The sequence below is a fragment of the Balaenoptera musculus genome, chromosome 9, assembly GCF_009873245.2.
Source record: "Balaenoptera musculus isolate JJ_BM4_2016_0621 chromosome 9, mBalMus1.pri.v3, whole genome shotgun sequence".
NCBI lineage: Eukaryota > Metazoa > Chordata > Mammalia > Artiodactyla > Balaenopteridae > Balaenoptera > Balaenoptera musculus.
The window spans coordinates 87,147,542-88,300,974 of NC_045793.1; the positions used below are offsets into that span (position 1 = coordinate 87,147,542).

At 38.4% G+C, this 1,153,433-nt stretch overlaps 13 protein-coding genes across 35 annotated transcripts in view; 7 read left to right on the forward strand and 6 right to left on the reverse strand.

Moving 5' to 3' along the window:
• The first annotated feature begins 41,809 nt into the window (after nucleotides 1–41,809).
• On the forward strand, nucleotides 41,810–134,483 carry LOC118901066 (gamma-secretase activating protein). Of its 6 annotated transcripts, XR_005021285.1 has the most exons (32): nucleotides 45,538–45,716; nucleotides 55,904–55,980; nucleotides 56,968–57,024; nucleotides 59,215–59,284; nucleotides 59,593–59,646; nucleotides 66,747–66,835; nucleotides 70,938–71,007; nucleotides 72,212–72,261; nucleotides 75,493–75,597; nucleotides 75,839–75,898; nucleotides 76,845–76,888; nucleotides 77,818–77,903; nucleotides 84,937–85,014; nucleotides 86,433–86,510; nucleotides 90,288–90,380; nucleotides 90,527–90,744; nucleotides 92,335–92,404; nucleotides 92,929–93,011; nucleotides 95,873–95,926; nucleotides 112,316–112,444; nucleotides 113,301–113,359; nucleotides 114,059–114,090; nucleotides 116,405–116,466; nucleotides 120,151–120,246; nucleotides 122,803–122,873; nucleotides 123,351–123,445; nucleotides 128,053–128,172; nucleotides 129,691–129,752; nucleotides 131,295–131,396; nucleotides 131,551–131,650; nucleotides 132,051–132,937; nucleotides 133,088–134,483. XR_005021285.1 is itself a non-coding variant. In XM_036864089.1 (31 exons), the coding sequence occupies exons 9-31, from the start codon at nucleotides 75,562–75,564 to the stop codon at nucleotides 132,140–132,142; spliced, it is 1,920 nt and encodes a 639-aa protein (XP_036719984.1). In that variant the 5' UTR covers nucleotides 41,810–41,909; nucleotides 55,904–55,980; nucleotides 56,968–57,024; nucleotides 59,215–59,284; nucleotides 59,593–59,646; nucleotides 66,747–66,835; nucleotides 70,938–71,007; nucleotides 72,212–72,261; nucleotides 75,493–75,561; the 3' UTR covers nucleotides 132,143–132,181. The 6 variants fall into 6 exon arrangements, 5 of the variants coding, with proteins under 5 accessions (XP_036719984.1, XP_036719981.1, XP_036719982.1 ...); XM_036864089.1 differs by lacking the exons at nucleotides 45,538–45,716; nucleotides 133,088–134,483 and adding an exon at nucleotides 41,810–41,909 and having other exon boundaries at nucleotides 132,051–132,181; XM_036864086.1 differs by having other exon boundaries at nucleotides 132,051–134,483.
• A 99-nt stretch (nucleotides 134,484–134,582) lies between these two features.
• On the reverse strand, nucleotides 134,583–273,136 carry CCDC146 (coiled-coil domain containing 146). The gene is made up of 19 exons (XM_036864252.1): nucleotides 273,060–273,136; nucleotides 244,703–244,872; nucleotides 184,129–184,211; nucleotides 181,054–181,263; nucleotides 173,273–173,330; nucleotides 171,242–171,418; nucleotides 169,105–169,178; nucleotides 167,930–168,157; nucleotides 167,108–167,294; nucleotides 152,129–152,224; nucleotides 151,364–151,534; nucleotides 148,748–148,836; nucleotides 148,446–148,610; nucleotides 146,984–147,208; nucleotides 145,180–145,408; nucleotides 140,872–141,000; nucleotides 140,201–140,338; nucleotides 136,368–136,616; nucleotides 134,583–135,019 (listed from the first exon to the last, which is right to left on the reverse strand). The coding sequence occupies exons 2-19, from the start codon at nucleotides 244,859–244,861 to the stop codon at nucleotides 134,816–134,818; spliced, it is 2,871 nt and encodes a 956-aa protein (XP_036720147.1). The 5' UTR covers nucleotides 244,862–244,872; nucleotides 273,060–273,136; the 3' UTR covers nucleotides 134,583–134,815.
• FGL2 (fibrinogen like 2) lies at nucleotides 215,739–220,114 on the forward strand. Its single transcript, XM_036864253.1, has 2 exons — nucleotides 215,739–216,451; nucleotides 219,237–220,114. The coding sequence occupies exons 1-2, from the start codon at nucleotides 215,836–215,838 to the stop codon at nucleotides 219,941–219,943; spliced, it is 1,323 nt and encodes a 440-aa protein (XP_036720148.1). The 5' UTR covers nucleotides 215,739–215,835; the 3' UTR covers nucleotides 219,944–220,114.
• A 371-nt stretch (nucleotides 273,137–273,507) lies between the features above and the next one.
• On the forward strand, nucleotides 273,508–340,067 carry FAM185A (family with sequence similarity 185 member A). Of its 6 annotated transcripts, none has more exons than XR_005021241.1 (9): nucleotides 273,508–274,153; nucleotides 276,679–276,788; nucleotides 282,200–282,292; nucleotides 287,856–287,994; nucleotides 300,957–300,998; nucleotides 315,587–315,682; nucleotides 319,324–319,458; nucleotides 338,873–338,972; nucleotides 339,818–339,902. XR_005021241.1 is itself a non-coding variant. In XM_036863666.1 (8 exons), exons 1-8 carry the CDS (start codon nucleotides 273,727–273,729, stop codon nucleotides 339,928–339,930), a joined length of 1,155 nt encoding a protein of 384 aa, XP_036719561.1. In that variant the 5' UTR covers nucleotides 273,508–273,726; the 3' UTR covers nucleotides 339,931–340,067. The 6 variants fall into 6 exon arrangements, 4 of the variants coding, with proteins under 4 accessions (XP_036719561.1, XP_036719565.1, XP_036719563.1 ...); XR_005021240.1 differs by having other exon boundaries at nucleotides 338,878–338,972; XM_036863666.1 differs by lacking the exon at nucleotides 338,873–338,972 and having other exon boundaries at nucleotides 339,818–340,067.
• A 9,739-nt stretch (nucleotides 340,068–349,806) lies between these two features.
• On the reverse strand, nucleotides 349,807–515,241 carry FBXL13 (F-box and leucine rich repeat protein 13). Its single transcript, XM_036862957.1, has 19 exons — nucleotides 515,155–515,241; nucleotides 507,971–508,038; nucleotides 506,696–506,850; nucleotides 505,422–505,531; nucleotides 503,006–503,173; nucleotides 468,804–468,899; nucleotides 466,214–466,346; nucleotides 444,206–444,258; nucleotides 440,913–441,013; nucleotides 428,807–428,936; nucleotides 402,439–402,537; nucleotides 401,425–401,542; nucleotides 401,171–401,333; nucleotides 396,068–396,187; nucleotides 395,059–395,185; nucleotides 373,322–373,405; nucleotides 362,672–362,806; nucleotides 357,599–357,762; nucleotides 349,807–349,999 (listed from the first exon to the last, which is right to left on the reverse strand). Exons 1-19 carry the CDS (start codon nucleotides 515,239–515,241, stop codon nucleotides 349,813–349,815), a joined length of 2,298 nt encoding a protein of 765 aa, XP_036718852.1. The 3' UTR covers nucleotides 349,807–349,812.
• Nucleotides 428,638–528,148, forward strand: LRRC17 (leucine rich repeat containing 17). 3 transcript variants are annotated; one of them, XM_036863665.1, is made up of 9 exons: nucleotides 428,677–428,866; nucleotides 447,578–448,482; nucleotides 456,560–456,715; nucleotides 460,034–460,407; nucleotides 460,886–461,127; nucleotides 462,644–462,719; nucleotides 476,988–477,127; nucleotides 514,301–514,475; nucleotides 528,025–528,148. In XM_036863665.1, exons 2-5 carry the CDS (start codon nucleotides 447,714–447,716, stop codon nucleotides 460,886–460,888), a joined length of 1,302 nt encoding a protein of 433 aa, XP_036719560.1. In that variant the 5' UTR covers nucleotides 428,677–428,866; nucleotides 447,578–447,713; the 3' UTR covers nucleotides 460,889–461,127; nucleotides 462,644–462,719; nucleotides 476,988–477,127; nucleotides 514,301–514,475; nucleotides 528,025–528,148. The 3 variants fall into 3 exon arrangements, with proteins under 3 accessions (XP_036719559.1, XP_036719560.1, XP_036719558.1); XM_036863663.1 differs by lacking the exons at nucleotides 462,644–462,719; nucleotides 476,988–477,127; nucleotides 514,301–514,475; nucleotides 528,025–528,148 and having other exon boundaries at nucleotides 460,890–461,393; XM_036863664.1 differs by lacking the exons at nucleotides 462,644–462,719; nucleotides 476,988–477,127; nucleotides 514,301–514,475; nucleotides 528,025–528,148 and having other exon boundaries at nucleotides 428,638–428,866; nucleotides 460,034–460,937.
• Nucleotides 528,149–534,560: 6,412 nt separating this feature from the next.
• On the forward strand, nucleotides 534,561–581,910 carry ARMC10 (armadillo repeat containing 10). Of its 2 annotated transcripts, XM_036863638.1 has the most exons (7): nucleotides 534,561–535,035; nucleotides 552,101–552,249; nucleotides 554,908–555,042; nucleotides 558,201–558,377; nucleotides 563,597–563,668; nucleotides 564,595–564,822; nucleotides 579,787–581,910. In XM_036863638.1, the coding sequence occupies exons 1-7, from the start codon at nucleotides 534,897–534,899 to the stop codon at nucleotides 579,805–579,807; spliced, it is 921 nt and encodes a 306-aa protein (XP_036719533.1). In that variant the 5' UTR covers nucleotides 534,561–534,896; the 3' UTR covers nucleotides 579,808–581,910. The 2 variants fall into 2 exon arrangements, with proteins under 2 accessions (XP_036719533.1, XP_036719532.1); XM_036863637.1 differs by lacking the exon at nucleotides 579,787–581,910 and having other exon boundaries at nucleotides 534,562–535,035; nucleotides 564,595–567,706.
• Nucleotides 567,679–657,688, reverse strand: NAPEPLD (N-acyl phosphatidylethanolamine phospholipase D). Of its 5 annotated transcripts, XM_036863633.1 has the most exons (6): nucleotides 607,788–608,456; nucleotides 589,454–589,760; nucleotides 578,113–578,759; nucleotides 574,262–574,376; nucleotides 569,081–569,211; nucleotides 567,679–568,737 (listed from the first exon to the last, which is right to left on the reverse strand). In XM_036863633.1, the coding sequence occupies exons 1-5, from the start codon at nucleotides 608,024–608,026 to the stop codon at nucleotides 569,083–569,085; spliced, it is 1,437 nt and encodes a 478-aa protein (XP_036719528.1). In that variant the 5' UTR covers nucleotides 608,027–608,456; the 3' UTR covers nucleotides 567,679–568,737; nucleotides 569,081–569,082. The 5 variants fall into 5 exon arrangements, with proteins under 5 accessions (XP_036719528.1, XP_036719531.1, XP_036719527.1 ...); XM_036863636.1 differs by lacking the exon at nucleotides 607,788–608,456 and adding an exon at nucleotides 657,496–657,688 and having other exon boundaries at nucleotides 567,679–569,211; XM_036863632.1 differs by having other exon boundaries at nucleotides 567,679–569,211.
• Nucleotides 657,689–657,709: 21 nt separating this feature from the next.
• Nucleotides 657,710–676,978, forward strand: PMPCB (peptidase, mitochondrial processing subunit beta). The gene is made up of 13 exons (XM_036863631.1): nucleotides 657,710–657,845; nucleotides 658,886–659,026; nucleotides 659,751–659,837; nucleotides 660,211–660,340; nucleotides 665,363–665,561; nucleotides 665,955–666,034; nucleotides 668,619–668,731; nucleotides 669,592–669,735; nucleotides 671,263–671,423; nucleotides 672,353–672,438; nucleotides 672,522–672,610; nucleotides 672,785–672,860; nucleotides 672,950–676,978. The coding sequence occupies exons 1-13, from the start codon at nucleotides 657,741–657,743 to the stop codon at nucleotides 673,012–673,014; spliced, it is 1,476 nt and encodes a 491-aa protein (XP_036719526.1). The 5' UTR covers nucleotides 657,710–657,740; the 3' UTR covers nucleotides 673,015–676,978.
• On the reverse strand, nucleotides 673,220–700,751 carry DNAJC2 (DnaJ heat shock protein family (Hsp40) member C2). 3 transcript variants are annotated; one of them, XM_036863629.1, is made up of 17 exons: nucleotides 700,479–700,708; nucleotides 698,430–698,531; nucleotides 695,503–695,578; nucleotides 687,434–687,532; nucleotides 686,241–686,382; nucleotides 684,683–684,763; nucleotides 683,731–683,796; nucleotides 683,133–683,224; nucleotides 682,932–683,053; nucleotides 682,371–682,520; nucleotides 679,268–679,356; nucleotides 679,124–679,193; nucleotides 677,486–677,670; nucleotides 676,541–676,641; nucleotides 676,307–676,414; nucleotides 673,619–673,773; nucleotides 673,220–673,357 (listed from the first exon to the last, which is right to left on the reverse strand). In XM_036863629.1, exons 2-17 carry the CDS (start codon nucleotides 698,460–698,462, stop codon nucleotides 673,283–673,285), a joined length of 1,644 nt encoding a protein of 547 aa, XP_036719524.1. In that variant the 5' UTR covers nucleotides 698,463–698,531; nucleotides 700,479–700,708; the 3' UTR covers nucleotides 673,220–673,282. The 3 variants fall into 3 exon arrangements, with proteins under 3 accessions (XP_036719524.1, XP_036719525.1, XP_036719522.1); XM_036863627.1 differs by having other exon boundaries at nucleotides 673,228–673,357; nucleotides 698,430–698,620; nucleotides 700,479–700,751; XM_036863630.1 differs by lacking the exon at nucleotides 698,430–698,531 and having other exon boundaries at nucleotides 700,479–700,707.
• Nucleotides 700,752–703,452: 2,701 nt separating this feature from the next.
• Nucleotides 703,453–717,313, forward strand: PSMC2 (proteasome 26S subunit, ATPase 2). The gene is made up of 12 exons (XM_036863770.1): nucleotides 703,453–703,602; nucleotides 705,310–705,347; nucleotides 705,915–705,996; nucleotides 706,709–706,808; nucleotides 711,557–711,688; nucleotides 712,096–712,168; nucleotides 712,548–712,643; nucleotides 713,322–713,486; nucleotides 714,370–714,457; nucleotides 716,045–716,247; nucleotides 716,344–716,440; nucleotides 716,527–717,313. The coding sequence occupies exons 1-12, from the start codon at nucleotides 703,533–703,535 to the stop codon at nucleotides 716,682–716,684; spliced, it is 1,302 nt and encodes a 433-aa protein (XP_036719665.1). The 5' UTR covers nucleotides 703,453–703,532; the 3' UTR covers nucleotides 716,685–717,313.
• Nucleotides 717,314–722,195: 4,882 nt separating this feature from the next.
• Nucleotides 722,196–751,676, reverse strand: SLC26A5 (solute carrier family 26 member 5). Of its 2 annotated transcripts, XM_036863525.1 has the most exons (18): nucleotides 751,525–751,676; nucleotides 749,656–749,795; nucleotides 745,985–746,095; nucleotides 744,736–744,902; nucleotides 744,010–744,174; nucleotides 741,936–742,088; nucleotides 739,308–739,390; nucleotides 734,485–734,632; nucleotides 733,328–733,441; nucleotides 732,458–732,535; nucleotides 731,681–731,776; nucleotides 731,350–731,456; nucleotides 727,601–727,670; nucleotides 726,105–726,197; nucleotides 725,254–725,361; nucleotides 724,440–724,640; nucleotides 723,774–723,828; nucleotides 722,196–722,543 (listed from the first exon to the last, which is right to left on the reverse strand). In XM_036863525.1, exons 1-18 carry the CDS (start codon nucleotides 751,674–751,676, stop codon nucleotides 722,359–722,361), a joined length of 2,226 nt encoding a protein of 741 aa, XP_036719420.1. In that variant the 3' UTR covers nucleotides 722,196–722,358. The 2 variants fall into 2 exon arrangements, with proteins under 2 accessions (XP_036719420.1, XP_036719421.1); XM_036863526.1 differs by lacking the exon at nucleotides 731,681–731,776.
• Nucleotides 751,677–778,250: 26,574 nt separating this feature from the next.
• Nucleotides 778,251–1,153,433, reverse strand: part of RELN (reelin) — a 531,612-nt gene continuing 156,429 nt past the window's right edge. The window contains exons 4-66 of one of the 3 annotated variants that reach the window (XM_036863166.1): nucleotides 1,080,374–1,080,444; nucleotides 1,050,383–1,050,415; nucleotides 1,047,622–1,047,700; nucleotides 1,032,002–1,032,098; nucleotides 1,026,537–1,026,588; nucleotides 1,004,339–1,004,435; nucleotides 1,001,041–1,001,281; nucleotides 982,168–982,313; nucleotides 961,920–962,071; nucleotides 955,687–955,799; nucleotides 954,134–954,342; nucleotides 953,248–953,376; nucleotides 952,428–952,537; nucleotides 948,432–948,498; nucleotides 939,899–940,132; nucleotides 939,069–939,230; nucleotides 934,446–934,682; nucleotides 902,765–902,957; nucleotides 901,858–901,970; nucleotides 896,149–896,286; nucleotides 895,096–895,282; nucleotides 887,993–888,198; nucleotides 885,204–885,375; nucleotides 884,531–884,731; nucleotides 879,177–879,409; nucleotides 871,380–871,537; nucleotides 869,958–870,165; nucleotides 867,897–867,973; nucleotides 862,216–862,374; nucleotides 861,841–862,029; nucleotides 861,027–861,300; nucleotides 858,336–858,476; nucleotides 858,052–858,229; nucleotides 854,091–854,175; nucleotides 853,097–853,279; nucleotides 850,659–850,830; nucleotides 850,455–850,557; nucleotides 847,189–847,418; nucleotides 841,928–842,148; nucleotides 840,168–840,315; nucleotides 837,640–837,898; nucleotides 836,533–836,782; nucleotides 832,526–832,694; nucleotides 817,263–817,403; nucleotides 815,823–816,000; nucleotides 814,206–814,399; nucleotides 810,100–810,356; nucleotides 806,799–806,953; nucleotides 805,548–805,762; nucleotides 803,071–803,248; nucleotides 802,199–802,374; nucleotides 801,944–802,050; nucleotides 800,301–800,543; nucleotides 799,482–799,657; nucleotides 795,964–796,037; nucleotides 794,980–795,141; nucleotides 794,082–794,239; nucleotides 791,833–792,052; nucleotides 789,830–790,027; nucleotides 789,062–789,160; nucleotides 788,343–788,426; nucleotides 784,456–784,461; nucleotides 778,251–779,365 (exon numbers count right to left, since the gene is read on the reverse strand). In XM_036863166.1, the coding sequence (XP_036719061.1) occupies nucleotides 779,269–779,365; nucleotides 784,456–784,461; nucleotides 788,343–788,426; nucleotides 789,062–789,160; nucleotides 789,830–790,027; nucleotides 791,833–792,052; nucleotides 794,082–794,239; nucleotides 794,980–795,141; nucleotides 795,964–796,037; nucleotides 799,482–799,657; nucleotides 800,301–800,543; nucleotides 801,944–802,050; nucleotides 802,199–802,374; nucleotides 803,071–803,248; nucleotides 805,548–805,762; nucleotides 806,799–806,953; nucleotides 810,100–810,356; nucleotides 814,206–814,399; nucleotides 815,823–816,000; nucleotides 817,263–817,403; nucleotides 832,526–832,694; nucleotides 836,533–836,782; nucleotides 837,640–837,898; nucleotides 840,168–840,315; nucleotides 841,928–842,148; nucleotides 847,189–847,418; nucleotides 850,455–850,557; nucleotides 850,659–850,830; nucleotides 853,097–853,279; nucleotides 854,091–854,175; nucleotides 858,052–858,229; nucleotides 858,336–858,476; nucleotides 861,027–861,300; nucleotides 861,841–862,029; nucleotides 862,216–862,374; nucleotides 867,897–867,973; nucleotides 869,958–870,165; nucleotides 871,380–871,537; nucleotides 879,177–879,409; nucleotides 884,531–884,731; nucleotides 885,204–885,375; nucleotides 887,993–888,198; nucleotides 895,096–895,282; nucleotides 896,149–896,286; nucleotides 901,858–901,970; nucleotides 902,765–902,957; nucleotides 934,446–934,682; nucleotides 939,069–939,230; nucleotides 939,899–940,132; nucleotides 948,432–948,498; nucleotides 952,428–952,537; nucleotides 953,248–953,376; nucleotides 954,134–954,342; nucleotides 955,687–955,799; nucleotides 961,920–962,071; nucleotides 982,168–982,313; nucleotides 1,001,041–1,001,281; nucleotides 1,004,339–1,004,435; nucleotides 1,026,537–1,026,588; nucleotides 1,032,002–1,032,098; nucleotides 1,047,622–1,047,700; nucleotides 1,050,383–1,050,415; nucleotides 1,080,374–1,080,444 (9,994 nt within the window). In that variant the 3' untranslated portion in view covers nucleotides 778,251–779,268. The remainder of the gene's footprint in view (nucleotides 779,366–784,455; nucleotides 784,462–788,342; nucleotides 788,427–789,061; nucleotides 789,161–789,829; nucleotides 790,028–791,832; nucleotides 792,053–794,081; nucleotides 794,240–794,979; nucleotides 795,142–795,963; nucleotides 796,038–799,481; nucleotides 799,658–800,300; nucleotides 800,544–801,943; nucleotides 802,051–802,198; nucleotides 802,375–803,070; nucleotides 803,249–805,547; nucleotides 805,763–806,798; nucleotides 806,954–810,099; nucleotides 810,357–814,205; nucleotides 814,400–815,822; nucleotides 816,001–817,262; nucleotides 817,404–832,525; nucleotides 832,695–836,532; nucleotides 836,783–837,639; nucleotides 837,899–840,167; nucleotides 840,316–841,927; nucleotides 842,149–847,188; nucleotides 847,419–850,454; nucleotides 850,558–850,658; nucleotides 850,831–853,096; nucleotides 853,280–854,090; nucleotides 854,176–858,051; nucleotides 858,230–858,335; nucleotides 858,477–861,026; nucleotides 861,301–861,840; nucleotides 862,030–862,215; nucleotides 862,375–867,896; nucleotides 867,974–869,957; nucleotides 870,166–871,379; nucleotides 871,538–879,176; nucleotides 879,410–884,530; nucleotides 884,732–885,203; nucleotides 885,376–887,992; nucleotides 888,199–895,095; nucleotides 895,283–896,148; nucleotides 896,287–901,857; nucleotides 901,971–902,764; nucleotides 902,958–934,445; nucleotides 934,683–939,068; nucleotides 939,231–939,898; nucleotides 940,133–948,431; nucleotides 948,499–952,427; nucleotides 952,538–953,247; nucleotides 953,377–954,133; nucleotides 954,343–955,686; nucleotides 955,800–961,919; nucleotides 962,072–982,167; nucleotides 982,314–1,001,040; nucleotides 1,001,282–1,004,338; nucleotides 1,004,436–1,026,536; nucleotides 1,026,589–1,032,001; nucleotides 1,032,099–1,047,621; nucleotides 1,047,701–1,050,382; nucleotides 1,050,416–1,080,373; nucleotides 1,080,445–1,153,433) is intronic. The other 2 variants (XM_036863168.1, XM_036863169.1) reach the window with 2 other exon arrangements.

Sequence of the window (1,153,433 nt, forward strand, 5' to 3'; positions counted from 1 at the left end):
TCCTTATAATTTTTTTCCTATATTTTCAGATGTGGTCATTATATTGCAAATCAATGCAATTAATTTATTCCATGGCACAGTTCTCAAGGATGAAAGAACACAATTCTCTTACTAGCTAAATAAGTAATCAGTGTACTTCCAAGGAATAAATTTTATTTTTTCCCTTTTAACCATATTCACCTTTTTTCTTGGTGAACTTTCAGGAACTTTTAGTGACTTCCAGGAAATACTAATGCTAATGCTGAAGTTATAATATTATGACAAGATTCAGGAATCATTAAAAGTAAAAATGTTTCTAAATAAACATTAAAAATCTTTAAACTGAATCTTATTAAGACAAAGTCTTCTGTTTATAAAAGAGATACATAGCACAGTCAATATAAATTGCACTTACAGGGAGAAAATCGTGGAATCATAGAACTTTAAAGGTAGAGAAGATCCCCAAGGTTCTCAGTATGTACTCTTTGGTGGAAAAATACCAAGTGAGAGTGGAGGAGAGAAGGTAGAGTTCAGCTTTGACTCCATATTCCCCCACCCAGTTAACTTTCAAGTGATGATTCAACCTTTGCTCATCTTCTCACATCTACGTGTCCTGCCCTCACCATGGCTTGAATAAGTTCAAGTAGAAACAGTGTCGGGATTTCCCTGGTGGTCCAGTGGGTAAGACTCCGTGCTTCCAATGCAGGGAGCCAGGGTTTGATCCCTGGTCGGGGAACTAGATCCCGCATGCATGTTGTAACTAAGAAGTCCACGTGCCACAACTAAGAAGTCCACATGCCGCAACTAAAAAAGATCTCGCATGCCACAACAAAGATCCTGTGTGCCGCAACAAAGACCCAGTACAGCCAAATTAAATAAATATTAAAAAAAAAAAAGAAGAAGAAGCAGTGTCAATGTCAGACCTCCTTTGTGTTTATAGTCAGAAGGGACTGGGTGCCCTGGCTCTGACCTTTTCTTTCCCGCTGGTCATTAGGCATGTGTGTACTCAGTTTTGCCTTTTGTAAGTGGGTTCCTCTAACCAGGGAGCTGGTTCAATTACCAGACCCAAATATCCAGAAGATCTGTTTGAGATTTTAAACCAGGGGGTAGAATGTTATAATAAAAAAGACAGATAATAACTATTGGCAAGAGTATGGAGAAATTGGAACCCTCCTACACTGCTGGTGGGAATGGAAAATGGTACAGCTGCTTTGGAAAACAGTCTGGCAGTTCTTCAAATAGTTAAACATAGAGTTACCATATGATTTAACAATTCCACTTCTAGGTATACAGAAGAGAAATGAAAATATATGTCCACACTAGAGCTTGTGCTTGTACATGAATGTTCTTTGCAGTATTATTCAGAATAGCCAAAGAGTAGAAAAAACCTAAATGCCCATTAGCTGATAAATAGATAAATAAAATGTGGAATGCTATTCGGCAATTAATAAGAATGAAGTAACTGATACATGCTACAGCATGGGGGAACCTTGAAAACATGCTAAGTGAAAGAAACCAGTCATAAAGGACCACATATTGTACGATTCTATGTGAAATTTCCAGACAGGCAAATCTATACGGACAGGAAGTAGATTAGTGGTTGCCCAGAGTGCTGGCTAAGCGGGGTGGGGTTTCTTTTTGGGGTAATGAAAATGTTCTAAAATTGATTGTGGTGTTAGATGTACAAGTCTGTAAATATATTAAAAGTGATTAAATTATATACTTTAAATGGGTGGATTGTATAGTATGTGAATTATATGTTAATAAAATTGTAAAAAAGAAAAAAGGGGTGTGTGTTCTTTTCATTTACTTTTGTCTCCTAGCCCTTCTCTGACTAGCTGGATATTCTCAGCCTAATTTCACATTTGCTTCAACCTTTAATTCTGCTTAAAGTCCAGCCAATCGCTAATGTAACAGGGTAGAAATTTAACTCACACTACAACTCAGACACAAAGAGAAAATGTAAGTTCTTTCTTTGGTCTGTAATTAGTCTGGCTTTCCTCCTGAAGCCCAACTGATGGATAGTGGGAAAAATGAATGGCATGTTTCATCCTCAGTCTCTGGGAGGCCACTATGGTGGAAGGAATGGCTGGGAATGATCTACCTGCAGCTAACACATACTATTCTTGCTGCAACTAGATCCACTCAAATGACCAATGGATCAATGGACAGTGTGGTGCTACATATGTATGATTCTGAATTGTTGTCTTGATTCTTGATTCTGTGCCTTACTTTGGCCTCTGTTTTTTTCTGTGATTCAAGACTTGCTTTGAACTCTGGATGTGTGTGCTCCATAACTCACAGTGGCTCTTCTGACTTCTGACTACTGGCTCTGTTTCGAGCACTGGCTCCCAAGCAATGCCTATGATCTGGGTCTGCTGTATTCCTGTACTTGGTCACAAAGATTCATTGTTTCATTCTCCTAGTCATGGCTTCTTATGCCATTTCTATGATCAGTAGCTAGCTAGGGTGATAAATGATCATTTTGTGGTTTCCTGAAGCATTAGAGTTTAATAGAATACAGACACATTTTCCCTTCTTCTGAAACTATATTTAAAAGCACTCTAAAGTGTTTTAAATAAATTTGCCATGTTTTTATAATTTTGTGTTAATGATGCTATGAGTACTTATTTTACTAAGCTCTATTTTTTTTTTCTTTTTTTTTTGGGCAAGAGGGCTATTGGTGCTTCGAATGGAGGGAGGTACAGAATAGTATTGTATAATATTAGCTGATCCAGGAGGGAGATAAACTGTGATGTATGTGTGTGCTTTTAAAATTGTTTTATCTTGGCCAAACCAAGTCAGTGATGTGACAGTTTGGAAAGGAATTTGGAGTACTATATTAATTGAAAAAAAATCTGTGTATAAGTAGACCCAAGCAGTTCAAACCTGTGTTGTTCCAAGGTTAACTGTATTTACTGGCTATTTTGAGCAATTTTTATTCTGAAAATTATTATATTCTATAAACCAAAAATATTTCAAAATTGATATTCATTCAGGACTGAATAGTGTCCTACATTCTGAGAGCCAATGCCTGGGCAGTCTTTTTTTTCTTAACAAATAATACATTATTTTGGAAAGCACAACCTAAATTTTAGAATATTTAACATTATATGAATGCATGTTGAGTTTACAAAGAGACAACCTTGATTAAAATATTTGACTACTAAATGAATAGGGATTTGAGAATGTATTTTTTTTTGAGAACATTTTTTTTTAAATTTATTATTTATTTATTATTTATTTTTGGCTGTGTTGGGTCTTCGTTTCTGTGTGAGGGCTTTCTCTAGTTGTGGCAAGCGGGGGCCACTCTTCATCGCGATGCTCGGGCCTCTCACTATTGCGGCCTCTCTTGTTGCGGAGCACAGGCTCCAGACGCGCAGGCTCAGTAGTTGTGGCTCACGGGCCTAGTTGCTCCGCGGCACGTGGGATCTTCCCAGACCAGGGCTCGAACCCGTGTCCCCTGCATTGGCAGGCAGATTCTCAACCACTGCGCCACCAGGGAAGCCCAAGAACGTATTTTATAGGCTCTTTTATTCACTAGAAGCTATCTTTGTGTTTATTATATACATACATGTAAATTTGAAATTTGGGGATATGTATGTAAATATATAAAAATAAATATGCATATATAAGTAAATAATAAATACATGTATACATTCTTAGGTATGTTTCCCCAAGATTCAACTAGATGTAATTTTCACATTATCACCTTAATCAAAATCATACCTGTTAATTCATAAATTATACCTGTTACTTCACAAAAAAGTGAAAGGTTGATAATGACAATTTAAAACAAGTGTACTCTTTTGAGTATTTATTTACTTATTCAGATATTCAAAAGTATTAAGAGGTATAAAAAATGCCTGAGCCATTTCTAACAACTCTAAAGCAGCCAGAAGAAATACTAATAAAACATGTGGTGAAATTACATAGATCACTAGACCTGAAAAAATGTGATAATGATAGACAAAAAACATCCAAGAAAGAAAAGAAAAATTGGAAATGAGAAGAAGAATGAAACGCTGAAGGACTCATCTAACCAAAGCCCTGGATGGATCATTGGCCAGTCAGTGTGGAAGGGTGTAACATAGGAAAAATGTGTTTATACAACTTAAGCACTCACTGCAAGGACTTTATGTATTATTCTCACACGACTCATACCTCTCATTCCATTTGTATCAATTAGGATGCAGATTAGACAGACTGCTGTATCAAATGGGCCCAACATACAATGACAGGTAAAATCCAGGGTCTATAACGTGGCTTGACAGTGTCTGGGACTGAGGCTCCTTGTATTTTGTGGCTTTGCCATTCTTGAAGATGTTGCCTTTATCATTCACACCACTGAAGTTGGCTCACTACCATACCAACTGGGTCCACATTCCAGCCAGTGGGAAAAGGAAAAGGGGGCGCAGAAGGCCATGTGAAACCTGGCATGGTTATTAGAAAGGGAAATGAAAGAGAAAGAAACCTGACAGTGTGTCCAATATAGTTTAAGAATAGTTAGATTTGGGAATTTAAGCAGTCCCTTAGGCAATGCTATGTCTTTCTAGGAAAAAATAGTCAACCTCTGAGCTATCCCCATCCTGTTTCTCTCCTTAAGGTGCCTGTTGTAAAGGGAAGAGAGATGTGGTTTATGTGTCCCCATTGATGTGGGATGAATTGAGGAGATTCGGCTGCTCACCAGGTTTCAGCAGGGGTCAGTCATTGAAATGGTCTCTTTCCAGGGCTCTACATAAAAATCAAGGACAAACTCCTCTGCCCTTGGTTTGACTTTCACTTTTTCAACACAGTGGTCCCTGGACCAGCAGCCTCAGCATCACCTGGGAACTTGTGAGAAATGCAAATTCTTGAGTCCTACCCTAGACCTACTGAGTCAGAAACTCTGGGGGTGGAGCCCAGCAGCTGGCCTTTAACAGGTACTCTAGGTGATTTGAGACACATTAAAGTTTGAGAACCATGGATTTAATGCAATTCATTGAAAGGAGAAATCAGAATGCATGCTCAACTGACTGACTCTTCCCGGACCAGGGCTCGAACCTGTGTCCCCGGCATTGGCAGGCGGATTCTTAACCACTGCGCCATCAGGGAAGCCCCGAGAAGAGCATATTATTTTTCCAGGTATTAACCAGTTACATATACTCACTTTTGCCCGAAGTCTACACTTAAATTTGATGAGAATGATGAAGAGGACTGGCTGCCTGCTCCTATATGCTCCACAGAAGGAAATAGTACAGGGCAACAAAAAACAGAGAAATGGCCAAGACAGAGAATGTCTAATTCTGGCTCTGTTTCTGTCCCAGCATCCTCAGTGAAGTGCATAGTTTCCCCAGATTATGAAATAGAGATAACATTCTGAACGCAACATTACATAAAAAGGCAATTATTTTTACTCCTTCTTCTTCACAGAAATAGTCATTGGTCTTCCTTCTCAGTGCGAGTTAGAATTTATACTGCCTGAACAGAAAATATTTCAGTTTCCTTGGGAGAGAGTCGCCTAGTAAACAAAAAATGTGTGGGATGTTGAACTCATAATTATCTAAAAGGAGTAACTAAATATGCTACATTAATATGGTTTTAGATTGGATGTTGTCATTTTCTGTGACTAGGAGATTGAGAAAGAGACATGATTCTTGTCTGCACCTAATCTATTCTCTATGTCTAACCTTTTGAATAATCATTTTAAAAATGTAAATTGCATACTCCCCTATTTTGGGGCTTCCTATTGCATTCAGAGTCCCCTTCAATCTCCAAGGCTCCACAGGTTCTGCCCTTGTGTTCTTCCACAGTGTCATATCAAGGCTTCTCTCCCCAGCTCCCCACCCCCGGCCCTTGCTCATATTGGCTTTCTTTCCATTTCTTGAAAGAACCAAATTCTTTCCCACCCCAGAGCTCTGGGATATGCCCTTTGCCAGGAATGTCCTTTCCCTAACCCTTCACAAGGTTAGTTCTCACTTACTCTTAATTTCTCAGAGAAACGTCTCTTCCTCATCTCTTACTGACCATTTGCCTTCATATGGATTGTCACAGTTTGTAGTTATGTATTAATTTGGTGCTTTTTTTGGTCTAAATTAGATTATAAACCCTGTAACATCAGGGATCATGTCCATTTTGCTTCCCTCCCTACAACCAGCATAATGCCTTGCACATAGGAGGTGTTAAGTAAATATTCGATGATTGGATTACCAAATAACATACAGCAAAATGGACACTGTAGTTTGAAATATAAATGATAAATTATCCTGAAATGTTAAGATTACAATGTATTGAATTTGATTATTCAACAAATGGGTTGAATTCCAAAATTTGCAAACTGGTTATTTGACACTCAGATTACGTTTCTCTAACAGAAAAACTCACTGTCGGTTCAGGCTTGGGTCCACCGAAAGTAATAGTTACAGATCTTCTGCAAGATCAAGACCTTGGTTTCCAATCAGGATTCCTAGTTTTCAGCCTGCGCATAATTTTTAAGTCCTTTATTTTTGTGAAATTAAGATAGAAATGATGGATTCAAAAGGTGATTTTTAATTTTCTTCTCTCTCAGTGTCTCTTTCATGATTTGAATGTTTGCATGAGGAGAAACATTGCTGTCAAGCTGTGCTCAGGATAAGGGATAAGCCTTAAGAAGCTGGGAAAAAGGATAGCTTCCAAAAGTAGTTTGGAAGGAGATCTGTCAGCACACCACTGTAGCTCCTGTTGTAGAAATATGTTTGTGTGTAAGTGGACTGGGGGTAGGGGGTTGGGGAAGAAGAGGACGACTGCTCCAAGGAAAGGGAGTGACCCTGGAGTTGGTCCCTTGTACACTGCAGTGTTCAACTGTTTAGTCACAGTGGCAGCTGCACAGCCCTAACTACCATTGGAATGCTGGCTCTCAAAGACCTCGTCAGTGGCATGAAGTGGCCAAGTGCAGATGTGTTACTTAAAGGGCCTAATATTGTTGCTCTCTCCCCTAGAGGTCAGTTCAAATCAAACTCAGTTTTGCTTTCAAGTCTGTCCCAGAACTATAGAAGCATATTAGGCTCGCAAAGGCCTAAGTGGCTTAAAAACTTCCTGACCAGAACAGGAATTTCCACTACAACACCCCTGACAGGTGTTCCTCCAGCCTTTGTTTGAATACTCACCTCCTTAACAGTCAGTCCACTTCATATTTGGACAGCTCTCATTGTTACATCTTTCACTTCCTTATGCTGTAATGAAATCTGGCTCCCTGGACTTTCACCCCATTTGTCTTTGTTCTGCCCTTTGGAGGTATGCAGAATATGTCTAATCTGTCTTCAACATGATAGTTCTTTAGACATTTGAAGACAGCTGTCAGATCCTCTCCCCTAAATTCTCTCTATCCCAGGTAAAATAGCTTCAGATCTTTCTGTTGTACCTTTTATAAATAGTGTTATTAATGTGGAGAGTATATGAGCAACAGCCCTAGGGAGACCTGAGTTCTGTCAACTTGTTTATTCAATTATCTATTCTCTTTGCATTTATTCCCACTAATAAGTAGAATAAGCGTGATAAATCCCATAAAGGAGAGGCACACTAGGGGGGAGTTTGACTAAGGTAGGGGAATTCAGCTAAGACTCTCTTAGGAGGTCAAGATTGAACCGACCTGATGGATTGGTAGTCGTTAACAAGGTGAAGAGAAGAGGAAGTGCTTTCCGGGCAGAAGGAGCAGTATGTGAAAAGGCCCTGTGGCGGGTATGGCATGTGATGGAGGCATCACTTATCCTCTTGATTTAAGTTGATTTAAGTTCTGTATATATGCAAAGATGGATTATAATAGCTTCTTCCCTATGGAGGAATTTGTTCCTGTGATATTATTCATAATAAGACAATCCATTAACCCAGTCAGGCCTGTTCCTTCACTGTTTCACCAACAGACATTACCACTTCTGTCCTTTTGCTTCTGCTTTTCCCTTTCTAGAAATGTCTCTCCTTTTCTGTTTATCTAATCCTTGCAATCTTTACTGTCTATCTCCAGTTCTAACTCCTCTGGGAAGCTTCCCTTCGCACTCAGCCTCAGGTCCTGTCTGTGGTATAACGGTTAAACGCAGGATTTTGTAGTCCTGGGACTTGAGTCCAGGTTTGATTACTGACTACCTGGTGGCCTTAGACAAATTACTTAATTTCTCTGATATTCAATTTCCTTATCTGGACAAAAGAGGTAATAACAGTAACTACTTCATGAAAGTGGTAGTGAGGATTAAGTGAGATTATATATATAGATATATAATAAGCCCTTCATAGTGGTTCTTGCTTCCTTGTTCTGTACCTCCTCTGTGGCCCACACCAAACTGGCTCAGTAATTTTTTCTAAGACTGACTCTAAGGATAGAGGAGCAGCGAGGAAGCCATTTGCTTTGGTCCCAGGTATTTGAAATCTCCAGCTCTCCAGCTATCTATTGCTACTGCATACCCAGTGGAAGTGCTCTTGCAGTGAGGCTTGGTGCGCCTGCACACACAGCCTCTGAGCTACTCACTGGCTGATCCAGTTACCTTACAGCTCCCCAGGTTGTGTCACCATGTACAACCAAACCAGCCCAGGAAATTGTAGAAGGCAAGTTATATTCATGCTTTAAATGGCAAGTAAAATTATTTTTCAGAATGTCACATCCAAGACTTTTTTGAATTAATGATTCTTCTGCGGAATCCTATTTCATGAATATAGCTTGATGATTTTTAATAACAGAAAAACAAATTATTTAATTAATAAACGAACAGGTTTTAAAAGAACTTACATTCAAATGACATTAACTGTGACATTCTAGTATTATCTTTAAAAAGATTGCAACCTATATGTCAAGACTGCTGTCAAGGTTATAGTGGAAGGATATTGAATTTCTATCTCAAAAAAAGAATGGAAATGTGCTAAATTAAGTCCATTGATTTAAGATTTTTTATGTTTACAGACTGCAGACAATTGTGGTTCAATATTGCAAGTGATTTTCTTCTTTGTAGAATTAAAAGAATCTGCAAAATAGAAACTAAATCAATGCTGCACTTGCAATTTAAAATACAACCCCTTACCAGTACCACTCTGCATTTATTTCATACTTCAGATACTTCTCATACCCTGCTGAGGTCAGGGACTATAAAAGACATTTTAATGCATGTCTAGTTCTGCAATCAATAAAGCTAATTTAAACTATCCTCTAACAAGTGAGATAAAGATTAGTATTTAGGTCTGGGATTAACAAGTGGAAATAGGCCATTCTGTGATATCCTGAGGGACACAGCACAGTTCAGTGTTTAAGGCTCAAAGAAAATCTATTTTGAGTCAAAAACTCCATCATGGACAGGCTTGTATCCCATTAATGATGATATCTTTATCTTCTGTTCCTGAAACATCATCTCTCTATTGTGATATAACACATCTTTCCCCCATCAGCCTCAATACTATCAACTGAATTTTTCTGCCCTTCCCTTTGTTTTTGAAACAGAGCCTCCAGTCACATTTACTTTGATTACTGTTTTGACAGATACTAAAACCAAGATCAGTGTGCCTGTTTTTCTGTTGCAACCATTTTGACTATAAGTATTCAAATAGTACATAAAATCTTACTGAAGCACTTAATTCAGAGTTTGAAAATTTGTGTACAAAAACACCACTACCGTGACTCCGTAGAGTTCAAAACGGGCCATTTTGCTCCTTTATAAAATTGGTCAAAATGAAAATGTACATTTTGTTCTATTCATTCACTTTTCCCTGTTCTCTTTAACTTAGTTTCATTCCCTCTGTTCTTTGTAATCCGCCTGTCCCCACACTGATTTTCTTTCTACAAATCCCTTAAATAATGGATACTGACATCAGTGTCCATAGTTTTAACACCTTTATTAAATCTAATAACTTTCATAAAGAGCCTCACACACCTTAGGGAATCATGAGCTTATTAAAGATTAGCTAACCTCATTTTATGACCAAATCTCTCTTTTCCTGTTGCTCTAATATTTATTTTATCAATTGTTATTATCTTTTTTTTAACAATTTTATTGGAGTATAATTGCTTGACAATGGTGTGTTAGTTTCTGCTTTATAACAAAGTGAATCAGCTGTACATATACATATATCCCCATATCTCCTCCCTCTTGCATCTCCCTCCCACACTCCCTATCCCACCCCTCTAGGGGGTCACAAAGCACCGAGCTGATCTCCCTGTGCTATGCGGCTACTTCTCACTAGCTATCTGTTTTACATTTGGTAGTGTATATATGTCAGTGCCACTCTCTCACTTCGTCCCAGCTTACCCTTCCCCCTCCCCGTGTCCTCAAGTCCATTTTCTATGTCTGCATCTTTATTCCTATCCTGCCCCTAGGTTCTTCAGAACCTTTTTTTTTAGGTTCCACATATATGTGTTAGCATATGGTATTTCTTTTTCTCTTTCTGACTGACTTCACTCTGTATGACAGTCTCTAGGTCCATCCACCTCACTACAAATAACTCAATTTTGTTCCTTTTTATGGCGGAGTAATATTCCATTGTATATGTGTGCCACATCTTCTTTATCCATTCGTCTGTCGATGGACATTTCAGTGGCTTCCATGTCCTGGCTATTGTAAATACAGCTGCAGTGAACATTGTGGTACATGACTCTTTTTGAATTATGGTTTTCTCAGGGTATATGCCCAGGAGTGGGATTGCTGGGTCGTATGGTAGTTCTATTTTTAGTTTTTTAAGTAACCTCCATACTGTTCTCCATAGTGGCTGTATCAATTTACATTCCCACCAACAGTGCAAGAGGGTTCCCTTTTCTCCACACCCTCTCCAGCATTTACTGTTTGTAGATTTTTTTGATGATGGCCATTCTGACTGGTGTGAGGTGATACCTCATTGTAGTTTTGATTTGCATTTCTCTAATGATTAGTGATGTTGAGCATCCTTTCATGTGTTTGATGGCAATCTGTATATCTTCTTTGGACAAATGTCTATTTAGGTCTTCTGCCCATTTTTGGTTTGGATTGCTTGTTTTTTCAATATTGAGCTGCATGAGCTGCTTGTAAGTTTTGGAGATTAATCTTTTGTCAGTTGCTTCATTTGCAAATATTTTCTCCCATTCTGAGGGTTGTATTTTCATCTTGTTTATGGTTTCCTTTGCTGTGCAAAAGCTTTTAAGTTTCATTAGGTCCCATTTGTTTATTTTTGGTTTTATTTCCATTTCTCTAGGAGGAGGGTCAAAAAGGATCTTGCTGTGATTTATGTCATGGAGTGTTCTGCCTATGTTTTCCTCTAAGAGTTTTGTAGTGTCTGGCCTTAACATTTAGGTCTTTAATCCAGTTTGAGTTTATTTTTGAGTCTGGTGTTAGGGAGTGTTCTAATTTCATTCTTTTACATGTAGCTGTCCAGTTTTCCCAGCACCACTTACTGTAGAGGCTGTCTTTTCTCCATTGTATATTCTTGCCTCCTTTATCAAAGATAAGATGACCATATGTGCGTGGGTTTATCTCTGGGCTTTCTATCCTGTTCCATGGATCTATATTTCTGTTTTTGTGCCAGTCCCATACTGTCTTGATTACTGTAGCTTTGTAGTATAGTCTGAAGTCCGGTAGCTTGATTCCTCCAGCTCCATTTTTCTTTCTCAAGATTGCTTTGGCTATTTGGGGTCTTCTGTGTTTCCATACAAATTGTGAAATTTTTTGTTCTAGTTCTGTGAAAAATGCCACTGGTACTTTGATACGGATTGCATTCAATCTGTAGATTGCTTTGGGTAGTATAGTCATTTTCACAGTGTTGATTCTTCCAATCCAAGAACATGGTATATCTCTCCATCTGTTGGTATCATCTTTAATTTCTTTCATCAGTGTCTTATAGTTTTCTGCATGCAGGTCATTTGTCTCCTTAGGTATGTTTATACCTAGGTATTTTATTCTTTTGTTGCAATGGTAAATGAGAGTGTTTTCTTAATTTCTCTTTCAAATTTTTCATCATTAGTGTATAAGTATGCAAGAGATTTCTGTGCATTATTTTTGTATCCTGCTACTTTACCATATTCATTGATTAGCTCTAGTAGTTTTCTGGTAGCATCTTTAGGATTCTCTATGTATAGTATCATGTCATCTGCAAGCAGTAACAGTTTTACTTCTTCTTTTCCGATTTGGAATCCTTTTATTTCTTCTTCTTCTCTGGTTGCTGTGGCTAAAACTTCCAAAACTATGTTGAATAATAATGGTGAGAGTGGGCAACCTTGTTCGTTCCTGATGTTAGTGTAAATGGTTTCAGTTTTTCACCATTGAGAATGATGTTGGCTGTGTGTTTGTCATATATGGCCTTTATTATGTTGAGGTACGTTCCCTCTGTGCCTACTCTCTGGAGGGTTTTTGTCATAAGTGGGTGTTGAATTTTGTTGAAAGCTTTTTCAGCATCTATTGAGATGATCATATGGTTTTTCTCCTTCAGTTTGTTAATATGGTGTATCACATTGATTGATTTGCATATATTGAAGAATCCTTGCATTCCTGGGAGAAACCCCATTTGATCATGGTGTATGATCCTTTAAATGTGCTGTTGGATTCTGTTTGCTAGTATTTTGTTGAGGATGGTTGCATGTATGTTCATCAGTGATATTGGCCTCTCATTTTCTTTTTTTGTGACATCTTTGGTATCAGGGTGATGGTGGCCTCATAGAATGAGTTTGGGAGTGTTCCTCCCTTTGCTATATTTTGGAAGAGTTTGATAATGATACGTGTTAGCTCTTCTCTAAATGTTTGATAGAATTTGCCTGTGAAGCCATCTGGTCCTGGGCTTTTGTTTGTTGGAAAATTTCCAATCACAGTCTCAATTTCAGTGCTTGTGATTGGTCTGTTCATATTTTCTATTTCTTCCTGGTTCAGTCTCGGAAGGTTGTGCTTTTATAAGAATTTGTCCATTTCTTCCAGGTTGTCCATTTTATTAGCCTATAGTTGCTTGTAGTAATCTCTCATGATCCTTTGTATTTCTGCAGTGTCAGTTGTTACTTCTCCTTTTTCATTTCTAATTCTATTGATTTGAGTCTTTTCCCTTTTTTTCTTGATGAGTCTGGCTAATGGTTTATCGATTCTGTTTATCTTCTCAAAGAACCAGCTTTTAGTTTTATTGATTTTTACTATCGTTTCCTTCATTTCTTTTTCATTTATTTCTGATCTGATCTTCATGATTTCTTTCCTTCTGCTAACTTTGGGGTTTTTTTGTTCTTCTTTCTCTAATTGCTTTAGGTGTAAGGTTAGGTTGTTTATTTGAGATGTTTCTTGTTTCTTGAGGTAGGATTGTACTGCTATAAACTTCCCTCTTAGAACGGCTTTTGCTGCATCCCATAGGTTTTGGGTCATCGTGTTTTCATTGTCATTTGTTTCTAGGTATTTTTTGATTTCCTCTTTGATTTCTTCAGTGATCTCTTGGTTATTTAGTAGTGTACTGTTTAGCCTCCATGTGTTTGTATTTTTTACAGATTTTTTCCTGTAATTGCTATCTAGTCTCATAGCATTGCGGTCACAAAAGATACATGATACGATTTCAATTTTCTTAAATTTACCAGGGCTTGATTTGTGACCCAAGTTATGATCTATCCTGGAGGGTGTTCCTTGAGCACTTGAGAAGAAAGTGTATTCTGTTTTTTTGGATGGAATGTTCTATAAATATCAATTAAGTCCATCTTGTTTAATGTATCATTTAAAGCTTGTGTTTCCTTAGTGGTAAGACGGGAATAAAGGCACAGACCTACTACAGAATGGACTTGAGGATATGGGGAGGGGGAAGGGTAAGCTGTGACAAAGTGAGAGAGTGGCATGGACATATATACACTACCAAACGTAAAATAGATAGCTAGTGGGAAGCAACTGCATAGCACAGGGAGATCAGCTCAGTGCTTTGTGACCACCTAGAGGGGTGGGATAAGGAGGGTGGGACGGAGGGAGATGCAAGAGGAAAGAGATATGGGAACATATGTATATGTACAACTGATTCACTTTGTTATAAAGCAGAAACTAACACACCATTGTAAAGCAATTATACTCCAATAAAGATGTTAAAAAAAAAAAAAAAGCTTGTGTTTCCTTATTTATTTTCATTTTGGATGAATTCTGTCCATTGGTGAAAGTGGGTTGTTAAAGTCCCCTACTATGATTGTGTTACTGTCGATTTCCCCTTTTATGGCTGTTAGCATTTGCCTTATGTACTGAGGTGCTCCTATGTTGGGTACATAAATATTTACAATTTTTATATCTTCTTCTTGGATTGATCCCTTGATCATTATGTAGTGTCCTTCCTTGTCTCTTGTAATAGTCTTTATTTTAAAGTCTATTTTGTCTGATATGAGAATTGCTACTCCAGCTTTTTTTTTTTTAATGATGAACCTAAAGTGTTTTTAAAAAAATTTTTTTATTAGTCATCCATTTTATACACATCAGTGTATACATGTCAATTCCAATCTCCCGGTTCATCACACCACCACCCCCAGCCCCCACTGCTTTTCCCCCTTGGTGTCCATACGTTTGTTCTCTACATCTGTGTCTCAATTTCTGCCCTGCAAACCAGTTCATCTGTACTATTTTTCTAGGTTCCACATACATGCATTAATATACGATATTTGTTTTTCTCTTTCTGACTTACTTCACTCTGTATGACAGTCTCTAGATTACTCCAGCTTTCTTTTGATATCTATTTGTGTGGAGTATCTTTTTCCATCCCCTCACTCTCAGTCTGTATGTGTCCCTAGATCTGAAGTGGGTCTTTTGTAGACAGCATATAATGGGTCTTGTTTTTGTATCCATTCAGCCAGTCTATGTCTTTTGGTGGGAGCACTTAATCCACTTACATTTAATGTAGTTATCAATATGTATGTTCCTATTACCATTTTCTTAATTGTTTTGGATTTGTTATTGTAGGTCTTTTCCTTCTCTTCTGTTTCCTGCCTAGAGAAGTTCCTTTAGCATTTGTTGTAAAGCTGGTTTAGTGGTGCTAAATTCTCTTAGCTTTTGCTTGTCTGTAAAGGTTTTAATTTCTCCGTCGAATCTGAATGAGATCCTTGCTGGGTAGAGTAATCTTGGTTGTAGGTTTTTCCCTTTCATCCCTTTCAATATGTCCTGCCACTCCCTTCTGGCTTGCAGAGTTTCTGCTGAAAGATCAGCTGTTAACCTTATGGGGATTCCCTTGTATGTTATTTGTTGCTTTTCCCTCGCTGCTTTTATTTATATTTTTTCTTTGGATTTAATTTTTGATAGTTTGATTAATATGTGTCTTGGCTGTTTCTCCTTGGATTTATCCTGTATGGGACTCTCTGTGCTTCCTGGACTTGATTAACTATTTCCTTTTCCATATTAGGGAAGTTTTCACCTATAATCTCTTCAAATATTTTCTCAGTCCCTTTCTTTTTCTCTTCTTCTTCTGGGACTCCTTCAATTCGAATGTTGGTGTGTTTATTGTTGTCCCAGAGGTCTCTGAGACTGTCCTCGGTTCTTTTCAGTCTTTTTTCTTTATTCTACTCTGCAATAGTTATTTCAACTATTTTATCTTCCAGGGCACTTTACCGTTCTTCTCCCTCAGTTATTCGACTATTGATTCCTTCAGGGGAATATTTAATTTCATTTATTGTGTTGTTCATCATTGTTTGTTTGCTCTTTAGTTCTTCTAGGTCCTGGTTAAACGTTTCTTGTATTTTCTCCATTCTATTCCCAAGATTTTGGATCATCTTTTTTTTTTTTTTTAATTATTTATTTTATTTTATTTTTGGCTGCATTGGGTCTTCTTTGCTGCGCGCGGGCTTTCTCTAGTTGAGGTGAGCGGGGGCTACTCTTCGTTGGGGTGCACAAGCTACTCATTGCGGTTGCTTCTCGTTGCAGAGCATGGGCTCTAGGGTGTGCGGGCTTCAGTAGTTGTGGCACATGGGCTTAGTTGCTCTGCGGCATGTGGGATCTTTCTGGACCAGGGCCTGAACCCGTGTCTTCTGCATTGGCAGGCCAATTCTTAACCATTGAGTCACCAGGGAAGCCCTGGATCATCTTTTCTATCATTACTCTGAATTCTTTTTCAGGTAGACTGCCAATTTCCTCTTCATTTGTTTGGTCTGGTGGGTTTTTACCTTGCTCCTTCATCTGCTGCGTATTTCTCTGTCTTCTCATTTTGCTTAACTTACTGTATTTGGGGTCTTCTTTTCGCAGGCTGCAGGTTCGTTGTTCCCGTTGTTTTTGGTGTCTGCCCCCAGTGGCTAAGGTTGGTTCAGTGGGTTGTGTAGGCTTCCTGGTGGAGGGGGACTGGTGCCTGTGTTCTGGTTGGTGAGGCTGGATCTTGTCTTTCTGGTGGGCAGGACCACGTCCGGTGGTGTGTTTTGGGATGTCTGTGACCTTATTATGATTTTAGGCAGCCTCTCTGCTAATGGGTGAGGTTGTGTTCCTGTCTTGCTAGTTGTTTGGCATAGGGTGTCCAGCACTGTAGCTTGCTGGTCATTGAGTTGAGCTGGGTCTTAGCGTTGCGATGGAGATCTCTGGGAGAGCTTTCACTGTTTGATACGTGGAGCTGGGAGGTGTCTGGTGGGCCAATGTCCTGAAGTTGGCTCTCCCACCTCAGAGGCACAGGCCTGACACCCGGCCGGAGCACAAAGACCCTGTCAGTGACACAGCTCAGAAGAAAAGGGAGGAAGGAAGGAAGGAAGGAGAGAGACAGAAAGAAGTAAAATAAATAAAGTTATTAAAATAAAAAAATTTTTTAAGTTATTAAAAATAAAAAGTAATAAAAAAAAGAAGGAAAGAAAGAAGAGAGCAACCAAACCAAAAAACAAATCCACCAATGATAATAAGCACTAAAAGCTGCACAAAAAAAACAAAAACAAAAAAGAAACGGACAGACAGGACCCTAGGACAAATGGTAAAAGCAAAGCTATACAGACAAAATAACACAAAGAAGCATACACATACACACTCACAAAAAGAGAAAAAGGAAAAAAATATATATATATAATATTAAAAAAAATGGAAGAGAGCAACCAAATCAATGAACAAATCTACCAATGATAATAAGCTCTAAATACTAAACTACGATAAACGTAAAACCAGAAACAAATTAGATGCAGAAAGCAAACCCTAAGTCTACAGTTGCTCCCAAAGTCCACTGCCTCAATTTTGGGATGATTTGTTGTCTATTCAGGTATTCCACAGATGCAGGGTACATCAAGTCGACTGTGGAGATTTAATCCACTGCTCCTGAGGCTGCTGGGAGAAATTTCCCTTTCTCTTCTTTGTTCACACAGCTCCTGGGGTTCAGTTTTGGATTTGGCCACACCTCTGAGTGTAGGTCACCTGAGGGCGTCTCTTCCCCACCCAAAGAGGATGGGGTTAAAGTAGCAGCTGATTAGGGGGCTCTGGCTCACTCAGGCCGGAGGGAGGGAGGGGTACAGAATGCGAGGCGAGCCTGCGGTGGCAGAGGCCAGTGTGACGTTACACAGCCTGAGGCGCACCGTGTGTTCTCCCGGGGAAGTTGTCCCTGGATCACGGGACCCTGGCGGTGGTGGGCTGCACCGGCTCCCGGGAGGGGCGGTGTGGAGAGTGACCTGTGCTTGCACACAGGCTTCTTGGTGCCTGGAGCAGCAGCCTTAGTGTCTCATGCCCGTCTCTGGGGTCCACGCTGATAGCTGCGGCTCAAGCCCGTCTCTGGAACTCATTTAGGCGGTATTCTGAATCCCCTGTCCTCGTGCACCCCGAAACAATGTTCTCTTGCCTCAGGCAGTTCCAGGCTTTTCCCTGGACTCCCTCCCGGCTAGCTGTGGTGCACTAGCCCCTTTCAGGCTGTGTTCACGCAGCCAACCCCAGTCCTCTCCCTGGGATCTGACCTCCGAAGCCCGAGCCTCAGCTCCCAGCCCCCACCTGCCCTGGCAGGTGAGCAGACAAGCCTCTCGGGATGGTGAGTGCTGGTCAGCACTGATCCTTTATGCGGCAATCTCTCCGCTTTGCCCTCCGCACCTCTGTTGCTGCGCTCTCCTCCGTGGCTCCGAAGCTTGCGCCCCACCCACCCACCCGTCTCCACCAGTGACGGGGCTTCCTAGTGTGTGGAAACTTTTCTTCCTTCACTGCTCCCTCCCCGAGGTGCAGGTCCCGTCCCTATTCTTTTGTCTCTGTTTTTTCTTTTTCCTTTTGCCCTACCCAGGTACGTGGGGAGTTTCTTGCCTTTTTGGAAGTCTGAGGTCTTCTGCCAATGTTCAGTAGGCGTTCTGTAGGAGTTGTTCCACATGTAGATGTATTTCTGATGTATTTGTGGGGAGGAAGGTGATCTCCACGTCTTACTCCTCTGCCATCTTGAAGGTCCCCCCTGAGGCTTCCATTTTTAAAGCAATTTAATTTTTCTCAATGCTGCTCTTGGCATAGCTGCCTTCTGGGAACTGACTGTTGGTAGATATAAGGTAGGATGTTCTCTTTTACCTAGTTCTATATGCGTGCTGGACCATGCTGGGGGCATGCAAGCCCCGGGCTTCCCTGAGTCCAGGACGGTGAGTTGGAGTCCTCACACAGGCTTGGCTGCATTTTCCAGCCCCACTGGTTCTGGGACGGAGCCGCGACCCTGGGCGAGAGGTGGTGCCCTTGAAGCTCGGCAGGCAGGCTGGCCGCTGGGTCAGGGAGAGCGGGTGCCTGACAGGGAGCAGGGACTCAGGCGGGCGCACTGGACCACTCTGCACCGTGTTATTATCTTTTGATCAAGCATCCTGATAAGAAATAGAATTGAAGTCTCGTTTTTTTCCTTCACCACCCAACATTTTATTTTGATAAATTTCAAACATACAGAAAGGTTGAAATAATTATATAGTGAATATCCATACACCCACTCATACATATTCTACTATGAACATTTTATTATATATGCTTTATTATGTAACTGTGTATTTATCCATTTCTTCATCCGTCCATCAATCCACCTTAATTTTTTGATGCAGTACATTGCAGGTATCAGTATACTTCATCTGTAAAGGCTTCAGCATGCATATCATTAACTAGAGTTTTATATTAGTTTACAGTTCTTTTTTTCTTTCAAGTAATCTGTACATATAATGACCTATACACATCTTAACCTTACCATTTGCTGTATTTTGACAAATATATCACTTGTGTAACCTAAACCCCTATCAAGACAGAGAATATTACTATCACTACAGAAAGTTTCCTTGTGTCTCTTTTCAGCCAAACCTCACCCACTCTCCTCCCACCCCAGGCAACCAGTGTTCTAATATTTTTTTCCACCACAGATTAGTTTTGCCTGTTCTAGAACTTCATGCAGATGGAATCAAAGAATAGGCTTTATGGGCAAGGTTTCTTTCATTCAACATAATATTAAGATTCATCCATGTGTACACCAACAGTTAGTTCCTTTTTCCTTCTGAGTGGTATTCTGTTATATGACTGTACCACAGTTGGTTTATCCATTCTCCTATTCATGAAGAGCTGAGTGGTTTCCAGATTTTGGCCATGTTGAGTAAAGCTGCTATGAGCATTTTTGCACGAGTGTTTTTGCGAACATGTGTTTTCCTTTCTCTTGTGTCAGTACTTAGAAATGTAATTGGTGGGTCATAGGGTAGGTGTATACCTAGTATTATAAGAAACTACCACCAGTTTTGTTTCTAAAATAACTGTGCCATTTTACACTTCTATCAGCAATGTGTGATTTTGGTTGTTCCACATTCTTGCCAACATTGTGTTGTCAGTCTTTTGAATTTTAGCCATTTTGGTGGGTATATAATGATAGCTCACATAGGTACTCACTGGCATTTCCTAATAACTGATGATGTTCAGTACTTTTCATATGCTTCTCGGCCATTCATAAGCGTTTATTTGTGAAATTTCTGTTTAAATCTTTGTCCACTTTTTTTATTAGGTGGTTTATGTTTTTGTTATTGAGTTGTAGTTCTTTATATATCCTGGATACCAGTCCTTTGTCAGATATATGTCTGTGAACCCATGTCTTCATTGATTTCATCCATCTTGGCCTCCATTCTGTAACATAATTGAATCAGTGTCAAATATTGTCTACATATCTTGTGCAAAGACCCTTATAGGTTTGTAAAATAAATACCTGCTAGGTGGTATCTTTCTTTAATGCTGTAGGAAGGTAATAGCGTAGTTCCAGAAAACTGTTAAATGTCAAGGACTGTTTTTCCTATTTGTCCTTCTATAATATCAGGGGTTATTTTCAGAATGGAAATTAGCGTTTTTAGTTTACTTTCAAAAATATAGTTTCATCTAGGTTTTTTTTTTTCTATTTATAAAGTAATACAAAGTAAAAGAAATCTAAGAGTAATTGTAAAAAAAAAAAAAAGAAAACCAAACAATATTTTAATGTTACTTTATTCATAGTTATCTAGGGGAGAAAGTAGCTAGTGCTATTTGTGATTTCATGGTAATAAAGTTGATAATGATATTGCAAGTTTGTGAAGACATCATTTTTTTTTTTCCCAAAGTACTTTTCACATTTTTTAAATCTTTGAAATCAGGAAATAAACTTTAGAGTTCGCTTCAACTCTAAGAGAGGAATTGATACCGCAGCCAGTGTAACTGTTGTGGCAAAGTTAATGTAGTCAGGATTTGTTCTTAAAACCAAGATGCAAGTGACAATCTGGGAGTGTTAAAGTCCTTTTGCACCATGCATTACTACACTGATTGTAATACAAAAGATTAAAAACATTTCAAGCATCCCCCTAGAGGAGACCAATTCAAATAAACTGTTTCAGTCATGCAATGGAATACTTCCCTTCTCTGTCTCCTCCTACTGAATGTATCACTTACATTGTTTTATTTTTTTCTTCATGATTTCATAACCATAGAATTTTACAGATGGAAAGAACTTTGGGGTCATCTGGTTCTATCCTCTCATTTTACAGAGGAAGAAAAAAACACACAGATACTAAAAAATATGCCCAAAACAATAGAACTCACAATTTGGGGAGTTGGGACTAGACATAGACCTTCTGACTGAATAATCTTTTGATTTCATATTTTTCCTCTGTTGTCATATTTACTCTTTTCTTTCTACTGCATTTGCCAATATGGTCTCTAATTGTATCTAAACTGGACTGTCACTCAGACTGATCTTTTCCCCTTAGGTCCGTCTTGTACTCTTTTGTCTCAGTGAGTTTCCTAATATAGACCTTTCATCAGGCATCCTTGTACTTCAGAAACTTTAGTAGTTGCTGTTGAATCACGTCCTAAATTCTCAAGGACCTCCATACTCTAATCCCATCCTGCCTCTACATCCTTGTTTCCCACTCTCCCCAACCTGCACCTGCCCATCAGGATGGTCTCACTGTGACCTTGCTGCATGTGAACTCCTTTTGTGGTTCCTCTGTTGGTTCCTTACTCTGGTAAACCTCCCACCCTTCTCTCCATTTAGCCACTCACATACAGCTCATAGTTCAAAATATAGCTCAAGCTCCACCTTCTCCAATTTTCTAAATTCTCTCCACTGCAGTGATTTCTCACCCCTAAATATACACTACAACATCCCACTTAGCAATTGATGTGTGTACTAGCTTTATAACAGCTAAATCCCCAAATCTCAGTGGTTTAACATCATAGATGTACACTTGTTGTTCAGTGAAGATAGTGTAAGTGTTCTTGTATTGCTGATGGTGGTGGTGGGGCTGCTGTGCTTTTTGCAGCTATTTAGGGGCTCAGGGTGATGGAGGCTCTGCCATCTTTAACAGAAAACTCCCAGAGTTGCCCAGGCATTGGAAGTTGGAGAAAGAGTGGAGAAGGCATACCTGCTTCTTAGGCACCTCAGTCAAGTAGGGACATGTCAGTACTTTTGCTGGTGAAAACTAATCACAGGGCTGCACATTTGCTGGCAAATGTACCCTCTGACTGGGTGACTGCACCCCTGGAACTGCTCTACTCTTACTCTAGTCTTTGGAGGGAAGCATAAATCTTGGGGTGGGCGTGGTGGTGGTAACTGTCTAGCTTTGTTACAGTGTTATCCTGTACTGATTTTAATTGCTTGGTGTCTTTGTATCCCCAGCTGGAGTTTACACTGTGACTAAAATTCCACAAATGTATACAACAGAATGAGAGTCTGGCACTTAGCTATGCTCAGCGAATGCTTGTTAATAACAGAATAATTTATGTAGTGGTTTTTTGGGTTGTTGTTTTGTTTTTGTTTTTGTTCTTAATTCCTAAATTAAACCAGAAAGAGAAACAAAAAATAATAAATCGCTAGGGGTTCTGTCTTTGTCTTTTTAAAGGGCACATTTGCAGTGTATTCTTCATACACAGAGTGAAATTTAGCTGGATTATCTTCACTTTAAGAATAATGAGATTCTTTCCAGCTTCAAAAACTATTTTCAATTGGTGCGTCGTTTCCCTTTCTTTTCCTAAACCTTTTCTGTTATAGAAAAATTGACACATATACAAAATAGAGTGAATATTATAACTAAACCCCATGTACACATCACCTGGCTTAGTGATGATTGACTCATGACTAGTGTCGTTTCATCTGCATACCTCACTCCCGTCCCACACTACATTTGTGAAACTAAACATAAATATCATATTGTTTCATGTGTAAATATTTCCACTTGTATTGCTAATAGATAAAGCCTAAAAGAAAATCCCATAATACTATATCTCATTTCAATAATAACAATAATTCCTTTTTATCACCAAATAATCCAGTTAGTAATCAAATTTCCCCCATTAAAAAAAATTGGTTTGTTCAAATCAAGATCCAAACGCTACATTTTAGAAATACCTCTTAAATATTTTTAAAAATTATAGTTCTCTCTCTTGCCCACTTTTTTCTTGGAATTTATTTATTGAAGAAACAAGTCATTTGTCCTATAATGGTTCTCACATTCTGGGTATGGCTGAATCCATCCTTACAGTTTCTTTCACAGTTTAGTGTACCTCTTTCCCCAGCATTTCCTGTAGGCTAGAGTTAGGTCTAGAATCTTGATCAGATTCTGGTTTGATTTTTCATCGTAAATGGGGTTATATATATCCATCAGAAAACACATAATGTCTCATTATGTTTCTTTTTTGCTGGTAACATTTATCAGTGGATTTAAGAGTTGTCACCCTGATCCATCCATTATAAAGTTCTCCCTCAGTTTTCACCTGTGGTCTTGGCTGCCACTGACGATCATTACCTAGATCCATTATTTCATCATGCACATTGTCTTTTTACAATAAGATCTTCCAGAATTTTGAAGCATTTTATTATTCCTTTTCATCTTGTATTATTAAATCTATTTTAGACATTTAAACTTCCCCCCCCCGTCATAAAAATGGTAATTAACACCTGTTTGACACAAAGTATTTTTACATACACTGTTGTGCAAATACAATCTGATCCTCTCAAAACACCTTAGAGTTAAGCTGGCTCTGTGACCTTGGGCAAAGGTCCTCATCATAGAGATGAGGAAAATAATAATAACCACCTCTAGGATTGTTATGAAAATTAAACAAGTTAAATACTGCTTAGAACAGTGCTCACCATATTATAGTAAGAGAGAAATAAACATTTGCTACTGTTGTTATTATATTGTTATGTTGCTATCATCAAAATTTTTTTCAATTTTAATCTACTATGTTGCAGCTTTAACTAATGTTTCTTTGATTTTTTTAAAATTTTAGTTTTTATGGAGATTACTAGGAACAATTTAATTACGTTTCCATATAATTTCATAGTCTCTGACCCCCCCATCATAACCTTGATTAGCTTACATGTGATATGAACTTAGCTTTTACTGTTGCTTACTGTTAAATATTATTTAAATACTCTGTTTTCTTTATTTATAGAAGACCGACGAAAAATCATTTTCTACCCCCTAACCCCACCCTACCCCCACAAAAAAAACAATTAAAAGAAGATAATATTTAACTTGCACTGTTTAGGCTATCTATACCATATTCTCCTTTATGATATGAAAAAAACAACATGCTTTCACGTATCTTATATGATAAGCTTTTAATGTATTTTAGAATAAGCCTTAATGGAATCATAGAGTCCTAGAGCTTAGAGGACTGTGGAGAGCAGTCTCAGCACTTCATTTGCAGGTGAAGAAACTGAGGACTAACTAGGTTAAAGGACTCATCCAAGTTGTCCATTGTCATGTGACCAACCAGTGGCAGAGCCAGGACTAATACCCAGATCTTAAGTCAAAACCAGCCCAGGTCTCCACACTCTTTCCATTATACTGCGTAATGCTAAACTATTTTCACTGTCCCTCCATCAATGGTCACGACACCACGCTACAAGCAACAATATCACTATTTGGAGCTAAAAGTGAGAAACATGAGCTGCAGGTTTGACGACACACAAATGTCAGTGGAACTTAGCAACGTGGAACCCAGGAACCCATCCCTGTTTCATGACACTTTAATGACAACAGACAGTAAATGTAAGACTAAATGAGTATAATGTGTATGTACATTAATACCTAGACATAAAGAGAAAGGACAGCTCCTTTCCACTGACACCGTGGAAAGGTGACACACTTGTGACACACAGTCATATATGAGGGTAGAATTGCAAGGCAGATTTTAGGTAAGTTTTGACTTTTTTGTTTGTTTTTACTTTTAATTGTGGAGAATTTTAAATATGCACAAAAATAGACATAATAGTATAATGAATTCTTATGTTCCCATCACTCAGCCCCAATCTCCATTAACCTAAGGCCAATCTTATCCCATTCCTCCCCTCATCCACTCCTCCCTTTTGTATTATTTTGAAGCATATTTCTCTAGAAGACAAAAAGTTTTAAAATAATTACAAACATGACCAATTATCATGCCTAAAATTTATTAATATAATCAAACAGGCAGTTAGTATTCAATTTTCCCATTGTTTTATAAACATCAACTTTCTTAGTTTCTTTTTTTGAATCAGGATCTAACCTCTCACATTGTGACTATTTCTCTTTAATCTATGTTACTTCTCTCTTTACTCCTTGCAATTTACTTGTTGAAGAAAACAGATTATTTGACCTGTAGCTTTCCCCAGAGTCTGGATTTTGCTTGCTTACATGCCTGCAGTGTAGTTACAAGGCAGCTTTAAACATTAAAGAAAATGTTTGTGCATATTATTAACAGGTTTCACCAATTTGGTGGTATTATTTGGGGCACTGTTGATAACAACTAGAGGTCCGGGTGGTGATCCCAGCTGGCTGTGAGCGCTCTGTGATGGAGTTAGGTGTGCTTGTCCACGTGAGCAGCTGCTATCAGGCTGAGAAAACTAGCCTAGTGCCCCAGTTCCTTCCTGCTCTCCAATCTAAATTGGGCCTTTTGTTATATAGTGTCAGAGCATCCTTTACTTTTCCTTCACAGCAGTTGGCACAATTTGTAATTATAGAGGTCTTGGAAGATTTATAGTCAGAAAAGTCAGGAGTACATGAATGTAACAGTGTATAACTAAATTCTTTATAACACACAAACCATGGTTTCCAGCTGGGAATGGGAAAACATAAACTTGACAATTCAGGATAATCATTTCCACTTTGGAACTTTTTCTCTTGTGATTAAGCACCAAGTCAAATTCCATTCTTCCTTCCTCTTCTGTTCTCCCTGGGGACGACTACATTCCCGGTCAGGTCATCCCGTGTACATGCTGTTCTTTACTTGGTTCTCACCTTTAACTGAGTTTGGGGCTATTTCTTCAGCCTTCATTTGTCCCAATTTCATAGGCTTGTTGTAAAAACTCTATGGTCAGTGAGTCTTCCAGACAAGAAAAGGAGATTCAGAGGAGGTAATAGTACAGATGCTAATGGGTGCTGAGAAGGGTGCTGGCACCCTGTCCGCTACCGGGGCAAAACCGAGGGAGGTAATTGCAATACCCAGATTTACTTAGATGAATCTCAAGTTTGGAATAGCACCCAGCCAATAGGACACCTGGCCAATAAGGACTGAGTGAGTCCTGACAGATGGACTGAGGGCAGCTTTATAGAACCTGCATATGCCTGGGTGGCGGAAGGAAATTGCTGAGAGGTTTTAAGCCTCTGAAGGATTTGAGGGTGGTGGCAAAATGCCAAGAGGCCCGGGGAACCGGGAGAAACTGAGTATGTAGACCTTGAGGCTGGAAGCAATGGCAGGGACCATGGCCATCAGCAATGGGTGCCGAATACCACTTGTGGTAAACTGTACCTCCGCTGGTGCATGTCTGTGACCCCTCAAGGATCATGTGGACAGTGGCACTACAGATGTCCCCAGTGGTGGAAGGTAGTTAAGATTTCTTGGGGAAGTTGGCTCATCCTCAAGAAAAAGGGAAACAGAAGAAGGAGGAGGAAAACTTTGAATCATAATGAATATTTAGTAGCTTTAAACAGAAAGGGACTGAACTATCTTCAAGTGGCAAGGTTGAGTTAACTTTCCTTCCATCAGCAGAAAGGGGACTCAAGAGCTAAGTTTGAATTCCATGAGAAAAAGTTAAGGCAAATTCCAACACATGTGGGTGACTATAAATTTTAAACCCACTATACAACTCACATTTATGTGTTTATTTTTAAATGTCTATCTTCACTATAATGTAAATTTCATCAGGGCACAAACCATCCCTTTTTTTCTTCTGTATTCTTAGCACCTAACCCAGTGCTCAGCACTTGACAGACACTGAAGAAGAATTTACTGTATGAATATTAGACCCACACATCAGAGCTCCTTCAGAAGTACTTGATACAGAGCAAGCACACAATAAATGATCTTTTCTCTTCCTTCCTGGAAGAATATATATTTCTTTGGGCACAGTCCATCTTGCTGTTGGAAGCCAATTCTGCCTTGGGTGGCTCTGAAGGTAAATCTGCTTTGGTATTTTTTACGGGAGCTACTTAAGAAGCTGAAGACAGAGTGTTTGTCTTCTCTAGCCTTTTTCTGTATCCAAAGGGTGTACTGTATGCAGCAGGAGCCATAGCTGCAGCTACCAAGGGTCTATTCTGTGGAAGAAGCTGACTACTCAGTAGTGATTGCCCCATCACCAACCTCATCCCGGCCCCTTAATTCCAAAACTTTCTCTCCTTTTCCCTCTCAGCCTGGGATCCAATCTGTTCTCATTCTCCTCTCCTTTTTCTGTGCCACTGCTCTTGTCTGCCCTTCCCCATTGACACCCCTAACCTTCACCCCCTTTCAGAGTAGAACTCCCAGCCAGTATTTCCTGAACTTGCCTGCAAAGAATTACCTGTGCTCCTTGTTAAATACACAGATTTCCTCAGCAGTTCCCCTGGAGATCAAGTGGGTGGGCCTGAAATCTTTTTCTTTTTTTCTTTCTGTAGGTAATTCTTTGCATCTGATAAGTTTAAGAAAAATTGCCAATGTAAATAACAAGGACTAGGAAGGTGAAGACACATGAGGAGTAGGGACATAAGTGGTGGAGAGCGGTGACAAAGAAATTTCTGAGTGAAAAGGAATTTGATCCAGCACTTTTTTTCTCTTTTCCCAGTACTAACATACCTGTGTGAATGCTGATTTAAAAAAAAAAAAACACCTGGACTTCCCTGATGGCGCAGTGGTTAAGAATCCACCTGCCAATGCCTGGACACAGGTTCGAGCCCTGGTCCGGGAAGATCCCACGTGCCGCGGAGCAACTAAGCCCGTGCGCCACAACTACTGAGCCTGCGCTCTAGAGCCCGAGAGCCACAACTACTGAGCCCACATGCCACAACTACTGAAGCCCGTGCACCTAGAGCCCGTGCTCTGCAACAAAAGAAGCCACTGCAATGAGAAGCCTGCGCACCGCAATGAGGAGCAGCCCGTGCTCACCGCAGCTAGAGAAAGCCCACGCACAGCAACGAAAACCCAACAGCCAAAAAAAAAAAAAAAAGCCTCATGGCATTATGGAAAACTGATGATATTGATTGTGGTAAAAGATACTGAACTATCAAAGTAAAAAAAAAAAATGAAAATGTTGGTCAAGCTATGTCAAAAAATACTAATTACAGTCATTTCAGTGACCTCCTTCCTGTCGTATCTTATTGCCATGCAGCACAAACAATGAAGTGTAACGTCAAATGTGTGTGATTAACTAAGCTGTAAGCTTTATTTGATTAGAACAGTAACCTGTCTCCCTCTGAATACCTGCTTGTATCTTTATATAGTCAGTCTTTATAGGTAGGTGTACATGAGCACGTTACCTTCTCAGTTGTAAAATATTAAAAGGAACACGGCATAGATAAGGCCGTCCTTTATTCTCATTTTTGGAAATTAAGGCAAACACCTGTTACAGTGACAGATTACTCATGTTATAATCTCTGCCTTTTTTGAGAATTTTGTTTCTTTTTGCCCCATCCCACCTTGAATAGGAGAATTTCACACTTCAAGCTTACTCCACTTGGTGAAGAACAGTACTTACAGAAAGGAAAACCCTGGAGCTTTGTACTCTGAGACCTCCACCCACAGAGAGCATAGTCAGTCGCCTTTCCTTCCCTGCAGTCTCAGGATCTCTGGGGAGGAGAGCTTTCAGGAGACGGGTGAGGAGACCTGGAGAACTGGAATGGGCTGGTGCTGCTGGAAGACCTCAGCGCTGGGGGTGTGCATGGCCTTGCGGAAGCTGGAGCCTTCCAGGCCTTCTGGTTCGTGATCCTGCCATTGTGTCCATTGCTTCAAAGGTGAGAGTATTAAGACTAATAATTCCTAAAGGACACGGTTTTGTAGTATGAATCTCTTCTGAACAAAATACGGCACAACATGAAAGAGGGTTCATAGTGCAGGCTTTCAGGCTGCTGTACTCTCCTCTCCCCAGTGTCTGTGGCTCTGCTGTTTCGTGTCAGGAATCTGGCTTCTGGCCAGAGACAGCATATTTTCCAAACCTGTTGCTCTGAAAACTATTGTCATTCAGAAAAATCCCCAGTTGCTTCTCAAATTAGTACTTACCAAATGTTGGATACTTTTAGAGATTTGCAGCCTTGTAATCATGTCTGTTCGTTTTATATTAGCTCCTCTTTGTGTGGTTTTATGCAAATAAAAGCATGGTGCTGGCTGATCAGGTACTGATGGAATTCAGCATTGAAGGACCTTGATCATATCGCCCAGGAAAATTCAACTTCGGTTTCCATAGACTTGTACTCCGGCTTATCATTTCCTGTCTTTGGATGTCCCGACAGAGTTGGGGACATCACTGAAGAATGAAAAAACAGTGCCTTCGGAGTTTCCTACAACACGTTTTCATGTATCAAAGGAAAATGGCATTGATAGGAGAGGCAGATCGCATTAGAATTATTTGGGTCCTTAACTGAATCTCCTTCCTGGCTGATTCAGTCCCTTCCTTTGTGTCTGCGGATCCATCTATGAAGAGGGGATAATTACACCTGTTCCTCAGAGGGATGTTACGGAGATTCATTTTAAAAGTCTATAAAGCTTTTTGAGCACGGAGAAATATACTTACAAGAAAATATATTGTTGTTGCAGTGGTCCTGGCAAATCTTAATTCCAGTTATCAATGTATTGATGAATATGCATTATTCATTTTCATTACATAGAGGTTAGCTCTTCATGCTCTGTTTTTCCCCATGTGTGTATGTCTAAGAGGAGGTGGTGGGGAGAATGGATCATCAGCCACAAGCGTGCGTTTTAAATGATCCATTTTCTTTGCACTCCCTCGTGTTCAGGCTTTGAGGTAAAGGAGATGAGTTAAAGAAATGGCATGACAGGTCATGGAAGCAACCTAAATGCCCATCAACAGACGAATGGATAAAGAAGTTGTGGTACATATATACAATGGAATATTACTCAGCCATAAAAAGGAATGAAATTGAGTCATTTGTTGAGACGTGGATGGATCTAGAGACTGTCATACAGAGTGGTAAGTCAGAAAGAGAAAAACAAATATCGTATATTAACGCATGTATGTGGAACCTAGAAAAATGGTACAGATGAACCAGTTTGCAGGGCAGAAGTTGAGACACAGATGTAGAGAACAAACGTATGGACACCAAGGGGGGAAAACCACGGTGGGGTGGAGATGGTGGTGTGCTGAATTGGGTGATTGGGATTGACATGTATACACTGATGTGTGTAAAATTGATGACTGATTAAAAAAAAAAAATCATACTGGCAAATCAGTTGGATCGTTCCAGCTGTGCCAGAGGCAGGATCTGACAGCGTTTCCTGAGCTCATGTGGTCCTAATCAGCTCATGAAGAAAAGCTACTTTGGTGCCAGTTTGAAAGAGATTTTTAGTTTGTAATAAATTAGACAACTTGAAAAACAAAAACAAAAACAAAGAAATGGCATGAAGGAAGCAGCAATGCTGAATGCCACTGTGCAGACTCTAATATTTTTCTGGCTTATGATCAAAAGTGATCACTTGAGTCAGAAAAGATTTCTTCAGGTCAGAAATTCTTGTTTCTGAAAAAAAAAATTTCCTGTGTAAATCTTGGCAAATCACCTGAAACTTTTTAATTGCTAAGTTTCCCTAAAGATTTGAAAGAAAATCAAAGTCAATGGACATAATGCCTATAATGTCAATTGTCAATTATGTCAGAGGCAAGGCTATCACAGATATATAGGAAACACTAGTTTCTTCCAAAACATCATTTAACCCATTATTAAATTTCCATTGTCTTTCAAGGAGGAGAGCAACTGCTGTTTCCTGAAAATTGTTAAAATTGCAGTAACAATGCTAAAATTGTGTCAACAACGTGGGAAACTGAGGAAAAGTACAAACAAATCCATATTAACTCAGAAATCCAGAATGAAATGATTGCTGTTTTCTTCTATTCCACAGTACTCATCCCTCACCTCTCATTATGAAAATATACAACAGATGTCTGTTAAATGCCTGCTATGTGCTGGGATGGTGGTTCCCAAGGGTGGCTCCCCAGTCCACCAGCATCTCCCAGAGCTTGTTAGAAATGCAAATCAGAAGCTCTGGATGTGGAGCCCAGCAATCCTTATTTTAACAAGCCCTGCAGGAGATTCCCATTCATATTAGAGGTGCCTCTGAGAACTGGGATTTCACAGGGTAATAGCGAGGTGGGGACTGGGCTGGGCATCCTATGGGCGGTGTAGGTAGTGGTTGATCACCAAGAGCAGAGCTCATCCCCCCCGACTCCTTACAGGGTGTTCCTCTGTCTGAGCCAGCTCAGAACTTATATTTTGGGAGGGGAATTATTCCGCTCTGGGATTCAGGTCTCATTCCAGGTAAAATGCTCAAATGGGAGCTGTTCCAACTTGTGGTTAATACTGTATACCATGAAAACAAAGCTTTTCTCTATTGCTCTCGTGACGTTCGCTTACAGAGATGGAGGAGGGGCCCACAATGGAGAAGAAAGGGACACGAAGGCCTGAAAAGGATTTGATCCTTACCATTACCACCTCTTGTCTCGACTACCTTCTCCCACAACTCTTTTCCCCCTTTTCCTCTTGACCTCCCTGTGTCCAGCCTGCTCTCCAGTGAACGTTGGGAGAGGTGAAAAAGTGAGGGTGAGAAATGTGCTAGAGATGGCTCAGAGAGGGAGGATGCCCAGACCAGTCCCCCGCCTCACCCGTTCACCTGCAAGAGTCTCATTCCAAAGGGCCAGGTGCACGTTAGCTAACCATAGCTATCTAGTATCCAGCCCCACTTCCTTCTCCCTCTCCTCAGACAAAAAGCAATTTCTGGCGATAGAACTTGTCTTTCACTTAAACAGGATGTAACTGTGATATGTGTTCCAAGTTCAGCTCTTGGTGACCCAGCTCCCAGTAGGAAGCCCCATCCCCACCCCAGGCTTTGGCGGAGAGTGCCTGGCAGTGTGGGCAACTTCCTGAGGCCCACAGAGCACTTCAGTCCTCACACAGTCTTAGCAGTCAGATTCCGGGGACCAATCATACTTGGCATCAGTCTTCCTTTCAAGAAACCTTCCCTTAGGAAGCCTTTCATCTCTGCAACATCAAAGAGAGACTGGCAGAGAGCAGGCTTTAATTTTCACCTATGGCTTAAAATTAATATGTAAATATATGAAAGAGAAAGAGGAAACTGAGTGGACTCAGCCATCTGAGGCATCTGGGTCTTTATTTACTCCAATATATATTTTTTAATGAGATGATTATTCACAGAATACACTGCAGACTTCTGACTGAAGGACAGGACAGGAGGGTTGGATTCCATCAGTCCACAGGGAGTTAGGATTTTTCTAACACGAAAAGAAACCTTGACAAAGACTTTCTTTTTTCTTCATTCTTTTTTTTTTTTTCTTTTAGACAAAGGCATTTTAAAGCAAAAATTAGCAACAGTGCTTGAATCTTAGAAGGGATTAGCTACCCCCAAAGAACTCTCAGGCACTTATCCAGTAGTCTGTGGGTAAACCTACAGTTTGCCTTTTCAGGGGGAGGAATAGAAGTGAACTGTTTTTTGAAACTCCCTATATTCATTAATCCTCAATTCCATTTTCCTGATTGGCTTTGTAGGATGTGTCTTATCCGACTACACAGGGTATATTTCACTGTTAAAATTTTCGTGTTTCCTTGGTTACTAGAGTTGCACTATTTCTCCTAAGCCTCTCTCCACATATGTACTTGGTGACAGAGGTTGGTGTGTGGATATCTGTTTTAGATTATCTTATTGCTACTACAGTTAAGAATCATAGAACTGTTTATAAAAAGGGACTTTGGGAATCATAGTCCAACTTCTTTTATTTTACAAATAAGAGAACCAAGTCCAGGAAGTTTGAGTGACTTGCCCAAGGTCACAGAGCCACCTGATGCTAGGGCTGTAACAAGAATTTAGGCTTCTTAACTATCATTCGAGTACTGAGTAGGTCACCCTTTTGCTTTGCTTTACCTGAAATTCTTCACCCTCTTCAGACTCAGCTGAGCATTTGGCCAACCTGGTGTAGATATCAAGCTTTTTCTTAAGCTGCGAGGTTTTGATACTTATCAGAGAACGCCCTGACTGGGAACTGTACTATCTGCTCCCGGGGGTGGACACAGATTAGATGGACGTTTGGAAAGCTGGACACAGATTAGGAGGCCCTAAGGGGAAAGGTGGCACATTACAGGCTTCAGGCTGCCATTAGTACCAAGCATTCTGATGGTGTTCTGATTCCACACAGGACAGAGAGATACCTCTTTCCCATTGGCTTATATTTGTCTCTAGTCTCTCTTCCAGTCAAGGCCTAGAGACCAGCCTTGACTATAATGACATAGATACAGATCATCTTTTTAAAGAAAAATTCTGCATCAGAGGAGGTAAGCTCAAAATTTGGAAAAAGTTTGGATTTTTGAGAATGAAGAGGCTTTAAATTAAATATTTCAAAAAATTAAATGAACATAAGGGGGAACGTTCATGGAACCCTCAATAAACATCTTTCAAAAATTACCTACAAATCTCACTACTTCCACCTATTAAATTATTTTCAGTAAATAACAGGGATTTTTAAGAGGACTGATGCATAGTCGTTTTGGTGATTAACTGCTTGGATCCTCTTGAAAGCGCTGGGCTTGTTTCTATTTCTCTGAAGTAGTCTGTATTATTAGCATGCACGTAGAGAAAGGTTCAGAGGCTTCCTTTTTTTTTCTTCTGTTTTTTGGTACAGTAAAATCTTTTTCAGAAAGATTTTCTATGATATGGATTTTTTTCTATGCCTCAAGTCATGTTTCCTTTGTCTATTGTGATTCATGGTAAGATAAATAAAAAATAAATCATCACCAAAATTTAAAAAGAAGCTACTTAGGGACTTCCCTGGTGGCGCAGTGGTTAAGAATCCGCCTGCCAATGCAGGGGACGTGGGTTTGATCCCTGGTCCAGGAAGATCCCACATGTCACAGAGCAACTAAGCCTGTGGGCCACAACTACTGAGCCTGCGCTCTAGAGCCCTCGTGCTGCAGCTACTGAAGCCCACGCTCTATGGCCTGCATGCCACAGCTACTGAGCCCACGTGCTGCAACTACTGAAGCCCGCGCACCTACAGCCGGTGCTCTGCAATAAGAGAAGTCACCGCAGTTAGAAGCCCACTCACCAAAACAAAGAGTAGCCCCTGCTCACCTCAACTAGAGAAAGCCTGCATCAGCAATGAAGACCCAACACAGCCAAGAAAGAAAAAAAAAAAGAAGCTACTTAATGAAGAAGATCTTCAAGTAGTTAATGAGTCAGTGTGTATTCATAAAACTTTGGTCAATGCTTGCAGGGACAATTTTGTGCTGAGAACAAAGACACCAAAGAGATAGGCCACTGGGAGGAAACTGGAGGGAGGGAAAAGGCTACCATGGAACACTGGAATCAGGAAATTCCCACCCTAATTACCAAAGCCTAGTGGAGGGGAGAGTAACTGAAAAAAAAAAAAAAAACCAGAACCACAAACAGGTGAAAAAGGCAGAAAATGCGAAGTTCTTGGCAAGGAGAAATTCTTTCATTTTAGATCACCTACAACATATTTTCACTGTAAAATCTTGTCCAAGAAAAGAGGTTCGTCTGATTCAACAGCTGAGGGACAGCCTGTCATTTCCCTTCCCCATACAACTGACACTGGAGAGACACCAGAATCCACTGAATTGGAGCGTTACATCGTACAGTAAAAATATTTCATTTTAGTCAAATTTATTTTCCCAGGAACATTCAAAAGAGCACACTAACCCACCGCTTTCGAGATGGCAATTTATTTACATAGTTTTGTTTATTCAAGACTCTAGATTGGCTGAAGTGGTTCCTCCAGGAATTGCCCCTCCGAAGGCAGTGACAATAGTCTTCTGTGGAGGGAATTGCAGCTTCAGTAAAGGCAGCTTTCAGGGAAGCAGGAGCTGAGGGTGCGGCTGCCAAGATTTTAATGAATTGCTTCAGATATTCTCTCTCGTGGTTTCCACTGTGTTTAGAAATCTGAAAGGAAAACAAAAATCTATGTACAGAACACATGGCAGTAGGACATTAAAAATCTGCTGCACACACAGATATCTGTTATACATTTCTTTTTAAATGGATAAGTGCTGTTCATTAAATTCAATGTGTGCATTTTTTAATGAAAATGTATCTGTAGTATATATTATTTACTCCTTTTATGTATTTATTTATGACATCAAATTCCCTATGAAATAGTCATCTGATTGCTCTGAAAAAAAATGTTTAATTTTGGTAATTTTTTTTTTTCCTGAGAGCAGTTAATGGAAGATTCCTATAAAGGAAAAAAGATAGTCATGTAAGAGGTGAAAATATAATTTTCCATCATACTTCTCCTTTTATTTGACTATGGTTTCTTTTTAGCCGGTTTTGGAGAATTCACTCATAGAGCACAAGACTACTTAGTAATTTTCATTGCATTTCTGTAAATGCAATCTAATTAAAAACCTGTGCATCTTCTGATAATTCACTGTTTTAAATCAAATCCACTCATGTCACTATTTAAATTTCGCTCTTAAGACAACAGGAGATGGTATTTCCTTCTATGGAAAAAAAATTAATAAGACTTTAGAAAAACCAATCATTCTGATAACATTTATGCTTTTAAAAATATTTTTCATCTTGAAACAATCACAAACGTACAGAAAAGTTGGGAGTTACACCAAAATAATTTTTTTTCTGAACCATTTGAGAGTAATTGCTGATATGATGTCCCATTATTTCTAAATACTTTAGTATGTATTTTCTACAAACAAGAACATTCTCCTACATAACTATAGTACAACAATCAAAATTAGGAAATTAACCTTGAAATGTCACTACTGCCTAATTCTCAGACATGTTCAAGTTTATTCTGTTGACCCAATAATGAACTTTATTATCATTTTTTATTGAAGTATAGTTGATTTACAATGTTGTGTTAGTTGCAGGTGTACAGCAAAGTGAGTCAATTATACTTACATGTATATATATCTATTGTTTTTCAGATTCTTTTCCATCATAGCTTGTTACAAAATATTGATTATACTTCCCTGTGCTGTTCAGTAGGTCCTTGCTGTTTATCTATTGTATATATAGTAGTGTGTATCTGTTAATCCCAAACTCCTAATTTATCCCTCCCCCTACTTCCCCTTTGGTAACCATAAGTTTGTTTTCTGTGAGTCTATTTCTGTTTTGTAGATAAGTTCATTTGTATCACTTTATTTATTTATTTATTTATTTTTAAAGATTTGTTTAATATTTATTTATTTATTTTTGGCTGCACTGGGTCTTAGTTGCAGCACGCAGGATCTTCGTTGCGGCATGTAGACTTCTTAGTTGTGGCATGCATGTGGGATCTAGTTCCCCGACCAGGGATCGAACCCGGGCCCCCTGCATTGGGAGTGGGGAGTCTTAACTGCTGGACCACCAGGGAAGTCCATGTATCACTTTTTATAGATTCCACATATAAGTGATATCATATGATATTTGTCTTTCTATGTCTGACTTACTTATTATGATAATCTCTAAGTCCATGCATGTTGCTGCAAATGGCATTATTTCATTTCTTTTTCATGGCTGAGTGATATTCCATTGTATATATGTGCCACATCTTCTTTAATCCATTCATATGTCCATGAACTCTTAGGTTGCTTCCATGGCTTGGCTATTGTAAATAGTGCTGCTGTGAACGTTGGGGTACATGTATCTTTTCAAATTAAAATTTTCACCTTTTCCAAATATATGCCCAGGATTGGGATTGCTGGATCATATAATAACTCTATGTTTAGTTTTTTAAGGAACCTTCAGACTGTTTTCCATAGTGGCTGCACCAATTTACATTCCCACCAACAGTGTATGAGGGTTCCCTTTTCTCCACACCCTCTCCAGCATTTAGACCCAATAATGAATTTTATAGCAAAGTATCCAGGTCATGATCATATGCAGCATTTAGCTGTCATGTTTCGTCAGCCTCCTTCTGTCTGGAACAGTTTCTCAGTCTTCCGGTGTTTTGCATGACCTTGACACTTTCAAAGATAACAGTTCAGTTATTTTGTAGAACGTTCTTCAATTGGGTTTGTCTAATGTTTCCTCATGATTAGATTAAGGTTGTCATTTTGTTTAACTTTTTGTTTTATATTGGAGTATAGCCGATTAACAATGTTGTGATAGTTTCAGGTGCACAGCACAGGGACTCAGCCATCCATGTACATGTATCAATTCTCCCCCAAACTCCCCTCCCATTCAGGCTGCCACATAACATTGAGCAGAATTTCCTGTGCTATACAGTAAGTCCTTGTTGGTTATCCATCTTAAATATAGCAGTGGGTACATGTTGATCCCAAACTCCCCCACCATCCATTCCCCCCACCCTTCGCCCCTGGTAACCATAAGTTCGGTCTCTAAGTCTATGAGGTTATCATTTTTGGGTAGTGATTTTATCCTATAATTTCTATTTGTGTCATTACTGATGTTGTTTAGTTTGATCCCTTGATTTAGGTGATATATTTGAGGCTTAATCTGTATTTTGTGGGGTGGTACTTGGAAACTAGCTAGACATCCTGTTCTGCATCATACTTTCTATATGTGTGTATTCCCATGGTTTTCTGTTTTATTTAATAGATTTGTTATATTAATTAAACAGGGAGGCCATTAGACTGAGGCGGATCTAATGCTGTGGCAGCCTATGTAAGCAAACCAGAATCTAAGCCCGTATACGCCTCAAGATTATGAAATCAAAACCTGACAACCAATCACAAATAGCCAACCAGGTTCGAAGCTAGAGCCAATCAATAATTTCCTTATGTTACTTCTGCTTCTTCTCTATAAAGTTTTTTCCCTAGTGGAGTGCCCTTAATCACTTTTAGTTTGGCGTTGCCCAATTTCAAATGGATTTTTGTTCAGATAAACTCTTAAAATTTTAATGTGCCTTTTATCTTTTAACAATCTTTTATCTTTTCACAATCCTTTATTATAATTGTTCATTTTGATACTCAAATTGTCCCAGACTTGGCCAGTGGGGACCCCCTTCACACTGGCAGCTATGTCCTGACATGTCGCCAACATTCTTGAAGCACATTCTTGCTTTCTGGCACTAGGAGATGTTTCAGGCTCATCTTGTTCTTTCTCATGCCAGACAGTTTAACCGATATCGAGGGTATTGCTGCTCCCAGGCTTTCAATGGACAGAATTTGTGTATATGCATATACACATACATACATTTACATTACATCTACATTTCTATCTATCATCATCTCTCTATCTAATGAAAACTATAAGTTTACACCAATACTTCCAAGTCCAATCCAACACTATAGAGTTTACTTTAGCCTTTTTCTCTTTTCTGGTGACACCCTAGCCTGCCAGTGAGAAACATGACTCACATTATTCTTAATATATTTACTTAACTGATCAATCCACACGTAAATAGCCAATTTCCCATCTCTGTTCCCACCCCTGTGCAGATGCCCTCCCCAAGCCACTTGCAATTTGATACCCCATACTGAACAACCACCCTGCCTACCTGCCTAGCTTCCCTTGATTGGATTCTGACACCTCATGCTAGGTGACCCCCCCCCCAACACCCTCTTCACCCTGCTTGGGCTCTGAAGTACAAATTTTGGCCAACATCCTGCCCTCAACCCTAGCTGTACAAATGTTGTGCCCCACCTGATGGTTTCAGGATGGAATTGTTTGGGAACAGAAAGGGAAAGGGCAATGAAGGAGGAAGGGAAGAGAATAAGGGGAGAAAAGAAGGAAGGAGAAGAAGAAAGGGGAAAACAACATCTATGTTTAAATAAATCACAAGTAAGCCAGTTGTTTCTGTTAAGACGATAGTTTAAATAAGAAGAGAAAACTCTATGAAGCCGCTTCAAAATGGAGTGTTTTCTGACTGAGATAGAATATAACAACATATTTTCCCCCTGGTCATTACAAGTGATACCAAAATCCAGGTATTAGACATGGCCACCCAACTTTCACATGATTATAAACTTCTTGGATGATCTTTTCGTATTTTTTTTATAAATGTGTGTATGTATGTATTTATTTTTGGCTGTGTTGGGTCTTCGTTGCTGTGCACGGGCTTCTCACTGCAGTGGCTTCTCTTTGTTGCAGAGCACGGGTTCTAGGCACGTGGGCTTCAGTAGTTGTGGTGCACGGGCTTCAGTAGTTGTGGCTCCTGGCTCTAGAGCGCAGGCTCAGTAGCTGTGGCGCACGGGCTTAGTTGCTCCGCGGCATGTGGCATCTTCGCAGACCAGGGATCGAGCCCATGTCCCCTGCATTGGCAGGCAGATTCTTAACCACTGCACCACCCGGGAAGTCCCTCTTTTCGTATTTTGTACATCCCATTATTCTTCCTATTTTAGATAGAGTAATTCAACACAGTTAATATTTACTCATCTGCTAAACCTTAAAAGGAACTTGGGGAAGCATTCTTGGTGTCAGAAATGTTTAGCACCTTTCTGAACGTTTCACCCCAATTCTTCCCTATGCCCTGATTAAATCAGGTATAATTCCTTTAGAATTGGATTCAAAATGTTGTCTAGCCCGTCTTGTTAAATGTCAGCCCTTTATCTCCCTTCTAATCATAGGGCTGTTATTCTCTAGAACATTTCCTTAAAAGATCTATGTCAGTTTTCTTTTCAACAAACTGCAGGGAGAGTGCTCTCACACTAACATTTGTAAATGATAAGCAAGCATATTTAAACATTTATTCTATCAATCACTGCTGCTAAACAGTGTCAGCTCTCCAAGAAAACATGTAAAAACAATATAAGACGTCCCTAAGCATACAGCCAACTACAACTACACAGGAAAAAAATTGCCACAAATTGTCAGCAAGATGTTCCTTAAAGCTTGAACAATAATTTTATTACCAAAATCAGAGTGAAGATAAAAAATTTCTAAAAAGCTAGTTTTTAAAATTAAAAAAATTAATATGTGGCTAAGGTTTTAAAAAAAACTTCATCTAGTTACCTTTCCCAGAGATAACTATTGTTAACAGTTGAGACAGTCTTTAGAATTCCATTTGTAACTGGTAAGAAATAGGACTATATCTTTTGTCTATTTTTAAACATATCTAAATAAGATTCCTTTCTTAGATGGAGAAAGTGTGTTGGATGTCAATGTGCTTCACTTTCATTTTTAGGACAGAATTTCAAAATGACTGCAAAAACATCCTATCATAACAGAACTTGGAATTGATGATTTAGGGACATATGAATTATCCACCTTGAACATCTTGTGTATTTTTTAAAATTCTCTAGAAAGGCCACATCTTTTTTCATTTCCTATTGTGTGTATCTCTAATATTATTGCTGAAGCCGCATTAAGTAAAACACTGAAAAGTTTGAACACAGATAAAGAAGGAAACCCCTCTATTTTTAGGGTCACTGTGTTGTGATGTGCACAGAGTAGGTGTATTTTGGAAGACTCTTGTACTCTCTCATTGTCTCCTGCATCTTGGTGTGAAATCTCTACTCTGCACCAAATCAACACAGGCTTGGAACTCAATAACTCAGTCACAAAGAAAGAAAGAAAACAACTCTTATTTAAAGCATATGGTAGCTAGAACATTGCTTCTCAAACTTTAACATGCATGTGAATCACTCAGGGGTCTTGTTAAAATGCAGATTATGATTCACTGCCTTGCTTTACCTCTTTTCTTGCCTGTGTTTGCATTCCTCTTTATAAAGTGTTAGCACTTTAATCTTCGTCCAGGCTCTGCTTTCTAGAAGTCCTGGGCTAAGATCCTTTTCATTTTCCTAAAATCTCCTCCTTTCAGTTTCTGATTTTATGTGGTCTGCTACTAGAACTTGTGGCCCATGGTCTGGTTCTAACTTATGGACTCAGTACTCACCCCCATTTTAGACTTCTCTCTGGACCTAGACCTTCAGTTCTGGGGTATCTCCACAGCTAACCCATCCAAGCCTATCCCCACCTGGCCCTCTCTGTGGTGAAAGTAAGGTAGCAATATACAGGTGGAAAGATCCTTGCATGAGGTAGCAGAACTTTGCTATTCAAAGTGTGAGCTGTGGACCACCAGCATTGGCATCACCTGGGAGCTTGTTAAAATGTAGACCCCAGCCTGCCGAATCAGAATCTACAGTTTAACAAGATCCTCAGGTGATTTGTGTGCTCATTAAAGTTGAGAATCCCCAACTTGGGGTGCTTTAAGCAGAAATAACTGAGAATCCAATCCAAACTAGCTTACATAATAAAGGAAATTTGTTGGCTCATGTAATTAAAAAGTCTGCTGATAGAATGAGTTTCAAGTGTGATCTGATCCAAAGGTTCTTAAGTTATCAGGGATCTGGAATTAACTTTTTGCTTATCTGGGTTTTTTCCCCCAAGCCTACTCCTTTAACATTATTTCATTTTATGTTAATAAGAACAATACAAAAATATAGGGCAATGTGTCCTAATGTGTTCAAAACCTATTATGATCGGAGCACTCTTTGGTGGAAGTTACCAAAATTCTGAAATGATAGGCCTTTAAAATTGAGAGCCTTGGCCTCAAGTAAAATAAAAGTCTGACTCAATTTTGTTTAAACAGTAGGGAAGTTTGTTATCTCTAATATCAAAAAGGCCAGAGGTAGGGCTGGCTTCAAGAATGACAGGCCAAGGCCCCCTTTCTCTGCAGTTCTCTGGGCTCTGCCCACTTCCATCTGTTGACTCCCTCTTCAGACTGGTAGCAGGATTGATGAAGTTCCAGGAATCATATCCAGCCCTTGAAATATATAAAGGCTGAAAAGGACCTTCTTTTCCCATGTCTCCTTTTTTTAGGAATAGAGAAATCTTTCCCAGAAATACCATACTAGAGGTTTCCTTGCAACCCATTGTCCAGAATTGGATTTCATGCCATGGTAGAGGCCTCTAGCATCCGTTCTCCCCACTTTCTTTAGTAATATTATCCCAATTTTTATCTGGGCATATGACTAGTCATTTAAAAGACTCCTTGTAAATTACTTCCTTGTAAGTTTAAGTAAAAATGTTATGTAGACCCTGTGGGAAGTATTCTTAAAAGGAAGGCAGCATCCTCTTTTATCTCCCTTTTTCCATTTTGACTTTTGTAATGCAGGCAAGATGGTTGAAGCTTTCACAGTTACCTTAGACCATGAGGACAAGGATATACTCAAAGAGCTGATAGAAGAAAAAGCTGGAAGAAGCCTGGATTCCTGATTTCAGAGACCTGCCCTTACAAGCACTGGACTACCTACCTCCAGATAGGTGAGAAAATAAAACCTGTGTGTTCAATTCATTGTTAATTTGGGTTTTCAATAACTTCTGGTGAACCTAATCCTGACCGATGCACATGCCCACTCCCAATCAGTCACTGGCAAGAGGAACTGTTAACACCTGACTGGGGGCAAATGGATGGGGGCTGTCATAATGATCACCACCGTAGATATTTACTTAAAAACATATTCAATATATCTGCTAGAAATAGATTACTGTAGGGAAGCAGCATTCTTAATACCTACATAAGAAGTCACCTCATTGTAAGTGCTTTAGCATCTTAGTTACAAAACTTCAATTATTATTTCCTAGAAAGTTCAGAGGAACCTTACTCATGCACTATTTAGATTCTAATGGGTTTTTTGGTAACCTCTATTAATTTTAAGGAAAACATTCTCAGCTGTGCTTTCAAAGGATTAGCATCCAAAATGCAAGGTTTGGTTTTTAGTTGATTCACTTCTACTTAATTTCAACCACATGAGTTTATTAATAAAAATGTTCTTTTAGCATATTTATTTCTCCACTGAATGCCAATTTCAAACCTAGTATTGATTTCGTTAGTCCTTTCCTTAGATTCCTTGCAGTTTTAGAATTTTGGACTAGATTTGTTAAATAGGCCATTTTCTAACTCCTTCAGAATCAACTTGTATAGTTTCCCACTTCCAGACGTTCTTTCTTGGTTAGGAGAACCGAGTGGAACTTTTCATTTTAACATCTCTATGAGATAAACTATTTTCATTTACAAATGATTCATTCAACCCACATTTCCAATTCCTTCAGTTTCCTTCAACTCTAAAACTCAAGAGGAAATCACAAAGAACCTAGACTATTTTGAGGAAACCATGTGATTCAAGTTCTGTGATTTCTCACTGTGGTCCCAGAATTCTACTCCAGTCAGGGTGTGGTATTTGGATAACTCGGAATCCTCAGGCTGTAACGTAATTTGAGTCTTCTAAGTCAGTTCACTGGACATAATCAACACAAACACCAATAGCAGGAGACCTGTGTTCTGATCCCAACATCGTGGTTAACTAGCTTTGCTACTTTAGACCAGACATTCATTTCACCATTTTGAGCCTGTGTCCTCGTCTCTAAGATAAAGGTCTTGATTATAAAATCTTTAGGTCTCCAACTCTATGCTATGCTATGATTTTAAGGAAGATGATGGTTAATTCTTAAAATCCCCAAGAAATAGAAATATTTCTATTCTATTCAAAAGCCAGTTCCAGTGCTTAACGATTCTGAGGCAGCTTTCTTTTCTTTTCCCTTTCTTTTTAGGCAAATATTTAAAGTGTACAATGTGATGATTTGATATAAATATACATGGTGAAATGATTACCACGGTCAAGTTAACACATCCATCAATGAAGCAGCTTTTTAACTAAAGAAGATAGGACAGTTTCCAGTTCTGCCTTCTTTAGAGTTCAAGGATAATCCATCCAGCATTCTTTTTCTGTTAATCTTTCACAAATTGTAAACCAGTAAGTTGCCATTCACTAGTCTTTTCCTTAGTGAATTATCTCCAAAGCTCAGCCATTCATATACTACCTTCATGGCTTTGGCCATGTCTTTCTGGTATCTTAGTTATTATTTCTCACCTTCTCTATATTCTTTTTTACTTAAATTTATTTTGAAGAGAATTTTTATATAATTACTGCTTGATGAAGACTATAAAATCAGTCTCGCTTGGTCAAAATAGAGGTTAACTGAGAAAAAAATCAACAGAAACTTATTTAATTTTTAAAATAGGAAAGTGAAGACGTTTCTGTATGACAAAGGCAACCAGCTCCATTTGGTATGAAACATTCGTTGTAGTATCTCCCCATTATTTCAGTGGCCACCCTTCTTTGCACTAGCAATATCAGCAGCCTCAGTAAGCATTTCTGTTAAAGCTTCATGCACTTTACAGGTAGGATGATTTTCCTACGAATATGGTGGTGAGTAGTGGAGAGCTACCCGAAATCATCCACCACCGCAGCTGGAGAAACGTGTCTGTAGGGCGAAATCAAGAGTTTCTTTTACCTTTATTTAGAGAAGTTTTCAAATCTTAGCAAGCCTAAGAATCACCTGAGGGTCGGGCTGTAATGCACATTTCTGTGCCTTGCCCAGGTCTAGACTAGAGCCTAGGAGTCTGCGTTGTAAAACAGAGGGTAGTTTTCAGACAGTCACTTTGAGAAACATGTGACAAAGCACCCCTTAGTCCATACTGTATTGACTCACTCTTCAGTAACAGTGGAGCACCTTCTGGCTGCTCTGTTAGCCGCTGCAAAGGGGTGTGCAAGACTCAAGATTCAATTCACGGCTCCATGCAGTATTTGATTGTCAAATGAGGTGTACTAGCAACATCTCTCTAGAAGTTCAGGGTTAGGAAGGTTGCTAGGGGCTGAAGCTGTGAGAAAGCTTTGTGGATCCAGATTGGAAGGGTCTGGTGATTTTTTTCGGAGGCAAGTGGGTGGAAACAGAGGGTTCTGGAATCAGGCCAACCTGGAGCCGAAGGTCTAGGTGAAAAGGCTGGAAGGGTCCAGTAAAGTATAGGCACTTTATCCTGCAGTCAGCTGTTACTCAAAGTCTTCTGCACGGGGCCATGAGGACAGCTTTGTTTTAGGGAGAGTAATAACTTGGCATTGACGTTCAGGATGGATTGGATCTGCAGTGCCAAAGGTACAGCAAGCAACACTGACGGTACACTCTCTAATGAAAAGAAACCTGAGTGGCAAGATTAAGAAAACGCTGGACTTATTTATAGGTATGGGAATGAGATGGTGCCCCACACCACAGGTGCCCCTGGAAGGAGAGCACTTTTAAAAGACTAAGTGCAGAGGAAATCTTCAACAATTCAGCTTCGGAATTGGGCGATTGGGATTGACATGTATACAGTGATGTGTATAAAATTGATGACTGATTAAAAACAAAAAAACAAACAAACAAAAAAAAACAATTCAGCTTCGTTGCATCCAGTGTAGGGAGCCCCGTAAATAGGCAGAAGACCTGTTTGTGTTGAGCTGATTGACCCTTTCCAGTGTCTCCGAATCTCTGTTAAAATAGAATCATCTCACATACACCTCGCTGCTACTTTCTACTTAAGTACTACTAATAAAATACCACCACCCTGAAATTGGGTTGAATAGGCCCAAGCCACCGCCAGCTTCTGCCCCGGTGATGACCTTGAACCTTCTCAGGTGACCCAGCTAGTAATACCTCTCTCTAGCCAACTGGTTTCTAAACTTTGCTGCACAGTGGACTCACCTGGGGATTAACAAACAAACAAACAAAAAAAACCCAAAACGCCTATCGCCCACATGTCATATGCAGCATAGTTTGGAAACCATTGGTCCAGCAACATCTCCACGCCTCTTTAAAAAACAAATCCTCCCTCCCTCTCTTTCCTCCGCCGCGAGGGTGCAAGCCGAGGGTTCGCGGCCGGGCGGGGTCTGCTCCCCCGCGCCCTCGTCGCCCCCCTCCCCCCTCCCCCCGCCGGCCCAGCGTGCGCAGCTCGAGGCTCACGTGCGCGGCGCGGGCCGGGCAGGGAGGAGGCGGTGCTGGGGCTTCTCCCGCTCGGCCGCGGCGGAACCGAAAGCGGCGGGCGGGGAAGAGGAAGGAGGGGCGGGCGCGGGGCGCGGTGGCGCGCGGAGGGCCGGGAATGCCCGCGGCGCAGGGCCCCAGAGCTGCCCGGTGGCCGCGTCCGGGCAATGGCCCTCCGTCTGGTCTCCGACTTCGATCTCGGGAAGGACGTGCTCCCGTGGCTGCGGGCACAGCGGGCGGCGTTAGTGGCCGCTGGGGCCGGAGGCGGCGGCCCAGGTGCTGTAGGCGTGCGTCGGGGCGGGGTGGGGGGGTGGATGGAGGGGGCAGGCAGGGGCAGCGGAGGCGGGGGAGTCGGAGTCATTCATACCTAGGTGGTTCCTGGGCTGGGCCGGGGTGGTTGGTGGGCACCGGCCAGACGCGCAGCCTGTGCCCCCTGCCAACCTGTGAAGGTTGGTGCTGAAGGGGTGACCTTCCCCTCTTTGGAGTCTGGGCTTTGCCACCCTCACCCGGGGCCACTGGGTGAAGGGCGGAGGGACAGCCCCCGGGGCAAGGTGGGCAAGGTCTCGGTGGCGGAGTTGCACTGCCTGTTTTTTTTTAACATCTTTATTGGAGTATAATTGCTTTACAATGGTGTGTTAGTTTCTGCTGTATAACAGTGAATCAGCTCTACGTGTACATATATACCGATATCCCCTCCCACCCTCCCTAGCCCATCCCTCTAGGTGGGCACTGCTTCTTCTAGCGAGTCCTCCAGCTTCTGGCTTAAGGGTTGCCCACAGTAAGTCACCTTCAGTAGGAAGGCTGGGACACTAGTGGTACCCTCGGCATCATCTCATCAGAGCAGGGCGTGGAGGAGCAGCTGCCCAGACTGTGCAACTCCTCCGGCACAAGGCTGCAGGGAGTGGGAGAGGGTGGTTCTCTATGCTTTATTCATATCTCACCTGCCTAAAAAGATTCATCACCCGGGTAGGGGTTCTACCAAGACTAGAGGCTCCTGGAAGTTCTCGCGTTATGAGAAAGACACGATGAATCATGGCCACCAGGAAAACCACCGTATAAATACTTAACAGGTGCACAGTTTGTCCCCACGTTTGTGAGACGTGTTTCTGGGTGAACAGTATCCGTGATTTAGGGGACATGCCACTTCGGATGTGAAGTGCAAGAGGGTAGGGGTCTGCTTTCAGGCTGTGAGCAATGAACTGAGAGCCCACTGTTTTCCAAAGCATCAAGCCCGTCACCACCAACCCAGAGACCACCTGTGCCGGCCAGCAAGAGGCGTGAGACCAAGTGATCCTCGGGTGTCCTGCCCAACTTCCTCAGGGTGAATTGGAATACATTCTGGGCAGTTGAGGCTTTGGTTTTCATCTGTCTCAAAAATCCTTTGTTTTGATTTTGATAAGGGAGTGGAAAGTGACTTTCGAGCCTTTCCAGCATTGATCAATCAAAACTTTAAAGGAGGGGAACTCTGTGATTTCCCAGGTTGTTTTTTAAGAAGAAACGTTTGCTGTAAATAATGTTGCATCTTCAGGGCTTAGGTTCAGGTTCAAAGAAATGATACCCTGGATCCCAGTTGTGCACAGGAGCTAGCCACTTCTGTGTGTTTACCTCTTTTTTTTCCCCCTCTGGTTTTCCTTAAACACTTAGACTTGCTGGAGGGCATTTTTTGGAGAGGTCGATCAAATTACCCGTATCTACAACTCCTTTCCCCTTATTGCTGGAGAAAGTTTTCTATCCTATGGCTTTAGCAGAATATTTGTAGGGTTCCTTGTCTTGGCATGTTGATTGTTGGTTCCAAATAGGGAGTCATGTTTGTCTAGCTCAAGGCTCCAGTTTGACTAGTGAGTTTGACAAACGACTAGTGTCATTATTAGTAAAGCTTCACTTTTGGGGGAAATTTTTTAGAAGTCTCCTAAATGTCTAAAGAGCTTTTGAAGGTTTATGCTTTCCACCACAAAGTGGTCCTTCCTCTGGACCTCCACCTTATATAGCTAAGTGGCAGGTGTCTGAAAATGAGAAGTTAGATGAAGTGTGAAATGCCACAGCCTTATGTTTCAGTAATGTGTGTTGTGATTGAAAAGCTGTGTGTGAGCCAGTTAGATTTTGGCTTCCTTGTGTCTTTCACTCATCTGTGAAGACATATAAACTTGTGTGTTGACATTTCTCCGAACAGCAGATACCCCTGGGTCCTCAGAAACTAAACTTCCTAGAAATACCAGATTTTTCTGATATTGGTAGTATTTTGCTCCTGCAGAGCACCTTGGCAAGATATTAGCCGTATTATACTAAAAGAAATTGTTATTTCTGAAAATCACCAGTGGGTGGTAGCTCAAAAAAACCACAAGTTAATTATTCTGCTGCTGTAATTTGTAGCACTGGCAGGGGAATGTGGGATTCTATTTTATTTCTAGCACAGCTATTACTCCACACATTTGTGCAAATTATTTTCCTTTCAAAGTCTCGGCTTTTCAAATGTAAATTATGAATAATTATACCATTGTAAAGTCTCCTCTCTGCACACTTGCTCTCTAAATTTGAAGCCTTAATATTTTTCCATCAACAAATACAATTGAAGATTTCTTAGTGGTGTTAAGTAGTACTCCTGATGTATGACATATTTCTGGCAAAATAGCCACAGAGCTGGGCTAAGTCAGCCAGGACAGAAATTCAGTGCATATATGATAGCATTTTAGTCAAAAAGGGGTTAAGAAGTAAGGAGACCAGATTTGGTTACTGCATGTGTTTCTTGTTCTAGGTTGAACTTTGGGAAAATTATTTCTCCTGAAATAAAGGAAGAAAATATTTGTTCTTTAAAAAATTAAAACAGTAATAAAAGAATATTTTAAAAGAATATTTTTAACACATCTAAGCTATAAATAATAAAGCTATAAATAAAAAATAATATTATTATTAAAATAATAAAGCTATAAATAATAAAAAAAGCAACACTGTGTACCCACCTTAAAAATAGAACAATATCAAGACTTGTGGGGCTTCCCTGGTGGCGCAGTGGTTGAGAATCTGCCTGCCAATGCAGGGGACACGGGTTCGAGCCCTGGTCTGGGAAGATCCCACATGCCACGGAGCAACTAGGCCTGTGAGCCACAATTACTGAGCCTGCGCGTCTGGAGCCTGTGCTCCGCTACAAGAGAGGCTGCGAGAATGAGAGGCCCGCGCACCGCGATGAAGAGTCGCCCCCAATTGCCGCAACTAGAGAAAGCCCTTGCACAGAAATGAAGACCCAACACAGCCATAAATAATAAATAAATAATTTAAAAAAAAAAAAAAAAAGACTTGTGTAGGCTCTTTGTCTCCCTATTTGATCCTGTCTCTCTCTGTATCCCTCATCTGTAAGTTGTTACCTATAACCGTTTAAACGTTTATATTTTAACATTTCTTTGATCCTATTTGTAGTTTTAACCCATATGTATATCTCCCTAAGCAAAATATCATTTCATTTTGCTTGTTTGTGAACTTTAAGTAAATGAAAGAATGCTATATGTATTCTTTTCATTTTTTTTCTTCTCAGTAGTGTAAGGTTTATCCATGTTGACTGCTGTAGGTCGTTAATTTTCACTGCTGTATAGTATTCCATCTGTGTGACTATACAACACTATGGTGGACATGGAGATGCAGTGTTTAGATCTTCCTATCAAGAAAGGGCTTGTCCCAGGTGCTGTAAGTGTGGGCAGCAGATAGCCCTCAGCTGTCAGCCCCTTCAGGGATGGCCTCAGCAGAGGGTTGCGTCACCCAACTTTATGCCCCTTTAGTTTAGGTATGGCCTTCTTTAATGAGAGGGTGAGGTGGGGTATAAAGGCCTGGGCATTTTGACTCACATGGGACAACTCTGACAATTCATTTCAGTTCTAGAGCTTCCCGGATGGAGGACCCCAAGGTCACCTGAGGCCACTGGGCCTTCATTATAACTTGACTTCTTCCCCAGCCTGGTCCTGCTTCCTTCTCCTTCCTGCTACAGGTGTTAATCCCACTTTAGTAAGCATTCCCTAGTAAATACCCTGCATACTAAACTGTTTCAGGACGTTTCCTAGGGAACCCAACTTATCTTTTTCCCAACAGTGACATTTGGGAGGTTTCTGGGGTTTGTTGTTACGGTCTATGCTTTTACTAACCTGGAGCACACTTTACATGTTTCTCTAGGATGGATGTCTGACAGTAGAGTTGCTGAGTCACAGGCTATGCACGTCTTCACTTTTCCTGGGTAGTGCCAAATTGTTTTCTAAAGTACTTGTACTTCCTAACTACCCCGTTTGTGGTATAGAAATGTTTTTGGTACTCTGTATCTTCCTTGATTTTTCCAGATTTTAAATTTCTTGTCAAACTGGTGGGTCTAAACATTACTTCATTGTGGTTTGAGGTTGAACATCTCTATATACTTACTGGCTATTTGAGTTTCCCCTTCTATGGGATGTTGGTTCATCCTTTTGTCCATTTGTCTATTGTGGGTTTTTTTTATATTGATTTTAAGGCATTCTTCATTGTGGATTCTAGTCCTTTGTTCATCATATATGTTGCAGATATCTTCCCTCAATCTCTTGGTTTTTTCAGTTTGTGATTACCCTTGATAAACAAGAGTTCTTGATTATAATGTAGTCTAATTTATGAGTCTTTTCCTTTATGGTTTGTGCTTTTTGGATATTTTAAAGAAATTTAGAAGCCATGAAGACATTTTTATATTAACTTCTAAAAGCTTTAAAGCTTTTTTCTTTGAATTTTATCTTTTGAATCCATCTGGAATTTATTTTTGTAATATGTAGGAATCAAATAGGGGGATACCAGAACCTTCAAAAGTAGTCCTGATATTTGCTATTTTTAAGCTGGGTGGTGGTTACATGATTTTGTTCTGTTATTATTTATAGCTTACAGGTGTTAAAATATTCTTTTGTAAATTGCATTGTTTTTCTGTGTTAATAGCTAGTAGTTCTGGTGTCACTAACCAAATAGCCCTACCTTTTCTCACTGACAGCAAAACCACTTCCTTCACACATCGAGTTTCCATATGTGTGTGAGTCTCCTTTTCTGGGCTTTTAATTTTGTTCCATTGGCCAATGTTAGATGAAGACATCTTAGTAACTATCTTTCTGTTAAGTCTTGATAACTGGTAGAGTAAGTCTTCTCACATCAGTCGTCTTCAGGATCATCTTGGCTATTCTATGCTCCTTGTTCTTACATATATATTTTGGAATCAGCCAGTTAGATTTCACCAAAAAGTCTGTTGGATTTTTGATTTGAGTTGCATTGAATCTATAGATCAGCTTGTGGAGAGTTGGTGTCTTTACAATATTAAATCTTCCCAACTATGAACAAAGTATAGCTTGTTGTTTATTTAGAGCCCCTTTATGATTCTTAACAAGTCTTAGAATTTTCTCCATGAAGGTTTTTGCCACATTTATTCCTGGGTTGTTATTATTTTTTGTTGCTCTCATAAATAGCACATTTAAAAACATTATAGGTTCTAACTATTACTGGTATGTAGCAATATAATAGATTTTATATATTAATTTTTCTATCTAATGCTTAATCCCCTCTTGGGATGTATCATATCTTCAGGAAACTAAGAAAAATTCTCCGGTGTATAAATTTTCTAAGGTTTAAATGTCACGTATATTTAAGACCAGAAATAATGTAGGTTTTCTTGCCTATATCTCCTTGTCTGCTTCAATTAGTATTAGATTTACGAATTTATTAGAATTTATTAATGTTCCAGATTGATTAATCTTTCAAATATTGTAGTTATTCATTATTTCCAGGGAAGTGATATATTTTACCAGTTAACTGACTCAAGAGTAATGCTTTTATTGTTGCCTCCTAGATACCCCCAGACAGATTTGGGGGCCAGAGGATTGGCTTAGTCACATTGTTTTTGTTTATTGTTTCACTCTTCTCTTGCCACTGTCCTTCCTTTTCACTTTTCCTTCCCCTACCTTCCTAGTCTCCTTTTCTAATTCTCTTCTCTCTTTATTGCTTAACTAATCACCCCATCCTTGATTTTTCTCATTTTATTCAGAATATGAAATATAAATCATATAATAATGTTTACTTCATATGTTTAGAAATTATAATATCTGGTCCTGTTGAGCAGGAGGATTTATGTGAATTATTTACAGAATAGAAATGTCATAGGATAATTATATCTTAGCACTCCTTGATCTCTGTTTTAGGAACTAGTTCAAATTTTTGTATAAGGCTGTGAGACTCCCCCCACCCCCATAGTCATTGGAAAGAAAAGGAATACTTTTATTTGATTTTTGTCTCATAGCAGTTGGAAACCAAATTTACATATTTGACAGACATCTTCTTTTAAAGTGAAATCACTCGTGTTTGGCAAAGAATACATTGAAGTGGACGAGACTTATCTGGCAAACGAGCTTTTTTTTTTTTACAAATTTACCCTAAAGTTTATTTGAAAAGATAAAAGGATGAGAATAGCCATGAAAGAAGAGTAATCACAGAGGACTTGACCACCAAATATTAAAAGCATTATAAAGCTGTAATCAAAGCAACGTGGCATTGACTTAATAATATGTAGACAGGTCAATGGAACAGGAATAGGTAGTTCAGAAATATACATAGGGGTTTACTACATTATAAGTGTGGCATTTCAGAAAAAACAGATAATTCAATAAATGGCATTTGAACAACTGGGTAACCATTTGTAAACAAAGTATAATGACAAATGTTATACTGTATACGTATGAGTTTAAATACATAAATTTTAGTTGGATCAAATATATAATTAAAAAAATAAAAACACAAAAATTGTAGAAAAATATATACCAAACATTTATATAATCTCAGGGTAGGAAAGACAATTCTGTGCATGACATCAAAGATAGAAACTATAAATGAAAATATTTATGTGGTTTTTTTTGAATTTTATTTATTTATTTTTAATAGAGCAGGTTCTTATTAGTTATCTATTTTATACATATTAGTGTATATATGTCAATCCCAATCTCCCAGTTCATCCCACCACCAGCTCCCCACCACCACTGCTGCTTTCCCCCCTTGGTGTCCATACGTTTGTTCTCTACATCTGTGTCTCTATTTCTGCCTTGTGAACTGGTTCATCTGTATCATTTTTCTAGATTCCACATATATGCGTTAATATATATTTGTTTTTTTCTCTCTGACTTACTTCACTCTCTATGACAGCCTCTAGGTCCATCCATATCTCTACAAATGACCCAATTTTGTTCCTTTTTATGGCTGAGTAATAGTCCATTGTATATATATACCACATCTTCTTTATCCATTCATCTGTCAGTGGGCATTTAGGTTGCTTCCATGACCTGGCTATTTTAAATAGTGCTTCAGTGGACACTGGGGTGGCAAACCAGCTTTAATTTTACATGAGCTGTGACTCACCAACACCTTTAATATCTAGGTACTCTCCGTTTTTTAGTAGGTTTACTTATGCAAGTATTTATCAGAATGCTACATTTTTCCTTCATGAACTCTGATTTCACTGAACTGTAAAATTAAACCACATTTCCTCATTTGAAGTTGCTAAACTTCCTCCTCTGGACTTTCCAGTGTTGAACTAGTGGAAGAAGAGTCAGAATGAATAAGCAAAGAGGTTATTGAATAAGTCTTTTAAAAGGGTGTGTCTAAAACATGAGCAACTAATCCGGAGAGGAAGGGCTGATGGGTTTATAGTGTGTGGTTGAGACACTGGTCTCTGGCTTACCAACATTGCTAAATTTATCAAATGCAAATATCCTTCAGATGAGAACCACGTACTTAACTGCAGGATTATTTAAGACTGCAATTCTTACTCCCTAACAGACCCATGAAGGCATTATTTTTATTATTTCTTTCTACTCTGGTTACATTATAAGCAGGTCCTAGCTATGCTATCTAATGAATATTGTTTAATGTATATGATTTATAAATATGTAGTTCAGTGGTTCCCAGCCCTGGCTGCACATTAGAATAACAAGGGAAACTTAAAAATACACACACCAGAGAGTAGGCCCCTCACCAGCTCAAAAAAATTAGGATATTTGGGGCAGGGCTTGGGCATCCATGTTCTTTTAAAATCTCCCCTGATGATTCTAACACAACCAGCATTGAGAACCATTGATTTAATGGAATAAGCATATATCATATGTTGTAATCTGCACTTGTTGGAGAATTTTTTTCTCTTAAAATTTTAGTGATTTGGAAATAGATGTGCTTTTGCAAGGAAATTGGATTTTCTTAGCAAGAGTCTTGTAAAAAAGTTTCTTATCTTAGTTGAAACCTTTTAAGTGTACTTTTGAGAAGGTCTCTTCCAGCATCCTTATAATCTTGAAAGAAAAAAAAAAACTTCTCAAAATATTGACACATTGCATTCCAGGAGTTTTGAGTCATGTGCAGGATGAAAAGAAACTCACTGAAATTCTCTTTAGATGCCTGCAAAATGTACCTTAAAGGATTTTTCAGTAATTATCCGTTTTCCCATTGTGAGTATGATACAGGAAACTTAGTTCATTCTGTTTACCTTTTCCTAGGCTTGAAATTAAGTCTGTGCCACTTTTTCAATATATGATATTGGCCAAATATCTTAACTTCATTGAAACTCAGTTGTTTTACCCATACAATGGCCTTGTAGTACCTTACACAGTGTGATTGAGATAGCAATGAGAACTCTGTAAATTATGAAGTGCTGTTCAGCAGTAAGCTAATTGAATCATACTATTATCCTAAGAGACCAAGTGATTATTCTTATTTTTTTAATCATTGAGAATGATGTGTCTGATACCTCAATATACATTGAAAGGTGTATATACCCATGTATAAGCAACACTTGCCCCTCTCTTTGCCCTGCCCCCTGAAGAGCCAGGCAGCTTCTTCTTGTGAGGAGTTGGCAAGAGAGATCTCAGGTTGATTCCTAAGTTCTCAGTGAACCATCTCTAAATGTTTTCCACTCCCAGCTCCAGTGCAGGGGTTGAGCTCACCAATTATCCTGATTTTGTGTCTTGACTTTTCCTTTTTAATCAGGAATACAAACTGAAATTTGCTCTGATTTATAGGATATTTTGCATATGTTTTATCTGAATATTGGAATTTGTCATAAGCAACATAATATTTTAACATCTAATAACACTATTCTTGTGTGGGGAAAATGAGTCAAGTTTAAGCAATTTAATTTTGAAGAAATTGGGGAAATATACTTTTCTTCCCAATTAATGATCATAATTATCAATGCTGTTTCTAACCAGTGTTTAAATCCTTTAACTGTAGAAATTGGAGGAATATCCTAAAATTTTAGAAGAAAAATGATGGTCAGTTAACTTACAAGTTAAATGTTTTATGTAAAAAATCTTTATATGCTTCATCAAATTTGGCCTTCATACCGAAAAGTACATAAATCACAAGTGCACAACTCAGTTAATTTTCACAAAGTGAGGCACACCCATGGAACTAGCACTCAGAGCCGGAAGGAGAAAATTAATAGAACCCCAAAGGTCCCCTTCATACTCCTTTCCAGCAATCACTCATCTAGCACAATAGATTCTTTTTGCCAGGTTTTGAAACTTGTGTGTAAATTAAATCATACAGTTTGTACCTTTTTTGGGAGGGGTGAGTATGTGGGCTTCTTGTACTCATTTATGGTGTATGTTATAGCAAGTTAATTCATTTTTATTGTTGTATAATATTCCATTGTTTGAATATACCACAATTTATTCATTCTTTGCTTGATGGGTATTTTGGGTTTCCAGTTTTGACTATTATGAACCATAGTGCTATATTTATTTATCTTTGGCTGCTTTGGGTCTTTGTTGCCATGCGCAGGCTTTCTCTAGTTGCAGCGAGCGGGGGCTACTCTTTGTTATGGTGTGTGGGCTTCTCACTGCAGTGGCTTCTCTTGTTGTGGAGCACATGCTCTAGGCATGCGGGCTTCTGTAGTTGTGGCACGCGGGCTCAGTAGTTTTGGCTCACGGGCTCTAGAACGCAGGCTCAGTAGTTGTGGCGCATGGGCATAGTTGCCCTGTGGCATGTGGGATCTTCCCAGACCAGGGCTTGAACCTGTGTCCCCTACATTGGCAGACGGATTCTTAACCACTGTGCCACCAGGGAAGTCTCTGAACCATACTGCTATAGATGTCATATGTGTTATTTGCCCCAATATGTGTATACTTCTTATGAGATATATGTACAAGGGCAATTTTTGAGCCATATATATTCAGCTTCAGTAGATTCTGCCGGTTTTTTCCAGTGTGTACACTTTCATTAGCAAGGCTCCCTTGAGGTAGTTGCTAATCACTGCTCCTTTCCTCTTCCCTAAAGGTCATTACTAGTCTGATCTCTAATAAAATAGATTAGCTTTGCTTGTTTTTAAACTCTATGTAATGGAATGATCAGTATTCTTTTGTATTTGGCTTTTCACTAATATTGTATTTGTTAGATATGTTTTTAAACGTCTTCTGCTAAGTATTAACTTGCTATTATTATTGTTTCAGGTGTTTTAGAAAACAATTATGAGAGCTTACGTGTACTAAATGTTGAAAGAAATGGAAATATTATTTATACCTATAAGGTATGCCTATATTCTTTTTTTAAATTGTGGTAAAATATACATAACATAAAATATACCATTTTAACCATTTCTTTTTTTTACAGAGTTTTATGCTGTATCTTATTGAGGGGTAGTGAATAAGACCTGTTGGCATTTAACCTTTAACATATGACTTTTTTTATTTTGTGAGATTGAGTAGGGTAATTGAAATTCAGTCTTATGAAATGTTTTCTCTTTTTTAAATAAAAAACTACACAGTGTCTGACACAACGCTCAAATGTTTTGAATAGATGAACAGTTTCATTTTCTAGAGGAAAAATGCCAAATAAAAGATGTTTAAACCTAATTAATGTTAAATTTTTATCTTTGAGAAAATATTAAATATTATTACTATACATCATCTTTTCAAACTTATATATGCTCAGACTTTTGAGGTATTATTATTTGACAGTGTGTTTTCAATATTAATTGTTCTAAGGAAAGAAAATTTAACTTTACAGATAACTTTACCGTAGTAGTGAAACGTGGAAGAATAATAACAGTGGTCAGTTTGCTTTGCACAGTTGCATTACTGTACTTTTTTTTCTTTTTGTTTAAAAAAAGTTATTTTAAGTTGTATCTATGAGGATGCTGCGTTCAAGGAGTTGTACGATTCAAAAAGTTTTACTTATAAGAATATCAGGGATTTGTTCTAGCCACTTTCAGTGACCGTCATATATATTCTCTTACAGAAATAAATGGAAGTACAAAAAGATTCGCTCCTTCACCATGCTCAGTCCTAGTAGACAGGGTCCCCCAGACTCACTGAGCTGTACATTCTTATTCCCTTTCACTCTTTGATCCATATGACCAGCAGAAACAGGTTCAGTCCCTCTCTGACATGCACAGCAGGCTACCTTTAGAGTGCTTGTTGCTAATACTGGTTGAATTACTGCAGGTTTCTTTTAAAACTAGTAACTTCCTAAACAATGACATTTAATTAACATCTAGTTAATTTTTTCTTTTCAGGATGATAAGGGAAATGTCTTCTTTGGATTGTATGATTACCAAACCAAACAAAATGAGGTAAAAATCACCATAGATTATAGTTACTTATTGGTTACTTTACTGCTTTTAAAGTTTTCCTTCTTTCTAGATACAACTTCTTATTTCATTTTATTTTCTAAAAATTTAGTTTATATTTCTTTGCCTTCCTTCTCTTCTCCCTTTACCATTATCTTAAAAAAAAAAATAAGTGTAAGGACTCTTGGAACAGAACGTCACCTGGTCTCTTAGCCCTTTGAGATTTAAGCCAAGTTGGCTCAAACCAATTATCCAATGTTCTATAGGAATGTAGGCAGTCCAATGCCCTCCCCAGGATTTGTGTGCTCCCAGAAGCTTAGGATCTCATAATGACCTCTGGCTCTGAGTTCTGCTTCTGCTTAACCTTCACTGTTCTTGCTTCTCATTACTTCTCAAAGATCCAGGTTTAGAACCAGCCTCCTTTTCTTAATCTTTCCTCAAACCACTCACATAAGACATTGGTTAATGTGACAGGCGTGTCAAATTCTTGAGGCAAATGGGAGAGAGTCACTTTGTGCCTGCATAAAAACAATTTACCAGGGACTTCCCTGGTGGCGCAGTGGTTGGGAATCTGCCCGCCAGTGCGGGGGACGCGGGTTCGAGCCCTGGCCCGGGAGGATCCCACATGCCACGGAGCAACTAGGCCCCGGTTCCACAACTGCTGAGCAGCCCCCGCTCTCCACAACTGGAGGGGGCCCGCGCGCAGCGGCGAAGACCCAGTGCAGCCAAAAATAAATAAATAAAAATAAATTAAAAAAAAACAAAACAAAACAATTTACCAATATTGAGGGACTAAGAAGTCTATAAATGGACACTGGCACAGAAGGCACTCCAAAACACATTATTACATGAAAAAAGCAAGTTGCCAGAATAACACATTCCATTTATGTTTAAAAAACTTGCAAGAAAAATATACATGTGCATAAATATATATTAAAAACTCATTTTGAATGATCTGGAAGGCTACAGAGCAAATTACAAACATGTTTCCTTTTCAGAGGAAATTGGAATTGGGTGAATGTTATGGAGAACGTAGACATTTTATTTGGTAGTGGTTGCATGTTTTAAACGCTGAGACTCTCCTTGTGTGTTATCTATTATTTAAAAGGATAAAACACTAAAAACTTAAGTATATACATTCATGACTCTTCTTACTTATAAATAATAATCCCTCAGTTAGAGCAAGAGTCAAAGGAAACCAAAATTTCTCACATGAATTCAGAGCCTTCTTATTAACTCAAAGTTCCCTTTTCCTGACTTTTCAACATTTTCTATCAACTTCTGCCACTGGATTCTAGTATGTTCTCAGTGGTTCTTTAGTCTGCAGGTACTAATTACCTTCGTAATAGTTCTGCAGTCACTGTTTCTCTTAGCCTGCTCTCTCCTGAAGTCTAAGGCTCTATCTTTCCTTATCCTCTAATTGTATTTTAAGAGAGTTTACTTAATATAACTGTGATTGGCTCCAGTTCCTCAATCTGCACCTCACATCCTCCTTCAGCATGACCATTTTAATTTTCTTTACTATTCCGGGAAATGGAATCTTGCAACAATCAAACAGCAAGAAAATAAAAATAAAGATTAAATAAAAAAGAAGACTGCTTTGCCAATGTTCTAAATATGGGAGTCCTTTAGGGGATGCACTTGTGGCAGTCTCTTAGACATAGTTAATGATGTCATAGTCATGTCATTTGATTAGTGTTACTTGCCTCAATAATCATAATAGCTAACACTTGAGTATTTATTATGTGTGGCAGACATTGTAGTAAGTACTTTCACATGGATTATCTAACACACCACTTCTAAGGATCTCCTGAGATAGGTAGTGTTATGATTCCTGTTTTACTGATGGGAGGATAGAGAGGTTGAATAACTCATCTAAAGTCACACAAGCTAGCAAGTGGCAGAGTTAGGATTTGAACCTGGGTCTAGCTTGGCTCCAAGTTCTATACTCTTAACCACTATACTATGTCGTCTCATGGTTAAGTTTCAGTGCCAAAGATGGCCTACAATAGCAAACATTTTTCTTAAAAAATAATCTGAAACTTCTCAGTATGGATAAACTGGTTCACAGGTGGTTCTTTAATAAAATGCTTTGCCACAATGATACTTGCTAGAGAGCTGAATGGGAATTGCATTCATGAAATTGTTGTTTATCATGAAACTCCAAATTGAAAAATACTTTTGTTTTAATAGCATCTCTATACATTTGAGAAAGACTTGCAAGTTGTCAGTTGCTCGGTCAACAGGGAGAGAACTTTGTTGGGTAAGTTGAACTCTTTCATTGCTACAAGTCAAGAACTAAACTACATTTTTTTAGTTTCAAAGTATTGAATTTTTGCAATATTTGATCATTCTATAACAATGATTTTCTGGGAGAAGATGCACTTGGGAGATTAGGTTTGAAATAAAGAATCTGTAGAGTCTGTCTACGAAAAAGAATACTTTGTATTTCACCTTAATCATCCACTGACAGCTTTGAGCCCTCACTTATTTTGGGTATAAAATGTTAAACTTTAACAAGCCACTGTATGGATCATTTGCTAATGGATTATTTTTTTCTTTTTCCATTAGCCACAAGTTTAGTTCAAGCTGCTAAAGAAGGAAGAAGGAATGAGCTTCAACCAGGTAATGAAATCACAGTTTTTAGTACTTGTTGAGAGATGAAGATTTCTTGAACTACTAAGTCAAATTGCAAACATTTTTACAAATAGCTTTATCTCAGAATAAAAAGGCAAAGGTCATGTCAAGCATGAAAAAGAGGTTTCTTTACATTTTTTCCAAGTAAACAAAGTACAGAAAATAATATAACAGTGAATAACAGAAATATTAAAAAGGCAGTTAGCATCTGTAGACTGAACATGGAGAACACACTAGAAACCCTACAGGCAGAAGCTGGTACAAAAGGTTGGGAAGACGTTAGTATTGCTTGGAGAATGCCATTTTATCCTGTTATCTGGTGGACTTCTAAGCAACACATATTGCATTATGAATAGTCTACCAATTCTAAAAAAAATCAGTTCTACTCATTTACCAAGGCCCACTTCATAGTTGATTACTTATATGATTCCCTCCCTCACTTCCTTTTAACATTTTTTATCATCCATCTGTCCAGAACTCAACAAATATGGAGTGCCTGCAGTGGGTCAGGCCCAATGCACAGTGCTGGGGATACAATGGATGCAGGAGAGGAGTGGCAATTGCCCACACGGCGAGCTATAGGGTCTAGTGGTAGGCAGGGTGCCCCATGAGGCATGTGTCCCATCTCCAAAGTTGGGCAATAAGCCTAGTGGGACCAGGTTTTCAATTTATCAAGAGAAGTATGGACTTTTATGTAAAATTTTAATTTTTAAATGTTGGCCCAGATATTTTTTTTTAAATAAATAAATTTATTTATTTATTTTTGGCTGCGTTAGGTCTTTGTTGCTACGCATGGGCTTTCTCTAGTTGCGGTGAGTGGAGGCTACTCTTCGTTGAGGTGCATGGGCTTCTCACTGAGGTGGCTTCTCCTGTTGCGGAGCACGGGCTCTAGGCTTGTGGGCTCCAGAGCGCAGGCTCAGTAGTTGTGGTGCACAGGCTTAGTTGCTCCGTGGCATGTGGGATCTTCCCGGACCAGGGCTCGAACGCGTGTCCCTTGCATTGGCAGGCGGATTGTTAACCACTTTGCCACCAGGGAAGTCCCAGCCCAGATATTAAAAAAAAAATTCTCTTCAGGCAATGATAACCACCTGTGGTTGGATCCAGCTTGTGGACTACCATTTTTCAACCTCTGGTCAGGTAGATCGCATGTCAGTCTCTTTCTATTCCTATGCTGCAGTGCTTTCCATCTCTTCTGTTTGTTTGGCACTTAAGCTCCTTCTTTTGTTAGCAGAGTTCCCACTCGGACGTATTTTCCTGCAGTTATGTATGATGGAAAAACCCTTTATAAATACTTTCCAATGAGGCTTATGAGGCAGTCCTGGGCTCCCACAGAGCCAGCTTAGAGTGTCAAGGGAACCAGAACTGAGTCTGGATGGGACCTTCTCAGGGACCTCAGCAGAACAGTTTAGGAGAGATGTTGGCGGGCAGAAGGCTTTCCCTGAAATCTCATCATTATTTTACTCATCCCAACCTTCCCTCCTGCCATGTTATACTGAGAACCTCAGCAGTCCTCTTCCCTCTTCTGCGTTATGTCCTCCTCTGTTTTTTTTTTTTTTTGGCTGTGTTGGGTCTTCGTTGTTACATGCGGGCTTTCTCTAGTTGTGACAAGCAGGGGCTACTATTCGTTGTAGTGAGCGGGCTTCTCATTGTGGTGGCTTCTCTTGCTGCGGAGCACGGGCTCTAGGCTCACAGGCTTCAGTAGTTGTGGCTCTCGGGCTCTAGAGCACAGGCTCAGTAGTCGTGGCGCACGGGCTTAGTTGCTCCGCAGCATGTGGGATCTTCCCGGACCAGGGCTCGGACCCGTGTCCCTTGCATTGGCAGGCGGATTCTCAACCACTGCGCCACCAGGGAAGTCCCTCATGTCCTCCTCTTAGCATCCTCTGCTCCTCTTAGAATTAGGTGCAGTGCTTAATTCAGAGATGACGGAAATGGACTAGCTGAAGCAAGATAGGTTCTAAAACATTGGTGTTCTGACTCCTAAAACAAGGGAATGGATGTGAGCCTGATCTCCTGGGCTAATAGTTGCTTGTGTTCATCCCAATTATGAGCCTAGGCATCTGTACAGAACCTTGGATTAGCTCCCTGTGCCTCCCAGTTCTTTTTGAAACCTTATTCCTTTGAGCCTTAGAAATTCCTTACTATGTTGGTAAACCCAGTAGGAACTATAATCTTTACATGATATTTACCATCTATGCCTAATCGTCATGCAGAAGAGTGGCGATTATGTAGATCATAAAATGTACTTTCAGGCCAACTTTATTGTAAGTTTGATTTGATTACAACGTTAAAACCTATTCAGGTAATGTTACTAAGCCTTGAAAATTTGATGTACCTCTCGTGAAGTTATCTGATCACATCTTTTAAAATAGTAGAATGAATAGTGTTAATTTTTGTATTGGAAACCCCATACTTTATCTTAGCTCACCTTTTATACCAGCCACTACAGTGAGAACCAGCTCTGCCCAAATGTAATTTGACAGGCAGTGCCTCACCTCAGCTGCTCTACCTACTTCTTGCTTTTTGCCCAGAGCCCTTGGGAAAATCTGCTTACCACCTGCATGTGTACCACCTGGAAGTATGTTTGGAAAGGATTTCCAATAGGATAAGCCATGACCAATCGGGGGGCAAGGAGCTGAAGGATAAATACTCCCCCTTTCCAGCCCTAAAGTGGATGATTCTGAGGTGCCCTCCATGCAAGGTGGTCAGTCAATTGACAGTGCCCGTACACTGCATACTCTTCTTCCCTATTTCACTCTCCCCACTTCCTCGTGCCAGCACCTCGTGGCTAAAGTGATCCGGTCCCCTGAGATGACTTCTTGTTTTAGTTTGGGTTTCCCCCGTAAGTAGAGTCTGAGGCAAGTATTTGAGCCCAGTTAGTTTATTTGAGGGATGATCCTAGGAAACACTATTAAAGGAGAGGTTAAACAGAGATCTGAAAGGAGGGAGCAAGCGTGCGCCACGGGGAAGCACATTTCTGGCAGAACGAACAGCCAGCGCAAAGGCCCTGAGGCCAGAGTACTTGGTAGACTCACTGTTCAAGGATAGTGAGGTCAGTGAGGCTGGAGTGGCATGAACAGCGGCAGAGTGGTGGGAACTGAGGCCAGTGAGAAATGAGGGTAAGGTGCAGACAGATCATGGAGACACTTACGAGGCCTTCTGTTCAGTTAAGATTTCAGAAATTATGTGACCAGAAAGACCTGTAGGATCTATTATAATGATTCGTCCTTTGAACAAATATTTTGCAAATATTTTGCCTTTTGCAAAGACTTATTTTATCTGTCCATGAATAACCTGATAAGCCATTTGATTATAAAATGTAGTTTGCCTCAAGGTATTAACACTCTGTTGCTTATAATGAGATTTTTCCACTGCAAATGACACAAACTGTAACACCTCTCATATGAGCAAGATAGGGTTCCTTGGTCTACATACTTTACAGTAAGTTTTTTGTCCGCAGTGCTTCTCTTATTGGCTGAGGCCATGGCAGACTTAATGTTTATTTAGAAAATGGCCTTCCATAGGGGCCAGGCTTAGGTGCCCCTTTCACTCTCCCTGGTGGAGTTATGTTTGCCCCAAGGTACAGCAGGTCCCCGTGCGGAGCAGTAGGGGCGACCTCGTGTCTTGGGCCCCACTGCTGCTCCAGCACTCCAGGCACTATTATAGACAGTTAAGTGCTGGAGACGCTCCGTGGAGCTGTTCTTTGATTCCGGAGCTCTAATAACCAGAGCTTCTTCACAACCAGACTCTACCGGACTCTTCCAACCTTGTCACCGTTTCACAACATGTACCTTCACCTGCATCAGACCAGGTTCTTTCTTTTGCTCACTCTTCATCCTCCCAATGCCATACCTATTCCTGTGCTTTAAAAAAAAATTTTTTTTTAATTCAATTTAAACCAAACGAAACAAAAATGTTCATCCATTTCTCCCCACCTCTCCTCTACCCCCACCTCCTGCAACCACCAATCCGTTCTCTGTATCTATAAGCTTGGTTTTGGTTTTGGTTTGGTTTTTTTGATTCCACATGTAAGAGAGATCATACGGTATTTGTCTTTTATTAAAGTATAGTTGATTTACAATGTTGTGTTAGTTTCTGGTGTCCAGCAAAGTGATTCAGTTATACATATATGTATTTTTTCAGATTCTTTTCCTTTATACAAGGTTATTACAAGGTATTGAATATAGTTCCCTGTGCTGTACACTAAGACCTTGTTGTTTATCTGTTTTACATGTAGTAGCGTGTATCTGTTCATCCCAAATTCCTAATTTATCCCTCCCCACCTCTTTCCCCTCTGGTAACCGTAAGTTTGTTTTCTGTCTGTGAGTCTGTTTCTTTTCTGTAAATAAGTTCATTTGTATCATTTTTTTAGATTTCACATATAAGTGATATCGTATATTTGTCTTTCTCTGTCTGACTTACTTCACTTAATACGATCATCTCTAGGTCCAACCATGTTGCTGCAAATGGCATTATTTCATTCTTCATTTGACTATGGATGAAAATGATTGTAGAAATGATCTGATTCTGTAGTTTTTCACTTTATTTTGTAAATAACAAAGCACTGGGAATTCCCTGACGGTCCAGTGGTTAGGACTTGGTGCTTTCACTGCCAGGGCTTGGGTTCAATCCCTGGGCAGGGAACCGAGATCCCGCAAGGCACACACGGTGCGGCCAAAAACAACAACAACAAAAGCCCCCAAAGCACTGAGGCCTAGGAAAGCTTCATGAAGTGCTGGAAAGTGTATATTAGGTTAGTGGCAGATTTTAAACTAGAACCCATGTCTCTAGAATCCTAATCCAGAGTGCTTGCTGTTACACTATGGAATCACATGGTATGTTATTGAGAGACATTTCTGTTTGCACAATTACTCTTATCATTAAACTACTTATATTAGTTAAGTATCTGGGCTGCCCTAAAGAAGCAAAAAATTAGTGTAGGAAGATGGTTTCTGACCTTGGTAATCCTCCCATTTCAAAGGCAAGTGAATTTAGCTGTGATAGCTGGTTATCTCATCTGGGAACAGATTCACTGACAAAAAAGGCCGAGTAGAAAGTGATTCCTTATTTTTCCAATGAGGAGATTCCGTTGCCTGCCCCCCAAAAACCTTTTTCCCCCAAAAGGAATATATAAGCTTTTAGGGCAAGAGATGAAACAGTCAAATATCAGCTTCTACTATTTACTATGTTAAACTAGTTATATACACTTAAAACAACATAATAAGGAAAATTACTTTTTTTCTCATTCTCACAGAACATTTTTATTCTATTTTTTTCCACAAGTATCTTTGACGTCAATCTCTCTCTTATTCTTAGAGCCATTTTTTGAGTCATCAAGCAGATTCCCAAAGTACCTCACCTTTACCTTGTTCCAGTTATTAGAAATATAGCCCCTTTGAATTGTGAATGATCCTGTCACTGGATTTTTATTCTAAGCTACACATACCCATCAACCAAGCAATATTTGTTTTTCATTTGTTCTGTCATTGTGTATTTGTGATCCCACATAATAACTCACTCACTGCTTTGCTTTTTTAGTAATCTCTAAAAAGGTGTGTTTACAGAGATATCCAGTCCTCAAAATTGTGAGGCAGTATGCCAGAAATTGTTTTATATTCTTTACCTTTTTTTTTTCCTTTTTCTTAACATAAAGCAGTGCTGTTAGGTTACTTTCTTAAATAGTGAAAATAGTGAAAACTGGTACTGCTTTAATTCCAGGCTGCTGCACCATCCCCAAATTGTAAATTATTATTCAAAATAAAGTCACCAAGTCAGAAAGAGAAAAACAAATATCGCCTATTAATGCATATATGTGCAATGTAGAAAAATGGTACAGATGAACCGGTTTGCAAGGCAGAAATAGAGACGCAGATGTAGAGAACAAACGTATGGGCACCAAGGGCGGGTGGGGTGGTGGGATGAACTGGGAGAGCGGCATTGACATATATACACTAATATGTATAAAATAGATAACTAATAAGAACCTGCTGTATAAAAATAAATAAATAAAATAAAATTCAAATCAAAAATAAATGACAATGCGTTGGCTCTCACCAGACTTAAAAATAAAGTTCTATGCATATGAAAAAATAAAAATAAAAAATAAAGTCACCGAGAAAGCACCTGAGAATATTAGTCGTTATAAGAACTCAAATATAAGGCAACTCCTTTTCTGAGGAGGGGAACTTTTGGCCTAAATTTGGATGTCCCCATTCTATCCTGTGTCCAACACTTCCTCCTAATTGCTATCTTTTATGACATTTGCTCAGATGTGGCACTGAGGAAATAAGTTAGTCTTTATCCATGCAGCTCCACAACCCTTCCTGAGGGAGGCCAAGCCCCTGTCCTAGTTGCTGTCAACCGTAACACATTCATGCATCAGAAATATCTTTATATTTTCCTACACAAACAATATTTGCCACTGTGCTGCAGAATTACAGTGACACTGAACTGACTTATATTTGTTTAGACTTAGAAGCTGAGAGGGCCTGTGAAGTGATCTTAAAATGGCTGAGGAATGGGTAGGAACTTGTTCCTCATTCCGTGTACATTGACTTCTCCTTTATGATATATATATTTTTTTAATTAATTAATTAAATTTATTTTTAGCTGTGTTGGGTCTTCGTTGCTGCGCGTGGGCTTTCTGTAGTTGCGGCGAGCGGGCTTCTCAGTGCGTTGGCTTCTCTTGTTGTGGAGCATGGGCTCTAGGCGTGCGGGCTTCAGTAGTTGTGGCATGCGGGCTCAGTAGTTGTGGCTTGCGGGTTCAAGAGCACAGTCTCAGTAGCTGTGGCTCACGGGCTTAGTTGCTCCACAGCATGTGGGATCTTCCCAGACCGGGGCTTGAACCCGTGTCCCCTGCATTGGCAGGCGGATTCTTAACCACTGCACCACAAGGGAAGTCCAATGATGTTTTCTTTATCTACTTTGCGTTTTAAGAAGTCTCAAAGTCAATTTTAAGACAGATACTTTTGTTTGTGGAGTAGCTAACACAATAAGTAATACATTTTACATTTCCAAAGTTCAGACCTATGTGTAGGAGATAATTTGTGATATTCTGGACTTTGCTACTAAAAGCATCCTTTACATTATAGGTTCAAGGTGCTTAACTTTGTTGGTCGAGATCCACCCCATTAACAATGTGAAAGTTCTAAAAGCAGTGGATAGCTATATTTGGGTACAGGTAAGTGAGCATATCTTTATCATTTATGTCATTAATCAAAAAGCATGAAACCTAGAGGCAGTGGTGTTACAAAGTGCTTTCACACACATTATCACACTTTCCTCAAAGCAATCCAGTGAATGGGTATGGCTGGAATTAACAGCTCTTCCTCTGCAAACATGAAAATCAAAACTCAAACCTAGCTCTCTCTCTATCATGGTTTGTCTAATAGTACTATAGTGTTTTTATGTGATAAAATATAGAATATCGAAACACATTTAAAAGAAGTTTAAAAATGGTTTATCTAATGTGTTCGTAGAGTTGACAGATTAAATACCTATGATTAAATGATATAATTAATCCCTGAATTTGTCAACTCTATGAATCGATGCAGAAGCACTGTGTGTATAACACAAGTAGACTAGATATAGTCAATTCTCATTACTTGCACATAGAATTTGCAAATTCTACTACCCACTAAAATTTATTTGTTACCCCAAACTCAGTACTCATGGTGCTTTCACAGTCATTTGCAGACATGGGCAAAGCAGTGAAAAAATTTTCAACTGATGCACATGTTCCCAGATGAGGTAGAACAAGGTGACACTGCCTTCTTGATTCAGTTCTCAGAGTGCAAACAAATGTTGTTTTCACAGTCAACTTAGTGCCATGTTTTTCACACTCTTTGGCTTTTCTTGGTGATTTCACTGTTTAAAATGTCCCCCAAGTGTATTGCTGAAGTGCTGTCTCATGTTCCTAAGTGCAAGAAGCCTGCGATATTCTTTTCAGAGAACACGTGTGTTAATTAGATAAACTTCATTTAGGCGTTAGCTTATAGTACTGTTGACTGAGTTCAATGCTAGCGAATCAACAGTGTATATGAAATAAAGTGTCTTTTAAACAGGAACACACATTAGACAAAGTTTTGTTTTGATTTGTTGACAAAAATGTTGTAACTAGAGGCTCACAGGATCCTATCCCTGTATTTCCCTTGGGAGCAATGGTTCAGTTTTCAGTGTTTTTGGTGACTTTATGGAACATAACTACCGCAGAGAACAAGAATCAACTATCCATATTCATGCAGGGTTGATGCACAATTGCCTTGTGTAGCCTCCCCCTCCCCGCACCCACTCCCAGCCTCTGGCTGTGGGTCTCCGTCTTGCAATGTGTGTTGGGAGAGGGGATTGTCTCTCATGTGCCCAATCGTCCACTGTCAGCCAGTCCTTGCAGTTGTGCATTTCGCCACCACTCTGGCTTCTCTGTGGGCCGCTGCTCCCTGCCAGACAGGGCCTGGCGTGGAGCTCCTAAGCTGCGTTCCCTCCCCCAGGAAGCCACTCTGTTTACACTGTCATCAGTGCAGGGCTGACTGTGGGACACTTCCCTTTCCTGGCCTGTTATTTTGGTTTCCTTAGCATCTTTATCCAGGGCTGTGTAGGCAGTGGAGATATTATTGAAGGATGAGGGCAACTAAAAGGTAGAGTGTAGGAAGGAAAAAGTTTTTACAAGTATATGGTTGCACTACATTGTGAATATATTAAAAATTACTGAATTGTATACTTAATAGTGAAAATTGTGAATAGTGAATGTTGTGTTATGTGCATTTTATCTTAATTAAAAAAAATTAAAAGTACAAGATGCATGATGTCATCTGTAGGCCAAAGGAAAAGTCCCCACCCACATGAAGTAGACCCACACTGATGTTGTGGGCCCATCTCAGTTCCTAGCCCTGCTCCCTGCTCCTCACGCTTAGGCCTCTGGAGAAACTCCTCCAAGCCTACATCCATGGCAAATCCCCATCTTCTTCCTCTCTCCCTTCTGCTCTCCTCTGGAGAAACACCGTTCACTGTCCATGGAGTTTGGTCCTGCCCTGCGATCTCTCTCCTTTTTCTTACCGGAACGTCCATGATGATTTCCAGTAGTACATTTCCCTAAGTCTACATGTGCAGCTTTGACCCCCTTCATGGAGGAACTTCAGCAAGACAGTAGTGAGTGGGGTCTGGATCCCAATCTGGGATCCTTGGAGAGTTCCCCACCAGCATGATTGCATCTTCCAGATAGTTCCATTGGGTAATTACACACTCGTCTACATGCCTATAGTACATACCTTCCATCGATGAATATTAATAATCAGAGTCTAGCTCGATATTTACAAGATAAATATTTTCCTAATATGATATAATCTAATCTATATAGATTCCTACTCACAATGCAGACAAAACAAAACAAAACCCTACAAAATGTTGCACACTTTTGTAGAGCTCTGTCTGAACCCTGTCTATGTATATTCTCACTTCTAGGCCTTGCTTCAGGGTTGCCTCAAATTAGAAAGAAAAACAACCATCACCTGAATGGAACTTTTAAAATTACATTTTCACTGATTGCCTCACAGAGACCAGGCAAAGGTTTAGAACTGGTCAGCACCTTAGTCCAGGTCACAGTCCTAAGCCAGCAGGCCCTGGCCACCTCTGTAGACCCAGGGGAGGCCAAATCTGTAGTTTCTCCTTATTTTGAGGCACTGAGTATTTGCCCTTCCATTATCTATGTGGTGTCACTCATCATTGCTTCTCCTCAACCCCAGTACACAAAGTATCCTTTTCTATTTTTTAAGATTTTTTTTTTTGATGTGGACCATTTTTAAAGTCTTTATTGAATCTGTTACAATATTGCTTCTGTTTTATGTTTTGGTTTTTTGGCCAAGAGGCATGTGGGATCTTAGCTCCCCGACCAGGGATTGAACCCACACCCCCTGCATTGGAAGGCAAAGTCTTAACCACTGGACTGCCAGAGAAGTCCCCAAAGTATCCTTTTTAATGTGCACAATTTCACAAATCAGCAGATAATAAGGTCTATATTATTCTCGTAGCTGAATTCTGCATTCCTGTCTATTTTACAGTTTTGAGTTTTTTGCTGTGAAGAATGGTATATAGTTAAAGTTTTGTTTTTCTGAAAGGGAAACTTGAGTGTAAGCAATGTTAAAAGTTGACCAGTTCTAGGGACTTCCCTGGTCGTCCAGTGGTTAAGGCTCCACCCTTCCACTGCAGGGGGCGGAGGTTCGATCCCTGGTCCGGGAACTAAGATCCCGCATTCCGCATGGTGCAGTCAAAAAATAAAAATAAATAAATTAATTAATTTTTTAAAAAGTTGACAAGTTCTGTTTCTAATTTGTCATTATGAAAAGTTAGGACACCAGGTAGTATATTTTGTCAAAATTTTTCCTAGTCTTTAGAGAGGCTGCAGGCTTTAAAACAAGGACATGAAAAGTTATGTTCTCTCAGTATGCTTTAAAGTTTGGAGGGAAAACCCAAAATTCGCCAGTGGATCTTATCTAGTAAGCTGTCTTTCATGTTGCAAAATGAAACTGCTGTTTTATAGTTACCCTTTTGATGATGAAAGAATTAAGTCACTGGAGTTATCCCATGGCCAGTTTTCCCTCATTATCACAGCTGACAGTGTCAGGCCTTGTGTTTCTGGCTGCCTGCTTTGTCCTGTGGGCTGACAAATAAGGGTGGGCACAGAGGAGGAGGAGTGGGGTGGATCAAGCCTTTTCTTCCCAGTGGCAGTCGTTCTGTGCTTTGAGGTAAATCCTCCACCACTTGCCACACTGTGATTCACTGTCCTTTCCTGGAAAGTCCCTGGTTCTATTTTGCTTTTTCTCTTGGATGTGGGACTTTGGAAGTTGTCACAGAGAGTACATTTACTTGGCTCTCAAATTAAATACTAGGGTTAGCTGCACAACAAATTATATCAGTCACTCTTTTTTGGTGCATGTGAAACAGAACTTTCTGTACAAATGTTATTTACATTGTTTCTGATTGGCTTCAGAATCACATATTCCAAATAGGAAGCACCATCCCTAGAAATGGCTTACACTTTAGCCTGTTTAAATGAATTGTGTTGGACCTGTGATCAATCCCCCCCCTGGAAAACTGAGCTCCTGAAAGTGTTCCTTTTTCTTCCTTGCTTCCATCTGTAATGTATGTGTGTGAATGTGATTCGCCTAAACTATTCTGTGGTTCCCAGTCCCTTCTATGGTCTGTAGTAGTATAGTGATCAAACACAACTTTTGAAATAATTGTGTAAGCAAGGTAGTTGCTTATGATTTTGATTAATTTCCTTTTTACAGTTCCTCTACCCACATGTTGAAAGTCACCCTCTACCAGAGAATCATCTGCTACTGATTTCAGAAGAGAAATGTAAGTATATCGTGAGTACTTCATGAACGGCGCATCTCCCAGTGAAGCGTAGGAAGGGCGTGATGAATCTTCTAGCTGTCCACTCGCCAGTGCTGAGGGTCCACTGACCTCGCCACTGCTGAGGGTCCACTGTCCATTGGAGACCTAGGACTCCTGTGGAAGGGCTTTCCTTCTGTTTCTACTTGTTGTTCCCTTAGGCTCTGCCTCCGTATATGATGGGCTCCTGCATATATGGATTTCTAGTTTGGGCACATGGTAGAATATTTGTAGAATAGTTGTGCAGGTCATTTTTGCCTTCTTTAGTCCATCCTTCTTTAAGATGTCTGTCACAGTGGATAACCATGATTTAAGGAGAGAGGCTTGGACGGACAGAGGGAACGGCATTAGAAGGTAGAAGAATCCCATGGCAGAACTCGAGGACACATAGTAACTTGGTCAAGTTCAGATAGAGGCAGGTAAGATTGGGACATCCTTTAATGATGATTTCAAGTTGGGGGAAGGGTGGAGAAAGGACAGAATTCACCGGTGCATCTTATCTAGTAAGCTGTCTTTCATGTTATAAAGTGAAAGTGCTGGTTTATAATTAGAAGGACAAGTCTGAGGGGTTAGGTTTGTGTTCACTTCCTATACTCTTATGCAATAATCTGTCTCACATTTTTGGAGCTAGAACCAGCACAAGGTACATATAGCTGAATCTAAATCGCTTACTGAGAAAAATAGACCATCTACACATCAATAAAGTGTTCAGAGTTCTGTTAATGACCCCTATAAAAATACCTTCCCCTAATATCTGGCATAATGAGTTTTCTATCTGATGTTTTCATATAAAGAGGTATTGGGTATTTGGAAGTTGAAGATAAACCCTGCCAAATGAGCCCTTATTAGCCCTATGTAAGACTGATGGTATAGGGGAGGGAAATACTTGTTAAGGGAACCCAGGGGAGCAGAAGAGTTAAATGCTTCATGTATTGTTGATATTGAGGAGCAGAGTAAATGCTGGACTTGAAACAGACTGTAAAGGGAGGGTGGAGAAAGGTGGGTTTTGTTTTGAACCTTGTGAGATTGCCATCTGTGATAATACTGTTTTTCAGCCGGTTGTTTAATCTGCTTTGCTTTTATAAAAAAATGTTCACAACTGTTAGGTGAAGAAAAGTACTCATATTTTTCATGAAGGTTAAACTCTCTATTGTTTATTTTTTAAAAGATATTGAACAACTTCATATCCAAGTTACCCGAGAAGATGGAAATAGAGTGGTAAATATTTGAAATTCCTTTCGCTTTAGAGTTTTTTCCCATAAAGAGTGGCATTTCTAGACTATTAAAGATGGATTGTTATAGAAACATACTACTTTATTTGGTGTCTTTCAGATTATAGTCTTGCTGTTGTAACATGTGAAATAATACAAGATACATGAAGGAGTTGATTATCTCCTTTCTATCTACCTCACCCCCCAATCTCAGTCTCCTGAGATAACTAATGACAGCCTTGTGTGGCCTTTTCCATGCCTTGTAGCTTGCTCAAGGTTAGGTGTACAGATGCTGGGATTCAGTTGCTTTTACCAAAATAGAATCATAATATAAATATTAATTTGCTGCTTTTGCTTTTTACTTAATATATCATGGGTATCCATATAGGTTTCTAAATAGAGAACTTTTTTCTCTAATTTTTATACATATATACACATACATACACATAATAAATGGGATCATAACATATATGCTAAGGTTCTATATAGTTCAGTTTTCTTTTCTTTTTTGCTTGTTTTCTACTTCTCCCTTGCCTTTTCACCTCTAATTTTTGTTCACAACCTGGTGTATATCCTTTCACACTTTGCTCCATACAAAGTGTCTCCCATCTCCACCCCTGACACACCCAGGGGTTTGTTTATTATTCACTCCTTCCTCATTCAACTTTGTGGAATTACCTACAGGCACCCTAGAGCAGCTCAGTTCATTATCTTTAGAAGTACAAATAGTCCCTGGCATGGATGTGCACAGTTTTGTCACCATTCTCCCATGGATGGATATTCACTTGATTGCCTTTTTTCCCCCTTTTATTTGTTTGCATTACAAGTTGTCTCAAATGTTTTTAACTTTACATGTTTGGTACACGTGTTTTTTTGGGTTAAATCCTCAGGGATGGATAAGTGGATTGATGGTTATATGCATTTAATAAACTTCAACAGATTTTGCCAGATTGCTTTCCAAAAAACTTGTAACACTTCAGTTTTGCAACCAAAGTATAAAAATACCCTTTCCCTCTATCCATACCAGTAATAGATGTACTTGCCTTTAAAAAAATCCAGTTTGATGCGTTTAAGTTGATATCATTATTATTCGAGGTTGTGTTTCCCTTAATATTGATGAGTTTGAGCATCTTCTTTGCTTATTGGCTATGTGAATTTGTTTTTCTGAAAATTGCTTAGTTATATCCTTGTCTATTTTTTCCTGGGTTGTCTTTTTCTTGACAGTTTGTCTAAGATCTTAATATATTATTGATATTAAAATGACTTCCTTCCATATTTAAATAGTCTGCATCGAAATTGTCTTTCTCTGATTTTAATTTTAAATTATGTGAACAAAATTGAAATGGGAGATGGCATTTATTAATTATGTATCTATGATTGAAAGTGTCAAATCAAGAGGCCTGGCTGGAAAATGACCAGAAAGTATGTGGCTGGAGCTCTGGGCCACTAGTGGCTGAGTGGATGGCAGGGCAAAGACAAGGCCAGTGGTCAGAAAAGGGTCAGGCCAGAGAGGAGAGACCAAGGTGCAGAATCCCAAAGCCAGCAATGAGAATTTAGAGGAGAGAGTTAAATAAACAAGTTGGGGGTCAGGAAGTGGAAATGGACACAGACAGAGGACTGGCTGGTTAGAAGAGGGGTTGGGAGCCATGAGAGACACTGCAGAGAGCGTGAGGCCAGCAGGCACCTGTCAGAAGCCCAGGAAGGATTCTCCTGGCCAAGACAATACGGTCTCAGCGCTCCCTCATCCACATGTGCTCTTCTGTGAGGCACTTCTGCCCTCATTCTTAAAGGCTTAGATGACAGCTTCATAAGGCCATGTGCAAGTCTGTGCAATCATCACAACATCCCTACACAATAGAGGTGGTATTATAATTATCCCCATGTTTACAGGGAACACGACAACCTAGACTCACAGAGGTGAGGAAACTCTAGAGAGGGACAGAACTGCTATGTGAACCTGGTTGCCATGTTCCGACGATCATGTTCTTGCTAGTATATGCCTTTATCTGAGAGTTCCCGAATCTACTCTAACCTAAACAATTTCAGAAAAATGGAAACAAGATGGGTTCCCCAAAGTTAAGAGTCAGATAGGTACTGTGCTCTTGGATCTTTTTCCAGCAAATTTGATGGAACTAGGCAAACAAGAAATAGAGGTGTATGATTCTGCATGCCCTGTCCTCCCTTGAGTTCCAAGTTAGCCTCATTGGAGAAATCCCATTTAGGATTAGAGAGGTTGAGGTATGAATATGGACCATTCTGATGTTCCCTTTTTTCCTTATTTCTTCTACATCAATTTGTCTTCATTATTTACTCATCTGTCCCAATATAGATTACCTTTGCTTGATGAGCATTTTTGAGGAAAGTGAGTTCTTAATTCCTTGTATTGCACTTATCATTTCCTTGGCAATTTACCCTTGCATACCCTACTTCATTTTCCTTCTTTTGATAAGTATTCCTTGAGTACTTCTACATGCTAGAAACAATCAAGCCATTGAGAATATAAAGGTGTTGTAGAAGAGTGCATACTCACTGGGGTAGACTTATAACATTAATTAAAATGTAATTGTAATAGAAGCATGCCAAAGCACCATAGGAATACAGAGATGGGGAGCTCTGCCTTCATCTTGGAGGTGAGGGAAGGATTTCTACAGGAGGCAATGCCTAAGTTGGGTCTTGAAGGATGAATAGTTAAGTATTGCTGAGAGATGGGCAGTATCATCATACTCATTGTGGAAGACATAAAGGTAAGAAGCATGACCAAAGACACATGAAGAGTTTATGGCAGATCTAGGATCATTGCCCACAACCCTCCTCTCCCAGGCCTGAGTTTTCCCTTGGCCAAACAGTCTCTACCTTTGGTGGTAAAGCCCTCCAGACTGCAGATACCTGAGTGGGTTATGTCCAGAACAGGGAGCTCTGAATCTTGTGTTAGCCCAGGTGTTGGTTTGTGGTTAGGTGTGGCCTTGCCTTCAGCAGCCCCAGCCTGTCTGCCAAACTAAGAATAAAAATAAGATAGTTTATTGCAGAGTGTTTGTGATGAGCAAGTAATGAAATGATGCCTTAAATCTTTTTTGGAAAGACTTTCCATGTGTATGTATTGGCAATAGGGGCTACTAAAAATAAACTGTGGAAGTATTTACATGTATTATAAAGATAGAATAAGCAAAATAATTTTGAAACCCAGATATGTTCTCCTTTAAAATAGTTATTTATTTCTAAAATCTCTTTGCCTCCTTAGGTAATTAAAAATTCTGGCCATCTCCCAAGAGAGAGAGTAGCCGAAGATTTTGTTTGGGCTCAGTGGGATATGTCAGAGCAGAGATTATACTACATTGATCTGAAGGTAAAAACTAGTCCACTGGCCCTCCTTTTTGTGAGAGTATTTTAATTTTGACATTATTGTTATTGTAATTTATTAATTACTTCATTTTCATTGATGGGGCAGTCGACAAAAGTTGATGAAAAATAATGAAAAGGTTTTCATTACTGTTTGATTTTTGGCTGCTTCCTTTTCTCTCTCTCTTTAAACTAGTGTTTTTGTTGATTTTTTGTTAATTTGTCACTTACTCTGTTTTCTTTTTTAGAAATCGAGGAGTGTCTTAAAATGCATCCAGTTTTATGCTGATGAGCACTTTAGCTTAATGGTAAGTCCAGAAAATGATTGGGCTAAGGAAATTTTATAACCCATTGCCCCTTTTAAAGAGAGTTATTATCATAAACAGCATTTTAACATTCTTGGTCTTGTTTTTTACTCACTTGTATGAGCAAGTAAAATAGTTCTTGCCATCTCAAGGCTTCAATTCTGTAACAAATGCAATTAATATAGATTATTAGAAGAGCACACACAGTAAGTTTCTGCTAACTGAATGCCTCATATTAAAGAAAAATGGGTAAGAGTGAGTATCAGTAGGAGGTAGTAGGCGTGGTTAATAGTAGATAGCTTTATGTAATTATGCATCATTTGATCCAAAAGAACATGTGATGGTGGATTGAGTATAAGGTAAAAAGTCAATGAGAGGGTAGAGTTCAATCAGTACAAATCTAGAACCACTCCTGGAAAAGCTATTTGGAGTGCCAGCCTTGTAGTGAGGAGTCGCAAATATCTTTATCTGTGATGGACAGAACATTATTATTCTTCTTGACTAGGATTAATATTGGTGTCTAATACAGATTGATATCATACCATTACAAGGATTTCATTTACTCCTCCTACCCCCTTTTTTGGACTCGCTCATTCTCTTTCTAAAGACACCCAGTCCTTCCCTCCATACGTGATCATCTGTGTCTTGTAAAAGTCTACACCTTCCAATTGGCTTATTATAAAACCCATTTATGGTAGTCAAATCTGAAGCAAAGTTTGCCTTTTGAGAAATAAATACACATCAAGCTTGTGATGTATGTAAACTCCATAATGTTCCCAGTGAACTTTCTGTCTGTGGATTTGGGGGATATCCTCTGAAGATAATGCTGGTTAAAGGAGCTCTTCATCATTAGGCAAGCACAGTGTTGTCAGGTTTGCACTGGTTTCCAGAACTATCATCACTTAACTAATGTCATTTTTCACATTGTTTTCTCCTGATTTTTTGACAGTTTGAAGCACCCTTGGACGTATCATTAAGTGATTCAGGATTCAAGTAAGTTACTCATAGATTACTATTAATTTTTATAGACACTTGTCAGCAGAATGATTATATAATATTTATACCTAATCTATGGTATGCAGATAAAAGGATAGTTTGATATGCTGTGTGTGTGAGGGGGTGTCATCTTTTCTGTTTCTGTTCTCTATAGGGAATATAAACAATGTTATCAAGCATGAACACAGGGTTTTTCCATGGAAAGTCAATCATATTGATTTTTCTTAGTCATTTATTTCTGTAGGGCGTCTCCACTTATTTTGATCTATGGAAGTGCTCTTCTCCCTGTGGTTCAATAAAAGCATTCGATGAGTGAGAGAGAGAACTACGTTTAGAATCAAACATCAAAACCCTTTTCTTGTTGCCATCAAAGAGGATATTGCAGGTCGATCCACTTATAGCTCAGCTGAGTCTATTGCTTTACTTTTTTTCCTGTTTTCCTTTTTACACAAAAGGTGAGGTTTTTTTCCCCCAGATTATTTTACGTGTAGTAAAAACATGAGACACTTTTGAAAAAATAGACACAAGGCTATAACTGCACAGAAGAAATGAAAGTCTTCTTGAATTAATGGTAATCCCAAACTGTTACATATTTCACTACCTTTATTTCATCATATATGAATATTCAGTTCTGTCCATTGTGAAACATAATGTCAGCATTACTCTAAAATCAAAAAAAATTATAAAAACGTAAGTTGAAAGGAATATATATATTTTTCTCTGTTGCCAGGCCATGCCATTTATGTAACTTGTATTTTTAAAAATTACTGTTTTATAGTTTTTTTTTGTTTTGTTTTGTTTTAACAAAAAGACATATTATCTACTGGAATTTCTCGAGGACATGTCTCTATTTCTTTGGGTAAATTATAGTGATTACTCACATCCTTTATGAGGGAACTTATTTGTAAATGCATTTATGTTCTTAGACTTGTCAACTTTGGATATGATGATCTTCAAGACCAAGAGAAATTATCCAAACACCCAACCTTGTGTGTTTTTACCAACCATACAGGTAGAACCGTGTTGTATTTATCAATTTACTTAATTATACTTGATTTCCATACATTTAGCCATTGTTTAGCTATACTGATCCTGAAAATAAAATATAATAGGGCCACACTCTTACATAAGTGATTATATGGATATTGACATACCAAATTACCTTCTCCACTGTAATTTTATACATTTGCTGTCTGTATAAAAGAAGCCACAGTCAGATTATTGTCCTAATAGTTAGTTTTTGTATTATTGTTCTAATAAAGGGGATAGATTCATATTTAATCAAGCTACATTTTCTCACCTGCTCCATTTTTAACAAATGGCATACGATGATCGGGATGCTTTTTGTGTCAGGCTTACTGATGTTTGGGTTCTAAACCTATGTGCTTAGCTGCTTTAAGAGCCATGCCATAACCTGAGCTGACAATCAGAGCTTCACATAAAGTTGTTAGTGTACAATATTCCATCTCTTAACACCTATTTATTGTAGATAGAGAAAATAGAGAGGGGAAAAAAATGCCTGAAAATGAGAGGAGAGGAGTATGATTACAGTCAATCAATCTGGTGGAAAAACTGCTCATTAACCATAATAATCATCTAAATAATCAACTCTAATAACTAAATCTCATAGCCATTTTTAACATCCCAACTTGAGTGGACAGTTACCACTTAAGTAATGCTTAGACTAAAATTGCTTTCCTTTAAAGCCAAATTATGTGGTATTCATTGAGCTGACACTTACGGAGCACTTACTGTGTGCTGGGTATTGGGGATACAATGGTGAGCAAAACTGACCTAAACCTTTTTTACTAGAGAGTTACTATTCAGTATGGATGTTAGACATTAAATAAGTGCACACGTAGTATTTGAATAGAGTCATGGTACATTTTATGAATGAGAACTACAGAAGGCCATGAGAGCATATAACAGATGTTTAATGGAAGCTACTAATATCTTCAAATATGTTCTAGACCAGCCAGTACATTTCATTTTACAGAATGAAAACTGAAAATTGCTTCCTTTCCCACCTCACTCCTTCAAAATCCATCCTGTAGTTTTTCTGTCCATCCAGGGTCTCCCTCAGCCTTGTAAGTCCCTCTATAAACCAGTCTTGGGGAGTTTAGGGCAGGAAATGATATTTCCCTTGAGACTTGAAGGATGTATATGAACTAAGAACAGGGTGACTGAAGTAGAGTGATCAAGAGGGAGAGTATTGAGAGAGAGCGTTGAAGAGGTAGGCAGGGGCCAGGTTGTATAGGGCCTTGCAGACCATGGAAGGGTTTTAGGTTTTATCTCAAGAGTCATAAGGTCATTAAAGTTTTTTTTTTTCTTATGACGACCTTTTATTTTGAGAATGCTCAAGTGTACAGAAAAGTTCAAGAATATAATGAACATCCATGTACCTTTTACTTAAGTAATCATATCATTCACAATGCTTTATCATTTGCTTTATCATTCTCCTCTTAAATAGATAGCATTTTTTTTTTTGACTAAATCATTAAAGTAAGTTGCAGCCACCATGATACTTTACCACTAAATAATTCAGCATGTATCTCCGTAGGTTAAGGATACTCTTACATAATCTCATTTCCATTATCACTGAAAGAAATTAGCTACATTAATCAGTAAACTATTTCATATTCAAATTTCCATAATTGTTTTTTAAAAAGTCCTTTTCACGTGTATGTATATATGTGTATGCATGTAAATGAATAGATGTATGCATATAACTTTTAAAAGATTCATGCGTTACATTTGGTTGTTTTGTCTTTGCAGTGTCGTAATGTAGACCGATTCCCGCCTCCTATCTTCTGTCCCTTTTTTTCTCTTTTCACAACATTGACATTTTGAAGAGTCCAGGCTATTTGCCTTGTGGAATATCTCACATTCTGGATTTGTCTAATTGTTTCTTTTTGGAAGTATTTAACTTCTTTCCCTTTCCTTTACATTTTCTGTAAGTTGGAAGTTAGGCCTAAAGGCGTTGTTAGACATAGGTTAAACACTTTTGGTAAGAATATTTCATAGGTGATGTTGTGAACTTTATTTGCACCAGATCAGGAAACGTATAATGTAAGGATGTCCTACTGTTAGTGAAGCTAAGTTTGGTCATTTGGTTAAGTGGTAACCACTGCCTGTCTCCCTTGTAAAGGTACATTTCAACCTTTGCGTTAGTAATCTGTGAGGTGATACTTTGGCATTTAATTACTATCCTATTCCCCAACAACTGTTCATCTGGTGGTTTTAGGATCCATTGACGGTCCTTCACTGAAGTGTTCTAAGTGGGTAGTGACATGATTAGATATGTATTTTGAAAAGATCGCTGTGGCTGCTGTGTGAAGAATAGTTCAGAGGAGGCAAGAGAAAAAGTGGGGAGATGAGCAGTTAGGATAAGGTGTAGTCATATATATGAGATGAGAGTGGCTTGATCTGGGATGGGCAGTAGAGAGGGAGAGAACTAGGTGGGTTTGAGATGAATTTTGGAGATGGAACTGAGGAGACTTGCTATGAACTAGATGAAGAGGAATGGTTCTCAGGTTTCTGGCAGAAGCAAATGGGTCAACAGTGGTGCCATTTACTGAGGTACAGTGGTTTTGGTGGGGCTTAGAAAGGGAGATTGTGAGTTTTGTTTTGGAAATGTTAACTAAGAGACCTGGAGCTTAGAAGGGGAGTCGGGACTGGAGATGAATCAGTGTGGAAGTTGTTAGACCATAGCTGGCATTTGAAGCCATGGGAAGGGTAAAGGGTCAAAAGGGAAGAGGTTTAGGAATTAGATCTGGGAGCAAAAATATATAAAGGTTAGGTGGAACATCCAAAGAAAAAGGAAAAAGTATGGGGAGAGAAGAGGAAAACCAAGTGAGGTGTTATAGCAGCCAAGAGCAGAGGGAGTTCCATAAAAGAGAGTGACTGTTAGTAGGTGGTGAGAGGTGGAGTCCATTGGGTATAGCTTCATGGAGGTTACTGTGAGTAGTTTGTGCTGGGTGATTGAGGTGAAATCTTGATTGTGATGGGTTAAGTGTCATGTGGGAGTTGAAAAATTATAGCAGCATGTGCAGGCATGAGAGAGGCAGCAGCTGAAAGGGAAAGTAGGATTTAGGGAATATCATTTTTTGAGACAGTAGGGACTCTAGTATGTTTGAATGCTTACAGGATATTTAGTGGAAAAGAAAAGATGACAATACACAGCAGAGAGGAATGACCAGTAGAGCAAATTTGCTTAGAAGGTGGGATGTAATGGGATCCAGAGCTCATGTGGTGGGACCAGGGTAGTACTTGACTACCTTGTACTTGACTTTAAATCTGTTGGATATAAATAATCATTTTAGGCTTTTATTCTATGAAGCTTTTATTCCTTCTTATTTTATTCCCATAGGAATTTCTCATGAACAGTAGCAGCTTATAAATAGGCTATCTATGACATATCTTAAGAAATAAAATGTTAGGTTAATCTGGCACGAGATGTGAAAGAGTCTGTTTTTTCCTTTCTCAGCAACATCTAGGAGAATAGCAAATGAGCCTTGCTTTTCGCAGTCAGCTTTGAAATAGAAAAAATAAGCCTGTTTCAAATGGGATGCTTCCAGATTTACGAAGAAATAAACCAGAGAAGCACCCTTTTGCTTTTCAACTAAGAAGTTGTCAGTTCATGTATTTCCCAAATTACTTTTCAGAAATAACTTTTTAACCTTTGTGGTTAAAACAAACAAATACCTACTTCAGCAAAGTAGGGATGGAGAAGGGAGCAAATAGTCTAATCCCTATATGGCTCCCTCTATAACAGGGAGCTTAATTTTCCACTGGTGTGAAGAACAGAAAACATGGTTCATGAAAAAAATATAGGTAGACTCAGAGCTTTTTACAATCTCAACTTATTTCAACTATTTACATTAACGCTGATGCTGTAATAGCATTGGATGTTCAATTGTCACATATTGGTCATCGGGAGCTACTTTGTCCTTTCAGCATTACTTTTTACATTCTTGAAAGCATCTTTGTCTTGAATTTTCCTGCCCTAAGAAATGATATCTGCTACCTTCCAGGGAGTTAGAGGTTAAAATCTGGAGGCTGCTCATGAAAGTTGGTGATAGGCAAAAGTGCTCTGCTAATGTCAGGACACTTATGTATTAAGATTACGAGTTTGTATAGATTTTTCTAATAAATTTTTTACAAATCAGGGACCTCCTAAAGAATTGAAGGAAAGAAAATACACTCCCTATCCGATAGTCAACCCTGAAGCTGTACTTGGAGTTCTCCTGTGTGTTCTAAGTCCATGGTGGCTGTAATTCTTTCTTGTGCACCACCTACTGGGAGGTAGCGAGGGGTGAAAAGTGTAACTTCTCCTTCCTGGACATATAATTGCAAGAGTTGCCCTTCACAAGTTCCCAGAATTAGGCCTGTGTTTTAGCATTTTATAGAGCCTTTTACAATGAGATAATTTCCCTTGGAAAACTTTGTCCATAATAGCTTTCATTGTCCAAATGGTTTCCCCCAGGCTAGCCAACTTTGAGATGTTATCTTCATCATTGATGAATATTCATTACACATCTCTGGATACGCCATTAAGAGCATGCTTTGTTTTTTCAAACTCTGACTTCCCCCAACTTGTAAATAGCAGCAAAATTATTCTGAAATAATAATAATAAAGCAGCTAACCTTTATGACCAGCTATAACTTCTTTGCCAGAGCTTTATACATATTACCTCATTTAACACTCACATTAGAACCATACGAAGGAGGTTCTCTGTTTTCGTTATTTACAACTGAGGAAACTGAGGCTTAGAGAATTTAATTAATATGACTCAGGCAAATTTAAAAAATACTGATGCCTGAATCTCACCCCAGAGATTCTGATTTAGTTGATCTCAGGTGGAGCCTAGGCATCTGTGGGCCCAGGTAATTTTAATGTACTTTCAGAGTTGAGAACCAGTGCTCCAGAGCTATGCTGTCCAAGAGGGTAGCCACTAGCCACATGTGGCTATTTAAATTTAAGTTATTAAAATTAAATAAAATTTAAAAGAAGTTCCTCAGTCACACCAGCCATCCTTTAAGTGCTCAGTAGCCACATGTGGCTAGTGGCTACCATATTGGACAGCACAGATATCGAACATTTCCATTATCAAAGAAAATTCTAGAGTTGGGACAACTTTGCAGAGCCTGTGCACAGCCCATTTCCCCTTGTTGTGTCTTTTTTTCCCCCTTTGGGATTGGGAGGCGGGGCTAAGCCACAACATAACTATTTGGAGATATTTGCTTATGAGATCTGAGTATGGCTCTTGGTGTATGTAATTAGGTTAGTTTATTCTATATCTCACTTTAACTTTCTTCAAAACAAGGAAAATGATAACCTCAATTCTCTAAAGGACGGTGTGCAGAGGATTTTCCTAGAATGGAGGTTATGATCTTCCTTATATTTTTGACGTTTCATGTTCATTCCTCAAGGTAGATTCCTAAAAGAAGAATTACTGGGTCAACAGGTGTGAATGTATTTAATCCTCGGCAAAACTGTTTTTCAGAGAGGTTGTACTAGTTCACTCTTTCATTACTATTATTTGAGAATGTTCTTCCTACTGCTCCATTGACAGAATTGGTTATCATTTTTAAAACTTCGCTAATTTGAAAGGAAAAATGTGGTGCCTTGTTTTAATTCTTATTTCTTTATTACTAGAGAGGATGAAGTTTTAACTCCGTTTGCTAAAAATGCCTGTGATCATAGAACGTAAAAGAACAGGATAAACCAGTAGGGTTTTTGCTGGTAGTATGTTTACTGTATAAAAGTAGTCAAAGTGGTACAGAGGACTTTTGTAACTCTTATAATTACTATTTTTGTATCTGCTTTAGTACAGCATTATTTTATTCTTAGCGAGTCTGCTGTAATTTTAAAGAAAAGGTATTATCATTGTGTGGTCATTAAGCATAACAGTAATTTTAAATCTAACAGAATTGTTACTTTTTTATCTGATAAAGTTATTCTTTTTTGTTGTTTTGTGTTGAAAATATTGCAATGAAATGACTTTCTAACAATATATGGCAGTCTTAAAAGTCATTAAAAGAGTCACAAAGGATAAATATTATAACGAAATGCTTAAATATGTCCTTAAATAGCCTTCTTAGGGAAAATGGGCCTTTTTTTCCTACCATGATTTTTGATAAAGGAACTCTAGTGGAGTATGGAAGAGGAAATACTGCAATTCACTGAAGTAGAATAATGATTGAGTTCACACAGCTAGTTAATATTCGCTCTGGGACTAGAACCCAGGTTTCCAGGCTCCTTGTCAAGTTCCTTTCCACCCTGGAAATCTCCTATTTCAAGTGATCACATAAATGCTAGCATTAGAATAGAAGTATCAGTTTAAGCATAATGCCCTCATTTGTAGGTCATTGATGGACTTATCTAGTCTGTCCAGGTGGGAACAGCTGCTAGAGGTGATGGACAGTTTTACACATTGAAGCAGGTGGAAAGGCTGAGGTTGTTCTGGAGTGGCGGGCTAAGTGAGGGGTCAGGGCTCATCTGGAAAGGCCACTCTATGCCAGGAGCTCTACTCAGTGACCCAAATATGGATGGGGACAGGCTCACACACCACACTTGCTCTTGTTGCCCCAGTTTGCTTTCCATTCTAGATAAAGAAGAACACTTGAAACTTTCTGTAAATAGGAGACACATTTTTGATAAACTGAGATCCATAGCTATTAGTAATGGCTGGAAAGCAAGCTAAACAAGGGCACAGGGGAGTATATGTATGTAAGGAGAATCTCGTGAAGCTTTGTAAACTTCTCCAGGTTCCCATGATTTCATATACAGAAATCTCTCTCTCTCCATTTTCTTAGCCTTCAGTAACCTACCACAATAAATTGCTTATAGTGTGTGCTGAGTAATTGTTGAATTGAAATTTCTTAGCAACTTGTTAATAGTCCATTTCTAGAATTTGGGAATAATCTATGAGGTAAATTGGGGCAGAACATCTAAAGGAATACCAGTAAGGTTAAGTGGCTTAGGAAACTTTCTATTTGTCTACGATTCTTTTAAGCTTTACTAAATACCTTCTTCCTTCTAGGAAGTTTGTGTGTATGTTACTGCCCGAACTTTGACTCTTGGGAACAAATCACGTATTCAGTGCTTTACTTTCATAAAGGTACTTTTCATTTATTTTTTTACTTTTACATAGTCATTTTTTCCAAATAGCAGCAAAGTAGATAGACTTTAAAGTCTTATAACCTTGTAACAAATTCAATCAGTACATTGTATATCTGTATACCTATATAATACGTATTTCCTGAAGAAATTCATGAATGATGAATATTAAGTTAGCTAATTATTTTTATATTACATTTTAAATAATATTTTGTAATATATTTTTTTCTTGACCTGTGTCTTTTTTCTAAGCCTGGAGACCAATGCTAAGGGATGTATTTGTCCAAAGTGTGTGTGTTTGCTTTTTTATTATTACTAACTGAAAGGTACCAATAGATTTAACTTACAAAGGTACATAAAGTTTTAGTTAAAAGCTTCCATGGTCTCGGTCCTTAACAGGTCTTAGACCTAAGATACATTTATTTCATTTCATACATCTGTGGCCCAAGAAATTGATATGTCAACAGTCAGTCTTGGGGACAGGAGTAAAGTGCCCAAACTTTTCTAACTCTGGAGTTGGTCACAGAGTGCCCTTTAATAGTTTTAGCCTGAACCATACTAAAGAGTATTTATTTCGCTTGTTTAGTTCCTTAAAATTAGTATTTATATAGTACATACTGTGGAAAGAGTTAAATTGCTTAAAATTAGAATTTTCAAAATAAAAAAAAATTTATGCCAGGTCACACCAGAGTTTATTCTGCAGGAGTGCCTAATAGTACCTTCAGAAGTTAGAGATTAAAAGAGTTGAATAACTTAATAATGAAGAAAGTAAAAGTAAATTCAGAAGACCTATATATATGCTTTAATAGTACAAGTCTGATATTTGTGGAACGTTATCATACATTTTTCTAATGATTAATCTAACGATTAAAGCCAGAAAATAAAACTTTTCTGAAAGTTTTATTAAGAGCTAATAACTGTGATTAAGAGTTAGAAGAGTGGAGAGTGAAGCCCAACACTACACTGAGTTTAGTAGATAGTCTAACACCCTTTCTGAGTCACAGTGAGATTCCTAAGTGATTCAGAGAAGCCTCTGAGGGCCTTAATGACTGCAAGAGTGTGGCAGTGAACCTTGAGGCACGAGGGCCAGTGAGCCACCTGCTCTCCTCCACCTCTTGGATCCTTAAGTAGATTTCTTCAGGTCCTTCTATCCCAGCACAACCCACCTTTTAAGGTCTAAGATTATCCATAAGCCCAGAACAACTACTGGCTTGTGACTGCACTCAGGTGATCCGCCTTCAGTGCTGATTTTTGGAGAATGATGGGGAACCATGAGCTCTAGGGCTCCAAAGACACTTGCTTTGTCAGTTTCACAGTTACTAAATGTGGAGCGTATGTCATGGAGTCACTGCCTTGGGTGGAATTCCAGCTCTTTGTTTCTTAACATCCTTTCTCTGGCTTCATGTTCTCTCTCCACAGGGCACAGCAAGACCTTCACTGCTACTCTTGGGCATGTTGACTCACGTGTGACAAAGGGCATTACTTTTCTCAGCCTTGGTGAGTGAGAGGCATAGGCGTCTCTCTGCTCTGTCTCTTCCTTCCAGTACATGTTATGCCTCATTTTCCTCATGCCTCTTTGGGACTCAGGTTGTGATGACTGTGACTGACCTTTTTGAAGCCAGATAAGGGAAGGTTTTCTCTGGAACCACCCCCCCCAACCAAAAAAAAGCCTTTTGGCAGGGGGACGAGGTGATGTATCTCCTTTCTTAGGGAACCTAGGCTGTGGGCTTCCTTATGTTTTTAGTAGCAATCCTAAAAAGCCATTTGTTAGTATAAAAATGATGACAGTGAGCGAGAGGTTTCCTAAAAGCCTATGAGAAATAATATGTGATGTTGTCCCTTGGTTCTAGAGAGACAAAGGCTCTTGAGAAATTGTCCGTTCCCTGTTGGTAATTGCTACAGGCTTCTGAGTCCCATAAATTATTTATGGATCAGCTTGATTGAGTTGTTTTTCACTGAGTAAGTATGGTAAAGGGAACTTGAGTATTTGGCTTAAACATAGTGAGTCTGTAATGAAGAAAATAAAGAAGGGGTTTATGTACCTCCCTACTGAAAGCTGCTGTTCCATGCCAGTTGGGATGAGGGGCACACACCGGTTAGCACAAGACTAAGCAGAACTGTTGTTTGCCTGCATATGGGATATGGCACAATATTTTAAAAAGAAAAGCTTCAGGTTTAGAGCAGATGGATTCTTTAATATTTTCTTCTTTCCCTGTTTCCCAGCCCATCTACTATCATGACAAAGGTTTAGGAAGGTGTTATGTGAAGGAACTGGGAAAAGTGAGAACCAAAGTGATAAAGACCATAAAAATATTTTTTTTGGTCTTTTTTAGTTGAAGTATAATTGATTTACAATATTATATTAATTTTAGGTGTACAAATAGTGATTCAATATTTTTATAGATTATACTCCATTTAAAGTTATTACAAGACAATGGCTATATTTCCCTGTGCTGTACATTTTTATACATAGTAGTTTGTACCTCTCAATCTCCTACCCCTGTCTTGCCCCCCCATTCCCTCTCTTCACTGGTAACCACTCGTTTGTTCTCTGTATCTGTAAGTCTGCTTTTGTTTTGTTATATATATTTGTTTGTTTTATTTTTTAGATTCCACATGTAAGTGATAACAGCGTATTTGTCTTTCTCTGTCTGACTTATTTCACTGAGCATAATACTCTCTAGGTCCATCCACACTGTTGCAAAAAAAAAAGATTTTTATTTTGAATGATACTATTGATGAGGAGAGATATCTTATGCTAAGTGGGCCAGTATGTGCCAATTTTTAATATGAGCTCTGAACCTCTGGGAAGTTGCTTTAGAGAGGCCTGCTTCTGCTGCTTCCTGTGGTAAGAAGGATAAATATAAGGTTTCCTGGGTCTGAGACTTGATTCTTATCAGAAATCCTTTATCAGCATCCCATCTCAAGAGTGATGTGGGAAACTCTCCACTAAAAAAACTTAGCCTTTTGTGAGGTCAAAGGTATCCTTCCTCTTCTTACCCCTGGGAATGACTCTTGAAAAGGGCAGGCATGATTTAATCTCTGGTCTTCAGAGCGTGGAGAGGGCAAAAATACTAGAGCTTTGTAAAAGTAGGCTATCTCACATTAAGTCATCTTTCCTTCTTTAAACAGATTTTAATATATAGGCACAAAATTGTACCCAAGATTAGAAGTATTCTAGAGGTAATTTTTATGACAACAGTATTGCTTTTTGAGTGATGTCTTTTTTGCAATTTATTGCATGGAATTTCCCTGAATTGTCACCCTCTTAAAAGGGGCTTATATTGATTGAAATATTAAAGAATAGAGTTTTGGAGGAAGTTTTCCCTGAACCCCAAACACCTGTATATAAGAAAGATATGTTTATACATTAAAAAACTATCATTTTAAAAATTAATACTATATTCTAAGTGTTTTACTTGTTATCTTGATCCTTACAACAATTGTTCTTGGTGATGTTATCCCCATTTTACAGATAATGAAACTGAGTCTCAGAAAGTCTGTGATGTGTGCCCAAGCTTCTTTTAGTGTCTCTTATCAGGGGCACTATATTAGTTTATTGCTGCAATAGGAAATCACCACACATTTAGCCCCTAGATAAATAACACATTATCTTATGGTTCTGGAGGTGAGAGTTCTGCAATGAGTGAGTCCTGAGGTGTCAAGGTGGGGGCAGAAATGGTTCCTTCTGGAGATTCCAGGGAAGAATTCATTCTTTGCCTCCTCCAGCATATAGAGGCTAGCATTTTTTGGCTTGTGACCACCTCACTCCAGTCTCTCGCATCATCATGTGGTCTTCTCTTCTGTAGTCATTCTCCCTCTTCCTCCCTCTTGTAAAACCATTTGTGATTACATTGGTTTCACCTGGATAATCCAGGATACACCCCCCCACTTCAAGATCCTTAATCACATCTACAAGGTCCCTTTTATTACTTAAGGTGACATATTCATAGGCTCCGGGGATTACCATGTGAACATCTTTGGGAGCCGTCATTCAGCCTACCACAGGTACTATTGACATTTTTGGTGAGATAGTAACTTTTGGGTGGGAGGGTCCTGCACATTGAGGGATTTAACCTCCTTGGAGCCCACTCGCTCATCAAATGGCAGTAGGAATCTCCCTTCTACCTGAATAATAGTGACAACTCAGAACATCCTCATGTATTTCCAAATGCCCCCTCTCCCAGGGACATAGTACCACCCTAATTAACTGGTTAAGCGGTAGGGCTAGGAGTTAATCTAGGTCATTTGACGCCTTTCCACTGTGCCCTACTATATCGTTATTTGTGTTTTTCTACTTGTGCATTACCATAATGGTAACATTATTGCAACCACTTGTGCTAACTACTTTAACATCACTGAATCCACAGTGACTGAAAGGACACTTATAAGTCAACTGGTTAGAGTTTTACATCCTCTTTCCTTTCCCTTCCACAGAATGCCTTCTATGCACATTATCAGCATGTATTTCTTTGCTTCTTAGGGAAAAAAGAGTCTAGCTGGCTCACTTATAATCTAAATGTTTCATCTATATGAAATTCACTACTGTTGTATGTTTCTTTGTTTTTCTAAGATCCTAGAAAAATTATTGGCAAGGGCTACTTCTACCCTGCCCCCTTCTCCAGAAACCTATTTTTTATACCTTGCCTCAATCTGTATACAAATGTTCTTTGTACAGAAATATCTAGTGCAGGGACTGTGAAGATGTGCATTCTAGGCAGCTTGCTATGCATGGAAACAAATTAGTACTTCACAAAGTGTCAGAATGCCTGCAGAGACTGTTTTGATGAGTATCAATTTAAAGCTTCTTTAGAGAAGATGATGACATGATGAGCAGTGGGCAGACATAGGAAACTAGATTGTAGAGCTTCCCCCACATGGCAGAAATTATGCAGGAAATTCCCATGATAAGCTATTTCCAGCCTGTCAGATTAAGGAATAATTCATGTTGCTGTATATATTTTATTCTAACTTGCTCTCAGAGCTCATTTAGATTCCTATAAAGCCACAGTTCTCTTAGAAACAAAACTACAGATATAAGTTAAGATAACCATGGCTAACTGTCTGAAGAAAATTAGCTACAGGTAGAAATAAACGAGATATTGCTAGGAAGATGGACCGTACTGACATCAGACAGCTTCTTATTACATTGGTCAAAACCTTTGTGTTTTAAGAGGTTCAAAGAAAAATAGGGATACCGTAAAGTTGTTGGCTTTATCTGTACCTGTACAGCTCTTGCCACGTGGAACTGACTTAAATCTTTCTCTTCCACAGACTATTATGTGGCTGTTTACTTACCTGGTCATTTCTTTCATCTACTTAACATTCAACATCCAGACCTGATCTGCCACAGTCTGTTTCTGACAGGTATGGCTGTAGTTTTTCCCCTCATGAACAGGGTACATTTGGGTTCGTTTTTTTTTGGGGGTTCGTTTTAACGTTAATATTTATGTTTGGGGGAGAGGGGCTTCTTTTATTTGCTGATCTACTTTTTTTTTTTTTTTTTTGGCCAGGAAACAGTGAAGTGATTGATATGCTACCTCATAGTCCTTTACAGTCACTGTCAGGACCCCTGGTCCTGGATTGGTGTTCCGGAAAGCTCTATAGGGCGCTCCTCAACCAGTCATACTTACTGGAGTTCCTGTGGAACACCCGGCTGGACTGCGAGAAGCTGGCCTTGTTGCAATGTGTGCTCTCATGTGGCCGAGACCCACGGCGACTGGAAGCCAAGGTGGGAGTGTAGCTTAAGTTTAAAAAGTGGCAAATGGACAACACAAGACGTGTACATTTAGTGGCTGAAATGAACAGAAGTTATTTTTATTGGGTAACAATTGAGGTTTATGGTCTCCATCCTGACTTGAACATATTCTTCGCTTGTGCTCCTTCTTTATGGACACAGACCTCAGACTGGGAGGGAGTGTCTGTTCTTTTCACTATTCTCTTTTCCATATTGTGAGTAAATGTTAGCTCTATCGGTAACATTCCAAGGAAGTGCTCGGTACATAGTTTCTCAAATATCTACTTTTTCTCCTGGTTTGTATTTGGTGTATAGCATGAAGAGGACTAAAATCTGGTGGTAAATAAAATCTATTTATGACATTTTAAATAGAGATAGCTCACATTTATATTTCACATTATAGTTTATGAAGCACTTTCATACATCTTATCATTTAATATTACAGCTATTCTGTGAAGTTGAAGAAACCCCCCATTAGACTTGATTGGGACCAATGGGTGGTTGGTCAATTAAAAAAAGATGGCCTAAATATTTTCTTTTAACCTAAAATATATAAATGTACATTTATTCCCGTATCTTTTAATGTAGATTAAGGCCCTTTCTTTGTGTATCAGCTAATTGGAGTTCAAAATCGTTTTTCTTACATAAAACCACTAAGTAATGTCTTGGCTTTCTTTATCTGTACCTGTATGGCTCTTCCAGTTACTTTCTTTTTCTTTTCTTTTCATTTTATTCCCTAAGGAGGTCAATAGTTTAAAAATCCTTTCAAAGCAGTTTGTGTATATCAGGCAATTTTTTCTTTTATAGTTGTCTCACACCTAGTTTTTTAATAAGTGTTTTAGAGACATGTCTTGGAGTCTTTCCCAAGCTTTCAACTTTTATTGACCCACCAGCATTCTTTTTGTATCCATATTTCACTTGTCTATGGTAATATTTTATTAACTTAACTAATTGTGAAAATAAGCACAAGTAGCTTGAGTAGGTTTGGAAATAAGAACAATTATTGGCAGGATCAGAAATGCGAGAGTGCTCTATGGCTAGGCAAGCCTCATAGCATCAATTCTAAGGTCGGGAACAAGGGGTTTCGTTCCTGCAGCGGTGAGGATGGTTATAGAGGTTGATTGAGAGAACTGTTGATATAACAGGGATTATACCTTCCTTGATAGCATAGCCATGCTCACAATGATTAAATGGCGTAATTGAGCTGAAATTCAAACCCAGGTCTGCTGCCTCCAAGCTCAGTGGTTGAGTTTGGTTTTCTCCTGTATCCATAGCTCTTCACACTGCGACTTTGCTATAATATGCCCTACTCTAGCAAAAACGAACATTGGGTTCAAGAAGGCTTATTTGGATCCCAGTCAAGGGCATTTATTAAAATGATGTACAAAAAGGACCTCATTTATATTTTACCCACACGGCCTTACGTTATGTATCTCAGAGATTGTGTAGAAGTGAGTGTGTTCTTAGGCAATTCTAAAAGAGATACAAAATTTTAAACTATTCATATATAGTTTGTACTTCTTTGGTGGTAGGGGCAGGGTGCAGATTTAAATACCAATAGATTTGTCTTCTTACTTTTTAAAGATTATTCAATGGATTTCTGAGAACATCTCTGCCTGCCATTCATTTGACCTCATTCAGGAATTTATAATTGGTAGGTGTTGCTGATGGTGCATATTAAGTTGAACCCTTGACCCTTTTGCTTAAGGGAAAGCAGTAAATTGATAATGCCTCAATCTGTCAAAATGCTGGGTCGGAGCGTTTTTTCATTTTTTTTAACTCTGTTGTAGTCAGCACCTAATTAAATTTCATTCTCTTGTGGTTTTGTAAGAAGCTGTGGCTGTTCAGAGACTGATGACATATAAGATATGATCTTGATTCTATAACCTTATTAGTGATTTTTTTTAAGCATTGTGTTGGCTGGTTCTGTGTGAAGTGGTTATAACGTCATTTGGATAGATGTAAGTGCCAAATAATTTTTTAAAAATTATTCTCAATGTAAAAAGTAGAACCTGAACATTTTAATCAGCGGATAGAACCATAACGATTAGCCTTTTGCAGATGAAGGCTAAGGCAATGAAAACTCTTGTGGGTTTGCTTGTTTGGGTGAATTACAATGTCTACTGCCTTATTCTTCATATTAAAACATGTCTTTTTTCCCCCCAAAAACTTACTCAGCTTCTTCATATTGGAGCATCTATCCAGAGACAAGTAACATGGATAAACTCTTGCCATACTCCTCACTGCTCACTTGGGATACAGTAAGTTAACACTTTGTATTCTTTATGTAATTAAAATTGATTCATTGCTGTGGGTCAGTTGTAGGACATTCCTGTCACAGTAACCAAGGTTGTGATTTCATTTCTGTTTTGATGCATAAGGATCTGAATTGGAGTTTTCTGGCAGAAAAATAATAGTGAGTCCTTGCTGTTGGCCAGTTTTATTTACATAAAACAGTAGAACTGAAGGAGAAGGCACAGCATACGTGTTGCTCTTCCTACTACCAAGCAGAATGAAGCCTCTGTCATCTTCAAATGGTTTTAGTTTTTAATTTTTTTCAAGCAGCTAGAGTAGATGAAAATATTTCTTAGGGTTTTATAAATGAGCAACGGCTGGACCACTGCTGTTATTCTGAGCTGTTCTATTTACTTAGTAGATTAGCACCTTCATGAACTTTTTTCCCAGCCTTAGAAAGAAAATCTGTGATAACTTTAGAACGTCAAGATCAGTAAAAGTCAGTAATCTTAAGCAACTCCATGCCATTCAACCTTTTCTTCCTGTTGGTCCAGACTCCCTTCCTTTTAGTTGGGAAGAAATGTTTCAGGAGAAAACATTGTTCATTTTCTCTTGAATGTGGTTCAGTAAACTGAGCTTTGTTGGATCAGAAGTGAAAACCATGTACAGGCTCCCCCTGAAAAAAGGTTCTGCCTCTCCTCCTTTCATATTTAGATGTTAGGACTACCGTGTGCTTAGTCTTGAGGCAGAGGTTTGTATCAAAAAAGCATTTAGAAAAATAAATTTAATTCAGGTAGCACAGACACAGGAAAATAAGTACTAGGATAAATGGTAACACTTCCCATTTTGTTTTTAGACTATCTAAATATAGTCCTTTAAAAAGGCATATCAGATGTGTTTGATTAATTTTTTTCCTTTTTTTTGTTTTCTCTGGCTGCGCCACGCGGCACACAGGATCCTAGTTCCCCGACCAGGGATCTAACCCGTGCCCCCTGCAGTGGAAGCGCAGAGTGCTAACCACTAGACTGCCAGGGAAGTCCCATGTTGGACGAATTTCTAAATTTTTGGTATACGCAACGGTAGTGTTTTCCCAAAGACCCTTTCTTCTTGTCTCTCACTGTTAGAGTTAGTAAACTTTCATGCCTCTCTGTAAAATTATAAGAAAAGATCTGAGCTTGTTTCTTCTCCAGGCCCTCATTGTTTGAAGAACCCTTGTGAATATACATGCAGACTCTGTGGTAATGTGGCAGGAAGTTCGCAGGTTAATCCGTACCCCTCCCCCAGAAGCAGGAAATGCACATTTCATCTTCCTCCCCTCACCACCCAATGCTGGCTGTCACTGTCCTGTGTTCAGTGTCTGGGAGCCCGGGTCTGGACCTCTAGTTCCCAGGGTTGTGTTTAAACATGGAGCACGTGTTAGTTGGGTGTTGTGTGAGTATCATCCTGACAGGCAGTTCTTCACATTTGCATTTCTCCTTCTTTGTGGGGCAGAGGAAATGTGTGGACATACAGAGTGACATCAGGAAGTCCTACAAGAAGTGCAATATGAAAAAACCCGAAGTTTTAACCACTGCGTACAGAGCTTATTTTAGGGTTTATCATGTTGCTTTAGACTTCTTGCGGTTGGAGTAGGTTACCTTAAAGGTCTCTCCTAATCCTGAAATTCTATGAGCCTATGATTTTCTTTAGCAATGATGTAAATCATTTTCTTTTCTCTAATCTGCATATGCTCTTAATGCTATACCCTTAATAAATAAATTTCACACTTCTGTATGGAGACAGATTATTTCTGTAAATAACTGAATTGGGTTATCTTTTTTAAGATACTAGAAAATATTGTCTTACACATAGATAATCCTGAATTACGCTTTGCAGACTGTGAGCCTTGTTATACTTATTTGAAGATGCTATTTATAACCTAGAGCTGTAGTGAAATTTCTATTGCTGAGTAGTGATAAGTGAAGCATACATAGATTTTTATTACAGGCTTTCTCCTGTCCAATGGAGGACTCAGTTGCTTGAATGTTCTGGAAATTTATTTCCCCATCCCTGTGATGCCCTTTTTCTCAGAAATATTGTATGTCATTAAAACCCAGGACATTTAAGTTCTAAACAAATACCAGGTTTTATTTCTATTTTCTCATATATCATCTACTTATTTTTTAGGAAATGAAAGAGGAATTGACTAGTTGACAGGTTAATATACATAATTAACATGGAAACACACTTTTTAAAATAAATAAGTGGCAATTTTGTCAGTTTATCTTTTTATTTAAATTTCTGTTTTAATGCTCACTAGTTAGCAGAATGTTATAATTTGGACTTCCTGATATGAATTGCATCTTGCAGATTTGCCATGGTGATCTGGCTATGTAAACACTTCATGGGGATCTCTTATTTCCGAAATCACGGTAGAGGATGAAGTGCAGAACAGTTTTCCACTGAGGTCAAAAAAGAATCCCATTACTGAGGCAGGGACCAACTATCATACATTTAAGTGAAAGAGCGAGGAAGAAGTACAAAAAAGGAAAGTGTCCACCTTATTATTATGCTTGATGGTGCAAATGTAATTTGCCTCCTTTGTTCTTAAATGGAAGTGTGTAAATAATACATTATTTACTCTGTATTTCTTCATAATAGTTTATCCTTTCCTTCAGTGACACTGTCAACTATTATAATCATAACTTTACAGAATATTTCCCTTCCCGAGGCAAGAGATAGGTTGTGTTCACTGGTATTTATAAACCCCAAGTTTTATTTAAAGTAAAGGTTAGCAAACTGGGAGCTGCCCTCAGCTTCTGTCTGCACGGAAGACACTTCCTGAAGGCTGGGGCTGGGGGTAGTTGATACGTTTAGCAGTTGTGTGTATGTTTTTCCCCCACCACAGGAAATTCCTGGAATAACCCTTGTGACAGAAGAGATTCCATTGCCTCTTATGAAGGTAAGTGCTTACAGTGAGAGACAAAAGCCCAGACCTGCGTGGCTTCCTTGCTGGCCTCACTGTCGCCTGCCCCGAGTGTCACGGTGGTTCCGAAAGGAATTGTAAACTGTCAGGGGAGGATGGTGCAAGGGGTAAGGCTAGTTGTCTAGGCAGTCCTTCCTAAATGGTAGTCACCAAGGATGATATCAGGGCAATTCTTAGGAATGCTCTTTGGAGAGGGAGGTTTTCTGAAGACAGAGAACTGCAGGGCTCGGTGTGAAGTGTATAGAAGTCATACTTTCCACTGTGCCTCAAACCAATCCATGCTGGAGGAGTTCTTGTAAATTTTCTTGAGCTAGACCTAGGAGCTGTTTTTTACTTCACTTGCATTGTCACCCCCTCAAACAAACACACACACACAGAATCTTAAAACCGTTAAGTAACCTGGGCTGGGATTAACTAATTTCCTTCTCGTTCTGAGAACAGTGATTCTGTTTCTCAAGAGTGACCTGCTCGGGCTGTCCCTGTGGTCTCCGCACACACCTTCTTCCTGCCCACTAAGCGGCAGCGTTAGTGTCTCTCTACAGTTTGGTGGTTTCAGAGGAGTTTCTGAGTACAATAGGGAGGGTGGGGTGGGTGAGCAGAGAAGAATGTGTATGTAGTTAAAAACTGAGGAGTATTTTAACATAGTTTCCTTGAAGCTCCTTTGTTGTTTTTGGCATTGCCTCCTGTTAATTATAGCTTGGTGTGTGCTGGGAAATCTCAACTTTTGGCAGCAGGCAGCCTAGTATGCTGCTGCCTTTTACTATTTACATTTGATTCTTTTGGATCCACGAAGGGCAGGCCAGGCTCAGGCAGCTGAGGGAAAGCCTTGGGCGTTTGAGGTCACGGTGATGCCCTGGGGGTGAAAGAGGGCTGACTGGGGCAGGTTTAGTGGTTCTGGGTTTTGGTCCTTTAAGGGGAGATGGACAAGAGATGTATCTAGGCAGCAGAGTGAGACAACTGTGAAGGTCTATAAAAGCAGGAAGACGAGGGAAAAGAAAGGTTTGATTAATAGCTTAAAAGATTCTTATTAAGAGCCTCCATCCTTTCATTTTATTGTTTCTGCTTTTACCACTAGTCCAACAAATCCATACCGTGTTTAATGGACACACAATAAACCAGCGAAGGAAATTTTAAAAAGAAAGCAATGTCACCCACAATTCTACAGTTCCTAACATATTGTCTATTTGCCCCATTTCCTCTTGGTCTTTGTCATAGGTTTGCATGTTTTATCTAGTAGTAATGGCCATCTAGTGATATTTGATAAAGATTATGAATTATAATATATCATACACATTTTCATGTTGGTACATAAACTTCATAATTTTCATAATTATGATTTCTAATGATTCCATAGGTTTCCACTGTGTTGCTGTGTCTTAGTTTACTTAATCATTCTTCTGTTTTGAGACATTTAGTTTGTCTCTAGCCTCCATTAAAAAAAATATTTTTTTGCTATTAAAAATAATGTGGCAGTGAATACTTTTATGTAGTTTTTTTTGGTGTATGTGATTTATTCCCCTAAGGTTAAATGCCCAGGAGTATTATTGGGTGAAAGGCTATGACAATTTTTATAGCTTTTGATTCTTATTGCCAAATTGATATTCAAAATATGTTGTGATAATTTACACTGTTACAAGGGATTTATGAGTTTATCGGTTTTACTATAACCTTACATTATTGTGTATTTTCATTTAAAAAATTAAGTAAGTATAAAAGAGTGATGGGAAAGTTCTCAAACTTTTTACCAATTGCCTTATTCTAAGAATACAATTTGCCTTTGCTTGGGAACAAAATAGCTTATTTTTGCACTCTCTGATTTTCTTTTCTTTTTTTTTTTTTCTATTTGTGTGTGTGTGTGTAAAATTATGTTTTTATGTAGTTCATTTTTCTTCCTTCTTGATATTCACTTTGTCTTCTCCTCACTGTTTTCTATTCTCCCCTAGTTATCTTTAGCATTTGGCTCTGAAGAGAGTTGTTTCCCATTAACTGTTCCCAAACATGCTTGGAAGCTCTTCCGAGACTCCACATACATTCATGTGTTAGTAAGAAGTGTTATGTAGGACAAGTTTGAGCTGTAGATCTCTTTACTGTCCTCTCCACGCAGACACAATCCATCAGGGAAGGCAGAGGAATGCTGCCGGGATTTGCCTTGGGCTCAGGAGAAGATGTCACTGGGTTTGGTGGCCAGCTCCACTCCAATCCCCCACTGCCATCACTAATCATACCTTCCAGTTCACAGGACACCTGGTCCCGATAGCTCTCATTTGTTTCCCCATCTCTGCTTGCATAATACCTCTGAGAATAAGCAGCTGCCTTTGACCTAGTTCTACCGCAATTCCCAGCCTAATTATATTGCAGTGGATCTGGTTCCAGTGGCACATCCCACCTACTTTTCCTCCCTCCCCAGCCCATTATGTGACTGTTCTTGCAGCTTCCCCATAGGAGTTGGCTTTGAGCACCCTTGACCTGAAACACAAGTTACCTTTCGAAGGCATGCTTGCTGCCGGACTTTCCACGAGGCCCAAGGGACCCCAGACTACTCTGACCACACTTGCTTCCATCCTGCTTGGAAGATGACTGCCCTGATAAGGAATCTGGAGAGGGACGAGCAAAATGAAACTAGATGAGCACTTTCCTTCTGCTCTCTCTGCAAATAAGTTTAGTGTGAAGTGAAGCACTTTACAAATGTTTAACATATGAACATCGAATTTAATTGGTTTATACCAGTTTATCACCTGAAAGACAAAAGCCTTCCTTTATAGAATGGTTTCCAAAAGAATTTTAAAAAAATGAAATGAAATGTATGTTAAAACAAGGTCCTCGCCTTAAAAAGGAATGTCATCAAGAATGGCCTTCCTAAGAATGAATTTATCTCTTCCAAGGGAAGTCATGTAAGGATTAAAAAAAAAAGTAGAAACAATAGCTTACTTGAATATCAATAATGGAGAAATGGAGTATTTTTATTAAAGTATTGTTAAGCCAGACATCTTTAGTTTCATTTTATAAAGTAAGGAAGCCTTTAATTTAATCATTTGTGTAGCGACTATTAACTATCTGACCTAGAGACTGGGAAGGAGAAAGACTTCAAGCCCCATCCCAGTTATGGCCACTCCAAGTGAGGGCATGGCTACAGTGTCCATCAGGGGTCTAGATGCCCCTGAGCAATTGGGGAAAGAGTGGTTGACACCTGTGCTGTTCTCCATTCAGAGACTGGTTCACTTAATTATGTTTCTTCTCTGAAACACTTAAAAAGTGTTTAAAAAATACTGTTTTAATTGGGCAGAGCATGACTATAATTAAGCATCTAATGAAACACAAAAGACACTCTTTCCCTTGACCCTCCCAGTACAGACAGTCACCATCACTTAAAGAAAACGTTTCTTAGAGATCCAAAGTATCAACAATCGCAGTGTAGAAGCTTACAATTTTTAAAAATGAGAATGGTTGCTTTGACAACAGTGTAGCATTATGAGAAATGTCAATTGGTTATGTGGGAAATATTGACTTTCCAAAGTTCAGTTTGTACATACGTGATCTTGTGATATAACTAGAAATATATATTTGGTCTTCTTCCGTGGTTCCTGGCACAGAGCTCCTAAAATCCTTGTAATTTCCTAAGTGATAAAAGCTACAAGTGCATCTTTTGTTATAATGTTTAGTGTTTGTTCCAGTTCCTGAAGTAGCTCCAGAGTACAAAGGTGAAAAGAATATCTTTTATTATTCCTAACAAGCCCCTTTCAGCCACACCTGAGTTTGTTAATGAGGTGACTTTTGGAAAGCACCTAAGGATGGAGCTGGTCGCCAGGAAAACTAACCATGTGATTAGCAGGTTGGCACTTTGAGCCCTCTACCACCACTACCTTCCAAGGCTAGAGTGGCTGGAGATGGAGTTCAGTCACCAACGTCCAGTGATTTAATCCATCATGCCTATGTAATGGAGCCTCCATAAAGAACCCTAACTGAAGACGTTCTGGGTTGGATGAATATATGGAGGTGCAGGGCTGGGGGTTCTGCACCTGGAGAGGGCACGGAAGCTCAGAACCCATTCCCACACGGCCTGCCCCATGCATCTCTTCAATCTGGCTCTTACTGAGTTGTATACTTTTATAATCAACTGGTATATAGTAAGTAAACTGTATTCCTGCGTTCCATGAGCCACTGTAACAAATTCTAGGACACATGAAGGGGGTGCTGGGAACCTCGGATTGATAGGCAGTCAGTCAGAATCACAGGTAACAACGTGGACCTGCGATTAGCATCTGAAATGGGGTGCAGTCTTGTGGGACTGAGCCCTCAACCTGTGGGATCTGACACTATCTCCAGGTAATCATAGGACACCCTGCTGGCATTGGAGAACTGATGGATGTGGAGAAAAACCCCCCACACATTTGGTGCCCAGAAGTGAAATATTCTGTGAATAGACTGTTGTAGAGAAAAAACAAGGGTTATTCCTATACAACATATTTTTGGGGACAGAGAGTTATGGCACGTTCAATTAATATTGTATAAACATAATTTTATGATGTTACAAAGAAACACAACTTATTAGAGACAGAGCACCAGGCTGGTAAATTCATTCCTGTCATATCTGTAGAGATGGGGGTACCTTCAGTTTACTTCTCAGATGATGAAATTGAGGAACAGACCCAGGATCAAGAATTCTTGTTTTTGTCTCTCAAGAAGGCAAAGCCACTAGGCTGTGCTGCTTTTATTCATAGTTTAGTTGAAGACATAATGTTCAATTCTTAAGGTTGAGAGGAGGGAACTATCTTAGCATTGGCTTTCTCAGGATATATGCTGATTGCGAGATGGAATAGTTTAGAGCCATATTTAGGGAGTTACATGAAAAATTACATCCCATTAAAAATGGCTAAGAGTACTACCCAGCTGTGCGAAGAAGAGAGATATTTTTACTAAATGTTGGGAAGAAGGAGAAAGTCCACTTATAAATAGGAGAACTTGGACTTACAACATGCAGTCCCCTTGGCAGGAAGCCTCAGGAGTTCTGGTGGCTGGTCCTCTGTATGGATGGCCTGCTTAGAGCATCTTGGCTTAGTATGGTACCTTACTATCTTTATGGACACAAAGACATTTCTATTTTATTCTGTCTGTGCTGAAGGTAGTAGGTCACTGTGTTTCTCTGGGCTGCAAGTAAAAGCTGACACTGAGATGGTATCCACTGAAGAGCCAAGTTGGATTGATGCTTTACCTCTGCTAGTTGAGCCCTGATATGAAGGGTAAAGGTTCTCTCTGAGTTGGCTTCCTCTTCTGTAAAAGAAGATGCTGGTTCATCAGCAGATGTAGGATCAAAGCCAGAGGGCCTTTAAGAAATGAAAGGCAGATGTTTTTTTCCTGGCAGTAATTTGCAGCTGAGCCAGTAAGTACCACAGGGCTTTTTATCTTCCTTTTTAAAGAAAAAAAATCAAAATTATTTCCCACATAAATGGGAAACAGTCCCTTAATGTAACCCTTTGGTCTTTTTGTTCAATTAATAGTTGTGATGGGCTACATTTGGTAATTATTTCATGTCATCCTAAGAGACAAAATAAGATTATTTCTCAAGAAGAGACTTGGAATAATTTTCCTTCCTTTAAAATCAAAATTTAAAACTCCCCCTGTGCAGGGAAGTGCTTCTGGGTCATTCCTTGAGGATCTGATGGCTTCTAACACCAGAGTCTCCCAGAAGTAGCTAAATTCACGGGTATTTTTCTTAGAAAGCATTTCTGTGTATTTGAAAGCTTTATAAGCTCTTTTCAAGAAGCTGGCGATGTGCTTCAGACTGTTGTGGCTTTCACTTTGCTGTTGTCCCTGATGAATATGGTGCTTAGTATTCAACTAGTTCTGTAAGTGCCGGTTGACGGAAAGCAGTGGCTTTCTGTGCTCCCAGGTTGGCTGCTAGGGTGTGATTGTGTAGCTCTCATGCCCCCCCGCCCCACCCCCGTACCATGCTGTAACAGCTAACCTTTTACCTTGGAGCCTCTTTTACTCTCTGGGTTAATGAGCATGCTGGTGTTACTTTGGCATTTGAGATCCTTTGAAGATTGGTCCTAACCTCCTGTCTAACCTTGTCTCCTATTCTGTCACAACACAATTGCAAGTCTTCAGACAACTGGTTCTTCATCAGCCTTTAAACCAGAGATGTAGATGAGAACCTTTGAGGGTGGGAGGGAGACTGGGATGACCTGTATATGCTCAAGCGTGTTCTCAGCCCAGGCTGAATGGTCGGCTTGCCTGGGGACCGTCGAACACTCATGAGGCTCAGGTCACACCCCACACCAGTTAGGATTCTAGGGGATGGGACCCAGGTGGTTGCTGAGGTTGGTAAATACACCCTAGAGGCAGAAACCTTCACCACAGAGAGTGAAGGGCTGTGGGCTGTTTTCTCTGCTTTCTCTAAAGCTCTGTCTCTGATCTAAACCCAGAATCCACATTCTTCTCTCTCAGTCTTTGCTCAATTCCTCAGAGCCCCACCTAGAATATCCTTTCTTCACCCTTCATTTACATATCCGTTTTCATCCTCTGGGTCTTAGCTATTTCCCAGACTTCCAAACAGACCTCCCAATTTATAATGATCTCTGTGAATTTTCATAACTTAAAAAATTGCATCACTTATGTACTAGATACCAAGTAATGACATATGACACTGTTTTCTCTGTACTCTCTCAATATCTGTATTATAACATCCAGCCCGGTGACCTCCTTGAAAGACCTACACATTTATATTACAATATTTCTGGGGCTTTCGGCTAATAGTGTTCCTTATTTAAATGTAAGTTGTTTTTGTTTTAAAACTTAGATCATTTTTCCTTCTAACTCAGTAGTTTTGAACTATTTTAGGCCATGGCTTCCTTTGAAAGTCTGATATAAACTGGAGACCTTCTCCCCAGAAAAGTGCTCATACAAACACGTACTCCATTTTACATATAATCAATGGGCTCAGAAGCCCCTCTGAAGCATGTCCTTGGACGTGTTTTGTCTGCTTATTCTCAACTTAGACAAGGGTCTGAAGAAAGGGATTTCTTAATGGGGGTGTGAGAGGAAGATAGTTTGGGAGAGAACTTTTCTTGGGAGCCACAGTGTGAGTATGAGAGTGGGGTCTTCTGACAGGAGGATGACTTTGGCCTGAGGGGAAGAGGGCCTTGCACAGGTAGAAGGACACCAGCGTTCCTCCCCTTGCTCTGTGCTGGACAAGATTGGGTGGACGACGCACTGGGACTCCAGTGGCCAAGCAGGCAGAGCTAATAGTGGAAATGACCACTAGATGTCACCACAACACCAATTAGTTTGCTGGCTTTTGGCACTAGTTGCGTGAACTCAGATGTAGAAGAGCAAGAAAGCTGTAGTGATTTCCTGTCAGGGACTGAATTCTGCCAAATGTCGGCAGGATTTGCTTTCATTATTGTTTTTTCAATATAAGGAAGACCAAAGGGTGGATAAAGGTATATTCATTATAAATATATGGAAAGGGAAAGAAAAGATGAATGAGATAGGTCAAGTAGAGAGTGGGACCTGACACCACGGTTCTGATTTCCTCTAAAAATGACAATTTCTTGGAAATAGCTTTTCCTGTCTCTGTGAGAATGGATGTTGGCTGAACGGGCCTTTCAGCCAACTAATTTCTTTTTTTTTTTTCTAACATCTTTATTGGAGTATAATTGCTTTACAATGGTGTGTTAGTTTCTGCTTTATAACAAAGTGAATCAGCTATACATATACATATATCACCATATCTCCTCTCTCTTGCATCTCCCTCCCACCCTCCCTATCCCACCCCTCTAGGTGGTCACAAAGTACCAAGCTGATCTCCCTGTGCTATGCGGCTGCTTCCCACTAGCTATCTATTCTACATTTGGTAGTGTATATATGTCCATGCCACTCTCTCACTTTGTCCCAGCTTATCCTTCCCCCTCCCCGTGTCCTCAAGTCCATTCTCTACATCATCTGCGTCTTCATTCCTGTCCTGCCCCTAGGTTCTTCAGGACTCTTTTTTTTTTTTTTTTTTTTTTAGATTCCATATATATATGTTAGCATACGGTATTTGTTTTTCTCTTTCTGACTTACTTCACTCTGTATGACAGACTCTAGGTCCATCCACCTCACTACAAATAACTCAGTTTCATTTCTTTTTATGGCTGAGTAATATTCCATTGTATATATGTGCCACATCTTTATCCATTCATCTGTCGATGGACACTTAGGTTGCTTCCGCGTCCTGGCTATTGTAAATAGAGCTGCAATGAACATTTCGGTACATGACTCTTTTTGAATTATGGTTTTCTCAGGTTATATGCCCAGGAGTGGGATTGCTGGGTCGTATGGTAGTTCTATTTTTAGTTTTTTAAGGAACCTCCATACTGTTCTCCATAGTGGCTGTATCAATTTACATTCCCACCAACAGTGCAAGAGGGTTCCCTTTTCTCCGCACCCTCTCCAGCATTTATTGTTTGTAGATATTTTGATGATGGCCATTCTGACTGGTGTCAGGTGATACCTCATTGTAGTTTTGATTTGCATTTCTCTAATGATTAATGATGTTGAGCATTCTTTCATCTGTTTGTTGGCAATCTGTATATCTTTTTTTTTTTTTTTTTTTATTTATGGCTGTGTTGGGTCTTTGTTTCTGTGCGAGGGCTTTCTCTAGTTGCGGCAAGTGGGGGCCACTCTTCATCGCGGTGTGTGGGCCTCTCATTATTGTGGCCTCTCTTGTTTGGGAGCACAGGCTCCAGACACGCAGGCTCAGTAATTGTGGCTCACGGGCCTAGCTGCTCCGCGGCATGTGGGATCTTCCCAGACCAGGGCTCGAACCTGTGTCCCCTGCACTGGCAGGCAGATTCTCAACCACTGCGCCACTAGGGAAGCCCCTGTATATCTTCTTTGGAGAAGTGTCTATTTAGGTCTTCTGCCCATTTTTGGATTGGGTTGTTTGTTTTATTGATATTCAGCTGCATGAGCTGCTTGTAATTTTGGAGATTAATCCTTTGTCAGTTGCTTCATTTGCAAATATTTTCTCCCATTCTGAGGGTTGTCTTTTCGTCTTGTTTATGGTTTCCTTTGCTGTACAAAAGCTTTTAAGTTTCATTAGGTCCCATTTGTTTATTTTTGTTTTTATTTCCATTTCTCCAGGAGGTGGGTCAAAAAGGATCTTGCTGTGATTTATGTCATAGAGTGTTCCACCTATGTTTTCCTCTAAGAGTTTGATAGTGTCTGGCCTTACATTTAGGTCTTTAATCCAGTTTAAGTTTATTTTTGTGTATGGTGTTAGGGAGTGTTCTAATTTCATTCTTTTACATGTAGCTGTCCATTTTTCCCAGCACCACTTACTGTAGAGGCTGTCTTTTCTCCATTGTATATTCTTGCCTCCTTTATCTAAGATAAGGTGACCATATGTGCGTGGGTTTATCTCTGGGCTTTCTATCCTGTTCCATGGATCTATATTTCTGTTTTTGTGCCAGTACCATACTGTCTTGATTACTGTAGCTTTGTAGTATAGTCTGAAGTCAGGTACTCTGATTCCTCCAGCTCCGTTTTTCTTTCTCAAGATTGCTTTGGCTATTCGGGGTCTTTTGTGTTTCCATAGAAATTGTGAAATTTTTTGTTCTAGTTCTGTGAAAAATGCCATTGGTAGTTTGATAGGGATTGCACTGAATCTGTAGATTGCTTTGGGTAGTATAGTCATTTTCACAATGTTGATTCTTCCAATTCAAGAACATGGTATATCTCTCCATCTGTTTGTTATCAGCCTTAATTTCTTTCATCAGTGTCTTATAGTTTTCTGCATTCAGGTCTTTTGTCTCCTTAGGTAGGTTTATTCCTAGGTATTTTATTCTTTTTGTTGCAGTGGTAAATGGGAGTGTTTCCTTAATTTCTCTTTCAGATTTTTCATCATTAGTGTATAGGAATGCAAGAGATTTCTGTGCATTAATTTTGTAACCTGCTACTTTACCACATTCATAGATTAGCTCTAGTAGTTTTCTGGTAGCATGTTTAGGATTCTCTATGTATATATAGTATCATGTCATCTGCAAACAGTGACAGCTTTACTTCTTCTTTTCCAGTTTGGATTCCTTTTATTTCTTTTTCTTCTCTGATTGCTGTGGCTAAGACTTCCAAAACTGTGTTGAATAATAGTGATGAGAGTGGACAACCTTGTCTTGTTCCTGATCTTAGAGGAAATGGTTTCAGTTTTTCACCATTGAGAATGATGTTGGCTTTGGGTTTGTCATATACGGCCTTTATTATGTTGAGGTAAGTTTCCACTATACCTACTTTCTTTTTATCATAAATTGGTGTTGAATTTTGTCAAAAGCTTTTTCTGCATCTATTGAGACGATCATATGGTTTATCTCCTTCAATTTGTTAATATGGTGTATCACACTGATTGATTTGTGTATACTGAAGAACGCTTGCATTCCTGGGATAAGACCCACTTGATTATGGCGTATGATCCTTTTAATGTGCTGTTGGATTCTGTTTGCTAGTATTTTGTTGAGTATTTTTGCATCTGTGTTCATCAGTGATATTGGCCTGTAGTTTTCTTTCTTTGTGACATCTTTGTCTGGTTTTGGTATCAGGGTGATGGTGGCCTCGTAGAATGAGTTTGGGAGTGTTCCTCCCTCTGCTATATTTTGGAAAAGTTTGAGAAGGATAAGTGATAGCTCTTCTCAAAATATTTGATAGAATTCACCAGTGAAGCCCTCTGGTCCTGGGCTTTTGTTTGTTGGAAGATTTTTTTTTTTTTAATTATTTATTTATTTATTTATTTGACTGTGTTGGGTCTTCGTTTCTGTGTGAGGGCTTCCTCTAGCTGCGGCAAGCGGAGGCCACTCTTCATCGCGGTGCGCGGGCCTCTCACTATCGTGGCCTCTCTTGTTGCAGAGCACAGGCTCCAGACGCGCAGGCTCAGTAGTTGTGGCTCATGGGCCTAGTTGCTCCGCGGCATGTGGGATCTTCCCAGACCAGGGCTCGAACCCGTGTCCCCTGCATTAGCAGGCAGATTCTCAACCACTGCGCCACCAGGGAAGCCCTGTTGGAAGATTTTTAATCACAGTCTCAATTTCAGTGCTTGTGATTGGTCTGTTTATATTTTCTATTTCTTCCTGGTTCAGTCGCGGAAGGCTGTGCTTTTCTAAGAATTTGTCCATTTCTTCCAAGTTGTCCATTTTATTAGCCTATAGTTGCTTGTAGTAATCTCTCATGATCCTTTGTATTTCTGCAGTGTCAGTTGTTACTTCTCCCTTTTCATTTCTATTTCTGTTGATTTGAGTCTTCTCCCTTTTTTTCTTGACGAGTCTGGCTAATGGTTTATCAATTTTGTTTATCTTCTCAAAGAATCAGCTTTTAGTTTTATTGATCTTTGCTATTGTTTCCTTGATTTGTTTTTCATTTATTTCTGATCTGATCTTTATGATTTCTTTCCTTCTGCTAACTTTGGGGGTTTTTTGTTCTTCTTTCTCTAATTGCTTTAGGTGTAAGGTTAGCTTGTTTATTTGAAATGTTTCTTGTTTCTTGAGGTAGGATTGTATTGCTATAAACTTCCCTCTTAAAACTGCTTTGGCTACATCCCATAGGTTTTGGGTCGTCGTGTTTTCATTGTCATTGGTTTCTAGGTATTTTTTGATTTCTTCTTTGATTTCTTTAGTGATCTTTGGTTATTTAGTAGTGTATTGTTTAGCCTCCATTTGTTTGTGTTTTTTACATTTTTTTTCCATAATTGATATCTAGTCTCATAGCGTTGTGGTCGGAAAAGGTACTTGATACAATTTCAGTTTTCTTAAATTTACCAAGGCTTCATTTGTTACCCAAGATATGATCTATCCTGGAGAATGTTCCATGAGCACTTGAGAAGAAAGTGTATTCTGTTGTTTTTGGATGGAATATCCTATAAATATCAGTTAAGTCCATCTTGTTTAATGTATCATTTAAAGCTTGTGTTTCCTTATTTATTTTCATTTTGGACGATCTGTCCATTGGTGAGAGTAGGTTGTTAAAGTCCCCTACTATGATTGTGTTACTGTCGATTTCCCCTTTTATGGCTGTTAGCATTTGCCTTATGTATTGAGGTGCTCCTATGTTGGGTGCATAAATATTTACAATTGTTATACCTTCCTCTTGGATCGATCCCTTGATCATTATGTAATGTCCTTCTTTGTCTCTTGTAATAGTCTTTATTTTAAAGTCTATTTTGTCTGATATGAGAATTGTTACTCCAGCTTTCTTTTGACTTCCATTTGCATGGAATATCTTTTTCCATCCCCTCACTTTCAGTCTGTATGTGTCCCTAGGTCTGATGTGGGTCTTTTGTAAACAGCATATATATGGATCTTTTTTTTGTATCCATTCAGCCAGTCTATGTCTTTTGGTTGGAGCATTTAATCCATTTACATTTAAGGTAGTTATCGATATGTATGTTCCTATTACCATTTTCTTAATTGTTTTGGGTTTGTTATTGTAGGTCTTTTCCTTCTCTTGTGTTTCCTGCCTAGAGAAGTTCCTTTAGCATTGTTGTAACGCTGGTTTGGTTGTGCTGAATTCTCTTAGCTTTTGCCTGTCTGTAAAGGTTTTAATTTCTCTGTCGAATCTGAATGAGATCCTTGCTAGGTAGAGTAATCTTGGTTGTAGGTTTTTCCCTTTCATCACTTTCAATATTTCCTGCCACTCCCTTCTGGCTTGCAGAGTTTCTGCTGAAAGATCAGCTGTTAACCTTATGTGGATTCCCTTGTATGTTACTTGTTGTTTTTCCCTTGTTGCTTTTAATATTTTTTCTTTGTATTTAATTTTTGATAGTTTGATTAATATGTGTCTTGGTGTGTTTCTCCTTGGATTTATCCTGTGTGGGACTCTCTGTGCTTCCTGGACTTAATTAACTATTACCTTTCCCATATTAGGGAAGTTTTCAACTGTAATCTCTTCAAATATTTTCTCAGTCCCTTTCTTTTTCTCTTCTTCTGGGACTCCTATAATTCGAATGTTGGTGCATTTAATGTTGTCCCAGAGGTCTCTGAGACTGTCCTCAATTCTTTTCATTCTTTTTTCTTTATTCTGCTCCACGGTAGTTATTTCCACTATTTTTTCTTCCTGGGCACTTATCCGTTCTTCTGCCTCAGTTATTCTGCTATTGATTCCTTCTAGAGAATTTTTAATTTCATTTATTGTGTTGTTCATCATTGCTTGTTTGCTGTTTAGTTCTTCCAGGTCTTTGTTAAACGTTTCTTGTATTTTCTCCATTCTATTTCCAAGATTTAGGATCATCTTTACTATCATTATTCTGAATTCTTTTTCAGGTACACTGCCTATTTCCTCTTCATTTGTTTGGTCTCATGGGTTTTTGCCTTGCTCCTTCATCTGTTGTGTGTTTCTCTGTCTTCTCATTTTGCTTAACTTACTGTGTTTGGGGTCTCCTTTTCGCAGGCTGCAGGTTCATTGTTCCCATTGTTTTTGGTGTCTGCCCTCAGTGGGTAAGGTTGGTTCAGTGGGTTGTGTAGGCTTCCTGGTGGAGGGGACTGGTGCCTGTGTTCTGGTGGATGAGGCTGGATCTTGTCTTTCTGGTGGGCAGGACCATGTCCGGTGGTATGTTTTGGGGTGTCTGTGACCTTATGATTTCAGGCAGCCTCTCTGCTAATGGGTGGGGTTGTGTTCCTGTCTTTCTAGTTGTTTGGCATAGGGTGTCCAGCACTGTAGCTTGCTGGTCGTTGAGTGGAGCTGGGTCTTAGCGTTGAGATGGAGATCTCTGGGAGAGCTTTTGCTGTTTGATGTTACGTGGAGTCAGGAGGTCTTTGGTGGGCCAATGTCCTGAACTTGGCTCTCCCACCTCAGAGGCACAGGCTTGACACCTGGCTGGAGCACCAAGACCCTGTCAGCCACATGTCTCAGAAGAAAAGGGAGAAAAAAAGAAGAAAAATAATAATAAAATAAAGTTATTAAAATAAAAAATTTTTAAAAATATTAAAAATAAAAAAGTTAAAAAGTAATTAAAAAAAAGAAAAAGAAAGAAAGAAGAGAGCAACCAAACCAAAAAACAACTCCACTAATGATAACAGATGCTAAAAATTATACTAAAGAAGAAGAAAAAAAAAAAAAACAGACAGACAGAACCCTAGGACAAATGGTAAAAGCAAAGCTATACAGACAAAATCACACAAAGAAGCATACACATACACACTCACAAAAAGAGAAAAAGGAAAAACATATATATATCTATATATAAAAAAAAAAAGAAGGAAGAGAGCAATCAAATCAATAAACAAATCTACCAATGATAATAAACTCTAAATACTAAACTGGTTTAAGGTAAACATAAAACTAGAAACAAATTAGATGTAGAAAACAAACCCCAAGTCTACAGTTGCTCCCTAGGTCCACTGCCTCAATTTTGGGGTGATTCGTTGTCTATTCAGGTACTCCACAGATGCAGAGTACATCAAGTTGATTGTGGAGATTTAATCCACTGCTCCTGAGGCTGCTGGGAGACATTTCCCTTTCTCTTCTTTGTTCGCACAGCTCCCGGAGTTCAGCTTTGGATTTGGACCCGCCTCTGTGTGTAGGTTGCCTGAGGGCGTCTGTTCTTCGCTTAGACAGGACGGGGTTAAAGGAGCAGCTGCTTCGGGGTCTCTGGCTCACTCAGGCCGGGGGGGAGGGAGAGGCAGGATGCAGGGTGAGCCTGCAGCGGCAGAGGCCAGCGTGACGTTGCACCAGCCTGAGGCGCACCGTGCGTTCTCCCGGGGAAGCTGTCCCTGGATCACGGGACCCTGGCAGTGGCGGGCTGCACAGGCTCCTGGGAGGGGAGGTGTGGATAGTGACGTGTGCTTGCACACAGACTTCTTGGTGGCTGCAGCAGCAGCCTTAGCGTCTCATGCCCATCTCTGGGGTCCGCGCTGATAGCCATGGCTCGCGCCCAACTCTGGAGCTCAGTTAGGCGGTGCTCTGAATCCCCTCTCCTCACGCACCGCAAAACAATGGTCTTTTGCCTCTTAGGCAGTTCCAGACTTTTTCCCGGACTCCCTCCCCAGCCAACTAATTTCTGAAACAGCAAGTTAGTTTTATTATGTAACTCACTTTACTGATACTTCAACATCCATTTTGAGCCCATTGTGACTATCCTTTCAATAAGAATTTGGGTGATGTGCTATTACTTAACAAAAGGGCATTTTTCTTGATTGAGGCATCTTTTTTTTTTTTTTTTTTTAAAGGAATTCCTTTATTTTTATTATTTATTTATTTATTTATTTATTTTTGGCTGTGTTGGGTCTTCGTTTCTGTGCAAGGGCTTTCTCTAGTTGCGGCAAGCGGGGGCCACTCCTCATCGCGGTGCGCGGGCCTCTCACTATCGCGGCCTCTCCTGCTGCGGAGCACAAGCTCCAGATGCGCAGGCTCAGCAGTTGCGGCTCACGGGCCCAGTCGCTCCCTGGCATGTGGGATCTTCCCAGACCAGGGCTCGAACCCGTGTCCCCTGCATTAGCAGGCAGATTCTCAACCACTGCGCCACCAGGGAAGCCCAAGGCATCTTTTTTAAGTTCTCTTTTTTGCCTTGTAATACAGCCAAGTCTGATTGCACAGTAGACATTAGCTCACTTTGTTTTATGGCCACACATTGCACCCTCGACCCCAGTCACATCTTTTTAACTGCATATATTTTGGCAAGAAAGTGTGTATCATAAATCTATCTTCATTAATTTGCAAAAACAATTTTTTGTCAGGATATCCTTCAACATTAAAAAATGTATTACTCTTGCATTTTATTTAAAAATGAACGTAATGGGTATTTTTTGCTTCAGGGTAGTACAATGATATCAGTACATCAAAAACCTAGATGGGAGGGTCGCCAACTAATTCTGTCTTGGAGTATTCGACAACTGACTGTGAAAGGAGTTCATTTCACCTTTCTGATTCCTGAGTTTTGAAAAAGATCCTTTGGAAGTAAATGAACTTAGTGGGAAAGTAAACCTATTCTTCCACGTGTTCCAAATCTTGTGCACATTCTCTCACCAAACATGGCATTGCTGACACAATCTGAGTCAGAAAAATGGGTCTCTGGGGAGGAAATGATTTGATGTGTTCAATGTAGGCTTCCCCACTTAGCCCTCACCCAGGGGAGTCCTACCGGCTTAGGGAGGTGAGCAGCTCTCTCTGTGTGTAAAAGGGACTCGAAAAGGAAGGGAGGAAGGCAAGCCTCTTCGAGTCTATTTTAGAATTCCTATCGGGGCAAGAAAGCCATCCTTTGTGGGAAATGTCCACTCAGAAACGCTGCCTCATGTGAGCTAAGGAAGTGAAGCGAGCCCAGCTTTGCAGCAAGGCCTGCGTGGCCCTTGCCGAGTAGTTTGGGCCACAGGACCTGCTTCTCAAGCTCACCAATGATTTTGTCTCCTACAGGTGCATAGCTTTAAGGGCTACTGGGAAAAACTGAACTCCAACCTGGAATATGTTAAGTACTCCAAGCCACACTTACACTATAACAACAGCGTGGTCAGGAGAGAGTGGCACAGCCTGATCTCGGAAGAGGTATGTGTGGGTTCCTGAGAGCGGAGCAAGAAGCAGAAGCCCAGCCGATTAGGTTAGGTGATGCCCTTAGGTCATTCGGCTGGCCTGTGTTCCAGCACTCTCCCCACTTGCGAGGCACTGTTCATTGATGCTGCTGATCCCCAGGAGGGAGACCAAGGTGCTTCTCTGACCTCTCTTCTCTTGAAGAGGAAATTCAAGTGCAAAGAGGTTAAGGGACACACACGGCATGTTCATAGTAGAAGTGGGATTAACATCCGGGTCTCAGATGTGTTTTTGTGCTACTTGTGTAGTTAAAAATTGATTTTAAAAAAACCTAGGTGTTCCCAAAGTAGTGGTTGCTAGGGGTCAGGGATGGTTGAAAGGAAAAGAGTGAACGTGACCCCTATCAAGGGATAGCACAAGGGAGATCTTCGGGGTGACGGAGCAGTTCTGTATCTTGATTATGGTGGTACATTGTGGTATGTGAATCTACACATGTGATAAAATGACAGCACTATACGCTCACTGTACCAGTGCCAGTTTGCTGATTTGCGTATTGTACTATAGTTATTTATAGAAGATGTAAACACTGAGGGAGACTGGGTAAAGAGTACATGAGCTGTCTGTAGCATTGTTGGATATAGTTGTAGTGTTGTTGTATATAATATGTAGTTGACTTGCAACTATATAAAATATGTAATATTTTCAGAATAAAACTTTTTTAAAGCAATTGTTAAAGAATCTAGGTGTTCTGATTACCTGGAAAGTACCTGTCTTTTTTCTGAACTCTGAACTATATTGTATTATGACCTCAATGTGAAAAATGTCACCCACAAAACCTTCACCTTCCACACCTTTGACGTGTTCTCACTCCTAGAAAAAAGGAAAAAGAAGGTCCACGGTGTATGTGAGAAATATTCTTGATAATGCAATAAAGTAAGTAAAATGAGGGATTATTGTAGCTGTAAGATGGTTATATTTTGCAATTACTTTCTTGGCTACCTTTCAGGGAAGTAGCTTACTTTTGTTGTGTATCCTCAGCAAGATGATGCTGTCAGCTTATGAATGCTGCCACCTGAGCCCTATTCTGGAGTTTGGAGCTAGAGTTTCTAGTGGGAAAAATTTATTTATATGTTAAACCTTTTAGATTTGCATCCTGGGGATGGATGACTTAGAAGGAATAAGTGGTAAAGAAAACACTTATTAGTTGAGCACTTCAGAGGGGTACAAACATTAGGTTGATTTTAAACAAGTGTAAGTGGGCTGGTGAGCTTGCTCTTATTTTGAAAGCATATTTTCTGGGTAGATGAGTCATCTCGGAGTGCTATAAGCATAGGCCCCATTCCAACCCCTGTTCTATTTTCTGTTCCCCTTATTTCCAACGACTGAGAGCTGTAATTGTTCTAAATTATTGTCATTGTTTGTACTAAAGAGTTTTGAGATTTTATAATTGCCTGATGTGGCTTTTGCCAAGTTGATTAAAGTTTTTGAGGTTTTCAGCAGCCTGAGAACAGTTTCTGCAGTGGTTTTATGAGTTTTTAAAGGAGGATATCTTTGTATGGTGTTGTGGCTTTCGTTGTTTTTTTTTTTAAATAATGCTTCCTGTGTGAATAACATTGACTAATTTCTTTGTAGGGTGATTTCTAACCTAGAAGCAAGGAATTTGGGTAAGAAAAGACCTGTAATAAAGCATTCTGGATTTCAGTCAGTGTTTTGTTTGTAATACCATTCTTCCACCCACTGTGGGTTGGCAGGGAAAAATCACTTCTACTAGTGCTGCGAAGGCAGCACCCTTTACTATTTTCCCATCAGAGTGGCCACCCAGCTCCTTCCATGTCTCTCTTGGCACCAGGTCCTTCGGGGACAGCCGCTCTTGCCGAGGAATCCCTGACTGTTGGTTTTCCTTCTGTTTCCCCATAGAACTGATCGAATTAACATGCCCTCTGGCTGTACTCCCAGGGTGTAGTTCCCTTGGCTGAGAGCTGCTTTCTCTCCAGCTGTCTGATCATACAAGGATCTTTGACTTGTATGCTCCTTTCATTTTGGTTAGCACTTGGGCACTCACTGGGCTAGGTCATAGGGGCACAAAGACGAGGGGCCTCTAGACAAGCAGTGTGGTTATGGGGGGAGAGCATGGGCTTAGAGGCGGACAGAACTGGGCTTAAACTCCAGCTTGGCCACCGTGTGCTCTTAGGCAAGCCATTTACCCATTTTGTGTGTTGTCCTCCTCAGGGCAAGCGTGAGAAGAAAATGAGAGTCAACGGAGTCGTGTTTACAGTGCCCAGTCCCTCGCTTGGTGCGTGGGATACCTGAGATGGCTGCTTTATCTTTAGTGTGTGAGGAAGAAATGCTAACACGTAGTCTCTAAACCAGGGGACAGGCATTATGCAGCTGCAGGGTGCAGGGGGTGAGGGGCTAGGTCAGGAGTGGGGACAAAGGTTGTAAAGGCTTCCCATGGGGGGTGATGTCCGAGTTAAGTCTTGACAAAGAAGGGGAACTTAGCCAGGGGAAACTGGGGGGAGAGGATGCTGAGCATATTCAATACAGGCTTTTTTGTGATTTTGTCTGTGGAACTCTTCCACACTTCATAAAGGTCAGCCTCCGTTAAAAAAGGAGCTGTTGTTTTTATGTCCCACTTCTGTTTTATGGGCTTGGATGTTTAGGTATATGTTGGGTGACCCTAACGGACATTATTTTATATGATGCGTTGCCGCACATCCTGCAGCTGTGCGCGCAGCCCGCATGAGCTGTGAAGTCACTGAGTGGCCCCGGGAACCAGGCCATCTGGGCCTGAAGCCAGGGCTCTGCCACCAGCACCAGGCAGAGGCAGTCCGCCAGGGGTGTGAATGTGCACGCAGGCTCCCCTCCTTGCGTTGCTAGGGGATTTGCACCGTGGGAAGCGTTGCCGGTCTGGCTGAGGTTTCTGTGTGTCCTCTGCTCCCACGACTGGGTAGAACTCCTGTTCTTGTACTTCAGGCCTGCTTGCATCCCGTTACTAGTCGTTCTCACTTGGTGACCTTCAGGGAACTTGCCCCTTCCTCTCCTGTGCTTTGGTTGTGCTAGTTTCCTAGGAAAAATGTCACTGTCAGAGATGGAACATTCCTTGTGAAGTTCGAAACAGCCATGAAAACTACTGGGCTCTAGTTTTGAATTGTTCACCATGAAGGCTGTGTAGGATCCAGTTAGGATTTATCTCAAGGGGTCAAGAGGCATCCGTGCCCTCCCACGAGGAGTCCTCAGCCCCCTGACCAGGGCAGTTCCGCCTGTTGACGGGCTCTGTGCCTCAGGTTCTGGGAGAGGAAGATGGGGCATGAAGGTGCCGTTAGCGGGCGTTAGGGCGGATCTTCCTAGAGACAGCGTTCTCCTGTCCCTGCAGTCTTGCTGGCGCGGTGCAGATCAAGGTGGAGAAAGTGCCATTTGGTTTAACCTTACATGCCACTTTTCCACCTCAGTTAGCCACCTTTTCAGTCCCGTAACTTGTGCCAGTTATTCTTATTTACCGCAGTAACTGACTGGTCTCCTCACCTCAGTAACTCTATAAACTACAAGTTGGGAGTCAGAAAGAAGGGAGTCATGCGACCCTTCCACTAAGTCCCCATCCCTGGGTTTGCCCCTCCCTTAGGGTTTAGAGAGGGCCCAAGCCGTTCAATCTCCTATGAAGCAGAGGATCTTAGTGGTGAGTTTTCACACTGAAGAGAAATCAAAGTCAGAGTATATTGGTGTTGGGAACGTGTTCCTTGTTTTCTTTCTTTCTTTCCCAGTCTCTGCCTCTCTGGTTCACAGCTCTCTCTCTCTGCATATCACTAAGTGGTAAGCTGCAGCGTGTAGGACTAGGTCACACTGAATGAAAAATTTTCATCCCATCAGGGAAGTGTTATGTTTTCCCAGTGACTCAGAGAAGGGAAACTCAGGCTGAGGCCTCCTCCTTCTAGCCCATTCCCGAAAACCACCCTGCTTGACTGTTGCTCTGTTTAATTTCAGAGCCAAGATTAACACCCCTCTTCCAGGAGGAAGACAACCACCAGCGGCTGCTTATGGGGCTGGTAAGTGGTCTGTGGGATGTTCAGTGCTGGTGAACAGTGGGCTCCAAGGAAAGCGGAAAGGGCTAGATTGTACTTCTCGTTCTGTTCTTGTTTTTCATTCACTCTTTCAACACAGGGTTGTTGCCAGTCACTCACTGTAGGCCCTGTGTGTTCAGTGGTGAGGAACACATATATAATTTCTGCCCTCTTGGTATTTGTAGTCTTGTGAGAGAGACACAAATTAATCAGTCACCCCAATAAATGTATAATTATAGAACACCATAAGGAAATGCATAGCACTGAGAGTTTTTAAAATAGGGAACAGCAGCGTCTCTGTAGCATTTGTATTTGGGTTTAAAATACAACTGAATAAAGTATTCTTTCTCAAGAGGTCCTACCACTAGGAAGACCAAAGAGGTATAAATCAAAATAAATTAATTGAAGAGCAGAATTGGCAAATAAATCCAAAATCTTAAAAAAAAACTATTAAACATTTGAAAAGTCTAATAAAATATTTTTAATACTGTGCAGGCTTAGGAATGGGATAATCTATTACCTTAAATATAGCTAGTTTAAAAATATGAGAAAAATATGTGTAAATACATATTCATACACTTAAAAATTCTAGTTAAACAAAGTTTCCGTGGCAACTAGTAATGACCAAACTTGAGCCAAGAAGAGATAGAAAGCCTGAAAGCATAAAAACCATAAAATAATTTGGAAAAAATATCAAAGATTATCTCCAAAAAAGGCCCCAAGTTATTTAATGAGTTTGTGCTTTCAGACTTTTAAGGACCAGATCATTCTCATGTAAAGTATTTTTGAAAAAAAGATGGGAAGCTTCTTAATCACTTTAAAAAGCCAGCATAACCTTAAAACCAGAATCCGACAGTGACTACTTATGCTTATGAATACAGATACTACAAGCGTAATTAAAATACTTCCCAGTGCTCTATTTGAAAATACAACACAGCCACATGGGCTTCTTTCTAGGAAGCCTTAATGTTAGAAAATATATTAATGTAATTCATCACACCACTAAGTCAAAGAGGAAAAAAAAAATTCTATAGGTGCTAAAAGTTGATAAAAGTAAAATTCCACTCCTGGAATTTTAAACAAAGTATGGTCTAATACTAGTAGCCAGCATCCTTCTTCATGTCACATTGGAGGCATTCCTATTAACATCAGAAAGAAGTTAAGTATCCTTGCTATTTTCACTAAAATTTTATGTTGTTTTAGAAATTCTAGCCATTGCAATAAGAAACAAAAGTAAAAGAAGACGCTATGATTGTCTAATGCAACAAACAAAATAATCAACTGGGAAAATAATAAAATTAAAAAATAAAAAAATAATAATGCTGCAAATTAGTAAGCTGGTGATGCTATATTTTTCTTTTTGATTAGGATTAACCAGTTAAAAAAGATAATGAAAAACGGTATATTATTTCCAAATCCTTAGCATCTAGCTTTAGTAAAGTTATAAACAAAAAGCCAGTGAAATTTCTCTGACAGTTGACTGACTCACTTGACAAAATAAAGAGGAATGGGACTGGCGTTAAGAGATATCTAAATGTGTTGTTGATCTACAATAATTGGAACAATATGGTGCTGATACAAAGATAGACAGGAGGCTCTAGTTTAAATTTGGATATTTGATGTATGATAAAAATGAGGCATTTAAAAATCAATGTGGAAAGAAATAATTTTCAATCAATCAATCAATGCCTGACTATTTGGAAAAGACAATTAAGTTAGATTCTTCCCACCCCAAATACCACCACTTTATATCATAAACCAACAGAAATATCAGGTTAAGGAATCTAATATAAAAAATTTAAACTGTGTGAAAGAATTTGAATAAAATAAGTGAACAGTTAAAAAATACTGAGAAAGCCTTTAAGTGTATTATTGAACATAAACCTACAGGAGAAGATTGACTGAAAACTTAGAAGAGAACAACAGAAAGGCAATACGTTTAGAAAAAAGTATTTGCCACCTATGTGATAAAAGAATAACATTTGGCATGTAATATTTATAAATCAGTAAGAGAACGACACACCGGAAGGGAAATGGACAGAAGCTGTGACCAGTGAATTTTCAAAAGTTAATTTAGGCCAAGAGATCTTGAGTTGGGGCAGGGTAAGAAAGAGAATGCTTAACATTGCTGTAATCAAATGACAAACAGAATAAATGTTTTTCTTTGTTTGTCTTTTTTTTTGTCTATCAAATTGACAAAAATTTAAAAATCATACTAGGAAAGTTCAGGGTACAGGGAATTTGACAGCCTCATGAGATGGAATTGGAAATTAATATAACCACAGTGGAAGTCATTTTAGCAGTGTCTCTATAACCTTAAGTAGGGACCCAATGAATTCCATTTCTAGGAATTTAGCCTGACAAAATAATAATAAAATAAGGATATGGCAAGCAACTTTTGTGTAAGAATTTTTTGGTGGTATTTGTAACAATAGTAAAGGAAATATCGCATATGTATAAGAAGGGAATAAATAATTCAATTATAGTATTTTCATAAAATTGGACACTGTGCAGCCATTACAACTAGTGTGATAAAGAATATTTAATGACATAAATTATTATGTGAGAGAAAGCAGATTGTAAAATATTAGAATGAGTGTGCACACTGGAAAAAAGGAAAATTAAAAAACCAAAATGTTAATGTAGATGGTAGGATTATGAGCAATTTAAATTTTCATCTTTATGCTTATTATAGAAAAATTGAAATGCATAAAAATATGCATTATAACTTACACAGAAGAAAATTAATATTTTTTTAAAGCCTAATCAATTAGCACATGCCGGAGACTGAATTGAAATAATATACCACTCTGTCTTGGCCCAGTATGCCACGGGCTAAGGTTTACCCAGGGTGTCTGATGTAAATGTAAATCTGCTAAAATAGAAGATATATATACTTGTGTTGTCAGTTGTACAATTCCCATGGTGTTTATTGATGCAAAGATTTCTCTAGCCAAGAGGGTCTGTAGCTGAGCAGGCCATTTAGGCAAAAGCGAGAAAAAAAGGAAGAAAGGGAGAGAAAAGCAAAAAGTGGGGAGGGCTGGGAATGCCACACTGATTGGGGAGCCCCAGGGATGGTTAGAAGAGTGTGGCTATAGAAACAAGCCCATTTGGAGGCACTAGGCTAAATACATCCATACCTTTACATGTCAGGGAGCTGCGTGGAATGTCTTAACCATTGTGCAGAGAGAGGTACCTGGTGCATTTCCTTTTACTCCAGCCTCTGTCCTTGCAAACACCCAAAACCTGTCCCTTCCCGCCACCCCCATTAGCATAGTCATTCCATGTTTAGAGTTGTTCCTGTTAGCTCTCCAGAGCCAGGAGCAGTAGACTTCAATCCTTTGGTAGATCCCAAAGCCTTTGACTGCTAAGCTAGTGACTTCCACTGGCTTCTTTTGAGAATTCTCAACAGGGCTGGGAGCCTGGCTCTCAGCTGTTCACTGGACTTTGGGTGAATCATAAGTCATTCCTCTCAAGGAAAATGGTGGTGCCCCCTGGTTTATGCCCATCAAAGGAACATTGTGGGTTATGCATTTCTGCTAGTGGGATCTTCAGGTCCAATATCTTTCATATTGATAGGAAGTGTTAATAAATGAATAGAATTCAAACCAGTTGCAGATGTGAGTGGGTAGGTTGTGACTTATCTAGATATCTATATTCTGTTTTCAGATGGTGTCTGAGCTAAAAGACCATCTTTTGAGACATCTACAGGGTGTAGAAAAGAAGAAAATTGAACAGATGGTTCTGGACTACGTTTCAAAACTGGTTGGTTTTGCTTTATCTTCTCTACCCAACCCACCCCCGCCTCAACCGCTTGGTCTCTGGGTGTATAGTTCCCAGTATGTGGTTCAGTAGGTTTTTCATATTAGGTTTTTTGGAGCTCTCCCATCCTCAAACCTGTATATATGGTGCTGTAGATTGAAGAAAGGGGGAAAAGAACCAAAAAACAAAGAGAATGTGGCTCTGGAAGTGGCTTATTGCACTCCCTTGCAGTAGTGGTTATATGCTCATGAACGCCTGGAACAATGATGAATTCAGCATGGTTGCCAAATGTTCATGTCATCTTGTCATCTTCCAGCTCCTTATTAAACCATAGGTAGTGATTTCTGTACATGGAGGTTTCTGCAAACATGAGAGAACTTGAACTTCAATTCTTACTTAGCTCAAATAGCACAATTAGGTGAGATTCCAGCCCAGTTGTATAAATACTTACCACGTTATAGAATCTGCTGATGAGATTGGCATCCCATTTACCTGGTAGCCACTCATTGAAATTGTGTGATCCAAATTAATAACAGGTCCATGTGTAAATAGAAGTGATGCAGCTGGATTGAAATTTGAGGCTGTCTTGAGTCTTTCAAAACACATATGGAGTTGAGGCCTCACCCTACTTAGAACCTGGAAATAATAAGATGGATAAAATTTTTAAAGTATTTAAATATACGGAAAGAGAAAGAACATTCCAACACTCCATTTCTCCAGGTTTGCATAGGACCAGTGTGTAAATGTGAACAAATATTTTTGCATTGAATTCTGGAAGATTAGTTAAATTTATTAGATATGGCCCTGATTTAATTTCATGTTTAATTTTTAAAGTTTTCTGCCTTACGGGGAACTATATTCAATAATGGAAAAGAATATTAAAAAAAGAGTATATGTGTAGAACTGAGTCACTTTGCTGTACAGCAGAGATTGGCACAGCATTGTAAATCAACTATACTTCAATTAAAACAAATTAAAAAAATAAAAACAAACAAATGAAAAAGAAATACAGAAAGAAATCTTCTATTTTGGAAAACTGGGCAGTGGCAGAATGGCTCTGTGAATGGGACGTGAGCTCTTGGATAGCACTTGCTTAATGAGTGTTTGTTGAATTAAAATAACTCCCCAAAATGCTCCCAAGTGCCACCCATTGATTTATTTCTATAGTAAAGTGCATGCATGGAAGTAACTCACTCAAATCCTTTGTTGGTCATATGGCCATAGAGACGGTTCATAGTTAATTAGTCTGAATAAAGTTGCGGAATATTTTTTTAAAAAAAAGTTTTCTGCCTTTATTGCAGTCATTAATATCTGTTTTTAAATCATATATTTGAATTTCTATGGTGAGGTTTGACTTTCAGAGTTTTAGTATATTAGGAGAGGTTGGTATTTGCATATACTAATGTTTACACGCAGGACACTGAAACTTTGTTAAATAATAATTCTTTGCAGTTGAACGATACCAAGGGGCTCACTTTATGAATGTGTTACTGATCTTCCCCATGTTGATACTAACCTACTTTCTTTGTCCTTTCATAACACACAGTTATTTAACACATCACCTACCATCTTTCTTTCTGTTGACTTTAAATTTCATCTTCCAGAGTGTTAAGGTTTTTCTTCAAGCATCATTCTTCCCTATAGTTAATCACATAAAAGAATCCCCATAACACTAGTTTGTGCTAACAGCTCCTAGAACCAATAGGACCAGAAATGGTAGTGATGAGGTCTCAGAAAACTCGTCGCCCCTGTCTTTCCAACTCAGCAGTCACTGATTGATGCCAAAGCTGCCCACCCTGCCCAGCAGCAAACAGCTGAGTCTCCCCGTCCCCTCCCAGGAGAGCGGCTGGACAGCCTTTAGAAAATAAATCCGAGGAAGTTGCTGCAAAACCTGATTATATTGCTTTTATGTGTTATCTTACCTGATTTCAGCCAAAGAGAAACTGAGAATCTATGTCATTGAGAATAAATAGTGTCTGTCTGTGCTCATATGGAAACTCTTCCTAATTTTGCCCCCTGTCCTTTGCCTACACGTGCAATGCATGGATTTGTGGTCCTGATAACGGCTCCTCGGAGATTGCCCTGTTGCTGGCAAACGAGTAAAATGCAGAACCTGGACTTGGAACTAGTTTTGCTCCGCAGCCCATGCCCAGGACCTCCATTCTATTCAGAACCGCCTTTCCTCTGTCAGCTGTCAGCTATGTCACCCTTGCCACATAACAGGCCTAGGGCGAACTCTGTTGCACTTGACCTTCACTGATGGATAAGGGCCTGTGATTGAGGGCCTGTGTTTGTGAGCGATGGGGCCGGTTAGCGGTGGGGAAGCTCAGCTGGGGCACTGCCCGCAGTGACAGAGGGTGCTCTGTTAGACGCAGCTGCACATTTTCAGTCTTTCCATTTGGGATTCCAGTGCTTGAGAATTGACCTCAGAAAGGCTGGTTCTGTGTCTGGGCACAGCCTGAATGCCAGCTGCCCGAACATGCCTGTCAGAGCTATGGAAGGATAGCTTGTAGGGGAAAGGGTATGAACAGAGGTTAACAGACTGTCTTTACCCTCTAGCTGGATCTCATTTGCCAAATACTGGAAGCCAGTTGGAGGAAACATAATCTTCATCCCTGGGTTCTCCACCTGTACGCAAGTATTTCTTGCTCTATTTTATCATGGTGTACAAAGAGCTAAAACAACTCTGATTGCTGCCTGTAGTAGCAAAGCCTTTTTGAAACTTACCAGTTGAAAGTAACTCTCACCAGCCCTTACACCATCCATCTTAGTTCTGAACTCAACATTTAAAGTTATGCCCCTGTTACTTCACCTGTCCTCTTTCCTTGGCATCTGGCTGATGAGGAGGGAGGGGCACATGAGCTCAGTACTGCCAAGAAGGGGAATTTAAGTTAATGCAGTTTATCATTTATGTGCCTACCGTCTGGTTAGATTCTAGGCATTAGGCCAATGGTCATCATCACATCTGTGAACCTTTCTGTGGGGCATAGCCTTTCACAGTTAGCATGAATTCCATCTGGATGTGGCACTCAGAGCTACTGCTTACATGCAGATGGGGTTTTGCAGATGAGCTGCTTGGCTGACGTGCTCCTTTCTTCTTTGACCAGCAATAGACGGGCGAGTGCTGCTGAATTTGCGGTCTTCCACATCATGACCAGGATTTTGGAAGCTACTAACAGTTTGTTTTTACCTCTGCCTCCTGGTAAGTCTTGGCTTTTTTGTTTTTTGTTGTAATAAACTTGTTCTTTCTTCTTCACATAGTCTCTGGACTTTGGTGCATTATGAGTTTAAGAATGAGGCCTCCTACGTCTGAGAAATTGTGTGTCTGGTGTCACTGTGACGGATGGGCCTGAGGTTGGTCTCTGCCGACCAGATCTCCTCCGATTATTAAACTATACAGTAGCTTGTCGCCAACTTTAGGAGCCAAGGCTGGTCCCCATGCAACTTTCTGGTTCAAAAACCAGTGGCGCTGATTCAGGGAGATCTTTCTCTGATGTCTCCAGGCCTAGTTTATCTGATCAAGAAAGTTAACACTCAGAGGAAGTAGGTCTGGCAGGGTGTCAGAAATTGAGTAGATTCTTATATGTTCCTTGGAAGCTAAAAATTTCCCTTAGGATTTTGAAAAAGGACCAAATCAGGCCTCAAAACACCTTTGGTGCATGTGTCTGCAGTCATTCATTTAATTGGTCATTTGTCATTCAGTCAACAAACATTTGTTGAGCAATTTCATGCCAGGTACTGGGCTAGAAATTAGAGCAATTCCAAAAATTAACAAAAGTCTAGTTGGGAAAATGTGCATATAAATCAATATTCATTATAAGAAACAAATAAGCTCCTGTTTGCTATAAACTACCTGCCTTATGCTTATTATGTATAAGTTCTGATGAGTTTTAAGCTTTATGATAGCTATCACTATATAATATATACTAGCCAATTTTATTTAGTTCATTCATATACATCTATCCATCCATCCATCTGTCATTAATTTGTTCCGTTGTTCATGCATTTTAAGGCAACATGTATATGGTCCCCATTTTGTGCTAGGTACTGTTGTAAGTACTTTACATAAATTAGCATATTTAATTTTTATAACGATGCTAAGTGATAAGAGCTTAAATTGAACCATATTAAATTGTTAATATCCAACCAGTTTTTGACCAACAAAGACGGCACTTTCAAATGGTTCCACTTAATATTATTCCCATCTTATAGATGGTGAAATTGAGGCACAGCAAAGTTAAGTAACTTGCCTACAGTCACATAGCTATTAGGCGACAGAGCCAGTGCTCAAATCCAGGGAGTCTGACCCTAAAATCTATGCTTCTAGCTACTATTCTGTGCTGCCTCTTGAATTTTATATTCCAGTTGAATTAGTTGATATTGAAACATTGGCTATTTATGGGCCCGGAAAATCCCCACAGCACATCTCAACTTCTCTGCATTTGTGATATATCTGGTACAGTCTGGAATCCGTCATGCTTTCTCTATCCATATGCCTTATCTTACAAGATCTGCTTGTAGTGGAGGCACAAAAGGAGTTTCTTGTGACTTTGTAGGGACCTGAAAGTGACCACTCATGAGGAGAATGGATGGCTTTAAATGGAATATGAATTGTGAGGTGCCCTCTAGAAAGAGTGAAGGGATTTCATGAAAATTATATATGGCTTTCTAGCTTAAATTCTTAATTGTTTGTCATTAACACAAAAGACCTGGTAGAGAAATGGGTTGACAGTTTCAGATTTGTTCACCATGGATCTCCAAGCTCCTTTTATAAGTAAATGACACCGACTCACTGGGGACAATATTATATCTGGGAGATCATAGAAATCAACTTTCTACAGAACACTGCGTTTCTACACAGGGATGGATAAGGAGGGAAAACATAGAAAAATGTTACCCATAGTGATTGAGAATTATTACGAGTAAGAACTTAATGGCTGGTCCATGGGTCAAGTAAGGAAGAGCAGTTTCTCTTTCTCCTTTTCTTAGAAATGTTTGTTTCCCGAATATGAAATGACACTGGATCACGTTGGGGGGTGGCACGTGTGTGTAAATGCAGGTATTTTTGTGTGTATGTATGTAAATGTGCTTGCTTTCCAGGCCCCCCGGACTAGTGAGAACTGTTTGAGTTCCAAGTGTCAGAAACTTGTAACCGGAGTTACTTAAAGAAAAAAGGGAATGAGGGCCACAGAAGGGAAGTCATAGTTTAGAGCTGGAGAATTTACAGTTGAAAAGGGACGTGTGTTCTCTCTGCTGCCTGGAGGAGGCCAGGAGCCCTGGAGGATGAGGACTAGAGATGGCTGGAAGAGGTCTCTCTTGCGGTACTGATGCCTACTTGTAGCCAGTTTGCTCTGTTGCTTAGAGCTGCCATGCTGAGAAGAGGCCAGGAATGGGCTGTTGAATTTGGGACTGTGCCCTGGGAATGGAGGATAAAGGGTCATCAGGGATCTTTAGGACATGGACACAGAGCTAGAGAGGAATTTTGAATCGAGAAAATCTGTAGGATCAATAACCTATAAACTCTTCCTCAGAAATAATTTCATAACTTTTTTAATCTTGAGAAGACTGTCCAAATCCATTTGAAAAATCTCATGTTGTTAATTAGCTAGTAAAATCACTAATTTTTTTTGGAATCAGAGCAGTTAGTAGACTCATCCCATTGTCAGCCCATTAACATCTGCTTGAGGGCAGAGTCTGAACTTTATCTGACCCTCGATGTTGCCAGGACATGGGACTCCAGTCTCCCACTGCTCATGTTTCACATGTTCAGAGAGAGAAAGCTCCACGACGTCTCTGAATCCAAGTCCCAGCTCTCTTTGGCCATCATGTCTCTGTCATGTAAGCCTCTAAGGTTAGGCAACGAGTATTCGTCATTCCCCATCCACATCCAATCAGTTTCCAAGCCAGTACCCGTCGCCATGATCCTATGATCCCTTCCTTCCCTCTTACTCTCAGTGCCCTCGTTCCCTCTTGGACAGGTTCACGCAGTCACTTCCCAACAGGTCTTTATTCCTCCGGTAGCAAACTATCACTCTGGTCCATTCTTTGCCTGTTGCCATGTTAATATTCCAAAAGTAAAACTCAAATCCTCTAACAGTCCTGCTCAAAAGCTTTCAGTGCCTCCCCAGAGTTTACTAAATACTAAATTCCTTGCTGTCATTCAGCATGCAACCCCGTGACACATGTATTAAGAGCACCCTGTACTTCCCCTTCATAGAACTGGTCATATTTTAAAAACGGAATATTTATTTTGTGATTAATTGGTTGTCAGTCTCCCTGTCAGACTGGAAGGTGGATGCGAGCAGCAGTCATGCCTGTTCTTCTCATCACTGCACACCCAGCTCCTTGCCTGGCGGGCCGAAGGGGTTTTGTTGAATAGATGAACCTTTCCAGTCTTACCTTCCACCGTTCCTCTTGCACACCTGTTCCAACCCAGCTGGGTCATGTACTCTTTCCTAAATGTGCCCCATGCTTTCTCACCTTTGGGCCTCTGTTCGTATTGTTCCATTAGCACCAGTTCTTGAGGCAGGATAACGTTGTGGTTAAAAGGCTAGGCTAAAATCCCACAGCCTGCGTTCAAATATTAACTCTGCCACTTACTATTTCCCGGGCAGGTTTCTTAGCTCCTGTGAATCTTGGTTTCCCCATTTATAAAATGGGGATCAGGTAGTTCCCACCGCATGGTGTTATATGAGGATCACGTGAGCCTGTGCGTAAATGAAAGGCCTCAGTACCTGTCTGGTGTTAGTCACGTTGTTGTACCACATGCCAGGTTCTTCACAGACCTAGCTGTAGCTCTCAAAGCAGCCCTGCAGGAAAGGTACTGGTGATTCCACTTGAGGGATGAAGAAACAGAGGCTGGAAAGGCTTAATGACCTACATCTAGTAAGCAGCACAGCATGATTCCGGCCTCTGTCTACTCAGGTCAAACCTGACTTTTGCTGCTTTTCCAGCCTGTATGTTCTCTCACGTCATTTCCACACTCAGGAATGGCATTAACCCTTCAAAGCGCCTCTCACATGCCATCTTTTCCAAGAGGGCTTTTCTGATTCTCTCCCGGTCTGATATCTTCTTCTCCCGTGGATGTTGTTTGTGTCGGTTAGTATTAATAGTGGACTTAGAGCTCTAGCTCTGTGAGAGTTTGGGTAGCCCTGCCCATGAGACTTAGACTTAGCCCTGACCAAGGCCTTGAGAGTGCCTTTCTACTGAATTCCTATAGATTTGCTATCTGGCAATATCGTTTTAGTTCTTCTTTTATATGATTTAGTCCAAGTAGACCCCAAAAGCCTTTCTCTAGGGCATACCCAGAGATTAGTCATCTAAACTGTCCCCTTCTGGTCCAAATATTTTCTCCTGCAGCAAAATGGTCCCTGTCCCTCAGGCTTTAGCCTGGGCATGTGGAGTCTGAAGCTCTTCTGTTAATTTTTCTATTAGAATAGAATTATAAATTCTATTTATAGAATTTATTATAAATTATAGAATTTATAATTTATAGAATTATAAACCTTTTAAACTGTAAAACCATTTTCATTGAGCAGACCTTGCACTGTTTTTCTCTTTTTGCCTAGGAAGGCATACAAGGTGGAGGGAATACGTGCTTATTGGGAACTTACTATATACCCAGCACAATACTTAGTTGTGGTAATACAGAAAGAAGGAACCTTGGACCTTGTCTTCAAGGAGCATTTATTTGACTCTAGCTGCGAAGTGCTGAGCTGAGTGCTTTATTGCCATCACCAGAGTCATTCCCTCTGGGAGGCCGGAGATGATGGCTGACCGTGTCTACCGTCCCCGGGTTTCTCATCCTAGGTTTTCACACTCTGCACACGATCCTTGGCGTCCACTGTCTGCCTTTGCATAACCTGCTGCATTACATTGATAACGGAGTGTTGCTTCTCACAGAAGCAGCTGTCACAAGGCTCATGAAAGGTAAGGGGCTCTGAGTTTGCCTTGTTCCAGCCCCAGCACCACCCGGGCTGCCTTTGTGGGTGTGCGACCTGTGGTCACACGGGGCCCTACTGCACTCAGAAGGGGCCCACGCAGGGTTTAATGTTCTGTATTCAATCTCGACATTCTTAATAGTTGGAGAGGGGCCCCTCATTTTCGTTTTGCGTGGGTTCCACAATTACGCAGCTGGCCTGCAGAGTACAGTTCATTTCCCGTAACCATCCTTTGGACTGCCATGCCTTTGCCCTTCAAGAGGCCCCAAAGGGCTTTTCAATCCGTACACAACTATTAGACTCCTTTTCTGTACATGAGGGCACTTGAGAATAGGAGACTGAAGGCTTATTTCTCAAGAAAAATGTCATGAAATGGCTTACTTTCAGCTGATTAAGTCCGTCCTCTCAAAGTTAGACTTGAAATGCAAGGAAAAGTAATGAGAGATATAGTGCCTATGGGAATTTGAACTTGAAATAAGGTCTGTAGTGTAATGACTCTTGGTTAAATTATTCAACTGTGGTATTTTATAGATGAGTTTTGTTAATATATATTGAAGTATTTGCCATTCCTCAAGGTGCTGTATGTTTTAAGTTAGTCAGCAAAATTGCTCTGTGACTGGCCGCCTGTTACAGAACGCTGTTCCCTGATACAGAGCAGCAGCTTCATTAAGAAATCCCGTTTTAGTCACGTACCACAGTGTTCACTGCAGCTCTATTTACAATAGCCAGGACATGGAAGCAACCAAGGTGTCCATCAACAGATGAATGGATAAGAAGATGTGGCACATATATACAATGGAATATTACTCAGCCATAAAAAGAAACGAAATTGAGTTATTTGTAGTGAGGTGGATGGACCTAGAGTCTGTCATACAGAGTGAAGTAAGTCCGAAAGAGAAAAACAAATACCGTATGCTAACACATATATATGGAAACTAAAAAAAAAAAAAAAATGGTCCTGAAGAACCTAGGGGCAGGACGGGAATAAAGACGCAGACCTACTAGAGAATGGACTTGAGGACACGGGGACGGGGAGTGGTAAGCTGGGACAAAGTGAGAGAGTGGCATGGACATATATACATTACCAAATGTAAAACCGATAGCTAGTGGGAAGCAGCCACATAGCACAGGGAGATCAGCTCGGTGCTTTGTGTCCACCTAGAGGGGTGGGATAGGGAGGGTGGGAGGGAGACGCAAGAGGGAGGGGATATGGGGATATATGTATGTGTACAGCTGATTCACTTTGTTATAAAGCAGAAACTAACACACCATTGTAAAGCAGTTATACTCCAATAAAGATGTTAAAAAAATCCCTTTTTTATTCAGAGAGACACAAACTAATATTTTCATAGTGTTGTTAGACTTAGCTTGAAAAACAAGGTTGGGACATGCATTACCAGGATGAAGCTCTGAAGTATTAGCTTGCTCAGGTATTAAAATGGAGATTACTGGGTTTTTTCTTTTTGTTTTGTTTTATTTTGTTTGCCAATTTCTGACTTTCTTGTAGATCTGGACAATACAGAGAAAAATGAAAAAGTAAAGTTCAGCATCATTGTGCGGCTTCCTCCGGTAATCCTGAAGTATATTCTGTTTTCTAAGCCTTGGCATGTACCCCTCCTTCAGCTTCTTCTTGCAGGAAGAGCAGTTACTTGCTTTGGGCTGAAGTCAATTGAATTGTCTCGCCCTTCGGCCCTTTCCAAGAAACCCTGTCCATCCCTACCCATCTGTCCACTGCTCCCACTGGGCCTACCAAGTGCTTGCTCCCCTGGCTGTGTGTGTGCTGCTTTGGCACAGGCCCACCTAGAACATTTAGCCATTTTCTCCTCTGAGGAAACCACAGTAATATGTACGTCTGTGAGTCTGAGGGGAGGCAGGGGGGAAACATGTGCTTTTGGCATTTAAACTGATAAGAAATTGAAGTACAGGTGAGGTCAGAAGGTTCTGGAACTGCGTTTCCTCTCACTGTTGTTTGCACCACGGCAGGAAAACATTCCTGGTTGAAGGAAAAATGAGAAACATGAGGGAGAGGGTTATACAGGCACTCCTTGTTTTTGTGTGGTATAGTAGCTCTCTGAGTCAGAAATGCTGTGAAATTCAGACATTCCACGGCAAGGTCTTCAGAGCCTCTGACTCTGCGGACTTCCCGGCCATGAGAGCCTTGGCCAGCTCTGTGCCATTTACATACCTTGAGCACTTGTATCTCCGGCACGATCCTCCCACAGAAGGATGTCTGATGCCTTCCTGGACCTAATCGCCTTGCTTTATAACACCTTCTTGCCCTCACAGGCTTACTGAGGCAGAGGCAAGAATAGAAAACAAAGCATATTTTCCATGGCTAGATCTCTCTGGGGAATATCTCTAAACATTTAGTTTGGTCTCTAAATTTGATTTTTTTTTTTTTTGCCTTATACCCTTAGGGAATGAAAATTTTCTGGGCGAGACACTGGCAGAGTACATGCCCATAACCTTTAGCTTCATATCAAAATATCACGTAGGGTTGGCATGCAGATACTCAGTGTTGAAGAGTAACAGATGAACACCATTTCAGAAGAAGAGTTTGGCAGCCTCGGTACACAAAATGCTTTCCTCAGAGTCGCATTTAAGGGAGTATTTATTCAAAATTCAGAAGCATACCTCATAGGAAATGGCCTTTCTCCAAGGTCATTAACCATAAAGAGTCTGTCTTTTAGACTCACTAGCTGGAATACATTTTAAAAAATTATGAATTGATATAGGATAAATTAACTTAATGCTGTGAGCTATATTCTCCTCTCTGTATTTTTCCATCTTTTTATTTTTATTATTGACTTAAATTTTTTAGTGTGGAAGGTACAGAGTTTTCCTATACACCCCCTTCCTCCACATATGCACAGTCTCCCCTATTATCAGCATCCCCCAGCAGAATGGTCGATCTGTTACACTGGATGAACCTACACTGCACATCACAATCACCAAAGTCCATAGTTAACATTAGGGTTCACTCTCGGTGTCGTTCATTCTGTGAGTTTGGACAAATATATAAGGAGATATATCTAACACTGTAGTATCATACAGAGTATTTCCACTGCCCTAAAAATCCTCCTCTACATATTTTTCAATTTGCAAAAATAGCTTACAGGTCAGAAGATCTGTCGACTTTGGGATCATCCTGTGAGTTCTAACATTATTTCCCGGAACCATGTAAAGCGACTGCTTCAGAACTATAACAAACAGGTGAGCCTGTGTGGAGCAGAGGCCCCGCTAAATGATTTTGGAACCTCTTTGCCCATTTTAACATATCCCTATGGACAGCGGTTGTAGTTCTCATCACTTTAAGTTTGTGCTTGTTTTGGAGAATCAACTGATACCACAGCCGTTTCCCTTTTAGCCCCGGAGTTCTATGATGGACAAGTCATCATTCAGTGTAGAATTTCTGCCTCTGAACTACTTCATTGAAATACTGACAGATATTGAGTCCTCCAATCCAGGTAAGTCACTCCTCTGCTCTCAGGATTTTCCTGTTTTTCCCCTGACACATCAGTCAGTCTCTATACACTTCTGTGTACCTTTTTCTTGCCAAAATATCCCTTAATTATAAGTAGGATCTTCTTGCAATAGGTTTTAATTAGCAATACACAATTTACTACCTAAATTACCAAAGGAATAACCACCTTTCAGGTTTTAAAAGGAATTAAGAGGTTAAAAACCCATTTGGTTGGTGTGAATGGCCTTTCTTGGTGCTGAGGTTTAATAAATTTTAACAACACATTCTCAGAATAATGTGTTTTACTAAAATATAAAATAATTATGATTTCAGTGAGGCGTGGGCACAATATAATAAATGTTCTATGGCTTCATAGTAACTCTTCTCTCTCTTTTTCCTTTCAGCTCTGTATGCTTTTGAAGGACATGACAACGTGGACGCAAAATTTGTAGAGGAAGCAGCTCTGAAACACACCACAATGCTTTTAGGCTTATAAAAGAGAAAATGCAGTTATATCAGCTTCCAGTATTTTTATCTTGCTCATTAGCTCTACTTCCGTTGAGAATTCTTTAGCAATATTTTAAACTGGTAACCAAAATCAGAATACATTGTTGAGCCATCTGAATTTCAGTTTGGTACTTTGTTCAGACAGAACTAGACAGTCAAGTGTAGAGAAATGACAACCAGTCCAAGGGGGCATGCAATGGCATAAATAATGCTCTTCCTAGTGGCTGATCTTCCTAGTGCTTTCATAGGCCAAAAGCTAGTTTCTATTATACTCTGAAATAAAATATACTTTAAAAATGTAGGAACAGTGCTTAGAAAAACAAAAATTAGCTGTGTCACTGAAAATAGCATATGACAAGCAGAAAAATTACAAGTTGCAGAAAAACTCTATTTGGAAATTAGATACTTTTTAAAAAACTGAATTTGGACTAAGTCACATCTGCTAATTCTAGTAGGGAATAATTTGTAAAATACAACAGTTTATACATACATAGAGTAGGATTTGTCTTCGTGCACATTCAGATGGAACTGTATTTAATATTGTAAAGTTATTTTTATAAAAGTTTGATTTAGTAATATCTTGTCATTTAAAAAAACACTGAAAGTTTTAGCCTAACTCCTTTGTTCTTTGAACATAGCCTTTTATTCCCACCAAGAATCATGACTCCATGAACATGTTCACCCAAAGACCCCCATGACATCTAACGAGTTCTCCCACTTTTCTTTTTTTCTCCCTCTCTCTTCTACAGTGACGTTCTGACCATAAATACAGTTGCTTCCTGGGGTAAGCCCAAAACCCTTTGCTTTCCTATCTTCACACCGTTTCCCTCAGTGAACTTGTGAAATTTTAAAGATTACAAATATCACTAGCCAGCATAATAATTCAGCTTTTCTAAAATCATCATTATATTCTAAAAATTATCCTCTCCTACAGAATTTCCCATTTAGGCCAAATATTTCATGGTCACTGAAGCTCAAAGTCTTGGAGCCATATCAGCAAGGCGGTGCTGGTTTTTCCTCTTGATAAGGTCATTATTTTTCATTCCCTACGCTTTCCTCTTCACACCTGGGTTGTTTCTGTTGCTTTCTGAAGTCTAATTCATCCGATGCATATTTGAGATAAACAGTAGTTTGATCCTGTCACCCCTCTGCTCATAATCCTTCAGTCGCTTGCCATTTATTACAGGATAAAATCCAAACTCTTTGACATTCAAGATCTCCCAAATTCTGGCCTTATACACTTCCCCAGTACGAACGTTCTGTTCCAACCAGCCTCGCTCACTGGGCCTTGAACAGAACTTCTGTCTTCTTACTTCCAAGTCTTGCTCAGGCGATTTCCCCCTCCTGGAATCCCCTCCACTTATTAAAATCTTATTTATGCTTAAGGGCCAGATAAAAAGTTCCATCTGACTGTGCTCCCTGGCCATTCCAGTGCACATTGGCATCTCACCCTCTGGACCAGTAGCACACGTTGTAATATTTAAGCGTCCAAACCTTTGTAATTTTTAAAAATTATTTTTCCTTCCTATGTATTTAAACTTCCTATGTGTTTATTTTTTGAATCCCTAATTACTGATCCTACAACACAGCAACTGTGTGTAAGTATGCAGTATTTCTTTGCATTAAGCACACAGCTTATACAGCGTTACTTGTTACAGGCTCTCTCAAGGAATTGCTTTTTAATGACTTCACAAAGCAGTCAGGTTAGATTCAGGACTCCTAGACTGAGAATGAGATTCAATTTCCCTCCATTCTGTCAGGGTGGGGGCTTGGAACAGATTTTGTTTGATTTAGCAAAATAAATGAATGTGATATTTCTCACTCCCAGAGTCGTGAAATGAAATTCATAACTGATAACAATATGAAATAACAATAGTTTGAGCATGTTAATGAATGTAAAATCACCGGTTTCAAATCTACTTTTATATTTTTATGTGAGAAACTAAACAGAATTAGCAAAACATACTTGGGTGAAATACAATAATATTAGAGTAATGAAATCAGTGGAACTGGCCTCATTTTCTCTTTCACATGCAAAATTATAAATATCTTCATTGAAATTTTGAAAAATCTGGTATCAGAACAAAGTAATCACAAGTGTATTTGCATATAACATTGTGGAAAATCTAGATTTATAAGAAAGATAAATTAGGGCATAATTGTTTTTGCCCAAAAGGATTCTTTATTTGTAAAAAGAATCACTATAACATCACTTTTAAAAAGACAAGCTTCCCTACTGCTTTTCACTCAGTTTAGTTTTACTCACATCAACTTGCAATGCAACTATTTATTTAACCAAGTGAGTTATGCCCCTGCAATACTTGGGCTATTTTTCTTTTCAGCCATTCTTTCTTTTTCTTAAAAGTGAGTATATTGAACAGGATCTGCTTTTCTTTAATAAACAAAGACCACTCTGCCAATTTCTGTACTTCGCTGAAAAGGTATTTATTTTTATTGCATTTTTATAGCACCCAGTCTACTATATATTTCTGAAATGTAATCAAGAGACAGAGTGAAAAAGAAATTGGTGAGTGTGATAGGAAGGAAGCATACGTTGCGGCTACTCTGTAATTTAGAGCTATTATGCTGACGTTTTCCAGCTGTGGATGTGAAGAAGCCTGGTTGAAGTGCCTCCTTGAGAAGCCTGGGTTGGTTCACATGTTCAGATTTCAATCGGCTTTATAACAGGTTTCCTTATGTGCCTCATATTGGCCCCAGGTTCACTGGGCTTGAAAGGAGCCAAAGCGCCATACGGTTTTGGCAGAGGAAGAGTGGACTCTGCCTCTGGGATGTAGGCATTCGGACGCTGATCCGCAGTTGTGTAAACACCATTGGGCAGCTGGCGATTTTCTGCTTCCAAGAACTCCTGCAAAGAATGATTTATCCTTTTCAGTTTTTGAAAACTCAAAGTCGCTTCGTCCTCAGGGCCCATCAGACACAGCTGGGTCTGAGCAGCCTTCGGCTATGCTTGCTGGCCGATATTCCCCAAAGGGACAGAAGGGTGTGAGGGTGTGTCACCAAACATGCACACCCGCACACACATTTCGTCTCATTGGAATGACCCATGTTGCTCAAGCATCACTCTACTCCTGGGGTTTAGGGTTTACCATAAACTGGTTGGTGGGACCTAAATTTGCTACATTCCAAAGTCACTATCTTTCATTAAGCACTAATTATTTCCATGTTTGTGACAAAGGCAGGATAATCTGTTTCCTTTGGTAGGTCCCTGGTGAGCAAATGGTACAAAGGAGGAGATAAGGAGTAAAGTAGAACCAGTGGAGAGAAGCGGTCAGCAGCTTGCTTTGAGTCTCAAGATTCTGCCTGTGTTTCTGGAAAACAGAGGAATCTCTTATAGCATTAAAAAGAATTTGAAAAAATGGAGACAGGTAAATGACAGCTGGGACACCACAGGTAAAATCTGAATGCCCTCAAGAATATAATCCCAGGCAGCGTGGGAATGACAAATCAGACCCTGTTTTCAGGAATTCATAGTATGTGTTTGGAATGCACCTTTTTCTTGGGTTAGGGAGGGAATAGTGATCTTCTGGGGATGTCTGCTCTGTAGTCTGAGAGTGAGTTATAGGTCCCCAGGATGTAGTCTCCTCAGAAAGAGATGCCTAATTCCACTCTAAGATTATTGAAAGGTCATGGGAGTAGGAATAAGAACTGAGCCCCCAGTGTGTAGGTGGTCAGTGATAGACTTAGGTCTTTGGTGGGAGAAGGGTGGTACTGAAGCCTAATCGTAGCTTCTGCACCAGGTGCAGAGTCTGCAGAAGCCTGTGACAACCATAATATGCTTGAGGCCTCACAATATGCTGTGGTGGCCACAGCAGATGGACATAGAAGAGTAAGGTATGGTCTGAGCCAGGGGGCAAAGACAGAGATTAGAGACCTAGGATAAAACCAATGCCAGCCTGGTCATTGCCATGCCAATGGGAGGTCCTGGTCTTCACCATACGAGCCCACGATAGAAGACTGTGGGGTGGGACTTGGTGCCCGCCCAGTGTTCTCCAGGGAATATTCTGACCCTTTGGACTGTTGTACTTTGCTTGCCTACATAATATCTTTAAAAAGCAAAACTTATTTCTAATGACTTGCTGGGCCTATGTGTGTGGTAGAGTAGAACATTTTCATATATTTTGGGAGGATTGACAACCCCTGCAGCAGCCCTTCCCGGCACATTTTACAAATGCAACGTAGAAGCCATAGCTTACCCGAGACTTTTCAGCGATGGCCAAGGCATACATTTCTTCATCTCGAAGTACTTTCAGCCATTCTCTCTCAATCTCTTTATTGAGGGGCAGACCCTTTTCCATCCTGGAATTGCAAGTGAGGATGAAGTCTTCTTTCTCCTTGACTTCCTTCTGGAGTTCAATGGCCATAGCTTGTTTCATGGACAGCTCAGCAACAAGAGCCATCATTTTTTCAGTAGCATCTTTGATCTTTTTCTGGTAGCCATTCATCTAGAATTAAAAAGCCCAAGGCTTAGCCTATGTATACATTCCATGAAGACTTGAAGAAAATGGTAGGCTTCTGGCTGTCTCTGATGGTAGGGGGCATTCTTGCCTGACGGAAGGAAAGTTTAAGTGGGAATTCACAGAGAATAAGAACTGGAGGAGACCTCAGAGATTCAGCCCAACACCCTGGCTGTGAAATAAGGACAAGGAGGAGGGAGAAGAAACAGATCTGTTCATCTAGTTACTGGATTTCCAGGTGGGTAGTATTGAGGGGAATAGTTTAGTGTCTCTATTTTTAAGAGGTGATAAGGACAAGGGAAAAGGTATTCTTGATGTCTAAGTTCTGGCCTAATTTTGCCATGTTATTAGTTTGCCACTTATGCAGGGGGGAAAAATCTGGTAGAACAGAATAGTATTAGTTATTAATACACTTGCTTAAATAAGATAATCAGCATCCGTGATGATTTTTAATGGAAACTATCACACTTCAGTGTGTTTGTATTATTGATCATAATTCCCAGGATGCATCATTATGAGGTCATAAGCGAGCATGAGCTGAACTGGGCAGTCTGGCCAGTAATTTGAAATGAAATGTTCCTAGTTGTATGTGTGTGTGTGTGTGTGTGCGTGTGCACGCTTACCTTTTCATATAAGCTATTTATTATCAAATAATTAAAAGATAAGACTAGGTGGGAAAATTGATTTTAAAAGACAGAAAGGAAGTAAAATTGGAATTGGTGGTTCCTGTAAGCTTTCTAGCCCACAGCACGGCCTTTCAGTGTGGCCGAAGGCTGGTGAGGCAGTAAGAGGTGACTCCCGCCACCCGCCAACACTCAGTGTCACATTACCCTGCCTTATTACTTCTTCATATCCTTTCACTACTGACATTATAATATAAATGTATTTGGTTATTTGGTTATAGCCTATCATCCTATAAGAACGTAGTCTTCATGGGGACAAGGACTGTTTGTTTGTTTTTTTTTAGAAATTATATAGCTACTTTATTTATTTATTTATTTTTATTTTTGGCTGTGTTGGGTCTTCGGTTCGTGCGAGGGCTTTCTCTAGTTATGGCAAGTGGGGGCCACTCTTCATCGCGGTGCGGGGACCGCTCTTCATCGCGGTGCGCGGGCCTTTCACTATCGCGGCCCCTCCCGTTGCGGGGCACAGGTTCCAGACGCGCAGGCTCAGTAGTTGTGGCTCACGGGCCCAGCTGCTCCGTGGCATGTGGGATCTTCCCAGACCAGGGCTCGAACCCGTGTCCCCTGCATTAGCAGGCAGATTCTCAACCACTGCGCCACCAGGGAAGCCCGGGACTGTTTGTTTTATTCATGAGGTTCCCACTGCTTAGAATATAGGAGACAAAATTAAAATTGAATATTTGTTGAATGAAGGAATGAATAAATTCTTAGTCTCTTTTAATTGTTCATTCCTTTGAACCAAGGTAAATTGAGACATAAATATGAGCATCCAAAAGCTACACTCTACCTCAAAATACTTTCTTCTCTTAATAGAGTATATACTGGTCTGTGTGTACATTTGCTTACAGAAACGTTGCCGCTGGTGATTTACGTGCCTCTGAAAATATAATGACCAATTATTATGTGAAAACTTTGTCTCTTTAAGGGAATATGGAATATAAGTTTCTATAACTTCTATACTGCATTAATTTTCAGGAAGCATAATTTGAATAAAAATGACAGGCATTCAAAGCTTCAATGATGAGTCATTATCTCAAATTTTATTAATTAGTCATTGCACACTTGAGTGTATGTATAACTAACCAACCTCCCTTCTCCATAAATCAAAAAAAAAAAAAAAAAAGGATGGTATTATTCTGGGTCCTCTGAGTCTTTGCTGAGATTTCCCATTTTCTGTTCATTTGGGAAACTTGTAAGAGGAGCCATAAGCTCTCTAAGAGAGATGAGAGATGAGATGTGCAACCTTGTTGAACACCCGCAAGGGCCAGGCCACTTCTGCTCAACTATGTGATGCTTGCCACCACTTTAGCTGATATCACACCCATTTCACAGATCAGGAAACTGAGTTTTAAGACCATTTATGTATCTTTCTCAATGTCACTTGGTAGTGCTGGTAAATCACAGATCTGGGATCTGAATGTCTTTCTGTCTTCCAGCTCTGCCTATTCTAAGGAGATTATTTTAAATGGAGGAGGAAGAAAGCCAGGTAGAGAGCATGGAAAGTGGGGAACGGAAAGGGAGATAAATCATGAGGACAGGACTCAGTAATTCTGGAAACTTCCTGGTCATGTGGACGGTCTCGGCAGCTCCCATTTGTGTTTCTCTGGCTTAACAGTTGACTTGTGGAGGGACTCTACCATCAGCTTTGACAAGCAGGCCTCAGCAAAAACCAACTTCCCCCAAAGAAAGGGAGATTCATTTTGCAAAATAAAGGAAGGCAACATTTAAAGAAACTTCGGACATGCTAATTCAGGCAACGTTCATGAGCCTAAAGGAGTCTTAACATTTCTTATTTTATGAGGTAAATTGAGATTGGCACAGGTGCTGTTGGCCTCATCAGTCTATTAGTGGAAGTGTAAAGGCAAATAAAAATGGCCAAGAAGCCTTGAGATTTACAGTAGTTTAGTGTGCCAGAACTGTTTCTAAAACAGGACTGTTAACTTACTCAACAAACGTTTTTCTAGAGTTCAGCACATGCGAGGCATTGGGGAAACTAAGAATAAGGAACAGTCACTGCCCCCAGGAGCCCACAGTGGGTGACACCATTATTCACGGCGTCTTCTGAACTGCCTCCCCACACTACATGGTGTGCACAATGTGTCCCTTTCCCTTTTGCACTCAGCAGCTCCAGTGACTGCTGATGACTGACTAAAAACCCTGGACTGTCACAGAGGGATGCTCCAAGGGGCCGGGGAGGCCAAGCAGGCAGCAGACCCTCTGATGCCTGATGGTGCAAAGTCCTGCTGCGTCCGAATCACCAGCCTCCCTCCTGCTGGCTGCTGCTCTTGCTATAGCTTCTAGCGGTCCCTGCCTGACCCTGTAGCTTTGGATCAGAAGCCCTGGTATTTTAAGCTTATGGAATTAGGAAGCCCCATGTTACTGGCCTCTCCTCACTAGTGAGGCTTGGCGGGGTGGGGGTGGGGGGGGCTCCACCCCAGGGAGTTGTGTGACTGCTGTTCTCTTTAATGGTCCCCTTCCATTGCTGGCTTCTGGCTGCTTCTGGATTCAGGCAGCTCCCATGCAGACCGCTGGATAAATGAGGCCCTCCCTTCACAAGGAACTAGAAAGGACTTAACATGGCACATGAAATACGAAGATAATGACTGTCATATTTGAGTAGGTACCCTTGTTAAGTGAACCTGTATACTGTCATTGAAAGGTTTAGGATTTCCCACTGTAATGAGAATTCATTCAGGGAACAAGACTGAAACTTATCTTGGACAATTCTCTAAGAGTCATCTTTACATTTTAAATTTTAATTCTTTGTCTTTATCTATTCATAAAGCCTAATCTCTCCAGGCCTTCCCCCAATTAATGAAGCAGTCTGTGGAAAATGGAAGGTGATAGAGGAGGAAGGGCAGAAGAGAGGAGGCGGGGACTTGGGCAGACCTTCTTGGCTAAGAGCAGTGTGTCCTGCTTGCAGGCCTGCGTTTTGCTGCAGAGCCTGTCCGTGAGCCGGGAGACCTGTTCATAGATGAAATCCTTCTCCAGCAACTTCTCCTCCTGCTTGGCCAGCTGTAGTTCCAGCTACGGTCGAAAAGAATTGCAATAGGAAAAAAAAGTCATGCAAGTCAAAATCTTTCCTAATTAGAGCACTATTTTTCCCCCTTAATGAAGACACCTTGCCTTCATAACTCTAGAAGTTCTTTAAACTGGACGAAGTCAAGACTTCCCCTCACCCCCTGACACCCTGCCCCCGAGAGCTGTGGCACTTCTTCCTCCCCATGGCAAAGAATGGCCCTCTCAGCTCCTTCGAGCTTCCACGTTGCCATTCCTCTGATATGCTCCCATCAGGAAGACAAATTAATCCACTCAAGATGCCAAAATTGCTCCTATGGGCTGTGAGACAGAGATGGGCATTTTGAAAGCACTCAGGTTTTAACTTTTTTGGCAAGCATCTAAAGTCAAGCTTAGGTTTTGTTACTAGATTGCAATGAAAGGACTATATTAGTGACTAGAATAATGAGGGATAAATCTGTATAACATGAAACTGTACCACAGATATCTGTGACACTGATCAACAGGGGCTAATAGATGCTATTTTAAGAAAGGACATTTACCGCATCCATTTTTTTGATCATTTCTTCTTCGGTCATATCTTTCCCTGGAAGGAAGCGTGTTCTGTTCTCACCCTCAGGATTTATAAACTGTTTCTCCAGGTCTTTTATTCTGTCTGTACACTGCGAAAACTATTAAACAAGAAAGAAACAGTAACTTTGCTCAGTAAATCTTAAAGTCACATACCCCAAGGTCTTTAGGGTCTTTCCAGGCGAAGGTGGAAGGGAATTCTTAACACCCCATCAGCTGGGACTTGTGGTTAAGCAATGTTTCTACTCACGTGTGGTACAGTGAGGAAGATGCCTGTTAACTGAGTCTGCAAAGCAAGGCAGTGACTTCTGGGTCATCAAAAAAAAGCTGACTTTACAACCAGTCCTTTTATTGCTTCCCGTTTTGTGTTATACTCACGGGATGCTGTGTGGTTGCAGAGCTCCGACTATACAGACTTGACCTCTTTATCGCATGTTGTTACAGGGGCCAAGGTAGACAGCACAGCGTGCAGGGTACACAACATACTAGACTCCAGTTTAAAACCCTTTGCTGGCAATAGGCTTAATGGCTTCCCAAAGAAGAGTAAAATTCTTAATTACTAGGTCAACACAGCGTACAGTCTGTGAGGAATAGCCTGAACTATTTGTATCTTTTTTGGGAAACACCCAATGTAATGTTTTATATATCAGCTATATTTGTTGACTCAGTGAGACTTTGGAGGTGGATGAAGCAATACAGAAATCCTCAAGCAGGAGTGGCAACCACACTTAGCTGTTTTATAGGGAGAGATGCAGAACACAGGGAAAACCAAGTCATCACTTGTAGCTTTTCTACTGAGAATCTGTATAATCGCAGGCAAATCATTTATCTTCTCTCAACCTTAGTTTCCTCAACTATCAAATGGGAAAATAAGTCCCAAACTCATGGGATCGATCCATTAAACGAGATAATATATTTAGAGTACTTTAAATTTTTAAACTTATTCTCCTCCTCCCGACAAAAAGAATTTTAGGGGCTTCCCTGGTGGCGCAGTGGTTGAGAATCCACCTGCCAATGCAGGGGACGCGGGTTCGAGCCCTGGTCTGGGAAGATCCCACATGCCGTGGAGCAACTGGGCCCGTGAGCCACAATTGCTGAGCCTGCGCGTCTGGAGCCTGTGCTCCACAACAAGAGAGGCCGCGATAGTGAGAGGCCCGCGCACCGCGATGAAGAGTGGCCCCCGCTTGCCACAATTAGAGAAAGCCCTCGCACAGAAACGAAGACCCAACACAGCCATAAATAAATACATAAATACGTAAAATTAAAAAAAAAAAAAAAAAAAAGAATTTCAAATGGTGACATGAATAATTTTTTTCTTCCTGTCTCTCCACACTTAATTGCCCTTAACAGGGAGTTAAAGTATCCATGTATGTGTATTTTTTGTTATTAACAACATTTAATGTCTCCTTTTGTTAATTAGGAAATTAGATAAGAAAAAATATATGGTGCTTGCTTATCAAAGTGGTGCCTTGATTGATCTTATTTCCCCATGGGGCTTTGAGGAAAAACTGTATCCTTTTTCGATATAAAATAGTGCTCTTGTGTCCTAAAACAGTTCACATGACTTCCAGGAGCCCTAAAAACAGGCTATTATTACAAGTAAAATATTGCAGGAAAATGTGACTTATGATAATCCTTGGATTATCATATGTCCTTATGATCATCCTTGGACGATTAAAAACTTTCAAGCAACCAAAAAAAAGCAAACCTTAAGAGAATTCTGAAAATGATACAAAAAAGGGGAAGACTGAAAAAAAAACACAAAACACTGTAGCTATAGCAAATAACAGGATATGAGAGAGATCTGGCACTACATGGCAACGTACAAAAACAACGTGCTTGAAGCTTGAAATTTCACACCATATCCTTCAAAGGGCCCACGTGATTAGTGCTGAGTATACAATTAAATAATGAGGTGCAGTCTGAAGACTAATGCGAAACTTTCTATTCCACTGTTCTTAAGCTTAGAACTAACTCTGGTAGAACAGGGAGCTGATGATAACACATAGTCTCTATGCTTCAGTTCATGTGCAGTGAGAATGATAAATGCTCACACCAAGCAGGGTGTACTATCATTGAATGCATAGTATTTTCCTCTTGGGTAAACTGAATTCATATTTTATACCGGATTACTGGTTTTATATAATAAATGCTAAGTGTATATATATATATATATTTTAAGAAGAACTAATTTTATCTATTTTAATCTATTGAATAGAAGTATTAATTTGCAATTAACACAAGTAAAATTCTTACATAATACAGAGTGAATTTTTTTCTGTCATGGATCTTACTGGATTTAAAGTCCTTTTGTTCTGCTGGGCATGTTGATCATATAGCATGGGCAAAGATGGCCTTGAAAGTGTGTGCTGGGAAAGACCTAGAGAGAGCCAAATTATTCTGTAAAACAGAGTGAGACAAGCGTGGGGTGCCTGGGGGGCAATCTGGGATGGTAAGGCTGTGGAGGGGAGATGGGGGGTGAAAGATGGAAAGACAAGCCAGTGAAATGGAACTAGGCTAGGGCGCTGCATGGGGTAGTACACCTGGGGGACTGTTCCCAGTGGTGGCGTGGGAAGGCATACTTGTCTGATACTTAATTTGAAGTTCTTTGCATTTCTTTAATGTACCCCCTCACACTGGTGCCCCAATTGTTCAATAAAGTCAGTTCACAGACACAGGCCTGGCATGAATGGTCTTGTGTAGGTGTAGGCGGAAGGAGGAACCAGTCCCGAGTCTGCACTGAAGTGGCACAGAAGTGGCCCAGTCTCTGTGTGTCAAGATGATGAGCGGATCCCCCAAAGGAACCACTAATTGGAAGCAGGAGTCAGAGCTGCAGGAATCCTGGGGAGGCTCTGGGGGAGACCTGGGGGAGGCCTGGGGGATGTTCCAGCCAATCCTTCTAATTCAGGGCTACACTTATTGAAGAAGTGAATGGGAGAACATATGGCTAAAGAAACAAACACTGGAATCAAAACCTTACCATGTTTGTGTAAAATGAAAGATCCTATCATCTGTATAGCATATTACACGTTGAAATGCCATAAAATATGAAAGTAGAACCATCATTCAGTTCCATAAAGTCCTGTGAATCCCATGACGTGATTAAATTTAAAAAAAATGACCCAAAACTGTGTCTATAGCATGAGCTAATGAAAACCATTTACTTGTAAACCTAGAAAAAGACCAGAAGGATTTCTTCCAGATTTCTGATAATTTTAATAGTGATTATATGTTGGGGATAGAATTTTTTTTCTTTAAAATTTTTGTATTTTTTTTCAAAACTTCATTAACAGAGTATGTCTTAATTTTATAATCAGAAAAAAATCTGAAAGCAAACCTGACATTTTATTATTATTTTAAAAACTTTTGGCCACACCCCGTGGCACGTGGGATCTTAGTTCCCGGACCAGGGATCGAACCCACACCCCTGCATTGAAAGGCGGAGTCTTAGCCGCTGGACCACCAGGGAAGTCCCTAAACCTGGCATTTTAGAAAACATGTTATAGGTTAAAATGTATTCCTGCTACATTGAGTCAATGGAAAAAAGTTTAGGCCACAAATTGTTTAGTTTAATTTTTTCTTCTGTTTTCATTAAGAAAAAAGTATAATTATTACATGTGAAGAAAATGGCTTTATATTTATGGTTTTATTTATTTACTTGCTATTTTATGTTTAAATTTTATGACTTTATTCCACTTTAAAAAAGGCCATGTCAGAGGCCAAGTTATTAAATTACAGGGAAACTACAGGGGTTAATAAGGAGTCTGATTATATGCGATTACCCATTAATAAGAAACAACAATCTTGGTTCTAGAATATCAAAGAGAATCAAAAACAAGAGAGCTAGATGGTCTGCAGGATCTTTCCAGCAAGCATCAAAAACATAATTATGAATAAAAATAAAAATAAAAACAAACCAAATAAAACCAGTTATGCTGGCCGTAGTGAAAGCCTGGCTTACTGAAGTTTTGAGCTCTGAAGCAGCTGAGTTAGAGCTGAGATTTGGGAAGGTCTAAATTCCAAGAAAGGCAGAAAGTGCTTCATGGGGGAAAAAAAGACAATCTGTAGCTCAGATGCCTGAAGCACAGATTCTGCCCTGGAGCAGTGTTCAAAGGCATTTTCAAACAGGACATTTAACTCAAGAGTTCTTGTAGGTACCAGGAGTAGCATGGCTTGATTTACATGTAAGAACTTATATGACCTACAAAGCAATAAAGGAGAAAAAAAAAGAAAAAAGCAGCAAATGTTCCCAGGAAGTGTGTCATCAACACTTTTCCCACCTGAATCTGGAGCACTGCTAAATCAGCATCCAGAGCCCTCTTGGCTGGCAGCAATTTCCGGGTCACGTGAATCTGTCTTTGCTTCTCCGCAATCTTCAGTTTCAGGAATCGAATCTTTTCTTCCAGGAAATGTATTTCAATTTCTCCATTTAGCTTCATCTTCTCTTGGATGTTTATTTTTTCATAAAAAATGCACACTTCCTCTTCGCGCTCTATCAGCTGAACACCACTATGGTCAAATTGAGAGGCAGAGGCTAAGAGGATGTTGAGGCCGCTGTTTTACTAGTCACTGTGGTTCTCTCTGGATTTGGGTGCAAAATACACATCAACACTGCATGATTCCAGAAGGCAATAGATATTCACTGCTGGCTTTCTAGTTAAACTCCACGTTTTGAATTTTTCTGGGCATGGGAGAGAGAGGGTTGTGTAGAATCTGGGCTCTGAGCTGACTATGTTGTGGGCTGGCCACACTATCTCTGCACGTCCCAATGGTCCTCCTGGGGTGGCAAAGAGTGTCACTCCCCAGGCATGAACAACGTGATCCCAGAGTCTGATTTTCTGCAGACCCTCTTCCTGGGCCAGACCTGCCAACCGAGGGCTGGCCAGAAGTACCTAGGCAGGGGGCCAGGGAATGCGTTTCTGGCAGCTATTCGGTTCTATCTAACTTGCCAGGACCACTAAGCTCTTTTAAAGTTAAATATTTCTGATGTACATTTCCCCATAAACAGGCAAATCCCCATGATTACAGTCCTTTGTAATCATGCCAGAGGAAAGACCCCCTCCTTGTGAGGAGACTATGGGGAAGAAACAAAGTAAGAATTTTCTAATTCCAGCCCCAGAACTGACCACCGCCTGGGAGCACACTGCCTAAATGCTTTGGTTTGTGCCAGGAGCCAAATAAGAGGACTTTTTTTATTTCCCCAGAGAGAACACCTGCCAGCCCTTTGAAAAAGTGGTGTTCGTCACACCCTGAAGTTCTTCCCCCACACCGTGCGTATCCATTATCCCCGAGTGCATCTTAATTGCTTCTCTTTCTCTCTCTCTCCTCCCTCAAAACATGTGTGCACAGGGGTGTATTTGGCTAATCTTAGCTCTGTATTTTGTTTCATTTGTCATTCACTGGCTCATCTCATGAGCTTCTTTGTTCTCTGGACAACAGAAGCCAGGTGCGATGCTTTACCACCTTTTTGTACTTTCAGGGCCCAGCACTTAACACAGAACACAGCCTTACACAGAACAGCACACAATCAAGGTTTGATGAAAAAAAATCTAATACCTGATGTAATTACTACAGGGCTCTACAATCTCACACGCCAGATTTCTCAGAGCACAAGCAACTTGGGAAAACTGTTAAGTAGTAATCAATTAATAATATTATTATAGCTGGGAGAAATAATGCTACTCTGAGAAAATGAACTGGGTGAATGGCTTACTTGCTGAGAAAATGAACTGGGTGAATGGCTTAATGAATAAACCTGCCCCCCAAGTGAATACAAGATCCAAAGACTTATTTATGTCAGTTATACTGAAGTAATTTGATGGTATCCTGATCCTGAGTAGTAGCCCGGTAAAGGACTTTGATCCTTAAGCGAGCAACTTGCCAAACCCTACTCTTGCCTGTCTTTCTTAGGAGGACAGAGTTTCTTATTTTCAGGGAAAGCCCCCTCCCCACCCTGCAAAGGCTAATGAAACCTGAGTGTCAAATGTCCCTCACTATCCCCTGTCAAGTCTAGAGAAAAATGTGCAACATTTATAAATCGGATCTCTGGGTGCTTTGCTCTCCTATCAGGTTCCTGGTTTTTACCTTTCATTTCGACGCTGAACGGCTTTTTCGTATTTTTTGCGAAGCTGCACCATCTCCTCTTCAATCACTGTGATCATGTTGGCAAGTCTGTCAGTGTTATTTAACTGGGCTTCCTTCTTCTCTTTCATTTCCTGAAGTTTTGCTACAATTTTGCACACATCGTTTTGCATGCTTTCTCTGATGGTAATGTTGTTGGCATGCTTCAGCATAGAATTTTGTAGCTTTCTTTAAAAATAATGGGAAAATGGGTACGATTATAATTTCCTTTAGTTTCTTTAAAAACAATAAAGACTTCTGAAACACAAGCAGTGTCAAGGTAGCTCTTGATTTAGTGTGTCCCTTGAAATGACAATAGTAGTAATGATATTCATCACATGATACTCTTCAGGAACTTCTGTAATTTCCCAGGTCTCCGATTTGCCCTTATCTGGATTAGGACATCTTTCCTTTGTGCCCCAAGCGTCTGCTGCCCCGATTTATCAAAGCAAGAGACTAAAGTGATTCATTTACTGCTCTGGCATCCCGGGGAGACTCTGCTATCTTGAGGGCGGAGGCGGTTATATCTGACAATGTCCACTGGACCTAAGGTAGTGCCTGACTCAATATAGCATCACAATAAATGCTGAATGAATGCATGGCCTCTGTAAATGATATTTTACTTTCATGTAGGATGAGAAACTGATTAGGATGTTAGATTTGCCTTTTCATACCAATCCCCTCACACCTCTACTCCCACCCAACCCCCTTCCACTACCCCACACACAAGAGACCATTTTGTAATATCTCTATAAAAGGAAACTGGGCAATAGTGGCCACCAGAAAAAGTTCAGGTTGTATAGACTCTGTGGATCAGGGACTAAATACAGGTGAAAGAGTCTACCAGATCTTGGCACACGGTAAAGAATAAAGTTTAAAAAAACAACCATTGGATTAATTCATTTAATAACAAAAAGTCCTATATAAAGGGCTATTTCTATGGGTAAAAAAAGTGAGCCCAGAGAGCTAGGGTAGCTTGCCCAAGATCACACAGCTAATAAGTGGCAGGGCTGGGATTTGGGTCTAGAAAGCCCCCTCTCTTAACCACTCTGCCATACTGCCTCACATAAGCTCATTAGATGCTTCACATCTACAATCATGGGATGCTGGTCTATAAACATTTGTCTTCTAACATTAAATGGCAACTGTCAAATTTGTGCTTTTATTTCTAGATGAGTAAATGAAAATGAAGTGAGCATAGTTACAGAGTATAGTTTTCCATCCACTTAAATATGGCTCCCAAACAGAAGCATAAGGAATCCCATTCAGATGCTTACCTTGTCAGCTGTAAAGGGGGGTGTGTGAGCAAGGGCTTTTCTAGTTTTGTAAAAGACTTATTTTCTATTTCATCATCCCCAGGGTATCTTATCGCTTAATGACTCCGAAGAGAAATTTTTGAAAGGACAGTAGTTATTATAACACTTACCTTTCTTGAGTAACTGCACTAGTTCTTAAAATTTCCAGTTCATTTAATGACATTTTATGCCTTTCTTTTATTTCATTGACTTTCTGGTGAGCTTTGTGAAGTAAGTTAATAAATTTGTTTCTTTCATTTCGAATAGTGTCATACAGTTTAGCAAACTCTCTGAGTCTGTGAAAATACAAGTTTTTTTTTTTTTTGAGTAAAATAAGATTTATATATCTATTACAAGTGTTTTTGAAATTTGTGAAATAAATAGGTTTTTTTTCCCCCAGCCAACTAGATAAGTCCTCATGTAATTCTTTTACCTCCGATGAATTTCTCGTTTTTTCTTCCTGTGTATCCGGATTTCAAGATCCTTTGCTTTGATCTCCCTAACAATGTTGGTATATTTTTGCTGAAATATACAAATTGATAGTGAAATTTTAAAAATAGCCTACCACCAACAGCATATGGATACTCCCAGCCTCAACCCATCTCATTACTGCCCATTAAGGACAATTCTATTTTCATCAGCTGGGTCCTGCAGATCAGGGGGAAGAGGAAAGGGGGTGGGGGATGAAAATCGCCTGGCCAGCTGAACTGAATCACGTTGGCTAGGACAGAAGGTTAATCAAAGGAGAGAAAGATCGAGAGAGGAGGAAAAGAAAGGAGACTGCCCAGGTCGGTTTGAGGAAAAGTTCGGGAAACTTTTGAAGAGCAGAAGAATGATTGTGGACGGCACGGCTGGGCTGGGTGAGTGAGGAATTTGTGGAAGGTAGATGAGAGAAGGGGACTTGGAGTCGGTTTTGATAAATGTTACGAGTTGAAGGCTCTGTGGTATTTTGTGAGACTGAAGCCACGCTTTTAAAGCGCTTTTCCATTTTTTTGTACGGTGGGTGTGTTTTCCTACACAGTGAAGCGCCATGCTGAGACCAGCCCCATAGGGAGCTGAAAAACAGATTACACATGAATATTTTAAAAGACGGCAGTTATATTTCCAAAGTGCTCAATATATACCAAATGTTAAATGCGCTAGTTACGTTCTTCAAATACAAAGATGCTGGGTCCTTTATCTAGGGTGAGAAACGTATTCAAAGAAGTACAGTATTTTGCTAGTAGAAACCAGAGGAAATAGTTTCTGCTGGCCTTCTCTTAAGGACCGTGAGAGCAAAACCCATATGGTTATTCAAAAGAAACTAGGCATCAGAGCCAAGATTGACATGTAGCAATTTTATGTTGTTCTCAGTGAGAAGGGGAGTCAGGAAGAAACTAATATTATTTAAGTAACTGCGTGTATGAAGAATTAAAGAGATAAAAAATGTGTCATCCACTCCATCTTGGAGGTAGTAGTAACACTGACTTTTTTTTCCCCTTCACCTTTTATCTTAGGGATATAGATGAGAGGTGAAAATAAATAAGATTGACTGTTGTCTTAAGGCAGTTATAGTTTATTACAGCCGATGTTTAACAGACTAATTCCCAATGCTAAGAATACTTAAGGAAAACAGTATTTTTCCTTTATTGATTTCCATATTTCAAGAGAAAACTGATCTTCTTTGAGAGAAATTAAAGAATTGAATTCGCTCATTTAGTAATGAGGTTTGGCTGACATAGATTAGTCACACATAGATAACACATGTGTCAGTTTTTGAGGTTAATTAAAAAATTGTCTAGTTCGTAAAACAGATCCATGTTCCTCGTAGTAAGTGTCCCTCTGTCCTCTCCTCTCCTCGTTTTGCTACTGTCCCTCCTCCCCTCCGCCACCCTGTTCCCTCAGGCAGCCTTCTTTCCCCCTTTCCTCCCCGGCCACTGCCTTGCCTTTCTTTCCTGAAACGCAACTACCCCATGAACTCTTCTGGGCTTTGCCTCAGCTTCTGGGACCAGGGTCCAAACTGCTCAATAGGGATTAAGTGACCTTCACCACCTGACCTTTCCTGCTCTCTGGTCTCACTATTTGACACCCTTTTCCCCATCTTCCCATGCCCCAGCCATGCTAAACTTCTTTTAGTTTCTCTCTCTCAAATGTTCTGGGTGGGTGGGTGGGAAATAAACAGTTAAAGGACAATTTGAATAGTTTGCTGTGGGTTGTGTGATGTAGATCTTCACCCCAGTTTTCTCTCATCTGTACTTAACCTCATGGCTCACGAATGCTTTGATGTGAGTTCTTTCTGGAAAACAAGAGGAAATGCTACCCTGTGTGAATGCTTGCTCAGAATTAGATAAAGCTGCACTCAGAAACAGCCAACATCTGGGTCACGTGGTAAATTCAGGTATTCTGTTTTCGTAACATGTCACATCGTATTCATTTTTAACAGGGGACTTCTGGACACAATCCTTATGTGGAATAAATGATTCTAATTTTAGTGTTTTAGCTAGCATGATAGGAGGGTTGTTTTTGCTATTGGTTTCCTTGTTGGTTTTGTTTGGGGATGTTGCACTGGGTCAGCTCTGGTACTTTGTCAGGAGCCCAGGAGAGTCATGGGGTGAAGCAGTTACTAAGGGTAATTGTCCTAGGATTGGTTTAAATGATGCTGGCTTGATGAACTTGGGAAGGAGAGTGGTCTAATGCTGTGGCTTCTGAGTTGTTCTGGGCAAATCACAATGGACTATGAGATGGTGGCGAATCACAGACACCTGCGCCTGTGCGCCTGTCAGCCGTGTTCCCTGAAGGCACCCACCTTATTCTTACTGCAATTGTCATCTGTTCAAATCCTCTGCTTGTTGTCATTGACCTAGTTCTTTTCCCCTCTAGATTGTTAGCTGTTGCCAGTTGAATCCTTGGAATATTTTTCAGTGCATGATTGAGTTTTGTTTAGGGAAGCTGTATAGTCACTGAACTTGAAGGAGACTAAAAATCATAGTTTTCTGATGAACATTGTATTAAAAGGAGGCTACCCTGGACTCCTGTGGTCATTAGTGGATGGTTACAAAAATGCAGTTACCTGAGCTTTCAGGAAATCCTTGGATTTTTGCTCTTTCTCGTCAATTTTGATTTGAGTCATACGGACAAGGTTGAATACCAGCTCTCGCATGTTTTCTTGCTCCTTTAAAAGCTTGTTTTCTTCAGCAAGTTGCTGTTCTACTAACTTAGACTCAGCTTCTGATAGGATTTTCTTTTGAAAAAAACACAAATATTATAATGCATTTATTTGAAAGAACATACTAAGGCCAGTATCTCAGACTACTTTTTAAATTTTCTATGTAGAGTTTATTTTGTTAAAACACAAAATGTAACTCTGCTGCCTTAGCACCAAGTATTTGCTTTATCTTATAAAAGAATGTGCAAACATGATAACATGTTTAACGTAGAACTTTTTCTTATTCAGATTGTATTTTCAAGTAATTTTTTGAAGGGAAATAAAAGCATGTTTTAAAACACTTTGACAGTGGCTTGAATGAGCAAAATTTGAAATTAGACGTGGGTGAAATAAAACACTTATTGTTCATTTTTAACCAGTAGGCTTTTTACTTTAAAATCTCATGAATCTGTGTAATTTTTGCTGGTTAAAACACATTCTTTTTTTTTTTTCCCAAATTTTAATATGGGTTTGGAGTGGACTTTGAGATAAAGAAACAGACCCACATTAAGTAGGATCATATTCTCTTTGATGACTCTCCTGTTAATGAGGTTTCATGGAACACAGTTAACAACACAAGTTTGCTTTAATCATTCTTAGATAGAAGCTTAAGTGAAAGTTGATATTAACCTGCTGGGTCAAATTCCTCTTAGCCACTTCAACTTCCTTATGGAGCTCTCGCCTTCTCTCAATTAATGTAGAATCATCTTTAGGGATAGCTTCAATCTGGAAATCAGAGTTTAAAATAGGTGTTTATACCTATTGAAAGAAATCTTCAGTGTCATGTAGTCAACCCTGTCATGACCTTTTGCAAATGGTAGGGAAATTATGATTCTTACTCTTAAAGGAACTGCCTATTATGCTGAATATTCTTTATAAAGTCATGGTAAACTAAAATATGAAGACTTGTCAAAAATCTGTAATTCACCAGCTGCAAATATTCTATTTCTCATTCATTAGGAAATAAAAACTCTTACTACTAACAGTTGCTAACATTTATAGAGTACGACTGTGTGTTAGGCAAAGTTCTAAGTGTTTATATGTATGGTCTTATTTAATCCTCACGTAACCCCACGAGGTAGGTAATATTATCTCCAATTGTACAGATGAGGAGAATGAGGAACAAAGACATTTAAGCACCTTGCCTCAGTGACGTACGTGCAAACCCAGGCAGTTAGATCCCATGGTCCTAACACTGTATTTTACTGCCTCTCTAACTCATGACTCAGCACTTTGGAAACATGCATATTCAAATGATATTTATTATACTTATAAAATCTGAATTCATTTATGAAACACTATAGATTTCAAATTAGGAACTATTAATAGGAACTATTAACAGAATAGTTGGAACTATTAATAACAGAATAGTTGGCTACTCTTATGTAGTAGTTTGAGTACCTGGAAAGTTCTTACACAAAAGAAAAACCTCTTAACTTTTTTGTTGATACTTGAAACTCCACCATTGTATTTCAGTTGTACTGGCTTGTGCTTTTGTCCTCTGTTGAAGTACTTTGAAGAGAGGGCAACATCTTATTCTATCAGTCTTTGCTGTCTTATTAGGAATGAGCTTATCAGATTCTTTTTGATGGAGAAGAGAGCAGTGAGAAAGAGGACACGCAGTGACTGATGGGGAAGGAGTACCATCCAAGGATACAGGAAGGGTTATCTGGGGGTGCTGAGTGCATACTTGACTCAGAGCAGACTTAGAGTTGGATCTTCACACCAAAAGCAATCTGATGTGGTTCATTTCCTACTGTGACAGCACACACTTCTAGGCACCAGGATTGAATATTGACTAAAATTTGACCCAGGAAGGGAAGATCATACTCTTTAGTGATTTAAAGGTCACTAAACAGGATCCCTCCGAAGTTTTAAAGTAGCTGAAGTGTGTTTGGATGCCCCACAATCATGAACCTGTGCATCGTCAGTAGCATCTTTTGTACCCACAGATGCCCAGCGACATCCTGCTTTCCATGGCCTCTCCTACCATGGAGAGCTAGCTGCTGAGAAGCACGCGCTGGACTTAGGAAGATGAGACGTGGTCTTGTGAAATCCATGTAACAATATATAGGAGTTGTGATTTTGATGAGCAGATAATTGCTACCGCAAGTCAGACAATGGAGAGCTCAACGTAGAATTGAATAATCAGGAAAGATTTCATGGAAAAGTTAAGAAGCCAGCGAGGAAGACTTTGATTTCTCCTTCTGGAAAGTAGGGTTAATTCTTCCTGGACAGGCTGGAGTCCAGCAAGCATCTTGGTGTCTGTCTGTTTCTCTGCCACTGGTGTCCAGGAATGGGCTGCTCCACGTGATTTGCTCCCAAGTGTCGGCAAATCTGTACATGTATACTAACGGGGACTAGAGAAGCTTGTAAGCTTTCTACAGAAGATCTGATGAGAGCACACTCATCAACTACTCTGTCAACTAAAGGCTCCTGACAAATTTTCCTGGATTCAGGTCTCAGACATTCAGGTTTTCTCCAATGTTTCAAATTACAAACAATACTGCGGTGAATGATACTAATTTTTGAACTCTGGCTAACTGCTTCTCTGACACATTTCTCAATGCTCCACAAACCCACCCCTCTAGTTTCAGGAAGGAATTCAGTATGCTTGGTTTGTGGAAGAGGTAACAAGGTAAGCCATTGGTAGCAGAGCCTGCTGGCTGCCTAGCCAATGTCTGTGCTCCACTTTGACCTTACTAACAGAACCCCAATTTTGTTCAGAGCTGCAATGTATCAGAAAATCTTCAGACTCCTTTGCAGTTGGGGGTGACGAGATGAGCCAGGACAGGCCAATAAAATGTAAGTGGAAATCTCCTGGACAGGGCTCCTGGGAAAGTGACTGTTTCCCTGTTTAAAAGACAGAGTCCGCCAAGTCATCTGCCATATGCATCTTGCTCTCTGCCCTTCCCCACTTCTGTGTGATTTTATGCCCAAAGGCAGAATGGCCATTTTGTGACCTTGGAGGAAAAAAATATGCATGTTAAAGATGACAGAAGAAAAAGCTAAGAGGATCCTGGACTTTTCATTATGTGAAACTACCTGGTGTGTGCCTATCTCTGGATTTTTTATTATGTGAATAAAACAACCCTCTATTTACTTCAGCCACTGTAATTGAGTTTCTTTTACTTCTTGCAGCCAAATTGTAAACCTAATTGATATATCTTTTGAAAGGAAATCTTTCTAAGGTAATCTGGAAAATGGGCTGGAGTTAGGCTGAAGCTTCCACTAATGGGAAAGGGAAAAAACTGATCAAGTATTAAAAGTTCTAATTATGTTCTAATATTGAGGTAAAGTAATTTACCATTGTTTTTGGGCCCCAAACTGCTTATATCAGGTTTTGTAAGCTTATTTATTTTAGTTCTTTGTTTTGATTTTTATAGAGTAGCATTTCATATTTTAAAAAAAATTAACGTGTGTTCATTGTAAGCAAAAATAAATAAATAAATAAAACACTAAGTAAAGTAAGAAATTAAACATCTTCTGCTCCCCACCTCTACTTCAAATGTTACTCACCAGGAGGCAGCATTAATAGATTGGTGTCTGTTCTTTCTGACATTTTTAATATATGAATAAACATCAGTAACTTTCATAAAGTTAAGAAATTAGACATATTCTGTTGTAAACATCCCAATTATTTTATATCAGTGAACCTCAGTTTCTTTAAGGCTCTGATGTTTTTCTAAAATATTTGAAATTTTCATGAGGTTTGTGGCTCCGAATTCTGGGAGAGTCTCTACAGTCAAAGGCCTAAGAGAATCAAACAACTGTCCCTAGGGGGAAACAAATTTTGAAGAATAGCCTGAGCTCTTCATGCTTATCTTTTTTAATCATTTTGTTTTCAGATTGCATGCAAGTTTGAAATGTTCATTCAGGCTGGGAGTGACTGGCCTGACCCACTCCTATTTTCAAGTACTGCCAGCCAGCATAGGACTATGGCTGGGCTAATTATAAGTCATAAGTTCAAAGAGGAAGTTAGTCTCTCCCTGAAACTGAACTAGGACAAAAACATAGACTTTTCCTGAAAGCACTGAAGGAAAAGGATTTTAATATATTTTCATTTCTGTTAGTTCTACATTATATGAGTGTTATTTTATGAGCTTAATAGCTAGACGTATCCTAATATAAATAGCATTTCTTTATTAAAATATGAACAACTTGTGAGCATTCTACCACAATTTCCTCTTTGGTGAAGAGCCATTCCTGACATATTTGTGTCCAGTCAGATCAGTCTATAGTGGCAAACCTCATCATCAGAAACAGCATCCAGTTAGCTTTACAGTATCCCACTCTTAAATATAAGCAGATAGATAAGGATTACCAGATATTTGAGAAAAGTTTCTAGTACGAAAGAGAAAAGAACAAACAAGGACACAAAAACAAACAAAAAACCAGGAAGATGTAATCTGAAGAAAAATGTAATTTGCAGAAAGAAGAAAAAAATAAAAAACTATCATTAACATTCTCAGTGAGATAACAGAAGATATGAAGTAAGAATAAGGATACTATAAGAAATAAACATTAGGAGAAAAAGAGATCATGGAAATTTAAAATATGATAGCAGAATGTAAGATTAAATAGAATGACTGGAAGAAAAAGTTGAGGAAATCTCCCTTGTAGCAAGTCCAAAAAACAAAAGAATGAAAAATAAGAGAAAAAAAAGACAAGAATGTTAAAAGACTCTTTTAGAAGGTCCAACATCTGGGTAATAGGGGTCCCAGAAAGAGAACAATAAAATAAAAGTGGACAAAATTGGAGAAATTATTTAAGACAAAGTCTCAGAATTGAAAGACATGAGTTTCCATATACAGAGAGCCCACTAAGTGTCCAGCACGATGGCTAAAAGTAGAAGCCCCACAAGTGGGAACTTCATTGTGAAATTTAAAAATTTTAGAGGCAAGTAAAAAATCCTACAAGTTTCCAGCATGGAAAAAAAAAAAACAAAACTGGTTTCAAACAAAGGATCAAGTATCAGAATTGACACCAAGTTTCTTAGTAGTGACTTTAGATGATAAAAGACAATTGATCAATGTCTTCATTATGAGGAAAAATAATTTCCAATTAAAATGTCATATTCAGTTAAAGTATTAATTATCTATGACGCTAGAGAGGATAAAATATTTTCTGACATGAAAGGTGTTCTGACATGCACTTTCTGACACACAGGTCTTAAGAAACTACTTTCCATTCACCTTTCTTAGGAAGCTACTGGAAGACATGCTCCTCCCACAAAAAGAGAATAAGCCAAAAGAGAAATAGAAGAGACACATGAAATAGGGGATCCAACATAGGAGAGAGGTAAAGGGAGTCACCAAGATGATGGAGTAAGGCTCCTAAGCTGGGGAGTGTACATGTAGAGAAGTGAGACCAGTTTGTTACAGATCAGAAGGCTGAGAAGGGAAAAGCAGCTTCTGAGATCTGGGAGTTGGCACTCACAGGTGGGCCTTGGTGTTCTCCCATTGAACACAAACAATTTCACAGAAAATCACCATCAGACAAGACCATTCTATGATCATAGAAAAAAACAAGACCACTCTGTCTTTGGTCACAGACAAAAACATGAACATTTTCCAAGCCACAAAATATCACGTATTCCCATCTCACAGTCTTCCTTACCAATTACAGCTTTAGCTTTAATCTAGTCTTTTCTCTTTCTATCTTAAGATTTATTAAGATACTCAATCATAGAATTACCCTAACTTTCTGACAATATTCAAATCTAGGGCAGAGTCCCATTTTCTTAAACTATCCCCCAAAACATATAACACAAGCCCAAATCCTGTAAGGCCTTTCTAATACCCTGTACTGAGATACTCTACTGTTCCCCCTGGTGAGTGTTTTCCCTTGCTGCAATGAGTAATAAACTCAACTCATTCAACCACAGATATGTTCCTACTGGACTTTGGCTGGAGGTTACCGAAAAGTCTCAGAAGTGATTTCTTCAAGAAGATTAAATGAATAGACTACCAAATATGTTTTAACATGCTTAGAGGAAATTTATACAATTAGAGGACAGTTTAGGGTCGAACTAATTATAAGTACACAGAAAACTACAAATAAAAAAACCAGAATGTTTATAAATTTGGGGGAACACAAAATTTTGTAAGTAATTATCTGATATTATATGACTCAGGTGTGAATAACCTTTATATATTCATAATAATGTAAATATGAAATTTCAAAATTGTTAAAATTATGTCATGAGGCTATTTATTGTGTGGAGGGACAAGAAATGTGTGTGTTGAACAGGGGTATAAAGAAAGCTTAATCCTCATCTTTTATAGTGAGAAGTAAAAATAATCAGGTCTAAAACTGAAAAATCAAGGAGTAGCATTATTAGTATATTACTTAGACTATGAAGATATATCACAAGAATCAGCTAAAGGAAGACAACTTGATTAAGACTAGGAAATATATGGTGTATGTGCTGTCATCTACCTTTCTATACCTGAGGCAGACATCACTAATCAACCGCAGAGCTGATAAGACAGTGCTGAGTCTCAGAATCTTTTGCAACATGGTCACTACAAGGAGCTACCGCCAGCTGAATAGAACTGGCACTTGCCTTCCTTGGACCATATGATGTTTATGATCCCTCTCAGTTCTTTCATTCTATGATTATGTAAAATAAAGAACATTGAATGTCTTGGTCAGGTGACACATGAAAGTATCATTTAAAAATATTAATTTAGTAGCAAAATGGAGGATAGATTGGACATGAGAGGAACAGAACCTAGGGAGAACAGCTGATGGGCAGTGGCAGTCATTCAGATGAGGATACTAAGAGGCATTTCTGAGGGTTATCAATAGGGCCTGAAGGTTCCATCCTCTCCATTGGAATGAAATAGCCATATTCAAAGTCTTATCCTGATTAAAAAACTTTCTTGAGCCTTTGGAAAAGTTTATTTGTATACAGGAAGGAAAGCAACATTTATTTCTTGGTATCGTATTCTCGGTACCACACACCTTCACATGTGTAATCACTTATATTCCTTGCAATAATCCCAGTTCAAAGGTTAGAAATGCCTAACATCAGAAGCTGTTCAATGGATCTAGGATTTAAACCTGACTCTGCCTGACTCGAAGCTGATGCTCTCCTCCGTATGGTTCTGTTGTCTCAATTGTCTTTAACACTGGAAGGGGGTCATTAAGAGAGAGATGCAGAATCACTTCTAAATCAGAGGAGAGAAAAATGAAACTTCTAGAAAACTACAAATAAAAGAAAAGTGCTGTTGGGAAAGGCAGTCTCCTGCATGCAGTCTTTCCACCCCCATTTGGCCACGTAAGAGTGGGCTTTGGGCCTAGAGCACTTCCTTACAAAGCGATAGAGAGTCCACACAGCCTGTGCTGGGTTTATCACCTTGTGTGGGAATATCTTTCCCTGTTTCAGGCACATTGAGAACTCCTTTGTTCTGCTTAAGCCTGTGTGTCAGTGGCCCTCAGGCACACCCCAGTTTTCAGTATTTCAGACTCCACAAGGCGGGGGGTGGTGATCAATGTTCCTTCCACTGCGGTAAGACAGTTGTGAGCATAGGCCAATCACCCTGAGCTGGCTGTCAGGAGAGACTGCTGGCCACGGGGGACCAATGTCCACTACTGAAGCTGATCTTCCTCTGTCTCTTCTTTATGTAGGTAAAGTGTTGTTCCGTCCAGTGCTTGACTATTGTGTTTTCCTTGGTGACTCCAATACCAAGATGCAACGGGCCTCCTCCCCAGGACTGGTGAGTGGTGCATGGCATTCTGCTCCCTTGGGATTGATGACCTGCATGGTATACTGCTTGACATGTATGTACAGAAAGTGACATATTTACTTGGTTAGAGGATTTTGTTGTTGTCGTCACAATCTTGGGCATGGTTTTGTGTTTAGAAAGAGAATAACCTTGCAGAGTCATACTATTCCAACCCTTAAAACATGACGGTGAATGTCAGAGCAAAACCTCTAGTCACTGAGGGGACTGTATTAAAGTGTAGATATGGGGTTTTATTTCTCTTCAGTGCCAAATGGAAGTCAATAGGAGCCACGATTAAATGCAGAGGTGTACTGTAATGTGTAGTATGATTTCCTGAGAGTGTGATGTCTTTGATTAAGAAATCCTCCATATTCCAATTTGTCATCGTTTTGCCTAACCCCAACAAAGTCTCTCTCCCTATGGCAGGCCCATATTCTCTTTTTTTTTTTTTTTTAAAGCCCAATAAAAATCATATATATTTCTTGGTACTGCATGACCAACTGTATTTCAACATACAGAAACAAACAGAGCCCACTCTACTTTAGTAATATAGACGATAGGGCACTTAAGGCTTCTCTTGATTAAAAGCCAAGAATCTTATTTGCATTTCTTTGAAGGAAAAAACCATAATAAGGACAAACTATTGGCAAAGTGATGGACCAAACAGAGAGGAAATTATAATTACATACTTCAGAGTTCAGTTTAGGATGCATATGTGTGTTGCTTTTATTTTATTTTTTTTTTACACTTTTCACACATCTCATTTATTTATTTTGGATATATTTCATTTTTTTATTGAAGTATAGTTGATTTACAATGTTGTGTTAATTGCTGTACAGTAAAGTGGTTCAGTTATACATATATATACATTCTTTTTTTTAATATTCTTTTCCACTATGGTTTATCACAGGGTATTGAATATAGTTCCCTGTGCTATACAGTAGGACCTTGTTGTTTATCCATTCTATATATAATGGTTTGCATCTGCTAATCCCAAATTCCCAGTCCATCCCTCCTCCACCCTGTCTCTCTCGTCAACCACAGGTCTGTTCTCTATGTCTGTGAGTCTGTTTTGTAGATAAATTCATTTGTGTCATTATTTTAGATTCCACATATAAGTGATATCATATGGTGCTTGCCTTTCTCTGTCTGACTTACTTCACTTAGTAGGATAATTTCTAGGTCCATCCATGTTGCTGCAAATGGCATTATTTCATTCTTTTTTATGGCCAAGTAGTATTCCTTTGTTTATATATACCACATCTTTTTTATCCATTCATCTGTAGATGGACATTTAGGTTGTTTCCATGTCTTGGCTATTGTGAATAGTGCTGCTATGAACACAGGGGTGCATGTATCTTTTTGAATTATAGTTTTGTCTGGATATATGTCCAGGAGTGGGATTGCTGGATCATATGGCAACTTTATTTTTAGTTTTTTGAGGAACCTCCATACTGTTTTCCATAGTGGCTGCACCAACTTACATTCTCACCAACAGTGTAGGAGGGTTCCCTTTTTCCATACCTTCTCCAGCATTTCTTATTTGTAGACTTTTTAATGATGGCCATTCTGACCAGTGTGAGGTGGTACCTCATTGTAGTTTTGATTTGTATTTCTCTAATAATTAGCAATGTTGAGGATCTTTTCATGTGCCTGTTGCCCATCTGTATGTATTCTTTACAGAAATGTCTGTTTAGTTCTTCTGCCTATTTTTGGATTGGGTTGTTTGTTTTGTTGTTGTTGTTGAGTTGTATGAGCTGTTTGTATATTTTGGAAATTAATCCCTTGTTGGTCACATCATTTGCAAATATTTTCTCCCCTTTCGTAGGTTGTCTTTTTGTTTTGTTTATGGTTTCCTTTGCTGTGCAAAACCTTGGAAGTTAGATTAGGTCCCATATTTTTTATTTTTGCTTTTATTTCTATTGCTTTGGGAGACTGTGTATGTTACCTCTTAAGTGAGAGTTTGAGGAGTAGAGATTATTTATCCATTTGGTGTGAGATCTGTAGGCCCTTGTTGTGTTCCCTGAACAGTTAGAGTTACCCCAAGTAGTTCAGACTCTTAAACATATGCACTCACCCTTGGTTCTTTATACTCCTTGAAAAATTGCCTCTTCTAGTCATTGGTCATTCTTTTTTCTTCCTTCTGATTTTTCTTTTATCAGTTTTACCTGAATACACTTTCCAGTCTACATTCATTGACCAAAAACATAATCTTGCAATGAACATTTTTTTTAGTCATTTAAACCATTATCTTCAACTCTCTTTTTCTTTTTTGAAGTAGGCACTAGGCCACTATTTAGTTTTATTTTATGAACACTCAAACTTTCCAAAATGATGTACAAATCAGTTGCCTTGAGAGGAATGCCAGACCCCCAGCTATTCTGAGCTGAGAAGCCAGCACAAGGAGAGAGACTCTAGAGCATTCATCAAAGCAGAGTAAGTGACTAGAGCAAGTGAGGCTGGATTATTTCTTCCAAAATGACTTTGCTTTTCAGTTTGGTGTTTCAGTTTGGTGTTCCTGGGAGCAGCAGAGTCCTGGACTCGGGATATGGTCGGTCATTTCTACTTTGCATTAAATACTTACTCCTGTGTGCTTTGTGTTGGGAGCAAATTAGCAAGATTCTCCTCTCAATCCAGAATTGAGTTTAGACACTGAGCACTACTGCCTGCTCCCCACAACCTCATGTTTCTTACCGTGGAGGTGGGCCTTTTGCCAATGGATGGAGGCCCCTGGCCGGTGAGGTATCCTCTACTATGCTTGGAACTTACTGGGCAATGAGCGCCACTGAGGCGAGCCTTCGAGTGAAGGCAGAAAACAGGGTTCGAAAGGTCTCCTTGTTTCTAATTGTAGCTTCTCAAATAGGCTGCATTTATTTCCACATCCCCAGCAGCTGTGTCACATGTAGTTAGCACTACTGTTGTTACTAAGAGGTAACATGTCCACTTGCTGTCTGCCTGGGAAGGTGTTAAAGGTTGTATATTCATTATCGAATTTTTTTTCAGTTTTAATATTTTTTTAATTGAAGTATAGTTGATTTACAATGTGTTAATTTCTGCTGTACAGCAAAGTGATTCAGTTATACATATATATATACACACATTCTTTTTTTAATATTCTTTTCCATTATGATTTATCATAGGATATTGAATATAGTTCTCTGTGTTATACAGTAGGACATTGTTGTTTCTAATTTCTTTATTTAAAAAATTTAACTATAGTTGATTTACAGTATCGTGTTAGTTTCAGGTGTACAGGTTCAGATTCTTTTCCATAATAGGTTATTACAAGATACTGAATATAGTTACCTGTGCTATGCAGTAAATCCTTGTTGTTTACCTGTTTTATATATGTAGATATTTATCTGTTAATCCCATACTCCTAATTTATCCCTCCCCCTCCCCTTTCCCCTTTGGTAACCATAATTTTTTTCCTATGTCTGTGGGTCTATTTCTCTTTTGTAAATAAGTTCATTTGTATCATTTTTTTAGATTCTACATATAAGTGATATCATATGATATTTGTCTTTCTGTGTCTGATTTACTTCACTTAGTATGATAATCTCTAGGTCCATCCATGTTGCTGCAAATGGCATGATTTCATTTTTTTTATGGCTGATATTCTGTGTGTGTATGTATGTGTGTGTATGTGCATATATATATATAACATCTTCTTTATCCATTCATCTGTTGATTGGACACTTAGGTTGCTTCCATGTGTTGGCTATTGCAAAAGTGCTGCTATGAACATTGGGGTGGATGTATCTTTTCAAATTAGAGTTTTCGCCTTTTCTGGATATATGCCCAGGAGTGGGATTGCTGGATCATATGGCAGCTCTATTTTTAGTTTTTTAAGGAACCTCCACACCGTTGTCCATAATGCTTGTACCAATTTACATTCCCACCAACAGTGTAGGAGGGTTCCCTTTTCTCCACACCTTCTCCAGCATTTATTATTTGTAGACTTTTTGATGATAACCATTCTGACTGGTGTGAGGTGATACTTCATTATAGTTCTGATTTGCATTTCTCTAATAATTAACAATGTTGAGCATCTTTTCATGTGCCTGAGGGCCACCTGTATGTCTTCTTTAGAGAAATGTCTGTTTAGGTCTCTGCCCATTTTTAATTGGGTTGTTTGTTTTCTTTTTCTTTTTTTATATTGAACTGTATGAGCTGTTTGTATATTTTGGAAATTAATCCCTGTCAGTTGCATTATTTGCAAATATTTTCTCCCAGTCCATTGGTTGTCTTTTCGTTTTGTTTATGCTTTCCTTTGCTGTGCAAAAGCTTATATGTTTGATTAGATTCCCTTTGTTTATTTTTGCTTTTATTTCTATTGCCTTGGGAGACTGACCTAAGAGAATTTATGTTAGAGAATGTTTTGCCTATGTTTTCTTCTAGAATTTTTATGGTTTCATGTCTTACATTTAAGTCTTTAAGTCATTTTGAGTTTATTTTTGTGTATGGTGTCAGGCAGTGTTCTAATATCATTGATTTACATGAGGCTGTCCAGCTTTCCCAACACCACTTGCTGAAGAGACTGTTTTTTCTCCATTGTATATTATTGCCTCCTTTGCTGAAGATTAACTGACTGAAGATGTGTGGGTTTATTTCTGGGCTCTTTATTCTGTTTCATTGATCTATATGTCTGCTTTTGTGCCAGTACCATGTTGTTTTGATTACTGTAGCTTTGTAGTATTGTCTAAAGTCTGGGAGGGTTATGCCTCCAGCTTTGTTATTTCTTGGGAGGCCCATCTTCTACCTGCCCATGCCTAGACTTGGCAAATGCTTCAGGGAGGAAAAAGCCTACCTGTCTCTGTTCACCTAGGAAGCGTTTATGCTGTTTTAGAATTTACTTCCCACAACTCTCATATGTCTTTTTAAAATATCTGATTTTTAGTTTATCCATTTTTTCTGGCTACTATGACAGGAACCATGGTCTACTGCAATATTTCATATCTTAACTGGAAGTATAAATGGCAGAATTACATTTTATATTATGTTTATGTGCCCCTTCTATTTTATTTAATTGAGATTTTCTGGTAGAGACCAACTTAATTCTGTTTAGGGTGTGTCATATTTTAGAACCAATATTGTGACTTTTATCAGTGTATAACTGCTTTTGAGATCACTAATAGGTATTTCTCTAAGTGACAAATTATCTTACTGCTTCTATTTATCTTTCTTTTTACTTTTAAGGGGAATGTTTTGTTGAGTCAGCATTAGCAAATATTTAACAGACTGACTTTACTTACTACTGGAATCACCACAATAGATTACTAAAGGCAATGATAATTTTTTTCCTATTATTGTTTAAAGAAATCTTACTTATGGTTATTTGGTCAATAAACAGGGATTGTATTATCAATAAAAACACCATTTGCTGCTCTTAAGAGCCTCCTATTCATCACATCTAGGATTCCACCAGGTCTTAGAAGAAATGTTTTAGCTGCTAATCACTGTAAATCTCACCGTGATTGAGGTGGAGTACCAGAAGGTCTGTGTTTACCCAAAGTTCCAACTTAACATACTAATGTGAAAGGCTTTGGGCTAAGATGGAATAGCTTGTAGTAAGCCAATACTTCAAGTAAGAATAACTTGAAAAGTTGGATTTAAAAAATATATGTGAACGTATGAGAGTTGCAAAGGTAAATAGAATTAAAGTCTTCAAAGGTTCTAGCATTATCCAGGAAGTAGTAAAAGAATCTTTATTGGACTCTAATTAGTTAAGGATGAATGGTATAATCTTTAGGATAACCACTCAAGGGATGGAAAGAGAATGCAAAACTAATGCATATCAAAAATGGGGAAAATAGAACAATAGAAAATAGAAATTGAACAATTCATCTTTTTGATTAACCCGAAAGAAGAAAAGATAGGAGAGAAAATGAGACATACAATAGATGGGACAAAGAAAAAGCATTAGTAATACGGTAGACATAAGCCCAAGTGTATCCATAATTTCATTAAATGTTTTTGGACTAAATACAAGAACTGAAAGGCATAAGTTTTCAGAGTAGATATTAAAAAGTATATCCTGTGTATGAAAGACACACCTGGATGAGGACAAAGAGAGAATGAAAGTAAATGGGTGGATAAGGAAATAATTATGCAAAATCTAACAACAACAACAAAAAAACTAGTGTAATGGTTGATTGTACTAATATCAGACAACGTAAACTTTTATGGAAAAAAGCATTTCTATAGTTTAAAATATTTCACTGTCATAAAAGAATCAATCTACATGCAGGAATTTTAATAAAACTATTAAAAGTAGATGAGAAACATAAATACTGTTGTTTTATTTAATAATAACAAATAACTGTTCTATTTGTTTTGCAAAATTGTGAAAAGCACATTTTGCTCCATTGAGATAGAAAAAAAGGTCCATGAGTGCCATCTGACAGCAAGACCAAGACCTAGTCATTTAGAACACTCATAACTCTAACCAATTATTTTCACACTTTGCTAAATCTTGGTCTTTCAATCAGGATAGGCTAGGTTATGCTAAAGAAACAAGCCAAACTATCGTGGCTCAAAAGCATGAAAGCTTATTTCTTGCTCTGACAAAGCCTGTGGCCAGTCAAGGTGATTCTCCACGACCACAGTTGGCTCAGCATTCCTGGATGCTTCCATTTACAGCACTTCCATGTCATCATGTACTTCCACAATGGCCACGGGATGAGGGAAAGAGCTAGAGGGTCTCACACTGCTCCAGGATGGAAGGAACATGTGTCATTTTTGCCCACAATCCATTGGCCAGAACCAATCATATGACCCTGCTCAATGGCAGAGGGTACAAGGAAGTATAAACCTTCCATATTCCCAGAAGGAGAAGAGCATTAGGCTTATAGGTTAGGATCAGAAGTGTCTACCATAGCTGGAAACTCCTGTTTAAATTTCTGAGGTCATGAACCTCTATAAGGTCAGGGACCATGACAATACTGAAGAAAACAGGTATGATTTCTGTACCCCCAGCTGCTTCATCTCAGAGATTGATCTCATTTTCACCAAAGGAAGCGCTGGCTAAGGCTTGGGCACAGGAATGCAGCCCTCTCAACAATCCACTGCCTTTTAGCACTGCTCGGTTGATTAGCACAGGGGGTGCCACATGAGAGAGGAGGGAATCAGAGGCAACAGGACCAAAACCCCTCCATTTGGGAGCGCAGAGGTAGTAAGAAAGTAACAGCTATACTGAGCATTCTCTGGTTGTAGTACACCTCTGATACTGCACAAAATTATCCAGGTAGCCAGACATTGGGTTCTGATGGCCCTTGACTAATTGGCGTTACAGGCTGACTGTCCATCTATATTTACATGATCTGATCTTGTTTCTGACTACTGTCGTCTACAGTGACACCATTCTGGATCTGACTCTTTCAACTCCTTCAAACATAGTGGTCCACTTGGTCCTACCCTGTAATGAACCCGTTAGCTCTTCCAGAGCCGGCGGGCCAAACTGCCTCCCCTGGCCAGGCTGGTGCTTGATCCCAGTAAGACATTTCTCTAATCTTGGACTAACAAAGAGATTGAAACATACTATAAGACAGAGCCTCTCTAACAGGTTTGATCCATTTTAAAGTTATCTTTTCTCTGTTCTTTTCCTTTCCCTCTTTCTCTATTGACAGCAAAAACAAATTCTTGAAATATTTTTGCTTAAAAAAGACAGCACTTAGGGAATTCCCTGGCGGTCCAGTGGTTAGGACTCCATGCTCTCACTGCCAAGGGCTTGAGTTCAGTCTCTGACTGGGGAACTAAGATCCCACAAGCCGCACCAGCGCGGCCCAAAGGAAAAAAAAAAAAAAAACAACCAAACAAAAAAAACCAAAAAGACGTCGCAGAGCTTACAAACCCGAGAGTAGTGTTTAGCACCCACCTCTAACAGAAGCCTTTGATGCAGTGCTTGAGTTTGAGTGAGTGCATCCCAGGACATTTTCAAGAGTAGCTCCATTTTTTTTAAATTTCGAAAATCTCGCTCTTTCTCTCTCTGCTTACGAGAAAGTTCATCATGGTAGTTTTGCTTGTCAGTGAGACAGTTTCGTAAATTGAGATCCAAGATCCCTCTATTCCAGGTAAAAAGAGAGTATGAAAGTGATTTGTCATCAACTGCCCTTCATGTTTTTCAAGACAGCGTGCTCAGCAGGTGCATACAGAACTATTTTCATGCTAGAATCAAATTGTAAGTAATGCCCAAAGCAATTCTGTTTGCAAGTTCTTGTCAGAGTCACAGCCACTAAAAAAACCCAAACGGAAGAGCAAATTGGCAGAGGCAGAAGTTCCTAGTCTCCCTGAAATTTTGCTTAAAAATGGAAATTAACACTATGACACAAAATTGCTCCCATTAGGAAAAAATCATGATTACCTCAGAATACAATAATTTTCAGGGAAAAAAAATCCCTCAATTATAGCACACTCCAGTGATATAATTTCCCAGAGCCACGTTTTAGAAACTGAAAAAAACGCGATAGATTGTGTCCTTAAGTTTTGGGCACAGGAAATTGAGGGCAGTGAAGAATAAAGGATGGAGAAATACTTTGAAATGCTTTATTTAATAATATATTTTTATTAATGGTAAAAATGATGTAAAATTCTATAAAAGTGTTTATTGAATCAATATAAATGTTTGAGATTATGTTTTGAATCCTCAAATATAAATTGAAGAAAATTTAGGTGACAGAAACACATTAATATAACTAACCTTTCAGTTAGTGAAGTTGCTTCATTCTCTCTGGTTAATTCCAATTGCTTGACCAACTGGTTATACTCTCGTTCTTTAATTTCAAGCAAGGCTCGTTTGCCTTCAACTTCCTTTATTATGTCCTCCTTTTCTTCCATTACAGCATTAATTTTGGTTTCAACTTTCTTTAGGGAGTCATTTAGCTCTTTGAGTTCATATTCCACGACAAGTTTTTTCTTTTCCATTTCTCTGTGAGGGATACATACATACACATATACATATGTACACAACACACACATGAGTTTGCCTTATTTTGAGCCCAGGCTGTCTACCTATTTTTACTTTCTGACCAGGCAACAGAAGGGCTAGTCATAAATTCAGTGATCTCAGAAGTGGGGTGAAGACCACAGATGAGTGGGACCGAGGGGGTATCTCCACGGAGTGCCACTGAGGGCAGGAATTTGTCCAGCCTCCCCACTTTCTCCCCAGATCCCTGCTGCTACCGCCTCCTGGGATTCTACCCTCATCCTGACCAGCCTCCCTGAATTGACGTAAATTTCTCAACTTTGGTGCTAGTGGGCTTCGCTTTTAGAAACATTACTAGTGTCTGCTTCTTTTTTTCTCTCGTCTTTTAAGATCAGTCACCAGAGCAATCATAGTACTTCTCCAGATTTTTGTATCTTCACTTATCTTTATCCTTTTCGGTTCCTCTAAACCTTGAGAATTCCTCAGTGACTTCTGCCTCCAAATCTACTCTGAATGCTTGGGGGTCTTACACAGCAGTATTCACACAGCAGGTGAATAGCTGGCAAGTGAAGAGTTACTGTCACTTGGGCTTTAGACATCTGGCTGGCCAACATATATCTAGACCATGAAATTCTACACAGTTCCAATAATTGCTTCCATACACAGATCTGTTAAAGTCAGTTGGTGTTCTTCGTAGAGATATGATATAAAATTGGAAAGAGAATATTGTCCCAAAATTAAGACATAAATGCTAGGAATGACAGTAATGTGCTACACTGCATTCTCCTGAAGAACTTGATATATACAACCTAGACAGGGCCAAATGCAGATATATCTAAAATTATAACAGTAATTTGATGTGTTCAGTGGTTAATATTCTTGTTTTCGCATGCATACATAACTTGGGGGAGCGTGGGCTGGGAGGGGTAAAAAATCAAATTAAGCCATACACTTTTTTGCGTGTTGTTTTTTCTATCTCTTTTCCAATCTGTACGGGAATGGATTGATGGTGGACCACTTCATCCTAGTAAAGAAATGGAACCATGTTAAATTATGTAGTCTTGGACCAGAAGCAGTCAAGCAAATTAAACAGGAAAGAGAAAAGAACTACAAGGTGTAGAGTTCTTACTATCTGTCCTGTACTATGCAGTGTGCTTTAATTATTCCATTTAATATTCATAATGACCTTACAAGATGGTAATGGTTGTTACCATTTTAAAGAGGAGCTAACTGAGTGCAACGCATCCTCTGGGCGCTCTGCCTAGATTCCCTTTATGGAGGTACACCCGTCCCTCAGAGGTTGCAGAGGCTGCTGACAGCTCATGCTTGTTCTCTCCACAGGATTGCCGTGGCTGGCAGAGCTGCCTTGTCGGGGGATGGGGGGTGGAAGGAGGAGGGGGGCAGGCTGTGACCCCTCCTATGTGGAGGTACAGCAGCTCATCCCTCTGCCTCAGGGTGGAACAACCTCTGTGGTGCAATTCATGGCATCAGGTTGAAAGGAGGGTTCTCCTGAAACCATATTTTGGCCCGGCTTCGGAACCCCACCTCTATCCTGTTTCACTCACTACCCTATGGGATTCTCCTTAGAGCTCCTGCTCGGTGAATACTTGTCTTAATCTCTGCTTCTAGGGAACCCTGCCTAAGACCGAGGCTAAGTGAAGGTAAATAATTTTCCCAAACTCACACAGCTTGTAAATGGCCAGGCCAAGATCAGAAGCTACTTTTGTCTAACGCCACTTTGCACTGTGCTCTGTGGATTCGCGGAAGATTCGCTTTTAACCTCAAGAATCTTATGTACATGGCAGGGGTTGTGGAAGAGCCCCTTCCTGCCTGAGGATCACACTGGACTTTGGGGTCTGGCGTAACACAGATGCTTGGGGGTTGAAGACATCCCTGCAGTGTGGTGCATTTCTCCCTGGGATCTTGCTCAGTCTTGAGGCAGATCTAAGTTTTGTGAGACTGAAACTTGTACAATTTGGGGAGCTCTTTTTTTTTTTTTTTGAGTATTATATATTTATTTATTTATAAATTTATTTATTTATTTATGGCTTCGTTGGGGTCTTCATTGCTGTGCATAGGCTTGCTCTAGTTGCGGCAGGCGGGGGCTACTCTTCGTTGCGGTGAGCGGGCTTCTCATTGCGGTGGCTTGTCTTTGTTGCGGAGCACGGGCTCCAGACACGTGGGCTCATTAGTTGTGTCACGCGGGCTCAGTAGTTATGGCACACGGGCTTAGTTGCTCTGCGGCATGTGGGATCTTCCCGGACCAGGGCTCAAACACGTGTTCCCTGCATTGGCAGGTGGATTCTTAACCACTGCGCCACCAGGGAAGTCCTGGGGAGCTCTTTTTAAGAAAAAGAATCAAAAGTTATAAATGATAATTAGGTTCAGGGCCTTGGCGGTGGTTCGTGCATGTGAATGAAGCCTTAGTTTCATTGGGTTCCTTGTAAATCCACCTGTGCTCAGTGCCTGTGTTCCGGGTGGCAGCTGGGTACATCTTGGCCGACTGCTCTGACTCTTAAGGAAAAGGAGGTCAAAGTGAATCATAACTGTCCTCTAAGCCAAGGTGTCTCAGATGTAATTTTAAGACATAAGTCTAGGTTACTTCGATTGTTTTGAGACCTATTATACAAAGGTTTCAAAATAAAATGAATTTTAATTATCTCCTAAAACATAAATACAGGCCTTGCATCGCTTTCACGGTGAGAGGGAAGTGAAGTGGAATCAAACAGGCAAAGAAGGATGTAGTCATAACAGTATACAGAAGAGGTTAGAACATTTGGTTGCTCTTGAAGGAAGTGATTGTGTTTGTGACACTCATTTCCAATATTGAAAAATGCTTGGTGAGGTTTAGAGAGGCCTTTTCCCCAGGTCAGGACTCCAGTTTAGAGTGATGCTACCAAACACTCCAGAGTCTTTTGTGAATTCCCAGAGCCCAGGTTCAGTATGATGGGACCAATCACAATGCAGAACATTTCAGTTTGTGTGTTTCGGTCTTTGTCAAACCTTTGCAGTCAATCTTCATACCCATGCACCTTTATGTCCTTGCAGGCACAATGTTTAAATATTTATGAGCTGTGAGTAACATACCTTTAAGGTGACCTGATATTCGAACAATTCTTCTAGTTCCTTCTGCTCCTTTAGTAATTGCTTTTGCTTGGATGTCAGATCTTCCCGTAAATTTTTAATTTCTAATTTCTTCTGCATTACTTCCTTACGTAATTCTTCAGTGCTTTCTCTCAATATTCTCATCTTCTTCTCCATTTCCTTTAAAAGTCATGAAAATTATCAGATTATACAGAGTCAGAGCAAACATTTGTCTCCCTAAAAATCAAATTAAAAATAAGTTTACTCACCATTTTGATTATATTTGTTTTCAGATTCATGAATGATTTCTTGCAAAGTTAAATGCAACTTATGATTTCTGACCTCTTCATTAAAGGCATGGCAATTATACTGCGTGTGTTAAACATTTTACATTGGATTTGAACTCATTTTTAAATTAATGCTCTTTTTTATCTTCCTATGTAGATTTTAAGTGTTTCCTTTTTCTGAGTTAATATTTATTTCATACCAAAAAGCATTAGTAAAACTTTCCAGGCTTTTTTCTAGTAGCTTTGTGATTTGGCAACACCAGATGCAAATAATCTTTGAATATCTGGTTTATGGTTACCCTGAGTCACACATGAGAATTAAAGATTAGGAAGTTCATATTTGGAATATCTTATCCTTGGCACTCCTTAATCCCCTGCTCTCTTATTAATACTACTTCTCTAACTCAGGCACATTATCCCCAAATGCCCTCTGCCCCAGACTCCTAACGGGTTTCCCATGACTGATTATCTGGGGAGTGTTTGACTTGTGAGAGAGAAGCCTTCTTATACTCAGAAAGTCCACACATTACTAATGACTAAGTGGAAGGATCCATTTAGCCTGCTCTGGCCTTTCTGCATATCACCCTCCTCCTCCTCCACTGTGGCTGCGAGAGGGTAAAATTGGTGATCCTATGGTCTGGAATTAAAATTCAAAATGCTTTTTCCCACAGAATCTGTGTTGAAAATGATGGTTAGGCATACCTCTGTACTAGTATATAATATATACATAATTATATTAATATATAATATGAGGTATCAATATATTCATACTCATATATTATAGCATTTTACTCTATGCTTATAGAGTAAAGGCATTTTACTCTATGCCTTGGAATTAGACCACCAACAACATACTTTTTAAATATAACCGTTTAGAAGGTGAAAGCAATGCAAAGTATGATGATCTCTGTATTTACTTTCTATGATAGATTGCAAAAAAAGGGACATAAATTCCTCCTATTCTTGTTTGCATGCCTCTTTGCAATATGTCTTTGTCCTTATTCCCATTAAGAGGTAGGACCTATTTCTCTCCCCATTGATTCTAGATGTGACCATGTGACTTGCTTGGACCAATGTGATGTTACCAACAATGATTTAAGCAGAGGCTTGAAAAGTGCGTGTGTTGGGGTTTGCCCTCTCTTGAGACTGTCTGTCTCTTTCCTGAGACTGGAAACCCTTCCACCATCATGAGAGTAACCAGTGACATGTGACCTTAGACCAACTAGCGGCCCAACTGGCTGACATATGAATGAAGCCATCCTAGGCCTTCCAGACCCAAATGAGCCAGCTCAGACCAGAAGAACTCAGAACTGAGGAAAATAAGAAATGGCTGTTGTTTTAAACCACTATGTTTTGGGGCAGTTTGTTAGGAAGGAATTAATAAGTGATACACCTTTATAAAAATTTCTTGTAATAAGCTTGAGACAGTCAGGAAGCTATGAGAGTAATAGCTATAGCAAAAATAATGTTTTTAAGTGCCAACCCTTTTTTCTTCTGAAAACAAAGCAGATATTGTCCAACTAAACATAACCTGAATTAGATGCCAAATAGCTAAATCCTATAATAGGCACCACTTATGTTTACTGTAAAAGTTATGCAGATATTCCTTTCAGCACCATCCATTGTTAAGATTTCTGGGTCTTTCAAATGTTTCAGGGTATGGTTGTTGTGATAAACGTTAATATTTATCAAAAGGGATGTTTCAATCCAGCTGTATTTAACAAAGTCTAGATCATCTAAGACTTACTCCTGGCTTAGGTATCTTCTCGAATTCCTTTATTATGAGGCTTTTCTCTTCCATTAAGCTGCAAAACAAAAACAAAAACAAAAACAACTTTGACAAAGTACAAAAAAGTAAACTATTTCCACAGTAATAACTTTCTATTTTCTCTTCTCAGAATGCACTCCCAGGTGTGTTTGGCAGACCTGGTGTCCATCCTTTGTGATGGCTTCACTGAGTCCCACAGACCCATTTAGGGGCTCCCTCCCCAGTCCTCCCTCAACACTGTACACACACCCATCAAAGCACTTCTCTCATATTGTAACTGCTTGGGAGCACGAACTGCCCCCCAGACTCAAGTTCCTTCAGGCGGGCTCTGGACTTTTTCTTTTATTTGCAATAAACTAGTACCTGCCTGGATTACTGCTACAGCCTCTACTGCTTTCATCATATTATCAGATCCCACTAGCTAGTAGGTCTAAAGATGCATGCATACCAGGTTTATTTTTATGAAATTGTATTTGCAATAAAGAAAATTAACATTTGTGTAATAAGTATGCACCACATGGAATTTAATATAGGTTAGTTGTGTGGCCCACAGGCTGAAGTTGAATTTTTTCAGAGTTTTGAACACTTACACCTTTCGTTTTAGAACTTGCATATAAATTGCTGTTTTACTTCCAAGCTGTTGATCCTACACCTCAGCCGTGTTGCCACCAGGGGGTGGTAGTGTGCTGCCATCTCTGGATTGAAAAGACCACCTGAGTGTCCCAGAGTTTCAAAATGGTGATGTGAAACTCTCCCACAAGATAAGACTTAACAGTCATTTCTTTAAATATAAAATGATATTTTCTTAAACAAACATAAAATGGATAATTCTTTAGGACATTTTAAATTACACTTCTATCATATCATCCATTTTCTCTCTCTCTCTTTTTTTTTAATCTTTATTGGAGTGTAATTGCTTCACAATACTGTGTTAGTTACTGTTGTAGAACCAAGTGAATCAGCCATATGCATACATATATCCCCATATCCCCTCCCTCTTGAGCCTCCCTATCCCACCTCTCTAGGTCATCGCAAAGCACGGAGCTGATCTCCCTGTGCTATGCAGCTGCTTCCCACTAGCTAACTATTTTACATTCAGTAGTGTATATATGTCGATGCTACTCTCACTTCGCCCCAGCTTCCACCTCCCCCGCCCCGTGTCCTCAAGTCCATTCTCTATGTCTACATCTTTATTCCTGCCCTGCCACTAGGTTCATCAGTGCATCAGTGCCATTCTTTTTTTTTTTTTTAGATTCCATATATATGTGCTAGCATATGGTATTTGTTTTTCTCTTTCTGACTTACTTCACTCTGTATGACAGACTCTAGGTCCATCCACCTCACTACAAATAACTCAATTTTGTTTCTTTTTATGACTGAGTAATATTCCATTGTATATATGTGCCACATCTTCTTTATCCATTCACCTGTTGATGGACATTTAGGTTGGTTCCATGTCCTGGCTCTTGTAAATAGTGCTGCAGTGAACATTGTGGTACATGTCTCTCTTTGAATTATGATTTTTTCAGGGTATATGCCCAGGAGTGGGATTGTGGGGTCATATGGTAGTTCTATTTTTAGTTTTTTAAGGCACATCCATACTGTTCTCCATAGTGGCTGTATCAATTTACATTCCCACCAACAGTGCAGGAGGGTTCACTTTTCACCACACCCTTTCCAGCATTTATTGTTTCTAGATTTTTTGATAATGGCCATTGTGACCGGTGTGAGGTGATACCTCATTGTAGTTTTGAGTTGCATTTCTCTAATAATTAGTGATGTTGAGCAACTTTTCATGTGCCTCTTGGCCATCTGTATGTCTTCCTTGGTGAAATGTCTATTTAGGTGTTCTGCCCATTTTTTAATTGAATTATTTGTTTCGTTGATATTGAGCTCCATGAGCTGTTTGTATATTTTGGAGATTAATCCTTTGTCCATTGTTTCATTTGCAAATATTTTCTCCCATTCTGAGGGATGTCTTTTCGTCTTGTTTATGGTTTCCTTTGCTGTGCAAACAAAGAGTGTTTTTCCTATGTTTTCCTCTGAGAGTTTTATAGTGTCTGGTCTTACATTTAGGTCTTTAATCCATTTGGAGTTTATTTTTGTGTATGGTGTTAGGGAGTGTTCTAATTTCATTATTTTACATGTAGCTGTCCAGTTTTCCCAGCACCACTTATTGAAGAGGTTGTCTTTTCTCCATTGTATGTTCTTGTCTCCTTTGTCGTAAATTAGGTGACCATATGTGTGTGGGTTTACCTCTGGGCTTTCTATCCTGTACCGTTGATCTATATTTCTGTTTTTGTGTCAGGACCATACTGTCTTGATTACTGTAGCTTTGTTGTATAGTTTGAAGTCAGGAAGCCTGATTCCTCCAGCTCCATTTTTCTTTCTCAAGATTGCTTTGGCTATTCAGGGTCTTTTGTGTTTCCATACAAATTGTAAAATTTTTTGTTCTAATTCTGTGAAGAATGCCATTGGTAGTTTGATAGGGATTGCATTGGATCTGTAGATTGCTTTGGGTAGTATAGTCATTTTCACACTGTTGATTCTTCCAATCCAAGAACATAGTATATTTCTCCATCTCTGTGTCATCTTTGATTTCTTTCATCAGTGTTTTATAGTTTTCTGAGTACAAGGCTTTCACCTCCTTAGGTAGGTTTATTCCTAGGTATTTTATTCTTTTTGTTGCAGCGGTAAATGGGAGTGTTTCCTTAATTTCTCTTTCTGATTTTTCATTGTTAGTGTATAGGAATGCCAGAGATTTCTGTGCATTAATTTTGTATCCTGCAACCTTACCAAATTCATTGATTAGTTGTAGTAGTTTTCTGGTGGCATCTTTAGGATTTTCTGTGTATAGTATCATGTCATCTGCAAACAGTGAAAGTTTTACTTTTTCTTTTCCAATTTGTATTCCTTTTATTTCTTTTTCTTCTCTGATTGCCGTGGCTAGGACTTCCAAAACTATGTTGAATGAGAATGACGAGAGTGGACATCCTTGTCTTGTTCCTGATCTTAGTGGAAATGCTTTCAGTTTTTCACCATTGAGTATGATGTTTGCTGTGGGTTTGTCATATATGGCCTTTATTATGTTGAGGTAGGTTCCCTCTATGCCCCTTTTCTGGAGAGTTTTTATCATAAATGTGTGTTGAATTTTGTCAAAAGCTTTTTCTGCATCTATTGAGATGATCATATGGTTTTTATTCCTTTATTTGTTAATATGGTATATCACATTGATTGATTTGCATATATTGAAGAGTCCTTGAATCCCTGGGATAAATCCCACTTGATCATGATGTATGATCCTTTTAATATGTTGTTGGATTCTGTTTGCTAGTATTTTGTTCAGGATTTTTGCATCTGTGTTCATCAGTGATATTGGTCTATAATTTTCTTTTTTGTGATATCTTTTTCTGGTTTTGGTATCAGGGTGATGGTGGCTTCGTAAAACGAATTTGGGAGTTTTCCTCCCTCTGCAGTTTTTTGGAAGAGTTTCAGAAGGATTGGTGTTAGCTCTTCTCTAAATTCTTGACAGAATTTGCCTGTGAAGCCATCTGATTTTTTCTTTTTTGTTAAGAAACATTGACTTTTTTCCTTTAAAAGATGTATACTTTTATTTATAGAAATACATCATTCATAATCCCACCCCTCTCATACCACATTAGATCATTTTTATTTTCCTTGTATATTTTAATGAAATTATATTAAATATGTATATATGATTGTATCCATTTTTACCTAACGTGTAATTAAAATAGTTTCCCAAGTTGCAAAACGGACTTCATAATTAATAGTTTAATAGCTAGTTTCAAGGTTTTCTAGTGGGTGGATGTACCATAATAAAATAATCCTAAATATTGATATTATCTAACATATACTGAACCTACTATATGCCAGGTTCTTCACAAACATCATTTCTAAACTGCAGATCCTTTCTAAGTAGCTATTGTTACCTTCACTGTACAAGTGAAGAAACTGAGGAGTTAGGCACCTCTTCCAAAGTCACCGGTCAAGGCTGAACTGATTTTCAAACCCAGCTCTATGTGACTCCAGGGTGCTTTTCAGTATCAAGCTGCCTCTGGAATACATTGCTATTGAAATATTCCACTATTTTTTAGAAGTTAGATTGCTTTAGATTTTTTGCTTTTATAAATAATAATGTAATCAACATCTTTATGCATTGTCTGTTTTCTCCTTTTGGATTCTCGTTTTTGCGTGGCATTACCGGGATGAAAAAAAGTTATTGTACGTGTGCCTCTTGATATACATAAACCTGTAAACTTTCAAACTGACATTAAAATCTAAATCTGACATTTTCAGCTTTTCTGACTAAGGGGTGCTTCAGTGTCAGAGCTCCTCAGGATTCATTACTTTTCTACAGCAAGAGTCCGAACTGAAACCGCGTCATCAAAGGATTTTGGTTTTAAGGACTTGTGGGTGAAGAGGGGCTGCTGGAAGCCCTGTGTGCTGCCAGGTGCGAGAGGCATCGTCCACATCAGGAGTAGAACCAGCCTGAATGGGTGGAAGTTATAAGAAGGGAGATTTCTGAACCAATACAAGCGAAAGCCGTCTAAGAGTCAGGCTGCCCAAAGCTGGGCTGGGCTGCTGTGGGAGGCTGTGAGCCCCCATCGCTGGAGGTGCTGGAGCACAGACTGAGTGGCCACTGAGAGAGGACTCAGGTGATTCTTACAGTAGTCAGTGCTGAGGACCACTCTGTGGACGAACAGTTCTCAAACTCTGACACGAATCAGAATCACACAGGAAGTCTGTAAGCAATTCAAACGTCGCCTTGGGTGGGGAGGCCCGGACGGAAAGTGGAATCGTTAGTTTTAGGGTTGGATCTGCCTTGTAAACGTGTATCTCGGGTGTTTCTCTTTCAGTTATGAGGACTATATGCTGCAAAACCTGATCTAAGCTCGCTCTGTTCTTGGTTGGCACAGGGGGAGCAGGAAAGGTTTTTTTTTTTTTTTTTTTCTTTTTATGTTTAGAAGGTAAAATCTGCTCCAGCTGTGAGTTTTTCCTTACTACTAATCCTGATGAACTGTATGGCCCTCTGTCATATTCTAACTTTCTGGAATTCTAGAGACATCACTAAAATAATCCCTCTGTTCCTTTCTTACCAGATCTGTTTGTTTCTTGGTTCCAATTTTGCTGTTACTGTTGGACTAAGAACGGAAAATGACTGCTAAATCCCTGGGTGAGCACCAACAGGGAACCAGCTATGGCAGAGGAAATAGTTACTAAGGCCACGATCACACTGGGATAGCCCTGCACACGTGCAGCACGCGTGTCCCCCTCTCCACGTCCACACCCATGACAGACAGCACTGACCGACCACGGCCCTGTTTCCCCAGCTGACGGAGACTTGTCAGAATATATCAGATTTAGCATGAGAGACACAATTGATTTGCTGTCCAAATCTTAGGACTTAACTAGTAAGCAGAGAAGCCCCCAAAACTTAACAAAGTGAAGGCAAGCAAAACCTTGAAAAGAATACTAAAAAGTCTTTTCGGGGAAAGTTTTTGGAAAGATAATGACTTCTACTTTGTTTCTAAAATAGGTTCTCAACAGTATTTATTTAATCACTTCATTACTTATTTGTAATGTATTTACTTAATTTATTTAAGTAGGTTACATATTCTTTCCTGAACTGCATATTTATCAAGAGATCATCTATGAATATTAATCCAAAACCAGGAACTGTTGTAACAGATTTAATTATTAACCAATCGTATAATTATACTCACCATTAACATTTAATAGGAGTTTATATTATGTGAAAACATAAGAAAATCAACCAAATTATAGAGGAATATCTTTTCTCTAGCATATGTGAACAGTATATTGTTCTTAGTAGCTGCCAATGAGTCAGAAGTTCCTAAAGATGCTGGGGTGGAGGAGTGCTAGTTATTTGGGCTTCTGTTATTCAGGCTCTGAATAAAATGAGATTTTGTTGTGCTGATTTGAAAAATTTCATCTGAATATTTGGATGAATAGTTCTGTTTTGTTTTTTTTTCCCCTCCCTGGCTTAGTTTCTTTATTTTTATGTGGGGATGGAAATATCTACTTTTTTCCTGGGGAGGGAGTGTTGAGTGAATCTGTTTCCATACCATGTAATATTAAATATGTTAAGCCAATGAAGTATACCGCCTATAATTCTTTCCTGGTATTTCTTTTGGTATCACCATTATTTTTATGAAAATAAGTTTGTTAATTCTTGAGCTGCTAGTACTTGAGGATGCAAGGGAGTTTGCTTAAGCTACAGTATTACATGTTAACAAATCCAAAAAGAATACACACTAAACATTTCTGCAAATGTTAATTTTGAATGTCCTTGTTTACTGTAGGTCACTATGTACAGTCCCCCACCTCCAGCCCCATCCCAAGCAACTCAATGAACAATTTGCCTGTCTATACCTAAAAGGCAAGAGTTCTGGTCTTTTTTTTTCTTCTCCCCTTGGCAGGAATACTTGGAAATTTTAAACAATTTAAATATCAACTGACTTATGGTCCTCTTAACCTTTTGTGGAAATGTCAAGCATTCCTATTTTCAATACTAATGAACAGCCACCAATTATTTTAATTTCATTATTTTCTCAACTGAAAGAGTGCTTACAGAGCACAGAAATAGCTAGGCTTTCTTTTTACAGATCTCACTGGTGAGCCTGAAACAAGTTTAGACTGAAAGACAAAGAAGAACTCAGATTTCTTTCCCCCTGAATATAATTCTCCTGATTAAGCTAGTCTTCTTCATCCCCCAGTTGAAATAACAGGCCCCAAAGAGAGGATTCAAAACCAGGGTGGGCAAAGTCCTCCAAAGGTCACTCAAGTCATTTGCTTATCTCTTGGCAGGACTGAGTTACATTCACTCTGAGGGAACTCTACCTACTCTTAAAAATAGCCGGAGAAAGTTCTGTCACCTTAAATGGTAACAAATTCTAGGAGAGATGGTTTGGCTTTCTCTCCGGTACCCAGGCACAGCACATAGTACAAAACCTGGTTTGCAGTTGTTTTGAAATTCAATCTAAATAGTGTGATTTGCTGAACAAACTCTTTCACTGACTTGCTACTCACAGGAGGAATGTTAGAGGAGATTTTAGAAATAACATTTATCCCTTCTAGCAGTACATTTCTGCTTTAGTTCACTGAATGACATCCTCCAGATTTGAGTAAGTGAATGTGTCTTCCAAAAGGATATCACTTTCTTCCTTGATCCTAAGGAATAGTCTGGTAATAGGAGAATAGGGCTGACTATGTGGTCCCCATTCCTATATTAGAAGAATCAAGTGAAACAGATGTGACCCTCCATTCACATACGGCTTGTTTGGAAAGTGCTTGTGGGGTACTGGCCATGCAGACGTAGGATCTGATATCGCAGAAGGATAAGGGGCCACGACCAGGGCTGGAAAGGCAGAGAGTGTGTGCCAAGTCCTGGTTCTATGGGGTGTGTTCTTTGGTTGCAGCTCCTGATGGGTATGGCTTTCCTGACCCACGGAACCCACTACAGGGATCTCCTCTTCCTGAGAGCGTCTCCCTGTCACCTGAACTTTTTACTGCAAGTTGTGTAACCTTCTTTTTCAGGGACTGCCTGTTCTAGGGGATCAAGGAAAGAGCTAGGCTTGTAGTCCTCTTAACACTGCTCTCTCGTGCTCACTGTACCTAAAATCCCTTCTTCAGTTAGTCTAATTTTTCTCATTTCGTTTATGTGGAAACAGCTCTGCTTGTATCTGTCTTCAGCGAGCTTGAGAGAATCATGTACTTACCTATCCAACCTGTACTGATTATGGAACTCTCTTTCCTTCACTGCATTGCATTCATTTTGATACTTGAGAAGCTGTTCTCTCATTTTGGAGACCTCGGTGGTGAATGCCTGTGGAAAATTATCAGCCTGCTTCAGGTGAAACTCCTGCTGTTGTATTTGCTCAGTGAAATGTTTGGCATCCTGTAGCAGTTGGACCTCTGACTCTTGCATGCTGGGTCCCATAAAAACAGAGATTTGCATAATGAGAAGTGTACACCTTCAATACCTTTAGTAACTCCTGTGGGGAGGGTTCTAGTGAGGAGTGGAGGGGGTATGTCCACACTGCTGCCCCTGTTCCTTCCATGCCTGGGTTCACTTCAATTCAGTGGCATTTTTGTGCCAAGTCTTGCACTAGGTACTAGAGGCAAATGGAGCTCACAATCTAGCAGAGGGGAGCAGACGTGAATAGGCAGAGGGAATACCAGCTGACAAGTGCTACCACTAGTGTCTTGATCAAGATGGTGGGAGATGACAGACAAAGGCTTAGTTGGATGGGAATGTGATGTTTGCACTTGACTTTAAAGAATGATCATGACCTTCCAAGGGTGGGAAGAATAATAATGAAACGAGTGGGTCCTCCCTCCAGCTGCCCCAGCAACCCTGGCTTTCTCGAATTCTTGGACTCTCATGACCTGATTGAAGGAAAACCTTTTCTTCCTTAGTGATAAGAAAAGACAGTAAGTTTTCTAATGACACTTTGCTAGGAAACTAGGAAGAAAAATTCTCCTGTAAAATTATAGACTTAAATTAATTTACAGATTTCTGATCATAACATCAGTGCCTGGCTACAGCTGGACGTGAATGTCATGGCAGAGGGCGATTCCTACAACTTGTTATATTCTATGGCTTTGGCTTTATCTTGGGAAAAGGGTTAAGCATCTGGCTAGAGGCAGAACTGAATGAACATAGAAACTGGACTTAATGGAATCTCCAGTAATCTTCTAGAAATCATTCACCTATGCTGCATCATACGCTAACATCAGCTCCAGCCTTACCGGCAGACTTGATTTATCTTTCTCAGAAACCCAACTTCCTCACATTTGCCATCTCTTCTGTTCAGAAGCAAGACCCTGCCAGTTCCTGTTTTAAAGGCAGCTCTCTCTTTGTGTGTGTGTGTGCTCCCCATCAACTTTCCTCACCCGGGGGAAATCTTCAGGTTTCTGCTCATTTGCAGAGATGCCCAATAACTTAATCAAGCCTGTCTCAACTGAAGTTACCAGCTCCACCCATTTTCTCAGGCCTCAATATGTCATTTGCTCAATAGCAGAACATTTATTGGGACATCATATGTTCCAGGCGCTATGTTAGGTACCAAATAGCAACAACAGCTATAAAGATAATAGATGCAATTTCCGTTAATGAAAGCTGGAGTTATTTCTTACAGTTCAATTTCCTTGTATATACTTTGTAAATCTGAAGTTACCTGATGTCCTTAACATGAGTCTTCAACTATGGAATTGTAAGGTATTGGCTTGGGCAATAGTGCCCGTTTTCCCTCAGAAAGTAGGTGAACAAAGTGGTTAGGGTTCCAGCCAGAAGACAAGTGGTAACTTACACACATGGACTTGAAATATAGCATCAGCAGAAGAGAATTTAACAACTCTTATAATGTGGTTTCTGTGGAAGACTCATTCAATTTCAGTCCGGCATTTCCAGCCTGTATCTGTCCTGCTACGGCCCCAGCAGCAAGAGTAAAGAGTCTATACCTTCATGCCTCTCCCACCCACCAGGCAGTGGGGTGGGAGAGAGTGGTGGGTATTGGTTGTAATCACAAAGGAGGGAATTAAGGGGTCAGGAGGGGGTAAAATATGGTAGCAGAAGGGAAGTAATGGTTTTGCAACACAACCTGGAAGGAGAAAGAAAGAACGCCATAGCCTTGGTCCTGCATGGCTCTCTGACACTGGAGGTTGGTTAGGAACGGAGATGGAGCTGGGTACGTATGGGGTGGAGTCCAAGTGAAGGGAACATAGGGATGCAGTTCTGCTCTTCTCCTTCACTCCTCTCTCAGGCTCCCATCCTCAGAGTAGCCAAATGCATGGGCAAGAAAAGAAGTAGGAGTCATGGTTGGAGATTGGGGGAGAGGATGGCTGGGAAATCACAGGGTGGAGTTTCTATTCACTGTGTCTCTCCTTGGATTTTAATGAAGATGTCACACAAAGCTATGAGGCAGAAGGCGGGGAAAAGGAAGAAAGAGGCTTGCGAGTAGCGGCGGAACAGGATTTCCCCTTCTTTCTCACTCTCCTTCCCCCTTGATTCCCAGTGGCTGATGGCAGATGCTTAGGAAACCTTGTTGAATTATTCTGTTGAAGCCTAATCTTCTGACCTCTGCTGATTAGGACTGGGCTAAGGCAAGTAGCCAGGGATAGGAGGAACAGGTGAAAAGTAAAGACAGAAATCTCAGCAGATGTAGGCTGGGCTTGTCATAGAACCTACACCTCTGAGTGATGAAGAAAGGTGGGGAGGAGAGAATCTTACAGGAGCGTCCTGTAGCAGGTAATGTCAGTGCCTCACCAAAGTCCCCTTGGCACACTCTAGGGGTCACCTGTAGCTTCGATGGACAGTTATCATATATAGCAACAGCATCTGTATGCCTCTGCCTGAAAGATTTCTCTGGCCATTGGAACTTGCTTGACTTCTCACAGGGTAAGCTAGAAGTGCCAGGAGCTCACCTACCTAGAAGCAATCTTTGATCAACGAAGGATGGAAATTAGTGAACAAATATGCCAACGTCCTCACCCTTCAGTGGGAGAGCTCTGAGGCGTGTTCTACAGTCACGCAGAGAGTCCTCAGTGAGACTGAGGTCCAGTTGCCTGCAATGTTAACCTGAAGATTAACACATCCCCAGCTGGATAACTCCCTTCCCCATCTCACTTCCCCACTCTCTCACGATAATTTCTGGTATCACCTCTTAAAACGCTTGAACTCAAATCTTTGTCTCAGAGTCTGCTTTTGGGAAAATGAAAAATAAGACAGGTCCCACTACAAGTAAGAAGCAGAGATGTGAGTAAAGGTGTCTTCACATCGGTAAATAGCATACCTTATCACGGTATCATGCAGCAAGGTGTACTTGGCTTTTAACTCTGCCATCCTGGTTCCAGGAAGTTTCCCCAGAGCATGTAACTAGCAAAGAGAACACAGGAACACAAGACCACTATTAGCCATCATCCCCTTTATGCTTTAAGCAGAGATAAAATGGATATATGGCTGTACCATAAAATCTTTCAGTTAAACATTAGGAAACACATGAGGCAATAAGGCATATTAGAAAGATGGTAGGTGTTCAGAGAAAATGGTTCTAGTTCTATTCTGCTCTGAGTTCTTGGGCAAGTTCTTTTACCTCTGAGTTCTTTTACCTCTCTAGATGAAGACTGTGATTTCTTCATCTGTAAATCGAGGGAAGGAATTGAGTTAAATTCTTTCAATTCTAAAAAAACCATATTTCTAGGTTTAGCAAACAACCTACAGAGTATAGATTACTAGGATGGCTATTTGTAAGTTGAGAGAACTAATAATTATTGAGCATCTTTTATGAGCAACTGTTGTACATCACTTATTTTACTCCTGAAAATGTTTTGTGAACAGGAATTATCTCCATTTCAAACTAAAGTTTAGAAAGGTTAAGTAATTTGTTTAAAGTTATAGAACTAGTTAAAGACAGAATCAGGATTTAAGCCCAAGTGGTCCAGCTCCAAAAATCCATGATCATTCCTCTGTACCACGATGCCTCTGCCTCTGCTGTCAAAGAAACATGAAAATGTATCTGGTACACAAAGTGATTTTATTTATTCCTTTGTCATTTCTGGCAAAAGAACTTTTGATTTGCTCTCTGAGCTAGGTGATAAGTAGTTAACAGACATCATAACACAACATCGAACACTAAAGTGTTACCATAATGCAATGAGCATTTGCATTAGGTTGGACTTAACTGGACTGCTGGTGACGTGGTATCAAAAAATAGAACTAAAGATAAGATTTGGGTTTTTCAATGCCCTGTTGTTCTTAGCTCAAAATATTTCTCGAGTCCATCCACTTTCCTCTCCCTTCCCTCGATCCCGCTAGTCTCAGTCACACCATCTCTCAGCCGGACTACAGCAAAACTCCAAGTGCCCCCTCCGCATCTGTGTTTCCACTCAGGGTCCCTATCCATCTACTTTCCATGGAGATCTTTTTAAAAAATCAAACATGGTCTTGTTATGCTTGGTGCTCAAAACTTTTCAAGTGGAATAGAATTCAAGACCCTTGGTACAACCCTGCTTCCCTCCCAGTCCCTTTTCACAGCACCCTCCTCCAGCTCATGGTGCTCCAGCCACACTGGCCGCCTTTTGTTTCCATAAATGCATGAACCTCTTTCCTTCCTCAGGCCTCTGCACTGGCCATTCCTCATTCCCACCCTCCTTCACTCCAACTCTTTCTTCATACCTCAGCTAAAATATCCATAAAAAGGCCTTCTCTGAAGTCTGTATCTAAGACGGATACCCACATACACCGCACCCCCCAAACAACTCTGTACTTCATAACGTAACATATTACCAGCTGTAATAGTACATTTATTTATTATGATCAAAAGAATGTTATTCCTCAGCTAGTATAAAGCCCCATGAGGAAAGGGCCTGGGTTACCCTGTTCTTCACTGTATCCTCAGCCAGTAGAACCCCAGGCGCAGTGTAGGTGTTTGGCATATACGTGCTGAGTGAGCAAATGAATGAATGGAACCGAGAACATGCAAATGCCTGAGTCTACATAGTGGGGTTTCATGGTTTCTCTACCAAAATCAGGGTAGGAAAACATTGTTAAATGCACTATGCAACCATCTCTTTGTGAAAGTATCCGGGATCTTTCACGAGGGCCCTACAAGCTGGTGCCAGGCCTGGGTTCCAGTCCCCACAACCCTCTTTCTTATGTATGAGTGAAATATGGGGAACAGGATTTTTAAAACCTTTGAGGAGGTTCCACTTCTCACTATATAATTTATGTGTAACTTCTTTTTTTAAATTAAATTAAATTTAATTTAATTTAATTTTTTTTTTTTTTTTTGGCTGTGTTGGGTCTTTGTTGTGCGCGGGCTTTCTCTAGTTGCGGCGAGCGGGGGCTACTCTTCTTTGCAGTGCACGGGCTTCTCATTGCGGTGGCTTCTCTCGTTGCGGAGCACGGGCTCTAGGTGCGTGGGCTTCAGTAGTTGTGGCGCACGGGCTTAGTTGCTCCGCGGCATGTGGGATCTTCCCGGACCAGGGCTCGAACCCGTGTCCCCTGCATTGGCAGGCGGATTCTTAACCACTGCGCCACCAGGGAACCCCCAGGGAACACCCCATGTGTAACTTCTTAAGTGTTGAGTTGCTGTTGGTGGGTTGACCTAGATTTTATAGATATTTAATTAAACACATTTATTTTGGTTCTGCAGTTTTCTTTCTGTATTTTTGAGCCAATACATAATTTATTTTGTATCACAAATATTGTCATTGGCTCCTAAAAAGGGTGTAGGACATAGGCACTGTAGGTTTAAAGTCTAACTGTTTAAAAAAGAAAAATTCTTTGCATATGGGCACTCTTAAAGGAGAAAAGTAACTGGGAAAAGGTTATGTGTGTGAGTGTGGGCTTATATGAGTATGTGTGTACTACGAAGGCCACATGGGAGCCAGCCTTGTAACTAGCCAACAAACTAGCCTAGTAAGATAGCCACTGGAGGTAAGCCATTGGGTAAGGTAATTATGGAATCACATGTTTAGAAACACATGTAGTATTTTGTTTTACGGCTGAAGAGACCATTACCTTCCACCAACTGCCCTGCACAATGGAAACAAGTGAATTGACATAGGGCCTCCCTACAGTAGCCCACAGTTCAAGGAGAGAGACACAAAAGAGATCACAGAATGCTTAAAACTACACTCAGTAGTTTTATTATTCATAAAAAGGTATATTTGGTATTTTGCAATTATTTTCTTTATATTGTAAGTTAAAGCAAATAAGTAAAATTATAAATTATAGACCCCTTCCAGGGGGTGGAACTTCCAGAATGGTAGTGTGAAGAGCTCGATGAATCCTCTCTCTCAAAGAAACATTGATTAAACTGGTCAAAATTATCTAAGACAACCATTTACGGGCTCTGGAAATTGACCTAAGGGTGTGCAAGAAATTGAGAGGCATTTATTTAACAAAATCTACTGAAACTCAGTAAGAAGAGTGGGAGACTATGGCATTTGCACCATGAGCTGCATCCATCACCCTTAGCTCCCAGTTGTGTAAGAACTATTCTGGGCGGCCAATGAAGAGCCCACTGCCCCCAACTTCCTATTCCTGAAGATGCATTCAGGCGGGTGGGGCAGCCCCAGAAAACTGCTGCACTCCACCTCCCCTCCTGCCCAGCTCCGTTTGTGAAAGAGCTTCACCGGGGGGCAGCTGCAGCCGTTCAGTAGTGCCCACTCCCCACTCCCCAAGCTCCTGCTTTCCAAGGAGACTCTGGGCAGGCGTGGCAACCTAGGAAGATCAGAGTCCCCTAGCACCCCAGCTCCTGCAGATCACCTCCTGCCTGAGAATGCTCACTTTATTTGGAACAGTGTAGACTATTCATGCCCCAGAGCATTGTCAAAAACAATAGCTATCACAAGAATGAACAGTAAGAAGAGGATCATAGCTTAGTGATACTGGTGGAGGCAGATGAGCAGAAGTTTAATGGAGAAATCGTGGCCAGAGACAGTCAAAGAGGGCCCTGCTAATATCACAATCAGTACTGGTGGTCCAGAAGGCTGTGGATAAAGCTCAAGGCTGAGACCTCTCAGGAGTGACCAGAGAGGGTACTTCCAAGCTATCAGTCGCTGAGCTAAAGGTGGGGCAGATATGTAAACGCCCTGAACCTTGAAAGTGGTCCCCAAGCCACATACAGACTCAATGGAAAAGGATGAAATCTTTACTGGCTCGGGAGGCTTAAATACAATCTCTGACTAATCAATGACTGACCAAGCTATGGAGCACTGCCCCCAAGAAGCCAAACTTAATAAAAACAAGGAAAGATTACACAGAGACAACAGAGGCTGCACATACGGAGGATACACTTCAGAATTATTCCAGCCAAGTCACTAAACAAATAAACGTTTGAACAACAATAACAAAGACAAAACAGCAACAAGAAGAAGCCTGGAGAGAATCAGAATCCGAAGTTGCTCCAATGTTACCCAAGATGTCCAATTTTCAACAAAAAATCATGAGACATGCAAGGAAAAAAGGTTGGAAACTGCTCTGGGCGTGTAGACATTGGACTTAACAAAGACTCCAAAGCAGCTATTATAAATATGTTGAAAGAATGAAAGGAAACCACATTTAAAGAATTAGAAGTGATTATGATGCACTTCATCAAATAGAGACTATCAATAAAGTACTGATCTCGGATAAGAACTAAGATTTTTAAAATGATGTCTTTTGGGTAGTAAGAATGTATGGTTTTTATATTTTTATTTTTGCTTATCTGTATTTCCTAATTTTCTCCAATGCATACATAGTACTTTTAATAATACAAGGCTGTTAAAATATGCTTGAAAACTATTGCTGTAAGCAGTAGGAATTCAGAGCAGAATTTCAAACTGGAGAGTACTGCGATCAGATCCTAGTGGCAGATACAGCCAAATTCTAACTCAGACTTGTTGAAAACTCAGCTGTATTTTCCCTAACTTGGGTCTCATCTGAAACAGCAGTAGTTCCAAGCCTGATGGCAGGTGGGCCAAGGATGCCTGTTGGCAGGTTTTATGACCATAGAAAAAGCAGGAAGGTGGAGAGATTTCCTTTCCTATTTGCTATTTCCATCACTCCACCAGCCAGATTGCCTTTGGTACCCCAGAATCTGGAAGAAAGCTGACAGGGCAAAACATCTTATATGCCTTTGTAGTTTTTATATAACTTGGAAAAGGTTAAGTCATAGATGTTCAGAAAGAGGATTGATAAGCTATCTTTATTTGGTCTACTCTACTGAAAACAATCTCTTAAAAAGAAAAAGATTCAATTCTAGTAGATGAAATGCTTTGCTCATAAACATAAACGTGGAAAAGATAGTTGCATTTTCACACTGCATGATACAACCGGGTACAGAAACCAAGTTTGTCATGTTTTAAAAATGCAGAATCTAAGAAATAGAGCATAAAGCCCGAGCTTAAGTTGTCAAAGAGTATATACAACAAAAGGTTAGATATAATGTTATAAGTTCATAAATATGATTTCACAATAGATACTTGTATTACTGAATTGCCTTGTTCGTAATTGAGAATGGAAGGAAACATTTACTCTAGAGCTAAAAGTTAAACAAGAGTTCATGATTCATAGATGACATGTAATAATATGGAAAAAATTTAGAAAATTGAAATTTTAGGACATTCCAAGGAAAGTAATAGCTCAGTAAGAGCTTTTACCAAGTGAACTTATCTGGAAGGGGGTCAGCATGAGGAAACAATTAGGTGTTTGTGTGGGTGTTTTCAGGGCAACCAAGGTGACCATTGTTATTACCTACTCTATTCCTGTTGCCTCTTTGACATTACCTACTGGTGGTCTCATCCTGAGAAATAGCTGCCATGCTGTGGGAGGTAGACAAATCCTTACCATCCTTATCTCCCTCTCACCCTCTCCCTTTCACTGCTAGAAATAAACCACATAGCCATTTGACGTCGCTCAAATGCAATTGAACTCTCAACAATGATTCATCACTCTTTTTGTTTGACTTTTCCCCTTAGTTGTTATATCAAGTTTTAGCTTTTCTGTACACCTAACTCATTCACCAAACAAAATTAGGCCACCTAAACTCATCAACGAATCCATTTATCTTACACGTACACCCACCCTTAACTTCTTTCCCCAAATCTCAAAAATGAAATCTTCCTTTCCTCCTGTCAAGTCCAACCCATCCACCTGTGCTCTCAAACATATACTCTCCTACTTCTTCCCAGGCATCAGTTATACCTTCTCTCCTTTATGACCTCTACTTGTCCTACTTTGCTGGCTCAACACATAGAAGTCAAGTACGTTACAGGTGGACTTTGGTTTGAATTCCAGCTCTGCTACTTTTTAACTCTGTAATTAGGAGTAATATTTAATCAATCTGTACCTCAGGTTTCTTCAGTTATAAAAGAGAGACAAAAATAGCCCCCATTACATAAGACTCTAGTGAAGACCAAATGAATCAATATATGTAAGGTATTGAGTATAGTATCTAGTACACAAATAAGGGCTTAATCAATGTTAGTTATTATTATTATCATTAACATTATCCTCAACCTGTAAATTTGCTCAAGTCTATCTCATTAAAAACAAACAAACCAAACAAAACACCCCTTGGACGCTATGCTCCCATGTAATTACCCCTTTCTTTCTCTCCTTCTCTTTCATTTCAGTTTTTCTCAAAAGAGTTGTCTCTGCCCTTTATCTCCACTCCCTTACCTTCCAGTCACTCACCAATCCATAGTGACCAGGCTCCCACTCCATCACCAGACTGGTAAACTGACAAATGACTTCCTCATTTCTCTGGCTGATTTTGATATTTTTCTCATGATCACCGTTTTTCAATAATTTGTTTAGGATATGTCCTGGTGTGGTTTTCTTTGGCTTGAGATTTGTTCAAAGTTTTCAATCTGTGGGTGTATAGTTTTCATCAAATTTGGAAAAATTTCAAGTGTTATTTCTTCAAATATTTTTTTCTGTCCCCTTCTCTACTTCTTCTGTGACTCTAATTAATCATTTGTTTGGCCACTTGATGTCCACAGATCACTGATGTTCTGTTCATTTTTATCTTCCAGTCTTTTTTCTTTGTTTCATTTTGGATAGTTTCTCTTGCTGTATCTTAAAGCTCACTAATCTCTTTATCTTTAGTGTCTAATCTGCTCTTAATCTCATACGGTGAACTTTTCATCTCAAATGTTGTATTATTCATCTTTAGAAGTTTGATTTGGGTCTTTTTATAACTTCCACTTCTCTCATTACGCTCATGTTTTCCTCTACCTTTCCCCCTACATTCAAAATATATATAATAGCTGTTTTAATGTCCTCGTCTACTAGTTCTGTTTTTGTGTCTACTCCATTGATTGATTCTTCTCATTCTAGGTCATATTTTCCTGCTTCTTTGCATGCCTACTAATTTTTTTTTTTTTTAATTTATTTATTTATGGCTGTGTTGGGTCTTCGTTTCTGTGGGAGGGCTTTCTCTAGTTGTGGCAAGCGGGGGCCACTCTTCATCGCGGTGCGCGCGCCTCTCATTATCGCGGCCTCTCTTGTTGCGGAGCACAGGCTCCAGACGCGCAGGCTCAGTAATTGTGGCTCATGGGCCCAGCCGCTCCGCGGCATGTGGGATCTTCCCAGACCAGGGCTCGAACCCGTGTCCCCTGCATTGGCAGGCAGATTCTCAACCACTGCGCCACCAGGGAAGCCCATGCCTACTAATTTTTGATTGGATGCCAGACACTGTGATTTTTACACTATTGTGAAATGGATTTTTCTTTCTTTTTTGGGGAGGAGTATTCCTTTAAATACTTGGGGGCTTTGAGAGTCACAGTTAAGTTTCTTGGAAACAGTTTGATCCTTTCAAGCCTTGCTTTTAAACTTTGTTAAGGAAGTCCAGAATAATCCTTTTTCTGGGCTAATTTGGTCCCACTACTGAGTCAGTACCCTTCTACTGTGTCAACAGGTCTTTTTAACCTCCTAACATGAACTATTCTTGGCTCTGCATGAACTCCAAGTATTGTTCCATTCCCTCCTCTCTGGGAGTTCTTTGCCAGCCTCAGTAGTGTTCTCACATGCATGCACTGGTCAGTATCCCTTGGCAGATTTCTGGAGCTCTCTCTCTCTCTCTTTGAAACTCTTCCATTGCCTCACCTGTATATTTTAGCCAACTTGGCCTCCCTGAACCCCAAACTCTGTCTCCTCAAATCAGCAAGACCACCTGGCTCTGTTTTGAATCCCCTCCCTATGCTGTCATTTGGAAACACTCTCTAAGTAGTAAAATGGGGCAATTGTAGTTCTCAACTCTTTTATTTGCCAATTCCTAGGGATCACTGTCCGGTGCTGTTGTCCAAAGTCTGAAAACCATTGTTTCACCTGATTTGGTCCATTTTTTAGTTGTTTCAGGTAGGAGAGTAAATCTAGTTTATGTTATTCCATCTTGATTAAAAGTGGAGCCCCAGTGACCTCTTAATTATTAAATTCAAACATTTCTCTGTCCTTATCATACTTGATAATTTTATGACATTTATTGCTATTGACTTATTACAGTTCATTGTCCCTTGAACTCTCTCCTCCTCTGGTTCCTGTGACATAGGGTCTCAGGGTTCTCTCCTTACTCTTCTGTTTTCTTCTCTGGTCCTCCTTTAAAAGTTGGTGTTGCCCATGATTTTGTCATTACCTTTTTTCTTTTTTTAAAATTATTCACTGTCTCTTGTCTGAACTACCTCCTACTCACAGTCTGAACCTACCTACATGCTGATGATTCCTGAACAGAGGGGCCTGCAGGCTACTGTTATTGGACAAGCTAGGACTTTATTTGGGCAAGGGCCATTCAAGACTATGGGAATTAGGGTTAGAGAACAATAAACATCTTCATCTAACACCTGGGACGCATGAAATGGTTTATGTAAATGATACAATATCAATGTTCATGTATTGTGACCATTTTTTTGGAGAGAAATTTGATATTATGGGGCATTTCATCCATAGATTCTGTTGAATTAGATATTGTCAGATAGTTTCTTAGAATAAACAGAATCTATATAGTGCTATACACAAGTCTTCATCACTTCTTATTGAGAATGTGGCAGTAGATAACTAAGCACTTTCCTTACTTCAAGTTGTGTCCCCTTAAATCTGTCCTTCATGCTGCCAACAGAGTGCTTTATCTAAAACACAATTTTCGCCTTGCTTAAAACCCTTCAGAGGATCCTATCACCTTCAGGATTAAGTCTTGGTCCCTTTACATGGTTTACAAGGGCCTTCATTATCTGGCAGTTGCCACCCTCTCCAAACCTGTCTCCTCTCTTTCTAAACCTATTGTGACCATTTCAGTTCTAGACCACGTGCTGTGGTAGGCACATGGGGGAATGATTCCCCCACCCGTAGATGTCCACGTTCTAATCCCTATCGTGTGTAGATTTGTTACTTTATATGGCAAAAGGGACTTTGCGGATATGGGCTTTAAGATGAGGAGATTATTGTGGATTATCTGGCTGGGTGCAGTCTAATCACGTGAGTCCTTTAAAGCAGAGAATCTTTCTTAGCCGAGTTAGAGATATGAAATGGAAGAAGACGGAAAGTTTGGAAGCGTGAGAAGGACTTGACCTGCCAGAGGAAGGGGGTCTCAAGACAAGAAATAAGGGCAGCCTCTAGAAGCTGGAACAGGAGAAGAACGAGATGCTCCTCTAAAGCCCCCAGAAAAGAATGCAGTCCTGTCAACACCTTGATTTTAGCCCACTGAGACTCATATTGGACGTCTCACCTACAGAATTATAACATAAAAAATTTGTGTTTAAGCCACCAAGTTTGCAGTAATTTGCTATGAGAGCAATAGAAAACTAACACAGTTCCATACCATGTCTTTGCATGTTATATTGCCCTAGCTTCAATTTCTCTCTCCTGTCCACTTGGAGAATTCTTATTCTTCCTTAAAACATCTCAGTGGTCAGCATCTGTGGCTGCCTGACATCTCCAGGCAGAATTAATTCTTTCTCTCTATTGCTTCTGTATTTTTAGATGTACCTGTTACTGTACCCATTGTACACTATTATCTCTATTATCATATTACACTAATATGTCTCCTCCATTGGGCTGTGTAGTTCTTGGTGATAGGAATTCTACTGTATTCATCTCTGAGTCCCAGCACGTAGCTTGGTATCTTATAAGTACTCGGCATTGTTCCTTAAACTGTGTTGACTTAAGCTTATCTTAAAACCAGTAGTGTAGCTGGAAGAACTCTTGTTCATTCACTCACCTCCATTCCAACTGACCCGTCAGAGAAGGCAGGTGTAAAAGGAGGAAAAGAGCAAGGTAACCTGGCCTGAACACAAGACTTGAAAGAGCAGAGAATGTGCCAAACAAAACTGACTGCCTCACCCCACAGCTCCCCTTCTCTCTTCTGTGTGGCTGGCAAGCCTCACAGGATGAGCAGGGAGATCTGGGACGGTTTCCCACAGCTGTCTTGTTCCTCCTTTGGTGGCCGACCACAGGAATGCGAGGGGGAGGCTACAAGTGGCAAACAGGACCTCCCAGAGTTAAGGTCGCAAATGCAGTGGACATGGTGGGTGAGTAATGCAGGTGGCTTAACTCTATGTAGGACTTCAAAATTAAGTGACAATAATTTTAAGATAACATGTACAGCCAAATAAATTAAAAGCATGCCTGAGCACATACATGCTAATGAGTGGCATTCCTTTAAAACACTCACACTTGTCCCAGTGAAACTGCGATTGCTTGGAATTTTAACAATCATTTATCCTTTGTTTAAATGATTTCCCCCTACTTCCAAAGACCGTGGGAAAAGATGATGGCAGGTTGGAGTGGCTGTGAGCCCAGGAGGCGGGAGACGAGCCAGATTAAAACCCAGAGGCCTCTTTCTGAACTTCAAAGGGTGAGCTGATAGGTAAGAGTACAGAAGCTAACGGGGCCAGAGTCCTCAGGGGCATTTACACGAGGGCCAGAACATAATGGGGGCAGGAAACAGAGCCAGGCTAAAACCATGAATGACTGAAGTCACAAAAACAGGAACCAGGAGAGCAGGGGTGCGGGCAGGAGGGGTGTGGGCCCCAGAAGGAACTGTGTTGCCTGCTGACTCTGACCAATCAGCTTTCAGTCCTTCACATGCAGCGTTCCCACCTCTAAGGCACCTCTGCAGACCTTGAGTGGGTTTAGGCAGGGAGAGATCCAAAAGGGAGCCGGGACGTTGGAGAACAGAGCACCTCTCACACAAGGGTCACAAATGTATAAAGATGGTCAACTGTTCATCTCACTATGCAGATCACAGGCCACAGCCCTGCCCTGCCCCGTCTTAAGAAGCTGTCACTGTAAACGTGGGTGAGCCCAGAGGGCAGCGGGCAGCGCCCGTGGGCCAGGGTGCTCTCTCTGCTGCTGCGCCCACCTTTCAGGCTCCTCTCTGTGCTGAGAGCACCGCCCCTCTCAGCTGGCTGTCAGCCGTCAGCCCCCAGCTCTGGGCTATGAAGTTACAGATAAAGGATATCGCCACTTCCCGCAACAAAGAAACTTGGGACCTCCGGTGCCCACATTCCTGTTTTGAAGATGCTTTTGCCCACAGTGCTCTTCCCAGTATTCATAAATAACAAATCATTTACCGTAGAGGCATCTGGGAAGCCCCAGTGCCAGCAGTGTGTGTGCCACGGCAGTGCCACCCTCCACTTCCCCTTCTAGCAGGCAGATTGTGATGCACAGTGAAGCTTTTCACTGCTAATCGAAGAACTGTTCTTTGAAGAAGAACAAAAACCCAAAGTTGCAGCTTGCACTTCCCCATTGATGCCATAAAATGGAAACTTGGGAGCAGAATATGAGGATGTTTGATTTCCACTCTTGCTGATCCCCCGTTTCAGGGGCTTTTCATCCTGGCAGCATATCTGGACAAGTCATTTAATTTTTGTTCCGTTTATTCTGAAGTATTTTATTCTTTTTGATTCTATTGTAAGTGGAATTGTTTTTGCGATTTCTTTTTTGGATTGTTTATTTCTAGTGTGCAGAAGCCATTCAGTTTTGTTCAGTAAAATTATTAACCATGAAAACGGAGGTCAGTCCTTAAAACCTGGTATAAGCTTTCCTATGTGTTCTACAAATGTTTCAGATAAGGCAGAGTATCTTTGACTCTTTTATTTACTTGATATAGCCTGAGTACCTAGAAAACTGCTTGACACTAAGATGCTCAGAAATATTTAGTGAATGAGGTCACTATATCTCACACATTCCTCAATTAGAGTGCTTATCTCGTTAAGCTGAAATCATATCTGTTCACCAGATGGGAAGCTCTCTGAAGACAAGAATCATTCTGGTGTCTCGAGAACCTAGCATAGTACATGGCATACAGCAGGTGCTCACACATGGCTCAAGAATCCATCAGTATCTAGTAGACTGGGGGTGTGGCATGAAAGGTTGGGCATATCACAGAAGGATATCTCAATGTATGGTTTTCTCTCTCCACGTACACATGTGAATTGGGCCAAAAGGATCAAGGATGTCACTGAAAGACTCTAAAAAAGTCAGTCTAGAAGGAACACCAACAGCCTGAAGGGGGTGTGTGTGTGTGTGTGTGTGTGTGTGTGTGCATGTGGGCATGTGTGTATAAAGGTAACAGGATATAAACTTGGTATTGATTGTGGAAGATTTATGGATTAGTTGATTTTATGTGGAATACACACTCCCCATACAGGTTGGCATGGAATATTAAGAGCCTTTGAATAGAAAAACTGTCAAACATTTTCTCCTGACAGCTTGTCACCCAGGGAAAGTCCTCAACTCAATGTGCTCTACCTCCAAGGATGCATAGCTCAGCCCATAGTTACTCTGTATTAATGACTTCAGTAGATTGGTAGGTCAAATTTAAGTATCAGAGATGTTCAAATCCGTCAATAAAGCATAAATTCCAACACCTGAATATTTGAATCCTAAAAAAAACTCTTTAAAGGGCAAGATAATAGAGTTTTTATAACTAAATGGGTATTATAATATGTTACGCTTAAACCCAAAGTTAGATCCTCAGAATCTTTTGGTTTATGTTCTAATAGAAACCAATTAGTCACCTTATAAATTTCTTAAAATACTGTAATTGAATGGTAACAGATGGATAGCAACTACTCGAGGCAATTATATAAAAAATTATCTTGGAATTTCCTCAAAATAGGGTGGAATATTCAGAAACTAACACAGTTTTCCAAGTAATCTGGTTTTTATGATGTTTGGAGAGAGAGTTTTTTAGCTTGTTTTAGTTTGGGAAAAAGGAGAGAAAAACCATATAATACAACCCAGTATAATTTTAACTTCTTTCACTTGATACCAACTTTGATACCTAAGCAAAGTAAAATAAAAAGAAATGAAAAAATAGTTAAAAAAATAGATTCTAACAAACATTTCACCAAACACAGCTGTTTCTAGTTCACTAAGTCAACGATTACAAAATATTTTAATGTGCTTTCTGGCAAACAGGAGTAGCCTCATTTCATGGAAATGCCACATTTCCAGTTATTCTTGATAGGTTGTAACAATTTAAGGATCAGTAATTATTTCTACATATTTCTTTATCAGGAAAAGAAGGTAAGATACTACCTATGTCTCTTAAAATATGTAAGATAGCCCTTAATCCATGTCGCAGCAGTGTATTTCACTCCAAATATTGCAAACTAGCAGTCAAAAGTATAAATCTGCAGATGTTTTTAGTATGCACAATTATTAAAGTTAGAAAAATTAGCTGGTAATGTTTAAAAATTTGTAGATTTTGCCATAAAAAACTGAATTTTCAGCTTTTCTTGAAGAATTATTAGATTTGATGACACCGGATTCATATTCTAACATTGTAATAATCAGCTGGCATTGAGCAGAGATTGGCTTTCAGAAGTGATCGAAGAGGCTGCCCCTTTCACAAGAAGCGCAGTCGGCCCCCCACCCATTCAAGGTGTGTGCGGTGTCCTGACACCTAGGCTGTTCCACTCATTCACGTACCCTTTACGGGCCTTGTAGGCATTTAACATTGGAGTCCTGCTTTGTGTCATGTTTTATAAATATATATATACATGTGTGTGTGTGTATATATATATATATATATTTATATGGACATAAGAGTGTGTGACTGCATCGTGTGAGGTTTAGAACTTAATGCTTTAAATTTTCTGAGATTTTCCTGCTATTTTTCCATTTTAGCTTCTGATACTTTTATGAAAAGATGAAATAAACATGTCTGATACTTTTTTGACTAATCGACATACTCTAAAAATAGTTAAATTGAAATATTTTATTATTTGGATATTGAAATATATTTTATTCACTTTAGTAAAACTTTATGCACCATGGAACAAAAAATAAGCTAAAACGGTTGTGAAGACAATGTGAAAAAATGTGTCAGTCGGCTATATTTGGCGGGCAGAGGGGGGTGCTGAAAAACAGGAAACATTCAGTTAACATAAAGAGCTTTTCCTTATCTACAAACATCATCCTTGCAGCTAATGACCCTTTGGCTCTGTATTTTATGAGCTTTGATGAAAAAGCAAATTATAATTTGTAAGGAAGTTGCAGATAAAATTCTGAACAACTTACCCTAGCAGTTATCATTTTAGTAGAGGTTTGAGCCAAATAAGAAGTGAACATTCAGTAATGTAGTCAAATGAGAAAATTATTTCCAGGCAAGTAAAGCACCAGAACATAAGGGATTCTAAGAGGGGAGTTATTGGGACAAAAATAATATATTCAAAAAGAGTGTAATTTATGACTTATGGTAAGAAGAAAGACTGGAAATTCCATAAAGGTAGGGACCATGTCCACCTTTCCCATCACTATGTGTCCAAGGTCTAGCCCATGTGGAACTCACAAATACTTGTTGAGTAAGTGAAAGAAAACACACATGCAAGTGCTTAGCAAATAGTCATTCAATAAATATTTACTAAATAAATAATTCATCAAATGAATTTATTCAATAAATATTTACCAAATGAAAATATACAAAAAGTACAAATCAATAATTCTTCTCTTATATCTTATTGAAAGTAATGCTTAATATTTATTTATTTATGAGAGATTGCTATGTACTATGTTAGGTGCTTTATGTATGTTATTTAGTCCTCACAATAACCCTGTGAAATAAATATTACAATCCAAAATTTAAAAAGTAAAAGAAAACTGAAGATACTTGAGAAACTTGAACAAGGTCACAAAGCTTGTGAGAGGCTTTGTAGGAATTTGATCACAATTCTATTCTGTCACTCTAATTTTAAGTGAATTTGAGAAACTCAGAAAGGAGTAGCATAGTCTCTTGCTGATGGCATGGAGACAGCGTGAAACACATCTAGAGAACTTAAGGTAGTACAGGTTGGCAGACATAAAAGACCATAGGAGTGGGTAATATTTGTAGAAGGACAGACACTGTGTCAAACTGATGTTGCAAGGAAGGGTAGGGTGAAGAAATAATATTGGCTAACTTGAAGTCACTTGTAGTGTGAAACCAAAAGACAGTAGTCAAAAATAATTATAAAAAAGGAGAAATGATATTATATAAAGATAACCATTATAACAAAAGCACAAACCTTCCTAAATTCAAGAAGCTATACTATATATACTTTATATAAATATAAAGGAAGGATAAACTTTAAAATAGAATTATACTATAAGAAGGAGGAGGAAATGGGGGAGGGGCTAGGGATAGAAGTAATAATTCTTTTTTTTTTTTTTTTTTTTTTTTTAAAATTTATTATTTATTTATTATTTTTATTTTTGGCTGTGTTGGGTCTTCGTTTCTGTGCGAGGGTTTCCTCCAGTTGCGGCAAGTGGGGGCCACTCTTCATCGCGGCGCGCGGGCCTCTCACTATCGCGGCCTCTCTTGTTGCGGAGCACAGGCTCCAGACGCGCAGGCTCAGTAGTTGTGGCTCACGGGCCCAGTTGCTCCGCGGCATGTGGGATCTTCCCAGACCAGGGCTCGAACCCGTGTCCCCTGCATTGGCAGGCAGATTCTCAACCACTGCGCCACCAGGGAAGCCCCGAAGTAATAATTCTTTGAATATACTTCGTTTTGTAGATATGACTTAGAACAGTATAGTACCTTAATTAGAAAATTAAATTTAAAATCAGTTGCTGAAAACTGAAAACAAAATAAATCAATTGAACATAACTATGTATCAAGTTGTTTCATAACTGCACAGTAATTTAAACAATTATATAGGACAATTAGGGAAGTATGAACTGACTGGATAGCTAATGACATTAAGGAATTTTTGTTAGCTGAGGGAATATGATAATGGCATCATGGTTACATTTTAAGGGAGTTTTTGTCTTTTAGAGATACATACTGAAATATTTATGAACAAAAATACTTTGATATTAGGGATTTGCTTCACAATAATCAGGAGTTTGGTGGTGTGGGAAATGAGTGGGGGATGAATCTAGATTGACCATAAATTGATTGCTGAAGCTAGGTTATGGGTACTTGGGGGTTCATTATACCATTTTCTTTACTTTTGTATAGGTTTGAAAATTTTTATTAAAAGGTTATATTTATTTCTTGATAACCAAAAGTATCAGAATTTAGATATCCAAGAGACTGTTGACCTAAAATACTTTAAAGGCTATTAATTTATTCCAATAATATTATATTGTTTCTATAAATATTATAATTGTATATTATAATAATCAATATTATAATATACTTAATCATCCATATAGTCAATGTTAGTTTTTTAAAAAATCACTCTCAGTTGGCTTGTTTTCTTACCTTACTCACCAAACTTAGGTCTACAGAGAGCTAAAATGAATCTTTGACTTTCCTCAAAACCCATTCCATCCTCAGGGAATGAATATTTGCCAGCCATAGAGATGATGAAAAGAATATACCACAGAATTAGAATAGACTGTATTGACTAGTTTAAAAAGAAAGCACAAAGGAACAAAATTTCCTAGAACATCTTACAAAGACACTTTGAATATGTTCTGATATTATTATCAAACTTAGAGACTACACTCTATTCCACCGAAGAAAACAGATGCTTAGCTTTGATTGGTATCCCATCAAAGTGGTTTTTCACTTCTATTTTTTTTTTTTTTACAGAGATGCCCCTTATTTTGAGCATTTTGAGAAAAACAGATGAATGTAATTAATAGAGGTGAATAGAATGTTAGTTATACTTACAAAGAAATTTTTGGAAATATCTGAACAATCTAAACTATAGTGTTTAGATTGTGCGTGAAAACAATATATGTCAGAAAAATATACTGGGGGCCTGGAATATGTTATCTCATTTAATTCTTCTTATAATCCTATGAAATAGGTATGTGCCAGAGAGGCTGCGCTCTAAGGAGAGAAGCAAGGGTTCAGATTCATGGTGACTTCAGAGTCCATCCTCTTTTCACTACTCCACTCTGCCTCCTGCCATGTTGGCTAGAATCGGACAACAGCAGTTACAGGCTTAGTACTAACTATTGAGAATTTATTATCCTTTAAGCACTAATTTCAAACAAATAGCTAGCATCTCATTTTAATTATGGAACTCTAGAGGAATTCCCACTAAAATCAGAAATAAGGTAGGGAAGAGTGACTGGTATGAGCATGATCATTGAATATAATTCAGAAAATATATACCAAGGGATTTAGACAGGAAAATGTTGTGTATATATGGGAAAGACAGACAAATGGTCATTATTTGCAGCTGATATAAATGCCTACATGAAAAATACAAAATAATTTTATAATGCAGTAAGGTGTCCATCTATAAAATCAATTTATAAAAATATAGCTTTCAAAATTAATAATAAGAAGTTTGAAAACATATTGAAGAAAAGATCTGATTCATAATACCAATGGGAAAGATGAAAAATCTGGAAATAAACTTAACAAGATATGTGAAAGATCCATATATAGAAAACTACAAAAGTGTATAGGGAAATGTAAAAGAAGTTGTGAACAAATGTCCCAGGCTGATAAAAATATTTTAAAATAGGCCAATTATTCCCAAATTAATCACTAGAATTTTTGGAACTTATAGGATTGTAAAGTACAGTTGGAATAATATGTTATTTAAATTTTATAAAAGGAAGACTTCTAAGTGTGCATTTTCCCTTTCAGATTTAAGATGCATTCTAGATCTATGATATTTAAACAGTAGGACAGTAGCACCAGGATAGAGAGCCATATCAATGTAACCAGAAAACGTTTTGCTTATGGATAAGTTCAAGTAAGTGCAGGGAAAAGGTGGAATTCATTAAAACATTGTATTGGAAGAACTTTTTAAACATTTGGGGGAAAAATATAGTTAAGCTCCTATGTCACACTTTAAAACAAATTCTAGAGTATTAAAATTCAAACATAAAAAATAAAACCATAAAAATAATAGAAAATGCACATGGCATTTATATGATTGTAGTATTGTGAAGGAATCATAAGGAAAAGATTAATATAAAAATGAAACATCTAAAGACTTCCATATATGTAAATACCACAATTGAAATTCAGATGTCAAAGTTGAAAAAAAGAATGCAAATACTTGATACACAAAGCGCTAATAATACAAATTTATTAAAAAAGAACAAATAAGGTTTTAGAAATTAAAAGAAAAACATTATATTGGAAGAATGGAGATCATGCAAATAAAGTCATTTAAACCCAAATGACTAATAATTATATGAAAAATCGCCCAATATCACAAACCCCGTGACAAAACAGTTCTATTCCTTGATAAATGCCCACAGAGGTGCATGCACAAGTACACCAAGAGACACGTACAAGAACGTTCAAGTTGCATTATTAGTAATTTATGAAAATTGGAAACAACCTCAATATCCATTGGCAATATATTGGATAAATATAATATTGGTAAAACCAAACAGTGGAAATATACATGCAAAAATATGAATGATTCTCATAAATATAACACAGAGTGAAAGAAACCAAACACAAAATAATACATTTTGTAGAATTCTGTTTCCATCAAATTTAAAAATAGGCAAAACTGGGACTTCCCTGGTGGCGCAGTAGTTAAGAATCCTTCTGCCAATGCAGGGGACGTGGGTTTGACCCCTGGTCCAGGAAGATCCCACATGCCGTGGAGCAACTAAGCCCGTGCACCACAACTACTGACCCTGCGCTCTAGAGCTTGTGAGCCACAACTCCTGAGCCCGCATGCCACAACTACTGAAGCCCATGTGCCTAGAGCCTGTGCTCCACAACACGAGAAGCCACCGCAGTGAGAAGCACGCACACCACAACAAAGAGCAGCCCCACTCTCCACAACTAGAGAAAGCCCACACACAGCAGCAATGACCCAATGCAGCCAAAAATAAATAAAATAAATTTTAAAAATAATAAAAATAATAAAATAGGCAACACAGAAGTATGGTATATGGGGATTCATGCTTAGGTGGTAAAACTATTAAGAACAACAAGAAAAGCATTATCACAAAAGTCAGTACAGTGGCTACTACAGGGTGAATGACAGAGTAGGAGGGGAATTTCTGGAAGCTGGCAGTATTTTTTTTTTTTGACTGGATGGTGGTTGAGTATTTGATTTCAATTGTATCTTTATATTTTGGACACTTTATATGTGTTACGTTCAGAATTTAAAAAGATTAAAAACTATGTAGAAGATGGTCTAATTTTTATAAAATTACACACAAGCATATTTGGAAAGATGATTTGAAATAGTCTAAAATGTTAATAAAAGTCATTATTATACTATACTCAACAACAACAACAACAAAACAATGCCAATTCAAAAATGAACAAAGGATCTAAATAGACATTTCTCCAAAGAAGAATACAAATGGTCAATAAGCACTCAACATCACTAATCATTCTAAAATACAAATCAAAATCACAATGAGATATGACTTCACATCCAGTAGGATGGCCATTTTCAAAAGAACAGAAAATAACAACTGTTGGCAAGGATATGGAGGAACTGGAACCCCTGTGCATGGATGATGGGAATGTAAAATGGTGCAGCTGATGTGGAAAACACTATGGGCAGTTCCTCAAAAAATTAAATGTAGCATCACCATAGGATCCATCAATTCCACTTCTGGGTATACACATAAAAGAACTGAAAGCAGGGACTTGAACAGATACTTGTACACTCATTTTCATAGCAGCATCATTCATTACAGCCAAAAGGTGAAAACAACCCAAATGTTCATCAACAGATGGGTAGATAAACAAAATGGGGTGTGTAAATACAGTGGAACAGTATTCAGCCTTAAGAAGGAATGATATTCTGATACATGCTATAACATGAACAGACCTTAAAGATATTATACTAAGTGAGATAAGCCAGATATAAAAGGACAAATATTGTATGATTCCACTTATACGAGGTACCTAGAATAGTCATATCCATAGAGACAGAAAGTAGAACAGTTTTTACCAGGGGTGGGGCAGCAGAGAATGGGGATTTACTCTTTATTAAGTACAGAGTCAGTATGAGATGATGAAAAATTTCTGGAGATAGATGGTGGTAGTTGTTGCATAGTAATGTGAATGAATTTAATGTCACTGAACTGTACACTTAAAAATAGTTAAAATGGTGAATTTTATGTTATGAATATTTTACTACAATAAAAAGTGGTAGGAAAAGATTAAAAAAAAAGTGGTAGGAATATAGTTGTCATATGCATTTCTGTATTTCTTTTTTATTGAGGTATAGTTGACTTACAATACTATGTTAGTTTCAGATATACAACATAGTGATTCAAAATTTTTATAGATTATACTTCATTTAAAGTTATTATAAAATATTGGCTATATTCCCTGTGCTGTACAATATATCCTTATAGCTTATTTATTTTATACATAGTAGTTTGTACCTCTTAGTCCCCTACCCCTATCTTGCCCCTCCCCCCTTTCCTCTCCCCACTGATAACCAGTAGTTTGTTCTCTATCTGTGAGTCTGTTTCTGTTTTGTTGTATTCATTCATTTGTTTCATTTTTTTTTAAGATTCCATTTTGAGGAAATGATTTCCACTTTTTACCACTGGATATGATGTTAGCTGTAGGATTATCATATTTGGCCCTTATTATGTTGAGGTATGTTCTCTCTATACCCACTTTGTGGAGAGTTTTTTTTTTTATCATAAATGGATGTTGAATTTTGTCATAAGCTTTTTCTGCATCTATTGAGATGGTTGTATGATTTTATTCTTCAGTTTGTTAATATGGCATATCACATTGATTGATTTGTAGATATTGAACCATCCTTGCATCCCTGGGATAAGTCCCACTTGATCATGGTGTATGATCGTTTTAATGTATTGTTGAATTTGGTTTGCTAATATTTTGTTGAGAATTTTTGCATCTATGTTCATCATTGATATTGGCCTGTAACTTTCTTTTTTTGTGTGATATCTCTGTGTGATTTTTGTATCAGGGTGATGCTGGCATCATAGAGTGTGTTCAGAAGCATTCCTTCCTCTGTATAATTTTCTGGGATAGTTTGAGAAAGATAGGTGTTAACTCTTCTCTAAATGTTTGGTAGAATTCACCTGTGAAGCCATCGGGTCCTGGACTATTGTTTGTTGGGGGGTTTTAAATTACTGATTTAATTTCATTACTTGTAATTGGTCTGTTCATATTTTCTATTTCTTCCTGGTTCAGTCTTGGGAGATTGTACAATTCTAGGAATTTGCCTGTTTATTAGGTTGTCCATTTTATTGGTGTATAGTTGTTCATAGCAAACTCTTATGATCCTTTGTATATCTGTGATGTTGGTTGTAAGTTCTCCTTTTTCATTATTGATTTTATTGATTTGGGCCCTCTTTTTCTCGATGAGTCTGGCTAAAAGTTTATCAATTTTGTTTATCTTTTCAAAGAACTAACTCTTAGTTTCATTGATCTTTTCTATTTTTTTAAGTCTCTGTTTCACTTATTTCTGCTCTGATCTTGATGATTTCTTTCCTTCTATTAACTGTGGGTTTTGTTTGTTCTTTTTCTAGCTCCTTTAGGTGTAAGGTTAGGTTGTTTGTTTAAGATTTGTCTTGCTTCCTGAGAATTTCTGTATTTTCTAACCTTTTTTTTTTTAATATTTATTTATTTATTTGATTGCACTGGGTCTTAGTTGCAGCAGGTGGGCTCCTTAGTTGTGGCTCGAGGGCTCCTTAGCCGTGGCATGCAAACTCTTAGTTGCGGCATGCAAGTGGGATCTAGTTCCCTAACCAGGATCGAACCCTGGCCCCCTGCATTGGGAGCGCAGAGTCTTAACCACTGCGCCACCAGGGAAGTCTCTCTAATCTTTTTTATAATGAGCAAGTATTTCATTTATAATCAGAAATTTTCTTTTTCAGAAAAGAGATGTAAAAATTTTTTTTCACTTGTCTTCTACAATGCAGTTCTGGGCAGGGTGAGGCATAAGATGTCTTTAAAAAATTATTATTCTAAGAATTATACTACAAGCCAGACAACGCACACAAGCATAAACAGAAAGACAGGTTGAGAAAATTATAGTGACAGATTAGTATATATTGGAGAAATTGTCTGAATCATTTTCACATATAGCAAGGTATGTGAATAGCTCATTTGGTAATGCCCGGTTATTTTGAAGGGTGTGAAGAAACTTTATTGCTTTCTAAAATCCCAGGGCCATTGTACTAGGAAAGTTTTATTATGGGTAGACTGTATTTTTGTAGCATTTTTCTATAGTCTAGCTACAAATTAAGGGTACTGTAGAGATCAGTGTAAACTAGATGGCATGGAAATTGGGAGACCTGAGCAGCCTTGGCCAGGAATGGACAGGTCATTTAGTTTTTCCTAGACCTGTTTACTCATCTGTAAAATGAAGGGGCTAGTCCTCATAACATGTAACGTCGTTTTCTGAAGTCTTACAGCACTGGAAAAGTTTGAAATAGCTGTTTAATATTAAAGTTCCTTTAATAAACTGTAAATGCTGTTTGTTCTAGATATTTCATATTAATTACTGTAATATATATCTAGTAGATTCAGCTTCTACCTGACAATGGTATTATTCTATTTGATATAGTACTGGTGTTTTAAAATATGAAAAATTCAGGAAATCACAGTGAATTAAATTGTTATGAAAGCCAGTAGTTCCACAGCAAAACTCCTTTAAACATTGGAAATTGGGTATATTGGCTAAAAATTCACACTGTTTATAAAGTAAAGCTGTTTGGAAGGTCTGTGTCCTAAAAGTTTATTTAACTTCATTTATGGCAATGTAATAATATAATCTGAAGCAACTATTAACACAACTGGCCACTGCCAAAATCATGAAGAAAGCATTTATCTTTGATGCCCTAATGCTCTGATTCCAGTCATGTCCTCTAACTTTGTTCTCTCAATTTCCATTCCGGAAAAGAAATCCTATAAAATTAGCTTTCCATATGGACTTAATATCTTCTTTAAACAAGACTCTGGTACAGACCCCACCATGATTCAATTTCTCTCCCTCTTTTTCCCTCGAGTCTCTTTTCTTTGTTTCTTTGTCATCTTTATCCCACCACCTTCATCTCTCTGGGCTCCACTACATTCCTCTGTACTATATTTCTGTCTTCTGTGTTTTGGGTGGGAGTTAGCAGGAAAATTAGAGAAGATGGGCCACATAATAAGCAGCAGATGTTAGCTAGTCGTGGAGCAGGGAGGAAGGGCCACTTAAACTTAGCCTAGATTCTCCAATTCGGGCCAGGCTCCTCTTCTGGGGCTTGCCTTAGAAAAGAGAAAAGTAAAATCCCCCAATCCATATGTTTTTAGTTGCTAAAGAACAACTTCTTCTTCCTCAGTACCCCTACTGCCTCACGATGCAGAAGCAAAGATAAAACAAGAGGGAAAAAATAGGGAAAACAGCAAATGTAAAAGCAAAAAGTTTTAATATGTTTACCTCCTGTGCTCTTATATTTTCAATGCTACACAGCTATATCTTTATTCTGTGCATTCTGCATAATCTGTACTATATTGAATTAATAAACCCTACACTCATTATATAAATTTTAGACCTAGGAAAGCTATACATGCCATTTGTACAGAATATGGTTTTCTTTTAAAAAACCCTTTCATTCCAAACACTCTGCTTTGTAAATGGAAGATTTTGGAGTGCTGGTAGTTATGGAGGTGGGTTAAGAGGCAAAGAAATAAGCCTAATAAAGGAAACAGGAAGTTCTCTTCTCTGCCAGGAAGCATATATCCAACGTAGGCATGATTATATACAGACACTGTACAACTTTGTGGTCTAATTTGAAAAGAATGACTCTACGATTGGCTATTTTCAGAGTTAGCAAAGGGAGAGGCCAATGCCATGGCATAGTGGGAGGGAACTGAGAGGTGCAGAAAAGGCCTTGGTGTGCTTACTGACCCCCTTTCTAACACCAAACACATTGCCTCGGCCCAAGGCTGGCTCTGGCTTGAAATACTTTGCTCTGCAACTTAAAGCTCCATGAAGTGAGGACTGGGTCTGTTTTTTCACTTATGTCATCCCCAGGATCGGTACAGAGCATGGCTCAATAAATGCAAAATAAGGACTCATTGAATGGAGGAGTAACTAAAACGAAGATCTTTATAATTTTCCATTGGAATTAATGATCTAATTAAAGGACCATCTGTACTTATGACTTGCTTTGCTATTACATGACTTCTAATTAATAACATTTACAGTCATAAAGTATTACACCTGAAAAGGACCTTAAGATCTCTAATCTGACCTCATATTACAGATGAGGAAACTAATGCCTAGTTAAGGGACAAGAAAGTGGGAGTTTCCTCACTAAGATCATGGGTTCCAGAACTACCATTCTAAGGCTCTTTTCACTGTCATGTCATGCTATTTTTGAGATGATAATGGTAGTGAATGGAGACTTATTTTAAGCCTACGTTTATACATGACTTGACCACAACTTGTGCATCTGTGTTGTCATCTTTTTGTGCAACAGCAGTTGTTGCAGCTGAACTTTATATCAAGTATCAAAACACATGCCATATCATTTGTACATGTAAACATGATTGAAATAATTGTGTGTTAAATGCACAAGCAGAGGAAAGCTGTGGTAAATAATGGTGGACACTTTAAAATAAGTAAAATAAGGGCCAAGCAATTTTACATCTCTTGATAATGATCAAGAAGTAGTTTCTTATACTCTGAAAAATTTTCATTGCAAACAATAGGATATGACTGAAATCATAGATAATATCAAACTAGAAGCAGAGAAAGAAATAAACTTAATAAAATGCTATACCTCAGAATGCCATACTTTAAATCATGTTTACTATTAAAATTACAACATTTACTCCATTTCATAGATTTTCTTTAGTTACCAGCACAGTAGAAATCACCTTTAAATTAACATTTATTGAGAATTCATACGCTGACATATATATTTCATAAGATAAACTTGAGTCTTTAAAAAACAAGTGTCAAAGAGAGGAAAGAACAGGCTTTTAAAAGACATACATGCAGCATGAAATTATTCAACTGGCATGGAATTAGTTTACTATTTTCATTTTTCCATAAAAAGTTAATTGTTTAAGATGCATACTGTTTTTATGAATGAACTGAAACAAATTCCTAAGCTAAATTTTATTATTCAGTTTAAATTTATATAATTATATAACATATATGATATTGCATGATATTATATAAAATTATATTCTATATATTGTATATTGTATATTCTATATTCTATAAATTCATATTCTATATTGTATATATTCTATAAATTCTATAAATTCATATTTATATGAATATTGTATATTCTATAAATTCATATTTATATATTATTGTATATTCTATATTCTATATAGAATATATAGAATAAATTCATATTTATATATTATTTTTAAATGCCAAGTAAAGGCAAACAAAGCAATTAATACCCTAACGAATGCAAGTGATAAAACAGATAAAACCAAATTAACACTTAGAATGAATATATAGACATTTCTAAGATTTAAAGCCTTGGATTTTGTAACAGTATATAATCAATCCTCATTATTCATGTATTGCATATTTGCAAATTCACTTACTTATTAGAATTTATAACTCCAGGATAATACTTGTGGGCTTTGGGGACCATTTGTAGACATGGCCAGGGTGGTGAAAAGTTCGAGTTGCCCAACACATGCATTCCCAGCTGAGCTCAGAGATCAACGCTCTGTTGTCTTATTTCAGCTCTCATACTGTAACCAAGTGCTCTTGTTGTGGTCTAAGTGCCATGTTTTTCCACATTTTTGTGTTTTTTGCTGATGTTTTCACTGTTTAAAATGGCCCCTGAGCATAGTTCTGAGGTGCTGTCTAGTGTTCCTCAGTGCAAGAAGGTTGTGAGGTACCTTAAGGAGGAAATACATGTGTTAGATAAGCTTCCTTCAGGCATGATTATAGTTCTCTTGGTCATGAATTCTGTGTTAATGAATCAACAATATATACTAAATAAGATGTCTTTAAACAGAAACACATTGAAAACAAGGTTATATATTGATCAGTTGACAAAAATATTAGGACCCGAGGCTCGTAGAAGCCTAACCCTGTATTTCCCCTAGGAGCAATGGTTTGATATTTGCTAATTCAGTGTTTGTGGTGACATTATAGAAAACACATAACTACCATAAATTATGAGAAACAAAGGGAAGACAGGAAAAGCCACAATTTCATTTTTATGATTTCTTTATTATGATTTTATTTTTTGTTTTGTTTGAGGAATATAAAAGGAAACTCAAGATCGATCTCCAATACAAGAAATAAAAATAAACATATTTTGTTTCCTCAACATTGGTTATATGAAGTTTATTGAGTCTCTGGAAATTTAGAGAGATGACAGGAAAATTAGATGCCATGCCCCATGGATCTCTTAGCTCCTCCATGATCCCTGGCTTGGTGTGGGATACACAGTAAAAGATTTTGTTGATAAGATATTGACATTGATAAGATGGACATTCCAAGACTCCCATGAAATATTCCAGTTTCAAAAAATTCTAACCTGAGAAGCCCTGGATATCTCACTGAAGACCTAGGCCATTAGTTCATCAGATGACTGCATGTTTTATAGTCTTGTTAAGAGTGGACCTTTGGATATTTCTGCCCTATATTTCTCTTGATCTAGACCCTTAAGGATTCACATAGTGGATCTTTCATGGTAGGTCCATGCTGGAGGGTTTCCTAGTCTGGATCTCTTTATCTATGCTAGAGATGTACTTGCAGGACATAACAAAGAACCTACCAACTATTATTCTAGCTTTAACCAAAATCAGGCAATTCTCTATGGGTTGCTGAAATCAGGCTTTTGTTTAAAGTTCTTTCCATGAAATTTATAATGAACAAGGACTAAGACCTCTAAGGAGTATTAAGATAAACATTATTTACTGTTGACATTTCAAACCAAGTAGATTAAAAAGTGAATGTTTTAATTTTTTATCCCAAAACATGTACTCCCTAAAGAACCATCAAATTTAGTAAGTTAGAAACTACAAATATGTCAAATTAATAGGCATAATATCAAGAAAAGGATCTCAGTACTATAAATAATAATTGTTATTAAATTTACTTACTTCCTTTGGTACAAATAGAAACATAAAGGGTTTCTTTCTTTTAAGAGAACTGTATTAAGGGAAATGAAAATTTGCTTTTGGAATCTGATCCAGATACAGTAAATGCAGATCCTCTCTTAAATATACTTTGCGTAAGAAAAAAAAAGAAGTTTGCATATATTGTGAATATAGACTGATGAAAGTAATTTTCATATGGGGCTTATAAAAACATATCTTGCTACTTTAAAATCCCAACATGTATTGGTGTTAAATAATTTGTTTAGATCTGAAAAACAAGTCTGTAAGTGGGCATAATGCATCAGTTCCAGGTTGAGAGCAGATATGGGGTAGAAGTTTCCGACACTGCCATGAGGAATCAGTAGACGATTCTAGGAGTCAGGGCAGGCTGGGCATGAGAAAATCCGGAAAGGTTTTCCAGCAAGAAGGAGAAGGCAGAGAGTCAAGGTCGGAGGGTGGGAATTCCGTAGGAGTTGAGGACCAGAAATCAGCTCTTCAGGTTTTTGATTCTCTGATGGCTGCCTCTTTGAAACCCTCTCCCCTGGTCTTTGTGACACAGCACTCTTCTGGTTCTCATATTTTACCATCCTTTTGGTTCCTGTGGCTTCACATTGACATCCATATCCATTCTGTGCTGTTTGTAATACTTAGATGCTTAACTGCATGTTAGATATTTCTACTTGGTGGCTTGTCAGTCTATTCAAAACAGAAATACTACTACTACACTCTCCCCAACTCACGGCTCCCTCTCTACTCTCATTGCCATGACATTACTTAACTTCAGTTGGAGTCATATTTCATGGTGCTCTCTCAACTCTCCCCTCTCCTTCCATTTTTCATCCCTTATCAGATTCTATAGATGCTATTACTCTTTGACAAAAATAGTTGCTACCCCTTCACCACCCCTCCTGCCACCACACTAGTTCACCTCTTACCTAGTTCCCGCCACTACACTAGCACCTCTCACCTAGCACAGCATTTCCTACTGGTTTCTAGCAGAAGATTCATTCCTAAAAATGGTGCTAGAAAAAAAAAAGATTCCCATTATCAACCAAAATTTGAAAAATGCAGCATATGTTATTTTCTTCTTGGCCAGCCATAATGCACATTAGCAAATTACTGATAACTTTCAGAGCCACCTGTCCTGGAACTCTGTCGTCACATAACATTTATCAACATCTAGGTACTCACGTTCCAGCAAACACACTTCGGGAAACAATGACTTGGACTATTTAAATGGCCTCTAAACTTCTCTCTCTGCCTAATCTTTCCCTTTCCAGTGCACCTACAATTTCAATGATAGATTAATTTCTCTCAAATGCTTAACTGATTATATTATTCCTTTGCTCAAAACCTTCAGTGGCTCCCCACTGATCTAAGCAGTGATTTAAGCACCAGGCTCTCCACAACATGGTACCAATATTCCTTTCCAGTATTATCTCCCTGCCCCCCACGTGGCAGGGTGGCACAGGAGAAGACGTGAACTTTGGAGTCAGACCCAGGTTCAAATTCCAACTGTCCTTTAAAAAGTGCGAAACCATAGGCAAGTGATTTATTGCTTTGAACCCTTTCTTTGTTCATCTGCACGTGCAGGAATTAATTGCGTAGATGGGAGGATGTAGTGAGATAGTATTTGTGAAAGCTTCCTGCACAACTGTAGCACAACACTCTCTGCCCCCGTGGGCTGTAAACTCATTAGGCAGGTTGAGCCTCTTTCATGTGGTGGTCACTTAGTGTCTGCCTCTGGCAAGTGAACAATAATCTTTTAAAATTAAGAACCCAGAATTCCCACTTACTAGTGTCGATAAAAACTGATTAATAAAGCTATTTTTGGCCTTTATTTGGGGTATTTTCTATGGTCCCGAAGGGACAGGAGCCAGTTCCCATAGCACATCCAAGTTTTTTAGGCGGAACTATGCCACTGGCCCTTGGCTAAGTGGGGTGTGCAGGGCCCAAGAATCAACAGCAGTGCCTGGAAAGCAAATCCCTGATTCACAGAGATGAAACAAAAGCCCAATGCAAGAGTCAGAAAGCTATACCTTTGTTAGATTTAGAAAAGCTTAAAAGTGCTTATGATTTCACTTGAAAGTCCAACGTGAGCAAAATACAAAGCCCTCAATACCCCTTCCTAAGAAGGAAAAGGGGATTTTTGTTTGATGTCTTCACTAGTGTAGCCTAAGTGCCTGGAACAATGTCTTGCATGTAGGGGATGCTCAATAAATATATGATGGATGGATGGATGGATGGAAGGATGGATGGATGGAAGGATGGATGGATGGATACATCTTCTATATGCTCCAGCATAGTGCTGAGTATACAGATCTTTAATAAATTCTTGACTGGACTTGACAGGCTAAATATGTGGATCTATAGCCTATCAAGTCAAAGGCATTTAATAATGTACCTTGAACTAAATATCGTTCCTATATATTTCTACTTTATAAGATATTTTAATCTATTATCTATATTATCATCATTCTCTTTCTTTTTAAAGTTACCTAATCATTCACTTATTTTCTCCCCTTACAGTAGGGGAGTGTCACAGTTTGAAAGTGGGTGAGGAGAGAGAAATGAAATTAGGAGATTAGATATTTTTAGTCAAAAATTTAATATGCTAAAATTGGTTTGAATACATTAAATGGAATGAAGAGAAAAAGAAACTTAATTTTTTAAAAAGCTGGAAGAAGATGGAGGAAAATGAGACATAAGGTGTGTAGAACATGTTTGACAAATTTGTTTGGAAAGAATGTTACATTTTATACACTGCATTTTTTTCCTTCAGCACTGCACCACTCAAAATTTTTGTAACTATCATTCCTGTATGAGGGGAGAATAGCCAAATTCCTCCTTCACAGTTACAGGAACCAAGGCTCAGCAAAGTTAATGATCTATAGATCCAATAAGAAGTAGATGCAGGGGTGGAATCTAGGTCTCCTGAATATCCAGGAGTAAATACAGTTTGGAAGTGTAAAGTGAGCCTGACACATTTAGAGAACATGAATACTTAGGCTGAATAGGAGCGTTTGGCTGGAATGAAGGAGTATATAGAAAAATCATAGGAAATCAGGTTAAAGAAATAAATAAGAGATAGATTACAAAGCACTTTATATAATACAATAAGAATTCAGACTTTTAGCCATAATTTTATTTTTTTTAATTTTGGCTGCGTTGGGTCTTTGTTGCAGTGTGCGGGCTTCTCATTGTGGTGGCTTCTCTTGTTAGGGAGCACAGGCTCTAGGCACGTGGGCTCAGTAGTTGTGGCTCATGGGCTCTAGAGCACAGGCTCAGTAGTTGTGACACACAGGCTTAGTTGCTCTGCGGCATGTGGGATCTTCCCGGACCAGGGCTCGAACCCGTGTCCCCCTGCATTGGCAGGCGGATTCTTAACCACTGAGCCACCAAGGAAGTCCCCTAGCCATAATTTTGAAATTATTTTTAAAACAATAAAATCCTTTTTTAATAAGAAACCTTACATGAGATGCCAATATGTAAAATAAATTAAAAGGAGGTGGTTCCTTCAGTAGAAGTTGTTCCCCCTTCCTGTCCTCAGCCTCTCAGGAGAAAAGTTTGAAAACCATGAAAAAAGGTTCGAAAAGTGTGAAAAGTCATGAATGCAGACGTGTTTGGGGCAAAGCAGTGACATAGCAAGTGGCATAGAGACCAGGTGGAGGGCCCACTGCGGAGGCAGAAACACAGAGAGGGGACTGCCAGGGCTGCCAGCGGGGAGGGCAGGCAATGATGCCGGAGACAAAAGAAGAATCAGAACCGAGATGGGATGGACTAGTTCAGAGATTCGTACTTGGCAGCTGTGGAAGGACAGTACAGGCACAGAACTGGTGAAAAGCAAAGGAGGAGGCTGCTGGTTTTGATGAAAGGCAAGATGTATTTTAACAGTGTTTCCATCAGTTAGACATTCCTCCTACGCTATGCAGTGGTCGGAGAAATAGAAAGCAGCACTTTTTTCTCTACCAGTTTTCTTCCCTTTTCAAACAGATGAAACAAAAGTCCACTGCAAGAACCAGAAAGCTTAACTTCATTATATTTAAAATTTTAAGTGCTTGAGATTTCACCTGAAAGCCCAACGTGAAGAAAATACAGAATTCTCAATGCCCCATTCCAAGAAGGAAAAAGAACCATTTCCATTTTTGTAACATTTCTGTCCTTCACATAATCTGGATAACTAGCACATTCAATTTTATCTTTAAAAACTGTTTACCCCACTGTGGAGTTAAGTATCATGAAATGATTTACTTCAAGTATAATTATTTTAAGATTCAAGATTTTTCTTGTGCTTTTTAAAAATAAAAGATGAAAGTGAAACTTGTTGAGTATGTGCATCTGACCAACTGCAGGAATTCCAAAGCGGATGGTTTTGATTGAGAACAAATAACAGTGTTGGGGCACACTTGAGTGTGATGAGGGCAATCTCCTCTTCCTCCGCGTTTCTGAGACTGGTGATGCAAAGCGCTCCCGCCCTTTTCTGAGAACACGGAAAGCCTGACTCAGGAAGGCAGCTGCAGCTCTTAAAAGAGCTCCAGCCCGGCCCCCTTCCCTGCTGGGGCGAGCACCACCGCGAAGATGAAGCTGGCGAAGTGGTGCTGGCTGAGCTCGGCTGTCCTTGCTGCTTATGGTTTTTTGGTTGTGGCAAACAATGCAACAGAGGAAATTAAAGATGAAGCAGCCCAGGACGCCTGCCCGGTGAGACTAGAAAGCAGAGCGAAATGCGAGGAGGGAGGCGACTGTCCCTACCAGGTGAACCTGCCCCCGCTGACTATTCAGCTCCCCAAGCAGTTTGGCAGGATCGAGGAGGTGTTCAAAGAAGTCCAGAACCTCAAGGAAATTGTAAAGAGCCTGAAGAAGTCTTGCCAAGACTGCAAACTGCAGGCTGATGACAACCGAGACCCGGGCAGAAATGGACTGCTGTTACCCGGCACAGGAGCTCTGGGAGAAGCTGGTGACAACAGAGTTAGAGAGTTAGAGAGCGAGGTTAACAAGCTGTCCTCTGACCTTAAGGATGCCAAGGAGGAGATCGACGTGCTTCAGGGTCGCCTGGAGAAGCTGAATCTTGTAAATATGAACAACATAGAACATTATGTTGATAGCAAAGTGGCAAACCTAACATTTGTTGTCAATAGTTTGGATGGCAAATGTTCATCTAAGTGTCCCACTCAAGAACAAATACAATCACGTCCAGGTATGTATAATAATGTTTTCTTATCATTTGTTCATGAATGTTATATAGCTAGACAGTATCTATAAACATTAACCTGAGCATATAAGTTAAATAAAGGATGAATTATATAAGTTAAGCCTTTTATTCATCAAGGTAATACAGAAAAAACTATTATCTTTGCACATGTGCCCACAGAAAGGAATAGGACCTAATTACAAAAAATCATAATGAGTTCTGTATGCGTTAGAAAGCACTTTCAATTTCAAAGATCTTATGTGCTGACGCCAGAGCTACACACAAACAGAAGTGGAGGGAGAGAATTTCTTTTCTTTTTTTTTTTTAAACATCTTTATTGGAGTATAATTGCTTTACAATGGTGTGTTAGTTTCTGCTGTATAACAAAGTGAATCAGCTATACGTATACATATATCCCCGTATCTCCTCCCTCTTGTGTCTCCCTCCCACCCTCCCTATCCCATCCCTCTAGGTGGTCACAAAGCACCGAGCTGATCTCCCTGTGCTATGCGGCTGCTTCCCACTAGCTAGCTATTTTACGTTTGGTAGTGTATATAAGTCCATGCCACTCTCTCACTTTGTCCCAGCTTACCCTTCCCCCTCCCCGTGTCCTCAAGTCCGTTCTCTACGTCTGCATCTTTATTCCTGCCCTGCCCCTAGGTTCTACAGAACCATTTTTTTCTTTTTTTCTTTTTTTTAGATTCCATATATATATGTGTTAGCATACAGTATTTGTTTTTCTGACTTACTTCACTCTGTGTGACAGACTCTAGGTCCATCCACCTCACTACAAATAACTCAATTTCATTTCTTTTTATGGCTGAGTAATATTCTAAGAGAATTTCTTAATGTTTCAGTGAGTTTAACTTATTTATCTCTTCACTGAAGTGTTTGAGAACAGTAGAGTTAAGGCAGTGTTTGTGGTTGTACTCTGTTCTTTGGAAATCAGTTTTTTTGTGTGGTCAGGTGACTGATCCTTATACAGCGACAAGAGACCTCTGAAAGATTTTAGCAAGTAATCTGCAGTTCATAATCCCAAATGTCTAGTGGAAATGGGAGATTTTATAGATGGGATAAAAGCAGCTATATGGCTTCATATGTGTGCAAAACTTTTTGCTTTGAGACCTAGTGGCCCAAAAACATTTTAAGGGGAGTTTTGGCATGCCACTAAGGGAAGGAATGCATTCTTATTTCTTCCTCTCTTTCACTAGAATTCAAGCATGTAACAATAGAACCCATCTTCCCCATCCAGATTATTTGCTGATGATCTGAATTAGCTTTAATAAATATATGTTAAAGGCCATAAACCTAACTGCCTGTTCTGCCCACGAACTGCTAGCTGTGGCACTGGTTCCCCCAAACCCTGGTTTTTCCACATGAGTTTCTGGGACCATTGCTGATGGTGGTCTTATCACACTTCGGAAAGCCATCTGTGCATGAGTGTGAGGTTGAAGGGATATGGTGCCTGAAGCAGAGATCATGAAACAAGCACCTCATGCATCTTTGCTAGGTAGATTCCCCAGGGAATCTACCCAGTGAAGGTATTTGGGAGATTCCAGGACCACTGTTGCTAATACTCCCAGCGGCCTGTATCTAAATGTGCCCTGAACATTGCAAGGCAGAGTTTCACATCTTAGGTGACATACCTGGGTGAACATTAGATGTGGCACTGCATGGCAATTTGTAATGATAAGAACAAGATTCTACTGTCTTTTTTTCTACTAAGTTTTGGGGAACTATCTGAATATTCTGAGTTCTCAGTACACATGAAGAGATTATTTGTGGCTCATGAGTGGCTTGTATTAAACTTGCCTGATCCAGTACCAATTTTTTAAAAAATTATTTTGGAGTAAATATCTGTATTGGTTCCTACAGAACCACATTAACTGTTTATTACACTAATCCTGAGCATAATCACCTGTGGTTTCCTTCTAGAAACCAGACATGTGAAACACTAGCTAAATATTTTCCTGGATAATAAATTCAGAGTAAGAATATTGGTATATTATTGAAGTTTTTTAAAACAACTTAAGCTTCTCTATCTAATTGTCAAGCAAGTAAAATAAATGGAAATGTTGATCAATGCTGTATTTTAGAATTTTAATAAATCATTTGGAAAAATCCTATAAAACTGCCTGAAAGTGGAGTCTAGCAGCCTCTTTAGGTGAAAGGATATAGAAGCCTGTGCTTCCTCTGTATACATGGAATGCAGTTCTAGGAGAGTTAGAATCATCTGACTTTCAGGACAAAGGGATGCAGTGGTTACAAGGACAAGCTTTGCAGCCAGCCAGGTCTGAGCTCAGTCCTGGCTCTGCCATTTAAAACTTCTGTGAAGTTGGGCAAGCCACGGATCCTTTTTGAGCCTAATATTCTTTCTCACCAGCAGGTTGTTAATAATATCTACATCATAAAGTTCATGTGCAGATTAAGTGTGAAAATGTTATCAAGTCTTTGGCAGAATCCCTAGAACACATGTGGAGCCCTCACTAAATATTACTAAGTTACTAAAACTATCACTTCTATTTCTTCTTGTTGTTGTTTGTTGGTGGTATTGTCAGTATTATTACCAACCAAGACTGTGTTGGGGAGCTTTGTCTGCTTTATGACACCAGGTTCTTGTTCTGAGGCGTTAACAAGCTTTTGCTAAACAGGTTCAAGTAAGTTTAGCCGAGCAAGGTTTCATTATCACCATTGATCAAATTATAAAACTGCTTTCGTGCATATAAAGAATTCTTTAGATGCCTAGTTTTTATTAACAAAATCCAACGCCTTTCTTTTTTTACCCCTGCAGTTCAACATCTTATATATAAAGATTGCTCTGAATACTACACAATAGGCAAAAGAAGCAGTGAGCTCTACAGAGTTACACCGGATCCCAAAAATAGTAGCTTCGAAGTTTTCTGTGACATGGAGACCATGGGGGGAGGCTGGACAGTGCTGCAGGCACGTGTTGATGGAAGCACCAACTTCACCAGAACATGGCAAGACTACAAAGTGGGCTTTGGAAACCCCAGAAGAGAATTTTGGCTGGGGAACGATAAAATCCATCTTCTGACTAAGAGTAAGGACATGATTCTAAGAATAGATCTTGAAGACTTTAACGGTGTCAAACTCTATGCCTTGTATGATCACTTTTATGTGGCCAACGAGTTTCTCAAATACCGTCTACACATTGGTAACTATAATGGCACAGCTGGAGATGCCTTACGTTTCAGTAAACATTACAACCACGATATGAAGTTTTTCACCACCCCGGATAGAGACAACGATCGATACCCCTCTGGGAACTGTGGGCTCTACTACAGTTCAGGCTGGTGGTTTGATGCATGTCTTTCTGCAAACTTAAATGGCAAATATTATCACCAGAAATACAGAGGTGTCCGAAATGGGATTTTCTGGGGGACCTGGCCTGGTATAAGTGAGGCACAACCTGGTGGCTACAAGTCCTCCTTCAAAGAAGTCAAAATGCTGATCAGACCCAAGCACTTTAAGCCATAAATCACTAATGCTCATTCTTTTGGGTATTCATTACCTAATAGGGCAATTAATTCCTTCAGCACTTTGGAATATGTTTCATACTCTTTTTCCATGGCTTAAAATTTCTCTCTGAGCAATGGATTCTTATGCTATACAGCATTTGAAATAAAGCTGAAAAATACGCCATTTAAAGAAGTCCTTTGTTGCTGTTATGCTGTTATCCAAATAAACACTTGCGAGCAATTGGGAATTTTGAGAATCACACATTTCTCTTATTTGAAAAGTTTTTAGTCATATTACTCGCTCTAATTAAAAAAATACTTGTTTGTTCAGTAGGCTAGATTTTACACAAGTAACCTGTATTTTGACTGTGACTTAAACACATCTTTTCAGGCTATAAATAGTTATTGGGTATTTATTTGTCTCTAAATAACCTATTCCTCATTCTGAGATAAACTTACTCAATTTATGGCATTTACAGCATTTTAATTTCCAAGCAAAGGGAAACATACGTAATTAAACCTGTTCATGCACTATTCGTGAAATGTAAAATTTTATCATTTAAAATATTTTAAAATGTGATAGCATAACATCACTCCTAAAAGCGTTCAGAAAATGAATTTAACCTTAAAGACCATGGTTTAAAGGTAATTCATTCATAGTTTATAACTCTTTAGATGTTTGATGGTAAAAACTGCTTTAACATGAAAAATATCTTCCTTTGCTCTAATGCACAATAGTTTTAAATTTAAGACTGCTCACCACTGTGCGAGACTACTGGTAGACTTTCTTTTGGAGAGGTAAGTGTGGGTGAGGAATGAAGCACTTATATATAGGCCAATTTTATATCCAAAGCGATAATATCATTAAGTGATTCACATCATAGAAAGCTGTTTTATAGGACAAATAGATAAATCTATTTATAAAAAAATATGAATTTTGAAATATATAGAACCGTAGTTCAAATATTATATATTTCAACCCTAAATGGTATATTGCTTGTTTTGCTATCAGAAGATTCAAATACGGGTGTTTATTTTTTTTAACAAAACAAAAGTATCTGGAACTTTTATAATTCATTAATTAAATCCAGAATGCAAAAATGATATTCAAAAGATTATAAAAATAGTTTGTTAAATTTCACCATTGTAAAAAGGGACCATTTCAGAGAGAACAGCTGTATTCTAGTGCACGTTTAAAAAAGTGCTCTAGGATAAAATTTGAAAAGGATACACCATACTGTATGTGAGTCATAGAAATACATTCAACCTTCAATTTCTGGTGTCTGTTTCTACTAAAGTAACCAAGTTTTCAAAAATAAATTCACAAAGATGCAGCTTTACCCATTATTTGAAAATGATTAAGGAGGATAGTAGCTTTAGGTAAGAAGTTAATTTTTCAACTAACGTCTTTTATAGAAAATTCTAATCAAAAAGAAGCAAGATATTCTTTTAAAAGTATATAACATACAAAGTGTTCAGGTAAACATGATGAAAACTATATTATTAATACTATTAAAATACTAAAGCAAGAGAAATGCAAATAGAATTAAGTGATGACAAAAATAAAAAATATCGTAGATTTCAAAGGCTTCATATCTACTCAATAATAAATCAAATGTAAATGTTGTAACTAATTTATTCTTTATTTCTCTCTCTTTTCTGTTTTCTAAAAAAGACTGAAGATTTTGATATTATACAATGTATTCATTTCAGATAAGGGCATTTTCACTTACTATATATAACTATTAATATATGTATAAGTTTAGATAAATTTCTGTGATAAAAATGGAATCCTTAAAAAAATACAGTTCTAAAGAAAAATAGCTCATATAGCAAGTGTCCACTGATTTAATAGGAACTAGGTATCATTTCAGGAGAATTTGGCAAATAATTCATTAATCTACGTAAATACTTAAAAGCTTGTCTTTCTATCTTTCCACCTTATATTAAATAACTAAAACTTTATTTCCCATTATACTTTTATGGCACCTTTCTAATAACAAACTGTAACATAGAAATTCCTTTTTGAAATCATTTCGTGTCACTTATTATATTATAAAATATGTTTTAGATTTTGATAATCTTTAACATATTGATGGAAATAGATTATATCTGAGAGAGTCTTTTGCCTTAACATAACTGTTCACTAATATATGCTAATGTTCATAAATGTGGATTGACTACTAACAAATACATTATTTTAGAGTCTTGTCTCGGTTTCATTTTACTGGCTAATATTTGTTATCTTAATTAACAAATTATTTCTGCGCTTTATCATACTTTGAAAATATTGACTAAAATTAGGCCTTTAGAAATTCCAAATGGAACTGGCTCACATATCACAGAAAAAAAATCAGATTTTCTGATAAGTAGTAATGCTCTAAATGAAATGATGACACATCCATCCAATAAATAAAGAGCTTAAATATACGACGATAAAAGATATCCAAATAACAAAATTCGCTGGTCCTTATTTCTGAATGGCTACCCAAGAAAAGGGTAGAAGGTTTAAAGGTAAAAAATGATGGGTAATGTCGTCATGATAAGCTCTTGCTTAGAATTCTTATTTTCCTTTATGTATAAATAGGTTTATGTTTTGTGTCTTTTAAAAACCTTGTGAAATAAAAGATTTAATCTTCTCAACTATTTATTTCTTCAATGCAGAAACATTAAGTATTATTTGTAAAATAATTTTTATATATTTACTCTTGGCTGAAAACTTGCATAATGTTTACCTAACTAGACAATATCTTTGACCCTGTGAAGACTTTAATGAGTACTATTTCATTAACAGGAAGACAGAGACAAATACAGGAACACCATTATCTTATTTCCCTCTAGAATACTGTTGACACATTTGAAATACAGAAGTTTCAGTTTCATTTTGCAGCGTTCAACTCCATCTCCCCTTTTTTCCATCATGCTTGTTGCTGTTCTAGTTTAGCCCTCATCAGCCTCTTAGGATAATGCAAGCCCTTCCTAATAGTGACCTGTGCCCCCAGTTTGAATCTATTCCAATCCATCCTCCATATCACTGCCAGAGGGATTATTCAAAACTACAATTCTGATCATGTTATTTTCCTGCTTAAAACCTGTCAACATCTCCTCATTTTGTATATGATAAAATCCAGCAAATAAGCCCCTTCATGAACCGATTTCTGCCTACCCTTTCAGTGTCCTTTCTGCCACTACTCACACTCCTGCCAAACTGAATGCCTTGTTGTTCTAGTACAAACCATATTCTCTCCTATTTTCATTACTTTGTGTTACTCTTCCCTTGGTCTAGATAGAATGCCATCCTTGACCCCCACTGAGTTTTGTCTTATTATCCATAATTAAGAGCAGGGACTCAGCAGCCAGACTTAACTAGGTTTGAATTTCAGCTCCATTATTTGCAAGCTGTGTGAAAACAGGCAAAATCACTTAATCTCATTGTTCTTTGGTTCCTTCAATTATAAAACTGGGATAACAGTAGAATAGAGTTATTGAGACGATTAAATGAGATAGCATATGCAAAGCACCTAGAACATACATATATATTATCATCATCATCTTCCTCCTAAATAATTATCTTTCCTGGGCAGTCTTCCCTGATGACATCAGGAGGGGTTTGGTGCCTTGTCTCTTTGGTCCTATACCGTCCTATATATTCCTTATTATACATTACATTATTCCATAATCGTCTAGGTTCTACCCTAGAATCAATCTGTTAGGCTAGGATGTAAAGGAAATTTGAGACAAGAGTGTTATTACTCAAAGTGGTTCATGAATATGTTACCATAGATGAAGAGCTGTAGTCTAAAGAAGCCAGAGTTACAACTGGGGAAGGAGTAGGTACCATCAAATCTGAGGATCTGGGAGATTGTTAATGTGGTTTAGAAGTGATTGACTTCAGGGGAGGATATGGCAAGACAGGATCACATATACTATAGCATTGCATACAAAAGAATGACAAACTTTTAGAAGGGGTTCTAGGAACATGCCTCTGGGTATATATCATGCAGAGGAGTATGGTTGTACTAGGCCAGACAGTGATTGTTCTACCTGGCTGAGTTCCTAAAGAAAAAAGTAGTTTTTCATACTTATACCATATTGCAAATTTGAAATTAATTTTAATCATACCAAAAGCATAAATGCTTTAATTTTTTTAAAAAAATTATAGCTTAGACTAAAGACCCCTTTGCAAACCACCTTCAATTCCAATGTCCTCCCTCTCCCCAGAAGTAACAAGCAGAGTTGGCTGAATCCAAACTCGAAATTCATTCTGTGCATTGCCAATTTGCAATGTTTACTGAATCATAGCTCTGCCAGGTTTCTTTTGTTTATTGATTGGGAAGAGTTGGAAGTGAGAAGTGAGGGAAATTGGGGGTACTTGGAGAACTCGGAGTCCCCTGAATTCCCAAATGTGACTGAGCCTCCGTGACTCCTTGAAGTGGTCCCTCCCCCACATTAGATAGAGGTCTTCTTGCTGAAGGCACTGTTGTCTTCTTTCCTGAGGGAGTAATCTTTCCAAAAAATTGTTAATACAATTTTTAAAGGTGACTTTCCATTTACAGTCATTACAAACTACTGGCTATACTGCCCATGTTACACAGTACATCCTTGGGTCTATCTTATACCCAATAGTTTGTACCTCCTGCTCTCCCACCCCTATATTGCCCCTCCTCCCTCCCCACTGGTAATCACTAGTTTGTTCTCTATGTCTGTGAGTCTGCTTCTTTTTGTTATATTCACTATTTTGTTGTATTTTCTAGATTCCACATAAAAGTGATATCATTTAGTATTTATCTTTCTCTGTCTGACTTGTTTCACTTAGCATAATGCCCTCCAAGTCCATCCATGTTACTGCAAATGACAAAATTTCATTCTTTTTTATGGCTGAGTAGTATTCTGTTGTATTTATATACCACATCTTCTTTATCCATTCATCTGTTGATGGACACTTAGGTTGCTTCCATATCTTGGCAATTGTAAATAATGCCACCATGAACGTTGGGGTGCATGTATCTTGACAGCTACATGTAAAAGAATGAAATTAGAACATTCTCTAATACCATATACAAAAAATAAACTCAAATGGATTAAAGACCTAAATGTAAGATCGGATACTATAAAACTCGTAGAGGAAAACATAGGCAGAACACTCTGACATAAATAGCAGCAATATTTTTTTGAATTTGTCTCCTAAAGTAGAGGAAATAAAAGCAAAAATAAACAAATGGAACTTAATTAAACTTAGCTTTTGCACAACAAAGGAAATCATTGAGGGCTTCCCTGGTGGTGCAGTGGTTAAGAATCCACCTGCCAATGCAGGGGACACGAGTTCGAACTCCGGTCTGGGAAGATCCTACATGCCGCAGAGCAACTAGGCCCAGGCGCCACAACTACTGAGCCTGCGCTCTAGAGCCCGTGCTCCACAACAAGAGAAACCACCACAAGGAGAAGCCCATGCACCGCAACGAAGAGTAGACCCAGCTTGCCACAACTAGAGAAAGCCTGTGTGCAGCAACGAAGACCCAATGCAGCCAAAAATAAATAAAAATAAATACATTAAAAAAAAAAGGAAACCATTGACAAAAAAAAAAAAAAGACAACCTACTGAATGGGAGAAAATATTTGCAAATGATATGACCAGTAAAGGATTAATATCCAACATATATAAACAGCTCATACAACTCAACATCAACAAAACAAACTACCCAATCAAAAAATGGGAAGAAGACCTGAATAGACATTTTTTCCAAAGAGGAAATGCAAATGGCTGGCCAACAGGCACGTGAAAAGATGCTCAGCATCACTAATCATCTGGGAAATGCAAATCAAAACCAAATAAGATATCATCTCACACCTGTCAGCACGGCTATCATCCAAAAGAACAGAAACAACAAATGTTGGTGAGGATGTGGAGAAAAGGGAACCCTTGTGCACTGTTGGTGGGAATGTAAATTGGTGCAGCCACTGTGGAAAACAGTATGGAGATTTCTCAAAAAACTAAAAATAGAACTATCATATGACCCAGCAATTCCACTCCTGGGTATATATCTGAAAAAAACAAAAACACTAATTCTGAGGGAGTGATCTTAACTCTCCTTTAGGCTCCTCCATCCCCCTCCTCAGCATCCCCAGATCTGTAACCAGGGCAAGACATGCCCTCTGGTCAATTATAAAGTCAAACTGGCGGAGAAGCCTTTATACAACTTTGCTAATTTATATCAGCAGAAAGCTGGGGAATATGCATAAAGACAGATTTTGAGGTTTCTTGACTAAAGAAGAAAAAACAGAATTTCAGATGTAACCGAGTTCATTGATATAGGTATATTTACCAGAAATTCTGAATTCAACGGGCTAGTTTGGGCAGATATGTTTGGTTCCTATAGTTTGATTAGTTCACACCTACCTAGATTCAACAGCAGCTTGTATTAACTATAGTTGAGAAGCCAAAAATGTCTTGGAATTAAAAGATTTATGAAGATAGAAATGTTAGAGTGGAGTTTGCTGTCATTCGTTTAAAAGGTATTTATTGAGTGTATATGATGTGGTCTTCAAGGAAGACCAAAACAGACAAGACCCCTATACTCAGGGAGTTTATAATTAATCAGAAGAGATGAATAAATAAACAATATATGATAAATGCCATGAAAAACTAAGCAGCGTAAGGAGAGATAAGGAGTATCAGAGGAAAGGTGCTATTTTATACAGGTGGTCTGGGGAGACCTCTCTGTGGAGGTGACATTGGAACAGAGACTTAAAGTTACGGGAGAACAAGCCAGGCAGATATCCGGGAGAAGTATGCTCCAGGCAAAGGAAGCATCAGGTGCAAAGGTGCTTGGCACGCTTTAGGGTCAGCAAGGAGGCTGGAAAAGCAGACAGTCTCGGGTGGGAGGGGTTTAGGAGATGAGGTCAGAGAGAGCTTGGGGAGTTGGGGTTAAATAAGAAATGCGGGTGGGGCTGCCAGATCATCTACACCTTGTGAGTCATGGTGAGGATTTTGCCTTTTACTCAGAGTAGGTAAGAGCCGTTAAGGGTTTTGATTACAGAAGGTACATGATTTCATTCAGTTTTAAAAGCGGAGAATAGACTGTTGGGAGACAAGATTAAAGCATGGACACCAGTTTGATGGTGTTTGCAATAACCTTGGGGAGTGACAGTGGTTGCAGTGAAGTGGATCTTTAAGATAAAGGAGTGGACAGTGGAAAGATTTAGAGTTATCACAGAAAAGTACGGGATTTTAGCCTGAGCAACTTGAAGGACGGAGCCGCTGTTAACTGAGATGGGGAAGAACTGCGCAGGGGAGCTGTCTGGAAAGTGTGTGGGCGGGCGGGTAAGGGATGGGGACCAGCAGTTTTGAATCTTCTCAGTTCAAATATCTATAAGACAGCCAAGTGGATGGCATTTGGATGTTAGTGTGATGTTCAGGGAAGACATCTAGGTCGCTAGAATATAGATGGTAATGAATCTGTGGGACTAGATGAAATAACCTAGTAAATAGGTGTACATGGGGCAAACGCTTTCACAGAAGGGGTTGGAGATAGGGAGGAACCAGCGCAGTCGTATCCCATCCACCCACCCTGTAAATGTGCCATTTGAGAAGTCCCAGGGTTGCTTCCTTATGAAGAGGGCAGAGATTTCTTCCTACTGGAACAGATACTTTCTCTGGATTATTTGAGATTTGGATGTGCTTTTCCTTGCTTCTGCCAGCCACACTATTTTGTTGGGTTACTAGATGTCTTAGAAGCCATTATGTTACTCTACTATGGATTTCTGCAAATCATTGCTTTTGACTTAAGCAGTCACTTCACAGTGAAGGGAGGAAGCAATGACATACTGAAGCCTCAGACAGTGCGTCTTCTGGGAGACACCAGCTTGTGAGGGTGGAGGGTTGTCATGCAGGATACAGTGTGTGCATGCGCGTGTGTGTATGTGTGTACATAGCAAGAGAAATATGAACTAGGCCACAGACCAAAAAACATTCTTTGTTAACAGTGCAATGCCCAAGTTTGAGGAATCACGTATGGACATTTTAAATCATTAGAGCACTAGTTTGCTATGATTATAAACCTTTAGTTAAGCAGAGACTGGTTTTACTCCTTTTCTCTATTTTTAAGACATTAATGATCTTAAAACTTGCTTCTTTCACAAACATTCTCCAATAGTTATCCAAATTAGAGGTAACCTAAGTCTTGTATTTCTAATAGCTTTCAAAGAGCTTACACTGGAATGGCTATCAATAAATATGACCGGGAATTTTCACTTAGGTTGGGTCCAGCTGCAGGTGGAAATGAGAATAGCTCTCTGCATATGGGTAGGTTTCCCTTGTGGTGTGTAGATGCATGTACATGCACACATACACACACACGCACGCACACCCCACATGTACATATATGATATACATGAATGCTTATATGTGGTATTTGTAACACATCTGCTATAGCACACAAGGAAACCTGCCCATTGAAATAAAATAGACATGTAGCTCTTACATGTAGTCAAAAGTCAATACAACAAAAATCACACTTGGCCAATAGCTAACTTATTTTAAGCAATGTTATATAAAATAGAATTTTAGGCAGTTTAATTCCCTATAACAAAGTCTGTGCTATTAGTGCACCTGTTATTCCTTGAAGTGTTCCTTCTGTACTGCCTCTCTTCTCCTCCACAGCCCCATAGCATGGCTCCTTCTACTTTGCTCTTCTGCTCCTCAACAACTTTTCTGTCAGGTCAGCAGCATACTGTCCCCAAGCTCATACTCAATTCTGCCTGTGCACCTTTGCTCACCTAAAGTCCCAGGGGTAAACCACAATTAACACCATGATCTAGATAACTGGTGATCAGCATCTTCCTAGGCTTCACACAGTAACTCAAAACGATCTTTATTATTTTATTAGCCATTTTCAGAATGAAATCTGCACTGTAATGCTTAGAATATATACTCTTCTTTTGAAAGCAGAAAATCACATTTTAAAATAGACAGCTTTTTTTGTTTTAGCCCCTTAAAATAACTAGTACATTTATCTTTATTATCTGAATCCAATAAATATTTATCATTTGCCTACTATGTGTATAGCATGGTGTGACGTGCTTATTAAATTATTTTGAATAAGATCGTTTCCAAATAATAACTTTCTAAACTCTCAAAATACAAGTTCAATCTCTAGCATTCAAGATTTTCTCTGAGTGGCACTTCCCTGGTGGCACAGTGGTTGGGAGTCCACCTGCCAATGCAGGGGACACAGGTTCCAGCCCTGGTCCGGGAAGATCCCACATGCTGCGGAGCAACTAAGCCCGTGCGCCACAACTGCTGAGCCTGTGCTCTAGAGCCCACGAGCCACAACTACTGAGCCCGCACATTGCAACTACTGAAGCCTGCGTGCCTAGAGCCTGTGCTCTGCAACAAAAGAAGCCACCGCAATGAGAAGCCCACGCCCCACAACAAAGAGTAGCCCCTGCTCGCCTCAACTAGAGAAAGCCCGTGTGCAGCAACGAAGACCCAACACAGCCAAAAATACATAAATTAATTAATTAATTAAAAGAAAAGATTTTCTCTGAGTGATTAAGGATGACACTAAGATGAATTGCTTCTCTATTACAAAAGCCCTCATACAAAGGTTCAGCATATTTGGAATCATATAGAATCTGAAAACTTGCTCACTTTCTATCTCTGGAAATTGGTTTACTCATCTTCTACAAGAGGCAAGTAATTTGTGCTTACGTTGTGAAAGTTTATCAAAGAAGGGACCACAAAACTATTTGCCTACATTTATTTCCCATTCAGTAATGAGTATCATAATTTTTTTCAGTTAATCCAAGTAACCTGTTTTAATTTTTGTTTAGCGATTCTGCTTCTGAATACTCATAATGATAAGCAGCTGTCCCTTGCTGAGTGCCAACCATGTGCTGGACACTTTCCTAGGAGCATTTCCAATGTTATCTCTGTTTGCTGAGGTTAGTGCCACAATAAGGAGGTAAAGACTTTACACCACTAAAGTCTTCCCTGAGGAAAAAAAGAAACAAACAATCTCTGTTATCTACAAACTCTGTATCATGTGTGGGCCATTATCCATTTTCAGCTTTCCTGGCTTTCTTGGTGTTTTTCTCATGAAATGGACTAATTTTCTCTGATAAGTAACCTTGGAAATTCCATGGTAAAGTACATACATTGTAAACCTCAGTATCACCCCTGCTCTGATTTTCTGTGTGAATCTACAAAGTGGAAGATGATTCCAATTAAATCTTAATTTAAGGTGAAACATCTCTTTTGTATCTTAACAAAAACAATTACATAATATTCTGTTGACAGGAGATTTTTTTTAAAAAGAATTTATTTTCAAGGGTGTTAATGTCCCTACTTAACCTAGTGATTAAAAATTATTTATTTTCTGTAGCTAAGTCAGAATTTATAACAATTCTGACAGATAAGGCAAGCAAGTTTCTGTACTCTCCAAACACTGTTCTACTTCCATGGTTACATGGCAGGATTCACAAGGAAAACATTCCCCTTAAGTACAAAGCACTTTGTAAGTTCTTTGGGAGCCAAAAGATTTCTCATGTAAACACCAAAGTTCTTATTTTCATTTGTTATATAAAATAATTCTTTTAAAATGCAAATATCATTTATAAATGAATGGTGCTGCCGATGATGACTTTTAAAATTTCTGTCCTATAACAAGTAAAATTTTTGTCTTTATCTGATCAAGCAAATGATTAAAAATCTAGAGCGGCTCATGGGTATATCATGGGTAGTTATGGAAGTTGAATGGTTACAGAAGTTACGGTCTTTATGGTATGGTATTTATGGGGTTGGTATTTAACAGGCTGAACCGCTATAGTAGAGGTTCTTGAACTGTGTCCCCAGCGACCCTAAGGTTCTGTAGAATATTTCATGAAGGTTAAAGGAAGTGGGGTAGGGAGAGATGCCAGGAGAATGTATGCTGCATGAAACACTGTTCATCTCGAATAGTTCTGCTTTTATATCTTGGATTTTGAGGCTTCATCTTCAATTTCACTTAAAAGATTTTGTTCTGTTTTCAAAAATATTTGAAAATCACTGCCTCCCCATTGCATATCCTTTGCTCAGTCAGCAAAAATAAAACTGAAATAGATGTACAATGGCTCTAACTTGTTATGATATTTCTTTTTTTTTTTTTAATTTTATTTTTTTTTATTAATTAATTTTTTTTTGGCCGCATTGGGTCTTCATTGCTGCGTGTGGGCTTTCTCTAGTTGCTGCGAGCGGGGGCTACTCTTTGTTGCGGTGCGTGGGCTTCTCGTTGCAGTGGCTCCTCTTGTTATGGAGAACGGGCTCTAGGCATGCGGGCTTTAGTAGTTGTGGCACGAGGGCTCAGTAGTTGTGGCTCATGGGCTCTAGAGCTCAGGCTCGGTAGTTGTGGCGCACGGGCTTAGTTGCTCCGTGGCATGTGGGATCTTCCTGGACCAGGGCTCGGACCCGTGTTCCCTGCATTGGCAGGCGGATTCTTAACCACTGAGCCACCAGGGAAGTCCCAGATATTTCTAACTTTAAACATTTAAGTATCTGAGAATTTAGGTGGACTTGATGTGGAAAATGCATTCAGAAACTCAGAAGAAATTTCTCCTCTTTAAGTGTGCCTTGTAAAGTAGTGATTCAGTAGTGTGATTCTTTTGGTGGAGGATGTTACTAATTACTATGTACATCTATTCCTTTGAAAGTGGCATGGCTACACATGTTACAGTGCACTGAGTTTGCAAGGAATATCAAGAAGAAGAGCAAAGGCTTCCTGCTTTCAAAGATCCTAAAGCTACTATAGATTAGCTTAAAAAACAGGAAAGAAATAATAAGTGGCATATGGTACAAGCACTATGCAGGGAAGTTACAGCAACAGAAGTGTTCCCATTTTGTCAAGGAAGTGGCATGCTTTAGGAAGGTGGGGTCTGAGCTGTCCTGGAAAAAATGCGTAGAATTCTGAAGCACTGAAGTGTGGCAAGCACTCCTGGGCTGTGTAGAGGTTGAGCAAAAGCAGGTTGGAAAATCAGAAGCTAGTTAGGAAAACGATGATATGTCTAATGTGGCTGGAGCATAAGGTATATATAGCAGAGAACAGTAAAAAAAAAAAAAAATTAAAGAGAAGAAAGAAATGGTGGATCAGATTGTAGAGGGATTTGACTATAAGTTCAAGCAAGTGATAGTTAATCCTTATGTTAATGCAAGAAAAAAATCAAATCTAAGTGCCTACAATCTCCCCCTGCCACCTATTGATTGTTCAGTTCTGTGCCTGGACCTGAGGTGATGATGGGATACTGGGTGGGGAGGAAAACTGGAAGGAACTCTAAAGACTATTTTATAAAATAATGAAATGGCCAAAGGTATCAAGGAGAAGAGGAGTGTAGATAGAAAGGGGGAAAAACCTGCCTGGGGATGGGAAAAAAAGTTTCCGAGGAAGTTTTTAAAGAGGGGGTCAAGTGGGGTGTGTGTGGGAGAGGCATCTGCTTTGATGAGGAATTTCAGGAAGCTTTGCCGCATGCTGTGCTGTGGAAGTCCCTCCTCTCTTCCAGAAGGAACCTTCAGTACAGTCAAGTTGCTTTCCACAGCTTTCTGGAGGCAGATCTGTGTTTCCTTTGGCTGTGCTGAGATGGGTTTTAGGGTGGAAGAGAGATGGCTCCCTTTTATTCAGTTCACAAACCATCTGCACAGAGCATGGGGGTCTCCCCAGCACCCCAGGGGGACTGGAGTTGTGGTGCTGGTGGTGACAGGAGATATGAAGGGGAGAGAATGGGGAGCGACCTTCACCTCTGCATCCTTCACTTCTATATCCACCACATCCAACTCTGTTTTACGTATTGTGCTGCTGTGTATGGTTTTTACTGGAAAAAAAGTGATAAAAGCAGTTTAAGAAGAGGGTGAAAATCACGATGGTAGGCAGTGAGGTACCCCTGAAGGTGAGAAATGTACTATTAGTGTAAAATGAGGCTCAGAGAACTTACATGGCCTTCTGAAGCCTGGACGGCTAGTACATGCAGACCAAGGATTACAACCCATTTTTACTGAACCACTCTTCCACTCCCCGCAACCCCCCACCAATCAGAGATTTTCTTTCCAAACCAGTAGTATTTAAGACAGTTTGAACCTGTCCATTCTGAGATGTAGTCTCTATAGACAGCAAAATTCCTGTCTTCTTAATCTGAGGTTGATGTCTGGTAATGCTTGTACCCCCTTAATTCGTATCTCTGATGCCACCCAGGTATACTTGTTTGCCTACACCTAGGCATGCATGGGCTGGGAATATGTAAAGAACATTTGCCTCAGAAGATAATGGACTTGGCACGAGGTTCTAAGCTTCCCGTCATCTCCTCTCCATTTCCCCTTATACCAACATACATGCCAGATAGAATAAAGGTTAAAATATGATGACTCAAACTATCAATGTACTAGGAGAAAACACAGGAAACAATTTATGTAACAGAGTGCCAAAGTTCTTCTTAAGTATTACATAAAATCTTGAAGTTATAAAAGAAAAGATCAGTAAATTTAAGCACATAAAAAATAAGCTGCCACATGGAGAAAAGCCACCTTAAGCAAACTCAAAAGAAATCCAAAATCTGAGAGAAAGAGTTTGGAGTGCATATTATACACAAAGGCCTACTTTCTGTATGTATAAAGAGTTTCTATGAATCTCTAAGAAAAACTACACACAAAAAAAGGAAAAAAGGATGTGAACAAAATTTACAAAAAAAAGAAAGTACAAATTGGTCTCTACATTAACCATGCTTCCAGCTTCTGTAAAGTTGATGCTTTAACATCTGCCCTACATGCCTATGCCAGATACGCCTTGTTCAAAACAACCTGATAATATGCCTGAGTCACCTTGCCTCCCTCATTGTCCTCCTCCCCCACCTTGACAAGAGTCCTCCTCCTGGGAGGAGGACAACTTTTCAAATGGAAACCAACCAATCCAGAGTCCAAACCCTCAACCATCTCGTTTATTAGGCCCTCACACACTGGTTAACTGTACAACTGCCCTAATCATCCCAATGCCAGGTGCCAAACAACTAGGGACCTCTCCTATGCCCCAGAGCCTGCTGAAATTATTCAAACTAGCCAGTCCTAAACTGCTTACTCTGCCTCATCCATTCCTTCCCAGGGAAACAACCATAAAGGCTCTTGCCCACTGTTCCTCCCTCTCCCTCTGCCTCCTGACCCACCTGCTGCTTCCCCACGTGGCCCCCCGCCATGACATGGCATGCCTCCTTCTTTTAGGAACTGTGAGTAATAAACTATCATTCCAGTGGCAATTGTCTCCTGACCCGTTGGCCTTCCTATACCTCACATTTTCTATTAATACACTATATTTTATTTATCTATCTATCTATCTATTTATTTATTGGCTGAACCCCGAGGCTTGCGGGATCTCAGTTCCCCGACCAGGGATTGAACCCGGGCCACAGCAGGGAAAGCGCCAGATCCTAATCACTAGGCCACCAGGGACTCCCAATACACTGTATTTTAAAACAATCTTAAACATATGAAAAGATGCTCCACTCCACTCATTTTAAGGTAAATGTAAATAAAGACTATGATGAGATAACCTTTTCCCCCAACAGAGTGACAAAAGTTGAAAAGTCAGACAGAGCACAGTAAAGAGACATTTATTGTTGAGGGGAACATAAATTATTATAACCTTTATGGAGAGCACCTTAGCAGTAAAAAAAGTCTTTTTAAATACACGAACTCATGATCTGGCAATTCCACTTCAAAAGTATTGAAAGTAGGATCTCAAAGAGATACTTGTACACTATGTTCATAGCAGCATTATTTATAATAGCCAAGAGGTGGGAGCAACCCAAGTGTCCACTGACAGCTAAACGGATAAACAAAATGTGGTATGTACATACAATGGAATATTATTGTCTTAAAAAGGAGGGAAATCCTGTCACATGGTACAACATGGATGTATCTTGAAGACATTATGCTAAGTAAAATAAGCCAGTCACAAAAGACGAATACTGTAAACTATGAGGTATCTAAGAGTAGTCAGATTCATAGAAACAAAGTAGAATGTGGTTTCCAGGAGCTGGGAGGAGGAGGAAATGAGAAGGTGTTGTTTAGTCGATAGAGAGTTTCAGTTTTGCAAGATGAAAAATTCTGGAAATTGGCTGCAGAGCAAGGTGAATATACTTAGCACTACTGAACTGTACATTTAAAAATGGTCAAGATGGTATATTCTATGTTATGTCTATTTTTCCACAATTAAAAAAATTTTTTTAAGTGAACAAACCCATTGATCCAGCAATCCCACTATTAGGAATTTGTCCTTTTTTTTTTTTTTTTTAATTCTTTTAGTTCAGGGGCTGTCTTATTTACTTTAATATTCCACATTGTATGTAGTATAGTTCTTTTTTTGAGGGTTTTCAGTAAACATTTATTGGAGGTAAATTCTACTGACTTAAAGTATGCTCACTTTTTAAAATAAGAAGGTGCACTAGTGTTAGTATTTGGAACTATGGATAATTTTCTAAAATAATGCCAATGTTTAAGATTTTTATAGAAAATAGTTACACATTTGATTAAATCTAAGACATCATTGAATATATGACACACCATTATTTTATGTTCTATGGAGATAGGAAAAAAATGCTGTCAAATTATGACAAAATGCTTTTTTATCACTTGAATTTTTATTTTACACTCATTGAGTTTTTTAAATTAATTTTTATTGGAGTATAGTTGCTTTACAATGTTGTGTTAGTTTCTCCTGTACAGCAAAGTGAATCAGCTATATATTTACATATATCCCCTCTTTTTTGGGATAGGAATTTGTCCTTTTAATATAATTATTTCAGTGTGAAATGAGGCACGCCTAAGTTTACTGACTATATCATTGTCTGTAAGAGCAGAAGGTCAGAAATAATCCAAATATCTTATAATAGGGATTTGGTTAAAGTATACTCCACCGTGCATTGAAATACCATGCAAACATTAAAAAGAACATAACAGTTGCATGTATATGTGAAAACAGCAAGTATGTATATTATACTACCACTTGCTTGTTTGTGCGTAGACTTCTGCAAGGCTATATAGGAGACTGTTAATGATGGTTGCCTCTGGGGAAGGGGACAGCGGACTGTGGGATGGGGTGGCAGGCTGACTTACTTTTCACTGTGTACTATTCTGCACCTTTGAATTTTGTACTACAGTAAGTCCCCTACATCGGAACCTTCAAGTTGCAAACTTTCAAAGATGCGAACGTGCGTTCACATGTCCAATCACGTAAGTTAGTTCACATGTCTGGTGTATATTGTCACATGAGTGCATCCTCTACAAGTGGTTGTGCTTTTGTGTACTTTACTGTACAGTACTGTATTGAGTACAGTAGTACAGTGTCTTTATTTCAAGCCCAGGATGTCCGGAAGCAAGCGTAAAAGCAGCGGTATATAGCCAATTGTGTTAGTTGGGTACCTAGGCAAACTTTGTTGGACTTACAAACGAATTGGACTTATGAAGTCGCTCTTGGTACAGAACTCATTTGTATGTAGAGGACTTACTGTACTGCATATTTTATGTATTAGAAAATAGTTAAAAAGAAAAAATTACTAACCTCATGGCTGAAAAAACTTTAATACCTGGCTCTCTGATATTCTATTCTTTAACTTCCTAGTCTGGCTTGTATCTCACTACTTGACCACTGAGATCCTGATCTTGTTTGGCTAATGAAGACTGTAATGACTGCTTTGTTTTAGCAGACTTTTCTGGTGTTCACTACTGCTGACTCATTTACTGATGTTACCTGTAAATCCAGTTGCTGAATAGCCAAATTCCCAATCCTACTCCCCTCTGCTTTATTCCCCAAAAATCTCCCCAACAGATAAGAGTACCATCTCCCCATCCACCTATATAAAATAGATTTTAATCAAAAAAGCATTATTTATTTTAATCCTTAAGCTTCCATCTTTAGTGACTAATATATTCAAATAGTTCTTGGATTACTAAAGGTACTTTGTTTCTCAAGATGCACATTCTCTACTGAAAACCACAAGCTATCAAAAACCAACTTACTTTCTCTCTCAAGAACTTTCTTTCTCAGAGGAAAAAAACAGTACCATTAAGTATTTCTCCTAATCCTTAATTTAGAAAGCAACATCTGTTCACAGTGACTATCAAAAAAAAAAACAGCATCCGAGTTTAGAGTATTATTTTAAATATTTAAATCAACGTGCTACAATAGTAGCTAAAAAAACCAATGAAAAATAAAGAGGTAATTAAAACTTTATTAAGTATATAATTAAAATAAACACACGGGCATGCACGCACACACAAACTAGGTTCTCATTATGTCAGTAAAGGAATCAAAAGAGGGAAGGGGAAATCAAGAAGCATTAACCACCCAGATGAAGGAACACATGCGGCCGAGGGTAGAGCTGCTCCCTGCTGCATTTGCCTCTGGTACCAAGCCTGGAGTCTGACGTGTGATGGATGCTCAGGAAAGATTTTCAGAATGAGTAGAAGGAGATAAGCTCACAGACAGGAGGCAGAAGAACTGCCAAGTCCTCTCTAGCCCCAATTTTCAACACTCTCTGACTCCCACTTAATGCTGATCACGTGTTGAGATAGCGGAGTTTTTTGTGACAACACCCCAGATTCCTGGCCAGAATCATCTTCAGGGTGCCAAGGGTGAGGATATCCTAACATGGGGCCTTCTTTTCTCTTATCCTGAGTTCTTGTACAGTGTACGATTTTTACTGATTGAATTTAGGGGTGTTAATCTACTTTGCAAAGTGGAATATGGCTTCTACGCCTGTAATCCTGATATAAATCTCCAATTTTTGTAAATAGATATGAGCCGTGTCAGTACACCAAATGTTTAAGTGTATGCCAGGCATGACCCACGGTCTTCTTCCACATTGGAAAGATTTTAAAATTTCCGCCTTACTGTCAAAGTAAGAAAATAAAATAAGACCCTTTATGGGAAAAATGGAACCTATCTGTATTGTTTAATAAATTATCAGTCTGTTTAAAGTTTCTTGACAGCCAAACAAAATCTTGAAGAATTATTCTTGTAAGCCTGCCTCAATGTCTGAAGGAAAAGTGAAAACATGCCAACAATAGCAAGACTTGTGGAAATATTTTAAAAGGAAATTTAGCAGTTTTTAAATGCCTATTCTCTAAGTACAGCTATTAGTGAGGTGTGATAACTAAGAAAGGATAGGGAAACCGAAGAGAAATATTTAAATAGAGAGTTAAAATATTTATCTTTATTTTTTCTTTTAATATACAGTTTACTTAAAAAGTCAATTTGTAAAACCCTAAAATAGCAGTGTTTAAATGTGTGAATGTCAAGTGAAGAATGTCAGGTGAAATGTGTGTCAGGCTAGGAGACAGGAGACTGGGTTCCAGGCCTGGCTCTGCACTGCCTAGCTGTGCAAACCAGGGCAAGTCTCAATCTTTCAGAACCTTTAAGATGGAAATAATGATATCTCAAACTTCCCTATGGAATCATTATGAAAATTAAATTATATACTTGAAACTACCTTGACTGTAAGCTCCTTGAGGATGGGAATCTTACACTTTCATCTTTGTAACCAGTTACTTGATTAATTAATTCATGTATGAAAGAAATAGAAAACATTTTCAATCTTTGAAAAACATTTTAAATTTCATTACAGATTATTTCAAGAAACTCATCAGTAACTCTATAGAAGATCCAATCTTGAAAATGAAGGAAGCTTTAGTAGCATCAGAAAATCACCAATTTTTCAGAAATTAATTTAAAATTTTTATTAAAAATTCCAAAAATGTATTTAATCTGTTACCAGCCTTAAGAGATCAAAATTAATAAAAAATAAGAAAGTGTCTTTTGAACATGTGAATATCCCCCCCCAAAAAAGATATAATTTTAAAGGTAGGGAATTAGGTAAACAATGGCAACATCTTTTTATAAATATGCAGTGGTAGCCTGTGCTGTTAAATACACATAAGAAGCAATTTGCATTCCTTTCAGAAAAGCAGTCTGAATACCAAGAACCTGCTATGTCTATATCTCCAGCCCAGGGACTTCCCTGGTAAGCTTGAGATTCACATATTGGACACTCCCCTCAGACCATTGCTTATTCTGAATTCTCTGTCACTTATAGTACCATAATCCAGCCACTTTCCTAAATCAGAAATCCAAACATCAGTTTAGACTTTTTTCTCTCCCTCACCCCATCCCCATCCATTCAGACACTAAATCCAGCATTTTATACTTCCTTACTATCTCTCCTATATGTATTCTATCCTTTTTTCCATGGCCATTGCTTGGTTCAGTCTCTCTTCACATCTTATCTTGATAACTGAAATGGTATTCCAGTTGGTGATACGGTGGGAATGGAAAACAGATGAATTTAATAGATATTTAAGAGAGAAAATAAACTGACAGAATACAGGAGGAGAATTAGGTTTGGGAGGAGAATAATAAATTTAATTCTGAGCATGTTTAGTTGGAGGTAACTTGGGGGTCATCCAGGTGAAGACATTCCAAGTATGTGCATGTATAGGTGTGGGCAAAGCTTAAGATAAGAAAAGTAGGTTCATAGTGGACACCACGGATATGGACAAAATATCCCCTCTCATGTCCTACTGCCTCTGAAAAGCTTTTTTCCAGATCATCTCAACCCACGGTGATTGTTCCTTCCATTTAGTTCTAATCACACTTGTGGCACCTCCAGGTTCTCAACGACCCATTGCCTTTTGTTGATATTTAACATGTCAAGTTTCTTATTTCCCAAATTAAGCTTCTAAAGAACAGTACCCTTTTATATGCTTTATGCCTATGAGTGTCCATGGCGTCTAGCACTGTGCAGCACACAGGAGGTGCTCAAAACAAAGGAGGAGCTGAAAGGATACATTTGAGTAAATTTCAGTAACTTTAATAATAATGGTAATAAACATCTCCTAGCACAGAGCCTGGCACATAGTGGGTGCTGAATTAATATCTGTTAAGCGGAGTAAGACTTAATGTCTCCCACCGCTCTTCAAAAACTTCTTGCTATCTCAGTTCTTTTCCCATTGGACATGAAACTAAAACTTGAACACAAATATATTTATTACACATTTTTAAGGAGTCCAAAAGTTGATAGTTTTATATAGAAGCTGTTTCAGTGAAAAGGTCACATGTCAACAAGCCTAATCCATCTTCATCTACACACCCACAATGCTTGCATACCCCACACTCTACTTTTAACAGAATTTCGTATTCTGTACAGAGTCACACTTTTACTTCCTTAGTGTTTCCCTCCTGTTTCCCTTCACACTGTCCCTTGTGCCTCCCGAATGCTCCTGTGCTACCTTTTCTCTACCCCTTGGTTAAATCAGGTCAAAGACTTAACAACGACTGGCACAAGAATTATTTTTAGGAAATGAAGAGAAGGGAGGAGCTGACTCGTTCTGGTGAAAAATAAAAGAGCCAAAAGTCTTAGGCAAGATAATTTCATGTTTTGATTTTGGCTCTTGGCATTAAGACAAGGATGACTTTATGGCCTCCAAGTTTTGGAAAATTTCAACATCTGACACACTGACATTTGACAACCAAGGTCACCCTTAGAAATCAGTGCTACTTTGCATAACCATGCACAGTTTAGAAGTAGAAATCCTGACTTAGGGAATACCATGAAAGCTATAACTTACATTAAGCCTGAATGTGCCACAGACATGAGCTTTGAACGAAGAGACATATGCTATTTGTTAAAAGAATGATTTTTATATACTAAATATTTACTGCTTGTCTCTGTGCAAGGTCTTGAGCCAGGTGCTGTGTAGGATATAAATAAAATCACACATGACCCTTGCCATAGTATTAGATGAAAACAGTTACATATTGCCCATCAGGGTGTATATCTTGGTATAATCTTTTTGGAAAGCCATTTGAAGGTATCAACTAAAGCTGAATATAAACCTAAACTATGACACAGGAACCCCACTCCTAGGTAAACACCCAAGATAAATGAATTCATAAGTATAAGGCATGCACAAGAATGATCATGGTACCTTATTCATAATCATCCAAACAGGAAACAACCCAAGTCTCTAAATCTCTAAATAGAATAGAATGGACAAGAAAATTATGGTATATTTACACAAAAGAACACTATATAGCAATTTTTAAATATTGAACTAAGGCCCACATGGTGCTATGAATAAATTTCACAGATTCAGTGTTTACCAAAAGGAGCCAGACACAACGGAAAACATACTGTATGATTCCATTCATATGATTTTTGAAAAGAGGCAAAACTAATACATAGTGATAAGTCAGAATAGGTCTAACTTTGGTGGGAGAAATGACTGGGAAGAGTCTCAAGGGACACCACTGGGTTGCAGGAAGTATATTTTCATCTGAGTGGGAATATGGCAGGAATGAAGAAGAGATAAATTCAAGAAATACTTAATGGAGATATTTTACCCTCAAACTGATAAAGAGAATGCAGGAGGAGAATTAGGATTGGGAGAATGATGAATTTAGTTCTGAACATGTTGGTTATTGGCATATGTAAAAAAAATTCCTGGACCCTGAGTATTTGTGAGGTTTACTGTGTATATGTTATACCTTAACAAAAAAAATTTTTTTAAGAAAAGTTTTCAACGGGACAAGAAAAGTCTGTGGAGTGCCAGGCCTCATAATTAGGCAGCAGTGGAAGAGTTGGGGAGCAGGTGTCCAGAATTAACCCACACAGTCCATTGATGTGACTTAGTTCCCAAGCACCACTTTGAACATTAATCCCAAAGTGTGAATTTAACACAGTGTAGTTCATATCCTGTTAAGTCTTACTGTTTAATGTGATCATAATATCAGTGAGAAATTAAATTTTCTATGCAAAATATTATATGATGAGAAGATATTCAATAAATATCTGTTAATGATCTCGTATCAAGTGAAAGGTACAGCCTACAAATGCTGTAAGAGTAGACAGGTTGGAGAAAACACTGTGAACTGACTGCTCAGGCACAGTTTTTTGAAGGAGGTGGGAACTGAGCCAGATTCTAAAAGGTTAGGAATAGATGCAGGGGTTGCAAAGTGTGGCCTATACAAGTGTTTGATCTGAGTTTTTCAGTTGGAGTAGCACAGTCTTTCAAGAGGCAACGTGAGTAGGAGGATTGTGGACAGCCACGACCTTGTATCATGCTTTGTGAATATGTGCCAGTTTCCTAGCCATCTGAATACGGGAGAGTCCATGCTAAGGGGAGTAACATAAGCGGAAGATCATGAGGACCTAAGTAAATTATTAGATTACAAAAATAGTTTGGGCCCAAATCGCAGAGTGCCATAAATACTGAACACATTCTGTAGGCAATATTAGATGACAGCATGACATCCATGTTTTACAGCTCAATAGTGCTGGACCAATTGTCTGACTAGCATTAACAACAATAAATGCTATAAGCAGCATCTGGTTCTTTCAATGTGATGCCAAGCATCTGGGTCTTTGGAAGTGGATTTCTGACTGCTTTCTTTCAGAGCTCTTGCTATTCTGCAGATTCAGCTTCTGTTTAGACAACTGAAGGAGGATAGCTTTTATATAGTAGGTTAAAAAAATTGTAAGACTCGTGAATCTTAGAGGAATGTTAAAAGAGTTAGAAAAAAAAGCTATAGATGCCGATAGGAACAATCTCAGGGGTGTTTATTATGGAAACAAAGTCGTTTGAAGCCAATAATTCATTCTGCAAGATTTTGCTGGCTAAAGGAAGAATTCTCCGGCAGTAAAATTACTGATGTAATTACTACTCAAAATGGGAGGACCATTCTTTCATCGTATAATCTAAGTTATCTACTGTATTAGGGGCTGGTCATACTCAATGATTAATAGCTATAATTTGTGCATACATGAGTATTGAGAGATTCTTGAAATATTTAATGAATTGTTACATTGAAGATCAATATGCAAGAGAAGTTGTCCTAAGTTCTCCTTTGACTTTACAAGTCAAATCTTCCATATTTCTTTATCTGTGGCTTAAAAAATTTGACTATAATTTTTATTGTTAGCATAACCTTTGGTAGAAATAAACTGTACCTTTATTTGATATAATTATTAAAGGTAGTGGTATAAAAGTAGAAATACTATTGCAAAGCTGGACATATGATGGATTTTAGCAGAAATAGAGAACGCTGATCATTTGAAAATATTAATACTAGAGATATGAACTCATCGTTCTAAATATATCAAGATACGTATAGAAACAGATATAAATTTGTGTGGATAAATATATTTATGCACCTATTTCCCAGCTCTGAGAGTGCTGAGAAGCAATGACAGACCAATAGCAATGAACACACCCAGCACTGAGATCTTAGTTTTCAAATATCATTCTCCACTAAAATAGGAACCAAGGATCCTTTGAGAAATGGCTGATCCTAGAGTTGGAGCAAAGAAAATGCAAGATGAACCTGGAACATATTCTATGACAGAAAGTTAAAAGGTACACAAAGAATCATAGGAGCATGTCAAAAGTGAGCCTTCTTGAAAGGGTGTACACTGGCCAAATCTGGGACAACTGAAGAATCAAAATGAATAATGGCAATAATGGATTATAGCTCATTGAGTAGAATAAGAACTCATGAGTCCACCCTGATGGATGGATGGATGGATGGATGGATGGATGGATAGACAGATAGAAAGAATAGAAGAGAAAGTTCTACCTTATAGTAGGAAGACAACTAATAAATGTAGAAAAAATGATGGAATGAGAAAATTGCCATTTGGCAACCATTGTAATAATAATTAATTTGGGCAAGAATCATCAAGAGATGTAAAACTAGTAGGTGAAAATTTTAGAAGGAATAGGATACTTAAATAGCCTCAGAGTATCTCCCCATAGGTGCTTATCAATTTCAAGAAGAAAAATAATAACTTTATAGGAGAGAAAGCTAGAAGTCACCACCTTAACCAAGTGATCAATGCTGAAAACATGAGTAATGGGACAAACTGACATCATGTGTTCCTGATATGAGGTTTATATGTATATATAAAACAAAAGCTCAACAACAGTTGTAGCAATTGTTTAAAATATTTACACCAAGAAAATATTTGGGCAGGGATTTAGTATTGCTTCTTGGTTTTAAGTAAAGTCTCATTTTGCCCAAAGACTTTTTTAAGCTTATTTTTATTATGACTATCAAATTTCTTAGATGTTTTATTCAGTTATATTTACACAAGGTTAAGAGTCCAGAATTCAAATGTCCTCTAAATCATTTTCTAAAGTACAGCTCTCAAGCGTGACAGATTGCATATGTGGTCAGTTACTGTTAAAGAAAAACTCTCCTCATATATGGATATTTCCTAAATGTTCATCTCATTTTTTTAAAAATCAGACAAAAATCTAACAAAAATCAGATTCCCCTTTTTGCTTCTCTGCTAATAGGAAACAGCATGTTTCTGTGCTCTACTGCAGTAACTACATTTGGTTAGGTAAATGTATATTCTTTCTATCGTTATATGACAAGATCTTTTATCTTCATTTTATGGATGTAAATGTAATGTATCCAGTAATGAAAGAAATCATTTACCAACATACAGAGTATACGTAAGTGGCTGCATATATGCAAATATTTATTATGCCTTAAAAGTATCAGTACCTACACTACTGCATTAGTCTAAGATTATACCATAGGCTTTTGGAAGAGAATGTAGGGGCTATTTTATTTTAAAGTGCTTCAAACAGTACACATTTCCTCCAGGTTGCAAATAGTAAATTATTTTGATAATGATATTAACTTCATCTGAATTTTTAAGTAGATAGTGAGGCAAGTCTTACTGTAATATATAAATATATATGTACCTCATGCAGACAAATGAAAGCTGGAGTTGTAGATACATCAACGAATCGCTCATCTCGGATGTTAATCGTGGGTGCTACAGCATAAATGGGGTCTTCTTGATCCTTTTCACCTTTCTCCTCTTCTTCTTCTTGTTCTGTGTCTGTGGTACTGTCTTCCATTTTTCACAATTCTAAAATAAAATCATTCCATATTCAGCTATTTAGGGATGTCTTCAGTTATGGTAAAATTAATGGAAAATAATAAAAGCAAGTAAAGCAACTAGAGTAATCTATTCAATGAAATTATAGGTCAGGAAAGTTAGCTACAATCACATTATTATAAAAGACTGCCTTTTTGTAAAGATACTCTCCAATGATGCACTCAAAGCAATAATTCTAATTTTAAAGAGTAGACTATTACTGCATTAATTGGAAAAAATTATGTAACTAGAATATAAGCTCCATGAAGGCAGAAAAGAAACCTAATTTTGTTTATGGAGCATTGTAGTAGGCACTCAATTACTATTCATGGATTGGGTTAATAAAAAGAAGCTTCATCCTTAAAATATAACACAAAGTTAATTCAAATTATTTTTGGAAACATAAAAACCAGCACCCTGTGGTGCCACATACTGCCTTAGGCATGCATCTGCACACTAGGCTGCCAGGCTGATTGTTCCATACCCACACTGCTTGCTACCCACACAGCTCATGCCTATATGCTTGTGCGCATTGCCAACTGGCCTGTCTGTGCTGTTCATGTGTGTGCTCAGTTGTCCCATCAGACTTCACTTACAAAGCATAAGCTCAAAAATAAAATTACTAAGGATTTCAAGATGGTGTCGCCAGAGCATTAAGCCAAGTGCAGGCCCTTCAGAGAATTGATCCCTTTTTCTTTTTTTTTTTTTGGCAGCACCACGAGGCATGTGGGATCTTAGTTCCCTGACCAGGGATCGAACCCAGGCCCCTTGTATTGGGAGGACAGAGTCTTAACCAGTGAACTGCCAGGGAAGTCCTGAGCGGGTCCTTTTTTGACTGCACAGGTCACACACCTTTGAAGCCAGCCCTGTGTATTGGCCGTCGGTTTGCTCATGTAGTCAAGTGGACCCAGAGTAGTTTCTAAAAGGGCCCCTGTCTTGCCTGGCAAGGTCTCTGTTGGCTCATTTTGGTGGCATTGGGATGGTTACCCTTCTAAGAGAGAACTGGTAAGAGGTCTCCACTGCATAAGAGAATGCTAATCTAATCTGCTCTTTTGATCTCTGATATATGTGAATCTGCATGCAACAGAAGAGCGTACTTACTTTCTTCTCTTGCTGGAGAGGATAACTCCGTCATAAGTTTTTTTTTTGCTTAAAAAATTTTTTTAAATTTATTATACAATTTTTTAAAAAATATTGGCTATATTCCCCATGTTGTACATGATCTCTTTTTTTTTAAATTATTTATTTATTTATTTATTTTTGGCTGTGTTGGGTCTTCGTTTCTGTGCGAGGGCTTTCTCTAGCTGTGGTGAGTGGGGGCCGCTCTTCATCGCGGTGCGCGGGCCTCTCACTGTCGCGGCCTCTCTTGTTGTGGAGCACAGGCTCCAGACGCGCAGGCTCAGTAGTTGTGGCTCACGGGCCCAGTTGCTCCACGGCATGTGGGATCTTCCCAGACCAGGGCTCGAACCCGTGTCCCCTGCATTGGCAGGCAGATTCTCAACCACTGCGCCACCAGGGAAGCCCCTATTATACAGTTTTTAAAGGTTACTTTCTATTTACAGTTATTACAAAATATTGGCTATATTCCCTGTGTTGTATAATACATCCTTGAGCCTATCTTACACCCAATAATTTGTACCTCCCCACTGGTAACCACTGGTTTGTTCTCTATATCTGTGAGTCTGCTTCTTTTATGTTATATTCACTAGTTTGTTACATTTTTTAGAGTCCACAAATAAGTGATATCATGCAGTATTTATCTTTCTCTGTTTGACTTATTTCACTTAGCATAATGCCCTCCAAGTCCAACCATGTTGCCGCAAATGGCAAAATTTCTTTCTTCTTAATGGCTGAGTAGTATTCCACGTGTATATACATATGACATCTTCTTTATCCATTCAACTGTTGGTGGACACTTAGGTTGTTTCCATATCTTGGCAATTGTAAATAATGCTCCTATGAACAGTGGTGTGCATGTATCTTTTTGAATTAGTGTTTTTGGCTTTTTTTGGATATATACCCGTGGAATTGCCTGGTCATATGGTAGCTCTATTTTTAGTTTTTTGAGGAACCTCCATACTGTTGTCCACAGTGGCTGCACCAATATACACTCCCATCAACAGTGTATAAGGGTTCCCTTTTCTCAACATCCTTGCCAACATTTGTTACTTGTGGTCTTTTTGATGATAGCCATTCTGACAGGTGAGGTGATATCTCATTGTGGTTTAGATTTGCATTTTCCTGATGATTAGCGACGTTGAGCATCTTTTCATGTGCCTGTTGGCTGGCCATCTGCATTTCCTCCTTGGAAAAATGTCTACTCAGGTCTTCTGCCCATTTTTTTTGATTGGGTTGTTTGTTTTTTTGATATTGAGTTGTATGAGCTGTTTATATTTGTTGGATCTCAATCCCTTATTGGTCATATAATTTGCAAATATTTTCTCCCATTCAGTAGGTTGTCTTTTCATTTTGTTGATGGTTTCCTTTGCTGTGCAAAAGCTTTTAAGTTTAATTAGTTCCCATTTGTTTATTTTTGCTTTTATTTCCTTTACTTTTGGAGAGGGATCCAAAAAAATATTGCTATTTATGTTGAAGAGTGTTCTGCCTATGTAATTTTAAGGCTTTGTTGAACATGTATCACCTCTATTTTATCAGATTAGCTACTGTTTGATGATAGGGATCCCCATTCTTTTAATGTGGAAAATATGTTCTGAAATATGAATCCAGAAGGCCTGGTAGGCTCTTATTCCTGAATTTATTAAAGTGGCCACAGGCATATCATCGATTCATTACGTTTCTTTTCTCCTCTCTAAAATGGGAGTAACTAATTTTTCTGTTTCATAAAAAATACATGCATATTAGATGTGATAATGCCTCTGGACTTCTAGCTTCCACTCTGCTATCTCCAGTTTTCTGCCACAGCCATAAATTACACTTGCACTTGTCTTCCTCCTCTGCTACAAAAACACTTCATAGGTGGTAGCATGTACTTCTATCAGGAGGCACCACATGTCAGATTGTCTTTCTTTATGTGATATTAATAGTCATTGATTTTGTTTGGACTTCCCCTCCTTTAACATACATGTTTTTAATGCCATAAAGCAGTCTTTTAATAGAACCTATTATTATTAAGGCATCACAACACTTTACATTCGGCAATAATCACAATTTCTTGTTTAAATCTTCAGGGAGTCGAAAATGGTTTGGTGATATATCTAGATTTATTTGTGTTAATAATCTAAAACGTGTGTCCAATCATTTCATGGATGAAAAATGTTAAGGGCTTTCCCAGGAAACTAGTTTCTTCAGAACATTAGATCATATCTGTTATTTTCAGCTTTTTCTTTAAGAAATATTTCAAATGTAACCATAGGAACTTAGACAAATATCAGTTCATGAGTAATTTTGTTTTATCTAAACCCTTTCACTTCCCCTCTCCACTCTCCATATTATTTTGAAGCAAAATCTAGACATCTAGACTTAATAATATATTCTGAAGAATTTCATAATAATATATATAGTTCTCATTCCATTTCACAGCTCCATAGCACCCCATTGCATAGATGTGCCACAAACTATTCAAATAATCCCCTGTTTATAAATATATGGAATGTTTCCAGCTTTCTGCTATTACAGTTTTGCAAAGTACAGTACATCTATTTATTTTAAAGTAGATAGATTGGGAGTTTGGGATTGACATGTACGCACTGCTATATTTAAAATAAAATGCCTTTCCACGGGGGAAAAAAATTATATTTTAAAGGCTCTTGGAATCTTTACAATCAAGATGGCATTAACTTGAAAGCTGAAGTTCAGGCAATCTTCTCAAAGCATGGCACTTTTAAATATGGTACAGTTTACGTAGGCAACAAAAGAAGGTGCTGTGCTGAATCTGTACAAATTCCTCAGTCTGCTGAAGTTTTCGATCTCTATTATCTTGAAAACATTCTAAATATGTTAAGGCAGGTAAAACATTTTACATAGGGAAGCAACTAAAAGACACTATAACAGAATTCTGATAGACAGTATCAGAAAAACTTCAACCCTTAGGAAAGAAGGAAGAGTAAGAAAGTAAGAAAACACAATAGAGGCAAATGCAAAAGTCTCATGTGAATTAAAATCGAAAACACTAATTAATCCAATTAAATACAGGGACAAAAGGACATTAAGTAGATACCAAAGTTTAACAGACAAAAAAAATATTCAAGGGACTTCCCTGGTGGCACAGTGGTTAAGAATCCACCTGCCAATGCAGGGGACACGGGTTCAAGCCCTGGTCTGGGAAGATCCCACATGCTGCGGAGCAACCAAGCCCGCGAGCCACAACTACTGAAGCCAGCGCGCCTAGAGCCCGTGCTCCGCAACAAGAGAAGCCACGGCAATGAGAAGCCTGCGCACAGCAACGAAGAGTAGCCCCTGCTCACCACAACTAGAGAAAGCCCGTGCGGAGCAATGAAGACCCAAGGCAGCCAAAAATAAATTAAAAAAAAAAAACAAAACTCTTTAAAAAAATATTCAAGGATCAGTTAATATAGAATTGCAGAGCCCATTATACTAATATTATCATGCGGCAGGCAATATAATTGAGAGCTATAAATAAAACAACGGAATAAAATATATTTGCAGGGCACAGTGATATAAACGAGAATAATTATAAAACATCTAAATTCCTGGTGAAAGAAGAACTATATAGCTATCAAGTATAGTGATTCTGGAGACATATATCTCCATAATACTTAAATCAATTAAGCAAATACTTATTGAGTCGTTTTATGAAGACCAAGAGTCTGCAAAGATGCAAGCAATTTATTTACAAACTAAAGAGGAAGCAAGGCAGGGAAATAACTAGCTCTATGTCATACAAGGTAAGGTAAAATAAACCTAAATAAAAAGCAGTATTCTTAGGAAAGTAGATAAGGCTTAAAAAGCAGCTTGTGTCCTGGAATTTAGATTTTAATCTATACGCATGGGGAGCCATTACATTTTCTGCAGAGAGGACTTATCTGAGTTTGTAAAGATGTTGGTAGCAGTGAGAAGAATGGTTTGCAAAGGGTGTGAATTTGGAGGCAAGGAGACAATTTAGAGGCTATGAGCCAGCCCCCGTGCTATGGGTAAGAGATAGATGCCACGGTGAGCAAAACCAGACAAGGTCCCTCACCTCACGGGGGCTCACAGACTGGTGAGCTAGCAATTAATCAAAGAATCACAGACATAAGGATAAAAATATGAGTAACTGAAATAGGTGCTGTGAAAGCATGGATGCAGAAGCAGGTTTATACAGGCACTGCACATTCCCAGCGGGCTTCATTCACAGGGAAAGTTCTGCAGTGAAGCAGCCCTGATTGGAAGGTTAGATTGTGAGAGCCTGAACCAAGGCGGTACCACGCTACACAGTAGGAGTCCGAGAAGGACATGGTTGTATGAGGCTTTCTAGAACGAAAGGACATGTACTGAGCTTTGACACAGAAAAGCAAAAGGTCAGTGAAGGAGAAAGGAAGATAAATAAAAGCTTTAGTCCCATTACAGAAGAACACTGAACTCCTCTATTATTCACACTTCATCTCGGGGCTATAAGATAGAGCCAAAATGGAAGCTTCACAAAGAATAATTAAGCAATAAACATTGCAGGGTATGCGCTGTTTTGTAAGACACACCGCCACTTCCTCTTCCTAAAGCTAAAGAGGTGATCATCATTTTGTTTTGATTTTGAAGGAAATTTGTCTTGAATGACAAATTACAAGAAGCACATGCAAAAAAACCAAATACCCCAAGCACCAGAGAATGAGCCAGGATACACAAATGATGTGACTCTTGTAAAACGGCAATGCTTGCTTCAAGAAAGATGTAGCAGGAAACTACCACATTTTCTTTTGATATTACTTGTCACTGAACAAGCACAAGTTTTGCTTATTTTAGAATAGTGGGAGTATAATGTAAAGTCAAACATAGTATTTCTTCCTTAGTCCCACACAGAACCTGAGCATTCTTTTTCATAATTTAGCTGTTCTAACTGCCCTGGAAACATAATCCTGTGCTCCTTTCCCCAGCACCCATTGCTATAAAAGGTTAGTTACACGACCGTTTCTACAGTAATTCAGAGCTGGACCCCTTGGAGGAAGGGGAAATTCTGGGACATCTAATTTTTTTGTTGTTTCAGTTTCCTATATTTATTAAAAAACACAGAAATATCAAAATGGGGTTACAAAAATTGTGGTATATTTAAAGTTGTATGGCAAGTGCCTCTCAGTCCTGTCAGTGTGTCGCTGTGATTACATGCATATTCTCTTTTGAAGATGAGTTAAAAGCCTACATTGAAGGCTTTTCTTTCTGAGAAGCCTCTGGTCCCCAGCATGACAGGCTCAGAATATTGGGCAGCCAACCCGACATGCAACCTATCGTCACCTCAGATCCAATTAATTCAACAATGACATCATCATCATCATCAGATACTATGACCTTGGCAGTCCTAAATGCAACAGATACAGTTATTGCACTTATTCATATCTAGATACTTTATGTGCAATTCTATGTACAATTATACAATATCCATTACTATCATTCAAAGATTAGACTTGAAACATTTTTTTAAACATATAGATACAGATTTCAGTTCGTGTTTTTAAAAAGAGGGAGTAGAAAACCTTTGTCATTGAGACCCAGCAAATCAAACCACAACTTCTTTCTGTTCCTCAAAAAAATGAGAAAGAAAAAAACCCTCTCAAAAGAGAATCCTGCGGGGGTGGGGTGGGGAAGAAACATTCTGGCACTGAAAAAAAAGCCACTGCAGTCAATGTGTACAGATAAAATTTGTCTCATAATCAAAGTGTTAAAGTAGCAATGTGGCTTGGACCAAACCTTTAATTAAAAACATACATACACATAAAAGAAAACAAAACTCTTGAGGGGAAGCTCCAAGTGCATATCTAAACTTTAAAGTAAGTGTTCACAGTACTAGACAGTTAAGTCTTAAATTATTTGCATGTGTAATCAGTGAGGAACCTGTTAATTGCCCATGATCATGGAAAACCCAAGACTGTTACAGCATGAGCTCCCTTCCTTGGGATGGAAGGATGCTGAGAGAGCTGGAGCCCTACTTCCAACTCATTTCACTGTCCTTCTGCCTCTGTGTGCATACTCCCACCCTACCCCAAACGCAGACCCAAGAAAAGTTACTCTTTCTTCAAAGATTCACATGTTTTTCCCCCTTTCTTCTCAGAAACATACAGTGCCAAAAGGAGCTCTATAGTACTCATTTCTGAGTGGGTATAACATATAGCGTCGTGATGGTGAGCACCATCCATGTGGAAGAACTGTCACGGAAACAGACATGATTTTTGTCTCTGACACATCCTCCTGGTTGCCCTCATCCGTGTGCAGATATTCCTGCCCAGTGGCCACTTGCCTGTGCACCTAATAGTAACATTGATATAGTCCTTCAAAATTTAAACAAAACTTTCCCTCATATTGTTTCACTTAATCCTTACAACAACCATGTTCCATAAGAATTATTATCTCCACTTTATAGAGGAGGGAATTGAAGGTCAGAGAATGTAAATTATGTGCCCAAGATCACACAGCAATAAATGGTAGTGGTTTTTCAAACCCACGTTCACTGGCTCCAAATTCCTGACCCCTTCCCATTGAACTCTACAGGACACTTGCTGTGGCCTTAGCAAAGCCCTTTCCTCTAGGCCTCCAATAGTGGAAAGCAGGATCAAGAATACAGGCAGGCTGATTGAATTCAACTTCTGTCGCCCCGAAGGTGTAAGGCTAGGACCCCTTCAGCAAAGAGCAGGCCAGCAGCAGAGTGTAAATCAGTTAAAACCAAATTAATTCTTGTAGAGCAGTAATTATTAGGCAGTCCATGAGGCCTTAAGACTGAGCTGTGCAAAACAATGGGCTATAGAACTTGTTGTTATAGTTACAAACCAAAGGAACGCCTTCACATACACAAAGTATGACAAGAAATGCTGGATCTTATATCTGTAGTAACTTACAGTCATTCTGCAAGCCCAGTCAGGCTTCAGAAATTCAAAGAGTGACTCAGAAGCCCTATTGGTCTCCCTAATAGTTTGCAAATAATTTAGTAGTAAGCAGAGACTGAGTTCCAAAGCCTGTGGGAGGTGTGGAATGCCCAAGTAGCTCAGAAGCTGACAGTCTTCCAGAAGGTCTGTTAAACAGAGATTCTACATGTTTGCATGCAATCTAGAATCCTCACGTTGCAAGCCATTCCTCACTCTTGCTATGAAAATGCCCACGTTTTTCAAATTCCATTATCTTTGCTTGCTCAAAAAATATGAAGAGACCTTCAAGATGGCGGAGGAGTAAGACGCGGAGATCACCTTCCTCCTCACAAATACATCAGAAATACATCTACATGTGGAACAACTCCTACAGAACACCTACTGAATGCTGGCAGAAGACCTCAGACTTCCCAAAGGGCAAGAAACTCCCCACGTACCTGGGTAGGGCAAAAGAAAAAAGGAAAAACAGAGACAAAAGAATAGGGATGGGACCTGCACCACGGGGAGGGAGCTGTGAAGGAGGAAAAGTTTCCACACACTATGAAGCCCCTTCACTGGCGGAGACGGGGTGGGGTGGGTGGGCGGGGGGGAAGCTTTGGAGCCACGGAGGAGAGCGGAGCAACAGGGGTGCGGAGGGCAGAGCAGAGAGATTCCCGCACAGAGGAGCAGTGCCGACCAGCACTCACCAGCCCAAAGGCTTGTCTGCTCACCCGCTGGGATGGTTGGGGGCTGGGAGCTGAGGCTCGGGCTCCGGAGGTCAGATCCCAGGGAGAGGACTGGGGTTGGCTGTGTGAACACAGCCTGAAGGGGGCTAGTGTGCCACAGCTAACCGGGAGGGACTCCAGGAAAAAGTCTGGACCTGCCTAAGAGGCAAGAGACCATTGTTTCGGAGTGCCTGAGGAGAGCGTGAGCCGCGGCTATGAGCGCGGACCCCAGAGACGGGCATGAAACACTAAGGCTGCTGCTGCAGCGACCAAAAGGCCTGTGTGCAAGCACAGGTCACTATCTGCACCTCCCCTCCAGGGAGCCTGTGCAGCATGCCACTGCCAGGGTCCTGTGATCCAGAGACAACTTCCCCAGGAGGATGCACGGTGTGCATCAGGCTGTTGCAATGTCACACCGGCCTCTGCCGCCACAGGCTCACCCCACATTCTGTACCGCTCTCTCCCCCTAGCCTGAGTGAGCCAGAGCCCCCTAATCAGCTGCTAGTTTAACCCCAGCCTGTCTGAGCGAAGAACAGATGCCCTCAGGTGACATACATGCAGAGCCGGGGCCAAATCCAAAGCTGAACGTCAGGAGCTGTGCGAACAAAGAAGAGAAAGGGAAATCTCTCCCAGCAGCCTCAGGAGCAGCAGATTAAATCTCCACAATCAACTTGATGTACCCTGCATCTCTGGAATACCTGAATAGACAACAAATCATCCCAAAATTGAGGCGGTGGACTTTGGGAGCAACTGTAGACTTGGGGTTTGCTTTCTGCATCTAATTTGTTTCTGGTTTTATGTTTATCGTAGTTTAGTATTTAGAGTTTATTATCATTGGTAGATTTGTTTATTGATTTGGTTGCTCTCTTCCTTTTTTTCTTTTCTATATATAGATTTTTATTTTTCCTTTTTCTCCTTTTGTGAGTGTGTATGTGTATGCTTCTTTGTGTGACTTTGTATAGCTTTGCTTTTACCATTTGTCCTAGGGGTCTGTTGGTCCGTTTTTTTTGTTTGTTTGTTTGATTTTAGTATAGTTTTTAGCACTTGTTATCATTGGTGGATTTATTTTCTGGTTTGGTTGCTCTCTTTTTTCTTTCTTTTATTACTTTCTAATTTTTTTAATTTTTAATAATTTTTAAATTTTTTCTCTTCCTTCCTTCCTTCCTTCCTTCCTTCCTTCCTTCCTTCCTCCCTCCCTCCCTCCCTTCCTTCCTTCTTTCCTTCTCCCTTTTCTTCTGAGCCATGTGGCTGACAGGGTCTTGGTGCTCCAGCCAGGTGTCAGGCCTGTGCCTCTGAGGTGGGAGAGCTGAGTTCAGGACATTGGTCCACCAGAGACCTCCTGGCTCCACATAATATCAAACAGCAAAAGCTCTCCCAGAGATCTCCATATCAATGCTAAGACCCAGCTCCACTCAACGACCAGCAAGCTACAGTGCTGGACACCCTATGCCAAACAACTTGCAAGACAGGAACACAACCCCACCCATTAGCAGAGAGGCTGCCTAAAATCATAATAAAGTCACAGGCACCCCAAAACACACCACCGGACGCAGTCCTGCCCACCAGAAAGACAAGATCCAGCTTCATCCACCAGAACACAGGCACCAGTCCCCTCCACCAGGAAGCCTACACAACCCACTGAACCAACCTTACTCACTGGGGGCAGACACCAAAAACAACGGGAACTACGAACCTACAGCCTGTGAAAAGGAGACCCCAAACACAGTAAGTTAAGCAAAATGAGAAGACAGAGAAACACACAGCAGTTGAAGGTGCAATGTAAAAACCCACCAGACCAAACAAAAGAAGAGGAAATAGGCAGTGTACCTGAAAAAGAATTCAGAATAATGATAGTAAAGATGATCCAAAATCTTGGAAATAGAATGGAGAAAATACAAGAAACGTTTAACCAGGACCTAGAGGAACTAAAGAGCAAACAAACAATGATGAACAACAAAATAAATGAAATTAAAAATTCTCTAGAAGGAATCAATAGCATAATAACTGAGTCAGAAGAACGGATAAGTGACCTGGAAGATAAAATAGTGGAAATAACTACCGTGGAGCCGAATAAAGAAAAAAGAATGAAAAGAATTGAGGACAGTCTCAGAGACCTCTGGGACAACATTAAACGCACCAACATTCGAATTATAGGGGTCCCAGAGAAGAAAAAGAAAGGGACTGAGAAAATATTTGAAGAGATTATAGTTGAAAACTTCCCTAATATGGGAAAGGAAATAGTTAATCAAGGCCAGGAAGCACAGAGAGTCCCATACAGGATAAATCCAAGGAGAAACATGCCAAGACACATATTAATCAAACTATCAAAAACTAAATACAAAGAAAAAATATTAAAAGCAGCAAGGGAAAAACAACAAATAACATACAAGGGAATTCCCATAAGGTTAACAGCTGATCTTTCAGCAGAAACTCTGTAAGCCAGAAGGGAGTGGCAGGACATATTGAAAGTGATGAAAGGGAAAAACCTACAACCAAGATTACTCTACCCAGCAAGGATCTCACTCAGATTTGACAGAGAAATTAAAAGCTTTACAGACAAGCAAAAGCTAAGAGAATTCAGCACAACCAAACCAGCGTTACAACAATGCTAAAGGAACTTCTCTAGGCAGGAAACTCAAGAGAAGGAAAAGACCTACAATAACAAACCCAAAACAATTAAGAAAATGGTAATAGGAACATACATATCGATAACTACTTTAAATGTAAATGGATTAAATGCTCCAACCAAAAGACATAGACTGGCAGAATGGATACAAAAACAAGACCCGTATATATGCTGTCTACAAGAGACCTACTTCAGACCTAGGGATACATACAGACTGAAAGTGAGGGGATGGAAAAAGATATTCCATGCAAATGGAAATCAAAAGAAAGCTGAAGTAGCAATTCTCATATCAGACAATATAGACTTTAAAATAAAGACTATTACAAAAGACAAAGAAGGACACGACATAATGATCAAGGGATCAATCCAAGAAGAAGATATAACAATTATAAATATTTATGCACCCAACATAGGAGCACCTCAATACATAAGGCAAATGCTAACAGCCATAAAAGGGGAAATCAACAGTAACACAATCATAGTAGGGAACTTTAACACCCCACTTTCACCAATGGACAGATCATCCAAAATGAAAATAAATAAGGAAACACAAGCTTTAAATGATACATTAAACAAGATGGACTTAATTGATATTTATAGGACATTCCACCCAAAAACAACAGAATACACTTTCTTCTCAAGTGCTCATGGACCATCCTCCAGGATAGGTCATATCTTGGGTCACAAATCAAGCCCTGGTAAATTTAAGAAAATTGAAATTGTATCAAGTGTCTTTTCTGACCACAGCACTACGAGACTAGATATCAATTACAGAAAAAAATCTGTAGAAAATACAAACACGTGGAGGCTAAACAATACGCTACTAAATAACCAAGAGATCACTGAAGAAATCAAAGAGGAAATCAAAAAATACCTAGAAACAAATGACAATGAAAACACGATGACCCAAAACTTATGGGATGCAGCAAAAGCAGTTCTAAGAGGGAAGTTTATAGCAATACATTCCTACCTCAAGAAACAAGAAACATCTCAAATAAACAACCTAACCTTACACCTAAAGCAATTAGAGAAGGAAGAACAAAAAAACCCCAAAGTTAGCAGAAGGAAAGAAATCATAAAGATCAGATCAGAAATAAATGAAAAAGAAATGAAGGAAACAATAGCAAAAATCAATAAAACTAAAAGCTGGTTCTTTGAGAAGATAAACAAAATTGATAAACCATTAGTCAGACTCATCAAGAAAAAAAGGGAGAAGACTCAGATCAATAGAATTAGAAATGAAAATAGGGAAGTAACAACTGACACTGCAGAAATACAAAGGATCATGAGAGATTACTACAAGCAGCTATATGCCAATAAAATGGACAACCTGGAAGAAATGGACAAATTCTTAGAAAAGCACAACCTTCCAAGACTGAACCAGGAAGAAATAGAAAATATAAACAGACCAATCACAAGCACTGAAATTGAGACTGTGAATAAAAGTCTTCCAACAAACAAAACCCAGGACCAGATGGCTTCACAGGCAAATTCTATCAAACATTTAGAGAAGAGCTAAAACCTATCATTCTCAAACTCTTCCAAAATATAGCAGAGGGAGGAACACTCCCAAACTCATTCTACGAGGCCACCATCACCCTGATATCAAAACCAGACAAAGATGTCACAAAGAAAGAAAACTACAGGCCAATATCATTGATGAACACAGATGCAAAAATCCTCAACAAAATACTAGCAAACAGAATCCAACAGCACATTAAAAGGATCATACACCATGATCAAGTGGGGTTTATCCCAGGAATGCAAGGATTCTTCAATATACACAAATCAATCAATGTGATACACCATATTAACAAACTGAAGGATAAAAACCATATGACCATCTCAATAGATGCAGAAAAAGCTTTCGACAAAATTCAAAACCCATTTATGATAAAAACCCTCCAGAAAGTAGACATAGAGGGAACTTACCTCAACATAATAAAGGCCATATATGACAAACCCACAGCCAACATCATTCTCAGTGGAGAGAAACTGAAACTATTTCCTTTAAGATCAAGAACAAGACAAGGTTGTCCACTCTCACCACTATTATTCAACATAGTTTTGGAAGTTTTAGCCACAGCAATCAGAGAAGAAAAAGAAATAAAAGGAATCCAAATTAGAAAAGAAGAAATAAAGCTGTCACTGTTTGCAGATGACATGATACTATACATAGAGAATCCTAAAGATGCTACCAGAAAACTACTAGAGCTAATCAATGAATTTGGTAAAGTAGCAGGATACAAAATTAATGCACAGAAATCTCTTGCATTCCTATACGCTAATAATGAAAAGTCTGAAAGAAAAATTAAGGAAACACTCCCATTTACCATTGCAACAAAAAGAATAAAATATCTAGGAATAAACCTACCTAAGGAGACAAAAGACCTGAATGCAGAAAACTATAAGACACTGATGAAAGAAATTAAAGATGATACAAACAGATGGAGAGATATACCATGTTCTTGGATTGGAAGAATCAACATTGTGAAAATGACCATACTACCCAAAGCAATCTACAGATTCAATGCAATCTCTATCAAACTACCACTGGCATTTTTCACAGAACTAGAACAAAAAATTTCACAATTTCTATGGAAACACAAAAGACCCCAAATAGCCAAATCAATCTTGAGAAGGAAGAACAGAGCTGGAGGAATCAGGCTCCTGGACTTCAGACTATAGTACAAAGTTACAGTAATCAAGACAGTATGGTAGTGGCACAAAAACAGAAATATACATAAATGGAACAGTATAGAAAGCCCAAAGATAAACCCATGCACATATGGTCACCTTATTTTTGATAAAAGAGGCAAGAATATACAATGAAGAAAAGACAGCCTCTTAAATAAGTGGTACTGGGAAAACTGGACAGCTACATGAAAAGAATGAAATTAGAAGACTCCCTAACACCATACACAAAAATAAATTCAAACTGGATTAAAGACCTAAATGTAAGGCCAGACACTATAAAACTCTTAGAGGAAAACATAGGCAGAACACTCTATGACATAAATCACAGCAAGATCCTTTTTGACCCACCTCCTAGAGAAATGGAAATAAAAACAAAAATAAACAAATGGGACCTAATGAAACTTAAAATCTTTTGCATAGCAAAGGAAACCAAAAACAAGATGAAAAGACAACCCTCAGAATGGGAGAAAATATTTGCAAAGGAAGCAACTGACAAAGGCTTAATCTCCAAAATTTACAAGCAGCTCATGCAGCTCAATATCAGAGAAATAAACAACCCAATCCAAAAATGGCCAGAAGACCTTAATAGAGTAAGTAAATCAGAAAGAGAAAAACAAATACCGTATGCTAACACATATATATGGAAGCTTAAAAAAAAAAGGGTTCTGAAGAACCTAGGGGCAGGACAGGAATAAAGATGCAGATGTAGAGAATGGACTTGAGGACACGGGGAGGGGGAAGGGTAAGCTGGGACGAAGTGAGAGAGTGGCATGGACATATATACACTACCAAATGTAAAATAGCTAGCTTGTGGGAAGCAGCCACATAGCACAGGGAGATCAGCTCGGTGCTTTGTGACCACCTAGAGGGGTGGGATAGGGAGGGTGGGAGGGAGACGCAAGAGGGAGGAGATATGGGGATATATGTGTATGTATAGCTGATTTACTTTGTTATAGAGCAGAAACTAGCACACCATGGTGAAGCAATTATACTCCAATAAAGATGTTAAAAAAAAAAAAAGATACCAGAAAGCACATTCATAACATTACAACAGTTGTCTATCTTATCTAGTTAGGCCATTGCCTTGCAAACCTCCTCTGTCATTTACACCTTTTCTCTTCCCCATACCACAGTCAGGAGAAACTGTGAGTCTACATGGGTCTGTTTCCTTAGCAAAGATCTTCATGAAAAATGGGGTATCACTGAGACAGGCTGGGACCTAGGCCCCTTTGCTGCAGTGCTTGCACCTGGACACACCTCTCCTCTAGCAACAAAATACAAAGAACCTGTATGCGACTAAAAATAACCACATGCATGTGCAGTTGGGGCAAATTCTGGACCCCAAACATACAAAAAGACCAAAAAACGCAACTGCCACTTTTGAGGAGCCTGGAGCAAAAACAGGGTGTTGGGAGCAAAAGCAGGGTACTGAGCATGACCCCTGCACGCAACACCACCTAAGGGGTGGGCAAAACAACTAAGCCACCCCTCCGGCCTGACCCCTGGATACACCCCTACCCTCACCCCATATAAGGGACAAGCTCGCCCTCCCCCACCCACACCCCACGAGGGAGCAAGCAAGAGAATCTGTTGTTTGTTCCCGCTCCCCGCTGCTGCAGCAGGGGCCCCAGTAAAGCCTTGCCTGAATTTCTTGTCTGGCCTCTAGTCAATTTCTCTAGACTGGGGAAGGCCAAGAACTCTGGTTGGTTTCATCACTGCCTCCCATCTGCAACAGCCCGGGTCTCTCCCTTCCTCCTCCTCCTTCTCCTGTTATTTCATCTAAGACTGGGATTAGTGGCTTTAACTCAGTCTACCAGCATGACAGCATGGCCTAATGCAATTGACTACTTGGAAGTTCCTCACTTTGGGCTTGAATCTCATTCCTCCCCTTCCTTTGTAAACTTTGGCAAGATATTTAGCCTCTAAGTGTCTGTTTCCTTAACTGCAAGATGATTTAAGAGTTGTTGTGAAGATTAAATGGGACACCGCATGTGAAGTCTCAGCCCAGACCCAGCATATAGTTCCTCAATAAATGGTAGCTTCCTCCCGTCACTGCCTGGTTCCTCAGCTTTCATGTATGGTATGCCTTAGATTATTTTTATAGGGAAAAAATAAACAGAGGTCAGCCTGGGCCTGGACCAAATTATTTCAGGAATCTATGATCTGAAAAAGGCAACTTGGGTCCTCTTGAGCATGATTTTTGTCCCAGAGCTCTCCTTAGGATTTGATGTGAGAGTCCTGGTAAACCTAATCTTCAAATCCCACTGTGACATGTTTAAATCTAGGATAAGAAAGACTATATAGAATACTGGGTACTGGAGAGGGAGAAAGGGAGCAACTAAAAATTTTAAAAGTCCTTAAAAGAATAGGTGTCAACTCTGAGTCAGCGTTTAGACAGTAAGTAAAGCAGGCAAAGTTCCCTCTCCCATATCTGGAAACTTCACAGGCTCCTCTTTTCATTGCATGAGTATTACCTGTTCTCAGGCTTCATCTGGCCCAGGCAGATCTCTCCTTTTGTCTTCCTCTCCCGGGCAGCATCCTTACTCAATTTCTTTCCTTCCTCTAAGGGCAAAGGTTCTTACATTACTTATAGGGTTAGAAGAATATTTAGCAAGGCAATCTTCCTACTTTACATTGGAAGAGGAAATTAAAAATAAACATTTAAAAAACACCCTCTTTCTGAGCTGGGGAACAAGGAGAGGTGGTGAGGAAACAAGTTGACATGGGCCCCTAAGGCACCCTGTCCACCCAGGATCAAGCTCAGGAAATGAAATAGTGCAACTTGGACTTCAAGGACATCAGAGGGATAACGTGCCTCCTTCCCCAAGTGGGACTTGGGGAAAGTGGCAAGTTTCCAGAGCCATCATCAATTCTGTCCTTTCATGTGATAGCAAAGAAAACTGTCTAGGCAGAGAGGGGCCCAAGAGAGTTTACAGAGTGGAGTGGGGTAGGTGTTGAGTGTGGCTGGGAGTGCTATACCCCAAGAGCCCTTAGTGTTATGATGAAAAGACACTGCTTCAGAAAGCTTTGTGGACCATACAATTGAGCACCAGATGGGGATGCAGAATTCTCAGAAGATGCCAGCATGAAGACCCATATCTGAGACCCAGGTGGATGCATATCTCAGGAGGAGTCAGCATGGTCAGACACCAACCTCCCTGAAGTATTATGCTACCTAATAACCCTGAACTTGGGTCTCATGCTCAGGAGGAGGAGAGGAAAGGGGAAACATGAATTGAGTAAATTTTTTTAATATTCAGCTTTATTGAGGTATATAATTTATGTTCACAACAAAACTCATAATTTTAAGTATACAATTTGATGAGTTTTTACAAATATTGACAGTTGTGTAATCACTGCCACAAACATTCCCGTCACTTTTAAAAAGTTCCTTTATGCCCCTTTACAGCCAGTGTCCCTTCTATCCCCATCCCCTCCATCCCAGGCACCTGGTAACAACCAGTAGTTTTGCCTTTTCTAGAATTTCATGTATATAGAATCATATATATTTCTGTCTTCTAACATTTAAGCATAAGGTTTCTGAGGTTCATCTACACTGCTGGATACTGGATATCAGTATTTCATTTCTTGTATTGCTGAATGCTACTCCATTGTACAAATACACCATGATTTATTTGCCATTCTCCAGTTGATAGACATTTGTTTCTCATTTTTGGCTATTATGAATAAAGTTGCTATGAACATTCAAGTACAAGTCTTCATGTGAACATATGTTTTCATTTCTCTTGGGTGTATACCTAAGAGTAGAATTGCTGGGTCATATGGTAAGTTATGTTTAATTCTATAAGAAACTGTCAAATTGTTTTCCAAAGTGGTCGTACCATTTTATATACCCACCAGCAGTGTATGAGTGTTCCCACTGCTCCACATCCTTGTCAACACTTGGTATTGTCAGTAATTTTTAGTTTTAGCCATTTTGGTGGGTTTGTAGTGGTATCTAATTTTAATTTTGTGGCTTTAATTTGCACTTCCATAATGACTTATTATGATGAGCATCTTTTTATGGGTTTAGTTGCCATTTATATATCTTCTTAGTTTAAGTGTATATTCAATTTTTTTTGCTCATTAAAAAAATCAGGTTTTCTTCTTATCATTGTTGTAAGAGTTCTTTGTGTATTCTGGATACAAGTCCTTTATCAATACGTTTCATAAATATTTTCTCTCAATCTCTCCTGGTCTCTTCATTCTGAAGAGCAAAACTTCTGAATTTTGAGGAAATCCAATTTATTGGGTTTTTTTCTATTATGGTTCATGCTTTTTGTATCTTATTTAAGAAATCTTTGCCAAACTCAAGGGCACAAGATTTCCTCCTGTATTTTCTTCCAGGACTTTTATAGTTTTAGCTCTTCTATTTGCATCTTTTAACTGTTTCAAATTTTTGTGTATGGTGTGAAGTAAAGGTTGAGATGTTCTTTTGGAGAAGTGGATGGAGAGGCATATGGATATTTAATGTTCCAGCACCATTTGTTGGGAAAGCATCCTCTTCCCATTGTCATATTAATAATTATAGTAACACCTTTCTCAAAAATTAACTAACCATATATGTGTAGGTCTATTTCTACAGTCCTCGATTTTTGTCCCATTGATTAAAGGTCTATTCTTATAGCCATACAACATTATGTTGATTATTGTAGCTTTACAATAAGTCTTAAAATGAAGTAGTATAAGTCTTCAAACTTAGTTCTTTTTTCAAAATCGTTTTGGCTGTACTTGGTACTTTACATTTCCATATACATTTTAGAAGTTACTTGTCAATTTCTATTTTTTAAAAAGCCTGCTAGAATTTTGACAGAGCAATGAATCAATACATCAGTGTGGAGTGATATGCCATCTTGAGTCTTATTTTACTTGAATATGGTATTTCTCTCCACTTATCTAGATCTTCTTCAGTTTCCCTCAGCAATGTTTTACAGTTTTCAGAAAATAGGTCTTGCATATATGTCATTAAATTTATCCCTAAGTATTTCACATTTTGAATGCTATTGTAAATGGTATTGTTTTTAAATTTCAATTTCCAAATGCCATTTTTAGTCCTTAGAAATAGAATTGATTTTTGTTATTGACCTTGTATCTTGTAACCTTGTAAACTTTTTAATTAATTCAGTTAGCTTTGTATAATATTCTTTAGAATTTTCTACTTAGATGATCATGCTGTCTGCACATAGACAATTTTACTTCTTTCTGTCCAATGTAGATTCCTTTCAGTTTTTTATTGCCTTATTGTACTGTATAGGACCTCTAGGACAATAAAGTGGTGAGAGTGAAAAACTTTGCCTTGTTTCAGATCTTAAAAGGAAAAAAGCATTCAGTCTTTTATGGTTAAATATGGTATTAAGTATAAGTTTTTCATAGATGCCTACATTAGGTGGAGGAAGTTCCTTCTCTTCCAAGTTTCTGGAGGGTTTTTAATCAGGAATGGGTATTGAATTTTGCTAAATGTTTTCTTTTTAATCCATTAAGATGATCATATTTTCCAAAAAATTATGCTGGAACAACTGATTTTTAACATCCTTATGTAAAAGAATGCACCTCAACTCATACCCTGCATGATTTACAAAACCTAACTTGAAATGAGGCATAGGCCTAAATGTAAAACCTAAAAGTAAAAAACTTCCAAAAGAAAATGTAGAAGAAAACCTTTGCAACCTAGGTTTGGAGAAAGTTTTGGGTTTTTTTGTTTTGTTTTCAGATGGGACACAAAACCACAATCATAATAGAAAAAAATAGATAAATTGGACTTTTTCAAATTTAAAAGATGTGCTCTTCAGGTGACAGTGTTGGGAAACTAAACAAGAGCCACAGGTGGGGAAAAAATGTGACCAAATAATGTATCTGACAAAAGACTGGTATCAAGAATATATAAAGAAATCTCAAAACTCAATAATAAGAAATCAAACAGACCAACAAAACATGGGCAAAAGATTTGAATGGATATTTCACCTAAGAAGATATACAAATGGCAAATAAGAATGCGAAAATATGCTCACTTCATTAGTAATTGGGGAAATGCAAATCAAACTCATAATGAGAGAGAACTACACACCTATTAGAGTGGTTTTTTAAAAAGTGACAATACCAAGTGTTGGTGAGGCTGTGGAGTGACTGGAACTCTCACATGTTGCTAGTGGGAATGCAAAGTTGTGGACCTCCTTAGGAAAACAGGTTAGATATTACTTATGAAGTTAAATACATTTACCACATGACCCAGCCATCCCCCACTCATATGTAAATACACATTCAAGGGAAATGAAGACATATATCCATTCAAAAACTATATACAAATGTTTATATTGGCTTTATATAGTCACCAAAAACTAGAAACAACCCAAATATCAACTTGTGGATATATAAACAAATTGTGGTACGTGCATGTAATGGAATAAAACTCCGAAACCAATCACTGATTACATACAACAACATGGATGAATCTCAAATATATTATACTAAGTCAAATGGCTATATACTATATGATTCCATTTACTATATGAGTTTCTGAAAAAGGCAAAAAGTATAGGGACAGATAGTGGATCGGTGGTTGCCAGGGGACAAGGATTGACTACAAAGAGAAATGAGGGAACTTCTGGCAGTGATGGAAAAGTTCTATATCCTGATTGTCATAGTGGTTACATGACTCTATGTATTTGCCAGAATTCACAGAGCTGTATACCTAAAAAGGGTGAGTTTTACTGTGTGTAAATTATACCTCAATAAACTTGACTTTAAAACAAAGCAAAGTAAACAAAAAGAACTAAACCTACACAGAGTGCTGAAATGTAAACTATTAAAACAATGAAAAAAATTCCAAAAATCACCAAAGAGAAAAAGCAGACTCTCCACAAAGCAACTAAATTAGACAGATAGAAGACTTCTCATTAGTAAAAACTGTACCTCTTCAAAGTACTGAGAGACAGTATATGTCAGCTAAATTATTACTTAAGAGAGCAGGTAAAAATAAAAACATTTCAAAGTCTGAAGAAACTACTCAGAGACTCTCATTGAATATATACAATGCATATACTTCAGTAAAAAACTGAGGGGCTTCCCTGGTGGTGCAGTGGTTAAGAATCTGCCTGCCAATGCAGGGGACACGGGTTCAAGCCCTGGTCCGGGAAGATCTCACATGCCGCGGAGCAACTAAGCCCATGAGCCACAACTACTGAGCCTGCATGCCACAACTACTGAAGCCCACATGCCTGGAGCCCGTGCTCTGCTACAAGAGAAGCCACCGCAATGAGAAGCCCGCACACCACAACGAAGAGTAGCCTCCGCTCAACGCAACTAGAGAAAGCCCGTGTGCAGCAATGAAGACCCAACGCAGCCAAAAATAAATAGGTAAATAAATTTAAAACAAAACAAAACAAAACTGAATCTAGAAGGAAAGAGATGAGCAAATAAATTGGTAAATGTTGCTAAATTTAAATAAGCACTAAATATAAATAGCAACAATAATAATAACTATTCATGTGGCTTCAAAAACAAGGTGGAACAAACATACGCAAGACAATAAATGACATGGAAGATGGAAGGGAAAAGACTTATGTTAAAGAATTCTATTCTTTGAGAGGAAGATGGAGATATTGATTAGCCATTTGCTAGGTCAAGTGAGTATGTGAAAAATTTAAGGATAATGATTAGAAGTAAAATAGCCTTTCACGTTACTACAGAGGGAAAAGGTGAACAAAGAAAAACATTTAAACTAAAGATATGAATGGAGAAAAAGAGGAACAACAGCAACAAAAAGGCCAAAAAAAGGCAAGGTTAATAGAAAACAGAAAAGAAGATGGTAAGAATAATTACAAATGTAATAGTAATTACCAAAAATGTAAGTGGATTAAATTTACTTGTTGAGACAGATTGTTGAATTGGATTTAAAATATCTATCTGTATTCTGTTTATAAGAGACAAGTCCCAAATATAATGTCACAGGTTTGAAATAAAAGGATGAAAATATTATTATTAGATAAAAATATACATCAAGATAGAAAGCAGTACTAGAGATAATGAGGATCATTATTTAATGACAATAAAATTTTATCAGGAAGCAATATTAATCCTGAACTTATACATAACTAACAGCATAGCCTCAAATTATATAAAATGTAAATGGAATTTCTACTCAGAGGGTATATTAATGCTACTACAGTGTAAATGGTTGCAACAATATTGCTACTTTGTAGAAATGGAATGAAGTGTTAGCACATACAAGAACTCTAGCCTAAAGTGAGCTTTTAAAGTTTTTCTATTATAAGTTAGCTTTCTGTTTGCAATAAATATTATCTTACACACACACACACACACACACACACAAATACATATTGCTTTAATGTACAAAGTACTCATATCCCCCCCAACCATGAGAATCTTCTTCAGATATTTGTAAACTAGGCAATTTCTCAAGGTGTTTAAAGTGAGGGAAATTTGACTACATTAAATAACAAGCTTTTTCCTGTACATCATCTACATGAAAATAAAATGTAGATTTCCAATAGGACTGCCTACATATTCATTAACTACTTCTTAGTATTGTTAGTTATTTGTTTAGATTATTGAGTTTATTAAGATTCATAAGAAGAACAGAGGTCATAAGACATATTTATTTCAAAAGTTTATAATTAAGAAAGTTAGCAAATTCCTAGGGCTTCCCCCAGTTAAACTGAATTCCAGAATCCTTTCTTTAGGTTACATTTTTTTCTGAAAACTCTCTCATGCCCTCTGCTGTCCATTTATTGAATTTTTTTAATTGAAGTATAGTTGATTTCCAATGTTGTGTTAATTACTGCTGTGCAGCAAATTGGTTTAGTTATATATACATTCTTTTTTTAATGTATTCTTTTCCATTATGGTTTATCATAGGATACTGAATACAGTTCTCTGGGCGATACAATAGGACCTTGTTATTTATCGATTCTATACATAAAAGCTTACATCTGCTAACACCAACTTCCCACTCCATCCCTCCCCCAACCCTCTCCCCCTTGGCAGCCACCAAATTGTTCTCTGTGTGTGATTCTGTTTCTGTTTCATAGATAATTTCATTTGTGTCATATTTTAGATTCTACATATAAGTGATATGGTATTTGTCTTTCTCTTTCTGACTTCACTTAGTATGATAATCTCTAGGTCCATCCATGTTGCTGAAAATGCCATTATTTCACTCTTTTTTACTGCTGAGTAGTATTCCATTGTGTCTATGTACTACATCTTTATTCATTCATCTGTCAATGGACATTTAGGGCTGTTTCCATGTCCTGGCTATTGTGAATACTGCTGCTATGAACATAGGGGTGCATGTATCTTTTTGAATTATAGTTTTGTCTGGATATATGTCCAGGAGTGGCATTGCTGGATCATATGGTAATTCTATTTTTAGTTTTCTGAGGAACCTCCATACTCTTTTCCACAGTGACTGCATCAACTTGCATTCCCACCAACAGTGTAGGAGGGTTCCCTTTTCTCCACACCCTCTCCAGCATTTGTTATTTGTAGACTTTTTAATGATGACCATTCTGACTGGTGTGAGGTGGTACCTCATTGTAGTTTTGATTTGCATTTCTCTAATAATTAGTGATGTTGAGCATCTTTTCATGTGCCTATTGGCCATCTGTATGTCTTCTTTGGAGAAATGTCTATTTAGGTCTTCTGCCCATTTTTGTATTACGTTGCTTGTTTTTCTGTTGTTGAGTTGTATGAGCTGTTTGTATATTTTGGAAAGTAAGCCCTTGTTGGTCACATTGTTTGCAAATATTTTCTCCCGTTCTGTAGGTTGTCTTTTCGTTTTTGTGACAGCCTGTTGTGGCTGTCCACACATGGTTTTGGTGACTGATGTCACTCAGAGCATCTTGTAAATCCTAGGGCTTCCTGGAAGACAGTTGCCAATTTCATGCAAGTATCATCTGTCATTCGTAAGGTGTAGGAGTTGTAGAGTTCCTTGACTTATAAAACCTACCTGGCATTTTTTAATGCTGTAATGAAAATACTTATAACAAGTTATCCTCGCCTAGGACCTTGAAGTTGCAAGTCAGTGGATCTTTAAGGACAAATCTTTAAGTTTCTTATTTTTGTAGCACAAGGCAAGTAAATTTCCCTTTCTTAAACTTGAGAGAGATCCCTTTCTGAATAGATTCAGTCCACAGAACTTAACGTGGCGACCATTTCCTATCATGGACAAGAGGCCTTGGATATTTATGACTTTGCAGCCTGAGAGCCTCAGGGGCTGATGATGGGTCGCTCTGAGAAGGACTCTCTAAGCCACAGCAGCTGGCCCCTCTGAAGGGGATGGAAGACAAAGGGAGGGGATCTCCTGAGGTCGGCCAGGAGCCAGGGGACTTCAGCCAAAGTTCAGGAAAGTCTGAAGAAGAGCCCTGGGGGGGAGGGGACTCCCAGCTGCAGGGGCCTCGCCCTCCCCACCCCAACACTTGAAAAGACTCGGTCCCTCAATGAGAGAATGTAACTCACTTTACAGAATGTATAATCCAGTGTTGAACAAATTTGTTCCATTAGGCTGTCTGAAGTATGTTAAGTCTTCATCACAGGGCGAGGTGTCAAGATTTAATCACTAGGCTAGTTTAGGCAACAGCTGCTTAAAATGTGGCTTTAACTATCAGAATAGTCAATCATAAAATAACTCAGACAAAATTTCAATATGGAATTTTCATTTGGTATATTAAATTGTATATTTATTGAATATTAATTATTAAATTAAGTAAAATATTCATTTAGAATATTTAGATGGCATTTAGATGGTAAGAAAGCCTCCACCTATTTCACTATTTGAGTCAGTCTTAGGAAACAGTATCTGCTAAGAAATGCATTTAAATTTTTTAAATTATAAATGTAATATATGTTCATTATTGAAGACACATAAAAAAATGAAGAAATAATTCACCTTACTACTTGGAGATAAGCATTGTTATCAAGTTGTGTGTTTCTCTCTGCAATTGTTTCTATGGAATATATGTTAAAATTCCTATTATTATTATTATAGAATTGAGATCATACTCTACATACAATTTGGTATTCTACTCATGTCACTTAACATTACTATGAGATAATAGAAATATATATATATATATATATTGGTCTCTGCCCTTGGCTCCTAAATATGGGTTCCTGAAACCCTTGTAATTTCCTGGGTGATAGGAGTGTCTTTTGTTTTAATGAAGCACCTTTGGGTAGACTCCTGGATGAGGGCTGGTCACCAGAAAAAACAAGACATGATTAGAAGGTGGGAATCTACAGCCCTGCCCCCCAGTTTCTTGAGAAGGAAGAAGGACTGAAAATATAGTTAATAATCGATCATGCCTACGTGATGAAGCTTCCATAAAAATCCCACTAGTATGGGGTTTGGAGAGCTTCCAGGCTGGTGAACACACCCACACCAGGAGGGGGGACACATCCCAGCTCCATGGGGACAGAAGCTCCTGCGGTCCAGACCCTCCCAGGCCTCACCCTCTGCATCTCTTCACCTGGCTGTTCATCTGCATCCTTTATCAAATCCTTTATCAAATCCTTTAGTAAAGTGGTAAATTTAAGTGTTTCCCTGAGTTCTGTGAGCCACGCTAGCAAATTAATAGAACCTGAGGAGGGGGTTGTGGGAATCTCCAGTTTGTAGCCAAAGGAGATAGAAGTTGTGGGTAACCTGAGGACTTGTGACTGGTATCTGAAGTGGATGGGAGTGTTTTTGGGGAAATGAGCCCCTAACCTGTGGGATCTAACATTAGTGTCAGAAGTGAGTTAAATTGTCGCTTGTTGCAGGGGGAAAACCTCCACACATTTGATTACTAGAAGTGTCAGAAGTGAAGCTATGTGAGTGTGGTAGTTCTGTGAGAGTCAAGGAGACATACACAGAAGGAGAATTGTAGGTTTTTCCTTTACAATTATGTTATGGAGGATTTCCCATATCATTGAATAATTTTCAAAATACAATTTTAAGTTGCATAATATTCCATATGTATACTAATTTATGTAACACTCTCCTATTTTTGGACATTTAAGTTGCTTCAATTCTTTACTATCGTAAGTAATCCTGAAAAAAAATTCCGTAAATGTAAGTTTTTGTGAACATCCTTAATTTTATGTTTACATTAAATTCCAAAAAGTACAATTTCCAGGTCATGGATACACATATTTTTAAGGTGTTTTATGCATATTGCTAAACTGAACTCTGAAAGTTTTAATAACTTACACTTCTACCAGCTGGACATGTTCATGACCACAGGAATGGCTTTTTAAAAACTGAACGTGTAAAAGTACACTACAAGTAAACTCTAAATATGCGGGAGAGTTACATATGACTCTCTATTCATTTCATAAATAACTTTCTTTTCTCCAAAGGTGTCAGGAAGATAGAATGACCTTTTGACAAAGTGGTAAGAGGGCCAGACCTTCTAACTGTTTTTTAATCTTTCAAAACTTGTTTCTTCATCAGTAATGTGAGCATAATAATACTTGCCCTGCCAAACACAGAGTGTTTTGTGAGGATACTATGAGATGATACATGTAAACATGCTTTGAATACTATAGTGTCATACAGGTGGAAGGTAGTACTTTTACTGGTCATTATTGATATGTGGACAGACTTGATACATGTCATTAGACTTTTAAAAGTATCAATAAATTTTTAATATCTTACGTTAACCTTAATATACATAATTTTCTCCATTTTAAAACTCAGATGATCCAAAAAGTAATTTTTTGTCAATTTTCTTTTGTTTATTTGAAAATAGTAAAACAATGATTTTGCCACATATGCAATTATTGTTCAGTTGCCAATTCCACTAACTAGGTTTTCATCAGAAAAGGAAAAATTACCATAGAAACAAAATTATCTATTAGGGTTTTCTATTTAATCTAAAAATATTTGGCATGGGTACAGCAAATTTAAGTGCATTCTCAGCTTGCTTAAACCAATGCCTTTTTCACAGTTATTCCCGTGGATTTTCATTAAAAAGACCGTTTGAAGATCAGTTTGAATACTTGTGACCAAATGAAACACAAAGCCAAGGATAGAACTAGTATGCAGTGGGAACTTGGTGAACCTAAAAGCTTGCACCTATTGTGAGCCTTCATAAGGAGGAAGAATAAGGAGGGAGGAAGGACTGGGACAGAAAGGAGGAAAGGATAACTTAAGAAAAACACTGAATTTCTAACAAGGTAATGGCTTGCAAAGAACCCTGTGACTTGGGCCCCTGAGGACTTTAGCTCAGTTCGTTAGGACTTTAGCCCATCCCTCTATCACTATTACTCCCAGTAATTCTGGTTATTGCACTTGGCCAAGGGCTTCAATTTTTTATGGCATTCAGTTTCAGCACTTGCATTTTATTGGACGTCATTTTTTGCAGTGTGTCTTTGCTAAAGAACTTAGGGAATAATTTGTAGGAGGAGGAACTGGCACAGAGAGGGAGAGATAGCAGGAAAGGAGGAAATAGATCTTTTCTCATTTTTAAATTGCCCACAAAATAATAAAAGGTAAAACAGACTTTACGGAGTCATTTAGTATAATCCTTCTTCATCTTAAAGTGGAAGAAACAGGTGTAGGTGACAGAGATAAACCAATGGCCGAGCCAGGAAAATAACCAATTCCATACTCTTCCCATGGCACTATGTCTCTCTCTCTCTCTCATCTTATTTTAGTCCTAAAACCGAGGATCATTTGTAGTCAAAGAGAACAGTGCTGCTGTCAACACAAATCGTGATCGCTCAGATTTTTCTTGGTAACTTAGAGTCTATGCTATAAAATAAAAATATAATAATTTAAGTTGCAACTTGGCAGCCTGTGCAGCGTGTTCACATCCATTATCTCATTTGATCCCTACAAAAACCCTCTGAGGCAAGACAAGGAAGGTATTATTGACCTCATTTTAAGAGCGAGCGGTTAAAACCCAGAGACGTTCAATAACTGACGTAAGATCATTTAGAGTCAGGAAGGAGACAGGACTCTAACGCTAGTCCTACATTTGATATCAAAGAGGGAGTTTCCTCAGAAAACACTGACTGGTAGTGATCCCTTGCCTAGGGATTCTCCATCCTAGGGTACCCCGCACTAGTTTATGAAGTTTGGAACTAACCACTCACTGAGGGTATTCCTATTTTGCATCTAGTTCTCACCTTTAAAAGCGCAATTTCTTACCACTTCCCTCGGTCCTGATCCTTATTTAGGCTCCTGTTTTTCTCTGTGAGTTTTGGCTTCCTCGTCTCACTCCAAAGCTCCACCCTCTCCAAAGAAGTAGCGTCCTCGGTATCCAAGGAAACCACACAGCCTTGCCCATCTGTCGCCTTCCACGCTTTCCATTGGCCAGTTGAATTCTGGTGTGATTTTTTTTTTTTTTTTTTTTTTTCCCCCCCTGTCCCTCCAATGGATAATTGGCTAGAGGGAAGGAGCGCTTGCCTTCCGAGTCCCGTCTAACACCTGCTCTTACTAACCTTAACTACCTTGCGCATTGCCTCTTGGGAAATGTAGTTTCTAAGCCGCCAGAACCCCTCGACGTCTGACTCCATTAGAACTACCTATCCCACCGGCCTTTGCGAAAGGGGCGGGAGTAGGCGAGGAGTCAGGGTCAGGGTGGATACTTAGAGCTTTGAAATTCCAATTTGCCGCCGAGGCGTGTGTAGCTGAGGTTTAAATTGCTGAACTAAGTGAGCAGTCTTGCTGTTAATTCAGCACACCCTCTCAAGTGTCTCCCTTTTAACTTGAGCCGGCACAGCGGCCAAGTCGACTGGCCGTGGCAAGACTAGCCTGTGGCTGAGGTGATCTGAGGGAGCGTGAGAGCACGCCATGTTCGTCTCCTGCTCGGGATGGGGGCTGGGCTGCCTCCGGTTCTGTCTGCTCCGAGTGTGGGCCCGCGAGGTCGCGGGGCGCTGTGCGTGTGGGGCCTGTCAGGCCCGGCTGTACGGCTCAGGTGGGTCCCAGCCCGACGTCTCTCGGTCTGGTCCCGCGCGCCGGACTCTGAAGGAGTGGGCACTTCTGGTGAGCCCTTTCGGCCGGCTGCGGACGCGACTCCCGTGCTCCCTAGCCGTGAGGCCCCTGGACCCTCTCACCTACCCGGATGGCGACCGCGTGCTGGTGGCGGTGAGCGGAGTGGAGGGTGGGGCCGTGGCCAGCCTGCAGGTGAGGTACGACGAGGCGCAGAAGGAGGTGGCCATCGTGTCTGACGTCATCGACCCCCAGGCGTCCGTGGAAGTGAACGCGCCCCTGAAGTTTGGCAAGTGAAGTTTAAACGGGCTTGGGTCCTAGGGCACATCCAGTGAATTTATAGAATTAGGCCGACGTGCGTTTTTAATTGGTCCCTTTGGATCTGACTTTCCAACCTAATTTACAATTTACGCCTTCGGAGGTTGCCTCTTTTTTTCTGTTATGCTTTGGGTTTCTGGGCAGTAGTTAGGAATTAGGTTCTCAATTACAGCAATTTTATAAATTGAATGGAAACATGATTTGGAATAATCTAAGCCGAATAACATTTGTGGAGCCCCTTCTGTTCTCCTTTGGCACTTTGTTCCTACTTGTGCACTGCACTTTGTCGGTAACAATGTGGTGTATTTTTCAGGGTTAAAGCATCTTGATAATCCACCCAGTGGCATGGCAGACCGTCCGCGTTTCCCCTTGCTCACCGCCTGGCGTCTGTCCCCAAACAGCCTTGTCTATAGCATGTTCCATCGAACTTGGACCAGGTGTTTGGTTTCTAATAGGCACCCGGCTTCTTACTGAAAACGTCCCCACTCATTTTGGCCTAAGTAAATTTTCTCTGAGTAGCAGGCCATGAAGAAAAACACATAGTAAGATTACCTGGGAAACTTCAACTGATAATGGCTGCAAGATATGTTTCCTAGGTGTTTGGGTTCCACGTTATTTCTCACATGGAAACGACTGTGTACGCAGCACTTTTCTAGGAAAGTCTTCCGTGGCTCTCCGCCTTCCCGGGACTGAAGGAAGATACTAATGAAGATCGTAATAGCAACTAACACTTCTAAGATAATCTTTTCCAATCCTTACAGTTGCACTGTATTATAGACACTGTTATTGTCACCATTTAAGATGAGGGAATCGAGATACAGCAAGTTTCATATACTAAGTATTTATTGTGGGTGAACAAGTAGAAGAAATCCATGCCTTCATGAAATTTAATTTGTAGTGGGCTTAGATCAAGAAATATGCCTATTTTCTCTCAGATATAAAGTGGTGGAGCTGAGATTTGAACTGACTGGAGTCTGCTGAACCACTATGCCTTAATTGCTTCTCAACTTTTTTTTTAACTAGCCTAGGTGAATAAGAGACCCTGATCTCAAAATGTTAACAGTCTGGGGTGGGGAGGAAGATTTGCCAATGTATTATGTAGTACAAAATAGACTGAGTGTTGAAATAGAGATAAGCAAAATTTTATGGCAGCACAGATAAAAATGGAACTACCCAAACCTTATTATTTGCTGATTCCTCTTTTTAGAGCCAGAATCTCATTTCCAATTTACTGTTAACACGTGGATGTTCCACAGGCCCCTCAAATCAACATAATTCAATTTTCCTCATACTTACTCGTGTTCCTCCAGTTTGTCTATAACCGTTTCAGTGAATGAGTGAGCGTAGCATTACTACCACTCAGTATCTAGCCTTAACTTCTCTACCCACCTACTGAGGGTAGAGTATATTTAGAATTTGTTTTCTTCTCCCCATGCCTATCATTACTGCTTGAGATCAAACCTTAAGTTGTAACACTACTTAACGGGCTGAAAGTTTTGCAGTTACATTTGCATCCATGTAAGTATGGGGTAAAATTGTCTTTTTATGTATTTTATATTAATCCCAACCAAAATTTTGCCTTTATAGAGACTGCCATATACTCAACTGTAGAAATTGATTTTTATGCCATAACTATTGGAATTGTAGTGCTAAGACCCCAGTAGTTTGTGTTTGGGGCAGCATTACTTCTCTGGTCTGGTTTAAGGGAAATCATCAATATTTATTTGAACTAGGTATTAAATATCAGTGTTTTAAAGATTTTTAATTTTTATACAGAGACACCTAAGGTTACACCTTAAATTGAATTTAAAGTTAAACTTTAAAGCTAAGTATGGCTTATTTGCCAGACTTTCTTCATATATATCGCTGTTATTTATCCACAATTTTGAGGTTTTAATATTATTCAGTACTAGATTTTTCAAAGTTGTTCCTACTTTTTATTACTTCAAATACCTTGTGATATAGCTGCATGATAATATCTTCATTTTTTACATATGAAAGGTTAGAGGTAGGATTTGAAAACCGAACTCAGTAGGCTTTTAACTTGGGGGAAGTTTGGGAACAAATCTTTAAACTTTCATGAATATAAAAGAGAATAAGCTAACTGACTTACCCAGTTCACCATAATGATTTGTTAACTTGCTCTACTCTTACTCAAATCTGTGTTTGTGTATTTTCTCAGTGGCGAAGAGGCTTCTATGATCTTCTATAAGAACTGGAATCTTTGACCTGCTTTACTTATCTCCTATGTTACTTTCTCTCTTTAGATGATATCCGCCGACAGAAATAACTGCTTTTTAAAAACTGGTAGAAAAGGGCTTTACATTTGGTCCTGTTGCTGTGGTGGAGATCCCTTACCTTTAGAGAGAGGCTGCTGACAGCTGTGTTCTTTCCAGGATTCAGTAAACTGAGGAGCTGGATTTCTGCAGTACACTGAAATGCTTTGGAGCTCATTAACCGTAGTACTAACTTGGTTTTTCTTTTTTTCACTTCTAGATTTGAATATCAAGTCATCAGGGTCTGGCTGTGTAAAAGTCCAAAATATTGAGTGTGATAATTGCAAAATTGAAACTGAACAGGGGACCAGCATCTTACAGTCAGTTAAGGTATAAATATTTTTCTAATTTTGTTTCAATGTTATTTTTTAAAACACCTTAAACTATGAACTACGGTATCAAATTAAGGTTATTATTCGAGCATCATTTATTGGAAATATTGAGTATCATTTATTCATCACTCAGAAATTCCTTGCAAAAAGTTTGTCAGTTCTGTTATGAAAGTGTAGAGGTTGTAGCAACTTTGAAGGTTTTCATCATGTTCCTTTTAGATTTCATTTCAAAGTGTACAGCGATACTAATAATACATTCTTAGTATTCTCAGATCTTACTAAGTTTAAGAAATTGTAGTTTTAACGAATGATTTTCTTCCATTTATTAAGGAGTAAGGAAAAGTCGTTAAGCATTATAAATTTGCTTAAAATATTAAATTAATCACATTTTTAATGTACCAGGTAGTTCATTACTTAAGGATTAAGTAGGTATTTGTGCTAAACAGCAAATGATTCATCTCACTTTGTAACAACGCTTTTATATTTAATTTTCTTAAAATTAAATTGGTCTCAGCTCTAAATGATTTCAAATACATCTCTGATAAGTTCTAGCTTACTGTTACTAGTGGTACTACTTACAGTTGCATATTCAAAACTCAGTACTTCTGTGAACTTTGGTGGTATGTAACTTTGTTGAAGTCAGTCATCTTTTCTTCATAATTGCAAAACATTTTCATTTTTAGATGCATAAACAATAATTAGTATGATTAATTGGATACATTTAAAAATTTTTACTTTATTTGTTTTGTCCCAGCCACCTTTATTTGCACACCTACCTTTGGCATGTCTTCACATGTGAACCATTTCAGTAAATTTAGTTGCACAGGGACTTCCCTGGTGGTCCAGTGGTTAAGACTCCATGCTCCCAGTGCAGGGGGCCCAGCTTCGATCCCTGGTCAGGGAACTAGATCCTGCATGCCGCAACTGAAAGAGCCCACATGCCGCAACGAAGATCCCACGTGCCACAACTAAGACCCGGCGCAGCCAAAAAAATAAGAAAAATTTAGTTGCACAAATATCAAAAAAGATTAAAGAATACTATTACATATCCTTTTGGAAAAATGAGATGGTTCCAGTTCTTGTAAAAGATTGCACAATGAAGTTTTCATGTTGAATGACTAAATGGATGAGAATACCATGGTTCCTTTTTGTCCTTATAAATATATTGGTCACTCATCAGTGCTTGAATTTCAGAAATTCATCTAGAATATTGTTCTCTGGAGACTCAGAGTCTTAGATTTTCAATTTCACAGCCAAAATTAGAAGCTACTGTACTGCTGTCTGTCTCTTTGCAATCATCTTTTGATCCATCTGATAATTCTGAAAGATCTATTTTGTCAGTTTTCTTTTTTCTGCCATTGTGTGCATAAAATGAAAAATGACTTCTCAACTTTGGCACTGTTGACATTTTGGGCTGGATAATTCTTTGTTGTCAGGGGCTGACCTATGCACTGTGGGATGTTTAGCAGTGTTCCTGGCTTCTACCAACTAAGTGCCAAGAAATACACTCCTCACTTAGGACCATGAAAAATATCTCCACACATTGCCAGATGTCCTCTGGGGGACAAAAGTCACCTTTAGTCGAGAACCACCATTTGAAGCAAGTTCATCATTCTTCTGTTGTCTTATTCTTTTAGACATTTTCTGGCACAGTTAGGAATAATTGACAAATAATAATGAAATAACTGCTAGGATAATGAAATAGCAAAATGTTATGAGACATATGAAAAGAAAGAATACTAAGATCCCATAATGTATTTTAGATTTACAAAGGAGTCCAGTGAACCTTTATGGTAATTTTAAGATAGAATGAGTTTTATTCTATTTAAAAAGTGAGTAAATTTTCTATTTATTCTTTGGGAGACCTCTAAGAAAGAATAACAGTCATGAAATATCAGTCCTACAAATAGAATAGCTCAAAAAAGAAATTCAAGAATTAGAATTGGGTCTGCTGAATCTTAATGGTAGTTAGGAGAATTAAGAGGTAAGAGAATTATTCTTGAGATCTTAGGATTTAACTGACTTAAATTCAGAATGGGAACGCTTCGTGAAATATCTGGTTTAAGTTTTAAATATGGTACAATATCATTATCTCTAATTAGTGATCGCCTATTAATGTAAGTTTCTCTTCCACTCATTTTAAGGATTTGAAATATATTTGATCTATGTTATAAGATGTTTATAGCAATAATAACAGCTACTGTTTACTGAGTCCTTATTATGTACCCAGAAATGTAGCTAAGGCTTCATTTAATCCTTGAATTATCTCCTTTTTATCAAGGAAGAAACTGTGAGCTACCAAGAGATTAAGGAACTCATTTAGGTTCCCACAGCTAATAAATTGAGCTAAGATTCGAACTTGGGTCTTTCTGCATTCCAAGCTCATGCTCTTTCCACCTTATTGTCCAAGCAAATGTCTGGCAGTACTAACTCACTGAATGCCACATACTTGCATTTTTAAAAAATGCAATGGTAATAGTTTATATTATACTAAATAGCTTCTGATTTATTTAAACATTTTAACTACTTTGTTTTGCATATTGAGGCAAGTGATAGATGGGCCCCAGGGTAAGCAGCTGGAGTTCATTCCCTGTGGACAGAAACTTCAAAATATCAATAGCAGGACAATCGAGAGAGGAGGCTGGGCCCTGCGCAGATAAGAGATAAAAGACCACATATTCCTTATTCTCAAAGTCAAGGAGACTTTCCCCGACTACACATGCCCAGAAAGGCTTCTTGGAGGACCAAAAGGGAGGGGGCGCTACCCCAGAGTAAGTGACGTCAACTACGCATAGGCCTCTTTGCTAGAATCCATCTTGGCTGAGAGATGCGTGCGCACGCGGGAGGATCCTGAGATATACGAAATACGGACTCAGAACCAGGCAAAGCAAGATGATTGGTCAAAGGAAACCTGGAAGAAATGCCCCATAAAAGTGATTCAAACTACCACAAGGGGGCGACTCTCTCTCTCTGAGCCCACCCATGTGTCTATCCACAAGAACAGTACTTTTTCCTAACAAACACTTTACTTGCTTCACTACTTTCCGTCTCTATGTGGAAATTCATTTCTACACAGCTGACGGTCTAGGGCCTTGTCCCTGGCCACTGGTCCCCTGTGGAATAGTGGCTAGGATTCAGAGCTCTCACTGCTGCTGCCTGACTTCAATCTCTGGCAGGGAACCGAAATCTTGCTTCAAGCCGCTGCAGGCCGAGGCCACCCAAGATCAATATGTTTTTAAATTTTATAATCTACTTTACATTTTTTGAAATTAGATGAGCTTTGAACTTAATGATAGCTATTAACATTTTTGTGCTGTAGACCTCTTTGAAAATATGATGATTATTTCCTTAGAAAAAATGCACACATATGAAATTTTGCTTACAATTTCGTAAGTTTCACAGACTCTCTAGAATGTCGTGTAAACTTGGTTAAGAACTCCTGATTTAAATAAAATAACAGTTGTTTTGGAGATACTTTTTTCTAAAGTTCATCAGTTACTTGTCTGCTTGATAAAGACTGTATTAAATACAGTTTGACTTCTGACTCACGTTTCTATGGGCATGAAGTCTACAATGCTGTAATATAGATAAACTTTTTAAGAATGATTCATTTTGCCCTTTTCACTGAATTTTTTTTTTTTTTTAGAAATTCACGTTCTTTTATTTATTTATTTATTTATTTATTTATGACTGTGTTGAGTCTTCGTTTCTGTGCGAGGGCTTTCTCTAGTTGCAGCGAGCGGGGGCCACTCTTCATCGCGGTGCGCAGGCCTCTCACCATCGCGGCCTCTCTTGTTGCGGAGCACAGGCTCCAGACGCGCAGGCTCAGTAATTGTGGCTCACCGGCCCAGTTGCTCCGTGGCATGTGGGATCTTCCCAGACCAGGGCTCGAACCCGTGTCCCCTGCATTGGCAGGCAGATTCTCAACCACTGCGCCACCAGGGAAGCCCTCACTGAATTTTTTGAACTTCATTCCTGGGCCATTTTACCCAAGGTTTTACTGTTTTTCCCCCTGAGTAAAACAACCAGAAGGTATATGGTTGTTTTGAATTTTTTTTCCCACTTTTTAGATACGTCTCTACTGTTGCTGGTTATGATATTGGTGGGTTTGCTTTTGCTATTTTTCTTCTTCTGGTATTTACCTATTCTTTTTCTCTTTATAGATGTGGTAGAACTGAAGACTTATGCAAATATTAAGGTGAAGTAAGCTACCCTAAAAAATAGACCAAACATCTAATGGCTCACACACAACTATAGTTTATTTCTCATTTGTGTCCAAGTGTGTGGGTGACTCGTTTCTATTCAGGTATTGCAGGTTCCCTTCATCTTCTGGCTCTGCTATCTGTTAGAGCCTTATTGTAATACACATTCACCTGGTGGAAGGGACAGAGCACAGAGAAGGCACATTAATTCTTCTAAAAGCACCAGCTTGGAAATTGCACATAACATTTCTATTTATGTTCTATTGGCAAGAACTGAGCAGCACCTAAGAGGTAAGGGAAGCTGGAAAACATTGTCTCTTCATGGGCCCAGCTATACTCTTCGTACTTTGGGAAAATTGGATTTTTGTGGACCTATCATAGTTTCTGCCGCAGTTGCCAAGTGTGAAATCAAGTGTTATATACACACACACACATTTTTTTTATCTAGCAGAGGAGGCTAACTGTAACTGCTATTTTCTTAGAGACATTTTCATTTAGTTCCAGTTTCTGGGCTGTGTTGTACTAGAAAGTTTAACAGTCAGTGGGTTGTTATCCTAAGTGTGAACATATACTTCTTCAGGTGACTCCAGCAATAAGAGTGTAGGATTTGAAATCATATAGAGCTTGATTCTGTTAGTTTAGATTTTGTTGTTTTCTAATATGTCACCTGATAAGGTTGTTTAACCTTTCTGATTCTTGGATTCCTTCCTCTGTAAAATAGGAAAAATATAATACCCATCTCTCTGAATTGTGAGAATTAAATGTTAGTTCATGTAAAGTAGTGAACGTTGTTATTTGGTGCAAAGGAAATGCCAAGTAAGAAATATTACTGTTATTAATAATGATGAATATTAATAATGATGAACAGTGATTATTGTTGTCATCCTCATCATGATTTATGTTTAGTTAGCCATTGTGATCTTTGATTCCCAACCCTTTCTTCAGTGAAGCTACCAGAACACCCAAGTATCTTTTTTTTTCCTTTGAGTCCAAGGAGCTTTATTTAATCCCTTTAACAGCAGTTGACATTCTTCTCTCACTGATGTTATTATTCCAAACAGTGCATTTCTATTCATTTCTACTTCCTCTTTTTCTGCTTTATTATTATTTTAAAAGAAATATATAAAATGTTGGAACATTTTTTATTAGTATAAGTCAAATTTATTGTCTCTTCTTCTATGTGTGTATTTTTGTATTTGTCTTTCAGAGTCAAAAATTACATATTCAAACAAAAGGAGGTAAAGTGATCTGCCTGGGAACAGTTTATGGAAATATAGATATTCATGCATCAGATAAAAGTGTAAGATTGTAATTTTCTTTTTTAGTACTTGCAATTTTGCATCTGGTTGTCTCACACAGTGGGTAGAGTCTACAAAATTTGTGGCAAAACATTCCCTTTTTAATGCATTTGAGTTCATTAGTAAATTCAAATTTGAACTGAGATGATTAAATATTATATAATTTAATTTTAAATTTGTGATTTAATACTTTTGATAGATATTTAGTTACTTATTTGGAATCAATAACATCTTTTTTTAACTTTTAAGTTTTATTTTTTTTAAAGTTTGTTTTTTTTTGATGTGAACCATTTTTAAAGTCTTTATTGAATTTGTTACAATATTGCTCCTGTTTTATGATTTGTTTTTTTGACCGAGAGGCATGTGGGATCTTAGCTTCCTGACCAGGGATTGAACCCACACCCCCTGCATTGGAAGGTGAAGTCTTAACCACTGGACCACCAGGGAACTCCCTCAATAACATCTTTAAATTCTTAATATTTCTTTAAAAAATTTTTTTGTATTGAAGTGTAGTTGATTTACAGTGTTGTGTTAATTTCTGCTGTACAGCAAAGTGACTCAGTTATACACACATATACATTCTTTTTTATACTCTTTTCCATTATCGTTTATCCCAGGATATTGAATATAGTTACCTGTGCTATACAGTAGGACCTTGTTTATCCATTGTTTATCCATTCTATATGTAATAGTTTGTGTCTACTAACCCCAAACTCCCAGTTCATCCCTTGCAAATACTTAATATTGAATTCTAATTCTGAAGAGATTTTAATCTTAATGATCGTGGGTTAAAATCAGTCATTACGTAATACCAAAATAACTGGGATTAAATTTTTCTTATTGTTAGGTTTATTTGAGTATTTTTTCCAAGACCTGTTTATTTTGCCTTTAGGCAATTTTAGGAGTTTCGAAACTCAGCTTTCTTCAGTGTTTTCCACGAGATGGCACCATTAGACAGCATTACTGTTCTCCAAAAGCTTTTATTAGCCATAGGAACTTTGATTGTTATAAGACAGTTTGCATTTTTTCAGTCAACTTTTGTTGCTTTCTGTGATTTAGCATAGTATTAAGAATAAAGGTATAATTTTGAAGTATAAATTGTCACAATTTTTTAGCATGATCAGTAATGTTTTAAATCTTTTAGAAAGGTCTAAGCCAGCCACCTTTTATTTTACAGTTAGACAATTTGCAAGGATTCTTTTGTCATAAATTTGTTCAATTCCATACTCAGCTGTATTCTCAGATAATTGGTGGGGAGGAATTGTATCTTATATGTAGATTATTGTTGGCATAATTAAACAAGGTAGGTTATAACACTAATTGTTCTACTGTTGTCACTTTTATTTTCCATCACCTTTCTCTTAGAACCTGTGGGAGACTGTTTAAACCCAAATATTCAAATTTATCTTTTTAAAAAGTGTTGAAAGACACTGCCTGGCTTTATGTGGCAGCTGTTTTGAGACAGCATTTAGTTTCACCTCTCTGATTTTTGTGGTCTTGGAGGTGCAAAAGGGAAATTGGACAACTGCAGTTGCAGAATATTGCATATTGATGTTCAAATATAACTATCAAAGAAGAATTTAAATCATCTTAATTATTTTCTATTTTTAATATTTTGACCACTGTTTCCACTCATTATTTATCCTCTCAACTTTCATGGTTTATTGAATATTCATTTATTCCTACTTTCTGTTATACTATTTTGTTTCCTGCCTGATGGAGTTTTGTGTTGTACTAAAGAATCAGTTTTTATATTTCTTTCTATTTATATTATGCATAGTGTTAATTTTTAAGGCATATTTCTAAGTTTGTGGGGTTTTATATAAAATAAATTCTTATGAAATATGTTAACTTTTAATATACAACTTCCATAGAACACATAGAAATGTGTTTTGGATATTTGAGAGGCAGCATAGTGAACTGGTTTAGAACACGTAATTGAGAACCAGAGTACCTGGGTTCTGGCTCAGCCACTTTCTAAGCTCTTTAACTTCAGATGAGTTATTTAACCTCTATGTGTCTTGGTTTTCTGGAAAATAGAATAATAGTAATGACATTAACTCACACAGTTGTTATGAGGATTAAATGAGTTAATACATCATACAGATAAGGTACTTAAAATAATGTCTTGCATAGCTAACTCCATTATAGTGTCGACTATAATGATGATGATAAAGGTAAATAAAACACAGGAAAGGTAATTTGGCCAGTCCTAGACCTACCAGTTAACTTTACTGAGACTCTGTTTCATTATTCATAAAATAGGGATGGTATTGTTTGTTTTTTCTGCTCAGCAAGATTGTGAGAATCAAGTGAGCATTATAAACACTTAACAGTATATTCTTTATGTATCATTTTATATGGAATGGCTGTTTTTAAATTGTATCATTAGTTTCAGTATCCTAAGTTTGATACAGACAAGATAGAAATCCACTGTATCTGATTGTTGAATGAATTGATAGTATAGTTATCAGGTGACCTTTCTTTCTTAGTTTGGACTACAAGGCCACAGTTTTTCCTTAAAACTTCATTTTCATTTTATAATGTTGATTTATAATAACTAAACTATGAAAAAAATTTCCTCTTGTATAGAAAAGCAAATTAATTTATAGCAATATCTAAGAAAGGTATTTTTGGATCTACTTTTTGTTCTTTCTTTAAATATCTACTTAGTAAGCAAGCTGTACAGTTTAATCTATTTTTTTGAGTGTTTGTTCCATTAGCATTAGTAACTGTAAATAAGATCCTCAATATTTTGCTGTAAACTATGGTGTCCTAAGTTTAATTGTTCTAGTTAGTATCTGATATAGTGCATTATATATGGCCCTTAGTGAATTTTCTATTTCTTTGAAATTAATTTTATGGATTGATTGGTTAAAATAGCTATATTATTGTGATGAGGAGTGTTGTACTTTTGCTTGCTTTCATTTAGTTTGGTGGGGCAGGGGAGGATATTTTTTAGCTTCCTACAGGGTAAGATATTTAGTGTTTAATGAACAAAGTAAATCCTTGGCATTTTCCTGATACTCATAAGGAGTGTCTTAAAAGCTTTATTTGGTTGTGGGGAGAGTCTAATCAAAAGCTCCCCCTTGCCAATAAAGACACAGACCTACTAGAGAATGGACTTGAGGATATGGGGAGGGGGAAGGGTAAGCTGTGAAAAAGTGAGAGAGTGGCATGGACATATATACACTACCAAACATAAAATAGATAGCTAGTGGGAAACAGCCACATAGCACAGGGAGATCAGCTCGGTGCTTTGTGACCACCTAGAGGGGTGGGATAAGGAGGGTGGGAGGGAGGGAGACGCAAGAGGGAAGAGATATGGGAACATATGTATATGTATAACTGATTCACTTTGTTATAAAGCAGAAACTAACATTCCAAAAAGCAATTATTGAGTATAATTATTATACTCAATTATAATTAAAGCAATTATACTCCAATAAAGATGTTTAAAAAAAAAAGTTCCCCCTTGCCAATTCAATTAAGTTTCAAATATTCTTTCAGCATTTATCTTTTGATATTCCCTAAAACAGCCTCACTATTTATAAAAAGCTAGAGTATTCATACTTGTTGTCTGCTTTATGGAAATACTTGGAGAATTTTAAGCTATGCATAAAGCAACTTTTCATGATGAAATTTTGTAGGTAAAGGATAAATTTTTTCAGAAATTTTAAACCTTACTATTATACTGAGGAATGCAAAATGTGTATTCTCACAAATCTGAATGTATATAAAATATCTATCTTTCTTTGACAGACTTACTGAAACTAGATTTTAAAAAAATTCCTATGAATCCATAATTAGCTGTAGCAGATAAGCAATTGGGTGTATTTTATATACCTAATAAAAGTCCATTAAAAAACAAAATTATATACTTCAAATCTGGACGGCAAAGTGATTCTAGTTTGCTTCCCGTAACAACCTCTGGGTACTTTAATTTCTCTTTTCATAGTTTATCTGTCTTCTAATATTTTAGTATTCTTGAAACTCAATTCTTATTAAATAATATTTTGAACTCAACAGTTTTTGAAGGAAGTATAACGATTGAATAATACTGGTGCCAGTGTGTTGAAAAACAGTGATGTTCTTTCTTTAAATACCTCAGTGTAATGCTTGAATTTGACCCTGGGCAAAACTGTGGCAAGCCTTCCTAGTGATTCAGTTTTTATGTCAGCAATTTTATATTAACGCTCACTTTATGCTTATAAAACATTTGTTTAAAATACTATAAAGATAATTTGGAATCCTTAATTAGATACCTTCATTTTACATTGGGCTCAATATTTGAGACATAAATGCATACTGAATTTTGTTAGAGAAGTTTAGGGATAAATATAAAAATCCTGGGCTTCCCTGGTGGCGCAGTGGTTGGGGGTCTGCCTGCCGGTGCAGGGGACACGGGTTCGAGCCCTGGTCTGGGAGGATCCCGCATGCCGCGGAGCGACTGGGCCCATGAGCCACAATTGCTGAGCCTGCGCGTCTGGGGCCTGTGCTCTGCAACAGGAGAGGCCGCGATGGTGGGAGGCCCGCGCACCGCGATGAAGAGTGGCCCCCACTTGCCGCAACTAGAGAAAGCCCTCGCACAGAAACGAAGACCCAACACAGCCATAAATAAATAAATAAAACCCAAAAAAGTTAAAAAAAAAAAAAACAAAAAAAAAACAAAAAAAAAAATCCTTCCATTTTGTTCAGTGGAAAGCTACTGACTAATTAGATGTAAAGTGGAAAAATTCTAGAAATATTAGTGTATTCACTACATTAACAGATGAAATGAGAAAAATCATACCAGAGTCCAGTAAAGTCAGATAAAGTATATCCTAAAATTTAAAACCCATTCATGAGTTAAACAGCAACAACAACAAAACAGATTTGAGATAGAAGGGAACCTCTTTAATCTAAAAAAAAGGGATCTAGAAGATATCTATAGCAAACACCATACTTAATGATGCAATGTTGTAAGCTTTCCCTCTGAGAATAGGAATAAGATAAGGATGCTTACTTGTTATCTCATCACTTCTATTCACTGTTAAATTGGAGGCCTGAGCCAGATTGTAAGGCGGGAAAGAACAGGAAAAACAGTGTTAATATGAGGATTAGAAGGGAAGAAATGAAACGATCACTTGTAAAGAATATAATTATGCATGTAGAAAAATTGTTTTAATTCAGGTAGATTATTAGAATCAGTTAAGTGAGGTTAGTGAGGTTTTGGATTTAAGGTCAAATACAAAAGCCAGTTAAGATAAAATGAAGTTTAAAAAGCTATCTTTTATAATGACATTTAGAAAACATCAAATAGGAATAAATTTAACAAAAGATGAAGAACTCTACATAGAAAATATAAAACATTATTAAGAGAAATTAAAGAAGATCTAAATAAATGAAGGAATATAATGGGTCTATTCCACAGAGAAAACACTGTTGCTCATAATCTTGTAATTAGAGCTGGGGAATTGAAGACAATAAATTGACCGTGTACTGTACATATTAGTTGCCCACTAATTCTGGCTTTTTACCAGTCTTCATTTTATAATGAACTGATTTGAGTCTTTCTCTTACTAGACTGTGATCGTAGATAAACTGCAGGGAAGCCTTGTTAATGTATCTACTGAAGATGGTTTGCTGAAAGCCAAGTGTCTTTACACAGAATCGTCATTTCTATCTTCTGCTGCTGGGGATATTACATTAGGAAGTGTTCATGGTAAGGTGACAGAGGCCTAATACATCTTAGATATGCCACATAACATAAATTTTAAGAGATGACTGGGTTTCTTTGTAGTTGAAGGAGCATCTGCCATTAGGAAGCTGCCCCTCTAAATAATTAATTGCAGACTAACCATCTTTTAAAAAACCCACAAGATAAAGTGACTCATAAGGTACTGAATTTTATTTTGGCAAGAATTGAATATTATGCTATTATACATGAAGCTAATAATAATTCTGATTTTTAATGCATTTCTTTATAGAAGGCAACAAACAACAAGGAAATATGTGCAGGAATATTCAGAGGAAAGCACAATGAAACAAAAGCAGTGTTAAAAAATAAAGATGGGTTCTGAGTGATTGCTTTTATGTTATGATAGGAAAGCTAAGGATTAAATAAATTAATGAAACATTTGTGTGGGATCCGATTATAGCAATTCAGTGATACTAATTTTGGCTGAAATGCTTTATGTGTATTAGTAATAGCACCAGGTCCTCCCAGTGCCCTGCCATTTTCAGTTTTCTTTAATTAAATATCATCTTGTGACTTTTAAAACATGTCTCTGCAGATATGTAATATTACTTAGTTAACTTTTGTGTTATTGAAAGAAAAGAAGAGAATGTAATGGTGAAGTAATATGGCAAAGGGCATGCTGGTATTCAGTGTCACTCAGCATGCTTCTTAAATTCCCACATAGCAGATGATTTAAGTCCAGGTATGTTTTCTGAAATATGTACACATAGAATTAAGAATCTCTTATCCTGGCAAGTAGTATATACACATCTGCTAAATGCCTTTTGGACCATTTTCCAGGAGTTACAGACAAACTTTTGCTGTACGTAGTCCACTCATTTAACTTCTATAGGAAAGCTGAATATAGTTATCTATACACTTTGGTAAAACCTCCAGATTTTAGTAGTCAGCATGAATTATTAGGTGGTATTAGAAAACCTGGCTAGTGCTAACCATGCTATTTAGCAAATTGGCAGGTAGTCTTACAGTTAAAAAAAAATCTGAAAAAATTAGTACTTATATGCTTGAAATAATTCTTGAACCTCAATTTCATAGTTAAACCTCATCAACCATTCTTGTAGGGTTAAGGTATTATTTGAGTCCAAAATAAAGCAAATAGTTTTGTTGTTTTTTGTTTTGTTTTGTTTACTCAGGTGTGCCTTGAATAGTTGTGGTAATTTGTAACTCCATATTTCAACAATGACTTTTATGTAAGCATTGCATTTTTAACTGTTAATTGTAACTGAAAGTACTGTACTTAATATATTGAGTAATTTTTAGTGGAAAAGCAATTCCTTATTATGTCACATGTTGATTAACACCCATGATAAGAACAGCTCTGTTCTCTGTAGTGCTTTTATACCATGTTTACACTGAATTCATTAATGTTTAAATTTTTTTGCTTTCTTTTAAGTAAGTTGAGAATTGAACTTGGTACATTAGTAGCTTACATGATAGTAAAACAGATGTACTTTTTTGAAGCAGTCCTCAAAATACTCTAGGTCTCTTTTTTTTTTTTAACATCTTTATTGGAGTATAATTGCTTTACAATGATGTGTTAGTTTCTGCTTTATGACATAGTGAATCAGCTATACATATACATATATCCCCATATCCCCTCCCTCTTGCGTCTCCCTCCCACCCTCCCTATCCCACCCCTTTAGGTGGACACAAAGCACCGAGCTGATCTCCCTGTGCTATGCGGCTGCTTCCCACTAGCTATCTTTTTTTTTTTTTTTTTAAACATCTTTATTGGAGTATAATTGCTTTACAATGGTGTGTTAGTTTCTGCTTTATAACAAAGTGAATCAGTTATACATATACATATGTTCCCATATCTCTTCCCTCTTGCGTCTCCCTCCCTCCCACCCTCCCTATCCCACCCCTCTAGGTGGTCACAAAGCACCGAGCTGATCTCCCTGTGCTATGCAGCTGCTTCCCACTAGCTATTTGACATTTGGTAGTATATATAAGTCCATGCCACTCTCTCACTTCATCCCAGCTTACCCTTCCCCCTCCCCATGTCCTCAAGTCCATTCTCTACGTCTGCGTCTTTATTCCTATCCTGCCCCTAGGTTCTTCAGAACCTTTTTTTTTTTTTTTTTTTAGATTCCATATATATGTGTTAGCATACAGCATTTGTTTTTCTCTTTCTGAGTTATTTCACTCTGTAAAATACTCTAGGTCTCTTGATTACTTACAGTGGCTGAAATGGAAACAAATTGCTAGGAATAAAAGTGTTCATTCTTTAGCCTTTGTAAACCCTTTTATATTTACTGACCTTTAATGTGAAGTGAAATACCTTTCCTTCGGTGGTTTCAATCTGAGCCAGACCTAGATCCTCTTTTGAACTGTTGTCTCTGGTTGGGATTTTGAAAGAAGACTCTGAGATGGAAATTAGAGTGTAGCAAATTTACCAGGGAGGCCTCTGGGACCAATGCCATACAAAGGAACAAAGCCCAGTTTCCACAGGAGAGGTTAGACTTGATAAGTCTCAACAACCCCAAAGGGGTGCTCTGAAGCTGGGATGGTCCTCAGAATTGTCTCAAGTTGGGGTGAGGGGAGATGGACCTTTATATCCCCAATCCTTAGATGCAAACTGCCACAGAAGCACAACGATCTTGGATCAAAATGGCCCTCTTCAGATAAGGCAATTCCCTAAGAGAGCAGAGAGCTGGAGACTGTCTGCCAGCGGTATTCCCAATAGATAGGAAAATAAGCCCTGCAGTTACAAAGGGAGTTCTGAATGATGGCTCATAGCACCCACTACCGTTATATTTATTCATTCGTGCAGTACATGTATTGACCACCTACTGTGTGCCAGATTTTCAGGCACGAAGGGTATGAAGTTGGGCAGGAGATGACATCTATCCTTAAAGAACTCACGGTCTAGTGGAAGGATTGAGCATCATCTTTCTTGTTTGTAATACTAGTAGAGCAGAGAGAAGTAGGAGAAGGGAAAATTTGATCCAGTTGCCACTGTAGAAGAGGTTCCATGTTGTTCAGCCCTGCTTTCTCCATCTAGTCCTTGGCCCTCACTCTGCTTGGTTTTTCAGTGTTAGTAAGTATATTAAAGAGAGAGATTTGAAAAAAACATCTGCATTTCTTAGTCGTACTCTGTGCCTGCCTACTTTTTTTTTTTTTTTTTAATTCATTTTTATTTATTTATTTATTTTTTGGCTGTGTTGGGTCTTCGTTTCTGTGCGAGGGCTTTCTCTATTTGTGGCAAGCGGGGCCCACTCTTCATCGCGGTGCGGGGGCCACTCTTCATCGCGGTGCGCGGGCCTCTCACTATCGCGGCCTCTCTTGTTGCGGAGCACAGGCTCCAGACGCGCAGGCTCAGTAGTTGTGGCACACGGGCTTAGTTGCTCCGCGGCATGTGGGATCTTCCCAGACCAGGGCTCGAACCCGCGTCCCCTGCATTGGCAGGCAGATTCTCAACCACTGCGCCACCAGGGAAGCCCCCTGCCTACTTTTTAAATTACCCTTAAGAGAGGCCCAAGTTTCTTGCCTCTCCCTCCTATGCCATCCCTATTTCCATCCTTGTCCTAAGGGATTATATGCACATGTTCCTTGAGTTTGGAGTGTGGAGGTGGGTTGGGTATGGAAGAACAGGCAGTGTTCTAGCCCTACATCCTAATAGGTTAGAAGATTAGAGTCATGACTGGTAGAAGGAAGTCCCTATGCTCTAGCTACTGGGATTTTAGTAGGGAGAGATACCTCCCAAGGATCATCCCAAGCTGGAACTCTGAATATATATTCCACTGAAGTCTTTGTTCTAAGTGGTGATGGTCATATAACACCAATTAGATCCATATTTTGGCTGTATTTAAATAAACTAGCTTGGGAATCTTATAACTTATTTTTACAGGAAAATATGTTGCTACTTCTAAACATCTGACTTACAGAAAACAAATTCATAAGAATATACACATTCTAAGACCTGCCTGTTCAGGATTTATTTAGTTTGGCTTCTTTTTCTTTTTTTTATGTAAATTTATTTATTTATTTATTTATTTATTTATTTATTTATTTATTTATTTATTTTTGGCTGCATTGAGTTTTCGTTGCTGTGCACGGGCTTCTCATTGCAGTGGCTTCTCGTGTTGCAGAGCACAGGCTCTAGGCGCATGGGCTTCAGTAGTTGTGCCTCGTGGGCTCTAGAGTGCAGGCTCAGTGGTTGTGGCACATGGGCTTAGTTGCTCTGCGGCATGTGGGATCTTCCCAGACCAGGTCTTGAACCCGTGTCTCCTGCATTGGCAGGTGGATTCTTAACCACTGCACCACCAGGGAAGTCCAAGTTTGGCTTCTTTTTCTTAAGGTAGATTTTTTTTAAACCCAACATACAGATGTTGTAAAAAGCCATTTGTACCACAAATATGACAATAACTGTCTTTTTCATAGATTTCATAGGTATATGAGTTTGAAGCCCTTGTGTTAATAGGTTGGGGGCGGTTGTTTGAAAGCATGTTGAAAGCAAACATGTATTGAGTGCCTAAGTGAGCCAACCCATTTTATTTAATGGATAATTGGCTGTTTACAAATGAAGAAAACAATACTTAGAAATGTCTAATTGTTTGCTCTCAATTATAACTTAATTAGTGGAAGAGCAAGAATTCGATCCAGGTTTCTTGACTTTTTAGGAGATGTTTTTAAACAGTGTTCAAACAAATGTGTGCACATAGCCATGGTGAATTTCTTGATTGCAACCCAAATTCCATCATTGCTTTTAGGGCTACCTGGGTCACTCTAGAGATGTTTCCTCTAGACAGACAGCACTACAACACAGATGCACTGCTTCAGCTGGGTTCTAGATTGTAAACTCCAATTTCAGGATTTTTGTGCCTTATGAAAATGTGGTGTTCCATATAGTGTTCGGGTTCAGCTTAGCTCCGTGGAGCCATTCAGGGACTCGGTTCATTCTTTAAAAGTGATGCTGCTATCTTCAGTGTGTGGCTTCTAAGTCTCCCATGAAAGGAAGACAGAGCATGAAATTTATTTCTTGTCTGTATATTCTTTTTGTTCATATACCCTGATGCAAACTAATACCCAACATACTGCTGAGTACTTAAGAGGATGCCCAGTAATGAGGAAAGGGAAAATGAAAGGAGTAATATGTCTTTCCTGGCTTTGCAAATTGACTCCTATGTGTAGAGAAGGGAAAAATCTATCTTAAATGGTTTTCAAAATGAAATTTTTAAGTAGAGCTAACGATATTTTCTTGGTAAGAAAATGAGTAATCTAATTGACTAGTAATATTTACTATTTGTAATGTTGGTTGAATCACATCTATTAAGTATCTGTGCCTTCTAATACAAAAGAAACTAGTTTGTTCATTGACTCAACAAATATTCCCCAATGTTCTGGCACTGAAAACCTAGTGGGAGAATGAGTACTTAGATAGTTTGTGTTTAGATATAAAATTTTGTGACAGTTTACTATCTTGATTTCCTTCTAAATTATAAAAAATTAGATTCTATTAAAGTACATTTTATTATATTCTGCTATTTGAATATTTGTGATTTTAAAAGAATTCTGTACATGTATATATAAGATATACATGTATTTATATGTATTCTAGTAAATATATTTTTAAAATATAAATATATAGTCTCCTGACTTAGAAAGAAAAGCTTCCTTGAAATGGTTTGCTGGGATTGATTTTATTTATGACATAATTTAAACAAATTAATTAGGGTTAATATGTAGGAGTACTCATGACAGTCATTTTAGTGTTTTATATTTAACTTATGTTATTATTTGGAATAAATGATTAATGAATAAAACTGCATTTAAAATATTTAGATTCCCTATATAACTTAGGGTCTTACTTTAGACTCTTTGGGAACATACATTAATACATAAATCGATGACTATTAGTTCTCTCATTTTTCTGTACTTCAGAAGTCCTTTGTTCCCCAAAGATTTAGCAATTTGTACATGCTTAAACTCTTCCTTAAATAATTACTTTGGATTTTAGAAACTTTCACAGAAGTAAAAGTTATACAAACTATACAAATACAGTTGATCATTTTGATAGCACTCAAAATTTCTTAAAGAAATGTCTCAACTTGCTTTAAGAAGGACATATAGGCTATAGTGAATTTATAAATCTGCCTTGTGAATTTAGAAAGTCAGAAGTAATATAAAATTTTAAAAGAAAGGAACTTTTATTGGATTAAATGGAACTCTTCATGAAGTTCATGAAAATGCTTTATTCTAATTCTAGTGTTTATTCTTAAGTTCATTGTGAAGTTTGTTTGTCATTTTAACACATGATAATTTATGTTAATGTTGAATCTGGACACTTAAAACTTTTTTATATGAAATACCAGAGAGGAATTACAGCTTCCTTTGTGGTGCAGACAGCATAGTTTTTTTTTCATGATTTAGACATATGATAAAATATGTTGCTATTTCATGCAGTGTTTGGACTCCACTCAGGTCCTTAGAGGGACTGGGCTCCTTCCATAAAGGTGATGCCGCCATTTTCAGTGTGTGGCTTCCAAGCTTCCACTAAAGGAAGAGAGATCATAGAGGATCATGTGAGAAATTTGTTAGCCAGAATGTTTTCAAATGACTTTAACTGCAGAAGTCTGAGATAAAGAGTTTAGTGTGTTCTAAGGAAGGAGAAAGGCAGACAAGTTTTAGAGGGTACTGGCAGTCTGTGTCACATCTTATAGTTATAATTGCTCTTTCTCAAATGTCTATGAGTTCCTCCTCCTTCCACACCCCCTTGCTATTCTCCAGGATTTCATCCTTGTTTCATTGTTTTTTCAATTCTTTCTTTTCCTTAGGCATCTTATACACTTTTGAGTCTCAACTACCCTTGTATATTCTGATAATTCAAATATGTATCTCTAGTGCTGACTTCCAGCTTATACATCCATCTGCTTAGTAGATATAGCCATTTGGATCTTTACAGGCTTCTCAAATGACTTCACATTTCTAACTTCTTTTCTCCTACTTTCCCAGCCCTCACCTCCCCAACCTCATCCATAATATAATCCTCCTCCTTTATTTCCATTTGCAGATTCTAATATTACCATGTACCTAATTTCCCAAGCTAGAATACAGAAGTAACCCTAAATTACTCTCTCTCTCACCTTCCACATCTATCAATCCCAAAGTATAGGTACGTTTTATCATCTAAATATTTCTTCAATCTATCCCAGTTTTTTCTTTCAAACTTCTACTGTTCTTTTTTTTTTTTTTTTTTTATTGATTATTTTTGGCTGCGTTGGGTCTTCGTTGCTGTGCGCGGGCTTTCTCTAGTTGCGGCGAGCAGGGGCTACACTTCGTTGTGGTGCGTGGGCTTCTTATTGCTGTGGCTTCTCTTGTTGCGGAGCATGGTCTCTAGGCACGTGGGCTTCAGTAGTTGCAGCACGTGGGCTCAGTAGTTGTGGCGCACAGGCTTAGTTGCTCCGCAGCATGTGGGATCTTCCCGGACCAGAGATCGAACCCGTGTCCCCTGCATTGGCAGGCGGATTCTTAACCACTGCGCCACCAGGGAAGTCCCCAAACTTCTATTCTAATTCAGATTCTTGTCATCTCTTGCCTCAACTCTAACAGTAAGTTTGCTTCCAGTCTTGCCTTCTTCAAATTCATCCTCTTCACTATAGCTATGGTTGGTTATTAGAAAGGCACATTGAACATGGCATTCTCTTACCCAAACCCTTTCCTACTGCCTCAGTGACTTAGCTAACTTACTATTTCCTTTTTTCTGACCTTATGCTTTGTCTTCTAGAATTACACAATCTCTTACTTCTTCCTGTATATATTCTTATTTGTTCTTTACTTCTGAGTTTTTGATCAGAGCCCTTGATCATACTGATCAATTATAGTCTTCCTAAAATGATTTTCCCAGCTTTCTTTATCTCATTGACTTTTAGTAATCTTTTAGAACTCAGCTAAAGCAGCCTTCCCCGATCTCTGGCCTTGCATTGACCCATAAATTCTTGCCTTATTAAAGAGCAAAGGTCATGTTTTATTTACCTCTATATTCTTAGCATTTAGCACTGTGGCTTGCAAATAAAAAATATCTCTCTTCCTGCTCCCGCAGCCCTCCCCCTAAAACAGAAGCACAAAAAGGATTTAACTTTTAAGGATATTTGATTTCTCTGTTTGGATTATGAAAGTATATGTGCTGTTTTTACCATAAGTACATTTATTTTAGTGAAGAAAAATAAACTAATGTTTATCTTTAAATCGATAGCTTATTTTTCTTCTGACCACAGTAGAATGAAGAGTTGCTAGTTAAGGAGAAGTATTTATTTTCTCAAAAATTGGGGTTTGTGGAAAAGTTTCATAACTTGAAAGAAGAGTAAGCACACATAATTATTACAGACCATATGGCATCTGCTTTATTGGAAGGAAGGCTTTTACAAAGATCTACTCCTCTCAAATAGTTGATTTGTTTATTTTCGGTGGTTGGAGATGAAATAGGTGAAACCAAAATATAGAAAATTGTGTTAGTAATGCCCATTTGGTTGATTTGTGTACTTTACAATATTCTACCTTATTCCACAAAGTATTTCAGATAAGAGTTTCATGTTGTATATTTTAATGACTTTGGAATATTTCTGTTTAGGGTAGAGGTTTTCTAAATATTTTGATATAAGTGGAGAATTTTTTTTTGTTTATTGCTTTAAAAATCCTTTAGCTTTGATAAAAATATTTTGATATATTCTTTATATTTAAAATTAGTTCCATACTTTTCTTGTTCTGTTATGCTTTTACCTTACAGAACTCTAACATTCAAGAGAGATGTAGTTTGAGACTGTACAGATTCTGCTATAATGTGAACTAGTCCTCATTTTTTAATGGATCTAAAACTTCTATTTTATGGTTCTAAAACCATTGTTTTCTTGATCACTTCACTTTCATCACAAGCACTAACGATTAACTTTTTGAGAAAGACCACATTTTCTATTTTCATTTAAAAAAGTAAATTTTTACTGCATTCACTGAAGACTAGTATAAGGTAATAAAGCTCCAAAATTTTGTCTTACTCAGTGGGTGACTGAAATTACTACTAGCTAAATGACTGACTGTAGAACTATGTCATAGTTCTTTACTAATAGTTAAAATCACAAATATCAGGGGTCTGCTTTACCTTATTTTTGAAGTATTCATAAGGTGAAAACAGTAAAGAGAATTTTGAGTGTCTCACACTAGCTTAATTTTCCTAAAGATTAGGAAGGAATACAAGATATTTTTCTTGTATTGTTGCCTATCTTGAAATTCTTCACTGACTCCTTCAGTATAGGATAAAGTCAATAGACTAAGCACTCTATGGTTCTTCTACAGATTTATTTTTACCTATTTTTCCAAACTAATTTTGAACATTTGCTCAAAAAATAATAGTATTTACTATGTATTGGGCAATATACTAAGCTCTTCAAATATAACACTAAATAAGAAAGACTTAATCCCTGTCCTCATAGACGCGCCTAATTGCTCCAGCCTAACTGATGAGCATGATTTAAATAATAGCATGTATAGTTATGCCTTTTTACCTTTGCTTACTTCATTATTTTTTCCACAAAATCCTTTCCCTTCAAACATCAAATTTTACCCACCTTTCAAACTTCAACTCTGGTGATATCTCCAATATCACTATTCTCCCTGTTCATGCCAGGTCATTTTAGTCTGTTTCCTCTGAATGGCTGTGGCAACTAATTCATACTGTTCCGTTACAACATTCACTTATAATTATTAATAAATTCTAATTTTTAACTTCTCATGTGTGCATCTCCCCAGATAGCCTATAAGATTTTGGATGGCCAGTCTGTTCTCTGCAACCCCTGCAAGTGATTCGGGTCCTTCCCACGTGCAAAACACACTCCCTTCCTTTAAAGGTTCCCAAAGTCTCATCCCCTTACATATCTCCTCAGAGTCCAGAATCTCTACCTCAAAATCAGATCCAGATGTAGATGAGCCTCCTTGGGTATAGTTGCTTAAGTATAACTCAAGTATTCTTCTGAATCTGAAGACCTGTGAACTAAAGAGACAAGTTCTTTAGCCCCCTCAACCCACATACACCACCTACACACTCAGAATACAAGGATGGGATATGCATAGGATAATTTCCATAGACTTTCCTGTCCAAAGAGGAGAAAATAAGGGGCACAAAGGAGTCATTGGTCCATAATGATTTTGAAATTCAGGTGGGCAAACGTTGGAGGTTACTTGATTAGATCTCAAGGCTTTGCGATAATTCTTTAGGGTTCCAGGCTTTGCCCTCTGAGTCATCCTCCCTTTTTCATGAAATGTAGCATGTGTTTGCAGCTGAGGAGTTTTCTCAGTCTGCTTCCTGCCAGCAGAATTTTGGGGGTTGAATGGTCTCATTTCACTTTGTACTGTCAGTGTCCCTTTCAGTCGAAGTTAGCAATGTGTTTGCTGATACACTTCTCTCAAAAATTTTGTCAGCCTCCTGTGAATCAGATTGGGGTTTATTCCATTAGATAAAAGCCACACCCAAGAATCTCTTCAAAATATGGACTTCTGCAGAGATATTAAGATACAACGCTCTCAAGCTTTCTAGAGGACCTGTTGTTTGAGAGGATCTGTGAGATACCCATAATCTGTTTAATGGACTTTTTGTATAACTGATTAATACTGTGAGGTATCACCCTTGAGCTTTCTGGAGTCTTAACAAAAGATTTTACAGTCAATCCACCAGTTTTATTTTTAGGCCGTGTTCTGGCCATGCCCTGGATTCAAACTTTGTATAGAAGCCATTCTTACCTTTAGCATCTTTTGCCATCTTGAGAAGCTGAGACTTTTCAAAATCATTCATGTCCTGGTCTTTCTGTTGTTTAACAGTCCTTTCTTTAGTTTAGCTTATCTTTCTTCTCTTGCATTTTACTGAAACGTCAAGGAAAAATAGGCAGCACCTACCACACTTTGACTCTGCTTGGCAGTCTCCGTGGCTAGATCATTCAGTTCATTAGGCACATTTCCTACTTTCCACATTACTGATAGTGACAGTGTTGCAGAGTTTCCAATACTACTTAACAGGGATCTGCCTTCCTCCAGTTTCCAAAAACATTTTCTTCTCTTCCTTTTGAGCCTTCATGGGAAGCAGACGCAAAGTCCAGCTTTCTACTAACACACTGTTCAAGCAATTTAGGCTTTCTCTACCATGCTCCTAAAAATCCTTCCAACCTATGCCTACTGCCAAGTTCCAAAGCTATTCCAGTATTTTTAGTTAGTTATTATGGCATCACCTCACTTCCAGCTTTCAAAATCTTTTCTAGTTACCTCTTCCTGTGTAACAAATTTAGCAGCTGAAAACAACAAGCATTTATTTTCTTACACTTTGAATGGGTCAGGAATCTGGGTGTCGCTTAACTGGGTCCTCTGCCTCTAGATCTCTCTCGAAGTTGTAATCAAGGTATCAGCTGGGGCCATGGGCTTATTTGAAGGTTCAGCCAAGAGAGAATCTGCTTCCTGGTTCACTCATGTGGTTGTTGGCAGGATTCAGTTTAGATTCTGTTGGCTTGGGGCCTCTTTCAGGTCCTTGCTCTTGGGCCTTTTTCACAGGGCAGTTGACAGCATGGGAAGCTGGCTTCCATCAGAGCAAAAGAGAGCTGGCAAGACAGAAGCCAGAATCTTTTTGTTACCTAGTCTTGGAAGTAACATCCCATCACTTTTGCCCTTAGTATTCTCTTTGGTAAAAGCAAAGCAAATCTCCTACACATGAGTGGAGGAGATTATACAAGGGCATGAATACCGGGAGGCAGGGATCATTGGAAGCCATCTTAGAAGCTGTAAGATCTTTGGCTACTACTTGCGTGTGAATCTGCATTTACTGTGTTTGAAAATTGGAAGAGTATCTAGAGCACACCAATGAAATAATATTTATTTACTTAACCATTTAACAGGAGGATCTTCACAACCTTGTAACTTACTGAAACTTGAAAATAATTTTATAAGCTTAACTTCACACAAGCCCAATTTTATTCATATATTCACATGAAGTATGATGGAATGTAAAACTTTTAGAGGACATTTGACTTTGGACAAATGAATCCAGTGCCTTTTTTTTTTTCTTTTTCCCAGGTACTGATACATGTCAGTATTTACAAGATGCATGAAATGAAGTAAATGATTTCACTTACTCTAGATTAATTCTGAGATATAAGTTATTCCTTTACTTTTTACTGTAGTTTTGGAATTATGGTAGAAGAGATAATATTGCCTACACTTTCAGTGCAGTAAATATAGGTAGTATGACTCTAGGAGTAATTATACATGCAAACACATATGAAGAAAAATACTACTGTTTTTGGTATTGGAGGAAGGGCTGGGAAGAATGGTTGTAATATCCTATACGTATCCTGGAAAATATATTTTCATTGAAAGGTGGAAATATTTGAAGATTTTTTTTCTTTGTTGGTCATATTTCAGTGTTTTCATTATTCCTCCCCCAAACTTTTAAATTCTTGGCACAGAAACCACTTTAATCTAACAGATAGACAGGCCAAACTGGCTTGAAAAATAATAGTAATTACTTTTTTCCGTGGATTATTTTAGTGTTATTTGGTTCAAAACTTGGCTTTGTGTGGTCTGATAAATATTGTGATGTTTAGATTGAAAATGAGTATTGAGCACATTTAAGTAATTTTTTCATTTTTGGGTTTTAGAAGAATCATTATTTTTCTTCCATGTTTCCCGGAAAGTATGGGGGTTTGTTTTTTAGTTATGCTATAAAAGATTAAGGTGGGGTGGAGGAAGACAGTTTGTATAGTTGCCTAAATCTGTTTATTTTCGAGTTGCAACTGAATCTCTCACTAGGTTTGTGATCTGAGAAAAATTGCCAACAACAATAACAATGTTATTAAATAATGTTGTGGATATCTAACCATGTTTTAGGATACCATTAACACAGTTCCTTTTTAGATTATCCCTAATGTATAAAGTTGTCTTTTTCTCTTTTGCAGGTAATATAACATTACAAAGCAAGATGGGTAACATCACAGTAGGTATGTGCTAAGCGGTTGGTAAATTTTGCGTGCTTTTTAAAATAGCTATATTTGTGATATTTAATTAGACTAAATAAAGTCTACAGTTTAGCTGATGAACCTAATAGGATCCTGATATACTTATTAGGATTCTGCCTAGTCAAATATAGGCAGACCCAATATAGGAATATGTGAAATTATTTCTGGAAGTTCATTGGTTCATCATCCTATGAATACTGTATAATTATAGGTTTGGTATCAATCAGAATACTGTTAGAATTCTGATTTCACCACTTTGTATACATGGACAAATTACCTAACTTCTCTGTACCTCAGCTTCCACATCTGAAAAAAATAGAAATAACAGTAAGTACCATCGTATGGGGTTCTTGTAAGGATTAAATGAGGTATATAAAGTACTTTAGCACAGTGTCTGACATATGCTTAAATACTCAATAAATAATAGCCATTTAAATTATTGTAATTGTTCTAATCCTAGGCCAGAACTAATAGTGCCTAATGGTACTTTAGACCTAATCACCACATGTGATGCTGTGCCTGTGGGAGCAAAAGTTCAGATTTCCAGATTGTTTGTTTGTTTTTGGCTGCGTTGGGTCTTCGTTGCTGCGCGTGGGCTTTCTCTGGTTGCGGCGAGCGGGGGCTACTCTTCGTTGCGGTGCGCGGGCTTCTCATTGCGGTGGCTTCTCTTGTTGCGGAGCACGGGCTCTAGGCGCGTGGGCTTCAGTAGTTGTGGCTCACGGGCTCTAGAGTGCAGGCGCAGTAGTTGTGGCTCACGGGCTCAGTTGCTCCGAGGCGTGTGGGATCTTCCCGGACGAGGGCTCGAGCCCGTGTCCCCTGGCCCGTGTCCCCTGCATTGGCAGGTGGATTCTTAACCACTGCGCCACCAGGGAAGTCCCTTCCATATAGTTTAGACAGAGCTTTTCTCTAACCCAGATAGCACCTGCTTGCCTGTTGGGTGAAGGAACACTGTGAACTCTAAGAGTGTTGGTTGTTTTTTAGGTCTTAGAGGGTGGGAATTTGGGGATGGGAAGCTCCCTCTTTATTGAGCAGCTGTGGCTTATTGCCAGTGTGAATGCCCAGGCCTCCTGGTTTTGTCCTTTTTGACATTTGACATTTTCTTTTTGTGCTGATTGAAATAGTGAATATACCCAACAATCCTTTTCACTCTCACTCCTTCTGGATTCTCTGACTTAGAGTGCACATCCTTTTTTAAGTTTTCTAGACATTATAACTTTTATGTTCAGTGAGGGGTAAATAGAAGATAAAGTCTTCCTAAGTGATGATTATAAATCATTTTAACTAAAACATGACAGGATTTACCTGTTCTCCAGTGAGAAATCAAAATTCACTGCTGACTCTTCAGGCCATTTCATCAGAGGGTACATCTGGGGATAGTAAGGGAAGTTTCTAGGGTGAAAGAAATGTACACTAGTGAGAAGCTGAGCTAGCTGAGGAGAGAAAGTCCTAGACATGGGTGGAGTTTGTAGCAGTAGGGAAGGAGGGAAAAGAAGGGGAATATTCCAAATTGGGAGGCATAAGAAGTATCATTACCCACTAGCAGGCCCTTTAGGCAGATGTGAATTTGAGGATTACTTATAATATAATATAATACGATAATGCTAGTATTATTGTTGGATGGAATTGTGGGAACGTAAAGGGAAAACCATTCTCTCTAAAACTGGAAATAAATGGGTTATTTATCCATAACCTGATCCATAACCTAATTTTAAAAAAAATAGTAATAGCAAGGATGAACTGAACAGTAATTTACATCTTTGAAGATGGTTTTGCACTCTGTATAATTGATTAACATTATGAATTCTTGTTAATTTCCCCTATAAACTTTCCCCTTTTCCCACTATTAAGTATTAGAGAAATTTTAAGGCAAAGTGTTTTATTTTTCTTAAATAAATCTCTGTTCATGCAGAGAAAATTACCTGAGCTCAGTGTTAAGAAATATAACTGACCACAATTATAGAAGTATTTAATGAGCCTTTATAATTTTCTTCAGTGAAACATAAATGGCATCTGTGGCTTTAGGTTGTTCTTAAAAATCCCAAATAAGTGAAGGTAACTAAAGGTTGAATTTCTAATTTGGTAAACATCATTGATAAATTTTGAGTCCTGTTTTGGAAGAATCTTTCAAAATAAGAGAAAAAGTATGCATTTATTAAGTTATCATGATCTGTGATAGTGTGGAAAAGCGTGGACTTTAGAAGACTGAATTTTGGTCCTACCCCATGTTAGCTGTGTGGCTTTGAAAAAATTACTAAATCTCTCGGAATTTGCATTTTTATACATGGCTACCACCCATGTAGCCCAAGGTTTTTGAGAAATCAAATAATGTAAAGCACAGCCCAATGCGTGGTAGTCATTCAATGTTTAACCTTAATGATAAGGGAAGTGTTCATTTCTTAAATTCCTTTAATTCTTTGAATATCTCAATTAAGACTTTGGAAGAAAGTATAAACTATGTCACTGGTTATATTGGTCTTAAGATTGTGTTAGTATTTGAAAACAACCCTGAATATGGCAATAACTAGTCTACATATATTTACCAAGTGCCTGCTTTATAATAGGAACTCGTTTAGATACTGAGGAATATGTTGGTCAACAAGATGTCTTTATGCTCACCTTCGGGCTGAGAAAAAAAAACAGTAGGTATGTAAATAACAGAAGATACTTTCACATAGTACAATGAATAAATAAGAGAGGGTAATGGGATAGAGAGAGGGGAAAAGAAAGCTACTTTGTTTAGCAATCGGGGAGGGTCTGGAGAAGAGATATTTGAATTAAGCCCAGAGTAATGGGAAAGAGGCATGTAAAATTCTGGATGCACAGCTGCTCAGATAGAGGACAGCCAGTGCAAGCCCTTAAAATGGAATGAGTTTATAATTTTTGAGATATACAAGGGAGACTTGTGGAGAAAGTGGTGTGAGGTGAGGTAAGTGAGGGCTAGATCACTGGGCCTTGTAGATGTGGTAAGAGTTGGGACTTTATTCCAACTACAACAGGGTGGTAGCAGGGGAGATATACAATTTGTATTTAAAGAGAACAATCTAGTTGTTGTATCAGAGGGGTGCCAACGTGGAAGCAGGTGACTAGAAAGCTTAGTTTGTTTATCCATTCTCCTGTTGATGGCTACCTGAGCTGTTTCTAGTTTTTGGCAATTGTAAATAAAGCTGCTATGAACATTCTTAGACAAGTTATTTTGTGGATATGGAGATTTTATATATATATATGTATAAAATTGACCCTTGAACAGTGCAGGAGTTGTTTCAACCCTCCCTGCAGTCAAAAATCCACGTCTAACTTTGCAGTTGGCCCTCTGCATCTGTGATTCTCCATCTACGGATTCAGCCCACCTTAGATTGTGTAGTACTGTAGTATGTATTTAGTGAAAGAAATCATGTATAAGTGGACCTGCGCAGTTCAGTACCGTGTTGTGTGTATGTGTATATGTTTATTTTATATGTATGTATATATGTATTATATATATGTACATATATGTATGTATATACATTTATTTATATGTGTCTATATAATATATATGTGTGTATATATCACACATACACACATATATATATATGTATTTTTTTTTCCTTCTTAATACCTAGGAATAGAATTGCTGGTTTGAGGGAATTCCCTGGTGGTCCAGTGGTTAGGACTCCACGCTTTCACTGTTGAGGGCCTGGGTTCAATCCCTGTTCGGGGAACTAAGATCCTGCAAGCCACGCGGTGTGGCCAAATAAATAAATGAAGGGGGCAGGTGAGGGGGTGACAATAAAATATGGATTAAATTCTAAAATACCAAGTAAAATAATTTTTAAAAAAGAGAATTGCTGGTTTGAGTAGGTATGTTTATGTTTAGTTTTGTGATGGACTACCAGACTTTTCCCAGAGTTCCATTTTACATTTTCTTCTACAGTGTATGAGAATTCTAGTTGCTCCATATCCTTACCAACATATATTATTGTCAGTCTTTTTGTTTTTACCCATTCTGGCATGTGGATAGTCGTATATCTCTGGTATTAATTTACATTTCCCTAATGGCTAATGGTGTTCAGCACTTTTTTTTTTTGAAGTATAGTTGATTTACAATGTTGTGTTTCTGGTGTACAGCAAAGTGATTCAATTATACATATATATTTTTTCATATTCTTTTTTCATTAGAGGTTATTACAAGATAGTGAATACAGTTCCCTGTGCTATACAGTTTATCTATTTTATGTATAGTAGTTTGTATCTGCTCATTCCAAACTCCTAATTTATCTCTCCCCCCCCCCCCCCCCCCGTTTCCCCCTTGGTAATCTTAAGTCTGTGAGTCTGCTTTGTAAATAAGTTCATTTGTATCATATTTTAGTTTCTACATAAAAGTGACATCATATGTTATTTGTCTTTCTCTGACTGTTTTGCCGAAAGCCTGCTTTCGGTTTTAAGGTTCATTGGACTCGCTGCCAAAATAACCACTCGTCTCACACAAATAAACAGTTTTAATCAATTCTTTAATGAGAGGTGATTTTACTTAATTTTAATATAAAATCATTAGAAGGAGAAGAATAAGAATATTAGGAAAATGTTACAGGGTATTTACATCACCGAATTGGGCCAACACCTACTTCCAGATCCAAACAGCAGCTGGGAAGTTCCAAGTAACAGCAATCTGGAGCCCCAGTTGGGAAGGGTCCTGGGTACATCCTGGGTACGTCCACCCCACAGGTGAGACTTCAGATTAGAGTTCTGGGGGCTTCTGTTTATAATTAAAGGTCGCAAACTATTATCAGTTTGTGCTCAAAAATGCAGCTCTGGTTCAGTTGTAACAATGCTGTTAATTTCATCATGTGAGTCACAAGATTTTCCAGACCCCAGAGGACTGGCCAGGTCCCCAGGGCTCAAGAAATTCCAAGACCCATTCCCTTTCTTATCGTAAGTGCTGCTTGACTTGCTAGCAGCAGTTGTTAGGTGTGCAAGCAGGCATGCAGTCCAGTAAGGTCACAGGTCGATCACAGGCCTGCTTCTGCCTCTGAAGCCTGAAGAAGACTGTTTTACTAGTTTTCCCAACACTGACTTACTTCACTTAGTATGATAATCTCTAGGTCCATCCTTCAGCACTTTTTCATGTGCATATTGGTCATTAGTGTATCTTCTTTTGTGAAGTTTTGTTCAGATCTTTTACCCATTTATTTTTTCCATTGGGTTATTTCTTTTTATTATTGAATTGTAGGAGTTCTTTATATATCCTAGGAACAAGTCCTTTGCCAGATATTGTTTTTCTGTATTTTCTCTCAGTCTGTGGCTTGCCTGATTATTTTCTTAACAGTGTATTTCGATGAGAAGAAGATTTCCATTTTGATGAAGTCTAATTTACCAGTTATTTTTATGGTTATTGCTTTTTGTGTCCTTAGAAATCTTTGTCTGCCTTCAATCATGAAGCTGTTCTCCTTTGTTTCCTTTATCAGCTTTAAAATTGTTGCTTTTACCTTTGATCCACCTCTAATTTTCGTATTTGTTGTGAGTTAGGAATCAAGATTCATTTTTTCCCATATGGATGCCTAGTTTTACATCACCATTTGTTGAAAAAACTTCCTTTCTCCAATGGATTACTTCCACATCTTTGTCTGAAATCAAATGACTGTATAAGTATGGATCTATTTCTGTTCTGTCTCTCCTGTTTCATTGATCTATTTGTCAGTTCTTAGGCTAGTACCACACTGTCTTGATTATTGTAGCTTTATAACAGTAAGTCTCTTTGGGATTAGCAGATACAAACTAGTATATATAGGATGGATAAACAACAAGGTCCTACTGTATAGTACAGAGAACTATATTCAATAACCTGTGATAAGCCATAATGGAAAAGAATATGAAAAAATATATATATATATGTATAACTGAGTCACTTTACAGCAGAAATTAACACAACATTGTAAATCAACTATACTTCAATACAATTAAAAAAAATAATAAGTCCCTGAAATAGGTAGTTTTCCAAATTTGTTCTTCTTCTTTTTTAAAATTTATTTATTTTATTTATTTACTTTTGGCTACGCTGGGTCTTCGTTGCTGCATACGGGCTTTCTCTAGTTGCGACGAGTGGGGGCTACTCTTCCTTACAGTGCATGGGCTTCTTATTGCAGTGGCTTCTCTTGCTGTGGATCACAGGCTCTAGGTGTGCGGGCTTCAGTAGTTGTGGCTTGTGGGCTCTAGAGCACAGTCTTATTAGTTGTGATGCACGGGCTTAGTTGCTCCATGGCATGAGGGATCTTCCCGGACCAGGGATCGAACCCCTGTGCCCTGCATTGGCAGACAGATTCTTAACCACTGTGTCACCAGGGAAGTCCCTGTTCTTCTTTAAAAGTGTTTTGAATTTGATTTTCTATATAAAATTTAAGATTAGCTAGTCAATTTTTTACCAAAAATCCAGTTGCAATTATATTTGGGATTGTACTGAATCAGTTTGGGGAGAGGAGATACTCACAAAAATTGAGTCTTTCAATTCTTGAACATAGTGTAATTCTTCATTTATATATATCTTTAATTTCTGTCATCTTGTTTTGTAGTTTCCAGTGTAGAGGTCTGACACATCTTTTGTTAAATTTATTTGTGTTTTTGACCCTATTATAAATGGAATTTTAGAAAATTTCATTTTCTAATGGTCTGCTGCTGGTATATTAAAAATACAACTGATTTTTATACATGTACCATGTATCTTGTGACCTTGCTAAATTTATTTATTTGTTCTAATAGTGTATTTTTTAGACTCCAGAATTCTTTTCTATGTAGGCAGTCACTCCATTTGCAAATTAATACAGTTTTACCTCTTTCTTTCCAATCTGTATTCCTTTTTTTTTTCTTTTGCCTTATTAAGCTAGCTAGGTTCTTCAGTACAATATTGAATAGTAGTGGTGAAAGTAGGATTCCTTACTCTTGTTCCCAATCCTAGTATACAATATTAGAGGGAATGCATTCATTGTTTTACCTTTTAGGTATGATGTTAACTATACAGGCTTTTTCTAGATGTTCTTTACCGGACTGAGGAAATTCTTTTTTATTATTAGTTTTCTGAAAGTTTTTTTCTTTTCTTTGATCATGAATGGTTGTTGAATTTTGTCAAATGCATTTTCTGTATTTATTGAAATGATTGCATGTTTTATTCTTTTTTTACTCTATTAATATGATCAACTACATTGATTTTAGCATGTTAACCAACCTTGTGTTCCTGGGATAAACCGTACCTAATCATGATTTATTATCCTTTTTATACATTGTTGGGTTTGGGTTGCTAATATTTTGTCAAGGATTTTTGCATTCATGTTTATGATGAATGTTGATCTGTAATTTTTTATTTTGTAAAATCTCTGTAGGTTTTGCTATTAGGATTATGCTGTCCTTATAAAATGAAGTTGTATAGATTCCTTCCTTTCTCTTTTCTAAATTTATGTAAGATTGGTATAATTTCTTCCTTAAATATTAGATAGAATTCACCAGTGAAACCTTCCTTGCAAGTAGGAATGTTTTTGATAATGAATTAAATTTTGTTAATAGATATTCTGTTATTCTATTTCTCTTTTATCTGGTATTACATTTTGGTAAGTGGTATTTTGAAGGAGTTTGTCTATTTCATTAAATTGTCAAATTTGTTCACATAATGTTCATAGTATTCCCTTATACTCATTTTTATGCCTATAGGATCTATACTGATACCCCCTGTTTCATTCCTGATATTGATATTTATAATTCTGTTTTTCCTGATTAATGAGGCTAGATTTTATCAATTTTATTGATCTTTTCAAAGAACCAACTTTTCACTTTGTTAATTTCTCTGTTGTTTGTTTTCTAATTTATTGATTTTTGCTCTTTATTTTGTTCTTCCTTTTATTTACCTTGAATTTCCTTTGCTCTTCTCTAGCTTCTTCAGGTAAAATGTTAGGTCATTGATTTTAGACTTTGTTAATATTAGTTTTTAAATGATAAGTTCTTTTAAGCAGTGTATCCCCCAAATTTTGAAATGTTGCATTTTTCATTATTATTCATTTTAAAAGATTTTAAATTTTGCTTGTGATTTCATCTTTGGACTATACAAGTCTCTTGTTTAATTTTCATATATTTAAGATTTTTCTAGATCTCTTGTTTTTATTAATTTCTAATTAAATTTCATTCTGGTTAGAGAACATACTCTGTGTGATTTCAGTTGTTTTACATTTATTATGATTTATTTTATCATCTGGCATGTGGTTCTAGCCTAGTGCTACATGCCCTTAAAATGATGTGTAATGCAATGATTTTTTTGTTGTTGTTCTAGTTGTTGTATCAGTTGCTGAGAGAAGGGGTTAAAGTTTTCAACTAATTCTGTCAGCTTTATGTTTGGCTTTTGAATCTCTGTTATTTAGGTACATACGTATTCATGATTGTTATGTCTTCCTGATGAATTAAACCTTTTGTCATTATAAAATGTCTTTCTTTATCTTAGGTAATATTCGCTGTCTTGAATGTACTTCATCTAATCGTAATAAAGGCACTCTTTCCTTCTTATGTTTAATGTTAATAATAATAAAGGCACTCTGGTCCTCTTATGCTAAATGTTAGCGTGGTGTATCTTTTTCTGTCCATTGACTCTCAATTGGTCTTTATGCTTAAAAAGCATCTTTTATAGATAGCATATGGTTGGAACTTGCTTTTTTTAAATTCATTTTTAGGATTCTGTCTTTTTTTAAAATTTTTTTAAATTAATTTATTTTTGGCTGCGTTGGGTCTTCATTGCTGTGTGTGGGCTTTCTCCAGTTGCGGTGAGCTGGGGCTACTCTTCGATGCAGTGCACAGGCTTCTCATTGTGGTGGCTTCTCTTGTTGCGGAGCACGGGCTCTAGGCACGCGGGCTTCAGTAGTTGTGGTGTGCGGGCTCAGTAGTTGTGGCTCGTGGGCTCTAGAGCGCAGGCTCAGTAGTTGCGGCGCACAGGCTTAGTTGCTCTGCAGCATGTGGGATCTTCCCAGACCAGGGGTTGAACTCGTGTCCCCTGCGTTGGCAGGTGGATTCTTAACCACTGTGCCACCAGGGAAGTCCCTAGAATTCTCTGCCTTTTAATTGGAGTGTGTAGTCCATTAACATTTAATATTGATTATTGTTACGGTTGGGTATTGGTCTACCATTTTGTTATTTATTTTATTTTGTCCCTTCTATTTTTGTTTCTTTCTTCCTCCCTTTTTTTGACTTCTTTTGCATTAATTGGATATTTTTCAGAATTCCATTTTAATTTTCCTTTTGACTTTTTAGCTATACCTTTTTGCATTTTTTATTGGAGTTTCCAGTGATTTCAATATAAGAATTTAACTTTTCTCAGTCTATTTAGAAATAATGTTATGCCACTTCATATAAAATGCACAAGACTTGCAACCAGATAGATCCATTTACCTGTTCTTGTTCTTTATAGTATAGGCTATCTTATATCTACATATAGATCCCTTAATATTGATTCATTGTTATGACTTTTGCTTTATATTGTTATATGTATTTTAAAGAACTTAAAAGAGAGGAAAGTAATATTTTATATTTATCTAGATATTTACCATTTCCAGTGCTCTTTATTTCTTCCTGAAAATATGATTTTACAAGTGGTATCATTTCCTTAGCATTTCTTATAGTCAGTCCAAGTCTGCTGGCAATAAATTCTCTTAGTTTTCTCTCATCAAAAATGTCTTCATTTTGCCTTCTTTTTGGAAGGATATTATCATTAGGTGTATAATTCTGAGTTGATTGATTTTTTTTTCTGTACGAATAAAATATAAACCAGAATAAAGGACAGGTAACAAACTAGAAAGATATCTGGTACATATATATAAAATCTCCATCTATATGTACATACAACAAATGAGAAGAAAAGGAGCAATCAGTGGGATGGGAACATGGATAAACATGAACAAGCAGTTCACAGGAGAAATAGTCCATATACATGTACAATGTTGTTCCACCTTACTGCTAATCCAAAACACCTAAATATAAACAGTCATGATTTAAAACATTGATAATGTCCATTGTTGAGAAAGTTATGGTGAAACAGAGATTCCTATCAGTTGTTAGTTCAAGTATGAATTGATCAACCATTTTGTAGGTCAGTTTGGAAACGTATAACAAAATTGGAAGTTATCTACATTTGCTTTGCTCTAGCACTTCCTCTTTTAGAACTTTATCTCAAGGAAATAATCTGGTAAGGATATAAAGATATATGCATGAGGGCATTTATCTCTTTGTTTATGATAGCAAAAGAGAGTGTACGTTTTAAGTTGTTCCCAGTAAGAGAATAATTATAGTATGGTACATTCATAAAGTGAATATTACTCAGTCTTTAACAATACAATAACCTAGCTCTATAGTATGCAATATAGAAAGATATTCCTGACATTTTATTAAATGAATAAAAAACAGTAAAACATTGTACTGTCATTTCAAAATATTGTGTATATTTTCATATCGAGCATTAATTCAGAAAAAGAAGGGAGGGAAAGAGAATGGGAGAGAAAGTGAGAGAGGAGCACAGCAGAAATCATCCAAAATTTATATAGAAATCAAAGCTGTTTAGATCCTGTGACAGGTTTCTTCCTTTGAATATATCTGGACCTAAGTCACTGATTTGTGGGAATACATCCCATTTCTACTGAAAGCTGGATCAGGAGATGCCATACAATTTTTCAGGAACCCACTCGAGCACTTTCATAAGTCAAAAAACATTGCTAAATTTTTTGTTTAATAATAGCATACTGCTTAAGAGGTTAAACAAATAAACAGAAAGTTGACATAATCTTTAAGCAAGTCAGCAGAGTCCTAGTTACCTACTTGGTGATGTGCTATTTCTCACTTTAGTAAATTGGATGGAAGCAACTCTATTACCCCTAGAAAATAGTAAGCAATCAGGGTCAATGAAAAGCTTGAACTACCTTAAGACAACAACTTTTTTCATTTCTATAAGCAAGAATTGTATACCTATCTGTGTACATTACTGAAGCCTTAGAAAAAAGGGCTGGTTTCATTCGTAAATCTCTTTGTCTTAAATAGAATCAAATTTTACATTTTGTTTTTTGGGGGGAAAAAAAGCTCAAAACAAAATGTTTTGCTCTAGGAGCAGCAGACTTTATCTATTAAAGGCCAGATAGTAAAATTTTTTAAGTTTGTGAGCCACACGGTCTATCTGTACTATGCACCTCTCTCACTTTAACATGAAAGCAGCCATTGACAATATACGAACAAATAGTTGTGTCTGTGTTCCAATAATACCTTATTAAGAAAAACAAGAGGGGGGCTCTAATTTGGCGACCCTGCTGTAGAGTCTAAAAACCATTGTTGTTATGATTCTGGAGAAATTTGGGGTTTGATGCCTTAATCCCAAAGATGACAAGTGGGTAATGTTTATTTGAAATTTCTTGATTGATTGGTTTGTGTTTTCCTTAGATTAAAAGATCTGCTGGAGAAAGTTGAAGGCAGCTCTGCAAATCATGACACCCTAATTAAAGTCAATTGAGTAACTTGGATTTTGAGAAATTGAGATCAGTAGAAGCAAAACAATTACAAAGAAACAAAAAGTGATTTAGGTACCTGAGAGGGAAATTTGTTAGATTAGCAGAGGCTTCAAAATATTGGAATGGATATAGAGAAAAGGCCATATAATAGTATCAAATTGGAATATTACGAGACTAGAGATGATTCAGGTATTATACTATCTGATTTCAGGAAAATAGATTGTGTCATCTCCATGATTCCTTTAAGAAGAATATGTGTAATTATGGTCCTTTAATTCTAGTTTAGATAATATAATTGATTAGCTTCTTAGGTAGTCTCATCAGTCACTTGGATTTTGTAAATACATTCTAACCTACATCCCAAAACCCTGTTCTTCCTAATTTCCATAATACATATAGAGGTCTCTTAGAAGCTGAAGTGCTATAAAAAATTTGATTATGTATATCAAAACCCTGATTTTCCCTAGACTCATATTTTTTAAAATAATATCTTTCTTCTGGAATACCTGGTCATCTTCCATTTAAAAAAAGTCAACAGGAGAAAGCAGAGCTTGATAGTAGATAATAGTGGAATAGAAGTTGCTCACTCAGCTTTACTTTCCCTGCCCTATGTTGCCTCTTTTGGAAGGCACTGCCAGAAGCTGTATACTGGTAATTATATCTTTTAAAAAAGAATATCTTCATAGGTTTTTTTGGGGAGTGTGGGGAGCAGTAGGGGTTGCCTTGTGTGTCTCTCATAAGCCCAGCCTCCTATATGCTATCTCCCTAACATAGAATACCTAGGCAGGACATTAATTTAGAAAACTTTCTTTGAAGTGACCTTAAAATTCTGCCTTTGCAAATCCTTTACATCCTATATATAAAATTCGTTCCTTGTTCTTGCAATTAGTGTAGCTTTGGAAGTGTAGGAATCAAGTTGCAGAAATCAAGAAATATCTTTTGTGTTGCTTTTCCTTAGTTATCTACGTGTTGACATTTGAGGTGAAATTATAAAAATTCAGAAGAATTTTCTGAACATGCTTGAACAATTTCAAGAGAATTCTCCCTTTATCTGAAGGAAAATAGAAAAGTTTGGAATTTTAGCCTTTTGAGCTTAGCTGTTATTCTTTGCTTAATAGCAGAGTATATATCACAAATATCTATTTATTTGGTTATATGGAGTTTTAGCTGGTAGTTGACATCAGTTTTTCTCTTTTGTCTGTGTAATTTTCCAGGAAAACTCAGTGGTCTCTGTCAGATGAATAAAATCTTTGTCCAAAATTGTGGTGATAGAAAACTCTTTGTGGGAGTTTATTCCAGTCACTGTCTGGACTAATAATTTTCTGTTTACTTCTTAATCTCTAATGCATATTTCCCTTAAGTCTTCCTCCAAGAGCTATAATAGAATTTTTCTGTTTTGTGAGTCTCCAAAAAACGAAATTCTGTGAATGAAGGCTTCATTTGACTCTTGATAATTAATTTTTCTTTCCAATCATTTGTATTGTAGAATACAAAAGAAAATTAGTATTTGTCTTGCTACATAGCTTTTAAAATACCACCTTTGCTTTCTCTTTTGAAAACACATCTTGAGTTTTAATTTTTTTGACAGCCTCCAGTGGATGGGCCATGATTAGAGCTCAAGACTGATAACATGAGGATGTAATTAACTAGTGGCTTAGGATATAATTATTTAGGTGTTGTTTATGTCCCATGTGAAGGGGAAACGAAATTAAAAGTATTGTTTATGAACCATATAAAAATCTTGTGGGTTTTTTTCCCCCTTAGAGAAAGCAAGAAATTAAACTGTTGTTTCAAATATTTTACTTTGTTCAATTTGGGATAATAGACACTTTGTAGTTCACATTTTTTTTACCATAATATATTTTTACTTGACTTCTTTAGGATGCAGTAAGAGGTTTTTAAAGGAGTTTCTCGTGGTGCCTGAGAAGAGAAATATTCATCCTTGTCCAGCTGTTCTGTCATTTATCTCCAGTGACTTAACTTCCCAGCTTCAGTGTTCAGTTTTGACACTTAAAAATTAAATACACTGGATCTGATAAATGGCATTTTGTTTATAGGTTAGAGATAAATTATTATAAATTATCTTGAAGTCACATTTTAAACAGTTTCTTCCCAATTTTTGGCATTATTTTCACCATACTCCCTACTTGGTTTCTACTTTGAAGTAATAAAACCTCCTGATAAAATATGCTTTTTAAGAGATCTCTCTAAAAAAATATGCTTTGCTCTTTTCAGGGCAATCAGATAGAATATTGAACTGAAAGTTCTGTTGCTGTGGGAGAGGAGGAAAAAGGAGATGCTACCTAGCACTGACTCTTCAGCATAATTCTCTTCTTTATCTGGCTGTCAGCTTTCCCTGGAACTTGAAATGTTGGCTGATTGAAAACTGGGTTCAGTGTTGACATAGGGAAATTTGAGTGTCAAATCAGGACCACCTTAATTGTAATTTTCTTCCCTCGATTTAAAGATAATCTGTTCAATTCCAGAAACTTGAAATATTTAGATATTAACAAGCTTTACCCACTTTTCAAGTCATTCCTTTCCCCGCCCATCTCTGTCCCTCTGAGAAATGCAACAAAACCTTATCTAGAGTAATCTTTCACTATTAGCTGCACTTTTTAGTACTAGCAAATTTGCTAAAAGGAGAAAATATAAGAGGTTTGATTTTTGTTAACTTCGCTACTACTTATATGTGACTGTACGTGAAATAGAGTTCTTTAGTAAATATTGAAAGTTGATAATAAACTAAATGTATCAATGGTGCTTAATGGTCTTGGCTGTCATTGCTTGTGTACGGTCCTTCCTACACATTAGGTTTTAGAGTAAACATGTTTAGAGTTACGTTTTGGAGATTACTACAGGCATAGGGATTTTCTTATTAGTTATCCAGCTGTAAATTTCTAGATTTCTGATTCTGTTTTCATTTTAAAGCAAAAGATGGTATAGTTATAAGGATAATACAAAACCTTGCAGGACTCTTAGCTCCTTATCCTAATGCTGAAGTAGAGCCTTTTATTTCAAGTTAATAATTTAAGTTACTCAAATAAGACGATTATGCTTGTGGTTCTTCCTTCCTCCTAGATTCGTCTTCTGGATGTCTAAGTGCCTCGACTTATCAGGGTGCCATAGATGTTTATGTCAGCCAACTGGGAAAAGTGGAATTGAAATCCCATAAAGGTTAGCCAAGTAGAATGTTTTATTTTGACATATGGTGTAAGGAAGGTTTTATGTAACATTCAGGAAACAGATGGTCAAATTATCTTATCTACACTGACATAGAGATTTCAATAAAATTTTTCTCTGTTAGAACCTGATTTAAAGACTGGTATACTAGCCCTCTAGACCAGTGATCTTTGAAACTTTTGGAACAGATGGCCATGAAGACTATCTTTCCTTTTGTAATTCAAACAAAAATGTTGTAATTTATTGACTGTTATTGTGGAATTTTTTAGTGTTAGTGTTTTTTCAGTTTAGTTTTATGTCGGAAATAGAATATTCTTTGGAGGGGAAGTGCTCTCATACATTCTTTTGGAAGCTTTCCTGCTAACTTGTAAGAGGACCTTCTCAGGCCATTACTCTAGAGTAATACTTTTAAAAGCGTGATTCTGCAATAAAGGTATCACCAAAAGGTCCTCTAAAGTGATTATTGACTTAGTCTCTTGTAGTATCAGGCTTATGATGTGTCTCTTTCCGTAATCTTATTTCTAATACAAATAGCTTATTCTAAGAGTCCAAGTCTTTCATTAATAATTATACACTTTTTAAGGCTGAATATACAAGTCTTTGTGTGCATGCATGCACATAGGTGTACACGTGCATGCTGGCAAGTGACTTGGGTACTTGGAGTAGCTTGGCTATAGGGGCTTAAGTGACCTGGGTTCAGAAAGTTAAGAACCATAGCTCTGTATAAAAAATTTTTTAGAGAAAGTCTGGAAGCTCTTGCATATGGGCCAGAACAAGGCTATGTGTATAACAAGGAAAAAACCTCCACAGAGACCAGTTGTTCCTGCTGTTAGTAATTTCTTTGCCATGTTGGCAAAGTTTAAATACTTTAAACTTTAAATTTTAAATACTTTACAATTTAAAGTTTTAATACTTTTTAATAGCTTTTTGTCCAGTGAGGCTCTCTTGTCAATGTCAAAATAAAACTACAAACACAGACGTCTGAAACTGAAGTTATTGCTGAGACACAGGTATTTTTTGATTTCTCAAGATCACATTTTTTTTTCCTTTTAAATAGGATAATATTATGTTCTCACTAAATTTCTAAGAGCTTCAATAATACTATTCAGGGTATTTTGTAAATGTCAAAAAAAGTCATGTAATTGCATTCTTGTATTATGAAGACCCAAGGAGAATAAACATTACTACATTTAATGTAACTAGTAACAGAGTAAAAACAAAGTTTTGAATAGCAGCTCTTACATGAAAATTATTTCCTGTTTTGTATGGACGGGCAAAAAAGTAAAACAAAACAAACAAAAAACATTGCTTATCTTCATCCACTTGAATTATTTTTAACTATTATTTGGATTGTTGTTCCAGTAACTTATTGAAATAGCATATGATGTTGCAAGATTTGATTGGGATTACAATTTTGTGTTTTCTCCTGTTGGGACTATGATACTGGCAGGAGCTTAAAGATAACTGGAAACAAAGATTTTTGTCTTAATTCAGGTCTCTAATTCTCACTACACTTGGGAACAGTAACTTTCTGGAGTGATGGAAAGTTATTCAGGATTCTATTGCTTAATAGTTAGTAAAGACATCTGGAATCCTTTCCAACTCTGCCACTGTCTTGCTGTAGGGTTTAAGAGCCAGCTACTTGAGTCTCTTAGGCTGTCCCTTCAGCTCCTATGGCCATTTTGCCAAGTGAAGAAGAATGTCACAATGCTTGTTTCCTCTCTTCCTATGAAACTTAACACAGTGACCTTATTCATTCATTCAGAAAGGCTGTGTTATGGCTTGAGAGTCAGAACTGCATCTGAGTACTGACTTTTCCACTTAAAAATTGTCCTTGATAAAGCCACTAATCTTAATATATAGTATCACTTCAATAAATGATGCTGTTGTATTAGTTCACTTTTTAATTTTTTAAAAATGGTATTGATGTCAATAACCGTGAAGCAGTTTTTGAAGTGAAAAGAGGTTGAAGACATACAGGAGCTCTCCTTTCTAAAGAAGATAGTCTTAGAGATGGGACATTTGGGAAAGCTTTCAAGTCATGAGAATTCTTCATTCACAAATAGGAATGGAGTTTTAATAGTGATAGTTTTTGCTTTTTAAGGATGTGGAGAGAGATGGGGATAGACCTATCTGCATTGCTTAACATTTTTAAAACTCTGACAGATTTAAGATCCCTTTATTTAAGAACAGAAAAGAAAGATGTTCATAAAATTATTACATTTGATGTATTTAGAGATAATGTCCTAGAAAAAGTTTTTTAAAATCTGTTATTTTCTACTTTTTAAAGTATGTTTGGTAGAAAAAACATGTATCTTCTATTCCTCCTGACATTTTCCAGGTTTGTTTTTGTTTTGTATTTTCCTAAAGCTCTCATATCTGTTTTTATGGGTAACTTCTGTCAGTAGTTTACATTTAAACCCTGAAAAGCAGTTTGTTTTTTAAATAAGATAAACCAATTGTAGTTATGTGCTTTGTTCCCCCCTTTTTGAGTAGTAAATATGAAACTTCATCAGTCTTAATCCCAAATTTCCAGCTCCCATTAGAAAGGCTGAGAAGATATGGAATTATTTAGTGAAACTTAAGCTGATGTTAACCAAACTAGAAAGCACACAAAGACCCATAAATAAATGCCTTCTAAAAGGAATCTTCACAACATGCACAGCGGATGTCATCCTGACCATCTTTGTCCACAGAGTTGGGTTACTGTTTTACGGGAAAGGCCTCTCTTATTTATTTGATATATGAGAAATAGAGAAAGAAAAACTTGAAACAGGAGTGTACTGGTGAGTTTGTGCTGCAAACCACGTAATTGTTTTGAAAAATGATTCCTTCCCAACAGAGTACTTTTTCTTATTTCGTCCTTTAGAAGTTGAATTATTGTAAGATTGTAGATGAAATAAAGTTGAGTGTCTTGCTTCAGGTACCCAAAAAGTCTGTAATCCATTAAAAAGAAACGTTAGTCAGTTGAAATTTAAATATTTCTGTTTTAAATTTTTGTTATCGCCCTCTCCACACCCCCAACCAAACAAGGTACCACTGAAAGCACAAGAGCTCAAGGTTCTGGTTGTATTATAATGATCAGTGAGGTTACACGTCCTGTAATACAATGAGGTAGCAGTGTATGAAACACGACAATGGTTAAGAGCATAGGTTTGTTGTCATTGGAATGGATCTTGATTCCAGCAGTAGCTGTAGTGGAAACTTGAGCAAGTTCTTATCTGTAAAATCGAAATTATAATAATACCTCATAGAGTTGAGAGAGAAATTAAAAGATAATATAATGAAGGTGTTTGGCTCTTAGTAAATGCTCAATTAATGGTAAATTCTGTCTATAAGCTGCATGTGTATTAAACTCTTCACTTTTCTGGTATTGGATGAGCTGACTAGGGCTATTGGCAAAAAGAGAAATAGCAGTTCATGATGTCCTAATGACTCATATTCTTGACGGAAGATAATGTGAATGTCTTGGGAATACCTGGGAGTAAGGAAAAGGTACAACTATTTAAATAAAATAAGCTGATGAGTAAAGACAGTGTATCAGGAGCAATGCTACCTGTTCAATCATTTTTATAATAGGCTCTAGTACTTTATATTTCTTTGCATTAATCAGCTCTCCTTTAAATTTATCACAGGATCTGTCCTTGTCAAGGTTGCATCTTCTCTTCAAGCTTATTTACAGTTATCAGGGAAAGAGATTGATGTGAACTCAGAAGTCCATGTTGAAGAAATGGATGAAGCCCATAAAGATGATGGTATAGTAATTACTGGTAAGGAGGCTGCATTTTGCTGTGTGAGATGAATAGTCGTTGTCCATCTATGAGTAGAAATACGCTATATTTAACTGAAGTTTTAGCCTTTATTCTTTTCCATTGTCACATGTTGGTGTTTGACACTTTTTTCTTCCAACTGCTTATCAATAACACAATTGCAGACATTTAGTTTGAAGCACTCACTATTCCTGGATAGTGAATAGTCATTGGATAAAATTTATTTGAAAAACTTCCCTATCAAAGAGATATTTGCACACTCATATTCATAGCAGCATTATTCACAGTAGCCAAGAGGTAGAAGCACCCCAAATGTCTATTGATGGATGAAAGCAAAAATGAAGTGTGATATATAAACATACAATGGAATACTGTTCAGCCTTAAAAACGAAGGAAATCCTGTCACATGCTACAACAGGGATGCACCTTGAGGACACTATGCGAAGTGAAATAAGCCAATCACAAAAAAGATAAATAATGTATGATTGCATTTATATAAGATATCTAAGGAAACAAAGTAGGGGGAGAGGAAAATGAGTTGTTCAGCAGGTATGAAGTTTCAGTTTTGCAAGATGAAAAAGTTCTGGAGATCTATTGCACAACAATATGAATATACTTAACACTACTAAACTGTAAACTTAAAACTAGTTAAAATGGTAAATTTTATTTTATGTGTTTTTTTACCATAATCAAAAATCTGAAAACCATTAAAAATTTTTTTTTCTTTTCTGGCACAGCTGCTTTCTAATTCTTGGACTTGAAAATCAACTACAGTTGACCCTTGAACTACAGGGTTAGGGGCACTGGTCCCCTGCCCCAGGGCAGTCAAAAATCCACCTGTAACTTTGCAGTCAGCCCTCCATATTTGTGGTTCCACATCTGTAGATTCAACCAACTGCAGATCGTGTAATACTGTCGTATGTATTTATTGAAAAAATCTGTGTGTAAGTGGATTCGCACAGTTCAAACCTGTGCTGTTCAAGGGCCAACTGTAAATACATATATTACAGTGTAAGATATAAAGTTAGTTTTGTATGATTATAATAAATAGGAGTTTGGTTTGGTATTATGCACATTGTAAACTTGATCTTTTAGTACAGCCTGACCTTTTAGTACAAATTCTCAATTCCAGAAATGTGAAGAGCTTTTCCACATTTTTTCTAATTACCTGTGGATGTATTAATGGCTGATACTACTTTAAAAAAATATATTTATGGTATAGATAATATATAGTAAAAAAAATTGATGCTGGCGAACTTTTTAAAATCTTAACCAGAATGGCACTGAGAAGGACATTGAAATTACCATGAGGTTTTGATATAGCAATCTATGTATATATACAAGATTGTTTTAAGTTTCTGGTCTCTTAGTTTCAAATGCATTTCCAATATCCTGAATTTGTACTGTCCTCTTCTCACGATTGCTGGTTTTGATATCATATTTGTGTGTGGATGATTTCCTACCTTTATTCTATGTTTGCCTTTCCCGTTTGTTAGTTTTCTCATTTCTAATTGTGGCCTTTTCTTTTCTGCATACAGAAGTTCCTTTAGCATTTGTTGCAAAGCTGATCTGGTGGCGCTGAATTCTCTTAACTTTTGCTTGTCTGTAAAGCTTTTGATTTCTCTGTCAAATCTGAACATATATATCTTAAGTATATCATGCCACTACCCTTCTGGCCTGAAGAGTTTCTGCTGAAAAATCAGCTGATACCTGTATGGGGATTCCCTTGTATGTTATTTGTTGCTTTTCCCTTATCTTCTAATATTTTAAAAGATTTTTAAAATTTTCTCTTTGTCTTTAATTATTGTCAATTTGATTAATAGGTGTCTCAGTGTGTTCTTCCTTGGGTTAATCCTGTATGGGACTCTGTGATTCCTGGACTTGAGTGAGTGTTTCCTTTCCCATGTTAGGGAAGTTCTCAGCTATTATCTCTTCAGATATTTTCTCAGTCCCTTTCTCTCTCTCTTCTCCTTTTGGGACCCCTATGATGCAAATGTTGATGCATTTAATGTTGTCCCAGAGGTGTCTGAGATTGTCTTTATTTCTTTTCATTCTTTTTCTTTTGTTCCGTTCCACAACAGTGATTTCTACAAATCTGTCTTCCAGCTCACTTATTCGTTCTTCTGCCTCATTTATTCTGCTATTGATTCCTTCTAGTGTGTTTTTCACTTCAGTTATTGTATTGTTCATCTCTGTTTGCTCTTTAAAGCTTTTAGCTCTTTATTAAACATTTCTTGTATCCTCAGTCTGTGCACCATTCATTTCCTGAGATCTTGGATCATGTTTACTATCATTACTTCTGAATTCTTTTTCAGGTAGATTGCCTATCTCTGCTTCACTTAGTTTTTCTTCCATGGTTTTATCTTCTTCCTTCGTCTGTGACCTATTTCTCTGCCATCTCATTTTGTTTAACTTCCTCTGTTTGAGGTCTCCATTCCTCAGGCTTCAGGATTGTAGTTCTTCTTGGTTTTAGTGTCTGCCCCCTGGTGGGTGAAGTTGGTCCAAGGGTTTGTGCAGGCTTTCTGGTGGGAGGGACTGGTGCCTGCCCACTGGTGGGTGGAGCTGGGTCTTGTCCCTCTGGTGGGCAGGGTCGTGTCAAGGGGTGTGTTTATAGGCGGCTGTTTGCTCAGGACGACTTTAAGCAGCCTGTCTGCTGATGGGTGGGGCTGTGTTCCCACCCTGTTGGTTGTTTGGACTGAGGCGTCCTGGCACTGGAGCCTGCAGGCTGGCTGTTGGTGGGGCCAGGTCTCAGTGCCAAAATGGCGACCTCCAGGAGAGCTCACGCTGATGAGTGTTCCCTGGAGCGTCCACCACCAGTGTCCTTGACTCCACAGTGAGCCACAGCTGACCCCTGCCTCCACAGGAGACCCTCCATAACCCACAGGTAGGTCTGGCCCAGGTTTCTATGGAGTCACTGTTTTGCCCTGGGTCCCAGTACATGTGAAAACTTGTGTGCATCCTCCAAGAGTGGAGTCTCTGTTTCCTCAGACCTGTGGAGCTCCTGCACTCAAGCCCCACTGGCCTTCAAAGCCAAATGCTCTGGGGCTCCTCCTCGTGATAACAGACCCCCAGGCTGGGGAGCCTGACATGGGACTTAGAACTCTCACCCTGTGGGAGGACCTCTGCAATATAATTATTTTCCAGTTTGTGGGTTGCCCACCCAGTGGGTATGGAATTTGATTTTATTGCGAAAGTGCCCCTCCTACTATCTCGTTGTGGCTTCTTCTTTGTTTTTAGGTGTAGAGTATCACTTTTGGTAGGTTTGAGTCCTTTCTGTTGATGATTGTTCAGTAGTTAGTTGTGATTTTGGTGTTTTCATGAGAGGAGGTGAGCTTAAATCCTTCTACTGCGCCATCTTGTCTCCAGCCCAGAGGACATAGAAATTAAAGTGTGTACATGCACATATGCCACAGGCTTACCAATGAGATAGTCTCAAGAAAAAGAAAGTGTGATGGTGGTGTGTGGTTATGGTGGCAGTGGGGTGTCTTCATAAGATCAAGTTTCACAGTTATTAACAGCCACTATATTAAATCTTGGCAGGGAGTAAAGATTATTTGGGGGAGGGAGTATTTTTTTCTCAAAAATAAAGTAATTATTTAATGACCAAGAAAAAAGATCAAGTTTCAGTTTTAAATATTCATTTTATATATAGTAAAGGTTAAGAAGGCAGTCTTAAAAATCATAGAATATTAACAAAAAGCATAGCAGTAATAAAAATAACACCTGTACACTTTCAGATTAACTCAGTGCCTAATGGGCAGACTCTTAGTTACGCAGAGAAAATGTGATGAAAATTTAAGTGTATTAAATGTGGTAAGAATCAATTTCTTGTGATCTGATATCTTGAATTTGATAGGGAGCCAATAGAGTTACCTTTTTTGGCCCTGGTAATGTAAAGTAATAATACAAATTTGTTTAATAATGCTCTGAATGATAGCATAATCAAATTATTTTACATAAGTTAAGAATGTTTGAATTATAAATTATTTTTTCATTTTGTATTCTGTAACTCATAGAATCATATGCCTTTTTGAAATTTAGATTTAGTTTAAGTTGCATTTCAAAACCCTGTTCTCATCATTTCAACCATTAAAAAAAGGCCTTATTAAATCATCTAAGAACAGTTACTAGTCCTGTCATTGGATAAAATTATTATCTGCAGACCCGATCTCTTTATTAAGTCTTGCCCATTTCCATTCCACTAAACAGGTACTACCTCAAACTTAATATATTTGAAAACAAATATTATCTTTTCCTAGCCTAGTTCCTCTTCCACCTGTCATCTCTATTTTCCTTTGTTTGTTCTGTCAGTCCCTCAGCAAACATTTATTGAATTGGGTACTGCTAGAAACTAGGAGTGCAAAGATAAGATAATAAAGTATGGTCTCTCTGCCATCTAAGGAGGTTACATCCTAGTGAAGCAAGACAGACAAACCAGTGAATACAATACAATAAATGTTATAATAAAGGTATGTACGTGGTACTGTGAGAGCATGGAGGTGGCACATCTAAATTATACTAGCATTGTGAGTTTGAGGAAGTGAGACAAGTCCAATATAGCTAGAGTGTAGCGAGTAAGGGGCACAGTGGCATAAAAGGAGGCTGGAGAGTTCGAAAGGGATCAGATCATATAGGGCAGATTTGGCTTTCATACTCAGCGCTTTGCAAAGGCACTGAAAGGTTTTAATCTGGGGTTCATATAATCAGATCTGTGTATTAGGAAGATCACTGAATGTTGAGTGGGGAAGAATTGGAAAGGACAATGGTGGATGAAGGAAAAGTTAATTTTAATTAGCAGGTTACTGTAGTAATTCAGGAGAAAGAGTTCAGCGGCCTGGACTCCACAGTGATCTATTTTAAACTAAACAAATGAATAAATAAGCCTTGGATAAATTTTGATGGAAAAAATTGATATAGGTATACCTCATTTTATTGTACTTTGCTTTATTGCAGTTCACAGATACAATTTGTGTTTTTCACAGATTGAAGTTTTGTGACAACTGTGCATGGAGCTTGTTTATTGGCGCCATTTTTCCAAGAGCATTTGCTCACTTTGCATCTCTGTATTTCGTTTTGGTAATTCTCACAGTATTTCAAACTTTTAAAATTATTATTATATTTGTTTTGTTGATATGTGGTCAGTGGTCTTTGATGTTACTCTTGCAGTTATTTTGGGGCACCATGAACGACGTCGCCCGTATAAGACATCAAACTTAATTGATAAATGTTCTATGTCTTCTGACTGCTCTACTGATTGGCTGGTCCCCTGTTTCTCTCCCTCTCCTCAGACCTCCCTATTCGCTGAGACACAAAAATATTGAAATAGGCCAGTGAATAACCCTACCATGGCCTCTAAGTCATCAAGTGAAGGGAAGAGTCGCACATCTCACTTTAAATCAAAAGCTAGAAATGATTAAGCTTAATGAGGAAGGCATATTGAAGCCAAGATAGGATGAGAGTTAGGCCTCATCCAGGTAGCCAAGTTGTGAATGCAAAGGAAAAGTTCTTAAAGGAAATTGGAAGTGCTACTCCAGTGAACACATGAATGATAAGAAAGCGAAACAGCCTTATTGCTGATCTGGAGAAAATTTTAGTGGTTTGGATAGAAGATCAAGCCAGCCACACCTTTCCTTTAAGCCAAAACCTAATCCAGAGCAAGGTCCTAACTCTCTCCAATTCAATAAAGGCTGAGAGGGATGAGGAAGCTGCAGAAGAAAAGTTTGAAGCTAGCAGAGTTTGGTTTAAGGAGGTTTAAGGAAAGAAGCTGTCTCCATATCATAAAAGTGCAAGGTGAAAGCAGCAAGTGCTGATGTATAAGCTGCAGCAGGTTATCCAGAAGATCTAGCTAAGGTAATTAATGAATGTGACTTCACTAAACAACAGATTTTCAATGTAGAAGAAACAGCCTTATATTGGAAGAAAATTCCATCTAGGCCTTTCATAGCTAGAGAAGAGAAGTCAGTGCCTGGCTTCACAGCTTCAAAGGACTGAATGACTCTCTGCTTAGGGGCTAATGCAGCTGGTGACTTAAAGTTGAAGCCAGTGTTCATTACCATACCAAAAATCCTACACGCCTTCAGAATTACGCTCAATCTACTCTGCCTGTGCTCTGTAAATGGAACAACAAAGCCTGGGTGACAGCACATCCGTTTACAACATGGTTTAGTGAATATTTTAAGCCCACTTTTGCTACCTACTGCTCAGGGAAAAAAAAAAAAAAAGATACCTGGGGCTTCCCTGGTGGCTCTGGTTGAGAATCTGCCTGCCAATGCAGGGGACACGGGTTCGAGCCCTGGTCTGGGAAGATCCCACATGCCGCGGAGTAACTAGGCCCGTGAGCCACAACTACTGAGCCTGCGCGTCTGGAGCCCGTGCTCCGCAACAAGAGAGGCCACGATAGTGAGAGGCCCGTGCACCGCGATGAAGAGTGGCCCCCGCTCGCCGCAACTGGAGGGGGCCCTCGCACAGAAACGAAGACCCAACACAGCCAAAAATAAATAAATAAATAAATAAATAAATAAATAAATAAATAAATAAATATTTTAAAAAATAAAAAAAAAAATAAAATAAAATTTAAAAAAAAGATTCCTTTCAAAATATTACTGTGCATTGACAATGCAGCTAGCCACCCAAGAGCTCTGATGGAGATGTACAATGATACTAATGTTGTTTTCATGCCTGCTAACACAACATCCATCCTGCAGCCCACAGATCTGGAGTAAATTCGACTTTCAAGTCTTATTATTTAAGAAATACATTTTGTAAGGCTCTAGCTGCCATACATAGTGATTCCTCTGATGGATCTGAGCAAAGTGAGCTGAAAACCTTCTGGAAAGGATTCACCATTCTAGATGCCACTAGAACATTTGTGATTATGGGAAGAGGTCAAAATAGCAACATTAACAGGAATTTGGAAGAAGTTGAGTCCAACCCTCATGGATGACTTTGAAAGGTTCAAGACTTCAGTGGAGGAAGTAACTGCAGTTGTGGTGGAAATAGCAAGAGAGCTAGAATTTTAAGTGGAGCTGGAAGATGTGACTGAATTGCTGCAATTTCATGATGAAACTTTAATGGATGAAGAATTACTTCTTATGGATGAGCAAAGAAAGTGGTTTCTTGAGATGGAATCTAGTCTCGGTGAAGATGCTAGCAGATTATTGAAATTATAACAAAGGATTTAGAATACTACACAAATTTACTTGATAAAGCAGCAGCAAGATTTGAGAGGATTGACTCCAATTTTGAAAGAAGTTCTACTGTGGGTAAAATGCTATCAACCAGTATTGCATGCTACAGAGAAACAATGAAAGGAAGAGTCAGTCAATACAGCAAACTTCGTTGTCTTATTTTAGGAAATGGCCGTATCCACTCCAGCCTTCAGCAGCCACCAGCCTAATCAGTCAGCAGCCATCAACACGGAAGCAAGACCCTCCACCAGCGAAAAGATTATTCATTGCTAAAGGGTCAGATAATGGTTAGCATTTCTTAGCAATAAATTTTTTGTTTTACTATAAACTTTTATTATATAAAAAATTTATAAAATTTTAAATTATGCTTGTAAATGGATGCTATGAGGAAGATGCATGCTTACCTCATTGGTTATTATGAAGCTCCTTAGGCCATTTCATTATTTTTCTGTTATTTGTTGCTATATCTTATACTCTAGCCCCTATTTCCTAAACCGGGAAGGACCAAATTTTAGAGCAAAGTTTATTTCCTGCCCACAGTCCAAGAATCTAGGTACTGATCAGCAGATTTCTTTTGGAGAGTAGCACATGATATACAGTGAGGTTGGGCCCCAGGTGGATCTGTAGGTTGTCTCTGATATTAGATTAAATCCGTTAAAGTAATAGTACAGAGGGACTTCAGGTAAAGACAACAGTCTCCTGTGGAGAGAGCTGTATGAACAAGTTATCGGGTTTAGAGAAACTTTTATGTTTCGTTTTGATTCCAAAACTGGTGCCCAAAAGGCCACAGACCTTATTTATCAAGTGGATGGAATAATTTGAGGTCTAGAAAATTAAAGCAGATTGCTTTTTCTATGGAGATTTCCAATCTGAAACCCAAGTTTGGAAGTAATGAGCAACTTTATATGTGAGTTGTTATTATAGGTAGCTGAGATCAGCTCTTTTGGGCCTTCCTTACAGAGCCTATGAGGCATAGAAACAGAAATACTCTCACTGCTAAGAGGTCTGGATTGTATCTGTAGCATGATTTCTGCAAGAAACCATGCCAATAAACTTTAGTTCCTGGGGCTCAGGCTTCCCACAGGGTTTGATGTGTCAGCCCTGTAATTTTATTTAATTTCCTGCTCCATGGTTTCCCTTGTTGTTGCCATCACTGATAAATAACTGTGTTGTATAATTTTTTTTGAATTTTTGAATTTTATTTTATTTATGCTTTTATACAGCAGGCTCTTATTAGTCACCAATTTTATACACATCAGTGTATACATGTCAATCCCAATCGCCCAGTTCATCACACCACCACCACCGCCCCCACTGCTTTCCCCCCTTGGTGTCCATACGTTTGTTCTCTACATCTGTGTCTCAATTTCTGCCCTGCAAACCGTTCATCTATACCATTTTCCTAGGTTCCACATATATACATTAATATATGATACTTGTTTTTCTCTTTCTGACTTACTTCACTCTGTGTGACAGTCTATAGGTTCATCCAGGTCTCTACAAATGACCCAATTTCATTCCTTTTTATGGCTGAGTAATATTCCATTGTATATATGTGCCACATCTTCTTTATCCATTCGTCTATCGATGGGCATAGAGGTTGCTTCCATGACCTGGCTATTGTAAATAGTCCTGCAATGAACAATGGGGTGCATGTATTTTTTGAATTATGGTTTTCTCTGGGTATATGCCCAGTAGTGGGATGGCTGGGTCATATGGTAATTCTATTTTTAATGTTTTAAGGAACCTCCATACAGTTATCCATAGTGGCTGTATCAATGTAGATTCCCACCAACAGTGCAAGAGGGTTCCCTTTTCTCCACACCCTCTCCAGCATTTGTTGTTTGTAGATTTTCTGATGATGCCCATTCTAACTGGTGTGAGGTGATACCTCATTGTAGTTTTGATTTGCATTTCTCTAATAATTAGTGATGTTGAGCAGCTTTTCATGTGCCTCTTGGCCATCTGTATGTCTTCTTTGGAGAAATGTCCACTTAGGTCTTCTGCCCATTTTTGGACTGGGTTGTTTGTTTTTTTAATATTGAGCTGCATGAGCTGTTTATATATTTTGGAGATTAATCCTTTGTCCGTTGATTCGTTTGCAAATATTTTCTCCCATTCTGAGGGTTGTCTTTTCATCTTCTTTGTAGTTTCCTTTGCTTTGCAAAAGCTTTTAAGTTTCATTAGGTCCCATTTGTATATTTTTGTTTTTATTTCCATTACTCTAGGAGGTGGATCAAAAAAGATTTTGCTCTGATTTATGTCAGAGAGTGTTCTTCCTGTGTTTTCCTCTAAGAGTTTTATAGTGTCCGGTCTTACATTTAGGTCTCTAATCCATTTTGAGTTTCTTTTTGTGTATGGTGTTAGGGAGTGTTCTAATTTCATTCTTTTACATGTAGCTGTCCAGTTTCCCCAGCACCACTTATTGAAGAGACTGTCTTTTCTCCATTGTATATCCTTGCCTCCTTTGTCATAGATTAGTTGACCATAGGTGCGTGGGTTTATCTCTGGGCTTTCTATCTTGTTCCATTGATCTATGTTTCTGTTTTTGTGCCAGTACCATATTGTCTTGATTACTGTAGCTTTGTAGTACAGTTTGAAGTCAGGGAGTCTGATTCCTCCAGCTCCATTTTCTTCCCTCAAGACTGCTTTGGCTATTCAGGGTCTTTTGTGTCTCTGTACAAATTTTAAGATTTTTGTTCTAGTACCGTAAAAAATGCCATTGATCATTTGATAGGGATTGCATTGAATCTGTAGATTGCTTTGGGTAGTAGTCATTTTCACAATATTGATTCTTCCAATCCAAGAACATGGTATATCTCTCCATCTGTTTGTATCATCTTTAATTTCTTTCATCAGTGTCTTATAGTTTTCTGCATACAGGTCTTTTGTCTCCCTAGGTAGGTTTATTCCTAGGTATTTTATTCTTTTTGTTGGAATGGTAAATGGGAGTGTTTCCTTAATTTCTCTTTCAGATTTTTCATCATTGGTGTATAGGAATGCAAGAGATTTCTGTGCATTAATTTTGTATCCTGCAACTTTACCAAATTCATTGATTAGCTCTGGTAGTTTTCTGGTGGCATCTTTAGGATTCTCTATGTATAGTATCATGTCATCTGCAAACAGTGGCAGTTTTACTTCTTCTTTTCCAATTTGTATTCCTTTTATTCCTTTTTCTTCTCTGATTGCCATGGCTAAGACTTCCAAAACTATGTTGAATAATAGTGGTGAGAGTGGACATCCTTGTCTTGTTCCTGATCTTAGAGGAAATGCTTTCAGTTTTTCACCATTGAGAATGATGTTTCCTGTGGGTTTGTCGTATATGGCCTTTATTATGTTGAGGTAAGTTCCCTCTATGCCCACTTTCTGGAGAGTTTTTATCATAAATGGGTGTTGAATTTTGTCAAAAGCTTTTTCTGCATCTATTGAGATAATCATATGGTTTTTCTTCTTCACTTTGTTATTATGGTGTATCACACTGATTGATTTGCGTATATTGAAGAATCCTTGCATCCCTGGGATATATCCCACTTGGTCATGGTATATGATCCTTTTAATGTTTTGATGGATTCTGTTAGTATTTTGTTGGGGGTTTTTGCATCTACATTCATGAGTGATATTGGCCTGTAATTTTCTTTTTTTGTAGTATCTTTGTCTGGTTTTGGTATCAAGGTGATGGTGGCCTCATAGAATGAGTTTGGGAGTGTTCCTTCCTCTGCAATTTATTGGAAGAGTTTGAGAAGGATAGGTGTTAGCTCTTCTCTAATGTTTGTTAGAATTCACCTGTGAAGCCATCTGGTCCTGGACTTTTGTTTGTTGGAAGATTATTAGTCACAGTTTCAATTTCATTACTTGTGATTGGTCTGTTCATATATTCTATTTCTTCCTGGTTCAGTCTTGGAAGGTTATACCTTAGTAAGAATTTGTCCATTTCTTCCAGGTTGTCCATTTTATTGGCATAGAGTTGCTTGTAGTAATCTCTTAAGATGCTTTGCATTTCTGTGGTGTCTGTCATAACTTCTCCTTTTTCATTTCTAATTTTATGGAGTCCTCTCGTTTTCTTGATGAGTATGGCTAATGGTTTACCAATTTTGTTTATCTTCTCAAAGAACCAGCTTTTATTAGTTTTATTGAGGTTTGCTATTGTTTTCTTTGTTTCTATTTCATTTATTTCTGCTCTGATCTTTATGATTTCTTTCTTTCCACTAATTTTGGGTTTTCTTTGTTCTTCTTTCTTTAGTTCTTTTAGATGTAAGGTTAAATTGTTTACATGAGATGTTTTTTGTTTCTTGAGGTAGGCTTGTATTGCTATAAACTTCCCTCTTAGAACTGCTTTTGCTGCATCCCATAGGTTTTGGATCGTCGTGTTTTCATTGTCATTTGTCTCTAGGTATTTTTTGATTTTCTCTTTGATTTCTTCTGTGATCTCTTGGTTATTTTGTAATGTATTGTCTAGCCTCCACATGTTTGTGTTTTTTACATTTTTTTTCCCTGTAATTGATCTCTAGTCTCATAGCGTTGTTGTCAGAAAAGATGCTTGATATGATTTCAATTTTCTTAAATTTACTGAGGCTTGATTTGTGACCCAAGATGTGATCTATCCTGGAGAATGTTCCGTGCTCACTTGAGAAGAAAGTTTAATCTGTTGTTTATAATTGTTATATCTTCTTCTTGGATTGATCCCTTGATCATTATATAGTGTCCTTCCTTGTCTATTGTAACATTCTTTATTTTAAAGTCTTTTTTATCTGCTATGAGAATTGTACTCCAGCTTTCTTTTGATTTCCATTTGCATGAAATATCTTTTTCCATCCCCTCACTTTCAGTCTGTATGTGTCCCTAGGTCTGAAGTGGGTCTCTGTAGACAGCATATATATGGGTCTTGTTTTTGTATCCATTCTGCAAGCCTGTGTCTTTTGGTTGGAGCATTTAATCCATTCACGTTTAAGGTACTTATCGATATGTATGTTCCTATGACCATTTTCTTAATTGTTTTGGGTTTGTTTTTGTAGGTCCTTTTCTTCTCTTGTGTTTCCCACTTAGAGAAGTTCCTTTAGCATTTGTTGTAGAGCTGGTTTGGTGGTGCTGAATTCTCTTAGCTTTTGCTTGCCTGTAAAGCTTTTGATTTCTCCATTGAATCTGAATGAGATCCTTGCCGGGTAGAGTAATCTTGGTTGTAGGTTCTTCCCTTTCATCCCTTTAAGTATATGATGCCACTCCCTTCTGGCTTATAGAATTTCTGCTGAGAAATCAGCTGTTAACCTTATGGAAGTTCCTTTGTTTGTTATTTGTCATTATTTCCCTTGCTGCTTTCAATAATTTTTGTCTTTAATTTTTGCCAATTTGATTGCTATGTGTCTCGGCATGTTTCTCCTTGGGTTTATCCCGTATGGGACTCTCTGCGTTTCCTGCACTTCAGTGGCTATTTCGTTTCCCATGTTAGGGAAGTTTTTGACTATAATCTCTTCAAATATTTTCTCGGGCCCTTTCTCTCTCTCTCTTCTCCTTCTGGGACCCCTATAATCCAAATGTTTTTGTGTTTAATGTTGTCCCAGAGGTCTCTTAGGCTGTCTTCATTTCTTTTCATTCTTTTTTCTTTAGTCTGTTCCGCAGCAGTGAATTCCACCATTCTGTTTTCCAGGTCACTTATCCATTCTTCTGCTTCAGTTATTCTGCTATTGATTCCTTCTAGTGTAGTTTTCATTTCAGTTATTGTATTGTTCATCTCTGTTTATTTTTTCTTTAATTCTTCTAGGTCTTTGTTAAACATTTCTTTTATCTTCTCGATCTTTGCCTCCATGTTTTTTCCCAGGTCCTGGATCATCTTCACTATCATTATTCTGAATTCTTTTTCTGGAAGGTTCCCTATCTCCACTTCATTTAGTTGCTCGGGTTTTATCTTGTTCCTTCATCTGACATAGCCCTCTGCCTTTTCATCTTGTCTATCTTTCTGTGAATGTGTTTTTTGTTCCACAGGCTGCAGGATTGTAGTTCTTCTTGCTTCTGATGTCTGCCCTCTGGTGGATGAGGCTATCTAAGAGGCTTGTGCAAGTTTCCTGATGGGAGGGACTGGTGGTGGGTAGAGCTGGGTGTTGCTCTGGTGGGCAGAGCTCAGTAAAACTTTAATCCGCTTGTCTGCCGATGGGTGGGGCTGGGTTCCCTCCCTGTTGGTTGTTTGGCCTGAGGCCACCCAACACTGGAGCCTACCCGGGCTCTTTGGTGGGGCTAATGGCGAACTCTGGGAGGGCTCATGCCAAGGAGTACTTCCCAGAATTTCTGCCACCAGTGTCCTTGTCCTCACGGTGAGACACAACCACCCCCTGCCTCTGCAGGAGACCATTCAACACTAACAGGTAGGTCTGGTTCAGTCTCCCTTGGGGTCACTGCTCCTTCCCCTGGGTCCCGATGCACACACTACTTTGTGTGTGCCCTCCAAGAGTGGAGTCTCTGTTTCCCCCAGTCCTTTCGAACTCCTGCAGTCAAATCCCGCTAGCCTTCAAAGTCTGATTCTCTAGGAATTCCTCCTCCCATTGCCAGACCTCCAGGTTGGGAAGCCTGACGTGGAGCTCAGAACCTTCACTCCAGTGGGTGGACTTCTGTGGTATAAGTGTTCTCCAGTTTGTGAGTCACCCACCCAGCAGTTATGGGATTTGGTTTTATTGTGATTGCGCCCCTCCTACCGTCTCATTGTGGCTTCTCCTTTGTCTTTGGATGTGGGGTATCTTTTTTGGTGAGTTCCAGTGTCTTCCTGTCGATGATTGTTCATCAGTTAGTTGTCACTGTGTGTTGTATATTTCTTAAAGTGATTTACAAATATGTGGTATTCTGAGGTCAAAAGAAAGCCTGGAACTCTCTTAAGGTAAAACATTTACCTACTAAAGAGTTGTGCACAGTGTGTATTCTTTGGGATGTATTCTGTAATGCTTATGAGATCCTTGATTCTAAGTTTCGTGCTCTACCCATATATGGCAAATTGGATAGGTGGTGAATACCTTAGATAAGATATTTCTGGGAATAAGTTGACTTCTCTGTTAAGTTTTAGACTGGGTTCATCAACTTAGATATGAAACCTCACCATTGTATATTAAGCCATTTTTAAGACCAAAAATGCATGTGGTACAAAGTCTTTTGGTCTTAAAAACGCCCCAATTTAGATGATTAGAGAGTATGAGAGATAAAGTATGTTGTCAGCCAAATGATTGTTGTTTGTCATTGTCTGCATGGTAGGGAAGGTGGTATTACTGGGTTCACTTTATTTTAGTCAAACTGGAAATGTAAAGCATAATAAAAATAAGTTCATTTGGTATCAAAATAAACTACCAAGTCAGAAGAGAGTTCTCGGCTTGTTTGTAGGCTGGAGAGTAATACATTTAATGGTATTGTGATTTATAATGGAAAACGGGTTCCTTGGTTGGAAAAGATGTTGAAATGGGACCAAGCCCATAGGATGCCACTTTTAAGAGCTAGAGACAGTATTTTCTCTCCAAACAGGCGAAAAAATCTAGTCTTTTGATTTGACTCATAGAAATAACTTTTTTTTAGAACACACTTAAGTTTTGGTTTTCTCCAAGTTTATAGCATATGGATTTGTCAGCCATGTAGGTGTGCTTCCAGATGACATGGAAGAAATTTGTTAACAGAATGAAGAATGCTATAGGTTTATGGCTGTCTGCTTAAAAATACTTTGACGGGGAGTTAATGTAGGAACTGCCTTCAGATCGTTTGTGCTTTTATGGTGTTTTTGTTTCTCCATTTTGTTAAAGTGTAAGATCCTGGGAGAGTGTTATAGGTAGACATCAGCTTTGTTTGTTAAGGTTTCCAAAGAAAGGAAGATCAGATTTTGTTTCCATTCACCTGCAAACTTTATCTGTTAAGGACAGATTGTAAATGTTAGACTTTGCAGGCTACATATGGTTTCTGTTGTTTATTCTCTTTTGTTTTGTTTTTTATAACCCTTTAAAAGCGTAGAAGTCATTCTTAGCTCTTAGGCCATTACAAACAGGCGTCAGGCTAGATTTGGCCTGTGGGCCAGTGTGCTGACCCCTAGACTAGAGATCAAAGTACAGGCCCCAGTCTTAGAGCGTGTGAATTCTGTTTGTAATGCCCAGGGTTTGTTTTTTTTTTTAATTTTTGTTTTCATGTTTATTTTGGTCATACATGAAATACTGAACCACAGCCAAATCTTACCCTGACGAAATTCTTCCCAATAATGAAGAAAAAAAGATTTGTGCACCTAAAAGTGTAATCATGTAAAATTTAAGAAGCAGTACAGCCATAGAAGATATAAGATGGCAAGCAAAAACACAAAAACTTGTTCAACATCACTAGCCATTGGTATGGTACAAATTAGAACCAGAATGAGATGCTACTACATACCTATTAGAATGGCTAAAATAAGAAATACTGATAATATCAAATGCTGGCAAGGATGTGGAGAGATTGGATCTCTCCTGCATTGGTATTGGGCATGTAAAATAATACAGCCACTCCTGAATTCAGCCTGGCATTTTGTTAAAACAGAAAGTACCATATGACCCAACAATTACTTTCCTGGGCATTTATCTTGGAGAAATGAAACTTAGTATTCACATAAAAACCTGTACACGAGTATTCATAGCTTTATTTATAATAGCCCAAAACTGGAAATGACTAAAATATACTTCTACCAGTAAATGGTCACACAAACTGTGGTATGTCCATACAGTGGAGTACTATTCAACAGTTAAAAAGAACAGTCTATTAATACACACAACTTGGATAGAACTTAAGGGCATTATGCTGAGTGAAAATGGCTTGTCTCAAAATATTGCATACTGTATGATTACATTTATCTAACATTCTTGAAGTGACAGTATTATGGATATGGAGAACAGACAAGTTGTTGCAAAAAGTTAAGAAAGGAGAGGGAAGATAAAACTATAAAGAGATATCACATAGAACTTTCGTTGTGATGATAAAACAATTCTGTATCTTGATTATAATGATGGTTATGTGAATCTATACATGTGATAAAATCTCATAAAAGTATACACAAAAACGTGTAAAAGAGTGAGTGCATGTAAAAAATGGTGAAGTCTGAGTAAGCTCTGTAGTCTAATTAATTGTATGCCAAACAATACCTATTTTTGATAATGCACAATGGTTATTATAAGGTGTCAACATTGGAGAAACTGGGTAATGGGTGCACAGGACCTCTTTGTACTATTTTTACAACTTCTTTTGAGTCTTTAATTATTTCCCAACAAGAAATTACAGAGAGCATGATGTAGGGAGGGGAAAAAAGATGGGAAGAGGGAGAAAGAGAGAAAGAAAGAAACAGTGAGGGCTTCTAGGCTAGAAGTAGAATAAAAAGGACTGACTTACCCTTCTACTTAAGCCAACAACAACAAAAATTTTTAAATAGACAAAATACATGAAAAAACAGTTTCTAAGATACTGTACATCAGGCAGTGAAAGAAAGTGATCACTAAGAGCTGAGAAACAAGCAAAATGAGTCCCTGCTTACTCCCTCGAGAGAGTCTTCAGACTGTAGTACATGGAGAAGGGACTGATGTAGAGCCCAGCAGACTCCTTGAGTTGGGGAAACCATAAGGAGAGTCCACAGAGATCGACAGCTAGAGTTTATAAAGTATCAGAAGGAATAGAACCTAATGCTTACACAAGTCCAGGAAAAATGCCTATCCCACCTGCCAGACTGGAAAATACCATAACTCATGGAGCATTGGGTAGAGCACTTAGTAGTTGGAAACAGCCCTAGACTGCGCATTCCTCCAGAACTGCCTAACAAATCATAAAAGCAAGAAATGAAAAGTTGAAATTGTTTCCAAGTACCTTAACAGCATCCCTGAACAAAGCTTGAGATTTATAGAAATACAGAAATACCTGGCACCCAACAAAATAAAATTCGCCTTGTCTGGCATCCAATCAAAGATTATCAGACATGCAAAGAGGCAAGAAATCATGACCCAAATGAAGTGAATATCAATCGAAACCTTTCCAGAAAAGACACAGATGTTAGAATTAGCAGAGAAGAAAAATACAATAGTTATTATAACTGAATTCCACATGTTGGAATAAAGTTAAGTAAGACATGGAAGATATAAAAAAAGACCAAAATTGAATTTGTAGAAATGAAAACTACAATATCTGAGGCGAAAAATACAGTGGATGGGATTAGACATAAATGGATATTTCTTGGGCAAAACTGATTAATTGCATACTTGCTCAAAACCTAGTATACTGTTGACTTTGTCATTATTCCACATAATTGAGAGAAAATATAATGATGGGCAGCATTATAACTAGCTCAAAAATATTTGCTTGTAAAAATTTGTTGTTAAGATGTCCTGGGTTGCACTTTTATCAAGGGAAGAACAGATAAAAAATGTTGACAACATTAAAATATTTGGTTATACGGGATTGTGTGTGGTGTTAGAGCTTTTGTTTATGAAAAACGTGCATTAAAAATAAGATTTCAGAGAAGTTATTTAAATGCTTTTTCAAAAGTGTATAATTTATTTTCCTAGCCAGCTGGTAAGCTTTTTGAGGGCATTACCACGTCTTTTTACATGTTTTGAACCTCCCTAAAATACTTAGCATGGTGCTTCCCATAGTGGGTGGTCAGTAGTGTTTATAATGTAAAAGAGGGAATCCTCCAACTGTGATGCACTGAAATTTAACCTGTTCCTAATAAGGCAGCACCAGAATTATCCCTCAGAATGTAAGTAAACAAAGTCTGTTATAAGGTTTGGAGTGGGGAGTGGTGGGGTGGGAGGCAGGAAGAAGCTCACCTTAGCCAAGAGGTTTAAGCCTATTTTTAAACAAGGAACAGAAATTCTGCTGATTACTCCTTAGAGCCCTATCTTTGTCCATGGCTAGTGCTGGATTAGATCAGGTGCATTTTGGGTTAAAAAATGAGTAATGCTTATCAACCAGGTATTTGGAAATCAATCAGTCAAACTTGGATATTTATATACTTGAGTAGATTTGGACATGGCAGATTTTGAGAGCAAATGCTAGAGTTTAAAAACGTGTCCTGAGAAGAAGCTTTTCTCTCACTTAAAGGAAGCCAAGGCACATGGGGATAGGTTAGTCATTTTCCATTTCTTGGTCAAAAAAATATTGTCTGATTTTCATTGGTAAAGGGGATTAAATAAGGAACAAGGTTTCTGCAGCCCCAAGTTCCAATCTCTGTTGCAAGATTTTTGTAGGAAGGGATTTATAAACTTTACAAATAAGAATTAGAGTCTCCACAGATTTAACCCAAAGTACAGAGCTTTCAGTAAATTACTTATTCACAAGATAAAGCTATTTTCCAGCAACTTAAATGGAACTTTATAAACTGTCTTGCTTGTGAGTATTGTCCCTAAGCTAAAATCATTTGTGTGTTCATTTTGTTAGTAACAGTAGTATTGTGCATGGTCTCTACTGCTGCAGAAGGAAATGGGTAGATTTGCCTTCTCTTTGTGTAAGCAAGAAACTCATGATTGAGGAGGTAAAAGATCTTAGATATTTGGGAAACCCTTACTATTGTTGATGCTTTACTATTGATATTAAAATGTGTAAAAAAATAATAGAACAACCAATATTCAGGATTACCAGTTCTTTCCTCTACGTTTATTTGAATTACTAGAAAAAGAAATTCTGTACTATACAAAAACTGTTGGGTGTAGATACCTTGAAATCCTGACCTGCTAAATGTAGTACAGGCACAAAAAGATGAACAGATTAAAATTGATAAAGTTGAACCCCTTAATGATGAAGATTAGGGGGAAAAGAGAAGCTTCTAATACAGGGATTTACTAGTTGGAATGAGAGAGATTTTAAGCAGTTTAATGAGAAGTGGGGTTGTGATGATACTGAAAATACAGCAAGAGAAGTGGAAGGAAAAAAACCTCTAGAGGAACTCATTGAATACTCTGCTGTCTTTTGGGAAAAGATCCAATGAAGATGTAGATAGACAAGATTATGGCTCAGATTAAAGGAGAGAGGCAAGAATTCACAGGAGGATTTGTATCACAAAAGCACTTGACACAAAGATTGAATGGTACAAAGCACCTTTTCAGCAGCTGGGAACATCATATGATACTAACAAAGGAGAAAACTGTCCTAGAGAAGAGAGTTGTTTCCTGATTTGTGTGCTTGGATTCAACAAAGAAAATGTATATGATGAATTGAGACAGTGTATTCACAACATTCCTCAGGTCAGATTTGACTGGTCTCTTAAGTTCAGAATTGCAGTGGAGCTCCAGAGGAGGTGTAGCATCTTAACTACCTTGATTGAAAGAAAAAACAGAACTAGAAGACTAGAGATGGGAAACAAACCAGGTGAGCTCAATGATTGCCATAGCCTATTACCTTAAGAGTGTTTCCAGGCTGCAGGGTGGGGATGGGTAACATAGGCAGAGCCCAACAGACTCACCAAGTGGAGGAGACCAGGACTGCTAGAGTTAACAAGAGAAAGTTCCAGAGCAAACGGAGGTACACAGGGTGCCCATGACTGTTCAGCAAAGTACGGATCAGCATCTGTGTGAGGAAACCACCTGATACATGCTACAATGTGAATGAACCTCATAATAATTATGCTGAAAGAACCTAGATATTTTTTAAAAGACTACGTATTGTATATTTTGTATGACTCCATTTATTAAAATCTTAGAAAATGCAACTAATCCATAGTGACACAAAGTAGATTAGTAATTATCGAGGGATTGGTGGGGGGGTGTAGAGGTGACAGGCAGGGTGGGGCATGAGGGAAAGATTACAAAGGGACACAAGGAAACTTTTAGTAGTGATGGATATGTTCATTATCTTGATTGAGGAGATGGTTTTGCAGACTTTTACATATGTAAAAACTTATTACATTACATACTTTAAATACATGTATTATTTTGTCAATTATACTTAAATAAAGCTCTTTTTAAAACCTGCATACAAAAAAAATACAAACAAAAAACAGAGTAATTTCCCTTTCAGAGTTGTTCTGAGGAAAAGAAAGGAGAGAACAAGCCCAAGTAACCTATTTGCAACTCTTTTCCAACTCAGGTTGTCTTTACTAAGATTTTTGCAGTTCAAAAGTGTTTTTCAGTTTTAGAGATGTAGTGTTAGGATTTATGTAGTCAAATATTGCTCTTGTCAATCAAGATATAACTTTATGCAATTTTGTGTTTCAGGGCTCCTGAATCAAGCAAACAAACATGAAAAATGGATTAAGGCTGTTGCTCCAAAAGGCACTGTAAGCTTTAGAAGCCAAAGCTGGTTTCAGTCCCTGAAACTGCAGGACTGAGAATGGTTTGAGTTATGTTTCTAAATTTTAACAACGATTAATAGATCTGTGACTACAAAAACTCAAATACCACTGTTCATATAAGTGTTGAAAACAATAAATTGGGATGTCTTGGGGCAGCCTTTTCAAAATTTGTACTTAGCTATTAGTTTTCTTCTGTAACAAATTACCACAAACTTATTGACTTAAAATAATACCTGTTTGCCCTGGGATCTTCTGGACCCTGACTCCACCCAGCAGTAACCCAGCACTAGCCCCAGGGCCTCCCAGGGTTCTGCCATCAACCATCAACCAGTGGCCAGCCGCATCTGCACAAGGCAGGACCTGGCAACCAAGCAGACCAGGGGCCAACCTAGCCTATCAGACCACCTACATAGTCAGCCTGTCAAAACAGAAAGACCCACACAGCCCCCATAGGAGGAACCCCTAGAGCGTATAACTTGATGAGAGGAGAGTGTGCTGCTGCAACACAAAAGGTCACTTCTTCAAGGTTGGGAAACATAACCAACCTACCAGGTACATAAAAATAAAAACAACTAGTTAGGCAAAATGAGGCAACAGAGGAACATATTCCAAACAAAGGATTAAGATAAAACCCCAGAAGAAGAACTAAGTGAAGTGGAGATATGCAGTCTAACCAAGAAAGAGTTCAGGGGTGTGATTGTACAGATGATCAAAGAACTTGGGAAACAAATGGATGCACAGAGTGAGATGTTAGAAGTTTTTAACAAAGAGTTAGAAAATATAAAGAACAACCGAACAGAGATGAAGAATACAATAACTGAAATGAAAAATACACTAGAGGGAATCAATAGTAGACTAAATGATACAGGGGAATGGTTTAGTGAGCTGGAAGACAGAGTAGTGGAAATCAGTGATGCTGAAGGAAAAAAAAAATGAAAAGAAATGAGGACAGTTTAGGAGACTTCTGGGACATCAAGCTCACTAATATTTGCATTATAGGATTCCCAGAAGGAGAAGAGAGAGAGAAAGGGGCTGAGAACATAATTGAAGACATAATAGCTGAAAACTTCCCTAACCTGGGAAGGGAAACAGACATCTAAGTCCAGGAAGTGCAGTGAGCGCCATACAGGATTAACCTAAAGAGGAAGACACCAAGACACATTGTAATTAAAATGGCAAAAATTAAAGATAAAAGAGAATATTAAAAGCAACAAGGGAAAAGCAACATATTACATAAAAGGGAACTCAGGCCAGAGGGGCATGGCATGATATATTTAAAGTGATGAAAGGGAAAAACCAAGAATACTCTGCAAGGCTCTCATTCAGATTTGATGGAGAGATCAAAAGCTTTACAGAGAAGCAAAAGCCAAAAGAGTTCAGCATCACCAAATTAGCTTTAAAGAAATGTTAAAGGAACTTCTCTAAGCAAAAAAGGACACAAGAAACATGAAAATCATGAAAGGAGAAAGCTCATTTGTAAAGGCAAACATATAGTAAAGGTAGGAAATCATTCATGCACAAAGCTAGTAGGAAGGTTGAAAGACAAAAGTAGTAAAATTGTCTATATCCACAATAAGTAGTTAAGGGATACACAAGACAATTATATGTAAAAAATGATATCAAAACTAGTAATCATGAGGGTAGGAGAGCAAATATTAACAGACATACAGGGAGCAATGGACAGTAGCAAAATAGTAGGGAATTTAATACCCCATTTACATCAATGGACAGATCATCCAGACAGAAAATCAATAAGGAAACACAGGCCTTAAATGACACACTAAACAAGATGGAACTTATATAAACATTCCATCAGAAAGCAGCAGAATACACATTCTTTTCAAGTGCACATGGAACATTCTGCAGGATAGATCACATGCTAGGCCAGAAAACAAGCCTTGGTAAATTAAAGAAAATTGAAATCATGTCAAGCATCTTTTCTGACCACAATGCTGTGAGACTAGAAATCAACTACAAGAAAAAAAAAAACTGCAAAAAATATAAACATGTGGAGGCTAAACAATATGCTACTAAACAACCAATAGATCACTGGCAAAATCAAAGAAGAGATAAAAGAATACCCGGAGAGAAATGAAAACAAAAAACACAACAATCTAGAATCTATGGGATGCAGCAAAAGCAGTTCTAAGAGGGAAGTTTATAGCAATACAAACCTGCCTCAGGAAACAAGAAAAATCTCTAATAAACAACCTAACATTACACCTAAAGGAACTAGAAAAAGAAGAACAAACAAAACCCAAAATTAGTCAAAGGAAAGAAATCATATAAAGGTCAGAGCAGAAATAAATAGACTCTTTAAAAAAAAAAGTAGAAAAGATCAGTGAAGCTAAGAACTGGTTCTTTGAAAAAATAAAGAAAATTGATAAACCTTTAGCCAGATTCATGAAGAAAAAAAGAGGATCCAAATCAATAAAATCAGAAATGAAAAAGGAGAAGTTACAACCATTGCCATGGAAATACAGAGGATCATAAGAGACTACTACAAACAACTATATGTCAATAAAATGGACAATGTTGAAGAAATGGGCAAATCCTAGAAATGTACAATCTCTCAAGACTGAACCAGGAAGAAGTAGAAAATATGAACAGACCAATTAGAAATAATGAAATTGAATTAGTAATAAAAAAAAAAACTCCCAACAAACAAAAGTCCATGACCTGATGGCTTCACAGATGAATTCTACCAAACATTTAGAGAAGAGTTAACACTTATGCTTATTATACTATTCCAAAAAATTGCAGAGGAAGGAACACTTCCAAACTGATTCTACATGGCCAGCATCACCCTGATACCAAAAGTAGACAAAGATATCTCACACACACACAAATTACAGGCCATTATCACTGATGAACATTGATGTAAAAATCCTCAATAAAACATTAGCAAACCGAATCCAACAATACATCAAAAGGATCATATACCATGATCAAGTGGGATTTATCCTAGGGATGCAAGAATTTTTCAATATCCACAGATCAATCAGTGTGATATGCCACATTAACAAATTGAAGAATAAAAACCATATGATCATCCCAATAGATGCAGAAAAAGCTTTTGACAAAATTCAGCATCCATTTGTGATTAAAAACTCTCCAGAAAGTGGGCCTAGAGGGAACACACCTCAACATAATAAAGGCCATATATGACAAACCAATGCTAACATCATACTTAGTGGTGAAAAGCTGAAAGCATTTCCTCTAAGATCAGTAACAAGACAAGGATGCCCATTCTTGCCACTTTTATTCAGCATAGTTTTGGAAGTCCTAGCCACAGCAGTTAAACAAGAAAAAGAAATAAATGGAATCCAAGTTGGAAAGGAAGAAGTAAAACTGTACTGTTTGCAGATGGCATACTATACATAGAAAATCCTGAAGATACCACCAAAACCTACTAGAGCTCATGACTAAATTTGTAAAGTTGCAGGATACAAAATTAATACACAGAAATCTGTTGTATCTCTATACACTAACAATGAACTATCAGAAAGGGAAATTAAGAAGATCTCATTTACCATCACATCAAAAAGAATAAAATACCTAGGAATAAACCTACCTAAGGAGGTAAAAGACCTGTACTTGGAAAACTATAAGACACTTATGAAAGAAATTGAAGGCAATTCAAACAGATGGAAAGGTATGCTGTGTTCATGGATTGGAAGAATTAATATTGTAAAATGACCATACTAGCCAAGACAGTCTACAGATTCAATGCAATCTATATCAAAATACCAAGGGCATTTTTTTCACACAACTAAAATAATTATTCCTAAAATTTGTGTGGAAACACAGAAGACCCTGAATAACTAAAACAATCTTCAGAAAGAACAGAGCTGGAGGAATTATGCTCCCTGTCTTCAGACTATACTGTAAAGCTACAGTTATCAGAACAGTATGGAATTGGCACAAAAACAGATATGTAGATCAGTGGAACAGAACAGAGAGCCAGGAAATAAACCCACACACTTACAGTCAATTAATCTATGAGAAAGGAGGCAAGAATATATTACAGTGAAAAAAGGACAGTCTTTTCAATAAGTGGTGCTGGGAAAACTGGACAGCTACATGTAAAAGAATAAAATTATAATATTCTCTAAAACCGTATGCAAAAACACTCAAAAAGGATTAAAGACCTAAATGTAATACCAGAAAGCAAAACTTGAAGAAAGCATAGGCGGAACACTCTTTGACATAACTTGTAGCAATATTTTGGGAGATCTGTCTCCTAAAGCAAAGGAAATAAAAGCAAAGATAAACAAATGGGACCTAATTAAATTTAAAAGCTTTAGCACAGCAAAGGAAATCATCAACAAAATAAAAAGGCAACCTACTGAATGGGAGAAAATATTTGCAAATGATATGACCCATAGAGGTTTATATCCAAAATATACAACAGCTCTTACAATTCAACATCAAAAAAAAAAGAAAAAAGAAAAAAACACCTGATTAAAAAATGGGCAGAAGACCCAAATAGATATTTTTCTAAACAAGTCATACAGATGGGCACAGGCACTTGAAAAGATGCTCAACATCATTAATAATCAGAGAAATTCAAATTAAAACCCCAATGAGATATCATCTCACATTTGTCAAAATGGCTATCATCATAAAAGGTCACAAAAAATGTTGGCAGGGATGTGGAGAAAAGGCAAAGTTCTTACACTTGGTGAGAATGTAAATTGGTGCAGCCACCATGGAAAACAGTATGGTGGTTTATCAAAAAAAACAAAAAATAGCACTAACATGACCCAGCAATTCCACTCCTGGGTATTTATCTGAAAGAAAAACAAAAATACTAATTTGAAAAGATACATGCACCCCAGTAGTCATAGCAGTGTTATTTATAATTGATAAAATATGGAAGCAACCTAAGTGTTCGTTAACAGATGAATGGATAAAGAAGATGTACACACACACTGGAATACTACTCAGCCATGAAAAAGAATGAAATTTTGCCATTTACAGCAACATGGATGGACCTGGAGGGTATTATGCTAAGTGAAATAAGTCAGAGAAAGACAAATACCGTATGATATCACTTGTATGTGGAATCTAAAAAATAAAACAAACTAGTGAATATAACAAAAAAGAAGCAGACTCAGAGAGAACACACACTAGTGGTTACCAATGGGAAGAGGGAAGTGGGGAGGGGCAGGATAGGGGTAGGGGATTAAGAGGTACAAACTACTATATATAAAATAAGCTACAAGGATATATAGTACAACACAGGAGATATAGCCAATATTTTATAATAACTATAAATGGAACATAACCTTTAAAAATTGTCAATCACTATGTTGTACACCTGAAACATATAATATTTTATATCAACTATACCTCATTAAAATTGTTTGAAAAATAAAATCAGTTGTTAAGCTGAAAAAAAAAATACTAACACCTGTTTATCAGCTCACAGTTCTGTAGGTCGAGCTCAGCATGGTTAGATTCTCTGCTCGGGTTATCCACAAGGCTGGACTTAAGGTGGTGTCCAGCCTGAGCTCTCATCTAGATGATCTGAGGAATAGTCTACTTCCAAGCTCATTCGTATTGTTGGCAAAATGCAGTTCCTTGTGACTGTGTGACTGAGATCTCTGTTTCCATGCTGGCTGTCAGTTGGCAATCACTCTAAACTTCTAGAGGCCACCTGCATCTCTTTTCACATGGCCTTCTCTGTCTTCAGGCCAGCACTAATGCAATCAGTCCTTCTCATGCTTTGACTATCTGAGCTCTTTTTCTGCAGCCACCTTGGGATAACTCTGCTTTTAAAGAGCTCAGAGGATTAGGTCAGGCCTACTCAGGATAATCTTTGTTTTGCCATATAATGTAACATAATCATGGAGTGATATCATATTCATAGTTTCCACTTACACTCAAGAAGAAGAAATTTTACAAAAATATAGGTAATAGGGGGCAGCTATTTTGAAATTATTTGTACCAGAGCTCTTGTGTAACATTTTTCTACTTAGTATTGTGCTTACTATGACAACAATATAACTTTAAGCTGTGAATAAAACACATCACAAATATGATGCAGTTGCTACTGATTCTTATTTTTTGTATGTAATTTAAGACATAATGCATTGCGGGGAGGGGGCATTCAGCTACTTTATAGCCTGATGTATGAAGACAGATTTTCACTTTTACAGTGGCGTACTATATAAAGTTATTTTATGAATTCTCTTTCTTTCAAACCTTACATGTTTACTCCTGGAACATTTAAATTATACAACACTGAATAAGCCTATCTACTGAACTGTATTTCTTATGCTTAGGATAAATCAGTTCTTAAGCTCCGATTTTCTAATAAGCCTTTCCAAATATGACTTGTAATAGTCTCTTTTTGTTAATATTTAATTTATTTGGAGTTCTGCCTTTAACTTCTTATTTATGAAACAAAAAGTCAGCTTTGCGGGGTGTCTCAAAGTCACTTTTTAGTTCACCCTTCATGAAATCAAAATTTGTATGAGTTTGGACAACACTTGTTAGTATGTTTGATGTGGTTGTGGTGTGTGTGTGTTAAGTTATTAAGGAGAGGAAACTGGGAAGCAATGAGGCAATTTTTATAATCTTTTTCACCTTATGCAATTATATGAATACTTTCATGACTAAAAATAAAGTTTATGAAATTGGTCAACAACAGCCAGAAAGGTCATGAGCATAAACAGCAGTCAACTGTATTTAAAATTATTAAAGGAATGGTACATCTTTGGATAACATAGTCAAGTCCAAACAGAAAGGAAATGTCACATATTTTACTCTCTTGAACACAGACCTATATATTTCAAATGCTTAAGATCTGAAGACCTAAGTAATATTTTGGATACCTTGAGTACTTTGCACTGAGAACTTAAAGATTTCACCACCTGTTCTCTCTACTTCTTGGTCCCCTTTCATAGCCCACTTTTTCTAACACCTACCCTTTTTCTTTCATTTCTGTAACTATAAAATGTGTCTCCTCATAATTAACAAATGTGTCTCCTCTTCTTGTTTAAAAGAAGACCTTACTCAAAGAGTTTTGGAGCAAACTTGGACAGTTAAATACCCTGCCTGATTTCTAGAGAACATAACAGGGTATGTTTCTCCTTAACCCTGGTCTTCCCCATGCAGGTGTTATTCCTTTAGAAAGCAGTTGCCTCTTGTATAGGTCTCCAGTTGTGTGCTTGAGACACTTAGGGGTCAGAAGCCAATTTATATGCAGCTGCCAGAATCTCCAAATTTAGTTAAAAATCACCCTCTGGAACAGTCATCTTATGTCTCTTGGGTTAGGTCTTAAAATTTCCTACTCGGCTGATTCTCCTGTCATCCACTTCCAGGAACCATTCTACAGCTAAATGATACTACCTACTTCAAAAACTTTCAAAACCAACCTAAGAAAGGGGAGAATTACTAAAAGCATTTAGCTGATATCAGAGTACCCTATAATAATACCTTGTAAAATACCTTTTAAAAAAATAAGACCTTTAAAAACTTTTCAAAATAACTTTCATATCTTTTACCTTACGTTTTATCCTTACTTCACATTTGTGGGGTACAAAAGACAGTAACCCCATTTAAGAGATGAGTAATGGAGGGAATAAAAAGGTTAAAAGACTGATCTAATATTACCAACATTGTGGCAGTCAGAATAGATTTCTTCCTTTCCTGGACTCTATAAACATCCGTGTTACATAGTATCAAATAATGATATACTGGCATGTGATCATTTGAATTCTGTTAAAATCCAAAGAGAATTATCTTTTACCAGAATGGTAAAAATTCATAGATTAAAGCTTTTAAAATTAATCTGTAGATATACAATCAGTAACCCATATCTCCTAGCATAAAATTGGGAGCTTTTTTGATATAGCATAGTTTGAAAAATTCTTCCGTAGTGCAAATTTGATTAAAAGAGGATCTTTCTGTTTTTTAAGGAGCCTCCATACTGTTCCATAGTGGCTGCACCAATTTACATTTCCACCAACCGTATAGGAGGGTTCCCTTTTCTCCACTCCCTCCCCAGCATTTATTACTTGTAGCCATTCTGATCAGAGTGAGGTGATACCTCATTATAATTTTGATTTGCATTTCTCTAATATTTAGCGATGTTGAGCATTTTTTCACGTTGGCCATCTGTATGTCTTTTTTTGGAGAAATGTCTATTTAGGTCTTCTGCCCATTTTTGGATTGGGTTGTTTGGGGTTTTTTGATATTGAGCTATATGAGCTGTTTGTATCTGTTGTAAATTAATCCCTTGTCTGTCACATCGTTTGCAAACATTTTCTCCCATTCTGTAGGTTGTCTTTTTGTTTAAGATTTCCTTTGCTGTGCAAAAGCTTTTAAGTTTAATTAGGTCCCATTTGTTTATTTTTGATTTTGTTTCCATTACTCTAGGAGATGGATCCAAAAAGATATTTCTGCAATTTATGTCAGAGTGTTCTGCCTGTGTTTTCCTCTAGGAGATTTATAGTATTTGGTCTTACATTTAGGTCTTTAATCTACTTCGAGTTTATTTTTGTGTACGGTGTTAGAGAATGTTATAATCTCGTTCTTTTGTATATTGCTGTCCAGTTTTCCCAGCACCACGTATTGAGGAGACTCTTTTCTCCATTGTTTCTTCTTGTCTCCTTTGTCATAGGTTAATTGACCATAGGTGTGTGGGTTTATTTCTGGGCTTTCTATCCTCTTCCATTGACCTATATTTCTGTTTTTGTGCCACTACCATACTGTCTTGATTACTGTAGCTTTGTAGTATAGTCTGAAGTCAGCCTCATTCCTCCTGCTCTGTTTTTCTTTCTCAAGATTGCTTTGGCTATTCAGGATCTTTTGTGTTTCCATACAAATTAAAAATTTATTTTTGTTCTAGTTCTGTGGAAAGTGCCATTGGTAAATTGATAGGGATTGCATTGAATCTGTAGATTGCCTTGGGTAGTATAGTCATTTTTAAAAATATTGATTCTTCCAATTCAAGAACACATTATATCTGTCCATCTGTTTGTGTCATCTTCAATTTCTTTCATATGATCCAGCAATCCCACTCCTGGGCATATATCTGGAGAAAACTATAATTCGAAAAGATACTTGCACCCCAATGTTCATTGCAGCACTATTTGCAATAGCGAAGACATGGAAGCAACCTAAGTGTCCATCAACAGATGAATGGAGAAAGAAGATGTGCGGGGTGTGTGTGTGTGTGTGTGTGTGTGTGTGTGTGTGTAATGGAATATTAGTCTTAAAAATAATGAAGTAATACCATTTGCAGCAGCAAGGATGGACCTAGAGATTATCACGTTAAGTGAAGTAAGCCAGGCAAAGACAAATATCATATGATATCTCTTATACATGGAATCTAAAAAAAGAAAAGCTACAAATGGACTTGTTTACAAAACAAAACTAGACCCACAGACATAGAAAGCAAACTTACGGTTACCAAAGGGGAAAGGTGGTGGGGGGAGGGATAAATTAGGAGTCTGGGATTAACATGTACTGACTACTATATATAAAATATATATAGATCCTTAAAGTCATTGCCCTTACTCAAACTCTTACTCTGATTTATATAGCCTTCTGCTTTCTTTTCTAAAGAGAAGCTTCTAAATTCCTTGTAAATAACATCACATCTCTCAGGATTGTTTCGTACAACTGTAACCTTAAATTTGATAATCTCATCAAAACTATTGGTTTGATTAAGGTAAATTTAAGTGGAAAATTTACATAGTAGCAGTGCTTGACTTGGCTTTTTTTAATCATGATTATTAGACAGAAGAACTTATAGATGTATTTAGAAACATTTGTAGCTGGAATAAGAATCTGGAGATGATTTGCTGCTTGTTTACATGGTTAAGATCCAGCTAGTAAAAATACTTGGACGAAATGAAGTTGCCAAGTTCTACATTTTTTGTTCTTCCTGCTTGAGGTTGAAGGTCATACTGCTTCCTCTTCACTACTGTATGTTGACTCTTTCGCCATCAATTCTGAATCTTTAAGTTGTGTTATATCTTGTTGCTCTGGAAGAGGCTTGCCTTCGCAATCATAGCCAAACCAAAGTGGAGGGTCAGTAGCACTATATTCCTGCTGCTGAACTATAGATGACATTCTCTTAGCTGCTTCCCTGTAATAACAGTGATGAGCATTAGCTAGTTGCAGAAGTAATCACTAGTGCAGAATTTTCAAACTAGATCACATTTGGAATTAAAGAACTCACTGTCACAACTTGAATTCATTTCACATCTCTCTTGCCTTCTTGAGGGGGAGCGTGTGGGTAAATTGTGCTAATAATCAGTATCCCAAAGCTTAAGTAGCTCAATAGTTCTCTGGTTCATCCAGTTCAGAGATTAACAGATACAGTAAATGGGTAAGGAAACTGCATGGCCATGACGTAGGAACACTGAGGGCACTCTATAGCACTCTTAAATGAGCCCTCTGCCTGATACTTCCAGTTTCTTTGATGAGGGAGTATCCTAACCAGCCAACCTGTGAAGGCTGGCCGTGCACCAGAGCAGGAGCTCTTAACCTAGAGTCCACAGATCCCTGTTGGATACATGGATGAACTTCAGGGAGGCCCATGAACTCCCTGAAAATTCATGCAGTTTTGTATCTACTATGCATTTTTTTGAGGAGAGGGTTTGTGACTTTCATCGAAGTCTCAAAGGTGTCCATGATCAAAATGACTAAAAATATTGTTACTGTCTCGCTTAGGAGGAAGGAAGCAAAGAAGTCATCTAAAAGTTGTTCAGGACCCCAATTCCAACATGGCGGGAGGAGGGCATTCCCAACACCACCAAGCAATTCTCAGACACCAGCTGGATGTCCTATAATTCAACTCAATTCTGACGCTATCTACCTGGAAATAGCGTTAGATTCCACAAATTAAGGGCTCAGTTCCACAGATCACCCTCCACTTCAGATACCAGGTTGTTACCTGGGCTTCTGATCTACCAGCTAGAGCTGCTCACAGAACACAGAAACATTTTATTTGCTGGATCACTGGTTTATTAAAGGATATTACTCAAGAACAACCAGGTATCAGAGATGTATAGGGAAAGGATGCTGAGCTTCCATGCTCTCTCCAGGCATACCACTCTCCAAATATATATGAGAAATATATTTTGATCATCTAAATGACCAAATGTATATGTCTTATAAAGCACAATATTGCAGCATCAGAAAAAAAAAAGTATATCTAACTTGAAAATAATGTCATTTCCAAGACAGAAGGATTTTCCTAGAAAGTTGGTTTGAATCTTGAGACCAGTACCAAACAGGAAATGAGTAATTGGCAGCTTCCCTAGGATCGGAAATGAGTAATAATGTTTGCCCACGTAGGGGCTACTTTGCCTGTTATTGCTGTATATTACGTTGAGTTATTAATTGCAGCAGTTTGGAAACAGTCATTGATATGGAGGCTGGTATTATCATATGCTTTGACTTAAGTTTGTGGTCAGTGGCTATATGAGTTCTGGTAGGGTAATGAAATCAAAAAGGCTAAGATACATCAGTTGTTTGAAATACCGTTTCACTTGAATCAAATCTTAGGTGTTTTAAAATAATTGTAAGCAAACTCAGCAGGGAGACAACCAGAGCATTGCCAATTCTGTCTCTTACCACATTGCTTTTTGGCTAATACATTTGCACTTGCAAGACTTTAAAGAAGTTTAAAAAACAATTTGAATAAAAACAATTGTTATACTAATTTCTAGTTCTGAGCCACCAGTCCTGGTGGATTAAAACTTGGCAAACAGGTGTCTTCTCTTTCGAGAAATTGAAATTTGAAAATGATAAGTTTATAGTTAAATATATAAAATTTTACATTCTGTTAATTTTTTAATCTTTTTTTAAAAGTGTGATCCTGTGTTTTAAACTTCTTGTATAATCTTTCTATGTCCTCTACGTAGGATATTATTATGCAAAAATAATAGTGTTATATCTTTAGCTTTCCCTATTTTCTTCTGAAGGTTTTTCTCCCTTTTCAATTCTATGTAGTTGAGGTTGCCATATTTTTTAACATGTTTCCTGGGAGATGTTTTTACCTCAAGAACCTACCACAATATAATATACCAAATGCTGGGAGGACTCTGAAGCTGAAACATTGGCACAATCAGTTTCAAATGGTTAAAGCACTACCCTGGGCAGCAGAGGTCTATTGTTACTTACCCTTCAGCCTATCTCTGCCTGTCTAAACTTTACCCATCTTTCAAGACTCCAACCCAATCCTTTCCTCCTCTGAAGTTTTACAGGAAGTTGATCATACAATTAATTTCTTTCCAGTACATAACTTCATGGTATTAATTGTTTATAATTTTAAACTTTGTTATTTTCCTTTTCTTTAAGAAGGTATTTAAGGGTATATTGCATTTCTTTGTATCTCCCTGAAATCCAGCAATAACAGCCAAATCATGAGACTTTAGTAGCTTACACGAGGAAGTCCTTTAGCTCTCTTATCTTCTGCTGGTTTGTTTTTGTTTTTGTTTTTGTTTTTTGGTTTAGAAGAGGCATTCTTAGTTTGCTGTTTCCAACATCCTAAGAGCAGAGCTCTGGACACACATACTGTATTTCACAGTTGTTGGTAATGATTTAATGCCACTGATGATAACAAGACTACTGCAGTTAGAGGCAACAGTGGTCTTGACCTATTGGACATGTTTGGGGAGTAAAAAATTTGTAAGTAGTTGACCAAATTATGTATAACTTCTGACCTCAGAGGAGCAACAGTTTTTGAGAATTCTAGATAACTGGTAAGAGGATAAGTACTCTTAATGCTAAGTCTGGGAATGTATACATATTGGGTAGTAGAGTTCCTCAGTCAGTTATAAGCCCCGGTAAGTTAGATGGTAATTGTGATATTAAAAAATTAGCAAATAATGGGAGTTTGAGAAAATAACAAGAAAAAGAAAGTTGAGGATTTTGACTCAATATAGACAAGCAAAGTAAGGAATGAATAGGGAGACTACTCATTAAATGCAGTGTGATGTGACAGAATCAAAATGAACTGCATATTTTAAAAAAAGAGCTGCATATTGAGCCCCAGCCATGGATGAAGTACACAGAGGTATATGCATTTCTTAGATTTGCTTATTTCTTGATTCCACACCACCCCTACTTTAGCTTTTAGTGGTAAACACTGTTCTCCATTTTACCCACAGTCAGCTTCAGTGAAACTAAACATCAGAGGGTCTCCTGACCATTGGAGGTGATCCAGACTAGAGAGGAGCAAAGGATCAGGTCTGAGACCTCTCTTCCCCCAGTCACAAATGCCGAAAGGTTAAGGCTTCCTCAAGTCTAGAATGTCTCTAGGTCCTATCTTAATCCTACTTACTTTCATGGCAAGGCTGGTCCTGGGGAAAAAACTGAAAATCTGAATCTGCCCAGGGCAAATCTGGTATTATTTTTAGAATTTAGCTACTGGTATAGACTATTCCCTAGTCTACTTCCTCTCTACCCTTTAGAAAATCCTTAGGCCATGAATGAGCTGCCCTTTGGCATCCTCACATGGACTGACTCCTAAGACTCAGGACCTAACCAAGAGAACAGACCAGCATGGTGACCGCCAGTGTTTCTCTGAGTTCTTTTTCACAGCATCCTGTGTAACTGTGTGTTTACACACAAGCATTTTTGAAAAGTATAGGAAACTTGAAAATGTAGAAACTGAATGCTCCTGCCAGAAACACGTGTGTCTGTTTGTCTCAAACTCCCTCTCTCTCTTTTTAATAGCTTAATGCTCTAGTATAGATGGGAGCTGGGAAATATTGAAAAGAAAATGTCTACTTAGGAATCACTGTGTGTTCTAAGTTTCTTCAAGTGCATGTGGAATCCTTTGAGTACCTTCTACTCAGGTACTTAGGCCTGAGTGACTCCAAGACCTCGTAGGAAATGATTTGAGAATTGAAGCAGTCTACTGCAGTGGTTAGTCATTACACATTTAACCTGGCGAGAGGTTTCTTTGGATCAGTATAGAACAATGATTTTCAAACACGATATGCCACACAGTTGTAAAGTATCAGATGGTTAATAATAATGATATTTTGAAGTTTGTAAGTGATTTTTGTTTTTTATATATTAAAGGGGATTCAAGGTTATCCCTGTAATAACATCACTTGCCCTCACATTTCCTTCTAGTTTCTTGAGTAAGCTAAAAGAAAGGGGAATTGGAGCCTACACCAAAGACTACTTGTAATCAGCCTCTTATTTATACATCAGCAAGTAAATTGGGCAAATAGTACTTGTCTCCCCTTATTGATCAAATCTCTTGAATGTTAGAGCTTTAAAAAACTTGAAAATCACTAATCTAAAGATAAAAGAGCAGCATAGCAATGATAAGACCTAGGTACAGAGTATGGCCCTGTCTTTTATTTGTATGACTTTGGGCATGTTATTTAACCTGTTTATACCAGTTTCCTTATTCATTTTTATGGTAATAGTGTATTTGTGAGGATTAGATAATAAACATAAAATAGGATTTAGCACAGTACATGGCAAATGATAATTGTTAAGTAATATTATTTGTTCATATTAATAATAAAATTCAGTAGGTTCAGATTACAAAGGCCTTTCCACAAAGACCTTTCCATGAGCTAGAGAGGAGAACTCTGAGTTTTATTTCCTAACAACACAGATCTTAGAGTACCTAGGTAGTAATTTATGCTGCCAGCAACTGCTAAATAAGGTCTTCAAGGAATCTCTATACTGCTGTTTGGGACTCTCAAGACTACCTAGACTTTCTCTACTCATCTCTCTAAAGTTTAAAGTTTTGGACTCCAGACACAAAAATATCAGAAAGGTCCCTTTGCTCTTTGCTAATTATAGACTTAATGGCTCTTCTGCCTCTTTGTGTTTCAGACCCTCCTGAGTTGTGGAGACCATTGTTTGGGTCTTTCTCCCTCTTTTCCACTATGCTTTCCTTCATCTCCATTGCCTGTCTTGCTTTCCCCACAGAGGTCCATAAATTGAAAGGTTAGTTGAATACAACTGCTTCAAATGTAGACAGCTAGATTTTCCCATCAAATTTATAATCTTAGTTATTACTTATTTCTCCTTGAATTAAAGGAGCCTTTATTATGTCTCCACATGGGACTTCTGGAATCACTTCCTGGGATCCCTTCAGGCTCTGGGGTTGTAGAATGACAGCATATCTCATGCTGGAAGTGCTTCAACCAATTTGCTCATTGACCAAAAGTTTGCTACTCCCCTAGTTCAGATAGGGTGGGCTGAACAGACCTCTTTGATTTGTAAAGCTGTTGCAGTGTTTTCAGATTCCATTGAGTATGGGGGAATTTGTATATAGAACAGTTTCTTCTGAGGGCTATAATTGGATTTTAAGGGCTGCACCGTACACTTTTATGTTCAAATGGAATCAGATGTGTGGGAATACATTGCTTTGTGATTCAAAGTCATTGAACCTCTTCCCAAGAAAAATCTCCTATATCCTAACTACCAAATGTTCCATTTCACCCAGACAAAACAAAGCTCTTGCTGTTGAGGGAGTAAAAGGAAACAACTGTGCTTTTTTAGAGTGAACATAGGTAAGGGATTAGATGTCATCACGAGCTTGCGTCTTGAAGGGTCCACATACTCTGCATCACTTCCAGTTCCACCCAAGGATCCCATGGATCTAAGTGGAGAAGAAGATGCTCTACAGTCTCTAGAGCTGACCCCAAACAGCAGAATGTGGCCAGGCCTTACCACTTCTCTAATCAAAGTTTTGAAGCCCAAGTATCTTGGGAGCTCCTTGACTGACAAACAGCATCCTCTCCTAGAAGCAGGATGTCAAGACAGATGCTTCTGGAGCCTAAGTAGTCTAGCCACCCTGCCGTGGGGATAGCCCTTCTCCATTGCTAGACAAGGATAGAATCAGAGAATTCTAGGCCTCTTTCTTGCTGGATCTTAGCAGGAGTGGAGCTATAAGGGAAACTACAGTGGTTTGGCCTCTTTAGACAATGAGATGGGCAGACAAGCCAGCTCCCCTCTAGGTATTAGGGCCAAGTCTCTGTCTGCTTCTTGCTGATAGGGACAGACAGGCTTAGTGGTAGAAAACAAAATAGGCCTTTTGGCTGTCCTGGATTAGGTAAAGGAATTTTCCATAGATTCAGTTAGTTAACTAGAGTTTTGCATTGGGTTTTGGGGGCCAACCCCTAGTAGTAAAATCTTACTTGTTTTATTTTCTTTGCATATTTTTATCTAAGGACCTTGCAAGAGGAGTGGGTAGTCAAAGGCAGGAATTGGAAATTACTAGATATCTTGGGTCTTCTTGACCAAGCACCATATTTATTACACTTTAACATCCCATACCATGATTACGTTCACCATGTTTAGGATCAGAGAGGCCCTGGATAGAAAGTCTTCATTCATTCTACTTAAAATCCTACGTTTTAGAAGTTCAGTAATATTACCTCACCAAAATAATGATTGGCAAAATACAGTCAAAAGATTAGAAGCTGAACTCCTTTGTGTATTATATTAATTCATTTACTGTCATCTTGCCCAAAGTTGGCTGTTTAACGATATGACAGGGTCAGCAGGGACTTGTAGGACCTCATTTCATGGTATACACTTTAAATGAAGTTAATAATATCCATGTCAGTCATCTCCAGACCTATCAAGAAGGGCTGAGTCTCCACTCCTCTCCAAAAATTTTTAAGAACCTGCCCCCTTTTTTCTGATCCAGCTTCAGTTGGCTGCCCTCGTCCCCGGCAAGCCTGGGCCCAGTGGGAGTGCCTATTTTACAAGTAATAGTTTTGTTTTTGTTTTGTTTTTCATTTCATTTTAGCACACACATCCTTAGATCAGAAATCATTTTCTTCCTCAGGCATCAAGTGACCAGATCTCATGGTTCAGCTCATGCCAGGGCTGCTTAATTAAGAAAGTTCTTCTGTGAAATCTACATGCTTAGAACACATTATGTACTTTGTACTTGGATAATATTAATTCTTAGTATTCATTTTTCCAACCTTCAGAAAAGAACCTGACCTTCAGGGATTGGTCAAGAATTCTCATTTGAACACTCCACAGGTTACTTCAAGAGGTCAGTTAAAATACTTGCACATTTTTACTTTCAGTCAATAGAAAAAGAAATGAACAATGGAGCAAATAACTGCTTTCTATCTAAAAACTCACAGGGTGGACACCTAATACCTTCTACCTTTATAGATTGCTTATTTACCCAACTGTTATTTCACTGGAAATATTTTGTAAATTGAGTAAATAGGCATTTGGCCTGTAGCAGTCATCAGAATACCTTACTCTGAGCTCTAGATCTTAGTTAAATAACAACTGTCAAACAAATAGCTTTGGGAGAGATGGGGGCTCTTAGGATAACTGTTAGTAATTTGTACCTAATTGTGAGCTAGTTTAGTCTGATTAGTTCCTTAACCCCTAGAGGAGATTAACTGAATGGAAATATTTTGAGAGAGGAGTAGAGGAAGAGCTAGTGATTATTCTATGAGGAGCAGAGTTTAAGGCTTTGAGCATCTGCATGGTCAAAGAAGGGGAAGTACTAAGAGTAGAAGGGCTACTGGGAAAGGAATGTGAAGCCACAAAGACTATTTTAGAGGGAGCTTCCCTTGGTTCAGCCCAAAATATTGGCTTCAATTAGGTAAAAAATAAAATGAAACCTTCCTAACTCTGAAAGCCACTATGTATTATGAATGCCATGGTGACATATTCTATTTTCTCAGAAAGTAGTTTCAAAGTTTTTCATATTCAGGTACATACTTACTTGGAAATAAGTCTACAGTATAGCATCTTTAGGATCCGCAGTTGTTTGCAGCCCATCTGAAGGTTCACAAGCATTTGGTCCGTAAGCAGGATACAGCCGGAAACATCCAAAATGTGCAGGTAACGGCATTTTGCCGATAACATCTCCAATGCTGAGTCAGTAATCTAAACACACAGCCAAAGTAACTCTGATTATTCCAACAAACTCCATCCCAGGGAAGAATAGTGTATTGGTCAGTTTGGACTGCTATAACAAAATACCACAGACTAGATGGTTTAAATGGCATAAATTTATTTCTCACAGTTCTAGAGGCTGAGGAGTCCAAGATCAAGTTACCCACAGGTTCAGTGTCTGGTGAGGGCCCTCTTCCTGGTTTGTAGATGGCTACCTTCTTGCTGTAGCCTCACATGGCAGAGAGTGAGCTCTAGTTTCTTCCTATTCTTTAAGGACACTAATTCCATCATGGGGGCTCTACCCTTGTGACCTCGGTCTAAACCTAATTAACCCCCCAAAGGCTCACCTCCTAGTACTATCACATCAGGGATGAGGGTTTCAACATATGAATTTTGGAAGGACATAAACACTCAGTCCATAACAAATAGAATCAGAACCATTGCAGATTCTCTTTAACTAGCTTGTCACGTGATGAGCCTATATAACTCAAGTTAGTGATTTAAGTCTGTTTCCAGAACAAGTGGCACTAATAGAATTTGTGATCTTGCTGTTATTTTCATTTTAGAGTTCTCTGTTTGGGTTTGGAAACTTCATCAAAATTTCCCTAGTAATACCTGTCACACCAATATGAGCAACTTATGAAATGCTGCAGTAATGGGATTTAACTTTAAACTTGAAATCCACTGTAAGGCATCATCAATTTGAGAAACATAAGTTTAATGACATCACATGTTACAAAACTATAAAATATATATATCCACTGAAGTTAACCTGCAGACAGGATCAGATTGCTGTGAGAAGGGATCTGGACATCTCTGATGATTTGCTTATGGAGTAATTGGTTCTGGAAAGGGACAAGTAGGTAAGACAGATGTTTGAAGGCAGCAGGGGAGAGAAGAGTAGAAGCCACAGAGACTGCATGAATCTCACTCTGAGAATTTCTGCTCAGGGTTCCAGTATCTTGAGAGTTTGCCCAGATGTTCTGCAGAGATAATTCAACTCCACTTCTTGGATTACTTCACTTACTCAAGGTTTAGCTTTTGAATTTATAGCTGAACTGGGACTTGCTGCAAAATCAACTAGATTACTCTCCCCAAAGGAATTTTTTTCCAACTGGATTTAATTTCTTATTTTAAATGTTTGAACATTCTAAAAAACATGCCATGAGGCTAAGCTCTTGTTTTTAACATAAAATTGAATTATGCCGAAAAACCCTTCAGTTTGAAATGTATACTTTTTATGTTTGGAAAAATAGATGTCATTGTCTAATCATGCCCTGTTTCCAGAACTTTCTCAGAACCAAGGTTTAACATTGCATCTGATTCTCACAAAAATGCTTCAGACATTCCTGCTATTCTTTGTGGGTCTCTGAGGATCTGATGTCACTGGGGGTGGGGGTTAACCCTCAGAATTGTAGAGAAAAGGAAAGACAATGAGATGATGGAAAAATCCTGGATAGATAGAGCTCAGAGTGCTAGGTTTTATTGATACTGGGGGAACTGAAAAGGAGCCCAACATTTCCTGTAGATCAGAATCCCAAATGTTCAGTGACTGAGGTGATGTTTTGGGGACTTATGGGAGCTGGAAACTGGAGGTGGTGATGACTGGCCATGCTCTTAACTCCCAGATACATGGTCTTGATCTCAGTCCTACTGAGCAGAGATTATGTTATTCTCATTTTAGTGCTGGGTGGGATGAGGTCACAGTACTACTCACTGACCTTGGGGCGAGCTGGTTGAAGGGACCTTCCAGGAGATGGATAAGATGGCCATTCAAGATTGACCCTTGGGCTTTTGGGAAACCTAGCCTAGAATGATGAGCCAGACACTAATGTGTTTCATGGCTCATCAGAAGCAATGGAGCTGAAATATATTAGACAGGACCACAGCCTTATGATTTCTGAGGCTGTGAGGAGTGTTCACATTGGCCCAACTTATGGTCACTACATCTTCTGAATCAGGATACTCATTTCACCTGCATAGATGGTAAAGCTAAATCCTTCTCCCTTACATTGAGGTTCTGAAATAACTACTCCCCTTCCTTTTTCTCAGCGTAGATCTTCAGTGTAGAGTGATTCATTTTATAATATCTTACTTGTGTGATATCCTCCTTAGTTTCTAGGCTGCAAGACAATATCCACCACATGATTTATAGGAGGAACTCTCTCAGTTTTTCCTTTCCAAAAAACAAACCAAAGTGAAACGAAACAACAACAAAAAATTCTCTGCCTCAATTCCTGTTCTCATTGGAGTCTTTCCTTTTCTCATTCTCCTACTTTCCTCCCTTATTAGTGGAGCCTCTTAAAAGCCCAGTCGTCATCTGTGCCTGCTTTACAGCCAGGGCAGTTCCCAGTGAGCCATGTGTTACCCATGTGTCCGTGTGCAATGGAAGCAAGGACCCTGTGAGCCATGACTGCTCAAGCGGCAGAGGGTTCATGGTCAGTGCTGCTAGTGTCCTGAGTTCCTTGACCCAGCTCACTTCTAGAACCAGATGATGTTGACCGGAAAGGCATCTGGTTTCCCTAGTTCTAAACAAGTACACTATTGAACAAAAAGAATTTTGCTATGAATTTTTTAGATTAATGTCATGATTCACCATGTCTTTCCCACCACTGCCTCCTTTTCCTTATTGTGGCACAGTTAATGATGGAGGAATCAGGAGTTCCTAGCATCACTTTCTTAATCTACTCACCACCCAGACAAAACAACTGAGAAGCTGAATTTTTAGACTAGCTAGAATGAAGGCATCTTGAAAGTTCAGGTGATGCTTTGGTAAACAGAAGCCCATCAGTGTGCACAATAGAAGAGGACAAGGTTGTTAATAACCTTGCAATTTCTGAGGATTTTTTTAAAAGTTTTTTTAGTTTTCTTCCCTCTGAGTATTTTATTTCCTCTAAGTTTTTCCTGTTAATTTGGTTTGGTCTTTATCTTCCACTTCAGAGGCTTTTCTCTTAAGTCTACTCTCTTATGTCCTTGATGTCTGCTCATGATTAATAGTGGAGAGCTAAAAGCTGATTGGAAGGTCTGAGTGCATGATATGGGCCTTCTCTACATTAAACTTCAATGGTTTAGATGGGTTATTTGTTGGAAAATCCACATATGTCAGTATTTTTCAATCTTTCATCTTGGGCTAGTCAGAGTCCCCAGAGCTTCCAATCTGCTGCCTGGAGGGAAAGATCTGGCAACCAAATTCTGAATGCTCTGTTGGAAAAGTGCTGAATGTCTCTGCGTTCAGCATTTAGTCACTTAATTCCCATTTTCACTTTTGTACCCAAGCTCTCAATTATACATGAGTCTCCCAGCTCGGTAGCCTTCTGTTTTATTATCTGGAGAGCAGATAGTAGAGAGATTTCACTCCCCCCCTCCCAGAGGACATTTAGCAACATCTGGAGACATTTTTTATTGTTATGACTGGAGGTGTGGGGGGCTAGGTGCTACTGACATATAGTAGATAGAGGGCAAGGATTCTGTTAAACATCCTACAGTTCACAGAACAATCCCCCACTACAAAGAATGATCTGGTCCAAAATATCAATAACGCCAAGGCTGAGAAATCTGGCTCTAGGAAATACATCTCAAATCTGGTGAGAGTGGGGAGGGGCAGTTGCCCAGAGGTATGGAGTAGAGGAGGAGATCTAGAGATCTGTCTACTTCTCAAGAACTTTTAACCCAGTCTTCCTTATTTTAGCCACCCTCTTAACATAGTTCCAGAGGTACACAGTATTGCCAAGTTTGAAGATTATGGTGTAAATCCACTTTTTTCCCAGCTTTCTCTATGTTGTCTTAGGATTCAAAGCTCTCTCTGGTATGCTAAATTAGTCCATCTATTTAAAAGGTTCCAAAATTTCGTTGCTCTTGTCTCCTCTACTGTTTTCCCTATCAAAGTGGCCCCTCACCCTTCTTCTGCAGTTTTGGTAGGGTTTCAAGAGGGAACAAAATTATATGTGTATATTCAATCTGCCATATTAATCCAGAATCAGAGATCTCTATTTCTTGACATGAGGATATATGCATAGTATATTAAGAGAAAAGAAAGTAGGTTACAATGTATTTTAGAAAGTATGATTCTGTTATTTAAAAAACAAGACAAAGCACAAACCTGTAACTATTTCTAATCTCTGTACATAGAAAAGAATTCTAGAAAAATAAGTATAAAATGCAACAGTGGTTATATCCTGGTTAGTGGTATGACTTTGAATTTTTACTTTCTCCTTCACATTTTTATATGTAGTCCAAAGATTTTGCAATGAGTATATATTCCTTTCAAAGACAGATGTCAAGAAAAATTATCCAACACTTGAAAATAAGACAAAAGATGATTGCATATCCTTTCAGTGTCTTACCGGAACATTGTTTTAACAGGTCCAACTGAGAAATTCTATAAGGAATTATGCTTTTGTTTGACATACTGTTTAGTATTGATTAGGGCCCAAACTCTGTTATATTTTTGCCCAGGAGAGATGCAAATTATTTCTGTCTGGTAGGAACTATAACTCCAAGGTTATGGATTTTTTACCTTGTAGGACATTAACCAATTTTGGATTTAACCTAACAATCATATTCCAACATTCTTTCTTCAGTTCCTATAAATATCCAGTTTGATCAAATGCTCCATGAACTGACTTTACCATTTTGCTGGTTCTCTCATTGAATTAAATAAATATTTGACACATTTTTTTATTTGTATAACAGTTGTCTTTAACTTCTTGCAGATTCTACTTTGACACAAATGAAATCATAAAGCTATTTCCAATTTGGGGAAAGAAGAAAACTCTAATGAATACCTCAGACATGGCAAAGAAAACAAGTTCTCTGGTGAGTCCAACTGCTAATAGCTACCCTGCCTGGGTTCTTTGGCAATACTTCAACCTGATATGTCTGAGCTGACTCCTGCACATACCTTTGGACAGCCAGCAATGCTGAGAGATGTGAGATTAATACAATAAATGGCCAGTGCTTTAATAATCTCATCTGACAGCTGGGGGCAATAAGAGACATCCAAATGTTCCAAGATCAGTGAGCCTTTGCAGAATGCCTGCAAGAAATTCCAAAGTTAAAGGTTTTTTTTCTTTTTCTTTTTCTTAGTCTTTATTCAAATGTTGTGTACATCTATAGCCATCTTACCCATAGCAGTTTACCTAGTATGCATTTCAGTTTCTGAAATATAGATGTGTTACATTTTGTTGCAAACAAAAGCCATTATGTCCAAAATTTCTTTATAACAAAAGATACTCACACACCAGTTAACAGTTCAGTAATATTCAAATTCCTGCTAACAGAATTTGGTTTTCCTGAGGTTAGCGCTAATGGAATTTTACCCATGTGGTTAGTAATTATTAGAGTTATATTCAGTCCAATGAGTGGAGGAAAAGAAATCTGGAGATGAGAATTGGAAGGCAAACACTCTGGGGTTGACAGTATAATATAATGGAAAAAACACAGTCTTTGGAACCAGGCCGACCTGAGTTTTAATTTCATTCTACCACCTTATTAGCTTTGAAACCTTAACAAGTCACTCAATCTTTCTGAGCCTCAGTGTCCTCTTCTTCAAATTAGGGAAAATATCTACCCTCCAGCATTTTCTGAAATGCCAAAATGTTCATCTGAAATTTTTAGGGCTAGAAAAGGTCTGGAAATCATGGAAATTCTTCCCTTTATCTCAGTAGTTCTTAATTTTCATTCCTACTTTTCAGTAAAAACAAAAAACAAACAAACAAAAAACCTGAGTGATAAGAAGAATCCATGAGGAAATAATGGTCAAATTTTATAGTTCAGCAGTTATACAAGAACAAAATGATCCGCAGAAGTAAACCTAACAGTAACTGTAAAAATATCTTAAGTCAAGATGAGTAGAAATTGGAAACCATGACCAATTCAAGATAACATTAATACTAACAAGAAAAGTCCCTCCCCCAAATTACAAGAATTACAACTATCAACATGTGCTCAGTCACTCTAAAGGTTTAGCCTCATTGTGAAGCAGCTCAAATTCTTAGAGTACTAAATTAGAGACCGCGGTATATGATAGTTTACCATTTTTAGTTACAAGTATTAGATTTTAGTAATCCTAGAGGATTACTAGTAAGGCATCCCTTATTTATATGTAAAAATGGATGTCTATCAGACATTTTCCCCTCAGACCTGAGGGAAGGACCTGGGCTGTTGGATCAGTCATGGCCATTAGAATGACTCCAGAGGTAAAACCACCAGTGGGCTTCCCTCCCATTGAGTATGCCAATTTCCCCTTATTTTAGCCCTAAGGAAGACTGGAAAGAACTAGTCAGCCACCTATTTTCTTTAGTAAGTTAATAGAAGAGGGAAAGTTTCCTGGAGGGGCAATTTAGCACAGTAGATAAGACTAGGACTGTGGCATCAGATATATAGGGTTTAGAAGCCTTGCTCTGCCACTATGGGTTACTGAAACTCGCTGAGCCACAATGTCTCTTTGGGTAAAATGCAAATGATAACACCCATATCAAAGTTTAGTTGTGCAGATTATACGAAATAATATATGTACCTGATATGGTTCCTAGAACAAAGTAGATTCTCTAGCTAGCTATAAAATTGTATATACAGTGTTACTTGAGAGACAGTATAACATGCTTGGCATGTAGTAAGCACTCAGTAAATGTTAACTGTTATTGGGATTTGCATATGATACCAGTAATAATAAAGATGCACATTTGTATTGTACTTTGGAGAAAACTAAAAGATATTGGTTATTTTACCCTAAATCATCTTTTTCTGACCACAGCAACCCACAGTGATTCCTCTTTCCTTTGACCTCATACAGAACTTGTCTTTTTCAACTGATTCAGCACTTATAGTACTTGATTCATTCCTGTTTTGTGGCTAAATTTATATGGAGATTTGTTTCCTCTAGCAACTAAGTGATGTCAAAAATTGGAAGGAGCAGCTTGTCAGGAAATATTGAGGTCCCTGCCATTGGAGATAATCAAGCATAGAGGGCACAGCTAGTGTGGTGCAGAGGGAAATCTAGCTTTAAAGGATTGGAATTGGTGGTCTTGAAGCTCAGCTCAGATTCAACAGGTTTTTCAATTAGAATGCAATAAGTCTCTGAGAGGTACTGTCTGGAACCCTGCTAGCTTTTTATACCCCTTTCACAAGCATCATATTTAGAATACAGTAAGTTGTCAATAAATACTAGTTGCTTGCTCAATCCTTTATGGGTATCTTCAAGGATATAAAGAATTGTTTTAATAATACAGGAATTCTTATGTTGCAAGGGGTAGGATAACATTGTTTTCTATTTAGAGAATGGTTAGAGTTCAAGGAACCAGAGAAAATGTAAAGCAAGAAGGAATATTTAAACAATAAGAGTAGTTTATTGAAAGATGAAACAAGCTTCAAAGGGAAATTCAAGGCTCTTGGTGTCTGCAAACCCTTTTCAGTAGCATCTGTCAATATCTTGGACTGCTTGAATCAGTTCTGCTTTAAGCCTTTTTTAAAGCTCTGATATTCTTTGAAGTTAAACTTTCTCAGAGGTTTTAAATTAAGAATAACTTATAAAAATGATTACAAGGTCTATGATACATTCATGGTAGCATTCTCACTCATGGAAAATCTGAGGCACAAAGATTAGTCCAAGGCATTGTGCTTGGCATAAATCAGTGCAGATCTGAGAAATAAGTCAGAACTTTTCCTCTCTTATAATTCATATTTTTCTTTAGAGACATGTAAGTCGTATTAAGTACTTAAGTCTGCAGGCATGTTTCACATAATCATTCATGAAATTCCATTTCTGCCCTACTGATAAGATTATTATATGCTCTTCTGGCTACAGTGTTACAGAATCACACATATATCAATGCTGTTGATTTTTTTTTCTTGGAAAATGTTAGACTGAGATTCTTAATCTTTTATAGTGAAAATGGAGAGAAAATCAAAAATTACCAAGATTGACTTCCATCCCATGTATCAACCAATTTTGCTGTGGGTTAACAATCTTGAAGACAACTTCCAAATCGCTTAGTGAATTAAATAATTTCTTCTCTGTTTCTTATGAGCTGAGTCACAGTATGGGGGCTTAATGACTGCATTCTTAAGTTGGGTATGTAGAAGAGACTGAGTTTCACTAACATTTACTGACTTTCACAATAATGTGCTTCTGCCAAAATCCTGATTTAAACCACCTCGACGGGTGGCAGCTCCCAGTCTCAAAAAAGCTCACCTCATGGTGCATACTGATAACACCATCTCTTGACTATTTGCCTCATTACATTCTGATTAATCCTGCTACCAACTTCTGTTTGGGGGTGGGGTGGGGTTTCCTATTGATAATTACAGAAAAATCTTGTGCTATCAAGAACCATTTTCTGTAATGAAGACTATTTTGTGCTGCTTCAAAGGCTGAAATACAACTTCCACAATTCTAAGTTATAAACTGAATTCATAACTACAGTATCTCAAATATCCTTTCGACCACAACACTATGAGACTAGATATCAGTTACAGGAAAAAAAACTGTAAAAACATATAAACATATGGTGGCTAAACAATACACTGCTAAATAACCAAGAGATCACTAAAGAAAGAGGAAATCAAAAAATACCTAGAAACCAATGACAATGAAAACATGATGACCCAAAACCTATGGGATGCAGCAAAAGCAGTTCTGAGAAGGAAGTTTATAGCAATACAATCCTACCTCAAGAAACAAGAAACATCTCATGTAAACAACCTAACCTTACACCTAAAGCAATTAGAGAAGGAAGAACAAAAAAACCCCAAAGTTAGCAGAAGGAAAGAAATCATAAAGATCAGATCAGAAATAAATGAAAAACAAATCAAGGAAACAATAACAAAGATCAATAAAACTAAAAGCTGGTTCTTTGAGACAATAAACAAAATTGATAAACCATTAGCCAGACTCATCAAGAAAAAAATGGAGAAGACTCAAATCAATAGAATTAGAAATGAAAAAGGAGAAGTAACAACTGACACTGCAGAAATACAAAGGATCGTGAGAGATTACTACAAGCAACTATATGCCAAAAAAATGGACAACCTGGAAGAAATGGACAAATTCTTAGAAAAGCACAACCTTCCAAGACTGAACCAGGAAGAAATAGAAAATATAAACAGACCAATCACAAGCACTGAAATTGAAACTGTGATTAAAAACCTTCCAGCAAACAAAAGCCCAGGGCCAGATGGCTTCACAGGTGAATTCTATCAAACATTTAGAGAAGAGCTAACACCTATCCTTCTCAAACTCTTCCAAAATATAGCAGAGGGAGGAACACTCCCAAACTCATTCTATGAGGCCACCATCACCCTGATACCAAAACCAGACAAAGATGTCACAAAGAAAGAAAACCACAGGCCAATATCACTGATGAACATAGATGCAAAAATCCTCAACAAAATACTAGCAAATAGAATCCAACAGCACATTAAAAGGATCATACACCATGATCAAGTGGGTTTTATCCCAGGGATGGAAGGATTCTTCAATATACACAAATCAATCAATTTGATACACTGTGTTAACAAATTGAAGGATAAAACCCATATGATCATCTCAATAGATGCAGAAAAAGCTTTCAACAAAATTCAACACCATTTATGATAAAAACCCTCCAGAAAGTAGGCATAGAGGGAACTTACCTCAACATAATAAACCCCATATATGACAAACCCACAGCCAACATTGTTCTTAGTGGTGAAAAACTGAAACCATTTCCACCAAGATCAGGAACAAGACAAGGTTGCCCACTCTCACCACTATTATTCAACATAGTTTTGGAAGTTTTAACCACAGCAATCAGAGAAGAAAAAGAAATAAAAGGAATCCAGATCAGAAAAGAAGAAGTAAAACTGTCACTGTTTGCAGATGACATGATACTATACATAGAGAATCCTAAAGATGCTACCAGAAAACTACTAGAGCTAATCAATGAATTTGGTAAAGTAGCAGGATACAAAATTAATTTACAGAAATCTCTTCCATTCCTATACACTAATGATGAAAAATCTGAAAGAGAAATTAAGGAAACACTCCCGTTTACCATTGCAACAAAAAGAATAAAATACCTAGGAATAAACTAACCTAAGGAGACAAAAGACCTGTATGCAGAAAACTATAAGACACTGATGAAAGAAATTAAAGGTGATACAGACACATGGAGAGATATACCATGTTCTTGGATTGGAAGAATCAACATTGTGAAAATGACTCTACTACCCAAAGCAATCTACAGATTCAATGCAATCCCTATCAAACTACCACTGGCATTTTTCACAGAAAAATATTTCACAATTCGTATGGAAATACAAAAGACCCTGAATAGCCAAATCGATCTTGAGAAAGAAAAACGGAGCTGGAGGAATCAGGCTCCCTGACTTCAGACTATACTACAAAGCTATAGTCATCAAGACAGTATGGTACTGGCACAAAAACAGAAATATAGATCAACGGAACAGGATAGAAACCCCAGAGATAAACCCACGCACCTATGGTCACCTTATCTTTGATAAAGGAGGCAAGAATATACAATGGAGAAAAGACAGCCTCTTCAATAAGTGGTGCTGGGAAAACTGGGCAGCTACATGTAAAAGGATGAAATTAGAACACTTCCTAACACCATACACAAAAATAAACTCAAAATGGATTAAAGACCTAAATGTAAGGCCAGACACTATAAAACTCTTAGAGGAAAACATAGGCAGAACACTCTATGATATAAATCACAGCAAGATCCTTTTTGACCCACCTCCTAGAGAAATGGAAATAAAAACAAAAATAAACAGATGGGACCTAATGAAACTTAAAAGCTTTTGCACAGCAAAGGAAACCATAAACAAGGCGAAAAGACAACCCTCAGTATGGGAGAAAATATTTGCAAATGAAGCAACTGACAAAGGATTAATCTCCAAAATATACAAGCAGCTCATGCAGCTCAATATCAAAAAAACAACCCAATCCAAAAATGGGCAGAAGACGTAAATAGACATTTCTCCAAAGAAGATATACAGATTGCCAACAAACACATGAAAGGATGCTCAACATCACTAATCATTAGGGAAATGCAAATCAAAACTACAATGAGGTATCACCTCACACCGGTCAGAATGGCCATCATCAAAAAATCTACAAACAATGAATGCTGGAGAGGGTGTGCAGAAAAGGGAACCCTCTTGCACTGTTGGTGGGCATGTAAATTGATACAGCCACTATGGAGAACAGTATGGAGGTTCCTTGAAAAACTAAAAATAGAACTACTTATGACCCAGCAATCCCACTACTGGGCAAAGACCCTGAGAAAACCATAATTTAAAAAGAGACATGGGGCTTCCCAGGTGGCGCAGCGGTTGAGAATCTGCCTGCCAATGCAGGGGGACACGGGTTCGAGCCCCGGTCTGGGAAGATCCCACATGCCATGGAGCAACTAGGCCCGTGAGCCACAACTACTGAGCCTGCACATCTGGAGCCTGTGCTCCGCAGCAAGAGAGGCCGCGATAGTGAGAGGCCCGCGCACCGCGATGACGAGTGGCCCCGCTTGCCGCAACTGGAGAAAGCCCTCGCACAGAGGCAAAGACCCAACACAGCCATAAATACATAAATAAATAAATAAATAAATTTAAAAAAAAAATTATTCCTTCTAAGAGCATATTCTGAATCTCCTTACCATAGGAAAAAGAGCCTTGCCATTTACATAGATATTTAACTTTTAAAGTATAAACAAAAGATAATTCTTTAACAAACTAATTTTTATTTGTCTTGAATATTGACCATCATTTATTTGGTGTTAGCCCAGAAATAAATAATCTTATAACATCTCTATACACAATTTGGGCGTAATAAATATCCACACACATTGACATATTCATGTAGTCTAACAACCGCTTAGATGTGTACATATATTTAATTTACACACATGTACTAGACAATTAGGTATATACTTACATGTAGTTACATGTAAATATATGTAATCTAACATATGCTAAAACTTGTAAATATTTAATTTGCACACATACTACACATAGGTATACATTTACATACGTACTTACATGTAAACACACACAGGCATATTTTCAGTACGTACACACATGTGTAAGTCCTTGTGGTGAGACATAACTAAACCTGATTCTCTCCTCTTTAGTGCTGTTTCTTAATCAACTACCTCAACATATGAAAACTGAAATAATAAAACTTTTGTCAATCTCCAAGGTTTTCACTCTCAAATAACCTGCATAAAGAAAAATATGCACATTCATATGTATGGATATTGCATTAATGTATTTATAGCATACTTCATTCCCCAAAAAAGGGAATGAGAAATAAAAACTAGATTAAGGGAATATAAAAAGCAACTAGAGTAAATAATTTTATTTATTCCTTTTGTTTGATCCAAACAACTTAATAAGACAGAGCTTCCAATTTATTTGTATTGTAACATCCCAGTTAGACCAGTTTTTTGCCAAACTTTGACAGTCTGTTACTTAAATTCGCAAAATGCTCAAGGAATAAGTTTCTTAAGAAATCCTCAATTATGACTGTATCAAACATTGCTTCCAAAATAAATGTGTCTTTCAAGAGCACCAAATAATTTTAGTTTAACATGATTGTTGAATGTCTAATGTTCTCAGAACAAAACTAAAGTTGAGGAAAGTAATTAAAACCAGATCCTAAAAAGTCAATACATTTGAGGCTCCAGACACTCAAACTGCATGTGCTGTGGTTTCCAGTAAAACTAAAATGAGGTAATTTTTTATTCCTATTATGTTCATGATTTGTGCAAAACCAAATCAGGGTAAAAATGCTCTCCTCCTTTTTCTCATTAAATCATTATGTAGTTTTCAATGTTTTAAGCTAAAAAGAAAATCTCCTATAGTTACCTTCTAAAGTAATAAGAAAAAATTTCCTGATAAATTTAGGATAACCTAAACATCTCAGTTTAACCACCTTAGTTTATTCTCTTCCCCCTCTCTTGTAAATCCAGATAAGGAATTGTGAAATTGGCTTATGTGTCACTTTCTCCTCCCCCTTCTTTGTTTCATCTCTTTTGGAACTTAGTAATTGGGCTGGAGGAGGGAAGGAGGAGAAGGATTACCACATGCCCAGAAGTGTGAACCTTGGAACCTTGGAAGAGGTAAAATGAGGTTAAATGCCACAACACTCGAGTGCACACACACACACACACTCTCCAAAAGCAAGGAGGAGAAAAAGAGGGATGATGAGAAAGAGAAAAAATTTTTTTCATGAACTTGAATAGAACAGCTGATCTTATGCAACTAATAATTAAATAATTCTGTATTTCCATGTGCTTGTATTCCCCCTGTTTTATTTTCTTTAAGTCACTGAAAATCAATACATACCAATTTTTAAAAGGTTACATTTTTTAAAGCTACGCCAAACTCAGCTGTATGATCATATAGTTAGCATATGGGTAAACGCTTTCATCTAAAATCTCAGAGCACCTAAAAATAGTATGATTTTTCAGGCTCCAAAGAATGAAAATAAAAAGGCCTGGAACCTGTAGGCTCAGAGATAAATGGCAGAAAGCACTGGCTTCCTGATACGTAGCCTCAGACTTTGGTCAGCCCTCTCTCTCATCCAAAGAAGCATTTTAAAATTAATAAGTGATGGATATTAAGAGGCCATGTATGTCATCACCATGGTAGGTTTTAATACTTCTAAATGATTTGTAGTTGTTGATCAAATGTGACTGATCACCATATAAGAAATATAACCCAGTATTAGAAATGTTAACACTTAACCTTTTTATTTTAATAAACTTTATTCTATCACCTTGTCAAAGACCTTTTGAAAGCCTGACTAGATCATATTCATGGATAAAGTTTTATGTAAATGCATGTTTAATCCTTAAATGAACTGCAGTAGGTAAATCATGGTTTAGCCTTACAGGAACCTCTTGGCTTTTTCTTCTAGTAGGTTACATGCATTATAACCCCTTTTGTTATTGTAGAGTTACAGTCTTGTCCTATATGCAAGTTGTTAGTCCTCTCTGGGATCTTTGTTTTGAAAGATAGTGTTTGTTCTTTTTAACTCTATACAATTGAATGTACTACTAGGTAGATTTCTTAGGAACCTGCTAGAACCTTCGGAACCAGGGTCTGAAACTGGGGGAAATTGACATTGCTTGACACTAATGCCTCTAAAAGGAGACTTCTTAATGGTGTTACATTTTCCTCTTAAGTACCATTACATTGTCCAGATGCAATGAAATACAGCAAAAATCATTTGAAAACAATTTTTCCCACTGTCATGTTGCCAATCAACCATTTAGAACAGCAGTTCTCCACTTCTACTCTTCATTTCTGTAAAACTAGATTAGTTAGATTAGTTTGCTGAGATGGCATAGGACTTTGGACTAATCATTTAAGCCCTCTGGGCCTTAGTTTCCTCACTTGTAAAATTACAGAGTGGTTTAAATGGTACTAAGATTCCTTGAGCTTCAGAACACTAGAATTCTATGCTAAAGTCTAGAGCACCGTTTGGTCTGGCCCTCTCTATAGCCCACCAGTTCGTATAATATTTTAACACTCTCCTATTAGTAATGTTAGAACTTGCAAAGTCTATTTCAAATTCATGGAAGAGAGCTTAACTTCAAGTCTGCCATGCTCTGGTGGACTTCTCAGCTATCATTTGCAGTATCTTTCCACATGTGAGATAAATCCTTTTTTCTCAACAAGGATTTCTATTAAAAAAATTTTTTTTCTGAGTTAGCCCCAGTTTTTCATAAATGCTTGGGGTTTTGAACTCTCAGGATACTTTAAATGGAGTTTCTGATGCATTTAACAGTTTCCGCATTCCTAGATTATTAGTTCCCTTTAAGAATGTTATCTTCCATTATTTTACTAATAAGTAACCAGATTTTGCCCTAGTTCAATACATGTGTGACATATGATTGCAACTTTTCTTCTTTTAACAGCAAATTGAGTTGCTTAATGTTGTGATAAACATTACATGTGGCTTACTCACAATAGCTACTTTATGACTTCCTATATATCACTCAACATGACGTCTAGGAAATTTACTTCTCATGAGTTCTTAAAGTACCATTTGAGCACATAATCATTTATCCTATCCAGTTACTTATCTCATGCTTTCCATCCTGGTAAACTATGCTACCAACTATGTTTGAGTAACTCAAGTCCCTAATTGTTAAGTACCTGGTGTAGGTTTTCAAAGTCCCCCAATTGTTATGGTTAGATGATATAACACAGATTATCTACAGAACACTTCCATTATATGAGAAGACTTTCACCACATTGCAGTTCATCATTCTACAAGTAAAATGTCAACCTATCCCTAGTTAATCCTGTAAGTCTGACATCTGGAAGGGAGAGAGTAGACAAGAAAAATGGGAAAGCAAACCTCTCAGTCACCTTGGGCTGTGGAGACCTGACTATTGGCAGATGTTGATCTTGGCTCAACCAAGATCACATATGTATTGTTACAATTCCAATCCACTTCTTTTTTCTGTTATGACCTACAAAGATTATTTGATTTGTGCTTAATTTTCAATCTTAATTCTTTAACAAAAAACTGTAATTATCTTACCTGAATTCCAATATCGGTGATTTTATCACACTCAGATAGAGAAAGTTCCTTTAATTTTTTATGCCTGGAAAGTGTCATCAAACCCTAAAAATGTTTAATATAAAGATTATTTGATGATTATAGTTTAGTATGGAAGGTATATTTCCAATAAGATAACAATTATGCAAACTAAAAAAATTTAGCTTCTGTCTTATATTTCTTTACACTTAACAAATCATAAAATCACTTTGGTTAGACAACATTGTTAAATAAAATTTTCAGGTTGTCTCTAATGTTTTACAAAGTGTTAGAAATCCAAGAGCCAGGAAACTTCTTATCTTGCCTTCTGTTTCCAGGTAAATGTTATACGAATCAATATAAAGAAACCTTAAAGACCCCTAAGCTTACAGCTTTGTTTTGAAGACACTTCATGTGGCTAATGAATCTATTTATCAATAAATTCTTTTTTATGCCTAATCTAAACATCTGAAAATCTTTAGCTCATTTTATTATGTTTAACTGCTTGGAGGGAGAAGAAACATCTTTATATAAAGGCCTATAGACAGATAATCATTCATCAATAGCTCAGTTCTTTTTTCAGGTTAAAAGCTTTGTTTCTTTTTATTTAAAAAAAAATAGATTGTACTTTTAGCCCTTCATTTTTTTATGTGTGGTTTTGCTGGCCCATTTCTCCGTACCTTCCCGCCCTAAACTGGCACAACATTCAGATAAGGAACTGATTAATGTGCATTATAGATGCCATCCTCCTGTTTTGCATTCAGGATCATATTACTTTTCTATTTCTGTTAGATATGCTTCCTAGACCATTTTCCTCATTCTCTGGTCCCAGAGCTGGCTGGCGGGGAAAATGCCAGAAATGGTATATGATTTGTCCTTTTTACATTTTATTTGCAGGACTGGTTTACATTTTATTGGTCGTAAAAACCACATTTGGATTGTAATTGAGAATGGGTCCTGCAAATATTATATCCCGCTTTTTTCACTGATGTACATATTATGCCCTTTCATTTTTCAAAAACAAAATCCAGATCAAGGAGAAAAGTGCTTGAAATTCTGCTTCATTGAAGTCACTGTTTAAATTGCAATTTCTAATTTCATTTAACAGTCCTGTGCACCACACAAAAATAAAATCACTCCGTTTATTCTTTTAATTTTATTGCAAATGTGGATTCTTTTGCTAGGAGCACATTATGTTTTCTGTCTCCTTATTTCAAAACAAAGAATGGGCAAACCCTGTGAAGCCATCACACATGGTCTGGGTTCCAGATGTGGATACTGTTTTATTCATGTTAAAAGAATTGGAGTTTAGATACTACCCCAACAGAAACTAAATTGTTTGAACAAAAATATCAAGTAAGAGATGCAAAGTTTTTCTCTTTGCCCTGTACTTGATAATAGCTAAATATGTTTTATTATTCTATTATTCTTGATCATAGCTAAATATGGAATTTGTCTTATGAAACTTTCTCTGAATAGTTTCTCTGAAGTTTTCACTTTTTTTTTTTATGTCTATGTAGCCATGTTAGAATTTTTTTAAGATGAGCTGTAATGAAGTATACTTGCTAAGTACGACATTTAACAGACTATAATATCTTTACCATTTTGTTCAAAATTACTTAAAAATATTATTAATTAATATTAAAATGGAATGCCACATTTCATCACTATGGTTGTTCATTAAAGTGTATGGCCTCAAAATTTAATTAATTAAATATCATTAGCCATTAAGTAAATACAAATCAAAACCACAGTGAGATACTAAATACTACATACCTACTAGGATGGCTATAATTAAAAGGACATAATAAGAAGCCTTGGCATTGTGAAGCTTATAAATGCTCCAAATTAGAAGGTGAAGCAAGTGATGGTTCCAACATTTTACAGTCTTTCTTTATACCTTAGAAAGTCTTAAATCTCAGGTCTAGGCAAAATTCATTCATTCTTAATTCATCATTCGATAAATATTTATTTAGCATGTATTATATTGTTCAGGCTCTGGGATAGAAGCTGGGAGTATAAAGGTCAATGAGGTGCAGTGTTTACTCTCAAGGAGCCCATAGTCTGGCATTAAAGACAGACATGTACACTAGATCATTACAACCCTGTGAAAGGTAAATACTGTGCACAGTGGCCAAACCAAAGAGGAAAGATGAGGGCACTACTTTGGATTAGAGAAGACTGCATGGAGGAGAGTCATGAGTGGGGAAGTGTAAATTGCCAAGAAAGCTACAGAGGGAAGGACATTCTAGGCTGAAGGAGCAGAATGTGCAAAAGCATTGAGGTATGAAATAGTATGGCATGTGTATGGAACTATATAGCATGGCATGATTAGATTTACATGGATTTTTTAAAAATCTGATCTAAGAATTTCTCTTAAGAAACTACAGCGTTTTGTTTTTGTTTTGTTTTGTTTAATACCTTGTTAAGTGCTTGGGGGGAAAAGTCCTAGGGGTTGGCTGTGCCAAGCTTTTCTGGGAGGGATAAAAAGAGGAAAGTGGGAGGACAAGACAAAAAAAGAAGCAAAGAGGAGCCAACAAGATGGAGTGACTGGGCCTCAGTGGGGCAAAGAGCAGGTGGATACTTAAATTTTCAGGGAAGTTGTAGCATCATGAAAATGTAAATCCTCCTTCATCTCCCTCAAAAGTCAGCCAAACTCACGAATGCTTTGCAGGAAAGGTTCTGGTTTATTTTCCCAAAATTTAGAAGGGGCTAAATTTTGTAATCAGGTAAAATGCAAAGGAAAGCAGATGGTGTGGTAGCCTGGAGAAGTCACTAGCATTGCAGGTTGTATGAGAATGCGAAGCTCTAGGAATTCATAGGAATCCTGGGGAGCACTTTGCTCCTTCATAGGCCATGGAATTGAGAGACCTGGATCTTAGGGGTCCAGGCGTCCCTAGTGGAAAATTGACTTATATTGTAGCTCTGGTCCATTGAAGGGAGTGTCAAGACTTAAGACTCAAAAGGAAGCAGACACCAAGCCATGAGAGCCTTGTACATTATTCTGGAATGTGGATTTTATCCTATGCAACATTGTTAAACAAAACTTTCCCTCCTTAGGGAATAAGTGACAATAAAGCAAAAAGAATGAGGATGTGTTTCAAAAGAGGTATAGAGACCACAGGGCAGGGGGTGATTGCTTTTAGTTGGAAGGAATAGGTGACAGTCTAGAAGAGACTTTCACAGAGGAAGAAGAATCTGAATTAAGCCTTAAAGTCTGGGTAAGATTTTGACAAAGGAATAGGAACAGTGTTTCAGACTGAGGAAGCAGCATGAACAAAGGCTTCATTTGGAAAGTGTGAGTTGTTTGGGAAATAGTTCAGATTGGGGTCACTGGGAGTAGTAGGTGGGAACACTGCACCCTGCCAGGAACAGATGGATGTACACCAGATAGTTGGGAGCAAACAAATCCTTTGAAAACTGTTCTTTGTCTCCCCCAATTTTACATCTGGAATTGTTTAGCTGATGTAGATAGACATCAGCAATGAACGAGTTACCAAATGTTGGACTGGTATGTGTGTCTCTGTGTACTTACTATATGACTGAGTCATACTACTCCAGGCTTAAAATATCACCAACATAAACATAAAACATACCTCCCCCAACTCTTTATTTTGAAAATATTCAAATCTACAGCCAGGTTCAAAGAATGGTATAATGAACACTTATATATCCTTTACCTAAATTCACCAATTATAAATACTTTGCCACATTTTGCTTAATTGCTGTGATAGTTTACTGATATTTATGTGTGAATATAGTTTTATATGTATATATAATATATATATTTTAAATTCATATGTGTAGTGTGAACCATTTGAAAATAAGTTTCAGATATCATGATGCTTTACCTCTAAATATTCTATATGCATATTCCTAGGAATAAGGACATTTTCCTATGTAACTATATAGGATTATGTATATATAATATGATACCGAAGATTAACAGTACTACCATACTATACAATATAGAGTCAGTATTCAAATTTGCTTTTTATCCAGTCCTCAGAGTTCACACATTGCATTTGGTTGCATGTCTCTTTAGCCTTTTTTTTTCTTTAAATATTGTCTTTCAAGATCCCAGGCCAGCCATTACATAAAATGTCCCACATTCTGGATTTGTCTGACTGTTCCTTATGATTAGATCCTAGGTAAACATTTTCTGTAAACTACCTAGGTGCTGTTTCATTAGAACTGTATTTTTCGTCTTTATTTAATAAATAATCCATGATGTGATCCTTTGAGACCACATGAATTCCCTGTTTCCCAACAACCTTTCAGTCAATGATTTGAGCATTAATTGATGATCCTTGCATAAATCAGTTATTTTGTTGAAAGTTGCAAGATGCTGAGTTTTCTGATTCTATCTTTCCTTCTAAATATAGAATCTGTTATTCATTTAAACCTTTTTTTCCATCACTCTTTCCCTTATTTCCTGCTGAATAGTTTGAAAGGTACTTTGAACAAAAGATTATTTTAGACATAACAACTAGCTGTCCCAGTTAATTTGTTGTGTTACCTATTAACAACCTTTTTCATTAAGATATAATTAACATATAACATTATATTAGTTTTAGGTGTACATATAGTGATTCAGTATTTGTATATATCGTGAAATGACCATCACGATAAGTCTGTTTAACATCTGTCACCATATATAGTTACAATTTTTTTTTCTTGTGTTGAGAACTTCTAAGATCTCTCTTAGCAACTTTCAGATATACAATACATTATTATTAACTGTAGTCACCATGCTGTACTATACATCCCATGACTTATTTATTTTATAACTAGAAGTTTGCACCTTTTAGCCCCCTTCACCCATTTTGCCCACACCCCACAACCCCACCTCCGCCAATTACCAATCTCTTCTCTGTGTCTATGAGGTTTTTGTTTGTTTGTTTTTAGATTCCACATATAAATGAGATCATACAGTATTTATCCCTCTGTGTCTGACTTATTTCACTTGGCATTGTGCCCTCAGGGTCCATCCATGTTATCACAAATGACAAGATTTCCTTCTTTTTTATGGCTAAATATATATATACACCACATTTTCTTTATCCAGTCATCCATCAATGGACACTTTGGTTGTTCCCATGTCTTGGCTATTGTAAATGATGCTGCAATGAACAGGGGGGTTACATATATCTTTCTAAATTAATGTTTTCATTTCGTTTGGATAAGTACCCAGAAGTGGAATTGCTAGATCATCTGATAGTTCTATTTTTAATTTTTTGAGGAACCTTCATACTGTTTTCCATAGTGGCTACACCAATTTACATTCCTACCAACAGTGCACAAACAGTCCCGTTTCTCCACATTCTCACCAACACTTGTTATTTCTTATTTTTTTGGTAATAGCCATTCTAACAGGCAATAGTCTTTTAATTTTCCCAAACTCCTGTTAAGTGCATTTACAAAATGGAGTTACTGTTTTGCTTGGTGTAATTATGTTGTTTGTTGGCAAAAGATGACACACTGAGGAAAATAAAAACATGAGTATTTTGCCCTATTACAAGACTAAATATTTGGTCATAATTAAAAAACAAGTTTTATATATTGTTAAGAGGAAACCTTGTTAATTGGCTTCACAATCTGAAAGATTTAGTCTTTACAACTTGCACATGGCTTTTCTTCTGAGAGTCTGTGCTTTTAGAAAAAGTCTGGAAGATGGTCTAGGCATTATGGAATACTAACTTTAGAATAAAATACAATGTAGTTTATCTGATAGCCACAAACCATCCTTGTTTATGGTATGTTTCAGTTTAGAAACTGTCAACACTTTAATACAGGCACACCAGAACAGTAAATAAGCATAAATAAATTTTATAATCTGTTCTGCATATGATTAAAGAAAGTCTCTTGAAAGAATCTGTATAAAATTACATAAGACTGCATAGTTTGTCCAACTTTTAATTCATTTTTTCTTAAATACTCTTTATAAGCAGTAGCTTATAGGCTTTCAATATTAAAACACTAAAACAAACCTCTCTTCCATAGTCATGAGATAAGCCATTGTAAAGGTATGGAGAAAATATGACAAATGATTAATAACTACATTATTATAAGGAGTTCATACAAATTGGCAGGAATATTGAGACCCCTCAGTATATAAATGACTAAAGAATATAAACAGAAAATTCACATAAGAAAAAATACAATCACAAAGATAAACAAATATAGGGGGGAAATTTCTCTAGCTGAGAAATATATAAATATAATCTATACAATTTAGGATATTTAATATTTGAATATAGGATGTTGGAAAATACATTCTATGAAATAAGATGGAATGAGGTACCCAGGAGTCTAGGATACTGAGGACCTTGATGTAATTATTGGGGGTGTAGATCATGAGAAATCTAAAAAGAACAAAAGGTCCCTAACAGCAAACATAAGAAGCCTCCTTTCTTGCTGCTTTTTTTTTGTGGGGGGGGGGGTAAAATGGGATATAAGTTGTTGTGATAGAGGGGATACAGTTAGAAGGTGTTGTTGAAAATCCTTTGTGTAAATTTTCTGCTTTCAGTAATGCTTAAATTGTAATATACGGAATGCCTATGATTCCTTGTCAAACATACTGAGAAACAAAACAAAACAAAGGGGAAGATTCTGAAGTCAAATGGGTGTCTGTCTTTTTTGTCAACCAGGACCAAATGAGCTCTGAGTCAGGAGAGATGTGTCCTGGTACTGGATTGAAACATGTTGAAATGGAATTCAGTATCTTGTGTCCAAGTCCTAATCCTTTTCTTAGGATTCTTTTCCTGGTTAATGGTACCACCATGTCCACAACTGACCAAATAAAAACCTGGATATTATCTGTGTCTACTCCTCTCCCCACTGCTCCCCATATCCAATCAATCACCAAGCCCGCCCTACCTATACTACCTCCTAAAAATCTCTTATGCATGCCTCATCTGCCACCACAATCAAAACCTCATTATTTCTAGTGTCATTGCAATACCTTTCCCATTCTTAAATAGATCTCCCTTACTGTTATGTCTCTGTGCCCAAATCTGTATGAGTCCTACTCAGAGTTCTTCAGTGGCTCCCATTGCATATAGCACAGTCTGAATCGCTTTGCGAGGCCATGCACATTCTGCCCTCCACCTCTTTCTCCATCCTCATCTCCTGCCACATCCTCTGTCTTCTTAGGCCATGCTATGACAATACAAAGTCACCTGTGGATCCCCCGACATATAACCCTCTGTCATGTCTCTATGCCTTCCCCCCTGCTTCTTCCTTCATTGAGAATGCCCTTCTCTTCTTTACCTCACAAACACCTACTGAAGCTCTTAGCTGCGCCTCAAAAGCTGAAGAGCATCTCCTGACTCCTTCACAGAGACAAAAGCGCTCACTTTCCAACTCATCCATGCTGCCAAGATGCAGTACAGTGCACATATCTCCATAACAGCAAATATACCTCATTATGTCATAATTCCAATAAATTATTGCTAAGATGTATTGAGTGTTTACCATGTGCCAGACACTATGTTAAGCAGTTTACAGATCCTCACAACACTATGAGGAAAGTAATATTATAATTACTGTTTTAAAGAGAGGGTAATGGAGGCACAGAGAGGTTAAGTAACTTGCCTGAACTCTCACAGTGTTGTGACACCTGTAAGGATGTGAAGCCACACTCTGAACTCATGCTTTTAGTAACTTTTAGCCATGTAATGTTGTTACTCTTGTTGTTGTTGTTGTTTTGCCACTAAGCTGTACCTTGAGACCAGGACTGTGTAAGTTTAGTACTCCTATAACCTTGCATAGTGTTTGACACACAGTTGACAATGACAATGATTTGTGAATGAATGAGTAGTCTATTTACAAAATTATCTATTTTTATGGACCCAGTTTTCTCTTATCTTGCTGGCATACTCTCAGAATTCTTGGATGAAATCTAGTTCCCTTTGTAATTGTGTGAATCAGTGTTTACATTTATATAATGTTTCTTTCTGAAAGATTCGCTCTGTTTGGTGTTGCCTACCACATTCGCTAAGGAGTAAAGAACAAAACTTTTATTGGAAATATGTTTTATCTCAATTAACACATCCTCTTTCTAAAATCGTTGATAATGCTATCTTGTACAATGTCCATGAAAATGTATCTTAACCTCACAAGTGATCTTCCCTTTTATACTCTGGTTAGCAATTACAATTTTATAAAAATAATTTACCTTTTCTTCTTAATTATTTCTACTTACTTGATTATTAGTATGAATTTTGTATCATACTTCTTTTTAAAATGTGTCAACCTTTCCACCCTAATTTACCAACCTACAAGTCTAAAGGAAAGCAGACTTTGGTCAATACACAGAAATTGGTCCTCTATATGTTTATGGAGGGAAGGAAAATAAGCATCTCTGTTACCTGGAAATAGAACAAGTCACCTTGAGTCTACTTGCCTCCTACCTGATGGAGGTTGAGAGGAAAGTTATATCAACCAGATATTCTCCTTGAGGGAAATGACAAGCTCAGGTTGGTCACTTCTTTTTGCAATGATTTTAGTAGGCATTTTGCTGGAAACAGGAGAAAATTGACTGGAACTCCTATGAGGAAAACCACTATTGCTAGTGATGGGACCAGCAGATTCATATAAGGCCACTGGCTGGGAAGAAGGGCCTGGAATGGACTAAGGAGAGGTCCAGCTTCATATGAAAAAGTTCAGTAGGGCAGACTTCTAATGTGTTTTTTGTTTTTAATCCAAGGCAAATCCATTTGCCTCTGAGTTATTCTGCTTTCTTTTAACTCCCATTCTTTCTATTTCTTAAATCTCAAGTGATTTCATGTGCTTCCTCCTTTAGGGGTTGTGCTGCACTAAACCTCTGGCTTTATTTGTATGTGTGTTCCATGCAGATGGGTGGCCTCTTGAAAGCGTATCATCAGATTAAGACATGCAACTGTAAGCTCTCCCACTCCAGCTCAGATCATAGCTAAGAAAATGTAGAATTTTTAAAAGTCTAAGTGTTTGGTTTACAGGAAGGAAATGGTACCAGATCCATTCATTCCCTCACTCACTGACTCACTGATCAAATATTTTACATGCCTCTTATGTACTAAGCATTATGCTGGGCATCCCAAAGACAGGATGATCCAGCCTCTGCCCTCAAGAAACTTACAATTTGTAAGGAGACAGGCGTGGGAAAAAATATTAAAATATATTGAGCTGATTGCTTTATTGGAGGCATTATCAAGTACAGCGGAAGCACAAGGTAGGTAGATCCTAAGCCTGCCCAGGAATTCCAGAAGAGCTTCACACAGCTGAAACTTGAGGGATGAGCAAGAATTTACTAGGCGGCCAAGAAGAAAGGCTGTTTCAGACAGAGAGATTAACTCACAGAAATGGGAAGGCAAGGAGAGCATGACGTGTTTGCGGAGCCGTAGGAGAGTCAGTTCTATGTCTCTGGAGCACAGATGAAAGGTGGGAGTCATCTGGAAGTGAGGCTGCACAAGTAGGCAGGAACCACCTCAGGAAGAGCTTGGTTCTCCACACTAGACTATTTAGACTTTATGCTGAAAGCAATGTAGAGCTCCTGAAGAAGTCTGAGCAAGGAAGTGAAAGGCTCAGATTTGCATGCTGGAAGATCACACCACAGCAGAGTGGAGAACAGATTTGAGGACAGTGATACTTAACGCAAGAGAGGTTAGTAAGGAGAAATGGTGCTTGAACTATGGCAGTGGCAGCAGGGTTGGAGAGGAGGCAGGGGGACAGATATAGGAGATATTGTTAAAGTTCTCACATCGGCTTCTTTTTTTTCTTTGGCTAGAAATATCTGAAACTAAATGACCTTATAGCATACGCAATTAAAATTAAGATGGAAACAACACGCCAATATTCAATTAGGATTACTGGGTTTTTTTCTTTGTTTTGCAGTTCAATTTGAAAATAATTTGGGTGCTACCCAAATGAGGCCATCTTAAAGCATAACACCCCTCTAGGGGACTATGCTGTAATGTGGCAGGGATAAGATACAATATATTAGGAACTAAAGAACGCTTACTTATTTAGAAAACCATCTAGAGTAATTAATCTCACCATAAGATTTAAGTTTTCTTAAAGAGAGAATGGATCAATAAAATAAAACCTATTGATATTGCCTTGAAATGACCTAGGTTGAGAGTGTGATTTTTTTTTGTATTTTATTTAATTTATTTTTTTAAACAGCAGGTTCTTATTAGTTATCCATTTAATACGTATTATTGTATATATGTCAATCCCAATCTCCCAGTTCATCACACCACCACAACCATCCCCCCCCACCACTTTCCCCCTTTGGTGTCCATACGTTTGTTCTCTATATCTGTGTCTCAATTTCTGCCCTGCAAACCGGTTCATCTGTACCATTTTTCTAGGTTCCACATACATGTGTTAATATACAATATTTGCTTTTCTCTTTCTGACTTACTTCACTCTGTATTACAGTCTCTAGATCCATCCACGTCTCTACAGATGACTCAATTTTGTTCCTTTTTATGGCTGAGTAATATTCCATTGTATATATGTACCACAACTTCTTTATCCATTTGTCTGTTGATGGGCATTTAGGTCGCTTCCATGACCTGGCTATTGTAAATAGTGCTGCAATGAACATTGCGGTGCATGTGTCTTTTTGAATTTTGGTTTTCTCTGGGTATATGACCAGTAGTGGGATTGCTGGGTCATATGGTAATTCTATTTTTAGTTTTTTAAGGAACCTCCATACTGTTCTCCATAGTGGCTGTATCAATTTACATTCCCACCAACAGTGCAAGAGGGTTCTCTTTTCTCCACACCCCCTCCAGCATTTGTTGTTTGTAGATTTTCTGATGATGCCCATTCTAACTGGTGTGAGGTGATACCTCATTGTAGTTTTGATTTGCATTTCTCTAATAATTAGTGATGTTGAGCAGCTTTTCATGTGCCTCTTGGCCATCTGTGTGTCTTCTTTGGAGAAATATCTATTTAGGTCTTCCGCCCATTTTTGGATTGGGTTGTTGGTTTTTTTAATATTGAGCTGCATGAGCTGTTTATATATTTTGGAGATTAATCCTTTGTCCATTGATTCGTTTGCAAATATTTTCTCCCATTCTGAGGGTTGTCTTTTCATCTTGTTTGTAGTTTCCTTTGCTGTGCAAAAGCTTTTAAGTTTCATTAGGTCCCATTTGTTTCTTTTTGTTTTTATTTCCATTACTCTAAGAGGTGGATCAAACAAGATCTTGGTGTGATTTATGTCAAAGTGTTCTTCCTATGTTTTCCTCTAAGAATTTTACAGTGTCGGTCTTACATATAGGTCTCTAATCCATTTTGAGTTTCTTTTTGTGTATGGTGTTAGGAAGTGTTCTAATTTCAGTCTTTTACATGTAGCTGTCCAGTTTTCCCAGCACCACTTATTGAAGAGACTGTCTTTTCTCCATGTATATTCTTGCCTCCTTATCAAAAATAAGGTGACCATATGTGCATGGGTTTATCTCTGGGCTTTCTATCCTGTTCCATTCATCTATATTTCTGTTTTTGTGCCAGTACCATACTGTCTTCATTACTGTAGCTTTTGTAGTATAGTCTGAAATCCAGGAGCCTGATTCCTCCAGCTCCGTTTTTTTTTTTTTCTCAAGATTGCCCTGGCTATTCGGGGTCTTTTGTGTTTCCAAACAAATTGTGAAATTTTTTGTTCTAGTTCGGTGAAAAATGCCATTGGTAGTTTGATAGGGATTGCATTGAATCTGTAGATTGCTTTGGGTAGTATAGTCATTTTCACAGTGTTGATTGTTCCATCCAAAAACATGGTATATCTCTCCATCTGTTTGTATCATCTTTAATTTCTTTCATCAGTGTCTTATAGTTTTCTGCATACAGGTCTTTTGTCTCCCTAGGTAGGTTTATTCCTAGGTATTTTATTCTTTTTGTTGCAATGGTAAATGGGAGTGTTTCCTTAATTTCTCTTTCAGATTTTTCATCATTCGTGTATAGGAATGCAAGAGATTTCTGTGCATTAATTTTGTATCCTACAGCTTTACCAAATTCATTGATTAGCTCTAGTAGTTTTCTGGTGGCATCTTTAGGATTCTCTATGTATAGTATCATGTCATCTGCAAACAGTGACAGTTTTACTTCTTCTTTTCCAATTTGTATTCCTTTTATTTCTTTTTCTTCTCTGATTGCCGTGGCTAAAACTTCCAAAACTATGTTGAATAATAGTGGTGAGAGTGGACATCCTTGTCTTGTTCCTGATCTTAGAGGAAATGCTTTCAGTTTTTCACCATTGAGAATGATGTTTCCTGTGGGTTTGTTGTATATGGCCTTTATTATGTTGAGGTAGGTTCCCTCTATGCCCACTTTCTGAAGAGTTTTTATCATAAATGGGTGTTGAATTTTGTCAAAAGCTTTTTCTGCATATATTGAGATGATCATATGGTTTTTCTTCTTCAATTTGTTAATGTGGTGTATCACATTGATTGATTTGCGTATATTGAAGAATCCTTGCATCCCTGGGATAAATTCCACTTGATCATGGTGTATGGTCCTTTTAATGTGTTGTTGGATTCTGTTTGCTAGTATTTTGTTGAGGATTTTTACATCTATATTCATGGGTGATATTGGTCTGTAATTTTCTTTTTTTGTAGTATCTTTGTCTGGTGTTGGTATCAGGGTGATGGTGGCCTCATAGAATGAGTTTGGGAGTGTTCCTTCTTCTGCGATTTTTTGGAAGAGTTTGAAAAGGATGGGTGTTAGCTCTTCTCTAAATGTTTGATAGAATTCACCTGTGAAGCCATCTGGTCCTGGACTTTTGTTTGTTGGAAGATTTTAAATCACAGTTTCAATTTCATTACTTGTGATTGGTCTGTTCATATTTTCTGTTTCTTCCTGGTTCAGTCTTGGAAGGTTATACCTTTCTAAGAATTTGTCCATTTCTTCCAGGTTGTCCATTTTATTGGCATAGAGTTGCTTGTAGTAGTCTCTTAGGATGCTTTGTATTTCTGTGGTGTCTGTTGTAACTTCTCCTTTTTCATTTCTAATTTTATGGATTTGAGTCCTCTCCCTTGTTTTCTTGATGAGTCTGGCTAATGGTTTATCAATTTTGTTTATCTTCTCAAAGAACCAGCTATTAGTTTTATTGACCTTTGCTATTGTTTTCTTTTTTTCTATTTCATTTATTTATGCTCTGATCTTTATGATTTCTTTCCTTCTGCTAACTTTGGGTTTTGTTTGTTTCTCTTTCTCTAGTTCCTTTAGGTGTAAGGTTAGATTGTTTATTTGAGATTGTTGTTTCTTAAGGTAGGCTTGTATTGCTATAAACTTCCCTCTTACAACTGCTTTTGCTGCATCCCATAGGTTTTGGATCGTCGTGTTTTCATTGTCATTTGTCTCTAGGTATTTTTTGATTTCCTCTTTGATTTCTTCAGTGATCTCTTGGTTATTCAGTAATGTATTGTTTAGCCTCCATGTGTTTATGTTTTTTACGTTTTTTTCCCTGTAATTTATTTCTTTATTTTTAAATTAATTATTTATTTATTTATTTATTTTTGGCTGTGTTGGGTCTTCGTTTCTGTGCAAGGGCTTTCTCTAGTTGTGACAAGTGGGGGCCACTCTTCATCGCGGTGCGCGGGCCTCTCACCATCGCGGCCTCTCTTGTTGTGGAGCACAGGCTCCAGACGTGCAGGCTCAGTAGTTGTGGCTCACGGGCCTAGTTGCTCCGTGGCATGTGGGATCTTCCCAGACCAGGGCTCGAACCCATGTCCCCTTCATTGGCAGGCAGATTCTCAACCACTGTGCCACCAGGGAAGCCCCCTGTAATTGATTTCTAATCTCATAGTGTTGTGGTCAGAAAAGATGCTTGATATGATTTCAGTTTTCTTAAATTTACTGAGGCTTGATTTGTGACCCAAGATATGATCTTTCTTGGGGAATATTCCGTGTGCACTTGAGAAGAAAGCGTAATCTGCTGTTTTGGGATGGAATGTCCTATAAATATCAATTAAATCTATCTGGTCTACTGTGTCATTTAAAGCTTGTGTTTCCTTATTAATTTTCTGTTTGGACGATCTGTCCATTGGTGTAAGCGAGGTGTTAAAGTCCCCCACTATTATTGTGTTACTGTCGATTTCCTCTTTTATAGCTGTTAGCAGTTGCCTTATGTATTGAGGTGCTCCTATGTTGGGTGCATATATATTTATAATTGTTATATCTTCTTCTTGGATTGATCCCTTCATCATTATGTAGTGTCCTTCCTTGTCTCTTGTAACATTCTTTATTTTAAAGTCTATTTTATCTGATATGAGTATTGCTACTCTAGCTTTCTTTTGATTTTCATTTGCATGGAATATCTTTTTCCATTCCCTCACTTTCAGTCTGTATGTGTCCCTAGGTCTGAAGTGGGTCTCTTGGAGACAGCATATGTATGAGTCTTGTTTTTGTATCCATTCAGCGAGCCTGTGTCTTTTGGTTGGAGCATTTAATCCATTCACGTTTAAGGTACTTATTGATATGTATGTTCCTATTACCATTTTCTTAATTGTTTGGGGTTTGTTTTTGTAGGTCCTTTTCTTCTCCTGTATTTCCCACTTAGAGAAGTTCCTTTAGCATTTATTGTAGAGCTAGTTTGGTGGTGCTGAATTCTCTTAGCTTTTGCTTGCCTGTAAAGCTTTTGATTTCTCCATCGAATCTGAATGAGATCCTTGCCAGGTAGAGTAATATTGGTTATAGGTTCTTCCCTTTCATCACTTTAAATATGTCATGCCACTCCCTTCTGACGTGTGGAGTTTGTGCTGAGAAATCAGTTGTTAACGTTATGGGAGTTCCATTATATGTTATTTGCCATTTTTCCCTTGCTGCTTTCAGTAATTTTTCTTTGTCTTTAATTTTTGCCAGTTTGATTACTGTGTGTCTCAGCATGTTTCTCCTTGGGTTTATCCTGTATGGGACTCTCTGCACTTCCTGGACTTGGGTGGGTATTTCCTTTCCCATGTTAAGGAAGTTTTTGACTATAATCTCTTCAAATATTTTCTCTGGTCTTTCTCTCTCTCTTCTCCTTCTGGGACCCCTATAATGCGAATGTTTTTGCGTTTAATGTTGTCCCAGAGGTCTCTTAGGCTGTCTTCATTTCTTTTCATTCTTTTTTCTTTATTCTGTTCCACAGCAGTGAATTCCACCATTCTGTCTTCCAGGTCACTTATCCGTTCTTCTGCCTCAGTTATTCTGCTATCGATTCCTTCTAGTGTAGCTTTCATTTCAGTTATTGTATTGTTCATCTCTGTTTGTTTGTTCTTTAATTCTTCTAGGTCTTTGTTAAACATTTCTTGCATCTTCTCGATCTTTGCCTCCATTCTTTTTCTGAGGTCTTGGATCATCTTCACTATCATTATTCTGAATTCTTTTTCTGGAAGGTTGCCTATCTCCACTTCATTTAGTTGTTTTTCTGGGGTTTTATCTTGTTCCTTCATGTGGTACATAGCCCTCTGCCTTTTCATTTTGTCTATCTTTCTGTGAATGTGGTTTTTGTTCCACAGGCTGCAGGATTGTAGTTCTTCTTGCTTCTGATGTCTGCCCTCTGGTGGATGAGGCTATCTAAGAGGCTTGTGAGAGTGTGATTTTCTGATAATTACAGATAGCATGCCTAATGTTTAGTATTTATAAAATTACATCCAGAATATCTTAAAAGGCATTATTAGCTTATGTCAAGATGCTACAGCTATTGTCAGGAACATCAGTGATTACTTGCTTAGCATCTACCTACTCAAGCACAAGAATGGAAGGAGGAGCATCCCAAGCAGAAAGTACAATATATATAAAGATCCTGAGGTAGGAAAGAATTTGGCTTGTTTGAGGAGCTTGAAAGTGGCAGTGGGGCTTGAGGAAAGAGAATGAGAGGAGCAGGGACATGAAATGACATCAGAGGGGTTGGCAGGCATCTGTTTAATTAATGGTAAATGTTCTTTCAAATTTTGGTCTTTCTCCGATTTTATTTGTTTTATTAGACATTGTTGGTTGTTCCCTCAACATTCCACACATGACTACAGTCACCTGATTCTCTTACAACGTTTTTCATCTTCTATCTTTAGCATCCTTCATGGATTCATCTTCTTCCCATTCTTTAAATATTGGTGTTCTATTGTGGTCTTCCTGGGTGCACATCTCTCCATACTCCCTACACTGTCTCTCAGGATCTTGGCCACGTTCACACCTCCATGCTGATGACTCCTAAATCTGAGTCTCCCTTCAGGATCTCTCTCCCAAGCCTTTGGCCTGAATATCCCACACACTCTAACTCAGTCTGATAAAACTGAAATCACCTTTCCCTCAAAACCTGTTACTTTTCCTACATTACCTAACTTTCTTGCAGGTAGGACTTCCATCCACCCAAAGCCAGATTTTGGAATCATTCTTATCCTCCCCCTCACCCCCAGGCTCTTATCTTCCACATCTAATCAGTCATCAAGTTCCTTCAATTTTACCTCCTAAATAGTCTTGAATATGTTCTTTCCATACTACTTCTGTCCTCTGACCTAGTTCAAGAACTTCTCATCTCTTTCTTTAACTACTGAAGTAACTCCCACTGGTCTCCCCTCCAGTCTGTCACCCAGAGAATAACCCACATAATCTAAAATGGGTGGCTGACTCTGACTGTGGCTCCCCTTCTAGGTGCTACTTCATCATCCATTGATTCAAGTCCAGGCTCCTTGGGGATAACATGATATTCCCTCAGTGACATCTCCTTTTCACAGTATATTCTAGCAGTACTAAGCTACGTAAAGTTCCTTGAACAAGCATGCATTTGCATGCTTCTGTGTTAGACAGACTGAGTTAATAGATCCTTTCCTCTGCTTCCTCTACCACTACACCTGCCACACCATAATTAAATTAGTCACACCCTTCCAAATTGGGCTGCAGGGAACAGATCTTACTCACATTTGGTGCCCTAGACCTCAGCATTTGTTCCTTCATTCAATGTGTATTTTTTGAGTGTCTACTACCCCCAGGGTTCTGGGAAAACAGCAGTGAACAAAACAAAGTCTCAGCCTCATGGATCTCACCTTCTAGTGAGGGGACTCCAGGAGATGGCCTACACAATTGGCACTCATGGTGAAAACTTTTGAAAATCAGGCAAATGAAAGAGTCTTCTTAAACCTCTGTCTAAGCATACTGTCTGGAACATTGCTCTGACTCATTTTTCCTTTAAACAAGTATGGTGGTGACTAAAACAATTTAAGCAACAGATTGAACTGCCCTAACTGTGGATCCTGTGGTCTTCAGCAAATGATAGTTCTCCTAACTAGAGTGGAAAACATTTTCCTGTATACACGGAGATGTAACCTTATATTCAAACAATCCTCTGGGGTGAGTAGAGAACAAATAACATCCCACTGAATTAGACATTAAGAAAAAGTTATAGAAAATTAAAGAATTTTAAAGATAGCTTAAAATACCATCACATTAATGAGCTATTTCCTTCACTTACAAACCCTATGCTGTTTATATTAGAAGAGAAAAATTGATGTTTTTCCTCTTTCTATAAAATATGCTTATTAGATAACTTCCTAAACAACTTTTATTCATGGATGACGTAATACATTAGTCACTATTCTCCACAAAAGGAATGGCTGAAGACAATAAAATAATTATAAAAAATGTATAAAGTTTGAAATAACTGTGTTCTCTTCTTGGCTTCCCCCATTTAAATTAGCTCTCTCAATTAAACACCTTTTTGGATTTCTAAATATCTGTAGTTTTGCCTTTGCTGCTTAACTTCCTCATAAGTATCCATGATTTTCTGAACACAATGCCCCGTCACCCACTGCAACCCTAGAGAGCTTTTCTACCTCCAAGGAGTAAATTTCACTGATTTCCCTGCTTATTTCCAGAGCTCTTGTACCTCTCTATAAAGCTGTCTTGCAGGTGACTCAAACTAAACATGCCTATTTTCCCAACCTGTAGCCAACCTGTTCCTCTCCCTATGGAAGGGACACAGCTCAGTAAAGGACACCACCATTTATAGAGACGCTCAAGCCAAAAATCTGGTATCATCCTTGATTCCCTCTCTCTCTTCCTTACCCCCATACTCCTTCTGTCCCTAGCTCCTGTTGATTCTTTCTTCTAAATGTCCCTCAATCTGCTGTGCCAGCCCTACTACCATCTCCCTGGTTATAGCCCTAATATAGACCCTCATAATTTTTCACGTGAATTACTGCTTTATAATTGGTCACTAGTGCATCTATCATCTCCATGTCTATCCAGCAGATAGAGTGACCTTTTCAAAATGTCAGTCTGACTGTGTTACTGTCTAATTGACAATACTGAATGTCCTTCCATTGCCAACAAGGCAGAGAACAAATTCCTCACTGTGGCTTCTGGACCCCTCATGACCTGGCCCCCGCCTACCTCTCAAACATCATCTCTCACCACTCTCCTCCTAATCCAGCTATACCCAAATGTGCAGATTTCCTTGATGCGACCATACTCTCAACCTCTTTACCTTTGTGCGAGCTATTTCTTTGGCTCACCACATACTCTTTCTCCTTCTCTTGTAAAAGAAGATCTTCTCTGACTCTCTGAGCCAGGTTAAGTTTCCCATCTGTTTGTTTCCCACACCCATCATGTTTTGTAACCACTTGTCTCACGTCTGTCTTCCACTAGAATGTAAGGGCTAGGAGGAGGGGCCCTGTCTGTTTTCTTCATTCCAGTATCCCCAGCACCAAGCACAATGTAATTAGAGTAAATATTTGTTAACTAAGTAAGTAGTGTGATTCTAACTAAAAACTCACTATTGAAAAGAATTGTGAGTGAACATAATTATTAGAAAACATAAATTGTTTTTTTCCCAAAGGCATAAGTGGTCACATTTGATCTCTGGTGAATATCTGTAACATTCCAGAGTTTAAATCTTGAATGTTAAGTCTATAGTCATATTTGCACTTCATCAGACCTACAATCCAGGCTGGTGTTTAGCTGCCCCGAGTTGACATCTGGGCTGACTCATTTTAATTTGACTGTTTGAGGTTAGCTTCCACAGCTGTTGTAGCACTATGTTGTCAATCATTTGACTTTTAGATCACAATTTAACTGACTTGGAGGAGGAAAACAACAGCCTTCAGAAGACTTTTCAGTCTTTTAGCAGAAAACAACTAGCTTTCTTCTCCATAGGTGCTCTTTCAGATTGTGTATATTCTTTACAAAAAAATTAAAACAGTGAATGGGACTTGAGGCTATATTCCTAAGTTTTTAACTTTTCCTCAGTTAAAAATTTTAATATGTGGTCTTCGAAAATAAAAACTGAGCTTTTCGCAAATGCTAAAAACTAGGATAGAGCATCTAAGCCTACCTTCGTTAATTCAACAAATGTTCACCAGATAGTTCAGGCTTGTGATGAGTGCTGTGGTGGAATTATATTTTGATGTACTTTATAATGTGCTTTGATCCTTCTTGTTACCCTGTGACCCTTCAGACAACAGCTGGGCCTTCTACTTATATGTGTCAGGGAAGGGTTTTTACAGAACAACACAGGACAAAAACATCCTAGACTTGTAAGCTTTAAATTCTAAACCCTGAAAGACTTGGAACATGACATTTTTAAAAACCATGTAATCAGTTGGAACATTTCTTCCACCCTCAGATTAGACAAAGAATCTGTGCCAAGAGAAGAGACGGGGAGCAAAGAAAAGAAGAGGGGAGAGGAGCAGAGGGGGAAGGAGAAGAGAAAGGAGAGAAGAGAGGAAGGGAGAGAGAAGGTGGGGAAGGAGGGGAGGGTGGAGGAAGAAGAGGGGAAGGGAGAGCAGGAGGGAAGCAAAAGAATGAGGTGCTGGGATACAGGGCCCTGTTCCAGACCTCCCTGGACTCTATCTCCGGATAGGTTTGGGGGTCTAAGAGTACATGAGAACTCATTCTGCTTTTCCCTGGTATGGCTGTGCAAAGCAACAAGGCAGCAGAGTTTTCCTATGCTCATCATTGTACCAGCTAAGATCTAATGAGGAAAATAAAAACAACTCTAATTTCAAACTGAGGAAATTTAATTGTGAAAGAGAATTGACTAAATAGGTGTTAGAAAACTGAGGAGCCTAATGGAATAATGACAAAATCTAGAGATTTAGCAGCAGGAAACCACTACCACCCCTATGCTGGAAGGACAATGGGAAGCAATGGTGTTTATTAGAGCCCAGAGTCCAAGGTCATGAGGGAAGCTAGAACCACAGCAGTTCTGACTAAAGGGAGTAGATCACAAAAGACATGCAGCTGATGATAATAATGAAAGGAAAGGTGGAGGAAAACCCCGGCCTCTCCCTTCTTCTGACCCTCCCATTGTGCACAAATGCCTCACAAGCACCAAACCCAACTGGAATCTAACTGACGTGAATCAGCCATTCTGTAGGAGAGTGAGAAGGGTGAGGCATGGGTCTGAGGGCAAATACACCCAGATGTAACAGCAGGAAAACGTCTGCAGGGGATGCCTGGGATTGTGGACCTAAGAAGGCCTCACAGAGTCCCCATGCCCCAGGATGACCCAGAGGGGCCCAGAGCAAGGGCCCCTATGACAAAGGAGCCTGAAGACTTGAAGGGGGGCTTAGAGCCAGGAAAGGGAAGACACATCAGGAATTTACCTGGAAGGAAACCAAATGGGCCCTCAGACATCTCACTGGATTCCACCTTGGACAAAAGACAGCATTGAGAAGACCAGGCTTGATTCCACCGTGAGTTGACTACATGTAACTGCCCTGAGCTCCCACTCTCATACTACATTTAGACAACACTCCAAGGAAGGGGAGAGGAGACCACCTAGCAGAATGGAGGCTGAATCTAAATTCACTCTTAGATAAAGAAAGGAAAGAACCTGAACCAATGAACAGACATAGTTATTTAAAAGAGCCCACTGACTATGTAGGGAAGGATGGCCATATAACACAGGTGTCACTAATGCAGTGAGAAACAGAAACAGGTCATGTTAAAGAATGCACTGTGGCTGGAGATGTACATAGAGAAGTTCCTGTACTTGCCTGTAAGGTAGGACTTCTCAGAGAAGACCTCAGAGACAGGTGATATTTGATGAGCTTGAGGGATGAATAGGGATTTAGCAAGCAGATGGGGGAGAGATCCTCACCTCTGTTGTCTTCTTCTATCCCTCCCAATGCTCTGATTTTCAAGAGAAGCCAGTACATTCCTTATCTAACTACAGTCCATTAAAGTCTTTCAGAAACATGACAGATCTCTGGGTTTATCTTCATTTTGATTAGTAAATGGGGCAGTGCTGGAATGATAGGATAGGTGTGACCTGTGTTTCAACTCTGACGAGTAGCAACAGTAGCTTGCAAGAAATGAGTTTCTTAAAATGTATCCTCTTATAGATTTGTAGAGGCCATTTTTAGACTTCAGTTTTGAACTAAGGACTTGGATCTCAAGACACTCAGGTAGTCTTATAGAATATACAATACACAGGAAAAATATACCTAAGCCATCCAAAATATATCTCCACAATAACCAAATGTCTATAATTGAAACACATTTCAGATCTATCACATAAAACTCTGATCTGTCAGGACTTTCCTCAAAATATTGTGTTTTGCCATTTTTTAAAGCACAGAAACAAGACCATTGATTTACAAATAACCTCACCTATCGCTATTCCAGAAACAATATTCCCAAACTTGCCCTTTATAATCCAATATTCTAAGAAATAAAAATAACTGTTGTTCTCTCCATTGTTTACAAAATGGAAAATGATTATATTACAGAAAGCAATAGAAGTCATTGAATTGTTTGAACACTTTTTTTTTTACCTCATTAGAGATGTCTGTTCCAGAGAGATCTACTGATACCAAAGAAAAGATGTTTACAATAAATTCAACTCCTAGGTCAGTCAGATGTTCACAATTTCGTAAACTCAAGTAGTTTAAATTAGAGCAGCTGAAAGAAAGTAGCATGAAGAATTCATTTTAGCTTTTAATCACACTGTCAGTAGAAATTTCTTCATATTAAAAACTACTTGGGGAAAGCAAATGCTATTGAAACAAGGATTTTCCTTTTCTTGTCATAAAAGTAAGCTTAAAAGTGTAAATAATTGGGACTTCCTTGGCTGTCCAGTGGTTAGGACTCCGCGCTTCCACTGCAGGGGTCGTGGGTTCGATCCCTGGTCGGGAATTAAGATCCCACATGCCGTGGGCAGCACGGCCAAGAAAAAAAAAAAGTGGAAATAATTGACATTACAAAGTTGATTGAAAGAGAGGTGGATTACTGTATAAAACATTCTGTGATTTCATTTCATATTGCAATTTCTAATAAGAAAAAAATATACTACACGCATACAAAAACTATCACGTAAATACCACGATGAATGACCACTAAAAGTGCAAAGTTAAATTTCTCACTTACCCTTACAAGTTTGCTACAAGAATTGTACTTAACTCCTTAATGTACACAAGTAAACAGGGTCAAGAATAAACCCACCAGCTTGAATATCCCTTGGGAAACGCTGTAAAGGTTTACATAGAGATGTTATTCTTGAAAAGTACAGAGAAGTCACCCAGGTATAGCTATTCATAACTTCATGAGTGATTCCATCTCAAACTTTCTCCAAGTTGAAATTTAATAAGAAACGTCTTAGATATAGTCAAAAGATTAATTCATTCCATGACTCCAATGTCTTATTTCATTTTGCTGAATATTGGACCAGCTTCTGGGCATCCCTTATGTTTTCCAAATGGCTTCAAAAGTCTATCTCTGATTTGTCCTATTAACAAATAGACAATTACTAATAACATGATGTAAAATACTATTGTTTTATCATACCGCTCTGATAGTTTTGCAATAGAGGCATCACCCAAGTGGATACAGTTACTTAAATTTAGCTCTCTTATCTTTGTGCTTGCAGGACCATCAAGAAACTGCTTTAGTCCCATGTCACCAATTCTGTAGGAAAGAGTAAGAAAAGCTCTACATGTGATTTTATGTATAAATATGTAGAATACTATTAAAATAATAGTTACTACACCCAATACATTCCAAAATAGCAAGGTGATATCTATATCTGGTATTTTGCCAGCATTTTTAAACCAAATTTGATTATATAGCTTTTATTTTAATAGAAAATATGTAAATGATAGTAATGGGAGAAACGTTACTAAAAATGCTATTCCTATTCATTTGTTCATTTAATTAGGTGGCCTAATTATTAATAAGACAGATAGCCTATAAGGTTTCTTCCCTGGGGTTAAAATGTGATCATGTTAAACAGTGCCTGATGCAATCTCCTGCAAAAGAAAAAGACCAAAACTTAGGATAGGGAGAACCACGCCTAACAGTCAAACTACTGTCAAAATCTTGGAGGAATTTCCACTAAGTACAAGTCAATTTAGCTGGACTGGAAACCTAATAAGTTACCTAAAGATCCTTTCTTTCTGAAGCAGAGAAAATCTGATGCTGTAAGAGGATCTTGACCTCAGTCTTCCCACACTGTCCTTAATCATAGACACCTATGTGTCAATGCCACCCCTCCCACCCCTCCCATGTAAGTTCAGACTTATAAATGATTCTCTAAATTATAAATAGTCAACAAGAAACACATTTATAATAAAATGACAACAAAAACGAAGAAAATTGTGTGGTGGTATTAGGTAAAGGTAAATAAAATTAACACGGGGTGATAATTTTACATTGAGTTAGAATACTGTACTAGTAAAAATATTAAACAAGACTAACAGGGTAATTTTACATTGATTAGGTATCACCCCAATGAAGATAATATGGTTGGGTACAGAATTTGGGGATCATATTCTTTCCTGCCATGAAACTGCATACAGTGAAATGGTGTAATGATGTAACCATTTTAAAATATATATATATGTGTGTATGTGTGATCAAAAAAAAATCAGACTATCCATAGAAATTAACACAACATTGTAAATCAACTATACTTCAATAAAATAATTTTTTTTTTTAAATCAGGTTGGTTAAGACTCCATGCTTCCAGTGCAGGGGGCACAGGTTCGATCCCTGGTTGGGGAACTAAGATCCCACATGCTGTGCAGTGCAGCCAAAAAAAAACCAAAAAACAGGGCTTCCCTGGTGGCGCAGTGGTTGAGAATCTGCCTGCTAATGCAGGGGACACGGGTTCGAGCCCTGGTCTGGGAAGATCCCACATGCCACGGAGCAACTGGGCCCGTGAGCCACAACTACTGAGCCTGCGCGTCTGGAGCCTGTGCCCCGCAACGGGAGGGGCCGCGATAGTGAAAGGCCCGCGCACCGCGATGAAGAGCGGTCCCCGCACCGCGATGAAGAGTGGCCCCCGCTTGCCGCAACTAGAGAAAGCCCTCGCACGAACCGAAGACCCAACACAGCCAAAAATAAATAAATAAATAAATAAAGTAAAAAAAAAAAAAAAAAAAACCAGAAAACAACCCCGCCCCCCCAAAAAAACCTAAAAAATCAGGCTGACCTTGGATTTCTCCTCTGCAACAGAAATACCAAACATATAAATGTATATATATAATATAACAATATAAACAATATTAATTAAAATACCAATTATAAATATATTTTCTGTTACAGAAGAGAAATCCAAGGCCAGTCTGACTTTTTTTTGGTAATTTTCGTCATGAACTTTTATGCAACATATAATATAGCATAAATACAAAATGAAAGAAAAATAAAAATTCAAAAAGAACATAATTTTGTATTAGACTTAGCTTTTGACAAACAAAAAAGGGGCATAAAGTTTAAGTAATATAATTAATGTAATTTAAGTTCCATGGACTATTCATATATATTCAACATGATAAACAACATAACCATCATCTTTTTCACCAGCATTACCCCTAAATAAAGATCCCAAAAGACAGAAATTGTACAGGCCGTATTTTTGTACCATGATGTCATAAAATGAAAAATTAGTAACAGTGATAATTAGATATAAACTACATGGATATCTGAATCATTTTTAATAAATAATTCTTGGGTAAAGTGAAAATCAGATAAGTATTATAAAACTATATATCTTTCCAAAATTTATATATTTAACATAATTTCAATTAATATCTCAATAGGATTTTTTCTGAAATATGACAAAATTATTCTAAAGTTCACTTGGAAGAATAAACTGGCAAAAATATCTAATAACTTAAAAGAAGACTACTAATAAAGAGAGTCTCATTCTTTTAGATATTAAAACATATTATAAAGCAGTAATAATAATAAAGGATAACATTTCTTGAGTGCTTATTATGTGCCAGACACTATTCTAAGTATATTACATGAATTAACTTATTTGATCCTCACAACAATCCTGAGTGTATACTCTTCATTTTCCCCATTTTACAGATAAAGTACTGTGCAAGATTAGACAGAAAACAGATAAATGAATGGAACAGAAAAGATAGCCTGAAAACAGACATTTATATACTAACACACACACACACACATATACTGACATGTGTATGTGTATATATATGGATGTGTATATATAGATGTATATATACATTTATATGATAATCCTGGAGGCATAAAAGTCAATAGAAAAGGACTTTTCAGGTAATGGTCCAAGTTAATGGGTTAATGCATTTAATCCTAAACCTGGCTGCGCATCAGAAGCACCCATGTTGTTTTTTTAAAAATATACAAGCTAGTGTTCCATCCCTAGATATTCAGATTCAGTAGCTCTGGGGTAGGCCTTGGGCATATGTAGTTTTATTCAGCTCTTCAGGTGATTCTGCTGCCCTGGAATTTTCACTTTTAAATCATATATATTTTTGAAATTTATCTTTTTATTACTGATTCCTAATTTAACTGCATTGTAGTTAGAGAATATAGTTTGTTCGTTACCAATACTATGAAAGTTGTGGGAACTTGCTTTAAAACTTCATACATAGTCCATTTTTTGAAGGGTTGATATGTGGTTGAGAAAAATGTATACTTTGACTCTCAAACTTCCTGTTTTAGGTGTATCTCTTATAGATGAATTTTAAAAATCTAATCTAAAACGCTGATATTAAACCTTCTCTGTCTTTTGTTATACTCCATCACATTTTTCTTCTTCTTTTTTCACTCTGCTGTCATTTCTTCAGTTATCTTCTAGCTTTGTACTTCTCTCTTCAGTGAGTTCTAACCTGCTGATTAGCAATTCATTTTCTTTATTTCAATAACTATATTTTTTATTTCTAAAAGTTAGTTTTTCAAGTAAATCTGGTTATTTTTATCACATTTTGTTGTCTGCTCATATTTCTGGTTCCATTATTTATTTCTTCAAATATTTCATACATAGTTACTTAATATTCTATGATAATTCTAATATATGAATTATGGAAGTTCAAATTTATTTTGCTTCATGGTGACTTATATCTTTGTACATTTGATGGTCTTTAATTGTGAGCACCTATTTATTTGACTTTAACCTATGGGAATTTTGGACGCCTAAAGAGAAGGTGCTTTCCTTCAGAAAAGCTTTGAGCTAACTTCTTCCAGGGGCCTAGGTACTATCTACCTGATACCACTTTGTCCACCTTGAAGAGGTCCAGACACTGCAGAAGTCTCATCCTGCTTCCCTATCTTGAGTCTTGCTAAAACTGATTGTCTTAATGCCAATGTTGAAATGAACATTTATGCTCATAGCAGCTCTATCTTTATGTTTGCTTGGTATTCACTGTTCGTCTTAGAGAGTCTACTCATTGAGAAGGTGGTGAAGAATCATGATATTGGATATTTCTAGTACGCTTTGTGGGCTCAGCAATGTATTGAAAGTATGTTTCATCCAGGATCTAAATTGTTTGTAGCAAGGAGTCCTTTGAAGTGTTTTGTCAACTATACTGCTGGACGCAGAAAAACCTCCATTTCTTTTTAAAATTATGTAACCTGCAGAAGCCTGAGTGAAATATATGAATGCAATTCAATTTTATTTCACATGTTAATACAGATAGGATTAGCTGTTACACACACACACACACACACACACACACATCCTGCTTGCATTATGGTGCCAGCTTGCTCATGAGCTTGCAACCAAGATGCCAACTGGAACTTTAATCATCCGAAGGATTGACTGAGGGTGGAGGGTCTGCTTCCAAGTTCACTCACATGGCTGTTGACAGGAGGCCTCAGTTCCTTGCTGGCTGTTGACTGGAGGCTTCATTTCGTAATCCAGGTTTTACCCATTTCAAATCCTGTCTTTACCTCCCCTCCCCAACCCATGGTGCCTCCCCATTTTAATATAGGGAATATGGGTTAAGATTTTGTGTAGCTTAGCTTATTACTCTGACTTGTCTTATGTTTTCCCAAATATTAACCAATTTCATTGTAGATCAAACGCTATTTTGTTATCATCTGGCCCTTTAATATTATAAGAAATTTATACAGGCAAGAGGCTGAGATATCCACTGGGGAAGAAATTTTAGCAAGAATTTGATCCTTGCCCACCTGAGAATACCAGGATAGAAGCCCATTTGTAACCCAGCTAAAGAAAGGGTTTCAGTAAGAACTTGCCATCTGTCCATCTGTGAGCAAACCCACACAGAGGAGAAATCTAACTAGTACCCAAGAGGAAACACTTCAGTAAGATTGGTTCTTCATAAGCAAGTTGGAAAGTCCATTTGGGAAAAAGACCTATTAACTGAACTAGCTGTGAGAACCTTCACTAGGAAAGGTAGCCCATAAGTGTTCCAGCAAATTCATTTAATCTTACAAGGGCCTGTGATTCCACATATCCTGAGCGTTCCCTGACAGTCTCCCCATGCCCCCACGTAACTAGTCTGGGTTGGGTGCCCCTCCTTTGTTTTACCACAGAACTCTGCATTTACCTGCACTTGCACTCCTGACTTTCATGTTTACTCTCCTAACCAATGAGCATCTTGAGGAAGTCTGGAACATTCTAGATAATCAGTGTTTCTTGACTGAATGACTCATTACCTTACACAATTTGCCAGATTCAACACAGTAAGTTGCTTCAAAGGTGAGAGTGACTTGAGGCTACCATCTGTTATTCCCTTGCAGTCCACCATGTAAATATGACTGATATTTGGAGAATTCTTGTCTATAAATTTGAAGCACGCATCGGTAATCCTTTTATTTCCTGTTTTAAAAAAAAAGAGAAGTATTGTATTTGAATTGCCACAAGATTAAAAGTAAAAATTAATGCTAAACCACTTTTTAACATCACAGACCTTCAAATCGGATCTTTCTGAGGTCACAAGTAGAAAGAGCTTTGAAAGTACAATCGGAAATATGTGGTGCACCAATGAAAACTACTGATGTAATTCGATGGCATTTTTCAACTAAAGCCTTTAGAAGAAAAAAAAAAAAAAAAGATTAACCGGAGTATAGAGAACAAGCTTATGAAAGTGATGAGGTTATTTTTTTCCTCTCAATATTTTCAGAAACAGACACATTAACTATTAAATTGTCCTAATTTCAAAGAAAATGGGACTTTTTTCCAATATATTTTAGTACACTTACATTTGAGTAATGCATAGGAATCAACTAAATGATGTTACAAAAGTAAGGGAAAACATGAGAAAATGGAATGCTGAAAAAAAATCACTACATTTAGAAGCTTGACATGTAGAATTAGACTTAAAATTTATGCTTAAGCTACAATATCATTGAAATAAAAATATCCTAACTGTGAAACGAAGTTTCTCAGGGTATTTAAGGATTCAAATGTTCAAATGTGTGTGTATAAATTTCCTAATGATTTTCTTATATAAAAAAACTAAAATGGGGACTTCCCTGGTGGCAAAGTGGTTAAGAATCTGCCTGTCAGTGCAGGGGGCACGGGTTCGAGCCCTGGTCTGGGAAGATCCCACATGCTGCAGAGCAACTAAGCCCGTGTGCCACAACTACTGAGCCTGCACTCTAGAGCCCACGAGCCACAACTACTGAGACCACGTGCCACAACTACTGAAGCCTGCACGCCTAGAGCCCATGCTCCACAACAAGAGAAGCCACCACAATGAGAAGCCCGCACACCGCAACGAAGACTAGCTCCCGCTCACCGCAACTAGAGAAAGCCCGCGTGCAGCAACAAAGACCCAACACAGCCAAAAATAAATAAATAAATAAATAAATTTTTAAAAACTAAAATGAAAAACCCATTCATATTTTTCAATAATTCAAGCCACTAGAAAATGTGCCAACCAAATTAGACTGAAAAGAAAATATAGTTTCCAACTACGTACTTTTACACAGTTGTCCGTCAGAGTTGGCATGTCATTGATGGTCAGATGCCTAATCCCACTGCAGCTGTTTGCAATGTTCCTGAAGCCTTGGACTGAAATCTGAATTGTACAGAGTTGGTGAAAATGTGGGAGAACCCATTAGTATGACCTCTAATAAAACCCTAAGATAGTAATAACCAAAGTTATGTCATGATTTTGCTACTGTGTTTTAAAATTGAAACCATAAAATATTGCAGACATAAAAGGAAACAAAGAATCTAACCTTGATTTCTTTAATTTTTATATGTATGTTTTGTGAAATTATCATCACAGTCTAGTTAACTTGTTATTCTATTTTTTATTGAGGTAAAATTCATATAACATAAAATCAGTCACTTAAAAAGTCATTTAACCATTCATAATTTTGTATAACCACAACTTCTGTATAGTTTGAAAACATTTTTATCACCCTAAAAAGAAACCTTTTACCTATTAAGCAGTTGCTCCCCATACTCACCTTTTCCCAGCCCCTGGCGATCACAAATCTGTTTTCTGTCTCTATGGATTTACCTATTCTAAATATTTCATATAAGTGGAATTATACAGTATGTGGTCTTTTGTGTCTAGTTTCTTTCACTTGCCTTAATGTTTTTGAAGTTCATCCACAATGTGGTATATATCAGTACTTTATTCATTTTTTATGGCTGAATAATGTTCTATTTTATGGATATACCACATTTTGTTTGTCCACTCATCTGTTGTTAGATATTTTGTATATTTTGAATAGTGCTGCTATGAACATATGTGTACATCTATTTGTTTGAGTACCGGTTTTAAATTCTTTTTGGTATATACCTAGGAATGAGATTGCCAGATCATATGGCAATTCTATGTTTAACTTTTTAAGGAACGACCAAAATATTTTCTACAGTGGCCGTACTATTTCACATTCTCATCAGCAATCTACAAGGGTTCCAATTTCTTCACATCTTTGCCAAAACTTATTTTTTATTTTTCCATATTTTCCTTTTTCAAAAAATTTCCTAATGAGCTTGAGGTGGTACCTCATTGTGATTTTGATTTGCATCTCCCTAATGACTAATGAGATTGAGCATCTTTTCATGTACTTATTAGTCATTTGAATGTCTTCTGTAGGGAAATGTCTACTCAAGTCCTTTGACTAATTTTCAGTTGGGTCATTTGTCATTTTGTTGAGTTGTAAGAGTTCCTTATATATTCTGGATTCTAGACCCTTAGATATATGACTTACAAATATTTTCCCCATTCTTTAGGTTGTCTTTTCACTTTTTAATAATGTCCTTTCATGCACAAGTTTTTAACTTTGATGAAGTCCAATTTCTCTGTTTTTTCTTTTGTTGCATATGCATTTTTTTCTTTTTTAAGCAATGAATATTTATTTATTTATTTATTTTTAACGTTTTTATTGGAGTATAATTGCTTTACAATGGTGTGTTAATTTCTGCTTTATAACCAAGTGAATCAGTTATACATATACATATATCCCCATATCTCTTCCCTCTTGCATCTCCCTCCCTCCCACCCTCCCTAACCCACCCTTCTAGCTGGTCACAAAGCACCGAGCTGATCTCCCTGTGCTAGGCGACTGCTTCCCACTAGCTATCTGTTTTACATTTGGTAGTGTATATATGCCCATATATACACTACCACTCTCTCACTTTGTCCCAGCTTACCCTTCCCCCTCCCCATGTCCTCAAGTCCATTCTCTAGTAGGTCTGCGTCTTTATTCCCGTCTTGCCCCTAGGTTCTCCATGACCTTTTTTTTTTTTTTTTTTTAGATTCCATATATATGTGTTAGCATATGGTATTTGTTTTTCTCTTTCTGACTTACTTCACTCTCTATGACAGACTCTAGGTCCATCCACCTCACTACAAATAACTCAATTTCGTTTCTTCTTATGGCTGAGTAATATTCCATTCTATATATGTGCCACATCTTCTTTATCCATTCATATGTCGATGGACACTTAGGTTGCTTCCATGTCCTGGCTATTGTAAATAGAGCTGCAATGAACATTGCGGTACAAGACTGTGCTTTCAGGGATCATTTCTATAGTTCATTGCATATGCTTTTGATGTCATATCTAATAATCCATTGCCAAATCCAAGGTCATGTAGATTTACCCTCAGTATTTTCTTGTAAGTTTTATCATTTTAGCTCTTATATTTAGGTCATTGTTCCCTTTTCAGTTGATTTTTATATATGGTGTGAGGTAGGGATCCAATTTCATTTTTTTGCATGCATATATCTAGTTGTCCAGCACCAGCTGTTGAAGAGAATATTTTTTCCCCCACTGAATGGTCTTGGCACCTGTGTTGAAAATCAATTGGCCATAACAGTATAGGTTTATTTCTGGACTCTCAATTCTATACGTCTATCCTTATGCCGGTACCACACTGTTTTGATTACTATAGCTTTGTATACTGATTTCTTTCTTTCAACTATCATTATCTACATTAATGGAAGCAGCAGTGGTAGAGAGTATTCAAAGTAATTACTGATCAAAAGATCAAATATCTTCGCCTATAAATGAATTACCTTAAAATAACATGTTATTTAGGCTCCATTTCCTAACAAGTAGTCATGGATGGGAAATGATGTACTGATTCAGTAATGGGAAACTGAGACTCTATCCAGAAACAAACATCAGGGGGAACTCTCCCACAGAGTCATCTTCACAATAGCATGACAGGGAGAACGAGGAACAGCAGTTGTATATATTGTGATCTTAATCTTGTTTTAAAAAAGTATGTGTTGGGACTTTCCTGTCAGTTCAGTGGTTAAGACTCCACACTTCCAATGCAGGGGGCATGGGTTCAATCCCTAGTCGGGGAACTACGTGCCACATGGTGCAGCCAAAATAAATAAAAATAAATAAAAAAATTAAAAAGGTATGTGTCACAGACAAATGGACAAAAAACTAGAAAGACACATTTCAAAATATTGTTTGTTATCTTTGGATGCTAGGATTATGGATTATTTTTATTTTCTTTTATATTTTTAAAATTTTATATAATGAGTGTATGATTCTTCTGTAATCAGAAAACAATTTATATCAAAGGAAAGAAGAAGGAAATTCAGTCCTCTTCTTCACACAGTAAGCTTGCAGTCACATACCTAAAGAAAGTGCTGCTGAAGTAAGCTGAAAATGAGCATCTACTCAGAACTTCTGCTCTAGGACATGGTCCTTTTAACTTATTGAAAAGCCAAGCCACTGGGTGATACTTGGCCTAAAGGTATCTTGTTAGATGATTTCAAAGACTTCCTGGTAAAGCTCAAGAAAACATCTGTGGAATTCCTCTTCCCCCCACTCCTTAGTCAGTGACTGGAAGAAAAAGTTGCTGATCAGAAGATCCAAAATGTTCTATGAGAGACTGTGGTGAGCTCAATGAGTACAGGAGGGTTTAAAATAACTACCATTTAAGTAACACTTATTGTGTACCAGGTACTCTTTTAGGCAATTTTCATATAGTGGTCTATATAATCCTCACAACCACCTATTGGGAGGTTTTTTGTTTTTTTTTTTAACAAATGAGAAAAATGAGGCCCAGAGCAGTTAAGTAATGTGTCCAAGGTCATCTAGCTCATAAATAGTGGAGCCAGGATAAGATTCCAGGCAGTCTAGTTCCAATGTAGTCATTAAACTACACTACCTCTTAAGAAGATCAGCTTGCATTACTGTGCTTAAAAGGACACAAAAGACCTTTTTTTTTTTTGAATTTTATTTAACTTATTTTTTTATACAGCAGGTTCTTATTAGTTATCCATTTTATACATATGTCAATCCCAATCTCCCAATTCATCACACCACCATCACCCCCCACCACTTTCCCCCCTTGGTGTCCATACGTTTGTCCTCTACATCTGTGTCTCTATTTCTGCCCTGCAAACCGGTTCATCTGTACTATTTTTCTAGGTTCCACATATATGCGTTAATATACGATATTTGTTCTTTTCTTTCTGACTTACTTCACTCTGTATGACAGTCTCTAGATCCATCCACGTCTCTACAAATGACCCAATTTCGTTCCTTTTTATGACTGAGTAATATTCCATTGTATATATGTACCACATCTTCTTTATCCATTTGTCTGTCGATGGGCATTTAGGTTGCTTCCATGACCTGGCTATTGTAAATAGTGCTGCAGTGAACATTGGGGTACATGTGTCTTTAAAAGGACACAAAAGACCTTTTGCCACTGGACTCTGAGAGAGATCTGCTACCTTGTTCCTTCACTTTTGGATCCAGATCCTAATGCTACTGTGTTAGTCAGGGTTCCCCAGAGAAACAGATCCAATAGGAGATAGATGGATGGATGGATGGATGGATGGATGGATGGATGGATGGATGGATGGATAGATAGATAGATAGATAGATAGATAGATAGATAGATAGATAGATAGATAGATAGATAGAAACATGCATACTTACATACGTAGATACATAGAGTTATTATAAGGAATTGGCTCATACAACAGTAGAGACTAAGAAGTCCCAAGATCTGCAGTTGGTAAGCTGGAGACCCAGATGAGCTGAAGGTATTGTTCCAGTCTGAGTCCAAGTCTGAAGGTAGGAAAAGACCAGTGTTCTAGCTTGAAGACAGTCAGGCAAAGAGAATGTATTTTCCCTTTCTCAGCCTTTTTGTTCTATTCAGGCCCTCAACAGATTGGATGAGACCCCCACACTGGGGAGGGCAATCTGCTTTACTTAGTCTACTGACTTAAATATTGATCTCATCCAGAAACACCCTCACAGACAAACCTAGAAAAATGTTTATCCAAAAAACTGGGCACCCCATGGCCCATTCAAGTTGACACACTAAAATTAACATCACAGCTTCCTTGAAGACTTTGGACATTGACTTTTCCTAACACTCATGGTTGATGCTCTTTTTGCTCTTGCCTACTTTGTCCTGGCTGATCATCTGAGCTTGCCTGGCCACATTTTTTTTTCCAGATTAACATCTTTGAGACCATTCATCCTCTCTGGCACCACTAACTGTCCAAATCATACACAACTGAAAACAAAGCCCTAAGACCTTATTGTTGCCTCACATTTTCAAGTTAAAACAGAAACTCTCTAGCCTTAAAGTTTTAATTCTAAATGTTTAATTAAGGAACTTTAGTGTCTTAAAGTTAAATTATGAAATTGGTAGGGTAAAAATTCCATTTTTTAATATTTTATTGAAGTATAGTTAATTTACAATGTTGTGTTAATTTCTGCTGTACAGCAAAGTGATTCAGTTATACATACATATATATATTCTTTTTCATATTCTTTTCCATTATGGTTTATCACAGGATATTGAATATAATAGTTCCCTGTGCTATATAGTAGGACCTTGTTTATTCATCCTATATATACTAGTTTGCATCTGCTAATCCCAAAGTCACGATCAAAAATTGCATTTTTAATGCATGTGTATGATTATTATTTAACTTGTGTAGCCTGATTTCATTATTTAAATTGTATAGCTTAATTTTTATTATTTAACTTGTGTACCTTTGTGAGAAATCATGTTTTTCAGCACTGTGAGAGTTCTCACAGAGTACATGTGATTATACCATGTTGTGAAAGGTCTTAGCTCATAACTGACTCCTCACACATAAAGACATACTATAAAATGGCTGGAGGTGGGAACAGTAGAAGAAGAGACAGGCTATTCTAAGGAGCCTGGACTTCTATAGACCGAGGTAGCCCCAGGAGATAAGGAAATGGAGACTTGGGTCTCTTGATCAATTTTCTCCAGATTACAAATTGATCAGGCAAGAACACAGATGTGCAAACTCTTAATCCAGTACTCCTTCTGATTAACATTCTTCAACAATAACATCCAGTTCAAATGTTCCATTCCAGCTTCCAGAGTTCTTCAAACCTAGTCACTCCAGCCAGAAAGACATCCAACTTCTTCAATACTCAGCGGACCTGTCTGCCCTTTGTCTGACCTTGTTACCTTTCCCTGCCTCTTTCTCTTTTCATCTAATCAAGCCTTAACTATTCCTCAAGTTCCAATGACTCCAGCCCTATTCTGCTACCTTCCTTCTCTTTCCCTTACAGGTCTATAAGTATTTTAGCCTATAACTTTCCTATAATCTGTGCATATCTTATTTCCCCCAAGGAGATGATCTTATACTCTTTTTTTAACTTCTTACTGTGTTGGATAACTATTAGGGGATGAATGAATTAAATTTAGGAGTAAGACAAAGTCTGGGAAAGAGTACAGAATTTGGCTGCAGACAAGATTGAAAATGATTCCAAGCTGAAGGTAAAGCACAAGCAAAGGCAAAGCAGTGGAAGCACTGGGCTTAGATGAAGTGGCAAGATCACCCTTGGGATGAGTAAGAAAAGCTTAGTAGGTAAAGAGGGAAGGAAGACTAATGGAAGACCCATAAGGCAAAAGTTAGGTATTCCATATTGTACTGCCATGGATTCTTGAATAAGTTTTCCATAGATATTCCCAGAGAAAAGTCCAGGGGAGATGAATTAACATTATAAATCTGGAGAACAGAGGAGGGGGAAAGAATGCTGAGCTTGGAGTCAGCAGAGCTGGGTTTGAGTCTGGCACTGCCTCTTTCTCACTTACAACAAAAGGCAACTCAACCTCTCTGATACTTTATAGATGTTTTCTCATCTATAAAATGGATATAATAATACTTATTTTAGGAGCTTCTTGAGAAAACGAATAGAGTAATGTATATAAAAGTGATTAGTTAGCACAATATCTGGCATGTGCTTTAAGAACCAGTTTCCCTGTTACTGTTCTTCTGGGCACATTGTGAGCCCACAGAAAAATAAAGATTCAAGTACTAGAGGTAGAGGGCCTTGAAAGATCATTCTAGTCCATCCCTCACATTGTAAACATAAAGAAAATGTACTTAGAGAAATTGTGTGATTTGAGAACAGGTTCCTTATCTGTTCCTCACTGTGTGTCTCCAGTGCTGGACATAGTGTCAGACACAGAGTGGGTACTCCATAAGTGCTGATGAATGAAAGAATGTTCCTGAGTCACACCGTCGATGGCAGAGCCAAGGATAGAGACCATTTCTCCCATTGTGACTCACAACTCCAGGGATGGAAACAGTTGTTTTTCACAACACTTCTGAATTCCTTCCCTTTATCTCAGCCCTAGTCTATTACCCTAACACTAGCCTCTCCAATAATGGCTTCCCCAAAACAAGCAAAAAACTTTTTCTGTCTTGCTTTCTCGGAAACATGCTCATGATAAGATTTCCTGAACAAGGGGAAAAAATGAGAGCAGTAATCAGCCACAGCTGAGTGGTTCCTTGCAATGCAGCCAAAATCTGTGTGCTATCAACCAATAAGATTGTATACAGAAAAGGTGGGGGGGGGGGGCAGGGAGACCTCTGAGAAAAGCTTTTTAGTTTTGTCCTGGCATGAAACGCTTAGTTCTCTACACAGTTTATTTTAGAATATCCAAAGAGTTGCTTGGCTAATATTTCATGACTCAAGTATTCCTGCCAGAATCTTTTAGGCTAACCGACTATTAGCTGTCCTTTCTCTTCACTGAAAGAATGCTGATATAAGCCTGAAATTAAAGATTCCTCTCTAGGAGGAAAAAGCAAAATATTTTACCTGTTAAAATACCGGGTTTCACCACATCTGGTATCCGTGCATTTTCTGTATAGGATTCTTACAAAACTTGGGATCTAATCTCTTCTTGTTTAGTTTTGAGGTGATTTGGGCTTCAATTTGGGCACCAACTGGAGCCCTGCCACTCTGCTATTTTCTGGTTTAAGTTCCCATTGATTTAGGAACTTGGGGAAGTTGGCCACACCAGTGGTGTTCCAGTCTCAAGTCCCAGCAGACTGCGACTGCTGCTAATGGGGGCAGAGAAGCCTTGGTGATCACAAGGAAATTCTCTCCATCTGCCTCGTGTGTCTCAACCCATCAGCACAACAGGACAGAGCTGTCTGTGTGGGAAATGAGCTATCACTGAACCATACAAAATGAAGACGAAAGTGCTGTGCATCAAGGTCTAGCTCAGACCCCTCCTAGCCACTCCAAAGTGGTAAAAAGAAGGAAGAGACTTGCCTCAGTGAGGATAACATCTTACCAAGCTCCCACTTTCCACTTCTTAACAACATTGTCTTTGAATCAGTTAGCTCGACAGCACAGAAAAGAGATATATATAAGGCCAGACCCTCTATGACAGCTAGAAATATCCATCTTAGGTAGACGTGGCCCACATTGTGTTCCTGTACCATTTCCAGCTGTTTCTCTCATTCTAACCAGCACTGCAACCAGTGACTAATGGGTAATGTGATGACTTTAGTCATATCCATATATCCTTCATGACTTCTTGGTGACCTCATAGAAGCCTGGCTTAGCAAGTAGAATAAATTGTTGGAAAGACAAAGATTTCTCCCAAAACATTATGGAATATTATGTTTTATTGCATTCAAATGTGCCACAAGCTTCAATAACAACACTTCCCAGGATCTGTGTTAACAGGGCTTGACAGGCTTTCAAATATTGTGTCCTCTGTGGTGACAGGAAGAGAGGTCTAATTATTATCCCTGCCAATCTCTCTCTTTGGATGATGCTGTACTTTCCAGTCTATATATTCTTCATGGCCACCCTCTCCTCTATGTTCACTAATGCTCTTCTCCCAGGTAGCCCTGGAAGAAGCTTCAGATAGAGCTATCTCTTTCTCTTACATCTCAGAGCACCAACGACCAGAGCCCTCACTTTGCATTTTGCATCTTCTGCCTTATATGCACATGTCTAATATCTATGCACATGTCTAATATCCCTGCCAAGGAACATGAACAGCATCTTATCCATCATGTCCTTTACAGTACAGCACCGTGCTTAGCGCAAAGTATGATGCAACAACCGCTTGTTAATAGACCAAGTAGTTGTCAAATAAGTTGTCTGTAGAATGTAAATTAGTAGCTCCAAAGTGTGTGGGGGTGGGGCATAGTCAATACGGTCATTTGTTAAAGATTGCCATATATATCTAAAAACACTGAACAGCCAAACATGAAAAAAAGTTTCATTTTCCAGTGTGAGTAAGGAACTAGAACACAAGATTAGTAAAGCCTGCAGATGCCAGGAAGGCAAGCATGCGTGCCAACTCTGCATGTACTCACCGCGCAACGACTCAGAGCTGCGATCTGCAGAAGCAGGCTGACCCTTCCTAAACTTTACCATTCTTGTCTAGAGTATACTATGTTGTTCTCTTCCTCACCCACTGGCCAAATTACTTATAGCTTCCCCTGTGTTATAACGGAGCTTTATCTCCTTTTTATTTTTAAGATTTTTTTTTTATGTGGACCATTTTTAAAGTCTTTATTGAATTTGTTACAATATTGCTTCTGTTTTTTATGTTTTGGTTTTTTTGGCTGCGTGGCATGTGGGATCTTAGCTCCCCGACCAGGGATCAAATTGTCACCCCCTATGCTGGAAGGCAAAGTATTAACCACTAGACCACCAGGGAAGTCCCTATCTCTTTTTTAACCAAGAGAATCACAACTATAATACTTTCTTTTTACAACACAATTATCCATAGAGCTACTTGGCTTGTCTAGATTTATTGAGCTAGATGGTGGCTTTACAGCTACAATCCTAACTACGGGCTTCACCCAGGTCCAAAGACCTAAGTAGAGTTTTATGAGCAGTTCATGAAATTCTGTGTGTAAGTCATTTCTTATGATAGGGAACAGAGGAGAGACTAAAATAAGTATGGTTTTTCAGAAAGCATTAAAATTTTTTTCAAACCTTTTCTCCAGAGGGGTAAATATGATCTTAGTCCCCTGAGACTCATCATTTTGTCATCTGATTCTTCAAGATCTAAAAATTGTTTCCAGATGTTTTATTTTTTACTACTTAATGTAATAAACATCCTTATACATTTTGGCTACAAAGAGATTACATTAATCTATGGATGCTAAATGATAGGTGTTTGTTATATTTCTTTATATTTTATTTTCAGTATGGCTAATATAAAGTTATATTCAAACTAATAATAGCAACCATTTAAATTTCCATGAGCCCTATCTACAAGAAACATAAAAAGATGTTAATAAGTTCTTCTATTTTTTTTTTCCAACATGGGTTGAAATGTGATTCAAAAAGGACACAAAGCATTCCTTTAACAGGGAAACTCAGGCACAAGAACTGACCCAGAAAAGCAGAAATTGCACTGTGACTTTTCTGATTCATGGCTGCTTTTCCACTAGAACCCCTCCTTATTGATGACACTTAAGACCACATAACATTTTTTTCGGATACAAAATGCAGCAATACTTTTTTTTACCATACACAGTATATAGCACTTTATAGTTTTACAAATGATAGTCTAGTGGTTAAGAGCCTGGTCTTCAGAATTAGGTGGATCAAGGTTCTAATCTTGACCCAGACATTTTCTGTGTGACCTGAGGCAAGTTACTTACTCTGTCTTAGCATCATTTTCAGTGGTGTGTGGAGCCAGCTTATACTAGCTTGCAAGAGCAGATTGTTAAAATTTTAGGAACTATGGAAGCCAGTTGTTAAACACAGCCAGTTAAAAGATTAAATCATATAAACTTAAAATTAAATAAACTATATTAACAAATGTAGTGAATACCCAAACTCATGACCTTCTAATTATTTTACCACATGTTACCATTATCTATGCTCTTGAAGATATGTATGTTTATTATATCTGTATGGTGACAGTATTACATAAGGCACATTTCTTCCTGTCTCTCTGTTCAGTGACCTCTTGTTGTTAGCTTGAAATAGGCCATGGTAAGAGTTTTTACACCATGGAAGTCAGCAACCACTGTAACTCAGGGATTTGCGTGTTCCTCTCCAGTTGTTAGATGTTTACCAACAGACCAGTGTTCAGTTTCCACATCTCAAAAATGGGAATAGTGATACTGACCTCATGTAGTTATTTATAAATATTAAATGAGATAATAAATGTAAAACACTTTCTTCAACACCTAGCTCATAGCCAATACCCAACAAATGGTAGCAGTTATTATTACCATCCATTAAAATATAGAATAAGGGAAAATGTAATCAAATAAATATGTGAATTATAATTTTGAATTTAGTTGTTACCAATTTATTTTGGTACATAACCTGTTTATTCACAACTGGTTTAGCTGGTCACATAACTCTTATTGTTCCATTTACCTCCTGCTGATAAACTACCAAATCTGTACCTCCACTCCCAGCTCTGCTCCAAGGACCAGACTTCCACTTTCAATTAGTTCTTGTCATTGACAACCAGGTATATCACAGGAACCTCAAATTCAGGTTTTCCAAAATAACATTCATTATTCTTTCCCCCCAATCTTACTCCTTCTTTAGTTATCTTGATTAGTCATCATATAGAAACACAAAATCCTAAAGCTGAAAAAGATCTCAGAGATCATCTAGCTAACCTAGCCATTCTACAGAAGAGAGAACTGAAGCAGAAAAAGCAAGTAAATGTCCAGGGTTGCACAAGTGCTTAGTGGCATAGCAAGGACTAGATCCCAGGTCTCTTAACTTCAGTTTGGGGCTCCTTTCACCATCCCACTGCCTTCTGCTGTATGAGAGAGAGATTGCTCTGCTCATGCAGTCTCTGTTCCATTTGGCTAATACATTCATCCCTGGATGTGCCTCCGTGGCTTTCTCCCACCTCCATCACAAACCCCAGGGGTGAATAAGTAAGACCTTCCATGATCTTTGCCTCTCTGAAAGGGGAGGTTGGAATTTATGTAGCCTAGAGAGAACTGAAATGACCTTAGAATCTTCCAGTTTGCAGTTCACACAGTGTACCTTTAAGATTCATGGGTCCCAGAGAGATTTAATAGTACAGGAACTACTGATAAACCATTTAGTATATTGAGTATCCCAATCATTTGAACATTTCTGGGATGCTGTCCCTTTTCATTTCTGTTGACTTGTTAATGACAGCTCCATGTTTACAGCTGCTTAGGCCAAAAGTCTTGGAGTCATCTGTTACAGACTGAATTGTATCCCCTGAAAAATAATTGATGAAAACATACTTTCACTTTAGTGTTTTGTAGTTTCCTAGGCTCTTTTCTCCCTGTAAATCGAAAGAAACGTCAGACCCAACTCCTACCAAGAAAAGATCATCAGACCTTGCTGTGGCAAGTTGCCAACTTCTCAGATACCTAACAAGCCTCCCGAGCTTCCACCTGAAGAACCTGGCTAGCCATACCCTGAAATTGGCAGCAGTTTCATTCATTCATTCATGAAACATTGATCAGAGTTCTACTATGTGCCAGGTATTTATTATGCACTGAGGATACGGATACAGATAAATAAGGCACCATCCTGACCATTAAGGAGCTCACAGTGGGGCGGAGAGCAGACAAATAAGCAGACCATCAAATACATAGAGAATGCTTAGTGGAAGTGGAATGAAGGGATCTTAACCCAGCTTGGGTTAGGGGAAAGGAGGGGTCAGCGAGGGGTTCCTAGAGAAGGTTGTGATTGAGCAGAGCCTCAAAGAGTATGTGAACGTTAACCTGGTGAATGGGAGAAAGGGAAAGTATGAGGGTGTTTACTCAGAGGGCAGAAAGTGAGCCCCTAGTGGAAGTCCTTAGGCTGGAAATGCAGAGCACAGGAACAGAGAGGCAGAAACTGTGGTAAGCTCTCTTGCTCTCCGGTTTAACTTAAATCTTAAATCTGAACATGTAAATCTGTACCTTGGCCCAAACTCCCCACTCTTCATCTGGCTCCTTTTCCCACTCCATGTTCAGAGCTACTGGTTTCTGGGCATTTAGGTTTCAACCAGAGATTGGCCTCAGCCTAGCCTTCCTTCCCAGCTTAGCTGTGATTATTCCATGCCTAGCTTCCTACATAATGCTATAACCCACTGCTACACACAACTGGAGATACATGAATCTGTAGGAAAAGTGGCTACCCAAAGGCAATATCAACATGAGAACCCTTGGAGGTACACACAAACAGAGCAGAGGGTAAAGGAAAAGCATAACCGGGAATCCCTGCCCTCCTAATTGGCACTTTCTCATGTACATGTAAGATAGACTTATCCTTTCCATTAAAACTCTTAATCCTACCCGTATTTTCTTCTTTGAGATTTTGAAAGGAACAAGATCATATTTTAGAGAGCTCTGATCTGAACATGGAACTAATATGGATCTCTTCGGAGCATTTTAGCTGATGCATTTGTATCCACTTATTCATTCATTTGGGGGTATGTGAGAAAGACTTAAAGGAGGTGAGGAAGCCGTACAGGTAGCTGCAGAAAGAGTTCCCGGCAAGGAAAACAGCCAGTGCAAAAAGCCCGAAGGCAAGAGCTTGTGTGTTGAAAGAACATCAAGGAAGCCAGTGTGGCTGGAGCAGAGTTGGTAAGAGGAATAGTAGTAGGAAGTGATGTCAGAGAGAAAATTAGGGAAGGAGGCAGATTACACGGGGTCCTGAAGGTCCTTCCAAGGCTTTTGTTTTATTGAGTAAATAGGAAGACTTGCCAGGCATTTGAACTGAGGCAGAACATTGACTTGGGTTTTCAAAAGACCATTCTAGATGCTGCTGGGTTGAGAGGAAACTTAGAGGTTGAAGTGAAAGCACAGAGACCAGTTAGGAAGCTATCACACTAATCTGGGCAAGAGATGATGGTGACCTGGACTTGGGTAGTAACTGTGAAAATGGTGAGGAGTGGTCAGATCCTGGAGAGATTCTGAAGTAATAGTCAACTGGACTTCCTGACAGAGTGCATGTGGAGTGTGAGAGAAAGAGAAAAGTCAAGAATATTGTATTAGTTGGCTAGGTCTGCTGTAACTAAGTACCACAAACTGGTGGCTTAAACAACAAAAAAAGAAATTTGTTGTGCAGCAGTTCTGGAGGCCAAAAGGTCCAAGATCACAGTGTTAGCAGGGTTGGTTCCTTCAATGTGAGGGAAAGATATGGTTCAGGCCTCTCTCATTGGTTTGTAGATGGCTATCTTCATGTTTACATGGTGCTCTCCAGTATGCATGTGTCCATGTCCAAATTTCCCCTTTTTATAAGAACATCAGTCACATTGGATTAGGGCCCACCCTAATGATCTCATCTTAACTAATTACATCTGTAATGACTTTATTTCCAAACAAGGTCACATTCTAAGATACCAGGGGTTAGGAATTCAACATATTAATTTGGAGGGGATACAATTCAGTCTGTAACAGATGACTCCAAGACTTTTGGCCTAAGCAGCTGTAAACGTGGAGCTGTCATTAACTGAGATAGGAAAGGCCGAAGATGGAGCAAGGAGTTACATTTTCGAGCAGGGATTTTTTTTTTTTTAACATTTAAGAGTCTAGGGACTTCGCTCGTGGTCCAGTGGTAAAGAATCCGCCTTGCAATGCAGGGGACGCAGGTTTGATCCCTGGTCAGGGAAGTAAGCTCCCACATGCCGCGGGGCAACTAAGCCCGCGTGCCACAACTGCTGAACTTGCGTGCCTCAACTAGAGCCCGTGTGCTGCAACTAAGACCCGATGCAGCCAAAAATAAATAAAATAAATGAATAAATTTTTAAAAAGATATGAGTCTAAAATTCAAGAGAGAACTCTGGGTTGAAGATATATATTATCTATCATATATATGTGTCTATGTGTATGTATACGTAATATGTGTATATGTATATATATGTACACGCATATATACATATATTACTTCTCTCTATATATAACATATGTAAGTACTCCTATATACATATATACTCCTGTAAACACATATACATGCATATGTATATATGCATATATAAACATACTCCTATGTACATACATTACATATATATGTATGTGTATATATGTATGTGAGCATATATTTGTGTGTGTATGTGTGTATATTATGCATATACATATGTAATGATTTTATATATACATTATATATACTTTTTATATATATATATATGAGTGTTTGTTGTTGGGTTTTTTTGGCATAATTTTAGATTTATAGAAAATTTGCAAAGATAATACAGAGATTTCCCACATACCCCTTACCCAGCTTCTCCTGATGTTAACATCTAAAATAACCATGGTACACTTGTCAAAACTAAAAAATTAACATTGTTACCGTGCTATTAACTAAACTACAAGTTCTATTCCTGTTTCACCAGTTTTTCTATAATGTCCTTTTTCCTGTTCTAGGATCTAGTCCAGGATACCATATTACATTTTAAAATTTCTAATTGACATGTGTTGAATTTTTGACATCAGATGGTACAAAACTAGATACAGTCCAGGATTTATATATGATACAAAGCAAGGATTAGCATTCTCCGAGGCCTGTATATTAAAGATTTCTATGATTATGAGGGCTGGTTGGCTGCCCCATATTTCCTTCCCTTCCATTTTTAAGTTGCTGTCCGTTGCCATACTCTGTAGCCCCAGTAAAAGAACAGGAAATAAAACCATATATCCTACTTTTGAAACGCTGGTGACCTCTGGTCTGAAGACATGCATGGCACAGACCAGTGTCCTCTAAAGAAAGAGGGAAAGTCAAACTGGCCACAGCCAGAGCTGGCAGATCACGTGAGAATGAGGGGTTTGTCTGGATATTCACTACTCAGTCTTCTGCTGTCATTGGAACTGCAGATCTTGGCTTTGTACAGCCCATGGCAACAGTTTTCAGTTAGGGTGCTTCTGTAATTCTCACTACCCACTTTCAATAGAGCACAGCCATGTTGTCATAAAAGGACCCGAGACACCCACGTGAACAGATCATTGGTATTGTAGAGTGTCTCCGGGGGAGCACCTCAGACAGGAAGTGGAAAGTCGGACCTTACATTCTGGTCAGGAACCTGTCCTCTGAGCCTTCTCCCAGTGATGGCTGTGTTCCTGATGCTGAGAGCTGCAGCAGAGGTTGCTGGAAGCAGGTGGCTAATTCTGTATGGGTTTCCGGGCTTGTCGGAAGGAGGGGTCCCTGAGGACAGGAGGCTGGCTGATGGTTCATCTCTCACCACGGTTTGTCTAGTCAGGGGTTCAGTTCCCTGGCTCCAGCTCTGGTGACAGTAGACTGAAATTCCACACCTTCGCCTTACTCTTTTCTGCTAACTCTGCTCATAGCAGTTCACACACTTCCTTTGACTGGCTAGGAAGGCAGAGAAGAAGGAAGCCACTGCCGAAAAAGGTCAACCTGAGCCATACAGAGAACAGAAGATGAGTATAGATAAAGGAAAATTGTTCTGCTGTTAGAAGGCAGTTGAGGATGATGACATTGTTATTGGACTATCTTTATTGTACCTAGATGCTGTTAATACCTTTTTCACACTGTTGTTGATGGTAATTGTTGGTGTTGCATCTCTGTTTTGCTGTGATAGCTCTTTATTGGAGTTCTTTTTCTTGATTTAATGTAAGAACGCCTTTGGGTTTCCACTCCAACTTTTTTTTTCTTCTGTATGCAGAGGAGTTTCTTCCTATTTCTTCTTTATTAGAACCTGTCTTCCCAAAGGCTCCTGATCCAGTGGTCTTCCCTTTCTCTGTAGATCTCTTGTGGCAAGAAGGGAAGGCCTCCGGAGCAGTGTACAGTAGGGAGAAGGAGCTCACTGAACTCCTTGAGAAGGTGAGTGAGTGCCCAGTACTTGAAGGGAGTGTGTGGCCCTGCCAGTTTAGATTACCGCATTTTTTTCTCCTTATTTTTGTAATTAAAAAAAATTACTTAATGAAAGTTTATTGTTAAAATAAAACTAAAGAGGTTTAGAAAGTGTCTCTTTACCCACACATAGGCGAATATGCGTAACATTGTCAAAGACATCTTCAATCTGTAAAAAAGTAAAATGTTACTTATGTTTCCAGGCTTCATAGACACCCTGTGTAGAAGGCAGATCTAAGGAAGGTAGTCCATCATTTGAGATTTTTAATGACAAGATATATTTTGTTGGATCAGAAGAGACAAAGGATGGAAACTGGGTCATAATTTCCTGTACTACCTGAGTCTCAAATCACATGATCTGAGAATGAGCAGTGGTCTCAATTATAATTCAAATAATTCTCATTTTTTGTTGACTTTAAAATTGCCTTTAGCTTTTTCCATTTCTAATCAAATTTATTTTTTAAACCCCATTTTGTCATATAAAATTGGCATTGGACTGCTTGTCTCTAAGGTCTTTGTGTTTGATTAATGTAACTGTGAAACTGCCCATACCTTACTAAATGTTATAGGTTTTGCTCAGCTGTATCTTGACATAATACCTGACCTTACTTCTACGCTTAAGAATCTTTCAGTGGCTTCCCATTATCTACAGGACAAAACTCAAGCTGCTTATGCAACAGGAAGTACAAGTCCCTTCGTGAGCCAGCTCCCACCTAATTTTTTTCAACCATTCCTGTTATTTTCCCACATGAACACTAACTACTGCCTTTTCTCTTTACAGAGCACACCTTGCTCCTATGTTGTTTTCCTTTCCCTCCTGTTCTTAATGATGAATTCCTATTCATGTCTCAAGGTTCCACTCAACAGATAACCTCCAGACCACTCAGGATGTTCGCTATTCCCTCTTTAAGGCTCCTTACCCTCATGAACGTATGTACATCTGGTATCACACTTAAAATAGTTGTTCCAGACACTCTACTAAGTGGTTCACATGCATTATCTTATTTACTTATGGCTAGAACCCCATCAGGTAGGTACTATGATTATCCCCTTTAGCATATGTGGAAACTGAGCCTTAGAGAGGTTATTTGACCTAAGAATACACAGCTAGAAGTGATAGGTAAAGCTAAGATTTCAAACTGGGTCTGTTTGGTGTTTTAGTCTGTGCTTTTAACCACATTTATACTTCCTCTCTTACCACATTGTAAAATAATTTTTATGCCTGTCTGTCTCCTCCACTATATTTTGATCTTCTTTATAGATTAGGGAACATATCTTACCATTTTTCCAGTTTCTATTGTTGTGTCTGATACCTAGAAACTTTTGTTTGTTGCGTGGTTCTTTTTTTTATATGAGTGTTTGTTGTTGTAGGTGATATTTAAAGCCATGACCTAGGTGACATCACCGAGTGCGTGATGAGAAGAAAAGTAGACCAAGAACTGAAACTTGGGGCTCTCTGTGATTAAGAGATTAAGGGGTTTGAGAGAAGAGGTGACTTAGGCACCTTTAGAAACATTGTCAGAAATAAGAGAAAGAGCCAGAGCTATAGCACGATATCGTTTATGAGGATTAAAATCCACACACAGAACCACAATATAAGAATGCAAGAATACTTTGATATATATATATATATTAATATATTCCTTTTTGTTGCTAGAGAAAGACTTTTATGTTTTGCTCATTTTTTAAGTTGAACTATAGTTGAATTACAATATTGTGTGACTCAGTTTTTTTGCAGATTATATTCCATTATAGGTTATTATAAGATATTGGGTATAATTCCCTGTGCTATACACTAAATCCTTGTTGCTTATCTATTTTATGTATAGTAGTTTGTATCTGTTAATCCCATACTCCTAATTTATCCCTCCCCCTGCCCTTCCCCTTTTGTAACCATAAATTTGTTTTCTATGTCTGTGACTCTGTTTCTCTTTTGCATATACATTCGTTCGTATTATTTTTTAGATTCATATCATATGTCATATCATATAGATTTGTCTTTTGCTGTCTGACTTATTTCAGTAAGCATAATATTCTCTAGGTACATCCACATTGCTGCAAATGACAATATTTCCTTCTTTATGGCTGAGCAATATTCCGTTTTGTATGTGTGTGTGTATATATGTGTGTGTGTGTGATATATATGTGTGTAAATATATATATACACACACACCACAGATGATTGGCTTAAGAAAATGTGATATATATATGTGTGTATATATATATATATATATATATAATCTGTTGATGGGCACTTGGGTTGCTTCTGTGTCTTGACTATTAAATAGTGCTGCTATGATCATTGGGGTACAAGTATCTTTTCAAATTAAAGTTTTAAGAATATATTCATATATGGAACCACATAAAACAAATTAGGGGGTTTGCTTGTGTAGAGAAAGGGGAACATGAGTGGGAAATGTGGATAAAAGGGAATAAATAAAACAAGAGATCAGCCTTGCATGGACTGATGATGAAAGTGTGCCATGAATTGAGGAGTGTAATTAAATCTGTTCCTGGTACCTGAGTTCCAAAATAAGTAAAATAAAATAAATCTAGTATGAAATAAAATAGAAATCCCTGGTTATGTTTCTTCCCTTGAGTACTTTTCCTCTCCTGAAAAATACTGCAGAGAACACACAATATTTTTAAACCTCTCTTCTTATTTTCTTTTAGTGAAAGTAGTCACCAGTGATGGATTCTAAATGTTTGATTAAAATAGTTGAAAAGAGGGAAGTTTAATTAAACCTGCTTGCTATGGAAGTGAATGTAAGATGACTTAAATACTTACTGCTAATTTCTGAGAAGGGAAGAGTACTCATCAGCATAGAAACCCACTCTAGGTTTGAATGTTGTTCTCCTACCTCTCCTGTACTGCACTTTAATAATAGTGTTGCTATGAAAATAAATTATGTGGGTAAATATAGGGATTAAGTATGTGGAGCCACAGCATTAGGTTTCCTGCGGAAGTCACATCCACATGAGTTTTCTAAATCATAATCATTAGGATTGACAGAGCCAATTTAGGAAACTAACGATGATATCAACAAAAGCCAAACATACACGTACTTCACACCCAGCCATTTGATTCCTATGTGTATACTCAACAGAAATACATTCTGTGTTCACCAAAGGACATATATATAGCACTTTGTGCACTTTTCTGTATATTATACTTACCCTCAAAAAAGTCATTAGGGAATGCCTTTGCTCAGTATGTCCCAGCTGTCAGTGCCAGCAAAACAGGAAGCAGATTTAATCCGGTTTCTTGGGTGTTAAGGATTGCTTTGTGGTCAGTCACAGGCATGCTCAAAGCAACAAACTCAGGTACATGGTAGAATACAAGCATGTGAAGAGCTATGAGAAACCTTCACAACTTCCTCTCTTGGGCCTTAGTTTTTTCCTTGAGTAAGGCTTTCCATCAAAGTATTCAATACCCCAACTAAAAGCTAAATAGGAATCACATCCTCACCAGTTGTACCAGTCAGCTTCCTTGAGTCACAATGACCCAACATAAACTAGCGTAGGTAAAAAGGGAATTAGTGGTATCTCTAACTGAAAGTCCAGCTAAGCAAAAATATACCATCTCTCCTTCTCAAACACAGCATCTCTCCCTCTTGAAGGTCAGCCTCTTTGTGATGATTTTATTCTTTACCATTGCAGACAAATTTCCTCCATGTTCCTGAGCAAGAGAACCACAAACCAGCCTAGACTTACACATTCCAGGCCCTGCAACCTCAGAAGAAACTGAATTTATTTTTCCCAGTGTTGAGCACCTAAAAGGGTTCTGAATAGTTCTGCTAAGGTCATGCTCTTCCTGGAAAAATCATAGCCACTGCACATGGAATTTAGGAATGTCTAGGCCTGGGCCAAATGATAGCGGCCATTGGAAAATACTATTAGTAATCTAATAATAATAGCTAATGGTGGCTAAGCATTTACTATATGAAGCCATCATTCTAAGACTCTTATATGTATCAAATAATTTCATTCACACAACACACTTAGGAAGTTACTAGTATTTTCCGCATTTCATAGATAAGGAAAGTGAGGTATACAGAAAGCTTAGGTAACCTGCCCCAGTCCCATACCTAGTAAATAGAAAACTCAAGATTAAAATGCAGGTGCCCCAGAACCAATGCTTCCAATTACTGTGGTGTGTTGCTTTCAAGGTGCCACGACTGACAGCTCCCCAGAACCACAAGGGAAGGGAGAGGAGTGGTTCCTTGAAGCAGAGTATGAGATGCAAAGGAAAACTACCAACGTCTCATACAGTGGTTCATTAGTTTCACTTATTTAACTAAACATTAATCCAAAAATTCAACAGATATCTGACAAATGTCTACCATGAGTTAGGTCACACATCATTCCTTAGAGCATAGAAAAAGATGGATCCATTCACTGTCGCCAAATGTCTCCCAGATTATAGATGACAAAGGAGCACAGGAAAGAGTACCTTCTTTACGTGATAAAACGATTTTGTCTCCAGAGTCTTTCCAAATTGTATTTAAACATGGTTTATAAAAAATTATTTTATGGCATAAGGTTAGATTTTATAACTTTGAGTAAGTAGCAAATATAAAAGCAAACAAATTAAATTTGTTCAACTGATTCAGCCAGAATCATTTTGTTAAATGAATGTAGATTTTTTTTTTTCTTCTGAAACTACTATAATGAAAATGTTGCACTCAGGCTCTGAAGAAATTTTTTTAGAGAAATATACTAATAGGTTTTCTTTTTTTATCACCAACTGTGTCACGCACTTAACTTACATTATCTCCAATATTCCCCAGTTTGAAAGAGATTTTTAAATTAATTTGAAAAATATTTTAACAGTGGCGGCCTGTTGGGATAAGAATGCTGTCATTCAGCAGATATTTATTAAGTGCCTGTGTATGGTTTAACTTTGCCTGGTAATCAAAGAAATACAAATTGAAAATATAAAATATCATATTCAATGTCAAATTGGCAAAATTTTCTTATATATAATATATTTATGAAGAGAACAAACTATTTTACATTTATGGTAAGTGTAAACTGACAATCTTTGTAGGGTATGGATGGCCTTAAAAATAACTATATCCTCTGACCATTTCACTTCTAAAAATTTGTACCAAAAAATTGCATAGACATATGCAAAGATATGGCTACAATAATTTTCCTCACAGGTTATTTATGATAGCAAAAAAAATGGTAGGCCAAAAAAAAAAGAATTGTAGGCCAATAATGAATGGTTAAATACATATTGGTATTTTGATACAATGAAATACTATATAGCTATTAAAAGTAAGTTACAGGAAAAATATTTAATGGAATAAAGAGATATTCACTTTATAAAACATTAAATGAAAGATATGTGTACTATATAATCCATTTCAGTTTAAAAAAAGTCTAGACAGGCATAGAATAAAGACCCTGAAATTCTAGTAATGTTTATTATTTCTGGTGATGAATTTTCAGGTAATTAAATTTTTTTTCTCCTGTTTTTTTTTTTTAATTAATTAATTAATCTATTTATTTTTGGCTGTGTTGGGTCTTTGTTGCACACAGGCTTTCTCTAGTTGTGGCGAGCGGGGGCCACTCTTCGTTGTGGTGCGCAGGCGCCACTCTTCGTTATGGTGCACAGGCTTCTCATTGCGGTGGCTTCTCTTGTTGCAGAGCATGGGCTCTAGGCACGCGGGCTTCAGTAGTTGTGGCACGTGGGCTCAGTAGTTGTGGCTCGCGCGCTCTAGAGCACAGGCTCAGTAGTTGTGGCGCACGGGCTTAGTTGCTCCGCGGCACGTGGGATCTTCCCGGACAAGGGCTCGAACCCGTGTCCCCTGCAATGGCAGGCGGATTCTTAACCACTGCGCCACCAGGGAAGTCCCTTTTTCTCCTTTTTTTCTTGTATTTTTCTGCATTTAGCATGTAATAAGAAAAAAAAGCAGATTTTTTAAAAGTGAAAAAAGAAAACTCAAAGTGGCAAGTATATGGGTAGAAATTTGCAGAGGATAGTGAGAGAGCTCACTGGAGCAGCCCTATCCCAGTTCAGGCCAAGTGTGAGCAGAGGCTTTTTCAAGGAGGAGAAACTGGGCAGAGGTGTCACCTCAACCCCATCAAAGATGATGACATGCAGGGGAACATGCAAGTGCTGGTACTCATTAGGAAATCGGTCATATTACTTAGTGCACCCTACAGTGTTTATCCAATCCCATAAGAATGCAGAATATTTCTAAAACATATGTAATTGATTTTCAGTTTTCTTTGTAGTTCTCCATCATCCACTTATTTATTTTTTCTAACAAATATGGTTCAAATTCTTTCACAATACTGTATACATCTTTCCTTTTTTGGGCAGCTGTGACTGCATTAACATTTAGCCCTTGACGTAATTCATTTATGTTAATCCAGAGCTTCCAAAAGACAGAGATGCTATTTGACTCATCATGGTGCCCAGTATGCAGCAGGCAGGCACTCAATAAACACCAGTGTAAAGCATTTAGTTGTAAGCTTCTATTCTCAACTTTTTGTTTTATTGGGGCCTTTTTCCTTGATCAGATATACTAACACATGACTTCATAGTGCAAAATTCCAAACATAAAAAGAAAATACATTTTACTTTCCAAGGGAAGAACCTGAAAAACCTGTGAATAGTCAACTTTCCTTCTTTGAAACCATTTTATACTGTCATATCAACGCAAGTAGGTCTGGAAGTGTGAAACTGTCCTCACACCCAGAGCTAGGGAGGTAGATGGAGCCTCCTCAAAAGACTTAATAACTCCCTCAGAAGCAGTAACATCCAAGATTCACTGATTCTCTGAAGTTACAGCAGCAGCCATTATTAAGATATCTGTGGTTCATAATAAGCCCGTTTCTTACAAAGTTTCAAATGGTACAATTACCAGTGCCTGACACCTAGGGTTAAATCTCTCGAGTAATTAAATTATTAAATGAACAAATGCAAATGGAAGACGGATGAACAAAAAAAACATAACATTATTTTGCAAAATGATGTGAAATACTAATGTCACTGTGGTTTGAGACTTACAAATTAAGGGTCAGTTAGGAAAAGAAATCTATTCTTTAGAAATATATTCAGACCAAACTCAAATACCTACTGAGGCAGGCAGGCAATGCAGTGAAGTGGTAGCAGTCCCAGAGTAAGTGCATGTGTGGACGTTACTGAGTGGAGGAGAGGGCGGCAAACTGAGGAGAGGGCTCTGTCTCAAGGGGGTGAGGCTGACTCAGCTCCAGCCCGTTGTTGCCATGTGGGAAAGCAGGCCCAATTTTGCTAGTTCTTCTGGTTTTTTAAGAGAAGCTTGAAGTCTAGATTTTTATTTGAAAACTCCAAAATTCCAAAGGTTGGCTCAAAATTGAAAGACAGACTGTGTCTATATGTTTTGCATATATATCTAGCCAGAGGGTCATCAATTTGAAACCTCTAATTTTGACTTTAGTGTGTCTGAAAATATTTAACCTTAGGACATGTGTATGTGTGTTTGTGTGTCTGTGCATGTGTTGTGTGTTTTTGCTACAATAGTTACCTGGTGGAAACTGAGAAGAACAAGGAGGTAAGTCACACTGTGCAGAGGGTTCTGAAGCACTGAGGTAAGCTAGACACAACTGTATGTAAAATAGATAACTAATAAGGACCTACTGTATAGTACAGGAAACTCTACTCAGTACTCTGTAATGGCCTATATGAGAAAAGGATCTAAAAAAGAGCAGATATATGTATATATATAACTGATTCACTTTGCTGGACAGCAGAAACTAACACAACATTGTAAATCAACTAAACTCCAATAAAAATTAATTTTAAAAAAAGTACTGGAGCATGTATCTTTAGGGGAGAGATTGATCAGTTAGATGTGTCAAGCACATTGAGTTATTTCTGAATTTGCAGGTATTCTTCCTTTGTGATTAGGCCGTCTGTGTTTGCTAATTGACATCCATATGGAAGGTGGGCTCCCATCCTCCCACAGAGACTGGGAGATACTGATGCTCTCTCTCTTGATGATTACATATTAAAGGCTGGCTCCCAGGTCTTCGAGGAAGACATTCCTGGGTTGTAAAACTGGCAAGAAGCTTTTTAAGGGCTTTACATCTCAACAGGAGCAGAGAAAGAATGTATAACCACAAGTTTTCTAAAGTAAACGCTCTAAGAAAAGGGAGGTCGGGGGTCCAGAGTCAAGAAGAAGCCTGTCTGAAGTTTTGTCCATCTGGAGGGAACATTAAGGGCATCTTGGCCACAGAGTGATGGTAGATGTTGATGCTTAGCAAGCTATATCGCAGTAGATTGGATGTTAAACAAATGCAACTTCTAGCCATTTCAGCCCTAGCATAACGTACCCCCCTCCTTTCCCTTACATCCTCTCCACTGCGTGGTGTACCAGGAAACCATGATATGCCAGTAGTAGTGCTATGTAAGATTTCTGTCCATTCAAGAACTTGGAGGAGAAATCTGTTCTGTCCCTGTATTCCTTCCAGGGAATCTACCTGCTTATAACTGTACCAGTACCATGTGCTTTCACCAGCCGTGCAGCCCTGGGAGCCTTGGTCTTTTCATGTCTAAATGGGCATGATAGATACATACTGCACAGCATTTATGTGAGCAGTATATTTGATCTGTATGAAACAGTCAACATGGTGCCTGGCATATAGTAGCAGTTCTTATTTGTGTTATTAGTCTCATAGAATGATGGACATTCTATGACACAAATATCAATAAAATACACAGAGAGGTGAAAGAAAAGTTAAAAGAATCATGACTGAAATCAAACAAAACAGAGCAGAAGAAACTATCAAGGAGGTAGTAACTGCTTCCAAAGTTCCATGCCCTACCCTCCACAATTCCACACTCTTTTCTGCCCAGTTTTCCTTAGTCTTGTTCCTTCAAACTTAAGTATTTCCCCATATAGACCTCAAATCATCATGTTATTTAGCCCAAGGATATAATGCAGTTTTTAAAATCATAATCTTTGGGCTTCCCTGGTGGCGTGGTTAAGAATCTGCCTGCCAGTGCAGGGGACACAGGTTTGATCCCTGGCCTGGGAAGATCCCACATGCCACAGAGCAACTAAGCCCGTGTGCCACAACTACTGAGCCTGCACTCTAGAGCCCGCGTGCCACAACTACTGAAGCCTGTGCGCCACAACTACTGAAGCCCGTGCGCCTAGAGCCCGTGCTCTGCAACAAGAGAAGCCACCACAGTGAGAAGCCCGCGCACCGCAACAAAGAGTAGCCCCCGCTCGCCGCAACTAGAGAAAGCCCACGCACAGCAACGAAGACCCAGCACAGCCAAAAATAAAAACAAATAAAAAATAAATAAAATCATAATCTTTGTGTATTTCCTTTCTTGCATTTATCACTTGTAGCATCTTACCCAATACTATTTACTCTCTGAGAGCCCATGTGAGAGCAAACTGACTTTTCAGGAAGTTCTTTGCAAATTCTCCCCGCAAAAGGTTTTTCTTTGTTTGTATCTTGGTATCAATTCTAAAAAGTTTTCAAGATTTGGACTCTGGTATTATGACTGTGCTCAGAGTATCTACACAGAAGTGTTCTGCTTCATCATCCCATGAACTCTGCCTGTTAGTGGATGTGGCACTCCAGTGGAAGGAAGCCAAGAGCCTATAGTAGCGATCCTGGGGAAAATTTAAGCAGCTGTGGCCATGTAATTTAAAACCTCCAAAAAGTGTGCTGCGGTCTGTGCACAGCGTTAGTATAACATGAGGGCTGGATATAGCCCGTTCTCATTCTCTGGAGGACTTCTTCGCCTGCTGCAGGAAAGAGAAGGCTGAAAGACAAACCTGGGTGCAGCCGGAAAGGTCCAGATAGATGAGCTTGTGGCATCCATTCCCCAAATTCAGGTACTGTAAACCTTTGTCTGTAAACTTTCTGCAATAAGCCAAACTAAGATTCTGTAAATTGTGGAAGTACCTGAAAAGACAGGGCGAGAGAAGAGAGGAAGGAAAGTGATTATACTTTCGTTGTTTTCTCACATCTTTGTTAAGCCACTATGACAAAGAGAAGTAAAACTGTAAATTAATCTTTTCTCCTTGCAGATATTCAAGAGTTGAACTTTATCGTTAATACTCTTCCTGTTAAGTAAAGGAGATTGCAGTAGCATATCAGATAATGCATAATCACATTTCAAATGAAAATAATTAAAGATTTGTCTAGATTTTTAAGAAAGCTGATTGGGATAAAGCTTTGGGGGTGGGGGAGATTTGTGCATTCCTATTGTTTGGAAGTTAGTGTTTGAAAGCAGTTTCAGAGTTTGTGTTATTGTTGCATTTAGGTTTTATCTTTGGAGCACCAAAATAACATGCAAGATGTCTAGGAGGACAAACCCTTTGTAAACATTTAAGTGGTGATTAACTGTTACATGAGAGTTAGGATTTGGGGCAGAAAGGAGGCAAAGTTGAACATAACAGGCTCTTAAAATGGACATGGTAAGCAAATGGCTTGAAAAAAATAGATTTTTTTGGTAACAATGCATGATTTTGTATGTAACAGTTTCATTATTATGGATAAAGAAAGACATTGATATACAGAGCTTAAAAATGGGTTAAGAACAGTCTGCAAATGAGTGGGCAACATGTGAGAGGAATAAAAACTACAATCAGAGGCTATCAATCTCACTGGAGTTGAAACAGATTAAATATGGCATTACCACCATGACCAAAATTAGAGCTTCCAGAAAAAAAAGAGGGTCTTCAGGACGAGTCTGTACTACTGTGCAAGGGCTCACAGTTTGAGGACATTCTGGACGATTTTCAAAGCCCTCCTAAGCCTGGCATTTTTTAAAAGTGCAAGAATTCCCACTACTGCCTGCTCTTGCAATGGAATTAAAAACGTGCTTTTGGTTTGTGATCTGCAACGGTTTAATAGCAAATTAGAAAGCAAAAAGAATGAAAAGTAGGAAGAAGACTCCTCTCTGTCCCTCAAAAGCCCACAAATGACTAATAAAGTTTACCTTCACATAAATGGGAAATTAGATATGCAAGCTTTGACCTTTAATCAGATTTATTTCCCAAATCTGAAAAAACACAACTATATGATATGATTCACATTCCATAGCAAATTATTTGACTCAGAACACACATTTCCCTCTGGTAATGGCTGTGTCCATGAGATTCAGGAGAACGGAGAGGGAAGCCTTCTGGATTCCCCAGTGGCTGGGTGGGCAGGGTTCTGAAGGAGAAAGGAGCACTAACATTCCGAAGACACGTCCCTTCTCCTGGGGCCCTTGAGTTAACTAAGAGCATTGCCAAAGTTTTGGAAATGCTCGATCTTCCTCTCCCTGAAGCATACCCTTGTGATTCAGCTGAGTAAGTACAATTTTCTTGGGGGTTGTCATTCCTAACAACCCTTTAGCTCTCTAATTTGGAGAAAGGAATAGTGAGGCAGGCAGCATGACACGATGGAAAATACACAAGGGTTTGGAATCTGACGAAATTGGATTTGAATCCCAGTCCTGACACTTACTGCAACTTCTCCTAACCTCTCAGAGATTGTTTCCGCATCTGTTAAGTGGAGATTTTAACATTATCTTTTTTATTTTTTTTTAACCCTCACCAACTGTGGGGCCTCCAGCTTTCCTGAACCTCAGTTTACTCGTCTGTAACATGGATGTAATCCTATCTGCTCTTTCCTCTTAGAGATGTGACAATTACATAAGCACATAGATGTAATAGTATTATAATGAGGGTGATCTTTGATGATAAATATTAGCAGGGATATGGTAGAACCTTTAAATATATATATATTGTTATTGTTGCTACTACTACCTCAAATAATAATTACATATGAATTATTCTTATGAAGTTTGTACTATCTTCCTTCCATTGAATGGAATAAGTACTCACCTGACAAGAGTGGTGCATACAACTGATACTAAGAGTTTGGGGGGGCCTCATATTCCATCTATACCCTCATTTTGGTCATGGTGGTAATACCATATGTAATCTGTCAACTCTAGCGAGATTGATAGCCTCTGGTGTAGTTTCTGTTCCTCCCATGTGTTGCCCACTCATTTGAACACTGTTCTTCCTAACCTATTTCTAAGCTCTGTATATCAGTCAGTCTTTCTTTAGATATAATAATGAAACTGTTACTTATGAAATCATGCATATTCAAATATATTCAAATCTGGTCCAAGCCTATTGTTCAATTTCTTTAAGTGCATGTGGTCAGTTAACAAATACCAAAAATGAGAATTGAGCGAGGAGTTCTTAATAGATACCTATGGATCTATGGCCCCTTTGTCAGCATAATGTTTTGTTTTTTTTTTATTGGAGTATAGTTGCTTTATAATGTTGTATTATCAACATAATGTTTTTAGTGTATACAATAAAATACAATTAAAAAGTCAGCCAATTATATTGAAAGATATCATCAAAATATTTTTTAAAAGCCAAATGAGTGGAATAATAATATATATGCTTCTTTATTAACATATTAAAGAACAAGATCTAGTGGCAGGTCTAATAATTACCATGATTTTGAAGCAGTGATGAGTACCAATTATGTTTTGAAATATTTGTAACAACTATAAGAAAATATTTGTGATGATAAAATAACTGTGATTTATATGGGTGAAAGAGTCCCAGGGGCTGCTAATACTTCTCTGATTTTTTTTTAAACTATATTTCAGTTAGAGCTTAGTGAAAATAGAGATTTTTTTTCTCCTATCAAGATTCATGGAACCCCTGATTTCCATTCATGGTCTCCTTGGAGGATCCACTGACCCCAGGTTAAGAACCTTGAGTTTGGCAAAAGAGGCTGTTAATTAAACTAAATGACTCCCAGATTAAAAATCTTTAGATGTCTCTCTTCAAAGTGGAACCTCATGGGAACCGTCGGTTTGAAAGCAAAGTACAAATCGTGAGTGGCCCTGTTGGCCTTTCTAGGGATTTACAGTGCTGCAGACTTAGAGCTTCTGGGGATGAGAAAAATATCAGTTGACAGTGAAATCACACTTGGCAAATTTTATGCAGTATTGCTACTTTTTATCCTGAATTTTGGCAAAAAATGTGTCCCTTACGTGAGTAAGATCTGGTTCATCATTTTTCCAATCCAGAGACGACTTGACAATCTAATTCCACTTTGAGACAGTGTTTTCAGACTGGTTTATCTATTTTCCTAATTATTTGATAACTGTTTCTTATGTTTGTGGGGGTTTCTCTTTGTGATTTATTTATTTTTCTACTGTTACTATAATCTTTAAGAAATCACAGTTCTTATAGAAACTACGGAGATCATTTTTTCTCCTTTCTTTGGTCTTTTTTTCATTAAAGAATTGAGGCCCTCTGTGTTAGATCTTCAATACCTGAGGTAGTTGTTACTAGAAGGAATGTAGAATTATGTATTTAAATTAAAATTTCTCTGAAAAATCACCAAGACAAGGCCCAGTCTGGAAAAGAGAGGATTTGCATGTGGATTCTTTTGAGTTGAGTATTGGGCTTAGTCTCATAGAGGCAGTTTTGTTTAATAGAATTCCTGCAGAAAATCCAAATGCAGTGACTTGACCTCCTATTTACAGGGTAGACCCTAAGGATGTCCGGTCAAGGCAACAGGTTACTCTGTCTACCCTACTCCAGTGAGCACTGGTGAGGCTATATAACACTAGAGTGCCTGTCAATAAGAAGTTTCCAAGCCAACTGAAGGGTTGATTCATCTATGTGAAAAATAATTAGACACCATGCTACTATAACATACAAGGCTCCATTAAGGAGCAAAGATCATAATAGCTTTACTCACCACTGTGTGCCCAGAATGCCTTGCAAATAGCAGTTGATCAATACATGGTGAATAAGTGAATGAATGTTGCTATTAGAACTCAGGAAAAGGAGAAATCACTGTGGAGTTCTGGTAGATGGTGTGACTTGAGGTGTAAAGTTTGTGGATTAGCAGAGAGAAGAGAAAGGCATTCCAGCTGTAGAGAAAGAGAAGCATGTAGCAGTCAGATGACCACAGTTAAGGGCTTCCCTTGGAAAACCTAGGCAGGTAAGTTTGATCAGATAATGTTAAAGGACAGTAAGGGAAGAGTCTAGACCTTAAGGATGTCAAAGACGTGATAAGACTAAGTTCAGGATGATACGTCTCGCAGCATAAGGCAGAGCATATTGAAGGGAAGAGAGACCAAGAGTGAACCATCAGGTTGCTGCACCAAATGAGGTGCTGAGAGTGCCACCTAGATTGTGGCAATGGGAATAAATGGAGAGGGTTTAATTCCGGAAATATTTAAAAGCAAAAAATGTTTTGGAATGGGCATGAGCTGTGGGCAGCCCTCATTTTCAACTTTAGAAAACTGAGCAAGTCCCCAAAGAAGTGAGGAAAAATATTGAAATAAAAAACTGGCAAATCACTGTTGCTAAGAAAGGCAAACAAATTACATTTTTCTTTGGAAAGAAATACTAAAGACACCAGAGAGAGAATGAGAACAGCAACAAATAACACATCTCTGGTTATTTACAGCTTAAAAAATGCTTTTGCATACCCAAGCATGTTTGAAACAATAGAAAGCAGAGCAAAAATAGAGAATCGTTATGAAACGTATTTTTATTATAGATAAGAAAGTCAGTGTACATTTTTTTCATATGGCAAAAAACATCAGTATCAAGTAGTTTTATCCTAAGTGTTGTCTCAATAGCAAGAACTAGAAGTTAAAATCAAAACAGAATTCTCATTTTGGGTCCTATTTTTCTATCTGTTGCCCACTAAAGGTATAGCTTCATTTGTAAAATAAACGTCCTTAAAAAATTATGCAGAGCTGTAGTGTTATTTTAAATTTCCTAGGAGAAAAGTTTATCTCAAACTATGGTTGGAAGAGATGTTTTAAGTTAAAAAAATAATTTGTACTGTGATATATGCTACTCCCAAATCATCTACTTTGAGAGTTCAGATTTTCACATATGGATTTATAGATTTTTTAATATATATATTTCTCTCTCTTCCCTCTTCACCCCCCCCCACTCTCTTTCCATCTATAGATACATACACACATACATACATAAACACATGCACATATATTCTCTCTATATATATAAACACACACATTCATACATGCACATATATTCATCACATATATATCTTAATAGGAAATGTCTAAAGAAAAGTACTGAGTGATGCTCTATATTGCAGGACAAAGAATCCTACAGAATTCCTGAAACGGTCAGGGGCCCTCCACAGTGGTGCTTCTGGAGCTGGCTTGTACCAGCCCACGAGAACAAATTGTTAGCATCTCTTCCCAGTTCCACATTCAGTGGCATCATGTTGGTAGCTTAAAATTGGCCATGATGGAATTATTTATATCACAGAAATCAATAAATCCTACAAATCAAAACACACCTTTACTCCCTACCCCAGCCAGTTATTAAACATTTATCGGGACACTGCTGTCCTTGGAACACACTTTCAGAACTACTGATATAGAGAATGCAGTATGCTAAGAAAATGTATACAGAAATAAAAATGATGAGAGAGAAGATGACAGCTTTGAAGGACAAGAATAAAAAGCGATCTAAAAATAAAAGGGGATTCTTAAGATAAAACCTGAACAAATGGAATAGAAGCATTTAAAAAGAAAAATATCCATCAGATAAACCCAAATTGAGGGACATTATATAAAATAAATAACTAAACCGTATTCTTCAAGTGTCGAGGTCATGAAATACAAGGAACTACTGAGGACTGGCACAGATTTGAGGAGACTAAGGAGAAATGACAACTGAATGCAATATGGAACCCTACATTGGATCCTAGAGCAAAAATAAAAGGACATGAGTGGAAAACTTGATGAAATTTGTATAAAGACTTTAGTTTAATTAATAGAAGAAAAAAAAAAGAGGGCTTCCCTGGTAGGGCAGTGGTTAAGAATCCGCCTGCCAATTCAGGGGACACGGGTTCGAGCTCTGGTCCAGGAAGATCCCACATGCCGTGGAGCAACTAAGCCCGCGAGCCACAACTACTGAGCCCGTGTGCCACAACTACTGAAGCCCACGCACCTAGAGCCTGTGCTCTGCAACAAGAGAAGCCACCACAATGAGAAGCCCACGCACCGCGACGACGACGAGTAGCCCCCGCTCGCCACAACTAGAGGAAGCCTACGCGCAGCAATGAAGACCCAACGCAGCCAAAAGTAAATAAATAAATAAATTTATTAAAAAAAGAAAGAAGGAAGAGAAAAACACCTTCCTTGGCTGAGAAAAATCTTAAGTTTTAATGTTCAAAAGGTTTACTATGTTCCAGGAAAAGTTAATTGAAAGAACACAGTTAAGTTTGGAAGATGTTTTTAATTTCTCAGAGAAAAGGAAGTTCATGCCAGCATCTTGGCAGAAAAAAATACGTTACCAACAAAGGAAGAGAAAAATCAGGCTGGCTTTAGACTTCTCTTTAACTTGAAATAGTAAAGATTATGGAGCAACATTTGTAGGGTTTTAAGGATAGAGTAAGGGACATGATTCAAGAACCATACACCAAGAGAATTTGTTGTTCATCCTCCAAGACAACAGAAAGTCATCTTCAGAAAGTAATGATTGAAAATCTAATACTTGCACATCTTTCCAGATAAAGAGTTTTTAAAACTATATTTCCAGTCATCATAGGGTGAATCAAAATCAAAATTAAAGAATAAGGAAATTGTGGAACAAATGAACCATCAATGAATGATAAAACTAGAGTTAGGACTACATAATCATTATAAATATGATTACAATGTTGAGTTCAAACACCAAAAATCAACATTAAAAGGAAAGTTAAATGATTAACAAAAATCACAATTAATAGGTATTTACATATAGGTGAGTGGAAGTAGAAGAATGTCAAGTTCAAGGGAGAATTAAAGTGTATCAGATCTCTTACCTAACACAGGGGGAGCCAAAGTTACTGTTTCATCGTGACTTTGATAATTAGAGAAATGCATGTTAAAGCATGTTTTTAAAAAACATACAAATATCCACTAGTTAGAATACACAAGAGAATATGCATATATCTTTGAAATGCATTCAGATTATAGAAATAACACTTTTTATAGCAAAAGGCAGAAAAGATGAGTACAGTGCAGTAACATAAAAAATAAAAAAATCTAAAACATAAAGCAAGATGATAAAAATAAGACCATACGCTCAGTTTTGACAAGAAATATTAGTCTTTTAAACTTCCCTCTTAAAAAGGCAAAGAGATTGACATTTTTAAAAATAGAAGTTAACTGTGTGCTGCATGTAAAAGATAAACCTAAAATACAGCAACACAAAGGTTAAAAATATGGGTATACATAAAGTTATTACACAAAACCACAAAAGAAACCAAAGGTGACTGTATAAATAACAGATTAAAAAGAATTTAAGGCAAAGAAATATCAACCAGGATAAAAAATATAATTTTATGTGAACAAATGCTACAATCTATAATGAAACATACTACTTATTAATCTTTATGTGTAAAATAACAAAAATAAATTAATAGAAGCTTTATCATAATAGGCAACTAATATATCACTTATCTTTGACATATCGAGAATTTATACATATATGTGCATATACACCTAGAAATGTTCTCTGAAAGAAACTCTCTTGTTTTAAACATTCATAGATGATTTACTGAAATTGATTATATAAACTAGTCCACCAAGAAATCTCAATCAGTTTCAAAAAGTAGAAATAATTCAGTCCGCATTTCTTGACCACAGTGTAAAAAACTAGAATTAAAAACATAAGCTTAATTAAGAAACTTCAACAATTTGAAACCAAAAATCCTCTTCTAAATAATTATTAGGTCAAAGAGGTAATCAAATATACAACAGTTTGTTTAGAAAACGAGAACAATATTTATCACATCTTATAAGCTTTGCCAAAGTTGTTCTTTAGAAGTAATTTCATAGCTCTATTTTTTATTTTAAAAGGAAAGAAATCAATTAAATCATACAAATGAAAAGTTTAAAAAGATACATGTACATCATGCCCAAGTCCAAAAGTAACCATTTAGAAAATAAAATGAGAAATCATAATCAGAAAGGATACTATTCACAATGGCAATGAAAAAGACACCACAGATTATCCATATGAATAAAACAAAATTTTGAGACATTTAAGAACATTTGAAAGAAAAATTTTAGAAGTATACTATGTTCCTGATAGGGAGACTAAATATTGTAAAAATATGGATTCGTTCCCAACTTATTTTACCTTTAATTATTGACATACTGGTAAATATCTAACAGCTGGTTCTTCAAAAACATGTATGCATATAAATGTATATATGTGTACTGTAAATTTGTACATCTTACTGTTTTCTTAAATAAATTTATTTAATTTATTTTTGGCTGCGTTGGGTCTTCGTTGCGGTGCGCAGGCTTATTGCAGTGGCTTCTCTTGTTGCAGAGCACGGACTCTAGGTGCGCAGGCTTCAGTAGTTGTAGCATGTGGGCTCAGTAGTTGTGGCTTGTGGGCTCTAGAGCGCAGGCTCAGTAGTTGTGGCTCACGGGCTTAGTTGCTCTGCAGCATGTGGGATCTTCCCGGACCAGGGCTTGAACCCGTGTCCCCTGCATTGGCAGGCGGATTCTTAACCACTGCGTGACCAGGGAAGCCCACATCTTACTATTTTACATTAACTATTTTACATATATAAAAGATGTACAGCACACAACTTACAAATAATAACATACACAATACTGTTTATTGCTAATTTCATATAGTCAGTTGATTCTCACAAAATGCTTTCATTCATTGACTTTTGCCAAACTCATAAATATAGCTAGTACTTTTGTCTTCTCCTGTGTGCACACAAAGGAAAAATAAAATCGGTCACTCTGATGTATTTCTTTTTTTTAACCAAAAAATAAAAATAAAGTTCAAAAGCTTGAGGAAGGGGTATAATTCCAATACGAATATTTTTATTTATATTAATGGGTAAGACAAAAGTAAAACCACAAAGATTTATGTCCAGATTTCACTCATCCATCAATGATGTGACAGTTTTCAAGTACGGAAAAGATATTTCCTCAACTTTTTTGTGCTATTCATAATGTTGCAGCTACAGACATGACATAATTTTTTTCAATATTTTTTATTGAAGTATAGTTGATTTACAATGTTGTGTTAATTTCTGCTGTACAGCAAAGTGATTCAGTTATACATATATATACATTCTTTGTTAATATTCTTTTCTATTATGGTTTATCATAGGATATTGAATATAGTTCTCTGTGCTATACAGTAGGACCTTGTTGCTTATCCATTCTATACATAAAAGCTTACATCTGCTAACCCCAACCTCCCACTCCATCCCTCCCCCGACCCCCTGCCCCCTTGGCAACCACAAGTCTGTTCTCTATGTCCGTGATTCTGTTTCTGTTTCATAGATAGGTTCATTTGTGTCATATTTTAGATTCCACATATAAGTGATATCATATGGTATTTGTCTTTCTCTTTCTGACTTACTTCACTTAGTATGATAATCTCTAGTTGCATCCATGTTGCTGCAAATGGCTTTATTTCATTCTCTTTTATGGCTGAGTAGTATTCCATTGTATTATGTATCTTCTTTAACCATTCATCTGTCAATGGACGTTTAGGTTGTTTCCATGTCTTGGCTATTGTGAATAGTGCTGCTATGAACATAGGGGTGCATGTATCTTTTTGAATTATAGTTTTCTCTGAATATATGCCCAGGAATGGGATTGTTGGATCATATGGTAATTCTGTTTTTAGTTTTCTGAGGAACCTCCATAATGTTTTCCACAGTGGCTGCACCAACTTACACTCTCACCAGCAGTGTAGGAAGGTTCCCTTTTTTCCACACCCTCTCCAGCATTTGTTATTGGTAGACTTTTTAATGATGGCCATTCTGACTGGTGTGAGGTGGTACCTCATTGTAGTTTTGATTTGCATTTCTGTAATAATTAGCGATGTTGAGCATCTTTTCATGTGCCTATTGGCCGTCTGTATTTCTTCTTTGGAGAAATGTCTATTTAGGTCTTCTGCCCGTTTTGGGATTGGGTTGTTTGTTTTTTTGTTGTTGACTTGTATGAGCTGTTTGTATATTTTGGAAACTAAGCCCTTGTCAGTCACATCGTTTGCAAATATTTTCTCCCATTCTGTAGGTTGCAGACATGACACACGTTTAATCTGCTATCTTATCTTCTCCAGTCTAAACAATCAACAAAAAAATAAATCAAACCCTAATTTGTATCGTATGGCATTTTTCATGGTACAGAACACTCCCATTTTGGCTGGTTCTAAGCTACCAATGAGAGGTCACTGAACATGGAGTTGGGAAGAGATGCACAGTGCCGTAGTATTTTAACCATACAGATACAGTGGACATAACCTCTAGAACATAGATAATAGTAACATGTACAAAAACTTTAGAAGGTGATGAGTTTTTAGTATGTACTACCTATATAAAAATTTTAGATATATAAAGAGGTATCACACATCACTTGAGAAAAGTTTTATTCAATAAATGATGCTGGAATAATTGGTTAGTTATTTAACAACTCTTTTTTTTTAATTACTGAAGTATAGTTAATTTATAATGTGTTAGTTTCGGTGTACAGCAAAGTGATTCAGTTATACATACAAGTATACATATATATATTCTTTTTCAGATTCTTTTCCATTATAGGTTATAACAAGATATTGAATAGGGTTCCCTGTGCTATACAGTAGGTCCTTGTTGTTCATCTGTTTTATATATAGTAGTGTGTATGTGTTAATCCCAAACTCGTAATTTATCTCTCCCCCTCCCCTGCCCTGCCCCGCTATCCCCAAGAGTTTAACAACTCTTGATGTGAAAAAAACATATTCTTAGCTCATGGACTGCACAAAAACAGGCTTTGGGCTGCACAAGTCATAGTTTGATGAACCTGTTAGATCACTGCTTCATTTATCTACCAGAATTAATTCTAGGTTGATTATAAATTTAAATAAAAACAAATCATACAAGAAAAAAAATAAATGTATATCAAATGCCTGGAAGGAGGAAAACACTATTTTTTAAAAGACTCACGAGAAATTTCAAAGGAAATGTTTGATAGATTTGACTGACTAGAATATGGAAAGTCAATTAATGAGATAAAGCAAATATGTTACCACCTTTTTTTAGTCTTGCATATTTCCAGAAAATGGTTAGAGAGAAAAGATAAGGAAAATTACCACCTATAATTTTCTCTGTTTAAGCTTCTCTAAATGCCTCACTGTTATTTTTCGAAGGATCTCAAAAAAGCTACATTCTCAAAAATGGTTCATTCTTTCACAGTAGTTTGAAAGCTGTTTTGAATCTCTCGCAATATGAGCATATACTCTTCCTGATTAGTCTTTCCTTGGTGAAAATAAAGAATAATTGAATGACGTAAATTTTTGATAAAATTGAATATTCTGTCAACTCTTAGTGATGTCTTATATTCTTCTTTCCCTTCTTGTCCAAAGAAGTGCTGGCTTGTCAACCGTCCATAGATCAAAAAAACCGCAAGCATCAGGTTTCCTGGAGGTGATGGGGGTCCCAACAGGTAACCAGAGCATGGCAACAGGGAACCTGGCTCTGCAGTGCTCAGGGTCTAAGGAGGCAGGATATTGGGGTTCTGTTGTAGAGAAGTCCAAACACTGGTCTGGGATTGATGGGTCAGGCTCCAAAGCCCAGGAACGAGGACCAGAAAGAGATAGGCAGAGCCTAACTCAAGCTACTGGGCAAACTGCTACAAGAGTGACCCCCAAATACCGGCCAAGGCAAGGCTAAGGAGGGAGAGGATAGGCACTAGCTTGGGGACTGGAAAACAGTCCTGTTATCAGAATAGGGGTACCAAGGTGGTGGGGTGTTAGTAAAAGGATCAGTACCTTTGGGGAATACTAGCGCAAGTCAGAGCCCAGAGGAGCCTAGCTATTCTCAGTGTAATACAAATAACACAAGCATTACCTCGGCAGGAGTCGCATCGTCCTGTTGGTGATAGTTGTGTTAGATAGATTGAGATACAGGACTCCAGGACAGCTCTCAGAGATGTATCTCATTGATTCATCCTGCATGAAAACACAGGGAAGAATCTTATCAAAGTCTAACAGGCTTTGCTATTTCCCCATTATCTCTCTATTATCTCACTCCCTGCTCCAAAAAAGTATATGCAAGTCTTGGTCTCTTCATAGTCTTTGTTATTATTTATAAATCAAATTAAGTAGAAGGTGATGGCTTTGCTTGCTTGAAGGTTCATTACTCCCTCCTGTTCCCTTTCTTTGGAAATAAAGTCCCATTCCATCACAATGACACTTCATTAAAATCTGAACCCTTGCCAGTTCAACCCTTTGAGCTCGTGTCAAAGTGTCAAACACTCTTGACTCGTTAGATACATGAAAATGATTAAAAATGGATCCATTTTTAAATTTACTTAAATCATTCTGAAAGACAGGATGAAACTCTTTCAACTGGACTTCATTAAAAAGTGAGTCCATATTTACACATGTATATTTATATAGAGGTGTGTGTGTGTGACTAAGTTTCTGTGGTTCTGTTACTGAAGATATTAAAACAGCTAAACAGACTTGCACCAAATTTACGGTAAGTTTGAGATGTCCTGAAGCAAAATATAGGCTGTGTAAGTGTTGGACATGAAATTCAATGTAGGGGGTACTGTAGGGGAGAATATCAAAGATTCAGGCAACCCTCTCGCAGAGAGCTGAAATCCAGTACAAGAGAACAGTATGACTGCAACACGAGAAAGACAGAAAAACAGTGATTTCAAGCATGAGCCCTAAATTGACATTTGCGAGACAGATGTGTTTCAAGCTTTGATTGCAATGGTACTGCTCCTTGTATTGGTAACTATTTATAAAATGTTCTAGAATGAGTAGCAGCGGGCTTGTCTTTATTTAATGATTTATGAGTCTCCCCAGGAACACTGAAGAGGTCTGCTAGTTTTAAATATTTGTGGTACATTGTCCTGGAAGAATAGGCCTTTGCAGGAAGAGGTAAACTGGCACTAGGCTAGGAGATCAGGTTCGGGGAAGAATTCTGCATGGTCAATATGGCTGCCCCGAACGCCACTAAGGATGGCACAGGTTTACTTTCAGCAGGACCATCAATGCCTAACATTCTGTTCCTAGCTACTTCCTGGAATCATGAATATTAAAATAACCAAATCCTGTAGGTCAGAGCATCTTGCACATGGGATAAGAATTGGTTGATTTACAGGGGAAGCAAACCACACCTTAAAGAGAACACAAGGGTTTTTTTTTAAGTTGTAAAACTGTAGTTCTGTTGTCGGAAGGTTCTATGTGCCAATGACGCATGAGAACAAGTGCAGGGCTTTCAATAAACACTGTACTCTTGCCACTGCATTCAAGATACCAGCAATTTTTCTAGACACTCCACCACCAAAATGTAGGATTTGGATATACATGTACAGATTAAAAAGGATACAGTACACTTTTTCCCAGCAGGAATGGAGAGAACAAACATCATGTGTGGCATTACAGTTCAATACAAAGAATCTATCTTCAAAAATGTTCATGGTGCCAATCAACCGTCAAAGTGATTGTGCACCTGGTGGAAGACTCCGGCAAAAACGCAAATGAAATGGGACAAGGAGGAAGATAGAAAGCTGGTTTACACCCTAGAGAGGTAGCCACACAGATGAAAATATATGGGAGCCAGCAAGAGGAAGATGAAGTAGGCATTATGTAACATAGAATAATCTGATTTTCCCTTTGAGATGAGGAGGAAGTTCAAAGGAATTTTGTTCTCAATATTTAAAAGAGCTCAAATTTCAATCCCCAAGTACTTGAGCACATAAATGCAAAAATTGTTTCAGTGTCTACATTGCAGGATGGTCTATGAATTTGTCCATGATGCACTCAAATCTTTCCGGATGTAATATATTCATAAGGCAAGCTTCTTAGAAATCAAAGCTTTTTGAATGAATGTTACTCAACTCCTTAAATGTAAGCCTGTCTCTCAGTCTTTGTCTCAAAGGGAAAGACAATAGTAAAATGTAGCTGGATAAAGTTATCAGCCCTGTGCATTATTAAACTCTAAAACTGGAAAAGACTTTGATGTTCACAAATTCAACACAGATGGAATTGTTTTGACTTTCCTATTAGAAAGCAAAATTAAAGAATATGATCTTTTATTCAAGTGAGAACTAAAGCTCCCTGAGGGCAAGAACTGAAACTTAATTCATCTTAAATTCCCTTTAAGACCTCTATTTTATAACATATAAGTTCCCTATATATCTTTATATATAAAGATAAATATATCTTTAACATAGTAGGTGCTAAAAATATCCACAGAAAGAATGAAATCGAGTAGAGATCTGAAAGAAAGAACTGTTAATGATGAGGCTGGGTAGGTAGCAAGGAGGAGCCAATTCACGAAGTCTTTTCACCTGTGCCAAGGGGCATGGACTTCATCCTGGAGCTGGTGCTTAATGAGGAGGGGGAAGCAATCAGGCTCTTCATTCTTTTCCCTCCCATCTCCAAGCAAAGAGCACAGCCGGAGCAAAGGCAAAACAGCAAGAGGAGCTTGGTGCATGCAGGAAAGAAAGCATAGCAGCTTGTGGCTGCTGAAACTTAATGTACATGCAGGATTTATAAGAAGATGAGGCTGGAAAGGGAGGCAGAGACAAGACCACCGGGGGTCTCCAAGGTACAGTATTGTTAAAGAGCTTTGACTCTCTCCAATAGTGTAGATGATAAGTGTGTGTATAAATGATGGCACATGGTAGTGAAGTGGTCAGATCTGCCTTTAAGAAGGAATATTCTGTGTCCACAGGGTGTAAGACAGATTGGAAGTAGAGGAAAGCCTGGAGACAGGAACCAGGAAGGAGTTGGCTAGAGTTACATGTTCATTTCCATCCTCTTTGGCGCCACAGTTGATAGCCATGAAGACTTATAACTTGAGCCTACTGTCTCTGCTGGGGCCCAATTTTTTCTGTCTCATACACACATGGCCTTAAACATAAATATAGTTCATTTTTGTGTAATTGTTGAATAGTTTCCACTTTCCAGAGACTCCAACCTTGGACATACCTACAGGAATAATAAGAGCATTATATAAGTTGGATAAAATTTCTTGCCGGTGTTTAAAATAGTTTGCTTTTCTCCATATTTAATCCTAAATGAGCACACAGGCATGTATTTTGGCAGAATCTCTGTGTATTAGTGCTCCAGTGGAGCAAGTCTGAATCTATATAAACAGTAAAATAAGCTTCTTATACTCACTGTGAGTGTTGGACAGTCAGAGACATTCAGCTCTTGCAAGTTTCTACAGAGACCTAAATCAAACAAGTTACACATTATTAAACACCATATTACAAATGTTTAAAATTTTTCCATCCTACATTCACTGCTGCGTATTCATTAGAAAACAAACCAAAACCCCGGCAAATAACTTGTTCCAAGTATATGGCTTCCTTTCCCCAGAAAAAATGATTTATTTTGGCTTTAAAAAGTATACACATGTTTATTATTGTTTGAGGATTAAAGAAGGAAGGGGGAAAGAGAAAACTACTATTTGGGGAAGAAACTGTATGTACTTAGAGCTTTCAACTTTGAAGCACTTGAAGAAAACCTGTCTTTTTTGTGGCATGACATTTTTGTTAATTTGGGGGGTTTTCCTTTTAACATTCAAACATACAAAAAAGTTGAGAGAATTGAAGAATTGTACAGTGAATGTACCCATCACCCACCCATATTCTACAATTTATGTTTTACTATATTTGCTTTATCACATATCCACCTGTACATCCATCTCTCTGTCCCTCAATCCATCTTAATTTTTTATGCATTTTAAAGTAAGTTGCAGACATCAGCACACTTCCTCCCCAGAAATAATTAAGCATGAATATAACGAAAAATTCATCATGCATAGTAATTAACAAAATATTTATATTTTAGGTTAGATTTACATACAGTTTACAATGAGTTGCAGATTGAGATGTGGAGAGTCAGAAAGGTCAAGTGCCTGATTAGTTCTGGAACCAGAGACACCTGCACAGCTTGTGATCTGGCAGGGGAAACAAGACTTGTGTTACACAATCAGCTCTCTGGGTCTAGACTAACAGTAAGTAAAACTCCAAATCTGAGACAGAAGAGAAGCAGTGAAGGGAGGGGACACAAAACAGTGAATGGGAGGAATGCTTGGAGCAAAGAAGGGGAAAGGCATTCTAGATGGAGAAGACCTGTACAAGCAGGATAACTCCAGGTAAGGGGGTGATCCTGGCATTCACACTGCTACAATGAATAGGAAGCATATCTGCCAGTTATAACCAAAGACCCCCATGACAATAACAACAGAAATGTTATTAATTATAAATCCATTTTGAATATTTCTGTCTCTGCCAAGAATGGGCTATGTCCTAAGTAATAAGTGCAAACCAAAACCAATTTCAGAATTTTAAAGATGAAAACAATTCTTAAAAATGTACAGCTCTTGACAGCAAAGGAAACCATAAACAAGACAAAAAGACAACCCTCAGAATGGGAGAAAATATTTGCAAACGAAGCAACTGACAAAGGATTAATCTCCAAAATATACAAGCAGCAGCAGCTCATGCAGCTCCATATCAAAAAAAAACACAACCCAATCCAAAAATGGGCAGAAGACCTAACTAGACATTTCTCCAAAGAAGACATACAGATTGCCAACAAACACATGAAAGGTTGCTCAGCATCACTAATCATTAGAGAAATGCAAATCAAACCCACAATGAGGTATCACCTCACAATGGTCAGAATGGCCATCATCAAAAAATCTACAAACAATAAATGCTGGAGAGGGTGTGGAGAAAAGGGAACCCTCTTACACTGTTGGTGGGAATGTAAATTGATACAGCCACTATGGAGAACAGTATGGAGGTTCCTTAAAAAACTAAAAATAGAACTACCATATGACCCAGCAATCCCACTCCTGGGCATATACCCTGAGAAAACCATAATTCAAAAAGAGACATGTACCACAGTGTTCATTGCAGCACTATTTACAATAGCCAGGACATGGAAGTAACCTAAGTGTCCATTGACAGATGAATGGATAAAGAAGATGTGGCACATATATACAATGGAACATTATTCAGCCATAAAAAGAAACGAAAGTTGAGTTATTTGTAGTGAGGTGGATGGACCTAGAGTCTGTCATACAGAGTGAAGTAAGTCAGAAAGAGAAAAACAAATACTGTATGCTAACACATATATATGGAATCTAAAAAAAAAAAAAAAGGTTCTGAAGCACCTAAGGACAGGACAGGAATAAAGACACAGACATAGAGAATGGACTTGAGGACAGGGGGAGGGGGGAAGGGTAAGCTGGGGTGAAGTGAGAGAGTGGCATGGACTTATATATACTACCAAATGTAAAATAGATAGCTAGTGGGAAGCAGCCGCATAGCACAGAGAGATCAGCTCGGTGCTTTGTGACCACCTAGAGGGGTGGGATAGGGAGGGTGGGAGGGAGACGCAAGAGGGAGGAGATCTGGGGATAAATGTATATGTATATGTATAGCTGATTCACTTTGTGATACAGCAGAAACTAACACACCATTGTAAAGCAATTATACTCCAGTAAAGATGTTTTAAAAAAAAATGTGCAGCTCTTGGAAGTCATCAGTAATACTTAAGGGAAGAATAGATACCAAAAAATATAATAACTAAATTTATGAGATTATTAATATTTTTATAGAGTAGTTACCTGAATTCATGCAATTCAACAAATATTTATCAAGAATCTGCTATGTGCTAGAAACTCTATAGGTGCTGGAAATACAGCAGTGAACAAAATAGAGAAAAATTCCTGCCCTTAGGAAGTTTACATCCTAGTTGGGGGAGAAGGACAATAAACAAAAGAAGCAAAATATCTTATAACAGAAATAACAGATGGTGATACGTGCCCTGGAGAGAAATAAAACCAGAAACGGAGTAGAGGGCGACCAGCGAGTGGGAAGGGGTACTACGTTTAAATAGAGCAATCAGAGAAGGTTTTGCTGAGAAGGTGACATTTGAGCCAAGGTGTGCAGGAAATGACAAGGACAGTTGCCGTTTACCCTGAGCATTTCTGGAGCCCACATTCAACATGATTGGTGATTGGGAGACAGTAAAGGAAAGAAAAAAAATAAGCTCAGGAGAATATTCATTGGAGTCCTACTCTGATTTGCACATCTCAAAGCTGTAAGGAGAATCCCTTTAATTTCTTGAATCCAGTTTCAGTTTTCATAATGCTAAGTCCTAACAGTGTGGACTACTTCCCCTGGATCAGGCACTGTGAATTGTCTGATGCACATGAGCCTGTTTCATCTTCCCAACAATACTAGAGGTATCCTCAGTCCCACTTTACAGATGCTGGAGATGAGGTTAAATAATTAGCCTGAGGTCACACAGTTCAGCAAGTAGAAGAGCCTTGACTCACACTCAGGGCGCGAACATTTAGCCACCAAACCAGGCAAGTAGGGGGCTGTGGAGCCTTCTACACCACTCTTCTGCATGTGCCTTTATTAACGGAATGCCTTTGCTTAAACATAAAAGTAACTTGAAAACTTGCTATTATTTGTCAGTTGCGGTGCTCACGATGGTCTCTAAATATTTTTTCCTCCTGCAATCTAGGGACTCCACCGTACCTCAGCTGGGTCTCATTGTTCCTGAACTGCATTAGTTAAGATTACCCAAACTTGGATTTCAAAGGAATACTTTCATTGTTCCACCTGTCACACCAAGTAATTGGGGCCAGCTGGATGTCAGGATGCGCGTGGTTACCATCTTAATCCTGCTCTTCTTTTGTAAAGCCGCTGAGCGCAGAGGAAGCCCTGGCGGTGCGAGAAACCGAGTGAATCACAGCCGGGCTGGTGGGAGCCGGAAAGGCTCCAGCCTGGTCAAACGCTACGCTCCAGGCCTCCCCTGTGAAGTGTACACATATCTTCATGAGAAATACTTAGATTGTCAAGAGAGGAAACTCGTTTATGTGCTGCCCGGCTGGCCTCAGGATTTACTGCACATGCTATTAGCAAGAAACAAAATCCGCGTACTGAAGAACAACATGTTTTCCAAGTTTAAAAAGCTGAAAAGCTTGGATCTGCAACAGAATGAGATCTCCAAAATTGAGAGTGAGGCTTTCTTTGGTTTAAATAAACTTACCACTCTCTTACTGCAGCACAACCAGATCAAAGTCTTGACAGAGGAAGTGTTCATTTACACACCTCTCCTGAGCTACCTGCGTCTTTATGACAATCCCTGGCATTGTACTTGTGAGATGGAAACGCTTATTTCAATGTTGCAGATTCCAAGGAACCGGAATTTGGGGAACTACGCCAAGTGTGAAAGCCCACAAGGACTAAAAAATAAAAAACTGAGGCAGATAAAATCTGCACAGTTATGTAATGAAGAAGAAAAGGAACAATTGGATCCGAAACCCCAAGTGTCAGGGAAACCCCCAGTCATCAAGCCCGAGGTGGACTCTTCTCTTTGCCACAACTACGTGTTTCCCATACGAACACTGGACTGCAAAAGAAAAGGTTTGTAAGTTTCTTTTTCATTTTCATGGATGATTAAAAATGCTTTTTGAATCTTAGGAATCTCTGCATCCCCCACCATGACTTAGAATTTTGGGAGCACTTCCACCAGAAATCTTTCCCCAGTGACAATGGAATTTACTCCGAGCTCAGGGTGGTTAGTGATTTGGGGAACGTTAGAGGAGGGTAGGAGGTATGCTCAGGAGGGGCAGCCATTTGGGTCCTACTCTTATTTGCTCATCGCAAGCTGTGGCTGTAAGGAATTTCTTTAATCTTAAATCCAATGTAATTTAACTTATGTAGGTAAACCAGTGGGTATGAAATCAAGTGCCAATGCTGTCCGTATAACCTGATTTACACCAATTAAATTCAAAACATGGTATGCATCTGTGGGGAGATAATAACCTCAAGGAAAACCATGTGCAAAGCAGGACAGGTGAGAACACCACGAGAAGGAAGCCAAGTGGGCTGTAGTGATGGTGTGTCTGTAGTTCTTATAATTTAGTCTCAAGGTGTTCAAAAACATTTGCTAACATCCTGTATCTTAATTGTTCCCAAATTATCCAAAATAAAACATAAAAATACTGAAAAAAAACTAAGTTGAAAGTATTAATCCAAGAACTATGAGACTATGAGACTAAGAATAGCTTTCTAGAATATTACTTTCTGCAAATCATTACTGGCTTTTACATCGCACACAATCTTGGGCTAGTAGTGTGTGGGATTTGTGCATACAGGACAAATTCATGAAATAAGAAAACAGATGGGAGATTTCAGTAAGGCTCTTGACATGTTAGTGAAGACATTCTCAAAGTGTGGTCTGGGCACCGCTAATCTACCCTAGGACAACAAGGCATTTGAGTGTCTGTTTCATTTCTGGCATGGGTTAATAATTTATATGTAATATTAAATTAAAGACAGATGTCACTGAATTAGGGTCATATAGAGCATGGTATCACTCCTTCCAGTTATTTTAGGAGGGTTTGTTTTAAGAACAGAAAGGAAAGGTTAAGAGAAACATGGAGACTCTGGCTCCTCTCAAGGAAACCCTAGGCAGGAATCTGTGGACTTTGAAGAAGCAGGAATAAATTTGTTCGTTTATCATGCTCAAGACTTGCTCCCTCTCTCTGACTGTGGAAGGTGGCACCTGGTTAGATCACACCACGACTACATGACACCAAAAGGTTTGCTTACTATGACACTCTGTGAATTATATATCGTTGATGCTAGAGTAGAGCAATTACAGTATCGTAACCTGGGAGATGCCGTTGTGGGATCCTCTGAGTTTGAGAGAAAGCGCTCATTAATTGAGAACCTACTATGCTCCAGCTTTTCCACACACATGCTGTCTACAGATGCCAACAAGGTAGTATTGATAGTATCCCCATCTACGGTTGAGGAAAATGAGGCTAAGGGAGGTTCAGTCACTAGCTCAAGGTCTCACAGGTAAGCAGCAAAACTAAGATTTGAAACTTGGTCCACCTGAGCCTGCTGGCATCCAGAATTAATCTAACCATGTTCAAACAAGCAGCTGGAACAAAGAAAGCATTAAAGAATTCCAGAAAAGTCAGTACATGAAGTTTCTCTGTAGCCAGATTGGGTAGAATTTTCCTAACACGGTTAACGGTGGGTACTTGGTGCTTCATGCCAAAGAGCATGTTTTACTAGGATTTCCTTTGTGATGCTTAAAAACTTGAATTATATATTTTAAAAACTAATACAAAGCTACTATTCCTAGACTTGAGTTAGAAAAACTACTTGATATCGCTAAGGTTCTATCCTCAAGCTAAAGTTAATTTGCACTTGCTGCATCAGGTGACAAAGAGAAAATAGTAGAGTTAAGCTCATTAATTATTTGAGAAAAATGCTATCAACACAAAATTGAAGATTTCTACAGCTATACCACACTGTAATTTAAGAAAAGATAACATAGTAGGAAATAGCTTTCTTTTTTACTGCTTTTCTACTCTTTGGCCATTCCCTCTCCAGTGAGCCTATTTCTGCCTTTGTCTTTTTTTCCATGATATTTTTCTCTTTTTTCTTGGCAAAAATCAACTTATAAAAATACAAATATATTTTTTATTGCTTTCCTTCCTCAACTTATTGTTGTCTAAACACAGCCTTCCAGATATGCCCCATAAATTCATTCCTCATGCTTTAAAAACACATGATTTACTGGAAAACGGTATAAATAAAGTTTATATGACATGCACAGTTAGTACATATATACTAACCCTAAAGGACAACTCAAGTTCCTCCACTTGTTAATGACAACATAAATCAGAGCCTATACTTTTTAGATTATAAAATGAAGGGTAGTTGTGTCTTTTAATATCATCAATATAAATCATTCACTATGGTTGATATCAGTCTATTGATTCAGCTGACAATTTTCATCTTTTGATATATTGTTGATTCCCATAAGTTTAAAGTCAAAGGTCTTCTCTATTAAATTCCCTTTGATACTGCCTGGCACAGGGCCATGTTCTTTAGATTAATGATAATAATTGAGCTGCTTTCTTTGCTCTTACAAAGCAGTAATTTAAGCAACTTTTAAAAATAAAAATACATAGAAGTTAAAATCATGGCTGGAACTCAAGTATGACACTGAATTTTATCCATTGTAGTTTTCCTTATCCAATTCTATAACTAGATAATAAATGTCAAATACTGAGAATAAATGTTCAGCAGTGTTCATCTCTAACTCCCTGCCAGAGGGTAGTAATACTTTTGATTGTGCTCACATGTTGGACACTATGTAGGATCTAAAGAAGCCTAAAACATGCCATCAAGAGTGGAACTAGCAGTGATATTAATGAGAGCTGCCATCTAAATGCTCTGTGTGCCTAAGACATAGCAGTTTCATGCATTGTCATTTACTCCTCACAACCTTAAAAGAAATACTAGTATTATCCTCATTTTAGGAAGGAAGAAGTTGAGGAGTAGAGAAGTTAAGTTGCCCTTCGAAGGTCACATAGGCAATCCCTAAGCAGTTCCCAAGCCGTTGGCCACCATGCACTGTCCTCTCTTCCTTCAAGATTCTGGGTATGCCTATTAACCAAGAAGAATAAATAAAAGCCTTCTGGGTGCTTCCTTCCAGTATTGAACCCTCCTCTTAGGCTCTGTACAATTCATCATATACGTGATCACACTCACGTGTGGAACCCGAATACAGATTCCCTTAACTCGGGAATTAGTTGTGCCTTTCCCAGCTGACAGAGGATGAGTCAGATGGTGTGTGTAGGGTACCTAATACATGCCAATTTGACCACATAGACCTCAAAGATCACTATTTTTGCCTTAAACATCTGACAGCAAGAAAAAGAAACAATAGCTTTATTCACTGGGTGACAGGCACTTTGCCAACAAAACTTAGTCTTTCAAAGGGAATAAATGTGAGATTAGTTGAAAGCCATGTTTATGCCATATTGAGATGGATGGATTTGCCAAAAATACATGAGAGAATTTTAAAACTGCTTTTTAGCTTCACATTTACCAGAATAATTTACCATTTTAAGGATTTATTTTACTTCTAAGATTAGGGCTGGGGAGAATTATGACCATAAATTACTCCCAGCTGCCTCTGAAGATAATTTCACCATTAGTTTGAACAATAATTAAGAATCTTTTATTTGCAATACACAGGGCCATTTATATATCTCTTTACCTACCACTACCAAGCCTTCAGAGTAGTTCTGACATTGCTGACAATCAAGGTAGCCTACTAAATGAGAAATTACATGGAAAAAATTTCCCAATTTCCTCCTCAAAATCAGCAAGGTTTGGTTGGGGGAGAGGCAATGCTTGTCAGGGGTGATAATCAAGTAAATATGATATTTGTTGAAGGTTTACCAAAAATCTCAGATAGCAGCAAATAACCGTGTGGTGCCTGGTCTAGAAATGGGGGCATTGACCAAATTTGACTTATGGTCTGGGGAAATTTGTATTTGTGTAATCTTTATCAAAGACAAACATACTTCACATCAACATTTGCATTTCTCATTCAAGTTTAAGGTTAAAAACTAAAGAAGCGTTTTTACTCATCAATACAACAAATAAGATTTTTCCATGTTTTTCTAAGCCTACTAGTAAAGGCTTTGGTTTGCATTTCCTGGTATTACTTGTGGATCCTATTTTTACTCAAGTCTGCCGGTAACAATGCCAAAGTTGGTTCTGCAGTTCATATTCCTCTTCCACAGGTCTGCCACATTGCTTAAGCTGGGTTTCAGGGTGTTCTCATAAACATTTTTTTCTACCCATTTATTTGTGGTTAACCCGCTTTAGCTTGTCCTACAGTGGTTGCTCGGGAGGTCTCTGTCATTCACCCTCATGTCCAGCCCAGCAGATGCAGGTTCAGCAAGCAAGTACTGATAAATAGGCTGTTTTCCAGGACCTAGGAGATACTAACTCTGGTGGCAAGGAAGACCTACAGCCCTTAATGGCTTTGTAGGGCCTTGGTGAGGACTTGGGCTTTTATTCATAGTGAGATGGAAAGCAATTAAAGGATTCTGCCATCTGGAGGATGGCAAGCCATCTGGTAAAATGACAGGATCTCACATGTTTTAACATGATCACCTGGGCTTAGGACAATATTGGGATAATCCAGACAAGAGGTGATGGTGGCTTGGACCAATGCGGTAGCAGTGAAGGAAGAGAGGAGAGGTGGGATCCTGGGTATTTTGAAATAAAACTCTATTCCTCTTTTAAAAATCTTCTAAGAAAATGCCACAGCCATTCTCAATAATTATTCCAAATGCTAAATGTCAAGAAATTATTTCTTCTGCCTGTCCTCAAGTGTCTCTGTGGTTTTCAGTTTTTCCTGGGATATCCATCTCCTTGTTTACATGTAGTGCCCAAGAGAGAATATAGCTCTCCAGTCAGGGTCTTGCTGGTCCTAAAGGGAGGATTACCTCAGCGTTGCAACATTATAATAAGTTCAAGTCTTAAAATCTTTCACCTTTCTTTATGTTGGCAGACACAACTCTAGGTCAAGCAAAACAATGTCTTATCAGAGGATGGAAATAAAATCAATCCAAATTTTCAAAGCATTTTTATTACAAGAGGGCTCAATATTCCTGAATCATTAAACTCAACACATTTAATGAGCTCATTATTTCCCATATGTTGGTTAGATAACTTTGTTGCTGCCTAAGAAACTACCCCAAAACTTTGTGGCTTAAAACAACACACTTTATTATCTCACAGTTTCTGTAGGTCAGGAAACCAGACATGGGTTAGCTGAATCCTCTACTTCAGGATCTCTCACAAGGCTGCAATAAGATGTGGTTTCACCTGGAGGCTCAACTGGAAAAGTATCCTCTTCCAAGCTCATATGACTGCTGGCAGGATTCAGTTCCTCAAGGGCTGTTGGACTGAGGGCCTGAGTTCCTTGCTGGTTGTTGGCCAGAGGCCACCCTTAATTACTTGCCATGTGAGCCTCTCCAGAATGGCAACTTGCTTCACCAAAGCCAGCAAAAGAGAGTCTGCTAGCCAGACAAAAGTCACAATTTCTTATAACCTAATTATGGAAGTGAGCTCTTATCATATTTGCTGCATTCTATTATTAGAAGCAAGTCACTAGGTTCAGCCCATACTTAAGGGGAAGTTTATACAAGGGCATGAGTATCACTAGAGGAGATTGTTGGATGACATTTTAGAAGCTGGCTGCCACATACCACTTATTTATTTATGATATATTAGGCACTGTTCTAAACTTCCCTCAGGAAGCTTCCATGGCAAGGAGGGTGCAAAAATGAAAAAAATCAGTAAGATGTACGCTGTGCCTGATGCTGATAACTGCCATTGAGAAAAAGCAGGAAATGGTATTATTATTGCTGTTGTTGCCTACTTGAAAGCAGGGAGATGTCATTTTAAATACAGAGCCAGAAAGGCCTTATGGCCATTCCAATATATTGACCCCCACCCCAGTTGCTCCCCAATCCCCACTTAACCCTACGTGACAAGCTTGACGATTCTAAGCAGATGGAACAGCATAAGTGAAGCAGGAAGGTACCGTGAATAGGCAGCAGAGCATAGTGGTTAGAAGCATAGTTTTGGGGGCTAGCATGTCTGTGTTTAAATCCTAGAGTATGTACCAAACGTAAAATAGCTAGCTAGTGGGAAGCAGCCGCATAGCACAGGGAGATCAGCTCGGTGCTTTGTGACCACCTAGAGGGGTGGGATAGGGAGGGAGACATAAGAGGGAAGAGATATGGGAACATATGTATATGTATAACTGATTCACTTTGTTATAAAGCAGAAACTAACACAGCATTGTAAAGCAATTATACTCCAATAAAGATGTTAAAAAAAAACAAAACAAAAAAAACCCAAACACTCAAGGCAGAGATACAGCAGCAAAATTGTCAGCTGCTTCCCTTTATACCTGCTGAGCCTGGGTGTTATTAAAAAAAAAAAAAAAATCCTAGAGTGTGACTATGGCCAAGTTGTGCCTCAGTTTCTTCATCTGTAAAATGGGGATAATGTACTTAGCTCATAGGGTTCTTGTCACATAATACTTGTTAGGGCACCTAGAAAAAGTTCTTGTACATAGGTACTAAGATACCAAGATCCCATCAAGAAGAAAAAGCAAATTTAACAGTAATTAGGATACCAAAGAAGGAACTACCAATACCATCCCATTAACCATGGATTCTGAGCTGTTAAAAGAAAGGGGGATATAAGACTGAGTCTTTATGAAAGTAAACATACTATGAGTTAAGAAATCATATATACCAGAAGGTTTTTTTTTAATATTTGGAAAAAATTATCAGTAAATCAATTATTCTATAGCAAAAAGGGAATTATGGAAAATGGATACCACCTTTCATAAACTTACTGTACCTAGTTCAAGGAATTTCTACTTATTCAGAAAGTCTTTGGGTCATGCTGTTTCTCAGGTGTGAACTAATCTGGACATTTTATTTGTTGCTTCTAATTTTCTTTTGTCTGAACAGGTTTGTTTGTCTTCACAGGCTTCACTTGCCCTACTTAAAATTGAATAAAACCTCTTCAGAATATTTTGCTAAAGATTGAAAGAAAGGGCAAGTATTATGCTAAAATATAAAATAAATACACTTTATAGTATTTTAAAGCATGATTTAAAGACAAATATAAATAGTAAGAGATAAATTAGGTGAACCTTGATTTCCTATTAACCTATGAAAAATAACTGGACTCCTCTTCCAGAGGCTTTTTTGTAGTAGTAGTCATTGTTGTCTCAGTAGTAGTAGTAGTTGTTGTAGTAGTAGTAGTAGTAGTAGTTGTAGTAGTAGTAGTAGCAGCAGCACTATTGTTATTACTGTTTCTCCTGAGGAGTACAGTTACTTCAGTCAGTACCTTGGGAAGAGTCAGGGAGGAGTGGTGGAGGATAAATTAAGTCACAAGGATTCAGGGAATAAGTGGGTGATGAGGAAGCAGGGGGAGCAAAGGAGGACGATTCTTTCTCCAGTTTTAGCATCCAAGGAAAGGAGAAATAAGGTAACCGCCTGAGGGTCATCAAGGTCGAGGGCTTTTTGTTTCTTTTTTAGGATGGCAAGATCCGAGCTTATTTGTTGACAGAAGGAGTCTGAGGAGAGGGATAAAATGAAGATGCAACAAAGAGGCAATAATTACTAGTGAAAGCTCTCAGAGGAGTGGGAAGGGAATGGGAGGGGACGCAGGTAGAGTGGTTTGATTTGTGGGTTTCATTTTGTTTCAGCTTTCTGTTTTTAAGAGCGTCCCAGGTGATTCTAACAGACGGCCAGGCTTGAGCCCCACCCCTCACCGCCTAATGCCCAGCCAGCTGAGCTTCACTGCCTGCTGTCGTGCTCCTGATTTCTTGCCGCCTCTAGGAAGTTTCTCAGAACAGTTCAGCAGGGAGTGATATCTGCTCCTCTAAGTGCGATGCACTTGGTTCGCTGGGCTTTGGTGGAATTTAGCATATCCTGAGGCTTGTTCATATAGTAATGTTCTTCGGCTTTAGATGGGATATCCTTTTCCCCTTCAAGAGCTGACTCCTCAGTCACACAGGGGTAAGAGTGAGAGAGCAAATGGGGGCAAGAGGAGAGCTTGATAACCTGAACATTTTTATTTTTTCCAGAGTTGAAGAAAGTTCCAAACAACATCCCTCCAGACATTGTTAAACTTGACTTGTCACACAACAAAATCAACCAACTTCGACCCAAGGAGTTTGAAGATGCTCATGAGCTAAAGAAATTAAACCTCAGCAGCAACGGCATTCAATTCATAGATCCCGGTGAGTTCCACAGAATAGCCTTTTAAACAGGTGACGTGTGTTCTCTGCTTTTTTGTTATGGCAACATTTATAGTAAATACAATTTAGTTTTTAAAAAACTAGTAAGAAGTTTGAATTTAAATTAAACATGATGCTTATAGTAGAACTTGCTTGGCACTCAGAAATATTTGCCGAACTGTTGCTTTATGAAGTATGTAATAAGCAACGGTCATTCAATTGGTCCAAATAAAAGAAGTGTTTTGTAGAATATATTTTAAAAATAAGAGTGTATGGCTAGGGCTTTCCTGGTGGCGCAGTGCTTAAGAATCCGCCTGCCAATGTAGGGGACACGGGTTTGAGCCCTGGTCCAGGAAGATCCCACGTGCCACGGAGCAACTAAGCCCCTGCACCACAGCTACTGAGCCTGCGCTCTAGAGCCCACACGCCACGACTACTGTAGCCTGCGCGCCTAGGGCCCATGCTCCGCAACAAGAGAAGGCACCACAATGAGAAGCCCACGTACCGCAACAAAGAGTAGTCCCGGCTCACCACAACTAAAGAAAGCCCGCACGCAGCAATGAAGACCCAAAGCAGCCAAAAAAAAAAAAAAAAATAGGGTATGTGGCTAGTGGTCAATAATATGCTAAACATGTTGTGATTTTTAAAAGGAAATTCAGATCTGGCATTTTCTTTGCTTTTCATTAAGTCCAAACTTATTTAAAGTAAGACTTTAACTTGTTTAAAGTAAACTTGAAACAATCTGCTAAGCAGAATAAATTAAGCTCATAAAATTAAGATCTAGTGTGCTCATAAATTAAGATAAAATGTGCTCAAACTAGAGCCAGATGGATTTTATCTAATCCTAGATCAAGATCAATTCTCTTTTCAATCCTTCAAATCTCTTCTCCATTTGCTAAGCAAAGCCTCTGACAAAAATGAGCATGGTAAGTTAACACACTGAATTTTAGAAAGAACTGAGAATTACTGCAATGTTGATCAGATTTGTAATGTACATAATATTTGTGCCTTCACAATTTGAAAAGCTCTGTCTTTAAAAATGTGTATTACTACTATTAATAGTGCAATATTAATGTCATAAACATTTTGAGTACAATTGTTTCTTGTTTTCTTAAAGGTAATTTAATACCATTAACAGAACATTAGGATTTTAACATTGTAGAAGTAAAAACTGAAAATGAATATTCTAGAGCTACCAAGGCATATTTTAGTATTAATAACATTTTTAAATATTAAGAAATCATAATTTTTAAAAAATTTCAAAGGAACAGCAATATGCTACACTCATACCTTAGCCTGTACAGATAGTGTAAACTTGGGAGTATCTTCAAATTTTGAGATCAAAAGCAATTTTCATTTTACAGTGAATAAGAATACTATAGAGATACTCTTCTCCCAAATGAAGCAATCATTGTATTAGTGTGCAGGTCAGTCACTGGTAGCCGGTCTCCACAAAGCCAGGCCACAGGGTGAAGAATCTGGAGGTGGAGATCCTCTTTTGCTCGATGAGAACCAAAGAACTGCAAGACAAGCATGCCTGTCTCGGGTCCCTGGGCAAGTGTCTAATTTCCCCCCGCTCACCCGCATGCAGCAACAAAGACCCAACGCAGCCAAAAGTAAATAAATAAATTTTTTTTAAAAAAAAGAAAAGAAAATTGTGAGATCATTAACTCACAAAATGTTAGCAAATTTTTTAAACTGCAGTGTCTTCAGAACTATCATTGCAAGGGCTGACCTTTTGTTCCTCCTCCCCAGCCACCTGCTCCCCTCTCCCGATGACCCAAGTCATTGCTTTGCACCAAAGTAGACTTCTTTTAGGGGGAATTAAGGGTTTTGTCTGATAACAAATGATATGAAAATAGTTAATGGTATTAGTTTGAGAGCATATTTTTCAAATTCAAAATAAGGGCACTGTATGCTCTAATGAGAGTATTTAAAAGAGCAATGATAAAATGTTTGAAACAGAAACAAAATATTTGAAATGAGCGTTGACCTGTAAATTCTAGAGTACCTGGTCAGTTTACATCAACTGAAGTAGGGATAATTTAGGTTTAGATTTCTTTACTCTCAGAGGGGAAAAAAAAGCTTTTTGTTGTATTATTTTGTGTTATGTGTTTGATATTTGTTTTAATTATCCACCCTCCAGCAGAATTAAATACATATGGATTCAAAGCTGATAGGTACCATAGCTTGCCAAAATACAACCAGATGTCTTCAAAATGCTGATAAAAATTTTTTTGGTTTTGGACAATACAAGAATATAATTCCTTCTCCCTGGGAAGGAAACTGGGAAATGGCTATTTTCTAGGCATTTTCAGAGTTATATCCCAGAGAGCTGTCAAATCACCCTCAAACACGTTTCTCATTTTTTATGCACTTATGTCTTACATTTGAGATATTTTCCTAATTCATGCCTTTTTTGTGGCATCTTTCCAGTGAGTATTAAAAAATGCACATGAGCACAAAGTACATTTTTAGAAAGCTAACTTAAAACTGATTTTTCAAATAAAATATTGTATTCTAGTCAGTTTAATCAAGGGGAAAGCTTTGTCTGAGTACAAACATATTTCAGAATTGTGCGTTTAGACACGTATACTGTTAGGGAAATATAATTAAAACCGAAGTCTTCACCCAACACAGAAATCCTCTCCACAAAGGTAGTAGAGAAAGAAGATTCTTTTATTATTGAATAAGCATTAAACCAGAATGTGATGTACATCACAGGCAATCTGCTAAGAGATTGCAGAGACAGAAAGAAATCTCACCCTTTGTATAGCCAAGCAGATACAACCTAACACATACGTGTTTTCAGGATAAACGATAACTAGTTCTTAAGTAAGAAGACTGACAGCACCGTTTGTCAAACTTTGTTCATTCTAACATTACTCGCAAGTGAGTTGGCATCTGTGTTAGCTAATTGGCTTTATCAAGCGGAAAACAAACTTCTATCTTTATGGCAAGAGGTAATTTTGTGACTTGGAAGAAGGCTCCTACCCTCCCACAGAAACTGGGAGACAGGTGTTATCTCCCTTGATGTTTCCATTTCAAAGAGATGGCTCCCAGGTTCTTAAGAAGGACGATCCTCATAAAGCTGAAAAAGGCCTCTTTAGTCTTCTAAAGGATATGTATACATTTCAAAGAGAAGAGAAAGTACTTGCAAGTTTTCTAAAGTAAGAACTCTGAGAAAAAGGAGGGGAGGGAAATCTTTTCCTTTATTTTCAATAGAGAGAATTAACTCTCTTATTTTTAATTTAAATTTATCCTTATACAGTGCACTTAACCCAATTACTCATTGGTTTAATAAATATTTTCTGTTTCTAGCTGCTTTTTTAGGACTCACACATTTAGAAGAGTTAGATTTATCAAACAACAGTCTGCAAAACTTTGACTATGGAGTATTAGAAGACTTGTATTTTTTGAAACTCTTGTGGCTCAGAGATAACCCTTGGAGATGTGACTACAACATCCACTACCTCTACTACTGGTTAATGCATCACTACAACGTGCACTATAATGGCCTGGAGTGCAAAATGCCCAAAGAATACAAAGGGTGGTTTGTGGGAAAATATGTTCGGAGTTACTACGACGAATGCCCCAAAGACAAATTACCAGCATACCCTGAAACATTTGACCAGGATACAGAAGATGATGAGTGGGAAAAAATACATAAGGATCACACAGCAAAGAAACAAAGTGTAAGAATCACTATTGTGGGATAACTTAGAAATTGTTCTGGTTGCAGCTAATTTTGTATTTGCTAAGCTGGTGTTGGAAAACCGCATGTTTACATTTTGATTAACTGTTTTACCTATTTATGCAGGGTTGCCCAGCTAAAGGAAGGTTCCCTTAATTATTATTATTGTTGTGACAGTATAGTAATCAAGGGAATACTCTCATCCTGCTTGCCTGCCTGTTTGCAGAACAGCTTTTGATGATGATTCCACACTGGTAACCTGCAGGAGTTGGGTCCTAATGATGGCGTTAGAAGGTCATAATGTTCTGTATAAATGTTTTTACTGCTTTTTGAAAATGAAAAAAAAACCTGGTTCATTTTTACATGCTTTTCAAGAGCTGCTTGTACATACCTAAAGATGATCAAAATGAAGAGATACAAATGCTTAGTAATAATAAAATGTAATTCTCTCCCCTCTGCCCCCCAACTTTTTTTTTCAGTAAGTCTGCTTATGCATTGAATAAATTTCCATTTCCGATTCCTGTGCACTCCAAAATGAGGTCCTGGTAAACCCAAATTCTCAACTACTTTTCACTGATCCTTGCAAAAAACTGTCAAGCTAGACCTGAAGGAGAATTGCCACAGGCAATAAGCCAAGAATCTGAGAATTATATTAGAGACCGCTCAGAAGATGGGACTCTCAGAAGCAGTTGTAGATGATGTGAACATGAGCTCTGAACAGGTATAAACACTAGTAAATGTGGAAACAGCACTGGTTTTTTAAGAGTTCAGACTAGGAAGCTACCTGTTAGTGGGAAGGATCTGAGAGCCCTTCCTGCTAAGCTAATATGTCAAGGAACATGAAACAGGATGAAATTAGGATTCAGGGTCAGGATTTGGGATGAAAAAGAAGCAAACAAAAAAGGAAGTGATATCAGAAGCAACTGAGGGCAGAGGTGGTACCCAAGAGAAGCCCCATGATTTGCGTCACAGGTTAAAATTAGATCACCTGGAGAAACAATCACCAGAAAGAGAGGAAGTGTCTGGAGACTGACCCCCATCAGTTTGTATTTTGATAGTACTGTACTATTAGAAAAATAAAATGAAAAGAAATATGTACATATCATTAGAAATACCACTTTTTCCTTTTTATGCAGATTTTCTTTTCACTGAGTTGAATATATTTCCATTTCTTATATCAAGGTATTCATACAAAGCTTAGCAACTGGTCTTATCTGATACTTGTACAAATTTCCAAAGTATAGAACATGGTAAATAACAAATAGTATTGAGCATTTCTTTTTTTTTTTTGGCTGCACCACGCGGCTTGCAGGATCTTAGTTCCCCAACCAGGGATTGAACCCAGGCCACAGCAGTGAAAGCACCAAGTCCTAACCACTGGTCCTCCAGGGAATTCCCTTGAACATTTCTTAAACACCTATTAGAGGCCAGACACTGTGCTAAGAGCTTCACGTATTCTATTTCTGATTCTCACAAGATCCCTCTGAGGTACATAATATTATCTGCCTTTTCTAGATGAGGAATCCAAGGCTTAGAATGTAGGTAACTTGGATAGAGCCACAAACCTGGCAGGTGGCAGAGCCTGGATTCAGGTCCGCCTAAGTCCTTTCTACTGTGCAAGGCTACAGAGCACTCTAAACGTTACCTTTAGTCATGGCTGCCTCACATCAGAACTTCCAGAAGCAGACACTAAAAGAATAGTAGGTGCTTTTTCTCCTGAAACACCTATGAGGGCGGGCGATAATCTTTGGATCAAGTCAGTTAATTCTATTAATATGTATGGGAAACCAAGAGAGTGGGAAGCTGAAACAATTGCTGGAGCTGGTGGTTCAGGAAATGACGCTGGATTGTAAGGTTCTAACCGCTATGCGCATTTTATCAATGGTTTGGGTCAGGGTGGAGACTTAGAAATACTGGTTCTCAATGCAGATTCTCACATTGTTCAACATGAGGTATTGAAGGTAGCTGTTAAATTTGAAGTGTTACCAGAGAGATGTAATAAATTCACTTATTGTTGATGAGCACTCAGAGTGGAATATTAAAGAAAACATCCAAGATTCGATGGTGGAGAAAGCCAGGTGGGACCTCAGTGGAAGGCAGAGGCACACAGTGGGAATGTAAGGGTTCTGGAAGGAAATAAGGGCATTAAATCTGATTCAGAGAAAGGACTCAAGTTACTCTCTGGCTTAATTTTTGGAGGCTAGCTGGGAATTTTATTGGTTTATTTTTATATTCAGGATCATTCCCAGGGATCTATTTGAAAATAAAGCTCTGGAACACATCATGATAGAAATTGATCCAGACCATCCAAAAGTAAGTCATTTAGAATTGCTAATATCTCCCAGGGCCAAAATTTAAATACATTTTTAAAAGCTTAAAATTTGCTCTTTTTTTGTATCAGAGTTTATATTTTTTCAGGGAAGCATAGTTGATCAGTGGTGGAATTAATAATTAGATACCTCCTCTTCTGCTAATTTCTTTTTTTAATTAGTTTGTATTGGAATATAGTTGATTTATAATGTTACGTTAGTTTCTGCTGTACAGCAAAGTGAATCAGTTATACATATACATATATCCACCCTTTCTGCCAATTTCATACTTGATTGATTAATAACTTGCCTTTGCAACTTCCTTCTGTCCAAGAGGTGATGAAATTCAAGAGTTTTTTTTAAAGTATATTTTATGGTAGTCAAAAATAATACAATCCTGAGATCTACATATTTGAACATATATGTTTAAATATCACTTGAGTTTTTATCCAAATACCCAAGTGTGGTTTTTTTTCAACTAGTTCTAAGAGTCTTTGATTTTTCTGAAGTAAATAAGATTTACTACAAGCTGAGTTCTCCTGAGTCCTAAGCCTGAGTCAGCTCTGACTTAATTCTTGATTATTTGGGAAAGATATTTAACATTAAACAGTTCAGATTATTCATTTACTAACCATCCCCTCCTCTGGAGTTTATGCCCTGGATCAATTAACATCTGTTTCTGAGAAATCTGAACAAGTCTCCTGCTCTAGCAAATAGAAGCAATTCAGTAATGAGAATCTACTTGCCTAAATTCTGTGAGATGTTGGGGCTTCTTTCTGCAGGAGGTGGAGTGTTGGTGAATGATGTAATATGTATATGATGTAATATGTATCAGTCAACAGTGTAACAAGGGAACTCCCGTAAGACCATCAGCTGCCTTTTCAGCAGAAACTCTGCACGCCAGAAGGGAGTGGCATGATATTTTTAAAATGATAAAAGGAAAAAGAATAATCTACTCAAGGCTATCATTCAGATTCAAAGAAAAGATCAAGAGTTTTATAGACAAGCAAAAGCTGAAAGAAACTGGGTTTGCAAGAAATGTTAAAGGGACTTCACTAAGTGGAAAAGAAAAGGCCACAACTAGAAATATGAAAATTACAAAAGGAAAAATATCTCATCGGTAAAGGCAAATATACAGTAAAGGTAGCACATCAACCACTTATAAAGCTAGTAGGAAGTTTAAAAGACAAAAGTAGTAAAATCATCTATATCAACAATAAGTAGTTAAGAGATGCACGAAACAAAAGATGTAAACTATGATGTCAAAAACAAACTTGGGGGGAGTAAAAATGCAGGGTTGTTAAAATGCATTCAAACTTAAGAGATTAGGAACTTAAAATAATCAAATATGTATAAAGATTGCTGTATATACACCTCATGGTAACCACAAACCAAAAATTTATAATAGATACACACACACAAAAAGAGAAAAAAATCCAAACAAAACACTAAAGATAGTCACCAAATCACAAGGAAAGAGAGCAAAAGAAGAAAAAAGTAACAAATTGGTTTAAGATGGCAGACTAAGCACGTTTCAGTTTTCCTCTCCTACCCAAATTACAAGAAATAAATGATTTTTAATCTACAATATCCTTGGAAAACAAAAAGGAATGGTCTTGGTGGATCAGAAATTAATAATTCCTAAAAATCCAAAGGCAGACATGACCAGATTGAATGAGGAACATGCATAAGATGGCTGCTGTAAAAGGTGGAGCAGCATGATATCTTTATGAAGGGTGTGTCCCAGAAATTAAAAGATATAATAATATTAACACCATTCTCATTAAAAATATGAGAAAAGGACTCAAGAACAAGACAAAATGGCTGCATATCCTTGCTACAGAAAAAAAAGAAGTAAAAGATATAAGAATAGAAATGAATGGAAATAAAACTGTTAATATTTCCAGATGACATGATAGTCTACCCAGAAAACCTGAAAGATTCAACCAACAAACTATTAAAACCAAGAAGATAGTTTAATACGTGATCAGGTAAAATAACATCATATATAAAACTACTGCTTTCTTCAGCACCAGCAATAACCAATTAGAATTATTCCATTTTGTAGTTTTTCTTTTTCAATTAAAAAAATATTACAGATAACAGTTGAAACCCCTTGTGAACCTCTTCCCCATTTCATTCAACTCTCTCCACCTCAGAGGTAACCACTATCTTGCATTTGGGGTTTTTGATTCCCATGCATGCTTTTTATATTTTACTGTGTGTGTGTGTATGTACGAGTGCCCTTGAATATATAGTATTGAAATTATTTCAAATATAAAGTATATGGTATTATTTTACACATTGAAACGTTGTATACAAATGGTATTAGATTATGTATATCATTCTGCAACTTGCTTTTGCCCATTAATATCTTTAGACTCATCCATGTTGATATTTACATGTGTTTATGGCATTCTTTCTCATTATCTGAAGTCAACATGGATATATACTTTTTGAAATCTATTTTTTCTCTCATTTCCAGAAATACACATGGAAACTTAAAAATATACCTCAAAGGACATATGCGTTAATGCAATGGGCTGAATGTGTCCCCCCAGAATTCATATGTTGGAATCCTAACCCCCAATGTGATGGTATTAGGAGGTGGGACCTTTGGGATGTAATTAAGGTGGAACTGTCATGAATAGGATTAGTGCCCTTACACAAGGTATTCCAGAGAGCTCTCTCTCCTGCTCTCTACCATGTGAGGATACAGGGAGAAGACGGAAGTCCACAACCCAGAACAGGGCCCTCACTAGAGCCCAACCACGTTGGCACCCTGATCTTGGACTTCCAGCCTCTAGAACTATGAGAAATAAGTTTTTATGGTTTATAAGCCACCCAGCCAAAATGGAACTTTATTATAGCAGCCTGAACTAAGACAATTAAATACAGACTTCACAAAACAGTTTGGAAAAAACTGGAAATAACCTCAATGTCCATCAATAGGAAGAAAGTTAAATAAGTTACAGTATAGCCATAGTATGGGAAAATAATTTAGTAGTTCTATATGTACTGACATGAAAAGATTTCCAAGACATAATAGAAAATATAAGACAGTATGACCCCTTTAATGTTAAAAGTTAAAATTGTGTATTTTTAATCACAAATACATAAATGTATTTTAGAAAAACAGAAAGACTGATAATGTTGAGTACCATGGGGTAAGTGAATGGGTTTGAGGGAGATGAAGGTAGATTTCTGCTTCTACTCTCTATTGTTAGAATTTCTTTAATGAGAAGTTCTTATATTGTATTTTTTTAGTGGATAAACTAATGACATATAGATAGAAAAATGTTAGACAAAAAAAAAAAAAGCAGTCAATAAGAATGACCAAAGGACCAACTCCCAGGGCATACAATCCAGCAAGAGCTGACTATATTATAGGACTTTTAAATAGTTTTAGTAGGCATTGTTATGGCCTAAGGTGGTAATTGAAGTTTCCATTTTAAAATACAAGAAAGCAAGGCAAGCAGTTGTAATGAACATACTTACTGACAGATCTCAAAGTTTTCAGTCGGAGAACACAACCACGAAAATTCAAGCAAAGCACATTTAGACGCCACCTTTGCAAAGTAGACACTATGTGTTTATCTGTGATTATATTTTTTACTGCGGAAAAATCAATCTAAAAAGGATAAACAAAAACATTAAGAAATGAGAGAGATCTTTTGCATGTAAAACTTTTAAAATATTTTTAAAGCATCAGAGAACTGAAATTTCTTCATCTCACCACTCAATTTTTTTTTTTTGTTTGGGTTTTTTGTGGTCATTCCCAGGCTTAATTACAAATAGATTTTTTTTTCATGGTCATTCCTAGGTTTAATTAAAAACAGATTCCAAATGTCCAGTCCAGGTTGACAGCTGGGAGGGCAGGGGTCTCACATCCACCCCTCAACAGAGTCAACTGTCTTAGAGTGGCCTGGAAGCGCCCCTATAATTCCAGGTGAGCCCCAAGGCTTCCCCCTTCTTCAATGTCAGTGAACCCTCCTGAGTTCATCATTAATGTGTGCCTGCTTTTTTCATGAGCACAAACTATACATTGAGTCCTTGACTATGGGAAAGACAATTTAGAGTGTGTGGTCTATACTGGCCTTTTCATAACTCATAATTTGAAGGGGGTAGTTCTAGAGAAAAGGAAAGATGACCTGAGTGTACCTGGCTGATTATATGTAAAATTGAAGATCACAGAGGTTTATGTGAGCTCCAAATGGCCAGGGCTGGTTGATAAACAATAACATAGTATTTTTTTAATTGAAGTATAGTTGATAACAATAACATAGTATTAATACTATCTTTCAGCTAAAAGGTTAGGTATATGAACATCCACTTTCTCATTGCCTTCTGAATAAAACTATTCTTTGTGCTAAAATGTTTGTTATAGTTGCGCCACATTTGAGCACTCACAAATAAAGGAAAAAATAACTGCAAATGAAGGACAACGCATAATTGAGGAAAGAGAAATTTGCTGAACATAAAGCAGCTTAACTGCCTATCCTGGCTTTGTTCTTCACTGCCATATGCTCATATTTTCTTCATCTCTACCCAATGAAGTCTTGGCAGAAGTGCTGGCTTTTTCTGCCAGTTTTCTGCAAGATTTGTCCTGATTTTAATATTGTACATGTTCTTTCTCTTCCAGATCATTTGGATTTATTTATTTTTCTTCTTTATTGCTTTTCCAAAGGAAAAGGTAACACCTAATCTGTCACATAAGTAAGAGATTTATTACTTTAAATCAGTGGTTCTTAGTGTGGTCCTGGGACCAGTAGCATCAGCATCACCCAGGAACTTGTTGGAAATGCAAATTCTCAAGCCCCAGCCCAGACCTACTAAGTCAGAAACTCTGGGGGTGGCAACCATCAATCTGTCTTAACAATCCCTTCAGATGATTCTAATGCATTCTAAAGCTTAAGAATCACTGCCTTCAACTAAAAATACATCTAAGACAGGAATACTAAATTTGGTAGCTAAGAGGGGTTAACTAAGACAGAAGCACATTTTCTTATTGCCATTGCTGCATAAGGTGAGAGTAGAGCAGTATAACCAAGAATGGGATGGTGTTCTGATGAGATGTAAAGATTCTGAGTTGACTTATGGAGCTAGATTCCCTGTACCTTGTCAACTCCTCTTAGTTTCTTTGTCCAAGTTTCTGCAGAATGGCCCCGACCACCTATTCATGGGTCAGTCTGAGCACATGATATCATTTGTCCTCCAATCAATAGCAATTAAGGAGGGGTGGTGAAGCCAGCTATTTACTGGACTTAGGCGACAAGGAAAATGTTACCACTCCAACATTTGTTGATGGCATAAATGATCACAGTTGTTAAGATTAAAGCAATTTTCCAAGAAAAAGAAAAGAAAGGTCGTCAGGGATAACACATGCTTATTTTCTGTTGTTGGCTAAGACCTACCACCCAATGTCTCTTTGGAATGAAAAATACAAGCTTGTTCTAGTTTATGAGAATAGTACAAAAATAGTGCAATGACAAGAACAGTACACAGGCATGAGCCTAGGAGTCCACATTAGAAAATTCCTGAGTGTGTGTGTGTACATGTGCATGAAAATACACTAAGAATTATCAAACAAGCTTTCCTTACATGTTGTATATTTTAGCCCTATTTCATGCTCAGTAATTTTTTTCCTTTACTCCATATTTTGTGCTGCTTTGTTATATTTTTTGAACCAACAATAATAGCTAATATTTATTGAGTGCTGCCTACATGCCAGGCTCTACAGTAAGCACCTTGCTTGCATTTTCTCAATTTATCTCTGGAGCTCCTTGAGTAAGGCAATGTTAAGCCTAACTCAGATATAGTGGACCTTTGTTTCAATCCAAAAATAATATTCAATTTATTTCTACTATTTAAATTAGAATATACTCATATTGAATCTCTTCAAATAACATGTTTTTATATTGTCCTTCAGGCTTGTGCCTGGACAAAAGAGAAACAAATGCACCTACTTTTTGTGGCCCCATGTTGTGGAGCAGGGAAGAAGGTAGTCCCCATTACAGGTGGCTTTATAGCAGTCTATTCTCCTTTGAGAACTAGAATAAAGACATGGCTTCAGGTCGTGTCTACTTACACCGTTCCACAATGAGCTCATTTGTGTCATCAACAACCAGGAGTGATTAACTTGACCACATATTACCACATCTCTTAAACTGAGGTAGGAGAAAATCTAAACACAAAGAAAAAAATTCATGATTTTGAAAAAATATGTGAATTTTGATCTAACTCTTCAATTTACCATTTTGTGTGAGTGTGTGTGTGTGTGTGTGTGTGTGTGTTAATAATGGTAATGTAATCCGTATATTGTGCTAGCAGGGGTTTATGTGCTTGAATTTTATCTGAAGGTGGGAATTTTATCTAGAGTTCTAGAACTTATCTGATGATGCCTTTGATATAATGTGATCAAATTGATAGTTGAAGAAGGATGGTGAGGAAGATAGGTAGATTTATTTTATTTTCTGAATGAAAGTGGTATTCTGCTAGAAAGTGAATAATTTCCCTAAATAGTAGCTGGTACTACATAGAAGGCATTCAATAATTATTTGCTGAACTGGATTCTTTTTAAAGTTATAGGATTCCTGGGAAAGATCAATAAACCCACTTTGGCTTCTATTTCTAGAAAAATGGTAGACTAGAAAATCTGGAAATCCTCTGGATACAAAACATCAGTAAATGCTACAACAAACATTTTAAAAAATATTTCCTTTTTAAATTTTTTAAAATTTCAGCTTTATTGAGGTATATTGACATAAAATTGTAAAATGTACATCATAGTGAGTTGATTTATGTATACATTGTAAAAGGATTCCCCCGTCTAGTTAAATTAAACATATCCAACATCTCACATACTTATCTTTATTTATTTATTTTTATGAGAACATTTCAGTTCTACTCTGTTAGCAAATTTCAATTATACAACACAGTGTTATCAACCATAGTCATTATTTAGTTGACTTTAGATTACTTTTAATCTAAAGTGTATTAGATTATTTATCTCCCTGTATTACTTTAGATTCTCAGACCTTATTTATCTTATAGCTGAAAGTTTATACCCTTTTTCCAAACTCCCTATTTCCCCTACCCCATAATCCCTAATAATCACTTTTCTACTCTCTAAAACAAACATTTGTTTTTAAAAAATAACTGAGTTTTCCAGAAAGCAAGGAAAATATCCAGGGCCCCAGTCTTTGTAAACCCAGACGCACAATAAGATATCCATGCCATAGCTGCTTAGGATGGGAGAACGGTGGAGGTGGTTGCTGCCTTTCATAACAAATAGGTTCAGATTTTACTGGCCATGCAGGGACAGAAAAAGTTACCAGGCTTATACAAAGCTGGAGGTCATAACTGAGTCAGAGAGAGAAAGAGAAGGAGACAGAGAAAGGGAGAGAGAGAAATCCAGGATTATAAAAAAGAGAGATGTAAAAACAAAACAAAAAACTGCTATTGACAAGAGAAAAACTAAAGTACCTAGCCTGGGATGAAAAAAATTTCCCAAAGAATTTGTAACCAAAGACCAGTTATTGTGTGTGTTGGAATTTGAATTTTAATTATTTGTGGGATCTAACTTGAATTTATTAACTTTGTAATTGTATTTGATACATTAACATGAAAAGAGTTTCCAACTTGGTAGTAACTATGGGGCATTTGGCAGAAATAAATACCCTCTCTCTAAAGAAGCACACCCTCAAACCTGGCCTTGTAGAATTCCTACAGATTAAGCCACAACAAAATGAGCTCTCAATAAAAATTACAAAACACCGGAAGGAAAAAAAGTCCAACAAGAGTCAACAACAGAAAAACAATAACTTCATGAATAAAATTGTCAGTAATCATGAAAACATTAAGGTGATGAAGACAAAAAAATTCTTGAGAAAAGCTATTGTTGAAAGAGGACTGGGCAGATTTATAAAGAAACCAAATAAAATTAATGGCAATTAAAAACATAATGATTGAAACTAAAAACTCAACAGATGAGTTAAATAGCAGAAGAGACCCAGCTAATACAAGAAATAGCAAACTGGATTATGTATAATGAAATTACACAGGATAAAGCACAGAGAGATAAGGAGATGGAAAATATAAAGGAGGTTAAGAGACACATTATATAACATAAAAAGGTCCAATATTCTATATATCTTTATAGAATTTCCAGAAGGAAGGAACAGAGCGAATGGAATCAAAGCAAAACTCAAAAATATTACAGGCAAAAATGCTTTAGAACTGATGAAAAGCAACAATTCTCAGATTTAAGAAGCACAAGAAATCCCAAACAGGATAATCAAGATACCATGGGTTTGTAGTGAAATTGCAAAAGGCCATAAGCAAAGGAAAACCTTAAATGCAACCGGAGACAGATTACCTACAGAAGAATGTCACTTAGCAGTCGCAGAAAGCATAGTCAGCAGAAAATACTTACCAATCTCAGACACCACATGCAAGTAAATTACAACTCAAGGATGAGTATTAAGTAAAGACACTCTACGACAAAGACTGAGGGAGTTTGCCTCCAATAGACCCATCACAAAACAACTTCTAAAGGACATTGAAATCAGAGGAAAGGAGTGAGATGAAATAGTAATGATGGGCAAAGAAATTTAATAAGCATAAGGGTAAACCCAGCAACCTTATAAAAACATATAAGGATGATGACACGTGGGAGTACAAAAATCAAGGGACAAAACCACTAGAATATATTCATATTCTAAGACTGGAGAAAGTAATCAGAGTTAAAATGTTCTAAATTCCATTAATTAGTCAGGAAGAAAGTATAGCTATTAATTTACTTTAGGCTTTATTAAGGTAAATGCACATGTCAAAAATATTTAAGAGAAGCCATCGAAATAGTGGAAATAGAATGGATATCTTCTAACACATGAAAATGGGGACAAGGGGGTAGCTTTTAAAATTCAGTAAATAAAGGCAGGAAAGGACAAAACAGAAGCACATAAAAGAGAATAAATAGTATAAAATAAGATGAGAAAAATGGATCTAAGTATATCTAGTAATAATAAATTTAACAAAATTCACTGCTTGGAAGACAAAGATTATCCCTAATAATGCTTTTGCTTTAAAGTTTTCCCCTCTGATATCAATATAGCTATCAAATTTCCTTTCAGTTGTGTTCATCTTGTTCAGTATTGTATTTTAGGTGGATTTTTAAAATTTATTTGATAAAGAGGGTCACTACATTATAATTAAAGAAAACAATTCAAATAATTTACTAAAGATATATAACAATTCTAAATGAAAGTATCCAGTAGTATAGCTGCAAAGATGCAAGGAGAAATTGACAAATCCACAATCATGATGAAAGATTATATCAAAATTCTCAATTGTTGATAAATCAGTGTGAGTAAGTAAAAATCCTTCCTGGATTCCTCAGTGCTCCTGTAAAAAGCTCTAGCCTCTGGAGACAGAAATCTATATGATAAAAAGGTAATGTTTTGTCTTCACTTCCTCTATAAACATTTTACTTTCCACATACTATGGAGATTAGATCTGTAGCTATCTGTCTAGTTAACTTCTCTGATCTAAAAGGATAATAAAACTTCTCTTGTCTCCCCAAGAAGGTCAAATGTGTATAATCTGGCCTAGTTCCCTAGGTCAAGCTCCCAAGATGTCAGGAAGTTCCCTAATAATTTACATTCAAGGAGATATGTGTCCCAGGACCTGGAAGACATCTATAGATCATAAAAGCTAGAGACACTGGTGCTTATCTGGCCCTTGGAGAGATGTATTTACAAGCAGTCCTACCTCCCTCTTTTACTTATAAGGACCCTTGTGATTACATTGGATCCACCTAGATAAACAAGGAAAATCTCACCATCTCAAGATCTTTAACTTGAGTCTGCAAAGACTCTTGCCATGTATTCACAGGTTCTGAGGATTGGGGGGCGGGGGTGGGCGGGTAGCAGGGGGGACTGTTATTCTGCCTATCAAACTATGTAAGGAAATGATAAACACTAAATTTAAGAGAGCAGTTACTTTTTTTTTTAAAGATCTTTACTGAAGTATAATTGCTTTACAATATTGTGTTCGTTTCTGCTGTATCACAAAGTGAGTCAGCTATACATATACATATATCCCCATATCTCCTCCCTCTTGAGTCTTCCTCCCATCCCCCCATCCCACCCCTCTAGATGGTCGCAAAGCACCGAGCTGATCTCCCTGTGCTATGCGGCTGCTTCCCACTAGCTATCTATTTTACATTTGGTAGTGTATATATGTCCATGCCACTCTCTCACTTCATCCCAGCTTAGCCTTCCCCCTCCCTGTGTCCTCAAGTCCATTCTCTACATCTGTGTCTTTATTCCTGTCCTGCCCCTATGTTCTCCAGAACCTTTTTTTTTTTTTTTTTTTAGATTCCATATATATGTGTTAGCATGCAGTATTTGTTTTTCTCTTTCTGACTTACTCTGTATGACAGACTCTAGGTCCATCCACCTCACTACAAATAACTCAATTTCGTTTCTTTTTATGGCTGAGTAATATTCCATCGTATATATGTGCCACATCTTCTTTATCCATTCGTCTGTCGATGGACACTAAGGTTGCTTCCATGTCCTGGCTATTGTAAATAGAGCTGCAATGAACATTGTGGTACATGACTCTTTTTGAATTATGGTTTTCTCAGGGTATATGCCCAGGAGTGGGATTGCTGGGTCATGTGGTAGTTCTATTTTTAGCTTTTTAAGGAACCTCCATACTGTTCTCCATAGTGGCTGTATCAATTTACATTCCCACCAACAGTGCAAGAGGGTTCTCTTTTCTCCACACCCTCTCCAGCATTTATTGTTTGTAGATTTTTTGATGATGGCCATTCTGACCATTGTGAGGTGATACCATATTGTAGTTTTGATTTGCATTTCTCTAATGATTAGTGATGTTGAGTATCCTTTCGTGTGTTTGTTGGCAATCTGTATATCTTCTTTGGAGAAATGTCTATTTAGGTCTTCTGCCCATTTTTGGATTGGGTTGTTTGTTTTTTTGATATGGAGCTGCATGAGCTGCTGCTGCTTGTATATTTTGGAGATTAATCCTTTGTCAGTTGCTTCGTTTGCAAATATTTTCTCCCATTCTGAGGGTTGCCTTTTTGTCTTGTTTATGGTTTCCTTTGCTGTGCAAAAGCTTTTAAGTTTCATTAGGTCCCATTTGTTTATTTTTGTTTTTATTTTCATTGCTCTAGGAGGTGGGTCAAGAAGGATCCTGGTGTGATTTATGTCATAGAGTGTTCTGCCTATGTTTTCCTCTAAGAGTTTTATAGTGTCTGGCCTTCCATTTAGGTCTTTAATCCATTTTGAGTTTATTTTTGTGTATGGTGTTTAAGAGAGCAGTTACTTCTAAGTGAGGGGGGAAAATGCAGTTAGAAAGGCTTTAATTGTATTTGTTAAGTTTTATTTCTTAAACTGAGTAGTGATTACACAGGTGTTCATTATATTATATTTCTTTGCATGCCTAAAATATTTTATTTTAAAAACCTCACTTTTGAATAAAGTACCTAGGAATAAATTTAACTAAAGAGGTGGAAGACTAGTACCTTGAAATTTCTTTCTTTACTGAAAGAAATTAAAGAAGACCTAAATAAATGGAAAAATATCCCAAGTTAATAGATTGGAAGACATAACAACAATAACAATAAAAGAAATTTAATCAGACTTTGAAATCTGCCTATGAATAAACACCAAAAACAAACAAACAAACCCACAGGCTCAAAGAGTTTACAGGACTATTCTATAAAATATCCAAGGAATAGGTAATAATAACACGAATAATATTAAGATGTCAATACTACCCAAAGTGATCTACAAATTCAGTATAATCCCTATCAAAATGCCAGTGGTCCTTTTTTTTTTCCAGAAACACAGAAAAGCCAATCCTCAAATTCATATGGAATTGCAAGGGGCCTCAAGTAGCTAAAACAATTTTGAAAAAGAAAATCAAATTTAAAGGAGACACACTTCCCAATTTTGAAACTCATTACAAAGCTATAGTAATCAAAACTGCATGGTACTGGCATAAGGATAGGTAAATAGACTGTTGTAGTAGAATTAAGAGTATATAAATAAACCAATACATCTATGGTCAATTGATTTTTGCAAGGATGCCAAGAACATTCAATGTGGCAGGAACAGTCTCTTCAACAAACAGTGCTGGGACAACTGGATATCAAAATGCAGAAGAATAAATTTTGGACCTCCTACCTCACATCATACACAAGATTTACTCAAAATGGATCAATAACCTAAATGTAAGGCTAAAACTCTGTAAAACTCTTAGAAGGGAACATAGGGGTAAATCTCCATGACCTTGGGCTTGGCAATGAACTCTTAGATATGACAACAAAATCATGAGCAATAAAGGAAAAAATAAGTTAGGATTCATCAAAGTTTAAAACTTCTGTGCATCAGATGACTTTATCAGAAAGTAAAAACTCTACCTTTTGTCTGTATGTGCTGCAAAGGGAAAAATGTGCCACAAATTAAGTCAGTCATTGAAATGGCCTAGAAGTACTGGAAAGGTATTATGGTCAATCAGATGGCCTGAAAAGTGTACCTGTACAGTTTTGCACATATACTATACTTGAGGAAGTATTATAATAGACAGGGTTTATGCCCAGGGGTAAAAGCAACCTAGAAAAGAGAAGTAGCAGCACAGAATAGCAGTAAAAGTGTAGGGCCAAATTTCTGAGACTGTAAGCAATGTGAGAACAAGTGACTTGTGTAAGAGTTGGGTAAGAACAACTTGGAGTAAGAGGGGGCCAGAAAGCAAAGCCCTAAGGGTAGCAAACTGTAATAGAACTAATGAAGACATAAAGTCACTGAAGAGAGCACCTCTGAGTCTCCTCAACACACAAGGAAATGGACACGCCACTGCTCAGGGTGGATTGAGCCTTTATTCCAGAGTCACTGCTACTTCTTGGAAGGTTACTGTCTTAGTTTCCCAAGGCTGCTGTAACAAATTATCACAAACTGTGTGGCTTAAAACAACAGAAAAGGGTACAAGTTTGAAATCACAGTGTTGGCAGGGCCATGCTCCCTCTGAAGGCTCTAGAGGTGGCTCCCTCCTTGCCTCTTTCTAGCTTCTGCTGTTTGCTGGCATTCCTTGGCATTCCTTGGCTTGTAGCTACATCACTCCAATCTTTTTCACATGGCTTTCTTCCCTCCTGTGTGTTTCTGTGCGTCTAAATCTCCCTCTCCTTTCTTGTATGAAGAGACCAGTCATTAGATTTAAGACCCACCCTAATCCAGTGTGATGTTATCTTAGCTAATTACATCTATTTTCAAACAAGGTCACATTCTAAGGCTCTGGTTGGACATGAATTTTGGAGTGATACTACTCATTTCAATTACCTAACTTCCCTGAGTCCATTTCCACATCTGCAAAATGAGGGTCTTTGATGAGATAATCTCCCAAAGCCTCTTCCATACTGAAAATTTTATGATTACTGTTGTGATTCATGGCCAGATCGTTAAAACTAGACTTCCAATTGTATTGCCATTGTGTGATCTTTAATGTTAAGTTTAAAAGGTTTATTTTTCCCATATCATGTAATTAAATTACTTTTAAATGAGAATTCTAACAGAATATTATTTATAACCAAAAGAAAGTCCATTTCTAACTGGATTGTACCCATCATCCAGGTGCAAAAATGGAGACAGACTTTTTTTTTTTTTTTAATTTTATTTATTTATTTATGACTGTGTTGGGTCTTCGTTTCTGTGCGAGGGCTTTCTCTAGTTGCGGCAAGTGGGGGCCACTCTTCATCGCGGTGCGCGGGCCTCACTATCGCGGCCTCTCTTGTTGCGAACGGAGCACAGGCTCCAGACGCGCAGGCTCAGCAATTGTGGCTCACGGGCCTAGTCGCTCCGTGGCATGTGGTATCTTCCCAGACCAGGGCTCGAACCCGTGTCCCCTGCATTGGCAGGCAGATTCTCAACCACTGCGCCACCAGGGAAACCCCCAAGAGACAGACTTTTATATGAAAGGCATTCCTGCATTCTTGTCTACCTAGTAGAAAAGCAAGGGGCTAATAGAAAAAGACCATATAATGCCATTTCCAATATGTGGTATTAATTTATTCACTAGTTCATTTAACACTTATTGTTAAGCACCTGCTCTATGACAATCATACCTCACTAATTCTATAGAACATTACCCAGAAATATTTAAGAGGCAGGTTTTCCACATCTCAGTGTGGAATAAATTTTTGTAAAGAATTTAAGTGCAATTACCATAAACTTACACTTTCTCCTAGGGAGTCATGCCATTGTTGTGCAATATATATTGAGAGTTCTAAAACATTCATATGCGTTTACACTTGGAAAAACGGAAAATAACTCCACAAGGAACAGGGGCTGTTGCCAACATGGAAACCTGGGAAGAACATCAGGGCAGGTGAGTGTGGATTTCTAATTCAATTCCATAGAAAATTACTGTGTGGTTATTCTATGCAAGGGATTCTAACAACAACAGCAAAAAAACTGACAAGATGTGACAGAGAATAAAAAGCGAAGTTTTAAGAAAACTTAATACCATGAAACTATATATAAGTATCAAGTATGAGGCTATTCAGTCTTCCTATTTAATATGTATCAGTCAGTACCCACTATGTGCCAGGTGGAGTTGGGATCTTTAGGAGAGGAAAGAACACCTAGTGGTCGTGAAAACATAGTGAGGTGAGCTAGAGAAATGAAAGCCCATATCACAAGGGAATTGGAGGGATGTAACAAAGAAGACAAAATAGGAGAGAAGAACCTCGCACCCCTAGTAGGGGGAGAACAAAAGAAAAAGAATTCACAAGTTCAAGGAAGCCTGCTCTGCCTCCTAAGCAGTCAAAACAGGTGCTGGTGGTATATGATCCCAGCTAAGGAATATGGCAGCAGCTGGAAGAAGAGTCTACCTAGAGTCTGAGACCTTTCACACTTAATGCCCCCTCCTCACTCCTCCTGACTCACGTGGTAATGAGTGACACTTGCAAGAGACCAGGAATGGTTCCTGGGATGGGAGACTATGAAATGTTGACAGTAAGCTGAAGCACCAGGTGTACAACAGATATTTTCATTTTGACCTCAAATGATAGAACTAGCATCCCTGAGAGGAAATCAACAGCTGACAGGTTTCAGCTTTATGTAAGGAAAGTCCTCTAGGCTAGTCCCTTCTAGCACAAAGACTCTATGATTTTAGGATTTTGTAATTCTCTGCTCTCCCAAGCAAGCAAGTTCCAAAAGAAAAGAATGTATAATGGTCATGGTGAGAATTAAATATATTCTCTAGCCCTCTGTGGTGTTCGATTGGTATTGGAACACATATCAGCACATGTGTTCCACATAAGAGCAGGGAGAAGGATCAGGGAAGAGCTAAAATGAAGTGGGCTGACTAGGAAGGATGTCTGCTTACTGACTATGATAGAACATTGAGTGTGTTACCAAGGAGATACTGTTGGAAGAGATGAACTTTAAGTTCCTCCTAGACAAAGATTCTGTTATTCTAAGATTTTGTAATTCCTTGCTTTCCAAGACAAAACAGCTCTTAAAAAAAAAAGAACTTCATGAGAATTAAATCTATTCTCTAGTAATACCAGCACTCCCTACTTATTTGTTAGATTGCCTGGATAGTAATGCATTTCATGTGGGAGTTCTTGCTGTAAGCACAGTGGAAACCAAACAAAAATAAGTCCAGACACTATTGGCACTGGAGGGGAAAAATGTTACAGTATAAATCTTCTAAATCAGACACGATTTATGCATCACAGAATTATGCGACAGTGTGCACCATCAAATAACTGTAGCAATGCCTCCTGAGCAACTGTATAGCACTCGGTTTACAAAATGCTGTAACGTGCATGCTGGCCAAGTCATTCTGCAAGGCCTGTATATTCAAGTTGCTTGGTAAAGCTGAAGAGGGATTCCCTTCAGGTCAAGATATCTGTATTTCTTGAGGTTTATACAAGAGAAAAAGTAGAAATGAGAAAAACACGCCTGTGAAAGGCTGATTTCCACTAAGCTAAGTCAGGTACCACTCACTGGTACCTCTATCCAGTGACTGAGTAGGTGAGTCTGTTAGTGAGCTCTAAACCAAGAGACCATACCTCAAAGCTGGAGAAATGGAAAAGATCCTTCCTCTTGATGGAAATAAGATATAATAAAAATTAAAGGTTCAGTTTTGGTCCATTACACATAATGTGCCAAAGTCTATATCACAACCTTCAGGTAGGCCTGGTCCTCTGCCCGAGAATAAAAGAACGATGGAGGGATGTGAAAACCCAAACCCTTCCTCTTTCTAAACCTATTAGGTGGGACTAACACAGTAGGCCTCTGAGTGGAATGTGAGTAATAGCCGCTCCCAGAGGAGGGTGTCCACTTAGGAGGGCTACCCAGTGTGGATGTTTGAGCTTCAGTGGGGGAGGCGGGCATCCAAGTGAGGCAGGGGTGAGGGGTGAGGGCATGGTGTCGGAGGTGGGGCACCAACAGCATGAGGAAGCTGGCCTGGCACAGGGCTTAGAGCCCAAGTGCACAGGAAGGTGATCTAGTCAAGCAATGGGGACCCCAGGAGAGATAAGGCAGGTGGTCACCCTGGGGGGGTTGGGGGGGAGATGGAGCTTAGTGGTGTGAGAAGCACATCGATTCTTGAGATGAGGGACTGGCCTGTGTGGAATGTCAGAACCAGAAGAGTGTAAGGAGGGTGGTACTTGCACAGGAAAGGAGGCCGTGACGGTAGGAGATTGGTACATATGGGGAAGAGGTGGATAGATCAACTTAAAAGGCTAGGAAATTGGGAGCCAGGTTTCTCCCTCTAGGAGAAGGGTGAAAAGGAAGAGTGTGGAAAGGAAGAAAACTAGAATGAACCCTGTAGTGTTACACTGGAATTGGGTATTGGTGGGAAATCATGGTTTTCGATTATACACAACTAGATAAATAGGGGAGGCTAGAAGCAGGAGAATCATCCCCTGAAGCTCATGCAGAGTGGACTCTTGAACCAAATCAAGGTTCTGTTAACAAGAAAGAGGGGAGGGATTGACTATTCAGCAGCAAACATCTTGCCAGTCCACCACCCAACAGATCATCAAAGTAGGGAGCAAACACCTTTAGCTTCAGGACGCTTTCACCACCTCTTTGATTTCCTGGGTCTTACTCACTGACCTATAGTATTTCTAGGTTATTGCTAGACCAGGGGTCAGCAAACATTTTCTAAAAAGGGCCAAAGAGTAAATATTTTGACTTTGTGGGCCAAGAGGAAATGTCCTCAACTCACTGAACAACAAATCACCAAAAGATGAATGGTCTTTTTTATTTAACATCTGAAAATGTAAAAACTATTTTTAGTTAGAAACTCATACAAAAATAGGTGGTGGTGGGCAGGTTTGTCCCATAGGCCACAGTTTGCCACCCTTGCTGTAGACCATCCCCATCCTCAGCACTCCCAAGATGGGCCCAGCTTGGTGGGTCTTCTGGGACTTAACCTAAAAGAGCTATGGCATCTGCAAGATCCCTTGGGGCAAGCCAAATTCTTAACCCTATTTGTTTCTTGTCACCCCTGTCCTGAGGGCAACCTGTGTCCTGGTTAATCAGAACAAATAGAGCCAAATTTAGGGACAAGAAATGAAAAATCCCCAAAGATCTTTTTTGGCAACACTGCTTTGCCTCAAAAGGGCCAGTTTTCACAATTCCCAGAGATTAAAAATAGAGTTCTGTTAGAATGTGAATATATTTAAACATTCACTAGTAATCGAGGTCATCATTAGGCAGCTTAGGCATAAGTGCTTTTAAATGTCAGAATAAACCTCTTGGGTCCATTCCACCATTGACTGTCTACCAGTGGGATTGTTTAGTATTGGTTTAGTATTGGTAGGCTCATTTGCAAACATTATAGCTCACATCAGCTTTATCCCCATTATACAAATCAGGAAACTGAAGGTCAAAGAGATTAAATTACATGCTGTAGGTTACACAATGTCTCAGTCAGCTCAGGCTACTATAACAAAATACCATAGACTGAGTGGCTTGAACAACAGACATTTATTTCTCACAGTTCTGGAGGCTGGGAAGTCCAGTATCAAAGCACTGGCAGATTTGGTTCTTGGTAAGGGCTTTTTTCCTGGCTTGTAGACAACTGCCTTCTTGTTGTGTCCTCACATGGTAAAGAAAGGAAGCTCTGGTGTCTCTTCCTCTTCTTCTAAGGGCAGCAATCCCATTATGGGGCATCTACCCTCATGACCTCTTCTAAACCTAATTATCTCCCCAAGATCCTACTTCCTAACCATCTCATTGGGAGTTAATACTTCAACGTATGAATTTGGTAGGGGCACAAACATTCAGTCCATAACACACAGTTATCCAGAGCTCAGATTCATACTTTGATTTTCTAAATTTAGGATTCATTTCCCTACACAATTTCCACTGAAACTTTACCCCATTCTAGAATGATATATTGTTCTCACCTGACTGCCACCTGCCTAGAATAGAATGAGTCATAAAACACCTTTCAGCATAAATTTTAATCCTCACCGTATAACCTCTATTTTGAATATTTTTCCAAAGCCTCATAATTATTGGACATTTTCCAATCATAAACTACTTGACAGTATGAAAAGACTTTCACCATTTTTCTGACAAATTCTCCTAAGAGATATTTGTGTCAAAATTCTGCAAACACCCATTTACTTGAAGAAAAAATTTGTTTGAAAGTAAACCTCAATTGTTTAATGAAGTCATTCTCCTCATCCAAAATCAAAATGGAACTTTTACCAGTACAAGGTCAAGAGTTTTCTGTTCCCTGTTTAAACTAACCATTCCTTTTTGCACAACATCTAATGTCAAAAAATATAACAACACTTTCCCTTCCAAACAGAGGAAAATTTAACCATATCCCATTAGAAATAGAACTCCCAAGAGTAGAACACTTAACAATTAATCTGCTTCCATGGCTAAATTGCATGTTCTATTTAAACTTAATCTTTAAAAAATTTAAATATTATTTCAATTCCTGGACCATTCGTAGCAACTATCTTGTTCTGCTTACCCAAAGTAGGACATTCTAGAGAAGCTATTTGTGTTTTTAATGCAGTATTTCTGATGTATAAAATGGTAGATATTCTAAAAACTGTGAGCTTCTTCTCATGTATATAGAATCTTAAGGAAAAATAATAAATTAATGTGAGTTTTTCACTCTGTATCTTTCTTCTATTTCTCCCTAACTTAAACTTATTCTCAAAGGAGATATATGCTCTCTAGGAGACAGTATCCTAAAAAACATTCTACTATGATTCCCAAATGCCATTAAAAGTCAAAATATTGTTTTGAATATAATAAGTTCCATATGGGTCTGAACTATGGTTTGGTGGTTATAGCCTGACATTCAATAGTTAGATCCCAGGGACATATAGACCAATATTTCCACAAGTGTTACTTAAAATATTAAAAAATATTTGGTAGGAAAAAATAATTATGTGACCAAATAAGTTTGGGAAATTCAGATCAAAGCAAAGTAAAATATTATGAAACATTTAAGCATCTAGAGGAAGAAAGAAATTAATAATAAGCACATATCCATTAATCAGATTTAACAAATATTACCCTTTTAGAAACTAAAGTCAAGAACTTTTTCTTTAGGACCTTCTTTTAGCTCCAGAAAGACAGTGACATTAACCATTTACTGTGAACCTCATTTTTGTTTTTTTAATGTAAATTCTCTATCCTCACAGCTTCCAAGATGCCACATTATCCTGGTTTTTCCCTGACTCTCCACCCTGGTTCTCTGCTCTCTCCATTTTTCTATTAGTCTAGGGAAACAATAGGATATATACATATGCATGCACACACACACACACACACACACACACACACACAATAAGGAATTGGCTCCCACAATTATGGAAGCTGAGAAGTCGAAGCTCTGCAGTTGGCAAGCTGGCTATTCGGCCTTCAATGGCTTGTATGACACCCACTCACACTGGGGAGAGCCATCTGCTTTACTCAGTGAGCTAATTCAAATGTTAATCTCATCCAAAAACATCCTTACAGACACACCCAGAAATAATGATTAGCCACATATCTGGGCACCCCATGGCCCATTCAAGTTGACACATAAAATTAACCATAACAGTCCCCAGTTGGCTTCCCTGCCTTTTCTTAAATCATGCGTATTTCCCAAGGCTCACCCTTAGGCACCAGCAAATTTTTAAAAATTCTCTCCCTCAAAGAGTTTGTTCATTCTTACGGCTTATATGATATTTTATTTATGACAACTACCTAATCAAAATTTTAATGCTACACTTTCAATAAGAACGGAAAGAAGCTTGTGTGAAGGTGGAAAGGGCATTTACATTTATTGTGCACTTCCTCTGTGCTAGGCATTTCATTTTAATTCTTAGAAGACCCCTGTTATGTGTCCATTGTTATCCTAGTCCAAAGATAGAGGGACCTAACTCTACACCATTTTCCAGTTCTACCTGGATTAGGCTTGCTACATAACATACAGGATGCCCAATTAAGTTTGAATTTACATAAACAAATAATAAATTTTTAGTATAAGTATGTGCCACATATTGTACAGGGCAAAGTTATACTACAAAGGAAAAGAAAACTTTACCTGAAATTTAAATTTAATTGGGCATCCTGTATTTTTACTTGCTAACTCTGGCAACCCTCACCTGAATTGGGGTCCTCCATTGCTTGTTCTGGTCCCTTAGCTCTGTATACAGACCCTCCGTGTCTGCCTGACCACCTGTCCCTCATCACCTGCCTGTCGCCATGGGCACCACATGTTGACAGCTGCCATACCCTGATCCCTGTGTTCTACGCACCTGCAGGGCTCTCACGAGATGGGAATTCATCCATGCTCACTACCTGGCCTGGCTGTGGCTGTTTGGCCAAATCCTCTGAAGACCATTCTCTACCACAGTCAGCTATGGAACAGTCTTCCCCTCACTCCACCCAGAACTAGCACCACCCTGGTGGTCGTGATCCTGGTTAAGTGTCCCACCAGCATATAAACCACGCCCACTTTCCATACAATACAAGGTCTTGTGGAAAATAGGGATAGAAAACTGATTTTAAAAACACAAAAAAGCAAAGCCAGAGAGGCATCTTACAGCTCAGGGCAGCAGAATGAGCCCCAGAAAGGAAGAGTAGACAGGATTTTTGTTCAGCATTTTTTTACCATTGATAAGACTGTAAGCATCATGTTTATCAAAGCAGTGAATTCCACAGGCTGTACGACATAGCTAAGTCACTGAATATTGGAATTAGAACCAAAATCAACAAGATGAAATTGAACAGGAATAACAGGAACTGCTGTGTTTAGGTTGAGAATAGCAGTGACATAAAGTAAAACTGCTGGCCAGCAGTTCAGATAAAAAAGACCTCAGCAGTTTTGTTCAACACAAGTTCAAGGACAGGCATTATGATGTAGTAGAGGAAAAAACAAGACTTAGATTCAAACATACCCTACCTCAATTCCTGATTTCACCACTTAGGGAAAGAATGGGAGCTTATGGCAGACATCTGTGCTGCATTCCCATGCCAACCCTCCTAAGAGGTGACAGGCCCCCTAATGGGAGCCCTCTGAAGGCCACAGCAACTGACCTCTAAAAAGCCTGCCTTGAGTGCCGTGGTAAAAATCCCTGTGTCCAAGCTTGGTTCAGAAACTGTGGAGCCTCCTGCCTTCAAGGGACTGAATCAACTTAGGAAGCACAGGTGTGGTGGCCAGCACTGGACTTGGTGGGCTCAAGTCCAGTGCTCTTCTTGGGTACTTGGGTTCTAAGAGACCTCTAAGACTCTTGCACAACCAAGGAGCAGGGGCCAAGGGGGATTAGGATTACATTTCATGATTGAGATTGACTTTACTGGCTGCCAAATGGGTGGGGACATGTAGCAGACTGACCTGACATAGGGGAATAAATAAATATGACATTTATTTTCATCCAAATATTAGGGAGTATAATTCACACTCTACAAAGTTTAAAGGACTTGTTCAGTCAGACAGACTCAGACCAATCCCAACCATACCACTGCGATTTAACCTACTTTCCAAGCATCGTTTCGTTTATTTGCAAAAAAGAAAATATAATGCCAAATTCACAAAGCTTTTAGGAGAATTACATGAGATAACTTGTGGTAAAAACCGTAACATAGTTCTTAGTGTGGTATGGTTGCATTTTATACAAATATGAATTCTGTGGATTTAAAATAGTGCAATAAAAAATATGAGACCCATTATATGGCAAAATTTGAAAAAAATGTGAATCCCATTTTATATTTTTATTCTTATGTGGAAAAACATCTTGAATGGGTATCGTTTGCTAATCACTAATTGGATGTGGAGAATAAAAATAAAAGGGGAAGTTTAGGATGACCCTCACAGTTAAGATTTGGGTGACAAGTGATGATACTGTTTACCAAGAAAGGCCAGGAATATGGAGGGGTGGGGAGAAGTCCCCCAAGGGCAGTAGGGAGGTGATGTCTTTAAGTTGGACAAGCTAGGGGTAGATTCTGTGGAACATTCAGGTAGAGGTACTCAGCAGGTATTGCTGATAGTGGCCTGGGTCTCAGAAGAGAAAGCTGGCTGGAGATATATAGATTTGAAAGTCAGGAGTAAACAGCATATAACCTAAAGCATGTATTTGAAATCACCCAGAGATTGAGGATGGAATGAGAAGATCAAAGAAGCAATGATGTAGCCTTTACAAATACTATCATACAAGAAGTGAATAGGAACACATTACCTCTAGAGGAATCTTAAAAGGAATGTTCAGAGAGGTGGACAGAAAACCAGGAGGGAGTGTTGTCACTGAGGCTGAGTTTAAAGAGAGATTTTTCTTCAATAATTTTTTAATTGAAGTATTTTAGATTTACAATGTTCTGTTAATTTCTGCTGTACAGCAAAGTGATTCACTTATACATATATATATACATTTTTAATATTCTTTTCCATTATGGTTCATCATAGGATATGGAATATAGTTCTCTGTGCTATACAGTAGGACCTTATTGCTTATCCATTCTATACATAAAAGCTTACATCTGCTAACCCTAACCTCCCACTCCATCCCTCCCACACCCTCCTGCCCCTTGGCAACCACAAGTCTGTTCGCTATGTCCATGATTCCGTTTCTGTTTCATAGATAGTTTCATTTGTGTCATTTAGATTCCACATATAACTGATATCATATGGTGTTTGTCTTTCTCTTTCTGACTCACTTCACTTAGTTGATAATCTCTAGTTGCATCCATGTTGCTGTAAATGGCATTATTTCATTCTTTTTTATGGCTGAGTAGTATTCCACTATATATATGTACCACATCTTCTTTATCCATTCATCTGTCGATGGACATTTAGGTTGTTTCCATGTCTTGGCTATTGTGAATAGTGCTGCTATGAACATAGGGGTGCATGTATCTGTTTGAATTACAGTTTTGTCTGGATATGTGCCTAGGAGGGACTGCTGGATCATATGGTAATTCTGTTTTTAGTTTTCTGGGGAACCTCCATACTGTTCTCCATAGTGGCTGCACCATCTTACATTCCCACCAACAGTGTAGGAGGATTCCCTTTTCTCCACACCCTCTCCAGCATTTGTTATTGGTAGACTTTTTAATGATGGCCATTGTGACTGGTGGTGGTACCTCATTGTAGTTTTGATTTGCATTTAGAGAGAGATTTAGTGCTAAAGAAGTTGTCATCCATGTCAGGTCACAGAAAGGTCAATAAAGTCATAACATTTTAATCAGCTGTTGAAGGTCAATGGAGAGTCTAGCTAGCACAACTTCAGTGGAAAAGTGGGAGCAAAGATGGGCTTCAGGAATGTCCATTTTAAAGGAGGTGATACTTGCACTGGATGCTGCCCTGATCAAATCACACTTGGAATATTTCTTCTAACTTTGGCACTGTTGAGTGTGAAGTACTGATTGGAGGAGACAGCCATTGCATAGGAGAAGAGAGGCAGGCAGGCATGAAGATTAGATAGTGAAAGAGAAAAACAAATATTGTGTATTAATGCTTATATGTGGAACCTAGAAAAATGGTACAGATGAACCGGTTTGCAGGGCAGATATAGAGACACAAATGTAGAGAACAAACGTATGGACACCAGGGGGGAAAGTGGCAGGGGGTTGGTGGTGGTGGTGTGATGAATTGGGAGATTGGGATTGATATGAATACACTAATATGTATAAAATAGATAACCAGTAAGAACCTGCTGTATAAAAAATAAATAAAATAAAATTCAAAAAAAAATTAGGTAGTGAAAATAGAAGATAAATTAGAAGGCTCAGGAAAAACCAAACAGATAAGCCATGTTGTATGGAAATTAGAAAGACAAAACAAAGGGGCAGAGGCAGGAATATGGAGTGATTTACATTTTTTAACCACAAAAGTAACAGCAGCCAGGAACACAGTGTGGATCAGACCCCATGGGGTTGAGGGTCTCAGCATGGTGCATTCTCCACACCCTATTACTCTGGCAAAGGATACCTTCATGATGCAAATAGCATTATGAGGAAATCCTCAAGCTCTGAATAAAACCATAACTGGTCAGAGCCTTAAATGACCTGGATATCTCTATCTGGGAGACAGAGCTTTCCATGTAAAAGGATTAACTTGAACCTGGGTGCACAAGACCCACTCTGGGTGCTGCTACTCCCACTGGTTCTCATCTGACTCAGTGTTGAGTAGTAAGTCACATGAGTGAATATTCACATTGTCTAGTGTCGTTTTCTCTCACACTGCTACTTGAAGGGAAACCTCAGGACCAGGATAAGGAGGGAGCTGAGTATAAAAGTACAGAGCGATCCAGGCCACCTATTTACCTGGAGAGCTCCCCTGTATTTAGAAAGTTGGGCCCATTCAGGGTGGAGAGAAAACATGGTCCATACCACTCTATGAGGGACCTACAAATAGAGAATTCTCAGAAAATGGCAACCAAGATAGTAGCAGGAGTGGAGGAGGGAAGAGTTGAGACTAGAAACTGTGAGAGAAGAATAAACAGTTGACTGAACTGGGAATTTGTAACCACATAGGTACTAGAAAATAAAATCATAGCTATGTTTAAGAATTGACAAATTTGTTCTTATTCCTTGTGGATGCAGCAGAAACAACTAGGGACAAAAGGTGCTTGGGAAGCTGCTTTCTCTGCTTTGATATGAGAAACAACTTGCTAATTACATACCTACTCCTCCCCAAAAGGGAACAGAATGCACCCCAAAGTCAACAGCCTCTCAAGCACAGAAAGCGTTAGACCAGAGGCTGGATACACGTTACTATTACTGGAGATGCTTCATTTTCTTGGCCTCATATTCCCATCTGAAAGCACTTCAGTAACACTCCAGGGCTCTGTCTCCACCCCTCACATCTCCCCAGGAGAAGAGGAGGGATGTACCTGACTGGCGAATTTGGGAGAAATAACCAGGCCTACAGTTCAGCTCCCGCTCCACTCTGCCCTGACTCGAAAGCAAATGCATGCCTCCTGGCTGCCCTCAGCAGCCTGAGGGAGGGCTGCGGAAGTCCAGGCTGTGCAGTGACTGAGGGTAAGTCTGTCTGATGCAGGTGTAAAGTACTAGCAAGTCACCTTGGTCAATGTCTTAAGCCATGGTTTCCTACCATCTGTATCAGATAATATTTAGCTCTCCAGCTGTCTACTTCCCAATTGTTTCCAAACTCAGACAAGGAAGAGGGTGTTATTACATTGTCCCCTAAGACTCTAAGACTATCTGTGAGGAATACTGTCCTGGGGGAAATGTTAGACCATATAACTCAGAAGTTGTTCTAAATGTAGGATTCTGTGACTTAATGACTTCTCAGATACTTCTAGGATCTTCTAACTTAGTGTCCAGTTGACATTTCAAATTCAATGAATCTAAAATTAAATTTGTCTTCCCCCCCAACACCAGCTCACTCTCCCAACATTGCAGCACATCAAAAGTACAACTGGCCTCACATTCATTGAGATTTAAAAGGTTAAAGTTCCCAAATGGTAGGGAAGTTAAAAACATCCCTATCATGATTGCAAATCTATACTGACATAACCAAGTGGTGTTTGAAAATCTGTGTTCGCCAAGATCTAGTGAGAGTATGGAGAAAAGAGAAGGGGCCAAGGTCAATATCCACAGGTGCTGTGAGGAAGCTGGGGGAGAGGGAAGAGCAAGAAACCTAACATGAGGACAAAGAAATAATTCCCAGAGAAAACGACTAGGACGTGTCATGCCATAGAACCACCCCCCTCCAAAAAAAGAGCATTTCAAAAAAGAAGCATAATCAAATGCTACTCAAAGAACAGGGAAGAAGTGAGCATAAGCTATTGGATTTGATGATTAAGAAATTCCTGGGAATGAGACCAAGTTTGTGGCAGTGGGGCTGAAAGGGGAAAAATCATTTCCCATTCATTTATTCAACCAACATTTATTGAGCATCTAGGGGTTATGAATTCAAAGCATGTAAGCCACTGTCCCTGTCCTCAAGGCTCTTACAGTCCAAGAGGAAAACAGAAAATAGACAGTTATAACAGACAGTAAGAAATGCTTCAGGGGCTCTGGGAATACATATGAAGAGGAACTAACCAAGACTAAGGGAGAGGACAGAAGATCAAAGGTAGCCTTTCTGGAAAAGACGACATCTGAGCTGTGCCTAGACAGGAGTGAGCCAGTCAAAGAAGAGAAGGGGACCCTATACAGAAAGGGCATAATGGCTGGAGAGAGTGTCTTATACTTGAGTAGTAGACTAGGTAACTCAGTATGGCTAGAGCCAAAGATTCCTGTGGAGAAATGGTGGAGAATGAAGCTGAAAGCTAATGAGGGGGACAGAAAGGGCTTTGTGGGCAATGTTAGAGCCGACGGGGAGTCAAGGAGAGATGTTAAGCAGGAAAGTAACATGAATAAATATGACTTTAGAAAGACATCTCTGGTGGGCAAATGAAAAATGAGTTGGAAGGTCAAGGTCAAGAATAGATGCTGGAAGACCCAACGAAGGGTTGGGTCTTTATATATAGATATAGATATAGATAGATATCTAGATATCTAGATATATCTCTATATATCACATTTTCTTTTATCCATTCATCTGTCGATGGATACTGAGGTTGTTTCCATGTCTTGGCTAATTGTAAATAATGCTGCAGTGAACATGGGGCATCTTTTTGAGTTAGTGTTTTTGTTCCCTTCAGATAAATACCCAGAAGTGGAATTGCTGAATCATATGGTAGTTCTATTTTTAATTTTTTGAGGAACTTCGATGTTTTTCATAGTGGCTGCAACAATTTACATCCCCACCTTTGCTTTTGTTGTTCCTTTTAGTAAAGGTGTTCATCTTTTACCCTGATATATTTTCTTCATAGCATTTAATTCTATATGACATGTTCTTGTGTATTTGTTTCCTTGTTTGCTATCTGATTCTTCACACTAAAATATAAGCCCCTTGAGAGCAAGGTATTTGTCTAATCCACCACTATTTCCCCAATACCTAAAACAAAGCCTTGTACATCGTAGGCATTCAACATAGTTTTTAAATAAATAAAATAAAATCTCTATTGAGCACCTGCTTGTGCCAACCTCTTAGGTGCTGAGGATAAAGAAATGTAAAAAATCAATTAACAGAAACTTCAATTAAATAGATTTGGGAGACCAGAAAGGAGAGCTCTTACACCTGCAAGGATAGCAGAGCCCAACAGGAAGAACTCCTCTTCTTTCCATGGCAAAGACTCAGGCAGTGAGAAGCCATGGGATCTTTGTTTACTTAGCCCTCCCAACTTCCTTTTCCTTATAAAAGCGCTCTCCTTCCCTTGCCTTTGGGGGACTTGCGCATGACTCATAATGGTTACAGACCTCCAATTGCAATTCTCTTCTGATCCTGAATAAACACATCTTTGCTGGAGAATTGCCTGACAGTATATTTGTTTTAGGTCAACAGAAGTAATCAAAACAGATGTAATTCCAAAACCCCAAAAGCATACAATTTAGTGGGAGAGACAGACAAAAAAACAAGAACACTATTAAAAAATAATAGTTATGTACAATGTGAGTGCTATGAAGGAAAAGAACAGGCCTTACAGCAAGGACTGATTTTAGATTGAGTAATCAGGAGAGGTCTTTCCAATGGGGAACATTCTGAGACGTAAACAGGAGACCTAGTCAAACTAACAGCAGATGGAGAAGAGTTCCCTATGGGATATGAGCACGGGCAAAGCCCTCTGTAGGATTTTCTGCATTCATTTCTTACATTTTCCTCTACTGGGATGCTTGTTTTCATCCAAGAGTCATAGATGTTTAAAGCTGGAAGTGATCCTAGAAGCTATCTAGCCCACCCTCATTTTACAGAAGAAACTACGAATACATACGTATTTTTTGCTGGGAATTTTCAAAGTCTTTAAACTGAGGGTAAGAGAACTTGGATGCCCTGTGGGAGGTCAGCAAGCTGACAGAGCCAGCAGGGCTACGTTTAGAATCCAGTCTTCCTGACTTTCTCTTCAGTGGCTTCCTGTCATTCAGCCATCTAAATTCAATATATTAAAAATAGTAACTTCGGGCTTCCCTGGTGGCGCAGTGGTTGAGAATCTGCCTGCCGGTGCAGGAGACACGGGTTCGAGCCCTGGTCTGGGAAGATCCCACATGCCGCGGAGCAACTAGGCCCGTGAGCCACCATTACTGAGCCTGCGCGTCTGGAGCCTGTGCTCCGCAACAAGAGAGGCCGCGACAGTGAGAGGCCCGCGCACCGCGATGAAGAGCGGCCCCCGCTTGCCGCAACTAGAGAAAGCCCTCGCACAGAAACGAAGACCCAACACAGCCAAAAATAAATAAATAAATAAATAAATAAATTTAAAAAAAATAGTAACTTCTACTGAGAAATTACATGTGCTGGGCATTGTTCTAAGCACTTCGTGTGTATTAACTCATTTAATCCTCACAATAGCAAGTGCAGGAGATATTATTGTTATCCTTTCATTACAAATGAGACAGCTTAGAAACAAAAACTTAAGCAAGATGCCCAAGGTCATGCAGCTAGTGACCGAATCAGCTATCCAGACTCCAGAGCACACTCTCAATTTCCATGTAGCTGCCTCTTTCTGCGCTGTAGTTTTTCATCTTACAAATGATGTATCATTTTGCAAGGGTGGTTCCTGCTAAAAGTAATGTAGCATCTTCTACAATTTAAAAGTCATAAAAACTTTATATCAAAATCATTTGTGAACTTCTTAACTTAGGTAGCATTACTGATTAGGGCTGAAGTGATGAAAGCCAGGTCTATGGGCACAGCAATCTTATACCCAAAATAAACTGATCCTAAAGCAATTTTTAGATGTTCGGCTTCATCTGCTTTTTCATCCACACCACAGATTGAGCCAACACACACATAGTTCTTTGATGGAGCATTGTGGTTTTGGAAGCTCCCTTATCTGAAGTTCACACAGTACATGCCTAAGAAACTTGGAACCAGTCTGCTTTAGTGAATTGAGGTCAGACTGACCTCTGAGGTTATCAAAACATAAACTCAAAAAGTCATTGAGACTACTCTTTTGTTTTAGAATTCTAAGTAGTTTAATCTAACAGGCCTGAACCATCTGGTTTCTCTCCTGCAACATGGTACAAGTTTTAACGTTTATCCAGGGCCTTTTTTCCCCAAGTGAGATGAGTCATCAACACTATAAAATCTGAAGGTGATTTTACAAGTCTTTGCAAGTCCACACACTATTATCTTTTACAAACAAACAAAAAGTTACAGTTGTTTAAAATGAAAGACCGCCCTAAGATACTACTTATATTATTAAACTAATCAAGCACTTTTTCATTTTAGGACAACTGCATTACTTGACTAGATTATTTAGACTTTCCAAATTCATCAACATAAGGGTTTTCTCTGTATTGCTTGTCAAACTACACACATACAAATAAAAAAGAAACGTTGCATTTTCATGGAAAATGATCCTTGCCAAACCTCCCAACTAGCTGAGTTTGACTGATAGTGTATGAGCTCTACCATCTAACAAAGCAGCCTTTCATAATGGGTAAATGATACTAAGGAAAATGATAGTGAAAGAGAACCTGACTTGTTTTCATGAGCTGATGCAACTGACCTAAAAAGCAAGCCTACAGTTTTCCAAGTTAGGTTCAAATTGTATCGCAATAATTGAACCTGATTGCTGTTTTCAATTATTCCTTCAAAACATTAGGCAGTCTAAATATACAAGTCTCTATTTTGAAAACTAACACTTCCAAAAACTTTAAAGTTTAGATCCAACTCACATTAAATTTTTATGTTTTGTTTCTTAAGTCCCTGAGAATTCATTGACCAGAGAAGTCACCAAATTAAATGCCATTTTAAAACTATGATTTAAAAAATTAATTCTGCAAATCTATTGCATTAATAAGCTTAATAAACCCACTGTTTAAGACAGGAGTGTTAGAATCATTAATTTCCAATTTTATAATATTATATAAATTCTCTCTTTTATTACCTGTACATTTTAATGGATATTCTTGACAATTTATTTGATTGGGAAAAATTTGAGACTATCTCCAAAAATAATTCTGTGCTTTAGTGTCATGTCAAGATTGAGTAATTTTTAAAAGTTACTCTTGTATTTTTTTAAGGGTAGTACAACTAAACAGATGTACTGAATATAATGGTTCTTTTTTTTTTTTAACATCTTTATTGGAGTATAATTGCTTTACAATGGTGTGTTAGTTTCTGCTTTATAACAAAGTGAATCAGCTATACATATACACATATCCCCAAATCTCCTCTCTCTTGCGTCTCCCTCCCATCCTCCCTATCCCACCCCTCTAGGTGGTCACAAAGAACCCAGCTGATCTCCCTGTGCTATGCGGCTGCTTCCCACTAGCTATCTATTTTGAATATAATGGTTCTTAATTATTGTTTTTTGTTTCACAATTATTTTACTCACATGTACACATATTATAAATGATTATTTTACATATATCAATATAATTACATATATATGTGTGTATATATTCTGTTTCTTTAGAATTCTCCAAGAGGAAAAACCAGAGTGATATAGAGGCTATAATTTTACCCAAGTAGTCAGGAAAACCAGATTCTGGTCTCAGTTTTGTAGTTGTCTGGCTTTGGGGATGTCATTTAATTTCGCAGATCCTCAGCCGTCCCTCCTGAAAAAGGTAATAGCTCAGCACAAAAATCTCTATGTTCTTTTCTAGATCATGCTATGGTTTGAGCACTCTGGCAGACTCTATAAATGTGATCCTAAAAGGGCTCAATATCATTCCACAAAGAGGTGGGGGTGGGAATTAGGGTGGAAGGAGGGACAGGAAGGCTGATCGTAACCCATGACATGATATCATAAAGAAATATTTAAAATGCAAAAACTGGCAATGGTTTTCATTGTCCTGAGCAAACTTCCCAGTAATTCTACATGTTCCCCATATCCTGATATGAGATTTTTCCAAAGTGAATCCAAACGTCAATTAATTCAACATAAACTCGTCTCTGTATGTTTAGAGTTTTGTCGGGGTGCTGAGAATGCGGAAGTCTTAAAAATCAAGGGCCAAGAGGGTTGAAACTGCCCAAGGTCGTATTGCTAGTGAGTAGCTAAGGCAAGATATGAACCTAGTTCTCCTGAGCCCTATGCCTGGACTTTTCATCATTATATTATCAAACCAAAAGACTTCTTATGAGAAAGCATGCAAGTTCATAGCTCATCATAACTGTTGAAGTTTCCATGTACAAGTTTCTGTTAGGGCCCGGATCACATTAGAAAATGGTTTCCTGACTCTGGGTTCTGTGGTTCTTTATGAGTTGGCATTTTTAGTTTCTCTGAACTGGAAGACAGAAGAGTATTAAACCAGAGTTCCTCTGCAGCAACTATGTATTGACTTCTTAAACATCTTCTTGTTTCTTATCTGTTGTAATTGTTATTTTGCTTTTTACTGAAACCAACACATTTTTTTCTGACAAGAAGGAATGCCCTTTTAAATGCTGTCTGATGACTGGCAGTTCAAATCCACCTTCAGTGAGGCTGATTGCCCAATTATCTCACCCAATCCCCCACTCAAAGTCCCCTCCTGCCCATAGCAATCTTGCAGTTAGACCTGGCCTAGTGACAAAGTTCTAACCTAAAGCACATCACTGAAATTCTTGACTGTGGGGTCTTGGGGAAACTTTGGCTTTCCTAATAAACAAAGGTAGAGAACCATTTGCCTTCTACCACTGTGATTTTCCCCCTTCTCCTGGCCTGGTGAATGAATATGAGGCTGGAAGAGGCGTAGCCATATTGCAACCATGAGACAATAAGCAAGAGGATACTAAGGACCGTGGAGTGAAAAGATAGAAAATTTCCACTTTTATTGGCATTATGGAGGACCAGCCCTGGATTGCCTTCCTCTGGACTTTGTGTTATAGGAAAAAAATAAGCCCTATTTCTTTTTTTTTTTTTTTTTTTTAATTTATTTATTTTTGGCTGTGTTGGGTCTTCGTTTCTGTGCGAGGGCTTTCTCTAGTTGTGGCAAGCAGGGGCCACTCTTCATCGCGATGTGCGGGCCTGTCACTGTCGCGGCCTCTCTTGTTGCGGAGCACAGGCTCCAGACGCGCAGGCTCAGTAGTTGTGGCTCACGGGCCTACTTGCTCCGCGGCATGTGGGATCTTCCCAGACCAGGGCTTGAACCCGTGTCCCCTGCATTGGCAGGCAGATTCTCAACCACTGCGCCACCAGGGAAGCCCAGCCCTATTTCTTTAAGCCCCACTACCAGTCAGGTTTTCCTGTACTGGTAGGTGAAGGCAGTATAAGCTGATACCTTAGAGAATTACTAGACCCAGAATGTTGTGCATAAAATCGCTACTTTGAAGCACACTGAAGTGTTTGCATCCAGTCAGCTTCTGAGACTAGGGACTTAAATGTTTTTATGCTCTCCTTAAGTCATCTGTATGGAGGCCCATAAAAAGAAAAGTGCTGTGTTCTTGAGGCCTAAAGATCTTTCAGAACCTTACCCCTTTTCTCTTCTGTTTCAATCAGCACTAGGATTATTTTTCAATTATTGAAAGCTTACCTTTTATGTCTATTCATCAATAATTGTTTACAGATTTGACTGTCACAAGCACAAGAAACAGCCTGAGGAAAACTTTGGTGTTTTTATTCTAGATCTGCACCATCTTTCTTAACATTGAATTGGAGCAGCACAGTATAATTTCTTAAATGACATATTCATTCACTTGATAAATATTTTAAAATATTCTGTATGCTTGTAAATCAGGGAATATAATATGAATAAGACATACTCCTAGACATCCAGGAATAATCTAGTGTGTGTATACCATTGAGTGCCTTGACTAACAAGCAACAAAACCATGTTGAGAAACTGTCTTGTATTTGAAGTTCATTATGCAGCTTTCTGTCGACTACTCCTCATTGACTCAAAACTGATATTAATAATGGCCTGAAAATAGCTTTCATCACTACCCATGGCAGAAATTAGAGAAAAACATCTAATATAAATATTCTACATTATATAGGCAAAATGCCCTTAGAACAGAAAAGGAAGCAAAGATGGGTATGGATGGTACATTTGAAAACAGGGTACAGAGATCAGGAGAACAGGATTGAGGAAAGGGGTCAGGAAGTAAGGTGAAGGAGTTCCTACCTGATGGCATGTATTTTCTCAGTGAAGAAGGATGGAAAGTGAAGGTGAAGGGCAGTGAAGTGGGGGATTTAGCATGAAAAATTGAAGAGTGATAATAGTCTGCTCAGGGTACCATAACAAAATACCATAGATTAGGTGGATTAAACAACAAAAGTGTATTTCTCATAGTTTTGGATGGTGGGAAGTCCAAGATCAAGACTGTGTCCAGTTTGGTTCCTGGTGGGAGCTCTCTCTTCTCTGCCTTCTTGCTGTGTGCTCACATGGCGGAGAGAAAGCGCTGGTGTCTCTGCCTCTTCTTATACAGGCAACCACCTTATTGGATTAGTACCCCAACCTCATGATTTAACCCTAATCATCTCTTCACAGGCCCTATCTCCAAATACAGTCACATTGGAAGTTAGGGCTTCAGCACAGGAATGGGGAGGGGAGGACACAAACATTTAGTCCATAAATAAGGGCTTAAACAGTCTCTGTAAGAAATGGAAGGAAGAGACCCATAGAAGGATAGACAGGCATTGTTTGGAACGACTGAAGTTAAATACCACTCAGGAACACCTTCAACAGTCTTCCACTTCCAGCCATGATAAGATAATGGTACGAAACTATCCTTCCCACCATATATAACTAGAAAAATGGACAAAATATGTGAAACTACTGCTTTCAGATGTTGGACAACAGTCATCACAATATTCGGATCTGTGAAAGAAGGAAAATAAATGAGATGAGACTTATGATAGCCCAGGCTTTCTGCATGGAGACATTTTTTGGCTGCTTGTGAGAGAAAGAGTGCCAGGCAGTCTCACTAAGCCAAGGAGATAGAACCCCAGTGGGGTTCAAGGATGTTGAGGTTGCTGGAATTTATTGGCAAAGTACTGGAAAAGTGGGAGTTACACAAAAAAGATAGCTTAAGAAGTCTGCATAGGGATCCTTGCATCTTTGCATTTTAAACAATGTGTGTGCAGGGGACACTCCATGAAGCTGAACAAAAATATGACTACTGGGGACAAAACATCTGCAGGGAATCTGTAAGCAGAACAACTACTATAGTTCGTACGGGATTGGAAAATTTACAAATTGAGACAAATCAGAGTACAGACATGCCACAGAACACTTGGGGCATTCAGTAAAGACCCAGGAAGGTCACATGATAGGAGTAAGGAAAAACTAGCCTAGAGTATAAGTTATTCTAGTCTTTCCTTAACAAAGCTTAAGTATAAGGTGAGAAAAGATGAAGCTTATCTTCAAGTAAGTTAACTGACTACAAAAAACAAATTCAACACTTCTTAAAAATAACAACATAATATACTCAACAATGTAACTTACTAAACATCCAGCATATAATAAAAAAATTACTATATCTGTAAAGAAGGAAAATCTGACACAACACATAACCAAGAGAAAAATTTAGAATGTAAACACACAGAGAAATTACAGGGATAATAAAACTAGTAAACAAGATCTTTAAAACAGCTATTATAAAAATGCTCAAGGATTTTCAAAGAAAAATGAGAGAGAAGTGGAGATTTTTAAAATGAACCAAATAAAACTTCTAGAGATGAATACAACATCTATAGTGAAAAAATTCACTGGAATGGCTTAATAGCAGATTAGACACTGATTTTTTTTCCCCCTAAACAAACACTGTTTAATTATTTTGGAGGGAGGCAGTCAACAATAAAAACAAAAAAATCCCTACTATAAAACTAGGCAAATGCCACTAACGACCAATGATTTTCTTGCTGTACATTACGAGGAAGTTATCGTTTATTGTGCCCTTCCTCTCTGTATCTTTCTGAGATGTTTCTAAACTCAGGATTCACTACATGCATTTTTATCCCCTTTTAAGGTAGTTGAAGAAAAAGGAGGTTAACAAAAGCTAGTAAGAATTTTAAAATATGCTAAGTTCATCCTACTTACAAAATTCAGCAGTATGTTGCAGGCTATCTATTATGCAAATTGTTGGTGCCTTTTTTTTTTGCCAGTTTTGGTGAGTAATTAAACAGAAGTTAATGGCTTTTTAAAGACAGTTGCATATTTACTGTGCTGAACTTGAAGACATAGCAATAAACACTATTCAAAATGAAGCACAGAAAGAAAAAAAAAAGGCTTAAAAAATGAACAGGAGCTCAATGAAATGTGGGACAATATTAAGTTCTATGTGCAATCATTGTTCCAGAAAGAGGAAGGAAACAGAAAAATATTTGAAGAAATAATGGCTGAAAACTTTCCAAATTTGCTGAAAAATATAAACATGTATATCCAAGAGTTCAATGAATTCCAAGAAGGATAAACACAAAGAAAACTACAAGGCATATCAAAATCAAATTGCTAAAGATTCAGTAATAAAAAGAAAAATCTTCAAAGCAACAAGAAAGAAAAAGACACATACATACAAAGGAAGAAAAAAAATATTCCACTGATTTCTCATTTAAAATAATGCAATCCAGGAGACTATGGAATGACATCTTTTAAATGGAATGAATGAAATTTTTAAAAACCTGTCAGTCTAGAAGTCAATGTCTAGAGAAAATCTCTCTCAGAAACAGAGTAAAAATAAAGAGTTTCTCAGAGAAACACAAGTTGAGAAAATTAAGCACCAACAGACAAACCTGTTCTTCAAGAAATGTTAAAGGAGGTTCTTCATGCTGAAGGAAAATAGTTCCAGATGAAAACTCAAATCTAAACCAAAAGAAAGAAGACCAGAATCAACCGATTTGTGGAAAAATAGAAAATACTTTTTTCTGAGTTTTTAATTTCTTTAGAAGATAATGAACCCTGGGCTTCCCTGGTGGCTCAGTGGTTAAGAATCCACCTGCCAACGCAGGGGACACGGGTTCGAGCCCTGGTCCGGGAAGATCCCACATGCCGTGGAGCAACTAAGCCCGTGCGCCACAACTACTGAGCCTGCGCTCTAGAGCCCACGAGCCACAACTACTGAAGCCTGCTTGCCTAGAGCCTGTGCTCCGCAACAAGAGAAGCCACCACAATGAGAAGCCCGGCGCACCGCAACAAAGAGTAGCCCCCGCTCCCCGCAACTAGAGAAAGCCCGCGCACAGCAACGAAGACACAACCCAGACAAAAATAAAATAAATAAGATAAATTTATTTTAAAAAAAAGATAATGAATCCCTTCCACTACCCTTTCACTTTCTTCTTTCAATACAATTCAGTCCTAAAGCCATTAGATTGGTCCAAGCAAAGCAGGCATCCATGCCAGGGTAAGGGGCACAGAGGGGGCTCTCTTGGCCCAGAATAGGGCATCAGAGCTAGGGTGCATAAAGGGGATCATCCACTCAGTGGAGCAGCCTTCCTTGCACAAAACAGGTGAGGAGGGTGTCCCCAAGGAGGAATGTCCCAGAGTAAAATATCAGAGACCCAGTGGAAAAAGGAAGACAAATGAGGAAGCATGGCTTACTGTGGGATATTGGAGCCCAAAGTAGATGGAGCTCAAGAAGAGGACATCTGCGCAGCACAGACAGTCAGAGAACAAGCAGACTGAGAAGGGCATTCATCCACATAGAAGTATAATGTAAGATGTTGAAGTCTGCAAGGAATGATGAGGAAGTCCCTAAGGAGGGGCAGCCACTGTGGGATGTCAGAACCTGAGCAGAACAAGGAGGGGGGACCAAGGAAGTGAAACCCTGTATAAGATACCAGGAGCTAAGTGGGATGTGGAGAGTGGCTCTATTGGGGGAGGGGACACGGGTTCGAGCCCTGGTCTGGGAAGATCCCACATGCCACGGAGCAGCTAAGCCCGTGCGCCACAACTACTGAGCCTGCGCTCAGAGTGGCTCTATTGGGGGAGGAGGGTGGCATGTGGTGACAGAGCCTATTCAGTATAAGATGGGCATCCCCAAAGAGGCATGGAGCATCAGAGCCTGAGTAGGGTAAGGAGGACATCTACATAGGAAGGTACTCAGTGCAGGGCGTGTTAGCCCAAACAAAGCTAGAAAGGCAACTACATAGGAGGAAAAGCAACTGGCATAGGATGTCAGAGCCCAAGCAGTATGAGGAGGGCCTCTGCGTGGCAAGGGATGTCAAACCCTGAGCAGGGTGAGGAAGGTATCCACACAGGGAGGGAACAGTGGCAGCCACGTGTGTGACTGCTTACACACAGGAGTGATCAAATAAGTAAATACATGAAGAATAATGAGAGCTGGGATTCTCACTGTTGGAGAAGGACATTGCAGATATGTAAAAGGAGAAGACTAGTATGAGCCCTGTGGTGCTAAATTGGACCTGGAAGTATCCACATACAGTTTAGGTTTAGTTTAGGTTTTTTAGGTATATAGAGGTACATAGATATGGGGGGAAATATGTATATGTGTGTTCCTACTTACAGTCTCTAGCTCTGTCTACTGAGAAGGCATGGGAGAAGCAACACTTCAATGGTGATGAACACAGATAGAGTTCAAATCTTGGTTCCTATGTACAATTCTCCATTAAAAAGGATTCAAAGAGTCCTAGAGAAATGACCTATCCAGGGTGGAGCACGGAAAGTACAAGAGGAGCCTGGGACATCATGCTGTGCTATAAAGTAAGGAAGTGCTCAGAGGATGATAGTTACACATCAAAGGGACAGAGAAGGCAACCTGAAAGGACTCCCACTGAATCTGGAACAATTTGAGCACCAAAATAAATAGTGATAGTAATGGATTATAACCCATTGAATAAAATAGAAAACCATGAGTTTGATGAGGAATGGGTATATTTATATAATTGTAAAGTACCTACCCACGAAATGCACATCCATTACAAAGGGGGCAACTGAATAGTGGAGAAGCCTAGCAGACACCACTTTCAACAAGCAGCCACCGTGAAATCACCAATCCTGGGCAAATCCAAATCCTGTGCCACTGATAGGATGCAGTGAGAAGAGCACAGCATGATGTCTGTGGTATTTCCAGCAAAAATGCAGAACCTGAATCTATTCTTGAGGAAACATAAAACAAGCTCAAATTAAGAGATCTTCTACAGTAAACCTGGCCTGATCTTCATGTCAAGGGAATGAAAATTAAAGAAAGGCAGACTAAAGGAGAGGAAGGGCCATGATAATCAACTGTTCTGTGTGATTCTGGACTGCATCCTTTTACATTATTGGGACAACTGGGGATACCCAAATTAGGTCCGAGGATTTTGATGGCTGACTGTAAGAGGATGCCCTTGTTAATAGTAAATACACCAATAATATTTAGGGGTGATAAGGCATCATGTCAGCAACTTACTCTCAACTTGTTCAGGAAAAAATATTCTTTGTGTTGTACTTGCAACTTTTCTGTTTGAGATTGTTAAAAATGAAAAATACATGCTGAATAAAACATAATTGACTGTTTAAAGCAAAAATAAATTCTAATGTAGGGTTTATAAATACATAGAAATAAAATGCATGGCAATAATAGCATGAAGCACAGGAGGGGGGAAATGAAAGCATACTCTTGTTAGGTTCTTACATCATATGTAAAGGGATAAAAAATTATTCTGAGGCATAATGTGCAATAAATTAAAAATGCAGCTGCTTACAATGTAAATAAAGAAACAGTCAAAACGTAGGAGTTCAAAGACAAAAAGCAGCTGCATAAGTGTAGGAAGGAGTGTGATATGGCTTAGAAAAATAGCTAAGAATGACATATTAATATGACACAAAAAGAGAAATAATTAGGGCAACAGTAATAGACTCTGTTACTTAAAGCTTTAAAATTTCTCTCATCAAAAGACTCCATGGGCAAAATTGAAAGCAAGCATCAAGTGTAGGGGAAAAAAATCTCAAATACATTCCAGGCAAAGGGTGAATATTACCAGTATATAAAGAGCTATTACGATCTGTAAGAAAATTATAAGGATTCAAATTTAAAAACAAGCAAGAGATGAGCAGGCAATTTATAAAGAGGAAACAGTGGACAAAAATGTCCTCATCCTAACTCTATGCCATACATAAAGTGCAAGATTAGATATAAATATAGGTATAGATATCTTGTTTCCCAAAATAACTTGAGCTCAAGTCTCTACATTTAGAAGGATGGATTTAATACATGGAACTTTCTAATGTAAATCTGCCATCAACCAGAATAAGACAATATTTTACAACTCTTCCACCATTTATCAGGTAGCCCCACAAAGTAGAAATTGCTTATTTATCAAAATAGGAAAGAATATAACCAGTAGTTGGAATTATGGCTTATATTTCAGAGATCAATTCAATGAGTTGTAAGTTATAGATACATGATTCTTGTTGTTATGAACTCATGATCTATGGAAGAAAGATGATAGGCATAAATATTTTAACTAACTGAAAGGTGCAGTATGGCAAGCCCCGTTTACATTCTGGAGTGTAGGTATAACGTTAAGATTAAAAGATTAGGGATTAGAGATTAAAAGCTAAGCATTGGGTTATCTAAAATCAGTTGTACCTTAAATGACAACATATGCTTGAAGGAGGAAGGAAAGAAAGACATTCCTTTCATTCTTATTTACTATAGCTTTAATTTCTCCATTTTTGATTGTTACAACAATTTACAGCCATCCAAATTGATGACTTCCAAAAAATGAAATAGCCCAAATCTAGTTGTAAAAAATATTTTTCTTCAAAATATGGCTTCCATCATTCATGCAAGGTTCATAAAACCACTCTTTAAACAAACGTTGTGAAAATAACTAGTTAAGACATATGAATTCATACGAACCTGTAATACTGTTCTTTTGGGTAACTGTGAAACGTCAAATTCAGGAATCTCACCTACAAGAAAGACTTCAGACACATTTCGTTCAGGAGAAATGTATTCTTCTTTAGAATTTACTCTGAGTTTTAACTTGCTTCTCCATTTTTTTAATTGAAGTTCATGCTTTAACATCTGCCATGGAAATAATTTACAAATTCCATGGAACTCTTGTAAGGATTAAATGAGATGATACATGTAGAACACAATGCTTGATACAATCATGGCACCAATTAAACATTATTTATTATCATCGTTGTCATTATATAAGTTATCATTGTCCAGAGCATGTGTAATAATGTGTAGTCTCTGAACCACCATTATAGATCATTTCCACCAGTTGTCATACAACATTGGCATAGGCAGTCACCTTGAAGATGTGGTCCAGCCTTCTCTTTTAGAGATGAGGAAGCTGAATCCCAGAGAGTCAAGGTTCTGGTAATGCCAGAACTGGTATGTGGGGCATGGAAGGGTGAGGGTTAGCATGGAGGTATAGAAGGAGAGTTAGGGGAATTCCCCGGTGGTCCACTGCTTAGGACTCTGTGCTCTCTCTGCCCAGAGCCTGGGTTCAATCCCTGGTCAGGGAACTAAGATCCCTCAAGCCACATGGTACAGCCAAAGATGAAAAAAATAAAATAAAAATAAAAATAAATAAATAAATAATTATTTTAAAAAAGAGAGAGAGTCAGAAGGAAAGAATTTGGAGAACTGCCTAATCTATCATTACGGGAAGTCCCCATTTTAACTTTCAATACATTCCTTAAAACTACATAATCAAGAAAACACCCAAAGGGTAAATAAGTGTTGTACCCATACAAACATACACACACACACACACAATTTTGGTGTAATATATGGATATATTAGAGCCTAAGGAAAAGCACACAGTGGAGAGTTAGCACATACAAGTGTTCCCTGCCTCTCCTCCCAGCAGACACCTGCCATCCTCACTCCACCCTAGTGAATACTGGCCTAGTAATATTGTTAGGCCAAGATATCACATGGCTAAAAGAAAATATTTTCTCTAACTATTTAATACATATCTATATTGAGGATATTATTATCATATATATTAATATATATCAACTACTGCAAAACATTATGCTCAGTGTAGGGGGATGGTTAAGAGAACAATACTGCCTGCTCTCAGGGACGTTCAGTTTAAGGGGATGTAAAAGGGTCAGCCTGGTCATGCACAGTTACCTTTTCACCATTAGACAATCAATGACCAGGCTAGGGGCCAGGTCAAAACATTAGCTTAGTACAAGAAGTGGTGGAAAACACAGGATGACCAGACTAAAACAGTGGTACCCAAAGTACAACCGTTTAACTGGCAACGTTGAAAATGTAGTCCACAAAAGGCAGGTGCTAGAGGACATCCTGTAAGAACACCAGTTCAATACCAGGGGATGATAAACTTCTAGAGAGCAAGAATGATCAATGCTTTATGCGTCTCAGTCTCCTCCGCAGACTCTAGCACTGTTTCAAGCATTATGTGAGTAACCTTTTCTTACTCTCTTGGTACATACGTAGTATCGTCAGTGTCAATATCTGAACCAATCTGGGGTGAGAGGCATTGATCTTCCCCTCCACAGGGCAACCATAAAACAGGGGGGTTAATTTCTTCCTATTTTTCTCTTTCCTATTTATCCCAACTTTGTATTTCAAAGAATATTAATAAAATATTACCTACTAAATAATGTAACTAAAAAAAATTCCAGCATGTTTCTATGTCTGTTCCTAGTAGTTACTATGAATATTCTAAAACAACATTAAATGATAATATACTGTACTGATAGCTAAAGCAAACTAGAGATACTTTTAAGTTTGGAGGAGTTTGCTTGGATCCTCTGTTTTGATTGATTTAATTCCTAATGGGTGTCCCAGTTAAGAATGGTCCTTTAAATTTAGCAATTTAGTAGTTTAAAAAATAATTTAGTATTAAGATTATAATTTATTAAATTGAATGTTGAAAAAGAATAAGTAGCAATTTAATCTTATCTAGAAAAGAATAAATTTAGTCTTTATCATTTATTCCTGTTATAATCATATCAAACAGTTTCTCTTCCACTTTAGACATCTATATCCACCTAAACACTTGCTTAAACAAAAAATCTTGGTGTCTTTATCAATAAATTTAAACAAAATGTTAAAAAGATTTTTCCTTGATGTTCATAGTTCAAATGAAACAACAAAATTTTTTAGGAAATATTTTGGGTAGCTGAGGTGACATTTAAATTACTAAGTTAAAAGAACAAGGACCCCATTAAAAGTATATAATATTCAGAACTTTAGTGTTTTCCACACAGCATTATTATCTGAGGCAACATCAACGTAACAGCAAAATTCAGTTTCTAAAAAACTTGTTTCCAATATGCCATACCAGCTCATCTTCTCTCTTTTTATACTTATGTCTTGCTTTATCCCTCCATTTAGTTAGGATAATTATCAGCTTGTAGCAGTGGAACATCTGTTGTACCCGCAGTAGTGTATCTGAAGAAAGTGCATTAGATTACTGTATATAGTTAAAGCTGCTCTCAAAAAACACAGTGTTTAATATTCTATCATGTTTATAATATGAACCAATGTTGCATCTGATAGTTTTTTATTTTAATTACATATGAAATTACTTTTGACAGCAGTAGATAGTACTCCTGAGACTTTATTAACCTGTAAACATCACCTTTGCCCTTATAAATTAAGATATAATAGATGCAGTAAAATGTCAAGATATATGTCATTTCTTTTTTAAAAAATCCGTTCTTTATAAAACCAGAACTTCCAAATTTATTCATAGAAATAGTCATGAGGTAGTATTCTGATTTAGTTAAATACCCTATGATTAAATAGATTGCTATATATATATATATATATATATATATATATATATATATATATATTTTTTTTTTTTTTTTTTTTTTTTTTTTTTTAACCAGGAGTCCAAAGCTCAAACATAGGGGCCAGGCCAGAAGGAGGATGATTAAGGCAGGCCTTCGGGACACCACTCTTAGATAATTGTTTCCTCTCAGAAATAGAGACCCACTACCCTTATGTTAAAACCGTCAGAGGGTCCACTCTGAGGTACCAACAGGAGCCAATCAAGAGGAAATGATTCTCTGATTTGCAGCAGCCATAAACAAATCAGTATCTAGTGAGCTGGATAAAATCTCTATTCCTGCTCCTAAGAGCACATACATGCACTGTCCACTCATTACAACTATCAAGGGTTTAAGTAAAACTTAAACTTATTTTTCTTTAAGTTTTCTCAGGTATTCATTAAATGAAATATCTATAAAGAATGAAGAGCTCTCTACAAAAAATAGTCAGTTTTGATATCTATCTATCTATATCTATACCAGCTCTCTATTATGTAAAAAAGTTAATAGTAGATCCCTGTTTATATTGAAACTTGTATATATATATCACACAAATACATATAGAATTTTATTTTAAATATGCCTGTTTTCTATTACACTAAAACCCTTTGAGACAAATCTCATTAAATATTTTAAATTAGTGGCTTTACATTTCATGACAATCCTCTAGACATAAAAATAATAAAAAATTCTTTAGTACAAATTATGTTTAACTGTTAAGTTTGTTGACACTTTGGATACATGAAAACAAAAAACCAATTGTTACTATGTAAGGATTTACCTTTAAGTCGTTCTTTTCGACCTTTCACATAAGAGTGCCAGTGATGAAATACACATTTTTTAAGCCTGAAATTGTCATATTCTATTGATTTTTCCATTTTTTCAGCCAGAAGGTCATCTTCATTTGTAGGAGGTATTGCTCTCTCTCTCCACGTGCTGTAAGCAGAAAATACAGAAACATAATATTTTGATGTTAGGGCAATACGTTAGTAAATAAATTGAGAGAGAGAAGAAGAAATACACTGGGCTTCCTCTACCTCCTCAAAAACCACAGCATGAAAGAAATTGTTAAATTATTTTTATTGTTTTATTTACAGCCAGTCCTTGCATTTCCTTTAAGCTTGCACTTCCCTTGTCTACATTTCTAAAGCCCAGAAAGCTCTGAAATCCAAAAGTTTTTTTTTTTTTCATAACCTATTTAAGGGCCAAGCTAGACCTGACCTAAACTAATTTTGCATCAAAACCTCTCTGAATCTGACACATAGCTGTTCATAGTCTTTCTTCATTTTACTTAGTAAGAATATACATATATGTTTTACTGTTGAAATACTAATATGTTCAGATATGTTTGGTTCCAACATGCCATCCCAGACACCACTGAATGTTATACAGTACACAGTATGTGCAGAGATTTCCTTTCTAATATTTCTTCTTAGAAAGGGAATCTAGATTCCAAAACATGTTGTCTCCAAGGGCTTCAGATAGCGGATTGTGGACCTATACTTTCAATTTTGAAGTTCTATTAAAAAAAAAAAAGTGACACCTCAAAGAAGTAAAGAACATCTTTTAACTAAGTAAAAACCAATTAAATATAGAAGAAGTATATAATACAAAATGGTGGAAACAAGATTAAATAGGTAGGGACTTCCGTGGTGGCGCAGTGGTTAAGAATCCGCCTGCCAATGCAGGGGGACACAGGTTCGAGCCCTGGTCCAGGAAGATCCCACATGCCGTGGAGCAACTAAGCCCATGCGCCACAACTACTGAGCCCACGCACCCTAGAGCCCGTGCTCCGCAACAAGAGACGCCACCGCAATGAGAAGCACGTGTACCGCAACGAAGAGTATCCCCCGCTCGCTGCAACTAGAGAAAGCCCGCCGGCAGCAACGAAGACCCAATGCAGCCAAAAATAAACACATTAATTAATTAATTTTTAAAAAAGATTAAACAGGTAAAATCAGCACAACTGGCCAAAAGTGAGCTGTTCTTCACATGGAGAATGTCAAGAATAAGAACACAAAGAGGAAGAAATAGTGTATAAAAATCATGTTCTTACTAAAAGTGGGTCTTCAGTAAATGTCCAGTATAAAAAGTACATGCTTTTATCATTAATTCTGGAGTCACCTAAAATAAAGAAAGAAATGAAATAACAAGCATTAGAAATAAATGGAATGCACAGGCTACCTCTGGAAGATGTACAAGAGAATGAGAGCGATGGTTGCATTTGGGAAGTAGAATAAGGCAGTAGGGAGACAGAAACAGACTAGAAGAACTATATACCATTTATATATTCTGGAATTTTATTGTGTATACCTATTACCCATTTTTTTTAAAGTTAAAATCACAGCTTAAAATTTTCCCATTATATTGCACTTACTTTAAAGCATTTTCAGGTAAGCACTATGGCATTATTATTATCAAGTATATTGATAGGAAATATTGATAGTTGTGGGTTGACTGATCACTATTAAGCTGAATGATTTTGCCTTCTCAAGGGTAGAAAATGAGGGAGGGATAAATTGGGAGATTGGGATTGACATATACACACTACTATATATAAAATAGATAACTAATAAGGACCTACTGTACAGCACAGGGAACTCTACTCAATACTCTGTAATGGCCTATATGGGAAAAGAATCTAAAAAAGAGCAGATATATGTATATGTATAACTAATCCACTTTGCTGTACACCGGAAACTAACACAACATTGTAAATCAACTATACTCCAATAAAAATTTTTAAATAAAAATAAAAATAAATAAATAAAATTAGGGGATGAGCCCAAACAAAAAAAAAAAAAAAAAAAAGAGTAGAAAATGAGATTCTCTGTTAAAAAAAAATACAAGAATGCCTCACTTGCCAAGCAGGAATAGGAAAACTATATAAATTAAAAGTCTAAACTGTGGAATATGCTGAAAGAGATGCAGATATCACTTGCAGTTATTCACAATAACACACATTAATGTGGGAATGGCTCACTGAGGATTGCTGAAATCATCTGTACCTTCTGTACATTCTTTAAGAGTAAAGATAGTATTATATTAACAGTAGGTTAACGTAATATAGGTATCTTTACTCCACCTCAGTTGGACATCAAAGCTCTTAGGAAGGCAACAGCAGCAGAACTAAGCCTCCACCTTCAGATGGCTTCACAGGTTTGGGACAGAGACACTTGGATTTCTTGAATTCACACAGGACAGCTTTGAGATTCCCAGAAGCAATTGGTTGGAATTTTAAGGAGAAACCAACCTCCTGTGTTATGAAGATAGGGGCTAGAAGCAGTGAAATTTGGGATACTACTATCAACACTGTTACTATCGCAGGATGGTGAGACCTGGGGAAATTTTGTAATAAATGAAAAGATAATGAAATACCATTACAAATCATTAATGCTAACTTACAAACAGATACCGAATATATGGCTCTTTAATGTCAGTAGTAATTGGTCCCATTACTTTTCTTTTTGGCTGTGATGGGTCTTCGTTGCTGAGCATTTTCTCTAGTTGCGGAGAGCGGGGGCTACTCTTCGTTGCGGTGCGTGGGCTTCTCATTGCGGTGGCTTCTCTTGTTGCGGAGCACAGGCTCTAGGTGCGTGGCTTCTCTTGTTGCGGAGCACAGGCTCTAGGTGCGTGGACTCAGTAGTTGTGGCTTGCAGGCTCTAGAGTGCAGGCTCAGTAGTTGTGGTGCACGGGCTTAGTTGCTCCACAGCATGTGGGATCTTCCCGGACCAGGGATCAAACCAGTGTTCCCTGTATTGGCAGGCAGATTCTTAACCACTGTGCCACCAGGGAAATCCCCCCATTAATTTTTAACTTTGTAAGATACTCACTTTATTATATATGAGAAAATGGATGTATTTAAATAATACCTATAGAAAAAAGGTTTTACTTCTATAATATTTGATGTACCTAGTATAGTATAAGTTAATCATTAACTTCAGATTATAATTTTTGGTTTCTGGCATATTATAACATAATTTTTCTTCTGGTGGGCAATTCCTTTTTTTGCTCAGTTAATCCTTGAAACAAGAAATTGTATATTAATTGTCTTAACATATCTTACCATATTTTTAAGCACCATGACTTTATTTCATTCGTGAGCTTTATTAATATCCCATATAGTATCATTCTAGAATAATGCTAGCAAAATAGTATGGAGTGTGCTATAGATTGAATGTTTGTGTTCCCCAAAATTCATCTGCTGAAACCTAATCCCCAGTGTGATGGTATTTGGAGGTGGGGCCTTTTGGAGATGATTAGGTCATGAGGGTGGAGCTCTCATGAACGAGATTAGTGCCTTTAAAAAAGAGACCACAGATGGGCTTCCCTGGTTGCACAGTGGTTAAGAATCTGCCTGCCAATTCAGGGGACACGGGTTCGAGCCCTGGTCTGGGAAGATCCCACATGCCGTGGAGCAATTAAGCCCATGTGCCACTACTACTGAGCCTGCGCTCTAGAGCCTGTGCACCACAACTACTGAGCCCACGCACCACAACTACTGAAGCCCACGCGCCTAGAGCCCGTGCTCCGCAACAAGAGAAGCCATGGAAATGAGAAGCCCGCGCACCGCAATGAAGAGTAGCCCCTGCCCGCCGCATCTAGAGAAAGCCCACATGCAACAATGAAGACCCAACGCAGCCAAAAATAAAATAAATAAATAAATAAATAAATAAACAAAAAGAGACCCCAGAGAGTTCCATCTCCCCTTCTGCCATGTAAGAGTATAGCAAGAAGATAGCAGTTTATGAACCAGGAAGCAGGCTGTCAAGACATCAAATCTGCCAGCACCTTGATCTTGGACTTCCCAGCCTCCAGAACTGTGAGAAATAAATTTCTCTTGTTTGTAACCACCCAGTCTATGATATTTTCATTATAGCATCCTGAACAGACTAAGAGTTTATAAAGAGTTTATGTTGAATGCATTAATTTAAATCCCTCCCAACTCTGAATTGTTTATTTTTCATAGGCTATTAAAGTTAATAGTAATAACAACAATAGTAAAAAGAAACCATGTCTTTAATGCAGAAGTGAGCACAGTCTAACATACAGTACCATGGCCTGACAAAAGTATTGGATTTTTCATGCTGAGTAGTTTTCTTATTTTTTGACCTTCTGCAAATTATTGACAGACCATTTAATGCTCAAGGAGCTTTTGTGCATGGAGGGAAACACTCACTGCTATTTGTATTTTAGAGCTCTGTTTAATAAACACATAGTTAATTCAGTACAACTTGGAAAAATCAATTTTTCTTAAACATGTAAATGTTTATTGCAAATTTCATTAGGTAAAGTCCCTGAAACAACTTAAACTAAATTAAAAACTTACAAAGATGTTCCTTAGAACTCTCAAATGCCATACACAGCAGACACACATACATAAATGCTATATCATTAGCTATTATTACTTCTTTTATATTTAAACTTATCCTAAAGTAAATAATATGAATCTAGTTTGTATCTTCACTATTTCTATACTTCATTATTTTTATTCCTTCCAGATTACAGTAACACTTATTTTGATTCCTCCTCAGGAAACAATAATCTACCCAATCTCAAAAGACTGCTTTTGCAAACCAGCAAGGATATAGGATGTGGTTATCTTGTTTAGGGCACAAGATCTGTCTGCTTCTCCCAAATTATTAAAACCCCAGCCCCTGGGTTCATAAAGTTAAGTTTCCTTTTCATAGTTAAGCTTTGGTTGTTATATCAGTAGGACTTTTTAAGTCCACATCTTTCATTTAGATTTTAGAGTTTTGTTACGCAGTGCTCTCTCTGATAGCATCATTTTAAAAGTCGCATAAGGGAGTGATCTCCGAGACATACTGAGTGAGAAAAGCAAGAAGCAGAAGGCTATATGTAGTCTGCTGCTTCTCTGGAAGAAGTCAAGGGGGCGGGGAATACATGTATTTGCTCATATTTTTTCAAAAAAAACAATGGAGAGATAAACCAAAAGCTACTAAAACTGGTTACCTGGAGAAAGGGATGGAATAGAGTAGATAAAGAGGCAGGAAAGGGAGCAATACTTCTCTGAGTACTCCTCATTTATTGTTTTGATTTTTGCTGTCATGTAATGTTACAAATAATTGAAAAAGCATAATTATATCAAAGAAAAAAAAGATGACCATCGAAACACAAAAAAGTATTATTTTAATGAAAATACCGGGTAAGATATATATATCTTAAAACCAAAAAGAATTGCATAATTTTCTTAAACTGCTTTCCATAGTTCTTTGGTTAGTGGTCTTGTGGTATGGTTATTTCAAAACCACCATATGGGTGTTGTAGGATGAAACTAATAAGCAATTAGTTAATGTCAGGCAGACCATGGGTGCCTCCTGATGCAATGCATTAGAAGGAACCCAACATCTCTGCATTATTCTTGTCATCAGAGAAAAAGAAGGAAAAAAGAACCTGAATATCGAGTTTGTAGATCTAACTGCAAACTTGCAGGAAATACAAGAAACAGAACAAATGAAAGGATTCTAGAGGAAATGAGAATGTAGGACATTTTACATGACAGATGATCTGTTTTCTTCAATAAATAAGGGGCATGGGAAAAAAGAAGAAAGGAGAACTATTGCAGATGACAAGAGACATTAGATACATAACAACCAAGTGTAATATGCGGACCCTGTATGGATTTCAACTTAACAGAGCCATATGTGAAAAGGTATTTTCGAGGCAATTTGGAAAACCCAAATATGGACTGAATATGGAGTTTATATATATCTGAATGTAATCATCACTAGATGATATTCAGGAATTATTGCTCATTTCATTACATTTCATAGACAATTGCACTGTGCTATGTTCTCTAAAAACACCATTTGTTGTTTAAAGATGCACACTGAAGTATTTACCGGTAAAGTAATACAATTCCTGGGATTTACTTTCTAATACTCCAGCAAAAAGGGGGAGGGGAGAATAATTAACAAGATTGGCAAAATGTTGATTATTGTTTAAGCTGAATGAGGGGGGATCATTATATATTCTCTCTACTTTTGAGTCATATTTAAATTCTTCTGTAATAAAAAGATGTTTTTAATGTTACAGATGCCTTTTCTTCTTGTAATTAGTAGGCCTATCTGGAGATTTCATTTCCTAAGAAATGAGAATCAAGTCTGTGAATTTAGTTTCCTCCTTACAATGGTTGATTCTTTAATCTTGGAACACACAGTTAAACTGTCTTTCTGTCTACTGTCATGAGAGCAGTTTCTCTCTTTTTGTTTTTTTTGTAACTGTTTGGCTTACTCACAGTTTCTTGTATTCAATCTTCTCTGTTTGCACAAATAGAAACAAATACATATTTATAAATAGGCATGTCCTTGCTGTGGAGGACTTCATAGCGTGAGGCCATAAAAATGACTGCACGCTGAAACCATGCAAAGCAATCTTAATAATCCATGGGGGAAATTACAATTGTTTGTGGTCTGTAAAATATTTTATCAAAACATTAAAAACTCTCTGACTGGCAGTTATAACTGTATACGAAAGAAAAATGGGGGGGGGGCAAAGCTAATGTTTATTTAGTATACTGTAATTTAAAATATTAGAAACATTGAGCATTAAAGTGTTTTATGTCTTTGTGGGAAAAAAAAAAAACCTTCATTTTTCTCTGAGGGTGAAAGAGAAATGAATTATCTGTCCAGCCTAGGTTGAGCCCTCTAAAGCAATCCTAGGCACCTAGATATTTACAGTTTGCAAAGTCATATCTAGTTTCTGTTTTCTCTAACTTATGAAGTGGACAGCCTTTCTATGCCTTGGTGAATTGTCATACTCCTTTCTAAAGCTGAATCAGCTTCCAATATTTTGTGCTTTTAATGTCATGAAATATCTCTATGAATTCCTTTTCAAATAAAACTTTAGATTTGAAGTAGCTACAGTGTCTCTTAGAATTCTGTGCAAACTTTTAAAGATTCTCTGTAGGCTTCTAGCTAGACATTGGACACGATCTGATTGTGTTTTATAAGGTCATTTTCAAAATATTGACAATATTTACCCCTCTAGATCAGTGGTTTTTAATAATTTTAGGATCTTATAGCAATGGTTTTCAAGCGTTTTTCATGTGACATTATACTCAGTGCAGTACTATTCTAGAGGATAAGGGGTGAGGAGGGGAGGACCAAGAATCCCATCCCCTGGGTCTTCTCTCCCCAGCTCCTGAGGTTGCCCCCAAACACCTCCAAGAACACAGTTTGCAGATATCTGCACTCCATAGTGGATCAAAATTCTGTGGTTGATAAAGTCATTAAGACACCCACACACCATGATGCAGATCAACTATGATCAAACATATGGGTTCTTCCCAGTGTATTGGTGCCTCTGAATCATCCCAGGCTTGGCAGAAATATCCCATCCCTCTATTTCTGTCTCTCTGTTGTAGATCACTGATTAGGATCTGGTGTTACTCTCCACCCATCCTTCTAAATGATGCTTCAGATTGTTCCTGGCTCTCAGCACCCACCGTGACCATGGCTTTGATTCTACTTTTCAGTGCCTGACGTCACCAGCAACTAGCCCTGCCTGTGCTCACTGAGACACCAGCCTGGGATCTAGAGGTATCACGCATGGTCTCACACACATCTAATTCGTGTTGCTCTTTCTCTCCCCACGTGCCTTTTGCTATTTTAGCTTCTCTCAGGTGCACAGTCTTTGTTCTGAAAGTCTCCATATTCTGAATTATTTCCTTGCCCTCTTTGCAGAATTAAAACCAGCTGTTGGAGCTGGTTGTTCTTTTCATTAACTTGGTCTGGTTTTTAAGTTAGGTCTCATTAATGTTTCGGCCATATCTTTGTGAGCATAATTCCCAGGCGGATGGCAGAGAGAATGGCGGGGGCGTGGAATACAGAGGAAGTAGATTAGAACGGAAAGAAAATATCCTCCTTTAAAGCTTTCCATAATGCTATTTTTGTCATTATAAAGATACAAGAGAGGAGGAGAAGGAGAAAGGGGGAAATTTAGTAGAAAGATTTTGTCAGAAACAGGAAGAATAACTGCCTGTCCAAATGCTTCTTGGAAATTTGGGGAGGTTACTATGAGTGTGGCTTTGTGCATATGTGTGTAGGGGAGTGGGGTGGGGTGTTTGTATATGTGTATGTGATGTTCCTTCACGTTTCTGAGTGCCCCCAATTTCAAAAACAGTGTGACCTCACACCTCTCATGAAATCTAAAATCTTTTTGAGAGCTTCCATCCAAACTTAAGATGTATATGTAGAATGTTTGGTTAATAATACTTACCAGCTGATCATCCAGTCCAAAAAGTTGTTCCATGTAAGTTTCCGACAGTCTCCGAATTTTGGGTTTCATTGATGGATCAATGCACATATCCCTTTAATAAAATCATAAAATGCAGTCAAAAATTAATTTCATTTCATAGTAATTAGTTCCATAATTAAATCAGTGATTTTAATGGGTGGAGGGGAAGGGAAGGGAAGGAAAAACACTTCCCCTTGGGAGAGGCATGTCAGAATCACCTGGAGGGCTTTTTCAAACTACTCCCCCTCAAGATTCTGCTGTGCTCCCCAAGAAGGCATAACCTCCTTGTCCTCATCCTCAACTTGAAATAAACTGCCCTATGAGCACACGTTGTTGATGAGAGTGTGCTATGTTTCTAACTTAAGAACCAGTGGAGAAATTGTTCCTACTGAAGTTTGGGGGACTTAAAAGCCTATGGATAGGCAGAACACTCTGACATAAATCACAGCAAGATCCTTTTTGACCCAGCTCCTAGAGAAATGGAAATAAAAACAAAAATAAACAAATGGGACCTAATGAAACTTCAAAGCTTTTGCACAGCAAAGGAAACCATAAACAAGACCAAAAGACAACCCTCAGAATGGGAGAAAATATTTGCAAATGAAGCAACTGACAAAGGATTAATCTCCAAAATTTACAAGCAGCTCATGCAGCTCAATAACAAAAAAACAAACAACCCAATCCAAAAATGGGCAGAAGACCTAAATAGACATTTCTCCAAAGAAGATATACAGATTGCCAACAAACACATGAAAGAATGCTCAACATCATTAATCATTAGAGAAATGAAAATCAAAACTACAATGAGATATCATCTCACACCGGTCAGAATGGCCATCATCAAAAAATCTACAAACAATAAATGCTGGAGAGGGTGTGGAGAAAAGGGAACCCTCTTGCACTGTTGGTGGGAATGTATATTGATACAGCCACTATGGAGAACAGTATGGAGATTCCTTAAAAAACTAAAAATAGAACTACCATATGACCCAGCAATCCCACTACTGGGCATATACCCTGAGAAAACCATAATTCAAAAAGAGTCATGTACCAAAATGTTCATTGCAGCTCTATTTACAATAGCCAAGACATGGAAGCAACCTAAGTGTCCATCATCGGATGAATGGATAAAGAAGATGTGGCACATATATACAATGGACTATTACTCAGCCATAAAAAGAAACAAAATGGAGTTATTTGTAGTGAGGTGGATGGAGTTAGAGTCTGTCATACAGAGTGAAGTAAGTCAGAAAGAGAAAAACAAATACAGTATGCTAACACATATATATGGAATCTAAGGGGAAAAAAAGGTCATGAAGAACCTAGTGGCAAGACGGGAATAAAGATACAGACCTACTAGAGAATGGACTTGAGGCTATGGGGAGGGGGAAGGGTAAGCTGTGACAAAGTGAGAGAGTGGCATGGACATATATACACTACCAAACGTAAAATAGATAGCCAGTGGGAAGCAACCGCATAGCACATGGAGATCAGCTCTGTGCTTTATGACCACCTAGAGGGGTGGGATTGGGAGGGTGGGAGGGAGGGAGATGCAAGAGGGAAGAGATGTGGGAACATATGTATATGTATAACTGATTCACTTTGTTATAAAGCAGAAACTAACACACCATTGTAAAGCAATTATACGCCAATAAAGATGTTAAAAAAAAAATGGTTCTGAAGAACCTAGGGGTAGGACAGGAATAAAGGCACAGACGTAGAGAATGGACTTGAGGACACGGGGAGGGGGAAGGGTAAGCTGGCACAAAGTGAGAGAGTGGCATGGACTTATATATACTACCAAATGTAAAATAGATAGCTAGTTGGAAACAGCCGCATAGCACAGGGAGATCAGCTCTGTGCTTTATGACCACCTAGAGAGGTGGGATGGGGAGGGTGGGAGGGAGATGCAAGAGGGAGGAGATATGGGGATATATGTATATGTATAGCTGATTCACTTTGTTATAAAGCAGAAACTAACACACCATTGTAAAGCAATTATACTCCAAAAAAAAAAAAAAAAAAAAAAAAAAAAGCCTATGGAGGGGGACTTCCCTGGTGGCACAGTGGTTAAGAATCCACCTGCCAATGCAGGGGTCACGGGTTAGATCCCTGGTCCAGGAAGATCCCACATGCCACGGAACAGCTAAGCCCATGCGCCACAACTACTGAGCCTGCGCCCTAGAGCCCGCAAGCCACAACTACTGAAGCCCGCACGCCTAGAGCCCGTGCTCCGCAACAAGAGAAGCCACTGTAATGAGAAGCCCGCGCACCACAAGGAAGAATACCCACGGCTCTCCACAACTAGAGAAAGCCCGCATGCAGCAACGAAGACCCAATGCAGCCAAAAATAAACAAATAAATAAATTTATTAAAAAAAAAAAATAACAGACTGAAAACTACTTGGGGTAACTAAATGTCCTAGCTCAATAAACAATCACGATGATTATATATATATATATATATATAAAAAGCCTATGGAGGGATTCTTTGACAACCTTAAGATTGGAAACATTCATTAGCAAGACCTTTTTTGATAGTATACAATGAGTGTTTTACCTTCAAAATAAAATACCTTCCTACCGTAAATCAAAACAGTACTTACCAGAGAAGACTTTCAAGACCATTTTCCATTACAGCAGTGATCATTTCCTCTAAATACCTCAGGGGATCCTCAGGACATGTAACAAGTAGACCACATAACAGAGCCTGGGAAAATGAAATGGAATCAGTGTTTCTGGCTTTGCATGTTCTTACTAAGCAAGAGACTTTCTGTCAGACAAAGTCAAATAATGTGACAGTTTTTAAACTAAATGTGCTTTATAGATACCCCTCTGTATTTATTCAATGTTACCAAATAACCAGAGCAACATGCAGTTTACCTTTACTCTTAAAAAAAAATTCCATTGTAAATGGCGAGTTGTTGCACAGTGTTTTGCATTATGTGAGTAGTACTTTACAGTCCAATTGAAGAAATAGTTGTGATTACCTTAGATCAATGGTTTCTACCATTTTTAAATATGAGAAACTCCTTCTTTATTGAAGTATAGTTGATTTACAACGTTGTGTTAGTTTCTGGTGTACAGAAAAGTGATTCAGATATAGATACAGATATAGATATATTCTTTTTCATTATGGTTTATTATAGGATATTGAATATAATTCCCTGTGCTATACATTAGGACCTTGTTGTTTATCTTTTTTTTTTTTTTTTTAATAAATTTATTTATTTATTTTTGGCTGTGTTGGGTCTTCGTTTCTGTGTGAGGGCTTTCTCTAGTTGCGGCGAGCGGGGCCACTCTTTATCGCGGTGCGCGGGCCTCTCACTGTTCGCGGCCTCTCTTGTTGCAGAGCACAGGCTCCAGACGCGCAGGCTCAGTAGTTGTGGCTCACGGGCCCATTTGCTCTGTGGCATGTGGAATCTTCCCAGACCAGGGCTTGAACCCGTGTCCCCTGCATTGGCAGGCGGATTCTCAACCACTGCGCCACCAGGGCAGCCCTGTTTATCTTTTCTATATATAATAGTTTGTATCTGCTAATCCCAAACTCCTAATTTATCTTTTCCCACTCCTCCTTTTCCCTTTGGTAACCATAAGTTTGTTTTCTGTGTCTGTGAGTCTGCTTCTGTTTTGTAAATAAGTTCATTTGTGTCATATTTTAGATTCCACATATAAGTGATATCATATGGTATTTGTCTTTCTCTTTCTGGCTTACTTCACTTAGTATGATAATCTCTAGGTCCATCATGTTGCTGCAAATGGCATTATTTCATTCTTTTTTTATGGCTGAATTGTTTTCCATTATATGTATATAATGGAAATTGAATCAGTGATTTTAATGGGTGGAGGGGAAGGACCCTCCATATATATATATATATATATATATATTCCACATCTTCTTTATCCATTTATCTGCCGGTGGACATTTAGGCTGTTTCCATGTCTTGACTATGAGGAACTCCTTTTTAAAGTTAAAAATTCCTCAGACCCAACCATGAAAGTGATTGAGAAAATTCAACATCAAAATCATAATCTACTGTGAATTCAAGAAGTCTTTTAAAAATGCTTCTGAATTTTATCATTCACAGCATCTACAGGGTACATATTTGAAAAAGTGTGGCACAGTTCACATACCTGATAAACAAATGACTTATTGAATTAGATCTAAGGTAATGTTTAAGGCACATATATGGAACCTCAGAAAGCTGTTGCCGTCTTATTTTCTTCTGAGTTCCTCCCCAAAGCAGAAACTTCTCATAAAAGTATTGGTGAGGGGCTTCCCTGATGGCACAGTGGTTAAGAATCCGCCTGCCAATGCAGGGGACACGGGTTCGATCCCTGGTCCAGGAAGATCCCACATGCCATGGAGCAATTAAGCCCATGCGCCAAAACTACTGAGCTGGTGTGCAACAACTACTGAGCCCGCATGCCACAGCTACCCACGCACCCAGAGCCCATGCTCTGCAACAAGAGAAGCCACCGCAATGAGAAGCCCGTGCATCGCAATGAAGAGTAGCCCCCGCTCACCACAACTAGAGAAAGCGCACACGCAGCAATGAAGACCCAATGCAGCCAAAAATAAGTAAATAAAATAAAATAAATTTTAAAAATGTATTGGTGAGACGTATATTGAATACCTCTCCATTTGAGACAGAGAAAAAGATTTACAGCACACATCCCACAGAAACCACCTGGAGTGCTTAGACATTTCTCTTTGCCTCTTTGGTTCACTGGTGGGTCTCCTGGTACAGGTGTGGGGATGTGTATGTGTGTATAGCAGGTGAGGCACTCTCTTTAGCCCTTCCTCCACGTAGGGCCTCCTCTTGCTGGCTTTTTTCCTACTCCTCTCTCTCATGAACAAAATAATTCCACCTCTGAGTCATGCAGAGTTCTTCCCACCTCTCTCCATGAGCCAAGTGTCAACAGATCCAGGCCTGGGGATCCTGGGTTTTAGACTCTCAGCAGTTCTCATAGTGTTCCTCCACATAAGAGGATAATTCTCCTTCCTGAACCTGCACAACACATTTTCCCGTTTGCAGTAGCTCCATGTCCCCCCCTTAGTGTGCAGCCTGCGGGCTGGGAACCTAGCCCCTAGGGCTGTGGCCAAAGGGTAAGACCTCGATGTCTCTCCCTTCCCAGCTCTGCCTCCGATGTAGCCCCACCCCAGCTGCTTACAGTGAGCACTCAGCCATCTGCAGACTAATTTCCTTCTCCCCCAAACCTAAAGAATATAGTGGTACAGCAGATCAGTGTTCTCACCAAAGTTGGCAAGCTGGATTTGAATAGTCTATATTACCTAAGGGCTGAAGTTGTCTATTACCTGGAGGCTAGACTTCAGACAGCTCCCTAAATAGCCCTGATGAAAAGCCCATCTGCCAGGCTTCCCTGGTGGCGCAGTGGTTGAGAATCTGCCTGCCAATGCAGGGGACACAAGTTCGAGCCCTGGTCTGGGAAGATCCCACGTGCCACAGAGCGGCTGGGCCCGTGAGCCACAATTACTGAGCCTGCGCATCTGGAGCCTGTGCTCCGCAACAAGAGAGGCCGCAATAGTGAGAGGCCCGCACACCACGATGAAGAGTGGCCCCCGCTTGCCACAACTAGAGAAAGCCCTCGCACAGAAACGAAGACCCAACACAGCCATAAATAAATAAATAAAAACAAATACTTAAAAAAAAAAAAAAGAAAAAAAAAGCCCATCTGCCTTCTAGCACTTCTGGGCCTCGATCACTAGAGTACTGAGTTTCTCTACTCCCTACTCCACGTCCTCCCCTTCATCCTAGTCTGGTACCCAGTTAGTCTGGCAGCAGAATAATCTGGGGAGTAAATTGGTCTCAGAGGATGAGGTCTAGGAACCTGCATTTTGATTGGCTTCCCAGTTGATTCCTATCACACTGAAGCCTTACTGGAATTCAGCTTTAAAGTAAATTATTGAGAAAATTGGGATCTGATAAATGAATATGACAAGTTGCTTATTTCTTTATATTTCCAAGCTCCACAGATCAGAAAACTACTTTTCCTGAAAAGTTATCCTGCAGAAATCAAATCAAGTTGAAAGGATAAGTCTATGGAATGCTAATAAAGTCATATGGAACTAGCATAGTTCAAATGTTCACTTTTTGCATAAGAAATCTCACTGTTCATAGTTTCCCACTGGGCAAAATAAAATATCCTGAGGTTTCACATATTAATGTGTGAACAGTGCATAGCTCCATGCAAATATGAAAGCATAGTTAGTGAATCAATAGATTTTTTTTTCTGCTATAAAACCATTAGCTTGGTCTTTATAAGGAGAGACAAAATATGCAAACATGCCCGCAAAATGAATGTTTGACTCTCAAAAACAATTAGCAGGGCTTTATTATTGCTAGCCTTCTTAGTAAAAACTTACGTGGTCAAGGACAAAAAAAAGACCGTGACTTACTTGGCTTTCTCAGGCTTGTAAATTCACAAAACAATTGTGCAATCCTCCACTTTCTTTGGCTCTGCCTCCCTAATCTCAGTCCAGAATATTTCTCAAATATTCTGAAAAATGTCTGGGTACTGAGGACAAAGAAGGGTTTATCGAAGACGGTTGTTTCTACTCCTTTTCAGTACTACCCATCTTAAAAGAAGCAAGATAATGCAGTGAATGGAGTCCTCTGGGTTTAACTCCTGGATCTGTAATTTTCTAGTATGTAACCTCTGACAAGCTACTTCTCTTGTTCTTCTGTTTCCTTAACCATACATGGGATAATAAAGGTATATATGTCATAGGGCTATCATGATAATTAAATGAATTAATATATGTAAAGTACTTTGAATTGTTTTCTAGCACAAAGTAAGTGCTCAATAGATAATAATGATAACAAGCCATCATCATTTTTTAAACTATTCCACTGCTAATTATCACTTCCATTACAGGAAAAGACTTGGACAAAGAGAAAAGAAATTTTAAAATATTCCCTTGTACCATTCAAAGGCCAGTGTAATGACAGAGAAAGAGAGACTTACTTTATACCAAGTCTATTGAAAGAGATTAAGACCAATGCATTTGGTGGGAAATGGTTAGGAGAGAGAAGTTGATAGAACAATAGTTTAAATATAAATAGCAAGGTGCGAACTGTATATTAGAACTATGGGTAGATATAAGACACTTGAGAGAGCAAGTCTTCTTTATCTTTTTAGATACTCAGATAAACATAGGAAAAATGCTAAGGGCCTATATAGCAATATAGAAGATAATTGCTTCATGAGGGCAGAGATAAAAGTGATTACCAAATGCTTGTGGGGTCCTCAGCAGTTGGAGAAACTTTCAACTGGTAAGGAGAAGGCAAGGGTCTTCCTCTTGGCAAGAACAAAGCCTCAGGGGCACAGACCAGTTTGGCTGGAATGGAGGATAAATGTAAAAGAGAAGCAGACAGAGTCACTCTGTGACGACGTCAGAATTCCATACCGGGACCCAGGACTGGATCCTCCTCTAGACACAATAGGTCATTTATGATCAAACCCCTGCAAGATCAGTCACATGGCCGAGGTCACAGATGGCCATACAACAGAGAGTCGCAGCTCAGTGTGTTTCCAAGATCCCTCTAGGGTTGACCTTGACTTTTAGAGGGTATATTCTTGCTTCTGGATTTCACAGATGAGGCAAAGAAGGGCCAAGTGATTCACAGAGCCAGCATGTTTTTAAACTACAAACCCAGGCCTCCCCCCTGGCCCATACCATGCACTCAAACAAAATTGTGTGCATGTGTATCTTCCTCCAGAGCTTGAGAGGTTTTTTTTCACGTTATCTATTCCAAAATATTTTATTCATATGCAAACCCCAAAACACATTCTTCTTTCAAGTAGACAGTAATCAACATATAGTTTACACCTTGTTGTTTTTTTTCCAGATGAGATTGCTTTTAAAATTGCAATGTCAGCACCACATAGTTACAGAAACCCCTTTACTTAGGAAGAGGCTTAAGTTTCTAAACATTGTCCAAAGTCCCTTCAACCTCCCTACCCTCCAACCCCCAAAACAAGTCCAAAGTGACATCTCAGAAATGCTCACCATTCCCATCTGTAGTGGAGACGGTGTTGGCATGCTGTAGTTCTAGGAGTGTCTTAATTTGTTTCTATGGAAGTTAGTAAGTTAAAAATTTGTAAATAAAGGGGGTTCTGTGTCTTGTCAACATTTAAATAGAGGGTGCCAAATTTTTATTTTAGAAACTCTATAACTAAAAACATATTGAAGATAATCGAAAGGGATCAACTGGATTTAGCCATTAAGGAGGGACCCCAGGGACAGGAAGATGCCCCCAAGGCCAGAACTTGAGGGGTTTTAAGGCAGACTGGACAGGAGAGGAGACAAGGTCTCTATGACGTGAGAGCAAGACAATAAAAGCAGGATCCTAATACCTGTGGGATTGTGCCTGGCCCAACAGGGAGGTGGTCACCAGCCATGTAATCCCTAGATGAGTAGGTGAATTGTTACTGGAGAAATAATAAGTCATACGCCTTTGGGTTGTTTAAGTGTACCATGGGTTTGCCTCTGGAACTGCATCTATGAACTGGCTGGCGGGGCTAGGGGAACACAGCAAACATAACTGCCCTCAGGGGAAGCCACAATCTTCTAGTCCCAGGGTCCAGCAAAATGAGTTAGTGTGACCGGTTCCTTCTCATCTACATAAGCTTGTGGTCTCTTGCTCATTATTTAGTAATTCCTGATTCTTGCATCTCTGGCAAGTATTTGCAGCTATTAGTCTCTAAAAAAACTTCTGATAGTAGAGTCTATGTGATTTAGAAATAAATACGGTTTTTTAAAATACAGATTGGAAACTTAATCATGAAAGAAACACAAAGCATAAAAACTGCATAAGAATTTTTAAAAACATGTATTTATTTATTAATTTCTAAAAATAGAAAACTTTGCATAAAGATCATGGTTTGTAACTTAAATATGCCCTCTGCTGGGCAGATCTAGTTTTGCAAACTCCTTTAATCTTTCCTAGTTGTTAAACCGAAACCTGAGCTAACACTTTCTCACTCGCAGATGCAATCTTTATATGTAGGGGCTTAAGAGTTTTGTAGACATTATACCCTTAATATCTTGCCCATCTTTGGTCCCTATGGGGCAGGCCTTGTTTGTAGACAGTGTGCTGACTTCTGCCTAGAATGTAGAAAATTGAGGGAGAAACAGATTTCTAAATACCTCTGATAACCTACTGTTTGATATTCTACCAGTAGGACTTCATTGTATGGACTCCTAGCTTAATGATAGCTTTTAAAATACAAATGTCTTTTGGAAGGAATATCTCCAAGGAAGGAGATTCCAACAGTGGTGGGATGAGTATTTCAGAGTTCTCAGAGAGAGAAGCGATGAATATAGTGAGAGTGAAGAATTAGAAGGCAATATTCAGTTTCCCCACAATTGTATCGAGGCACAGGCTCTCAGTGTCTACATGTAGATAGTTTTTTTTTAAACTTTGAATTTCTGAAATATACTTTTGCCAAATCTTAGAATAATATATAGAAAGTAAATATTTTATTGACCAAATTCCCAAGTCTTTGATCATTTAGTTCACTTTTTTTTTTCAAATCTAAAATTAAAGTTTAAAACAATACTTGACTCCAAGGTCTAAAAAGATGTCTCTATGTTTACATCTGTTGTATAAATAATACACTTAGGTTGCATGACACTGTGCTAGGTGCTGATGGTCTGTGAGGTCTACTCACTTGCTGCAACATGGAGGACATGAACCATGAAGGAAGAGATTATTTCCTGTGATTGATCACAGTGGTTTCAAATTTTGTTTTTCAAATCAGAAAAAAAAAAAATCTTAAAAAAAACCCCAAACTCAGGAGAATCCCCAAATATAATCTAGATCCTTTCTTAACCTCTAGAGCATCCCCCATAGGAGTCCTTAGAACCCTGGGATTCTGCTAAAAAAGAAAAAAAACTTTGGAAATCTATCAGTATGCAATTAGTCACACACAGGCCTACCTGAAAGCAGAGTGAGAAGATTTTATGAAAGTGCCATTGTAAGCTGGAAAAGAGGCTGACCCATCTAGGAAAGAGGGTGTCCAGGAGACCTCAGCTGGCACAACAGCCAGAGGAAAAGGGCTCTCGTCCCAGGGAGACCAGACACAGGCCTGCAAACTGACCAGCCAGCTGGTTTCCTAGGATGAGAAACCAGCACTTGCCAGCAATGAGTGTTTTTATGCTTCCTATGCTTTCTTTGTATGTTTTTTTTCTAATTCTCCATCAATAAAGTTCACTTGATAATAGTATGGGAAAGCAAAAAAGGAGGCACTTTTCCCTACACATAAGCCTGTTTTCATTATTTTGTTTAAATATATGAACTTTTTCTGATCATAAAAATAGTATATGTTCTATGTAATTTGGAAAGTTGAAAAAAAATACAAAGAAAATAAAAAGCAACCATCATACTGACAACCAGAAATAGCCTCTAATAAAAATTTTAATTTCAGTCTTTCCTCAATACATATATTTTTACAAAATTAAAATTAGGATCATACTATATATAGTTTTTTTTAAAATAAATATATTTATTTTATTTTTGGCTGCGTTGGGTCTTCGCTGCTGCGTGCGGGCCTTCTCTAGTTGTGGTGAGCAGGGGCTACTCTTCATCGCAGTGCATGGGCTTCTCATTGCAGTGGCTTCTCTTTGTTGCGGAGCATGGGCTCTAGGCACGCCAGCTTCAGTAGTTGCAGCATGCGGGCTCAGTAGTTGTGGCTCGCGGGCTCTAGAGCGCAGGCTCAGTAGTTGTGGCGCACGGGCTTAGTTGCTCCGCGGCATGTAGGATCTTCCTGAACCAGGGCTCGAACCCGTGTCCCCTGCTTTGGCAGGAGGATTCTCAACCACTCTGCCTCCAGGGAAGTCCCTATATATAGTTTATATCTCTTTTTTTTATTCCTGGCTAGTTATTACATTGCGAACATTTTTCCATGCCACCAAAAATTCTTCAAAATATCATGTATTGAGGTTGGTTGATAACCTATTGCATAAAATTATACCATAAATGTTTAAAATTTATAAATGGTTGGACATTTAGGTTGTTTCTAACTTTTTCCCATTATTAAAAATTATATGATATACATTTGTCAATACTAATGATGAAATGTACATAGCCTTAGAATATAGAATCAAAATGTGGATTTTGAAGATCTTCATACATTTCTCAAAATTGCTTTTCTAAAAAGATATTATCAGTTTATACTTTCATTGATAGCCAACAGGAGTGTCCCATTCACCTTGCCAACACTGAGAATTAAAACATTTTTATTTTTGTTGATTTGATGAAAATAATTCATTTTCATCTACATTTCGTTTTTTTCAGTGCAGTTAAATTAGTTTTCTTACATTCACTAGCTGCTATAGACTGAACCGTGTCCCCGCAAAATTCATATATTGAGGGGCTTCCCTGGTGGCGCAGTGGTTAAGAATCCACCTGCCAATGCAGGGGACACGGGTTCAAGCCCTGGTCCGGGAAGATCCCACATGCCACGGAGCAACTGAGCCCGTGCGCCACTACTACTTAGCCTGTGCTCTAGAGCCCACAAGCCACAACTACTTAGCCCATGAGCCACAACTACTGAAGCCCGCACGCCTAGAGCCCATGCTCCACAACAAGAGAAGCCACCGCAATGAGAAGCCCACGCCCTGCAACAAAGAGTAGCCCCCGCTTGCCGCAACTAGAGAAAGCCCGCACGCAGCAACGAAGACCCAATGCAGCCAAAAATAAATAAATAAGTTTATTTTTAAAAAAAATTCATATATTGAAACTCTGTTCCCCAATGTGATGGCATTTGGAGATGGGGCCTTTGGGAGATACTTAGGTTTAGATGAGGTCATGAGGGTAGGATCCTCACGATGGGATTAGCACCCTCATATAAAGAGACACCAGACAGCTTGCTCTCTTTCTTTCTCTGACAAGTGAGGACACAGTGAGAAGGCAGCCATCTGCAAGCTAGGAAGGGAGCCATCGACAGAACTCAGCCATCCTGGCACCCTGATCTTAGACCTGCAGCCTCCAGAACTGAGAAAATAAATTTTTGTTGTTTAAGCCACCCAGTCTATGGTATTTTATTATAGCAGCCCAAGCCAACCAAGATACTAGCCAGCTATGATTTTCTATACATTCGATATGTCATTTTTTGGGACAGCCTTCATTTAGATAAGGATGCAAGATATAGCAGTAACCAAAGAGAGAATCTCAAAGGGATGGTAGAATTCAGAACGATAGCAGGGCCACTTGTTGAATCTCTACTCATGTCCCCCGAAGTCTCCTCTGGAGTCTTTCTCAGCTAAGGGTTTAAAGGGTTTTGTGGTTTGAGACAAGCCATGGCAACAGTTAGTCCACGACTTACTCTCTGTCTTAGACCATTTGGACTCCTGTAACAGAACACCATAGACTGGGGGACTAATAAACAACAGAAACTTATTTCTCACAGTTCTAGAGACTGGGAAGTCCAAGATCAAAGTGCAGGAAGATTCTGTGTCTGGTGAGCACCACTTCCTGGTTCACAGATGGCCATCTTCTGACAGTGTCCTTACGTGATGAAAGGAGCTATGGAGCTCTCTGGAGTCTTCATTATAAGTATTCTAACCCCATCCATGATGGCTCCACCCTCATGACCTAATCACCTCCCAAAGGCCCCACCTCCTAATACCATCACATTGGAGATTGGGTTTTAACATATGAATTTTGGGGAGACATAAACATTCAGTCTATAGCATGTTCATATCACTTTGTTCATTTTTTACAATATGAAACTAATCACTGTGATTCCTGAAGATTTGAAAATAGGTATCAATTTATTTTGGTGCATGTGAGAACAACTGTCCCCTGTGTGACACTGATTGCAGGTGACCGACCTGACTAGACAGCTGCTCCACCCTCCCTGTGCCACTCAGACTCTTCCTGAAGTTCCAGAAGCTTGGTGCCTGTGAAAACAACAACCTCCTCAAAGACACAATGATCATATCTGGGTCAAAGGTAATTTTCTCTGGCTTATTAAATATGTTAATGCATTTTAGACCTGCACTAATATGGCAGCTACTAATTTCATGTGGCTATTGAGCACTTCAAATGTGGCTAGTCCAAATTGAGATGTGCTGCAAGTGTAAAATACACAATTTTGAAGACTTAATATGATTTTATATTGAGTCCATGTTGAAATGATTATAGCCTGGATAGACTGGTTTGTAGAAAATCTATTGTTAAAATTAACTTCGCCTATTTCTTTTCACTTCTTTAACGTGTCTGTAGGACACCCAAAGGGATAAATGCACAGAGCACTCAGGAGAAAGTTTGAGCTAGAGACAGCTTCAGAGTCATAGCTGCAAGGGGTTGAAGCTGTTTTCTACTAGCACATGGTAGATGCACGGCAAATGCTTGCTGATGAAATGGTCAAATGTACCCTTCTTAGCTGACCACTCTTGCCATCCCCTCCAAGAAAAAAAGGCTGGCTGGTGTCCAGAGCCTAATCTGTTGTTTAAAAAAAAAAAAAAAGTTAACCTAACTTGAATTGAACATAAAATCCAGCAGACTTTAAACTGGTGTGCAAACCTCTAGAAGTCCACAAAGGCTTTCCAAGGGATATGTGAGAGTGAATAGTACAAAGGACTCCATTTCCAGATCCTCACCTTTCCCATGTATTCTTTCCAGAACTTGATTTGCCTCAGGACACATTTTGTGATTTTCTTTTCCTGTTCTTCCCATTCACAATCGCTTTCTCCCACTCTAGAAACTAAAGGCCTGTCTCTCATCCATCTGGAATCTCACTACACAGAAAACTGAGGCAGAGAGACTTAGAAACTTGCTCAAAGTCACACAATTAGTAATTGGCAAAGCCAAGAATCAAACCTAGGCAATCTCGTAATAATAGATAATCCCCTTGTATTGCTTCACACACTTTAGGGTTCAAGTAATAAACCTCAACTAAACATGGAGTTTATTGGCTCCTACACTAGAAATTCTAAAGGTAGATCATGCTTTGGATGAATTTAACCCAGTGACTTACTGATGTCACTAGAGGCCTGATTTCTTTCCATTTCCCGACTCTACCTTCTTCAGAATCCACTCACCCTAAAACCATCTTTCCTTGTGGACACAGGAGAATTGGCAATGGCTCCCAGGGCTACATGCTTCCCCACAAACATCCAGAGATGCTATGTCTCTGTCCCAGCATTCCAACCAAGCAACCTGATCTGAACTGGTTTAGGTCACATCTTGCCCTCTCCCACGATCGTCACTACCACCCGCCATAGTCACAAACATTGTGGCCAGGAACTTGAATGTACTGGTTGTCATAAGCCAATCAGGGTCCAACCCCAGAGATAGGGATAGTCAGTTTCCCTGAAGCATATGGGCTATATGGGGAAGAGGTAGGTTATGGAATAAGAGTGTAAGAAATATTAGGAAGAGGGAAGTAGATGCTGTGTAGGCAACTTGTTAATGTCCAGTATACATCTGCTCCTGGGGAACATAGAAAAGAAAGAAGAAGGGATATTTATAGAAGGGTTGAGACCCACTTACTGGGTGATAGTGTTGTAATCCACATCTTATTCGTTCAGATAATACTTTGAGATCCAACTTGATCCCAGATTCCCCTTGTATGAACAAGCCAGGTATATAGCTGATTGTATTTCCTTAAATGGCCATAACAATATCTCCCATCCCATGAGCTCTTTTTGCAATGTGACTTTGATACACTTCCTATCAAGAAGTGGGGTATATGTTCCCTCCTCTTGAATCTAGGTGAAAATAATGTTATGTTGACTTCCAAGCCTAGGTCATAAATGGTGATATAACTTCTACCTAGTTCTCTCTGGGGACACCTGCTCTTAGAACTCAGCCACCATACTGTGAGGAAGTCCAAGCAGCCCATGGAGAGGCCCATATGGAGGAACCAAGCCTCCTGGTTCACAGACCTAACTGAACTCCCAGCCAACATCTGACACCAACTTGCCAGGCATGTGAGTGAACCATCTTAAAAGTGGATCTTTAACCCTCTGCTGATCCGCCCCAGATGGTACCACATGGAGCAGAGACAAGCTCTCCCTAAAAAACCTTGCAAGAATTTCAGATTTTTGAGCAAACTAAATGAGTCATGTTGTTTTAGGCCATGAAGTTTTGCAGTTGTGTTACACAGAAAGGAATAATTGACACAGCAAGCTAACAGAAAATGACTACACAGCCACATCAAGCCTGTCATTCCATCCATCCCTAGCTACATACATTATGAGAAAAAACACCCAGCCATGGCTATCATTTATTTTAACTTTTTATTATGGAAAACTTCAAACATATATAAAGTAAACAATAGTATAATGAACTCCTATGTGCCCATCACCCAGTTTCAACAATTATCACCATTCTGTGATCTTTGTATTATCTATATATTCACCCATTTTTCCACCTGTTCTCAATTATAATATTTTTAGGTAAAGTTTACATGAATGCAACACAAATCCTAGCTGTATAATTCTGACAATGGATACACCTACACCTCAGTCATTTTCCAACTCCCCAGAAAGTTCCCTGTGTAGCGTTCCAGTTAAGCCTTCTGTATCAGTCAGCGTCCAGTCAGGAGACAGAAATCACACCAGTAAGTTGAGTAAAGAACAGTTATTCTATTCTAATAACTAAATTCTAATAATTTAATTCAAAGTTATTCATTTTAACAGACAATGGTTTTAAATTAATAATAACTAACATGTTAAAGAAAACAGGAAATGATAGACAAAATGGAAGAAAAGATGAAGAATTTTAACTGGAATGTATAAAAAAATCAAATGGACATTCTAGAACTGAAAAATATACCATCTGAAGTTAAGAACTTATTTGATTCATTTGATGTATTTAACAGTAGACGAGACTCAGCATAAAACAGAATCTGTAAACGTGAAGACAATCAATGAAAAATATCCAAACTTAAGCACAGAAAAGAGAATTGGGAAAAAACAGAATAGAGCAAAAGAGGCATAGGCATGCAGGACTAAGTTAAAAAAAAGCTACCATGTTTATGATCGGAGTCCCAGAGGGACAAGAGAGAATTAGGTAGAAGCAGAATTTGAAAATGACCAAGAATTTTCTAAAACAGATGAAAAATATCAATCAACAGATTCAGTAAGCCCAGTGAATCAAGCAGGATTGAAAAAAAATAAATCAGCCTCTATTCAAAAGTTGGCAGGGAAATATCCTAAGTAGACAGCCAGGTTTTATTCAGGACAGGTAGGTGGAGTTCAGAAGAGGTTAAATATACATAGAAATCTGTGATGAAAGATGATGTATTCCAAAACTTGCAGAAGATGGGTTTTAGAAGAGTGCTAGGCATGGAAAATCGGGTTAGGCGAATAGATGTACAGGGATATGAGACACAATGGGATTCAGCCTGAGAGTCTCTTAGGGGAAGCAGGTAACCAGGTTAAGGTGGGTGTGTGAGGCTCTCTTGCGCCTGCTGGTAACGTGGTAGCAGAGGTGAGTGAAGGACTCCTCAGAAGAATATCGTCTTAGGCAATGGGGAGCCCTTCTAAGGGCCTCTTTTCTCTAGGGGCAAAACAGTATGGTAGGCTGGTGAGGAAGAGGTGCTCTCATCCAGAGGAGGCACCAGGGATGCCTCTTGCAGCCATGTAGTTGTTATGGCAAGTGGAGAGCAAGGCAAGGAGAGGTTACTACTTCCCTGATGTTCCCTGACCCTCAACTTGAGTCCAGTTGTGCTACCTGCTCCATGGCCAACTTGGACTGAGTCATCACTCAGAATGGCTTTATCCTGAATCTTAAATAGCCCTCTGTATCTGCAGGTTCTTCATTCATGGATTCAACCAAATGTGGATCCAAAATGTTTGGGAAAAAATTCCATTGTTTCAAAAAGCAAAACTTGAGTTCACTATGTGCAGGCAACTATTTACATAGCATTTACATTGGATTAGGTACTATAAGTGATCTAGAGATGATTTATTGAGGTGATTTATACAGTGGGATGTATGTATGCAAATACTAAGCCATTTTATATAAGGTCCTTGAGCATGCACAGATTTTAATATCCATGGCGGGTCCTGGAACCAACCCTGAGGATACTGAGGGACAACTGTATTAGGTCCTTTGAGGAGGCTCTTTCTCCCCAGGATAGTTTCACCCCTCCAGGCCTACTTGCATTGATATGATAGTACAAAAATGGTTTCAAAGAGGGAAAATTGATGATCCACAGATTTTTCAGGTTCTCCCCTTGGAAACTAAGTCCATTTCCTTTTTATAAGTTTGGAATTTTACACTGTGAAGTCATGTGTTAATATATCTGACCAAGAAAAAGGTCTAATAAAACAAAAAGATGAAGATACTGAGAGAGAACTATACAAACATTCCACTTTCTGACCCCCATCTCCTATTTTCTAGCTCCCTCACTCAATTACTCCCTCTACCCCTCTTCATTCACCTCTTACAAACTTCTTTCTACCCACATATCAGTATTATGTCTTGTTCTCATTTCCCACCCAGCCCTTAGGGTCCTTGGTCCATCACTTCAGGCACTCTCAAAAGCTTAGCTCCCTCACCATTGCCCTTCCATTATATATGTCTGGCAAACTCCTATCCTGGATGAAGTCAACTCTTCTTTGTGTACCTGCATCTGATTTACTGAGTGCTGCTTGAGAAAATCATATAACTGGGAAGATGAGTACCATGCTTTCTACACATTTTCAAATATAATTGTACAGAGGTAAAACATGAATGAAACTCATCATAAAAAAATTAAAACAATACAGACGTATATGGAGTAAAAGATGAGAGTTCTCTCCTAAAACCATTCCCCAAAACATTGCTGTTAAGTTTGCCATATGTTCTATGCATGTATTATTGTCTTAAATATAGATATATATATGCATGTACATATATATACATATAAACACACATATATACACATATGCATACATATATGAAATCAGATAGGTAGCTATATTGTAGTAGACATTTTGTTAAGCAATTTGCATTTTTTTCTTTTCTTTTTAAAATTTAATATGTCACGGAGAGCCCTTCTTCTCAAAAGGTACAGGTATATTTTATTCTACATAATATCCCGTTCCCTTACTTACACTTAGGTAATAACCATTTTCACTATGCAACAATGTTATAATGGATATACTTGTACATCCTTCTGGTTACATGTGCAAATATGTCTCTAAAGTGGATCCTCAGAAGTGGAAATGCTTGGTCAAAGGGTATTCATATTTAACATTTTAATACATATTTCTAAATTACCATCCAAAAAGGAGGAGCTATACCGAATTGCCCTCCCACCTGCGTAGGAGAGTTACTACCCCAAGCTGGGCTCTCAACACCGCCTGGCTCTCCTTCTCTTTCCTTCCCTAGACTTCTAACTCTCCCTCCTTCTCCGCATAACTTTACTCAAAACCTTTTCTGCACCCTCCATCCCCACCCAAACATACTCATTCTTGGCAAATATTTCACCTAATATTAGCAGAGAAAATGGAAGTCACCAGAAGAGAACTTTCTTGGCTTCCTATCCCCAAACCTACAAAACCTATCCACCCCTTGTCCTCCTTCCCTCCTGTCACAAGGCGGGTGGGGAAGGGCAGTCCTTCCTCCCGTGTTTAAGTCCTGGTTGTGCGGTCCTTCCCTTCACAAAGGGCTAACTACCTACCATCTAAAGGTCTCAGCTTCCACTCCTCAGCCAACTTAAATCTATTTTCTGCCTTCATCGCTTTACCGAAAACCCAAACTCACCTTGGGTCAAATCCACTACACCTTTTCTGTTCCTTATCTTAGGTCACACTATTGCCCACTCTCTTCATAAAGCCACACTCTCCTGCTTTTCCTTCTCTGTCTCCACAGCACTTCATTCTCACTCCTCTAGTCTTCAGGCTCCTCTTGTCCAAAACTTAAAAGTTGGAGTTTGGGGTTTCTGTCCTGAGGCCCTTTGTTCTTTCTCTCTGGGAGATGTCACCCATTCCCCCCTTTCAGCCACTGTCACCCCTCCGTCTTCAACTCTCTGATCTGTATGTTCAGCCCAGACCGCCGACCTGCCCAAATCTGACTTCATCCTTTCCTTTTCGCTCCTCTGAACCTCCACTCCCTCTCTCCACCAAACCCCAGTCCCTCCTCTGGGAAATCTCTTCCAATTCCTTTCTCTTCTAACTCCGGCGCCACTTGTCTCCAGTACCTCGCAGACCTGAGGAATGTAGTTCTCCTTTAAGTAGTTCCTCAGCCTGGGGCTGGCAAGGCGCAGCGAGGCCATGACCAGAGGCACTACTGAAACTCCGCGCTTCCCGCCTGCTCTTCACGCCCCGCGCAGCAGGAGCCGCGCCTGGCTAGGGGCTAGCGCGTCTCGGCGTTGCCCCGGCAACCACGCTGCGTAGAGGGGAGGGGCTAGGCGCTGCGTTGCCCCGAGCGCCCACCCTGGGGCCGCGGACTGCCGGGAGGTGAACCTCGGGCCGGGGCGGGAACCCGCCTCCGGGCGGCGGGGGCGGCCCCTGGTGTGTGCTCTTGGGGCGTTTAGTCCTTGCAGCTCTTCACCGAGTCTCGCTGTCCTTCACCCGCGCCCCGCCCAGACTCGAGGAAGCCGCTGGGACGCGTCCGGGCCGACAGGGCGGTTTCCGAGAGGCGGAGCTCAGTCGCCCATTTCCTTTCTCCGTCGGCTAGAACCCGGACGGCGACAGCACCCTCTGGCTTCGGACCCTCCTGCGCCAGGCCCAGCGCTGCGCGTGGCCCCAGCGGCAGCATGGGCGGCGCCCGGGATGTGGGCTGGGTGGCGGCGGGCCTGGTCCTAGCGGCCGGCGCCTGCTACTGCTTCTACAGGCTGACGCGGGGCCGGCGGCGAGGCGGCCCCGGGCTACGGCTGCGCCCCTCGCGGTCCGCAGGTGAGGCCACGGGGTGCCTGGCAGGTGGGCGGGGACTGGGACTGTGGCTTTCCCAGAGTGGGGGTTGAAGACGCCACAGGTGCTCGTGACTTTCCAGTGCTGGGAGTAAATAAGGAGCCCAGCCAGGGAGGGAGGCTGATGAGAAGGGCAAAGTCGGGAAGCCCAGGTGCAAAAGACGGGTCTTCCACTTGATTGGGTGAGTGTAGGGTTCAGAGCTGGTTCCCTGCCTCCATTTCTTTGTTCAGAATTACGGGATGAAAAATTGCCCAGACTTTCTTGTCTGAGCCTGGCGTCACAGCGGAGGACTGTTTCTCAAAAGCGTGTTGATTGCCTCTCAACCTTAAAGCTTGCTCCCGGCCTTTGTGTTACCAGGGGGATTCTGGAGCGATAGATGAAATTCTGCGTGCAGTTAGCCTGGAAGAAGGGACGCCAGAGGGGCAGTTCTGAGGGGAGGTGCTTTGAAGTCGCCGTGGTCTATATATATATATGCAAAGTATGCGAGAGATCGTGCAGATACAGATATAGCTATGTATATCAAATTAGAACAGTTGTCTCTGCATGGAGGACACCCTCCTGGCGGACAAGTGCATGATTAGGTTTCGGTCCAAAAATTGATTGCTGCATTCAGGATTCTAACAACTTGTTGAATGTTCTAGGGGGTATTTCAGGTCATGGAAGCTGTTACAGAAATAATTAAAAATAAAATCTCCTGCCAACCAAGAAATTCCTCTCTACAAATGTAGGAAAGAACTAAATAGCTTTATTAGAGAATAAGCATTAAACCAGATTGCTACGCCCATCACGGGCAATCTGCTAATGGGATTGCAAAGACAGAAAGAATTCTCACCCCTTTATGTATCCAGCCAGATATAACCTATAACCTATTTCATATTAAGTACATGCCCTCAAGATAAACAGTAATTTGTCCTTAAGAGAACTTGACAGAACCATTTGCTACACATAGTTCATTCTAAATTCACAGGTAGTTGGGGTGGTATTTGTGTTAGCTAATAGCCGTTATGTAGAAGAAAAATAAGACTTCTCAGTATCTATGATAACCGCGTAGTTACAACACAGAGCCAAGAACCGAGCTCTGACTCACACAGAGACAAGGAGATGGGGACTCCATCTTCCTTGATGTTTACACTTCAGATGACACCAAAGCCGCTAAGAAAGATTTTCTTGGGTTGTAAACCGGCAAGAGGCTTCCTTAGCTTTTAAAAAGGTGTATATTTATATCAAAGGGACAGACAAAGGATTTACAATTACTAGTTTGCTCAAGGAAATGTTCTCAGAAAAGGGAGTGGGTGAGAGGTTTCTTTCCCTTTTGGCACAAGGGGAAAAAAATTCATTTTAAAAAAGATTTGGACTTACCCTTACTTCCAAAGCCTACTTTGTTGTCTTTGTGTCAGAGATATTTCTGTATAAGTAGTCAGGTGACCCGAACTCAGATACCTTCTCACTTATACTTACTCAACACGATGAACACTGACAAAGTCTTACTACCCGCCCCCCCAAAATCACCATTACCTTGGCCAGGCAGCTTGCAAAACAAGTTGCTCACAACCCCTTCCTGAAGCTACGTTTTTTTCTTTGAAGAAGACTCGAGAAATACCCATTTTGTCAGCATCACCCTTACATTTTGGAGGGTGATCTTTTTTTTTTTTAATTGAGATAAACACTGTATTAGTTGTAGGTGTACAACATAATGGTTTGACATTTGTATGTATTGCAAAATGATCACCATAGTAAGTTTAGTTGACATCCATCACCACAAATTTTCTTGTGATGAGAACTTTTAAGGTCTACTCTCTTAGCAGCTTTCAAGTGTACAATACAGTATGGTTAACTGTAGTCACCAAGCTGTACTTTACACTCCTAGTACTCATTGCCCTTATAACTGGAAGCTTGTACCCTTTGACCCAGATCTTCCCATTTCCTTCAGCCCCCAGCCCCTGGCAACCACCATGACACTCTCTGTTTCTATGAGTTGAGTTTTTTAGATTCCACATAAAAGTGAGATCATTGTGTATTTGTCTTTCATTGTCTGACTTATTTCTCTGGACATCATGCCCTCAGGATCCATCCATGTTGTCACAAATGGCAGGATTTCCTTCTTTTTTATGGCTGAATAACATTCCATTGTATGTATGTGTGAGTGTGAGTGTGTGTGTGTGTGTGTATCACGTTTTATTTATACATTCATCCGTCGATTGACACTTAGGTTGTTTCCATGTCTTGGCTATTGTAAATAATGCTGCAGTGAACATGGCGGTGCAAATATCCTTTCAAGGTGGTGATTTCATGGAATCACGAAGTGGAATTGCTAGATCATGTGGTAGTTCTATTTTTTTAGAATTTTTTTTTAAGTTTTTTTTGATGTGGACCATTTTTAAAGTCTTTATTGAATTTGTTACAATATTGCTTCTGTTTTATGTTTTGGTTTTTTGGCCACAAGGCCTGTGGGATCTTAGCTCCCTGACCAGGGATTGAACCTGCACCCCCTGCATTGGAAGGCGAAGTCTTAATCACTAGACAGCCGGGAAGTTCCTGGTAGTTCTGTTTTTAATTTTTTGAGGAACCTCCATATTTTCCATAGTGGTTGGAAATTTACATCCCCACCAACAGTGCACAAGGGTTCCCTTTCCTCTACATCCTAACCAACACTTGTTATCTATTGTCTTTTTGAGGATAGACATTCTAACAGGTGTGAGGTGATAGCTAATTGTGGTTTTGGTTTGCATTTCCCTGAAGATTAGTGATGTTGAGCCCTTTTTCATGTACTTGTTGGCCATTTGAATGTCTTTGGGGAAAGGTCCATTCAGAGCCTCTGCCCATTTTATAATTAGATTGTTTCTTTTTTTTTTCCTATTGAGTTGCTTGAGTTTTTTAATATATTTTAGATAGTAACCATTTATCAGATATATGATTTACAAATATTTTCTCCCATTTCATGAGTTGCCTTTTTATTTTGTTGATGGCTTCCTTTGCTGTACAGAAGATTTTTTGATGTAGCTCCACTTGTTTATTTTGCTTTTGTTGCTTTTGCTTTTGGTCAAATCCAAAAAATCATGTCAAGACCCATGTCAAGGAGCTTACCATCTATTTTTTTTTTAGGAGTTTTAGGTTTCAGGTTTTTTTTTTTTTTTTTTTTTTAAGAATTTATTATTTATTTATTTATTGACTGCTTTTGGGTCTTCGTTGCTGCACGTGGGCTTTTCTCTAGTTGCGGCAAGTGGGGGCTACTCTTTGTTGTCGTGCGTGGGCTTCTCACTGCGGTGGCTTCTCATTGCGGAGCATGGGCTCTAGGCGCAGGGGCTTCAGTAGTTGTGGCTCGCGGGCTCTAGAGCACAGGCTCACTAGTTGTGGCACACGGGCTTAGTTGCTCCGCAGCATGTGGGATCTTCCCGGACCAGGGCTCGAACCCATGTCCCCTGCATTGGCAGTCAGATTCTTAACCACTGAGCCACCAGGGAAGCCCCTAGGTTTCAGGTCTTATATTTAAGACTTTAATCCTTTATGAGTTGATTTTTGTGTATTGTGTGAGATAGTGGTTCGGTTTCATTCTTTTTTGTGTGTGAATTTTATTTTATTTTTTATACAGCAGGTTCTTATTAGTTACCTATTTTATACATATTAGTGTGTATATGTCAATCCCAATCTCCCAATTCATCCCACCACCACCACCACCACCACCACCCACTGCTTTCCCCCCTTGGTGTCCATACGTTTGTTCTCTACATCTGTGTCTTTATTTCTGCCTTGCAGACTGGTTCATCTGTAGAAAAATGGTACAGATGAACTGGTTTGATTCTTTGGCATGTAGCTGTCCAGTTTTTCCAACACCATTTATTGATTAGACTCTTCTTTCCCCATTGTATAGTCCTGGTTCCTTTGTCATAAATTAATTGATCATATATGTGTGGGTTTATTTCTGGGCTCTCTGTTCTGTTCCACACATCTATGTGTCTGTTTTTGTGCCGATACCATACTGTTTTGATTACTATAATGTAGTTTGAAATCAGGAAGCATGTGGGTTTCTGTTGTGGATTTTTGGTTTGCAGTTACCATCCATGAGGTTTTGATATAGCAGTATATCTATATATATAAACAAGATAGTTTTGATAGTTTTGAGTTGCTGGTCTCTTAATCTCAAATACATTTCCAGTATCCTGCATTTCTACTCTCCTCACAATTGATGGTTTTGATATTATATTTGTGTGTGGATGATTTCCTAACTTTACTGTATGTTTGCCTTTACCAGTGAGCTTTACCCATTCATAATTTTCTTGTTTTTAGTTTTGGGCTTTTCTTTTTTGCCTAGAGAAGTTCCTTTAGCATTTGTTGTAAAGCTGGTTTGGTGATGCTGAATTCCCTTAACTTTTGCTTGTCTGTAAAGCTTTTTGATTTCTCTGTCAAATCCGAACGAGAGCCTTGCTGGGTAGAGTATTCTTGGTTGTAGGTTTTTCCTTTCATCACTTTAAATATGTCCTGCCACTCCCTTCTGGCCTGCAGAGTTTCTGCTGAAAAATCAGCTGATAACCTTATGGGGATTCCCTTGTATGTTATTTATTGCTTTTCTCTTACTGCTCTTCATGTTTTCTCTTTGTCTTTAATTTTTTTTTTAATGTCTGAAACATTTATATTAACATATTTTCATACATATTTCCATACAAATACAAATATAAGATTTTTAGAAATTTCATGTAATGTCTGAAACATTTATATTAACATATTTCCTTACAAATAACCCAAAGAAAGTTTAGTATTAGTTGTTTTGTTTGTTTGTTTTTTTATACTGCAGGTTCTTATCAGGCATCAATTTTATACACGTCAGTGTATACATGTCAATCCCAATCGCCCAATTCAGCACACCACCATCCCCACCCCACTGCAGTTTTCCCCCCTTGGTGTCCATATGTCCATTCTCTACATCTGTGTCTCAACTTCTGCCCTGCAAACCGGCTCATCTGTACCATTTTTCTAGGTTCCACATACATGCATTAATATACGATATTTGTTTTTCTCTTTCTGACTTACTTCACTCTGTATGACAGTCTCTAGATCCATCCACTTCTCAACAAATGACTCAATTTCGTTCCTTTTTATGGCTGAGTAATATTCCATTGTATATATGTACCACATCTTCTTTATCCATTCGTCTGTTGATGGGCATTTAGGTTGCTTCCATGACCTGGCTATTGTAAATAGTGCTGCAGTGAACATTCGGGTGCATGTGTCTTTTTGAATTACGGTTTTCTCTGGGTACATGCCCAGTAGTGGGATTGCTGGGTCATATGGTAATTCTATTTTTAGTTTTTTAAGGAACCTCCATATTGTTCTCCATAGTGGCTGTATCAATTTACATTCCCACCAACAGTGCAAGAGGGTTCCCTTTTCTCCACACCCTCTCCAGCATTTGTTGTTTGTAGATTTTCTGATGATGCCCATTCTAACAGGAGTGAGGTGATACCTCATTGTAGTTTTGATTTGCATTTCTCTAATAATTAGTGATGTTGAACATCTTTTCATGTGCTTCGTGGCCGTCTGTATGTCTTCTTTGGAGAAATGTCTATTTAGGTCTTCTGCCCATTTTTGGATTGGGGTGTTTGTGTCTTTAATATTGAGCTGAATGAGCTGTTTATATATTTTGGAGATTAATCCTTTGTCCGTTGATTCGTTTGCAAATATTTTCTCCCATTCTGAGGGTTGTCTTTTCGTCTTGTTTATGGTTTCCTTTGCTGTGCAAAAGCTTTGAAGTTTCATTAGGTCCCATTTGCTTATTTTTGTTTTTATTTCCATTACTCTAGGAGGTGGATCAAAAAAGATCTTGCTGTGATTTATGTCAAAGAGTGTTCTTCCTATGTTTTCCTCTGAGAGTTTTATAGTGACCAGTCTTATATTTAGGTCTCTAATCCATTTTGAGTTTATTTTTGTGTATGGTGTTAGGGAGTATTCTAATTTCATTCTTTTACATGTAGCTGTCCAGTTTTCCCAGCACCACTTATTGAAGAGACTGTCTTTTCTCCATCGTATATCTTTGCCTCCTTTGTCATAGATTAGTTGACCATAGGTGCGTGGGTTAATCTCTGGGCTTTCTATCTTGTTCCATTGATCTATGTTTCTGTTTTTGTGCCAGTACCATATTGTCTTGATTACTGTAGCTTTGTAGTATAGTCTGAAGTCAGGGAGTCTGATTCCTCCAGCTCCATTTTTTTGCCTCAAGACTGCTTTGGCTATTCGGGGTCTTTTGTGTCTCCATACAAATTTTAAGGTGATTTGTTCTAGCTCTGTAAAAAATGCCATTGGTAATTTGATAGGGATTGCATTGAATCTGTAGATTGCTTTGGGTAGTATACTCATTTTCACAATGTTGATTCTTCCAATCCAAGAACATGGTATCTCTCTCCATCTGTTGGTATCATCTTTAATTTCTTTCATCAGTGTCTTACAGTTTTCTGCATACAGGTCTTTTGTCTCCCTAGGTAGGATTATTCCTAGGTATTTTATTCTTTTTGTTGCAATGGTAAATGGGAGTGTTTCCATAATTTCTCTTTCAGATTTTTCATCATTAGTGTATAGGAATGCAAGAGATTTCTGTGCATTAATTTTGTATCCTGCAACTTTACCATATTCATTACTTAGCTCTAGCAGTTTTCTGGTGGCAGTTTTAGGATTCTGTATGTATAGTATCATGTCATCCGCAAACAGTGACAGTTTTACTTCTTCTTTTCCAATTTGTATTCCTTTTATTTCTTTTTCTTCTCTGATTGCCGTGGCTAGGACTTCCAGAACTATGTTGAATAATAGTGGTGAGAGTGGACATCCTTGTCTCGTTCCTGATCTTAGAGGAAATGCTTTCAGTTCTTCACCATTGAGAATGATGTTTGCTGTGGGTTTGTCATATATGGCCTTTATTATGTTGAGGTAGGTTCTCTCTATGCCCACTTTCTGGAGAGTTTTTATCATAAATGGGTGTTGAATTTTGTCAAAAGCTTTTTCTGCATCTATTGAGATGATCATATGGTTTTTATTCTTCAATTTGTTAATATGGTGTATCACATTGATTGATTTGCGTATATTGAAGAATCCTTGCATCCCTGGGATAAATCCCACTTGATCGTGGTGTATGATCCTTTTAATGTGTTGTTGGATTCTGTTTGCTAGTATTTTGTTGAGGATTTTTGCATCTATATTCATCAGTGATATTGGTCTGTAATTTTCTTTTTTTGTAGTGTCTTTGTCTGGTTTTGGTATCAGGGTGATGGTGGCCTCATAGAATGAGTTTGGGAGTGTTCCTTCCTCTGCAATTTTTTGGAAGAGTTTGAGAAGGATAGGTGTTAGCTCTTCTCTAAATGTTTGATAGAATTCACCTGTGAAGCCATCTGGTCCTGGACTTTTGTTTGTTGGAAGATTTTAAATCACAGTTTCAATTTCATTACTTGTGATTGGTCTGTTCATATTTTCTGTTTCTTCCTGATTCAGTCTTGGAAGGTTATACCTTTCTAAAAATTTGTCCATTTCTTCCAGGTTGTCCATTTTATTGGCATAAAGTTGCTTGTAGTAGTCTCTTAGGATGCTTTGTATTTCTGCGGTGTCTGTTGTAACTTCTCCTTTTTCATTTCTGATTTTATTGATTTGAGTCCTCTCCCTCTTTTTCTTGATGAGTCTGGCTAATGGCTTATCAATTTTGTTTATCTTCTCAAAGAACCAACTTTTAGTTTTATTGATCTTTGCTGTTGTTTTCTTTGTTTCTATTACATTTATTTCTGCTCTGATCTTTATGATTTCTTCTGCTAACTTTGGGTTTTGTTTGTTGTTTCTCTAGTTTCTTTAGGTGTAAGTTTAAATTGTTTACTTGAGATTTTTCTTGTTTCTTTAGGTAGGCTTGTATAGCTATAAACTTCCCTCTTAGAACTGCTTTCGCTGCATCCCATAGGTTTTGGGTCGTCGTGTTTTCATTGTCATTTGTCTCTAGGTATTTTTTTATTTCCTCTTTGATTTCTTCAGTGATCTCTTGGTTATTTAGTAACGTATTGTTTAGCCTCCATGTGTTTGTCTTTTTTACGTTTTTTTCCCTGTAATTCATTTCTAATCTCATAGCGTTGTGGTCAGAAAAGATGCTTGATATGATTTCAATTTTCTTAAATTTACTGAGGCTTGATTTGTGACCCAAGATGTGATCTATCCTGGAGAATGTTCCGTGCGCACTTGAGAAGAACGTGTAATCTGCTGTTTTGGAATGTAATGTCCTATATATATCAATTAAATCTATCTGGTCTATTGTGTCATTTAAAGCTTCTGTTTCCTTATTTATTTTCATTTTGGATGATCTGTCCTTTGGTGTAAGTGAGGTGTTAAAGTCCCCCACTATGATTGTGTTACTGTCAATTTCCTCTTCTACAGCTGTTAGCAGTTGCTTTACGTACTGAAGTGGTCCTATGTTGGGTGCATATACATTTATAATTGTTATATCTTCTTCTTGGATTGATCCCTTGATCATTATGTAGTGTCCTTCCTTGTCTCTTGTAACATTCTTTATTTTAAAGTCTATTTTATCTGATATGAGTATAGCTACTCCAGCTTTCTTTTGATTTCCATTTGCATGGAATATCTGTTTCCATCCCCTCACTTTCAGTCTGTATGTGTCCCTAGGTCTAAAGTGGGTCTCTTGTAGACAGCATATATATGGGTCTTGTTTTTGTATCCATTCAGCCAGTCTATGTCTTTTGGTTGGGGCATTTAATCCATTCACGTTTAAGGTAATTATCGATATGTATGTTCCTATGACCATTTTCTTAATTGCTTTGGGTTTGTTTTTGTAGGTCCTTTTCTTCTCTTGTGTTTCCCACTTAGAGAAGTTCCTTTAGCATTTGTTGTAGAGCTGGTTTGGTGGTGCTGAATTCTCTTAGCTTTTGCTTGTCTGTAAAGCTTTTGATTTCTCCATCAAATCTAAATGAGATCCTTGCCGGGTAGAGTAATCTTGGTTGTAGGTTCTTCCCTTTCATCACTTTAAGTACATCATGCCACTCCCTTCTGGCTTGCAGAGTTTCTGCTGAGAAATCAGCTGTTAACCTTATGGGAGTTCCCTTGTATGTTATTTGTCGTTTTTCCCTTGCTGCTTTCAATAATTTTTCTTTGTCTTTAATTTTTGCCACTTTGATTACTATGTGTCTCGGCGTGTTTCTCCTTGGGTTTATCCTGTATGGGACTCTCTGCGCTTCCTGGACTTGGGTGGCTATTTCCTTTCCCATGTTAGGGAAGTTTTCGACTATAATCTCTTCAAATATTTTCTCTGGTCCTTTCTCTCTCTCTTCACCTTCTGGGACCCCTATAATGCGAATGTTGTTGCGTTTAATGTTGTCCCAGAGGTCTCTTAGGCTGTCTTCATTTCTTTTCATTCTTTTTTCTTTAGTCTGTTCCGCAGCAGTGAATTCCACCATTCTGTCTGCCAGGTCACTTATCCGTTCTTCTGCCTCAGTTATTCTGGTATTGATTCCTTCTAGTGTAGTTTTCATTTCAGTTATTGTATTGGTCATCTCTGTTTGTTTGTTCTTTAATTCTTCTAGGTCTTTGTTAATCATTTCTTGCATCTTCTCAATCTTTGCCTCCATTCTTATTCCGAGGTCCTGGATCATCTTCACTATCATGATTCTGAATTCTTTTTCTGGAAGGTTGCCTATCTCCACTTCATTTAGTTGTTTTTCTGGGGTTTTTTCTTGTTCCTTCATCTGGTACATAGCCCTCTGCCTTTTCATCTTGTCTATCTTTCTGTAACTGTGGTTTTTGGTCCACAGGCTGCAGGATTGTAGTTTTTCTTGCTTCTGCTGTCTGCCCTCTGGTAGTTGAGGCTATCTAAGAGGCTTGATGGGAGGCTCTGGTGGTGGGTAGAGCTGACTGTTGCTGTGGCGGTCAGAGCTCAGTAAAACTTTTGTCTTTAATTTTCGTCAGCTTGATTAATATGTGTCTCAGCCTGTTCCTCCTTGGGTTTATCCTGTATGGGACTCTTTGCGCTTCCTGGACTTGAGTGTTTCCCTTCCCATGTTAGGGAAATTTTCGGTTACTATCTCTTCATATATTTTCTCAGGCCCTTTATCTCTTCTCTTTCTGGGACCCCTATAACGTGAATGTTGGTGCCTTTAATGTTGTTCCAGAAGTCTCTTAGACTGTCCTCGTTTCTTTTGTTTTTTCTTTATCCTGTTCCACAGCAGTGATTTCCACCAGTCTGTCTTCCAGCTCACTTATTCATTCTTTTGCCTCATTTATTCTGCTACTGATTCCTTCTAGTGTATTTTTCATTTCAGTTATTGTATTGTTCATCTCTGTTTGTTCTTTAAATCTTCTAATTCTTTGTTTAACATTTCTTATATCTTTAACATTTCTTATATCTTCTCAGTCTGTGCCTCCATTTTTTTTCCGAGATCTTGGATCGTCTTTACTATCATCGTTCTGAATTCTTTTTCAGGCAGATTGCCTATCTCCACTTCAATTAGTTGTTCTTCTGGGGTTTTATCTTGTTCCTTCGTCTGGAACATATATCTCTGCCATCTCATTGTTTTCTAACTTTCTGGGTTTGTGGGCTCCATTCTGCAGACTGCAGGATTGTAGTTCTTCTTGCTTCTGATGTCTGCCCTCCGGTGGATGAGGTTGGTCTGGGAGCTTGTGCAGGCTTCCTCGTGGGAGGGACTCATGCCTGCCCACTGGTGAGTGGAGCTGGGTCTTGTCCTTCTGGTGGACAGTGCCATGTCAAGTGGCATGTCTAGAAGTGGCTGTGGGCTCAAGACGACTTAAGGCAGCCTGTCTGCTGATGGGTGGGGCTGTGTTACCACCCTGTTGGTTGTTTGGCCTGAGGCATCCCAGCACTGGAGTCTGCAGGCTGTTGGGTGGGCCCAGGTCTCAGTGCCAAAATGGTGACCTCCAGGAGAGCTCACACTGAGGAGTATTTCCTAGGGGCCTCCACCACCAGTGACCTTGCCCCCGTATTGGGCCACAGCCAACCCCCACCTCCCCAGGAGTCCCTCTAAGATCCGCAGGTAGGTCTGGCCCAGGCTTCTGTGGACTCACTGCTTTACCCTGGGTCCCGGTGCACATGAAACCTTGTGTGCACCGTCTAAGAGTGGAGTCTCTGTTTCCCCCAGTCCTGTGGAGTCCCGCACTCAAGCCTCACTGACCCTCAAAGCCAAATGCTCTGAAGTCTCCTACTCCCAATTCCAGACCCTCAGGCTGGGGAGCCTCATGTGGGACTCAGAACTCTGATTCCTGTGGGAGAACCTCTGTGATATAATTATTTTTCAGTTTGTGGGTCACCCACTTGGCAGGTATGGGATTTGATTATATCACAGAAGCGCCCCTCCTACTGTCTTGTTGTGGCTTCTTCTTTGTTTTTGGGGGCAGAATATCTTTTTTGGTAGGTTCAAGTCTTTTTTTTGTTGACTTGAACAAAAAACTTGGTTATTCGGCAGTTAGTTGTGTTTTGGGTGTTTTTGTAAGAGAAGGTGAGCTCAAGTCCTTCTACTCCGCCATCTTGTCTCCCATCACCTCTACAAGAATTGTTAAAATGACTTTAAGTGAAAAGGAAAAAGGCACGACTAGAAACGTGAAAATTACAAAAGGAAAAATGTCATTGGTAAAGGTAAATATACAGTAAAGGTAGTAAATCAACTACATGCCAAGCTAGTAGGAAGGGTAAAAGACAAAAGTAGTAAAATCGTCTATATCCACAATAAGTAAAGAGATACACAAAACAAAAAGATGTAAAATATGATGTCAAAAACAGTAGTCATGGGCATGGGGGGGAGTAAAAATGCAGGGTTGTTAAAATGTGTTTGAAATGAAGAGATCAGCAACTTAAAACAATCACATACATACGTGTGTGTGTGTGTGTGTGTGTTTATATATATATAGATTGCTATATATGAGTCATGGTAACTACAAACCAGAAATCTATAATAGAATCAATCCAAGAAGAAGATGTAACAATTTTAAACATATATGCACCCATCATAGGAGCACGTAAGTACACAGCAGATACTAAGAGACATAAAGGGAGAAATCCATAGTAACACAATAATTGTTTGGGACTTTAACACACCACTTACATCAGTGGACAGATCATACAGACAGAGAATGAATAAGGAAACACTGGCTTTAAATGACACATTATTCCAGATAGAACTATTAGATATATATAAAACATTCCATCCAAAAGCAGCAGAATACACATTCTTTTCAAGTGCACATGGAACATTTTTCAGGGTAGATCACATGCTAGGCCACAAAAAAAGTCTCAGTATATTTAAGAAAATTGAAGTTATATCAACCATCTTTTCCAACCACAATAGTATGAGACTAGAAATTAACTACAAGGAAAAAAACTGCAAAAAACAAATACTTGGAGGCTAAAAAATATGCTGTTGAACAACCAGTAGATCACTGAAGAAATCAAAGAAGTAAAAAATACTGGAGACAAATGAAAACAGAAACACAAAGATCCAGAATCAATGGGATGCAGGAAAAGCAGTTTTAAGAGGGCATTTTATGCGATACAGGCCAGCCTCAGGAAACAAGAAAATTCTCAAATAGCCTAACCTTACACTTAAAGGAACTAGAAAAAGAAGACCAAACAAAACCCAAACTTAGTAGAAGGAAAGAAATTGTAAAGATCAGAGCAGAAATAAATGAAATAGACTCATAAAAAAATAGAAAATATCAGTGAAACTGAGAGCTAGTTCTTTGGTAAGATAAAATTGATAAACCTTTAGCCAGACTCATAAAAACAAAAAGAGAGGGCCCAAGTCAATAAAATCAGAAATGAAAAAGAGGTTAGGACCAACACCACAGAAATAGATCATAAAAGACTACTATGAACAACTATATGCCAATAAAATGGAAAACCTAGAAGAAATGGACAAATTCCTAGAAATGTACAACCTCGCAAGACTGAACCAGTAAGAAATAGGAAACATGAACAGACCAATTACCAGTAATGAAATTGAATAAATAGTTTTTAAAACTCCCAACAAACAAAAGTCCAGGACCAGAGGTCTTCACGGGTGAATTCTACCAAACATTTAAAGAAGTGTTAACACCTATCCTTCTCAAACTATTCCAAAAAGTTGCAGAGGAAGGAATGCTTCTGAACTCATTCTATGAGGCCAGCATCACCCTGATGCCAAAACAAGACAAAGATATCACACAGAAAAGAAAATTGCAGGCCAATATCATTGAACATAGATACAAAAATCCTCACAAAATATTAGCAAACTGAATTTAACAGTACAATAAAAAGATCATACACTATGATCAACTGGGATTAATTCCAAGGATGCAAGAATGGTTCAGTATCAGCAAATGAATCAGTGTGATACACCACATTAATGAATTGTAGAATAAAAATCATATGATCATCTCAACTGATGCAAAAATGTTTTGACAAATTCAGCATCCTTTTTTTTTTTTTTAACAAAACCCTCAGCAAAGTGGGTATAGATGGAACATACCTCAACATAATAAAGGCCATGTATGAGAAGCCCACAGCTAACATGATACTCAGTGGTAAAAAGCATTTTCCTCTAAGATCAGGAGCAAGATAATGATGCCCACTCTTGCCACTTTTATTCAACATAGTATTGGACGTCCTAGCCACAGATATCAGACAAGAAAAAGAAATAAAAGGAATCCAAATTTGAAAGGAAGAAGTAGAAGTGTCACTGTTTGCAAGTGACATGATACTATACATAGAAAATCTCAAAGACACCACCAAAAAGCTCATCAATGAATTTGGAAAAGTTGCAAGATGCAAAACTACTATACAGAAATCTGTTGCATTTCTATACACTAACAACGAACTATTGTAAAGGAAACAATCAAGGAAACAATCCCATTTTCCATCACATCAAAAAGCATAAAATACCTAAGTATAAATCTGCCTAAGGAGTTAGAAGACCTATACCTAGAAAACTTTAAGACACTGATAAAAGAAATTGAAGATGATGCAAATAGATGGAAAGATATATATGTTGTGCATTGATTGGAAGAATTCATATTGTTAAAATGACTATATTCTCCAAGGCAATCTACAGATTCAATGCAATCCCTATCAAAATACCAATGGCGTTTTTTCAAAAACTAGAACAAATAATTTAAAAATATTTATGGAAACACAAAACACCCTGAATAGCCAAAACAATCTTGAGAAAGAAGAATAGAGCTGGAGGAATCAGGCTTCTGGACTTCAGACTATACTGCAAAGCTACATTTATCAAAACAGTATGGTACTGGCACAGAAACAGACACATAGATCAATGGAACAGAATAGGTAGTTCAGAAATAAAGCAAGAACCTATGGTCAATTAATCTGCAACAAAGGAGGCAAGAATATACAATGGGGAAAAGATAGTCTTTTTAATCTGGTGCTTGGAAAACTGGACAGCTTTATTTAAAAGCATGAAATTAGAACATTTTCTCATACCATATGCAAAAATAAACTCCAAATGGAACAAAGACCTACATGTAAGACTGGAAAGTATAAAACTCCCGGAAGAAAACATAGGCAGAACACTCTTTGACATAAATTGTAGCAATATTTTTTTTGGACCTGTCTCCTAAGGCAAAGGAAACAAAAGTAAAAATAAATAGGACCTAATTAAACTGAAAAGCTTTTGCACAACAAAGGAATCCATTTACAAAACAAAAACACAGCCTACTGAATGGGTGAAAATATTTGCAAATGATGCAACCAACAAGGGGTTACTTAATATCCAAAATATATAAACACCTTCTACAACTCAATACCAGAAAAAGAACCTGGTTAGAAAATGGGCAGAAGACCTGAACAGTTATTTTTCCTAAGAAGACATGTAGATGGGCAACAGGGACATGAAAAGATGCTCAACATTGCTAATGAGCAGAGAAATGCCAATCAAAGCCACAGTGAGATATCACCTCACACCTGTCAGAATGCTATCATCAAAAAGACCACAAATAACAAATGTTGGTGAGGATGTGGAGGAAAGGGAATCATTATACACTGTTGGTGGGAATGTAAATTGGTGCAGCCACTGTGGAAAACAGTATGGAAATTCCTCATAAAACTAAAAATGGGACTACCATATGATCCAGCAGTTCCACTCTTGGGTATATATCCAAAGACATAAAAATGCTTTAAGGTAGGCACTATTAACTCCCATGTAATAGATGAAGAAACTGAGGCTTGGAGAGGTTAAGTCTCTCAGCTGGTAAATAGCTTAGCTGGAATTTGAACCAGACTTAACCTTGGCTTACTTTTAACTTTTAACTTACTTTTACTTTTAACCACATTGCACCTCCTTCCTTCAAGTGAAAAGTCTAAGATTTAACAGTTTTCCCTGTAAATTTTTATTTGGCTATTTATAAATAATTTATGTATCTATAAAACTTTTTAATGGCTTTGTGGGAAAATGTATAAGGAAGTTATAGGATTTTGAAATGTTTTGGAAGTATGAATGAGTTAAATTTATCCTATTTCTGTCATGTATATGTATAAAATTATACAACTTCAGGGCTGTACAGGAACTTTTGGAACCAGTTATAGTGTTTGACCAACCTTATTTTACATATGAGAAGACCGAGACCCAAAAGAAGTTAAGTGGTTGTCTGCAGCTTTGTATTTTCATTTCTCTGGTCTCGGCTACTAACTCCTTTGTGATATTAGGCAAATCCTTAAATGATCCTGGTCTCAGTTTCCTTGTGTGTAAAATAAGAGGTTTGGATGAACCCCCCCCAAAATCTTTCCATTCTAAAAATCTGTGTTTTTGTCATTCTTTCACTTACCTTTTCAAGTATTCTTTGGGTGAAAGTCTTTTATAAGGTGTTAATGAGGCAGGTAATGGATTCAGGCATAAAAGCATGGTACAGAGGTTCTGATTATAAGACATGGGAGTGAGAATCTGCTGGCTTTTTTGGCTTTTAGATTTTCCTAATAATTGATTTCTTGTTTGGCTTCTTCAGGACATCATATCACTTATTGACTCCCATAATCTAAACTTGTCTGTTTACCTCATATTTGTCTGTGATTCCTCTTTAAGCAATATACTCAATTATTTTAATAAAGTGATACATGTTTACTGTAAAAAAATCAGGAAGTACTCAGCACAGGGGTAGAAAATAAGTCATTCATAATCCCAGCATCCAAAGATAACAACTTTTAATAATTTGAGAGACATTTTTAAAAACAAAAAGCACAGCTGTGACATCATACAGCACCTCTTGTTATAAACTGCCGCCTCAGCCCCACCCTGGGCAATGTACTGTGGACACTTGCACTGTCTGACCTATTCTCATAGTTTAATTTGGAGAGAATCATGTTCTGTGTTTATAACACAATTATAGCATTATACAAATGGTTTCTGTTTTTCCTGTGGTGATTTCTATAAAGAGGATTTTTTTTTAAAGGTTAGAGCTATAAATTTTAAATGTTCCAGAGCAGATCCAGCATTTGATTACTTGACCTGTTACTCAGAACGACAGCTTTTGTCATCACCTGCAGCTGGACTGCTGTTCTTGCATCTCGGTCATCATGCCTTGCTCATATAAACCAAACAAAAGCGCCCCACTAGCAGCATGATTGGGCCACTCCCATAGCTTTTGCTCCAGCCTGAGGCACTCTTAAAACTGTGATCAGAACAGTTCTCCCTAATGCAAATTCTGTTTCTTAATGAATCTATGTCTGTAGGGAAGTGTTCCACTGGATGGGTGTACCTGATTTTTAGAAAGAAGAAACAGAAAATGCTGTTGGCATGCAGTGCCTTACTAAAAGAGAAATGCTGTTGGCATGCAGTGCCTTACTAAAAGAGAAAAGTAACCATTGGCTAATTTCTTAACGTCTATAAGCCTCAGTATTCTGTCTGTAAATTGAGAATTATAATAGTATCCTCTTCCAAGGGTCACTTGAAGATTAAATGAGATAAGGCATTTGAAGTGCTTAAAACTGTGCCTGGCATCAGAGTATGCATTCAGTATTGTTCGTAAAAAAAATTTGTCTCATATTGATTTTAAATGAACTTTAAATAACTTTATTCTTATGCAGAAGACTTAACCAATGGCTCATATGATGATATCCTAAATGCTGAACAACTTCAGAAACTCCTTTACCTGCTTGAATCTACTGAGGATCCTGTCATTATCGAAAGAGCTTTGGTCACTCTGGGTAACAATGCAGCCTTTTCAGTCAACCAAGTGAGTACCCTAGTCTCTGCAAACACGTTCCTCCTACTCTCACACACCAGCAGTAATTGTGACCCTGATAAGTTACTTAACCTCCCAGGGCCTCAATTTTTTCATCTATATAGTATGGCTATGGATACCTACAGAATAACGTTTGTTTACTTCTGAAAAGCACAGCCTAATAGTAATACGATTAGTAATAGGATTCTAGATCAGGATCCCTATGAAGTTGGTCACTGGCATCACATTTGTAATAAGTGTATCTAATCAACACAGCATTGCATGGCCTTTTTAATTATTTAAAATTCAGCAGTGCTGCAGTAGAGCAACAAAAGCATCTGACATTTAAGTACATGCTTTACATTGTACACAGGGCTTATGAGGATGGCTGTGATGCAGGTGCTTCCTAGACCACACACTGACAGCCACGGACCAATGTAAATGGCCTCTGCTTCCTCCCCCCACTACCCATGGAGAAGAGTAAAGCAGTTCTTGTCATTATTTTCAGCTAATGCCCTTTCTTAACATTGTCATGCAGGCACAATTTTGAATTTATACTTCATTTTAGTCCATATTTATCCATCATGTCAAGGTTTACTCTAAAGCTCTAGAGATTTATAGGGAGATACAAGGAATATTTGTCTGTTGCTCACATTTCAGTTGTAAATGGCAGAACCCAACTTAAATTATTTTAAACCAAAAAGGGAAAATATTGAGCTCAGTTAACTTGGACGTCCAAGGGTATCACTGGTTTCAGGCACAAGTGTGAATATATTTCAAGGTTACAGAAAGCATTATCAGACCTTCTCTTTCTCTGTCTTTTGGCTGCTTACCCCTGCTTTTTTGTGTGTTTTGATCTCTGTCTCTCTGGCCACAAAGAGGTTTTCTTCACAGGGAAAGAAAGCCACTGGCCTCTCAAGCCTTCATCATTGTAGCTCGTGATCTGAAAGGTGGAGTTGCTCTGCTAGGATAAGTGCCAACCCTTTGGATTGATTGTTGGGCCAAAGCACCCTGGACCATGATTAGCAAGGCCTGGCTCACATGTGCATCCTGCAGCCAAAAACAACAGGGATGGGTGTGAACACAATTGACCAGCAGTCCCACCAGGGACTATATAGGATAGAGGAGGTGCCGTGTCTGCCCCAGTAGAAAGAGGGGTGCCAGGCAGACAAAAACAACAGATGGTGACTAGCTTATTAGCATGCCTGTATTGGGGTTATTTCTGATGCCATAGTTTTATATTCCTCTGAAACAAACTGTAGTCAGAGTGAGTGGGTCAGAAGCCATTGGTGAACAAGTACTTTCTTCAGTAACGGGAGTCGGTGTCCCTCGTCATCAATTATAGTGCCTTCATCTGCTTTAACAGTACAGTTTTTTTGTTTTTTGTTTTTAAAAAGGGCTGTTTTCTAGTAACCACACATTCTTTGGAAGAACCTGGAATTGCAGAGGGAAAACTTGTTTATCTCTTTTTCTGATAGAATGGCATGTTTTGGCCTGACAGGAGTCATTTTCAGCTTATTTTTCTTGTAAGAAATGAAAGTTTATGTCTCTTTCAATGTTGGGACAAAGGCACATAGTATTTAGTGTTGCAATTGATTGTGAGAAATCTCCAGATTATTTTTCCTCTGAAAATTTGGGCACCATTTCCAAACTGTGCGGAACTTTTTTTTTTTTTAAGTTTTCTTATTTATTTATTTATTTATTTGTGTATGTATGTATGTATGTATGTATGTATGTATGTATGTATGTATGGCTGTGTTGGGTCTTCGTTTCTGCGCGAGGGCTTTCTCTAGTTGCGGCAAGCGGGGGCCACTCTTCATCGCGGTGCACGGGCCTCTCACTATCGTGGCCTCTCTTGTTGCGGAGCACAGGCTCCAGACGCGCAGGCTCAGTAGTTGTGGCTCACGGGCCTAGTTGCTCTGCAGCATGTGGGATCTTCCCAGACCAGGGCTCGAACCCGTGTCCCCTGCATTAGCAGGCAGATTCTCAACCACTGCGCCACCAGGGAAGCCCTGTGTGGAACTTTAATACTTCAAGATGTAATAAGTTTTCTTCCTCTCCCCCAACTGAAAAATGATCTTCTTTATGGATAAAGTTTATAGAAGTACTATATTCAGTACTCCCTCTCGGAGATTCCAATGCACACGAACATAGGATTGCATCAAAATAAAGAGACATGTTTAGTCTTGTTATACCCAGAGTTTCTCAAAGTTACTTATCCATGAAAGCTCCCTTTTTTTTTTAATGGAGCATCTACTAAAATCTTGAGGGATTAGTGTTCCAAAGTATTCATTTTAGCAAAACACTACTGTAGTGTTCTAAATCTTAATGCATTTCCAAATTGGCCTGTAATAGAGATATAACTTATTTCAGAGTAAAATAATTTTGTTTGTAAATTGCTTTGAGATCATTGTAGTAGCTCTGTAAATCTTCATTGTATATCTCCATGCTGTAGTTTAAATATTACATATATTAATAATTTATTTTCAATTGGTTTCTTTACCTACAAAATTATGGGTAGTAAACTTTTTAAAAAAATAGGAATTAGAGGTTGTATACTGGAACAGTATTTCCACAGAGTCATTAGTTTTTATTTGTATTTGTAGATGCAAAGAATATAATGAAGGGGGCGTGCATATTGAAGTCATGGTCCTGTTTTTTCCCTCTTAGGTCATGATTCGTGAATTGGGTGGTATTCCAATCGTTGGAAGCAAAATCAACAATCCCAACCAGAGTATTAAAGAGAAAGCTTTAAATGCACTGAATAACCTGAGTGTGAATGTTGAAAATCAAATAAAGATAAAGGTAAGTTATCTAAAATCACAAAAGGTAAGCATTTCTGTAAATGAAAGAGAAAAATAACGAAAAGGTAAGTAATGAAATTTTAGTAGGCCATGCTTTATAACATTATAGCCAAGAATTATTTTTATTTTTTTTCCAGCTTTATTGAGATATAATTGACATAAATATTGTGTAAGTTTAAGGTATACAACACGATGATTTGATACACATATATATTGCAAAATGATTACTGCTACTGTATAGCATTAGCAAACACCTCCATCACCTCGTAATTACCTGTGCATGCGTGTGTGTGTGTGTGGTGAGAACATTTGAGATCTACTCTCTTAGCAACATGCAAGTATACAACATAGTATTGTTAACTGTAGTCACCTTGCTGTACATGAGACTCCACAGCTTATTCACCTGCTTTGATCACATCTCCCCATTTCCTTCACCTGAACATTCTCCTCTCTGTTTCTGTGAGTTTGGCTTTTTCAGATCCCACATGTAAATAAGATCATTCATTGTTTGTCTTCTCTGTCAGACTTATTTCACTTAACATAATGCCCTCAAGGTCCGTCCATTTTTCACAAATGGCAGGATTTCCTTCCTTTTTATAGTGAATAATATTCCATTGTATATACACACCACATTTCCTTTATCCATTTGTCCATTGATTGACACTTAGGTGGTTATTTCTGTGTCTTGGCTATTGTGACTAACGCTGCAGTGAACATGGGGGTGCAGATGTCGCTTTGAGATAGTGATTTTGTTTTCTTTGGATATATACCCAGAAGTGGGATTACTGGATCATATGCTAGTTCTATTTTTAATTTTTTGAAGAATATCCATACTGGTTTCCATAGTGGCTGCACCAACCACCAACAGTACACAAGGGTTCCTTTTTCTCCACATCCTTGCCAACACTTGTTACTTCTTGTCTTTTTGATAACCACTCTACTAGGTGTGAGGTGATATTTCACTGTGGTTTTGATTTGCATTTCCCTGATGATAAGTGATGTTGAACGTCTTTTCGTGAACCTGTTTACCATTTGTATGTCTTTGGAAACATGTCTATTCAGGCCCTCTGCTCATTTTTATGGAGACTAAGTCAGGAAGGAGGGACCTGAACCAGCCAATAATAAGTGCAGTGGACTTTTGAATTTGGGGTTCAGTTTAATCCAAGTGTGGTAAAGGAACCAGGCCAAAGTCAGATAACATCAGCAGGAAGACACAATAAATTAGGAAATTATGTTAATTCAACATTTATTGAGCTCCTGCTCTGTGTTACAGAGTTTAGAAATGAACATGATTAACTCTTGTTTTAAGAAAGCTCGAAGGAGGGATAAGGCAAGTCCACAAATAGTTGTAATTCAAGGCAGAACATGATGAAATACTTTAAGGAAAAATACAAGTAAAATATCATTGAATACACAGAAAGGAGAGATTTCATTCAGAAGTTTCTGTAAAAGGTAGAGCCCGAGATGGGTCTTAAGACTGTCTAAGCCTTCTACGGGCAGAGTTGGGGAAGGAGGGAATCACAAGAGAAAGGAACAAGGTGAGGTGGGCACGGCTCCAGGAATAACTGAGCTGGCCCATTTGGTAATCTTGTTGCTAGAACTGAAATGGAGAAAAGATTCAGAGCTAATAAGGATGTAAATGCTCAGCACATTTTAGGAAATGCTTTGAAAGACATGAGCATCCTGTGAAAATACATGATTTATAATGATTCTAAGGAAATGCCATTTTTTTAAAGGATGGATGTATAATGAAATGGTGACCCCGGACAGCCAGATTGATTTGTAAATATCATTTAGATCTTGAAACCAGATTAAAAATTTAATCTCTCTTTGCTTTACTGCCATTAGGTAACATGAATACATTTGGATATTTTTAAAAGTTAATACTGGCTTATGGGACAGTTGGTAATTCCTTAGCATTTTATATTAGGGAATTTTTCTTACCAATTAGAATGTTTGGTGGAGTTCAGACTTAGGTGAATACCAATTATTTGTGAGACATAATTTTTCCAAGCTGGAAAGATCATGGCCAAACATAGAAAATAGAGTTTCAGAAAAATTTCCATCACCCTGGGTTTAGTTTAGATCTGTCATGTGTGAAATAGGAGTACTACTGGCATTGCATTACTTTTTGCCAGTGGCGGTTTACAATATTATGAAGGAGCAGTTCATATACATATACCTCAGTAAATAAGAACCTTGGGCCAAATAGAGTTTGCCTCGGCTTACTTTTTTTTTTTAATTAATTAATTAATTTATTTATTTATTTATGGCTGTGTTGGGTCGTCGTTGCTGCTGCGCGCAGGCTTTTCTCTAGTTGCGGCGAGCGGGGGCTACTCTTCGTTGCAGTGTGTGGGCTTCTCATTGTCGAGGCCTCTCTTGTTGCAGAGCACGGGATCTAGGCGCACAGGCTTCAGTAGTTGTGGCACGTGGGCTCAGTAGTTGTGGCTTGTGGGCTCTAGAGCGCAGGCTCAGCAGTTGTGGCGCACAGGCTTTGTTGCTCCGCGGCATGTGGGATCTTCCCGGACCAGGGCTCAAACCCGTGTCCCCTGCATTGGTAGGTGGATTCCTAACCACTGCGCCACCAGGGAAGCCCTCTGCCTACTTTTGAAGGAAAGAACTCTAAAGAAAAGTTCTATTTGACTTTGTGTCCCCCCCATTCTTTACTTCTAACATGAGATAGCCTCTAGATCCTACTGTTCAGGTTCTTAACCATGGTACAAAATGGCCCTACAGGTCTTCCTCCTCATCCTAGTGTGCCCAGACACAGAAAGGCAGACTGAGTTGGGAGGCCCCCCACTGGTGTTGGGAGCATGGTCTCTGGGGTTGGACACTGCTCCACCAGCTCGTTACATTGGGCAGGGGGTCCAAGCTCCTGGAAGAGTTTAAAGTCCTTGTCAGTAAAATGGCCATAATAACACTGCCTCATTAGAGTTGTCTTAGGGCTGAAGTGAGGTATATCTGTAAAATGCTCCGTGCCTCCCAAGGGCAGCTTAAAAAAAAAGAGTCGCCCACGTTTGAGGGCTGGATACAAATGCCGTCTTTCCTAAGGAGCCCGTCTCATCCTGAACAATCACCCTGTTCTGCTGTGCAGAAAAGTTACGGTTCAATAGCAAAATTTTGGAGATCCTAAGATGCTCACTTTTTCTCCGCCTTCAGGTGTACGTCAGTCAAGTCTGTGAGGATGTCCTCTCCGGCCCCCTGAACTCCGCTGTGCAGCTGGCCGGACTAAGGTTGTTAACAAACATGACGGTGACCAATGACCACCAGCACATGCTTAGCAGTTACATTACAGACCTGTTCCACTTGTTGCTCACAGGAAATGGAAGCACCAAGGTATGAAGGAAGTGGTCATTACTTGCAGTACAAACAGCTATTGCATCCAGTTTATTAAGATTGGAATTCAGTTTACAAGTCACCCATCTTAAGTTGATATTCCTCAAAAAAGAAAGTTGAGTTTACTAAAAACCCTTACATGGGCACAAGAAAGTATATTATTTTTATACCCTAATATTGAATTTCAAAGTTAACTTGTGAAAATAATCTGTTGTTTCACTTATCAGTAGATGGGTATTCATTTGGTTTTCTGAAAATCAGTTTACCTTTTACTGCAGTGAAGTAGCTAGCTTCACCCACACCAGATACAGGACCATTGTGATTAAAAGAAGTCTTTGAGTGACAGCGCTGGGTAATTGAATTTTTTGCTTACCTCAGGGTTAACAGAACTTTTTTTTTTGATTCGACCATTATCTGTTGAAAAATCTTTCTGAAACTTATACTTTTAAGTTTCAGTAATGCATGTCTCAGTGCTCCACTTTGACCTGTTATGTATCAATAGATGTAGGAGGCAACAGAGATGGAGCTGAATTAACTGGGACACCCTGTGAAAACTGCTGGAGTAAACCCCTCATATTGGTGTGCATTCTTATCAAGCACCATTTTTCAAGAAATACCATAAAAACAGAAGGTAGAGTAATCAAACGTTCTAATTAGTTGAGTCAGTTGTTCATCAGTGTTTTACTGTATTGGCCTGTGTTCTCTGGCACAGTTGAAAAAAATGCATGAGCGTTTTAGAAGGACTAAATGTGAAGCCAAACTCCAGATAATCAACTTCACTGAAGTTACTTCTGAGGTTATCAAATTATGATTACAGCAGAGCCTCACTATAGTCCTTTTAAAATTTGTTCTGAGATGTTTTTATATGGGCTTTCCACAATTCAGGTAGCCAAACTTACTTAGATCTGGTCCAAGATGTACCCGAAGGCATTCAAAATTAAATGTAATAATCGTATTAGCAATATTTTAGGAATAATGCTCCATCCGTAGGCAATTTCCAAATGCACACACCCGTCAACACCCTTCTCTCCAGGGGAGCAAGGTAACTTCCAGCCCTTGACCCCATAGAAACTGCATTCTCTCTACCCCATGGCATTGGAGCTGTTGGAAACTCTCTCTTCTCTTTCTCTCTGCAGCTGCTTTGCCCAAAACCTCACAGGCACGTTGTGTTCAGAGCCAAGCAACTCTGGCCTTGGGGCTGTATATATCTGTCTCAGAGACGGTTTATATTTTAATATATTTTATGACTTTTTGAAAGTGACTCACACCACAATACTATGTTCCATTTTTGGTTTGTTTTGTTTTTCCACTACATTGCCTAGCAGGTATTTCTGGGATAGAAAATTTGCTTTTTTCGTCTGTCTGGGAGGCTAACCACCAATTGTTTCTCCATTAAACAATGACTTTAGGGACTTCCCTGGCAGTCCAGTGGTTAAGACTTCGCCTTCCAATGCAGGGGGTGCGGGTTCGATCCCTGGTCAGGGCTGCTTGGCCAAAAAACCAAAACATAAAACAGAAGCAATATTGTAACAAATTCAATAAAGACTTAAAAAATGGTCCACATCAAAAAAGTCTTTTAAAAAAAATGAGTTTAAAGTTGCAACTTGCAAATGAACTTTTGGATAATAATCCATTTGTAAGTGGAAAAATGTATCCATTTTAGATATTTTCTTAGTAAAAAACCACCAACATGAACTTTTTAAATCTTTATTTTTAATAAGTGATCTCACTCTACTATAATAACCTCTTGGGTTCAACACTGATTCATAACTAAATACGAATAGTAGAAGGTGAATTTAAATAAACCTTGTGTTTGCTACATCTGCCATGAGAACAAAAGAAAGTAATGGCTTAAAAGAAATGTCCTAGAGCCACCACAAGATGGCATATGTGACACAAGAAAAAGTTACGGTTCAATAGGACTGACCATGGTTTCAAAACAAAATACATATACGTTAACTGTTTAATCTGTAGTTGTACTCTAACTTTATATGTATATTTTCTCACCTTTAACACACGAGGCGTAAACCCAGGTCACGAGTCTAAAAGCGGGTGGCTGATTTCTAGATTTCTATCTTTATACTTTTTATTTTATATTGGAGTATAGTTGATTTACAATGTTGTGTTAGTTTCGGGTGTACAGCAAAGTGATTCAGGTATGCATATACATATTATTTTTCAAACTCTTTTCCCACTTAGATAAATACAAAATATTGAGTAGAGTTACTCGTGCTATAGAGTAAGTCCTTCATGGTTATCTGTTTTAAATATAATAGTGTTTATATGTTAAACCAAAACTCTTAATTTATCCCTCCCCAACACTATTCCCCTGTGGTCACCCTAAGTTTGTTTTTGAAGACTGTGAGTCTGTTTCTGTTTTGTAAATTAGTTCATTTGTATCATTTTTTTTAGATTCCACATATAAGCGATATCATATGATGTTTGTCTTTCTCTGTCTGATTGACTTCACTTAGTATGATCATATCCAGGTCCATTCACGTTGCTACAAATGGCATTATTTCATTTTTTTAAGGCTGAGTAATATTTCCTTATATATGTACCACATCTTCTTTATCCATCCACCTGTCGATGGACATTTTAGTTGCTTCCATGTCTTGGCTAGTGTAAATAGCCCTGCAAGGAAGGTTGGGGTGTATGTGTCTTTTTGAATTATGGTTTTCTCCGGATAAACGCCCAGGAGTGGGATTGCCAGATCATACGGCAGCTCTGTTTTTGGTTTCTTAAGGAACCTCCCTACTCTTCTCCATAGTGGCAGTCACCAATTTACATTCCCACCGACAGTGTAGGAGGGTTCCCTTTTCTCCATGCCCTCTGCGGTATTTATTGTTTGTGTAGACTTTTGGATGATGACCATTCTGACTGGTACCCCGTGATACCCCCTCGTGCTTTTTTTTTTTTTCTATTGGAGTATAATTGCTTTACAATATTGTGTTAGTTTCTGCTGTACAGTGAAGTGAATCAGCTATATGTATACCTATATCCCCTCCCTTTTGGTCCTCCCTCCCATCTGCCCATTCCACCCCCCATCCCACCCATCTAGGTCATGTCAGAGCACCGAGGTTAACTTCCTGTGTTTTATAGCATGTACCTGCTAGCTCTCTATTTTATGCATGGTGGTGTATATATGTCAGTACTGATCTCCCAATTCATCCCACCCTCCGCTTCCCCCACCCCGTGTCCACATGTCCATTCTCTACGTCTGCGTCTCTCTTCCTGCCCTGCAAATATGTGAATGTGTACCATTTTTCTAGATTCCATGTATGTGCGTTAATATATAGTGGCTGTTACCAATTTACATTCCCACGGATAGCGTAAGAGGGTTCCTTTTTCTCCATGTGCTCTCCAGTGTTTATTGTTCGTAGACTTAAAGATGATGGCCATCCTGACTGATGGGACATGATGCCTCGTTTTACTTTCCATTTGCATTTCTCTAGAAATAAGTGATGTTGAGCATCTTTTTTGTTCCTCTTGGCCACATGTATGTCTTCTTTGGAGAAATGTTATTTAGGTCTTCTCATTGTTTGATTGGATTGTTTAATTTTTTATATTGAGCTTCATGAGCTCTTTGTATATTTTGGAAATTAACCCCTATTGGTCGCATCATTTGCAAATATCTTCTCGCATCCTGTAGGTTGTCTCATCGTTTTTATGGTTTCTTTTGCTGTGCAGAACGCTCCTGCACTCTTTGAAATTTATCATGAACATGTATTAATTTTATTTAAAAGTTTTAAATGATAAAAACTGTAAAAAGTAGGGAAAGTCTTATATCTTTCTACTTAACAAATTAATATGTACAGTGTGATCAAAGGAATGTATATTAGGATATGTATATGAGAAAATACCAAACTTAATATCATTTCTAGTCATGGAAATGTGAGTGAATTTCCTTTTCCTTTGTGTTTTTCTGTAGTTAAAAATAATGTTCTATAGTAAACACATAATGCCTTTGTAATTCAAAAAAGGTTTATATAATAACATCCGGGTCTCTTCCAGGGAGTAATGGAGGGCACATTTGTCACTTTTTCCTGATCTCAGTCTCCTCTCCCTGCTCCTCACTTTCTGTAATTTCAAGTATCTTGTAGAAAGTATAGTTTTACATGACTTGCTTTTTTTTGGGGGGGGGGGGCTGCATTGCTGCGCACGGGCTTTCTCTAGTTGTGGCGTGTGGGCTTCTCATCGCAGTGGCTTCTCTTGTTGCAGAGCACGGGCTCTAGGCTTGCAGGTTTTGGTAGTTGTGGCTCACGGGCTCTAGAGCGCAGGCTCAGTAGTTGTGGCGCACGGGCTTAATTGCTCTGCGGCATGTGGGATCTTCCTGGACCAGGGCTCAAACCCGTGTCCCCCGCATTGGCAGGTGGATTCATTTTTTTTTTTTTTTTGAATTTTATCTTTTTATACAGCAGGTTCTTACTGGTTATCTATTTTATACATATTAGTGTGTACATGTCAATCCCAATCTCCCAGTTCATCCCACCACCCCCACCCCACCCCACCCCCGCCACTTCCCCCCCTTGGTGTCCACACGTTTGTTCTCTGCATCTGTGTGGCAGGCGGATTCTTAACCACTGCACCACCAGTGAAGCCCCACAACTCGCATTTTTAAAGGAAGAATTCCACTTGAATGTTTTCATTACTGACTTTTCAGTTATAAGTGATAAGATTCTGATATTTTGGCTGGTCAGCTATAAGATAACATTTGTTTGATTATGTCACTGCATAAATGATTGTACAGTTTTTCACATAGAAATGATAAGCTCCAAGAATCACAGAAATATAGTATAAAGCACCACATTGTTAGTCTTCATAACCAAACTATCCCCAAATTTTCATACTTGAAGTAGAAAGAAACAGCTTTGAGTGATTCCTTTTTTTGTTCCAAAGATCATATTTCACTTAACAGTAATCGTAATAAAGATTATTTATGTAACACATGTTAAACTTACTCTGTATTAGGTATTTCTGTGCGCCAGGGGTGGTAGCTAAGATGTTCATTATTTTCTCCCTGTCTCCCTATCAGTATAATTGGAAAACTAAGGTTTTAAATAAGAGGAATTGAGAAAGCTTCGTGGAGTGGAGAAAATTTGAGTCAGACGTTGAAGAATAGGCAGGACTTTAAAATGTGCATTTGGTTGGGGGACAGCATGCCAGGGAGAGAAAATCCACGCTTGCTAGTCTGAAATAAACCAATGTTCTTATTCCAGGTTCAAGTTTTAAAACTGCTTTTGAATTTGTCGGAAAATCCAGCCATGACAGATGGACTCCTTGGTGCCAAAGTAAGTTCAGTAGCTTACATATTTGTTTTGTCCATACAAATATATAGATTTGGACAGACAGATGTGGAAGGAAAGGATTTACCTCAAATATTAACAGGGATTATCTCTGAGGAGCAATATTAGAGGTGGGTTTTTTTTGGTTCTTTTTGCTGATACGAATTTCCTAAAATTTCCATAATGAACGTATTTTACTTTTAAAAATCATTTTGAAAAGTTCTCCCTAGCAATAATGAATTATAATTTTTCTGTCTCTTTCCAATTTGGGGTACTTATATATCATCACATCTTTTATATTTGACCTGCTTATGTTCAGTGTATCATCTTAGTCTCCACTGAAACACTAGTATTTATGGAGGCCGCAGTATGTGCCTGATGCTGGGCTGAGTGCCAGGATACACCAGTGAGTACAGCATTACATGGTGCTTGTCCTCGTGAGCTTACAGTCTAGGGAGAGGAGACAAAAATATGCAAGAAAGGAGCAGTTAAAAGCTGTGGTATTTTGAAGGAAGCATAGGTAGTGCTGTGGTAGGATGGACCTGAAGTCCTATAGAAAAGGGACCCTGTCATATTCATCTCTTCAGCCCTATGCCCCTGCACACGGTGTGTGCAGTTAGTGTTTGGTGAATTAATGAGTTTCCATGATGACTATATATGATGGATCTTAAAGAGGAAATGGGTGTTTTTCCAAATGACTACATTCTAGGATTCCAAGGAAATCGTATTTTTTAGCTAAAACACAAAACCTCTTTTTTCCATTAGTATATGACATAGGAGTGCCTAAGATTTTACACATTTACGTTATGCAGTCTTAGGGATAGTTTTCTATGACAAGATTTTTTAAATGTATTCACTACAGCTTTAAAATGTGAACATACACATGGAAAATGTTTTCATATATTTTTAATTTTCATTGTTTCCTACTTCAGGTGGAGTCATCATTCCTTTCCCTTTATGATGGCCATGTAGCAAAGGAGATTCTTCTTCGAGTTCTCACACTGTTTCAGAATATAACTACCTGCCTCGAAAAGGAAGGCCATTTAGCTATTCAGCCAACTTTCACTGAAGGTTCACTGTTTTACCTGTTATATGGAGAAGAATGTGCCCAGAAAATGAGAGCTTTAGTTTTTCACCATGATGCAGATGTGAAGGAAAAGGTAACAATGATACCAAAATTCTAACTGGTTGGTCATATTTTTCCAAAGAGTAATGCAGTCTAGAAATAATACACATAAACTTCTCATTTTTCACCTTCCTTACAAAGGGATTCTTTCAACTGCTGAATTTAAACAGTAAATAACACCTTTCATCATTAACACAGCTACAACTTGCCCTGGTCTCCTGGTTTATTTTGGACCATTTTATTGATACCAAATGAATATAAGAGCTTGTTCTGAAACCATTTTCTTTGTTTTTTATTTTGCTTTTTGCTAAGCTACTTCAGTTATTTCCTCTACACGGAGTGACAGTGACCTTTTTATGTGTAAGCTAGCTACCCTTCCACTGTTGGCAGTAATTTGCAGTTATTCATCTGGGACAGCAGCAGTATGTTTCATAAGCGCCCTAGGAAGGACCTTGTTCTTTTAGTAGTGATGAGATCGATCCCATACTCCCAAGGCCACCTGCCACTCTTTCAGGTCTGTTCTAATCATTAGAATCTATTCTAGTCCATGAAAACTGTAAACTGTTAGGAGAAATGTTTCCTAGTACTCACCCACTCCCATTCAGTTTGATGTGTATAACATACTGGGATCAATCAAAATCTATCCAAATGCAATTGGTTAAATCAGTTATATAGTCTTTTTAAAAGAATGAAGCAAGTCTGAATGTGCTGATGTGGAAAGACATCCATGAAATATGGTTGTTTTTCAAAATACATATTGTAGAAAAATATGACCCCATTTATGGTTTTTTAAATCAAAAAATTTATGCTTATATATGGACAGAACACTTCTATCATTCATATATAGGCATTTGGGTATATATATCTAGAATGACAGCCAGACTGACTCCTGAGAATAGGATTAGGGAGTGAGGAAATGACTTTTCTATGTACACCTTCTTCTAGTGTTTGAGTTTTTTACTCTGGGCATAAATTTCATAATTTTTTTAAATAAAGAAGAAAAATGTCTGTCACAGGATTATTTTCTCCCCTTAATTGAAAGAAGTTTTATTCATTAATTAATTTTCACCCATATTTTTACATGATTAAAATTACAAGATATGAAAAATTCTCAGCAGTTATTTTTAATAGTATTTTTATCCCATAAGCTACTCTAACAATTTATTGATATATTTGAATTCAGCCAGGTTCCCCCCCCCACAGGTTTTGTAATGTTCAAGTTCATAACCACCACCATGCTTAGTTATTAAGTAAATCAATTTGTAAGCAGAAGCTTTCCTATTCATGTATTTAAGGCAAAGCTTTAAGAGAAGAGTACTTTAAATTTCATTTGTAAATACATAGATTTCCATAGGAAGTCACAAATCCTCAAACAGAAAAATGTGCTTTCTCAGGGTTATCCTGATACAGAAACGAAACTTGGGAGACATATTTTTACAGTAGAAATATGACGAAAACATGAAAATTCTAAATTAGCTACAGCAGTAATAAAGTACATTATGAAGGCTAAGGATCATTTATCAAGTGATGCAAACATAAGTATTAATTCCCTGAAAGGCACATTTCTTTATAACAATTTTGCTTAATCTTCCTCCTTGTTTAATGAAAATATATATTCAAAATGTACACACATTAAAACGAAGATTTGATTTCAATGTGCGGTAGCAGCATTGGATTCTAAAACACCCTCTCTTCTTTTCCTCTATTATTAGTTTGAACAAATAACATTTCCTGGAGATCAGAGCATTGAGTTTGAAATGTCAAAATGCTAGAGAAAAAGGGGCAGTCATCCAGAAAGAATTCCACAGGGAAAGTGCACAGTTCGATCTCTACCTATGTAGGTCATGGCACATCTTACCTTTTTTAGGTGGGCTTTCTCCTAATTGATGGTCCCACCCTCTTGGGCAATGAGTTTCAAAGTGTTCTTCAGTTATCACGGGAGAAAGGGATTTCAATAAGATCTTACATGTTGGTATGGATGCTGGCTAATCAAAGAGGAAAATGAAATTGACTTAGAGGATGAGACAAACGAAAAGGCATTATGACATGTATTAGACTGAATGGAGGGAACAGAGTGGATTAGTCTTGTTTTTCAAAATTTGTTTTTGCTTTGTACATAAAACCCTTCAAAATGTAGATAGGAGAGATGAAGCTCAGTGTCCTTCTTAATGAACAAAATGTTGAAGTGGAAAGAATGCAAATGGTCATAAAAATTACAGCTTGGAGGAAGCCTAGAAAATGAGGCAGGCCCAATTAAGTGGAACTCAGAACATAATTTAAAGTGCCTGGAGACCCCTCAGTTAAACAGTACATGTGAATACAAAATTAGCATTAAGGCCACTCAAGGAGAAGAAATAATAATTAAGCAAGATGTGCTTGGCTTGCTTCAGAGAGCAGAGGTAAGAGATGAATTTTCCGTCTGGCGTGCAACAGCGAGGAAGGTGACCACAGAACTCTGGCTAGTATTAGGGCAGCCCATGCCAAGGCTAATCCACCATAAGCCAAACATCTTGATTCCCATCTGTTTGCTAAATGTTCCTTTGGAGTGAAAAAGTGTTTTTTTTTTTTCCTGAAGGTTTATTTTATGGGGAAATTTTTTGTGCTTTAGTGCCCACAAATCATATACATTCACCTATATTGCATATACATTTCCCCTTGACAGATTTGCATCTTTGTAGATAAAAATGCTAAATTTTGATAAATATTATTTACATTTATCTTGGCTATTATTCTCCAAATTTACAAAATGTGGGAGATAAAGTTGTTAGTCCTCAATGTTTAGTGTCCTTACATGCTTGAATATATATTATCAAAAGCATTAGCCTATTTTCCACTTTCAAATCTACCTATCTGTATTAGGCAGTGATATCTTAAGATATCATTTTCTCCCTTATATTTTCAAAGTGTTTTTTTTTTTTTTTTTTAAAAGACTTATTTATTCTTAACAGTTTTTGGAGGTAGGTGAAAATCATCCTCTTGTTGCATGCACATGAGGACACTGAGGCACATTGAGCTTAGGTGACTTGTTTTAGGGCACACAGAAAATCCAAGGTGGAAGCAGGATTAAAATTCAGATTAAGTGGCTAACATGCATATATATGTGAAAATAAATTACAGGGCACTACCTGGGTAACATTTGGTGTAGGAAACCTATTTTGATTATTTTGTATGAATAAAGTTCATTTCACTGAGGCTGGATTGGGAAGACAGAAGGGGCCTCTAATCAGCTCTCTCATTTAGGAAGGTTCAGAGTAATGGAGTGCATGTAGAGCGTGTCTAGGACTAAAACTCAGGGCAGTGGACTCCCAGAATCACTGTCTCTTTTTTAACCACTAATATTCCACACTGGCTTAATAAAAGTAGAACCGTGCTCAAGGATCGTGTAATATAAAAATATAAGAGAATCATGTAAAACAGAAAATATTTCTTATAAGCTCACTGACATACTGGGGTTTGAGCTAAGAAACCAGAAAAAATAATGAGTATATATATATAGAGAGAAGATGGAATATGGAAAGAATAAAATTTAACTCAAAGTATATGGTCTATTAACATTTAAGATCTGCATTTATCTTTGTAAATTATTTCCTTGCAGCTATATTCGTGCTGAGCAGGTCTGACTTTTAGATTAAAAATAGAACATTTCACAAATCATGTTCTCATAACCACACTTCCCCTTCCTCTGCCCAGCTCAGAGGGCTTTTGATTTGGGGATTGTAGATATGCCACATAGTATATTATTCCTCTCTATAAAAAAAATGGTAACTTAGCCCAAACTCCTATGTTTTTATGTTTAAAAAAATAAATCACTTAACATTTGGCATATAACCATGTGGGGAATCAATGTCATCATTTGCTCTAACATGAATGTAAGAAATATGTTTCTATGTGCAGGCCTGTGAGAAAATCTAAGTAGGCAGACAGCCTTGACTTACCGTGCAGAAGGCCCCTAAGAAGAGAAGAACAGAAATGAGTTTTTAAAATCAGTTTTTCATAATCTCAAAACTCTACCACTAAAGTAGAATGCTTTAGTAAAAAAAATTCCATTGCAATGTTTATGTCACTGAGACATGACTTAAAATCCACATTAGCCTTCATTATTTAAATGACCCACCTCGAACTCTTCTCTGTTTATAAGAACTGGCAATCATATTAGTAAGCAGGTTGCAACATAGAACACAGACCTGCAGAAGCTGTTTCCAAATGTAAAAAATCGTAATATTCATGAATTTCTTAGTCTTTTTAGATTTATATCAGATGATGCCTTTTTCATTAGAAGCTCCTGTGCTCACATTTACTCCAAGTTGTCGTCATCAGTGTTAAGGTATCTTGACTCTCCATGCTTCAAGACAAAAAAATCTTCAGCCTTAAGTCCATATCTCTCTAGAGCCTCACTCAGTTTCACTGGAGGTTCTAAGTAATGCTGACAAAGGGCAGAGAGAACAAAAATGGAAAAAGATTAAGCATACATATATTTGGGGGGATATTTCAAACAAGAGTTCAAACTAAAATAACCAACATAGCCTACTTAAAGTAATGCTCTTCCTTTTCATTGAAGCATTAGCAAATGAGTCAATCACACTTTCTAATATAGAATCATTAAGCCAATAGAAATGTCATATTTATCAATCTGTTAACACCATGCATGTCAAATTTGGCCAACTTAGATCGAACATTATTAGACTGCATGAACTCTGATCACTATTTCCCTACATGAAATCCCAGTCTAAATGGAATCAGTGCTAAAGAATTTAGTGTTACCAATATTTTGGGAGAACACAGAAACTTAGATTATAAGGAAGAGTATGTGTGTATAAGCAAACGCTAGAGAAAATATTTTTGGCTGAAGAAGGGTTGTCATCCCCAAACCCCAACCAAATACTGATTCTGTAGCGTATGGATTGAAGAGGGGCTTGAGGAACAGAGATTTGACAGGTGGAGTTACCTTTTGTTTCCTCACCTTTTCAAAACAACAACAACAAACAAAAAGTAAAGACAGCACACTGTTGAAGAATGTTTCAACATACTCAAATGTTTACCAAATAAATTGAAACCACTTGAATATGTGTTATAGTTAAAGAAAGCAAGAGGTATGAAGGAAATCATTTCACCAGTTATTTCTCTTTCGAGCTAAATCTTTACAGTGTATAGTAGCTATTTTTACAGCAAATAAAGGAAAAAAAACGTATTATTACACAAAGGGTTTTTTCCCCAATTTCAATTAGAAAAGCTATAAAATGTGAAAATTAAAGCAGAAATAAAAATCCAACAGTCTCTACTCTGATCGCCGGTGGTTAAGTCTGCTTCCACCCTCCATGCAGCAATGGCTGGTGAGCACCCAGAGAGCGGCCAGGTCAGTGAACTAAATAAAAACCCTTGCCTTCCTAGAGCTTTCATCCCAGTACAGAGACAGATAAGAAATGAATAAGGAAAACAGTATCTGAGTGGGTGACATGTTCTGGGGAGAACATAGTTGGTAAGTGTCGGGGGTGGAGGTTTAATTTTAAATACAACCATCTAAGAAGTCCTCTTGGAGATGGCAACCTTTGAACAAAGACCTGAGGGAGCAGATTGCACCAGGCTTTGTAGGCAGCTGTGAGGGCTGTGGCTTTGACTGGGAGTGTGATGGAAAGCTGCAGGTCCTGGCACAGGAGTGTCACAATCTGATCTAAGGGGTAAAGGTCGCTGCCCTCTGCAGCGTTGAGAACAGGCTGTAAGGGGCAGTGTGGCATCCGTGACCGGGGTAAGAGGTACTCAAAGTCTAAATACAGTGTAAAGGATGAGCTGACTGCATGTGGGGAAAAGCTGGAGGGAGGATATGAGAGAAAGAGAGTAAAGGTTTTGGCCTGAGGAACTGGAAGGAGGGTGTTGCCATTTACTGAGATTAAGAGAAGTGACTTTGAGGGAAGATCAGGAAGTTTGGTTTTAGACTGAAGTTTTGGGTACCTGATGGACATCCAAGCGGAGACGTCAAGTAGGCAGTTGGATATATAAACATGGATTGTAGGGGGAAACCTGGGCTAGAGAGGTACAGTGGATAGATGGTGTTTAAAGCCATAAGACTAATGAGATCCCCAAGGGAGTAACCAACTAGAGAAGAAACGGGGCCCCTGGACTGAGTCCTAAGGCACTCACTGCTGACGAAGACCTAGCAGCAGAGAGTAAGAAGGGCGAAGGGCCAGCCAGTGATGCACTAGGAAAACCAGGCAGGTGTTCTGTGGCTTCAGATGTACAGATTGCTAACAGTTACTGGCCACACGTGGGTCTTCTCTCCCCGCTTGCTCACTTCTAGTTTTATGGCTATGTTTAGAGGGTCAGGGATGCCTTCCCACTAACTACTGAGTAACTGAGGTTAACTATGTATTTAGTTACCCAGTATTCCTAGAGATAGCTACTTATTAATGGGTTAGTTGACAACAGGAATCTACTTTTAGTCTTTTTTTATGCATATGGGAGATTGCTAATATATCCCCCATGAAATTTAACTGTAAATAATAGCCTAAGTCAAGAAGCTTCCCTTGCAAAATTGTTTTTAAGAGATTTCAAAATGATGAAATTCTTTCCCAATGAAAAATAATTGTTCTGTTAATTTTTTTTTCCCCTGTGCTCTCTCTACAAGTCTTGGCCAACAATACACTTACACAATTGCCCTACACTAATAATGTCTTTCCTAAACTGTAACTTTAGTTATAAGCTATAATTTAGTATGGATTTTGATGTTGCAGTATCTTTCTGAGTTTCTTCATAGGTCAATTCTTGCCTGCTTCAACCATCTAGAAGGGAGCTCTAGAAGTAGGCAAGAAAGCCTCTGAGTGACTGATAGCTATCTCTTAGTGCAAGCACATTAATCCTGCAGGGAAGGTAAAAATGCCCAATAGCCATGGGACCAAACAATATGTATAAAGCAAGGTAGTAGATTAGAGACATATGTACCATGGAATTATTACTCAGCCATAAAAAGGAACAAAACTGAGTCATTTGTAGTGATGTGGATGGCCCTGGAGTCCATCATACAGAGTAAAGTAAGTCATAAAGAAAAACAAATACCGTGTATTAACGCATATATATGGAATCTAGAAAAACGGTACTGTTGAACCTAGTGACAGGGCAGGAATAAAGATGCAGACATAGAGAACGGACTTGTGGACACAGTGGGGGAAGGGGAGGGTGGGACGAACTGAGAGTAGCACTGACATATATACACTACCATGTGTAAAATAGCTAGTGGGAAGCTGCTGTATAGCACAGGGAGATCAGCTCGGTGCTTTGTGACCACCTAGAGGGGTGGGATGGGGTGGGGATATAAGTATGCATATACCTGTGCAGCAGAAACTAACACAGCATTGTAAAGCAATTTTAATCCAATAAAGATGTGGGAAAAGAAAAAGAGTAAGTGGTGAAAGTAGAAGCTCCCAGCAGCGTGGACCCACTAAGGGCCAGGCAACCAGCCCCAGACAGCTCATACATTATTCCCTTTCAAAGGGGTCACTGTTTTCTGATCTACTCCAACAGAAGAGACTCAAAATAAAGACCCTGGTCATTTAAGAAGTTAACACATATTATGTAGTGCCTACAGTTTGTTTCTACCAAAACTAGTCAGTTAAGTTTAAGTGCTTAAATACATCATTTAGGAAATTCACTCATCATTCCTTAGATAAATCAGATGTTGCTGTATGTACAATTTTAAAGTGTCGCCAAGTCAATGACATCCTTAAGCTGCTTATATTATAGTAAGCAGTTATTACAACTATTTACATGCAAATCATTTAAAACTGTTTGCAAAGCATAGGCTAAACATCCTCCCCCAAAATTCCATGTACTTTATAATTTATTTAGCAAACTCGTAGTTCTCAGATTTATGCAACTAATGTCAAAAAGACTAAATGAGAGTGTATTTTATATTTCATTAAGAAATAAAGATGAAGTTTAGATTTAAAACGAGTAATTCTTGAAGGCTGAATTACACAATAACTCTTGAAGACTGAGGTTTTCTCTCCTCTCCTCATCTTCCCATCTCAGTAAAGAACATAACCACCTTCCCAGTTACTCAAGTTAAAAATCCAGGAGTCATCCTTGATTCTTCTCTTTGCAAGGTTTAGTAAAAAACTATTACTTCATCTAAGTTGCTGAAATATGTTATATATAGAACACAGACATACATATATCTAAATTACCTGTATACATGTGGAACACACATACATACACACGGAATAAGACACTGCCTCTAAATAATAGTAAACCAATGGAAACCAGTGTCAAACTTCCCCCTTCTCCAAATACACAGACACAGAAACCACACACACACATCATATTCTCCTTCACCCTTCCCCTGCCCATGGACATTCATTTATTGACTCCACTCTGTCCCCCAACAGCGTGGCTCAGGGCCACAGCATTGCGGAATGGGAATTTTGATGGGGGGGGGGGGGGAGTCAGCAGGGGGCAGGCAGTGTATTAATTCTGGAATAAGATGCAACTAGGGAGAGGGCAGGCCAGAAATAGGACAGAGAGGGAGTGCTTAAAACAGCATGAAAGCACAGGGTTCCTGCAGAGAGGCCCTGGAAAGTGGAAGATGCCACACAGAGCAAAATAGAAGAAGCCAAGTTCAGTCATCTGTTTCTAAATTTTGCTTGGGGCAAGCCCTGGATCGAGGAAAGGAGAGAATGCTTTTTGCTAAGCTTCTGCTTGATCCCACAACCCTGGCTAGTAGCAGAGTTCCAGGGTTCAGCTACCTTAAGGAAAAATAAGCTCTTCTGTACTAGTCTAGGAATAAAACCGCCATTTATCCCAATGCCTGGCACACAGCAGACACCAAGTCAGTGTTCACTGGATGAATAACATACTTCTGAAAACTTCCAAGCTGTCCAGCCTCACTTCCCCCATTGCCCTCCCTATCATCCATACCCTACCCTGGCTGAACCGATTCCTCACTATTCCCCATGCTTGCTGCCTCCGATCCCACACTTTCCTCCTCTTGAAATGCCTTCCTCCTTGCCTTTTCACAGCCAAGTTCAAATGTCACCTCTTCCATGAAGCTCTCCCTGATCCCTCCAATTAGTAACAGTCCCTGACTCTGAGACCACTTTATCTGTCCCACTTTACAACACTTTGAGTAATTACGTGCATGTCTTGTATCTTCTGCCAGAACAAAAGCCTCCCTCGGAAGGGATGACATGTTGGTTCATTTTTCTATTTACTAAGGCTACACACATTTTTGGTTATATAAACACATGCTTCATTAACTACAGAAATAAGCCAAAAGAACAACATGCAATGAGGATTTTTTTTTTCCACTGTATATAAATATTGCTTTACTAATTAATATGATTTACCACCCTAATTCACTTGATGACCATGACGACCATGCAGGTTCTTGACTGTACTTTGGTTTCTGAACACAGTGCAGGGTACAGTGATCAATCCTATCATCGGTCAGACACGTAACGAGTTATTGTTACCACAGTCACACTCACCTCATTTGCTAAGGCAAAAGTTCCCCAGTGAATTGCCACAGATCTCTTTGTCTGCACATCAATGTGAATCTTTACAGCCTCTTCTGGGTCTACATGCTGGTATTTCATAAACCACCTGATAAAACACAGTAATTTATTAAATCTGGGCTTTTAAATATACAATAAATTCTAATTACTGCTTCATGTAATCAACCTTTAACATTCTGCACAGGAATAAATCACAGTAGGCAAAACCATCTCCCTTCAGTCCACTTTTCTGCTGGAAAAAAATAAGCAAAAATCTGTCTTGTACAAACTGCTATACAGTAGCTAAGTCTCAAGCAAAACTTCCCTTTGAATAGTAGGATTTTGTTTCACATGTATTTTTATTTTACTGATGATTTATTCTGAAGATATCTTATTACTTTAAAAAGCAGATATTTTGCAATCCTGGTATGAATGAAAGAAACGGAATAATGGGTAAAGAACTAGAAATCAAAACTCCAGTTGCAAATAACCTTGCTGAAACAATTTTTTTTTAACGTGCTAAAGTGAAAAGGAAACAAAAATTAGTGTATAATTTGTAAAATCAGGAGCAAAAAAATCCAGTTACTATTCAAGGATTTTATTTAAATACCGTACAACTGATGAGTGAGGTGTTTGGTTTGGCAAGAAGAAAGGGTACATAAGGGGGACTAAATGGAGAGAGTTTAGCAATGTGAAAGGCTGCCTCATGCCTGGGAAGAGACGGCTCTGGAGGCAGGGGGCCTGGGCGTGAATCCCAGCTCTACCGATTTCTGGGAATGCCTTTGGAGCTGCTTCAGTTTCTCCAGCTGCCATTTCCTGGTCTGTGAAATAGAAGCTATGCCCACTTCACAAGGGTATTGTGAGGATTAAACAAGACAAAATTTATTCAAAGCATGAAGTACAGCAGCTACTTCATAGAATTCTTCCAAAAGAGTAGGGAGCTGACAAAGCCGACACTTTCAGGAGAAAGAATTACTTCTGATACAAAAGTAAAATGTACTACATACAGGCAGATCCTTTGCTTTCCCAGCCAGCAGTTTATTTATTTATTTATTTTTATAAATTTATTTTATTTCTTTTTGGCTGTGTTGGGTCTTCGTTGCTGCGCGCCAGCTTTCTCTAGTTGCCTCTAGCGGGGGCTGCTCTTCGTTGCAGTGCACGGGCTTCTCATTGTGGTGGCTTCTTGTTGCGGAGCATGGGCTCTAGGCACATGGACTTAAGTAGTCGTGGCTCACGGGCTCTAGAGCACAGGCTCAGTAGTTGTGGTGCGTGGGCTTAGTTGCTCTGCGGCATGTGGGATCTTCCTGGACCAGGGCTCGAACCCGTGTCCCCTGCATTGGCAGCTGGATCCTTAACCACTGCGCCACCAGGGAAGCCCCCCCCAGCCAGCAGTTTACAAGAGGAAAAACAACAGTGTCTTCACATTATTTATATCCTGGGTCTGCTACTGGTAATGAACACTGCAGTGAAGATTAAGGGATCTGGATTCAGCAGAGGGGCTGCTGCACTTTGTAGAACACGTCATGGAAAAGTTCATCCATCTGCACAGCACAAGGGTTGTTATTTACTGTTAGGAGTTGCCGGGCCTGATGGGAGCCCCAAAACAAAGCCACTGTGTTCTCAACAAGAGATTAGAGAAGCACTTGTTCTGCTTTATCTCCTGACACTTAGAATTCAGGGCAAGATGAAAACAGTTTTGGCTGTTTCTCTCTCTTGATTTTTTAAAAACTCCTACTTCAAATCAAAGGCATAGACATATTCCTTTCTACCCTCATATCTGAAATAAATTTAAAATGTTTACTCTGGTATACAAATTAAAATAAAAAGTTAAAATCCTAACCGACTTGGATAGAATGCCCAATGACAGGAGATCCCAAAAGTAAGGGTGAAAACATTCTAAGCAGATTATTGAAAATCGTGTTGGGTGTGATCATCTTACATTTATAGACTACTCTGAAGTTTTGTTGATAACAACATTTCTAAAACTTTAGTACTGGGGCTTCCCTGGTGGTCCAGTGGTTAAGACTCCAGGCTTCTAATGCACGGGGCATGGGTTCGATCCCCAGTCAGGGAACTAAGATCCCACGTGCCGTGCGGCACGGCCAAAAAAAAATAAAATAAAATAAAAATAAAACTTTAGAACTGACTAGAGAACTGGAATACAGAGTAGAGGCTACTACAGTTTAATTCTTTAGAGCAAATACTGTCCTCCCCATCCTTCTCCCATCTTAGTGACAAGACAGCTGCAGTGCAAGCAGCAAGGGGGAATTATGTGAGTGCATTTGTGTACTTCGGCTGTACACATTTTATCATCACCTATATATGACAAGTCTGTATATTTCTACATATGAAAATTTTATTTTCACAATTACAAGTAAGAAGTATTCTAGTATACTAAGAACATATATTGAATAAGGATCAATACCATATAAAATTGATTTGTAAACAGGTTGACTGATGTTTTAAGAGGTTTCATTAGAATTCAGAATTAGAATTATGTGGAAAAGTGAAATTCAAGCACTACTATTGGCTTATAATAATTTAGTAAGGTAAAAATATCTAGTCCCTTAAATGAAGAAACTAGAAAAAAGGGAGAAATAAGCATTAATATACTTAGCAATGAAATGGTTTTGGTGAACTTCAAAAGTTAATGAAGTATAACAATCTGATGGAAACCAATGATCAGATTTGCTCAATTCATCTATGTATCAGTGTTCTTCTGTTTGTAGGATCGCCTAAATAAAATGCCATCCTACATACCATTCTCTATGAGTCTGTGCGTGCACTTCAGAAAATAAAACATTTTTAAAATTAGCCCCTACTTTGTTACTTTTAGTGTTTATTTTCTCTTAACTTGTACATATCAACCAGAGTTGACTGAAATCTAACTGAATTCTTGGAAATCACTTCTTTTTTCCTTAAATAGGCAGTATTAAGGAAAACACAGGCAGCAGATGGGTCTCCTGGGTCTCAAGTGCTCGTGTGACCTTTATCTGCTCTGTGCTCTGAAGACAGGCAATCAGTACAGAGAGGTTGCAGGGCAAGTGTAAGTAGTGCAGCAATGTCTTTAGCAGACTAACCTCAGTGCTGCCTGCAGTAAGACCGTCACAAGGGACTGATGCTATAGGCCAAGCCCTTGCCTTTTCTCCACTAAACACAGGACAGGGCATGGGTGCATTCCACTCACGGGGAGTATCCTCCATGTGAAAGAAAGACCAAGAGTCAGGTTTGAGTACTGGCTGATAGGTTTAAATTTAGTCGGAACAGTACACGAACTTCGGGCTAGGCAGAGTAATTCTTTAAACCGTCGTCCTTTTTTCTTGGTAATATAATTTCAGTAACTACAATAATTATTTAACTGATATGACTGTAATTAAAGTATTTTAAAATTCAAAGAAAAATTTTAACTGACTCTGGCCCAACAACCCCCCACCCAGTGTATAACAAAGTCCACCATTAAAACCACAGATCAGGGCCTTCCCTGGTGGCGCAGTGGTTAAGAATCCGCCTGCCAAGGCAGGGGACACGAGTTCGAGCCCTGGTCTGGGAAGATCCCACATGCCGCGGAGCAACTGGGCCCATGAGCCACAAGTACTGAGCCTGCGCGTCTGGAGCCTGTGCTCCACAACAGGAGAGGCCGCGACAGTGAGAGGCCCGGGCACCGCAATTAAGAGTGGCCCCCCGCTCGCCGCAACGGGAGAAAGCCCTCGCACAGAAACGAAGACCCAACACAGCCAAAAAAATTAAATCAATCAATTAATTAATTAAAACAAAAAACCACAGATCACTCGGAGTCCAGTTAATTTATCATGTAGCAGGAATGCTTTCTTTAGACACCTACATACCTTGGTTCATACGCTCCAATGGGAATAGCTGCAAGGTCAAAAGGTCCAAATCTTTTTCCTATCTCTTCAAAAGCAGAGCAATAACCAGTGTCTCCTGCGAAAAAGAATCGGTTCCAGGGCCCCAAGACAGACCAGCTGCCCCAGAGAACCCTGTTGTCGTCCGTCAGAGTCCTCTTACACCAGTGCTGGGAAGGGGTGAGCACAAACGTCACCCTGTCGTGTCCGGGCACGCAGTTCTCCTCCCACCAGTCCAGCTCGATCACGTTCTCACAGCCACACTTCTGCATCCAGTCCAGGAGCCCCAGAGGCACAAACCACCTCAGCTCGTTACCAAACCGCTCGTTCAAAGCGACGACAGAACTGTGGTCCAGGTGGTCGTAGTGGTTGTGGCTGATGAGGACCGCGTCTACCCGGGGCAGTTCACCGACAGTGCAAGGGGGGCGACGGAACCGCTTGGGACCCACGCGCTGCGACGGGGAGGCCCGAGTGCTGAAGACGGGGTCCGTGAGCAAGATGAGCTCGTCCATTTCCACCATCACTGTCGCGTGTCCCAGCCACGTGACTCTTAAGCCAGCTTCCCTCACTCCAGCTTCTTCAGGGTCATAGATAAAATACGGCTTAAGCACTGGGAGTTCTTTATCGAGCTCCTACATATATAAAGAAAGAAAGAAAAGCAGCTATTAAAAAAAAGTATTATGTGTCATCATAAATACATTTTTGACCTAAACTATAGAGAGAAGGGTTATTTGGGGAGAACTGAAGTCATTCGATAAATTTGTTATTTTTGCTTTTCTCTTGAAAGTGCATACTTCTTTCTGAATCTGACTCAATAATCACTACATGGTGATGTAAGATGTTACTCCCAAATGCAACCAACAAAGGGAAAATTAAACTTAAAACTCTGAGTACTGCTGACTTTACGAAATATTTTTAAAGGCTCTCTTCTGTAAGTGCCAGAAGTAGACCAACCGAGATGCAGTCCCTTTGCTACTGCTGTTTACTCAGCTGGTGCATTTGCTACTGAAAACTGCCTCAGGAGGTCAGCCCCTAGAAACAGTAAAGAAAACTTTTGACCACATATGTGTAGATCGTGGATCTCACATGAACCTGACTTCCTGAATACACAGAATTCAGAGCAGAGTACTGTGATGACTGCTGGGAAAGTCACTGGCATAGACGGTTCTCCTCATCGCTTACCTTTGAGGTTTTCTACCACTGATCAAACCAAAGCGGAATACGGTCCCTGCCCATGAGAAGATGATTGCTTTTGGGGGCAAACAGGTGTGAAGCAATAACTACAACATAATGTGTTAAGTATTATTCCTTTGTTTATTCTTCATTTTATCCTTGGATTAAGCTGGACCAACAAGAAGCTGTGTTCTAGGGTCACAGTCCTGGCTTTTATAAAACTTTCATAAACTGTGCTTTGGTGTTATGCCATACAGCTGCATGGAGGTCTCTTCCTTGTGAAACCTGCCGAGCATGTACCGTGGGGCTGGCTGTCTTGAGGACTGGGTACCAGCCCACCCCAACCCCACCTTCCCACACACCCCAGAAGCATTGCTCTCTATTCCCTGTAACAGGAAAAGCTCCTCTTCTCCAGAGCAATTGGTTTTATTCCTTTGACTACCATTGGGAAAACTGACAATCCTGTTTTGACTTTTGCTTTGACAGGAAGTTCAGAGTAAAAGCTGAAGACTCCTCCAGCCCATATGCAGAAGGGAACAGAGCAGGGCACATCGCAGGGAACAATGGAACAGATTTCTGTGCTAACCTCTTTCTTGGCTTTATTTTTCTACCCTAATTGTCCATTTGCTCTTGTATGTTTATCCATCTGGTTTTTTACTGCTACATGTCTTTTTATAAGTTAATGCAAATCAGTTTTGAAAAAGGCATGGTATTGAATAATTAAATAAAATACAAGGCATGCTGTAGCCCAATAAGAAGGAATGAAGAGCCCAGCTGCGGAAGGCATTACAGACACAGTAACTTGTGTGAGTTCCTGAAGAATGGTGAGAAGTTCCTGATGCAGAGGAAAGGGGGAAGGGCATTTCAGGTGGAGAAAATGCCCAAGCAAAGGCACAGAGCCAAGTAGGAATGTGGCATTCGGGGGCAGAAGACAAACTGAAATCTATAAAGGATCAGAACCCAGTAAAAGCCTTGAATCCCACGCTTCACCCAGAGACAGGAAGCATCGTTAAGAAAAAAAAAAAAAAAGACATGACCCAATTCATGTTTAGAGAAACCACTTTTCAAGTTTAAATGATGACCTGGGGTGTGTCACAATAGCTGCCAGGAGAGACAAAGAGCTGGACAAAGGAGACAGCAAAGGGCAGAGAGAGAGGGCAGATGGGGGAGATGCAGGTGAAGGAAACTGAGAGGTCACAGCCGGTCCAAACAGGAAATGGGCCCAGAAGGGGCAGAGCAGGAGCAGCAGAGGTGGAGGATGACAAGATAGCCCTTAGCCAGCCTAAGCCTTAGTTAACTCATCTGAAAAATGGGTATAATAATTGCACCTACATGTCATTACTGGGGACTGAATTAGGAGAGGCTGGCACACAGTAAGCCCTCTGCAAGTATTGCAAAAGAAGAAGGAAGCACGCCCCAACCCCGACAAGCAATCAGGGACCACCCCTATCGATCCCTTACATATTTACCTGTTTCCTTACTCATAGTTAGAGTTAAGATCCGAGTTAAGATCCTAAGTGACATCTAGGCACGTTCAAGTCCTCCTGATGGCTCAACCATCCTCCTGTCAACTCATTCCATACACTAGAGCCACCTCAAAAACACTTTTCTCATGGCGTAACTCTCTCCCCTGCTGAAAAATCGTCACAGGTTCTGTACTGCTTGACAAAGCACGTCTCACCTCCTTAGCCCAGTGGTAAGCCTGTTGGTGGACGGCCCCTCCTCCTTTCCAGCTGTTTCACTCAGTTCCTGCACACGGCTCTGTGTTCCCCCCAACACTGGGACTGCTCCTCGCTCCCAGCCTGAGTTTGGAGCCTGGCACAACACTGACCCTCTTCCTTCTCTCTCTCATCCCTTCGAGACCTCAATCAAATCGCACACCCTTCGCCCTTCGCCCTTCGCGGAGCCATCCCTGAGTCTCCACAGCTGGCAGTGCTCACTCCCCCTCTCCACTTCCACGCCACCCGTTTGCACAGCATCTCTGGAGGTTCTGCTCTTTGCCCTGGTCCACTATACACAGGGTGCAGCCCATGTCTTATTCAACTTGGAATCATTCACAGTGCCTGGTTCAATGACCAATACACAGCATGCACGATAAAATTTGTTGAATGGATGAGTGATGAATTTTTCAACTCAGTTCTCAAAGCTGATAGTTAGGGTGTGTGAACAAATGCCATACGATGTGCTTATCAAGAATTATGGAAGAAAGGAGAGGGAATGAGTATCAATTGAGTCCCTAGCATGTGTTAGGCTTCACACGAGGCACATGATGATGATGCAGCAGTATCTAATGTATCAAGTACTTTCGTATAACACAAAATACATGTATGGAGTGCTTACCATGTGCTAGAAACTGTGCTAACTGCTTCATAAAATTTTTTTCATTTAATACCACAATGCTGGAGGTAGGTGTTATTAACTCTCTCCCTTTTACAGACAAAAAACCAGAGAAGGTACAGCATTCACACGAGGGCACGCCGCCTGCCTCCACACATACTGCCTCACACCACTATTACTTACTCCCAAGTATTATCTCATTTAATACATATTTTTTAAAAACACAAGTACAGGCATACCTTGTTTTATTGCGCTTCACAGATACTAAGGTGTTTTTTTGTTTTGTTTGTTTTTTTACAAATTGAAGGTTTGTGGCAACCTTGCATTGTCAGATGGTGGTTAGCATTTTTTAGCAATAAAGTATTTTTAATTACCTACAGTATATGCAAACATAACTTTCATATGCACTGAGAAACCAAAAAATTGCTGTGACTGGCTTTCTTGCAGTGGTCTGGAACTGAACCCGCAATATCTCCAGGGTGAGTCCGTAACAGCCTGGGAATCAGGTGGGGGAGAATCAGAGGTGGATTACTGTGGACACAAGGAAGCTTTTAGAGATGACGGATATGTTCATTTTCTTGATCATGGTGATCATTTTGCAGGTTTATACAGACATCCAAACTCGCCAGATTTTACTTTTTGAATATGTGGAGCTTCTATTATGTTAATAAAACTATAAAAAATTTTAAGTAGCATCGTGTTTAAACAGTGCATCAAAACATCTGAAACAGAACTCCCTGAAAATTGTTGCATTTTCTTTTTGCTCTAAGTTTAAAAGTCATTTTAAAGTTTAATATCTGGCATTATCCACTGACAACTGAGAGGAAACAAAACCTTGAGCACCTCTGGCCTCAACTTGTTCTCCAAACGCAGTACCAACAGGTAAAGTGTGGAAAGAAGCCCATCACAAAGGATCATACACTGTGTGGTCCTATTTATAGGAAGTTTCCAGAATAGGCAAATCCATAGAGACAGAAAATAGGTTAGTGACTTACAGGGGCTGGAGAACTGGGGGGTGATGACTAAGGACACAGGGTTTCTTTTGGGGATAATAAAAATGTATTAGATTGTAGTGACGGTTGCACAACTCAGAATGTACTGAAAAACTGCCAAATTGTACACTTTAACCAGGTTAATTGTATAATACGGGAATTATATCTTAACAAAGCTGTTTTTTAAAAAAGGTAAACACTCCAAAGAAGATATACAGATGGCCTACAGACACATGAAAGAATGCTCAACATCATTAATCATTAGAGAAATGCAAATCAAAACTACAATGAGATATCATCTCACACCAGTCAGAATGGCCATCATCAAAAAATCTAGAAACAATAAATGCTGGAGAGGGTGTGGAGGAAAGGGAACTCTCTTGCACTGTTGGTGGCAATGTAAATTGATACAGCCACTATGGAGAACAGTATGGAGGTTCCTTAAAAAACTACAAATAGAACTACCATACGATCCAGCAATCCCACTACTGGGCATATACCCTGAGAAAACCATAGTTCAAAAAGAGTCATGTACCAAAATGTTCATTGCAGCTCTATTTACAATAGCCAGGACATGGAAGCAACCTAAATGTCCATCGACAGATGAATGGATAAAGAAGATGTGGCACATATATACAATGGAATATTACTCAGCCATAAAAAGAAATGAAATGGAGGTATTTGTAATGAGGTGGATGGAGTTAGAGTCTGTCATACAGAGTGAAGTAAGTCAGAAAGAGAAAAACAAATACAGTACGCTAACACATATATACGGAATCTAAGGGGAAAAAAAAAGCCATGAAGAACCTAGTGGCAAGACGGGAATAAAGACACAGACCTACTAGAGAATGGACTTGAGGATATGGGGAGGGGGTGGGGTGAGATGTGACAGGGTGAGAGAGTGTCATGGACATATATACACTACCAAATGTAAAATAGATAGCTAGTGGGAAGCAGCCGCATAGCACAGGGAGATCAGCTCGGTGCTTTGTGACCACCTAGAGGGGTGGGATGGGGAGGGTGGGAGGGAGGGAGATGCAAGAGGGAAGAGATATGGGAACATATTGTATATGTATAACTGATTAACTTTGTTATAAAGCAGAAGCTAACACACCATTGTAAGGCAATTATACTTCAATAAAGATGTTTAAAAAAAAATAAAAATAAAAAAATAAAAAAGGTAAACATCTGACAAGAGATCTGAATTAAGCAGTCACACTTTTCTTCAAGGTCCTTTCCTCATGCTATATTGTTTCTAAGCCCATCCATCGCAAAAGAGTAGCTTATTTTAAAGAATTTGATCTCTTAACACTACTGGCCCATGAAACTCAAAGAAATAGTGTCTACAATTGAGATTCCAAAAAGAAAAAAAAATAGTTTTTTACTTTTTATCCTAATCAGAGTTTGAAAAAGTACGTAGAATGGGGAAATTCTTGTTTATTTAAAGAAATCAAGCGCTCACTTGGCATTTTTCTTTGCTAGATCAAGATTTTTCTTGGCTGGTCCTACTTTTTTTAAAGCTACAAATGGGAAAATCCCTAAGCCTGTTATTCACCTGTACACTAGAGTTAATGTTTCACTTTTCTTGGGGAAAGGGAAAAATCCCAACATTTATTCAACCACTACTCTGCCAGATGCTTTAAGTACAACTGTCATCTAACTCTGTGAAGCAGATGTTACTGCCATTTCACAGAAAACCAGACCAAGGCAGAGGGTCACTAAGACACTTGCCAAGGTCATACAACAAGTAAGTGTCCAATCAGGAGTGGAATCAAGGTCTTCTGACTCTCAAGACCCTCTCTCTTCATTAAACCATAACTCTTTCCATGGCATTGATAATGATAACTTCAAAACAATGAAACCCACATTCTTGTTAATATACTTACTAAGTGTATGTGTTTCTGTACATGAATGAGACAGAAAGATTCGACAAAACTCTGTTCAAACCATATTTTCTAAAAAAAAAAATCACTTTTAAAGAGGACTTGAGTTAATCCTTTTCTTCCAAGTGAAAGTATCTTTGTACTGTTTTAGGAAACTTTAATATCTATACTTTGCATGACCATCATCCAAGGTCAATAAGCAATACATGCTGAAGAGAACGTGGAGAAAAGGAAATCCTCCTAGGCTGTTGATGCAAATGTAACCCAGTAACAGCCACTATGGAGAACAATATAGAGGTTCCATAAAATATTAAATTTGAGGGACCACATGATCCAGCAATCCCACTACTATGTGTATATCTGGAAAAACATATTTGAAAAGACACATACACTCCAAAATTCATTGCACCGCTATTTAAGATAGCAATGAAGGGGCTTCCCTGGTGGCGCAGTGGTTGAGAATCTGCTTGCCAATGCAGGGGACACGGGTTCGAGCCCTGGTCTGGGAAGATCCCACATGCCGCGGAGCAACTGGGCCCGTGAGCCACAACTGAGCCTGCGCATCTGGAGCCTGTGCTCTGCAACAAGAGAGGCCGCGATAGTGAGAGGCCCGCGCACCGCGATGAAGAGTGGCCCCCGCTTGCCTCAACTAGAGAAAGCCCTCGCACAGAAAACGAAGACCCAACACAGCCAAAAATAAAATAAATAAATAAATAAATTAAAAAAAAAAAAAAGATAGCAATGAAATGGAAGCAACCAAAATATCCATTGACAAAGGACTGGATAAAAAAGATGTGGAACATGAAAAGGTTATTACTCACCAATAAAAAGAATGAAATAATGCCATTTGCAGCAACATGGTTGGACCTGAAGGTGACAATACTAAGTGAAATAAGCCAGACAGAGAAAGACAAATAGCATATGATATCACCTACAGGTGAGATCTAAAAATTGATACAAATAACCAAATTTACAAAACAGAAACAGACTCGTGGACTTAGAAAACGAACATATGGTTACCAAAGGGGAAAGGTGGGGCTGGAGGGATACCTTAGGAGGTTGGGATTAACACCTGCACACTAATATCCATAAAATAGATCATCAACAAGGATCTACTGTCTAACACAGGGAACACTACTCAACAATCTGAAAGAACTTATATAGGAAGGGTCCGAAAAAGAGTAGATACGTGTCTCTCTTTACCTGAATCAAGCTGTTTAAAGCTAGAACAAACACAACATTGTAAAGCCACTATACACCAATATAAACTAAATGTTAAATTAGAAAACAAAAACAAAAACAAAATGCCTACAACATTCTCCTCAGGCCTTGAGACCCAGGCAACTTCACATCCCTGGAGCCCGAGTAGCCTTGGTTTCCAAAGGCTGGATGTCATGGGGGTTAGGGGGCTGGGAAGGATGTGCCAGCAAATGCGCTCTCCTTGGACCTGCACTGCCTGATCCCTTCAGGATGGACCACAATCTCCAGATCCACGATGGACCTCTGACAGCAAGGCCAAGCCTAGTGCAGCCAAAGGATGGTGGACCCTCCGGGCCGGAAGAGCTCTGAAAAGTCACCTGGTCCCCACGTCTCCTGGTGCTGGGGTTCCCACCTCCAGCCTCCTTCCGCAGAGTCACCCCACCTACAGACGCCAGCGCCCTCAGCACAGCACTTTGGCAGGGATTGGGATTTGTCCCAGGGGGAAAGGGAAGGGGGTGGAAGTATTGAGACACAAGTCCTCGGGTGTCTGTTCTGGCACATTCCACTCATTTAAAACCCAGCAGCAGGACTCTTTCCCTAAGCCTCTCATTGCCCAAGTAACCAGAGTTGGGCAACCAGAAATGCTGCCTTGTTTCCTGGAATGACAACTTTAAAACCAGTGCTTCTGGGCACTTCACATTCACAAGGCCTGTGAGGCTTAAATGAACAATGCCCTCTAGAAATGTAGTGTGGAAGGTGATAGAAAGAGAATTCAAAACAGAGCCGACTTTCAATAAGCCCATTTCAGGAGGTAAATTTTACGAGGTTTTTTCTTGTTTTGGTTTGTTTTATTTTTTAAAGCACATGAGAAGATGCTTAACATCGCTCATTATCATAGCACATCAAAACTACAGGGAGGTATTACCTCGTACCAGCTACAGTGGACATCATTAAAAAGTCTACAAACAGCAAATCCTCGAGAGTGCGTACAGAAAAGGAACGCTCCTATGCTGTTGGTGGGAACATAAACTGGTAACAGCCACTATGCAGATCAGTATGAAGGTTCCTTAAAAAACTAAAATAAATCTACCATATGATCCAGCAATCCCACTCCTGGGCATATAACCAGAGAAAACCGTACTTTGGAAAGACACATGCACCCCAACGTTCATCGCAGGGCTATTTTCAGTAGCCAAGTCGTGGAAGCCACCAAATTGTCCACCAGCAGACGAATGCATAAAGAAGATGTGGTACATATATACAAGGGAATATTAGCCATAAAAAAGAATGAAACAACACCATTTGCAGCAACTGGCTGGACCTGGCAATGATCACATCAAGTGAAGTAGCCAGACACAGAAAGACAAATGTCATCTGATACTGCTTGAAGGTAGAGTCTAAGGTGAAAATGATACAAATGAACTTATTTGCAAAACAGAAACATACTCACAGACTTTGAACGCCAACTTACGGTTGCCGGGGGTGGGTGGAAACACGGCTGGTAGGGATAAATTAGGAGTTCACAATTAACATATACCCACTAGTATATAAAATAGATAATCAACAAGGACCTTCTGTTTAGCACAGGGAACTGTACTCGATATTTAGGTAATACCCTAAATGGGAAAAGAAATTGAAAAAGAATAGATACATGTGTATGTACAACTGAATCACTTAGCTGTACATCTGAAACTAACACCACACTGTATATCAACTATACTCCAATATAAAATAAAAATTAAAATAAAAAGCAAAGAAAAACAAAAAACTCCTGCCTTTAAAAAAAAAAAGTAAGCTTACACTTCATTAAAGAATTCAGCTCCCACCCCCCAACTTCCTTTTCTGCCTCATTATTCCTCAAAGCACTAATCACCTTTCAGTATCCCACATCATTTTCCTATCTGTTTATTGTCTCTCTTCCATTAAACCGAAGGCCCGAGGAGGCTAGGCTGTCTTTCTGCTTTTTCATGGCTCTATCTCTAGCACCTAGAATAGTGGAGTTTAAGAACAACTGGCCTGGTGAGTTCTCAGAAATTGAACACAGTTCCTTCAATATCTCCAAGTCATCAGAGTTCAGAGATGTATTTCCGCCTTCATGTGGTCACTCACTTTCCTGTTTGAAATGAGAGAAAACTAAAGACACCATTACTACTTCTGTATTTTTAGAAACTGTGGCCCAAAAACCAGGAAGGAATTTTTACCCAACAGGTAACCTACCCATCTTGGCTTCCTGCCCTAAACCCTTCTTCTCACAGCTTGACTCCATGTTTCTCTTCATACCAGGTTCTCCAGAAGACATAAGATTTTCTTGTTCCTCCCATCCACAAAGTTGAAACATACACTAAGGTTTTATCTATTAATATCCTGACTCATTCTTAAACAGTGCTGGGAAAATATTATTCATGTTACTCAACACTGTTAACTAGGATTAATACTCTGAACATTCCTTAGCATCAAAGTGACAATATGGGGTTTTTTTGGGTTTTTTAAAATCTCATATCCTTTAAAGAAAAATGGACACACTTACTAAGGTAAACGATCTAACACCGCCGCCACCGACCCACTCCCCATCCTCCTGCCTTACTGCAGATCAACGCTTCAGGGATACCTCCACTCTTTTCATCCCACCCACTTCCAATGTCTAGTTCCTTATCTCTCAGTTCCCCACAAGGCCTGGCAGGACAGGGGTTGTTGGAACAGAGAGGCCAAGCGGGGTAGGAGGTGTAGAGGGGCAAGAAACTAAGAAAGGAGAAAAAAGCGCTACTGCTGTTGGGAGCCACCGACTCCCTGCTGAAGTGAAATCTCACTCATCTCATAAACCATAGGCCAAAGGTTAATAGTCTCATCCTAAGTGTAACTAGCATATTGAAAGCCCAGTAACCTATTCCCAATTTTTAAAGGAGTGGAAGGTTATTTGACGATTTCTTTTATAACTTTAGGAGCTTTTTCCAAGGAGGAAGAGCCAAGCGCTCCAGGCTTAACCCTTATAATTCATATTCCAAAACACAGGTTACTACTTTCTGGAACATGACATGCACCTTCTCACCTCTGTGACCTTCCTCATGCCCATCATCCACCTGGAAAACCACTGCCAAATAGTTTTTATCTTTCTAGGCCCAGCTCAAATATCATCTCCTCTGTAAAGCCATTTCCAATCCCACCAGTCAGAATTAATTGCATCCTTTCCTATATATTTTTTTAAATTATTTATTTATTTATTTATTCATTTATGGCCGTGCTGGGTCCTCGTTTCTGTGTGAGGGCCCTCCCCAGTCGCGGCAAGCGGGGGCCACCCCCCATCGCGGTGCGCGGGCCCCCCACCATCGCGGCCCCTCCCGTTGCAGAGCACGGGCTCCAGACGCGCAGGCTCAGCAACTGTGGCTCACGGGCCCAGCTGCTCCGCGGCACGTGGGATCCTCCCAGACCAGGACCCGAACCCGCGCCCCCTGCATTGGCAGGCAGACTCCCAACCACTGCGCCACCAGGGAAGCCCCATCTTCTGTATTTTTAAGGCATCTGTTCCTACTTCTAGTTGCCACCAGATCAGATCTGGTTATTCACACATGTACTTCGCTGCTCAACTATGAACTTGAAGGCACCTTATTCATGTCATCTCCCCAGAACCTTATCATACAAAAGGGCTCAATCAGCTAACTGGAGTGTCATAATACAATTCACAGCAACGTTAAGGAATACATATATTAAGAGCAAATATGCAGCACTCAAAAAGCCAAAGGCTACCTCTTTGGAGCATGGAACACTGCTGTGATCTTTTTCCATCATCAGCCATCTGAGAACATTTGGAATAGAGGGATTTTTCCATGTTGGCCAAGGGTTAACAAATCTCCCATCCTTTCCTTTCTTTGATTTAGTTACATCTTCTTCTAGTCTGTAATCCAGTTTGAAACTCTTCCTGGAAAACCTAGAAGAATCACTTCCTCCAGAATTCCGTGAATTTTGGCGCTTTCTTACTGCTTCTTTAGGATATTGGCAACTTGTCCTCAGGGACTGGTTGCTTTCATTTTCATCCATGTCCTTTCCTGAAGAGCTAAAGAAATGGGGAGGGGGAATATACTGAGTTTAACATAAAGACATTAAAACATACACATAGTATTATTTCTTAACCAATAAAAAATTCCTCAAACTTATAACAATGTCTCTATTAGGCTCCAACTTTCTTCCTGCAAAATACAATTTTAGAATCCAGTATTACTGCTTGCTAAATAGAAAAGGTGTTTGCTTTACTTATTACTGCCAAACCTTTAAAATATTCCTTATGTGCTATAATTCAAAACAAATCTACTCTACCAGCCAGCATTTAAACATATGAAAATTTTCCATTTCAATGACATTCTGTAGAAAAAAGCACCTTCATGAATCTGTAATACTTTCATACCTTCATTAAAGTATTATTGTTAATAACATAATAAGGATCGTCTTAGTTCCTCCAAGATACTTCAGTAATTCAAATGACTTACATATGGCCCCATTAGGCCTAATTATTTTTACTTTGTAGACAATCTGTTACTAATGCCCCCCAAAAAGTACAATGAGTCCAAATCCCCAGAAAGGAGAGTTGAGAGTTGAGAAACATTAGTTGAGGAACATTTCAATAATGTATTTAAGTGGTTAACAATACAAATTTGAATTAACTCAGATGTAGAACTGCGCATGTAACCTAGCTCTGTGACCTTAGGCAAGTGTCCTATCCTCTCTGTGCCTTGATTTCTTCATCTGTAAAATGGAGATAATAATACTACCTGCCTCCAAAGGGTTATTGAGAGGACTGAAAAAGCAAATGCAAGTAAAGCACTTGGAACACGTATGTAAAATGTACATAGCAAATGTAACATACATGCACGCACATCGTCACATGTATCCTATACATCAGCTCAACAAACGTGAGGGGTTGCTGCTGCCCTTTTCTTTACTGCTCCTACGCCCACTTACACCACTAAACTCAAGGCACTGAAATCCTTGCTTTTGAACTATACAGGATTCCAGACACACAGACACATGAAAGTGAGAAACAGTGCAGTAAGAATATACATTCTTCTTCCATGAATTTCATCTCTTTCCTATTCTATTAAACAAACGTTTGCTTTCTGTTTAGTTTAAGTGTATTGTGTATACACAATACACAATACTCTTTATAACCCCAAGAAAAATAAGCACAATAACAGAGAAACAAGTATTATTTTTTGACTACAGTGCTGTTTAAATAGAAATATTACCCAGGAAGAAAGGGAAATAACTCAAACCCCAGGATGAGGTACACATACATATACACTCAACCAGAACTTTTTTTCCCCCAAACTTTCTGGAGTAAATAGTCTATGATCTGGAGAAGAACAGGTGTTAAGAAACCACAGCTCACAAAAGCTGAAGCACCCGCTGCTGCTCAGGCACAGCTGTTAGTGGGACAGCCTGACAGCTAAGGCAGTCTAACCAGTTTTATGTCTTCGGCAAATGACTTAACCTTTCTAGTCCTCAATTGTCTCCTCTGTAAAATACCTACTTATCTCAAGTGGGGTTTCAAAGGATTCAAGGACATAATAATGTACGTAAAATGCTTGCCACTCACCCAAGGGCTAATTGTTTTTTCCCTAAACCATCTAAATTCTTTAAATTCTATTAGAAAGCAATGGATCTGGGAGAGTTATCTCAGTTCCTCTTACAGAATGGCTTTACCTGGGTCATAATTGCATTCAGGCCGAGGCCTTTACAAAGGGCAGAAACAAAGACCAGCCATTTAAACCTTACTTCACTTAACATGAAAATACACAGGTTTGGAGAGTTTAAGTCACTTCTGGACAAGATAATGTCCGATGGCAGAGCTGACCTCACGCCGCCCCTTGTGATGATAAACAGTTTGTGAGATTGTTTGCATTTGTTACACACAGACATAAATATTCATATACATATAAACACACATATGTAGTAATTCTACCAAATATATAATAAACTATTGGCTCATTGTTTTAAACAATCAAGAAATAAGGGGGAAAAAAGAAAAGGGCACTCTGATTCAAAACCACACAAAAAAGTCAATGCAGGGTCTTCAGACAACATCTAGTTGTCTAGTGTACCTGGGGCATAAGAAGCAAGAGAGGCTTGTGAGAGTCGAGGTGGTAAAGGTGTAAAGGATGGGGTGAAAAGGTTGGGACTGGACTGCGGGCCTGGACTGGGACGTTAAGGGGGTTTGGCTACACTCAGGCAGTGGGGAAACACTAAAGGTACTTAAACAGGGCATATGCGGGAAGACGACTCTGGTCACAGGATATAAACAAAAAGGGAGGGGACTTCCCTGGTGGCGCAGTGGTTAAGAACCAGCCTGCCAATGCAGGGGACACAGGTTCGGGTCCTGGTTGGGGAAGATCCCACATGCCGGGGAGCAACTAAGCCCGCGAGCCACAACTACTGAAGCCCGGGTGCCTAGAGCCCGAGCTCCGCAACGAGAAGCCACTGCAATGAGAAGGCCGCACACTGCAATGAAGAGTAGCCTCCCTTTGCTGCCACCAGAGAAAGCCCACATGCAGCAACAAAGACCCAACACAGCTAAAAATAAATAAATAAAATAAAGATTAAAAAAATTAAAAACAAAAACAAAGGGAGTGGCTAAAAACTGGAGCCAGGGACATAAATTAGTAGGAAACAGAAGAAACCCAGAACATCCACTAATAGCGAGGCCCTATGCTACGTGTTTTATACGGTGCATTTAAATTAATGTTCCCAGCAAAATTTCAAGGTAGGTATTATGATCTCATTTTTTAAATGAAAAACTAAGAGGTACATAGCAGCCCAGTCAAAAGATGATGAGGCAGAGACTTCCCTGGTGGTCCAGTGGCTAAGACTCTGCACTCCCAGTGCAGAGGGCCTGGGTTCGACCTCACATGCCGCAACTAAGAGTTCACACGCCACAGCTAAAGATCCCACACGCCGCAACTAAAGATCCTGCATGCCGCAACGAAGATCCCACGTTCCGCAACTAAGACCCAGTACAGCCAAATAAATAAGTAAATAAAATATTAAAAAAATAAAAAAAGATGATGAGGCAGTGACAGTGAGAAGGGAAAGAATAATTCCAAGAGACAATAAAGAAGCTGAATCCCTAAGAATTGAGAGTCTCTGGATGGCAGCAAACTTTGGCCACTTTGCAGGGCAGGTTGGGGAGGGGGTCAAAGTGGGAGGAGCACCACTAGCCCAGGAAGGGAATTAGGGGAAAGTCAGTACATATTTGGAGTGTGGAGGAGAAGGCAGGTCTCTGCCCCAGCGAGTCTGACGCAGGGTCTGAGACCACAGGGAAGGAAGGATCCAAGGGGAAGTGGGCACTGACACCCAGTACAAACGGATGACTCTGGGGGTGATGGAAGTTAGACAGCAGAGAGGTTTCCAGGGGCCTGGAGATTGAAAGGAGAGTGAAAAATGGGTTTGGTGACTGTTTTCTATCTGGAAAATAAACTTTTTTTAAAGTTGTCTATTCACACGGTCCCCATTTTCTTAACTCCCACTAACTCAGGTTTTCACCCTGGTCAATCCTTGGAAGCAGGTCTCTACCAAAAGCAATCCTTTCTTAACGTACCCCAGCCGCAACACACACAAAATCCAGACTTCAGGAGTGAGCTTTTTACAGGCAAATCTGATTTAAAAAAAAAAAGGGGGGGGGGGGCGGAACCTCCAGAGGATGCCCTTTACTCTCAGAATGAGGGCAAAGGTCAGTAAGATGGTCCATGAGGGTGTGTATTTCTAGGCCCGCCCACACTCTCCTCTGTTCCAAACACAGGCCCTTCATCTATTTCTTCAAAGGCATCATGTTCCCGCCTCAGGGCCACCTTGCCATCACAGGGCTTTTGCACATGATGTTTTAAAATATCCTTGGGGTGGGAGAAGGGAGTAGCATACGGACATCGATACTCCCAGGATTATGTATGACCACAAAATTTGTTCAAAACAACACAAAATGCTGGCACTATGATGCACCATTTCACACTATGCACTCTAAGTGTGAGATGATGGGAAGGAACCAGAAGGACATAACCTGAACTGTGACAACCTGGACTCATTCTTTTGGAGGAAAAGTAGTAGAAGTCCAGCTGGTGAATGTGCACAATGATGGGCTCTGTCAACAGGTGGTCCCGTGACCAAGAGAGCACCAGCTCGTGGAGACGTACCAAGCCTGCCTGAGGGCTGGGTCATGAGAAGGCTCAGCATCAAATATCACTCTTCTGGTCACTCGGTAGTAGATACAGCAACAATCTCACAAAGGTCATCCTTAAATATCAAAGATAAAATGACAGGAAAACTAGAACTAAGGAAGGCTGGATCCTGCTATGTTAACTAGCTTTCAGCTTTGCAGATTCAGAAAACATATCTAGCTTAACATATCAAGGCTGGAGTTTCCTTATTTAAATGTAGCAGATTTCCCAATTATTTCTTGTTATATACCTGTCTCCAAAGTTAACAACGTTAAATGAAAACTCTGCCTTGACTTCAGGCCAACACTAAGCGCGAGGGGAGGGGCATACTCATGAGTACATGTACACTATCAACAACCTGTGTTTCAAAAGGAGGTTCAAAACTTGATGGAGATCTTTACGTTATACTGATTTTCATCCAATTTAAGACACCATGAATTTGTAAGGCAGTTATTTTATGTGCCACTAAGAAAGTTAAAATGTTATCAACTATAATTATGTCATGCACTATATGATTCATCCTGATATGGGTGGTGTTAAAACCAGAATAAAATGTCTGTCTTAAAACTGATGAAATACACCATTTTATAGTGTGCTCCTAGGTACTATATATTAAGTTTCTGTTTGCTTTGCTTTCCTTTGGCTTTTTAGCAAAACTGGTTGTTAAGTCAATAAACTGAGTTAAAAATGAAATTCACGGAAAAACAAAGCAGTATTTGCTTTGCCGATGCGTGCTGTGCACGAAACTCCCACAGAACATTCTCTCTTTTATTATCCAGTGTACTTCCCATGCTTGGGACATATCTGCCCTCCCATCAGTCTCCTAAATGCCTGTGGGGTTAACACCATTCTCAAGGGAAATCTGTACTGCATGCGAAGGGAGGGGGGGACAGTTTAACTTTAACCTGCAAAGCCCTGTGCAGACATTTCAATGAACTGGAATAGTTTCATTAGCTATGTTATCTAGCAGTGTATTAAAAGGACCCTTTTCTTCACTAAAGATAGGAGAGCAAATATAAAATTGTGAATTCACAGGCAGGAGACAAGATGGCGGAGCAGAGGGACTTGAGCTCATCTCCTCTCATGAAAACACCAAAATCACAGCTAACTGCTGAACCACCATCGATAAAAAAAGACTCGAACCTACAAAAAAAGATATTCTACACCCAAAGACAAAGAAGAAGCCACAACAAGACAGTAGGAGGGGTGCTTTCACAATATAATCAAATCCCATACCCACCAGGTGGGCAACCCACAAACTGGAAAATTACTATATCACAGAGGCTCTCCAAGAGAAGAGAGAGTTCTGAGCCCCATGTCAGGCTCCCCAGCGTGGGGGTCTGGCATTGGCAGAAGGAGCCCCCAGAGCATTTGGCTTTGAAGGCCAGCGGGGCTTGAGCGCAGAAGCTCCACAGTCCCAGGGGAAACAGAGACTCTACTCTTCGAGGGTGCACACATGGTTTCAGGGGCACTGGGACCCAGGGCAAAGCAGTGACTCCACAGAAGCCTGGGCCAGACCTACCTGAGGGTCCTGGAGGGTCTCCTGGGGAGACAGGGTCGGCTGAGGCTCACTGTGGGGACAAGGACACTGGTGACGGAGGCCCCAGGAAATATTCATCAGCGTGAGCTCTCCTGGAGGTCGCCATTTTGGCACTGAGACCTGGCTCCACCAACAGCCAGCCTGCAGGCTCCAGTGCCAGGACGCCTCAGTCCAAACAACCAACAGGGTGGGAACACAGCTCCACCCATCAGCAGACAGGCTGCCTAAAGTCGTCCTGACCCCACAGCCGCCTATAAACACACCCCTTGACACGACCCTGCCCACCACAGGGACAAGACCCAGCTCCACCCACCAGCGGGCAGGCACCAGTCTCTCCCACCAGGAAGCCTGCACAAGCCCCTGGACCAACTTCACCCACCAGAGGGCAGACACCAGAAGCAAGAAGAACTACAATCCAGATCATCCAGACAGAAAATCAATAAGGAAACAGAGGGCTTAAATGACACATTCGACCAATGGACTTAATTGATACTTATAGAACATTCCATCCAAATGCAGCAGAATACACATTCATGAGTGCACATGGAACATTCTCCAGGATTGATCACATGCTGGGCCACAAAGTGAGCCTCAGTAAATCTAAGAAAATTGAAATCATATCAAGCATCTTCTCTGACCACAACGCTATGAGATAAGAAACTAATCACAGAGGTCTTCCCTGGTGGCGCAGTGGTTGAGAATCTGCCTGCCAATGCAGGGGACATGGGTTCGAGCCCTGGTCTGGGAGGAACCTACATGCCGCGGAACAACTGGGCCCGTGAGCCACAATTGCTGAGCCTGCACGTCTGGAGCCTGTGCTCCGCAACAAGAGAGGCGGCGATAGTGAGAGGCCCGCGCACCGCGATGAAGAGTGGCCCCTGCTTGCCGCAACTAGAGAAAGCCCCGCACGAAACGAAGACCCAACACAGCCAAAAATAAATAAATAAATAAATAAATAATCCTTCCCTAAAAAAAAAAAAAAAAAACTAATCACAAAGAAAGAAAACCATAAAAAAACACATGGAGGCTAAACAATACGTTACTAAACAACCAATGGATCACTGAGGAAATCAAAAAATACCTAGAGACAAATGACAGTGAAAACATGATGATTCAAAACCTACGTGACATAGCAAAAGCAGTTCTAAGAGGGAAGTTATAGCAATACAGTCTTACCTCAAGAAACAAGAAAAATCTCAAATAACCTAACCTTACACCTAAAGCAACTAGAGAAAGAAGGACAAACAAAACCCAAAGTTAGTAGAAGGGAAGAAATCATAAAGATCAGAGCAGACATAAATAAAATAGAGACAAAGAACAGAAAAGATAAAAGAATTTGAAGCTAGTTCTTTGAAAAGATAAACTAAATAGATAAACCTTTAGCCAGATTCATCAAGAAAAAAGGGAGAGGGCTCAAATCAATAAAATTAGAAATGAAAAAGGAGGGACTTCCCTGGTGGTCCAGTGGTTAAGACTCCATGCTCCCAATGCAGGGGGCACGGGTTCAATCCCTGGTCGGGGAACTAAGATCCCGCATGCCGCATGGTGCAGCCAAAAAAGAAAAAAAAAAAAAAAAAGAAGTGAAAAAGGAGAAGTTACAATGGACACTACAGAAATACAAAGGATCATAAGAGACTACTGCAAGCAACTATATGCCAATAAAATGGACAACCTAGAAGAAATGGACAAATTCTTAGAAAGGTACAATCTTCCAAGACTGAACCAGGAAGAAATAGAAAATATGACCAGACCTATCACAAGTACTGAAATTGAAACTGTGATTTAAAACTTCCAACAAGCAAAAGTCCAAGACTAGATGGCTTCACAGGCGAAGTCTATCAAACATTTAGAGAAGAGCTAACACCTATCCTTCTGAAACTATTCCCAAAAATTGCAGAGGAAGGAACACTCCCAAGCTCATTCTATGAGGACACCATTACCCTGATACTGAAACCAGACCAAGATACCACACAAAAAAGAAAATCACAGGCCAATATCACTGATGAGCATAGACACAAAAATCCTCAACAAAATACTAGCAAACAGAATCCAACAATACATTAAAAGGATCGTACACCATGATCAAGTGGGATTCATCCCAGGGAGGCAAGGATGTTTCAGTATCAACAAAGCAATCAGTACAATACACCACATTAACAAATTGAAAAATAAAAACCATATGATCATCTCAGTAGATGCAGAAAAAGCGTTTGACAAAATTCAACATCCATTTATTATAAAAACTTTCCAGAAAATGGGCATAGAGGGAACCTACATCAACATAATAAAGGCCATATATGACGAATCCACAGCTAATATCATACTCAATGGTGAAAAGCTGAAAGCATTTCCTCTAAGATCAGGAACAAGACAAGGATGTCCACTGTCACCACTTTTATTCAACATTGTTTTGCAAGTCCTAGCCATGGCACAGACAAGGAAAAGAAATAAAAGGAATCCAAATTGGAAAAGAAGATGTAAAACTGTCACTGTTTGCAGATGACATGATAATATACATAGAAAATCCTAAAGATGCCGCCAGAAAACTACTAGAGCTCATCAGTGAATTTAGGAAAGTTGCAGGATACAAAATTAATACAGAGAAATCTCTTGCATTTCTATACACTAGCAATGAAAGATCAGAAAGAGAAATTAAGGAAACAATCCCATTTACTATCGCATCAAAAAGAATAAAATACCTAGGAATAAATCTACCTAAGGAGGCAAAAGACCTATACTCCAAAAACTATAAGACACTGATGAAAGAAATCGAAGATGACACAAACAGATGGAAAGATACCAGGTTGTTGGATTGGAAGAATCAATATTGTCAAAATGACTATACTACCCAAGGCAATCTACAGATTCAATGCAATCCCTATCAAATTACCAATGGCATTTTTCACAGAACTAGAACAAAAAAATTTTTAATTTATATGGAGACACAAAAGGTCCCGAATAGCCAAAGCAATCCTGAGAAAGAAAAACGGAGCTGGAGGCATCAGGCTCCCTGACTTCAGACTATACTACAAAGCTACAGTCATCAAAACAGTATGGTACTGGCACAAAAACAAATATAGATCAATGGAACAGGATAGAAAGCCCAGAAATAAACCCATGCACCTATGCTTAATCTATGACAAAGGAGGCAAGACCATACAATGGAGGAAAGATAGTCTCTTCAGTAAGTGGTGCTGGGAAAACTGGACAGCTACATGTAAAAGAATGAAACTAGAACATTCTCTAACACCACACACAAAAATAAACTCGAAATGGATTAAAGACCTAAATTTAACACCGGACACTATAAAACTCTTAGAGGAAAACATAGGCAGAACACTCTTTGACATAAATCACAGCAGTATCTTTTTGGGTCTACCTCCTAGGGTAATGAAAATAAAAATGAAAGTAAACCAATGGGACCTAATTAAACTTAAAAGCTTTTGTACAGCAAAGGAAACCATAAATAAAATGAAAAGACAACCTACAGAATGGGAGAAAATATTTGCAAACGAGGAGACCGACAAGGGATTAATCTCCGAAATACAGAAACAGCTCATGAAGCTCAATATCAACAAAATAAACAACCCAATCAAAAAATGGGCAGAAGATCCAAAGACATATCTCCAAAAAAGACATACAGATGGCCATAAAGCACATGAAATGATAATCGCTATTATTAGAGAAATGCAAATCAAAACTACAGTGAGGTATCACCTAACACCAGTCAGAATGGCCATCATCAAAAAGTCTACAAACAAATTCTGGAGAGGATGTGGAGAAAAGAGAACCCTCCTACACTGCTGGTGGGAATGTAAATTGGAGCAGCCACTATGCAGATCAGTACAGAGGTTCCTTAAAAAACTGAAAATAGAACTACAATATGATCCAGGAATTCCACTCCTGGGCATATATCTGAAGAAAACCATAATTCTAAAAGATACATGCACCCCAATGTTCACTGCAGCACTATTTACAATAGCCAAGACATGGAGGCAACCTAGATGTCCATCAACAGAGGAATGGATAAAGATGTGGTATGTATATACACTGGAATATTACTCATCCATTAAAAAAATGAAATAATGCCACTTGCAGCAACATGGATGAACCTAGAGATGATCATACTAAGTGAAGTAAGTCAGACAAAGACAAATATCATGTATCACTTATGTTGGAATCTAAAAGGATGACACGAATGAACTTATTTACAAAACAGAAACAGACTCATAGACTTTGAAAACAAACTTATGGTTACCAAAGGGGAAGGGGGGGGATAAATTAGGAGGTTGGGATTAACAATATATACACTACTATATATAAAATACTCAACAAGGACCTACTTTATAGCATAGGGAACTCTACTCAAAATTCTGTAATAACCTATATGAGAAAAGAATCTGAAAAAGAATAGATACATGTGTATGTATAACTGAATCACTTGGCTGTACACCTGAAACTAACACAACATTGTAAACCAATTATACTCCAGTAAAGATGTTAATTAAAAAACAAAAACAAACAACAACCTGTGATTCTCAATTCTGGCTGCACAGCAGAATTACCTGTGGAGCTTTTTAAACTACACTGGAGGCTCCTGAATCCAAATGTCAGGTGGGCATTCCCCAGGTAGTTTTTCAAAGCTCTGTGGGTGATTCTGATATGTAGGCAGGGTTGAGAACCACTACTTTCAATCAGCCGTTGGCATGAAGGTAGCACAGGCATTTAGGAAGGACCAAAGGGACTTTCTGGTACCCCAGAATTTATGCTAGCAGAGCAGCTGCCAACAATAAAGCCTACTCTTCCTCCCTGTCCTGCACCCCAAGTTATAAAGGTGGCCTAACCTCAAGGTGGCTACGCAGTACGAGGACTTGGAAGACTACACTGCTAAGGATAAAGTTTGATAGGTCACAGGCTTCTACTCAGTCCAGCTGAGTCACAAATTCAACTCTGTGTGCCCAGGAAGCCAAACCAAAAAAAAAAGGAACCACACTCAGTAATAACTGGCACTGTCTATAGTAACCCACAGCAGCCTGTACATCATGAGTGCTCAATAACTATTTATTGACTGAATAAATGAACAGGAGCTTAAATCCTAATCACTCTTCACTGAGACAGAGTTATTTGTTTCTGAGAGAATCTGCTGGGAATAAAATTACAGGAGAAGCAAAAGTAACCAAAGGACAATGAGACAAAATTCAACAAAGGGCATTCCCACTAAGTCTACTAATTATGGAGATAAAAATTGCAAAATCTTAGGGAAGACTTCAGTAGTTGAATTCTATGGTGGTAAAGTGGTGACAAAGTGGTAGAGACCAGAAGATGCCTACCATACAATCTATTGCCCCTTTTCTCCTCAGTAACAGAATGTCAGTTTTACTTAGGGTAGCTATGCACCAGTTAATGACTACATTTCCACACCTTCCAGCTAGGGATGGCCGATGAGATCGAAGCAGAAGTCTTATATGGGAAAGGGAGGCATTCTGGATTCTTCCTGCATCCTGCTGCCTGGAGCCATCTTGAGCCATGAGTATCATGGCCACTTCTAGGAATGGCATAGAGAACTAGGATTTCAGACAGAGGCCACGTACCAAGCCTGGATCTTGCAACTCTGGACCTCCCCAAACTAATCCTAACTGATACAATGACCATAACTTGGAAGCTTAGGGAAGCTATAAAAACACACAAGGTAACTATCCAAAAATAGAGCCTTCCTAATCCAAACAAGGGTACACAGAGCAACACACATGACTGCTATAGGTATATCGTTTATTGAGCACTTATATGTGTCAGACATTTTATACACATTATCTCATTTAATCCTCACAACATTCCCTCAAGGTAGATAGATATTATCGTCACATCACAGGCAACATACCAGAGGTTCACAGAGGTTAACAGTTTACCTGAAGCCAAAAAGCTGGTAACAGTTGGACCTGGAAATCCAACCCAAGTTGATCAAACTCCAAAATCCATGCTCTTTCCACTAATCATGTTGAATATGCAAGGAAAATCCAATAAATTTATCTTAAACAGATGCCTAGGTTCTAAAGTTAGTTGCATACAGCCAACAGTATGGTCTCACTGACAAGGCTAGCCTTTCTTGCTTTCAACAATGTCTTTTTTCTCCCCTTTCAAAGTAAAAAGCACTTAGTAGACAATAAATACCAGTTCCCTTATTTTTCTTTTTATAAATTTATTTATTTATTTATATTTTATTATTATTTTTTTGGCTGTGTTGGGTCTTCGTTGCGGTGAGCGGGGGCTACTCTTCATTGCAGTGTGCCTGCTTCTCACTGCAGTGGCTTCTCTTGTTGCAGAGCACGGTCTCTAGGCACGCGGGCTTCAGTAGTTATGGCTCGTGGGCTTCTAGAGTCAGGCACAGTAGTTGTGGCGCACAGGCTTAGTTGCTCCGTGGCAAGTGGGATCTTCCCAGACCAGGGCTCGAACCTGTGTCCCCTGCATTGGCAGGTGGATTCTTAACCACTGCGCCACCAGGGAAGCCCTATAATTGCCCTTTTAATATTACACGGCGATTTCAAATGATGTCACTATCCTATTTAATTGCTAAATTATTTTTGTTTAAAGTTACACAGAAAATAATAAATTAGTCCTATACTTCAGTCATATAAACAGAAAATATACATGGGGCCTTGAAGATATTTTCCTTGCCTTGAAAAGATGCCTTTGAGTTCATCCAGCATATAACCACCTGGCATTTTATCCTTCCAGCTGGAAGAATTTTTAATCAAGTCCAATGAAGAGACACTTTCAGGTAAGAGGATCAACACCTCGGGGCTTTCCCAGTTTTAGCACTGAAAGTCCTGTATCCTGGGAATGCCCTCAGTCCTGGGAAAACCTGAAAGACTGATCACTCTGCAGCCTCAGGGTACCATATATATGCATAGTAATGCCTTCAACAAAATGTATTAAAATGTGGGCAGTGTATACTAAATTGGAGATAAGCTTTATTATAAAGTATGATTTTAAGATATTTGGGCAGCTAAGCAAAAAGAAATTATAAAGCTCTACATAATCATGCTTAACCGAGAGAATGTTGCCGAGAACATCACACGTTTATGTCAAATTCTTCTGTGATGATATTCGATACACGCTCCAGCATTCACATTCACCCAGTTAAAACATGGGCTCCGAAAGGCATGCATACGTTTACACACGATGGACAGTTCGTCTACATATAAAATTGAGACACTATATGAGGAAAGAATAAGAAAGGAATGGACTTTCAAGTAAGAATTTTCAAGTACGAACGGTCCCCGACTTACAATGGCCCAACTTATGATTTTTTGACTTTACAATGGTGCAAAAGCAATACGCATTCAGTAGAAACCCTACTTCGAACTGTGAATTTCGATCTTTTCCCGGGCTAGTAATATGTGGACCAAAAGATACTCTCTTCCCTTGCTGGGCAGAGGCAGCAAGTCGCAGCTCCCAGTGGGTGACTGGGGTCGCTGGCTAGCAATCACCAGGGTAAACAACCCATACACTTACAACCATTCTGTTTTTCACTTTTACTATAGTATTCAATAACGTATATGGGATATACAACACTTTCTTGTAAAACAGGCTTTGTGTCAGACTGTGGACTAATGTAAGCGTTCAGAGCATGCTTAAAGCAGGCTAAGCTATGATGTCCGATAGATTAGGTGTATTAAATGCATTTTCAAATTATGATATTTTCAACTTCAGTCACGTTTATGAAGATGTAAGCCCATCGTAAGTCAGGAAGATCTGTACCTCATCTCTGTGAAATGGCGGAAAAGTCTAATTTTGACGTTTCGCTTTTGTGGCAACATGAGAGGCTAAAAACTGTTGCAAGAGCAGAAACAGGAGAGACTTCCCTAGTGGCACAGTAGTTAAGAATCTGCCTGCCAGTGCAGGGGACACAGGTTCAAGCCCTGGTCCGGGAAGATCCCACATGCTGCGGAGCAACTAAGCCCATGCGCCACAACTACTGAGCCTGCGCTCTAGAACCCATGAGCCACAACTACTGAAGCCCGCACGCCCTAGAGCCCGTGCTCCGCAAGGAGAAGCCACCGCAATGAGAAGCCCGCGCACCACAATGAAGAGTAGCCCCCACTCGCCGCAACTAGAGAAAGCCTGTGCACAGCAGCAAAGACCCAGCGCAGCCAAAAAAAAAAAAAGTAGAAACAGGAAATCTGTAAGTTGAGGGGTTGGACCAGCCACATACGAAGGTCCTTTCTAACTTGAACACTCCATGACCCAAGTCATCATTCTGTGACCCCTTTCTTTTACAGGAGAAGCAAGTCAGGGCAGAGAGGTACATGGCACTCCAAGGGTCCAGCTCTGTCTGGTGATGGAGCCTGGACTGCTGATTAGCCATATTCTCACCTGAATGATGCCTAGAAACACTTAGAACCAACAGAGCATGTGGTCAGCATGGAGAGATAAATGATACATTTCACCTCATGGTGGGTATTTCACTTAGTTTAGCTCAAAAACAGATAAACTGGCCTCAAGTTTAAAAAAGAACTTTGAGCTCAGAAACTCTTTAAACCGTCATTAGTTACTTCAATCACAGAATAGCACAATACAGATGGTAGTACTTCGCATGAACTCTCTAAGCAAGCCAAAGGAATGAACATAGTAACTTGAAAAGAAAACAAACATCTTTGTAGTTTGAAGGACCTTCAAAATACAGAAAACAACTTTCAAAACAAATTATTGCTGTCGTCCAGTTTTCCTAGCAACAGAATCTTTTGTAAGCAAATCAAGTGTCTGCTCATTTTAAGGGGTGCCAGAACAATGAGGAAGCTTGGTTTTTCTATATTCTGACCATTTCATTCTTATCACGGAGAGAGATTACAAAGGAGCACAGAAGTCTACAGGCATTTTTTACTGTCCCTTAAATCTGGGAAGGCCCTCCAATTAGATAAACAGGAAAATCTGCTGCCCCCGAGGGGAAAGGTGAATTGTTCTAGGTAGCAGGCGTATACTGAGTTGATTTTCAATCATTTCTGAATTTATGCTTATCCATCTAGATGCCAGCCCTGTGCCCCCATAGCCAATGGCACTTACCATTCACAACCAACAGGTATAGGGCTGCAACTTATGGCTGTGATGCTGACCAAAGTTTTCTGATCCCAACCACTCTTACCTTGGCTTCAGTTGGTACCCCCTTTCTAATAAGCAGCAGCTGTGTATACGCGTATTGGGCCAAAGGCCAGGGCTGTTGTGTTAAGGAACCCTGCGTAAATTACTAAAATCTCCCGGGCTCTCAGTTTCCTGTTTCCCTCATCGGTGGAAGGGCATTAATAATCTCACATATTGTACGTCTCTAAAACCAAAGTAAATATAAATATATACAAGAATACTTGAAAGAGCTTTGTAAATTATAAAGTTATAATACATTATTTAACCAGCTGAGTTGGCAAAAGACTATCTCTGACATAACAAGACTGCCCCTGGGGATATATGAGTTCATACATAATCTGTCACAAAAGTCTGTTAATAAAATATTTACTTTGTTATAAGGCAGAAGCTAACACACCATTGTAAAGCAATTATACTCCAATAAAGATATTAAAAAATTAATAAAGTATTAAAAAAATTTAAATACACAGTAAATGGTTATTAAATTCAAAAGACAAATCAAGGAAAGCACTATAGATATAGATAGGTAGAATTTTTCGGTATTCTAGCAGTTAGAATAGCACATTACTTGACTCTCATGCTGGAAATCACATGGGTGATTTTTTTAATGCCAGTTTTACATATGCCCTCACAGGCCTTCAGGATAAAGGTGCTCGTTAACCATTAATTATGTGCTCAATCCATTTCCCCAGTAATACCTCAACGAAAACATTTTTTACTTGTATGCATGTCAATCTAAAATGCCCAGATCAACACAGTCCTTCAGCTACAGCCATATTCTAATTTACAAAAAAAAGAGCAGAATGGAATGGAAAAACCCACTATATCTGTTAGGTAGTTAGACATTAGCAGCAAGGAGGTGACAGTGGCGAAAAGAGGGGACTAGTGGAATTACACCCGACCATCTGAGGACCCTCCCCTGACTCCACCCAGAACGGGGGAAACTATAGTCGTGTGGCGAGCAATTTATCCTGATAAAGAGGGAGCACAGTACCACAAGGGGACTTCCCCGGGCTGTGCGTGCCCGGACTAGACAGGAGTATAACCTAGAGTAAACCAAATTCATTATACCATCATTATAATAAAATCTGCAGGTGGTTTTGCCGCCCCCCTTGGGCTTTTCTTAGCGAATCAAGGGTAAGGGCATGCGCAATAAGGAACTTGTTACATAGCTCGGGACTGTCAATCAAATAATGACCCCCTGTCACTCACCCACGATTGCGCCCCGCCTCCTCGCAAAGCGCTCCGTGTGAACACCCTTAAGCCGGTACAGGAGCTACTGTCTTCTCTTCGCAGAAACAGCCCGCTCTCTGAGAATGTATGCTTATAGGCTGGTTTCACTTCGCAGAAACTGCCCGCTCTCCCCCTGAGAGTGTAATTAGGCTTTAATAAAACTCAGCTTTGTGCTTAAGCCCTAAGTGGTAGTCTGCAATTCTTTGCATGCTAGCACAAGGACCGAGATTGCTGCTCCGGGCCTTCCGCTGACCTCCTCGGTTGAAGCTATTTTGACACTACCCACGCCAACCCGGTAACATAACTACAGCTGTCTACCACTACAATGAAAAAGCAGAATGAAACAACAAAATTAAAGGCCAATAGTACTTTGTCAAACACGGACAACATGTTCTTAAAAATTTCCCCAATTTCCCAAGCTCACTAATACTCAAAATAACATAATACCCTTTTCATACAGCATGACTGTATCATCCAAAGCATAACCAAAACCCAAACCCTATGACGGAATGCTTATATTAAAATATCAGTCAGTTATAACTAATTTAAAAATTAAATTTTGCAATACGAAATCTGTACAATATAATTTGAAATTGTGAAGGAAAATAAGAGTATGAAAAATACACTATTTTCATCCCTTGGAGACTTATGAAATTCTTGCAGCAGGAAAGCCTGCAGAATGTAATGAAATAAAATCTGAAAATTGCGACAATATCTTCAGTTAACTTAAAACAGTTTGAATTGAAATCAATCTCTCTCTTACATTTTAAACAGGCCCTAAATTTCTTCTCCAGCAGATCTCAATTTTCTTGCAACAAAATCAGACTACTGTGGGAAATAGGTAATCTTTTTAAAGATTACATAACTTCTTTCTAAATGATATCGACGTCTGCGGCTAAATCAAAACCAATGAAACTGAAAATAGAAATGGAACTGCTAGATATCCATTCTTAACAAAGATGGAAATTATTTCTTAATTTCCAGAGAGCTGTATCTCAGGAATGACTTTCTCAATAACTTAATCAGAATTATCAAATAGCAAACACTTGATGCTGGTTAGCCAAAGTAAACCAGGTGAGTCATATTACAACATATATAGAACAACTGCAGTAAAGGCCGAAAACCTAGCTACTTTTTGAAGGTTAACTTTTCTCATACTCAATATTTTCCAGGTTCAACTGAGATGTGATGCATCTCAGGCTCAGGGGCCCGTATAAGCGTATTTATCTCAACTACCAGGATTACAGCTGAAAAATAAAAAACTATCTGAATACCTGGTCTGAAAAGCCTGCAATAATATTCAATTTGAGAAACAAACGACCACCGAACTGAAAACTCAAGAAAGCGTCGGCTTCCACCACCTCGCCGCACCTTGCTCCAACCTTTCGCTCATTTCCATTCCATAGTTAGTTTTCAAGATAAAAGAGGAAAAACCTGGTGGAACGGATTTTTAGAAATAAATACTACAGGTGAAGCAGAAATAAATTGCTCCAAGGAAGTTGTCCACCCACTCATTTACATACAACCAAAAAATACACCCACATGTATTCCAATCGGTGAAGATGCAACCTCGTGATTTGCAGAGGAGATTGGATTATAACAAATCCCAGAGATAGCTACTCTCCCAAGCGAAAAAAATCATGTGGCTCTTCATCCAGGCAGCCTCAGAGATGCGGGCTCCGCACCTCGTGAGATGCGGAAATTCAAACGAACCCCTGCCACTCACAAGTGCAGCATCTCCGGGTGGAGGCAGGGCTCGGGAGCAGGAATCCACCCACATTCCGCTCTACTCCGCGGAAGAGTCCAAGCAGCCCCAAGCTGGGGAGTGCGGACCGGTCCACCCAGAGACCGAGAGGAAGCAAGCGGAGCCGGGCGAAGGAAAGGCGCTGGGGGGTAGGGGGGGCAGGGAGGCGGGCGCTAGCGGGGGGGGGGGTGGGGGAGGCAGGGAGGCGGGCACGGAGCGTGGGCTCACCTGACGCGATGGTCGGTCAGGTGCGCGCGCCGCCGCCGCCTCTGCTGCTGCTCTTCGGCTACGGGACACAGCGCCCCCGGACACAGCGCCCCAGGGCAGCGGAAGGGGCGACGGTGGCCAGCGCCCGGGTTTCTCCGCCCCCGGCTCCGCCGCACCGGCTCCGCCGAGGGCGTTAACAACTGCAGGCAGCGCCTCAGCGCTCGCCGCCTCACCATCCTGGGGGCGAGCCGGCGCCGCATCCGAGGCCCACCGGGCGCCCCCACGCCGCGCGGGGCCCTGGCCGAGCTAGATTTCGCTCCACGTTGACCGGTCACTCACTCGTTGTGTCCTTCGAATCTGGCAGCCCCACCGGCGTCAGCTCCGCGCCGGCCGCCGCTCAGGGCCTTACCAAGATGGCCGCCCCCCGCCAGGCCCCGGCGCCGAGGCCTTATTGGTTACAGGAGGCGCCGCGGCCCGTTTTGCCCTTCCTGGCCCGGCCCATGCCTCTCTCGCACTCTGCCCAAGCCCTTCTGACACCAAACTTGCTGTCCTGTCCTAGACCTAAAAGCTAACTTTCAGATCGCGTGAACACCTTCTAGAACACCCGCCCTAATTGCTAAAATTAAATGGGATCTTGGTGGCCTCTCGTAGCCTGCGCGATCGTAGTAGACCAGCACCTGGTAGCAGGATACTTACAACCTATGGTGCCACGAGCCCCGTAGCGAAGAAACCAAACTGTAATTTGAAGTGTGTACAGTAGGTATTGAATATTCATGGCAAGCATTGCCTTGTCACGGTCTGTGCTCATTAACTATTAAAAAGATGTCACAGCTTCCTGGTATACACAGTTCTCATCTAAATTTGCTTTTTAAAAAAAATCTCAGGATGATGACAACAGAGCACCAAATTATGATTCCCAGCTTTTCCCAGGTTTTCCTTTTTGAACTGCAGGATGAAATTTACTGTTTCAATAAGTAATTTAAGTATAGACAGATGGAAACAGAATTCAACAATGGGTGGTTGGGCAAAGAGATTCCTCTATAAGAGTCCTCGGGGGTGTGTCCACGGGCCAGAAAGAAATGCCCTCTGTCTGGGACTGCGAATGCAGACACGACTGGTGGAAAATGCAAACCAAACTATTTTGCAATTTGAAAGTGACCGTGCCAGTGTAATAGCGTAGGAATGTAAATAAGATTATGCCAGGTATGGACTTTTACCCCCTCAGGGTAGCTTGCAGCTGTTGCTGAATCTTTTTCACTTAAGTGTGATGAAGAGCTGCTTGCTCGTGGGCTGGGCTGAGACTGTACTCACTCAGTGGTACCTCAGGTGCAACAGGAAAAAAAGACCCAGCGCTACAAACCCAAACTGTCAATTGAAGCTACTGTTAGCTCAGGAGGTCTTCACAATGCTCTTGGCTAAGGAACTTTAAAAAGATGCCCTCTGTTCCCCTCACTCCAATTCTTTATGATGATTTTCAAACATACAGAATATAGAGATATCTTTTTGTTACACCGTTTGAATAAATTGCAGACAACAAAATCAATCACCCCTAAATATTTCAGCCTGCCTCTTCTAAAGAAAGGACATTCGCCTCAATCACAATACCATTAGCACACCTAAGGAAACAATTCCCTGATACCATTTAATGTTCAGTCCAGTTTCAAGTTTGTGTGATTATCCCAAGAATGTCTTTTATAGCCTTTTTTTTTTTTTCTGAACTAGGCTTATTAACTGCCTAGGCTCATGCATTGCATTCGCTTATTATGTTTAAGAGGCAATTTGAAACGTTCGCTTGATAACTCTTCTCTACACAAACTTACAGATAAATGGAGACTAATGTTTACAGCTTGTTTTTCACTGAGAGCAGGTGCTTTTGATAAGCACATTTATGTAGACCAGGAAAGTCTAGGAGGAATGAATAATAACCTTTTAGTACAACACAGAGATTATAATTGAAGCTGTATTAATGTTTATGCTTTCTAAACAAACTTTTATGTTGTTTACTACATAAACTTTATGGATTGTGTTGTAATCTCTACTTGATTTCCAAAGCTTAATTTTTCTAGACAATGAAAAGTTGTTTAGTAAAACAATTTCTATCACTCCAGGTAAAACCTCTAGCTTGCCCTGCTTCACAGTACAGAGCAGAATGAATGCTGTGCCTTTCATTCATGGTTTAATTTTAGATCCTGACCTGCTGAACTGGGTTTTATTTGTCCTTCCCTCTTACGCCACCCCTAGGAAGTCAGGCACTCAGCATATAACTGTTTGTCTTTTAAGTTGTCACTGTTAAAACAACAGGCCTAAAATGGAGTCACTTATGCTAAGCTCCACATCAACCAAATGGAGACTCAGAATGTCAGCCTCTCCCAGAATAGGAATCTTAAACCAGTCAATCAGGAATCACCTGGTCAGCACTAGTTAATCAGCCTGATAGACCCGTACCATCCCCCAAAGGAAAGTGACCTGTCACAGCCAATCCACTTTCTGCTATTATAACTTCCTGGTCCACTCCCTTCTGCCTGTAAAGGTCTTTCATTTTGTGCAACTCCTTGGAGCTTCTTTCTATCTGCTAAATGGGATGCTGCCCGATTCATGTATCATTGAAAAAAGTCTCTAAGATCTTTAAAATTTACTCAGTTGAATTTGTTTTAACATTACTTCATTTTTAAATGTTAATTAATGCTGTAAAGAAGAGGGGCAAATTTACACAGTTCCCTTAAAGTGGCTGGTGGCCAAGGTAACGTTTCTGGAAACTCATATTAAATGAGCTTATTTTATTTTATTTATTTTTTTAAGATTTTTTCGATGTGGACCATTTTAAAGTCTTAATTGAATTTGGTACAACATTGCTTCTGTTTTATGTTTTGGGTTTTTCTTTTTTTTTTGGCTGCGAGGCATGTGGGATCCCAGCTCCCCATTCAGGCATCGAACCCGCAACCCCTGCATTGGAAGGTGAAATTCCAACCACTGGACTGCCAGGGAAGTCCCAAATGAGCTTATTTGAAATACTTTACAAAATGTTAGTTAAATTACTTCTGGGAAACCACATATAAACCAATTTTAGCACAATAGCTCATCTGTAAAGTGAGTTCTGCAATCAGTACTGTCCTTTCTTCTCCCAGCTCCAGGCCTAAAGGCACAGAGGACTAGAGCACAGCGTGACTACTTACTAGAGGACTTTAATTCAATGTGTATTTATAGCAGCACCTGTGGAATTCAGTGAACTACTGAGTTCACCTCCAGTTAAATCAAAATTTATTTGCATGATCATTAAGAATCTATAGATATGGGCTTCCCTGGTGGCGCAGTGGTTGAGAATCTGCCTACCAATGCAGGGGACACGGGTTCGAGCCCTGGTCTGGGAAGATCCCACATGCCGCGGAGCAACTGGGCCCGTGAGCCACAACTACTGAGCCTGAGCGTCTGGAGCCTGTGCTCCGCAACAAGAGAGGCCGCGACAGTGAGAGGCCCGTGCACCGCGATGAAGAGTGGCTCCCACTCGCCGCAACTGGAGAAAGCCCTCGCACAGAAACGAAGACCCAACACAGCCAAAAATAAACATAATAAATAAATAATAAATAAAAAATTAAAAAAAAAAATCTATAGATAACTCCGAAAAGCAATAAGGCAGCTAACTTCTAAATCAGTGCTCTGCCATTAACTACCTCTGCGACCTTGGAAAATACCCGTCCCACCTCACCAGGCCCCACTCCTACCCTCCAAAATGACTGAGTTTCCGTGGCCACTTGCAGTTGTAACATTTGGTGACTCTATAAAGAAGATTTTGGGGGAAAATATGTGAAGACAGCATGCTGATTACAGGGCGAGTTGGATTACATTAGGCCAATGGTCAGCAAAATTTGACCTGAGGGCCAAACCTCGCCTGCCCCCTGGTTTGTTTTGGTTTTGATTCAAACTAATTTTTTTTTTCAGAATATAAAGTCCTCAACATGTATATTATAGTGATACTTTTTCACTTCTTGTATTGGGGTAAAAAACACATGACATAAAAATGGTTAAGGTGGTAAATTTTAAATGTACAGTTCAGTAGCATTAAGTATATTCACATTGTTGGGAAACAGATCTCCAGAACTTTTTCATCTTGCAAATCTAAAACTCTATACCCATTAAACAATACCCCTTCTTCTCCTACCCCCAGGCCTTGGTAACCACCATTCTATTTTCTGTTTATGTGGATTTGACTATTTAAATACCTCATCCAAATGGAATTATCCAGTATTTGTTTTTTTTGTGACTGACTTATTTCTCTTAGCGTAATCTTCTCAAGGTTCATCCATGTTGTATTGCAGCACGTGACAAGATTTTCTTCTTTTCTTTAAGGCTGAATAATATTCCATTTGCCACATTTTATTTATCCATTCATCCATCAATGGACATTTGGGTTGCTTCCACCTCTTAGCTACTGTGAATGGTGCTGCTATGAACATGCGTGTGCAAATCTCTCTTCAAGACCCTGCCTCCCATTTTTTCAAACATATACCCAGAGGTGGGATTGCTAGATCATATGGCAATTCTATTTTTTGAGGAACCTCAATACTGCTTTATTGAGCTGAAACAAATAGACTGCCAGATATTTCTCCAGCAAAGATGGACTTGGGATCAGCAGAGAACTGCAGTTCAGGGTCTGCAACCATGGTGAGCCATGTGCAAGTCTCCGTATAGCAAGGGAAGGAGCACACTTTTATAGAGGAGAAAAGGAAGTTCGGAGGGCTCAGTAAACAAAGAGTCCATGACTTCTCATTGGCTGAATCCTTGCCAGGAAAGTAGAAGAGTCTTTCTTCTTCCTGTTGGGCTCTACTATCATTGCAGCGTGTGAGAGCTCTCCCTTCTGGTCTCCCAACTCTATTTAATTGAGGTTTCCGTTTATTAAATTTTTAATACTTTCCATAGTGGCTACATCATTTTACAATTCCACCAATAGTGCACAAGTGTTTCAATGTCTCCATATCCTCATCAACACTTGTCATTTTCTGTTTTCTAGATATTAGCCATCCTAATGGGTATGAGGTGATATCTCATTGTGATTTTGATTTGTATTTCTCTGATGATTAGGAATCTTGAACATCTTTTTGTATACTTGTTGGCCATTTATATATCATCTTTAGAGAAATGTCTATTAAAGTCCTTTGCCCATTTTTAAATTGAGTTATTTGATTTTTTGTTGTTGAGTTACATGATTCTTTATATATTCTGGATATTAACCCTTTATCAGATATATGATTTGCAAATATTTTCTTCCATTCCATAGGTTGCCTTTTCACTCCATTAGCTGTGTCTTTGATGCACTAAAGTTTGGTTGGTATAGACCAATTTGTCTATTCTTACTTTTGTTTCCTGTGCTTTTACTGTCATATCTAAGAAATCATTGCCAAGTCAAATGTCATGTTTTTCTTCTGTTTTCTTCAGTAGTTTTATAGTTTTAGGTTGCCACCTGTTTTTGTATGGCCTGTGAGCTAAGAATGACTTTTTTACAGTTTTACATGGTTGGGGGAAAAAAATCAAAATCAAAAGTAATATTTTGCAATACCTGAAAATTATGTAAGGTTTAAATTTCAGGGTTCATAAAAAAGTTTTAGTAACATAAAGCCACATTAACTCATTTACATATCACCTGACTACTTTTGCACTACAGGGGGCAGAGCTGAGTTGTTGCAACAGAGACATATGACCCACAAAGCCTAAAATATTTACTATCTGACCTTTTACCAAAAAAGTTTGCTGACCTCTGTGTTAGGCTATTTTTAATCATGAAACTTTAGATTCATTTAAAAAAGAAAAGTGAAAGAGGAAACCAAAGTCACCAATATATATGTATTTTGTGATTAAGAAAAATTATTAGATTTCCAGGGGTTTTTTGAACGTTTATATTTGAGTTTCTTCTTCATTTAACTTTTAAAACACCAGTTTTAACTTTAAAAACACTGCTTGTGTTGAATATAGACTTCAATTTTTAATCCTTATTAGACTGTCAGGAGGAATCCACTGACAAATTAACCAGAAGAATATGGGAAGACCCGCCGTGGTTTTCTCCAATGAGAGAGGAGCCCTCCTACACCTAAGTGGTTCAGAGAATATGATTTGAGGGAAGTCTTCGTCTGGGCACACTGACAGTGAAACATCACTCATTCTTTGTTCCTGTACTTTTTTGCTCATGTTATTTTGGGTTCCCATGCAGCTGAATTACACAGTTACAACAAAAGATTGGAATTTAGAATATAGAATCAAACATTTTCCAAAATCTAAACATCAAAAACTGACTGTTAATGTTGAAGGCATTAAGTCTTATTTATCCTCTTCACCCTAGCTAACTAAATATTCTATCTTATGAAGGTGGGGCCCTAAGATAGATACTTTCCTAATGACTTGTTGGATTAATTGAACTTCTTTTTACATTCAGTTTGCTGCCCAAAGAAACTTGACTTGATTCCTTCTCATTATGATGCTTTCATTGCACTGCTTTGTGCAATGTGTGGGGTACCTCTGATTTAGGCGTTGCTATTCATAGCAGTGAATGTAGCTCTGGCCAGACCTACCACTAGCATATACAGAGCCCAAGGCAAGAGTATTAACAAGGGACACATTCTACATATCTAACTATTTAAAAGTCATAAATCAAGCTGACAAATGGTTAAGTAAAACATATTCGATCCTCCTACCTTGACAAAATACACCTTCATAAAGACAAGGAAGCCCAGGTTCTTTGGCATTCTCAGCCTCCTCAGAGTTCCCCACCAGACCCTGGCCATCCGTCTGGGAGAGCTGGCCTTTGGTCCGTGATATCAGCTCCAGAGCTTTGCTCTGTTCCGTGATGGCCTGGAGCTCACCCATATGAACCCTTTCCCATATCTAAGTTCCTTCCATTCCCCAAAGAGCCACCCCTTGGCCACCCGTGGGCCTTGGGGTGCACACAGCAGTGTGCTGCCTGACCTCAGGAGGACGGACATGGGGAAGAGGTTCGTGCAGGCCCTGGAAGCAAGCTTGGGACCATTTTGGCAGGACTCCAAATTCCTGGGTACCTGGAGAGCATTTAGACAGGTCCCCGTGGCACACCCGAGGAGAGGTGCAGCCAAAGGAGGCCAGAGTGGGCTCTCAAGCACAGGGCTTTTTACCTGGGTCTAAGGGTAAAAGACTCAGGACAGAGTCTTCAGCATGTCCCGAACTGTACACACAGCCAATCTAGAATCAAAAACTATGAACCTCCCGCATCTGTAAAACAGTTTACTCAGCTAGTCACGTGGCTCTGCCATCAGTGATTCAGTGAAAAAATTTTCAGAAGGAGTCCCTTAACCCTTTTTAAATTGCCAACCACATTTCCAGCACAATGTTAATTCAACTTGGATGGCATTTATTATGGGCAGGGAGGGAAAAGACTTCTTCTTGCCTTCTTCCCCCCCAGACCCCTCTGGTATCTGATTGTCCAGAGGCTGAGCAACTGATGAGGGTTACTCGTCCCAGTCCTTCCCATCTACCCCTAAATTCCCAAGTGTCCAGCCACAAAGAGGTGTGTGTCATCTGCTTCCAATTCAAGAACAAGGAGTACTGCTCTCTGTGGTAAACTGAAGAATCCTCTCTTCCCCAGAAAATATTCACCTCCTAAGCCCCAGAATCTGTGAATGTTACCTATGTGGCACAAGAGACTTACACATGTCATCAAGGATCGTAAGATGGGGAGATCAGCCTGGATTATCCAGGTGGGCCCTAAACGTAATCACAAGGGTCCTTAGAAGAGGTAGGCTAGAAGGTCAAAGAGAGAAGAAGGCAGGCACTTCCCTTGTGGTGCAGTGGTTAAGAATCTGCCTGCCAATGCAGGGGACACGGGTTCGATCCCTGGTCTGGGAAGATCCCACATGCCGCGGAGCAGCTAAGCCCATGTGCCACAACTACTGAGCCTGCGCTCTAGAGTCTGCGAGCCACAACTACTGAGCCCATGCGCCACAACTACTGAAGCCCGCGCACCTAGAGCCCGTGCTCCGCAACAAGAGAAGCCACTGCAATGATTAGAAGCCTGCATGCTTCAGCAAAGAGTAGGCCCCCGTTTGCCACAACTAGAGAAAGCCTAAGTGCAGCAACAAAGACCCAACACAGCCAAAAATAAATAAATAAATAAATAAATAAATTATTTTAAAAAAAGAAAAAAGAAGGCAATGTGGCAACAGCAGCAGGGATTGGTGTGATGCAGTCACAGCCAAGGAAGGTGGGCAGCCTCTGGAAGAAACCAGCCTTGCTGACACACTGAGTTTAGCCCAGTGAAAATGATTTTGGCTTTTGGCCTCCAGAACTGTAAGAAAATATATAAATGTGTATAAATCACCAAATTTAAGGTACTTTGTTACAGTAGCAATGGAAAACCAACACATTCTCCTTTAAGCAGTCTTTGAAGTGTGGTAACTATATATATATATATATATATATATATATATAAAATATATTTGTCCATTAGCATAACATTCATGAGTAGACACATAGGTCTAAACTCTATACTGTGACTTCCAGGTTGAGTTCTGAGAGACCCAATTTCCAGGCATTAGAGGATCAAATTTCCAGGCTGGTGCTAGGAGTCATGGTTGGAAGATTCAGAGAAAGGAGCAGAAGTCCTAGTGTTGGGAGATATCGGTAGGGAAGCAAAATTTACCAACCCAAAATGTGTCTCCTAGCATGAGGAAGAAACAGAGGACTCGGGAAGTTTTTCTTTTCAGCTCTAACTTAACTGCCTAAAAGAATTTAGATAGAGGTCCTATTCCAGGAAAGAGAACTATACTATACTATAGAACCAGAGGTATCTATAGTATAATATGAACTAGGTGTGGTAGACAAGGGAGGAACCTAGCAAAGCCTATTAAAATTCCCCTTTGTGTCCCATTGTTGGTTTGGCCCAGCAAACATTTATTTATTGATACTAAGCATTTGCTCTCTTCATTCTTCCTATGAATTTACTTCTTTACTTTTGAAGTCCCAGACCCTTACTCCCTTCTCCTTGGTCCAGGACGACATATATACCTCATTTTACTTGATTCTTTGGAATTTCCTGTGTTTATGTAGATTCCCTGTATGTTCATAATTAAATTTTTTTTTCTCCTGTTTATCTGTCTTATGTCATTTTAATTACTCAACCAGCCAAAATAACTAAAAGGAGAAGTGGGAAATTTTTTCCCCTCCTGACAGATTGCTTCTGGTCCTGCCATGAACATGTCATTAAGCACCCTGAGCCTCTGTGAGGTTAACCTGCATAATCACTAAGTAATCACTAAGATCCCTTCCAATTCTAAAATTCGGAGCTGGAGCAAAACATGGTTTACCTTTGAATTTCACATTCACATTTTACTGCTGTTACAATCGCTCTCCAGCCAACCTTTCCAGCCTCCCTGCCCACCACGAAGCCTGCCTGTCAACCACACACACGTCCAAGCTTGTGCACACATTGCTTCTTCTGCTTAAAATTATCTTCCTGGGACTTGCCTGGTGGCGCAGTGGTTGAGAATCTGCCTGCCAATACAGGGGACACGGGTTCGATCCCTGGTCCAGGAAGATCCCACATGCCACAGAGCAACTAAGCCCATGTGCCACAACTACTGAGCCTGTGCTCTAGAGCCCATGAGCCACAACTACTGAGCCTGCGTGCCACAACTACTGAAGCCTGCTTGCCACAACTACTGAAGCCTGCTTGCCTAGAGCCCGTGCTCCGCAACAAGAGAAGCCACCACAATGAGAAGCATGTGCACTGCAATGAAGACCCAACATAGCCAAAAATAAATAAAATAAAATAAATAAATTTATTTAAAAAAAAAAAAGAATGTATCTTCCCTGGCTTCACCCCTGAGCACTCAGGCTCATCCCTCAACACTCAAATCAAGAATCACCACCTTTGAGGAGCTCTCCCACCTTCTCAAAGCAGAATGGTCATCTCTGCCTTGGTGCTGTCAGAGAACTATTAAAGCAGGTAGCAAATTATAGTGTGACTATTTGTTTCCATTTCTGTTTCCCAAACCAGAATGTGGGCTACTCATAGGCAGATACTCTGCCTGATCCATATGTATACCTCTAGCACCTACTCCTGTTCTTGGCACACAGCAGACACTCCTATTGTGTCTGTGGACTGAATAAATGAACGATGATTCCCTGAATTCTGCAGAGCCTACTTGGGGCTGGGCAGGAGTGGGATGCGGGGAGGGATGGAAAGGAAGTACAAGAGGACAGGAAATTTATGTTTCTGCAAGACTTCCAGAGCCTTGGAGAAAAAGCTGAGTCTGATGTGTGCGATGATTTAATTCAAGGCTGTCCTCAGATGCTCGTTGTACATGCAATCTAGCATCTCTCTTGACCTTGCTTCAAAGTCAGCTTTTAAGTGGAGTTATCAGTATGAGCTACCTTGCACAGCAATCTGCTGATTAGAAGCTCTTAACTGGGGCGGATGGCAGGCAGCCACGTATGATTTGTCAGCTATGCATCCTTGTGTGCCCCTAGGCAGAGGCTACAACTTTAGAATTTTATGGTAGCTAGTTAACAACTCTGGCCTCATAGACCATTCTGAGTAACAACTCATAAAACCGTCTACATTCAGTGTTCTTTCTTAGGCATAAGAAATACCCTCCCCCTACTCCTTGAGTGATCTGGATATGTCTTCCATTTCCTTGATACAAAGTACAAAGGACAAACGTACTCAGAAAACCTCCTTAAAGTGGAAATGAGGTTATTATTTCCACACACCTTAGAAAACCTATGAAGTCTTTTCACAGTATATAGACTGATGATAATTTACAATGTGTCTTTGATCATGCATCTCTCTTTATGATGTAGTCATCTCTGTATGTTCCTTTGCTGTTTCATTCCATATACTTGTGTCATTTTAGAATTTTACATTTGAGATTCAGCTTATTATTTAAAGGCACCACTTATTGTACCTTTTTCATGTACCAGACACTATGCTAAGGGCTTTACAAATCTTATTTAATCCTCATAACAGACTCAGGCACTAAGCATTATTATACTGCTTTTATAGAGGACAAAGCTGAGATTTTGAGAGGCTAATTAACTTTCCTGAGGACACAAAGCTAGTAAGATGTGGATGCGAGACCCAGGCCTGTGTCTGTTGGAGAGTTCCTCTTCTCTCTGTTTCAATTCTTCTTAAAAAAAAGTTAATTTGGGCTTCCCTGGTGGCGCAGCGGTTGAGAATCTGCCTGCCAATGCAGGGGACACGGGTTCGGGCCCTGGTCTGGGAAGATCCCACATGCCGGTAGAGCGGCTAGGCCCGTGAGCCACGATTACTGAGCCTGCGCGTTTGGAGCTTGTGCTCCGCAACAAGAGAGGCCGCGACGGTGAGAGGCCCGCGCACCGCGATGAGGAGTGGCCCCCGCTTGCCGCAGCTAGAGAAAGCCCTCGCACAGAAACGAAGACCCAACACAGCCAAAAATAAATATAAATAAATAAAAATTAAAAAAAAAAAAAAAAAGTTAATTTATAATAGTATATTAGTTTCAGGTGTACCGCATAGTGATTCAGTATTTTTACAGATTGTACTCCATTAAAATTTATCAGAGGGCTTCCCTGGTGGCGCAGTGGTTGAGAATCTGCCTGCCAATGCAGGGGACACGGGTTCGAGCCCTGGTCTGGGAGGATCCCACATGCCGCGGAGCAACTAGGCCCGTGAGCCACAACTACTGAGCCTGCGCGTCTGGAGCCTGTGCTCCGCAACAAGAGAGGCCGCGATAGTGAAAGGCCCGCGCACCGCGATGAAGAGCGGCCCCCGCTCGACGCAACTAGAGAAAGCCCTTGCACAGAAACGAGGACCCAACACAGCCAAAAATAAATAAATTAATAATAAAAAAAAAAAGTTATTAGAAAATAATGGCTATAATTTCCTGTGTTGTAAGATATAGGCTTGTTACTAACCTATTTTATACATAGTAGTTTTATCAATCCCATACCCCTATCTTGCTCCTCCCCCCTCCCCTCTGGTAACTCCTAGTTTGTTTTCTGTCTGTGAGTCTGTTTCTGTTTTGCTATATACATTCATTTGTTTTGTTTGTAGATTCCACATATAAGTGATACCATATAGTATTTGCCTTTCTGTCTGACTTATTTTGCCAACAGGATATTCTCTAGGTCCACCCACATTGCTGCAAATGGGAGAATTTTATTCTTTTTTTATGGCTGAGTAGTATTTCATTGTATGTGTATATACACACACACAATGTGTGTGTGTATATATATATATATATATATATATATATATATATGCCACATCTTCTTTATCCATTCATCTCTTGATGGACACTTGGACTGCTTCTATATCTTGGCTATTGTAAACAGTGCTGTTATGAACACTGAGGTGCATGTATCTCTTCAAATTAGTGTTTTCATTTTTCCAGATATATACCCAGGGATGGACTTGATGGGTCATACGGTAGTTCTATTTTTTAGTTTTTTAAGGAAACTCCAAACTGTTTTCCATAGTGGCTGCACCAATTTATATTCCCACCAACAGTGTACAAGGGTTTCCTTTTCTCCACATCTTCACCAACATTTGTTATTTGTGCTCTTTTTGATGATAGCCATTCTGACAGATGCGAGGTGATATCTCATTGTGGATTTGACTTGCATTTCTCTAATAATTAGTGATATTGAGCATCTTTTCATGTGCCTGTTAGCCATCTGTATGTCTTCTTTGGAAAAATGTCTATTCAGGTCTTCTGCCCATTTCTTGATTGGGTTGTTTGTTTTTTTGATATTGAGTTGTATGAAATGTTTATGTATTTTGGATATTAACCCCTTATTGGTCATATCATTTGCAAATATTTTCTCCCACTCCAAAGGTTGTCTTTTCATTTTATCGATGGTTTCCTTTGCTGTGCAAAAGCTTTTCAGTTGAATTAGGTCCCATTTGTTTCTTTTTGCTTTTGTTTCTTTTGTCTTAGGAGACAGATCAAAAAAAATGTTGCTATGATTTATGTGAGAGAGTCTTCTGCCTATGTTCTCTTCTAGGAGTTTTACGGTTTCAGGTCTTACATTGAGGTCTTTAATCCATTTAGTTTATTTTTGTATATGGTGAGAGGAAATGTTCTAATCTCACTGTTTTACATGTAGTTGTCCAGTTTTCCCAGCACCACTTATTGAAAAGACTGTCTTTTCTCCATAATATATTCTGGCCACCTTTTTCATAGATTAATTGACCATAGGCATAGGGGTTTATTTCTGGGCTCTATTCTGTTCCATTGATCCATGTGTCTGGTTTTGTGCCAGTACCATGCTGTTTTGATTACTGTAGCTCTGTAGTAGTCTGAGGCCAGGGAGTGTGATTCCCCCAGCTCTGTTCTTTTTTTTCAAAATTGCTTTGGCAGTTCTGGGTCTTTTGTGGTTCCATATGAATTTTAGGATTATTTGTTCTAGTTCTGTGAAAAATGTCACAGGTATTTTGATAGGAATTGACTTAAATCTGTAGATTGCTTTGGGTAGTATGGTCATTTTAACAATTTTGATTCTTCTAGTACAAAAGCGTGGGACATCTTATTACTTCTTTGTATCATGTTCACTTTCCTTCATTAGTGTTTTATAGTTTTCAGAGTATAGGTCTTTCACCTCCTTGGCTAAATTTATTCCTAGGTATTTTACTTTTTTGATGTGATTTTAAACAGGATTTTTTAAAAACTTTTTCTGATAGTTCATTATTAGGGCAGGTGGGGCCCACATGGACCCTCAGCAGTGTGTGAGCTATGGTCGAGCGGTTGCCATCAGAGATTTGGGCTGCTTCTGATGCACGGCTTGAGTTAGCACTAACGAGAGCCACCACTGCCCCACCTAGGCTCTGCCCTGGGTCCGGGTCACATCTATGTCCTATGATCAAGTCTTCTCCCTGGTTGTGGCCACCCCAGATCCAGTGCTGTGCTGTGGCTTGGAGTGAGCAGGTCACAGAAACCTGGGGGCCATTAGAGCAGACTTGTCTCCACCCTGCCTCGAGGGCAAGCCAGCATGCGCGCTCCTCATGCGTGGAGTCGAGGCTTCCCACAGACCCTCTGTTAGCCTCAGCAGTCCTCCAACCAGCCAAAGGGGCTCATCTCCCCTTCGTAGGACCCCAGGACCAGTGCATCCAATCGGCGGCTCTCACCACTCACACCCCAGGGCAGGTGTCTGCCTGTGCAATCTCCCTTTTCTTCTGAGTCCCCTCCCAGGGGCATGGATCCTGACACAATTGCTTTTCTTTCCTTCCTACCTGATTACGTGTGGATCTTCTTACAGCTTTTGTTGTACGGGGGTCCTTCTGTTTCTAGTTAGTTTTCAGTGAGGATTGTTCCACACGTAGATGTATTTTTGACTTGTTCATGGAGGGAGGTGAAATCCACGCCCTCTTCTCCTCCATCTTCATTGATCTCCTCTTTGTTTTAGTTCTTGAAGTCAGAGAGAGCAAAGCTAGAGCCCTAAGGACTGCCTACATGGATCAAGGCCGGAAATGAAATATAGGTTTATGATGTACATGTAAATGAACACTGAGGGGGACATTAGTGGAAATTACAATGCTTTGTAGAAATTCAGATTAACCTACAGCCCCTGTCATGTTCTGTGCCATCATTAGGTGAAACTTTGACTGTGGATTAGGTTTTATTTATTCCTTTAAAAAAAAACACAACAGGGCTTCCCTGGTGGCGCAGTGGTTGAGAATCTGCCTGCCAATGCAGGGAACACGAGTTCGAGCCCTGGTCTGGGAAGATCCCACATGCCGCGGAGCAACTAGACCCGTGAGCCACAACTACTGAGCCTGCGTGTCTGGAGCCTGTGCTCTGCAACAAGAGAGGCCGCGATAGTGAGAGGCCCGCGCACCGCAATGAAGAGTGGCCCCCGCTTGCCGCAACTAGAGAAAGCCCTCGCACAGAAACGAAGACCCAACACAGCCAAAAATAAATAAATATTTAAAATGTTTCTCCCATTGTATCCCCCAGGCCTGGAATTCTTAAAAAAAAAAAAAAAAAACACACACAAGAAAATAAAAACAAGATCTGTATTGTATCCTACAACCTAGTTCTCCTGTGGAAGGTTAAGGACTTCTGAGAGGATGTCCAACACAACCGCAGTGAGCTTAGGATTCATGGAATGTCCCCGATTTGCAAGGACAGTCTGAGATTCACTCTTGGGTTGGTCTACAGGAAGCTACTCAACTCCCAAAGAGCAAGAATCATAGACTTCAGTGGTTTCCCAGATGTCTATGGATAAGAACAGCTGATTGCGTTAAGATCACTGGGAAAGTATGTTTCAAATACAAACAGATAGGCCTCACCCAGGAGAGGTTTTGGTAATAACAACAACTAACACTAACAGTGTTTACTATGTTCCACGCACTGTTTTAAGCATTTTACAAGCATTTACTCATTTAACTTGCTTAACAATGCTGTGAGGTAAATACTATTATTGTCATCACCATCTATCAACAATGAAACTGAGACACAGAGAGCTTAAGGAACTTGCCCAAGGTCACCTAGCCATTCAGGGTCTCAGCCAGACTTGAACATAAGCTGTCTGGCTCCAGATCTGCACTTTCAACCTGTATGCTATATTCTCCATAATCTATATGTTAACAAGTTGTCCAGGTGATTCTGATGTGCATCAAGGCTTGGAAATCCTGACAAACCTCAATGATATCTGAATCTCCTTCTCTTACAACCCTGTACCCAGCAGTCTCTCAGCTAGGGTTGAAAGCCAACCACCTCAGGACAGTCTATTTTTGAATTTCCAGTCAGTAGCTAGAGCAACCTCTGCTTCATGGAGACTAAGACGTATCCTGGGAAGAAGCATATGGGACGGAGAGAGTGTGGAAATAAGGTGGTGCACTGGACTGGCTCGTACAGCTTGTTAGAGCTGTTTGTGTGCATCTCTTCCCAGCACCGTGTTTAACGGCGTTATGTTGGTAGCTTGAAGTCCACGCTGATGGGGGAATTTACACCACAGAAGTCAGCACACACTACAACACAAGGCTTCTTTTCCCCCAAAGAGCCAATAGTTAAACATTTACCAGCACACCACTGGATTTATGGCCTAATCCCAGCTCAACCACCTATTGGCGACATCACTTCAGGCACATTGTTTAAAACTTTTCCAAGCTTCCTTTTTCTCATTTGTAAATATGGGAGGAATGACAACTATGGAAATCAAATGACGTAAGAAATGTGGAAGCATTGGCACAATTTTGAAAAGATGAATAAAGAATAGGCGCTTTACAGATAATGTTCCTTTTTCTTCCCATTTCCCAATTGCTCCCCAACAATGAAAGCGATCTGTAAAATTCCTCCATGTCTTCTCTTTCCCAAGCTAAATTTTTTTTCAATTGTTACTCACTTTTCAGTGTTTCCAGATCCTTTTTCATATTGGGATACATCAGACACAGATCACAGCTCTAGCTCCCTTTGGGAAGTGTTCTGGCTATTTCTCTGAGTCCCCAAAGAGCACTTGTGCTCTCAGTCTGATCAGCTGCCCTTCCTGGTCCAGCTCACTCTGCTTGCCGCCCCTCTGCCTGCAGCTTGGCTGCTTGTGCCAGACCTTCTGTCGCTTTCAGTACCATTAGTGGTGCACCAGAGCCCAAGAAAATCATATTTCTGTGGCAAAGGGGGAAGACCACTCCTATTCCCATATGATTTGATTGATTATCTTTCACAAGTACCAAGGATGTGTTGCTTAGACCCCAAAGGCCCCAAAGTCTTGAAGATTTTATGAAATTGCTGTTTAATTGTTTTACTCCCAATCCCTCTCCATAGGAATCAGGTATGAATTTAAAGGGGAGGGATTGCCTGAATCAGGAGATAAATTCAAGTGACAAAACTTAAGCCCAGACCACTCCTTGCAACACTTAAGGCTTTGCAACTGGGCCAAGGTTAGCTGTCTGACTCTTCCTTTTGGTTCTGTTCCCTCAAGAGGTTCATCCGTCCATCAACCAGCCAGACAAACCCATGCCAATCTGACTTCCAGTGGTGAGCTCACATAGACTCAGCTTGGGGGCTCCTATAGAATTCCTCATAAAGCACGTACCCAGAGCTGAATACCATATTCCAGGCAGTGTGGATGTGCAGAATGGAGAGGGAAGATCCCTTCTCCAGGGTGGAACACTATAGTTTTATAAAAGTTGCCTAAGGGCTTCCCTGGTGGCGCAGTGGTTGAGAATCTGCCTGCCAATGCAGGGGACACGGGTTCGAGCCCTGGTCTGGGAAGATCCCACGTGCCGGGGAGCAACTAGGCCCGTGAGCCACAATTACTGAGCCTGCGCGTCTGGAGTCTGTGCTCCGCAACAAGAGAGGCTGCGATAGTGAAGAGACCCGCACACTGCGATGAAGAGTGGCCCCCGCTCGCCGCAACTAGAGAAAGCCCTCGCACAGAAACGAAGACCCAACACAGCCAAAAATAAATATAAAATAAATAAATAAATAAAAGATTACTAATAAAAAAAAAGGTTGCCTAAGATGGAATTACTTTTTAAAAAATCATCACACTGTTATTAATATAAACTGAACTTGCAGTTTGCAAGAAGATTCTTTTTAGGTTGTGGCTTACTTATATCTTCCACTAATCTCCTATTTGTATGGTTGATTCTTTGAACATAAATGGAGAGCTTTTAAGTTTATACCTATGAAATCTTAATGTATTGCATTAGGCCCATCACCCCAGCCTATTGAGCCTATCATCTTAGGTTACAGTTTGGTCTCTGTCAAATATCCTTTCATGTGGCAAAAACGTGACTAAGGTGATAGGTTTTTACGGAAAGATGTAAGAAAAAGGCCTCTTGGACAACCAGACAAATGCTTATCATTTACGACACAGCAGTAACTCTCCTGGCTCAAAACATCTTTGGTAGCCTGAGCAATCCAAATGCTAGTGACACTATTTTGGAGGCCCCAAATCTGTCTTTGTTTCTCTCTCTCTGCTTTTTTCTTCACTTTGCTTCTACTGCCCCCTTTGCTGCTGCTAATTTCTACTGCCTTTCCTCTATATCTTGGATTCAAAATGCCCTTAATGTGAATCTGATGGGGTCTGATAGTCACCGCACAATCTGTGGGGCAGATTTCTCATGCGGACCACTGACAGGCCACTGCTCTGTCGTGACTAGCTTAACCGAGGATTTTCGCTAGAATAGCAATTATTAGTCCACTCAGATGTGGCCGACACAATGAAGTCACTTGACAAAACTGTGTTCATTCAACAGATATTAACTGGTCACTTATTGTGTGCCAACTCTTGTCATAGTGGCTGGTGGTATACACCAAGTCCCTGCTCTCAGGGAGCACTCATAAAAAGAAAGACGGTAATTTGACAAAAATTGAGTGCTAAGTGCCATTATATACATATATAGAAGAGGTAATGAGAGAGACTGGGCTGGGGGAAGGGATTACATAGAGTTGACAGGGAAGGCCTCTTTGAAAAGATAAAATTTAAGCTAAGACTTAAATGATGAGGAGTTACTATTGTCAAAAATCTCTGTAAGCGTATTCTCACACATTCCAGAGAAGTCTAGCAAAGGTCTGAGTATGGGAATGAGGCTGGTGTCCAGGAACAGAAAGAAGGCCAGTGTGGTCAAACTACGGGGAGTAAGGGGAAGAGAGGCAGAAGATAAAACTGGAAAGGCAGGCAGAGGCCAAATCATTTAGGAGCCACTTAGGAGTTTTAAATACGGAATGTGTGTTGTGGGTGGGAAGCAAGATCTGGTTTAAACAAGATCACAACGTGGTAACATCAGAAGGTACTGCCTGGAGATGCCTTATTCAAGCTGTCTGGCCCTGGCAGGCACTTAGCATTTCATACGTTGTTCAGTCCACTCATCCAGAAATTCCTGTCCCTCCATCTTTCTGTCACTTATGACTTTTTTTTTAAAAATAAATTATGTATTTGTTTTTGGCTGTGTTGGGTCTTCATTGCTGCGCGCGGGCTTTCTCTAGTTGCGGTGAGCGGGGGCTACTCTTCGTTGCGGTGCGCGGGCTTCTCACTGCGGTGGCTTCTCTTGTTGTGGAGCACAGGCTCTAGGTGCGTGGGCTTCAGTAGTTGTGGCACATGGGCTCAGTAGTTGTGGCGCACGGGCCTAGTTGCTCTGTGGCATGTGGGATCTTCCTGGACCAGGGCTCGAACCCGTGTCCCCTGCATTAGCAGGCGGATTCTTAACCACTGCGCCACCAGGGAAGTCCCCACTTATGACTTTATAAGCATGCTTTTCAATGTTCTCATCCAGGTTATGATATGAACATTGCTTAAGAGAGAGCATCTGAAGGTCCCAGCCATCAGTGATAATGGAAAAATCCGAAACCAAGGTCCAGATCACAGTACAGGAGGGTCAGCTGAATGACCAAGGGGATCGCTCAACTTTCCTCCCCATGTTCTCCCCCACCCCACTGAAAGAGTGAAAACCTGTCTGGAACTAAAAGATGAAAAAAAATCAGCTCAAACTGAAAAAGAAGAAAGGGGGGGGAAAAGAAAAGCAGCCCTGCTGTCATTCAGGCTGGGAGGATGAACACAGAGCCAGCTGCAGAGTTAACAGGAAGCACTGCTCCCCCAGTCTTATGGCAGCTGTAAAATGCCACACCCCTCCTCTTTGAATGGCTGCCTCGTTCCTTCCAAGGATGTCCCAACCCATCTTATTATTTCCATCTCTTACTGGGGATTCGTAATTGCTAAATAGCCCTCCACTCATGGCAGCGCCCACCACCTGGTTTACTTCTTCCCTTAAACTCACAGCAGAAACAGCATCTAATACAGAGCCTGCCCCTTGCTTCCCTTATGCCCTCCTCAGAATCCTTCAGAAGGAACTTAAGACTTACGAAATGCTTCCCTCCTCCCTCTCTTTAGTGCTCTCCCTCACCGCGTGGGGTCAGTAAATCGGGTTTTGTGGGACCACAGGTTTGTGCCTGGGGATCTTAATACCCAGCTCCCTCTGACCCCTCCCTGCTTCCTCTCCCCTAGCGACTCTGAAATATGGTCCTGGTGAGGAAGTCATTCAATTTTAAAACTGAGATACTGGAATTTGAAATTATAAATGATAAAGATGCATTCACCTCTCATCTGTGTGCTATCTGATTAGTGGAGTAGGCAGTGATATTGCTAGTTTTGCTACAGAAGAGGGGGTAGGGGACTGTGTCTCGACGTGCTCTCAGAAGCCCATGTCCTCAAATCCCACCAGGATTCCTGTTGCTATTGGCAATTTCCTTCAACATACACTTTTTTAAAAACTACTCTAGGGGCTTCCCTGATGGCGCAGTGGTTAAGAATCTGCCTGCCAGTGCAACGGACACGGTTCGAGCCCTGGCCCGGGAAGATCCCACATGCCGCGGAGCAACTAAGCCGGTGAGCCACAACTACTGAGCCTGCGCTCTAGAGCCCACGTGCCACAACTACTGAAGCCTGCGCGCCTAGAGCCCGTGCTCTGCAACGAGAAGCCACCACAATGAGAAGCTTGCGCACCGCAACAAAGAGTAGCCCCCGCTCGCCGCAACTAGAGAAAGCCCTCGCACAGCGACAAAGACCCAACACAACAAAAAAAAAAAAAAAAAAAACCACAAAAACAAAAACTACTCTAATTTTGGGACTTCCCCAGCGGTCCCGTGATTAAGACTCCTGCTTCCACTGCAGGGGGCATGGGTTCAATCCCTGGTAGGTGAACTAAGATCCCACAGGTCGCATGGCACGGCCAAAAAAAAAAAAACTACTCTAATTTTGTATAAAAAGGGTTCTAATAGCTACCAGCTGATGTTAATTTTTAGGGTTTCCAGAATTAGCAAAATGGCCAGCAAGAATGCTGAAGCTGCTCCCAGGAATGTTTATGTTTCCTTAAGGTAACGACAGAGTTCACTGTCACTACAATGTGGAATTACAAATATATGCTATTGACACTACCGGCTCCATGCTTGACCTTGCTTTACCAGGAATGTTTATGTTTTCTTAAGGTAACGACAGAGTTCACTGTCACTACAATATGGAATTACAAATATATGCTATTGACACTACCGGCTCCATGCTTGACCTTGCTTTTCCACGAATATAAATTTTACTGTCTTAACGTTAATCATAGGTTGCATATGTGATGTTGCCCCTAAGAACAAAAAAACTGGAGTCAACTGTGCTCAGACACACATATTTACACTGGAGTAAATATGTTCATGGAATAGAAAGATCGTGGGTTTGGACTCAGATCTCAGATCGCCTTTTCTTAACTCTATGACCTTGGGCTATCACTTATCCTCTGAGCCGCAGTTTCCTCATTTATCAAAGAGATAATTACACCTACCTCGCAGGGGTGTTCTGAGGTTAGTGAGAGTATATGCAAAGTCCTAGCACAGTGTCTGACACATAGTAGGTGCCCAGCGAGCAGCTGCTATTTTTATTACTATCAGTCCCATCTAGTCCCCAACTACGTAATTCCTGCTCCGCCCGTAGTGTGATGTCACCTCACACCCACTCCAGCCCCCCCTCCCCACTGGGCGGCTCAGCTCCGGCCGGTGTGTAGGCTGATCCTGACTGCAACGTCCAACCATCTTGGCTGTTGGTTTTCTTATCCTCCTGCTTCTGCTTTGAGATCTGGACCTCTGCCCTGTTCCCATAGGCCTGACTCTTGGTGCTCTGTCCAGTACCAAGTCCCTCTCCTTGGGACCCTCTTGTCAAACCTCCCAACTCTCATAATCCTTCCTCTACTAGGAGGATCGAGGACAAGTCTTGCTCACAAGGCCAGTCCAGCAATGTGGTCCTACCACCAGCTAACAAGCCTCCCCGATTCCACTGCTTGGAGTTCCAAGTATCATTACCTGCTCTGTCCTTCCGAAGGCCTTGCCCCTCCCCAGTTGGGGGATTCCAGTTCCTGGGAGTTAGATCTCCCTTCATCTGGCTTGGGTAATATGTCCTGCCTTCTGCAATACACCTTTCTCCTAGTACCTGTTCTCTGAATACCTGTCCCAACCCAACTATCAGGAATCCCAACGCTGATTCCTGAATGCTGTTCATCTCTCCTGCCTATTCATAGAGGTAGATGGATCAGGATAGTAGAACCATCATACTGAAGCCTTTAACTGAGGGGCACACTGAGGTGTGTAAAATCTGGTTAAGTCTTCGACCTTTTGACCTTGTAAATGGTCAGGAAGACTGCAACTATCAGGATTGAAGTACTCTGGGGATGCAGGCAAGTCACTGCCTCTGTGGAGTTTTAATATATGATCATTTCAGATTCATTTAAGGAGCTGGAGAGTTCAGCTGCGCTTAGCATTAATGTTCACTGGGGACAGAGTTTTCATTTAGATAGTAGATTAGTGTTGTAATTTCTATCGCCACTTCTTAAAAAACACAGCTGTCAGTTGGTTGTTGACTATATTTGGGAGCTAGAAAGTATTAATAAGCAGGCATAGCTGGTACTATTTTGTCAACATTGTCTCCTAGGTGTGCCTAGCGCGGACCAGCAAGTCACTGGGCTCGGTCACCTTTATTTCTGACGAGGCATCTGGGCAAATTTCAAGCGCTGTGTGTTGTTATGAAGAATTGTTTTTCTAATGCTTCTACCTGCCTGTTGGCAATAATCTAAGTTATAAAGAAGACAATTAAAAAGAGCATTTTATAAATGCATGTTCACTTTAGAAACTTAGAAAAATACAGTGAAGTACAAAGAAGCAGATAAAAATCACTATTCATCCCAGCATCTAGAGATAAACACTGCTAACATTTTTATGCTATCATACTTGTAGTTTAAAAATAATTCAGTTTGCATATAATGTTATGTGTTTATTAGGAAATAACGTTTTGGGGAAAAATAATAACAGTAATGACCATCACTTACTGAGCACTTATGTGCCAGCTTCTGTACTAAGTGCTTTAATATGTATTAACCTATTTAATTCTTCCAACAGCACTGAAAGGTAAGCTGGTGAAACAAAAGTGTATTCAAACCAGGCAGCCTGTCTGGAGTGTGTGTTCTTACCCAACACACTATACAAAGAAAACAGAAGCTACTCATAATCCGAATGGACTCAGAGGACACCTTTAACATGTTACACTTCAAGAAACAATTTTCAAAATTCACCAGAAGTTGTATCTTGTGATTCAAGAAGCAAGAGAGATATTAAACAATGCATCAACATCAATAACATTTATTAGTTCTTTTATATGGCACTGCTCCAAACTTGAACATTTTCTCTCACAAGCAAAATGATACCATAAAAACTAACCTTTTGTCAATTATTTTATTTCTTAATGCATTTGATCAATTATATTGAGCATCAGTGACTAAGGGGAAAAGTCTGAATGAAGAGGGAGATAAAGTAAGGAAAACAGGAGCTTCCCTGGTGGCACAGTGGTTAAGAAACCACCTGCCAATGCAGAGGACACGGGTTCAAGCCCTGGTCTGGGAAGATCCCACATGCCGCAGAGCAGATAAGCCCGTGCGCCACAACTACTGAGCCTGCGCTCTAGAGCCCACGAGCCACAACTACTGAAGCCCGTGCGCCTAGAACCCGTGCTCCACAACAAGAGAAGCCACCGCAATGAGAAACCCACACACTGCAAGGAAGAGTAGCCCCAGCTCGCCACAACTAGAGAAAGCCCGCACGCAGCAATGAAGACCCAATGCAGCCAAAAATAAATAAATTAATTAATTAATTTTTAAAAAAAGAGAGAGAGGAAAACAGCAGTGCCTGACTACAGTTTAAAATTAGCCTCTTCTGGACTAGATTACTCTTCCATGGACTCTTGCAATGGTTCTCTCCCTGGTCTACCAGCACCCACTCTGGCATGCTTCAATCCATTTTCCACAGCAGCTAGAGTTTCCTTGTAAAACACAGATTTGGCCTGCTACCTCTTAGAATGAAGACAAGCTCCTTACCTGGTTCACCAGACCCTGCAAACCTCACTCGCAAAAGCGTTCACAGGCTTCCGCAGGTGCCTAAGACTCCCAGGCCCTCTCCCTCCCAGTAGCCCCTGCTGCGCCCTCTGCCTGCATCACCGTCCGTAATACTGCTTCTCCTTCCTCAGCTCAGAGGACCATACCTCAGAGGAGCCTTTCCTGACCTCCCTGAATAGGCCAGATTCCCGTCCATTGAGGACTTATGGCACTGTCCACCTCTCCTTCTTAGCATGTCACAATCCCAGTTTTAAATTGGTGCATTTGACCATTTATTGGGTATCTGTCTCCCTGACTGGAGTGTGAACTCTGTGAGAACAAGCTCCGTGTCACCAATAGATCCCCAAGGTCTAGCATGGCGCCTGGCACAGAGTAGGCACCCAAAAAGTTAGTAAATGAATGACTAAACAAATATTTACTGAAAAGTTTACTTCCTATTTTTATAATAAGTTGCTATGTGAAATACTGTGTAATTGAAGTGATAACGTTAATTTATATAACATTAAGAAAAAACAGTCTGATACAGAGTGAACACTAAGCTGATTTTACTGTCCAATAGTGAGCAGAAAATTAATCCAACAGGAAGGGATTCAGCTTTGTGGGATGGAGCCTCAAGGAACAGAGGTGATACACAGTTTTAAAGCCAAATGCACAATGGTCCATGATCTAATGGGCTTGCTGACTGGTTGAATTCAGGAAGTACAATTTAATTCAGACAGTACAATTAAGTCACAGACAAAAACTGACTATTTCACCATCAGGGCACTTTGCTGCTGGTTGCAACCAGTATTCTTAGAAAAGCTATTCCAGTTCTTTCTTCTGGAGTCCTGACTGCTGGCTACCTTGAAATTTCTCTTGCCCTCCAAAACGCAGAGTTCTGCAGATCCTCACTTCGGGGACTCACCCAAAAAGACTGTCTTTTCTTTTACCTGGTTGGTACATTGGTTTGCATTCATCTCTAAAACAAAGCCGATGATATCTTTCTCAAAGGATTCTCATATAGATTATTAAGATAACTCAAGGAAGGAAGATAGTAAGTGTGTAATCTACTACTTAATAAAGACCACTTAGATGTTATTGAAAATGGTGTTAGTGGAATCCGCCTGCCAATGCAGGGGACACGGGTTCGAGCCCTGGTCTGGGAAGATCCCACATGCCGCGGAGCAACTAGGCCCGTGAGCCACAACTACTGAGCCTGCGCGTCTGGAGCCTGTGCTCCCAACAAGAGAGGCTGCGACAGTGAGAGGCCCGCACACTGCGATGAAGAGTGGCCCCCACTCGCCGCAACTAGAGAAAGCCCTCACACAGAAACGAAGACCCAACACAGCCAAAAATAAATAAATAAATTAATTAATTAAAAAAAAAAAAAGAAAATGGTGTTAGTGATTCAAATGATACAACTGTTTTTGTTTAAGGACCAGTATGCCAAGCCCCTCTAAATTTTGCTGTGCTAGTAAAGACTATCTCCATTTCTATATTAGTCTTCTAAAGGAGAACAGGAAAGATATCTTATGGAGAATCTCCCTGAACAAGTTTTTCTTCAATATATTGTTGACCAAAAAATTAATAGTGAATGTAAGAAAGAAACAGAAAATTTTATTTGAGCCAACCTGAAGATTATAACCTAGGAGATAGTCTTCCAGAAAGCTCTGAGGACTGTTCCAAACAGGTAAGTATGGGAAGATGCAAGAAACTGTGTTCTTAAAATTCTCTCCTGAAAATATTTAACTATTTGAGGGCCAATCTGCCAGTTCTCCCAGAGCCCAAAATGCTTCATCCTGATCTTTGCCTTGAATTCCTATCAGGGTGTATTGTAGGTCAGCAACTACAGTGGCTAATGACTTGCTCCTTGTAGAACTGGATGGTGGGCTATGCTCTTTATTTTACAACACCCCCTCTTTCAGTCTTAATTTCAACCTAGGTTTCAGACCCATTTCATGACCAGTTTGTCGCATGGTGCTAGGAACGCTCATTCTCAGGTCAGGCAAGGATTTCGTTGATAGGCTACTCAACGTGCTATTACTGCACTAGGCCCTGTTAACTGTAGTGAAAAGCCTCTGGACCACCGGTCTTACTAGTCTGTCATGGTCCAGGAAATAGTTTCCTCTTGTTGCTTCTTCCCATATCTAGAGTTACACTATTATAATTATCGATCTTATAGAACTATATATTTGGTCAATCATTTCAAATCACTTAGTCATCATTATTTATAATAAGAAGTTGGTCATACATTTGGTAATGCAAGAAACAACAATCTTGTAAAATAGGCAGAAAACAAGTAATATAGCTAGTAACATTAATAAGGTCATAAGTAATGTTATCTCCTAAGTAGTTACATGGCTGGCACCAGAAGAAAAATAGATCGTCATGGTTGAGCAGGTATTTCTGCCCTGGGGGAGGTCTGGTTAATGCATAATGCAGATGCACAATGCACACCAGAGGGGCAGGAGGAGGCCCAAATGGGCAGAGAAACATTTTATGTTTAAATTTTTCTTGTCTTAAAATATGAACTTCATTTCATCGATATTAAATGAACTCATGCCTTCAGTACCATAAAATTCAAGGCCGAGGTTGTTCTGGGAAATTTCTTAGAGGTCTTGCGGAAGTAAAGCCTTAGAATAGTGGAGGCCATGAAGCATAGAATTCGGTCAGAGCTTTAGGTTCTTTTCAGCATCTCACCTCTATTTCTTAGAAGCTGTGTGACCCTAGCTTCTCAGAGCCTCAATTTTCTCATCCGTAAGGTGATCATATTAACTGATCACCAGGTTATTTTAAGGACTAAAAGACAAAGTTTTCATGGGAAACTTAACTCCCATATAAACTGAGTAATCATTATATGTGTATACAATAATATCACTTTTATATACAATAATAATAACTGGGCCTAGTTCTCCATAGAAACACGACCATATTACCCCATTTATTGGCAGTAAGTTAGTCATATGCACCTAATAAATTGAAACCAAGTTCCCTTACCAAGTTTATGGTTAATCTCTCTATCTAAAAGTTTATGTCCCCTCTGACCTCAATCCTGTGCTAACTGAACACTAATCAACCAGAGTCGGATGACTATAATGAATGATGTTATAGACAACAGCAATTTACATACTAATAATATCTACAATACATGGTATTATAGATATCATCATTAACGTACAAACTCAGATTGTTCCTCCAGGGCAAGATGAGCTAATAGACCCTGGAGCTGTGGACCACCTGGCCAGAGGCTCATAAACCAGAGACACGCTGACTCCCAAAACTACAATTAAGAAATGTCACAGATACGTCACAAGACAATGATTAATCCCAGGCTTTGTTCTTCCCCTATAAAAGAACCCCTAACTCAAAGACCAAGTTGGAATGGATATGAGGCTTGTTTCCCACTCTGTTGCTTGGCACCCTGCAATAAATCCTACTTGGCTGCAAACTCCTGCTGTCAGAGTTTAGCTTTCTGTGCCATGGGCACATGAGCCCTTTCGCTCAGTTACAAAAGCTCAACATACTAAAGAGTTATGGGACCCCAAACACAAATGTAGAAAGACGACCAAATGACCATTATGGGGTTTAAAACCTTAACATTGGCATATGTTTGAAGATAATGTCATATCTCTAGTCAACCAGAGAGGAGTACATTAATACAATGCATAAATGCAATGTCCCCACCTGATTAAAGGCATTATATTATTGGTACATCAATGATATTCTAAATGAAAATTTTAAAGAAAAATATATAAGATTTGATGTGAGATAAGCAGAAGTAAGCTGTCTGAAAACAAAATAAACATGTTAAATTTAGTCCTACAGGATACTGGCTTTAAAGAAAAGTCTCCAGGTAGAGTTGTAGATGAGAAAGCATCCACCTTCCCTGTGTGTACATATGTTACCAAACCAAACTTGGGTCTGCTCACCCACTGTGCAGCAAAGCCAATTTACTCATGCAAGGTTGTGGTGAAGGAAAGTACAGCACTTATGTGCAGGGCACCAAACACGGAATACGGGCAGCTCATGTTCGAAAGACCCGAACTCCTTGATGGCCTTCAGGGAAAGTTTTTTAAAGGCAACATTTGGGGTGAGGGCTGAAGGGTGCATGACTTTCTTCTGATTGGTTGGTGGTGAGGTAACAGGGTGATGTTTCAGAAATCTTAATCATCAGCCTCTGGTTCCAGCCAATCTGGGGTCTAAGTGCTTGTGGTTAGCATGTAGTCACCATCCTCCACCTGGATGAAGTGGGGCTCTTAGTTCCTGCAGAACAACTCAAAGATTTCTGTCAGATTGTTCTGTATACCCTTGAGGAGGAACGAGGACTCTGTTTTATCACTGAACCATTGCCATTACTTTTCTTGTTTAACTGCTTTGTTTCTGCATTCCCTCACTTCCCTAATTAGTAACTGCTTGAGCCTGCTCTTTGGAACTCAGGGAAGGCCTAGGAGACTAAAACCTTTTTCTACGAGCAAGAAACGGGGGACGTGGAGGGCCTTTTGTATCCGGGAGGGCTCTACAACGTTCTGCTCAGTTTCAATCCTCCCCCCTTCTTTGATATTCCTCAATCCTGAAGGGAACAGGGGCAGGACAAGACACGGAATAACATTTCGAATAGAGAGGTTAATCATAAACTCAGCATGGGAACTTGATTTAAGAGGGGCTCGGTTTCCTATATATGTATGTTATTTATCTATATACATGTGCATACATATAGCATATGTTTTCCCAAAGAAATTTCCATTTATTTGCTGCAAATAAGTAAATCATTTTATTTATCGTTCCCCTCATTTTATTTTCAAGGTGGAGAAAGGATTTCATGAATTATTCAAACTGTCTTTTTATGGCTGAGAAAGGTCCTGCTATCTTAGAAGCAGCCTGATCTGAGACACTTAAAAATAGGCCTACTTTTTGTGTGACTTTTAAAGTTCTTGGTAGCTAATGTCCAGAAGCAAAAACTGTGTGTAGACATTGCAGCCTGATCCTTCCTGAAGGAAAATCCTAAATCACCAATTTCAAAAGCCTTAGATTTGCTAATAAGGAACATTGAAATCTGCAGCCATTATGTTTCACTTTAAGCAGATTTCCTTACAATTCAAAAGTACAAAGAATCAATCTCAATGCCCTGAAGTCTCTTCAGGCTATTGCTCAGCTATTAATCACGGGAAAAAAAAAAAAACTATTTTCAACTTAATTGGTTGGAAGACAACCTATAGATATAAAAAATGCAATTTACGGCCCACTAATGAACAGCTATTTAAGAAATGCTCACATTGAAAACACTATTTATGTACATTATAAGAAATGTATAAAGCAGAATACTACTTAATTCACATAAAATCTTTCTGGTCTTATTTGCTTGCTCTGTTTTTTCAGTTCCTATCTGCTGCTTCAATGAGTGAAAAGAACCTCTAGGCAGAAGCCATTGAAATACTCTTTTAACTCTGAGTATTTTCATTATATATTGCTGGCTGAATCATAAATGCTGATGCTGGCAAAGTAGTCACAGTAGAACAAAGGGGATTTTTAGGTGCTTCATCTTCTCAACACCACTTTATTACTATTGTTATAAAGCTTTGGACAATCAGTTACGGTTTGACTGCCTGTTTAGCCAGCTTTTGTTATATTTTGTTATAGCTCAAAAATCAGTTGAGAAACTCTCTATCAAGGCTTAGAATGATAGAATTTCAGATTCAGAAGCGATCCTAAATCAGTGAAGGTCCTATTAGAAAACAGAATTCCATGCAAAGGGTTTAACTGAAGATAATTTAATGGCAAGATGATTTATAGGGACGTGGGCAAGGTTAAGGGATCCAAAAAGGGATGAGGAACTGAGGCGGGAGATAGATGGGCCCCAGGCTGAGCAGCTGGAGTTTGTCCCCTGAGGACAGAAACTCCAAGATGAAGAGAAGGAGGAGCTAAGCCCTGCCCAGATAAGAGACCACATATTTCTCATTCGTGAGGTCAAGGAGACCTTCCCGACTACACATGCGCAGAAAGGCTCCTCGGAGGTCCAAAGGGAGGGGGCGTCACCTCATAGTAAGGGATGTCAACCTACCCATAGGCCTCTTCACTAGAATCCATCTTGGCTAAGAAATGCGCGCACGCACCCCCCCCCCAACACACACACACACACACACACACACACACACACACACACACACGGCAGGATCCTGAGATAAACCAAATACGGACTCAGAACCAGGCAAAGCAAGATGATTGGCCAAAGGAAACCTGGAAGAAATGCCCCATATAAGTGATTCAAATTACCACGAGGGCACGACTTTCTCTCTGAGCCTGCCCATGTGTGCCTATTCACACGTACTCTTTTCCCCCCTAATAAACACTTTACTTGTTTCACTACTTTCCGTCCTTGTGGGAATTCATTTCGCAAAGCCAAAGGGCCAGGGGCCTTGTCACTGGTCCCCTGTGGTCTAGTGGCTAAGATTCAGCGCTCTCACTGCCGCAGCCTGACTTCAGTCTCTGGCTGGGAACCGAAATCCTGCTTCAAGCCGCTGCAGGCCAAGCCACCCAAGATCAGAACCACCCAGGACTAACAGTGGGGTTGTTACTACTTTGACCGAACAGGGCAAGGGCAGAAGACAGTGTCATGAGTGCTGGGAGGGTTGGAACTGTGGAGGGAGGGAGCTGCAGTCCTACCCAGAGGAAGACAGAACCACTGCTGGAACTGAAATGCTGAGGCAGGGAAGCAGCAGGAGGAAGGACCTCCATCTCCCGCTCTCCATCCCCTGGCAGTGCCTCCTACTGGATGAACCCCAAGGGAAGCCAAAGGCGGGGAGCCTAGATGATGATTTCTGTAAGGCTCAGCTCCCGCTTGGGTACAGAGATCAGGGTAGAGAGCGACAGAATGGAGGAAGGGGAGGAGCAGAGAAAAACCCAACAACCCCTCAGAGGCCCGCAGGCCTAGTGATCCTCAGACACGTGCAGGCAGCAAAGCATGTGCAGATCAGCTTAGTCCTCACACAATAACTTGAGTCTAGCTAACTTTAACTGCACGCCTACCACATGCCAAGCCCTGCTAAAAGCGGGTAAATTTGGAGATGCCTAAAGCATCTCCAAATTCAATTCAACAGAATCCTATATAATTGTATATTTACCATTACAATTTAAAATTGTATATTAAAAGACCTTATAAAAATTCAAGACCTTTATGCAGTGCTATAGAATGATCTGAGATATATTGTTTTCAAACACAGGAGCACAATGTTGTGTGTAATATGCTGCCATTTATATTTTTAAAAGGGAGAAAAAAGAATACAGAGTCTAAATACATATGTTTGCTCGTACAGTTGAACAACACAGGTTACTACACGACAATCAAAGATGCTGTGAGGGGTGGCAGGGAGTGCAGAGGACTGACTCTAGGTTATACTGGGGTTTCCAACTGCACGGAGGGTCGACGCTCCAACCCCTGTGCTGTTCAAGGGTCAACTGAATATACTAGTCAGTCTCTCAAAGGAGTCATGAGGAAGTGGTAATGTCGATTGTCTCTATGGAAAGGAAATGGGTGGCCAAAAGAGAGGGTAAAAAGGCATATTGTTTACTTTCTTGAGCCTTTTGAATTTTGAACCATGTTAATATATTATCAATTTAAAAAAATAATGAGGGCTTCCCTGGTGGCGCAGTGGTTGAGAATCTGCCTGCCAATGCAGGGGACACGGGTTCGAGCCCTGGTCTGGGAAGATCCCACATGCCGTAGAGCAGATAGGCTCGTGAGCCCCAACTACTGAGCCTGCGCGTCTGGAGCCTGTGCTCCGCAACAGAGGCCGCGATAGTGAGAGGTCCGCGCACCGCGATGAAGAGTGGCCCCCACTTGCCGCAACTAGAGAAAGCCCTCGCACAGAAATGAAGACCCAACACAGCCATAAATAAATAAATAAATACATATTAAAAAAAAATAATGAAAAGTAAAAATTTTTAAGTCAACATACAATGGTAACTGCACAGGGTGCATGGCACCCACAGGAGGGATCTATAGGCTGGTCTGGGGGTGGGGATGGGGTCAGGCCAGGCCTCCTAGAGAACGTGATGCCTGAACTGAACACTGAAAGAAGGCAGAGACTGGCAGGAGGGGAAGGCGCTGAGGCAGCTGAGATGGTTTAAGCAAGAGCACAGAGGAAACGTGGGAGAAGCTTTGCATGACTGGAGCCAAAAGCTGCAGTGGAAAGTGACAGCACAGGGGGCAGGAGAGCTGGCAGGGCGAGACTGTGGGAGCCTTGTGGACCCTGCTATAAAGTTTGGATTTCATCCTGAAAACGAAGAGTCATTGCACCAACTCACATTCCCACCAACAGTGTAGGAGAGTTCCCTTTTCTCCACACACTCCCCAGCATTTATTTGTAGACTTTTTAATGATGGCCATTCTGACTGGTGTGAGGTGGTACCTCATTGTAGTTTTGATCTGCATTTCTCTAACAATTAGTGATGTTGAGCATCTTTTCATGTGCCTACTGGCCAGCTGAATGTCTTCTTTGGAGAAATGTCTATTTAGGTCTTCTGCCCATTTTTGGATTGGGTTGTTTGTTTTTTTGATATTGAGAGGCATGAGTTTGTATATTTTGGAGATTAATCCCTTGTCGGTCCCATCACTTGCAAATATTTTCTCCCATTCCATAGCTTGTCTTTCCATTTTGTTTATTGTTTCCTTTGCTGTGCAAAAACTTGTAAGTTTGATTAGGTCCCATTTGTTTTTTTAAGTTGGTGCAGCCACTATGGAAAACAGCATGGAGGTTTCTCAGAAAACTAAAAATAGAATTACCATATGATCCAGCAATCCCACTCCTGGGCATACACACCTGGACAAAACTGTAATTCAAAAAGATACACACACCCCTATGTTCATAGCACTACTATTCACAATAGCCAAAACATGGAAACAACCTAAATGTCCATCGACAGATGGATAAAGAAGATGGGGTACATATCTACAATGGAATATTACTCAGTCACAAAAAAGAACGAAATAATGCCATTTGCAGCAACATGGATGGACCTAGAGATTATCATACTAAGTGAAGTAAGTCAGAGAGACAAAGACAGATACCATATGATATCATTTATATGTGGAATCTAAAATATGGCAAAAATGAACCTATCTACAAAACAGAAACAGACTCATAGACACAGAAATCAGACTTGTGGTTGCCAAAGGGGAGGCAGGGAGGGAGAGGGATGGACTGAGAGTTTGGGGTCGCAAACTATTACATTTAGAATGGATAAACAACAAGGTCCTACTGTATAGCATAGGGAACTATATCTAATCTCCTGGGATTAACCATAGTGGAAAAGAATGTAAAAAAAAAGAATATATACGTGTGTACACCTGAGGTGCTTTGCTGTACAGTAGAGATTGGCACAGCACTGTAAATCAACTCTACTTCAACAACAAAAAAAGTGTCATTGTAAACTCTGGGGTTAAGGATGGCTTTGAGGGCGGTGAAACTGCAGATACAGAAGGTATTGTTCCAGTCCCTGAAACACGGGTACACTTTATTCCATCAGGTGACCCTAGAAAAACTACGCCAGCAAGAAATCCAAAAACAAAATCATCTCGAATTACAAAGACGATGTGGCATATATATACAATGTAATATACTCAGCCACAAAAAAGAATGAAATATGGCCATTTGCAGCAACATGGATGGACCTAGAGAATATCACACTAAGGGAAGTGAGTCAGATAAAGACAAATATATGATAATCACTTACATATGATATCACTTATATGCGGAATCTAAAAAGTAACACAAATGAATCTGTATACAAAACAGAAACAGACTCACATAGAAAACAAACTTATGGTTACCAAAGGGGAAAGGGATGGGGCGAGGGATAATTAGGAGTATAGGATTAACAGACACACACCGCTATATATAAAACAGATGAACAACAAGGATTTACTATATAGGACAGGGACCTATATTCAATATCTTGTAATAACCTATAATGGAAAAGAATCTGAAATATATATACATAACCGAATCACTCTGTTGTACACCTGAAACCAACACAATACTGTAAATCAACTGTACTTTAATTTTAAAAAATCATCTCCAATCAATTTCCCTTCTTAGTCATGGTGAGATCCATGTTTAACACATTACAGGTGTTCAATACAATCTCACATATTGACTAATGGTAGTTTATAAGACTAACAGTATTTTAAGATTTATATCTAGTTTTGACATTAACTCAAAGAAGTTCATGTATTTAAACTTTTACTTATATTTGGTCCAAGATGATTTAATAAGTTAGTAGGTTGAGAGACAAGGAAAACCTAGGAGGAGGAAAGCATGGGTTTTAGAGTCAGAAAGCCCTAGATTAGGTTCCCAGTTCAGACTTCCATTCATTTTGTGCCTTGGCAAGTGGCCTAATCCCCTTGAGCCTCAGTTTTTTCATCTCTCTAATGTGAATAAAGAAACACCACCACTTGCCATTCTATTTTCTCCCCACCCCCCACCCTCCTCCTCATGAGGCAAGAATGTAAATTAATGAAGCCTAGTTTTCTAAGTGCTTCCACTTAGAAACACATGAAGGAGCACCACACAACTTCCAAGGCATGGTCTAAGGTACAATGTATGCATTACATCCACTGCCAGCTACACTCATCTTGAAGACAGACACCAAAGTCACACATTCATTCGTCTATTCAACAACTTATGAGCTCCCCCATGGTACCGGACATGGTGCTACTGTTGGGGATGCAGAGGTGGGTGAAACAGGCATGGCCCCCACCCTCACAGAGATCATGGCTAACAGGGAAGCAGGTAAAATTAATCAACCCACAAACAAATATAAAATCGCTATTTGTGAAAAGTGCAGTGAAGGAAAAGAGGATGTACGTGAGACAGTAAGGAGTGTCATTTCTATGGCGAGCATCTTGGGGCAAGTTCTCTAGAAGGAGAACCTGAAGTGGGGACACTTGTGCAAGTGATTGATTCAGAGAGTGCTCTCTGGAGAGGCCTCTAAGGGACTGACAGCAGCAGAGTGAGGGCGGGGGGAGAATCTGGGTAAAGATGGGTTTCAGGAGAACTCTAGCCTCAGCCTGATCCTCCCAGGAGCTCTGAAGCTTCCTTTCAGGACCAAATTTGTCTCACTCAGAGGCAAGAGGACTGAGCTGTTTTACCCCCATATCACTTAATAGTTGGTTAAGGCCGCCCTCTTCGGGGAGCATAACCGCCTAGGCATCTTTCAGCCAGGCAGTTCCCATCAGCCAAAGGCAATTCTCTACAGAAAGGTGCAGGTGTGAGCAGTTAGCAGCAGCCACACCTGTAGTGGCTAAGGAACGTTCACTACCTGGGTACAGGTGATGAGGCGGGGCTTCAATAGCATCTGCTACAGAGCATCTGGGGAGGCTTCTCTAAAGAAGTGACTTTTGAGCTAAGACTTGAAGGATGAGTGAGAATTAGCCAAAAAAGTGTATTCCAGGCTCAAGAGATGACATGTGCCTAACGAAAAACAAAAAGATCAGCAGGGCTGGAGAATTGTGCTGTAGAGGAAAGTGGATCAAGATTATTTTGGGGAGAACCCGAGTCATTTTGGATTTTATCCTAAGAACAATGAAAAACCATTGAAAGGCTTTAAGTGGGGAAGAGACATAGTCCTCCTCCCCACCCCCCAGTATGTTCATAGCTCCTTGGACTGGTGAGGAAAGAGTGAGAAGAGGGAAAGGGAAGATGCTGGGAAACTAGATAGGAGGCTGGTTTATACTCATCTGGGCTCTGAGGGATGGTGGTTTCAACCAGGGTGGAATGGGGACTGAAAGGAAAAAATGGATTCAGGATATATTTTGAACGTAGAACCAACAGAATTCGGTAATGAATTGTCTGCCATGGGGAAAGTTTTATATCTCGATGGAAGATCAAAATAAGGATTTATATTTATACTATTTCCCCTCTTTTGTCTACAGTATGCAAAACACAGGCTCAGAGCCTGGTGTTAAGGGATGTTTTTTTTCCTGTCTTCCCCTGTTAGCTGATAGGGCATGCTGAAAGAGACTGACGATAAAGCAAGGTAACGAAATAGCCAGTCTGCAACAGCTAACCAAACATCTAGAGACTAAATTGTGTATGAGTTTTCTACAGCGGCACAACAAGTTAACACAAATTTAGGAGCTTATAACAACATCTATCTATGATCTCACAGGGTCCATGGGTGACGAGGCCGAGCATGGCTTACCTGTGCTCTCTGCTCCAGGGCCTCACAAGACTACAATCAACATGTCAGTCAGAGCTGGGGTCTCATCTGGGGCTTGGGGTCCTCTTTGAAGTACACATGGTTGTTGGAAGAATTCATTTCCTTGCGGCTGTAGAACTCCTGACATCTTACTTCTTCAAGGCCGGCAGAGGAATGGCTTACCTCTATACCCTTTTAAAGGGCTCACCTGATTAGGTGAAGTCCCCCCAGGGCTAATTAACTTAAACTCAACTAATTAGGTGCTTTAATTCCATCTGAAAAAAATCCCTTCACCTTTGCCATATAATGTAACCTAATTACGGGAATGAGATTCCATGGGGAGGAGATTATATAAGGGCACGGGTCACTGGGGGTCATCTTAGAATTCTGCCCACTGCACACTGAAACTAAAAAGAGATCAATAGAAAAGAGTTTGATGCCAGTTTATGGATTTGGTAGGAATTAAAAAAAATACCTTTATCATTAAATTCTACTTCAGGATTAGCACTCTGTATACAAATTTGGTGAAATCAGCCAGGGTTAAGAAGAGAGGGATGCATACAGGAGATCCAGGTACATAGATAACCAACTGACGTGACTAGCTTCTCTCCCTGGACATCTAAATGACTGAATTGGCAGATCATCATTCCTATAGTTTCTGAATTGCCTGTTCTTTTCTCAGATACCAGATAACTGAACAAATGTTGAAAATAGGTTCAATTCTTACTTCTGTAAGAATCTTACACCCATGTCTGAAGGATAGCATCTTGTGACTCAGGTGATTTCATACTCTTGCAAATTTGTTTTGAGATCTTTATAGAAGATTTCCCCACATTAAATTAGATCCTAGACTTTGTCTTCTTCATCCCCTCTCTACCAAGCCTGTTGGAGTCTTCTCGTGAAGATTTAGCAAGTTTAAGTCTATCCTAAAGGTAACCACTGGAGTGACTTAGAGCAGAATATTTGTCTAGAAGTCACTGTAGGTCTTCACGACAGGAAAGACAGTCTCTAGGAAGGTTTGTGGAGTGAATAGAGCCCAGGGGCAGAAAGTTTCGGTACATATCAATCCAGTGTGAGTCAAGGAGCACTGAGTGGATAACCAATGGAGAAGAACAAGATGAGGAGGCAGTTCATGATTTAAGAGTCCCAGAAAGACCACTGCGTGTGCAAAGATCATCGCAATTTGGGGTCATCTAGACCAGGAGGAAATGAAGGTGAGGAAGACAGAAAATCAAATTTTGCTAGCATCATAAATGCTGGACTTAGTCTCCTATAGAAGAGAAATGGTGGCCTGAATGGAGGTAAGTGGGAGTTCAGATTTTTCAGAAATTACTTTCCTTCTACTATGCTTGATTACAATTGATTCCTAGCTAATAAACACAAACCAGAAGTTTGAGGAATGTAAAGTTATTTGTATAAAGTGCCCTACATTTTCTTCTGCCTCTGCCCTCAAGGACAAACCAGGTAACCTAAAAGTATTATACACACAGGCATGTATACACACATTCACTCAAACTCAGAAGCATTCAAAACATAGAAAAGTGCATAAGAAGGACTTTGACAATAGTTATGTGGGGGCCATGAGCTACATTCCCAGGGATTGATTGTGGCCTGTTCCCATGGTGATTATACATTCAACTCGGGACTTCCTTCACACTCAGTGTAACCTCCATTAAGAAACAAAAACCAAAAGGAAATAAAGCCAAAGCACTTCAATGAGTCCAGACGGGGCACAAAGACTGCCAGCATCACACAGCCAGACTCAGGGAGCTGCTCAAACTGCCACATTATACATCTCATAGCACACTAATCGCTCCTTCCTCATTAGGGGGCCATTGTAGAAAAGGCTGGATCAGGAAAGCTTTATGAAACATGCAAAGATTTTTTGCTCCAATTCATTTGCAGTTCCCTTTATTACCTTATTAGTTATGCCCAGATGAACAATTCTAAATTTCCTTTCCTATGTCAATTTGTAAGAACTTCTGTGACTAATACATCTGTGCGTGTGTGTGTTTGAATGTGTGATTGTGATACATGATGATTAGTAGATAGAAGCAGTACTCTTCCCACACGGTTCCTCACGCACAATACAAATTTTCTTTTGGAAATGTAACCTCATTTTTTCCCTTTAATTCAACTTTTTATTTTGAGATAGTTATAGATTCACATGCAGTTGTAAGAAATAATACAGAGAGATCTCACGTACCCTTCATCTATCTGTCCAATGGTAACATCTTTCATAACTGCAATACAATATCACACCCTGGAAATTGACATTGATGTAATTAACTGACCTTCTTATTTCACCAGTTTTACATGCATTCATTTGTGTGTACTTAATTCTATAAAATGTTATCACGTGTGTAGATTCATGTAACCATCACCATTTCAAGATAGAGAACAGTTTCATCACGTCTGGGATCTCTCATGCTACCCTTTCACAGCCATACTCACCTCTTCTTCTCCCTGTCCTTCTCCCCTCCCTGCCTCAACCCCTGGCAATCATTAATCTCCTCTCCATCTCTATAACTGTGTCATTTCAAGAATGTTTTATAAATGAGATCATATAGGACATAACCTTTTAAGATTGGCGTAATTCTCTTGAGGTCATCCGTATTGCACTTATCAAGAGTTCATTCCTTTTTAGTGCTGAGTAATAGTCCATAGTATGGATGTACCACAGTTGGTTTAACCATTTATCTATTGAAGGACATTGGGATTGTTTCCAGTTTGGGGCCATCATGAATAAAGTTGTTACTAATATTCATGCAGATGTTTTCATCTCTCTGGGATAAATGCCCAAGAGTACAATCACTGGGTTGTATAGTAAGCACATATTTAATTTTATTTGTTTTAAAACCTGCCGGACTAGGGATTTTCCTGGTAGCACAGTGGTTAAGAATCTGCCTGCCAATGCAGGGGACACGGGTTCGATCCCTGGTCCAGGAAGATCCCACATGCTACGGAGCAACTAAGCCTGTGCTCCACAACTACTGAGCCTGCGCTCTAGAGCCCACTTGGCACAACTACTGAAGCCCACGCACCTAGAGCCCATGCTCCACAACAGGAGAAGCCACCGCAATGAGAAGCCCGCACACTGCAATGAAGAGTAGCCCCTGCTCGCCGAAACTGGAGAAAGCCCATGCACAGCAACAAAGACCCAACGGAGCCAAAAATAAATAAATAAAGTAAACAAACAAACAAACAAAAAACAACCTGCCAGGCTATTTTTCAGAGTGACTGTACCACTCTGAAATTTTAGATTCCCACCAACAATGCATGAGAGATCCTGTTTTCTCTGCATCCTCACCAGCATATGGTATTATTAGTATTTTTGATATCTCGTGTTTTTTTAAATTAATTAATTTATTTTAAATTTTATTTTTGGCTGCGTTGGGTCTTCATTGCTGTGCACGGGCTTTCTCTAGTTGCAGTGAGCGGGGGCTACTCTTCATTGCAGTGTGCGGGCTTCTCATTGCAGTGGCTTCTCTTGTTTCGGAGCACAGGCTCTAGGCGTGTGGGCTTCAGTGGTTGTGTGTGGCTCGCAGGCTCTGGAGCACAGGCTCAGTAGCTGTGGCGCACGGGCTTAGTTGCTCCGTGGCATGTGGGATCTTCCCGGACCAGGGCTTGAACCCGTGTCCCCTGCTTTGGCAGGCAGATTCTTAACCACTGCACCACAAGGGAAGCCTGATATCTCGTGGTTTTAACTTGTATTTCTCTAATGGCTAATGATGTTGAATATCTTTTCATGTGCTTATTTGCCATCTGTATTTCCTCTTCAGTGAAATGTCTGCTCCTGTCTTTTGCCCATTTTCTGATTGGATTGTTTATTCTTTACTGTTTAGAGCATTATTTACATATCCTAAACACAAGTCATTCATTAGATGTGTGGCTTGCAAACATTTTCTCCCAGTCTGTAGCTTGTCTTTTTACTCTCTAATAGTATCTTTCATCAAGCAAAAGTTTTTAATTTTGCTACATCCCAAAGATTTTATGTTATGTGTTCTTCTAAAATTTTATAGTTTTACGTTTAAGTCTATGATTCATTTTGAGTTAATTTTTGTATAAGATGTGAGGTTTATGCTGAGGCTCATTGAGGGGGAGGGGGCAGGGGATGCTGGGAATATCCAATTGCTCCAGTACCATTTGTGGGAAAAGGTATCCTTCCACCATTGCATTACTTTTGCATCTTTGCCAAAAATTAGTTGGGCAGATGCGTGTGGGCCTATTTCTGGTTTGAGATAATCACAAAAGATGCAGATGAAAATGACAAAGCTTCAAGAGCCTAGAGAGATGCTAATAAATGTGGAAGACAGATAAAGTATTGTAATTCAGCATAAAGATAACTGTTATCCCCAGTAAAGAATCCACTGATTGGAATGTCAGATGATGTAATCAAAGAGAATTTTCCTAAATGAAGGAAGAAGTGAATCTGCAGATTGAAAGACTATATTGTGTTCCCTGAAATTCTGACAAAAATCACTGAATACACGGGAATTCCCTTGCAGCCCGGTGGTTAGGACTCCGTGCTTTCACTGCGGAGGTCCCGGGTTCAATCCCTGGTCAGGGGAACTAAGATCCCGCAAGCCGTGTGGCGTGCCCACACCCCACCAAAAAAATCACTGAACACAAAACTACACAATATTAATATATATCCTTAGTTAAGTTATTAGACTTCAAGAATAAAATAATTTTTTAGGTTTTCAAACAGACAAAGCAAGCCATATTTAAAAGTGGTAAAAAAGATATGGTTAGCCTCAGACTTCTCCAAAGCAACATTCAATTCAAGAAAATAACAGGGCTATGTTTATAAAATTCTGAGAAAATGAAAATGTGACCCAAGAATATTAAGCCCAGATAAAATATTAGTCAAGGATAAAACCAAAAGCAGACATTCTCAAACATGAAAGACTTAAAGGAATATGATATCCGTAATGAAACTTGCAAAACAACAAAAATAGCGACAACTGTTTGACAATGAAATTCGGTCAATTAAAGGATTAATCAATATAAGAACTCAGGTTTAGAAAAGCCACATAAAAGGACTGGTGATAAACATTGATCCATTTAAATATTATGACCATACCAAACAATTATGGGAATTATAGTTACAGAAGAGAGTATGAATGGTATAACTTTGAGTAATGCAAAAGTAATAATAATAGGGCTTCCCTGGTGGCGCAGTGGTTGAGAATCCGCCTGCCAATGCAGGGGACACGGGTTCGATCCCTGGTCTGGGAAGATCCCACATGCCGCGGAGCAACTAAGCCCGTGTGCCACAACTACTGAGCCTGTGCTCTAGAGCCTGCAAGCCACAACTACTGAGCCTGTGTGCCACAACTGCTGAAGCCTGCGCACCCTAGAGTCCATGCTCCACATCAAGAGAAGCCACCGCAATGAGAAGCCCGTGCACCGCAACGAAGAGTAGCCCCCGGTCTCCGCAACTAGAGAAAGCCCGCGTGCAGCAACGAAGACTCAATGCAGCCAAAAATAAATAAATAAATAAATTAATTAATTAATTAATTAATTATTTTAAAAAAGTAATAATAATATAACTAACAAAAATCAGGAGGTAGAGGAATGAGGTCAGAGGAAATGTAAGATTTCACATGTCTTTATCTTTCAAACCTGGAAGTCAAGAGCTACTGTTTAGATTGAAACATGTATTTTTAAATTTTTAGAAAGGATTTTAAAAAATACATATTTTGTTTTAAATAAGAGCTCTGAACCTCTAAAGAAGTAGCTTTTGGAAAATAATATCTCTTATGGTAAAGAAATATTTGAAGTTCAACAATTTCTTCAGTTTTTTTTTTCTATTAAACTAAAGTAAAATTAAATGCTACTACTAATAATACTGAATCCATTTTAATCCTAATACTACTTAATAAATATTAAATGTATTGCTTATTGATACTGAGACTGATTAATACAAATCTGAAACTTTGTCTTCAGTCTAGTTCCTGCCGTATTCAAATGGGGTAATTTAAAGAGGGTTTAAGACTATTTACAAAGGTAGGGGCAGGGTTTAGAGAAACCAACAAGGGAGGGTACAGTGTTCCAGAACCAGCAACAGCAGAAGCCTGTATCCACTTAGTCTCAAAGGTGGAAGAGAAGGAAAGGCCACTAGAATGCAGAGAGGGCAGCTGCATGAAGAAGGCTGGGCCCTTGGAGAGACGCATCAACGCCCATCGAGGAAGCTGAGGGATCAATGCTCCCACCTCGCTTCTCCAGGCTTCTGTGTCCTGCTGGTGACTTTCATTGGCTAAACCCACTAAAAACCTGATGAATCAAGCAATCTATGCAGGTCAGCCCCCCTAAAGCCCAGAATAGAGGGGGAAAAATTGGGGATTGGGGATAAAAGGAAGATATGCAGATACTTTTTAATAAACATAGCATCTGGGGGCTTCCTTGGCGGCGCAGTGGTTGAGAATCTGCCTGCCAACGCAGGGGACATGGGTTCGAGCCCTGGTCTGGGAAGATCCCACATGCCGCGGAGCAGCTGGGCCCGTGAGCCACAACTACTGAGCCTGCGCGTCTGGAGCCTGTGCTCCGCAACAAGAGAGGCCGCGATAGTGAGAGGCCCACGCACCGCGATGAAGAGTGGCCCCCGCTTGCCACAGCTAGAGAAAGCCCTTGCACAGAAACGAAGACCCAACACAGCCAAAAATAAATAAATAATTAAAAACTTAAAAAAAAAAACCCAAACAAACAAAAAAATAAACATAGTTATCTATTGTATCACCCCACTCTCTTAAAATTATCAGTTGAGTATTCAATCAATATAGCTATTTATCCATCCATCCATTCATCCGTTCTACCTCTCAAGTCATATATATGCCTAGAAAGAGACCTGGAATGTTACCCTAATGTTAATGGTGATAATATTTGGATGGTACGATTTGGAGTATTTTTAAAAATTGAGATGTAATTTATATAACATAGAATTTAGTCTTTTAAAATGTTATACTCAATAGTTTTTAGTATTCATAAGGTTATACAACAATCACCACTATCTAATTCCAGAAAATTTTCATCACCCCTAAAGAAACCCCATATCCATTAACAGTCATTCCTCATTCCTCCCTGACCCAGCCACTAGCAATCACTAATCTACTTTGTCTCTATGGATTTCCTATTCTGGATATTTCATACAAATAGAACATATAATATGTGGCCTTTTGTGACCAACTTCTCTCATAGCATGTTTTCAAAATTCGTCTGTGTTGTGACTTGTAACAATATTTAATTACTTTTTGTCACTAAATAATATTCCATTGTATAGATACTCCTCATTTTGTTTATCCACTCATCAGATAATGGACATTTGGGTTGTTTTCACTTTTTGGCTATTATGAATAATGCTGTTATGAACATGAGGGTATAATTTTTTGTGTGGACATGTTTTCATTTCTTAGGTATACACCTAGGAGTGGAATTGCTGGGTCAAATGGTAACTCTATGTTTAACTTTTTGAGGAACTGCCACACTGTTTTTCACAGCAACTGCACCATTTTACATTCCCACAATCAGCATTGAAGGTTACAATTTCTCCACATCTTCACCAACACTTGTTACTGTCTGTCTTTTTCATTACAGCCATCTTAGTGTATGTGAAATAGTACCTTATTATAGCTTTGATTTGCATTTTCCTGATGGCTAATGATGTTTAACATCTTCTTATGTGTTTATTGGCCAGTTACATATCTTTTTTTTTGGAAAAATATCTATTCAAATCCTTTGTCCAACTTTTGGTAACAATTTTGAAATATAATCACATGTTATGTAACTCACCCACTTAAAGTATACAGTTCAATGGCTTTCAGTATATTCATAGAGTTGGGCCACCATCACCACTAACTCCGAAACATTTTAATTACCTCAAAAAAAGAAACCCCATACACTTTTCTGTCAACCTGCGGTTTTACCATTTCCCCCAACCCTACACAACCACCAATCTACTTTGTTTCTCTACATATTTGCCTATTCTAGACATTTCTAATAATGGAATAATAGAATGTATGGTCTTTCATATAATCATTGAGTATACTTCTTTCATATAATCAAGGAATATACTTCTTTCACATAATGTTTTCAAGGTTCATCCATGTCGTAGAACATATAAGTCCTTCATTCATTTTACTACTGAATAATATTCTGTTTCATGGATATAACAAGTTTTACTCATCCATTCATCAGTTGATAAACACGTGGGTTGCTTCCACCTTTTGGCTATTACGACCTATGCCTCTATGGACATCAGTATACAAGTGGACATATGTTTTCACATCTCAGGTATATACCTAGGAGTGGAATTGCTGGGTCAAATGGTAACTCTATGTTTAACTTTTTGAGGAACCATCAGATTGTTTTCCAAAGTGGCTGTACCACTTTACATTTCCACCAGCAGCACATAAGGGTTCCTATTTCTCCACATCCTCACCACTAATTGCTATTGCCTCTTTTATAAATTTTAGCCATCCTAGTGGAGGTGAAATGGTATCTCATTGGGATTTTGAGTTTGACTTTGATTTCTGAGGGAGTGTAGGGGAGGTGCAGAAATGACTTACAGCAGAAGTGGCCATTGGAGAGCCTAGGAGTATTGGAGGCACTGAACTCCCAGTGGTGGCAGTGTCTTAGGCATCCTGGCCTTCTTTGGTTCCTGCTCATTTTCAGAGCTTACTTCTCCAGTCTCTCCATTGATTCTATGAAGCACAAAAGTTTTTATTTGATGAAGTCCAATTTATCTGGTTTTTTTTTTCCTTTGGTTGCTTGTGTTTCAGGTGTCGTATCTAAGGAAACAATGCATAATCCAAGATAATGATGATTTACATCTATGTTTTCCTCTAAGAGTTTTATAGGTTTGGTTCCTTCATTTACATCTTTAATCCATTTTGAGTTAATTTTTATATATCATATGAGGTAGGAGATCCAACCTTATTCTTCTGCATGGGTGTCTAATTGTCTCAGCACTATTCATTGAAAAGACTATTCTTTCTCCACTGAATTGTTTTGACACCCTTGTCAAAGGTCATTTGCCCATAAATGTGAGGGTTTATCTCTGGATTCTAAATTCTACTCCATTGATTGTCTTTTCTTATGCTAGTACCACACTGCTTGACTACTGGTGCTTTGTAGCAAGTTTTGAAACTGGGATATGTGAATCTCTTTATTTCATTCTTTTTTTTCCCATGATTGTCTTGGCTATTCTGGGTCCTTTGAGTTTCCATATGAATTTGAGGATCAGGTTCTGAAGTATACAAAGAATCTAGCTGAGATTCCGATAGAGAGTGCACAGAATCTGTAGATCAATCTGGGGAATATTGCCATTTTAACAATACTAAGTCTCCTGATACATGAACATAGGATGTCTTCCCATTTATATAGATCTTCTTTAATTTCTTTAAATAATGTTTTGTAGTTTTCAGAGTATAAGTTTGCACTACTTTTACTAATTTTTTCCTAAATTATTTATTCCTTGACTCTATTATAAATGGAATTATTTTCTTAATTTCATTTTCAAGCTGTTCTTCATTTTTGAAGGATCATTTTACTAGATATAGAATTCTTGGCTGACAGTCTTTTCCTTTCAGGACTTTGAATATGTTATCTCAGTGCCTTTTGTCCTCCATGGTTTCTGATGAAAAAGTAGCTATTAACCTTATTGGATCAAGTGTATGTGACAAATTGCTTTTCACTTGTTGCTTTTAAGATTTTCTCTTTCTGTAGTTTTATTATGATGATGTCTTGGTGTGGATCTCTTTGAGTTTATTCTGCTTAGAATTTGTTCAGATGTTTAGACATGTAGATTAGTATTTTTCATCATATTTGGGTGTTTTGGATCATTATTTCTTCAAAGATTCTTTCTCTCCCTATCTTTCTGTTCTTTCCTTCTGGAACTCCCATTATGTGTATGTTGGAAAGTTTCAAGGTATCCCAGAGGATTCTGAGGCTCTGTTCGTTTTCCTTCATTCTTTTTTCTTTTAAACCCACAGACTGTTAATCTCAGTTGATCTATCTTCACATTTTCTGGTTCTTTCTTCTACCTGTTCTTATCTGCTGTTGAGCCCTTTTAGTGAATTTTTCATTTCATTTATTGTACTTTTTAATTCCAGGATTTTAATTAAAAAATAATTACTATCTCTTTATTGATATCCTGTATTTGATGAGACATAATTCTCATACCTTCCTTTAGTTTTTTAGACATTGTTTCCTTTAGTTTTGTGAACATTTTAAAAACAGCTTATTTTTTAAAGTTTTTGTCTTTTAAGTCCAATGTCTTAGCTTCCTCAGGGACATTTTCTATTGATTTCTTTTCCTGTGCATGACCATATTTTCTTAGTTCTTTGAATGTCTTGTAATTTTTTTGTTAAGAACTGGACATTTAAAATAACATAATGTGTCAATTCTGAATATCAGATTCCACCCCCTCCCAGACTTTGATGTTGCTGTTTGCTTTTGCTTGTTTAGTGACTTTTCTAAGTGAATTCCTTAAAGTCATGTGTTATCACTGAAGTCTCTGCTCAACTAGCTTAATGGTCAGCTAATGATTAACAGATACTTCCATAAATGCCTAGAACTAATGAACTTCCCAGTTGTTGTTGAGGAGCTCTGGGTATGGTATACCTTCAACGCTTAGCCAGACAGTTGACAACTGTGCCTTAGCCTTTACCTCCTGCTTGCACAGAGCCTCAAGGTCAGTGCAGTTGGAGGGTTTAGGGTCTTCTCTGGTCTTTCCTGGGCATGTGTACAGCCCTGGGTATGCACACAGCCATATACATGTGCATGGCCTTCCAGATTCCCAGGAATACGTCTGGGCTTTTCAAAGTCTCTATAGGTATACCTCAGAGATATCACAGGTTCAGTTCCAGACCACCACAATAAAGTGAATATTGCAATAAAGTGAGTCACATGAATTTTTCAGTTTCTCACTGCGTATAAAAATTACATTTATACTATACTATAGTCTATTAAGTATGCAGTAGCATTATGTCTAATAAAACAATGTACAGACCTTCATTTAAAAGTTATCTCTTGCTAAAAATTGCTACCCATCATGTGGGCCTTAGTAACATTCAAGATCATTGACATCACAGATTCATCATAACAAATATAATAATAATGAAAAAAGTTTGGAATATTGTCAGAATTACCAAAATGTGACACAGAGACATGGAGTGAGCAAATGCTCTCGGGAAAATGGTTCCAATAAAGTTGCCACAAAACTTCAATTTGTAAAAGTCAGAATATCTGTGAAGCACAAAAAAGCAAAGTGCAGTAAAACGAGGTATCCTGTATAGACAGCTCAGGCCCTAGCTTTTCCTTTTTTTTTTTTTTTAAATTAATTAATTAATTAATTTATGGCTGTGTTGGGTCTTCGTTTCTGTGCGAGGGCTTTTCTCTCTAGTTGCGGCAAGTGGGGGCCACTCTTCATCGCGGTGCGCGGGCCTCTCACTATCGCGGCCTCTCTTGTTGCAGAGCACAGGCTCCAGACGCGCAGGCTCAGTAGATGTGGCTCACGGGCCTAGTTGCTCCGCGGCATGTGGGATCTTCCCAAACCAGGGCTCGAACCTGTGTCCCCTGCATTGGCAGGCAGACTCTCAACCACTGCGCCACCAGGGAAGCCCCCTAGCGTTTCCTTTTAAGCTTCCTGGTTTGCCTATTGTTTGCCCTTTACTGTAATCGACTACCCCCAGGCAGCCACCCGAAGTTAGATAACTGCCTCTAAATATTTTTGACAAACATCCCCAGCAAAAGGCTTTTTGCTTTGAGTCAGGTCAAATAAAGGCAAACTTGCAAGTGAGATCATCCAGGGAAGCATGAGACAGGTCAAATAATTTCAGTTCTCTGGATTTGAGGCCTTGAAGGAACTCCAACCCAATTTTGCCCCCTCTGGTGGCTGCCGGGCTGCTGATTTTCATGTTGGTTGTGGGAGCCTCGTTTTCAAGGCTGCCATGGAGTTAGGAGGAAGGGGTTAAGGATAGAGTTAAACACTGTAAGCTTAAACACTGTAAAGTTAAAGCACTACAAAGCTCCCTTTGCCTATTGCAATTTAGGTGTTTTTATTGGGGGGGGGGGAAGAGCTCCCCAGATTACTGCAAGACTTGTTTAATTTCCAGAGTTTTGAAAATGTTGATTCTGGCCATTTTTATTTTTTATTTATTTTGGCCACGCCACATGGCACGTGGGATCTTCATTCCCTGACCAGGGATCGAACCCATGTCCCTTGCAGTGGAAGCATGGAGTCTTAACCACTGGACCGCCAGGGAAGTCCCAGATTCTGGCCATTTTTAAAACCAGTTTTCTCATTTATTTTATGAAAAGAAGGGAGGATTTTCAGAGGTTTTATTCTGTCATTTTCCCTGACGTCTTAAACTAAGTTTGAATTAAGATGTGCTAAAATTTCCCAGGTGCTTCCTGTGATTATACCTAAATATTTTTGTATATATGTATGATGTTTGTATTTCTTTATTAATGTTAACACACATTTGTTTTAGAAACATGAAGGGATAACCTTGGTTGTCCTTATTATATAATAGATCCTGTGGGCTGAACCTGTGGTTCATAGCAGAAGGGAGATGTGGAGAGAGATGAGTCTGGAAAGATAAGTAGGAGTCAGCTCATGGAGGGACCTATCTTCCATACTAAGGAGGCTTCACTTTATCCTGACCAAGGGAAATTACTGGGGGGTTCTTCATAATGGTACTATCATACTAAAAGTTGCATTCTAAAAAGATCCCTTGGGCCAAAAACTATGACAGTGGGGCTGGAGTAGATTCAAGAGGCAGGAAAGGGGTGTATCAATTGGATGTTGAGAGTGGGGAAAAAGGGAGGAGCTGAGGATGAAACTGGGTTTCTGGTTTGGATGTCTGCTGAATGGAGGTAACATTTGCTGGTTTGCATTGAATATACAGGAATAGACTCCTGCGCAAGACAGTGAAGCGCATTTTGGACAAGTTGATATTGAGGTGCCAATGGGATACTCAAGTGTAGTTGTCTAGTCACTGAGTGGTTAAGGGGTCCTGGAGCTCAAGAGAGGGGCCTGGTTGGGTAGACAGGAAAGGCCTCAGGTGAAAGTGGAAACCATCAGGGACAGTGTGCAGTAGAAGAGGCCCAGGCCCAGGTCCAGAACCCTGGGGAACAGCAACTTTCAGGGCAAAATGGTGTGATGTTTAAGTGCAAAGGCTTTGGAGCCACACAGCCTGTTATTAGTGTTCTGACCTCAGGGAAGTTATTTACCCCAGTTTCCGCATCTGTAAAATGAGCATATTGAATAGCACAGTTAGAACAGTACTTGCAATTTTTAGTTTCACTGAGATCTGTGAATAAAGAGCTGCCCAAGAAGGTGAAGAAGAAGGGACCAGGAGAAGGAGGAGGAGCTCTTAAGATACAAGGAGGAAAGACAATTTCACAGAGATTTACCATGTCAAATTCAGCCCAGAGGACTGTACGATAAGGTCTATAAAGTGTCCATCTTTCAGCAATTAGTGGCTTCACCAAGAGCAATTTCTGTGGAATGGAATGAGCCAGACTGTAAAGTGTTGAAAAGTGAGTAGGGGTCAACACTGATACTTCCCTCCCTCCCTTCACCGCGCCTCTCTCTCCCACTAAAGGCTTCCCCTAAGGACAGTGAGTTATGGATCATATTCCCCTTTTTCCAATCAATTTCGGCCACCAATGGGATAATATGTTGTACCAGGTTACCTTTCATTCTTCTACATTTGTGCCTTGCACGTCGTAGGCGATTGAAGTAACTGCTGATACAGGGGCTTCTACAGACTTCTTAATTCGCGTTATGAGACTGCTCGCATCACGTCCAGGTCGATTCCTTCCACGACTGCTTAGAGGAGTGTCATTCCCATCATGGCCACTTGGTGGGGCCCGCCCTCTCGTCTGGGACCTCAGGTCACGACCTCGGAAGCACATCCTTCACACAGGCTCGAGGTGAGATGATGGCGGCTGCGGCGGTGGCCCGAGCGGTGGTGTTGCCCGCGGTGCGGCGGAGGCTCTGCGGTTTCACCGAGAGGCTCCTGGCCGGAGGTGCTGCCAGGCGGGTGAGCTTCCCTCCACTTGTTTGGGTGCCGCCGGGACCAAGCTAGGCCGGGCCTCTCCCGCAGAACTCCGCGCGGCGAGCCTGAGTCACGGGCGCCCTGCCGGGCCGCGGGCGTCGGATCCACAACCCCCCCAACGGCGGGTCGGGCCTTCCCAGCCGGGACCCGTGGGGCATCAGGCGGCCGGGGACGCTTATCTCCCGCCGGCGCTGGGCTGGCTTTGGTCCCCCGCAGCGCGTGACCCAACAGTGACGCTGGTTTACCGGCCCCCTGCCCTAGTCACTCGGGAGTCATTATAAAGGGTGCGTGTTGATCACTGAAATCGCGTGGTTGCCATTGGGGGAAATTAAAAAGTGAGGACCTCACCCCGCCCGCCCCGAGTTCTGTTTTTTCTTAAAACTGAGCGTCTTCATCATGAGCTCCGCTTCCTGCGAACCCCGGGGTAGCTAAAGGAAAAGTTTGTCTGTATATCTATATTTCTCGTGCGAGACTAGCTTTGTCTAGAGGAAAAGAAAAACTGGGGACAGGCGAATAGTCCATAGCCAACAAGTCAGTCAGCCAGAGTGTATCTTGAGCATCTGCCCTTCTTTCTGCCTTCTCTTTTTCTACCTTTTTAAAAACTTTGCTTTTCTTAAACGGTGGAAACCTTAAGCATTTCTACGTTGTGTATAGGTATTTTTATATTTTTCGCTCCCTTTCTTGGCTTCCCCCACTCACCCACCCCCGCTTGTGCCCTCTATGGTGAATATTAAACATTTCTAGGAGAAGTATTGAAATAAAAGTAGTTTCTTTCAGGATAATGATAATAATTGTTTATTTTCCTTAAGGAAAGGGCATTTGTAGACATGTTGCTGGCTTTAGGAAAGTGGTTGGTTGAGGAATGTTCTCAACATAGGCCAGCAAAGGGGGTGGGTCTCAGTGGAATAAAAGTTAAGGAGGAAAGAGTACTTTCTAGAGTCTCTTTGAGATAGATTTGGTTTTCTAATCAACATTTCATATTAGAATAGTGATATGTTTTGCTTCTTCCCTCCACCCCCAACTAGTCACTATATTTTGGAGGAAACAGATTGAGAAGTACACAGGCTGCTACACAAGTTGTTCTGAATGTCCCTGAAACGCGCGTAACCTGTTTGGAGAACGGACTCAGAGTGGCCTCTGAAGACTCTGGGCTCTCAACATGCACAGTAAGTGATCTAGTCTGACCCCTCATTAGGCGAGAGAGCAAACTGTTGATTTTAATTTAAGCTTTTCAGTTGGTTGGCAGGTGGTTGAAAGTAGCAGCAGTTATTTTGCCTTGACAAGTGACTGTCACTTGTGAATCTCTTCGTGTGATACTTCCATACCACGCAAGTGTCTACATCTGGTTCTTGTAGCCTGTTGTGTCATGTAGTGTTGATAATAATGAGAGAGATATATTTGCTGGACTACTCTGTGCCAAATGTTTTTACATATATTGTCTTATTTGATCTTTAAATAGTTCTTTGTAGCAGGGATCATCACATCCATTTTACAGTTGAAAAACAAGATCAGAGAAGTTAAATGGTTTTGTCCAAGGTCACACAGCTAATACATGACAGAACCAGAATTTGAACCTAGATTTTCTGACAGTCTCTGATGTTCTTTATACTATACTTGTTAATTGACTGTAGTAACACATTGGGCTAAGAATCTGGGTCGTCAGTAAAGCTGGCAAGTAGCTATTTGTGGCCCCCAGCAGTAGCCTGATGACCAAAATTTTTAAATCTCATAGTTCATAGGACTGTACTGTCAGTCCACTCAAGAAAACTTTAATGTTAAAGCTGGAAAGCATTTGTCAGAAAAAGGAAGAAGACTGCCCCCTACCCCTTCCCCATCCCCTCAAAAGAAAGAAGATGATGTCTTATTTAATTCTTACTTGATTGCATTAAGGTTGGGCTCTGGATTGATGCTGGAAGTCGATATGAAAATGAGAAGAATAATGGAACAGCTCACTTTCTGGAGCATATGGCTTTCAAGGCAAGTTATAAGACTTTTTTTTTTTTTTAATGAATTTTTCTTTAAGAGGCAGTAAACACAAAATCTCATTCTCAGGTAAGGAGAACTATAATAGTATAGCATGTTTTATTTTTATTATTTTTAAAATCCTTTTTTCAGGATAATTACCTGAAATAATTACTGATAATTGCTCTGTAGAGCTGAAACAAGGATTTTCTCTTGGGATGTGAGGGTCATCTGAAAGTATGCCACTATTTCTGAAGCCTGATGTACTTTAGAAACCAAATTTGGTCCTTACATAGGCTTATGTCCTCATATTCATTGTCTGAAGTGTTTAGAACAGATGAGGGATAAAGGAAGAGGTCATAATTTTTTTTTTTCTCTTTTATTTCAGGGCACCAAAAAGAGATCCCAGTTAGATCTGGAACTTGAGATTGAAAACATGGGTGCTCATCTCAATGCCTATACCTCCAGAGAGCAGACTGTATATTATGCCAAAGCATTCTCTAAAGATTTGCCAAGAGGTATTGTTATTATTTATACTGCAGATACGTAATCTCCACAGGAATTCAGAAATAATTTAGTGCTGTTTACATTATGTTTGTTGAGAAAGAAAATGAAAAAAATGAACCAAACTTTGGGTGAGGGGGGCACCTGTTTTTATTTTTTCCTCCAAATATGAGAAACGATAAAAATATTTGTAGGCTGCAGGACTTGTGCGAACCGGGCCCTAACACTTGATTCAAATATTACTTCCTCCAGAGCCATACCTGTGTAGTGAACCATTTTTAATTGTTTTACTATTTATTTACTTTTACTGCCTACTTTTTGTTTCTGTTTTTTCTCTATCCTGTTATCTGAATATTTTATTTCTACAAGTCAGAACAGATTTTCTATCTACTGACTGCTGGGCTTTGTTTTTGAACAAAACTTGCTTGCTTCTTTATTGCATTTGCACATTCTGTTTCCTCATCCTGGAGTGCACTTCTTTCTTACTGTCCTTTCCATTAATTTTTTTCAAAATTCAATTTATTTAAACTAAAAAAAAAAACAAAAACCAATACAGATCACCGATCCCCCACCTCCCGCCCCAGCAATGATCAATCTGTTCTCTGTATCTATGAGCTTGGGTGTTTTTTTGTTTTCGATTTTTTTTTTCCCACATATAAGGGAGATCATATGATGTTTGTTATTTCTCTGTCTGACTTTTTCGCTTAGCATAATGCCATTGAAGTTCATCCATGCCATTGCAAATGGCAAGATTTCATTCTTTTTTATGGCTGAGTAATAATACACCTCTCTTTGTATGTGAGTGTGTATTTGTGTATCACAACTTCTTTATCCATTCATTCATTGATGAACACCTAGGTTGTTTCCATATCTTGGCTGTTGTACATAACTCAGTGAACACAGAGGTAGATCTTTTCAAGTTAGTGTTTTTGTTTTCTTTGGATAAGTATGCAGAAGTGGAATTGCTGGATTGTATGGTAGTTCTATTTTTAAATTTTTAAGGAAATTCCATATTGTTTTCTATCGTGGCTGCACCAGTTTACATTCCCACCAACAGTGTACAAGGGTTTCTTTTTCTCCACATCCTTGCTAACCCTTGTCTCTAGTCTTTTTGATAGTAGCCATTCTAACAGGTATGGGGTGATAGCTCATTGTCGTTTTGATTTGCACTTCTCTGATGATTAATGATGTTGAGAATCTTTTCATGTACCTGTTGGCCATCTGTGTGTCTTCTTTGGAAAAATGTTTATTTAGATCTTCTGCCTGTCTTTTAATCTGATTGTTTGTTTTCTTCCTATTGGTTTCTATGAGTTCTTCATATATTTTGGATATTCGCCCCTTATCAGATATATGATTTGCAGATATCATCTTCCATTCAGGAGGTTGCATTTTCATTTTGTTGATGTGCAGAAGCTTTTTAGTTTGATGTAGTTCTACTTGTTTATTTTTGCTTTTGATGTCAGATTCAAAAAATCATCACCACGACTTACGTCAAGGAGCTTATTACTTCCTCAGTTTTCTTCTACCAGTTTTATGGTTTCAGGCCTTCTGTTCAAGCCTTTAATTAAGTTTGAGTTAATTTTTGTGTATAATAGGTGTCCAATTTCATTCTTTTCCATGTGGCCGATTTTCCCAACACCATTTATTGAAGAGACTATCCTTTCTTTGTTGTATATTTTTGGATCTTTGTTGTAAGTTAATTGATCATATATGCTTGGGTTTATTCTGGGCTCTCTGTTGTGTTCCATTGATTCAGTACCTGGTTTGATGTACCATACTGTTTTGATTACTATTCTTTGTAATGTTTGAAATCAGGGAGCATGATGCTTTCAGCTTTGTTCTTCTTTCTCAAGATTGCTTTGGCTATTTGGGGTGTTTTGTGGTTCCATACAAATTTTAGGATTGTTCATTATATTTCTGTGAAAAATGCCATTGGAATTTTGATAGGGATTGCATTGAGTCTGTATGTTGCTTTCGGTAGCTTGGACATTTTAACGTTAATTCTTCTAATCCATGAGCATGGACTATCTTTCCATTTCCTTGTGTTGTCTTCAGTTTCTTTCCTTAATGTCTTGTAGTTTTCCTCAATTAAATTTATTCCTAAGTATTTTATTCCTTTTGATGCAATTGTAAATGGGATTACTTCTTATTTTCTCTTTCTGATAGTTCATTATTAGTGTATAGGAACACAACAGATTTTTGCTTATTGACTTTGTATTTTGCAACTTCACTGAATTCGTTTATTAGTCCTAACAGTTTTTTTGATGGAGTCTTTAGTGTTTTTTATATGTAATATCATGTCATCTGCAAATAGTGATAGTTTTACTTCTTCCTTTCCAATTTGGATGCCTTTGATTTCTTTTTCTTGCCTAATTGCTCTGACTAGGAGCAATTTTTTTTATTCCTGTTTGTTACAAAAACTCTGAAGCAGAATAAGCAAGTGTTCACTTAAAAGATTATTGATGATTGTTTTCATAGCAATAAAATAAAATAGATTTTATTTTTATTTTGTAGAAGGAAAATAATTATTCTGACAGCATAGCTATTTTTTGTAGTTACTATGTTGTAGAGTGTTTTGGATATCTTAAGGGAAAGTTATTACACAAAACATTTTCCCAATGGGAGAATTAACCAAAAAATGTAGCAGTTTTAGTGATAATTGGTGAGACTATTAATCTTTAAGGTCCTTGTATAGTTGTAGTTAATTTCATTACTTTGAAATTTTGGATTCCTAATAGGCTTTTATTAATAATGTTTGAATGCCACTTTACACAAGTACCTTTGTATATATGTAGTTTGTGTATATATCATCTCATTTGATCAGCATAGTAATCAGATAAGTGTCTCCACCGTGCAGTTGTGGAAATTGAGGCCCAGCCCAGACTGTGACTTTCCCCGGATCACATAACTTAGTGGCTTACTGTGGACTCAAATGCGTGTCTTCTCACTCAGATTCACTGTGTCAGGTTGCTTTGTCAAAACAACAAAACAAAACACCTACCACCTGCAAATAAATAAAGTAAAATTTTCATAACATGGTAGCCTAACTTTTGCATTAAAACCAATGAAAATGAAAACAGTGGAGGGTGTGTTGGTTTGAATTGCAAAAAACATTGGTTAGATTCTTAATGATTTCCCTAGAAATAGTTGTTGCCCCAGGACTAGTTAGGCACTAAGAACAAAGGGCTAGGCCAGGCTACTTTAAAGGACTGTTCATTCTAGCCTGTCTCTCTCCTTTATTTACACAGAGAACAGCAAAGAAAGCAAAAAAGAGGACTAGAGAAAGGAAGAGAGAATTTAGAAGACCTTGTTTTTTTCTTTCTGGCTTCTGGCTGGGAAGGACAGAGTCCCTGCCAGTGGGAGTGGAAATGGAAAAGAGAGGCGCTCTTTGAGGAATCCAAAATGGAAGTGCTCTCTGAAGCAGATCCCACTTTGGGAATTTGCTTGAGGCTTTTATACTCTCAGTTAGGTGAAACCTGGTGTGTGAGGTAATAATTAGATGTTTAGACAAATGGTCTTCAAACTTTTATGATCATCCATTCTTATCAGTAAGAGACTTGAACATATATCCTCAATATAGGTATATGTATAAATTAAATACATGTACTGCTATACTAACATATACAGAATTACATATACATTAGAAAGAGAGAAGATTCTGAGTAAAACATAAATATTGGGAAATATGAATCCCCACTTTAGAAGGTACCAATCTAGACTACTACTTCCAAATAAAGGAGGGTCTTCACACAGGATCTCTTGTCCTCCCATCTGTCTTTGGGCTCTTCCTTACTCACCTGGGCCTTTATTTCTCTTGTCTGGACAGATAGGTTTTTTTGTTTGTTTTTGTTTTTAAATTTTATTGGAGCATAGTTGATTTACAACATTGTGTTAGACGGAGAGATGGTTTTACAGATAATTTTTTCTTTTTGCCCAGGATCTCAGTCCCAGCCTATTCTAGCAGTCTGTTTTGTCATGTTGGGTAGTCTGTAGAGGTAATTAATTACAGGAGGTCCTTGGTATTTGAACATTATTGCTTCTGAGAGAAGTCACCTTAAAGTGAACTTAAAACAAGGAACAGAAATTTACAGCAGAGTAACAAAATGAAACTAAAGTTTATAAATTTGTTTTATATTGACTAAAATTTAGATTGTGATTGCAACTATATACTAATTCTTCAAGGATGGTTTAGGTTTTCTATTTTTGGAGAAGTATGTACTTTTTCTGATAAAATTGCTTAATAGCGTGATATATCCTTTAGTTCACTTGTGGCTTTTTGCAGATTAGGGTTATTTTTGTATAAATACTTGAGGGTTTTATCACTTTTTCCAAGGGTCACTTTTAATCCCTTGATAGTCATATTATCTCTTTTGGGGTACCTATCCTTTTTTTCAAATCTTAACTGCTCCAGCTCTGTTGGATCATCGTTTATCAGTGACTTTACTAATTAATGGTCAGAATCTACCAGCATTGACCAGAATCTAACCAACATTGACCATTAACTGGAGTTAAGTGAGGAAAGGTATTTGAGAGGACACTAATTCTGTAAGTGGTTCACTGGGGTTATATATTAGATTACGATGGTTCTTGGCTTCTTAATATAGTAGCCTCGTTGCTGTGGGATCTTGGGTAGTAAATATTTGGGTGATGTCGGCTCTCTGTGTGTACCTATGTGCTCTGAGTAGAAAGATAATTTTCTCCTTACCATTGTCACAGAGAACAATATACAGTTATATGCAGATTTCCATGACCGTTTTGAAGTGGTTGTAGGCAGAGTCATTATAAGTGTTGTGGGGACTTCTGGCAAATTTAGTTTTCCTCAAGTTCATCTGTACCACAGGGGATTGCATTTCTCATTTTAATTTAGTCCTTTTAGTCCTTTATATCAAATTATAGAAACATTTTTTCCCAGTTTAATCATTTAGTCAGTATTGAGTGATGGTCACTATCATGGTTTCTGATGCTAGTTTAATAGATTTTAAATAGAGAAAATTTTAAGATTTTAGTGTTTCTTCTTGTGTTTTATTTTCAATAAGCTGTGGAAATTCTTGCTGATATAATACAAAACAGCACATTGGGAGAAGCAGAGATTGAACGTGAACGTGGAGTAATCCTTAGAGAGATGCAGGAAGTTGAAACCAATTTACAAGAAGTTGTTTTTGATTATCTTCATGCCACAGCTTATCAAAATACTGCACTTGGACGGACAATTTTGGGACCAACTGAAAATATCAAGTAGGTATAATTCTCATTTTTTTTTTTTTTGAGAAAAAATTTGAATTGTGAAAATTAACATTCACAAACATTCAAAAAGCATGTTTCAGAAAGTAATTTTTTACCCCCAATAATCTGAATGAAATTGTACTTAAGCTACACTTTAGCCCCACCTAACTCCCAGGTGTCTGGGTTTGTAGCTACTTCTGGAATAAACAAATGATAGTATTAAATCTTTTTTTTTTTTTTTGATATATAAATGTTGAAATTCTTTGATATTTGTTGCATATATCCTATTTCTGACTGCATTTAACTTAGAATACCTTTAAGGTCCAATTTAATTTCAGGTATATTATGTGAGGATCTGTGCTTTTAAATTTCCTTTTAACATTGCTTTTCTTACTCCATTTACAGATCTATAAATCGTAAGGACTTAGTGGATTATATAACCACACATTATAAGGGGCCAAGAATAGTACTCGCTGCTGCTGGAGGTTAGTTTAAATTTCTGTGACTGTTTTAAACACAGAGTGATGTGCTTATCAGCTTGATCCTATTGGGAGATGTCTTTAGAGTTTTTATTTAGAGAGCAGATTGTTAAATGTGCTGGGTAAGGGCAATGTGGAGCCCTGGAACCAGACTTTTCCTCTGTCTTCTCTTTAGTAGAGTTTTTCTTTTTTTTTTTCTTTTAATTTTTATTTATTTTTGGCCGTGTTGGGTCTCCGTTGCTGCACGCAGGCTTCCTCTCATTGCGGTGAGCGGGGGCCACTCTTCGTTGTGGTGTATAGGCTTCTCATTGCAGTGGCTTCTTTTGTTGCGGAGCATGGGCTCTAGGAACGCGGGCTTCAGTAGTTGTGGCACATGGGCTCAGTAGTTGTGGCTCGCGGGCTCTAGAGCGCTGGCTCAGCAGTCGTGGCACACGGGCTTAGTTGCTCTGCAGCATATGGGATCTTCCCGGACCAGGGCGCAAACCCGTGTCCCCTGCATTGGCAGGCGGATTCTTAACCACTGGCCACCAGGGAAACCCAGTAGAGTTTTTCAATGGGAAAACTTAGTGACCCTCCAATATATGTGTGCACACATAATGGAATTTACTTGTAAGAAAAGGGCAAATGAGTGAACTGGGAGATAATGACACTTGGAAGATGGTGTTCTATGGTTTGGGAATCTCTTGAGATTTTAAATTACTTCTTGAGAACCAGCTTCATCCTTGGTCAGGCATGGTATGAGTATGTTATGTTGTTTATTTATTCTTTGATTTGTTCGTTCTTTCAGTAACATCTGCTAGTTACTGAGAAAGGGAAGTATATAGGGGATTAGGAGAATATTTAATGGGAATCTGAACATGCAAGTGGCATCAGGACAAGGCTTCCTTGTGAGAACATGTTTGAAGCCAGTGAATGAAAGAAAATACACATTAGATTTTGCTAGATTTCCTGGTAGTCTGAATTTAGGCAAATTGTACATTTTATTGGTTTCCAGTTTTGTGTTCTCCTTCTCTTTTTAGGACAAAGTGAAGATACATGGAATGTTCTTTTGTGTAAATTTAATTTTTCTCTCTTTAGAAATGACAATAAAAGTTCTAGTTGACCTGGATAGACTTTGAGCTCATTACTTGGGAATACTGGAGAAGATGAAAGTGAGGGTTAAATATCTTAAAACATGTTACCTTTGTGTGGCAGATAAGTGTGCTCTGAAGTTATCTTGAGTTAGTAACATTGTTTCTAAAATGGCTGGTGCTGACTGGAGTTCAACAATTGAAACTGCCTTGGAAAGGGGAACACTACTGGTTGGATGGGGCCTCAGCAGCTAAGCTGTCTGGGATGTCTCTGCCATTGTTGGTGGCAAATGGATGCAGTGGGTTTTATCATAGTTCATTGGTTCACTTTGACATCACCAGAGTTGGGATATCTTACAATTAATTAATGGCCTATCCTAGATTAATTAGCATTTTGTCTTATTGGTACATAAGTGATGTTTCTTATCAACAGTGGCATCTTAACGTCAGTGAAATAGGCCAGACCTAACTTCATTTAAAAAAATAAAATTTACCGACTCCTCCGCCTTTTGGATAGAGGTAAGCAGAGGTGGTACTGGGGCAGGAGCTGAATATCTGGAACATCCAACCAGGAGGGCTATAGGTGAAGGTAGTAAAACAGTGGAAGTGGTTGTTAATTGCTGAGAACTGTGTGCATGTTCATGGTTCTACACTCTCTGCTTGTCATCCTTGTACCACCAGGGTCTTCCTATTGTTTTGTCACCCCCTGGATTGATATCCAAGGCGGCTCTCCTACATAGTGATTGTGAAAACGTGTGTAATCACTGTCTTGCTTTATACCAGAGATTTGTTTGGAAAATATGGGTGTAAGTTGTGCTTTTATGTTCTAATGGAATGTTTCATTAAAAAAAAATCTTGTGGTGATATTTTTTAAGGCACTTACCTATGTTTAAATTTGTCTTGTAAGTTTAGGTATCTTTCACTGACTGAATCTGTTTGGATCCCAAGTTCGGAAAATAAGGGATATAGAATCTAAGTAATTCTTAAGTTTTGGATGGCAAGTAGTGAGTGTTTGAACAGCTATGAATTTATTCAGAAATTTATATGAGGTTATTTTGTTCCTGAATTTTGATAGCAGAGGACAGAGAATGAAGCATATCTTGTATCTGGCTTTCTTTAAATGATATATTCTTTTCTACTTTTAAAAATTTATTGAAAAGTGACTTTTCCTTGCTAGTTTGCATTCTAGGACTTTTATTTAATATAACACGATTCTGTATGGAAAATGGTATTTTCAAGCTATCTTATTATCCTTATCTGTGAATCCATTGGTATGTTATGAAAACTGTGATTGTTCTTCAGAATGAGAAAGGTGTGCAGCCCCAAGCCTTATAACCAGGGAAAAAGCGTGCTCTGTGAGCTTACTCTTGAAGAGGCTTTTAGTCAGAGCAAGCAGTCCATGTGTAACCTGTATCACATTATACCACCTTGAGCTTATTGTAAACAGAAGTATTGGCAGTTCGTTGTGTGCTTTACATTGCACTGCTACTGGATATATAACATATTTTTCTTCAATTTAGGAGTTTCCCATGATGAACTGCTTGAGTTAGCAAAGTTTCATTTTGGTGACTCTTTGTCCACACACAAAGGAGAAATACCAGCTCTGCCTCCCTGCAAATTCACAGGAAGTGAGGTAGGGCAAGCCTCCTAAGCTAGTGTTTAACCCTTTGGGTTTCTTGTGTTGTATTTATGAATGTGTGTAGCAAATGTGCCTGTTTCTAACAGTAAAATGGAAGAAGCCAAAGGAGTCCAACCGAAGATGGACTCAGTTGTTTATATTCTTCCCTGTTCCATATATTTAACCACCTATTTTTCTTTCCTAAGGAAGTAAGGTTTTAAGGAAAATATAATTTGGTCTTTTTGTGCTTTTTCTTTGATACTATGCCCATTTTCCTATTGTAGGGCATAAAAGTAATCTTTTATTTTAAAAACATGCCAAATTTTGACTTTTAATCAGGTTTATTCTTGGCTAAGTTCTGCCCTTTCTGGGGGGTAGCTGTTAAAGCCAGAACTTGTAGAGAACCTGCTACGTGTCAGCTGTATCTTTAAGCCTCATTAGAAGCTTAGTTTGCCACATTAGGGATGATGCTCATATAGTTGTATCTGGAGAGAAGCCTGATGTTGGCAGTTGCGTAAGACTGTAGCATTGGCAGTACAGAAAGAAGCCTGTTATGGCAAGATTAGCTTAAATTTAGAGAGTCAGAAAAATTCAGACTGACAAAAGATTATTTCTACCAGTGAAATAATGCAACGCTTGTTGACCAGGTTATTATCTGGTGGCTGTGTCTGGACTATTTCAGTTGGAGATCTTTTGGTGAAATTCTTCTGGACTAGACTACACAGTGTAATGAGGCCTAATTGTTTAAAAAACAAAGGAGTGTCATGGTGAGCATTTTAACTTTGCAGTTAATGGAGCTGGTGAGTTTGTTTCTTGTTAAGCATGTTATATAGTGGTAAACTTAACTAGAGCTTTGTATCCTTTATCCTAACTAGATTCGAGTGAGGGATGACAAGATGCCTTTGGCACATCTTGCAATAGCTGTTGAAGCTGTTGGTTGGGCACATCCAGATACAATCTGTCTCATGGTTGCAAACACACTGATTGGCAACTGGGATCGCTCTTTTGGAGGAGGAATGGTAAGTGATTTTAAAAGTAAATTTCCATAATAAATGAGAAGATGAAACTCTGTACTATGAATTTTGACTTAAAATATAAACTGATCCTGGATTGCATCCTGGGCCAGAAAAAAACAAGTTTTTTCTTTTGCCATATTGGCAAATTTTGAATAAGGATAGAAGGATTTGTTAATAGTAACATATCAGTGTTAATAGCCTAATTTTAATAATTGTACTGAGGTTAATTTCCTTGTTTTTCAGAAGTGCACATTAAAAAGTATTCAGGGGTAAAAAGGATATCTGCACTGTACTCTCAAACAATTGAAAAATATGTTAAAGAGAATGATAAAGCAAAAAAAAAAAAATGGTAAAGTAACAGGTGTTAAGGAATTTGGATAAAGGGAATTCTTTGTACTATTTATGTTACTAGTCTGTAGTCTGAAATTACTTCAAAATACAAAGTGTATATATTTGTACTCAAAGATTTTTGACAAAATACATTTCATGCAAGTATCTTAGGCTTCACATGCAATATAATTTCAGTTTTTTAAGCAAACAGCCAAAAGCTCTACAAATTGGGTTGATAATAGCTAATTATTTTAAATTTTTGTTGTTGTTCGCAAAGCATATTGGCATGGGTTATTCAATTTTTTGGTTTTTATGGTTATAAATGATTATTAAACAAAGCTGGAACACAGAATTAGAAGTCATAACCATATCTCACATCAGTCACTGCTAGAAGTGGAATGCTGGGCTGGATTGACCAAGGGACCCTGTGAACATGCCTGAACTTCAACATGTGAGGTCAACCCATTTTTAATTTTAGGGACAGCTTTGGCCTGATTGGATTTTTCCCTTTTTTTAATTTTAATTTTTATTTTATATTGGAGTATAGTTGATTTACAGTGTTGTGTTAGTTTCATGTGTACAGCTAAGTGATTCAGTTATATATACACATATATATCCATTCTTTTTCAGATTCTTTTCCCATTTAGGTTATTACAGAATATTGAGTAGAGTTCCCTGTTCTATACAGTAGGTTCCTTGCTGATTATTTTATACACAGTAGTGTGTATATGTTAATCCCAAACTCCTAATTTATCCCTCCCCCAACCACGTTTCCCCTTTGGTAACCATGAGTTTGTTTTCAAAGTCTGTGAGTCTGTTTCTGTCTTGTAAATAAGTTCATTTGTATCTTTTTTTTTTTTTTTAGATTCCACATGTAAATGATATCACTGACTTCACTTAATATGACAATCTCTAGGTCCATCAAAATGTATTATTTTAGAAGTGGGTGCAGCTACTAAATTAATTACAAGGATTCACTGCTTTAACATTGTGAATTTCTCTGGGGATGATGCATTGGGCTGGTGAGATTACTATAATTCTTAGTTTCAGTGAATTTTAGCTTTATTATTGAGATACTGCTGGATAAAACTGAGAAACTCAGCCTTTTAAGGCAGTCACGATTTTCACATCTCATTTTTCTTTCTGGTAATTTGGACACATATACCTACAGTTCTCTTGGACGGTTTTTTTTCCTTACAGAATTTATCTAGCAAGCTGGCCCAGCTCACCTGTCATGGCAACCTCTGCCATAGCTTCCAGTCTTTCAACACTTCCTACACAGATACAGGATTATGGGGAATCTATATGGTTTGTGAACCAGCCACTGTTGCAGACATGCTACATGTTGTTCAAAAAGAATGGTGAGAAAAAATTTAAATCATGCTTAGAATTCCCACTTTAGACTAGTTTCTTTTTACACTGTTGATGCTGATTAATTTTTTATGGTGATGTTATTAGCATTTTATTAAGAGAACAAGACTTAAGTAGTAGCAGTTATTGCCGTGTTTTTAAAGATCACAGATGTTTCTTCTTAGTCTCATGTGAAGCTGATTTATACTATAGAAAATTCTTAACCAATCATTAAGAAGCAGATTACTTCAGAAAGAAGATCTTAAAAGTTAAAAATGTTTAAATGCCAACTAGAATTCTAGGAAATACTTCTAAAAGTTACCTGGCTTGGAAAGGCTGTGTTATGAAAATGAACCTGAAGTTGCCATTGCTAAAAGAAAAATGTAGTGTTTTAGTGAAAACTAGTACCTTGAGACAGGCAGAAGGGCCCAAAGCTTCTTGGAAAACGTATATTTAGCTCTGGTCCCTTTCCTTCACCATTCTTAAATGGCTTACATCTCTCTAAGTCTAGTTGGAGTGTAATCATTAATTATTAGGTTTAAGTTAGACTCAACTGGATTCTTTTGAGAAACCAATGACCCACTGACCTATCTATCCCCTAGCAAGTCAGATCCTATCAGATGGGGATTCATGAATTTTCAAAATGACTAGCATTTCTCAAAATGTGGTCAGCCTATTTTTATATTGTATTGAATCTCTGCTAACCATATCATTTTTGAGAAATTAACACTACCAGGAAAATAATCAGTAATATTTTAACATTTGCTTAACTGTTGGGATCATTAGTAATTTCAACTTTTTACTAAATTGAAATCATAATCACTGGTACATTGTGGTGTAATACATAGAATATAGCATCCTTTCTTTCTTTAGGTCATTAACTCATGAAACGCATATTTTCAAACTACTTTGACATTTGATTTTTCCAAATGGTTTTTAGGATGCGACTCTGTACAAGTGTCACTGAAAGTGAAGTTGCACGAGCCAAGAATCTTCTGAAAACAAACATGTTGCTGCAACTTGATGGTAAAAGAATTAAAGACATAAGTCCTATTTTCATATGGTTGACTTACGTTCCAGTACTTAGTTTCCCCTTTTCTTTAAAACAGGTTCCACTCCCATCTGTGAAGATATTGGTAGGCAAATGTTATGCTATAATCGAAGAATTCCCATCCCTGAGCTTGAAGCAAGAATTGATGTAAGCAGTCCTTAGATACTATTGGGTCTTGTGTAAAATGATGCTTGTTACACCACCTGGAGATAGAGATACGCATCATAAATCTTGCTTTAGCTCTAGCTCTAAAACGTCCCAGGTACAGAATGTCTTCACTACTACAAAAAGCTCTGAATGCTTGTGTCTTCAATTTTTCAGGCTGTAAATGCTGAGGTAATTCGAGAAGTGTGTACCAAATATATTTATGATAAGAGTCCAGCTGTTGCTGCTGTTGGTAAGCCTGGCTCCTTTTCTCCTATGCAGAAAGTTGGCTAAGGACCTTCCTTCTATTTAGTTTTAACTGTCTTTTCTTTTAATCCTTAGGTCCCATTGAGCAGCTACCAGATTTTAACCAGATTTGCAGTAACATGTGCTGGCTTCATGATTAAAATGCTCCTAATAAACATATTTTGAACATATATATTTATAAGACCGAGGCCTGCAAGTCCTAAAGAAAAAAAAATGAACATCTATCCTGGTAAATATGAATGAAATACTATCTCAGACTTTGAAAGAATAAGACCACCACAATGAATGGTAGATCTCTGAGAAATTATACTGGAACAACACACTTTAAGTATAGTTTTAAGAATAAAATTTTGTACAGTATTTTTAGTTTTATTATAAAAATGCACACACAACAAAGATTGTCATAAGTCATTTCTTGCCTCTACTTGCATTCAGCACTTGCTCTTGAGCAGCTTTCTTTGCTTTCACCATTTCGACAAGTTCCTAGGAAGGGAGAAAGATGTTACTTACACCAAGAAGTTGTCAGAATTTGCGGACATTTCTAGTGTTTGGTATAAGTATGTAAAACATCCAAACTGGGATAAATCTATACTGAAAAGGTTGATTTTCTCTAGTAACTGCCAGAGCTGGAAAGTTTCTAAGGTTGGTTATTTCTAATATTGGCCCCACGACTACTGTGGTATTGAATAAGCACAAAAACATAATTTAAATGATAATGGAATCTATACACTAAAGATCTACAACCTTATATCGTTTCATGCAGTCCTTCTTTGTCCTGCCAGGCACTGCTTCTGCTATTTTTTCCCATCTTTCAGGTGTATTTACTGGGTACGTTTTCAAAGCTTGTTCCAAAAGCTTCTGTTCTTCTGTTGTCCAAGGGGTGAAATCTGTGCATGGACCTGTTTAAGAAAAAATTTTGTTTGGAAAATTTTATCCTAATTGATAGAAAACTGTCCTGGAACACCTTCCCAGATGAGTCTTTTGGTACACATCTTGGTAAGTGCCCATTTGAATCTGTGATGTGCAATCCTGAACAGACCAAATTAGATGCACATATATACCTCTAGGTATTAATCAGGGAAAAAACTTTAGATAGCTCACATCCCAGAAAAATATGAGACTTTTTTAAAGCACAATATGCTTTGTATTTCTGGTCTATCACAATCTAATCTTATATTCACCAGACTTTTTAAAAAAAGATCAGATTTAACATACACAGTTGAACTGTTTGGGTTCAAAACCACAATCACAAATCATTTAAGATTTCTGATAAATCTAGTTCCTTATAGCATAGGGAAAAGAGCTGCCTCCTACTTAGAAACTTTTAGCTCGATGAGAGCCTGGAAACCATTCTCGTTTTACACTGGAAGAAACAAGTTTAACGAAGCTAAGCCAAGCTCCCATGGTTTCAATGCTGTAGAGCCAAGGTGAGATTAGATTCCATTTCCAGTGTGGCACTGTCACCACGTCCACTAAAATCTTGTGGAGCCTACGCTGTACATCTCTACTAAACCAGACCTTTATGTTTGATAGAACACCTCATACATGTATCAGAAACAAACATATTCCTTCCTAAGGATGTAAGAAGTACACATCCCACTTCTGTAGGAAAATGAAAATGTTAAAATGGTTAAAAAGCTGATTTGGTTATTCTAAGTTAATGGATTACTGACAGCTTAGTTATTTCAGATCATGCAGTGAAAACACAGTGGCACCTATCCTACCAGTAGTGAGATGACCTCTTGAAATTGTATCCTGTGAGATCAGGTACAAAGTAAAGCCTAGAAATCTAAGTTATTTCCCAATTAAAAACACACTCACAGACACAGTGAACAAGTTGAAAAACGACACACCTTAGAACAAGGCAGAGAACTCGTATTTGAAGACAGATTAAAGACTGAAGCTTTTTTTGAAATCAGCTTTTAAATTCCAGGAACCCCTTAGTGGAATTTCCTTTTATTAGTTTGAAGCCCCATTTAACACCATTGATTTAATTCATTTCCTATCTCTTGGAAAAAAGATGGAACTGACATATAATTATTATCTGCTACTTATTATCTGCTAATTATCTGTTATTATCCAGGGACTTCACAATACCAAAATGAATGAAACATGTAAAATTCCTATGAGAAATCACTATTCCAAAAAATGCGGCCAGCTTGCTATTTACTGGAGCAGTTGAAGAGAGAGGGACCTGCCCATTAAATCCATAAAAAGAGGTAAAGGAGTCAGGCCCAAGTACCATATCACTCCTGCCCTCACAGGGTCACCCATCTGCCAGAAAGCACAACCATCAGTGTCTGCCTCAAGCACGGAAACTAGTCCCACAAGAAAGGGCTGAGAATAACGCAGTAATATCTGAACGTGTCTGATTTTTGTGGACGGCGTAAGGGGCAAGAGAATTATCTCCTTCTGAAATTTCCACTTTGTTACTTATCTTTCTTAAAAAGAGCCAAAATAATGCCCAGCCTAGACAAAAGTCACCCGATTTTGCAAATGCAACTTGCAAATGCAGAATGATTTTTTTCCGCTAATATTTTCAAATTGAAATTTTGGGATAATGAACCAGACCAAGAGTACAGGAAAAGTGGGACTGTTAAGACAGGGACAGGTCATCATGAAAAGTCAAGGCTGTCCGTTAATCCCAAAACATACATTTGGCACTGTGATCTGGAAAGCATATCCAAGATTAGCTTAGTTTAGGGAGAGAAGGACTGGTGGCTCACAAATGCATGTAGTGAAAGAGAACTTTTCAAACTTTTGTCAGCAACTCACAGTAAGGAAAAAAATGTCACACCCCAGACACTTACACACATGAACATAAGTTTCACAAATACCCACTTACATAGTAGGTGTAATGCTCTCTGATATTTTCTATTCATGACCCATTAAACTGATTTCATGACCCACTTCTGAGTCATAATTTGCATTTGAAACATACTGGTCCAGAGTAATCAAATTAACTAGAACACCCAAGACATGTCAGCACAACAAATTGTGTCTGTATAACTGACTCGTTCTGAACCACGTAAGTTGCAGGCCTGCTGCCCCTTTACTCCTGTCTTCGCTTAAAAACAAGGACCTTTCCTTATATATAGTGTATTTTTCAAAATCAGGAAATCAACCTTGATAAAAAATTATCTCATCTACAGACCTTATTCAAATTTCAATTGTCCCAATATCCTTTAATACTGATTTGTAAAATGTGAACAAAACTAACACAACCCCTCCCCTCATGGCATATGAAATGGAAGAACTGTAATTCTCAGTGGTGCTGAAGTAAATCCGTCCTGAAAACATCTGCTTTATACCTTTCAGTCTGCTAAATGCTTTCTATTCCAATCATTCTGAATGTAGACCCTAGATCTTGTATACTCTCACACAGATACATGGTTAGCATTTTCTACTCATAGAAAAATAAAATTTCATTACCTTCAAATCGTTCTGAAGGTGTTGCATTGTCTGCTTGACACACCACGCCATGTTCTTTTTTAAACTTATCAAAAGCCTTTTTGTTTATGTCATCTTTTTGATGAGGGTCTGAGAAGGGGAAAAAACTTTAATATAATACAGATCATCTTATTTAGTCTTTCATTAAATTGCATAGATTATTTTTAAAATATGTATTCAAGGTAGCAAAAAATTGATTTGGCAAAACTAACTCACCAAGTTTTTGAAGACTCTTTGCTTTGCCAATAACATCTTTGGCGGTTCTCTTGACTCCAGAAGAAGAATGTATGTTCATGTAATTAGCAATAACTTCCCATCTAGAGCAACCGATACAAAAATAACGAAAAACCCCAAACAAAACCCAAATGTTTCCCACATTTTTAATGCAGAAGGGTTAGCTATCTCACATTTTTAATGCAGAATGATTAAAATGAATGATTTTAATGATCCCACATTTTTAATGCAGAAGGGTTAGCTATAATATCTAAAGAATTAGCTCTAAATTGGTGGTCTAATTATTACTATTGCCTGGACTATGGTTTTTGCTTTTCATATGTTTAAATCAACTGTGTATAATCTTGGTTTCAAGTTTGTACAAAACCTTACTGATTCTGTGTAAAAATCAACAGAAATAAAAGCACACATTTGTGTATACTGCCATTTGGACACATACTTAAGGAGACAGATCATTCTGAAAACAGAACCTTAGTTTCCTCATATACAGAATAAGGGAGGCTGGATCTCAAAGGTTTCTTTGAGTTCTCAGCTCAGACTCTGCAGTGAGCTCCAGTTTGAGGTTGGAAGCAACAAAGAAGGATTAAGACTGAAAGAGAAACTATGGAGCACAAAACCTAGTGCCTAGTGTAAGCCACAATGGAATAAGCCAACATGAGAGTCAAGGTTTATGTCTTACGATCCTTAATTTCCTGAGAAATTGATGAAGCATCCTGCTGTATATATGGATATACGTGTGTTGGTATAAGCTGCTAAGACTAGCAGGTTCAAAATGCACTCTGCTTTTCACACTTTTCTCTGCACAGAATTTAGTGTCTAGATCCAAGCACATCTCTGGAAGTTTGCTGTAACGTGCTGCTAGTTGGATGTCTACATTATCCCTAGGCTCCAGTATGTGTTGAAGAGAAGTTTCATTAGAACCAATACCTTGAATTTGTTCCAGCAGGGAAGAGATTCACAGCTTTAATTAGTAATTGCAGATCATCTTCTGACCAGTGTTTACTGCCATTTCCACCTCCGCCAGTTGACTTCTCTGCATTCTTAGATGCTTGTCGCATACGAGCCTCAGCTTCCTCGTTCTCTTTTCTAATTTGCTCATTTATTTCTTCTACCTACACAGATATCATAGGTAAGTCAGGGACTCGGAGCATCTTACTGCTCTACACTCCCTTGCTGGCTTGTGGTTCTCGACCCTCGGCTTCATCCAGGCAAGGACCCTACACTCCCCCAGGCCAACCCCAAAACCACAATCAGCCTTCTCACTCTGGCTTCCAGGCTGCATATCTCTGCTTGAGGAACGAGAACCAGCCTTGGCCTGACCTACCCTGTATTCCTATCATATGATCTCTGTTTGCCTTGGACACTACTTGACAAGTCTACAGTCAGTGGGTTATTCACCCACAAGGCCATTTCAAAGCTCATACCCACTCTTTCGCAGATAATGTCATTTACTCTCTACAAAAAGGTAAAAGCACAGCAAAGTGGCCTTTGGTTTATCTTGAAGTTCTACCTTTTACACTGTCACTTCCAGTGTACCTTCAAACATGCACAAGTGGAAAAAAAAATCTTTACTTGATGTTGTTGCTGTGTCAGTTGCTATCTTGGAGTCATCTCTGACTCACTTCCCCACTTCAGTCCCTTAGCACCAGTCACCAGGTCCCAAAGATTTCAGGGACTCCCATTATCTCTCACAGTCCAAGTCCTTCCAGTGAGATTCTTACACTAGTCCCTTACACTCATCCGATGCCTCTTGTCTGCAAATGCCAGATTAACAGCACAATGTTAACCCTGCGCTACTCAAAGATCTGTGGTCATGGAAACTGGTCATCTTTGGTATTCAAAACCCGCTTAATTTGGCTCTACTCTTCTTAACCAACTTAATCTCCCGCTTCTTCTCCCCCTCACTTTCTACTCCTACCTGTATTTTACGCTGCTCCCCTGACCTTCATTTAACACTGTCGTCCTTCAAAACTGGCTCAAACCCTTCACTAAGCCTCCCTGACCACTCCAACCTGGTGTTGGCACTTCCTCTCTAACCTACAGCATTTACTGGGGGCCCTCCATCTTTTGGTCCTTAGGCCTTTTCTCTTTAGCATAACTGTTCCTGAACTCCTTTGTGGCAGCAATAGCATTAGGCTTTTCTCCAAATCACCTAGGCATGGGGCTATATAAGGTAGGTACTAACACTTGTTGCACTGAATTGAATTTCTGGGCCTGTTTCCTCATCTGTAAAATAAAAGGTGTAGACTAGACAGAATAAAAATCTCTTTTGGTTCTAAATGTTATCATCCAACAAAAATGCTCAAGGAATAGTCAACACAATGATTTTTTTCTAACAGTGATTCTGAAAAATCTATGATTAATGTGCTAGATAACCACAAATCAAACTATATATGGTAACAACTATACACACTTAAATCCAATTTAAGTCAACCCAAAGAGAAATGAGACACTCTTTGCCCCTATAGTAACTTACATGTTACGTGGGGAAACACTGAGGTGAAAGCAATACTAAAGCAGAATTAAATGCTAAATACAGGTAGAAGTGATGTGTTCTTCTATTACCTGTTTCTCCAGAGCAGCCTTTCCTACTTCTTTTGTAGACGATGTGAGTGTTTCATTCAAGCACTGTAAACTTAAAGGAAAAAAGGGGATGAAACTTCATCCTAAGCCCAAAAGAAGACTTCAACAGCAGCTCTACAGTTATACCTCGCTAGTTCAAGCCGATCACAAAGTTTTTCCACTTCCTCCATCATTTTAACACGTTCTGCCTCATTGTCAGAAAAGTGATTCCAGGTCTAGAAGTATGAACACAAACATTTTCATCATCTCTACTGGCACTCAAGAGTACATCCATAAACACAACTACCAAGCATGAAGTCCTTGAGGTTCTTAAGTTGACTGTATGGCCTCCTGGCCACCGACAAGCACATTCCCCGGGCACCGTGCAAGGCTTTCCCTGGCCAGCCAGCGATAAAGAGGCATTACTAAATGGATGGAGGCGGAAAACAGAAGCAAGGTGATGGTGCAGAAGGCCTCTGGATGATATAAAACAATGATTCCTCACAGAACCACTGAAGAATCAAGAAATTCTATATAATGACAAATTAAAATCCCTTTCTAAAATGCCTGTTCTATTTAGTGTGTGCCAAACTGTAAAAAAGACAGTGTGTTAAGCAACAGGAAGTTCAGCAAAACCTGATATAACTAGAGATGATGCTTAGAATGGAATATTGTGATGTGCCTGGATGAACAAGAATTGGAAAGTATCAGTACTTCTCATGCTTCTTTAAGCTGCTGCTGACCCCTCTCTCATTCCTCACTTTTCCTTGCTTCCTTAATCGATGCAATCTGGTGCTAAGGTTCCAATGCTTCTTTTACTGTGACACTTCCCTCGGCTTCCAAAAGCCTTACTGATTTTCTTCCTACCTGCTTGGGTCACTCCTTCTCAGGCTCCACTTCCTCTGTCAGTGCCTTAAGTATTGGTGTTTTCCAGTGTCCATCTCCACCCTCCTTGCTCTATACTCTCCCCGGGGGATCTCCACTACTTGCCATTGAGATGTAGATGACTCTGTGATGATCCCACTCAACTCCAGACTTGTACATCAAAGTAAAGTCACCTACTGAGTATCTTCATCTGAGTATCTCAATGCACTCAATATGCCCTAAACTGAAATCATTCTTCCCTAGCCTTTTCCTCTTCCTTTGTTTCTATTTCACTGAATAATGCCATCACCCATCCAGTATTCCATGCAAGAAACCAGGACATGTATTAACCCTTACTCCTCCTCTTCCACCTCCAACATATAATCAATACCCAACAGGCAACAGCCAATCTTACCTCCTAAATGTTGGTTCATTTAATCTACCTTCTTCTATTCCCATCATCTCTTCTAGTTCAAGGCCCATGCTCTCACCCGGATTATGCAAAAGACTCAATTTGTCTCTGCCTCTAGTGGTCTCTCAGCATCCTGAGCAAAAGTGACTCAGGGTCAGAGTCACTTTTAAGGTAGCAAGATATATAATGCTCTTCAAGACCTGGCCCTTCCTTCCTCTGGCTCATTAAACCTCACTTTTCTGGATCTCTACACTCTCTCAATGCTCCCTGATCTCTCTCATCTCTAATCCCATACACGCACTGCTTCACCTGGCTGAATCCCACTAGATCCAGAAAGCCTTCCTTGACCACCTGTTCGGTACCTTCTTGTCCTAGTACCCATCTTAAAGTGTTTCACTGGCCTGTTTTCTTGTCATTCTCCATCGTTAACCAGCAGATTCTTGAAGGCAAAGACAGTGTCATCATAGTATCAACATCAATTATAACTGCTTGACACATAGTAAGTGCTCATCAGATATTTGATGAATGAATAAATGAACTCATGCTGGAAAGGAGCTATAATAAGTTCCCAAAGGCCAGAACTTTAACCCTCCTTTAGGCACCATCTCTAAGAACTATTCAAGTTTTCTATTTTCTAACTGAGCTTTTCAAGTTGTTGATTCAGTTCTCATTATGCCAAATCTAACAAGTGCTACATGTGAATGATCTCATTTAATCTTCACAACTCTATTTCTAGGTATTATTTCAGTTACTGTACAGGTGAGGAAACTGAGACATAAATGGGTTGAGGGAACCTCCTGAGGACCAAAGCCAGGACATGGGAAGTGGAAAATTACTTCAAATCTAAGTCCATGCTCTCAACAACTATGCTATACTGCATTCTTCTCAATATAATTTTCTAGGTGAAATCTGAGGAAAATCTTTCATTTTTTTCTCTTTAGATTTTCCTCTTACTCACCAAAAGCCTGAAGAGACATCCTGTGCTTGTATTTTTATTAAATGTCTTTCAAAGCCTGCTAATGGGGCAGGTTAATTTCAATTTTATTAACTGAAGATTTAGGATGGCATATATTAGCATACATATACTAGTGTCTAGAGCCTCTGGACAGTCACATGAAAGAGTCTTCTATACACAGTAAACATTTACATACTTGCTGAATTTAACTACAATGGTGTAGTATACTGTGCGGCCATCTCTACTATAGCTTGGCATTTCGTTAATTTATTCATTCGATGCTATTTGATATGGAACAATACTGGCCTCTAACTTTACCAGTTTAAAAAGTAAGACCATCTCTTGGACAAAACTATATTTGAAAACTTTTGGGGTTTTTTAGTCAATATTTTTTAGTAAAAACTGTATCTGAACACAAACTACCAGTACTCAACTGAATGATATCCCTTTATTTAGATAAAAATGAAAGCTTTTAGATCCTTAAAAACAACCCAAGTTTAACTTCTTAAAGAACTTTTTCTTTGATAAAAATTAATTTTATATCATTAAGGAAGCAACCAGTCAAAACCAATTTGTTGCACATTTTCAGAACAAACGATCCGATTTCTCCAACCAGGGGAAGGGGGAGAGATGGTGATGATAGGGGACCTGCAACAGACACAACCAGGAGACACACAGCTGAAATCTTTGATCTTATTTAGATAAAAAGACATTGAGATAATCAAGAAGATGTGAATATGGAACAAGTATTAGAATAATAAACAACTTTTTTTTTTAGGTTTGAAAATGGCAAGGTGGTTATGTTAAAAAACAAAACAAAACAAAACAACCAACCCTATCAGAGTTGCATACTGAATATGCATGTGTGAAATTTTTAAAAAGTGAATTTAAAAAGGTTTATATTCTGAGACAAAACATGTACAGTAGTTTATATTTCCATAGTATAGAAATATTTTTAAGCTTAACCAGCAATTTGATTTACTTGTATGTAGTGCTTGTTCAATCACAGTCTGACGTACCTTGCATGAGTTTCGAAGTTTTTGCCTTTCCTTCTTAATGGCTTTTTTCTGGATATCTTTTTCCTTCTTTGCCAATAACGCTTGTTGTCTAACTTCCTCCTCTTCTTTTTCCTTTGCTAACCGAGCAGCTTCTAATTCAGCTTGTCTTTGCTTTAATAATGGAAAATAAAATCATTTAATAAGAAAATCAGAATTCCAAAATGCTCTATAATCTTATTCAAAAAATACAATTTTTTAATAACTTAAATTACACAAAGGTAAACATCAACTTATCAAAGACTGAAGGAAAAGCAGATGGTAAAGTTCTATAAAAATTTATTAGAAATGTAAAAAGGACATATTACAAGTGAGTATAGTATTAAGAAATTTATATGACATTATGTTTTTGCTCAATAAGAATTTGCTGGTAAGGAAGATCGTTCTATCAACTGTGACAAATGTCATGATTCTTTCATAGTAGCACCTAATTCTCTACTGCCAGATTACAGTATTTAAAAATAGTTCTGAAGATTGAAGATTTTATGAACATTTAAAATCCAACTTTGTCAAATGTCATCTTACTTTCTCTTTAGCTTCTTGCTCCTTCCGTTTTGCCTCTGCTTTTGCTTTCTTTTCTGCTTCTTTCTTGGCTTTTTCTTCTTCCTTAAATTTTTTTATCCTTGGATCACAGCTATATGCATTATCTACCAGAAAAAAAAGTTAATCTTTTGAATTTCTAACATTTAATTAAAGAACTTTAAAAAAACCATCAATTATCTTTACCAACTAATGTTCTTATTCTGTTCATTTCTTCTTTTTTCCTTTGGGCCCTTGTTGCTCTGTTCTGCTTTTCAATCCATCTCCTTTCGTCACGACTATAAAATAGGAAATATTGGAAATAAACTATTGCTTACGGATGGTATGATAGGAAAATGTAATACTTTATAATTTAGCTACAATGCAAATAATGTCCTGAAAGGTTAATATGCTATGTCATTATTAACATTAGTTAAAGGGTAATAGTACTTACTATTATTTTTGGTTAATTTTTTGGGAACATTCATGTCAAAAGAATTTCCCTACACATATAGGGAAAATGAAAATAAAACTGGTTAAGCAACCAGAAGAAAAAGAATTTGCTGACTTGAGCTTTATTGACAATTACATTCCTTGGCAATTTCTTAAGCTTCATAACCAACTATTGATCTGGCACTATCAAGCTTAACTTGTGAGACAGGATCTCAAAATATCAAAAAACTCATTTAAAACGGATACACAAAGAGAAAATGCAGAAGAAAATATATGTGGTATATTTTTACATCATCACAAATACCAAAGAACCAAACAAATATCTTCCTTTATTAATGATTTACATACATACCATTCTGCTTTTTCTTTTTCTTCTTCATCTAAATAAGAAAATTCTCTCCAAGAATCAAAATTATACCTAATATAAACAGAAATAAAATAAAATCAAGCCAAAACAAATTTAAAAAAATCTTCCTTTTAAAATTAAGTTAGGTGCATATAATTTTAAGAAACTTTAATGATAAGTGGGTGAGTTTGTTTTAATAGATCCCTCCCCTCTCTTTTGATACTGAACTAGCACTATACTCAAGTCTTTTTCTTCTTCTTTTTAAAATGACATTGTATTTGGTATGAAAGTCTAAAATACTCATCACCCCTAAACAAAATCCCAGCTCCCTGCTATCTCTTCTGAATATTAGGTTTCTCTCTTGCCTGGGACTGGATAAAGTTTTCCCTGCCTTCACCTCCACTGGTCTGTCAAGTTTTAAGGGAACCTAGTAGTGGTTACTTTATCTGGTTTGTAGAGCTAAATTTTGTCATTTTTGTCTTACAGTGATTGTGTGTTTTCATATTTACCAGATACTTAATGAGAAAATATAGCACACGTAATATAAAAATGGAAAATGAATACTGCATATTAAAAATTAATGAATTAGTTATAGAGACAACATGGTCTTCGTCATATATTCAAGTACCTGAAGAAATAGCTAAATGAAAAATTATTTTTTAATGAATTCAAATAACTCCTTATTTTTCATATTTTACTGCTACAGTGTGCTTGATATCTAGAAATCTGATAAATAGAAAACAGATTGAAAAAATAATCATAAAAGCCTAAATATTACATAGGAGATAATACGGCATTCTGTGAAAACCTTTTTGATTTCTAAACAGAGTGCTTTTGTTCAGTGAAGGTTCTGCAATTTTCCCATCCCTCAATTAATTTACAGAAGTCAGTCGAGCACTTATTGAATACTTATCTTCTTAAAAAATGAAAGCATGGGAGAAACAGTGTATTCACTCACCAGAAAGAATAAAATGCATCTACGTCTTCAAATGATGAATTCCTATCGCCAAGTTTAGGGACATTTTTTTTATTTGACCATCTGAAATATTGAAAAAAAGAAAAACTCAAAACATTTTGTACAAAAAGTTCAACAAGCTAATTTATTAAAAACAACAACAGTTTTTACTAATCCCCTACAATATCCCTCCCCTATGTCCTCCATGACTAAGAGATGGAACTGGGAAATCAGCAGTGCAGTGCTGAAAAATGCAGGTGCAATAAAAGGGAGGGCAAGGGGAGGGGGGGGTGTGAGGGGGAGAAAACAATGGAACAGTGTTCTAACCCTCAGGTTATCTTCAGTTCTGTAAATTACAGGGTTGTAGCAGCTGCCAAGCTGGCCAGGAAAAACAGGCTCTAACCCCACTTTTCAAGCTCACTTAGTCCTGCCCCTAAACAGGCAGTACCGAAGCCACCGGTAGGCCTTGCCTTTTAAAAAATGTGAATACTCACAGATGGAATAGATTTCCACCCCCTCATCGCCACCACGTTCCCCCTAAGAGTCAGACTTGTAGGTTCAGCACTTCACCCACCATCTCTAAAAGGACCCTGAGTTCGCTACTGACCCATGTTTTTCCACTCTGTGAAACCATTCCACAAAAAAAAATAATACACTATATATATATATATATATATATATATTTTTTTTTTTTTTAACCATCTTCACTGTTACAAAACAAATGTGAGGAGAAAGGGTGGAGGAAATAATTAGTCTGCATCAAACCGCTAATCAAAGTGCTTCTCAAACTTAGCTGCCCATTAGAATCACCTGGAAGCATTAAAAAAACCTACAGGCATTCCAAGCCAATTAAATTAAAATCACAATTTCTCCAGGTGGAACCCAGGCAGCCGGAACTGTTCAAGCTCTCCAGCTGATTCCAATATGCAACTAAGATGAACTCTCAGGAAACCTTCCAATGCAGATGGAACCAAAAAATGTAGATTATTGGTTCACACTACTTAAAAACTGATTTTAATGAAATAAATTACATATGCTTTAATCTTAAATATAAATCATCCTTTGTCAGAGAACCTTATGATAATCAGACGCTCAAAAATAGAACAAACGCTTTTCCTAAATGATAATGGGCCAAATGTAGCAGTGTACCCATTAACAAAGGGGAAGGAAAGAATGGGAAATTACTGTCACTTAAGTATCAGCATCACACTACATAAAGTCAACCATCGTTCCCCCAAAGGAAATTTAAAAGAAAAACATCCCATGAGTTGTAATTTCACTAAGGAAAGGAAGAACTTCCATTTAGAGAGCAAAATAAATTAGTATAGTAAGTTCACCAGAGGCGCTCAATATTGTAGAGGATGAGGAGGACAAACACAAAACTGTTACTAGCTATTACTAGAGGAAAAAACCAGAAACTTGGAACTACAAGAAGCCAACCAACAGAGCATCATAGCACAACCAACCTCTGCATTCAGTTCAATTAAAGATCATTTTTCTAAAAAAAAAAAAAAAGCCAGCCAATAGAGCATTATGATCACAAGGGGATGCCTTAACGCACCTGGAATTCCTTTCAAACACTGGGGAAAACACTTCAAAGAAATTGTCCTTTGCTTCACTTTTAGAAGGAACTGAGTTATCAAAAGTAGGATCTACACTGTTAAATGCTCGTCTTTTCACTGGATCAGATAACATTTCATAAGCTGAGGAAAAAAATCATAAGGTCACATCACCACAATGCTACATTTTTTTTCTTAAAAAAAGTTATTTTTCATATTTAAAAATTTTGTGTGCTTGTGGGGAAGGGAGGATTTAGGTAATAGCTCTAGCATCACTGGATACAGTTGGACTTAAGAACTTCTTTAAGTACCTCTTCTGGAAGGCAAAGGACAAAACAATAAACACTCAACCGCTGATGTTTATTTATCAAATTTCATCAGTGGAGTCATCGACCGGCTTTTAAAATAAGGGCAGTTTCATTATAATAGCATACTTGGCAAACCATGTAAGTACAGAAACACTCAACCCTTAGGAAAGCATGACTGAGGAAAAAGAAATAGCTAGAAGACTAACTGTTAGATCCCAAGCTTGTGAAAGATCAAAGGATCTTTGACATCCTGAGCACTATGGACGAGTGGGCCAACAAAGAATAAGTTTGAAAGGTGTGTATACAATTTTTTAAAAAATTAGCATCAAACTGTAAAATCACATTTAAGGAAATATTTAGGTATGGTGGCTCCCTCTATTAATTTGCTTAATGAGGATATGGCTATTTAAATATCCACTGAGGGCTGGGGGAGGTCCGTTACTGGGATAGAATCAACTTCTTCATTTAAATAAGCAAAACGTCTGAGGAACAGTTTAGCCCCGCAAAGTGTCTGAAATGGGAAAAGATCTTAGTATTCTCATCATTAAACATAACAGGTATATGGATTAACTCTAGGATGCGCTTCTCAAAAGAACCACCTGGGGAATCTTGTTAAAATGCAGACTCCAATTCAGGAGGTCTGGGGCAGGGCCTGAGCTGCTGCATCCCTGACAAGCTACCAGCGTTGCTGACGCTGCTGGGTGGGAGAGCCTCACTTTGTGCGGTGAGGCTCTGGGGGAGATTACCAGAAATAACCAGATGTCAACTAAAGATGTTTTTAAATGTTATGGTATAAATGAAGTACAATACACATAGGACACCTAATCCCAGCAATTAATACATAATCTTCACTAAGGGAAATTTCTGACTCTAACGCGTTTTCTTACCTTTAGTTATGCAAGTGAAGTAGTCATTATCTCCTTCTTTTATTGGTTCACCAGCTGCTTTCCGTTTGTCTGGGTGATGTTTTAAAACCATTGCTTTATCTACAAAATAAGTCAGATTGAGATAATTTGTCCTTTCAGGCATCAAAGCTAAAAATAAAGATGAGCTAAATAGAGCCATTTCTAATAGCATAGTATTCGTTTAAAAAATATTTTCTCCTATAGTAAAATATATGCTGATTAAACAGAAATTACAGAGAAATTGAAATAATTATTTTAAGAACTGGCCAAAGTGCCAGCACCCAAAGACAAGTGCCGTTCATATTTTGGTGTGTTTCCACACAGACTTTTTCCCCCTTGAACATATGCTTTCAAAAATGTAGCTATAATCATTTTATATATACCAATTTAAGTTGTGATTTTTTTCAGCTTAACATTACAGCAGTTCCATTTTCCACGCTGTTGCAAACTCTTCAAAGAATTTTAATGACTACTTAATACAGTATTTCAAGTAGATTTATCATAACTTATGTAACTGTTTCCCTACTGCTGGATATTTAGATTGTTTCCAATTCTTCACTACTGTAAGTTAGTCAATTCGAATCATTTTGTAGAGAAGTATTTTTCCGTATTTAGGACTCTTTCTTCTTAGGACATACTCAGAGAAGTGAATTAGTGACTGAAAATGTAGGAACAAGTCCCGTTCTAAAAGTCATACCACTGCACACCCCTATGGGAACATCCTTTTCACCACAACCTCAACACTGGACCCAATTATTTAAAACATGATTATCACTGGTGCTCAACAAATTTTTTGTTGTTCTTTATTTCTACCCTTCATCCTTCATTTATGGAGGAAAGAGAGGCTGTCTCAGTTTTTTCTACTTAGTTTGTGTGCGTCACTTTACAATGACTAACGGCTGGCTGTTAACATCTACTGAGCATTTAATATGTGCCAGCACTATTTTTATCAGTTGATCTTCTCAGTAACCTGCTGAGGAAAGTACTATTAGTTTCTCCATTTTACAGATGAGGAAAACGAGGCACAGGGAGGTTAAATAACCACGTAACCTCTATGCAACCTGTCCAAAGTGCTGGCCAAGCAGGGCTCCAGACCAGGCAGCCTGACTCCTAAGCCTGTGCTTGTACGCGGCCTCTCCTAGTCCGTCATGTTTGATGCTAATGCTTTCCACAACTGCTGTGATTATTCCTGTTTTCAAAAAACATTCAGTTTTTTAATTTATATTTACTGATCATTTCCTTTATAATTTATTCCAGTACTTATAAATGTAGAAGGTCCTTCATTCTCCAGAAGTTTGAGATATATGTTTCTATTTTAATATTTTCTACGGTCAGAATTGAAAAGCTTAGTTTTTCAAAGTCCTAATACCATCTAATAATCCTCCCTTCTCTACTAATTTGTGATGCCTCCTTTATCACAGTAAATTTTACCAGGCTCTGTCTGGTTACCTATTCCTGTCCCAGGATTATCTTTAAAATGACTATAGCTTTCTAATTTGATGGTAACTTCCAAAAACTGTGTATTATTTTTGTATATTTTTCTTGCATCTGGCTACCTGACTCAACTCTTTCAGTTCTTAGGTAGATCCTATATTACCTACAAATAATATCTTTCTTTCTTTCTAATAGTTCTCTCTCCTTTAATATCGTTAATTCACTGACTCAAACTCCCAAATACCATAAAAGTAATGGGCAGGTAAGTTTCCCCCATGGGTTTTTATGGGAATATCACTAATGTCACAGTTAAAAGTTTGTTGGCAGTGAGTCTGAAATACTTATCTAAGTAGGGAGTTAACTGCATTTCTTTTCAAAGTTGTATTTACCAAAAAGGAGTGGGTACTAAATTGTACTATATGTACTTTCACATTCTTCTTAGGACATCACACTGACATATTTCCTAAGAGAAATCTTGTTCATGGGCATTATTCTTTTAATATACTGTTGAATTCAATTTGCTATTTTTTAAAATTAATTTATTTTATTTTATTTATTTATATTTTTGGCTGTGTTGGGTCTTCGTTGCTGCACGTGGGCTTTTCTCTGGTTGTGGCAAGCGGGGTCTACTCTTCGTTGCAGTGTGCAGGCTTCTCATTGCAGTGGCTTCTCTTGCTGTGGAGCACGGGCTCTAGGCACGCGGGTTCAGTAGTTATGGCGCATGGGCTTAGCTGCTCTGCGCCATGTGGGATCTTCCCAGGCCAGGGATTGAACCCATGTTCCCTGCGTTGGCAGGCGGATTCTTAACCACTGTGCCACCAGGGAAGCCCTAATTTGCTATTATTTTAACTGGGTGCTTTTTTTTTCTTTTGGTATTATATTCATGGGTGATATTTGTAGTTTTTTAAAAAAGCTCTTTTTGCCAGGTTTTAAAAATTAATTAAGAGTCGTTTTAGGTTCACAGAAACATTAAGAGGATGATGAAGAGCTCCATATACCCTCTGTGCCCATACATGCATAGCCTCCCCTCCCTGCCCCTCCTCATCAACATCCCCCACAAGAGCAGTACACCTGCTACAATTTTTTTTCCATCTAGCTTTTTTTTTTTTTAATTTGGCTGCACAACGTGCCTTGTGGGATCTTAGTTCCCCGACCAGGGATGGAACCCAGGCCCCAGCAGTGAAAGCGCTGAGTCCTAACCACTGGACCACCAGGGAATTCCCACTGTTTGTTAACAATTGATGAACCTACACTGACACATCATAATCACCCAAAGGCCACAGTTTTCACTCTTGGTGGTATACATTCTGTGGGTTTGGATAAATGTATGACATGTATGCATCATAATATATAAAGTAGTTTCACTGCCCTAAAAATCCTCCGTGTTCTACCCGTTCATCGCTCCTCAACGCCCCCAACCCCTGGCAACCATGAACTTTTTAGTGTCTCCATAATTCTGCCTTTCAATGCCAGGTTTTCATACTAGGATTACATTAATGTCACAAAATGAATTGTTCCAGAAACAGTTTACATTCAGCATAAGAATGTTCAATTCCTTAAGCATTTGAAAAAAATTCATCTAAGAAATCACCTAGGCCTAAAACATTTTTTAGGAGATAATTCTTGGTAACTCTTTAAATTTCTTCAATTCCAAAAAAGCCAATTTTGTCAAATTTTCAAATTCACTGCATTTAATAGTGGTCTCAGTTAAAAATATCTTCTGTAATTGTTTTTATCCTTTCTGTATTTCAATATTTGTTTTTTCTTCTCGCAAATCCATTGTAAGATATTGTTTTATCTATTTTTTCCCTCCATCCTCCTTAGTACTATTCTTTTAAACATTCAAATTGAATGCCCATTTTATTTTTTCCCTCCTTTAAAAAAGGTAACATACGACTTCCCTGGCAGCCCAGTGGTTCAAACTCCACGCTTCCACCACAGGGGGCCCGGGTTCGATTCCTGGTTGGGGAACTAAGATCCCGCATGCCACACAGCGTGGCCAAAACCAACCAACAAACAAACAAAAAACGTAACACAATAGTTGAAGGCAATGAACTTATTGACGGTACAGCTCTAGCTGCCACCCCATATGTTTTGACAGGCAATGATCTTACTTTCATGAAAAGAATCTATTAATACAATTTTTATTTCTGTCTAGGTGCAAAAGAGTATATTTCATTTCCCAAGTGATTTTGTTTTGGTTTGTTTAATCAGATCTATTTTATTAAATTGAGAGAAAATTTACATAGAATAAAATGTTCAGATTTTAAGTATTCAGTTCAACAAGTTGTGACAACTGTATACACTCACTTAACTACCACCCAAAAGAAAATACAGACTATTTCCATCACTTAGAGTTCCCTTGTACCCCTTTTCCAGTCAACTCCTGACCCCTACCACCTGGGGCAACCTCCTTCTGATTTCTGTCACCACAGATTATGTTCGCATGTTCTTGAAGTTCATGTAAATGGAATCATACAGTATGTCTTTGTATCTGACATAATGTTTCGAGATTCACCACGTTGTGTATATTAGTAATTTTCTGAAAACTGCTGAGTACTATTCTATTGTATATAGCAGTTTGCTTATCCATCATCCTGTTGGTGAACACTTGGTTGGTTTCCAGTTTTTGGATATTGTGAATAAGGCTGCTATGAATATTTCTGTACAAATCTTTTTATGGGCATATTTAGTTGTTTCTACATATACTGCAAGGTTTCAGAAACTGCGACAAATACACTTTTGGTTTTTTTAAGCGCCAAGATTTTTCTTATAGTCAAGTGTATTATCAGTTTCTCCACTAACAAGAGAAGACATTTTCACCTTCTCGCTGGTTTGAGCAGGAAAGGAATTTATTTAAAGGTTATTAGGCGGCTCACAGGAACTGAGGGTCTGAGTATCAGGCCTGGAAGCTAAGTAGCCAGGAACAATAATCACAGCACACCAGGCAGTTCAGAGGTGTGATGACCCCACCACTGCTGGGCACCGCAGGGACCGAGCACAGGCTCCTCCCACGGCCAGTGCCTGGGGAAAGCCACAGCTTCTCAAGGCGCTGCTCTCCCAGCCCTGCTGTCAAAACAGGTGCTGCTCAGCTCGGCCTAACTCACGTCGTTCTCCTCTGAAACGCTGAGGAGTAAAACCTAAGTCACATGCCTACAAACATTCTCAATCTCAAGTCGTATCTTTTTATAATAAATCAGGCAACTTTTCTTCTTTATTTGCAATTACTGTCTCTGTTACACTCATTCTGACCTCTTCTTTAGGGAAATCTGACATCTCTTTATTCTTTCCTTCTGAATCTTGGGAACATTCCTCAAGGCGGTCCTCTGCTTTACTTTGTTTTCTAATTGTACGTCAGTCAGCCTTTCTAATTCCAAATGCTGCTCTCCTGTTTTTAGTTTCCAGGCAATTCTACTTTTTTCTCGCTAGTCTCTTTCTGCAGTGCCTATGCTACTCCCCCCGCCCCCAAGGCAGTGTCTTCATCTCTCACTGACAACATGGAGCAATTAAGTTTTCCTCTGAACCTGATTATAAAGTCTGAGACAGGTGATGTCTCAGTTTTTTGTTGGATAGTCTCCTCTTATGCTACAATGTTTTTTTTTCTTCATTGACTTTTCCACCTAATCACCTCTAGTCATTCATGTACAGTAGGGCATCCTGAGATTCTCCTATATTCTGTCCCAGGGGTGGGGTTGGGAGAGGCAAAAGATGTCACCCAAAATTAAAAATAAGGCAATGGGGGCTTCCCTGGTGGCGCAGTGGTTGGGAGTCTGCCTGCTAATGCAGGAGACACGGGTTCGGGCCCTGGTCTGGGAAGATCCCGCATGCCGCGGAGCAACTAGGCCCGTGAGCCACAACTACTGAGCCTGCGCGTCTGGAGCCTGTGCTCCGCAACAAGAAAGGCCACGACAGTGAAAGGCCCGCGCACCGTGATGAAGAGTGGCCCCCACTTGCCACAACTAGAGAAAGCCCTCGCCCAGAAATGAAGACCCAACACAGCCATAAATAAATAAATTTAAAAATTAAAAAAAAATTAAAATAAATAAATAAATAAGCTACAAAGAAATATTGTGGAGCACAGGGAATATAGCCAATATTTAAAAAAAAAAAAAAAAAAAAAAATAAGGCAATGGAGGCCAAAGAACAGCTGTTGTGTATATTTACTGCAATTTCAAAGACCTACCTCTCCGCCCTTCCCCACCAAAGATAGCTTCTGGGGTGTTTTGAGGGTACATTAGCAAATGGGCTTTTATTGTACATTCATATTTCTATTATTATAAAAAGTCTCTATGATTTTTTTAAATGTTATAGTTGATTTACAATACTGTGTTAGTTTCAGGTGTACAGCAAAGTGATTCAGTTATATATATATATATATTTTTTTTTTCTGATTCTTTTCCATTACAGATTATTACAAAAAGTCTCTGATTTCAAATTTTTAAGAGGCATAATATGAAACAGTTTTCAGTTTAAAACATGGGAAGTATTTTAAGCTAAAATGATTAAATTTAGAAAATTCAAATCAAAGATTTTACTTCCATGTAAAGAATAGCAAACCTACATGCATCATTTGCCAGTGTGGCAATTTTTCTTCAAGAAGAAAATTGAAATACCACTGTTAGTACTCAAGTACTTTCTCTTAACCCATCATTCAACTTTTCTAGTATATTCTTTTCAGATAATGCAGAAAAGGAAAAAAAGACCACTTACTTTATCCACACGTAACTGAATCCCTAATTTTCATTATAGCAGTTCAAAATGTCAACACATTAAACAAAATTAAAACTTTTTACAAACTATTATGTATAAAATAAGCTTTAAAGATATATTGTACAACAAAGGGAATACAACCAATATTTTATAGTAACTATAAACAGAGTATAACCTTTAAAAATTGTGAATCGCTATATTGTACACCTGTAACTTATATGATATTGTACATCAACTATATACTTCAATTAAAAAAATAAATTAATTAAATAAATAAAATGTAAAAAAAAACCCACCAACCTCCTTTATGTGTGTGTTTGTGATAGGATTCAAGAACTAGAAGGATCTCAAACGTCATCAGTCTTACATTATTATTAGGTTTGTCTGTGCTAATGATTATAAATTTGCAAACAATAACTTTGTATTTTTACTTTTGGACGAGATTTCAGAGAGCAATAAGTAGCAACTGTCTATTTTACAGTGATAGAGGAAAGAGAACAACAGTCTGCTTCTGAATAAATACTGAGAATATTCAGCAAGGTGGCAGAGAGTGAATCGTAAACCCACATAGCGTTAATAATCTGTACAGTCGGGGTGCAAAACTTCTGGCAACAGAATATTCAAAAATTAATCTCTATTATCCCAATAAAACAAATGGACTTAACAGAAGCAAATGGATGTTTCTTTTACAATTATTATACATTTTTTATCTTTAGAGAAAGAAACAATTCCTTCACCTTAAAACACCAACTGCTTTCCTAGCTCTCAATCACTTCTGGTTCTTTCACAAATTATATGTGTCAAGACATATTTGGTATCTGTATGCTATTCTTTCATACAGTAAGACTTTGCAAATACTTTTCCAGGGCAAATGAATTTTCCTGGCATTTATGTATATTGCAACGACTATTCATATGCACTAACATATGCTTAATCTAAAATCATGCCAGCTTTTAAAGAAATCCAATAATAGGTCTAAAATAATCTCATAAATTCCTTCACCTTGTTAAAAAATATTTCCTGTGACTTTCCTAAATACAAGCATTAATGAGAAAATTTTGAGTTTATCTACTATACTTAGGCTCAACTAGCATTTTTCAGCGTGAAGTAGGTCTCATTCAGTCATCTTCCTCCAAGTGCAAGACTTTCTCTGTCCCTGATCCCCTCCTCCTTTTCCATATGTCCACAATCTTACCTCCTCTGACCTCAATATCCATTCTCTAGAGTAGAGGGCAGAACATTGTCCTAAGACAAAACAGAAAACTCATCACCTTCACCTCTTTCATGACACTTTACTAATCAGGTGAACCGAATGGTGTGAGGAATTACGTCCACAGGACTGCAAAGGACAGGACAGTTCGACAGTTCAGAGCACTAAGGGGATGGTGTTTCATAAGGCCTATGAAGACTGGGTTGCCAACAATTCCTGCCCCCGTCCCCCCCCCCCCAATTTTTAACCTTGTCAATGAAAAGGACAATGAAACATCAGATAACTCTTGCTTGGGCAGAAGAGACAGGGTGGTATCAACAAAGATGTGACCTAAGATCACAAAAGAATATTGAAAAACCTAAGTAACAAGGCAACTTCCACCAAGTACAGCTGGCCATACTTCCAAGGGGAGGTGAAATATTATTTTTTAAAAGCTTGCCATTGGAAGAGTGTTCTTTATCCTGTCACAAACACACACACCCACCCCCTGATTTCTTGTTCCTAATGAGAAAGTCCATTCATGAGACTGCATTTTTCTGGTTTTGAAGGTAAGAGACTGTGGTTACACATCATTATACCATACAACACATGTTAAATCTAGAGTTATGGCTATAGACTATGATCTTGCATACCTTTTCAAGAGGATAACATTTCCTACACCAGATATTTGATTATTTCAAAATAACTAAGTACTTACGAGCTGCTTTAATCTGTCTCTGTGTAGCTTTGTATCTTACATGGCCGAGTCCAAGTACTGCATAATGATCTTGGTTCTGATAAAGACACAAAAGGGAGTCAAGTATGAAATGAAGCCATATATCCTATTCCTTGTGTTGATACCCTAAAACAGTTTCCCAAAGTGAGACTCTCATAACAGAAGTCTAGTGAGATGTTCAATGTTCCATATAAAATGGGTTCTGGGACTTCCCTGGTTGTGCAGTGGTTAAGAATCCGCCTGCCAGTGCAGGAGACATGGGTTCGAGCCCTGGTCCGAGGAGATCCCACATGCTGTGGAGCAACTAAGCCCGTGTGCCACAACTACTGAGCCTGTGCTCTAGAGCCCATGAGCCACAACTACTGAGCCTGTGTGCCACAACTACTGAAGCCCACACACCTAGAGCCCGTGTTCCTCGAAAAGCCACTGCAATGAGAAGCCCATGCACCGCAATGAAGAGTAGCCCCTGTTCGCTGCAACTAGAGAAAGTCCACGTGCAGCAACAAAGACCCAATGCAACCAAAAAATAAGTAAATAAATGAATAAAAAGTAAAAAAAAAACCAAAAACGGGTTCTGAGGTCATGGAAGTTTGGGAAATGTAGACCACTGTATATAGCTTTCTTAATAATTTGTATGCACAGAAGCCAAACAAAGGCTCTGAGAAGTCCTGCAATTAAAAAAAACAAAAATAAAAACAAGCAGACGGAAACCTATATAGCCCAGCATTTTCCAAAACTTGACCAAAGAACTCTTGGTCTTGTATTTCTCTTAATACATGTTAATATGCTATGGCCATCCTTAAATCAAGGTACAGCCAGGAAGACTTCAGAACTGAGGGGATCATTACAGTAGTCCCAGTAGGTTGGGCCAGTGGCAATGACAGGACAGGAGCCGTGGAGCAAAGAAGGCTGGATGGAAATTTTGAGAAACTGGGGATGAGGCTTCTCTGGATAGGAAGCAGCTGCCTTCATTTCTGCTTTGGTTAACATCCTTGCAAATCTAGAGATTGAGGCAGCACCTGAGTGAAGGCTCCCTACTCAAAGGGTGTATCTAGTACCGGAGAATGAGTGGGGAGAAAGAGGGGTTGAGGGCATAAAACACAGGAGAAAAAAGTCAAATAGGGTTGATTGGTTTTCGTTTAAATTCAGGACTGCAAACTCCCTAAGGATGTGCTCCTTTATTATGTCTGGCACTCACACTTTGTTCCAGTTGGTTTGCTTTTCCACTCCCTAAGACTATTATTACGTATTATTACATACTTCAGTCCTCTAGTCTTTCCTTAAACCTCACAGACCCTGCTCCACCCTCGCATCAATGGCCTTGCCTCCTGCTTAATGAAAAAATTTAAATTATCCTACTCAAATTCCAGCATCTTTCTGCCATCTTACCTGCATCCATGCATCTTCTCCCTTTCCCTCACCATTGAGAAAGCCTATCCTACTGAGACAAATTACTTCATCCCTCCTCTTGGTTCTGAATACCATCTTCTCTCTGTCTCTTAAATGCCAGCATCTTTCAATTGTCTTCTAAATTTCAACTGGATTATTTTCATCATTGTAAGAAGCTCTGTCATCTCTCATCTTTAAGACCCTCCCATGACCCCACTTCCATTTCTTTGCTGCCCATCAAAATTAAACTTCTTGAAAAAGCCATCCACAGAACATTTTTACCCCCTCTAGCATTCATTTTCAAACCACTCCAATCTAGTTCTGCTCTGTCCATTCTCACCCCAGGGGCTATGAAGCTGCTCTCTTCAGTGTCAATTTCCAGCTGTCAAACACAAGATGACCCACCTGCCTTCACTAGACTTCAACTCTCAGTGGCAGCACAGCTGACTCTTTTCTTGAAACGTTATCTTCCTTTAGTTTCTGTGAATCCACTCTGTTTTCCTCCCACCTTCCAGTAGCGATTTTCAGCCATTTTGACTGGCTTCTCGATGCCCCGCAAAGCTCAGTCCTACGGTTCTTTCTCTCTCTATACTTTGGTCCAAGGTGACGTGACCAATGCCAGGGCTAGAAGACGGTAGGTGCCCTGTAAATGCTCGCAACTCCCCAGTTCACTCTAGTGCAGACTCCTGAGCTCCAGATGCAGAGACACGACGTTCCCCACAAACTTCCTTCTCCTGCAACCCTGTGCTGGTGACTGACACCACAGTCTAGCAGGTGACTTAAGCTGGGATGATCACGGGTCTTCCTAATATGTTCCCTTCTCTTGGGTGGCACAGCCCAGGTCTCCAAGACCTGTCAAGTCTACCTCCCCAAAAAGCAAATCTGTCCCCTCATCCTCAAAACTTGGCTACAAATTTAGTTCAAGCATCAAGCACTCATTCGCAGGCTTAGATTACGGCACTAGCCCCATAACAGCAAACTGTTCCCTTCCCCTCCGGTCCTGCCCTCCCTTTTCAAGCAAGTTTCTGTACTGCCAGGAGAATTACTTTTCTAAAATTAGCTCAGAAACTTTTGATGACTTCTTACTGCCCCCAAAATAAAATATAAATTCGTTCCTTGGCATGGCATGAAAAGGACACTACAGAGCTTCATCTAGCCTCTGTTTTCAGTCTAATTTCTCACTGCCACCCCTCAATATGCTACTCTACCCTTCACCAATCCCCAAAGAGGCAGTGCATATTCTTTTACTCCTTTGTGTCTTTGCACATCTATTCCTTCTGCCCATAACACCTTTTTTCCCTTCTTGTTTCATAAATTGTCACTTGACCTTTTAAGACCAACTCAGACATGACTTTGTCTGGATTTCTCCAGCAGAGATAGTATCCTAGGGCTACTGCTATCCCACTCAGGGCTTAACAATAAACAGGTGCTCAATCATGATTATTTTGTTGAAGCATCTTAAAACATGGTTTAATAACGGAAAACTGCATCTGACTGAACAAGATTCAGATATTAAGTACCTTCCAGTCTTTGGGATCAAGTGTTTTCAGCATGGGAAACTCTTCTAACTGCAATTCTTCATCTTCTGATTCCTCTGATAACTCTTTCTTATCCTCCAGTTCCTGAAAAGAGGCAGAAGCATTTCTGTTTCTCCTCTTAACAAAAGCTTCAAACCATCTTCCCACAGGTTCAACTTGACAGAGTGTTGAGGCTGTGATTGAAAGCGTTAAGAGAGGCTTCAATGTATTGCATGGAATAAATCTGTTCCAAGGCAATAAATAAGATCAAAACAGTGACAGCATCAGAATATAATTTTAAAACCATCAACTGAGAAAATAACTGCAGTAATCCAGTTAACATGAGGGTTAGCAATAAATAATCATTTCCTAGTATTTACAGAGAGAGATTCAATCAACCTCTTCCAGTTATCTGACAAAACAAGGCACTGAGCAATGTCAACAATAAATCAATACTTTTCTGGGGATATGAAAGGAAGATGAGGAAAAGGGAGAGATGTTGCAAACTGCTTTCTTTTTAGACTTGTAATAAAGCAATAAATAATTATAAACTGTCAAGAGCCAGCCTCATCAAAAAAAGTCTAAAAACAACTCAAAATATCTTAATTATTAAAACCTGAATTTAGATAGCTTTCAAAAATTTTAAGAATTCACTAGCAATGATTTTTTCTGAAAGACAATTTTCAAGCAGCTAACAGGAATTTACTAATGAAACTGTGCTTTAGTGGAACAGCTTTGAATCTGAAATCAGAAGCTCTGGATTTCAGTGCAGGTCCGACAATTAGTAGCTATATGAAATGAGTCAACGATGCCTTCAACTGTAAAATGGGAACAATACCTATCTTATCTGGTTTCTTGGAAGGACTGAATGACAAATGATAAAAGCACTTTGAAAATCACGAACAGTTAAAATAAAAGTAAGTCTTTATCATTACTCCTGGGAAGTGGGGTAAGTCACTATATATGTATACATTAACAATTCAAAAAGGTAGTTTGGGTCAGGAAAAAAGTGAGCATCTTAAGTTTAATTTCATATTTCAGATGAAAGCAAAAAGCTTTACTGTCTGGTAAAAACTCAGATTTAAGTCTTCCCTTGTACCTAATGGCCACAATTTTGTAAAAATAGCTGACTTTTCATGTTTTGTGTTGGGAAATTAAGATTTCTTCTACCATTCACAGGAGAGCATTCAAAAACACTATATTCAATAAGTACTACCTGTGTAGTGTGGGTGTGGCTTTCAAGAACATGACCTTTCAAGCCTTTCCCTCTACTTGTGAGATTACACAGAAGCTTCTGTAAGCAGGAACACAACACGTGCCGTGAGATACGTCCAAAATCACATACAACAAGCGTCTGTATATGTGGCTATGGTAATCAATGAAATCACTGAAATTAGAGACTCTTTAAGTTTACAATACCATGACTGTCCTGGGCTATAAATCTAAGAACCTACAGCAGCAGGACAAATTTCACCCCCCTTTTTTTAAAAACTGAAGATAGTTGATTTCTACAGAACAAGTTTCACTTAATGACTGCCTTTAAAAGTCTGTCTACACGGGCCTTACCACCAGCATACACAGTGGTGTTTTCATATTGAATATGAGGAGCACTGTCTGAGTTGGGACATTTAAAAAACGAAGCCGGAGCAAACGTAAAAGGGGAGAGAGGTGTTTAACTGAGCGCCAGCTGCAAGGCTTTGTAGGGCTCCCGGCACGTGGGGTGCTCGCTGTGGGCAGTCTCCTGCGTAGGCAAGATTCTTATAAGAACCTTTTTAGGGTACTGGAGGATTCGGTCCCGAACTCCTCCGCCCAATCCATGAGTCAGCAGCCGCGAGACAAGGAAGAAACTGCGGGGGCAGAAAGAAGACGCCCCCCTTCCAGTCTGGGGAAGGACTTCTGTATAGCAGGGAGCAAAAAGACACTTGTCACGGCCCCACACTCTTTAAGCTAGTTGCCAGGGGCAAGGGTAGAGAGGTTTCGGGGTCGCCAAGGTGGAGGACCGAGGCAGGGGCTGCTGAGGCTAGGCTGAGCAGGGGTTGAGTGGGCACGTACCAGAGGTCAGAGCATGGGTGATGGCGGTGCCCTGGCCGTCCGCAGCGCTGGGCAGGAGCAGCATGATGGCGCCGGAGCCAGCCCCGCGGGCGCAGCAGTTCGCGTCCCAGGCGGAGGGCTCTCAGAGTCCCGCCAGCTCTACCTCCCCGTCCGAGCCTCGCGCCTTGGCTCTACGATGTCCAGGAACCGGCGCATGGAGACGACCAATAACTACTTCCGGGATGAATCTTTCGTGGTACGTAGGCCAATCCCACCCCCGCCAACGTATGCGGCTGTCTAGGTCCCACTGACTCAGATCCGGGTGGGGACCAAGATCCACGAATGAAAGGTTCCTATGTTTATCAGTTCCCTGGTAAAAAGGATTATTTGCCTCGTCCAGGTGGGATATGGAATACGTAGGACATGATTTTCTATAGCAGCTCTTACTATATTCTTTTCCTTTTTAAGTTAACTACTACTTTATTAGTTTGAATTGAACCGTTGATTTTAGTAGTAGCTGTACTTGTATAAATAGAGTGATGTGTATGAATTAGTATTGAGAATAACTGTTAGTATATACATTCATAGAGAATTCTGTACATAATAAACCTGTAATGCGTTTGTGTTTACCTAAATAATAATAGGAGCTAACGTTTGTGCTATTACTAATTTACCTGGGCTATCGCATTTAATACCCATATCATTTACAGAAGAAACCCCTCTGTAGTATTAGATTCTAATCCAAGGCCAGCAATCATTTTACCCTGATCTAGCAGCATGAAGTTTCTTTCAAGATATTCCCAATTACAGGACTCTGGGACTTAACTGTTTAATGTTTAATTGTTTAATAAAATCAATTATACTTCTGCTGTATGATTCCTTCTAGGACTGAGGTCAAATGCAAGAATTAGCAAAAAGAAACCAGTGGGTGGAAATTCACAGACTCCACCTCCCATCCTCCACCTCCATACACAGTATCTGGAATAGGTTGTGCAAAAGAGAAGAATTGATGTGCCACTCTTCTGCAAAGAGAACCAGAAATTAGTAAATTATTATCTAGGAATTACATTTTCACTGTTAAATACATTGAATTGGCCTGTGTATCTGCTGCATGACAAAATTGTTACTTCAAAACTGACATTTCAAAAACTAAGCTAATTATCTCACCCTAAAACTCTTCCTGACCTGTAACCACTGTTAAAACAAGCTCTAAGGCTCAAGGTAACCTGACTCCACTTTCTTAATAATTTTTTCTCACACCTATCCCAATTATTCTCACCATAACCTCTAAGAGCATGAAGGTTATTTTTTTTTAATTGTGGTAAAATACACATAACATAAAATTCTCATCTTAACCACTTTAAACTGTGCAGTTCAGTAGTGCTAAGTACATTCACTCTGTTGTGCAACCAGTATCCAGAACTCTTTTCATCATGCAAAACTAAAACTCTTATATGCATTAAACTCCCCATTTGCACCACCCCTCAGTCCCTAGCAACCATCATTCAACTATCTCTGTGAATTTGACTACTATAGGTACCTCATATAAGTGGAATCATACACTATTTGTCTTCTTGTCACTGACTTATTCCCTTAGCATAATGTCCTCACAATTGCAGTATGTGCCAGAATTCTTCTTTTTAAGGCTGAATAATATTCCATTGTATGTACATTTTATTTATCCATTCATCTGTTGACTGGGTTGCTTCCACCTTTCGGCTATAGTGAATAACGTTGCTATGAACATGGAGGTACAAATTTCTCTTTGAGACCCTGCTTTCAATTCTTGTGTGTCTATACCGAGAACTGGAATTGCTGGGTTATTTGATAATTCTATTTTTAATTTTTTGAGGTACTGCCATACTGTTTTCCACAGTGGTTACACCGTTTTACATTTCCACCAGCAGAACGCAAGGTTTCCATCTTCTCCATGTCCTCACCAACACTCTTTTTTTTTTTTTTTTGATAATAGCCATTCTAACAAGTATGAGGTGGTATTTCATGGTTTTGATGTGCATTTCCCCAGGGCCTAGTGAAGCTGAGCGTCTTTCCATGTGCTTCTTGACCATTTGTATAACTTCTTGGGAGAGATGTCCATTCAAGTACATTGTCCAGTTAAAAAATTGGGTTGTGTTTTGTTATTGAGTTTTAGTTCTTTCTTTCTTGGCGGCTCCACAGGCTTGTGGGATCTTAGCTCCCCATCCAGGGATTGAACCTGGGCCCCTGCAGTGAAAGCTCTGAGTTCTAACCTCTGGACCGCCAGGGAATTCCTGAGTTTTAGTTCTTTATATATTCTGGATATTAACCCCTTATCAGATATATGACTTACAAATATTTTCTCTCATTCTGTAGGTTGCCTTTTCACTGCTGACTGGGTACAGAAAGGTCAGGCTTTTTTCTTTTTTTCATTTCTAACTTCTACAATTGTCTAACTGCTCTCTTCCGTTCCTCATCTCCCGAATTCATTTCTTTCAAACCTGGTCTCTTCTCTGGCTCTCCTGTATCTGAAGATGGTACCACTCTTTGGCAGCAGGGTCAAACATGGAAACCGTTTACCTCCTCATCCCTTGTTAATGTCAAATTAGTGAACAACTTCTATTTACCTTCACTCTATTTATAAATCTAGTCACTACTCATTGCGTATCGAATAAGCCAGGTACTTTACAAACATTGTTATTTAGTGCATCCACAGTGCTGTGAGGTCAAGGGGAAAATTAAAGCACAGGGATTAAAGAAGTTACCCAAGAGTACAGAGTTTAAATGACTAAAGCAGGATTTAAACTCTGCGACCTGAGCCTGAGTTGATCTTGCAATCTGTTGCTCAGGGAACTCGCCACGGTGAGCGGCTAAGGGAGAGCGACGTTCCCTCCTAACAGCGAAACCTTCTCACTCCCCTTTGCTGCTCTCCCGCCGCGGCGCGTCTCCTCCGTGGCGTTCTTCCGCCCGTTTCTGGGGCAAAACGGCCCGCGGAGCCGGCTTTACTTCCGGTGAGGAAGGGAAAGGCGGGGGCGCCACCGGAAGCGAGGAAGGTGCTGTGTAATCACCCAGCAAACTGAGGTCCTTGGATCTCTTAAAATGCCGGATTACCTCGGTGCAGATCAGCGGAAAACCAAAGAAGATGAGAAGGACGACAAGCCCATCCGAGGTCAGTTGACGTAGGCAGGAGCTCCGGGCCGGGGCAGGACCAGTCTTGGCCCGGGGTCCGGGATGGGGGGCTTGGATTCCTGCTCGGCGCTCCATCGCTTTTGTGCCGCTAGTGATTTGAGTCTGGTGCGGCAGCCGGGTTGACCGGCCTGTCCTCTCCGTCTCCGTCTACCAGCCCCGCGTCCTGTGTTCATCTCCCGCTGATCGAAATTTTTATTCACATTCAGCTCTCAGGTCTTGAGGGAGTCACGCGCCCCGCTTGGCCTTGCAGGCCTTGAAAAGTTCCCCGCCTGGCGGTGCTTGGTCGCCTGGACCCTCTTGGCTGTCCCTCCTCCCCCTCAAGTGACAGCTTGCTGTTATCACTGTATAGCCAGGATCCTGAGACATAATTTTCTTTTTAAAAAACATTCCTTAGACTAGATAATTCATTCACATGATTCAAAACACGAAAGCGAAAAAGATAAATGGAAAGGTGTCTCATCCGTGACCCCGGCCCCCTCTTATCCACGGAGGCAACTGATGTTGCCGTTTTGCCTCATCTTTCTAGGCATTTTCTGTGTACATACAAGCAAGTTTGTTTGTATATTTTTTTTTACATATATGTAACATGCTGTACATCTTGCTTTTTAAAAAATCTTAATGATATAAGTTCATATCATTATGTAGAGTCAGTGTGGTCTGTATAGTATCCCAAATGATTGGGTGTTCAGTAATAATCATTATTGATGGACATTGCGTTTTCTTCCAGTCTGTTGGCCATTGTAGGGCAATGAATAACCTTGTTAATATAACTCTTTACTACATGCACAAACACAAGCTGTAGGGTAAATTTTAGAAATGAAGTTGTAATTTTTATAGACACTGCTGGGTTATTCTCCTTACAGACTATACCACTTGACCCTTTCCCCGCAGCACGTTCGTTCATGATTTCTTCCCAGTAGCCCCTTTTGTAAAAGCCTTATCTTTATGCTGTTTTCTTTTGTTCCTTATAGGCTATTTTAAAACATTCTTATGGTGGTTTTTTGTTGTCTTTCCTTCCTAAACAACTTCAACCTCTCCTAGCACCCTTTCTTCTTAATATCCACCCACCCCTCAGAGAAGGAGCATTTCCTGTCCACTTTCATCTCACTCTTTTCCCTTGAAAGAGGTACTCAGTCACCTAGTGTAAAATTTAGTCACAGAGATGTAACATTTCATCTGGGTATTTCTCTGGGTAGGTTGTAATTCTATAACTATATTAACAAATTTATCCCTTGGATACAGTTATGACTAACGTGTGTAGCATTTTTCTGCGCTTCTTCATCCATGTCTTACTTGATCTTTAGAGCAACACGGAGGCTAACATTTTTCCAGGTGAGAAGACTTAAATGGCTCAGAGAACTTAAATGGTTTTTCCAGGGTTACTTAGCAAATGCATGACCTTTCTGGGACTAGTGCTCAGGTCGTTCTGAATCTCAAAGTCTGTTCTTTGGGCTCCCTGTTCTTGTTATGTCATATCACTTTGAAGCTATGTTATGTACTTTTTAAAATCTGCCTTCACCCAGTTAGATAAAAGTTCCTTGAGTCCAGGAACTATTTGATGGTTGTGTTTATATCATTACAACTTTTCACAGTTTTTCTCACTCAATGCAATCTGAATTGAACAGAAAAGAATCGTAAGCTCTAGTTTCTTTTGTTTGAATTTCATGTATTATCTCTTTTCTTTTAGCTCTGGATGAGGGGGATATTGCCTTGCTGAAAACTTATGTAAGTCCTTTCAATGTCTACAAAATATAGATGTTTTGTGTTGAAATAAGGACTCTTGTTGGTATTGGCCTTCCAGAATAGTTGGAAGAGACTGTCCAGCTGTTTAATCTTCACTGAAAAAAAGTTATCCACCTACAGTTTCTATTTAGAATAGATCAGAGAGTAAATACGCAGTGTGTCTAAGCTTATACATTATCTTTGTACTATTTGTAATTAAAGTGCGGTACTATATTGAAAGATATTTGAAATAATTTACTATATTTAAAATGTATGAAAATGAATTAGATCTGAAGTGGTAAGTTTTAATGCATAGAAATGGACTTGAATTTTAGATAATTTCAGGCATGATTTTCATTTGTTACCTTGCATAATGGTGTGTTGCCTGTTAGGGGAATATATTGGTTCAGGAATAGTTCTGAAAATGATAGATTCCCTCTCTCTACTCTCATTTCACAAGCTTTAGGACAATAATAGCTATTACAAGTGTAACTGTTAAAAGTTTTTGTTTATAGTTTAATATATTGTTGGTATCCTGATATTCTAATTAAACTGACCTTTATCTCCTAGGGTCAGAGCACTTACTCTAGGCAAATCAAACAGGTTGAAGATGACATTCAACAACTTCTCAAGAAAATTAATGAGCTCACGGGTATGTATATTTTTTATTTCTGTTTCCCCTCTTTATGGGTAATGGTTTGATTATATCAAAGGAGCTGAAATGCAAATGTCACTCTTCCATGAATCACAGATTTAAAAAAATTATTATCCTTCCTATCTGTTAAGAAATTGGATCTCATTTAATAATCTCTTTTCATTACCTTTTACAAGAAAGTTTAATGCTTAAGCAATTAAGAAACATCATCCTTTAAGTAAGTATTGTTTCTGTTGGTCAAAGCTAGTTCAGTAGACTATAATAAACAAGTCAAAATTTCTTCTTGAATAAAAATGTGATCTCACATGGTATTGCTTGAAGTAAGTGGGCTATGGCCTAGTAGTCGGAAACTTTTCTTTTTGGGAACTTGAGTGGTGAAGTTTTATATTGATACTATTTGACTTGCACAAAAAAATGTCAAAGATGGCATCGCATCACATTTTTGGCCTGTGACTACTTTAGGGCCGTGGTTTTCAACTGGGGTCATCCCCCTAGGACATTCGGCAGCATCTAGACTCATTCTTGATTCTCCCAACTTAAGGGGGAGGTGGCGCTAGTGACTAGTGGCCAGAGGCCGGGACGCTCCTGACCATCCTGGAATGCACAGGACACCCCCCACGGCAAACTATTCAGTCCAGAATGGTAGTGGTGCTGGGGTGAGAAAGCTTGCGTTACAGCCCAGTGAATTTTGTAATCTTTCCTTACGTAGGTATTAAAGAGTCTGACACTGGCCTGGCCCCACCAGCACTCTGGGATTTGGCTGCCGATAAGCAAACACTCCAGAGTGAACAGCCTTTGCAGGTTGCGAGGTACGCATAGTGCTCTGTGGAAATTTATTTTTATCTGTACTTTCAGGTACTTTTTCAAGTCTTGGGTATAATGTAATAGTTCGTAAAGAATTTTTATGCCATATTCCAAGTAAATGCAGCTTTCTCCAAAAGTATCTGGGGTTAAAACTTTATACTTTAAACAATTATTTAAGAAATAGGTGAAGACATAATCATATAAAAGATTCAAATGATACAGGCAGATACAGAGCAAAATATGAAAACCTTCCTTCCCGTCTAACTACTGAAAATGATTTGGTCCTCTTAATCCTGCAGTGCGTCTTCACGTATATATTTACATACAAAGAAACGTCCTGTTTTCTTTTTAGATATAACTACATATTTTGGAAATCTTTCATTGTCTTTGTTATAGATGTACCTTTTTTATTTCTTGTTTCTCTTGTTTTTTTAAAAATTACATAATATTCTGTAGGTGTTGGGTTGTTTGCAATTTCTGTTATGATAACAGTGCTGGACTGAACACTCGTGTTAAATATTTCTCTACATATGTGCATACGTTTCTATAGTATAGCTTACTAGAAGTGGAATTATGGGGACAGAGGCATTTATCGTTTTGAAAATGTGTGAAAAAAAGTGGTTTGGCCAGTCTACACTCTCACCCAAAGGTTTTGAGGGAAATGCATATTTGCCTGATCAATGTAAGATTTGTAATTATTGATTTTTACACTTTTGCCATTTGGGCAAAAAAATTTAAAAAAAAATTCACTTTAATTTGTGTCGTGCTGATTAGTAGTATGATAGCTACTTCTTATACTTATTAAACATTTGTATTTTTTTGACCATTCATGTTTTGTTCCATTGGATTGTTTCTTGTTAACTTTTAGGAATGCTTCATATATTGTACATATTAATCTTTTCTTAAATATGCTACAAATATTTTTTCTCAGTCTCTCACTTGACTTTTAACTTCTCGGTACTTTTTGTTGTACTGTTTTAACTTTTTAGGAGGTAAATAAAATATGTGAGCTTTGTCATTATACCTTTTGGGTTTTAATGTTGCTTAAAAAGGCCTAGCCCATTCCAAGATTATAAACATGTTCTCCTGTGTTTTATTCTAATTATTGAAAGTTTTAATTTTGCCTCTTTAATACAGTTACAGGTTATTTTTCTTTCGTCTTATCCTCCTTTCCTTTTTCTGTCTTTCCATGCTTTCCTTTATTTGCTTTTTAGTTTTATCATGGTTTTAAAGAGTTAAATAGTTCTATAACAACAGTTTTTCCTAATTCCTCTTTACTAGAGACACCTATTTTCAAAATTTTTAGGTGGTTATTTTGGTTTCTGCCTTTCTATTTCTAATGGATAGTGTCAAGTTTTGTATATTGTAGATCACTTTTTCTTGATTTTTTAGTTTCAGGTGGTGTTTATCGGTTTTCCCACCATGAAAGATGAGCATTTTGTTTTGCTTTGTTTCCTCTACCTTCATCCCAAAGACATGTCCTTCTCATCCTTATGGCCTCATAATGTAATTATATTAAAATTTTGGTTAGATCCGTATTTAGTGTTTTCATAATTATGGCTAAGTAAACCCTATTCACAAAGAGCCATTAGTAAACTGTGATTACTTTTCCTTTCTTCGACCACTTTTTGTTTTCCTTGCCCTAACTGTCTCGTTTTTTCATTTGCCTTGTTGTCTATGTATATTACTAACTCAACCCCCCGCCCCCCGGTTTTTCCCGATCGTCTCAGTTGTTCTTCAGATGCATTAGGTCCGTCAGGTTTTCTCATGTGTACCTCAGGTGCATCAGCTGCATCAGGTATTCTCTCAGGTTCATCTTCCTGAGCAAGCCTTTCCCAGCACTTTCTGACCTGCTTCAGTTTGGACTGGTTGCCCTGAACGCCTGCTGAATCACGAGCATCCTGTGACTTCTTACCCTGGAGGTTCCCTGTGACTCTCTCCTGTTGCTCGTGTATCAAGAGTTTCTCTTTCTGATTTCTTTACACCCTCATTAGGTGGCCTGTATTCTCTGGTAGCTTCCTGAAAGGGTCATTTGGGAGGTACCATTTGAGACCACATATGTCTGGAAATATCTTGGCTGATAGAAAATTCTTCTCCTTCAGAATTTTGAACGCGTTGTTACATTGTCCTCTGCCTCCCGGTGTTGTTAGTCTGAAGCCGTTCTGATTCCCAGTCCTGTATATGTGACCTGTCCTTCCTCTGGAAGTTGTAGGGTCTTCCCTTGTTCTCAGGGTTCTGAAATCCCATGGCTGCGTGCCTTGGTGTTGGTGTGTTCGCAGCTGTGCTGCTGCGCTCTCATGTCCTTCAGCGTGCACATTTTCTTGAAACTATTTATTTGTAAATAGTTTCTTTCCATTTTCTTGGTCCTCTGTTCTGGACTTCTGTTACAGGGATATTGGACCTCCTGGAAATGCTAATCTTTCTCTCCTGCTTTTCTTTGTTTTGTCTTTTTGTTCTACTTTTTTGTTAGATTTTCTTAACTTTGAGTCTATGTATTGATTTTTTTCCCTCTCACTTAAGTTTTTAATTTCCAAGAGCTTTTCTTTCTTTCAGTGCATATGTTGTGTTGTCCTGTTCTCATATCATGGTTGTAATATGCTGTCATGTCTAAGGAAGTTAAGGATAACTGGAAGGTTTCTGTTTCCTCTAAGATGCTTTTTTCCTCTTTGCTTGCTTGGTGTCTGTCTTTTATGTTAGATGTCTGGTAATCTTACTTTGTGCTTTTGTTTAGTGGGAGACCAAAAAGCTGATAGAAGCTCTAGATTCAATAGTGAGGCATGTCTATCTCAAGCTTCACTGTAGCTTATATGGTTGAATGTTTAGTTGGGGAGCCTTCAGGGTCAGTATCTTTAGATCTTTTCATTTGGATGGTCACTTTTCCCAGAGAAGTTGTCTTCAGTCTCGTGTTGTCTCCAATCTCCAGTATTTTGGAAGAACAGTGGAGATAGAGGGCTAGGGAATGTTAGTGGCAGGTTCACTTATGTTTAATCACCCTTCCCCTCTCACCTCCACACTCTCCTCATTTTCAGTGAAGGTACCACCACCCTACCCCTTGCCCCAGCATTTCTTGACACTTTTACTCTCCAGAATATTTTCATCACCTCCAAAAGAAACCCCGTACCTATTAACTGTCCCTACTCCCCTCTCTCACTGGCCCCTGGCAACCACTCATCTACTTCCTGTCTCTATGGATTTGCCTGTCCTGAACATTTCATATAAATGTAATTATACAAGGCATGACCTTTTTCTGGCTTCTTTAGCTTAGCATAGTGTTTTAAGCTTCACTCATGTTGTAGCTTGTATCAGAACATCTTTTTTTTTAATAGCCAGATTATATTCCAGTCTAATTTCTCTCTTCGTTGATACTCTCTGGTGAGACATTGTTCTCAGACCTCCCATTAATTCTTTAGACATGGTTTCCTTTGGTTTTTAAAAAAATATTTATGACACTGATTAAAGTTTTTGTTTAGTAAGACCAATGTCTAGGCTTTCTCAAGGACAGTTTCTATGTACTTTTTTCCCTATGTATGGGCCATATTTTTCTTTTTGTGTCTCATAATTTTTTGATAGAAACTGGACATTTTAAATAATGTCAGTTCTGGAACTCAGATTTCCCCTTTCCCCAGGGTTTGTTACTGCTGCTGTTCCTTGCTGTTTTTTCTTTGAAGTTTTTTGGTCAGCCTCTTGTTAGCCCCAACTGGTAAATGCCGCCTCAGACAGTTGATGTTAAACAGTTGCCACCGATTGTTTCCAGTAAATGTCCTGTGGGCAGGGGGTGTGTAGACAGTGAGCTCTGAGTCCGGTCAAATAAAAGCAAGCCCTGAGAACGGAGCTTTTCAGCTAGCTGCCAGACAGGTCAAGTAGTTCTCTGGGGTTGGGCTTTTGGGGAGCTCCAGTTCTTTGTCCCTGCCCTCCCCCAGGAAGGCTGCTTGTTTTCACATCTACCATGGCTGTGAGGCTGTTGGCTTTCAAGTCTTGTGCAGAGCTGGGGAGAGGGCTGTGGGATGAAGGCGAATTTAAACGCAAAATGCTCGCTGTTCTTACCAGGATTCAGCCTTTTTTTTTTTTTTTTTTTAAATTTATTTATTTATGGCTGTGTTGGGTCTTCGTTTCTGTGCGAGGGCTTTCTCCAGTTGTGGCAAGCGGGGGCCACTCTTCATCGCTGTGCACGGGCCTCTCACTATCGCGGCATCTCTTGTTGCAGAGCACAGGCTCCAGACGCACAGGCTCAGTAATTGTGGCTCACGGGCCTAGTTGCTCCGCGGCACGTGGGATCTTCCCAGACCAGGGCTCGAACCCGTGTCCCCTGCATTGGCAGGCAGATTCTCAACCACTGTGCCACCAGGGAAGCCCTTGAATTTTATTTTATTTTTGTATACAGCAGGTTCTTATTAGTTATGTTTTATACATATTAGTGTATATATGTCAATCCCAATCTCCCAGTTCATCACACCACCATCCCGCCTCCCCGCCACTTTCCCCCTTGGTAAAGATAACTTAATGATGAAATATTTGGGTTTAATTTTCCAGGGGAATGTATCTTTTGAAATTTTTATGGCTTGGCTAAAGTTGAGCAGACCCTTGGGATTGAGCATATTCTGTAGAGAAGGATCCTTAACAGTGGCCCAGTTCCTGCAGTTCTAGTTTACACCTGCTTATTAGTGTACTGCATACCCAGGAGAGAATCTAGTTACTTGAATTCATTATTAGTGGTTTAGGTTCCTTACTCTAATCAAGCCTTTTGCCATGTTAGATGCACAAAGATAATCAATGCTGATTCGGAGGACCCGAAGTACATTATCAACGTGAAGCAGTTTGCCAAGTTTGTGGTGGACCTCAGTGATCAGGTTGCACCTACGGACATTGAAGAAGGGATGAGAGTTGGGTAAGATTTCTATTTGCAGTAAATACTTGTCTTTCATTGAAGATGCCATGTCACGTTCACACCCTTGGCTTGCTTCTGAATGGGTGAACTGGGTGCCATGGAGTACCGGGGTAGCCTAGGAGAGGGCTGCAGTTGGACAGCCTTGCTGCTGCTGCATCTGTTTCCTGACCTCCCCACCCCCACTTGGCCTTTTATGCCCTCAAGTGTCATGATCAAACTAAGTACAGAATTGTAGAGTTGAGTTTGCCGGTCTATTTAAGGTAACATGGTGTAGGTGGAGGAGGCACTTGCTCTAGGATGGTTATGAGGATTAAGTGAGTTAATGTAAATAATGTATATAGAACACATGATAACTCACTCAGTAAATTTTTTGAATGTATTGGTGAGGCTCTTTTTTACCTCCTTAGTGTGGACAGAAATAAGTATCAGATTCACATTCCACTGCCTCCTAAGATTGACCCAACAGTTACCATGATGCAGGTAAGAAACTATGGGAGGGAAAAGGAATGGCATGATTAATTGCATCCATCTCAAAAAAACGTTGAAACTTTTAACTAATAAAATATTAATATGTGGGTATGTATTGAAGAGTTGCCAAAATTTTTAAAACAATTTTTCAGATGAGGAAGTCTCTATCGGTCTTTATTTTAGTAGTTTGTCTCTCACTTATTGTCATAACAAGTAATATAGCAAGTGGGTCTAGGACACTGGGCAGTGTATTCCATTTTTATTATAATTCTTACTTGCTATAAATCTGATTTTTCTTTTAGGGTATTGGGTCTGCTCTACTGGATAGAACAATTGGATTAGTATGCAAAAGCGTGTGGCTCTATGTTGTACATTTTCATCCCTCTCTTAGGTGGAGGAAAAACCTGATGTTACATATAGTGATGTGGGTGGCTGTAAGGAACAGATTGAGAAACTTCGAGAAGTAGTTGAAACCCCATTACTTCACGTAAGTGGTTGAGTCTTTTGCCTTTTAAATTTCTTTGTACAAAGATGTGAGAGCGTTTTGTGTACTGTACACTAAAATTATGCCTATATATTAGTTTTAAAATTTTATGTTTTCCTAAACGAAAATTTTTGATGGGGTAGAGGGTAAAGGTGTGGAGAATTGGTAAGTTCCAGAAGAGAAAGCAAAAGGATTTAGTCATCAAGCCTATTCAAAAAAAGAAGAATCTGCTATTTAGAGTGACAAGGGAGGTTGAGGCGTAACCTTTAGAATAGGTTGTAGAAGAAACAATGTGTTTTAATGCTATCAAGAAGAAATGGGCTTTAATTGAATCACATTAAGCCTGGGGGGATAATGGAAAAAACTAGGATATTAATTATCATATTATGTATTAAATATGAGATAATACTTTTATTCTTTAAACACTGTAATTTTTTAAAATTAGGGGAAAAAAATGTTTTGTTAACCCTGGGTAATAGAAATACCTTTAAAAGCCATTCAGCCTTGTGTATTAATATGAGTCTAGTTTAGATCTTATGTCTTAGAATAAGTAAAATTCTTACTTAGATCAAGTATATAAATTGTGGACTTAATAATTTTGGTTTAAATATACTGATGTAGAAGTAGTGTTGCTTTTATTATAGAGAATTGATAAGTGTAAAAATCTTGTCTCCATCACAGCCAGAGAGGTTTGTTAACCTTGGCATTGAGCCTCCTAAGGGTGTGCTGCTCTTTGGTCCACCGGGTACAGGCAAGACACTCTGTGCTCGGGCAGTTGCTAATAGGACTGACGCTTGCTTCATTCGAGTTATTGGATCTGAACTTGTACAGAAGTACGTCGGTGAGGTAAAGTAAATTGATCATAAAGAATATGTAGCTCTATGAAAGATTTATAAAGCGTAGATGAAATTAAATGGGAATTCCACATTGAAGACTGAGACCTGAAATTTTTTGATTGATGGATTGTAATTAGTAGGTCAGAAGCCCAGAAGCCACCAGCCTTCCCGTGTGGTCATTTGGAAATAAAACTGCTTAACATTTTTAATCAGTATGCTCCCTACTCAGAAGGGTGACATTTTCTGCAGATTTGATTTGTAAGATCAATAACCCAGTAATGCCCAGTGAATGCATTCGAAAGTATATTCACTTCAGGGGCAGTGTTTTATGTTGTTTTGAGAAAGAGAACAGAGATTGTCTATGTGTATGTGTGTGGGTGTATGTACACACATGTATGTACACACACACGTTTTTTTCATTAGAGAGTAAGTCTAGGGCTGAATATATTATAACTGAAACATTAATGATTAGTATACTTACAATGAGAATTAGAAAAAGGATCTGCATGAGTTGAGATATACTTTTATTCCTTATCAAAATCAAATTCATTGATCAGAAATGCCAAGTGATGGATCAGATGCTTTTATTTCCTCAAGTTTTATTGATTGAAATGGTGCCTTTATTTTATTTAATCGTGTTAATTTGACCTCTTCAGGTCTTAAAGTTATTGGCTATTTAATAGGTACAAAATCATGAAATTACTTAAGATTGTTTTAAAGCTAATAAGATTAATTTGACGGAATAGGTAACAAACTTCAGTCCTCCTGAAAAAGCTTTCGGTAATAATGGTTGAGAATACTGTTAGGAATATTAAAAAGTTTGAAGTATAACTTATTATATCTTAAAAGATTTAAAAACCAACTCTGAATTAACACTTTCTTTTTTTCATCAGGGGGCTCGAATGGTTCGAGAGCTCTTTGAAATGGCCAGAACAAAGAAAGCCTGCCTTATCTTCTTTGATGAAATTGATGCTATTGGAGGTATGAATGGTATCTCGAGAACTTTACAACTGGGTTTCATGAGAATTCTGTAGTAATATGTGTAAAGTTCCCCTGATACATTAATCTTGTACAGAATTTTAATTCCAACTCTTTTATGAGCTTTAGCACATCAGAGTCACGGATCTAATAAACTGTAGGGCCACACCATAAAGGAAAGAAGTGGCATTATATAGTATTGGTATTTCTCAAAGTCTTTATCTTTGAACTTTGCCAGTTTCTTTCCTAGGGCACATATTTTCACTTTAGCAACTCCTAACTTGGGATACAGCTTCACTTAATCGGATCAGAAAGCACTGTGGCATAATTTAATTGGTGGTAGTTTTTCATAAAGTGTACATAAAATAACATTATTGGCTTCATCGATTTGATGAAATACAGTATTAGCTGTGCAATCTAGACAAGTTATTTTAACTACCTCTGAGCCCCAGTTTGCTGCTTTTATAAAAGAAATGATAATTCCAGCCTTGTTTATTTCATGGGTTTTTGAGGTTTGAAGTCAGTCATAAATGTGATTGACTTTGAAAACTCTATACTGTACTATAGGCCTTGGCTATTGTTACAGTCTATAAGAGTAATAGTTTCTATTAGCTGCAGAAGTGTCATATCACCAGACAGTTGTTATTTAATGAACTTAGTGACAAAAAAAGTCTTAAAAAATATAGTGGATGCTGTAACACTGTTTGGGGACTGAGGTTAGGATACCTAAAGTCTTGCTTTTAGACTGGATGGATGTTGTGGGCTTTGGACATTCTGTAGGTAATGTTCAAGGGCCATAATTTGACCGCAGTCTGTAGATGCGGTGTTGTGACCCTGAAGTCATTTTTGTAGTATCACTGGAATAAGCCTTATGATGTCAGGATGCTCTGAAACTGTGGCTTCCAAAATGGATTTTGTATAAAACAGTATTAGGGTGAAGGAAGAAAATATTGGTACTTTTCTTCATATTTAATCTCATTTTTAAAATTTCTGTTTTTGTATTTTATAATGTACGTAATGCATTAATACAACAGTATGTATTTATACAATTTTAAAATGAAAAAATGTATATGGAGGCCTCTTCTTGTGCTATTTTGGTTGAAATGAAGAAGAGTATTGACATTAACCTAGAGTATTCTAATATATCCAAATCAGTGTGATAGTAAGCTGTTACAGTTCTACTGTATTATGGATTTAGCCATATTTTTAAGGACAGTTTTGAGAAATTTAGAAGAGTTTGGCATTTTCTTACATATACTCAAATACCATTATAGTGCTGAACTTTCCATGTATTGTTTTGCCTAGTCTAGGTGTATAGTATATTGTGTTGAATGGAGGTGTTTTTGAGTGACTTAAACCAAAATCCTTAAAGAGGATTTAAAAAAAATAAAGGAACTTATGTTAAATCAACCTATGACGAGTCCTTTTCTCATTAGTTTTGTGTAAATCAGGCTGTTCTTACAGGATTTGCTTAAAACTGAGAAGTTCCCTTGGGCTGGAGGGTGTGATCTGAGCTGAGATTTACTGAGCTGAGATTTACTGTGCTGCTCTGAGTAGATGTGAAGAGTGTCTTTCCTCCTGTCTTCTCAGGGGCTCGTTTTGATGATGGTGCTGGGGGTGACAATGAAGTGCAGAGGACCATGTTGGAGCTGATCAATCAGCTGGATGGGTTTGATCCTCGAGGCAACATTAAAGTTCTGATGGCCACAAACAGACCTGACACTCTGGACCCAGCGCTGATGAGGCCCGGGAGACTGGACAGGAAGATTGAGTTTAGCTTACCTGATCTAGAGGTGGGAACATCATTTCACTGTAGAAAAGGGATTCTTGAAATTTTTTCTTCCTGTGCTGTTTTCCATTTTAATATTTGTCAATTCCCCTATTTTTAGGGTCGGACTCACATTTTTAAGATTCATGCCCGTTCAATGAGTGTTGAAAGAGATATCAGATTTGAATTGTTAGCACGACTGTGTCCAAATAGCACTGGTAGGTAGAAAGGTCTTGCTTCTATTTGCTGGTCTGTCTATTTGGGCTGCTTTAATTAAGCCTGTTATTTTCTTTTTGTTTGAAAGGTGCTGAGATCAGAAGCGTCTGCACAGAAGCTGGTATGTTTGCCATCCGAGCACGGCGAAAAATTGCTACTGAGAAGGATTTCTTGGAAGCTGTAAATAAGGTCATCAAGTCCTATGCCAAATTCAGTGCTACTCCGCGCTATATGACATACAACTGAGCCCTGGAGGTGTTCGTGAAAACACTTTTCACTGGAATCCTAACGTTATACAGACTTCTTAATAACCATTTCACACACAAAATAAATGGTTTTCAAAATTGTATGTTTTTCAGATGTCTTTTCTCTGTGGTACAATAAAGGGTGATATCTAATGCCGTTAGGCAGAAAAGCTGTTTTCTGACTTGCTACAATTTTTAAAGGTTCCAAATTGTGAAGTGCTTGCTTTAACCACATATGTTCTAGGCATATGCTGGTTGAGTGCTGTACATATATTATCTCATTTTATCTTCCCATCTGCCCAGTGACGTGGATTTAACAGATGCAGAATTTTCCTACCTCGTTTCCTTGTAGCAGAGCTGGGATTCAAGTCCAAGTTTGACAGCTCCACCGCCGATGTCCTGCCCATTATGCTCTTCTGCCCTCATCACAACGGCCCATCCAGGCACGTGATCACATGTGTTTCGACAGGTTTTTTCCTACAACGTTGAATAAAGCAGCTTTGGCTAAACTATGTTTAAAGTGTAGGAAGCATCTGATGTAATGTGTTTTGCTTTGCCATTTGAGTTGATTGATTTCAAATTAATCAAGAATTGTTGATTTTAATGACTAGCGAAGTAGTAAAGCAAAAAGAAACATATACATATAATAATCTCATTTAGAAAATTGGAATTGGCTTTATACAGAAAAGTACTTATTTTCATTTTATAAATTAATGGTTAAAAATTTCAGTAAAGCTCCCGTTAGACTTCTGGTCTATAGTGAGGTATTTCTAAAATAAAAGTTTTTATTAGAGTCTTAAACAAACCTCTTTAAAATTATTTCTTGTACAGCCACCACCGAATTCCCTCCCCTCTTCCACCACAATTAGCCCCTTCCAGGCCCCTGCCAAACACTGAGACCCAAACACAATAAAGAATATTTTTATTGTAGTTCAGTATTCACAAGTAATGCAAAATGGTGAGAGACGGATACATTTTAATTCACAAAAGAAAAAGTTGACAACATAGAAAATGCTGTGTTGCACTGAAATATTTAAAATTTGGAAGTTTTAAAGCAGAATAAAGCTGTTCATTCATAAAATCCAACCAACATCCTTTCTCTTTTCATTTTTGTGAACTTGATGAGAAAATTTTTTTTTCTAAGCCTGCCCTAGTCTTTCATGAGGTATGAAAGCGAACCATTTCCAGGTTATGCTGATAAGTGAATGACTACAGATGTGTGTTTTTGTGCTGCTTTGATCAATGTAAGCATTCAGAACACACTCCTTCAAGTCTGACCACTTGTTCATGTTGCCACATGCATCAGATGCACCAACGTGAGACAACTCAAGTTGGTTATGTGGTGCCCACTCAGGCCTAACGTGTCATAGGCTGTGAATAATCCTGACATCTCAGTTTCGTGATGAAAATCTAACTGGCCACACATCAAATCAATGCACAATGAATTATTTGAAAAATCTGGGCGTTTCTACCCAGGCATATGTATGCAGATAGCATCAACACTATCTAGATTAGCATGTTTGTACCCCATTTAAAAAGAAAATATACACATTCACTGGTAACTCCCTCCACCTAAAATATGTATGTGTGTGTGCATAAACACGTGTATATGTGTGTGTACACACATGTTTACACATATTAGCGTGCTGATAAATCAATACAAAGGGTTTATGACTTCAGAAAAATACTGTAGTGATCCTTTAAAAAAAAAACTTTTAAAAACCATTTTAAAAATGTGATTAGATTTATAAAATTTAATTTTCACAAAGCTCAGGTTCATCTGTTACATAAAGCTGAAATGCTATACACCAGTACAATGAAAAACCTGGTAAGCCTTTTTTAAAGGCAAAGTGGGTTTTTGAGATGCTCAAACTTGTTTAAATCCAACTCAGTAAGCAGGCAGGTTACCTGGTGCAGTCCTGGCTTTTGAACGTTTTCCTGCTGGGATCTGAGGGGTTTCAAAACCACTGCACACATTTTGGTTAGCTGTATGTTTGGAGAATTAGATAACACTTTTATCAGTCCTCAAACCAACTTTTATCAGTCCTCAAACCAACTTTTATCAGCACTCAATCCATGTTATCAAAAATCTACACCACTGAATCCTAAAAGCATTGCTGAAAAAAAGGACCAACAGCATTTTTGCACTCACTAAAGCATACAGGCTCACACCAAGGAAGTTGTGTTTGATTTTAGAATTTGAATTAATTAAAGGGGCAGACATAATAAAGTCATCTTCACCACATACCCTTCCTTCCCTCAGCCCCACACAAGGGTACCCCCTCGCCCCCCACTCCCCAAACAGAACAACACACCCACCCACTCTGGGGCAGATTCTCTGGGTTTGCTACCCTCTCCACACACACTGGAGGGCAGTCTCATTTTCTCAACATGTACCTTTGGAGGCAGGCACCTCCTTTCTCTGTTAAACAGGTAAGGATACAGGATCAAAACACATGGGTATTTTAGATGTTACCTGAAAACTACAAAATGCTTCTCCCAGAGCCTGCAGAGGAGTCATACCCTTCACTGTTTCTCTGAGTCCCACTGCAGATGAGATTGGCATTGGGATCCCACTCTCAGCTGCCATATGATTGTACAGTCAGCGTCTATGACCTGAATGAGGAGTTTCCCGGGCCCTGGTTCAAAACTGTTTGCAAACGTATTCCATCCAGTCATGAGACAGAGAACAACCATGGTCATGTTGCACAGGATTTGAGAAAGACAACATCACTATATGGGACCTTCCTGGAAACAGGGCTTTCCCATATTTCCATAAAATAAGGCTAGACTAGTCCCTATATCCATCAGTGTGGATTATGCCCTTTTTGATAGGGCAGTAAGAATCCGAATTTGAACCAGGGCTGAAAAACATAGAAAGGTATATACTAGCAGCTTTTAAACTCCAGAAAGAAGGAGGTAGAGACAAAACTTGATTGTAAGTAAAAGAAGTCAGGAAATTTCCCACTGTATGGAATAACTCTAAGTAAAACATTCCAAAATATTTACATATAGATAGAATACATTTTGAAATACATTCTTATGATATCAGAGGCATGCCAAAACAAAAACATATTACCCCTCAGTAAGACTTAAATGCTTTTTATGTACATGGTAGAATTCTATTCAAAATAGGTTAAAAATTAAAGGACAGAAAAGTTAAATACAAATTTGTAAGCTATAGACAAGTACTTTTTTTGTACACTGCTTTCAATCTATCAATAACCAGGACTTGAATATCTGCTGTGTGTAAAGCATTTATTGAAGACTGGTGCTAAAGATTATGCAATAAAATATTTTATAATATTGTTTAAAATCTTTAAGTTCTACTTTAATGGCTGAAATGATACAAGCCCTTTTATAAAAGTTTCTAGTATAAGCTGAGGTCCTATAACTACATGCTCTTTCAGAAGGCAGTCTGTATCAGAATGCAGATGTATCTGATGATTGCAAAGGAAATAACTGACTGCAAATCTAATTTCACTCTAGATCTAGAGAAAGTATTGATTTGAAAGGGGCGGGGGTCTACTTTGAATTAAATTAGTAAAGTCACTGAGAAACCTGATAAGACTTAAAGCAAACAAGCCATAGGGTTTGGTTTGGAGTAGACCCATGCTAACCTACTTCTTTTCTGATGCACTTTTCCCCTGGAAGTGTTTTCTTCATGAAAACTAAAACAAGGAGTCAATAAGGAAACACGTAAAACAAAAACAAAAACTATTAGCAGGAAATCTTAGCAGATGAGGCTTTAGGCAGGTTGGCGAATACTTGTGCTGTGATTTGGAGTGAGCAGGTGGTTAGAATTACAGGAGCAGGAACTTCTGATGACAAACTGGCTTAAAGGTCTCCCCACTCCTTTTGAACAACTGTAGAGAAAATGCTTCAAACAGCAGTTTACTCACTCATCGGCTTAAAACTGAGTTTGATGAAGAATTAACTAACTCTATGGACTTAGAAGGAAGGTATTAAATTATACCCAGGAGTCCGTTTTCTAAAATATGTGGTAAGTCACTTTTAGCAACAACAACAAAACTTCTAGGGGCTCCTACTGGCTGGCCACAGGTGTGACAATTTGAACACCAAAAAGAATAACGATAATGCACTGAAACACATTAAAACTACAATTCATGAGTGTATAATTATACGAAAAAGGAAAAATCAAAAAGAACCTAATTCGTCACCATCTATTAAACCAACTCCTTACTTTGAAGGTGATAACTAAATGGAAAAAAAAAAAATTTAACCTGCCCTTCCAGTAAGAACTATATTTAAGGATGGCTAAATAATTCAAGTTGAGGAAAAGCTGTAGTTTACACAGAAACACCAACTGATAAATGCAGAAGAAATGAAAGAATTGGAAAAGAAAATTCACACACCTTAACAAAATTGCTACTTTAGGCAAGGATTATCACTAGACATTAAAACCCCTGGGTGAAGGGCTAATGGAGAACTGAGCATTCATTCAATGCCAAAGGAACACCATACAGATAACTCACTAGTCACAAAGGAGAAAATGTAATTGGGGATTGGTTGTCATGTTAATCCAAGTGATTTATTTTAGCATCATTAATGGTAGGTCAACTAGATATTACTTGTTTTCTGTTGTGATGCGATTTGAAGCATGTGTCTCATCTATGGTATATTCTAGCAAGAAATGTTTTATTCATATTCATGAAGCCTTTAGTCAGACATAACTTCTAGATCATAGGTAGTTCAGGAAATAAAGGGACAAACTAAATAACACCTTGAAAAAGCGAGTGGACACACTCACAAGATGGGATTCTACAGGACAACTGTCCCAACTCCCTTTAACAAGTCAATGTCTTCAAAAAAGGGACAGTGCTAGACTAAGACACAGTTATGGGACTTAGAGGGACATGACCATTTGTAGTGTAAGGTCACAGAATGAATACTAGTTTGGATAAACCAACTACAACTGTGGAGACAACTGGGGAAGTTTGAATATGGTCTGAGGTAAACATGTTCTAGAATGAGAAAGCAGAGATTGATGACTGAAAAAGAACAGGTCACAGAACACTATGTAGAGTATGATCTTATTTTGGTTAAAAGATGTAAATATATATGGATAGAAAAAGATCTGGAAGGATATGCATTAAGGTGTTAGCAATAATCTTTGGGGGTAATGTAATGTTTTTCTGATTTTTGCTTGTCTATATTTTCTAGTTTTTTGCCATGTACTTACATTGCTTCTGTAACAATAAATGGTTATTTTAAAAGAAGAACTTCTAGAAAATTGTGGGTTTGCCTCCTCTGTGAGATAACTGATTACAGAAAGTCTGTAGACCAACAAGTACAAAAGCAAAGAACTACTACCCATCTGGTGACAGCGTATCTGATTTGCGGATAAAGTACTTAAAATAAATAAATTCTTTAAGTTCACAAAGATAATACTAAAGAGTAACAGAAATGTCACTACACAATAAATGCAGGCAAGAGGCTAATAATATCTTTGAAATAGTCAATTAAAAAAATACAAGTAAGATACATCTTGCTTATGCGTCATTCACCCTCCAAATCAAGCCTTGTATTTACTAGTATTTACCTACTACTAGTATTTACCCTTAGGAAAACAACATTTAGTGTCTACTATTTAAAGTGTGTAGGCTAGTAATTTCACGAGAGGCTCATACCCCATCGCAGGCTGAGCTCCTCGTCTAAGCTTCCGGAGTGGCGTTGGGCTCAGAGTCCTCCTGGGGAGGGGCAGCCGTGGCCGCCTGCTCGGCAAGTGCCTCTCGAACTTGGCTGCCTAAGACTGCGTCGTGAATGCTGTGGAACAGCAGCTCCAGTAAGGCAGGATTTTCAAAGAATCGATTTCGACTGAGGTCATTCACGACTTGTGCTACAAAAGAAGAAAGGAAAATTAGCCCAGGGACTTCCCTGGTGGTCCAGTGGTAAAGAATCCACCTTCCAATGCAGGGGATGCGGTTCGATCCCTGGTCGGGGAACTAAGATCCCACATGCCAGGGGGCGACTAAGCCCGCCCACCAGAACTACTGAGCTCGCGCGCCTCAGCTAGAGAGCCCGGGTGCCGCAAACTACGGAGCCCACGTGCCCTGGAGCCTGCACACCACAACTAGAGAGAAAACCTGCACGCCACAACTAGAGAGAAGACTGCGCGCTGCAATGAAAGATCCTGCGTGCCTCAACAAAGATCCCGCAACTAAGACCTGATGCAGCCAAGAATAAATAAAATAAATCAGTAAATATTAAATAAAAAAAAAAGAAAATTAGCCCACACTCTGGGTGTCAGTCTTAAACATTAAAAAAAAGTAACACTTTCATATAGTTTAAATATTAAAATGATATAATGAAAATTATTTTTTTTTACCATACATGGTATTATTCTGTGGTGTAAATGTACCCTAGTTTGTTTAACTGGTCCCTTTTGTTTGACAATTGGATTTTTTCTAGTGTTTTGTTCTTATAGACAGCACTATGATCATTAACCACATACATGTGTCATGTTGAATGTGTGTAGCATACTGCTGGATTTGCTGGGTTAAACGTAAATGCATTTGTAATTTTGAAAGAAAATGCCTGTCTGCCCTCCACAGAGGCTGCTCCAGTTTGCACTCCCACCAGCAATGTCTGAGGGTTCCTGTTGTCCCACAGTGAGCCTACAGAGCCTGCTGTCAAACATTTTCGATTTTTGCCATTTTGGTAGGTGAAAAGTGATGCCTTTAATGTGAATTTCATTTTCAAGCACTGTTTTAGCCAAAATTTATATTAAAACAAAAAGAGCAGGCATTGTCTGGAAAAACCTAAATGATTTTATATAACTATGTTCATGGCAGCCATTACATAAATAATTACTAAAAAATATACCAGCCCTGAACAATGGTTTATTAGCTCCTTTCCTCCAACTCCAGTGCAGGAGGCCTGCCACAAGTAACCCAGGGATGTGAGTGCTGTAAGTGGCAAATTTCAAAGCTAGCTTTAGATTTTCAGAAGAATAATTTTCATTTTCACCTAAAACTAAAATTAAGGGAAAATACTTCCAAATGCAGTTATTTAAAAAACAAACAAAACCAAAATGTTAAAACGTCTCCCATTCTAAAAGTGTACTCACCACTGCATCCTGCTAAATACACATAAATGCCGACATCTCCATATTCTTTTACAATCTGTAATAATGTTGAAATAAAGTTTAGTTTCTCTTGACTCTGTGAGGTGCAAGTTTCTTTCTACCAATACGTATTTAGTGACATAAGATGCTCTGGTTAATCCACTTGAGCTACTCCACTTCAATAATTATGCATTTTGAACTAATCATTTAAAAATATGTATTTTGTTTGATTTTTATATCAACAGTGATAATTTGGAACATTAAAGAATTCCTGTCAAATTTTATTCAAGTGTAATAAAGGTATTATGGTAATGGTTTTTAAAAGAATCTTCTCGAAGAGATATATACTGTAATACTTAAAGATTAATGATGACTGGGATGTGCTTCAAAATAAGAGAAGGGGAAAATGGGTGTGGGGATAAATGAAACAAAATTGACCATGAACTGATAATAGTTGAATCTGAGTGACAGTTACACGGGGGTTCATTACACTCTGCTCTTTATTTTGTATATTTTCGATATATTCCACAATCAAAAGTTGAAAAACAAAAACAAAAACAACAACAAAATTTTGAGAGTTGAAAAAGGACCCTAGTTCAATTCTCTGATTTTACTGATGGTGATACTGGGCACAGAGATATTAAAAGACTTGTTAAAGATGATGCTTACCCCTGCCAGAGTTTTTACACCAACGGAATCAATAAAATTGACCTGCGTAAAATCCAGAATGATGGTGTGGACGTTATCCCCTGGGGGCATAAATCTTTGCAGTTCCTCAGGAAGTGTGCTCTTGATGACTACTGGGGGATATTTTATTTCATTCTCCTCTTCCTCAGGCTTGGTGCCATCTTCTCCATCTACTTCTGCATCCTATGTTAAAAATCAAACCAAACCAGAGTGCTATGAACAACTCGTATTTCGGTTCTGAGAAAGATTTATGAGGGAAAAATTAGTCCTCATATGCTCAAGTTTCTGACTATACCAGACTGTTTCCAAAATATTTGCTATATCCTAGCCCTGTAATATGACAAAAAAGGATATGTACACAATATTCAGTTTTAGCTGTTTCTTTTTTTCTTCCTCCTCTTCCTCTTTTTTTTTGTCCAATGAAATCCACTCTCTTTAGTCATCATATACATTTTCCCCTAACTTCTAAAATAGTCCCATTAACTTCAACATGACAGACCACAGTTATCATAAGCCCAAACAGCAAAAACCAGTCTTTTGAGTTTTTTTTACTATCAGCTGAATGAATCTCTGACAAAGTAATAATGTTTTCCTGGGCTCCTATCACTACTTATTTCAGAAGCATTCTCATAACTGACCTTACCATGTATCCTTAATATACAAAGGATACTTAGCTTGTTTCTAAGCTTTCCTACTTTAAGGACTTTATGCTGTGTTAAAACTTCAATCATGAATAAAGGTGGGGGGCACTGCAGATCAACAGACAAGGGAAAGTTACAATGAAGGGATCACTCACCACTTTGACGATGGTTGCATTGGCCATGTTGGCATTTCCAACTTCCTTAGCATACTTCTTCATGGCCTTTCTTCTTGCTCCCATTATGAGGGCTGGGTTCACTCCAGTCTTTACAGAAGGGCAATATATGCAAAAATCACTTCTTGGCTCCCAGGAACCCACCCAAAGCAATTAATCTTCAAATCTCTCCATCTGACTGTTTTCTATGCCAAATTATCACCATAACCCTTGCTCTACCTTTCCCTCAGATGCCCTGAACTGGGTTACTCCCTCATTAAAAGAACAGTAGTAACTTTTCTTATTCTTGGTCTTGATTCAAGACAACCAGAAGCTAAATATTAAAGAGAATTTTAAAGTAGTATTTTTCAAACTTAGATCTCTCAGATTCTTATATTTAAGAGACTCTGTGGGTTGAATGGAAGGTTTTCCTCCTTGCTGGATAGTGTGGGGTGGAGTTCTAATCATCATCAAAGGAACCCAAGAATAAGAAACTTAAAATTATTTTTTCGCTTTTTTTCTTAAATATTTTTGAAAAGGTAACACATGCATGATAAAAGAGAATGAATAGCGGTGTTGGTTATACAACAATGCGAATGTACTTAATTCCATCCACTGACTTGTACAGTTCCAAATGGTTAAAATGATAAATTTTAAGTTATGTAAAGAAAAATAAAACAAAACAAAACAGATAAATTTTAAGTTATGCATATTATACCACAATTAAAAAAAATAGAGGTGGAGAAAAACAAATAGTATAAAAGGTATACCAAGACATTTAAGTGACCCCCCATGCCTATCAATCCTCAGATTCCCTCCTCAGAAATAATCACCCTTAATTTCTTGTGACTCACCTTTCTTTTTAATGCACTGCTGTATAAGTCACTATTTGCATAATAAATTGGGGCATTTATTTGGAATATTTTTATTCCAGGAATTTCTTTCACCTGAGAAATAAAACGTTAGTGAATTTAATATATGGAAATATTTCAGAATCAAAACAGCAATTGCTTCCCTCTTCTAACTTGAAAATTAATACAGAAGTTGCTAAGGAAGGGCTCTCTGACAGTGTTTAAATAAAATAATGTCACTCTAGCTGACCTACTCGTGCTCTGGAGGAACACGTGCTGAGCAGAAAGCCTTTAAAAATGCACATCTTTTCATTTCTTTTAAAAGTCTTTCTTTGTTTCATTTTTACCATAAAGTACAAAGAAGAAACTGAAAAATGTTAAAAAAGAGAACTGGATAGGAGAGGGGAAGCTGCCACTCAGTCTGTGAGAAGCAGCCAAATAAAATGAACAGAGGTTGATATTGGTTGATTCACAGAATGTAGGAAGGAGTGAAAATGGACCCAAGTGAAACAGAGTGAAAATTTTATCAAGAAGCCTCATGGAACTCTAGAATGCAGCTGGAAACAAGTAACCCAGCACATAATTCTTTAGGAAGGGGGAAAAAATAGCAATCCTAACACCAGTTTGATTTCTTAATATCTTATAGTGAGTTTGAGAATTTCCTCCCAAGCATACAACAAAACAAACAGATAAAACTAGTTTAAGAAGACTTTGTAAAAGATTCTACATAAGAGATTCCATATAAGAAAAGAACATTCAAAGTCAAGAATATTTTAAGCCATAATTTTAACGATTAAAAATGAAGCAGGTGGGCTTCCCTGGTGGCGCAGTGGTTAAGAATCCACCTGCCAATGCAGAGGACACAGGTTCGAGCCCTGGTCTGGGAAGATCCCACATGCCGCTGAGCAACTAAGCCCGTGCGCCACAACTACTGAGCCTGTGCTCTAGAGCCCGTGAGCCACAACTACTGAAGCCCGTGCCCCTAGAGCCCGTGCTCCGCGACGAGAAGCCACCGCAATGAGAAGCCCGTGCACCACAACGAAGACCCAACGTGGCCAAAAATAAATAAAATGTAATAGATAAATTTATATATTAAAAAAAATGAAGCAGGAGAATTCCATAGCCCCACCACCTACATTTTACACTGCTAATACTAGTATTTTGCCACCAGTTTAAATTCATCAGAAGGAAATCATGCCCATACAGACCACCTTGGCAAACAGTCTCAGTACTTTGTAAACATATACTTTAAGGCCAAGAATATACGTTTATCCTCATTAAAAAAAGAGGAAAAATAAATATTAGGAGGTTGTGTAACTGGCGTGTAGTATAAACTGTAAAACTGAATCCAGACAGTAAACTGAAGTTCAGGCTTTTCGCTTTGACCACCACACCTCCCTGCTCTCCACCCCACTCTTTGTCCTAAGTAAAAACAATATCTAGCTGACCAGTCACATCACATGCTTACAACCATTTAAAATGATAGAAAAAGGTCCTACCTCCTCATACGCGTCTATGTCAATGTACACATCAGTGTCAGGAAGCTGCCCAAGGACTTTGTAGCTCGGACTGAAGACAGAGAAGGAGCGTGTTAAAATACCAATGTGCTGACGTGCAGGACTTGACGGAAACACGAGGTTCTGCACGTTGGATTTGCTAGTGACTTCAGGGATACTCGATCCTTTTATGGTGCCTTTTCAGAAGGGCTCCACATGTATTCACATTCCCAGTGCCATTCCAAGCCTAACACACCCCACACACACCCCCAAGACGTACGCAATATACACACGCAACACATACACCTAACACACATACCCCCCACACAGCACACACGCACACCACGTACATACCCACTACGTGACACCACACACACACCCTGTACACACCATCCAGAGAGCACACACACAACCTGACCAAGACAAAAGACTCAGGCATCTAAAGATGGGGGCAAAAATGAATTGTGCAGAGTTCAAACCATGCCAGGGACATGTGTAACTCGATCCCATGTTACTGGGTAGATAGAATTATCTTCCTGTTTTAATTCTGAAGCAGGAGAGGGGATTTTCATTTTGTCTCTAATAAGAGTCTCTGACTCACGGAGCAGTGGGCGGGGGGTTAGTCAACAGAAGGTGTGGGGAGAAAAAAATCTCAAATCAGCATAGAAAGTTTTCTGAAGGCTGGTGTGAATAGATTTTAAACATTATTTTAAAAGCACAAATTCCGAATTCTTTTTATAGGACAGTCTGGCTCAAATTAGATACTGAAATGATGACAGGTACTACTTCTTAAGCACCTGATATTACCTTATTATAGCCCATGAAAAATCCTACTGGGCTTATTTCTGCGTCATGTGGAAGAGAAACTGAAGTCCAGCGGGGTTAGGTGAGCTGTTCAAGGTCAGAGAGCTCGGCAGACCCAGAATATGGCTCAAGGTCTTGTACGGACATTCCATGGTCTTGTTACTATGCTCTGGTGTTCTCAGCGCATATGTGCAAGTGCTTTGTGAGTTAGAATCTAGAGCAGAAATGGCAGGGGTTTTTCTAGGTGGATTCCTTCAACAAGCATTCAGAGAACACACACTATATGCTGGTACTGGGCTCTAGGGACCTCGCGTACACAACCAAGGTGCTCACAGTCTAGTGACGTCTGTGGACAAATATAACACCAACGACTGATACTGGAGATGAGAGGCAAGGTTCTCAGTTGAGTTCCCAATTATGAGAAAACCTTCCATACGACACTCGAAATGTTGTCCACATGTTGCAATCCAGTGCCAGCGGGCGGAAGTGAGTGAGGGGTGGACACAGGGACCACACAAGTACACAAGTAACTGGGAGACATGTGAGGTGCTGGAGGACCACAGCGCTGCTGTGGGCGCACAGGGGAGTTGGGATCTCTCTGGCTGGGTGAGCGGGGTCTAAACTTACGTGGATTTCAACGGGCAGATGAGGAGAAGGCCTTCCTGACCACCTGGAGTGCGCTGGAATCCCACTTCCTCAGGTCTAAATACTCCTTGTTTCTTCCGTAATCACCCCAGGAGCAAGAAAGTCTCTCTTTATGAACTCTGATGGGGTTTTATTTGGCCATCTCTTATGCTTATTATCACCTGTACCTTGCTTACACTTAACTGAAGCACTTACAACTGTGTATTCCAATTTCTTGAAGATGGATTATAAAATGCTGGTTAAGAGTTAGCCTCTGGATTCACAAAAACTCATATTTGAATCATTGCCTACCACTTGCTGTGTGATCCAAATTACTCAATCGATCTAGGCCTCAGTTTCCACATCTGTGAAACGGGGATGCTAATAGTCATTTGGCTGGAAGGATGCAATGACATAAAGCGTGGATCTTCGCACACAGCCAGGCACATAACTAACTACAATAATTTAGTGCCACCATTACTTCATTATCATGATTAGCATCATCATTATCATTATGTATCTGTCATCCTTAGGAGAGTGCAGCCTTTTTGAAGGGAAGGACCATGTTTTATTTACTGCAATATCCCTAGAGTCTAGTATCTCTCTGGGAACCTAGTAGTCCCTCAAAAAAAACTGTCCAATTAAGATTATAATTATTTTAATATGTTTTGCCCCCGCTTGGGGGCAAAAACTGAATTTCCGTCATATTTATAGCATCACCCACAGTGCCTGCATGGAGGAGGCATAAGGAACTATTTGTTGATGAACTGATTGTCCCTTAACCATGTGGGCTTTGAGGGAATCCGGGTGTTTGGAAGACAAGCAAAGCCAGTGAAGCACTAGCCCTCTCTGGACAGCATGCCCTAATTACAGAGAAAGAAGCAGCCAAAAATAAACATGTAGCCTTGGTACTGGCTCCCCAAACTCTAACCTACAAAGACCCAGCACAATCACCAACAGGGACAGAACATTAAAAATGAACTTTAGTTAATTATTTGGGGGAGAAAAAGAAGCAGAGCATTTAAAAAACAACCTGCCTAACTTTAAAATTTATGATAAGAAATCATAAACTATTATTTGGGTAAAAAACAAAACCAAAAAGTGAAAAAAAACCCTCCAATTCTATACTATGGCTTGTTAAAGGATATAGGTATTTTTAAACCATGATGTTCACTAAAGTTCCGAGATAAAGAACTCTTGCATGTATTAATAATGCTCGTATAAAAACGGGGGGGGGGTGAACTTCTCTTACATAAAAGTGGGTGACAGGGTAGAGTTTGTTATTAAAAACAGTGTAATTCTTGAGTTTAGATTCCACGTGTTGTTTACATTTCCCTCTATGTCGTTTCTGAAGAGGAAAACGCTCATTTCCTACTCTGTAGAGTGGGGAGCATACCATCATTTCCATCCAGCAGCCCTTCAATATACCACAATCAAAACGTTAAGAACTATCGTGTGATCTGCAACTACAGGCAAAATCAGACTAGCCTCATTTTCATTCCTCCCGTGTTAAATCTGTTGCGTGCATAGGATGTGTCAGGCGCTGTGCTGGGCTCTTCATGTGCATTATTGTCACTTGAACCTTACTGTGACTCTTTGAGGTAGCAAGTAATAGTCTCATTTTATAGAGGCAGAGATGGAGGCTCCAAGAGGTCACGTAAAATCACAGAGCTTATAGAGTGTGTAGCCAGGACTTGAACCTAAGGTTGTCTGACTCCAAAGTCAGGCTATTTGAAAACATAATGTTTCCTTTTTTTTTTCTTTATAGTGATTTATTTATTTATCATGAACAGAGTATTTTTTTTTTAAGTTATTTTATACCTTCCCCATTGGGCTCAGCTTGCTACTAGGAGAAGAGATGACAGGCGGTAATAATTCAGGGTGGAGGAAGGAACAGCTGAAGCCCCACATGTGATAACTTGTTGTCAGCGTCTGCTCCATGTTATCAAAACCTATGTCAGCACCCGGTGCCAAAGCAGACTGCAAGAACACACAGTTCATTTACCCTCACAAGAGGGTAAATAAGCCAGCGTGCCACAGGGGCCAGAATGGCAGGAACCATGAGACAAATTAGGCTCTTTTAAGAAAACCACTGATGGAATTATAAACTGTGATAGAGTAGAGCATCTGGCACGATCATATTGAGTTTTTCACTTGGCATTTTGTTTATTTAGTCAACAAGCCCCATGAGTCCTCAGCTCCCTTTCATGATGACCAGAAGTAACCAAAGAGCTTACTTTGACCAGATTGAGCTTTGATCTACGTTTAAACTCACTGTTGCAGTCTCAGGCAGGACACACACCCATGCCAATCTGTGCACTCACCTCTGTGTTCTGTAAATCACAGTCAGCAGTGCGATGATCACAGCAGTAATCAAGCCATAGTCCAAGCCCAGGAACAAGGAGGAAACAAAAGTGGTAAGCCAGATGGTCTAAACAAAAGACAGAAAGCTTTAGGTAGAATCATGTGAAAAATTTCCCAAGAGTTCCACACATACACACACACACACAGACACACAGAGTACCTAGCCTTGTTGCCTAACTGGATACTGCATATAATAACTCGCCACAGTAACTTATCTTTCTCACATTTTTATCAGCAACAATACATTTGCTGCTATGACATATTCACCTAGCAATCACCTTTGTTACTTACCAGCTCTATCTTGCTGGTTCTCCAGAAAAAGGGGAGATCTGAGAATTGCATAAACATTCCTTTCAGGTTGACGATCACAATGGCCGACAGCACAGCCTGAAACACAGCACATTCATGCATGTCTCTCCTCTTGTGTCCAGAGACGCCCTTTGCTGGCTCCTCACTGCCCTGCGGCTGCCCTCCCACCGACCTTTCCCCACTCACTTCCTACAGGGCGGCGATGGTACATGTGGAGACAAGAACACCTGGATTTTCAGAACTTGGTTAGCTAAAATGGGCCTTGAAAACCAGGCTTATAGCCTAGTAACAAACCTGCATGGTGGTCAAGAGGTTCAGAATTAAATGGTACTCAAGGACTTATCTCACCCATGGTCTTCCTGCATTATGACTTTCTCTATGCTATAGCATTCCTGAGCTCTACTAGATTAAATGTTCCAGTAACCAAATGTTTTATGAGTGTAGGCCTTCTCAAATTTTTAATGGGAGTATAAGGTCATAGAAGATCAAAGAGAGAAGGACCATGGAGATTAGCCAAACCAAAACCTCCACTTTGCATATAAAGAAACTGAGAATCAGAGATGCTCAGATGGCTTTCCCTAGGTCCCAGTTGCTGGCAGATTGTGGAACAGGATATTGAGATCCTAGCTTTGGCCCTTTCTCATACCACCTCACTAGGGTTACAGTAAAAACCCATGAGACAGCCACAAAAACATAAACAAATAAAATAGCAAAATCTCTATACATGAGAAAACCTCACACCAAGTCCAAGCTACACACCTGGGGTAATGATTCAAAGAGGAATCCAGTGGCTAATATGACCAGCAGAATCATTAACGAGGCCAAACAACCTGCAAGCTGAATGAGAGAAGACACATGGAAGGGGCTTTTAGGAGACCTGAGTAAGAGGCGGGGCACAGGTTGGTCTTAGTCTTTTGATAATCACTGTGGGAAGACATGGCTTCACATAAGTCCATCCATACCATTACATAAACCTGTAACTCGTTCCCACTCCCTTTCTGAGGTTTTGGCTCCTCATATAGCCTTTAAACAGAAGCTGAAATATTTAAATACCCTGAATGAAATGCCCGTGCCAGGGGTGGGGGAAAGGAGATGTATGGTGCTGACCCAAGACTCACAGGGGCCAGAAGAGTTCAGATAAGACTTTGCCATCCAAAGTGGTAGCCACTAGCCACATGGGGCTATTTAAATCTTAAAAGGTAAAATTAAATAAAATTAAAAATTCAGGTCTTGGTTGCACTAGCTACCTTTCAAGTGCTCAAGAGCCACATGTGGCTAGTGGCTGCCATGCTGGACAGTACAAACATCAAACATTTCCACCACAGCAGAAAGGTCTACTGGATGGTGCTGGCATCCTGCCCATACTCACTCTCAGGCTTTCATGACAACATCCTATGTCTGAACTTTGAGGTTTACTGGTAGCAGGGAGTGTTGTTTAATTTTTCGATTTGACTGGCGGATATACCCCTTTTCTGTAGATTCAGTTCCTTGTGATTTGCTTCAACCAATCATGCCTTTCTCTGATTCATACACAGCTCACTGGAGCATGGATCTTCAGGCAGAATACAATCAACAGATTAAAGTTTATCACCCAAATCACCAGACCTTGGAGGCCAGTTGCATACGCACCTGTGTCTTCCCTCCAGTTCCCTCCTGAACAAGGCTTCGAGACAAGGAGCATGAAATTGAAAACGTCTGGAAGAGTGAGCCAATGGAATTGCACAGTCCCAGGGCAATGAGCTCCTTTTCCACGTGGAAGCAAAGCACAAAAGAGATCAGTTATTTTTCAGGAAGCCAGGCATGATGGCCCGTTTAATGCACATTTTCAGCAGTACAGGCTGTCTCTTCGTTCTCTTTCCAGATACAAGAATTTGTTTAGCATGAGTTCAAAACAGGAATTAATGCATAATCTAAGGTGGGAAAAAAACACCTTGAATTTTTATTGTGTTGGAGATAAATGCTGCGCTCACCACCTAGCCCCCTCTTTCCCAAACACACTCTCTACACAAATAATGTTTTTGTTTTTAAAGAAAACTGCAGCAAAAGGGACACAATATTTTTGTTGTTTAAGAGAAAGTTATTGGTGAATAGGACTACTGGCATCTTTTAAATGCCTGGGCTCTTGCTCATCAAGGAACCCATGCCAGTGTCCTCTTGGGACCAGTGAGTGAGTCCTGATCTCAGGGCAACTTCCGGTTTTCCTAGATGGATTACTGTGTCTCGTATGAATATGGAGCGTCTAGTCTCCTCTTAGAAATACCCAGTGTGAATTTCTAAGATAAATACACACTGGGTATTCATCTTAGAAATAAATAATGGCTCATGGCATTCAGATTAAATACTTCATCTGTAGCTATCTTATAAAAGGCAGCGGCAAAGAATGTATTGTGGAGTTTAAGTGATGGATCATAAACTCAAAGTTCAGTGAACAAAGAGAAGGCTTCCTGTGGAGTAAAAATGGTTCTGGAAAAACGTTAGATTCTCAGGCTGTGGGCTTTAAGAATAGGGATAGCGCCTAGAGGCGTATGGCAAACTGTAAACCTCAGAGTGGAGATCGCACCTACTGATGAGATGAGGGAGGAACCTGTACCTCAGTGTTCTGGTGATTTAAGGCACACAAACCACGAAAAAACTGTAGTGTTGAATAAATACATGCTTCAAATACATCCATCACCAAACTAATTTTTTTTCTACCAAGATGGAGAAATCCAGTTCATCTGTCTCCTATAGTAGAGCGAGATGATTGTGCCACCAGGAAACATCCGCAGGAAATTAATGATTTTTACCTGATTGCCATCAACCTGGTAGCCGTGCTTATTTGCCAAGGTCTTGGCCATTGAGATGGTCACTGAAAATCCAACGATGGCTATGGCAATGGCATCCACGTACACAAGGTGGAAGAGGCTGGTGTCCGGATTGGCCGGAGGTAGCAGCCTGAAAGGTGAAGCTGACTTTAACCTGGGCATTGTGACCACTGGAAAAAAACATGCAGCTAGAGGGGAGCATTGTAGGGGGGGGCATTATCTGCAGATGAGGTGATCAACACCTGGGTACTTGTTTGGCAAAAAGCAGGGCCCTCTTTGACACACAAGTTCTTTCCAGGCCCCAACCCCAGAGTGCCGGCTTTCTACCTGAATGGGTTATCAGCAGAGATCAAATGCCGTTTTATTTAGAAAAGGAGTAACCTCATACCTCACGGCACCCCGTATGGCAGGTGTAAGTAAGACTCAGAGCAGGAAGAGGAGAGGGTCAGCAAAGTGCTCAGATGCCACAAGACATTCGAACCAAAAACTGAGGTGAGGGGGGAGCTGGACAAGGGCTATCATATCAGAGAATTACTACTGTCCAGGCAGCACGAGGTACTCACACTCTCCCTTGCTATTTGATGTAAGGACCCTGCTTCTTCCCTGGATCCCTTTAGGTGAGTGTCTAACATGGGAAATGAGCAGCAGCAGATTATACTCCTTGGGTTACATCTGGGAATCTTAGGAATCTGGAGGGGCCAAAAGTGTGGCTCCTGGAGCTCCCCAATGGGGAACCTAATTTTTGTGGTCCATTCTTATAGTCTGGAACCTTTGTCCTAAAAGAACAGAATAGGTGTTCCCCAGAATGGTATGGGGGAAGGGGCAAGAGAGGTTTTCAAAGGCACCTGCTCCAATTCAAGGCACTGGGCTAAATAATATCAATTAATTGATGCACAATATTATTACTGTTACAGTCACTCATTAGGTGCCTCCTCTTGTGCCAGGTTCTGTGTTTATCTATCTCCAACAGCACTGCGAGCTAGGTACCATTATAATCCCCATTTTACAGATGAGGAAAACGAGGCATAGTGAGGTCAAGCAACTTGTCCAAGGTCAAACAGCTCATCTATTAAGTACAACAAAAACCACAAAGAACCCGTCTCTCCACACTATTTCTCATACTGTGTCATATCACAGTGACAAAGGGGCTGTCTCAGGTTCTGAGGTAAGGGAAAGGGAGGGGAGCAAAGGAAAGGAACCTAACATATGTTAAGCCTAGATTATGTGCTACATGCTTGATATATGTCATCTCATTTGTCCTCACAAAAATCCTTTTAGATGGGTGCCATTATTATCCCAATTTATACGTGAAAAAATGGATGCTTGCAGATGTTAAGTAATCTGCTGAAGATGGAGCAGGGAATCAGACCCAGGGGGTCTGACTATAGAACTTACTGTCCTTTCCTTGCACTTTGCTACATAAGCACTAACCAGGAGAGAAGGCCTGGCAGCCGGTTTGGGTCTGAGGAATAAGAATATGAGAAAAGAATGTATGCTGCAATGAGTTAAGAGAAGTAAACCAAGGAACATGATATACTGCCATGAATGGGATCTCTAACAGTCAGCTGTCACTTTCTGGACACTGTATTATATATTTATGTATGTATGTATGTATGTATGTATGTATGTATGTATGTATGTATGTATGTGTGTGTGTGTGTGTGTGTGTGTGTGTGTGTTTATGTGTGTAGATAAGTATGGTAGTTTGTTTCCAAATACAACCACCACCAATTTCTCCCATACTTCCGTGTGCTGCTCCCCTATCTAGATGTGGTCTGTTTCCCCTCTGGTTGAATCTGGGCTGGCCTTGTGATTTGCTTCGACCAACAGAATGTGGTGGGAGTGATGTTGTATGAGTGCTGTAAGCAGCCTGGCAGCTTCTGCTTTTCCGTCCTGTTGCCCTGAGCTGACACATAAAGAACCTGTCTGCCCTGCTAGAGACCCGTATGGAGAGACAATACCAGCCAGCCCTCAGCTGTTCCAGCCGCCGCAGCTGAGCTGTCAGACATGTGAGCGAGGCCTTCTTGGATCCTCCAGCCCTGGTCACCCCTTCAGAGTCCGCAGCTGCCTGAGAGACCCCAAGTGAGACAACCACTCAGCTGAGCCCCACCTACACTGGCAAACTGCGAGCAAGTAAACGGACATTGTTATAAGCCACTGTTCTTCGGCAGTGAGACTCACAGATCACTGAAGCAGTATGACTGTATACAGATAGGAAGTTAGGGAGGCATTATTGGTTGCTTGCCTGGTTTTGGGCAAAGTTCCAGAAAGACAAGGTTTCTGGGAAGCCAAGTTTCAAAAAGGTAAAATGTTCTTATTTTTTAAAAAAATGTTTAGCTCTCCTAGAGCCCGCGTGCCACAACTACAGAAGCCCGTGCTCCTAGAGCCCGTGCTCCGCAATAAGAGAAGCCACTGCAACGAGTAGCCCGTGAACTGCAATGCAGAGTAGCCCCCGCTCACCGCAACTAGAGAAAGCCGGCGTGAAGCAACGAAGACCCGACGCAGCCAAAAATAAATAAATAAAATAAATAAATTTATTTAAAAAAAAAGTTTAGCTCTCACACATAGAGGGAAAGCAACATATTTGGGTATAATGCAATAGGGAAAGGAAGGTATTAGGTAGGAATGATGGTGGCATGTGAATTTTTAAAAGGAGTAATCTAAGTGTGAGAATTCACATGTAGATTATTTGTGACTAGTTATTGGATAGGGTTACCTACTGGATCCAAAGACACATGTTTATCACATGACGAATTATGTTAGTGACCCAGGTGTGAGGTAATGGAAAGATCACACAACTGGGTATCAGAAGATTGAGTTCTGGGTCCAGGCTGGGACATACCAAACTTCACTCACGTCTCTCAAATGTCGCCTTCCTTGATACCTTACCTAAAACAGCAACCCCAGCCCCTCCTATCTCTTACGTGGCTTTCCTTGTCTTCATAGCATGTCTCACTATTGATGTATTGTCTATCTTTCCTAGTAGAATATAAGTTCCACGAGACCAAAGGCTTTTTTGCTTGCACGTTCACTTTTGTTTTTAACTGGTGTGTCCCTGGCACATAATAGGCACTCAATAAACATATGCTGAATAAATGGGAATAAATGAACTTTCTTCTCTGTTAAATGAAGATAACATATATCAACAGTGTAATTGTGAGCATCAACTGACATGGTGGGTATGAAAGTACTTAAAAAATTATAAGTGCAAATAGAAAAACAAGGATTATCACTGTGTTATACTTTTACATTGAATCATAAGTAACATGTTTATGACAGCAATTCGCTGAAGTTGAATGCAGGCTTCCTCCTTCAACACCTGCTCCCTGGGGTGAACTTTGGCTTAAAGAGCAACTCCTGCTGCCTGTGCTTCCCTGGAGATTCTTAGATGGTTCCAGGGGCAAGGCCTGATGGAATATACCAGGTCCTGTCAATGTCCAGCATCTGGGCAAATGTCTGACTCTTCTTTTGGAAAGAGAGAACAGGGTGGCAAGAAAGAGACAGTACCAGGAACAGAACAACAGAGACACGCAGAGAGGCATAGAGATAGCCAGAGTGAGACCAGGAGAGGCTCGTAGTCACTCTCACTCCTTCAAATAGAAAAATAATAGTAAAATTTTTAAAATGTAGAATTAGGTAAAAGAAAAACAGATGAACCAAAGAAGTAATACATGATTTAAAACTAGAAACCTGGTTGAAATAATGAGCCATAGAACTTTCAATTAACATGTCTTCAACGTGCACTGTGCATGCCAGATGCTACACTGGCCGCTTTAGACACATTTTCTCCTGTAACTCTCACAACTGCTCTTGAGATAGTCATTAATTACCATGCTTACCTAGCAGGGGAGGAAACTGAGGCTTTGAGAGGATAAGTGACTTGCCCAAGGTCACAAAGCTACTAAGTGGCAGGCTAGATTTAGGTCTTTTTGCTTTTAGCTCCAAAGCTACCCAGGAAGAGATCTAAAAAACCGATAAATGCTAAATAGGAAACAGAACAAAACGAAAAACCACATGCCATTGTTGGTAGGACTGTAAAATGGTGCAACCACTTTGGAAAACATTATGGAGGTTCCTCAAAAAGTTAAAACAGACTATCATATGATCCAGCAATCCCACTTCTATGTATATATCCAAAAGAACTGAAAGCAGGGTCTTGAAGAGACACTTGCACACCCATGCTCATAGCAGGATTATTCACAATAGCTAAGCAGTGGAAGCAACCCAAATGTCCATCAACAGATGAATGCATAAACAAAATGTGGTATATACATAAGGTGGAATTTTATTCTGCTTTAAAGAAGAAGGAAATCCTGTCACATGGTACAACATGGATGAACCTTGGAATATGCTAAATGAAATAAGCCAGTCACAAAGAAGGTAAGTAGTGTATGATTCCACTTACGAGTACTAGAGTAATCGGATTTATAGAGGTAGAAAGTAGGGGCTGGAGGGAAAGGAGAATGGAGAGTTATTGTTTAATGGTATAGTTTCAGATTTGCAAGATGAAAAAGTTCTGGAGATCTGTTTCACAACAATGTGAATATACTTAACACTACTGGACTGTACACTTATGAATGGTTAAAATGGTTAAGTTTTATGTTATTATTTTTTTTAACCACAGTAAGCCACCCCCCCACACACACAGCCAAAAAAACCAAACTCAAAACCCCCCAAACCCTCAGCTATCTGATATGTAGGAAAAAAAAAAAGACTGTTCATTGCAATACTAAAGCAGGAGTTAGAAGCAATAATAGATCCCTTGATTATTCAAGTCACACTGTTACTTGAAACTATTTTCCTACCCCAGAGGAAGTGTCCCAACGACATCCACATTGTACGATTCATGCAGGTTAAACCCAGCTGAAATGCCAGTTCCCATAACCACCTGAAACAGACACAAAACCAAACGTACCTTTAGAAATGAACATTGCAACACCACAAAAATAAGCTTCAAAGAACTTGTTAGCCAAGCCAAATCTATTCTCACTTTCTCGGTTTTTTAAAAAAAGAATTATAGTTAGCTTCCAGCAATTCTAACTTCTCCTAATGACCCTTCTCCACAAAATTAAAGTGGACTCTACAGTCTCCTTGTGGCCTGGAGTTCTTTTCCCTTTACTTTGTTCTGTTCCATCCTGAGGCATTTGGCTAGTTGGCTACAAACAGAAAGAAGCCATAAAGCCTTTCAGGAGTTGGCTTTGCCTTTGGGGCAGGTAAAATGAGGCTCTGGCCAAGGTGGCACAAATAAAGGACATGAAATACGTATTGTGAGGGTGGTACAGTGACAGCGTATCATTGTAACACGTAGGTTTGGATCTATTGCACAGTCTTCCTATGGACTCTTGTTTCCAGGACAGCAGCTACCAAGGTGATTAGAGGCCTCCACCAGCACCCCATGGCTATCTTCTCCCATGTCTGTTGCCGAGTCAGGGTCAGGGTGAAACCGCCCATCACAGAGTGTCCTTGTACATAAGGTTGTCTGGATTGTCGGGGCACAGATTCAGTCTGTGTGTGAAGTACAAGCCTTAGTGAGCTACAAGAAGAGAAAAATAACAGAAGGAGAGACAGCAACTTTCTTCACCCCAAAGAACCACTGCTTGTAGAACTTTCTGAGTGGGTCATCCAGGAGTGAAGGCATAGGGCTGGCCAGGGAAGGGAGCCAGACCCCCACCAAAGCGGGCTGCTGCAGGGAACCAAGAAGGAGGTAAGCTCATTATCAGACACAGCAGCCTGAGAGACCAAGGGCGTGGTTGCTTCTGGCTGCTATGATGAAGTGCCCCTTCTTTGTTGGTTGCAATGTCTGTCACCCTTAATTGCATCTGTTGATCATCTCAAACTGGGGGAGTGCCCAGAAAATTCAAATCCACAGGATACACAGGGCTCAAGTTCCTGGAGCATCAACTTTATGCAGCGATAAATAAATTCAAACCAAAGCTTTCCTACCAACACTAACAGATGCATTTTGAAATAGAATGCAGAACCCCAAACAATTTTATGATAACAAAGGAACTGTATGTTTAAAGAGAGTCATGAAGATTCTGTCCCAGATTTTCCAGTATGGCTTCCCTCTCCCTTGCTCTGAGGAGCATACAGATAAGAAGTTAAAAAAAAACAAAAAAACAAAAAACAGGTTCAACCATAATTATAATGATAGAATTCTGGAGAACCACTGCCCTGGAAAACATGAAGGAAACTTCAAAGGGAATCTGGAAAGTGGACAAAACTAGGAACCCAAGCCAGGAAAGTCAGTCTTCATCATTTACTTCATGATTAGGGCTTGCCTTTCTCCACTGCCATGCGAAGGAGCTGAGAACCTCTTGCTGTTCTCCAAGAGGAAACAGGAACTCTGTGCCCAACCCCAATGAGAGAACAGGTCTTAAAACAGTGAGAGACAGTCCTATTCGGGTATAGACAAGACAAAAGCAAGGAAAAGGGTCAAAGGGACTGGCTTCTTTGTGAGCTATACGAGCCAGTGGTTTTCGTGGCTGGAACTTTTTGCTAGATTTGGATCAGACACCTATACTTTTTATTTCTTCTCCTTGTGGCTCCCAAAATACACCAAAGTGCTCCAGGGTCCCAAGGAGAACTCACCAGGACACTGTGGGACATGACTTTCAAGGAAAACAGTGACACCTGTCAGACACCATGCAAACTTCTAGTTTGAGGTAGTTCACAGTTTCGATATTAGTTCCTACTACATTCCTTTCAGTCACACCACATGTTTGCAAAGCCGGGCATTCAGTGGTCACTGTGATAAAAAAGCAGGTACCATGCAAAAATCAAAGTGAACAGGAAATGATGGTAGTGGTGTCCATCTGATTCCCAGGTTTGAGGGATTGTGAAGTACCCACCAGCCGCCATACACATTCATTAATAAATTACTGTGGTGATTTAAGAATGTCATAAAATATATTTTATTTCAATTTATGTGCATTATTTTTACAAACAGTTCTTAAGTTGTTAGACATAAATACATATGAAGTTGTTTGGACCTTACTACTTAGTAAATGGAACTATTAGTTAGGTATTTCTTTTGGCTTAGGAGTGCCAGGAACCAAGAAAGTTTGGGAACCTTTGTCATTTGCTCTTTTCAGAATGGAAACAGCTTAATTTTTTCAGGTTATTAAAGTTTATATGTTCATTATAAAACAATTAGACAATAAAAACTTTGAAAAAGAAAAATCTCCATAATTTCACTCAAAGATAATTTACATTCATATTTTTATGGACTTAGCTATATTTTAAAAATCATCCATGACTCTGCTTTAATGCTTTTCTTTTTTTTGTCAGTGTATTTGTAAAAGTTCCCCTTGACAAATTCCAACCTTCTCTTGGCAGAAGTGAGAGAAAAGAGGTCGAATTTCCTCCTCCCGGGTCCACTTCTAAACCCCTCACAGAAACAGGTAGGTGTATGCTGCTGGAAGTTGACTTACCGCAAAGAACTCTAAAGGGATGGGTGCTGGCAATTTCTCTTTAAATCTCTCATTAAACTCCTTGCCACCCAGCAGCAAACCAAAGACCATCAGCCCAACGCCTAGGGAACACACGTTGAGGTTTTTAACATTCTGCAACACAGCAACTGTACTCTGTAACACAGTGAACACTGGATGTTACATCAAGCAAGAGCCCCTGAATAGACAGAGACAGTCTAGTGCTCTAATTCACACCAGCCATCCCATTAGTGGACATTTCTAGCTAAAGGTTCTCAGGCTGAAGTCTCTCTCTTTGCAACTTTCACCAATTAGGAGCCATTTTTACCCAGTCATACAGCTTGGTAGTTGTAATCCTTACCTGACAATCTCATACTACAGTGTTCTTTGCTATGCTAACATCTCAATGTAGAATTGTAAAATTCAGAAAAGTAACCCTGAAGCTGAGTCCTGAGCATTAGGAAAGGATTAGGGGTACTACCAGCAAAAAAAAATCCAAAGGTAAATACATACAAAAGCTTTCAGGAGCTGAAAGAGGGAGAAATCACTGTTAGCAGATGAAAGACGAATCAGGTGAGCTTTGAAGGGAAGAGAGTGGCTGAAGCTTGGAAAGAAGCCCAGGAAAGGTAGAGAAGAAAGCCGCTTAATTTCCTCCTAAGGCTGCAGTCTCGGCACCCCAAATGCAGTCAGTACTTATCTGGACCCTGGGAAAGTAGGTTACCACCGAGTCCAGGCTACACACCTTTCCTGTCAATGCCTAGAGCATTCTCTAGTATGCTTGTCTGTTCTATTTCCTTTGTGACAAGGCATTTTGAGAAATCTCAGAGTAAGAAGCATGTTACCAGCTATTATGGGAAACGAAGAATTTAGTTATTTAGGGAATGCTCCCACAGTTGGACTCCATTCTAATCAATGAAGGACTCAATTTAACTGTCACTTCCTCAAAGCGACTTTCCTAGACCCCTAAAGGTCTCCCTATTCAACTTTCAGAGTAGCCTGATTTTTTCTTCATAGCACTTAAGACAATTTGTACTTAATTACACATTTATGTGATTAGCAGTTTACTATTTGTCTTCCCATTGGACTGTAAACTCACTGCTCTGCCTAACACAGTGCCTGACACATCAACACCTACAAAGGCTACAGATCTCTCATTCCAAGGATAGCTTCAGCAGCATCTCAGAAGTTCTGGTATGTAGTACTTACACTATCATTTGGTTTTAATTATTTCATAACTTCCTCTTTATCCATGGGTTATTTAAAAATATGTTTTTGGTTTCCAAATGTATGGGGGTTTTAAAGCTATATTTAGTTACTGATTGCTAATTTACTGCACCATGTGGAACAACATTGAATTTTTGGAATTTGTGATCAGTTTTACATGACCACTCTCAACGTGATCAGTTATTACCACGTTACCTACGTGCTTGCAAATAATTTATATTTTCTGAGTTGGGTGGAAGGATCTATGTATATTTTATTAGATTAAACTGGTTAATTGTGATAGTTAAATCCTTTACAGACTTATTTTTTTGCCTGCTTGAGTAAGCAGGTTTTGAGGAAGATCTATTATCCCATAATGCCTTTAAATTATTTGTTAGTTCCCAAAGATAATCTAATTTGGTCTTAAGAAAAAGCTGTTTCTTTAGCTAACTAGAGTCAAGGTGAAATAACCAAATAAATACCTAACCAGGGACTTCCCTGGAGGCGCAGTGGTTAAGACTCCGCGCTCCCAATGCAGGGGGCCCGGGTTGGATCCCTGGTCAAGGAACTAGATCCTGCATGCCGCAACTAAGACCCAGCACAGCCAAATAAATAAATATTAAAAAAAGACCTAACCAAAAAATTCCTTGTGAGGTAGATAGTACCATATATTAAAGAAATGAGACTTTAAGGTTTAATTTTCCTTGTAGTGCTCTTCTCAGAAAAGCCTTAGAATAACTAAATCCTCTCCATTTTATTGAAATTCTTGGAAATAAGAAAAGTGAGCCTTGAAGGTAAAAGAGATACAGAAGAGAAGGGCGAAAAATAAAGAAGGGAAAACAAGTACCAGTAAGTTGGGAAGTTGCTTACTTACATACACCACTGAAAAGATCCCACTGTACCGCTTTGTTTTAACTCCAAACAGGTATTTTAACATGGAGGTGAAGACATGCACAGCTGCCGCAGTGGTAAACCCACGGACCAGGGGCTCCGTGAGATATATGGCCACAAATCCAAACCTACAGACACCTAGGCAAAACTATTTTTTTTTTTTTTAATGACAAAGAAACAAATAAATCACATGATAGGTCAGGAAGTTAAAACCAACAGAAAACATTAAAAAGTTCTTTCTGGACCATTTTTTAACACTACAAACTTGCACCTGCACCAAGTAAGTAGCTAATAAATCAATCACTGGTTATGCAGAAAACAATGGAAGGTCTGGAAGGGCCTGGAGCCCCACGGAGCAATGGGCACCCCCGTACTCTCCCTGTCCCTCAGAAGTGGGGGTAGGCTTAGTCATGTCACTTTCTGTTCCTTCCAGGCAGATAAGAAATGCCCTCTTCCCATTACTAACCCATCCCGCTTCAAGCTAGTCTTGCTTTTGGAATCTCTAAAGTACCCAACTGAAGCTAGTTAGCTCCTATTCAGTATCAATTTAAGTAAGGCATGCAGTGGGACTGGCGTTCCTCAGCTATGAACCCTGAGCTCTGGAGCTTTGCTGGCTGACCCTGTCCACCATGTAGACCAGCCAAGTGTGCTCAACAGATATTTATTAAATGAGCAAATGAGAGCCCATTTCCACATCTGTGAACCTTACCTGAATGATTCCTGAAAGTAAGGTCACAGACATGGCGACTTTCACTCTCAAAGCATCTCTTGCCTCCGTACCGTTGGTTGCGTTTACTCCTCCTGGAATGACCATATCATCTGGTACTAATCGAACAGCCACGCCGCCTATCATCAGGCTAATAACTGCAAACGGACCTGAAATAAGGGAGCATTAATCAGGGAAATTATGTTCAGTGTGTCTGATGTGGTTGTTTCCAGTACCCCAGGAGACACAGGTGAGGTCAATAAATCTTCGAAATAACACTGCACTGTGACAAAATCTTCCATCCCACACAGTCTTCTAGAACCCTGACATTTCCCCATGAAGAGGTGGTCTAATTCCTGTCTCCTTGAATCTGGGTGGACTTGTGACATGCTAGTAATCAAAAGAATGTAGCAGAAGTGATACTGCGTGACTGCTGAGGCCAGGTAACAAAAGGTGATGCGGCTTCCACCTGAGAGCGGTACTGCTCACTTGTGCTGCAGCCCTACATGCGAGAAAGCCCCAGTTAGGACCACGTGGAGAGAGGGTGAGGGCGGGAGGTAAGAAGAGAGGGAAGGGGAGTCCAGCCTTCCTGTAGCTGCTCTGGCTCTAGCTCCCACCTGACTCTTAACTGCTTGAGGGACGCTGAGCCTAAACTGCCCAGATGAGCCCTTCCCCAGTCCTGACCCACAGGAACTGTGAGAGATAATCAAATGGTGGTTGTTTTTAGCTGCTAAACTTGGGGGGGTATGTGTTACCCAGCAACGGACAGCTGAGACCTTGTGTGTGTTGGCTGGTGGAAGCCTCAGGCAGCATTAACACTATTATGAAATCCATATAAATCTGATCCTAAATACACTAAAGAGAAACCAAGTACAGTTCAGTGCCTAAAATAAGATGAAAATGCATTATATGCATAGTAATTAGGAACTTGCAGTATCACTAATAAAATAGAGGAAAAAAACAGATGCAGGCAAATTGTATTATGAACTCAAGCACTTATTTCACAGATTTCAACAACTGCTCTTTTCACACAAGAAAACTGTCTTTTTCTATTATGCCCAGATTATAAGAAAGCTGTTAGTTCTAGAAATCTTGAGGGGGAGTGTATTCTTTAAAAGCACCTATTGGGTATACAGTAACAAAAGTTGTTACTAAGCAGATGTCCTAATAACAAACATGCTGTCTCTTTGGCACACTGCAAAGCTTGGAAATCCAAAAGGAAAGGTACTAAAATATCAACTATAAGGTTTACCTATGGATATGTGTCTGGAGGTTCCAAAAAAACAATACATGATAACGGGGTAAAATGAAGAGTACAGGCCAAACACCGGAGGCACAGCTGCCAACATTGCAAAGGCTAAACCTGTAGGATTAAAAACCAAACAGAAATGGGGAGCTCATTAGAAAACAGAGGGCTATGTGTGTTTTTCTCTTGGTTCTTTATATATGATGAACAAGTGAAAATCATGTTAATTTAAGCAGATGTGTTTTAACATGCCCACCCTTCCATCCCACTCTTACATGGAATCCTATATTTGTGTTCAGAGAGTCCAGGCTGAGACAGTTTTCCTTGTCATCTCCTCTTTGCCAGGGGTGGATTCTTTTCTGCTTTATTCTTTCCCAAATTGCATAACGGCAGAAAGGCTTACTTGACTGGTGCAGTTGTAATCTGGTGTTGATGCCCAAATGCCAGCTGTTTCTCTGATGGGGTGTTTTCAGGGTTCTCTGGAGACCCGTTTTCAATGAGGAGCTCCCACTGTACTATTCCCTGGCCGATGTAATGCCCCCTCCCCCTGACCTAGGCCCCTTACAGGTTCCAGTTCTTACGCCTCCTCCAGGTTCTTTCTGCTGGCAGCTGCTCATCCTGTAGGCAGACTTCTTGGGCAGGTACCTTTCAAATGGGCCAAGCCTGATTACCTCCCAGGGCGCCCAGTTATCTGATGCTTTACCCCAGGAAACTGTGCAAGTGCAGGCCACACCCACAGGAGGGGTCCTCTTCATTCTGCTGTCATAGGCAGTTCACACCCCTTCACCTGTAGATTTATTTTTCTTGCAAGAATTAGGCAACAGTGCCCACAAACCCCAGGGGACACACGTCCAGTGTTCCGAGTGATTCTCTTGCAGTCCTTCCTTAACTTTAGGTGGAGGGGAAATGCATAGGGCTTTTTGCACCTTTCTCTCGAAAATTCTCATTCCAAATCTAATATCAGTCGTCTTGTCCCCTCACATCCTGTTGGAGTGACGCACTAAGGAGAGAGCATGTGTGTCATTCACTCATCGTTTTGCATGGATGGCCTGGAATCCCTCTTAAGAGCGTGTAAGCAATAAACACCCTTTGTTCTCAGCTTTGGGGCCTCAGCCAAGTATCTGGAATAACTAGGAAGTTCATGTAATGCATTGTCATGTTGCGGATAAGAACATTTTAGCAAAAGAAGAGTTGGGAAAGCATCCTTACTTCATATGTAATAATATGGTAACTTTAATGTTGCATTAAAAAAAAAATTTTATTTCTAGCAAAGAAACACATGTCCATAGTACAAAAAGCCAAGCAGTACTAGGGAGGCTCGGAGGAAAAGCCAGCACTCTTCTGCCTTACTCTAGGTTCCACTCCCCAGAAGCACTCACTTCTAACTCTTTCAGCTGTTTTTCTACCATTTATCTCCGTTTTTCTAAATCAGCAGTTCCTACATGAGAGGATTCTGCCCACCCCCAGGGGACATTTGGCAATGTCTGGAGACGTGTTTTATTACCAAGCCTGGGAGTGGGGCTGCTGCTGCGTCCCGTGGGTAGAAGCAGGGATGCTGCTACCCACCCTGCAATGCACAGGATGGCCCCCCCACCAATGTACGCGCTACGGGCTGAGAAACCCGTCTGCATAACATGTTCACGTTGTTCTTGGTTTATCGTTGTAGATATAAACTGTTGACATTCTGTAATGCCTATTTTTGCAGATTCCCCTAGGTTATGATTTCATGGTTATGTGACTTTTTTTTCCTTTCTAGAAAGTTTTGGGATCTTCTATTTATTTCTGGTATTCTGATATTTTACAGTGCTGTGTCTTGTTTTACGTTAATTTTTCATTAATTCTGATGGGTACCTGATGGTTGCTCTCAGTCTGAAAACTCATGTATTTCAATTCTGAGAATACTCTTTGTCACTATAGCTCTTTTCTCTGGGGACAGCTGGCTGACTGCCTTGTGCTATAAGTTCTTGCAGGCTCTCTGGAGCTGAACAGGGCAAGGAAGAGCCTTTGCGAGCTCACAGTTCAATGGGTAGATGTTTACATAATGTCTACAGGTCCAAAAAAGTTTGTGGAATGGCATTTCAGTGAAAACCCAACTAGGCAAAATTCTGAGGACTTCTTTGACGTATTCATGTACGTGCGTTCACTGCAGCCACTTCCTGTGGCTCTGTCAGTCCAACTTGACTGAATGTCAGTCTAGCTCCTATTTCCCACTCCAGGTGCCAAGCCTCTGTCTGCTCCTCCCCCGCCCTCACCTCTGTCTTTAAATACATCCCTTTCTCTATCCTTGGGGTGTTGGTGCCAAAATTGTTGTGGAGGATGGTCCTAAACCTGATTTAAGGCTTTTGTTTAACAGATTTAATAGATTCGATAACTCAGTCACTTGGAAAATTAAAAACTCAGCTAATTGATCACTGGGGAAAATAAATTTTTTTTTTTTTTTTACAAATTGATTGTTCAATAATTAGTTTTTGGGAAACTGGAGAAGGGAATAGATTTTCAGCCAGCTTACCTAGAGGGCTGTTCAAGCCGTTATCACCTTTTGACCACACTGAGTCACTGTCACCTCTAATTGGTCTCCCTACATTCATCCTGGTGACCCTCTTGCCAGCCAAGTCCACTCCCCACACGACAGTCTCAGTGATCTCTTACCAGAAATACCCAAGTGAAAAAAGCTCGCTGACAGCTTTCGTCACGCTCAGAATGAAATCCAAAGGGGCCTGTCAAGGCTGTGCAGACCTGCCACTGCTCGCCTTGCCAGCCACCGGCCCCTCACTCCCCACACTCCTAGCACACTGCCTCTCTCATAATTCTTCAGACACCCAATTCTCTTCTTGCTAAATGCCTTCACACATGCTATCACTTCTTCCTAAAGTGCACTTCTTCTCATTCTTTACCTCCCTCCTACTTGTCCATCAGGTCTCACTTCAATCTCACCTTCTTAAAGGCGTTTTTGTGACTTACCTACTTAAATTAGGTCCCCCTAGTATCATCATGTCAGAGTGCCCTGTATCTTCCTTCACAGTGTTTACCATCACTTGCAATTAAAAACTGATGCGTGCTGTTATGTGCTTCATGTTTCTTTCCCTGATTGGACAGTTAGTTCCAGGAAGATGGGGACGGCCAGGCAGATACTTGATAAATGCGTGTGAATAGATGAATAATCAATGAGTGTTTTCTTAAATTCTTATATCACATATAAAATCACGCAAAGGCACAAGAATTCAGTATATCATGGTCCCTTGTAATAAGAATATGGACTTAAAAGTCAAGAACCTGAACGAGGACAACCCCTGAATGAAACACAACATTGTAAATCAACTGTACTTCAATAAAATTTAAAAAACAACAAGAAAACAACAAAAAAAAGGACAACCTCAACAACATGCTCATGGAATGACTGATTAACTTAGCGAGAGAAAGGCAATGCCCAGCCAGCTCCTAAAGGTACTGGTCTGTAAAACAGTACTACCACATTCTACAACTAATATCTCCGGGGCTTTTAAAAGGTTATTTAAAAGGGTTATTTCCGGAGAATTCCTTTAAACAGGTGAAGGTTACTAGAACGATAATGATAAAAACTATGAATTTCCAATCACGATGAAATTAAACAGAAAAATGGTCAAGCAACTGTTTGAGGAGATGGTAGCAAAGGAAAGAAAGAAATATATTCTACTGACCTTGAGGAAGCTGCAGCACTCCTGTGCTTATGCCTGAGACTAAGTCACCCAACACATACTCCTTGAATCTGTATGCAGGCAACCACTTGGTTATGGGGAGGAACATGTAAATGATATTTCTTATTTTCTTAGGAGTACATCTGGAGGACAAAGAAATAGATAAAATGAGGACCATTTCTGTAGAATTCACACCAAGGCGTTTTCCCTTCCTCATATCCTGGAGCAGTAAGGAAGAATTCACAACTGGTGCCGAGGATGACTCTTTTACTCTGCAGAGGTCAGAGGCAAGACGACCTGCTTATTATTATTATTATTTTTTAAAAATAGGAACATCTGAATTGGTTCCATTCTAATGCTCTACAACTGACCATGAAAAAAAAAAAATTAGCTTCAAAATAGTTGAGATATCCCAGAAGCTATTATTTCAACAGGTGAAATCATTAATGTGCTTTCTGTGTTGGTGTAAAGTGAAGTAGGGGAATTATTTACTGATTGAGTTAACTTTTGAATGTGGAACCAATGACCAGCATCTACCCACTTAGTTTTCCCTTTCCTTATAAAATGAAGGAAATTTACACAGGTATTATGAGCTTTATGAACATGTGTTCAGTGCTTTAGGGTCTTTGATTAGGCAAACTCAAAACACCATTTGTCACGGGAGCACTGTAGCTAAGTCTATGTCTGGTTGTCTTGGTTAGGTGAACACCATGCTGAAAAAACCAAGGCTTTGCATTTAATCCCTGCATGGTTTAATTAACTTTGATACACAGACTATATTCTGGACCTCAGCCAGTCCTTTTGCCAGTCTATGCCTATAATCAAAGACATCAGTGAGTAAGAGTATGGACAGATGAGTTCCATCACCACTATGACAGCCTCAAGTCCTCCTGGTGATGAGGAAGCAACTTATTCCATTTAAAAGGATAATGCATTACTGCAGCATGCATGGTATTTTATACAGTGCCTTTAGTGGTTAGGAGTATCTAGTAATTAGATGTAGGAAGATGCAGGAAGCAAAATGTGAGGCAACTATGGCAAGAGCAATGAATTTGAGTGAAACAAACCAGATTTCACAGCAGTCTCCTGGTTTAGAAAATTGAGATATTAATAACAGCTGCATTTATATAGTGCTTGCCATGTGCCTTGCACTTTGCATATATTAATAGGTTTTAACCCCAGTAACTCGATGATGTAAGCACTAATTACTATTCCCATTTTACAAAGCAGGAAACTCAAGTGCACAGCTGGTGGGCGATGCATATACTTTTAACCTCTCGTGATGTCACACCTAGAGCACAGGGTCACTGTGAAGCTTAAATGGACCAGCACAGAAGCTGTGGTCTCAAGGGTTCAGGAGGCAGCAATCAGATGGTCTGCAAAATCAGGTGTGCAATCAGGTACACATGTCAGGCACACATGTATTACACAGCCATGTTGCTGGCTTGGGAATGTTAAGTGTCCTAAGACACTGAGTGTCCTTGATAGGTTGGGGACTTAAATTCATAGATTCAGGGTGTTGCCACATGGAGTAGAAGTCAAGTGGGAAAGAGGGGTTGGAACATTCCTGAGAGACAAATGGAAGAGGTGGATATTATGTAGGCGGGGGGAGAATTGAAAAGCGGGTTGTTTATATAAACCTTTATATAGACATAAAGCATAGAAGGAATTTAATAAATATGGTGCAATATGTAATGAAGCTTGTGTTCCACCAAATATCTACCAGTGAAGGAACTGTGTGGACAGCTCTGCAGATCATGAGTGCTCACCGTTTGTTCTTCCCTCCACATCGCCAGGTTCTCTTTATACATTTGACCTTGCTTCTCTCATAACTGAATGACAGATTAAAGGAAATAGGCTGAAACAACATACGTGAATGCCTGTTTCAGCTTATCGCCGATGGAATCCGAAATCTTGTCCTTCTTGTGCAGTTTTTCCTGGAGGACCGGATGACTGAAGATAGGTCTTTCCACATAGTACCGCTGGGCTGCTGCAAGGATTTCATTTTCTTCAGCATGATCCATAGTACTCTGAAATTATTCATCAATAGCAGGAGACGAGCATTTCCTGAGTTTTACTAAGGGAGAAAATAAAAACTCTATGTCAGATGCCAAAATCCTACTGATGACTGTTCCTATGCACCTCTTCCTGGTGGTATTATTGCAAGTTCTTCAGAGGACCTCTTCATCTTTGGACACCCAGAGCACCTAACCTAGTGATCTGGACAGAGTAGGCACTAATAAATGAAAGGAAAGCAAAGTCAGTAAAAAACATGTTGTCTCTCCCAGGGCAACGAGGGGGTAGTGTGCATACTTTAAACAGAGGATCGTATTAACTTCAGTGGCTAAATACTGCAGCAAGTTGACTCCAAGTCAATATTAAGGGAACAGGGAATCAGGCTGACTCTAACCATTTACACATCAAAGAAAAAGAAAAAGGAGCAAGGTCAGTGCTTAAATTGACCCTCAGTTTCTTGAAGGTACATCAGCCTCCTTTCCAATTCTGTATTCACATTTGGTTATTCCTTAAATTATTCTATGGTTCAGAGCTGAGGCTTATGTCTCCACAAGGGAAGTTCCTGGTGACTTCCGTGAAAAGCTACAAGTTGAAAACATCAGTACATTGTTATAATCATTTTAAACTTTATTGTGTTGTCATGTGTAAGACTATTAGGATGACTGATATATCTATATTTATATCTATCTACCTACCTACCTATATAATGAATAGTACTCATATGAGTAAAAGAAATGATTAAGGAATAAAAACCCAGTATGTTTCTGCACATGGGAATGTGTACAAAGATGTTAACTGCAGCTTTATGACAGTGAAAAGTTGGAAAAAACCCAAATGTCTACCTATATGCAATAAAACATAAATTTTTGTATAGTCATAAATTGAACGCTATGCAGTAATTTAAAAAAATGAACTAAATCTGTATGTCATCATCAATAAATCTCAAAAATTTAATTTTCAAGAAAAATGCAAGGCACAGATGGGTACTTCAGGGACGCAATTATTTAAACAAAGTTTAAAAACCTTACCAAGCAATGATGTATGTTGTTTGTGGTCACACATATATGCAGTAAATGTATAAAAGCATGCATGGCAATGATAAACACTAAGATTAGGATGGTGTTACCTCTGGAGAGAAGGGGAATGAGACTCGGAAGAGACAGGGAGCTTCAACTAACCGAATCTGCAATGTTCAGTTTGTAAAAAAGAACTGGCACAAAAAGAGCAAAATGTTAAGATTTGACCAAGTCATGTGGTAAGTAAACTGGTGTTTAGTACACGACTCTGTCTGTAAATCTGAATGATATATTTTATAATAAAAATTAAGTGCACAACAACAGCTAAAGCCATCGGTCCAAAATGAAGGAAGTTAAGGGCAGAGGAGTTGGGGGTTAGCGTGGGTTAATGGTTAGGGGCCTGTGTGGTGACTGAGTGAAGGTGGGGGATTACTGATGCTGGTCAATCCAATTCCCTTATGGTGAAATCTTAACATTCAAATTGAAATCACGTTCGTGTGATCAACCAGGAAACATCACGCAAAATAAATGCCTAAGTCCAAGGAGGCTGAAATTTTAAAAGTCTAGAATAAAAGGGAATTCTAGCAGCAAATGCAACTAAGTATCAGGATGGATGATATGAAAAGATAAGCCTGGAGAAAGAGGATTCTGCAGCAGAATCTGACAAAGAAAGATTGTACATCTTTTGTTTTAGAGTTAGCAAGGCTGGTTGGCTTCTCATCTAACTTTTTATTTATTGTTCCAGGAACTCATCATAATATCCAAGAATGACTGGGCTGAGGTATGCGGGTGGGGTCTGAAACACAGCAACACTACCACTCTGCCTTCCCCCTGCCCCCAACTCCTCCAGAACATCAGGCAACAGCGTCACAGAACCATATGCAATTCAGGCAACCTCCCGTGCTGCTTTAAGCCTCTGTGCCCACGCCCAGCGTTCCATTCGCTCTGGCAAGAAATTGTTTCTTTCCCCTCACTCTCCTTCCATTTTCTCCACACCCTAATCATTGTATCTTTCAAAAGCCAGGTTTTGTCCTTTGCTTTCCTGAGTCCCCTCTCACCTGTAATCCCCCATGATGTCGGTCTATACTCGCTGCTTCGTGTAATTTTCTCTTTCTTCCCACTATATAATTATTGGTCTCCTCTTCTAGACTGCAAATTCCTTGAGGCAATACCATACCCTGAATTCCCAGGACCCAGTTCAGTCCTTGTCTCACTGATGAACGTATGCAGTCTTTGGACTGGTGCATGATGTTGTTGATAGTGTATGCCACGCCTCCTCTCTGTTACTTCCTATTACAGAAGATTAAGTCTGCTCTGACATTTTAATTTAATTATTTATGTTTCTGGACACCTCCTCCTTGGTTGTCTTCTGTCCTACTTTAGAAAGATAACTTCTTTCTTGATATAGCCACTCAAAGAGAGAAAGACCAGGTAGATCTGAGGGAGGTTTAATAAGAATCCCTGCTGCAAAAACCTACTTGTACCACTGATTTTACTGTTACTCCACATGAATTTGCCCAGTTGTCAGTGGGATGAATTGTGATGACCACGTCTAGGGATTTGTTATCGTAGAAGGCGGTAGTGACCAAAACTGCCCTCTCAGCACCTGGGGAAGGTTTTAAAGGACTGGTGTCTGGCCTCACTCTGAACCTCCTGAATTAGGGTCCCATAGGTGGGGCCTGGACAGTGGGCATTTACTCTGTGTAGGTGTGGGCACGCATCCCTGTACCTGAGTGGCAACCTTCTTTGAAGTTTTCAGAGTAACATAATAGGTTAGGCTGAAGTGTAGCAGAAGAAATAAAATATTTCTAAAATATTAGAGATCCTCCTCTTTATTCTCAAAAGTCCTCTGGCCACCCTCAACAGGAATTCCTCATTTACACCTATTACTCGGAAGGCCATTTATCGTCCCCTCATTTCTCCTCCTCACAGAACCTGGAAATAATTTCTACCTCATTAAGCAGGGCAATTATATGTAAGTTTTAAATTTCTCCAGCAAGATTCAGATGATCAGCTAGGTAGGAATTTAACATATTTAGAAATACTGGCTTTCAACTCTGCCTGAACACGGAATCTCCTCAGGTGCTTTTGAAAAACAGCAATGCCTGGGCTCTACACCAGACCAGTTAGCACAGAGCCTCCGAGCAGGGCCTCTGGGAGGTGTGGCCCAGGCGTCGTCTTTTAGAGCATCCTAAGATGATTCTAATGAGCAGATAAAGTTAAAAACCACTGGTTTAGAACCTAAGAGAGAGAAATACATATGAAAAAGACATAGGAAAATCACAAAGAAACATTTGAAAACAAAACCCAACTATAGGCTTTTCCAAAATTAATAATGAATCAGTGACATGATTAAAGCCAGATGAGTTTTTTTTTAGTAAACTTTATAAAATAACATATGCTATGCTATAATACAACATAATACATATAATATGCTATAATGTAATATGCTTACTGAAAAATACATGAAATAAGTTTTGAAGAGGAATATGAAGTATAAGGACATGATTTACCAGTAAAAAATGTTTCTTTGCATTTGCCATTTTCCTTCAGGGCACTGGTTCTCAGCCCTGGCTGCACACTGGAATCACCTGACTCTAGTGCCAGGGATTCTGATTTAATTGGTCTGGGAGGCAGGCAGGGATTGAGAGTTTAAAAGCTCTCCAAGTGATTCAAATGCACAGCCAAGGTTCAAAACCACTGACTTAGGGGCTGGCAGTATACACACTCACACTTACCTACCCAACCAAACAAACAAAAAGAAGAAAACTGAACAGGGTGTAAATAAATTGTGTGCAATGCATTATATTACTGTCTTTGCTTATGTGTATCTTTGAAATATTTAATAAAAACTTACAAAAGAGAGAATTATCTAGCTTAGGTTTCTCCAGCAAAGTCTTATTTCTATTTGTATATTCTCATAACAAAAGGGAGTGGTGTGTAGGTGGGCAGTGCAACATCCACTGCACTTCATGCAAATGCTGAATAAAACTGAAGTCTTAGCTGTTACAAACATTCCATTCAAGGTTTAAATTAGGATCAAATATTAAAGGCATTTAGACCCCAAAACATGAGATGGACTTGGGAAAGCCTTAGGGTGTGCACTCTCTGCAGTGCTGCCAAATAAAATATAGGATGTCCAATTAAATGTGAATGTCAGATAAGCAACAAGCATAAGTATGTTCCAAATATTGCATGGGGCATACTTATATTAAAAATTTACTGTTTATCCCAACTTTAACTGAGTATCATATTTTTCTTTGCTAAACCTCGCAACAATAACTCTCTGTAGGTCAGGAAGAGACGGAGAAAAGATGGGATTCTCAAAGTTTTGAGGTTTTAGGACCCTGGCTACAATCTATGTCCTCCTTGAGATATCTGGAGTTGAGACAAAGATGTCTCAACTGGGAAAGAGAAGGACTGCTGAGAAGAGTAAAGGAGAAGAGGATGTTATAATGAAAGGCTGTCCTATTGGGGAACTTTTTATGTTCATCACAATGATTAAATAATTAAAGCCCTGAAGGCTATCAATAACCACCTTATCAGAAGAAGAGAGGCAAAGTAACCAAGGGACCAATGCAGGAGATCAAATGACCAGATGCTTATCTGACAGATAATGAGCTTCCAGTGTGCTGATTGCAATTATAAATCACCAAGTTGTAAGACTAAGTACATAAACCCTCACATGAGAAAAGTCACCTCTCAGATGGCCCAAAGGGACAAGTCTTCTGGCAGGCCCTCCAGCGAAAATACTAATAACAGAAAAGCAAATTGATCTAGACATTCAAGCCCTGCTTTCCACAGCTATGAAAGAAGGGATTTAAAAAGTTTACAACATCTTTCAACATAGATTTTTAGATCTGAAAGTAATCTTGGAAATCACCCAATTTAACTCCCTCACTTTGTGAGAAAAGGAGCTCATCTTCACTCACTTGACTTATCCAAAAATATTCTCAGAATGCAAACCTTGTTTCCTATTCAAAGTAGTCGTCAAATATAAAAGGCTCAGATATTTATAAATAAAAATGTAAAACTACATTTTTATTTATAACAGCAGCAACATTTTAAACTTCAAACTAAAGGCAAGAATTAATTGCTTGACAGTTATGAAGATTCACTATGCTTTTGTGGAAGATGCTCCAGACTGGAGGTTGGGGGCGGGGTCTGGCCCTAGTTCTGCCTCTCAAGCATCTGAGCTATTCTATACTGTTATGACAGGATCAACTAGACCAGGAGTCCCCATACTTGGAAGCACATTGGAATCACATGGAGAGCGTCAAAAACCACAGATTTCCAGGTCCTCTAGAAATTCTGATTTAGTAATTCTGGAGTCTCTATATTTTTCAAAGCTCACAGAGTAAGATTATAGTCCAGAAAAGAATTACAGTCCAGAAATAATTTTTCTTTCACCTATGACATTACCAGCCTTTCCCTGAAAGCAATTTGAAAAAGTTGCTTCCTCTTTTCTACACTTCTGGGACTTTTAGCATAACCAAGATAAATTCCCTGCTTTTCCTTATTAACAACCATTGATTAATTAAAGAGGCCCAATATGTAGAAAGAGCCAAAGGCCATGCAAAATCCATGCAAGCTGGTCCTGAATGTAGACTGTAAGCTCCGTGAGGGGAGGGCCATTGTCTGAACACCTAGCACATAGTGGCATGCAGCTTGTTGACTGAATGCTCCCAGAGTGTTTTTGAGTGTTGGGGGCCAAGGTTGCTGGAGGACGTAGCCTGGGGCTCTTCCCATCCTTTCCCTCTTCTTTTATAATTATCCACCTCCCCTGAGGAGGAGGCCACCTACCTCCTCAGTCAAAGGATTCTCAGATTAGTATCCAGAGAGGCAACACCATATGGTATGCTTTGGGTTCGGAGAGACTGTGTTTGTAGATTGGAACTGGCTCTGCATATGTGTTTTTTGCAAGCCTCCATTTGTTTATCTGTAAGTGGAAGTTCGGAGCATAGGCTGTGAAATCACACAGATCTAAGTTCCAGTCCTGCTACTGTCCTCTTGCTAGGACATCTAGCAAGTTACCTGACCTCTCTAAATAGGGTGACCGTAAGTCCTGGCTCATGCTTGCTGTCCCAGAGTAGTTCTTACTTCCAAAGTGTCCTGGATTGGAAAATAAATTATATGTTTCCTTCAGATTCTTCAGCTATACCACTCAGATAAAACCTCGTTATATATCTGTGAAAATAAATTAGAAAATGTTTCTAAAGTACTTACATGGGGCCTGGCACACAGTAAGTGCTCAATAAGTGTGACCATTATTATTACTACTGTGGAGAGTGTACCTAATTTCCTTCAACCTCGGGTTGCTGATTTGTAAGTGGGGATAATGAGTTTCCTTTGTTTTCATTTAATTGTCTTTTTGAATCACTGACATATTCACAAGGCTCAAAAATTCATGTGTAAAAAGAATTAAAGTGAAGTTACACTGCCATTCCGTGGCTGGGAGGCAATCATGGTGTCAGTTTCCTGTGTGTCTTTCCAGAGATATTTTCTACATAAGCAGATATGAGTATGTGGTCTTCTTATAAACGGTAGCATGACTTAACACCATTCTACACTTTGCTTTTTTCACTTACTGTATCTTCGTGATCTTTCCGTATCAGTACAAAAAAGTTTCCTCATTCTTGCGTTTTTTTAAACAGCTGCATACTGTGCTGTTAGGTGGATGTTCCTCAGTTTGCTTGGCCAGTACTAGTAGTGCTACATTGAGGCTTAATGTAAGAATTATGAAGCGCTTCGAATAAGGCACTCAATATTTATTATTTATAATTACTATTACCTTTTAAACAAACCTCACATTTATTTCCTTTCACCTGCTCCATTTCTCGAGGCCTTGGGTCTCCATTTATTCATTTGTTCAATACAAACCTACTTAGTCCCTACTTATATGTTTGGCTGAAACATGCAAGTTGACTATGCTTAGAGATTAATAAACTATGGTACATGCCCTCAGGGAACTTGTCATCTAATGTCTTTGCAGCAATCTAGATCCTTTTAAGGATGTCTTACAGGTGGCTAGGGGCATATGAAATAATGGAACATATAGGGGAACATAGGAGGTTCTGGGGATGGGAGCAAGAGATCATTGGTGAGGAAATACGACACTTAGGAAATGAGATCAAGGGCCTTTGATATAAAAATCATGTTACTTTTTTCCTTCTTATTATAAAAGTAATATATAAGCACTGTGAAAATTTGGAAATTTTCCATTTTTCTCATGCATAAATGATACATAGTAAATGTATATTGCAAATACATATGTTTGTATGTATATGTAATGTATATTCACATGGCTGAAATAGTCTTAATAGTTTTGTATTAAAATTTTTTTTTACTTAACATTATATCATAAACATTTTGCCACGTCAATAAACAACTTCAGGGACTTCCCTGGTGGCGCAGTGGTTGAGAATCCGCTTGCCAATGCAGGGGACACGGGTTCGATCCCTGGTCTGGGAAGATCCCACATGCCGTGGAGCAACTAAGCCCCTGCGCCACAACTACTGAAGCCCACGTGCCTAGACCCTGTGCTCCGCAACAAGAGAAGCCACCGCAATGAGAAGCCCGTACACCACAACAAAGAGTAGCTCTCACTCGCTGCAACTAAAGAAAGCCTGCGCACAGCAACAAGGACCCAATGCAGCAAAAAATAAAGAAATAAAATTAAAAAAAAAACAACTTCAGAAGATATTTTTTAATGATTGTATAATATTTTCTAATATATATGCACCATGATTTAGTTAACCACCTTCCTTATTATTAGACACTTAGGCTACTTCTAATTTTCTGCTATCACAAGTGAGATTTTGTTTTTCAATCTGTGTGAGTTTATGTGTGTAATGGTAATAAAATATAGTTCATATTTAAACAACGTTAATGCTCATTTTAAGTAGTGGATAACTTACAAAGTGAGTACATAAAAACTTCAAATTGACTTAAAATATTACGAATGATTGACATTTATGTGAGCTTCTTGTCTATACACAAAAATTAGTAATTATAGTATAACATTTATTGAGACTCTGCCATTGAAGAATCACAGTATCTATGTAAGGTAGGAATTACCCACATTTTTCAGAAGTAATAACAGCCGGGATTGGAATTTAGGTCTGCTCACTGCAGAAACCATGCTCTTATGCTATGCTGCCTCATTAACTGTGTATCAGATTAATCTTGTCAAAATGTTTATCTACTTTTATCTAAATTATATTAATTATAGGCATATGTTGTCACTTGTGATTTGTTGCTTAGGAAGCATGGTGGTCTTAACCAAATTAGAAGCAAGATTAGCGGTCAAGGAAGGTTTCAGAGAGGACGCTGCATTGGAAGTAGCTCTTGAGTGATAGATAGAAGGCAAAAAGTGAGGGTGTGTGACTCTGCACAGAGAAGTGAAAAGTAAAAATTAATAGGACCTATTCACAGAATACCAAAAGCACTGGTAACAACTTTGTTTTAGGTAGTTATAGGAAATGAAACTGGAGAGGTCGAATAGGATGAGGTCTTATAGAACCATAAAAGGCAGGCTACACGTTCAAATTTGAAGCCATATGCTCTAGCTATTTGAATATATTCCCATCCTCCTTTGTCCTACACAGAACTACTGATCAAAACCACCATACCAGGGACTTCCCTGATGGCGCAGTGGTTAAGAATCCGCCTGCCAATGCAGGGGACACGGGTTCGAACCCTGGTCCGGGAAGATCCCACATGCCGCGGAGCAACTAAGCCCGTGTGCTACAACTACTAAGCCTTCCCTCTAGAGCCTGCGAGCCACAACTACTGAGCCCACGCACCTAGAGCCTGTGCTCCACGACAAGAGAAGCCACCGCAATGAAAAGCCCACGCACCGCAACAAAGAGTAGCCCCTGCTCTCCACAGCTAGAGAAAGCCTGTGGGCAGCAACGAAGACCCGACGCAGCCAAAAATAAATAAATAAATAAATTTATAGAAACCACCATACCATGGAAAAATTATTCAATTCCACTAAAGATACTGAATCCCTTCCAGCACTAATTTTCTGTGACTCCTTAAGTTGATAAATTGCAAGATTTATTTTCCAACTAGGAACACATGAAAGATCATTAATAGTCAGAAGATATGCCTCCAGAATCTTCTTTGGGATAAAAAGCTCAGTAATTCATATTGGTGCTTAAGTTTGAATGACAGACATATTAATAAGAAAGAGTTCTCTAGTTTAAGTGAAAATGAAAGAACTACTGGCTCACCAGTCATTTCTTTTTCTACAATAACTTTAGTCAAAATAATACAGACATGATAAAAATACAAGTATTATGGAAGGGCTAATCACAAAAATAAACAGTTTTCCATCCCTCTTTTCCCTAACTCCAGCTGTATTCACTGAAGCGACCATTTTCTTAAAACCAGTTTTTGTTTTTAGTTCTTCTGGTGGGCTTATTTTTAACTCTAAATCAGCATTTTCAAAAAGAGTGCTATTAGTATTTTGGGTGGGACTTGTGTGGACCTGTGCTGTGCATTTTACATCTTCGTCTCCGATACTAAATGCTAGTAGTGCCCTCCAGCCACTATGATACATTTCCAAATCTCCTCTAGGATTGAGAACTACTGCTCTAAGTAATATAATTATATGGCTATCTTTTTTTTTTTAACATCTTTATTGGAGTATAATTGCTTTACAATGGTGTGTTAGTTTCTGCTGTATAACAAAGTGAGTAAGCTATACATATACATATATCCCCATATCCCCTCCCTCTTGCGTCTCCCTCCCATCCTCCCTATCCCACCCCTCTAGGTGGTCACAAAGCACCGAGCTGATCTCCCTGTGCTATGCGGCTGCTTCCCACTAGCTATCGATTTTACATTTGGTAGTGTATATATGGCCATGCCACTCTCTCACTCCGTCCCAGCTTACCCTTCCCCCTCCCTGTGTCCTCAAGTCCATTCTCTATGTCTGTGTCTTTATTCCTGTCCTGCCCCTAGGTTCTGCAGAACCATTTTTTTTTAGATTCCATATATGTGTTAGCATACGGTATTTGTTTTTCTCTGACTTACTTCACTCTGTCTGACAGACTCTAGGTCCATCCACCTCACTACAAATAATTCAATTTCGTTTCTTTTCATGGGTGAGTCTATCTTCTGATTTATCGAATTTAGACATTATTTATGAATGCTTACCATGAAAAATGAATATTTAAGTCTCCACACTCCCTGCAATTTTTTTCTAGATTGTATTACTTTAAAAAAAATTTACTTTTGGCTGCGTTGGGTCTTCGTGGCTGCATGCAGGCTTTCTCTAGTTGTGGCGAGCAGGGGCTACTCTTTGTTGTGGTGTGCAGGCTTCTCACTGAGGTGGCTTCTCTTGTTGCGGAGCACCAGCTCTAAGCGCGTGGGCTTTTGTACTTGTGGCACACAGGCTCAGTAGTTGTGGTGCACGGGCTTAGCTGCTCCACGGCATGTGGGATCTTCCCGGACCAGGGATCAAACCCGGGTCCCCTGCATTGCCAGGGGGATTCTTAACCACTGCACCACCAGGGAAGTCCCTGTATTACCTTTTAATTTGTTTACCTATATAACCAATATAGGCTAAGTCATTCTCTCTATTCTTTCCTTCTGGAATTTCTATTAGACATTTGTTGGAGCTTCTGATTATAACATTGTGTCTTTTAACCTCTGACATCTTCCATCTTTTAACCTCAATGGGTTGATTCTAGGCAATTTTCTCAGATTTGGCTTCCAGTTCACTAATCTACCTTTGGCTCTAATATGTTGTTTAGTTAGTACATTAATTTAAAATAAAATGCCTATATTTTTCGTTTATCTTCTTTTTGAAATATGTTTTGTGCACTTTTTCCTTTTTTCTATTCTCTTTATCCCTTTAATAATTTTTAACACACAATTTTTTTCATATATTTCTATTATCGTCAATTCTTTGGGATCTGATTCTTCTATTTGTTTTGTTTGCTGAAACTCCCTTATGGTGGTTTGTAGGTTTTTAAAATTGTGAGCTCATATTAAATGGGAGGGAGGTGAGAAGAGGTTCCCTGTCTCCTTGGGCCTGAGGTCACGTCTTCCTTCCAGATTTAAATGGCATGATCCCATCCCCACACCCCAGGATCTGTATCCCTCAGAGAAACTGCTATGGTTGTGCTGAGTATACGCTTGCACTTAGTGCTCTTTTAAACCATTTCCTGCATTCTTCTGGCAGCCTTTATTTTAAAGTTAACTACTTATTTAAACATGTCATTGTGTTTTATTCTTTATTTTCGAATGTTTGTACTGAAGGGAGGTCTGTATGACTCAGTTTAGTTCTCCAGGTTGCTAGATGTCCTGTTGTTATAACTATGTGAATACAGTTCATTACTGGTTCTATCTGTTGAACAGAAATTACTTAGTTCTTCTTAAAGTCATTCTTCTTGGAGTTTACTGACTACTTGTTTTAATTTGTATCAATTTCCTTCTAAGCCTGGTACAAAGCTGCCAGCCTAGGACTGCATTTGGGGAGTAACACTCTTATTTCACATGTTCCTCCTTCTTACTTTTTACTCTCTTTTTGCTAGAGCACATCCTTAGGTAACTGTTTCAGAAAGGGTACTTGCAAGTAAATTGCCTGAGTCTTTGAAGATCTGAAAATGTCTTCATTTTACTCTCACACTTAATAATTTTACTGGCAATAGAATTTTAAGTTCAAAATCTTTTTCCCTCTTAACTCTGAAGGCATTGCTCCACTGTAGTTTAATATCCAGTTCAATGATGAGAAGATTTACATCAATCTTAAGTGACTTTATTTTCTCTTTCAGAAAGTTTTAGGAACCTCTCTGTATCCTTGACTCTGAAATTTTATGATTGTATCTCTATATAGATATTTTTCCATTCATCTGATGGATGCTTTTTATCTCATGCTTTTCCTCAACTACAGGAAATCTTTTCCTAGTATTTTTTTGTCAGCTTCTTCCCTTCCATTTTGTTTTCTCTTTCTAGAGCCCCCATAGGCTGAAATTGGACTTAATGGACTGTTTCTCTATGTTTCTTATCTTTTCTAGCATATATATTCTCCATCTCTTTGATTTCATTGTACATTCCAGATTTCTTAAACTTTATCTTTCAGCTGCTCTCATATATTAATTTTTATTTTAGTAATTATTTTTAAAATTTTCAAGATCTTTTTTTGCCTGTTTGTTTCTTGATTATACTTTTTCTTTATAGAATTATGTTTTTGTTGTATGGAAACAATATATTTTTAATCACTCTGAGGGTACTCACATTTTTTTAAAAGCTATTCTATTTTTTAAATTTTTTTTGATAGTCCTTAGATTTTATTTTTTTAATTGAAGTATAGTTGATTTACAATGCTGTGCTAGTTTCAGGTGTATAGCAAAGTGATTCAGTTATACAGTATGTGTATATATACACACACACACATACATTATTTTTCAGCTTCTTTTCCTTTATAGGTTATTATAAGATATTAAATATAGTTCTCTGTGCTATACAGTAGGTCTTGTTTATCTATTTTATATATAGTAGTATGTATCTGTTAATCCCAAACTCCTAGCTTATCCCCCCCCCACCCCCCTGCTTCCCATTTGGTTACTCAGTTTAAAGCTATTGTAAACAATCTCCCCTGGGACTTCCCTGGTGGTCCAGTGGGGAAGACTCCATGCTCCCGATGCAGGCGGCCTGGGTTTGATCCCTGGGATCGGGGAACTAGACCCCACATTCATGCCACAACTAAGAGTTCTCATGCCACAACTACAGATCTGGTGCAGCCTAAATAAATAAATAAATATAAAATAAACGATCTCCCCTCTGACATTAATAACTGTTTATTTTGGTGTTGTTGGTTTTTTTTTTTTTTCATGCTCCTTCATATGTTAGGTTATTCATGGTTTTATAAATATATATATATATATATTTAAATAAATGAAAGACTTCATTGATTTTTCTGGTTAACTGGGATCACTTTCCTCCACTATCATGTGTATAAGTGTTTCCAGGATAGGATCCCTCCGTGAATGGTGATTATGAGGTTTTGTATAGCAGAGCAGGCTCTTCAACTTCTAGCTTGACTTTAGGATGAGGAGGCAAGAGCTGGCCTTTGGGCTAGGGGCACCCCTCTTTTCAAATGCCAGAAACAGAAAGGATTTGCTCTGCAATGCCAAACTCACATTAGAAGCATTGGTTCACCTTAACTAATTCATAGACTTTCCATCAGTCTCTCTGCTTTCAGGCCCCCCTGCTTATGCCTGCTCTCTGTCCTTGCTGACTTCATGCTCAGAGCTTCTTTCTAGAAGGTCACTCTCCCTCCCATGGTGGTCCTTCCTGATCATGGTGGTGATTCAAATCTTGGTTCTGTTTCATCAGCAACTTGCCTCCAAACATTTCGCTATCCCATGCTCTTCAGAGTTCTTTCTACTATTTGTATAATGTTACAGACATTTAAAAAGAGTTATAGGATAGAGGGAAGGCAAATGCCTGTGCTTAGTCTGCCATCTTTCATCTTTAGCTTATTATTTTTTTTCATTTTGCAAATTGGGTGATTGTGTGCTAAATTTTACATAGTAAACGTATTTTCAATATAAAGTATATATAGATGTATGGAGAAAAATGTGAAAGCATTTACCACAAAATGGTAAACAGAGGTTACGTTTGGAATTGTGGGTAATTTTATTTTCTTCTTGTCTGTACTTGCTAGGATTTCCACAGTAGACCCTATTATTTTCATAATAAACATAATAAAAGTAAGTTTTAAGTGCTGATAATAGGATTGAAAGGTACTTTCTGTTATACTTTCAGAGGAGGAGTCTGCAAACATAGGCGACCCTTACATTTGCGAGGAAAGGTGAGATTTATGTTCAGAGACCTCTGAGAATCCCAGATTTGAGAATACCGCTAATTGAGAGATGGATGGATCCAAGCTACCAGGTTTATGTTTTTGTTACATGCTTCACATACAACCCGAGGAGGCAGGAAATAATTTCTCCACTGCCAGTTAAGCATATCAGGCCCCTTCAGATTTGTTCTCCATTGATAATTGAAACCAAAACCACTACTGCAGGAACCACACACCAATACCACCTACAGGGGCCAGGTAGGTAATGACAATGATTGAAGTGAACCAGGTGAGTCTGTGCCAATCTCAAGAGCACATGCCAAGTCCGAAGTGGTCACTGCTAGTCAGCTCTCACTGAATGTTGGCTTCCATTTTAAACTTTCTTCATATTGAGGTTCGATTGACATATAGTGAACTGCACAGATCAGTGTATGGTTTAATGTGTTTTATCATGCATTTCAGACTACTATGCACAGAACCTTTTCATCATCCAGAATTTCTCCCAGTGGCCCTACCTAGTCAATCCCTGCCACACCCCGTGTCAGGCAGCCTCAGTTCCGATTTCCATCGTCATAGATTAGTTTTGCTTATTCTAGAACTTCATATAAATAGAACATTCAATTTTCAAAGAGAACTTGAAACTGTATTTTAATGAAAACTTTCTTAATTTTTAAATGTTGGAAACCAACACAAACTTTTATAAAACAATGTGCGGACCCAACAAATCACACAGGCTAAATTCTATTCACTAGCAATGCAACCACTTTGTGTCTGGGCTACAGTATAAACCAAGGATATACATTGTATAAGTTTATTAATTTCTCTCATGATTGTTGGTTTTGGTACTGACAATTTTTATTCCTTATTGACTAGTGGCACATTCTTTAAAAAGGAAGGGCAAGCCTAATCTTCAGGGCATCAAGAAAGCAAAGATCGGAAGACTGAATCCCACTCCAGAGCCAGCCTTGGGGATAAAGAAACCACAAGGGGAAGCATCGGTGGAGCCTGACTTGATGAGGAAACAAAAACTGGTAACATCCAGAGGGTGTAACAAAAAGAAACAGAGATCACAGGGCTTCTGCTGTTTTGACTAAACAGTAAGAAGCCACATCTTCATTTCACCTTAGAAGTATCCCACTGAAAAGGCCCTACAAGATCTTCCCACCCTCCCAAACTCCACCCCACAGCCACCCCTTTCTTTGCTGATTTCATTTCCTTCTACTTCCCCCCTCATCACTCTGCTCCAGCCACTCGGACCTCCTTGCTGTTTTGTGTATGTGTCAGGGCCACACCTGCCTCAGGGCCACACCTGCCTCAGGGCCACTGTGTTGGCTAGAAAGCTCCACTCCCAGAAAGCTCCATAACCTATTCTTTTCTTTTTTTTTTTTTTTTAATCACCTTCAGGTCTAGTCTCAGGGTCACCTTCTCAGGCCACCTTATTTTAAATATTGCCCAACCAACTCCTCCACTCCCTTCCTCCCAGCTTTCTTTTTCTCCACAGCACGTATCACCATCTAACTCACAATGTATTTTACTTCTTTATTTTCTGTCTCCCCTCCTCCCTTTGCAAAAATGAAAGCTACAGGAGGACAGGTGAAAAGCAGAAATTCATTAGACATTTGTTGAATGGATAAGTGAATCAAGGAAGGAAGGAAGAAACAAAATACCCTGCTAGCTTTGGAGACTGTTGTTAAAAGTGTTCAAGAAAACAGAGACCAGTTAAGAAGATGTTATCATTTCTAATTACCTTGAGGAAGTAAAGATTAAAAAGCAAACTAATGATAATCCTAAGAACCAGACCAACCCTGATTATACTTACTAGCTTCAAAAATTAGATTTGTGGGAGGACAAATGCTTATATATAAACACATAATTGGGTGTTTGAGTTTAGCAAGAATTAAGTTGTTCATTAGATTTAAAGTTATGATGATAAAACCATCTTTTTCTAGTACATTTATTCCTATCTTAATTCATTTTAAGAAGTAGATAAAGAAGAAATTGTGAAATAACAAAACAGCCTGTGCCCAATACCACTACATCTTTGGGAACAATGATCAGCAATAAACATACAAAACGAATCCAAGCTTAGAATTTTTTCTGAGTGCAGCCAGCTCTAGGAGGATGGAGAGTGCAGGGCTGAGGTGAGTCTGTGGTTCTCCATCAGATTTTTGACGCCAGGTAAGGGCAGCTCTGAGACACAAAAGTAAAGAGCTCCAGAGCCAGCAGCTTTCCACTCCAGAAAAAAAATATTCCCCAACCTAAGACATTATTTAGCATTAAGTCAGGCTCTGGGATTGGTCAATGCTGAATTAGTCCAAGTATGTCCAGGCTGCCAATTCACCCATGAAGATACCACTCCACACACTGTGTATGGAAGATGCAGGGAACACGTAGGGATCATGGGCCACAAGCCCACATCTACCAACACACAGCAGGTGGGATCCGATTTGCCTAAAGTTTAGAAAACCTGAGAATAAATGTGTAGCAGCTCTAAGACCAATAGCAGAGAGAAAAGAAATTAAGTGTAGCTCCTTGCAATCCATGAGCCTCCTTAGCCTTGTTTTACGTTTCCTTCTTAATGTCTTTCCATCTTTTGTCAACTCAGGTCCATTTCCCTTTACTGATCCGACAGTCACACATACACAGTTTTTTCCTTCTCTAAGTGTTTTGGGATATGAAGGGCAGTGGGAGGAAAAAAAGGGTAGGATACACAGAAATAAATTTCACGGATTACAATTTAATAACTCCTATCTCTAAATTGAAGAATAATTTTCAAAGTGTGAACATGTACAGAATTTACAATGTAATGGCAACAAGATTAGGTCCCAACAACTGATGAAAGTAAACAGTGTGCTCCTATCCCAGATCTGGTAACTCGATAGTCTACAACTACTTGAGAAGGTGTGAGGATCTTTTTTTTATCTCAGTTTGGACACAGAAGCTCACATTTCAGCAACGATCGATGTGATCATCCTTATCCCTTGCTGACACCTTCTCCCCAACCCCAGAAAGTCACAGATCACCTCTAGGAGAAACTTTCAATAGGCCAGTAAACACTGGCATGGATACCGAGAGAAGAGAGATAATCGTCTCTGGGGACCTTCAGGAACAGCTAATCATTTTAGATGGGCAGAGTTACACGTAATTCAGTTCATCAAAACTAATGAGGTGCTGAGAACTCGCAAAGCATTGTGGGAATACTGAAATGACGAGAAGGCACAGCATCTTCCTTGAATAAATTTAAATTGCTTGATTTGGACTGCTTCTTAGAAAGGCGCGTTTAGGCTTGGTTACCATGGAGTGGACGTAATGCTGGGCCAAGCTATGCATGAAAGCAGATTTTACTGCTTTTCTGCCTTTAGGTTACACAACCTTAGAATCAGTTCTTAGCGTTTATTTAACCCAGTGATTCTCAATCGTGGCTGGACATTAGTGTTTCCTGGGGGGGTGGGGGGACTTTTAAAAAATAGAGATGCCTGGGCCTGCCCCAGACCAATTAAATCAGAATCTCTGACACAGTGCATACACATATTTTAAATAAACTCTCCAGTTCCATCAAATGTATGGAACTACACAGTAGTTGAGAACCACTGATCCCATGACACACACTTTATACATAGAAAAATTAAGGTCCAAATAATTTAATTGATTTGTTACTTAACCAAGATCACATACCTAGTTAAGGAGAGAACTTGGATTAAAACCATGATCTCCATTAATTTAGTAATCCAGTTAATGTCTATCAGTGACATTCTAGGGTTGCGACCAGTTACCTAGTTGTCACTCAAAAATAAGATAAGTTAAAACTGGTTCATATCTAAGGATCAGTTAGGTTGGTCCTGATCCAAGTTAAAAGGAGACAGTAAGCCGTGATGGTTCTGGCATTCTCTTTCTTACCCTTTTCTTCCAAATAGTGCTATGTGATATAGGCTTCTGGAAATATTAAGGAATCTTGTAGTCCAGGTAAAATTCATCACTACCTATGACTCACTCTCCCATTTTACTAGTTCCAGGGGCCTCTACTTACCCAGATCCAACGTGCAGCACACAGAGCAGGGGACAGGGTCCCTAGGTGGGAGGTCTAGTGCAGCTCAGTGAAATCTTGATCTGTGAGGCTGAGAGCTGGAGACGGGAGAGCTTGCTCCTTGGCCCTGGGGATAGAAGAAGGAAAGTTAATCCACTGGTTACTGTTTCTTTTTAAAAGAAGTTATGTCCAAGATATTCTTAATGGTGTCCACTCATTCCTAATACTAACCAACTCTCTCCAAGACACAACCACTGCTATCACAGTGGTTCACAGTGAATATGGTAACTATATAATATAAATATATCTATCTCCTTCCCAAAGGTGAACTACTAGTATGTGTTGTGTGAGAGTGAGCAAGTTCAAATTTTGAACTCAACCATTAAAAGTTGGCACGTGATAAACTGTTCTGAATGAGGCATCAGTGCCAAAAGAAAAATCATCTCAGAAACACTTTCCTTGAGAAGAACAAGAAAAACTGCAAAACGAGATTCATGATGTTCAAGATAAAAGCTGATCTTGAGCAACTAAAAAATTAATAGGACTAATTTGTCTTCAGTCTTTTCAACTAATACAATTATTACTTCCCATTCACAGAACACTTACTCAAAAGGCCAGGTATTTATTCCATTTGAAGTAAATTAAAATACATCTACAGTCTGTGGATTTACCCACATCCTTGCTTCATTTCCATTTTTCTCCATCTACCTACCTTCTGACTTATTTACTGCTCCTGTTCTTTTTTTGTTTTTTTTAATAAATGTATTTATTTATTTATTATTTTTGGCTGTGCTAGGTCTTTGTTGCTGTGTGCGGGCTTCTCATTGCGGTGGCTTCTCTTGGTGCAGAGCACGGGCTCTAGGCGCACAGGCTTCTGTAGTTGTGGCTTGTGGGCTCTAGAGCACAGGCTCAGTAGTTGTGGCTCACGGGCTAAGTTGCTCCGCGGCACGTGGGATCTTCCCGGACCAGGGCTCGAACCTGTGTCCCCTGCATTAGCAGGCAGATTCTTAACCACTGTGCCACCAGGGAAGTTCCACTGCCCCTGTTCTTAAGCAAGATACCATGAATCCTCCAAAAGATACACAACATTCTAAATGAGTGTGCATTTTTTCTAGGGATAAAGTCCCTAGCTTTGGCCAGATTTTAAAAAAGGCCTGTCCCCTCCCCAAAAGTCCCCTAGAATACAACTGTTTTGAAGCATAAAATTGGAAAGCTGATGATGATGTTGATGGCTTCTGGTATCCACAGTGAAAGGTTTTATGAAGTTGGCCTCTGGAACTATCTTTCAAAAGAAGGCTTGAAAGATTTCATGAAACTGGATCTATCTTCCAAAAGAATGGACTTAGATAAAACAGTTTGGAGGGCTTCCCTGGTGGCGCAGTGGTTGAGAATCTGCCTGCTAATGCAGGGGACACGGGTTCGAGCCCTGGTCTGGGAAGATCCCACATGCCATGGAGCAACTGGGCCCGTGAGCCACAACTACTGAGCCTGTGCGTCTGGAGCCTGTGTTCCGCAACAAGAGAGGCCGCGACAGTGAGAGGCCCGCGCACCGCGATGAAGAGTGGCCCCCGCTCGCCGCAACTAGAGAAAGCCCTCGTGCAGAAACGAAGACCCAACACAGCCAAAAATTAAAAAAATAAATAAAATTAATTAATTAATTAAAAAAAAAAAGTTTGGAAAGCACCAGAAATTAAATTTATTCATGCTGACTCTGTCTTCTTTTGTGCAAGATTTCACTAGTTTGAAACCAAAGGAAACGAAAATCATCATCTAATTTTTCTTGTTGATTTTGACTTCATTAACTTAATGGTAATGCAAACGCTAAAGAAAACGTACTTACTTTCTTATTTAGTTGTATTACTTCGAAAACCTTTTACTTTGGAATTACTAAAATGCAGACCACCTGCAACGGCAGGATAAAACTGCCAAATGATTAGGTTATCAGGGGCTACACATGGCATTTAGCATGAAGAGAAGCCCAACTGTTTTTGATTTTAAATTTAACAGGCAGTGCACACCTGCATCTACACCTTACACATCAGTCCACTGTTGTTTTAATTACAAAGTTCCACCATATTCCATTCTTCTGCAGCTCTTAGCAAAGCACCTCATACAAGAAAGGTGCTCAAATTCTTGTTGGATTGAGTCAATTCTTTTGGTATCACTCATAAATTAATGAGGAACATGTAACTCTGTATAGTTTCAGAGTAGTTAAAGAGAAAAAAAAAGAAAGAAAGAAATGCTACGTAACAGAATTGGGGCTTCAGGTGTTACTTAACAGGCTAGAATGCTTTCCAGCAGTGCACTTAAGATATCAGCCATAGCAACCTTACCTAGGAATTCTTCCCCGTTTCTTTCTAATGCAAGTTGGCTTGAATTTCTCTGTCCTGCCTCCCGTCCCCAGCCTGAAAGTCTTCAGAAACAAAGAAACACTACAGAAGTAATTAGAAGGGTCGCCTGGCAAAAATCTATTTCAAATTTCACTTCAGAAAAGCTTATGCATCCTATTGCAAGCTTCAAATTCCTCTCCATTTCCAAGCTCACCTTAAATGATACATTTATATAACACTAGAGATTGTTCCCAGTTCTCAGATAAGAAAAAGATGAATCTCGGTCCACCCTCCACCCCGAAATTGCCATTTTTGTTGTAAGTGTTTCCATTCAGGTTTTGAAAGTTTTGGACTCCACATTGATACACAGTCATCACGGGGAGGAAAAGAATCTCCCCACCTGCCTCACAGCCTATCCGACCGCTGCTTTAGGGTTTCCATCCTGCTTCCTCGTGGGTCTGGCCCAGAGTGCGCCCCATCGACGCAGTCAATGCAAGAGAACTGATTTCCTGATCAACTGTTTTCCAAGTTAGGGCTTTCAGAGGACAGCATATCAGGGCCGCTATTACGGTAGAGCGCCCGCCTAAGCGCCCACTGCTTAGGCCGGAGACGCGTCTTAGGCGGGAGGCCACCACTACCAAATTCTAGGGCAGGAAGGCTCTCAGCAAGCCCTCCGCTCACGGAGAGGCCGGAGACCCGAGGGTCAAACGTCCCCCGGGCGCCGGGAGGAGGCGGGGAGCGGCCCAGTCTCCGAACCACAGCTCCCCTGGGGCAACCCGAGCCGTCCAAGCGGCGAGCGCACCCCGGCTCCCGGCTTGGCTGGGGGCGGCGCCGGGCCCCAGGGAGAGGGCGAAGGGCAGCACCGGGGCTGGGGTACACGCGGCTTGAGGCTGCGCACAGCAGGGCAAGGCGGAGGGTTCCGGGCGCCTGAGAAGCTACGAAAACAAAACTGTAAAGACCAGAGGGTTGCGTTAGAACCACAGGGACGCACACATCCAGTGAAGAAGCAAACGTCGGGTAAAGAAGCTGTGCGGCCGCGGCCTCGTAGGGGGGGGCGGGGGGCGGGTTGGCAAAGGAAGGCGCTTCTTCAGACTTTATCCTGTCAGGGGTGAGAGACGGCCAAGGCGTGGGCACGTCAAATGTTGAATTCGTTTTAGGAAAGGGGTTTTCGGAGAGGTAGAGAGCCCGAGACACACAGCGGAGCTAAAGACGCCGGGAGAGGCGGCGACGCAGGGAGCCCCGTGGGCTCCCGCGGACCAGGCGGGGGGCGCTCCTCGCGCGCCGCGGCCGCTCCCGCCCCGGCCCCGGCCCGCGCGCACTCACCGGCCGGCGCTGCCGGCGCTGCCCTGGGCGGAGCCGCCGCCCCGCCGCGCTCCGGAGCTGCTGCCGCCTCGACGCCGCGCCGCTGCTCCCCAGACCGGCAGTGGAGGCGCGGCGCCCGGCGCGACCCGTAACCCGAGCCCGCCCCGCCCCCCGTCGCGCCGCGCCGCGCGACCCCTGCGACCCAGAGCCTCCTCTCGAACTTCTAAGGTGGAAGGAAAGCCACACCCCGCGCGGCCAGCCCCCCAGCGCCGCGCGAGCCACACCCACGCTCGTCTCCCGCGGCCCACGGACTCCTCAAGATGGGATTCGTGCAGCAAACACAATAGACAAGCGAGAGTATTCAAGCGGGAAACATCGCTTACTGCCATTTTTTTTTTTTTTTAATGAAAATACCCTAACATATTTAAAAATACGCTCGTTATGGAGACTCACATTGACACAGGAACGATGACAATACTGAATTGACAGTGCAGTTGTTTTGTTTTGTTTTGTTTTGTAAAGCTTTGACGAATTGCCTCGGATGAACACTTTACCTGCAGACATGCGCGACAGATTCTTTCCCAGGCAGGCCGGGTATCACCCTCGCAGCGCGGGCCGGGAGGAAGAGCTGGAAATTTCCTCTCTACTCCACAGGAGGGCACTCTCTTCAAGGCCACCACACCAGCCTGAGAGTCCTGGGATGAGGAAGTTACTGGTATCTCGGCCTGTGTGTAAAACCGATTTTGCTTTTCTTCAGGCTTTGATCATCTCTGAATAAATCCTAACAGAGTGAGATACTGAGAAGGAATGGGATTCCTGTGACATGAATTTCTGTTGTCCATTTGACACTGGTCTTTGCCATCTTAGGACATTACCTTGTCACACACAGGTCCTGCAGCCCAGTACTTAAACTATAATGTACATGGGATCACCTGGGGATCTTGTTAAAAATGCAGATTCTGATTCAGTCGGTCTGGGTTGGGCCTGAGATACGCACTTCTAACAAGCTCCTAGGTGGGGCTGGTGGGCTGATTGGAGGACCAAATATTGAGTAGTAACACTGTAGACAGGTGGATTATAAACTATTTTTGGAAGTACTGCTCAGGTACCTAATATAATAACAATTGCAATAGTAATACTAACACTTATTCAGTGCTTGGCACATGTGCTTGGCATTGTTCTAAGCACCTTACCTGTATTAACTTATATCACAACAACTTCGTGAGTTAGTGCTATTGTTTCTAGTTTAGAGATGAGTTTACTTTCAGTTTGGTGGCTTGATTTAATTGTTGAACTTGTAGATTAACATTGACCTCCAAAGTGAAAGCTATACAAATGTTAATAGTCAGAGAAATGTCTTCCCTCCTTTGTTCCACTCTCATGCCACCCAATCCCCCCGGGAGTAACCAACTTCATGATTTTCTGTCTTATTCTTCCTGGGTTCTCTCCATAAAGCTAAGCAGGTATAGCTATGTGTTCTGTTTCCTCTTCTTTCTTAAACAAAGAGTGACTGTAAATGCTCTTTTGTGCTTAGCTTTTTTCACGTCCCAATATCTATGGAAATCTCTCCATATCACTTCACAGAGATTATCCTCATTCTTTTTTACAGTTACATAATATTCCATTGTGTATATGTACCACACTGTGTTCAAACACTCATGTATGTTTGGAGATTTATGTAGTTTCCAACATTTTATAGTTATAAATATTTTATTACAGTTAGGAAATTTAGAGGAAGACCAAATAATCAACTTCGAATCACTTAAAATTTGAACATGAAAGAAATTACATTAAAATTAGGAATGCCTGGGTTTCTTCAGTGTTTAAGGGAGTTGTTTACTTTTTGTTATGGTGATTGCAGAGGTGGTGAAAAGTGCCTGACTTATCACAGTATGTCTGTTTTCCATGGATAGTAGCATTAAGGGATTCTTATAATAATTTTGCTGTAAGTTAGTTTACTGTCTCTAGATTTACTGAGGCAATATTTCTTACACACAGTTTCTGTGCCTTTTTATTATTCACATGTATATCCATATATTGCTCAACCAGTGTTCTCTCCATAAAAGTCATGTTTCCAGACTTAACTTTTCTTTCTCTGCTGTATTGGCATGGTTTCTGGACAGTGGAACCAGGGGCTGGAATAAGGTAATAAGGCCGCTGGAGAGAGGCAGACTTTCCCATTGTCATTGCATGGTCTTCGTGTCTATAAAGACAGCATCCATTTCCATCCATGTTGGGTTTAAAAAATACTGTAAAAATTCATTTATAATAAGCACCCAAAGGACTAAATAGAAGATACAGTTATGATGACAAGCCCCTCTCACCTCTGAACTGGAATTCTTTCAGTAACAGCTATTTTTTTTCTTTTCCTTCTGCACAATAAATAAACACATAGTTACTTTTTGTATTTACTACTATATTTTGTGTGTGAAGCAGTTTGTAGTTTCTCTGGAGAAGTATGAATCCTTAGCAACATTCTTATCAGACAACTTAAAATTATTCCTCAGCTGTTGTCCCAGATCTACCTGTTAATTCCAGTCTCCCAGCTTCTTTTCTTAACTCCAACCCCTCTCCATACTTTGGTCAGAGTGGACTTATCCCGGAGCCTCCTGGGTGAAGCTGAATTTTGTTAGTTTGAGAAAGTGCTCCCCTTCCCTCCCTCCTAACGCCCCCAGCAACCCTGGACCCTAGCCTCTCTCCAGGATGCTCCCCGGTGCCCCTCCTCAAATTCAAATGAGTTTTGACTCCCCCAAGGAGCCAAGCTGCTTCCCGTCTTTGCATTTTTGCACACGCTGCTCTATTGTTAGAATATATTTCCCCATTGAACCTGCCTGACAAAGCCTATTTATTCTTTTCTTTTTTTTGGCTGTGCCACGCAGCTTGCGGGATGTTGAACCCAGGCCCCAGCAATGTAAGCGCCGAGTCCTAACCGCTGGACCTCCAGGGAATTCCCTATTCTTTTTTTTTTTGCTATAATATTTAGATCCTCACATGAGAACAGAAATATGACAAGCCCATTTGTATGCAAACAACTCATTCAAGTCTTAACATTATACTATCTTTTGACTTTTAAAAAAGAAATAAAATATTTTAGATACAATGTCTTCCACATCCCCCACTCTGATCTTATTTCCTCACCCGAGGTAACTACCGTCATGCATTTGTATGTATCACTCCCATACATGCTTTTATAGTTTTGCAACGTATGCATGTATTCATAAGCAATATACAGTATTTGTCTGCAAGTTTTAATATCTGATAAATGGCATCATACTACATTTATAATTTTGCGACTTTTGTTATCGTTAGTAGGTGTACTCTAAGTTTATCCATTTTCACCACCAAACAATGTTCTATTATGCAAATAAATCACAATTTATCCATTCTCTTGTTGATGTACACTTGGATTGCTTCCCATTATTTGCAAGTACAAATAATGCTGCTGTGAACATTCTTGCACAAATCTCTTTGTGTATACATGTGAGAGTTTTACTATGGTAAATACCCAGAAGTAGGTTCATCATGCTGTATACACAAATTCAATTTTTACTGATATTGTAACATATTCAATGTTACTGATACTATACTACTCTCTACAAAGATTTGTATTAACCGTATTTTCTTATTTTCAGTATTCTTGATGTCCTAGCATCTGGGGTCTTGCTGACATATACAATTTGCTGTCAAAAATATCAACTGGAAAACATTAAAATGAATGGGTACATGTTTTAAGTGATCCCCTCTAATTCTTTCTTTAACCTTGGAACATAAGGAAGAGCGTGCTAGTGACAACCTCAGTTTGGGGAATTTTTAAAGTAATATATGTGTTAAGTTATTTCTTAGGTAAAAGGTAAAATACGTGTGATATTGAATATATTTAAATTAGATACGAGTGTAGTTTACATTAAAATGTACAGTGAATAAGAGACAACAGTGTAGAAACCATGGAAACTTGGCCATACAAATACTTTTTATCGGTTACTAAACTTTGTTTCCTTTAGCAAGATAAGTCAGTTGAGCCAACAATACTTGAATTCCTATTTTAACTATGTTTTCAAATTAAATAAACCAATAGATGTGAGTCCCAACTTATGCTATTAAAATTTCGAGGAGATGAATTGGTGGGGAGTTCAAATCCTGTTCTGATGGCAAGACACGTGGATGGGAGCACTGAAAATATCTCAGCCGTAGTCAGGGGGTAGTTCTATGGCACATATAAGTTACTTGGAAAGATGAGGCTTTGGGAAAAATTCAACCCCTCGTACCAATTAAAAAAAATGAAACAAAAATACCACCAAATGGTGAACCAGCAGCAGACAATTTGTGAACGAAAAAAGGAGAATCAACAATTAACATACAATATTTATAAACATTCATGGGCCACATATGCACTGAATTATACAATATGTAATATATTAGGTAGAAAAAAGAAGGCCTTGTATCTCCAAGGCAATGATTTACAATGGATTTGATACCAGACTCAAAATAAAATTTAACTAAACTTCTCAGTGAGATCATCCCTTATCATTTCAATGAGAAATCCAATGATCTCCAATCTCATTGGAGATCATCCAATGAGAAATACTACTGCCATTCAGCCCTTTATTACCTGGGTATATTTTTTTAGCCCTCTGGAAAGCCAACAAATTCAACAATATCAACATATTTATTTTTTTGTAGATGTTAAAAGCAAGCAGGGAAAATGTCTCAATCAGCATTTTTATCCTCAACACTTAGCACAGTGCCTGTCAAATAGCAAGCACTCAGTAGATATTTGCTGAATGAATGCATGAGTACTTATTATGAGCTAGGCATTATGTCAGCAGCTAACAAAATTTTCAGGAGTTAAATAATTTTCAAAATTCTCTACTGACTTTTCTTAGTGTAATTACAGAGTGAATAATAGAAAAAAACTGAGTAAGAGAAAAATGGCTACATTGAGAGTGTGGCTTCATAATTGCTATTATCAATGACGAAACAAAACAAAAAAACAGTAAATATATTTGACACTGTTCTTTCCAAACCTGGCCAGGCTTACAAATCCTACAGAAAATTTAATTAACAGTAAATAAAGACAAATGAACTTCAAATGGCTTTTGAACATAATTTTTATTTAAGCATGGGCTTTTAGCATGGTTCACCCTAGAGTGCAACCTTTTTGTTAAGTTAATAGAGAGTTCAGGGCTACAGGGCCATTATAATGTTGCTGGTGTTGGTACAACTTCATCAGAAATGTATGAATATGACCCGCAGGAAGAACAATCCACAAAGAGAACACAATGAAAACATCCACTGTTTTACAAATCACTCTGTTACCACAGACACAAAATGGCAGTTACTGTTAGTAAATCAGCCACAGAACACTTTAAAAGAACCTTTAGACAAGGAAATGGGAACTCCTTTGTGGGAGATAGGGTCTTCATCCACAATTTTTAAGTAGAAAAAATGTCAAGGTCAGGCATCTTTCTTATCCACAAAACAACGCTAAGCCAACATACGTTTCAAGGGGTATATTAAAGGAGATACAATATCTTTACAACTATCTTCTTGAGTAGGTATTTCAATGAATTTTCTGCAGAATATAAGTAGCCTGAAATTCAGCAGCAAAATATTGCAACATAAGTAAATACAGAGTCAATGTGTTGTTATATTGTAGAAGAGAATACATAAAGGACAAACAATGATAATTTAATCATATAAAACATGATACATAGCTGAAATACAGTCCACTTAAATAGCTTTGTGACCAAGAATGTTAAATACTGTACTAAATGCCATTTTAAACATAAAATCTCTTAAACTTTTGTGCTTAAACTTTTTTTTCTGTTAAACTATTTCTTATTTTCAATACTGCCACTGTAACTGATATTACCACAGATCACAATTTGCACAGACACATCAACATGAAGACATTTACTTATGAGAAAATAAGTCACTTGTCATTAGTTCACAGTGTGGGAAAGTGGTGTATACTCAGTCTTGAGAAGGGCTTTCAGTTAATCACCAAGTCCTTCACAGAAATTTCCTGATATCAGATGCAGTACGAGATTTAAAAGAACGGAAAACAACACATCACAAGTTGGAAGGAAAAATAAACTTTTTGATTCCTCATGGGTATCGTCTAAGTGACCTTCGTCTTCTGTTGTAGAAGTGCCTGAGCCCATGTTGTCGTGAAAAATTCATCATGTAATTTTGTTTGCGAGTGCTGTTAAAATCAGAAAGGATAGAGGCAGGGGAGGGAAAGGAGAAAGAGCATGTAAGTCCCATCATTGAAAGCACAATCTAGGACCTTAGTCTAGGTCTTAAGTTACCCTGATACTTATTTGAAAATTTTCAGGGTTAATAGGTCATGCTGACATTACCACCCCAGGACAGAACAACTAAAGATTGACACCTGAATTCACTGCCTTTGGCCTTGAAGAAATCCCCTTCTTTTCATGAGTGAGGTCCGAACCAGAAAAAATGGTAAATTCTCTTGATTCATTGCAAAAGTGGACTGAAACTGTTTTTGGCTTTTTCATTTTATTCTTGAACTCTTTCTGAAAACATTTACTTGGATTGGAGTTCATTTGAGACAAAGTGCGTGCTGTACCCATTACCTTATGCAAATACATCTTTAACGAAAGCATAATTTGATTCTTTCAGCAAACATTTTCATTTAAAGCTTAAAAAGCAAAAACAAACAAAGGGAAAACAAACGTGTTATCTGAATCAGCTTGACCTTCCTATTTTATGCAGTCTCGGGGCAAAATGAGGAAGTAAGTTTTTTTCTCAGAAGGTCGGATTCCGCTGCCTTCCTCAAACAATAAGCAGCTTGGGTCATATTCTATAAACATGGCCTTATGAAGGAGACACCCCACTGAAAAAAGATCATAAAATACTAAGAAAGTGTAATTCAATGTATAGATGTAAATATATGTGTATATATTCCCCCCATGTATGTACCTACACGTTCATGCATACATACTCTACGTGAAGCTGATAAAAATACTGAAAATGGATTTTAGGAGCCTGTAGGAATATGCACGATACTGGTAGAGACAGCTGTTAAAATTTTGGTATGGAAAATGTAATTTAAAAAGGATCATTATCCATAAGGTCACTGACAAGAATCAGACTCCTTTCACACATGGAGTGGAGTGACAACATGTCTCTATGTAGCACTGAAGGGTGGTTTTTAAGTGTAAGCCTCTTAGTATTTTCCAAATTCACTGAGTCTCTTGAATACTGTCTCGTCCTAATGTCTTTTCCTCCTTAATTTTATGGGAACATAAAATGCGTATGAAGCAGGATAATGTCATGTGATGTGCTATCACCATGAAGGTCAGTCAATATGACATGAACTTGAGTCACGGTAAAGAGGTGGGAATGGATAATTTTGCACTGAGCAGTGTATTCTTCTGAGTTATTAATGATCAACAGACCAGGCAAGGTGTAAAATGATACTGTTTTACCTAGGATATTATACTAACACTTGTAACATACAGAAACCTTTAAAATAGGATTTTCTAGATGTTTGATCATTAGAAAAGAACATTTATAATAAAATCTCTCAAAGGAAAATGCATAAAGTGAATTTCATCAGATATGTTTGATCAAAAAGCAATAGTATCTGTGCTGAAAACTTGATAAAAAGAAGACATCACATTGATATATATTTTGCAAAATAAAGTGCTAATAACTTTTCACCCTGGCTTTCTATACTATCAAAATGCTAGAAACTATAGAATGGAAACAAAATATACTCTGAAGACACTGTAGAGAAAAAGAAAAAAATCAGATTTCGTCTTCAGGTAGCTTGACTATCCTCCTTGCTCCCCTGTATCAACCAAGTTGATCCGTATCAATGTCATAGTTGAAGAAGGAAATGAATGTATCCATTATCCATTAGCTGCTATAAGTACTAATTGCTGCCTATGTAAAGTCTAGTTACAAAAAACGGACAACGACCTAATGTATTGAACTAATCAAGTGTCAGGAGAAAGAATCCTCTCACCTCTTTAGTCACAGAAGATTGGGGCTGGCACTAGCTGTCTTCCTGCCAGCATCCTAGGACACCTTGTGGCCCTTCCCCTGAATTCCCCTGAGCTATCACAGTGGCCCCCTAAGCTAGCCTCCACATTCTCTCCCCTTATGAAAGAAACACCACTGAAAAGATATTATGAAATACTAAGAAAGTATCACTGAATGTGTAATTGTATGTATGTGTCTGTGTGTATCTTCCCACACATACATACAGTGAATTTTGCACACCAGTTTCAGTAAACTTTCCCTCAAATGCTGGCTTTATCTTGTTAAAAAAAAAAACAAACAAAACCATTCATAATCCCTGTAAGTCAACTTCGCCAGCTATTTCAAGTCTTCCACATGTTTCACCTTACTCTGTTTTTCAAGTCCTTTCATCCACTACACCTCACACAGACATCTCTATTCAAACTCACCTTGAGCCCCTTCCATCTGCCTTATTGGACAATCCCCAACACAGCTTCCTAAGATTTCTACTTATTTTTCAAGTATCACATTTTCTTTCTTGCTCACCCCCTGCAGTAGGGATTTCCCCCCACTCCTGTGAACCCTCATAGTGCTCATTTTCTGCTTTGCATGGAAATGATTTGTGTTCACATCTTGGCTCCCCATGACTAAACTGCGGTGCGTGTCGTGGATGTGCCCCACTCCCTCCAGCCCCACACCATAGCGCTGAGCCTCCTGCCTGACCCCTGGGTGGTCAAGGCATGTTTGTTGAACTTATGGTGACTTACTGATTGGATTCCTGTTGTAAATCATTACTCTTTAACTATAAGGAATAATTGCAAAGTTAAAGCAATGAAAATATTCTGTTGAAAACACATTTAAAGATATAAGGTACTCAAAGAGAATTTAAAATAGTTAAAATATCTTACACGGAAAAAAGATAAACTCAGAACACTCAAGATATTTAGTTATCTTAATGCGACCGAGATGGACATGAAAGTGACCTCAATATCCGGGAACAAAGGAACATTTAATTTGAACAAAAGTTGATGTGCACGTTTAATGGCTTTAAAGCAACTTCTCCATATAACTATTTACTTATTATGGACTGATTTAAATTCTTCATTTTTGTATGTGAGAAAATAAATATTAACAGGTTGCAGATCTTTTAATACCTTGATAATTGATCGGTCCAGCTTGGAAGCTGACCTCTACTTTAGGAGGCATTTTGAGTCATTGGATACCCTTTAATTTTGAATACATTTACGTATCAGTAGCATATCTTTGGATCTCTGCGAATGTTGCTATGCACTCAGCATTTGCTATAGATGTCTAGTGTTTTGTAGTCACATTAGAAATGGCCACATTTTCAAAGCACACTTGAAACTAACTAGTAATTTTGTTATGTAAATGTAAAGCATAAATATCTCTGGAGACAGTTAGGTTGGAATCTAACAAAGCAGATTTTTCCAGTTCATAAGCTTTTGAAAATCAAGCACCATGGGAAGCTATACCAAAGTGCTGCCTGCTTCGAGGACCATTTAATAAACTGACATGGTTATTAAACTTGTTGTGGCTTCTAAAATGTCTAAGTTATAGGATTGGGCATTAGAGGAATGTTAAACAAGTTTAAAGATCTCATGCTTATTATCTTTTTTTGTGAAGCAGATCTGAGAGCCTATTTTTGTTTTTGATACATGTAGATGTATAGTTATAGATAAACTTATAACCAAAATAATTAAGGTGTGGTGGAATTTTAAGGATTTATTTCTTCACTGCGATTATAGGGGAGAGTATTTTTATGATAATTCCAGTGAAAGCAGGTCATATTCATCCCAAGGCATATCAACTACAGTACTTATCAATTTGCTTTGATTGTGAATAGAACTAGGTCCATTTATAAACTCCCATTATGAGTTAAGTCATTGAAGGAAGGGAGAATGATGACTTCTTGGAAATGCTAACTTAAATTTCCATTATCACTGAGGGAATTTGGGGACTTTAGACAGCATATGGAATAATAAAATGCTTCCCTGTTTCTGCATAGGAAATACGGATATTGCAAGGTTTTTCAAGAACTAGTGACTGTGTTCTCTCGAACTGCTCTTCTTCACTGGAGCCACTATCTTAGGTTATTATTTTGAAAAAATTCGACTGATTTTTAATTGATTCTAAAGGAAATGGGGAAGATAGAGACTTGGTAGAAGTAATTTGAACTCACAGAAATTTAGGCATTTTTACTGTTCAGTAATTTATTTTTCATCAAAACAAAATGACACAATAAATAATATTTTATATCAATGCAAAAATAAGAATCCAGTGACTGCCATTATCTTTCAGAGAAATATTGATGAGAGTAGAATGGGAAGCTGCCACTGAAACTAATCAATGAAACTGCCCTGCATAGAAGAAAAAAAAGTACATTTTACTTTCAAGGCCATGTGTTTTCAGGAGGGCTACATGTAGATAAGTGTGGGCTCATATATCTTACAAATGTAGAAGGTTTCATTTTTCTTTTCCCTGCTGAATGGGGATAGGAATAATATCTGATATTGTGTACCTTGGGGAATTATAAGGATTAAATGAAAGCTTCTAGTAGAATATGCAGATGTTTAATAAATGATAACCATTTTACCTTCTTTCCTAAGTTTAAAGTATCTCCATCAGAGGACAAATGTAAATATATATTAAAGAAGGCCAATCTTACCTAAGGATGCCTTCTTTCCTAAGTTTTAAAGTATCTCTATTAGAGAGCAAATGTAAATATATATTTTAAAAGGCCAATCTTACCTAAGGATAGCATCTAGAACTCACAAATGTTATGAATAAACCCATTCCCTTTTGCCTGTTCATTTATTAACTTAGAATAGAATTAAGAAGTCTAGGCATCCTCACTCATCTCCAGCATAAGAGATCTTTTGAAAGACACTGCATTTAATCAAAGCCCCTAGCTCTTTTCCACACATTTCTATTTCCACTTTCCCCTCATAACAAACTTATAAACTGTTAACATTTCAAGAGCACCTAACAAAATCCCAGGCACAGAGTCAAACATTCAAATGAAGGAATGCTGATTGGTACTCTGGTCTATGCTCTTGTGCCCCGTATTGTATACATCAGAAAATTACCACAATTTGGCTGAACTCCGAGTTTACATGATATAGGTTTCAAGTGTTCCAGTATATTTCAGTATCACATATAACTTTGTTTTCACAGGTTTTTTTTTTCAGTTGCAAAGGTCTTCTACAAAACTTCTCAGTTAACGTAGGTAACACTGATGAAACTACTAGTAAACAGTTCCCCGGAATTAGTAAGAGGACTTACCTTACTCTAGTGGAAAACCAATGACAGCAAATAATGAAATATAACACAAGTTAAAAAATGCCTTTCAACACATGCAGCACTGTGATTAGTCATAAAAGTCTGATCAGGTTTAGATGTGATATAGGATTTTTCATCTCTTTTGAAAATAAAAATTAAAGAAGTTATTTCTTATTCTTCTATACCTAATATATACATATATTTAACTTTTCTATGTAATGCAACATGCAATATTTGCTCATAACCGTATGTCAAGGTACATGTAGCTATAGTACTACATTTGGCATAAATGTTGCATATAAAGTATAAATATGAAAGTAATAGTTTAATAACTACCATTAATTTTATTATTTGATTTTTCAATTATTTACATTTTAGAACATACTTATTCCTGAATATATTAAGGAATGGGCTCTTAAAAATACGTAAGTCCTCTATATCAAACAACACAATCAAATTTAATAAAGGATAAATATGCTTTGCAACAAATGTAATATGCTGTTCTCCATAAATCATTTGTGCCAAAAATGTGACAGTATCTTAGTAATGAATACATGAGGGAATGGCCATGATGGAACTCATATTATAAAATCTGATAAATGCCTTTAGGACCATAGTTAGCAGCATATTCATTTCCAATTCTCAGCAAATGTGGTAATAATTCACTTTTTAGTAAATCAATTCACAAAGGCTGACTCTTTGCTGAGCAATTTGCTTTCAAGGTACACATGCAAAAATTGGCCCGCTTCATTGTACACATGACAGGTTGTGACTTAGACACGTACACAGGAAATGTGATGTGTGAATGAAATGCATAGTTGGGTGAGGGAGATTCTTAGGATAGAAGGATGAGTGCCCAGCAATAAGACAAAGGATTCCCTTTTATCCTAAGAAGAACCCCACCAGCATGGATCTTGTGAGGGATCTGCCCAAATGTATTCAAAAACATTTACTGAAAAACAAATATTCTACACTAGCCAATGAATTCAGAGAAATTAGGTTTCTGACGCTTGATTGTCAATGACTGTGTTAAGCTGCATCACTCAGACTTTACGGATGAGGACATTTTGTAAGCTAGTGAGGCTGGAAAAAAGTGATCTGTCAATTCAGTTCATCTGTTCTGTGGCAGATTAGCAAGGGCTTATCATCATGAAGTGCTTTTCATGTGCAGGTTTTATTGAAAAACATCATCAGAGTGGGGAGATTACACTCTCAAACAAGCATAAGGCATAAGTGACTTCGCTTGTTAAATGCTAGAACTGTGGTTTTTATCTTTATGGTGTGGGGCTTTTTCTGTATATCCATATTTATGAAACTCAAATCCTTCTGGATGGAGTATTTTAGAATTAAACCATTAAATTAAAAATATATTCTCTATCTTGCTCATTTAGGATACACTCCTAAACCTTGAAACATTTTCAAAAGTGCTACATTTTTTTCTCATCAAACTCATGTATCTTCTTGGTTAATATGGGCAGTACTGAGGTTAGACTCAAGATACCATGCGTGACCACAGTTTTTCTTTCTAGGAGTTTTTAGCATGTGTCCTTAGTGCACATGCACAAAAGCTAAACTATGGTAATAAAGCTAGATTAGGGCCAATCTTTACTCAGAAAAGAAAATATGTTCTAAAAATGTATACCCCCAACCATTGGTTGCAAAAAACATATTAGTTGCCCTATCTGTAGCACTCAATTAGGCAGGGCTTGTATCTCTTGAGATATGCACCTCAGCGTCCTGTTCCCTCCACACTTAAGGAGTTAACATTATTAGTTCCTATAACTAAGTGTTATTATACAAAAGTATAGTTAATTAGGAGGATATTTTGAATTTAATAGGGCTTTATGGGAGTATTCCAACTCTCCATTTCTAAATATACATCTACTGCAGCAAAGTTATAATTAGTAATATTTGTGAATTGTGACATGAACCTTGGCTGGCTTCTTTGTGCTTTATTTGGTTGCAAGACACTTGGAAAAATTATTATATTTTATTTTTCTGAATTATCTGGAACTTCATTTTTAAGCTCATCAAATGAATGAATTAAAGTAACTGTTTTGTAGAGCTACTAAGGGCATATTAACTAGCAAATGCCTTAAAACTTTTTGCGACTCTTCTGAAAAAAAGCAGTTTGAATGAATACAGTGGCATAGAAATATTAAATCCTAAGACAAGAGCAAAACATCAAAAACATAGTTCTGAAAATATAATTTCTTTGTACCGTATTTTTTAAACAATTCATTGATTGAACTCAGCTTTATGAAGTATTTCTTCTTTCCAAAAAAGAAGGAAAACAAAGTGACTCCTTTAGTTTTAACAAATTTTAACATATTATATATATACACACACATATTTATATAAATATATAAAATTTTATGGTTACACGTGTAAAGTTATAATTTAAAATTATTCACCAAAAGAAGACTGAATAAAACTCAAGTCATGCAATACTCTGCATGTGTGGCAATGCTCTTTTCTCATTTGAAATGTTTTAGTGCCCTGAGACTTTGAAACGATCATGCAGAATAAGAGCAGACAGGTGCCTATGTGCTAAATTCTTCGAACTCTTAAAATTCTGGAGATGGAATAAAAGTGAAGTCTTTATAAATACAGATTATTGCTCCAGAAAAACACCAGAAATGCTAGGTTTCTGGTATCTTATATAATCTGACCTTGATTCTTGTAATAATATCATGATTCTGGTTACTGCTTATAAAAATTAATACCAACAGCAGGTATACCAGAGGGTTCCCTGGGGAGCTGTGTGGTGAGAACCTCTGAGGCAGCAGGTCAACTCTGTTCTGCTCCCAAATTGTCAAGGGGTTATTTTATACCAGGGAGTATATTTGTACTTCTGACCCCACCTACTCTTTAATCTTAGTACATGGGAGGGAACTGTGGTGATAATATGCCTTTGAAATCCAAAATGGATAACTGCAATTGCTTGGTTGGATGGGGGGGATAAGAAATATCCTTTCAAACACATGACATGTTAACAATTGTTGTATCTACCCAAGGTCAGTATTAGCATCCTGCCTTCTATTGAGGACTGTCAAGCTTTGAACTTTCCATAAAAGTTGGTAATGCTTTGTCAGGCACAGGAAGCCCCATTAATGTAAACTGTCTTGGCAAGAGACTTGAAAGATAAAAACTGGTTATTGACTCTAAATTTGATTCTCAACCAGTTTATTAGAATGAACTGAGGTGCTTTTAAAAAAGACCAATGCTCAGGTCTCACTACAGATCAATTTAAATCAAGTAATCCGTAGGTATGGGCATGGACATTGGGACACTCATTGATGCTTCCAAAAGCTCCTAAGTGATTCTGATGTTCAATCAGATTGAGAAGCGCTGCTCTGAAAGGAAAGTAGCCAGAGCGTAATGGCTAGAGGGTTGGTTTTTTGGTCTGTCTGGATATCTCTCTCTCTGAACTTACCATACATCATTCGTTTTAGAGCCCAGGTTAGTCTATTCTCCTGGAATAATGCAGTCTGAGGAAATCAAAATCTAAGTAAAACATCAGCCTCATAATATAGATTCAAGTGAGTCTGGACTGTTACTTTAAACTTCAACTTTATCTTATGGAGGCAGAGCCCAGCAAGTTGTCCAAAGCAGCAGAGCGCACAGTGGGAGCTTGTGTAGGAACCGGGTTGCTCTTGGATTTGGGGATTGATATGGATGCCATGCAAGCAGGTGCCTCAGTGAAAACTAAGACGAGGGCTAACTCAAGACTGAAAAATTCAGCTCATGGCTATGATTGAAAGAAAACAAATCTGGTAGGTTTCCTACCAATTAATCACTTAAATGTGCTTTCAAAATGACTGAAATCAGCCAAGGGACTGATTTCGTTTTCGATTTGGTAAACAGAATGAACATTTGAACCTATCTACCGAGAAGATTCGCCTCTCCTTGCCAACCACTTGGAGCCATCAGTCCGAACCCGTCGAGACATAAGCATTCCAGTTCTACAGGAACTAGATTGTTAGAGAAAAAGCAAGTCATCTCTCTGTGGAACAGTCAACCCAGTTAGGTGAGAGCGCTGACAACTTTATTCTATGGGAGAAACCATGGGGGAACACCCTTGACTTCTTAGGCGCTGGGATTGGTCACGAGGAATCTGAAACCACAAATTATTTGTTCTAGTTTTGACCATGTCATTAAATGGAAGAATGCCCCAGGCATCTGTTGCTAGGACAGGTGTTTGTAATTGGGCACATGTCCTAGTGATACTCTGTACATCGACCAGTACAGATCCTTTTTCTTTTCAGGATGTCATTCCATTTTATAAGGCAACTCAGATCTGGTAGTAGGCATTGTTTCCCATTTACCTGGAGACTTCTGTTCGATCCAATTTAATTAATATTGTCAAACCCTTAAATAAACCTTTGCTTATTGAAGTTTTCTAAGGTATATTAAATTATATTTGGGGCTTTGTTATTTCACTGTTGACTAGAGCTGTAGTTTGCAATTGTGGAAGAGTATAAGCCAAAGTGGTCCCATGGGGGTTTCTCATCAGGGACAGTTCTTACTGAATTAAGGAGCATGCCATATCAAAGGAATTTCAAACCTTTCTGAAATGCACATGAGATGCTATGTATCAGATACTCACAGGACGACCTCCACATGGTCCAAAGCCCATTGATCATGACCTGTTCCATTGTGGCGTGGCTGCCACCAGCGCAATAAAACTCCTTTCATCCGTGCCTCCCTGGGTCACAGATAGAAGGACAGAGAGGTTAAACACTAGAACACAGAGAACTTTCTGGTAGGTGACTTCCAGACTTCAACTACAATAGTCTAATCTTAATCAACATAACTTTGGGTATGGAATTTAGATTTGCTTAGGTCATAGTATTCTCCTAAGCAGCATCAAGTTTTATTGGCTACTCAAGGATTTGCAATCCTTCTACATCTCTCTACCTTCTTCCCCTTGCTCCACTAGTACCTGGAAGAGTCACATCTTTAATCAACAAATGTGACGTGCCTTCTATGTGATGGGCACCGTACTAGACGCTGGGGTACCATGCCAGGCAAAACTGACTAAGCTGCCTATCCTCAGCAAATTTTTAAACCGGTGTACCCAGCAGAAGATTAAAAATGTTGTTTCCTAAACGACTAGAAACACTGGTTACTGGGAGGGAAATACGGACGGCGCACCCTTGTATTTAATTGTTTTTCTCTCTTCCCTCTTGCCCTCATCCTGGCTCCCAGCTCTGTCTGTGGTCCTAACAGAAAACGGTAACACAACTCTGGAGATCTGAATTAGTCTTGGTTCTGCCACCACCTACTTTTGCGGCGTTGGTTCAGTAACTTCACCAAACACTGTTAATTGTTAGGATCATGTGTGACACCATGTTTTTGCTCTCTGACCGCTTACAGGGGGACGTTGTAGGACACCCTCTGAGCCTGTGTGAAGTCCTTCGGCTGGTGCTGCGCGATGACGTGCCAGGTGATCCCGTTGTTGACACTGTACTGCAGCAGCACGGCCTTGTCCACAGCATGGGGGCCACTCAGGTCGCTGTTGCAGCTGTCTGTCTGCGACGTACTCCCAATTTGCAAAACAAACATGATTTTGCTGAACAAACACAGGGGAAACCATGTGTAAACAAAAGTCAGGAAGTATTCAAGGAGTTATACTTTCTATTTTTTTATCTTTCTCGTTCTTAAAGTCCATAATTTTCATGTTCATAATATAGTAAAAACAGAAGCATCCAGTCTTATGACTAAGTCACATAAATGACAAAGTTTACTGAACTTATCTTTTACATCATACATATGAAAAATAAGCCCAGAAGGCTGGTGTTCTACACAGTGAAAATTTTGACTTTCAAAGATCTTTTTTCTTCTTATGATGTTAGAAATCTTGTTAGAGCATTTCTCCTGAAACACCTTCTGTTCTCTGCAAAGTGATATGGGCCAAATAGGCAGCTGAGGACATGGAGAGGACAAGAAATAAAACCACAGTATTTATGCTACGTGCTTTTTACAAATAGCTTCAAGCTGAACAGAATCTGGACAAGGATTAAATCATCATGTTTATTTTAGGAAAGGATGTCTGGAGATCAGAGCAGAGGGAAAACTGAGTTAGACACACAGGCTGTGGACCATATCTGTTATCGTGTTTGACGTGTCCTTTTGTTTTTCACAGGCATCCTTACCCTTAGAAGATACAGTTTTTAAACATAGGAAATCTATCCTCGTAAGATTCCTAGTGATTAACAGGTGGTCAAATAAAGAGCCTGACTTAAACTGGTAAATGTATTATTTAAATGCATTAATTAATTTAAAGCAAAGTTACTTGTACGACATGGTGTGCAATCATTAACTAAGTGGCTAGTTGTAGCTATATATGGGGTCAAGGAAGACATCAGGTTGATCTAGATTATGTACATCTTTTTGGTAGGAAAAAAATTGGGGATGGGTGGACACAACAACTTCTGGCATCTATGGTTAGTTATATGGTTACTCTACAGGAATTAATTTTTTAATATTTTTATTGTTTATCATATTGAAGGCCCCCCAACCTGCCTTTCTGCCTCTGAAAATACATTACTAATATTAAGCTTCAAGTAAACATCTACATTCCCACTAACCCAACATTTAATTCTCAAAAATACTCATGCACTTTTGAGCATTCAGTAAGTAGTTTAGTATTTTGCAACCTTTATAAAGCCTTGGAATCTCTTCTTGAATTACACAGACAATAAGCTGTGTTTGCTCTGGCTAAGGTGGTAGAGCTGGGAAGGGCAAGTGGGGAAGGAACCCTCTTGGGTCTCTTTTTCTCTGTCCTCTCTATTCTGAATTAGCGTGCAGCTCATAAATCATGTGAACTTTTAAAGTTCCCATCCATCCAGCCATCGATCCTCCACTTCCTTTTATAGCTACATATGCTAAATACAGGAATATGTATGTTTGCATTACTACGAATCTTCTTCACATTCACATTTATATTTACATGCTTGCATATGGTCCATATTAAATTATCTATATAGATTATTCATAACCAATTATTTATTTTTGTCAACTTTATTGAGATACAATTGGCCTCTAACATTGTGTGAGTTCACAGTGTTCAACGTGTTGATGGGATACACTTATCCGTTTCTTATAGTTGGCCATTTCTCCAGGCTTATGCCTATGTTACCGACACTCAGCCAGTGTGCGTGAAGAGATACAAGGTAATTCTACACTAAATTTAAGCAAAGCATAATTCTGAGTTGTGAAAACATATAACGCTTTTTCATACCAAATTCGGATGATATTTAGGTTTCCACTGCTTAGTGACACCTGTGCCATAAAGTTCATGATCATTGCTAACAGCAGACAGTGAGGCGTTGTGACTGATTCTATGTCTGGACTACAACCCGGGAGTCGTATTACCTTGCTCGAGTGAGATCCAGAGGTTTGGTGGCAGCTTGCCTTATTTGACAGCCGTTAAAATAGAGTGAGTCTCCATGGGCATAGGGTGCCAGCTGCCCACAGCCACTTCCTATCACTCCACCTTGAATAGTCTCCCAGTTTGCCTCAGTGACTCTGGCGGACTCAAAATTATCTTTAATATAACTGGGAAGATCATGACTGAAAACAGAGCAATCATCTCCTAGAGGGAAAGGAATAGTTGCAAAAATTAGCTGGAACAAGCAGAATCATCAAAGATTAAGAACAAGCATTCAATTTCAGATTTAATCCAATCAATTTCAGATTTATTGTAAGAATGACAAAATACCAAGCAGATATAGACTCCCAGAAATGCATGTTTCTCTTTTATTTCAGTAATTATTGGCTTGTGTTGCTGAAAAATACCATTATCTTTGAGTCAATGTTTACTAAAATATGTAGGTGCTAATGTGCTTATTTCTTGTATAAGCCCATTGTTAAAAAACTACAGCATCTGGCTGGGCCTGTATGTTTACCAATGACGTGTCTCCAGAGGGTGATCTCACCCTGGCATTAGAGACAACCTAATTTCTTGTCCCCTAGCGTGATTTTGTAGCAGAAAATAAGTCATGTTCTTGTTCTCCTTCTAGCTCTTATATTTGATGATTCTTGAGAGCAGAGTCTATATTTTATTCATTGTTGGATCCTAGCACCTAGCACAATATTGAGCACATATAAAATATTCCATCATGAAGCTGGGATAAATACATGAATAATAAACTGGAAGTGTCTCTCAGAGACCACAGAGCTGAAATATGGCCATTTAAGGAAGGTGCTACTTTAGCTAATGTGTATGTCTTCGCATTTCTCCTTCATTGGAACAGCACAACTTTTCTCAATGTCTACGATAGTTCAAAATCGAAAGGTCATAGCTCTGTTGGATCAGGGAAGAGGGCAAATTCCAGACACCTAGGACTCCTTGTGAGACATTTGATTTGTTCATTTGCCTAAAGTTCAAATTCTCCAGCTAATATACAAACAGACCCAGTTGGTCTGAGTGGTAATGAGACCAGCGGAAAAAGATGGCAGCTAAGTAATTTCTAACCTCAGAGATGTGCAGCGGTCTACATTTACTATACTCATTACACTTGGAGGCAAGAAAGTAGCATCCGTCAAGAAATCTAAATGGATTCTACTCAATTCAAATCTATGGGTTCTTCCATTGTACCCTTGGGGAAGCTATATAATTTGGTCCTCTTTGGATAACTCTCTCAGCTCTGAGAGACAGCAAGGCTGACTGGAAAGTCAGTTGAGTTCTGGTCTTCTTACTGACATGTACTTGCTATGTGACCTTAGGCAAGTCACTTAACCTCCCTGAGTCTCAGTTTCTTTACCTGTAAAGTGGGAATAATGATATTAACCATAGCTAATTTATGGGGAATATCATAAATACTAAATGACTCTGCTGAATGTATTGGTGGATACTGTGTAAATGGTAAAGGATAAGGCAGTGTAAGGATTCACTCAAAAAAGATTTACTGTGCATTGCTATTAGGCTCCGAGGGTATAATGGTAATTGGATAGAGTGAACTTTGTAACATAGAGGCTGAAACCTATGAGAAACATTGCATCAAAAGAAAGCAGGGCTGCAGGCCTTCAAACAGGCCGACATAGCAATCTCCTGGGATGTTAGGAGTTGACTAAATACTCTGCCCCAAATACACAGTTAGCCTCTAGAAATTCAAGCAGTAAAAGTCTATTTTTTTGAGCCATGAAGGTTTTTTCGTATGGGACAGAGTGACCTGGGAAACAGAGCATCTTGAATTGTCGTCTCCATCTTGGGAGGACAGTGGCCGCTCCCTGGACCGGGAAAGGTCCAGGGAGAAGGAATATTGGTCCAGTATCTAGGGACAGGCAGCTAGGCCAGGCAGGAGAAAGGTCCAGAGTGGAAATCAAGTGTGAATGGTAGGGGTTGGAGCAGGGAGTAATACGGAAGTTGGAGAATGTGAGGTACTATAGAATATCCTGGGAGGATAAAATCTGCATTTTTAAAAATTCAAGGAACATAGCATAAAATTACCCGTGGTAATTCATTCCAAAGGTAAATAACTATGTGATCAAAGAGTGTATCATCTATCTCAAATCCCTCAGGCCGGAGTTTCTATCCATTTCCTAGCAGCCTTTGCACGCATGTTGAGATGAGGAGAACTCCATGGTCTCCTGTGTCAAGAAGGACAAAATGGGATTCTGACCTTGGAAACTTTCATCGCAGATGCAGATGGCGCCGGTGGTGCAGTATCCGTGCCCACTGCAGAGCTTGGGGCAAGCCTCTCCGATGTACACGTGGTCAATTGCCCAGCTTTGCTTCTCTGTTTCTTCGCCCTTCTGGATCCAGCGAAACTGTGTTGCACTGAAAGTCCCACAGAGAGCAGAAGGGATTCAGGAGGCTGTTATCTTCCATGGCTATGTTCAGCATCCAGCCTCTGGGAATGGGGGCTATTTCTAAGAAAAGGGCTTCCCAAACTTCTCCCCGAAGCATCTAATTGGTGGAGGTGAATGAATGTGTACCCCTCACATTCTAGGAGTATATACCCCAAAAGCCCTGAAAATTTTATGTGAATTTCCTATTCTGTTCCATAATAAACCTGTCTATTTTCCCTATAGTGGTGTATCATTTTCAAATCTTTGAGGAAAATCAATGCTGCTCTAGGAAGACTGTGCGCCATTATATTTACCCTGCAGCTTTGCGTAACCCAACCAGCCTGGCGCAACCCAGAGGGCACTGATTCTGGGAGGAGCAGCACAGCCCTTGGGAGCACAGAACACTGGGGCAGATACGGTGCCAAGTCCAAGTCTTTGGGCATTTGTGACTCTGGGCCTGTGATTGAGTTTGGTGTGTGCTGTGGTATTTAATCAAAAGAAAATTTGACGTCTATGAATCATTTACAAACAAGATCCTATTTCTTCTTGGGACATGCAATTGCCATTTAGGGGCATGGGTTGGTGAGAGGAGGGGGAGATGAGGGGAAAGGGTACTAGGGCTGCAACTAAAAGTCTAGCCTCATTTTATCAGTTGCTCTCGCCTCATTGTATGCGCTCTGCAGAGACTGGCAGATGATGCCACAAAGTTTACCTTAGTATGCAACCTACCTGGAGGAGACATGGTCAGGCAGCTGGATGGTGATTCTCTTCCAGCTGGAGCTGTTGACAGCGTTGTAGATGGTGGCTTCGTGGAACTGGAAGGGGGAGCAGCCGATGCTGTTTGAAGAGGAAGGAAGGCATTGGGTCTGAACGAGCTGCCAGGAATCGGACCTGCAGAAACCAAAAAGGCTGCATTAGACAGCTCTTCAGAGAAATATATGACCTGTCTAATGTCAAGGGAATGCTTTAGGGCTGGGTTAAATTAAGACATTTTAATGTAACTTTCCTATTTCCTATATATATTTATAATTACAGATAATAAAAAGAAAAATTGAAAACTACCTCGTATGAGATAGATCCTAACTCTTTACAGGCACGTTAATATATTCACAGATGACAGCATAAAATGATGGCAGGAACAGAGTGGCATTCTAGCGACTTCCTCCCACTGATATTGTTACAAGAACCACACCTGGAGTCGATTGACAAAGTTCTCTATCTACCCAGACTTTCTCACTATAATTCATTTTTCAAAGTGGTGGTGAGAGGCAGGCCTGCCAGCACCAACAAGGCAACCTTCCTCTGTCAGACTGATGCTCAGTACTGCTACTATGCTTTAGGAGGTGTGACTCTAGCTAAAGCATGTTCAGACCTTTCACTGATCTATATTTTTATTAGGGTTGGTTGAGAACAAGCAACGTGAATAAAAGAGGGTTCTACTTTGAGGACAAACGTAGTGTCTTACTTATCTTACAATGTAAAGTTTGTTGGCTGCAGCGTAATATAACATTGATTTTTCTTGGTTTGAAGGGAAAATTTGAAAATAAGATACATGTGTGAATTTTATACAAATGAAATTTTTACGTGTATACACAGGAACTGCCACTTTTAATACATAAGAATGCTCCCCTGTAAGCAGCTGCCTTAAAAACAGACAAACATTTGAATTTTATATTCACGTTTGGAGGAAATGTAAAACATTATTTCACAAACCTTGCATCCTTAGTGTACTCCAACATTACGGAATGAAGGTCACCACAAGAAGTGGCTTCACAACCCACCACAATCTAAAACAAGCAAACAATTGGTATGTGTCAGGCTAGATTAAATAATACCTCTCATTAATTAGAAATCCCATCTCTCTTCATTATGACTCTGAAAAGTAATCAAGAAGTATTCAGAGAAGCTTTTACAGAGCAGCCTGCCAGGACACCGAGGATACATTCTTTTGAGCTTTGTTAAAGTCATGCCATTTTGCAAGGAGACGAGAATTAAGGTTAAAAAAATACTATTTCTATTTACTTAATTAGTATAACATATTAATCATAAATTTGGGGAAGATAAATTGGTCAAAAGGAAAGCAGTATTTGGAGAATTAAAGGAAAGAAACAAAGTATCATTGGTTCAAAACATTTTCATTGATATCCTATCTTCGTTGATGCTACCATTAAATTTTTATTTGTAATTAAAAATAGTAATTTTTAATTACTTAATAATTATTCCTAGTCTTTTTCCATTTCCATGTGAATAAAAGCATTCCATATTATGTGCAATTAAATGCTTGAATCATCAATAATGCATAAATGCTAGAAAAATTTGGTGATTCAAATTTAAATTCTAATCATCTACTCAATAAGTCCTATTTCAGTGCTGATACTAGGGAAGGTTAATGCTAAAAACTTCAGACTATACGCTTATTCATAAAACAACCCTGGTTTCAGAGATAGAATACAAAGTATATTCCAATAGCGGAAATGGAAACCAGAACACATACAAATAAAATGCTGTGGTGCTTCACAGGAAGGAGAGATTGAATCTTACTAAGTGGGTTAGAAAATAGTTCACCAGAAGTGGGAGATCTAAATTATTCCAACTACAAAAAGAAAAGATAATTGTGTGACGTGATAGAGGTGCTAATTATCACTATTGTGGCAATCATATTACAATATATAAATGTATCAAGTCAACATGTTGTATACCCTAAATTTACACAATGCTATATGTCAAATATATTTCAATTAAAAAAAAAGAAAAGAATTCATCAGGTAGAGTGTACGTGAACTGCCCCTGAAGAATGGGAAGAGTCTGAGAGGTAGAGACAGGAGAAAGACATTTGGGTGGGAAAGCACTGTGGCATGTCTGGAGTGCAGCGTGCGGTGTGTTTTGGTCTAAGTGTAGAGTATGTGGAATATTGGTAGAGGAGGTTGGAAAGATTGGTTGAGTTTGACAGACCATGAGTTGTAGTCAAAGGTGTTTGATCTTAATTTGGTAGGCAGTGGGGAATCATTGAGGGTTAATGAGCAGTGGAATGATGGGCTCAAAGCTGTGCTTTGTAAGGATCAACCTGACTGTGCTGTTGAAGACAGGTGGGAGTGGAGAGAGATTAGAAAGCAAAGGACTACTCAATGGCCTACTCATTTAATTAGGGCCAGAATAAAGGTGGTAAGAGCGCAAACAGAGGAGACGGGACGGGTGCCAGGGACACTGGGAATTAGAATTAAAAGGATGTAGTAACTGATTAGATGTGAAAAGTGAAAAGTCAAAGACTAAATTAAAATTTAGAGCCAGTGAATAGGTAACAGGCAGTGCCATCAAGAGAAACAGGAAAATCAGAAAGAGGAGTTGGCAATGGGGCAGGAAGATATGAAGTTCACTGTTAAGACATGTTGAGTTGAGGTGCCAGTAAGACAGAGGCGTAGAAATGTACACAGGCTATTAAAAGTACTGAATTGACTGTTGATGAGCCAGTCAAGGTTGGATATGCAGATCTGGGAGTTGCTCTTAAAGATGTGATATTTGAAGCCAGAGGATGAATGAAGTTTCCAAAGGTGAGAATGTCTGTGAAGAGAGAAGAAAGCCGGGGAGAAGTACTAAGAAATGCTGATATTTACCAGGTTGAGGGAAGAAGAGGAACCAAAAAGGAGACAGACGTAGATATCAGGAAGGTAAGAGGAGAAGCAGCAGAGAACCCAGAAGCCAATAGCAAAGAGAATTTCACGAGCTGGAGAAGACAAGGACAAGAGTGCCAAATAGTACAAAGAAAAGGAAAAATGAGGAATGGGTGAAAGCTGAAAGCTGTTGGATATGGTGTTTAGAAAGTCTATGGTGACTTTATTTTTTTATTTTTTAAACTTTTTATTTTATATTGGCGTGTAGCCGATTAACAATGTTGTGATAGTTTCAGGCGCACAGCAAAGCAACTCAGCCACACATATACAGGTAACCATTCTATGGTGACTGTAAAAATGCAGATTTAGTGACACTTTAATCATTCAATTTCTGGGGACAAGCTTTTTTTTTTTTAAGAAACAAATTGACTTGGCTAGAGAAGAAAATTTCAGTCTCTTCAGTTCTGGGTTGATAGAGGTAGCAAAAGAGGAGGTCCCAACCAACTTAATCAAGAAATGCTCTGATGTGAGTCTGGTAGAGGGAAAGCCTTAAGGGATGTGGCTTGGAATTAGGGGTGGTATAACACTGGACATGACCTTGAGCGTCCTTCATGTCACTAAGTTAAAGACAGTCCTTAGGGAGTGGTAGCATTTGGGGGGCTTGCCTCACCCTACAGTCTCTGAAGGAGAGTTTAATACAGAGCTGAGGAAAACAGAAAATTTGTTTCTTTTTTTTTTTTTTTGCAACATACCTCTAGGAATTTTTCATCTTGCAAAACTGAAACCCTATACATATTAAGTCCTCATTTTCCCCTTCTCCCAGCTGTGAATACATTTTTATTATACTAATAAGGATTCTTACTATTAATTGTGATTGTAGCACATCTTTTTAAATAAGGGTATTAGAACAACTGATCTGTCTCTTTAAAATGATCTAGTAATAAACTGCATTTCTGTAATGCCCCTTTTTAGTGTGTTCTGCAGTGAGAAAGACATTAATTGATATTGCTTTATCTTTCTCTCTAATTGTCTATTAATTACCTCCTATGCCTTCCCTTCCATTCTTCTATATGAATAAAATATGCATTTATAAGAAGTGAGACTCCTTTTCAAATCTTTGAGGATTTGGGAAGTTCCAATTGGGCTAATGTACAGGTTCGTTTTTGGAAGTCAGAGACAAAAGAAAAATGGAAAGACATAATGAAAAAGGATAGATAAGGAAGTAAAGTGGCTTGATGTATGAAATAGGCATAAAGAGAAAGTGGTAGAGAAATGGAGGAGAGAGACAGACAGAGAGGGACAGAGACAAAGAAACTAATAGGCAGATGTGCCTATTTGAGCTTTTTATTTCCAAGTTTGGAAAAGTGAACTCAAGATTACATATCTGAGATACAATACAGTTACATTTCTTGCTATGTCCCAATATACTTAGATTTTAACCTGTGTTCAAATAATCCTACAAGACAAAGGTCTTTGTGAAAGATAACTTCTTTTACTCACAAGATAAAGTCTCTTTTAATGAATGAAATCAATCATTTCCTTGGAGTTGTTCAAATAAGGATTCTCTCTATACCCCCTCCCCCAAATGTAGTGCCAGACTCTGGAAGAGTCGCGTCCCCTTACTTTAAACTGCATCATGTATCCTGGCTGTATAATGAGTTCTCTGGAGGAGAGTGCATTGTGAGTCTTGTCCTTCTTTTTATTTGGCCAGTAGAGGTGGAAGGATGGATTGCCACAGAATCCTGCTGTCCTCACCGCATTAGGGTAAAAACTCCAGTTTTCTTCATGGGAAGTGCCTTCTGTTAAGGTAAATTGGAAGCAATATGGCATGTTATTCTCTTGAATTAATTGGGTTAGTGTTGAACTACTTGAATGTCTATGCTCTAGCTCTTTACTTACCCTTTAAGATTGACTTTTATCTTATTTAATTGGTATAATATATAAATCCAAGATGAGAAATCGCATCTAGAAAAGATTATTAAATGCTAGAACAATGATTACTCAACTTTTAAAATGTAATTGCTAGACTGGTAACTTTCACCATTGCAAAATTTTTCCTGGTATACTTTCAAACCAATATAATGTGTATCTCTGCACAGAAATTCCTAAAGAAACAGAAATTATTTTGGGCTACTGAAATTTCAAATTATACTTAGAGCAAGACATTTTGTCTTTAATGATTGTCTTTAAGATTTATTAAACATTGTCTTTAAGATTTATTAAAGTCTTAGTTGACATTTCAACATAAATTCTTAGTTGATATTTCAACAAGCAGCCAACCTTGAAGATGTGTAAACTATTGGGCAAAATAATAGCTAACATTCGTTGATCAGTAAATATGTGCTAGGAACTCATCTAAAGGCTTTTCATATAGTAACTCATGTAAAGACATAAGCAAACAAAAGACTCACAGGAAAGATTGCTCAATGTCTTGTTTCTTACCATCATCAAAAGTGTCGACCAGTTGACTGGGATTGATTTCCGCTCCGCCAATCAGAATGTTGTCTAGTGCCCACTGAGCACGCTCTACCCCGGAGACCACAAGTCCATTGCTGATCACAAAAGGCTGCCACCAGCGAAGTCGAGTTGTGTTGGTGAGGGCATCCTCGGGGAGAAGGATGTAGTCGTGTCTGACAGAAATGTATTTCTGATAATCCATCTCATGGAGCAAAGTCCAAGTAATTCCTGTAAAGCAAATACACCAACAAAGTAACATATCTGGAAAAAACACCACAAACCACCAGTATACTGCAGTTACTGTAAATTTCCCAAAGAAATCTTCAGCCAGATAATGAGAACTGATTTCACTGACTTTAATGTAAGTGTTCCCCACTTACACACATTGTTTCAAAATGAGGCTGATGATATAAGGGGAAGGGTATTTAGAAATACTTGGCCACAAATAGAAACACTTAAGTAAAAATTATATACTTTCTGCTTCTAAAATTTTGTTCTCGATTCCTATATGCATTATTTCTCATAAATAATGAGAAACACCCATGTTCTGCATATTTCTGGACAAGAACTCCTAGTATTTTTAAATATAGCTATTATAATTCTATGCAATTTGTGATTTGTTGGATGAATATGAAGCTTCTGTCATCAGCTGATAAGAGAGTAGGTGGAATGTTTACATTACTTAAGAAAACACTTTTTGAATACCCTAAAATACTTTAGGGTCATCTATTTATCTGCCAGTTATTAAGAATGATACCCATCTGCCAAAGCTGATTTTCTAAAGACCTCATGGTACTACTGGCCTGGTTTCAGCTACTTCAAAATAATGAAACAGAATCTTGTTAAAATCGTGTGTCACAGACTCAGGAATCGACTCTCTTTTTTACAACTAATGACGTTTTCTTGTAGCTCTTCTATAGCATTTATTACATGCTTGTTCACACAAAAGCTTTTTAAAACATTTTAAAATGTTTTTTTTAAATTAATTAATTAATTTATTTATTTTTGGCTGTGTTGGGTCTTCGTTTCTGTGCGAGGGCTTTCTCTAGTTGCGGCAAGCGGGGGCCACTCTTCATCGCGGTGCGCGGGCCTCTCACTATCGCGGCCTCTCTTGTTGTGGAGCACAAGCTCCAGACGCGCGGGCTCAGTAATTGTGGCTCACGGGCCCAGCTGCTCCGTGGCATGTGGGATCCTCCCAGACCAGGGCTCGAATCCTTGTCCCCTGCATTGGCAGGCAGATTCTCAACCACTGCGCCACCAGGGAAGCCCCTAAAATGTTTTTAAAATTATCTTTTACTTGGAAGGCCAGGCAAAAATTTATCTCTTAATTGTATCATTTATAATCAAGCTTCAGCTAAGCATAGTGATTATTTTCTTTATTCATAAAGTTTGGAGTTTATTTTTTTTAATGTGATTTCTCTCTTGTCCCTTTTTTGGGTAGATTTTGTATAACACAGAAGTCACACATATATAAAACGTGTAATGCAACTAAGGTCTGTAGCTTTCTCTTTGTGGCTTTCACTATTTGCACTGCCAGGTCAGCAAAGCTTTGCAGGGACTTTGCTGAGGGGCACTGGATGGAATGTGGCAATCTGCTCCATGGCGTGGCTTTCACCCCCAAAACGTGCCTCCATCAGTAGAGTAGTCTAACAGCACGCCTTCCTTCCGGCAGATGGGTCGATGGCAGGAGGTCATGTTATTCTCACTACCGATGCGCCCCCAGTATTGCAGGAATCTGAATGCAAGCACATATTATCTGTCAGAACAGTTAATTAGAACAAATCGTCTACTCAAGTCCTGGATAACAGCTTCTTCCACACATGCATTCTGGTTTGTGGGCCAATTTGCTAAGTTGTGACAAAAATAACAAAAATTTGACTTACTTTGCCCCTCTGAGATCTAAATCTTGGGTAATAGCTTGTCTCACTGTGGATCCCCCGAAATAGAGTGCAGTGTCCTCTGCAAGAATCCCACACTCAGTACAAGTACTTCCACCTTCCAAGGACATCCATAAATCAGGCTTGATTTCTTCACTGTCAAAGCGTTCCTTCAGGAAAGTCTGGAAAAAATTAAGTGGCATGTGTTTAAAAATAACAATTTTAAAGAATAATTATGGAATAGTTAAGACAATACAGAATTACATCTTGGACTTGAAAAAAATTAGAGCTGATTTCAAATGCTTTTCCAAAAGATATTAAAAGAAACCCAACAGGACACATCCACAGTATTCTTTTCCATCATATATTGAAGATCATTTAAACTGGTTAAATAATGTTTAATAATTGGAATTTAAAATCTAGAATCTTAAAATAAAACAATTGTAAAGTTGAGTATAGTAATACTCCTACTGGTAAAACGTTACTTAAGCATGTACTCTCAAAATATACTTATTTATTTATGTATTATATAAAAATACTTTTGTACTGTATTATGATTCTATGAAACATGAACAAGAATTGAAAATTTAAAGGAGTAAGACAAAATAAAACAGGTGTTTTAGCACTTTTCCCCCCAATATTCCCTGATTGATTGTCTCGCTCTCTCTGGGAGTACGTGCCCCCCACCAAATGGAGACTGATTTAGGAATCCAGAACCCTTAAACCTAATACATACTTTTAAAGTTTCCATACAAAGGATTTATTTACTGGGGGCCCCAAAGAATGTGGTTATAAATTATTAGTCTCACTCTTAAGTTGGTTCTTGATGCACGGTCCGCAATGTGAGTACATGCTTCCTTCAGGGGCTTTAACATTACCTTCAGAGTGTGAGTCAAGTAGCAGTTTGGCCCAGAGTATCCCGGGTCACAGATGCACTGTTCCTTTAAGCAGTCCCCATGGCCTCTGCAGTTGTCCAAGCATTCAGGGCCCAGGTAGAAATTGTCAATTGCCCACTGCGTATCTGAGTGCTTCTGATAGAACCTAAACCTTACTGGACTATTGGCAACACAAAAGCAAAGGAGTGAAGAACAAAAGTTAACTTTACTCAGGTCCATTTTCCTACGCGTATATTCAGTAGTCAAGAGAAAAAACATTTAAATCATTCTGACAAGATGAAATGGGTTAATAAAAGATGTTTTCAGAGTACCACTATCTTTCTAGAAATGGAAGTTTAAAGCCAATTCAATTTACATTTTAAAATACGTGAGTAAACTTGTTAAAAAAAAACCCCACCAAAACCACAGTGGAATCTCTATTTCAAGCAAAAGGAACATTTAAAAATGCAAATCCGTAACTATCATAAATCAGGTGGCTTATGAACTGGAGTCCTGTGGCTGCGAAACAATTTCGATTCATTAATCGTATTCCTGAAATTGTACAGAAGGTGAATCAATCCTTTGATAGAGCCTTGTCAGCATACACACGGCCCTCAGGTGGTTGGGAAACAGCAACTTCTGAATTCCCCAAAGATAATGAATATTCCCAGAGTAACTGTGCTAATTAGAAAACAATTTTGAAAGGGTTATATATTAAAGGAAAATTTCCCTGAGATTTCAATTTCATCATTGCACTTCTCTGTCTTCTGGGGAAAATACAAGCCTCATAATTAACCTTATATTAAAATACGCCACCCTATTTTGGTGGAAAGAGTTCACAGTGCATGAGGGAACATTCTGGGACAATGTGAATGCTCTGTATCTTGTTTCATGTGGTGGTTACACGGGTTATACAATGGGAAGAACTCACTGTGAGGAACAATTAAAATGTGTTCATTTTACTGAATGTAAATTATACCTCATTATAAAAAAGAGAGTGAAGACAGGAGGGGGAAACGAGGAAATGAGGTTGTGGTGGCTCCCCAGCATACATCTCAGCCCAGATGAGTCATATGAGATAATCGCTGTAATATAATGCCCCTCACTGTTGACGGAGCCAGGAACGGGCATTCTTGAACTAATTTGTACCAACGGGATGCAAGGAGGCACTTGCTCCAGCTCTGTTAGAAAGAAAAGCGACTCTCTCTCTGTCTCTCTCCCATTGGACACAGGTAAGGATGCACTGTGCTCCAGCTTTCTGGAAGTCATCTATGTTCACGAGGGGAACCAGCCTGAAGACTGAGTGTGACATCCATGTGCGGACAGTGGAGCGAAGAGTAAGAGTAAGAGAGTAAGAAATAACAATGGCCTTGAAGACACTGTTGAGCTTGTCAATCAACCAATCCTAGAGTCCACTTATCTTTGGGTTTTTTTCGTTATAGATACAGTAGGTTTCATCTTCAATTGAGCCAAATTTAATTTTAATTTGAATGGAGTTTTCTGTTACCTGCAGCTGAAAGTATCCTGATTGTTTTCTAGCATGTTAATTGACTAAGCCCTTTAGATTTGTAGCAGAAAACTGTGAGTGGTCATGTAATAAATGATCTCTAAGGGACTTTTTTTTTTTTTTTTTTTGCCATGTGTAAGCACCTTATTCAAAGACTCTATATGTTCTGGTCATATATCCTAAGTCGTTTCACAAGAAGGTTCTTCATTTAGCCAGAAACTGTGATTCATATGGTGGAAGTATACCTGTCATCTTCTTTAATGTATTTTTCCCCTAATTTTATAGTTGAAGGGAAATTTTTAAAAAATATATATTTATTTATTTATTTGGCTGCACCAGGTCTTAGTTGCAGCATGTGGCATCTTTGGAAATTTTTTGTAATTGCCTAAATTAACTTATCCACATACTTTTCAAAAAACAGTTTAATCATCTTGGCTCACTACTGCTCCAGGCTAATTGCTTTCCACTGCAGGTGCAGAACATAATGCTTTGGTAAGAAAAAAATGAAACCTACCTACAAACTACATTTGTACAAATAGCATGAAGAGTTAGGATTTGTACAAATAGCATGATGAGTTACGTTTTGTTCTTGGCTCTGTCTATCATGGATTGACAAGGCAGTAATGTGGAAAGCGTATGATGTACAGTGGACCACAATTTACAAGGTCCATAAGGTAGCATACATGTTTTCAACTGGATCCAAGGCCATCACTATTGCTCTGTCCCCATTTTCAGACACTGAGGTATGGAAAATGGAAGGGCCTGTCAAGGCCTATCTTGACAAGTCTGAGGATTACAATTTGAGGTCTCCTTAAATTAGCTCATCATGGAGGTCACCAGTTAGAGAACCTTTAGAGTTAGGGAGGAAGAGAGCATTTTATACACAATTACACAATACTTTCAGGCTGACCACAGTGTCCCTAAACCTACTTCTAGTGCTTAGAACTAGGCTTTATTTTAATTTTCTACTTACTTTCCGACTAAACTTTCAGGAAGTGGGTAGGTGATCCTTTTCCACCCTTTAGTTGGAAAGAATACAGATGGTTGAGAAACACTTCCAGAGCATTTTGGGTCTGCAGGTAAGCACTGAGGGACCAGATAATTCCAGCTCACACCAAAGTCAGTAGAGTACTGCACGTGAATTTGATTCTGGGTGACTTTTTCCGATACTTTACATCCAACAGAGATCTAACAAACGGAAATACAAGATTATTAAGGTATTAAAACCATATTACATGTTTCTGCTCTAAAGACTTGGTAGCAAGAAAGTTGCTGATCACTTGACAGACAACCACATCTGTCCTGTATTTTCAGGTTCATTATTTGCTCTGCTGATAGACGGCGGAGTTGACATGGTTGCCCAAGGTGACAAATTATAGAAAGTGCCACATATATTGTGCAGGGAGTTTGGAGAGAAGCTGAAATCTGTGCTTCTGCCATGGCTAGCTGATTGCCTTGGTAGGCCTGGGTCTACTCTTACAAATTGTTGTTTGTTGTGCTAATGGTCCGGCACTTCTGTTTGGCAGAATGCTCGACCAAGAAGGATTACTAACAGCTTTACCAAGTTTACTGTTTTGTTATACAATTTATGACTCTCAATAAATCACTTTCAACTACAAGTAAGATGCAATGAAGTAATTACAGAAGGTACTTTCAACCCTAACCCCATAATGCAACTGCTAATACAGTGGGATTGAGGTAGACAGAATAAATTGATTGAAATAAAATCTTGGCCAAAATTGCTGTTGGCATTAATGCTAATCATGCCTTTGTTTTCTATAATTTTTTTTCTCCAGAAACACTGAAATGCTTTTGTAAAGAACGTAGGTATAAAAAAAAAAGTAGGTATAACCGCAATAGCTTTAATCTTCTCTTAAAGGAAAAAAATTGCCTAAATCATATAATGATTTAAACTCAGGGAACTGAAATCAGTATCCTACATTTTATTTAGCAATATTTTACTCTATCAGTATTTAATCCCAGACAGAAACACATTTACTCTTATGTAAGTTTCATCTTGAAATAGTTCAAAAATAAAATACTTTTAATCATTAAGTTATATACAGTTGGGATGTATTGATATATTATCTTAATATTAAATTTCATTTTTCAAAGTATGTATCAAGTCAGTAAAATATTGTATGATCGTTGTCTCCACAATTTTTTTCATTTTTATATTGCTGGTGTATGGCTATTTATGTAATTGAGGTCACCACATTTTCACCTTGAATTGCATGATCCAGCCTTCAGTGGGGGTCAGGTCATGGGTCACTGCATACACTTCTCTTCCATCGTGACTACCACAAATCATGACACCATCAGGGGAGTCACAGAATCTTTCTACTGTACAATCATCATGGAATAGCCAGTGCTCATTTACTTAAAAAAAGAAAAACAAAAATTTTATGACAGATTTATGACAAAAATACTTCGAAACAAATTTTCACTTTAGGCAAGATCTAGAATTATTTTAAGTAGAAATCTCTCTTATTACATACCACCCATAGACACAACACCAATGTAAGCACATCGTTTTAGGAACATGGATACTGAGAGATTGAGATATATCAAGTATCCAATACTAGCGAAGTCTACATTTAGAAAGAAAGAGTGTATTGTATGTGTTACAGATGAAAAGCAAAGGAAAATGTATACCCATTTCTTTTTCTGACAGGTGTTTAACTTTTTAGGCAGAATCTAAAGAAGGAGGAAGATTTTTATTAACATGATAGCCAAGTGAGTTAGCTATTTCTACTCAAATTTTGGTAGTATCTTCTGGGCAATTAAAAAAATTGTAATAGTAAAACTCATAGAACCAGAGAGTAGAATAGTGGAAGGGGAAATGTGGACTTGTCAGTCAAAGGGCACAAAGTTTCAGTAATGCAAGGCGAATAAGTTCAGGAGATCTACTGTACAACATGGGGCCTATAGTTAACAATTCTGCATTTCATACTTAAAAATTTGCTACGAGAGATCTTAATGTTAAGTGCTCTTACCATAACAGAAAAATCAATATTAAAAAAGAGGGGGGGCAGGAGGAAACTTTTGGAGGTGATTGATAAATTATGGCCTTTATTGTGGTGACGGTTTCATGGGTGAACACTTATCTCCAAACTCATCAAATTGTATGCATTAAATATCTAAAGCTTTTTGTACATCAATTACACCTCAATAAAGTGATTTTTTTAAAAAAGCTTCTAGAAGTCTAAGGAAAATTTAAGCAGCAAGGTTATGATCTGATCAGTGCAGAATAATCCTATTGTCCCTCTCTCTCACACACACACACACACACACACACACGTGTGTGCGCGTGTGCACACATTTGTGTCCGTCACAGTTCCCTTTCCCTTTCAGAAGAGGTGTTTTAACATAATGATTTTATCCCAGAAAGGTTAGAAATTAAACATATCTGTAAATTTCATCTAATTCATGATACACTTTGATTTCATAGGTCCAACGTTTCTCTGGCAGTTTCCTGGTTAGCTCCAGCATTCACAGTGAAGATGAATGGGTGCAACTGGAGGCTTGGGTTACTGTGCAAATCACAGAGTTAGCTGGCCTCAGAAGAGTCAGAGAAGAGACCAAACAATTTAATTGGAATTGAGCCTTTACTAGTGTTGTGTCTTTTTGATTTTGTCTGAGCATAACATATGTCTGTAGAACAAGCAGTTTATCTCCAGGACTCAAATGGCTACCACAATGCCATTATCTGTTAAGTTTTCATTCCATGGGATTTGGAGCTACATTTAGTCCTACAGTACAGATACAGGACTCAAGAATCAAAAGGCACAGAAATTTGAATTCCAATAAGAATACCCTGAGTTTATTCTGGGGTACATATTTTATTTTATGCTAGAACTCTGCAATCCTGATGAAAAAGGGCTTACGTTAATCAGCTAACACCAATCTCTTCCACAATATCATAAACTACTTACATAAGTAGATATTACACTTTCTAGGAGCACTGTCTTTGCAAGACAAGCAGGAGCTTAATTGTACATCACAAATTAGTCTAAAGTAAAAATCACTATTTTAGGTACTTGAAAAATACCTATTTGCTTTTATTCGTACAGAAGTTGTACTTCAATTATTGTCTGATCATAAACTCACTTATGTAAACCATTACATAGGGAAAAATAAATGAGTACTTTAGCAAAGTTCTGAATCAGATCTATGTAAGTCTTCTCAATAACCTTGAAAGAGTAAGACCACGTGGTAGTGGTGAAGAACATTTTAAGCTTTTTCTATTTAAAAGGGTGATTTTTATTAAATATCTGCAGTTATACCACTGTGCCATGTGAAATACTAATAAATGAATTAATAAGAATAATTAATCTAAATATTCAATGTTAAAATGATAAAAATTATAACAGAATACTATACAGCTATTAAAATTATATTTTCAAAGATACTTAAGGACAAGAGGAAATGGTAAGGATTTAATTCTAAATGAAAAAAGCAGGCTATAAATATGTATAATTTAAGATTATAATTTTGTTAAAAATATGATTATATAGAGGCATAGAAAAAAAAGACTCTAAGAAAAATATCAAAATATTGATGATGGCTATCCTCTGGGTGATTTTCATTTTCATCTTCATGATTTTCTGTATTTTCTTAATTTCACACTTTGAACATGTGTTGCTTTTAAAATAAAACACTAATAATTAATAATTAAGTATTTTAAGTTATTAAAATTCCTCACATTTCAACTGTCTTCAGCATAGATTTCATTCCTCCAGAAGGTTCTTATCAGTCTTATTATTGTAAAATACAACCAGATTGTCCTTTCTATGCAAGAGGCTAGTGCAGAGTTGGATATGGCACAGTCCCACTGTCTGATGAATCTATAATGGTACAGTATATCTATTCGATAGCACTTGCAGTGTTGATACGATATGTGTAATTAAACATCACTACTTCACCTGAAGATACCACGTTTTATGTAGTATAACCCAGTATGTGGCATGACAAAGCCATATCCTTAATATATGACACCACTTAAAAAAAGGTGACCAGAATAGTGTCGCGAAATGAAAAGAAGTCGTTAAAAATAAGAACAGCATGGAGAGATCCTTGACAGTTCACTGGGACACTGTGATACTCCTATCAGGAATGAAGAATAACAAGCATGACCTTGGACACTTCTGAAAACATGAAATACCACCACAAACGCGTCTGACATGCAGCAAAACAAAACACTTGTCCTTGGAGAATAAAACAAATGTCCAGAAAATGTTGGCTTTCTAAGCAAAATAAAAAACAAGAAACGTAGAAATGAAAATTTTTAAAAAGAAAATTACCCTGTTAATAAAATTATTGAATGCTATTTATTAAAACAAACTTGCTGGCTTGACCGAAAGAAAAGATTTAGTTACAATGTAAACCAGGAAGGTTGAGAGAAGCAAAAGGGTGACACCCTTTTCACTATTTCTGTACCACTTGAGAATCTGTAAAAGGTTCCACATTCCACTTTTTGGAAAAGACCCAAATGGATTTTCATTTAGCATCAGTGAAAAATTCACCTGCAGTTTTGTCCTCCATAAACATGTCGAAAGCAATTCTTCCCACAGGGCCAGCGTCCGAGGGTGAACGCTCGTGCTGGGGCACTGGGGCGCTGCTGAAGGTGTCCAGCATGACGGTCCTCTGGTCGGCAGACCCTGAGATGAGGACGTTGTCAATGGCCCAGTCGTTCTGGTCCAGGCCGTCGTGTCTCGGCTGCCACCAGCGGAAACGAGTAGCAATCTCTTTAGCATCAGAGGGGAGAAGGATGTTCACGAATCTGAAGAAAATGATGGTTGGGGTGGGGGGGAAAGTCTTGTCAAATGTCTCATGCAAGGAAGGGATGTGCAACCAGAGATAAGATATTCCATGTCACATGGAAGATGAAGAGAGGATGTTAGCTAAAATAGTTTTTTAAAACCACGATAAACTGTCTTAATTTTACAAAGTCTCACAAATCACTAAGTTGGGGAAACAGAATGTGAACAAATTCAAGCATCCTGGAACTACCCCCTTGCTCTAACTGTCCCTGGGCAGGCCTGAGAGGGACCCTACAGTTTTCTGCTTGCCTAGAGACCCTCCAGATCGGTAAGCATAGGGTATATGCACTTTGGTAGACATAAACCAATGCTGACTTTTTTTTCTGCCACTCAGGGGTTGGTTTCATCTGTTTCCTTCCCCTGCCACCTTGATTTTATTCCACTCCCATATGTACCAGAAATTTGCTTGGAATTTGTACACTAGATTGTGGCAGGACATTTGGGTTCTCAGCCTGAGAGTACCAGGATGTATGTAATGACTTCATCACTTGCCTGGTTTGACATCGACTTTATGCTTTATTGAAAACATTATACTTAGAAATGCTGAGTGAGAACGATGGGCTAACAAGCCGAGCAGGCTGCCCCTGACTCAGTCACCAAAGACAGACATGGAAACACATGGCTCCAGCCTCCAACATGAATCTTAACCAGCTACAAATAAGGTCGGAAACACCCCTTAATCACAATGATGCATTTAAACCCCAGGAAGATATCAAACCCCTTCGAAATGATATTCACAACTCACAAAGTCTGTTGGGGAAAATAATTTCCTGAGGTTTACTCTCCCATAAAGTCTCATCTTTTTATCCATGCTAATCTACCTCCCTTTACATTCCAGGGCTGCCTCTTCGTGTTAGCACTGCAGTTCATCCTGGGAAGACCCCTTAAGCTGAGGGCTTCAATATGACCCCTGGGTTTTCGTCTTTCACATGGAAGAGGTTTTGTTATTTTAGTTTTGCCTACATACTATCTCCTTGTTGATTTTATGTTCCCTTCTTCTTCTCTCTTTGATGTCTTCCTTGAAGTATAATGACCAGAAGAGTAGGAAGTATTCCAGATGAGGAGCAATCAAAATCCATTCAAGGCTAGGATGTTATCAGTTGGATTTCCAGTACTTGGATTTTAAATACTTTTTAAAAAATATTTATTTATTTATTTTATTTATTTGGCTGCTCTGGGTCTTAGTCACGGCATGCAGGATCTTTAGTTGCGGCATGTGGACTCTTTTTTTTGACACCAATTGTACTTGAACATTTGTTATTTATTTATTTATTTATTTATTTATTTATTTATTTATTTTTGGCTGTGTTGGGCCTTTGTTTCTGTGCGAGGGCTTTCTCTAGTTGCGGCAAGCGGGGGCCACTCTTCATCGCGGTGCGCGGGCCTCTCACTATCGCGGCCTCTCTTGTTGCGGAGCACAGGCTCCAGACGCGCAGGCTCAGTAGTTGTGGCTCACGGGCCTAGTTGCTCCGCCGCATGTGGGATCTTCCCAGACCAGGGCTCGAACCCGTGTCCCCTGCATTAGCAGGCAGATTCTCAACCACTGCGCCACTGGGGAAGCCCTGGCATGTGGACTCTTAGTTATGGCATGTGGGATCTAGTTCCCTGACCAGGGATCGAACCTGGGTCCCCTGTACTGGGAGTGCAGAGTCTTAGCCACTGGACCACCAGCAAAGTCCCTTAAATACTTTTTTTGATTATGTCCCTCATTTTGTGCACCTTTTGGGCCATGATAACTCAATGGATCTTGGTCTTAGGGAAGGGAAGTGTAGATTGTGAATCCCAGACCCTCACCTGTGTAGTAACTGGCAGTTTGGAGACCGTGAGTCTTTAGGTAAATAATCTTTTCCAAAGTTCATTTCCTCATGCATCTCAGTTTTGAAGCTCACCTGTGCCCCTCCCTTCCCTCTTTTTTTGTATGCTCACCTTGTAAGATCTTTCTATAATTTTTCTCCTTTGAATTGGCATGTTCAATTAACATTTTTAAAAGTATTAAATAACATCAGAAATCTATCCATTCCTGGAGGGACACACAATCACACTTCTTTACCCAGAGCAACAATCTTTTATCTTCATTTCTCTTTCCTGATAAATCCTTGACCACATTTTAAAAACCTTTGGAGTGGAAATTTATCCAAGGCTGCTGAAAAGTGTAAATAAATCATGACCACTGTTCCTACCTTGGTGAATTTGTCTCTCCTTCAGAGAACTAAAGTGGATTAGACAGTTATGCTTTTACCCTACAGAAACATAACTTCCTTCTCCCTGTATATTATGCTGTTAAAGTGTTCAGGAACTCATATGTGAGAGTCATTATAACTTTCTCCATAAACAGTTTACTTGCCTTGCCTACTATCTCCTACTAATAGGTGAGTACATTTTTTTGCACTATTACACTGTGTACTGCTTAGTTTCTATCTGGAATCCTTTATTGGTGTCCAACTTTAATGCAAGTGCAGTATTTAAAACTTTTGCTTATGGCAGAGACTGCTGGCATTTCCTCAATTGTCATATTCCCCATTCTTCCTTCATATTAGCAGCCTATCTTTTTAGAGAGGCGAATAATCACCCAGAATAAAGACACCATGTCCAGACTGCCTTGCATCTGGGTGTGTCTCTGTGACTAAGTTCTGGCTATTAGAATGTGAAAGGAAGTGTGGACAACTGTTAGGAAGTGTCCTTAAAGAGAAGACAGCACACTGCTCTTGCCCCATCCTCCTGCCTGCAGGCTGGAATGTGGGTCCTCTCAGACCATGAGATGCAGGTCAAGCATTGAGTGTGGCAGAAGTACCAGGTAGAAGGAACCTGGGTCTCTGGTCCTGGTGGAGCCGCTGTAGCAGCTCTGGGTTACTTCCTTCTGGGTCTAACTTACATAAAAGAGGAAAAAACACCTTTTAAGTTATTTTAGGTTTTCTGTAATTCACAGCTGAACATATTCTTGACTGATACGTTGAATTTAAATTATCATTTACAAGATTCTTGATTGTTTTTATTTTACATAATTTTTAGCTTGTACCTGGTTTGCCATGCACTGAGGGATTATCTATGTTTCTCCTTTTATTTATTCTGTTTCTTGACTGGGCTGCAATCACTCTTCCCCTCCCCTCCTTTCTCCTACCCTCCCCTCCTTTCTCCTACCCTCCCCTCTGCTCTGCTCTCCTCCAACCTTCTCTCCTTCTCTCTTTCTCTCCTATATCACCTTCCTCTTCCCTATTCTCCTCCTCCTACTTTAATAAATATGCTCTTTTCCTTTTTAACAACCTTTGGACTTTTCTAATCAGCCACAATTGTTTTTTGCCCTTCAAGAGTATATTCTTAAAAATGACCCATACATTGTGTTTCTTCAGGGTTTTTCAATAAGGAATTTAAAAACAGACTCTAGGCTTCTTAAGGATATTTACATTTTGTGTTTACTTTCTAGCCCCCAATTCTCTAAAATGGAGTGAACACTATATAAACAAACAAATAAATTAGTTTTCTGTTTCCACTTTCCCAAAATGCTGTTGAAATTAATTATCATATATTCATTAATTTATATGAGCTTTTACAGTGGGTCTATTCATTACTGGCATTGTGATTGTGTATTTTATCTTATTTGCGGATTCACAAACTAGCTTTTTTTGTAATAAAAACCCCAAACCAGCTGCTTATCTAGCTCAGAAACCTTGTCTTCGTGTTGGTCTCAGAGGCATCCTCTACTGGTGAGTGTGGTCCAGGTCCCCTGTGGTCCCTGTGATGGATTGCTGGCAGGCCTTACCAAGCATCTTTGCTCAACACACTAGTTATAAGAGATAAAATAGAATACAAACCCAGGTTTACTGTACTGGTCATAGAAGATTTCCATTAGCAGGTTCCAGGTAATGCCTCCATTGACAGAATATTCCAAGAGAACACCTTGGTTACGGTTGTTTGGTGTGATCAGGCATCCATACATGAAGTAAAACTGGATAAACTCAGAATTAGTGAGGTTTAGATCCACTGTGACCAACAGCCGACTGCAACCCTAAGGAAAAGAAGCGGAATGCAACAACACGGTGATACGGAACCGTCATTACACGTTCTAGGTATTCTCTGGCTTCCATCCTTTCTTTCGCAATACAAGCCACACAGTATTGCAGTACTGATTTTCTTATCTCTCCTATTATACTAACTCCTAGTATGGCCTTTAGCACACAGTAGGTACACAGCAAATATATGCTGAACTTTGAAATGTCAGTATTAGAATTTACTTACAAAGGGCAATGTATTCTAAAGAGATTCTCTTCTATTTTCTTCTAAGCAATAGGAGAGCTGAAATTAAAGTAACTATTCTGTATTTTTATTAAATTATTTCTAGCTATTTATAGGTATCTTTTAGATTTTTAAAAAGGCATCGGCTATTAACAAAATAGTACACTGAGATGACTATTTTAATATGAAATTTAAAACTGATGTCCAAAAATGTAATACAACTTAATTATAATTAGCGATATTAGTTGTAAGCTTTTTAAACTTTTATAGTTGATTTTAATGTTTTCTGTATTAATTCATTAACATAGTCATTTCTTAGTTGAACCTATGAAGAAAACTAGGCCTCTTAGAGTTTCATCTAAGCTAGGAGGAGTACTGTGAACACTGCATTCTTAATCACTGTTGATGATTATAAAAATCCAACATAATGTATGTCCTCTTGCTACTCTTGGGCTAAAATACTAGTATACTTCATTGGCGCAAACGTAAACTCTAAGGTAGGACGTGGTAGGGCAGTAAAGAACTGAGAGTGAATTTGTAATTTTTAAAAATTAAATTGCCTGTAAAGGGTATTTAATTATAGTATTGGAGAAATTCTACTTTTAAACAAGTCATCTTGGGCAGCAATGCATAATGACTATAAAATTTCTCAAAGCAATTTTCTAACATTGCTGCTATCATTCACAAAATAATCTGCTATAAATACACATGTCTAGTAATTACTAACAATTACTCTTTCTTGGATAATTTACATAAGGGATTAATTATTGTTAATAAATTCTGGAAACTGAAGCTCATTTTCCAGATTTTTGGCTCCCTAAATCCCAACTCTGTTGCAAGCTCAGGAATTTTCAATTAGAGCATCATTCAGGTGGAAGACCCTCACACATTGTGCAAGCTCTCTATCCCAGGGTGGAAATTCATTTAAGTCCTTTTTAAATGTGTACTTAAATATGCCTGTGCTGACACTACCCTGCATAATTAAATTGTCGCAACTGATTTGTGATAGGAAAGTGTTGAAAATAATTAGCATTTTCTGATTTGTAGAAAGTTGTGAGTTCACATCAGGGTTGTGCATTTAGAGTGTCTAACTCTGCATCTTGATTTGCCAATTAAACTTCAAAAGAGACTCGATTTTTTGGGGGGGGGGGAACTCAGAGGATGCAGAAATGAATAAACAGCAGCCAAACACTAACCCCACTGAAATGGAGAGCCATTCCCGAAGCCACAGCTCCACACACAGTACTTAATTTCCCTCCATTCACAGTCAGCCAGTTCTGGTTGGATGGGGCCCGATTGAAGTTGTCTTTGAGTTGGGTTGGAAGGGAGGTCTGGGGCTCATCACAGTACAGGCCACCCCACTGCTCGTCACAGCTGGGAGTGGAGAAAGAGAAAAGAAAAGTCAACATCAAACAAAGCCCCTGCAAGTGTTCTCTCAAATTAGCAAAGCCAACTCCTTTTCCTAGTCCAAGATGATGAAAGGTTAGTTATCTTCACAGAGCTTGCTGGAATTCACCTGCTCCCCTTAACAGTGCTTTAGGTTAGAAATAAGCTGTGAATTAACTGCCTCTAGGCTTTCCTAAAGTAGTGACTTGGGCTTACAGGTGGAGAGAGAAGCAATTTGAAAGAATTTACTAAAGCCCTGTCCCTGCATGACACAGCTCTGGATGGCTGATAAGTAATTGCAGCTACCAAAGTAAACTGGTTGGTCCTAATAATTTATGAAACTGGTCTTTTAAATAGAGGCTTTGAGCCAATCAGGAATCCAAGAGGCCATGTTCCAAACAGCAGAGGGTACTTTGGATAGCATCTGCCATCTTTGACCACAGAAGTGAATTCCCTGTTCAGTGTTGGAGGAAATATGAATATAGGACTGGGAGGCTCCGGGATCTCAGAGGTCATGCTGGATATGGGCTAGAATCATTAATCAAAGGAAAGACTCCCCAGGTGTACAGGGATTAGTGGGGAAGGAACTGAATTCTCTATCAGCATTTTCATTCATAGTACCCCATCGAACAGCAGAGTCTTTGAAAATAAAGCACAGAGCCCCGTAGTACACAACACACAAACACACACACACACACACACACACACTATCTCTCTCTCTCTCTCTTTATTTAGATCCTTCCAAAGATACTAAGGCTCTCTGAGTAAAATTGTAGGTCTCTCCATCAAATACACCTGGCAAATTGATCAGGCATTTATACACTTCCTTATGCAAATACCACAGGAATACCATTCAAACCACATAAGGCATATCACTACATACATTCAGACCTAAGTGAGAAAAATACTTATGATGTATTATTTTCAGTCAGAACATACAGAATTCCTGAACTTCTTCTAATGTCTTTTTCAAGGCTCAGGTGTACCACAGAAACATAGAAGAAAATAAAACAAGTCAATTATAACTCAGCCTTCTCCCTACAAGATAGCTATTGTTCAGTTCCTAATCTCTAAGCAAGAACAAAGATAGCCATAAACTCCATAGTTAGCTCAAGGTCAGATTTCAGGAAAAATGTATCAATATAAGCTAAGGCAGCTTGGAAGTGATTAAAAAACCAGTTTCAGAAAAATCTCCTGGCCGGAATGTGAGTCAGGAACTTTCTGTAAAAGGAAGAAAAAAACCTACTTACACACAGTTTCCTTGGATGCACCTTCCATGGCCACTGCACATATCTGTGCATTCATCCCCGATATAGACATTATCTATTGCCCACGTCTGCTGCTTGTCAAAAGGAGCTGGTTGATGCCAACGGAAACGAGTGGCTTGGGACCTTTGAAGAAAAAGAGAATTACAATGAAGGATGTGGTGGACAAGAGAACGTGTTCTGGTACGCTAGAACAAGCGCATGGAGGAGTGTTACACAAATGCACGTACATCCTCACTTGTGTTCCGAAAAATGTATTCATTATGGCCAATTCTTTGCCAAACTTTGATTAAGAAAACCAAACCAAACTGAACTGCAATAGCTTGAGAACATACTGGATTGGCCGAAAAGTTCATTCTTTTTTTCGGTAAGATGGCTCTAGTACCGCTTAGTTGTCTTTAACTTCATTTGAAACAATTTTGTTAGATTGTACTGTGACAGCTGTCGTATCAGCATGGCAGAAGGTAGTGGAACAAAATGGTGAATACGTTGTTCAATAAAGTTCTTGGTGAAAATAAAAAAATGTGTCTTATTTTTACTTAAAAGCTGAAGGGAATTTTTGGCCAACCCAATATTTTAGGCCAATGAGCTTTCTGAGCCTTGTAAAAACAGACTGAAACAGATACTAAAACTAATGCTAAAATCAGTAGCCTCATGGGACCAGTGAGCCCTGAATTTTGTGTGGAGATCATTGTGGAGGGACAACAGGGCTGCTGCCAAGTTGTATTTGCATTTTAGGAAAAGATGTTTGTCCTTGAGCAGCCATAACCCCTCTGCATTTGTCGGGGAGAGGATTTCAACTCCTACGTGCTCCCTAAGGCCAGACCCTTTTGTGCAGGAGGCACACTGGTCAGCATTTACGAGGACTTCTCACAACGAGAGCCTTAGGAAGACTGGGGGTGTGTATCAGAAGGATCAGTGAAACCCTAGATAAGATAATTGGACAGAGAAGAGAGAGGATAGTAAGACCAGACTTATTTTATATTGATTTAAATGCAATGTAAATAAAACCCAAACAGAGCTTCTCCCATTCTGGAGAATATATATTTGCTCATTTGCACAGCTTGGGGGAGAGTCTTGTTCATAAGGACAAATAAACTTATGTGCTTAGGGACACTAGATGGCAGTAAAATCCAAACAATGCCTGAGGCTCAAGTGAGCTTGAACATTCAAAGACCTTGGAGGAAATAATTAGCCAAAGCAACTCTTGTTTTATGGATTTATATACTTTTCTCATTAAGAGATATGCTAACCACTTGACTGAAAGATACCTGTTTTAGGCAGGACCAAAGACCAAATACCAGCAAGGATTTAAAATTTTCCAATTGAACACATTTATATTAAGTTTAGAAAATAGAAAAGAAACAACAGAACTCAAATCTTCACTCTGAAAATAAATCATTCAGTTTGATATTTGTTTACTGAGCATCTATGCACTCATTTCTCCATAACCTGTCTTGCTCGCCAGCTCCCATCTGTTCGTCTCAGCAGAGAAACGTCTACCTAATACCCTCCTGTCACTTCCTATTGCATTTAACTTCAATCCCAAGCTCCTCCTTGGCCCACAAGGCTCGGCCAGAGCTGAGCCCTCTCCTCCAGTCCCTCAGCCTCACTTCTGGAGCCCTGCTCCTCCTCTCAGCTCCTGAAGCTCCTCAAACTCTTTCCTGCCTTCTGCTGGCATGTTTTTCCTTTCTGCCTGGTTAACCTCTGTGTGTCCTTCAGGTCTCAGAGGAAATGTGAGGTCCTCATAGAGAAATATTCTTTCAGATCCCTTTAAAAACTACATTTCTTCCATAGCAAATGGTTCTTTTCCTTTCATAGTATTTATCACATCTGTAGTCATATATTTATTGGCATATGTATTTCTTTTTTTTTTTTTTTTTTTTATTTTTTTTTTTTTTTTTTTTTTTTATGGTTGTGTTGGGTCTTCGTTTCTGTGTGAGGGCTTTCTCTCGTTGTGGCAAGCGGGGGCCACTCTTCATCACGGTGCGCGGGCCTCTCACTGTCGCGGCCTCTCTTGTTGCAGAGCACAGGCTCCAGACGCGCAGGCTCAGTAGTTGTGGCTCACGGGCCTAGTTGCTCCGCGGCATGTGGGATCTTCCCAGACCAGGGCTCGAACCCGTGTCCCCTGCATTGGCAGGCAGACTCTCAACCACTGCGCCACCAGGGAAGCCCGGCATATGTATTTCTTAAATGTCTGTCTCTTCCTCAGAAAAGTTGTAAGGGAGCAGGGTTAATCTCTTTCTGTTTAATATTATACACTCAGTGTACGGCACCTAGCCCTTAGTAGGTGCTCTAAGGTGCAGGGAGCTGGTATTCTCAGAGTAAGTAATATGAAGATGCCCCCGCTGTGGTTGTGTAACTCAGTGCTCTGCTCACCAGTTAATTTTTAATGACTAAGTTTATTAATAGCTATGCCTGTTACATGCAGCAACATCTCATAAATAACATAGTGGAATATCATATTTTCCATAGCACATCATTACTTGGATTTTAATAACAAGTCAACACTTACATATTTATTCTGTCTTTTAGACTATATGTTTCTGAAGGGCAGGAAATATCTCTGTATTCCTTCAAGGAATATTGTTTTATATCTTCAGTGTGCATAGATAGTGGGCAAGTAATAAGATTTCCTTGTTCCCCTAATATTTTATATATGCTCCATTACCTTTAAAAGTTTTTTAAATTGAAGTATAGTTGATATACAATGTTTCACGTGTACAGCAAACTGATTCAGTTTATATACATATATTCAGTTTTATATATATATATTGGGTTGGCCAAAAAATTCGTTTGGGCTTTTCTGTAACATCTTACAGAAAAACCCAAACGAACTTTTTGGCCAACCCAATATATGTTCTTTTTCATATTCTTTTCCATTATAGTTTATTATAAGATATTGACTATAGTTTCCTGTGCTATACAGTAGGTACTTTTTAAAATCTATTTTATATATAGTAGTGTGTATCTGTTACTCCCAAATTCCTAATTTATCTCTCCCCCATCCCTTTCCCTTTGATAACCATACATTTGTTTTCTATGTCTGTGAGTTTATTTCTGTTTTGTAAATAAGTTCATTTATATCATTTTTTAAGATTCCACATATAAGTGATACCATATGATATTTGTCTTTCCCTTTCTGACATATTTCACTTAGTATGATAATCTTCTGGTCCATCCATGTTGCTGCAAATGGCATTATTTCATTCTTCTTTATGGCTGAGTAATATTCCATTGTATATATATATATCGCACATCTTCTTCATCTATTCATCTGTCGATGAGCATTTAGGTTGCTTCCATGCCTTGGCTATTTTAATAGTGCTGCTATGAACATTAATTAGGGTGCACGTATCTTTTTGAATTAGAGTTTTAGTCTTTTCCAGATATAGGCCCAGGAATGGGATTGCTGGATCACATGGTAGCTCTGTTTTTAGTTTTTTAAGGAAACTCCATACTGTTCTCCATAGTGGCTGCACCAATTTATATTCCCACTGACAGTGTAGGAGGGTTCCCTTTTCTCCACATCCTCTCCAGCATTTATTATTTGTAGACTTTTTGAAGATGGCCATTCTGACAAATCCATCACCTTTTATTAATGCTCTTATCACCTTTTAATAAAAGTGCCTATTTATGCATAGTTTCTGCTGTTGGATTATTCTCCTTACTTACCATTTTACTGTTGGTGACTCCTATAGATGGGGCTTCATAAACCTTTACTGAAAGAATGTTTAATTGGCAGCAATAAAGGTGGCCAGAAAGAATCAAATAGGAGACATCTTGAGAGTGGTCGGGCAGGGGCTGGGGGTCAGTGGTGGAGGGGGCAGTGATTTGATGACTGTTAAAGGCGGGGGAGATCTTCCCAGCAGTTGGGAGATGGCAGAGCTGCCTAGCATGTGGTGGCCCTGCCCACCAGAAAGACAAGATCCAGCCTCATCCACCAGAACACAGACACCAGTCCCTTCCACCAGGAAGCCTACACAAGCCACTGAATCAGCCTCACCCACTCGGGGCAGACACCAAAAACAACGGGAACTACGAAACTGCAGGCTGTGAAAATGAGACCCCAAACACAGTAAGTTAAACAAAATAAGAAGACAGCGAAATGTGCAGCAGATGAAGGAGCAAGGTAAAAACCCACCAGACCAAATAAAATGAAGAGGAAATAGGCAGTCCACCGGAAAAAGAATTCAGAGTAATGATAGTAAAGATGATGCAAAATCTTGGAAACAGAATGGAGAAAATACAAGAAACATTTAACAAGGACCCAGAAGAACTAAAGAGCAAACAAACAATGATGAACAACACAATAAATGAAATTAAAAATGAAATCAGTAGCAGAATAACTGAGGCAGAAGAACGGATAAGTGACCTGGAAGATAAAATAGTGGAAATAACTACTGCAGAGCAGAATAAAGAAAAAACAATGAAAAGAATTGAGGACAGTCTCAGAGACCTCTGGGACAACACTAAATGCACCAACATATTCAAATTATAGGGGTCCCAGAAGAAGAAGAGAAAAAGAAAGGGTCTGAGAAAATATTTGAAGAGATTATAGTTGAAAACTTCTGTAATATGGGAATGGAAATAGTCAAGCAAGTCCAGGAAGTATAGAGAGTCCCATACAGGCAAACCCAAGGAGAAACACGCCAAGACACATATTAATCAAACTATCAAAAATTAAATACAAACAAAAAATATTAAAAGCAGCAAGGGAAAAGCAACAAATAACATATACAGGAATCCCCATAAGGTTAACAGCTGGTCTTTCAGCAGAAACTCTGCAAGCCAGAAAAGAGTGGCATGACATATTTAAAGTGATGAAAGGGAAAAACCTACAACTAAGATTACCCTACCCAGCCAGGATCTCATTCAGATTTGATGGAGAAATTAAAACCTTTACAGACAAGCAAAAGTTAAGAGACTTCAGCACCACCAAACCAGCTTTACAACAAATGCTAAAGGAACTTCTCTAAGTGGGAAACACAAGAGAAGGAAAAGACCTACAAAAACAAACCCAAAACAATTCAGAAAATGGTAACAGGAACATACATGTCAATAATTACCTTAAATGCAAATGGATTAAATGCTCCCACCAAAAGACAAAGACTGGCTGAATGGATACAAAAACAAGACCTGTATATATGCTGTCTACAAGAGATTCACTTAAGACCTAGGGACACATACAGACTGAAAGTGAGGGGATGGAAAAAGATATTCCATGCAAATGGAAATCAAAAGAAATCTGGAGTAGCAATTCTCATATCAGACAAAATAGACTTTAAAATAAAGACTATTACAAGAGACAAAGAAGGACACTACATAATGATCAAGGGATCAATCCAAGAAGAAGATATAAAATTTTAAGTATTTATGCACCCAACATAGGAGCACTTCAATACATAAGGCAAATGCTAACAGCCATAAAAGGGGAAATCGACAGTAACATAATCATATTAGGGGACTTCAACACCCTACTTTCACCAATGGACAGATCATCAAAAATGAAAATAAATAAGGAAACACAAGCTTTAAATGACACATTAAACAAGATGGACTTAATTGATATTTATAGGGCATTCCATCCCAAAACAACAGAATAAACTTTCTTCTTAAGTGCTCATGGATCATTCTCCAGGATAGATCATATCTTGGGTCACAAATCAAGCCTTAGTAAATTTAAGAAAATTGAAATCATACCAAGTATCTTTTCCAACCACAACACTATGAGAGTAGATATCAATTACAGGAAAAAAAGTAAAAAATACAAACACATGGAGGTAAACAATACGCTACTAAATAACCAAGAGATCACTGAAGAAATCAAAGAGGAAATCAAAAAATACCTAGAAACAAATGACAATGAAAACACGATGGCCCAAAACCTATGGGATGCAGCAAAAGCAGTTCTAAGAGGGAAGTTTATAGCAATACAATCCTACCTCAAGAAACAAGAAAAATCTCAAATAAACAACCTAACCTTACACCTACAGCAATTAGAGAAACAAACAAACAAAAAACCCAAAGTCAGCAGAAGGAAAGAAAGCATAAGGATCAGATCAGAAATAAATGAAAAAGAAATGAAGGAAACAATAGCAAAGGTCAATAAAACTAAAAGCTGGTTCTTTGAGAAGATAAACAAAATTGATAAAACTATAAGCCAGACTCATCAAGGAAATAAGGGAGAAGACTCAAATCAACAGAAATAGAAATGAAAAAGGAGAAGTAACAACTGATACTGCAGAAATACAAAGGATCATGAGAGATTACTACAAGCAACTATATGCCAAAAAAATGGACAACCTGGAAGAAACGGACAAATTCTTAGAAAAGCACAATCTTCCAAGACTGAACCAGGAACAAATAGAAAATATGAACAGACCAATCACAAGTAATGAAATTGAAACTGTGATTAAAAATCTTCCAACAAACAAAAGCCCAGGACCAGATGGCTCTACAGGTGAATGTGATCAAATATTTAGAGAAGAGCTAACACCTATCCTTCTCAAACTCTTCCAAAATATAGCAGAGGGAGGAACACTCCCAAACTCATTCTACAAGGCCACCATCACCCTGATACCAACACCAGACAAAGATGTCACAAAAAAAGAAAACTACAGGCCAATATCACTGATGAACATAGATGCAAAAATCCTCAACAAAATACTAGCAAACAGAATCCAGCAGCACATTAAAAGGATCATACACCATGACAAGTGGGGTTTATCCCAGGAATGCAAGGATTCTTCAATATACAAATCAATCAGTGTGATAAACCATATAAACAAACTGAAGGATAAAAACCATATGATCATCTCAATAGACGCAGAAAAAGCTTTCAACAAAATTCAACACCCATTTATGATAAAAACTTTCCAGAATGTAGGCATAGAGGGAAACTACCTCAACACAATACAGGCCATATACGACAAACCCACAGCCAACATCATTCTCAATGGTGAAAAACTGAAACCATTTCCACTAAGATCAGGAACAAGACAAGGCTGCCCACTCTCACCGCTATTATTCAACATAGTTTTGGAAGTTTTAGTCACAGCAATCAGAGAAGAAAAAGAAATAAAAGGAATACACCATTGTAAAGCAATTACACTTCAATAAAGATGTTAAAAAAATAAAATAAAAAAACAAACAGGGCTTCCCTGGTGGGGCAGTGGTTGAGAATCTGCCTGCCAATGCAGGGGACACGGGTTCGAGCCCTGGTCTGGGAAGATCCCACATGCCGCAGAGCAACTAGGCCCGTGAGCCACAATTACTGAGCCTGCGCGTCTGGAGCCTGTGTTCCGCAACAAGAGAGGCCGCAATAATGAGAGGCCCGCGCACTGCGATGAAGAGTGGCCCCCACTTGCTGCAACTAGAGAAAGCTCTCGCACAGAAACAAAGACCCAACACAGCCATAAATAAATAAATAAATAAGTAAATAAACCCAAAGTTTAAAAACAAACAAGCAAAAAAACATGGTCCATACCCCCCCCAAAAAAAGTAATACAAATCAGAAAAGAAGAAGTAAAACTGTCACTGTTTGCAGATGACATGATACTATACATAGAGAATCCTAAAGATGCTACCAGAAAACTACTAGAGCTAATCAATGAATTAGGTAAAGTAGCAGGATACAAAATTAATGCACAGAAATCTCTTGCATTCCTATACACTAATGATGAAAAATCTGAAAGAGAAATGAAGGAAACACTCCCATTTCCCATTGCAACAAACAGAATAAAATACCTAGGAATAAACCTACCAAAGGAGACAAAAGACCTGTACATAGAAAACTGTAAGACAGTGATGAAAGAAATTAAAGACGATACAAACAGATGGAGAGATATACCATGTTCTTGGATGGGAAGAATCAACATTGTGAAAATGAGTATAGTACCCAAAACAATCTACAGATTCAATGCAATCCCTATCAAACAGCAATGGCATTTTTCACAGAACTAGAACAAAAAAATTTCACAATTTGTATGGAAACACAAAAGACCCCAAATAGCCAAAGTGATCTTGAGAAAGAAAAGTGGAGCTGGAGGAATCAGGCTGAGTTCAGACTATACTACAAAGCTACAGTAATCAAGACGGTATGGTACTGGCACAAAAACAGAAATATAGGATAAAACAGAAACAAAAACAGGATAAAAAGCCCAGAGATAAACCCACGCACATATGGTCACCTTATTTTTGATAAAGGAGGCAAGAATATACAATGGAGAAAAGACAGCCTCTTCAATAAGTGGTGCTGGGAAAACTGGACAGCTACATGTAAAAGAATGAAATTAGAACACTCCCTAACACCATACACAAAAATAAACTCAAAATGGATTAAAGACCTAAATGTAAGGCCAGACACAATAAAACTCTTAGAGGAAAACATAGGCAGAACACTCTATGACATAAATCACAGCAAGATTCTTTTTGACCCACCTCCTTGAGAAATGGAAATACAGACAAAAATAAATTAATGGGACCTAATGAAACTTAAAAGCTTTTGCACAGTAAAGGAAACCATAAACAAGATGAAAAGACAACCTTCAGAATGGGAGAGAATATTTGCAAATGAAGCAACTGACAAAGGATTAATCTCCAAAATATACAAGCAGCTCATGCAGCTCAATATCAAAAAAACAAGTAACCCAATCCAAAAATGGGCAGAAGACCTAAATAGACATTTCTCCAAAGAAGATATACAGATTGCCAACAAACACATTAAAGGATGCTCAACATCACTAATCATTAGAGAAATGCAAATCAAAACTACAATGAGGTATCACCTCACACCAGTCAAAATGGCCATCACCAAAAAAATCTACAAACAATAAATGCTGGAGAGGGTGTGGAGAAAAGGGAACCCTCTTGCACTGTTGGTGGGAATGTAAATTGATACAGCCACTATGGAGAACAGTATGGAAGTTCCTTAAAAAATTAAAAATAGAACTACCATATGACCCAGCAATCCCACTACTGCGTCATATACCCTGAGAAGACCATAATTCAAAAAGAGACATGTACCACAATGTTCATTGCAGCTCTATTTACAATAGCCGGGACATGGCAGCAACCTAAGTGTCCATCGACAGATGAATGGATAAAGAAGATGTGGCACATATATACAATGGAATATTATCCATAAAAAGAAACGAAACTGAGTTATTTGTAGTGAGGTGGATGGACCTAGAGTCTGTCATACAGAGTGAAGTAAGTCAGAAAGAGGAAAACAAATACCGTATGCTAACACATATGTATGGAATAAAAAAAAAAAATGGTTCTGACGAACCTAGGGGCAGGACAGGAATAAAGACGCAGATGTAGAGAATGGACTTGAGGACACAGGGAGGGGGAAGGGTAAGCTGGGACAAAGTGAGAGAGTGGCATGGACATATATACACGACCAAATGTAAAATAGGTAGCTAGTGGGAAGCAGCCACATAGCACAGGGAGATCAGCTCGGTGCTTTGTGTCCACCTAGAGGGGTGGGATAGGGAGGGTGGGAGGGAGACGCAAGAGGGAAGAGATATGGGGATATATGTATATGTATAGCTGATTCACTTTGTTATACAGCAGAAACTAACACACCATTGTAAAGCAATTATACTCCAGTAAAGATGTTAAAAAGAAAAAGACAACATTATACAACATAGAAGCTGGTGATTCAGTGTGAATTTTCTGTCATTTATCAGCATTTTAACTTCGGAATGTGTTTTTCTTTCTCTCCTTTTGTTAATTAAATAAATGGCGAAAAAAAAAAAAACTTGTAATTCCCTTGACTATATCTCCATGATGAACCCAACAAATATTATGTTTAGTTATTTGGTTTTCTTAGAATAAGACCTTTTCTTTGCAGTTACAGTAGTTGGGAATATCATTGAAAAATATCCTCCTACTCTAAATCTGTTTACTGCCAAAAGGTACAGACTCCTCCAACCCCATTCCATCACTCCAGTCCTTCCACAATCTTTTTGCCCCTTCTTGAGCTTATCACCATTCCTTTAAACTTCCTGCACACATTGAATAGCTTCTGTGCTGTGGTTAAAACCACCTGGCTTCCAAAGTGTAGTAGTTAATCTTTAAAGACAGTGGTATCAGCCAGGTCATTAGGGCCAGTAGAAAAGAATGGATCATTTTCAAACTGTGACTTTAAATAGCCAAGTCACACCTGAGCCTTCCAGTGGCAGCTCCCACACCCCACCTTTCTTGGTGGATTTGGGTTACCTGCCCTTCCATTGACTCACCCTGGTTCTCAGGTGACATTTCAAGAACGATGTCACTTGAGCCACCTTTTATTTTTAGGTCTGGGGTTAGTAAAGAGGAGAAGGAGGCAGATTCAGAGTAGGGGCTATGAAATTGATTTTGGCATCTTCCTATTTTTTTCAGCCTTTCTCAAGAACGCCTGGCATCCTCCTTTCCTATTTCTTCTCAGACCATATCTCTTAGGCAAGCAATAAAGATGTAGTACTAATACAGTGGTTAAGCCCATGGGCTCTGGCACCAGACAAGCTGTATTTATTTCCAGTATGTCACTGAAACTGTTCTTTTGAAGGTCATTGACTATCTCCTTATTGAAAACTCTAGTAAATTTATGGTGAAACTTACTTCTTCTTGACTCTATGTAGCATTTGTCACTGATTTGATCTCTCCCTGCTTGATATTCTATTTTCACTTGGCTTTTGGATACCACGTTATCCTGATTCTCCTACCTCCTTGACTGCATCCTCCTGGTTCCTCTAATAGCTATTTCCACTCATTCTGCTATTAAATTTAGGGATCCTTTCTTTTTAAATGCTCTCCTCTGGAGAGCTGCTGCAGTTTTACAGCATTGCCTATGACCTCTATGTTCATGCCTTCAAGGTTTGTTATCTTCCCCTGGGCTCCAGTCTTCATAGCTCTGTCAAAAGGATATTTCCATCACATTTAATTCAGCATCTTTTGATTAAATCTGCCATACTGTCCCTCCTGGAATCAGCTTCAGCTCACTCCTCTCTTCTTCTCACCACTTTCTCAGGCTTCAAACTTTAAAGTCATCTTTTGATGTGTGCAAGGGAGAAGAAGTTAGTGACTGAGTTTTATCAATTCTTTCCCTGAAATGTCCTATAATATCTACTTCATCCCCCTCATGTTAGCTGTAGCCCAGACCCTTGTTACCATGTACAGTCATTATCACAATGCCTTTGTCTTTCTCCTACCTGAGTCTCTCTTTTCTCCAATTTTTTTTTCTTGGAAGAATAGTCTCAGCTCAAAACTCACCATAGTTCATTTTCCCTACAAGTCTAAACCCCTTTGCCTTGCTTCAATGCTTACTATAAATTACCCCAACTCTGCTAACAAACAACTTCCCATAACTTCCAGATATGAGCTCCCTCTAATCAGCAACCTCTGTGCTTCTCCCAGGCTCACATGCCCTGTTCACATTGTTCCCCTAATTTAGGATGTTCTTTTCCTTACCCACCTAAGTCCTAGCCATCCTTTGAGGCCAGGGCCCATCTTTTCCCGGATCCCTAACTCTGGCATTCAACACTGTCTCCCATCTCAGTACCTACAGCATTTCCAGCCCATTCCTCAGTGAAGCTCTAAATTATACTCAGCATGTATTATTTTTAAGTTGTTTATTTTCCCATAACCAGATTGTAACCTCCTCCAGGGCAGAAACTTAAGATAGCATCCTACCATTACTATGGGCTCACTCTCGTTAACTGAGGACGACTTCTTAGTCTGACTGAAGTCTGGTAATACACTTGAGCTATGGTTAACAAAAGTGATTATGTAGTTAACTCATAAAAGTAAAAACGACTTACATTTCAGTAAATGTTTACAATGTCCCAAACACTTCCAGGCACATTGATTAGCTTTTTATAAGGTAAAAAAATCTTCATTTTTCAGATAAGGAAACTGAAGCTTAGGGACGTGAAATGACCTGCTTAGAAGCTCACAGGGCTGAAAAGTGGGAGCCCTCCACTAAACTGCAATGCTTTCTGGTCTTTTTCTTTTCTTTCTTTCTTTCACGAAGATCTAACTTCACCAGTGTATATGGGGAGGATTAGAGACTATGATTCTATCTACCCCAATTTATTTAGGTTTCAACAGAGCAATGTCTGGAGCACAGTGTGACGTATCTTGTGTTTAGTCTCACTGTTGCTTTCCTGATGAAAAGCACCAGCATCCGTTCAGTTTTGCAACTCAGAGACCAGGGAGTCATCTTCAGCATTGCCCTTTCCTTCACTGTCTCACATGCATTTCATCATTAAGCTCAATGTTACTGCCTCCATTTCTCTTGAACTTCTTCACTTCTCGTCATGTCTGCCACATCTTAGTCTAAGCTACCAGCAATCACTGTCTCTTTAAGGGCCTCCTTACATCTACTCTTATCCTCCCCAATTTGTTCTCCAGTTAGAATAAGCTTTTCTGAATGCAAATCTGATCATGTATCCCCAACCCCAAGCATTTTAGCAGGCTTCCAGCATCCATATAACAAACCCCTAAATCTATTTTTTTTAATTAATTGATTTTTGGCTGTGTTGGGTCTTCATTGCTGCACGCGGGCTTTCTCTCTAGTTGTGGCGAGCGGGATCTACTCTTCGTTGTGGTGCGCGGGCTTCTCATTGCAGTGGCTTCTCTTGTTGAGGAGCATGGGCTCTAGGTGCGCAGGCTTCCTTTGTTTGCAGCTCACGGGCTCTAGAGCGCAGGCTCAGTAGTTGTGGCGCATGGGCTTAGCTGCTCCATGGCATGTGGGATCTTCCTGGGCTCGAAACCATGTCCCCTGCATTGGCAGGTGGATTCTTAACCACTGCACCACTAGGGAAGTCCAACAAACCCCTAAATCTTTAGTACGACCGACTCTCCATGGTCTGACACCATCTTACAGCTCACTCCACTTTCTCTCTTGGTGTCTGATCCATTCTATCAGCATCTCAAATATGCCTGCTTCCTCCTACTATAGGGTGTTATCCTTACCCGGAACACTCTTCCCCTTACTCTTCTCCTAGTCAACTCGTATCCTTCCTTCACATCACACTACAATTATTTTCTCAAGACAGTGTTCCTTGACCTTCTTGACCAAGACAAATCTCTCTATGATGTATAATCTCTCAGCACCATGCAAGTATCCTCCATCACTTATCAGAGTTGAATTTCATATTTACTTCTCTGATTACTAGTGATTTCTGGTTAATACCTCTTTCTCGCACTAGACTAAAAGTTCCTTGAGGTGGGGCTAAGTTCAGCCTCTCACACAGACCTAGGTAGTAATGAAATACTTAAAAAATACTTGTTTAATGAATGGCTTAATGCATAAATAATCACTACTGATGACTACTAGTCATTTCAGTTTGGTTAACGGTTTGATGTCAATTTGTGGACACCCAACCTCGTTGACAGTTACCACCACTGTGCCAACAATACTGGGAGCCTAGCTCTGTGGTCACATGATAAGTGAGTGGACAAACTACAATTGGCACATTGTCACAGTCACTCTTAATTCCTACTCAGCACATGGCTTTAAGTTGTCAGCATCATGTTTGTTTATAGTGAAGAACTACAAACTAAAATCCTCAATTCTGTCCTGGCAGATGACATAAACACTGAGGTCCCAGTATTCCGCAGATGTTGAGGCACTAAGTTCAACTCAGAATAAGGAAGCACCACATTTAAAAAGCAACTGGATGAAAGAGCAGATATAGTATAGATTAGCTATCTTGAGTTTGAGGCAAAGTGCTCTGAGTCTGGCACCTTGTTCTAATGATCTTTGGCATATGGCAAAGCACAGTTAGAAGGGGGTCTGGCTTGGGTTCCAGCCATGCTCGTTTCTTTCTGAATTACCCAAAGGGCCTTGTTATAAAGCAGTGTTGCCTTTAAGACCACTGTACAACATGAACTTTGAGGGTAATATAATAAACAAGCTGCATATTTTCAATATGATTACAAGATGAAATGCAAGCTCATCAGATTTTTCAAGTATCATTTGAAAGGGTCAAAATTTTTATGGGTATGTGAAAGAGACAAAAGATAAATTAAAAGATGAGGATTAATTATTTTTCTTGAGTAAAAGACTCAAGGGCATAATGACGAGCTGGAGTATATCTTAGAATGTCGTTTGTTTGCAAAATGTTACCAAGTAGCTGGGTAATAATTCACAGAATTCATAATGAATTAAAAGACTACCACCTTAATAGAGTTTTTTTTTTCTATTTTACTTATTAAGATGGCCTTAATAATTCATGCATGGCAATACCTTTAACGAGCAACAAAATCTCACGTATCTCATTTAAACTTGGCAACTCTGCTGACAGTTAATATAGTCTTGCACCCCTGAGCCAGCAATTGTACAGGAGCCCTAGGCTGCTAGTAACTGAACCCATCCCATGTATGATAATCCCAGGAAAAGTTAAGCCCTAGATGAATGGCTGAATTTTACGATCATTCGCTAGGAAGATTTATTCATTCTTCATTTGTGGGGAGGTGAGAGAACAATAATGAGCCCAAACTATAACTCTTGTTCCACAGACTGCATTGCTGGCTTTGCTTCTTTCTTAACGGCAGCAACTGATTACCATTTTCTACTCAGATGGTGAAAAGAGAGAGAGGCATGTAACACTATCCCACTAGGCAAGGTGAGTTCTCTGCTTTACTCAAGCAGGAGCGCAAATACACAGATAGTTTAGACTTAACTTCTCTACCAGCATCTACCAGGCAGTTTTATTAAGCCACTGTCATTTCTTAAAGACACAATGAAGGAGCATTTACAATTGTTTTTCACATAAAAGAACGTTCCAGGTGATAATTCTCAAGATACTGTTCAAAATAAAATTTCAAAAGCAGACAGTAATTTTAATACACATTTATGTGCTACATCCATTTATATGATACCACTCACTGCTATATTTACAGTAGTCTGACTGACAGAAAATAGACTCCATTTAAATCCATTAAGACTTGTTCTTGGCATAGTGACTTAAGTTGGAGAAGCTCACTGAGCTGGCCACTGTTTCCTTTCATATGCCATTTAAAAAAATATTAGAGTTAAAAGTCAGTAAAGGCTTGGATTTAGGGAAAACACAGAACAATGTCACCACAAAAACTGGTTTCTTTTTTATGTATGAAGGTCGCTTTAATAATTCATGCATGGCAATATCATCAACAAGTAACAAAATCTCATGTAACTCATTTAAACTTACTGTGCTGAAATTGGACATGCCAAATTATATCACATTCGGGTTCACTACATGCAGAAACATCCATACCTGGTGTAAGGTGGGAGAGGCAGAGTAATTCTGGTCCATTTGTTGAAAGTATCTGACACCAGGATCCGCTGTAGGTGATAGCGATTGCATTCAACATTGGTAGGCAGACAGTCCCTTACCAATGGGTGCCATGACAATCCAAGGTCTACTGAGTATTCCAACTCAATAGCTGAAACAGGAAGCATTATTCTGGTTAGAAATACATATCTGCAGATCCAGGAACCATAATTACTTATGTTTTCATATGTTTTAATTTCAATCAAATATCATTTGATTTTCCCCAAATGTATTTCCTGGTTTTATTTTTTCCTCTGTATATTACTAGTGATTATTTTTAACTTTCCATATTAAAATAATTTTTCTGTTAAGGGGATATGATCAAGTGAAAAAGTAACTTTTCCTGAATCACTTTTTTTTTTTTTAAATTAATTAATTAATTTATTTATTTTTGGCTGTGTTGGGTCTTCGTTTCTGTGCGAGGGCTTTCTCTAGTTGCGGCAAGCGGGGGCCACTCTTCATCACGGTGCGCGGGCCTCTCACTATCGCGGCTTCTCTTGTTGGGAGCATAGGCTCCAGACGCGCAGGCTCAGTAGTTGTGGCTCACGGGCCTAGTTGCTCCGCGGCATGTGGGATCTTCCCAGACCAGGGCTCGAACCCGTGTCCCCTGCACTGGCAGGCAGATTCTCAACCACTGCGCCACCAGGGAAGCCCTGAATCACTTCTTATACTGTGAAAATTTCAGAACAATTCTAACAAATCTATTGCTTCACATGCAGTTAAAGCAATAATAATAATAGTTATAATTTATATATATTTATTATTTAATCTAATAGTTATAGGATATATTGTATAAATACATTATATAAATTAGATATAATTTATGTATTATAATAACTATATTTTGTCTATTTAAAGGTTAACATACAAATATAGAATGTAGTAACCATATGTTATAATGACTACTTTTTAAACAATTAAAAATATTGAGCAGCCTTCTCAAAATTTAAGCATTCTATAGGGATCCTGACCAACTTATGCCAAACTTTCTCTGGTATAGGTGAAACTCCTAAGAAATTGACAAATCTCTTTTGCTTATATATCCTGCTTTGCTGTGTTATGGAATATACTGGGAAATCAGAGAAGCCTAAAGAAGGAGCTGAAGGCCATGCAGTTCGTGCCAAAGCAGGCAGTCAGGCTGTGGGTCTTGTGGAGAGAGATTTCTTTCTTTCCTTTCTCTTCTTCCAAAACATTCAACCTATACGCTATGTTTGATATTTCTCTCTCTGGTCCCTTCTTAAGACTTTATGAACTACTTCAGCCCATACCTCCCTACTGAAACTGCCTAAGACCACGGTTCTCAGTCTTGGCTGCACACTGAAATCGCCTGGGTACCTTTAGAAACTACTGATGCCAAAGTCCCACCTGTAGAGATTGGGATTTCACTCTCGTGGGGCAGGCCAAGGTGTTGGGAGCTTTTAAGTTCCCCAGGGGATTCTCCCATGCAGCCAGCGTGGGACCACTCACTGGTCCTGGTGGCCTAAGGTTCCTGGTGGCCTTTTCTAGTTAAATACAATGGCCTGTCTCAGTCTTCATTGTTCTTGCCCTCCCTACAGCCTTGGACATTATTGATGACTCCCTGGTTCTTGAAACTTTCCTTTCTTTTGGAGGACATTATTCTGAATCTCCTGTCTTATTTCCCTCTGACTTCTGTGCTAACTAGCCCAGCTATGGGCATCTTTCCAGACTCCATTTCTGGCCTTGTATTCTACACCTATCTTCCTTGGGCTTCAACTGTTATCTCTGTGCCCAAATCTCCCAATTTTACGTCTCAAAATTGATTTTATTCATTCAGCAAATGTTTATTCAGCCTGGCATTGTCCTGGATGCTGGCATACCGTGATGCACAGTATAGACAAAGCTCCTGCTTTCTACACTGCAAGCCCTCTGCACTAAAGGATACCACCACTTAAAACTGTTTTCACCACACTCGAGAAAGACTCATCATTTTCCCTCATAAATAAACATCTCTTCTTAACTACCAAATGCTATCAGTGGCAATGCTTTTGCACTAGTTTTCTGGGTTCAAAATTTAGAAATTATTTTAGAAATTTTACTCCTTTCTTCTTTACCCTCTATGTTCTACATCTCACCTGGTTTTGAGGTTTGCTGCTTCTTTCCTTTTGGTTTGCAGTGTCTCATACTAGTTTTATCCATTCCCTTTCTCTTCATGCCACGTAATTCAGGTTTTCATCAATTCCTACAGATTCAAACACTGACACTTTTTTGTTGGGATTCTTCTCTACCCACCTTCATTGGCTCCTGGGCTAATCTCCCTAAAACCCACCATGCCACTTCCCTGCACTTGTGCCCTCTTATTCATGACCTTGTCAAGCACAAATTCCTGTGCCTGCCTTTTAATGCCCTTCTTAATTTGCTGCCAACTCTTCTTGGCCACTTTCCTCTTTCATTTTTTATTCAGTTTCATCTTTCTCAAGAGGTTTACCCAGCCTACAGAAGAAAGCACATGTGACTGGGCTTATGAAGGCAGAGTTTCAGCCCTGGTTCTGCTGCATGCTGACCGTGTCATAACTCACCTCTCTGGTCTCTAGCTGACTTCCTATGCTAATGAGGGAGTGGGTGTCTAGGACCCTAAAGTCCCTATCTATTTTCAAAATTAGCACTCTACTCTCCTCCGTTAGATGCAAATATTGTCTGTTCAGGCTGGTCTGCTCATGGTTTACCCATGGACCAGGAGAATCCCCGCTTTATGCTGCCAGCCCAGCCTGGGGTGTCCTCTCTTCCCCATTCACCCTTCAAATTCACTCCAACCATCAACGCCCACTTGAGACTTAGCTTCTTTGTGAAATCTTCCCAAACTTCTTGGACTGGTCATCCATTGGTTATCTCTTCCTCAGCCGAACTCTCATTACATTTTGCATTAGTACCACTCCATACAGCACTGGATTTAGTCATTTATTGGACTCACTTTCTGAAGTATCCCCTCAACTAGACTGTACCTAGTGAAGACAGGCTGTGTACCTTATACTTTTCCAAGCTCCACCTTTACTGACTAGTTTAGTGTTGACTGATTGAGTCTGAAATAGAAAGAGTTCTTCTGGGCTTCCTTCTTAGATCTGTCCATTAAATTCAGACTAATGGAAATATGAAAAATCTGGATTTTTCAGGACCTTGGAAGTAACTAAGTTCTCCAGATTTTGGCCCCCAAGAATCTAAAACATTGTAGTGTGAACATTCTAGTTTGGATCTCTTGGAAGAATAGTGATACAGCGTGGTGAAAGACCAGAAGGTCCCCAGAATCCTGACAGATCTGCAAATTCCAGTGAAGGGTCCAAGTATGCAAAGATGTCAGTTTTTATAGCTCCTAAGATAGGCTCGTGTGTGTGTGTGTGTGTGTGTGTGTGCGCGTGTGTCTGTGTGCATGCGTGTGTAAGGTATGCATAACCTAGAAGATGCAAACTGGTCACAATCACAGTGGTTTAGAATATGCTATGACCCACAATGGCAGAAAGTATCAGACAAAATAGGAACAACAAAATTTCATGATTCCTGGGAGATGGAAAGGAGACAATAACTGGACTTATCTAAAGCCCTATGAATTAAAACCCATGTAAATACAAATGTATGTGTAAATCCTATTGCTTATTCTGACATTCTCTATATGACGAGAACCCTTTATTCTGTAAATATGATACTTAAAAAAATCTGGATTTATAAAAAGAGATAAATTGGGGGCTATTGTTTATAAAAAAAGAAGCCTTCATGGACATATGCTTAAAAATAAGCTCACATTCTGAGGCTTTAAAAAATAAACGTCTAAAACTCAATTTACACACAGCATTTTCAAGAACGCAGTTATGTTTTGACTGAAAGCACACTTGTGTTTTACTTACAGACTTCTTGGAGGTGGAGTATAGTCCTTTGACAGAGGCAGCCTTGGATACCCATTTACACTTCTCTGTCCCTCTACCTGGAAAGGGAATACTCACCATAACAAGAGTCTGTGACCGAGCAGGAGGCGGCGAAATCTATCTGTAGGAATGAATCCTCACTCACAGCAATGTCTGTGGTGACCACGTAACGGGTGCTGGCCTTTTCGATGAAGACTAGGGCATCACCAGTAGAGCCACACACAGGCATCTTGGTGCCTCCAGGGTGAAGCAGCCATTTCCTGCTGTCCAGAGTTGTGAAATCATCCTCCAAGACTGTATTACCAGAAATATTTCCTCCAATAAGAATCTGAAATATATTTTTTAAAAAACAACTTTTCAATTTGGTTTCGAGACAGGAGAAAGTTCATTCCTTTTTGTTTGTTTGTTTTTATCTGTCAGATCGCTCAGAACTGGCATTATACAGCAAGCATAATGTTAGAGGGCCTTTCAGAATGCTCCTGTTTATGTGGTCTGCTTGCCCATCTGGCAAAAAGCTACAGAAACAAATCGAAAGACTGACAAAACCATTCACAGCCTTCATGGGCCAAATTGTGCCTTTGGAAACTACGCGTACCCAAGCTGGGAACGCAAAGTTTGGCTTACATTATTTTCCATGTAAAATTTCTATTTAAGGACAGTTGTACCCTAAGGCATTTCAGTTCCAATTCTTTGCATGGATTCTACCGTTTGTTAACAGGTTCTTTGAGTTCTATTTGATATGCATATTATTATGTATGAAGATCCTTTAGAACTGTCCATAAGGATGTTAGGGAGATTTATTTATTTTTTCTTTAAAGGCTAGGAAAGAGGATTGGGCAACTACTGCATGTGGCACCAATGCTAATTTGCACATTTTCCTTTTCGGAGAATTATAGTCCCGTATCACGCTTGATAAGGTCCCTCTATCCATATGGCAGAATCCTCTATGAGCAGAACCTGGGTCTTCTGTTGTGTCGTTTGTTTTTATAGGTTCAGGCAGTTGAAGGAATAGAGAATGAAAGGAACCTAAATGCCACATCTAATCTAGCCGTGTGCCCTTGGGTAAGTCACCCGACTGTGGGTACTGGGCTTCCTCTACTGAGCGAGGGGTTGGACTAACTGCTTTCTAAAGCCATATTTAGCTCAAGTGACAACATTGTAACAGTTAATCCTGAAGGGACTGACCTGGTCGATTACCCAGGGACTGTAGAAGTGCCCATTTTCAGATGGTTGCCACCAGCGGAGACGTGTAGAAGCAGAACGGGCTTTCAAAGGTATCTCCAGGGCTATGTACCTGCCCACGTTGCTGGAGTTGCTGAAAAGGAACTCTTGAAGGAGACTCCACGAGAGGCCACCATTGAGAGAATATTGCAGAAGCACAGGTTGGCTCCTGGGGTCTGGAACACCTTTACCACATCCCAGTCTCATGAAGAACTGCACAAATCTGATACGAGTAAAATCTACTGTAGGCTTTTACTTGAGTGAAAATTCACACCATTGACAAAAGACAAGTGCACAGGATAATAGGGGGAAGGTATACCTTTAATGAATATCATGATTTAACGGACGTCCAAAGCAATTGTTTCAAAGCCTGACTTCTCTTTTTAATGTGAAAGGGAGTTAATAAAACGTGAAGTCTGAAAAAGGCCATTCTGTACCCATATTTATATTTGGCACCCCTCCAGAGGGGAGAGTCTGAGGTAAGTGAGCATTCACTGCACCCTCTGGCTATTCTATAAGAAGATGGGGGGTGTCCAAAGGCTGTCCAAGTTTGGGAGTGTGTATTGCTCTCTATTCAAGATAAATTTGTATCCTTGCCCTTAGTATCTGAAACTGGAAGAATGTAATCAATGTAGTTTATGCCGTTTATTGGCAAAATCATCCATTCCCTGGTTTTACCAGTAGTTTTCCAGATCTCATATTGTTGGTTTTGTGAGACACATTTAAATCCACCAGTTGTAGCACCTCTTTGTGAAAGGCCAGGCATCTTTTGGAAGAGGTGTGTCAAACCTGAGCCTCTTTTCTGTCTTTTGTGCCAGGGGCAGGAGAGCATGAGTGTGGGGTGGTGGTGATGGTGGGCTGTGCCAGCCTCTGACTGTTGCTGGGTCTGGGATGGATGATACTGGCCATTGAGAACTGTGGCAGTCAGCCAGTGGCAATCTTCCCAGCTGGCAGGGAGGTGGACAGAGCGGCAGCAACCAGCTGGGGTGCCAATGAAAACCAGCTCACATGTTATCTTTGGCAGGCGAGCTGCTGGTGCCTGGTCTGGCCGCTGTGCTAGCTGGTGATGCAGAATAAATTTCATATGCAACCCAACACACATACCCAATTATGGACGCATGTCAAACATATGAAATATATTGGGGCTTACAATAAAAGTTAGCAGTGCCATATATAAAATCATGCATTCTTCATGGGTTCCTCCCCTCCCCCATCTCCACTAACTGGGCATTCATTTACCTCATAACCCTGAGAAAATTGGGGTTTTATATGGAGGTCAATATATGCAAATCTTATACAGCATGCTACTGAGATGAGATAAATAATGGAGATTTTAACATTGGATTAATGACAAAAATACATGGTTAGTGCCTTGTGAAGTTTATATCTATAAAAACAATAATCATTTACAGAGAAACACTTTTAGCACATTGTCTACTTGTATTGGGAAAATGTTTATATTAATTTATAGATAAACCATGTTAGAATTATTTGGAAAAATCTCATAATTTCTAAATTAGAGAACTCAGCTGCCAATGATAAATCTTAAATAAAGAGAAACAAATTAAACTACATGCATTAAAATAGGATGGAGATAAATAAAATCTTGCTTTCTATAACCTTAAAATTATTATCTCATAGATAGAGTTGTATTTTCTATGAAGCATGATCAAATTTATAATTCAATAAATGAAAGATTTAGGAGGAAGAAGAGGATAAATATGTTACAGTGTATGTTAAGATACTCTGAAGTGTTTCAAAAGATGAAACATGATTTCTTTGTTCACTTGCAAAAATAGGTCAGGGTTCCATTTTATACATGTTAAACTGTATTTTCTATTTTACTGGCTAAGTTTTTGGCTCATCAAGTGATCAAGGGATACACATCTTGACAGGACATAATCCTCTGAGCCAGTTTAAAATGTTTGTTTCTGAGTGACTGTGCTCAATTTAGAAAATGAGTGCTTTGAATGTATGAGCAAATCATTGGAAAGAAATGCTTATAAACAATAAAGCTACACTTTAGATGTTCTTATATTGCCAATGGATATAAAATTAACTGTGAATAATTTGTGGATGTATTGTATTTCAATTAAGCTTTCCCCTAAGAATGGTAAATAACTTCTACAGAGCCCAAGTGCTAATGAAAAGTATTCTGTAGAAGGTGGATAAAGAAGATGCAACATTACTTTCTTGAAGTTAAAGTGAGTTAAACGTTGTCACTCCCTGGTCATCCACCATGTAGAAGACCAGGTATTAACCTCTGTCCGTTTAGCTGCGTTTCATTTCTGATCCAGTTATTGTACAAATCTCTCTCAGTTTTAGAATGGAAATTATATAAATCGTGTCTTAATGGAGTCTTTGACAAGAGAGAAGCTCAGCATTTACAATGGAAGGCCTTGTCCTTGAGATCTCTGCTTCTTTCTGTTTTGATTATGTTCTGCTACTTTACATTACAAGGTGGCTCTTCAACAGCATTTAAAAATGATTACCTAGCATGTGATAAATCCAGATCTCGTGTCATCAACATGCGTAAGCCATCTTCATTGAAAAAGAGGTTGTTTCCACTGGAAAGGATTCCACACTTCCGAGATGGCTTTCCACCACTCATTAATAAGAATCTATCAGATTCTAGCTGACCTGAAAAAAGTGGAAAATGTGGTTTACCTATGACCCCAAATACAGTCATATTATTTTTTTAAAGGAATATAGTAAGTGCTTTGTGCAGTTTTAATGTATGAAGTCATGAATATTGAAGTCATATATTTGGGGGATAAGAAGTCTCTTCAACATTTTAGCTTGTTTGAACTGTTTAACATTGGCTGTATGATTTAAGGGTTCACATGACAGAGGGAGGAGGCCTTTTCCTGAGTATCTATGGTCCACCCAGATTGTTCCCTCTTTCTGCTCCTCTGCACTGCAAAAAAAGACACTGGCTAGTCAGAGTGGTTCAGCCCAAAATTAAAAAAGGGTAATGAGACCTTTCCACTGGCCTCTTCACTGTGTCCTTGTTCCTGAGAGGACAGTATCAGGCCAGTGTTATATAATATTTTAAAAAAACACAATTTTAATGGGAGAAATTTCAGTGTAATTTAATATTTCCTATTAAATAATGTCTTTCAAAACCAGCTTGCCAATCTCTTTAGATACTCACCTTAGATCTAATTTACTTTTTTCATTGTGGTAAAATGCATATAACATAAATTTTGCCATTTTTACTATTTTAAAGTTAATGGTTCAATGGCTTTCAGTACATTCACAATGTTGTAAAACCATGTTGTGTTGTGCTAACTAGCTCCAGAATTTTTTCATCACCATAAAGAAAACCTTGTACCCATTAAGCAGTTACTGCCCATTTCCCCCTCACCCAGCCCCTGGCAACCACTTATCTGTTTTCTGTCTCTATGGATTTGCCTATTTTGAGTGTTTCATAAAAATGGAATCATGACATGTGGCCTTTTGTGTCTGACTTCTTTCACTTAGTATGATGTTTTCAAGGTTCATCTATATTATAGTATGCATCAGCATTTCATTCCTTCTTATGGCTGAATAATATTCCATAGTATTGATATACCTAAACCTAATTCTAAAATGTACCTTAAAACCATAGATATATTATAAAAAATTTACAGACAACTTGGGAAAAAGAAGAAATCTTTTAACCCCACTATCCTAACAGAGATAGCTATTACATTTATTTAAGACTTTCTCTTGTGAGAATGTTTTTCCACTATTGTCAGAAAGCATATCCAATGGATATACAATTAACTGTGAATAATTTCAATCATTAGAGCACATACATTTTTCTACTTTGTCACATATCTTCATACATAATGACATTAGATTCTAGGTATAACTGAGGTGCATAAAGTGACAAAAGGCTGAATAATGAGTTGGTGATAAAGCAATGACAAGAATTTATATTTCTGGAAACTTGCTCCTTCTACCCAAGATTAACCCTCTATAGACATTTTCCAAAATTATCATTGATCAGAAATTACATGTGATAGAAAAAAATGGCTAAAATAGCCTTAGTTCTTCTCAATTACAGTCTTGTTCACTCTCACTGACCATTGTTTCAAGAATGGAACCCTATGAAATTCAGAACTAAATGAAGGCTTGGGTGGTCCCAAACGTAATGATAAATAATGAAATATCAGAGTGGAACTTAATGATTACTTCTACATTACAAATTATGCTTAATGTATAAGTTCTTTCACAAAGCTACATAGATTTTATATGAAGAAATTACCTTCAAAATCATCCTTGAGAAAATCAGGATTTTTGGTGCTTATTTTACAGGTTGGACCTGAGTAGCCAGGATCGCATATACACTTGGTTCCATTGATACAACTCCCGTGTCCGTTACACATCTCTTCACATTGGGGACCGATATAAACATTATCAATGGCCCATGTCACTGGCTGAGAGCCAGCAGGATAAAATCCTTGGTACCATCTGAAACGCACAGATCTGGAAAAGAGATACAAGCCCTTCAAAATCTAATCAACACATTAATCTAAGTAAGCACATCTGATCAATGAGCAGTGGGCAGTTACTACCTCTGCACCACACTCAAGAAGTACAAAACATGATTCAACATCTCAGGACCATAAACTCCATTCCTCAAGCTCCAGGATTTTGCCAATAAAGTTCTTGCTTTCTATAAGCCTTTCCCAATTCTATCACTATGTCAAAATTCCACTTGAGCTTCCACCTTTTTCAATATTGACTTTTCTTGGTGAGGATTTTTCCATTAAATACTGTCTATGTTCTACATAACTAATCTTTTTTTTAATGGAGGTAAAATTCACAAAGTATAAAAGTAATAATTAACCATTTAAAGTGTACAATTTGGTGGTGTTTAGTACCTCCACAGTGTTAGCCAGCTATCACCTCTATCAAGTTCCAGGACACTTTCATCACCCCAAAGGAAACCCCGTGCCCATTCTCCCCTACACCCAGCCCCTGGCAACCACTAATCTGCTTCTTGTCTCTGTGGATTTACCTATTCTGGATATTCCATATAAATGGAATCACATGCTATATGAGCTTTAATGTCTGGCTTTAGTCACTTATCATAATGTTTTCAGGGTTCATCCATGTTGTAGCAAGTATCAGAATTTCATCCTTTTTTTTTTTTTAATTAATTTATTTATTTTTGGCTGTGTTGGGTCTTCGTTTCTGTGTGAGGGCTTTCTCTAGTTGTGGCAAGAGGGGCCCACTCTTCATCGCGGTGCGTGGGCCTCTCACCGTCGCGGCCTCTCCTGTTGCGGAGCACAAGCTCCAGACGCACAGGCTCAGTAGTTGTGGCCCACGGGCCCAGTTTCTCTGCGGCATGTGGGATCCTCCCAGACCAGGGCTCGAACCCGTGTCCCCTGCACTGGCAGGCAGACTCTTAACCACTGCGCCACCAGGGAAGCCCTCATCCTTTTTTTATGACTGAATAATATTCAATTGTATGGCTATATCAACTTTATTTACCCATTCATCAATTGATGGACATTTGTTTTGTTTCCACCTTTTGGCTATTGTGAATAGTGCTTCTGTGAATATTCGTGTACAAGTATTTGTTTGAATACCTCTTTTCAATATTTTTTTTGTAGAATCACAGTGGATTTGCTGGGTCATATGGTAAATAACTCATCCTTTAATTTCTCTCTCTTCCATAATTTTGATGGAATTTCCATTATTATAGTTATCACAGCTGGAGGTATTTAAAAGCACACTTATTTGCCTCATTGGCTATGAGCTCCTAGAGGCCAATGTTCATACCTCTTTCTTTTTTGCACCCTTTCACGGTGCCCAGTACAGTGTTTCACACATAGCAGATGCTCAATTAATGTTTCTTGAATGTCATTTGTTATGGAAAGCCTTAAAAGACAAACTAGGGTGTTTTGGATTTTATCCTATTGGCAACAGAAAGTCCCAAAAGATTATTTTAAAGAGAGGAGTGACAAAGTCAGATTTATTTTTAGTTAAATGTCTCATTTCTTAATTTCTTTTTAAATGAAACACAATTTTCCTTTTTACTTGTAAGATGATTGCCCTATCATGTTGCTGACGATAAGTTAGCTCCTTAGAAATAATCTACATATTTAGGTAGCAGGTCAGAAATAGTTGAGTATATTTTATTATGTACAAAACTCAGTTCAAAGAAGATAGACTTTATTTCAGAGGAGCTAGATATAGAGATGGCATGTGCACTCATATTTGTACCCTGTGAATCTGTCCAATTTTCAATTATATAGAAACCAAATTCAGAATAGTTCTTTTTATTTGAGAAACAGAAATTAGAAGTCAGTATTAGAAGCATTTACTAGACTTCTAAAGTTTAGCAGACAGTAAAGCAGATGGAGTCAAGTTCCCACATATAATTTTAACCCTAATTTCATTGTTTATATCAAGACTCCAACTATATTAAGCTGCCCCCAAAATGCCAGTTCATAATTAACTTTTATTTTCTAATACTTGTCAGAGTTTAGTCTTGGCAAGAAGCACTTCCTACCTTTTGAACTTTCAGACTGCTGAGTTGAGGGAAACGGCTGGAGTTTTCCTTTGAACAAAGCCTACATGGAATTTGTTTGAACTTCTTATTTATTCAAATGTTCTGAATACAAATGAACCACCTTGGTTGGATATTTATTATTGTTCACCTGTCTTGACACAGAAACTGCAAGTACTATGATAAATGGACTGAAGGGTCTGGTTTCACTGTGGTTCCCAGTCTGCTGAAATCTTATTTTGAAAATTTCTCACTGCCACCCTCCCTGGTGAATGTCAGCGTCTGTTCTCCCAAGCCAGTGGTATTGAAAAGAATCTGTTTTTTTAATGTAAACTTAAAATTTCAAGCACACAGCAGTGCTTTCATTAAATAGGGGTTTTGGTTGACTCATGAAACTGCATAAAGCAAAAGCAATTAGGAAGTTTTAAAGACAAAAAGACTCTAAATGAAAAAGACACAAGGGTGATGTGAATAAAATTCGATGGAAGCTCAATACTTATGCTTTAAATGTGAATTGACTATATGTAAAGGCAAGAAACAGCCATTTCTGCACCTGAAACATTTAGTATAGTTTTTTGGTACCTAGTGTCCTGTGAGTGCACAGAAAAAGGCAATTTAAACATGGGTAATATATTTCTTTTAGCATATAGCACTTGTGCCATTATTATGTACCACGCTGAATACAGACCAAGGAATGGTTCACTGAGTTGGAGAAAATTTAACTTTTGCCTTCCAGCAATTCATGCCTGTGTGGGTCTTAAGAAGAGTGCTAATTGTTTTCCTGAAACAAGGACTAGACAACATTTCTAAGGCAAATTCTTCTCTTTGTAGAAACAGTTGAAGGCAGTTTGAAAGGTAGGTTTATACCACTGTGAGAGTGGGCATGCCTCCTTAACAGATTTACTTTCCTTTCATAGAAATGAAAATCACATGGAATGTAAATAACATGATGGTTTAAGTTCTGTACCTTTATAATTAGAGGAGGTATATTTTAAACTGACTCCCAATATACCAGTCGGTGAAAATACAGATGTCTGCATTTCTCTCGTTCAAATTACATCTCCATGCCTTATGTGTAAGCACAGCCTGGTGGACAAAGCCAACTGGTAATGATACAGGCTCCATGATCCTGGAGCACTGTCCTGGGGTGGGTAGCTTCATTTAGTACCTCTGGTTGGCAGTGACTGTATATCATACGCCTTTAAATCAGATTATTTTCATGTGGGAACTTGCGGAAGCAAGTCTCAGTTGTTAAGACAATCTAAAATCATGGCCTTCACCCTATCTTTAGGGTTGTTTTCTATTTAATCTAATTCTTAGCTGAGCAACTGGAAGAAATTAGTGGTCCACTGAAAAGGAAACCTGGAGCTTTTCACAGTACCATAATGATCATGGATATTGGTCATAGGAGCCGAAGTGATTGTTTATCCAGCCATTTTCCCCTGCCTTCACTGCCCATAAGCACAGATTTTTGGCATTTACGTTTCTGTTGCAACACGGCCTTCGGGCTGTAGCTGATTTGCTCAGATTTTCTTTTCTAGAAATGTAGAATTAAGAGTTCCAGAAAATGAGAGCTGGAGTTTGCTGACTGACGTTAATACAGCATGATAAAAAGGAGGATCACGAACTTTTGCTGATGTCCCCAAACTTCCGGAGTGGAGTCCATGCTCTTCCCCAGTATTTTTCTAATAAGTTCTTCCACTTTTTCGGTAAGCCTCTTTCTATTTCTCACAACATATGATCTTAAATAACACAACTAATTTTGGATAAAGAGTTTTTCCTGAGCTATTTCCCCCTGCCCAATTCTTCCATAGACAAGTTCACACCCCACCCCTGAACACCCCAATAGCAGCTTTCCAGCTGTGCTGGCTGAGTCATCAGCTCTATTTATTCCTGTGGTCTTCAGAGATTCTCCTTGCCTCCTCAGCTATCACTTCTAACGAATCTTGAGGATGTTTTACTTAGTAATGCTTGTTTTTAAAAAACAATTAGATTTTCTAATAGAATAATTAGAATGATACCTGGTGTAATAGTAAGAATTAATAAATGACTTACTTGATAACACAAAATATTAGAGTCTTTAGCAATCAAATTATAAAAATTTTGCTAATGATATGATGAGGAGTGAATGGATTTATGTTCAAAGAGAATGAAGACTTTTGAAGATACGCTTTCACCCTTTTGGAAAAGTACTAGGTATTAGGAGTTTTGCTTGAAGACTCAAGACTTCTAATTATGCTGAGTTTCACATCAGGAATGTAAATCTATCTCCATCTTGAAAGTATGATACTAGTACTTCCTTCTTTTTTTGGCATACCCTTAAGTTGTTTATTCTGAGAGAAAAGACAAATTCTGAGGCAGACTGCTTTACTGACTTCCTCTCTTTGTTCACTTATACTATTAGTTTTATTTTTTGAACTATACTTTTCATTTCTATTGGAATTGAAGTCCTTTATCTCCAAATAGCTTTTCAACAGAAGAGTCAAATATATGTAACAAGAATGCTGAGAAAGGTTGAAAAAGTAGAAATGCCTGGGGAAAGAGCACTAACAAATTTTTTTTTATGGGACACCTGGAATATTCTGCAGGCTTCGATCCTCCATACGTGCCCTCTCCTTGCACAAAAGACATAGGCAGATGTTCGAAAGTAAAAATTCTAACTGCATTTATATTGTGAGGTAGGGGGCAGAAGGGAGACGGATTATAACACTAGGGGAAAACCATATTTCTGTTGCTTCCTAATTGATCTAATAAAGACCCATGGGGATATGAACCCCAGGACGGGGTGCTGCCCAGGGTGTGCTCCTTTAAATCTATCTCCAAACTATGAATTAGTAGTATGTCAGTGCAGTGTCCTATGTTTTAAACATCCACTGATCTACTTTCAGTGGAGAACTGACGAAGAAATGTAAGGTGCAAATTTCCCTGATAAAGTGGCAAGGCAACCACGACATCACAGAGAAAACTGTGAAATGAGAAGAACATGGTGCGAAGCAGCAGGTCCTTACCCGCAAAGGTGCAGCTTCCCAAAGTGCACAACCTCCCTCCTCCAGCCCTGGGTGGTCCCCGCGTAGTAGGTGCTGCTGGGGTGGTGCTCCGTGGAGCACAAGGAGCTCACATGGCCGCTGCTGTGGTAGCAGAGGGGGAGCAGCAGGTGCCAGGTTGCCCCAAAGTCCCTGGAGAACTCCAGTCTGACCGGATCGGCAGAGGAGCTATCAGTGGAGCATCCGACATTGATCTTGGTGAAGAAGAAAAAATGATACAAATCACCTCAGAGCAACGAGCCTTGAAATGATTCACCACGTCATTATCTTCTCCAGAGTCCATTTTCCTGGGAACTGTCTTGCTGAAATACTTAACACCATGAAATTCTGTTTTGCCTGAGTAATACTGCACATTACTTTTAAATAATACTTTTTCATAAAGAACCTCAAAGGGCCTCATGAAAAATTTACTTTCCCTCATTTGATAAAAAGCTAGGAAGTGAATAAGACAGAGGTTGGCATGGAATTCCAAATTTTACCTTTAGCCCACTTTCACTGCCAAGCCAAAGCAAATAGTAATGAAAAGACTGCTTCCCTAATTCTAACCGTTAGCTTTTTCTCAGACTGCTGGATAGAAAGAAGACCTTCTACTTTCCTTCTTGGGATACCTTCAAATAATCCCCAAAGTTCTGCACATGGAGAATCTTCAGTATGTTTTCAGTCTTAAAACAGAACAAAATACAAATATTGTCACTATTTCCCTGGCATAGGGAGAATATTCTCAGAAAGACCTTTTTAACCATTAGGGAAATAACCACTCCATTCCTTTTTCATACTTCCAAGTGAATTAAACTAAAACTTAAATAAAGCATGTGATTCTTTCTATGAAAAAATTTTCCCACTTCCAATTGGGGTTAACATTTTCTTGCTGTCAGAGCCACCAGATATACTTATATAATATTTGTTGTTGTTGCTGAACTTAACTCCTCTTACCTTCTGAAGAGTAAACTATTGACATTTGATAAACTTTTCAGCTACAGGCATTTGTCTCTACCTAGATTCTTCTGATAACAGAACTCTTGAAAGGGCCACAGGGATTACTTTTTATTAACATTTAAAGCATAAATGTTAGAAAATATAACAGAAGGTTATATAAGTAACTTAAAATAAAATCAGAAAATATAACAGAAAGCTTAAAAGAGATAGAGAATCATTTCTCCACTAAGGCATCATTTGGTCTCTGACTTTAAGATGAAAGAAACAACTCTAATTTAGAGGATGCAGACAGTTAATCTAGAGCAAATATTCAAAATTTTTGTTGACGAAATTAGGCACTGTCCAATGGTTGGTATAGATTTCAGCTATGAAACAAGTATGTTCGAAAGTTAATGGGGCCCTCCCGGAAGGCCTCGGGGCACAGAGGTCCCACCCCCTGCGCCCAGAATGGAGCCCGCGTTTCCGCAGAGCTGGAACTCCTGGCTCGGGGTCTCTTCCCTCTGCCATCACTGAACTGCCCCGGAGCCCGAGGGGAGGGCGGCCTCACTGAGGCTGCCGGCTCTGGAGGGGCCCCAGCAGCCGAAGCCGCGACAGTCCTGGGGACTGCAGACCGGATAACTCATCCTGGGTTAAGCCAGCTGCCATGTCATGAGGACACTCAAGCAGCCCTAAGGAGAGATCCATGTGGCAAGGAACTGAGGCCTCCTACCTACAACCACGTGAGACATGAAAAAATGTTCAACATCAAGAATTATTAGAGACATGCAAATTTAAACTACAAAAAGGTATCACCTCACACTAGTCTGAATTGCCGTCAGAAAAAAATGTCTGCAAACAATAAATGCTGAATGGGTTTCCGAGAACGGGTACCCTCCTATGCTGTTGCTGGGATGTAAACTGGTAACAGCCACTAATCAGAACAGAATGAAGGTGCCTTTGAAAGGTAACAATTGAGCTACCATATGATTCTGCCGAACCACTAAGGGGACTATAACCTGAGAAGACCAGAATTCAGAAAAACACAGGCACCCAAACGTGCACTGCAGCAATATTTACAATAGCCAGACATGGATGCAACCAAAATGTCCATCTACAGATGAATGGACAAAGAAGAAGTGGTCCATGTACACAATGGAATATTAGCCATGGAAAAGATGAAACAATGCCATTTGCAGCACCACAGATGAGCCTAGAGATAATCATACTACGTAAAGTCAGAAAAAGAAAGACAAATATCCGATGATATCATTTACTAGTGTTATCTAAAAATTGATACCCATGAACATATTTCCACAGAGAAAGGCCCATACAGACTTAGAAAAAGGTGAAAGGAATGGAAAAATTAGGATGTTGGGGTTAACATGCATTTAATAATTCATATAAAATATATAATCAAGAAGGACCTACTGGATGCCAAGGGAGGTCTACTCAATGCTCTGTAATGACCAACATGGGAAAGAGTCTAAACCTGATTATATATATGTATACGTATGAATGAACCAGATTCTGTACACCTAGAACAAACACAACATTGTAATCAAATTTATTCCGATAAGAAATAAAAATTAAATTAAACAAGAAAAAGAAAAAAAAAAGTTAATGGGAATTCCCTGGCAGTCCAGTGGTTAGGACTCCATGCTACCACTGCAGGGGGCATGGGTTCTATCCCTGGTTGGGGAACTAGGATCCCTCATGCCATGTGGCGTGGCCAAAAAAAAAAAAGTTAATACTATTGAACCCTAGCACAATGTACCTTTGGTTCTGCTGATTTTATCTAAGCTTTTGAAATATATAAATGTTTTTCTTTTATACATTATTAGTTTGCTGTCTTGAAAAATATAAGGAGTCCGCGAATATTAATGAAATACCCAGAAATGATAAGAAACAGTATAGTATTATTTTATCTGTAAAATTCATGACACCATGATAAATATTATATAAATGTGCTGGCATTGACCTGGATCCTAAGTAATATATAAAAATTGTGACTATAATAATACTATAATAGTATGGTCCTTTTCATTTTTATAATGTTTGAAATAATCTATTTTGACAATTTCCCATTGTAGTAGGTGAGGAGATTATGTCATAAATAAAGGACCAAAATTCAGAAATAAACCTTAGTAGGACAATTGGTTCTGCTAATAAAAGTGAATTATGATGTAAAATCTCTTTTGTCCTTGCACAAAAATGGAAGGTCATAATGCATGAAATCATCTGAGATTTTCCTCCTCTTTCCTAGCTTTTGTTCAAGACAAAATTTAAAGCATTTCTAATAGAACAAAATCAAGTACCTCAAATTGTATGATGGTGTTCTCATTCACATTCAGGTCACAAGTAGTAATGGAATGCTCACCAACTTCATTTGAAACAAACACCATAGCTGAATCTTCCTCGCTGTTACACGAGAAAACAACAAGGAATCCATTTAGGCAAAAGATCATTGTGACCTGTATAGAGCAGGGGTTTTATTTTTACCTTCTCAATTAAGTACTTACGGCGCTCCTTTGGAAGAATATGGGCAATAAAGACCAATGTTACCACCAGGGTAGAAAAACCAATTGTCTTCTCTGGGCCCAAAGTCAAAAGTATCTAGAAGCATCACAGGGTTGTTTAAATTATTTCCATCGATGATGAAGTCATCAACAATCCAGATTTCTTCTTTCTTACCTAAGGCATTTTTGGATAAAACAAGTTTTTTCAATGGTGAAAATCAGATGGACATTTTTGCTCATTGGAAGAAAGTAAAGGACAGAAGGAACTCAGTAACAACCGGTTAAACAGATGCCTTCTAGACAAAGAAGCACAAACTATGTAACAGTGTGTTTACACTGATTAAAGTGTGAAAAAATTAAGCTTTCAGTGCTATTAAATTGACATTGCATGGAGCAGCTTCACTAATTTCAGAAGGCTGGTAAGAGTCTGCTGCCCTTCCCGTCACAGCAGTGCTATGGACCCTCCACCAGCAAGAGTGGGCTTTGAGTTATGCTTTCACGGTTTAGGGGACTCTGTAAGACACTGGAATCTGTGAGGATGGGTGGTCAGCCTGTGGATTTAGAACTGAGTTACACTAACTAGTCTATTCATGGAGTAACTCAGGACTTTTTAGAGTCAACCCATGACTTAGAATCATGCTTCCTTCAGGCTGAAGGACCATGGCTATTATAATACTGGCTTGATGCACAATTTTATTTAGGTGTTAAAAACTACACAGAAGAAAATATTCTGTGTTATATAATACTTTATTTTCCCCTTAAAGCGTTTCAAAACTTGTATGTTTAGTTGAAGATATGTGGGAACATACAGAAAACTAGGAAAATCACTCCTTAGGCTGTCAGAGAATTTGACTCAGCGACTTCGGCAGGGTGTTTAAGGAAGATATTACTGAGTAGATAAGAAGGGTGAGCTCAGTGCTTTTGTAAAGCATTGCTTGAATTGAACTGGAAACAAGGTGATAAGACCATACCAAGCAGAAACAAGATTCCTCAAGGATGTTTCTTCACTGATTCCTACTTTTAGTAGAATTCTTACAAAATATAAAAAAGGATCTGTAAATAGGAGCCTGTAGAAACAACCTGGTGATTTAAATGAAGTCACATGTGCCTCTCCCTCTCTAATCCTATCACTGTTCTAATCCTAGTAGCTTTCTTCCCTTTTCTTATTTTGGAAGCAGTTGGTGAAAACAATGAAGAACAATTGGTGAGCATTCCAAACATAACATGAAGACAACTATCTTCTGGACGGTGAAACTGGTTGCATTTCTTTTTTGGACTTTTCCTCAGCGATTATACAAGATTATTTTTTCTGTTCACAGTAAATTAAAATTCTTTTTTGACTTACTAGTTATAAAGGAAATATTCAGGTTAAATTTTAGAGATGGAAATACATTTTTCTTATCCATTTCTGTGTTACCTCTGCAAAGAATCTGCTTAATATGATGTCTCTGTGCTTACTTAGGCCATTAAATGCATAATTTGGTAGAGTCTGGTCCTTTATAATCAGTAGTTAGTAGAATTACAGGAAGCAATAAAACATTACAAATTTGTAAAATCGTTTTCTGTAACCACCATTTGAAAATACTGTTAAATTACACATTCACGTTAGCTTATCACTGAGGCAAGTGTATGTGATAAGAATATTTTATCTCAGGCACTATCTGCTTTGTGTCAGTCCCTCTCACTTTGTCACGGCTTTTGCTGTAATGTTGTTCTATCTCACTAATGAAGTGCCATACTCAGAAGAACTATGGGGACTTCCCTGGTGGTCCAGTGGTAAAGAATCCGCCTTCCAATGCAGGGGACACAGGTTCGATCCCTGGTCGGGGAACTAGGTTCCCACATGCCGCGGGGCAGCTAAGCCCATGTGCACACCTACCGAGCTCGCGTGCCTCAACTAGAGATCCCACGTGCTGCAAACTACAGAGCCCATGTGCTCTGGAACCTGCGTGCCACAACTAGAGAGAGAAAACCCGCACGCCACAACTAGAGCGCGCCGCAATGAAAGATCCCACGTGCCGCAACTAAGACCCGACACAGCCAAAAAAACCCCCAAAAAACAAAAACACATAAATATTAAAAAAAAAAAAGAAGAACTATGTATTCCTAAATAAATTCAGTAAAAAATATAGTTACAACTGATGAGTACCTAATGGTAGAGCTGGATTAAATTTTAAAAACCTTAGCTCTGTGACAGGATTTAGCTGTATTTACATCTAGAGAACTTACGAGTCAAGCCCGAAGATAACAACATAGTCAAGTATGAAGATAAAGATATATAAAGCTAAATATTCCTTGAGACTCCTCAAAAGCGAAGCATGTAAAAGGTGCTGTGGACAGCGAAGCCACTCAGCTGACAAACCCTTCCTCTACACCTTAGGAGCAAGCATGCTAACGTGCAGCAGTCAGTTTTGATCACAGGAGAACATGTGCATTTTTACCATTGTTATAAGGTTGCCAGAGTCTGAATCTTGTAGCGTTGGTCTGGGCAGTGTATGGCAAGGGAACATTAATGAAAAGTATGTTGGTCATTTGAGGAAAGTAAAATTCATCCATCAGGTGCCAGGTGATTCCTCCATTGGCGGAGAATTGTAATAGAATAGAGTGGGACCTCTCTGGGGTACCTAGAAAGAAGGTAACAGAGGCGTGAACACATCATTATAAAAATGGGGAAATGGTATGATCTTAGACTATTTTTTTTGCATCGATGCATAAGCTGACTTATATTCACATAGACACCTTAGAGTCCAAATGCTTCCGAGGCAACTTAAAGTGATGATGGGTTGGGATTTCTGTATAAATAGATCTCAAAACACACACCAAATCTTGCATTTTCACACAATAATATCTCCCTCTTTTTCTCAGATATGAACATATATCTTTCTGTATTTCATTTAGGAAATATTACATCAAAATTTTTTGATTCTACAGGCATCACAGTTCTACAAAGGGCCAAACATTTAAATCTCAGAATACACAGAAAATCTACTTGAGAATTTATTATATCCAAATGGCATTATTTGTCAAGAAAATTAGTTAATATGAAAGGTCAGAATGACAGAGTTTACTTTGGGGGTTCACTGTTCACATCTGTGAAAGAAAATCCCAAGTTTCCATAAGTTAAATTTTTTAAATTTAAATTTCTTACGGCTAGAAAGAAGTGGTGGAAAAAAGACTCAGGAACATGATGATAAATTTAACTACCACAGGACTAGTATGATTACTACATCTGTATGAAATTATTATAAAACAAGTAGTTATCTTACCCTTATATTAAAAGGAATATATATTATAGAACATTTGTGAACACTATGTACTCAAATTTATGCTAGCTCTCCCATGTAACAAAATTTATAGGCCTCAAATCTGTTACTTCTCTGCGGGGAAATTTGCTTGAAGGGAAATAGTGAATTCATACTCACAGAAATGACTTACCTTTTGCTATAAATCTAAGTGAAAACTGGACATACATTGTATTGGTACAGTCTAGATCTCTTGAAATGAGCATCCGTAGTCCTTCCTGTAAACAAAAACACATATGTTAGGCAATCTTATTTCATTTGCAAAATTATTTTCCTTTGATTTTATACATCTAACTTACATTAGCTAAATGATACATAATGATCAAGAAGCAATACTCGGTCCAGTTTGGAAGGAAAAATTGATCATTTCCCCTTTCAATGGCTTTCATTTCCCTATGCCTAAATAACAATATTTCATTGTCTCAACTCCAAGTCACACTTTGCTGTGACTTATAGAAAGCAGTGCAAGAATGATAGCACTGCATATCTACAGGCCTTTTTAAAAAACAGCCTCCTTTGATCACAGCATGTTGTGAGAGGAATAACGAGGAAACAGACGGAAAATGTGCCAAGTGCTCCTGCTGGAAGCTGGGAGCTGGTAGGTAACTTTTTCAGGGTTCCAAAGAGTCTTAGGAACTTACTCATTTGCGTGCTGTGATGGCCCTGGGAAGCTCTCCTTCAGGCTGACACAACACCCTCCAGTTGGTCAAGTTAAATAAGGCATAACTAAGCAAGTCCCCAAGCCTGGGCTGGAACCATTCATGCAGAGAAGCCAAGGAAGGCGGAAAGTGATCATATTGGCTTTAGTAATTTTTTCTGCTAATTAACTATTTCTGGTTGCCTGGGATTGACAGCTCCATAGCTTGTTTTCTCCATGTGTACACAGGGTTGCGGTGACAGCCAGTAAAACAGAACTTCACTATGCAGATGTCCTAGGTACAAACAGGCCTTTCAGTTCCTCAGGTCTGACTCTGAATGAAGTGGCTCTTTGGTGGTGTGGGGCTGTGTGATACTGAGTGGACATTGTCTATCGACTGCTTAATTATCAACTAACAAATATGAAATGGAATCTTAGGTAGAGAAAGCAAATTCTTCCTCTTCTTCTTAACATTTATTATAGAGTACATTCTTCAATAGCTGAAAATTTTTAAATAGGACTAATTTTGTAATAGTAACCATATATTGAGTGCCTACAACATGCTGGGTTCTAAAAGAACCACTGTACTCCTTTAAAAAGCACCTATCGCTCCTAAGGGAAATATATTATTATCTTCCTGTTGCAGATAAGGAAACAAAATCTGAGAGGGACGGTAACTTGCTCAAGATTGCAAAAGTGATGATAGCAGGATTTGAACCTAGATATGTCAGATTCTGAAACTTATCCTCCACCCTTTAAGATACCATTATTTTGTTTATTAAATTATTTTTTGGTTTGGGGAGAGATATCCAGCTAATGTTAAATTTAGAATTTGAGAATTATTTGATATGGTAATGAAAAAGCAACTGCATTTATACCCATCCTTGAACTTCACAAAGCATAGTTTCAAACTTCCTGGATTAAAGGCTAATGTGTAAAAGCCTTATATTTCCAGTCTTATTTTTCTTTTATCATAATAACTCACTGCCCTGCACAGTCCATGATGCTTGATCACTGCCTGTCCTTCATGTCTTTATGTCCTTACCCTCTCCCTCATACACTTACAAACATAAGGCCTTGGATGTTTTTATAGCTTGGCGCCATGCAGAGGTTAAGCTTATGGGGAAAGGTCACTTCTTCATCTTATCAATACAATGAAAAAGCTTTGAGGCGGGTAGTTAATAGATCCAGTTCATAAATATCCCTTGACAACGTCAAGATAAAGGAATATGATTACTCTTCCCCCTTGATTATGGAATGTGAGTATAAAATTGTTCCCATGGGTCAATATAAGTCAGCCATAAAAGAACCCATTTTATAGTGTATCTTGTAGGAGCTATTTTTAAAAATTTATTTATTTTATTTATTTTTGGCTGCATCGGGTCTTAGCTGCGGCACACAGGATCTTCGTTGAGGCAGGTGGGATCTTTCATTGTGGTGCGCGGGCTTCTCTCTAGTTGTGGCGTGCGGGTTTTCTCTTCTCTAGTTGTGTTGTGCAGGCTCCAGGGTGTGTGGGCTCTGTAGTTGTGGTGCGTGGGTTCCAGAGTGCGTGGGCTCTGTAGTTTGTGGCACGTGGATTCTAGGTGAGGTGCGCGAGCTCAGTAGCTGTGGCCCGCGGGCTTAGTTGCCCTGCAGCATGTGGGATCTTAGTTCCCTGACCAGGGATCGAACCTGTGTCTCCTGCATTGTAAGGCAGATTCTTTACCACTGGACCAAGGGAAGTCCCCTGTAGGGGCAATTTTGTTGAAAGTTGGCATGATCTGTAATTATGAAAGTATCTTTCTTTCATATTTTAAATTTTGTGTATAGTTAAGCACTTGATATTGATAACTGCCCAGTGGAACTGTCATGCCCAGCTTCTGCATATATTCTAGTTCATACAGATGTTTCTTTTCTCATCCTCTTCCAGATTCAGTAATTCATTGTGCTAAATGGGAAGCTATTTTAATAGTGGATAGCACTCCTGAATCTATAAACATTAAAAAGAGCCTATCATTTCCTTTTTCACAAAAGAATGCCTTTCTAGGTCAAACTACAACCTACTGAATGGCACACGCTGAGCCCTCTCTGCATCTTGCAGAGCTGATAGATAATATGTCCAACACATATAATGCTTGGCTGCCCTTGCAATTGGATGGCTAAAGGGAACATATAAAAGACTATATGTCTTCCTTGTTTATAGGATCTAGAGACCAGTTTAATTCTACTGCTTAAAATTTTATCAGGTAAAGATATTTGAATCACAGGACTTTATCTTTTTTGGTCTTGTCAACTGCTTCAAATAGATAGTGGTAATGAGAGCTAAAGCCTCAGACAAGACTTAAAAACACACACACAAAAAAACAGTAGTTTCCACCCTGAAATGTCCTGTCTCAATTTTTTTGGCCCCTTATACCACTCAGGGACTTGTAAATCTCTCTGACCCTTGAAGTGTTTTTTCTATCTCATCTAAAACTTGAGAAGAATTCTGGATTCAAACAAGGATGATAGCCAGCATCTATTAGCTATAATTGAAAAAGTTCCAGGGTGTCTAATTTTCTAAGTGTTAGGTGTTAATTATTAAGGATGTACAGAAACCCATGCAGATTTTTGTTAAAGATTTCATTTGCACACCTAGATTAGCCGATTTCCCCAGCTGAGTGAGACAGGTTGTAGCATGTATTTGCATATGAAGATGTGCCAGCTCAGCACAGTTTCACACAATTGCTTAACAACCCTCTAACCAACATCTAGGTTGAAACACAAAAAATACACTAATGATGTTTGAGAATAGTATTTAACTTGGCTTAAATGTTTGGTTTTCTTAAAGTCACCAAATGGTTGTATTGGTAGGAGGAAAAGAAAGAAAGTGAAAGGAAAAAGCAAAGACCTTCCGTAAAATCAATTAAAAAATATTCTAAGTTAGATACTTAATTAAACATAAAATGCTACATTCTAGAAGTCAAGATTCTAGAAATAGTATATATATAATTTTTACATATATAATTCCAGCAGAGAGTAAAGAAGGTCTGATTACCAAAGCAAAGGAAAAATTTTATGCCTAAGTGATCATAAAAAGTGACTGCAGTGAATATAAGAGGAAACATTTTTTGTTGTTGTTGATGACATGAGCATATTCATGTTCCTTATGGAAACTTTTTTACTGAAATATAAATTACATAAAGGAAAGTATCAAATCATGATGGAATTATCACAAGGTAACACAGCTATGTAATTTCTATACAACTCAGGAAACAGAACATTACCAGCAGTCCAGATGGCCCCTAATTCTCTCTTCCAATTTATACCTCATTTTCTTCTGCCCAAACCACCACTATCCTGACTTCTAAAACCATGATACGTCCTAGAAGACAATAACTGTATATAAAATAATACATCATCTGAACAGAAATGCATGTGTGTGGAGCAGTGAGTGAAGTAGGTAATTCAGTGGTAGTGAAGAAGAATCTTATCTGACCCCTTTAAAAATGAGCGATGTTCCAGATTTGATGGTTTCACCATTCAGATTCCCCCTCTCTGCACCATATACTTCAGGCCAAATGTCGGGATGTAAGTTCCCATTGAAATCATCTTTAAGAATCGAGGGCAGAGGAACGACAGGAACACAGTAGGTTCCACCAAAGCCCCGGTCACACCTGAGAAAAAAAATGAGTGGAGAAAAGGCATTACTTGTTGTGAGATCAAGAAGCCATCTTTATCTCTGCATTACAAAGAAAGAAACTGCCAGTTTTATTAACTTACACACAGCGTCCAGCATCACAAATCCCTCGTCCTGAGCACATCCAAGGGCACCCCGAGGCCAGCACAACGTTATCAATAGCCCAGGAGTCAGCCCCCATGGTGTAGTTGGCTTGGATCCATCTGAACCGGGTCCTGGGAGAGCTAAGCAAAAACAAACAAACAAACAAAAGAAAATGACCAAAAAAAAACAAACCACACTTGGTTTGAATGGCAACCTTCAAAGCACGAAAACATTTATTTAATTCTTTCCCTTTAAAGTGCCCTCTCTGGGTTCCAGTTCCCTCTTTATTTGAGACACTTTGTTTTCATACCAAGTAAAGGATGTTGTTTACTCCAGACCCACAAACAGGAGAGTAGAAAACATGCTTTAAAAATATTTCACCATTTCTTTCATACAAGAGCCTCTGAACACATGTGAGATGGGAGAGTTACTTCAAACTATCAATTTATTCTGTGTTTGAACTACATGCAGAACCTTAGTTTTTGCTTTCAGGCTTTTACTACTTTTCAGTACTGGGAATGAGACTGAGGATGGTAAACATGAGTGTAAGTTGGAATCCTACAAAGGTCTTGCCGTGAGGTCTACTGTTCCCTAAATGGTTTCTGAGGTAGTCAATGGAAGCCCCATCCAACTTCTGCTTCTATTTTGGTTCCCGAGGGCCTGGCTCCCTTAAAGGGGAGAACTAGAATGATGTGATGTACTCCCGTGTTTTTTATTATATTTGCAATCTGTTATTTGGAATATACTGACAGAAGACCACTTTATCCAGAAATATGTGCAGCCTTACCAAACAGCAGTCTCTCTCATTTAGGAACAGATTGCACAGTAGAAATGTGTTAGTTATTTGGAAAGCAGAACACAGTTGACTTGAAGCGGAATTTCAACAGTAAAATCTCAAGTGCTATAGTTTCCCCCACACAAGTTCTCCTTCAGTGCAACACAGCTGCCAGCATGGTGGCTCTGAAACAGAAATCTAGTCACATCAACACTCAGCTTAACACCCTTGACATGGTTCCCCAACACATGCAATGTCAAGGCCAAACTGCTAATAAATACACGGCCCCTTCATCATCTGCCCTCTTTCCTTGCCTCATCTTCCCCTATTGCCTCAAAGTTATACTCTGATAGCATCGAATCCTTGCATTTCCCCATAAACTCATGTTTCTTCTGGCCTCTGGGATTCTATTTCGGTTTACAACAGCACATATGCCCCTCCCCCCCCAACGAGCCCTTTTCACTCAGACAAGCTCTACTCACTTATTTAGACTCAGCTCAGACATCAGCTCCTCCAGAAAGCTCCCTCTGACCTCCCCAAACTGAGTTAGGTAGTATCTCCCTGTGTTTCAATAGTATCATTGGGTTTTGCTTCTGTTATCATTTTATAACATAACTGTTTAGATACCTGTTACCCTAAATAATATATTTGGATCCTGGCATCAACTTATTCATTTTGTGTCAGAGATCTAAAACATAAAAGATATTCAATAACTGTTTGTTGAATAAAAATAAAGTGAATAAATGAGCTTCAAGTTAGCACTCTTTAAAGCTCTGGGGTCCACAGGAAACTATTTTGGGTTATATACTAAAACGCTTTGATTTCCTGTGTTTGTTTGTTTTTTTTTCTGCCATTTGTTTGTGCCTCTCTGAATCCAAATTGAACCAGGAAAATGGAAACCACTGTAAATATTTAACACAGAGGGAATTTAACACAAGGAATTGGATGCACAGTTCATGGCAGAGCATGGGGGCAGTGAGGAAACCAGAGTTTAACAAAGTCAGGAAGCACTACAAGTCCAAAGATGGAGGGACACAAGAGGAGATGGGGTTAGTGCCCAGGGGCCAGTGTCACATGGAAGGACATCTCGGGGGAGCTGGAGCTGCTGAAGTTGGCCAAGATGCACTTGAGATAGAAAGGGAGGGGAAGGAACACCCTGGTTTAACTTTATTTCCACCCTCCAACTTCTTGCCAATATCTGCTACTCTCTAAATCTATCAGGAAGCCAGCAAACACATGCAGCTGGCAAATGCAGCTTACAGAGGCCAATTTGCCTACAATTCAGAGCAGAGCCGTGGAAGGGAGATACAGGGATGTGCGGGGAGCAGCCCCAGGATGGTACAATCTCTACCACCCACCATAGTACACATTGGTTCCTAGAAAGATCCCCAAATTATGCAAATGCCTAAACCACAAAAGTGGGAGCCTGCTGTAAGCCCTAATATAACTCCTGAATGTGATCTGAAATACTGTGGAGGGGAAGAAAGATGTAAAAGATATGAGCATCCCAAAAGAACGAACCTTTTACTCTTATTCCGGTACTGAGATTAAAAAAAACCCAAACAACTAAGGATACTCTTCCACATGTGATGATTTCACAAACTGCTTCATGTGGATAAGTATCAGTCTGGTTATTGGGTAGGTATTTGTTTTTACAACAGTTTAAAAACTGAATCTGGTGGGCAGCCTTCACGTTGCTGAAGAACAGAAAAGTTCAGCCTTGGAAAACTCTCGGAACTCTTAACCACATTTAAAAATTGTTACCCAAGCACCTTGAACTTCTCTTTCCCCCCGGTATACTCCATGCAGGATTATCATGAGAGAGTAATAGAATTGCCAAGTGGCATCATAATTATTTTCCAATTAGGTGACAGAAACCTGAAGTTCTGACATGTAGCCAAATGACAATTCTCACATGGTGGAGAGTGGAAGGTAGACAGTGATCCGCTTCCAATTCTGGAATCTCTCGGAGGTGTAAATTGAACTTTCTGTGTAGTGCAGACAGCCAATGGTTGGAGGAACACACTCTGCGGTGACAAGATGCCAGTCCCTGCCATTGTTCAGAGAATACTGGAGCTGTACACCGTGGGAGTCGCTAAAGGGCTTGCTACAGCCCATGCTCATTTCAAACTGCAGGAAAGTCGATGCTGACACATGAAAGTCCCAGGTCTCAGCATAACGAGGTTTTCCTACAAAAAAAGGAAAAGTTTAATGGCAGCACATAATTGTGCTCTTTTCTTATTTGGTGTTTCTGCTCATCATGCTTTCAGTGGCAAACAAAAATCATGTCTTATCTATAGTGTCTCACATGTGCTTTGGCTTTTCATCTCACGTTGACTATTTTTATCTAGTTAGCATAGACTCAGAAATATGGAAGGCTGCTAACTTGAAAAGCTTTACCACCTTGAGACAGGCTAATAGAGAGTCTGAAAATTGTAATTCTGCAGATTATGAAACATGGGAATGTTTTCAGATAGGTACTTTTGCCCCACTTTTAAGAAACCTTAGTCATATTATGCATGCCATGAAAGACAGTTCCTGCAAAAACTGTTATTGGGCTCACCAAGTTACATTAAAGGACAACACAGGTCTTTCCTTCCAAGAGCCCCCCCTCTCAGTACAGGCAGTTATGCACACAGTTTTGCATTAGAGGATCTGCTCTTGGGTTTTAGTTAATTTAATCCTCCAGTTAATTAAATATTCTCCCTTTATCTGGTGAAAATGTATACCTATGTTTTCAGTGAATATCAGAGCAGTATCCATAGAGAGACAGTCAGTATTGACTTGACCTCCTTGGATTCGATACCAGTTGGCTTGCAGATCTAAAGAGCCATCAAATTTGTCTTGAAACCCAGTTTGCGAGCTGTCATTCATTCCTATAAGGACATCATCCAAGGCCCACTGGGCTGAATGCTTCCCTGAAATCAGATGAATAAAGGCAGTTAGAGAAGGTTCATTATATAGCAATATGAATATCTTTATGACTGTGGTTTTAAATCAACTTATCTAGAAATTGACAGCAAATTAAGAAACACACAGTACAATGTGGCTTTAACTGGATGATCCAAATGCTACCAGGAAACTTGGGGTGAGCAGTAACTTGCCATGTTGGGGTTGCCACCATCGAAAAGCTGTTGCAGGTGTCTTTGCCTCTCGTGGAAGGTCGATGGAAATGATCTGTGGTTCCAGAAATGACATGAAGTCCAACTCTCGAAGCAAATGCCAGAGTATCCCATTGTCATTTGAATACTGAACAACAAGCCCTGAGTTAAAAGACATAAATCCAGTTACTTAGACAGCTTTCCTAGAGGCAAAAAAGGCAAGGAACAGTATTATTTGAAATAGCAAGACTGCAGGAGAAACTTCAGATTGCGTCTCATAGGATGAGGGCACATTCATCTAACTTCCAAGGAACGAATTAGTAGACCTGAAGGCTCATCAATTTCTTGACAGTTTCTAATGCACTGACTCCTAGGAAGTGGGGGGGAAAAATACATAAGCTCTTTTAAAGACCACTCAGCTTTGTATGAGTGATGAGTAGGTTGGTAAGGGGGACATAAAAATCCACTCCAGATTACGTATTTGAATTTTAGGTTCTGTCCTGAACTTTACAAAGTCTCATATCATTATTATATACTCAGAAAAAATATCTCAATCTCCCAGTACAAAATCAAGAAGTGCTCTTTGCCACCAATGTACCAGATAGGAAGCACAGCCCAATCTGAAATTCTATTAAGCAGAATAGAATTTTTACTGGCACTTCACACTTTGTCAGACCTTGGTCACTGAAGACTGAATAAAGACAAATTATTAAATAGCAAAGCAGAAGAACTCACTCCCATCCGATGGTTCTACCTTTCTTTCTCTACCTTTCTACCTTTCTAGTTCTACCTTTCTTTCTCTGTGTCACCCTTCCCCTTCACTTATCCCTTCTACCCCACCTCCCTCTGCCTGTCACCTGGTGGGATTTAGGGAAATGCACATTAAAGTTTAAGATACTTTGTGTGCTATTCCTGCTACCTATCCCAGAAAAATTTTTCTTTTAAAAGAGGACACAGGGAAAGGGTAATGTTGAATGCAAAGGAAAAAATTGCTAATGATGAAATGGTAGGAATCAACAGGATATATATATGATCATTAGCAATTAATAAAAAAATATATTTTACTTGATGGGGGGGCAGAGAGCTTTCTTGGCATCTATCTAATTGCTGTTCTATAACTGTTCCTAAGACTGGCACTGCATATTCATAATTATGACTGGGGATATTGAAGTGCTTTCTGAGTATTCACAGAAATTATGTTCAGTAAAGTTGTATTTGTTATATTAATTTTATTATGTTCTAACCTTTTTGTAATTGTAATAATTCATGGTTCTTACAATAAGTTTTTAGTTTCCTCATTATTGACTAACCAGAACATCTCAATCCCTCTGTCATGTTGCATAGCAAAGAGTTTACTAAAATTAAGTTTCAAGAAATAATATGATAAAATATAGAACTAAAAGAAAGCCTTTTAAGGTGAATTGATATGACATGGAATTATTGTCACCACATCTGACAAGGGGTGATGCCAGAAATAATAATGACTAACATGCTAAAAAATTGGAAATCTCAGGAGAATTAATCCTACCATATTTAAAATAGAAGAAATCATCGTGTTTGATGAGAGGATAAAAACAGCTCAAAGAATAGGAACTCTCTGGGGAGGCAGTATGCTGTGTATGTGTGTAGACATGCGTAGTTGGAGCTTCAGTGGGTGAAGGTGAGACCCATGTGTTGGAGAAGGGAGAGAACCACACCAAAGTTCAGGAAGAAGACTGAAGCTAGGCTCTTTCTCATTTTTATTCTAGTCAAGGTGAGGAGCATCTGAGAAAACTCCAGTCTCCAACCCTCGATGTTTTCTCAAAATATAGTTTTTCTTGTGGATATTAATTTGTTTGATATGGTGTATACTTAATAACATAGGAGAGAGAGAGAGAGAGAGGGAGAGAAAATGAATAATTTAGATAGTTAGCTTGGTGACCTATTCAGAAAGCAGATACAGTACCAGAAATGAAGCATCACAAGACTAAAATCTCACTGGTGGTACTTTAGCACCTTCTACTCAAAGTACGGTCCAAGGACCAGTGTCTGCATCACCTGGGAACAGGCTCTACCTGTGGTGTTTTTACATGTCCACAAATCCTTTGACACTCCTCCCATCAAAAAGTGAAGCTTAATTCTCCTCTTTTTGAGTGTGGCTGGACTCAGTAACTTGCTTCTAATAGAATATCGTAGAAGCGACAATGTGTGACTTCTGAGAGTAGGCCATAAAAGGCGCTTGCACTTTCTTCCCTGCTCTCTCATGGTTGTCTTGCTCTGAAGAAAGTCAGCTGACAGGTAGTAAGGACACTCAAGCAGCCTATGGCTAGGTCCACTGAAAGAAACTGAGGCCTCTTGCCAATAGCCATGTAAGTGAGCATCTTGGAAAGAGATCCTCCAGCCCTGGTTGAGTCTTCAGATGACTGCACCGTCTTGGCTTTTATCTTGTATGCAGCCTCATGAGAGGTCTGGAGCCAGATCCACCCAGCAAAGCTGCTCTTGAATTCCTGACTCACAGAAACTAGAAGATAACAGATGTTGCTTTAGGCCACTCAGTTTTGGAATAATTTGTTATGCAGCATACCACCCAAGTCCTACTGAATCAGAATCTGCATTTGAAAGCCTCCTAAAGGATTCAGATGTACACAAGAATATGAGAAACACAGCTCAAGAGGTCCATACTCCATTTGGTTTCTGCTTGCTGCCTTTCTCCTCGTTAACTTTTTCAGGGGTGTCACTTATACCTTCAGGCAGCCACAAGATCTACAGAGATGTGGGCCCCAATTCTGCAGGACAATGAAGTGCCTTGCAGATAAGTATGAAAGAATGGAGAAATGCAAGACAGGGAAACAGCAATATCCATATTTTATATCAATCGCTGAGCCTCTTTAGCTGTGTCATCTAAACAGTATCCATCTGAATAAACCAAGCCATTTTAGCTCATCTACTGAGCGTTTAAGGAACATAAAACATTTCCCTTTTTAAATTACAATTCCATCTACAATCTTCCCAGTCTTATTGAAAATAGCCTAATTTTGATTTTAATTCCAAATATGTAAATTGAGGCTTCAGCTTGAGTATGTAAAAAATTGTTACTTTCATCACTAGGAAAGATTTGTTCAAGGATTTAGGCAGATTTACATTTTAACAACCAGTTTTCAATAAAAGACTGAGAAATGCCTGTGGGATGTAAATTACACAGGCAGCAGTGAGTTCAAGAAAATGGCTCAGAGTCTTTGAGAAAAAGTTGTGTTCTTAAAGGAATCCTAAGGGAATAAGCCCAACAGGGCAGACAAGAGCATTTGTAATCAGAGGTTAAGTATAGAGCAGAGCTTCACGTCAGTAAGTGGATGCTTCCCACTGTACTCTGGCCAGAGTTGGTCTTTTTTTCTCATATACAAATAGGAGTACGGATTTGTAATTTTCAGAAGAGTCATGCACATATGCACATGCACACAGTTGCTACACTGTGCCAACCACAAACTATTTTTAAATAATAATTTTATTACAAGGGTTAAGGACAACATTAAAGTGCTCTACCTCTCCAATCAGTAAGCAATGTCTTGGGACAGGACCCCATCCACCTTTGCATCCCTCAAAGCTCCTGTCTCTGTGTGGGCGGAGAATGTGCTCCAGAAATACTCCTTTGCTTTGAACTACATATTGTTTCTGCAGGGTGATCCTGTAAAAACTTAAATCAGGTTACGTCGCTACCTGACCTAAAAGCCTTCAATTGGTTTCCCCGACAGTGGATTCCGACCCCACCTCCCTACCACGGCCGGCAAGGTCCTGCATGACAGGGCTCCTGCCCCCTCGTCCCCAAGCACTCCTCGACCTTCACGTGCCCCAGGCCACCTGGCTTTCTTTCTGTTCCTCCAATACCACAACTTTTCCACCTCGTGGCCTTTGCTGCTTCTTCTGACTGGAAAACTTGCCTTGAGCTCCTCCTGTGCTGGCTCCTTTTCAACCTTTAGATTTCAACTTAAATATCACTTCCTCAGTGAGGCCCCTCCCAGACCATTCTATCGAAATCTGCATCTCCCCCTGCATAAGTTTACTTTCCATCTCATCAGCTTATTTATTTCTGCCTAGCCCATCAATCTAACATCTTGCTTATTTCTTTTCTTTACTGTTGATTTTCTGACTCCTCTTACTAGAATGTAAGTTCCCTTAAGGGCAGGGTTTCTGTCTGCTATTGCTCATTATTGCCCCACTAGTTCTTCCCATTCTGGCATGTGGTAGTCTGCATTTCTTGTCCCCTTTACCACACACTCTCTTTCCTTCTGCCACATGGCTGGCAACATCCAGAAGCTACCCAGCAGCTGTTTCATTATCCTGGGTGCTGGAATGAGGACCTCAGATGACCCATGAGGAAAATGCAGCACAAAGGACAAATCTTTTTTGTTTTAACCCACAGAGATTTAGAGGGTTGTTTGTTATTGCAGCATAACCTAGCTCATCATGACTGATGCATCCGTCTTTCAGTGACACTGTATCGGTGCCACCTAGAACAGTGTCTAGCTTACAGCAGATTCTTAATAAATGTTTGTCAAGAGATTAGGAAATGCAAAATAGTCTATATAAGTTTCTAGACCGCTGCTTCAGTAAACAGATGATCTGGATAATTACTAGACTAAAAGTACTGAGATACTTAGAAAAAGTCATGGAAGCTTTCAGTTAGTGATGAGATGGCCAAGGACGTTTAGAATTGATGAACAGAGCTATTGGTAGCTCTATTGACTAACAGGTACTATAGTGTTTAAGCCAATATGTTTTACATAGTCATGCCTGAGAGAATAACAAACTTAGAAGCTGCAAAATTCTTCACATGCTATTCACGAGATCAATGTTTGGAGGAAGACCCATCTGAGAAGCTCATGGATTTTGTACCAGGAACCAACTCATATGCGGGGTCCCTTAAGGAATCCCATCATATCTGTAGAGCAACTGAAGGCCACCCATGTATGTTTCAAGCTTTATGAATTTCTTTCAGCACTGAATCACGGAGGCAGAAGATGGTATGGATGCCTAGAGAGAGTAGAATTCTGGGCAAGGAGAGAGGCAGTGTGCATGGTAGTTAAGGCATAGGCTCTAGAGCCAGCATGAGTGGTTTGACTCCCTGCTCATCTCCTTACTGACTGAATGATCTTGGGTAAGTTACTTGACCACTCTGTGCCTCAGCTTCTACATGTGTAAAATAGGACAAATAATAGTACCTATGGCAAAGGGGTATGGTGAGGATTAAATGCATTAACAGATAAAACACTTGGTACAGTGCCTTGCATATAGTAGGTACTCAGTAAAAGTTCATGTTTATTATTACAAGAACTGCTCCTTCCACCAAAGGATTCTAGTACCCCCAGGATGCTTACGGGCGGGAAGCAGAGTATGATCTGCATTCAGTAATACCCTATGCAAACAAGTTCCTAGACCTACACCGTGCTGAATGTAAAAGTCTCTGCAATTTTGTTTCCTCCCGTGTAAAGTTATAAAGGAACAGGTTTCCCTGTTTACAGGCTTAAGGATCTGGATGAGGAATCTTAGAGACCAAGGCTCTATGTAGTTACCCACTCATTGATGGAGAAGAGAAGAGAAGGAATGATTTAAGGTAGTGTATCAGTTTACAAAATCCCGGCCAAACTTTGGGAGGAGAAAGAACTAATTTGCTAGTAGTAACTAATTTCTATGGAAATATAGCAGCTTACCTTCATTTCTAGCTCTTGGTTTGATGCAGGTAATCCCTGAAGTTTTGCTTCCAATTTGTACATAAAACTGAACGAGTCTGGGGGAAAAAAATCCCAAAACACTTCAGTTTACTTACAAATAGATGAGCTCAGAAGAGATTTAGCCCTTTGTATTTTGACACATTAAAAAGTAAAACTCCTATAATTCTTAGGTACTACTTTTAAATTCGAAGGGCATATGACAAACAGAAACTACAAAGATTATATAGTAAGTTAATTCTGTAACCATTTGAAAAAGTTAATTAATATGACCATTAATTTTATTCTGGAATAATTACTGAAACAAAAGGAAACAGTTTAATTCCACTTCATTGTGACAGTCTGATATGATTTAATGAAATCACCGAAATGGGAATTCCTTTAAATTGAGATGATACTATCCTTGGAAACTCAGGAGGAAAAATCTAGCATTAAAAAGTTGAGGGGCTTCCCTGGTGGCACAGTGGTTGAGAATCTGCCTGCCGGTGCAGGGGACACGGGTTCGAGCCCTGGTCTGGGAAGATCCCACATGCCGCGGAGCGGCTGGGCCCGTGAGCCACAATTACTGAGCCTGCGCATCTGGAGCCTGTGCTCCGCAACAAGAGAGGCCGCGATAGTGAGAGGCCCGTGCACCGTGATGAAGAGTGGCCCCCGCTTGCCACAACTGGAGAAAGCCCTCGCACAGAAACGAAGACCCAACACAGCCATGAATATATAAATAAATAATAAATAATAATTAAAAAAAAAAAAAGTTGAATGCTGGGACCTCCCTGGTGGCGCAGTGGTTAAGAATCTGCCTGCCAATGCAGGGGACACGGGTTCAATCCCTGGTCCAGGAAGATCCCACATGCTGCGGAGCAACTAAGCCCGTGCGCCACAACTACTGAGCCTGCGCTCTACAGCCCGCGAGCGACAAGTACTGAGCCCACACGCCACAACTACTGAAGCCCACGTGCCCTAGAGCCCGGGCGCCGCAAATACTGAGCCCACGCGCCGCAACTACTGAAGCCCGCGTGCCACAACTACTGAGCCTGCGTGCTGCTACTACTGAAACCCGTGTGCATAGAGCCCGTGTTCCGCAACAAGAGAAGCCACCACAGTGAGAAGCCCGCGCACCGCAACGAAGAGTAGCCCCTGCTTGCCACAACTAGAGAAAGCCCACACGCAGCAACGAAGACCCAATGTAGCCAACAACAACAACAACAAAAATTGTTAAAAAAAAAAAAAAGTTGAATGCTGTATTTGTTTAGGGCCAGATAGTTACCTGTATTACTGATTTAGACTCAGATGGTTTAATTTTTCACAACTGACACTCACTCAGTGTGATGTAAACCATGCCTCAGTCCACAGCAAACCAACCTACATGGCAGGCACACCTCTGTGAGAAGGACTCAGAAGGAAGGGGAAGGAGATTGAAGGCAGAAAAACTATGACACAGAACCCCAGATTTTAGTGAGAAGAAGGTCTAAAAGTTTCAAACATTTCTTTAGTTTCCTTTCTTTCAATTCTAAAATAGTTTGATTAAAAATAAAAACGCACAGTTTTATTTTAGGTGTGCTACTATTTCATTTGCCCTTAAAACTAAGCAGTTATTTATTTTACCAGTAGGTGTCAGTGTAGGTATTTTAAATTTCTGGAACAGTTTTCAATAAGTGAATACAAATAAACTTAGATAAACGGGGGTCATGACATTTTTGGACACAGAATTTAAAGTTGAAAAAAATTCTTTGTTTCTCCTGGCATATATTAAAATTAATACCAAATAGTCTTCATAATAACACAGAACTTTAGAAAACCAAGCTGACATATATATTAGACACACAGGCCTTGGTGATGACTGTACACTGATTAATGAATTGGAGTATATGTTTTGCAGAAACTGTCTATTTTATTATAAAGTTATGCTTTATTTTTATACATCAGAATCTATATAGAGAAACATTACTATGTAAACCGTCAATAACAGAACAGAGTGTTGTAGGTTAGAACACATGGCACGGTAAGTACTATGTTCATGGCGAAGTATACCAATTAACTATTCACCTGATATTCCTGGTGTCCAGAGGGATGGTCCTTGCTTCCCTTTTTCCAGGGCCACTGAAGTACAGAGACTTGCCATCGTTAAGTGTTCCACAGCCCGTTCCAATCTGGCCTCCCGTTATCTTGTACCACAATGGGCTGAGCTTCCCCTCAAACCTATCGAACATCTCACTGTGGTTAGGGACAACAGACACACAGGTTCCTTGTGTGGCTTCCGAGAAAAGAGATACACAGGAGAGAGGTTTTGTTAAAATCATGAGACACTGCAAGGTACATTCAGTGCATGGGCAAAAGAAGCATTGCCACAGGTGTTAGGGGAAAGAAACCACATCAAAATTTGAATCTCCCAATCGTCTGCCTGAAATACAGCCATCACTTCTAACATCAAAAACACTATTCTGCCCTATAATTTTAAATTTTTAAACAGAGAGACATCAGGAACCACACATTTCCATGATTCTTGTTACTCAGAGGATTTGTGTAAACTGAGAAATAGATTTTGTCCACAACAAAACTGGTTCATTTGTTCTTTGTATTAGTGGATCAATAAGGGGAGTTAATCCCAGATTTAAAAGAAACACCCTGAAACCACGAGTGACAGCACTCTCTACAGAAGGCCTGCAACAACATATGTTTGTCTTTGGTCACGCACCAGATGAAGGGCAGAGCACTGAAAAGCTGGGAAGGATCCTTTGAAGTTCCCTCCAGGAAAAATTCTATAAAAAGATTTCGGAGCTTATAATACTTTCTCCAATTTTACTCTTTAATCTCAGCTTCCTTTTTATTTTTGCTTGTAGCAACATCCAAGGGTGACTGTGGTCAGAAAATACTTCTCTTATAAAGTTCTCTTTTGGCAGTCTTGTATTTATCATTTCATAAGTTGATTTTTACTTTAAATGTATACAATTACATTTTGTATAAAAGCAATGTAAAGAGCACAGGCAGCCAAGTGGTTAAGAGTTCGGCTGCCAGGTTTTGAAGCCTAGCTCCAGCAACTCCTAGCTTTGTGACCTTGGGAGATTCACTATACCTCTCTGTGGCTCAGTTTCCTCAAGTGTAAACAGGGACAATAACAGTACTACACTATAGGGTTATTTATTGCGAGAATTAAATGAGGTGAAATAAAAACACCTACTATAGCGCCTGGCATGAAGTACGGACTCAAGTGATGTTAATTATTTTTACTATTACTAATAAATAAATATACTTTAGGAATGAAATTTGTGTTGTCATGCGTTCCCTTCTTAGGCAGTTCAAAACTACAAAATATCTCAGCACCTCATTTGCCTGGGTTACAAATTCCTACAATTAGGACTTAAAGAAGAACAAACTCAGAATCTATTTCCTTGGAAGAAGTAACATGAAATATAGTAACTAGAGATGGATATTTTACAAACAAATCATCAGACATGTCTGCAGCCTTACCAGTGTACCCCAGGTCACAGAAACACACCCCTGAAACGCAGTCCCCATGGCCACTGCAGTAACTGGGACAAGGCTCTGATATGTACACGCCATCCAGACCAAAGGGAGGCACGTTCTTCTGTGAGCTGCTCTCTTGGATCCATCGGAATCTGGTCTTACTGTTGGGAAAAACAGCACAGGTGTTTCTTGTACCAGTATCTCATACCAAAGCACCGAAATACAGAACGTTTCAGAAAAACTCAAGAGAGATTTAATATTTATTTGGAAGTCACATTCACTTGATTGGTCACTTAACCTTCATAAGGTGTCTCTCTCAGATCTTTCTCAAAACGTCTTGATTTTTTCTTCAGCATAAATGTTTCAATATCAGGAGGATCAGATAAAGAAGATTCTGATGGCTAGAAACATATTATAGGTTTTTGCTTGTACATTTTAAGAGGCTATTTGGGAATCTTTGAAACCATCAAACAGAATGTTCTTTGTTAGGACGAATAAGGGGACTCTGGCTATTTGCCATTCTCATGATTCTGGGAGGACTGACAGCTCTATTCCCACCTGTTGCCTTCCTTGCCCTCTTCTTCTTATCTTCAAATCTCCAAGATGCTCATTCTATAAACTCTTAGCAACAAGCTGGGCTGCCAATGAACACTGGTAACTGCCAAAAAACAAAAGAGGGACCTGGTCCCAGTGCTTCAAAACCCTGGAACACCAGTGGCCTGGGCTACTGCCCAGTCCTATTTTCCCCACAACAGTTGTGAGGCTGCCAAACTAAAACTTGTCCCAGTTGCTTTCTAATCTTTCCAATCCCTTCAACACATCTCTTTTCTTTTCAAATATATGGAAATCCACACACATCTATAATTTCATACCAAGAAAACACCTCTTCCTTCTCAGTTCTACTAACATTAAAGAGGGAAGATGGATTAGGTTATCTGGATACCAGTTAATTTTGCTGCCAATATTTATAGACTTTTGAGTGAATTCAGTCTCTTAGTAAACAAGAATAAAGAATCTTAAAGATTAATGAAGATTGGCAAAGATAACTGTAGACAAAGGTTCCTTTTCCCCTCTATTATTGTGAAAATAATACAGCAGTATCAGAATGCATTTCTTTCTGGCTCTTCAAATAGCTTTGGTAATTTGGCAACACTGAATCATAACCCTGGCTTTTTATCATTATTTTAAGTTACCTACTTTTAGCAAATTTGCAAATGTAACCAACGATGTTGTTTACTAGGTTTAAAAGTTTTCAGAGATTAATTTCTATTAATGCAAGTCTTAACACATTCTTCATTGTGTCAAGAGGAAGGTGAACACATCTTTTACTTACTTTGGAAATAATTCAAAATATATTGGTCTTATTTTTTAAGGCAAAAGACAACTGAATTGAAGATTAGAAAAACAGAGCAAAACCAAAAAACAGAAAGGAAAAGAAAAAAGTCATGGGCTTTGGGAAAATTCCTCCCAATAAAGTAGTAACATTATTTAGCCTGTGAAGATATTTTTCCTTTCAAAGGAAATAAATGGAATTGATGAACAGCATCTTTTGACAATTGCTTGTAAGAAAATGGTAAGCCCTCTATGCCCCTTCCAAAAGATAAGCTGCATATCTATGATGAAAGAGGAAAACATACCAATTCCCTGATAGAAGTCTTCTTTAATTAGAAGTCATACTTGCCTTTTCTTTTATGTTTCTATAATATCAATAGAACCCAGAGAAACATAGATCTATGATTTCTGCCACATGGAAAGTGAAAAAAGAGGTAAGAATAATTTCTTTTCTTCACCTAGGCTCTCTCACCTGGGCAAGATGAGGGCATCTCTCTATCAACTTTTCTGTTTCATGGAAGAAGCAAGTTCAGACTGAGCCCCAGAAGCATTCAGAAAGTTGAAGAATCCCAACTGTAGGTAGAATTCTAGAAGCTTTGGTAATTTGATAGGGAGTGAAGGGTAAGTAAAGTCCTTTGACCCATCTCTGATTCTTGGGGTCCTGTAGTTTTCATTATAAAAATAAAATAATCAAGGTCTAGTCTGGCCAGAGATATGAGGCACCCTTGTTTGTAGATTCTAAGGCTGCTATAGACCCAAGAAACAGAGTAGGCTGTTAGATACTTGAGAAGGCAAAAGACTTCAGGAGCTCAGTATTAAGGCATCCATATTTAAATAAATAATAATAAAAAAAAAAGCAAAATGACTAATCATTTGATTAATAAGGTGTCCAGGACATGGTGAATTATAGCTGAGAGTCCTAGCTGGAAGCCCATATTTCAGAGTGAAAGGGCAAGAGATGGCACCTCTTTTACTTCTTTTAATCTTTGTTAGTTGGCTTTTAGTTGGAAGGTACAAATCAAAGCAACAAAGATTTCACTGATCATGACATAAGCAAGCTTTGCTTTATCTCCATTTCTCCAAGTTATGCCTGGTTCCTGATGCCTACTGCTTTTCTGTTCTCTTAGGAGCACAACCTTGGAAATGAGTACAAGTAATTTAGCAACCTCAGGGCTGCTTGAAGAAGAGGAAGAACTAGTAAGGAATTTACAGAAAAACATAATCATAGACCATCGGAAGAAGGGAGGAAATAAGTAGGCCAAAGTTAGCTAATAGCATCTCTAGATTCCACATAGTTAATCCCCCCTTTTTTTTTTAAATAGAGGAGATGTAGCTTTAAAATGATTAATATTATTAATGTGTGTGTGCACATGCGTACATGTGCTATTCATATCTTTTCAAGGAGACACAGCAGAATGCAGAACAATGATTTCTTGCTGAGCAGCAGTGAATTTATTTTGGAAAACATATTTTAGAAAGGGAGGTGTCTTCAATTAGCTAATCACCTGTTGCTGGTCCTTATTCTTCATTCAACCAGCATTTACAAGTGCCTATAACATGCCAGGCGGTGCCGGGGCTGGGCACACGATGCGGAGCAGAATTCCTGCATGGTCCCTACCTTCACGATGCCCACAGTCGAATGAGAAGACACATTTAATCAAACCCCTGCCCAAAGAAATGTAAACGTGCAACTCTGATAACTATCACCATTAAGAAGGACATAGAGCCAGGAGAGCATGTAGTCTTAGAGGTCTTTGACCTGACAGTCAGGAAGCTCTGGGAAGGTGTTATAGGACGTGATGATTGAGGAAAAGACAGAATTTAATCTTATGTAATTTAACTAGAAATAAACCACAGTGCAATTCGACTATTCAAATGGTTGAACAAAACTTCCCCTTTGCCCTGCATGTTCTAGATACGGAACAAGTAAAAGGTAAGACTCTCTCTCTCTTTGTTCTCTTCCCCAGCTGCCACCTTTGTTCAAAGGATGCCTGAGTGACCAGGAGAACCAGTTTCCCCTCCCCCTTCCACCACCACACTTCAGAGGGGTGTTGCATCTGCCTCTCAATCCAGGAAGGTGCACGTGCACCTGCTTGCCCTGTGATAGGTGGTGGTGGAGGAGACATTCGGCAGCATAGTAAGCAACGGTGTTTCTAGCCCTTTCCAGAGACATCGACTTCTTGCATTCTGCACAGGGAGCCTAGAGCAGGCTGAGGGGCATGCTGTGTGGTTGGGGAAGACAGTCAGGAGGGATGTATCAGCACATATTTACCACCACCAGTGTCTCTCCTCTGTAGGCAAGAACCAAGAGACGTAACATGAGCACAAACTGCTCCTTTGAGAAAATCAGCTTCGAAGTACTCGTCAAAGAGCAACGTTCTAGTAACTTTTACAAGCATGTTGCCTTGTGGCAAAATAGCTCCAAAGTTTAACAATTTTCACACTTAGAATTCTCAGCTTCCCAGCACTGCATTTGGAGATTTCTGAGTTTAACATATTGCGGAAGAAACAACAACAGCTCATTTACTTGGGTTGAAGTAGAAACATGTTTACTATTCTGTAGCAGAGAGCTCTCCATCACAAATGCCATCCACCAGCAAGCTGGACGGTATTCAAAGGAACCACGAAGCCAGATCCTAACGAACAAGATTTCTTCTTCCAAAAGCTGAGGTCCAAGAAAATATTGATAAATTGGGAGCCTCAACGTTTTGGCTCACTTTGTGATGTTAAGGACAACCTTTTCTTATTTCTCAGATGTTGCTTTACCAACTGGGTGTTTCCACTCAGCGTCAAACAAACTGCAGTTTCAGATTCAACTTTGTATTATCTGGCTTTGGGGTATTGCACCAGAGGTGTGTTCCTTGGCTCCTGATTCTATTGGCTTCTTTCACAGTGATGTCTTCCAGCATCCTGGTATCCTAGTCATTGCAGCAAAGATGCAGCCCCTGATGCACTCCAGCTTCACGGCATGCTGCACTTGTCTATTTGGAAGAGATGTGGTTGGGCCACAGTTTCAGAAAAGCATAGGGAAGAGGAAGGCAGTGGTGGAGGAGAGAATTACAAGGGCTGCACTGTTACATGCCTAGCTTGAAATGGGCAGAAAGCAGGATGAAAGGGCTATTTAGCTGCAAACACAGATATGTTCTTATGGACAGATGTCTCAGAGGATGAAGCCTAGAGGGTAGAACCAACAGCTGAGAAGAACAACAGATTAGGGAAACACTTGTAGGGAGCAGAATTGTCTCAATCAAGAAAACTTTCTTATCCTGGACATTGCTCATGGAGGAGGGAACCCTAGTAACAACAATCTTGCTAGCTTTCAGAATTCCTATGAGCCAGTGGTCGCTATGTGCTTCCCACTCTTTTTTTTTTTTTTTGAGTTGGGGTGTCTATTGTGTTTATCTTGTCATTGTCTCACTGTTGTATGTTGGGTATGGGTGGGGTAGATAACTTGTTTTTTTTAGGTCATAGGTCTATGGGTCAAGAGGAGCCATATCCAGGGAACTCTGACTTGACAGAAATCATGAAATGAGTGACTTAGTACCTGATGCTGTGATGAGATGAGCGTTTGGGGGTTTTGGGAGGAAAGTGAGTACATCTGCCTGGGGGAGACGTGAGTCATTAGGGCTAGGACAAACTACGGTAGGTTGTTACAACAATGCCCCCCAATGGATCATACTAAATCTTCTTCTACAAGACTTCCTTGCACTTCCTATCAAAAAGGGGAGTCTGTTTTCTCGCCCTCTGAATCTGGACTGGCCTTGTGACTTGCTTTGACCACTAGGATGTGGCAAAGAAGACAGGGTCCTGGCAGCTTCTACTTTTGTTCTCTTGGAATTCTGGAACCACCTAATTGTGGAAACTGTTATGAATACAGGGATGAAGACCAGTATAGAGAGAAAAGTCCTACTAATCCCAGACACTAATCAACCTACCAATTGAATGCAGCTACATTATAAAGCTTAGGAGAGACCAGCAGAAGAAATACCCAGCCAATTCCATAAAACCATGAGAAATAATAAACCACTGTTGTCTTAAGCCACTAAGTTTTGGAGAGGGATGTTGCATAGCAATAGGTAACTGTACAAATATTATCCTAGGCTCTACTGAGGAATATGAAAAAGGAATAAAGATGATTTTTAAAGAGTAATGCATCTATGCATTCCTGATCTTTTTGCCTTCCACTGGTTAAGAGATGACATGGTCTGGAATAGCTGCCTTGGATCCAGAGATAGAAGTTGTGTGTTCAGAATGGCAGAGACACCCTATAAACTCTGAAGTCCTCACCTGTGGACTATTATGCAAGAAAGAATGGATTTCTAACTTGTTTAAGTCTTGTTAAGCATTTGTATTTGTTTCTCTGTTATAGTAGCTGGGCCTGTATCCTAACTAAAGCAGAATGCAAGTCAAATTATTAAATTTCACTAAAGAAGGTCAACTCATCAACTCTGCCACATACACATCAAATCATTTGAGTCCCTCTTTGATACATAACAAAGTACACTGGCATGTAAAGACAAAAAAATTACTTATAAGTTGACTTGGATCCGCTGACTGATAAATCTTTTCTTGGAACAGTTGGCATTTAAACATTATGTTCCAAAGTTTAGTAGATTACCACACAAACTTATACATCCTGACCATACAAGTTTCTTACCCATTTGGGAAGTCTGTGTACCAAAGTCTATGGTGTAATTTTTGGAGGTATGCACATCTAAGTATTGAGGGAGGCAGATGAACACAAGCAGCATATCCAGCTAGATGCAAATTTGGTGATCAATTAGGTGAAAGATTATAGACAGAATGGTCTCTACAAACATTAGAAGTAAGCCACTCCTATAGATTTTCTAGCTTTTACCACTGTATCAGTCAGGATGAGATAGGTTGCCAGGGTTAACATGCAGCCCCTAATCTCAGGGGCTTAACCCAACAGAAGTTTATTTCTTGCTTATGCTATAATGTTCAGTATAGGTTGTAAGAAAGTCTGTTGATTGTAGACACTCAAGGACCCAGACTGATGTAAGCTTCATCTCAAAAGAGGCTTTCATGAAGCAGAGAAGATAGCAAAATGCACATGAACTCTTAAAGTCATATGTTTAATTTCCACTCACATTTCATTAGGCAATGCCAAACTTTATTTTTTTATATAAATTTATTCATTTATTTATCTATTTATTTATTTATTTTTGGCTACGTTGGGTCTTCGTTGCTGTGTGCGGGCTTTTTCTCTGTTTGCGGCGAGCGGGGGCTACTCTTCGTTGCGATGCACAGGCTTCTCATCGCGGTGGCTTCCCTTGTTGCGGAGCACGGGCTCTAGGCGCGCGGGCTTCAGTAGCTGCGGCACGCAGGCTCAGTAGTTGTGGCTCGTGGGCTTAGTTGCTCCATGGCACGTGGGATCTTCCCAGACCAGGGCTCAAACCCGTGTCCCCTGCATTGGCAGGCGGATTCTTAACCACTGCACCACAAAGGAAGTCCTGGCAATGCCAAACTTTAAAGGGTGTGGGGAAAGTATAATCCTACCATATTCCAGGAAGGAAGTAAGCTGGAAATATTGATGAATGGCACTAATGAGTATCTCAACCATATATTAATTTACATCACCAGCAGTGCAAGTAGTCTTATAATACCATCTTAGCTCTGCACAGAAATGCTTTGACTGAGTCACAATTGAATGTTATGTTCTAGGATTCAATTAAGAAGTGTCTACTTGAAGAATGCTTCATCTTTTGAAAAATTATAGAGTTAAAACACTGATTTTCATGTTACCTACTCTACCTGACACAAAGATACATATACGTACTATAAAGGTATTCTAGAATACTGAGTGTAGAAAAAAGTAATTCTTATTTTTTTATCAGAATATATGTATTTTCTTTCTTTTTACCCAACAATGAGAACCAAATGACCCTATCCCCTGACCTCCCACACTATGTCCTAGCTGCCAGGAAGCTAAGAGTTAAATTTGTTGCCCTATTACTGTAACTAATTTGCTTCAAGTTCTTGATCCATTTATCTCATCCTTCTGTCAATTGATTTTAAATCTTTTTCTCTATTGTTTTAACTATTTATCTTAATGGTCACTTAAAGGGATCTTTTATATTTTAAGATATCTCCAATTGTCTATTTAAGGAGGCATTACATTATCAAAAATCTCTATACAGTGAAAGTCTGATACGATAATGCCTTATAACTCCCTTAGCTTTTAAACATCTTTTGTTCAGGGCTGTAATCCAGTGCCCAGAACAGAACTTGGCACAGGTAGGTGGCTCAATAAATATTTGTTGAATGAATGAATGGATGAGTGAGTGAACTTTTTCACAAGTATGAGCGTCATTTCCTCAAGAGTCCTTACAGCTAGAGTTTATGAATTCTTTTAGGTTATTGAGATATATGAGATGAAGATACTGAGATAAATATATGCTCCTCAGAAATGGCAACTATGGCACATAATAAGAATGGTCACTTTACCTGGATGCAAGAGACCTTGGAATAACAATGGTGATTCTCGTCCATTCTTCAAAGTCCCCTGTGTGATACAGGGTGGGCTCACTCAGTTCTCTGGAGTTTCCTTCACATCCTTTGCCTGCAGAAGCTGGGTAACAGCCTTCTTTCACCAGAAACCAGGACATCCCAGCATCGTGAGAGTACTGAAGAAGAACTGGGGCAGCGCTGCTGAATTGATTGGCACACCCAATGTTTAGCTGTTAAAAAAGGAAAGACAGAATTATACAAGGATTTGGTTTCAAGTCATCATTTAACAAATTAGGTGCTACAGCCGTCAGGGCTCTTTCTACTGAGTTTGCACTAAATTTACAATGATAAGACACGGGCAGCTCAATTCCAACCAAGACCCTTCCAAAGGTTCTGGAAATCTCTGTATAGGCAAGCAATAGGTGCTTTTCAATAGAAAGCGGGACCAGTTGCCCATTTTGTGGATTTCTTGAGATTATAGAAGGGAAGAGAGAAGCACAGATGTGACTGGAGTCTTGGACAAAAGATAAGATGCCAAGAAACTGCTTTTTTTTTGCTTTCCCAGATAGGGGGTATAAACAGAGGGAAGCAGATGATAAAGAGCTGCCCTCTTCAGAACATGAAGGTTACTGAAGCTGTCCTCTGCTTTCAGTGGAACAAGCAATTTTACTCTGGTTTCTTACAAAAGCTCAGTAAGAAATCATTGTCAACTTAGATGAAAGAGCTAAGTTCTTGTCACAGCATCAAATAAGCAACATAATCCAGAAATAAAACTATTACTCTTCTGTGTACTTGTGTAGATGATTGTCATCACAGGATTAACAATATTCAAAAAAAATTGTAAAAACATGCAACCTAAATCCCAATACCCTAGCACAACCATTTTTATTCTTCTGTTTTCTCTTCTAAACTTTACAAAGAAGCATATCAATACCTAGAAGTAGTATTACTGAATCAAAATGCAGAAACACTTTGAATTTCCTATTTATACATGTTCATTTTTAATCACTTGGGTTCAAATGAATCAGTTTTACACAGCACTCAATATTATTATGATTTTAGACAGTTTCTTTCTAAATTAATAAATATATAAATGATTGTATTACTGTTTTAGTTTATATTTTTCGATAATTGTAAACGTCAAACTCTTTTCCTGGTATTTAATTACATGCTATCTTATATAAATGATCTATTCATATCTTATTTCATTTGTTGGTTGGTGCCACCATAGAATTTTATTGTATAAGACTTTATAACTAAGAATAGTCAAATTTTGTAGAAAAAAATTGAAGAACTCAAAAGAACATAATCATGACCAAAAAATAAAGGACAAAGGAAAGGGAGGCCCATAGGCAAATAACACTGGGTCAGAGTTCAAGGGCCAACCAGCTTATCTTTGTGACTATAAGGTAGCTTGAGCCAGTCTTTCAAAAATAGGAAGACTCCGTATTTTCCTTAATTCCATGCTCAGAGCTAGAAAGTGTCTCTCAGAAGGATTTACAATATGGCTAGTGGCAATTTTATTGTGATTCATTTATCCAAGTTTACATAGTTAAATGTCAAGAAAATAAATAAAGATTTGACCCTCTCAGATGCATGATTACCTTTTGTAACACAAACCCTTTTATTATATTACTGGTTAGTAAGCACAGTCTTCGGTTGGCATGTGGTGAGAGCATTCACACTGGGCACACAGTTAGCTTTTTGTCTTAGAATTATTATCACTGCCACTGTTTCTAAAGTAAGCAAGTCGATGGAACTTTCAGTTCTGTGACATCTTTGTGATTTTTTTTTTTTAATTGGCCTGCCTCTTAACCGTTGATGTTTTCTAGAATGCAATTCTTGGCTTTCTTATCTTTTTACTCCACACATGCTTCCTAATCTCATTCACAATCATAATTTCAGATTCCTTCTGAATCCCCATGACTCCCAGATATGGTCTCTCTCAGGTTCTCTGCACAATGTACATAACTACTTCCTGTGCATCTGCCCTTCAGCAATCCACAGGCATCCCTAAATCCTATATTTGCAATTTCAGTGACTGGAGCCAGAAATGTGGGAGTCATTCTAGAATCCATTCTATCACCCAATAGGTCACCCAAACCTGTAGACTACACACCTTTAACATCTTTCAGACCCATCCATTTATCTTATAATCTCAGGCTATGCCTTAATCTGGCCTCATTTCTTACTTTGATAACTGCTCTAGCATCCTCACTTTACTAAACATATGCCCAGCAATCTGAGTACTTCTCTCTGCCTCCTCTGCTATCCCACAGGTCCAAGTTCCCATCATCTATTATTGGGATCACCGCAATAGTTGCCCAGCCAGTCTTTCTATCTCTGCCCTTGACTCTGCCAGTGTACTCGCAACACAGTCACCGGAGTGATTCTTTAAAAGCCTAAGTCAGAGTATGTCACTCTTCTGCTAGCCATTTTATTTAGAGCAGAAGTCAAAGTCTGACCTTATTTTTTTCTACCTGTCTCCCCTTGCTCACTTTGCTCTAGTCACAGTGGCATCCTTCTGGTTTCTTGAACTTTTTCAAGCACAATCCTACTTCAAGGCTTTTGTCCTTTTTGTTCTCTGTGCCTGGAGTGCTCTTTTCCAGATAGCTGCATGACTCCCTCCTTCACTTTTCACAGGTCTCAGATTAAAAGTTATTTTATTGGTGAGGCTAACTTGACAACCTTTTACAAAATAGTAATTATCCTCCACCATCCTAGTCAAACTCTCTATTCCTAGTTATTTTCATAGCCTAGAACTGAGCCCGGAACATAGTAGATGCTTTATAAATATTTGCTGAATAAATGAATGAATGTACTTGTTGATTCCAGTTTCTCCTCCTGTTAAGTCAACAGAATGATCTTTCTAAAACACAGGTCTGATTTTTACATTCAATGGATTAAACATCTTCCATGACTCATCGCTCTTGGGTTAATATCCAAGTGACTTAGTGTATCATATAAAGCCCATTAGGACAAACCTTATCTTATTTCTGTGGCAAATACTCCAAACTCCTTAAATTTCTGACATTTCCATTCTCACTTGCACTTTCATGTATTTTCACATATTTGCACATTCTGTTCCCTCTAACTAGAATCCCCCCACCCCCTCCATTTTTCAGCTGGCTAAGTCTCTGTATTTCCAGAAACTTCCAATTTCAACTCATCCATCCATCTATCCATCCATTTATTCAACTAACAGATAATTTTGGAGCATCTGCCATATGCCAGGGACTACGTCAGATACTCCTATAGTATCAGAGCCTGTCTCTACCACAGCACTCCAGCGACTGTACTGCAACTGTTCACTTTTCTGGCTCACTTGCTAGTTTCTGAGCTCCTTAAGGGGCTTGGGCTATATTTCTCATCTCTATATTCCTAGAGCTTAGTGTTGACACATGGCAGGCAGTCACAAAAACTTTACCAGCACCGTGCCTTTTGGAAAAATAACACCAAGTTCTTATTACAGATCCCAAATATACATTAATTATCAATCCCCAAATCACTCATATTACATATCTATTATCAACTGATAGCCACAAATCAACAGTTTTCTGCTGGTGTGATTCGAGAATTGAGACTTTTTTTAGGCATTATGCATTGTTGCTAGTTGTTTAAGTACTTGAAACATTTAATAATGTTTTCTCTATTTAGATTTTTAAACTTCAGAATACCACCTTGCAGAGTTCAACACCTACACTATCATGATTTTGTGACTAATTAATTAGAAAATGTGCCAGATGAGAAAGAGCATATTTTTCTGGCAATGTATTTGCTATTGCTGTTATTTTGTTCCCATTTTAGGTAGTACCAACAAATTAATATAGAGTCATATACTGTTATTAGTGTTCTTTCCATGGCAATTTAGCATCAAAATCTAAACAGAGAAGGACATTTCACTAATCATCTTATTTATGACTGACTTGTTTACAGACCTCTGGAAATTATATTTGAAGAGCTTCCTATAAACATCTGATCTCTTTAATAATTCCATTTGTAACTTATTTAGGATCTGCATCCTGCCATTATGTAAGGACCATGTAGTTGTGCTGGCTCATTGAAACTGCATTACTTTCAACCCCAGAATTCACCAATGGGATTTTATTATAAACACAATGAAATTTTGATTACGGTTCTGAAAAAAGAGCTTGTCAAAGTAAATACTTGTTATACATATTGACATGTTAGCACAGAAAACAAGCAGCTTTTAAGAGAACAATGAAAATTAAAGTAAAAATTTACTCAATCAAAGGAAGACAAATTGTTTGAAAACCCCACAGTAAAAACATAAAATTACTCATGAGTCCAAAAAGCACTAGTAAGCTGAAAAGGAGAACTTATCCATTACCATTCAGAAGCGTGGTATTTATTAAGTCACAATCAGATTGAAATCCTCAAAGTCAATCTTTCTTTTTAATTCTGGTAGAGTTCCATGAGCCCTTAAAGAAATACAATGACATAGCCACAACTTCTGGGGCTCATTAAAAACTGACAAGCTGTTTTCCTTATGGGTAGAGCTAAAAAGCTTTGCCATTCTAAGATTGTTGGCAGCTTTGTTCAGATGAGTCCCTACTTTACTAGCATATGAATATTTTGTGTTCTTTGTGAATTTCATTTATAAATCTGGAAGATGGTTGCTCCTTAACCTGCAAGAAGTTTGTGCAGGGCTTCCCTGGTGGCGCAGTGGTTGAGAGTCTGCCTGCTGGTGCAGGGGACATGGGTTCGAGCCCTGGTCTGGGGAGATCCCACATGCCGCGGAGCGACTAGGCCCGTGAGCCACAACTACTGAGCCTGCGCGTCTGGAGCCTGTGCTCCGCAACAAGACAGACCGCGATAGTGAGAGGCCCGTGCACCGCGATGAAGAGTGGCCCCCGCTTGCCGCAACTGGAGGGGGCCCTCGCACAGAAACGAGGACCCAGCACAGCCAAAAATAACTAACTAAATAACTAACTAACTAAATAAATAAATAAAATAAACTTGGAAACATGTTTTTTTTTTTTTAATTTATTTATTTATTTATTTATTTATTTATGGCTGTGTTGGGTCTTCGTTTCTGTGCGAGGGCTTTCTCCAGTTGCGGTGAGCGGGGGCCACTCTTCATGGCGGTGCGCGGGCCTCTCACTGTCACGGCCTCTCCCGTTGCGGAGCACAGGCTCCAGACGCGCAGGCTCAGTAGTTGTGGCTCACGGGCCCAGTTGCTCCGCGGCATGTGGGATCTTCCCAGACCAGGGCTCGAACCCGTGTCCCCTGCATTGGCAGGCAGATTCTTAACCACTGCGCCACCAGGGAAGCCCCTGGAAACATGTTTAAAAAAAAAAAAAAAAAAAAAAAAGTTTGTGCATAAATACCTTAAACTGCAGCACATATCCAGGCTTCAGCGTCAAATCTCGAGTTACTGCAAATCGATCCCCATCTGATTTTCCAAACACCATCGCTGATGGCGTGGCAGAGCAGAAAGTTTCATTTTTAACCATTCCTTCGTTAGCCAACATCAACCACACACTCATTTGATTCATAGGGTAATCAAAAGCCGGCTTCTCATAAAAGTTCTAATAGGAACAACACAAACAACACAGAAAGGCAATTTGGTACCTTTGAAAACAAGAAAGGAATTTTCAGTTCATGGCATGCAGGGCCATGTACTATTTGTATTTCTAGGAAAATACAGCAGACTCTCTAAATTAACATTTTTTTTTTTAAACTGCCATGAACTTTTTCTCCTGATTATTTAACAACTGAATATATTTTGCCACTGTGTATCATTTCATAAACACACTAATAATCATATTTAATGACTTGGCCAAACTTTCTAGTCTTGTTTTTTGTTTTGTTTTTTTTTTTAACATCTAAATAATCTATGAACTAGTAGCATAGAGAGGTAAAAAAATTGTGCAAACACAGAAAACTAAATTACATGTTCAAGTGTCAAGCACTAAATCCTTGGGGGAGTGAGTAGTTATTTGATCCCATCCTCTTTTACAATTCTATGTCTTCCTGGAGTTCAGACATAATGAGAAGTACCTGGGGTAAAGTTGGGTTGACAACTGGGATGATTTGTTTTTGCTTCTCGGACAGAATGATGATGTCATCGACCGCCCACTGGTCATAGTCCTCCCCTGAGAACACAGGCTGCCACCAGCGGAAACTGGTGCAAGGGGTCTTGGCAGCAGCCGGCAGCTCCAGATAGACAAATCTGCATAAAAGCAAATCATTTAGCGCTGGGAAAGGAAAAGCTGTGTTTTTCTTAGCAGCTGTTAAAATAACACGAGTAGCAACAAGAGAAGGTTATGTTTTGTTTGATCTCTTGGTATTTTTGTAAAGTTTCTAAATTTAGACAGATCAGACAAGAGGTTTAAAGTTGTAAGCAAGTTTAGTCCTGATCCTGGTTTTTCCATTTGGAATTGTATCTTTTGGAGGCAAATATTTCAACTGAGTTTGATTCACTAAACAATGTCTTTTGACTACTATGACAATGGCCATAACATTTTAAAGAAACCCTTAGAAAAAGCCGTTCCTTTGTATGTTATTGCATTAAAATTTTTTTCATGGCAGTTCTTACTTATTGGGGGAAAACATAAATAAGCATTAAAAATGAAACATAAATCACCCATAAGCTACCACATGGGGTTGGCCTCTATTAACAATTTGATGTATACCCTTAAAGCATGTAATCTTTTACATAGGTGAGATATATGTATAATTCGGTATCTTACAGTTTAAAACTTAACATTATATCATAAGCACATTCTCATGTCAGTAAAATAAGTTCTTAAGATCATTTTACCGTTTATATAATTTTTCATCACACAGACATGCTAGTATTTATTTCACCTTTCCTTATTATAAATAATTCTGTGGTGAAAAATCTTTATGCATAAAGCTTTATGTATACCTCAGTTTATTTATTTAGGGAAGATTCTTAGAAACGGAATTACCAGGTCAAATAAACTGGTCATGTTTAAGGCTCTGGACTTTCCAAATCCCTTTCTGGGAGGGTCATGATGGTTTGCAGGATGACATGAGAGTACCTGCCTTGCTGCTCCATGTGGAGAGAGCACTTGGTGTTATCATTAAAAGATGACCATTTGACTGTTGAAAAATGGTATCTTTTTTATTGCAACAGAGGTTGGATATTAATCATATTTTATTAAACATATGTCTTCCCTGTTGTGTAACATCTACTCATTCCTCTTACCCATTTTTCTATTGGGATCTTAGTGTTTTTCTTGATAATGTGTATAAGCTCTTTAAGGGAACACTGATCCTCTAGTTCTCATATTTGTTTCATATATTTTCTCAGTTTGCTTTCCTTCTTTTCATTTTTTTTCTGTTTTCTTTGAAATGTATGTGTTACATGTGTATGCAGTTTTACATCTGTATGTAGTATATTTCTGTGTAAGCAGTCCTTTTCTTTGTTAATTCTTGCGTTGAATTTATATTTAGAAAGTTCAGGTCTTTTTCCAAGATCAGATAGCAACTTAAATGTTTAAATCTTTAACCAGTCTTTAACAGTTTTTGCTGATGTAAGGTGGTAATCTAAATAGATATTTTTCCCCAAGAGCCTACCCATTTTTTTCTAACACCATTTGACTGAATAACCATTTCTTTATCATTGATAGTTGATGTGTCTTTTTTTCATATATAAGTTTGTACAGATAATCTGAGTCAATTTCTGGGTCATCTATTTGGCTTGATTGTTCTATCCATGCACCGGTATCATTCCACTTTAATATTGTAGCTTATACAGTATGTTTTAATATTGTGCAGGGCATCCCTCTATATTTTATCAAAAGTTTAAACTATTTTTGCCAGTTTATATTTCCAGATATAAAGCTCCCCCCCAAAAAATACCACTAAGATTTTGATTGGAATAGCATTAAATGTAAATTAAGAGATTTCTTCATATCACAATGTTCAGTTTTCCTATCCAGGGATGCTGTATTATTTTCCATTTATTTGTTTTCTTTTATATCTCTGAAGGAAGTTTTGAAGTTTTATCGTTTCCTTTACAGAGATTCTCAGTATTGTTTCTTAAACTTATATTTATTTATGTATTTGCCATCATGGGGTCTTCTTCTGATATCTTCCAACTCAGAATTTCTTAACCATTTTAGTGTCATAGAACTCTTTGAGAATGTGATGATATAGTTAGCTCCTAAAGAAAAACTCCCTTAAATAAAATGGAATATCTCTGGAATTTGAAAAAGCTAGTGAATTTTTGTTTGTCTATATAGTACTCTAGTTGCTTTACTGAATTCTCAGTAATTTCCAGATTGACAATGCTATTACTTGGAAAAAATAATTTGAATAGTTTTAAACTGTTGTTTAAACCAGTTTGGCCCCATTATCAATTCCCCTTCTACTGTATGGGGGGAATCTCACCAGGCTCCATCTCCCACCCACCATCCCTGGCTCTCTCCCTGGATGTTATGACTCTTGGTAGACCTAGTTGCCTCTTCTCTGGTTTCCATCTCTCCCCCTGTGTGCCTTAGAAGAAATGGTTTTGGTTGGTCTGTCTGCATATCTAATTGGGTTATATTATGGAGAGTTATGTCACCTTGAAATAACTCAATGTTTTAAAACAGCAAATTTATGAACCTTCAATCTACAAAATAGCTCTATTGTTAGTATTATATCTAAAATATATTTAATTTGTAAGAATTGGATCTACATATTTTTCAATAATTTTTTTCCAATAAAATAAGGTTCAGTTGTAAAATGCAAAACAGGGTCATTAGTATGGTAAGGCTTAATAATAATCAAGGAGATAATTATTATTATCACACTGGAAGGAGATTGGGGCTGGTTACCTGGGCTTGCTGAAGTCTGAGAAGTACATCTCTGCCAGCAGGTGCCACTGGATGCCCCCATTGTTGCTGTACTGGAGGAGGATGCCCTCCTCTCTGCTGTCGGGCTTGTTGCACGCAGCACTCTCTCCACCGATCTGCATGTAGAACTGGACAAAGTCCACCCAGGAAGTATCCAGATCCCAGCTCACCAACCGTCTTTTTCCAGCCTTTCGGAAGAACAGAAAAATCACAGATGCAGTTATCTGGGAGCAATTAGTTGTTTCCGTTTCAAATTCATATGAGCATCCTAGCACTGTGTGGAGATGATCTTATTCTCATTTATTGTTGAGAGGAGAAGGTTATGCCATTTAACTGCTCCTGGATCCATTCTGTTAGTCTCTACATCACTGACTCCCAGATTCGGTTATGAGACCCTTGAGAACTGCTAATTCTACCAAAGGGTACTCAAAAGTCTTTAAAGCAAAATTCATTTTAATTAAAACACTCCCAGCATTCGCTTTGGAAATCTCCAGGCAGAGTCATGGAGAAGAAAGACCACATACATACTTTGAAATCAGCTGGAGCTGGGTTTGAATCTCAGCCCATGATTCATGCTGTTCACTAGCTGTGTGACCTTTCTGAGCTTTTATTTTCCTCAAAGTTATAACATGGGTAATAATACCTTCCTTACAGGGTGTTGTGACAATTAGATGAAATAATATGTTACATAACTTGCCTAGCACACGGCATCTCTTCCTGAGGGGACAATCTCTCAATAGATATGCCCCGGCCCTCCTCCTCCCTGGGAATTGAGGTAAAACAGGCAAGACAGAAACTTCTTGACAAAAAGAGAGTACTGAAGTCTCTCAGGCTCCCAGTCAGTCTATTTCTTGGAAATAGAGAGTGGGGAGGGATCATTAAATAAGTTTTTGCAACCATTAAATGGTCTCTTTGTGTCTTAAAAATGTTAAAAACTTCCTCAAATCCAGCAACTTGCTTCTTCTGCTTAGTGCATCCCCTGCCTGTCACAGTTCTGTTGTGAGGTATTAGGTACAAATTGACAAGGTTTGTCATCATTTCTGTTGCCTGTAAATGGTTTCATGCTAACAGAATTGAAAAAAAGTTTGCTGATAAGATTCTTTCACCCAAACTGATTCTGCCAAAGCTAATCCATGGACTGCACTGAGTGGTCTTAGAGAGTTTCTGAGGAGTTCAATTAAAATTTGGGAAGAAAACCTGAGACAGAATACACAGTATAGAGAAAAGCACCCCTCACACTTATAATTTAAACCCTACTCTAATCCACTAAGTCAATTAAGAAAGGGTTTCAGTTATTAGAAGTCACAGGGAAAATACTTGGGGATAATTATAGGAGTACACTGTTACTGATAAATCTAAAGGCAATTAAGAGATTCCAAAATAGACAAGGGTGCCAGCAAAAGGAGAACGGAGGTTAATCCTGAGACTGAAACTCATTTTTTGGAACTCTCAATTTTATGTATGTATTAGAAGAAATCTTAAAATATGCATTTTCAACGTGTTAGATGTGCTTTTCATTTTTCTTGCTGTTGATTTGAAATAGTGTTAAGTGGAAACACCTCAGAGATTATTATAATCTGACCTAGAATTTTCGTGCCTCAGGATCAGTCCAGGAAGAATGAATCTGAGAAGAACCCAGCTGGTTAATTCCCACCCAGCAAACTTCTATGAAAACCCTGGCATGTGGAAAACAGCCAGAAGGATAAAGATCTAAGGTGAGGAGAATGATAAAAATCCAATTATCACAATTAAGTGGTTGGAATGATTGGTCAATTGTGAAATTCACAGAACAGTGTTGTTTTTCCAGGAGACTATGGTGTTGCTCTATAGAGATTTTGAGAGTGTTTTGTGGGATTTTTTTTTTTTTTTTAAGAATTTTGGTAGGAACTTTTTTAATAAATTTATTTATTTATTTATTTTTGCTGTGTTGGGTCTTCGTTTCTGTGCGAGGGCTTTCTCTAGTTGCGGCGAGCGGGGGCCACTCTTCATCGCGGTGCGCGGGCCTCTCACTATCGCGGGCTCTGTTGTTGCGGAGCACAGGCTCCAGATGCGCAGGCTCAGTAGTTGTGGCTCACGGGCTTAGTTGCTCCGTGGCATGTGGGATCTTCCCAGACCAGGGCTCGAACCCGTGTCCCCTGCATTGGCAGGCAGATTCTCAACCACTGCGCCACCAGGGAAGCCCTGTGGGATTTTTTTAAATGGTGAAAAATATGACACAAATGCTTGGTTTGGCACTGAAAATGTTTTTTCCTAGAGAGTAGTACAAGTCATTTTCTTTTGTTTGGTGACCTGAAATGCTGAACATTGTTTTAAAGGGGGAAAAGAGAGAAAAAGGAAATGGCTCAGGGCAAACTATTTTGTCAGAATTTAGAATCAGATGTTAACACACGGTTTGCAGTTTTTCTACTATACTATGATCAATGTATTTATGTGTATGTGTGTAGATATATATAAACATGGAATGTGCATATACGTGTGTTGGAGTAATAGATTAAGGACCTCCTCATTCCTGGAGTGTGGAAAATACCCTCCAATTTCCCCCAACATTCTAGGTTAAAATGTCTTCAGTGTTTAGATAAAATAATACAGAATTTAAAGGTAATGCCTACAGAATCTAGAGCCTTTATAACAAAACCTCTAAAATGCTTTATAAAAACTTTACCTTTTGACTTCCATTAAAATCTTCTTTAATCAAAATGACACTAGAAAAAGAGTCTACTATATTTATTTGAAAATAACCATTTCTTTATAACTTTCTGTTGTTTTCCAATTTTCTTTCATTCATTCATTGATTTCTTTCTTCAACAAATAATTACCGGTTGCCAGTTATACCAAGCTCAATACCACGTGTTATAAAAACAAACTTGAAAGGAGAGTTCACAGATACGTGCAGGGAGAGTAATGACAACTTAGGGCTGCAGACCAAGTTCTATCCCTTGTTAAATCCCATTTGGTTATATGATTAATTATCAATGCTCCAGTCTATTCAGTCTCAAGGGTATTTATTGATATGTAAATGCCTAACGCAAGGCATGCATTTCTGAGTTGAACGTCTTATCTAGAAGTTTGGCTCAGTCAGTAAGACTGTGCATTTTGCTGGGTACTGTGAGAATAAAAATAAAAATATGATCTATATATGTAGGGAACACAATGAGAGGGGCAGTCAAAGAAAGGAAAGATCAGTGTACTCTGCCCTAGTCCCAGAAAGCCCTATGGAAGTGAAACCGAGCAGGACCCTGTGGGGCTTCTGGGCACAAAAGCCTTTCCGTGTCCCCCATTCCTTGTTTGTAGGGAATAGACTCCAGCCTCTATGACCTTCCCTGAGTCCCAAAGGGCAGATTCAAACAGTTGTCAGTCAGGGAAGGGAGGGTATGCAGAGACAAGGGAGGAACAGCCAAGAAACAATAATGCAGCCTTGGGGCAGGGTTGTGGTTCTGCCTCAAGGGATACACATTAACAATATCTTTTGAGCTCTTTATAGAACTAAAACCCAACAAGTGGCAGATGTCAGCATTCTTCATACCAGAGAAGACCACCTGAGGCCAGCTTAAAGGAACCAGAGAAGCCTATCAAGAGATCACCTGAGATGAGATTAAAAGAGTGCAGGCCCTGCACACACCTTAATCTTATCAGCAACTCCACCCTGGAACTATTGCTATAAAACTCCTCACCAAATCCTCCTGGGGTGGGAAACAGTTTTTCAGGGCAGGAGCCCACTGTGTCCCCCTTTGCCTGGCAAAGCAATAAAGCTATTCTTTTCTACTTCATCCAAAATTCTGTCTCTGAGATTCGATTTGGCATTTGTATACAGAGGCCAAGCTTTCGATGTCAGAAGCAGCAGGATTTGGGCAAAACACTGCAAGGTTTACATGGATGTGAGAGGCCGTGGAAGGCATAACAGAAAGCAGTGGAGGCTAAGCAAAGAGGGAAACTGGCAAAATCTGGGATGATGAGGAGAGCTTCCTGTTTGGAGCAGAGGACTCATGTTTGGGAAAAGAAAATAAGTTCTGTAGTTAGGGCAGCAGTATTGGAGACTATCCTAACACTGGTGATGGAAGAGTGACAGGATAGAAGCATGTTTTCAGAGAAATTAATCTAGGGTGGTTTGCAAAGGTCTAAGGAACCCTTCCTTTGGGTTATTACCCCTTCTTTACTTCAATTATGCTGGCTGGTAGCGGGGGCCAAACTGTGTATCCCACCTCTCTGCCAAAGGAGTGAGTACATAACTCTGGCCATGCCAATCATATTATGCCATTCCCCGGACACGTGACTGGCCAATCAGAAACCTTTCCCACATTTTCCTATGGAGTTGCTTACAGAGCTCTGTGGCCATGGTTTCACTCTCACAATGACAGCTGACCTGAAAATAGAGTCTCCTCTTAAGGAGAGAGTTCTGTGGGCATTTGAGTTTCCAGCTCCAAGTATCTCTGAGTCAAGTTTCATCTAAGCCCTCACTGTTTTGATTACAAGAACCAAATTTCCTTCTTTTTTGCTTAAGCTAGTTTCTCTCACTTAGAATTCAAAACAGATCTGACTGATAACAAGAGAAAAAAGTAAAAATATGATCCTTAGATATTTTGACAAAAATTTAGGGAGAAAGCTGGTTTCAGAGAGGAAGAGAATGATTTTATTTTTGAAATGCTGATTTTGTTAGTGGCAGGGCGTACATATGGAAATATTCAATGATACCAGTTTGAAATTTATTTTCATAAAATAAAATATGAAATATTTTTATTTCATATAAAAATGAAATGATATGTATGATAGCTAATACTTATAAGGCTATTTCTATATGCCCAACACTATCCTTTATTCTTTACCTGCATTAACTCACTCCCAACATCCTACTTTACAGTCGAGAAAACTGTGACACAGAAAGATGTTATAACTCTGCAAGGTGAACCAATTAATTAGTTTTGGAGCCCAGGTATAAAGCCAGGTAGCTTGACTCAAGACATAATCTTGAATTAAGTGTTAGAAATATTGATATGTAACCTTTATATGTTTAAAATATCTGTGTGTACGCACACATGTTTACTGGGGTGTTTGGGTAAATATTGGTTAAGGATTCATAATCTTGTTTTAAAATTGATGGTTATAGGAGCCACAATCTTTTCATTTTTGCACGATTATACAGTGTACCCAGATCTATGCAATGAATATTGGTCACTTATTGACTATTATCTCTAAGACTAATGACATGGGGATCTTAGATGTCAATGGATAAGAAATATCATTAAATGGAATCCATCCCTGATTTTCTGTCATTTTCCATCTTGTTTACTTTGTTATTTACATTTTCTTGTTTACATTTTCTATCTCATTTACATTTTCTGACTCTTTGTTCTGCACCTGCATCAAAACAAAAGCTGTACCTATTTTTGTCTTTGCATACATTAACTTGTTTTGGATTTCTGCCCAAACAGGTTCTGCAACACATCAGCCCTATGGTATATCACCCACCTTTGTGTACTTGCTATGTGACGTGGAATGGGACATTTTCAGTTGTCCTAGAATTGGCGGCTATAGTCCCTGCTGGAAAGAAGTGGTGCTGGTCACCCCACATTCTAAAGAGAGCTGCCAATAATTAGGGTTGAACACATTGCTCAGGTTGGAGAGCTGGACCTGCTCCCCTCTGCAGTCCTTTCGAAAACTAGATGAAGAGATGAATTGGAGGAGGCAGGAAGAAAAGAATGTCCTGTCTGGACTGTAGCAAGGGAGGAGAGGGAGGTGGTTCTCTCAGCCGCATCCCTCACCAAGCAACGTGGGTTAGGAGTGTTCCAAGAGAATCAGCCTTAGGGATTCTGGCTGGCACCTCAGTCCCTAGTTGGCATGTACTGATCTGTCTGCTTCCACTGGGAAAGCTGAACCCTGCAAGAAAACCTTCTACTCAGAGTCCCTGTTATGGGGTGCCCCCAAATTCATATGTTGAAAGGCTAACCCTTAAAGGGATGGTATTAGGAGGTGGGGCCTTTGGCAGGTAATTAAATTATGAAGGTGGAGTCCTCATGATGGGATTAGTGCCCTTATAAGAAGAGACAGGAGAAGGCCTGCTTTTTCCCTCTCTGCTCTCTCTCTCCACCATGTGAGGATACAATGCAAAGATGGCCGTCCTGCAAATGTGGAAGCAGGCCCTCACTAGACATTGAATCTGCTAGTGCCTTGATCTTGGACTTTCCAGCTTTCAGAACTGTGAGAAAAAAAAGTTTGCTGTTGAAGCCACGCACTTTATGGTATTTTGTTATAGTAGCCCAAGTTGACTAGGACGGTCCCACATCAGCCGATGCCACCAGCAGCCACCAAACTGAGCTGAAATAGGACCCGAGATGTCTGCTCTTGATGGAGAGGTGGTCAGTACCCTAAGAATGGCTTTGCACACCCCTACCCTCACCTTTATTCCTCCTTCCTCCAATCATATTCTTGGGATTAATGGATTGACAAATTTAATAAACATTTCTAGAAATGCTTTCTACATGTTAGGTACTGTTCTACATGATTTACTAACTCTTTTAACCTGCATAATAACCCTAATGAGGTAGATACTCTTTTACAAATGAGGAAGCCAAGTCACAGAGAGGTTAAGTTATTTGTTCCAAGTCACACAGCTAGGAAGTGGCAGAATCAGACTGAAACAGGCAGTCTGGCTCCAGAGTTGCTGTTGTTAACTTCTAAGCTCCACCACCTCCACCACCACTCATGTCCTCACCCCCAGGCCCGCGTGCTCACACACCCTCCAAAGCCTGGTATGAGAAGGGGCCAAGACCCTGCCCCACTCAAAGCCCCCCAAGGCACAAGCCTGGCTGGCACTGGAGGAAAGGAAAGCAATGAGCTTTAAATCAGGTCCAAGAAGGGCAGGAATTTTAAACCGGGCTATCTGGATTTGTAGTAAGCAAAGACAAGCATAAAACTATGAGTTTCCCAAATGGAGTTAAGGCATAGAAATTTGACAAAGTCCAGTCAAAAGCAGGGAATGTAGGGAAAAATAAAACTGCGTCATATTTGTACCTTCTGAGTTCAGACGGCTCCAACATCACATATTGAAATAGCCACTGTCCTGAACACTTACTCCCGGCTCTTAGTCATACCTTGCTGAAATACAGAGATGATCCAGAAGAGATGACTCCACACCCTTCTTCTGGTTTTACAACTTCTCCCCCAATAACTTCTTGCCAGTCAGACTCCCAAGCATTCGGGTTCTCAAAGTCCGACATGATCGTGGAAGGAAGGGCAGCTTCTGGGTGGCACTCAGTGCCTTGGTATCCCTGGTCACACCTATGAGAGAGGAGGGCCGAGTGAACAAGTGATGGACTCCTGTGTGAATGCCACAGCCATCTGACCTGCAACATTTCCTATATCTCACTTTCGTTTGGGTATTAGCATCTGCACTAGACTTTTCTCTACAGTGTAATCTTTGAATATGGTGGTAACAACCTTCAGTTTTTCACAAGGGGGAAAAAAAGGGATAGAATCCGTTCTTAAAACAAATAGTGCTGTAATAGTAGAGATGAGGCATCAAGTAGTAATGAAGGATACAGGTGTGTGTGCACACGTGTGATGGGGGAGGGGAAGAATCGTGAGATCCTCCCGTAGGTTTAAAAGGTCACATATAAATGTTTGTCTGCTCACCCAACATTTAATTGTGGCTGTGTTTTATAGTTCCTCTTTCTGATTAGATTATGTCTCTTTTAGAGCCTTTAAGTATTCAAGTGTGTTCCTATCTCATCCTCATTAGCGATAATCACCATCTCCCACTGTACACAACCTTGAGCTTTTGGCGAAGTGCTGTAGGAAAAGCGTGTAGCAGCTGTTTGACTAGGGCTTTAAGACTATCAAGGGAAGGAAGGGGGAAGCAATAGCAAGGCTCTGTTAACTAACAAAGAGGACTCTGGGGCTAATTGATAAACTCTGAAATTTAAACCCAGGCGGTTACATTTTAAGGTTTACAATCTATGGCTTTATACTTATTGAAATGCATCAATATCTTTTACATCTAAAATAAAGACAGAAAGGAGGATCGTTTTCCTTTGGCAATCTCATTATTTATCAGGTGATCCCTATAACTGATGACAGCTGCTGTGGTATGGCTATAAACATACATCCGGAAAAGCAGAGTCAACCAGGCCTCCTGACACACGTACCTGCACATGCCGTGGTCGCAGGAGCCATGCCCACTGCACATGTTTGGGCACTGCTGCCCAATGTAAATGCTGTCTAACGCCCACTCGTCTTGGGCTGTGTAATAGCTCTGACTCCAGCGGAAGCGGGTGGCGCTGGACCTAGAAACAAGGCACAGTAACAAAAACAGTATTTTAACTGACACGGGATCGTACAGACAAAGAATGTCAGAGCTCAAAATCCTTCAGAGAACGAACTCTCTGGAACTTGAATTTAGCTGCTAATCATCCACCATGAAGGAAAGCCTATTTTGTATATACCTCAATCTTAATTTGAGACTAAATTTAATTAATTAATTTGTATTTTAAAGAAAAACACAGTATCAGATTTTTGTTGTTGTTGCACAGGGATTTGATGCTCGGAAAAGAAAGGAAGTAAGACGATATTTTTTAAAAATAAAAGTTTGTAAGAAACTGTCTCTTTCACAGATGAAAACGCACAGTGTTTAACTTAGAGTAATGCAGTTTCTTAAAATAAACGTATCAGTAGTTATTGGAAGACTTCCAGTTAGCTCTCAATATAAAACAAAAGTTTTGTTTGGAGGTATTGTTTTGGGGTTGAGGGGATGGGCTACAATGTACTATTTTACAAGTAAGAACATCTGGGTGCTAAATCCTGCTTCTTATTTCTGAAACATTAACTTGCTTGGATTTCAGGGACAAGCTGATGTTAAGTGGAGATAAAAACTTAAATAGTCCATTACACATAGAGAAATACTTGGGACCCTGATTCGTCTAAAGTACATATAAAGTCTAAAGAAGAGGATGTTTGAGAGCAATGCCAGGAAGGTTTTCATTCAGTGACTACCATAAAAAAATTCTTTTAAAATCACATCATACTTTTCACCTCTAGGAACTTTCAGGGATCCATGATTAGTTCTTTCTGGTCAAAGTGCCAAAAAAAAAAGAAAACAAAAAGAATTTGCAGAATTAACGTGCATGCTCAGTTCCATTAATTAAACCCTCCCCAAGTACACTATCTACCGATACACTTGATCTTAATGGCTCTGAATGATCCATTAAAGTCTACTGCATCAATTACCCACATATTGAATACTCCCTAAGTACATAACAGGCTGTTAAAATCCAGACTAAGCCTTTACTGTTTATTTTACTAACGATCTGTGGCTAATAGGTTGCATTTCTATTCCTAGTAGGATGATTCCAGGATTCACTGAGGTGCATCCAGTAGACACAGGTTTGCAGGATATCAGTGCTCTTCATGGTACATACAATGAGACAGATGCACCTCTTCTATGGTAATAGTTCATATTTGTAATCTAACAGCCATCACAACTTTCACAGTCCCATTAAGAAATGTTTTTTAGAAAAGCCTACTATAAAAGTAGGTACATTATCTTAGAGCCCCACAGAAAACAAATAAATAAAGATGCATGCACCACTGTCATTTAAAGGAGAGATGACTATATTTCTTTTAAGATCGATTACAATCTGAGTCAAGTCTAGGGTCACAGGTATCTAGACTGTGAACTCCTTTGGGGACAGGGATATGTTTTTGTCTCAGTAGTTTGCACAGGAACAGAATAAAGTAAGTGTACAAAAATAGTCTGCTAAAAAATGAGCCAATGAGTGGATGGACAAGGCCAGGAAAGGGCAGCCTGTTTCTGACTTCTGTAGGTAACAGTGTGAAGAAAGTGCTAGGAGTCAGGCGACCCGTCCCGCAGGACCCTGGCTCTGCAATTTATCAGCTGTGTGATCTTTAGTGGGAAATTTAAGCCTTCAGGGGCTTCTAGTTCCTCACCTCTCAAATAAATAGATTGGGCAATCTGATTTCTAAGATCCCTTCCAGCTCAAAAATTTAATGATTGTTCTGGTGGTTTGTTGACCGAGGTGATAGTTTATTTTCTTTAGAGTCACATGCTTACATGAAACCCATGGCATACATTATTTTGAAGTTTTGATGTTTCAAACATTAAAATGGGGTTGGAGGGTTTCAGAACCTGACCTAGATTTCTCAGTTTATTTATGCTTCTAAACAGTCACATGTAAACACTCTCCAAATTCTTTTTATAAGTAAATTAATCCTTACATGTACCTATGAACTCTTGAAAAGATATTTCCTTAAGATAAAAAGCTTAAAAAGTGAATTATTCCATTTAAAGTGACAATCCGCAGTTTCATGTGCTGATGTTAATTAACAGAAAAGAAAGCAAAAGCAGTTGAATATTGGCTTCGTTTTTAGTGAGAAAAGAAAAATTAGTTGTGTGAGCAATCTCCAGCTGGTCACATGTGAGAACACAAGGTGTGATCTCACTGATTTGCAGCTGCATCACTGCTAAATATCGCCCTCAATACAAATATTTAATTTGCCAATTTTCTCTTTCTCTCTCTCTTCCTCTTTCTCCCTGCCTCTGTCTCTCTCTCAAAACTAAGTATTCTTAGGAGGAGAATCTTGTGTACTTTGGATTGAGTCTGGAAATAGCAGTACTGCTGTGTGGATCATGAAATGAAGTTGACCTACATTTAAAATTCAAACTATGGATTCTCAAAGGCAACAAAACTTGACAGTCTCTTCTTTATTTGATTTTTTTCCTCTTATAAACTTCTAGACTGAAATAAAATACCATTGAGTCATCTCTCGATAGGTAACTGAGGAATCAAGGTAAATGAAGGCTGACTAAATTGTATTTTCTACCTTCAGAGTGACTGTAATTACATTTACCCAAATATTCTGAAACTCATTCAGTCATTAGGTGTTGGTTTGTTCATGAAGTCAGCAATTGACAGCTGTTTGGGTCTCATTAGGCCCTGTTCTTATGTAAACGTCTCTCACAAAAACAAAATTAATTTTCATTGGGTAACAAATGTTCAGTTCATATACAAAATAATTTCTTTGAGCAGGTGTATACACATTCAATATTCCACTCTAAGTTTTCCTATCTAGCATTATCTTCTAAAGTTAACAGATCTTTGACAGTGCAGACCACATTTGCTTGTCTACTTTCAATTTGTAGTTGCATGCGCTTGACAATCAAAACAGCAGAAGAAAGATTCACCAAAAGGAATATTGCTTCATACTAAACTGTACTTCCTTGCCCCAATGCTTGGGAAAAACATGCAATTTGCAAAAGTTTGAAATGCATATCATAAAGTTATCAAGAATGCCAAAGAGAATAAATGTACTTTATAGCAGAGCTTTAAAGCATTACAGATCTAAAAGCAATGATAATAACCATTTGAACACTATTTTTTTGAAATACTATAACAATAATGTTTAGCTTACGTATTAGTCAGTAGAAATGTTAAAATAAATATCCTATCGGGTGGTTTGTTTTTAAGAAATATTTTTACTTTCTTTACACAGGGCTTTGAAGGAAATCTGGAAAAGCAGAATTCAATTATTTACCTACATGTACTTAAAGGCAAATTGTCAGAGGAATGATGTAGTAGATTTTTTTTCAGTTTGTAAAAAGAGATGGTTTGTAATAAAACATCTCTTTAGTTCATCAAGGCACACTGAATTGAAATTTATTTAATTTCCCAACATTTAATGAGCACCCCTACAACATGCCAGGTTCTGTGTTAAAACTAAACAGTTTAAGGATCAATATATTTCCTCTCAAGTGCTGAATAAACATTGACAAGAACCGGACCTTTTCTTACTATACTAAAACTTTCAACCCACTGGTACTATCTTTTAAGCTAAGAAAATAATAATGCAACATACAATCTCAGTGTAAAATAACCTGCAAAGGCCTTTTCGATAAAGGATGATACTTTTTGGATATTGCCTAAACTATATTAATTAAGAATAATAATTTAAAACATTTCTGGGAACAAAAGGACATCTCTAAAATACACTATCAGTATTATCTTGTCATAATTTTGAAATTGTACCCCACATGTCAATGAATAAAAATCAGTGTTTTTTTAAATAATGAGGGTAATATACTTAATGGCAAAATAATGGGGGCAAATTAAATAAAAAAAGCTCAGTAGCTTTGCACCAAGTATGACCAGTATTTCAATTGTTTGATGTGTCGCTTTTTATAATCTTGATAGATATGCTTGGAATATCATTGAAATTAAATAAAAATCTTGATTATATTCCCAGCAGTAGATATAAAAAAGTAGGATGTTAGAAAAAGTAGCAACTTGTTATACAAAGCATTAATAGAGTATCCAGGAAATGGCTCACAGTTGGATATAAAAAAATCTGTGGAAATCAAATTTCAAGCGTTTTGTTCCAACCGACATAATGATGAATCCTTAAAAATAATCAAGGAGGCATTCTTCTATAATGTAGTAATTTAATCTTCAACTAAAGGAGGTATAATAATAATTCTAGGTAGTTATCTAACCAATTGTTTTTTTGTACAGCCTAACTTACATGAAATAGTCTGAGAAGGGTTGATTTAGTAATTTTCTTTACAAAAGGGGTCTTGGAAGGCAGATACCACAGAAAAATATAAGTTTTGTCTCTTTTATGCTTTTTCTGCTACACAAATCACAGAATCTTAGAATTCCAGAACTGCCAGGGACCTTTTAAGATTGTCTAGTTCAACCTCTTCATCATACACATAAGGAGTCACGTTTGAAGAGGCTGTGAATGGCTAAAGCATGTAGTCAATCAGTAGAGATATACTGAGAACTCAGCCCTTCTAATTTCTAGTCAAAGGTTCTTTCCTGGGCAAGCTCGTCCTATCCCAGGGCTTAAATACGACTCATAGTATTTAACTTTTCAACCCAAACCTCTTTTCTGAGCTCCAGATTCATAAGTCCAATTGGCTTCTTGACATTTCTGCTTGAGTAGATAAGTATCTCAAACTTCACATTAGAAAACCTAAGAAGCACTATGTCTCTTAATTCTCTGCCCTAAATCCACTCCTCCAATCCCTCCCATCTCAGTCAGTGGTATTACCATCCAACAATGTTCCCAGGCCCAGACTTTGGAAACTGCTTTTGATTCTTCCATTTCTACCTCAGCCCCCATCTGGTCCATCAGCAAGCCCTATTTGATTAAAATACATTTCGCAAAAGATGTCTCTTTCCACGTTGTTACTATCATACTCCAAGCCACCTAAACATCTAATGCCTGGACCTCCCCCCTCGAACTGGTCTCCCTGTCTTCACTCTTTATCCTACAATCTATTCCTCACATAGGCCTCAGAGTGATCAGTCTAACATGAAACAATGTAATATTTGGGGAAAATGTGCTTTTCTCTTTCATATTATCAAATGTTTAAATTTCTCCCTAGTTACTGAGGCTTCTGCTTCCTGCGGGATGATTTCCATTGTTACTGAAAGAATGTGAACAGAGAAAAAGAGTGTATATTAAGTTTTTAAAAGAAAAAGAAGGGCTTTGCACCAAGAAAACAGCCTTGCAATCCAAACTGTCTTGACATAAAGAGTTTTTAGATTCCTGTATCATTCTCTTTTACATGTCAAACCCAAAGGAACAGGCTCATTGAATTTTCCCATAAACAGAAAAGTTGAGGCAAAAGGGAGATGAGAAAAAGCCAGGACAGTTTGGAAACCAAACTTTCATTGGCTCTATTTTTCAAATATCCTAGGTATAAAAGAAAGATCTTTTGATGCTGAAAAAAAAGAATGCGTCTTGCCACCTTGTGCTTAATTCTTCTTCATGTTCGTCATGCTAAAAGAGATAGAAAAGTTAAAGTGACAGCCATATCTGAAGATGTCGTCTCTCACCAAGTTTTCTGGGGAAGAAGCACTATGACTCTTCTCCACTGTGTGAACTCACTGGCATGGTAAATACTTGCTGATGTAAATTCCTGACAACTCGGCATACTTGGAAGGCATTCCTAAAAGAGAATCATGCAAAAATTCAACTCAGCTTCTGTTTCCTCCAGGGCAATACGTTTACTCTCTCAACACAAGTGAAAAAGACCTTGGAGACATCTAATGCTACAATCTTAACCATTTGCAACATGAATGCAATCTATAATTTGTCCTTCTGTGGAGCTAAAATATTTGGGAAATAATTTAAATGAGATCCCACAGTGGAATTAAATGTCTTCCAATTCTCACATGGAAAAACAGAAAATGGATTAGGATCCATTTTTTGACCTGTTAGCGTAACATTGGCATTTGGTAAAATTATCCTATTCACTACGTATTTATGCATTTATTGCAATATCAGATCACTAGTATGTATATATAAAGAAGTACATTTTATTCCAAGAAACTGGAATTATGTATTTCTTTTTTATTTTTTAAAACAAGAGATACCATATTCTTAATATGGTCTACCTGCAGGTGAAGAGACTTAGAAAAGAACAGATGAAGACATGCTATAGGGAAAGAAGAAAAAGACATTTATAGAAAAAGGGAGCTAGAGAAAATAATGTTGAAAACACCATCCCAGTATATCTAGTCCTGAAGTTATTCCCATTTTTAAAAATTTTCAATTGCCCTTTAGTATCTGATAATGCAGAATGTGGCATCCTTGTAATCCACTGCTGATTTGATGTCAATTCTGTTACAAATAACATTGCTCCTTTTCAACCAAACCTAAACCTTTAGAATTGCAATTCTTTGCTTCCTGTGTTAAAACGTGAAGCCTACCTATCACAAACTTTAGAAAAAATAGACTTACCTCTTGTACGAGGTGCCAGGTGAGGCCATGGTTAGTTGAATACTCTAGTTTCACCTGGTTGTCCATGTGTGGAGTGTATTTCTGGCCACAGCCCATCACCAAGCTGAACTGAATCATGTAGGATGCTCCTATCTGCATTGATTGTGTTTCCACATAGCGCATACTTGAGGCAAGTTTAGAATCTCCTGTAAAACTGAAAGACAGAGGTGGAAATCAGAAAATTAAAAACAGCAATATATTAGGGAAAAATTAAGCTCTTCGTTTCATATCATACATCAAAATAGTTTCATTTTACTTATTTAAACCTTGCTAAGCTCTAGAATGGATTTTAGTTAATCTAAGAAAGGCAATTTGAGGGCTTCCCTGGTGGCACAGTGGTTAAGAATCCGCCTGCCAATGTAGGAGACATGGTTCGAGCCCTGGTCCAGGAAGACCCCACATGCCACGGAGCAACTAAGCCTGTGTGCCGCAACTACTTAGTCTGCCCTCTAGAGCCCACGAGCCACAACTACTGAGCCCACACACGACTAGAGCCCGTGCTCCGCAACAAGAGAAGTCACTGCAATGAGAAGCCTGCGCACCACAATGAAGAGTAGCCCCTGCTCGCCGCAACTAGAGAAAGCCTGCGCGCAGCAACAAAGACCCAGTGCAGCCAAAAATAAATAAATAAATTTATTTAAAAAAAAATCTTAAAAAAGGCAATTTGAAACAATCTGCCTATCAAGGAAGCAATATTTTCTTTTAAGTTAATACCTACAGTTGTCAAATATATTTGAAAATGGGTACTCACTCATATACTGCTCATAAGTATAAACCCTTTGACTCATTTCTTGGAACCTATCCTAAGGAAATAGTCCTAAATTAAAAAATAATTTTATAAAATATGATGAATATTGCAGGTTTACTCACAGTAGTAATTGGCAACCATTTAAATGTCAAACTATAGGGAAAATGGAATGCTTTAGTAAATTGGTATAGTCATGACAGATTGTCCATCTTTCAAATATTTATGAAGGTTATATAATCAAATTAACGTGTATGTGAAAAAGTAAGTTTTAAAAAAATCCACAAAATGATGAATGAAGGAAATTCACCAGAATGTTTGCTGTGTTTGATGGTAGGAAATGGGACAATTTAAAACTTCTCATTTTTCTTATTTTCCAAATAGTCTTTAATACTCAGCCATTAAATACTGAAAACATGATAATGTAGTTTTAATGGTTGTACCTCAACTCAAAAATTCCCATGTTTTACTCGTCTCAATTGAGTACTACGTGATTATAAACTGCTCGAAGGCAGGCACAATTACTTTTTCAGAGAAAAGTGCTCAAGGAATTTATAACCTACCAGAGGAGATTAAAATATGGACATGTTTCACTGTAGTTAATGTGGGTCAATGTAAATACTCCCAGGGCCAACCACACTGGGGTTTGTCTGCCACAGTACTTGGTACTGCCATTCTGAAGCAGGTCAAGTACCACTGTTCAACGGTAAGGGGTCTTAGCTGCCGTAGACAAAGAAGATAATGCAATACTCCATGAAATCTTTGAGGCATTTAATATTTTTTCCTAATTCCCCTTTGCTGAATCAGCAAAATAAGAAGTTACTACTCTGACTTGCTTCTTGCAGAGTTTCAGATGTTATTTAAAGATGGAATTTTGTCCATACGGAAGATCATCATGGGTTTGGGCTCAAGGTTATAAAATTTAAGAAGCTTTTTCCACACAATGACTAATTACTGTTTAACTAAGTTTTAAACACTTGAACAACAAATAGAGTAATAAAATGTAAGAGCCCCAATCTCTGCTTTAGTGTACTATTCATAAATGAAGGGAAAAGTCTTATTTAGTACTGCTAGGCTTACAAATCCAGTGCTACAACTTGTTTGTTGCTATTATAAAGATGCCCACCAGTTGCTGAGTTAGGCCTATATCCTAAGACAGTGCTAAGCACAATACCCATATTACAATACATCCTTACAATAACTCTATGAAGTAGGAACAATTACCTCTAGTTAACAAATAAGGAAATGGGGACAGTAAATGGTAGAGACTCAATGAGAAATCAGCTTTGCCTGACTCCAAAACCTCTCAACCCATACACTATCTCTTTGTCCTTCTATTACTCTAAGATGGAGAAGAAAACACTGTAGTTTTGAATAATTTTCATTTATACTTAATTTAAAAATCATTAACTTTCTGTTACTATGCAATGATGCTCCGATGTTAGAGATGTAAAACCATGATTGCTGCTATGTGTTAGGGCATACAGGATGTGATCTAGAAAATATGAAGCTGTAGGATGCAGTTTTTAGCAATATTACAAAATAAATCAACATAGAGCAAAAATAATAGTAAGCTATATAGGCACAAACTCATCTATATAAATTCCAGAGTCTTTAAAACAGGCAAAAAAATCCCAAATGCTTCTCCCTGTGAGAAATGAATGCCGCTTTTTGCTTCAAGGGTAATATGCTTTCTACTACCCTTTATGAGAAAGGCAATCAGAGGCAGCCAACTAGGGTTCATTTAACTTTTTACTTTAAAGGCACATATACCCTGGGCATCTGGTAAAAAACCACAGAGTGCATGGAAGCACGTGGGCTGAACGGTCTACAGGCCACACAGAGGCACTAAAACTTTCTCACTCGTGTCATGTACATTGTCTCTCCACCCCAGCATTTCTGAAATAATTTAAGATTATTTTCACAATCAGCTCCTTTTAAATTCCTCCCTTCTGAGATGGTTTAGTGTCCTGGCAATTCTACACAGATTCAGAAAGAAGTGCTACGTTTTGTAAACAGTGCCTGCACCCAACTTTTGCATAGTAACAGATTAACCATGAACTTGGTTGGAGAGAGGAAGCATTCAAACCTGAGAAGTGTGTGCTCTGTGAGCTACCCTGATGATAACGGCTTTTAAAGGTGCCAAGACACCAAGAAAGAAACAAGACAAAAAGTACGTAAAAGGACAAGTTAAGAGGCTAAATGAGGACAGTTAAACAGTGCCAATAAAATTCTTATTTAGCATGAATGTTTGTTCCACTGGTAGCTGTGGGCAGATATTGTTGGGTAGGCTGATCAGCTACCATCCACAGCCCCTCTCTTCCCCAGTCACCTTGCAGTGATTGGTCTAGGGGGTGTCCACGTCCATCATAAGTCTCACCAATGAGACGTAAGTGACAGATGCTAGGTGGGTATACTCAGCTTTAATATAAGCTTTTAAAAAAGAGACAGATGGAGTTGGCTGGCATGCCCTTTTGCCTGTTGCTCCTACTGTTTTCTTTCCCCCCTAACGGGGCAGCAGTCAGCCCATGAACAAATATTCAGTTGGAGCTCTCTTTGCTGAGATGGTGGAGTAGAAGGATGAAGAGAACATGGGTCCCTGATGGCCTTGTTAAGCTGCTTACCAGCCCTGGATTGCCAATCCTAGGACTGCTTGTTACAAATGACAAATAAGCCTCTTCAGTTTTGCTTATGCAACGGTCAGTCTTTTCTGGTTGTTTTTGTTACAACCTAGAGCTGAATGCATTTCTGATACACCTGCCATACTTCATGGTATTGCAGGATAGCTCTCCTGATGTCTTAATCTGAAGCAAAATAACCCAAGATCACAGATGTCTGTGCCTTAAAATTTTTTTTTTTTTTTGTGCCTTAAAATCTTGACCATTCATAGAACAAGTTCACTCGATTGTTTATGATTTATTCAAGACTGGCTGAAAGCCAAGTGATATTAGGTCTGACTTTTTCCTCCTGAATACTCTGATGTTCACACACAGCTGGAATTTTAGGGGAGAGAACTTGAAAGACTGCAATCCTTTAATTTACAAAACTGCTCCTCTTTGCTGCTTGTCTAAGTCAAGATACATTTATAAAGGCAAAACTGAAACTGAACTTCTCTGTTGAAATCACTGAAACAGAAAAAAATAGTCCACATCAGCATTTTGGGGAGAAATTCCGGAGACAGAATGCCTTGGGAATCGGAGGCTCAGTTCTTTTCACGTTGATTTGCAAGAGTGCCTCAAAAATAAAGGAACAATAAAAAAAGTCCTGCATCTAATTACAAGATTTAATGAGAGAATAGGGATAACACTTTCCATTAGGACAAGCTTACCTCCCTGTGCCTTTTCATTTCCACCCCTAAGAAGGCTAGTAGGCTCTCTGTTATGACACTGGTAAGTGGACGACACCATAATGTAACTCAAGCCTCCTTAGTCGTATCTTAGTCCAGAGTATAGGTCCTTTGCCTCCCCCTTCCTTGCTTAATCTCCGGTATTGCTGAGGATCTATTTTCCTGGCCAGGCTGGAAGCCTCTCTGCAGGGAGAGGTCACATCTTGTTCATCTCTACATCCCTCACAGCACTCAGAGCCTTGTGCACCACAAGAAGCACCTGGTGTTACTGCACGACATCGTGCTTTTCTAACAGCTGGATTATTTCATTTGACCTCTGAGTCAAGACCATTTGGGAGATCTCAGGGATCCTCAACATTGTATTACAGAGAAGGAAAACCGAGAGGTTGAGCTGTTGGCCTCCAGGGTCACACAGTTACTAAAAAGCTAGCAACCAGGTCTTCTGATTTCTACTTTGATGTCCCTTCCACTATGTCACGCCTATCAAAGGCATGTAAAGAATGTTAAATAAAATGAGCACATGAGTGAGGTGTCTCGATGGGAGAGAAGGCAAGTTTTCCAAAACCACAGTTACTTAAATGCTGTAATGAACACAGACAAGGTTTTGAGATTATCCTCACTTAAAGAAATTGTTCTTTCTGTGTTTCCCTAGAGCCTCATTCCCATCTCCAGAAAAAAGTCTCTTTTATATGAAAGGCAGATACATCTAACTAAACTAAACAGGAGAATACTCAGGCCACCAAGTTCTTTAAAAGCAAATTCATGTAAAACAGCCAAATCACCTAGCGACTGAGCCATTTTTGACAACTGATCCATCTCTTTCAGAATAGTTTGGTAAGTAAACAATGTGGCTGTAGTGTCACTACCCATGGGCCACAAGAAAAGACAATGCACCAATATTTACATTTCTTAGAAATCTAAGCATTATTCTATCATTTTCAAGAGCCCCATGGAATAGAACAGCTCTGCAGAACTCATTTTCAGAGAAGCAGAAGACCAACACAAAGCTGTTTTTAGTCTGATACTATTCGGAAGTTATATTAATTTGCAGAAGGACATGTGAATGAATTTAAGCCTCTCCATCATCCTTTTTGGGGGCTTTTGTTCTTGTAATCATCAGAAAATGTTTACTAGAGTTGACAGAAAAACTTGCTGATACTGTGGAATTAAAGGTGACATTTAAACTCATTTGTTATTTCTGTAATATTATGTCTCAAAACAGAAATAACCATGATTTTAGTGGATTATATAAATTTTACACTTATTGGAAAAAAAATCTGACATTATAGAAGCATATTTTTAAAAACTAAAAATTCACAATTCTTCCTAGAGATGACCACCGCTAACATTTTAGTGTAGGTACTTCCAGACTTTCTTATGTTTACACACACACAAATACACACACATACTCACTTTTCTTTCTTTTAAAAAAATTATAGAATTGTAATAGTCCTGTTTTTTTCTTTCTACAAACTGTTTCATTGCCGTCTTTCCAGATCAAAAAATATGGTAAGACACTGTCATTTTTAATGAATAAAGCCAATCTCCAATTATGGAAATCTTTGGAGGTTGTTTCCATTTTTCACTGTTATAAACAATGCTTCTATAATGTGCATCCTTGTATATCTTTGTGTACTTGTCCAATTATTTTCTTAGGATAAATTCCTAGAAGCAGACTTACTTGGTCAAAGCAAAATTTAAAAGTTAGCACTTATTGCTAAGTTGCCCTTCAAAAAGGTTGTACAAAGTTACATTTACCAAAAATATTAACAACGACAGACAGAGCTGCTGATTCTCACCACATATCAACACTGAACATGCACAATATTTTTCATTTCAGCTACTCTATGCAGTCTTTTAATCTACATTTATTTGATTACTAGAGAAGTTAACATGCTATTTATGTTAACTATTCATTGCCTATTTGTAGTTTTTTGGGGTTGCCTTTTCATGTACTTTGCCCATTTTTACAGTTGGCATTTATCTTTTCCTTACTTATTTGTAGAAGTTCTTCACATATTTGGGATAAATAGTCTGTCATATACATTGCAAATAGCCCCCTCCTCCCAATTTCTTGTCATGTTTTGTTTTCAGGGAGGTCACCCCCCTGTCCACAAAAACAAGTTTAAAATTTCAAGTGCTGGAATATGTGACCTTAATGGGCCCTGCTTTTGGTGTCATGCTTTACTGGTATCTATTAAGTCAGCCTCAGAGCCTAGTTCATAATCATTTTTTGCAAATGTCTAATGGACACATGAAAGGGATTTGTATTTTTTATTTGTAGGGTACAATTTTTTTTCTTTATCGATTAAACCATCCTTGTTATTTACCTCTCATACATTTCTCTAGGTCCTCACTTATTTTTTGTTTGCTTCATCCATCAAGGACTCAAACAAAATATTAACATCACATTCTGGATTACTGTTGTTGTAATTCTCCCTCTGTGATTCTAACAGGTTTTGCATTATGCTCACCATTCTGTGGTATTCAGGGTGTGCAGGCCCCTGACTTTTCATATTCCTGTGGACATCTATCCCTCATGCATCGCCTGTGTTACTGGTCTCTAGCCCCAGCTTCAGCCTTGAAGAGTTTAGTGGGGCCAGGTGCGAGGGTCCACCCAACATTTTTTTTTTAAGATCTTTATTGGAGTATAATTATCTAAAATGTTGTGTTAGTTTCTGCCATATAACAAAGAAAATCAGCTGTATGTATACATACATCCCCATAGCCCCTCCCTCTTGCGTCTCCCTCCCACCCTCCCTATCCCACCCCTCCAGGTGGACACAAAGCACTGGCTGACCTCCCTGTGCTATGCGGCTACTTCCCACTAGCTATCTATTTTACATTTGGTAGTGGATATATGTCAATGCTACGCGCTCACTTCGTCCCAGCTTACCCTTCCCCCTCCTCATGTCCTCAAGTCCATTCTCTACATCTGCGTCTTTATTCCTGTCTTGCCCCTAGGTTCATCAGAACCATTTTTTTTTTTTTTTAGATTTCATATATATGTGTTGCCATACAGTATTTGTTTTTCTCTTTCTGACTTACTTCACTCTGTATGACAGTCTCTAGGTCCATCCACCTCACTACAAATAACTCAGTTTCGTTTCTTTTTATGGCTGAGTAATATTCCATCGTATATATGTGCCACATCTTCTTTGTCCACTCATCTGTCGATGGACACTTAGGTTGCTTCCATGTCCTGGCTATTGTAAATAGTGCTGCAATGAACATTGTGGTACATGACTCTTTTTGAATTATGGTTTTCTCAGGGTATATGCCCAGTAGTGGGATTGCTGGGTCGTATGGTAGTTCTATTTTTAGTTTTCGAAGGAACCTCCATACTATTCTCCATAGTGGCTGTATCAATCTACATTCTCACCAACAGTGCAAGAGGGTTCCCTTTTCTCCACACCCTCTCCAGCATTTACTGTTTGTAGATTTTTTGATGATGGCCATTCTGACTGGTGTGAGGTGATACCTCATGGTAGTTTTGATTTGCATTCCTCTAATGATTAGTGATGTAGAGCATCCTTTCATGTGTTTGTTGGCAATCTGTATATCTTCTTTGGAGAAATGTCTATTTAGGTCTTCTGCCCATTTTTGGATTGGGTTGTTTGTTTTTTTGATACTGAGCTGCATGAGCTGCTTGTAAATTTTGGAGATTAATCCTTTGTCAGTTGCTTCATTTGCAAATATTTTCTCCCATTCTGAGGGTTGTCTTTTCATCTTGTTTATGGGTTCCTTTGCTGTGCAAAAGCTTTTAAGATTCATTAGGTCCCATTTGTTTATTTTTGGTTGTATTTCCATTTCTCTAGGAGGTGGGTCAAAAAGGATCTTGCTGTGATTTATGTCATAGAGTGTTCTGCCTATGTTTTCCTCTAAGAGTTTTACAGTGACTGGCCTTACATTTAGGTCTTTAATCCATTTTGAGTTTATTTCTTTGTATGGTGCTAGGGAGTGTTTTAATTTCATTCTTTGACATGTAGTTGTCCAGTTTTCCCAGCACCACTTATTGAAGAGGCTGTCTTTTCTCCATTGTATATTCTTGCCTCCTTTATCAAAAATAAGGTGACCATATGTGCATGGGTTTATCTCTGGGCTTTCTGACCTGTTCCATTGATCTATATTTCTGTTTTTGTGCCAGTACCATATTGCCTTGATTACTGTAGCTTTGTAGTATAGTCTGAAGTCCAGGAGCCTGATTCCTCCAGCTCCGTTTTTCTTTCTCCAGATTGCTTTGGCTATTTGGGGTATTTTGGGTTTCCATACAAATTGTGAAATATTTTGTTCTCGTTCTGTGAAAAATGCCATTGGTAGTGTGATAGGGATTGCACTGAATCTGTATATTACTTTGGGTAGTTACAGTCATTTTCACAATGTTGATTCTTCCAATCCAAGAACATGGTATATCTCTCCATCTGTTTGTATCATCTTTAATTTCTTTCATCAGTGTCTTATAGTTTTCTGCATACAGGTCTTTTGTCTCCTTAGGTAGGTTTATTCCTAGGTATTTTATTCAATAGTAAATGGGAGTGTTTCCTTCATTTCTCTTTCAGATTTTTCATCATTAGTGTATAGGAATGCAAGAGAGTTCTGTGCATTAATTTTGTATCCTGCTACTTTACAAAACTCATTGATTAGCTCTAGTAGTTTTCTGGTAGCATCTTTAGGATTCTCTATGTATAGTATCAAGTCATCTGCAAACAGTGCAGCTTACTTCTTTCCCGATTTGTATTCCTTTTATTTCTTTTTCTTCTCTGACTGCTGTGGCTAAAACTTCCAAAACTATGTTGAATAATCGTGGTGAGAGTGGACAACCTTGTCTTGTTCCTGATCTTAGAGGAAATGGTTTCAGTTTTTCACCATTGAGAACGATGTTGGCTGTGGGTGTGTCATATTTGGCCTTTATTATGTTGAGGTAAGTTCCCTCTATACTTACTTTCTGGAAGGTTTTTTTTTAATCATAAATGGGTGTTGAATTTTGCTGAAAGCTTTTTCTGCATCTATTGAGATGATCATATGATTTTTCTCTCTCAATTTGTATATGGTTTATTACATTGATTGATTTGTGGATATTGAAGAATCCTCCCATTCCTGGAATAAACCCCACTTGATCATGGTGTATGATCCTTTTAATGTGCTGTTGGATTCTGTTTGCAAGTATTTTGTTGAGGATTTTTGCATCTATGTTCATCAGTGATACTGGCCTGTAGTTTTCTTTCTTTGTGACATCTTTGTGTGGTTTTGGTATCAGGGTGATGGTGGCCTTGTAGAATGAGTTTGGGAGTGTTCCTCCCTCTGCTATATTTTGGAAGAGTTTGAGAAGGATAGGTGTTAGCTCTTTTCTAAATGTTTGATAGAATTCACCTGTGAAGCCATCTGGTCCTTGGGTTTTGTTTGTTGGAAGATTTTACATTACAGTCTCAATTTCAGTGCTTGTGATTGGTCTGTTTATATTTTCTATTTCTTCCTGGTTCAGTCTTGGAAGGTTGTGCTTTTCTAAGAATTTGTCCATTTCTTGCAGGTTGTCCAATTTATTGGCATATAGTTGCTTGTAGTAATCTCTCATGATCCTTTGTATTTCTGCAGTGTCAGTTGTTACTTCTTTTTCATGTCTAATTCTATTGATTTGAGGGTTCTCCAAGACTCAAGAAAAATCTTGATGAGTCTGGCTAATGGTTTATCAATTTTGTTTATCTTCTCAAAGAACCAGTTTTTAGTTTTATTGATCTCTGCTATCGTTTCCTTCATTTCTTTTTCATTTATTTCTGATCTGATGCTTATGATTTCTTTCCTTCTTCAAACTCTGGGGTTTTTTTGTTCTTCTTTCTCTAACTGCTTAGGTGTAAGGTTAGGTTGTTTATTTGAGATGTTTCTTGTTTCTTGAGGTAGGATTGTATTGCTATAAACTTCCCTCTTAGAACTGCTTTTGCTGCATCCCATAGGTTTTGGGCCGTCGTGTTTTCTTGTCATATGTTTCTAGGTATTTTTTGATTTCCTCTTTGATATCTTCAGTGATCTCTTGGTTACTTAGTAGCATATTGTTTAGCCTACATGTGTTTGTATTTTTTACAGACTTCTTCCTGTAATTGATATCTAGTCTCATAGCATTGTCATCAGAAAAGATACTTGATACAATTTCAATTTTCTTAAATTTACCAAGGTTTGATTTGTGACCCAATATACGATCTATCCTGGAGAATGTTTCATGAGCACTTAAGAAGAAAGTGTATTCTGTTGTTTTGGGATGGAATGTCTTATAAATATCAATTAAGTCCACCTTGTTTAATGTATCATTTAAAGGTTGTGTTTCCTTATTTATTTTCATTTTGGATGATCTGTCCATTGGTGAAAGTGGGGTGTTAAAGGCCCCTACTATTATTGTGTTACTGTCGATTTCCCCTTTTATGGCTGTTAGCATTTGCCTTATGTATTGAGGTGCTCCTATACTGGGTGCCTAAATATTTACAATTGTTATATCTTCTTCTTGGATTGATCCCTTGATCATTATGTAGTATCCTTCCTTGTCTCTTGTAACATTCTTTATTTTAAAGTCTATTTTGTCTGATATGAGAATTGCTACTCCAGCTTTCTTTTGATTTCCATTTGCATGGAATATGTTTTTCCATCTCCTCACTTTCAGTCTGTATGTGTCCCTAGGTCTGAAGTGGGTCTCTTGTAGACAGCATATATATGGGTCTTGTTTTTGTATCCATTCAGCCAATCTATGTCTTTTGGTGGGAGCATTTAATCCATTTGCATTTAAGGTAATTATTGATATGTATGTTCCTATTACCATTTTAACTGTTTTGTGTTTGTCATTGTAGGTCTTTTCTTTCTCTTGTCTTTCCTGGCTACAGAAGTTCCTTTAGCATTTGTTGTAAAGCTGGTTTGCTGGTGCTGAATTCTCTTAACTTTTGCTTGTCTGTAAAGGTTTTAATTTCTCCATCAAATCTGAATGAGATACTTGCTGGGTAGAGTAATCTTGGTTGTAGGTTTTTCCCTTTCATCACTATAAATATGTCCTGCCACTCCCTTCTGGCTTGCAGAGTTTCTGCTGAAAGGTCAGCTGTTAACCTTATGGGGATTCCCTTGTATGTTATTTGTTGCTTTTCCCTTGCTGCTTTTAATATTTTTTGTTTGTATTTAATTTTTGATAGTTTGATTAATATGTGTTTTGGCGTGTTTCTCCTTAGATTTTCCTGTATGGGACTCTCTACGCTTCCTGGACTTGCTTGACTATTTCTATTCCCATGTTAGGGAAGTTTTCAACTATAAACTCTTCAAATATTTTCTCAGACCCTTTCTTTTTCTCTTCTTCTTGGACCCCTATAATGTGAATATGTTGGTGCATTTAGTGTTGTCCCAGAGGTCTCTGAGACTGTCCTCAATTCTTTTCATTCTTTTTTCTTTATTCTGCTCTGTGGTAGTTATTTCCACTATTTTATCTTCCAGTTCACTTATCTGTTCTTCTGCCTCAGTTATTCTGCTACTGATTTCATTTTTAATTTCATTTATTGTGTTCATCATTGTTTGTTTGCTCTTTAGTTCTTTAGGTCCTTGTTAAACGTTTCTTGTATTTTCTCCATTCTATTTCCAAGATTTTGGATCATCTTTACTATCATTACTCTGAATTCTTTTTCAGGTAGACTGCCTATTTCCTCTTCATTTGTTTGGTCTGGTGGGGTTTTAACTTGCTCCTTCATCTGCTGTGTGTTTCTCTGTCTTCTCATTCTACTTAACTTACTGTGTTTGGGGTCTCCTTTTCCCAGGTTGCAGGTTCGTAGTTCCCGTTGTTTTTGGTGTCTGCCCCCAGTGGATAAGGCTGTTTCAGTGGCTTGTGTAGGCTTCCTGGTGGAGGGGACTGGTGCCTGTATTGTGGTGGGTGGGGCTGGATCTTGTCTTTCTCGTGGGCAGGGCCGTGTCTGGTGGTGTGTTTTGGGGTGTCTGTGAGCTTAGTATGATTTTAGGCAGCCTCTCTGCTAATGGGTGGGGTTGTGTTCCTGTCTTGCCAGTTGTTTGGCATGGGGTGTCCAGCACTGGAGCTTGCTGGCCGTTGGGTGGAGCTGGGTCTCTGGGAGAGCTTTTGACGATTGATATTATGTGGGGCCTGGAGGTCTCTGGTGGTCCAATGTCCTGAACTTGGCTCTCCCACCTCAGAGGCTCAGGCCTGACACCTGGCTGGAGCACCAAGACCCTGTCAGCCACACGGCTCTTGATGTCTGTTTTCCTTCCTGCTACTTTCCTTCTCCCCCTCGCTTAGAATCCTTGGGCAGCCATCCTGTCACAGAGTCACCTGAGGGCTGGGCGTTGGGTCTGAGCCATGCGGGGCGCTGGGTGCTCCCCTTCTCTGCTCTGGAGCGCAGTGTCAGGGGTCTCGAGTGGCGTCTGAGGCCCAGGTTATGGCTTCCACCCAGATTTACATAGGAGGGTCTACTTTCGTTGCGGTGCATGGGCTTCTCACTGTGGTGGCTTCTCTTGTTGTGGAGCACAGACTCTAGGCATGCGGGCTTCACTAGTTGTGGCTTGCGGGCTCAGTAGTTGTGGCTCATGGGCTCTAGAACACAGGGCCAGTAGTTGTGGCGCACAGGCTTAGTTGCTCTGCTGTATGTGGGATCTTCCCAGACCAGGGCTCAAACTTGTGTCCCCTGCATTGGCAGGCAGATTCTTAACCACTGTGCCACCAGGGAAGTCCCTGATAATCTTTTTTACTTACTTCAATCTATAGCTTTGAACAAATTTGAAATTTCTACATATAATGCATTTTGTCATGTATTTATTCAATACTTCGTTTTAAAAATCCTTATGGATTTCTAAGTGACTAAACCACTCTGTATTTAACTTGTTAGGCTGAATTGGCAATAGAAGGTATTTTGGAATGCATGTGGTTTTCAGCATATATTTCAGGCTCCTTTTATACTTTTGTTCCTAGCATCTGCTTTATTTTGCTTATTGTTACCATTCCTACTTAAAGTACATAGTTTATATTCTTTAGCTTCTTCAGTGTCATTTCCATTTTCTCAGTTTGGAAATTTACACATGGTTCTTCAAGTCAGGACTAACATTTTACTTTAAGCTATACGATGCTTAAATTGAGCTGCTTGGCTGCTGTTTCTTCAGCTTTTACAGAAAGCAGCCTCTTGGCAAACAAAACTCAGCAAAAAATTGGACACTTAGTAGCAGTTTTCTCTCAAGGATCAGACAACTTTCTGTGTGGGAGATAGAATGGGGGGAATGTGTCACCTAGGTTAGACATTCAGGCTGTTGTACACAGTGGCTGTGACTACTGTATTCTCTTTCTAACCAGGTTGCACGCACCTACATGGGTGCTACGTGAGACTGGCGGGTGACTCGCCTTTGTTGGGAGTCCAGAGGTCCATCTATACCCGAGTCATCCACCTTTGTCTCCTGTGAAACTAGCTCAATTCTCCCAAACCCTACATGCCAGCAGCTAATTCCAATAACTTTAAAAAAAATCTAGTTTTAACGTTTATAGAAATTTAAAAAGTTTACAGAAATTTGTTGATGAGGTAATGCTTTCAAAGATTTCTGTCGAGTCTCAGCTGAATCTTCTTTTTGTCCACCTCACAGCAGTTTCAGGAAATGTTCAGCAGCTGGAAGTAAACTGCGGCAGAAAAAGGGAAATGTCTGCCACAGTCGTTTCCCTTAAAAGTCAGAGGGGGAGTCAGCATGAAGCACAGCCTGGGCTTCGGCCCCCGAAGAGAAGCAGAGAAAGAGAGGGAGACCGAGGGCCAGAAAGGGGACAGACTATCAGAGAGCGGGGAGACCAAGGACCCAGGGGAAAATAGCTCCTCTCAACTCTCATAATGCCTGCCAGCCTCTTGCCAGGAACCTGTGGGTGTGTGAGTAGTGAAGTTGTCAGGGACCCAACAAGACTTCCCTCCTCTTCTGGCGGGAGGAGAGGAATCAGAGAAGCTTTAGCTGTTTCCAGCCTCTGTTAATAACTTCACCTCATCTCAGATTTTTGGCTATCCAGAACCTCCTTCCTCCTGTTATTCTTACATTGCATCCATACTAACTCCAGAACCAATTTTGGTTGAAGTGAACTTACCCAATCCATATTTACACTGCTTATAATTTGGGCTTGCCTTTTCAACACAATCCTGTTATCTCTGTCATCCCCTTCCTGTTTCCTCTTGCACCTCACTTCCTTTCAGGAAGGAACACACTGGCCCATGTAGTTAGGCCTGAGAGCCCTGAATGAAAATGTTTAGCTTGGAGGGAAGAGGTGAGGCGAGAGAGAAAGATACATGAGGAATCTTTGAAATTCTCTTTTTCTTTATCCTTCCAACTATGTGCAGCCATATAGCATGTACTAACTTACTTAGTACTGAAGCAGGGCCATTTTAAGACTTTTATAGGACTTTGACACTTTTAATTTTGGAAACTCCATCACACATCATGGCAAACATATTAAAATGCACCCATGTCTCACATTACATATGTATTTTTTGTTGCAAAAACCTTCAAGTGGATTTTATAATTTTGCCTTTAAATTTTATTTGGCTACTGGTAATGCATGGAATATACATTTGCCTATGATTTCTCAACATACTCAGGAATCTGACTAAATAAAAAATAAAATCTAAATAAAAAATTTTTTCTCATAGCATCAAATTTCATGAATATTTAAATTTAGCAATTAATGGGGTTGGCATATGTTGTGTTTTGTAGATATTTAATTTAAATTTATTAATTTTAGTTTTGCAATTTTCTTATCATATTTTTGAAACAATATTCATTTTCCAAGCCCCTGGACTTCTTCCAGTTCTCTGGAAAACTTGGAGGCCTGGCACTGAGACTAATGAAAGAACTTCCTAGGAAGAGGCATAGGCAATGCAAAGGTGCTGGGAGAGGAAAGAGCTTGGCTCGTTGGGGTAGAGTAGGAAGAACGACGTGGTTGGACAGGATTGAGTGAAAGGCAGGGAGGCAGGAGAGGCTGACCAGGTCAGGCCACCCAAGGCCTACCACGAAGCTTTGTGAACCACTGTCTGTAGAAAGTAACTACCTCAGCCTATTACATTTCTTTTTCAATGAGCCAGACATACCTTGAATCTAGATCATGAAAGGCAGATTTCTGTTATTAATTTGTTTAGTGGTACGTTCTCCTACTTCTGAAATCTCACTTAGCCGCTTAGTCCAAAGGGAGAATTTTAGGAAAATCTAACTTTGGAAAAATAAATGACTCAAAAGTCAACCGTTTGGACATGAATCTGGGAACATGGCCTTTTTATTCATTCCTCTGGCAGGTCCTAAGCCTCTGTTCTCCAATATATATTTTCAAGTGGTCCATCAGCCTGTTCCTTGCAACATTGTAAGCATATGTGGATGACACTACTGGCCTCTGAGCTGAGTCCCTTCTACTGCTTCTCCTATTACCCTTACCATCTATGCTCACACAGCAGTTACAATTATATTAAAAATATGATTACATCACTCCCTTGCTTCAAATTATTTACTGGATTCCCGTAACACTTAAAATAAAATCCAAAGTCTCTCTGTTGCTCTATAAGGCCCTAACATAATCTATCAATAGTTCCTTGCTTGCCTCAGGACCTTTGCTCTTGCTGTTTCTGCCTGTAATGATTTCCTTGCACACTTTCACATCAGTGTTTCTTTCTCATTATTCTGGTCTCTACACTCCCAGGAGGGTTTCCCTAAACATCTTACCTAAAATAGTCTCACTCTCCACTTATGTCATCTAACATTCCATTCCTTTATCCTCACAGCAATTACCACTATCTGGAATGTTATTACAAATTTGTTTACTTGCTCACTTTTGTTTTTCTCCTTTAGAAAATAAGCTCCACAAACAAAGGGCTTTTCTATCTTCATCTTCAGTACCAAGTGCTATACCTTCAGGACAAACAGCACTTGTAGTGCAATCAATAAACAGTTGAATGTATAAATCAGCCTATCAACAAATGAAAAATTTCATGTAATGAAACCCTCATGATGAAAAAGCCTAATAAATAGGATTTATTTTAGAAAGTCATTTATAAATTTATTTGGGGGTATATTCAATTATATTACCAATTTTATAGAGGCACTGATTCCTCTGGGTACTGAAAATACTTTTTTCATAGCTGTTGAAAATAATAGTGACTTTTCAGTTTGTCACTCAATGTATTTACCTTACCTATTTGCTAAGTTTCCTAATCACTTACTGAGAAATGGTAGTTGAAGTGGCTCTTGGGAGCCAGTTCACCCCAACTGACTTTCTTCAGCAGCACAATTTGAGTAAATTTATTATTCTTTTTAATAGTTTTTGTAAAAAATAATCCCAAGAATACTCTAGGCTTACTAATAAACAATTTAAGCTGACAAAATTTCTATGTAAATTATGGGTTGATGTTCAATGAAAGAAAAATCCTAAAGACATTTACTTGGCTATCATTTTTATTCTATAAGCAAATTCATTTTATAAAGGGATAGTTATAAATTTGTTTCTCTTGTGACCTAAGGGATCAAGGCTGTCCAAAGTTTCAGCAGGGCACTAATCCAACCTCTCCTTTGTCAGTGTTTACTAATGACACATTCCTTATATTAGTATCAGGCAACCTCCTTGACTATTTTCATGAGACCAGTCCAAAGGAATAAAGATCTGCATGTAGAAAAGACTCTTGACTCTTAACCCCTGCAAATACATATTCCTATTTTTAAAAATTAACCAAAAGGTAGCAGAAGAAAAGGTAGATCTCATTAAAAAGTGTTTTGCCCACTGCTTGCTAAATGTGTATTAGATCCGCCTGTGGGCTTGACGGTCCCCACAAATGCAGGTCAGGTTTGTGCAAGCATGAGCTCTGAAGGGATTTTTCTAGGTCAGTTAGGAAATCTTTTTGTGTTATCCATTACTACACACTACTGTTGATTCTCGATGGTTCTTATAATCCAGAATTACCTTAACAACTACTTTATAGATCCTTTTGTACAGCTTAAAACACATTCCACTCATTGTTCAGTTCTGCTATATTATTACAAGACTATTATATAATGCTAAATTATTGATTTTCTTCAATTGCTAATAGAGCCACAGTACTATTTCCTACCTTTTATTGCAAGTGAATTGTGTTTAATCTGTACTATGAGATAAACAGGCTTTTAGGATCCTTTTAGTCTGAGATTTTCCCCTAGGCAACTCTTGCTTCTCATAAAATATACAAATTCTTTTTTGTTGTGCATGTTTATAGATGCCCCATGAGATATGAACATACATTTTTTGAATGTCCAGTTTTATTGAGATATAATTGCCATTGTATTAGGTGTACAACACAACGATCTGATATATGTATATGCTGCAAAATGATCACTGCGATAAGTTTAGCTAACATCTATCACCTCACATAGTTACAACATTTTTTTCTTGTGATGAGAACTTTTAAGATCTACTCTCTTAGCAACTTTCAAATACAAAATACAGTATTGTTAATTACAGTCATAATGCTGTACATTACATCCCCAGAACTTATTAATCTTGTAAGTGAAAAGTTTGTGCCTTTTGACTCACTTCATCCATTTTGCCCATCTTCCACCCCCCACCTCTGGCAACCACCAATCTCGCTCTGTATCTATGAGTTTGTATTTTTTCAAGGTCCATCCATGTTGTCACAAATGGTAGAATTTCCTTCTTTTTTATGGATGAAAATACTCCACTGTATGTATCACACTGTCTTTATCATACATTCACACATCGATGGACACTCTTGTTATCTCCGTGTCTTGGCTATTGTAAATAATGTTGCCACAAACATGGGGGGGAGGAACAAATGTATTTTCAAGATAGTGATATCATTTCTTTCAGATATATACTCAGAAGCAGAATTGCTGGATCGTATTTTTAATTTTTTGAGGAACCTCCATAAAGTTTTCCATAATGGCTGCACCAATTTACATTCCCACCAACAGTACACAAAGATCCCCTTTCGCCACATCCTCGCCAAGACTTGTTATTTCTTGTTTTTTTGATAATAGCCGCTCTAACATGTGTGAGGTGATATCTCATTGTGGTTTTGATTTCCATTTCCCTGATGATTAGTGATGGTGAGCATCTTTCCATGTACCTGTTGGTCATCTGTACGTCTTCTTTGGTAAAATGTCTATTTAGATCCTTTGCCCATTTTTAAAATTAGATTGTTAGGGTTTTTTTTTTTTGGCTACTGAGTTGTTTGAGTTCTTTATATATTTTAGTTATTAACATCTTATCAGATATAGGATTTGTAAATATTTTCTCCCATTCTGTAGGTTCCCTTTCCATTTTGTTAACAGTTTTCTTTGCTGTGCATAAGCTTTTTAGTTTAATATAGTCCCACTTGTGATTTTTTGCTTTCATGGTCTTTGCTTTTGGTGTCAAATGCAAAAACATAATTGCCAAGACCGATGTAAAGGAACTTACTGCCTATGTTTTCTTCTAGGAGTTTTATGGCTTCAGGTCTTATGTTCAAGTCTTTGATCCATTTTGAGTTAATTTTTGTGTATGGTTTTGTGTAGTCCAGTTTTTTTCTTTAGTGTTTGGCTGTTCAGTTTTCCAAACACCATTTATTGAAGAGAGTCCTTTCCCCATTGTATATTCTTGGCTCTTTTGTCAAAAATTAACTGATCATATATGGATTGGTTTATTTCTGGGCTCTCTTTTCTGTTCTCTATTGATCTACACGTCTGTTTTTAATGCCAGTACCATACTGTTTTGATTACTATAGCTTTGTAATATAGTTTGAAACCAGGGAGTATGATGCTTCCTGCTTTATTCTTCTTTCTCAAGATTGTGTTGCCTATTTGAGGGTCTTTTGTGGTTTTTATACAACTATTCGGATTGTTTCTTCTATTTCTGTGAAAAATGCCACTGGAATTTTGATAGGGATTGCACTGAATCTGTAGATTACTTTGGGTAGTATGGACATTATAACAATATTAATCATTCCAATCCATGAGCACTGATTATATTTCCATTTTTCTGTGTCTTCTTCAATTTCTTTCATCAATGTCTTACTGTCTTCAGTGTACAGATCTTTCACTTCCTTGGTCAAATTTATTGCTAGGCATTTTATTCTTTCTGATGCAATTGTAAATGGAATTGTTTTCTTAATTTTTCTTTCTGGTAGTTCATTGTTAACATATAGAAATGCTATTGATTTTTTGTGTATTGATTTTGTATCCTGCAACTTTGCTGAACCTGCTTACTAGTTCTAGCAGTTTCGGTGGAGTCTTTAGTTTTTCTATATATAATGATATAATATCACATCACCTGCAAATAAAGACTGTTTTACTTCTTCCTTTCTATTTTGGAGACTTTTGTCTTTCTTGCCTAATTGCTCTGGCTAGGACTTTCAGGACTATGTTGAATAAAAGTGGTGAGAGTGGGCATTCTTGTCTTGTTCCTGATCTTAGAGGAAATGCATTCAGCCTTTCATCATTCAGTGGGCTTGTCATAGATGGCCTTAATTATGTTGAGGTATGTTCCCTTTATATGTACTATGTTGACAGTTTTTATCATAAATAGATGTTGAATTTTGTCAAATGCTTTCTCTGCATCTATGGAGATGATCAAATAATTTTTATCTTTTATTTTTTTAAATTTTATTTATTTTTCAACAGCAGAGTCTTATTAGTTATCTATTTTATACATATTAGTGTATATATGTCATACCCAATTTCCCAATTCATCCAACCACCACCACTACCCCCGCCACTTTCCCCCATTGGTGTCCATACGTTTGTTCTCTACATCTGTATCTCTATTTCTGCCCTGCAAACCGGTTGGTTCATCTGTATCATTTTTCTAGGTTCCACATATATGCATTAATATATGATATTTGTTTTTCTCTTTCTGACTTACTTCACTCTGTATGACAGTCTCTAGATTCATCCACGTCTCTAAAAGGGATTTCATTCCCTTTTATGGCTGAGTAATATTCCATTGTATATATGTACCACATCTTCTTTATCCATTCGTCTATCGATGGGCATTTAGGTTGCTTCCATAACCTGGCTATTGTAAATAGTGCTGCAATGAACTTTGGGGTGCATATGTCTTTTTGAATTATGGTTTTCTGGAGGTATATGCCCACTAGTAGGATTGCTGGGTCATATGGTAATTCTATTTTTAGTTTTTTAAGAAACCTCCATAGTGTTCTCCATAGTGGCTGTATCAATTTATATTCCCACCAACAGTGCAAGAGGGTTCCCTTTTCTCCACACCCTCTCCAGCATTTACTGTTTGTAGATTTTCTGATGATGCCCATTCTAACTGGTGTGAGGTGATACCTCATTGTAGTTTTGATTTGCATTTCTCTAATAATTAGTGATGTTGAGCAGCTTTTCATGTGATTCTTGGCCATCTGTATGTCTTCTTTGGAGAGATGTCTATTTAAGTCTTCTGCCCATTTTTTGATTGGGTTGTTTGTTTTTCTAATATTGAGCTGAATGAGCTGTTTATATATTTTGGAGATTAATCCTTTGTCTGTTGATTCATTTGCAAATAGTTTCTCCCATTCTGAGGGTTGTCTTTTCGTCTTGTTTATAGTTTCCTCTGCTTTGCAAAAGCTTTTAAGTTTCATTAGGTCCCATTTGTTTATTTTTGTTTTTATTTCTATTACTCTAGGAGGTGGATCAAAACAGATCTTGATGTGATTTATGTCAAAGAGTGTTCTTCCTATGTTTTCTTCTAAGAGTTTTATAGTGTCTGGTCCTACATTTAGGTCTCTAATCCATTTTGAGTTTATTTTTGTGTATGGTGTTACGGAGTGTTCTAATTTCATTCTTTTATATGTAGCTGTCCAGTTTTCCCAGCACCACTTATTGAAGAGGTTGTCTTTTCTCCATTGTATATCCTTGCCTCCTTTGTCATAGATTAGTTGACCATAGGTGCATGGGTTTATCTCTGGGCTTTCTATCTTGTTCCATTGATCTATATTTCTGTTTTTGTGCCAGTACCATATTGTCTTTATTACTGTAGCTTTGTAGTATAGTCTGAAGTCAGGGAGTCTTATTCCTCCACCTCCGTTTTTTTCCCTCAAGACTGCTTTGGCTATTCGGTGTATTTTGTGTCTCCACACAAATTTTAAGATTTTTTGTTCTAGTTCTGTAAAAAATGCCACTGGTAATTTGATAGGGATTGCATTGAATCTGTAGATTGCTTTGGGTAGTATAGTCATTTCCACAATATTGATTTTTCCAATCCAAGAACATGGTATATCTCTCCATCTGTTTGTGTCATCTTTGATTTCTTTCATCAGTGTCTTATACTTTTCTGAGTAGAGGTCTTTGTCTCCCTTGGTAGGTTTATTCCTAGGTATTTTATTCTTTTTGTTGCAATGGTAAATGGGAGTGTTTCCTTCATTTCTCTTTCAGATTTTTCATCATTAGTGTATAGGAATGCAAGAGATTTCTGTGCATTAATTTTGTATCCTGCAACTTTACAAATTCATTGATTAGCTCTAGTAGTTTTCTGGTGGCATCTTTAGGATTCTCTATGTATAGTATCATGTCATCTGCAAACAGGGATAGTTTTACATCTTCTTTTCCAATTTTTATTCCTTTTATTTCTTTTTCTTCCCTGATTGCCATGGTTAGGACTTCCAAAACTATGTTGCCTAATAGTGGCGAGAGTGGACATCCTTGTCTTGTTCCTGATCCTAGAGGGAATGCTTTCAGTATTTCCCCATTGAGAATGATGTTTGCTGTGGGTTTGTTGTATATGGCCTTTATTATGTTGAGGTAGGTTCCCTCTATGCTCAGTTTCTGGAGAGTTTTTATCATAAATGGGTGTTGAATTTTGTCAAAAGATTTTTCTGCATCTATTGAGATGATCATATGGTTTTTATTCTTCAATTTGTTAATATGGTGTGCCACATTGTTTGATTTGTGTATATTGAAGAATCCTTGCATCCCTGTGAATAATCCCACTTGATCATGGTGTATGATCCTTTTAATGTGTTGTTGGATTCTATTTGCTAGTATTTTGTTGAGTATTTTTGCGTCTATATTCATCAGAGGTACTGGTCTGTAATTTTCTTTTTTTGTAGTATCTTTGTGTGGTTTTGGTATCAGGGTGATGGTGGCCTCATAGAATGAGTTTGGGAGTGTTCCTTCCTCTGCAATATTTTGGAAGAGTTTGAGAAGGATGGGTGTTAGCTCTTCTCTAAATGTTTGATAGAATTCACCTGTGAAGCCATCTGGTCCTGGACTTCTGTTTGTCGGAAGATTTTTAATCACAGTTTCAATTTCACTACTTGTGATTGGTCTGTTCATATATTCTAGTTCTTCCTGGTTCAATCTTGGAAGGGTATACCTTTCTAAGAATTTGTCCATTTCTTCCAGGTTGTCCATTTTATTGGCATAGAGTTGCTTGTGGTAGTCTCCTAGGATGCTTCGCATTTCTGCGGTGTCCATTGTAACTTCTCCTTTTTCATTTCTAATTTTATTGATTCCTCTCCATCTTTTTCTTGATGAGTCTGACTAAAGGTTTATCAATTTTGTTTATCTTCTCAAAGAACCAGCTTTTAGTTTTATTGATCTTTGCTATTGTTTTCTTTGTTTCTATTTCATTTATTTCTGCTCTGATCTTTATGATTTCTTTCCTTCTACTAACTTTGGTTTTGTTTGTTCTTCTTTCTCTAGTTCCTTTAGGTGTAAGGTTAGATTGTTTATTTGAGATGTTTCTCGTTTCTTGAGGTAGGCTTGTATTGCCATAAACTTCCCTCTTAGAACTGTTGTTGTTGCATCCTGTAGGTTTCGGATCGTCGTGTTTTCATTGTAATTTGTCTCTAGGTATTTTCTGATTTCCTCTTTGATTTCTTCAGTGATCTCTTGGTTATTTAGTAACGTACTGTTTAACCTCCATGTGTTTGTGCTTTTTTACAGTTTTTTCCCCTGTAATTGATTTCTAATCTCATAGCGTTGTGGTTGGAAAAGATGCTTGATATGATTTCAATTTTCTTAAATTTACTGAGGCTTGATTTGTGACCCAAGATGTGATCTATCCTGGAGAATGTTCCGTGCGCACTTGAGAAGAAAGTGTAATCTGCTGTTTATGAATGGAATGTCCTATAAATATCAATTAAATCTATCTGATCTATTGTGTCATTTAAAGCTTCTGTTTCCTTACTAATTTTCTCTTTAGATGATCTGTCTATTGGGTTAAGTGAGGTGTTAAAGTTCCCCACTATTACTGTGTTAACTGTCGATGTCCTCTTCTATAGCTGTTAGCAGTTGCCTTATGTATTGAGGTGGTCCTATTTTGGGTGCATATATATTTATAATTGTTATATCTTCTTCTTGGATTGATCCCTTGATCATTATGTAGTTTCCTTCCTTGTCTCTTGTAACATTCTTTATTTTAAAGTCTATTTTATCTGATATGAGTATTGCTACTCCAGTTTTCTTTTGATTTCCATTTGCATGGAATATCTTTTTCCATCCTCTCACTTTCAGTCTGTATGTGCCCCTAGGTCTGAAGTGGGTCTCTTGTAGACAGCATATACATGGGTCTTGTTTTTGTATCCATTCAGCGAGCCTGTGTCTTTCGGTTGGAGCATTTAATCCACTCACGTTTAAGGTAATTATCGATATGTATGTTCCTATGACCATTTTCTTAATTGTTTTGTGTTTGTTTTTGTAGGTCCTTTTCTTCTCTTGTGTTTCCCACTTACAGAAGTTCCTTTAGCATTTGTTGTAGAGCTGGTTTGGTGGTGCTGAATTTTCTTAGCTTTTGCTTGTCTGTAAAGATTTTGATTTCTCCATTGAATCTGAATGAGATCCTTGCTGGGTAGAGGAATCTTGGTTGTAGGTTCCTCCCTTTCATCACTTTAAATATGTCATGCCTTCCCTTCTGGCTTGTAGAGTTTCTGCTGAGAAATCAGCTGTTAACCTTATGGGAGTTCCCTTGTATGTTATTTGTCATTTTTCCCTTGCTGGTTTCAATAATTTTTCTGCCTTTTGTTTTTGCCAAATTGATTACTATGTGTCTCGGCGTGTTTCTCCTTGGGTTTATCCTGTATGGGCGTCTCTGTGTTTCCTGGACTTGGGTGGCTATTTCCTTTCCCATGTCAGGCAAGTTTTTGACTATAATCTCTTCAAATATTTTCTCTGGTCCTTTCTCTCTCTCTTCTCCTTCTGGGACCCCTATAATGCGAATGTTGTTGTGTTTAAGAGGTCTCTTAGGCTGTCTTCATTTCTTTTCATTCTTTTTTCTTTATTCTCTTCCACAGCAGTGAATTCCACCATTCTGTCTTCCAGGTCACTTATCCGTTCTTCTGCCTCAGTTATTCTGCTATTGATTCCTTCTACTGTAGTTTTCATTTCAGTTATTGTATTGTTCATCTGTGTTTGTTTCTTCTTTAATTCTTCTAGGTCTTTGTTAAACATTTCTTGCATCTTCTCGATCTTTGCCTTCATTCTTTTTCCGAGGTCCTGGATCATCTTCACTATCATTATTCTGAATTGTTTTTCTGGAAGGTTGCCTATCTCCACTTCATTTAGTTGTTTTTCTGGGATTTTATCTTGTTCCTTCATCTGGTACATAGCCCTCTGCCTTTTCATCTTGTCTATCTTTCTGTGAATGTGGGTTTTGTTGCACAGGTTGCAGGATTGTAGTTCTTCTTACTTCTGCTGTGTGCCCTCTGGTGGATGAGGCTATCTAAGAGGCTTGTGCAAGTTTCCTGATGGGAGGGAATGGTGGTGGGTAGAGCTGGCTGTTGCTCTGGTGGGCAGAGCTCAGTAAAACTTTAATCCACTTGTCTGCTGATGGGTGGGGCTGGGTTCCCTCCCTGTTGGTTGTTTGGCCTGAGGCGACCCAATACTGGAGCCTATCCGGGCTCTTTGGTGGGGCTAATGGTGGACTCTGGGAGGGCTCATGCCAAGGAGTACTTCCCAGAACTTCTGCCGCCAGTGTCCTTGTCCTCACAGTGAGACACAGCCACCCCCTGCCTCTGCAGGAGACCCTCCAACACTAGCAGGTAGGTCTGGTTCAGTCTCCCCTGGGGTCACTGCTCCTTCCCCTGGGTCCCGATGCGCACACTACTTTGTGTGTGCCCTCCAAGAGTGGAGTCTCTGTTTCCCCCATCTTGTCGAAGTCCTGCAATCAAATCCCGCTAGCCTTCAAAGTCTGATTCTCTAGGAATTCTTCCTCCTGTTGCCGGACCCCTAGGTTGGGAAGCCTGACGTGGGGCTCAGAACCTTCACTCCAGTGGGTGGACTTCTGTGGTATAAGTGTTCTCCAGTTTGTGAGTCACCCACCCAGCAGCTATGGGATTTGATTTTATTGTGATTGCGTCCCCTCCTACTGTCTCATTGTGGCTTCTCCTTTGTCTTTGGATGTGGAGTATCTTTTTTGGTGAGTTCCAGTGTCTTCCTGTCGATGACTGTTCAGTTAGTTGTGATTCCAGTGCTCTCGCAAGAGGGAGTGAGAGCACATGCTTCTACTCCGCCATCTTGAACCAATCTCCCCATTGGGTATCTTTTTTTGTGAGTTCCAGTGTCTTCCTGTTTATGATGGTTCAGCAGTTAGTTGTGATTCCGGTGCTCTCACAAGAGGGAGTGAGCACACGTCCTTCTACTCCACCATCTTGAACCAATCTCTCTCTATCTTTCATTTTATTAATGTGGTGTATCACTTGACTGATTTTCACATGTGGTATCACCCTTGTATCCCAGGAATAAATCCCACTTGATCATGGTATATATTCTTTTAATGTGTTGTTGAATTAGATTTGCTAGTATTTTGCTGAGGATTTTTGTATCTATGTTAATCAGGAATCTTGGTCTGTAATTTTCTTTTCTCATGACACCCTTGCTTAGTTTTGGTGTCAGAGTAATGCTGGCCTTGTAAAATGGGTTTGGAAGTATTCCTCTTTCTTCTATACTTTTTGGAGGAGTTTGAGAAGAACTGGTATTAATTCTTAGAATGTCTAGTAAGATTCACCAGTGAAGCCCTCTGATCCTAGGCTTTTGTTTTCTGGGAGGTTTTTGATTACTAATTCAATCTCATTACTAGTAATCAGTCTGTTCAGATTTCCAATTTCTTCATAATGCAGTCTTGGTAAGTCGTATGTTTCTAGGAATTTATCCATTTCTTCTACGTTGTCCAATATGTTGGCATATTAATTGTTCATAGTATCCTCTTATGATCCTTTATTTTTCTGTGGTATAAGTTGTAATTCTCCGTTTTCATCTCTGATTTTATTTATTTGAGTCTTCTCTGTTTTTTTCTTGGTATGTCTAGCTAAAAGTTTGTCTATTTTGTTTAGTTTTTTAAAAAAACCAGTTCTTACGTTCACTGATCTTTTTGATTATCTTTTTTTTTAATTAATTAATTTATTTATTTATTATTTATTTATTTATTTATTTATGGCTGTGTTGGGTCTTCATTTCTGTGCGAGGGCTTCTCTCTAGTTGTGGCAAGCGGGGGCCACTCTTCATCGCGGTGCGCGGGCCTCTCACTGTCGTGGCCTCTCCCGTTGCGGAGCACGGGCTCCAGATGCGCAGGCTCAGCAGTTGTGGCTCACGGGCTTAGTTGCTCCGCGGCATGTGGAATCTTCCCAGACCAGGGCTCGAACCCGTGTCTCCTGCATTGGCAGGCAGATTCTTAACCACTGCGCCACCAGGGAAGACCTCGATTATCTTTTAAGTCTCTATTTCATTTATTTCCACTCTGATCTTTGTTATTTCCTTCCTTCTATTAACTTTGGAATTATTTTGCCCTTCTTTATCTAGTTCCTTGAAGTGTAAAGCTAGGTTTATTAATTTAGGCATTTATTACTATGAACTTCTCTCTTAGAATTGCTTTGGCTCCATCTCATATGTTTTTTTTTTTTTTTTTTCTGGGCACTCTGCGTGGCTTGCTGGATCTCAGTTCTCCGACCAGGAATTGAACCTGGGCCCTCGACGGTGAAAGCGCAGAGTCCTAACCATTGGACTATCAGGGAATTCCCATCCCATATACTTTGTTATGTTGTATTTCCATTTTCATTTGTCTCAGGATATTCTTTGATTTCTTGACCTGTTTGGTTGTTCAGTATCACATTGTTTAATCTCCACGTTTGTGGATTTTCTAGTTTTCTTCTAATAGATTTCTAGTTTCATATCATTGTGGTTGGAAAAGTTGCTTGATGTGATTTCAGTCTTCTTAAATTTGTTAAGACTTGTTTTGCGGCCTAACATATGACCTATCCTGGAGAATGATCCATGTGCACTTGAGAAGAATATGTATTCTGCTGCTTTTGGATGTAATGTTTTATAAATGTCTGTTAAGTCCATCTGGTCTAACTTGTCTTTTAAGTTCAGTGTTTTCTTATTGATATTCTGTATGATTCCATTATTGAAAGTAGGGTACTGAGTCCATTCCGATTACTGTATTGCTGTTGATTTCTCCCTTCAGGTCTGTTAATATTTGCTTTGTATATTTAGGTGCTCTTATGTTGGGGTGCATAAATATTTACAAATGTTATATTGTCTTGCTGGACAGACACTTTTATCATTATGTAATGCCCTTCTTTATCTCTTATTACAGTCTTTGTCTTAAAGTCTATTTTGTCTGATACAGGTATAGCTACTCCTACTTTCTTCTGGCTTTTGTATGTATGGAATATCTTTTCCCATCCCTTTACTTTGAGTTTGTGTGTGGTCTTAAAGCTGAAGTGAGACTCTTGGAGGCAGCATACACTTGGGTCTTATTTGTTTATCCATTCAGCCACTCTATGACTTTTGATTGGAGAATTCAATCCATTTACATTTAAAGTAATTTTTGATCAGTATGGACTTACTATTGCCATTTTGTTCATTGTTTTCTGACTGTTTTGTAATTCCTTTTTTCCTTTGTTCTCTAACTCTTTTCCTTTCTGATCTGATGATCTTCTGCAGTGGTATGCTTAGATTCCCTTCTCTTTAGCTTTTGTGTATCTACTCTGGGTTTTTACTTTGTGGATACCATGAGGTTTATATAAAACATCTTACATTTGTAACAGGCTATTTTAAACTGATAACAATTTAAGTCAAATGCATACTAAAGCTCTACATTTTTACCCCCCCCACCATGTTTCATGTTTTAGGCGTCATAATTTACATCTTTTTTATCTTGTCTATCTGTTAACAAATTATTATAGTTACAGTTATTTTTTTTACTATTTTTGTCTTTTAACCTTGATACTAGATTTATAAGTAATTTACTCACTACCACTACAACATGAGAGTATTTTGAATTTAACTATATATTTACCTTAGCAGTGAGATTTACACTTTTATATCTGCTCCTGTTACTAATTAGAGCCCTTCTGTTTCAGCTTGAAGACCGTCCTTTATCACATTTCTTGTAAAGCCCATCTAGTGGTGCTGAACTCCTTTAGCCTTTGCTTGTCTGGAAAACTCCTTATCTCTTCTACTAAAATGAACTGCCAACTCTAATATGCTATGATGACCATACCCTCATAGTTTTACACATTTTGAAACCAAAACTCTAGATAATATGACAGCAATGTCCTTTCCACCTGTATATTTAGCTAGTCTACTAGATAAGACAGAGGAATGTAAATGTCCCTCGGTATTATCACTAATAGTATTAGTCAAATTATCTTTAATAAATCTCAATTAAAATAATTCCCTTAGTGATCTTAAAATATATGGAAGAGGCTTTAAAGACTATTTTTAGAACATAAAGCAGACAGAGGTTCTGATTTCAGATACTATGTACGGAAGAAAGGAAAGTACTACAAATAATTAAAGGCAATTCATTTCCCCATGGAAAAATGTGCTCTAAGATGACATACTGTAAAGTGATTTATAGCATATTGACTATAGTTCTTCTGATGAAAAAACAATTGTCCAAGTTTTCCCTCGAGAACACTCTCAGTAACAACAATCCATGCTCATGGAAAGTCATGAGTTAGAAAATGAGAACCAAATGAACTCTCAGCTGGGAAAAGCCAACAATAATTAATTTAACACCAGTCATTTGTAGAGAACATGTATACATTTCAAAATTCCCCTTGAGAAAAACAGGTCATTGAACGGCAGAGGCCACATATTTGAATATGTTCAAAGAATTTTTACTTAATAAGATAACATGCTCCAAAAGTTTTACATTTAAAAAAACCTTGTTTTTAGGACTAGGTAGTTATGATAAATAGTTGGTCAATATCATCATTTGAATTTCAATACTGTAATAAGTGTTTCTGAAAAAATCACTAAAGTGAGTTCACATTGAACTTGGAACTTGGACAATATATTCTTCAACAGCAGCAGAGAGAAAACGGTGTCATTAAATGGGGCTTTATTCTGATTCATTGGCTAAGAAAATGGGAACAGTTTGAAATCTTCCATATTGTTTCATTTTAATGAGCAGAGAGCATTTTTCATGTCCTTATTAAAGCGGTTAATGTGTTTCTCTAGTCTCATTATCACCACCAGAGTATACTCTCTGTTGTTTCATAACCAAGACAACTCCTTTTCATTTCAGAGAAGTCAAATTTGATTGCTCACATGTGGTTGTTAATAAAACTCCTGTGGCGCTGCTCAAGGTGCCCATGGGGATTGTACAATTATTTATATTTTCTTATGGTTTTCTATAATTATTGTGATTGTACTTTCACAGAGTAAATGTATCTCCACCAATTAAAGCAGTGGTGGGCTAAGAATATTCATCAGACTTGTGTGAGAGGATATTGTTCTTAGGGTTTTGCAAAGCACAGAAATTAAACTGCTGTTATCATGTATTCAACCGAAGTGTTAAAATTAAAATGCTCAGCAACTTTGGAGTTTATCTGAGCAGATGTTAACTGTTTACGAAAAAATAAACATTATACAGGACTTGCATTCATGATATGATTCTTTTTTGTATTCAAAGTGCTGGAAAGAAAAACTGCTACACAAACTTGGGGGATATAGTTTATGGTATACGACCAGTTTGGATTATTGTTAATTCAGGTCAACTTAAAATTGCAGAATCATAAAATTCCAAGAAATCTCATTTTGCTTTACATCTTTGTATCTTATTTGCTTCACCCCTTTATTTTCTTTGAGGACTCCAGGACTAAGAAAGAGCATGCATAAAAACAAACATCTGAGGCTATCAACTAGAAAACACACAATATAACCTTTCATATTTTGTCATAGAGAAATTTCATTCTATCTAGTTTGACAGTGCTTGCAGCAAAAGTGATCAGCTGTACTTCCATGCCATTAGCTGTCATTTTGATGCTAGAATTTTAGCCTGCTGTGTGTGAGATGTGACTGTCCAGGCACAATTCCCATCAAAGGTAATTTTATGTGCAATGGTGTGTAAAATTTACCTCTAATTATGATAAGGTCACTGATGGGTCATTTATGATACGCTCTCGGGAGACAATTGCAGTGAATAGCTTTTGGCAAGATTCATCTGGAGAAATTAAATTGGTCTGACCATGACTCAATAGAAAGTAAAAGACTCTTAGAAAATTATTCCTCAATCATGTTTAAAGTTCTAAAGGAACCCAAAGAGGGGCAGTTTGCACAGTGGTGAAGGTTGTGAGTTTTGAAATTATACAGAACTGAGACTTAACCTAGGATCTCTATGCCTAGAAAGTCCTATCTGATCTGGCTTCTGCATATCTCTTGGCTTCTATTTCTGACATTCGCTCCCTCATTACCTGGGCTCCAGCACCACTGGCCTCCTTCCTGGTTTTTGAACACGTCATGGTCACTCATGCTTTGGGAGTCTTTGCACCACAGAGTTTCCTGTAGTTGTACGCTATTCCTTCAGATCTTCATGTGCCTGGAACTTCCTGCTCTTTTACTTTCCAATTAGTGGAATGTGTTGTATCCACTCTCTGAACTACCCAAAACACAGCCTCCTCCTCTCTACCTAATGTTGCCACCTCCTAACTAGGTAATCACTATTGTGTCATCCTACTGATGTTCTTCAAGTACTAATCATAGTCTTAAGTTACTTATTTACTGCTTAATGTATAATTAAGTTTGCATATGATGATAGGGAGAAAAAAAATCTAAGAATGAAAGGTATCTTGACTAGGAGATCCCACACTCTTGAAACCCCACTGACATTAACTATACAAGTCACTGGTCCAATATTGCTTGATAAAATGGACTAAAAAGAATATCTTTGGGTTGGAGAAACTTCTTGGACTTTATGTAAGACAGCATGAAAATAAAACACCTGATGAGAAATTTTATTAAAATAGTCATTAGAGTGATTTCACTTTTCACTATGATCATGATGGACCTCCATGAAGGGAGAATATGTTAGTCACTTTAGTTATTAACACTTCTTGAAGAGGGTTTTTATATGTAATGGTGGGAAAATGAAAATTTGAGATGAAGAGTGAAATTTTATATTTATTTAAATCTATCAGTGTTTTGTTGTTAGTCTTCTTTCCCAAGATAACTTACTTATAGACATAATAGCGACTTTTCAAATGGTTCATGTTCAGCTAATATTTGTCAACAAATGACTAAGTGCTGGATGGACTGGAAGATCATCTTTGGGTTTCAATCCTTAATGCAAATTGTAACAATAACAACAAGAACAAAGATGAAATCCTTACCAAAGGGTCCAGTCGTGGCCACAGTACGGCTGAACATTTCCAAGGTAGAATCCCAGAGATTGAGTGACCTCCACAAGATTGGTAAAGTCAAGACTAATGCTGTTGAAAAGTACAGATGTCATGATAATCTCATCAATAGCCCATACATCCTCTCCCTGGGAAGAATGATATGGTTGCCACCATCTGAACTGAATTCCAAGCTGTCTTGCATCATCTGGTAATTCTACAGAGATTATTCTAAAGGAGAAAATAGAAGTAAAAATTCAGATCACTTTGATTATCTTAAAATACAAACATTTATAGCAGTATTTTTTTTCCTACAGTATAATATTTGAAAAAAATAATTCTCCCACTATGACAAACATTCTTGAGATTTCCAATTTCCTGTCTGACTCCAACAAAGTCTTCTCAACACATCTAAAACTGTGACTTTGCTTGCACTCAGCTGTTCTCAGAAAAGCTAACTCAATAAAACATAGTTGTCAATGTGGCAGGATTTGCCTAAGTCTGGTAAAGGCTCTTGGGCAGCTTGTTACACACATTATAGTTTTGGGCTGGTTGGAACCATGGCACTTCCTCATTCCCATGAGTTTAGCATACTGTGTGAGGTCACTTGCTGTGTCATGGTGGCTATGACAGTAAACCTGTATCTGACAAGTGGGGAAGAAAATTAAGAATAATATCTAATTTCCAGGAGCAATCATTGTACACAGCAGCAGGAACTATATATTAATTGCCACTGCAATGACATCTGCTTGAAAGCTCCATAAATCATAGTACCATGCTGCTCAAATCTGTACACAAGGTGAGATGTGAAACAAATGGCAAATGGAACATTTATCTCCATCAGTGTATGATCATACACCAGGAGAGGTGTTTGCAGTAAACGCACACTGAAGGGACTGAATCTTTTTCCTAGTGAGCAAAGAAAATCTCCCTAAGACAGGTGACTAGCTGGATAACTTAGAAATAAATTATTTTAAAACTTCAATGTCTAAGGCTGGATTTACTGAGAAATTAGATTGATTTTCATATTTGTATTACATTCATCTTTAGTTATTACACAAAGAAACATTAAATCACATCTTGAAAATGTAATTTTTTGCATACTGAAAGTTATTAAAAGTAATATCTATTTTTACTTTAAATAATCTGCACATGAAAATATGGGGTGGAATAACAAAATTATCACCGTTGATTATATAAACAGTAAAAAATTGGTAGGACTTTTTGTAATGTGAGAAAACATACATTTTAAATGATGAGAAATCAATGTTCAAATACAGAAATATAAATTAAAAAACATTTCTTAAACTAAAAAGACATAGCTATAACAGGTTTATGATTTTCTTAAGTACTTTCCATGATCTGCTGAATTTTTTTAACCAATGTGAGTTTATTAAAAGAAAAGTACTTATTAAATACTTAATTAAATTATTTCAGTAATTTTCACTTTAATTTTCTAAATATTTATTTATTTATTAAATAATTAAATAATATTTATGTTAACATATCAAATATATAATAAAATAAACTATATTCAAACTGGCTCAACAATGAAAACATCATGCATTAATTTAATAATTTAATTTGATTAGCATTATGTTATTAGAAGATTATAATTTTCTTTTAATATTAATAATTTTAAAAGCAGTTACTGTTCTCTCTGATGAAAATAAATATAATATTAAAAATTAACAACTGAGAAGTAGAATTTTTCGGGCAACTTTAAAGGAAAATAAAGTGCATATGTGTGTGAGAACAGTAACTGAAGTGACCAATATTTTCCCCAGCAGAGATGTGAAGACTGTGAGTCTGTAGTCAGACTCTTGGGTTAAAGTCCGTACTTTGTCACCTCATGGTTGGTAACTTTGCAGCTGCAGGGAAGGTATTTAACTTCTTTGTGCCTTAGCATCTTCATCTGTGAAACTGGGATAGTAATATCCTGATGGCAAAGTCAGAGACTTTTTTCTATTTTTCACTATTGTATCTTAGCACCTAGAATAGTGTCTGGCATATAAAAAGAATAACTTCTTGCTGCATAGATGAAGTACATATTATCAGTATACCCTGACAGAGATTCAAACACAGAGGCACAAGGAGGTTAAAGATTTTCTTTTAGGTTAAGCAGCTTTTAACTGACAATGCCAGGGTATGGACCTAGGGAACATGGCTCTAGAGTCTGCGTCCTTTACCTCTACGTTATATCTTGGAGTGGGGTGGGAGTCTCTGCTTTACCACTCTATGCATATTACAGTGGCTGGTTAGAATGGCTATGTATGGAGCCATTTGATCAGAATATTCCTAGATGAGAACCCAGGGACTTAGGTCAACTTTCTGTCTCAAACTTCCTTTTTTGGATAGGTACTAAGCTCATGGATTTCCTGTAATCAAATACAATAATCAAGACAAAAATAAAATATAATTAGACTTCATAATAATTTTAGAATAAGAAACCAAGCCCCATAATTAAGAAAAATCTAGAATAATTTTAGTCTCACCAAAAATATATAGTTTTATATTAATAAGAATGCCAATTAGTTCACGAGGCAGTCTAGTCAGTTAGAATTAAAAGATTAACTTAGATATATTTACAGACTTTAACTTTTATAAATATCAAGCAGATAGAGTTCTTTCACTTACTGAGTGAATTATAGGTAAGGAAATTATTAGAAATCAGCTAGGAATAACAGTAGTTAGCCAACTAGCATATCTAATTTATGGATCACACTTCATTTTCGAACAACCATGGCAGAAAGGAACAATATGGAATTCACAGCAATTACAGACAGCAATTTATACTGAAGAAAACACAGCAAATGGATAAAGGCATCAATAATTAACTGTCTCATGGAGAGTTTACATGGTTTGTACTATTTCTCATATAAAACATAATTTAGTGTCTAGAATATATCAAATTCTACTTCTGCCATGTCACCTTTCATTAATATTTATAGGAGAGAGGGGGAGGAGGGAAGAGTCTCTTGGACAGAGGCAATATATATAAAATGAAAGTGTTCTTGGTTCCACTACCACGTTCTCCTTTTAAAAAAATCTCCCCTCTGATCTTAATCTTTCAAGCTGTGCACATACTTAATGCTGAAAAGCCACCTTGGTTCTGCTTAGAAGAAAAATGTTGCTGTCAAATGGCAGACAAGATTAAATGTACCTTTGCAATAGTACATTAAATGTATAATTTCTTTTCATATCAACAAAGATTAATTAAATTTCATGCTACAAATTGATTACTGAATTTTGAAGCTGTCCATCCTTGTTAGAAAAAAATGTGTTTTGGGCCAATTTAACTTAGGACAATGATATTTTCTTCATGCTTTCATCATTTTTATTATCACCTTGATTTTTGCTTAATTTTCTTTTAATGCTTATTATGGAGAACCTATGAAATGTTTCTTTAGGATTCATATGTCTCTACTGAGTGAGAAAGTTGAGTTTAGTCTTATATTTACCCTTATAGGGAAAAGACTCAACACATCTGGTGCATTCTTAAATTTTACAACATATAGTATTTACCACTCGTAATAGTTGTTAACTATTATCTCTGTTACATGCTACTTCATCTTCTAATGAAAATAAAGGTTCTCATCTATTTGCAAATACCTAAATGAAGGGATAGCTCTCGGCAGAATTTTAAAGTATATAAACTCTATCATCATTGCCCCTGTCCTTTTGCCATGGTGCCAGTGCACACTTCAGTGCCCAAAGTCCTCACTCTTTTTCACATCTTACCATGATCAACATGTATGTACGTCCAGGAAGGTAAACTGTATTAGCTCTTTATATCTGAAAGTGAATGTAAGTCAGAGTGATACCTCCTCTAGTGCTATTTTAACTTTCCCATCCTCCTCTTCTCCTGCTATTTTAAAGGAATTTCAGTGAGCAGGTCAATAAATGTTCTAGAAAAGGAGAGGACTCTTTGGACTCTTCCGAAATTGTATCACAAATGGTGATTACCACTCTCCCAAAGTGAGGGATGGCCCTACTTCAAGTAAAACTTAAATCTCACAATTGTGACTATATATTATGAAATATATAAGCCAAAGAAAAATAGAAGTGGTCTGAAGAAAGGGCTTTAAATACAGCCTCCACTCCATCTTTGCCAGGGACTCTACACATGCTAGAAAAACTCCTTTATACTCATTACTTAATTATATTACATGCAAATTTAAAAAACATATTGGTCATCAGATTTTATGAGTTATTATCTCATATAATTTATTATAATATATTATCATATATTGCTAAAAAATATTTATCAACAGCATTTATAATTTAGTACCATATTAAAATCGTACCTAATAGTTCGCACTATAGTTGAATAAGGAAAGTAGTGTTAGTTATTTTTCTCTTTCCTAGGTATCAAAATATTTCCATTAGATGCACATTTCAGAATATGAGAATAAATTTCTTCAAATTACCAGAAGTCAGTAGGGCAAATGAATTACAAGAAGGCAGCTTTCTAGTTTTTCATTGCAAGAGGCATCAACCTTTGTCCTCACCATCTCTCAATGCAAAAGCATCTGGACTCTTACACCACTTGAATGATGATTTCCCCAGGAAGGAGATATCACCCTTACCAATTTTTCCAAGTACTTTCCAACATACCTGGGCTCATGATAGTTGAGATATGAATAATGTTCCAAGAGTTTCCAAGTTATCCCATTATCATAAGAATAATGCAATAAAACACCTTCACCAGGCTGGTCAGGGGCTTTGCATGTGCTCAGAACAGACTTGCTCCCCAGCCGCAACGTGAACTGGAGAAACCTAGAAATGAATTGTCTATAATTAGTGTGCATAAACATTTTAAATCATAACATTCATTTTGGCTTTTAAAGAATTTTGAACAAATTTAAATAAACTACTCAAAAGCTGTAGGTTTCCACTCATCTCTCTTCTATAAAATGTAGTAAGTAATTTCACTGTGAGATGTATGAATATATGTAGAAGATGAGGTCACTGCATGTGTTTTGTAGACAGATATATCTATACAAATATAACGGTATGTTTATACATATTTGTATACTACATACTTGTGTACATACAGTTAAAATGCCAGTCATTCTTTTGCTGCATTATTTATTAAGCACTGGGGGAAGGAAAGATGTAGAGTAAATCTAATCAGCCTCTGCAAGCTGTCAAATAAATAAAACTACATAAATAATTAACTAGCCCTTGGCTTAAGGACAGTTTTGATGCTAACAGTTCATATTTTTAAAAATCTAGTCAGTCATTAGTATCTTAACGTCATCAGTGAGCCTTTTAATTTATTAAAAACTAGGGCAAATTAACTCTATATAAACTATAAGCTTCCTCTCATCCTGGTTGAAAATCAGAAGATATATATTAGTAAAAAAGAAAAAAATTGAAAATTAATAGATCTGAATTCAATTGTTATCTTGTTTCTGTATATATTCCACCCTGCTTTAACTCACCTGGATTGTGAGCTGTCAAGGAAAGATGTAATTAGCTGACGCCTCCCATCTTTGTTGAAAACCAGGGCCTTACCACTGGTCAAGACACCACAGCCAAAGCTGACTTCAGCACCACGGATAGAGTAAAAGTTATGGTAAGAGGAGAGCCTGGAACTGCCAAAGCTTTCAGAAATAAACATTGGGAATGTCTGGGATGCCATCTCACAAGCTGGGCCAGAAAATCCAGGGTCACACCTGAAAAAGAAACCATGATATTAAATCTCAAACTGTTGGCCCTTTCAGGGATTCCTTTATCTACTTTGGGGATTAGGAAGTCCAGAGGCCAGGACTGGATTGAATGGTAAGCAAGGCTCATTCGTCTTTGGAGAATACTGAATGTGAAGACTTGATATGGGAGAAGTAATTGTAAATATCCCAAAAGAATACAGCCTTTGCACATTCCTGCTGTAAAAAAAAGCTTATGATTAAAACAATAATTCAGCACTCACCTTCAACCAATGCCAGTAATTTATCTGCAAATGCATCTATGCTTGTGCACATTTCCAATTTAAAGTCTTTATAAAAGGTATATTATATGTATATAATTTTATTCACAATGATGTTCATTAAATTTGTAAAAGAAACAACATAAACAAAATACTTCTGTAAGATATCTAGAATAAATTTCCTTTAAGAACACATGTAAAAATACACATTATGTTTTTGACAGTAATTACTGGAAATATTTGGAAAAGATTGGAAACTAGATTGGCATTATAAAGGGAATGTATACACCCTTGACCTAGATAGATGGATGTCCTTAGCAGAACTGTGTTGTCTCTCAGTGGAATTCCACATTAGCGGTGCTTCAAGAAAAAGAAACACACACACACACACACACACACACCAGCCTGCCTGCTGCCATGTAAGGATGTGCTGTATTTATGTTAGCTGACTAGAATATATAAGGAGCTCCCTGAGTCTTCTATCAGTGAGAAAACTCATCACAGATGACTTAATAATTGAATATCAGAAACTTTCTATATTTTAAGGAGTTTGCTCATCAGGAATTAGTTTCAAATTCTTTATTTTTACTGCACTATTTCTTTCTCACTATATTTACTATGTTTCCCATTATAAAATTAAATTGGTGTCTTTTTGGGTGGGTGGCAGGGTTCTCATCTAAGCATTCAAAACTTTCTAAAATTTGAAGCAAGTCTTTTATTTTTATTTATTTATTTTTAATTTTTAATTTTTTATTGAAGTACAGTTGATTTATAATGTGTTAGTTTCTGGTATACAGCAAAGTGATTCAGTTATACATACGTATATTCTTTTTCATATTCTTTTCCATTATGGTTTATTATAAGATATTGAATATAGCTCCCTGTATTATACAATAGGTCCTTGTTGTTTATCTATTATATATATAGTAGTGTGTATCTGCTAATTCCAAACTCCTAATTTATCCTTCTACCACCCCTTTTCCCCTTTGGTAACCACAAGTTTGTTTTCTATGTCTGTGAGTCTGTGAAACAAGCCTTTTATAAAGCAAGTGTACCGATGAAGTGGTATTATGGCACAACTCATAAGATTACTTCTTTAGCACTAGTGCAGAAACTGGGATCTATGCTGGCCTCACAGAGGGTCAATGGAGTGTGTGAATGTCCTGAAATCAAATGCCAAATTTTATGTGTATTGGATATTCTTGGGGGGGTTTATAGTTATCACCATTTTATGAAAAAGGTTGCACCCTAAAATGCCAAGAACTACTGTAGCATGAAGTTGAGGTTGTCTTGGCGTTAGGGATGGGAGTGGGAAAGAAAACCAATATTTACAGAGCAGGTAAATAAGCCTCAAACAGTTCACTTCTTTCACATGTTACCCCCTTGACTTAGGCCAACTCTGAAGAGCCAAACAGTTTCTAAAAAGGATAAAAAGTCAGCTAAAGAGGACACATTTTAACATTTGAAAACAATATAGTTTACCATGGCCACAAATTGGAATTAATGTCCCCCAATAACACTATCTATTGCCAGAGTGCTTTTCAGGGCAAATGCGTATCTGTGTATTAAATGCGTCTTCTTCAGCCTACTGACTGGGGGAAACTGGTGATCATTTAAAGAAGACTCACACTGGAGTCAGTTCCCATTTTGAAAGTATACTTTTAAACACAAGTTACATAATTGGGATAAAATGCTGGTAAGGATTCCACTCATATACATTTATAATACCTTTGTAGCCTTTATTTTGCAGCAAAATTGTAGGCTGGCACACACGGGGGATTTCAGGAATGACCAGAGGCTCTTCTGATTCCAAATATGTCCCCTACTGGTTCATCTACCCACCCTTAAATGCGGCATTATGGTCACCCTGCATGTCAGGGAAAAAGGCTCCATTGTTAAGACACATGCATAACACTTGTGTAGGAAGGTTTCTAATACTCTCTGTCCTTCTCACTAGCATCTCTAACAGAAATAAGCTTAACAGGATAATAAGTTGTCAGTTTAGAAGATCAGGCCTGGGGATTGTACACAGGCAAGAAAGTGTTAGAAAGCAGGAAAGGTGGAATCCTGTTAGCAAACAATGGTAGTGACTAAGGGAGCGAAATGGGGAGAAAAAGAGCTGCAGAGGCCAAATTCAAGGATCTGTTTAAAGGAAATAAGTGGTATTGAATATGAATTATGTTTCTGTGGAATTCTGCTCAAAATTGAAAGGTGTATATTGCTGGAAAAAGAGGTAGTGGCCAAACATTTAGTCCAGTCGCAAATGAACAAAGCCAATGAATATTACATCAAACTTTGTCACAAATAGGGAAAAAACTAAAGCTCCAACTGGTGACAATATTTTGCAAAACCTCAGCAGGAAGGAAAGGCCATTATTATTCAGGATAACGTAGAGTATCAAAAAAAAAAGATGCCCAAAAGGCATAAAACTGCCATTCAGATTTCTGTTTGCATCCATCGTGGGTGACACAGATGGTTGCCTAACAAAATCATTTAATGCTAACAGAGATATTGTACACAAAATAATGAAGTACAAAGTATAACTGTTATAATTATAGATAGGTATTTTAGAAATAGCACTTTCTATTTTCATTAATAAAAGCAGTTGTCATTTTAGATAATTTGTTTTCAAAACTTTTCAGGACAACTTCAGGAATTACAAAAATGTCTGGCTTCTCTGTGTTAATTTCATTTGAAATGCACTAAACAAGAGAATGATCTGGTTATGGATAATGAATGAAGATAAACTTGAGGCAAACACCAGCTGATGTTTCATAGATCTAACGAGTCAGTGTTTCTGGGTGGGAGCTGGTGGTTTTATTAAAAAGGGCAGAGATGCTTATTCTATTTTGAGATACAAGTGGGAACTTTTCAATTCTTTACGTACATTTCCATTATAAACATTTCCATTGGGCAGAGCGATATCTCTCTTAACCAAATTCATTGAAATACAGTTAAAAAGTTAACCTGAGGCTCAAGATGGCAGAGTGAGAGGACGTGGAGCTCACCTCCCCCCGCCCACAAACACATCAAAAATATACCTACATGTGGAACAATTCTCATGGAAAACTAACCGGAAACCGGCAGAAGAACTCCTATACAGCCAAGGCTGCAAAGAAAGATGGCCATGTAACCAGGTAGGTTGGGAAAAAAAGGCATCAGTTTGGGACCTGTACCTCTGGGAGGGGTCTAAGAGGAAAGGAAGGACTGCGTGGTTGGACCCTCACCCTGGGAAGTGAGCCACAGGCTGGGCGTCCCAGTCCTGGGGTCCTACATGGAGGAGACAAGCCCCTGTGGCTGCTGGGAGACCAGCTGGGGCAGACAGAAGGGCTGGAGAAGCCTAGACTCCACTCGCAAGGAACACGCGGGTGCTGGCTTGCCAACAGACAGGGCAGAGCAAGCTCTGGACCAGCGGCTGCTACCTCGCCGTGCTCCCCAATCCTGGCTAGGTGAACAGTCTGGTCCTGCCCACTCCACATCACAGCTTGGCATTGGATCTAGAGCTGCCAGGTCCTGGGAGAAAACTTGATATAGGGGCACAGGAGCAGCCGGGGGTCCTGGGGTTTGGGTGGGGCAGTGCAGCTTACTCTGGCAGCACCATGAAAGCAGCACAGACTCCTGATGGCAGTGCAGCTGCTGAAGCCCCTGCGACTGGCTCCCAGCCAAGCAAATGCTCCAGCCCTGCCCACTCCGTGCCACAGCCTGGTGCTCGATCTGGGGAAGACAGGTCCTGGGAGAAAACTCGATCTAGGGACAAAGAGGAGGTTTGGGGGCTTGGGGTGTGGTCCACATGGGGTGGTGGCAGCCACTGTTGGCGCTTACACACCCCAGAAGCAACCCAGACCTCTGATGGCAGCTCAGCCGCTTCAATTCCTGCAATCACAAGCACCGACCCCCAGTCCCAGCTGAGCAAACTCTCTGGCTCCGCTCACTCCATGCCACAACCTTGCACTAGATCTAGGAAATGACAACAGGCAAAGGATGCAAACTTGGGTTGCATCTGAGCAGAGCTGCAGATACCTACACAAGCAGCACATCAGACTTCTGTAAGCGCAGTAGCCTCCCTTACTTCAGCACTCTCCTCCACTGGGGCAAAGGCCCCAGTGCCAGGAGAAGGCATAACGCACACTTAAAGGGAACAGAGCCAGCTGGAGCCCAACCCTCAGGTCTTCCCCTCCAGCAACTGTGGAGCAGACCCCACCCCTGACATGGCTCCAACACTCATGGAGCAGAGAGGAAGTCCTGCCTCACACCTTGCACAGGCTCTAGCTCCTCCAGCATCAACCACACCCCCTATCAAGGTGATAGTGGCCAGCAGACCCTGAGGAAAGACGTGGCTGGCATCCATGTCAAATCCAGTCCTCACACCAAAGACACTGGGCACAGGCAGTCTACATGGGGATGCTCTCACATAAAAACACCTCCTTAGGCTTCCCTGGTGGCTCAGTGGTTAAGAATCCACCTGCCAATGCAGGGGACACGGGTTCGAGCCCTGGTCCGGGATGATCCCACGTCACGGAGCAACTAAGCCCGTGCACCACGACTACTGAGCCCGTGTGCCACAACTACTGAAACCTGCGCACCTAGAGCCTGTGCTCCACAAGAAGAGAAGCCACCGCAATGAGAAGCCTGCACACTGCAACGAAGAGTAGCCCCCACTCACTGCAACTAGAGAAAGCCCAGGCAGAGCAATGAAGACCCAGTGCAGCCAAAAAAAAAAAAAAAAAAAAAAAACACCCTTCAAGGCCACAATAGATAACTGTTTCACCTAAATTCATAAAGACAGAGAAAGTTAAGTAAAACGAAAAGGCAGAGTAACTACTCCCAATTGAAAGAGCAAGAGAAAACCCCTGAAAAAATAATGGAACAGAGATAATTGGTCTGCCAGACACAGATTCAAAAATTTGGTAATAGAGACTTCCCTGGCGGTCCAGTGGTTAAGACTCTGCGCTTCCAATGTAGAGGGTGCGGATTCAATCCCTGGTCATGGAACTAAGATCCAACGTGCCACGTGGCACGGCCAAAAACAATTTATAAAAGACAAGAAAATTCTTAAAAGTCAAATCACAACTCTCACGTTGTGCATTTAAAAAAAAAGTTGGTAATATAAATGCTAACTGAATTAAGAAAGACTATCAATATAAATGCAGATCATCTTAACAAGGAACTAGAAACTATAGTTTCAAAAACTATAGTTATCAAAAACAGATAACTATAGTTATCAAAAACAGATAATTCAATTTCTGAGATAAAAAACACTCTAGAAGCAATGAATAGCCAAATAAATAATACAGAAGAATGCATAAATGGTCTGGAAGATAGAATAAAGGAAATTAATCAGAACAGCAGACAGAAAAACAAATGAAAAAAATGAAAGCAACATATGAGATCTATGGGATAATATAAAACATGCCAACATATGCATAATGGGTTCCAGAAGGAGAAGAGAGAAAGAAGGAGATCAAAAATGTATTTGAAGAAATTATGGCTGAAAACGTCCCCACCCTAAAGAAGGAAACATACCCAGGTGCAGGAAGCACAGAGGGTCCCAAACAAGATGAACCCAAAGAGACCCACACTAAGACATATAATAAAAATGGCAAAAGTTGAAGATAGAGAATTCTAAAGGCAGCAAGAGAAAAACAGTCATACACAAGGGAAACCCTATAAGGCTATCGGCTGATTTCTCTGCAGAAACTTTTCAGGCCAGAAGGGAGTGGCATGGTATATTCAAAGTCCTGAAAGGGAGAATCTGCAACCTAGGATACTCTACCCAGCAAGATTATCATTTTAAACAGAAGGAGAGAGAAAGAACTTCTCAGAGAAGCAAAAACTAAAAGAATTCAGCAATACTAAACCTACCCTAAAATAAATGTTGAAGGGTCTCCTCTAAATGGAAAAAGAAGCAAGAACCTATAGGAAAGGGAAAATCCCAATAGGAAAGGAAAATATATAGTGAGGACTGAAGATCACTTAAATAAGCCAGTATGTAGATTAAAAAACAGAAAAATTATAAAAGCAACCATAACTACAATAAACAGTAGTTTATTGGGATAAGCATGAAGATGTAAAAAATGACAGCCAAAATACAAAATGTGGGTGAGGAGAGTAAAAAATGTAGGTTTTTAAGAATGTATTTGAACTTAAATTATCAGTTTTATCAGTTTAAAGCAAGTAGATATAATTATGGGTCAACATATATGAACCCACAAATAAAACATATAAAAGATATACACAAAAATCAAAAAGAAATTCAAGCATACTACAAAAGAAAATCATCAAGCTACAATAGGAAAAACAAAAAGAAAAAGAAATGAACAAAGAAGAACTATAAAAACAATTGGAAAACAAGAAATAAAATGGCAATAAGTACATACCTATCAATAATTTTGGAGAGGATGTGGAGAAAAGGGAACTCTTGTACACTTTTGGTGGGAATGTAAATTGGTGCAGCTACTTGGAAAAGAGTATAGAGGTTCCTTAAAAAACTAAAAACAGAACTACCATATGATCCAACAATTCCACTCCTGGGTATATATCCGGAAAAAACAAAAACTCTAATTTGAAAAGATACGTGCACCCCAATGTTCACAGCAGTACTATTTATAATAGCCAAGATATAGAAGCAACCCAAGTGCCCATTAACAGATGATTTACATTAGAGGATGTGGTATATATAATATATAAAATGGACTATTACTCAGCCATAAAGAAGAATGAAATGCTGCCATTTGCAGCAATGTGGATGGACCTAGAGAATATTATGCTTTTTGAAATAAGTCAGAAAGAGAAAAACAAATACTATATGATATCACTTATATGTGGAATCTAAAAAATAATACAAATTAATGTATATAGCAAAACAGAAACAGATTCACAGACACAGAAAACAAACTTGTGGTTATGGAAGGGGAGAGGGAGAGGAGAGAAACAAATTAGTGGTAGGGGATTAACAGATACAAACTACTGTATATAAAATAGATAAGCAACAAAGATTTACTGTATAGCACAGGGAAGTACATAACCTATAAAGAAATATAACCTGCAAAAATACTAAATCACTATGATGTACACCTGAAACTAACACAATATTGTAAAGCAAGTATACTTCAATTAAATAACAAAGTTAACCCGACACTCTAATCTCAGTGGTGACCAATGTCTTGCCTCATACATATAATTTCTAAATGATCAGGCTCAAAGCACTTTTATGATTTTTCCATTAATTACTTATTTAACTGGCTAATTAATTAATGACTCTTTTTTGTTTCAAGGACAAGAAGAGAGACTAGATGATCCATTGTTGAAAACTTATCTGTGTAACAAAGACTGTGGTTTCAGTAATTCTCAGGATATCTTATAATTAAATATTATAGGGGAATGACATAATGATTATCCATTCTTGCTATAAATAAATGTAATGCAATGCTCTGATGGTGACTAGATATTAAACTGCTTATGTGTAATTTCATACTTCATATTCTACATCATTATTATATAAAATTCTTTACATATCATTTTGAAGACTCAAAAGATTTTCAAAAGTAAGCAAGATTTGAAGTTACATTTAAAGATGAATTTTCTTATCAAATCTGTTAATTTGGCCCACTCCAGTTTCCTTGAACATTGGGTCTATGGGTCATTATTGATTTTTATAATTCATTTACAAAGCATGCCAGGAATTAAAATATGACTCATGAACACTAGACCAAGTTTATGGGGAAATACCATATTGAAGAAACTAAAGATGGAAAAGGCAGCCACCAAGCTATGAAGAATTCAAATTTGTTCACAAATTTACATGAAGTATGCTACGTTTGTTCACAATTTAGCCTAATAGAAAATTTATTTATTAAGCAACTTCCACTTACAAAATACATTTAATATTCTATTACACTTAAATTCCATTTGGAGTATGCTACTTTCAGTCTTGCAAAGACCTTAAAAGCCTAAAAAGGAAATTAAAACAAACTAATATGACCCGTGGTTTCAGTATATAAAGCACATATCATAAAAGAGAAGTATAGATATTACTCAGAACTGCTTACTTGCAACCATGTCGAGTGCACTGTCCTCTGCCAGAACAGAATTTGAGACACGATGGACCAACATAAACTGCAGGGCAAAAGAGAGCATGTGAAAGATGGCAAAATCACTGGAAAGATGACCAAGAACACCATCAGCATGTGAAACAATTTTGTGAAGCAATACCCATGAAACCTCGTTCCTTGTATGTATGTTGTGCACAGGAATCCAGATGACATATAGAGTGCTGCGTGACAAGGTAAGTGCTTAGTTACAAATCTGCCAGAACTCTTTTAACCTAAATAATCCTTTCAAGATTTTAATCTTTCATAGCAAAGAAAGTAGGACCATATGATTTGGGTTCCTTAATGGAGTCTCTTCAGCTAACATGATTTCAGGCAGAATATTAGTGCTTCTGTTTTGAACTCTCCACGAAGTTTATATTCTTCAGGTGGAAATAAAGAATTTAGAAAGGATCAATTTGATATATCAAAAAATAAATAGATTATAATTTAATTAAAAAAACTATAATTTCATTTTCATCTGAGGAAAATCTATACCACTGCAGATGATTGTTATATGTATTTCTAAACATTAATTCATCCTTCCTGAAGTGGGGAGTTAAAATCTGTGGTTGAGCATAAAGTCTTCTCTATAACGCAGACCTTTTTTTAAATGGTGGGCTTGATTGATAATGATATTACAAACCTAAATTCTAACCTTGGGAATGCTGAGAAAAGGGCCCCTGACTGTCGAATGGTAGGTTCTGAGATACTCAGACTCAAATACATTTAAAGATATTAAACCTTTTGATAATCAGTACAATCAGTAACACACCAAATAGTGTGAAAGTGGGACAAACCAATGAGGAATTAGAGGCGCAATGGTTACTGAGATCTCACGTATTCAATTTCAGGCGTAAACAAATTTACTATTCATTATCATTTTCTTCTCTGTCTTGTAATCACATCAAAAGAGTCAAGCAATTTTATTTTTTAAAAAAACTTTCCTGTGGTCTATGCTTCTACAAGCATTTAATCCCTGGAAGTCAATTAACAGGTGCAGCTGTTAGGGAAATGAGAGCTAATGAGATGCAAAGCAGGCCAGTGGAAAAACTCTTCCTCAAGGAAACTGTTGGTTTAGGAAGAGATTAGATAGCAGGCTCAGTTGTTCAAAAGGTATTGGTTTTAGGTGTCAAAAAACCCTGGATTCGAATTCTGGCTTCACCTGGGAAACTGTGGCTAAGTGATTTATCCTGTCTAAGCCTCGGTGTCCCTATTCTTTAAAGTGGGATAATACTCCTTGAGGAAAGAATAAACTAAATGTTTCATGCCTGGAACCTGGCACCATATGTTTATGATCATCTCACACTGGAGTCAAGTATCCTTCGCCACCTTCCTGCCCCACCTGCTTTGCTGGCTCCACTGGACACCGAGTGCAGAGGATCAGAAAGGGGCTTCATCCTTCTTTAACACGGAAGAGTGTGTGGATTGTTTTCCCAGCCCTCTTGCTTTTATGGCTGCTGTAGGATTTGCTCTAAGCCCTGTAAGCGGTTCATTGCATTCTGCGGGGCTGCCCTATAGTGTACCAATGTCATACATCAAAAAGTCCCCATCGGGCTTCCCTGGTGGCGCAGTAGTTCAGAGTCTGCCTGCTAATGCGGGGGGCACGGGTTCGGGTCCTGGTCTGGGAGGATCCCACGTGCAGCGGGACGGCTGGGCCCGTGAGCCACAGCTGCTGAGCCTGCGCGTCTGGAGCCTGTGCCCCGCGGCGGGAGGGGCTGCGATGGTGAGGGGCCCGCGCAGCGCGATGAAGAGTGACCTCCCGCACCGCGATGAAGCCCCCGCTTGCCGCAACTGGAGAGGGCCCTCGCACGAAACGAAGACCCAACACAGCCAAAAATAAATAAATAAATAAATAAATAAAAAAGTAGCTATTAAAAAAAAAAAAGTCCCCATCATTAAAAAAACTCAACAGTAGAATAAGACTTTCCAAGTCAATGAAAGAACTGGAAATAATAATTTTGTTGTCATCTTTCCCTGCTAATGATGAAGTCATTAGGACTTGCAGTATGAGTAAATTTACAGGCTCTGTTTTTCTAAGAGTGTGGAAAAGATAGTTTTCTTCACTATTATCATTAATGCAATCAAGTTTAAAAAATTAAAAAGTGGTAATAAACATACTGGGCTCTAGGATCTTCCATTTTGCTAAGAATTTCAGGATAATTTCCAATATTGATCTGTTTTTTTCTGTTTGTTTTCTTTGATATAATTCTGAAATTCCATAATGAAATGGAGGAGACTTCAAGGGTTCTTTGGCAAGTTGACACACATTTCCCTTGGGAAGGAGTGACAGTGTGTCCTCCTCTTGCCTTTCGAAGAAACCAGAGAGCAGGTTCTGCTTCTGCGAAAGCCTCACGTATAGAATAATATCAGAATTTAAGAGATTCTGCCTCTAGTTCTGAATTCGACCCTCACTCCTAACCATGCCTATTCCATGTATTTTTATCTTTTCTCATTCTACTCAAAGCTTGATGTTCGGAACTCAGGATGTTATAGCAAACACTTTCTGACTTAGAATCATGTTGTATTAGCCTTCTTTAAGAAATTTAGATATTCTTTTCACAGGCTTATATGACTTCATTTGTGCTCTTAGTTTCCTTATATGCTTTATTTCATTATTGATTTTCCAATTTCTTTTATGATTTTTTAAAGTCATCTAAGTTCATTATAGGACCATTGAAAAGTATGACAGCAGGAAAATGTCATCCATATCCCATAATCCAGAGGCACATACTCATTCCCCAGAGCTAATTAACAGGTGTAGTAATTCAAATACTATGCAAAATAGTCTACCAATGGAGAAATTCCATTTTAACAAATTCATCCTTAGACATTTTTGCAAATACACTATGTTTGTGTCCATATGTTTATATCCATACAGCTCATATGGTCTTTGAATTCTGGGTCTTTTATTGGTCTTCTTTGAATACAGATTGTTTAAAAAATTTACATTGGCTCATCAGCAAATTATCTTGCCTGAAGTTACTCCTGAGTTTCAAGAATGTAAAACTTCTTGAATTATGTATCAATTTTTAAATTTTCAAAAATAACAAAAATATTATTAAGAGATGGAAAATCAGCATGAAACAACGGCGTAGGCTTTTCCTACTTTATAAAATGGACACAAGTCAGTGGCTATACTACTAAATTTGCCTAAGTATTGATATTTTGTCCTTCCTTCCTTCCCTCTACTTCATTGTAATATAACTCTTCAGTCAGATTTATATACTCTCTGAAAATAGGGAATCTATGAATCTGCCTGTAATGAGAATTACTAAAAGAGTTGGCTATTAATAAAAAATATATGAAATTTATGGCCATGCACTCCAATAGATTAAATATTATCTTTTCTCATGTGCACTTGTCATAAGTGATATTGGCTTTAATGTAATGCAACATTATTTATCAACAATTCACTTAAAAATTAAAGATAACATAGGATATTTTATGCATTTCTGAATTTTCCTTTTATACTGTTTTCTGAAAAAGAGGTAAAAGTTTCACTTCAGAAGTTTCGTTTTAGAGATGATGTTTCCTGATGTGTGGTGTCTGCATCTACAGGAGAAGCATTCCAGATGTTGTGGTAGTTACTAAGAGAAGAATGGGTCTTATTTTAATACATGCAGGATGGTATGTATGTTAATTTTGTATAAAACATTCAGGGAAAATGTTAGGATATCCCTTGTCATCAACTGCAAGTCTGAGTTTCACGACTTTATGCATTTTAAAATAATGTATGTCGAAACATTCTAGCCTCTAATATTGCTGACTCCACTGTCTTTTTTTCTGATTGTGCATCCCTGGACTTCTAACGGAATGCAAAGGAGAAAGGGAAGAAAGGGCATTTAATGAATCGCGAGACCATGACTTAGAAGGGTGATTAAGTCTGTGCAGATGAACAAAAGCACAGAAAGATGCTACATCAATGGCATGTGATTATGACAGACATAAACTAACCATTATCAATTGCCCACATGTTTCCAAGGATCGGTCCCGTTTGTCTCCAGCAAATTCTGGTATCCCGGGTTAGTGCTGCGTTAGGAAGGGGAATCGTTATTCGGTTCCAACTGCAAGAAATTTAGCACAAAAGAGCTTCTTAGCACAAAACAGCTTCACATCCATGTTCACATCTTTTGAATCTATTTTACATGCTTTTGATGTTCTAGTCTCTGTATGCTTGAGATAGCACTTAAGTTTGGTAATGAACTCTTTAAATTCACCTGTGGAGTTTGTTGATCTATTTATCTAGTACTTATCCTGTAAAGTGGCAAGTATTTTACATAGTCATCTTTAATTCTCTTAACAGTCCTTAAGGGGGGTCAATCATTGTCCTTAATTTACATGGAAAGAAGTGGAAAGTTAGAGTAAATAGCATTACACAAGTATCAATAGCCGGCAGAACCAGGATTTGAGCCCAGGTTCAATTCCAAAGCTTGACTTTCTTCCACTTGTGTACGCTGCATCTTTTCTTAAGTAAGTATTTTGGCAATAAGCCTTTTGGCAGTAACTGTAGGGTCACCGTATAGAACTTAAATTTATGTAATCCAAAATATAAAAGCCAAATACCTAAAGAATGAATGACTCTATAAATTGTGATCTTGCATCAGATTTACCAAAGTTACTGTCTTTTTAAAAAATGAGATCACTACTAAATCAGCTGAAAAAGAGAAGGCAGCTTCCTTACCTATTATGCCAAAAACACTAATCTCAGGCTTACTCATCGACTTTGAGTCTGCAACATGGATTCAGATCTCTTGCTACGTTAGAATGCACTCACCCACTGTAGTTTTCCGAGGAGTAGATCGTGCTGTGGGGAAGGTGGGGTCCGGCACAGATCTCAGGCAAACATTCAGTGTGGAGCAGGGACCAGGAACGTCCATGGTTGGTAGAAAACTCTAAGCTCACACTGATAACACCAGACCAAGCACAACAAAAAAGGGGCAAAGATAACAAATGTAATGAAATGACTCATCTCTGGCGAGGTACATTCAACATCTGTAGAACTATTGTAAAAATTTTTAAGATGCTGTTTCCAAAGTGATTGTTTTCCCCTCTACTGAAATCTGACCAGCTTTCAAAGGGCAAGCAGTTAAATTACTGCTACAGAAACAAAATATGTTTTAAAGACAGCAAATGGGAACTTGAGTTTGTGCTCCTGAATCTGATAGACGACAAGGCAATTACCATGTCTCACACTGCCGTTTCATCCTGTGAATGTCAGACTGACAAAATCCTTAGAAAGGACAAGGGCAACACTTCAGCAAGTGAAACCGAGAAGTCATAGCTCTTGAAGTGCTAATTGATTTCCGTGCCTATTATTATGGGGCCACTAACCAACTAGGGTCAAGCTTTTCTTTGGTTGTTTCTTCTGCTCCCTCAGCAATCTGTCGGAATGGATGGCTGCCACAGCTCCTCCAAACACCTCTGATACCTAAGACCAAGCTCTTAGAATAAAGCCATTTCTAATCAAAATCTATCTAATCATACTCTACATATTAACTGAAGAACTTTTTTCTTCCTTTGAGGGAAAGTGTGTATTTTGTTAATGGATATTTTATTAAAAATTCAGCTGAAAACCTACTGAGAAGTTGCTCTGATTTAATAGCCAAGTCCACGTGTTCATTGTTAATTGGTCCACAGGCGCACAGAATGCGGCTTCCTACCTGTTCCCAGGTTGCTGTGTTCCACATCCCAGATTAATGGAAAACTGTATCATGTGAGACATTGTAGAAGGGAGAACAGGTAAGACGTGGAAAAAATCTATGGCCCAGACATTCCTATTATGTCCTTGATGGTTCTTTTGTCTGAGACAAAATCTGGTAGCAGGAGTCTGAAGTTCAGGATTGATGACTACAGAAACCAAAGATGGAACCTTCAAAACAAAGGAAACCAAAATCACTCATAACCTTCCCTACGGCAGTCTGTGAATTCTCCTAAATTCAATCTTGCAATTACTATGTACATAACTGCCATTGATTAAGCACCAAGCAATATTCTGTATATTCCATTTGTTATTTCATGTAGAAGATGCTGTCCTCATGGGGCACTCATTTCAGTCACTCAGAATTCTTCCTTTGCAGAGACCTGGAACTCCCTGTGTGTGACTGATCAGGCCCTCTCTACCTGAAGATAAACTGGTTTAAGGTCTTTAAAAGTTATCAAAGCATAGGTATCCATTTTATCTACCTTAGCACAAGATAAAGGCAACTTGACATTTACATTTCATCATCAGTCTTCTTTAAAGCGTACTGTATAATATGAATTCTTTGCCAAACTAGGTATTCTGAAAATAGGACTCTAAGCAGAAACAGCCAGAGCAAAGAGTTAATCCACGATAACGGACGTATTGATTTGGTCTGAGGCATGCAGCTGACCAGGGCAGGTGTAACCCTACCTAGTCACAGCTGGAAGAGTGGTCCATTATGAAATCCCAAATGGTATAACTTGGGTGACCGTAGCGTGTGGAGTGTACTGGACACTTTCTTTGGTTGTTCCCTATTCTAGCCTTGATGTTTATCTCCTGTCTTCCTAACTGAAGCTATGAGATGCTAGAGGCTGGCTGTGTTCAAGCTTTTTAAAGTCCCGAAGGTGCCATCAACGTGGAGGGAAGGCTAACTAATAATGAATGTGTGAGTGTACTCTCAGCACAAATACATCTACTATTAGAAAAGGATAATTTTATACCTTATGATAAGCATCACATAATTTTGAAGATGTTTGCAAATAACCAGAGCCAACATCTGTCCTAAATCCAAAGGGCAAATCTCTGGATCCAAAGACTCAATCTCTGGCTCAAATTATCAAAGAAAAAAGCAAAGGTAATAACATTCTGTACTTCTACAATGTCTTCTGCCTAGGAAACCTCAAATGCTAAATTAATACTCACTATGCCTGATGCCAAGTCTGTGAAGCTGCATAGTTAGAGCCACTTTTAGGGCTTTCTTAGGGACGAGAATAATTGTCAGAGTACTGGGCTCCTCCTTATTGTCTCTAATGGGCTGTAGTTTACTCTTCCTGATAAAACCTCACTTTTTCTTTATATCAGGAAAAAAAATGAATGCTAAAATAATGTCCATGTCACTGTTTTAAAGAAATGTGGCAACTTTCTGGGCTGCCAGAAGAGAGATTTATCCTCTAGCATGGCATCTAGCATGGTCTTCATGGTTTTGACCTGTACTGGGGTGGGGCCATCTGACACACAGACTGGCATGTGTACCTTATATGAGGAATAGGAAAGGGTATCCAGTGTAATGTGCTCTTTTCTTCCTTCAGTCTTTGCATACAGGATGATATCATTTTCATGAGACTCTCCAGGGTCACAAATCCCTCCTGCACAAAACATTTTAAGTGTTAGTACCAACTTGCATCCATTAACATGTAAAACATAGTGTTAAATTTCAGGATAAAAAATAATTATGAAACCCAGCTGTCACTTAAGAATGACCCTAAACAAAGGTAACCAGACCCAAAGAAAAAATTTACGAAGATAGTTCAGATAGGCCATGCTAAAGATCAAAGACTTGACATTTGTGAAGGCCAAAGTAACTATTTACTTAATGAGATGACTCAAATAATAGTCTGCAACAAACTGTGACTACCTGTCCATATTTTAACTCTCATTAAAGAAGTGTGCTCTGCTTTTTAATAAACCATTACTTCCTTATATTTGAGGTCTTTACGGCCAAAGTTCAGAACCTATTGATTATGGTTTTTAAAAAATTGTGGTGACTCACTGAATCAAGGATTTCTGAAGCAGTGTGTTACTTAAACTGTTGTATGTAGTATCTTTAATATTTTAGCACATATTAGGTATTTGCATTTTTTTTTTTTTTAGTACTTAGGAAAATTTTTTTTTTTAACATCTTTATTGGTGTATTTGTATTTTAGATGCAGTTCATTTTACATTTTTCATTTTTACTTTTGGTACTTCATTTGATTCTTAGGAAGGTATATAGAGTAGTTTACTCTCTATCACACTACTTTATAGTCATATGAAATGATATAAAGTTAGAACTGAGAGGTAGTTAAGATCATCCTGATGATGCAACTGAATAACAGAGCAAGTACCTGAAACTGAAGATAATCTAACCAGTTGGTGGAAGAGCCAGGAGTTGATGTTATGTCTTAGCCTTTGACCCTCTATTCTACTGCATTCGGCCAATAATCCTTATTACTGCTGGCTTCTATCAATTGTCTGCTTAACCTGGATTTTAAAGGATTACATGTCTAACCAGAAACCTCTCCCCACCCACCATTATCCTTCATAACAGCACCAAACATAATAGCAGGAGTGGCGATATGTACATGGATTTCCTGGCAAATATTCTACCCCTAAGGTCCAAAATTTATAACATTAACTTTTTATTATTATCTTTCAAAAAAACCCTCTTCCAGTTCTTAAATCAACCACCATCAATGTTAATTTTTATCTACAGGCAATTTTTGTTCCTAATACTCTACGGTGTCAAAAAAGCAACCTCAAAAACTCTAGAATAAAGTTACCCTTTAAGAGTTAATCTAGTAAAATCAATAAATAATGCCTGAGACTCACCATCTGTATAAAAAAATAAAGTGTCAATTTCTGCAAGTGTCTGGCTTAAACTCGATCTGGGTAACTGGGGTCTGATCCTGGGGAGAAATTACTGAAATGTGATGTTAAGTAAGAAAGCTAGAACCTGACCAGTACAAGAAAGACCATGATAACAGAAGTAACTTGGATGGTGGTATTTGTGAAATCTGGCATGTTACATCTGTCAGACATATGTAACTTGGCATATAATAAATATTTACTGAGTTAAGTAATCTGAACTGAGAATAGAGAAGCCAGATATAGGGATAATGTAGACCTCATCCTAAAAGATGTTTATTGTTCAACGGCAGCAACCTGTCGAGAAAAATTTCATGATTTTGACAACTGATATCATATTTTTAGCATTTCATTACACACTTTAAGATTATAGTAAATATAGCAAGTAAAGCCATTCAAAATGACAGTCTGGCGGGGGGTGGGGAGAGGTGGGGGAAAGACCTCCATGAAAATTAAATTCTCTTTTTTAAAATGTAACTTTTAAGAATTGACTATTGAGCCCATATTAAAGACTTACCAAAAAAGAACAAAAAAAGGTGAAAGGTCACAGGCAGTGTGGGTTTAAAGCACCACATCCAGAGACATAGGAACTGAACCATCAATTCTCTCTAATTTCATTAAAATTTGTTCCCTGTACATCCTCTCTGCTCTCTCAAGAACAGTTCGTGAACTGCACCTGAGTTTCAGAGAGAACAGAAACCCACGTGGGAGGCTCATCCAGCCGAGAATGACAGAAGAAGAAAGTCCAAAAGGAGCCAAGACTTTAAAATGATGACAGACTTTATCTGAAAGATCCCTCTTGGGGCAATTTATCAGTTCTGTGAAGTTTCAGTGACAGCAGCTCCTACAGAAAGACACGGATTCTTCTTCAGCTTCATTCACTTTGATGTATTGTGGAAAGGTATGACTCAAAGGGCGTTTTGTACAGCAATTAAGGTACAGAAAATTTCAATAGAAACTAGATGGACAGTTAGTTTTAAAGTATTTTAAATCCTGTTTTAAGTAGATTTAAGACACTTATTTATATTAAGAAAGTGATTTTTTTTTATTGACTATGTGCGGGACATTGGGCCTCAAGGGGAGATAAGCCCTGACCTCAAAAAGTTTGTAATTTAGCAAGTAACTAATACACATGTCTAATATACATGAAACAATGATGATTAGCAGTAAACTGTGTCGTGCTGCCGTAACTGCAGTCAAAACTCAGAGAAAAGAGATACAAGTGTAGGCTAAAAGAGCTGGGTATACAGGAGATGCTAAGTAAATATCTGTTGAAGGAATAATAAAGAAAACAAACAAAAAAACCCAAATGAATGATGTATATTACGTTATTTTTGTCATGTTCACTGCATTCTGGCTCTAAGAACAGTGCTGGATACTAGTCCTCAAATAATTTGTGTTGTATAAATGAAAATGTGTGAATGAAGGAAATAGACCTTGAACCAAACTTTGAAAGTTGAGCAAATTTTCCAGAAATGGTAGTCACAGCAGACTGATATGAACCAAAGGATGAAACCAGGAAGGACACGTAGGCAGTGTCTAAGAAGAAAGGAGTGTGATCTGGTCTAGATTAACAATCAGTCACTGATTTTCCTAAGGCACCATACTTAGTGAGGGGTTACTTATAAACTGTCTATCGTATCTTAAATCTCTTCCCATATTGTTTTCTTTTCTATCAGCTACCAAAGTTTTGAAGTCTTTTCTGTAGAATCCAGTCTTATCCTACCTTATCCTACTGTCATCCTGTCCTAGCCTAGCCTAGCCTACCCTATCCTATCCTAAAAACACCTTTGCTGGATTCTGCTTTCTCCTCAAGGTCAGACCCCATTTCTTTCCTTGTGTTTACTGGTGAACTTCCTGAAAGAGCAGTTCTCAGTCAGTGCCACGTCTCCATTTCTTTTAACTCTATGCTCTTTGGCTTCCCAGGCACCACACCATGGGGAGTCACAGGTGGGTTCTCAGCCCTGTCCTGGATGACCTCTGTCTCTGTGGCCTTCCTACACTGGGGATCACCTCCCTGTCATCCCACCCATGAACCACTCTCTTCCTTTCCCTCTTTAGCATAGAACCACGCCTTCCTCCTGCATTTCCTCATGCCCTTTTCTCAGCATCCTTTGTCTACTCCTTTTCCTTCTACCTATACTTAGGTGAGCGTTCTCCTTAAGGAGTTTTCATGTCCTTTGCTTACTCTGTCTCCTGCTTGGGAGAACACAGCAACTTTAGTGGCTCCGGTTATCACCTGTATGCTGACAACTTTCAAATCCGATTCAGTCCCTGAGTAGAATTTCTGCCTTCGTATGGCCTTTCAGAACCCTCAACCTCAACAAATCTAATATCAAAATCCTCTCCTGCACACTTGCTCTTTATTGTGATCAGACTTATTTTTGACATTTCCTATTTTGGGAAATGGCACCATTCTTCCAAACACCCAGGAGAGAAATGTGCCCTCTCAAGACTGTTCTCATAGTCCCTAGTCAGTTGGGTGTGAACTTCGGTTGGTTCCTTCTCCAGTTATTCTATCTCTGTCCCCTCCTGTACATTATTGCCACCATCATTGCCGTAATTCCTTTGTTGCTTGGACCAGCGCAATAGCTTCCCTAACTTAGGGTTGCCAGCTAAAATACATTGCATGACCAATACTTATACAAAAAATTATTCGCTGTTTATCTGAAATTTAAATTTAAATAAGTCTCCCCCACCACTCACTAAATCTGGCAACCCTATCCTACCTGGTCTTCTATCCTCTAATTTCTGATTATTTCAGTCTTTCCTTCACACAATGCCAGAATTATCTTTCTAAAACAAAGATGAGAATATATTATAGAACTGACAGAAATCATCTGATGGCTCCATGTTGCCTAGAGTAAGAGAATCCAAATTCCTCAGTATGACGTTAAAGAAAGTCACTCACTACTCTGGTTTCAGTTCACTTTTCTAGTTCCAGCTTATGTCTTTCCTTTCAACTATACTGGGAAAATCACCCAGCCCCAAACATGTCATATACCTTTATACTTGTGCTTTTTCTCAAAATGCTGGCTTAGCTTGAACCTTCAAGGCCAGTTCAAATACCATCTCCTTCGCGAAACTCTACCCTAATCCCTCCACTACAATACCCAGAGCTTCCTCTGCACTTCTATAACATTTTCATTCCATTACAGCCCAACTGCAATCTCTTTTATAGTTAAGTGTTACTTGTGGGCAAGGGCTCTTAAGTAATTTTTATACATAAAAAACCAAAGATATATTGAGTCTTAAGTATTTATTACACACCATTTTGAAGGCTTTGCATGTATTAACTCATTGATCAGCAACTCTGCGATTTAGGTATCATTATTTTCCCCAGTTGTAGTCTCTATATATGCTAGCTCAGTGCTCTACATTCAACAGGAACTCATTAATTTTTTCAGTCGGATGGAGATGCTTTTATTTGGGATAAGGTACTTTGGGTCTATTCAAGTGAATGTTTTCCTCAGAGTCAATATAATTTTAAATGATTCATTAATAATCTGCTTTGTTCTAGAAAGAATTAAAGATGACTTAATCTCTTATATAAAGATGACAATCTCTTATATAAAGGCATCGAATGGTTTGATTTACCGTAATTTACTACTAAAAAATGAAGAATTCAAATATATTTTGTGAAAAATGAAAAAAAGGGAAAATACTTAAATTAGACGGGCATATTAAATGTTTATTACAATTTGCCGGGGGGTGAGGGCGGTTCTTAAAGTTTCCCAGGAATCACTCTTAATAAAATGAGAGCCAGTTTGAATTCTAATTATTTAAAGGAATTGAGGTCTGGGTCTTTAAATATACAACTCATTTCAGAGTTAAGGTGAGGATATCCTTATGGCAGGAAGATTACATTATTGTATTTTATATCCACAACTTCCCTGTTACCAAACAGATCATTATTGAAAATGAGGTAGCATCACACAGGCAACGTATTTGAGAGCATGATACAATGTGAAGTTTGCTTTGCCACTCTGAGCTGTAGGAGGTGAGGAATGTGAGAGAAATAATAGCCACTGCAGAAGCCTAGACTTGGAAGGTCTGTTTGTCCTGATGAATTGACATCTTTGCTAGTAAGGTCAAAGGTGGACAATGTTTATTTCCTGTTTCACTTCCAGGTGTTGCCTGTGCTTTTCCAGTCATTTAACAAAAAAGGCATGTGACACCTACTCACATTTCTGGAATGACATTCAGTGAAAGAGTATGTAACTGTGGCTCTTGCTGACGAAAATGATAAATTTCAGAGGACACCCATTTCAAACCCCTAATTCCTCCTTGGGTATTTTTCTAAACTCTTAACTACTTATTTGCTCTGCAGTCATCTGAAGAAAAATAACATCTTATAAGCACTTTTTTCCTTTATGTGTTTGCCAACATATTAGAAAGTATAGTATTAAAGCATTAAAAAGTATAATAAATCTGTTTCTTTCTTAGCTTCCCACAACAAAAGAGTTATGCAATGATGAGATATCCATGAAAACAAATGATTCACCTTGATGACTGTATTTTGGGGAGGCTAGAGGCTTTGGACAAAGGAGTTACTTTGTTCTTAGCTTCTCTCTCGTTGTCTTTTCAGCTATGACCATTGCAGGAAAAGTGGAAGGAAGGTCTTAAGGCATTTTGTCTTTAGGCCTAGTCATGCAAGAACAAGACTAGCTCTTGCACAGGATGGTTCCAGCAAGGCTGGTGTGAGGCAGATGTGAGCACCACAGACTTGCTCAACCAGTAGAACTCATAGTTCATGAATTTTAATTTTATATTGTAGACAACAAACAATCTTACTTCCTCAGGAATAGGTGCTCATCTAGAATTTGCCCCAGGACAATAAAATTTGTTCAAAATGTACCTACCCATAACAAAGTAAAACCTCAGGTTCCCGTAACCAGTTGTATCCAGGTAAGGAGTGCATATTTTCCTCTCTCCATCTTTGAGGAAGACCATTGATAAACCTGATTCTATTGTTCCACATTCTGTACCAATGACAGCTCCCAAGATGTCCCACCTTTAAAAAATGACAATCACTAAGAGTTAAAATAGTAAGTCAAAACTTTATAGAGTATAACATTTTATTTTTAATGAGGAACATATGCTTACTAATGAATAATTCTGAAATAAAGATGTGGTATTACAGGGACTTCCCTGGTGGTGTTGTGGTTGAGAATCCGCCTGCCAATGCAGGGGACATGGGTTCGATCCCTGGTCCAGGAAGATCCCACATGCCACGGAGCAACCAAGCCTGTGCACCGCGACTACTGAGCCTGCGCTCTAGAGACCACGAGCCACAACTACTGAGCCCGTGTGCCACAACTACTGAAGCCTGTATGCCTAGAGCCTGTGCTCTGCAACAATAGAAACCACCACAGTGAGAGGCCCACGCACTGCAACGAAGAATAGCCCCCGCTTCCCGCAACTAGAGAAAGCCTGTGCATCAGTGAAGACCCAATGCAGCAAAAAATTAAAAAATTTAAAAAAATAAGATGGGGTACTACAGATCTTGGGTAATGAACAAAGTTTAAAACACATTCCATTCACAATTACAGTTTTTCTGTAGAGGCTAAGTTTAATCAATACTATGTATAGTGTGTCTACTACATGATAGCCTTTATTCTCAAAGCACTTACAGTTGAGGTGGGGAATCAAATTTGAACTAAGGAAAAAGGAAATCATAAAAGATAGTGCCATAATATCATAAATACTTGTATGCTGTTTTGCACACTAAAAAATAGTTATAGGATGAAAAGTCATACAAGCAGGCAAGAATCTAGCAAGTTTTCAAAAAGGGGATGGGATTTAAACTGTCAAATAGGTATTTGAATATGTAGGAAAATAAAAATATCTAATATATAAAAACTCTTATATCTCCTTAGTATTTATCTCTGCTCATATCTAATTTGGCCACCGCTTTTCACACAACTAACTTGCTTACAGACAGAGGAAACTGGGACACAGAGAGGTAAGTGGCTTGCCTAAGGCCAACTGCCTGTTTGGTTTTAAATTGAGATCTTCTGTTTCTTAGTTCCCTGTTATTTTAGTAGTTAGAGTTCTAAAGAGGACACTGTGCCAGGACAATTACGTTGAACCGTTTGAGACCAAGATGTTTAGGAAATGCTTAACATTTTGTCTTTTAAAAGATTATTATCAATCATTCAAGGAGAAGCAGCTCTTTTTCTTTTTCTTCTTTTAAAACACTTTTTATTGCAGATACTCTCCTTGTGTTACAGTCTTTCAGATTTATCATTTCTTTTTTTTTTTTCTTTAACTGGAGTAAAATTGCTTTACAATGTTGTGTTAGTTTCTGCTGTACAATGAAGTGAATCAGCTATTCAAGGAGAAGCAGCTCTTAATAGTACTGGACCACTGTAAATACCAGGAACCTCTCTCGACTCATACGAGAAAATTTCACACTGGTTCACTGGTCTTTCACCTGCTCCATTTATCCCAATAAAGCCACTCAGCCTACTGCTCCATAAAGCAAGCTAAGGTTATAAATGATGCATATGATGACTCCTTTTAGGCATCCATCTGCTTTAGAGTATTTTTAAAATGAAAAATTAAATTGGAGAAGATCAGATTGTCATGGACTGAAAGAACGTTTTATTCAAGTGAGAAATGAGATTAGTAGTCTTTTTCTCTTATTAGCTGTAAATGATTAACTCTTTTAGATTAATCTAAAGGAATTATTTGCATTGACTTCTACCACAGAGAGGGCTATACGAGGTATGATCCAGGCTGTACATTTCTTTTTAATCTTTATTTTAAAGTCCAACATATTCAATTTTACTCCAGTCTTTATTTATCCCACTGTAACTGTTGGAAGATAACAAAAGTGAGGTTATTTTCTTTAGAAACCCAAATATTTAAAATCAAAGGAAATGGAAAGTTTAGTTGGCTCTGAAGAGAAAAAAGCAGGGAGAAATCTGAAAATCATTTTGTAGAAGTCTCATTGCTTTAAATAAATCATCTTGCATTTATTAAAAATTCAGTAGGAGCTTCTTGTAGCACAAGCTCATTCTTCGTGAATCTGTATAAACACTGGCTCGAGCTTAGTTGGAGGCAAAGCATCCTTGAGGGGATCCCAGAGCTGCATCAACTACTGAGGGACCTCAGAGATGCCCTTTCACCTGTCTGGACTTCAGAATCCCTCTCTGTAAGGTTGCAAAGTTGTGGTCTTTTCCAATTACAAAAATGTCATGGTCTCTGACTCTCTCTTAATATAATAATTACATGAAGTAAAATTATAGCACGACCAAATCGTTGAGGACAGCAGTGGTATTTAAAGAGCTCTATAGTTTTGGCAATATCTTGGATGGCACCACAATTTCCCTGAAAAGGAGTGTTACTTTTCTATGGTTTAAATTATGTTTTCTCCAAGGAAATGTGGTTCTTTGTGAGCTGCATTTGAAGGAATGTCTGCTAGAGGGGAGAACTCTCTACAACATAGCAATTTATATTTATCTTTGATGGCTAATTCTAAAAAAAGATCCCTTACATTATTTATTATAAATACATTGGTATCTATTATTTATAATAGAGTGGGGCGAAGTTGGAACACACACAAAAAGTTTAATAATCAATAAAATGCCTTAAGCCAACTTCGTTCCTTAGAGGTAGCAAGGTCACAATAATATTTAATTTATATTTTAAAGTATGTCCTTCTACTTTCTGTGTCAAAAAGAGAGTTCTTTTTGTAAGCAAAAATAATTTAAAGAAGTTTCTTAGCTGGAAGGCTGATGATCCTCCCTATCAGCTGCTTTGGAATGCTTTGAGAATAAAATTAATTATGTTTTAATTAGCTTATACTTTAATAGTTTTAAGAAGGATATGAGAGTATATGTATAATCGATTCACTTTGCTGTACACCTGAAACTAACACAACATTGTAAATCAACTATACTCCAATAAGAATTTTTAAAGAAGAATGATATGAGAGAGTAAAACTTAAATGCTCTCACCAAAAAAACCCCAAAACAAACAAACAAACAAAAACAGAAAAATATGTGAGTTGATGGATATGTTAGTTAACTAGATGAAGGGACTCCTTTTACAATGTGTATGTATATCAAATCACCACAATGTACACTTTCAATATCTTACAACTTTATATGTCAACTGTATCTCAATAAAGCTGAAATTAAGAATATTTTCTTCACAAGCTTAAAAAGAGAATGATACATATTCTTTGATGGGCAATCTGGCAGTAACTATCAAAATGAAATTACATACATACATATATATGTGTATGTACACGTACATGTCTGATTCTCTAATTTTCTTTTAGGAATTTCTCTTTCAGAAATACTTTAACAAGTATACAAAAATTTTATTACAGTATTCTTTGTCTATCAATAGAGGTTTAGTTAGATAAACTGGTATAGTGCCTTTCTGAAATAATGATATATATTTACTGACTAGAATAGACATTCATAATATATTGTTAAGTTTTAAAAAAAACAAGTTGTGGGACTTCCCTCGTGGCACAGTGGTTAAGAATCCGCCTGCCAATGCAGGGGACACAGGTTCGAGCCCTGGTCCGCGAAGATCCCACGTGCCGCAGAGCAACTAAGCCCATGCGCCACAACTACTGAGCCTGCGCTCTACAGAGCCCGCAAACCACAACTACTGAAGCCCGCGCACCTAGAGCCCGTGATCCACAACAAGAGAAGCCACCACAATGAGAAGCCCATGCACTGCAACGAAGAGTAGCCCCCGCTCGCCACAACTAGAGAAAGCCCGCGTGCAGCAATGAAGATACAATGCAGTCAAAAATAAATAAATTTATAAAAAAATAAAATAAAATAAAAAATCAAGTTGAGTATAGTAAGGAAAATGTGACTCTAGTGGTTTTTTTTGTATAGTCAGCAAAATTTCTGAATGATATATGCCAGAATATATGCCTACATTTCAACAGTGTGGAGTGGGATTAGCACTGGAGGACTTTTAATTTTTACTTTGCACATTTTTTTTTTTTTTTGCAAAAGGAAAATCATTTTCAGAAAAAAGAAAGGTATTCAATTTATAATTCAGAATGAAAACTTAAATTATCTCATCATAGGTTGATGAAACTACTAAGAATATGAACATAGGCAATAGAGGTCTTATATTTTAATCACTTTGTTTCCTACAAATATTGGCATAAAAGGCTCTAAAGGGTAGTGGAACATTTCACATTATCTATGAAAATTTTTTTGATTATATTTCCCAGAATATATTAAACCACCTAAAGTTGGTGACTTTAGGTTTGAACTAAGATATAGAATAGAGCCTGGCTATAAGCTCCTACATTTACCAAATTCATAAGGTTTTTTATCTACTAGATATTCTCTGAGGTTGAATAAGTTCATTACATCCATAAGGTCTCTATTTGGGATGAATTCTTTGATATTTAATATGGGATGTGCCATAGGAAAAGACCCTCCACATTCATTTATATTCATGAGGTTTATTTCTAGCATGAGTCCTGTGAGGTCTAGCAATGTGTATATTTTGACTAAAGGCTTCTCCACCTTCATTGCATTTATAGGTTTTTCCTCCAGCATGACAGCTTAGGTGAAGGTAAAGGATAAGCTCTATTTGAAGGCTTTCCTGCATGCACTGCATTTCAAAAATTCTTTTCTTCAATCAGTTCCCCTATATTTCACTCAAATGCAATTTTGTTTTAGGTTTTTATTACATGCATTGTATTTATTTACACTCTTGTTGGAATAACATTAATAAAGAATATTGGCTTCAGAATGGTAGAAAGCACTCAGCTTTCTCACCAATAAGAGAGAAATATGACCTAGACTGAGGAAGTTTAGAGAAAATGATGTATTGCCTGGCATATTACAGTTTCAATAAATGTTAGTTTCCTTTTCTCCCCCTGTAAAATGTAGTACTATTTTTGTTTTAAAATAAGTGAAAGTGGCAATTCAAATGAACTTCTAAATTATAATGAGTATTTTTATTTTTTTCACACTAGAATTAGCAGAGCAGCAATCTTAGACAAAGTTGTAGTACAATATGCAAAGGGTAACTGCTTAAACAATTTAAGCAAGGGGATACTTAGCTGAAAGAAAAACTGTACTTTCTATCCATGGGTTTTTTGTACAGTTTAAGATTTTGGCTACAAATCTATCGGGGTGCTTAAATTTATTACTTATGTGATCTAAATGGCCAAGTGGGTTTTACTTTAATAATAATGAACATGCCTATAAAAAAAAAGAAGACCCACTTAATACAGTGTTAACTCAGTCTGTCCGTCTATCTTAAATTCACTTACCCTGAATTATAAGCTTAAATAAAATGCCAGAGGTAACATAATTCTTCTGGGTAGGATAGAGGGAAGAATCTGTAGAAAATAGCAAGAAGATGCTCAAACTGTTCTGAAGAGTTCTATGTAATTTTAAAGCCAATTTTTAATAAAAGCATCAACTGACATTGAAGGGGCTATAATGGAGATTGTTCTTTTTGGTCTATATGCAGTTTTGGTTTTCAAGGTATATGTAACATTCTTTGGAACTATCTCCCCAGAACAAGGAAGCCAATATAAATTTGTTTTATTGAGTTTATATTGCTTTTTTCTTGGTTTTATTCCAGCGGATAGCATTGAAATTTAAGAAAGACATTTTGAGTCAGTTTCAGGACTCACCCTCTTTTCTAAGCAATGCCATTAAAAAACAGAACTAATACTTGTATTTTGGTCTCTTTATAGTAAATCACCTATCAGAGATTAAGTCATGGCTGACCTGAGGAAAACGTTATCTGTGCTCAAATTTTTTTCTATAATCTTAGATGAGCTGTTTTAAAAAATATTTCTTGAAAGAGCTTCTTCAGAACAAATTTATAAAGCAGTTATCTTAACAGGGTGTGATGGTAGCAGAGCAGGATTGTTAGGGCTGGAGGTTGGAGAGAACTGGAAATTGTCAGGTCAGCAGTCCAGAGACTAATCTCTCTGACCATTTGATAAGTCCCGTTTGCCCTCTGGCATCTTTTCTATGTCTTGCTGGTATGTGGGAGAATTCTGGGTATTCCATCTATTTGTTTTGTAGTATGATAGCAATATTCTCATTATTGGAAAATTGGAAAATAGAAAGAGTAGAAGAAAAAAATCACCCATAACCATACTACCCCAGAGACAAGAACAATTTATATTTTACTATATTTATTTCTAATATTTTATATGTATATTTCCAAGCGGTCATGATAATATTAACACAGATGGTTTTGTATTTTGCCCTTTTTCATTTACATTAGTAATATACACATTTTCCAGGTTACTATTAACTCTTTATATATGGGTCACATAATATTTTACTACATATATGCCAAACTAATCATTATTTCATTGTCATGTTTCAAAATACAAAGCTAAATAATTATACTACTTAGCATACTTTATGGGGCTGAGGAATTAAATTCTCAATTTCCTAATGCTCCTGAATATGTTCTAGATAACCCTGAGCTATGTTTCGTGAGGTGTCAGAGTTCTGCTTTTCCTTCGTATAAACTCCTACATATTCAGGACTGCCTCGTGGTCAGTGTGGAGCAGGTGAACTACTGAGGAAAGACTATAGAAAATGAAACATCCTGAAGAAGTGGGCATCTGAACATTTCAGTGCCAGCAGCCTCCTCTAAAGCCTTCTACAGAAAAACCCTATCACGGGCTAGTGTTATGCCAAGCTGTGAGGAATTAAATCACTTTGGGAGGATTCAGATTCCATTCTCTTCTTTCTGTGACTTCAGTAAAGAGCGTCCTCTCTTGAAGAGGGAGTGAGCTGCTGTATTCTGGATGCTCACATGGACAGCTGGTTTGGAGAGGGGAAGGGGTTATTAACCAACTGAAGAATGACAGTGCCAAAAGCAAAGATGTACACGTGCTGCAAATTAAAGAAGGGTTTCAAATTTCTATGAAGGAATTCCAGAACAATTTTAGCATACCTAATCATATGAACTTACTTTTTTATTATTTGAAAATTTACTGTCTATGTTTCAAAACAGAAAAACAATCTGTGTAAATAGAAAGCAATTTTAGAACCCACATCAAAAGCAAACCAGAACAAGTAAGAAGTCTTTTAACAGCTTGCAACAAGTTTACTCTGATCCACTTTAGTACTTCCATGGTTTTAAAATATATCCAATTATCATTTTAACTAATACTGTCTTTTTTAAAATGACATTTCATTGGTTTATTTAGAGAATCTAATGTAGGTTTCCTTGGACTATTCAACTTTGTGTTTCTTTCATATCTTATTAGTTACTATGAATATAATTTTTCTTTGAGTACCACTTTGGTCATATCCCATTACCGATAGTAAGCATAGTTGGAATAACAACCAATTTTTATGTCTTTTGATTGCTTATTGTATGTCATGCATTGTGCAAAGTGCTCTTCATATACTGTTGCATAGGAAATTGAGTCATTTGTGGTGATGTGGATGGATCTAGAGTCTGCCATACAGAGTGAAGTAAGTCAGAAAGAAAAAAACAAACACCATATATTAATGCATGTATATGGAATCTAGAAAAAATGGTACTGATGAACCTAGTGGCAGGGCAGGAATAGTGACACAGATTTAGAGAACAGACTTGTGGACACAGTGGGGTAAGGGGAGGGTGGGACGAATTGAGAGAGTAGCACTGACATATATACACTACTATGTGTAAAATAGATAGCTAGTGGGAAGTTGCTGTATAGCACAGCGAGATCAGCTCGGTGCTTTGTGACGACCTAGAGGGGTGAGATGGGGAGGGTGGAAGGGAGGCCCAGGAGGGAGGGGATATAGGTATACATATAGCTGATTCACTGTGTTGTACAGCAGAAACTAACACAACATTGTAAAGCAATTATAATCTAATAAAGATGTAAAAAAAAAAGTCACACACACAAAAATACTCCTTTTTAGCCCTTTTAATGCTTAAATCTGAATTCTATTTTATCTGATTTGAATATCTGATATTAATATGCCTCCTTGCTTCTTTTGCTGCATTTATCTGGTATATTAGTTTCTCTTCTTTGACTTTCAACTTCTTGTGTTGTTCTAGTTTGAGTCTCTCATAAATAGTAAACATATAGCTGATTTTTTAAAAACCTACTGTGAAAATCTCACTTAATAAATGAATATATCTCACTCAAATTTATTGTGTACTGATATGTTCAGATTGTACTGATATGTTCCTGTCAAATTGTTTTCTGTTTTCTATTTACCCTGTTTTTTATTGTTTACTCTTTGTCACTTTCCTGGCATTTGTTGGACTAAGTCCTTTTTGTTTTATGTTAACCTAATGCTTTAGAAGTTATGTAGCCTATAAATGGCTAATATAATTTTTTTTGAATTTTTGTATTTTATTTAACTTATTTTTTTATACAGCAGGTTCTTATTAGTTATCCATTTTATACATGTTAGTGTATATATGTTAATCCCAATCTCCCAATTCATGACACCAACACTTTCCCCCCTTGGTGTCCATACATTTGTTCTCTACATCTGTGTCTCTATTTCTGCCCTGCAAACCAGTTCATCTGTACCATTTTTCTAGGTTCCACATATATGCGTTAATATACGATATTTGTTTTTCTCTTTCTGACTTACTTCACCCTGTATGACAGTCTCTAGATCCATCCACGTCTCTACAAATGACCCAATTTCATTCCTTTTTATGGCTGAGTAATATTCCATTGTATATATGTACCACATCTTCTTTATCCATTCATCTGTCGATGGCCATTTAGGTTGCTTCCATGACCTGGCTATTGTAAATAGTGCTGCAGTGAACATTGGGGTGCATGTGTCTTTTTGAATTATGGTTTTCTCTGGGTATATGCCCAGTAGTGGGATTGCTGGGTCATATGGTAATTCTATTTTTAGTTTTTTAAGGAACCTCCATACTGTTCTCCATAGTAGCTGTACCAATTTACATTCCTACCAACAGTGTAAGAGGGTTCCCTTTCCTCCACACCCTCTCCAGCATTTGTTCTTTGTAGATTTTCTGATGATGCCCATTCTAACTGGTGTGAGGTGATACCTCATTGTAGTTTTGATTTGCATTTCTCTAATAATTAGTGATGTTGAGCAGCTTTTCATGTGCTTCTTGGTCATCTGTATGTCTTCTTTGGAGAGATGTCTATTTAGGTCTTCTGGCCATTTTTGGATTGGGTTGTTTGTTTTTTTAATATTGAGCTGAATGAGCTGTTTATATATTTTGGAGGTTAATCCATTGTCCGATGATTCATTTGCAAATATTTTCTCCCATTCTGTGGGTTGTCTTTTTGTCTTGTTTATGGTTTCCTTTGCTGTGCAAAAGCTTTGAAGTTTCATTAGGTTCCATTTGTTTATTTTTGGTTTTATTTACATTACTCTAGGAGGTAGATCAAAAAAGATCTTGCTGTGATTTATGTCAGAGTGTTCTTCCTATGTTTTCCTCTAAGAGTTTTACACTGCCCGGTCTTACATTTAGGTCTCTAATCCATTTTCAGTTTATTTTTGTGTACGGTGTTAGGGAGTGTTCTAATTTCATTCTTTTACAAGTAGCTGTCCAGTTTTCCCAGCACCAATTATTGAAGAGACTGGCTTTTCCCCATTGTATATCCTTGCCTCCTTTGTCATAGATTAGTTGACCATAGGTGCGTGGGTTTATCTCTGGGCTTTCTATCCAGTTCCCTTGATCTATATTTCTGTTTTTGTGCCAGTACCATATTGTTTTGATTACTGTAGCTTTGTAGTATAGTCTGAAGTCAGGGAGTCTGATTCCTCCAGCTCCGTTTTTTTCCCTCAAGACTGCTTCGGCTATTCGGGGTCTTTTGTGTCTCCATACAAATTTTAAGATACTTTGTTCTACTTCTGTGAAAAATGCCATTGGTAATTTGATAGGGATTGCACTGAATCTGTGGATTGCTTTGGGTAGTATAGTCATTTCCACAATATTGATTCTTCCAATCCAAGAACATGGTATATCTCTCCATCTGTTGGTATCATCTTTAGTTTCTTTCATCAATGTCTTATAGTTTTCTGCATACAGGTCTTTTGTATCCTTAGGTAGGTTTATTCCTAGGTATTTTATTCTTTTTGTTGCAAAGGTAAATGGGAGTGTTTCCTTAATTTCTATTTCAGATATTTCATCATTAGTGTATAGGAATGCAAGAGATGTCTGTGCATTAATTTTGTATCCTGCAACTTTACCAAATTCATTGATTAGCTCTAGTAGTTTTCTGGTGGCATCTTTAGGATTCTCTATGTATAGTATCATATCATCTGCAAACAGTGACAATTTTACTTCTTCTTTTCCAATTTGTATTCCTTTTATTTCTTTTTCTTCTCTGATTGCCGTGGCTAGGATTTCCAAGACTATGTTGAATAAAAGTGGTACGAGTGGACATCCTTCTCTTGTTCCTGATCTTAGAGGAAATGCTTTCAGTTTTTCACCATTGAGAATGATGTTTGCTGTGGGTTTGTCGTATATGGCCTTTATTATGTTGAAGTAGATTCCCTCTATGCCCACTTTCTGGAGAGTTTTTATCATAAATGGGTGTTGAATTTTGTCAAAAGCTTTTTCTGCATCTGTTGAGGTGATCATATGGTTTTTATTCTTCAGTTTATTAGTATGGTGTATCACATTGACTGATTTAAGTATATTGAAGAATCCTTGCATCCCTGGGATAAATCCCACTTGTTCATGGTGTATGATCCTTTTAATGTGTTGCTGGATTCTGTTTGCTAGTATTTTGTTGAGGATTTCTGCACCTATATTCACCAGTGATAGTGGTCTGTAATTTTCTTTTTTTGTAGTATCTTTGTCTGGTTTTGGTATCAGGGTGATGGTGGCCTCACAGAATGAGTTTGGGAGTTTTCCTTCCTCTGCAATTTTTTGGAAGAGTTTGAGAAGGATGGGTGTTAGCTCTTCTCTAAATGTTTGATAGAATTCACCTGTGAAGCCGTCTGGTCCTGGACTTTAGTTTGTTGGAAGATTTTTAATGACAGTTTCAATTTCATTACTTGTGATTGGTCTGTTCATATTTTCTGTTTCTTCCTGGTTCAGTCTTGGAAGGTTATACCTTAGTAAGAATTTGTCCATTTCTTCCAGGTTGTCCATTTTATTGGCATAGAGTTGCTTGTAGTAGTCTCTTAAGATGCTTTGTATTTCTGCAGTGTCTGTTGTAACTTCTCCTTTTTCATTTCTAATTTTATTGGCTTGAGTCCTCTCCCTCTTTTTCTTGATGAGTCTGGCTATGGTTTATCAATTTTGTTTATCTTCTCAAAGAACCAGCCTTTAGTTTTATTGATCTTTGCTATTGTTTTCTTTGTTTCTATTTCATTTATTTCTGCTCTGATCTTTATAATTTCTTTCCTTCTGCTAACTTTGGGTTTTGTTTGTTCTTTCTCTAGTTCCTTTAGGTGTAAGGTTAGATTGTTTATTTGAGATTTTTCTTGTTTCTTGAGGTAGGCTTCTATAGCTATAAACTTCCCTCTTAGAACTGCTTTTGCTGCATCGCATAGGTTCTGGATCGTCGTGTTTTCATTGTCATTTGTCTCTACGTATTTTCTGATTTCCTCTCTGATTTCTTCAGTGATCTCTTGGTTATTTAGTAATGTATTGTTTAGCCTCCATGTGTTTGTGTTTTTTATGTTTTTCCCCTGTAATTCATTTCTAATCTCATAGCGTTGTGGTCAGAAAAGATGCTTGATATGATTTCAATTTTCTTAAGTTTACTGAGGCTTGATTCGTGACCCAAGGTGTGATCTATCCTGGAGAATGTTCCGTGAGCACTTGAGAAGAAAGTGTAATCTGCTGTTTTTGAATGGAATGTCCTATAAATATCAATTAAATCTATCTGGTCTATTGTGTCATTTAAAGTTTGTGTTTCCTTATTTATTTTCATTTTGGATTATCTGTCCATGGGTGTAAGTGAGATGTTAAAGTCCCCCACTATTATTGTGTTACTGTTGATTTCCTCTTTTATAGCTGTTAGCAGTTGCCTTATGTATTGAGGTGCTCCTATGTTGGGTGCATATATATTTATAATTGTTATATCTTCTTCTTGGATTGATCCCTTGATCATTACGTAGTGTCTTTCCTTGTCTCTTGTAACATTCTTTATTTTAAAGTCTATTTTATCTGATATGAGTATTGCTACTCCAGCTTTCTTTTGATTTCCATTTGCATGGAATATCTTTTTCCATCCCCTCACTTTCAGTCTGTATGTGTCCCTAGGTCTGAAGTGGGTCTCTTGTAGACAGCATATATATGGGTCTTGTTTTTGTATCCATTCAGCAAGCCTGTGTCTTTTTGTTGTAGCATTTAATCCATTCACGTTTAAGGTAATTATTGATATGTATGTTCCTATGACCATTTTCTTAAATGTTTTGGGTTTGTTTTTGTAGGTCCTTTTCTTCTCTGTGTTTCCCACTTAGAAAAGTTCCTTTAGCATTTGTTGTAGAGTTGGTTTGGTGGTGCTGAATTCTCTTAGCTTTTGCTTGTCTGCAAAGCTTTTGATTTCTCCCTTGAATCTGAATGAGATCCTTGCTGGCTAGAGTAATCTTGATTTTAGGTTCTTCCCTTTCATCACTTTAAATATGTCATGCCACTCCCTTCTGGCTTGTAGAGTCTCTGCTGAGAAATCAGCTGTTAACCTTATGGGAGTTCACGTGTATGTTATTTGTCGTTTTTCCCTTGCTGCTTTCAATAATTTTTCTTTGTCTTTAATTTTTACAATTTGATTAATATGTGTCTCGGCGTGTTTCTCCTTGGGTTTATCCTGCCTGGGACTCTCTGTGCTTCCTGGACTTGGGTGGCTATTTCCTTTCCCATGTTAGGGAACTTTTCGTCTATAATCTCTTCAAATATTTTCTCAGGTCCTTTCTCTCTCTATTCTCCTTCTGGGACCCCTATAATGGAAATGTTGTTGTGTTTAATGTTGTCCCCGAGGTCTCTTTGGCTGTCTTCATTTCGTTTCATTCTTTTTCTTTATTCTGTTCCGCAGCAGTGAATTCCACCATTCTGTCTTCCAGGTCAGTTATCCGTTCTTCTGCCTCAGTTATTCTGCTATTGATTCCTTCTAGTGTATTTTTCATTTCAGTTATCGTATTGTTCATCTGTGTTTGTTTCTTCTTTAATCCTTCTAGGTGTTTGTTCTTTAATTCCTCTAGGTCTTTGTTAAACATTTCTTGCATCTTCTCGATCTTTGCCTTCATTCTTTTTCCGAGGTCCTGGATCATCTTCACTATCATTACTCTGAATTCTTTTTCTGGAAGGTTTCCTATCTCCACTTCATTTAGTTGTTTTTCTGGGGTTTTATCTTGTTCCTTCATCTGGTACATAGCCCTCTGCCTTTTCATCTTGTCTATCTTTCTGTGAATGTGGTTTTTGTTCCACAGGCTGCAGGAATGTAGTTCTTCTTGCTTCTGCTGTCTGCCCTCTGGTCTAATCTAATTTCTTTAACACACATATTTACCCTTAAAGTTTTCTATTAACATTAAGAGTTACCCAAGATCTATATCCTCACTCCAAGCAAGTTAAGAACTTTGGCAGTATTTTAATTCCTTCTTCTTCTCTTCTTGTCAGTCTCCCTCTGTACCTCTCAAATTGAGGTCATCTGGGCTTTAATTCCAATTTTTTATTAAAAATTTTCAATAATCAATACTTTTTTCAGTCTGAACTACAAGCTTTACTTTTTTCCTTGCTCACTCCTCTTTCTTGAATCTATCATACTCCTCTTGGATTAATTTCCAGGTATACATCTTCTAGTAATTCTTTCAGAGAGCATTCAGAGGTAGTAAACTTTCTGAACCCTGTGTGTCTGAAAATTTTTATTTTTCCCCAATACTTGAATGATATTTGACTGGAAGAGAATGTTATGTTCCAAATAATTTTCTCTCAGAACATTAAAATAACTGCCTCATTTTATAAAATTATGCTTAGTGTTACTAAGGAAAGTATTATACAGTGAATCTCATCTAGAAGCTTTTAGCATTTCCTCTTTTATCTGCATTCTAAAGTTTCTCCCTGATGGTCTAGGACTGGATATTTTTCCATCCACCTTGCTAAACATTTTCATTCATAGGAACTATGTCTTTTTCTTTCTTCTTCTTTTTTAAGTCTTGTGGACTTGTCTTCAATTATATTTTTGAATATTTCATTCTACATATTCCCTCTGACCCTTCCTCCTTTTGGAATTCCTATTATTTCTAATGTTAGAAGTGCCAATCTCCCCCCCTACACTTTAAATTTCTTTTTCTTACATCTAATAACCCTAAGTTTTGGAAAGATTTCAAGACTCAAATTTCCAGCTCATTAATTTGTTCTTCAGCTATGCTTATGCTCATATTCAGAGGGAAAAAATCCATTAAATTTGTTTCAACAATCATATATTTTCATTTCTCACATCTCTATTTTTTCCTCACAAAATCTGTTTTAATTTCACAAATGCAGTATGTTCTCTTATCTCTCTGAGGGTATCAATTATACTTCTTATAAAATCTCCATTTGTTTATTCTGCTACTTCTATTTTCTCAGCTCTTAGTTCTCTAGTTTGATGAATTTTTTTTAATGGAGTGGATTTTCCTCAGATTTGATGATTCTAGATCATTTGCTTAGATTTGTATCTGCTATTCTTCCTTAGTTTTGGTGTAAAAATGCCCACCAATGGGAGCAGATGTGTCCTTGGGTGAGTGGTACCATAGGGGTTCTTGAGGTTTCCAGTTACCTGGCATTGCCCTGCTTCTCCATTGCAAGTGTCCGCATTCACTGCTTGTTCCTAGGGGCAGACATGCCTGCACAGAAGTGTGTGTAGTCAAAGACTCATCTACTTAGCAATCCCGACAGCAGGACCCCAGAGACCCATCTGATTCCTGTGTCCAGTACCTAGGACCCTTTTGTAGTGTCTCATTCAATATATGTTTTGGGTTATAGTTTCCTCCTTCCAACAGATCCTTTTCTTCTCTCTCTTTCTCTCTCTCTCTCCTTTCTTTTTCTTTTGTGCAACACTTCATAATTCCTGACTCAATTAGGGCACACTTTCTTGTCATTATAGATTCATTTGCTTGTTTTCTGTAGTTTCCAAGGATTTGGGGCAGGTAGGGAAGACTAGAGCATGCTGTGTTGATTCAGTAGTCTAATATTCAATTATACAGCCATAAAAAATAATGAGATAATGCCATTTGCAGCAACATGGATGGACCTAGAGATTATTACACTAAGTGAAGTAAGTCAAAGACAAATGTCATATGATATAACCTATATGTGGAAGCTAAAAAAATGATACAAATGAACTTATTTACAAAACAGAAATAGACTCAAAGACATAGAAAACAAACTTATGGTTACCAAAGGGGAAAGGTGGGGAGGGATAAATTAGGAGTTTGGGATTAGCAGGTACAAAATACTATATAGAGAGACTTCCCTGGTGGTCCAGTGGTTGAGACTTTGCCCGCCACTGCAGGGAGTGTGGGTTCAGTCCCTAGTTGGGGAGCTAAGATCCCACATGCCTTGTGGCCAAAAAACCAAACCATAAAACAGAAACAATATTGTAACAAATTCAATAAAGACTTTAAAAATGGTCCACATCAAAAAAATCTTTAAAAAATACTATATATAGAATAGATAAACAATAAGGTCCTACTGTATAGCAGAGGGAACTATATTCAATATCTTGTAATAACCTATAATGGAAAAGAATCTGGAAAAAGAAAAAGAAAAAAAAAAGGATCTGAAAAAAGAATATATATATACATATATATATATGTATAAATGAATCACTTTGCTGTACACCTGAACCTAATACAACATTGTAAATCAACTACACTTCAAAAAAATAGTTTAATATTCATTACATGTGTGGAGCTTCTCTAACATGAATACTTTGGTGACAGCAAAAAAACAGATATTTTTTAAAGTTATCTTAATAGTTAAAAACATACAATGTTTTCATTTGGGATGAAAGACAAGTATACAAATTCCATATTCTAGTAATGTGTTTTTCTACAAAGCCCGCTCCCACCCAAAGACAGCCTCAGATGGGTGAGATATGGTAGTTGCTAACTAAATGATGTGTTTGTGAGGTTAAGCCAAAGTTCAGAAAGGCTCACATAAATTAACAATGTATCTATTTAAGTTTCTCTCTTGCTGAAGTAACAGATGTGTCTTCTTTAGGAAAAAGAAAAGGAACTTTAAAATCCCACTTAAAATAAACCTATCAACATACAGCTTTATGATGTAAAAGGCAAACAGCTTTTGCATCCTTGTGATCTGAGATCAAATAATTTGACTCAAATGGAAAGAAAACAGGAATATTTGGAAAGTGGGTTCCAAAAAAGTCATAATGACACTGGCTTTTTTTTCTTGCCATTCATATGAAATGTTTTGAAGCTATTATTAGAGAGGACTGCATACTCTTTTTTCTCTCTCATAATTCTTATGGGAGAAAAATATAGTTAAACAAGATGAAAATATTATATCCATATTAATAATTTAATTTTTCTCTCTTAAAAGAAAGTGACCTCAAAGCTACAATCCAATCAATTTAATTGGTCACTCTTGAATTGAGTGGGGATTTACCACCTACGTTTTATGTCTATTTTAGCAGGTGAGCTTCTGATGATAAATTCTGTGGGTGGTGATGGTTGAGGGGAGGAATGAGACAAATATTCAGTAAATCTGCCTGATAAAACACAGCAAGAATTTCACTACCAAGTTCCTAATCTGTGTTTCTTTGTCAGCTTGTACCAAGAATTTCACTACCAAGTTCCTAATCTGTGTTTCTTTGTCAGCTCGTACCCTAGGTAAAAATGCTTCACGTTAATTTGATTGTCACAGGATTTTTTCCCTGGAGCTTTGATTGTAAATTATTATAACAGCTTTCTTTCTCAGATCAATAAAGCATCTTTTGGGAGTGGGTGGATGTGGAGAGGGGGCACACACACACACATTCACATACAATGCTATGGATTAAAGCGGCATTTTACCATCATCCCAAAACAGAGAAAATACTAAATAGTCTCATTATCCTTTTATACCTTTTTTAATAATATAATGCCAATGTGGATAAATGGTTCACCAGATGAGAGCATAAATGAGGTAGTTCTGAGGGGGGCGGTGTGGTCTGATATCCTAGGGGAAAAGCTACAAATAAACCTAAGGGGAAAAGCTACAAATAAACCTAAGGTGTGGTTGCTAGAATAATTAAGCTGCTTTTAGAATTTAGGTGAATTAATTGTGTTCTAATTAGAGTGGCACAGGTGCTTTTGTCAAGCACATTATTCTACATTATTGGAACAGAAATCTGGTGACAATGTCACACAGCCTGAAAGTATCGGCCTCTTATCTGTGACCAAAACCTGATATATCTCAGTACTGAGAAGTGGCCAAAGAAACCACCTGAGTCACTGAGCGAATGGAATTTGCTCTGATGTTCCTCTGTATCTGTGCTGAATTTAGCTCTTTTTTTAAGCATAAATACTTTTAGTTCATTTTGTTTGTTTTGGGAGATGAGTATTTTGGTTTAGCCACAAATTCTCACATCAGTAGTACTCTGAGATAGCAGAATGTCTGATCTGTTAATTGGAATATATTTTTTGCCAGCTATTTTTCTGGACTAGTACATTAATTTTCTAAAATATGCTTGGTTTCTTCTAATATCAAAACTATTCCTTTCTAAGCTTAATTCATAAAGGGTTTTTTTGTGTGTTTGTACTAAGTCTCCACTAATGTTAGTAGCAGAGAGCTGTATGGATCATTAATCCATCCAGTAAGCATTCTTTTGTTCTTTTATAGATGCTTTTTGATACTACAACAAGCTAAAACAAAGAAGAGGGCATTCTAGGAGAGGGAATATGTGGATATGAAGGGCATAGGTAAAAATAAATTGTATCTCTTCCCAAAAGAATAAGAGGACATTAGGACTTCGAGGAAAGAGATAGCTTGGTAACTAGCTAGCCAGCTAGCTACATAAATAACAGGAAAGGGTTTACGTATGTTATCAGAATGGTACCACTGGAGACTTGTGTTTCTTTCTCTGCTTTAGTGGGATGGAGACTGGGTATCTGGACAACACTGTGGCATCATTTGTGTTCCTAGAGGATGTAGGTCTCACTGAAGAAAATGACCTACAACTGCTGCATAGGTGGTATTAGCTTGGAGAGGTGAAGGAGTGGAGGTCACGAGTCTCTGGTGCTTCAAAATTTGGGACCCTCTCATAGGCAGTTAAGCTCCATCATCAGGAAGGGGATTTGCATTGGTCTTTTATATCAGGAGTCAGAAGGAAAGAACTGATACGGTGATGTAAAGCTGGTGATGGATCTTTTACCTCTAGAAGGTAGGTAAAGAAGACTTGGCATGCATTGTCAAAGTTCTAGACCCCATCAAAGCCCATGGGTCTGTGAGGGGAGTGGAATGAGCCTTATGTAGTATAAGGGTTACAAAGGAAAGCAGCCAGGTTCCTGGGGAGATCCTGGACACGAGAAAGAGGAACAATGGTTGCTGGTGCCTCAAGGAGACACCACAGCCACACTGGACATGGGACTTCAAGGGTCACAGGAACCTTGAAAAAGAAGGGCTCTGTGGACTGAAGGGCTTGAACATTACTGCTAGGCTTGGAAAGGTCAGTAGTGCACCCTGGAGGGGAGGGGGGGGTCCCTCAAAGTGTCAATCTCCTTCAGAGGCTTCCCACAGCTGGACTTCCCTGAGGCGGGGAAGAGCAGGGCTGGGTCAGCTGCTGTAGAAATCTAGCTTTCAACAGTGAGAGACCCTGATGTGGCAGCAGAATGTCAAGCAGCAGTAGCAGTGGCTTAGGCTGCTGGTCAGATTTCCCTCTTATTGGGTCCCAGTGCAGTTTCTGGGCAATGCATAGGAAGTGGGGAACCCAAGAGGTCATCAATAGTGGCCTTCTCGCCCCTCAGACACTTAGAATCCCATCCAATTTTGACTGAATTTGTTGAGATCAGAGGGACGTGACTACCTCAAATGTTGTGTTCTGGAAAAGTTCCTCGTAGTTAAGCATTAAATTATTGCTATCTCATATCCATCATGAAATTACACTTTATGTTAATTTCATTCATCTTCATCATAGTCTTAGAAAACATACACTAAATAGCAGTAAGGGCCTGGTGTTATGATTACAATTGTATACTGCAAAAAAAAAAAAAAAAAAAAGCCAGGTGCAAACCAGAGAATTTCTAGAATTTCCTTCCAATTCATACTACCTTATGAATATTGTTTCTCTGAACCTATTAATTTTTTTCAACTTGAATTTCTGAAAGTGCTACTCAATTAATAGGAAATATCTTAGGGCCACTGGACCCAGAAGAAGGCACACAGCTCAGAATGGCCAGAAAATACTACCACCAAACCATCCTCATTGTTTCAACCTCAACCCCATATTCTTTCTTTAAAAATCTCTCAGGGACTTCCCTGGTGGTCCAGTGGTTAAGAATCCCCCTTCCAATGCAGGGGACGCAGGTTTGATCCCTGGTCAGGGAACTAAGATCCCACATGCTGCTAGGGCAACTAAGCCCACACGCCACAACTAGAGAGCCTGCACACTACAACTAGAGAGCCCGTGTGCCACAACTACAGAGTCCACGCACTCTGGAGCCCGCACGCCACAACTAAGAGAAGCCCACACACCTCTACTAAGACCCGACGCAGCCAAAAATAAAAAAATTTTAAAATACTAAAAAAAAAAAAATCTCTCAAAGATTAAATTTTACCCCCTAAAACAATTTTTACAGATCACAGCCACACTCCACTGAAAATCAGGTAACAGCATCTATAAATCTCAGACCCCAGGAAGACAACTGAAAGTCTCAATATAAAAGTAGTGGAAAGATTTTATGTTCTATACGCATTGAAAAATAAAACACCTTTTCCCAGTAAAAGCTGAATAAACAAAGACGAGATATAAGTGATTCAACTGAAGTTAAAAGGTATTTGCAATCACAAAAATTAGTATGCATAAAAATAGTTGATAACTTAATAAAGAATGTTGAAGATAAGTGTACCCCTTCTGGCTTGTCTATGATAAGGATCACCAGTATTAAGTATGCTTTTGCTATTTAACAATATGCATTTAAAATATTCCCAGTGGAATAAATGTAAGTGCTATACACAGCATGGGAGATAACAATTACTTACCCTGTAGGCTGGCTCTCAAATTCTTCTGACCACTGCGCTTGAATATCCTCTGTAGAAAGATCTACATCCCGGGTGGTGGCAAAATTGAACTCACTGCCTTCATTTCCATGGAAATAAATGGAGTTTCCATCAGACTGACAGCTATGCTGTAGATAAAAAGAGAGCATGGGGTGTCTGTTGAATTGGTTTTGTAGCTATATCTGTCTTACTCATGTATAATTAGAGTTTTTAGGAAAGTCATTATGTTATTCCCTCTATGGTAGACTCCGAAATCAAAAGAAATTGTTACCTCTTTTTTTTTTGGTCTTGTTTAATTCAATTACAGTTTCTCTCTAGCTTATTAAGTTATCACAAAAAAGGAGTCAAGAGGCCATTTGAGCTTTGCCACCTCGGCCTTCAGTATGAAACAAGAATATTTTAATTGGAATAATTTCCCATCTTTACCACAGTCCTTGTTGTGGGAATTAAGTGTGACAATGACTTGTCATATATTTTCAATACTGTGGTTACAGGCTAAATCACACTGACCTTTTCAATATTCTATATATTTCTGGCTTGCCATTCAAGCCTTTCACAATTTGTCTATAAATGGGATATGAGCCGAATAGCTTGCTAATCAAAACATGGAATACAGAAAAGGTCAAAGTAATCCCTGATATGATCGTATATTCTCAGCCAGCTTTTGAGTAAAAGTGTCTGACCAGACCTAGGAAGTGCATGATGTCCCCGATGAGGAGCTCGTAAACAACAAACTTTGTTATTCTCCAAAAGAACACCAGGCTTACAAAGAATAAAGAAAAATAATTTTTTGTGATGCTTTTTTTTAAAAAAAATTAATTAATTCATTCATTCATTCATAGCTGTGTTGGGTCTTCGTTTCTGCGCGAGGGCTTTCTCTAGTTGCGGAAAGTGGGGGCCACTCTTCATCGCGGTGCGCAGGCCTCTCACTATCGCGGCCTCTCTCGTTGCGGAGCACAGGCTCCAGACGCGCAGGCTCAGTAATTGTGGCTCACGGGCTTAATTGCTCCGCGGCATGTGGGATCTTCCCCGACCAGGGCTCGAACCCGTGTCCCCTGCATTGGCAGGCAGACTCTCAGACACTGCGCCACCAGGGAAGCCCCAGTGATGCTTTTTTTTTAACCTACATTTTTTCAGCTTAAAATGAATAGTCGAAGGCAAGATCCAACTCTGGAGCTGAGTAAACTGAGTATTTAGTTTTTAAAAATATGATAAGTTTTTGCATTAATCATTTTTTGGTAATGTCACTCATAGAGAAATGCTAATAAATGAAAGACCAAACATTCTTTTAAGTTTTATATACTCTTAAAATAGGAATGAAGAAAAATAACTGGACAGAGAGTATCAGTTGGGCCCAGTGACTGTAGGTTCTGCAGGGCAGGGATCACGTCCCTGTATTCCAGGTTTCAGCACAGTGCTTGGCATATGGTAGGAATTCAAAAATATTTGTTGAATAATTCAATAAATGAATACATGAATGATATGGTTATGCCTTTCAGGTAATTAACTAATCTGTTATGGAGAACTCATGATGCAGTAAGCACTAAGGAAGGTCCTGGAGGGAAGGGGTTTATAAGAGTATAATAATATCTAATCTTTGCTCTAAAAAATTACAGTCTAGTTGATATTTATCAAAGGCAGCATATGGAAAGTGCTAATGAGTGAAGGAAGGTAGGAATCACTGTGTCCAGGGCTGGTCTAGATGAGCAGGCTTCATGTATTGAAGAGCAGGTCTTCAATTGGCTTTAAAGGACTGAGAAAAATCAAGTTGGGTGACAAATTTGAATAAGTTACATAGCTGATAAGTAGGCATAATTTTGAGAATTAGACTGGAGCCTGACTGTAAAGGATCTTAAATGGTAGTCTAAGAGATCTCTGCAATATGCCATTAGCAGTGATGTTCTAAAACAGAGCAGTGATGTGTGCAAAGAAATGTTTTATGACTATTAAACTAATTACGGCAGGTAAAATCAATGGGGAGGGAAATCAGACTTCTATACTGAAAGAGTAAAAAAGCTTCCAGAAGCTTCCAGAAGTTCAAGAGAATTGGAGCATATGATCTTGGGGGAGTCATTTCACAGCACTAAGATGTAAGGCATACCCACTGGGCCTGCCATCAGCTTAGATAATACTGTAGTGTGTGGCAGGCTTCACCTGCCTGAGGCTCTTCTTCACACCACAATGAGTACAGATTATTCACAGATGTTATATTGAGCTCATTATATATGATCCTTAACCCACATACATTGATCAAAACTAGGATTCAGTTTATTTAGACAATATATTTTAGAAGTTTCACTACAAAAAGAAAAGTTGTAACTACGTGAAGTGATGGATATGTTAACTAACATTATTGTGGTAATTATTCTGCATTAAATACATCTATCAAAAAAACCCAAAAAACAAAACAGTAAATAGAAACTGTCAAGCAATGACAAACCCAAGGATCCTCTACTACTATGCACTCTGTGAAGATAATGAATGCTAACTAGAATAACAAAGATTACTTTCCTAATAATAAATCCACCGAGCTCTAAATAGTGGTTTTCACAGTTATCTTCCCATTCTGGAATCCTGAACAACTATGGCTTATGTTTATTTAGAATTAATATAAGGACTCTGACACTGATGCAAATGACATTAGGTCACTGTCCAAGGAAAAGGCATATATGAAATATCTATACATGTGAAAACAGAATAATCTATATTACAATTTAAAAGGATATATTTGTGTAATGAAAAGAGTGACTTGCTTAACATAAAATCTTGGTCGTATCTGGCTAAACATCAATTTAATTATTTCCATTTTGATTCCGTTTACCTCAGAATTGTTTGTTAATATTTTAAGACTCTGTGTTATACATAACTATGCTTTGCTACTCTTCCAAGATTTATATTACTAACATATTTGATGCATATTTTAATTTAGTTGAGATAGAAAATTTATGTAAAGAAACACATCATTATGAAACTGAATACCATACTGTTAAACTCACTTCACGAAATTAAAATGAGTTGGTGTTTTAGAAAAATTGAAGTTTTTTTTTTTAAGATTTATTTATTATTTATTTATTTTTGGCTGCGTTGGGTCTTCGTTGCGGCACACAGGATCGTCATTGCGGTGCGTGGGCTTCTCTCTAGTTGTGGCATAGCAGTTTTTCCCTTCTCCAGTTGTGGTGCACAGGCTCCAGGGCGCGTGGGCTCTGTAGTTTGCGGCACTCGGGCTCTCTAGTTGAGGCACGCGGGCTCAGTAGTGTGGTGCATGGGCTTAGTTGCCCCGCGACATGGGGGATCTTAGTTCCCCAACCAGGGATCGAACCCCACGTCCCCTGCATTGGAAGGCAGATTCTTTACCACTGGACCACCAGGGAAGTCCCTGAAGTATATTTTAAAGGATCTTTTTGTTAGTTATTTGGCTGTTACCAAATACATTTGGTAGTTTAGTAGATCATTTGTAATTACACAACTATTAAAAACTGGCTATCAAAAATAGTTTTATATTTAATATTGTATCTATATGAAATGATGGATGTTCACTAAACACTGTGTTAATCATTTCATGTATGTTAGTCAAATCATTATGCTGTACACCTTAAACTTCTACGGTGTTGTATATCAATTATATCTCAATAAAACTGGAAGAAAAAAATTAGCTATCAATATACCTTTCTGTCATTATAACTGCTAGCGCCAGCATATGAAATACAAGTAATATTTACCGTAACAAGTATGAAGAAAGCAACCTGAAAAAAATGAACACTCACTTTGAGTGTTAACCAATTTTCATAATTGCAGAATCTAAAAACTAGTAGGATCTGTCTTTGCCAAGTTTCCATGAAGGACAGCATGGTATAGTTTTTTACATAGTTTATTTTCGTAGGGAAGGAGCTGTTCTTCACCAGTTGGCAGTAAAAGGACAATACTCGAAGTCTAAATTCAAACAAACAGGGCAGTGGTTTATAACAGTCAGTGCTGGACTTGCACTGAAACATCTTAACCCTGTCTGTCGAGTTTAGGGGAAGATTCAGAGTCCACTCTATTCTCTCTTCCCAAATGGGCCCAATGCCCTTTTGGATGTGGAGGGGGAAAAGTATTGCTCTTTGAATGTTTTCTTCGTCAGAGTCTTAGTACATCAACACGTTGCTAAAGAAAGTTTGTGACACATCCAAAGTGACGAGCCACAGCTCAGCGTGAAGTGAATCAAATCCCCCTGTCTCTCAGCAGGATGGGGCTGCCAATTTCTGGGTAGCAGGGCCTGGAGACGCACTGAATGCACACACTACAATGGATGGTTTGCTCTGACCCCCACCGTGCTAAGGAGATCAGGACATAATTTCTGCCTCAGCCATTATGAGTAGAACACATGTTTTCAAGGTTTGGAGTAAGGGTAATATAAGCCAGCTGGGTACTATTGGGACTATAAAATAGGGGATAGTCTGTGCAAAATTGGTGAATTACTGAGCCATTTGAGCAGGAATGGGCAGGAATGGGCCTACCGGGAAGTTGATTATGTATAATCCTTGTGTTTAGGAATCCTGGGAAAGATAGGGGGGCCAGTTCAGGGTTCTCATTCTGAGGATTCCTACATCAATTACAAGGCTAGTTAGAGTTTTACATTAATTCTACTTTAGAATTGGTCACAGGGGGCTCAGTGTCTTAGTATTGGACTGGTTTCCCAGATGCTCTCCAAACTAAGAATTTATGCCTGACTACATTCAGATTGAGATAGAGCCCCTGTGCCTCTGCTTGTTTGAGATTGCATCTCTGCCTCTGAATGGAAATCCACCACCTGTGTGGGTAGGGGTGCTTGAACTTTCCCCTAGAACCCAATTCAATTAATTCAGCACTTACATGTGCTAAGGTGATCAAGGTTAGAAAAAACCCCAAAATACTGGAAAACCCAAAAACATTCTTGACAAGGAATGAAAACTCAGTTACTGTTCATCCTCAAGGAGTTTGGGGATTGGAATCAGAAGGCATGTTCCGATGCATTTTCTCTACTGAATGGCTACATGGTTTTGCACAACTCATTTAACTCATCTAGGCCTCAGTTTCTTAGGCTGTGGAATGGGGCCAATAATATCTATTTCCTAGAGACGCTGTTAGAAGCACAAATTATATGTGGAAGTGTTTTTTTGAAATCTCTAAGTGGTATAAAATAATTGTTATTTTATTTCTAAATATGCACTTTTCCAAAAATTTCTAAATGTGCAGTATTATATTCCCTTTGGAGTATATACCCTTGGCAGTAGGTTATAGAGAAATAGAATATTTAAATCTATTTTAAATTGTTTCTCATTAGACTAGTCACTTAAATTCTTCAGATCAACTTAAAACCTTTAGTAAAATGTAAAAGAATATGTTTGCACAATACAATATGATAAAACACTGCAAACATTCATTCATTTTCAGGGCATACTGAGCCATCAATTAGAACTTCAAAAGTTCTCCAAATTTTGGCAGATTACCAAACATTTTCCTTAGGAAAACTTAATAATGCAAGATGTCTGCTGCCACTTTTCTTACAGATGAAATGTATAACATCTATGTATTTATGTTAAAGATCCAAACAAAAAGTGAACTGAAAGTATGAAAAGAATTTCAGAAAATTGCTCTCAGTGAGTTTAATACCCAGTTGTTTTTGTTCAGCATCTATTCAAACTCATGTCATTTGTGAGACAATTAAAATCTAAACAACTTCATAAGACAGTTAAATGTCTAACTCTGTGAGATATATGAGCTTTAATATGATAAGAAGAATACTTTGGAATTCAGGGCTACTTTATTTTGAGTATGGTAAAAATATAGCAGGTTTTCTTGAGTAAATGATTACAAATAACATGCGACTTCCTGAGTCTTAGCTTTTTATTTTATTTACTGTTGTATTGGAGACAGTTTTAATAACTGAAACGTCCAGCATAAATGAGGGTACAAGAAAACAAGACTCTACTGGTTAGGATATAAATTGACAGGATTATTTTGGTTGAATAATTTGGCAGTAACTATTTTAAAATTTTAGTGTTTAATGCAACCTTACCCAGAAATTCCACTTCTAGGTATCTATGCTATAGACAAAAATAGCATGAGTGCTTGAAAATATATGTACTAGGCTGTTTACCACAGCATTTCTTGTTATAGAAAAAGAAGAGGACAAATTTCCATAAATAAGGAATACTTAAATGGATTATAGTAGAGCCACATGATGAAATACTACACAGCAATGAAAAAGAACAAAATTGATCTGGAAGGTGGATGAGCTGCTATCTTAAGTGGAAAATACAATTAACAGAACATATTATCATGTGAGTCTTAGCTGTTTTTTTTTTTTTTTCATAGTGAAATCAAGTACAGTTTTATTTGAGTCTTCGCTTTTGACTGACTTATGGTGAGTATATATCAGGTAATTAAGAATTTATTTTTGGTAAAATAAAGGTATAAATTCTGCAGATGGCTCTATATATTTCTTCCTATCCCTAGCCTTCCTAATTACATTAATGGTGATGTTAATTATCATTATTTTTACTTCATTATTTTAGCACTGACCAATGACAGTTTTTAAAATCACTTAAATATCATCCTTATTTGTTTCCATTTGTCAATCAAACATATTTTTCTACTTTGCTGTTAAATGGGTTTCCTTTACTTGAAAAGCAGAACACACTGTAACTGACAAGAATTTGCCATTCAGAAAAGCATCAACAGGAAACATCAGTGAAAATTCCTCAATATAACAAGTCTTTGGCCACAATTCAGGATAGCATTTGTCTAAGGCTGCTCCCTATACTCTGCTGAAAATGTTAACGACTTCACCTCTGTTCTTGTAAAAGTACTTACAATTGCCTTCACCATAGTTTAATTAGGTTTTCATCAAAGATGAACACTGAGGTACCTCTTAATGTTATCTCCCTGGGGTCTAATGGCCCTGATGATTCTTTTAGACATCTGTAGCCTTACAATTTATTTTTGACGATATCCTTTTAGTTGGAATGAGTATATTGGGCATTTGGGCAATGCCAGCTTGCAGAGAGCTGGTGGCAGATGGAATGAAATCTGCCTGGTATGCCTTCCCCTCCACATGAGCAGAGAGCCATCCATTTCCTCCATTAAGGAGTTGTCACTCAGCCCACCCAGCTGGAAGACCATTTTTGATAGCCAAGCTGGCTGGTGGCAGACAATTCAGATACAAAGCGCACTTTAAAAGGAGCTAAAACATCATTTGTAGGAAAATTGAAAATGCACGGCTTCCACCACAGCCAATTTTTTAATGACTGTAATATTTTAAGTGATTATTTTTGCCACTTCAGATTGCTCCTTAGAGAGGAGAGGTTTTTAAATTAAAATCTAGGCAACGCATAACAGCTGAGATATGAGGAGCAGAGGAAAGAGAAATAAGATGAATAAAATTAATTAAAATGGCATTGTTGGCAGAGCCGTAAATTAGCCACTGTCTGGCTGGAAATAAAATATATGGGTATAGGAGTTTCTGGATTAAACTGGGATGTATGACTGAGTGACTAGAAATGGACTGACCTACAGCCTACAAATCATTGTGTTTCCTAAGCCTTTCACCATGCTATAGCTATTATCATATAGAAATATATATATTTCCTACATCCTGGTTCAATGGTCTTTAATGGTACAGACTTTCATGCTTATAAAAAAAAATAGGAAGAGAATGATTTCTCTCATGAGGCAAAATGAATTTCTGTCATTTTCCACACATTCAATTTCTAGGTAATTTAATGCCAGTTAAAAAACTGAAAACTTGGCTATGAACACAGTCCAGGTGCAGGAGGGCTGAAGTGCATTTTCTCTAGTCAACACAATAGATTCAACCACAGTGAGCGAATTTTAGGGAGCTTAAAGAGTGTTTCTTTCTCATTATTTTATGGATTGATTAAGCATTTGAACCACTTTGTACTACGATTCATAAAGATTCAATTCATGGTATATTTTGTAACAAGTGTGTAATTATTTGGCAATAGTTATGACAACTCTAAAATGGCAATAGTGACAGATTTGAATTGGAGTAATAAGAGAAAGAATAACAATGTAAAATTCCATAGGGCAGTTGTTAACCTTGTCTGTAGGGATCAACTTAACTTTCACAGAGTCTGAAGTTTTCAGACTGGCCTCCTCAAATTAAGGCCAAGAATGCCAGGCGCAATGTGGGAGGCTGCAAGATAGTGAGGAACAAAAGGGCTGGGGCTTTAAAATACAACATAGCTGGCTTTGAAAATCAAAGCTGTTTGATCTTGGAGAAGCCACTTAACCTCTCTGAGCCTCTATATTTTCATCTGTGAAATGGGGCAATTGTGAGGATTAGATGAGATAGTGTAAGTAACATGCGTATTCTAAAGACTGATGAATCTTACGAAATCAGTAAATTCCCTTCCTTCTTTCGTCCCCTATCTTCATTCATTTATTTAAAAACCCTTACCTTAATGAGTGCCACTATGCAAATAATTGGGCTATGTGCTGTGCTAAGTACAAAGATGATGGGTAATGTTACTATGTTTTGGATGTTCAGACAGAATAAAATAAATTTCACATTGAATAACATATTAACTTAATTAGTGATTAAATGTGTCAGCTTCAGACCATAAACAAACAAGAAAAGGGTGCATAGTCAAAGACGCTCTGGGGATTTGTTTGAATGGTTATTTTTAGTAGAATTTATCGAAATTATTTGTTTCTGTGTTACTGCCACTCTTGTCATGGTGATTTGGCTCAATTCCATGTTTCACTAATGCTATTCCACATTAATTACTGTATAAATAGGCCTTATTGGGGGGAAACTGTGAAAAGCACACTACTTACGTTTAACCCTTCATCCCCAAAGTACTCTTATTAGCTTAAAATATATTCTGGCTCATTCTACAATATCATGTACCCACCTCTTGGGGGAAACATGACAATAAGAGCAATGCAATCCAAAGTGAAAAACATCCCAAGCAAAGGGAATTTACAGAGACAGCATGCAATTAACCAAGCTGGAATCCGGCCAGAAAATCATAGGTAACATTCTGATTCTTAATGGAAAAAGACGTGGGAACATGGTCTCGCCACAAGTCTTACTGAGTTCAGGTTTATCCTCATTAGAAAGCCGGTACTCAAATCCCTCAAGTTACAGACCAGATAGTTTCCAGTACAGCGATTTGCAAAGCACATTTCTGGAAAGCACATCTGATTTCCTCCTGTTTGTCCTTACATTCTAAAAAAAGAAAATCACGGAATGGATTTCTGAAACCGTTCTCTGGGGTGCCCAATTCATGAAAGACAAGTTAAGCATTATAGTAGGCAGATACTGCTCTGCCAGGGGATTATATTCCCAAAAAGCACATTTAAAAATAAATTCTGCTTTGAATGTGATCATCCCTTTCACCATTTGTCTTTGACTTTTTTCACTAGCCTCGACTTGTGTTAAGACTACATTTTCAGACAAATAAATTAACATTTTTTTCATAATTTGGATATTATAACCTTTATTCTCCATTAATGACTCAACAATTTGTGACAATAGTATTAGACAGGTGACAGCAGAATTCCAGAATGAAAGCTCCAATTTTTATCCAGGACTGGAGATCTGCCTAGTGTCCACTGGGACAAGGAATTTGGCAAATGCATAATGTACAAGAGCTATAAGAAAATTAATAGACTCTCTTGCTCTGACTTAATTCTTCTCCTTAATGGGTTGTTCATTCACCTGATGGCTGTTGTCTTCATTAGGGCCTTTCGGTGTTTGTTCAACTAGGAAAATTGACACTATGATTGGATATTTATCAACAGTAAATGGAGGAGAGAGGCAGCAGTCTAACTGGAAGTAGAAATACTTCTGAATTCTGTATACTTAGTTACTCCCAATCCTTGGCACACATCTGGAAAATTTCATAATTTACTTTTTAAGAAAATTTCTTTTAAATACATTTGAGCGCAGCCTATTCTAAAGGACAAACTTTCACAACAGAATCTGTGACATTTCGTACTGATTTACTTCTCAACACAAGTTGACATAAAAGTGTAAAAGGAGTAATCTGGAATTCTTTGCTATCCATACAATGAACTAGGGTAATAAACAGAAAAAGATTAGCAGGTGCAGGCACAGCAATCAGAGTGGGAAGATTTCTTAAAAATAAAAAATACGAGGAACAGCACATATCTCCTAGTGATGTGCACTTAATCTGTGGGTCAATTCCAGAGTTGACAGAAGCCAGTGATTTATGCCTTTGCAAGCTGAGGGTAACCAGGCTAGCTGAGCAGATATAAACATTTATTAACAGTGAGTGAGCAAAGTGTGCTCTCTCTCTTTCTCTCTCTCTCTCACACACATACAGATATCAAGGAGTTGTGGATGATTCATGCTTTCAAAATACAAATTTTGGCTGCCACCAAAGATGGGAGTGAACAAACAAACAAAATGAAGCAGCTGCTTGACCAATATTTACCTCCATGGCATATTGATCCATCTGGAAATTCTGCTTCATTGGGTAATATTAAAAGATGAAGAAAAAAGAAAAAACAAAGCAAAAAATCTGCTCATAGCTCTTTCCAAATCATTTGTTCCTGGGTTCTCCTCTGAGTACTTTCCTGACCTTTGCAGCTCTTCTCTCTAAGGGTGAGTTACAGAAAGCAGGTAGCTGTAGCAGCTCCAGGCTGACCCTTTAAAAATCTTACATTTAGTGTTTTTCTTTGAACTTGAAATTAAGGACATTTTCAGATTGCAGGATGTGTTTTTGAGGAGTTGGGAAGAGATGACTTTGATGGATTTGTCCAGATGTTTTAAGAATGACTAAGGACAATTAAGCACTAAGTACTCAGGGTCTTTATAGACATGCAATGTTCACCTACCATAGATATAAAACTTGGAGGATAAGGCCTTCCTCATAGTGCTGGCACCTACAGATGATTCATGAAATGCCACCATTACTACTGCTGCTGCTGCTACTACTACTTATAATTATGGTTGTTATTATTATTATTTATTATCCAGTATCCATGCTACTCAATGGAGATGGATATGAGAATCCTACCCAAGGGGAAACATTGATTCTTGATTCTATACGTCTTAAGTGGAAGGGGCCAAAACATTCATTTCCCTTAAAACTTGATGACAAAACCAAGACCATTTGCAAAGAGTTGGAGCACCAGAAGTTGCCCTGAGATTAATCATTCCCCCATTTCAGGCAGGAAGAACGTGCCTCCCACTATTAAATGCGGCAAAACACCCACAGCCATCTGATAGAGAGCGGGGCTGTCAGGGGATGGCAGCTGTGGCAGCAGCAGCCAATTCTAGCAACTGCAAATGATGGACTAACAGAGTATATTCTGTATCTTTAGAATAGAAACAACTGACACAAATAATTCTTGATTAGTTTAGAAATTGTACACAAAAGTAATTTTAAAAAAGGATGCAATATTCTGCAAAAGAAGGAAATACCATCGTAACTAATAATTAAGACAGGTGTTTCACTATCAAGTGGGTTCAGGCTCCTTGCCTTGCTGAGTCCACAATGGACTTACTGTGGAGATTGCTAATGAGGCTGGTGCTCTGGCTAGCTTTCTGACTTGCAGTACTAGATTTATTGGCATCTAGAGCCCCACCTATTTGGTTGTGAACAGAGGGCTGCTTAGGGATTCATGGGAAATAAAAAGATTATGATGGTAATTAGAAGCACGATAAGAACGTGGTGTCCCTTTTCTTCCACATAGGCAGGTTCTCTGGAAAAACACTGGAAGCTGAGTCAGGCAAGGCCATGAACTTGTGAAGAGAATGGAGGAGGAACACAGATGGCTGTTGAGGAAGAACATATTAATTCTGTAACCTCTTACAGTCCTCTTCAGCTTACCAATCCAAATAAAAAAGTGCAACAAACATAAGGTCGGGTTCTACATTAAAAGCCAATACTGTTAGACATCTACTTCATATTAATTACTAAAGAGCCAACAGATGGTAATGGCCTTCTACCAGCCCAGGGCAGATTTAAACTGGTGACCTATAATTGCAGTTCTCCAGATCACATAACTCCTTAAGTTAATGACTCCATTTGGTCTTCTATCGTTCTGCCCTACTTGAGATAAACAAGGACAGGCTCAGATGAAATGAATTAAATAGTACCAAAGAAATTGAAAAAAAAATCTAAAGAAGATAAGGAGAAATATGTACTATGAATGCCAGTGACTCATTTTTATCTTTCCTATTTGACCTGCCACTCTCAAACATTATTTTCAACATCAACTGGACAGTTTACATGCTCACTACTCTCTATTACCTTATTTTATGAACAGCAGCACTTAAAAAAATCACTTGTTGTTAATAAAGAAAACTACTATTAATATTATAATTACATGAATGCCATTTCAACTTAATTCCAGTGGAAACTATTTCTTATTTTGATTGCCAAAGTTACATCTATGGGCAATATTTGTGTCCAACCTAATCAATTCACTGCATTTGATTTTGATATTATTTTAATGATATATAAGGATGACATAATTTGTGAGTTCTGTATTTTTTCTATCCTATCCCCCCCCCATTGGAGATATCAGCTCAATCCTTTGCCTTTTACATATTTTTCTCCATATTCACTTCCCTGTAGAGTTGATTTGTTCTTAAAGTTTTCAATGAAGAGGACACATACTTATTTAGCCCTTTATATATGCCAGGCACTGTTCTAAGGGTTTTACATGTATCTTCTTATTTAATTATCACAACAGGAGATGGATACTATTACTATCCCTGTTAAAGGTGAGGACACCAAGGAACCAAGAGGTTAAATAACTTGCCCAAGACCACGTGGCTAATAAACTGTGAAATCAAGATTTGAACCCAGTTAAGCCCATTTTCTTAACAGTTGTGCTATATCCAGTCCCATTCACAATATTTTTAGCTGCCTGCATGTCATCACTGAATATAAAATTTATTTTCTTTCCCCACAAACTAGATCTTGATATTTTTTCAGCTTTTCATTCGTTCAACTAGCACAATGTATCATGTACCAATACTGGAGATTCAAAAATGGTAGAAACAGTTCCTGAGCTTAAGAAGCTAACACACTACCCAGGGAGACAGAAACATAACTACAAAGCAATGTTGTAAACACTCTCATAGATGTATATTTACGGCATAACAGAATGTTGAAATGGAACTAGGTTAGTGTTGGATTTGGTTAAGGTGCCAAGAAAATAGGTAGCAACTGCTCCACATTCCAAAGAGAGGTGATGGACCAACTATAAGGACTTAGCAAAAGAGGCGGTAAAATGGCTTAGCCACTTACTCAAATTGAGAGCACACAAACTTGAAGCTGAAGTATGTAGGTAGCTGGAAAGCAGAGAGATGATTCTTTTAGAGAGGGTTGTTGGTGAACTGTGGGTCACACCCATGCCCTTGTCAGGGGAGGAGGGTACCTTCCCCTTGCCTCAAGCCTGGTGCTCAGGACTTCAGGAACACCCCTTGGAAGGAATGCTGTAAGGGCTTAGACTAGTGCCTGGGGCTGCCTGGCAGGTAGCTGGGTAACAAGAGGGCTGCACTTCAAAGTAATTAACTTCTCTTCTCCCAATGATGGATTCAAGGTGAATGTTTACCATAGACTAGAACTGGGCCCATGCACACAAGAGGCAGTCTGGTTTGTCTAAGATCCTGCCCCCAAGGTCTTCCTGGAGGGGCAAGGACCCTTAGAAGAAAGAGGCTGAGGTCATGAGTCAGAGGCCCAGTGGCTAGGAGTAGAAGTAGACATGACCTGAGAGATGCATTGGGGAGCTACAGGTGAGAAATCGCCAGTTCTGGTGAAAAGTAGGTGCATTTTCAAAGAGCTTTTTGGTAGAACCAAGAGAGAGCCAGCTTTGATCACTTGCCAGACCAAAGGATCAATAATTCCAGCTTACAGCGTCTGCCTCTTGATTCTTCTCCTGCCTCCTGACCCAGCCCCGGGTGGTTCAGAGGCTAAAACTCATGGCGGTTAGTGAGGAGGGAGAAGGAGCTGACCTCCATCTCTATTCCTACTCAGCAGACCTAAGCTGGAGGAGAGAAGCTATGGGCGAAGCTTAGAGTTTGCATTATTACGGTGAACTGTGTGGTATTTGTTATGGAACGGAGACCGGGGACTAAAGTGATTGATTGCTTTTTTGGTCTATCAGTAGTCTTGGGACCTGCCTTAGGTTTGTGCAAAAAGGATAGAGATTAAAAAAGCTGTCTGAGTGAATGTGAATGGTCACTAGTGAGGGAGAAAGAATGTTTTTTTGTAGCCAGTCTCCAACCTCAAGTCCTGCTTATTCAACCTCATGGTTATAGCAGCACAGAGAGGAGCCAGACGTTAACTATGCAAAACTTCACCCAGACAATGACATTTGAACTGGGCCCTGAAGGATGCTGGGGAATGACCAGGCATAGAAAAAAGAAAGGTGGAAAAGCATGTCTAAAGGGGTGGGAGTGTGAAATTCTGTGTTGTATTTGTGAGGCTGGCGCACAGGGGAGCAGGAGATGAGGATGAAAAGTTAGGCTGGGCCGAGATTGGAAATGACCTTGAATTACAAGCTAGGGAGTTTGGCTTGTCTCCTCTAGGCCTACACAGGAAGCCATCAAAGGTCTTGAGTATGGAGGGTGCATGATGTAATTTCTTTTAAGGAATGACCGTGTCATTTTTTGTCAGTGGCATCCCTTTGTATGATCCTTGGCTCCAACATCCTCGTCACAGGAAGTCTGCTACCATGAGACTGTTGATTTCTCTTTCTTTAGTGTCCCCCTGCTCTCACTCTATTTCACCTTCCCTATAGGTTACTGCAAATGCCTCCTACCTCCATATGGAAAACATTTTAATACTCCTTTCTCCTTAAGTTCACTTTAGGTCAGCAGTGGTGGACCAGTAACTATGATTGTGAAAATAAAATCAGCTGTTGTAGTGTGGAAGAAAAGGAAGCAACCAGTGCTTGGTCTGAACTTACTAAATTCTGATGTATCAAAATCTGTCACCCAGAGAAAGGAATATATAGTACAAATGGAATAAAGCTGGGGCAAGATCAAGAAATACAAGAAAAACAAGAATCTTTCAGCCTAGAGCCAGAGAGTGATGGTGAAGAAAATAGGCAAATAAATTAACAAATAGATGATGGGAAGAAACACAGGACCAATAGGGAGCATGTCAGTTTATATTTACTACTTGTAAGAGCAAAGTTATGTGGAGCTGAGAGCAAGAGTTCTGAAGTTGGATTCCTGTATTTGAACCCTGGCTCTGCCACTGGAAAAGGGGCATTCTGGACAAGTTACTCAACACCTCCATGTCCACTTTCCAAATCTGTAAAATGGGGCTAATAGAGCACATTTTTATAGGTTTATAAAGACCAACTATATGAGATTATACATATATAATCTCACACGCACATCTGGAATAGCAAGTCCCTAGAATAATAAGTGAACGATAAAAAGTAGCTGTTGGGACTTCCCAGGTGGCACAGTGGTTAAGAATCTGCCTGCCAATGCAGGGGACACGGGTTCGATCCCTGATCTGGGAAGATCCCACATGCCGCGGAGCAACTAAGCCCGTGCGCCACAACTACTGAGCCTGTGCTCTAGAGCCCGCGAGCCACAACTACTGAGCCTGCGTGCCTAGAGCCCATGCTCTGCAACAAGAGAAGCCACTGCAATGAGAAGCCCGCACACTGCAACAAAGAGTAGCCACCGCTCTCTTCATTCGCTCGCCGCAACTAGAGAAAGCCCACGTGCAGCAATGAAGATCCAATGCAGCCAAATAAATAAATAAATAAATGAGGAAATTGTTCACGTTCAGAGCAATTAAAAAAAAAAGTAGCTATTATTATTTAACCAAAGAGTATCCTATCTGTGCTTGGACACTTTTCCTGGAATAAACTCTACTTTGTAATGACGCACACTTTCTTGATTGCTGTTAGACTCGATCTTCGATTTAGTTAAGATGTAAACATCTTGGAGAGTTTTAATGAATATAGAAAAGATAACGTACAGGTTGAACAAACAAACATTACCCTCAAAACTAAAAAGTCCAAAATAAAGCAATGTTCAAAACATGTCCTATGATCAATAGGAACACCGAGATATGCTTTCTAATTGGTTGTATTCGGTTTTCATCTCAGAGGCCACCCAGTAAAGGAACAATATTTGGTGGAGAAATTGCATACAATTTAAATGAACAGTTTTTATTTCTAGAACTCCAAATCACTTGGCAAAAGCAATTTTTTCATGCTTAGATGTTTGAGGCAAAAAGCAAAAGGTCGGTCATGCAAATGAGTTAAAATGACAAACTCTTAGATTTTATCATTGCACTTATTTGAAATTTTAAAAAGAAATATCAGCGGGACTTCCCTGGTGGCCCAGTGGTTAAGAATCCACCTTCCAATGCAGAGGATGCGGGTTCGATCCCTGGTCGGGGAACTAAGATCCCACATGCCGTGGGGCAACTAAGCCTGCGTGCCACAACTACTGAGCCTGCACGCTCTAGAGCCTGTGTGCCACAACTAGAGAGCCTGTGAGCCACAACTACTGAGCCCACATGCCACAACTAGAGAGAAACCTATGCGTTGCAACGAAGAGCCCTCCTGCCACAACGAAAGATCCTGCATGCTGCAACTAAGACCCGATGCAGCCAAATAAATAAATTAATTAAAAATAAAAGAAACATCAGAGAAAAGCTTCTACTTGATAGCCAAAGACCCTGGTATAAATCATTACTACAATGACTTTTTTCTTAGTAGGTCTAGGTAACTAGGCAAGTCTCAAACGTGTGATTAGTAAGCTTATGAGTAAGATGAGAGACCACAAAGCAAAAGTATACTCCACACAAAGTTGTAATTTAAGTAACCATTACTATGAAGCAAAACCACACTTCATGCATTTTTATCATGGGTGGTACCAAAGTACAGTGCATTAAGGCACCAAAAAGCTAATTAGATTAGTATAATGATGACTTACAAAACAAGGCATAAAAAGTACATTTATATAGTAAAGGGAACTGAGACCAAATAATCACCAATGATTATCACGGGAAAAGGATGTGAATCCCAGGCCCTGAGGTCTCCATGTGTTTCCTGGGTTTCTTCTTGCCAATGTTGAACAGTGACAACAGAAATACTTCTCTTAATCAAGTAGTAGTGGGATATGACATGGGATATCCTTACAAAGGTTCTTTTCCATACCCATATGAAGGGCATCCATGGACTCTCTTTAAAGGAACCAAAGTTTTACAGTCTTAGTCAAAACAAATTTCCATAAGGTTTAATGGGTGTTTTCTCATGCTGAGCAAAGATGATGCCTGTTCCTAATGCTAGTCAATTGGTGTAATTTCATCAACTTAAAACAAAACATCTAGAGTTTGATTTGTTAAGCAACAAGTTATTGTGTCAGGGGAGTTTCCTAAAGAGGTGAAGGTTTTCTAAATAATCTGGAACCATTTTGAACCATGTTTCTAGAATTCAAATAAATTATTAAAAGGAGATGAGCATCTTAGATCTTTACATTCTGCTTGGGACTCCTCCTGTGACCTCACCCCCATGCAGCACAGGACTTTTTTTTTACCAGTGAGTCACATTTTAAAAAATTCTCCAATCTGCATCTGTATTTTATTTGTATATACTGGAAACTAGAGAGAGTCCAGTTGAGGGTCTAATGGTATTTTAAAATATTGCCTAGGCACAATTTCTTACTCTACACACTCTCTGGACAGACAAGCCAAGATTTCAATTCTCATTCAAAAGGTTGATAATTGCCAATTTTGGATCTTCCTCTGAGTTTCTGATCCATACATCTAACCTCCCACCAGATGTTTCTTCTTGCCTGCCCCCAGGATTATCAAAATCAACATGTCCAAGGTGAATTCAGCTCCTGTAATCCTGTTCCTCTTCCTGTTTCCTGTTTCAACAAATGGCATCGTTGCTGAAACAACGATGCCCAAACCTTGTCCTTGACGCCTCCTGCTCCATCATCGTCTCAGTCAGTCCCCAGTCTTCTCCATTTCCTCCTACAAATCTCTGAATCCATCCATATTTTCCCATCATCTCTCCCCTACTTCTGTTCAATGTGATCGCCCATTGGACTACTGTTTGCAGCCTTCTATTTGGTTTTACTGTATGCACTCTTTCCCTTCCATTCTGTCCTCCATCCTCGAAGGGATATTTCAAAACTCAGATCTAATTATCTGACTCTTATTCAGAGTACTTCAGCGACTCCCTATCAACTTCAGGATAAAGTTCAAACTCTACAGCAGCTTTCAAGACCTTTAAGGTTTCATCACTGGCCATATCTTCAGACTTTATCACAAGTCTCAACTCAAAATCTGTTAGACAACTATTTGGAACATTGTCCAAGGCCTCTGCTTTGTGCTATCACCTTACAGCCTTTATGTATGTGATTTATGATTCTAGAAACGCTATTCCTCCCTCCTGGCCAATTTGAAATTACCCTTCATTCTCTGCTTGGATCCCTATTCTCTTGGATAGTCTTCTTAATCCCTCAGGTCTGGATTTGGTACTGTATGTTGTATTTCCACAGCACTCTAAACTTTCCCAGCAAATCAACAATGATGCTATTTTGCACATGCATGTTGACATGTCTAACTCCCCCACTAAACTGACAGCCAGTGAAGGGAAGAGACATATCTGCCTTTTTGTGGTTATATTCTCTAGGTTCAGCCCAGTACATGGCACCATGGATTCTCAAAAATACTTGTTAAAGGGATGAATAAATGAATGATTTTCCATGCTTACAAGGGAGGGTAAAGTAATATGACCTATTCTTTTAATAGTGGCTTTAGTAAAACTGTTATCTTTGTACAATTTGGTTTACTGAGCTTTAGGTTTTAGAGGAGAGGAGAAGGAACAAAAGAGAGATCAAACCTTCACTGTAGCTCCTGGGAAGAAAAGCCAGTTGCCCGTGTCTATTGGATCCAGATTATCTTCTAAAACAACTTGTCTGTGAGCTGAGTTGATGACCAGGACGTTATCTAAAGCCCAGCAGGCTTCATATACTTCACCTACTCGGAGATTTTCCTGTTTCCACTGAAACTGGACGTTCTCCCCTTTGGCGTCTTCAGGAAGGTAGAGGATATGGATGATTGTGCTGACATTGGAAGGGGCCCTGGAGAGATGAGAATTGGTGTCACAATAAAGTTCAACAGTGTCCACTTTACTTTTCTTATAGATCCTTTTTGTTTCTTAATTAAGACTGTGGTTTTCTTATCTTAAAAATACTGTACACATTACAGGTTAAATACTTACAATCCCATACCCCTTAAAACTTTTTTTTTTTTTTTTTTTTTTAGCAAATTAGTTTTTTTTTTTAATTTATTTATTTTTTTTTATGGCTGTGTTGGGTCTTCGTTTCTGTGCAAGGGCTTTCTCTAGTTGTGGCAAGCGGGACCACTCTTGATCACGGTGCGCGGGCCTCTCACTATCGCGGCCTCTCTTGTTGCGGAGCACAGGCTCCAGACGCGCAGGCTCAGTAGCTGTGGCTCACGGGCCCAGCCGCTCCACGGCATGTGGGATCTTCCCAGACCAGGGCTCGAACCCGTGTGCCCTGCATTAGCAGGCAGATTCTCAACCACTGCGCCACCAGGGAAGCCCCCCTTAAATCTTTTAATACATGCTGATTATTAAGATGTTCGTATTGAGTGATGAAAGTTTAAATATTAAATGTCTTAACGAGCTTTACGTTTAACACAAAGCAGGCAGTAAGCATATTCAGGCAAGCCAGTAAAGGGATAATTGAAGAGAAAATGGTACACCACTGCCATGGCTCCTGTAAAAAATCAAAGTGTATCCAGCACAGTTTTTTGTGAATGGTAGACACTCAATCTAAAACCATACACTTGGGACTTCCCTGGTGGTCCAGTGGTTAAGACTCTGCACCTCCATTGAAGGGGGCACATGTTTGATCCCTGGTCGGTGAACTAAGATCCCACATGCTGCGAGGCCAAAATAAATAAATTAATTAAATAAAAGCGCTTAAAAAAAATAAATTAAAAAAAAACCATATATTTTTTATGATACTGAGAAGAAAAAAAGGAGAAAAACTATAAAATTATCTTAATTTTAATTCTTACTTTGAAATTTTGCATTTATTAGAGATCATTGTATGCTATATGTTTCATAATCAGTCTTTATGTAATAGTTAATTTCTAGTAACCAGATACATTTTTGTTTTGAAAATGTCAGATTTGCCATGAGAATTAAATGCTCTCATTTAGAATTCTTTAGAATTCCATGCAGACCGGTCTTTAAAAACATGATATAATTTAACATGATTTTTATATTACATCTGTTACATCTAGGTCCTTTTGCTATATAATATTTTTACTAAACATTTTATTCTACCAAAGTAGAAACCTGCTACAGTAAAAATGATGGCTTTAGCCAAGATTAAAAGTAGTACTAAAATACAAACTAGTAGTACCCAGGGCTTACTATAAATCAGTTTTGAAAGGACTAGAGAAAAGCCATATTTTTCACTCACCAATGAAGCACATATAAATCCGTAGAATTGTCTGTGTAGGTTATGAATGGTGTACCTCACCTTTGGGGGTAATCAATTCCCCTTTCCTTTAAAATATTTAATGATGACTATGTTTTTAACTTCAAAAAGAATTTAAACTAATGAAGATGCTACATTTTAGTTTTAGGAAGTGATTGAAAATATGTCCACTCTGATCAATAATGGTAAATTTGCATTAAATGAGTGTGATAGTTTGGTGCCTGGACTAAAATTGAAAGTCTCATTTAGTGAAAAATAAATGGAATCAGCTGAGTGTGATCTTTATATCTTGTAATTAAATGTGTACACTCACTATTTGTCATATCAAAAGCATGTAGCTGTTTTTCAGCAAGAAACGCACTACAATTTATCTAAACTATGGTATATAATAACTATTAGAGAAAAAAATGGAGGCATGAGTAAAACTTCCAATACTTATGCTGCTTTGCTCAAAGCCATTTATATAAATCAGTATTTAATATGAATGCATTTTCATAATAACTACTAGAAATTAGAAGGAAGAGCAAAATGCTCTGTTATAAAATTGGTAACTGGCACAGCATGTCAGAGCTTGGCTTGTACCAGGTATCTATAAATAATATCTTATCCTGCCACAGAGGGAGACAATCTATTAAAATCCATGAGTTAGAATCATTTTCTCAGTTTTTGGTTAGACTAGAGCTTGAACGTGTGAGACTTTTATTTTTATTTGAAATACTACTAGAAACTTTGGACAGATTGGTTTAATATTAAAGACTAAGAACCTAATATTTATTCTTCTCCCCCAAACAAATCACAATTCTTTCAATATGGAAAAATGGTAAGGAAAATAGTGTGAGAAAAAAGAAAACTGTCACAGAACTGATGGAAAATGTTCTACGTGAGTCATGCTAATTTAAGAACTAAACTGATCAGAATAACCACTTAATAAAATTTCAAGGTATTTTTTCCTTTAAATACCTCACCATACCTGAAATTAAGCACCCATTTTGAATTTTATTTTATGATTTAAACTACACAGAAATAGTTAACATAGTTTGAGTTTTGCTAAATTTAATCAAATATTTTCAACCTGAATGAGCTTCTCCCTCTTTAAGCATCAACCTAATTTTCTTATGAAGGGATTTTTTTTTTAAATAAAGAAAATGTAATAAATGATTACAAGTCGCATCACAATTATGATAATAGAATTTTAGAACTGGCCTTAGGGAAGTTAGAAGGAAAATGACAGAACTAGAGATTAGATCCAAGAGGCTATTAACTCATTATCATCACAGACTGGAAGGAATTTAGGTGGTAATCTGATATATTCCTAGGCCTATAAACCAGGCCACAGCCAGGCCACCTAAAGAGATGGGTGGTGCTGTTATTTTGTGGAGAATTCCATCAGAAAGGTTACTATCTCAAACGTACTTTTACCAAAAATAAATAGTTTGTTATAGCTACTACTGACAGTGGTAAGTATTGAATGGAAAATGACACTTTTAACAATACCTTCTTCAAATAGAGCAGGTAATAATATGTGCATCAATGTAATTCAACATAATTAACAACCAGAGTACTTTTAACCATGAGGAATAAAGTCAGTGGTAGAATGAAGGTAAACAGAGAAGCAGAAATCCGCCTACGTCAAAATTTATGAAGATACTTTAAATGATAACAAACCTAATTTTCTCAAGCTGAATCCAGTCCACAGTATTATTCTTGGCATATGACACAATGATGCAAGGGTCTGAATAACTAAAGCGACATGAACCTGAACCTGTAAATAGCAATAACAATAAATTTCAAAGTTAATACAGTGTAATTACATATTATCCTTCCTGATAAATACGCTAGATAATTTTCTAACCACTTAGATAGTTATCTGATCATTTCCCCATTCTTCTAACTCTGCTAAAATTTCTTGTAATCTGTTCTGATAAACATTATTTGATAAATAATTTTAAGAGTTGAAAAAAGGTAAAAAAGGTAAATTTCAGGTCTCTTTAGAAATACATGAGCTTCTAAATTAAATTACAATGTAAGCGTTCAGTTTTATGCCAAGAAATATCTAAATATTATAGAATGATTAATATGGATCTTATAAGATAATATCAATAATGATTGCATTTAATGGCATGTAAGTCATTCAGTTGTATGAAGAATAAAAATAGCATTCTTCTTCTGTTTGTGTGTTATTTAAATGATGAGGCAGTATGTGAGAAACTAAAATACTGTAAAGTAAATTCAAGTACTAAATGAATGAGAACTATTAGAGATATGATTGATATTATTCTACTGCAGCCCAACATTAAAGATTTAAAAGACAGACATTATGTCCCATTGTGGATATCCGGTCATTGTTTTTCACTATTATTTTCAATACTGGAGATATGACTACCAAAGAAAGTTTTAAAACTCTGATAAGAATTTGTTTTTACATGTTCAATGAATACATACAAGAAAGCACAATTTGACTGTAATATCAAAGATCTTCATAGATTCCGAAACCAGCCATGAAACATAAGCCAGGAGTTTACTGTAACTCAATAGCAGGGTTTTTTATACTATGTTAAAACAAATGAACCAAAATACAAAGAAATAGCGCAATTAATTTTTAACTTTCATCCATCTGCTAGAGGAGCCTTGGTTTCAGCAAATGGCATCTGTTGATGGTTTTTACATTTGTGGTACTCAGGAGTTCCAAGTTTTAATCAAACTCATTTATTTTATTTCAGTGGTGTTTAGTACAACACCAGTTAGTGTGCAATTGCCAAAGCTGGCAGTGTGCTAAAAAGGCCAAACAGCAGTTTTCCTAGATTTATTCGCACAGCTAAAATGTAGATGAAAAAGCATGAGAGAAGGCTACTGAAAGGAAAGTTACACAGCAACCCTGAGCTCAAACAGAAACCTACTTTATGCCATTTTGATCATTGTTAAGTTCCACCTTTCTTAAGCAGCTGCTTAAAATAAATATCAAACTGTGGCGCCGGAAATGGAAACAGGCAGGATTATGTGAGACAAACTTCAACACAAACAAATATGAGGTCTGGCAGACAATCTGTTTTTTCAAAAGACAGTTCAAACTAGCTTAAAGAATGTAAATGGTATTTATGTGCTTTCTTTGTGTTTTATACACCATAAGTACTTAAAAGCAAATGTATAAAGTGAATCCCAAAAAAGGAAAGGATAGAACAAGTGATAACCAAAATATGTTCCTTACAGAAGCAATTCAGTGGAAATTATTTACAAATTAAAAAAAGAGAAGGAAAGCTGATAAACATGAAAATAAAAATGTGTCTAAATATGACCCTGATGACCAATATGACCCCTCTCCTGTCTATTTTCTTATGTTACCATCTCAGTGTTGCGAGAATAAGTTTACTATGCACCCATAAAACAAAAAAGGCACCTGGCTAGTGACTCACTTTTCCTTAGTCATTAAACTCTTTTGTACCTAAACTATTAATATCTTCTGAACTCATCTCCTCCTCACTATTGTCAATGGACTCTCAGTAGCTCTTGCCAAAACTTTTTAATAATGATTAGCTGGTCTCCCTGTCTTCAGCCTTACATGTCCTCACCCAGCCCCACTCTTGCCAGTGCTCTTCCTACAAGTGAACTGAATTGTTACCTCCTTGCTAATAATCCTTCAACAATTTTTCAGTCCCTTCAGGATAAAGCAGTACTTCTACCCCAGTGAGATAAAGGTGCACAGTTTCTAGAGACCAAATGTGTACCCTGGAAAACAGAACTAGCCCAGGGTACCCATGTGAAAAGATAGCTCAAAAGCCACAGGGACTCCCAACAAAGGAGTGGACTACTAGAAGACCAGGACTGAGGTGTGCGGTACGAATGGATGCCAGAGGAGAGGTACTGCCCATGCCAAGGGAACTTCCCCTCCTGGAAGAAGCACCACCCAAGAGAACCAGTCGGCTTTGGATAGCTGCCTCCCTCTGGGACCACTCCCCATCAAACTACCATCCCAAATGGTGCCAAGCCAGTGAATAAATGATTCTCCATGCCCACTCCTAATACAACTGTTCCACATAGACTGGGTGAATTTCTTCTTCACATAAGCCCTTCTGAATTGCAGCCCCACTGTCACATAGACTTCTGTCAACAGAATAAGATTTCCCCTTGCCCAGGTTGACAAGGGTTGCTTGACTCTGTCTGTGATAAAGGGAGGAAAGAGTTAATTTACGTCCACGTGCCCAGGTGCCTAACGCCACCCCCAACTCCCTGCTCCCAGATCCGGTGGTGCAGAGCTATCACATACCTCAAAGCACCTCTGATGCAGTGACGAGACAATAATGAGCAGGTGCCACCTACAACAGGTACTTCTTTCTTTCCCCTCTTAAATCAAAGATCTTTAATTGCCAAAGCTGATATTTAAAACCAGAAAGGAAAGACAAACCCAAGTGAAAAATGCAAAATGTCCTCTCACTTGCAGATCCATTTTCTCTCCTTCAGACCACTTCCAATGTAATTGTAATCCTTCACTCTAAAGTAGTAATTTTGCAAGGATTTAAACAATTGCTGAAGGAGGGAAGATAATTTAGAACCATGGTTATAAAAGTATGGCCTGAGAACCATGATGAACTTAACCAGGTCTAAAAATTCAAACTCTTTCTTTGGTTCTTACCAACAAATGAGGAAATTCCATATATTTTCATTTTTACCCACATCAAGGATACAAGTAGCCTACAAAGTGATTAAGGGTTCCTAAAGTTTGATACTCATAGATAAAACTGATGAACTTCTAGAACTTACTGAGGACCCCCATCTAACAGTCTAGGATATCTGGCTCCAGTGTAGAGCTACAAACACCAGGATTACTGCAATATCCCCAGTTTGGGGGAGGACAGGATATTTTGTGTTAAAGGTACCTCATGAATGTTGTTTCCAGTTGGTCTTGGTTGTCAATTCTTGATTTTAAATTGACAAATAAATTGATAAATGATAAAGATAAACCTATATTAATTTACTGTAACTGTCATTTACATTATTATTGATTATTTAGTCAACCCCATAGTACATAATGATGGATACTTTTTTCAGCAACATTTCTGGCCTATTATTGGCTTACAGTTTGTCCTATGGCTTAAGACATATATGCATTGCAATATAACTACAAGCCATCTCTACTCCTCTGCTAAAGCAGATATCTACATAATGCCTTGAAACTATCTTGCAACAAAACCACCTTTCATTGATGATGTCCTGAATTTGTACTATTGAATTTGTGCCTATGAATTTATGCTATTTTAATAACTTGCTCTGCATTATCAAATTATGTATAAAAATACTGGGTTATTTTTTAAATTTTTGGAATTTTAACATACAATCATATGTCTAAGTTCATTCTTACTAGGTTAACAATGCACCATGTATAGTTAAGAAAAACAGAGACCCAGACAGTAATGCCCTCATCTTTTCAACCACTGCACCAGTGTTTTCTGCCTTCCTCCTGTTATACTGGATTAAGTGTTTCTGTTCTTACCAATGGTGAACCTTCTCATGTGGTCTAGATCCTATCTTCTGTTGTTCTTTAAGATTTCCCCTCTTTCTCTTGTATCACCAATTTCTGCCAATGAGTTTCCTGGATCATTCTTACTGTCATACAAACATCATAGAAACATACAAAGCATATCCCATCTTAAAAAAGTTTTTTTTGATGTCACACCCCTAACTTCTGTTCCTTCCAATCCTATTTTTGTTTCCCTTTATAGCAAGACTTCTCAGAAGGGCTGTCCAGTGATTGTCTCCACTTCGTCACATCCTCCGATTCCCTTTCCCTTCCACCCTGAAACTGCTCTTGGTTAGGTGGCTGGGGAGTCCGTGTTGCCAAGTCAACAGATCATTTCCCCATATTCAGGTTACTTGACTTCTCAGCAGGATTTGTCACCGTGCATCCCTCTTTTTTTCTTGGATACTTTCTTCTATCTTCTACCACCTTCTTGATTTTTCTCCTGCTTCACTGACTGCCGCCTCTCAGTCTCCTTTGTTGCCCTTTTCCTTCTTGATCTCAAATTGTTTTGGTAGCTTTCTCTTCTCTTATCTACATTGCCTCCTTTTACTTTGAAGCTTTAAATAATATCTATAACAGATAATACCCAGAATTATATTTTCCATGAGATCCACACTTATAGATCCAACTGCTACTCACCATCTCTAATGGACAACTCAGACTCTTTAAGTCAAAATTAGAATTATTGGTTTTCCACCCCCCAAATATCTAGGATACCCTTTTCATTTCAAATGGCACCACCCCAGATGCTCAAACAAAGCACTAGGTGTCATCTTTGGTTCCTCCCTTTGCTTCATTGCCCACTTCCAACCCATCAGTCTGGGAGTTCTGACTCCAAAATATTGTTCAGCTTCTATCCCTCTCTACTGCTACCACCTTAGTCAAGTCAGGGTCATGTCTCGGTGGTTTTCTTACTCCCTTTTTTACCCCCCTGTAATCCATTCTCCACACAGCAGTAAGAGGTCTTTCAAAAACAGAGGAGTCTTTTAAATTGTTTTAGCGATCATGCCATTCATTCCTGGCTTAAAACCCTCTCAACGCTTCTCAGCCCACTAGGAATAAAAGGTTGAGCTCCCTCCGTGACTTAGAGCTTCCCTTGTACCACTCTTCTCGTTTACTGTGTTCCAGACACTGTGGACTTTCTTTCTCCTCCCTGAACACTCCATCTCAGGGCTTCCATGCCTTCTCTCTGCCTACAACAACACTGATTATGTCAATTTCCTCATACTCTATTCTCTCCTCATTCCATTCATATCTTTCCCCACAGACCACCCCTTGGCTGGGTCCATCTTCTCTCTTGGGGTTCTGTGCAAACATCACCTCCTCAAAGAAGCCTTCCCTGCACATTCAATCTAAAGAACTCCAGCCCCCAGTGTCCAATCACCCTCCATCTTATCACTCCATTTTAAGTAATTCATAGTACTTATCACTATCTAAATTTACCTTATTTATTTACTTGTTTACTTGCTCATTGCCCATCTCCTGTTAGAATGCAAGCTCCATTGAAGGAGGAACCGTGTCTGTCTTGTTTACTACTTGTGTCCTTGGTACCCAGAATAGTGCCTGGTGCACAATAGAAGCTCAATAAACTCTGGCTAGATCATAAATAAGTTTGCTGTAATTTGCTTATTTTAAGTTCTCCATTTCTTTGTTTTTACTGTGTTATATTTATACTAGAAAGGGGAACTATAACTGTAGATCGATGGGACTTAAGGACTTTCGATTTGCCTGAATTGGGTCAAAGTGAAAAGGCATCTGAGAGCTGTGCTGTAGAATATCTGGACTTTATGTATCCTTACCACAGATTAACTTTGGTACTGTTGTATAGTCAACAGGGCAATAATTCCCCCATGTTAATTAGAAACTGCCCTTAGATGACTTAGATGGTTACATAATCCAGTCTGCTTTTAGAATAAAAATATCAGAGACAGATCACATGAGTAATCATGGTACATTTTTATCAGCCAGATAAAGTAATGTGAGGAATAATGATAGCCAGATGAATTATTTTACTTATTAGTAAAGTCTTATTATAATGGTCCAGCATAATTAAAAATAAGCAATTTGCAAAGTCATACAAAGTACTCAAAAGCCACACAGAATATCATCCCCAAGACACATGTTCTGACCTCTCCATCAGGAATCATTTTCTACTGCATTAAAAAAAAAAGAAAGTTTCTCGAACGTAATGTCTTCTTAATCGTATGACATTATCTTGTCCTTTCAAGTTGATTTATTTTGTTTCTGTTTGAATATTTAACTAGATTAATACCCCGTTCTAAGGGAGAAAACCCACTTTTATGTCTAGGAAGAAACCTAATAAAATTGTAACCTTATAGAAAAATGTTACTCTAAATTGTAATGTTATAAAATCTTTGATGATAGGTGCGTCTTACCATCATATAACCTTATCATCACATAGCCTTAAATAGATCTTATTTTTCTCATATGAAGGAATTCTATATGATAATAAATTCAATGCTTGTTAGTATTACCGATAATTCTACATAATTTTTTAAACTTCAGTTTTTAGAGTGAAATTCCCTCTGATATAAGTTATCTTCCAGAGAGAAAGCATGTGTAGGGGTTAGGAGAGTGAATGGTGGGGGCAGGCTGCCAGGTTTGCAATCTGGGCTCTGACACTTTTTAGCTGTATGACCTTGGACAAGTCACTTATCTTTTCTGTGTCTAGTTTCTACATTTGTCAAATGTGAATAATAACAGCAATCACTTCACAGAACTGTTGTGAAGATTAAGGCATTAATGCATTAAAAGTGCCTAGACAACAAATCTTGGTCCACGTTAAGAGATTTCAGGTATGATTCAGTATTTTTGTTTCATTTCATAAATTCATTTATCCCAGAAAAAGGAGCAAATATTTGTTCATGGGCTAAATATTAAGTTGAATTACTGCTTATCAAAGAACTTATGGCACATTTTTCCCCCATCGATTCTTTCGTTTGGGGTTATTTTCCAGCTCTTTAATGGAAACACTGTAAGTTCAACCTGGAGATGAAAACTGAGACCCAAATGAGTAATCTACCTGTTTGTAAGCATCACTGTAAATGTGTTAGAGGGGAAGAAAGTTGTCTACTTGATAAGAAAAAGAAGGCCCTTTGGGATCAGTATAATGAAATAAACTTTATAAGGTCTTTACAATTGCTAGAGTGGAAATTTGATTTTGCACTTCCTAGCATCCAAAGAAAACAGAAAATCTGATCAAAGTTTTAGTAGTACCACAAAGAAGAAAAAATTCTAGTAACTCAAGAGAAAAATTAAGGTTTCTATGAGCAGAGAGGTACTACTCTGTGCATGTCCACTTTATAGGTAAGGGCACGGAGGCAAAGAGAGGTTAAGCGATTTACGCTAGACCCAAATGGGATTCAGATTTGGGTAGACCAGAACCCATGCCTTAAACCACTTCACTATACTCCTTCTGGGCATAAAGCACACTTTTAAAAAAACAGACAAACAGTGCTTCATTTTCACATGGTCAGAACATGTTGGGACAGGCTTTTGTGCTTCTGCTTCTACTCAGGCTCCTGACTTGAGCCAGATGGTCCTTTTTTTGGTAAAATCTAAAGGACTGAACCACCTCTAGCTTCAATATCAGGTTTACTTCGGCATCACTTTCTCTGCAGGCTCCCTGCCCATTCCCCTCCTTTCCCTGCCCCCATAGCCAGTCACCCAAATCTGCGGACCCTCCTCCTGCAAATTTATTGAATCTATGCCTTTATTTTACCTTCACCACCACCTCCTTAGATCATCTCTCACCCAGATCAGTGTGATAACCTCCTATCTGGGCACTCAGAACAAACACAAAAGGTATTGTAAAGAACACTTTTTTTGTCATTTGCTTGAAAAATCTATAGAAAGGCATTTAGAAGAGATTTTAAAGAATAGTTGTATTCCAAAGAAGTAAATCCTAACACCTCCCAACTCAGAAAATTTTAATTATGTGGAAAGCATTAACCTGATAAAATATTACAATCAGGATTAAATTTAAGATAACAGTGTAATCCACATTTGTATCCTAAATAACGCATTCCATAATATCTTGTAAATCTGTTTCTGAAATAATCATTTTACTATAAGGAAACAATTAATATTTACAAATGTAAAACAGTGCCTAGTACTTCTTATTTAAAAATAAAGAAATAAGAAGAATGGCAAAGCTTATTTCTAAAAGGTTGCTTCCTTTCACTGTTAGACAGACTCGTCACTATGATTCTAAGAAATATTTTTTTGTAATCTCGGTTTGATCTTTGAACCACTTATTCAATTTAAAATTGCAACTAAAATTGGTATCAACTTTTATCCCCCCCCCCCCCCCCCCGTTCTATTTAAATAGTATCATTCTTAGTATAATTTAGAAAACAATAGATAAGTAACTTTCCACTTTTTTTATAGGGAGTCAGGCCAAGATGATCAATCTAACAGTCAATCAATCAATCAATGAGTCAACCAATTATTAAAAATATTTCTTATTTCTGAGGTACATTGGAACTCAAAAGCCTAGTTATTTTCTCGTGATTCAGTCCCACTTCTCTTGACTTTGGCTGTCATTCAGGAAAAACTAGGAAATGTATACACTTTGAATAGCCTTTCCCACTTAAGAAGTAAAATATCATTTAGAACTGACATTTACATAAGCTGTGTGGTGACCCCTTAGCAGTCCACATGGCTCTTATGTTGGCCGTTCCTTCTGCCGGGCTACCCCTCCGAAACAATTCAAGCCTTTGATCAATGGTTACATCCTCAGCGGCTGCCCCCTGGCTGCCTCCAGCAAAATGCTACTCCTCATTTGCTGACCCCTGATTAATTTTCTTCATTGCATTCATTATTCCCTCACATTCATTTGTTTGATATTCATCAGCATGTCAGCCCTATCAGGGCAAAGCTTTTGTTTTGTGAATCCTGTCTCCCCAGTGCCTTGAGAGCTACTTCACACAGAATAGGAGCTCAGTGAATAGTTGTTGAATGAACGAACGAATGAATGAATGAATGCAATTTAGGAAGCACTTTAAACTCTAGGAAGAAAGTCTTTTGGAAATGCAATGATACCATTATTATTATTTTTGCTGTTACTGGCTCTTTTGTAGCATTTCTTTTCAGCAGGATAAGGAGATGGAGGTGATTTATAGCCTCTGTCCACTAGCACAGAGACTGTCACTCTTCTGGGAAAGCTAGAGGGGCAGCACATTTGTTCTCCGATGCTGAGAATTGTTAGGGTAACAACACTGCATGGTTTGGCTGATGCTGCTTTTCTGTTCCTCTACTTAATATCTTTCCCTAATGGCAAAACAGGCTACAAGTATAAATTAGCTACAATTGGTTGAATAAAGGTATCAAAGGCAACTACTGTGATATTTCTTGTGGGGCCCCCCTGAACTAAAACAGACAATATCATAACCATATTTTCAGACAAAATGTATTCCTGGTTAACTCATAGCTCATTCTTGTCACCCAGTTCTAGGATTTAGGACTACAGTGGGAAGACATTTAAGAGATCATGAAGATGTACACTCTCACTTTACAAACAAGTTGTCAGGGGTTCACACAGGCTCCACCACTTCCCCAAGGTTACACGACAAGGCCAGTTGGCAGAGAAAGGACGATATGGCCCGACTCCCAATCCAGTGCTCTTTTCCCTTCCCCATTTATATCAACAACAAAAGTTGTTTATCAACAAAAATGAGTCACAAAGACATGGAAATATTCTCAATGAAAAAAATACATGGCTTAAAATATCTACATTGAAAAAATTTTTTTTCTTATTTTGCATTAATGACTATTATTTACAGGGAATCAGAATACTAGGTGGAGCAGTGTATAGAAATCTCCATGATTCCTACATACGACTACTGAGATAGGCAAAAGTAATAGAATATTAAATAAAGGGAAGGTGATAGGATGTGATTGGTATTTGGAAGGGAAGTTGAGGCTTTCCCATGAAAGAAGTGTGAAAATGACAATAAGTTTATTATAAGAATGTAAACACATCTTTATCAGTATAACATCGATAAATATAATGCTCAATTCTAACATGTTAGTGTAGACAGTGGACAGGGTAGACAGAAGTGGGTTTACCATGAAGCTCATGAAGCTTAAGCTTCAGGGCTCTGCACTTGGATGAGCACCTTCCAAGGCCCTGGGAGGAACTCTAGCAATGTGTTCACATGACCATGTTTTATAACATTTGCAACCGATTGAGACTGCTGCCTCCTTTCTTGACTACTGCCTTACCATGTTACCCTCATGCCAGGTGGTGGTGGAGTGGCCATGGCGGCTTTCGGGATCCGGCTAAGGGGAAGTTGAGTTGGAGATATGTTATGTGTGTGTGATACAGTTACATAGTTATGCAGGTCACTTCTATTCCACAGTGCAGTCATCCTCAGCATAGAAAGAGCTTCTAGGAACATGCCTACCACCCACTGTGATGAAGTACCTATGTCATCATGACTCAAGAACAGTGGGAATAAACTGTTCAGTGAGTGACGTCAATTCAGAGTTGCTAAGATTGGTCACTGTGCAAGAGAAGTCAAAATGCCCTGAAGTCTTGTAGTTCATACATGAAAGAAATTAAGACAGAGATTTTTACAATTTGCTAATGATCCTAAAAACGTACATGATATACCAGTAAGGAATTGTGAAGGTAAGATGTTAAATAAATGAAAAAAAAAACTCTGATCCACCAAGCTAGAGGCAGAATTATTTTTCTAGTCTCTAAATAAAAATATTATAGAATTGTCATATGCAGAGGCAGTTTAAGAATATGCACCCAAAAGTTGTAAGGAAAAGAGTATTTCAGGTAGTTAACAAAGACGTTATGTTATATTTTTGGATTTTGTGATGCTTGTGGTATTGTCAACTTCTAAACATTTGTAATTTGTTGTGATTTCTTTTCTCATTCTAAATAAATATTCACATTTGTACTTAATTTTGAATGTGTAATTTTGTATTCTTTTCCTTAAAGACAACCTAGCCCTCACCCAAATTGTGTAAGGTTCAAACATGGACCCACAAAACCTAGACCCACCCCTGTACAGAGCATGCCCTGAAGCGTGTTCCTGCACATTTCACGAATGTCTTAACTCACGTGGGAGCACCAAGGTCCAGATTACATGGTTCACTTTCCACTTTGCTTAACATGGCACATCCCAGTGACAAATGTATTGCAATGCAGGACAACAATAAAAAGAGAATGAGAAGATATGATTCTTGAAATTATTTTCCTTTTCTATTACTTCAGGCAGATCTGGCTCAATTAAAATATTCTTAAAAGGAAACTATCACGTTACAACTAGATTAGGATGGATGAAATGACTTGTAAGTAAATTGTTTGCTTACATAAGAAACATGCCATTCATTTTTGGACTGTGTTGGAGACCACCTGAGTGAACCTCAGGAGCTCAGAAAAAGCCAGTGAGAACCTGTACCTTCCAGGATTTACTAAGTGGAGTGTTTCTGTGCAGTGCTGGCCGAGAGGCTCTTAAAGGGCTGTTAGAGTTTATAATGCCAAGAATACACACGTACATGAACAAGTACCAATTATGTGCTAATCAAGGAAGCCCATATTAAGCACACTGAAAACCTGTTCATTGTGCAGTAGCCCATTAACCATAATGTACACGCCCGGAGGAGACGCTAGGGAACTTCCTAGAGTCAGCAAATTTCCCAAAATTCACAAATAAACTTCTTCCTTTCTTCTCATCTCTCTTGGGTGGTTGCCATAAAAATAAACAACTTAAAAAATAGCTTGATTTAGTATAAAATCAAGACTACTTAAAAAATAGATATATTAGTCATTTATTCTATTAAGAATTCAAGAGTTACTCCCTTTCTCAAAATAACTGTCATACAAGTCCATAATCCCTTAAGGTAAGATAAACTTCAGGATCCAAATTACTTACTTCTTTACTTAATTTACAGATTTCAGAAAGGTAACATGGTAAATATACCATATGTTATGTGACATCCCCAGCAAGGTCTGAGGCAATACCCTATAATGAAACATATTGATATTTCTACAGTGAAATACATGAAGATTCACATAAGTAGTATAAATAAAGATTATAAATAGCCTTAAATCATTTCAAGTCAGGTCTGGCTGCCAAATGAATTCAGGTCATGGGAGGCTTTGCCATCACATAAATATATAAAAAAAAAGGTTTGTGGTTTTTCCGAGAGTTTTTTATTGTAATATGGAATTACAGATTAGGAACTGTGAGCCTGTGTCTCCAGTAGCCCTCTCTATTTCTTTATTTCTTTTTACTTTTATAGTAAAAGGATAAATCAATTGGTTTTAGTCTCCCAAGCCCAGGGTAGTTTTATTCTTATTTGGTTATGCCCTTCTTCACAAAGCCCCAGACTTTTCAAAGTAAATCAGAACAGAAACAATAGAAGGAGCTACTGCCTCTTGGGGGTTCGGTAGTGGTTGCCGGGAGCAGGCTCTTTCCTCAAAGCTCTGCCTGAAAAACAAGCTGCCTTTTTAAATGTGGCACAGGGCCACAGAAGGAGAGAAGTGATCTCATAGAATTTATAGATGGGGAAAGCACTGCCAGAAATCATGCCTCTAGATAGTGGAGCGGGACCCATAAATCCTGAAGGCTCGAGGAGTGTCTGGACAGAGCCCTGCTGAGGATTCTTGCAACCCAAGTGCTGCTGCTGCCCTTACTCAAAACTCAGACCTCAGAGACAAGCAGGGCGCCCAGAGCCGCGTGTAAACAACAGCATTTGATATAGAAAGATCATAAAGTGATGAAATCGATGTAATCAGGCTACTTAGAACTCCCTGCTAGGACTGGAGCAAATCTTAGCAGAATCAACACATCCTTTCATCTTTTCAAGGTAGATAAATGGAGGACAGGGCCATTAACTAGAGGTTGCAGTGAATGGAAAGAGAGAAAGAGATGAACGGGGAACTTTTAGAGAAGCTTTTAAAAGCCAGACACTGTCACTCCCAGAGGATATTACATGTTACTGTAGGCTAAGGCATTCAACAAAGGGACTTGCCTCATTCTATATAGTGAAAAATGTGATGAGCAACATGAAGATATTGGTATAATAAGCAGTTCTGGCAATTATCTATATTTTTTTCCCCCCAGAGAGATTTTTAAGGACAGTACTACTCACTACAGAGAAAATGTTCATTGTATCCAAAAGCACTGAGAAACACAGTAAAAGCTTATTTGCTACCTGGCAATTCTTCTTCTTCTAAGTAATTCTGCCACAAGCAAGTCATGGACCATTATTATACAGATGATCAATATTTTGATAGTTTCACAAACTTCTGCTCAAGTATTTCACTGGAGGCAGCTGTGCATGTTTATTTTCCAGTAACAACAGTGATTATACTATACTTAGGTTTTTATTTCCTTCATTACCAAGTCTGCCAGAAAAATCCTAAGGGCATTAGCTCTCTCAGACCATGGCATCAAAACAACCTACCATAAGTAGAGCAAAATCTTTGTAATACGGCCAGTCTAGAAGTACTACCTAATGCACGGGACCTAGATTGTGACTGCCGGTTTTAAGCAGATAATGTTGTAATTTCCAGGATAACCAGTTTTATATATTTCTTAGTTTTCATGTTTTTTTTTATTCCTCTTCTAGTAGAAAAACCTAAACTTGATAAGATTTTATGTACCTGTTCATACTATTTTGTAATGTGGCACATCTATATAAATCTGTTTCATTAGTTTATAAATTTTGTAAACACTGTAAGCAAGTTTGTCCTCTAGCAGTGAGTTAGCTTCTTGCCTGGTGTACCCTTCGAAGCCAGTTGTTTTGGTTACCTATTACCTTCATGTACCTCAGGTATCCACAGAGTACTTGGATGCTGTTCTTGGCTGAGCACCAGTCTCCCTGGCTCCTCTGAGGCATTCTAGTAGCTGCTGTCCCCACGTCTAACCCTGCCCACACATCCTGCCATGCAGCACTGCTTCAGGCTCATAAAATACAGGCTCAATGCGCCTGGCCTGTGCCGGCACAGAGACAGCAGCTCATGCCTTGATGAAGTTCAGACACTGTAGCCAAAAGGGAAGCAGTCTGATTTGTGGGTAAGAGGCAGGGAAGGAAAAAATGGTTACTGTATCGGATAATGCTTTGTGGCAGCCCAGGCGGGACGCATCCTTGGGCTTCTCAGTCCCAAATGACAGGGATGGGAATTGTGACTGAAAGGAGCCCACAGATATTACTTTAATTAAGAACAGTTCCATTCCACACAAGAGGAAATTCTCGAATTACTCTGTCAAGAGCAAGTGAATTCAATTTTGGTAAAATATGATGACCGAAGCTGAGATAAATCATTATTTTATAATAGAAACTGTTGGTTTAGAGAAATCAACATGTCCAAAATCTGCGGCTGCCCCAAAAGATCAATTAAGCAATTATTTGAATATGAAAATCCAGAATTTATGTCTATAACTCTGTTTTGCCCACCAGAAAATACCTTTGGGGGGAATTTAGCATATTTTTAAATGAAGAAACATATTTCAAGGATAGTGTTGTAAAAAGGATCATTATATGAAAGTAAAATTTCCATTTTAAGCATCTACTAAAAACTGATATTAAGGATTAAGAGAAGTCAAATAAAGTAACGGTAAAAAAATCCTCACAAATATTCTATATTTATGCTATACATATGCTAAAAACACACTACCTTGAATGAAACTCAAAAAACCTCTTTCATAAAATATAGAAAAAGAGCCAGGTTTTAAAAGCAACTCTTCTTCCCCTTATGTTTTATATTTATTTTTAAAATGAGGCTACTAGTAATAATTTTTGTTTTGACTGACTTTATTAGTAAACAGGCTATTAGATCTGCAAGCCTTTCCTTCTGAATAAATGTGACAGTATGTGATTTATTGCACTTAATATTTTGCTCCTTAGTCACTTCCTTGGCTGAAATTCCCAAACCTCATTAGGTGACTTCTTTCAGTTTATGGCAGATGGACAATGACCACAGGATATAAAATGAACAGCTGTCCTCCTCCCCTTTGTACCCTGCTCCCTTTCATTCCTATTCCCCATTCCCTCACTTCCAAAATATTTGTATTTTTTCCTTTTTCCTGCCACTCCTATAAGAGAGAAAGGGACCAATTCCCTCCTGCTTTATGGAACGCCATGTCATTTCCAACCAATTTCAGGTGCCCAGCTCTTTGCAAGTTCCCTCCCAAGTCCACAACATAGAGGTTTCATCAGATCTTATGTTGAGAAAAACACAAGGAAGACAAATGCAAAACGTGCCAGGCTTTGCCAGGTTCCCTGCTGAGCAGCCCTCCGTTCCCTGGGGTGGAGGCCATAAACCGAGCCCCAGTGCTCAGGCCTGGCTCATTTTCTAGGAGGACTGATCCCCACCTTTGGCAGCAGGTGTTAAGTAACGTCCCTCTCCACCCCCAGCAATCTGGAGACTCTGCATTACCACCCTTGTTGCAGTTCGGGCTTTGACCTTGGTCTCAAGGTCTTAGAATGGCCACTGTCTTATCTCCCTGAAGGGAGCCATCGCTCTAACCTTCCTTGTGACGCTGACTCTCTGGGGCGGTACCACACCTGCTCTTGTCAGTCTCCCTCCCAAATGATATAGTCCGGCCTTTGGATCTCCCTCTTTCCTGGACTTTCCGACAGGCTGCCCTCTCACCCTCCTCTGTGGTCTGTACCCCTCCGTTTCTTCTCCCACGTGGACTTCCCCTCCCCCACCTCCACCTATTTGATAACAAACTCCTGGAAGCCTGGGCAGTTTCTTAGATTTTGCTTTCCTTACAGTGGATGTATTCACATCCTAAAGATCTGTGATAAAAGAATCCTTGATCAAGAGTCCTTGATTGATAAGAAAGTGAAAACTGCTGGCTCAGACCAGGTTATAATATTGCTCGCGGATTTCATTCAGCACTCTCCCCTGCCTCAGCAGTCAAGAAGGGTCTAGTATTGAGCGCCAACGTGGAACCTCACTAAATCTCTTTCCTAACCTAAGAATAGAATTCAATTCAGTTCATATTTATTTAGCTGTAGTCGTGAGTAAAATTCTGCCCTAAATACAAAGAGGGATACTTGTACACTTCTTAGTCCTCACGGAACATTTAAGCTATAGAGGGTGAAAGTGGATGTGCATAAATGGCCAGAGTGTAAATCAACGCAGAGTGAACTAGGCACCATAAAATAAACACAGAGGAAGTGGGGATTCAGAGATATGAGGGTGTGGCAATGAGATGAGTTTTCATGGAGGAAAGACCATTTAATCTATATCAATGATCAATTTCTTCTCATCCTATTGTTCACTGTTTTATCCCTTCTACTAGAACAGCCTTCAATAAATATTAGTGAAACATATTTATGAATGAATTATTAATATTTATTTTTAAGCCTCTGCAAGATGAGTGACAATGAAATAAATATTTCAAAAGAGAAAGGGTACAGTATCTTTCAAACTGTATTTTAATTCACGTGAAGACAACTCTTTAGTTATCAGTTTCAATAATGCAAAGACATAATTAATCTCAACAATCTTTGCCAGAACCTTATACTTAGTAGCATCTTACAATATTTCAGAATATTCCCCTTTATTACATAAGATAGGACTTAAGAACTTGAGGTGAGGTGGATTTGAAAAATATATAAAGTTCATATAAACTGGTCTTTTAAATATACATTCCCTAAAAAGGTCAACTCCAGGATGAAGAAGAAGGATAACCTGAATTAAAATCAGTTCCAAACTTTAATTATTAAATAGATAACCCAGAAGTGTTCCATATATAAATATTTCAATTTTTGTGTTAATATAGATTCCTGAAGATCTAAAAATTAAGTAATAAACAAATCTTATTTTAATATCTTTTATATCCAAGAATTTTAAACTCAAATAAAACATGTATTTAACCTTAAAAGCACGTGTTGAGCTAATTTTACCATTAAAATTTTCTAAACTTCTGTTTTTATTTATGTATGTTTAGAGCTCAAGTCACCAGAGATTTTGTTAGCCTCATACTCAGAGATTCCCGTGTTTTCAAAAGAGTTTTTCACGACTTCATAATAAATTCCCCAAGGTCTTACTTACTTACCCAGGAAAAGTGACTCTTAAAAAAAAAAAGAGTCTGATTTAGAAATATATCTCAGGATATTCACAGAGGAAATGAGCAATAATTCCTACCAAGATATAAGAGGGCTCAATTTCTCCTCCTTCTGATTAGCTGTTCCAAGAGTTGAGGGACAGTTTCTCTACTGAATCAAGTTCTAAGTAATTAAGATGCCTGTGAATCAGGCTTGAGGGAAAAACTTCCCTCATGCTAAATGCAATATAATACCTCTTATAAGTGGCATTTTATTCATTACATCTATTTGAGAAAGATCTCTTTTCTTTTACAAAGCAATCTTCCAATTCAGTAATGAATACCTCTAACTTTGTAATTTTCTAGTTTTTATTTTTCAAAATACAAAATGAGTAGCTCTCATTTATCTCAGAGACTCTGTAGCATGTACAGCACAAAGGAGAATAATTCAGGCCTAAGGACATTTTCATATCTTAATCTGTAAATATAAAACATTTATGATATAATGCCTTTCCTCTGCTTGAGGTGATTAAAAACAAACAAAAAAGCAGTGGAAAAAAAAAAAACCAACAACACACAGGACTTCCCTAGCAGTCCAGTGGTTAAGACTCCACGATTCCAATGCAGGGGGCCCGGGTTCGATTCCTGGTCAGGGAACTAAGATCCCACATACCGCAACTAAAGCTGTGCGCCACGACTACTGAGCCTGCGCACTCTAGAGCCCGTGCGCCGCAACTAGAGAAGCCCGCATACCTCAACGAAGACCCAGCACAGCCAAAATAAATAAATAAAAAACACACGCACACATACCCACAAAACCCAAAATCTTTAGGATATTTATAAGTAAAACCAAAGAAAAAAGATACTAACTCTATAAATTATGAACAAATAAAATATTCTAGCTAGTTCAATAATAGCAAACTGATAAGCACATGGATATGTATTTTCATCTACTGGCTTCACTAAAAGCATAGTTTATTGGTGATTCTCTGTTTCCTTCTGGGTCATCTTTTCCATTGATTGAGGTCCTCAGATCACCTCCCCCAAATTTCTTGGCATGAAATGTCTGCATCATACCAATTTAGCACTTGGCTACATAATATTACAGATGTCTCAGTAATAGTTACTTGTCACTCAGGCAAGAAATATTAATGAGCATCTACTAATTTTGAGTCCCTAGGCTAGGGGCTGAGAATAGCATGAGGGACAAGACTGATTTACCTCCCATAGCAAACCGTTCTTCATAATGTATGTTTTTAAATGCTTTACTTTCAATCCCCATTTAGCCAATGGATTCTATTAATCTGAAAGAAAGAGCTGGGCTAAATTGAACAAGCATATTACTTGGCAAGTTCTTGTTGAGTGAATCAATGCAGATTTACATTAAGGAAGGGACAAAGCCATTCTTAACACAACTGATCTTTCTTAAGAAAGATCACACACACAGTAAGAATTAATTTCATTATATTTCTTTATTGCTCAAGAGAGAAAGAGGTCATTTTTCTGACCTCTATTTCCTACTTAAAACTCCCAGCTGATGCAGATTAACTCTTCAGATGGACACAAATACTGTGACACTGCTCATAGCAACCCCAGCCAGTCCTGCTCTAGGAGGGCACTCATGTTCCCATTTTAAGCCTTGCTTATGTCACTCTATCTCCTGAACTGGAAAAACTTTGTCCTTTCCACTGACTCATCCTGTTGACTTTCAGGGATTCTCCTCTCTAAGAAGCCTTCCTGAATTGCTCTACTCTGCAGGACCTAACACCACAGGGACCAGTACACACATCCATCTATGTTTATAACAGTCTGGTAATTCTCTAGATGTTTCATGCTCCATATGCATCCAGAGCCTTCTACCACACCACTAAACACTGTAAAAATGTTGTTTTCTCACTTTTTTGTCTTTCCATAGTTAACGTTAGCTCAGAAAAGCCTAAGCAGACAACAAATAGTCAGTGAAATTTTGTTAAGTGAATAATGGCTCCAAAGCACTACCAGCACTTCCCTTGGACCGAGGACCCTGCCTAGGAAAACAGAGTTTGGAGGCATCTGTAAAATAGTGGTTTACAAGGGCATTTTCAAATTTTTCTTCCTGTCCCAGAGGAAATCTAAAGGAAATGGGTAAATGTCCTTAAGCTTACAACCATAAATTCCACAAGTTGAATCTAATGAATCAAGTGAGGATTGTAGCAGATCAATGCCTCAGCACAGAAATGGATATGAGATCTTTCACTGGAATGGAAAAATGAAAAGTTGTTCTAAGAATATTTTAGGACATCTTTCATGATGATTTAGCTGTTGATAACCTGGTACATTTCAACTTGCAGAACTGTGTTTTCAGAATGCTTTAACTTTAAAATTCATTTGGTTAAGATAGTCTGTATATTTATATGTGTGTGTGTGTGTGTGTGTGTGCACACGTGTGTGTGTATTTAGAAAGAGCTGGGATAGCATTGGTGCTAAACATTGGCATGATAGAGTTTATTTGAGACACTCCTTAGTAATTCAAGACATTTCTATATACATATCCCTGAGGTACTTGGGACTACCTTGGATAACGCTTGTGATGAAATTAAAATGTTTACAAGAGCAATATAAAAATATCAAGGCAATAACTTATTCAATTGTGGTTATATAGCCATAGTTATGAACATACTTATCATTGAGGCCATAAATAATGACAGAATCCCCTAGAAAATGGTCTATATTACATCTGAATCATCATGATATACAATGAACATTTAACATCTCAGAGGACTCCTTAAGGAGTGACTCTAAATCTGACTGACCATATTTAACCACACTATTTGAATAGATTTGGAAAGTTCCACAAGACACAAATAAATATAAATGTTGAACTGTCTACACACAGTGTTTTTTTTATAACACACTCAATAAAATTTTTGAAGAGAATATAAATTCAGTGGCTACTTGGCTGCGATTGCTACTTTGGTTATTGTGGGGCTTGTAAAGCTCAGGATGAATATACACAATTATGACGTTTCTGGAATTTGTGTATGTGCCCCAGTCTAGTCCTCGCACCATACATACAAACAGAAGAATACTACTCCAAGCATTCATCATGAGATACACAAAACCATTTCTGGAAAGTTCTGCCCGCTATGCCTATTTACCATACAACACCATACAGCTAATGGTTTGCCACTACATTGTTTCTCAGCCACTTTAATACTTCTTAGTTCCCAAGAATTTTCATTCTCAAAATGCAGTAAGCAAATTCCCCAATGAAGTCACTAGGCAGTAAATTATAATTTCTTTAACTAAATATTTTGTTTCATTCCCAAACAATGACATGTTAAAATTTCACTTTTTATTCTAAACCTCCCACTCAAAAAAGATTTCTAAGTGTATTTTTTAGTTATAAACTTGACATAACTATCTATCTATCCATCCATCCATCTTTTTGCAACTCCCTGATTCGGTTACTCTTCCAGTCTTCTAACCTGGGATTCAAATCCATGCTTTGTATAATACAAGCAACTCTCTGGCTTGCTGAGCTGCAGCCCTCTGGCTTGTGGGGAAATCAAGGATTCTTGCTAAGTCACATTTTTGGGTCTAGTCTCAAGCCTTTGGGCATGGTGCATGCTCTGGGTTTTGGGTCTCAGGCACCAAACCTTAAATTCTCTGATAAACACCCCTTCTTGGCCCTCTTTCATCAGCTCTATTGTTCATGGTAGGGTGCTATTGAAAGGCAAGGAAATGAATCTATGCCAGCTCCACAGTATACTCTTTACTATTTACAAAAATAGAATTTTTTTTTCCTTTAAGGAAGGATAATTTAATTGGTGCTGGATCTCTGCTACCATGACTAAAATTTAAATATAGTAGAATTGTGAGGCATATATTTTAAAGAGCATTCTCTTGTGTTCTTTAATTGCATAAAGATATTATCTGAAATTAATATTCAAATAAATACTCAGAATACAGATAAATAAAAAATCTAGCTTATATTTTATATTAATAGCATAATGAATTTAAACACATTTGTTCTGGTTAAGAACCTCTAAGTTACACTAGCCCGTCATGCTAGAGTTTTAAAAATCTGTTTTTGTAGCACCACAACTTTTTAAAAATGAGCTTTTTTTTCTGATTATAGAAGTATTACATGCTCATTATAGAAAATTTAGGATACACTTGTTAATAGATCAAAGAAAATCGTCTTACCAAAAAACTCATTATTTTGTTTTTGCCAATGCTTTTCTTATGACCACATATGGACTTCTGAATAGTTTGTAAATTGTTATAGGTAATGCTATCAATGTTAGAAGAAGAGTCCAAACCGTAGTCAGGCAGGTTCACATTTTTACTTACAGAAGCTGAAAGGAGGCAACCTGAGGAAAAAGTGACAACTACAATACATGACTTGAAGAAAATTGTTCTCAGGCACAATCAACCACAGTGGGCTGCGAGAGCACTGATTTGCAGTTAGGACTAGAAGGCTAGTGAGGGAAACAGTCCTTTCGCTAATGCGGGATGCCCAAAGATATGAGGGTGAAGACAGTGGAAAGCGGAGGATGCCGTCTCAGGGGCATGGCCGCTAGCAGTCCGCATGTCATGGGGAGAGGCCAGGAGGTTTCCATGTTATGAGACCAAGACCAATAAACTAGCCCCCATCTAGAAGGCAACATCTTTCTTTACCTAGAACATTCCCTTTGGAAACTTGTGCTATTTATTAATATACACCTTTGAAAATTCAAATGGAAAATAATATAATAGACAGCAAAACTATAAACACTTGATCAAAAGATACCTGATTTTACTGAAGGCTTTGGGTAGAAATTTTTAGCTCTAATACAAAGGCACTTAAAAGAAATACTGCCAGATACAGTCATTTTAAAATTATCTGTGTCTGAATTAAACATAGATTATTTATGTCAAGTATGAAGCCTTAATTGGTTTCTCTGAGCCACCAATAATTATCTTTTTCACTGCCATTCAGTAAGAATGCAGGAAATTTAACAGATTTCAATCTTAATCTGAGGAAAACATTACTAGTAAGGTAATTCTGTGTAATAATCCAATACATTCAAAATCCACCTTTAAGATGTTTCGGATTATTTGGATTATTTTTAAATACCACTTGCTGCCCGAGAGAAGTGAGAACAGGATGTAGTATTTACAATTTTTTTATTTCACTTCAAAAATGTTTTAAATTATTTACTGCAGTGTTAAGACTTACTCTTCTCTAAATCTAAAAGTATTTGGCACCATAATCCTGCTTATACACTATGATTAAAACAAACACTTCCAAGTTAAATTGCTTAACTGCTAAAAAACTTACCAATGGAAAACTGGAGGACAGAAGCTGTTGTTGTATTAAGGCCTGTGGTAATCTAGAAAAAGGAATATAACAAAATAAGACGAGATAGAAAGAGAGGAGGAGAAAGAGGAGAAGATTCAGGAGGAGGGAGAGTGTAAAGGATAGAAAGGAACCATAAACAGAGGTTATGTTTATCCAGTGGTTAGCTTACTTCTGTCGACATGTCAGAACACAGATGTATTTCTCTGTGAGATCCTCACTTAGACACTGCTGGTACATTTCTCGGGGTCCTATCGAAAACTCTTTCTTAGTATAATTTACCAGGCATGTAACACAGTCCCCTCCACTCATCCCACCACCTCCCCTCTGTCCTCATCAACAGACCTAGGGCCCAAGAGAATATCATAAAAAGTGACCAAACAAAAATTGGGACCAAAATTAAGAGCAAATGAGAAGAGAAAGAACGTTTTGAAAAATAAATATAATTGCAACAGGTAGAAGGTGCAGGATATCTTTGGGGGATGATGAAAATGTTATAAAATTGATTGTGGTAATGGCTGCATAATTTTGTCAATAAAGTAAAAACCTTGAACTGTATACTTTAAATGAACGAATTGTAGAATATGAGGATTATTTCTCAATAAAACTGTCACTCCCCCAAAAAGTAATCAAATTATGGGCCTAGAAATACTCTTCCAACACATTTCTATTATTTTCCCTTAGTTTCATGAAGAAGCATTTTTCCCCCTTTTAAAAAAAGGAATGGTACCTTGTTTAATTTTAAATAAATTAAAATTTTAAAAAATATTTATTTATTAATTCTTTTGTTCGTTCATTCATTCTATGGAATAGTGACTCATTCATTCTATGAATGATTCATTCATTCATTCATTCTATGGAATAGTGACTTTGACCCATACCAGCTTAAGTAAGATGAAATAAGAAAGAAAGAAAGTAAGAGAAATAAGGTTCTCATTTTCAATGACTCTCTTGTTGGGTTTCTGACCCCATAAGGTAAGGTATGGGATGCCTCCCATGACTGCACCTTATAAAACAAAAAGTGTATAACTGTGTTTTCAACATGGCAGAAGCAGTAGGCTTCTTAAATGTCATAATAACATCCTTAGACTTGTCCCTGCACTGTGTTAGTCCCCATGTGATGGAGTTCACAATGCAGAAGAGTCAAGAGATACCCAGTTCATGAATCGCCACGGGAATTCGTGGACAAACAGTGAGCAAGCCTCTTGAAGTGCTAGAATTCAGCTGAGATGTGAATATCAAAAAGTTGAATTGCACTTCCCATTTCTACAACACAATTTGGAAACATGACTGAGCATGTGTTTTAAATATGTGGCTTTAAAGTTCATGAAGAAGCAGAAAAGGTAATAGAGGGGAGGGCAAGACAGCCCATTTTGTAAGTTGTCTAGATATCAGTATAGGTATCAGCTCCTAATTGATTTTCACCATAGCAAAAATCACTGGTGTCAGGATGTCAGGTGAATCTCTCATTATCACAGATTATTTAAGAGAAAGCTGGCCCACCATGCTCAGAACTGTTTCCTACTTCCTTCCTCTCACCAGAGTCATTAGGGAAAAATGCACTAATAGAATTTTCTTTAAATAACAAAAATACTAGCTCCATTTCAAGATTCCTTTAGAAAAGGTTAGCAGACATTTGGTGCTGTCCAAAATGCCCAAAAGACATTTGGTCCACTACAAAAAGTCCTTGATATTTGGTCCTGGCCCAAACCATTTGATGTGGACCAAACAAGCTCATGGATGTTTTGGATAGACCAAACTTCAAGGACCCTTTGGTGTGGACCAAATGTCTTATGAACCAAATGTCTCATGGATGTTTTAGACAGAACCAAAAGTCCTGCAAGGTTAAAAGAAATCTGCTTGTTTTTCCCTCATAACTTTTAAAGTAAGTTCAACTACTTATCCTCATGGGTGTTCCACTTGGAAATTTTGATCTTGAAGTCCAAAGAGGCACATGGAAATTTTAAAAATTTTTCACAAAATTGAATGAATGCTCTTTTCCCCCTCTGATTTTATGTAACTGAGTAGATTCCCAGATGAGTTATGAAACACTCCTGAATATAAGTTCTTTGAAACAATGGTATGGTATTATATAAGTTAAAATCACCACAGCTATTGCTATTGCTAGTGCATTAAACAGACCAGAGAGTCTTTGATACTTATGCTGGGGGTGTAATAAACGATGCTTGTGTCACCTGGGTGATCAAGTTTCACAGCTGTGACCTCTGCTAGCAAACAGTAAATCACTTGAAATAGTGCCAAATTTCAATTATATGTGCTAACTGAGGGTGACCCTAGACTTCGATTAGTCATTGATTCCACATTTTTTTCTTCACCAGGGAAGCTAAGGACTGTTGACTCCCATTCTTTTACCTTTCCCCATTTAGTTTATTAGTAAAATTGTCAGCTACAAGAAAGAACAGGAAAGATGAAGAGAAAAAAAACAATGAAGCATTGCCTATAAAATCTATTCACCTATATTTACATTTGAGTATTATAAATTATTTATTATTCTTGAGTTCAAATATATGATTTCAGTCTGCAAAGTTATTAAGTCTTTACATGGGACATTCTGAAAACTAAAGGACTTCTTAAAGAGATTTTGATAAATATTATAGCGACTATGAATGTCTGAGAGAGAACTTTTTCCCTACCAAATCTCACTGCTCTTAAATTATCAAATAAACTCCAAATTATAGAAAATTATAGAAAATTAACATGCTCAATAAATGAATCTGAATAATTCACTGCAGGCTGAGGCTGTTCATTCTACACTTCTTCCCTGCAAATTTTTACTGGGTTTAATCCTGTTTTAGCCCAAACTCCTCCTTGTAACTAAAATGCATTTTCAAATATGAGAGAATAATTGAGTAAATATTTTATTTTTAAAAAATGAAGAGTAACATGACTACTTTTGTTTTAAGCTCTGAGAGAGCACATTTTCTCTAGAAGGAGTGGGTAAATGAGTTCCTCATTACCTTCATTTCAGACTAGCAAAATGAATCAAGTGAGGTAGGTGTCACTCCCTGAAATATGGAGACTCCCTTAAGTAGTGAAACGTGTGAGGGCTGCACAGCAGAGCAGCAGTGGAAACAGAAATGTGTGGTGTGCCCATGTGTAAGCGGGTACTGCCTCTCACTGGCTCTGGGTTTTACTGAAATGAAATAGCCATTTGACTGAATTCACAAAATGGAAATGCTCTTTTAGGCATTTTAAAAAATAAAGCATTAACCTACTAAGGTTCTTCACCTGTGGTCGGTGGTTCTTTGTTTCACAACTTCAGTAAGAACTGGATTTATGAAAATTTTTAAAGTATATTTTTTTAAAAAGTGATGTTTGGGGCTGATAACTTTCATCAGTTCTCATGCACAACTGTTTTAACTGGATTCAGTTTTGAAGTGCCGTGCAAATATTTGAATTTTAGTGGACAACAGCATGTTTACTGACCACTGAATTCATCACTTTTCTTTCGATTGATCTTTCTTCTGTAAACACAACTTGGGTACAATATATATTTCTGCTCCTGGGACACCAATACGGTATAAAAATTATTGGAGATTAGAAGTTGCTAGTGTGTAAAATGTAGATGTCATCCTTATCTTTGTTAATGTATCTTCATTCTATTCCCTTTGAGTCTACAACACAATTCATCCTAGGAAAATACTTATGACGTAAATATAAATCTGTGTATTTTTTTCCTTTCTTGGATAAAGATAATTATTTTGAATATTTTCCTTTTTAGTTGAAAGGCTGATCTCACATTAATTATATAACACAATTCAAAACTAGCCCACTGGGTGTATAAGCTCTAATGCTAAATAAACTGGGATATAGTGAAACCTTCAGGATTAAATATATTACATGGGATCAAATAAACTAGATACTTCAGTTTCTATGTTACAGAAATATGAATTCTGGCATTATATTCTTAGACATGTTTATTTCTTATTAATCAGAAACAAAAAAGAATTTACCAAGCATTTCCAGAAATATTACTGAATGGGTGAACATTCTAAAATAGGCATTTATTCTAAGCTTGATTAACTATGACAAAAATTTAATTTTGTTTTAAGGTTTATAGATAATTAATTCAGTCATGGTACATTATTTAAGATGTACTAGCAAATCTATTTTTTCAAGAAGAATTTCACTACAGAGTCACGTTTGTCTGCAGGAATATTATAATATCTTGTTAAGACTTGAATTATGAGCACCTATTTTAATTTGCATCCAATTAATTCTGTTTGTGTTCTAATTTCAACTAAAAACTCTTCAATTTATCAATGTTCTGAAGCTCATATGTTTAATAAATTAAATTCATCTATTGCCATGAAAGGGGTATTCAAGCAGCATAAAATAAGAACCATGTTATAAAAACTAACTGACTTTCACAATTTGATAACTAAATCTTCTTTTAATTACCTAGCAAGGTTTTTTCCTCCTTTTTTCTGTGGAAGCCAGTCTTTTGGCCACTTTTTAAATTAATGAATTGGAAACATAACTGTGATGGAGGGGTGAAAAACACAACTTTGTTACTAAAAACTCCATCATAAGGAAGATGTGGGAGAAAAAAGGAGAGGCATTGAAACTCAAGTCAAAAAGCAGAAAAGCAAAGCACAAGAGATGTTGCAAAAAGAAAATTAGATGCAAAGAAATTGAGCTAGAAGTATAACACAACAATTGCTTTTATATCCTTTTTCAAGAATGTGGAATGAAGGTAGTCTTGGTGCCAGAAAGAAGTACCAAGTGACAACAAAAGGCTCACTAGCCACATGCTGATGGCTAGTGGTTTTATTGCTTTCAATTTAGAATGCTCATGTTTCATTTTACATATGATCCAAGGACTTACCTTTGGCAAGCAAAATCTAATCATCTAAATTAAAGTAACCTACTACTGAACAGTTTGGCATAAACCAAAATTTTTTAAAAACTGGTTTATTCAGTGTGCTTTTTCATTTTAAAATAATTCATTAAAGTTCCTAGGTGGTTAGGAAACAAAGTTTAAAAATAATGTGATAAAATTGCTCATCTAATATTTTTGGCTTGCAAGAAGAAAATAAGAAGTGTAAAAGTAAAGCTTTATACAAGAACTTATAAAGTCACAAATTATTTAGATATGATATATATATATAATATATGTGTGTCATATATATCATATGTCAGGCCTGTCATACCCATATTTTTAAAAAGGCATATAATCACAATGATGCACCATGTTTAATGAGATCCATTGATGCTGCCAATTTTATTACTGCATTCTTTATTTTTTACATTTGAAAATAAATTATAAAATCACTGCTCCTAATTTTGAGATATTTGCAATAGACTCATAAATAATACTGCAAATTTTTATCTGAACTGGAATTGGGTAGGAAAACCTTTTGTTGGCAAAAAGTTCAGTAAAGACAATGTATTTGGAATAATGTACATAAATAGCGCATACTTACCAATTCTCTTGGACCATATGGCTCACAGAAGGTGACAGCATTGCCATGCATAATTGCACCACACTGTTCTCCAGTCTCACAGTTGTTACATTCAACCCTGTGGGAACACAGAACACAACCTCAGGCTGTGAACTAAGTAGCACAATGTGGTTTATCACTCAGGTAAAGAAAGATCTAATAGTTGTTGTTATTCAGTTGAAATCAACATTTCGAGGAAGATAATGGTATTTTGTATTGTGACATGTTAAAGAAACATAAAAACAGAAAGATTTGAACTTCAATCCCAATTCTTTCAGTTACTCGCAATGGTGGGCAAGTTACTTAACCTCCCAAAGTTTCAGTTTTCTCATCTGTAAAATGAGGAAAATAATATTGACCTAAATATCACATAGTTATGAGGATTAAATGAGAGAGTGTATATAAAACACAGAGTACAGAACCAATCTCACAGTAGGCACTTAATGGCCGTTGGTATTATTAACAATCATTACATAATATACTATGCCCAATACAAGTATTTTGCTAATATGAAAGATAAGCAAAGTAATATACACTTATATAATCAACCAAAACCATGTATCTCTGAAATCAAAAGGTGTTTTACAAATTTTAAACCTTTTTCTTTTGAGTTATGATTAATGCCAATGTTTAAAATAACGGTCCTCAAATAGATTTGCATGTCTACGAAATGTAAAAAATAATGGAATCTGATTGTACTTAATCCACATAGAAATATGAAATAAACACAAATTCTAATTCAAGCAAATTTTGGAGACTGAGTTAATGTTAACCTTGTAAATAATTTAATTAGTTGCTTTATTATTATAAAGTGAAGTGGCTAATAAAACCTTAGAACAGAATCTCAAAAATAAGTATATTCATGTCTTCAGTATAAATTGACAATATGAATATTCTGGATTTGACTTTGCACATTTACAATAACATTGACAATGATTTGCATCATGATACTTCAACCTAGAATCATTACATGTACAAAGAAAGAATTATGTTTCCTCAGTCTGAACCTCAAAGCACATGAGAGCTGTATTTCATGCAGAAAGGACATTTTCAAAGACTTTCACATTCTAGGTGCCAAACATTATGGAAAGGGCACCATGCCCTTTGTTTTTGAAGATCATTGTATCAGGCCCTTTCAGCTGTTTGCTAATCTCAGAGAAAAAAGGGAGCAGGAAGTCCTATTCAAATAGGAAGACGACAGAAGTGTGAAAAGATACCAGGTAGCCCATAAAGCAAGAGGCAGAAGCACAATAAGTAAGTAAAAACGTGGCAAAAAAAATAGAATTATTTCCTATATGTGTATTGCATGGAATAAATTATTCTAATCTTTTGAGCTGTGTTCCTATACAAAGGAGATCAACAATGTGAAAAAGCTTTGCTTTTTTAAGAATAAACAGAGAACAACTTCTGATATGGAATTTTAAAAGGTAGTATCTCAAATCTTAGCAGGAGATTTAAATCTTCTCTTGATTACTGTGAAGCAAGATTCTAATAAAATGTCCTTGACATTAGAAGAGGCATAGTAGTAGCTTCATAAGGGCAACAAATATGTCTCTTGTTCACCATTTTATGCCTGGCATGTTGTATTCCATAAATATGTGTTGAATGAGTGAATAAATATAAGGCAACTTCATAAACAGAACTATTATTAAGGCCTGAGATCTAAAGCACTTCAAATAGAGCCTGGCATACTTCAAATAGAGCAATCATGATGTAAGCGTTAGCATAAGTGTTAGATATTATTATTATGGATTTCTACCATTTTCATCCAGAACATGTATATTAGTTGTTTTTCCCCACAGGGAACCTACTACATGAACTTCTTACTACTATTATTCTATTCTTAAAACTATACATTAATTTTTCCCAAGGAGTGTGATTATGATAAAAGTACAGAGCAGTAGCACTGAAATTACAGTGTGCTTCTTACTTATTGATACATGAGGATTATTTGGCCTCCAAGGCATTGTGAAATGGCTCAAAAGAAATATAAGCTTTGACAGAGAGAAATTAAAAGATTGTTCAACTCTCACAATGACTATCTGCCATTTTCCTCCAGTGATTCTAAACTAAAAGCATCATTGTTGATGTGAAGTCCGAGGTCTGATATTTGAATTCTCATAGCAATCATTCTATCTATAAATATTGATCAGCACTCCCCAAATCAACTGTATGTCAGAAAAACTGTATCTGTATAAATACATGTATTACAAGTCTCCATCACCCACAGTTTTGATTAAATAGGATTCATGTGCAGCCTAGATATCTGTATATTGTTTAAAGGTGATTCTAGCATAGGTAGCCTACAGCCTGGCACTCGGGAACCAGTGAATAAACCACAGATGTTTGATGTGTTTGGAGAACCACTTCTATTTTGTGGAATAACAGGAGTTAAAAAAACAATAAACACAAGAAAAAGGCAATCACATACAGCCTTCTCCCCATTTGGCTCAAAAACCCCTCTGGACCTTTCTTTGTTGTGCTGTATAGCTCCAGAAACTTAAAATAAAATTACAAAGGCACTGGTACCCTGTTGAAACTTAAAGATTTAGAATTACCGGCTATTATTCACGGAGTTGTTGCTACCTGGAGGTACAATGGCTTCACCAAGGATTGATGAAACAAATCCGTTAGCTTCTTGTCAAGGTCTTTTAAATGTCCTTTGCTTGAATTTCTCACAGTATGTCTGGGTTTGTCAACATAATTTATTGTAATTTATTTTGAAAGCACATCCCTCTGGGTGGTCAAATCCAACCCACTCTTAGCTGCCGATGGTGTTATTTATTCATTTATCATTCATTAATTCATTCTTACAATTAACAACCTTATGTTGAGAACCTATAGGCACTATGATGAGCTTTAGTGGTACAAAGACCAAAACAAAAAACAGTATTATTTTCTTCCAGGAGTTTACACTCCAGAAGGAAAGGCAGGGAAACAAGCACACAATTAAAATACAGGGTGCCAATGCAATGATAGCTATTTACTGCATCCTATTATGTGCCAGATATTCTAAAGCCTATTTGAATCTCTCAACTTCTCTATAAGATAGTTATCAGTGTCCTCGCCTTACTAATAAGAAAACTGAGCTTCAAAGAAGTTAAGCATTTGCTCGAATCCTACAGCTGTGAAGTTGACAGACTGGCAATTTGGACCCAGGACTTGCTAATTCCAACACCCATCACGTTTTCCATAGCTCCTCACTCCTTATAACAGGAGTATGCGCTGGCTGTGATGGTACCTAACTTAGACTAAGGAAGTAAAGGGAAAGCTCCCAAAGGAGGTGGTCCCAGAACTGGTCCTGAATGAGAAATAGGAGTTAATCAAAGAAGAAAGGTGATGGTGTCACAGGGCACAAGGAATGCAGAGATTATGATACAAGTAAAACTGCTACTTCAGTGTGTTAGTGTGCCTGGAACCACACTGGTACATGAAGAGGGTGGCAAAGGATGGGGCTGGAAAGTGGCAGCCAGTTCATGGAAGGTCTCATGCGCCATTTACCAAGTGATAGATACTGCACTTGGAACTCTACAAACAATGCCTCAATTAATTCATGTACCCCGCCTTTATTTTTGTCCACATTTAGAGGATGCTAAAACTGAGATTTAGAGACATTAAATGATTGTCCAAGGTTACGCAGATTGAAAATTATAGAACTGGGATTCAAACTCCTACCATTCTGTTTCCAAAGTCATGATACGATCCAACTTTTAGGAAAATTACTCTAGCAAATAATGGATTAGCGGTAGAAAAGACTGGACTGTTGATATAACACAAGTAGGACACAACAGTGCCTTGAAAGAAGGTGAAGATGAAGAAAAGAGTATCACTTTTTAATAGAAACATAATATGATCCACATATGTAATTTTCAACTTTCTAATGGCTACATTAAAAATAAAAAAGGATAGGTGAAATTAAGTTTAATAATATGTTTTATTTAACCCAGTATACTCAAATTATATTTTAACATGCAATTATACAAAATTATTAATGATATAGTTTACATTCTTTTTTCATAAAAAGTCTTCAAATGATGGGGTGTATTTACACTTACAGCACATCTCAATTCAGACTAACCACAGTTCAGGTGATTAATAGCTGCATGTGACTAGTGGCTACCATACTGGACAGCTCAACTCTAGGGAATTACAGGGCTTGGAAACTGACTGCTCTTCTGGTTATGCTGACAATTGGAGATGAGCAGCTGACAATGATTACATGTATTTGAACTTCAGGGAAAGGAGATCAGCACTGACAGGACAATTTAAGATATGGTTGAAATCATAGGAGTGCATATTACTGGGGGCCAGGGGGAGAGGGGAGGATATACTAAGTGAGAAAAGTAGAGGTCCAAGAATGGATCCCTGGGGAACAACTATATCCTTAGTCTGGTTTCCGGAAAGCTCCAGCTATCATTGTCACCCTGCAGTGTGTATCAATCTGAGGCTATCCCTGCATACTTTTCCATGATTATTGGCAGTGGGTTCATTTCTGTTCATGTTCCTAACAATGCTAACATTTCTGTGCTGCCCATCAAGGTGACTTTTGTAACAGTGAGTCTATAATATGACCTTCCTAATATTTTTTCTACCATTAAAGTTGAGCATTGTACAACCACTTACATGAATGCCATCATCGTAAAGGAAAAGAAAAATCACAAACTCATGATGAACACAATGACTCTGATGGAGGCCAAATAGTACAAAGGGCAACTAGGAGTCATGGCTTCCCCGAAGGAAATAGTGATCCATGTCAGAAAAACAAGGTAAGTTCTAAAAACCTACAGATGTAAATAAGCATCCAAATTTCAAGAAGAGAAATTCTTGGCTCATCCCAGAATCTAAAGCAATGCCTAAGTGCTCTGAGTGCCTGAGTTCTTCCCTCCCTGTCTTTCTCAGAATGCCCGTGTCTAACAAGTTAACTTGGTTGAGGAGGGTTAGGTACCTAACCCCAATGGGCGCTCTCTGTGAATAATACTAGTAGTCTAAAATTCTACTCTTCCCTTATGAGTTGTTCCTAAGAATAAGGGCTCAATTTGCTGGATAATGAGCAGTCCAATTTTCTTTAGGCTTGGAGCAAACAAAAAGTGCTATTTATTTCTAACATTTAAACTGTGGTCTCCCAACTGAATTTTCTCAAGAAAATGAGGGGCTCTGTAAAGTTAGGTAACATATTCTTCAGAGATTGGTGGGAAGAAGAAGTTTTAAATAATCCCAGTTAAATAGACTTTTATTTTTCAATTTAAAAAGGAATGTGACCTCCCAGGCTAAGGATTAGAAATGAATTGCTTCTCTGCTTAAGAGTAAAAGTAATACCGAATATTTCTCTAATCTAAGAAAACTTTCCCTCTCTTTTTCTTTTTCTCAATATGAAAAACAGAACATAAGAATCTGACAAATACCAAAGCACATCATACGAATCGCCCACCTCAAAATATAATCTGCCATGAACAGTATGATTAACAGACAATTTAAGGGAAATGCTTGCTATCCCCGAAGACCAGGCAAAGCCTGAATATATTGAGCCCTCTCTGAATCTATTTATCACACGCTTAGGTACCACATGAATCTCATCTATTACTACAGTTCACAGATCATTGGTCGTTCGAGTTAGAGGGCATCTGAAGTATCACCGAGTCTCATCACCCCTTCATTTTACAAATGACAGAACAGGACTAGAGGCTAGATTCCCTGACTCCTTGTCCAATATTCTTCCTACTCTACTCTAATGCAGCCAAGAAGAGAAAAGAACTCCAATTCTACAAAACTCATGTGCATTTCAAAAATGTTTGTCATCATTTTTACTGTCAGAGTTTATCTGGAAGAGCTACAATGTCTTTTCTTAAAAGTTCTTTTTTTCATTTATAGGATAAGGGATTTTGCTTTGCTAATGAAATGTACAAAAATAAGAGAAATGTCATGGACTTCACAGAAAATGTTCAGAATGAATTCACTGGACTAAAGTATATAATCAAATTCAATATTGCTTTGGTTATGTACATCCTTACATAATTCATCCCTATTTTATATACACACTATCACACTACCTTTTTTTCACTAACAAAAACATAAAGGAATCAGTAAGGATGAAGGCAGGTACTTGTTGACCAACACATCTAGGGTCCAACTGGAAACATAAAGCAAAAAGAAATGCTTTGAACCAAGATTTGTTTTTCACTCTAACAAGCTCCTTGGCAGTTTGAAACTTGTTATTGTGGTGTCAATTCTCTGTCTTTGTTTTTTATCATTTAGGTGGCTGTTTCTGTTTAGGAGTTATATGCAATGTGTATTTGTGCTGTAGAGAGCACACTTCTGAAGGTATAATTCTGTTTTTAATCATGACTTTAAAATTAATAGGCTGAAAGACACACCAAAGCCCCGGTTCAGGAGGCACAGAGGAAGCTGGAGTGAAATGCCCCTGGAGTTCCCTGCAGTCCCCATGTCCTGCAGTGACTCACACAGGACTTTCAGGACACAGGAAAGAGGAGGAGGATTAATGAGAAAATTGGGCTCCTTCGCACAACCATAGATTTATGAATGGTTGGTGGTAACATCATCCTGATAACAGTAAATAAATAACTAAAATATTATTTTCTCAAGAGCAGTCTCATTACGCAGCTCATTCTTCTTTTTGGATCAGAGTGAAATCACTCAGCCTTTAGTCAGTCACTCTGCTGAAACAAGTTAATCACCTGGAAACTCAGTGACAATCAGTTATCATCAAATTCTCATTTGAGATACATGCCATTTGTCCCCAAGACCGAGGACATCGTATTATCTATCCATAATTTATTGCCTCTGAAGGATTCAGTGTCTGGTATTCTATGAGTCGGAATTGTCTATTCACCGGCATTTCTGAACAGAGATATTAAAATAATTTTAATATTTGATCTGATTATAAAAAGTACATTAAAAATGGAAAGAGAAAAGAGAAATCTCTTATAATTTCCTGACCCAAAGACAACAAGTCTCTTCCCCCAGTTACAGCTCACACTGCATGTGCTGACACCATCTGATGTGTGGGCTTGCACAACAAGGCCAGATCAGGGACTGGTGAATCCACCAAAGTAAATAGGACCCTGCTAGCCCTGTGGGAGATGGGCAGTCAGCTGACTTCTTCTGGAGACGTCGGAGCTTCTTGTAATTTCCACTCAAACCTCAACAAGGAATCAACTATACTCCAATAAAAATTTAAAAAAAAAAAACCTCAACAAGCAGAACACTCAACTTTTGACCATATGTTATAGCAAAGAGACAATGTTTTATAGTAAAAAGGTATGACTATTTACTTGTGAAAGATCAAGCTTAAAAAAAAACGCTCATAAAATCCTCTTCTCTTTGTAAATGTGGAATATTTTTAGAAAAACAGCAAGGAAAGTTCACTCTATAAGACTGAGAATAATATCACCTTCAACGATGTCATGCCTTTTTTCTAAGGAGCTAACACATGCTCTAAATGTGAAAATAACAAACTCCATTTATAGCTCATTCTTTCTCATTACTTCTCACTGAGGAAGGTAAGAGAACTCTTCTTATTTCACCAGGGAGTTTAAAAATTTGATCTCACCTTTGCTAAGAGGTATAATGGCAAATATTATTTGGATTAAAAATAACCCATCTACACCCTACTACTGCATGCAATATTCTGACCTCCTACTATGCTGAATTCCACTACATACTGCTTGAGGAAATATTTTCTCACTTGTTTCAAATGTACTTGGCGGGCTTCCCTGGTGGCGCAGTGGTTGGGAGTCTGCCTGCCAATGCAGGGGACACGAGTTCGAGCCCTGGTCTGGGAGGATCCCACATGCCACAGAGCAACTGGGCCCGTGAGCCACAATTACTGAGCCTGCGCGTCTGGAGCCTGTGCTCCACGACAAGAGAGGCCGCGATAATGAGAGGCCCGCGCACCGCGATGAAGAGTGGCCCCCACTTGCCACAACTAGAGAAAGCCCTCGCACAGAAATGAAGACCCAACAGAGCCATCAATAAATAAATTTAAAAAAATTAAAAAAAAAAATGTACTTGGCATTTAATTCCATTGAGTGAGTTCTTATTTCTGTCATATAAAACAGAGATTAAAGAAGGAGATAATAAGCCTCCAGATTCACACCTTATTTTATTAGTAGGACACCTCCTGGTTAACCTTTCTATTGTAGATGAAGTTTTCCCCAGAGCAATTGCATCATGGTAAGAGGAAGGAGGGGGAGGAAGCAAGAGACGAAGGTTAGAGGAGAGTTTAATGATAAGAGAAAAAAGTTATTAACAAAAGAGAAGAGAGAGTGAGAGATAGTAGAAAAAGGTGAAGTCAAGAGGGAAAAGATGAGAGAAAAAGTAGAAAAAGATGCACGTAAGATCAGAATATTGGACCATTAAACCCTAAAAATCAAATTATAATTCCACAACCCCAAAATACAGTGATATATTAGAAGTTCTGGCAAAGGTGTGTCATCCGATAAAATATTTATTTTGCCAGACTTTTCTCACCTACTCACGATCTCCCGTAGTCACCTGGTCTTGAAAACTTGTAAGGTGTATGTTCCATGTTACATGGGTAAGCCTATTAGGTGATATGTCTTCCAAGTGATCATCATTACAAAAAAATCCCTTGGACATCCTTCAGCAGCGATGTGGCGCCTTTGATGCCCATGGTCAGTGCTCCCCTTCACCCAACACTGTCTTCCAAGTCTTACTCCCCATTGGCCTGGTGGACACTGAGCAAAGTGGATGCACTTTTATCCAGTTTTTTCCCAGTGACATTGTTCATCAGACTTATTAATACTTTGTTCTGATTACCTGGAAACTCCATTTACATTGTGGTTCTCATACTTGGCTACTAAATGGAGTTCCCTCTGCTGTAGTTCTCAATGGGGGCTCCAAGATACTAAGGAACTCTGAAGTAGTTTTACTCTTCACTTGACTTGTTTTCTCTTATGGGCTAATCTACTAATCACTGAATAAATAAAGCTCCAGCCAGAATAACTCACCTCCAAACTAAAATTTCAGTCTTTTTAGAGTCTTTGTTCAGATAATTATTTTTCTCAAAGCAAATAAACTTTAATAAGCCAATTCACCAAACTTTTTGCTCCATTTCTGAATGATTTCTCCAATAAATTTGTATTTTCAAGAAAATATTACATGCAGCAGAGTCTGTGATCTCAATTTCTCTAGTCCTGTAGTATGATCTTTTACATATAAAAATGGAAATGTCCTAGTCTTTTCTTGATTCAAGCAACCCTATGCAATGCCAGCCACAGCTTTAGCTTCCTTGGCTGTAAATTGTGGGGCTTTCTGTATGATAAGCCAATTGACAGACGTCTTCATTTGCCATAGGATCTGAGACAACTTCATTTGTGTCCTTTTTCTTGATGTCTCATATCCCTGTCGGCATCACAGCTTATTCATCTAAGATGCTTCTTCTGACGAGTGGCTCTTGTTCTTCCCTGATCTCTGCTGAATAGAACATCTCTGCTATTATTATTGTGCTGGAGGGGAAACATCTGTTGTCTTCTAGTTGCTATTTGTCATCATGTTTTCTAACAGTCGCACATTTCCCACTAGAACATCAGAGCCTAGTGATATTATAGCTCTGGATGCCTTCTGTGATCTTCACAAAACAAGCATTAAAGGGATAATCTGTTAAGCAAAACAAAGATTCCTTCTAGACTTTGTAAGTGCTTAGAGAGTAAAGACACCTCTTAAGAAAACTTAAAATGTTTTTAAAAATTCATTCACTTTTTTAGTTCCTTTAACTCTCTCTCTCCCTCTCTTTGAACTCTTTTTAACCCAAGTTATGAATCAGAAATGTCTCCTATTTCTTAACTCTTCTCCCTGTCTTTTTATTACTATTGAAATTTTTAAAAATTTATTTATTTTATTTTTTGGCTATGTTGGGTCTTCGTTGCTGTGTGTGGGCTTTCTTGAAGGGCAAGAGGGGGCTACTCTTCATTGCGGTGCGTGGACTTCTCATTGCGGTGGCTTCTCTTGTTGTGGAGCATGGGCTCTAGGCGCGGGCTTCAGCAGTTGTGGTGCATGGGCTCAGTGGTTGTGGCTCGCGGGCTCTAGAGCGAGGCTTTGTAGTTGTGGCGCATGGGCTTAGTTGCTCCGCGGCATGTGGGATCTTCCTGGACCAGGGTTCAAATCCGTGTCCCCTGCATTGGCAGGCGGATTCTTAACCACTGCGCCACCAGGGAAGGCCCTGAAATTTTTTATTGAGGTAGATTTGCACACAGTGTAATATATGGATCTCAAGTTTTGACAAAGGTATACATCTATGTAACCCATGCTCCCTCAAGATTATGTATAATGTATTAATCACCCCAGAAAGTTCCTCATGCCCCTTGCCAGTCATTCCCCATCTCTGAAACAATCACTAATCTAATTTCTAGCACTTTAGATAATTTTGTCTATTCTAGATTTCATATAAGTGAAATCATACAGTAAGAACTATTTTGGGTCTGCCTTCTTTCATTCAACATAACATTTTTAAAATCCAACCATGTTGTTTCAACTATCAATAATTCATTCCTTTTTATTGCTGAGTAGTAGGCCACTGAATGGATGTATCATTGTTTATCCATTCTCCTCTTTATGGGTACCTGGGATGTTCCCAGTTTTGGGCTATTAGGTGTATTTCTTTTGAATAAAAAAAATCAAGATTTCTCTCCATTCATATGGAATACTGGCAGTGTTTATATCATACTAAAATAGTTAATACATAAAAAGAAACTATGGGGGCTTCCCTGACAGTCCAGTGGTTGGGATTTCGCCTTCCAATGCAAGGGGTGCAGGTTCAATCCCTGGTCGGGAGCTAAGATCCCACAGGCCTTGGGGCCAAAAAACCAAAACATGAAAAAAACAAAGGGAATATTATAACAAATTCAATAAAGATTTTTTAAAAACTATAAAAATGTAGTTGAGACACAAGTAGTAGATGCTTAAATGAAATGTTGAGATAGAGCGTATTTGTAGGTTCTTACTTTCCTTCTAAATTTAGTTATATGAGGTTTTTCTTCCTACCTTTTTTTCTTTTTGGTTGTAGGGCGTCTCTATAGGAACAAGACCCTATCGATCCCCCTCCATCTTCAGGACTGTAATCACACTGAACACACTTGATAATGGAGAATTGTCAGTAGTGCTGATAAGTCGGTGTGGCTCCATCCACACTCTCTCTCACCCCCTTGGATTCAATGGCACATTTGAACAGAAGAAGTTACTATTGTGGTTCAGAGGTCAACCTGCATGCAGCCCAGCATCAGGGCAAAGTTAAAGTGGAGAAGCCTCACTCTCATCAAGCCTAAGACGCCACTATATTCCCATGAAGGGGTTTTGCTGTTGTCTTCATTTGTAACTTTACTTCTCATCTTTCATTCAAACAAAGCAATGAGAAGTGGCTGAGAGAATGGGAGATAAAAGGTCACTTCTCTGGCAGAGCCCCAAAGAGATCTGGGGGGCAAAGAGCCGAAGGATCCTATACTCTACATCTCAGGGAGGCAGAAGGACCATAGCGGCATGAGAGCACATTAGAGCATCTCAAAGACACCCACAGTCCAGGCCCAGGAGCAGCAGAGGTTTTCATGCCCTCAAGCAGGGCTCAAAGCAGAGCAATTGCCATGAAGGAGTGGTTAGGACAGGTGCGAAGGCTACCTGTGTGGACCAGTCACCAAAAACTGGATGAGATAGGGAAGACTCAGTGAGCACCTGCAGGAACAGAGGACTGGGGGACCAGAGGTGCATCCCCACCCTACCCCTTGCTTTTGAACTAAGAAGCTCTCTGAAACTTAACTACAACACCAGAAAAATGGGAGAGGGCAAGCCAAAGTTGACTGAAATTAAAGTTTTCACCACTGGTAAAAGGGGGACAGTGAAAAGAAATTAAGTTGGATTATAAAAAATATAAAGTTTTATTTCTCTGATACCCAAGTTTGTAGACAGAATTCATAACGGTGACACCTGCGTAAGCCTAAACAATTTCTGGAAGGACTGGCAGAAACTGGTAACAGTTGATGCCTCTAGAGGGAGGGAATATAGATCTAGTGTAGGAAGGTTTATTTTTATTATGTTTTAATATTATTGAACTTTTCACCAAGTACATTTAATTTTTAAATCAAATCTAATATTTAAACTAAGCAGAGAGACAGTACATTCAATACTGAATTGGTGTAAAAAACTTTCTTGGCTCTATTCCAACTGCCGTCATACACTTGGAATAATAACTTGGTTGTTACGTTCATTCATAATAATAGTAGTATCGTTTTATGTTCCCTGTTTTTTGTGTACAGTCATTTGTACAGAAGATAAGAAATTTGGATATCAAAAGTTACATGAAATGAAGTGGAAAAAAAGTTGATTTCATGAGATGAAGTCAATGGAAGCAAATAAGCTGTGAGTGATTAACTTTTAAACTGATCTCTCTCCCCATCATTGCACAGACGGGACTTTAGTTTCATAATTTCTCCTTTTGCTTGTCCTTAAAAATTACAAGTTAAATAATGCATATGATGCTTTTCAAATTCCATGGAAGAAATATGCTCATAAAAGCATGTTTTGCTCTTGTGGCAAATTATTGAGTGATTATCGAGTCTCGGGAATTTGTCCAAAAGCAGCACACCAGGCCTCATGCTTCTTTCTATCTGGTGGTGAGTGGTAGTGGCAAAGAGTTATAAGTTGTCAGCAAGGATTCTCCTTTTCAGTTGCCACAAAGCTGCCCAGTGGTTTCTAATTCCATGGGGTAAAAAAATCAAAGACAATATCATAAGGGACAAAACTCACATGTCAATATGTATACCAAGAGAACAGAGATGTCAGGAGAGTGAAAACTGCCTATGAGATTCCAAAACAACATAGGACTTTGTTACTTTATTGGAAATATTTCACTGGAATATTTGATTGTATTTGTTTCTAACTTTAGGGAGTTTATGTCTATTTTAAGGGGGCTTAAGCATCTAATACCCTCATTTTCTCTATGACTCTGCTATATTTTCATTAATATATATTCCATATATTATATAATACAGATATATTTTATTTGAAGTCTGTCTTTCATCCAAATACAGTGAGGGAAGACTTGGGGACTCATTTACATAAATTGGCTGAAGAGTATTTTAATAATAATGATTTGGGGTCATATCTGGGCTTAGGGGAGCCACGTAGACCAATGTGCATATATTCCATAGGAGGAAGAAAGAAAGGAAAGAAGGGAGGGAGTGAGGGAGGGAAGAAGACAGAAAGGCAGGGAAGGAGAGAGAGAGTAAGAGAGGCGGGGAGGGAACTGATTTGTACTGAGCAGCGTCAATACACCAGGCGAGGTGCCAGACCTTTTCAGGCTCATCAGACTTTAAAACAATGCTGTTATGACAGTATTTGGCTCACTTTTACTGACAAGGAAACGGAGCTCAGAGTGGTAAAGCAAGCTTTTTGCTTTTCTCAGATACCCAGCTGGCAAGTGGTTAGCTCAAGAGTCAAACCAGACCAGCCTGATCTCAAAACCCCTGCGACCTTTGTTTAACAAAGCCATCTCTCAAATGATGAGAGCTTCATGGTTTTTGTTTGTTTGTTTGCTTTTTGTTTTGGTTTGTTTTGTTTTTTTAATCTTAAAGAGGCTAGATGAAGGAGATTGTGGGCAATAAGGGATAAAGTAAAATTACTCTGAAGCACATTTGATAGAAGACAGAAGTATGTGGCTTTTTAAAGTTAATAAAAGGTTTTTTAAAACATTAAGAAAAACCATAGTTTAAGTAAAAGGGACATAAAATCCATAACTTCGGTCAAGAAAGCATCTATCAGATAAGTCATGAAAATGGGTGAAGCAAAATCAATCATGTTTTATTGATTTTAAAAACAGCAGAATTTGGACCACGTAAAAGTCACATTTTGTATTTGTCAAGAAAACTCACTGAAGAAAATGAATTAGCTTGACAGAAATGAACTTGCCTTGAAAGAAACAATCATCTGATAACATTTATACTAATGGGATATAAAAAAGCCAAAAGTGAGGAGAACTAGAGAATTTTTCTTGGGTAAAACTAATGCTTAGAAAGTTCTTTTTTTTTTTTTTTGGCTTTTTCTTAAAAAAGATTTTCAATTTATTTTAGGAAATTTATATTTAGGATATGTTCAGAGGGAAGTGAAATTTTGTTGATAAATTATTTCTTTAAATGGAATATCAATTTTAAGACTTTATATCTCTGTCTAGTCTGATTTTTTTGTGTATTTACATTCTCTAGATCTATATATCTTTCTAGAAAAGATATAAAAAGTTTCTCTGTCTATATTTAAGCACCAACACTCTCTAAATCTGTATGTCATCTTCAACTGTCAGGTCAAGGACCACTTTCTCCAAGAAACTCTCACCAGAGTCATCCCTCCTTTTTCAGAACTGCAGTATGCTATTTGTAATCCTCTATTACACTTCAGGATTTCTATCCTGGATTATAAGCTTTTTAAAAATATGTTTTTAGTGTCTCCTCTACAGAACTATAAGCTATTTGAGAGAAGGAACCACATCCCTTTTTAATGTACTATATAAATAAAATAATTACTGCTTGATATTTGTTGAACAATGAAAATAAGGAAAAGCAAATGAATATCATACTCTGACATTTGAGAATGAAATGGTTTTATTCTCTTTCTAGTCTTGAGTATTGCTTGGATTTTGGCTGCAACTTGATTACATTAGAGTTTCTAATTTATCTTGAACTCTTAATCATGTACACAAAAACATTTAGCACCACAGAAAATCCACATTCATATATTCTCTCAAATTACGCAGACTATAGGTCTGGGTGGATAGACGCATTTCTCCAAAATCAGCAAAAATACAACAAACTGCCAACAAATTCGTGCATCCATTTATGTGTTCAACAAGTTTCTAATGAATGCATTTTGGTTCATTATTTCTTTGCCCTCCAAAATCCCATGGAGTTGGCCCTAAACAGTCTTGGAAGGAAAGACTAGAGTATAAATGAGGTAACCCAATAACATAGAAGTTATTTGGAAGTATGACTCAAATCATCTATCATTTTCAGATAAACCATTTCCCTTCTTTCGTTTGGCAAAATGCAATTATTAGAATCGGAAAGCAAATGTTTTCTATGTAAAGAACTTGTACAACTGAAAAAAAACAACTGATCACACCCATGGCTTTGAGAGGCAACTAGATTCAGTTCTTAAAGAAGTCAAGAAATAGACATTCTTCAGCTACGTGCTTTGTGACCACCTAGAGGGGTGGGATAGGGAGGGTGGGAGGGAGACGCAAGAGGGAGGAGATATGGGGATATATGTATATGTATAGCTGATTCACTTTGTTATAAAGCAGAAACTAACACACCATTGTAAAGCAATTATACTCCAATAAAGATGTTAAAAAAAAATAAAATAAAATCATCATGCTGAATTGGAAAAAAAAAAAATAAGAAATAGACATTCTGCTGGCGACAGTAAGCCCAGTTCCCTAGTTGAACAATTCTCACTGATACCTTAGAGCTAAAGAGCAATTTCATTTTATGTAACTACTCCAAAGGAGCAGTCAGAATCATTTTTTTAATTAAAAAAATTTTTTTTGCATTATACAGACCAAAGTGAGGCATGTTCCTATAACTTACCATATGTTTGGATTCAATTCCTTTTGGTGGTAGGAGTCAAAGTCATCTCGTAGGATAATACTGTCGCTATGAATTTCAGCTAAAAGAAGAACAAAAATTTAGAAAAGGATTATACTAAACAATAGATTTAGCTACACAAAAGAGTCAACATGCTGCATTTATGAGGAATAACAGTATTTTAAATTACAACTGGATTTTAAATGAGCAGATGATTATATTTGCTTTGTCCCTAAACTACTAAGTGAAAGAGTAACTCTGTTGTTTAGAAGTCTGGAAACCAGAGCCCCCAAAGAGAACCCTACCAAGGTGTCACCAGGCCGCAGAGGTGGGAAGACCAAGGTCAGCACTAACCTACAAGGAGATGTCACCCAAGACTTGCCCCTCATAGCTCGACACACCCAGAACAAGGTCAGTGTCTAACTCATTTTAGAGCATTGAAGGGAACAGACATTGTGACTATTTATTGTCAGCTAACATTGCTGGTATTTACTAACCCATTTCCTCGTCTCTTTCCTACTGTCCCTCTTGCCCTGGCTTGCTTTCTCTCATTCCCTATATTCACTCATTTTTTACTTAATGTGTTTCAAATTGTTAACATTTTTCCCCCTTAGAGCTGCACAGGAGAAATTATCTACATGAATAAGTAAAACTCCCAAATAAAGTCATGTTAGAAGTCAGGAAGAATGCCAGGGAACCATCCATAGTCTTATATATATTATCGTTACACTTGAGATTGTATTAAATACTTATTTTTAAGCTACAGAAGAACTCGGGTCATGCCAAAAGCAAAGAATGTTTTCATAAACTGTAGAGTATGTGATATTTCCACTGAATAGAGGGTGGACAAGTAAAAACAATTTCATGACCAACTACCATGTAAGTAGGCTCATTTTTAAGGTTGTATGAGGAATGATAATTATTTCTACTCGAGTTGTTAAAAAATGAATTTAGTGCTCAAAAAACCTCCTCATCTGATTCCCATGGTTTGCTTGGCAGATTTGTTTCAGCTAATATAAATTCTCTGGGTCTGTATAAATTTGTTAGGACTAGTCTACACATGCTTTTCGGGAAAATTAAAATCATATGATTTGATTAATAAAACATAACCAAAATTTTTTATTTTTTTCAAAAGTGACATTTTACCCTTTTTTGGGGGGCTCACTTGACTATAATTCACTGAAATCACTGGGTAATTAAAATCACCTCCAAATATCAGGAAGCACACTTCTAAATTCTCTTTGCCCCCTGCAGCCATCCTCACCCTCTTTATACCGGGTATGCCAGCAGGTAAGCACATAACGAAGTCCGGGAAACCAGTGAATCAGCATGTATTGAGAGAAATGGCTGTTCAGACTCGAAGCCTTAGGCCTGACAATAGGGAGAATATGGATTTACACTGGAGAGAGCACCGTGATGTCTTCTGTGCGTGGGAGTGATTTAATGACTCCTCTGAGCAATTAGATGCAGTGTCTGAAATGCCTACAGGGTACCGCTCTCTCAAACACCTAACCTGGTCGAGGCTCAGCTGGGCCACTGCGGGTCACCAGCCTGCCTCGGCTGCTAGAAGGCATGCTTCTAAGTGCTTGCGTTCATCTGCCAAAGAAGAGGAGCCCCAAGCTGTAGCATTACATAAAAGTAGAGCTTCTCAAGGCAGATTTTCCAAAGAGAAAAATAAATTAATTGGGTTTACAGGTTGAAAGAGAAAGCCCAAGAGACAAATACTGACCCATCTGCAAGTCCCACAGTGAGAGACATCTGAAAAAGCTGGAGCCAGCTAGGATGACTTCTTTTCATTTTTATTAAATAGTGTGTGTAGGAAACTGCTTTTAAAATAAGTCTTCACTGTCACCTATGAGAAATTTAACTCTTAAAGATTATTTGCTTTCTAGAGATTTTTTTTACAAAGGCACGGGTAAGCCTCTATGGTTATTTGTTCATGTATTTATTTCTTTACAAACATTATTATATCCTTGACTATATACTTCACAAATATGAATTCATTTAATCCTCATAACAACCATAGGAGGTAGGTACTATTATGACTTCCATTTTATAGATGAGGAAACTGAGGCACAGAGAGGTTAAGTAACCTGCCCAATATCACGTTGCTAGCAAGTGGTGAAAGTGAGATAAATCCAATTGGTTTGGCTTCAAATCTGTGCTATTAACCACTATACAACCCTGCCTCAAGAACTGTGGCCCACTAAGTCCACGGCAGAATGAAAAGATCATGAGAAAAATGAGAGGTGGCAACTTTACATGGTGCCATTAAAAAAAGCATTTAGTTATTTAAACAACCTCATTTTAATTTTTGAAGAAATGGCCAAGTTATTTCTCTTTTTACAACCCAATACTACTTTGAGCAGATATCTCAGACCTGAAATAATCTCAACTCCTCCATACTCATAGCTCCTTGCCCATTGCCTCCATGCTCTACTATTTATGATGGGTAGGGGCTCTGGGGAAATTTCAGCATTAGAACACTGTGTCAAAAGATCACACTCAACAGGATCCCAAGGATAAATGTATTAACAGGTTCAGAAGTCCCTCCATTAGCCCCAGCTGGGCAGCTGTATCACCTCATAAGGTGAGGTCCCAAGTTCAAGCATAATCTGGACCTGAGTCTGATTTCAGTGAATGATCAGCGAATCAGAGAGGGCAGAGAGTTTCCTCACCTCTGTATCACCTGCTCACATGGCAGAGGAGTGAAACAAGTAGATCTAGTACTAGGGTCAGTGACATCGGGGTCTCAAACACTTACCTAGATGCGGGTGCATAGTGGCCTCTGTTGGAGCTGGACCGAGAGAGAAAAAGGGAAAGGTGATTGATTAGCAACAAGAGCAAAATCCATTAATAAATAATCACAAACACAGTTACAAAACTTAGTCATACTAAACAAATTAAATGGCTAGATAGAACCTTTTTAGAGGAGTAAGAAGAAAATGCCAATTAACATCCTAAAATAAGACGGCCAACTCACTATTCATTATATTTAAAAGTCAAAGTGAAAAGTAGAACCCCTTACATACAGGGCAGTTATTTATTATGCAAGTTTAGTCAGGTATCCCTTGAAACACACAATATAAATGTGATGTGAGCACCCATTACATGCCATGGGCTGTTGTGGGTGTGAGGTATAGAGACAAAAAGCACCATCCTTGCCCTCAAAGAGCTTACCATCTGGTGGAGACAACTACAATATAGTGTAATAAGTGCTATGGGAGAGTGTTCAGAGGTCCTGGGGTGAAAAGGGGGACAAGGGAGGGATACTAATTCCAGGCTGCCCAGGAGAAGAGGGTTGTCAGGAGAGGCTGCTGAGTTTTGAAAGACTAGCAGGAGGAAGATAGGTGGGGGTAAGGGAGGGGAGATGTGCTTCTTTCTGGAGTGAAAGTGAAATGGCATTGAGAGGTAAGAGAGAACCGCCTTTTACAAGAACCACAACAATTTCAGCATGACTAGAAGGAAGTTTAAGAGGAGGGGGTGGAAAAGTGAAGTTGGTAAGATTGGGAGGCCAAGATCATGGAACTGAATGTTAAGGAATTTGGATTTTACCATGGAAGCATGATGATCTCCTGAACATTTATCAGCAAAGGAGTGCGTGTTCAAATATGCATTTTACAAAAGGGCACTCTGATAAGAGTTAGGAAATAAGGGACACTGGCCAATTAATACTTTGGTTATGTTTTTTTCTCAAAGGACTTCCAAATCTATGAAGAAATATTGCCAATCACTATCTAAAAATTAGAACTTAAAATCTTTTACATTCATTAAAGAAGAACTTCAGCTGGATATTAAAAAAATTAGTTTCTATCACGATGGCCAGTGCTTCAGTTATGTTAGATGAAAAATCCAGACTTAAGAGCATTTTAAAACTAGAGACTGATGTTTGTCTTACTGCTGCATACCAACATATTATATATATTGAAAATACTTGTGCTCAGTTTTATGAAGTAGATTCTGTGGAAAGTGTCATAGATACAGTTGTTAGAATACACATGCAAATGCTCTGAATCATCACTAGTTTACAGAAATCAAGAAAAAAAAAAAAACCCAGAAGAAAAATTTAATGATTTTGTGTTTTACGCCAAAGGTTATTGGTTATGAGGAGTTTTACAAGGATTCACTGAACTGTTAACTCTAAGATTTTTTTGAAACAAAAGGAATAATTGCCAATTACCCAATAACCAATGACAAAAACAAGGCACACGGATGCACGTTCCCTCACTAATATCACACTACATATGAGTGAACTGAACTTGAAGCCTCAAGGAAAGCAAGAGTTTATTTGCAAGGTAGTTGGAAAACTTAAGAGAATTCATGTTGAAATTGAAACCTCCAACATACAAACAAATAATAATCTTACATATTTTCCTAATATGATCAATATGCAGATTTTTAAAAATTAATTAATTAATTAATTTATTTATTTTTGGCTGTGTTGGGTCTTCGTTTCTGTGCAAGGGCTTTCTCCAGTTGCGGCGAGCGGGGGCCGCTCTTCATCGCGGTGCGCGGGCCTCTCACTGTCGCAGCCTCTCTTGTGGCGGAGCACAGGCTCCAGACGCGCAGGCTCAGTAGCTGTGGCTCACAGGCTTAGTTGTTCCGCGGCATGTGGGATCCTCCCAGACCAGGGCTCGAACCCGTGTCCCCTGCACTGGCAGGCAGACTCTCAACCACTGCGCCACCAGGGAAGCCCCCAATATGCAGATTTTAATTGCAATTGACAATTTTCTAAATTGTCTGCAAAAAACTCCAAAAATATTTGAAGAATTTCTTGTTGATATTGATAATTTTTGAGTTGCTTTTCAACTTATGTAATATCCCTGTGAATCCCATGTTAATAATACTAGGCTGACACAAGAGTAAATGAATTTACTTGGACACACATAGTTTTCAAACTGACATGTTTTTGTACCAAAGTTAAATCAGCTCTTCTGAAAAAAGATGGACAAATCTTGTTAAGGTGGGTGTGGATATTAAAGGAAAATAATTTTTTTATATTCGAATCAGTTATTGGAACACCTTTAAGTAGGTATGGAATACTTTGATATGTGAATCCAGTTTTCAAAGGTAAAATTTACAAAATCTTAATACAGGGCTCTCCTGGTGGCGCAGTGGTTAAGAATCCGCCTGCCAATGCAGGGGACATGGGTTCGAGCCCTGGTCTGGGAAGATCCCACATGCCGCGGAGCAACTAAGCCTGTGCACCACAACTGCCGAGCCTGCGCTCTAGAGCCCGTGAGCCACAACTATGGAGCCCACTTGCCACAATTACTGAAGCCCGCATGCCTAGAGGCCATGCTCTGCAACAAGAGAAGCCACCACAATATGAAGCCCGCACACCACAACCAAGAGTAGACCCTGCTCACCGCAATTAAGACCCAACACAACCATAAATAAATTTATTTATTTATTTTTTTTTAAAAGATCTTAATACAGACCAAGTATTCCAATACTTAAGATGTGCTGTAACACTACCATATACAAAATAAACAACAAGGTCCTACTGTATAGCACAGGGAACTATAGTCAGTATCCTGTAATAACCTATAATGGAAAATAACCTGAAAAAGAGTGTGTATGTATATATATATGTGTGTGTGTGTGTATATATATATGGAACTGAATCACTGTTGTACACTAGAAACTAATACAACATTGTAAATCAACTATACTTCAATTAAAAAATGTGCTTTAACTGTAAAATACAGACCAGATTTCAGATAATTAGTACAAAACTGTAAAAATCTCAATTTTATATTGATTATATTATATTGAAATACTTAGTATTTATATAGTCTGTGTGAATTAAACTGCATTATTAAACTTACCTTTTTTTTGGTTTTGTTTTTTAAATGTGGCTTCTAGAATATTTAAAATTACACCTGTGGCTCACATTATACTTCTATTGGACAGTTCCAAGCAAGAGCTAGGAGGGATATCTGTACTGTTCATCAATTAAGGAAGCATTATCACACAGGAGGTGGTGAAGTCATGGAAGCAGACCAGCATGTCACTCAGAGAGAGCATAGGGAAAAAAAAAAATAGTGAAATGAAGAGGTAAATGTGCATTTCAGGGACTGGTAGAACAGGAGCTAGCAAAGGAGACCAAGAAGGAGTGCATTTTATTACGGATATAAGGAAAAGAGAGAGTTTTAAGAGAGAAGAGGGTTAAAGGAGAGGCCAAAATAATCCTAATAAAGCTGGTATCTACTGAGAATATCCTGTTACCAAGGCACAGTGTTAAGCAGGGTCTGTAGATGAACCCAGGGAATTTGGCCTCAGTGGCAACTCTCTCAACTACTGTACAAACTACTTTTTCAAGAAGGTTCACTGCAAAGACAAGAAATGAGACTTTGTAGCACCTAACAAGGGACTTGGACCAAAGGGATGTTTTGTTTGCTGTGTTTCTTAGGATATCATATCATTTTACCATGTCCAATATTGACCACCTTACCAAAGGGGGTCTCTGTATTCATGGGATAAATTGTTAAGATGGGTAGGAAATAACACTGATACTTGTAAAATATGTAACTTGAAAAAAACTGGGAAATAAGTTAGTTAAATTAAGTATACTATTTATGGCAATTATCAGAAATATTTTCTAGTCAGTACAATGGGTAGATAAGTGTAACAAAATGTCTGCAGAGGCATCAATTAAATTACCTACTTGACTTTAAATGACTCTGGTGACTAAGGCCTGGAGGCAATAAAGAGAATGTTATGTTTTAGTGTACTTTAATCTAAGGAGTCTACCCAAATTGATATCTCCCTTTCCGAAATTTTGGCACATGGCATCTTTCACTGAACCACCTCCAATCTAATCATCAGGGAGGGGCCATTGAGAAACGACCCTCTGAATCAGAATCTCTGAGAATGGAAACTCAGAATTTGTATTTTTAAAAACCTCCTCAGCTGATTCTGATAAAAAGCCAGCTTCAAAAACCATTGTCTTAATCCCCATAAGGTTAACAGCTGATTTTTCAGCAGAAACTCTGCAAGCCAGAAGGGAGTGGTAAGACATATTTAAAGTGATGAAAGGGAAAAACCTACAACCAAGATTATTCTACCCAGCAAGGATCTCATTCAGATTCGATGGAGAAATCAAAAGCTATACAGACAAGCAAAAGCTATGAGAATTCAGCACCACCAAAACAGCTTTACAACAAATGCTAAAGGAACTTCTCTAAGTAGGAAACAAAAGAGAAGAAAAAGGCCCACAAAAACAAACCCAAATCAATTAAGAAAATGATAATAAGAACATACATATTGATAATCACTTTGAATGCAAAGGGATTAAATGCACCAACCAAAAGACACAGACTGGCTGAATGGATACAAGAACAAGACCCTTATATATGCTGTCTACAAGAGACCAAGTTCAGACCTAGGGACACATACAGACTGAAGGTGAGGGGATGGAAAAAGGTATTCCACGTAAATGGAAATAACAAGAAAGCTGGAGTAGCAATACTCATATCAGATAAAATAGACATTAAAATAAAGACTGTTACAAGAGATAAGGAAGGACACTACATAATTATCAAGGGACTGATCCAAGAGAAAACATAACAATTGCAAATATTTATGCACCCAACACAGAAGCACCTCAATACATAAACCAAATGCTAACAGCCATGAAAGGAGAAATCAACAGTAACACAATAATAGTGGGGGACTTTAACACCCCACATACACCAATAGACAGATCATCCAGACAGAAAATAAATAAGGAAACACAAGCTTTAAATGACACAATAGACCAGATAGACTTAATTGACATTTTTAGGCCATTCCACCTAAAAGCGAAGAATACACTTTCTTCTCAAGTGCACACAGAACGTTCTCCAGAATAGATCACATTTTGGGTCACAAATCAAACCTTGGAAAATTTAAGAAAATTGAAATCATATCAAGTATCTTTTCTGACCACAACACTATGAGATTAGAAATCAATTACAGGGAAAAAACAGTAAAAAACACAAATACATGGAGGCTAAACAGTGCGCTGCAAAATAACCAAGAGATCACTGAAGAAATCAAAGAGGAAATCAAAAAATACCTAGAAACAAATGACAATGATAAAATGATGATCCAAAACCTATGGGATGCAGCAAAAGCAGTTCTAAGAGGGAAGTTCATAGCAATTCAAGTTCACCTCAAGAAACAAGAAAAACCTCAAATAAACAATCTAAGGTTACACCTAAAGCAACTAGAAAAAGAAGAACAAAGAATACCCAAAATTAGTAGAAGGGAAGAAATCATAAAGATCAGAGCAGAAATAAATGAAATAGAAACAAAGAAGACAATAGCAAAGATCAATAAAACTAAAAGCTGGTTCTTCGAGAAGATAAACAAAATTGATAAACCTTTAGCCAGACTCAACAAGAAAAAAAGGGAGAGGACACAAATCAATAGAATTACACATGAAAAAGGAGAAATTACGACTGACACCGCAGAAATACAAAAAGATCATAAGAGACTACTACAAGCAACTATATGCCAATAAAATGGACAACCTGAAAGAAATGGAAAAATTCTTGGAAAAGCACAACCTTCCAAGATTGAACCACGAAGAATTAGAAAATATAAACAGATCAATCACAGGTAATGAAATTGAAACTATAATTAAAAATCTTCCAACAAACAGAAGTCCAGGACCAGATGGCTTCACAGGCAAATTCTAACAAACATTTAGAGAAGAGTTAACACCTATCCTTCTCAAACACTTCCAAAAAATTGCGGAGGGAGGAACACTCCCAAACTCATTCTACGAGGCCACCATCAGATACCAAAAGCAGACAAAGATATCACAAAAAAAGAAAATTATAGACCAATATCACTGATGAATATAGACACAAAAATCTTCAACAAAATAGTAGCAAACAGAATCCAACAACACATTAAAAGGATCATACACCATGATCAAGTGGGATTTATCCCAGGGATGCAAGGATTCTTCAATATATGCAAAACAATCAATATGATATACCATATTAACAAATTAAAGAATAAAAACCATATGATCATCTCAATAGATGCAGGAAAAGCTTTGAACAAAGTTCAACACATATTTATGATAAAAACTCTCCAGAAAGTGGGCATAGAGGGAACCTACCGCAACATACAAAAACCATATACAACAAACCCATGGCAAACATCATTCTCAATGGTGAAAAACTGAAAGCATTTCCTCTAAGATCAGGAAAAAGACAAGGATGTCCACTCTCGCCACTATTATTTAACATAGTATTGGAAGTGCTAGCCACAGCAATCAGAGAAGAAAAAGAAATAAAAGGAATACAAAATGGAAAATAAGTAGTAAAACTCTCACTGTTTGCCAATGACATCATACTTTACATAGAAAATCCTGAAGATGCCACCAGGAAAGGACTAGAGCTAATCAATGAATTTGGCAAGGTTGCAGGATACAAAATTAATGCACAGAAATCTCTTGCATTCCTATACTCTAACAACGAAAGATCAGAAAGAAAAATTAAGGCAACAATCCCATTTACCATCGCAACAAAAAGAATCAAATACCTAGGAATAACCCTACATAAGGAGGCAAAAGACCTGTACTCAGAAAACTATAAAACACTGATGAAAGAAATCAAAGATAACATAAACAGATGGAGAGATATACCATGCTCCTGGATTGGAAGAATCAATATTGTGAAAATGACTATACTACCCAAAGCAATCTACAGGTTCAATGTAATCCCTATCAAATTACCAACAGCGTTTTTCACAGAACTAGAACAAGAAATATTACAATTTGTATGGAAACACAAAACACCCCAAAGAGCCAAAGCAATCTTGAGAAAGAAAAATGGAGCTGGAGGAATCGGGCTCCCTGACTTCAGACTATAGTACAAAGCTACAGTAATCAAGTCAGTAGGGTACTGGCACAAAAACAGAAATATAGGTCAATGGAACAAGATAGAAAGCCCAGAGATAAACCCACGCACATATGGTCACCTTATCTTTGATAAAGGAAGCAAGAATATACAATGGAGAAAAGACAGCCTCTCCAATAAGTGGTGCTGGAAAAAATGGACAGCTACATGTAAAAGAATGAAATTAGAACACACCCTAATACCATACACAAAAATAAGCTCAAAATGGATTAAAGACCTAAATGTAAGGCCAGGTACTATAAAACTCTTCGAGGAAAACATAGGCAGAACACTCTCTGACATAAATCAAAACGAGGGATTTGACCCACCTCCTAGAGTAAGGGAAATAAAAATCATAAAAAACAAATGGGACCTAATGATACTTAAAGGTTTTGCACAGCAAGGGAAACCATAAACAAGATGAAAAGACAACCCTCAGAATGGGAGAGAATATTTGCAAATGAAGCAACTGACAAAGGATTAATCTCCAAAATATACAAGCAGCGCATGCAGCTCAATATCACAACAGACAACCCAGTCCAAATACGGGCAGAAGACCTAAATAGACATTTCACCAAAGAAGACATACAGATAGCCAAGAGGCACATGAAAAGATGCTCCACATCACTAATTATTAGAGAAACACAAAATAAAACCACAATGAGGTGTCACCTCACACTGGTCAGAATGGCCATCATTAAAAAATCTACAAACAATATATGCTGGAGAGGGTGTGGAGAAAAGGGAACCCTCCTGTCTTGTTGGTGGGAATGTAAATTGATACAGCCACTATGGAGGACAGTATGGAGGTTCCTTAAAAAACTAAAAATAGAACTACCATATGACCCAGCAATTCCACTACTGGGCATATACCCTGAAAAAACCATAATTCAAAAGGAGACATGTACCACAATGTTCATTGCAGCACTACTTACAATAGCCAGGACATGGAAGAAACGTAAATGTCCATCAACAGATGACTGGATAAAGAAGATGTGGCACATATATACAATGGAATATTACTCAGCCATAAAAAGGAACAAAATTGAGTTATTTGTAGTGAGGTAGATGGACCTAGAGTCTGTCATACAGAGTGAAGTAAGTCAGAAAGAGAAAAACAAATACCGTATGCTAACACATATATATGGAATTTAAAAAAGCAGTACGGATGAACCTAATGGCAGGGCAGGAACAAAGACGTAGATGTAGAGAACAGACTTGAGGGCACAGGGATGGGGAAGAGGAAGCTGGGATGAAGTGAGAGCATAGCACTGACGTATATACACTGCCAAATGTAAAATGGATGGCTAGTGGGAAGTTGCTGCATAGCACAGGGAGATCAGCTCGGTGCTTTGTGACGACTTGGATGGGATAGTGAGGGTGGGAGGGAGGCTCAAGAGGGAGGGGATATGGGGATATATGTATACATATAGCTGATTCACTTTGTTATACAGCAGAAACTAACAACATTGTAAAGCAGTTATACTCCAATAAAGGTGTGAAAAATAAAAACAAAACAAAAAAACCCATTATCTTGATCACGCATTCCAGCCCTTATTTTTACAGCATGCAGAACTGCTGTTATGTGTATTAAGCATATGTCTTTTATCCCAAGAAGAAATAAGTTCCTCAAAGGCATAAAATATGCCCACTCAACACACCAGCCTAAGCTGGCAATAGAGTTTCAATAAATACTTAATTGAATTGAACGCTACCTTCTTCCTTAGTTGTAATGTATTTTATGATATTTTGGAAAATAAATAACTGAAGATCCAAACCTCTGAAAAATGCCAAAGTACAATGTTGTCAAAAGATCCTTCAGTATAAGTAGTCTGGGCAGCTTAAACACCCAATTAACGTCCACTTGGATTTAATTTAACTCAACAAACTTAAATCATGTTTTCAATCACTAGTTAGGAAGACTCAGTATTTTTAAAAAATATATCCACTGTCTGAGATAACTAAACATTATTTCCTTAAAAACAGGAACACAGCACACATTAAACTTGGTGAAATGAAAAGTAGAAATTTCCTTGAAAAATATTCACACATATATGGTGTAAGTAGGGTCCAAAATCTAGTAAACTAATGGGCCTGGGAAGCTTATTTTAATCATCTCTCAGTAAGTAACTATATCAATCTAGTTTTATGCAGTATAAGAGAATTTTTTAAGCTTGTAGGAAGTTCACCATCTTTTCTACATTTATCATGAAAAATGTACCATAGAAAAAATAGAATAAGTAGCCTGAAGAAGTATAATATAGCTCAACGTCATTTATTACACTCCCACTTGGATAGTACCTGCTTTGCCTCATACTACTGACATAGATGAATTACTAAGATCCTGAATTATGTGAATTTGGCAAAAAGGTCTTTACTCTTTGCTTTATTAAATATAAAATGCATGCGTCAGAGCAGTCCTAATTTGTCAGCTTTCCAGTGCTTCCCCAGTGGCATATCTCCAAGTATACCCATCCTGCTCCATTGCCATTGAACTGACTCATCTCTCTAGTTTGCTTGAATGTTTTTATCTCAACATTTTGTTGGTCTGTTACTGATTCTCTGCCTCTCCAAGGACTCTAGCCTGCCTCCACCCCACCACCCACTTTGGTCCAATTTCACCGTTCCTTTGAATCTGAAATTGCATTACTGACACTAGCTACCATATAAAGTTGCCAAATGGCTTAAACTGAGAAGCTCTGTTTCTAAGAATGAGAGACAACAAAAATGTTCCTAAAGAAGTAGGCTTTGGCTTTGGAGAAAATAGGATACAACACACCTTTAACAGAAGTAAAGGTTTCTTCCAGGTGTCTCTGCATTGTGATAAGAAGACCAGGTCAGACGATGACCACAGACAGACACAGGGGAGGATGCACTGGCAGTGAGGGCCCTGGTAGTTGTCAGAGGGGATTGAACTGGAGAGAGGGGAAGATAGCTTGGAGTGGTTCTGCACCCAGAGAGGTGACTGAGGGGAAGTTTCATAATATGGTCCTGATTTAGCTTCACTGGTGAGACCCATAAGACTATATATAAAGGCTGGACAGAACTTTACACTGTGAGGTACTCACTTTTTATTCTAACACCGAGCTGTTAACAAATCTGGATATGTCTAGATGCACGAGAACAATTAGTTGTACATCCTACACTATAGAAAAAATTCACTCCTGAGAAAAATACCAGGATTTCATTTTGGTTTACACAAACCATTGATTAGTTATGAGAAATCATTTATCTTCCCATAAATGTTGGGGCAATTCAGATTAATATGAAGTTTCTACCAATAACTTGTAAACTCTCATAAACAATGCAACGGTTAGAGGCGAAACTTTCAGTGGTGTTTTAGAATTAAAGTACAATGATCATGGGATACCATATCTTGCAGTTGGATTTCATTGATCACTCCAAGGAGCTCCATGAGTATTGGCAATGGATAAATAAATCCAACTCATAATTCTGAATATCTATTTATTTTTACGAATCCTAGGCAAGATGACAACGTCTATGTTAACAGATGACGTAACATAAAGAGTAAATAGATTCATGTTTCAAAGAACTCTAGATCTCATTCAAAATATTAGCACATCTTTGTAATCTTTACCCACAAAGTTAATGTCATTGAAATCCACAAAAATTTAAAGACTATGTCCTTTGTAAAGCTTGACAACTTCAAGTAACCGGACTAAATTGGAAATTGAACTTAAGTTGTATCTTGATAACTTAAGGAGTATGCCAATGTCATCAAAATGAATCAACTTAGTCAAAACCACAGATATAATATGAAATGCTAAACAGGCAAGTTAAAATGAAGATTCTACTTTGCTTAAAAAAATAAAATAAAAGCAAGCCAACAGAATGTAAGAATCATGATGGCAATCTCACTAAAGCCTCCATGTTTTTTAAAAGCATGTTTCCAGCAAAGCATTAAGAATGAAAGCATGGCATACTCTGACTTGGTTTTAGTTGAAAAAGCCAAACACCTTTAAAACTTTAAAATTATCAACACAAATTGGTAGCAATTTTCCCAGGAAAGTATTAAAAAAATGAGGATCTATGTAATTTCATTAGTCAAATATCTCCTGAAAGCAGGTAAACAAGAAAAATAATGGGGAAACTTTTAATGTTTTAAGCATAATACAGTTCTTTCATACTAGATAGGTAATAAATGTTCTTAAGAGTCAAAATCACTCATAACTGTGCACTAACAATTTATTTTTCCAGATTCCTTTCAGTGTTTGTGATGGTGCCACTTAAAAGTTATTTGGGGACTTCCCTGGTGGCGCAGTGGTTAAGAATCCGCCTGCCAATGCAGGGGACACGGGTTCAATCCCTGGTCTGGGAAGATCACACATGCCGCGGAGCAACTAAGCCCATGTGCCACAAATACTGAGCCTGCGCGCCACAACTACTGAAGCCCGCGCACCCTAGAGCCTGTGAGCCACAACTACTGAGCCCACGTGCTGCAACTATTGAAGCCCATGTGCCTAGAGCCCGTGCTCCACAACAAAGAGTAGCCCCTACTCGCTGCAACTAGAGAAAGCCCGCACACAGCGACGAAGACCCAACGCAGCCAAAAAAAAATTAAATTAATTAATTAATTAATTTTTAAAAAGTTATTTGTCTTCCAAATTCTGTAGTAGGACCCATCCAGGTTATTTGTTTTGGTAAAATACAAAGGTTTACATCAATAATGAATATTCTAGGTCTTTGCCTAGTCAAACATTTTCCTAGATGCTAGGGTATTATTAAATGACCTGAATATTAGGTATATAATTTCTCTAACGTTTCATGGGCTATGTAAAGAAGACAAGAATGGATCTTTTTAATTGATAAGCTAATATAGTTGAAAATAAAAGAAACCTGAATCATTATTTTCAGAAGATACTTTAAAATTTCTTTGAAAAAATATATTCCTTGGAGAGCTTCCCTTTTACTTAGCTGTACTATTCTTGAAATGGTTTATTAATCTCCATGAGTTATAAGAAAAAGACTGGAATTGCCTTGAATGAATACAAGAACTCATACTAATGCAAATTTGATAAAGATAATTATGCCAGGAATAGTGAATGTGAATGATTATTATGTGAAACAACTGTAAAGAGACCCCACTTACAAACAAGACAGTCAATTCACATCATAGAGATTGAGGAGGTCTAACCTGAAAAAAAGTAAATTCGGTAGCAAAGTTTTCAAAGAAAAATATGCTTCCTGGTCTCTTTAAACAAGACTATTATTTATCTGTTTAAAATACAAGTATAAAAAAAGCATGTACTGACACTTTGTTGAGCAAATGAAAAAAAGCACTCAGCCCATATATGTTAACACACCGGTGTGCTGGTGCTGGTTCTAGGGTTGGCAAGAGTTGAACTTACTAAGGAATATGTTTACTTTTTTGGAGGGTGAGATATATTTTTAAAAGCTCATTATTTTCCACTCACTGTAAATTAATCTGACCTTCACTACAGTATGAAAATAACCAGTAATCAACCCCTTTCCAAACTTTTAAACACAACTAATGTTAAATATCTATTGTTTGGCACTAGATAGAGTTACTCCGTCAATACTGCCTTTCATTTACTAAATATATTTTCTCTATTATCTCCAATTATTTGGAGAATCTCACAGATTATAATAATTTGTCCTTATGACACTAGCAACAGAGCACTTGCTGAACTTTGCAGATATTCAAATTCAATGGAAGATCAGAAAATTTCTGTAAACTTCAACAGGAAGCAAATGATTTCATTTGGATCTTAGAGCTCACAGCCATGCTTTTCTTAATTGCATTCTAACAGGTTAAATCTTTGGGCGTTTTTAGAAAATATCACAAACATGGATCATTACATGGTTTCTCAATATTAAATTGAAGCAGAAATTCTTCCTATCATCAATTCAATTTGTCCAAGAGACAAATTACATGCTGAAAGTAAAGAAAAGCTTCATTTCTTAAAAAGCATTTCTGTGTTTATGCTCTTTCAAAGGTTGAGGTCACCAGCATCTCATGAGGTCACAGCAACCTAAAATAAGCAAAAGAATGGGGTCGTGTTTAACTCCTCCAAAGGCTGTTCTTTTAACAAAAGTGTTTTTCTTTCAAATGGCTTATTTTGGAGGAAACTTTTGAGAAATCATGTGACTCCAAAATATATTTTGGCCAATTTGTTCAATAAATTATTCACTGCAAAGGATGGAGATTTCAATATGCTGGGCTGAAAAAGAAAGGAATGTCTGGAAACAAACTGAGGGAGTGGTTAATGAGCTTTGTGTGAATATTATTGATTATTTTTTTAAAAAGCCTTTGAGTCAGGCAAGCACTAAATGGCTGATGATAGGCATTTCTTACAAATATAGGTATTATGTTATGGGAACTATAGCTCCTGAATCATTTTAGAATTCAAAGGCCCTAGGTAGTTTTGCCTCAGGTATCTCTTCACCTAATTTGAAATTCAAATGTATGAAACTTCCAAAGCTAAATATGACAAATTAGACACAGTCTGTGAAGTTACCATTTAATGAGCTATGAACCTAGACTCTCATCTCCCCAGGAATAATTTCTTTATTACTCTTTGTATTTTATTGCAATAAAGCACCATTTGACCTTCAAGTATGATAATTAAGCTTCCAAAAATGTTATAAATTTAGAGTGAGAATAGTTTTCCCTGTGTTCAGGAATATACTTATGATCAGTATAAAAGATTACTTAATATTTAAAGACAGCTAAATTATACACAGAACCAGCAATATTAGAAAGCATTTTTCTCTTCCCTTCCTCTCCTATATCCCATCTCAATTTGAATTGTGTCTCATAGCAACTTATCATCATTAATATTCTAAAATATATGGAATAGGTACAAAACTAAAATATATCTTTATAACCTACAACTGGGGGAACAGAGAACTCTTTCAGGTAAGACTTATTCTACTAGGAGCTGTCAATAATGAGATCTTAAACACTAAAACTTGTGACTCATTGTCTTGCCATGCTCGTGCCTTCACCTTTTCTAGGGGAGATATTCATATATTTTTTCAAAACTTTGCCTATGTTATGAATAAAATCTTAAGCGAAAAATCAGAATGTAAAACAATATATCATCTGAATTGTTTGTGAAGAGATGGAGATGATATATTCAAGATGAACTTGAAGAGATGAAGTTCATAGATGGGGCAGAGGAGAGGAAGTGCAGCTATAAACTGACCTGTAGCCTGAGCATATATGGCCTTTAAATAGCTTTCAGAGGTGGGAAGAAAAATCATTAGGATCATCATCATCACCAAATAATAAAAATAATAACAACAACAGCAATATTAATACTACTACTAAGAAGAACAGGAACAAGAAGAAACCTCATTGCTAATGTTAGCAGAAATTTGTTAGAGGTCTACCAATATAACTATTCTCCCCTTCTTTACTCTCACTGGACTGTGGCCCCCAGTTAGAGGTATATTTCTCAGTATCCCCTGCAGCTCCTGAGACAAAGGAATCAAGTTCTGCCCATAGGGAGGTGAGCAGAAGTGACCTGGGTCACTTTCAGAGCTGGGTCATGCCCTTTAAAGGAACGGGCATGATTCCTGGCCCTCTACCCTTCCTGCTACGAGGACATGTGGCCCCTAGATATGGAAGCTCTGTGCTGTACACAGTATAGTCACTCCGCCAGCCCTGGACCATCTACCTCCAGACTGGTTTATGACTGAGAAAGAAACACACTTCTAGCCATTTAAGCCACCTGCAGTTTGAGGCACATGCCAAAGAAGCTTAGTCTATATTCTCAGTAAAAGAGTTATGTCTTGTGGGCTGGGGAATGGGTCCCTATTGGGGAAGGGTATCCTCTCTATCTCAGTCATAATCCTAAAGGCCAGAGTGTAATTTAGAGCTGATAAAGACTGTGAGTTCCTGTGAATAGAGACTTCAATTTGTATATCTCTGCACCCCCATGCCTAGCACAATGTCTGGCACACAGTTGCTCCAAAAATGTTAGTTGATTGGTGACTGATAACATCAGTAAGATATTATTGCTAAAACCATTGCTGCTAGAAAATTCTAATGTTCTCCTCTGTTCCCTCCCCTCTTAGTTACTTGTACATATGTTATCATCTTCATTTTACCTTTTCACTTTCCTTTATGTACTTAAGGATAAACTGTACAATTCGCCTTGTTCTAAAATAGATGTAAGGCAGCTAACAAAGAAAGGCAATCGAGCAAGACAATAACGTGGGAAAAGAGGATAACAAATCAGGGTTGGAAAAATATATCCAGTGGAGATAAATATGCAAGGTGCATGCTCTGACATTTTAAGTTTGGTTCTGAAGCTCTAAAGTTACAGAAACTGAAGAGTTTAAAACATGAAAAGCACACATATTGCTCAGGAGAAGCGTGGTTATTTCAGATGCAGAGACTTAAGAGAAGCTTCTCCTGCGGTTTCTTACAAAGGGGACACTGAGCAGTGCAATGAACATCATTTAAAATAACATCCATCCAACTGTGAATTTTATAGGGCTCTTCCTAATAGAGTCCATCAAAGCAAAAGGAGTGCATAATGTTTAAGTATGATTGTAAAAACAGTTATGCAGATAAAGGAGGTGAAGGTTGACTGGCAATTAAAGAAACAATATTGGGTTGGCCAAAAAGTGCCTTCGGTTTTTAAGTAAAAATAAAAGACACATTTTTCATTTTCCCCAAGAACTTTATTGAACAACGTATTCACCATTTTGTTCCACTACCTTCTGTCATTTTTCAGGCAACTTCATAATTCCATCGTCCCAAAACTTTTTATCTTTTTGAGCAAAGAACTGTTCCAGGTGCCTTTTACAGTCTTCCAGGGAATTGAAATTTTTTTCCATTAAGAGAATTTTGTAAAGACCGAAATAAATGGAAATCAGAAGGTGCAATGTCTAGTGACTACAGGGGATGAGTCAGAACTTCCCAGCCAAGCTGTAACAGTTTTTGCCTTGTCATCAAAGAAACATTCAGTCTTGCGTTATCCTGATGGAAGATTATGCATTTTCTGTTGACTAATTCTGGATGCTTTTTGTCGAGTGTTGCTTTCATTTGGTCTAATTGGGAGCAGTACTTGTTGGAATTAATCGTCTTGTTTTCCAGAAGGAGCTCATAATAGAGGACTCCCTTCCAATCCCACCATACACACAACATCACCTTCTTTGGATGACGACCAGCCTTTGGTGTGGTTGGTGGCGGTTCATTTCACTTGCCTCACGATCTCTCCCGTTCCACATTATTGTACAGTATCCACTTTTCATCGCCCATCGCGATTTGTTTTAAAAATGGAACATTTTCGTTACGTGTAAGTAGAGAATCGCAGGCAGAAATATGGTCAAGAAGGTGTTTTTCGCTTAAATTATGTGGAACCCAAACATCAAAGTGATGAACATAACCAAGCTGGTGCCGATTTTCAGTGCTTGATTTGGAATATTTTGAGTATGTCGGCTGTCTCCCACGTGGTATAAGGTTGATTGCTCTCAATTAATGTCTCAGTTTGATCACTATCAACTTCAACTGGTCTACCCGACCATGGAGCATTGTCCAGCAAGAAATTTACAGCACGAAACTTCACAAACCACTTTTGACACGTTCGATCAGTCACAGCGCCTTCTCCATACACTGCACAAATCTTTTTCTGCGTTTCAGTTGCATTTTTACCTTTCTTGAAATAATAAAGCATCATATGCTGAAAATGTTGTTTTCTTCCATCTTCAATATTAAAATGGCTACACAAAAATTCATCAATTTTGATGTCTTTTTTAAAATGCACGCTGATATGACAGCTGTCACACACAATCTAACAAAATTGCCTCGAATGAAGTTAAAGACAACTAAGTGCTACCAGAGCCATCTTACAGAAAAAAAAGAACGAACCTTTTGGCCAACCCAATAGTAATTAGACAATTTGTGATAGGTATACCTGCTCTATATGGTTCATCCATTCCTTCAACTAATAGTTGAGTACCTACTAAGTGCCAGACACTGCCAGATTCTGGGAATGTAAAAATGATCCAGTATCTGCTTGATCAAGGGTTTCAAAGGGCAGGAGGAAATACATGTAGAAGTTAACACATGACAATGCAATAAGATAAACTAACTTCAATTTGTAAGTATAAGGTGGATTAGGGTTAAAAATACAAATGATGGAGGAGGAGAGATTTGAACTGGATCTTTAAGGATGAGTGCAACTTCATCAGTAATATGGAGAAGGAGGTAATGTGGAGTGTATTCCAGGGAAAGAAACTGGCATATATATAAGCTACAGAGATAGGGGACAGGACAGCATGTTTGATGAAGTCGGTGCTTTTTACGGCTGAAGTAGATAGAGAGTTTGGTATTAGGTGAGGGTGGGGAGTATGGAGAGAGCCTACATGCAATGAGGTTGGAGAGAGAGGCAGGGTCGGATCATGGAGGGCCTTGAAAGCAGGCTAAACTGGGCAAATGGAGGCAGTTACAGGGTTTGAGGCTGGGAGGAAAAAAATGAGTTTTGTGTTGAAGAACATTTTGATAGATGTGTGGAAGGCTTGAACCAAAGATATGGCTGTAGATGCAGAAATAAAAGAATTTGTTTAAGAGATACTGAGAAGATAAAATAAATTGGTCTTAGAGACACTGAGTAGACATGGAAGAAAGAAAGGAATGAGGAAAGAAATATTACCTAGATCTCTGTTTATTGACTGGGTCGAACATGTCACTGACTAGAACTGCAATGAAGGGGACCAGTTTGGGGGAAATGTCAAGTTCATTTTAGAATATATTGAGTTCAAGGTACCTAAGGAATCCAAATGTCCGTGCCCAGTAATAATAATGATAGCTAACATTTATAGAGTATTTATGTGCTAGCCACAGTGCTATGCACATCATTATTGCACTTAATTCTCACAAGTTCACTAGGTTTCTTCTGGGCATAGAATATTGTGCCAGGCTCTTGGGAATGGTATGGGATGACCAGAAAAGTAGGTACTATTATTTTCCCTATTTTACAGTTAGGGAATTGAGACTTTGAAAGATTACATAGCTAGAAAGTATCAAATTAGAAACTGGGGACTTCCCTGGTGGTGCAGTGGTTAAGAATCCGCCTGCCAAGGCAGGGGACATGGGCTCGAGCCCTGGTCCAGGAAGATCTCACATGCCGTGGAGCAACTGGGCCTGTGCACCACAGCTACTGAGCCTGTGCTCTAGAGCCTGCGAGCCACAACTACTGAAGCCCATGTGCCTGGAGTCCATGCTCCACAACAAAGACAAGACACTGCAATGAGAAGCCCGCGCACCTCAACTAAAGAAAGCCTGCGTGCAGCAACTCAGGCCCAATGCAGCCAAAAATAAATTAATTAATTAAAAAAATAAAAGAAATTGGAACCCAGGGGCATATAGCTCCAAACTCTATTCTCTCAACCACTTTGCATTACTGACTCAGTAAGCATGAAGCAAATGGACAGAGTTCAGGAGATGAAAATCACAGGTGTGAGTGAGATCACCAGGGACAATATAAAAAGTCTAAAAGAAGCTGCAGGACAGAATCACTGCCAATCCCAGAATGTATCCATAGGAAGTTCAGGAACTCATTAAGGAAACTGAGAAGGAGTAGGGAAGTCAGGTAGGGTGAGGACCAGAGTCCTTTGGATTGGTTGGCACCTACTGGGTTACTGATGACCCGGAGGATGACTGTTTCCATAGATTACTGGCAGTAGAGGTCAGATGGCGGGGTTAGGAGTGAAGCCTGAGAACACACACGACTCTTTCAAGAAGCTGGAGTGTGAGGGAGAATGATGGCCGGAGGAGTACTCACAGTCAAAGACAGCGTTCTTGCTCAAAGCTGCAGTGGCTTTGGCATGTTTAAACCCTGAGGAGGAGGGGATGGTGAAGAGGAAGAAGCTGACGATATGGGAAAGAGAGGGCGAAACTGTTGACCATGGCCTCAGAGGAGATAGGGGGAATGCCATTCCACTGAGTTTATGTTTTTCCTGTAGATGTATTTTGGACTTTCTCTTCTAGGTTTGGACCAATATATCTATATTATAAACTATTTATGAACAGGATGGGAAACTGCCTTATATTGCTACACAATTCCCATGCATGTGGTATAATGTTCCACATATACCCATAGGGGACACAGCATAATATGTGTTAATTAATATTAATGAATTCCAACTCTTACAAACATGATTATGAAAATCTGTATTAATTATTACATTAAACAACTGAATCTTCAAATGTAAAAATACGGTTGGATTAATTGGTTGCATGAAATAATATTTCACAAGAGCCAAAGTAAAGTTGTAATTTACGTGTGTTTACAACAGCTTTGCTCTCCCTCAAGTAATTATACAGATCCAAACCTAGGCTTTGTCCTCCAAAATGTGGGGGAATCCAGCAGATTACACACCAGCTTGAGTAGAAAGTGTACTTCTATGGGCATCCAAAAGAAGTCAATGCCAAATTCTTCTCAGGCATAAATCTTGGTGTTTTGACTCTGGACTAGATAAAGCTGTCAAGGGGGAATGTATATAGCCCTGAGAACTGAAAAGAAGCCTGTTTAAATCTGTGTTCAATCATCTTAGAATAAACAGCACCAGTCCAAAACACTATTCTTTAGGAAATTAAAAAAGTAGTCAGACCAACCTAGAGCCATTAGCAAGGAATTTTACTGTGGCCCTACGAGTCAGCTCTTCATCATTCCCCTTAATCTTGTCTGTTGTCAAGATCACTTAGGGACACTTTTTGCCGGCCACTGCCCCAGGAGGGCTTCAGTTCCTTCCCCTGTTGGGTAGTTTGTGAGACCTTGAAGCAAGACTGGGGGTTCCTGGATGATTTTACCAGAGCATCCTAATTCAGCTCTCTTTGTTTGTAAATTACAAAACGCAGGATGTCAGGAACAGCAGTTGCAACTGCTACACTGAAATGTAAATGACAAAATAGCCACAGGAAAACAGATGTTTTTTTTTTTTTTTTTTTTTTTTTATTTATTTATTTTTGGCTGCGTTGGGTCTTCGTTGCTGTGCGTGGGCTTTCTCCAGTTGTGGTGAGTTGGGGCTACTCTTCGTTGAGGTGCACGGGCTTCTCATTGTGGTGGCTTCTCTTGTTGTGGAGTATGGACCCTAGGCGTGCAGGCTTCAGTAGCTGTGGCACGTGGGCTCAGCAGTTGTGGCTCATGGGCTCTAGGGTGCAGGTTCAGTAGTTGTGGCACACGGGCTTAGCTGCTCCGCGGCATGTGGAATCTTCTCGGACCAGGGATCAAACCCATGTCCCCTGCATTGGCAGGCAGATTCTTAACCACTGTGCCACCAGGGAAGTCCCAAAACACGTCTTTAGCTAGCAAAAGTTTTATCATTGGGAACATTCAAGTGAAACACATCATTCATTATTTTTCACTTCATCAGTTAAAGTGGATATGGTAAAATCCAATTCTGACGCTTAGTCAATTTTGACTTCTTTAGTCTGAATTAATAAAAAATTTACATTTCAGGATATTGGAAGGACATTTAGTAATACAAGTTACTGAGCATTCAAGGATAGCCAAAGGAAGATTCTGGTAGATGTAACCTACAATTTATACAATATTTGGGTATAAAAGGTATTCTTTTTTTTTTCACCAGCTTTACTGAGATATAACTGAAAAATAAAAATTGTATATTTTTAAGGTATTCAACTGGATGCTTTGATGTGTATATATATACATTGTGAAATAATTACCACTATCAAGCTAATTAACATATCCATCACGTCACATTAAAAGGCATTCTTACTGGACAGCTACGTGTAAAAGAATGAAATTAGAACACTCCCTAACACCATACACAAAAATAAACTCAAAATGGGTTAAAGACCTAAAGGTAAGGCCAGATACTATAAAACCCTTAGTGGAAAACAAAGGCAGAACACTCTATGACATAAATCACAGCAAGATCCTTTTTGACCCACCACCTAGAGAAATGGAAATAAAAACAAAAATAAACAAATGGGACCTAATGAAACTTAAAAGCTTTTGCACAGCACAGGGAACCATAAACAAGATGAAAAGACAACCCTCAGAATGGGGGAAAATATTTGCAAATGAAGAAACTGAAAAAGGATTAATCTCCAAACTTTACAAGCAGCTCATGCAGCTCAGTATCAAAAAAACAAACAACCCAATCCAAAAATGGCCAGAAGACCTAAACAGACATTTCTCCAAAGAAGATATACAGATTGCCAACAAACACATGAAAGGATGCTCAACATCACTAATCATTAGAGAAATGCAAATCAAAACTACAATGAGGTATCACCTCACACCAGTCAGAATGGCCATCATCAAAAAATCTACAAACAGTAAATGCTGGAGAGGGTGTGGTGAAAAGGGAACCCTCTTGCACTGTTGGTGGGAATGTAAATTGATACAGCCACTATGGAGAACAGTATGGAGGTTCCTTAAAACACTAAAAATAGAACTACGATACGGCCCAGCAATCCCACTACTGGGCATATACCCTGAGAAAAGCATAATTCAAAAAAGAGTCATGTACCACAATGTGCATTGCAGCTCTATTTACAATAGCCAGGACATGGAAGCAACCTAAGTGTCCACTGACAGATGAATGGATAAAGAAGATGTGGCACATATATACAATGGAATATTACTCAGCCATAAAAAGAAACAAAATTGAGTTATTTGTAGTGAGGTGGATGGACCTAGAGTCTGTCATACAGAGTGAAGGAAGTCAGAAAAACAAATACCGTATGCTAACACATATATATGGAATCTAAAAAAAAAAAAAAGGTTCTGAAGAACCTAGGGGCAGGACAGGAATAAAGACGCAGACATAGAGCATGGACTTGAGGACACGGGGAGGGGGAAGGGTAAGCTGGGACAAAGTGAGGGAGTGGCATGGACATATATGCACTACCAAACGTAAAATAGATAGCTAGTGGGAAGCAGCCGCATAGCACAGGGAGATCAGCTCAGTGCCTTGTGACCACCTAGAGGGGTGGGATAGGGAGGGTGGGAGGGAGACGCAAGAGGGAGGAGATATGGGGATATATGTATACGTATAGCTGATTCACTTTGTTATAAAGCAGAAACTAACACACCATTGTAAAGCAATTATACTCCAATAAAGATGTTAAAAAAAAAAGCATTCTTAATGTGCTAAAGAAAAATTTAGGTAGGTTAAACACCTCATTCACTTTATGGACTTGCTTACTGAACTTTTTTTCCCCCTCCATCTCACAATTTAAGTAAACTTTCACCAATCCTTAACACAAAGGATTAAAGAATTGCTAAGAGTCTGGGTCTGAATGAAATAAATACACTATCCACCACCATGATTCAATGGCCCTCGGAGAACACAGTCACACTTTCTACCTCTCACTGTTCTGAGGGTGATGAACAGCAGAAAAACTGCTAAGCCTGGCACAAGACAGCCAAGGTTTACAGCTCCAACCTAAGCCTGACCCCTTTCCTCCCGACATAAAACATTTGCTTTTGGTTATATCCACTTCCATCAGTCCAACAACAGAGAATTCCAGCATGGTTTATAAATGGCATGCACCCTTTGGAGGCACTACAGGGCATGATAACTGGTGGCCGTTAAGCCTGCCATCTGGCCTTGCTAAATAATCGATGTGTGTGTTTGAAGAGGTTATGCCAAGCAGCTCACAGGCCAATGAGTATACGCCCACTCCTGCCCGCGCCTCCACCGTGATCTGTGCACACTGCGGCACCAGCAGTGGCCACGCTCGATACACTCACATCAGCTTGACACTTGGCACCTTTGTCTTACAAGGGCTCAGAAGCGTGTGTTCTCTCCTGGGTGTTCAGGGAATTAAGGCAGCAGTGGTGATCTTGCTTATTGAAGTTGTAATTCCTAAGGCTTTTTAATGTTGGATTTTTTAAATTTAAGAATCTATTTGGAAAAATGGAACCCACCTTGGGCTGTGAGTCCAGCCAGAGATTTGGATTCTAATCCTACCACTTGTAAGTGGTGTACAGTTTTGTCAAGTTAACCTTCCTGGCTTCGTTGCTAATCTACACATAAGGAAACTACAGATCTAGGATCAAGAGCATACATTCAAATATTATTCCTCATCCTCAGTCTATACATACCACATTCATTAACATTTTCAGCAGAAACTCTGTTTACATGATTCTGAGGAATATGGATTAGGTCTGCAGCTCTTTCTAGACTGTTTGACAATAATAATTCCTGCAAAAGACTGACTTCTTCTAGTTCCTTTCAGGTTTTCAGTCAATTCTGAAATTGCTTCAATCCTTTGCTTTGATCACCTCTAACAGTAGTTCACAAAACACTACCACAAAAAAAAAAAAAAAAAATGGTCATGAAGAACCTAGGGGCAAGATGGGAATCAAGATTCAGACCTACTAGAGAATGGACTTGAGGATATGGGGAGGGGGGAAGGGTAAGCTGGGACAAAGTGAGAGAGTGGCATGGACATATATACACCACCAAACGTAAAATAGATAGCTAGTGGGAAGCAGCTGCAAAGCACAGGGAGATCAGCTCGGTGCTTTGTGACCACCTAGAGGGGTGGGATAGGGAGGGTGGGAGGGAGGGAGATGCAAGAGGGAAGAGATACGGGAACATATGTAGATGTATAACTGATTCACTTTGTTATAAAGCAGAAACTAACACACCATCGTAAAGCAATTATACTCCAATAAAGATGTTAAAAAAACAAAAGCAAAAACAAAAACAAAAAAAACACTACCACATCTGTCTTTAAAATCACCTAATGACATTTTGGACAATCCCACAGATACCTTCTTGGTCTTTGCTATGTTACTTCTCACTGAGGCCTGCCTGACTTACCTGCCACATTATTTAAAATTGCAATCTGCCTTTCCCCCCTCTACCCAACTGTGTAATTTTACCCTGCCCTATTTTGAGGTCTTTTTTTCCCCCTACAGCACTTGCCACCTTCTAACATGGTATCACATTTACTCATTTATTATATCTCATATTAATTGTCTATCCTCTCCACTAAAATGTAGGCTCCAGTAAAGCAGGGGTTTTTGCTCTGTTCACTACCATATCCCAAGATCTAGCTTAGCCTGGCTCATGGCAGGCATTCAACAATCCTTTGTTGAGTACTGAATGTTAAATGAATTCATTTCTTTATTCTCTACTGCTGGTGAATGAACCTAAGCATCTTCCACTTTCAAAACAATTGGGAGTATACAACCTGGCACCTGCCTACCCCACACCAGACTGGAGATGAGAAAACTCTGCTTCCTCGTCTGTACTACGACTGTCAGCAGAATTCAGCTGGATATGTGTTTATAATTACTTAGGACCTCAGGATTCAAGGCGAAGACATAAAATCCCCAAACCTAATTTATGTCCCAAGAGCATTCACGGGACTCATTAGTGTTTAGATGGAAATCTGTGAATAGAATAGTTTTCAGATTTCTTAACGCAATGATTCATACATTTTTCAACCTGAGGTCAGTGTAGAGAACACTGCTTTGGTGACAGCCACACTGCCTCATGATGTTCCGCAGCAAAAGTTCAGGGTTAAAGAAGATTTTTTCAGGAAAGACAGATGTTTCAAATGTATAATGTTTAAGGTGATGTTCAGCAAACATTTAGAGAGTGTCTGTTTTATGCCAAGCATTGTTAGATGTTAAGAAAAACAAAAAATTAAGTCATGGTTGCTGGGCTCAAGAAGCTTCAAGTCGGGGTGATGGGGTGGACATGAATATTTAAACAAATAATTATGACAATATAGACCAATCACGTTAAGGGAGCCAGGCAAGACCTCACACAGGAGAAGACATGGGAGTTGTAATTCAGAATTTTCCTTCAGTTCTTAGAAGTGATTTATTCCACCTGCTTCAGCAGAGTTGTCCCTCCTTCTTCATAAGTATAACCTTATATTTGTTGTGTTTTGGGGAAACATATATTATAACCCAAATAATATAAGCTTATTGTAAAAAAAAATTAGGAAATACAGATAAGTTCAAAGAAAAAGATTAAATATCCATAATCTCACCACACTGATCTACTTAGTCTTTTTATTTCCTCCTGGCTGACCTTGAATAAAATTTTGCTCCAGCAAGATGCCTTCCCTTTATCATTTACTGAGCTTGTACTTTGTGCTAGGGATTCTGGAGAGTATGGTCACACAAAGCCTGGATCCAGACCTACTTCCCTATGATTCAAAAGTCCTCATAAAGCCTAAATCCAAAAGGAAATGACTGCCTATTAGCATCAATCTCCCCTCAGGCCTCAAGAAAGGAAAAGCAGCTCCTGACATCCAGGAGCTGGCCTGGCACTCACAGCTGGGCCTTGGTGCTCTTCCGGTGAACAGAAACAATTTCACAGAACATCAGCTTCAGACAAAGCCACTCTGTGATCATGATGGGTCAAGACAGACAAAGGACCACTTTATAATCACATCTGAATGCAAGCACAACCAGAACACTGTCCAACTCACAATATACCATGCATCCCTCTCTCCTGGCTGATAGAAGTGACTGCTGCTTCTTTATCAATGACAGCCTTAGCCTGGCTCTGCTCTGCCCTCCCTACGGATAAGATTTATTGAGATCCCCAACCATAGAATACCCAATAGCATCCAATCCAGAGCAAAGCCCCACCTCCTTAAACCTGAGCCAAAATCACAAAATATAGGCCCAAATATCATAATGATTCCTTTTATAATTTCCACTTACTGACCCACCCCATGGTTCCCAATGATGTGCCTTTTCCTATTCTGGAATGAGCACTAAACCCCATCTGTTCAACTCTAGGTGTGCTCCTGATGGTCTTTGTCTACAAGGCAGTGAAAGTCTATAAATACTTTGTGAGAGAGAGAGAGAGAGAGAGAATGAACCCATCTTTCTCTTGAACCTGCTTTCCACTCGGGCTGCCCTTTCTCTCCTTCCCTTTAATCTTAGATTTTTTCAAAGCCTCAACTTTAAATACTTCTCAACTCACAACAATTTGTCTTCCCTTGACTGTCTGACTCCAAACCCTGGGCAAGAGCTTTCCAACCTGTAAGGCTTTAATATGCTTAGATGCTCATGCAGTCTGGCCTCTCCCGAAACCATCCTCACTTATAAATTGCCAATGACCTGTTAATTGAAAAGTCCTAAAGCATTTTTCTTGTTCTCCTCACCACTCTTTTGGAAGCCTCTGTCCCTTTTGAACGCCTCTCCCATGTTGAAATGTCTTCCCTAGTACCCCCATTTCTGAAGATTTCCCCTTCTCTCAGAGTTCCCTCTTCCATCCCTGCAATGGCTGGCATTCCACACTGGGCCCCTTCTTCCCTTCTCTGGGGAACTCCCTGGATGAGTACATTGCCCCCTCAGCATCTATATCCTGATGTCTCTCCAACCTGCCTCTCTACTCAGCAGGCTGCTGGAGAGCCCTGTGGGATGGAAAGCAGCTTCCTCAGGCCAACACGTTGAAATCCAACCACTGTACTCCAACTGTTCATTCATTCAATAACATTAATTGGGTGCACACTATGCACTGGACATCGTGGAAGGCTTTAGAGATTCAGTAAGAAACAGCACAGTCCCAACCCTCAAGGAGCTTATAGTGAACAGCAGACAAGGCATGTGCGTTAATGTTTTATTACAACACACAATAAATAGTTATCAGATGAACGAATGCATGCTTAAGGAAGAGATTTCTTTGAAAGGCAATGTAATATGAATGTTAATACCATGGGCTACTGGCCAAACTGCCTGGGATCCAATCCCAGCTTGCTCAATTTCTAGCTGTGTGACCTTAAGTTATTCTCACTGTGCCTTTGTTTCCTCATCTGTCAAGTGCAGATAATAATAGTTCATTCTTCAGGGGGCTGCAGTAAAGATTAAACGAGTCCATGTTTGTGGAGTGCTTAGGGTGCAGTCTGGCACATAGTAGTGCTGACAGTGTTTCCATTTGCATTATTACTGTGCCTTCAGAGTTATGTCACCATGCACGAGAGTCGCCAAGACCAGATTGAGGAGGACTGTAAGGGGGATCAGAGACTTTTTTTTTCAGGAGGAGGTAAAACCAAAGCAGGGTCTGAAAGCCTGAGCTAGACGAAGAAGATGAGAAGATGAAAAAGGGTCATCCAGGCAAAGAAGACAGGGAGGGTATAGAGTGCCAATAACACTGGTGATCAAGTGACATGCATGCCAGGAATTTTAAGGAGAAAATAAAGGATGACAAGAAATGAGGCAGGGGAGGAAAACTGAGGCCAGATTGTAAAGGATTTTCCTCGTATAGCAGTAGGGATTCTACTCTGAAGATAAACTATTGCCTCCAATTGAGATATTGAAGGGTTTGAAGCAGGGAAAGGATAGAATCCTATTTCCATTTTAGCAGCTCTGTATAGAGCACAGAGAAAGTGGGAGCAGGGAAACTAGGGAAGAGGCTAGTAAGCAATTCCCCAAGGAGGGGATGGGTCCTCATCTAAGGTGGGTCAGTAGCAATGGGAAGGATGAGAGAGATGGAATCTTCTCTCCTATTTTTTCTTAAACTGTGGCTGACCCTTCAGGACTTGATCCTCAGGATGTCTTTCCTAACCACCCCAGGCGAATCTAGCTACCTCTGTGATCCACTGACCTGCCATTTACAGCCCAGCCTTCAAGAACAGGAAACGGCTGTTTTTACTTTTATATCCATATTTAGCACTGTGCACTAGGACAGGCGCTTGCAGGTGCCTGATACATGTTTGCAGAATAAAATCCTTCACTGAATGTCTTTTAAGGAAGGGGATCAAGATTACATGCCATCTAAGACATTGTTAGTATGTTTTCTGATTCTTTTACTTTTTTAATATGCTTAGATGCAAACTATTATATATATAGGATGGATAAACAACAAAGTCCTATTGTATAGCACAGGGAACTGTACTCAATATCCTGGGATAAACCATAATGGAAAAGAATATAAAAAAGAATGTATATATATGTATAACTGAATCACTTTGCTGTACAGCAGAAATTAACACAACATAGTAAATCAACTATACTTCAATAAAAAAAATAGTTAATATGCTTAGCCAGCAATCATCTTGTAATAATAGCTATCCTCAAGTTCCACAAGCAAAATTTGTTTTGTTAAAATTCCTTAATTTAATTAAAATCAACAAACCTACCAAGTATGTTGTGACTGAAAGGCATTGTCCAGTGGTAGGTATATAGAGACTATGATTTTACTCTCTTTAATACTTATATTAGATATTCCTCATCCAATACATAGGATATTATTACATGTTAAATTTATGTTATATTATTTGAGGAGATAATTAATGTTTTAATTAAAAGTGGAGAGGGTCAAAATAAATATATGTTTTATAGCACCAATTATTTCCCTTATTATTCCTGACAGCAGGAAGCAATCACTCTTGTTAGTATCCTTTCCACCCTATCTTGGATGGATTGATATGATTTCAATTGATTAGGTGCTGTTGAAAAAGCTCAATGTTTTCCTCTGGTCCTGGGCTGAATAGAATTTTTAATAACATCCCAGTCTACCATCATGTATACCATGGTCGTGTGTAACATTACTATTATGTAAGGCATTTTTTTCCCTCACTGGTTGAGAATTTTTTCCCACTGATTTTTCTTGGTTTTTTCTTTTCATTTCAAATGAACCCAATCCCAACAATTCATTTACAACAGAAGAGACTCAAAAATTCAAGGCTTAAAAGAAATCAGCTTTTAGGCAATGATAAATGTCAGTAAAATTAGACGTGTCTTCTCCTGACACTATGCAGTTTTCAGGATATTAACGTTCACTGCTATATGGTGTTCTATATTTTCAGTAACGCGAACATTTTTATAGTCTGGAAAAAGATTTACATTGTGGTAGATTTCTTGAGCCTACACAAAGGCTATCACATTTTTGCATTCTCAAAAGTCACAGAATACAAATCTGTTCAAATAAACTAAGAACACTGATAATATATGTGAAACTAGAATTAGAATGGGGTTTTCTGATTCAAGAGTTATTAGGTAAACAATCAGAAGTCTGCCAGTAATGGTCATCAAGTGTCTCATTACTTAGATAAAGCCATACTGGTGATATATATGACTATAAATAATAAATGGTACTTTCTTAAGCCTTTCAAAAACCCACATAATTTTCCTAATTTCTGTCTTAAACCCATTAGAGTCTCCTTAGCAGAGAGATAATTAGTAGAAATTTCCTTTACATTCAATAATGTAATTCTTAAGTTAACAAGTTTCCCCCAAAATAGAACTCTGTAAACAAAAATTGATAATATGCCTATGATAATGGTGAAAATGGGATGACATTTTTTCATCGTGTGCATGTGCATACATTCACATATGTGCATCTATGAGACTTTGGCATGGGTGAGAGTCTGGATGTGTATGAGGCAGTCACAAAGCTTAATGTGACTACTTAATGTACACTTAACGTATCTAAAATGATGTTGCATCTGAAATTAATAGTGCACACAGTTGAAACAAGCATATAGATACTACATACACGATCATCTATAACACACTCAAATATTAAATGCTATAAACAAATATTTTCGACAAAGTTAACAAAAAATTTAAGTGGTAAATTACGCAGATGTGTTTTTGTAAAATTCTAAAATTAGTAAGATTTATATTTCCAGGACAACTAAATATAACTCATTAGAAAAAAACAACTATGAAAAGAATATAAATTTTCTCTTGGTTTATTTCACTCACACTTAGTATCTTCAGAAGTCTACAGATCTTTATCAATAAGTAGTAACTAAATAATTATTAGAGATATTAAGGGGTCAATAATTCCATTTTTAAAGTGCCATGATCAAGTAATAGTCATGAAATGCTTACTCAGTACATAGGACCTACCACGAATAATTTTGACACAACCAATACGAAGAAGTCAAAGATGATTCTTACCTCCTTGTTCACACAATTGCTGGGCTAAAGCATCTTTGAAGATAATCTGGCCTTTGTGTGTTGCTGTAGCCCTGGAAATGAATAGAAAAAGGTTAATACAAATCTTGTAATATGTTTGGTGATAACAATGTATTTTTAAAACTTTTTTAAAACCTCATTTTTAAATGTTATGTGGATATGATTTTTTTTTTTAAAAAAGTGCCTCTGAATAGAGATAAAAATGAACAAGAGTCAAGGCTTAAACCAAGTCACCTGGGTTGAGAATTATCTTCTGATTGGTTTTACTTTGTAAAGATACTGTAACATTTGTGGGCTTATTCTGAAAACTGCAGATGTGAGCAAGTCTTGGGTAGAAGAAGAAGTATGGCAAGGATGTTTATTAAAACTTATTCTTCAGGAGACCTTGATATAAAATGTGTTGTGGTGCAATAATGATATTAGCACTGGAAGAAGATGCTCTTAATGCACTTTTTTCTGAAATCAACAGTCACCATAACACCGTAACAGATTTGAGACCGAGAATTACATTTTTAAAGTTTTTTTTTTTTTAAAGAGGCCTATTTGGAGTTTTCATAATTACAAAGTCTGTCATAATAAAATACACCTTTTCCCCACTGGGTCTAATTCACCACTTGAAGGAGATGTGCATCTTTTACCTCCTCTAATCAGAGCTGTGCACATGGACTGGTGAAAAAAATAACATCCTTGGAGCAGATGTGTTATTCAATGGTTATAATAGGAACTGTCTTATTAAAGGAAGAATTATTTATGCTTTATATTTGAAGTGTTTTTCCTTAAAAAAGATTATTTTCCGGCACAAAAGGTATTATTTAAATGAATTTAAAACAGGAAATCATGCCTCTTTAAAATATTTGATTTCAGAAAATAAGCCATACAAAATCTTTTTAATAACTAAAATATATTAACATTAAATCTCAAGTTTAGTTCTAGCCAAAACCAGCCTAGGACAAAAATAATTTGATTCAGCCATCATTTACTGAAGATGGATTATGTACAAGGCACTGGGCTAGGTCACAAAAGGCAACTTTTGGCCTCTGCATTTCCCCTCCATATGTGCACCCCTCAGTCAACATCTTGCCCTTTGTCCAGCCCAACAGGACCTCATGGTTGCCCACATCCCCACTCTGGTCTCCAGGTGGATGCACGTTCCTCCTCCATGCTGCAGACCTTTCTGATTTCTATCCCCCACTGAATTGTTACAAGTGTCAGTCCCCCAGAACCTGAGTCTCTGGAAGTAGTCTGATAGACTAAGCCATGATGAAGTGTTAATGGGTGATATTCCTCCAAGCTAACATATTTCAGCTGTGAAACTGAAAACATTATACTTTAACACACACACACACACACACACACACACACACACACACAATGACACAGTAGTGAGAGTTTTGAATGGTGGGAGGGAGATATAATTGAAGAGAAAAATCACTGGGCAGCCTTCAACTCACACTATATGTGAAGTTTATAAGGGTAATCAGCCTTTGTTGTTGCATATTAATCATTCTTGAAATTACAGATAAACAGATGCTACCACTCTCCCTATATATTCATATATGTTTACAGGTTTTCCATTGCTTTTAGCAAGGTGAATATGAGAGGGACTGAATTTAGGGCCAATCTAAGCCATAAAAATGACCCACAGACTCATCAATTACAAACTTTATTTCCAGAGAGAACATGGAAACTTGATTTACCTAAATACATTTCATTATTCAAATCTCAATCAAGTCAAGAGCTTCTGAGCTCACATATACTTCTGATAGCAACATGGCAATCATAAATGTATAATTTTAATTTGACATTTACTTTGGAAGGGATATATTTTCTGAAATCACTAACCACCAAGAAAAGTCCTGCAACATACAATGTTTAAATAATTGTTCATTTTAGTTGTCTTCAGATTTTAAGTATATACTATTCCTACAGTAATATTTCTCGTTGGTCCACAAACTTATTATCATTGTGCCAATGTATGCTCCCATGAACACAAAAAAGCCAAAGTATCCAAATAAAATTCATGTCACAGAGGTTTTGCTTTTTCCCTGGATATCACAGATACTGATATATATCGGTCACTGCACAGGACCTTGTGAATAGTCCATACTGCTTCCCCTATTACTCAGTTTCTTCAGATTTAGAATTTCATTCATGCTCTTACTTCTTCTACTGTGGTTCAATGAGTGAATTTCTGAGAACTAGAGAAAAACTGAAACTGAAGAAACTTTTATCATCTAGTCAAAATTTCTTTAGCAGTGGTACTCATTCTTCAAACAAATATTACAGAACTCCTATATAAGAACAGGGGAGCCCTGTTTGATTCCCTCTCCTCACCCAGCATGCTCCCCACCACCCACTCCCCAAAAGGTCCTGGTGCACTTCTCTGGAACACTTGGGAGTTTGAAGTGGAAGAGTTTGAAAACCATTGAACTAGTCTAACTCTTTACAGTGTATGGATCAGGAAACGGAGGCCCAGGGAACCCCTGCTGAAGGTCACACAGCCTGTTAAAGGCAGATGGAACCTGATTCCAGGTCTTGACTCCAAGCCTTGGATTCTTCCCACCACAAGAGCAGTTTTCAAAATGCGCTCCATAGTGGTGCCCAGGGGTCTCCATGGGAGTCAGAGGGATGGGCAGCAGGGAATGCTTCAGGCACCATTAATTCAACCAGAGCACCTGGTTCTAATACTTGTTCTAAGTATTTAATGTTGTTTGAAGAAAGGGCTCAGCAGTTCGAAACTGGATTGAGAAGCATACTATGTGCTCAGTGTCATTATCTGAAGTCTTCTGCTTGGGAAAAATAAAAGTAGTAATAATAATAATAATGTGACTGGTAGAGGTATATATAAGGCATATATATATATATATATATATATAAACCATGCATATATGGTTATTACTATTATAACACCTATTATGAATTGAAATTGACCCCCTGCTAGGCACTGTTGTAAGGGCTCTACATTAATTAACTCAATTTATCTTGACAACAACCCTACTAGGTAGATACTATTATTCTCATTTTCCTGGGACATAGATCTATTGTTTGATTTGCCTAATGTCATGTAACTGGTGCTAGGCCAGGATTCAAGCCCAGGCAGTCTGAGTGCAGAGTCCTCGCTTTTAACTGTTAGCATTAAATTGTCATTGATCTGGTTCAAAGATGGGATGGTAGCTTGTGATGTCTTTTCAGAGGGAGAGCCTGCTTTCCAGGCCTGATCTTTAAATTCATGCCTCCTTGAGACTGTGCTCTCGACTCCAACTTTTCAGTACATTTCTCTTGATCACTTCTCCTACACTGTTCTGAGTCCTTGGGCTTCTAGTCAGCTCACTGCAGTTCCCTTTCAACTCTATCACATTTCCTCCATCAGCCCCCAGATCCCTTGTATCGCTCCTTTTCCCCACCAAACATAAGAGCGCTGGATGCTAACCTCATCAACATCAATGTGGAAGCCCTGGAAGGATACACAGGAGACACACACACACACACACACACATGTTGACAGACAATCATCATGTACATCACTTTCTTTACAAACCTTTAAATCCCTCAGATCACATTTTAATATAAAAATGCCCAACCCTACAGTAGGTGCATGGTTAGTGATTTTAAGGGTCTGCTTATTAGCACCTTATCTTTGAGGGAAGAAAGAACAGAAGCCCACGTGACCACCAAGAACATAAGTACCATTGCTTTTACCCATGAATGTATCTGCTCTAAATGCCCCAGGGTGTGACATGTCAATAATGGCAAGTCTACTTTGAACACATTTAGAGCTATGAAATAATTCATGGTGGTTTACTTACAGACGCACAGTACTTACTTCAAATATTCTACAGAAATATATATTTATACAAATATATATTTAAATATAATATGTAAATATATAGTTAAAATATAGATATATAAACATAAATATATACATTTAAATATAAACATAAAAATATATTTATCTATTCAAAAATTGCTAAAGTCACAGTAACTCTGAGTCAAAAGTCCCTAGAGGTCATGTCCTCCAATTTTTAACCCATAATATATTTTTCTTTTGTTATAATAAGATACAGCTATGGTATATGGTGACAGGCCTTATTTGTTTTCAGAATTATATTATGCAATTTATAGCTCTCTTTTAGGAGGAGGTCTATCAAATTTGTGGTGCTAATAACTATGTTGGTACTACTTGTACTTAATTTTCCATAATTACCAGTAATTTTTCAGAATAGTTCAGAAGCTATCCTCATTGTTCACTGTCCTGGGGAGTAGACCAAATTTCTTAAATAAGCTTCTAATAAGTACTTATCTTCTTGGGAGATGCATAGGTTTCTAGAGCAAGTTTGCCAACAAGAATCCCTATTAAATAAGTAATTTTAAAAGTTAGGGGGGCTGTTATGATCTATCATTTGAAAAGCTCCATAGATTCTGCCAAATGAAGAAAGTTCATTATGATCACCATATTCAGAGGTTGAAATAGCCTGAATTTAAAAGAACACGCCATATTCTAGTTTTTACTGAACTCCTAGAGCAACTGTCTGCCCAAGCCATTTAACAATAAGTATGTATTGTAATGAGGCACAAAGCTGAAGCTCACAGCCTCTGGAATCAGAAAGACCAGTGCGTAACCACAGTGAGCTGCTGCTAACAAGCTATCTGTCTTCGTACTTCTTTATTCACTTGAGGCTTCAGATTCTCTATATGAGGATAGGGTTAATAATAACAGTTATTATTTAAAGACAATAATATTCACTCTTCTGATACTTACAGTCTCTCTACCTAAACAGATTTCAAGCTTCTGGAACAGTAGGAATAATTAAAATTATCTCCCACAAGGCACCTGTCATAATGATTTGAACATATAAGGGAATCAAAACTATATTTTTTCAGCTCACAATTTGCTTCTATTGTGCAATATCGCCATCCAAAACAGGACTAAAAAGGGGTTTAAATGTAGTTGCTACAATGCCTACCCAAGTGTACTGTTTCGTTACTTCATCAATCAATTTGCTCACAGATTAACCTAAAGAATCATTTTTAAACCTAGGACGATGTGCTTTACATCTCCAGTGGTGGGTTACTTTCCCACTTTTCTCCCTGATTTACCAGTGAGGTCTGATATGTTACTGTGTCTCGTCCACTGACAATTGTAAGGGCATTCATCTGTCAGCAACGTGACGTTAATCTAGTGTAATATCAGCGTGCCTGTGCCAACTACCCTCCAGGAAATATCAATAAATATGTGGAACATGGGAAAAGAGAGAGGCAGTCCAAGTTTGGTCAATTTGATCTTCAAAGGAATCAATTCACTTACAAAGATTCTTGACCCCTTTTCATCAGCAAATTACTGTACCTTCTAATTAGGTTGAGGATTTAGCTTGACCGTTATTAAAACAAGAAAAAAATACCAAATTATTTAAAACATGTAAAAAGGAGTAATGAATAACTTCAGGGAGAAATTATTTTTATATTAAACTCTCACCTTAAACCATGTCAAGGCCATTGCAAAATGATAAAAAATTGTGGATGTTTTCATAATGCTTTTGCTTTTCAAAGCTTTACTGGGCTCTTTGTTTTTATAATTACATCTTTTATTCCTAAGTCGTAGCATTTTCCTTCTGTCAAACGTATAAATACTTTCTCTCCCTCCAAACACAAATTTCAGCCTTAATGTTTTTATGTGCTTATCCAATAATCACAGTCTCCATATTCTTAAAAGTCACCAAATACATGAATTTACGCTATTTTCTGATCAAGGTATAATTTTCATCAGTAAAACAAAGAACATATAAATAAAATAATTCAAATAGTGCTAGTAACTTAATGGTTAATGACAACCATGATGGTTAATCCCTTTCAAGAGACTCAGCAGAGCTAACTACTCAAATTAAGATGTAGCGTGTTGAGAGGGGCAAGATGGCGGAACAGTAAGACGCGGAGATCACCTTCCTTCCCACAGATACAGTAGAAATACATCTATACGTGGAACTGCTCCTACAGAACACCCACTCAACGCTGGCAGAAGACGTCAGACCTCCCAAAAGGCAAGAAAATCCCTACGTACTTGGGTAGGGTAAAAGAAAAGAGAAATAACAGAGACAAAAGAATAGGGACGGGACCTGCGCCAGTGGGAGGGAGCCGTGAAGGAGGAAAGGTTTCCAGGCACTAGGAAGCCCCTTTGCGGGCAGAGACTGCGGGTGGCATAGGGGGGAAGCTTCGGAGCCGCGGAGGAGAGCGCAGCCACAGGGGTGCGGAGGGCAAAGCGGAGAGACTCCCGCACAGAGGCTCGGCGCCAACCAGCACTCACCAGCCCGAGAGGCTTGTCTGCTCACCCGCCGGGGCGGGCGGGGGCTGGGAGCTGAGGCTCGGGCTTTGGTGCTAGCCGGGAGGGAGTCCGGGAAAAAGTCTGCAGCTGCCGAAGAGGCAAGAGACTTTTTCTTGCCTCTTTGTTTCGCGGTGCGCAAGGAGAGGGGATTCAGAGCGCTGCCTAAACGAAATCCAGAGACGGGTGCGAGCCGCGGCTATCAGCGCGGATCCCACAGCAACAGGGGCGCAGAGGGAAAAACGGAGAGATTCCCGCACAGAGGCTCAGCGCCGAGCAGCGCTCACCAGCCCGAGAGGCTTGTCTGCTCACCTGCTGGGGCAGGCGGGGCTGGGAGCTGAGGCGCGGGCTTCAGTCGGATCGCAGGGAGAGGACTGGGGTTGGCGGCGTGAACACAGCCTGAAGGGGTTGGCGTGCCGCAGCGAGCTGGGAGGGAGCCGGAGAGGAGGTCTGCAGCCGCCGAAGAGGCAAGAGACTTTTTCTTGCCTCTTTGTTTCGCGGCGCGCAAGGAGAGGGGATTCAGAGTGCCGCCTAGACGAACTCCAGAGGCGGGTGTGAGCCGCGGCTAACAGCGCGGACCCCAGAGACTGGTAGGAAACGCTAAGGCTGCTGCTGCCGCCACCAAGAAGCCTGTGTGCGAGCACAGGTCACTGTCCACACTGCCCCTCCCGGGAGCCAGTGCAGCTCGCCACTGCCAGGCTCCCGTGATCCGGGGACAACTTCCCCGGGAGAACACACGGCGCGCCTCAGGCTGCTGCAAGGTCAAGACGCCTCTGACGCCGCAGGCTCGCCCCGCCTCCTCCGTACCGCTCCCTCCCCCGGCCTGAGTGAGCCAGAGCCCCCGAAGCAGCTGCTCCTTTAACCCCGTCCTGTCTGGGCGGGGAACGGACGCCCTCAGGCGACGTACATGCAGAGGCGGGTCCAAATCCAAAGCTGAACGCTGGGAGCTGTACGAACAAAAAAGAGAAAGGGAAATCTCCCCCAGCAGCCTCAGGAGCAGCGGATTAAAGCTCCACAAACAACTTGATGTGCCTGCATCTGTTGAATACCTGAATAGACAACGAATCATCCCAAATTCAAAAGGTGGACTTTAGGAGCAGGATATATTAATTTCCCCTTTTCCTTTTTTTGTGAGTGTATATGTGTATGCTTCTGGGTGAGATTTTGTCTGTATAGCTTTGCTTTCACCATCAGTCCTAGGGTTAGGTCCGTCCATTTTTTTTTCTTTTTACTTAAAAAATTTTTTTTTTTCCTAATATATGCTTTCTTAATAATTTTTTCCGTATTTTCTATTTTTAGAAATTAAAAAATTTTTTAATAAGTTTTTTCATATTTTTTATTTTAAAAAATTAAAAATTTTTTTTCTTAATAAATTTTTTTCTTTAAAATTTTTTTCTCATTTTTTACTATAAAAAATTAATAAATCTATTTTTAAAAATTAAAAAAAATTTTTTCTGAATATATTTACTCTTAATAATTTTTTTTCTTATTTTTTTATTATAATAGCTTTATTTTATTTTATTTTATCCTCTTTTTTTCTTTCTATTTTTTTCTCCCTTATATTCTGAGCTGTGTGGATGAAAGGCTCTTGGTGCTCCAGCCAGGCATCAGGGCTGTGCCTCTGAGGTGGGAGAGCCAACTTCAGGACACTGGTCCACAAGAGACCTACCAGCTCCACGTAATACCAAACGGCAAAAATCTCTCAGAGATCTCCATCTCAACATCAAGACCCAGCTTCACTCAACGACCAGCAAGCTACAGGGCTGGACACCCTATGCCAAACAACTAGCAAGACAGGAACACAGCCCCATCCATTAGCAGGGAGGCTCCCTAAAATCATAAGGCCACAGACACCCCAAAACACACCACCAGACGTGGACGTGCCCACCAGAAAGACAAGATTCAACCTCATCCACCAGAATACAGGCAATAGTCCCCTCCACCAGGAAGCCTACACAACCCACTGAACCAACCTTACCCACTGGGGACAGATACCAAAAACAACGGGAACTACGAACCTGCAGCCTGTGAAAAGGAGACCCAAACACAGTAAGATAAGCAAAATGAGACGACAGAAAAACACACAGCAGATGAAGGAGAAGGGTCAAAACACACCAGACCTAACAAATGAAGAGGAAATAGGTAGTCTACCTGAAAAAGAATTCAGAATAATGATAGTAAGGATGATCCAAAATCTTGGAAATAGAATAGACAAAATGCAAGAAACATTTAACAAGGACGTAGAAGAACTAAAGAGGAACCAAGCAACGATGAAAAACACAATAAATGAAATTAAAAATACTCTAGATGGGATCAATAGCAGAATAACTGAGGCAGAAGAAAGGATAAGTGACCTGGAAGATAAAATGGTGGAAATAACTACTGCAGAGCAGGATAAAGAAAAAAGAATGAAAAGAACTGAGGACAGTCTCAGAGACCTCTGGGACAATATTAAACGCACCAACATTCGAATTATAGGGGTCCCAGAAGAAGAAGAGAAAAAGAAAGGGACTGAGAAATATTTGAAGAGATTATAGTTGAAAACTTCCCTAATATGGGAAAGGAAATAGTTAATCAAGTCCAGGAAGCACAGAGAGTCCCATACAGGATAAACCCAAGGAGAAACACGCCAAGACACATATTAATCAAACTGTCAAAAATTAAATATAAAGAAAACATATTAAAAGCAGCAAGGGAAAAACAACAAATAACACACAAGGGAATCCCCATAAGGTTAACATCTGATCTTTCAGCAGAAACTCTGCAAGCCAGAAGGGAGTGGCAGGATATACTTAAAGTGATGAAGGAGAAAAACCTACAACCAAGATTACTCTACCCAGCAAGGATCTCATTCAGATGTGATGGAGAAATTAAAACCTTTACAGTCAAGCAAAAGCTGAGAGAGTTCAGCACCACCAAACCAGCTTTACAACAAATGCTAAAGGAATTTCTCTAGGCAAGAAACACAAGAGAAGGAAAACATCTACAATAACAAACCCAAAACATTTAAGAAAATGGGAATAGGAACATACATATCGATAATTACCTTGAATGTAAATGGATTAAATGCTCACACCAAAAGACACAGGCTGGCTGAATGGATACAAAAACAAGACCCATATATATGCTGTCTACAAGAGACCCACTTCAGACCTAGAGACACATACAGACTGAAAGTGAGGGGATGGAAAAAGATATTCCATGCAAATGGAAATCAAAAGAAAGCTGGAGTAGCAATTCTCATATCAGACAAAATAGACTTTAAAATAAAGAATATTATAAGAGACAAAGAAGGACACTATATAATGATCAAGGGATCAATCCAAGAGGAAGGTATAACAATTGTAAATATTTATGCACCCAACATAGGAGCACCTCAATACATAAGGCAAATACTAACAGCCATAAAAGGGGAAATTGACAGCAACACAATCATAGTAGGGGAATTTAACACCCCACTTTCACCAATGGACAGATCATCCAAAATGAAAATAAATAAGGAAACACAAGCTTTAAATGATACATTAAACAAGATGGACTTAATTGATATTTATAGGACATTCCACCCAAAAACAACAGAATACACATTTTTCTCAAGTGCGCATGGAACATTCTCCAGGATAGATCATATCTTGGGTCACAAATCAAGCCTTGGTAAATTTAAGAAAATTGAAATCGTATCAAGTATCTTTTCTGACCACAACGCTATGAGACTAGATATCAATTACAGGAAAAGATGTGTAAAAAATACAAACACATGGAGGCTACACAATACACTACTTAATAACGAAGTGATCACTGAAGAAATCAAAGGGGAAATCAAAAAATACCTAGAAACAAATGACAATGGAGATACGACGACCCAAAACCTATGGGACGCAGCAAAAGCAGTGCTAAGAGGGAAGTTTATAGCAATACAAGCCTACCTCAAGAAACAGGAAACATCTCGAATAAACAACCTAACCTTGCACCTAAAGCAATTAGAGAAAGAAGAACAAAAAAACCCCAAAGCTAGCAGAAGGGAAGAAATCATAAAGATCAGGTCAGAAATAAATGAAAAAGAAATGAAGGAAACAATAGCAAAAATCAATAAAACTAAAAGCTGGTTCTTTGAGAAGATAAACAAAATTGATAAACCATTAGCCAGACTCATCAAGAGAAAAAGGAAGAAGACTCAAATCAATAGAATTAGAAATGAAAAAGGAGAAGTAACCACTGACACTGCAGAAATACAAAAGATCATGAGAGATTACTACAAGCAACTCTACGCCAATAAATGGACAACCTGGAAGAAATGGACAGATTCTTAGAAATGCACAAACTGCCGAGACTGAACCAGGAAGAAATAGAAAATATGAACAGACCAATCACAAGCACTGAAATTGAAACTGTGATTAAAAACCTTCCAACAAACAAAAGCCCAGGACCAGATGGCTTCACAGGTGAATTCTATCAAACATTTAGAGAAGAGCTAACACCTATCCTTCTCAAACTCTTCCAAAATATTGCAGAGGGAGGAACACTCCCAAACTCATTCTACGAGGCCACCATCACCCTGATACCAAAACCAGACAAAGATGTCACAAAGAAAGAAAACTACAGGCCAATATCACTGATGAACATAGATGCAAAAATCCTCAACAAAATACTCGCAAACAGAATCCAACAGCACATTAAAAGGATCATACACCATGATCAAGTGGGGTTTATCCCAGGAATGCAAGGATTCTTCAATATACGTAAATCAATCAATGTGATACACCATATTAACAAATTGAAGGAGAAAAAACCATATGATCATCTCAATAGATGCAGAGAAAGCTTTCGACAAAATTCAACACCCATTTATGATAAAAGCCCTGCAGAAAGTAGGCATAGAGGGAACTTTCCTCAACATAATAAAGGCCATATATGACAAACCCACAGCCAACATTGTCCTCAATGGTGAAAAACTGAAACCATTTCCACTAAGATCAGGAACAAGACAAGGTTGCCCACTCTCACCACTATTATTCAACATAGTTTTGGAAGTGTTAGCCACAGCAATCAGAGAAGAAAAAGAAATAAAAGGATCCAAATCAGAAAAGAAGAAGTAAAGCTGTCACTGTTTGCAGATGACATGATACTATACATAGAGAATCCTAAGATGCTACCAGAAAACTCCTAGAGCTAATCAATGAATTTGGTAAAGTAGCAGGATACAAAATTAATGCACAGAAATCTCTTGCATTTCTATACACTAATGATGAAAAATCTGAAAGTGAAATTAAGAAAACACTCCCGTTTACCACTGCAACAAAAAGAATAAAATATCTAGGAATAAACCTACCTAAGGAGACAAAAGACCTGTATGCAGAAAATTATAAGACACTGATGAAAGAAATTAAAGATGATACAAATAGATGGAAATATATACCATGTTCCTGGATTGGAAGAATCAACATTGTGAAAATGACTCTACTACCCAAAGCAATCTACAGATTCAGTGCAATCCCTATCAAACTACCACTGGCATTTTTCACAGAACTAGAACAAAAAATTTCACAATTTGTATGGAAACACAAAAGACCCCGAATAGCCAAAGCAATCTTGAGAACGAAAAATGGAGCTGGGGGAATCAGGCTCCCTGACTTCAGACTGTATTACAAAGCTACAGTAATCAAGACAGTTTGGTACTGGCACAAAAACAGAAATATAGATCAATGGAACAGGATAGAAAGCCCAGAGATAAACCCACGCACATATGGTCACCTTATCTTTGATAAAGGAGGCAAGCATATACAGTGGAGAAAAGACAGCCTCTTCAATAAGTGGTGCTGGGAAAATTGGACAGATACATGTAAAAGTATGAAATTAGAACACTCCCTGACACCATGCACAAAAATAAACTCAAAATGGATTAAAGACCTAAGTGTAAGACCAGACACTATCAAACTCTTAGAGGAAAACATAGGCAGAACACTCTATGACATACATCACAGCAAGATTCTTTTTGACCCAGCTCCCAGAGAAATGGAAATAAGAACACAAATAAACAAATGGGACCTAATGAAACTTAAAAAGCTTTTGCACAGCAAAGGAAACCATAAACAAGACCAAAAGACAACCATCAGAATGGGAGAAAATATTTGCAAATGAAGCAACTGACAAAGGATTAATCTCCAAGATTTACAAGCAGCTCATGCAGCTCAATAACAAAAAAACGAACAACCCAATCCAAAAATGGGCAGAAGACCTAAATAGACATTTCTCCAAAGAAGATATACAGATGGCCTACAGACACATGAAAAAATGCTCAACATCATTAATCATTAGAGAAATGCAAATCAAAACTACAATGAGATATCATCTCACACCGGTCAGAATGGCCATCATCAAAAAATCTAGAAACAATAAATGCTGGAGAGGGTATGGAGGAAAGGGAACTCTCTTGCACTGTTGGTGGGAATGTAAATTGATACAGCCACTATGGAGAACAGTATGGAGGTTCCTTAAAAAACTACAAATAGAACTACCATATGACCCAGCAATCCCACTACTGGGCATATACCCTGAGAAAACCATAGTTCAAAAAGAGTCATGTACCAAAATGTTCATTGCAGCTCTATTTACAAGAGCCAGGACTTGGAAGCAACCTAAGTGTCCATCGACAGATGAATGGATAAAGAAGATGTGGCACATATATACAATGGAATATTACTCAGCCATAAAAAGAAACAAAATTGAGTTATTTGTAGTGAGGTGGATGGAGTTAGAGTCTGTCATACAGAGTGAAGTAAGTCAGAAAGAGAAAAACAAATACAGTATGCTAACACATATATACGGAATCTAAGGGGAAAAAAAAGCCATGAAGAACCTAGTGGTAAGACGGGAATAAAGACACAGACCTACTAGAGAATGGACTTGAGGATATGGGGAGGGGGTGGGGTGAGATGTGACAGGGTGAGAGAGTGTCATGGACATATATACACTACCAAATGTAAAATAGATAGCTAGTGGGAAGCAGCCGCATAGCACAAGGAGATCAGCTCGGTGCTTTGTGACCACCTAGAGGGGTGGGATGGGGAGGGTGGGAGGGAGGGAGATGCAAGAGGGAAGAGATATGGGAACATATTGTATATGTATAACTGATTAACTTTGTTATAAAGCAGAAGCTAACACACCATTGTAAGGCAATTATACTTCAATAAAGATGTTTAAAAAAAAAATTAAAAAAAAAAAAAAAAAAAAAAAAAAAAAAAAAAAAAAAAAGATGTAGCGTGTTAATCAAAATAAAACCAGCTAGTTCTATTACTTTGGGAGGTAACTTAACCTCTCCTGATTAATTTCCTGATTTGTTTAAAAAAATAGTAACAGATGATCTTCAAAGTTCCTATAAGTTCTAAACCTCTATGATTCCATGATTCAAGATTAAGTGAGCACATATGAGCATGTACACACACACACACACACACACACACACAAACACATGCTAGCTGCAGCCTCTATCGAGAGGAGTGCTTCCCAAAATCACGTGGCACAGGTCACAGGTAATGGTGTGCTACAGCAAGCTTGCATCAGCTCATGAGAGCTTGTTTTTTTAACAGTTATATTTTTATTTTAATGTGCAATTTAATATATGTGTGTGTGTATAAATGGGTTTTGCATGTATATAATATAACTACTGCAGCTATATCCCCTAACTCATGTAAAAATGTAAACTTTATCCTAGTCATTCAAGTCAAAAAAGTGAGTCACAGACTTACCTCCTCATTCATCAGCAAATTCTGTCAATTTTATTTATTTACTCTCCAATGTACCCTTTTTCTCCATCTCCACAGCCATGTTTTAATTCAGGACTTAGTAATTTCTCATCTGATAAGCTGCAACACTCTCTTGATTGGAATCTCCCTCCAGATTCACCCCCATGCCAATGCAGCTTTCACACTGTGCCAGTTTTCTTTCTAAAATTGCTAGAAATCCTTCTGCAGCTCTCCAACACTTAAAGGAGTCCGTCAAATTCCTTAGAATGGCCTAAAAGGTTCTTCAGGTTCTGGTCCCTGCCTGTGTATCCAGCCTCACCTCCCACTGCACCCTGCAGTTGAGCCACAGAGTAGTCTTCACGGGTTCTAGAATGCACGATTTATTTCATGCCCGCCAAATTTTTTATGTCCTGTCCCCTGTGCGTCGAAGTCTCTTGCCAAAAATCTTTTTTTTTTTTTTTTGCCAAAAATCTTTTATTCATCCTCTAAAATTTATCCAGGAATCTCTTTCCCTTACAAAACCTTCTTAGATCTCCCAGGTAGCATTAGACACCTTCTCCAAGGATAGCACAGCCTGTTTCCTTGCTCTGACATAGAAGCTTCCTAATTTAAGGTGATCTGACTTGCAGCCCAGCCCTCTCTTTTCACAGTCATTCTTATCATAAATTGAAACAACATGGTAAGTAGCAAACTCATATTCATGACTGCCTAACAACCTTAACTAACACAAAATCAACGCTGATGTCTTCCAAATCCACCAAGGCTAAGCCCCTACAATCCACAGTGAAAGGTTAATACTATGGAAAATTAATCAGATTACAAAGGAATTGATTGCCTGAGTATATGATAAGATGCTATGAATCCACATATCTCTGAACCTGGCAAGAATTTTGTCAAAGGCATTGTCTGTCTTTGAAATTTTAACAACATGCTTAATTAAAACATTAAATAAGGAACTTTCAGTGCAACAAAGGATGCTTTTATCTATTCAAGGAGAGAAGTAGTTGGTCTATAGTCAGATTTCTGGGATGGAGTACTAGCACTGATATATAAGAATGAAATATTTTTCCAGAAAATTTAACAGGAAACCATTGAAAAGGAAGATTGTTGTATATAATAGGAGTTTAACTTCCACTAAAAAGTGAGCAAGGCACAACTAAAAAAGATTCCATGAATGATCTTCCTTATCCGACATCTATCATTCAAAGACTTTCAGAAGCATTCTGCATATTGAATCAATAATGGGAATTCTCCAAAGAGTGAATTCCAACTTTAAATGTAGTCTGAAGTTCCTTGGGGGAAAAAAAAAAGAAAGGAAGGAAGGAGGGGGGAAAGAAAAGAAAGAGAAAGGAAAAGGAAAAGAAAGGAAAAACAAGAAAAGGGAAAAAGAAAAAGGAAAAAAAAGTCTGGGCTTACAAGAAAAAAGCCATTTTCTCTACAACTAACATTAGATTTAGACCATGACAAAAAATTCTCCTAAAGGATATTTACAATATAGATTTTAGATGCTTTGTTTTTATACATAGTATTTTTAAAGGTATGCATTTGTATTTTATTTCTATACACAATTTTGATATTTTTAGTGTGTGAAAAGAGATTTCAGGAATGAAAACCCAACTGATAAACTTAGGAGTTTGAATTGAGATAGTTTGGACATGAGCCCAGGCCTAAAATCCTAACTCCTTTCCTCCTTTTGATAACTTTTCCACCACAATTTTATGTTTCTGATATCTGGGAGCATCTTACTATACACATCAGAAGAAATTCATCAGCTTCCCAGATGTGGGTTGTGATGTGACCACCACTGCCTGCATATGTGGAAATTTGGCAAAACATAGATGGTCTATGTTCATCTGGCAGTTATGTTCATCTATGGTGTTGTATGCACTCAACCAAATGGAATTGAAACCCTGATTTTCACTTAAAGTACTTTCAATAACACTGCTATGTGATACTGCATTGAAATAAAGAATAATCATTTTGGTGAAAAAGCACTGATAGTTGCAGGATATGTAACACTAAAGAGAAGCAAACATTTATCACTGGCAGAGTTTTATCCTTTGTTTGCTTTGTAAATCAACAGCAAAGTGGATTTAGGGAGGGAAGATAACCTCTGAGCAGGTAAAACTATGTTTTGTTTTGTCAGTGCGCGAAAGGATTGCTCTCAACAACTATTAAAAGAAGCAGAGATGCCAAACTTCTCAGGATTGATCACAGAATTTTAAAGTAAGGGAAGGCTGATAGGACTGATTCATGTAGCAAGAAGGATTATACCCAGGTGCCAAACATCTTCCAAAGCTCCCAGCTCACATGCCACTTTTCTAAAACTGAATGGAGGAGTGCTGTACACCAAAATGAAGGACTTTTTATTGTCTAAATTCTAAATAGCTTGAGTTTTATCAAGAATTGTCCTGGTTCAGAAAACCACAAGTACAACAAGAAAAGATGTACAACTGTTGTTAATAAAAAGATCATGTTCTGTCTGCCTCCACTAAATAATTATTCACAAACCCTTAAGTATTATGAATTTGATGAGGTGCTAAGGTAACAGCCTGATTTAGGTGCTCACATTTCTTAGTCTGGCCCTGTTGACATATGATAGGTGCTCAGCAAATATCTTTTGAGTTAATTTGAATTGTGTCTTCTATAGTAGGCTACGTGTACACTAGGCACAGGAATTTTTGTCTATTTCTTTTTTTTATATTGTGTTCAGTGTTTGACATATAGTAGCCATGCAGTAAATGTTCATGGAATACATGAATGATTAGTTTGCATTATGATTACTATACAATGTTAAACGCTTTAATAAGTAACCATAAATTATTGCATAATAAACACTTTGAGAAAGATGGTTAGGTGATAATAATAGATCGTCAAGATAAACATTATTATAAGCAAGATTTATCCCAGAAATCAGTTAACAGCAAGAGCAATAAAAGTAAATAAGCTAATGTATTGGTTTTACTATTGCAACATGTTTTCATGATGTAACATCTTCCAGAGTATTCTTAAATCACTTGTAATCCAGAAATGCCTTCTAACTTCAAAACAAAAATGCTTTTCATACCACCTTTTAAAATCCCTAAAACTCATCCAAGAAAAGTGTTTGAGTGGCTTTGCTGCTTTAAACACCTTTTAACTAAGTAAGCCTGTGTCAACTTGCTTCAGAGGCATCCTTAGGCAATGCAAGGACTAAACTGGTAAAATAGTAAACCAATTCTAAGAAAACCTTAGTAAAAATTATGTTATCCATTGGATAGTGAATTAAGGAGTCTGTATATTTGTTGAAACATTCATGCTAAGTATTTAGGTCTCATCTCCGAGGGGACAGATAGAAAGAGTACTAGTTGCAGATACAGAAAAGGAGATTGTTCTAGGTCTGGCGCTCATTATCTCCATGAATTAGGCCGTATCACTTAGCTTCTGTGTGTCTCATTCTTTTAACCTATGAAATAAACTGACTGGACTGGATAATTTCTAAAGTTCAAACAGTAGATCTGGAATCAGAAGATGTGGATTGGCACCACAGCTCAATGGTTTATGTTGACCCTAGACGAATGTTTATTTTTTGAGAGAGGACTTAAAAACTTGCACTACTTCTTGTTCAGGGTTGTGGTGAAAAATCAGAAGACATCAACTCCATGAAAAGACTGTAAAAAATGTGAGGAATTATGATGATGATGTTCTGTCATTTTGGAAAATACTGGCACAAAATTGAAAACGAATTACGAAACATATATCCCATAGGAAAAGTCACCCCCTTATCCTCCAAAAAAAAAGGGCTGTAAACTCTAAAATGTTTTATGGCTGTGAGAAAGCTGATGAAAGCTCTAATGAAGCACAGGATTTCTAACCTAGTTAATTAATCATAATGAATTAGAACAATATTGGTGTATTGATATAATACTGATATTCTTGTAAAATCCTGCCAAATTACATACAATGGTTACTTTGGAGGAAACAAGTTATAAAGCAAGCCTCTATCATAGGCAACAGTATTTAGTATTTTTTTCTGTTCTAAAAATAATTTCTGTGTATTATGAAAATTTCAAAATACAGGAAAGTATTAATGTGAAAATAAAATTACTCATATTCATGCCTAGGAGAGATAATCACTATTAACATTTCAGTAAACTATATATACTCTTCTAGTTTTAAAAATTAGTTTATGAATATAAAGATTTTTAGAAAATTACTTGCCTAAAAAGTAGGTTTCTATTCCTCTATACTTAATATTTATTATAAATAGTTCCTATGTCATTAAATATTCTTAGAACAAGATTTTGATAGGCTAAATAATATTCCACTGTATGGCTATATCATAATTTATTTATTATACTATTGTTGGAATTTTGTTTCTGTTCTTTAATATTTTAAATAATAAAATAAATAACCTTTGATCATATTTTTTATTTTTACCTCCCATTTTACTGAGATATAATTGACATGTAACATTGTATAAGTTTAAGAATGTAAAAGGTATTAATTTGATACATTTATATATCACAAAATGATTACCATTAGCGCATTAGCTAACACATCCATCTTGTCCATAATTATCATTTCTTTTTTATGGTGAGGACATTTAAGATCCACTCTCTTGGCAACATTCAAGTATATGATACAGTATTGTTAGCTATAATTGCCATGCTGTACAAAGACCCCCAGAACTTGTTAATTTTGTAACTGGAAGTTTGTATACCTTGACAAATATTTCCCCATTTCCCCTACTCCCCAAACCCCTCATAACCACCATTCTACTGTTTCTCTGAGTTTGACGTTTTTAGCATATCTTGCATTTTAAGATGGATTTCCAAGACAGGGAAAACTAAATCAAGGGCGTAAACATGAAAGCCATAATTCCAAATAGCATTTAAGAAAAGGTACATGTCCCCCTCAGCGTCCTAGAGAGCACCCATCCCACAATACCTCTGATGGCAATGAGCATTATCAGTCTATCAGTTCTCATTTCAGAGGTGCCATGCTACTTTTAATTTTCATCCCACTGATTATTAGTGAGGATACTTTGCATGTTTGTTGGTTACATTTTTCAGCTTTGGGAATTATATATTCACGTCCTTGCCAATTTTGCTATGGGTTTTGTTTTGTTTTGTTTAATTTTTTGGCCGTGCCGCATGGCATGTGGAATCTTAGTTCCCTGACCAGGGATCGAACCTGCACCACCTGCAATGGAAGCGTGGATTCTTACCCACTGGACTGCCAGGGAAGTCCCTTCTCTGGGTTTTAATGTTTTTCTAATTGATTTACAAGAGCTCTTTAAATGTTAAGGCTATTAATTCCATGCTATATTTGTTGCCAATACTTTTAATGCAGTTTATAGTTAGTCTTTTACTGTCTTTATAATTTTTTATTTTTAAAAGTTTAAAAATTTTGTGTAATCAAATCTTTCAATCTATTGCCATCTAATTTTTTCCAGCGTTTTCATGCTTAGAAGCTCTTTCCCATTCTAAACTCAGTTAAATAGATGCTTGCATCCATTTTCTTTTGGGAATTCTTTCTACTCATCTGGAATTTATTTTAGTATACGGCCATTCAGTGGGGATTTAAATTTTTTTTTCATTTATTTAAAAATGTCTTTGCATATTTTATTGAATAATCTTTGATCAACCTATTTATTATGGAACCTTTTCTATATTGTGTTTTGAACATATATCAGAGTTATTTTCTGAAATATCTATACAGTTCCATTGATGTGAAAGCCTTTGACAATTTTCCACACTAAATAATTTCCACACTAAACTCAATTACATGGATAGACTAATCAGGGACTTGGGAATAATGTATTCTCATGATTTCTGACTTGATCATAAATAGACAATGCTTTTATTAGCCATAATTATAATCATGAAGAGGAAATGCACAGTGAAAATTTCAAATCCACAGATTATGCTTATTTCTAGTTGTTAAATATCAGTTGATTCAGATAATTATAGGGAATAATTCCTATGGCAGTCTGAGAATACAGACTTGTCAGTTGAGCATTTATGTGGGTGAAAAGGAATTAATTTGAGGAAAATTTAATAAATCTGAGTCTTATTCTCTAGAAATATTGTATCAGAGAGTGTCTGGAATGTAGACATAAGGTATAATATAGGGGGCTGAAAAGAGGAAGATGGAGAGAAACGTCTGGCATGAAGAATTGGACTGTCACCTACTTCCTTTACTTTATACAAATTATCAAGAAATTGAAAACCAACAAGGCTAAAGAGAGGATCCTGAAAGCTTCCAGAAAAAGGAAATAAAAGAACTTTCAAAATAAGAAAAGAATTGCACCATTTTCATGCACTCAATTACAGCACTAGAAGCTTTCAAAATTTTCAGAGAATATTACTTTTAATCTGCAATTCTATTTCTAGCCAATCTGTCATCAAAAATAAGGAATCAAACATTGTACCTCCCATGTATACTTTCTCAGGAAGAAATTGAGAAAGTGCTCCAGAAAAAATGACAGAGTAAATTAAGAAAGAGAAAAAATCATTAATCCAGGAAAAATGAAAAGTTGTTCAAGAAAGAAAAAAAATTATAATATACCACTTGGTTCTGCAGTGAATAATATTTATATAATTACTGATTGAAACACTGATGACTGATTTTATGAACTATGTGATATACTGAGAGGATGTGGGGGATAAAGTTGTGTGTTTGGGGGGTAATGATGTAAAAGATGTATATCTTCATCTACCACAATGTGCAGTAACTTGATTTAAGTATAATATTTTAAAATATAGATACGAATACCAGAAGGAGCAGCAAAAAATGATTACAATGACTTACTCTGGGAGTGCTACCAGGAGGAGTAGAGAAGGAAAGTCTTCCTTTTTATTATGAGCCTTTTCCTATTATATAATACTTAAAACTTTTTTTGTCAAAATAAAATTTAATTTAAAAAGAAATTAGGGCTTCCCTGGCGGCGCAGTGATTAAGAATCCACCTGCCAATGCAGGGGACACGGGTTCGAGCCCTGGTCCAGGAAGATCCCATATGCCATGGAGCAACTAAGCCCATGTACCACAACTACTGAGCCTGCTCTATAGAGCCCGTGCGCAGCAACCAAGACCCAATGCAATCAAGAGAAAAAAGAAAAGAAAGAAATTAGTATCAAAGCAAGCAGAAGGAAGAAAATAATGAAGATTAGAGCAAAAAATGAATGAAAAATAGAATAGTAAAACAATAGAAAAAAATCAATGAAACCAAAAGTTGGTTCATTGAAAAGAACAACAAAATTGACAAACCTTTAGCTATACTAATCAAGAAAAAGAGAGAGACAGAAAACAATTTACTAAAATCAATAATGAAAGAGGGGGCACTACTATTGACTACAGAAATAAAAGAATTATAAGAAAACACTGTGAATAATTAATATCAACAAACTAGATAACCAAGATGAAATGGCAAACTCCTAGAAAGACATAAAGTACTGAAACTGACTCAAGAATAAATTGAAAATCTGAATAGACCTATAACAAGTAAACAACTGAATTAGTAATCAAAACTTCCCACAAAGAAAATCCCAGGTGCAGATGGCTTCACTGGTGAATTCTATAAAATGTTTAAAGAATAATTAACACCAATCCTTCACAAACTCTTCCAAAAAACAGATGAGGAGGGAATACTTTTCAAAACATTCTTCAAGGCCAGTATACCAAAACTAGACAAATACATCACAATAAATACAAACTACACAAATATTACTTATGAATATGGACACAAAAACTGTCAACAAAATACTAGCAGATTGGAATCCAGCAACATATTAAAAGCATTATACACTAAGACCAAGCCATATTTAACCCAGGAATGCAAGGTTGGTTCAATATACAAAAATCATTCAGTATAATATACCACATTAATAGAAAAAAGACCAAAAAGCGCATGATCATCTCAATAGATGCAGTAAGATAACCTGACAACTTCTAACATCCTTTGATGATAAAAATCGTCCAACGAACTAGGAATACAAGGGAACATCTTCAACCTGATAAATGTCATCTGTGAAAACTAAGAGGTAATGTCATACTTATTGGAAAAAATGAAAGTTTGCCCTCTGAGATTATGAACAAGACAAGAATTCTGTTCTTACCACTTTTATTCAACACTGTAATGGAGGTTCTAGCCTGGATAATCAGGCAAGAAAACAAAATACGAGGGATCCAGATTGAAAAAGAAGAAGTAATGTCATTGTGAATGACATAATCTTGTGTACAGAAAATCCTAAGGAATCCACAAGAAAATTATTAGAATTAATAAATAAGTCCAGCAAGGTTGCAGAATAAAAGACCAATATACAAAAATAAGTTGTTTTTCTATGCATTCTTAATGAGTAACCTGAAAGTAAAATTTAAAAAACAATTCCACGTACAGTGGCATCACAAAAAAACAATACTTAGGAAGAAATTTGGCAAAGTAAGTGCAAGTCTTGCACATGACAAGATACAAAACATTGTTGGAAAAAACCAAAGAAGATCTAAATAAATGCAAAGAAATCCCATGATCATTGATCAGAAGACTTAATATTGTTAAGATGGCAATAATAATCAAATGAATCTACAGATTCAACACAATACCTATCAAAATTCCAACTTGGTGTTTTCTAAAAATTTTGCAAGCTGATACTAAAATTCAAGCAGAAATGCAAAGAATTGAGAGAGTCAAAATAATCTTGATAAAAATAACAAAATTGGAGAACTTGTACTTCCTGATTTCAAAACTTACTACAACCTTACACTAATCAAGACAGTGTAATATTGCCATAAGAAGCAACATACGAATCAGTGGAATAGAACTGAGAGTCCAGAAATAAACTTTCACATTATGGTTAATTGATTTTTGACAAAGGAGCCAGGACAATTCAATGAGGGAAGAGGTCTTTTCAACAAATGGTGTTCAGTCAACTGGATATCGACTTGTAAAAGAATGAAGTTGGACCCCTACCTCACACCATATTAAAAAAATTAACTCAAAATGGAATACAGACTTAAATGTAATAGCTAAAACTATAAAACTCTTAAAAGAAAGCATAGAGGTAAATATTTCATGACCTCGTATTTGGCAATGCTTTTTAAAATACAACATGGAAAGTGCAAGCAAAAAAATAAATAAATAAATTGGACTTCAACAAAATTAAAAATTTTGTGCAACAAAAGATACCATCAAGAAAGTAAAAAGACAACCTACAGAATGGGAGAAAATATTCACGAATCCTGTATCTGCTCAGAGACTTGTATCCAGTATATATACAGAACTCTTAAAATAGTAAAAGAGAAAATAAACCAATTTTAAAATGGGCAAGGGATTTGAATAAACATTTATCCAAAGAAGACATCCAAATAGCCAATAAGCACATGAAAATATGCTCAATATCATTCTCCATTAGGGAAATAAAAAAAAAACCAAAATGGGTTACCCTCGACCTACAGTAGGATGGTTAAAATAAGAAAGACAGACAACAATATGTGTTAATGAAGATGTGGAGAAATTGAAATCTCATGTATGCTGGTGAGAATATAAGATGCCGTAGCCATTTTGGAAAACAGTTTGTCATTTCCTCAAAATGTTAAATATTGATTTACTGGATGACACAGCAATTCCGTTTGTAAATGGATACCCAAGAGAATCGAAAACATATGTTCACACAAAAATATGTACACAAATGTTCCTAGGAATATTATTCACAATAGGCCAAAGGGGAAACAACCCAAATGACCACCAACAGGTGGATGGCTAAATAAAACATGGTATATACATATGAAAGAATATCATTGAGCCAGAAATAGGGATGAAGTACTGTTGCTATAACATGAACCTTTCAAGGGTGAACCTTGAAAACGTGGTAAGTTTAAAAAGCCAGCCACAGAAAGCTAGATGTTGTATGATTTTATTTATATGAAATATCCAGGATAGGCAGGCATATCCATAGAGGCAGGAAGTAGATTAGTGGTTTCCAGGGGATGGGGAGATGGGAAATGACTGCTATGGATGCATGGTGTCTTTCTGGGGTGATGAAAATGTTCTGAAATTTTTGATGATGATTGCACAACTCTGAGAATATACTAAAGCCACTTAATTGTATACTTTAAAGGGATGAATTTTATGGTATGTAAATTATATCTCAATGAAGCTCTTATTAAAAAATAAAATTGAAATATATTCTAGAAGGTAGACAAGCTAATAATAGATAGGCATATAATCATTATTAAGGACAATCATGAGCGTTTTGGGGTTACTTCTATTTCCTGGAGAATGACGTTTTAGTGGACAAAAAGAAGTGTTTTGTTGCTTGAAACAACCAGAGAACAGAGCCAAATTAGTATTTTTTTTAATGCTACCATCCTTCAATGCTTCATTCAAAAGAATACAATAGGTGGCCCAAGGAAACTATGAAGCCTCAAACTGCAACCAAATTTCAATTAAACCAAAGTTTAATTTCTGCATATTATATGCAACTTTGAGCCCAGGAAGAGAATAATTTTTCTCTTCCAATGTATAAGTAGTACTTCTCTTACCTGCCTCAGGACACATTTAGATGAAAGAAAAACACATTAAATTATTGATGTAATGATTAATTGAAAGTCCCCTTAATTGTCTAGCATACTTACAGCAAAGCCCTTTGGCCCGGTTCAGGCAAAACTACAACTCTTACAAGTACATTCAAAAGCAGTCATGTGTACCATTAAGAAAAAAAGAAATGAATTACACTATTGAAGTAAGCACAATGAATGCTTAGGATGTTGTCTGGATGAAGGTTGATTTTTTTCTGTGCCCTCCTCACCTAGAAATACACTCCTTTAGGTCAATAAGGAACCATATTTGGACTGAATCTCCTAAGTGTTTCAAGTAAATTCCAGTACTGCTGGGTTGCTGGGTGGAGTGTCCAAGTGGGATTCCTAGTGATATCAACAGTTCTGTTACTAGTGAGTCTGATTTTGGAATAGCACAAATTTCAGCACAAACCTAACAAGAACCATTTGCTAGCCTAATCAGAAACAGTCAGTGGCCCCAGTGAGAAATATAAAATCACTGCCAAGTGTTAAGACTCAGGCAGGTGCATTTTTAGGGCAAGCAAGGGGAACGGGAGATGGGAATGGACAGTAAGAATGGTAGTGGTCATCATGGGTAGGACAAATGAAATCTTGCTAGACAGATAATTTTTTTTTTATTTTAAGGGTGTTTAAAAGGCTGATTCTAAACCATCTAGATTAGTGCTTTCAGAAATCGGAAGCTTTAAAAATATACAGATTACCAGGTCCCATCCAAAAATTAAAAAATAAAATAGATAACCAACAAGGACCTACTGTATAGCACAAGAAACTCTGCTCAATATTCTGTAATAACCTAAATGAGAGAAGAATTTGAGAAAGAATAGATTCAAGTAATATATGTATAACTGAATCACTCTGTTGTACACCTGAAACTAACACAACATTGTAAACCAACTATACCACAATATAAAATAAAAATTTTCAAAAAAATTTATTCAGAATCTCTGGGCAGAGGGCTCAGGCACAGGTGATTCTACTTGTAGCCAGGCTTTAAAACTACTGGTCTGAACAGTTACACTGCTGTACATTTTTCCTTATGAGTCAGAAATGTTTCGCTCTCCCTCTTAGTAACATCTTGCACTGTGGTAACAGCCATCACTATCAGCAAATTATTTTATTCCGTCTTTCTCCAACCAAAGACCCTTTAGTAAGGATTAAAATGTATCCTGCTAATCCCGGCAGGACACTGCCTCTCATTTCCCCTCCATTTTTCAATGTCTTTGGTTTATGGGAATCACATGTATATTTCACTTCGCAACATTAGCCAGAAAGAGTAATTTTGTGGTGAAGAGGGATTCCCCTATTAACCTAAAACTGTATGAAACGCCGTATTTTTAGCGTTGTCTCCAGTATAGTCATTCACAAGCTGGTGTATAGGCAGGGTTTCTCAATGTCGGCACTACTGACATTTGAGCTGGACAATTCTTCGTTGTAGGGGCTGTCCTGTGCATGGTAGACTATTTAATAGCATCCCTGGTCTCTATTAGATGCCAGGTATGACAAAAAAAAGTCTTCAGACGTTGTCAAGTGTCCCCTGGGAGCATAGGCAAAATTGCCCCAGTTGAGAATCACTGGTGTATAGGTTTGTAAGAACTCAGTCCATAACAAAGTCACAATATTCACACTGAACCTTCTGTTTACCACATTGAATATCATCCATTTTGACATTTATACAAAGAAAAATATTTCAGATTTGGCTTATGTCTAGGAGTTTAATTATATATAATATCCCCTAATGCCAAATAGAATTTTCTATTGAAGTCAATTTCTGTGGAACAGTCATAACTGGTTTCCTCTATTGCTCTGGGCAAAAGAGAAAAGTAAGATCCGACACACATTCTGCAGTAGATGTCTGTATAAATGGTCCTTGCTGGCTCATACTAAGTCTCAGTTCTAGGAAAACTGTTCTGACTCACATTTTCTGTGACTTTACTCTTTGATTAACACAGCCCTTGGGGTTGGGGAAGTTGAAGTGTGTAGCGTTTTTGTTTAAAAGCCCTTTCCTGGAATTGAACACAATGTTGTTAGAGAAAACCCAGTGTGGATAAAAGAGAGTTCATGAAAATATAAGGCATAAACATTAAAGTTCAAAGTCAAGAACATACCACAAAGGCCAGGGATTCCCTAACAGAGCAAAGGAAAGTGAGTAAATTGATAAGAAAATCAGGTATTTTCCAGTGGAATTACATGAGTCAGCATATTTTTCCTCCCTTTGCTAGGAAGACATGAACAAATCATCCAATTTCAGGAACTTAAGTTAAAAGAAAGCCTTCACTGAAAACAAAGGCAGAGCCAGTATAGTCAAAAGTCAAAAGTAAGTCATGGAAAATGAATATATTAAAATTCCTCTGGAATTACAAGGCACTGCCCCCTGACTAATAGCACAAAAATGATGGCCCATCATAATTTTGCCCACTATTTGAATTACATTCTGGGTAAAGTAGCAACAAGGAAGACCATTTTGACACAGCTTGGGTTCGTATAATGTCATTCTCTGCCTTCCTGTGAATATTCCATTTTTGTATAATGCTGAATAAATCACATTTTCATTTTTCTATAGTTCATTATGGCTCATTGCTGTAGCAACTGCCAAACCAGTCAATTTGTACAAATAATAGAACAAGCTTCCATTGTCTCTCATCTGACACAGTGCCAACTAGTCGGGCTACTTTTTCCAAGAGGGAAATCATGTTTTTAAACTCTTTATCTAATTTTAATGTCCCTGGAGTTATACACGGTAAATTCTTTTGGAACACTGAACTGAGCGTTATGTACTCAAGCACTTACCCCTTTAAATTAGGTCATATAAAGACTACTGATTTCCATGTTGCCATTATACAAAGAAAAAACCCTATATGAGTATTTGAAAGCCCAAGTGAATTTGTTTTCCTTCTGATATTTTAAAACAGTGACAATTTAGTGACCTTGGTTTTTCTAAATTATTCATCTCCCAGCACATCAATTAGTGTTTGCTTAATTCAGATTTCTGGAATCAATCACCCTTCCCTGAAGAGGAAAAAATGGCTGTGTGCTTCTTGTTTTGCAACTTTAATTCTCAGCTTGGTTTTTGTCTTTTAGCATCGTTTATTGCAGTGAGAAGAATAGAATCAATCCTCTTACACTGGATACAAGTCATAGCATCCAAAATGTACAAAATAGAAACATTCAATGGTTAAATAAGCTAAGGGTCTGTAGAAAGCAAATGCGTACACAGCTATAGGGGCATCCTTACATACCTGTATGATATGACCTGCATGCCTGAAATTCTTAAACAGAGATTTATTCCTTTGAATAGTAATTGATCTCTCTATAAGGTCCCTCTACTTTAAATGTTTTATATGGGGATTATTTTAGACTTATGGAAAAGTGGCCAACATAGTACAAAAGAGTTCCCATACACTCTTCACTCAACTTCCCCTAAATGCTAACTCCTCACATAATCCTGGTACATTTGTCAATACTTAGAAATTAGCATTCAGATTTTACCAGTTTTTCTGATAATGTCCTCCTCCTGCCCCGTAAGAATCCAATCCAGGATACCACATCATATTTGGTCAGATCTCTTGTAAATATAAAAATTTCCAGGCAGTGTAATTTATTAAATACTAACCAACTCTATTATGAACTCATTTATTATATAAATTTTCTTCTGCAAGGAAAAGATAAGGGCAGCATAAAAATCCTGGGCATGTGAGGATACATAAAGGAATTGTGAAAGGAAGGAAATGCTGCCAAGAAAGGAGGAAACAAATCAAAGCCAAAGACATTCAGTTTTGCCTGGGGCAGGCCCTGTGCAGCTACGTGTAATTAGCGTCCTCGATTACTACATCTGACAAACTAATTTTCATTTGAGAGAAAACAACAAATCATTAATTATGGTAATAAGTCATGGATTAAAATCTTTGTGTGTGGTTTCTACATGCTCTGTGATTTGTGCCCTTGGTCAGCCACCATTTTGCTCCCTCAGCCTTTCCAGCTCCTCACTCCTGGGAGTCCTGTGTGAAGACATCTCTGATTGCCCAGCCCTGGACAGCACCACTCACTGACTCTGCAGAACCAATTCAGAAGGAACTCTGCTACTGGGCATAGCAAATCCTCCCTGTGATGCCCTTAGTAGCTACAGTCTTTGTTTTGACAGCTACTTGAAAGCAGAGATGTACTTTAAGAAGCAGCAAAGTGTTGCGATTAAGTGCCTGAGCTTTGGAGTCAAATTTGGGTTCAAATCTTAGCTACCACTCAATAGACTTAATCTTGGGCAAATTAAATAACCTCCCCATACCTCGACTTACTCATTTATAAAATAGGAGCAATAATAGAACCTAGCTATCTTTTGGGGGGGACGAAATGAGAAGTTCCCCATGAGTATGTAATCATCCCTGACACCCATAAGGTCTCTTTCATCCCTGTTCTTAAAACCAATCCTGGAGTTAGGCAGGACAAAGGACATTGTTTCAGAAGTAGGGTCTCAGGGAACAGCCCTGATTCTTGGGAACCCATGTTGTTCTCTTTATCTCCTTCACTGTCAGGCAGATCCGGGACCCCTTCCTCACAGGAACTTCCCTCCTTCTCTCCCTTCCACACTGACTCAGTGGACTTCAGACTTCCACTTAGGCACATGCTCTAAGACCTCCTGGTTATAACGCCAGGCACTACTCCAGGCACCAGGGATAAAGCAATGAACAAAAGATGTTTTGTGCCCTCAAGAAGTTTACATCATAGTCTCCACAGCTAGAGTTCCAGATGCAAACCATCCTTTCTCTAGGTTCCCAGGGTTGGCTGCCCAGATTTGTCATTGGGCTCCAATTCAGGGAAACTCCAACGTTAGTGCCCCTTGGTCTGTGCTGTCCCCTGCCTGACGTAGAACCTCTGGTTAGTCTCTGCCATAGGGTCAGTGTCCTGGGCTTTGGTGTCAGACCTATCCCCTCCTTTCTACTTGCTTTCCACATGTCATGGGTTGCTGTGACCACCACACCTAGTACAGAGTTGCAGTTTATAAGAGCAATAAAAACATCCATGGGGCTACAACCTTACTATTAATAATAAACAGTGTCAGAATTATCCACCTTAAGTAAATGGTTTATAGATTTAAATACTTTGTACCTCCAGATTTCTTCAATCTTGAACGGGAAACACTTGGGGAATGACATAGCTGATGATATTTCTACTTTTAAATCATGCACTGTCTATCAATAGTATGCATTTTAAATGAATATATCTGATTACATATAAAGCAACTATAATTAGAACTATGGCTAAGTTATATTGTTGAACAAATTGTGCCTCTGTGGGGAGAGACCACTGCTTCTGGAGTGCATGCTGCTCTATCAATATTCCTTTATTACCTATCACATTTACAGCCTAAGGTCTGCTTTTAGTTCCTCTAACCACCTAACCATTTCCTACCTCAGGACACTGGCATGTGCTGTGCAATTACCTTTGGGGAATTCTCTTCCACAGGCTCAATCCTAGTCATCCCGGAGGTCTCACGTTTAACGCCTTCCTCAGTAGAGGCCTTCGTTACCCCCCCGACTAAATCAAATTCCTTGTTATAGCTGCTCATTATAGCTTTCGCTCCTCCTTTGTGGCATCTGTCACAACTATAATTATTTTATCTGTGGGACGTATAGTAGAGTGGCCAAGAGAACTGAATGCCTGATTTAAATCTGATTTCAGTACTTATTGGGGTAAATCACATGAATAAATGACAATTTCTCTGTGCCTCACCAATAACAGTACCTACCTCACACAGTTGTGGTTAATTGTTAGCTACACTAATTATGATTTAATATAACAACAACAACTACAACAATAATAATACAAGTTCTATGGCAGGGACCAATTTTGTTTGTTCACTCGTATACTTCTAGGGCTTGGCATGACCTATGGCACATAGTAGATGGTCAATAAACATCTGATGAATTACTGAATGGATGAGAAACAAAATAAATAAAAATCAAGTTTCTTCTTGGTCAGGGTTTACTGTTCAGAGGGAAAAGTTGCTCATGCATGAAATTAAGTAAGAAAACAAAGGCAAGAGCAACATGAGAGATCAATAATTTTCACAAATTCAGGGAGAAAAAAAATAAAAGAAACAATTTATCCCACTCAAAATTTAGTCACAGGTTCTTGAAAAAACTTTTTAGAGAGAAAAAAGAAACAAAAATGATCACATGTAAAAAATTATCATTTTCAGTAAAAAAATATAATGAGATATGATCAAATAAACAGAAGTAACATTGATATTTGCCTTATATGATGTTATGCATACATTCCTTAACACGTATATGAGGGTGTTCAAATATTAAGAGCACAAAGGAAGACTGCTAGTTAAAGGATTACTATTGTAAAATAAATCACGATCCTCTAATTGGTCTTTTTCTATAAACTTGGATTTTCACATATTGGATTTAGTCTTAGAACAAGGTTCACCAGAATTTAAATTAATTTAAATATACAAGTGCTATAAAAGTCACATAAATTTAAGATACCCAAATGTAAAATTTTGAGAAGCATTTTGTTTAGTAGCAAAGGATAATATTAGCACTGTGCATTAAATCCCTAGGAAAACAAACTAAGCTTCTAAGTACCAACATAATTGCAAGTCTTCTTAGGAAATCAGAGTGCCAGTTCCATTTAAACACTTGGATTAGCTTCAGGAATAGGTATATAACTACATCTGAAATATCCAAGCAGGGATTTTGAAAAAGTGTACCTTTCATATAAAGTGTAGATATAAGAACTCCTGCAATGCTTGTTTTACTGAACAAAAATAAAGCCTCCAAAGTAACCATGGTCACGATAAAGCTATTTTAGGAATGCTGGCACTTTTTAAAATGAAGTAAACGAACAGCATTTGTTTCACATGGTAATATATCCTATAATGAGTTATTTTCATATTTCCAATCAATATGTAGGAAGAACATTCCCAGGCCCAGTTTCCAAGTGAGTTTAAATTTGGGTCAAAATGGAATCATCCACATAGATATATGAACACCAAAGTTTTGTGTCTCTCTTGTGGGTCAAAAAAAGCTTGCTTTTTTCCTAAAACCCTTTCCAGATTTATGATTATAGTACTAAAATACTCCATCTTTATTCCTACTCAAACTCACACTTTATAAACACATTCCCAGTTGTTGCTTTTTCACCTGCTATTTCACTAAAGGTATTTATCTTTTGTTCATACCAATGACTCACAATGATAATGATCAAAACACCTATTAATATATCTAGCACTTTTAAATACATCTTAACTCTTTACTTATTCCATTCATTGCCTTCACTTAATGCCTCTTCATATGCTAGGTGTCTTTAATATACTTAGTGTTCTTTCCTCATATAATAAACTCTTATACATTGAGGTGATTAACACTATGAGTTAATAAAAGACACCTGACAGGAGTGATGATAATTGAAAAATTATGAGAATAACTCCATGACTTTGCCTAGTGCTCCAATAGTTGATTCCAAAAATATTTATTCTTTGGCGCCTTCTAGATGTAAGGCTTTATGCTACATTCTATGGGGGATAGATACACAAACCTTGTTAAATTGCTTCGACATTGCAGCTCGATAACTAGCTTCTAAGGCTAGAAGGAACTTAGAGACATGTACAATTTTACAGGAACTTCTGCAAATTATAATGGGTGAAGATCATTATGAGACTTGACGACAACTTTGACTCTTACATTTCCAGGACAATAGGAACAGGCAAGATTATAAATCTTAGGATGCTGTCATTTTTTTCTTCTGCTCCTCTCCTAGCAACAGATGCAGTTATGGGAAATGCTTTAGATACTGGGGTTCATTAGCTATTTTAAAAGGTGGAAACTTTTATACAGGGGGAAAATTTCACCAAAAATATCTCAAGGCTATGAAAACCATTGAGAATCTCTGAGTTCTGTGTCTAGGGGGAAAATTGCACCCCAAAATATCTCAAGGCTATGAAAACCATTGAGAATCTTTGAGTTCTGTGTCTAAGATCTTCAAATGATGTGTAATCAGAAAGAAGCCCTCCATCACGTAATTAGCTTTATCTTCACTCCTGCCGAGGGAGACAGAGTCTATCACACCCATTTATTTCCCCTTCTTGTACGGGAAAAAATTTCCGACTGTTGGAATATTTTTAAAGTGCTCACATCTTTATCTTTGAGACTTGTGTCTGTTTACTGACAGTTTTGCAAAACTTGATTACGTTTGGGTGTTAAGAGAAAGGTTATTTCAAGGACATATAAGAATAATTCTAAATTATGTCTAACTCAACCATCATGATTGATAATGGAGCCAAAATATTAATGAGGCAAAATCTCAAATTTCATCGGAAGTTGCTAGACAGCTTTTCTATTTCAAATAGAATGTCACTAAATAGTCGTCTGAAAAGAATCCCATAATTTATGCTCTGAACCTCTGACAAATTAGGAGTAATGCCTGATACACTATGCAGGTCACAGCCTGTCAGGTAAGCATTTCTTACTGTGTGGCAGCGACAATGCATATATTAGCTATGTAAATGTGAAATCTACACACAACTTCCAGGTTAGACTATATTTAAAGAATATGGTCGTAAATAATGCGTAGTAATACCAACCCTGATTCTGCGATGTCTGGGCATCCACGAATTATTTACAAGGAATAAGAAGCAAATCTTTTAGACAGATCTAATGAACTAATACAAGACATCACTAAGAAATAATGTAGAAACTAGTGATAGGTTATTTCTTGCTAACAAATGAAACTCCTAAATCTTAAATATTAGTTTCAAAAACAAGTTAGAAAACAGCATCCCAAGTTATTCAGTGCAGAGTGGCTTTTCATAACGCATTTTCTCTCCATTCTTTTATGAAAGTCACATCCAGCCAAGATAGTTGTAATTTGGGGGAGTGAACAAATGATCCTGGATGAAAGAGCAAGTGTTGCTGATCCAGAGGTCTAGCAGGGACTTGGCTTTCATGAAAGAATTTAAGGTTGAGTAAAATAATACCTCAGGGTCAAGGAGTAATTCAAGGTCTAAGGGAAAAAAAACTAGACTCTGCTCTTGATTTTGTAGTTAATAGTCTGGGCGAATGAATCTGGGCAAGTAGTATAACTTGTCCAAGCACCAGTCTTCATCTGTAAAATGGGAGCAATAGCTGGCCTACCTATTTCACAGGTTGAGATGGATATCAAATAAGGCAAACGATATGAAAGTGTTTTGTAAGCAGTAGAAGACTCAATACATGTAGAAAAGTAAAATCTAAATCCCCAAGAATCAATGTTTTTTCCAACTCTAGATACATGAGTGTGCATGGCACGTGAATACATAAGTGTGGGCACACACGCATAAAAACATACAAAAGGCATATGTGCTATCAACTTTCAAATTTGTAAAATAGTCATCAATATTTGAATGCTACCTCCATTTTCAATGTTCTAATCCTCTGGTCTAAGTATTTAAAACAAAGTACCATGGTGTGTGTCAGAGGAAAGAGTGGGTCCACCCCCCAAATCCTTCTGAATATGCCAGCTAACTTCCAGCAATTTGGATTTTTTTAACCATTTTTTAAAAATTAAAGTATAGTTAATTTACAATGTTGTGTTAGTTTCAGGTATACAGCAAAGTGATTCAGATATATACATATGTGTGTGTGTGTGTGTGTGTGTGTGTGTGTGTGTGTGTGTGTGTATTTATTTATTTATTTATTTATTCTTTTTCACTACAGGTTATTACAAGATAAAGAATATAGTTCCCTGTGCTATACAGTAGGTCCTTGTTGTTTATCTATTTTACATATAGTAGTGTGTATATGTTAATCCCAAACTCCAAATTTATCTCCCCTCCCATCCCCTTTGGTAACCAAAGTTTGTTTTCTATGTCTGTGAGTCTATTTCTGTTCTGTAAATAAGTTCATTTGTATCATTTTTTAAGATTCCATATATAAGTGATCATATGATAGTTGTCTTTCCCTGTCTGACTTACTTCACTTAATATGATAATCTCTAGGTCTAATCTAAGGGTTCTTCTAGTAGCCATTGGTCTGATGACAGCTTAATCTTGGGGATGTGAAGACTGTTCGCATTTTCCTAGGTCACAGGCTCTTTTAACTTATCAAAATGTGCTTTAATTGGTCACACAGCCACTTTTAAAATGAAGAATAAGCCAAAATGTTTGTTTTTTTTTTACTTAAGGGACATGAGGATATGGTCACAGAGGTGTCTAGAAAAATGCTGGATAAGCAAGGAGGAGCTGGAAGGGACATGGAATGTTTTCCCAAGTGTTTTTCTTATCAGATACTCCATGGGGATGAACACTGACTCACTATAGTTTATAAAACTTTTTATTTTTCAGCTCAAAAGACAAAATATGTGGAAGAGAACATATGGATTCTGAGTTGCTGAATAAGGAAGAATCAAGAGTATATATCTTCAGGGAATTTTTACCCATCTTGAAAAAAATGCCCTACTTATTGATAAAGAAAATATAGTATGTATTTTTAGAGAAATTTAAATAAAATCATGCTAGTTTTTCGAACGAGGTCATAATACACAGTATGTTTTAAAAAATAGAGAAAGAACCGAACATTTTGCTAACATCTGAGGTAAGTGCTAGATAACCAGTGTATCTATAGTTACTGGAGAGAAGGAAAAGGGGACTTCAGTTAAGTCCACTGGTTAAAGTAATTATCCTTGGTATCAAGCGAGAATAGAGCTCCCTGTAAGTACTTTCTTAACGACAGCCATAAAATATAATTTGCCTCTTTCACATTCTAAAAAAAGAAGAAAAACAAACAGTGAATTGAGTAACCATCAAGAGAATCCCAAAAATAATCTCTTTTTTAAAAAATACAAAAATCAGTTTGTCTTTTTCTTGGCCTTAAAAATCAAGTACCACTGCAGCCAAAGCCTTAAGAGTCAGTATAATCTCTTCAGGATAGATTTAAGTCAGGAAAAGTGTCTCTTCCTTAGTATCCTAAGATCCATGCTCATCCATTCAGTTAATAAGTATTTCCTGGCATCTACTGTGTTACAGGCTCCACGCAAGTGCTAGAGATAGACAAACAGTAGGCAGCTTTCAAGTGAAAGACCTCACAGACTAATGGAGAGAGACACATGAAATGACAATTATAACGGAATGAGGTTAAGTGCAACGGCAGCGCAAAACAAGGACTTTTAATCTGAATGGGGACACTGAGAGGTGATAGCTGAGCTTAGTTTTAACTGGTAACTGAGAAGTCGTCAGGTTTTAAAGATGGTGGATTGAATGCAAACATCAACTTCCACTCCTTCCTGAAACCTCACTAAAATACAGTACAAGATTTTAGAAAAAGGCATAAACCCAAAGAGCCAAAAAGACAGGAGAGGTGACAACAACATCAAAATTTGGGAAACTGGAAAGCAGATGGATGAGTTGCAACTAACCTAGCACACACTAAAACACTGAATCCGAAGCCAGCAGTGGGGTAGGCTGAAAGAGACTCAGAAATTAGTAGCACTAGATGCCTTCCGAAGTTAGAAACTCTTTGTTGAAGTCCTGTTTAAGAAGCTTCCTTTAAGAGCGCCTCTCCTCAGTTCTACATAGCTCAGTGACAGGCCCTCATCATACCAGCAAAAGACTGGAGGTTTATTCTTCAGAAACCCTAGGCACCTTTGAGGCCAGAGCACCATGCGGCAAACAGGAATAAACAAAAGTTTACTACCAAGTGAGACCTCCAGCTTTCTTTCCCTTCTTGGTTCCCATAAAGCTGCAGACCAGGCGTATACCCTCCCTCAAGAGACTGAAACATCCTTTTTGGAAACTCTGACTTGCCTGAAAGAAAAATCTAAAGATACTAAAATCTGAGACCCTCAGGGAATTAGCCAAGTCAGATAAACCTACAGTGAAGACAACTACCACCAACCTCTCTCACTACCACCCCTACCCCTCCTCATTTCCCCCACAGAACTTCTGGGTGATTTTATAGGGTCCTTTAGCCAAAGATCACAGGACTTTTGAGGAAATTCTCCATTATGAAAGAGAGAGCAAACAAACAGGCAGAAAAAAAATAAAGAAAATAGATTACGCATACCCACAAAGGAAAAAACTGGTGCAGTTAAAATATTTCTATAAAAAATGGAAAGATTCAAAAGGAAAAATGTATTAAAAATTTGAAATATTATAGCAGAGCTGAAAGGCCAGTAAAAGATTTGGAAGATAAAGCTGAGGAATTCACTCAGAAGGTAGAGCAAAAAGACAAAAAAGTATGAAAATAAGAGCAAAAAGTAAAGAAAACTAGATGATCTGTCCAAAATGTCAAATGTCAGGTAGAGGCATACCAGAAAGAGAGTAGAGAATATGGGGATGGGAATGGGACAAATCCTCAGTGACATAATTCAATAGAATTTCCTAGACGCGAAGAGCAAGAATTTGCAGACAGAAGAGCCGAGGTTCCAGTACAAATGAATATAAACAGAACCATAACAATCTATATCATCATGAAATTCCACAAACCCTAGAAGTCACAAAACTTTATAAAGAAAAAAAATTTTTCAAGAAAGGGTCAAGATTCAGAAGGGCCTTGGTCTTCTCAAGCTATACTGGGGTCTAGAAGGTACTGAAGTATTGCCTTCCAATTCTGAGGGAAGTATTTCCAATTCAGAATTCTATACACAATCAACCTTTCAATCAAGAGGTAGGATTAAGACATTTTCAGACCAACAAAGTCTCAAAACTTTGTTTTTTCTACTCAAGAAATTACCAGAGGATGCTCTCTTCCAAACAGCAAAACAACAGTGACAAAAGTGGAGGAGGGCTTGCAGGGAGTATATCAAGAAAGAGGAATATGTAAAATAAAGGAAACCAGAGAAGCAAAGCAAGAGAGAGAAAGAGGAGATCCCAGGGTACTGGCTGTGCAGCCAGCCTAGGGAGTGGCCGGTCCAGATTAGAACAGGCCAGAAGGCTCCAGGAGATTTTTTTTGAGAAGTTTAAACTAATGGAAAACCTAATGGGTTTGATTGTGTTGAGAGAAGGTTTCACAACTAGGGAAGAAATAAATACTCAGAAAAGAAAGCAAATAAAAAAGCAAGGAAATTATTAATTCTGGGGAAAACAAAAACTTCTGGAAAGGAAAAGAAATTACAGTACAGTATATGACTCAGCTGTGAATGGTCTTTACATAATCAATATTATAGACCATTACTATTGGTCCAACCAAAATCACAAAATAACAATCCAGTCTCCCAGTGTAGAGAGTCGAGAGATAATGCTTAAAATTGGAAAACCAAGAAATGGCAAAATAAGCATGCTATGTAGAGATATGGAGGAAAATTCTAAAGAATCAGCTAAAAGAGGATCCCTGTTGTGACCTCAGACAGCAGAAACACACACGTCAGGGAGTATGTGACATTAACGACTTCCTCGGTAAGCAAAACAGACTTGCAAAACAAGTCAGGTTTTCTCTTTGTGTGTAGTAAAACCTACTCCTAAATGATACAAATTCCGGTAGATACTGTTTACAGAAATTCGCTACTTTTAATAAATCCTTAATCTCACAGTTCATACAAGAAGGAACTACCTCGATTATCCTGCTGTTACCAATCCCCCTTCTTTAGTAATTTTCCCTTCTGAGGCACCCTATTCCCCAATTCTCCTGTGCCTACTTTCCTTCCCTTCTGCTGACATGCCCGAGGCCTCCTCTGCTCTCCTGGGTGCATTTACTCTGCCCTTTGCCCCAAGCATTATGAAATCAATTACTTATTACACTACTAAGTAACGTCATTTCCTCTCATTCTTTTGTCAGTCGGGCCTTGAAAGCAATAGCTCATCCATCTTCTTTTCAGAGCAAGGCCCAAATAAGTGGATCTTAAAATCATCACGACCTCAAGCTAGGTCTAATCAACTGGAACCAAAGGAAGGAGGGGAAGACATTTGTGTCAGTTTCTTGCATATGTTGGAATTATTTTCTTTGGCAGGAACATATCACATTCTTTCTTTGTGACAGTCAGCAGAGCTGATTACAGGGCTCCACAGCGGGCCAGTGACGAAGCTCGACAACCTGGCAATCTCGCCATTATCCCAGCGCCCTGTCGCAGCACAGCTGGAGTCAGATTACCCTTCTCTCTGGGAGAAAAAAATCATGTCTTCTGCATGGATTACAGTGCACTCACAGTGTTTGGTTCAAAGAATAAATATCGGGCATTGTAGCAAGGATAACAACAATGCCAGTAAAATTCTCCTGACACTAGGAGAGTTCACTTTTGTCACCCTCTTTTTTTTTTTTTTTTTTAGGAAACTGACATATCTTGATTTCTATTTTCTGTATAGTTTGCTTCCAAACAAGCAAGGGACTGACTTTCCTTGCAGTAAACTGTAATATTTTCCTTTTCTTGGGCTGGACTAACAAGGAAAGAGAAACAGGCCTATCCTCCCATAGTTAGTTATTTTTAAAATTATTACTGAAAAGAAATTTTAAGGCTTAAAATAAAAACTATTTTGACACAGCATGAATGTTCAGTTATTCTATTTTTTTAAAAACTTGTGCAAAAAAAGATTAAAAAATAAACTGTAGTTATTAATTCACATTGAACTACTTAAAGAATATACAAGAATTACAAACTCAAAGCAACTGTTTTTTCATTATACTTCTCTTAGTGTTACTTTCTAAAACGTATCCCACTGGTGGGGCAACAATAGAAACCAGTCATACCTAAATCAAAATAAATTGCATTTATCTGAAAAATGGCATAATGTAGAGCAACCTATTATTTTTACCTGGTGCATATAGTCATATGGAAAAGCCTGGGTTTAATCACAAGAAGTACTGTAAAATACATTTGTGACATCCTCTAACCTAACTCACGCCTACATGAGAGATTGGTACATCTTATGAATTAAACATAAGTCCTGATTTATGTTCAGTTATCCCTCATATCAAAAACTACAGTAGCAGAGCTCTGTCACTGTGAATTCATTTAATGATATTGATGAGACAGCCAGCACAGAGACTGAAAAGTAACCGCCAGTGCATAGCACGGCCCTATAAATCACTCCTGAAGAGTGGCTGAGCAATAAATAACAAGTCATTAATTCACTGTAAGTTATGCTAAGAAGCTCAAACTACATATGTACCAGGCTGTAAATAAATGTCTCTGGTACAATATTCGGAACAGGCAATGTTTGGCATTAAAACAATTTTATAAGAGCAAAAATTCATTGAGCAGAATTAATTCACTGTGAATTTCCCTTAGCAGACATAACACAGAATTAAAAAAAAAAAACCAAAATCAACCCCAAAACTTCTTTCATCCAGAGTGAAACACATTTCAGGTATTAAAATCCAATGGAACTTTTTTTAGTGCCCCAAATTATGAATCTATCCAGTGAGTGATATAATGGGTCTGCCATAAAGCCCCTGAATGAGCTAATAGCATTTCTGTGAAGAATAAACTGGTAAGAATGAGGCTAGTTATTCAAAGGGTTTGCCTTATTGCCTCTAGAGGACCAGTAGAAAATAGGTAGCTCTTTACCACATTGCTTTCTTAGGTAAATCAGAAAACGTTCGTGTTCAAGTGACTTTCACTAACCTCTTCCTCACCCACCAGCTCCCACCTCGTGAGAGCTCTCCAGCTGCTCCTTCTCCCTAGCACTCTAGAAACAGGCCCTCAAGCTGCCCAAGGGGACACCATCTGGCCACACCCGGCCCTTCCAACCTTTGTGCAGACCCCAGGGCCACACAATTGTCTGTCCTGCCTCCTCTACTCAGACTCCTGACTCTGCCACTTGGCTGCTAAAGCGTCTTTAAAACAATTTCATTTCCAGATTTATTCTTTCCAGGTAATGAGTGTACAATTTAATGGGAACAGTTAGAATAGCAGCCTAACTGAAAGTGGTGGATCTAAAGATGAGAATCTCATGCACTACGGCAGACAGGTAAGGGACATATTTTGAAGGAAAAGAAACCTTTTTATGGAGCTTGTAGCTGCCTAGCACTGGATTTTCTTGGGCTGTAAGATATTTGCATACATATAACAAAGACTAATCTTTCCTTTTTCTTATTGCTTTGTAATCTGTAATCAAGGAACTCTAAATGAGGTCCCATCAGCAAAGACTGTTAATCTGATCCTTTATGCAGAATCTGAATACAAGGGTCCTAGATACAGTAGCATTTTAACTATATTGCATTTCAAGCTGATATCTAATTTTCTGCGTAAAATCACCTTAAGGCGATCTTTTATCATCATTGCATTCTAATTCTAACTTATCTAATATCAGTTTTTAAATGACTTCCTCTCTAGATACATCCGCTTGCATTTTTCAGCTTCAATATTGTTGTTGTTATTTCCTATCTCTAACATTCTCTAGGGACCTTTTGAATTTTGTCTTCTCACTGGTATTTAGTTACAAACACTTATCCATTTAGCATCATCTGAGAATTTAATTAACTTGCCGTTTTCTCTTGTTTCAGGTCAATAATGAGGATGTTAATATAGATGTGACATTAGTCTCCCTGGAAGGTCACTGGAAACCTGTTCTCTTGCTACACACACAGCCAATTATCCTCTATGATCCTCTGACCAGTTGTTTTGTTTACTGTTATGTGGTAATATCCATATCCTTGTCAGTCTGAAGTAAAACTGCATGGGAACTGAGAAAAGATAATAGCCTACAGACAAGGCTTCATGTCTTTACGGTTACTGACACCCAGGAATATCAAGGAGGCATACACTGAATCTTTATGATTTTCCCTAAATGAATTAGGAAAATGCTAAATAGAAGTAACTTTGTCTCCAGGTAAGGAAACTGAAACAGAGATGCCAATGACATCAGAACTTTAACAAGTCAATCTGATTACTTTTGCCTTTACTTTTTTTAAAGGGAGGATACATAGTATTTTTAAAAGCCAGTATATACATGTATACAAAATGCTCCATTATTTAGACATAGTTGGAAAATTGGATTTTCCATATAAGCAAAATTTCCAGATAAGCCCAGAAAACTGAAGCTTATGCCATGAGCATAGCAAGAAAATCTGACACTTGGAATACTAGTAACGTATCAGGAAGAAGGTCTCTGAGGAAAGGACAAAGATTGAAGATCTCCTTTCCCTGTATTTTTCTCATCTTTTTTTCTCTATTTTTCTACCAGTTTTGACTCCTTCAATGAATCAGAAGACCATGTCTCTTCTTGTATTTAAATTTTTTCTTTTCCCTTTTTTCTCCAAATAGTGGTTTACCTAAACACACAAAATAATACTTCTTAATCAATTTATTAACCATTACCATATAAGTAGACTCCAAATTATAATATTTTAAAGTAAGAGGTTTTTTTTTTCTTGTTTGTTTGTTCTGCATTTACGTATAGTAATGATCAACTTTGTGTGGTCATTGGAAAAGCATCAGTTAAGGGCCCATATTAGCCCAGGCTAAACCTGAGTTGCAGTCCTGCCTCTTACTAGCTATATAAATTAGCTGCGAAATAAGAAAGCTATTTAAGTACCCCAGGTCTCTGATTCCTCATCCGTAAAATGGGGATAATAATACTGCTTATTTCATAAGAGTGCTATGAAGATTAAATAAGAAGAATGAGGTGAAGAGCCTAGCATACTGGATGGCACACAGAGAGACACCTAGGGAATCATATATTCTTAAATAAAAATAAAGCTGCATAATCTGATAAAAGATTTTCTTCTGATTTGGAAGTTTATTCTGACTGACATTTAAACAGATGAAGATTAAATTCTATACATTTATGAGTTAGTGCTATATATTTAACAAATGACCTTATTGGAAATAATACAGTTACCTGAAACTGAGCCTGTCCCAGAAAATCCAGAATATAAAGTCACAGTCTATGTAGATTAATAAATCCAAATAAAATATCCCCATTTTCATCAGTAATCAGGGATCAGTATTGGGTTTAAGTGTAACTCCTCACTGTCTTTGCTGCGTTGTTAATATGTGAAGGAAAGATGGAGAGCAGAAGGGTGGAGTTCAGCCTGCAATGCCCTCTGAGGGCCCAGAGGACCAATGAGCTGAAAGATCAGCATGGTGTGGTGAAGAGGGAAGGAAGCAGAAGCCTTGGGTTCTACTGCAGGCTGTCATCATCTAGCTTGGTGACACTGAATTAACCTGTTTCCTCACCTTTAAAATGAGAATTTAGGTCTTTCTAGCTAGTCTTAGAACTTGAAGTTTTTCCATGCTAAGAAAACTCTCCTCTTATCAATAATACAACTTCTTGGCAATGTTTCTAAAAAGGTAGCTTTATCCAAGTTAACTTACACATCTTTAATTATCCAGAGGAATGGCCAGTTGAAAAGGCAATTAGGGATGGAGGAAAATGAGAAAGAAACATAAGCAATCTTTCAGATAATATAGAGATATGTTGGAATCTTTGTTGTATGATTTTTCATTGTCAACTTTCAGCTGCCCAATGGTCATTCAAGCAACTTTATATACTGAAAAGATTTGTTCATGAAAGTGACTGAATTTGCAGTAATGCAGACAAATATTATTACAGATCTATTTCTGAGTTGATTTTGCAATGGAATTATTTTCCATTTTCAAATATTTATTCGAGAAATTCAACTCAGCCACATCATCATATTTTGGTTAATATTTGACCTTGTAAACTTTTACACATTTCATGATAACTTACAAAAGTTTTACTCTTTCCAGGTAAACAAAATAAATCTTTGCATACGTGTTGAAGTTTCTAAGACAGGCAGCTGGGTGGATGTCTTTAAAATGTAATTTTCCTTAGATTTTAAGTCATGAGTTTGACTTGATGCATCAAATGACAAGTAAGTTATCTATGAAAATTTAAGTGTATGAGTATCATTACTATATTTACTACAGTTTTATTAATTGAACCTTTTGATTTGCCAATAATTCATACTTCTTGGCCAATTACTGTTATTGTGACAATTTCACACTTAAAAATGAAACTTCCACTTGTGGATTAGCATTATTGGTGGTGGGAAGTCATTCCTGTGAACTGGCAGAGATGCAACAAAAGTGCCACAAAAATAACAGCTTTGGTAGTTACTTTGTAAGTTAAATTTTTAAACTCAAAGACTAAAAAATTGGCACACCAAAGTACATTACTTTGAAAATCTCCATGGGAAAACAGCAATTTTTTTTAGAGATACTAATTATCCAAGGCCATGCTCATTCCCAACACTGCTGTACTGAAAAGCTCTGTGTAAACGGATCTGAAACAACAAAAATGTATTTCAAAGGTGTTTGATATATAAATCCCCTGATAAAATCTTTCATTAAAAACACTTTTTTTTTAAGTTCAATCATGTATAATGGCCCATAAGTTGAACTGTTATACATCAAGTTCTCTAAAACAGAATAAAAGGCACTTCTGTATGCTCTAGAATTTTATCTTTATTTTCTCAATGAATTAGAATTAGCAAAAGGGGGCTATAGCTCTCAAGACAGGTATCATTATGCTAAAAAAATAAAAAAATTTAAACCACCCTTTATTTTGCATAAAAATATAAAAAGATCAGATGCAGAAAGTTATCTCCAAAAGAAAAAAAAAAAGCTGTCTTATAGTGGCTTTCCAGAGACTTCTTTCTCTGAAAAGACACACACACACACACACACACACACACACACACACACACACACTTGCCAATGTCTTTCCATCAGGATTGATATCATATAGACTCAATATAAATATAATTTTATCTGACATTGCAACCATTCTTCCAGGGACTGCTGCCTGCGAGACCATCACTCTCTTCTCAGTGGTACTTGAGAGGCTTCCCAGAATTTGGAGGATCATGGAAACCACAAGAACCCTGTCTGAAGCTGGAGACAGAGTCCACGATTGCTTCTAGGGTCTACCTCTTGGAATAAAACTGATAACTCACAGATCATCATTTTGTAATAACAGCTGAAATTCTATTTCCTCTTACATTTCTTTAATTTGTCTGCACATTGATACCAATTTTGTCACTCTTCTGCTCACTCATGTTTACAATATCATCCTACAATTTATACACATGAAGTCAGCACTTCATTCCCTGGAAGAATCTAGCATATCCATAAACTTGAATATTTCACTGTGAATTCTCACTTCTAGGTGATTTATACGTCTGTGTATTGAGACCAAGGGTAAACAGACATCCAAAGCTGAAGGCCACGGTTCTAAATATGTGGCCAGGCCCTCTCTATTTGATGCAATGCCTTGTTTTTGATATAGGAATTGCAGAGATAAAGGTGAAAAAGGCATTACCCAGATGAAAAAGACATTATTTTACAGATTATTCTACATGGTTAAAATGGTCAATATTAATTATGCTCACATTTGTGTTTGTATAATAAACTATGATGTCTAAGAATCAGTCTGTAGGATTTCCTTTGGGAAAAGCTCAAGATATTTATAGTAAGAATTTACTTTCCCAGTAAAGACTAATTAGAATATGGAAGAAGGGATAGACAATGACAATGCTATAAAAAATACAATTAAGAAATAGAAAAATGTATGTGTCATCACTCATGACAATTTTAAAGGCTCTACTATGGGCCTATAACCATTAAATAATTAAGAATTTAGAAAGTGAATATTTATATAATATAATAAAGCCACTCTCATTTACTAGTGAAATTTATATTCTCTATGTTTTCCTTACACAAGAAAAAAATGGGTATGTTACATTCAAATTATACACTTGAAATAACAAAGATATTTAAAAATATATAAACATTGGATTAAGTGGCTCACTCACTACCAACAAGTTAGTTGCAAGGCTATGTATTCCAGGGAGCTTTGGGAAAGGGACTGAATGTGTTGTTTTTCAACTGAATTAGTTTGCTTTATAAAACAGACATTTAAAAGGCATTTAACAATGGAACAAAAAATATTGCAAAGTGAGAGACGATGTTTTCTTTTTTTTTTTTTTTGAGACGATGTTTTCTTAATTAAAGTGATGACTAGATAGAACAATGATAAGGAAAGTAACATTCATCTTAATCTATCAATAACTAGCAAATATTATTCTATAGAATTACTACTGTTAAAAGTTGAAAAGTTAACTACCATTAGTCTTTGTGATGCCAGCCTTAGTACAAAAATCATATGATGTTATTTTAATCAGGTTGACTTCATAGCTTAACTTTTCATTTTAATCAAGTTGACTTTATAGTTTAATATGAAAATAATATATTTTCATAATTAGTAGTGTGCAAAGAGCATTAACTATAAGGTTGTTCATCATAAAGCTGTTACAGTAGTGGACACTGGAAACATGCAAAATGTCCATAAATAAGGGATTGATTAAATACATTATAGTACAGCCATATAATAGAATACTATCCTGATAATGTTGTAGATGGATGTTTATTAGGAAACCATTTACAGTGTAATGTTAGGTTTAAAACAAAGCTAGATTAGAAAATAGAATGTATGATAGAACCCCAATTTTATAAAAAATAAAATTGAACACATATATAAATCTAGAAAAATATACCCCAATATACTTAGTATTCTTATTTGTGAGGTAGTAGGAGCATGCATATGTGTGTGTGTGTGTGCATGTGTGTGCACACGCGTGCATGCATGCAGGGGCACAAGTGTCAAGGTGCATGTATGTGTGTATACAAACATAGGTATTCACCTAGCTGTAGTTTTAAATGTTTTCTTCACTACATGAGCATTGCTTTCACAATTATAAAATAAAATTATTTAAAAACATTTAAAAAGAAGTAGTTTTTACTGTCAAGTTTAAGAAAAACAAAGCCTGTCTGCAGCATATATTTGTTTACTGTCATTCTTTTAAATTATAAGTCCAAATCAAGGCATTTTGCATTCTCACTCCAACATAAAATACAGAAAGCCAAAAAAAATTAACTTGACATTTTTACAAAAAACAATGTCTGAAACAAACAATTGGAAGGAAAAAAGCATATATTCCAACTATAAGGCTTGGATTAAAAAATATACCTATTTTTTAAAGCCTGATTTGAAGTTACCAAAGTGCAATATGGAATAGAAATTACAGAATAAATACTCCTTGAGAGAAAACTCCTTTGATCTTCAAAGAGGTCATCTCATGCTCCAAGTGAGCTGTTGAGAAATCTCCCCCTGCTATTTATTTGTATGGGATACCTGATTGCACAACATACCTAAGATCCATTGTACAAAAATTTAAAAACCTATGTTTCAATGGCAAAATATAACATTTTAAAATCAGGAATTATTTCCTTTGCATTGATGATTTACTACAGTTATTTATATTCTCAGTTTCTTCTAATAGATTTCTATTTTCCTGTAAGTCCATAAATATTGCTTTAATTCCCTGTATCCAAGATCTTTAAACAGAAGCAGACACTAAACCCATTCTATTTATAAATTCTGATGATATATAGATAACATAGATTCAACTGTTCATCTATAAGATATACAATATAAAGATCCTTGTAAAACTATCCATTTCAACATATTTTAAAAAATTTCTATACTGTGGCATTTATTATCAACTAGAAAGTCTGAAAAATATCAAATATTTTATTTTAATTTTTAGAGTTAAATGTTACCATTTAAGATGCCCTGAGATATATTTACTTAGATTCTTTATCAAAGTATAAAAATAGTAATAGCATTTAACTTTAACACCAAAAACTAATGAATACCATGGTTGGTATAATATTTAAAAGACTTTATGTTTTCACCTAATATGATTGTAGGTACATTTTTCTGTTCCATTTTTCCCTCCCCCAAGCAAAATGATTCCATGCCAAATCCCTTAAATTCCTCTTTTGAAGTTTAAAATTAATTCCCATGGTTACTCTTCTATAATCTCCCATCTTTTTGAAAATGCAAAATATGCTCATACTTTTTGAGAAATCAGATGAAATCCCAAATATCCTATGAGTATGTATTATGCTTTTAAAAAGAAAAACCACACACTCATTCTCTAAAAAAACTATTCATCAAGGAATCTAATTCTGTAATTAATACGAACAAGGTAAAAATTTGCTTTAAGTGTCCATTCATAATGTTAAATCAATGTTAAATTATAAAGAACTTCCATGGAAATACACAAGACATATACATTGATTCTAAATGAAATTCATTATAAGCAGCTCTATTACACTGAATGGCAAATGAATTCTTAGTAACAAGGCACTTGATGTGTTATCGAGAACTGGGATTGACAAGAAAACCACTTAGCTCACTTTCTAATAATATTATAGCAAGTTACTGATAAAGCACCTATATTTTTCAATTTGGAAGAAAAACTTTAAAGAGGATGATGTTTTACCTAACCTTTTTAATATAGTCTGTTTCCTGTACAGAGCTTTCAAAGGTTTTGCTCTTTTATAAGCTCATCTTGCCCATACCATCAGAAGTCCATAAGAGCAGATGCTGGAATAATTAAAAACCTATCACTATAGACTCTTCCATCACATCACAGACTAGGAAAATGAAGGCAGTTTATGGGTGCCCTTGTCTCACTTTATCCACCTCTTCATGGTTGATGTGTAAGCTTTAATGTGCATCCTTGCACCTCTCCTCCGTCAGGAAGCCTGTCTCTGGGGATCACTTGCAGAAAATAGGACACTGAGTCCATAATTAAAGTAATCTCTTTCCAGGCAGATGCTGCAGTTGGCTCTGTTATCACATATTACAAAAGGCATCTTGAGGGTTATAAAATGTGCAGCAAATAGCTTTGGAGATGAGAAACAGCAATTTTTCATCTAATTTTGATCCATAGACATGTAAGCACTGTGTTGCTACTTTTTGGTTTTGAGCCAAATAACTGTTATGGTACTGAGATGAGCCAGGCAGTAACCAAAATTAAAGAATACTTTAGCTTTTATCCTCAAAGTGAGCAAAGCTCTTTTGTAACCATCTTTGCACTTAGCAAATAAGGATGCCATCTCATATCTGAGCATTAATGCCTGCAGGCGGATTTAGAAGAAAGGCTTATGTAGCTTAGCTTTACAGCCATACTTTCAATATATTTGCTTAAGTTAAAACCAGTGGTTGATTAAGGGACCAACCATCTTAGCTCCTTTGCAACTACAATGTACATTTTTAATTAGAAGCATTTCTACTGTTTATCTTTTGTATAATATTTTAGGGCATTGCTCTTTGAAATACATGTCAGCCCAGATAACTAAAATGTTCGTATTATTCATAATCCCTTCTATAAATACCAGTAGTGGAGACAAATGGAGGAGATCTGACTAACACATTTTTGTTTCCAGCTTACGACTTGTCAGTGCGGGTAAACAAAACCTGATCTCAATATTGTGAGGTGCTAAATAGAGATGGAAATAATTTTGTTTAATATTTATTTCTCAGTGTTAAACATGACAACTTCTCAATACAAACTGATTCAATTTTAAAAGAGGTGATCTTAGAACTCCAGAAAATATGTGTTTTAAATATTTTTATTTCCTCAAACTGCTTTTATCTTTTTAAAAAAAATTTTAACAGCAAAGTTTTATGTAGACTTGGGCCTTTCAAATTAAAATGTCATACCAGGGTACACGCCCAGTAGTGGGATTGCTATGTCGTATGGTAGTTCTATTTTTAGTCATGTATTTAGTCATTGCAGCACTATTTACAATAACCAGGACATGGAAGCAACCTAAGTGTCCATCGACGGATGAATGGATAAAGAAGATGTGGCACATATATACAATGGAATATTACTCAGCCATAAAAAGAAATGAAATGAAATTGAGTTATTTGTAGTGAGGTGGATGGACCTAGAGACTGTCATACAGAGTGAAGTAAGTCAGAAAGAGAAAAACAAATACCATATGCTAACACATATATATGGAATCTAAAAAAAATAAAAAGAAAAATGGTTCTGAAGAACCTAGGGGTAGGACAGGAATAAAGATGCAGACGTAGAGAATGGACTTGAGGACATGGGGAGGGGAAAGGGTAAGCTGGGACGAAGTGAGAGAGTAGCATTGACATATATACACTACCAAATGTAAAATAGATAGCTAGTGGGAAGCAGCCACATAGCACAAGGAGATCAGCTCGGTGCTTTGTGACCACCTAGAGGGGTGGGATAGGGAGGGTGGGAGGGAGATGCAAGAGGGAGGGGATATGGGGATATATGTATATGTATAGCTGATTCACTCTGTTATACAGCAGAAACTAACACAACATTATAAAGCAATTATACTCCAATAAAGATGTTAAAAAAAAAAGAAACTATGAAAGTAAATAAATAAATAAAATATCATAACATAAAGCCAGATGCCACCAGTGCATGCCTGAAAGTTGAAATAACATAGTATAAACCCTAATTTTCTAACATAATCTTCTGGTACCTTTGTGCATTAAGGCATTTTTTCATTCAAGTATTCATGCATTCACTCAACCATCCAACAAATAATTTTTAAAGAATTTTTTTGCTCAAATAATTTTATAATACTACTTGCAAGTGAAATATTAGAAAATATGTACTCAGTATTCTGCCATCTCAAAGGCAATTTTCAATTTTGCATGTTTTTTTCTTTCAGCTCTGTGTATATGCATGTTATTTTGTTTTTAGGTAATTACTTTGTCCCTAGCATTATTAACTTTTGCTTGTTTTGTCTGATATTAATATAGTGACACATGTAAATAAACTATACTTCAAAAACCAACTTTCTTTTGGTTAATATTTTCCTGGTATGTCCTTTTCTTTCTTTTTCCTTTTAATGCTTTTGTGCCATTATGTTTAGGTTTGTCTCTTGGAAGAAGTACATTGTTGGATTTTTGAAATTGCCTTCTGAAAGTCACAGCATTTTAGTTGGTGAATTTAATCTGTTTACATTTATTGTAAGTATATATGTATGTGTATGTGTATATATACACATATATATATAATACCTACATGTTTATGTTATATTACATTTCACATTCCTATGCTTTTTATATTTGCCTTTTCCCCTTTCTTCTGGTGGATTAAGTTTTATTTAATCCTTTCCCCATCCCATCCCTTATTTTGGAAGTTACACACTTATTTCTGTTCTATACATTTATGTTTCTAACAATCATCCTTAACTAAGCCTACAGTCTTCTTCCAGAATAACTGGAGGACCTTAGAAAATGTTAATATTGATTTCCCTTATACACTGATGTTGCTTAGTATTTTGGTTATTCTTTGCCTTTAAATTCTATCCTAAAATAGTTATTGCTTTATATTATACATATAAATTTATTTGTATATTCAGTGTTCATTTAGAATTTCTAACATGCTTACCAATGATTATTTATTATTGGGTCACACCATAATTTCATGCATCCTACACTTTCTGAGTTTTTCTTTTTACTAAAGCACATTCTTTTAAAACTTGCTTTAAAATGATCTCTGTGTAGTAAAAACAATTAAACCTTATTTCTTTGAAAATGTCTTTATTTTGTTTTCACACTTGACTGATAATTTATCAAGGTACAGAATTCTGGGAAGATAATTATTTTCCATCCTCACTTCAAAGATACTGTTCCACTGTCATCTGGTGTCTCTTGCTGCTGATGAGAAAACCACTGCCAGACTAAATTTACAGGTTATCTGCTTTTTCTTTTCAGTTGTCTTTGAGATTTTCTCTGTCTTTGACATCCTGAAGGTTCACTATGATCTATATCATTGCTAATTTATTTTATTTATCTTGATTAGATTAAAAAGTTTCATGTCTTCCTTAATTCTAGAAAATTCTCCTCCATGATCTCTTGAAATATGCTAGTCTTCATTCTTTCTATTTTCCCCATTCTAAAACTTCTATTATATGCTAATTTCTTAACCTGGTGTTCTGTACCAGGTCAAAAATGTAAAATTAGACTCCTCCCAAGCTGAGAGTTTTTGTTTCCCATAAATGACTTACTTTTACCAAAGGCTCCAGTCAAATGACAAGCTTCTTTGCTGTTTTCCCAGATAGAGTTGGATAATACTTTGAGGCTCTAGGCTTCATGTAATAGGCCCAGTTCCTGCTCCCTCTCCTCCCCCATCTCAATAGTTACAGGCCCCACTCAGGTTAAAACTCTAGACCTGGGACCTAAATCCAAGTTTAAAATACCCATAGGCCACCACAATGTGGGCTGCCACTTCCTGATCCAACTCTGATAGCTCCCTTTTCTTCCAGAATTCTGTGTTTTCTTTTTCTTTCAAACCAGTTTTTTAATATATTTTAAACGTTTACTCATTTTATCCAAAATTTCTATGTAATTTCAGTGGAAAGCGTTTTTGCCATGCCAGCTCAGGCTTCCATGCTGCCAAAAGTTCTCTGCAAACATAATTTTAATGTGCCTGAAGTTGTAAAAATAACTTTTTTATGCTTTTGTCATTTAATATTCTAAGCATCTCCCAGGTTGCTATACTGTCTTCCATAATTACTATTTTAAAAGTGACATAGAGTGGTAATACAGAATGATAGTTAAAAGGATATGTTTTGGATCAAAACAAACCTATCTCTGAGCTCTTCAAGTTCTTCCTTCAGTAATGATTCTAGGAGAGGAGAGGAATTTAGTAGGCTGCCTGGTACACAGGTACGCACTAAATGGAAGTTGCTATTTTTACTACTACTATCACTATCATCATCATCTTCATCATCATCAAATAGTATTCCAAATTTCATTATCACTCATTTTCCTATTAATGATGATTAGCCTTCCAGACCAGTTAATTTTAAATATTAGGTACATGGTGGTAAATTTTCATGGCATAAGGGCATATTTGAAAAGGCCCAGAACTTAAAACATTATGGCAGGGGATGGGGGGAGTCGGGGGTTGGCAAGGTCAGAGCAGGGGCTGAGGCCTAGGGGTGGGGGCAGGGAGAGCCCAGGGCAGCCAAAGAGTAGCTCTGAGGCCTGAGCTCTGTATGGGAAGGTAGCCAGAGGGAATCCTCACCTGTCACACTTCGCCTACCATTGCCCACAAAGTTAAGGACCATAGAAATTGCTGCACTGACAAACAAAATTAAAATGAACAGTTTGGTAACTAGCTCTTTACATATAACTGCCCTACTTGTCCAGGTTAGCAGTTACAATAATTCAAGTTCATAGGACAACTGCAAAATCTTAGCTTTACTTTACTCCTTCTGTATGTCCTTTGAAGTACATAGTTACATTCTGTAAATGTTAAGATAACATTAGAGGAAAAAATAATTCATTTGATCCTCTAAATCAGTGCTGCGCACCAGCACTTTCTTATTTTTAAAAAAATTTTTTTCTTTTTCTTTTTTATTTTTTTAACATCTTTATTGGAGTATAATTGCTTTACAATGGTGTGTTAGTTTCTGCTTTATAACAAAGTGAATCAGTCATACATATACATATGTCCCCATATCTCTTCCCTCTTGCATCTCCCTCCCTCCCACCCTCCCTATCCCACCCCTCCAGGTGGTCACAAAGCACCAAGCTGATCTCCCTGTGCTATGCGGCTGCTTCCCACCAGCCATCTATTTTATGTTTGGTAGTATATATATGTCTATGCCACTGTCTCACTTTGTCCCAGCTTACCCTTCCCCCTCCCCGTATCAAGTCCATTCTCTAGTAGGTCTGCATCTTTATTCCCTTCTTGCCCCTAGGTTCTTCTGACCATTTTGTTTTCTTCTTCTTTTTTTTTTTTACATTCCATATATATGTGTTAGCATACGGTATTTGTTTTTCCCTTTCTGACTTACTTCACTATGTATGACAGTCTCTAGGTCCATGTACCTCACTACAAATAACTCATTTTCGTTCCTTTTTATGGCTGAGTAATATTCCATTGTATATATGTGTCACATCTTCTTTATCCATTCATCTGTCGATGGACACTTAGGTTGCTTCCATGGCCTGGCTATTGTAAATAGAGCTGCAATGAACATTTTGGTACATGACTCTTTTTGAATTATGGTTTTCTCAGGGTATATGCCCAGTAGTGGGACTGCTGGGTCGTATGGTAGTTCTATTTTTAGTTTTTTAAGGAACCTCCATACTGTTCGCCATAGTGGCTGTATCAATTTACATTCCCACCAACAGTGCAAGAGGGTTCCCTTTTCTCCACACCCTCCCCAGCATTTATTGTTTGTAGATGTTTTGATGATGGCCATTCTGACCGGTGTGAGATGCTAGCACTTTCTATAATGATGGAAATGTGCTAGATCTGTGCTGTCCAATACAATAGTCACTAGACATATGTGGCTAATGAGAACTTGAAATGTGGCTAGTGCAAGTGAAGAACTGTATTTTTAGTTTTATTTGACTTTAATTAATTTAAATTTAAGTAGCCACATATAGCTACCATGTTAGAAAGTACAAATTTAAACAAATTTTAGAATATGTGTGTGTGTATATGCATATATGTGTATGTATATACATATGTACATATATACACATATAGCCACGTGTATATATATACAAATATGCATCTGTATATAAATACACATACAATGTATATTCAGATAAGTCACAGAGGACAAGATAAGTTCTTTAAAAAATTCTTATCTGGAAGAAGCAATCAAAATTTTATTTCATATTTGTAATAATGTCTTAATATTCAGAGATTTTACTAAAAGCAGAATTAAAATCCTTTTGCTGGTATGTATTATCCAAGTGACTAACTATATTGGCAAACTGTGGAGTTGTTGTTGCCATGAGAAAAGCTTATTTACCTGTTTCCCAGACATTTTTGTCATCACTATTTTTAACTGTGTAGGCAGTTTAAAGAAAAGGAAATAATTTCACATTTGGGGCTTCTAAAACTGGCTCCATCAAACTCTACTAATAGAGAAATAACTCAAATCTCTGCCCATATCTCATTTAGGAAATTTCTGTCAGATATTGAGAACGCCTAATATTGTAATATGTAAAGCTTTTAGATTTACTGATTTCGATCTTTCTGCTTTCACAAGTGTTCCATGTGTTTTTCAAAGTAAGAAGTGCCAAGTGGAGTTGTAATCCCGTCTAAAAAACCACCAGGCCTTGTAATAAGAAGCATCTCATGGATTCCAAACCTCAGTCCATTTACTTAAGTACCCTCCACAAGTTATGATTCCATTACAGGAATGGAAGGGATGAAGGGAAGGACGGTTTTGCCACAGAAGTTTGTTTTTGTTCTGTTTCTAGACTTAACATTAGGAAAAAACTACTATTTCTATATAAAAAGAAAAGAAACATTAAAAAAAAATCACTAACAACTACTGATATTTACTGTGGGACAAGAATTCCATAGATGCAGGGTCCATCTTGGGCCCTAGTTAAAAATACTTCATTACCGAAGTAGACAATTTTCTCACTATAAAGCAGTTCTACTTCTCTGTTGGTCTTAAGGTTTTGATGCAAAGAAAAGTGTCACAGTGAGATTCCAGTAGATTTCTCTAATATAACCAGTGCCGTTTACACAGAGGCTTTTTACAAGAAGGGGACACAGGAAGGGAGAAAGGAGACAGGAAAAAATGAAGGGAATGATTTTGCTTTTTGAATATCTATAAATTTTTTAAAAACATGTTGTATAATTAATATAACAAAAATAAATTTCTTCAACACCTTCCTGTTGATTAATGGATATATTTTATCTCAACATTTTACCATATTCCCTAAAATTAAGGATTAAATCCCCAGGAAGCATCTTGACCTCATTTACGAAAATGTTGATAAATAAGAACACACATTGGCCCCTGAACTTAGATTATATCCTTGTCCAAGCCTAACTGGCTATTTAACTTTGATGAAAAACAGGCCTATGGGGAAATGAGAACTATCAGGCTTCTAGCCACTCACTTTTAAGGGTAGATATTTTTTTTTTTTATCCTGTGATTCAAAGGTATGTTTTTGAGCAGCACTGAAATCATTGTCTCAAGTTGGGGAATGTCTGTTTAAAAAAAGAAAACTGGACCATCAGAAAAAATCAACACACTTGTGACTTAGGAGACAGATGAAATTCCTCCTTTGTAAAACAGCATAGCTGGTTTTATCAAACAGTGTGGATACGATCATTTCAGCCTTACATGAGAAGTAATTTATTTTTGCAGTAAGCTATGCATAACCTACAAAGCAAAATAACATTTCTGTGTAACAACTGTTAGCATCCTTATCTATAGGTATGAATGCACTCCCCATAAATGCACCCATGGGGAAGTTCCTGATCTTATTTTAAATGTTTAAGTAACAAGGCAAACATCTCCAATGTTTTCTTCTGATCGATGGTAATAAATGGGCAACCACACTATCTTTCATGGGAATCCTCCAGAAAGACCAGAATAGCTCTCATCAAAAATTAAAGGCACCAGAGATATACTCAAGGCAGCATTTCAAATCTCTGCCTCAGTATTACTTTGAGCCTGTTCAGTGTTTCAGAAAGTACCAGTGTCTTCAATTCTCTAAAATGATTTTTTGTCTTCTTGTTTAGTGTACTTTTAAGGCCCCTCTAGGAGAATCTTCCTTAAATATCAAATGTTCAATATGGTCCACCTGTGCAACCTCTTTGCTGCCCTGAGTTCAATTCTTTGTTGTTGCTTCAGTATCTTAAATAGAACATTGCTTGCTTCATTCTGTTTCTCAGTTGTGAGGGAGTTCACTAAGGTTAAATCAGCATTAATTTAGGCACAAATCTGATCTTCTTTTTGTTCCATTTTTATTCTAATATTATGCTAGCATCTGTCCAATCAGTTTAACTTAAATCTAACAGTATTCAATTTTGCCTTTAATTCACACATTCTCTCCCTATATGCAATCCCCTTGTGACAAGGGATGGGTATAGTCAGCACCCAAAGAATGAACCTACATCATACATATCAAGATCAGGCCTATGTTTGACATATGAGTCTACTGTGTTCTCCACATTCAGAAGTTTAAATCAGTGCCTTAGGATATTTGAATGAGTTAGATAATATTATAATGTCTCATATAGAGATAGATTTCAAAATGAGGATAGGGAAACACGAGTTGCCACGTTAAAAAGTTTGGAGAGATTCTGATACCCCCCCCCGTTAAAAAACTCTAATTTTCATCATATCAATATCATGGTATTTTATCTATAAAATAGGTAAGTGAGTGATTTTTAGAGGCAAATGTAGTAAAGTGACAAAATCACCTGCTTGAAACTGGACTGTCTTCTAAATGCAGGCTGTGTCAATCGCTAGGTGAGTTATGTTAAGCAAGTTATATAACATCTCTGTACTTTGATTTACTCATCTGTAACTGAGAAAAAATATAGCATCTACCTTCATAGAATTACTGTGAGAATAAAATGGGTTAAAAGATGTCAACTACTTAGAACAGTGACTGGTATGTTGTAATATTTCAAAAATATTAATGAATTTTGCAGTTGTTTATTTATAGAGCCTTCTTTCCTTGTTAGTTTCTTCACTAACTTTAGGGGTAGATGCCCTGGAGATTTCCTTCCTTCCTTCCTTCCTTCCTTTCTTCCCTCCATCCCTTGCCCCATCCCTACCGTTTCACCTCCTCCTCCTCCCTCCTCATCCCTCCCACCCTCTTCTTCTCCTTCTTCTTCCCTCTTTTCTCTCTGTACCACCTCCTGACCCTTGGGAATTTTTTTTTTTTTAATTTACATCCAAAAACTTGAGATAATTAAGCTTACTAATCATTAAAGACTAATCAAATACAAAAGTAAATACAAACTTACTGTCATAAGATCTGCATACTAAGCAGATCTCTGATGAACCTATCACTTAAAATGTAAATGTCATCAACTGGTGTCAAAAACTAATGACAAAATAATTTTAGCTATTATTTGATCCATTTGATATATTTGTACCAGTACAACCAAACACTTTATCCTCAGGCCATCCTCTTCTCTGTGTCTCTCACTTGATTATTTTTAATGAGAAAGGCAGTAAAAAGACAGTCCAGGGAAGAACCTTCAAGATGGCAGAGGAGTAAGATGTGGAGATCACCTTCCTCCCCACAAATACATCAAAAAAATATCTACACGGGGAAACACTCTTACAGAACACCTACTGAACACCGGCAGAAGACCTCAGACTTCCCAAAAGGCAAGAAACTCCCCACATACCTGGGTAGGGGCAAAAGAAAAAGAAAAAACAGAGACAAAAGATAGGGACGAGACCTACACCTCTGGGAGGGAGCTGTGAAGGAGGAAAACTTTCCACACACTAGGAATCTCCTTCACTGGTGGAAACAGGGGGTGGGCGGAGGGAAGCTTCGGAGCCATGGAGGAGAGCGCAGCCAAGGGGTGCAGAGGGCAAAGCAGAGGATTCCCACACAGGGGAGCAGTGCCGACCAGCACTCACCAGCCCGAAGGCTTGTCTGCTCACCCACCAGGGGCAGGTCGGGGCTGGGAGCTGAGGCTCGGGCTTCGGAGGTCAGATCCCAGGGAGAGGACTGGGGTTGGCTGTGTGAACCAGCCTGAAGGGGGCTAGTGCACCACAGCTAGCTGGGAGGGAGTCCGGGAAAAAGTCTGGACCTACCTAAGAGACAAGAGACCATTGTTTCAGGGTGTGCAAGGAGAGGGGATTCAGAGCAACCGCCTAAACAAGCTCCAGAGATGGGCGCAGCCACGGCTATCAGCACGGACACCAGACACGGGCATGAAATGCTAAGGCTGCTGCTGCAGCCACCAAGAAGCCTGTGTGCGAGCACAGGTCACTCTCCACACCTCCCTCCCGGGAGCCTGTGCAGCCGCCACTGCCAGGGTCCCGTGATCCAGGGACAACTTCCCCGGGAGAACGCACAGCGCGCCTCAGGCTGTTGCAACGTCACGCCAGCCTCTGCCACTGCAGGCTCACCCGCATTCCGTACCCCTTACTCCCCCAGCCTGAGTGAGCCAGAGCCCCCTAATCAGCTGCGCTTTTAACCCTGTCCTGTCTGGGCGGGGAAAAGATGCCCTCAGGTGACCTACCAACAGAGGCGGGGACAAATCCAAAGCTGAACCCAAGAGCTGTGCGAACAAAGAAGAGAAAGGGAAATTTCTCCCAGCAGCCTCAGGAGCAGCAGATTAAATCTCCACAATCAACTTGATGTACCCTGCATCTGTGGAATAACCTGAATAGACAACGAATCATCCCAAAACTGAGGCGGTGGACCTAGGTAGCAACTGTAGACTTGGGGTTTGCTTTCTGCATCTAATTTGTTTCTGCTTTTTTGTTTATTTAGTTTAGTATTTAGAGATTATCATCATTGGGAGATTTGTTTATTGGTTTGGTTGCTGGCTTCCTTTGTTTGTTTTTTTTAATATATATATTTTTTTCTTTTCTTTTTCCTTTTTCTCTTTTTGTGAGTATGTATGTGTATGTTTCTTTGGGTGATTTTCTCCGTATAGCTTTGGCTTTTACCATTTGTCCTAGCGTTCTCTCTGTCCAATTTTTTTTTTTTTTAAGTATAGTTTTTAGCGCTTGTTATCATTGATGGATTTGTTTTTCGGTTTGGGTTGCCGTCTTCTTTCTTTCTTTTTTCTTTTCTTTATTACTTTTTAATTTTTTAGCATTAAATACTTTTATTTTTTAATAACGTTATTTATTTATTTATTTTTTCTTTCTTTCTTTCTTTCTTTCTTTCTTTCTTTTTCCCGCATTTCGTCTGAGCTGTGTGGGCTGACAGGGTATTGGTGCTCTGGCCGAGTTGTCAGGCCTGAGCCTCTGAGGTGGGAGAGCTGAGTTCAGGACACTGGTCCAGCAGAGACCTCTCCCAGCCCCACGTAACATCAAAATGGCGAAAGCTCTCCCAGAGATCTCCATGTCTAAGCTAAAACCCAGCTCCACTCAACAACCATCAAGCTACAGTGCTGACACCCTAGTAGCCAACAACTAGCAAGAGAGGAACACAATCCTACCCATTAGCACAGAGGCTGCCTAAAGTCATAATAAGTTCCAGAGACACCCCAAAACATACCAGCAGATGCGGTCCCTGCTCACCAGAAAGACAAGATCCAGCCTCATCCACCCCAGAACCCAGGCACCACTCCTCTCCACCAGGAAGCCAACACAACACACTGAACCAACCTGACCAACTGGGGGCAGACACCAAAAACAATTGGAACTACGAACATGCAGCCTACAAAAAGGAGACCCCAAACACAGTAAGTTAAGCAAAATGAGAAGACAGAGAAATACACAGCAGATGAAGGAGCAAGGTAAATACCCACCAAACCAAACAAATGAAGAGGAATAGGCATCGACCTGAAAAAGAACTCAGAGTAATGATAGTAAAGTGACCCAAAATCTTGGAAATAGAATGGAGAAAATACAAGAAATGTTTAACAAGGACCTAGAAGAACTAATGAGCAAACAAACAATGATGAACAACACAATAAATGAAATTAAAAATTCTCTAGAAGGAATCAGGAGGCAGAATAACTGAGGTAGAAGAATGGATAAGTGACCTGGAAAGATAAAATACTGGAAATAACTACTGCAGAGCAGAATAAAGACAAAAGAATGAAAAGATTTGAGGACAGTCTCAGAGACCTCTGCTACAACATTAAATGCAACAACATTCGAATTCTAGGGGTCCCAAAGAAAGAAGACAAAAAAAAAAAAAAGGGACTGAGAAATATTTGAAGAGATGATAGTTGAAAAAGACTTCCCTAACATTGGAAGGAATAGTCAATCAAGTCCAGGAGCAGCAAACAGAGAGTCCCATGCAGGATAAATCCAAGGAGAACAAGCCAAGACATAATCAAACTATCAAAAATCAAATACAAAGAAAAAATATTAAAAGCAGCAAGGGAAAAGTAACAGATAACATACAGGTGAATCCCCATGAGGTTAACAGCGAGCTTTCAGCAGAAACTCGCAGAGCCAGAAGGGAGTGGCAGACAGATTGAAAGTGATGAAAGGGAAAAAAATACAAGCCAAGATACTCTACCAGCAAGGATCTCACTCAGATTTGACAGACAAATTAAACCTTTACAGACAAGCAAAAGCTAAGAGAATTCAAGCAGCCACCAAACCAGCTTACAACAAATGCTAAAGGAACTTCTCTACGCAGGAAACACGAGGGAGGAAAAAGACCTACAATAACAAAACCCAAAACAATTAAGAAAATGGTAATACAAACATACATATCGATAACTACCTTAAATGTAAATGGATTAAATGCTCCAACCAGAAGACATAGACTGGCTGAATGGATACAAAAACAAGACCAGTATAAATGCTGTCTACAAGAGACCCACTTTAGACCTAGGGACACATACAGACTGAAAGTTAGGGGATGAAAAAAGATATTCCATGCAAATGAAAATCAAAAGAAAACTGGAAGAGCAATTCTCATATCAGACAAAATGACTTTAAAATAAAGATTATTACAAGAGACAAAGAGAGACACTACATAAAGATCAAGGGATCAATCCAAGAAGAAGATATAACAATTGTAAATATTTATGCACTCAACATAGGAGCACTTCAATACATAAGGCAACTGCTAACAGCTATAAAAGAGGAAACAGACAATAACACAATAATAGTGGGGGACTTTAACACCTCACTTACACCAATGGACTGATCATCCAAAATGAAAATAAATAAGGAAACAAAAGCTTTAAATAACACAATAGACCAGATAGATTTAATTGATATTTATAGGACATTCCATCTAAAAACAGCAGATTACACTTTCTTCTCAAGTGTGCATTGAACATTCTCCAGAATAGATCACATCTTGGGTCACAAATCAAGCCTCAGTAAATTTAAGAAAATTGAAATTATATCAAGCATCTTTTCTGACCACAACGCTATGAGATTAGAAATGAATTACAGGGAAAAAAACGTAAAAAACACAAACACATGGAGGCTAAACAATACATTACTAAATAACCAAGAGATCACTGAAGAAATCAAAGAGGAAATCAAAAAATACCTAGAGACAAATGACAATGAAAACATGATGAAAGAAATTCAAGATGATACAAAGAGATGGAGAGATATATACCATGTTCTTGGATTGGAAGAATCAACATTGTGAAAATGACTATACTACCCAAGGCAATCTACAGATTCAATGCAATCCCTATCAAACTACCAATGGCATTTCTAACAGAACTAGAACAAAAAATTTCACAATTTGTATGGAAACACAAAAGACCCTGAATAGCCAGCACAATCTTGAGACAGAAAAATGGACCTGGAGGAACCAGGTTCCCTGACTTCAGACTATACTACAAAGCTACAGTAATCAAGACAATACAGTATTGGCACAAGAATAGAAATACAGATCAATGGAAGAGGATAGAAAGCCCAGAGATAAACCCACACACATATGGTCACCTTATCTTTGATAAAGGAGGCAAGAATATAAAATGGAGAAAACACAGCCTCTTCAATAAGTGGTGCTGGGAAAACTGGACAGCTACATGTAAAAGAATGAAATTAGAACAATCCCTAACACTGTATACAGAAATAAACTCAAAATGGATGAAAGACCTAAATGTAAGGCCAGACACTATCAAACTCTTAGAGGAAAACATAGGCAGAACACTGTATGACATAAATCACAGCAAGATCCTTTTTGACCCACCTCCAAGAGAAAAGAAAATAAAAACAAAAATAAACAAATGGGACCTAATGAAAGTGAAAAGCTTTTGCACAGCAAAGGAGACCATAAACAAGACGAAAAGATAACCCTCAGAATGGGAGAAAATATTTGCAAGCAAAGCAACTGACAAAGGATTAATCTCCAAAATACACAAGCAGCTCATGCAGCTCCATATCAGAAAAAAAAAAAAACCCAATCCAAAAATGTGCGGAAGACCTAAATAGACATTTCTCCAAAGATATACAGATTGCCAACAAACACATGAAAGGATGCTCAACATCACTAATTATTAGAGAAATGCAAATCAAAACTACAATGAGGTTTATCACCTCACACCAGTCAGAATGGCCATCATCAAAAAATCTACAAAAAATAAATGCTGCAGAGGGTGTGGAGTAAAGGGAATCCTCTTGCACTGTTGGTGGGAATGTAAATTGATACAGCTACTATGGAGAACAGTAGGGAGGTTCCTTAAAAAACTAAAAACAGAACTACTGTACGACCCAGCAATCCCACTACTGGGCATATACCCTGAGAAAACCATAATTCAAAAAGAGTCATGTACCACAATGTTCATTGCAGCACTATTTACAATAGTCAGGACATGGAAGCAACCTAAGTGTCCATCGACAGATGAATGGATAAAGATGATGTGGCACATATATACAATGGAATTATACTCAGCCATGAAAAGAAACGAAATTGAGTTTTTTGTAGTCAGGTGGATGGACCTAGAGACTGTCATACAGAGTGAAGTAAGTCAGAAACAGAAAAACAAATACCATATGCTAACACATATAGATGGAATCTAAAAAAAAAAAAAAGGTTCTGAAGAACCTAGGGGGAGGACAGGAATAAAGACATAGACATAGAGAATGGAGGTGAGGACACGGGGTGAGGCAAGGCTAAGCTCAGACGAAGTGACAGAGTGGCATGGACATATATACACTACCAAATGTAAAACAGATAGCTAATGGGAAGCAGCCGCATAGCACAGGGAGATCAGCTTGGTGCTTTGTGACCACCTAGAGGGGTGGGATAGGGAGGGTGGGAGGGAGATGCAAGAGGGAGGAGGTATGGGGATATATGTGTATGTATAGCTGATTCACTTTATTATACATCAGAAACTAACACACCATTGTAAAGGAAATATACTCCAATAAAGACGTTAAAAAAAAAAAGAGTCCAAATGACTATGTGGCTAAGTCGTTTTCCAATAAAATCTGGCTTATTCAGACAGCATGCCACTTACTCTTCTCTGGGAAAGGCACACACAGCACATTATATAATTGTTTGGAATTTCATTTCAAATGTTCCATAGTTCTTACTATGAGGTTTTTTAAAAAAGGATTTAAATAGATAACTAGGTTTTAAAATCACAGAGTTTGCACCATACACTGGCTATACCAATATGAGGTTGCAGAATTGGGTACAGTGTTGATTCAACTGTCAGCTCTAGAGAGACCACATACATGGTAAATGATAAATATTAGTTGCTGGATTTCTTCAAATCTGAAACACCATCAATCATAATATTAAGAAGTAAGGGCTTCCCTGGTGGCGCAGTGGATAAGAATCTGCCTGCCAATGCAGGGGACATGGGTTCGATCCCTGGTCTGGGAAGATCCCACATGCCGCGGAGCAACTAAGCCCATGCGCCACCACTACTGAGCCTGTGCTCTAGAGCCCACGAGCCACAACTGCTGAAGCCTGCGTGCCTAGAGCCCATGCTCCGCAACAAGAGAAACCACTGAAATGAGAAGCCCGCGCACCGAACAAAGAGTAGCCCCTGCTCTCCACAACTAGAGAAAGCCCGCGTGCAGCAACGAAGACCCAACACAGACAAAACTAAATAAATATATAAATTAAAAAAGTAAAATACATGCTGCAAATTATAATTGTAAGATGCCATCAAATGTAAGATGCAACTTTAGAGATACCAAAATGTAAAAGAAACTTCCATATTTTAGAATCAATGAAATATGTCATTAGTTATTAAGAAATATTTATTGACCATACTAAATATTTTGTAATAACCTATAATGGAAAAGAATCTGAAAAGGAATATATATGTAATATGTGTATATGTATGTATGTGTATATATATCTGAATCACTGTGCTGTACACCTGAAACTAACACAATGTTATAAATCAACTATACCTCAATAAATAAAATTTTAAAAAAATAAAGCAAGAAAAAATATTTACTGAGGACTTTCTATTGTCTATAGTTCAGTATTAAGAACTACTAGATATATGAAAGTACCTAACACAGTCCCTGACCTTGGGGGATTTCAAACCCAGTTAATAAAGAAAACACACATGTGAAAAATTAAATAATGATATGAATTAACTAATGATATGAAAACCTCATACAAAATACATTACAAAAGCATATAACTCTGGTTGAAGTTTAATTTCTAAAAAGTAATTCTCCTTACCTTAAAAAGTAAAAGCTTTAATTTTGGGAGTTAGAACAGAGAGAATCAGAGTATATTTATATTCAAATGCCATAGGTGGTTGTTTTATTTTATCTTTGTGAAATGTTTATATTAATGTTGAACATTAGCAATCTTCTTCAAGTACTACTGGGCACATACTAATTATAGATATTAACTCTTACATATACCTCTACTGAACACATAATAAATACTGTAGTAAGGAACAAAGGTAAGAAACTGCAAGACTTTAGTTCAGAAAATTTCAAATGAATTGTTCAGTGGTCCACGTTCAATCTTCAGTTTTCCTGTAATCTCTCACAAACTAATTAGGAAAAGAGATCAACAAAAACATCTTGCCCACATAGGAAGCAGCTGCTCTATGTAAGATACAACATAGTCATGGCTTACAATAAGCAGAGACTCAAACATTTATTAAGAATGCTAAAAAGTGCAAATTGCATCATCAAAATTTTATTATGAAATACAAGTGAGGGTGTGTAAACTTCTTTGTAATCGGTAAAAATTACTTCTAACCAAACTGTATTTTTTTTACCAACTGCTAATAAAACATTGTTTGGGGCTGACTTAAAATACCTACATTATGCTTGCCAAGTCACTTCTGATTATAACTTGGTTTCCAATATTACTGATACTAAAAAGAGGATACCCTAGATGATAGATATTTTTTTTAAAAAACCTGGCAACTAAAAATATATATTTCTCCTCCTACCATAAATCAATACCAGAATGACAATGTATTAAACTACAAAGTTTCACAGACTTCTCTGGTAAGATTCACCTGGAGTGTGAGTTTAAAATATAGATCCCCAGACCCTCTCTTCTGGAGAATATGATTCTCTGGGACAGGGAATTTGTATTTTAGCAAATTCCCCAGCTAATTATTGTCAGAGAATGTGTGGAAAAAAACACTAAGGGAATACCTTCCCAGTACCCTGGTTATTTTCTTTTTAATAAATAAATTTATAAAAAGAAAAGAAGCATTAACAGATATAAAAGCACTGGGATTTTGAGCGCTTAAAACCAGTTGATTTGGAGGAGCGCAAATCAGACATATCAAGTAAAAAATCCAATATTTGTCATTTTCAAGATCCATTTATCTTTTATAGTTAAGAAACTATATGACAAACCTTTTTAAGTATTTAGCAATGTATTTCTCTGCTCTCTTTTTTTTTAATGTTTATTTATTTATTTATTTTCTTATTAGTCATCCATTTTATACACATCAGTGCATACATGGCAATCCCAATCGCCCAATTCATCACACCCCCACCCCCACCCCCGCCGCTTTCCCCCTTTGGTGTCCATACGTTTGTTCTTTATATCTGTATCTCAATTTCTGCTCTGTAAACTGGTTCACCTGAACCACTTTCTAGGTTCAACATATATGCGTTAATACACGATATTTGTTTTTCCCTTTCTGACATCACTACAAATGACCCAATTTCATTCCTTTTCATGGCTGAGTAATATTCCATTGTATATATGTACCACTTCTTCTTTATCCATTCGTCTGTCGATGGGCATTTAGGTTGCTTCCATGACCTGGCTATTGCAAATAGTGCTGCAATGAACATTGGGGTGCATGTGTCTTTTTGAATTATGGCTTTCTCAGGGTATATGCCCAGTAGTGGGATTGCTGGGTCATATGGTAATTCTATTTTTAGTTCTTTAAGGAACCTCCATACTGTTCTCCATAGTGGCTGTATCAATTTACATTCCCACCAGCAGTGCAAGAGGGTTCCCTTTTCTCCACACCCTCTCCAGCCTTTATTGTTTGTAGATTTTCTCATGATTCCCATTCTAACTGGTGTGAGGTGATACCTCATTGTAGTTTTGATTTGCATTTCTCTAATAATTAGTGATGTTGAGCAGTTTTTCATGTCCTTCTTGGACATCAGTATGTCTTCTTTGGAGAAATGTCTATTTAGGTCTTCTGCCCATTTTTGGATTGGGTTGTTTGATTTTTAATATTGAGCTGCATGAGCTGTTTTTATATTTTGGAGATTAATCCTTTGTCCGATGATTCATTTGCAAATATTTTCTCCCATTCTGAGGGTTGTCTTTTCGTCTTGTTTATGGTCTCCTTTGCTGTGCAAAAGTTTTGAAGTTTCATTAGGTCACATTTGTTTATTTTTGTTTTTATTTCCATTACTCTAGGAGGTAGATCAAAAAATATCTTGCTGTGATTTATGTCAGAGTGTTCTTCCTGTGTTTTCCTCTAAGAGTTTTACACTGCCTGGTCTGACATCTAGGTCTCTAATCCATTTTCAGTTTATTTTTGTGTATGGTGTTAGGGAGTGTTCTAATTTCATTCTTTTACAAGTAGCTGTCCAGTTCTCCCAGCACGAATTATTGAAGAGACTGGCTTTTCTCCATTATATATCCTTGCCTCCCTTGTCATAGATTAGTTGACCATAGGTGTGTGGGTTTATCTCTGGGCTTTCTATCCTGTTCCATTGATCTATATTTCTGTTTTTGTGACAGTACCATATTGTCTTGATTACTGTAGCTTTGTAGTACAGTCTGAAATCAGGGAGACTGATTCCTCCAGCTCTGTTTTTTTCCCTCAAGACTGCTTTGGCTATTCGGGGTCTTTTGTGTCTCCATACAAATTTTAAGATTCTTTGTTCTACTTCTGTGAAAAATGCCATTGGTAATTTGATAGGGATTGCATTGAATCTGTAGATTGCTTTGGGTAGTATAGTCATTTTCACAATATTGATTCTTCCAATCCAAGAACATGGTATATCTCTCCATATGTTGGTATCATCTTTAGTTTCTTTCATCAGTGTCTTATAGTTTTCTGCATACAGGTCTTTTGTCTCCTTAGGTAGGTTTATTTCTAGGTATTTTATTCTTTTTGTTGCAATGGTAAATGGAAGTGTTTCCTTAATTTATCTTTCAGATATTTCATCATTAGTGTATAGGAATGCAAGAGATGTCTGTGCATTAATTTTGTATCCTGCAACTTTACAAATTCATTGATTACATCTAGTAGTTTTCTCGTGGCATCTTTAGGATTCTCTATGTATAGTATCATATCATCTGCAAACAGTGACAGTTTTACTTCTTCTTTTCCAATTTGTATTCCTTTTATTTCTTTTTCTTCTCTGATTGCCGTGGCTAGGATTTCCAAGACTATGTTGAATAACAGTGGTAAGAGTGGATATCCTTGTCTTGTTCCTGATCTTAGAGGAAATGCTTTCAGTTTTTCACCATTGAGAATGATGTTTGCTGTGGGTTTGTCACATATGGCCTTTATTATGTTGAAGTAGATTCCCTCTATGCCCACTTTCTGGAGAGTTTTTATCATAAATGGGTGTTGAATTTTGTCAAAAGCTTTTTCTGCATCTATTGAGGTGATCATATGGTTTTTCTCCTTCAATTTGTTAATATGATGTATCACATTGATTGATTTGCATATATTGAAGAATCCTTGCATCCCTGGGATAAATCCCACTTGATCATGGCGTATGATCGTTTTAATGTGTTGTTGGAGTCTGTTTGCTAGTATTTTGTTGAGGAGTTTTGCATCTATATTCATCAGTGATATTGATCTGTAATTTTCTTTTTTTGTAATATCTTTGTCTGGTTTTGGTACAGGGTGATGGTGGCCTCATAGAATGAGTTTGGGAGTGTTCCTTCCTCTGCAATTTTTTGGAAGAGTTTGAGAAGGATGGGTGTTAGCTCTTCTCTAAATGTTTGATAGAACTCACCTGTGAAGCCATCTGGTCCTGGACTTTTGTTTGTTGCAAGATTTTTGATCACAGTTTCAATTTCACTACTTATGATTGGTCTGTTCATATATTCTATTTCTTCCTGGTTCAGTCTTGGAAGGTTATACCTTAATAAGAATTCATCCATTTCTTCCAGGTTGTCCATTTTATTGGCATAGAGTTGCTTGTAGTTGTCTCTTTGGATACTTTGTATTTCTGCGGTCTCTGTTGTAACTTCTCCGTTTTAAATTCTAATTTTATTGATTTGAGTCCTCTCCCTCTTTTTCTTGATGAGTCTGGCTAATGGTTTATCAATTTTGTTTATCTTCTCAACGAACCAGCTTTTAGTTTTATTGATCTTTGCTATTGTTTTCTTTGTTTCTATTTCATTTATTTCTGCTCTGATCTTTATGATTTCTTTCCTTCTGCTAACTTTGGGTTTTGTTTGTTCTTCTTTCTCTAGTTCCCTTAGGTGTAACGTTAGATTGTTTATTTGAGATTTTTCTTGTTTCTTGAGGTAGGCTTGTATAGCTATGAACTTCCCTCTTAGAACTGCTTTTGCTGCATCCCATAGGTTTTGGATCATCGTGTTTTCATTGTCATTTGTCTCTAGGTATTTTTGATTTCCTCTTTGATTTCTTCAGTGATCTCTTGGTTATTTAGCAACGTATTGTTTAGCTTCCATGTGTTTGTGTTTTTTATGTTTTTTTCCCTGTAATTCATTTCTAATCTCATAGCGTTGTGGTCAGAAAAGATGCTTGATATGATTTCAATTTTCTTTAAATTACTGAGGCTTGATTTGTGATCCAAGATGTGATCTATCCTGGAGAATGTTTCATGCACACTTGAGAAGAAAGTGTAATCTGCTGTTTTTAAATGGAATGTCCTATAAATATTAATTAAATCTATCTGGTCTATTATGTCATTTAAAGCTTGTGTTTCCTTATTTATTTTCATTTTGGATGATCTGTACATTGGTGTAAGTGAGGTGTTAAAGTCCCCCACTATTATTGTGTTATTGTCTATTTCCTCTTTTATAGCTGTTAGCAGTTGCCTTATGTATTGAAGTGCTCCTATGTTGGGTGCATATATATTTATAATTGTTATATCTTCTTCTTGGATTGATCCCTTGATCATTACGTAGTGTCCTTCCTTGTCTCTTGTAACATTCTTTATTTTAAAGTCTATTTTAGCTGATATGAGTATTGCTACTCCAGCTTTCTTTTGATTTCCATTTGCATGGAATATCTTTTTCCACCCCCTCACTTTCAGTCCGTATGTGCCCCTAGGTCTGAAGTGGGTCTCCTGTAGACAGCATACAGATGGGTCTTGTTTTTGTATTCATTCAGCAAGCCTGTGTCTTTTGGTTGGAGTATTTAATCCATTCACGTTTAAGGTAATTATTGATATGTATGTTCATATGACCATTTTCTTAATTGTTTTGGGTTTGTTTTTGTAGGTCTTTTTCTTCTCTTGTGTTTCCCACTTAGAAAAGTTCCTTTAGCATTTGTTGTAAGCTGGTTTGGTGGTGCTGAATTCTCTTAGCTTTTGCTTCGTCTATAAAACTTTTGATTTCTCCATCGAATCTGAGTGAGGTCTCTGCTGGGTAGAGTAATCTTGGTTGTAGATTCTTCCCTTTCATCACTTTAAGTATATCATGCCACTCCCTTCTGGCTTGTAGAGTTTCTTCTGCTGAGAAATCAGCTGTTAACCTTATGGAGTTCCCTTGTAAGTTATTTGTCGTTTGTCCCTTGCTGCTTTCAATAATTTTTCTGTGTCTTTAATTTTGCCAATTTGATTACTATGTGTCTCGGCATGTTTACCTCCTTGGGTTTATCCTGTGTGGGGACTCTCTGCGCTTCCTGGACTTGGGTGGCTATTTCCCTTTCCCATGTTAGGGAAGTTTCGACTATAATCTCTTCAAATATTTTCTCATGTCCTTTCTCTCTCTCTTCTCTCCTTCTGGGATCCCTATAATGCGAATGTTGTTGCGTTTAATGTTGTCCCAGAGGTCTCTTAGGCTGTCTTCATTTCTTTCCATTCTTTTTTCTTTATTCTGTTCCCCAGCAGTGAATTCCACCATTCTGTCTTCCAGGTCACTTATCCATTCTTCTGCCTCATTTATTCTGCTATTGATTCTTTCTACTGTAGTTTTCATTTCAGTTATTGTTTTGTTCATCTCTGTTTGTTTGTTCTTTAATTCTTCTGGGTCTTTGTTAAACATTTCTTGCATCTTCTCAATCTTTGCCTCCATTTTTTTCCCGGGGTCCTGGGTCATCTCCACTATCATTATTCTGAATTCTTTTTCTGGAAGATTGCCTATCTCCATTTCATTAGTTGTTTTTTCTTCTGGGTTTTATCTTGTTCCTTCCTCTGGTACATAGCCCTCTGGCCTTTTCATCTTGTCTATCTTTCTGTGAATGTGGGTTTTGTTCCACAGGCTGCAGGATTGTAGTTCGTCTTGCTTCTGCTGTCTGCCCTCTGGTGGATGAGGCTACCTAAGAGACTTGTGCAAGTTTCCTGATGGGAGGGACTGGTGGTGGGTAGAGCTGACTGTTGCTCTGGTGGGCAGAGATCAGTAAAACTTTAATCCGCTTGTCTCATGATGGGTGGGGCTGGGTTCCCTCCCTGTTGGTTGTGTTGGCCTGAGGTGACCCAACACGGAGCCTACCCCGGGCTCTTTGGTGGGCTAATGGTGGACTTTGGCAGGGCTCACACCGAGGAGTAATTACCAGAACTTCTGCTGCCAGTGTCCTTGTCTCTCGGTGAGCCACAGCTGTCCTCCCGTCTGTAGCAGACCCCTCCAACACTAGCAGGTAGGTCTAGTTCAGTCTCCCCTGGGGTCACTGCTCCTTCCCCTGGGTCCCGATGCGCACACTACTTTGTGTGTGCCCCTCCAAGAGTGGAGTCTCTGTTTCCCCGAGTCTTGTCGAAGTCCTGCAATCAAATCCCGCTAGCCTTCAAAGTCTGATTCTCTAGGAATTCTTCCTCCTGTTGCCGGACCCCCAGGTTGGGAAGCCTGACATGGGGATCAGAACCTTCACTCCAGTGGGTGAACTTCTGTGGTATAAGTGTTCTCCAGTTTGTGAGTCACCCACCCAGCAGTTATGGGATTTGATTTTATTGTGATAGCACCCCTCCTACCGTCTCATTTTGGCTTCTCCTTTGTCTTTGCATGTGGGGTATCTTTTTCAGTGAGTTCCAGTGTCTTCCTGTCGATGACTGTTCAGCAGTTAGCTGTGATTCCAGTGTTTTCAAAAGAGGGAGTGAGAGCATGTCCTTCTACTCCGCCATCTTGAACCAATGTCCAGTTCCTTGGTTATTTATCACCATCTTCCAATTTTGTTTTTGGTTTGGGGAGTCCCTGATTTGAGGCTGATCACCTCTGAAGATTCTGGACTTCCTGCAAAGCTGAGGACTAGATCCAGGACTCTGCATGCTCATAACAACCCTTTTCAGGAAATTATTACTAACCTTATTTAATGGGTGGGAAAATTAAGTCTCAGATTCACTTGGCCCATACCATACATGGGTATTTTGAGGGCACCCCCAAAAAAATACCTACATTATTTATCAGAAGAGAATACAATTTGATATCCCAGGAACAGTGAGGCCATAAGCCATCAAATATCATTTTAAAACAGGTTAAATGAAAAACTATATCTATTTGGAAATAGGCAGTTCTGTATTGCTGGCATAGATTTAATTTGTGTTCTTTCAAAAAATAATTCTTGTTTTAAATGAAGAAGTTATGCATGGCAAGAATTTAAATTACCCTAACAAGTGCCAACATGAGTAAGATAAAGCATGCCAAAAGAGAGAGTTAGAGCTTACTATTAAACTAAAGAAAAAGACAACACTGTACTTCAGATACAGCTGGCCCTCCGTATCCCTGGATTTTGCTTCCATGGTGGGTTGAATCTCTGGATGCAGAAACCACAGATACAGAGGGTCTGCTGTACCATGCCATTTCATATAAGGGACTTGAGCATACGTGGGAGGTCCTAGAACCAATAACCCCCACCCTCCCAGGATACAGAATTCAAAGGGCATTTTCTGTGAATTCTATGTATAAGTCCTTGAACCAACTGTGGAGGAATCATGAAGAAATAAGAATTTGTCCTTATTCAATCTAATCTAATAGAAAAGGCAAGAAATTAACTCAAATAAATATAGAGTAAAATATAGTCAGCATTATAATAGAGTTACAAGCAAAATGTGACAATACACATCACTTCTGTCGCTTATGTCTTAGAAGCTTTACAAAGATTTTTTAAGATGCCAGCTTTAAGAAAGAGTAGGCACATTTAACCACTTGAATGTGAGAGAATAAAAGCGTTCTAGGCTAAGGGAAAAGCAATGGAGAAAGAGAGAAAGTCATGGAAGTGTTTAGGGGAATTGTGGGAAGTACTAGCCAATTTGTGCCCATCAGGAGGTGCAGGCTATGGGAGACAAGAGAAGATGATAAACAGCAAGATTTGGAAGAACCTTGAAACCCAATGCCAAAGGGCATGGCCTTTAGAAGGAAGTCTTAGGATATCCAGTTTTTGAGCACTTGTGCCTTAGTAAGATTAACTGGACAACAATGTTCAAGACGGACTGTATGGGAAATGGCTGGAGGTGAACAGACCAGTTAGGAAGCTACTGCAATCATCTTAGAGCAAGGAGGTACGGTGGAAGGAAAGGATTTCAAGTGTGAAAAACTTTCCGAGGGAGAAAAATGAATGGGGATTAAAATGTTATTCAACCACCTGGGTGGGAGGTGAATCTCACGTTTGCAGCCTGAGTAACCCAGAGCAGTGGTCCCCAACCATCTTGGCACCAGGGACTGGTTTCGTGGAAGACAC

Excerpts from the sequence above, each read along its gene's own strand:
- LOC118901066 (XM_036864086.1), top strand. The coding sequence starts at position 45,608 with ATGGCCCTCCGTCTGGTCTCCGACTTCGATCTCGGGAAGGACGTGCTC. Across the intron at positions 55,981-56,967 it reads ATATTATTTATACCTATAAG|GATGATAAGGGAAATGTCTT; the intron begins GTATGCCTATAT and ends TTTTCTTTTCAG. Across the intron at positions 85,015-86,432 it reads AGTGCTTTACTTTCATAAAG|GGCACAGCAAGACCTTCACT; the intron begins GTACTTTTCATT and ends CTCTCTCCACAG.
- FGL2 (XM_036864253.1), top strand. The coding sequence starts at position 215,836 with ATGAAGCTGGCGAAGTGGTGCTGGCTGAGCTCGGCTGTCCTTGCTGCT. Across the intron at positions 216,452-219,236 it reads ACAAATACAATCACGTCCAG|TTCAACATCTTATATATAAA; the intron begins GTATGTATAATA and ends TTACCCCTGCAG.
- CCDC146 (XM_036864252.1), bottom strand. The coding sequence starts at position 244,861 with ATGGAAGACAGTACCACAGACACAGAACAAGAAGAAGAAGAGGAGAAA. Across the intron at positions 173,331-181,053 it reads AATCAGTACAGGTTGGATAG|CTTAATGGAAGAGAAAAGCC; the intron begins GTAAGTACATGA and ends TTTGTTTTGCAG. Across the intron at positions 145,409-146,983 it reads GTTCAGCGTCGAAATGAAAG|TGGTGTTCAGCTGATAGAGC; the intron begins GTAAAAACCAGG and ends ATTTGACCATAG.
- FAM185A (XM_036863666.1), top strand. The coding sequence starts at position 273,727 with ATGTTCGTCTCCTGCTCGGGATGGGGGCTGGGCTGCCTCCGGTTCTGT. Across the intron at positions 287,995-300,956 it reads TACATTAGGAAGTGTTCATG|GTAATATAACATTACAAAGC; the intron begins GTAAGGTGACAG and ends TCTCTTTTGCAG. Across the intron at positions 315,683-319,323 it reads GGAATTGAAATCCCATAAAG|GATCTGTCCTTGTCAAGGTT; the intron begins GTTAGCCAAGTA and ends AATTTATCACAG.
- LRRC17 (XM_036863663.1), top strand. The coding sequence starts at position 447,714 with ATGCGCGTGGTTACCATCTTAATCCTGCTCTTCTTTTGTAAAGCCGCT. Across the intron at positions 448,483-456,559 it reads ACTGGACTGCAAAAGAAAAG|AGTTGAAGAAAGTTCCAAAC; the intron begins GTTTGTAAGTTT and ends TATTTTTTCCAG. Across the intron at positions 460,408-460,889 it reads ACACAGCAAAGAAACAAAGT|TCTGCTTATGCATTGAATAA; the intron begins GTAAGAATCACT and ends TTTTTCAGTAAG.
- FBXL13 (XM_036862957.1), bottom strand. The coding sequence starts at position 515,241 with ATGTGCATTGATCCATCAATGAAACCCAAAATTCGGAGACTGTCGGAA. Across the intron at positions 401,334-401,424 it reads CAGAAAGATCCGATTTGAAG|GAAATAAAAGGATTACCGAT; the intron begins GTCTGTGATGTT and ends TTTTTAAAACAG. Across the intron at positions 357,763-362,671 it reads GCATTGCTGGCTGTCCAAAG|ATTACTGACTCAGCATTGGA; the intron begins GTATGTGCAGGA and ends CTGTGTGTTTAG.
- ARMC10 (XM_036863637.1), top strand. The coding sequence starts at position 534,897 with ATGGGCGGCGCCCGGGATGTGGGCTGGGTGGCGGCGGGCCTGGTCCTA. Across the intron at positions 535,036-552,100 it reads GCGCCCCTCGCGGTCCGCAG|AAGACTTAACCAATGGCTCA; the intron begins GTGAGGCCACGG and ends ATTCTTATGCAG. Across the intron at positions 552,250-554,907 it reads CAGCCTTTTCAGTCAACCAA|GTCATGATTCGTGAATTGGG; the intron begins GTGAGTACCCTA and ends TTTCCCTCTTAG.
- NAPEPLD (XM_036863633.1), bottom strand. The coding sequence starts at position 608,026 with ATGCGGCGCCGGCTCGCCCCCAGGATGGTGAGGCGGCGAGCGCTGAGG. Across the intron at positions 574,377-578,112 it reads ATTGGAGCGTATGAACCAAG|GTGGTTTATGAAATACCAGC; the intron begins GTATGTAGGTGT and ends GTGTTTTATCAG. Across the intron at positions 569,212-574,261 it reads CTTTTGCCTTAGCAAATGAG|CATTACTTAGAACCTCCAGT; the intron begins GTGAGTGTGACT and ends GCCCTTTGTCAG.
- PMPCB (XM_036863631.1), top strand. The coding sequence starts at position 657,741 with ATGATGGCGGCTGCGGCGGTGGCCCGAGCGGTGGTGTTGCCCGCGGTG. Across the intron at positions 672,439-672,521 it reads CATGTTGCTGCAACTTGATG|GTTCCACTCCCATCTGTGAA; the intron begins GTAAAAGAATTA and ends TCTTTAAAACAG. Across the intron at positions 672,611-672,784 it reads AGCTTGAAGCAAGAATTGAT|GCTGTAAATGCTGAGGTAAT; the intron begins GTAAGCAGTCCT and ends TCAATTTTTCAG.
- DNAJC2 (XM_036863627.1), bottom strand. The coding sequence starts at position 700,542 with ATGCTGCTCCTGCCCAGCGCTGCGGACGGCCAGGGCACCGCCATCACC. Across the intron at positions 683,054-683,132 it reads CAGAATAAGAACATTAGTTG|ATAATGCATATAGCTGTGAT; the intron begins GTAAAGATAATT and ends TTTTTCTGGTAG. Across the intron at positions 682,521-682,931 it reads AGCAAGAAGCTAAAGAGAAA|CAAAGACAAGCTGAATTAGA; the intron begins GTAAGATGACAT and ends CCATTATTAAAG.
- PSMC2 (XM_036863770.1), top strand. The coding sequence starts at position 703,533 with ATGCCGGATTACCTCGGTGCAGATCAGCGGAAAACCAAAGAAGATGAG. Across the intron at positions 711,689-712,095 it reads GAAGAAGGGATGAGAGTTGG|TGTGGACAGAAATAAGTATC; the intron begins GTAAGATTTCTA and ends TTACCTCCTTAG. Across the intron at positions 714,458-716,044 it reads TGAAATTGATGCTATTGGAG|GGGCTCGTTTTGATGATGGT; the intron begins GTATGAATGGTA and ends CTGTCTTCTCAG.
- SLC26A5 (XM_036863525.1), bottom strand. The coding sequence starts at position 751,676 with ATGGATCATGCTGAAGAAAATGAAATCCTTGCAGCAGCCCAGCGGTAC. Across the intron at positions 744,903-745,984 it reads CTCCAGACACATATCCATAG|GTCCGTTTGCAGTTATTAGC; the intron begins GTAAACCTTATA and ends CCCTTATTTCAG. Across the intron at positions 733,442-734,484 it reads ACCAGGTTGATGGCAATCAG|GAGCTCATTGCCCTGGGACT; the intron begins GTAAAAATCATT and ends CACGTGGAAAAG.